A 1,153,433-nucleotide genomic window follows, 5' to 3' on the forward strand; every position below is an offset into this window, starting at 1 on the left:
TCTAAGATTGCCACATTTCCTAAATGGTAGCATTTTTTATAAGGCTAATGTATTTTATGAAAAAGGCGGATTTTTTTAATTACATGTTTAAAAGCAAGTAATATTTAATTTCCCAGAAAGGAGAAATGTGGGCTTTCAGCTGTAGGAAACAAATTGGTCGATGTAATCAGGTTGGAATGAGTCTGATTTGGGCTGGAGATGGTAAGAAGATAATACCAACTAAATAAACAAACCATGAAAACAGGGACTCAGTCTAGAATACTAAAGAGGGAAAACTAATTAGTTCCCTCTTACAGAATTGCTGATTGCTTTGTGAGTGGCAGTAGTAGAAGGAATTGAGAAAAAAGTTGGTTTAAGAAATATTCTGAAGGCAGAATGGGCTTAAATTGGATAAATTAGCGGACCTGAGTAAGAGAGGAGGTTGGCTGGAAGTGGCTGGAAGGAAATGGAAGAAAACTCAGGGACTGGCAGTGGTTGGCAGGTTTCTCAGGGCAGGAGAGACAAAAGAAATACATCTGGATAGTTGAGTTGAGGTCCAACAGAGAGACAAAATAGAAAAGTTCATTTTACACAGCAGGATTGTCCTGTGTGACGACAGATGAGCACAGAATGAGCATGTTCACAGTACTGTAAGTCATTGGAAGGACCACCTGTGTTCACATGAGCTGATATTGGCACTCAGGATGCTGAGAGGATAATATTACTCATGTGTTGGGGGAATTTAATGGGTAGAGAGGGCATAACATAAGAGTAAGGCAGGAGCCAAATGTTAAGTGATCTGATATAGAATACCACAGAATCTGGGCTTTCTCTGACAATGTGATATCATTAAGAGGATCTCTGATCTACAGTTTTGAAAGATCTCTTCTTACAGTGGACAATGCAGGGAAGTAGGAGACAGGCAGAATGGAGACACTCTATTTATCCCTGTGGTTCTCAAAATGTATTGTGTATAGGAATCAACTGAGGATCTTGTGAAAACACAGATTCTGATTCCGTGGGTCTGGGTGAAGCCTGAGTTTCTGCCCTTGTAACATTTCTAGGAGTCAGAAGAACTAGGCTGCTGGACCATGGGCAGCACTTTGAATAGCAAGGGCCAAAAGGCTATTTTGCTGGTCCTGGTAAAGTGATGAGGACCTGAACTATGGACCGTAGCTGTTGCTATACACATATTTAATGTCTTAATGACGTGATGTCCAGGCTGGTCAAATCCCTGATATACATAGCACATGACTTTAGATAATTAACTGTTATAACCACGTAAGAATGTTCACACAGGCCTGTGCCCTCTAGGTTTTCTCTTTTGTATGAATCAGGACACATTATATTCTATTGACATGCTTCTCTTTTTCATGGAAATGCCTGTTTCATGAAATTATATGTCCAACTGATTTTCTTTAACAGAAATATGAAAACAGATAAGAAAATTGTAATCATTTTTTTCCAGTACTCACAGGACTAAGTTTTTACTCCAACCTGGAGAGGTTGTGTAAATTTAACATGTTCCTTCCTAGCCAACCTTTAAACTCTCATGTAATAAGGCTTCTGTTTCCTCTCCTGTACAAACATATTAGAGAATTCATACATGTCAGTGAAAGGGATTTTCTTGTTTCCGTCTTCTTCCAGTGACATGTGCATATTGTTGAATTTGGTCACTGGTTTTAGGTTAAAGAGTGACTGACTATTCATTTCCTAAAAATAAGAACAAAAGAAAAAGAAAACCTCAGCAAAACTTTTATTTCTGTCAACTGAGTCAAGCCATTCCCTAATGTCACTCTTCCTTCATTATCTGACACAGATTTTATATGTGATTTGCAGTATAGAACTTTAAGTCATGAAATATTTTCTGACTCTCTTGTGTTTTTTATTCTTCATACCTCATATTTATTCTTTCTTATCTTCTTGACCCATTTCTAGCCTTACCTTGTACATACCCTCTAAGTTTCTCTTAAAAAATTAGATTCCTATCAAAAAAGAGGAAGAAAAGTATTGAAATATTTCTTTACAGATGAAAAAAAATTCATTAGATCTATTGTCAAAAATTGTGAAAGGTCATAGATTTTACTCTATTTGTAAGCTAACAAGTTCACATGGCAGTTTCAGCGTTCTGAAAAAAAGATAGAAGACTCTGGGTCTGAAACAAAGTGTATTTACTCATGGAGACAGCATGAGCTTCATATTTCTGTTGGTTTTCCTTGTTGTCTTCACCTGAGTTCCGCAGGGATGGAAGTAGAGACCACCAGATTCATGCTGTCTATGCAATGAGTTTACGTCTCATCTGAGAAACACTGAGTTTAGGGAATCTAAATCTTTTTTAATGGGTTTCACGCAAACCTGCCCAACATTTACCCTGGAGGGAGCCATGATCTTTATTATAATGGATAGTAAACAAATCTCCCTCTGCTTTGGAGGGAGACACTCTCTCTCTTCCTAGGCTGCTCACCACATAAACATTCTTGAAAAGACAGTCGAACAGAAAAACTGTCAGAGCCGCTGCTTGTAAGAGGTGTAGGAATGTGGAGTGACGCATCGAAAATTATCTCCCAACACTAATAAATTGATTCCTGTAATTTAAAATGCAATTTGTCAGTACCAACTTGACAAATATAAAAGTTTAATTCTTACTTCATTTTGAACAGCTGCCACAATAAAAAAATAATAATAATCATCATATTTCTCAAAGAAGGCAAAGAAAGAGTTTTGGAATTTAAAAATCATGAATTGAACTGTGGCTCAGCTACTCCTAGATGAATAACTTTGGAAATACTCATACACCTTACCTGTCTAAACCTCAGGTACCAGGAAACAGAGGCGGTTATAACAGCATTTCTTCAGTGTCAATCTCCCTGCACAATGTCTGGAATATTGATGGCAATCACAAAGTATGTTTGCCTCGCACGGCCTTCTTTACTGCCCTCCCACTAGGAGTTTACTCCTATAAATGAAAGCAAGCTAGCTTTCTCACTCAATTCTAAATATTCATGCAAAGAGTCACCTGTCTGCTATTTACTTTCAATTTATTTTCTGACTTATTAATCAAAGCAGGAAAATAAAATGAGATATAATCTGGACCAGTATGTTTAGAGACACATACAACAGACGTGCTAGACCCCAAACTTTATTGCAAAATACTTTTAAGAAAGCAACTGTTGTTGTGATGCAATTTGATGGATGTTATCTTTAGACGCCTCACACATCTGTTGGAAAAGAACACAAGTTGTAGAGTCATGCCCTCTATAAATAGAACTTTTGCTTAGTTTATAAACTAGTAAAGTTGTCAGACCTAGATGGTGTCAGTTTTCTGTATACAAAATGGGCTTTAAACTATGTATCTACTCTGTCGTAGGGATTAAATGAGATCACATGTGAAACACCTAACACACTGTACTGTAGGTGCACAAAAAAGTTGTTTCTGTCCTCAAAAATAACTTTGTTACCTCTTCTCTCTAATATTTATGTCACAAATTTTAACTAAATATTTGAGGACTTCCTGATCATGTGTGAGAAGTACCATGCTTGACCTTGCTCTTTTTTCCAGTTACTATCCTATTTCTTTTTCTAACTACACAAATTCTCAAATGAGTGACCAACATCCGTTGCTTTTTCATTACTTTGCTTAAGCATGAGCCCTCTACCCACCATAATCCTGAAATAAATCAATCTAAATCCAATGCCAAATTACCGGCCCTGGCCGTCACTCATCCTGGCCCTTTTTTTGGACACGTTTTAGGCCATCCTCTGTGGCAGACTACTTTCCAAAAATAGCCATAGTAATACTTCTAGTCTCCAAGCTCCTTGAGAACCTTCTCCGTACCTGTCAAGAGGTAGTCCATTCCCCCTCCCTTTGGGCAGGCCTATGACTATTCTGACCAATAGAATATAGCAGAAACCACACCATGTGACTTCCAAAGCTAGGTAATAAAATGAATGTAGTGTCTTCTTCGTGCTCTCTGTGGGCACACTTGCCCTTTGAGCCAATCCACCATGCTGTGAAGAGGCGAGGCCACAGGGCAAGGCTTTGTATGCTGCTGCCGACAACAAGCCCAGCTAAAGCCCCAGCTGACAGCCAGGTTCAGCTACTTGACATGATTGAATAGCCTTCAGGTGGTTCCTGCGTTTAGCTGTTGAGTCCCTCTAGGCTTTGCTTCATCCCAGTAGAGACCCCAAACATTGAAAAGGAGAGATATTTTATTCTCACTGTGCCTTTTCTGAATTTCTGACCCATGGATTCTATAAACTTCATAAATGTCTTGTATCATTAAGTTTTGGGGTACTTTGTTACTCAGACCTGGTAATTGGAACATACTTCTTACCGACCATTCCTTCTGGAAGTTGTTTCCTATTCAAATGCTGAAACACTTCAATCCTCCACACTTTCACCCTAATTCTTTCAGGATTCCAGTTGTTTTCTGCTCTGGTTCCTCTTCCTGCCTTGTATTGATCCCAGGATTTTCTCCCCAGATCTCTCCTTTGAGCCTTACACTATCCTGTAGAGCCCATGTTTCTTGTCTTTCACCTTCTGTCTCAGGATCACAACTCCCTAGAAGCAAGACTCTTAAGTCTCAAAGTTAAAGGAGAATCTTGCTTTCAGGATCCTGCAACCGCTTTCTGAAATTTGGGACATAGTCACTTCACTTGCTTCATGTGAGCCCTGGCCCTCAATCTCTCTCTAAATAATATGTTTCCCTGTTAAAATCCTAGCTTAGTGTTTATAATTCTGTGATAAAATGAATGGGCTCATGAGTTAGACTTTCTGGGTTTGACTCCCAAGTTTGCCATTACAAAGCTATTACAGCCGAGCCCCTTATGATTTTAATGTCCCCAGTATTTTTGGCAACTAGAATTAAATAATTTAATTCTTTGCGTTTATTAAATTTATTAGGGTGATATTGGTTAATAAAATTATGTAGGTTTCAAATGTACAATTCTATAATATATCATCTATATACTGCATTGTATGTTCACCACCCAGTCAAATCTCCTTCCATGACCAGATATTTGACTCCTTTTACGCTTTCCTACCTTTCCCCAACCCCCCTTTCCTTCTAGTCAGCCACCATGCTGTTGTCTGTGTCTATGAATTTTTAAATGTTTTTCTTATTCATTTATTGCTTTCAGTTTTATATTCCATATCTGAATGAAATCATATGGTTCTCAAATTTTTCTGTGTGACTTATTTTGCTTAGCATGATAATCTTAAGATCCATCATTATTTCAAATGGCAATATTTCATCTTTTCTTATGGCCAAGTAATATCCCATTGTGTATATATACTACATCATTATCCAACCATCTATCGAAGGACCCTTTGGTTGTTTCTATGTCTTGGACACCGTAAATAATGTTGCAATGAACATAGGGGTACATATATCTTTACAGATAAATGTTTTCATATTTTTGGGGAAAGATATCCAGAAGAGGGATTGCAGGGTTGTATGGTAATTCTATTCTCAATTTTTTGAGGAACCTCCAAACTGTTTTCCATAGGGACTGTACCAATTTACATTCTCACCAGCAGTGTATAAGTGTTCCACAGCCTCTCCAACATTTCTTATTATTTGTCATGTTGATAATAGCCATTCTGACTGGTATGAGGTGGTATCTTGTTGTGGTTTTCATTTGCTTTTCCCTAGTAGCTAGTGAAGTTAAGCATCTTTTCATATATCTGTTAGCTGTTTGTACGAAGTATGACAATTAAGTTCTTGAACTCATCCTAGAAAACGTGCTACATACCTCATTGCTGAACATCACTATGGTCACCTTTGAAGTGCTCCCCTTTGGAATCTATGCACCAACACCAGTGCCTAGTCCACTCTTCAAAGCAGTTTTGGAACTCTTTTTCTGGAATGGCCATGAGAGCTGTCATTGTATTACCCTTGATGTCCTGAATGTCTTCAAAATATCTTCCTTTCAATATTACCTTTATCTTTTGGTAAAGAAATAAATCATTGGGGGCCAGATCAGGTGAGTAGGGAGGGTGTTCCAGTGCAGTTATTTGTTTACTGGCTAAAAACTCCCTCACAGATAGTGCCATGTGAGCTGGTGTCCTGTTGTGATGCAAGAGCTTCTTCAGGACCATTTTTGCATATATCTTTCTCATTGCAAGATTTTCAGTTAAGATTTTCCTGTTTCTATGTTAATGTTAACTTGGTCTGCTGTGCTTCTGACAGTCAGCCGACAATTTGATGCACAATTCAATGGATTTTTGCAATGTTTTGTCAGTTCTGCTCGTTACTGGCCGCACTGACCTCTCTTCATCACTGACATGTCCTCTCCCCTCAGAAAAAATGGTTAATCCATATGTACACAGCCATTTTCTTCATGGCATTATCCTCACAAACTTGGACTAACATGTCCCCAATTTCACTTTCATTCTTGCCAAGTTTAGCAAGAAATGTAATGTTTGTTCATTGCTCTAATTCAAGCTCAGACATTCTCGTGATAGCACACAAAAACAAACAACAATAATGAGCACCACTCAGCAAGACGCTGCCACACATTGACATGAGCACAGCTGTGAGACACTGATATACCAAGGTTATGAAATCTTATCGAGCTGTTCATACGGTGCTGCCAATGTAAGTGCATGGTGGCAAGTTCTCAAACTTGATTGTCAGACCTCATGTGTCTTATTGGGAGAACTGCCTGTTCAGTTCCTCTATCCATTTTCTAATTGGCTTGTTCATTTTTTGTTGTTGAGTTGTATGAGTTCTGTATATATTTTGAATATAATCCTCTTATTGGAGGTGTTGTTTGCAAATATCTTCTCTTATTTGGTTGGTTGCCTATTTGTTTTATTGATGGTTTCTTTTTCTGTACAGAATGTTTTTCGTTTGATATAGTCCCATTAATTTATTTTTGCTTTTACTTCCATTGCCTTTGAAGTCAAATTCATAAAATCCTTTCTAAGACCAAGGCCCATAAGTTTAGTGCCTGTGATTTCTTCTACGCAATTTATTGTTTCAGGTCTTATATTTAGTTCTTTGATCCATTTTGAGTTAATTTTGGTGTATGGTGACAGATAGCAGTCTAGTTTCATTCTTCTGCACTTGGCTTTCCAGTTTTCCCAGCACCATTTATTGAAGAGGCTTTCTGTTCTCCATTGTATGCTTTTGGCTCCTTTGTCAAACATTATCTGCCCATATACATGCGGGTTTATTCCTGGGCTCTCAATTCTACTCTAATGGTATGTGTGTCTGTTTCTCTTCCAATACCATACTGTTTTGATTACTGTTGCTTTCGAGCATAAATTGAAGTCAGGGTGTGTGAGACCTCTGACCTCGTTCTTTTTTTTCTCAAGATCGCTTTGGCCATTCAGTCTTTTGGGATTCCATACAATCTGATGATTTTTTGTTTTATTTCTTGAGAAAATGTCATTAGGATTTTGATGGAGATTGCATTAAATCTGTATATAGCTTTGAGCAATATGGTCATTTTTAACTATGTTCAGTCTTCCAGTACATTAACACATCCCATCTTTCCATCTTCTTCAATTTATTTTGATAATATCTTAAAGTTTTCAGTATATAGGTTCTTTACATCCTTTGTTAAGTTTATTTCTAGGTATTTTATTCTTTTTGTTGCAATTGCAAAATGGATCTTTTTTTTTTCATTTCTTTTTCTGAAATTTCATGGTTAGTATATAGGAAGGCAATGGATTTTTATAAATTGATTTTGTATTCTGAAAATTTACTGTATTTGTTTATTGTTCGTAATAGTTTTTTTGTTTGTTTGTTTTGTTTTTTTGTAGAGTGTTTAGGGTTTTCTATATAAAGAATCATGTCATCTGCAACAAGTGACAATTTGACTTCATTTCCAATTTGGATGCCATTTATTTTTTTCTTTTGCCCGATTGCTCTGGCTAGGACTTCCAATACTATGTTGAATGGGGAATATCAGCACCTCCAATACTAGCAATGGTGAATAAAAATGGCGTTTCTTAGAGGAAAAAACCCATTATGTATGATATTAGCTGAGGTTTCTTCATATGGACTTTATTATGTTCAAGTACCTTCCTTCTATATCCATTTTATTAAATATTTTAATCATAAATAGATGTTATTTTTATCAAATGTCTATATATATATATATGATATGATTTTTCTCCTTATTTTGTTTATGTCATGTATCACATTGATCAATCAATGTGAATTATTGTTCTGAACTTTTTTTATTCATTTCTGTCTTATATAAAATTAGCCAGGCTTTCCTACTTCCTAGTATGGCAATCTACCTATCTCACTCTTACTATCAAGGCTATCTATAAATTAAACTTAATTAACTTATCTGACCTCCTTTTTCTCTAATACATAAAATATATTTTCCCAAATAGTCTTCTAAATGTACCATAACACAAAATTACTAATTTAAACATGTGCCTTGGTACATTGTAGTTCATTATATTTTCTTCTGACATACATGACCCATTTTCAACTTTGACTTTTCAAACTGAATTGATGTAACATATTATTAAGTGCTGTTCAATATTATGTAATATTGAAGAGGAATATACGTATAAGGATTTGGAAGAAACTGACCAAATGATTATCATTCTTAGTTTTTAAGTTTTGGTAATATGAAAAGCTTAGATATTTAGAATAGCACTCCTTCCACTCCAGGTTCCAAATAATATGGAACTTATTAATAATCTTAGACAAAATTAGATAATTTACTTATTTCCTTGTATAGGTATGTTGTGTAAAGGTACATTGTTTTGCTACTTTATGTGAATAAGGGCATCGACACAAATAGATATGACCAGGCCACGTAATCACAGAATCATTAAAAAATTTCATAGGTGGCATGATCTTAATTTCTGGCCAGGTTTTACCTAAAACAGTATATTAATACAATGATTTACAATTATTGTAGTCATATTTTCTTAACTCTGTTAAGAAACTTATTATCATAACTCTGTTATGATAACTTATTCCAATATTTCATAAGTTTCAAACAAGTTTCCTTTTTAACATCCAGTTTAGAGCTCAAGTTATGAACAAATGATGCTGAATTTATTAATGTCTCTTTGAATTTTCTATGCATCTTGAAACATTATAAATTCTGTATCATGAGTTATATATGGTCTTCTTCGTTTTGATATTATAATCAAAGGCAGTAATCAAAGAAGACCATCACCCAAGTCAACTTTAATTTTGTCTGAGAATGGAGAAAATCAATTTAAAAATTAATTTTCTAAGTAAATCAGTGAATCATAAAAAGATTTTTAAAGGGATGTTGGAAAGAGAAAAATCTGTCATGGAAGGTATCATTTTGAGTTGTCAAAAAGGAGAAAAGAAATAACAACTGTGCAGGGAGATAGCTTAAAAAGACATTCTTTTTCAAGAAAAACTTTCCTTCCTATAAATATGGTATACTTTATTAATAATTAAGACTCTGTGACCAAATATGTTGATAAATTTCAGGTAAACCTTCCCCGGGGAGCTGGACAAGGGACAGGTGACTAATTATTTTTAAAAGCTGTGACTGATGCATTCCTCAAGCCACTGTTATTTGCATCTGGAATGTCTCTAATTTGAAAATTATTAAAAAGATAAATTGGGAAGACTGCTGGGGTACCTACTTTCAAGTTGTAGAAATAACATCTGATTCTCACCCTCATCATGTATAATATTTAATATCAACCATTATACCTATTAACTGAAAGAAAAAATCAACTATATTTGCTCCAAAAATATAATGTATTTATGATGAACAAAATGCAATTTGTTACAGGTAAAACTGTCTCGTCCCACTTTTCTTATGATTAACATTAACAATGAAAAAAAGACACCAAATGTTTGGATTCTAGTAGGTAGTTGAAAAGCATGAATTCAGTGTGGCATATACCTGAAGCACTGTTTAATGGGATGAAGAATGGCCAACAGGCTAAATCTAAAGACAGATGATAAATAGAAGCGTGTTCAGCCAGGAGGCTTCCCTGCTTGGTGCCATAGGCATAAGTACTGGTTGCATTTAATTTCCATTGTTATTAATAATATGGAACAGAGATAAACAATAGACAAATTAAATGAGCAGGCAATTGAAGAATGGAAAGAGTTGCTTGCCAATGCAATATAATCATGGAGCCTAAAGCAACTTGGAAATCCATAATGCGCTCGGGAGATGACAAAGACTGCTTAAACCAGAAAATACCCAAATGCACATACAAACAAATAAGATACTTAAATTTAGAAAAATGAAGGAAAAAAAATCATCACGTTAATGTAATTAAGACTTTAGTGGCCCAGAGTAAATCATGTATGTGTTTTTACATGCTCTAGCAGGGAAGGATCTCTTAATATAATATTTACTACTCCTTTGTTGTATGTCATCTAATTGTCATATCACATTATGATGTTTATTAGAAATGTTTACTTAAATGGAAATATATAGATTGTTAATGTACATTCTTCTGGAAATATGATATAAACTAAAATGAAAAAGACAGTGACTTAGCAAGAATTCAGCGTCTTTATGACCTTTTCTCTGGACCCTACCAAGTATAGAAATTGTCACCAGTAGTATTGTGCCTCTTGTGGACATGAGGGACAAGTAAAATGCCTACTGAATTATGCTACGCGTGCTCTTGTTCTATAGAGTGTCACTTTCATTTAGTTCTGTATTCTTGACTAAATAAATTGAGATTTATTGTGTAGGTATCTGTACTCACTTGCCATAAATTCAAAACCTTATAATGCTGCAGACTCATTTCAGAATTGCCTTCTATATGATTCTAACTTTCAATTCTTTGCTCTATATGACAATTTTCATGATTTCACAAATTGTGAATAGTAAACGAAAAAATAGAAAAATAAGTTGGGACTCTGTGAGCACAAAAAAAGATTCTTCAAAATAGTGATCGGCCCTCACCACAGTACACATTATGGCTGATTGCTCGCTCTTTCTCGCTCAGTGAGAAGAAGGAGCTGAGCTGGGACTAAAGCTACCAATCAACATAAGAGAGACAATTTATTGACTCCAGCTGTAAGAGACTTCAAAAATGTATGTAATAAATAACAAAATACTAAAAAAAAAAAAATCAAGGGGCTGTGGAGTTGGTCATAGATCCACCAAACTGTGTGGGCTCAGGCTATCATAATCAAGTTAAAACATTTTTAGAACAGACACAGCCAAGTATCGAATCATAGGCTCTCAGAATGGGAAGTGAGATAAGTTCATCTATATTAACACTCTAAATAGATGCATAAATTCCAAGTAAGTGATCATGTAGCCTCTTATTGCACACTTCCAGAGATGGGGAATTCACTGTCTCACCAGGCAGTTCATTACATTTCAGGACAACTTTAATTATCTAAAAGTCCTTTCTGCTATTAAGCCCAAATCCAGCTCCCAATAATTTCCATTTATAAATCTTAGTTCTTCTTTCTGTGGTTACAAAAAGAAAGAAGCCCAACAATTCCTTCTAGCACATTTCAATAAATATTTGCAGAGATGTCAATGTAAGTGTTTGCCAAAGGCTAAGTATCCTTTTTTTTTTCTTCGTTGTTGTTCTTCATCTTTTCTCTTGATATGCTGTCAATTGAAGACTCACCACTTTCCAGGTCTCTTTCTTTCTTTCCATCTCCGATTTATCTTGGCCATTGTAAAGAGTTTTATCCAGTATCTAATGTGCCACTCCTCTAAATATTGATACAATTAGCATGAGGCAGAGTGATATAATCACCACCTGCTACTGAACACAGTATTTATTCCACTGCCAAAGACAACAGTAGAGGTTTCCAGCTTTCTAGGACCTCTACTGATTCATGATATATGCTTAGTTGATTATTGTCTCCCTATATGAGATAATTTCTGATCCCCTCTTCTCTCAAATTCCTCATTGAGAGATCATGGGTGCCTCAACAATCTTTGAGCAGAAATGTAATTTACGAGGTCAGACAATTAAGTTCACGAACTCATCCTAGAAAAAGTGCTACATACCTCATTGCTGAATATAACTACAGTCACCTTTGAAGTACTCCCCCTTGGGAAGCTATCATGATGACACCAACGCCTAGTCCACCCTTCAAAGGAATTTTGGAAATCTTTTTCTGGAATGGCCATCAGAGCTGAAGTTGTATTAGCCTTGATGTCCTAAATGTCATCAAAATGTCTTCTTTTCAATTAGGTAAAGAAAGAAGTCATTTAGGGCCAGATCAGGGGAGTAGGGAGGGTGTTCCAGTACAATTATTGGTTTGCTGGCTAAAAACTCCCTCACAGACAGTGCTGTGTAAGCTGGAGCATTGTCCTGATGCAAGAGCCATGAATTGTTGGCAAAAAGTTCAGGACATTTAACTTTTTCATGCAGCCTGTTCAGCACTTCCAAATAGTAAACTCGGTTAACTGTTTGTCCAGTTGGTACAAATTCATAATGAACAATCCCTCTGATATCAGTAAAGGTTAGCAACATTGTTTTGACTCTTGATTTGGACTGACAGAACTTTTTTGGTTGTGGAAAATTGGCTGACTTCCATTATGCACTTTGATGCTTCATTTCGGGGTCGTATTGGTACACCCATGTTTCATCACCAGTGATAGCAAGGCTCAAAATATCGTCTTGCCTCTCCAAAAGGTCTTGGCAAACTTCGACTCTCCTTTGCTTTTCTTCATCAGTGAGCAACTTCAGGATCATTTTTGCACACATCTTTCTCATGCCAAAATTTTCAGTTAAGATTTTCCTAACTGTTTCTCTATCGATGTTTACTTGGTGTGTTATGCTTCTCACAGTCAGCTGACGATTTTGACAAACAATTTGACAAATTTTTGCAATGTTTTCACCAATTCTGCTTGCTACTGGCCACCCTGCCCTCTCTTCATCAGTGACACATTCTCTTCCCTCAGAAAAACATTTAATCCATTTGTACACTGCCATTTTATTCATGGCATTAGCCTCAGAAACTTGAACTAACATGTCCCTTATTTCGCTTCCAATCTTGCCAAGTTTAACAAGAAATTTAACGTTTGTTTGTTGCTTTAATTCAAGCTCAGACATTCTCGTGACAGCACACAAAAATATGCAACAACAATAATGAAGGCCACTCAGCAAGACACCAACACACGTCGACACAAACAGTTGTGAGACAGTGATATGCCAATGTTATGAAACCTTCCCGAGCTGTTTGTGGCAGGGCTGCTAATGTAAGGGCATGGTGGCAAGTTAGCAAACTTAATTGTCATACCTCGTATCACCCTACAGTTCCTTGCTGGAGGTCATACAGTGATTTAAAATATAATGCGTGAAGGCATAAATTCTTATTATTAGACTATTGGCAATTGCATGAAGAATCTAATAAAGTGTAATTTTGTACAGAGAAGAGAAGGGGGCTAGGAGAATATACATATGTAAAAAAAACAAACAATAAAAAAATCAAAATATCAAACTGCTAACTAACATGCTTTTCCTAAAATGTACAATAATGAGGTAGAAATGTCATCTTTGAAGACTAATTGACCTGGCCATGAATCCATGCTCTTCCACCTATTTGCTATCTGAACTTAAAACAATTAAAAATGTATGCAATATTTAAATGTTTTGCTTTATAAAATTGAAATAATTCTAACATTTACTTCAAAGTTTTAAAATGAGAATAAAATAAAATAATATACTAAATTGGTTTGCATAACTTATGACTATGGAGCTCTACACTTATGTATAGTAACTTCTGCCTCCTTAATAACTAAGATATTACTCATGAACGTTTTAAAATCTACAGATAACTCTTTAGTAATTCTCATTCCTCTTAATTCAAACCCTGGCCTAGGAGGAAATGGATTATTATCTGGAAGAAAATGAAAATAGTTTTGCCTACTAGCATCCCCTCTAGCTCACTGCCATTGTGTCTTGATCCCTTCCGAGTAATTTCTCAAATCTCTTTTCTCTGTGAGAGCTGCATGACCAGAAAGTGTAGGAAAAAATGAAAGAAGGCAGATAATGCTAAGGTGAAGGTATGGGTCACTGATTACCCAGAGAAAGTCAGCTCCGGAAGAATGCTTGTTCATACCTGAGAAGTGGGAGAGCTACAGAGCAAGTTATATGGATGGTATAAAGGAAATGGAACCATTTAATTCTCTTTAGGAAGTCAACCAAAAACACCTGGAATATTGTTCTACTAGTGTGGAACTAGATTCATACTTAATTGGCATGAAAGTGGCATTTCAAGCCAACAAAAAAGAGCTGATCCAAGTGGAAAGAAAGAGTCCTTTTTAAGAAATATTAAAAAATAAAAATTACCAGGAAAAAATAATAAAAGGGCACAAGAGGCATGGCAGGATATCGGCCAGATTAAGGCAACCAGCCAAGAGCCATGGGGTCCTGGAATGAGCCAGGAAGCAGAAGGTAATATGAGATGAAGGATTCAGAGCAGGGATGCTAGGCTTGCATTGCCAATGGATGATAGACTCTTGGTATGAAAAGTTAATGTGGGGACAGAGCCAGGAGTGCAGTTTCTAAGCTCTCGGCCTCATGTGGAAAGGTGCTGGCTCCGGTAGTAAATGGCCATCAACTGTGATTGGATGGCCATCAGCCGTGGCTAGTTGGCCATCAGCTGTAACCAGTGAGCCATTGGGCACTAATATAACTGCTGTGGCTATACTAGCAGGAAAATGGGGGCTAGCAAGAAGATGGTGGCTGAGCTAGCAAGAGCGGATTGCAGCTAGCAAGTGAGGTTGGCTGGCAGAGAAAAGTGGACAGCAGGTCACAGGTCGTGTGAACCCAGCCTCCAGTGAGACTATAGAGGTATGACTCCTCTACCTATGGCTCCGTGGGTGTTCCTTTTTGGCCTCACCATGTCCTGGTTCTTATGTGGGGAGCGGGAGCTGAGATCCCGCAGGCTGCCCCGCATGACAAATGGCGCAGCGAGCAGGGTCTCCCGCATGACAGTGACATTCTCCAAGGGTCCAGAAAGACAGAGAGAAAACAAATGTTCTTTTAAATCTACCCCATGTCGGCCATGACCAAAGCAATGTGTTAGTTCAATCTCTTATAGTCTTTCATTAAAACACTTTTTTCCTGACCTAGAAATACTGGGGATGTAATAACATGTGTGGCTGGGCTAATGCCACCACCGTAATTGTCACAGGCGTGTTAACCATAAATAATGAAGTTGTTAGTAAGATCTGAGCCCATAAAACAGAAGGGTAGTGATTAGTAAATCAGTGCCTGAAGCAGCCACAACTGTGTGTGGTCTTTTGTTTGTTTTGTTTTAATTCTCACTATGGATAACATTGATCCTTGTTTAGTTGGTTTGCTATAGAGAAACACAGTTTGGGTTCTACATTTCATTGTTGGATTTTTTTTCCTACAAATAGAGATGATTATTGTATTCTTGGCTGCTTGATTTTGGTTCACGTAGCCCCAAATGAAGTAGGTAAGAAAATATCCACTTTGTGAATGAGAAGAATTTAAAAAATATACTCATTTGTTAAAGGGCAAATGAAATCCGTTACCTTAATAGTCATTGGAATAAATCAGATTCAGTTTTTATGGACTCTCTTCGCTCTAAACAATGTATAATTTCAGTTAGTTCTTAAAAGGCTCTCTGAAAAAAGGTCAGCTATGAGTTATGAATCTTTCATTGAGAGCCTTTATTTCAGATATGTAGCACCGCACAAAACGAGTGAGTTCATCGTGTTCATGTACACACCCAACACACACACCCAAACACATACACACTGTGTAGCAGAGTAGAACAAGATCATGCATGCTGCAGGATCAATGAAACCAAGATTCAGTACAAAGCCCTTGAACTTCCTAGCTGTGTGAACTTGGGTGATGCACTTAGTCTCTAAATCCCAGTTTCCTTGCTGGCAAAACTTGTAAATATTTATTGTACCAGTTTGAATAATGCTGGCAGCTTGTCTAGAAATTAGATGTGTTTATTGTATACTGGCTAATATTAACGTCACCCATAAATTTATATCATATAATGGCCAATATTATCATCCTATGTATAAATAATTTAGTCTAATGTCCCATACATAGATACTACTTAACAAATAGTGCCTCGTATTATAGTTATTATGGTTTTATCTGTGTAGTACGTATAGACCATCAGGTAGAATACTGTGGGGACAGAGCCAGGAGGGCAGTTTCCAGGCTTTCGCCCTCACGTGGAAAGGTGCTCACTCAGGTAGTAAATGGCCATCAACTGTGATTGGATGGCCATCAGCTGTGGCTAGTTGGCCGTCAGCTATAACCAGTGAGCCATTGGCCACTAATATAACTGCCGTGGCTACGCTAGCAGAAAATGGGGGCTGGCAAGAAGATGGTGGCTGGCAAGCAAAGATTGCAGTTAGCAAGGCGGATTGCAGCTAGCAAGTGAGGTTGGTTGGCAGAGAGAAGTGGATGGCAGGTTGCAGATCATGTGGCTCCTGCTTCCTGTGTCTCCAACCCAGCCACCAACGAGACTATAGTGGTATGACTCCCCTACCTATGGCTCCATGGGTGTTCCTTTTTGGCCTCATCATATCATGCGTTCTTATGTGGGGAGCGGGACCAGAGACCCCACATGACAAATACCATATATATAACTGACATGGAATAAATGATAGCTGCAAAGTGTGATATGGATAAACTAAAGACTATTCTTACACAAATAGAGTAGGTGAGTCGTATCTAGGTCAGGACCACATGCATAGGAAGTTCTTGATAAATGGTACTGATAACAGGGGTGAATTATATTACTTGTAAAGTTCCTAGTCCAAAGCTAAAACCACAATAGATGCTTTATAAATGATAGCTATTATGTTCTCCCTAACCAGTACCACATCTAATAACTTTACCCATTGCCTCAATTGATCTCCATATCAATACTGAATATTTATACTTCTTAAGTGGATTAACTTTAGGAGGCCAGCTTTCATTTCAATAAGCCCTTGGTATTTTTCTTTGTTTTCTTTTTTCAAAGTGTTTAGGCCCTTATTGATACAGGGTTTATCTAAAACAAACATGAGTCTGTACAAAGGAAAGAGTCAAGTGAAGGAAAGAGACGTCTGGTGTCAGAATCACAGTAAGTATAGGCAGATTAGATGTTTTCTGCAAATGCTACCCTGCTGACATGGAAACTCCATACATCATTCTGACAGTGCATGGCATTTTGGAGCTAACAATCACTAAACAAGCTCACTGCAAAATGCAGACTGCAGGAAATAAATGTGAAGGGGATATTTCTGCCAACAAATTTCCCCCTCTGTGTACAACTGCAAGAACTAGGACCACAACCCCTTCAATCTAAAAAGGTGAATCAATACCTGTTTTCTTCTATGCAGTTGATTGTTTCAGGTCTTATGTTTAGGTCTTTGATCCATTTTGAGTTAATTTTGGTACATCGAGACAGACAGCAGTCCAGTTCATTCTTTTGCATGCAGCTTTCCAGTTCTCCCAGCACCATTTATTGAAGAGGCTTTCTTTTCTCCATTGTATGTTTTTAGCTCCTTTGTTGAAAATTATCTATCCATATTTATTTCTAGGTTTTCAATTTCTATTCTATTGGTCTGTGTGTCTGTTTTTCTGCCAATTGCAAGCTGTTTTGAGAGTGTCCTTTGATAGATGATTGGTTAAAGAAGATGTGGTATATATACGCAATGGAATGCTACTCTACCATAAGAGAAAATGAAATAGGACCATTTGTGACAACATGGATGGATCTTGAGATTATTATGCTAAGCGAAATAAGTCAGCCAGAAAAAGTCGAGACCCATATGACTTCACTGATATGTGGAATATAAAACTGAAAGCAACAAAAGAACAAGACAAACAAATGAAAAAAACAAAAACTCATAGACACAGACAATAGTTCAGTGGTTACCAGAGGGTAAGGGGGAGGGGGAATAGTAGAAGAGGGTAAAGGGGGGTCAAATATATGGTGATGGAAGGAGAACTGACTCTGGGTGGCGAACACACAATGTGATATATAGATGATATATTACAGAGTTGTACACTTGAAACCTATGTAATTTACTAAGCACTGCCCCCCCCAATAAATTTTAATGAAAAAAAAATTCTACAAAAATAAATTTAAAAAATAAAAAGGTGGATTGGTATTAGCCAGCTTTCGCTATCATGCTTCTGAGAAAAATGATTGAAATATTACAATAGAAAAGAAAGCAAGCTAGTTTAAAAGTGTTTCATTGTTATTTTGTTTTTGTAACTGGTCATTGCTTATGTCGACCAAAGCTTGGAATTAAGTTGAGATTCTGAAAGTTGAACAAATTAACTCAAGATTCACTCTGAAAATGCACATATACACTCCAAACAGAAGAACAAATAGAAAATGTCATGTACTGTTTGACACAAGCTTAAGAATAAATCAGATACTATGTACCATAGATTTAGAAGTCTTTAAGCTGTGTGCCTATTAGAAATCAAGCATAAGGTCTCAAAAAATATATATAGTACTTCTACCTTTCTCTTCTTAGTATTTTTGTTGATTTAAGCTTATCAGCTCTACACACGTGAGCAGTAATATGCTTGATGTTTGAAGATAGACTATTGAAAAGAATGTGAACCATGATTATAATTAAGCAGACAAAGTCATGGTACTTGTGCTGAAATTTCAGAGACATTGGCTCTCAATTTTTTTTGCCATTGCTTAGATGAAGTCTGAGATTCTGTTCTTAAAGAGCAACTACAAATTCCAGTCCTCTTGGGGAATGAGCACAATGACTTAAGTTTATTCAATACAAGTGACTATTAACCAACTTTCCTGAAAATGACTTCAGGTCAAAGAAAAAGAAGAGAGAATAGATGATAAAAGATAAAGAAATAATTCCATTGAGAGACTCAAAGTGACTATGAAGATTAAAGAAAAACTTCACTATTGTTTAGCAGCAAGAAATGTTCCCTAACTAAATGTTGAGCTAACATATGTGTGCAAAAAGACTAAGAAATGGAGGCATTGCTATTGTAAATTTGTGGGTGAAGAACTTTATCTGGCTTATTAGCAAAAAAAAGAAAAACAAACAACAACAACCCAGGATGATTTGAATGTATTAAAACGATGAATGGTGGCACTCAAAAAGAGCTCATACTTTGCCCATAGGACCTTGAATTCTAAGAGGCAAAGTCAGACTCAGAAGATGAAAAACATAGTCATTACAGAAGTGTTCGTTACATTAAAAGTTTCTGTTTTACTTCTATGCTTAGTTTTCTCTGATAGTGCTGCTTTGGCCTCAGAGCATGGGATGTATGTCTCAATAGCAAAACCATGGTAGAGGAAAAGGCAAAACAAACAAACAAACAGCTAATTCAGGAACTATGCTAGGTTATAGAGACTAAAGTCGCCAAGGCAAAGCTTATTTCCATCCTAACCCTGGAAAGCCACATCTGAAAAACACTTTGGAATTTACTCTAGATATATATGAGGCTCTTGAAATTGTCCAATCATAGGGGAACACAACAATTATTTTTTAAGATAAATTAAGTAGGAAATTCCTAAACCTGCTCAAAGGAATAGCCTGAAGCCCAAGTCCTCACTAGAATTTTGGTTGTTAAATGAATTCTAAGTTCTTTGTACCTGTCAATGGTCTCTAGACATCCTTTGGCAGAGCATACTCTTAACTCACTCAGTAAGGAATTTTACAGAGATATAAAAGAGGGCTGACAATCAATATTAAGTAAGTCCCTAAGATTCAACGAAGCTGAGTATGATTAAAGATGTATTTGGTACCTGTATCACGGGACCATTTTGACAAGGGTTGTATCTTGGTCCATCTGCTTGGATGCAGCTGACTTCTGCAGGCAAGGAGTAATTGACCAAGTCTTGTAAAGCACAGTTATGGCTGTTGAATTGTGTTCATTTTTGTGGTATCTGAGGTATGGTACTCAGGCACTGAGCATTGTCCTTCTGGCAGTCCTACACCCAAAGGGGGAGAATTTCTCACCCAAATCTAAATGTCAAAGCTTTGAATAAGAAGACAATTTGATGCTAGGCCATCACCTGATTGCTGTGTATAAAAAAAAAAAAAAAAAAAAAAAAACACAATTAAATTACTCCTAATTTGTGTGGCCCTTATGAGATCTTCTGGAGCCAATTATATCTCTTCACATCACTTAGTCATTTTGAGAAAAATTATCCTTTCTTCTGACTTCTAGACCAACACCTTTTCATAATGCCTCATCTTCTTAGACACTGGATCCCAAACTGCACAGTGTTGAAAGCATGATTTGCACTCTAGATTCAGCATGTTGAACATCGCTCCACTTGCTTCTCTCTTTCCCTGAATTTTTCTTTTCCATTACTTTTTATCCTTCCAGCTTCTTTTAATTCAACCAATTCTATTACACCGCACACATATGCCTTTTCATAAATTGTATATGTTGGGGCTTTAGCTTTCAGGGTTGTGTACAGAAAACAAGAAATCAGGGACTTTTTTATAGACCAGGAGACATTTGAAAATTCTAATTTCAATAGGTATTCATGAAACTCAGGCAATCTCACATGGCAAATAAGTGGCTAATGATGCTCATAAAATTTACAATGGAAATCTGGACTCCAGAAAAACTGAAAACCTAAAAACCTTTAGGCTTTTTGACTTTGTTCTTCCTTAATATTTCTAAAATATTTCTTCAACTCAAAGTTCACACATATAAGTCTAAAACGATCATAAACAAAATCTCACTAAATTCTTACTGACAGTGTTATGAAACTCCTTTTGGCAAAGGTATTACTGATGACTACTTGATTTCAGATACCTTCTTATATCTTTATGCCAGGTGGTACTGAGGCTTACTTACTTTACACCAATAGTATGCCTACTTAATATTACTACCTATTTCTAGGGAATTAGAAATGAATAAGAAACATTCTTTGCCTTCAAGAAATTTGTAATCGACCCTGGTACAAACAGGTTAAGATAAAGAAGATATTAAATGAGTCCATTTAAAAAACAAAAAAAGTTTCTTGAAACAGGGGAGGGCATGTTCCCATTTCTCTTGGGTATATGCCTCTGAGTGGAATCGATGAGTTACATGGTAACTACATTATTTAACCTTTTGAAGAACTGCCATTTCCCAAAGTGACTGTAACGTTTCCACGTACATTCCCGAGAGTGATGCATAAGGGTACCAATCCTTCACATATCCTTCAACACTTGTTATTATTTGTGTTCTCGACTACAACCATATTAGTAAATATGAAGTGGTATCTCACAGTTTTGATTTGCATTTTCCCCCATCTGCCTCCCCCACCCTCACCCTGCTCCCATTCAAGTCTTTGTTTCTCAGTCTAGTTGTGTAGGACACAGCTCCCTGGCCCATGCTGGTATCAGGAGCATTGCGCTCTACCTGGCTGAGCCAGTTGGTCACCAGCCACCGGCCGGCCGCACATGGCCACTCATGGCAGCCTACAGCAGCCCAGCTCCAGCTCCAGGTCAAGCCCTTATTTACAATCTAGCTGTAGAGGGTGTAGCCCACTGGCCCATTTGGGAATCAAACCGGTGACCTCGGTGTTAGGAGCACAGCACTCCAACCACCTGAGCCTCCCAGCTGCCCTGCATTTTTTTAATGTTTAATGATGTTGAGTATCTTTTTATGTTCTTATTGGCCATTTTTATATCTCCTTTGCAATAATATCTACTCAAATCCTTTGCACATTTTAATGCGTTCTTTATATTTTTATTTTTACATTAAAGAGTTCTTTGTATATTTTAATTTTTGTTCCTTATCACATATATGATTTTCAAATATTTTCTCCTTTTCTGACAGTTGCCTTTTCACTTTTGTGATGATATCATTTGCAAAACAAAAGTTTAATTTTGAAGTAATCCAAGTTATCTTTTTGTTGTTGTTGCTTGTGCTTTTGGTGTCATATCTAGGAAATCATTACACAATCCAAGATCATGACTATTCGCTCACTTGTTATTTTCAAAGAGTTGTGCAGTTTTAGCACTTACATTTAGATCTATAATTCAATTTAATTAATTTTTGTATGAGATGCGAGGTTGGTATCCAACTTTCTTCTTTAGTATGGAAATATCCAATTAAAACTGGAATAATTTGTTCAAGAGACTATTTTTCCCCATTTATTTTCTTGGCAGGCTTGTTGAAAGTCAATTGACTATATAGGGAAGGATTTATTTTTGAATTTAAATAATATTTCATTGAAACATATTATATTCTTATTCCAGTACTAATTATTTTGATTACTGCAGCTGTACATGTTTTCAAATAAAAAAGAGTGGGGAGTAACTGCTAATAGGTACAAAGGTTTATTTCGAGTGTGATAAAAATGTTCCTGAATGATATAGCAGTGATGAGAGCACAAACTTGTAAATCATTGAATTCTACACTTTAAATGCATGGATTTTTGTGGTGTGTAAATTAAAAAAAAAAAATGTTTAAAAAGTCAGAAAACACTTCCTAGAGAAGCTGGGATCTGACATAGTTTTGATAGAAGAATTTGGCAGATGGAGAAGAAAATGAGGTTCCAGACAGAGGACCTCAGTGTGAAGATGCAGAGTGATATGAGACCACATCAAGTGTTAAGAAAACTCTAAAACAGTTTTATACTGTTTAAGTGTAAGGTAAAATAAAATATTATGGGTGATGGTGTTGAAGCAGAAAACAGTCTGTTGAGAATCTCATTTTATGCAACAGAAAAGAGTCAGATTTTATTTGGTTGACTAATGAAAACATTTTGACCACGTACCAACTATATATATGGCTGGTAATTATAAAATATATACATATTCTACTGAATTACTAGTTTAGTGGCATATGTATACTTTTACAATATTTTTAAATTATTTAAAAATTGTAAAATATTAGCAAAAATACAAAATATTAAACAGAAAATCTAAACATAAATGGGAGTTCTAATATTTGTTTCTCTAATCCCATGCAATAAAGTCTACTCCTTGGGTATAACCAAATAAATATAAAATATTTGTTGTAAACAAAAGAATGAACAAACAAACAAAAAGTCTATTTTCAATTAATCTGCAACATTAAACCTGGAAAATATTTCAACTCCAAAAGGAATACATTGTTAATGATTGAGTTTAGTCAGCCTGATATGGTAACAGAGAAAGCTTTGAAGTTCTGAGACCTGTCTGGTACACTTAAAATAATAGTGATTTGATAGTTACACATTTCTTGATCTTAATCTACATGTCTTAATTCTGCTATTATTTTAGTCTTCTTCCTTTTTCAAAATAAGATTCAAGCTATGGGAAACAGAACAACAAGGCATGGGAAATGATCCAAATTATATACTATGCTGGCTCCTTTTCTGGCTTCAACAGAAAATGATTAGTATCAACACATTACATGAAATTTGTTCTTAAGATTATATTGTATAACAAATAATAATATAAAGATCGGTTTTTCCTTGATTGTTTAAAGAAAGGACAGAACACTAAAGGACTGGAAGATGATTTTCTCTAGTCTTCTTTTTCTTTTACCCTTCTTGTGTGGGAAACAAAAAGCCTCATATTTTATAAACTTGTATCTAAAGTCCTCTCATTATTTTATTTTATCATACTTTCAAGGTGTATTACAGCAGAGGGAAATAATTTACAACTTTTATTTTATAAATGAAGACTTTAAAGGATTCATGAAAAAGATGGCAGAATAAGTAAATACTATACCTGCTGTCTCCCCTGACCACATTGAAATTACAACTTGAGCATCGGAAGGGAAACATCAGAGATGAAGGTCCCCACTGAAGGTGGGGTCCCACTGAGGGGTCCCAACCCCACAGTGGTATCCTAAGCCCAGGGGTTCAGTACCAGGATGAGTAATCCCCACAACATCTGGCTGTGAAAATGAAGGAGGATTCTACCCTTCTCGTTAGATGGAAGGCAGCTGGAGACCCAGATGTCCTCTTAAAGGGTCCATGCACAGAGTCACTCACTCCCAAGAACTCACCCTGGGCTCCGGAGAAGGAATGGTAACTCAAGAGGCAACAGAGACATACAAGGAAAGACTGAGTTGTGTGGCTGCAGGGCAAGGGTTACAGGGACACCAGCCATTATTCCTATGTGGAGCATGACTCATGTGTAACTCACAGGCGGGTACCATCTGTGTTTTGAATCCTTCCACATACAGACAAATCTAAGACCCCGTGGCATGGTGAACTCAGCACTGCCTCTCCCTGGTGACTACCGGGACCCTGCCATACCTATCTTGCATGGCATCGCCAGGGGCACTTTGAGTGCCTTGGCAGCCATCCCCAGTGCACACACTGAAAGAGTCTTTTCAGCAGCAGAAGGCCCATGGTGACTTGTGGGGACACCTAGGACATTTTCAGAGACAGGCAATAAGACCCGGCTTGTGCTTTAACCTTTCTTGGACAGCTCTCAGAGATCGGCAGGCTGAAGTGAGTAGCAGCTGGCCTCAGTGTTCTCTGGGCATTTTGTGGAGTGGCCCAAGGCTCAGCACAGACCCCCAAACTGAATCTGCATTAACCTTGTAGACACTACCCATGCCACCCCAGTGATTCCCTGGGACCCCAACCTGCCCAACTAACATGGTAACAGTGGAGGTACTGTCAGCACTGGGACAACCAGCCTGGCCCCATGCACCTAAAAACAAACAACCCAATTAAAAATTGGCAGAGGACCAGAATAGACATTTCTCCAAAGAGAACATACAATGAAAGAGGAGACATTACAACTGATACCCAGATATAGAAAACATCATAAAAGATTACTATAAATCATAATATACCAACAAATTGAAAAACCTAAAATAAATGGATAAATTCCTAAAAGCACGTAGATTGCCAATGCTGAATCAGGAAGAGCATAAAATCTGAACAGACTAATAATAATGGGTAAAGCATTTGAATTAGTAGTCAAAAATTTTCCAATAAAGAAAAGACTGGGACCTGGTAGTTTTACTGGTAAATCCTACCAAACATTTAAATAAGAATTAATACCAATCCTTCTCACATTCTTCAAAAAAATTCAAGGGACAAAACACTTCCAAACTCATTTTATGAGACCCACATTACCTGAAAAGCAAAACCAGGCAAAAACATTACAAAAAAGAAGAAAATTACAGGCCAATATCTCTGATGGATATAGATGCAAATATCTTCAACAAAATACTAGAAAACTGTATCTACCAGCACATTAAAAGGATCATACACCATGATCTAGTTGGATTTATCCCTGGGATGCAAAGATAGTTCAGTAAACATTAATAAATATTAAATACCACATTAACAGATGAAAGATAAAAATCATACGATCATCTCAATAGGTGCAGAATAAGCAGTTGAAAAATATTCAATATACTTTCATGATTAAAAACTGTCAACACATTAGCAATGTAAGGAATGTACCTCAAAATAATTTAGCCACATATGCCAAGCGCACTTCTAATTCCATACTTACTGATGAAAAGCGGAACTTTTATTCTAAGATGGGGAGCAAGACAAACATGCCCACTTTTGCCACTTCTATTCAACACAGTACTAGAATTCCTAGCTCAAGCAATTAGGGAAGACAAAGAAATAAAAGGTGTCCAAATTAGAAAAGAACAAGTAAAATTGTCTGTTTACTCATGACATAATATTATGTATGGAAAACCTATAAGATCTAACAAATTCCATAAAGTTTCAGGATAGAAAATTAAGAGACAAAAAATCTGTTGCATTTTTATACACTAACAATAAACTATTATAAAGATAAATTAAGAAACCAACCTCTCTTATACTGGCATCCAAGAAAATTAAATACTAAGCAATAAATTCAACAAAGGGGATGAAAGACCTTTACACTGAAAATCATAAGACATTGATGAAAGAAATTGAAGAAGACACAAATAAATAGAAGGACATCCCATTTTCATCAGTTGGAAGAATTAATATTGTTAAAAATTTCATACTACTTAAAGCAATCTATAGATTCAATGCAATCCTTATCAAAATTCCATTGGCATTTTTTTTTTACAAAAACAGACAACACTATAAAAATATATGGAACCATAAGGCACTAACTAGCCAAAACAATCCTGAGAAAAACAAAGCTGAAATCATCACCTCTTCTTATTTCAACTATATTATAAATCTATAGTAATCACAACAATATGGCATATGCTAAAACAAGACAGATAGATCAATGTAACAGAATAGAGATCCCATATATAAACCCATATATGTACAGTCAACTAATCTTTCACAAGAGCACCAAGAACATGCAATGGAGAAAAGATATACTCTTCAAGAAATGATGCTGAGAAAAATGGATATACAAGTGCAAAAGACTAAAACTGCATCTTTATCTTACACTACTTACATAAATTAACTCAAAATAGATCAAAGACTTAAATGTAAAGCTGAAACCATAAAACTCCTGGAAGCAAACATAGGAAAAAAGCTCTTTGACATTGATTTTGGCTTTTTTTTTTTTTTTTTTTTTTTTTGAATATGACACCAAAAGCACAAGCAACAAAACCAAAAATCAACAAGTGGGCCTAGATCAAACTAAAAAGCTTCTAACAGCAAAGAAAACAATCAATAAAATAAAAATTCAATCTTAGGAATGGGAGAAAAATTACAAATCATATACCTGATAAGGGGTTGCTATCAAAAAATGTATAAGAGACTTATACAACTCAATAGCGGAAAAAAAAATTTAAAACATCCAAAAGTCCTGAATTGACATTTTTCCAAAGAAGACATACAAATTCCCAACATGTACATTAGAAGGTGCTCAACATTGCTAATTATCAGGGAAATACAAATCAAAACCACAATTAGATATAACCTTACACCTGTTAGAAAGGCCATTATTACAAAGACATGAGATAAGTGCTGGTGAGGAGATAACAAGTGCTGGTGAAGATGTGGAGAAAAGGGAATGTTTGTGCACTGTAGGTGGGAGTGTAAATTGGTATAGATACTATGGAAAACAGTATGGAGTTTCCTCCAAAAATTACAAAAACAAACAAACAAAAAAAAACAATAGAACTCCATATGATCCAGCAATACTATTGCTAGGTTTATATCCAAAGAAAATAAAATATGTGAAATATATATGAATATTTTTCCAACAGGAGAAAGAAGAAAATCTTGTCATTTGCAACAACATGGAAGAAACTAGAGGACATAATGCTAAGTGAAATTAGGTAGTCAGAAAAAAATAAATATTGTATGATCTCACTTATACATAGAATCTTAAAAAAAAATGAAGAAGAACTCATAGAAACAAAAATATAAAATTGCATTTACCTAGGATTGGAAGATGGGGGAGATGGAGTGATTCTGGATAAAGTTTACAAGTCTTCAGTTAGGAGATGAATAAAACTTGGAGATCTAATATACAGCCTAGTGAGTATAGTTAGTCATGTTGTGTTGTATACTTGAAAGTTGTTAAGAGAGTAGACAATAAATCATAGAGAGAGAGAGAGAGAGAGAGAGAGAGAGAGAGAGAGAGAGAGAGAGAGAGAGAGAGAGCAGAGAGAGAAGGAAAAAAAAAAAACTATGTGAGGTGTTGGATCCTAATTATAGCAATCATTTTACAAAGTATACATGAGTCAAATCATCACATTGCATGCTTTATATAAATAGAATTTTAATCAATTTTACCTCAACAAAGCTGAAATATATTTTTTCTTTTTTTATTAGTTTCAGGTGCACAAGACAAAGTAATACTTAGACGTTTATCATTTATATCCCTCACACGGTGTCAACCCCCTCCCCCCATCCACTATCCCTCTGACATGGCACAGAGCCATTACATTTCCACTGTCTCTATTCCTAATGCTGTATTCTGCTTCTTGTAAGTATATACATATATATATAAAATTATAGTTGACATTCATTATTGTTCAGCTTCAGCTTCAGGTGTACAGTGCAGTGATCAGGCATCTACATCATTCCTGAGGTGGTCTCCCAAATGAGACAAGTGTCCATCGGATACCCTACAAATATATTTTAAATAAATTAATACAAATAGATATATGACATGAGCAAGACAGACCAAATCCTTGACTTCACTTGTGTAACTTATATTCTTGGAGGATGGATAATAAACAAATAAAATCAGAAATATGTAATATAATCTTGAGTGAAAAGAAGTATTATGCGAGAAGATAAAACAGGGACATAAAGCAGAAGCTGACTGGGAGATGAGGCACTACAGTATGTAAAGTGGTCAATATAGACTCTGACTGAGGAGACATTTATGCAGAAATTTGAATAAAAGTGAAGAGAGCCTTGCCTCGGTGGTGTTCTAGTAGAGGCAGTAGTAAGTGCAGAGGTCCTAGAATCTGAAGAAGCAATTCACCTCTCATGTTAGAGAAAGAGCAAGAAAGTGGGTACAGCTGGGTTGGAACAGGCAGTGAGAAGGGAAGGCACAGGTCTGTACAATGTGGGGTTTTGAAGGTCAAGGTGAGGACTGAAGCTTCAATTTAATGTGTGGGGTAAAGCACTGGAAGGTGGTGAATTCTGGAGGGATACAATAATATTTCAGATTGAATAATATAATAGTTCAGGAGTAGAAACAAGGAGAGCCATTGGGAGGCTCTCTTGCAAAGAGCCAATGCTGCTGACGGGAGGACAGCGGTGGACTGGGGAGTAGCAGTCACATGTTCAATGATCTGATCAGATCAGATCTGTCGATTAGCTCAATTTGTGATGTGAAAGATGTGTAACCAAAAAGAGCTCATTCTTACTGTACTTTTTCTGTTTGTTTGTTTCACTGACCAACTGGGTAAATGGCATACCTAATAAATGATCTGGAGAAAACAGGGGAAGGAGTAGATTTGGGGGTTTAGTGAGTGAAGAATTCTATTTGCGTCCTGGAAAGTTTGAGTTGTCTCAGTCATAAGTAAGGATGTAGACTAGGCAAAGGAATACACCATTATTTCATTGATTCCAGTATTCATTTTTCTTTTACATTTTCACATCTTTCTAAAATAGAAATTCCCCAGACAACTGATGTTCTCGTCAATCACTGGTAGTCAGGTGGTAGTCGTGATGTAGTTGTCATTGACTAACATTGGGCAGACTTAGTCACAGCTGTTCATATTGTTATGACTTCAATTATGTGCTATGCAATGTTAGTCCTTTGCTATATAAATGTCTTTCTCGTTGTTACCAGAAATATTTGAACCTTTGCAGCATGTAAATAGCATTTTAAGCCATAGAACTGGATGAGATGTCCCATGGCATCAATATAGATAGGATACAATAAGTCTAAACCTTAGCCTTCTGGCATGACATCATTTAGTAGTCATAAAGGCACAGTGAACTCAGCAAAGGAAACCAAAGAACAGTCATCAATTAGGTAGAAAAAAATTGAAGAAACTGGTAACTTAGAAGCCAGAGAAAGTGTTTACAGAAGGATGGAATCATCAAGGGCGTAAAATGTTGCTGAAAGCTCAAAGAAGATAAAAACTGGGGACTGACCAGTGAACTTGACACAATGTAAGCCATAGTGACATTGACAAGAGCAGGAATAGTGCAGGGGAGAGGCAGAGACAAAAGACTAACTGGAGTGTCTTACAGAAAATAAGAGATGAGGAAGTGGAGTCACAGAGATAACCTCTTTGAGAAGTTTTTCAATAAGGGTGATAAAAACAAACAAACAAACAAAAAACAGATAAGGGGTGTGTCAAGAGAGATATTTTCTTTTAAGATGGAAGATCTTATGTCCTGTTTATGAGCTAATTAGACTGTCCTAAAGAAAAGAGAAAAACAATATATGAAAAAGGGGATAATTATGGGAATAAATTTGTTAAGTAGATAAAACTAAGACAGGATGAGTTTTGGCCTAGGAAGTTTAGCCGTAAAAAGCAGCAGGGACAATGCTGCTTTTGCTGCATCTAAGAACCTTCTTCACATTGAACAGAGGGGAGTTCATCCACCTGTGCTGAGGGTAGGCATAATAATCTAAATGGCAGTGACTTGGACTAAACATTAAAGTACTCCAGGCTTCCACCTCGCTCCTCTGTCAAATTTGTGCTACACCACATACCTTTATACAAGCTCATGATACTAGAGAGACTCAAAGAAAGTGAGATGCCAGGGAGGTTTGAACTGTTCAAAAGAGACTACAAACACAAGGGGCTATGGTAGCTTTCCATCAGTCTGAGAGCAGTATTTTCTCATCCTTGTGCCAATGTGTCTCTATACACCGCCCCCACCGGCACCCTGATTTATTTTATTGGCAATAGTACCAAGCCGTTTTGGAGGAGAAACCATGTGCCTCACTGCACATGGCTTGCTGCATGCCAATGGCTCCTGTATCACGTTTCAGAACACATTTGGTGCCCTGGATCTCCTGCTGTGACTTTCTTCAGGTTGCAGTGGCGTTCTGAGCATCACCGGACACCCAGGGAAGCCACCAACTGTTGTGCTCTGGAGGAATCCATATAGACCTGAGATTCCAGAGGAGATGTCAATATCATATGTCTGCAGAAAATTAGAAGATTTGAAAAAAAGTGTTATTGTGGTTTGCTAAACCAAGGATCTGGGATTTCCTTTGTTTCCTTAGTAACTTCAGATATGTGCTCTTCGTGTGTTTCTGTTGATTGCTAGCCACTCACTCCTGTAGATACCGATGACATGTCTACGTTCATGCATGTCCTCAGACTTGAGGGGCTCATGACCTAGTGACAGCATGATTGCACAAACAGCTGATTTTGTCAGGAGAGCTAAATGAGAAGAAAGGCTAAATTTCAGAGTTCCACTGTGGAATGAGCAAACAATTAACTCTACATCAAGCAAGTATCCAGGGACCCCGATTCTATATTTGGTTTTGAAGGATATGGAGGTTGGGTCATTTCAAAAATTCCAGAAAAAGAGAAAAGACATTCTGAAAACTCAGAGTTACAAGATGGCAACAATTTGGATAATTATAAACTTTTAAATTGATCACTCTTCTGAAGATGAATTAGATCATAAAGTACTCAATTTTAATTTTTCTGTCATCTAAGCCAAAATCATCAATACGAAATGTGTATGAGGTATAGTCAACACGAAGATACATTTCCTGATCCCCATTCACGGAAGCACTTACTGCCAGCAGCAGAGGTGGCATTAGCAGAGAGCATCCAGTTCTCGGCCATCCTAGAGTGTGCTTCAGCGGCAGAGAAGAGCCTCACCTGAGGATATGTGCTTTCCCTGCGGTAGTTTACATGTGGTAACTGAGCAAGGTGAGACTGTCAAGTCCCAGCCCTTTCACACAACGTGAGACAACTCCATCAGCCAATGTTAATGCCAGAGCTTCCCACTCACTTAGCTAAGAATGTGTGGGTCTCCATTACAATTTGACGTTTTATTTCACAGGTGTCGATCCCTATGAACACCTTACCCTTCAGACTCTGTGTTAAAGTATGTTTCTGGAAAGCTCAAATTGTAGCAGGGAGGGTGGGTTTTAGCTAAATGGTGCCCTGTAGGGAAACATCTGTTGCTATGTGCTGTTACTTTTATTTTCTTTTTTCATTTAATTTCCCTTAGTGAATAAAAACTCCTCTTACAATAATTTAAACTGTCTTTAACAACATTTTTCTATGGGTATGTCAGGTGGTTTTCTATGTGAAAGGCAGCAGAGATAAGGGCATTGAAGCGCTGGGACAGGAGTGAGAGATTGTTTGAGGGACAGGAAGCTGTGAAACAATGGAAGCCCAAAAGAAATTACAAGATCAGGAATCTGGCCTCTCCCTGGGTGGGGCAAGAGCAAGGGGTCTGAGTGGGGGAAATCAGATGGAAAAACAATATGCTGCCTTCTGGGGTGAGAAAGGGGCTCATCCTATAATGCCATGAGGCAGTACCTTGCAATAGTAAGAACTCAATAAGTGGTGGCTGTTTATTGTGGTTTTCTATTGTTTTCAATATGGTTGTTATCAGAAATAGAAAACAGCAGGAAGGATGAAGACAAGCTACACCTGCTCTGTAACTTTGCCTAGGGCCAGCCTTCCTGCTCATTCAAAAAGAAGAGGATATTTCTTAGAATCAGTACTTAAAAATAAATGGATAGATTACCTATAATTGTCAGCAAATTCTTTACACAAATGCAAAAATAGGTAAATAAAAAGAAATTAGGAATGATAATAAAAATCGATATGGTGAACATTCAAGAATAAGTGATTATTCATTATTTTAATTGCAGATCAGAATTAATTTAGGCCACTGCAGAGGAGGCACGTGAAGAAAAGGAGGGGTGTGAATATAAAAATGATTTCAAAGGCATCAAAAAAAATTGAGATCAAAGGCGGGTGAAAATCTTAAATTTGAAATAAATACTCAAAGGATAAAAAGCCATGAAAATTTCTCACCTGTATAGATAGCTAGGTCTCTTAAGAAGAGTGTGTTTATAACAATATAGGCTAATAACTGTTCTCTTAAGAGACATTAACCAGGCTTTTTTTCTGTTGAATAATTTTCTGTGTGTTGTCAGGTAAGTAGCCTCCAGCATATATTTCTTCTAAGCCTAAATTCATAATGAGTGTAACTGGGAGTTTCTGGGACTCCATTTAGTCTAATTGCTTCATTTGAAAACTGATGATAAAAGTGATACAGAATCCAAGGAAATAAAGTGGTTTATGTCAGGTAACAGAGATAGCAAAAACAGAATAAGAACTTGGGTCTTGAATCCCAGGCCGGGACACTATAATATCCTAAGATGAAAAGTATCATTTGATTGCAGCTAAGAAGTACTTACATTTCTTTATCAGAAATAACATAATTCACTGTCCCAAATATTGGTATAAATTAAGGGTGTTATAAACGGGGGGTGGGGGGTGAGGAAAACAAATGTGTAGCTGTGTTCTGTGAAGTAAATACTCATAAATGAGTTCATCATGAACAATTTTAAGCTACCAAAACGACATCACCAGACACTGAGTTAAGAAGAGAGGTGCATAATCATCTATAGACAAAATCATCCAGACTATTCACTGGTCAGTGGCAGACACCTCCGCCCCTCTTGCCTTCACAGATTCCTTGCATGCTTCAAGAAAGCATGTCTCATAGGCTACATGTATGGTTAACTCGAGAAGAAACTAAGATTACCTACTGCAAAGAATCTGTACACATGTTCCTGCATTGTGACCTACTTGCGCAAGGTCCTTGGGGAACAGGTGGGAAGGACAAAATTGTTCCACATCTTCAAGAATTACGATGCAAGGTAATGTGTTACAGAGTCATGCCTCAATCGGTACTTTAGAATATTGGACCTGTGAAAGTTGTATCATTTAATATCTTTAGTTAATGGCAACTTTTATCACATATAAAACATTGCTGTTTTTCCCCCTTAACAGAGAACCAGAAGTCTGTGTGCAAAGCATACTGGCAAGATTAGAGAATTCTATCTCCTGACTTCGAACAGCCAAATCCACTCTTCTCTACGGACGTAAATAGTTTTTATTTCCAGGAGTAATGTTAAATTCCTATGAAAGCATTTATATCTCCCAGGAATCAGAGGTTCTAAAACTTTTTCACTATGGAAAAATATTAATACAAACTGTGCTGCAGATCCAAAGCTCATGCTTCTGTCTTCAACATCTTCTTAGCATATTTCCCCAAAAATAAGACCGGCTCTTATATTAATTTTTGCTCCAAAAGACACATTAGGGCTTATTTTCAGGGGATGTCTTATTTATTTTTTTCATGTACAACAATCTACATTTATTCATGTACAACAATATACATTTATTCATTTATTCATGTACAAAACTCTACATTTATTCAAATACAGTCATGTCATCTTCTTCTGGAACATTGTCATAACTCTCCAAACCCCGAATTCTGGCTTGAATTTCTTGCAACTCCATTCCCTGTAGAACCATTGGCTCTAATCTCTCATGTCCAGCAATAGAGCTCTCCTTAAATGAGCACTTCTAGTCCACGTAGCCTTCTCGTAGTGCTTTGGCAACACAGCTGTCAGTGATTTTATCCCATGAATTCTTCACCCAAGTCACGACCTCTTGCAGGCTAGGCTTCACAAAGTTTCCACACTGATTTCTCTCCATTCTATTTTCAATGTAGTCTTGATTTCCATGCAGAAACGGTCCTTGAATGGTTTGTTTATTGCAATATCAAGAGTCTGGAGATAGGCAGTGTCACGCGGGGTGTCACGCAGGGTCTCTGCTCCTGCTCCCCACACAAGAACACAGGATATGGTGAGGCCAAAAAGGAACACCCACGGAGCCATAGGTCAGGGAGTCACACCACCATAGTCTCACTGGCGGCTGGATTCATACGACGCGTGTCCTGCTGTCTGCTTTTCTGCCAACCGACCGACTCTCCTTGACTCCCTCTCAACTCCCCAGCTCAACCGTGGCAGTTATATTAGTGGCTACACAAGGGTTACAATTGACGGCCAACTAGCCATAGCTGACGCCTATCTACTACCCGAGCCAGCACCTTTCCACGTGAGGCCAAGAGCCTGGAAACTGCTTTCTGGGGCTCTGTCCCCACACTCCACCCCTCCAGGGTCTCGCCTCACAATCTACACAACAAGCGTCTTCCGCGAGGGTCCCTGTGTGAGGATCCTGGAAGTGAATGCGGTATCCTGGACACAGTCAGGGCTTTCAGGGCACTGCCACTCTCTCTGGGCACAGACTTCCTGGGCTCAGCAGGGTTCTCACGGTAACACCAGTCTTTCTGGGCACAGCCAGACTTCCTGGACTTCTTAGGGTACCACCAGTCTCCTCCTGCCCTCCTGGCAGGCAGTATTGTCGCACTGTAACCACGCACCGGGGCTGTGGCAACACTTGAGGAGGGTGGTGAGCATGCCCGCTTGTCACCGCTTTCACCACCCGGATCTGGAGACGGAACTCTCCTACCAATGTCTGTAATCTGAGGCCATGTAGCACGTCCACCCCTAGAATATACTCCGGAACAGGGGAGACGTAAACCTTGTAGGTACGCGGGGGAAGCTTTCCTACACCCAGTGGTAAGGAAACGGCTTTCACAGTCACAGTCTTTCGCCTGTAGCCATCAATGCAGATTGCTGGTCCAGGGAACAGTTCTGGGTTCCCATAAACAAGACTGCAGTCTGTGCCAGTGTCAACTAGGGCCAAAACCCTCTGCACATTAGAAGGGGACCAATGTATGGACAGTTCCACGTGGGGCCTCCAGTCCCTGCTGTCCACTCTGACCGGGTACCCTGGCCCCACCCCTAATCAAGCTGAAAGGAGTCGACCTCAAGCGTCTGCATGGAGTCCTTGGAGGGACACAGGTCGCGCTTTCCCAGACTTCTCCTTTAGGCTTCGTCGGAATTGCTGTTCCAGACGCAACTGTTTCCAAAGTTCCAGCAGGAGTGCATTGGGTTGTCGGTCTATCTTCTCCTGATCGACCCCTGCTGCCACGAGGTCGCGCCACATCTGTGGGCGAGTTACTCTCTGAGGCCCGCGACCTCGCACCTTTACTTTTGATTTGGGCTTCCAGGTCTCAACTGTGCAGACCTCCTGTCTTAACTTCCTTCACCTCCGGCTTTCAACATCCCCTAGGGTGGCCATGGCAGTTGTAACTTCATGGATCCGTCGACCCACATAGGGTGTAAGAATGGCAACCAAGGATCCAAAAGCACTTGCAGGTGCAGTATGGAAAACCAGATCTCTCATGCTGGCTGCAAAAAGCTCGTCATCTGGCCCCTGCATAGTAGGGTTGAAAATAGTGTGTCTCATACCCATTTCATGGATGATTTGCGTAAGTTCCGTATATGACTGCCATTGACTCACAGTGTCTGGCAGCTCGCCAGCCTGTCCCCATACTGTGCATACCGCAGCGGTGAGCCACTGCATTAGAGAATGGTTGCCCTGATCGTGGGCCAACCTATGGCAGTTCTGTAACCCTTGTCACAGGGACGGATGCACTGTCACGAAGGCTAGCTTTTCCATCTCGCCTGGGGAGCAGAGAATGTTGTCTGCTCCCTCATCCCATAAATGTAATAGCCAAGCCGAGACTGGCTCTCCAGGGCTTTGTCAGTACCGCCTCCCCAGCTCCTGCAACTCAGTGGGAGTGTAAGGGGTGCAGGTTGTGAACTCAGTCACAGCTGGGTTGCCGGCAGCAACGCCCCCGGGGCCCAAAGGTTGCTCACATTTTACCCTTTGCTTCAAGATTGGCCAGGCTTGGGGGTTGGGAGCTACATTGTCTCCACGGGCTTCCTCCGCCTCTGCCTCAGAGTCTCCACTCTGGGGCCCCGCTTCCAACAAGCGGACCCGAGCTTCCAGCGCTTCCAACCGGGACACCTGGTCCGGCAGCTGGGCCATTTCATTAAGCGCATTTTCCGTGTTGAGACTCAAGGTCGTGAGGAACATCCAGCCCACGCAGCCGGCTGTAGCCTTCTCCTCCTCCGGCAACCGCTCAGCCAGAGCCTGCAGGCCCCTCTCCACGCTGGCCGGAGAGCCATCCACGTCCTCCCACCCCTCCTTGGGGGTCCAACTCCTGAGAACAGTGGCCACTGGACACTATACACTGTGTGGGGGCCACTCGTCCTCCTGCCCAGAGTCAGACTCCATTCCTACCTGGTCGGAATCTTGCTCACCATGCCAGGTGTCTGAGTGGGTGGTGGCCTTGGTGTATGATACCCACAATCCTTGGAGCCTACAGCAGAAGCAGATCAACAAAAGGAGACAACGCCTTCCATGGCCAAGAGGGAGGCGTGCCATCTGGAGGCTTGAGTCACCCAGGCAGACCGTGCCTCCCGCTCTAGGTGTTGCTCCTCGCGGGCCTCCCGAAGCTGACCTTTTGTACACATAAACTGCTCCACCATCCTTGGGTGAGTTTCAGCCGGCACCATACCCTGCTCGCTGCGCCATTTGTCACGCAGGGTATCATGCGGGGTCTCAGCTCCCGCTCCCCGCACAAGAACGCAGGATATGGGGAGGCCAAAAAGGAACACCTGTGGATCCATAGGTAGGGGAGTCATACCACTATAGTCTCACTGGAGGCTGGATTCACACAACATGCAACCTGCTGTCCGCTTTTCTGCCAACAGACCGACTCTCCTTGACTCCCTCTCAACTCCCCAGCACAGCCGCAGCAGTTATCTTAGTGGCCAATGGCTCCAGGGTTACAGCTGATGGCCGACTAGCCACAGCTGACAGCCATCTACTACCTGAGCCAGCACCTTTCCACGTGAGGCCAAGAGCCTGGAAACTGCTCTCTGGGGCTCTGATTCCAAAGGCAGTCATTACTGCAGGAATCATTATTTGATCTAGTCTCTCTGCAAGGAAGTTCTTCATGTCTTTAGTGTAGTGAGGGCTGGCTGTATCCCAAACTAGCAGACCGCTTTGGCCACCTCGCAAAAGAAATGGCAGCATTAAATCAACCCAGTTCCTGAGAACTGCTTGTGTGCACCAGGCTTTTTTGGTTTCAAGAACATAAATGCCTGAAACACCTTCAACCTTATTTTTCTTGCCCTTAGTGATGATTAGAGGTGGGGCTTTCATTCCATCCAGATGAATTGCCAAAATACACGTAGCACGTGCACTTTTGTAACCAGTGGAGGGAATGTAGATTGACGAGGCAACCCTCTGATCAACTGTCACTTGATTTCCTTGGTCCATATATACTGCACTTTCATCCACAGCAATCATGTTGGAGAGTTGGTATTTAGAAAAGTCAATGCCATCATCAAAGAACATGAATGCAAGTGCACGTTTAATAGCTTCAGTATCTTCCAGCTTGAACAGTGTTGTAGATCTTAGAGACAGTTCATATCGCTGAAGGAAGCCATCCAGCCAGTGTTGTGATGCTTTGAATTCTTCTGGGGATATTTCTGACTGTGGTGCCATTGCAAGGGCAAATGCTTGACTATCAGCCCTGTGCACACCAAAGCCTTAGCTCTCCTGTCAGCAATCTATTCACAGATGATGTCTTCCAGCTCAGGAAATAATGGTTGCCCACCTGATCCACACTTGTGCTTCTTAGCATTTCCCTCATCCACCTGTTGACTGAGATTATTGTACTCTGCTTGTCATTTTCAGACCATTCGGAGATACAACTTCTCTTTGCAGAAAGCCGTAAGATTCTTGCCCCAGGAGTTCTTCATGATTCCTTTTTTGTACTTGATGGAAAGCTCTTTCTTTTTGCACTCATCTTATCTGGGGGTCAAGATATTATTCCCTTTAAATCTACCGTTAAATCAAGTGTTTATTGAAGTCTGATGAGACAAGAGTGGCAACAAAAATGATGACAGTTAAGAATGATGGTCCAACACAAAAGCGATGAAAAACTGCAGGCACCAAAATTCAGAAAACATTCCTTTATTTCACACAAGTGCATTAAGTACGTCTGTTATAACACATGATATATTGAATTATGAAGATTCATATTAGACACAACCACATCTGTTCATTATTAAGTGCTCACGTTATTCCTGCCTTGTGTCTGTAGTCTGAGTGCTCATTCGACAGTAAGTCTCAAGTTCATCTGTTTACATAGACATTTACCTCTTGTTCAAAGGTGCCCGCTTGGGTATTTACAAATACTTAATTATGATTTATATTATCAATTATTTTAAGTATTAGTGTCAATAGTATTATTTATTTATATTTAATGATATATTAATATTATTATTTTATAATTCAATATGTCCACTGTATGTTGCAATGGACGTACTAAATGCGTCTGGCTGACGATATTAACTGGGGCTTATTTTTGGGATAGGGCTTATATTACGAGCATCCTGAAAAATCATGCTAGGGCTTATTTTCGGGTAGGTCTTATCTTCAGGGAAATACAGTATTGACTTCTATTCTCAGTGTGGCCTTCCTTCCTTCATTCTTTATTCCTTGATTCACTCCAAAAATGTGTATTGTATAGTAACAGGACCTCAAAACTAGCACTTAGTGCTCATAGTCTAAAATGGAAGGCAGAGAAGTCAAAACAATAACAACAGCAACAACACAAATAATATTAATGTAGAATAAGAAGCATAACAATGAATGTAAGCACCCATGGGAGGCATGAAGGAAGTAATCTAATCATTGTGGTAGGCAATTAAAGTTTCACATAGGTTTGGATCTTATAGGATGATTAGGAATTTGCTAATGGGCTAGAGACAGTGATCCAGGAAGAAGTAACAACATATATACATAATCAGATTTTTTTTATTAGTTTCAGTTGTACAAAACAATGTAATAGTTAGACATTTCACCCCTCACAAAATGATAACCCCACTCTCCCAATATATTGCCTCTCTGACATCGTATATATCTATACAATTCCATTGCCTCTATTCCCTATGCTGTACTCCATATTCCGTGACTATATATATATATATATATATATATATATGTATATATATTAAATTATAGTTAACATACAATATTATTCAGCTTCAGCTTCAGGTGTACAGTGCAGTGGTCAAGCATCTAAACCATCCATGAAGTGGTCTCCCTAATAAGACGTGTCCATCTGACACCCTACAAAATCTTCACAGCATTATTGATTATATTCCCAAACTGTCTTTCATATCCAGTGGCAATATTGTACTGTGTTTCCCTGAAAATAAGACCTAGCCGGACAATCATCTAATGCATATTTTGGAGCAAAAATAAATATAAGACCCGGTCTTATTTTACTATAATATAAGACCAGGTCTTATATACTATAATATAATATAAGACCGGGTCTTATATTAATTTTTGTTCCAAAAGATGCATTAGAGCTGATTGTCTAGCTAGGTCTTATTTTCAGGGAAACATGGTGTTGCAGAAAACGGCAAGGACCGAGAAACTCAAACGGCACACAGAGATCAGGGAGAACGCAGCTTTACTTTGCCGGTGGGCTCAGTGGGATCCTTCCCAAAGACTGAGCACTCGCCGGGGTCGGGCGTTTGGTTATATAGCGTCGGGCTTCCGGGTTTGAGAGGGTTCTCGCCATTGCTATTGTGGCACTAGGGGGTTGGTTAAAGCCAGTAGGGGTGACGGGAGAGTTTCTAAGGGCTGTGATCGCCGGAGACTGCTCTAACACGCTGGGAAAGTTCCTAGCGGCTGTGATTGCCGGAGACTGCTCTAACATGATATCGCTGGAGACTGCTCTAACAATGGTAGCTACCAATTTATGCTGTCGAATCCCTTCCCCTTCTCCCTTCTCCCTTCTAGCAACCATCAGTTTTTCCTGTGTATCTCTGAGACTATTTCTGATTACTTTGCTCATTTATTCAGTTCTTTAGATTCCACATATAAGTGAGATCATCTGGTATTTGTCTTTCTCCAACTAACTTGGAGACAACCAAAATCCCCATCAGTAGATGACTGGTTTAAGAAATTGTCGTGCATTTGTACAATGGAGTATTACTCAGCTATAAAGAAGAAAGAAATCTTACCATTTTCAACAATATGAATGGACCTAACCAAGTTTTTTTTAAAGATTTAACCAGTGGGCATACCAGCTCCTATCTATACTTCCATTGTACCTTTCTTCTCCAAATCCAGGCTGCTAAGTTCAAGGAATATCATCACTGATGGATCAGGGAACAGAGACCTCTAACATTTGGCTCTGACATTTAAAAAAAGCAAAACTAAAGGTCTAAGACATGGAAGATTTTGAAACAGAAATACATCTAGATGTAATGTTCACATCCCAGAACATATAAAATTGTTAGGCCAGAGGATGGAAGGGAGAGTTAAAGAGAAGGTAAAACAGAAGTTAAAAATAAATGGTGGGATTTCTGAAAAAGGGTCCTGCACCTGCCCTCTCCTTCTCCTTAGTGAATATTCTGAGGAAGAAGAATATCATTAGAACCCTTAGTTAGGTTTACAGATCTGAGACCAGTGGTCACTTGTACCCTGCTTTGGCCTATAGCCCAGAGAGGCATCATCCCTTTGGGGGCTTATCTCTCTACTGTGGGTCAGAAGCAAAAGAATCAAGATATCTGCTGGGGAAGAAATGAAATAAGTAGTAGCTCGATGTCTCCTATTGTCCCACAGAAAGATGAGGAAGTGTCCGATTTCTCTGAGTCCCCAAGAAGGCATAGTAGTTAATTGGAGGAGAATGTTGAACACGGCCATGACAGCATCATAACATGGGGATGCTGGAGGGATGAAGAGAGTGGACAGTGTAGCCTCAGAAGTCAGGATGGGGAGATGGCCACCCCTGAGGACACTGAACAACCTCAGAGTATTCTACCAGAAGTCCATGGACCAAGCCTTTTCCTCACTTTTCCTACCCACCTACAAAGAAAGTCCCCTGAGAGTTAAAGTAATCCTAGAGTTAAAGAAAGCGTTATCGGCATTCGAGTTCTTGGGTTCCCTAAGATAGAAATTGAGAGGTAACCCCAGAAAAAATTCCAGACAAAGTTTATTAAGCTTCTGCTGGAGCACAAGGGAGGCAGCACAGAGAAAAGGGAAGTCCTGCAAACTGACTCAGGGTCTGGCTCTGCTTAGCTGCTTTTATAAGCTAGGGACAAAGGGCTTGCTTGAAAAGGTGAGCTTTATGAAAGCGGCGGGCTTTTTGAAAATGACTGGCTTCCTTTACTACTACGTTGCCTGGTAACTATATTCACACCTGTGCTGTGGGGGCAAGATGGTGGACTGCTGATTATCGCCACCCCAGGAAGGTAGTAGAGAAGTCAAACCTTGATCAACTCTGCATGCGGAACAGTGGTTTTGACATCTGCAAGGAAGTAGGTGGTTGGAAGGGAGATAATAGCTAGCTACTTCTGCGCCTTTGTGTAGGGAGTGATGGGTGCTGGCGTTCTTGTAGTCAGCTTATATGGCGTTCCTCCTGTCCATCCAGCATTCCTTTGGCCCTGCGCCCAAGTGCCTAGGCTGTCTCAAAAAAAAAGAAAAGAAATCAGCATCCTGAATAAATTGTTTAAGCAAAATCGACTGAGAAACTTGGAAGTGACTGAGTTTACCAGAACTGGCTAGATTAAAATTTTCTGCTCTCTAATAGAATAAAATAGATTTAGATGAAAATTTAGTTCAAATATAGAAAAACAAAATTACTCGTGTGTTTGTGTGTGTATGTGTGTGTGTGTGTCTGCATGTATATATGTGTGAAGAAGTTAGGCATAGATAGAGAAAAATTATGCCAATATTAAAGATGTTGAAAATTCATCAGGAGGTCGCCTTCAGGCAGGACAGTATGAAGAACGCTGGTGATTTGCTCTCCAGTGAAACTGGTGAACATTATTCAAAAACAAAAACAACAAACAAACAAAACCTTAAAGGCTCTAGAAATCATCTGAAAAAACAGCAAATGAAGAAACTTTTTTTCAGGAAAGTCTATGAAAATATGTTAAGAAAGGCAAGAGGACGTGATATTTGAACCAAGACTGCTCCTTCCCTCCACACTCACATGAAGCTCAGGGAGACAGACTCCCTTCCAGATTGCTGCAGCCAAGAACAAAGGGCTCCCTCTCTCTCCACCCAGGATCCAGTTGGAAGGCTTTCTGCCTGGGAAGAACAGCACTTCGGTGTTTCTTATTCTATTGCCAGCTAACTGTTGGTAAGGCTATGTCCTGGGTGAGTGTAATTAAAAAGTGAGCATTTCCCTGTTTTGTTCATCCCACACTGATGAAACAGAAGCTCTACCTTGGACAAGACATGCTGAGAATACTGAGTCCCTGATAGCCCTTCCTTCAGCTCCTGAGGTAGTGGTTATGATGTAGGTGATGTTGGATCTGCCAGCAGTTTCTGAGTGTGCGCCGGGATCATGTCTCGTGAAGCCGAAGAATGGAAACACAGACCAGGGAGAGGCAAAAAGTTTTAAAAGAGGATAGTTTATTAGAGGCAGGAGAAGAGGTTGCAGCTCCCGAACGGGAGGGGGTCCCGAATGGGGGGTGCCCCATGACTGAGGCAAAAGTTCTTACTTTTATACCTTCTCTTGCCTGCTTGGGGAACGGGAGCTGTTTGAAGAAGGGAACTACTTGAAGAAGGGAACTGGCGCCTTCTAATGAAATTCGTCTACCAGGTTTGTTCCGCTTGCCCATCCTAAAGGAATTAGCAAAGTAACCCACTCCTATCTATCAGATCTGCTCTATTTCTCAGGCCAAAATGAATTTTATGATTAACCTCAAGGTCTTGTTACATTATGTCCTGGAGCGAAGGAGTGATTTCAAAACCTGAATTTTTAGGATATGACTGTCTTTGTTTATTCCACCAGGGACCTCCCTTGTCTACCTATGGACATGCTAACTCTCCTTATATCAGTTACATGTCAAGAGATTCAAGCCTGCTGTCTTTCCCTCCACTGAGCACTCAGTTCCTAGAGCAGGTGTGGCATTCAAAGAGAAGATTTCTATTTGCCCCACCCCCAGCTCTAGAGCACTGACTCACAGATTTTGCCTTGGGGCTATAAGAAGTCCCTAAGTCAGATAGCTCCTGATGTCTTCTCAAAGGAACTTCTTCATTAACAATAGAGTGTGGAGAAGTTTAAAACCTAAGGCCACTCTCAAGACAGAGGAGGTTGTGGTGAAAGCAATTAGGAAGGCATTTGTGAATCTTACACAGTTAGATTGTACGCTAGCTAGTTTGCAGAAGAGAACCAGAAAATAAGAGAATTTGAAGAAGCCATCCCGCAATTAGAATAAATATCAAATACTAATCTCAGGAATCATTATGTTCATGAAGCCATAATTTGATTGGATTAGTTCATAGAGGAACTTCTTTCCCAGGATCTTGTTGAAAACAGTAGAGTGACTGCTGGTCATTAGTGGAGTATAACAATTGGGTATGGTCAGGAAAAAGGTAGAAGAGAGTCTTACCTGCAGTACTGTCTTCCCAGTAACCAGGAGCACTCCAAAAGATGTGTCTCCCAGAGGAGCACAGTTAGAGGTTTAGCATTGTTTATGGGGGTGGATGGGTGATTACTAAAGTAATCCAGCCAGTCACTAAAAAAATAAACCTGCAGGTAACAATAACACACCTTAGAGGGGGCAGGGACCAGTGTCCAGAGTTGTTAGGATAAATTATCTAAAATATCCAGTTTCCATTAAAAAATTATGAGACATGCAAAGAAAGAGGATAGCATAACCCATGCATTGGGGAAAAAAAGCAGGTGACAGATGGCTTGTGAGAGCAACCAGATATTAAATTTAACAACAACAACAAAAAATCAATGTAGTCATAATAAATATGTTTACAGCAGTGAAAGAAATAAAGGAAAGTAAAGGAAAATATCACATCAAATAGAGGCTGTGAATAAAGAAAAGATTAATATCTAAAAAAGAACCAAGTAAAAATTCTGCAGTTATTTCACTATAAAGACACTGTAAATGTATATTTTCTCATTTCTCTTTTAGATTGATTTAATATCAATTTTATAAAATAATATATATGTGTTTTATTGATGGGATTGTAACATTTAGAAAAGTAATATATTTGCCAAAAATAGCACAGAGCAAGTGGGTAAAAGCAAAGCTGTAATGTGCTAAGTAAATGATGCTAAAGTAGTAATTATAAGAATTTATTGTTGGGTTCATAGCATTAATGGATATAATGTATGTAAAAGTAATGCCACAAAAAAAGGTGAAAAAAAGGAAAGAGACCTATTAAGGAACAATGTTTCTATATGTTACTGGAATCAGGTTAGTATAAATTTGAAGCTGATTCTGGTAAGTTAAGATGTATACAGTAAACCCTACAGCAACACTAAAAATTCTCAAAATTATAGTAAAACAATTATTAATAAAATTAAAATGCTACAATAGAATATGTTCACTTAATGCAGAGGAGGAAGAAAAAACACATGTGAGACATACAGAGAACAAAAATTTAAATGGCACAAATAAATTCAACTACATCAATAATAACAGTAAAGGTGACAGGACGCAGCAATCTAATTAAAAGACAGAGATTGTCAGACTGGGTAAAAATCTCAATTCAACTATATGTTGTATAAAGGAGACACACTTTAGATTCAAAGACAAATAGATTGAAAATAAAAGAATGGAAAAACCACCATACGAGGAACAACAACAGAAAAGCTGGAGTGTCTACACTGATACAAGACACAATAGAGTTTAAAACAAGAAATAGAGTTTAAAAATGGAATTTAAAATCGACTTTAAAACACTTTTAAAACATTATAAAGATGGACCCGTTATAATAATAAAAAGATCAATCCATTAGGAAGGTATAATAGTTCTATCCATGTATGTACCTAGAACAGAGCACCAAAATACACAAAGTAAAACTAACATAAATGAAGGCAGAAATAGACGATTCAACAATAATAATTGGGTTGTTTCATACCTCACTTCAATATTGGATAGAACAACTAGACAGAAGATCAACAAGAGAAGACTTGAGGAAGACTACAAATCATGTTTCCTAATGAACATCTATAGAACATTCCACCCAACAAAAACAGAAAATACATACTTGCGCAGATGAAACATTCTCAAGGATAAATCATGCCCTAAGTCATAAACCAAACATCTGTAAATCTGAAAAGTGTAGAAATCATATAAAGTATATTCTTTAACCACAGTGAAATAAATTAGAAAATTCATCTTCTCACTATCATGAGAGAAAAGAGAATTGGAGGGAATATTTTAAGGAGTTATCTCTTCTCCCATAATTAGGAAGCTAAAGCAGAATGGATTAGATAATCAGTAGGAAGACCAATTAGATGACTTTGGCAATAATCTTAGGCAAAGGGTTCTGGACCAAAGCAATGGAGGTGGGAATTCAAAAGACACTCATAAGAGATACGTCTATCATACCACCTGTGTCTTGAGACTGTACTTTGAACCACAGAAAATTTCTCAGCCAATTCCACTTGAAATGTGATCCTTATAAATCATATGCAATACTTGATAGTCAATTTATTTTTGAATGGATATAGCACTATTAACAAGAGTTTTCTGCCTCTGTGAAGAACGACCTCACCAAATTAGAAGAAAGCTGCTACCAACAAAAATTGCACAGTGAATGTAATTAGCAATAATAGCCATGACAAAGTTGATCAGAACAAGTGCCATAAACAAATAAATCAGAGTGAGGAGGAAGCTTACAATATCAGTAATGTTGGGAAACATGAGGGCCTACTGGGTCTTCAGTAATAATGTGTGAGAAAATATAGAGTTCTTTGGAATGAGAGAGGTATCAGGAAAAAAGAGTCTGCATTTAGCAATGAAATTTGTGCACCCAAGTTTGTTCCTGTGAATTGAGGCACAGGATACAAATTACTTAAATGAAGTGATTTTCACTGTGTTCTTTTTTTTTTAAATTTATTTTTAATTTATTGGGGTGACAATTGTTAGTAAAATTACATAGATTTCAGGTGTACAATTCTGTATCACATCATTCATAAATCACACTGTGTGTTCACCACCCAGAGTCAGCTCCCCTTCCATCACCATACATTTGATCCCTCTCACCCTCATCCCCCACCCCCCAACCCCTTTACCTTCTGGTAACCACCAAATTACGTTACCCAGATTAATTTTCAAGCCCGTGGCCATCCTATGGTCACCGATTGCCCTCCAATCCCCTCACCCTCCCCCCCATCCCCCACCCCTCCCGCCCATCTAGCAACCCTCAGTTTTTCCTCATTGTCTCCCAAACTGTTTCTGATTAGTTCATTCACTTATTCTTTTCTTTAGAATCCGCAAATAAGTGAGATCATATGGTACTTATCTTTCTCTGTCTGACTTATTTCACTTAACATAATGTTCTCTAGGTCCACTGTGTTCTTTATTGGTTTAAAGCAGGAGATACCAAACCCTATGTGACTGTACATGGAACTCAAGGATAAGAATAGCATTAGGTGAAAGGTGACACTATAGCCCATAGGTGAACTCACCTGTATGTACCTAAAAGGGGGGGATAGGATTTGTCATTGCACATAACTCTAAAGGGGTTTCCCAAGGGCAGATGCAGAAAAATGGAGAGTCATGGTGAGTGAAAGAGAACAACATAAAAGGATTACATTAAGGAAGGATCAAGAAAAGTTGCCATTGAGTGACCTCATGAGTTATGGGAGATTAACATCTGAGTATCTTGCAGAGCACATTCCCTGTTGGATGGGTCAGAATTTCTGAGGAAGGACAGAATTAAATTCTTGTGTCAGCCAGTCATCAAAAGGACATAAGAAGGTATTTGAGCAGACAATAGATTCTGCTATACTACGTTGCATGAAATTAAGACTCATCTTAGGAAAAATCTTCATTCATAGCATAGTAAAGGGAATAAATAAAATAGTAATTAAACTTGCATCTCTAGAAATGTGACAAATACCCATATTAACTGAGACATTGCTCAAACGTGCCTAAAGAGGTGATAATTGTAGCATAGTTAATAAAATCAGTTTTTAGTGGCAAAATGTGGAGAAACATAAAATTTAAAAAGAAAAATTCATGAGGGGATCATAAACCCAGACTGTTAAACAGTCTCCATACTCCACCTCCCATTTCCTTTTTCCTACGACTTTGCTTTTATATCCACACAACCCAGAACTGCCTAGAATTTTCACTCCTTGAGAAATCTTTTCATGATTCCTATCCCTAAAATGTGCCCATATCCACCTCTGAATTGTCTGTTTTAAACTTTTTACAGCAGAGAGGGCTCCATCGGTAGTGTTTTACATAGAACCAGCTCTCTTTTCCGCTTATCTCTTGCTAGGGTGTTAAATCTGTGATTGTAATGACTAAAAACCTTTGGCTTCTTCTTAGATCTTACAGGGTAAATGTACATAGAAAGTGCTTCATAAATGAACAGAAAAGAACTAAATCCAGCCCCCAAAACTAGTCTTTCTCCTCCAGTGACTGCAAGTTGTTGGTTTTTAAGGCTGCTGCAGAGCTGGGGAAAGGGAAGAAGAGTTCGGCAAGTGAACAGACACAAATTGTTCTGTCCTTATCGGGGTTCAACAGTTTTTCTTCAATAAACACTCCTCGTAATGTTGCAAGATTTTTATTAACTTCCAGAGGTCTGAATAGCTTGGTTTTTGTTGTTTTTTTATGGAGGAGGTCTTCATTTCCTTTTATGGAATAAATATTTGTGTCCCCCAAAACCTCATGTTGAATCTTTACCCCTTCATGTGATGGTATTTGGCGGTGAGGCTTTTGAAAAGTCAGTAGGTCATAAGAATGAAGCCCTCGTGGGATTTCTGTCTCTCTTAGTCATGTGACGAGACAGTGAGGAGATGGCCATTGGTTAGCTGGGAAGAGGGACCTCACTGGGAACCAAATGAAGTGGGATGTTGTGCCTGGACTTCCAGCCTCCAGAACTGTGACAAATGAATTTCTGTTGTTTAAGCCAGCCAGTTTGTGGTGTTTTGTTATGGCTGCTGACTAAGACGCTTCTACCCCCCCATTCCAGATTTTATATGCAACATTTTATTTGATCTTTATCTTCTACTCATGTAGGATTTATATAATGACCCTTACACTTGATTTTGTAAGTAGAAGTAAAGAGAAGAAAAAGGAAGAGGTGGAAGAGGAAGAAGTGAAGAAGAAGAAAAGAAGGTGAGTAAAAGAGAAGAGAGGAGAAAAGAAGAACAATCAACTGATGGTTAGAGTCTAAAATCAAACATATAGTAAAGGATGGCGAATGGTCACATGCAGACTTGCATCCTCTATCTTACACAACTCTTTCAGTATATCCAAAAAGGAAAAATGCAATTACAAAATTTGGATTTAAAATTGGAACAATTTAGTTGGAAAGAGTTAGAGAATAGAAATAATTGTCAGCTCCCTATGATGATTAAAATGTGACTTGGCCCAAACACACAGAATCTGGTAAAATGACAAGAAAAGTGAATAGATCTTAGAATTATGAATATCTCTTTGGGTCCAGATGATTCCTCAATGGAGCATGGTGACAAAGTCACACTTGCTATGGCATGTGCCACAACCTCATAAACACTGGTGGTGTTTGAGAAGTGTCATAATCTCCTCCTCTTCTCCTGGGTACATGTGAAATAGAAGATCACCATGGTAATGTTTTGTTTTTCCTTATGGATACATTCCTGATTTGGGGAAAGACCTGTGTTCACACAGAGTAATTCCTTCCCCACAAGTTTTTTCCTAAATTGCTAGAGAGAAACTTTCTTTAGTGATGAGAAGGATCTGAGATATTAAGTGATTCCTACAAGGACCATATATCTCAGTATTCATAAAGCCATAGTTAGGACCCAGGTCTCCAATTCACAAGGTTAATACGCTTCATATTATCCTATACTCTCAAGAAACACCTGGCTACCATTAGGTCCGCAGTTAATCACAAATTTCCAGATGATCCAATTTCCAGATGATCTAGCATATCCAAAAGGTTTTCAGAGAACCATTAATGAGATGGGCATCTAGGATTAATTCTGATATAAAGCAATGATGTTTTAGTTGTCTGCCGGATTTCCACCCTAAGATTGAGGGTACCTTTATAAGGTAACTCTTAAACTGTTTATGAACAAATTCAAAAAAATTAAAATATTTCTGAGAAGGTATGACGGGAGGCCACAGTTTCTTGTGAAATTTACTTGGCCTACTCCCCAATACATATTGTTATTAAGCTTCTAAGAAAATTGAGTTACAATAAAGTGATAATTTTGTTAAACAGGGATCATTGTAGTCTATTTAGTTTTCCTGCAAGAAAGAAAACCAACATTTAAGAGTCTCAGGCCTTTGAATTCTAATCTGGAAAATCACAATGAAGTGACAGTCCCAGTTCTCTGAGGACAAATATTCTGAGTAACCTGAGACTCAACAATTGGAAGCCTTTTCATCATCAAGAAAGAGGTTTAGAAACAAAACTGAGAATAGTCTTTCTTTATACAATCATGGTGCATATTAACCTGAAATAGTAATGTATGGATATGGTTATAATTTTTTTTCTCCAGTTGTTTTATCTTTAATTTGATAAGGTACTCTGCTAGGAGTAGGGACACAAAAGTAAATTATATATATTTCCTGCCCACAGAGAACATATAGATTCATTTTTCTACAGGATTCCTTTTCCTATGTCACTCCATGCTAAGCAGCAATTAATATTCCCCATTGTCTGTTATGCGCAAGTTCCTGAGTCTGGTCTGGAGAATGGAACAATGTTGGTTTGAAGGCCAACATTTCATAAGCCATTTGCTCAGTACCTGTTATATATCAAGCGCTCAAACAAGTTGATAGTTCATTTATTTGTTCATTTTCATGTATTATATTTTGGAATCACTGAATAAACTCTTACAAGTAGCAGCAAAGAGCAGTATAGAAGGAAAAGGCATGAACTTGGGGATCAGATAGTTGTGGGTTTAAATCCTGTCTCTACTGCTAAATATGCTTATTTCTGTGATCTGAGAATACCCCTAAAACTTTCTAAGCCTGTTTCCTTAATTGTAAGAAGATTGAGAAGATTGTATCAGATAATATATTCAAAACCTGTAACATTTCTTGGATATGAAAAGCTTTAAAAAAAAGATTAGTATTTCTCTTAGTTATTATTGAATCCTTGAATGGTTATAAAACTGAGGCTCGGAGACATTCAGCAATTTGTCAGTAGTTACGTAGCTAATAATAAGAGGAGGAATGCATTAAAAGCCACATGGTTCAGTTCCAAAGTCCTGCTTTTCCCAAGGAACCATGTTGGGTCTTTAAAGCACCTGATATTATAAGACTGTTCAAACTATAGTAATTACTGTATTATAATAACTTTTGTACCTGTGTGTCCTCTAGCTAGACTTAATTCCCACAGGGAAGGATCGAGATACTCTTGTTCATATCTCCATTGCTGGACAGGATTGTTAATAGTTGTTGATTGAATAAATGGTATTTCTTCTGCAAAAGAAAACTGAATGAAAATATAATTGAAGAAATGATTAATAAATTCTATGTTATAAACTTCCCCACCTTCCTGTTAATTTCTTCCTTATAGATAAAAAATATCCTGTATGTGGCTGTATCCACGTTTTATCTGAACATGTACCTGCAGCAAGTTATTTAACCTCTCTCTATTTCACTTTTCTCATTTTTGTATCAGACACAGTGATTTCTGATAGACATATGAAGGCATTTAGCACAATGTCTTGCACAGATTTTCTATTAACATCCTCCTCATCCATTTTCCTAAAATTCCAATAGCATCTACTTACTAAACCAGAGCTTATAATTGATAGATAGCCTTTAAATCATTTTATTTTCTCAGATCCCTTTTTATCAGAGTTTTATAGCATCTATTTAAAAATAGAGAGCTAGGCTAGATATTGTATTTTTTATGTAGGTGTTTTGTTATTAACCAGAGACACCGTCAAAGTATCTGTTACATTCTTTATCACAACATCCTCCAAACAAATGCAAGATTTTATGTTCTTGCATTTGTTGAGGCTGCCTACAGCACGGTGTGGCGAACGATTCTGAAGCCACATCTGGACTCTTGGAAAGGGTGTCATGGCTGGTTACTGAGGACTGTTGTGGCAGGAGGAAGAAGGAATAGTGACATACATGTTGTAGCTGTTTATCCCTGGACATTATGATTCATCACAAAGTCATGAAAGCAGAGAACAAAGACTTGCTATTAAAGCTGATGTTTGACGCCTTCAGACACGCCCCCTTCTCTTCCCATAAGGTGGCAGCCACTGAGGCAGAGCTCAGCAGGCCCACACCCAGCATAGCCAGAAAGCTTCAGCATCTAAAGTACCCATTCTTACTTCCTGCTATCTGCTTTATAGGCAGGTGTTAAAATTTTTTTTAACCTATTCTCTAAATTATTTTATCTGATAATTTGATTTTGAGTTTGTCATCTTGGTCTGAACCCACTCTGATGAACCTCATGTCAGCAGTCCAGGAGGGCATCTCTTCAGCTTATTCCTGAATGAAGTACATAAGCAGTCAGAATACAGCAACAATAACAACAATAAAGGAAAAGAAAACTATTATTTACAGGTGCTTTTTTAATATTGTGCATTAGCTACATGCATATATATATATATATATAAATTTCTCCTGCGAATATCTGATTGTCCTATTGAAATAAAAATCCCTTTACATTTGAGACTTAACAATTATAAAGAGAAAGTTTATAGCATGTAATGAACACATGGATTGTGAAATGTCTTAGGATTGAGTTCCTTAAACATAGAGCTTAAGACAAAGGTTTCAATGTAGATAGTTTATTTGAAAATGTGATCACAGGTAGTAAGTATGGGGGCGGTGGGATAAACAGGCGGCAGGAAAAAAAGAACAAAAATGCCTTAGTGAGCTGTCCATCACCAGAGTCCTTTCTAATGAGGGTATGAATGCTTCCTAGAATTTGCTTCTTTAGAGAAAAGGGGAGAAGTGTTTATCCATTGATTTCCCCAGTTGGTCCAGGTGACAATATAAGTGTTAACTTCGATTTACTGCTGGATTACCCGTAATGAGTGGCGTGCAGACTCCTGTGGCCATGGCATGCTACGGAGTCAGAGACACTCCAGATGAGAAATGAGAAGTCTGTGGAACAAGGCCCAAGGCAAAGCATTAACAAATTGCGTCTGTGTTAATTAATTAACACCTGCGCAGAGGTAGTCATGGCAGTAGTGGTTGGAATAAGAGCCTTAGAAGATAGGAAACAGTCCCCAAGAGGAGCAAGACTGTTTGATCTTATGGCTCAGACCCACTTTTGCCCCTTATTTAGTCCACTCTGTCACAGGGTCTCTTTCAAGTTGGTGACCAAGTACAATCCCTGCAAAGATGTAGTACACAGTGTTAACGGAGCTTTTCCGCTGCAGCTGGACCTGAGGCAATAATCTATTCTATCATCTTTCTCTTCTACCCCAAATTCTAGAGTCTTTTCACTTCAGTTAGATTAGTTTGCTTGCCTGGTGGTATGGCCCAGACTTTTATCCCCAAGTATTTTGTGTTCTTCCCACAGGAGCACTTATATTTTGTGGGCATTTGGTGATTGTGACACCATGGACCTGAGCACAGGTAGTTTGGACCCACATACTGAGCAGCAGAAGGCAATGGTAAACCACTGCTGCATTTTCTTTTTTTATTCATATATATTATATTTAACCTGGAAACCCTATGATGAGACAGTCCAAAATGAAATATGACATTGTTCTGAAAGATGAGATTCCCAGGTTGGGAAGTATTCAAATAGTTGCTGGGGAAGAGCAGAGAATGTAGGACTAGCATTGTTGCTAATGGTACAACAACGAGAACAAAGCTCAGAGGACGTGTAGCAGCTGATGTGCACAAAGGTGAAAGGAAAGTACGATGCTGCACAACACGTACAATCGAAACATGGAACATAACAGACATAAACCAAGGAAAACTGGAAATTGTAAAGCAAGGAGGCATCTTTAAACCTTGCAGTGTTTGGTGTTATTGAACTACTGTGGACTGCAATGGGACATTTCCAGTCAGGCTACTACAAAAAGTACAATTCTGGAAATGACAATCTCTGAAAAGAAAGCGAGTGGACTTAATACTGAGGCAGGACGTGGCACAGGGAGTTAGGGGCTACATTACAAGGTCTGACCAAGTAGTATCAATCAGACTTCTAGGATAACCTACATACATAACCATCATTCAAGTCTATGTTTCAACTATAGAGGCTGAACAAGATGAAATTGAAAGCTTTTCTGCAAGTATCCAAGAAGAAATTGATCATACACCAAAACAAGACAAGCTGATAATTATGTGACTAGAACATAAAACTAGGAAATAAATCAGAATCATGTCATCAGAAACTGTGGACTAGTAGTTAGTGTGGGGACAGAGCCAGGAGTGCAGTTTCCAGGCTCTCAGCCTCACGCGGAAAGGTGCTGGTTCAGGTAGTAAATGGCCATCAACCGTGATTGGATGGCCATCAGCTGTGGCTAGTTGGCCGTCAGCTGTAACCAGTGAGCCATTGGGCACTAATATAACTGTCATGGCTGCGCTAGCAGGAAAATAGGGGCTAGCAAGAAAATGGTGACTGAGCTAGCAAGAGGGGATTGCAGTTAGCAAGTGAGGTTGGTTGGCAGAGAGAAGTAGACTGCAGGTGGTGGATAGTGTAACTCCTGTTTCCTATGTCTTCAACCCAGCCGCCAGTGAGACTACAGTGGTGTGACTCCCCTATCTATGGCTCCGTGGGTGTTCCTTTTTGTCCTCACGATGTCCTGCGTTCATATGTGGGGAGTGGGACCAGAGACCCCGCATGCCACCCTGCATGACAGTCAGAAATAAAGCAAGATATCAGCATGTAGATTTCGGGCTATCAGCACGAAGCCCACAACTTGTCCATCACAAACACGTGCTTCGAAAAATCAAAGAGATGACCATACACATTGACTTCATCAGCTGGCTAACATAGAAATAAAATAGAATACGTAATTGGAATCAGGGGATGGGGAAGCTGCATTCCCTCCAGCCAAACAAGACCAGAAGTAGATTGTGGTGCTGACCATGAACTGTTAATATCAAACATTAGAGTAGAGCTGAAGAAGAGCACCCAAATATAATGTAAATAGCATTCCTGATGGATTTAAAGCCCACATAAAACGAAAAATGGATTTGCACTGTTAAACTTAATTGACTGAGAACCAGAAGAACTGTGGGCTGAATCGAGAAATATTATTAGGGAATAATGTGAAAAGACAATGCCAGAAGTAAAAAGGGAAAGCAAAATCAAGATGGGTGACACAAGAAACACTAAAAAAATGATTAAAAACAGGTGATAGGCAAAAGTAAAAGGTGACTAAAACTGTGTTAGAGTCCTAGAAACAGTCTTTCAGACACTATCATGTAGAAATAAAGAGAATTATTACAATACTCAATGTAAGGAGATAGAAGAGAACAACAACAACAACAAAACAAAACCCAAGAGCTCACTTACCAGAAGATTCAAGGAATAAAAGGGAAATTGAAACCTAGAATAGGAATGCTGAATGGCCAACAAAGAAGCACTTTACCTGATCAGGCAAAAACAAAGGGAAGGGGGAAACAGTATACTGAAAATTACAGAAGAGACAAAAGGATGACATCTTTGAAGAAGACTCCTATGAGGAAGAACCTGTAATTCTAGAAAGTGAAGTGAAAGATGCCCCCAAAATATTAGGAAGAAATAAATCACTGGGGTAGATGGGATACTGATAGAATTATGAGCGTATTTCCAGTCACAGAGACTGACTCTGTCAAAAGCCTAACAAGAATATATCAACAAATATGAAAAACAAAACGATGGCTCACAGATTGGAAATATTCAAGACACATCCCGATTTTCAAGTATAGAGATGTCAAGGAGTACAGTCACTATATGAGCATTGCTCTAAATTCCGATGCAAATGAAGTAATGCTCAAGATGACGCAATAAAGTCTCCTACCTTATACGGAGCAGAAACGTTGATTTGATGTTCAAGTGGGATTCAGAAAAAGAAGGGGCACTCAAGATCTAATTGAAAACTATTGATTGATACAGGAATGCTCCAAAATATTTCAGAAGAAGATAAGTCTGCTTCAGACTACATACAGTAAAATCTTTAACTGCATCAATCATGAAAAGCTATGGGTTGTTCTGAAAGAACCTGGTGTGCTTAAGTACACCAGTATGGAACCTGTACTGTTGATAGAAAGCCACTACCAAAATAGAGAGACAAAAGGTTCCCTATAGACAAAGATGTCAGACAAGGGCACATGTTATCTTCCTGTTTGTTCATCTGTGTGCAGAATATATCATATGCAAAACTTGGCTAGACTCAGAGGAAGGAGGAGTGAAAATTGGTGGAAGAAATATCAAAAATTAAAATACGTAGGTGACACCCCCTTATCGGAAGAAAATGACTTGAAATAACTTCTTTGTCTTTTTTTTTCTAAGGAGGGCGCAGCTCACAGTGGTCCCTGCAGGGATCGAATCGGCAAACTTGGTATTATCAGCACCATGCTCTAACCAGCCACCCCTTGAAACAACTTCTGATGAAAGTGGAAGAAAGTGCCAATGCAGGATTGCATTTGAACACCAAAGAAGACAAAAATTATGACTACAAAAGAAATGCACAACTTTAACATACACAGTGAAGATACTGAAATTATTAAAAATTTTATTTACATTCATTGAGTCATCAATTTAAATGGAAACTGCAGCCAAGAAATCAAGAAAAGACCAGGATTCAGAAAGGCAACAGTGAAAGAATTAGGAAAGATCACCAAGAGCAAAGCTGTGTCATTAGAAACCAAGGCTAAAATCATTCACACTGTCATATTCCCAGTTACTCTGTACAGAGGTGAAAGTTGGACAACGAAAAAGGCTGTTAGGAAAAAAAAATTCATTTGATATATGGTGTTGGAAAATAATTCTACAGATACTGTAGATGGCCGTAAAAAAGAACAAGGGTGTCCCAAAGCAAATGAAGCCTGAAATTTCACATCGCTGGAGGCAAAAAATGACCAAACTGAAGCGGTCCTATTTTGGGCACATTATGAGAAGGCAAGTTTCTTTGGAAAAGACAATAATGTTGGGGAAAATTAAACGCAGCAGGAAAAAAGAAATACCAAATATGAGATGGATTGACTCCATTAAAGAAGCCTTTGGCACGAGTCTGTATAATCTGAGCAGCGCTGCTGAGGATAGGACATTTAGGTCATCACTCCATAGGGTAGCCAGGAGTTAGAGTTGACCCAGTGACACATAATCTTGTGGTCTTCATCCTCTGGTGCCCTGCCTCACTGCCCACATCCTGAAACAGCAACTGCACAGTGGTAACGAGGAGCAATTACCCTTAAGAGTCAGGTAACCTCTCCTTTACCTCCTGATCCACTCCCACAATGAGCCCAAAGTTACCACATGATAATTGTACCTCAAGTTCTGTGAAATGATTTATCTCTGTCCCGATTATTAGTATTTTCCTACTTCTGCCACAGAAGTAAGACTCTACCACAGCACAGACTAAGCTTGTGGGAGAATAGGAGGAAAGTTTCACAAGCACATCAGTGTGAGTGATGGTGAGAAGGGCATCTTACTTCCATCTGCTGCTTCACAGATTCTACAGTCTAGCTTTTTGGGATATAACAAGGATACCTAAACCTAGTATATGAGGTGTGACAATTAAGTTCACGAACTTTGTTGCAACAATGTTGCTAACCTTTTTGGATATCAGAGGGATTATTCAAATTTGTACAAACCGGACAAACAGTTAACCAAGTTTACTATTTGGAAGTGCTGAAAAGGCTGCATGAAAAAGTTAGATGACCTGAACTTTTCACCAACAATCCGTGGCTCTTGTGTCACGACAATGCGCCAGCTCACACAGCAGTCTCTGAGGGAATTTTTATCCAGTACACAAATAACTATTGGTACACCCTCCCTGCTCACCTGATCTGGCCCCAAATGACTTCTTTCTTTACCTGAAAATAAAGGAAATATTGAAAGGAAGACATTTTGATGACATTCAGGACATCAAGGGTAATACGATGACAGCTCTGATGGCCATTCCAGAAAAAGAATTCCAAAATTGCTTTGAAGGGTGGACTAGGCACTGGCATCAGTGCATAGCTTCCCAATGGGAGTACTTTGAAGGTGACTGTAGTGGTATTCAGCAATGAGGTATGTAGCACATTTTCTAGGGTGAATTTGTGAACTTAATTGTCCAACCTCATAGAGTCTCCTTAGTTCTGAGTGATACTCAAACCTGCTAGACTTCCAAGTGATTAGATAAGCAAGTTAGAGCATTATTACCAAGTACATTGTACGCTGACTGCAAAATTCAACAAGGCCCACCAACTACTGCTTGTATCTTGATGATAGCAATTCTGAGGAACAATGACTTGTCTTTTATCTTAGACACAATGTTCCAGCATGCCTTAAACCACTGAATTCCAAAACATTCATTCATATGTTGGACCTCCCAATCCTTGATGAGTTTATCTACTTCATTTTGGCACATTAGTGTCTTACTAAGGTATTTACTTGCTACCCTACTCATCAGATTCAATTAGCATGACATCATCAGAATAGTGAATTAGCAAGATGTTCTAGAGGTTGTCAATATGTTCAAAGTCCCCTAGGTTTATATTGTGAAAGAGAGTAGAGTTAATCATGTCCAGGGGCAATTAAAATAGATGCCCTGCCCACATAAATTAAACCTTCTTTTGTCAATTTCATTTCTTTTTCAAAAATAAACTTTTAGTTTTGTTGATCTTTTCTATTGTTTTTCTAGTCTCTATTTCATTTATCTTCACTCTAATCTTTGTTATCTCCTTCCTTCTATTCATTTTGTACTTCATTTGTTCTTTTTGTAGTTTCATGAGATATAAAGTTATGTTATTTATTTGATATTTATTTTAATGTAGACATTTATCATTATAAATTTCTCTCAGCACTGTTTTTACTGTATTCCATATGTTTTTGGTATGTTTGCTTCTATTTTCAATTGTTTGAAGATATTTTTTATTTCTCTTGTGCTTTAATATTTGGCCCACAGATTATTCCAGGTTATGTTGCTTAATTTCCACATATTTGTGAAATTTCCAGTTTTCTTCTTATTACTGATTTCTAGTGTTATACCATTGTGGTCAGAAAACATACTTACTATAATTTTAATCTTTTTAAATTTTCTGGGACTGTTCTGTGAACTAACATATGATTTAGGAAATGTTTCATGTGCACCTGAGAAGAATATGTATTCTACTGCTATTGGATAGAGTGTTCTGTATGTGCCTGCTAGGTACATTGATTTTAAAGTATAGTCCAAGTCTAGCATAGCCTTATTGACTTTCTGCCTGAAGGATTTCTGTCTGAATGTCTATCCATTATTAAAAGTGGGGTATTGAAGTCTCCGACTATTGCTGTATTGTTGTTTATTACTCCCGCCAGATCTGGTAGTATTTGCTTAACCAAGAAAAAAGAGGACTCAAATAGATAAAATTATAAGTGAAAGAAGAGATATTAAAACTGATACCACACAAATACAAAGGATCATAAGCGACTACTATGAACCATTACACACCAATAAATTTAACAACCTAAAAAAATTGTTAAAATTCTAGAAACCTACTGAGTCTGAATCATGAAGAAATAGAAATCCAAACAAACCAATAACAAGTAAGAAGATTGAATCAGTAATCAAAAACCTCCCGATGAAGAAAAGCTTAGAACTAAATGGCTTACAGGTGAATTCTACAAACATTTTAAAAATGAACTTTCAAAAATGTGAAGACAGAACACTCTCTAACTCATTTTATGAGGTCAGCATTATGCTGATTCCAAAGCCAGATGAGAATACAACAACAACAACAACAACAACAACAAACACCTTATGGGCCAATTTCCCTGCTAAACATAGATGCAAAAATCTTCAACAAAATACTACCAAACAGAATTGAACAGCATTTTAAAAGAATCATAACGCCATGATGAAGTGGAATTTATTCCTGAAATGCAAGGATGGTCCATCATATGCAAATCAATAAATGTAGTACACCACATTAATAGAATGAAAACAGAATCATATAATCATCTCACTAGATGCAGAAAAAACATTTTAAAAAATCCAACATTCTTTCATAATAATAGTGCCCAGTAAATCGGGTATGGAAGAACATACCTCAGTGTAAAAAGGCCATATATGGCAAACTCATTGCAAACATCAGACTGAAGAATGAAAGTTTGAAACTTTTTCCTCTACATCAGGAACAAGATAAGCATGTTCAATCTCACAACTCCTATTCAATATAGTACTGGAATTCCTACCTAGAGTAATTAGGCAAGAAAGTAAATAAATAAGCATACAAATTAAACAGGAAGAAGTAAAATCATCTGTTTATTGATGGCATAACCTTGTATATCAACAATCCTACAGACTCCTCCCCAAGCTCATTGGAGCTGCTAAAGAAATTCCATAAAGTTTCAGGATACAAAATAATTTACAACAATTAGTAGCATTTCTATACAATGATAAACTATCTGAAAAAGCAATAAAGAAAACAATCATATTTGTAAAGTTATCAAAACATAAAATACTTAAAAATAAATTTAACCATGGAAGTGAAAAATTTATACACTGAGAGCAATAAGATATTGATGAAAGAAATTTAAGAAGACAGAAAGAAGTTATATTCTTTGTTTATGGATCAGAAGAGTTAATATTATTAAAATGTCAATGATATCCAAAGTTATCTGTAGATTCAGTGCAATCCCTATCAAAATTCTAATGGTATTAATTGCAAAAATAGAAAAAACAATAAGAAGATTCATAAGGGACCACAAAAGACCCTGAATAGCCCCTATCTTACACCACTCACAAAAATTAACTTGAAATGTATTAAGGACTTAAACATGTGACCTGCAGCCATAAAAATCCTAGAAAAAAGTGGATAAAATGCTCCTTGACGTTTATCCTGCTAATATCTTTTTGGATATGAAACTAATAGCACTGGTAGTAAAGGGAAAAGTCAACATGTGAAACTATATCAAACTAAAAAGCTTCTGCACAGAAGAAACAATCAACAAAATGAAAAAAGAGAAAAGAAACAACCTATGGAATGGTAAAAAGATAATATTTGCAAACCATATATTTGATGATGGGTTGATATAAGAAACTCGTGCAACTCAATAGCAACTTAAAATTTAAAAATGGGCAGAAGAGCTAAATAGACATTTTCCAAGGAAGACATACAAATGTCCAACAATTATAATAAAAATTTGCTCAATATCACTAATCATTATGTAAATGTAAACGAAAACCACAATGTGCTATCACTGCATGCTGTTAAAAAAGTTATCATCTAAAAGACAAGAGATAGCAAACACTGGTGAAAATGTAGAGAAAAGGAAACCCTGGTTCACTGTTTGTGGAAATAAAAATTAGTCCAGCCACTATGGGCAACAGTATGGGGATTCATCAAAAAATGAAAAATAGCCCTACCTTATGATCCAGCAGTCCCACACATATATGAGCATGCGTATCAAATCATCACATTGCATACATTGAACTTACACAATGTTTTATGTCAGTTATATTTCAATAAACCTGGGTGGTGGCTTCTTTTGTTCATTTTTCGTGATGTGTTCTGAGAAGAGTCTGTTCACTAGATTAATAGCCATATACTAAGTGCCAAAGCCTGCATTAATCTGTTCCAGCAGAAATTTCATTGTATGTGTAGCTGCAATCGTGGCTATCATTTGGATAAGTTTACAGTAGACGACTGTCGTTTTCCAAGAGTGGTCTTTGTTTGTGGGGACCATACAAACTAATTGAATGTGATTATATTGGGCAGCCCCACTGCAGCGTCCCTGAAAGCTTTCCATTTTTAATGGTGGCTTTAATCTCTGCAATTACTGCAGAATGTATTATGGCTTCTGATTTCCTACCATTGCCTAGGGTGGAGGGTGTCACAAAGGGCCATTTCAGAGGCTTCACTTAGGCCTTACTATCATTTTGGTTCTTATTCCATAAATCATGGACCAAAACGAGGTCCTGCCAGCTTCTAAATATATTATCCCAATTACACACTTGGAGACCAGGAAAATGATAACAGGGAAGGTCTGCAGAAAGATTGAACCAATTGAGAGGTGACTTGGCCTAGAACTCCTTTTATAAGTGGCCTCCACGGGGCTCTTACTAGCTGGTAGATTCTGATGGAGGTTGGGCTTCTGTGGCATCAGTGATATGTCAGAACTCACAGTCAACAGTTCTTGAAAAGGTTGGGTATTCTTTTTTCTCCAGTACAAATTTAGTCCAATATATTACTACAGGTATCTTTTAGGAAAGATCTGGGTAATAATTAACATAAATACCTGTGGTAGCATTGCAAAGGTCTTCTTTCTGGTTTCCCCATCAATGGACGAGTCCTGGGCCTGTGAACTGTCTCATATTGTGGGCCGCAGTTTTCCACACAAGGATGTCATTTGCCTTCTTGTCAGCAATTTTCTTTCACTCTCTTTCAATAGGGCATATTAACTTGCTTCATTGAATGTCATGAACTATTAGCCATCACCATAGATTCTAGGGAATAAGACATTCTCATTGTCACGAGCCTTCCTGTACATTTTGGTGACTGCATCTTGTCTCTGACAGTTAAATATGATCATCTTGCTTATGCCATTCCAGAATACCCTTGTAGAAACCATCTGCTCTATACTTGCATTGTTTATAGAAATCCCAGGTCCATGGTGGCATTTCTAGCTATCTGATACAGCCTACAGAAGAAAGACTGTTAAAATACTCAGTATCCCTCTCCAGTACAAACGTTCTTATCTTAGTTAAAGGAGTACCTACCCTATTGGCCTACCCAGAACACAGTCAAATGATGATTTTTACATAATAAATTCATTCTCACTTCCCTAAAACTTTTGCCCCTTATCTCAATACGCTGGCATTGTAATCCTGCCTTCTCTGTGGCATTTACAGTTAGCCATCATTATGTCAGAGCTTTAAGGAGCCATACCTACAGCATATTGAGCTTAATTTGAGCTGACCTTGCCAAGTTGCTAAACCGTGGACATAGGTCGCTACTCCCATGTCAACACATTCTTGCCTATCAAAATTTATAGTTCAATTCCTCACCCTACCTCCACCACTTCAATGTCCATTTCCACTCATCTTTCCCTAATTCCTGCTGGTGTCTTACTATGTAGGTGCTATTTTTTTTCTTTCCTGTTTGGAGTTATTTCCTTCTGGGTGCTAGACTGTATGTCCTTATTTGCACTATGGGGAGACCTGACCCTGCTAACCAGCCTGGAGTTGGTAAAAAGTCGTAGAGGTGGACCTATAGAGGGACAACATCATCTTGCGAGACACTTACTTCAGGTGAAGTCCTTAAAGACCTCACTGAGAAGATAACTTGAAGTAATACAGGAAAAAAGGCAACTAAACAAGCCATAATGGAATCTGGAGTCAGAGTGACCCAGGCAGGGTCAACATGAAGAGCAAAACATCAGAACTAAGGTGTAGCCAACAGATCTGCCTGGGAGTGTGGAAGCTGAGCGATGTGTAATGAACAATCTCTGAGAAAGAGAATAGTAGGAAGTGAGATCAGAGAACTCACTAATCCTCACAAGCACTTTATGAGACATGATATATCATTTTCTTCAACTTATAGCTTAAGGAAATGCATAGACAGTTTAATTACTTTGCCTAGGGGACTCTTTTAAAGATAGTATTCAAATCACAGAAGGGTATTTATAAAATATGTCCTTAACAACTATGTTGTAGTAGTGAGTGATGAAACAGCATAGCAGCCCAGTTCTGAATAAGCCATGGGTTTGCAGACCCTGAGAAGCAAGATTCATTTGAAGTAAACCCCAAGAAGGAATTTATCTGCTGAGATGAACTCCCCATGGTTAACTGAGGGCCCAAATTTTACAAATAATAAATGCCTAGCAGCCATTTGCTGAGAAGGGCTCCTCACATACTCTGTACACCCGGAAGCACTGCAGACTGAACCCTTGGCTTCCTGCACTATGTCCTGATTGCTTACGCTATCTGAGTCAAAAACTGGAGGGAAGCCCTGTTTTCACCTTTCTGCCAGCAGACTGATACCTGCCCCATCCCATAGAACTGTGCAACTTGTATACTTCATTTACATAAAACAGACCGAATTGGGAATATGGACAGGAAGTTTCACTATAAAAGACCGCCTCCCCTTTGTCTCAATGGTACACAAGTTAGGTTGCTACCTGAATTTGTGTCTCCCAGGTTGCAATTTCTTTTGCTCAAATCAATGCTTTATATTCCTTATTACAGTCTAAAATTAATTTTGGTTTACAGGTCTGACACTCTTTATATGCCACCTCTCATGCTCTCCACCCCTCTTTCCTAGGGATCCCCGTCCATGCTATTTTTTAAATTTTTTTTAAAGTTTTAGTAAATCATCCATCATCCTATTTTAAATCGCACCTCCTCCATCCCTCCCTGTTCCTTCCTCTAATGTGTTACTCTCCATAGCATTTATGTTATAATATTATGCCATAAAATGCACTCTTTTTTTTTTTTTTTTTTTTTTTTTTTTTTTTGCTGCACTCCATCACACCCCCGTGAGAACTTGAGCTGTATGAGAGCATCATGTTTAGTATTCCGCTATACCCTAAGGCTGAGAAGAGTGTCTGGTACAGAACATGTTGTAAATATTTATTTAATAAGTTGATGAATAATGTCTAAAATCCACTGAAAGCAGTATCTGACATGTACTAAGAGCTAAAAAAAAATAGTAACTATTGTTACTATTACTTGCTAGTGGCCTTATTTAATCACTTAATCTGTCTAATTGTCTACTTTGACATTTGCAAAATAAAACAATTATCTGACCCATATGATTGTTGCAAGGAGTATATGAGATAATATGGGAGGTGATAAAATACAGCACCCTACTCATAGTAGAAAATCAATAAATAGTAGCTTTCATCTTTTTTATTATTACTTTGTCAATCTGAGTTTACTTAAATTGAGAGTCTTGCTTCATTTAATGTAATTGTGGCTGTGTGAATTCAGATTTTTTTTCCTTTCAGCATTTCCCTCCTCCATTTATTATTCACTGCTCACTAAATGTAACCACCATGGATTAGCCTGAAGGTCCTGTTTACAAATGCACCACATGAAAACCAAACACATTTTTTCACACATACACACAACTGTTTCAGCACAAATAAAGATTATTTAGAAATGTATGAAGAGGCCCAAGATCCTTAAAGAAAGTGAATTATCCTGGAAAAACACTCAAGTCAACTACCCTCGTGGCTAAGGAATGAGTAAAACCACTGCTCCTGTTGGCTATGGGGCACCCACTTGGTCTTACTGTCAATCTTATGGGCAGGTCAAAGAGCTGACTCATTAGCACGTCGCTTCCATTGGCCATATCACATTTAAGTGAAAAAGTACTTGATTAGATTTCTTTAACAACAACAACAACAACAACAACAAAAAGTTTTCCAAGCAATAGTTATAGTTAAGAGTTTTGTTTCTTTAATTATTGAAAATAGAAATTTCTGGAATCATTCCAGTTGGTGTTCAAAATAAAGCACAACCTCAATGTCAGTCAACGCTAATTAAATTCTGTCTCAGCCACGTACTGAATGACGCTATGTAACTGAATTCCACCGAGCTTCAGCCTCAGTTTTGTCATTGTAAAACAAATGCTACTACTTCACAAGGTCGTTATGAAAATAAAATTAAAGAAAGATAACCAATGTAGAGACTATGGCCCACACTAGTAATTCAAGAAATATAATAAATATAATAATGGCCTAGCATTTGTTTTTTTGGTTTTTTTATTTGTTTGTTCTGTTTTGTTGTTTTAAATTATCCAGTGCCTGTGATACATAGTCACTGCTTGAGTTCTTTGTAATATTAACTTATTTAACTGCCACAATCCTTTCAAGTAAGTACTATTATTATCTTCATTTTACTGCTATTGCCTGCACAGAGAAATGACCGACCAGTCATTGGCCAGGCCCTGTTCTCAGCACTGACCTTCCATCATTCAATCCTCATTGCACACTATGTGGGAGTTACATTATGGGTAGTATTTCACAGAGGAGGAGATGACATTCATTCAGAGAAGCCAGGTAACAAGCATGCAGCCCTGCAGTTCACAATAGCGAAACAGTCTGAGTCTTAACTGCTATGTATTGCTGCCCTGTTTGATCAGTGAGCCTAAATAATTAAAGGAAGCAAAAGAAAATGATTCATTCTTGGAAATCACTTTCTGATGAAACACTATTGTTTTTAAGCATAATGCAGTTTACTGAGTCCCGGGATCATTTGCAACACTGCTGAGGACTGCAAATGAGACTGAACCTTCAGCCTCCTCATTTCTAGTGGGGCAGTCCATCTCACACACACCACTGTTCTCAGCCTATGCTGAGAAGAGAAGCCAGTACCTGTTTGCAAAGCAGAGGTAAATAGGGAGCGAAATGGTTTTCTACATCTCAACTGCGATATTTATTCATGTGAAAAACAAAAATCTCACTGCATTAAAGTAATTTGATTTAGAAATATTTTTCCTTGAAAAGGTTATAAATAGTCCCCTGCCCCCAATATCCTATGTAATGAAGGTAGAAGGAGTAATATTTTCAATTAAATATTTAAAAACATCTCACCCATAAATTATTTTGCCAAAATTTCAGCAATAAATCCATAGACACTAACGTATGTATTGAGAACCAAGTGTTTGTTTGCGGTGAAAGAGGAACAAAGAAAGCATATAAACATCATTTTAAGCTCCCTGTGAGACAATCTCTGAGGATAGGTGTTCTTTACCAATCTATGTTGGCTGAAGTATCGGTAAAGGTATTTTATCAGGTATTTTTATTATATTTTTCCATTTAACTCAAGTATGGGCTTAATGTCCCTACACCCTTGTACAACACCCTGTCATTAAATCTTACAACATTGTTTCAATTATCTGTTTATTTAATTGTCTTCTCCACCAGAATGTGAGCACCTTGAGGCCAGAAGCTCTGAATTAGTTATCTTTGTGTCCTCAAAGTCTTGCCTAGAGCCTGAGAATGAAGTAAGGGGGAGCCCACATTTAATAAGTCACCACCATAGAGAATTCACTGTGCAGGGACCATGAGACAGAAGGTACTGTGAATGAGAATGAGGAGGAGACATAAAAATAACTCTCTGCATGTGCTCTGCATACGAGAAACTCGTAGTCTATTTCAGTGTTTCTCAACTATGCTTACACCTTGTTTTCCAAACAAGATTTTGAGAAACTTGATTTCCACAGTTTGTATTATGAAAACAACACATACTTATTTTCTAACTATAAAGTCATTGCGAAATATTGAATATGCTATTTGACACTATCTCATTGCCATATCACCATGGACTGCTGATCTCCTTTGGGAAGAGGTGTTTTATACCCACTGGTTGAGAAAAACTGGTATAAGGTCAGTAAAATCATACATTCTTCTAAACATCTATGCCTAGTTGTATTAAACCACTATTAAAAGAATGGATTACTCGTTTTGCATTGTCTAGTGTATACTGTGTATGCATATATATGTTTTAGAGATCCAGGTGATAGTCGTGTTTGAAGCTAGCATCTTATGTGTACTATTGTCACCGGTTAAATTCAACGTTTAGTCATCCAAGTATGCAATTTCGTGCTATTGCGGAGGCTGGGACAAAGCTGTAAAGTCTTGTCTTTCTCTTTGCAGCTGTGATCTTTGGCTTTTTAAGGGGGTAACTACATTTGAAAGGAAGAATACAGAGGAGGTCATCTGTAGTACCCATTTCTTTGCTTCCACTGTTACTGCATTGCCTATCAAGAATCTGAGACAATGTCACTGCCTATAGCTTTGTTCTAGCTTCAGTTTGCTTTTAAAGAATAACAAGACAAGTAGACCACTTTCCAGTCTCGTGTCTTATTTGTACCATTTTCCCCCTTAGATCTTTCTAAGGATCGCTCCTCTCTCTCAAATATTACCCTTAGTCTCACTTGGAAGTCTATTTTCCCTCTGGTCTTTGAAAGACTTATTTATTTATGATCATTAAAACAAACAAACAAACAAACAAGGTGGAGCCTTTTCTAAGGTAGAGCTAATTTATTCATGTTTTCCAACTACAAAATCTTCCCATCTGTTGGTTGATTCACAGTAATAACAGCTTTCACTGTCTTGCTGGTTATGCCAGGCATGCAATTTCAGTAGAAGTTGTGGAATTTGGAAATTACCCCTGGAATAGCTGGGAAACTAAATGAACTATTTCAGGAACTGTAGTATCTTCTGGCATGTGCATTTATTCATGCTGCACTCATTGCCTGGGCACATGTGCCAGACACTGAACTGAGCTCTGTGGGTGAGGAAGCAAAGGCCATGGTTGGGCTCTGTCTTCCAGAAATTAGAGCCAATTGAAGAGACTTGTGCACAGATTGCTGCAGTGACACTTATTGTAAGTGACTGATTCAGAGTGCAAACAATAAATTCTGTTGTGGTTGAGAAAAGAGAAAGATTAATAAAGTGTGAATTGAAACAAAATATGTATCACCTGCAGCCTCAATGACCAGAACTTAATAAGTCTTTATGAATTGGTCACCAATAAACTGGTTTCAAACTCTCCCTATTTGTCCCCATAGTACATACTCCAACATTGATTGCTCGTGGGGTGGGAGATCCCTTTCTTTTCTTGGAATGTATCTGGGGAACCTCACCTTTAATCTATGTTTTTATCCTTTTACCATGTCCTCACATTAAAAAGTCACTTTATAAAGCACTAACAAAATCTAAAGTAAATCAATGTGTCTGCCCTGAGGCCCGAGGATTGGCCTGTGATTACCAGACACGGACGGATTTCTAGTCCCAGAAGTTTTTAAGGATTCCCCCCACCTCAGTGTAGGATAGGCTCTATATTTGATGCTCTGTACACATTCCCCATAGAAACAACATATAAATCAGAGTTAGTTCTTAGAACAGGCTAAAAAAACTCATGTAGAAACTCGTACAGTATTAGAAGCATAGAGTCACTCTATTTAAAAAGCAAAGTTCACTACAACGCACTGTGTCCCAGTGGAAATGCAGATGAAGCTCTGATTGGAAATACCAGAAAGTTTGCTATGGGATTCATAGGAAAAGATATAATGAAAATCAAGAATAGGGGCGGCTAGATAGCTCAGGTGGTTAGAGTGTGGTGTGCTTAACAAGGTTTGCAGTTCAATCCCCACATGGGCCGTTGTGAGCTGCGCCCTCCACAACTAGATTGAAATAACTACTTGACTTGGAGCTGATGGGTCCTGGAAAAACACACTTAAATAAATAAATTAAGAAGTTAAAAAGAAACATAAAATGTATCATGTTTCTGCTTCTAAAAGGAAGGGGAAATTTCCCCCCTTCATTTAAAAAAAAAAAAATCAAGAATAGCCATGATTGTCCAATAATGCATCTTCTCTTCCTTCTCACCATTTTCAGGGTCAATTTTTTGTCTTGGAAGTTTTTGGTCATTTATATATTTACCTCTCAAAGTGCTGTGGATGGACCTATTGCTTTATCCTTTCAATCTGATTTGTATGTTTTTTAAACTCTGGAATCTTATAGTCTCACAGTTTCTCTCCTACCCTCTTAAAAGTAGCCCAGTTAAAAAAAATTACAAGGCTAGAGAAAAATGTGAAATAGACAAGGGTAACGATAGCTATCTCTGACATTCCCTATTCCCTTTTCTTTACTCCTGACTATAAGTCTTTGGTGAATGTTGGCTCTTGTTGATATTTGTATCACCATGGTTTCCCAAGGGACTTATCAGAAAGGAGGTGCTAGGTGCAATCCCTAGAACATGGTAGGTGGTACCCTATAAATATTTTTTTAAATTAATAGTTTACTGAAACTAAAAAAAAAAGAAAAGAAAAAGAAAAAAAGAAAAAAACTTGTCAACTCTTGTAATGATCATACACTTTAGTTTTGTATTGCTAACTTCCTTTTTATTCTTGACGTAGATAATTATTATAATATTGGAAAAATTTGCCTTTATAATGGGCATAGAACAGATCATGTTAAATACACAATGAACTGAATTCACAGAAATAGAACTCCTTTCTCCCATTTCTTGGTTCGATTGATGGAGCACCTAGAAGCCATGCTTGTTCAACATGATTCCGACCATACCAGTAGTTGATTGGTCAATGGGTGAGCCATGTGATTGAGTCTCGGCTAATCAGATGGCAAGGAGGCATGGTCTAGGAACCTTCATCTTTACCTTTTGTTCAGAAAACAGAAATATGATGACCTACCATCACTGAACTTCCATGTTCCAGGCCTGCCATCTTTTTCTTGATCCTAATTTTTACCTCCTGGGAAGAGACTTTTTGGCTCTCCTGGATGACTGAGCCAATCACTCTCATAATTAGAATTTCTTCAAGTTTATAACAGAACATCTTGAAAAAAGTAGAATTTTTAAAAGAGAAAAAACATCAGAGTTTTCTATCCCTTAATGTTAACCATTGATATTAATCATTCATTTCTCACTCATTGTGGTGGAATTAAATAAGTATATATTGAAAAGTACATTGTGAGGTGCACCATTGAAATGTTCATCACCATGATAATCGTCAGTGGCCTCTTGACCTTACCTGTATCTCACCTGATACATTCATAGCCTGTATCTAAAGGCAGAGCTACATCTGAACACAAGGAAGGACTCCTAATTGCTGTCTGCAGTGCAATCCCCGATCCAAATATGACCATCTGCAGATCATTCCCACCTGTTTGATACATAAGCCCTTTGAGCCAATATAACCTCAAGAGAATTCCTTATTGACTTCCATATGAATTGCATCTTTTTGATGTTATGATTGTCACTACCAGTTGCTAACCCCCAAAACAAAGAGTCATCCCTGTCTCAAACAACAAATCTCATTGATTTTCCTAATAGTTGTTGCCTTTGTCTCCTTGTTACCACCACTGTTAATATCTTATCCCAGGCTCTTAGTCTGTGGGGCAAACCCTTTACTTTATTTCTCCAATTCCTTTTTGAGTCATCTTACACATTCTCTGGCTCCTCAGACCAATTTTTTTTCAATGAAGTTTAAATTTTATTTCAACTCACAGAGTTCTTTATAATCTAGCACTATATGCTATCAGCAGAAACATCTCCTCTACCTTCACCCCCAAATACCTTCTGTGTCCATGAAACCCTGTACTCCAGTCCCCAGTCTTGCTCATTGTTTTACAAGTCAGGGGTAGAGCCAGGACACAAACCCAGTCTGAGGACTCCAGGATTCCTCATCACTTCCTTCACTTGCTTGTAAATGGTTGGGGATTATGTTGTTGCAGTTGTCTCCGCCCCCAACAACTGTGCTCCATGGCATTCTTTTTGCCTCTCTTCTGTGCCCCACACCTCTTACTCTCAGGTGGTGTCTGGGAGTGTCTACCCTAAGTGATTCCCTGAGGATATGTACATTCTATCTCGGTCACTGAAATGGAAATTGCTACTCGCCACCATTAACCCCAGGTCACCTTCTGATGAGAGTACTTGTCATTACAATCACCTTAACATTATTTAAAACCAGTTAGGCCACCACATTATTTAAAAGAGTAAAATTCATGCTATAGCTAAAATAAACATTTAAAAAAGTCAATTATCTTCATGAGTTGCAAATGGGGGTAAACAGTGTTTGAAAGGACTTGCTGTGGATGATGGAAACGGGACAAGTACTACTTTACTCATGCACCAGAGAGAGTGACTGTGTCTGAATATCTGGAGCAGAACAAACAGCTGTCCCACCAGGTACTGACTAAATTCTCAGTGAAAGGGTATGGGGGAGAGTGGGGTAGTATATTGGGAAATTGAACACAACATTCAAATCTGTATCATGGGAGGAAAAGAAACTATTTGTGGGAGAAAAGATAAGTAGTAGAATGAATGATGTAGATATGATCAATATGGGGGTGCACATAACTCCTGTTCATTCACCATTCAATAGCTATGGGGGTGCACATAACACCTGTTTCATTCACCATTCAATAGCTATGGGGGTGCACATAACACCTGTTTCATTCACCATTCAATAGCTATGGGTGTTTCTGCTATGTGATTTCAAAATCAAAAGGAGACTCAAGTCATCTTAGCTTCACTTCTATTGTACTGAGTCCCTGTCTCATATTTTTTATTTTTTATTTTAGTTTTTCTTAAGGATAGTCTTAAGAAGTTTATTAGTAAAGGGCGATGCACTCCAAGATGTGGAGCGGATCAATCTCAAGAAGGAGAAAGGCCTCTCTTAACATTGTATGAAGGCTTTTATTGCTTTTTTTTTTCTTAATTAGTTTATTGGGGTGACGATTGTTAGTAAAAGTACATAGGTTCAGGTACATGGGTACAATTCTGTAATACATCATCTATATATCACATTGTGTGTTTACCACCCAGAGTCAGTTCTCCTTCCATCACCATATGTTTGATCCCCTTCTGTCTCAGATTTTATCCCACTTCTGTTTAAACACATCTAAGCACAGTAACTCCAGTCCTGTAATTTTTAAAGAGAACTGTTAGTTTGGTTGTTTTATCCTCCTTATTCTAAATCAAAATTTTCCTACAGATATTACCTACCAACTGACAAGCTTTGTTTTCTACTTTTTGGGAAAAACATGGAGAAAAAGCTAGAAATTAAAAGAAAGAATGTGTGCACTCTTCTATATGTAACTCTTAAAATGTAAAATTTAAAGGTGACCATGTTCCTCAAAGAGGGGTATGTTTGCCTACACCAGCGCACATCCGGTTATGGCATAGGGTACACAACGCCATGGGATAGAGATGAGCAATGTTCCTAGAGTAGTACTTTCATTTGAATAAAACATTGGGTGAAGACTCCTTGAATTTTGAATTCTAAAAAGCTTGTGCTACGCAGGCACCACCTAATGTAGAATTTCCACACTGGCCGTTCTCATGGATTTGTGAAGGCTGAGAGAGGAGAAAAATTGTCTGTGTGATAAATGATCGAAAAATCTGATCTAGGGTCTTTTCTGTTGTCATTATTTTCCTTAAGGTAAGCAATCTATTTTTATTAAAAAATCAATATATCATTAAATAAAATGAAATATTTCACACATATTTATACTAGAATAAAAATCTTAATATAGTATTTCAAGTGTTTTTCAAACAGTTTTAGGTTTTATCCTGAGACCTCTTGAGTAATGAATGTATAGAAAAGCTGGAGAAACATGGAAATGGACCATCCCTGGGTCCCCAAGCTCAGTGTAACTCTCCAAAGCCAAGTCTTCTATAATAAAATTCACTTGTTTTTATTATAAAAAATACATTTTACTCGCTTGCAATTTAGAAAATGCAGCAAACCAAATCAGAGTTAAGATCATATTGCAAATAAAATTTGACGCCCTATATTTTCTATTTACCAGTATTTTATGAGCATTTTCACGTGTATCTAAAAAGTCTTACTAAACAGTCTCAATAATGGCTGTATATTATTCTGTTACTTGTTTACACTATAATTTATTTAATCATTCCTTTAATGTTGAGAATTTAAATTTTCAAAGCATTCTCTGTTTTAAACAATTATTGAATTACCATTTTTAATAAAGGTTTATTATTTTGTATGTCTAGGATAGATTTCTAGGACAAAAAATGAAAACAAAAAAAGACAGAAAGAAATAAGCACCATTCTTCCTTGTTAAAGGTAAATAAATTGTTTTCATGGTTTTCCTTTGCTACAAATGGGTATTCCTATGTAAATAAGACTTGTAGGTCAGCCAGGTTAATTAGGGGTTAATATTAGCCCCCACGAAGGCTAATATTCAGATAACTGTTTAGTATCATGATGGCTGGAAGAGCAGCTTTTGTCATAAGTGAGGGCTGTCTTCTGGAGAAATCTGTGCCCTCTAAGCTTGGTTGTTGTCAGTTCTGAAGACCAGAATAACTCTCAGGTTCGAGAATTCATTAGGACTCAGAGAGGTCACTGACAGCTGTCATACACACAGTTATAGTTTAGTACAGTGAAAAGATCAAAATATAAATCAGCCAAAGGAAGAGACAAAGGGGTGGAATCTGAGTTAAGAACTTTGACTCTGATTCATGGAAATGACTCAGCATTAATTCTGTTACAAGAAGACTGGTTTGCATAGGCTCAAAGTAATCAGAATATGCTGTCTTCAACTTAAAAGACCTCCCAGAGACAGAAGAAAGTGTCTGAGAAGAAAACCATTTCAGGAAAAGGAGATAGATGCAGTACTAGGGATACTCAGGGGAAGTCACGGGCACGGATGGGCGTGGGGGGCACCAGTCAGAGCAGGAGGGGACTGCAAGGTTCTGAGTAAGAGGTGGACAGTCATAAAGCGTTAGTCAGTGTTAGAGAAGCAAAGGTTGAAACAACAAAAATTCTGAAAAAGCACATTTCATGCCCACCCCCCCATACACAGCACAAGCAAAATAATGTATGTTAAAAATAATCACAGGTAACAATTGATGACATTTACTGCACATATAATCATGTGTTGGGTTCTGTCATAAGCTTATTGTATTGTAAGTGCTTCTCAGATGAACGGTCACAAAAAACAATTTATTTTTTCTCATTTTTAATTGATCTCAATTGGATAATGATCATAGTTGGCATGACTAATGCAAACTCATGGCAAATGCCACTCAGCACAAAAGTTTGACAACATCCACAGCAGACTCTACCCTATTCAACAGGACTGATCACATCAACGTAGATGTAATGACAATACAAAATTACTATAACGTGTTTAAATGCTTCCTTTTAACTTCTGTACCTTTTCTGGACCAGTAACTAAGTACTCCTCAAAGACCCTTCATGGACGTGTGTCACAGGACACAGGCTCCAAAGAGTGTAGCACTAGTGCGGTGCTCTGTGGTCACCATTTTGAAATTCTTGACAACCGTTGAACAGGGGGCCTCTCATTTTCATACTGCACTGGGCGCTGCCCCACAGGCTGAGCAGCACTGTACTGAAGCATTGAATTGTCACCCTCTGGGAGGTAGGTCCTATCCTTTTCTCCATTTTCAGAAGAGAAACGTGAGGCTCGAGGTGGCTTAGGGGACAGATATTTCTGAAGCCAGGCAGACTGCCTCTAGAGCCCAGACTCAACCACAGAAAAAGTAAGGGAAATTTGGGGAAATTATTAAATAACCGGTTGAGTCCAAAACAATGGAGGAAAAAAAAATCCTTTAAGAAAGGAATTTGCCATTCCCAACCCGAAGGAATAGCCTTGCTGGTATCAGACGCGGCAGTGTTGGCACTGGGGCTGCAATATTCTATAGTGTGGTAAAGATGGCAAGCAAGGACACTGGACTGGCCTTTGTTGTTTTTCAAGTCCTCGCAGCTGACTTTCTGTCTATGTGGAACGCGCTCCTGCTGGAGAGCTGAGTGCTCCAGAAGCTCTTCTTTCAGCCTCCCTTACATCAGAGCATGGCCTGGTGACTGAGAGTCTGTGAGGCAGCTGCACATGTCACCGCATCAGACCAGGATCTGGTGTCTCACAAGAGCAGCTACAGTAGCGGATTCTCTGGTGGCTGAGGAGGGTCTCAGCCACCAGGGCCAGGAGCAGAGGTTGGGCCCAGGCCCGGGGCAGAAGTCTTGTCAGTGACTTCGGTGGTATGAATTCAGTGATGAAGGCAGCCGTGTCCCTCACCCACAGTGCCTGGATGTGGGTGTTTGTCCCGCTTGTAGCCTCTCTTGGCTCCTGCCCCTTTTCCAGACAGGTTTCCACCCCGCACTATTCTGTTACTACCTGACTTCTGTTCAGTAATTTCCACTTTTGCTCATAACAACACTAATCTGTGTCTGTGTCTTGCTAATAGGAGCCCTGTCTGAGACAAAGACTGAATGCAAAGATGACATAAATCTTGATATTTCAAAGCAAATGACAGTCCCAGAAGAGTGAGGTACTCTGGGTTATACAGGAACAAAAAGAAAAGTTCCAGATATACCATAAAATGATGGAAGTAGAATGAGGTTAATTATTCTTTTTAAAATTAAATATTAATAATCAAGATTAATAACAATCTTCCACTTATGGAATGCATTTCCTATTTAAGAAGCTCTAAGACCTTATTTGAATTTATAAGCCTTGATAATATAGAGAACATAAAATCATTAATTAAAACATGAAATTTATGAAACATATACATCTTTAAGCAGCAAGACAAAAAGATTCACAGAAGCCTAATTAGCATCCATCATTAGCAGAGTTTCAGAGAAGCACTATTCATTGGGTCTGTCAGTTCTCTCCACTGATGTCTTTGTGGGGTCCTTTGCCTCTTTGTCCCAGGTCCGCAGGAGCTGCTTTTCCTCCTCTGACAGTTTTTCTTAGCCTAATGTGACCCCTGCAAGCTATAGACTCAATCTTCAGTCGTAGAAGGTGTAGAGCTGAGGGAGGGAGTACATCTCTGTTCTATAATGATGGCCCACAAATCCCAAGGTAAGGAAGCTCAAATAAGGGAAAACCCACAGGAACTGCGCATGCTGTCACACGTGTGCTTTTCCTGGGCAGGATAGGGAGCAGCCAGTTAGTGTGCCAAACCCTGGAACAGTGTGGTCATGTTAGCACACATGGCTACTTGCACAGGATCCCCTGGTCACTTGTCCTTTACCCAGAAGTAAACACAAATAGAACAATAGCTGCCACCTATTCAGTGCCTATTAAATGGACACAGTATTGCACATGTATCCATAACCTCCACAATCCAGCACTTTTAGATGTTACCGTAGTATCGTGTTAGTCAGGGTGGGAAAGGAAAGAATGGCTCGGTATGTGTGAAACCAAGAAGAGCTTTATGACAGGTGGTGTGCAGGTGGTGTGGACCAGGCTAAGGTAGCCTGTGAGAGAGGGTGAAGCTTCACCAGTCCTGAGGACGAGCTTCAGTGAGAAACCCTTACCACTGGCATAAAAGGAAACATGAGAGAGAAACAGTGTTTCTGGAATCTAGCAAGGGCTTAGGAGTGCCTCCCCAGTAGGAGCTAAGGCCACAGAGAAATGCAGTCACTGCCAAGACACCACAGGAAGGTGGGAGGGTACAGAAGACAATGCGTCCCTCTGCCCTGAACCACCCCATGTGGACTCCCAGGACAGGTATTCCAGTCTCCGCCTTCCGGAACCCAGAATGGGGCAGAGAAGATGTGAACATGGGAGCGGGGTGGGGAAGCAAATACGAGGTCAGACGATGAAGTTCACGCACTCATCCTAGAAAAAGTGCTGCATACCTCATTGCTGAATATCACTACGGTCACTAAGCTATGAATATTGTCCGACCTTGCAGAACAACTGTCACAGCACTCCTTTCCTATGTGAGAAAGCTGACGCTTGTACAGCTCTCTGGTAGCAGAGCTGGGACTTGAACTGAAGTAATGGATTTCCTCTCGTTGCCCACGGGGCCTCTGCCTTGCTCCCCCAGGGCTGCTCAGGTATTCTTACCTAAACATTCTTACAGCCAGGCCACTGAATATAAACTTACCGTGGGCATGGAGCCTTAGTCATAAACAACCTACTCCAAATGTGAAATATGTTTGAAGTCTCATATTTTATCTTAAATTTTAATGGAATTTTGTGTGTGTATTTGTGTTGGAGAAGATATAAGTACACATGTGTGAGTTTATTTTCAATAAAAGTAACGGTGTTCATTTCTCCTGAAACTTTGCGTATGTGAAGGCAAGCTCTGATTGCTGTTGCTTTGCACCTCTCAGAGCACAAGGAAACGAGTTCCAGGAGAAGTTGTCCCAGGTGTAGGAAGCATGGTGGCCCCTCCTGCAGCAAACAGGCCTGGGAAGGATCAAAGGGACAGTTACAGAGCTCCTGCATTAAAGTGCCACTCTTCCCCCAGGTGCGAATCCCCAGTGTTCATTCAGGAATGATTACTCTTTAAAAAATATTTACATACTAAGGTCTGACAACTAAGTTTGCAAACTTGTTGCAATGATGTTGCTAACCTTTTTTGATATCAGAGAGATTATTCATTATGAATTTGTATCAACTGGACAAACAGTTAACCAGGTTTACTATTTGGAAGTGCTGAGAAAGCTGCATGAAAAAGTTAGATGACCTGAACTTTGCACCAACAATTCATGACTCTTGCATCACAATAAGGCATCAGCTCACATGACACTGTCTGTGAGGGAGTTTTTAGCCAGTAAACAAATAAGTGTATTGGAACACCCTTCCTACTCACCTGATCTGGCCCCCAATGACTTCTTTCTTTACCCAAAGAGAAAGGAAATATTGAAAGGAAGACATTTGGATGACATTCAGGACAACAAGGATAATACGATGACAGCTCTGATGGTCATTCCAGGAAGAGTTCCAAAATTGCTTTGAAGGGTGGACTAGATGCTGGCATCGGTGCATAGCTTCCCAAGGGGAGGACTTCGACGGTGACCGTAGTGATATTCAGCAATGAGGTATGTAGCACTTTTTCTGGGATGAGTTCATGAACTTAACTGTCAGAACTTGTACTTGGTAGCCTGGTTTAACAGCAAGTTAAGAAGCAGCAAATGTGGCACGAGAGGCGGGAGCGGGGGAGAAAGGCAGAAGCAGCCACTGTGACAAAGGTGAGCGATGACACAGAGTTAGGTGGCCTCAGCAACTGAGGTGAGGGCTGTGGGGATAAGTCCCGTCTGAGGTCCAGGACTGAGGGTTTGTACGTGCCTCTGTTCCAGTCCCATGGGAGGCAGTGTCTCAGAGCAGCAGGCAAGCAGGGCAGAGCTCTGTGTCTGGAGTGTGCCAGGTGGGTAGCATCTCAGAAATGCAAATCATGCACTCCCCCATTCACTACCATCTATTAGGAGTCTGTTATGCATTTGCATTTTAATAGGCATTTTACATGCTTTCTCCTTTAGTCTTCATTGACAATGCTTTAAAAAAATCCTCATTGTATAGATGAGCAATAAAGCTCAAAGTGATAAAGAAGTAACTCAGTCAAGGTCAAGCAGTTTAAATTTGGAGGACTCTGGTTCCCAAACCCACCCACGCTAACTTACGCGAGCGCTGCTCTCCCTGGACTTAGTTTTTAGCCCCAAAGATGTGACCATGGTGGAGAAGGACCATGGGGCCTAGAGTTGGTGTCAGAAGGTTGTGTTGGCCTGGGGCTTGAACCTCAGTGTTAACAGGAAAACCGTGAGTGAGAATGGCTGTTACCTGACCCTGTGGTATTTCCACATGACGTGTCCCACTGTTACCAAACAAGGGTTCTCTACCCGATGCACATAGGAGCAGGACACTGGCTTTTGAGAGAAGAAAGGAGTTTTATTTGTGAGTTGACTGGCAAGGAGACAGGAGGCAAAGCTAAGAAGTGTGTCTCCAGACCCAGGATTCAGGCGACATTTTAAGGGGGAACAATTAAGACTTCACAAGTGTTACTTCTAAGTGGTGTTTCACATGTTGCTCGTAAGTGATGTATCCAAGGTTTAAAAGCTGGTTCCGGGTCTTGTTAAAAACAAGACAGGACCAGGCTCTGCGGTTATAATACTTGTCATTATGGTCAGGGCTCTAATCCTTCAAACCTGGGCGGGTGCCCAGTCGTCACCACAGGTGTGCCAAACGATCTTTGCAAGTTACTTAACTTTTCTGATCTTCTGTTTTCCCATCTGTAAAAAGGAATTAACAGTTTTCTACCTCATGGAATGATTGTGAGAATTCAGTGAAATTAGGCATGAAAAGCATTTTGTACAACACCTGGAACCGGGTTGTTCCAGGAAAAGCCTTGTAGCATATGTACACTTGTTAACTTGCCATCGTGACGTACTGTTTGTCATCTATGTCTGTATAATTAGAAGAGTTGATAGGAGAAGCAAAGAAAAAGTTCCAATTTGGAAGGGAACAGGTATTCCCAAGATAGAGTACATAAGGGTGCTTCCTGGGGGAAAGGGTATGTGGTCAGACTCCTTGGTTTGGGGCAAGAAAGCAGGAAAGCAGTCTAGCCGAATGCCAGCAGGAGCTGTGTGGGGCCCTGTGGTTCTCAGGGTCTCAGTAGTGGCTACATACTGAGACACCTACGAATATTAGCACGCCTGGGCCCCAGCCCGAGATTCTGGTATAATCAGTCTGTGTACAGTCAGGAGTTGCTCAGATTGCCTGATGATGATTCTACTGTCGGGTTAGGTGTCATATTACCATGACTTTCTCCTTCTCAGCCATCCAGCCTCTGTTCTGAAATCCACTGAAAATGCCCTGTTTTCTCCCAGTCTTGCACTCCCACTCACATTTTCCAGCGTTTCCACAATATCAGAACTCTCATCCTCTTCCCTCTTGTCATCCTTTTTAGTCTGTAACAGAATGTGACTGTCTCAGCTCAGACATGCATGTAGGTAACAGTTACCTTAACTCTTTCTATCCTCTGTGAACTGCAAAGTAATCATCACCCTGTGCCCTGCCCAGGCCTGGCCTGTTTCTTAATGAAGACTGTGAGTTCCCAGCAGCAGAAATGGAGTCCTCATCATCTTTGCAGTCCCAACCATGAACTAAGGCAGTGGGAACAGTCTGAAGGCAGGTGTGAACCGAAAATGTTTTAGAAAGTAAAATAGGGAAATATTTAATGGATTGATTGCGTACACTATTAAGCCATTATTAGACCAGAAGCAGAAACCTTCTCTTAAAAGCCATCTTGTCTTGATCCTGTCTTGCTTTATCTCCTAGGGGCCTGTGATCAGCGGGCCTGGGCAGGCCTGGGCAGTCCAGATGGTGACCTGGGGCTGGTGTGTGGAGCTGGAGGGCTTGGTCATGCCCTGAAACCCTTTGTCAATGAAAACCCTCTGAAGAATTAAAGGAGAAACAGCCTCGTTTACCCCCTCCTATAAAACTCCATACCCCTCTCTGCTCAGAAGAGGTTATGATCTTTTCCCTTTGCTCTAGCCTGACCTCCCGCAGCTCAAACACGCCAAATAAATTCAATCTTCATCCCCTGCGACTATTTCCTCTGGCCATGTCTAACATACACAAAATACCAAAAAGTATGAAATTTTTCATGACCAAAGGTGATGAGCATATGCCTTGAACGGTTATTTGTGACTCCCTTCCCCACCCATGCCATCTTGGCTGGATTAAGACTTGCCTGCAGAACCTATTCTTCAGTACAAACCAGCTGAGATACTAACTTTACTCTGTTGGATCCATATATTGCTCCAGACCCTAGCAGGCCAAATATTAAGGTAAGAGTGAATTTTCCTTCAAGAAGAACAGTATTTCTATATTGAGTGCTCAGTAAATATGTCACTATCCCTGAAAAACCCTAGTCCCCTGAGTGGCTGGCTGGTGGTGCATTTCTAATATTATTGTATAAGTCAGATATTATATGCATAACTTTCTAAACAGGGAAAGCATGTTAAAATAGAAACAGTCACCTGCAACACCATCAGCTCAACTCCCCCTTAGGATCCAATCAGCTTTTTCATACCTGAAAAAGAATGACTTCCCCAGGGGTAAGTGTTAACTAAAATACATTGGGTTCTGAGGTTTGAACATCAGCACATATCCTTTAGCCATCACTTTCCCATAAAGGCACGAAGACTCGATTAAGGGACAAGAAAGGAACCAATCATTTCCTCAGAATTAGAGGACATCCTCCGTGCTTTCTGTTAAATGTCATTTCCCAGGCCTTATGCTTTACCAGGGAGCAGGGCCTCAGATTGTTTTATATTTACCTCCCTTGTTGTCATCAATTGCACTGACTTGGCTGGAAGAGTAGCAGAAAAAGTGGTCATTTTCCCATAACAAACACACAGCCACTATAAGCCATCCAAATGCAAAGAGAGTTTTTGACTTTATGGGAAATAAAGTCAACTTAATATCGACCAAAATGCCTTGCTCTTTGACTCTAGCCCTTTTGTTTATTTTTTCTCCCCTTTGGAACATTCTGCAAGTCATTGGGGCAGTATATTCCCTATGCAATTTCATGAGTTTTACTTAGAACCTATGCTATGAAAGACCACTTGTATAATTTGAAAACAAAGCCAAATTGTGGTGTGGATTATATAGATCTCCAGGGAGAGAGGGCCTGACCGGGTCTGGAGCTTGCAGGACTGACCTTTGCCCAGCAGACAGTAGGCACCCACCCTCCTGGAATGATGCCACATGGAATTTGTGGCCTTCTACTGGTCCAGGGAATGCGCCTCCCTCTGGTCTAAGCAACAACACTTCTCATCAGTGACAAATGGACAGGAGAGGAACTATCTCCACACTCCAGGAACATATCCTCTGTAACTTGAACATGCAGCTCATTCCTGCAGCAGGGCCTCAGGGCTTGCTCTTCCTCTACCGGGAGTACTGTTCTCTGGATCTTATGTGAGGTGTGATTAAAAAAAAAAAAAAAAAATACGGTGAATGTTGCTCCCAGTGCCTTCCAACTGAAAGGCTGGGATGTTCAATACGGGAAGCAGTGCATTGAACCTTAGTAACAGTGTGTGACAAGTTTCAACTCGTTCAGTTCAGTCAGTTGGGTGTCAGCTACAGTGGAGAGAAGGTGTGTTTTAAAGTGTGCTGTAAATCATCCTCCATCGTGACAACACCCCTTGTTACACATCACTTCTGGTATACGGCAATTTCTGTCAAATAAAAACATTGCATTGTGTCCTCATGCACTTTGTTCAGTGGATCTGGCACCGTGAAACTTCTGCCTCTTTCTCAAAGTCAAAATGAATATGAAAGGTAAACGTTTTGAATTGATTCAGGACATTGAGACAGCCACGACAGCACAACTAAAAACACTCACGAAAGAGGACTTCCAGAACTGCTTCGACAAGAACGATGGTATAAGTTTGTTCAAAGCAAATGGGAGTATTTTGAGGGGGATTAATGGCAATGTATCTTTTACTATAATAAATTTTTAAAACTTTAAACATTAACCGTACTTTGTGATCATACCTCATATGTCTACTTTTTTCTAGTACACTGCTTTCCTTTTATTTTATTTCAAATTTTTTTATTGAATTTGTTAATTAGTATTGGCTAAGATTGGTCAATGTGTTTGTCCTAATTTCAATCAGTATCACTATATGTCAGCCGAAAGAAGAATTTTTTTTTTCCCATCCCTTCAGCCCCCCTCCCCTTTGTCAACCATCAACTTGTTCTCTGTATATACGGGTCTTTTTTTGTTTTGTTTTGTTTTGTTTATTTTTTATTTTTTAATACTTTTTTTAGATTCCGCATATAAGTGAAATCACATTATTTGTCTTTCTTTGACATATCTCACTTAGCATAATACCTCCTGGTCTATCCATGTCATTGCAAATGGCAAGATTTCACTATTTTTTATTGCAGAATCATATTGTATTAAGTGTGGGTGTGTATATATGTATATACATACCAGGGGTCCCAAAAAAATGTATACAAGTGGACACTTTGGTCGATGTTGCTCAAGCAGCAGTTTGCCATAATCAGAAGTGTTTGGACACCTATGGTAACCACTTTGAGCAACTCTTATAACTGCAGGAGTCAAAGATGACTTGTATTCATCTTTTTTTATTGGTATATATTGAGTATTACAATTTTAATACAATTTCTTTTCTTAAAATGTGTATACATTTTTTTGGCACTCTCTGCATATATGTACATATATATATATATATGTGTGTGTGTGTGTGAGGTCTGACAATTAAGTTCACGAACTCATCCTAGGAAAAGCGTTACATACCTCATTGCTTAATATCACTACAGTCACCTTCAAAGTACTCCCCTTGGGAAGCTATGCACAGATGCCAGCACCTACTGTATTCTTCAAAGCAATTTTAGGACTCTTTTCCTGGAATGGGCATCAGAGCTCTCGTCATATTAACCTTGATGCCCTGAATGTCATCCAAATGTCTTCATTTCAATTTTTCCTTTATCTTCAGGTAAAGAAAGAAGTAATCAGGGGCCAGATCAGGTGAGTATGGAGGGTGTTCCAATATAGTTATTTGTTTACTGGCTAAAAACTCCCTCACAGACAGTGCCACGTGAATTGCTGGTGAAAAGCTCAAGTCATTTTCATCTAACTTTTTCACGCAGCCTTTTCAGCACTTCCAAATAGTAAACTTGGTTAACTGTTTGTCCAGTTGGTAGAAATCCATAATGCATAATCCCTCTGATATCAAAAGAGGTTAGCAACATTGTTGCAACAAGTTCACGAACTTAATTGTCAGGCCTTGCATATCGTCTTCTTTGTTTATTCTTCTATTGATGGACGCTTAGGTTGCTTCCCTATCTTGACTATTATAAATATTGCTGCAATAAACATAGGTGTGCTTATATCTTTTCAAATTAGTGTTTTTGGTTTCCTTTGGATAAATACCCAGCAGTGGAATTACTGGTTTGTATGGCAGTTCTAGTTTAATTTTTGAGACATCTCCCTACTGTTTTCCATAGTGGTTGAAGTAATTTACAATCCCCTCAACAGATTATAAGGGTTGCTTTTCCTCCACATCCTCACCAACACTTACTGTTTGTTGATTTTTTGATGATAGCCATTCTGACAAGTGTGAAGTAGTGATATCTCATTGTGATTTTAATTTTAATTTCCCTGATGATTAGTGACATTGAGCATCTTTTCATATGTCTATTGGCCATCTGTATGTCCTCTGTGGAGACATGAGAAACATCTATTCAGGTTCTCTGCCTGTTTTTAATGGGATTTTGTTTGTTTCTTTGTTTTTGGTGTTAAGTTGTATGGGTGTCTCATATAGGAGGTCAGACAATTAAGTTCCTGAACATGTTGCAATGATGTTTCTAACCTTTTTTTATATCAGAGGGATTATTCATTATGAATTTGTACCAACTGGACAAACAGTTAACCAAGTTAACTATTTGGAAGTGCTGAAAAAACTGCGTGAAAAAATTAGACCATCTGAACTTTTCGCCAGCAATCCATGGCTCACGACAACGCATCAACTCACATGGCACTGTCTGTGAGAGAGTCTTTAGCCAGTAAACAAATAACTGCATTGGAACACGCTCCCTACTCACCGGATCTGGTCCCCAATGACTTCTTCCTTTACCTGAAGATAAAGGAAATATTGAAAGGAAGACATTTTGATGATATTCAGGACATCAAGGATAATATGATGACAGATCTGATGACCATTACAGAAAAAGAGTTCCAAAATTGCTTTGAAGGGTGGACTAGGTGCTGGTGTCAGTGCATAGCTTCCCAAGGGGAGTATTTCAAAGGTTACCGTAGTGATATTCAGCAATGAGGTATGTAGCACTTTTTCTAGGATGAGTTTGCAAACTTAATTGTCAGACCTTGTATTTTGGATACTAATCCTTTACTGAATATATTGTTTGCAAATATTTTTTTTCCTATTCAGTAGGTTGTCTTTTTATCTTTTGATGGCTTCCTTCACTGTGCAAAAACGTTTTAGTTTGATGTAGTCTCATTTTCTTCTTTTTGATTTTGTTGCCCTTGCCTGAGGAGATAGATATATCAAAAGTATTGCTAAGAGCGATGTCAAACAGTTTACTGCCTATGTTTCCTTCTAGGAGATTTACCGGTTTCAGATTTTACATTTAAGTCTTTTATTCTTTTTGAATTTATTCTTATATATGGTGTAGAAAGTTGTCCAATTTCATTTTTTTGAATGTATCTGTTCAGTTTTTCCAATACCATTTACTGAAGAGACTGTCTCTACCCCATCATATCCTTTTCACTTTTATCATAGATTAATTGACCGTATAAGAGTGGGCTTATTTCTAGGCTCTCTATTTTATTCCATTGATCTACATATCTGTTTTTATGCCAATACCATATTGTTTTGATTATTGTAGCTTTGTAGTATATTTTGATATTAGGAAGTGTGATAACTCCCACTTTGATCTTTCTCAAGATTTCTTTGGCTTTTCAGTGTCTTTTGTGGTTGCATATAAATTTTAGGATTGATTTTTCTAGTTCTGAGAAAAATGCCATTAGTATTTTAATAGGGATTGCATTAAATCTGTATATTGCTTGAGGTAGTAAGAATGTTTTAACGATATTAATTTCTCCAATCCATGAGCATGGCATATCTTCTCAGTTATTTATATCTTCTTCAATTTCTTTCCTGTGTCATATAGTTTTTGGAGTACAGGTGCTTTACTTCTTTGGTTGCATTTATTCCTAGGTATTTTATGCTCTTTGATGCAGTTGTCAATAGGATTATTTTTCTTAATTTCTCCTTCTGATCATTCATTATTGGCGTATAGAAACACAACAGATTTCTGTATATTTATTCTGTATCCGGCAACTTTACTGAATTCGTGTATTAGTTCTAATAGTTTTTTGGTGGAGTTTAAGGTTTTCTTCATACAGTATTATGTCATCTGCAAATACTGAGAGTTTTACTTCTTCCTTTCCTATTTAAATGTTTTGTTTTGTTTTGTTTTAATTTCTTTTTTATGTCTGATTGCTGTGGCTAGGACTTCCAGTCCTATGTTGATTAGAAGTGGTGATAGTGAGTGTCCATGTTTTACATCCGATCTTAGAGTAAAAACTTTCACCTTTCACCATTGAGTGTGATGTTAGTTGTAGGTTTGTCATATAAAGCCTTTGAATGTTTGGTAGAATTCACCTGTGAAGCTGTCTGTGGTGTTCTCCCAGGTAGGCCAAAGAACCGGAATAGAGCTCCCACCTGCCCCCTCAAAGTTGCAGGGAACATTAACAGTGGTGCTGCCCATTTCCTCTGGCAACTCCCAGAGTGCTCCCATGGTTTCCCAGCCTTCTCTATTTAGTTTCTTTCTTTTGTTTTCTTAAAAATTTGCTCTTTCAGCCCTCAGTTGTCTCACAGGAGTTACACCTCTTTATTTACAAGTATATTTGAGTTTGCTCATGGGAGTTCAGTGTCCTCCTATGCGACCATCATCTTGGACCTCCCTGGACCTACTTTTAAATTCCTTCTCTTCAATTCTATGTAAATTATACACTCGAAGCCCCATTATTTTCTAATATACACCCTGAACTTATATTCTACATAACATGCAGCACTACACATTTATCTTTCATTACCTGTAAATTTTCTTGTTTATTACCAGTCACTCCCCACTCAAGTGTCAGTTCAGTGAAATCAGGGACTTGGGTTTGTTCCCAGCTTTATCTCAAGCACCCAGAACAGTGACTGACAGAGAATAAACATCTTTTAGACTGAACCAGAGTAGGAACATGTGAAAAATGTAAATGGTGTGGTTAGACCGGAGCCAGAAAACCTCAGTTCGAATCTAGGCTCAAAGTCAAGTGGTTTGATCTTGAGTAAAATATTTAAATTCTCTGGACTGCAGTACTTCCACCTGGGAAAAGAACACTTACCTTGTGAGGTGGGGGGAGGTTGGTGGTAGAGCCCCGGGGTGGGAACAGTCACAAAAACAATGTTTGTAACTGTTCTCTTCTGGTCTCTGCTAATCTGCAGGCTTGTAGATTTGGGTTGCATTCAGAAGATGCATTATCACAAAGCCAGATGCTGCCTTTGTTGCGGCAAATTAGGTGAGAATATATATGAAATGATTCTAACAGAGTGACTGATGAGCGAGCAGTGATGAATATTACTTTGTTTACTCTATAAGGCACTATATAAAATGTATTATTTCCCTAACTTTCTCTAGATAATACAGACACCAGCCAATAACTAAGTGACAGCTGCTCTTTTTATACTTGTGGAAATGAGGTGAAGGGTGGGGGTGGGGTACAGGTAAAAGAGACAGAGACTAAACCTTATGTTGTAAAAGCAGGAGGAAGTCAGTGGGCCAGGGAGAGAAGCTGTAAGGATGTGATGTATCTGTGTAGTCACTATGACCAGAAGTGACCTCAAGAGTTCATCCAGACCAAGCTCTATAAAGACATCATTGTGAACCAAAGGTAAATAGAATCTGCCGTCAGGGAACTACATCTGAATCCTGGATGTGTTATTTATTGTCCTGTTTGCTATGGATGAAATAATCAACTTACAAGAATCTGCTTTATCATCTTCAAATTGTTGATAAAAACATATAACCTAAGGATCTAATGTGAAAATCAAATGAAATAGTTTGGGTAAAAATGTCTAGCACAAGTCACTCAAACAAACAAACAAACAAACAAACAAACAAAAAACAAAACAAAAAACCCATAAAACAAAACAAAACAAAAAAACCAGACAACAACAACAACAGAAAAAACATCTTCAATACCAGGTAGCTTTTACTATTCCTCAGTGAATACTGTAGTTTTCATGATTTATTGTGTTCTATTGCAGTATGTGTTACAAGTAAAGCAGCTGAAGTCAAGATGTTAATTGATTTACTCCAAGACACTGGTCCAGCGGAAAAGGAACTGAAATCATTTCCTGTGCTGTTTATGCAGTGGTGCCTTTGGTGCCCCACAGAGCAATGATTTGAGGTTATTCAATGATTTGATCAAGTTCCTGGTGTTTGGTGACCTCCAGGGTCTTCTTTTCTTGTTTGTCAATCAGCAAGTCAATGAGGGTTTAATAAGATCTCAGGGTTTGATAAGATACTGAGACTTTGAAAAGGCAAATGGCTTAATTGGGTGTGTATAAAAGATCACTGTTACAAACGAACATTTAATCATCAAATTGTGACCCAAATACCAGGACAGGTTAAGGGTGCAGGTATCAGACTGAGGAATGAGCTCAAAAAGGATATTTGGTTCTGCTTAGATTTTCTTACACTTGTCTGTCTGATACTTTAAAATTGAGTAGATGGGGAAATAGTAGAGGATACGTACAAAAATGGCTGGAGGCCACCTACAATGGGATATACCATCACGCTTGTGACAGTAAGAATTCCTTGTCTAAACACTGAGGATAGAAGTTTACCCCCTGCCCTCTACTGTCAGAACAGTCTGTGAATAGAGGCACATCCAAATGAAAGATGTTAAATATTCAAAGAAAAAGACAATGAGGTGGCGAGTGTTTCTACACAATACACCACCATCAACTAACTTCTGTTTTGTCAGAGAAAAGTATGTGTATATACAGAGGGTGCAAAAAAAAATGTATACACATTTTAAGAACAGAAAATCTGTATGTATTAAAATTTCGCTGATGGTAACCACTTTGAGCACCTCTTGTAATTGCAGAAGTCAAATGTGACTTGTGTTCATCTTTTGTTATCGGTATATATTGAGTATTACAATTTTAAAACAGTTTTCCTTTTTTAAAATGTGTATACATTTTTTTGGTTCTCTCTCTCTCTCTCTCTCTCTCTCTCTCTCTCTCTCTCTGAAATATATATATATATATGTCATCCCAGTTTCATGGAATCAGATGGTGAACTGACCATAGAAGAGTTAATCAGACTATACTTCAAGGAATCTGGAATTTGGACAGTGAAATCTCTCTCTCTCTCTCTCTCTCTCTCTCTCTCTATATATATATATATATATATATATATATATATATATATATATATATATATATACACCACCTGATGGAAATATATATACCATCTGATTCCGTGAAACTGTGACGATGGGTCGTGCACTTGCCTGTAGGTAGACTGTATCCCTGTGATTATGTGAGCAAGAAGATACTAATTTGCATGCCGGCCCTAGGCAAAACTGGCAATGTTTATTCTTGTATCTCAAGAGAAAGAAATAAACTAGCAGTCATAAGCAACTTAGAATTTACAATACATTCTTTTAGAGAAGACAACACTGAATTATTGAGCCTCACCATCTCTTGGATGGGAGTTCTTAGAAAATTATTTCCTTCTCTATGGTATAATTCCGTATTTAATAAGCCCCAGCGTAGGAGACAAAGACCTTTTTCAATCGAAAGATCTATTGACACACTACTAATATATTAATAAGCTGATATGTAAGTCCCGTGTTCTCCGGGTACTCATAATGACCAGTTTCCAGACTAGCAAGCACAAGGGCAAAAATGTAAATTGTGGAGAATTTAACAAGGTCATAGCTTCTGTCATGGCAAAGATATTGGCTTTCTAAATGGAGTAAACACTTGCTAAAATATTATTAGTTTAACTCCTTCAGCAAATTTTTCATGTCCCCTGACAATGCATCCACATGCAATTGCGAAGGCCTGAAAATTTTAGCATAATATTTCTCAAACTTGCCTGCACATTGAAACCACCTGGGAAAATTTTAAAATATTAACCCCTGGATTTCATCCTTAGAGATTCTGATGTAATTTCTGGGCACTGGGAATTTTAAAAGCTCCAGTGTGTGGGGCAGGCTGAATAAAAGGACAGCAGAAAATGGCTGTGACTTTAGAATTTTGATGAAGGACCAGAAGTAGGTCCTTCATCTGCCCATGCAGAAATATTACTTAATTAAAATATAGGTTCCTGCAAATGAATGTCTCAATTAGAGACTGCTCATCTTTCAGTCAAGTTTGTTGTCATCATTGTATATAGCCTGTCTTGAAATCCGGTACTGGGTCCATGTATATTCTAGAACTTCGTCCTCTTCACTGTATGGTAGTCTCTCATACTGTGAATATTTTTTTCGTATGTACATAGAGTGAGGCTGACAGAAAGAATCTAAACTGGTACAAGGAGATGCACATGCATGATTGATATGAAAGGAGTTTCATATCTACAAGAAAGAAGAAGAGAGCAAATAAGTACCTCATTTCACCCAAAAGCTGAGCTAAGCTGCAGCTGACAGGCTGAGCATAGACTGGCTTTGTTCAGATCCAGTCTTGTCAACAGAGACAGCTGAAATTGACAGTAATGGCAGCATTTGTGGTCTCCTCTGGGTTTCTGGGTTTCTGCAGGCCATGTAAAGCTTGCCTTAGGTAATGCACAAAAAGTAAGATTCACCCCATTCTCCAGGGCTCACTTACATGCTATATTCATTGCTCGTGGATCACCCCTTAAAACAATAAGGTACAGTTTTTCATAGACCAACTACTAAAAAGAAATGAAGCCTTTTGTCTCCCGCCTAAGCTAAATGTACACAGGCAGTCAGAGTGTTCTGTGGGGAAGGTAGGCATATAGATAATACTGAATAGTGAATTCTCAAAGCACATTACTCAGGATCTGTCTCCGCAGAATGCCAGCTTTTTGTTAAATCAGGTCTGGGTAGAACTGGCATTTCTAAAGATTTCTGTAGAATAAAATGAATATTTCTTGAGATAAAGAATGGAAAACAAAAGCACTGCAATTCCCTTTCCACTGCAGACCCTTAAGTCTTTACACCGATTTTTCGTTACCCAATTTAACTATTCTTTCCACAGGGAGCCTGAGAACTGTAATAGCCCTTCTCTTTCAGAATGGTTAAAAGCTACTGTTTCTTGAAATCATGAAAGAAAATGTATTGTTTTCCTCTGATTGAAGACCTCACTCCATATCTTTGAATGTCTGAAGTGACTGGCTGAACATATTTGTCTCTGGGGCTTGGAAGGAGAAGAAATGAATCTGGGAGGGATGGCATGTGTCATTTGTTTCACATGAAGCACATATTTGGGGGAGGGAGGAGAGAAGAAAGAAGAAGAGAAAGAGGGAGAAAGTGAAGGGACGTAGGAAGGGAGGAAAGCTAGCAAAGAGCTTGAGCAGTCTGATACTATAAATGGGAAATTCAAGTTCAAACCTAGTCAGACATTAAGGCCATCAGCACTGGGTGAGTGACTGCAGGGACAACCGTCTTTCCCACCCTAGAGTCCTCCAGGCACTTCATCTTCAGGTAGAAGGTGATTCTCAAGCATGATTCATCTTAGAACAAAGAACTGGAAGTAAGTGAGGAACCCTCTCTTGAGCGGGGAATGAGGAGGGAGGCTGCTATGTGCACCTCCTAACAGAAAGTTCACAACAGCCTGTACCTGATAAAATAGGGAACATGAAACTCCAAAGGGAAAAGTCAGTGCACTGATTGACACATTCTCCCTTCTTCTTTCCCTGCCTTTACCAGTTTTTACTGGATAGATAACCTAACTTCTTCTAGTTGGTCAAAATGTAAACCTAACCCAAGTTGGAATACAATATATGATTTATATACTAATAATGTATAATATTCCCAAAGGTATTGAGGAATTTGAAATCACTTACAAAAATCCATGGAAGGATCACATATTTGAAAATAAAACCATGGAACACTTTTAAGAGAGAAAAAGAAATTTCCATAAATTTTAATATATGCATATCATGTTTATATTTATATTTATGCATATCATTTATATATTTATAATATATGTTTACCATGTTGCACATGTATAAATGATGGCATGCATATATGATTAAAATATATACATAGAGTTTCAATCGCAATATATGAAAGAAGATGAAAGTTTACTCTAAGATGCTATTTTATCAAAAGATAAAAAGTAAAGTCAGGAAACCTAACTTATTAGAAACAAGAGATATTATTTGGGAGGCTAAATGCCTTAGCTGAGTTAGTGACCAGTATCACATGCTTCTATTTCATTATAAAAAAAATTAAAACTGTGATCAGATAATTAACTCTAAGGGGATTTAAGAGAGAAAAAAAGTAGAAATACTTTTAGCTCCTAAGAGAAACCATATATCTATAAATGGGTACATGGGAAATGTATATTTTCCTTGAAACACATCTGTTTATGCAAAGAAAATTGCTAGCACACTTATATTTCCATAAATGAAATGTCAACTGCAATATTTTACACTTAGGGTGACACAAAAGAGCTATCTAAAATTACTCCATGAATGGGGGATAAATTACTAGTTTTTTTAGGCTTATTTCTCCCTGATTCCAGAGCAATTATAAGTCTGATTCAGTGAGATTACAATAGACAGAGGCAGAGCTGAAATATAGACACTTAAACACTATATTCCATTAAAATCTCGGCATCATAATGAAGAATCTGATTCTGCCACCCAACATTCCTCTACTCATTGATTGTCATTATCCAGCCCTTCTTCCTGTGAGAATGGCTCTCTCTCTTCTCTCTCTCCCTCTCTCCCCCTCTCTCTCCCCGTCTACACACAAACACACACACACACACACACACACACACACACACACTCAGTGATACAACCCCACTTATATGAAGCAGTAATTCTACTCTGTTTCAGCTCAATAAGCCAACCTTGAAGCTTGTTCCTCTTTCATTCCAGAAGAACTAAAGGAAAGCCTTTACATACTGCTTCGAAATGGTTGTTGAGCCCCATTTAATCATTTAATACATTAGACTTCAATCATATAAGAATTTGGAGACTAATGTTCTTTACTTAGAATTGTAGGTTAAACTTCATGTGATATATAACTTCAAACAGGAGTGTCACTGACAGAGCTGCAGCCTAAAGGGTGGGGCTGCAGGGATGTGTGGTGATAACTCACAAGAACGAGGGAATGCTGTGGTCTCCATCTATCTTACGGAAATTCATTTTCTGAGTTAACCTGAGTAGGAAGTGCTTGCACATGGAAGAATGTAAAAGTCTCCTCTTTTGCTACAATCAGCCAGAAAAGACATCACGCAAAAGAAATGCTTACATTAGGCTAAACCAAAGTTACAGGGAATCTTATTGGCAGAAATAACTTCCATTAGAAATTCACCCACACAAAAAGAATAATCAACCAATCATAACAAGAGACAATACAAAAGAGTAAACATATATATACATATATATATATAGCCAACTATTGTGAAACTAAACTGAAGCAAAAAAAATCTGAAAAAAAGTCTTAAAAAAGACCAGAACCCAGAATGTTTAAGTGGGCTACTTGCTCTTATGTTTATTAGGAAGTATACACTAAAGTTTTATGTATCAGAACTGTCTCTTGTAGTTTATTGATAGTAACTGTGCATAATATCTACTAAAATGTGAGTGCAGACTCTCCCAATAAAACTATGGTTGCTATCTTTTTAAGGTACTGAGTTTTCTGGTATCGTTAGAAATGGGTGCTTGGGCTTCATGGGTCACCTCTTAATGTCAGAGTAAATGTTCTGCTCCCCGGAGTGGATAAGTCATCAGTCTTGTTACACAATTCTGCTTTAGCAAGTTGAATTACCATCACTGTATGTGAAATGTTTCCATACCTCTCATAGTGGATTTTCTAATCCTTAAGTTACATCTCTTTTTTTTTTTAATTTCAGACACAACTAACTCTTAATTGTTTAATGTCCATAGACCAAGACAGATAATTGACCAAAGTGTTCTAGAAGTGTAGTGATGGATTTGTATTCACTTCTCACTTAGTGATCTTGGAAAAGTTCTTTAACCTGTAAGCCTCCATTTCTCTACACATGAACAAGTATTATTACAGACCTTGTGGAGTTGCTAGAAAGATTAAACAAATTTTGTCACTTACCTCACTTTTTTTTTTGTTACTATTTTTTTTTTTGTTACTATTTTTTTTTGTTACTATTTTTGTCTTGTTACTATTTTCGAATCACAGTATATTGGAAACAGAAAAGAAGCACTAATGCTAAAAAATGCTAAAAAGGCCTTTGTCTTGAGTTTGAAGTTTGTCTTCTATTTCTGATCTTGTACCTCTTACCTGTCATCTAGGAATCTGATTTACCGTAGAGTAAGATTTACCTTTTGGTTTTGTTTTTCCTCCAAGGATGCTATTGAAAGTATAGCTACTGCATGCGTAGCACTCTTGTAACATCTCAGCTGGGCCGTCTTCATCAGACTCACCTCTTCTACTGGCCAATGTGGGACTTGCTATTGACATTTATTCTGTTTATATCCAAACTATGCAAACTTACTGATTGGTTTAAAAAATTATAAATGGCAGATATGACTTTGAAAACAAACATAAAAAGAGGAAGTAGAAATAAAACAGAATATTTCCAAAACTGACTTTTGTTTTTTTTTACTTAAAAAAATGGATAACTGTAACTGAGTTATAACTGAGCTTAGGGTAAAAACACAAACAGAACAGAAAAAGTTGCAAGGAAATGAGAAAGATTATTGTTAGAAATCTGAGTGTATATTAGTTTTTTTAAAATATACTACGCAGCCAATAAGAATTTCCAAGATGACTAGGCATAAGTAGGTGTCCATCAGCCAAAAAAAAAAAGCCATTAAAGATTTTGCAATGGATATTCTCTGTAACATGTATGTTAATGGTGAGACAGAAAAAAAAAAAGAAGAAGAAAAAGAAAAAGGAAAAAACCTCATTGACAGGTGAGCACATATTATTCAGAAGTCTCTCACATGGGATTCAAGGCTGCCCAATCTTTTATTTGCATCCCACACCAACTGCACGTTGAAGTCTGGTAGTCCTGATGTTCACTTGAGGTGACTGGGTGTTCTGATACACTGTGGATGCTGCTCTAGCTCAGAATGGTGTCCCATGAGGATACGGGCTTTAGCAGTCAGGGGATGGGCTTGTAACATCATCTTTGGGCAAGAGGCGTATACTGTATGAAGAGGAGGTTGGAACTGAGGACTCTAGAACAGATGCCTTTTTTTGCTGCAAGAGGGACTAAAAACTCCTCATCCAAAGACCCGAGGAAAAGGTCAGGTAAAAATTAACACTTTTTGTGAGATAATGAGAGCCACATTCTTCAGAGAAAGAATTTACTTCTATATGCCATATACTGAATATGAATCTCCAAAGTGAGAATGTAACACAAAAACTGGTCTGTGAGCAATGCATCTAGCCCACTAAACACATCTTCATAAATCAAGAATGAGGTAATATTTCAGAAAAAGTAATCTTCAAGTTTATTGGACCCATAAAGAAAACTTGCAAACCACACAGGTTATGAGGGAAAAACAAACAAAAGCATCAGAAAGATTACTAGTCCCAAGAGCCTGAGATAATAAGACAATTTGAGAGACATTATAAATAAGTTTAAAATTATTTAGGGGATAAAAATAGAAATAGAAATCAAAATTTACAAAAGATAGCATAAAAATAAAATAAGACAGCTTTCAAAATGTACTAACCAGAACTTCAATTAAAATCTTAATAGGTAAGTTTAGATTAGACACAGCTGAACTGAGTATAGACGAGAGAACTCTGTGATATGTAGTACTGAAAGATGGAAATGAGAACTGTAAATAGATAAATGAGCAGTAAGGAAATAGCATAATGAAATAATAATATCCATCAAATACCCAAAAGGAGATATAGAAGTGAACTGAGAGAATGAAGAAAGTGAAAGAATGCAAACTAACGAGATAATAATGGCTGAAAATTCTCCACGTTCAGTGAAAGATGTGGATCCCTGGACTGTGAAAGCATGCCATGTCCTGAGCAAGATAAACACAATTAAATCCATACTCAGAAATTCTTAGGGAAATAATAGAACACCAACTATTGGGGATAAGAGTAAAAAATGGAATAACATTATTCTCACTGTGCTGATGGAAAAATAACTGTCAACCTAGAATTCTCTGCACAGCAAACTGTCAGTCAACAGAGAGGATAAATTCAAGGTATTTTAAGTTAAAAGAAATTTATAGTTCACAGATTTTTACAAAAACAAGTTCAGGAAAAAGGGATATTGCAACAAGGAGAAGGGAATACAAGATGCAATCGTGAGCACATAAATATATAAACATAGATGAAAAACTAATAAGGCATCTACTGAAAACCAAAATAAAAAATAATGACAAACTTTGGATTTTAAAACAAACCAGAACTAAAATTCTAGAACACAGTAAACAAATAAAACATTATATGTTTCCTCTATTGTTGGTAAGGAGGGTGGTGGTATTAACTCTAAACTTTTGTGGGTGCATGTTATATTTGAAGGGAAACCATAAAAATAATGCAAATAAAAGAAAGGATTCTAAGCGAAGGGAAAGAAGTAAAAACAAAGGGGAAAAAGACTGGATATGTTTTATGGAAAAAAATATTAAAAAAATAAAGTAACAGAATAATAAAAGTAAAACAAAACGATATGAGGAAGAGTACAACTTATTAGTATTTACAGTAAATATAAATAGATTATATTTGCCTTTTAAATGACAAAATTCATAATCTGATTAAAACATACTATTTTCTTTAATTTAGCTTTAGTTTATTTGTTAATTGTCTGTTACATAAACATCTAAAACATAATCCACGAAGTTAAATGGATTTAATGCTCACCATCACTCCCTTTATTATAACTTCTATGTTATAACCATGTCCTACAGTGTGAAGTCCTCATTTTGATGCTTTTATGGTCTCTTTGTGATCTGTGCTTTATCATGAAGTGTTCATAGATGTGGTATTATTTTATTTTCAGTTGACATTTTTTAAATAACTGAAAATTCACACACAGTTGTAAGAAATAATCCAGAGAAATCTCATGTATCTCTTACACAGCTTACCCCGATATAGTAACATCAAAGCTATAATGCAATATCATACCTGGGGCACTGACAATGATATCACTGTACATGAATCCAACAGCACAAGGATCCCTCCTGTTGCACTTTCAAAGCTACATCATCTCCCTCTCATCTTCACCCCTTCCCTGACCATCCACAACTACTGCTTTGTTCTCCATTTCTACAGGTCTGTTATTTAAAGAACACCGTCTAAATGAAGTCATATAAGATGGAAGTTTTGGGGATTGTCTGTTTTCACTCAGCATTATTCTCTGGAGATTCACCCAAGTTAGTACTTTTATCAGTAATTCATTCCTTTTTTTTTTTTTTTTCTTCTGAGTAGTATTTCCCCCTATGGTGGTACCAGAATACGTTTAACAGTTCACTCACTGAAGGACATCTGGATTTTTCCAGTTTGGGAACATTAAAAGTAAAGCTACTATAAACATTTGTGGACAGGTTTTTGTGTGAACATAAATCTATTTCTCTGGGATTGAAGCCCAGGAATGCAATCACTGGATCATATGGTAGCTGCGTTGTTTTTGTTGTTGTCCTTGGTTTGTTTGTATTTGTTTTTGGGGGCGAGAGTTTGTTTAGTTTGACTTCCATAGTAGCTGGGATATATCTTCACATACGCACCAAAATGTGAGAGAGATCCAGTTTCTCATTATACTGGACAGACAACATTATTGTCTTTTATTTATGTATTTATTTATTTATACAAACTTACCAGGATACTAATTGTGAAAATATTTTTAATGAGACAAGCTACAGGCCAGATCTTTGGACAAAGACAGCGTTCTTAGTCTTAATTTAAATTGTATAACTAGCTAACCAATCCTCTAACAACTTAGAGAGTTGCTATGGGGAGTGATTTTTTTTCCTTTTTTCTTTTTTATCCAGAGATGGTTTGGGGATGCCCCATCCTGTTATTTCCAATAAATACCATGTTTCCTTGAAAATATGACCTAGCCAGACAATCAACTCCAATGTGTCTTTTGGAGAAAAATTAATATAAGACCCAGTATTATATTATATATTATTATTATATTATATTATATTATATTATATTATATTATATTATATTATATTATATTATATTATATTATATGACCCGGTCTTACATTATAGTAAAATAAGACGGGGTCTTATATTAATTTTTGCTCCAAAAGATGCATTAGAGCTAATTGTCCAGCTAGGTCTTATTTTCAGGGAAACAGTATTTCTGATATTTTTCGTGTTTCTCAAATATCTCTGAGCCATATGTTTTACTTTATTGTTTAGTTGTTTTTGTCTTTTGACCCTCTTCACCCATTTCTGCCATCACCACCACTTCCCACTCTGGTAACCCCCAATCTGTTTTCTGTATCTATGAGCTTGTTGAATTTGTTGTTGATTAGATTTTACACGTAAGAAAGACCATATAATATGTGCATAATGCCCTCAAATTCCATCCATATTGCCACAAATGGCAAGATTTTATTCTTTCATTCTTGCACCATACACAAAAATTAACTCAAAATTGGTTAAAGATTTGAATGTAAGACCTGAAACCTTTTATAAAACTCCTAGAAGAAAACATAAGTGGTAAGTATTTTGTCATTGGTCTTGGCAATTATTATTATCATTATTTTTAAATCTGACACCAAAAATTAAAGCAACAAAAGCAAAAATAAACAAATGAGATTACATCAAACTAAAAGACTGTGCACAACAAAATAAAAAGTCAGCCTATTAAATGTAAGAAAATATTTGTAAACCATTTACCTGGCAAGGGGATAATACACAGAATAAGCAAAGAACTCCTACAACTCAATAGTAAAACAAACCATCTGATTTAAACATGGGCAGATGTTCTGAACAGACGTTTTTCCAAAGAAGACATACAGATTGTCCACCAGATACATGAAAAGATGTTCAATACCATTAATTTTCAGGGAAATGCAAATCAAAACCATAAGGAGATATCACTTCATACTTGTTAGAATGGCTATTATTAAACAGAAAGAAACGAGAAGTGTTGGTAGGGATGTGGAGAAAAGTGAAGCCTGAATATTGTAGGTGGGAATGTAAATTGATGCAGTCACTATCAAAAACAGTATGAAGGTTCCTCCAAAAATTAAAAATAAAATTACCATATTATTCGGCAATTTCACTTCTGAATATTTATCTGAAGTAAACAGAAACACTGACTGAGAAAGATATGTGCACCCTCATGTTCATTGAAACACTACTTACACTAGTCAAGATATGGAAACAACCTAAGTGTCCATCAATAGATTAATGGATAAATAAATTGTGATATATATGTATATTATACATATATAGAGAGATATATATGAATATTATTCAGCCTATTTTTTATTACAGCCATTATTTTGGTAGGTGTGCAATGATAGTTCATTGTTGTAATTTGCATTTTCTCAGCGTTAATAATGTACAACATCTTACCATGTGTTTTTTTGACACTTTTACATCTTCCAAGTCTCTTGCCCATTTTCTAATTGGATTGTTAGTTGACTCCTGAGTTTTAAAAATTCTTCATATATTTTAGACTCTAGTTCTTTGTGAGATATGTGGTTTCAAATATTTTTTTCCCATTCAGAAGCATATTTTTGTTCCATTAACAGGATGTTGTATAGAGCAAACTCTCTTAATTTAATTTTTAGTCTTGATTACTATAGCTATATAAGTCCTGAGACCAGTTAGACCGTTTTCTCCCACTTTATGTTTTTCCCCAAAATTGTTTTAGCTATTCTAGTTCCTTTGTCTTTGAATATACACTTTAGAGTAATCGTATTTATATCTACAAAAAGATCTTTTTAGGCTTTTGATAGGACTTGTGTTAAAACTATATATTAATTGGGGGAGAATTAACATCTTCATTATGATGTCTTCCAATCCACAGACATGATGTTTTTTCATTAATTTAGATCATCTTTAATATATTTCAAGTGAGTAGTTTGCAGCATATAGTCCTGGGCACCTTTTGTAAGATTTACACCTAACTATTTCTTTTTTGAATAATTGTAAATGGTATTGTATTTTTAATTTCAGCATCCATGTGTTCAATGCTAGCATATAGAAATGCTATGTTGAACTTGTATTCTGCAATCTTACTGAATGTACCTATTAGTTTTAGAAAGTTTTTGTAGGTTTTTTGAGATTCTCTCCACACACAATTATGTCAACAGCAAATAGAGACATTTTATTTCTTTTTTTCATGCATATGCCTTTTCTTTCCTTTTTCTTTTCCTTTTTCTTTTCCTTTTCTTTTCTCTTCTCTTCTTTTCTTTCTTATTGTGTTGTCTACAACTACAAGTTTTTCTACAACTTTCTGAGTAAAAGCAGTAAGAGGAAACATTCCTACATTTTCCCCACTCTTAAGGAGAAAACATTCAATATCTTTACTTATTATCTGTCTGTTGAGATTTTCTAATTCATTTGAGTCAGTTTAGGGAATTTCATGTTTCAAGAATTTTTTCCTGTAGCCTAGGTTATCTAATTTGTTGGTGTACAATTGTTTGTAATATTCTTTTTAACGTTTTTTTTTTTTTTTTTTATGAGGTAGAAATGTCCCACTTTTATTTCTGATTTCAATTACTTGTGTCTTCTCTCGTCTTTGTAAGTGTAGCTAAAGGTTTGTCAATTTTGTTGACCTTTTCAAAGAACTAACTTTTAGTTTCATTTATTGTATTGTTTTTCTATTTTATCTATGCTCTAATCTTCATTATTTCCTTCTTTCCCCTACGCTGGGCTTAGTTTGCTTTACATTTTCTAGTTTCTTTATGTGTAAAGTTAGGTTATTAGTTTGAGACCTTTCTTTTTAATATAATCATTCCTTCATTGTATCTCATAAATTTTTGAATATTGTAGTTTTGTTTTCATTAATCTTTAAGTATATTTAATTTCCATGGTGATTTCCTCTTTGAACATTGGTTGTTTAAGAATGTTTGGTTTAATATCACATATCTGGATTTTCCAATTTTTCTTATTTTTTTGATTTCTAGCTTCATTCCATTGTGGCTGGAAAAGATACTTTGACTAATTTCAATATTAAAAACTGAGTGAAAGTGGAATCACTGTAGAAACTCAATAGAGCGGGTGTTGCAGTTCAAGTTCAAAGGCCATCTGCTTATAGAATCCCTTCTTGCTTGGGGGAGGTTAGGCCAGTCTTTGTTCTATTGTGGCCTTCAACTAATGGCATGAGGTCCACCTGTCTGCCAATTTTAAATGTGAATGCCATCTACAAAACACCCTCAAAGAAACATCAAGAATAATGTTTAACCAAACATTTGAGCAATGTAGCCCAGCCAAGGTAACCCATAAAATTAGAAATATAGTGATTAGTGATTAAAAGCTCAGGCCTTACACTCATGTAGACCAAGATTCAACTTACTTCACTAAAACTCACTTTCTTCTACTCTCTTCTCTTTCTTCTTTTCCTCCTCCTCCTCCTCTTCCTCCTCCTCTTCCTCCTGCTCTTCCTCCTCCTCCTCCTTATTATTATTATTATCATTATTGTTATATTCTTATTCTCTTATTCTGTTTTCTTCGTGTCCTTGTCTTGAGGATGATGGCATTATTACACATTTCTACGGAGAGTGAGCTTTTTATGAGATAGTGTAGAGAATGAGTTGATAATGCATGTAAAGCCAGGCTGACTGTCTGGCTCACAGTAAGGTCCTTAAATTGTGCTGTATCACTTTTGTTATTATGATAGTCCTTATTTAAATAGTAATTCGCCTGATTAACACTTACTGTCCATTTTATCTAAAATAGCACTCCCCATTGCTCATTGACCCCTTTCCTGCCTTACTTGTGTCCTCCCAGTACTCTGGGAGGGCAGGGATCCTTTCATTTTGTTCATCACTGTATTCCTGCAAAGTCCCCGGTAGATGAATGTAACTGAAAAAGAAAAAGTGAGTAAGTGGATCATTAACATCATAGAAAACAGACACTCCAACCACTTTTACTCCTTATCTTCATGTCTGACTATCTTTCAAAAGGGTTTAAGGTATTTTTCAAGACTAAACAAAAAATAAGCCACTATTAAAAATAAGAAGCAGAATAATAGGAAAAAAGAAAAAAAATGGACTTTTGTCAAAATAGAAAAATTTACCCATTAATTAGATCAATAAGGAAATGAATGAATAAGTCACAGTCAGAATATATTTAAAGAAAAAGAAAAAAAAGAAAGGAAAATCTATGTTTAGCACAGGACTGATATTCACGATTTATTTTAAAAACTCCTGCATTTTAATAATGTAAATATAGCCAATTTAATAAGAAATGAGCAAATTATTGTAACAGATATCTCACAAAAGAAGATACTAACATGGTCAATAAACACATAAATCTTCTAAAAAAACTATCAAACAACAGTGAAAAACTGTAAAAAGTACTGTGAGATACAACCATCCCCACTAGGATGACCAAAATGTAAGACTGATACCAACAAATATCAACAGGTATATGTAATATGTAGTAAATCTGTTCAAGTTGTTGATATGAATGTAAAATGATATTAAACACACAACTCCCCAGCAATTCCAAAACTATGTACTTATCCAAGAGAAATGAAAATATATATCTACAAAATTGCTTAAACAATATATTTATAAAATTTTATGTGTGATAGCCAACATATGTAAACAGTCTAGTATCAGGAACAGATATGGAAACAGCCTGGTATATAGAAATAGATAAATAAACTGTGGTATATTCAGACAACAAATATTATTCAGCAACAAAAGGAAAGAACTATGCACAACATAGGTATATCTCAAAAATATTGTGCTAAATAAAAAATCCTTACACAAAAATTCCATGCTGTATGATTGCATTTAAATGAATTACTAAAATATACACAGTTATCTATGGTTGACAAAAAAAGAAAGAAAAAAAAATCAGAGTTTTGATTGTTTGTCATGGTGGTGGTTAAAAATGACAGGATGAGATCATAAAAAAATGTTCTGAGGTGGTGGTAAAAATTTGGTTTTACAGTGTACACATTTGTCAAAACTTAGCAAAATAAAATAAAATAAAATAAAATAAAATAAAATAAAATAAAATAAAATAAAATAATAAAATAAAATATATGTAGCTCATCATTTGTAAATATTACCAGGGAGAACACTATTAAGACAACTGAACTCTAGTCAATGATATATATGGTAGAGTATTTACTATGTATATTTATTTAACTTCGTTTGAACTACATAAAAAATGATGGGTTAATAGGTACAAACAAAACTAGATAGAAAGATAGACTTGTAATTAAACAAACATAGTAAAAAGTTAATGGTAGTATATAGAGGGCCTTCACTGTAGAATTCATTCAATGTTGCTCTATATTTGAAAAATTTCACAATAATATTTTGTAAAAATAAAATAAAATGAGAATAAACAATAGACAAATCAAACATATTACAGATTTTCAGGCACCTAAGCGGTGTTTGTTACTTAATTGCACTTCCAAGCTTTGAACTTTCAAGAAGCAAAGACAAAAGGACAGGTGGGCAGGATTAGAGTCCTCACAGCCCGCATTCAATGGCTCCTCAATCATGCCACCACCTGAGCATGATCCTACATAGCCTGACTTTGCTCTCAAAATATCTCTGTAGCGCAGAGACAATCTGACCAAAAAACAGGCACATTATCTTCCCCTTGTGTTTGAGAGACACAAAGAAATATGTTTTCCGAGAAAGTTCCATTTAAATCTTAAACATGTGAGCCTCATTCCCAGACCACGGAGCACATGCTGGTGACCTCCAAGGAACCTGCTCACTTCCTGCGTTGTGAACTTGTGCAGCAACGATACACTTCCTGTTGTTAGATCAATACCTTGAACTCCATACCTGGAGTTTTAGTGTTTTATTACTACCAAGGGTTTCCAAGCATGCTGTTTCACTAAGGTTGTTAGTTCAAACACTATTGTTCTGAAGAAGGCTTGGAAAGAAAAATACAACTATAAAGCTCCTGAAATCTATGTAATTTTAATAACAATTGTCACCCCAATAAATTTAAATTAAAAAAAAAAAATAATGCCCGTGATGTAAATATTGCAAAGTAGAGAGAAAGGATACATGTTCTAAGTCTCATTATAGGCAATTTTTCCCATTAAAACCTACCACATTTTGCAAAACAGATCTAGATATTCCAGGTCTAAGTAACATTCGACTTAACATTTTTTTTTTTTGCATTATAATATTTATCACACTATATTATAACCATTTGTGTAGAGAACATCCTACTAGACTCTGAACCTTTTAAGGCAAGGCCAATGAATATTTTGTCTCGATATTGTTGGTTAATTTGGTTGTGTTTAAAGTTTGATTCTGTGTATTATCTGATGCCACAGCTTAAGATGGTATATCACTTAGGAAATTTTTAAGTGCAAATAAAGAAGAAACAACAGCTCAAGTTGACTTAAGCAAATAGATTCATATAGTAAAAAGTCCAGTGATAAGACTGGCTTTAAAGGTACATATTCTGAGACTAATGTAAATCTGTTTCCTCCTCATCTCTCGGCTTTCCTCTATCCTGCTCTTCTCCACATTTTTGTCTTTGTCTTTGTCAACCCTCCCTGAGAACCCAGGGTGGCTGCCGGCAGCCCTCAGGGAACATCCTTCCAATGGAGGAACAGCAAGAATCCTTTTCTCTATATCCACAGGCACAGTTCTGAGAGTTACACTGGTTATTATAACTTGGATGTTTCCCCTTCCTGTGTGCCAAAGTTTTGTTTCACATAAGCTATCAATTTCTATTTAATACACAATGAATAAATTCAAAATTTATAAAGAATCATGAAGAATCTACAAAGTTTTATTTGAATGACATGTATAGTGACTTTTTCCCCCTCAAGCATTCTTTATATAAAATACTAGACAAATTTTTTCATTAATTTTTCTCCAGTTTTGCTTTCAGCCAGATGATATATTAGATAGAAAATCACTGTTTTAAATGTTTTTCTCCATGTTGCCATAAAAATTTAAAAACTGTTCCTGTTGCTAAAGCCATTTATTTTTTACACCTTTATTGATTACCTGAGTCTCACCTCGTCATCTTTCAAGAGCCAGCTCTAAACACTTTCTAACTACCCCAGATACAAAGATCATGCTTTCCATCTCTAAACTGAGATGATATTTAGGGTCCTCACCAGCCATTGTGTACCATACATTATGCACATGCTGGCAGTGAATGTGGTCCTTCGTTTAGTACAGTACTAAACGCATTTCGTATAAATTTATTTAGTGGCGACATCTCTCACCCTCAATTTTTCTTAGCTGAAAAATGAGTAGAAAATGCACACGTCATAAATCTAACCAGAAATAAAGAAATCTCATAAGCAGTGTGTTCAGAACTGGTGTGGTCTAGCATACAGTAAACATTCCAGAAGTTGTAGCTGCAATTGTCATTATTTAATTATTATCATTTGTTATTTTAAAGCATATTTATTTACACATCAGAAAATTCTAAACTTTTAGAGGACTGAAAATCTATCCCAAAGTGTATATGTATGTTTTCCAGTCTTAGGATCTATGTCAATCTCTTGAAGATCAAAAACATTCCATCAGTTAAAAACAAACAAACAAACAAACAAACACTCAACCAATTTTGATATGATGTCCCCAGTTGCTATTATGTGCTATGGCAGATTTATGCAGTGGAAACTATCCAAGCATAAGATACTATATGCTGGTAGAGATGAATCTTTTTAGTAAAATGTTTATCACTTTTGATGGATTTCTTGTGTTTTATGAAATTGTTTTGTCCCCCATACATTTGTCAAGTGCCCTTGTCTGTGGATGTGCATACAGAGTAGCAGTCTGTTTAACATCGTAATGTTTCTTTTTTCTTTTTTATCCTATTAAGATAAAACTCTGGCAGTAAAATGTTTTAGCATGGGGAAAAAATGATTTGCTCGAATAAGGGATTATTTTAAGGTGGGCAGTTTCTCTTTTTGAGAACATTTTTAGAAAAGGATTTTCAACAAAATTATTTACCTTCATTGTATATATATCTGGTAGATCTTCTGAGTTGATTTTTAAAGTATTTTCAAAATAAGTAACTTAAGCAGAAATGTGGTTTGTTTTGACATGTGATGATGATTTGCTATTGTAGTGGTTTTACAGAATATTTATAAATTCTTTGACACCTTTGCCATCAAAAGACAGAGTCTACCTTTCCTCTGCATGAATCTGGATGGGCCTTTAAGACTGCCTCAAGGTGTAGAAAGTGGCAAAAATGGCATGGCCTGACTTCCGCAGCTAGTTTAAAGAGGGACGTGCAGCTTATGCTAGTTTCTCTTGACAGACTCATTCCAGGAGTCTTCAGCCAACAGGTAAGCTGCCCCCACTACTTGGAGACTGCCATATGGCTAGACAAAGTGAGGAGAACTCATAGAGAGAGAGGTGCCCAGCGTACCCCAGTTCTTCCAGCCTATAGCTGTTTGAGTCTCCTCAGCCCAGGAGCCAGGCATGCAAGAGAACGAGCCTCCAAGATGACCCCAGCCTGAGCCGTCATCTGACTGCAATGACAGGAGAAATCTCAACAACTGCTTAGCTGAGCCCTGACAACCCCTAAACTGGTGGGCAAAATATATTATTGCTAATGTTTTAGGCTACTGTTTTGGAGTGGATTGTTATGCAGTAATAGATAATGAAATAATTATACGCCCTTCAGAAAAAAAGAATGTTTTTCACAGTTAACCTAAGATTATAATCCCACAGTATTTAGACTAACCAAAATTGCTATGATATATATATATATATATATATATATATATATATATATTTTTTTTTTTTTTTGCTCCCTCCTCCCCCTTCCTAACCCCCTAAGCCTGCCTCTGCCCCACCTCACTACCCTCCCCCATCTCCACCCTCCCCCGCCACTCCCCCACCGCAGTTTTTTAAGCCACTTTTTCAGCCTAGTTGTAGGGCGCAGCTCTCTGGCCCATGTGCTCCACGCAGCTGAGGCAGTTGGTTGCTGGTCATTGGTCAGCTGCTCACAGCAGCCCACCGCAGCAGGCAGCAGCCTACAGCACACAGCAGCTCACACTGACCTCAGGCTGCTCACAGCAGCCCAGCTCCAGGGAGAGCCGTTGTTCACAGTCTTACCTGTAGAGGGTGCAACTCACTGGCCCATGTGGGAATGGAAGCGGTGCTCCAACGGCCTGAGCCACCGGGCCTTCTGATATGATGTTTTTTGCATCTAAATAGGTAGTTTTTGTTTGCTATGGAAGCAATTGATTAGGCAGGGAAAACTATCTCTCAGTTGTTCTGCGTATAAAATAACAAGTGGTATACGTGACTAAGTCTTTTTCCCCTAATTTTTGATAGTATGTTTCACACTGGATGAATATAATACATATGTAAAGTATTTCTAAGGTCTTACGTACTTACTAATTTACTTATGTATTATTAACATTGCATATCGGCTGTATCCCCTGTCCCCACAAGGTATCAGTTCTAGAGGAGCAGGCATCTTCCTGTACTTTGTTCACTGAGATATTCCAGGAGGTGAAAACAGTGATGGGCGCATGGCAAATGCTCAACACTTTAATTAACTTTACTAGTATTTAGAAACAAACGAAGTAAAATACTGAGATTTCATTTCACACACACATTAAGTCACAGGTATTTAAGAGACCATAAATACTAAGAGCTGACAATAATGGAGAGAAGCAGGCATTCTTGTGCTTTAAAGATGTGAGAATAGATTGGTTTTGGAGATTTCCATCATTAGATGAATAAATAAGTTGTAGCATATACAATAGAAAGTTCTATATAATAGCTTTCGTGAATAAATCTGATCTAAATGGATAAAACCTGGAAAATGAATGGTGAGTGGAAATAAACAAATAGAAGGATATGAGAATTATGATACCATTTATTTTAATTTAAAACTTTTATAAATTAAAAAAAGAAATTTAAGGATGTATATAAATACTATGCATTTATCTAACATATATATATATGTGTAAATTAATTGTTCATACAGATGATATATTTTGATGGCCACACACATAGAGTAAATGTAGAGAATATCATTCAGAAGAGTATGTATCGACTTCAGAATACTGGTTACCTTTACCAATGGATGGGCAGGAATGGGAATGAGAAGAAAAATGGTCTTCAGTGGTATGTTATATTTTATATCCTCAATAATAAAATTATTCAATATTAATAATAATTGAAATATCTGAAACCAAAATGGCAGTGTTACCATTTGTAACCATAGTTGGTTGGTGCACGGGGATTTGTTATTTTTTTCTGTACTTTTATTTGTATTTGACATATTTCCCAAAAAAGTATGTAATTATGTAGTCTCAGGATATATTTAAAACATTTAACAGAGAAAGGAGAAGTCATATAAGTGTCAGTAGAGACGTACTTTTTAAGTCTAGTGGAGCTCACATAAGGGACTGAATAATACTGGAGCAGTGAGTGGCAAGAAAAGATTCATGAAGAAGATAAAACTACCTCTAATCTTTCATGCCTTGTAAGGATTCATGGGCGTTGCACATTGGACACAGAATTCCAGTTAGGAGAAAGTGTATGACCAATGGTATGGAGACATGTGGGGATCTGCTGTGGAAATGCCATAGCTGTAACAAACTGCTGGTGGAGAGGACAGTGGAAGAGGAGCAAGGCTGGTTCTCGAAGAAGACAGAGGGCAGGATGCCATCCTGAGCGCCTCTGCTGTAGACATCTCTTGTCCAGACGCTCAGTCAAGGACAACACTATACTTTCCCCCAGTCGCGAAATTCGCTTGTTTTGTACCCGAAGCAAGTGATTTTTTTATCTATCACCTCCTTTATTATACTAAATTATTTTCAGTATTTATACTCAGTAAAATTATCAATGACAATAATATCAATAAGGAAAGAAATATGGAAAGTAAGAATGTTCTTTTAATAAACTTTGCCTATATAATCATGCCAATAAGAAATAAAAAATAAATAAAAAGTAAAATAAAGCAAACATTACAGTACAAAAAGGCAAGCTAATTACAGGGATACATTTCTATTTTATAGATATAATTCATACACAAATAACACAATGTATCAATTAAATTTTCTATATGTGAAACAAAAATACCTCATAGTTCCTACTTTTTGATAGACATGTTAATTAATTTGATTGTGACAATCGTTTCACAATGTATATGTAAAATCATTACACTGTACACCGTGAATATATATAGTTTATTCATCAGTTATATCTCAACAAAGCTGGAAAAGGTTTAATCAAATAAAAATTCCAGTTGGTCCTGAAGTAACTGAAGTTGTATTTCTTCATGTTTTTATCACTATGTGGTCATTATTCTCTTCCCACAGGAATCTGTGTGCACAGGTTGTTGGACACACAGCAGCAGAAGCAAGCTTCAACAACTCCAACCCATTACTGACTCTCTCTTCAAATGAACCTGTTTAATGCGCCAGCAACGTATTTCAGTCTCTTGCTTCTGCATTTTCCCAGTGAAGTTGGAAACATCACCCTGTGAGTGCATCAATGGTGGGGTATTTTACCCCCTCACTGTAAGCAGCCAGCTAGCCAGCAGCAGCAGCGGCCGCTGCTTGGAAAGGAGAGGAGTTTTAGGTTTACATCTAGTGTTTTGATTACTTACTGATTCTGAACATTTTAAACTACCGAAATGAGACTCTCTGTGGGATCTAAAGTAACTCTAGAATCCAATTATCTAAGACTGCCAGAAAATCAGAGACATTTCACATCAGGAGAAAATGGCTGTTCTTTCCTTCTATAAATTAGTGGTTGGATTTATCCCACCTGAACCCGTATAGAACAGTCATGAAATAGTTGGTAGAAGTTTGACTTGATTACTAGATAACTGTATTATTCTGCTAGGGCTACCATAAAAAAATACCAAAGATTGGTGACTTAAACAATAGACATGTAGTTTCTCACAGTTCTGGAGGCTGGAAGTCCAAGGTCAAGAGGCAGTTCAGGGTTGGTGTCTGTTGAGATCGCTCTTCCTGGTTGAGAGACGGCCTCTTCTCCTCCCTGAGTTCTCACATCATCACTTCTGTGTGCTCACACATAAAACGGGACAGAAAGAGTTCCTTGGTATTTCTTCCTTTTCTTATAAGGACACCAGTTTTGGTCTTATTAGATTAGGGACCGCCTTTTTGACCTCATTTAACCTGCTTTACCTCTCTGAAGGCTGTATCTGCAAATACAGTCACTTTGAGGATAGGGCTTCAGCATACGGGCGTAGGGTGTGGGGTATACAATTCAGTCCATAAAATAATCCTGGTAGAGAAAAGACTCACTGGAAAGGATTCTTGAATGCTGAATTTATTTTAATAGTATGTGACAGAAGAGTATCAGCGGATAAGATGGGATAGAGTGTGGTTCACAGTTATTGGGAGGACAGGGCAGTGAAACAGGACCAGGAAGGGAAGGGAAGTGTTTAGTCTACTGTCCCCACAGTCCTGCTGTTTTCTGTCTAATCCTTCTGGGGACAAGCATTTCCTTATACCTGAATCACAAATGTATGTTTAAGCAAATCAAGTTTAAGCAGAGCAGTCTGTCTGAAAGCATGTTTTACTCATGAGTTTTTTCCTCAAAACTATATTACAATGTGAATTTGAGCAAAACTGTTACATTTGCTCACACTTGTAATGTAGATTTGCTCAAACTCATACTGGTAGTGTAGTTGATTTTGATTAAGAATATAGAAAATAAAGGGAAATAAAAATACACGCTACTATAATAAAGGACACGTGAAGACAATAGATGAGAACTCTTAGAAAACAAAATTACGATCGTAGAAATTCAAAGCTTAAGAACTGAGTTGATAACATTAAGGAAAATGCTCAGAAAGAAGAATAAAATGGTGAAGAGATACACAAAAGAAAAGAAGGAAAGAAAAAGGGGAGACAGAATAAGACCCAGATACCCCAAATCATTTTGTTCCACAAAGAGAAATGATAAAGGAAGAGTTTATTGAAGAATGCTTGAGCTTCTCAAATTACAGCCCAAAGTGGCTTGCTGTGAGCAGAGCACAATTAATGGAAAAGCACTCACACCAAGTGATATTATGATGGACTTTCAGAGCAACGACAAAGTGAAAGTCTTGAATTGTCTTACAAAGTGTAAATAAGCAGTCATCCTATAATCAATGAGGAACTGCTATGGGATAAGACTTCTTAGTCCCTGTTTCAGAAGCTAAACTTGCAGTGGGGCAATGCCTTCAAAATTCTAAGGGAAAATCTATTCAATCTACACATTCTGTAACTCACCTAGCTAGTAATCACGTATGAGAAAAAAATAATCTAGGACTTTCCAAATAAGTAAGGTTTAAACTATTTAATGTTCTCTAATGTTTTTGTCAGGATGCACTCTCAAAAATGAAGGATAGAACCAAGGAGGAGGAACTCTTGGTGTCCAGGAAAAGGGAATACAATACAATATAAAGCATAATGCATTTCCTAGAGGAAGAAAGAAAACCCAGGAGAATAGCTTAGTGGAAGACCTGGAGAGCAAAAGTGCTGACTAGAGCAGGCAGATCAAAGGCTTCAGGAGGGAAGGGTGAAACGAAAGCGCATACCTGATATGTTTTAGCATATTGAAAAGAGAAACAGGATCAAATATATGGTGATGGAAGGAGAATAGACTCCGGGTGGTGAACACACAATGTGAGATATAGATGATGTAATACAGAATTGTACACCTGAAATCTATGTAACTTCACTAACCATTGTCACCCTAATAAATTTAATTTTAAAAAAAGAAAGAAATAAAAGAGTCTCACAGTTCAGTTTAATGATAAACTTGTGAAAGGCATTTAGGCAATCAAAAAAGTGAAAACAGGGAAATAAAGATTAACAACAGAATAAATGAATTCTTGTACACTAATTAGCTTAGGTTGTCTAACATTTACATATCATGATGATATAAACAACAATTGATATAACCAACAATTGTTCATTAATTCTTCTGGGTAGATGGTAAAGCGTGTATAAGAAAGCTTAATCCTTGTTTTCTGCAGTAAGAAAACCATAGTCATATTTAAAATTAAAAAGTCAAAAGTTAGCTTTTTAAAAAATAGGTTATTTAGAAAAATAGACAATTATCCCAGAAGGAACAACTGAAATAGATTAAAGTCACTTCTGTGGGGATTTAAAATCAGGAGAGGGTGTAGGTGGGGGAGATAATGGTTATTTTATTTTATGACTTAGCAAACAATTGTGTTTTTAAACTAAGTGCAGGTTTCAAGTCGTTTAAGTAATTTAAAAAGCCAATCATTTAATTAAAAGTTATCTGTAGATATCTACTATAACCTAGGAATTGAAGCTGGCAAATGGAAGATATGGGAAATACTAGAGAAATTTCAATATATATTCTGCACAGGACCTGAGATTGAGAGCCAAAGTCTTGTGAATAAAAAACTTATAGATGTATAATGAAATGATCAGTTTTCTGAAATAATAGGTAGCCAAAGAAGTCCACCCCTTGTGGGCTTACATAGTCCTGGGAATCTTCACAGAGGAGGTAAGGCTTCAAAAGACCTTATACGCAACTAGATGATGTGAACTGAAATATGTCAGCATTTACTGAACCTTGTATCAGATGTTTGTGAGTTTTTCTATTCAGTCTTCATCTAATTTTTTATTTAACTCCATGTAGTAGGCATTATTGATGAAACGCCTGAGAATCTAGACAAGTTGAGTGTCTTCCCCGAACCCACATACATTTTAAGTAACAAGTTGGGTGTGAGAGAGCAAGTTGCATGATCGTTCTCAGTTTTCTTATCTGAAAAATAAATACATTAGGCTGAGTGAAATCCAAGATTGCTTCTGCGACCTATCATTGGGTCCTATAATCACCAAATTGTGATTTTCCTTGGGCCTTTGTTGGGGATGGAGTGAGAGGAGCAGCATGCACCCAGCATATTTATGTCTTGTTTTCACAAGTTGAATAATAGTACCCCTTTCCATCAAGATTAAGAAAAAAGGAGAAAAAAAACCGAGGATGGTGATTAGGCGCTTAATGTCCAAAAATTCCGTGATGCACTAGCTAGTTTGCTATTGTGACCATAAGTTTTCTCCATCTTGGTTAAAATGTGGCTCTTGCTTAGCTTCTAGGTCAGTGACTTCTAGGTTTGGAAAGCAGCCCAGTTTAGAGGTCCAAATACCGTTAAGTTGCATTCTAATTGAGTCGGATTTTTTGCAGGATGCTTGACCCAGAGCAAAGCGTTTAATGTCGTCCTGAATCACCAGCATCATGTGTATGTACTCATATACTGGGGCACATGAGTCTGCATGTGTTCACCCAGTACTGATAGCTACATCAGCTGTCCCCAGGCCTCTGTCCATGGTTTCTCACTGCATACATGTTCTCCGAGCTGCTGCATAGACATAGAACACAGTGGTTGAAATCATGGGGTTTGGATTCAAGACCCGTCCTTGAGGTCTTGCTGTAAGACCTGGGCGCTTAAACTCTCTAAGACTCTGCTTCCTCAATCGAATAAAGCAGGAAAGAAAGACAAATAATAATAATAGCACCTATTCCACAGAGCTGTTGTATTAAAGGAGGTCATAAGCATACAGCTTTTAACACAATACCTAACATTTTAAGATTTCAACAAATGTCAGATTTTGTTTTTTATTTGGCTTGGTTTTAGTTATTTTAACTTTTTCAGGGGACTTAATGCGTGTTTCCATCCTAACCTCATCAACTCACTGGTTATTTTAGGCCCCTCTCGGGTGTGCTAACTTCAGAATAAATCACTAAATATTAACCAACCATTTTGTACAACATCCCAAGCTCACATCTTGATTTGGTCCTTTTTTCTCTTAGGACACTCCTTTGAGACGGCACAAGGAGGTGAATATAATGGTAGTGATTATGCTGAAGGACAAGGCATTTGGGATCAAATCACCCCGTATCCAGTTTCTCCCTTTCCAACATTGACTAGAAGAACAGTAATTGGAGCAGTTATGCTATCTTCTGGAGGCTGAATTTTCTCATCAGCAAATGGGGAATGCCAGGGCTGACTTTGTAGAGATACTATGAGAATTAGAAATGATGCATAATGTGCAGTGCAGGGAACACAAGTTCAGTAGAAGTAGTCTTCCCTGTAAGGGCCGCTAGCTAGAAGAAAATATTAACTCACCATTATATTCATATCTGAATTTGATCATGGTAGATGCTAATTTTTCTTTTTATGGGGAGGTGTTACCCTGTGATTGCAACCACAGAACCAGCTCAAAATGATTCAATCCTGTTTAAGGAGATACTGAGTTGCTTTTCATCGACAGCATACCGAAACCACAAGTGATGCAGCTGAAGCATGCACAGAGAAGGAAACTTTGATCTCCAGCTGCACCTGGAACAAAAATCTCTCTCCCCACCCCCAGTGGAACCAAAGGACAGGGACAGAACTGGAACTTGAACACCAGAACTCTTTCTGAAGCCAAGATCCGTTAACCAGGAAGATCCTATGTTGAACCCCTTACCACACATGGATGAGCTCCAAGATTCTCCAATTAAAACTTGCCAGCTAACACTTCTGCATACCTGTTCCCTTTATACACTTAAAAACTCGCTCCAAACCCTGAATCAGAGAGTTCAGGCTTTTGAACATAGCCGTTCTCCTGGATGGCACCATTCATAATAAAATAGCCCACCTTTCTCCACTGCAATTCTCGGTGTTAAGTGTTTGGCTCTGCTAATGTCAGGTAGATGGACTCTTTCTGTTCTGTAACATGATTCTCCCTCAAATCTTCTGAAAATATTTCTGAACTCTCAAAGGAGTTTTATTTTTCTCACAATATAATCATAAAAGCATCAATTTAGTGGAAAGGACACATCTTGTCTATTCCATTCATTTTCAGGGGAAGAAACTGAATCCCAGAATGGCAGAACACTGGCCTAGACCCACATAGGTCATTTGGAGAGTTCCGCCCAGTCAGAGGGCTTTCACATTAATGGAGCAGTGTTCATTGTGTGTTTTCCACTGAGGTTCACTGTCATATTCTGCTTTCTGAAATTTCTCCAGCATTTGAGATTATTGAAATGTGTAAAGTAAACACGGACAATTAAATCACAACACTGTCATCCTTTCCTCTTGCTTCACTTTCTCCAACCTTAACACAGCATCTGTGCTGTCTGATCTGTGCAGAAATTCATCCTAATCTCTACAGTTACTATCTCTAACCTGTTTAAAACCAAGCTTCAGGGAGAGTGATCGTATCTGGTAGCTTGTTTGAGTTTCCTCAGAGCTATTTAGAAAGTGCTCCTTAAAACAAACAGTCTAGCTCTCATCAAGTTGACACTTTCACATTCAAATTTCTGAAACTGGTAAACATCCCTACATTTACTCACCCATTCGAAATTTTCATCTCAGTAATACTAATTCTCCTAATATCTCCTTTTGGGCTGACTTTGCTGGTCTATATCTCCTCAGCCTCCTCTTTTTTTCTCACCCCCAGAGGAAGGTTCCCAGGGAATAAGGGAATTTTAGGTATTTCAATGGATTCAGTGAGGAAATTCTTCATGATAAAGGGATATGAAGACAAGCTAAGTTAATTAGGTGTCTGTAGAATACATTTGTGAGGATGGAAAGAGACAAAAAATCAAGACAAGGGAGGCAATGTAATTCCATGGCTCATACAGATATTTGGTAACTAAGACCATTCCTTGACTCAAGATGTGACAAAGAAGACAGACAAAGCTTGAAGAAAGCTAGTGATGTTCCTGAGCCTTGTGTTCTCTTCCATTTGTCACTGCTATATTTCCCTGCTCACTCCTTCAGACTCATCTGGGTTCAAATTCTTGATCAAGTCTATGGTACAATTTCAATGTTTTATTTTTCCCCCCTTTCTTTTCTGTTCTATTTATTTATTTATTTATTTATTTATTTATTTATTTATGTATGTATGTATGTATTTATTTGCCTATGCTATTTTTTTTCCCCAAAGAAGTAACAAATTGTGTCGCCCTCACTCTCATTCTCCATTAATAATTATTATGTTCTTAGGCTTGGCTCAGACTAATGGTGAAAAATCTATATGGACAACGCAGGGTCCTCTTTGCTGAGACCTTTGTTAGTGTCATCAAGCTTGAGAGCTGTAAAGGCTCTGAGATACCTCTGGATCAGCTGTCTCATTTTACATTAGAGAAAGCTGCATTGCTGAGAGTTGAAGTGTCTTGTCCAAGGTAAAAATATTTTCTCAGGAATATATCTGAGGCTAGGATCCAACCAGGTTTTTGATTCCTGGGTTAGTACCTTGTTCACTTCCAAGTAGAAGTTAATTAATGGGGTTTGTGAGAAAATGTTCCATGCTCAAAAACATTGCTGCGTGTGAGATAAACACAGTGCATTGTGTTTCTTTATTGCAAAACTTCTTACAATTTATTCACATATATTGGAGAAGATACTTTACTCCTCAAATACTGTTTACTCGTGTATTTCTTTTCATGCTTACAGTATTTTAATTTTCCATGGAGCATATTGCACAGCTATTGGAACTCTTTTGTAGACCACAATGTTTAAATGGTGCTGCATTGACTATCCATGACCTTAACTCAGCCTGATTGTAACACCCTCAATCGCAGGACAAGCTTCAGTCATCCAGAATCTCTGAGACCATTAAAGACTTGGCATGCAGTGGGCATGAGTTTTGAATATTATTGCTTTTTTCTATCATAATAAAAATGATGCCAGTGAGCAGTTAGCCCGATAACTGAAGCTAAATGGGAATCAGTGTTTCTGTAATAGCTACCGTGTTACTATTGGGATGTATTTTAATAAATTGGCTGGAAGTCTTATATCTCTATCAGTTGGAAATAATCTACTGAAACTTTTTAAACACTTTCCTTAACATGAGGTTAATAGTTACAGGGCATTTATGAAACTTAATACAAGAAAATTCAAAAAAGTTTGATGGCAAGAAACTAAGACTAATAGCTAAGTTTTCTGAGATACACAAATTATTAACTTTTCTCCAAGGTTTTCAGGGAGTTATGCTCTACTTCATTTTTGTCTTCATCAAATCACAAATATTTTGTGAGTTATTTTTTTCAAATACTTCATATTATCTTCTGAACACTCATCACAGTCTTTTCTTTCCCCATTTATCACTAAAGTTATCATGGTATTTTAGTTTAATATTTAACCATTGATCCATTCAACCAGCAAGGCCCCGAAGCCTCCTGTGTTTTCAGGAGTGAATAACTGAGAGTGCTAATGCTTGGCTGCTGCCATCCAGAAGCACAGAGATGAACAGGCAGGCATGCAAACAGAAAATTTGCAAGTAAAGTCCTAATAACAGACGCATACATATGTTGCAAGAGGAGAAAATCGGAGGGTCAGATGTCTATGGCATATATGAATAATACACAATGGAGAAAGAGTCTTTCATTTTAACCTTTATTTTTATTAAAAAATAAAAGTGTTGTGGTGTTCTTTGACCTTAGTTTATTTTCCCCTGTACAAATCCTTTCCCTTTCTGAATATGCGTGTTTGATATATTTCCTTGTGTTCATCAAATATTGTCATTTTTGTTTTCAATAGTATAGTTTGGCCAGTGTAAAATATCATCTTGAAATATATTTATTTCTCTTATATTCATAGTTCTGCTAGTACGGTTATCTATATAGTTGATAAGCATATTATCAATTTTTTAAGAGTAGTTACAAGTTGTAAAATAAAACATATTCTAGGACTAATTATAGTTAAATGATATTCATGGCCCTAGTTGAGACTGAGTTATAAATAATCACTCCTAAAGTCAGTTATTTTTGTACTACAATATTATACTCAATTTTGCACTGTCATCTTTTATTGAGAAGAATGCATTTTGAGATAGAATTTATCAAACCCATCTTAAAACTAGATGGCTGTTAGAAATCAGATGGCCATTAATGTTTCCATCTGGTTTCTATATTCTTGTACCTTTTTTTGTTTGAAATAAATTAAATTAGTCTAGGAAGATCTGTTCTTTTAGAATCTTGGGTTCTAATACCCTGACATCTAATGTTATTTTAGGTTACCCCTGATGGGTTATTTAATGGCTTTCTAGGATCTTCTTTTTTTTTTTTTTTTTTTTGCCTGATGGGCCTATAAATATTCAGAATGTTGCCTTTCCCCTCTTATGGACAGGTACCTAGAGTCAATGCCAGGAATCATGGCCAAGCCCATTGAAAGCCTAAAGGGCAGGGCGGTCCATTCTTCTTATTTAAATATGACACTGCTACTGGTTCTTTATCTTTCAACATTTGGATTTGACCTTGCAACACACTGACAGTTATTCAACTCAAAAATTTATATCAAGCTTTGTTGAAAATGAGAAGTGAAGAAGTCACACATAGCCTCAGAGTATTTATGGTTTTCTATTAAGAGCTCTTCTTTTTTAGAAGAGCACAGAACTTTTTGAGCAATTGTCATGTAAATTTTCATCTTTTTTTCTTTCTTCTTTCCTTTGCTTATCATTGTCTTGCTTGCTGTTGTCTTCCATAATTTGATATTTAAATAGTCCTTCTTTTTGCTTGACGCATAGCTACTTATTTGTATTGTCTCTCACAACACCAAAATGGACATCTGGATTACAGATTTTGAATCACCCTCCCTGCAATGCCATTCTAAACTGGACATCATTTCAGGAGCTTTGGACAAGTTCATCAGCTTGAGTGTTCCATCCACCCAAATCCCTGTGAGTCCTCACTAAGGGCTTAGGGATCGATATCTTACTATATACCGATTACCCATGCACGGCACACAGGTTTGGGAGCTTAGAATTTTCTTACTGATCTTCACATACATTAATATCATCCATTCTGAGAAACAAAACTCCCTCCATAATAATGTTTATTTTTCTTTAAAATGCCTCAACCTAATTAATTTGACCTGACAATTAAATGTATAATATAGTCATATCCTGTGGCTTCTGCAAAAGTTTCTAACTTCCTTTGGGTCTCCCAAACCAAACAAGCTAGATTACAACAAAAAAGAGACTTTCTCACACTTATATATGCTCCACGGATAACAAGTATTTTCATATTCACAGCCTCTTCTGCTTTTTATTTCCATGGCAACACTTTGAGGTGAGCAGGACATTGAGGTTTTATAGCTCGTTCCTGTCAAGCTGCAGCCCAAGCAGTCCCTGTGCTTCACATCTTTTTCTATCAAGTAACTTAAGTACGATCTCAATCTCTTTTTTAATTTCACAGCTCTCAGATAGCACTCAGCATTGCCAATCTTGTTCCCTACATTTGTCTGCACATCTTAATGGTACTGTTTTCCAGGAAAGACAGAGCATATGTTTGATAACTCCACTTTTACACTGAGAAAGGCTAGACTTCAAATTCAGTGAATGTCTAATTAAGGGGTTAGCAACCATGGTCTGTGAATCAAATCTGGTCAACTGCCAGGTTTTGTACAGCCTGCCAGTTTAGCACGATGTTTTACGTATGGTTAAATGGTTAGAAAAAATTCAAAAGAAGAATAATACTTTGTGATATGTGAAAGTTACATGAAATTTAAATTTGAGTTTCCATACGTGCTCACTTGCTTACGTCATGCCCATGGCTGTTTTCATACTATAACAGCAGAGTTGAAAAGTTGCAACAGAAACTAGCCCTTAAAGCCTAAACTATGTACTATCTGGCCCTGCTGTAACTGATGCATATTTTCTCCCTCTCCAGACTCATGGAAGGAATAACAAATATTTGTGTTGCTCTGTATAGCTTTCAGTCTTTCATATTTCTTATTTTATTAAGTACTCATAACAACTCTGTAAATATTTTAAAACTCAGGTAACAAATGAGACATCCAAAGTTCAAAATAGTGATTCGACTCTTCCTGGTGTACCCAGAAAGGAGAGGGTTAGGATGTAATAGAAATCTCCTGACATCAAATCCCATGTAATGCTTGCTTGGACATGATGTAACTTGCACATAATTCCATTTCACTTGTTATATGTTCCCTATTTGTCATCTTTGCTTTCCTCATCTCAATGCAGGAACTTTGATGTAAAAGGTCATTGTCACATCTTTGCTGTGCTGCCTGTCATTTTTAATAACAACTTTCTAATCTTATCTAAGCTATATTGAGCTATGTACGATTTCCTGAGTTGGCACACTCGTTCTTGTCTCTGTGCCTTCTTTTAAATCGTGTTTCCTTACTCTTAGATGTCATTTTTAACCTAGCATCTAATCATCCTCTAGACCTTTGAGACACAACTAAAACAATACCTGCTTTATTCCAGTGCCTGCGCTTTGCTTGCGTGTGCTAATTAGCGCTTGGTTCCATTTTCTATAATACCTGCCACATAGGCTTGTCGTTTACCTGCTGGCCTCCCCAGCTAGACTGCAGGCCCTTTGCCAGCTGCTGTCATGTCTTATTATGTGATCATTCCCATCACCTCACTCAAAATCCCCACCAAAAGAACTGACCAATGTTTGTTGAATGAATGAATGAATGAATGAATGACTCAGACAGAAACTTAATAGTTACTTTCAGGTAATATACAATAGAGGTGGTATCATATACTACAATATAATGTACTGTAATATTATCTTATAAATCCTAACGGATGACAAATTAACAAGATGTTTTTTCATATAGAATAAAATGCTGAAGAAACTATATACAAATACACATTCAGTTGATCCCTGTCTATTCGATTTATGGCAGTTTGATTTATAAGTTTGCCTGTCTTTTAAAATTTAGATAGTGGAGGCATAAATGGGAAGTTTAGCACCTAGCACACAGCAGGCTCTCAATTAATGTTATATCACCAAGTTTCACTAATAAGCTTACCAGTTCCTTCATAGAAACCCAGAGAGAAGATCCACAGGAACTGAAGTACGCCACCACCGGAGGGCACCTCCATTATTCCAAGATGGAGCCATGGTGTGAAAGAGCTGTACCAGCTTATGGAAAGGGAGCACTTGACTTTTACTTGGTTATATGAATGACCAAAATATTTCCTATCAGCCCCAGCATTAAGTGAACATTGAATAGTGGCCCTCCCTTGTAGAAGAGACTCTGCCTCTTTAGACATCCCCCGAGAAAACAGCAGCTATACTCCCCACTGACAAGGATTCGCCGTGAGAGTAGGGACATCACAGAGGGTTTCCTGTAGACACAAAGTGATTCCTATACTCCCAGGTCACACTATTGGTATCTCAGTTTCAATGTTGTTTCAACATAACTTTTTATAGCTTGAGGAAACCTCATTTTGGTATTCATGGCCTTTAACAGCTCCTTTTAGCACCTCTTTACCTTTTTAGAAGGAGGTTTTCTTCTAGTTTCACTGAGTAGTAGAAATCAGGAACAGCACAGTTACACTGTGGCCAAAATACATTATTTCAATTAGCTCTAGAAGCAGCTGGGAATAGCTAGGTGTGGTTTAAGGCCAAAACAGGTTAAATGTTTACTCCTCCCCTAACTAGCTATATGATTCTGGGAAGTATGTGTTAAGAGCATTATTTTTTTCAGATGAGAAAGTGAGTCATAGATAGGGTGAGAGCCTTGCCCAAAAATACATGGATAGCAGAGTGGACATTAGGTATAAGTGTATGTGACAACAAAGACTATGCAGTTCCTTTAGCAAATTTTCTCTTGCTAGATGTCTCTATCTGCAGAATGCATAAGACAACACCTCTCTGGTAGTTTTATTGTGACTATAAGTGGTAACATGCATAACATACTCGACATGCAATAGGTCTACAACAATTGGTAATCATTTATTATTACATTATTATCGCAGGAGAATATTTGACACATGCTGATTCTCTTCATAAAGCCAGTGTCTCTTAAGTGAGAGCTTCCCACACAGTGAAGGGCCCTGGGAGACAAGGACAAGTTGTCACACCCTCCAAACCCAAGTGTCAGAGAAGTGACAGCTGTTACACCTGCCCTTTCAAGGAGCATCCTCTTGGGCTGTCGGTTGATAGCATTTCTCCTCCAGTCAGAAAGATAAGCTCTAAAACAGGCTTCGATTCTCTAAGGTCCATTTGAACAGTTGGAGCTCCTCAGCGGATGCAGCTGTACTGGATTTGCCTTTTCGACTAGTCAGCGCTGTCATTAGCGCTCATGTTTCTTCCCCAAGGATGGATTTCACATTCCAGACTCGGCTTTCAGCCATCCGGGTGTATTGGTGTCAGGACTGTGTTCAGCCCCAGCTCGTGTGCATTCAAAGTGATTTTCAGCCTAATTTAGGTGTGCAGACGCTGTGAGGTCATTTGCCTGATCAATTTAGGCCCTTAGAAAGTTGTTCTTCTTGAACTATTAAACATAACATCAATTCATATACAGTTTTAAAATTATACTGTTAAAAATATCATGATTTCCTCCAGATTTTCTTTGTCTTTTTGGACTAAGAGCTATCATTTTCTCCTCTTTTATTTCATAGGCTTAAACCAAATACAGATATGAAATGGCAGATAAAGTTAACATAGCCCTTCACTAACTTCTGGTTTTATTTTCTGATTATATTTGTTACTGGAACGTAGCTCATGAAAACAAGGGTAGGAAAACTAATATTCGTTTAGTACATGAGTATTTTTTAAAAAATGAGTTTATTGGGGTGACAATTGTTGGTAAAGTTACATAGATTTCAGGTGTACAATTCTGTATCACATCATCTATAAATCCCATTGTGTGTTCACCACCCAGAGTCAGTTCTCCTTCCATCACCATTTATTTGATCCCTTTACCCTCATCTCCCACCCGTCACCCCCCTTACCCTCTGGTAACCACTAAATTATTGTCTGTGTCTAAGTTTTTGTTTCTCTATTTGTTTGTCTTGTTTCTTTGTTGCTTTCAGTTTTATATGCCAAATATCAGTGAAATCATATGGTTCTGGACTTTTTCTGTCCGACTTGTTTCACTTAGCATAATAATCTCAAGATCAATCCATGTTGTCGCAAATGGCATCATTTCATCTTTTCTTATGGCAAAATAGTATTCCATTGTGCATATTTTCTTTATTTAATCCAACACTTTGGTTCTTTCCATGTCTTGGGCTCCAATGTTCATTTCAGTTTTATTTACATGAGTATTTTTTTTTCAATCGAATGAGGGAAGAGGCACTGAAGCTGAGCGGAGAAGGAACTTACTTATTTATTGTCCCTCAGCTACTAATTAGAAGAATTGGACTTTGAAGAACTTGACTGTGTGGTCAAAAGCCTCTGAGGTCAGTTTCTCTGCTATCCCAAACTATTGCAAAAGTGTCCTTCAAGGTAATTGATTTGTGTCATTATTTAGAATCATGTGTTTTTTTGTGGGGTCGGGGGTAGGCTGGGGAGAGCATCTCAAAAGCTCATTTATGACAGAGCCAGAACTGGACAATCCACTTACAGACAACTCCTGAGCCACTCTGCCAAACACAGTGTGCCTGCCTTCTCTATGCCTCACTTTGTTCATTGTGTGATATGTGGCATTGGCTTTCTGTACATTAGTAAACGGTAAGGAAACACGACAGGCAGCATTTATGGAGAGCTCCACTGTCCACGTAGCCAGCTGAGTGTTTTGCACGTATTATTCCACTTAGTACTCAGGATCTCTGAAGCTTTTTACTGTTGTTTTTATTTTCCAGTTTGCATTTGCAAAAGCTAAGAATGAAGGTGGTTAATTTCAAGTCACAAAACTGGAGAATGAGATTTTTATGGGATTTGGACCCTGGTTTGCCTGGCTGCAATGCCCATGTGTCTCCACCATATATTATTGCTTTGAGCCTTACTCCATGCTGTCCAATAGCTTCTCTATCCTTTCAGTTGACTACAAATGATATTTCCGTTTCACTACTTCATTGAGAGCTCTAAAAAGCGTCATTCGTGCCTGAATCTTGCTAAAGCCGATGACGTTTATCTATTCTCAATTGACTTAGTTTCTCAGTAGCATTTAAGGACTGCCCACTTCCTCCTAATCAAGTATTTTATTTCCTGGCGTCCAACTTACCCAGTTTTCCTCCTTCTTTGATGTCTGGCTCCTCTCCTTTAACAGACCACTATTCTAGGCTCTACTTTCTAGTTACAGTCACACTCTTAGACGATTGCAACCAGTCTCTCTCTCTCTCTCTCTCTCTCTCTCTCTCTTTCTCTCTCTCTCTCTCTCTCTCTCTCACACACACACACACACACACACACACGTGTTTACCCATGCAGACATGTATATATACATGTACGTACTCGTATACATGTCCATCTATCTCCCAAGTGTCGCTCCAAAACTGACCGTGTCCCTGAACTACAGCCATACATCCAAACACCTGCATCACATCTATCCTTGCTGCCTAGTTGGAATCTCAAACTTAACAAAATCCTACATTGAACTCATTATCCACCCTTCCCATTTCAGAGGCACCATTCCTCAAAACAAAACTCTTTGTTCCCGTTCATTCATTTGCTTAAGCCAACAAATTATAATCTTTCTCGATCCTTTTCTACCCTTCACACTTTCCTTCCCATCCATGAGCAAGCCCTCTCAGTTCAGTCTGGACCCAGCTGCTTTTACAATTTCTGCTACAACAGCCCTCATCACCTCCCCCCAGGATTCTGAAATGGGTCCTAATTATTCTCTCCTCTTTCCCTCTTGTTATCCTATGGTCCATTTTCCGTTCAGCACTTAGATGATTTTTAAAAGGTAAAACCAATAATGTCACTTTTCTGTTTAAAACCTGTGTCAGTTTTTAATTTATGTAATCTGACCCCATACATAGAAGTCTTAATCACACCATAACAAGTGAGTTCTGTTTCATGACAAGGCATGTTTAGCATCTCAAACACATAGAGTCCAGTTGGGGAGAGTCTCCAGACTCTCTGTGAGAAGAAGAGGAAGAGGAATGTAAGGTGAGACAAGAATTGTGGCTGCTGTGAGTGAGCATGGCTGAGGGTGTAGAAGAGCTTCTGCATTACATGTGGGCAGCTGACACCGGATGGCTCCAGAGCCCTGAATATATAACTTTTGATCAAGTCAATGAGTTGTTCTTTTCCACATTGAGCCAGGCATGCAGGCTAGTATAATTTGGCTGAGCAATGAGAGAGCTCGTGACAGCACTTATAGGCCTGCTGAAATCAATAAACACAGAGTGGAGCTCCATGTCTCCCGAGCAACCCCACAGGCCATATTGTCTGGGATTGAATGGTCTAAGGAAGAAGAATGGGAGCTCAGGGAGTAATTGTTTGACTCTTCATTAACCCAAGAAGACACAGCAAGACACATTTTTCTTCCACACAAAATCATACAAAATTTTCTCTTTATTAAATATACATTATTTACAGTTTAAATCTTTCTTCTGTACAACAGTAACCATAGAAAACAAAGAAATCTAAGGCTAACTTTTATTTTTCCCCATACGTGTATTAAGACATGTTACATGGACTACAAAACTGACGGAACGAGGCAACATCACTTGGGATTCTGTTTTGGGAACAAAAATAAGAAGGTCAAAAGGAAAAGCTAGACTCTAGCAGATCTACAAAGAGAGGTGACCTGATTTGTGCTTTTGCCATAGTAAAGTGTTTGACATATATATATTTGGGGGAAAGTTTATTTTGCATTGTTAACATTTATTGTTTAATTGTTAAAAATAATCTCCCTATTCTTTCTCATTCCTCAAAAAGAAGAATCACTAGGTGCCAGAGTGAAACAGATTTACCATCTGAAATGGACACTGAAATACTCTATCATAGGGATCAGCAAACTACAGCCTATGGATCAAATCTGACTTGTTGCCTGTTTTTTTAAATAAATAAAGCTTAATGAAACAATAGCCATGCTTATTTGTCTACATACAGCCTCCCTGCTACAACAGCAAAGGTGAGTAGTTGCAACAGAGACTGTCTATTCCACAAAGTCTAAAATATTGACTTTCTGGCCTTCTACAGAAAAAAAGAAAAATTGCTGACTCCTTGCTTGTCATATCATGGAGGCAGAATTTTGGTTCCCCTTCAGCCGGCACTCCTATTCCCAATGACAACTGTGCACCTTTTGCCTCTTCTAGCTGACGGAGGGCAAGGACAGCCTAAGACACCACAGGATATCCAGAGGCTGTTCCCCTACCAGATTCAGGGGAAAGTTATTGGTGTTGGACCTCACTAAATACGAACTCCTCCTTACAATATATCTACGCTGTTTGAAACAAGGTTTATTTTTTGTATGTGAGTATTTAAGGCAGGATAACATTCCACAGCTTGACATTGCCACTCAAAAAGAAGAGAACATCTTAAGATTTCCTGTGAAGCCTTTAGGATGGCGTTTACCATAATGGGGAAGTATGACTAGGCAGGTGCCCATTAATATCATCCCTTGAAGTTTCACTGAAACTTTCTACTTATGGGCCTTCCAAAGAGTCTACAGTGTGATACGATGCTCCAGTTGCATACACAGTACATTTTACATGTCCTCTGAGGCTACTTTGGCATCCGAGGCATGGAGGAACATGATGCTAACAATAAAAAGGAGGACGAGATTTAATCACTAAAGCAATTAGCTTCACCTTTGCTCAAGGCCTAGGACTACTCTCCTATTTTTTTTCCTACTATTTTGCAAAAGTTTCCCTGCATTACCAGAGATGACTGAGGAAAACAGCATTCCCAGATAGTGTTAGTCAGTGATTCCCTGGAAGTAGTCACTTTCAGGGGTGGAGAGTATCATACCTTTTTTTGCCATTATAACATGCCTATGAATGGCAGGACCAATGAAGGGAAAGACAGACCACAAGAGTGACTCAGGACCTCAGGGCTTCCACCCATGGGGTTTCCAGTTCAGGATAGTGGCCATAGGGAGATTTCTGACCGTTTCTTTTCCTTAAAGTTGCATCTGGGTGCTCAAGCTGGGCAGGCTAGATCATTGTAGTGATAGTTCTAAAGCATCCTGGGAAAATCCCAATGAAATAAAAATCTTGGAAATAAAAAAGATGTGGTCGGAGGACCACAAAAAAAGAAGAGGCTGGGAAAGGTCAAGAATATCATGCAAAGGGAAGTAAAGGATTCTTCATGCAAAGCCCATGATGTTGCCTCTTTCCTTAATGTATGAGATGATGATCCAAACACAGTAAAGAGACTCCTGAATTAAGAGCCAGGAGAGTGGGAAGAGCTTCTGCCACTGATCCGTGATGGAATCAGTGACACTCCTCACCTACGACAGCTACCAAATTTTGTCACACGTTCCCTCTTCCTCCTCAATATGTTCCCCGCAGGTGTGGTTGAAACCAAAAACAACTTTTGCCTTAATCCTTGCTCATGTCTGCTCAGCCACTTTGTAGACTATAAACACTATAAAAGACAAACAACTAGCTTACAAAGTACAATATTTCACTAAAAAAATGTGCTTTTCTGTTCTTTCTCAGAGTACCTTAGTGCAAAATAAGAGAAAAATCACTTAACGATAGCAAAAGAGTTAAATATCAAAACCTTATATGAAGGTTTCAAATAACTGTCAACTCAAAAGGAAATGTGTCTCTCCCTACCAAGCACATATGTATGTAGAATGTCCTGAAAAAAGCTTAAATAATAGCCCTATTTTTACAAAGCATTTTTACATGTGTGCATTTGCGCTCTTTTTCCTTTTAGGAGGTTCAACTACTTGGGATTTGTGAAAGCAGTGATGAAAAATAGGGACAAACTCTGCAAACTATATGGCTTAATAAGTGCGTGGGTGAGGGATGTGAAGAGAGGTTAAGAAAGACCCAAGAACAGTGTATGGAGGTAATTCAATTACACTTTGTGTCTTTTTGGGAAAACCTTTCCAAACTGCATGAGAGACATGAAATAGTACTCAGTTATTCTCAAAATATTCTGAAAGTTTTGATTTTTCCTGCACCTTCTTCCACTAACCACTTTTGCATCTGTAGGACTAAGAAACCTCTTTATTTATTTGGTCTACTTGTGACCTGTAGGACAAATGAAGACTGAGTGTGTCCAAGCCTGCAGGTTAAGGGGAAATGAGTAAGTAGCAAAGATAAATGCTGTCTCAGATTTCCCTTTACGGGCTGGTGTTGCAAGGTGGTTTTGTTGGATTGTAGCTGTGGGTGAATTCAAAGGAAGCCAGGGCATTGGTGGATAAGTGTCAAGGCTTTTTATAAGAAACAATTCAATGGCCTGATTCTTATCTCCATGAACATCTTGGAGAAGAGTCTACTTGTAGCCTTTCATTCTAACTGAATGAGCTTTCTGCAGAGAAGAGACATGTGTGACCCTCAGGATCGATGAAAATCACTCAGGTCCAGAGGTGAGAACTTACTTAGATGTACAACAACATTTAGTCAGTTATTTACTCAAAGATATGCTTCATGTAGTTCTCAGAGATTTTCCTAAGTAGAGTGAAATGGTTCATCAAAAGGAGGGCTTTAGGAGGAGCTGGAGTACAACAAAAATCCCTTAAGAATAGCTGGACGAGCAGTGGCAGGTAATAGGTCAAACTACATGTCAAAAAAGAACTGGGAAAAGAGGCAGAGGGAAGCAGAAGTGGAGATGTGTTTCCTACAGCAAAGAATGTCCCTAAGTTTTCACTAAGGTCTGATTGATGGAAGGGAGAGCTTTCAGAATCCCCCAACCAGAAGTGAAACAAGAATAGTGAGAAGTGAGCCTCACAAATGAACTTTAGACATGGGGACATTTATTTTTGCTGTCACTAAAGATTCAATCCATCTCCCACTGCAGGACACATATCTGTATCAATACATATTTGCTTTGAGGAGGAGGGACAAAGCAGTTTTCTGAAGGTGAAAATAATAAACAAGAAAAAATTATAAATATTTTCCAGAAATGTATCTGTTTCTTGAAGTCTCTCACAAGGACTTTATAAAAGTAATTGTGCAGGACCTTTGCTTTTCATTCTATAGCACTATATGCATACTCCTATTACACCAGTATATGCCTACTACAATCAAACATGCTAGACTTGGAGCTCCCCAAGGGCAAGGACAAGGTGTAATTTATATCTGTACACCCAATGTCTAGCACAGCCCCTTGGGGTACTGGGCATTCCATAAATACTTCACGAGTGAATAAAGAAAGAAGAGAACAATCTATTTCTCCTGTTCTGGTCCTGCCCCTATTACCTTGGGGTGGGCATGAGTCTGAAAAAAAGTGGAAGTCAGGTTAGTACCATCTATATTATTACTAAAGAGAATAAAACCTGTTTTAAAAAGTCAGCCCCAGGATCCTTAAGATAAATCTCATATGCAGTAGAGAGTGAATAGAAGAGGCTTAGCTATTCATAAAAATATATCTAGAGAAGTGACAAATCTCTAATTCTCCCGATGGATTCTCATAGAAACCAAGGCAATCTAAACTATCCACACGATGAATGATGCAGTGGCTGTTAAATATATCTTACAGTAAGCAGATATACCATTGCTTGCACAAATAGATTTATTTTGGTGGAAGGATATCAATGAAACAGCCCCTTTAGGATGTGAAACTGCACAGATATTTTTGGTTTTACTGTAAAGTGACCACATTCCATTAAATCTTTGTATAAATTGTAGTTACCAAAGGCTGAGGGTTAAAGTGGGAGATTATGGTAGTCTAGTTGGCCAGAGCATGCGTTCAGAAAACCTGATACCTGAAGCTGGAAAAGGTAGTTAAGGAGGGATTGGAAGGCTTTCAAAGACTGCTTGTTTTAAATTATAATTGTTCAAGAATTGAAACACATGCAATTAAAAAACTGGACAAAAATGCATGGATGATGGTATCACTAAGGAAAAGACAGGCAGAGCTGGCACTTATTTCTAAGCGAATATTGTGTTTTCTTTGGAGGGAGCAGCTCACTTGCTTTCATATACCTCTAGTGAAAGTTAGAGTGTTTGGTGAGTTTATGAAATAATCCAATGCTGTAAAAAACAATTCTGATGCAGCCCTGAGACTCTCTCATAAGAGTGACACGCAGATTGCACTGCGCTGGCATTCGTGTGTACGTACGTCTATGATACGTACCGTGTCTGTGTACATAGTCTACATATACAGGGAGGTGTGCTGGCAGGTTCTCTAGTAAAGATGTGGTGGGGATAGAGCTTCACAAGTTTTTCTCCCTACAGAACTACCTGTGAGCATATGTAAGTAGATAAGAAAAGCAAATACTCGAAGTTGGCCTTTCTAGCCCTCCATTTCTTTTATCAACACTACATCGGCATCCTTGCCTTCCAGACACTTAAACAATGAGAAGTGCCATCTTTATTACTCACAACTTCCTTTTCCTTTCCATTTCATTATTGGAGATGCTTCAAGTTACACCCACTACACGTCATGGGGATGTTATCTCAGGGGACAAAGGACGATGTAGCCAAGCAAATGGCTGATTTATATAGCTTTTTTTTTTTTAAATAAAAATCGAAAATTCAAAAGTGATAACTGGACATAGGGGAGGGCATGGCTGGAAAACCAGTATTTAAAGATCTTTCCTCTTCTTACTAGACCATCCAGCTTATTAAAGCTGGAAGAAAAAAAATGTTGCCTTTGTCAGAATCATTTTAAAACAAATTTACTAGCAAAATGGAAATGATGGAATGATTGATTATGTAAGCATTCAGAGAAAATTTTAAGGAGCAGATGTGTAATTAGAACAACATCTTAAAGTTGAGAAATATGATAACCAATTAAATCCTTACACCACGTGCTCTGAAAGAAGAGTCTGAAATGGATCTGAAATGGGTGAAGCTAGTGTGATCCTCCACAGGCAGGATTGTGTCAAATACTCAGAGGCAACACGCTAACGACAAGATAGAATGCCAAGTGTGGAGGCTGGCCAACAGCAATGGGGTAACTGTTTTCCAAATCAAGTATGTCTTGTAAAAAATATTGGCAAATACTTTCCACATCTGTGGATCATTATGTTGGCATTCCCGGCGTCCTGGACCACTTAAATTGTTCCCCCCTTATATTTTTCTCCAGGACGGTCCAGAGGCAAAGAGTGAGGCATATTGCTTTAGCAAAATCATCAGGATTCTTACCACCATCTTGTGGATGAGCTCAAGATGCCTTTTCGAAGGAGTGATTGTGTTTCTTCGATACTTTGTTATCAAAATGGGCCAAGACCAGAAAATTCGTCACCACCTCGTAGGGCAGTTTATACCTCCAACGTGTGTGTGTCTTTATATACATAGGATGGAGCAGATTTGAAAATGTGATGTGCTATAGAACCTAGGGGCTCCTCTGTTGAGCAGGGAAGGTTCCCTGGAGCTAACCATAATGCCTCGTATGTCAGTGCATCCTGAGCCTCTTAGAAAACGGCTTGACAGACAGAGGTGGATCCTTATGTTTGTTCTAAAACGTAAAACCTGCATTCGTTTTCATCACCAGATCTTTAGCGAGTACATTTAAGAGAAAAATTCTGTGTGGTATTTCTCTTCTTTCATGCAGATTCTTTCTTCCTTTCTTTCTTTCTTTCTTTCTTTCTTTCTTTCTTTCTTTCTTTCTTTCTTTCTTTCTTTCTTTCTTTCTCTCTCTCTCTCTCTCTCTCTCTCTCTCTCTCTCTCTCTCTCTCTCTCTCTCTTCCTTTCTTCTGAGTTAAGATGGCTTAAACTCTTTCATGGAACTAGGTACTATTTTAGACTTTTATTTGCGAAATATATATATATATATATATATATATATATATATATATATATATATATATATATTTATACCTCAGTGTAATAATCCCAGGAATAAGCTAGTTAACATTTCTTACAAAATTGGAAGAGGGATTTTTGCAGTTATAGAATATCTACTTCCTAGCAGCACTCTTTTTACCCCCTAGTTTTAAGCTACTATTTTCCATGCTTGTCCTAGGTTTATGCTAGACTCAGCAGGGGTGTCCAAACTGCGGCCCATGATCCATTGTTAATTGGCCCGCAGCAAATCCCAAAAATATATTTAGTTTACTTAAATAAACCAGGTGAGGCAATACGTACTTCACCTCGAGTGAGGGGCCCGGCTGTGTGTGTATTTTACCGCATATGGCCCTTGGTGAAAACCGTTGAAAAAAGTTTGGACACCCCTGTGCTAGAGTGTGCTGTTCTAAAGTGTAAGACCCAGGAGAGAGTGGTAAGAAAGGAGCAAAGTAATAGCTCACTACTATCAGGAATCTTATACTGGAAAATACTCAGGGGATGAGTCAGAGTGAAAAAGGGTTATGAGTTAGGGCAATGGGCTTCCTACGGTAAGGAAAATAAACGCCAAACAAACCTCTTTTGTTCCTTTTAAAATGCCACTGAAGGAAACCAGGCCTCTAGCATCTTCTTTCTCTACCCTGAGTGCCCTGGTAGGAATGGACTTGAGATGGGGGAGGACGTCCAAGACGACTGTCCTGTGCTTGAATCACAGAGCTCAGGTTCAAAGTAAGCCTGCAAAGCCGAATGACTGCAGGACTGAGGAGTGCATCTTAGAAACCAGAAATGCAGAACTGAATACGCACACGTGTCTCTTCCTTGTCTGGATTGGTCAAGTCGGTCTACTGAGTGATCACTGTCACCACGATAGGTTTGTCAAAGACGAAGACAGTGGCCATAGCTGTCTGGTCTTCGGGGCTGGGTCAAGGGGATACACGCTGTGGCAGAGGCAGGTATGTTCCAAAAATAAATGGCAAACCAATAAGAGAAAGAGAATGACCAGAATTAAGAGATAGGAGAAAGAGGAGAAGGAGAAAAATTTTAACAACTCAACAAAAGAGTATTAGGTGACCCTGCAGTTTTTCAGATGAAATATTCCCGCTTACACTCGCTTACTGTGTTTTGCAAGTCAATGTCATTTCTAAAGGAACTGTCCAAGTTTTCCGGGTATTCTTTCTCCTTTATCTGGTTAGTGCGATGGGACTGCTTATGCTGGTAAAGGAAGCGGGTCATGATGCCGATGATGGAGAAGATGATGAATATCACAACGGCGATTACTCCTGTTGAGAAAGGGGCAAATGAGAGAAAGACATTACCGCCGATCGTCCACTCCAGGGAGACGAGTCTGTCTAGACAAGACAGCCACTTAGGGGAAAAAACAAAACAGAACAGAACAAAACAAGCAACACACTCTGCCACGTTTCCCAGAAATAAAGACCAGCTTAAAGGCCTTCTATCTTCAATTACGAAAAACCTTTTCCAGATTAGCTAGGGAGAGAGCTAGTTCAAACCTGAGGTTTTATTTAATCGACTAAGAATGCCATCAAATAAATATCGAATCAGACTAGCAGAGTAGTTCTTATTAAACTTCTTCAATACCTGTTTTAAAGAATGTGTCAGAATCATTTGTAATTAGCACACTTCTTTGTCACTTTGCAAATAAGTATTTTAGAGCTACTTTAGCATCCTAGAAAACAATTTTAAATATTTCACATCCCAATAATGCTCTTTTGATGTAGATGTGTTTATGGTATCCGTTTGTTTGCTAACATGTTTTATCAATAACAGAATGCTTACCAAACCTTTAGGGCATCCCCACACTGCTCTGCACTCTGCTCGACACAGGCTGCCTCGGAGATGATGTGTCTGTGTCCTCTGGAAACTCAAAGCCAACTGAAATGCAAGCTTCTGCCAATAGTGTCAGACTCCCCAATTGGATTGTGTGTGATTTTACTGGACCTGCTTGGCAAGCTGCCCTTGCTGACCCAAAGGTCTTGTCCCTAACTTTGCCAGGAAGACTCTTGGGATGTGTAGAGCAAAGTCAGCAGAGGGATGTTGAAAATGTGGATACTGCCAGTTTTTAAAAGGGAGGATGCATGAATGTAGGTTTCTCAACATTCAACTATTTGAAAAGTATTTATGATACTCAAAGATAAATTTATTCTTAATAAAGTTTACATTCTGCTGATTTTTAAAAATCTAAGTAGATTGGGTATTGCGAAGAAAAATATTTACAAAGTTAATTTTGAGTGCCCTGCATTACATGAACATTAGAGAATTAAATATAGTGAATGCATATCTTAAACCAATTTGTGTAAGAGCTGAGGCCATGATTAAGAAAGATTGCTTACCTTTAAAAATTGTCCTAAAGTATTATGTGGTCTTTCCCCAACTATTTTAGAACAACACAGAATAAAAACACCGAAGTTAACAAATCTATAACTAAAGTGGGTGGTGGTGAGTGACTGCCAGGAATGGGCTGCAGCTTTAAGAGATGAAATACAAAACTGTTTCTACTCCTTCAGGACACGGAGTATTCAGTTGAAGGCTGTCATTTCTAAATGCTGCAAACTTACAATAAATTTTCCCCTGGGTTTAGGATGATTTTCCTGCTCTGAAAGATACTCACAGACACATGTACACAGGTGGTAAAAAGTCAGCAGTCATAAGTATGTTCTCCACTTATCAAATGAGAAATTAATTATAGGAACAGAAACAGGCATCAAATCCTTTCCTATATTTCTTGATACCAAACAAAATTCAAGTTAGACTCTTTCCCTGAAGCAGAAATTCAGGTCAGCCATTTTAAGAACTACCTTAAGAAATGGTCGGGTTTTCCTTCTTTACAATCTCATTGCGACAGAGCACGTCTGTACTCCACAACCGTTTGTATTTCCCCCCTCAAAACACCACTCACTGGTTCTATCGTCTATTTACCTGGCCTGCCCCCCACCAGGTCATGAGTTCTTTGAGACCACTGCCCACGTCTTTCATCCTCAGTATATTTCTATACTGAGCACAGGCCCTGACCCAAACCTGGAGAATCACTCAATAGAAGTTAAATGAATGGATACTGCTGACTTTTAAAAGGAGAGCTCCATCTGGTGTGGACCAGTTCATCTAACTGCCAGAGGGCAGGGATGGGGGCTGTGGTTCTCACAGAACCAGGGCTGTGGTTCTCAGATGGAGATGGATTTAGTCTCTCATAGGCATCTGACACAAAATAAGGTTGGGAGGCATTCTGTGTTGCAAGGACCAGATGGAAAAACCAAGGCTACTGGAGGCTGCAGCCAAGCTGATGCAGAATGAAAAGGGGTCAGGCCGACGGGTAGTTAGGAAATGGAAAAACAAGGGAGGCAGGAGGGAGAGCTGAGCTCACAGCAGAGTGGATGAGATCTGCATCTGTAACCATATGTGCTGTTGGATTTGAAAGCACAGTCTGTGGGCTCCCCCTGCTCATTAGATCCAACCCAAAATACTCAGTGGAGAAAACCCGAAAGGACTGCAGCCTCACCCATCTGTCTGCCCCAGTGTGGCTCCTTCCCCATATGTAGTGTTATTGGCTTGCTTTGCTTGTGTGGTAGGAAAACTGACAACTGGATGAGATGAACACGGTGCATCCTGCCTGTCTCTAAGTAAATTATCCAGCTGTTGATTCAGGATTCAGCTGCCTGAGGGATCGGGGTGGGATGTGTCCATGGAGCTGCTGGTGCCGGAGGAGAGGGTGCTTCAGATCACACAGCATACATAACTATTCATGAAAAGGCTCACAGTCTTGTAGGTAAGTAGGGTTCTGGGTGCTGGATGGCCATAATTAATGGAATAGTCACATAAATTTCTCCAAAGTACAGAACGTATGTCTTTTCTGCTTTCATCGACAAAGAATGATTTACCTCCAATGATGGCTGAGTCACTTCGGACGGCATTGGTGAGTGGCTCCCGTTCATCTCTCTTCCCAAAGGGATCTGAAAGGAGTTAAAGGCATGTGACTGTCTCTTCTCTCAAAGTCCTGGAAGGAAGTCTACAGTATGGAGTTGAGATGACACACCTGAGGATTAGACCAGGTGCTCTCTGATGGTTATGCGCTGGGACATGCGAAGGAACCCAAAGTAACGTACATAAAAAAACATTTGATGTACACTACTTGTGCCCCACAATTCCACAACCTGTTAGCGTCTATGTAAGTTGTGAGGTAAGGGGTTGAAACAGATGATGGTGGTACCCTGGCATGTCTGCTTTGGCCTACAGCCTACCTCTCAGTCTACCCTAAAGTCCCTCTCTGCTTTCCTAGACAGATCCTATGCACAGCAGTGGTTTCTTACCTCAAGCACACATACCCCTCTGCTTCTGCTGCAAGAGGATTCGAGTCCATTAACAAAGAAGGACAAAAGTGCTGGAAAATTAACACCCCCAAGAAGCCCTCACTAAGGAGAGAAAGCTTTTACTATATGTACATTATCATACATGGTATGAGGAAAAGAACACCAAGCTTAAAGACACATAGATATGGGTTTGAGTCATTACTCTGCCACTTGGTCTAGTGACAGTGAGCTAGATACATTTTTAAATCATCTGTTAATGTATTAATAGGCAGTAACGACACCTTTACATATTCATATAGTGCACATAAATTTTCCAGGACCTGTGGCACTTATTATTTCTGTTGTATAATTTAATCCTCAGGAAATGAATACAACATATTATTTTTCCTATTTCACAGACAAGGACATTAGATTGAAGCCATTAAATAACTTTTTCAAAGTTCTACAGTTCATTCACGACAGATTCAGAGTTCAAATCAAGTCTAGCCCACTGTCACGTTGAGATTCTTTGCATTATACCTCATTGCTACAGGAAAACACCAAGGTCAGAGATGAGCCGGCAGCAGCAAAAACCAATCCTCTTTCTTTGCTCAGAATTAATAACTTATTTGGCAATTGATTACCACAGCTATTTAAAACAAATCCCAGGAACACTTTAAGACACAGAATGATGGTGAGGAAGAAAAGATATAAAAGACATTTTAGGGAGTGCTATAGCAGAAGAGATATGGATGATAGTGCTGTGAGACTTTCCTACTATCAAGAAAGGTGGATTTTATTTTACTTTATTATTTGTAAAATCATATTACATTTATTGGGGTGACATTGATTTATAAAAGTATATCAGCTGGTTTTTAATCATATGACTTATAGTAGGTGAACAACCAGCCTGCCTCTCTGAGACCTGAACTCTTCAATCCTCAGAGAACTGGTCATTTAAACAGTAGTGACATAAATACTTACATAGTAACATATGCAAATACGCATTTAGTTCTAACTGTTCATCGTATTAAAAGTAGGATTATATGCTAAGCAAAATAAGTCAGACAGAAAAAGCAGAGAACCATATGATTTAACTGATATGTGGTATATAAACCAAAACAACAAAAGAACAAGACAAACAAATGAGAAACAAAAACTCATAGACACAGACAATAGTTTAGTGGTTACCAGAGGGTAAGGGGTGTGGGGGGTGGAAGATGAGGGTAAGGGGGATCAAATATATGGTGATGGAAGGAGAACTGACTCTGGATGGTGAACACACAATGGGATTTATAGATGATGTAATACAGAATTGCACACCTGAATCTGTGTAATTTTACTAACAATTGTCACCCCAATAAATAAATAAATAAATAAATAAATAAATAAATAAATAAATAAATAAATAAAATACAGGGGGAAAAAATTAGGATTATAGTAAATATATATGAAAATCACCCATGAGAAGCCAGTCATAATTCTTAACCACCTGTATTCATACAAAGTAAGGAACGGAATAATATTAGCCTTTAACCAGGAAGCTTCTTGAAGACACCAAAAGTAGCACTACTGAGGCGCGTTCCATTGGGTGTTCTGTGGGTACCTGATGAAGAATGCACCGTAGTCACTGCATTCATATCTGAATCCGTCAGAGAGCTGCAGCTGGATTCTGTCAAGGTCCCGCGGACAGTCACAGGTGCGACGGTGACATGGCGCAGAGCTGCCTTCAGGGGTGCGATATGGTTGTACTGGACTGAAGACAGGCAACCGACAAAACCCAGGGTGTTCGCTTTAGCAACTTCAGAGTCCAATCCAAGATTCTCTGCAACATGAAAGGCAGGTTTTTTTTTCAAGCTATGCTCCATATCCTCTTTAAATAATGTCTACAATTACAGAAATTACCTTATCCTTTGAATAAGGGAAATCATCCCAATCATTCTTCATCTCCTCTTTCCACACTCTCCCCCAATTGCAAGTATGAGCATATCAACTACGTATCGTAAAAAACTGTTAGGGCCATCTCTGCTTTCAGATAATGTTTCAAACTTCTAAATTTTCATTCATGTATTTTATGAACTGTAACAAAGACTTAATAAATCTATTCTACACCCCATGCTTTATAGAATTTATATCATTATTTCCATCACCATTTATCAATGAATGCTGGTGATTAGTTCAAACATATTACAATACTCATTACAACATTTAATTCAAAAATATAGAGGGAGAAAAATGAAAAGAGGCAGACAGAAATTAGAAGTCAAAGTGGTCCTCCCAGAAGTTTATATCATGTTCAGTATATTAAACTGAACGGTCTATATAGATTGACCATCTATTCAAGATTTTCAACTGTTTGGTTCTGTCCATGGTATTCACTGGTGAACACAGATTTTCTATGACAGCATTCAACCCCCCAAAGTGTCTTTGAGCCTTTGTGAAAAAAAAAGGCGATCATTTACAATTCAAAGCAAGACCAAATGTCTCATTTTCTTCAAGATTTGTAGTAAGATTACTCAGTAGCCCATTTCTTTCTTTTAACAAGGATCATTTGAACAAATTGCTATCATGCAGTTACATAAACTGTAATACAGAATGAGGCTTTTTTTTCTTAAGGTGTAATAGTTTCAACATAGCTAGATGGTTCAAATAACCATTTTATTATGACAATCTGTTTATTTTCTGGAAGAGGGCAGGGACTTTCCTCTCTACCAGTGTAGGTTATAATTTATATTAATTTATAAATGAACATAAATTAAGAGTGCCTCCATGGATCTCCAAGCAAGGGTTTTTGTTGACAGTATTTTGAAGAGAAGCAATAAGAATATGGAAGAAAATGAAAAATTAACATCCCTGAATAATGCCTTTTGTAGTTTTGCCCTCATTGTAGTCTCCCCTTTCACCAGCCATGTAAACCTCACTAATATGTCATTTCTTTCTTCTTACAGGAAAAGGGAAAAAACCACATGCACTAATTTTACCTAGCCATTGTAACAAATTACCAGAAACAAATTCAACAACACAAATTTATAGTCTTACAGTTATGTAGAAGCCTTGACATGGGTCTCACTGGACTAAAATCAGGGTGCTAGCAAGACTGTATTTCTTCTAGAAGTTCTAGGGCAGAATCTATTTCTTTGTCTTTTCTAGCTCCTAAAAGCCATTCATGTTCTTTGACTTACAGTTACCTTCCTCTGTCTCCAGAATCAGCAATGTTGCATTTTTTGTTCCTTTTTCCCATAGTCACATCTTCTTCAAATGCAAAAGAACACTGGGGTAGGGGAGGAAACTGCTGTCTTCCAAATATCCCCATGAATATCCTACAGTGGTGGTGCATATTTGCTACTTACTCATGGAAGAATCACATATGTTTATTTCTTATTATGAGCTTAAAAAGACTTCGTCTTTTAAGAGATTTCTCAAACAGTGTTAAGCAAGCCTTTCAGAACAAAAAGCTTTAAGACTGGGTGCTATTTGCTGAGTGGCACCAGAAATCTATGTAACCAGCTGTAATTAAGAATGCACATTAGCTACTGATTGAGACTTATCAACAGGTAGAGTTACAGATCAGAAATACTTAGAGGAAAAGGCAGAAGAGAAGGGAAGTATAAACTAGCATGACATTTTTGGATTGTAGGATTTTGAAGCACTGGAAAGTGACATGACATTGTAGCTACGCCTTCAGGGTCTGAGTCAAAAGTGCCAGATCTCATTCTTACAACCCAGTGAGAAAGAAGCCCATAGGGTTGCCAAGGTCTTTGGAGGTCATGACTAAAGTGACTGACACGAATACATGCTTGAGGTACAAGAATAGGCAGGTAGATAAATGGGGGAGGGGTGCCAGAAGTTGACATTCTCTCCCTAAAGAAAGAAAGTGTTTTGAATAAAGTCTTATCTCTAAGAACACGTATTTCTTCTAGTTGTATAATAAGGATGAAAATCTTGTGATGTTTCTGAAGAGAAATGAAGAGAACATGAATTCCTGATAGGAGAAAATACTCTTAGTATGAGTCCTGATATAATGATTTCTCAGATTCTTACATAGATAGATAGACAACAAACATATATATATATATATATATATATATATATATATATATATATACACATATATATATATATGATGGCTCTAACTCATTTTTGTTTCTTATAATCTTCTTAACTAACAAGATGTGGTAGGAAGTACTTGTTTGCTAAAAATTTAAAAGCTGTGGACACTCAATATTCACCATCTATTGAATACCTACTACATAACTGCAATAATTTTTCAAACTATTATTTCTTTTCTTCTCAAAAGTGCTTCCATTTATTTTCTATTATCATCCAAAATTTACAGATGGGGAAACTGACACACAGAAATGTTAAAAAGATGTACCGAAAATCATTTGGCAAAGTTGAGATTTAAACCAAAATCTTTATGACTTGAAATGCCCAACTCTTTGTCTAATATATGCTGCTTCTCTGCCCCGCCCCTCCCCCCCAAAAAAAAAACTCTCAAAAATATCCTAGGTAGAGTAAGATATTTTTGCATAAATTAGCTAAGAAATAAATAGCAAGAAATAAGGAAAGCATAGTAATTTTAGAATGCTTCTCAAAATCCAGTAAACTCTGTATTACTTTAAAGACATAATATATTCCTTAATTAATTATATTCAGTTTTTAGGTTACACTTGCATAAAATTCATAAGGAAGTAGGAGAGGGACTATTGTATGTACTGAGCTAATGAGTGAATGTGGAAGACAAACTTGACAATCAATGTGGCCACTCAGAAGTAGTAGAATGAGAATGCACACAAGGAACTGCCACTGAAAATGCCACTATTCTGTTTCTCACTCTTACCAAGACTTTCTGCTTATTCATACAAGTCCCAACCAACCAATGCAGGAGAATTACAAGGGTTCTCCTCATAATATAAAACACCACTTTGAAAAACCACAGATATCTTATGAAAAAAACCTAGAGAACTTCTTATTTGAAATTGATGTAATTTCTCCCTTTCAACACACTTTAAAAATCACAGACGTATAGTTTCAAATTCTCATTAAAGTCTATTGCTTGCCATTGAATACTGATGTACAAGCAGTATGGTGTGCTGAAAAAACATATGTTGGAAACTAGGTAGACCTGAGTTGAAGATGGCATATGACTTGGCATATGACTTGTATTTTCTTCTTTCTTTCTTTCTTTTTTTTTTTTTAAAGATTTTATTGGGAAAGGGGAACAGGACTTTATTGGGGAACAGTGTGTACTTCCAGGACTTTTTTCCAAGTCAAGTTGTTGTCCTTTCAATGTTAGTTGTGGAGGGCGCAGCTCAGCTCCAGGTCCAGTTGCTGTTTTCTAGTTGCAGGGGGCACAGCCCACCATCCCTTGCGGGTGTCGAAACCTGCAACGTTGTGGTTGAGAGCCCGTGATCCAACCAACTGAGCCACCTGGGAGCTCAGCGGCAGCTCAGCTCAAGGTGCCGTGTTCAATCTTAGTTGCAGGGGGCGCTGTCCACCATCCCTTGTGGGACTCGAGGAATTGAACCTGCAACCTTGTGGTTAAGAGCCCACTGGTCCATGTGGGAATCGAACCGGCAGCCTTTGGAATTAGGAGCATGGAGCTCTAACTGCCTGAACCACCGGGCCAGCCCCGTATTTTCTTAATCCTGAGATTCAGTTTTGTCCACTGTAAAACAGTGATAAATAGTACCAACCATATGAATTGTGGTGGAAATTAATATAATAACACAAGTAATAATATAAGTATGATTCTTAGCTCAGCACCCATAAATGTGTGTATTATTATTATTATTACTCTTCCTATTACTCATTCAAGGAGTTCCAAACTCCTTTACCTAGACTTAATGGCCCTCAGTATGCCCATTTTACCATATTGCATTTATATGGCAGAACTAAGATGTAAATGCTGATGTGTTTGCTGTGAAGTCTTTCCTCTAAATTTCCACTTGATACTGACTCACAGCTGAATAAAAGTAGTACTAAAACTTTGAATGACTCAATTGGTTATAATAGACCAACTTTTTCAAGCATTTTAAAACTTGAATTTCTACATTAATTTGCAAATGCTCATTTCTTCAAAGCAAAGGTATGCCCCTCTATTAAACCAAGTGGATTCTGCAATGCCACAGAAAGTAGAACAGAACCAATTTTAGCTCCAGAATGTGTAACAGTTCCCATGCCCACAATTGTTTGACACTAGAGAGTTATAGAGCTGATCCAGGCAGTTGTTTTTTTTCCTGGATATTAAAACACAAGAAGAAGAAATCAGAAATTTGCTAAAAACAGACATTGCTCTAGGATGTATATGACATTTCTAAGTGTCAAAAACCATTTATGACATTTGAATCCTGAAGTGTCAAGATACAAGCCATGCATACCCATACAACCTGGGCTTTAAGAGTGAAATGTCGTACCAGCATAAAATATAAATAAAGGAAACTGATGTTGATGAAAGGTGTGAGGAGTACACAAGTAAAGAATGTTTCCCTCCAAAGCCCATTGTGGCTTCCAGGCAAGAGAGAGGCAGTTTGAAGATTTAACTACCGGCAGTATGCAGTCCAAGAACCAAGTCCCTCAGATAAACCTTTAACCTTGAACGGGTAATGTCAACTCTATTAAAAACAAACAAACAAACAAACAAACAAACACACACACACAAAAACTTGGCATTTACTTAATGCCTTTATGCTTTTCATGGTATGCTCATTTGCACGATCTATGTAAATAGCCATCCTTGTGAAATGAGAGAGGGTGAGAAATTGTGTCCAGTTACCAGTTAGGAAAACCAGGACATAATGTCAAGTACTTGTCTAAAGCAAGTTGACCAGTTCATGGCCAAACCAGGACTGGAAACTAGGTCCCTTGGATCCTATCCTCCTTTTTTCTTTCCCCCTGCTATGCCATGCTTAACACCTTTCTGTAGTGTTGATTTTTGATAGGTTGCAAAGAAACCTCACCTCCATCGCAGGACTTATAAGCCATTTGCTGTCTGACTCCCACCCACCCATGCAGCCCCATCTGTGCTCCCACAACCTGAACTGCTCGCTCTGCCCAAATAGGCCTACGCTGTTCTTTCTGCCTCGAAGGCCTTCCTGTCCCTTAACAACCTGGGTAACATCTGCTCCCTCTCTGCACTACTTACATCTGTTTATTGGCTATCTATGCCTGACATGCTCTATGTGAGCCAGTGGACTTACAATCGCTATAACTTTACTAACCATCATCACCCCAATAAACTTTAGTAAGGGAGTAGACATTTCCCTTACTAAAGGATTAATTTAACAGACCAGCAATGATTTCAGGCAATAAGTGCTATGATGGGGGAGATTATTATGGTTATGGGAGAATAGAAGAGACCCTTGATACAGTCTAGGAAAGTGGTAATCAAATTGGGTATGCAAAAATTTCCCAGGGAAACGTAGGAAAATGAATGTATATTTCTGGGTCTCTATTCATCCAGTGTGGAGGTACCCAAGAATTTGCAGTTTTAAAGCACATTCTTAGTCAATTATGATGTGGATGGCTCATGAGCCACACTTTGAGAAACACTGGTGTAGGAAAGATAGCTTGTAATAAATTTATTTAAACAGATGCTTAAATGACGAACAGACAATAATCCTGCACAAGAGGGTAGAGTGTCCCAGACACAAAGCAAATCCTGTACAAGGCCAAGAGTGAGAAAGTCCATCACATTTCAAACACTGAAAAATCGGGTTAACTCTGCCTTAAAATAAGGCGAAAGTCATGTTGGAATGATGGGGCCGGATGCAGCTGAGGATGGACTTCCCCACAGAGGCCCGAGCTGCTTTGCTCCCTCACTTCTATTGTTCTTCTTTTGTATTCGTATGATGCTTACAAGTCTGTCCCCCCACTAGACTGGAAGTTTCTTGCTTTCAGGAAACCTGTCCTTTTCAAATTTCCAACCCCATGAACTAGGAATACAGTGCCCGACACACAGAATAAGTGTTTAGTAAATAAGAAAACGAATTAATGAATGAAAAAAAATAATGTTTTTTAATATCATTGGTAATGCAGGCTAGTCAGGAGTATTTAGACATATCTCAACCTTCTTCACTCTGGCCATTGATATATAAGCATTAGTTTCTTTGCTTTTATATTCACACTCAGTACATGTATGTGGCACTCTCTTTGATGAGGCAGGACACATCCTGATGAGAACACCATTAATAGTTTTACAGCTCTGCCAAGAGTACTCTGGAATATTTCTCTTCATTCTTTTCAGCATTCTGTTACTCAAAGCTAAGTGAACTGTTTATATGGAATCTGAGTGACCACGTAAGTTTGGTTACTACACGTCACAGCATCTATTTTATTAGTAATGACCCCACAGGCTTTAAGAGTCAGAGCCATCACACTGCCAAGAAGGCAGCCCGTGAATGTTGCACGACAGGCTCCTTGCCCTGGAGTCTCAGGCTGAAAGTTCCTTCCTCCTTTATACCTGACTCAGGAACACGTCCTCCTCCCCTCATCCTAGTTCTCTAGCATGGAAACCAGTTGATTTTCTTTCTAAATTTCCTAAATTTTGTAAGTGTGTGTGTGTGTGTGTGTGTGTGTGTGTGTAGGTGACTGGTTCACATTTTATGTACCACTTCAGACCATCAGTTTTATGATGAAAGTGTGACTATTTGCTTACCCACTTACTGCCTATTTCCTTAGTGTAGCATCTTGGACATAGAAGTTGCTAACTATTTTTGGATGCCTGAATGAGTCTGCATTGCCCAGGGTCTGGCACATAGTAGGTCCTCCAAGACTCTTCTTTAAGTAAAACTGTATACATACAGATAGGTAGATTGATAGACAATAGATAGTTATAATGATAAAATACAAGAAGACTAAAAAATGAACAAGTTGAAATAAGTCAGACAGAAAAAGTCGAAAACCATATGATTTCATGGATATGTGGGATATAAAACTGAAAGCAATAAAGGAACAAGACAAACAAATGAAGAAAAAAAAACTCATCGATACAGACAATAGTTTAGTGGTTACCAGAGCTTGATAAGGGGAGAAGGGGATAGTAGAAAAGGGTAAACAGGATCAAATATATGGTGATGGAAGGAGAACTGACTCTGGGTGGTGAACACACAATGTGGTATATAGATGATGTATTACAGAATTGTACACTTGACATCTATGTAACTTTATTAACATCATCACTCCAATAAACTTTAATTTAAAAAATGTCAATTGAGTAAACAAAAGTTCTACCAATTGAGAATTCCGCATTTCAATTGAATTCACTGGCTGAACTACATTCTTCATTTTTTAATTGGGTTAGTTACATGCATTATATGAAGGTATCTCTATGGATATAGGACAGCAACACTTATTCAACAAAACCCTAGCAATATTTTCACATTTAAAAATTCTAGATATCATATCCCCAATGTCAATTCTGCTTATTTTTCACAGCAAAATCACTTTTCTGACTTTACGACTCGGATTTGCAAATTGATGCAATCCTTTGGAATTAAAAAATAATAATAATTCCTTTTAAGATGCTGATTATTTATTTGATGTGGGGTTAGAACCAGACAACTCGCATGTATTGATTTATATCTTTTTTTTTTTTTAATCTGTTCAAGGAAAGGAGCAGAAGTTGGGTCCTGCATGTCCCAACAGGGAATCTTTTAACAGAGTCCAAAAATAACCTGTAGAAATATATTCTACTCTGGTATGCAATTGCTAGCTGTAGATTTAAAAGCACCAAGAAGAGCAAAAGCCATACTGAGCACCTTAAGTGATTTGATGTCATTTCCCTTTTTGTTTACAGAGATAGGCATAATATAAATTTTGTTAGGAGGCTTTCTAGTGCAGGTAAGAGAAAATCCAACTGCAGAGATTTAAATGATACAGGGATGAATTATCTCAAATAACAAGGTACTCAGAGGCAAGGAGAGCTCTGGCATGGAGTTTCAGGGCTCTTCCTCTGCACTGTCTTATCTTCAGTCTGGAGTAAGGTGGTTGTGTAGTTCTAGGCATCACATCCAGATGAAACAATGTTCAGGAAAAAGGGGAAAAAAAAAAAAGGCTTCCTCATTCTATGATTCTTTTTAAGAAAGAAAAAAAGAAAAATCCTTCCTCAGAATCACATACATGCAGTGACCTTTCAGGCTTCCTCTAATTGGCCAGGTCATGTCACATATTTATGCCTGCTCCCTTCATTGGCCGTGGAAATGGACCATGGTCATTTACTGAGACCAGCAATTCTCAAGACCTATTTTTGGTCTCAGAACTTATTTCCAATTTTAAAAATCCTGAAGAGATTTTTGGATATCAATACCTGCTTTTATAATTGTCAATACTCACTGTATTAAAAATTAAAACTGAGAAAAATTTAAAAGAACCCACAGAACATGTTCTATTAACTGTCCAAGTGGTGATATCATCACACATCATGTAGCCTCTGAAAAACTCCATTCTACATGTGTAAGAGAAAAACAATGACAAAAATAATTAATGTCTATGAAAAAATAAAGACAATTTTGACTTTGTGGTTTCTCAAAATGGGTTCCAGGACCAAAGTGACCCCTGGACCACACTGAGTACCACTGGTTCAGATGAATTAGAAGGGATACTCAAGGACTGGAAACGGAGAAAACCCTTCCAGAGCACTTGACTTCATGGAGGAGCATGAATGCTTGAATAAAATCAGAATTCTGTTAGAAAGAAAGACGTCAAAACGGGTGTTGGGTAGGCAGCCAGCACTGTCAGGTACATACACGCCAATCTCCGGAAGCCAAATAAGCTATGCGTGTCAAAAATAACTGCTGTTTAATGAGTGTGTATATGGGGAAGAGGGATACACACACATTCAGTTTTAAAGGCAATTATTTCAATGAGTCGTATACCTCTATAACAATCCGTATCTCTAGAGTGAATTACCTAACTTTGGCTGCTCTAAATAAGAGAAAGACACAGAGCTATTCTTTAGGGATTGAATGGATACCAGGTATGGGTAAAACTGTCCCGATGGTGATAATTATATCTAGTGCTGCTTTGTTTGTGCGTGTGTTTTGTTTTGGGGTGTGTGTGTGTGTGTGTGTGTGTGTACGCACGCGCACCTGTTATCTTCTATTCTGGTGCTTATCTGTATTGCCTGTCTCATGATGCTGTCAATATCATGCGGCACTCAGGAGGACTTTTGGAGTATTCTCCGTAATGACACTAGGATGTACTAAGTACTGAACATCTTTCAGATTAAGCTGTAAGGCACCATGCTGACAAATAGCACACATTAGCTTTAAGGCTTAGAAAAGATGGAGGAGTTTGGCATTATACCCACTCTGCAGATGAAGAAAACAAATTCACAGGGATTCAAAATCTATAGCTAGAATTTCTAGCTCTTCATTACAATTTTCTTCTTATGTATGCTATCCCTTTGAATCCACAGACCGGAGCTTAATGACCAAGTCTCCAGCACAGCTGCTTTGGCTTTATAAAATGACTCATCTTATAATTTTAGACAAACAGTCTACTAGTACAATATAAGTAAGTTGGGGTATGGTGGGGCTACAGGAAACCTCTTTAAGAAGGAGCATTCTCAAGTCTCCTGGGATGAGGCCTGGGTTTGGAGCACGTTATGTACAGAAACCAGGGAAGGCCTGAACTCTGTCCTAGTAGCCTCATGTCTAGGAGTGACTGGGTCAGAACAGCCCTAGGACATGGCATTTCCTGGGAAACTAACACCATTTGGGCTGCTCCTGGGCCTGGGGGATGGAGGGAGGATGTTTTTGTCTTTGTGTGTCTGGATTATCATCCAATATGTGATTGGTGATTTTTATATTAAATGAAAGGTACTCATCAAAGTAACCTTTTTAACAGGGTGACCATAAAGAAGACACTTCATCTCTCTAAGCTTCACATTCCTTACAGGTAAAATTGAGCTGATCATAGTCTACACCTTGAGGTTTCATTTTCAAGAAACCTGGTGTAGCAGAGAATAACGCCCTCTCCCAAAGACGTCCATGCCTGATCCCTAGAGCCTGTGACTATGTCACTTTGTATGGCAAAAGGGACTTTTCTCCTTTGATTAAGTAAGGGTCTGGAGATGCAAGCATTATCCTGGGTTATGCAGGTAAACTCAATGTCACCACGAGGGTCCATATGAGGGGGTCAAGAAGGTCAAAGACAAAAGTAGGAGATGCGATGACAGAAGCAAGAGGTTCCAGCAATTTGAGGAAAGCACTACAAGTCACAGAACGCAGCCAGAAAAGGAAAGAAAACAGATTTCTCTGCGGAAGCCTCCAGAAGGAACACAGCTCTGCTGATGCCTTGATTTTAGCCTCAGGAGGCTCACTTAAGACCTCTAACTTCCAGTACTGGAAGATACATTTATGTTGTGTTAGGCCACCGAGTCTGTGGTAGTTGGTTACAGCAGCAATAGGGAACAATACACATAGGCACACTCTGTGTCAATGCTAAAGCCGTTCTACGTTTCTGCATTTAAAATATATCCTGATACTAATATTCTACTGGCTATAAGACAATGATAATTTTTTGTTTAAATATCTATTCAATAAAGTTGGCAGTTGCAAACGACTGTTTTTTTTTTTTTTTTTTTGGGTCCAATATGTATGAATTTCAGTTACCACAGTTGAAATAACACCAGTACCCCAGCAACATGGTTCAAGTTTCAGTGACCATGGTATTGGTGCAATTATGTAAAGTAAAAACTCTGCTTCTGGCTCTTCAGCCCACAAATTAATATGTAAATAACAGACGTGCATAATAATTAGTGACCAATGCCATCATTTCTTTTGAAGTCTGGGTGATCAGTCACTGTGCTACCGTTTATTCAGTTCATACACAGCCAGAAAAGAATATAGTTGAGTGGCTTCTTTGACTTTCAGTAATGAACCCATGTGACATTTTACAAAAACAGATAACCTAAACAGGGAATTGGTCAGCAAAGATAAAACTGCAGCAAAGAAACAGAAAGTGATAATACTGAAAGTGAAATTCAATTGTAAATAGATTTACAGAATTAAGAGCTGACCACGGGTATGTTGACAGTGATGCTGTTTAAGAGACTCTCCATCTGCGGCCACAGGAAATTAGTGAACATGATGTGAATCAATATAAAAAAACATTCACATTAAAGCAACTCTCCAAGACATTTCACGACATTGAAAACACAAAGGATAAAATATCACAGGCTTCCCCAATCTTAGAAAGGAGTATGACAGTTCCCCAAGGCCCAGAAAAGATGTTCCCTCTGTATTTCATCATGCAACTAGAAGAAAGTAAGCATGTTAAAATTACTCTTGATATATATATTTTTTTACAGATGAAGCATTCTAATTCTCAATGTTTTCAATATGATTAAATACTATTTTTATTATTTTTTTAGTTCCCTAAGAGAGTTTTTCATGCTTACACACACACACACACACACACACACACACACACACACATAATAATAAAGGTCAAGAACTACATATAGTTTTTTCTGATAATTATGAAGATCTATTTTCCCACTTTCATCTTGTTTGTTCACCTTGACTGTTCTGCAGTGCTATGCAAGCAAGGATTGTGTGCAATACCCATCATAAAAGGAGCGTTTCATATGTGCCAAAGGATACCCTCAGTGCCTTGTGACTGTGCATCTCCTGTGTTATTATGCACATTTTAAAGGCAGGGAAATGAAGACAAGGGAGGTTAAAAATATGCCCAAAGTAACAATCGGTGGGTGATAGAGCTGGGATTTGAACCAGCGTGTGTAAGCTCAGCCCCAGATGCTGTGTTTCCCCGAAAATAAGACCTAGCCAGACCATCAGCTCTAATGCGTCTTTTGGAGCAAAAATTAATATAAGACCCGGTATTATTTTAATATAAGACCCGGTCTTATATAATATAAGACCGCATCTTATATTAATTTTTGCTCCAAAAGACGCATTAGAGCTGATGGTCTGGCTAGGTCTTATTTTCGGGGAAACACGGTGACAGAACACTACCCTGCCTTCCTCTTGGAATCACTGACACTCCTAGGATATCAATTATGTACCGGCTTTGTGCTGCTCAAGTTAAATGGGCAGTCGGGTTGTGCTGATCTCATCACAACTTTACAAAATAGGAAGTACGTCAATCGCCACACCTCACATGAAAGAAATTGAGGTTTGGAAATGAAGGTGAACTTGTGCAGGGTCTCACAGTAAATGATGGGGACTGACTTCAGATAGAGTCCAGGTGTGGCAACCGTAGTGATCCAATATATTTTGTTGAATGAATGTGTTCAGTGATTGGACCACTAACTTCTACTCTACCAGCACATGTTCTTTCCCAGCACTTGATAAATACTTTCCCACATCTTCAGCAAAGTCTACTCATCTCAGAGGGCCAAACTCTCTCCCTTCCTCATGAAAGGAGATGATAACTGATTGGCAACTGAATGAGGTAATAATGTTTGAGGATGGCTTACTGTGTTCTTCTTCAGGATAACATATTTAGATTGCAAAATGGATCTGCAATGACTTCAGGAAAAACAAAAAGTTTCTGGGATTTCATTACAAGAGGTATTTTGGAGCCAGTATGTTTTACGGTCTGCTTCAAATCACACCACAAATTTAATTCAGTAACTACTAATTCGGGGTGAACTGTGCACAAAGTATTGGTAAGGTTGTCTGCATAAAGGCTGAGTCCATTTAGCTTTCAGAACCGGCGCACCACACTTACAGTGCAGGGCCCACCAGCTGGGGAACGGCCCCAGCCCAGACCCCAGCTCCGGCAGGCAGCCTCCCAACCATGGCAGTTTCAAGAGTATCCCTTCCGCTGCAGCCTACAGAACTCCTTTTGTTTAGACTTAACCTTAAGCTTCCTTGTTTTATCTCTTGAACTGGTTTCTTTGGTACACAACAAGGTGGCTTCCAGCATAACAGAAGTCACACTGGTTTCAATGACCCGATATGAGCACACGTACTCATCCACCTACTCCTCGGTAGGACAGGGACTCCCCAGCCCTCAGTCATCAGTTCTCCATCATTTGTATCATTGTTCTTCCATCGGAGCTTTGGAATTTGGATGAAACAGTCGTATTTCCTTCTTTCTTTCTCCATCTGATTCAGAGTATAAAACCACCAATTATCTCTGTTAGCTGTAATTTACATTCAATTACATGTATAAGAAAAAAGAAATAACAGTAGCTCAAAAAAAGTAAGTTATTTGATTCCCAGTTAATGAGAAGTCTGATGATAACCAGTCTAGGGTTGGTGTCTTGGCTCCAGATATCATCAAGGACCCAGAATTGTTTTCAAGATTTGTACTTTGCTCTCAACCTTTGTCTGCTTCCTCATAAGACGACTTTAGGAGCTCCAGCTACCACTCCCATGCCCCAGCCAGAAGAAAGTAGGGAGGGCGAAGGGCAGAAACGTGCATACTTGCTATGTCAGGCCTTTGGAAATCCCTAGTGACTTGTTTTTGGAGTCCATTGTCCAGAGCAATGTCTTAATACTACGACCATCCTTAACTCAAGAAGAAGGTTGAGAACATACTGTTTTTAACTGGTAACATTGCTCCCTGAAAACAAAACCAAAAACCAAAAACACCACTGTGTTCACTTAAGCAGAGGAGAATGAATATGGAATACTAGGGAAGCTGTTAACAGTCTCTGGTTTAAATCCCTTCTGACAAACACACATTTTTCTTTGTATTTTCCTTCAATTAAACCATTAGGCTATTTCCGCTCTAGATACAGGTTTCAAGATCAATGAGTCAGACTCCTTGGTTTCAACATTCAACTCTTCCACTTATTAACATTGTAACCTTAGGGTACTTACATTCTATCTCTTGGACTGTTGCCTCATCTATACTAGTTCTGACAAGTTCACAAACTCATCCTAGAAAAAGTGCTACATACCTCATTGCTGAATATCACTACAGTCACCTTCAAAGTACTCCCCTTGGGAAGCTATGCACTGATGCCAGTGCCTAGTCCAGGCTTCAAAGCAATTTTGCAACTCTTTTTCTGGAATGGCCATCAGAACTGTCGCCATATTACCCTTGACGTCCTGAATGTCATCAAAATGTCTTCCTTTCACTATGTCCTTTATCTTCTTGTAAAGAAAGAAGTCATTGGGGACCAGATCAGGTGAGTAGGGAGCGTGTTCCAATGCAGTTATTTGTTTACTGGCTAAAAACTCCCTCACAGACAGTGCCCTGTGAGCTGGTGCACTGTCATGATGCAAGAGTCATGAATTGTTGGCGAAAAGTTCAGGTCGTCTAACTTATTCACACAGCCTTTAGAGCACTTCCAAATAGTAAACTTGGTTAACTGTTTGTTCAGTTGGTACAAATTCATAATGAATAGAATCTGATATCTGAATAGAATCTCTGATAATGATATAGAATCTCTGATATCAAAAAATGTTAGCAACATCATTGCAACAAGTTCGCGACCTTAATTGTCAGACCTTTGTTTCAGGGGAATGATGTGGTGCCTGCTTGTGGTAGGTTCGAGGTCAGAGGTATTTGACGCTCCTTCCATGAGAGACAGGGCCTATTTCCCCTCCCGCTGAATATGAGTCGGCTTATGACTGCTTTCATCAAGGGGACACATTGTAAATGGCCTTCTGCCAGTTCCAGAACTAGCCACCAAGAGTGTGGGCACCTTCTGCCTTGGGACTTGGAGCCCCAAGCTACCATGTAAGAAGCCCTGTCCTGATAGAGAGATCATATGGAGAGACCTTGAGACTAAACAGAGAAAGAGAGGGGCCACGCTGAGCTAAGCCTTGCAGATATCCCTGCCAAGGCACTACACATGTGAGTCAATCTGTATTAGATTCCTCCGTACTGGCCCAGCGATCAGCCAGATATCACCAGGCGCCTCGAGTCAATTCTACATGGAGCTGAAGAACCAACTGGGCAACGTCTGCCCAAATTTTTCATCAACAATTTGTGTGATGTTTTAAAATAGATGGTGGGTTAAACTACTACTAAGTTATGGGATACTTTGACACACAGCAATAGATACTTAAGATTCTAACTCATGTTTGTTGTAAGGATTAAATGTAATAATGAAAGTAAGAGTCTTAACTTATGGCCTGGCACATGGTATCTACTCAATGATATTTGGCTTATATATTATCTTTCAAGAGAATATGTACTATCCCATCCACCTGCCTGTGGGAGGAGATTTCCCCATTTAGTTCAGGTCTCTAACGTGCACTTACCACCCCAGAACTAAGTCTCCAATTAGAAGGTAAGCTAATCTTTTACTTTGATTCAGCCATTTTACTTCTCTTTCACTCTTCGTATAATAATTTCATGTCTCTCTAAGATTTCAAGCTCTGTCAAATGGGGTTTATGCTTTATATGCCTTTTATTAAAGGCTATAACACATAGTAAAATGAATGTGATCTCTGGAGTCAGACCAATCTAGCTTTGTATACCAGGCCAGCCAATCGATGAAAGAATGGGTGAATGCATACAGTAACTCAAATTATCATCCACCGAGGGTTGTTCCCAGCACATATTAAAGCCCTGACACTTCTGGCTTGCCATGTAGACAGGCAAAGCCAACTTCAGTGGCCAGAGAAAGCATACTCAGCACCATGATTTCAGGTGCTGTAAGTTGTAAATGAGCTGGTACCAGAGTGGCAAAGGAAAGAGAACAGGATGGAGTACCAATAACATCTGCTAGAGTAATCTTGGGTAAGTTACTGAAACTTAATTTCCCACCTCACACATTTGGATAAAAATATCTTCTCCAATAAGTGATCGTGTTGAGCTCTAGGTGTATTATTTCTAACACTCGCCAGTCCTCCCCTTGTGGTATCACTGGTACCATAGAATAAACCTGGGCACATGGCTGGGTTCAGTAGCTGACAGTTTTAATAGAAAGACTGAAGCTATCTTTCTATTAAAAATAACAATGACTCTCTTTAAATGATTTATTTCCATCATCCTGGAAATAGCAGAGATAACAATGGAGGTAACACTTTCTTAGTTTAAATCACTCAAATACTTTAATAAAATCAAAAAGAATATACTGAGCAAGAGGAAAAACCTTATGTGATAGAATGATGATAGAAAAGCACTTGCTGCCATCTTTATCCTAGCAATTATTGGCATTGGCAGTGCCAGAGAAGAGGCATATTTGAATTTTCTTTTAATCAATAAATGCCAGGTATATCATATAGGCACACTTGAGTATATGACTAGAACGTACTGCACACCATGATCAAAAATATAATACCACACCTTAGAAAAGAGGCCTCTAGGTAAAGAAGTCAAAACATTGGTATATTTAAGAATTCTATTTTCTTCCTGTTTAAAACCACCCAGGGCTTTCCATCATCTTACGGATAAAAGAAAACACACATGATCCTGACTTTTCAGCACCTGGACCTGCCTGTTTTTTTTCTATTCTACCTCTATTGCCTGAGTTCCTGGCTTCACAGAATTAAGTCTTTAGTCTTTAGAAGGGGACACCCCCCACAGAGAGTAAAGATATTATAAAACAGAGAGATGTAGGAGGCCAAGTTTTCTTTCCAGCCTGAATCTCACAGGAATTCTTTCTACCATTTCCATTTTCAGATGTCTTTTCTGTAACACTGTGCCTCCATGGAGCTTCTAAATGTTAGTCAGTGACTGTGGGCTAAGCAGTGTGTGTGTAAATACCTAACACACACACACACACACACACACACACACACACACACACACACACACTAGTATTTAGGTATCAAAACAATCCTGATAAGTAGTAATAGCTATTCCTGTTTATAGATAAGAAAATTGAGGCCCAGAAAAAAATGAGGAACTCAGGTCTCTGCCAAACAGTGATTGAGCGGAGCTTAGGCTCAGGCCCCCAGATGCCAGAACTCATGTTCTTAGCCTCTACACCCTGGACAAAGTTCAGTGCTGTCAGCCACTCAGAGGAGGCCTAGCTGATTATTAATAAATAAGCAGCTCTTTCCCAATTGAGAAGTATACATTTGGTGACAATATTTGGGGAGTGAGACTGCTAACTAAGATATGAAAGCAAGTTAAACCCTTCCCTCACTGTCTACAGAAGTCCCAGATAGAAAGAGTTCTCACATTGTTACGACCAATATTTATCCATGAGCTGAAAGATAATATTTATCCATGAGGTGAAGATATTTATCCATGAGCTGAAAGACAACAGCTGAAAATCTGAATTCAATGGTTTTCAACATTACTGACATGGTGAAATGCAAATTACAATTGCTCATAACTTAGATGTGACTGGTAGATTTCTAGAGATTCCAGGAGCAGACCCCCAAAAAGATGTGTATTTCATATCTCTCTATACATGAGGGAGACAATTTTTCTGATTGACATTTAGATGACTAGGGCCAGTTTTGGATACATTCAGAACAATGTTTGACCAAAGGTCTGGGCACTCTGTGCACCAGTCAAGGTGATACACATAATGAACCATCACACCCACTCCATACATAGGTCAACACATCTTCAAGCCTCCCTTGATTGAAATTTTCTTTCCCCAACCTCGCAAAAGAAAATCACTCTTATTAAAGCTTACCAAAGCTTCACAATGAGTCAATTACAAGGATACCAGATGAATGTAAGCGGCACATAAGAAAGCTTTTTGCCACAGAAAACGATAATGCCATGATCCTCTGACAGGGTCAGACGGGGATGAGTCCTGAGCAAGCTTCAGACACAGGCTTCACCACAGAGCAGAGTTGACTGAGATGCCCTGTTTGGACATCCTGAATCTTATTCATGAACTCACATCTTTAGATATCTTTCTTCTTCTCCTCTTTAAAACCCGTGGCATGGCCAACACCTTGAGTCCAAATTTTCTTCAGTCTCACCTACAATGAAACTAAAAGCTTTGTGTAATTTTTCCCTAAAGTACAATGAATTAGGATTTTTATCCAAGTGGCTTTAGGATTTTCAAAGTGATTACATTTCAGAACCCAAGCTACAGTGGAAGTTGGTGGCGTGTGACACCAAATCCCATATTCTTTCTACTATATCAAAAAAAGAAAAAAGATGAAGAATAGCCAGAATGGCCACATGCTGCCCAGTGAGTAAGGAGGGAGAGCTTGCAAATTCATAGGCTAAAAATGTAAGTGTGGGGACAGAGCCAGGAGTGCAGTTTCCAGGCTCTCACTTTCACATGGAAAGGTGCTCACTGGGGTAGTAAATGGCCATCAACTGTGCTTGGATGGTCATCAGCTGTGGCTAGTTGGCCATCAGCTCTAACCAGTGAGCCATTGGCCAATAATATAACTGCTGTGGCTACACTAGCAGCAAATAGGGGCTAGCAAGAAGATGGTGGCTGGCAAGTGCGGATTGCAGTTAGCAAAGGGTTGGTTGGTTGGTTAGTGGGCAAAGAAACGGTTGGCGGGTTGCAGATCGTCTGGCTCCTGCTTCCAGTGTCTCCAACCCAACCACCAGCGAGACTATAGTGGTATGACTCCCCTATGTATGGCTCCGTGTTCCTTTTTGGCCTCACTATGTTCTGCCTTCTTATGTGGGGAACGGGACCAGAGACCCCACATGATATCCTGCATGACAGTAAAATATCAGAAAATATCCAAATTTCAGCTTACATATAATTTTCAAATACATATCAATATTTTAACCCATGATATCACAAAGCTCAGGGTTATTTTTTTTTTTTTCAGATATTGAAAAGTATTTTTACTTACAGCCCAGAATTCATTAATTTGGGTCAGTAAAACTGGCTTTCAGTTTCTCTTGTTTTGTTTTGTAAATAGTATTAAAAATGGCTTTGGGATCTGCTTTGGAATCAGGATTTTCAAAGTCAAAGTTTATAAAATTTTCATATCACAAAATTATATGTTGTTCTACATTAGAGCACTCTTCAAAGATTCTGTGGCAGACCATGACATTTCAAAGACGATGAGTTTGCAGTGATTCTAAGCAGCTGCTCAGTCATGTAGCTCCTATGAACACAGATACTCCAGTCCTCCGATCCTACCACTTGTTCCTAGTCTGGCTGTTACCAAATCTCCTTGAATCACACATTACAGAGAACCCTTGGAATGTACCCAGTGATTGTTCTTATCCTAATTATTTGATATTTGAGGCTTAGGAGGGTAAAGAGTGGCAGCATGTTTGCCTGTTTAGGATGCACACAAGGAGGGTCTTCACAATATTGAATGCCAATTATAATTTTAAAAAGTATATAGTCACGGGATATGGAATCACAGCATAGGGAATACAGTTGATCGTACTGTAATAGCTATGTACATTGTCAGATGGGTAGTAGACATGTTGGGACTATCACTTTGTTAAGGGTGTAAATGTCTAATCACTATGTTGTTTTGCACACCTGAAACTAATAACAAAAGAACATAAACACACTCAGGAGTGCTCTCGAAAGACCTCTTTGTATGATGGAGTGGGCAGTGTATGGAACACAGGTGACAATGCAGCATTCCCTGAATGGCCCCACGGCGCTAAGCCTTGGTTGTGATGGCTTTCCAAAGGCAGCAGTTTCCCTCCTAGATATATAACAAAGAGAATTGAAAAGAGGTATTCAAACGAGGACATGTACATGCATGGTCACAGCAGGACTATTCACAATAGCCGAAAGGTGGAAACAGCCCAGATGACATCCATGTTGCTGAGCATCAAAAGTGATGTTAAGTGAAAAATACCAGACACACAAGGTCCCACATTATAGTCTTCCATTTATATGAAAACTCGTGAATAGGTAAATCGATAGAAACAGAAAACAGCTTGGTGGTTGCCAAGAGCAAGGGGGAATAAGGGTGACTGCTTTGGGTACAGAGTAATATTTGGAACTAGATAGGAGTAACGTTTGCACAATACTGTGAATGTACTAAGTATCACTGAAGTACTCACATTAAATTTTACATTTTAATGTGAGTACTTCAGTGATTATTACTGAATGTGAAATTAATTTTACATTATGTGAATTTTACTTCAATAAAAAAATTAAAATAAAGAGGAGACTGTATAATGGTCCATTGCTGTGTCAACTTGGCTAAGCTACCCTCCCTTGTTATTCAAACAATAGTCCAGGTGTTGCTGTGAAGGTGTTTTGTAGATAATGACTAAAATCCATATTCAGTTGACTGATTATCTTAGATAATCCATGTGGGTCTGATTTAATCAGCTGCAAGGATTTAACAGCGGAGTGGCTCTTCAGGTTTCTCTGAAGAAATTGCACCTATGGACCCCACATGCCTGACAGTTCCAGCCTGCCCTTCCTCATGGCTGTCCCCAGCCTTTCAGACATCACACACAGCCTCATAATCAGGAAACTGAGAGTTCCAGCCTGTACTTCCTCACGGCTGCCCCATGGATATCAGACGTCATACCCAGCCTCCATTATCACGTAAACCAATTCTTTGCAATAAATGCCATCTGTTATCTCTTACTGGTTGAACCCTGACTGCCTAAGTGGCTTCTACATTTGAAAGGTTTGGCATCCAAAACTGTTTTGATCTTTCTCAGCCAATTCTGCACCAATCCCCTCACAAAGATAGAAATCCTAGAGAAAAAGAAAATATTTCCAGTCCTGCACTTTGGAACTTCAATTACACCTAGTTTTTGAAGAAATTGACAAATAGGTATGACGATACTGTGAGATTCTGACAGGTTGGTGAGAAGAGCGGCCCACTGGTGAGCTAAAGATGTTCACTGAGGGAGAAAAAAAAAGGAAGGAAAAGGCTGTTTCCCCAGCAGATAAGGAAACCCGCCAGCTCTCTTTCCCAATATGACTTTTGGAAGTTCCCCAAAGAGGAGATTGGAAAACACTTTCCTAGGAAATATGCCCGTTCCAAGGAGAACGTCCTAAAGATACAGTGGGAGTTTCTCTAATTAAGGCCTAGCCATATCCTTCAGTGTAGCTCCCTATCAATGCTTTCTAGCCACTGTCTGTATATATGAGGAAGCCCAGAATCATCAGAAGTCTAAGGAAATCCTCTAATGGGAATGAGGGAGATCAAATGACAAAACAGAGAAAAGGCAACTTGCAGAAAGCAACTATGTAGACATACGCAAAACCCAGGGACATGCATGTTCAGACCATTGATGTCCTCAGAGTGATAAGAAAAGGTAATTCAACCTTGAAACCTCACATTAACCGCAAGGAGCTAAGCTGGCTCCCGTGTATAAAAATACCCATTGATATCTCAAAAGAATCAGTGTACCAACACACATAGCCGAGTCCCTGGCTCCCACAACATGGTGAGGTAAACTCTACAGGTCCCAAGTTAATGTGAGCAATTGCTGGTATGGAAGACGCACATGAGATTTCCTGTTCAGAGAACCAGAAGAGCTACTGCAACATGCATCTGACACCTATGTACTTTCATGGTGCCTCTTTAATGAAAAGACACCTGTCATGCAGGGTGGCAGGCAGGGTCTCAGCTCCCACTCCCCACATAAGGATGCAGGATATGGTGAGGCCAAAAAGGAACACCAACGGAGCGATAGATAGGGGAGTCATACCATTATATTCTCACGGGCTTCCAGGTCTCGACTGTTCGGACCTCCTGTCTTAACTTCCTTTGCCTCCAGCTTTCAACATCCCCTAGGGCGGCCATGGCAATGGTAACTTCATGTATCTGCCACCCCACATAGGGCGTAAGAATGGCAACCAAGGATCCAAAAGCACTTGCATGTGCAGTATCCAAAACCAGATCTCTCATGCTGGCTGTAAAAAGCTCGTCATCCGGCCCCCGCATATTAGGGTGGAAAATAGCATTTCTCATACCCATTTCCCGGATGATTTGAGTAAGTTCCATATATGATTGCCATTGACTCACAGCGTCTGGCAGCTCGCCAGCCTGTCCCCATACTGTGCGTACCGCAGCAGTGAGCCATTCCATTAGAGTGTGGTTGCCTGGTCTTGGGCCAACCTCTGGTAGTTCTGTAACATTTGTCACAGGGATGGATACACTGTCACAAAGGCTAGCTTTTCCTCTCAGCTGGGGAGCAGTGAATGTTGTCTGCTCCCTCATCCCATAAATGTAATAGCCAAGCCGAGACTGGCTCTCCAGGGCGCTGTCGTTACCACCTCCCCAGCTCCTGCAACTCAGTGGGAGTGTAAGGGGTGTAGGTTGTGAACTCAGTCACAGCTGGGTTGCTGGCAGCAACGCCCCCGGGGGCCCAAAGGTTGCTCACATTTTACCCTTTGCTTCAAGATTGGCCGGGCTTGGGGGTTGGGAGCTACATTGTCTCCACTCGCTTCCTCTGTCTCTGCCTCAGAGTCTCCACTGTGGGGCTCCTCTTCTAACAGGTGGACCCGAGCTTCCAGCACCTCCAAGCAGGACACCTGGTCCAGCACCTGGGCTATTTCATGAAGCGCATTTTCCGTGTTACGACTCAAAGCTGTGAGGAACATCCAGCCCACGCGGTCAGCAGTAGCCTTTGCCTCCTCCGGCAATTGCTCCGCCAGAGCCTGCAGGGCCCTCTCCACGCTGGCCGGAGAGCCGTCCATGTCCTCCCACCCCTCCTTGGGGGTCCAACTCCTGATTACAGTGGCCACCGGACACCACACACTGTGTGGGGGCCACCCGTCCTCCTGCCCAGAGTTCCCTACCACACCTCTGCTCAGCACAGCTTGAAATTGTGTTTTCATAAACAAGGACCTGGAACCACCACTCAGGACCAGAATCCTGCTTATAAATGGCTTTACTTTTGACATCTCCTTTGTTTTCCCTTTCCATGAGTTAGAGATCAATTGTTCTGTAATCACCGCTTATGTGCAATTTTATGTCCCCACCCAGTTCACTGGGGTTTTAGGGCAGAAACAACATCATACCCTTCTCCAGTAGTCTCAGGACATCTAGCTGCTGTGGTCTGCAATCCAACAGGGGCTTAGTAAGTGTTATTTGGTAGGCTGATTGGTTCACTCTCTTTCCCCAGCCTCACCTGGGTCCATCTATAGCACTTGCTGGCATGAAAATAGCTGGGTTCAGCTGTGACTGTGAAAAGTGTGAGGTCCAATTGCTCATATGACATTCAACCCCTGAGTCAAGTTCCACTAACCTATTCCAAACCCCTAAACTAAGTGTGGCTTAGAGTGACCGACTGCCCAGTATTGCCCAGCACTGTTTCAGTTTTAGCACTGATAATCCCACATCCCTGGAAATCTCTATTTTTGGTAGACCAAAATGGTTGTTCACCCCAGTATGGATTATAAAATGAGGAATATGAACACAGACACTTTCCTCCTGAATTGAAAACAGTCACTCTATGTGTAATACACTCATCAAAACAACTGCATTGTAAATATACATGGAGAATAGACAGAGCATGAAGGCTTGTGCATCCAGACGGGGTGATGGGAACGTGGATAACAAGAGGTTCCTGCCTTCAAAGATCCCTGTCTTCCCCAGGGAAACAACTATGTACACAGATAAGAAATACAAGTCAGGGAACTTTCAGCGTGGGTGGGAGAGATACGCCTCTTGAAACGGTTGACTAATGAGGGAATCGCCACTGCGAGGGTTCTGAACTGGAGTGTCACAACATGTCCTGTGACATGGTCTGTGGCTCTCCTACTTGTCCTGGATGATAGGGATTGCACAATTCCAGATGCAGCTCAGCAGCCCTGGAGTGTGACTTAAAGGAGGTGTGTACCAGCTCTATAATGCATTGTACAGTGGCATGCAATCTCGTAAACATGGGTTCAGGCCTGACCATAATTGGTGGATTTCCTTTGGTAACGAGTGCCCAAAGCTAAAACTCTTCTGTTCTTGTGTGCCTCTCCTTTCTAGTCCGCCTTATACTGCTATCCACCTATCCAGTGATTTACGCAAACCTTCCAATTCCTATTGCATAACCTTCCCCAGCATCTCTTTCCCTGTTCATTGGTTATGCCCCAGTCCAGACTCTTGTCCTTTCCTACTGGAAGGATAGATGTTACCATAACCTCCACACCAGTCTCTTTCCCCATCTGATCTGTTACTCACAAAAGGGATAACAGCAGCTCTGATCACAAGAGTCCCCATCAATGGCTTCTCCCATCTTCATAATGACAGCTGGACTCCTTTGCCGAGCACTAGTGGCCCTCCGTAATATGCTACCAGCTGAGATTTTCTTAGTCCTCTCTGTGTCTCTGCATGAACGAGAGGTGCATCTGCAGATGGACTATTGCTTGTTCACAGCACCCTCTGTGCCTTCATATCGTCATATTTGGTTCACGCCATTCCTCCTTCCCAGATGTGCTCCATCTATTGAGCACAAATCTGTGTATCAAGATTAGAGTCAGAGGTGTCTCCTCTCTGACACATTCTGTATCATCTCAGCTGAAATGGTCCCTCCCTCTTATGCATCCTAAGCAAACTCGATTGTGTAATACATTGAAATTATTCATATTATAGTTATTTCATATCTTATCTCCATAGATATATGTTTCATCACTTTGGGAATAAGAATTCCTAGGCTATATATACCTCTTTAAAATTTTTCTCAGTGTCACTTAATATCTTGCCTTGTACATAATAGGTACTCAAAAGACATACATTGAATGAATTATCCATGAATAATGCTAGGGAAGAGTATTCCTAATTCAAAACATTTATATAATCTTAATCTTTTAAGAGAGATGTGGTCTATGCATAGCTTATATGCTATAGAAGAATTTTGTAAAATGTGAGGAAATAAATGGAAAAGACAAAGCATATATTCAAGGTTTTGAGCAGATTAGAATAGGCAGCAATTCATTTTAGGGGACAATCTCAAACTAGAATTGTTCTCGGGAGAATGATTTACTTATTTATCCTTCCCACTGGAAAGCAAGCAATGTGACTTTTTATCAAGCAAAAGAACATTAGTGTATTGGCTACGGGTGTCGAGTACTGACACTGCTCACTGGTAATAATTCTGTGCAAGTGAAATGGAAAATCCAGGGATTCAGATCAAATCTCTCCTAGAAGTGGATGTCCCATAGTCACCCCCAAGTGGAAATGAGCTTCATGCTGTTTTAACCTGGTTTAATACTCAATTTATTATCATTAATGACATCCTTCGAAAATAAAATCCCAGTAGACTAAACAAGTAGTGGCCACTTGACCCTCTCTGTGCCTTAATTTCCTCTCCGTTTCCGTGGGAAAGCAGTGAGAATTCCAATCTGGGCTGGTCCCACTTGTTCATTTCAGCTTCTGCTCAGTGAGATGCTTCCACACCCCCCAAGCTTAGGAGAGGTAACTAAAAGCCTGCTGCAGAGTTCATTACTGTTAGCTTGGATCCTCTTCACTTCAGCACCTTGTCAACACTGATGTTTATAACCCTGACCCAGATCCCCCAGGCAAAGGGTAAACAAATCAATAGCAGTGCCATTAGCAAGGAAAAGGGGCATCAGCCAAAGAAAAATCATAGGCACGATGGCTGTATGATCTTATTAACAATAGCTTCTGTTTTCAAATATTACTATGTGCCACACATTATCTCTTTATCTTCATAATCAATAAAGCAAGTATTACTGCTCCTACTTTACAGATGAGGAAACCGGGGCTCAGAGAGGTGAACTTCATAGTGACATAGCTAATAAGTGACCATTATAGGATTTGAGCTCTGAACTGTCTGATTCCAAACCCATTTTTCACTTTACTGCCAGACACCATTGTGAAAAAAGAAACACAGCTTATAGGAGACACTCATCCAAGATCTAGCCATATCTAACTGTATGACATTAAGCCCACTACAGAAACATAGAACACTTTATATGTACCTGCCAATATGGCAGGTAGCAAGGAGATAAAACCATAAGTAGGACACAGGTCCTGTCTTTGGAACCCCATGAATACCTCACGCTGAGAATGGGAGAGGTATGGAGGTGGTGGTTCACATCTTTAAAAATCAGACTACGTCTCATGCTTTAAGCTTAGTTGATTCACCAAGTATCACATTGATACAATCTGTCAATCAGAGGCAGCTCATTCCTGAGAATATACATTTAAATAATGTCAGGTAGGTTTGTACAGATTTACCTCTTTTAAGGTGATTTCATCAGAAACTAAGAATTGACCACATCCTTACCTTCACTATTTATCAAGCAACAACTGGAGTCAAAGCTACATAAGACCTTGTCTGTTCATCCCCCATGCACAGCAGAAAGAAAGAGAGAAACGAACGTTTTGTTGTGCAAGGAGTGGGCAACTGCAGTCTCTCTACCTTGCAATCCCCTCTCTCACATCTGAAAGGCAGTCAAAAGTCATTCTCCAACAAAAGAAGCTGGTTTGGGTGGGTGGTTCCTTATTTTATTATTATTACTACTATTGCAAACATTTATAGGGCATTTACTATATATCAGGCTGTGGATACAAAGGGGTCACATACTAAACCTGTCAAGCTCAGGGGAGGTCTTCATGGCAGGTCCTACAAACTCAGAGACCAAAATTAACCACATAGGATGGTCTGAACAGAAAAATTCCTAATTAAAAACAGGTCATGGCCAGTAGTCACATCCTTGGCCTGTAGCTTCCTTGACAAAGGTCAGTCTTTACCTTAAGTGAGCCTGCCTATTGTCCTTTTGCATCTAAGATAACATACTCTTGGAAAGAGTCAGTGTCTGACTCTAAACAGCAAATGTACCCCTTGCTAGTTTTGTGACATTACACAAGTCACTTAACCTACGTGACTCACTTTCCTCATCTATAAAACAGAAATAATAATAGTACTTAACCATTTTCGGTTGTTGTGAGAAAAAATGAGTTAACATAACTTAGAACTAGCACAACGCAGCATATTATTAAATAATACTACTACTAATAAGTACCACTTATTGTTATACTATTAATATTAATATGCTATAAATACTATGCTTCATTAATATTATTATTTGAGTAGTGAGGAAAACCTGGTATTTAGCATAGCCTAAAAGAGATAGTCTAAAACCTTAACAAACTTTAATGCTCCTCACCTCACCCTGATAATTTTCATTTGAAAGAAGTAAATTTTAAATTAAGCAGGATCTTTAGAACAGGGACAGTTTTCGTGTTCATTTATTTGTTTGTTTTTGGTATTTATGTGGCCTCACATACTGCATGGTCCACAATAATGCTCAGTAACTTTTGTGTGATGAGAACTAATATGAACTTTTTATCAATGACTGTAGTGTCATGGCTTCCACAGACCACACAAAACCTCCTTAGCTAACAGCCAGGCAAAGATACTGTATAAAGCCAGGCACTTCCTTGGGAGGCCATCCCTCCTTGAAATGGATTAGTAGGGCACCTCACAGCTGAGGAAAATCTGTACTTGGAAACAACATATCATTGCTACCTCGCTTCATTCATTTATTACCCACTGGCCTGAGCAGAGCAGGAAAGTGATTGTATTGAATGAGTGTGTTTCAGGAGCATGCAGTTTAAATGGTGCTTTTGCTTTACAAAAACACACTTGACTTTCACAGAGGAGCACTAAGCAAGGAGTACGTCTGGACTCTGATCATGAAGGGATTCATTTAAAGCGCAAAACAAAATTGCATTTTAAATCAGAAAATTTAACACATCTCTGTTCCATGAGATGAAACTAAACCATCTGTGGAATTTCTCCACGGGGAGAAATGCAGTTTATTATTTTTAAAAGAAACAGTAACGGATCCCACGTAACCCAGTTGCAATTCAAAGTTGCTTATCTTCAAAGTAGAAAGCGCGAGATGCGTACATTTAGAAAGTCGGGATGATTACTAAAACTGGCATTTCAGGATGCGTTAAGCACATCGTTCATTTCACAAGTAGGTCAGATTGGACTAATGCAAACGAAATATTTTATTACTCAGAGAAACAGTTTCATTAAGAAACTTCTGGACACAATAGGAGAAAATTGCACACATTGTTAAGATTTGAGTCAGGAAGGGGCTGTGGTTTGGAAATATTTTTATTTACTAAAGAACTGAAAATGACCATAAACAAGGTGAAACATTAAGAAACCTATGCACTCAAAATGAAATAATTCTTCAGAGCAGTCTCTTGGGAAGCTATAAACACGCTCGAAAGAAGATAACACGCATTTCTTAAAAGAGCATCTTTCAACTATTATCTTTCCAGTTGCAGCACACTTGGACTGTTGATGTACGCAAACACAATGCAGTCCCAGAATTATGCACAATTCCTAGCCCACCCCTGTTGCTGCATCCTCTTCTCTCCTGCTTAAAAGAGATAGCAGACTGCAAGGAAGAAAAAGCAGTATTATTACTGGATTATCGTTAATGCTCCTCTTCGCAGTCTATCTCACTCTCTGGTGAGAATATCTCGACTTCCTCCTGAAAATAACACTTTCCTGTTCTCAAAACACATGTAGCTAATATAGAGCTGACACTTTCAACCCTCCAGACCCACAGCTGGTGGCATAATCCAGTCATTGCCATTGAGCATATTCCACTCTCGTGGACATTGTCATCGTCTGGGATTATCACTTGACACACAAGGGTCCTTTGAGACTCAATCCAGTACTTTTCTAGACATTTTAGAGATGAGAGGCTTTCTTTCCAACAGAGTTGCTGAAATGGAAGCATTTAAGCACGGAGTTGTTGATACCACCTTGCTATCATTGAAATGCTGCCTGAGAATGAATTCCTACCCAGAGGTAAGAAAAGTCAAAAGTGAACGGAGAAACACACAGACTCTCAAAGACTGAGACACAGTCATATCTGAGTTTCTGAACCCAGCTGTGCCTGAAGCAAAACCTACGCTTTGAAACTTCCATTTTCACAAACTATTATATTTTCTATTGTTGCTGGTTAAGCTGGGATGAGCTTGATACACCCTTGAAATAGCCCTAATTGAGAGTGACTCACTCTCAAGTCTTCAAGGTTTCCCAGGTTCAGAACTGACATTTTGGAGCATATCTGAGTGCCTCTTTAAAAGTCACCTTCCAGTTACCGTTCTGTTCCCACAACCTTTAAAAATAAAAAAAAATGGATTAAGCTAATATTTATTGAGTGTATGCTAAATACCAAATTATTTGCATATAGCGTCTTGTGGAATCCTTATACAGATCTATGAATTAACTGAACTGTTATCTTCCTGATTTTACTGACAGGTACTACCGATCCATTAGAAGACTTCACCATGGCCACACAACAGTAACAACAGGAGAGAGAGCAAACATGAGTCAGTTTGTCTAAAAAGCTGTGCAGGATTCCCTCTATATAATTTTACTTCCCAGTTTGATATCAACTGCATCACATTTGAATTATAAGAAGGGCCAACTGTGTATAAAAAAAGAGTAACAGTCTTCCAAAATGAGTACTTTGAAGTACCTACCTTTCATTTACATGCATAAATTCTGTGGTGCTTTCCAAAAATGGCAGCCATAACTCATTTTCTATAAGATGCTTGGGAAATGATTTCACATGAAAGCAATCAAGGTATTCATCCACTAATGCCCTGATGCTACAGAAGACAAAGTAGGCTTCAAGTTCAACAGTGAGGGATTTGGGAGAATTAAAGGTCCCTGTTCTACAGAAGCAATCAGCACTCACTTCATTTTAACAGTCCAAGAGAAAGTGCTCACAGCTAGCCCTGCAAGTTCCAGATTAGCTCAGTTGTATGCAGGCTGTGAAGGAATTCTTCCAATTTCTATGTGGCTTCTTAGGGCCAAGTGAACTTTGAAGCTACATGAGCAAACAGCCATCAGAGCAAAATAATAAAGTCTCTGCCAGGTGTGAGCTTTGGCCTATCAAACTGGCAGGTATGCAGGAATTAATAAACACTGGCTGCATAAAAAAATAATTCTATATGCATTCCCTGCGTGCAAATCTCATTTAAATATCTACTCAGAATCTGGTAACTAAAGTTTAAAAGCTGTATTACAATTCCTTTCCACCTAGCCTTTAACATGCTTCCATATTTTAAAAAGTAAGTATTTCATAAATTTGCAGCACAGTAATACGTCTCCTCTCAGGAAGGCATAATAGTAATAATAATAATAATAATAATAATAATAGGATAATAATTTCCTTAATTCTTAATTGCACCAAGAAATTGTTTGCTTGATTTTTATCTTATAATCAAATTTAATGATATATTCTGGCACAATAAGTTAGGGTAAACCAGGACCAGAAAAAAATAAAACAAAAACAAAAAAGGTACAGTTTTTTTTTAGAAGTTTCAAGCTTAAGCTTTTTAAATATTTAAATCTATCGGAATGTATATCATCCAAATTAGACAGAGACAGAAACAGAGATAAGTCAGTCATACTCTTTCAAAGTAAGAAATGCACTTCCATATTTTCTAAAGAATCAAATAATTTTCCAGAAACAGGTAGTCTTGTCCAAATAGGTGACTTCTTTAAATATCTACTCTCTCTCTTTTTTCTTTTTAATGTTAATTTCTCTTAAACCCATTGATGCAATAGACCAGACCAAGGCATCGTCCTTAAAAGTCAAAGAATGTCAGTAAACAAAGGAATAAACCTAGCAGCATCTCAGGATTTACCATAGCTGAACACCCACAATGCAATTTTAATGTCAATGATTATGTCAGCTATTTTAATGGACTCATCTCTACATCGTAGGAATCCTCAGGCAAGATGTTTATTCACCATGATATGTATGTAACACATACTGTGTTTCCCCAAAAATAAGACCTAACTGGAAAATAAGCCCTAGCATGACTTTTCAGGATGACATCCCCTGAACATAAGCCCTAATGTGTCTTTTGGAGCAAAAATTAATATAAGATGCAGTCTTATTTTTGGGGAAGCATGGTACCACGTAGTACCAATATCCTCTAAAATGGTTGATTGGCCCTTCCTTTCACAGAAAGAATAAAATTAACTAACCTGCTCTTGCTTTACAGTAGAATGTTATTTGTGGTACTAAAGAAAACTGGGACAATAGTTTGTTCATAATTGTTTGCCCTTGGTATTATTAGAAAAAGTGCTTGCAAATCCGTGCTTTAGAATGAAATTGTCCAACAGAGTGGTAGCCTTTTCTAAAATGGTGGAATGGGACTGTATATGTTATCGAGACCATTTCATCCACTTCTGCACCATTTCATGTATCTGTCATTCCTAGCCATATTCTTTCTGATGCATGAGGCTTACTTCCAAAGCGTCCCCAGGGTTAGTATTTCTCCATAACAATGAAGCTGGTGTTCATATCACCTTCCTTCACCTTCAGCTAGAGAATTTTTGTAGACCAGAAGTGCTGAAATTAATTGTGGGTCTACACCCTCCTATCCATTTAACAGCAGTTGGATAAGAAGAAAGGCCAGCAAGCAGGAGTCTCCTACCCTCAGAAAAACGAAGACATTTTATTGGGTACTCTTCCTCAACCTTAACCAGTTCTTCCTGTCTTCCTCACAATGAATCCAAAACAAAACGACAAGGTACCTATCAATAATTTAGTACCTTGCTCTACAGTTTCATCCTTTCCATCTTGTATGTTATAGGTTTAATTCAAAAGACAGAAAGGCCACAGAAATGCCATACACGGTGTCAAGATTAATGGAGGAAAAGTTTTTAAACAAGAGGATGATTCTAGAGCTTCCATTACACAAAGCAAGTGCTACGAGAAAAGCCTGGGTATTGCGGTCATATAGTCCTAATTATCTTTCCTCCCAGGATTCTTCTGATTTGGTTGAAATGAGGATTAAATAACTCAAGGTATACTGCTTACAAATCAGTGGACAGAAAATAGACTATGATAGACTATATACCCTAAAAAGTAATTCTATTTCATTAAAACCAACAAACATATTTTAATGTCTTGCTAAGATTCAGGAAACAAAGAGGAATCCTATGTTTGGGGCAAATTTTTGGGAGAGAGAGGATAAAACCAAGGCAGTGAGTCATATATCAACATTGAAGATTTATCAAAGGAAAATATCTGAACCATCTTGAAGCAGAATAGAAGTCCAAGCTTGGAACCCTTACCAGGTACCTTTACCAGGTAAAGATGTTGAACCTGAGACTTCAACATTAAGTTTCAGTGAAAAGTGAACTAAAACTATAACAACAAAAACAAAGACACCTAATAGCAAAGGAATAACATAAAACCTGTTTACCTCTGATGTGGTTCTGAATTGAAAAAAAAAAAAAGTAACAAAAATAATAACAAAAATATTAATAATAACAACATTTCTGCCAAGACTTCAACCAGAGACTTGGTCTCACAAAAGCCTAGAGTTCAAGTTTATTCTCAGTGTCTGTTCAGAAAAAATCTGAAGTGAGAAATTGAAATAAGCCTAATTTGGTAGTACCCCCTGGCATCTGGCAGAAGTAAAGACAAATCTTGCCTGGAAGACAACGTCCCAATTTCTGATCATTACAGTTCCTCAGATTAATTTCAATCAAATATGAGTGCAAGCGCGCGCGCGCACACACACACACACACACACACATAGCATAAGAGAACAAGCTACCATAATAAAGAATTAGAAAACAGAAAATAACAGATTTAGACACCTACAGACTTGTGATATTGGGATTATCAGAGATAAAATACTCAATAATTATTAATGAAATACTTAAAAATATAAAATGACAGAAACAACAATAAAAAAGTGGGAACAACAGATTATCTTAACAAGCATGCTTGAAAATATTTTAGAAATAAGAAAAAAACGTAATCAATGAAAAGTGACTCATTGAATGGATTTAGTTAGGCATGGATGGATTGTTAGGCATGGATGAAGAATTAGTAAATTTAAATATAAAACTCAATAAATTGACCAGAATGTAAGATAGACAAGAGTAAAACGTATCATAAAACTATGGTAAGAGACATGAGGATAAAGTTAGAAAGTCTAAGATTTATCTAGTACAGGTCTAAAGTAATTGAACAGAGAGAATAAGAAAAATCATTATTTGATATGCTGAGGATTTGTGAGAACTGAGGAATAGACAGATATAAAAATGCATATGGACTGGATACATAGAGGAACTAGCACATAATACAGGAAACGTAAAAATATCAGATCAGATACTTAAAAAGAAATCTGCAAGTGGTCACACAGTGATACAAATGCAAAACACCAAATTAGAAAAGATGACTTTAAAAGTAGCTTGTGGGTGGGGATGGTCAGCACCATGTCCAAAGGCAGGACAGACAGCCAGCCAGCAATTCAACAGCCACAGCAGAAGAAAGGAGACAAGAGAACAGCGCTGTGCTGGGGAGGGTTCAGAGCTGGCTCTCCGCTCCGGTGGCGGGGATGGCTGCCTTGTAGCGTTTCTGACCAATTTGAAGTAAACACTCCTAGAATGGCTGTTTTCACACTACCATGGTGACATCACTGAATGCAGAATTGGGCAGAGATCTGTGTAATAGGTTCTTATGAGCCAGAATGAGCTCACTCCACGCACCTGAATAATTCTTTCAAGATCTGAGCGGAAATATCCTTCAATATTGAATCACATGTCTGGCAAAATTATCTTCCAAGAATAAAGGTGAAATAAAGAACTTTCTCAGACAGAGGGCACCTGACCAAGGAGAGATTCAAAAGAATTTACTACACAAAGAAGGACATTAAACCTGGTAAGTAGAAAGTTCTGAAATATAGGAAGGAATGAGGTATAATTAAAATAGTGACTGCACTGGTAAATCAAAAATAGTAGTGTCTACATAAAATGCTTGTTATTAGTAGAAGGAGGTAATAGAATAAGAAATAAAATTCAATCTAGAAGTTGGTCACTTGATTGGCCATTTTGGAAACTAAAATGGACATTTTTAGATCCTGACTGCAGCAAGGTTTCTGGATGCACATTATGTTCCGGAGTATCTAATTTATATAGAGTATCTAATTTATAAATCGGGAAGGCTGTAGTGACACCAGAGTTATTGTCCTGCCTTTTCAGTTGTTTCTACTCACCAGCAAAGTCAAGGTAACTTGAAGTGTCCACTGCCACCACTTTTCAGAAACCTTCTTCACCTCTTGAGAACTGACATGCAGTACTGGGTCACAGTGGCCTCTGGACTCCAGCCTAGCGTCAGTGACATCCTCATAGGTGATAGCTCCCCAATAATTGGTTCAAAACTGCTTGGGGAGTCATTCTGAAGGACTAACGAGTATCTACACTGTAAATGCTGTCACAATTTTGTAAGCGACTGATTTCCTGTGTTAAATCCATCCCTGTTTAAAATGCCTCCAGCTATTGTTTTCTGTATGGTACTGTGATTGAGAAAGTAAGAAAGAACAAGATAGAATCACAAGAAGAGTTGAACAAACAGAAAATAAGGAGGCAGAAACAAATCTCATCTTATAAATAACCCAAAAATATAAAGGGGGTTACTTTTGCCAGTTTATAAAACAGAAATGGCCAGATAGGGTATCACAAAATTCAGCTGTATGATTTCCATAAGATTATCTATGAGACTTAAAGAAAAATAAATACCAGAACATATATAAAAAAAGATAGGCTGGGTAAATACCAACTAAAGTAGAACTGAATTGCTATATTAATAACAGATAAAATAGATAAAGCACAAAGATAAATTAAAGTTAAAGAAATCATATATATATATATATATATACACATATGTGTGTGTATATATATATGTGTGTGTATATATATATAATATATATATGTATATATATATTATATATATATATTCAGTTCATTGAGAAAGTTTCAATCTTCCCTGCACCTAATAAATAACCTTCATCATATAGAAAATGAAAATTGACAGAACTTCCAATAGAAAAAAAGAAAATCCATTATTATAGTAGGCAATTTCAATTTTCTTTCATTTGTTGATGAATTAGTAAAGAGATTAAGGATTTGAGCAAGCCAATAATTGGGTTTTCAAATCCTTAATGTCTTTAGGTAAAAATTAAGTAAATTTAAGTAAAAAATTAAGTGAACCTTTCAAATTACTTAATTAATTAGCAATTGAGTAAAAAATGGACTTCATTTCTTTGTTAATGTTTCTTATTCCAGAGTCTTCTGTGATATAGCTGGAAATGCCAATTCTCTGCCACTTACATCTTAGCTTCTCCTGTACCAGAAATCTGGGTGCTAGATTTTGGATATTATGGGAGCAAGAAACTCCAGCTCTGAATCTCGAAATGACCTGATGAAAATCACTTATGTATTCTTTTATTTTAACAAAGCCCTCTGGACTAGAATACAAACCTGTCACTTTGCCCAAGGTGAGTGACCGTACAACCCTGAACTCCACTTCTGGGGAGAAGTTATAACTGAGTCGGAGTTGCTGATCCATCTGCAAGAAAACCGAAAACAAAGGTGCATGAGCTAAATCTGTACATAAAGGACATAAAACACTCCTGTCCGGTAATCGCTTGGAAACACACAGAGCAGATCCCTCTCTGGGGCTTTCTCTCTGGAGAGATGAGAGGTGGCTCGCTAATTCTCCCACAATGCACATCAAATACCCCTTTCTTTCCTCTTGGCTTTCATACAAGTTTTCTCCCTGGGAAATTCTGTATGGCTTTTGACAGGTATTTATCTACCCACTGCGATTTTATCACTGAATTCTTTGCTGCATACAAGCAAACAAATAAAGAATTCTTAGGAACATACTGGTAGGATTAACATTAAATGGAGAGCAGGCACTCATTCCCAACTTCTTCCCCCCTCCCATTTTGTCCTTACAGCCATCACTGTCCCAGTTGCTCCATTAATTTTGACCTTGTTTCATTCACTTGAGGACACTGAAGGCTTTTCCCGGCAAATATTTCAGTCTGACGAAAGTTTGACCCTGGGGAGGAAAGGCTAGCTGAACAGTTGCCACTGCCTTGAACCGGGTCTCACAGGGAAAGCAAAAGCCACCACTGGGATTCTTCAGGAACTAATTGCTAGAATCAGCCTTTAGGGAACACTCCTTGTCTCTGTCCCTGCCGATTCCAGTTCCATCTCTTTGTTATCCCCCTCCTCTTTCCAAGGTAGTTTTCCTCATCCATCCCAATTTTTTCAGCCTGGTCAAAACCTACCAGTTTCTTCCAGACTCTACTCCGAAAATTCAAATGGTGTTATCGTCGGACAGAATCTGCATAATATTAAAGTGCTCTTGTAAGAAGAGGCTAAGTCCTCTTTAGATGCTTGCCAGTTCCAGGCTTCCCTGGAGGGGCAGCTGATTGGGACCAATACACAGTTCCCTGCACCCATTTCTCCTGCAGTGATTTCTGCTGTGAGAGAAATCACTGTCTGTGCTTTGTGGCGTGTGATTATATGCTTTATTACTTTTCCATTTATGAAATTAGACTGTAATAATATTTGTTAGTTACTGAACACTTGTTTTGTGAGACACCATACTAAAGCACCTTTCAAAATGTATTCTTCCCAAGAACACTGAAATAAGCATTATTATCCCTGTATTACAGACTGGGGAACTCATATCATACAGAGATCAACAACTTTGCCAAGGCCACACCGTGTCACAATGCTGTGTCCCATTGTCATGTTGCCCACTCACCATGCAATATGGTCTTTGCTTTACTATCTGTACCTCTCTAGATAGCTGAGCAACTTTTAGACAAGCACTGTGTTTTATTTCTGAATTTCTACAAAAGTAATTCAACAAATGTTTGAATATCAAATGGTGTCTGTGTGACAGACACCATTCTAAGTGCTCCCAGACTCCACCCCCTCCAGGAAGCTTTCCTTGATAACATGCTTAGATTAATTGATCCTCTTCTCTTCTCTCATGATGCTTTTTTCTACTCTAATCTTACATTTAAAATGCTGTGTCATAATGATTCACTATTTCACTCTCTCTCTCTCCCCACAAAACTATTGGCTCTTTTAGAATATGGACATCTTATCAATGTGTTTTCGATAGAGCCTACTAAGGAAACTGCTAAAATAACTCCTGGCACAGGTTTGCTGACGTATTAAACATCCTGTATAGATTCTCTTTCTTCTTTTCTTAATATTTGTATTAAAAATATAGCTAACATACAAATTATATTAGCTTCAGAGGTACACCATAGTTATTCAACATTTATATACCTAAAGAAGTGATCACCATGATAAGTCCAGCAACCATCTGACACTGTACCATGTTATCACAATATTATTGACTATATATCCCATGCTGTACTTTACATCTCCATGACTTGCAAGTGGAATTTTGAATCTCTAATTCTCCTTCCCTTTCCCCCCTTTCAAAATTTTTTTTCAATCACATTCAATATTTTATATCAATTTCAGTTGAATAACATAGTGGTTAGACATTTATGTAATTAAAGAAATGATCCCTCTGACTAATCTAACACCTACCTAGGATATACATAATTATTACCGTATTATTGACTATATCTGTTATGCTTTACATCCCCATGATAATTTTGTAACTACCTATTTGTACTTCTTAATGCTTTCACCTTTTTCACCCTGCCCCCAAACCCTTTCCCATCTATCACCCCAACAAATTGAGTACCATCTGACACCATACATAGTTATTACAGGATTATTGACTATATTCCATATGTTATACCCTACATCCTCATGACTACTTTGTAATGACCAATTTGTACTTCTTAATCACTTTCAATTTTTCACCCTTTCCCAACACCTCCTCCCATCTGGCGACCATCAAAATGTTCTCTGTATCTATGAATTTGTTTATGTTTGATTATTTTGTTCTTTAGATTCCACATATAAGTGAAATCACATTGCGTCTGTCTGACATACTCCATTCAGCATAATACCCTTCAGTCTATCCATGCTGCCACAGATGACAAGAACATATTCCCTTTTCTGGCCAAGCAATATTCCATTGTATATATCTACCACCCCCTATTTATCCATTCACCCATAAACGGACATCCAGGCTGCCTCCACATCTTTGCCATTGTAAACAATGCTGCAATGAACATGTGGATACAAACATCCTCTCAAAGTAATGTTTTGGGTTTCTTTGGCTAAATAACCAGAAGTCAGATTACTGGGTCCTTATTTGTCTCTTAAAATATAACTTTCGTTTTAAAGTTTATTTTATCTGGTGTAAGTATTGCTATTCCAGCTTTTTTGTTTGTTTCCATTTTCATGAATTATCTTTTTTCACCCCTTTACTTTTAGTCTGTTTGTGTCTTTTGATCTGAAGTGAGTCTCTTGTAGGCAGCTTATGTAAGGGTCTTGCTTTCTTATCCATTCAGCCACCGTGTTTCTTTTGTTTGGAGCACTTAATACATTTACATTGGGTTAAACAAATCCAAAGGATTTGTTGATAGATACAACTTATGGCGATTTAAGTATTTATATTTTTTATTTTTTCATCTTAAAGAACCCCCACTAACATTCCCTGTAATACTGATTTGGTGGTGATGAACTCCTTTAGCTTTCTTTTGTCTGGGAAGCTCTTTATCTGTCCTTCAATTGTAAGTGCTAGCCTTTTTGGATACAGTAATCTTGGTTATAGATCCTGCCTGCCTATCACATTGAATATTTTGTGTCAATCCCTTCTGGCCTGCAAAGTTTCTGTTGAGAAATCACCTGACAATCTTATGGGAGCTCCCTCATAAGTAAGTAGTTGCCTTTCTTTTATTGCTTTTAAGATTCTCTCTTTGTCTTTGGCCTTTTCTATTTTAATTATAGTGTGTTTTATTGTGGGCCTGTTTGGGTTTATCTTATTTGAGACTCTCAGACTTTCCTGGACTTGTATGTATGTCTATTTCCTTTTCCAGATTAATGAAGTTTTCAGTCATTATTTCTTCAAATAGGTTCTCAATCCCTTGCTTTCTCTCTTCTCCTTCTGGTATCCATATGATGCAAATGTTATTAAGTATGGTATTGTCCCAGAGGCCTCCTAAACTATCCTTAGATTCTGGTTTGGTGTCAGTGCTGAGCCTGGCGCTACTCAGCAAAAGATTCAGAGGACCCCAAAGCCAGCCTCCATCCACCCAGCACCCATGGACCCCCGAAAGTTGTCCAAGAAAATGTGCAATGTGGGTGAGACTGGATGCTCATTGATAAATTGCCTGTAGCATTGGATGAGTTGTGTAGGGCAGAGTCCCAAGGAGTCACCATAGTGGAGTGAGCAGAACTCACCAGGGAATGCAGATTCAGATTTGGCCATGGGTGGGGGGAGGGCTCAACAAAGGAAAGATGGTACCTGCTTGCTGGCTACATGAGAGGAGAACCCCACACCAAGAAAATGGCTACTGTCTCTCCAGTCCTTGCCATGAAGCCACACATCTCACTCTCTCCCCATATGCCTGTGACATGCCCCCTCAAGTCACTGTACCTCCACAGGAGCCCAGAGTGATTACCTGAAAGTCTGTGCATGGGTCCTTTAAGAAGACATATGGGTTTTTCACAGCCTTAAGTTCTACCCTGACACTTGGGATCCCCACTGTTTTTCACAGCCAGATGTTGTGGGAGCTTCTCTTTCCTGCCAAAGTACTCTAGGCTGGGGAGCTTGGTGTGGGGCTGGGGTCCTTTGTTCCTCCTGGTGGACCCTCCATGGCTGAAATATGCCGCTTATCCTCAACCACTGCATGGGTATCTGTTTTGCGTCTCTGACTCTCATCAGTCTTGATGCAATTTCTTTTTTATACCCTTAGTTATGAAACTTCTGTTCAGATGGTTCTCCAGGTTGATTGTTCTATAATGTAGTTGTAATATTAATGTGTTCACAGCAGGAGGCAAGCACAGCATTTATCTACTCTGCCAACTTGCTGATTCCCTTTCTATCTTGTGGGCTGTGAAGACAGAGTATGTCCTACTATCAGGATGCCCTTGGCTGCCCTAGAGGCCCCTGTACCTTTAAGTACTACATAAGTTTGTTGGTCTCTATGGTCCCCATCCCTAGTCTGTTTCATGCTCATGAATTCAGATTGCCCTAAAAGAGTTGTATTCCCATGCTACTTCAGAGCCCTCACCTACTTCTCCTAGTCTCTGGAAATTCCTTTCCCAGCAGGGGGCAAAGAGGCCTCCCCAATACTTTGTTGTCCAGGTTAGAGAGGAGACTAAAGTGAGCAGAAATTTCCTGCTGAGTAGAGAACAATAGAAGAATTCTTAGAACTGAAAGTTGAGCTGAGATTCCCCTGGCTTCTGCCCTTACCTCCTCCCCAGGCTCCATATGGTCAGCTTCCTGCATAAATGATTCCCTGAACAGTGACAGGGCCATGCTCAAATGCCATAGAGGAAGAGCTAATTGTTCAAGTACATGACTCATTCCAGTCCTACTGTTCTGCTTTGTGGGAATTCACCTGCTCTTTATCACTTTAAACAGATGACTAATGCAGGAGAGAAAGAAGTAAATGGCACTTAATTAAAGGGTTTTTTTTTTTTTTTTTTTTTTTAGAAAAATGAGTATTGGTAGAGATTTGGAGAGGAAGGCAGGATGATTCAAAGGAGACTTCAGCCTATTGGTGGACTGTGGATATTTGGGGGATGGGCTCCAGCCCTGACTTGGAGTGAGGGCACCTGAGCACTAGTACTGCTTCCAGGGCAGAGTTACCAACTTGAAAAAACTTAGCAAATGCATAGAACAAAAGCAAAAACAGGGGTGTGTGTGTGTGTACCACAAATATTCACTCTTAGAACTTCCACATGTATGATATGGACTAGGCCATCACTGAACTATTCAGTGGGAAGCGCATTATTTTGTTATACTTCCTTATGTTTACTTTATGGGTTAGTATTGTTTTTATTTTTAATTATTAATACAATCGGTGAGGTTGTAAGGGGTGAAACACGATAATCTTTTAGCCCTTTTGGATGGTAAAATTTGTAATCTGGCCCAGAAGCTTGGCTGATCTCAGAATCTTAGATACCCAGTGGTCTTGTCAGGATATTAAATGAGATGTAAAATGGAGGAAAATGGAAGAAACCTTTTCTTCAGTAAGTCCTAGATGCCAGGCTTCATGCTTGGTACTTTAGCTATGTTATCTTAAATGATTTTTTTAAACTTCTAAAACATTTTTAAAAAATATTTTTATTTTTTCAACTACAGATGATATTCAATATTATTTTATATTAGTTTCAGCTGCACAGCATAGTGGTTAGACATTTAGATAATTTACCAAGTGATTCCCCCAAAAAGTAGTACCCACTGGGCACCATATATAGTTATTACAATATTATTGACTGTATTATCTGTTCTGTACTTTACATCCCTGTGATTATTTTGTAACTACCAATTTGTACTTCTTAATCCCTTCCCCTTTTTTACCCCATCCCCCAACCCCTCTTCCGTCTAGTGACCATCAGTTTCTTCTCTGTATATATGAGTCTGTTTCTGTTTTGTTTGTTTATTTTGTTACATATAACTGAGATCACGTGGTATTTATGATCTTTACAAGAACTAAGCTTTGGTCCTTTTTTTTTCAATAGATAAATATACTGAAGCTCAGAAAGGTAAATAACTGGTCCAAGATCACACAGCATATGAGATGGAGCATGGACACCCACCCAGGTTTATCTCACTCTGGAGATGCCTCTCTTGACCTCTGGATCCTCATCTTTCAAAGGAAGTAATTAACTACTTGGTTTCAAAAATGCTTGGCACCTCATTCTTTAGAGTATGTTATTGTGCTGGCATTTTGCAAACTGGCTTAATCTGTTTAATGTCATGATACATTTAAAATAGGGGCATTGAAGTTCACCTTCACCACCAGAGCATTTTGTTGGGGCGCCTGTGCCTTAAAAAATCCAAGCCCCATTAAAATTCTCAAATCATCACCTGGAGTTCTTGTTCCTGTCTGCCTCCAACATCAACTTCGTATCATCAGAGAGAAAAGAGGAGGAGGAGGAACAGCAGCTCTAGGCCTGGTAGTCTGGAAGAATCTGTTACAAGGTGCTAGGTACTTTTGGCTGCCTGAATAAAGTGATAATATCCTACCCTCTCTAACAGGTTCTCAGTACTGCTTGAGACCCTACTCCACAGGGCTTGGGGACATGACTGGACATGTAGGAGTGGAGTACCCTGCTGTTTTCTGTTTTTACTGAACAATTTGTTCTAAGTGAGGAGGAAAGAGAATAGATCTAGATAGGGACGGGGTAGGGGATGGTGTCAGGGAGGCAAGTATGTTATTATTGGGTCAATAAACTGATTTAAAGTTAAAAAAACCAAAAATGTCTCAGCTTCCAGTTTTTTCTGCTCTCTTCAGTGCTTTGGAAATATTATATTCTTATCCAGTATATATTAGGTTGGTGCAGAAGTAATTGTAGTTTTTGCAATTATTTTTAATCTTTTAAACCGCAATTACTTTTGCACCAACCTAATACTTATCATGGCCTATTAATCGACTGGTGGAAATCCTTTAGAAGGAGAAGAAAAGGAAATATCTGTTTTCATTCTCTCAGTGACCTGTTTTGTTTGTTTGTTTGTTTTTTGTTTGTTTTCCCTTTCATTTGTGGAAAAGAAGACAGGCAATATAAAGGAGAAAAAGAAGTCTGATGTATGATATGTACAAACGCCCACCAGAATTCATCCCAGGTGTTCCATCAAGACTTCTGTCCAAACACATTCAAACAAGAACTCATGATTTCCATCCTTTACCTTTTCTCATCTGGCCTCAACCAAATTTGCTCCTAAGACATTTCCCTCTTATATCAAGAGTAAAGACTAGAGGTGAGAACATTAAATTGTTATCACTCAGGGATAATTTTTACAACATATTTGACAATTATTCCTGAACTTCCACCCAGTCAAGAAAATCAACAGTGAATCTATACTTCTCCCGCAGCCTATATCCAAAGGGTCAGTCAATGACCCTTCATGGACTCTGGAAATAAAAGGAGGCCAGAGTGGTGAATGGGGAGTTGCAGAGGGAATAGTGATCGATGAGATCAGAGAAGTAACAGTGGGAAGGTAGCAGGCGTGCTGGGTCACAGAAATCCTCTTAAGCTACTGCGAGGTCTTTGGCTTTGGACAGAAGTGTACCATAATCTGACTAATCTTTTAACAGAATCATTCTGGCTGCTATGTTGAGAATAGGCTACAGAAAAACAAAAAGAGAAACAGGGGTCCTTCAATTAAGAGGTAACTATAACCTGTAATAACCAAGGAAAGGGTGAAGGTGGCTTGGGGCCAGGTAGAAAGGTCTTGATCAACAGGATGTTGAATGTGAGAAAAAGAGGTATCTGAAATGAAACCACAATTTTAACATTGAGCAATGGCAAGAATGGAGTGTCATTAACTCAGATATGGCAGGTTATGGAGGATGGGGGTGTTTGGTGGAAGATTCTCGGCAACTCAGTTTAAACGTGTTACATTCAAGATTTCTAATAGACATCCACATAGATATGCCAAGTAGGCAGTTGGGTATATAGGTCTGGAATTCAGGGAAAAGATTGGTCTTAGAGATACATTTGAGATTAATTAAGCCGCATATACATGGCATATAAAGAGGTGAGACTGAATGACAGAATTAATGCAGATAAAAAAAGAGAAGGAAAACGATGATGGAGTCCTGGAAGGTTCCAATGGTTAGAGTTTGGAAGGTAAAGAGGGGGATGAACAAAAGAAGTTAGTGATGTAGGGGAACAACAGATGAAAGCAGTGTTCTGCAAGCCAAATAAAAATATGTACCAAGAACAGAGAGCAATGGCTGTGTCAAATGCCAATGAGAAGACAAATAAATAAAAGATAATTGGATTTTGCAAGATAAAGCCATTGGTGTCCTGAGAAATGCTGGGAGTGCCAAAAACATGTATACACATGACTTGTATCCATCTTTTGTTATCGGCATATTTTGAATATTACAATTTTAATAGTTTTTTCGTTTCTTAAAATGCGTATACATTTTTTTGGTACCCTCTGTATTATTTGGCTGTAGCACGGGGGAAAATCATTGTTGTGGGTTTAAGGAAAAGGAAGAAAAAATTTAGAGACCAACTATATAAAAAATATCTCCAAGGATCTTGTCAGCAAACTGAAAGAGAAAATGTGGCAGTAGATGAGTGAGGTCAGAGGATAAGAGAGAGGTTTTCTTCCCTGGCCCAAGGAAAGTTTTTTAGCTGTGTTTTTTGTTTGTTTGTTTTGTTTTGTTTTGTTTTTCCACGTAATATTTGCATGTTTCATGCTTTGGGAAACCACTCAATAGAAGTGGAAGAAATGTTGAAAACAGAGAAGAGGGGTAAGTTGGAGTAATGTTTTTGAGTAGGGTATGGGATCTGGCCCACAAGTGGTGGGTCAGGCCTTATCTTGAGCTTTTAACTGTTCATATTCAGCAACAAGGACAGAAAAAGTAGAGGGACACAGGTACAGGTAGTGGGGTAATTGTGCTGGTGAGAGTATGCTGTTGTAAATGCTACATTTTTTTACAAGAAAACAAAATAATCTGCTGAGAGTGAAGATGTGTTTGAGATTGTTGTTGGTATACAGAGAAAGGAGGAGGTTTAAAATCAACACCTAGGCTATCAAGACAGTAGATGGAGTAAAAAAAACAAAAAATAAGGGATGACTGCTGGGCTCAGATTAGATTTAAGGGCTCACTTCAGGTCATGCTTCTAAAGCAGGTGATGTGGCCCCTGCCAATTCTCTATTGTCATCTATCATTGCCTGCTGCCTGCTCTTTATATGAAGACCACTAGAAGGTCAAGGGGTGCCTGCCACATGTTATGCTCCTCCAGACAGCTTTGCCAATGATCACATGGACCTTTTGCCTGAGCACTTTCTCTTCTCCACCTAATTAACTCCTACTCACCTACAAGACTCAGTGTAGTCCTAGCTTTGCCAAGGAATTGTGTACTGATGTCCAGATAAGATCAGTGCCTTCCTCCATGCTCCCATTTTACCTGGGCATACTTCTGTCCTAACCTTTGCCAGTCCCTTGTGATTTCTTCTTTACCCAAATGTCATCCTCATTATACCACACTTCAGGGGTTATCAAACTTAAGGGAGGATCAGAATCACCTGCTGCCTCCCTTGCAAAGAAGTTTCTGACTAAGTAGATCTGATGTGGGGCTCAAGAATTAACATTTCTAGAAAGGTCTAGAAATGATGCTGATGCTGGTGGAAAGGGAGGACCACATTTTGAGAACTACCTTTCTAGCTCTTCGAAGCTTGGGGCCAAGTGTGGTTCATATCTATTCCCAGAACTTGGCTCCTCCCTTGGCTTGGGGTAGAAGTGCAGAAAAGTGTTATTGAGCATCCAAGGCACATTTGGATGAATGAGAAGAAGGAAAGTAAGGTACCTGAATGGTCAGCTCTCTTCCCTCTCGATTAATCTTCAAGTGGTGCATCCTCCTGTTGGCAAAGTTCTCTACCTCAATGGTGAATACATGGGTTTCTTCCTTGCTCACCTGATAGTGAACTTGTAAGCTTCCTTGAAAAACAAATATTAGATATTAGAATTTAAAAAGGGTTCATACAATGCAAAAATATGATCACACTGTATATTAATTTATCGTTGCTGTTTAATTAAATTGAAATTTTAAATGAAATGGATCCATGTTTCAGTTCTTTCATCATTCAAATTTTGAAAAGATGCTATTACTATATAGCATTTGGTTCCATATAGAAAATCCTGACTAAAGCTGCAAAATTAAAGTGTATGTCTGTGGTGGGAAGGAGGTGTTATCAGAAACCAAAATGCCAGTTTGGAAAATAAAACGACCACAAGTCTGTATTGTAATTGAATTGTGAATACTTTAACAGGAAAAAGTATTTTTCCACTTTCTCTTCAATTCCTACCATTTCCTATAACTCCCTTTCTTTCTAATTGCCTTCAGAATTTCAGAACGTATACTGTGAAATAAGATTACAAAATAACCTAAGGTAGAATAGGAGAAAATAGTTTGGGGCTATGAGGGCATTACCTAACAATCAGCCAAGACGGGAACCTCCCTATGGCCAATCCTGGTTTTCATGGTCCATTCTCTCTTTTTGATTCTGATCATCACAGATTTGCACACATTAATATGTTTTGTCATTTTATCACTTAAATAATAATAGCTTCCTAGCAGTAGCATATTTGGTACTGATCAGAGTTGAGCAGGGGTGGTGGTGTAGATGAACAGACGTTGGACACAGGGATCCCTGCTGCCTATGCTACAGAAAGACCTATCTTATGCATTAGTGGCTGTTGGGCAGCATGTTCCTCCAGGTTTCTTCTAATTCTAAGAATCTGGGTGTTTTGCATATTTAATTCAATCAAACAAACTAAATTAACATGTGACAATTATGTATCAGACATGGTGATAAGTACCACATTCCTTGAGGTAATATGGAGTCTTTTACAATCCTACTGTTTGGATCACTCATACACATATCTATATTCTGGATGAATTCATCCATTTTAGAATTCACTTCCATTTCATACATCTTTATTAACACCTGCCTCACAACCATCCATTTTATATGTCAATAATCTCAACGTGGACCCTGTTAAAGAATTCTGAATGTTTCTTGACATCCCAGTTTTATGTATTTATTTGCCTCAACCAAGCAAATAAATACGCAAAAACAGATATTAACAGACATAAAGGGGATGATTGATATCCCCTTCACAATAATAGTAGGGAATTTTAATACCCCACTCATATCAATGAATAAATCACCCAGACAGAAAATCAACAAGGAAATAGTGGCCTTATGCAACACATTAGATCAGATATACTTAACTGATATTTACAGAACAGTACATCCCACATCAACAGAATACATATTATTTTCAAGTGCATATGCAACATTTTCCAGAATAGACACATGTTAGGCCCGAAGAAAAGTCTCCATCATCTTAAGAAGATTGAAATCATATCAAGCATCTTTTCTAATTTCAATGATATGCAACTAGAAATCAATTACAAGAAGAAAACTGGAAAAAATACAAACACATGGAGGCCAAAAAACATGCTGCTAAATAATCAATAGGTTAATAAAGAAATCAAGGAGGAAATAACATATATGTATGTTATTATATATATGTTATATATATGTTATTTATATATATATCCATATCCATATATATATATATATATATATATATATATATATATATATTATATATATATATATAATCTTGAGACAAATGAACATGGGTACACAATGATCCAAAAAAATCTTTGGGACACATGAAAAGCAGTTGAAAGAGGGAAATTCATAGTGATACAGGCCTACAACAAGTAACAAGAAAAATTTCAAATAAACAACTTAAACTTACAACTAAAGAAACAAGAAAATAAAGAAAAATCAAAGACCGAACTAAGTAGAAGGAAGGAAATAATAAAAATCAGAACAAAAATAAAAAAAATAGAGTCTATAAAAATGACAACTGACACCAGAGAAATACAAAAGATTATCAGGAAATACTATTAACAACTACATGCTTACAAATTGGACAACCTGGAATAAACGGATAAATTCCTAGAAACATAACATCTTCCAAGGCTGAATCAGGAAGGAACAGAAAATTTGAACAGATCAATAACAACTAATGAAATCAAAGCAGTAATCAAAAAACTCCCAAAAACAAAAGTCCTGGACCAGATGGCTTCACAGGTGAGCTGTGACAAACATTCAAAGAATTAATACTGATCCTTCTCAAACTTTTCCAAATAGTTGAAGAGGATGGAGGCTCCCAAATTCATTTTACGAGGCCAGCCTTACCCCAGTACCAAAACCAAAGACACTACAAAAACAAAACGAAGAAAGAAAGAAAAAAGAAAAGAAAAAAAATTGTAGATCAATATCCCTGATGAACAGAGATGCAGAAATCCTCAACAAAATATTAGCAAACCAAATTCACAATGTTCAAGTACATTTCCTCTATTCCCACTTTGCTGAGAGTTTTTATCATAAATGGATGCTGGATTTTATCAAAGGCTTTTTCTGCATCTATTGTTATGTTTATATTCTTCATTCTGTTTATCATTATGACATTAATTGATTTCCAGACATTGAATCAACCCTGCATCCCAGGAATAAATCCCACTTGATCATGGTGCATGATCTTTTTAAAGTATTGCTGAATTCAATTTGCTAATATTTTGTTGAGGATATCTGCATCTATGTTCATCAAGAATACTGGACTATAATTTTTATTTTTTGTAACATCTGTGTCTAGTTTTGGAATCAGGGTAATGGTGGCCTCATAAAAAGAGCTTGGGGGCCTTCATTCTTCTTCAATTCTTGGAACAGTTTGAGAAGGATAGGTATTAATGCTTTGAATGTTTGCCAAATATCACCTGTGAAGCCATCTGATCCAGGACTTTTCTTTTTGGAAGATTTTTGATTACTGATTTGATTGCATTAGTAGTCATTGATCTGTTCAGATTTTCTGTTTCTTCAGGATTCAGGCTTGGAAGATTGTATGTTTCTAGAAATTTATCCATCTCTGTCCAATTTGTTGGCATATAATTGTTCATAATATTTCTTGATAATTATTTGTATTTCTGTGGTGTCAATTGTCCCTTCTCTTTTATTTTTAATTTTGCTTATTTAGTCCATTCTCTTTTTTTCTTAATGAGTCTGGCTAAAGAATTATCAATTTTGTTTTTACAAAGAGCAAACTCTTTGAAAAAGATCTTTTTTCATTGATCTTTTGTATTGTTTTGGAGACTATTTTACTTACTTTTGCTCTGATCTTTTTTTATTTCTTTCCTACTCACTTTGGGCATTGGTTGCAGCTTTTTTTCTCTAGTTACTTTAAGTGTAAAGTTAAATTATTTATCTGATATTTTTCTTGTTTCTTTAGGTAGGCCTACATTGTTATGAAATTCCCTTTTAGCACTGCTTTCACTGTATCCCCTATATTTTGGGTCATTAATCTTTCATTTTCATTTGTCTCCAGATATCTTTTGATTTCTACCTTGATTTCATTGTTGACCCAGTCATTGTTTAGTAGCCTGTTACTTAGCCTCCCAGTATTTGTATGTTTTTCGGGGTTTTTGCTGTTGCTTTAATTGATTTCTAGTTTTATACCATTGTGATTGGAATAAAACAAACAAACAAACAAACAAAAAACACTTGATATGATTTCAATCTGCTCATATTTATTGAGACTTGTTTTGTAGCTTAACATGTAATGTATCTTGGAAAATGTTCCATAAGCACTTCAAAATAATGTATCATCTGCTGCTTTGGGGTGAAATGTTCTAAAAATGTCAATTAAATGCATCTGGTTTAATATGTCATTTAAGGCCACTTTTTCCTTGTAGATTTTCTGTTTGGTGTCAATGGGGTGCTAACGTCCCCTACTCTGACTGTATCACTGTCAAGCTCTCCCTTTATGTCGGTCAATATTTGCTTTATGTATTTCGGTGTTCCTATGTTGGTTGCAAAAAGTTTAAAAGGGTAATGTCCCCTTGTTGGATAGATCCCTTTATAATTTTGTAATGTCCTTCTTTGTCTCTTATTATAGCTTTTGTTTTAAAGTCTATTTTGTCTGATATAAGTATTGCTACCCAGATCTGTTTTCATTTTCATTTGCATAAAATACCTTTTTCTGTCCCTTTCAATCTGTGTGTCTTTTAATCTAAGGTGGGTCTCTTGTAGACAACATATGTATGGGTCTTTCTTTTTTAAATCTATATAGCCACCCTATATTTTTTTATTGGATCAAGTAATCCATTTACATTTAAAGTAATTGTTGATAGGTATATAATTATTGCCATGTTATTATTCGTATTTTTTATCTTTTCCTTTTTTTCCTTCTTAAGGAAGTCCCTTTAACATTTCTCATAATACTGGTTTGGTGGTGATGCACTCCTTTAGCTTCTTCTTGTCTGGGGAGCTCTTTATCTGTCCTTCAATTCTAAATGATAGCTTTGCTAGGTAGAATAATCTTTGTTTTATTAATCTTGCTTTCCATCACTTTGAATCTTTTATGTCACTCCCTTCTGACCTAAAAGATTTCTGTTGAAACATCAGATAACAGTATTATGGGAACTCCCTTGTAAGTAACTAGTTGTCTTTCTCTTGCTGCTTTTAAGAGTCACTCTTTGTCTTTAACCTTTGTCATTTTAATTATAATGTGTCTTGTTGTGTGCCTCTTTGGGCTCATCTTGTTTAGGACTCTCAGCCCTTCCTGTACTTGAATGTCTATTTCCTTCACAGATTAGGGAGGTTTTCAGTCATTATTTCTTCAGGTAGGTTCTCAATCTGTTGCTGTCTTTCTCCTCCTTCTGGTATCCATATGATGCAAATGTTGTTATGCTTAATGTTGCACCAGAGGTCTCTTAAACTATCCTCACTTTTTTTTTTTCCTTTTTGTTGTTCTGATTGGGTGTTTCTGTTATCATTCTTCCAAATCACTGATTTGATCCTTTGCTTCATCTAGTCTGCTGGTGATTCCTTCTACTGTATTCATTTCAGTCATTCTTCACTTTTGACTCATCTTTTTTATGGTTTCTCTTTCCTCTTTTATGCTTACTATCTCTTGTTGACGTTATCACTATGTTCCCTGAGAATCTTTCTAATCTGTGTTTTGAACTCTGTATTTGTTAAGTTGCTTATTTTCATTTCACTTAGTCCTTTTCTGGAATTTTCTCCTCTTGTCTCAGTTGAAGCATGTTTCTTTCTTTTCTCATTTTGGCAGCCTCTCTGTGTTGCTCTATGTGTTAGGTATATCTGCTATGTCTCCCAGTCTTGGCTGGGTGTCCTTAAGTGGTAGGTGCCCTTTGAAAACCAGTGGTAAAATCTACCTGATCACCTGTGATGCGTGCTCCAGGAGTGTCCCTTGTGTGGGTCGTGTATGCCCTTCTGTTGTAGTTGTGTGTTGATTGCTGTTGGCATTTCAGTGAGTGGGATTGACCCTCAGGCTGACTGGCCGTGAGGGTTGGCCACATCCATAGCATATGAGCTGAGGTGAGGGGTTTGACACCATGGAGTGAGACTCACCTCTTTGGGATCTGATGAGTGCTGAGAACACCCTTTGTGTGCCCCTTGTGGGGTTAATTGGGTTGTGCTCTGTTGTGGTATGAAGTCAGCCTCTGTGTGTATTGATTCTGGGGCCACTTAGGACTAGTTCCCATGCAGGCAAAAGTCAGCTGCTGTTGGTGACAGGGCCAGGGCTACGTGGTATGTGCCACAGAGTGATCATTAGTTGTTTGCTGCCTTTGCTGGACCTGAAGTTTGTAGGAGAGGCCATTGTGTGAAACAAAGCTGGCTGCCACCAGTAGCAGGCCTGGGGCATCTTAGAAAAGGCCCAAGCCCAAGGCACCCTGAGGCCTTCCACTGCCTGGCAGCTGCCCATAATGATCAGCTGCTGAAAGCCCTGTGCGATATACAAGTTAGGTAGAGTGGGGTTCCAGGGAGTCTTCAGGCTAGGGCAAGCTGATTTGACGAGGCCAATGCACATTTACATTTGGCCATGTGGGCAGGGCTCAACACAGGAAAGATGGTGCCTTCCCACAGCCTGCACTGAAGGAGGGATCAACACAATGACAATGGCAGCTGTTCTTCTAGCCCTTATCCTGAAGCCACACAACTCAGTCTCTTCCTGTATGTCTCTGGCACCTCCTGAGTCTACATCCTTCCACCAGAGCCCAGGATGAGTGCCTAGAAGTGAGTGAGTCTAGGTGCAGACGCTGTAAGAGGACAGCTGGGTTTCCAGCAGCCTCCCATCTCACCCTGATGGATGAAATGCCCACTGATTTTCACAGCCACATGTTGTGGGGATCCTCTTCCTGGCATTGGTACTCCAGGCTGAGGAATGTAGAGCTGGGGCCACTTACTCCTCAGGGGGAACTTCTGCAGCTGAGCTATCCCTCCCAATTATCAACATGTACATGTGGGTGTGGGACCACCCCATTTTGTGTCTCTGCCCCTTGTAGTCTTCACATGGCTACTTCTTTATATCCTTAGTTATAGGATGTCTGTTCAGTTAGTGTTCAAATTGTTCTTCAGGTTTAATTTCTAATTTAGTTGTAATTTTAATGTGGTCACGAGAGGAGACAAGCAGAATGTTTAGCTACTTGCCATTCTTCATGGACTCAATACTTTTAATAAATATCATTGTTATGGCTATAAGTGTTAGCATTGCTATTGCTATAATCAGTATTATTAAAATATCATTGTTTGACCATGTTGTTCTAAATATTATCTTAAATGATTTTCTCATATTTCATCTTTAGACCCCAGATAATATGATATGAACATTATTATTTTATGCTAATTTTATTTTTTTCTTTATTTAAAGAATTTACAAAAAAACTATATATCACATTGTGTGTTCACCACCCAGAGTCAGTTCTCCTTCCATTGTTGGGACGGTTTTTCCTGCAGGCACGACTAAGAGCTCCATCCCCCCCTTAATGGAGCTGTCTCCCTCCACCCCCTTATCGGAGCTGTCTTCTTCCATCCCCTTATCAGAGATGTCTCTGGCGGGTACTATGGTTAGAGGCCTCCCCGTCAAAACAATGTTGAATAATCACAGCTGCTAGGGACGGACCTCCCTGGCCAGATTTAACCAATCCCTAGCGTCACAATAGCAATAGCATGATCTCCCCAAAACCCAGAGGCCTAACCCTATAAAACAAAGCATTAGACCCCGGGAAGTGCTCAGTTCTTTGGGAACAATCCCACTGAGCCCGCCGGCATAATAAAGCTGTGTTCTCCCTGATCTCTGCGTGCCGCTTGAGTCCCTCGGTCCTTGTCATTCTTCCACAACACCATCACCATATATTTGATCCCATTTACCCTCATCTACCACTCCCCTCCCCTCTTGCCCTCTGGTAATCACTAAACTATTGTCTGTGTCTGAGTTTTTATTATTTTTTTGTTTGTCTTATTCCTTTGTTGCTTTCAGTTTTATATCCCACATATCAGTGAAGTCATGATTTTCGATTTTTTCTGTCTGACTTATTTTGCTTAGCGTAATAATCTCAAAATCCATCCATGTTGTCACAAATGGCATTAGTTCATCTTTTCTTATGGCTGAGTAGTATTCCACTGTGTATATACACCAAACCTTCTTCATCCAATTATCTATTGAAGGACACTATGGTTGTTTCCATGTCTAGGCCACCATAAATAAAGCTGCAATGAACATTGGTGTAAATATATCTTTATGGATAAATGTTTTCAGGTTTTTGGGGTATACACCCAGGAGAGGGATTGCTGGGTCATATGGTAATTCTATTCTTAGTTTTTGAGGAAGCCTTCACTTTGCCTTCCCACCAACAGTGTATGAGGGTTCCTTTTTCTCCACAGCCTCTCCAACACTTGTTATTATTAGTCTTGTTGATGATAACCATTCTAACTTGTATGAGGTGATATCTCATTGCGGTTTTTATTTGCATTTCTCTGACGATTAGTGATGTTGAGCATCTTTTCATATGTCTGTTGGCCATCTGTATGTCCTCTGGAGAAATGTCTATTCAGGTCCTTTGCTCATTTTTTATTTTTACTTTTTTATTTTTTGTAGTTGAGTTGTATGAGTTCATTATATATTTTGGATCTTAGCCCTTTATCAGAGGTATTGTTTACAAAAATCTTCTCCCACTCAGTTGGTTGCCTCTTTATGTTGTCTATGGTTTCTTTTGCTGTGTAGAAGCTTTTTAGTTTGATATAGTCCCATTAATTTATTTTAGCTTTTACTTCCCTTATTTTTGAGGTCAAATTCATAAAATCCTCTTGAACCCAAGGTCCACAATTAGTATCTATGTTTTCTTCTCTGCAGTTTATTGGTTCAGATCCTATGTTTAGGTCTTTGATTCATGTTCAGTTAATTTTGCTATCTGTCACCATGTAAACTGCACTGCTAATTTTATATATAGAGAAAATTTAGGTTGTCTAACCTGGTTGAACATTTAAATATCAATCATTTTATAGACAGCTTCTAATTTAACTGTGATCTACATTTCCTTGAAGGGCAGCAGTTGTGCTTTGCATCTCTTCCTCAGCACCCACTGTACAAGAATAAACACTTAATAAAATCCCTTTACATAAAGGCGTGCACATAGTGTTAATTCCACTTAGAGTTCACAGAGAAAATACTAGAAAACCACTTTGCGGACATTCTTAAGCCAAACTCAGCTATCTAGACCTTATCCTCAAATCATTGCATGAACATTTGAATGCTAAATTTAATGAGATGTCTCCAAATTAAAAAAAAAAAAAAAAAAAAAAAAAAAGAAACCTCGTATTTATAAGCTTCTTGAAAAAGAGATAGTTATACATAAAAGAATTGCAAACTCCATGGAAGATAAAATCAATTTTTATGGTAAAGTTAAACATTAATGTTGTTCTCCCTTTTTTCTATCTTCGGCAAGGTGAGGGCAGATTAGAACCAAAAAGAATCAGCTATCCTAAAGAAAACATTCTCAGCTGCTTGAGAATTTCTCATGAGTCAGTAGCTGCAATGTGCTGAGCATTCCCAGATTCACTCAGCTATGATGCTTTTCTAGGGCTCGATTCATTTCTTATTCAAAAATAACCTTGAAAACTCTCAGAGGAAGTAATAAACAGGTACCAAATCCTCCATCCTGGTTGATGATGGGTTCTGGTTTACTTCACTCAGCCCTATTCTAAGCACCTTAATAAGCAAAGATTATCTTCTATTTCAGTGCTTCTGTTTACGTTTGCAGAAAATATTCCACAACCTGTCTTACCTTTAACTCAAAAGTCATTTGCATAGAAAAAAGAGTCCATTATTGGCAATAAATGAAGACCAACTGCCCCTTTTCCATGGCATTTGGTCCAGACCCATGTTTCTTTATTGCCTATGCCATGGAAAGACTGTTTTCCACAAAAGAGAAATACATTAAATTACAGAACTAGGAGTATCTTTGATTTTATTTTTCAGTTGCTATGTGTGAATGAAACCAATTAGATTCCTCTGGTTCAGGCTCGTCCTCTGAATTTAGTCATTACAGTATGTGTAAAAGGCACAGTCCACAAAACTCCATGGGAGGGACTGGTTGACGCTTTATGTGCATAGAGACTTCACTGAGATTCTAAAGATCTGCTTTTTTGTCTTCTGAGACCCAATTAGAGTACACTTACATTTAAAAACTCTCTCCTCTTATTTGTTTATGATTTATGGGGTTTGAAGGCAATAGTCATTAGGACTCAAGATAGTAATTAGTCTTTAAAATACTCAGGATGAGGCAGCTTTGTAAATTTTATGTTCTCTTTTTACTATCCAATTACTTTTAAATGTAAATGTTTTTGATCATGGCACTTAAAATGTTGAAATATTTGGAAATAATGGTAGTTGCATGTATGTAAGTGAAAATTTTCAAAAAAAAATTGATAAGCACAGGTATTAACCATATAAAATAATGCAAATATCGGGTTGTGGTTTGTTACTTTGTTGGCTAAAATGCCACTCTGAAGGTCCTAATAAGGAGAGTTTGCACATATCCTTACGTCTCCCATGGAGCGCATTGCAGAAGTCATCCAGAGCAGGCCTTCTCTCTATCAACATGCAGCAAAAGAAGGTCCACACCCATGATGTGCCAGGAAGAGTGTGTGAACACTGGCTTAAAAAAGAAAGATATAGCCTTCCTTTCAAGACACCCACAGCCTAGTGAGAGACCCAGGACAATAAGACCATTACAATATAGTGCAGAGAAATGCTGGAAAATATATGCATAGGAAAGAATACTGGAGGATCAGGGAAAGCTTGCTAGGGTGATAAATCCTGAATTAGAGTCCTGAAGGACACATGAGTGTTAGCCACATGGACAAGAAGAGGGCTTTACTACAGGAAATAGTGTGTCAAAGGCAAGGAAAGATAAAAGAGGATTAAGTGCATGTCTGTGGTGGGTAAAAGGTAGGCATGCATGTGGAAAAGAAGTAGAAGGTAATACTTAGTGAAAATTTGGGGATGTGAACAAGAATCCCTACTTAAGGAAGCCATTACATCTATTGAGTCATGATTTTTTCAACTCACTATTTTACTTTTTCTAAATGCTATTTATAAAGATAATTTCAAAAGACCCACCACTCTGGATGACAGCTACGATACATGTTCTATTCCAGGGAGTGAGGTGGGTGGTTATTTGACTCTCTGCACAAATACATCCACATAACAAGGAACTGAGTTGCCATACTGAGTGTAATAACCAGCTCTGAAAGTTATGCTCAGTCTTTAATGTTGTGTGTACTACCTCACAGAAATGGTGAAAACGCAATGTTCCAAAAATATTCCAAAAACAAGTAAGGTGAACGTAGAATGATGATTAAAAAAAAAAAAAAAAAAAAAAAAAAAAAAAAAAAAATTTAAACATGTGAAAGGTAGAGCTTGGTCAGAACTATACCCAAAAACCTCACCCTTGGTGTTTTCCTAATGTCTGTCAGTCCCATGCAGCCAGCTGACTGCAGAGATAGCAAAGCAGTTAGTGCTGGCTTCAGATACTTCCGTAAAGGAAAATATAAGTGATGGTCAATTATAGATGATCTCCTAAGCCATTTTTTAAAATCACTACCAAATAGTGTAACTAGTTCATGAATAACTAGAGGCACTTTTCACAATGCAAAGTCATCAAGACACAACTATAGGATCCTGTGTAATGGTACAGAGACAATCAGATGGTGATCTTTCCTGGGGGCAGGGGTTCCTCCAAGTTCAGCGGATCAAATCCCACTTGTTCAGAAGTGAGGGCCTTGTCCAGGATGTTGTCCCTTCTGTATCCTTTATTCTTTCTTACTCCAACATTGGCCTTGGAAAGGGAAATGTTGATTTGAAGAGAGTGGAAATAAGGTTTACCAAATGAATGCTTACTCTGTGCTAAGCCTTGTACAAGCTCTTATGCATTTAGGTATGACATTGTACTTGATGAGAGAACAGTGTGGCATTTGGGGATGTCCTAGCCTGCAGGCTCACAGAGTCTGTTTCTGACTATTCTCCATTACCCCACCAAGATTCTTATCCCTGTCCCTAAGAGGCACCAGACAACTTCCCTGGGTCAGAAGCAATGACATGACAACCACTTGCAATAGTTATTATTTTCTGTTACAGATGAGAAATAAATGAAGCTCAGGGAATTTAAAATCTACCTAAAGTGGTAACTTGAGGTTCTGAACCCCAGGACAATACTACTCCCTCTAAACGACAGCATGAATTTGGAGTAGATAAGAAGCTGGGGGAAGGGTCTTCGTCTACTGATCTGAGACAGAACAGAGAGAAGAAACTACAGTAACAGCCTCGAATATGAACTATTTTTATCACTAATTTTTCCTTCCTGAACATGGGCTACATTAGAATTTAAATAATAATAAAGAACAATACCCCCACCACCACCATAGCACACTAATACACACACTCTCTGTCATGCAGGGACTCTGGTCCCGCCCCCCACACAAGAATGCAGGATATGGCGAGGCCAAAAAGGAACACCAACGGAGCCGTGGATAGGGGATTCATACCACTATATTCTCTCTCCAGCTGGGTTGGAGATATAGGAAGCAGGCTCCACATGATGTGCAATCCGCCATCTGCTTCTCCGCCAAACAACCAATCCCTCTTGCTAGCTACAATCCGCTTGCTAACTGCACTTGCTAGCCACAATCCACTGTCAGCTTCTCTGCCAACCAACCAACCCCCTAGCGTATCCAGGACAGTTATATTAGTGGCTAACGGCTAACCAGTAACAGCTGATGGCCACCCAGCCACAGCAGATGGCCATCTGATTACAGCTGATGGCCATCTAATAACCGAGACAGCACCTTTCCACGTGAGGCCAAGAGTCTGGAAACTACTCTCTGGGACTCTGTCCCCACACTCTCTTACTCATTCACTTGCACACCTACACACTTACGCACGCAGCATGTCCTTGCCTAACTATTTGGATTAACCTCTCAAAAAAGATTTAAACGTTGCATATTCAGTGAAGAACAATGACAAGGAACAAGAAACCTTGTTCTCTACTGGGCTGGTGAATACCATGTAGCGTGCCTATGGCAGGAAGGGGAACAAGAGCAAACAATACTGGTCCTTAGCGGGGGGAAACAGAGGACATGTAATTAATCCTCCATGTTTTTATAAATGAGAAAAAGCTGGTTTCAGAAACTATGAGTGATACAATGAACATGAGGTGTTATATGATGAGGTCATCTATTAGTCAGTCAGCAAATGCTTATGGAGCACCTACTGTGCACCTTTCTTTTGCTGGGCATTGGGACTACACAGCCAAGTCTTCTGCTCTCATGGAACTCCCACCTCCCAGTGAGGACAGAAAGTAAACTCACATCTACAAACAAAACAAATTTTGTGACCTGGAGGAAATGTCTCAGGCTCTATGGGAGCGTATAACAGGTAGAAAGGAGGCCAGCATGTTCAAGAGATCCCCCCAATATTCTCCAATGCCTGAGGCAGTGCATGACCTCCCAGTGACCATCTTTTCTCTAACGTCTTCTCTGGCATCAACAACAACTTTCTTTCCTTCATGCCTGTGACAGTGGGATTTGAATGTGAAGGACACTCCTTACCTGTCAACATAATACAGTCTAATGCCTTTCCTATATTCTCTAGTCTTCTCTCAGCCTGTCTATTAGCCATATCTCCACAAATCCCCTCTTAGTGTTCTATACTGCAGCCGAAAGAGGTTCGTGTTCTTGCAAGCTTTATTATTTTTACTTCCACTCTTCCTTGCATAAGGTAAGTCCTGCCTAAATACATGCCAGATGAATGAGAAAAGCACTTCCCAAAAACCTGTGCATAGAAAGAAAACTAATGATACTTTTTCACTATGTCAAATTTATTTTCACTTACAGAAAAGATACATATAAAAAGACAAGTATGTTTTTCTTGAAATAAAAATAAAGTAATTGTTTTTGAGTTTCCCCAACATTTTGCAAAGATCTTCAGAGCTCCCCAACCAGCCCTCTGACAATAACTGACAATGCCTTCTAGGTCAGAGGAAAGGGGTTAAAGTGGGAAACTGACAAGAAGTTCAGTTTCCCATGTAAACCTGGGCTAGGTCGTTTGCTACAGGTCTTCGTGCTCTGTCCTACTGAATTTGGGTTTATACTACAGAGGTTGAGGAGTCAAGGAAGTTCTAATGGAGAGAATATTGTAAGACATATTCTAGAAAAATCACTGAGGAAGACCGTAGGCCTCAGTGAAGGGAATGTCTTAGGATGGTGAGGATGAGAGTTGGGCAAACCATCTAAAGGCCCATGGGCCCAGTGAAGGCGAGCCCGGATAACAGAAGAGAATAGCTCATCTGAAAGGAAAACAGACACGAGGTCAGCAGACTTGGTGGTAGGTTGGGTACATTAAGGCAAAGGCAAGAACCCTGACCCGAGGATCCCAGGACTGAGGTGATCCGAGACCTGTTGACTCTCTAACCCCTTTCCTAACACTCACCCCCACATTCTGTGGCCAACTAGACTGTCTTTCCGTTCCTCCACACACCGTCCTTTCTCCTAAGAGAGCTTCTGCACACACGCCATCTGCTCTGGAATCAACCCACCCAACCAGCCAGCCCTGCCCACGCTTTATATTTCAGCACAAAGATCTCACCCTCAGGGAAGTCTCTTTGTGCCCTCTCCCCCCAGTTTTGATATGAGCTCTCCTAGTACCCTGTATTTTCCCATATGAAACTTTTCAGTTTGTAATTACATATCTCTTAGCATGATTATTTTATTAATATGTGGCTCTCCTAATGGAATGTAAGGTCCAGGAGGACAGAAATCCTGTCTGTTTCATTCATCTCTGTATCTTCAGTACTTATCAAAGGCATCTGGCATTCAGTAGTTAATAAATAATCATCTAATGAATGAATGAATGAATGAATGAATGAATGAATGAATGAAAGTATTAGTTAAGCTTTAAATAAGACAGGAAATATAGGGGAAAAAAAGACACGTTTTAAAATGGGACAAAAATAGGTTTTAACTACTAAACTACTACGTGGTATATTAAATTTATAATACCAATATAAAGGTAAACATGGCAAATAACTGCAAGCAATGTGGGGACTGGAGTTTTGGAGAAAAGTGGAGGCTGGAAGTACAGATCTAAGAGCCACTGACAAGGAGATTATGTAGACCACAAGGCCAGTAGATTTAGAGTCAGCCATGGGTAATAAGACATTGCTTTATAGTAAGTTAGTAATGTTAGTATAGTAAGTAGGTGAGTTCTCAGCTTCCCAGCTCAAAGACTGGCTATCATATATGGGAATAAAAATCCTGTTCTTTCATAGGATGCTCCGTACCACTTCCACTGATAGCTGCATTGTAGAACTCCATGACCTGGTGTTGACTGTATGCCTACAGGCAGGGCAGAATAGTAGTTACAATTAGCCAGTCTGCCTAGGTCAGAGCCCAGCTCTTCTACGTTACCAGGGAGACCCAGGTAAATGGACTCCATTTCCTCACTTCCTGTGTATGCAGAATGGGTAGAATCATAGCATGGACTTCATGAAATTGTGAGGATTAAAGCAATATTAAATGCTTTATGAGTATCCGACACATAACATTCTAAATGTGAACTAATATCATGATTATTATTTGATTTTTATTTACTTCCTTTAAAGCTTCATTTGGAGGAATTCCATACAAAATGAGGAATTCCATACAAAGAATGCATTGTCATGATCATCATCATCATCTTCATCACTATGTCCTGGGCTTGATCCTCCGTGTCATCATTTCTAATTGTTAAAATGATTCTGAAAAGCGCTCTATTAATGCAGCACCGTATTTAAGAGCTCAATTTCCACAACAGAGAATTGGAAGGCAGCAAGTGTGCTGTTGAACATGGAAAGAGCTGTCTAGAGAGTTGGTCTCCCTGCCAATTGATATCAATTGAATATGTACAATTTGCTAGGTATGCAGAAGCCTGCAAGAATTTTGGAAGACCTAATACTCATCTAAAGTTCAAATTTCTGCCTAGTGAAAGGAAAATTTTGGAACTGATGATTTCTTGGGAAAAGCAGGTTTACATAGAAAGTAACCAGTGGTCGTTATTTATGTACTGTTTTGTAAACAAAACTGTCACTGATATATCACATTTGCTAGATATGAATTAAATTGCAGTTGAATTCTGTGCTAAACCAAAAAATGTCCCAAATAATTATTCCCGTTTTCTCTGGGTGAGAGGCTAAAAACAGAGCAAGCTGTAAAACAAAAAAAGTCAGTCCTGTTTGCATACATTTCATCTAGATAACTCCCTTCAATAGGAAAAGAAATGAGTTAGTTTAGCCAAACACAAGATTTAGTTGCTAAGGTGCTTCAAAGCCAATAATTAACTCAGGATTGTAAAATTGGAAGTCATGCTTTGTTCACTCCCTCTCCCTTCATTTTTATTATTGATTAATGAAAATTTATGGTGGTCCAAAGTTAGTATAAAGCCATGGCTTTCCTCCTAATAGCCATTTAATGTCTCTAGCTGGTTTCTAAAACCCAGTTACAAAGTCATTCCCTCACATATTCAGGTCCCAGTGTGGAAAATCAGCCCTATTGATAGTTCACAATTCTTTCTTATACGACTAGAGGTGCTTATGTCTGTCCTTGGGTTGTGACGGCTTCAGTTCTATAGAATGCTGAGAAAAAAAAAAAAATCTTAAATCCTTAGAGATCGGTGTCTTAGAAATCAAAGGCATTATTTATTGTTTTCAATTCATATTTGCCAAGTGCTTTGAGCTCCCTGAGGAAAGCTGGAATACAAACACTAGGTACATGTGTAATTAATAACTCTTCAGTAGGGATTATGGCCTCTCTGAATAAGAGTGTATTTATACATTGACACTCAGGAAAGACAGTTCAACAATTTCAAAACAACCCAAGGCATATTGTGCCTGGATGTAGGGAGAATTCATTTGCAGAATGCTCAAGAACCTGAATGGAAGCTATCACAGACACAACACATTTCAGTCAGCTCTCATCCCAGGAGACCACAGCTTAGGTTCCAATGGTACGTGACTCCACTAGCCTTACTTGAGGACTGGCAGGAAGGAGCAGTGATAGTCATTAAGACCAAATGTGCCAAGAATCTTCTCCTGAAGAATCATAAATCAAAACAGAAAACCAATCACCATTCCCGAGTCATCCCTCTATATAGTCCACAAAATAAACATATGGTTTGGATCTCAACGTATGGATGCAATGGAAACCCACAAGGGGGTGAGCAGTCTGTGGCAGAAACCATTTCATTTTAGAAGCCACTTTTAATTTTAGATGATATTATAATTAAATATCTACCCTAACAGAACTTCTGACTAATACTAATGATACACAACTGTATTTGTGTGGAGCTCTGCACTTTAAAAAGCACTTTACTAACCATCCATTGACTCCAGGATCTTGCACGCAAGTTCTGAGGTGAATAACTCTTTACATCTGTTTCTAGCTCCCCCATTTTTTTAAAATAGCAATCTCTTGGGAAATTCTATATTCCCCCCAATATCTCTTTGTTCTACTTTCTACCCTCCCTGTCTTTAAATCTTTCTCTGGTTCACCAGAGAATAAAATTGAAGTTTCTTACCTTGAGCTAGAGACCTCAGTTCCGACTCTCCTTTTTCTCTCTTTGATATGCTCTCAGTAGAGGTCACAGGCAGGGATAAGCTGTCACTCTTCTAACTGGGGGAGTGGAAGGGGCCATATGCATGTGTGCCATTAGCTTCCTCCTCATGATGAGAGTATGTGTGATCTGGGGCAATAGATGCAGCTGCTCGATCATCCAGAATACAGAGTTAAGCAGCCATTTTTTATTGTGTGAATGGTAAAAGTCACCTAACCTCTCTGTTCCATAGAGAAAAATAAGAATATTAATGTAGACTTCAAAGATATTGCATTAGATTAAAAAAAATAAAAATAAAAAAGTGTGTTTCAGTCTTGCATAGCACATAACAAACATTCAACAAATACTAAACGCCCAGAATCAGATACCTTAGTACCATGCCTGGGTCCGGGTATGCTAAATGCCATGAAAGGGTTTGGTTTTATGACTCAGACCTCATTAGTATCAGGCTACACCTTTTGAAGTGAATCTGAACATGGCCACCAAGGAGGATGCTCACCCCCAGGCAAGCCCCTGTGCCTTCTAGGAGCATGGCCAGAGGTGCCACATGGGACCTTCGGCTAAGGCCCTGGCACCTTGGTGATGTATAGCTAAGACCTTAAAAATGTGCATTAGTGTGGATGTAGCAATTCCACATCTAGGAATTCCCCAGGGAAATCATTAAGGCCCTGAAGATACAGTAGTAAGTAATGCATCATAACATTAAAAAAAAAAAAAAAAAAAAAAACAGGAAAACATTAAAAATCAACCAATATCCCAAAAATAGGGGAAATGTAGGCAAAGCATATCATCTAATACAATTTATCGGCTATAGTGTAACAATATGGGAATATTCCACAACAAAATATTAATTGAAAATAAATCTAAAACAGTAGGCTTACTCTGATTCAATTCGTGTTCAAATAGTAATAAGTCAGTAGGTAAAAGTCACCGTTAATTATGCTCTCTGTGCTAGGCTTTCTCTTGTGTTAAGTGCTTTCCCTATGCTATTTTCTTTAATCTTCCCAGTAAACCTTCAGACTGGGTACTAGTTTGAGTCACTTTAAAGATGTCTTGAAAGCAAGTACTGTAAACAAAAGCAGGTGTTGAGGGGGCACCTGCTGGACATGTCAGCGGCACCTTCCATGCCACCTCACAGTTGAATCCATGGGTACAGTTTTGCCCAGAGCTTCCTGAACATGGCGTAAGGACGTCCGCTGGCCTGTTACCTACAGATGGCACTGAGTCCAATCCCTGTTTCCAATGCCATTCAACAAGCACTATTGTCTTACAGCTTGCAGAGGCCTTTTGCTCAACACCTCCACGTTATAGCCTGGCTATTTAAACTTGAACTACCTCTCTCTGTGTGAAACAGCTGGCGAGGAAGCCTGCACCTTAATTAGCGGTTTCTCCCTGGGGATGTGTGCTCAGTAAACTCACTCTTCAGAGAAAAGTCCAGCTGGTGAAATGAAGTCAACTATCTACAATTTTGCTTTTAAGAGAAACATCATTTGTAAATGTGTGTGGGGGGGGGGCTGTTTTGCATAAAAATACTCGCCTTTAAACTATAGACTGAAAACCACTCAAAGCGAAAGTCTGGGCCATAATGCTGAAGACCATACATTTTAGAGCTGAATACAGTAAGTCCTCTCCTTGTGACTTCGATAGGTTCTGCAACTTCAAGCAAAACAACATATGACTTAAAGTGGAACCCCCTTTTACCCTAGGCTAATTGATATAAACAAGAATTATGTTTCTGTCTCATCTCATCAATGTTATAAGGAAACATTATTTGAGGACCTTCTATCTGCAGTGCAAATCTTGGATCTGCCATTTTATCAGCAATGCATTTAAACCCGCTCTGCTTCAGTTTCATGATCTATGCTCTGAGATGATACACATAGTATCTACTGTGAAGAAGTGCACCCTGTACAATGCCTGGTATGTAGTGAGTGTTGCCTAAGTTTGTTCCCTTTCAGTCTTCTCTTGTCTCTTGGGTTGTGTACAAGGCATATAGTGGGACTTTGGTTAAACAAATACTTATATAATATTTATAGAGAAGCCATTTCTCAGACAAATCAACTATGCAAACACAGCTGAGAAATGACTGAGAGAAGAAGAGATCTTGCATTTTTTGAAAACCTACTATGTGGCAGGTATGGTTTTAGGTATTCTACATATTCTTTTTTCATAACACAATTTTTAAAAAATGAAAAGTAGACATCATTATCAAACTTTATGCCACGGAAACGGTCTCTGAGAGATTTAGTAGCTCTTGTAAGGTCATGCTTACAACAACACACTCACACATGTGGTGGCGTCAGCACTCCACATGTGATTTGTCAGCCTATAGCATTCCACCTGTCACCAGTCTGTCCTCCGAGCCTGTGGCCCACTGTTAGTGCAGCTCTGAGGAAGAGCAGCTTGGAGCTGACTTGGAGATGGTTTTCATCCAACTTTACACTCACTCCTGACACACAGGGATACCCACATCGGAGACAACTGCAGACAGCAATTTAAAGGGCTCCTTGTACACTAAGACCCTTGATCTGAGACAGCTGGACAGCAAGGGAGGCAGGAGAAAAACTGGAGAATACAGACAAGAGAACACAGCTGCCTTAAGGACATTATATGCTATTTAGCATACAATAAACATTGGTGTTCATTATCCCAACACAGACCTACTTACAAAAGGATACAACACACTTAGTTGATAATTAAAATAAAGAAGCAAAATGTATTACACAAAGTAAATCATGAAATAGTGGTGTCTTGTTTCAAAATCAAATAAGGATGTACATAGGTTTAGGGTCACCCTGACTTTGTCCCTTTGTCCTCAGATACTGCTTTTCCTGTGAGAGGCCCAGGGTCCCGGATTGAGTGCTGCTATCCAGGTGGCTTTAGTCTCTTCCAGTAACATCATGGGAGAAGAAGGTCTTGATTACAGTAGGTTATCCTGAGGGGCAACGGGTCAGGTCTAAAAGTCCTCAATACCTTCACATCATACTATCTGAAGAGCTGCTTCAGTGCTCTGCCTTGGCAGATCAGAGATGACCATTCCAGGGATGTCAGCCACCCCAGGCCTGCCTGGACACTGTGGGGACTGAGGTGACCTGGTGATGAAAACACCTGTGACCCACCAGCAGCACACGGTGTGCCATGGGACATGGTAGGGAAGCTTGCCCAGCCGTGCCAAAGTTTCCTGATGATAAGAATCCCTTTGGGTACTCATTCATTAACAATCAACATTCCTGGGGTCTTATCACAAACCCACTTAGTCTTCAGGAAGAGCCCTGGGAAGGAATATGAGTGAATCCTATAGCAGGGAAGTTTTGGAAATACTGTCTAGTTAAGGCAATTCCTCAAACTGGAGCCTATGTCAGAATCACCAGCAGGCTTGTTAAAGCACAGCCTACTGGGCCCCACGCCAAAGTTTCCAATTCAGGAGGTCTGGGTGTAGAAGGGCATCAGATTTGCATTTCTAACAAATGCCCAAGTGATGCTCATACTGCCGGTCCAGAGAACACACAGGGAGAACCTCTTGGTTAACATAACGTACTTGGTCAGGGAGCAAAACAGCGGAAGGGAGAACAGGGAAGCCTGGGCTGGGATCCAGAATAAAGCAATCAAGGTATGGGGAGGGGCTGGAAATTTGGGCCTGGATGCCCCACTCACCATTTAGGCTCCACACCTTCTTTCTTTTTCTTTTTTGGTTCATTTATTATTATTATTATTATTATTATTATTATTAGGTTGGTACAAAAGTAATTGCAGTTTTTGCAATTATTTTTTAACCTTTCAAATGGCAATTACTTTTGCACCAACCTAATAGTTTCCAGTATACAAAACAACATAATAATTGGACATTTACACCCCTCACAAAGTGATCACCCCGACAAGTCTACTACCCATTGACACTGTACATAGTTATCACAATAATATTGACTATATTCCCTATGTTGTACTTTACATCTCACAACTATATGAGGTGTGATCAAAACATATGGTAAATGTTTAAATAAGAAAACAATAATTATGGTGAAAGACACATTGCCCCCTCAAAATATTCCCCTCTCTTTGACCACACTTATCCCATCATTCTTGCCACTTTCTGAAGCAGTTCTGGAAGTCCTCTTTTGTGAGTGTCTTTAGTTGTGCTGTTGTGGCTGCCTCAATGTCCTGAATCGATTCAAAACATTTACCTTTCATGGTCGTTTTTTACTTTGGGGAAGAGCCAGAAGTCACATGGTGCCAGATCCGGTGAATAAGGTGGATGAGGACACACTGTAATGTTTTTATTTGACAGAAATTGCTGTACCAGAAGCGATGTGTGACATGGAGACTTTCCATTGTGATCACAAAATACGGTGAATGTTGCTACTGAGTGCCATCCAACAGAAAGGCAGGGATCTTCAATACAGAAAGTGGCATGTCAAACCTTAGTAACAATGTGTGACAATTTTCAACTTGTTCAGTGCAGTCAGTCAGGTGTGAGGCACAGTTGAGAAGGTGTGTTTTAAAGTGTGCCGTAAATCATCCTTCATCATGACAATGCTCTGTGTCACACATCGCTTCTTGTAGATGGCAATTTCTGTCAAATAAAACCATTATGGTGTGTCCTCATCCAGCTTATTCACCAGATCTGGCACCATGCGACTTCTGGCTCTTCCCCAAAGTCAAAATGATTCAAGACGTGGAGGCAGCCATGATATCTCCCGAAAGAGGACTAAAGAACTGCTTCAGAAAGTGGCAAGAATGATGGGATAACTGTGTTGGAAGTGAGGGGGAGTATTTTAAGGGGGATTAATGGCAATGTGTCCTTTATTGTAATCAATTTTTAATTTAAATATTCACTGTATTATTTCATCACACCTCATATACTATGTGTGTATGTGTGTGTGTGTGTGTATTTTTAAAGTTATAGTTGACATTCAATATTAATTTATATTAGTTTCAGGTGTACAGTGCAGTGGTAAGGCATTTATATAATTTATGAAGTGATCCCCGTGATAAGTCTAGTTCCCAACTGACACCATACATAGTTTTTATAACATTATTTATTGTATTCTCCTTACTGTATTGCACATCCTTGTGACTATTTTGTGACTACTGTGTTTCCCCGAAAATAAGACCCAGCCAGACCATCAGCTCTAATGCTTTTTTTGGAGCAAAATTAATATAAGACCCAGTCTTATTTTACTATAATGTAAAACCAGGTCTAATATAATATAATATAATATAATACCGGGTCTTATATTAATTTTTGCTCCAAAAGATGCATTGAGCTGACTGTCCAGCTAGGTCTTATTTTCGGGGAAACAGGATACCAGTTTGTACTCCCTAGTCCCTTCACCTTTGCCACCTACTCCCCCAATCCCCCTCTCACCTGGCAACCATCAGTTTCTTTTCTGCATCTATGCGTCTGTTTCTGTTTGGTTTGTTCATTTATTCTGTTCTTTAGATTCCACATATAAGTGAAATCATATGGTTTTTGTCTTTCTCACTCAGTCTGACTTATTTCACTTAGTGTGATAACCTGTAGGTCCATGCATATTGTTATAAATGGTAAGATTTAATTATTTTTTATGGCAGAGTAATACTCCATTGTATAAATTTACCACGATTTCTTTACCTAATAGTCTACTGATGGACATTTTGGTTGTTTTCATACCTTGGCTATTGTGAATAGTGCTGCATTAAACATAAAGGTGCATGTATTTTTTTTTTTTTTTCAAATTACTAGTTTGGATTTCTTTGGATAAATATCCAAGAGTGGAATTGCTGGGTCATAAGGTATTCTATTTTCAATTTTTTGAGGAACCTCCATACTGTTTTCCATAGTGCCTGTACCAATTTGCAATCCCACCAACAGAACACAAGGGTTTCCTTTTCTCCACATCCTCGTCAACACTTGTTGTTTGCTGATTTATTGATAATAGCCATTCTAACAAAAATAATGTGGTATCTCATTGTAGTTTTGAAAATTTCTTATAATACTGGCTTGGTGGTAATAAAATCCTTTAGATTTTTCTTATCTGGGAAGCTCTTTATCTTTCCTTCCATTGAAAATGATAGCCTTGGGCTGGCCCAGTGGCTCAGGTGGTTGGAGCTCCATGCTCCTAATGCCAAAGTCTGTAGGTTCGATTCCCACATTGGCCAGTGGGCTTTCAACCACAAGGCTGCCAGTTCGACTCCCACCAAGGGATGGTGGGCTGTGCCACCTGCAACTAACAATGGCAACTGGACCTGGAGCTGTGCTGCGTCTTCTACAACTACGATTGAAAGGACAACAACTTGACTTGGAAAAAATCCTGGAAGTACACATGTTCCCCAATAAAGTCCTGTTCCCCTTCCACAATTAAAAAAAAAAAAGAAAATGACAGCCTTGATGGGTAGAGTTGTTTTAGTTGTAGGCCCTTATTTTTCTTTACTTTGAATATTTCCTGGCACTCCCTTCTGGTCTGCAAAGTTTCTGTTGAGAAATTAACTGACAGTCTTATGGGGGCTTTCTTGTAAGGAACTAGTTGTCTTTCTATTGTTGCTTTTAGGATTCTCTCTTTGTCTTTAACCTTATGATGTGTTTTGATGTGGGCCTATTTGGGATCACCTTGTTTGGGACTCTCAGGACTTCTTGGACTGGTATGTTTATTTCCTTCATCAGGTTATAGATGTTTTCAGTCATTATTTCTTCAAATACTTTCTTGATCCCTGCTCCCTCTCTTCTTCTGGTACTCCTATGATACGAACATTGTTACACTTGATGTTGTCCCACAGGTCCCTTAAACTATCTTCATTTTCTTTTTTAAATTATTATTCTTTTTGTTGCTTCAATTGGGTGTTTTCTGCTACCTTGTCTTCTAAAGCACTGATTTGATCCTCTGCTTCATCTAATCTGATGTAGTTTCCTTGCAGTATAGTCTTCATTTCAGTTAGTATATTCTTTATTTCTGACTGCTTCTTTTTGTGATATCTAGGTCCTCCTTTATGCTGACTAGCTCTTTGTTGAAATTCTCACCAAGTTCCTTAAGTATTTTTATAACCAGTATTTTAATCTCTGTCTCTGGTAGATTGATGGCCTCCATTTCATTTAGTTCTATTTTTGGTGGTTTCTTCTGTTCTTTTATTTGGGGCATGCAGTTCTTTTTTCTCCTTGTTTTTTTATTTGTTTGTTTCCTCATTCTGGCTGCCTTTATGTATTTGTTTCTATGTATTAAGTAGAGCTCCTGTGTCTCTCAATCTTTGCTGGGTGGCCTTATTTAATATGTGTCCTGTGTGATCTAATGGCTCAGTCTCCCTGATCTCCTGTGCGTGTGTTCCAGGAGTGTCCCTTGAGTGTGTTGTGTGAGTTCTCATATTGTAGCTGAGCCTTGATTATTTTTGGCATGTCAATGGGTGGGATTGACTCTCAAGCTGACTGACTATAAGGATTGTCTATGGCCACAGTTTATGAGCTGCTATGTAGGGACTAAACCCCCAGAGGGGGATTTGCCCTTGCAAGCTTTTGTGCCTGTTGAAACCACCCTTAGGGTATGCTGCTTGTGGGACTAATTGGGTAGTGCTTTTGTTTGGTCTCAAGTGGGTCTTTGGGTGTGTTGTTTCTGGTGCCTCTTGGGAGGGACTCCAATGCAGGCCAATTTCAGCCTTGCCTGGGACTGGCCTATGGTTACCCGGTAGGAGCTACAAAGATATATGTGGGTTGGCTGTTGCCTGTGTTGGATGTGGTGGCATGTGGATTTAGCCTCACTAGGAACCGAGGCCACCTGCTACCAGTATGTGGCCTGGGGCAACATAATAAACGACCCAGGGACGTCTAGGCCTATTGCTACCTACCAGCTGTCTATAAGGTTCAGCTGTTGAAAGAGCCTCCTAGTTGCACCGGCCAGGCTGGTTGACCCGGTGTGGAGAGTGCCTTTGGAGATGTAGCATTTGCTTGGTGGGCACAAGCCCAGGGAGTCACGAGCTGTGGTCTGTGATTTTAATGCAAAGGTTAATGCAAAGGTTTGCATTAAGAGGTTAATGCAAAATAAGTTTTGCCTCAGTGCCTGGCCTGTGACCAGTTCACAAAATGCCCTGAGAACACCATGGCCAGCCACTGCTTGCCTTAGGCCCACAGGTCCTCAGGAGCTGCCCAAGGGAGGCTGTGGCACAGCTTGTGGTTAATGGCCCACCACCAAAATTTCCCTGGCCACTATGAGCCATCCGCTGCTGTAAAAGACTTCTGCAGCTTATGAGGGACAGCTGGCCTCTTAGTAGCTGCGAATGCCCCTGGCAATGTAGAACTAGATTTGTAGGGTGAGGGCCCAGGGCATCACCAAGGTGGTGCACACACATGGATTTATTCAGAGTAATGTGGGCTCGGATTTGGCCTTTTGGGGGAGGGTTCAACATAGAAAACATGACACCTCCTGTAGGCTACACATGAGGCAGGCTCCACACAGGGACAATGGCCAGTCCCTCCAAGCCTCAGACAACTCAGTCTTTCCCCGAATGTCTGTGGTGCCTCTCAAGTTGCCACCCCTCCCCCAGAAAACAGGTGAGTGTTTGCAAGTGAGTGAATCTGTGTAGGAGCCCTTTAAGAGGGTGTCTGGGTTTCCAGCTACCTTCCATCTCACTGGAACGGGTAGAGTCTCTGCTGATTTTCACTGGCAGATGTTATGTGAACTCCTCTTCCCGGCACAGGACCCCTGTGCTGGGGTGTCTGGTGTGGGGTTGGGACCCTTCCCTCTTCTTGGGGGACCTCTACCACCGAGGTGTCCCTCCTGCTCTTCAGCCACTCTCTGTGGGTTTGGGGTCAGCCCATTTTACATCTCTGCCCTATCTACCAGTCTCAATGCGGTTTCTTCTTTATATCCTTAGTTGTAGGGATTCTGTTCAGCTAGTCATCAAATGATTCTTGAGGTTGATTGTTCTGTAATTTATTTGTAATTTTGGTGTGATCCTCGGATGCAGTAGGCATCTTAGACTCCCCCAAAACCCTGCTCTCTTTAACACCTACAGTACACATCTCTTGGTTTCCTGAGGATCCCGCTCCCACTTCTAAGCCTACTTTATCAACTAATGTGAACACCCATGGGGTGCAAACTCACACTGATAAAAGGCCATGTAACTAATGTAAGAGATTTAGCTTCACTAGTAACTCAGAAAATAAAATTAAACAAGATTGAATGCTTCAGAAATGTTTTAAACAGGGTGGGGATATGGTCATAAAGTTTCTTCAAATAAGGTACCTCTTTTTAGTTTTTAAAATTTAACATAGCCATAAATCTCTGGTAAGTTTTCAAAATGTAATGATTCAGACTTTTTTTTGAAAAACACCATTGAAAAAAAAAGTTAGTTAAATTAATATAATATGCAAGTACTTCGGTTATATAAAAATTGCAAAGCATACTAAAACACAAGAATACCAATATAGAGATTTAAATCCCTAAATTCATTCTCTTTTATTAAATAAACCAATGTGATAGAAAGACTCCTGAGCCTTCTTAGTTTTCTATAGTTAAAGACACATTTGAAGTTCTAATAAAAGCTATGTGTCCTGACCACAGAATTATCCCTCACACCGTACACATTGGTCTAATTCCAGATGTCCCTGGAGGTGCTGGAGGGGCCATCATGATGGCCTCATTACAAGAAGGCCTACTGCAGATACGTCAGCAGGTTTTCTGAAGAAAGCAGGAATCTTTTCTTCCTCCCAGATTCCAGAAGAAAAGATGACTGATCAGTGGACACCTCTAGGCCCTAAATTATACCTCCCAAGTGTTTCCATCTCAAAAGCTGTTCTTCTTGGGAAGGGGTTTGTATTAGAGCAAAAAAGACCCTCTATGATACATTTATTTCTCCCCATGAAGGTTCTGTTTCCAGCCTTGTAATGGCCTTACTATCTCTGCTCTGCTCACACAGCAAGGGGCTGCTCTACAATCAATATCAAATATCTGTAGTGGATTCTCATAGCTTTGCCCTATTAACTGTAAGGGCTCTTCCTGAGGGGGAGTAGGCTTAACTGGGATTTTAGATCAACAATTATATGAAATCATTCCCAATGCTGACACACCTCTCTCTGGATACAAACACACAAACAAGTATATTTGTTGCAAGAAAAACTAAAACAAAAACGATAGTAAATAGCTCATATTGTAGGCAACTAAATTAGTTTTCCAATTATTTTAAAGATATAAATGTGTTCTCCTGACTATGATTAAGGAGAAGAGATCATATATACCCTATGCTCTGTGTAGGATAAAATAGATGATAGGTAGACCTTAGTAGAACATGGTATTTTTACAAGAACTCTAAATATACACTGCTTAAATAATTATTATCTTCATTTGTCCAATAATTTTCAACTTCTGCCATTGTCTTCTTTACTGGCCATTCTCCCATTTTTACAATGGTTAAGATTATATGAGTAGCTGTAATATTTGCCAAATTAGAAGTTTATTGTTTTCAAGAAAAAAAAGGGGGGGGTTGGGGAAAAACAACATTAATTTAAATAATTCTTGTGTCATCTGTCAGATCCAGGAACACAAGAACTATTGGAAATTGGATAAATTAATAAAGAAAGTATAAGATCTTTTGCTTGCATGATAGTTCCTTGGGCTGGCAATTAATTCAGGGATTAGGACCAGTACACCCATAAATGAGCCTATGTGCTCTTTACCCTTCCGTCCATGGCAGGCACCACTAATCAGTCATGTCCTCCTTTGAACCAGGGCCAAGTAGCTTCCCAACTGTTCCCAGAGCAGCAATTACTAACCAGTGGGCGTTGCCATGAGAGTTTCCATCTCTGGACAAGATTGTATTTTAAATAATTGAAATGACACAGGTTTTCTCTTGCCATCATTCACCAGGTGCCAATACTGAGTAATGTCTCTCCTTACTGTTTTGCCTTGGGCACCCTGCAGAAGGAGCTGGTAACTAATAACACCCCCTCACTGAACACAATGGATAAACCATTCCAGCAAACTGTGTCATCACAGCTTTTTGTTTATTCCTTCAGTCAAACAGCCAACACCTGCCAGCCAAGCATACTGCTTCCTGTTTGGGAATGCAGCAGGGGAATGAGCAGCAAACTGTTTCTGGTATTTGAGCAAGAAAATTGAAAATAACACGCAAAGATGCAAAAAAGGAATGACGACTCCCAGATGGTTCCAGGAAAGGGCATCACCCCTTGTCTAACAGAACATCAGAGCTGCTGCTCACGGCCAGCCCCATGGTGCAGTCGGAAACCACACCAGTAATTATAACGACAGCAGCTCCTCACCATGTTACTGATACATACTTTGTGGTAGACACTCTGCCAGGCACTTCACATACTGTACTTATTATCACTGTTGGTTCTGTCAGTAGTTATTACAAATGGAGAACTTATGGTTCAGACAAGTGCCAGGACTTATCCAAGATCACCCAGCTTGTAAACGTCAGAGCTGGAGTTTATCCCTAAGTCTGCCTGTTTCTATTATCTATGCCACACTTTAGTCTGATGGGGGCACCAAAGAACAATGTGAGCAGGGACACATGTTTTCCTTCTTGAGGTTGGAGAATTTCACTGATTTGCATGCAAAAAGTTGCATGGCTAGTTTGCAGTAAAGTCAGAGTTTAACCCCAGATGCTTGTAGTAACCTTATTCTGTTTAACTGTTTCTGCATTGAATCTGTAGGGCATGGGGTACTGTGGTGAGAGTCTTTGCTAAGGTAGAATGTGTGAAGGGGGTGAGGGGAGTTTCAGGGACAGGGGCTGCTGGCAGCATATGATAATGGGTCAGTTTTAGAAGGTGAGCCCGGCATTCAACACAGCAGCTCCGAAATATATCAGGATTGCCCTCTAAAGATCAATATGGCAACGAGCACCTGATCTGCTGTCTCAGGTCGCTTTCCCAGAATCATTCCCCATACCCGTGCTTGTCAGCTGCAGCCAAAGTGACCATGTAAAAAGTGTGCCAGAAACAGTGCCAAATGACACCAGTTATGAGGGTGAAATTATACTTAGAACTCCCTTTTACTGCTTGAAGTTTCCCTGCATGAGTGATAAATTATCGGTTGCACTAATCGTAGCATTTATGACAAAATATGGAATTTCCTTGTTTTGCGTTATTTTTACTTTGTAAGACCATGAGCTCCTTGAGAACAAGCAGAGTGCTCTATGCACGTCTCTATCCCCACATTTCTGCACGATGCTGGGCACACATCCATGCAGTCGGGACTCAGTAACTATCAAAGTATCGTCCTGAAGTTTTCAACTAAGATGCATCTACCTCAATTTATGCCAGATTTAGTGTTTTGGTTTAAAATTTTTCTCAGTAGGCAAAACATGCCTAGTCTAACAAAATATCCCACAAAAGTTTTCCATATAAGCTAAGCCTTTTAGCAAGTGCTCTAGAAGTGAATAAGCATAACATCTGCATTTGCTGTATAAATATCACAGATTTGGACTGAAATGACTCAGCGTGCCTAGAAATCATTTGAGATGTTGATCTGTTTCTCTGATTTCATTGTCTGCAGCCTTGGTTTTCGTTTTCTTTTCTTTTTCTTGTATTTTAAAAAAAATACTAAACTTCTGGACACAGACACACTTTTTCAAAAACGGCTATAATACACTCCGTTGGAAAGGGCCTGCTAATTGCATAATGTTTTGCCATGAAAAATGCATCCAAAGACATTCATGCTGGTTCTTTAGATGATTTACGTTCCATAAATACACAATGGTATGACTATAATTATTTGTTTAATCGATTCCTTAAAATTGTCTATAATGCTGGTCTCAAAGGATGAGAAAAAGTTAAATAGGATAATGTTGTAATGAAGGAAACAAAGGCTTTTAATTGGAAAAAGTACAAATCAGGAGAATCCGAGGCCCAGAACACCCCTATCTAAACCATCCCCACCAACCCAGCAGAGAAGAAGGTTAGGAAACTGGAACTGAGCTAAGGTTCTGAACCCAGATGAGGCAGCAAGATGGGAAGTGATGAACCTGAGGCTGCAGAGTACAGAACCAAGGGTCATCTCGGGGGAAAATCATAATGGCAAGTCAAGCAGATAGTGTACAAATCACACAGCTGTGTTGCTGTAAGGCTTCAAGGTGGTATGCAATTGCATGACCAGGCTAAAATCCAGCGACAGGAAGGCCTGACACGTAAGGCAGAGTTTATATGGGCAAAGCAAATTATGGGAACCAGGAAAATAATTTCCAGTCAAGGACACTTGGTAAGTGAGCAGCCGTAAGGGGTGAGATAGTATTGACAGGAAGTCCGGGAACAGGTATCATGGTGGCTTGGATGTCCACCTGCTTTGCTTTTTTCTCCCTATCTCTGCTTCTCAGTTGCTTATTTTTTTTCTTTTTCTTTCCTTTTTTTTTTTTTTTTTTTTTTTTTTTTTACAGCGTTGCTATTCTAGCTTTCTTTTACTTCTGTTCTCATTTCTTTCTTTTAATTCTGTATTTTCTAATCAGGTTCTCAAATTTAGCCCTGAAGGTCGAGGAATAACTTATTCAAACAAATCTCTGTTCAGCAGGTCCACTGGCCAACTCTTACTGTAAGGATAATTTTAATTCTACACGGGGGTGAATGCTGATTTCATGGAGGGTCTCCACTAACAGCATCACCGATTGTCTACTGATTTTTTAAAAATAAAATTATGATGAAACACTGGTGTGATTGGTGATTAAAAGTTCTTAACAGGTCATGGAGTTTAACAGACCCATATTGACATTTGATTCGTTAGAAACAAATGTACCAGTAGGAAACAGGAACCCTGGTGGTGATGCTGGGGATCTAACATGACTAATGTAAAAGCGAAACTTAACTTTGGGTTATTCATTCAACTAATAATTTAGTGAATGATTACAATGTGTTGAGCTCCATTCTAGCTCCTGGAGATACAAAATACAAAGTGTGTGCCACCCAGAGCTTATATTCTAATTTTGCTGGCAGGCAACAAATAAGTAAATGTAGAACATAGTGCCAGGTGATAAGCTGATGAAGAAACATCAAGCAGAGTAGAAGGCAGAGAGAGAAGTGTAGGACCCGACTCAGAGATGTAGTGATCTCTATAAACCCCACTCCGTGGGGACCTCATACTATAGTCAGTGCTCAGGAGAGGAGTCTCAGATAGGGGCCTAAATGACACTGAGCCATGTGGCATCTGTTGAAAGAGGGCTGCCGGCAGATAGAAACTTAGTACAAAGCCCAAGGCATCAGCCTGCTGGCACATTATAGGAATGGCAAGGAGATGGGTGAGCCAGGCCCAGGAGAGGAGGTGGGAAAGGTTGAGGATGACAACAGGGGCCAGGAAGAAACCTGGATTTCCTTCTGAGTGACAAGAAAAATCATCACACAGTTTTATACTGAGGAGAGATGTAAGGGTCCCCATGCTGTGAAGGGACACCTGTGGATGCTTTGCAGAGAGAGGCTGGCTACAGGGCAAGGGCACAGAGAGGGAGACCTATCAGGTGGTCACAGCTGCTGAGTGAGCGCGCTGAGCCTGGAGCAATGCAGGCGGTCAGCAGTGCTTGGATGCAAATGTTCTTCTGAAGTTTTAGGTGCGAGGATTAGAAGAGGATTTTTAAATTGAAGATTTATTTCATGAGTTCACTTCCAATTTTACTTTAGGCAAGCATCACTAGGAGCCACTTACCTAATAGTTCCAGAGGTCACAATAAATCAGTGGGTTTGGAGAAGGAATCTGAGACACCAATGAGGCTATAACACATTAAGTGTCCTGCCTTGTTTGAAAATCCAGACCCTATAGTGACGGGGTCTTGGAATAGACATTAGTTAGCTGATACACATCCATCGTCTCAACTTCTTTGTTACATTTCCCAATGTAGAGACTCATATCTTTGCTGGTTATGCAGCCTAGTGCTTAACCATTCCTTGCAGTGACACACCAAGTTAGGAGCAGGGATGGAGTTGCAAAGTGGGCAAGAGTTAGATCAGTGGCATCACTTAGAGTGGCAGGTGCGTGGTGATAACAAAAGAAGACCAATTTGTTTTTCCACTTTGATTATCACTTTAAATTCTCCACAATGCACCTCCTTTTTGCCTGCCCCCAGATCAGACCCCTCCCATTGCTTGCCCCCACCCTTGCTATGCCACTTGTGCTGGGTCTGAAGAAATTGTCAAATCAATGGGTCATAGACATTTTCTGAAGTGGAAGAGACTTTAAGAAAACATACATTCGTTGAGATTAATTTGATTTCCCAAGGCCAGTCCTTTGTGAGTGGAAACACGTGTTGACTGCACAGTGTTCTCCTTCAGTAAGAATGGCGTTGAAGATGTTATGAATTCTGGGCACTTTACAGTCATCCAATAAGCGTTACAGCCCCCTTACTATTTCATACGACTCTATATTGTGTTGACCATCATCAAGGTCAACCTCAAGCTAAGGATTAGAAAACGAGGGCCCACAGAAATTATGTGACTAGTCCAAGGTTACCAGGGATTTTTCTTTAGTTTCGTTTTAATTTTTATTGAAGTGTAATGTATGATCACACTTATGTTTAGAAAAGTGCACATGTTGCAAGCATGATGCCGCCCACATTTTCATAGACGGAATGCATGTAGCCCCGGAGACAACATTCCAGTACCCCTGGGCCCCCTCTCATCCTCTTATTGTCACTTGCAGATATAAGTCATTATCATTACAACAGAGGCACTTATGATATCTAGCAGCATAAATTAAGTTCGCATGTTTTTGAAATTTATAACAAATTAGAATTATAGAGAATATACATTTTTATATCTGGTTTCTTTCAACATTAAGTTTGTGAGATATATCAATTTTGTTTTATGCTTATATAAATCATCCATTCTTATTGCTTTGAGTGAATATAAAAGTATCACATTTTTAATGACCAAGAAACCCTGGAAATGTGGTAGGAAGACTCTAAGGTGAGTCCTGGGTTCACACCCTATATATAAACCTGAACTTTGTATGTAGGTGAGACCTGTGGCTTGCTTCTAACAAACAGAATCGAGCAGTGATAATGGGATGGACTTGTGATTACATTTCAAGATTAATCTATTTATATAGATGCCGGTGCCCCCTTGCTGGCTTGAGCTGTGAGGGCCCCTGGAGAGTACCATGTGGCCGGGAACTATGGGCCACCTTTAGGAGCTTAGAGCAAGTTGTGGTCAACAGCCAGCAAGAAACCAGGACCTCAACTCTAAAACCCCAAGGAATTGACTTTTGCTAACAACCCAAGGAAGCTTAGCCACAGATTGTTCCCTAGTGGAAACTCTGATGAGACCACGGCCCACCTGACACCTGACTGCAGTCCATGATACCCTGAGCAGAAGACCAGATAAACTGTCCTTGGACCTGATGCAACAGACCTGTGAGATGAGAAATGTGGGCTCTTTCAAGCCAATGAGTTTGTGTAAAGGTGCTACTCAGCAGTGGGAAACTAATTCACAAACGCAGCTCTCTGGCTTTCTCCACAGTGATTGTTATTCCTTTTTGTTGCTAAAGGTAAAACAAATCCCTATGAACATCTCATCAATCTTTCTGTGTAATCCATTTTCAGCAGGTACCAACTTGGCACATGTAAATCATGTAGTATACTCATCCTGGTTTAATAATTTTAAATTTATAGTGGTCCTGTAGCTTAAAAAGTCACTCATTAATTGGACAGACACAAATGAAGAGACAAGTAGAAGAAGCTAAGATTGGACATCTCAGGGCAATTTCCTGGGAAGAATAATCTTAGAGGAGGAAACGAAAAAAAGGAAAGCAAACTGGGGTTGTATATTTTCATGATGCTATTTTCAGCATGTATTTCCCAGAGATGCATCTTAAGCACTTTGGAGCTGTGCCAACCAGGGTGCAATGTAGATATAAGTCAATATCATTACAACAGAGGCACTTAGCAGGAAGACATGACTGATGCCATACACCTGCTTACAGGAGAAGAAAGCCCGCTCTCCAGCTCTGGGGAAATACTTTTCCGATCGCCCATTTCTATTCCTTTTCACTTTATCCTTGATTTATTGCCTTTGCCTAGCTTCCGCATGACAAAGTCTTCAGCTTTCAGCACAAAGTGATATTCCAGACGCCACTAAATATGTTTGTAAGACAAGGGCAGCCAACAAAATTAAACTGCCGGCACAAAGACCGGCTGTTATTTAAAGCTGGAGAGAGATTACAAGGGATTATTACTTTATCAAAAAATATTTCAGCTCCGAAACTGGTGCTTATTTCTCCAGGACTTTTGGCTGTGTACTAATTTATCTCCCACCTTGCATGGATTTAGTCTTTCATTGCCATTTTATTGAAAAGTCTGACAAATGTCAGTGGCCTAAGTTACAGGACACCTACGCTTACTCAGTTATTGCTACAGAAAGCTTGAAATCAGGACCTTCAAAGGAGATTTATGTGTGCTGTTTCTTTGATTTTTATTGTTGTGCTTTCATTTGAAACATCAGGCATTTCATCTTTAATCTCGTTTATCTTTTTGAAGATCCTACCTAAGGATGGCAACACAAACAACTAAAACCCAGCAGTATTTCCATTATGGAGCTGATGACTTGGTCACATTTTTTTCCTCTGTCTTTTTTGAAAGCAATATTTTATCTGATTTAAATTGCATCTCTTTTAAGGTATTTTTCCTCAGAGTCTTAACATACTTTGAGAGGAAATATACCTATCAATATTAGAAATGAGAGGATAAGAATAATCCATTTTTAGTGAATAGATTATTCCTAATGGAAAATCTTAAAGTTTTCCTCTCATTTTAGCTTCATGCTTTTAAGGAAACTTGCTATTCAATTTAATTTATTCTCTTTGATTCTTAGCTGTGCCTTAGTGCACCATAAAGATATGACAGTGAACTTTAAAGATGAATCCTATGAATATGCTTTTTAAAAGGCTCTTTTGCTTGAAAAAAAAAGTGCCCAGTTGTCATTAAATGTTGTCTAAAGGGCAACGTATTTATCGTGAGTAGATGCTGGGCCCCTGAATGGTGCTGGACAAGTGCTGGTTCCTTTAATCAGTGTTATAGTGGTGGATCAAACAAGTTAACAGAGACTGCGACTATTTCTATCATAGGCCGTTGCAGAAGCCATAGGAAGGACTTAACACCGTCTTTGGGGGGCAACCAGGAATGCTTCCCAGAAGTGACACTGAACTTAGACTGGAAAAAACAAGAGTTTTCCAGCAAAGAAGGACAGAAGGTGGGGAAGGAAAGAGCATTTCAAGCAAAGGTAACAAAATGTGCAATTACCCAGAGGCGAAATCAGACATGATGTGTCAGTGAGCTGAGCATAATTCAATATGGGAAGAGGGTACAGTGGGGTTTGAAAATGATTAGAATTGAAGTTTCATAGGAAAGCAAAACCTAAGATTGAGGTGAGTTTGGAAATTAGCCCAAGGGCAATGGAGAACTATTGGAAAATGAGTGACATGAATATATTTGAATTTTAAAAAATCAACCTGGTCGGAAGAGAGAATTAAAAAGGTACAGGTCATACGTTTGGAGCAGTATTTGGGCACCATTGCAATAACTTGATTCAGAATGAAGATAACTACAGTAGGAACATTAAAAAAAAACACAAAGAAACAAAAAAAAAAACAACCAAAAACTGGACAAATATCAAAAAGACTGAGGAAGTAAATACAATGTAACACAAAAACATTGAATAAAACTTCGTGATTGAGGGATTCTGGAGGGGTGAGAAAGAGAAAGATGTGGGTGAGGCATGTGTTTGTCTTGGGCATTTGAGTGAATGAGGAGCATTTATCTGAGAAAGGGAAAACTCAGGCAAGAGAAGAACTAGCAGTATATGTGTGTATGTGCGTGTGTGCGTCTGTGTGCATGTGTGTGTGTGCGTGAGTGCATTTGTTTTGGGAGGTGGGGTTAAGCGTAGGGTCAATTTACGACACACCGAGTCTGAAGGGTCTGTGGGACCACAGAGTGAAGTTGGCCGTCAATGCTTTCACAGACACAAAGATCTACATAATCACAAATTTAAGTCATGGGAATGGATGATACCTCTCGGTGAGGGTGTATCTTTCTTTCAAAAAAGCCTGAACTACCACAATAAAACCAACGTTTGAAAGGCAGCCAACATTTAAAGGGCCTCTGTATGGAGGAGGTATGGATACATGCAGAGGCTGAGAAGTAGTCATGCTCTATCTAGCAAGCTCATGGAGTATAAGGCCTGCAATACATCTGGCAGTGAGGCAGTAGTCTTGACATGGGCTCTTTAAATGGGAAGAGGAATCATTTGTTATGTTGAATGTTTCCAATGAAATTATTTTATTCATTTCTTCTTTCATTCATTCCTGGAAGGATTGAATTCACTAACTGAAAACAGGAAACGAGGGGGAGTGCAACTGTGCAGATAATCATGAAATGTGCTTCCAGCCAATATCCTTTACATATTTACATGTACTTATTGGTAGGGCCCAGGACTACTTTTCTATGAACCAAACTGTATAACTCTTTCTTGACATTCAAACAATGGATTTATTTTATGCATTTAAATACTATTTATGAAAATAATGCATTTTACAAGCCAAATAGTATACAAAGATTTAACATGAAGAAGCAACCCCTGTTCCACATCTTCCTACTCCCAGGCCCTTCTCCTCACATGCAATTCCTTTTAGTTCTGTTATTTTTTTGTCATTTTCCTTCAACATCGCTTTATTAAATATATTGCTATTTTTTTTTTTTTTGATTTATCAATGTTGCGTACTATATTTTGCCTTCCCATCATTAGATGAGGAATTACCTTTCTTGGACCCAGTTACGTATGAGCCCATCCTTCCAGGTCCACAATACAGGTATGCCACAGGATGGTTTACAAAGTCAACACCGTGTTTCTGGTGCAAAAATCACCACCTGCTGGTATCTATGACTTGCATATGTCCTTTAAGAGCCTCCTCAAAAAGCCCTTTGTCATATGCCTCATTCTAGATCAGGTTTTCTCGATCTCCCAGCTATTGACATTCTGGACCAGATAATTCTGTGTGTGTGTGTGTGTGTGTGTGTTTGGGGATGGCTGTCCTGGGTCTTTAAGAAGTTTAGCAGTATCCCTAGCTTCTATTAGCCTACGTATCAGTATCACTTTTCATCTTGATAACTAAAAGTATCCTCAGATCTTACCGAATGTCCCCTGGGGGACAAAACCGTGCCCCGTTAAGAACCACTGGCTTATACTGGCAGCTCACTAGGACTCCTGCAAGGCAGTTATCCTGAAATCATCTCGCCTGTTCTGCGGTTGGTGACCTGTTTCCTGGAGCCCATACCTTTCTTTTTATACCCTTCTTTGCCTAAGTCCGTTGTGGTGGGCAGCCTCTAAGAGGCCCCCCGTGACCCCCACTTCCTAGTATTCACACCTTTCTATAACCTCCCCCCACGTCACATCATACCAGGTGTCACTGCTGAGTGTATGTTCTAAAAGATTTCAATTCTGTCTTACGTAATATGTTCTTTCCGTCTATCTCTCTGTCTCTCTCTGTCTCTCTCTGTCTCTGTCTCTCTCCGTCTCTCTCTCTCTCTCTCTCTCTCTCTCTCTCTCTCTCTCTCTCCCCTTCTTTCCTTGTCTCTCCCCTCCTTCACCAGTTTCTCTGAGGAAGGCCAACTGACATGTTGTCTGTTCAGCCCTCTGACAAGTCAAAGAACAAATAACTGAAAGCTCCAGTCAACAGCTATGGGATGCAGCTTGGAAGCGGACCGCCCAGTCCCTTCAGATCACTGCGGCCCAGCCAGGAGCGTGACCTCACGAGACACCATGAGCCAGAAGCATCCAGCTAAACCAGTCGCATATTCCTGACCTCTCGTAGAACTGTGTAAGGTGGTGAGTGTTTGCTGTTTCAAGATGCTACGTTTTGGATAATATTTTTACTCAGCATTAGATAACTAGTATGTCTATCAAGTAGCATCTTAGTAAAGGTGTTTCGGAAGTCTTAGCAATGACATGAGGTACCTCTGCCGGTTTATGTATAAAATGGTCTTTCTTCCTCCATCACACATGATGATAACTGGACTAAGCACAGCATTCTAGTTTGTGCAACTTTCCCCCTAAGAATTGTAAAGATGGCCTTCCATTGGCTTCACACTGCCAGTGTTTCTGTGACATTCCCTGCTCGTCTCAGTCCTGGTCCTATCTTTATTTAGCACAGTTAGCTTTGCCTGTGCCTTGGTCTGTGCCTTCTTCTGTCCTCTCTGTTGGGGAAGGAAGCACACTTTTATATCGGATTTATTTTATGCTATGAAGTATTTTATATTGTATCTTTGCTAATGGCCTCTTCCCATCGAGTCTTCCTTTCTGTAAATCTTATTAGATACTGAACACCATGTTTTGATCCTCTGATTTTGTATTCTATCCTCATTGTACCCTTTTTTTTTTTTTGAATTTTTGTTCAACTTTTACGGAGAATTCTCAAATTTTATCTTCTACTTCTTCTAGATTTTTAATAATTTCCTTTACTGCATTTCCAACAGTTCTTTCTTGTTTGCCAGTTTTATTTTAAAGTACCATGTTTATGTTTCATGGAATTATATATTCTTTCACCTCTCTGAAGATACGTTTTTAATGTTTCTTTGCCTCCTGCATTATCCCTGTTTTCTCCAATTATCTTTGTTTGTTTATCACTTTAGTCTTTATCTTTCATTTTGGAGGTGTTATAGAAATGTCCGATGGCTCTAGTTATCTGTGTCTGAGACATCACACATTGGATTAAGGAGTCCATGTACAGGGGCTGAGTTTGTCAACAGGTGGGATTCACTGTCAGGTGACATATGGGTAAACTACTCTTTTCAATGGGCCATCTCTGAAATTCTAGCTATCACACATAGTTTTCATGGGACTGTTCAGTTCTATGGAAAAGCTATCTCATCTACTGCATGGAAAGAAAAGGCTAACTGTAAGAGCTCTTGGAAGAAGGAAAAAAATAAGGCCAAGGGCCCCATAGCCCTGTGTACAGATGCCACTTTATGTTTGTCTAATGCCCCATATCTCAACCATTCCCTCAGCTTTGAAAACTCTGGTCCAATTTCTATGTGTGACAGAGTATGTCTCCGGACTTCTGGGATGGATGTGGAAAGGAGGCACTTACTTATCTTCCTGGACAGGGAAAAGTGTGCCTAGAACTGCACCCTGTAAAACTTTCCCCCTGACTCCTGCCTCGTCCCAGCCGCTGTGGTGTACAGAACATGCAGGGCTGAGTCTCCCCCAAGATGTGCCCCCCTCCACATGCCTTCACAGAGACTTGAGCTGAGCCAGCCTTCTTCCTCCGTCTGTTGTCTGATTTCCAAAATGTGTTGGTATTGCTCACCCATCCTAAGCTCCGCTGTCTTTTGTTTTCTATTTTGACTTCCTACCTTTTTAAATACATTTGAGTTTCTTTATGCCATTGTGGAGGAGTTTAAGAAGGAAGGGTCAGTAAGTGTGTGCATTCATTTCTCATGTGTAAATCGCAGGCATATAGAGCATGTGATTTTTCTGAAAAAAATCTGCCTAGTCTTATTAATAATATTAAAACCAATTATTGCAAGTAAGTAGCACGCCCCCATTTCACTTCAAAATATCAATTGACAGTGACCATCATATTTAGCTGGCCAGTCTCAGAGCTGGGGTTTCTAGCTATACCCTGCCACTTGCATCACAGAAATGGGCATCAATAAGACAGTAATTATTTTTTCACTTGATAGTCCTGTGTGCTTCTGTGTGCACCAAAGTACAATTTACCAAATATAAGGAGATGTCTGGCACCCTCTTTTATTGGCTGCCTAAGTTTCCTCATCTGTAAAATGGGGGAATGTTGTAGTAAGTACATAGCCAGCCCTAAGTGAGAACGAAATGAATGAATATATACAAAGTAGCAAAACTGCACCTTGGCACACATTAGACACTCTATAACTATCAGCTTCTATTGACTGTTTTCTAGCTGGGAGGCCAAGGAAGGTCTCCTGTGGGTGGGTGCTAGGAATTGGGAAGTTTGAAAACTACCCTATATCTCCACGACAGCTTTAGGAGAGGGAGGGATTCCATGTCCACAGGCCTCATTTCTAAACACTGAAAGGTCAAGGTACTTATTAAAGTGGAAACACATCCTCTATGACTTTGAATTAAGAGAAATCATGATAATTCAAGGCCCACTTTCTGCACAAAAGGTAATTAACTACAAAGAGAACTGGATAAGCCCTGAGCTTGGACTTTCTGCTGAATTCGTTTCACATCTCAAGATGTCAGTGTTACAGGTCAAGTGGTCTAAGAAGAATAAAAATATGTCTTTTCTCTGAGAAAAGCTTTTTTCACACAGACTTTAACTACTTTCTTAATCCTTAAGCCTCTAATTAGAGTTCTAGTCCAAAAGCTAAACATTCAGTCCCTGGCTTAAAAAAAAAAAAAAGAATGTGGCTCGGTAGCCAGCAAGCTCTTTGGTCTGTTTTGTAATAACCAGTCTTTGTGTTTTCTCATCTTTTATCTGAGTTCCTTTAAATCCTTTACAAACCAAATATCGTTAATCCCCAGTGACTCTGCTGTGAGACCCTTGACCACTGCAATTATCCCAAATTTACAGATAAAGAAACCAAGACACCTAGTGCATGCCTTTTCTCTTTTTACAGTGAAGCATTAGAATAGATAATAATTCTCATGATTCTCACTGTACAGTTGTAAGTAAGCAGTCCTGTTGAAAAAACGAACAGTTGCTCAATTCTTGGAAAATTGCTGAAGAGTTGTTTAAACTGGGAAAGTATAAAGTGAGAAGACCCCGAAGGCCCTCAGAAAATAAAATCAAACAACGCAGGCTCCACAGAGCCCAGCTGCCCAAACAACCTGCCTCACGTGTATATTATAGATGACAGAATGGAATCTCAGGAAGGACAGTATTAGGAGCATTAATGCTCCATTAATATAATTTATATGCCTGCCCATCTGCACCAGGAAGCCTTTAGTGACGCACTGAGAGAAGCTGCCCTCTATTCCAACATGGCCCCGCTGTAATCTGAGAACGCCTTCTCCTGAACTCTGTGGGGCATTCTCACACTTAATAGACATATACATTCTTCACCTATTAGATTCAAAATACATAACTGCATCCAAGAACACCAAGGCCAACTACACGCTAGGTACTCAGCTAGATTCTGACATTACAAAGGTGAATTACACATGGAATCCAAGCCCATGAATCTCCCTGAATCCTAGTACACCACATACCACTTTCCTTTTTCTATTGTGAGCACATAAGACAGCATATAGCACATGGTAGGTGTTGTTACAGACTATGAATTTGTGTCCCCTTGAAATTCATATGACGAAGCTTAACACCTAGTATGACTGTATTCGGATGTAGGTCCTCTAAAGAAGTAATTACGGTTAAATGAGGTTATAAGGGTAGAGCTCTGATACAATATGGTAAGTGTCTTTTCAGAAGAGCCACCAGAGAGTATGGTCGGTTTCTGGCTCTCTCTCTCTCTCTCTCTCTCTCTCTCTCTCTCTCTCTCCATACACGTACTGAGGAATGGCCATGTAAGCATACAGAGAGAAAGCAGCCACCTGCAATCCAAGGAAAGAGCTCTCACAAGACACCCACCCTGCTGGTTCATTGATCTCAGACTTGCAGTCTCCAAAACTGTGAGAAGATATGTTCTGTGGATTAAGACGCCAGTGTGTGGTATTTGGATATGACGATCCTAGCAGATGCACATAGTACGTATTAATAGATGTGTGTAACTTTAATTGCTATTTTGCTGTTCTTTTAGCCTTATTTCCATACTAGTATTTAATTGCTGCTCTTCACCCAGGCTCTTCCAGCACTGACTCAGGAGCTATCATTGCCCCTGTTTTGGTTGCCTTGATGCTGCATATACTGCTCAGCCAGTTGCACAGTCAGGGAGGTAGGGTTGAGGTGGGGGGTTCCCAAGTGTGTGACTATGTCTCCCAAGCTGTATCTTGTTGGATCTGGTCTTGCAGTGAGCAAAGGTCTTCATTAGTTCTGCACATATACCCTGGTCTTCAGTTTTATTTTTTTAAATGTATATACAGAGGGTGCCAAAAAAATGTATACACCTTTTAAGAAAGAAAAACATTATTAAAATTGTAATACTCAAAATATACTGTTAACAAAAGATGAATACAAGTCACCTTTGACTTCTGCAATTACAAGAGGTGCTCAAAGTGGTTACCATCAGCGTCCAGACACTTCTGATTATGGCGAACTACTGCTTGAGTGACGTTGACCAAAGAGTCCACTCGTATACAGTTTTTTGGCACCCCCGGTATTTCTCTCCATCTCTCTTTCTTGCAGACACATCAGACAGGTTCCCCAAAGTTCTGTTATTTGTTTGGGAAAGCCGTTATTAGGGTTTTCGTCTTCATGCTTTTATATCAAAAGCTGCTGCCTGTGCCTAGTGACAGCAGCTACTGTGCAGGGTGGGCACCCTGTGCTTGAGATTTCTACTTCCTCAGGGTAATGTTTCACCTATTAGTGCTCTGTTTCTAGATAATGGGCAATTTTCATGTCCTCGTTGTATTAAAATTTAATCCCAATTATCCTGAATCCCGGCCTTCACAAACACGCTCTGATAACACAGGCATGCATTTTCTCTTTTTGCAATTCAGGTCCATCTGAGAATGGACCCACTAACAGGACCTAGTATCTCCATAGTATTATTATTAATTATTCTCAATAAGAAAAGACAATGTGCTTTGTACTTTACAGTCTATAAAGCACATCTACTTCCATTGCCTCAGTTGATCTTTGTCTTAGCTTGATTGAGCTGCTATAACAAAATACTATAGATTGGGTGGCCCAAATATCAGAAAATTATTTTCTCACAATTCTGGCGGCCAGCAAGTTCAAGGCACCAGCCAATTCAGTCTCTGGGGAGGATTCCCCTCCTGGCTTGCAAGTGGGTACCCTCTCATTGTGTCCTCATATGGCAGGGAGAGAGAGAGAGAGAGAGAGAGAGAGAGAGAGAGAGAGAGAGAGAGAGAGAGAGAGAGAGAGAGAGAGAGACTCTGTTGTCTTCTCCTATAAGGACATTAACCCTGTCAGAATAGGGCTCTTCTCTTATGACCTCAGTTAACTTTAATTGTCCTCTTACTCTAAATACAGCCACAGGAGGAGTCAGGGCTTCAACATATGGATTTGGGAGGGAGCACCATTCAGTCTATAGCCATCTTCAAGGACCTTTGAACACATAAAAACTCCACTACAACAAGGAGAAGAGAAGCAAGAAAAATTACCCAGGTGCAGTTTCATTCCTCGTGCCCCTACTTCTCCACTCCGGCCCACGCTTTGGCACAGTGGGCTAACTGTACGATACTGGAGATGCCATTTATCCCTGCCCATGTCATGTCCTTCCTCTAGGAAGGAGAAGTGAGGACACTTGTTTGCTCTCTCAAAATGTGTCATAACCACATTACTGTGAAATGGAGAATGGACCTGACAGTAGGACCTTGTATCTCCCGGCAAAAAAAGATTGTCAGGAAGCCCAGAATTGTAGGAAATAAATCAACTTAAACAGAGTGTGGGAGCTATCAGAAGAGTTTGGAGAATTTTAACTTCAAAAGCAGTGAAGTGTTGCTCGACACAAGCCAAGAGACTGAAGTGGTCAGAGTAAGGCCAAGGAAACAAGCCAGCCGAGGCACGCTTTTTCCAGGCTGTTTATCAGGATTCCTGCTGCTCTGGGGAAGTGAAGCATACGCCCATATGTTGGTGTCAGAGAGGGGCTGGCAGGAGGCAGCATTAAATTCTGAAGGCCTTCCCTGAGAAAGTAGCCATGGCAGGGAGTGTCCTAAGGGTCAGCTCAGCCCTGGCCAGCAGCTGTTGAGGTTTGTTGAAGATGCCCCTTCTCTGGATTCCTTTTTATCTTGTCTCCCTGCAGTCAGTCTGTTGGAAATGTAAAGTATCTGGGTTCATTATTATTCCCTCTAAGGTGTGTGCAATCACAAATGCAGTCAGTACATCTTATGAATATATATGTTAAAAAAAAGATTGATAAAAAGGAAATGCTGAAGCAAAGTCAGAGGAACCATTTGGTGCTGCAGGGCAGGTGGGCAGCCATCATGGGGAAGGAGACCAGCAGCCCTGTTTAGATTTAGATTTTGTACTCAAATGATCTCACCACAGATTGATGGCCTTAGGAATAGCACATATTCTATATTTGATTTTTTTTTAAATTTCTACCATCAAGGAGCCAAGAAGGACAGGTGATGAAAAAATAGCACAAGGAATTGATTGGAGAAATATATATATATACATATACACATATACATGTGTGTATGTGTGTGCAATGGAAATAAAATATAAAATAGGGAACAAAGAAACATCTTATTTAATTTCAAAAAATGTTGTATGCTTAGAGAACGCTTACTTATCTTCCATGGCCAACACAAGGGTCCCTATCTCTATAAAGCCTTTTCTGACCCTCCCTCTTAGAAAGAATCAGTCACTCTTTCCTTCCTTGTCTTATTCTAACAGACTATCCTAGCATCTACATCATATTGCCATCCTTAATATATGTTATGTCTTCATCCCCAGGATGGATCCTTAAAGTCAGGACAGGATCCTATCTTTCTCAGTCTCTCTGGTTCAGGAAAGAGTGCCTGCCATAGGGCAGACATTCTTCGAGTATTTGTGAAGCATAAAGCTTGAAGGAGAGCTCCATGTTACCATGGAGAAGGCAGAGCCATCACTCAATAAAATGCTGTGAATGTTAAGTGTATCTTCAGAACACTCGCGTCTCCTTCTGGAGACCCCTTTCCTCCTTCAAATACCCCATCTCCTACAAATGCCACGTCTCTGAGAAGTTACCTATGGCCCAAAGCCCCAGGCCATGGAGCCACAATTACCTTTCCTAAGGACACCCTGACCCAGAAATGCCTCCTCTTCTGCCTCTATTCTTCCTTCCCAGGAATTAAAAACCTTTTCTTCCTTTAGGAAGAAGAAGCTGTTTTCCTTTGAAAAGAGAGAAGCAGTTTAACCTGAATAAGTCTCTATTTGGAGAAATTTCAAGAAACATGATAAAGGGCAAGGAACAATTCCAAAGCTGCCAAATCCAACCCCTGCCAGAAAGAGACTGGCAAGCATGACTTTGAATCACATTGCTCTTCTTTTCTCTGGCCTGGACACTCTTATTAAATACATTTGCAAGCCAGGAATTTCATGCAGTATTTACACAGTTCATATAACTGTCTTGCCCTCTGACTTTTTAATCCAGAGTGCTGCAACCGGAAAGGTTTTGTATGACATGGCTGTGGGCATTTTCTTCCTCCGGAAGAGAACAAAAGGAACTCCTTTTAAGAGTGACCCTCTCATCATAATTTCTACCAGATTCCCAAAGGTATCTTAAATCAAAGAAAGGGTAGAAACCTGTACTAACAGAAGACTCTTAACTCCATCTCAGAGAAATATGAATCAATCTAATATAATACCTTGCAGAGTAAGGCTTTTCCCAGTTAACCTTTTACCCTCTTTGTTCTCCTAATCTCTTTCTCTCTTTCTTTCTCTCTCTCTCTCTCTCTCTCTCTCTCTCTCTCCCTTCCTTCCCTCCCTCCCTCCCTCCCTCCCTCCCTCCCTCCTTCCTTCCTTCCTTCCTTCCTTCCTTCCTTTCTTTCTTTTGTCTGTAAATATTCTTAACTTCCATTAGTATTTTCAGAGGTATATTTTTCATCAAAGTGTATCCAAGTCACATTTAAAATATTCCTCCCTCTTAATAATACAGTGTCACCAATATTATTCACTGGCAATTATGTCAGTGGCCAGATACTATTCATATACTGGGAACAGGCTGTAAGGATACCAGTTCTTAATTCCTCATAGAAGCATTTCAAAATCTGCAAATGAAACCCTAGCAGGAAGAAATAAATAATAAATATAAGACTACACAGGAAAGGAATAAAGAATCACAAAATCTAAGACTTGGAAAGGCACTCAGAGGTTATTTTTGTGTGTCATCCCCTGCTGGAATTCTTATTATTAGGCTTTTCACAGTAAATTGTCATTTAGTTATTATTTTATAACCTCCAATGACAAGAAATTCACTCCCACTCAAGTATTTTACTCTACTATTATAATACCTGAATTCCAAGGAGATTTATCCTTAAAGTTAGGCCAAATCTAACTTCTGCTTAGATTGCTTAAGAAAACTGGGCAACTTGACTTCCTTATGTAGGTAGCTAAGACTGTCTTTCAGAAAGTTTGAAGCAGTTTTGGAGTCTCTTTTCCTTCATCATGTTTATACAGAACCCTATCCTGCTTATCTTTGTTGGTCTCCATAGCCCCTGATACTATGCAGTGGGGTTAGTAAGGACCCAGAAATTCAAAGAATAAATGAATGAGCACATATTTTAGTCGTGCCTCTGTAGTAAAGAGAGACGGCAGGAAATGCCGTCAATCCTAAATCACTGAGTATTTACCACTGCCTACTGCAGTAAGAGTTCCCTAGAGAAATGATGGGGGAGCAGGGAATGGAAAGTCGGGGGGTTGATTCCCTGAAGGTAAATGAGGAGAGGAGTTCTCTATATTACTAACCATGGCTTGGACATGCACTTCCCTTGAGTTAGAATGAGTTGAAAGGCCTGTACTTTTACACAGGCCCCGAGATCTAAGTTGAAAACAAAAACAAACAAACAAACAAACAAACAAAGGGCACCAGTATCTCCTTGCAAATACCTTTGAGGTCAAGTACAACTTTGAATGAAGTGAGGCATTAGAGCAGGGATGTCCAAACTGCGGCCCACGGGACAACTGCGGCCCGCAATCCATTGTTAATTGGCCCGCAGCAAATCCCAAAAATAGATTTAGTTTACTTAAATAAACCAGGTGAGGCAATACGTACTTCACCTCGAGTGAGTGGCCCGGCTGTGTGTGTATTTTACCGCATATGGCCCTTGGTGAAAACCGTTGAAAAAAGTTTGGACACCCTGTATTAGAGTATACAAAAATGGGATAAGGCAGAATTCAAACATTCCTTCCAATTAAATAAATTCAAGTTATTTAAAACATGATGTTTGAAATATAAATAACACTCTTAGTTTAGCTCTTGTGGTTAAGAATACAGGATACTCGTATGCTACCAGACGCAGGAGAGAGGATTTAATCTCAGCTCTTCTTACTCTCTGTGAGATCTTCATCAAGATATTTAACATCTATATGTCTTAGTTCCTACAAATTGGGTATATTGGGTATATTATTACCACCAATCACACAGGATTGTTGTGAGGATTAAGTACTGTGTGCATTAATTAGAAGAGTGTCCAGCACAGAGTAATATATATATAATATATTTTCTAGTATATATGTAGTCTGATATAGTGATTCCTGTGATGCATTGTCTATATCCATAAGCACAAACTGACAAACACAAATGTGCCTGCAGGACCATCTCCAAAAGATGCTTTAGGGAAAATCTGGCTTCTACTCCCACCTGTGTCATGAATTAGCTGCTGGCCTTCATTAATCAGTTAATCCCGGCCGCCGTGTCCTCAGCAAGCCTCATCAACCTCACAGACACATTACGGGCGCAAAGTTTAAGAACTGGTATGTTGATATAATGGTTGTAATCATGCAAAGTTCTGCTGGTAAATAAGAGGTCTGATAACCCGTAACGTTTCCTTTCTCTCTTGTAGGCTCTTCAAGACCAAATAGTCTTAGCATGACCAGTTATCATACCGTGTTTCCCCGAAAATAAGACCTAGCCGGACAATCAGTTCTAATGTGTCTTTTGGTGCAAAAATTAATATAAGACCGGATCTTATTTTACTATAATACAAGACCTGGTCTTGATTAGAATAGAATAGAATAGAATAGAATAGAACATATCATAAGATAACATAACATAACGCTATATAATGTCATATAATATATATCATAACATATCATAACATTATAATATAATATAAATATAATATAATATAATAATATAATACCATGTCTTACATTAATTTTTGCTCCAAAAGACGCACTAGAGCTGACTGTCTGGCGAGGTGTTATTTTCGGGGAAACACGTAGTAGTCTCTCTCTCTCTCTGTCTGTCTTTTTTTTTTCCTTCCAACTTGTTGTTCTTTGAATGAATGCGTCCTGTAGCTTCTAGTTGGATATTATTATGATTGTACTTCAGCCCTGATTCAACTCACTGGCCCACCAGTTTTGATCCTTCCTTTCGGCCCACACATCATTCTTTATTTTCAGTGTTGTAAATAGTTAAAGCTATACGAAGCAGAAAAGAATAAACCCACAGACTCGTAGAATAAGCGACATCGCGAGAGCCTCTGTCTAAGCCTGCAGAGGGCACAGTGCGTGCTCCCTGTCTCAGGCCTCCTTGCTTCCATGCCTGTGGTGATGGTTCTAAAGCCCAGACTCATCCCATTATAGCAGCAAATGACACGAAGAGGAAAGAGTACATTCTTGAGTGCAGGGATGTGTGCTTTGAGACCAGACCAGGGGCTTCCACATCTTTGCCCTGTTCGTCTATTCTATTGTAATTGTTTCATCCCTTAGGATGTTGATTTCACACAGTCTGTGGCCATAACTATATCAATCGTCTTCATTATTGCAGGGTAGAATGAAGTAGCGAGGGAAGAAAACCTGACTTTTCCCAACAGCTGTCAAAACTGGTGCCCTTCAGCATTACTCACATATAGTGACTTCTAGCCTCTTTAGCCCTCCAATCTGTGCATAGTTCATTTTGTCCACATTCTTTTCAAAGTCTGATTCTCAGCACTGAGACCCATATTCCCCAAGGTTATGACTCACGTATACTACTTCTCTCCAAGACCTAGGCAATCACCTCTGTTAATACAGCCGGCATTTATGCTAGTTGTTTTAACAGCCCTCAGTAACGGAGACTGCAGTAAATATGACAGGATATATGTGACGAGTGTCCTTCTGAAATTCAGATATGCTTACGATCTTCTCCTTTACACTTAATGGATTCCAGCACAGAATAAATACTAAAGAATTACGGCTGCACTGTTGAGGCAAATTAAAGTCAATGCATTTGAGACTTCAGCAATGAATTGACACTGGCCTGGAATACCAATAGCAACTCATAAAGGTAAAGTTTAATCAAGGGTTTGGCTGGAGGTCTGGAAATAAGCTGTCCAGGTGGAACCAAACGTAGTTGAAATTGTGCAGAGTTCTGGATATCAGGCCCTGTCCCTCTGGCCCAGTGAGATACCCTCTAGGCCTTCATGCCATCATTACTCACCATTCTTGCAGAGCAGGACAGCCAGGAAATCCTGAGAGGAAGAATTGATATAGAGCAAGAGGCTGGGTGTCTGGGCGGTCACAAAACTAAATGCAATGTTTTCTTTAGATGGAGCCGACTCCGCGTAGATTGCTGAGGATGAAAGGCTTATATTCTTGGTAACTGGGTAGGGTTCTTGAAACATGTAAGTAACTGAGGTGTCAGCCTCAAAAACAGCAGAAACCTCTGCAAAATATAAGAGGGGAAGGCACACGTGAACATATTTAATTGACTATTCAGGATACAATAATAGCTTGTTTATTGTTTCCTATGCATCAAGCACTGTGTGAAGGTTTGGGCATTAATTATATAACATGCTTCCCACAATAATTTTGAAGTGATAGGTGTCATTCTCATTTACAAATGAGAAACATGAGGCGTGCAGAGGTTAAGAACCTCAAACAAGTTTGCATAGCTAGAAGAGAGCTAGGATTTGCACTGTGAAATTTAGGTCCAGTTTAACACGTATTTGCAGAATAACATATATTTGCAAATAACATATATTTGCAGAATCATGTGTCAGGCTCATTTTTCTAGAAGCAAAGGTAAAATGTCCCTGCCTCCAGCACAGTATAGAGAAATTTCACTGGGACCATCTTACTTTCAAAACTGAAATACTAACAGCTTTGGTGTATGTTTTCTTCGTGTATCAGGAAGATTTTAAATGGACTCCAAATTACTGACAGTAGGATATTGGAAGAGGCAGCAGGAATTCTCTGTGGTGTTGGGTGAAGTGTGGGGATCCATGAAACCATAAAAAAGGCATAAATATCCAATTTGCAGACCCAACATTCCAGATGTCTCGGAATTGGTATCCAATCCCCAAATTCCCAAATCGAGCAGACTTGGGTAAAGAGACCTTTCTATGGGAACCAATTCCTACCGCACAACACATTGGTTAGAGTTCTGCCACCACCAATAAGGAAAGGAGGCATCTACAAAGTGCTGACATTCAATTAGCAGGCACATGAAAATCCCCCAATCCTTTCTGTATAATGTCCTTCCTCCAACTGTTACCTTAATAGAATTAGCACAGGATTTGGCTTCAGTACTGGAGCTGAAACCCCACTGGATTTCATACTAGCTGTGTGGTCCCAGGCGAGTTAGTGAACTTTGTGAAGTCTGTTTTCTCATTTGGGGTTGGGAAGCATAAAACCTACCTCAACAGTATTTCTGCGTGGATAAATGAGATGATGTGTGTATGTATAGCACTTAAAAGTAAGCCACCACAGTTTGAACTCATAGACAATCATATCAGAAGATAATTTAACCTGAACCCATCCCGATTTTCTTCACTAAACAAAAATCTATTTATTGACTGCACATCCATCCAAATGCTGAAATATCCTCTTCTTTTAATCAAGGTTACTCTTAAGTTCACTTTCAATTTGATCTCTATTCAATATCAGTGTATGGAGTAATGGTTCCTTTTTAGAACACAGCTTAGATCTGGTAGCAAAACTCTGTCATAAAAATAGCACAGTAAACACGATCCTATATCAGCACAATTAATTTATCTTTCTTCCAAATGATATATGGAATGTTCCTAATTCCCTATGGAATGCTCTGATTGAATTGGTGGCACCTAGAACATAATTAAACCTGGCTTTTGCTTTCTAATTCTATTGCAAATTCGTTCTACTCTTGTGAAAATTCTATAACAGTGCCAAAAAATTAAAATTGCATATTTATGCATATTGGAAATACCAGTTCACTTTTACTAAAGTTTCAAATTAAGAGTTTTGCATTTATCATGCAGGTCATAACATTAATACTCCTGAATTTAAAGCTGTGAAGCAGAGATTTGTGACAGTGAGGATTCAGGTTAATCATCAGCTTGATTCAAGGACTTTCCTTAGTAAACTTCCTTGGGGACATTCAGCCTGCATTTTGAGCTACTATCGCCTAGTTAACACAAAAATGATTTTTATTTGATGTTTGTGTGTGCGTTCAACATGTAAATATAATTCAGAGCATTCTGTTAGGTAGCATATTAAATATGGATATAACTATGACATTTTTTTCCTTTATATTTAACACAGGAAATTAAAATGGAAAGTATTTCTTAACTAGAAATATCCTACCAAATCTCTCTCCTCCCTTTTTCCCTATCCCCAGTATTTTTAGTGTTTATATATTGTCAATTTCAACATAAAGGACACTCAGCAAAACATCTGAATTCTACTATTTTTCAGTTTCTTGTATTTTATAATCTAAGGCTTTAAGCTCTCTGGTCATATTTAAGTTCTCTGATTGATTTGTCTGAACATCCAAAATCACTGGGATAAATAGAAGAAGAATCTTAACTTGAAGGTGTTTATCAATGACCATAAGCTACTCCAGGACCACAATGCCAATATTAGTGATACCTCTTGAATACCTACCTGATGGAAGGAACTGTACTGATTATATTCTGAGAAGACAGGAAACACATTAAGAAAAATAAATAACACCAATGGAAGTTAGCCTAGGGTGTGATGTGTGAGTGACAGGAAAAATGATTCCCAGAGTTGGATGTCTCCATGGGCCAGAGTAGGCTGGGAAGAAAGAGGAGCTCAACACTGACTAGGCCTTAAAATGTGGAATGAACTAAGAGAAATAGCTCGGAGACAGGGTGGCGCTGGAGAGGGTGCGTCTCTGAGCCAGTCTGATTGACCTGGATGCTGGAACCTGGCTGTGCCCTTCTCTAGTTCTCTCATAGGAACCCACTCAATCTCACGTTACTGAAACATAAATGTGGATAAATTCAGTGTTATCGTGGGTAGATGAATTGGAAGAAATGATATGAAATTATGGCACATAGTAGAAACTCAATAAATGATAGCCTTGTCTTAATAATGCTAATAGAATTGAATTTAGAATTAACATAAACATGAAGACCAGCCCTGGGTATGGAGTAGGCTAGTGGTTATCTAGAAATCAGTCCAGCTGTAACTAATTTAGAAAAACATCAAACAGATTAAAAATAAACAAAACAATTGGCATAATATTAATTTTTTCTTATGATAATGGTCCTGTGGATATGTATTTTTATGAGTCCTTATCTTTTAATTGTACATATTGCAATATTTATAAAGTGATACAATATCTGAAATTTTATTCAAAATAATAAAAGAAGAGAAGCAATGTGAACATATCGGTTAAATAAAAATGGTCATGAGTTGATAGTTGTTGAAGCTAGAGAATGCGTTCATGGGGGTTCTGAAACTCTTCTCTCTACTGTATAACTTAATTTTTTTCTGTAATAAACAGTAAAATAATGATATAACTTGTCAGGAAGGTAAATATTAGAGAATTTTTTCAACATGTTTTTGGCAATTAGTAAAGTGTATCTAAATATACATACTTTTTTTTCACTGAAATTCCATTAAGGAAATAATTGATTAATGTGTCTATCATTGCATTATCTATGCGTAAAAAATTGGGATGATCTAAAATTCCAAAATAATAATAACAGCAATCATTTAATGAGACTTTATACATCAGGCATTACCCCAAGTGCTTTGTGAAGTGATCATTGAATGCTCACCACAACCCATTGTGAGCAATTGTTGAATTTTCCACACTTTTCACATTTATAGATGAGAAACCCAGGAATCATGAGGTTGAATTACATAACCAGTTTCAGGCAGTAGATTGTGGATGAGCCGAATTCTGAACATAAGCTGGCTGGTGCCAGAGTCCCAATGTTGCTAAACTATAATGCTCTGGGGATAGAACGGCTTAAATAAACAGAGGCAATTCCACCAGATGGAATATATTGCAATCGTTAATACTAACAAATTGTATAAGAATGTCTATTAAATGAAATAAATAAAATCCAGGATCTAAAATGTAATAGACAGATATCTCGACTATGTTAAATGCAAAAAAAAAAGCAAGAAGGAAAACAGATTTTCTTTTTAATGGCTGACTTTGAGTACCTTGTGGTTTTATTTTTCTAGACTTCCAAGTGGATTCCCAATTAAAATTCCAAATATGTTATATAATGTTTTTAATTTGAAAATAAGTTAAATGACAATACCGTGACAGTCATACCCAGATTGCTAAAGTAGTGGTGGGGGTGGATACTGGCTAAAGACAAGCATACATCAACAAATGGTGTTGGAACAACTGAATCATATATGAAACAATGAAGGTAGACCCCTTCCTCACACCATGTACAAAAATCAATTCAAAATGGATCCAAGACTAAATGTAAATGTCAAAAATATAAAGCACTTAAGGAATCATAGCTATAAATCTTCATGGCCTTAGATTAAACAACAGTTTTATTATTTATGACTCCCAGAGCACAAGAAACAAAATAAAAATAAAAAATAAATAAATTAGACTTCATCAAAATTAAAAACTGTTGTTCTTCAAAAGATACTATCAAGAAAGCGAGAAATGGAGAAAATATTTACAAATCATATATGTAATATGATAATTATATTCAGATTATATAAAGATTTCCTACAACTACACAATAAAAAGAATAAAACAATAAAAAATGGGCAAACATTTGAATAAATATTTCACCAAAGAAGATGTACACATGGTAGATAAGTACATAAAAATATATTCAATATTGTTAGTCATGAGGGCAATGCAAGTCAAAACCACAATGAAATAGTATTTCACACATTCATAATATAACGTTTATACTTAAAAAGACAGACAATAACAAGTGTTGGTGAGTATGTGGAAAAGTTGCAATTTTCATGTATTGCTGATGAAAGTGTAAAACAGAGCAGCTACTTTGAAAAACAGTTTGGCAGCCCCTCAAATTATTAAACATATAGTTATTATATGACCCAGCAGTACCACCTCTAGGTATATGCACAAGGGAATAGCAAACATAGGTCCATACAAAAACATGTAAACAGCCCAAACCATCAACTGATATGTGGTTTAAACAAAGAAAATGTAGTACATCCGCACAGTGGAATACACTTTTGGAAATAAAAGGGAATAAAGTACTGAAAAATTCTATAATATAGATGAACCTTGAAAACATGCTAAGTCAAAGAAACCAGGCACAAAAAGGCCACATATTCTATAATATTATTGATATGAAATACCTAGATTAGGCAAATCCATAGTGACAGAAAATAAATTAGTGTTTTCCAGGAACTGGGGTGGGAGCGTGGTGAATGGGGAATTGTTGCTAATGGGTATAGATTTCTTTTGTGGATGATGAAAATATTCTGAAATTAGATAGTGGTGATGGTTATGCAACTTTTTGACTATGCTAAAAACCCATTTCAAAAATTGAATATCATGGTATGTAAATTGCATCTCAGTTAAAAAAAAAACACAACAACATACACACACAAAACAACAACAACAAAAAGAACATATTTTAATCCTGTTACTACTTTCCTATATAGAATAAAATTAGGGTTATAAAGGGGAAAACGGAACCAAAACTATGTTGGATGGACCTCCAGCCTGACATTAACTAGCAAATCACTAAACCTCTCTGACCTTCAGTATTGTCATATGTTAATGTTAAAGCAGATATTACCATCCTCCCCTTCTAGGTTGGGGATAAGCAATGTGGCAGTCAATAGTTACAAGCTAATTTTATGATTATTATTGTTTTGTACCGTAATCAGAAACAGAAAGTGGGTCAAAGAACCATGGTTCTAGCCCAGGCACAGCTAATGGATAAATGTCCTTAATTCAACTCCAGATATTATCCAGTGTTTGCACACACTAAAATATACATGTCGTAGTAAGTTAGCATAGAAGACTGCCCCAATAGAGAGCAACCCTGTTCATGGCCATGTTGTAGCGAATGGCTCCATTTCAGTTCCAAGCCACGTTTCCCAGAGGCAATTGGCATGGCTAATAGAATTGGTAAAAAGGTTCTTCTTACAAACTTTGGAACTGTTGAATATAAAGAGAGTCATTTCCTTAGATTTATGAAATAGGAGGGAAAGTTTGGAAACAGTAAAATATGAAATAAGCTGAAAAAGCTAAGCACATATTTGTCTATTTTGCTTATAGATCAAAATAAAAAGTGGGGAGAGAGCACAAAGGACATTTCAACAAATTCAGTCAAAAGATACAGTGGCATGGACCAAAGATAATTCATAGTAGCTGTTTCAGAGAAAGGAGCCAATGAAAAATTAGGCTAAATTCAGACAACTATGATCTATGAGATGTTTGAACACTATCTCTGGATAAAGGTAGAAAGGTCAACCATTCTTTTTTCTTTCTACGAAAGTCTTGGTTATATAGATCTTATAAGATAATACTAGTATACTTTAGTGCTTGGGCCTGGTGGCATTTATTCTGTATTTGCTTCTTTTAGCATGTGGGACCAAGCTAAGGGTGGCATTCAAACTTTTCAGGGAAGTTGTTCAGAGACCTCCCCAGTGGGAAAACCCAGTCGCACTTTGCTTGTCTCAGCTCACATGTAGAGCCTACCAGGACCGGCCCTGCTTTATTCCAAGCTCCCATGCAGGGCCCAACACTCTGTGGGCCCTAAAATTTATACCATTAATTTTTCTCCCAAGGAGCTTTCCAGCAATGGCAAGCAAGTAATTCACACTGAGAAGGCCAGTGCAAATGGATGAAGAGCTTGACCAGCCATAACAAGCAAGTAATTCATACTAACTGGGGAGGAGGCCAGTGGGGGTGGATGAAGAACTTAAATTATAGATCCCTCGAAGCGAAGCCGAGTGCTGAGTGCTTCTTTCCCTATTGTTTTACAGTTCCAACAGGAAGCGGGACTGAATACATAAAGCCTTGTTTTCAGAGAGGTGCTTGGGAAATGTATCTCAATGAATTGACAAGAACTTTTATAACTGTTTGTACATAGATGGTGTTTCAAATGGTGATTAAAACACTTTAATAGTTTAAATGCTGCTCTTGAAATATTGTTTATTTATTCAACATTTTTTATTAGTAAAATAAACTTAAAAATTCTGCAAAGTCTGACAGTAGACCAAATCTTTTGTTCCACTATTTAAAAATACCAAGTATTTATACTGAAAGAAAATGAGCTTTTATAGTTTTCAGAGTTATCTTGAATATTTCTAGATAACTTACACCATGACCATCGTTCCTTGTCCAAAGTTTACACGCATCATGGTTAGCTTCTGTCAATGCAATGGTCTCGTGAGGTTTGGAGAGGGTGTGGAAAGGCACCCGGGTAGTGTTCTATTCTCAGCGCCCTGATGAACTAAATGTGAATTTGGGGGCTGGGCTTAAGCCCCAGACCCCAATCAAGTCACCTGCAGAATAGGGATATTTTCCTAGATACGTGGTACTGACTTTGCTAACTTATCTATACTCTTTCTATTGTAAAAACGATTTCGGATGGCTTAAGGGTCTGTAAGGATCCTCCAGGACTAGAGTCTCTGATTTGTTGATTACACCTATGGACTGAGGAATTAGGACTGGAAAGGTCAGTGCACCCTGCAAGATCCTGCTGATAGAACAGAAATAAGTCCACCTCTCTGAGTGCTTAGCTGGTTCTCGGCCATGGAGAGTCTGTGGTCCTGTTACTATCCATTCAGCAGAATTGCACTGCCAGCATCCACAGACAGTGATAGTGAGCATCTGTAATTGTGTTGAGGAGATATGCAGTCTCGGAATATAGAGAAACTGAGGCAGAATGATGGTCATCTGAGGACTCTCTAAGGTCGTGGGATTCTATGACCTGGCCATAGTCTGTATTCACTACAACGCAGCACATGGAAAGATGAAAATGCTTATTGTACCTTTTTTGCAGAATGGCCCTTCATATGGAGAACTGGTGCAATCGCATAAGTATCCGCTGCGCTTCTCCACACACTTGCCCCCATTGTGGCAGATGCTGCCATAACTGCTGCAATGGCCTGGGCATCCTGGTCGGACTCCAGACGTGACCTTTGCCCTCTCCTCCAGGTCCAGTTTCTGCCCATTCAAGTGTAAGGAACGGATGCAGCCCAGGAAGCCTTTCTGTTTTGATGATGTTCCCCCTAAGTAATGAAACACAAAAGGAAAAATAGATATGTAGATCCATAGGGTTCAAGTTTTTTAAGTTTAATATCAGCATTGGTAAGTTAAGTATTGCTCTGTCGTCATGCTGTGGTGGACTGTTCAATCGAAGTTTCCAGTGAGAATTAGGAATTTAAAGAGACTGGGAGAAATGCATGACTTTTTAGGCTGGGAAAAATACCTCCCCGCAATCAAAAACAATTTTTTTAAAGATCATAGTTTATGTGGATTCCTGTACTTTACATATTTAAAAAAAGAAACTTTAAGATAGGAACTTGTCATATCCCTTGCAAATGAAATAAAACGTGCTTTTAGTCCACAGCAGACATTTATCTGAAGTATCACGTGCAGAGTGGGATTATAACCTCTGGCAATGTTAAAAGCTGTTAGACTCATCGTGTTAGAAAACTGTGAGGAGCTTTGTAATGTTTGTGTGTAGCATAGTGCAATGGCCAGTGCAGAAAGGCAGGGTGCTTGAGGAGCAGGCAGACATGGCACCAAACTCCACCGTACTGGCCGAGTAGCCAGACTGACCACTGACTCACCCAAAACTCAGCTGCTTGATCTGTAAAATAAATCTATTTGATGTGCTCACTGTAAGGTTTAGTTAAGATCTAGGAATACAGGACGTCCTCAATCACTGCTCTCTTGAACCCTCACAGTGGTTTTGCTTTTTGTTTTGTTTTTTCTCCTCATAGAATTCTGTTTATTTGATCATTTTAATACAGGAAACGCTGGACCAATCAACAGGAAGACACATCTTACACAGATGCCTGTGTTCACCATATGGACGAGAGGGTCTCCGCGGTGGTGGGCATGCATGTGTTTCCTTTTGAAATGGCAGACTGAGTGCATAAGAGCCAGAAGACAACCAGGCTCGGAAAGGTCGCAGGCCACGAGGGAACCACGCTTCAGAGGCAATCGAGGCATTAAATACAGAACCTACACATGACATTTCACTTTACCATATGCATCATTTATTTATTAAAAGAAAGGAGACCACAGTATATATACGAGCGGCTTTAGTCAGAAAAAATGAATGAGCTAGGTGGTGCCTAGCACAGGGAGGGCTTGCCATCTGCTCTCCCTCTGTTCTTGTTCCCACCTTAGCTAGAACTGGTACGTTGTACACACACACACACACAATACAGAGGTTGTCAAAAAATGTATATACATTTTAAGAAAGGAAAAAACTATATTAATTGCAATACTCAGTATATATACCAATAACAAAAGATGAAAACAAGTCACGTTTGACTCTTGCAATTACAAGCGTTGCTCAAAGTGGTTACCATCAGCGTCCAGACATTTCTGATTACGGTGAACTACTTCTTGAGCATAGATAACATCTCTGAAACTGTGTATACATTTTTTTGGCACTCCGGTGAGTGTGTGTGTGGGTATCCTGATTGATCCTAGATTACTCCCAGATTATTATTTGGAAGACAAATTTCTTCTTCTGGGATGCAGGAAAAAATTTCAATCCAACTTTCTGCTGAGGATACATCTGGAAGGCTTCAGAAAGATCCACGATGGTCCTTACAGAGTATTCAAGAATTGAGTAAATTTAAAGCGACAGAGTATTTTATTATTGTTGGATATTCAGGATTATACTAGCCTAAACTTCTAATAGCAGAAAAAATATATATTGAGAGACAACAAGCCAAGAAATTAAGCTAAAGCCCATCAGCAGATATTTATTTTGTGTTGGGAATTCTGGGAGGTTCCAGAGAAGGCACATGCCCACCCTTGAAGAATCCTAGTTCTACTTCAAATCAGTGCTTTGGGCTCAAGTCCATGTATGTGGATAATGGGGAAGAGGGGAAGGTGTATTGGGAAACAACACGGGCAGGACTGGCTTGTCATTTATTTTATGTATTTTTATGCCAACTCTCCTGAGCCTCATTCATTTCTAGCCCTTCATGTTGCAACTTTAGTTGCATGTTGCAAGATTTAGTAAATCTTGGTCTAGCAAATGCCTAGATGTAATATATTCCCACCAAGGTGGATACAGATGTGAATTCCAATTGTCCTATCTCAAACTGGGAATATAGATGTTAAACAAGAAAAAGCTATAAGGTCAAGAAATGAATATGTGACTGAAATAATTTCTGGCATCATTCATCCTGGCCGGGTGGACAAGAAAATAATGGCAATGGGTATAGTGGGAATCTAGGGTGGGAAGAGGGAGCATTCTCCCTCCCCTGAAGCACACCAGGATATCAGACCCATAAATATATGTATGACAGTCACCATTTGCATCTAAACACACAATGTTCCAAAAGAACTAATCCAGGCTTTTATTCTAAAGTAATGATGAAACTCCATCATATCTTCAGTTCTAGTAATTGATACCCAGACCGGCCAAGAGGTCAAACCCAAACTGCATTCTGCTGTCTGTCTCAATTTCAGTGGGTAAATCTCCTTGAACCACAAGCTAAATCAATTATAAATATAAGCAGATCATAGAGGAAGTTTCACTATTTCTTTCCTAGAGATTGTGTAGAATAAAGAGGGGACGATATATGTAGTAAAATGTTTTGTTCTATTTTTTTCCCCTTATTTTGCAGTCACTTCCTGTGGTGGATTTGAATAACACTTATATATCTTTTTAGTGTCATTTTCCTTTCTTCTAGCAGAAAACATAGAGGATCGATTGCACGTTTTCTTGCATGTGACTTAGCCAAGTTCATAAATGGAGAAGGTGGCTGGGGTGGTTTCTGTGACAGAAATACCCTCCTTGAGGTTAGAGACCTAGGGAGTATGGTGAGAATGACCCAAAAAAAGAGGTTCATTTCAATCCCAGAAGCTGACAAAACACAGTGACACAATGAACTATGAACTAAATGGCAAATGAACTAAATTGCAGTCTTTACCTGACTGCTTTTTATTCTTTACAGGGGAGAAAAAACTGGAGGTTAGGCTCTTTTTTTCTTTATGGAGAAGTAGTATGTGGACTAAGTATAGACTCATTTTAAAAAGATGTGCTCCACCCACATAATGACATCCAGTAGGTTGTAGCACTCTCCATTTTCTGACAGTGTGACCTACTCTGTGTACAGTGACATTGGAGTGTGAATCTCTGTGAAACATAAATAGTGTACAGAAGAGCACCACAATCTCTCCTCTTCCTTCTCACCCATAACGTTTCTCTTCCAACTCAGCCCTGTGGATCTGCTCTCACAGGTAGCTGTGGATCCATCTGCTTCTTTGCATCTCCAGAGCCATGGTCTTAGCACAGTCTCCCTCACCACATTTGAATCCCTACAATAGCCTTCTCATTGATTGCCTTATTCTCAGCCCTGATTCGGTCCATCCAGTCACCACTTTGCAATCAGAGAGCTCAACCACATGTAAAAATTGGATTCTGCCAGTCCTGTTTGCTACTTTTCAGAGAGTAGTCGTTGTCCTGAGAATAAGCTCAAATTCTTAGCACAGCTTATATACCATGCAAGTCCTGGCCTCCAGTTATCTCTCCCTCTTCCTGCTCTGACTTCGGGCACGAGGCATTCTGAACTGCTAATGGCTCCCCAACACCCCAGGGTCTGCCTCGATTGTGAGCCTCTCGGTGTGCTTTGTGTTTATGTGGTGTGGTATCTTCCTCACACACTCGGCTGCTCACCCTCCTCCATCCCTTCTGTCACAAACATACACACATGCACTCCCTACATACATTCCCTATACATTCCCATGTACATACATTCCCTAGTCACATATTTCCTGCCCACCCAGTATTTATTTTAACTAACTGCCAATATTTTTAAAACAAAAACTATTTTAAAAGTTCTAGTAAGTCTTCCACTGAAGAATCAGAAGTTCTGTTCACGACGAACCCGATTTCCTGCTTGACAAAGCCCAGTTGCACTGGGCTCAGCCCCTCTAAAACAGGACACTCATGCTGTACTTGGCCACATTGCCCACCGGGACCACGTCATTCATTCATATTGCCCTCCTGGCACTTGCAGGTATTTGATTTTTCAATTGCTCTAATATACTTTTCTCTTTACTTGTCTGCATCTTGTCTAGCATTTATGTAAGGTTGAAAGAACATCAACAAAAATCAATTGTAGACTTATCCTTAAGGCAGATGAAAGTTATTTAATTGAAGCTCATACTTAATCTGCAAGCTGTTTGAGAATCAGAACAATGCCTCTAAGAAAAAAAAAAAAACAAACACCAAACATACTTGTTATATGCTAGAAACTTTATAATTACTGAATACTCAATGGGATAAAAAGGTATTCTTTATATTATTCACATTACATAGTTGAGAAAACTTAGTATCAGAGGCATTGTTTTGACCGAGTCAAGAATCAAATAGATTTTATATGGCAGAGGCAGGAGTCAGACTGGGCCCTCTTAGCCTTCTAGCCTCTTCACAGCCCTTAAATCCTAAAATGAACTATTTGATTAGACAATTTTGGTCAGTAAGAAAACTAAGCAATTCTTCTTTCTTCCCCTGGTCTCTTACATGGTTTCTGCTACCAAGTAACATATACATATGCATTTTATCCTCTTGGCTGCCATATCACTTTTCTTGACAATTTACACTGTTGGTAAGCTGGGCTCGCTGGAAGCAATTTTGTATGAAACTGTTCGGTTGTTCCTGGGTACGGAGCATGTTCATTGTGATGATGCTTCCTTGCACTGAGTATGAATCAGCTCTTAAAAACGGGATATCATCACTCACAGGCTGTCTTAGAAAACCTCCGTGTGTCACCTGAACAAATGTTCATTGTTTCCCGAGAAACATCTCAATTCTTTGTATCCTCCGTGAGCGCAAGTGCAAGAGCCTCTATTTCTCTTGTGTGCCCTCACCACGTTTGACATGATTCACCTGAAAATGGGAATAATAATTCCCTACCAGGGTGAAAGCAGGAGCAGCATTTTTGGGGAGCTCTGAAACTTTGATTTATCAAGTCAGTGTAGTATTTTCCCCCAAGGAGTTATAAATTGGGATTAACTTCAGTTTATTTTGACACAGATAAAGAAGCTAAGCCAAAGGAAAAAAAAAAAAAATCCATGAAAGACCAAAAAAGTAAAATGGATGTAAAGCCACACAAAAATGAGACTCATGGACCAACACTTTACAAAATGTCCACGGTATAACGGAACACATCTGGAAAGATGCAATGTCAGATTTGGGGAGAATGGGACATTTTCCTTGCTCTCACAAACATGTGGGCAGGAGGACAAAGATGCTATCATCCCTAATATGTATGTGTAGACAGCAGATCCTCAAGTTGTAAAGAGTCAGTTACTAGACTCTTCACTTTCATTCTGCAGACAAAGACAATGAGCATCCTTAGGCTAACTGTGTTTCTGCCAAGGCCCATGGCCTGCTGGCCGCTGGCCTGGAATTCTTACCCAGAACTCATTTCATTGTCAGCCATGGGTGCTAGTTCTTGGACTTCTCTTGCCTTATCCTCTTAGTAGGGAACACAAAGCAGAGGAACGATACCACCAAGAGTGTCAAAGATGGGACAATGACAAGCTTGTAGCATAGATTTCAGAAGCTACATGTTATGAAGTTTCTCCTAGTCCTTCAAAGAAATGTGATCAGTGAAATGGCATGGTTGCAAACGTAATTATCATGGTGATAAAAGCCTGAAGTTAAAAAAAAAAAAGAAAAAAAATGTTTCTGGGAATCCAGAATGCATTGACTCATGTGTCAGGACTTGAACGTGTCACATTCAGATAGCAGGGGCAGTGCTAAGAGGTACACCCTATTCTGTAAAATTAAACCAATTTCTGGTACTCAGGAAGCACTCATGAGCACAGCAGCAATGCCCCTAAACAATGCTGAACAATGCTGTTTTGATTGCAAGGTAGTTCAGTGGCTAAAAGTATCCAGACAGACACATCCAAATTAATATTTACGTACTGCCACATTCAATTCATCCCAGTAAAGAAGTACATATCAATTATATCTTTTTCTGTGTAGCAAATAAAAATATCCATTTTCTCTAAATTTTTGAATGATGGGGAATGCAATCCTTCAGTTTGGCTGCTATAGCTAAGTAAAGGGTTTTTATTGTTTTGTTTTTTGTTCTTTTGTTTTTTGTGGTTTTTTTTTTTTTAACCACTGAATTATAGAAATGGAAATATTGCAACTTCAGCTTTTTCAGTCACCTGATATTTCTAAACAAGTGTATCACTGAACACTAAGCAAAAAAATTCAAACCAATAGACTAAAGTGACCTTTAACAGCATTTTTTCTTCTTCAAGTACATTAAGACAAATTCGATAAAGCAGAGTAACATCTAAGATGGAATTTATTGGAGAGAAACATAACAGAAGCAGGTGCTCTAGCCACAGCTGACCTTGGCTCCACCTTCAGCAAGATATCTCCTCCAGACCCATCCACATGCTCTCACAACCCATTGCCTTTGTGAGCAATTTAATGGAAACATCTGCAGATAAAAACCTGCCATGAAACACAACTGCCTCTTTTTCCCTGTTGACTTGCAGAAAGTTTATCACATATTCAGGACATATGATAATTTCATAGCTACATGAAATTTGCATGAAAGGATCAAAAAATTATTCCATCTTTATATACACATTTCAGCCTGAAAGATTCGTAAATACTGCCTGAAGATAAATTAAACTTTGGCATGAATATAATTTATGAAAATTGCAAACTACTTGAATCGATTCCACCAAAAAAACCCACAAACATTAAATTTTGATGACTAGCAAACTTCTTCAGAGAAATAAAATGTGATGTTTAAGTAGAATTAAAACAGCAATATAAATTTTAAAAAATATTTTAATAGTAAATCATATCACTTATGTAGGTTATTAATCAAGTAAATGCCTTATAATCATAAAAATGTTTTAATCACTTATACCTTCGTTTCTGCCAGATATGAAAAACATGACAGATGAAGAAAGAAATATAACCGCCATTAGAGGAGAGCATATGACATATTCTATTACTTTTTTTCTTTTAGTTCATGTGCTTTTAGTAACTACTTTCCTCAAAGTTAAAAATTTTACAAACTCAAATGTAAAGGAAGCAAGTAAGAAACACCCACTGATTGCTGATGGCATTCTCTTTCTAACAGTCAAGCTATGTTGTGTGAGAGTTGGTTAAATAAAAAAATAAGGAAAGAAAATTAAATCTGTGTTGCTGGCAACTTTTGGAATTTATTTATATCACTGTTCTAAGCATCTCAACTTCAAGTTTTATGTAAGAGCATCTTCTTGGTTGTGATAATATTACAATAGCACTAATATTTACAGTACTGTTTGGTACTTGAAAGCTTTACAAGCCCTGCTCATCATATTTTCAAAAAATCCTTTCTAAATTATAAAGCTGACCTTTCCTACCTGGACTAATGTGGCTAAGTTCTATTCCGTGCCCCATCTCTCTCTTTCTCAATCTCTCTCTCTCTCTCTCTCTCTCTCTCTCTCTCTCTCTCTCTCTCTCTCTCTCTCTCACACACACACACACACACACACACACAGAGACTGTGAGCTCTTTAAAAGTAGTGTCACTATACAACTCATTTTTCAATCCCCACCATTCAACAAGGTGCCTGCTTGTTTTAGGTGCTAGTGACTATGGAATGAATGAATGAATGAATGAATGAATGAATGAATGAATGAATGACTCAGTGAATCCTGTGTGAGACTTTCCAGTCCCCATGAGCAGCAGTGGCAGCCAGTTCAGATGAATAACTTGTCTGAAGTCTGATTCTGAGTCTTAGAAAGGGAATAAGCACTGGAGGGACATCTGCTTGGGGTCCAGGACTGTTTTTTGGGTGCAAGTGTAAGGCAGCCAGCCAGGTGACATGATTTCAGGGTGTATCAAAGAAGCCCTAGTGTAAAAATCAATAGTTCCTTTCCCCATTGTATTACTTATGACTGAAATCCCTTTTAAATTCTACAGCATATTTCATTACACTATTATAATTTTCAGGAGTTAGGTATCAGCAAAAAGGGGCGAGTGTGACCCACTGACTTAGAGCCAGCACCACAAAGCTGCAATGAGCTGATCCATTCTCTTTTCTAACAGCATATTTTGATTATAAGGATGAAAAATATAGGGGCCCTGGATATCTGAAGGTCATATGTATAAGGAGAAAAGATACAGAAAAGGTCTGCGACCACCTCAAAATTTGCTAAGGGGAGGCATAATCTTTTATTGCTGTGGTTAATGAAGCTAAAAAGAAAGAATGTGTAAAACTAAACTGATAATTCTAAGAGCTTTATGACATATTTTAATAATTTTCCTTGGGCCTTGTCACACAGTGGTCTTGTAGGGTTTTTATTATGAAGGGTGCCTGAAGATGTCCCGTACCTACAAACAACTGGCTGTTCAGCTGCAATCTGAAATGGCCGTCCTCCGAAGTCTCCCTGCTCATCCTCGGGAGGTTGTCTACCTGGAGCGAGGTCACCTTGAGGTTCCTCTCTGCTCGCACGTAATGCCATTGGTTGTCATTCAAAAGGGAAGGAGACTGGACCACGAGCTCTATGGGGCCATTCCCAACATCCATGGCAAAAGTGATCTCGGAAGGAGCTGAAACCACAAAAGGGAAACAGATAGAAAGATGAAGGGAGCTGTCAGTGCATTCAGGGCACAAACAAATTGTGAATGAATGCTATAAATGATCATAAATCAAAAGCTAGGTAGGAAGGTCTTCAGTGGAAATCCCTGCAGTATTAAAACTACCATTAATAGTACTAACCACCAAATGTTAAGCCTCAAGATTTTATATTGGCCCAGTTGGTGAGAAGTCACGACATGGGATAGGGACCTCGGACACCAATCCCAATATGATACACATGCATCCATGCCAAGTTTCTGGGTTTTGTGGGTCTATACTGGCTTCAACTTTGTCCTCCTAGCTATCTGTAGATACTGGGTTAGCTGGGCAGATTCGCTCCTGCAGGGCAAAGATCCACGACCTGGAAAATCCAGTGCTCTTCTCCATGTTATCTCATTAATACAGGTGACATAAGCATTCACATTAAGACTTAGGGAAAAAAAAAAAAAAAGGAGGCTCAGAAAGTTTGTGTCATGTCCAAGGAAACATAGCTGCAAGTGGTGGTGCCTGGGATCAAAAGCACGCGTTCCCCTCCCCACTCAGCTCCTCCTACGACTCTGCCCTTCTATATCAATATGCATATAAAACAAGCCAGGGGCAGCTAGTCGGGCGTAGTAATACCCATGATGATATGGCGGTGATGATAGTGGTGCTGATGATGGCAGGTGTGGCAGTGGTGGTACAGCCAGTAAGTTAGATAGTAGATAGATAGATAGACAGACAGACCAAGTACCAGCAGCATTGAAAAGACAATGAACTCTGCCAGGCACTGACAATCGATTCTCTCATTTCAGTCCTCAAAACAACCCTGTGAGGAAGGCAGCATTTTTGTTTCCAGTTTATGGATGAGAAAACCAAAAGTTCATAGAAGTAAATCTATTTTTTCAAAGATTTCCAGATAGTAGAGTCTGACTCCAAAAATAGAATTATTTACCATTTTTTTCTGTTAAGTATATGTTCTTATATTTTCCATTATTACATACATTTTTGTGAAGTCTGAAGGAAGTGGAGAGGTAAGCTATACATTGAGGAAGAGGAGAAGATAGCCCCCTTTCAGTAACTGGAACCTTTGTATGCCAGACCTCCACTTCGTTCTCAACACCTTGCGATGCCCCTCTCCTTTATCCTCAAAACAGGACATGGGTTTTATTTGACAAAGTCGTCAACTACCAGATCTGAATTATCAAAAGTCAAACACCACTGAGGACCACTCCCTCCTCAGCCTCTAAACCCTGACCGAAAGCCAGTCTTGTTATAAGAAGCCCCCAATATGCAGGATTTCAAATAACTGAGAGCTTGAATTATCTTGCATTTGGGTCAGTGTGAATCTTGACCTAAAGGAAAAGCAATAAGGGAGAGGCCTTGGAAAGGGGATATAGAGCCACTGTGTTCTAAGGCACATTTTCTATCTTGTTGCGTCTCAGTTTTCTCATTTGTAAAATGGGAATAAAATCAGTAGCTAATTGTCAGGTTGTTTATAAATTAATTCTGGTGGAAATTATATTTTCATCAAATGTAATACCACGTGCATTTAAAACATTTTTGTACAGCCCAAAACACAAAATATAATAACAGAGAGTACACATTGGGTATAGACATATAATTAACACTAAATCAGCACTCATTACCTTGTGATGACATTTGCTGCTGCTTTAATGAATCAATAGGCCTTGAGGCCTGATTTTTATTAAATGTACATTAAGGTTATTATATTTATATTATAAAATGGTTGGCACTCAACTCCACGTTTTCAGACCTGAGCCAAGTTCGGTAGGAGGGATCTTATTTCACACAAAAGGCACAGGGTTTCCTCCCATTAACAGTCTAAATTGTTGGCGTTAAATGAGTTAAAACTACCAATTAAAGAGATCTGTTTCCTTGCATGTATTGTGCTGTCATTGCTAAAGAAACACTTAGTTGCTTGGAGATTTGGAGGGAAAGCGTACAAACACTGCAGCCACATATCTCCTCTAGCCGGTGCTTTTGTCTCTTTCTCTGGATCTCTTAAATTTCCAACTTTCTGGTGGTAACACATTACTTATCCTTTCAAGGGTATATGATGTAGTCACATGATTATCATAATATGGTCAATTGTCTTAATCAAACTATAGGGAACATCTATTTAGACAAAGATAAATGAGACACCTGGTGACAAACAGGAGTTTTTATGGCAAAGGGTATAACAAGGACAGGACGGTGGGAACAGGCCACACTGTAGGTAAGAAATAAGGGGGTACCCTGAGTGCAGAGAATTGATAAACAAGCAGAAGCAGCTAAAAGTAAATCTATTTTTCCTTATTGCCATGCGCCTTTAATTCTAAGTGTCAGTGATAAAACAGACCTCCACCAAAAACATAATCTTTTGTTAGTCTGAGTTCTAACAAATGCTGATGTTAGTATTAATTTTTAATAATGCACATGTAAGCTTCAAATAGCACTTTTTATTTCTTAACACTTAGTAAATATTATATTCAAGAGGTAAGTTAACACAGAGAACACCAGATAAATTGTTGGCTGCTGAACATACAGACTCAAATATATGTGTTTTCTTTAAAGAGTAAGAGCTCAAGTTCTGACTTTTCATTTTTATAATTACTGTGCTATCATTGTATAACTCAAATCTATTGAAACACATGAGTATATAGTACCACAGGTTTGTGGACACAAATTACATCCAAAGACAGCTTAAGTGTTTCAAAATCCTCAGGAACCCTGTTAGTTTCTACCAAACAGAACAGAAATCTATGCTGAATTTTCTGGTAAAAATATTTTAGTGGATTATTTATGATTGCAGAGGTATTTTGAAAGTTGTTAGAAGTGATTCTGAAAAATAAACATGGAAAATATTACAATTTCTGGAATTTATTGTAAAATGGAATTTTTATGAATCTGTACCCAACTTATCCTTATGTTTAAAACCTTTCCTAAAATTTATATAGCTATTGCTTAATGTGAAAAAATAAAATAAAATTTATAAAAAGAATCCTTTGATCAATATGAGAGAAGATTGATGGGTAAATTTGATTACAATCTTTTAAACATAGACATGCCAAGAAAATCAATTTTGATGAAGTCATTCACAAATTTGTAGAGGTAAAGTCTAAGGAACAGAAATTTTAATGTTATTACTGTTAATGGAACAAACGAACATAGGTATTTTTTTCCCTTTTTATAAAAATCAAATTAATGCAATAAAAAATATCTATTTTATTTTCCTTTTTGTACTGGATTATTTTTTATTGGCATGATTACATATACAAGTTCAATAATAGAACATTTCCCCATCTGTATTTCTATCAGTTTTTCATTTAACTTTGTGATGATTACTGAATATAACCTGTATATATAGGAGACGGGATGTTAAAAAGTGACCCGCGTCCTGGCATTAAATGCACTAGATACACCAAAGTTCATGGTGAAGTGATAGAGAAATGATGGGAATTCTGACTGAGTAGTCATACACTCCTAGTGATGAGCAATAAGTGAGGACATTACTTTCAGAGCAAAAGTACAACAAAAAAGTGGACCCCAAATCTGAATATAATGCACAAGAATAACACTTTCAGCTTCTCACGGAAGTTGTAATGAACAAGTTCTATGATGTAGAAACTTAAAGTCACAGGTAGGAAACACACATGGATCAGATAAAGGGCATAGCCACCGGTATCCACGGACATTTGGGGAATGTTCTATTTTGAAGAGAGAATGACTGATTAAATACCGATAGGTAATAATGAAACATTAGAAGGTACTAGAAATTGGCATTGCTAATTTATAGATGCCCAGTGAGGTTGATTTAGTAATACAAATATGAACTTGTTGGTGGCAAAGATAAGACTAAAGTTTCTTCTGTTGACCAACTACATTAAATTCATAAATGAGGGAACTTACAGCTTATTTCAAGTCGGATGAAGTCTGTAATGCCAAGGTTTTCTAGGAAAACTCCAGATAAAGCCGTGGTTTTAAAAAAGAAGGAAATATCTGCGCTGAATTCCGCATGGAAGGTAGGAAAGTGGAGGTAAGAAGCTTCTGTATAAAATGAGACTGCATTCCAGAAGTGTCCTGCAAATGAGAAAATCCTTAAGCATGGCTCATTGTTTTGGAATGGGGTATAGGAAAGCTGGGCATGTGGATAATTTTTCAAGACTGGGGAAAACTGCGTGGAAAAGGGATAAGGGAATAAAAACATCTTGGGCTTATGTAACACAGAGAGAAAGCTTATTTCCATTAGTACTCACGGTCACCATAGCAACGCAATGGACCAATTCTCCAAGCAGCTTCTGAGTTTGATCTGTTGGTATCAGTGATAACTATCTGGGTGACAGGCAAGTGGTCTTTGAAGGAGAGAAAGCCAGTATCATTTGTCCTGCAAAACATAGATTACAGAAAAAGAGGAGAAAATGTGGATAAACTAGGGACTCTTTAGCAAGACTCCTCTTTTCAAAAGTGATTTGGGTGGTTCCAGCAGGGTGGGGGCAGGGAGGGGGATAACAGGGCGTTTCACCTCATACGTGTGTGTGAAAGACTGGAATGGCAATTATAAAATCCATGGCCGGCTTCCAAAAACAAGGAGATTTTACAACTTCCCTAAGTCCTTCCAGAAACAGTTTGTAGAGTTTGCTGCTACTTGTTCTGGCTAAGAGCACACACCTGCCCAGTGCAGTGTGATGTAACATTAAACATCGCCTCTCTTGCCATACAGAGATCAGCTACCTCAGAAACTAACCTGAAATAGGCATAAATTCCATGTGAAATCACTCCGAGGATTTGTTTTAGCCACCGGCCAAAGTATTTAATCAGCTTGGGATGATTCTTATCAACTTTTAACTCTAGGTAAAAGCAAATCTTTACAGTTACTGGTTTGTTGCTTTTCATTTTGGTCTGTTTTAAAGATCTTGGTAGTCAAGAACTCTAGCTTTGTCTTTGCTAATTATGCAAATAGGAAACTGACTGGTCACACTTTCACAACAAATTTAAAAAGGAATAGAGTTAAGCTATTGATTTTTCTCTCTTTTTAAGTTGTGATTTTGAACTCATAGTAAGAACATACCATTAAACTGAGAGTAAAAATAGATGTGGGTAAGAAACTGGCATTACATTAATAAACATTTTGAGGCAGCAATATATTAAAGGATATTTTTCCCACACAACACCCCTCTACAGTGGGTGTCAGTATTCTCATTTACAAATGAGGGAACTGAGGCTCAGAGATATTAGGTAATTGCCTAAGGGCCACCGGCAGAAGGGGCAGGGGAGTAGTCACACATTTGGTACCTAGCCCATGTGTAAAGTTAACAAGGATGTCATAAACACATGTTAATCTGAGCTGAACTGAATCAGATGAGACAGTCCAAGGACGAACACAAATCATGTGGACTCACCCCCCTCGAGCCCCCCGCCTGCCCCATCAGCCTCAGTGAAGCACAGGGTGGGTCATCTTGCCTGTATTTGGGAACTGGGAGACAGAGCATCATGCTCCCATATTCAGGCAAAGTATATGATGCAGCAATTTGCTAATAAGAACACAAAGTAGCCGAGTAACAATGGTTCTCTCTTTGTATCCACAAAGAAGTCAACAAAACACTCAAAAATGCTCAGAATCAACATTATATTTCATTATCATTTACATATCACTTACGACTCTGAGTTTAGAGACAAGAAAAATAATATTCCAAAGTATTAATTTGGGAAGCTTAGCAAAGACCAAATAGTGGGATAAAGTGCTTTGGAAGCAGATTTGTCCTGGAATCTCAGGTCCCCAGCGCCTGGCTGTGTTAGTTTAGGCAAATCACTTTACTTCTGAGACTCCCCAGTGTCCTCAGTTTTAAAATGGAGATAATGAATATATCACAGAGTTGCAGAGAGGATTAAATGAGATTACAGTCACTTAGCATGGTGTCTGATCTATGGTAAATGCTGAAAACTGGTAGCAGTAACACTCATTTTAGTTCTCATCTGGACTAAGACTTTTGTTTCTATTTGAAAGCACGTCTCTGAATGTTACACAGACACAATCAATGTTAAGTCTTCACATTCCAATATCTATTCAGGAAGAGATTTCAAACCAAATTCCAAGTAGTGAAAGGAACAGACCAACTCACATCTGCTCCTGAGGTAACTGTATTTCTATAGGATTCATTTCTCTCCATTTTCATTTTCAAGGTGAAATGGGAAATTCTGAAGTCTGCCCATCAATGCTAACTACTGCCTCCCTTACCCACTGTGTCATCTTGCCTACAACAATGTTCTGTCCTTGTGTCAAAGTGTTGGAATATTTAAACAGCACTCTAACAATAAAAATCTTTTCCAGGTAAAGGGAAAACAAAAATCCTTCACATTTAGTTTGATGTTGCAATTCACATTACCAAAAATACTTTTTATCTAAAAACTAAAAAAGTAAATTAATGAATAAAACCGCTCTCCAAAGTTGTTTAATGGGATAAACAGATACAAAACTCAAGTGCCTACAGGGACGAGGAAAGGAATAAAAATGAGTGAAGCCAGCTTTGTGTTAGATGATAAATGGAACCTGACACACAGCTTCACTCTCAGGGGGAGGGAGAGGAGGGAGAGGAGGGAAAGGAGGGAGAGGAGGGAAAGGAGAGAGGAGAGAGGAGAGAGGAGAGAGAGAGACTGGTAGGAAGTAGGTGTTCTATTTAAAGGAAAGACCATATTCATTAATGACACGTAATTATGCTATTTATGAGTATAAGGTAGCCTAGCCTTCAGTATTAATGTAAAACTTCTTCATTTTTAAATCTTGACAATGGATTTTTTTTTTTTTTTAAGTGTATGGTGGGAACGAACCAACATTGTCCTGGCCAATAAAATGCAGAAGAGAAATGTTTTTCGCTTACAGGCAACCTGGGCATCAAGGAGACCTTGCACATGTATTCATGCTTTTAGGGTCACTGTCATGCTCGGTCTCAGCTCCCGCTCCCCTCACCAGAACGCAGGATATGGCAAGGCCAAAAAGGAGCCATAGATAGGAGAGGCATACCACTATATTCTGGATGGCGTCTGGCTGAGACACAAAAGCCAGCATTCGCCAGTACCCCAATGAGGGGCCTTCCTGCACCCCCATCTTGCTGGCAGCTGGGCGGGACATAGGAAGTAGGATCAACACGATCCGCAATCCATAATCCTCTTGCCAACCGCACTTCCTAGCTGCAATCCACTGTCCCCTTCTCTTCCAACCAACCAACCAACACCCTAGCATAGCCACGGTAGTTATATTAGTGGCTAATATAATCAGTAACAGCTGGTGGCCACCCAGCCACAGTGGATGACCATCTGATTACAGCTGATGGCCATCTAATAACCAAGCCAGCACCTTTCCCTGTGAGGCCGAGAGCCTGGAAACTATTCTCTGGGACTCTGTCCCCACAATCACATTGAGAATAAGATTGGATTTAATTCAATTTGTGAGTGATACGTATGATTGAAACCTTTCAAAGCATTAATTGGTAGAATATTTCGGGGGTGGGTGGTGGTGGTAGATTTTGGCCATAAGAAAATGATACCAATTATGGTGGTTCCTGTTGAGAGGCCAGGAGTCCACAGTTGTAGATCTGACTTTTTACACTTAACTTTTCTTTTTGTTTGTACTCACCTTCGCAAGGGCGAATGCTTTAAGATTTTGTCTTCCTTTGGAATATATGAGAATCTACATTAGGGTAGAGTACTTATGTACTTTTTAAGTACAGAAGTGATTATGTTATCATTTGAATCAGACCGGCCTTCGTTGAATAAATGTGCCTAAACAGACTCATCGTATGATGTCAGTGAGGTTGTCATGCAGGGAGTCATGCAGTGTCTCAGCTCCTGCTCCCCACATAAGAATGCAGGACATGGTGAGGCCAAAAAGGAACACCCATGGTGCCATAGATAAGGGAGTCATATCACTGTATGGGTATGGGTCGCTGGCGGCTGGGTTGGAGACACAGGAAGCAGGAGCCACACTATCCGCAACCTGCTGTCCATTTGTCTCTGCCAACCAACCAACCTCACTTGCTAGCTGCAATCCGCCGTGCTAATTGGAATACGCTCTTGCTAGCTCAGCCACCATCTTCTTGCTAGCTCCCATTTTTCTGCTAGCGTAGTTACAGCAGTTATATTCGTGGCCAATGGCTCACTGGTTACAGCTGATGGCCAACTAGCCACAGCTGATGGGCATCTAATCACAGTTGATGGCCATTTACTACCTGAGCCAGCACCTTTCCACGTGAGGCTGAGAGCCTGGAAACTGCACTCCTGGCTCTGTCCCCACAGAGGTCACTTTGGGCCTCAGTTTCCTTCTCTCTTATAATACTAATTTGATATTGTTGTACAAATCAAAAGACAATATATATAAATAGTTAACACACTGACTGTTACATCTTAGGGACTCAATAAATTGTTGTTGAAATTCCCAGGAAAATTGGAAATTAAAATACAAAGTACAAAGAATTTTTAAAAGGAAAATAAGAAAGGGATCCCCTGTTGATGAATGATGAATGGCAGACCAGCCAGAGATTCCAGCATATGGAGGTTCCAAGGACACAAGGAATAGACATGCGGTCCTCCAGGTACACATACGACCTACCTAATAAAAAAAGTGTGCATTAAGAAAAAGACTTGAGAAAAATATTCTCAAGAGCAAAAGTATGGCACAGAGTTACTCAATGTGGTCTCCTCTGGGTTTATTATCTGAATCTTGGGATTTTACCAAATTCAGGATTACAGAACACAACAGGGACCTCTGATTTCTTTAGTGTATTATTAAAGTGTGGTGGAAAGTCACATGCTCCCATTTGCTTTCATCAGTCAATTTTAGTTAACTGATGCTCTGTAAGCTTCTTTTAGAAGAATTATCTGGGTGACTGAGCCTATAAAGGGAGTTCCTTTTTCTTCTTTTATTTTTTATGTCCTTCTCTTTTTTCAGTTACTCAAAAGTAAGAAGTTAAATATGCATAAGGTAGGAAAACCTAAGAATTATGCAAAGAACCCCAGAATTTCAGCTCTCTTCGCAGACCTTGTGGGGATCTCAGTGGATTAGCCTCAAGACACTCTGTCCACCCTTCCCTTGGGTGGATGACATCATGCCTTCCATTTCCCATAGCTGCAAAGGGGACTGGCCAGTCAGATGCCCAGAAGCAGCTCTGCAAGTCTTAAGTACTGTGTTGATGCTTGCCAATAATTCTATCCTCACTTTGGTTAAGGCAATGATTTTCTTTTTGTCTTCCTTCTGGGGATATCCAGAGAAAAAAAGACATGGGGATTAGATGACAAGAAGCTCAAAATGAGCTAAGGTGTCATTGGTTGCCCAAAAAAGCAAATGCAAGCATTGACTATAGTCATATACACAAGTCCACACCTGGAGGTAGTATCTATTCAGCCCTGCCCCACACTGACCACACCATAGCTGGAGTCTTGTTTTCAGTGCCTAGCAAAACAAGACAAGTTTGGCATGAATTTGAAAATTCCAGAGACTATATTTCTTCTATAAACATTCTAGAAACTTGAGACCATAGAGCTCATCTCACGTACATGTGAGAATATAAAATTAAGTCTTATTAGATGAATACAGCCAAAGTTTACACAATTTTACTTTATTGTTAAGAAATTAAAATGGCCCTCAGATGTTATGGGTATACAATTGATTAAAAAAAGCACTACCACTGATGTAGATTTTGGAGGCATCATTTGATTACTGTGTTCTGGATATGAACAAAAGAAGCATCAGCAGTGCCATGAAAGTTCTTCACAGAACTCTCCACATCCTTCCTTCTATCTCATCTTGCTGCTCTCCCTTATCCTCCTCCAAGTACCACAACCAGCCTTTCTCCCTTTGCTCCATGGAAACTTCTCTCACTGAACTGCTAATTTGCATGGACTATGTCAGACCCTAACTTACCTTCTTTCCTTTCACACACACACACACACACACACACACACACACACACCCTTTTCTTGTAGAATAATTTATATATATATATATATATATATATATATATATATATATATATATATATATATAGTCATCCCAATGCCGACTAAGCTCTCCTTTCTATGTTAACATTAGTCATCTCTAACGAATGTGCCCAAACTGCCTCCACTTGTCACTTTCTCCAGGAAATGGCAGTCCTATTGCCTGTGTTACTCAATTATGTGAATGACCTGGCTGTGTGCCCCTACTTGCTCAGTCTGGACCCATACAGACCTTCATCTCTCATTTTTCTGCACATCCTCCTCATTCTTGGTCAACAACTTCCACCCATCGCACTTTCTGTCTCTCCGTTCAGCTGCCCTATCTTCCTCCTCCTGGTCTGGATTTTATTTGGAGGTCTCACTCTGCCTGGGGCTTTGCTCTTGTGACCTAACCCAGCTCCCTGCTGCTAATCTCTCTGCTTGCTTCATTTCTTATTCTTCTCCACACTACCCACAGACACATACTTATAAATGTGAACCAGGATACATGCATGATTACTTAAACCCTTTAAAGGGGTTTCTATTTCTTACAAGTACAATGCAAATTCCAAAATACTTAACATAACAAATAGTGTGAATGACCCGCAACCGACTGCCTCACCTGGGAGGACTGTAAGGCTCAAAACACCAGCATGGACCAGGGAGCTGTGTCATACACAAGTAGGCTGAGAAACAACGGCTTGAATCGGAGTGGGGGGGGGGGAGGTGGAAGAAAGGGGGAAAATAGTGTGAACAATAAAATGCTATTTATAATCTCAATGGCTGTGGGGACAGAGCCAGGAGTGCAGTTTCCAGGCTCTCGGCCTCACATGGAAAGGTGCTGGCTCAGGTAGTAAATGGCCATCAACTGTGATTGGATGGCCATCAGCTGTGGCTAGTTGGCCGTCAGCTGTAGCCGGTTAGCCAATTGGCCACTGATATAACTGCCGCGGCTGCACTGGTTGGTGAGTCGAGGGGAGTCGGTCGGTTGGCAGGCAGAAAAGTGGACAGCAGGTCGCACGTCGTGTGAATCCAGCCTCCAGTGAGACCATAGTGGTATGAGTCCCCTACCTATGGCTCCGTGGGGGTTCCTTTTTGGCCTAGCCATGTCCTGCATTCTTATGGGGGGAGTGGGAGCTGAGACCCCACTGGCCGCCCCGTATGACAATGGCCTTTTACAGAGAGGAGTTCATTCTGAAGACCAGGATCCGTAAGCTCGAGGCATTGCTTGAGTTGGGGCCTCTCTTTCTGAAACCTACTGGTGGCTCTGGGGTTCGTCTGACAACCTCAGGTCACTGAAGCTTATCTCATCTAATTCTCAGAACAACCCTGTGATGCTGTTATAAGCATTCCCTGCCTTGTATAGGAGAGGAATCTAGGGCTCGGAAGGGATGGCTAAATTTCTCAGGGTGCATCATTTGCACGTGGAGAGCCCAGGAGTCGAAGGGCAGAGCCTTCACTGAAACCAGCACACTCCTGTCCTGCAGGCCAGGTCTCACTCCCACAGAGAGCAGCTCTCTGGTGAGTGTGAGTGGAAGCTGTCGTTTCCCACATTTAGTCTGCATCTTCTTAGGGCAGTCCTGGGGTGACAGCACAAGCCCTGAGTCCTTGAACTGTCCTCCTGAGTCTCAGACGGACTGTCCCCACTCTGTTCACACAGGTTTTCTCCACACAAGATACAATTCAATTGATTAGGTTTCAGTTTACTAATTTGCAATCATTTTCCAGGCCTATGTTCCCTGAGATTCCACAGGGTCACCTTGACAGGGGTTCTGGGAGTCCACAAACTCTTTGGTTACACATTTACACACAATCTTATTTCTATTGTGGGCAGACCCATCCATTAAGTGAACTTTCAGAGGGCAGCCATGTTTGGGGGAGGGGCCTTCAGTGTTCTGTTTTCATTTCTCCTAGAGTTTGATGGCTGAATGATACCTTTGATTGTTGTGGTATGCTATTTAATTCTTTATGCTATTGCATATATTTATACTTTTCTTAGAAATTAGTTTAATTTTTTAATAAATAAATGTTGCCTCATAGTGTAAGACACTATAAAATAGAAAGAATAATAAAAATGATGCCTAGCACATTTTTGAGAACGAAATATATGGTACATCTGTTAGATGTACAAATTATTGCTAACTCAGCCTGTTCTCCCCAGATATGTATGTGTGTGTGTGTGTGTGTGTGTGTGTGTGTATATACATATATATTTATTTTTTAATAAAACGGGAACCTGAATCTCAGGGAGGCTAAGTGATTTAGGCTCTATTGTTGATAAGTGACAAATCCAGGATTTGATCATCCCATTACATAATAAAATATTACTTAGAGATCAATTACATCATACATCTAGACAATGAGGGTGCTGCCGGCCAAAGTAGTTACAATTGTGTGTGTTCTGTGTGTATTACACGTATTAGCTCATAATGTTTTCACTAAAACCCTATATGGTATATGGCGTATTTGCAAAGGAAGTAGAACTATTTCTCTCCCTCCTCCTCCTCCTCCTGCTTTTCTCCCTCCTCTTCCTTCTTCTTAATGATAAAGACTCTATGCTTTGAAAAAAATGCAGAGACAATGGGATTTATTTGCAATTTGCTGAGAGTGTTCCACGGACTTTGGAAGCAGTGCCAGGCATGGTAGAAATGACAAACTCAGAGAGACAACATGAGGAAGAACACAGTATCACCGGGGTTCCATCAGAGCTCTCGACACCTGGCTAAGGGTTCCAGCAAGTTCTGAGCAAAAAGAGGTTGTCACTAATGTCTCCCTGTGTAGCCTTGTTTTGACTCTAGTGAGTTCTGCATACCCCTGGGGTGCGGGTCTCTCCTCAGGGTCTGGACCATTTCCCCCCTGAGTCAGGGCCACCAGTTCTGAACTGACTCCCCTGTGGTCTGTACATAGTCCTAAGGCCCTTCAGCAATTGGGCCACGTCTATCAAAATAGAAAAGTGGGTTATTTAACAACTCTAAGCTAGGAATCTATGCAATAGAAAGAATAATTTTGAAAGTGGAAAAAAGTGTAAATCAAGATTCAAAAGTATTCATTGCAGCATTTTTTTCTAATGCTGGAAAATCACTTACACGTAAAAGGTTTATCATAAAGGAGTGGCAAAATGTGTAACGATAAAACTATACTATGGGGTGTACTTTAGCCATGACAGTGGGCAAGGGGCACTGATTTTCATGCTTATTTAATGATGCCAAGTAAAAGCTCCTCAAGACATATTTTATGTGGAAAAAGCAAGTTGCAGAATAATGTGATTAATACAATCTCATATTTAGTAAAGAAAAAACAAACTTACATGTTAATAAATATGGTATATGTGTAGGAAGATATTTATATGTAGAAGTACCCTACATGCCCAACTATTATTTCTAGGTGTTGGATTTTACATATGGGGCAGAAGTGAGATGATTCCAAGTGGTGGTAAAGGAAGAGCTTCTACTTTTTAAATTAAATAATCTGAAATATTTAAATTTTTGCAATGATGATGTATCTATTTTTTTAAATAAAAACTCCTAAAATTAAGAAAGAAAAAAAAAAAAAAAAACGGAAAACACTTCCCTTATGCATTATTAAATACAGACACCTAAATTGGGTGGATCAAAACTGACAATTGTAAGCGAACTTATAGAGTAGTTTGCTATTGTTAGATAAGTAATGCTACATCCTTAGCATTAAGTAGGGAAATTAAAATAGAAGCCAGAATCTTATTGCACATTTAAGTTGAATTATAATATTTTGGTATATGATAATAGTCCAAATCAAATTGTTGTAAAAATATACTATAAAAATGCAAATTCTCAGTCTTGATACTGACTTTGATTTCTATCTGTACTCACAACTTTGCAATTACCTAAGTAACACGACTCCACAGATAATTTAGAAATAGTATATTTGTACAGCTTGACAGATTACATTTTTAATTGTTTCCACTAAGAATAAAAAAGGAGTATTTTATAGCTATGTATTTTGTTTTGTTTTTTGTAGAACCAACAGGTCTTAAATTGTTTATATAATATTAGTTATTTTCCCAATAGATGAGAGGATGGTGGTATCATTAAATGAAAACAAACAAACAAAAAAACAAATAAACTTCTTAATGCTACCCCTGGCAAAATATAAACTATTTTATTCCATCTAGAATTCTATAAGATAATGATGTGATATGTTGGTTTTTGTATTATCAACTTCTGGTTATAAGTTCTTTTTCTATATTTTTGCATTGTTTCTTCTTGAGTGTGCGATGCCTCCTATGTCTCCAAACAGACACACTACAAACATTCTGTCTGAAAACAAAAAACAATCTGAAATCCAGTCTTGGGATCATTAGTGTAAACATGCCAGTATCAAGTTGCTCCGGTATATATACTTTAAGTGAAAATTTAATGACTAAAACAGCTGATTGTAACTACCAAGTGGAGGGAGAGCACATTTGGCCAGAAGAGAGGCTGGGGAGAAGGGAAATAACTCTACTGATTATTATTTTTTCATTAATTCACTCAACAGTTAATGCATGTAGGACATACCATGTGCCAAGCATACTTCTCTCCAACATGAGGTAATGGCTTCATTACATTGCTAGGTGCATGTGAAATTTCAGGGACCGAGTGAGTAAAACCCCATATGAAATTCATAATTTCTGCCTGCTTGGGGCAAAGTCACTTCTAAAACTCAGTAACTAGTGGACTAGTTCATAAACAGATTTAAAAATAACAAAATTCAACAAGCAGAAATTGTATTATATTTTTTTTTGATGAGCTAAAGCCTTAGTGTGTACTGAGGTGATCCCTTTCTCTCTCTCAAGAGTCAGAATCCTCTTGGTAATATCTCGGATATTACCAAGTATGAAGAACCCTCACTGAACCACGCCTGGCAATGTCAGGGGTGGAGGTCTTGAGGAAATCAAAGAAGGTCTGAGAGATCAATGAACAGCCTCTATGAGGAAACAGCCAAGCCCGAAACCCCTTGTATGTATCCAGCATCCTCCTCCTAAATGCAATTGTCTCATTCATTCTCATGGGAAAGAAATGAAGGGCTTTTGTGGAGATTAAGGTCCTACGACGGGATTAGACACCAATAACAAAAGTGGAAAAAAAATGTATAGAAAGATAACTTTTGGAGCAGAGTGATCACTTCTAACTACACTTTGATAACCAGGAGAAAACAAATCTATAGCAAAATGTTTAAACGTATCAGAATTTAAACCTTACATCACTTTCATTCTCTATTTTGTGCCACATCTCTTTATACAAGTGTGTAGGAAGAGCAAAGAACTGAATTACTAAAAATCAAATAAATATGTCTGCATTTTCTTATAAATACAAGAGCGCTTTACTTTAGTACCACCTGGATGTTTGAATGAGAAAACCGCCATTTGGCCCACGTGCCATCATCAAGAGGCACATTTTGGACCACCTACCTGCCTCCTCCAACTTGCCACCCAAACCACCCTTTGTATCCCTGTACAACCATGGTTTGTAATCATACGCTATCATTTTTTTTTATATCCATCTACAATCATTCCTTGTACCTCTATTAGTATCCCTCCATAGGGATGATGGTTTTTCCACTTTCCACACAACCCAATACTTTCCTGTACTAGCATCTCCATGCTGAATCTATCACTGGTTTTCTTTCCTCCTTTCAACAGTCCATCAGTCCAAAGTAGTTAGATAAGAAAATACCTGATAAGGAGGATTTCAATAGGTTGAATCACTAAGTTGAAGAGAGAAGTTCCTTTGCAAACAATCATTGACTATGAAACTGTTATTCATGACAAGTTTTCTCATTTCTTCTTTTTTCCTCCCTGCTTGATTCTTTGGCTGGGGTATAAACCCCTAGAAAAGTGACTCCATAGTACACCTGATTTAGATGTCTACTGGGGCTTCCCTTAACTCTAGGAAGGGACTGTGCTTTTGGTTTTCATTAAGTGACTTCTTTTTTCCTCCCTCCAACCATATCCATTTTATGAGCTGCCTCAGTTTAACCCATACTCAGAACACTCCTTTTCCTCCTTTATTTAGGTCTCATTGAAATATATGAGCACACATTATTCAGTGATGGAGGTTTACTAAAGTTTTATCAATTACCAGAGGCTTAGAAGGTAGATGACACTGAACAGCCTGACATTGCAAAAAGAAAGACACACACTGCTGTGATGTGACTTGAGAGGCCCAGGGAGAGGTCTCACTGGCTGCCATGAGTCAAAATCCCAACGTAGCAGCTTCTTTGGTGTAGTCAGCAAGAGCAAACTTGGATTCAGCTGGAACCCAACTCTGCCCTTTTAGTCATGTGACCTTAACCATTTATCAGCTCAGAGCCTCAGTTTCCTTTTCTGGGGAAAGGAGATTATGAACCAACCTCAAGGGTTGTTGGGGTGATTATATGAGATAGATTAAAAAATAAGAAAACTTCAGTGTATGATAGATTAACATTTTTAAGTGACATTATCTAGGAATTGTAATATATTAAACTGCTATCTACTAGATGGTATAGCAGCCCAAATCAGTTTTCAGATTCACTTTACCAAGAGCAGAGACTTAAGGAAACTTTACAAGGGAAAAATATCTGAGATTTCTTAGGAGCAACAGTGATACTTAAAGGGGCATGATTGTCTGAAACAAAAATCTGAAATATGTGGAAAGCCAGATTGATCACGTTAACAAAGAATGAGGCTGAAAAATGTTAAGTAACATGATTAACTACTTCACAATTTTGTTATTTTTTTTCTTTTGGTACTTTTTCTTGTGCAGTAAATAATAGATTTGAATCAATAAAAATGAGTGCATTTCCACTAGGCTCTGCTGTGTTTTATATCTGAAAGTATAGTCTATTTCTGCAATCCTTTTTACAAAGCTTTCTCATTGTTCTTTTACATACAAGGAGCTTTATGATCTGGATTTGACTTCCTTCCCTGCCTTCATCTCTTATAAATTCTTCACATGAAAACTGTGCAACAGCCATACCTACATACTTGTGTTTGGGTAAATTTTGGGTGATTTTGATATTATTTCACATTTCCCTGTCTGAGCACACAGAGGTTTCACCTACCTGTACTAAACTAACCTTAGGTGACTTCTGATTCTTCGAAATCTACCCCTTTCCTTGAAATCTAACTAATCTAAGCCCATATGCTCTCTAACTCTGGGACTATCTACGTTTATCTTTATTACAAAATTCATCTCACTGGTCCATGTATTGCTAACTAACTAGCTTTTTTCTTTTTTACTGTGCTGCATATCCCTCAAGGTCAGGGACTATAACGCTCTTGACTTTCTCCGCACAGTGGATTGACTACCTGTCTGGTGCACAGTAGGCACTTGGTAAACATGTGAAAATGTCAGATGGAGTAGTGCATACAGTTAGTACATACAGTTGCTTCTATAACAAATTATTTTCCAGAATCATTCACGACAGACTATGACTTGTCCTAAGACAATGAGTGAAACCCAAAAGAGTTAATTCAGAATCTCAGCCTCTGCTCCCTCATGACAGTGACAGAATGGACGTCCCCATCTCAGCTGATTTTTGCCCCGAGATACCTAACATGTTCCTCTGGTATGCCCCTGCATGGAGTAGGCATCTTTACGAAGGGAAGGTCAAATCATTTCTCTTGATCTTTGGGAGGTTCATTGTTGAACAAAACCTATATCTAAAATTGAATGCTAATGCCCTAATAGAGGTCACTTGCCACCGAAAGTGGCAGGTGATGGGGCTTCCCCCTGGCTCTAAAGGAAACAGGAAGGGTTATGAAATATGCAATAACTCTGCTGATAGACATATTGATGGCCCCAGAGTTTAAGGAAAAGATGTTTTGAAGAGTTCTTCTAAGTATAGCCTAGATGATGAAGTTAAGTCAACATATGAGGGGTTCAAAGTTCAGTGAACTAGTGAGCAAGTCAAAGGAGGAAGAAGCTGCAATCCGAAGAGAAGCGATGATCAATGGAAAGTGCTGTTTAAAAGAGTGTGGAGGTAACTCAACATGATAGTCTCATCTTCTCCTTCTAAGTGATGTGATGCCATTCTCCACCACTGCCTCTCAGGGTTCAGCAAATTAAACTCAGCCCTGGTCAGTTGTTCCCTAGGAAGGAAAGGCATGAAGGCAGTATGGAAAGGGCTGTATATGAAAGGGCTACACCATAGGGAATGAGACAGTAAGCAAAGATCAAAATTCACCCCAAAATAAAAAGAGTGAGAGTTGAAGGTAATTAGGAAAACACTTCATCTTCCCAATAACTTTTTATATTCTACTTCCAATAACAACTTCAGTGATTATACACAATGAAATGAAGATGTTTCCATTCAAGTCTGTGCATCTGTAAATTTCTAATATCTTGTATAATGAATGAAATTTAAACAATTTAAGAAAAGAGTAAATTTAAGCTTCTGGTTGCAGAGAATTTTGAACATGTTTTCCTGGCAATACAACTGTGTAACCCTTCAACATATAGCTCTCAACTTTATAGATGCCATTTTTTGATCACTTCTTCTCCTCAAAGATCTTCTAAATGCATCTATTCATCTAACTACCACTGAATTTCTACTGTACAGGAGTAGGTCTTGAGGGACATAATGTTAAAAGAGACATAGTCTCCATTAGGAACATTGGATTTGCAGGCATCCATAATACTATGATGGAAGTCACTGCAGGGTAAAGGGGGGAAGGCAAAAAACGGGGACTCCATCCTACCTTCAGTCAACTTCATCTGAATTAACATATGTGAATATTTCTAGGTTAGGAAAAGGTACCCAAGTAACTTGCCTTGGGGTCCAAGCAGCCCTACAGCATTCTGAAAGAGTGGTCCATCTAGTAAAACCTGATGGAAACAAAGATTTGGTCCTTTCCTCACAAAAATGAGGTTTTAACTCAACCTTAAATTTTATTTGAAACAGTTCCTCCTGTTTAAAAGTGAAAGAAAAGTACTGAAAATACATTTTAACTGGGTTGAAAGCGGCTTGACATAGAAATTCCTAATTATATGGAGCAGCATTTGATGAAGCAAGCAAAATTACAAAGCCAAAACTAAAGGATGCGTTAAATTCAGTCAAAACAAAAGTGGGTTGGAAATGATGTGTGCATTATTTTTTGTAATCAATACAGTGAAAAACAAGCCGTTCACCTGGGGAACAAAGGAAAAGTAGATGTTACAGACATGGGGGAAGAAACTAAACTGTATCTGATAGGTCATTTGGTGTGGGAGCGTGAGAGACTCTGGCCTCAGCTATACCCGTGTTCAAATTCTAGATCTGTCCAATCGATGTGTGTGACCTTGGGAAATTTATTTAACTTCTTTCCAATCCACATTCCTCAACCTTAAGACGAAAAACTGAGAAAATTATAAGGAATTATTAGGTTGTTATTGGATCAAATAGATGCTCGTTAAATATAAATTCCCTTTGCTATATTTTTATTGGCGGTAATGAGGTAGGCTGGTGATTGAAACATCAGCGGGAATGCAAGGATGAAGAAATAGTCTGTATAAATTACACATCCCTGTCTCCAACATTCTCTCCTAACACCTGTACTCCGTGCATTAGAGAAACACTGACTAAATCACAAAGCTAAATACTACATATCATTTCTTTGTTTAAAATAGCTGATTCAGAATATAAGGAGGCAATGATGGGACAAAGTGCTTTATGTTACAAACCTCAGTAAAAGCGATAAAAGTACTAGCACTGGAAATTTTCAGTTAAAAACTATCACATTCCTTAAGGAGCCCAAGTTCATACTGAATGTCTCATCCATGTTCTTTTCTCTTAGGAGAAATGTTATGTGTCTTATTAACATGCTTCCTCCCCAACGGCAGGAATCATGATTCCAATTACCATTCATCCTTGTCAGCGTCACAGTTGCAAAAGTGTCGAATATCCAGGCAAATCTCATCCAGGCCACATTCGCATTGCTGAACTCCAGGAGGAGCACCTCCCCAGTAAGGGTGCCTCTCCTTGGACCGCCCAATCCACCAGGTAAATGGGACTCCATCTAGAAAACAAGGGATTTCACAGGTCAGAGTGGAGCAAGCCTGGAATAGCACAGCAGGTAGCACAGAAACTAAAATAAAAATGTCTTGAAGAATACACATCTATCCTTCCTCTCTGCTATTCTTCCTTCCTCTCTCTCTCTCTCTCTCTCTCTCTCTCTCTCTCTCTCTCTCTCTCTCTCTTCTTCCCTCCCTCCTTTTCTCCCTTCCTCCCTCTCTTTTTTTATTTCTTTCTCTGTGTTTTTCTCTATATATCTATATATCTATACATGTTTATATATACATACATATACATAGGGTGCCAAAAAAATGTATACACATTTTAAGAATGGAAAAAAAACTGCATTAAAATTATGCTGATGGTAACCACTTTGAGCACCTCTTGTAATTGCAGAAGTCAAACATGACTTGTGTTCATCTTTTGTTATTGGTATATATCGAGTATTACATTTTAATACAGTTTTTTTTTTCCCTTTCTTAAAGCGTGTATACATTTTTTGGCACCCTCTGCATATTTATAGATATCTATGCCTATATACATATGCACATATAACCAACACATTCATGGAAAGTATTCACTAGTAGGATATTGATTAATCACAATGTTCAGAGACAGAGTTACAAACTTAAATGCTTACCAAATCAGACAAGTATCACAACTGAGTAAAGTGGGCCAGATTTCAGAGCAAAACATTTAATATATAGACACAAAAATTATTTTTTTTGAAAATACCAAAGGGAAAATAATCCTTCTGAACACCGTATTTAACACATATAAGGCTGGTCTGTAACCTCCAATTTCTGGTTTGCAAACTGATTTTGAGTCTTGGCTTTGTCAATTTCTTTCCATGAAAAATTTAGTAAAATCCGTTGGAGATTTTTGTTTTTTTTATGACTGGAAATACTTCAGTAGATTAAAATTATTATCCATAAGATGATAATGTATCCAAAACCACAGGTGTGGGCAAGGTGGAGACGCTTAATACATCGTTAAGCTGAATGGGGTTAGGTCTAGGTTCCCTTTGGAAATTGCTGTTTTGTTTCTGTTGAGTATACGCGTATAACAGCCACTTAATATATATTTTGAAAATGAAAGAAATATTTATTAGGGAGCATTTTTCAAAATTTGCCATTTTAAAGTAGAATAATAATACAATACAATAATAATATTGTCTGAGAATGCTACTATGGTGAAATTTTGCCTAGTCAGGATTTGATTTTTATATAGCTCCTGATTTACAAACATATAATTTACAAATTATGCATCTGTACAAATAGCAACAACTTTCCCTGAATTTCTTTCACTGCTAATGTCCCATGAAAGTCACTGAGACATGAAAGAAGAGAAATGCCAATGTGGATTTTCCAAGAATATGTAGGTCATGAGAAAAAGATGGTGAAGGTGCTATGAAAACCACAAGTATCTTAGGGGTGGTTACCAGGGCCAGACAGCCTGAAGGACTAGACTCATGCAAAACTGTTACTCTTCATTCTGCCTAAAATGTTATTCAAGCCCATTTGTTATCTTTTAAAGCTAGAATTCCAGTTAGAGATGTCTGTTAGTCAGTGTCTTTTTAAAGAAAGAACTATTATAAATGGTGAATCAGTTTCCCTAGTTTCAAACAACTATAAATCATTGAGCACTATTTCATATGAATTGCTTGCTTTCTAAATCAGGGGTGTCAAAACTGCAGCCCGCGGGCCAACTGCTGTCTGCAATCCATTGTTAATTGGCCCGCAGCGAATTCCAAAAATACGTTTAGTTTACTTAAATAAACCAGGTGAGGCAATACGTACTTCACCTCGAGTGAGTGGCCCGGCTGTTTATGTATTTTACCACATATGGCCCTTGATAAAAAAACGTTGAAAAAGTTTGGACACCCCTATTCTAAATCCTAACTCACATAAGCTGCACCCAAGTGGCCTAGAGAGAAGGTGGGTTTATTCAGAGCATAAAGCTCTTTCAGGACTGGGGTAAGCTTAGGTGGATCTACTCAGTGTGTGAGTCCAAACCATTGCGTGCTTGAATATGTTTGCCCATGTTGGCTTTGGCTCCAAAAAATGAGAAAGTATCTCTCCACCTTTCCCTTCTTCTAGTGCTGCCCAGATCTCTCCCCCATAATCTAGAATCCATATCAAATAGTAAAGTTCAATGTTACCATGGACTATTTTTGTATATGGGCTAAACCCGGGTTGTAATCATATTAACAATATCATTATTAATGGTATGAGTTCTGGAAAACCACTTTGTGCAGAGCGCTGGTACATGTACCACCTTCTAGTAGTTTCACTAATTCTTATTTGGTGTCTGAAGCCCCTTAAGGTCCCATCAGCAGCCAAAAGCTTTGTATTGTTTTGAATTCATCCGTGTCTTATACCTCGGAAGCTTGCGGCCCCCTTCTCATGTCTGGCGATACGATACAGTCTGCAAATTGTTGTAACCGACTGACTGTTAATGGGCAAGGAGAAAGGAAGGGGGGGAAGAAAACTCACACACACACACACACACACACACACACACGCGTCTGAAAGCAGAGGTTGGCTGCTAAATTTTCCTCTCAGGTGTCCTGTCTTTGTATTTCATTCTCTGTGGAGTACTAGATGGAGCACGACACATGTGGAAACTGAGGATTAAAGGTGGGACATATTGGCCTTAATTCATGACTCTACAGATGTAGGTAGGGAGAGAATCTATACCCTAGCTGTGAATTTGGTCCATTGGAGAAATTGAATTTATTTTCTCCTGATAGAAAGTTCTTTCAAAAGTGAGAGAACAAAGCATCATATATATTATTTTTATATATATATATATACACATATATATATATATGTAATACTACATGTGATACATATATCCTATATATTATACTATATATATTACATATATAGTATAATATATAATGCATATTATAACATATTATATGTATATTATAATATGTAATTGATCTTCAGTATCATATCTACATATATGTAATTTTATATACATATTACATATATTCATCCAGCGAATATTACTGAAGATCTATAGTACTCCCATAACTATTCTAGACACCTGGGCTAATTCACTTAAACACCAAAACAAATAAACAAGCAAGTTAAACATGCCCTCAAATATGTACAATGTAACTATGGGGAGTAGACAATAAAAATAAATAATTTCAGTATTTAGAAAAGCATAGGGCTATAGAAACAATACTTTAGGCCATGTAAGGGTAAGTTGTGTTGTGAAGAAGGGCGTGCTACAATTTTAGGGTGGTCAGGGTGGAACTTCATAAAAAAGATAAATTCTGATCAATACTTAAAGGCAGGGAGGAATTTGCGTGGAGAAGAGCATACCGTCAATGTAAAGGCCTGGAGTAAATCAAGGCATTTCCTGATTTCTATCACCAGTTTTTGTTTTGTTTTGTTTTGTTTTGTTTTTTAAATTAAATGTATATGAGTGATGTTGATTAGTAACATATATAATTTTCAGGTGTACAAGCTTATAATTTGACATCTGTACACTCTGTTGCATGCTCCCAACCCAAAGTCTAGTTTCCTCCGTTACCATGTATTTGACCTTTATCCCCTTCAACCGTCCCCCACCCTCAATCCCCTCTGGTAACCACCATTCAGTTGTCTCTCAGTATGAGTATTTTTGTTAGTTTGTTTGTTACTTTTGTTTTCTATTCCACATATGAGTGAAATCATATTTTTTTGTCCTTTTTTATCTGACTTATTTCACTCTGCATAATATACTCAAGATCCATCCATATTGTTACAAATGGCAATATTTTATTTTTCTTATGGATGAGGAGTATTCCATCGTGTATATATACCACATCTTCTTTATCCAATCATCCATCACTGGAAACTTAGGTTGTTTCCTAATACATGTTTTCATATTTTTTGAGTAAATACACAGAAGAGGAATTGCTGAATGATATCATAGTTCCATTCACATTTTTCTGAGAAACCTCCCCGCAATTTCCCATAGTGTTTGCCTAACTTACATCTCCACCAACAGTGTATGAGGATTCTCTTTCTCTTACATCCTCTCTAACACTTCTTATTTCTTGTCTTTTTGATAATAGCCATTCCAACGTGTGTGAAGTGGTATCTCATTGTACTTTGGTTTGCATTTCCCTAAAAAATAGTGATGTTGAACATCATTTCATATGTCTGTTGGCTATCTGTATGTTTCCATGGAAGAGTGTCTGTCTATTCAGGTCCTCTGCCCAGTTTCTTTTAATCAAATTGTTTTCTTTGTTGTTGAGTTGTGTGAACTCTTTATATATTTTGTATATTCTCCCCTAATTGGAGGTACCATTTGCAAATATCTTCTCCCATTTGGTTGGTTGCCTTTATTTCTGTTTGTTTGTTTTTGATGGTTTCTTTTGCTGTGCAGAAGCAGTTTAAATTGATTTAGTCTTATCTATTTATTTTTGCTTTTACTTCCCTTTGTCTTTGGGTCAAATTCACAAAAAGTCCTAAGTCAAAGTTCAATTTTAGTGCCTGTTTTCTTGTATGTATTTTATTGTTTTAGGTCATATGTTCAAGTCTCTATTCCATTTTGAATTAATTTCTGTGTACTAAAGGTAGTCGTCTAGTTTCATACTTTTGCATGTGTCTGTCCAATTTTCCCAACACCATTTATTGACGAGACTTTCCTTTCTCTATTGTATATTCATGGCTCTTTTATCAAAAATTAGTTGTCCATATATGTGTGAGTTTATTGCTGGGTTCTCTATTCCATTGGTTACTGTGTCTGTTTTTCTACCAATACCATGCTGTTTTGATTACTGCAGCTTTGTAGTATAGCTTGAAGTCAGGGAATATGATACCTCTGGCTTTGTTCTTTCTTTCTCAGGATTGCTTTGGCTATTCAGCATTTTTTATGGTTCCATACAAACCTGAGGATATTTTGTTGTATTTCTGTGAAAAATGACATCAGGATTTTGATAGGGATTGTATCAAATCTATAGATTGCTTTAAGTAATATGGGCATTTTAACGACGTTAATTTTTCCAACCCATGTGTACAGAATATATTTCCATTTGTGTGTCTCTTTCAATTCCTTTCAACAATGTCTTGTAGTTTTTCATGTACAGGTCCTTCACCTCCTTTGTTAAGTTTATTCCTTGGTATTTTATTCATTTTTTTGTGATTGTAAATGGGATTGTTTTCTTGATCTCTCTTTCTGATAGTCCATTGTTAGTACACAGACATGCAATAGATTTTGTAAATTACTTTTATGTCCTGTAACTTAAGTGTATTTTTAAATTATTTCTAACCGTTGTTTTTTTGGTATTGTTTTATTTTTTATTTTGGGGGGAGTCTTTCAGATTTTCTATATATAAAATCATGTCATCTGCAAACAGTGACAGTTTTAGCTCTTCCTTCCCAATGTGGGTTCCATTTATTTCTTTTTCTTGCATAATTGCTCTGACCAGGATTCCAGTACTGTGTTAAATAACAGAAGCAAGAGTGGCCATCCTTGTTTTGTTCCTGATCTTAAGCTTTCTTTTTTTTGCCATTGAGTATGATGTTAGCTAAGGGTGTTTTATATATGGCCTTAACTAGATTGAGTTACTTTTCTTCTATGCCCATTTTAGTGAGTGTTTTTTTTTTTTTTTTATCATAAAGGGATGTGGAATATTGTCAAATGCCTTTTCTGTATCTATTGCGATGATCATATGGTTTCTATTTTATTTTGTTAACGTGTTTTCTAGCATTTATTTTCAGATGTTGAACCTCCTTGCATTCCTTGCATCCCTCTTGATCATGATGTACGAATTCGAACAATTAAGTTTATGAATTTTCCACCGTGCGCTTATGTGGTGGAAAGTTCACAAACCTAATTTCACTGACCGGCATATTATCCTTTTAATGTGCGGTTCTATTAGATTTAACAGTGTTTTGTTTTGGATTTTTGCATCTGTGTTCATCAAAGATATTGGCCTGCAATTTTCTTTCTTTTCTTCTTCTTCTTCTTCTTTTTTTTTTTTTTTTTTTTTTTTTTTTTTTTGTGATGTCCTTTCCTGTTTTTGGTATCAGGGTAATGTTGGCCTCATAAAATGAGTTAGGAAGTGTTCCCTCTTCTTTAATATTCTGGAAAAGTTTGAGAAGGAATGGTATTAAATCTTTGAATATTTAGTAGAATTCAACAGTGAATAAATCTAATCCCAGATGTTTCCTTTTTGGGAGGTTTCTTTCTTTCTTTCTTTTTTAAAATTTATTGGGGTGACAATTGTTAGTAAAATTACATAGATTTCAGGTGTACAATTCTGTATTACATCATCTATAAATCCCATTGTGTGTTCACCACCCGGAGTCAGTTCTCCTTCCATCACCATATATTTGATCCCCCTTACCCTCATCTCCCACCTCCCACCCCCCTTACCCTCTGGTAACCACTAAACTATGAGAAACAAGAACTCATAGACACAGACAATAGTTTAGTGGGAGGTTTCTAATTACTGTTTCAATTTCCTTGATAGCGATGAGTCTATTTCAGTTTTCTAAACCTGTATGACTCATTGTAGGAAGGTTCTATGCTTCTAAGAATGTGTCTATTTCTACTAGCTTGTACAATTTTGTGGCATATAACATTTCAGATTATTCTTGTACAATCCTTTGTATTTTTGTGTTACCTGTTGTAACTTCTCTTTCATTTCTGATCTTATTTGATTATTTTCTTTTTACCTAAGTATGTCTAGCTAGAGGTTTGTCAATTTTATTTATGGTTTTCAAAAAAACAGACATTCATTCCATTAACTTTTTCTACTTTCTTTTTTTTTTCTGTATTTCATTTATTTCTGCTCTGATTTTTATTATTCCCTTCCTTCTACTGACTTTGGGTTTTGTCTGTTCTTATTTTTCTATTTCTTTATGGTGTAATGTTATATTTGCCACTTTCTCCCTTTCAGTCTGTTAGTAATTGCTTTACATAATTTGGTGCTCTCAAGTTGGGTGCATATACACTGATAAGTTTTACATATTCTTCATGAATTACCCCCTTAATCATTCTAAAATGTCCATCTTTGCTCTTGTTACCTTTAAAAAAAAAATCTTGAAATCTAATTTGTCTAAGTACAGCTATAGCTGCTTTTCTCTGGCTGCCATTGCTTGTAGTATAATCTTCCACTCCTTTACTGAGGGCCTGCGTTTGTCTCTGGGGCTGAGATGAGTCTTTTGAAGGAAACATATTGTTGGATCTTGTTTTTCAATCCATCCTGCTACACTGTGCCTTTTTATTGGTAAGTTCAATCCATTTGCATTTAGGGTGATTACTGATATATGAGGACTTAATACTGCCATTTTATCTTATGTTTTCCGGTTTCTCTGTATCTCCATTGTTTCTTGCTCCTTGTGCTTCTGTTTGATGGTTTCCTATGATTTTTTTTTTCTCTAATTGCTCTTTTATATGTTTGGTGTCTCAGCTCTGGATTTTGTTTTGTGGTTACCATTAAGTTTGTATAAAATGTCTCATATATACAATGATCTTTTTTCTGAGTACAACTTATCTTCATTCACCCATATACATTCAGTCCTTTTCTTCTTCCCTTTTATGTTGTTATTGTCACAAATTATCCCTTTTTGTGTTTTGCGTTCATTACCACATTGCAGTAGTTATACTTATTTTTTAATGCTTGTATTCCCTTTAAACTTTATGGTACCATTGTTTAACATCCTATTCTGAAGTAGAGTGGCACCATCCTGTTTTTGTCTATCATCTTATGCAAAGATGTATATAGTTTTGTCCTTTTGTTTCCCGTAAAAGAGCTCTTTCAACATTTCTTGTAATGCAGGATTGTGGTGGTAAATCCTCTCTGCTTTTGTTAGAAAAAACCTCAATTTCTCCTTTATATCTAAAGTATAACTTTGCTAGATATATTAATCTTGACTGGCCATTTCTGTCTTTCAATATTTTGAATACTTCCTTTCACTCTCTCCTGGCTTGGGAGGTTCTTATTGAAAAATCTGATGTTAATCTAATGGTACATCTTTGTGGGTTATTCCCTCCCTACTCCCTAACCCCCGGCGGACTTGATAATTCTTTCTCTGTCATTAACCTTTGATGATTTTAATATAATGTATTTTGGAGAAGGTCTTTTTGGTTTGAGAGAGTTAAGTGTTCTATTGGATTCTTGTATTGGAATGTCTAACTCCTTCCATACATTTTAGAAGTTCTCATCAATTATTTCTATGAGTAGACTCTCTGTCCCATGCTCCCTTTCATCTTCTGGTATACCCATTACCTAATGGAGTCAGTTTATTCTTGTGTTTGCTTTACCTGAACCACTGGCACCTCCAGAATCTTGGTGGGGAGGTGTTGCTTAAGTTTTGGAAAATGCCACATATTTCCCAGGGTGGTGGTCATCCCCTTTGTACCCGGTTTGTCCTAGTCTCGATGGCGGATGATGGGGGTCTGGATCTGTGAGCTCCAGGTGTTGCCTGCTTGTTACCAATGGCTACCAGCCACTGTGCTAACCAAGGCATATCAGCTGCCTCAACCAAGTCCAACCTCTACCAGGTTCCACTGCAATGGGGTGAGCACAGGAGGTAGAATCATAATTTTGCAGCTGTGCCTGTTTGTCAATAATGGCCATTGCAAGCCCGTAGCTTTGCATTCCTGCCAGCAATGGCTACTGCAAGTAGCCTTGACTCTCTGCCAGCAATGCATACCTCAAATGACCTTGTCACTCTACCAGCAATAGACACCACAAGCTGCTTTGCCTCTTCGCCAGCAACGGAAGTCACTAGCGGCTTTCCTTCTCTGCAAGCAATTGCTACCATGAGTCTGCCACATCTCCACCCCTGCCACAGGGATTTGATGCAAGGGGAGTTGAATTTTCAGACAGGAATGTTGATTCTGCCCTTCTTACTCTCCAGGCCATAGTGTGAGAGCTGCAACCAGACTCCTCCACTACTACTATATCAGCTGGGCCTGTGGCATGCTCTGAATTGTACAGGCAGCCACCATCTCTGCCCCTCTCCTTGTTCTACCTTCCCTGCTCATTCCTATGCTCCCACCTGTCTCAGATGTGTTTGTGTGATGAGAAGAGTATTCTTTGTTGAATTACAGTTGTCCAATTTTTTGTGAGTTTAAGAGGGGATACAAAGAGGTCTTCTACTCTGCCATAATGCTGACATCACCCTATCCCCAAGTTTTTAAACAGCAATTTTCAAAATTTTGAAGAAGCTCTAATAGGAAGTTTTAACAGAAAAAAAAAAATAAAAGGTAGTAAAAACTGGCAAAATAGAACTTATATTAGTCAGATTTTTTGTTGCAAACTAAGAATTCACTCTGACAATTTCCAGGTAAAGGTATTTGTTAGAAGGATACCAGGCTGCACAGAACTATGGCCGTGGAAGGCATGAGCTTTAGGTTAATGCGGCAACCATGTTGCCAAACTAGCCTGATGAGGGAACCCCGCCTAGTTTGCTGCACCAGATCCATCAAACATCAGGAGACCTACTCAGCTGAAGCAGAAATGCTGCTGGCACCACAGCCTCTTCTCTATGAGGATCTCAGGCCAGCAAGCCCTGTCACCCTGCAGAGAGATGTTTCTGTGGTGCCTGCAAGAGCGGAGCAGAATTTCCCCGGAGAGCCTGCTGCCCAGTGCTCACCTCCCTTTCAGAGCCTTAGATGAGTGGTCTGATTGGTGAAGCATAAATAACATCCTGCATCTCCACCGGAGGGATCCTGGGGGATTAAATTCTGACTTCACTGCAGAGGCAGGACTCACAACGCGTATTTTCACTAACACACAAAGGCTACTCAAAAGCAGTTGAGCAGACATGGATAAGATACATGTCTGTCATGGAGCTAAACAGGCATTTAGGATCACTTAATGGATCGGTCCTTTAAACTTCTGAAATCTCAATTTCTTGCATAAAATTGGGTTATTAATCCACATATCTACATCATGAGAAGTTTCTAATTAACAGAGGAGTCTGAGATGTGCGTTTGTGTTAGGCCTGGGGGACACAATATTTTTGGGTTGACAGGCAGGTGACCTCACACAGAGCAGAATGGGGAAGAGTAGTTGCACCCCGCAACTGCCTACACCGTGGGTTGATCCACAGTGAAAGAAACCTCCGCACACTGTTTGTGCTTCTGGGGCCTAAGGCTCTAGGGTTTCAGAAGCCAGCCTCTTGGAAAGGAAGCAGTGTTTTCATACACAGTACCAGCAGCTACATACATCACAAGAACTTCCGTAAAAGCGAGCAGGAGAAGAATGTGGGAGGAGTGTGTCCCCCTAGAGGACCGCACTAGGAACTCTGCAGCAGACCTTGAGGCCTCAGAGGCACTGAGGTCTTCCGTACGCAGGATATAGAAAATACCACTGAAGAACTGCTTTAATTTGTATTATTTCTATGCATTTGGAATTATTATTGTCCTGTGACCTCAAGGCATATACAATCAAGGTTTGGGGAAATTCAGGTTACATATACATTTAGAAATAAATAAACAAAAAGTCTTCCTAAGAAAGTATGTGGCTCAGAGTGAATGACTTCAGCATATGGCAATAAATGGCAGCAGGAGGTGATCATTTGCTCTTTGTTAATGCACATAGAATATCACCAGACAAAGGTCAATCATATTTATCACGAGGTTTACAAAAATGACAGTAGGAAACATTACTGAGCATGTGCAGGTTGCAGGCAGTATTCTAGCGTGCTCTGCATACATTAACCCATTTCATAATCACAATTATCCTGTTACGTAGGTACTATCATCCTTCACTTTCAAGATAGAGAAGGAGGCACAGAAGGATTAAATAACTGCGTTGAAGCTGGACTCCCGAAAGTTCAGAGTCAGAATATGAATCCAGAAATTCTTGCCCAAGAGTCTCTGGGCTGAACTCTTATGTTATGCCACTGTGGTGTGATATGTGGGAATATAATTCATGATTGACAAACTTAAGGCCTTTCAGAAAAATATGTATGGGTGGAGTTAAGTGATAAGAAATAACTGAAAAATCGCAAGTAATGGATAATTTTTTATATTCGCTAAAATAAAGACAACACAATAAATAAAAATATCTAAATTTTTAAGATTTATACACAATAATAATGCCACAATAATAATAATTTGATGTTAGCATTTCTTGCTAGGGCCTTTTCAGATTTCCCCACCCAGGTTTCAAGGAGATAACCATGAGTGTGTTTGATTTTGTTGTAAATAACACGCAAACTGAGATGTACTGAGAAGTCCTATAGCTGGACTTCCTTTTAAATGTGCAGTGCCTTTCTGAGTTTTTACTCACAGATTTTTATGCCTGTTTACTAGGACCTCATTGTTACCCGAGTTTTAAAATGGTTAAAGTATTTGACAAACGAATTAAGACAGAAACTTATGCAGGACCATCATTTACACTACTTGGCATAGCACCCTATACAGGGTACTGTGTAGCCTGAGGTCTGTCCATAATAACTCCTTACCAGGGTACTTCCCTCAGGTCATTTCAGCACAGCCAGGCCCTTTCCTTCTTAATCAGAGCAGGGCTGAAGTCAAAGGCTAGCACTCTTTCTCCAGTGCTGGGCTCCAATGCAGAAATTTCTGGGTGCACTTTACCCCCTATTTAGGTTGCCAGCTCATAAGTTCCTATTATTCTAATTATTCTCTAGGTGATAATGCAAAACAAACTTGGGAAAGAATTCAAGATAGCTTTCCCAAGAATCAAAGATAGCTGAAAACAAACTCTGCATATTGTAGACTTATAAAGGGAATTTGAGTTTGGGAAGGAAGTGTGTGTGTGTTTGTGTGTGTGTGTGTGTGTGTGTGAGAGAGAGAGAGAGAGAGAGAGAGAGAGAGAGAGAGAGAGAAGAGAGAGAGAGAGAGAGAAGGAGGAGGAGGAGGAGGAGGAGGAGGAGGAGGAGGAGGAGGAGGAAGGAGGAGGAGGAGGAGGAGAAGGAGGAGCAATACCCTCATCCTGACTTTTGACCTCAGAAATCCGAGCTCATATTAACTCCTCTGTGAACAGTTTCAGAAAAGTATTATATCTGAATTTTAAAACATCACAAAAGTCAAATCTAGGAATTTTGCTAATGAGCGCATCTAAGCACACCCTCCTGACTCTGAGGTTCCCTCCAGTGACACATTTATATGGTACCCACAGCTCAAGGAGAGAAAAAATCACAATAAGTTTTATCGAACACCTAGGCATCAACCCAACCTGTCAATACTTGATTCAAGTTATAATTTTCCTAATATAAGAAATTCAGGAGAAAACATGAAGGCGTTCAGCTGCACAATTTCATGACTTAATGACTATGAGATGTTGAACAGAATTCAACTTCGAGATCCTTCTTTAATCTTGCAACATTTAAATTAAAGTGTGGATAACCTGGGAAGCAGTAACTTCCCAGTGGATTAAATGTTCATTGGGGACAACAGTCTCCCAGTGAAACGATAGCTACAGCCAAGAGAATTTGCCCTGTTCCCACTGCGGCAAATAGCCCAAGCATGATTCCAAACAAAACAAGAACGGTGCTGCAAAGTTCTGTAAATTTGTAGGCATGTTTCTACTTTGTGGAGCACACGTTGTCACCGATTGTCTCTATTTTATTTCTAAAGTTTAGAAATAGTGTGCTCATAGCCTTAGTTCTGGTAAACTCAATATGCCCACAAGAAGAGTTTGGGTTCTCTTGTTTCTTTTATGACTTCAAAAATGTCTCTGGTGATCGGTAAATACATGCTATAGTGGATCAATGGAAATAGCAAACATCCCTGCCCCATTAATATTAGACATAGTCTCACTATTTGCTTTGCTACTTGGGATGTAGACAGAAATGGTGATATGTCAGTTCAGGGTCTAGACCTTACGAGGCACGCATGTTTCCATTTGACCCTGGGGAATTTCCCTGACACCACCATGAGAACATGTCCCAGTCACAGCCCACTCCAGCGTGGGCCTCAGAATGTGGCACCTGAAGCACACCTTCCCACCTGATGCACAAACATGTGAGTACAAGCACTGAATGTTGTATGCCACTGAGCTTTTGCAACTGGCTCTAGAGCTTTATTGTGACGACAGCAACTGATAAAATACAAATTAGACATCAACCACATAAAAATTCTGTAGGGATTATAAGGAAGTAAGTAGAATGATCGATGATGGCCCTGCTTTCAAGGTATCTACAATCTGGTTGTAAACATAAATAAAGAGACATATAGGTGGATGAGGGAAATAAAGAGAAACAAATTCTGTTTGGACCTGACTAATTATCTATCTGCTGGCCCACAAGTGGAAGCAGTTATAGCAGGCACTTTAGCATTTGCTTAGGAAGTCACTCCTAGAACCGTGCTCCAGTTTTTCCCCCACAAACTCCTTACTTGAAGCCAATCTGAGTTCACTCGCAGCCTGTTCCAACTCAGTTCTAGTTACTGACAGTGTAACCCTCACTCTCATACTTATCCATGTCATGCACGGTGATTGCATCTTCCTGCAACTGAGAGCAGTTCTCACTAGTGGTGATACTGCCGGCTCGTCTATACTACGCTCATTGCTTCCCACCCATGTATTTAGTTAGAGATTCTGCAAAGAACTTTTGAGAATCAATTCCCATGGCTGATTACTTGACTGTCAACTGTCACAACTGCCATCCATAGGGTGACACAAGTTTTATATAAATATAAATGATACCTACATAAATGATTTATAAGACAATGTAATTAAATATAACAATATAGATTATTTTATATGCAGATATATGTATATATGCTGTGTGAAGGTCATGGTGTGATATCCCAGTAACATAAATTTTAATAGACCTTTACTGCCCCAGAGGAGCTTATAACATTTAGGGGAAGAAGTACGTGTACAGAGCTAAGAGAAATGCAAGTCAGGATGAGATTAGGGGCAAAAGAGGGCAGTTAATAAAACCCTAGGGAAGTCCACAATCAGATCCAATGAATTATGTCCACGAGTCCTGAGAAAGATTTCAGGGAATGGCGACATTTGATTGGAAGCTTGGTTTGAGGAGAATTTCAGCCATGGTGCCACAAGGAAGAGTTGTGTAGGCAAGATCCATAGAGGAAAAGGAATCTGATTTTTACTACAACGTGGTTAGGAAAAAACTGTTTGAAATAATGAAATTTCTGCACATCCTAAAAACGTCCCATTTCATTGATTACAGTTAAGCATTGTGGGCTTAAAAATAAGAGCAGAGAAACACAGCACAATGTTGTAAGGCCAAATAATTACAGATGTCCGCACCAAAATATCTCATTGTATGATCAACATACAAACTATCAATAATTACAGGTGAGTGCACCAAAGTGTCTCAATTGTAGGATCAAAATACAAACCAGCACAACACTTGTTTCTAACAACTAAAGAAAGTATTTTATATACTCTTTCTTTCTAAATAGAATACAATTGCTGAGAAAATGTTTGGTCAGAAAGAAAACCAACCCCATCCATATGAGAAAATAATGGTAGACGTGCATCAAAAGTAATCGTGGTCTTATTGCTTGCTGGTCAGAATCATTAAATCAGAACATATGTCTAATAGTGTGATTAAGAGCTAGTCAGTGATATTAGGAATTAACATTTTTATAATGTTTTTTAATGTTCTCTTCTCCCTGCCTCTTTAATGGAAGTCAGCCCAAAAAAGGGGGAGGGCAGGAAAGATTAATGATACCACCTCTCAAAACAAATGATAAAAGTCACTTTGCTGGGGTCATTTCAAGCTGGACTAGACAAACCTCTCTAGAATGTACCATAAGGATATTCCATGGTGAGACAAAGAGGTAGACAAAACGGTTAACTTAAATGATGCTATTCGCATTGTTTATGTTTTTCTGGGAGGATATAATAATACTTTGCATTTTGATAATATAGTTTATCCGAAGAGCCGCGATGAAGAATCCTAGCAAGGTTAAAAGACTTGTTCAAAGGGTAACTGAGGGCAAACCCAGGCTCAAGGATTTGGGTTGATTAAGTCCCAGCCCTGCATAGATTGTATACTGAGCACTCACCTTCACAAAGAGTCACAGACCTTTATTTTTTATTTATTTATTTTTTTTACTTTGTAATATGCTAAAAACATATGGAAATAATGTGAGCCTTGCAGGTGAAAATAACCAGTTAGAGAAAATGATCAGCTATTATAGGTTGGTGCAAATGTAATTAAGGTTTAAAAGGTTAAAAACAATTGCAAAAACCTCAATTACTTTTGCACCAACATAATATAAGTTTGTGGAAACTGATAATGATAAATGAACACTGGCATGTTCATTTATGGAATAAGATCTTTAGTTTACCACACAATTTCTCTGATGTGACACACTTGAGAGCAGTAGTTTCCAGATTTGGGGCAATAAGAATGGAGGGGGATTCCCTTATCCATACCAAATTGTAATGTGAGGAGAAGGAAATCTTCACTGTGTTATGCCACAGAGACTTGGGATGGGCATAACTATTACCAATGCATAGCTTATCATATACTGATTAATATAGTAAACAGAAATAATAAGAAACAGATTTAGAAAAGTAAAATACCTAATGTCTACACATAGGCTGAGAAATAGAGAATTGCAGTGAATCAGGGTACTAAAGCTAATGTGTCTATACTAGAAATCCTAATGTAAAAAAAAAAAAAAAGTCCAGCATTTATTGAGCATCTAAAACATTCCAGGCAGTTTCATGCACTTTTTATAGCCTAGTTTATTCAATCTCTAGTTTATTCAATATAGCCTAGTTTATTCAATAACACTAAGAAAAATACTTGTATGCCATTTACAGATGAGGAAACAAAGTCATTGGATAGAGGTTAAATTACTTGCCAAAAGTAACTCAGCTACTAACTGACAGAACCAGCCAAAGCTGTGGTGATCTCTTGTAGGTGATTACAACGGATTCAAAGGTAAAATCGTTGCCTCCAACTGTTATTCCATCCCCCAAGTTATCTTTTCCATTTTTTTAATTTTTATTGGGGAATATTGGGGAACAGTGTGTTTCTCCAGGGCCCATCAGCTCCAAGTCGTTGTCCTTCAATCTAGTTGTGGAGGGCGCAGCTCAGCTCCAAGTTAGGTTGCTGTTTTCAATCTTTAGTTGCAGGGGGCGCAGCCTACCATCCCATGTGGGAATTGAACCAACTGAGCCATCCAGCTTCCCCAAAAGTTATTCTTATGGCAGCCAGAGGGAGGCTTTTAAAGTCTATACCAGAAGATTTATCTCTCTGACTAAAATCCTCCATTACAATAGTGAAATCCAAACTCCTCACTATGGCCCCGAAGACCCTACCAGTCTGGCGCCTGCGGACTTCACAGCCTGATTTCTTTCTATGCTCCAGGCCATTCCTGCTGCACTGAGCTTACCATGGGCCCTTGCACAGGCTCTTTGATGTGTGCTGTTCTCTGCTCAAATCCATTCTTTCATGGATTTTTTTAGTGGCTAATTGTTTGTATTATTGGATCCTGAAATTAAATCTCACCTCTCCCTTGTTGACCATATTTAAAGTACTCCAAAATCACTCCATTATTTTCGTAGCAGTACTATTACCTGAAACTATTCTTTTTGATTTGTTATGTTTTTCTTTGTTTGTGTAACATGTCCCTGATATGTTACCCGTCATTAGAATTAGAGCAAGGGCTTGGAAGTCTTGTTCATGACTATGTAACCAGTATGTAGAATGTGCCTGGTTTATGCTAGGGACTCAATCCACATTTGTTGAATAAACAAATGACTAAATGCAAGAAAAAGAAATATCAACACAGAAGGAGTCCCCACAGAAGACATTTAAAAAACAACTCCATGCAGGAACAAATGTGAATACAATGCTTTAATCACTATATAGGTATATTCATCTTTGGCATTTTATTAAAGATAGTGTCATAATTAAATAAATTAAGTATTTTTGTCATTTTAGTGATAGGCCCAGAGAAGGACACCCACCAAGTATTTGAATAGGTGCATACTATAAATGTGGCAGAGAAATCACCATACAGAAAGGTGTTCATTTGTTTATTTAACAAAACAACATAAAATATCTACAATGGACAAGACACATGTCTGGTTAGAGATAAAAAGTACAGAATAGGTATGAGGCCTGACATCGGGACCTTCACAGTGTAGCAGGTGAGGGGGAAAAAAAGGTTATACATGAGCTTTAATAAAAAGTTAGAATGAAGTAAATTTGAATTAGAATTTTAAGCAACATCTGGAAATTAAAGAGTTAAAAATGGCTAATGTTTAGTGAAGACTATAGTTCTAGGGGAAAACTCTACAGTCATTCTTATTTTGAATACAGCTGCCATTTCTGTTGCCCAAACAGCAAAAATAAAATTGGATTTCTACACTATTAGCATTCACACATTTAATTATCTCATTCAACCCTCCCGACAAATATGTGAATATTCTCTTCTCATTTTATAAATAAATGGAAGCTAATGAAGGATTAGTAAATTTCCCAAGATCATATAGCTAAGAAGACTTGAACTTAGACCTTATGGCTCCAAACCCCAATAATAATTTTACTATGTATATAAAACCTAGCCCTCTGATACATAACAATAAAAGGTCTTAGGTCTTCACCGCAATCAGTCTTGAGTCAAAATTATGAGTATACATCAAATAATTATTTTATTGGTAAACCACTGGACTCTATTGGGTATGCATTTCCAACTCTTTTTGGGATATTCCAAACTCTATTGTCTGCCCAACTATATTCTTCTATCTATTGATTTATCTATCAATCAATCAAAGAAAAATATCTGCAAAAGTAAATGTTCTAAAAATTATCATTGTTTTTAAAAAGGACAATTTGCCTGAAATTCTATAACTTTGCTCAACATTGACAGAAGGGAGTGACAGGTTCAATGTATAACCAGGATCAATTGAAATTTCTCTCTAGAAACCTTAGATCAGTGTTTCTCAAAGTGTAGTTTTGTATGACTTTAATCAGAATGACCTTGTGTGCTCATAATACAGGTTCAGAGTCTTCCAGACACTCAGGGAATGGAGCCCAAGATTTCCATTTCTATTATACTCAATAAATGATGCTCAAATTTTACATACTAAAATTTAAGAATCACTGGTTACATGGTTTGAACCTTATCCAAAATGTTCAAATATCACCTTGTTTTATTTTTGAAGAACTCTTATATAATGACACTATAGACTGCTAAGTACTAATGAGATACTTAGTTTTAGTTTTCATTCCATTATCAAAACACATGCATTAGGTTATATTAGTTCCAGCTAAAGAAAGACATAATGATAGGAGAAGATGAATAAAATACACAGTGAAAATTAAGTTTAACTTGTAACCAGGGGAAAAATAACTGAAATACATATTAATTAATTCCTTCCCTTCTGACTTGGTCTAATATAAACCCAATTAGTGTGCACTTGATGCTGCTACTATTCTCATGAATTCCCTAGAAGTTTCCCCAGAAGAGTAGCTCCCATAGTTATCCATCCTTGTCTAGCCCCCACCCCCATTCCACTTCAGTTCATTTTCTTTAGCAAACTCTGTTCAATATTTTGAAAAGATTAGGGATGTCCAGTTCAAGTACTCTGAATTTTCATCCTCTAACAGAAACAAACAAAACAGTTGCCACTTCCAACTTCCTGGGGCAAATGGCTCTCCTGTGCTCACTCTTCATAGTCTTGATAGGAAGATGTTGAAGTTGCTCTTCTATCAGTTTTATTTCTCCATCTGTCTACTCATTTGTCCATCCACAGAGCTATTCACTTAGTCGTTTCTACCAGTATTCCTCCCACCTGCAACCCGTCTGTGGGCACAGCCCTTGGTGATAGGGAATACTTTCTTTGTCCTTCTCTGGAATATTTCATGTATTACTTATATGAGAATGCCTAAAACGTCGTGGTTCCCCAGCCTTGCATTCTTTCCTGAGTTGCTTGGTGGACGTGACTGTCCCATCAGTATTTTCCAATACTTCCTCACAAAGTATGAAGAATATTTATTACTTATTATTCTATACATTTTTGTAACGTTTTTGTACACACACACACACACACACACACACACACACACACACACTCCATGCCTTTTCTTTCTCGAGTGCTCTTTTTAATTTCTTCTTATTCTGGTTCTCCCTTCATTATTTTCTTTTATTTTTATTCGCTCTCGCTCTCGCTCTCAATGCCCCTCTTTTCTTTCCTCTCTCCCTTCCTGTATCCCTGAGTCCTTCCTTCCTCTCCCTCACGTCCCACTTTCCCTTGCCGAGATTGTTTTTACCTCTCTCTTATTCCTTTTTCTCTTCTCCATGACTTTTTTGATACATCTCCAACAGTAATTTTACAAAATCATAGATACAAGGAGAATTGATCACAATTCTGTCTACATATTCCATCACTGATGGTTAATAGGCTTTACCTAATTATGGTTTAAAAAAAAAGAAAAAATCTAAAAGAAAAGGAAAGAAAAAAAGAGTTAGTAGTAAACCTTTATGTAAATACCTGCATGAATTAGGATTCCTTGAAATTTATAACAGGTGAGCAAATTCACGAAAGAGAGTATGAAAGAGACAAAGTGAGTTTGCTTTCCATAGTGCTAATAAACAAATAAAATTCAGCTGTTCATTTATTTCTGTACTTGACACATAACTCAGGGTTGTAAGTCTAATATTTATTAGAGGTCTAAACAAGGCATAGAGAGAAAAGTGATGGAGCCCACAGATTACACCCATAGGAAGTGTTGAAAACAGTGCAAGGCAGCCACCTAAGAAGAATAAGCATGTGCAGCTCTTCTAATGAATAAAATATGAAGAACTTTGCAATTACACAGATAAGAGAAAAGTGGCCAGAGGATCCTCAGCATTATGATAGTAATAAGCACAAGATTTCATACCTGCATCTCCTATTTCACATCCCCAAATCTGAATAACATTTACTAACCACTCTCTGTTTTTATGGTTATTGCAGGATACATCACAAAAATAATAAATAAATAAATAAATAAGTAAGTAAATAAATCAAAGAAGGCTATGAATTTCCTGCCTTCAAGGATTTTGCTGCTCCATGATAGCCCACAAAGGTCATTTAATTATTTTGAAAGATATTCTACAATCAGAAAATACACAAAGTGGTTTCTGAGCAGGAATGTGCCATTTAAAGAGCAATATATATATAATATATATAATATTACCAGTTGAGAAAACTGATTAACTATGTGTGTCAATACAAAGTATTTTTTTTTAAGTGAAAACATTGGCTAGTCTTTATTCAAGATTCACACTGTACTAGTTTCTAAGTGTCCACATTATATACCAGGTGTAGAGCAAGAAATAAAGTTACAAGAAGTTGGCAGTGATCTACTTGAGGGCAGGGATAATTAGTAATCATCATATACCTGCTATATATTAGACACACAATTATTCCTCAAATAACAACTGAATAAATAAATATATGTATTTGTGGATGTATATGTCTGTATATACACAGATGTTTCGACAGATATTAGACTCAGCAATTCTTTAAATAATAATTGAATAATTTAATATGTGTCTATAGATATATGTCTGTACATGCACACAATGTTTAGTGCATAACATAAAACACTATCCTATTTAAAAGGTATAGCAGTGCAAACATTCTACATGATAATTCCAATACAATTTCCCAAAAGATGAATTATTTTACCTAAGATTTCAGACAACCTTATTATCAAGAAATTTATAGCTGGATTGCTCACATTCAGGTATATATTTTATCAGATAATAAGATTCAGGGCTTCATTTTCCAAGAAGTTATTTTGTTGCTATCATGAGGGAAAGCTAAATGATTGGAACATAAACATAATACTGCATCTAGCACTCAGCTCCAATGCTGGCAAACCTATTCGTTGCCTCCCATCAGGATTCAGCATTAACCGAGGCCCCTGCTAGTATCACAGTCAATAAGAACAAGTCAATTAAGGGGTCTTTCAGATGACAGAAAAAACTAATGCATTGTTGGCTGCTCTTAGAAGACCAGAATCAAATTAAAGAAATGAGCACATTGCCAAAGGGGGGGTGGGGAAACCTCTGGGAGTTAACAGGTGTGTAGAATGGTGCAATTCAAGCACGATCTAAAATCTAAGACTCTTTATGGTTATATGGAAAATAGCTCAAAATAGAGGGTATTATTGTATCCTGTTTCTGATTATTTTGGAATTGTGAGTAACGACTATCATATTTCATCAAATATTAGTTGTCATAGACAGTAACTTGTGTCATTATTTTATGCACAGCTAGCAAAGAAAAACTACTACTGGTGCAACTAAAATCCATTATTGATTGTAAGCTTCCTTCCAATTTCACAAATATCAAGAATGTAAAAACAAAGTGGATTTCAATTACATTTTCATATGTAGTCGAGCTTTCCATGACGCATTCCATCTTCAATTCATTCTGTTTTTTTCATGTAGTCAGGAAAATTGCTTAGTATTTGTTTTTGATTGCTGTACATGTAAAAAGGATAAAGAATAAAGTCTACAACAAAAACAATAAGAGCAAATCCATCAAGATTCTAATAGGTTTCTTATGAACAATAAACACTTTAGCTTAAATTAGACATTTAATACAAGTATTTTATAAAAATATTTGAAGACTAGGGTTCTCAAATGAAAAATGGGTATACATGTGGCAATTTCAAAAAAGGGCCTCCAAATTCTTTAAGGACTTCCCTCCTTTAAATCTAGGTGGGTTTGAGACTGCTTTAACCAACAAAGCAGGATGGAAGTGACACTAGGTGACTTCACAGTCAAGATCCTATCAGGTCCTCCCTGTGGTAGTTCCTGGACTGTGATTTCATGAGAGGCCCTTGATGAATACATCTCGGGGTCCTGAAATGCTCTCCTCTTCTATACCAAAGAAGCGAGGAGGCCTATGCAGGAGCCTAAGAAGGCCTTTCTATTTGGGATTTGATGCAGGATAACAGAAAACAGCTTAGTTTACAAATTGAATTATAAATTATGATTTAATTTAGTTTAAACTTTGGACTTTAAAGAACTATTCAACTTTATTTTCGTGGATTTACAGATTATCCTCAGAAGATTCAAAGGACTTGATGATTCAAAAGGAATCATCTTAAAGGTTTTAATCCAATATTTCTATTCCTCAAATTTTGTTACAAATGTTACCTCTTCTATAAAGTTATTCTGATCAACTACCACTTATTTACAACATTTGTGAAAAAAAAAGACATATGTAATCAAATTCTGTACTCTAAGGACTTTTTAAATTCCTTGAGGGAAAAACAAACAAACAAACAAAAACAAAACAAAACAAAAAAACCCACTATTATTTGTATCAATTCATTTCTGTGATTTCAGCTGGCATTCAAACAAAACAAAACATGATCAATAAATTCATGATAAAGTATAGATTAAAATTGTCTTTGTAAGAACAAAAAGATTGTAGAAATAAATTATTTTTAATATATTTTGGAAATACAAGAGAAAAAATATGTCATCAGTTATATATTTCTTACAAAAAGAATGAATCTTACCATTTCTCAAGGGAGGTAAAATGGTTTTTGAACATTGAATTTAGAAAGTAAGTTTTCATATGAGAAACGTTATAGAAAGAAACAGAGGAATCTCCTGGAAAATAAACTCAATAGTATGCCCACCACAAAGGGAATATGTCGAATTTCACAAGGAAGAAATTCTTGGAGGACTTTATATGGAGGGATTTCATGGAGGTCCTTTGGAAAAAGCTAAGGGACTAATGTTGATGAGGTAATAAATGACAGTGAAGGATTAGCCTTCAAATTACTGGCTTGACTTATAGAGTGAAATTAAGGAAAAGACTGACAGCATGGCCTTCCCATGACCCTACTTCCCCTGTACTACTTTTGTGAGCTTATCTCTCGGTTATGTGCTTCATAGAAGACATTTTGAGAAAACCTCTCTGATAAGGGTCTGCAATATGATACTGCTTTGAATTAATTGGGTGCAAATGCTTCAGAGAACAAATGAGACAGTGAAGCCATCATTCATTATCCCATGAGTTCAAACTGGAGAAGGGAGAGCAAGATAAAGTTGTACTGGTCACCTATACCCCATGCTCTATATCCCTCCAACACATTACTGTCCAGGTGATTTGAATACAATAGAATCTCAGAAAATAGTGTTCACTGATTGAAGACATGTGTAATCTCTTTTTTCCTGTTATGGGCTGAATTGTGCCCCCACCCCCCAAATTCCTATGTCGAAGTGCTCAATCCAAGTTCCTCAGAATGTCTTCATATTTGAAGACAATGTCTTTAAGAAGGGGATTAAGTCAACATGGGGCTGTTAGGGTGTGGCCCTAGTCGATATGACTGGTATCCTTATAAGGTCTCTTCCTTTGAGGAGACACTGGCGATGCACGTGCACAGAGGAAATACCCTGCGAGGACATAGCAAGGCGGTGGCCATCTGCAAGTCAAGAGGAGAGGCCTCGGAAGGAAAACCCAGCCCTGCCACTACCTTCATCTTGGACATCTAGTCTTGAGAAATGTGAGAGAAAACAAATTATCTTTTTGAGTCACCCAATCTGTGGTATTTTGTTATAGCAACCCTAGCAAACTGAATCGGTACCATTTAGGATTTCCCCTAATTTTTGAGAGTTTTGTATTTTAAAATTCCAAACATATTGAATGAAAACTCTCCTGGCCCTTGATTATGAAAGGGGGGTGGCAGTACTCATGCAAGACAAACTTAGTTTGCCAGTTTGTTGTGCTTAGTCTTCTGTGATTTCGGTTTTTGTTTGGTTTGTCTGTCTGTTTCTACACTCTTCATTTGATCTTACGGATAAACAAAGTGGAAACCTGCATGGCAATTCTGAGGACAGAGATCTGCCTCCACCCAGTGTGAGAGGGAGTGGGGAGGGGCAGAAGTGAGTGGGACCCCTTATTCCTTATTTCTCCTTTCTGTTTAAGGGACACACTTATTTCTCCTATCTGTTTAACTGGATTTGCCATATTCATGTATCAGGAGTGACGTTTGTGTTAAGAAAAGATTGCAATGGAAGCAGACAAATGTTCCACAGAGTGTGGAACAATATTATTTGGGTTGGTAGTGAAAAAAAAAAACACCTTTTGCCATCTTAAATATATCAAAGAAGAATAAAAATGGGGATTCAGAAATTTTGTTGCCAATATGATCTGGTAAAATGTAAACTTATTATTAGCCTTCAAAAACTCAGTGCTCTATTTCCATAGCTAAAGGGATCTAGGCACAAAAATGATATACTTTGCCATTTTGGAAAGAGAAAAAAATACAACACATTACACGTATTTTGTTATAACAAAGTTACATAGTGCTGTAAGTTGCAAATTTCTAAAGCACATTTAAAATTAACATTTTATTTTCTAAATATTACTGTGTTTTGTATTTAAGGATCCCAGCAGACTTGTTCAAGGAAATGAAATCCTGGCTCTATCTTTTCTTTCTGTGTCCCATGATCTGTTCTCTACTAAAAATTGCTCTAAATGTATCAGAGTCACCTGAAAATTTAAAATAAACTTTACAAATTCATTTTCTGTGTCATTTAAACATTTGGGATTAAAAAAAATGTTTTCTATGAATACCATCAGCTGCTAAGTTATTTCTGGTTTCGTCAATTGTACGTGCTACACTCATCAGAGCAGAATGGGAATTGGGAGAAACCACCAGATGTGACTTCAGCTTCAACTGGGGAAATGGGAACATATGTTTCAGAAAATATTCAAAGGAGGAAACTGGTTTTTCAACAGCTTTAGTGACAATATTTAGCAGTTAAAATGCTTTGGATACACACTCTGAACACAACTAATCAATTAGTCAACACAAGACATCCAAGCAGCACAGAATCCCTCATCACAGATGAAGGAACAGGAGTCCTGTTTTGGTGACTAACCTCAAGATGTGTGGTCAACAGAGCCTGGACATCTTGAGATCACAGAGTGACATAGGAAACACTAGCTTCACAGATAATTTAAAATCATCTGAGCTAAGAGCCTCACTCCCATCTCAGCCCTACTGATTTGGCTACCCATAATTCCTAATTCATCCCTGAGAAAATCTCACGTGTTTCAGAGCTCACCCTTTCCTGCTTTCTCCATGACCCTCCCCAAAGAAATAATCTGTTCCAGGCAAAGAAAACTACAAAGTCCCCCACCAACATTCTGACCATTGGACCTTTGCTTCAAAGACACACCTCATTTTTTTCCCCCCATATGGAAATCTTAGCCATACACTCTCCTGAACTTTTGTAGAAATGTCAAATAAGACAATCTTTCCAGAGGACCACTGGTAGTATTTTTAAAGGTCTTACAAATCCACTTGTAAAGATCTTTACAAAAAAATCCTTGCTAATTCAGAGTAAAAAATAGATATAACCGAAGCTCCTTCAAGAGAAAAATGATTAAATAAATTGTCACAAAATCACATGAGGAACTATTATGCAGCAAAAAGTTTACCAAATTTCTATTGTGAGACTGCAATTTGCAAAGAAAATTAAATATCATTTTAAAATCCCTTTAAATAACCAGATATCAGCACAAATGATATTACCTCCATTTCTAGTACCATAAGTTCACAACTTGGTCAGCCACACTTTGTGTGAATGCTTTTTATTTCCTTGTAGATTATATGTACTCAGAGACAGGAACTTTGTTTCATTCGTCAGACATGTCTTTGTGTCAAGCACAGTATTCAGAACGTTTGTATTCCCTAAGGTGCATGCACATCACAGGAGACAATGAGGAATTAAACATTTTTAAAACTTGTATCACTTGCTTGTCATTGTAGGAGGTGATTTAGATGCGTTGGTCTATTTAATCCTTTTAATATTCTATAAAGGGAGTTTTAGTGTGCCTATTTTATAGCTGGAGAGGCTGAGACTCAGGGAGGTTAAACAATTTACCCAAGGTATAAGGAGAAGCATCTGAATTTAAAACGGGCCTTGTCAGCATCCACCTATGCTGTGATCCAGGACAGGGCTCTGTCGCCTTTTCTACCGAGAGACAGAAAAGTCACTGGCTTGACCTTCAATGAGTTCATGTAATTCCTTTAAGACACTAACCTCAAATCACTTCTTTGATGTTTCCAGGAACTAACAAACTTACATATTTGGTCCAAAAGAAACACGAGTAGAAAACCCATCACATCCAATCAGACTGTGTTCAGCACACATGGCCACCAACACTGTTTCGATGTCTGTAGCCTACTTACAGGCATTAGTGTTTGTTTGTTTGTGTTCCAATAAATGGACAGTTTGGCCTTTTTTTTTTTTATCCCCTTCCATAGCCTATACCCTGACCCATCATGATACTGTGGAAAAATACCACAAAAGAAAAACAGGAAAAACAAAGGTCAGGGAAATTCATTGACTGTAGCTTCCATGGAAAAATAAAGATTTTTATTGAAGTAATATTTACACTTTTTTTTCCTAGGTGGAAGGTAGGCTTATAAAGTGAAAGTAGAAAAAGTTATCTTCCCTATTACCAAACCCAGATATGGTAGCTTTGTTTGGCATAGAGGAGAAACTTAATGAATAATAATAACTTACCTTTGTATTCTTGTATTTTTCTAGTTTAAAGTTTTTATGTTCTTTTGGTCAGAATGAGGCAGGATTAGAAAATTGGGCATTTAGGTGAGATCAGTAAACCAGATTGATCTCACCTAAACAGATCTTTGCATCTGTTAATCTTATAACTCACTGGGTACAAGGTACAAAACAACTGGTGTAGAAAGACTGTAAATACACTATGTGATTAGGGTTGTCACATATATGTGGATAAATCTACATCCAAATTTTAATATTGTTTTCAAAAGTAGGCAATCAATTTGGAACTTTGGGCATCCCAAGCAACAGGGATATCGAAGTTTTTTCTGTGGAACAATCCACCCTTATTTACTCCTGTAAAACCTTGGATTAACATATTTTCATTTACACCCATCAATCAAACAAATATAAACTTGAAGAGTAACAAATCAATATCTGCTGAAGTTAAGAATAACCTATAAAAATCATATCATCATTTCCCCTTAAGTTTCACAGTTGATTAAACCACCATGGCTTCCATTGTTGACGTCAGATTTCCCACTATTCTGCATCTATGTATGAGCTGCCACCAAATCGTGCAGAGTGTGTCTTTCAATGACTTAAATTGCACATTCCAGGGCCTTACACCACATTGACTGAATCAGAACTTCTGGGGATAGGCCTACAAATCAGCATTTTAGCACGGTCCCCACATGGTTCTTCTGCACATCAGGGTTTGGAAGACACTCTGCCAAGTCAATGTTTGATTTCACCATTGTATGTGTTACCATCTATTTAAACCAATGTTCATTGAGGGCCTCTCGCAGGTGCTACTAGTCTGCACACTAACGTATAACATCCAACACTACCCAAGTAGCCTCTAAATGTTAAAATGATACACATTACACAGCTCCATTCCGAAAGAAAAACCTTTCATGGGGTAGAGTTGATGCCAATCGGGCAGCATGCATCCTCCGAGCTTCACTACGGCAAACGCAGCACTGACCCCTCCTCCCCTCCCTTCCCTTTGAATCACCATCTTTCAGCAGATCAAATTGGATTCTAACCATTTTAATTTTCCTCCCTACTCTGTAAATGGCATCATTTGCTATCATGGTTAAAGGAGATGTTGCTCCTGATTAAAATAATTATACAGCGGGAGCATGGCCAAATGAAAACAAAGTGTGGGGGATGATCATCTAGAGCAGGGGTGTCCAAACTGCAGCCCGCAATCCATTGTTAAGTGGCCCGCAGCAAATTCCAAAAATACATTTAGTTTACTTAAATAAACCAGGTGAGGCAATACGTACTTCACCTCGAGTGAGTGGCCCGGCTGTTTGTGTATTTTACCGCATATGGCCCGTGGTGAAAAACATAGAAAAAAGTTTGGACACCCCTGATCTAGAGATTTAGAGATTATTGAAGAGCATAAGCACCCAAGATATTTATGGCAGGGGGTGAATATGAGTAACAGGAAGAAATTAGGCAAAGGAACACTTACACTGGATACCACAGAAATTTTGCCAGACCAACCCTACTTTAGAGCAGGATAATTTCCCAAGAGATGAATATTTATCCACAGATTGTTGGAAACTGCAAAGAGACCAACAGCCTAATTTTATTTCCTCTCATCCTAACTAAGTATCATGCCAGAAAACAATCTATCAGCTAATCAATTTCTATTTACTCTTCATCTAGTAATTGCCTATTCTAAAAAAATAAAAAAAAAAGTGTATATATTTGTATTTTCTATTCACCTAGGCATTCCCGATATCTAGCATGAGTCTTTACACATAGCAGGTGTTTGATTACTTTAGAAGTATGGACAGAATATAGAGAAGTACAAGATTTTTCACTTTCTTAATCATATTCTTTTTGGTGGTGATCATGTGGGAGCCTTGGCAGGAATATGAGGGGAATTTAAACATAAAGAACTATCCATGGAGGGGGAAATCAATGGGAGAGTACGGGTGATGTTTCCATCAAACCTTAAATAGTTAAGAAATAAAAGAGGAGCAGAATCAAAGTACACCTACCGGCGCTTGAAACTGTAATTGCTTGCAAGACTTATGTAAACATACATTTCAGTAGGATTGGTTTTAGATGAGACATAAACTTGCATTTTTTATAAGTTCTGGTATATTTCATTGGGAGGTTATCTTGGGTAGACTTAAGCTTGTAAAATCTGTATTTTGAAAAGGTGACTCAGAAGTCATTTTATATGTCTACTTATTTTATTTATGGGTCCATCTTCCTCTATTAGACAAGGCAACAGAGACTGGTCGTTATTACCCTGTATCCATTCTTCCTCTTTCTATAGGTATGACATTTTTAGGGGTGAACAATCATACAGATAAAGATTGTATTTCCAATGCTTCTTTGCAGAAGGTAAAACAATGTGACTAAGTTCTGGTCAGTGGGATATAAGCAGAACTGATGTGTGCACTTTAAAGAAAGGGACCACCTCTTGCTTCTTCTGTACTGCAGTCTCTATGGGAACCTGGTGGTGAGGCATTCAGGATCATGCAGAGAAGTTCAGCTTCTTGGAGATTGACAGAGTAATGAAAAAGAAGCCCAAACTAAAATAACCTTAGAATCATTCTGTGAAAGACCTTAATGTATCCTGTGCTCAAGACATTGCTATTTTTACTATTTATTTCAGCAGTCAAATGAGTTTTCTAAGTTACAGGTTCTAAATGTCGTGAGAGACATGTCTAGTGTCACTCATTTGTGTATCCTCCATGGCTGGCCCAATGCCTGATATACAGTAAGTGCTTAAATTGTTGAAGCAGAGGGCTTGGTGCTCAGGTGAAGTACCCAATAGGTATAGCTGTCATGTGTATCTGACCAAATATTGAATATACTATGCATTTCTGGGACCAATAACAAGAACATTTTTTTACCTGTCATTTCAATTGCCTACTGTCTTGTTATCTTATTTCTAGTACTCTTACCTTTCTTTATGTCTTCTGTGAAATTATATTTTTAACTTTTCTTTATAATCAGTGAGCAAATTGTGCTGGAGTTATGCCTAAAGGATCAATGGAGTATTTTCTACAAATCAAGAACATGGTTTTACGAATCTTCACAGATCAGAGGTTTTTCCAGATTGCCCCTGGATTCTGGATTCTTAGTTATATTTAGGTAATTAAAATTTATGTATATATGGTTCTAGTAAAACATAATTGTATATTTAATGTATAGGTGGTCCCATATAAATACAACCATAACTTTAATTATTACACAATAACACAATATATAGCATAATGTATAATATATAATGTATACGTTATGCATTACGTTATTATATATCATACATACATTTCTTAAACTCATAAGCAATATTGTCTTTAGAATTTCCTAAATGGATAGCTATTCTGGACTCACTTTGCAGAAACAGGAGCTTTTTTTATAAATACCCAATAAAAGGGAATCCTGAATACTAACTTGAAAGTAGTATCTTCGTCTTTGAAATAACACCATGTCTGAAACTTGACCTCTCCACAGCTCATGACCATCAAACTGAAGCTGTAGTTTTCACTATAGCAGTCAGAGCTTCCGTTAGACTATATTTTCCCAAAGATTTCTGTTTTCCACTCCATCCAAATGTAGTCAACCCTTATTCTGTGTGGCCAGTTTGGCCCGGAATGAAGAAAAGAATCAGAGCAAATGTCCAGCACAGGGAGAAACACTTCACGTTTCCCTTGGGGACAGGAGCCAGAAGCAGAGGGGTCAATAACATAGACCTCTTGATTTGTGACACCCTCCGTTCCCAGCATTGGAGAACTGGGAGCTGGTCTAGGAAACGTGCCAACTACCCGTGCTTATGCATCAGATTTATGTTATTACAGGTTTCACTCTACTTAGATAGGAAATAGGATTGATTAAGTCCATAATGCATATTAAAATATTTAAGGTGTTTAACAAGGTTGGTAAATGAAGTTAAATTTTATTCAAAGTGTGATTTTATTCAAAGTGTGATTGTTAAAGTTTTTTTAGATTTATAAATGGAATCAGATCTCAACGCAAACTTGTAAGCATAAAATCCATTTTTAAAGTCTATGTAACAGTAATATATTGAACATCAATTGTTCAAACCATTAATACATTTGAATAGTTATTTTTAGGTATAAAATCAATGATCTAAAGTATCAAAAAGACATCACATCATCACCATCATTCATCAAAATCGCAGGTAACTGAGAGAAAATGAAAGGTGAACACCTGGCCACCCGCCTCCAATGGGGGAAGACCTCTACGAATCCATTGAGGAACTATCTCAGGCACAGAAAGGGGGTGGGTCAATGCACAAAGCTACTCACTTTCACCCACACATTTCCCCTCCCACCAGTGTTGGCCATACACATATAATTGGAGTAGCCCACTGTCTTCTCAGTGTAGTTCATGGATAAACGTTCTATGTTGTCAGTGATGAGCATGATCCCTTCAGTGTACTTGGACCCCAAATATCATGGAATTGGTATGTACTCCTTGCAAGAATCAAGGCTCAAGTATCTCCCAACACTTTCTGAAATATCCTTAGACAATGAAACACCTAAGCACTAAGGGCCATAATCGGAAAAACACTCAGTATGAAATCTTTGTGGGACATTTATTTAATGAGGATGAAGCAGCTGACAGTATCCAAAGGAAACATGGATCTTTCGAGGTGACAGTAGTTAAAAACTAGAGTTGAGTGGTTTATCAGCAGAGGGCTAAAATTACCCATGGAGAACAGGAGATATAAATGGTGATGTAAAGGGAGCTACGCTGATACATACCCTGACCTTCCACCCGGTATGACCTTTTTGACAGCTAACTCACAGGCATATTTCATCATGAAGCTTGACTTTTCCAATAAGCACAAGCCTTCCTTCATTCCCCAGATTGTTAGAGACCCCTCCTCTGGCTCCTGCACCACTCACATTCACGTTGCTGACAGAATGGATCACACCCAACTGTTACTACTTATTTGCTTATTTCTCTATCCTCCCTGAACAGAGTAACTCACACAGAACAACCACCTGTGCTTCTGGGTTTCTGTTTTGTTTTTCTTTTTAATTTCCATGTGTCAAGTGCCTAGCCCATGATGTGTGGTCAGTCGTGGGTCCTTGAATAAAATGGAGAATAAATCCATCTATTCCTTCTCCATTCCATAAACAGCCCTTACATTTCACCAATGTGTATAATAGGTCACCAAGGAAATTCACGTGGATTATTAGAGATTAGTGAAATTAAGTGATTGGAGTACTGTTTCTGAGCAAATCGTCCATTATAACAGTTCCTCTACTATATAAATACCTCTACTATATAAATACTCTACTATATAAATACTATATAAATACCTAGACCAGTGTAGCTGGTCTTATTCAAACATCTGCCTTGCCTCACTAATTTCTGAGCTCCCTGAGGAGCTCTGGACATTTGTTTAGGGAAAATGTATTAAGTGTGTTTACATCAAAATGCACTGTGGATATAGAGAGGAATAAGGCACTTACACTGCCTTATTCTGAAAAAACTTACACTGCCCTGGGAGAGAGGGACAACAGATAAGACAAATAAAATATGACATAATGCATGGAGTGTTATGTGAGATCAGGGAAGAACATCTAGAGGAGGTGACATATTAATTTTGAAAAGGAAGAGTCCAAGGATATTTCTGGCAGAGAGAGGAGGGGTGTAGAGAATGTATGCAAAGTCAAGGGGATGTGAGAAAACATGGTGTGAACTTGAAACTGTAATTAACTGGTCAACGTTAAAACACAGAGCAAAAGAGGGAAGTTTTTCTGAACTAAGGGGGAGAGATAGGGAATCAGGTAGTGATGGAAATAGTGAGGCACTGAAATATTTTTATACAGAGGGATAACATGACCAGATTTGTGTTTTAGTAAAGACATTCTAGTAACAATATGGAAGGTGGTTTGAGAGGAAGATGAAAAGAAGAATAAGATGGAACATAAGAAACATTATTAGAATGTCATTGAGGTAGAAATATAGCAAATACTCTTGGTAGCCAACCCAGCAACGCTTCTTCCCACAGACCCTTCTCTCATACTAACAAAACCTATTTGGTAGAATATAAGTGGATAAAGAGCTAAACTGGATCAGGCAGCTTGGGTATAAGTCCTGGTAGCTATGTAATCTTGCTCAAAACCCTTAAACTTTCTAAATTTTAGTTTTTACGTGTATAAAGTAGAGATAACACAATCTACCAAATATGCTTCCTGTGAGGATTAAATGAGGTCATACAGCAAATGCTGAGAATAGCATCTGGCACGCTCAAGCTGATCTATCATCATCATTATTATTGTTGTTGTTTGGGTCATGTATTTACTTTATGTGAGCCTAAAGGAGGTGGGTCCCAGAAGAAAAGTAAAGTGTAGCTGGTCTAAACTGATCAATATAAATCACTTTCTTTTTCAGTAATTGTTTTAGACAGAAACACATTGCACAATTCTGGCCAATAAGATATAAAAGGATATCAGGCCAGGAGCTTATAATGAGTCATGAGGAAGGTCTTCTGCTAATAGATGCCATTTTTGTTGTTGTTGTTGAGATGCTGGGACTTCTACCTACATCTGTGGATCATGAGGATGAGGCTTGAGCAAAATATCGAAAAATTCAAAAACTTATCTGTGAGGAGATACTGAATGAGACAATCCTAGAAACTGTCCAAATTTAGAACATTGTGTAAATGAGATAATGAATATCTTTATTGTAGAAACCATTTTGCACATGTGGCCACAAGCATCGTGACTGTTATAATTCATATAAAATAAGAGCCTGAACAAAATCAGATAGAGATAGGGGAATAGAGGTCGTTTGGGGAACATTATGGATATAGAATATACAGAGCCCAGGGACCATTTGAATGTTGAGAGCAAGGAGAGAGGGAGCAGTGTCTGTTGCTGCCAACTCTGATGATATGTATAGGATAAAGGAAAATTGCAGTGTGAGGGATGATAAGCTCAAAGGATTTGGGAAGGGAAGAAAGACGGATCCTCTGAGAGACTAATGTGCAGTGGCAGTAAAAAGAAAAGCAATAGAGAACATTTTCCAAGCAGTAGATAACACTTTCTTGGATTCCAAAAGAAAGATTATCAAAGAAATTAGAACAGACTCAGATGCCACAGAAAACTCCGGTTGAATAATGACTAAGAAATGTTTGCTTTATTTAATAATGAATTGGTCGCAAATTACTCTAAAAAGAATAATTTCAGAAACAGCTAAAAAGAGGAGCCATTCTGCTGTAGGATTAGGAGGAAGTTGGGGTCAAAAGTTTGAGGTTGGGAAATCTGATGGCAAAGGTTCAAAGAGAGATGGAATCAGATTCATCTTCATATCTTCAGCAGAATACTTGGTATATCATCTATACACAGTAGACATTTACTGGATGGATGGATAGATGGATGGACAAACAATGGATAGTAAGTCTTCTTGTTGAACTTAAAATACTTAAGCATTCTAAGCTAAAAGATCCAGATTTGTACAGGGCAAATACACTGTGTTTTCTATCACAGGTCATTTACAAAGACATGTAATAAACTAAAATTTCCCTACCAAAGCTTGTTCTATTTAACTTAAGAAAGAAGTTGCATGATGGAAGCTCCCTGAGCAGAGGTAGCTGGCGATTGTTGACCCATATAGTGTCTTTAACTTTTCACATTAACTTGTCAACATTTAAAAATCAAGAGATTGAATGTAAAATGTCTGGATTTCTGGGCCTACTTGAAAAGTCAGATCATCTGGCAGTGCTGGGCCCACATTCCCACAAACCAGTTTCTCAGTTAGCGACAGACTTGGGCTTCCAATTCGGGTCCCCATCATCTCCAGCACACCACGTCATCGTTAGGCGCTGAGATTCGGGTCCCCATCATCTCCAGCACACCACGTCATCGTTAGGCGCTGAGATTCGGGTCCCCATCATCTCTAGCACACCACGTCATCGTTAGGCGCTGAGATCCAGCATCAGCTACCATGCATGGGGTTAAAAAGGGACCTGAATCCACTTGTTTTCGTAAATGTATAGAATTACAATGAAAGCAACTATTTCTTTTGCATTTATCAAAATTGGGAAACTAAAGAAAACTAGGGTGGCTGTGTGGTTTAAGAAAAATAGAAAACAGCACATTCCTTTGTTAAGGAAAGTTATCTGAAACTTGGAAATAAGACAAAAGAATGACTGATATTCTTTCAAGGTCCTGTTGAAGCATTGTTTAACAGGCCCATCCGATACTTCCTTTAATTATCTAAAAGATTATTGAATTATCTATGACATTCATTAGTTCTTTAAGGGATTTATCTTTGTTTGACTTGCTCTTTACTATTGATTAGGACCACAATACATGTTAACGTCTAGCTGTTTGTCCAGTACAGATAAAAATTACTTCTAACTCCAAACGTCATGGTTTTGTTGTCCTAGAGGACATTAACTAGTTTCGTCTCTAACAAAGTAAACTTAGTTTAGCATGTTTTCCTGACTCACTGTAATCCTGCGTTCCTCAAGTGGTCTTTGAACTGGCTTTACAACCTGCTGTTTCCCTCATTAATGACTTGCATAAATTTTCAACATGCACTCATTTTATATTAGCATGCGAGTCATGTTTTTTATACATAAGCACTTTCTATTTTTATGATTGATTTCAGGTGTAAAAAACAACATAGTTATTAGACATTTATACCCCTCACAAAACAATAACCCAACATGTCTGCTAACTCTCTGACACCGTACATAGCTATTACAATACCACTCAATATGTTTTCTATACTATACTTTACACCCTGTGACTATATGTCTTTTAATTATAGTAGATATTCAATACTATTTTATATTAGTTTCAGGTGTACAGTGTAGTGGTTTGGCATTTATATGATTTATGAAGTGATCTCCCGATAAACCACCTGGCACCATACATAGGTTTTCCAATATTATTCACTATATTCCCATATTATAGATTATTGGATAAAGAAACTGTGGTACATATATAAAATGGAGTATTACGCAGCCATAAAAAAGAATGAAATCTTACCATTTGCAACAACGTGGATAGACCTAGAGGTTATTATGCTACATACAATATGTCAGACTGAGAAAGACAAATAACATATGATCTCACTTGTATTTGGAATCTAAAGAACAGAATAAATGAAAAAAAAAAAACCAGAAATAGACTCATAGATACATAGAACACACTGATAGTTACTAGATGGGAGGGGGTTAGGAGAGATGGGTGAGAAAGGTGAAGGGATTAGGAAGTACAAATTCATAGTTACAAAACAGTCATGGGGATGTGAAATGCAAGTCATGTTTTTAACTTTATGAAATTGTAATTTGACGTGTTTGAGAAAAACAGAACTTTTTCCAAATATTTATTATTTACATTAAATGGGTCTTTGTAGAAATAATGCTTTCATTTATGTTAGCCGGTTGGCCTTTGTAGACATTTAATTTTGTGATCTCTATTAAAATGAACACACACACAGGCGCACACACACGATGTCAGCAGAACTTCTTTAAGCTATTATCTCTATTTACATCTCAGTGTGAATGATTAAAATAGGGATTTCTTGCTACTGCTACCAAGGAAATTTGCTACTGCTTTTACCAAGGCCTGGGGCAAAAGAAATATCAAATAACAGTGATGCTGGATACTGCCACTCACAGCTGTGCACAGGAGAGACTGTGCTCTGCACTCCCCCGAGCTGAACACAGTGCATGGTGAGCAAGGTATCGTTACGATTTTAGTGTTCAGAGAAGGGTGCCACAAGGTGCGCTCTCTGCACAGGGTGCAGAACAGAAATAACCCGTGTCTGAAGCTTCTCTGTAGTCAGGTAAGACCATGTTAAAGAGAAACTGCATGTAAATTTATTGGGTGATATTGGTTAGTTAAAGTATACAGGTTTCAAGTGTACAATTCTATAATACATCCTCCGTATATTACATTGTGTGTTCACCACCCAAAGTCAGATCTCCTTCCATCACCATATATTTGACCTGCTTTACCTTCTTCTACCCTCTCCTTCCATCTTACCCTCTGGTAAACTGGTGTCTGTGTCTATGAGTTTCTGTTTGTTTGTCTTGTTCATTGTTGCTTTCAGTTTTATAGCCCACATATGAATGAAATCATGTGGTTCTTGATTTTTTTCCATCTGACTTATTTCCCATAGCATGATAATCTCAAGAGCCACCCGTGTTGTAACAAATGGCACTCTTTCATGCTTTCTCATGGCAGAGTAGTGTTCCATTGTGTATATATACCACATCTTCTTTATACAATCATCTATCGAAGAACATTTTGGTTGTGTCAACGTCTTGGCCACTGTGAATAAAGCTGCAATGAACATCGGATCACATATATCTTTACAGATAAATGTTTTTAGGTTTTTGGGGTAGATACCCAGAAGGATTGCTGGGTCATGGGGTAATTTCTATTCTTTCTTTTACAACTTAATTTTTAAAAAACCAGAAACAAAAAGGAAAGGTATACTTAATAGAAAGTGAGACAGAGAGGTGTTAAGAATCCTCCAGTGCTCTCATTTCTATTGCCTCCCCCATCTCTGGTTATGCTGGCAATTCCTGGCCATAGTTTACATGTGATTATCATGTTTGGGTCGTCAGTCTTTTAAATGGTTGAGAGAGAGCAATGATAGGGTAGATAAAGAAAGTTAGGAAATTTTTTCAAACTGTGTTTACATTTATGGCACCCTGGATTAATTTAGATAATGTTATTTTATATAGCTCAATAAATCAACGATTCTCTCTAGAGGTATTCTTATTGCCACTTGAGAAAAATGGGATTTCACCATATCAAAAATGAAACTTCATTTTAAATTCTGATGGGGATTTTTGGAGGGACCAAAGCCCTTTCCCTAACCTCTGCTCTCTTGTCCCATTGCCAGGTCACCTGTTGTCGTGACTACTGGGTAGACTTGCCCTGTCTCCTCAGTGTCAATGAAAAGTTGTACTTTTCTTCTTCCACCTCAGGATACTTTAAGGGACCCTAAAATCATAACAAATAAGCAATGGAATAACAAACAATGTTGGAAGAACATATATATATTATCAGGTTTTCATTACAAATGTTGGTTCTCCCAAATAAAATTACCATGAAATTAGTAATTAGCGTTGTGTTTTAGCTGTGGCTAAGAGGAACAAAAGAGTTAAAGCCACATAAAACTTTAAATTCAATTTTTCATTTTTAAATGATGGACATTGACCCTAAGTCATACAAAGTCAATTATCTCTAACGTTTGGAAAGGAGAGACTTACCAGTGATGAAATCTAAAGTGATGTGGAGCCATAACCTAGTATTAGAGCTGCCATTTCACAACTCTGGTTTCAAGTTCAAACCTACAAAGACTCGTTACTCTCTTTTTGGCCTTGGGCCTGTTATGCAGGTGGGAGGGACACACCTGAGCAAAAGGAGCTATTAGATGTCCCCTTCACCTGGGAAAACGTGGGGAAGCTTAGAGGGAAAGAGCCATAATAAAAGTCCACAGTATTCTCAAACTAAATGATATCTTGAAAAGTGACAGGGTGGCAAAGCATGTCAGACTTACAGAGCCAGTCTGTTTCTAGGCATTTGAACATCTTCAAGTTTTGCTCTGATTTTTACACCACTCATTTTATTATACAGGATAGCCTCTTCATTTTTAAAGAATCGTTATTCATTATCAAATTGTGTTACTCTCTTCTTATTAAAAATTATCCATAATGCCAACCCCCATTCATTCACCAAATATTTAGAGAATGCCTACTATGTGCCAGACACTGTTTTAAACACATGAAATTCATCACTACATTTAAATAGAACAAATATACCTTGGAATTTACAATCTGGAAAGGGGAGTTACACACACACACACACACACACACACTCACCACTCTATAAAATATGTGTGTGTGATGTATAACCATACATGTATATTACATAACACAACTACATAACACAATCAGGTGGAAAGTACTAAATAAAAAGCAAAAGTAGAAGACACTAAGGGAGATGGCTATGGGTAGAAGAAGAAGAAGCAGTGCAAAATAGGAGGATCTCAATGAGAATAGACATCCTAGAGAAAGTGGGTTTTAGTCAGTTCAGGCTACTATAACAAAAGCACTATAGCCTGGGTGGCTTAAACAACAAATGCAATTCTCAAAGTTCTGGAGGTTGGACTGACCAAGATCAAGGAGTCAGACATCTGGTATCTGGCTGTGTCATAACATGGCCAAGACAGAAGTCATTTCTCTCATGTCTCTTCCTATAAGGAAACTAATTCCATTCTAAGCAGTTACATGCAGAGACAAGATTTAAGGCAGTAGGGCCAGCTGGTAAAAAGATGTTAAGTTGAAAGCTGGAAGAATAACTTGCATGTCAGTTTAACTGGAGAGCAAGGCTGAGTAAGGAGAGGAGAGTAGGAGTTGGGATGTGGATGGGGCGGTCGGCAGCCAGATTATACAGGTATTTGCAGACCACTGCAAAGAACATTTTAATTGACATATAACTGTAAATGTTCTGGTACTTTTCCTCCCGACTTTTTGTCCGTTTATACTCAGACGAACATTTAAAATGGTTTGCTAAAACATTAAATATAGAAGAGGTATGCTGAACTATCAGTTAGTGACATTTGAAAATTATTTCTTCATGATATAAAAAACATTCTACATAAACATATTTAAGGACTGTATAATGTTCTATGTATCATTTCAATGAACAGGCTTAAGAAAACAGATACAACACCTGGCATATTTCTGAAATAAAGATATAATGAGTTTCGCACTTTATGTCCAAACACTCCTTTTTTATGTTTGTTTAGTGCTTTAAGAAAATCAGGAAAAAATAATTAAAAAGCTCTATTTGGCCATTAGTGATCTTTTCAATACTGATCTAGTTTCCCAGTGGAGAAGCCCCGCAGAGGGAATCCTGGTGGAATACTTTTACTTGAGCAAAGACTGAGCTGGATCTGGGGCCACGAGTTCTGTCCCTGTGAATCAAGTTCTCTCCAGTGCATTTTGGGTGAAAAGTGAAATCCTTCATGTTATCTGAACAAAGAATACAAAACTAAAGGAATTTAACAGGGGTAATCCTTGCTGTTCTAGTTTGTGTACCACACCAGAAAAAAAATAAAATAAAAACTTGATAGGCAACTCTATTCAAATGGCCATAGTCATCAAAATTCATGGAGATTTGCCTACAGGGACCCAACTGGTAACCAGACTTTCACAGCTGTGAATTAAACCTTAAAAACTCAACCGTAATCTGGAAAACATTCTTTAAACTTGATTTTGTCCTGTGAATAATAAGAGTGTGGCATTCACTGACTTGGCTAATTCCACTGAGAACTGATGTTCAATGTACATCCAGAAAATAGCAAAAACTGTTCCAAGAAAACTTGATTAAAAAAAAAAAAGAAAAGATAAAGGAAAGAAGAAAATAAGGAAGGATAGAAGTGAGGATGGAAGGAAAGTGTTATTTATATGGATGTTTGAGAGCAAGGAGGTTTAAAAGCTTGGTTTTACTTTTAAATAAAATGCAAAGATGTTTATTTTGACATAAGAACAGCTGGCACATTTAACATTATAATGTAAACATCTGTTCATGTTCATGTATCAAAATAAGCACATCAGATGTAATGTTCAAAAATTCAGATTGGGCTCAAAAACGTGCATTTGAGAGTCCCTGAAGTAAATGGAAAAATCATGAAAAGAGAATGGAACAAAGGGGAAGACAAATCCTTAAAGTGTGCCCTCAACCTCCTTTAATGCTGTACGCTATTGCTTTGTCAATTGTCTTAAATTCAGTTGCATCTTCCTAACAGCTGCTTTTACATAACGGGAAATTCTGTTTCAATTCTCTTTCACCAGTGCTGTGCGAAATTGATATAGGGCAGACGATGCTTGACATGCAATTCTCCAGCCCCTTCTGAAATTCTGCTGAACTTTCTCTTTAGTGAAAATAAAGCAGGTAAACTCAACGGCCATGGAATTGGCACTATTAAATTCAGGGACATAAAATAAGGCACTAGAGGAGATAACTTTCCACTCACAAGACCTTAAAAAATGTCTACATCCTTAAACTATTACCTTAGCTGTTGGAGTACACACAAAGTTGAGGGAGACATTAAAGGTCTTTGTTACCTGAGAAGTCCCTCATTATCAAAAGAGGAGGAATTGCTAATATGTCCACAGGACATCATCATTTTGAATTCCAAATTATTTCAAGAACATAATTGCTCATTCTAAATGTAATTCTTATAACAATTTATTGTACTCCTTAAAATCAGATCATCAACATAAATATCCTCATTTTGAGCAGAACAATTTGGTTTCCTTGTCACTGCTTTTCCCTTAGTCTTGCTTTGGTGGATGTTGTGAAAAAGACGTATTAAAGTTTAGGAAGGAAAATAAGAGTTGAAGCAGGAATGTACAGAAAGACTGAAGGAAAATTAAAACGACACCATTAGGTTATAGATATGTAATAAAGCAAAAAGAGCAAGGTTATAAGTATATGAGTGCTCAATATATGTAAAGAAAATTACATACATTTGAAAATTTTACAATAAAATGGAAAAATTAGGATCAAAATCTCCCCTTGAATTAATCATACAAGAACATGAATTGACATCACAGGGAATGGGGAAAAAAAACATTTTCAAATCATATATTTGACAAAAGTTTATATCATATATTTGACAACAGTTTCAAATCATATATTTGACAAAAGAATATAAAAAGAATTCTTACAACTCAATAAGACAAAGAAAAATAACACATTTAAAAAATGGCAAATCCTTTGCCATGAAAAATGCTCGATGATCTCAATGAGAACTTCAACAAAATGATAAGAAACATAAAAAAGGAGGTGGAAAACATAAAAACAAGGTCAGAAATGAAGAATACAATAACTGAAATAAAGAATACATTAGAGAATATCAACAGTAGATTAGAGGAAGCAGAGAATCAAATCAGTGGTTTGGAAGATCAGTAGCAAAAAACATTCCATCAGAACAGCAAAAGGGAAAAATAATAATAATAATAAAAAAGAGAATATTTTAAGGAGACTCTGGGACAACATTAAGCTTACCAACATTCATATCATAGGGGTACCAGAAGGAGACTAGACAGAGCAAGGAATTGAAAGCATATTTGAAGACATAATGACAGAAACCTTCCCTAACCTGGTAAAGGAATAGACATACAAACCGAGAAAGTGCACAGAATCCCAGAAAAAATGAACCCAAAGAGGCCCAATACCAAGACACATTATAATTAAAATGCCAAAAGTTAAAGACAAAGAAAGAATCTTAACAGCAGCAAGAGTAAAGCAGTCAGTTACTTAAAAGGGAGCTCCCATAAGACTCTCAGTTGATTTTTCAACAGAAACTTTGCAGGCCAGAAGGAATTGGCCTGAAATATTCAAAGTGATGAAAAACAAGGATCTGCAACCAAGATTACTCTACCCAGCAAGGCTATTATTTAAAATTGAAGGACAGATAAAGAGCTTCTTAGGTAAGGAAAAGGTAAACGATTTCATCACCCCAAACCATTATTACAGGGGATGTTATTGGGGCTTCTTTGAGAAGAAGGAAAAAAATGTTAAAAATATGAATAATAAAGTGAGAATAACTACATATCTATCAACAATTACTTTCAATGCAAATGAATTAAATACCCCAATCAAAAGACATAAGGGATGCAGAATGGATAAGAAAACAAAACCCTTACATATGCTGCCTACAGGAGACTCACTTCAGGTTGAAAGACACACACAGACTGAAAGTAAAGGGATAGAAAAAGTTATTTCATGAAAATGGAAGCAAAAACAAACAAATAAACAAACAAAAAGGAGTAACAATACTTATACCAGACAAAATATACTTTAAAACAAAGGCCATAGCAAGAGACAAAGAAGGACCCAGTAATCCCACTTCTGGGTATTTATCCAAAGAAACCCAAAACACTACTTCAAGGGGACATGTGCATCCATATGTTTATTTCAGCATTTTTTACAATAGTCAAAAAATGGAGACAACCTGGGTGTCCATCAATGGATGATTGGATAAAAAGCTGGTACATATATACATGGGATATTACTCAGCCAGCAAAAGGAATGAAATTTTACCATGTGCAACAACGTGGATGAACCTAGAGGATACTTTGCTGAGTGGAGTAAGTCAGACAGAGAAAGGCAAATGTCATATGATTTCATTTATATGTGGAATCTAGAGAACAGGATAAATTAACAAAAAATATATATATAAAAAAAACAAGCTTATCAATACAGAGAGCATTTTGATGGTTGCTGGATTGAGGGGTGGGGTTGGAAATATGGGTGAAGGGGGGAGAGGATTAAGAGTTACAGATTGGCTGTTACAAAATAGTCATGTGGTTGTAAAGTATAGCATGGGAATTACAGCCAGTAGTATTTTAATAACTATGCATGGTGTCAGATGGATACCACATTTATTGGGATGATCAGTTTGCATGCTATATAAATGTGTAATCACTGTGTTGTACGCATGAAACAATATAATATTGTATGGCAACTGTAATTGAAAAATTAAAAAAAATAATATGAAATAGCTGTATCAAGAGCCATTTTGTGGAACCAAATCTTAATCTGGAAATTAAAAGAAAAATGTACTTATAACTATGCACTGCGTGCAGGTGTGTGTGTGTGTGTGTGTGTGTGTGTGTGTGTGTGTGTAAAATGACGTGATGCTGTAGGAGATGCGAGTAGGTTGAGAATTAGAGAATTTCACTTACTCCTTGACTCTCTCATGCATGATTCTTCAAAAGTCAATTGTACTGAGCTCTAGTTGTCTTCATCAGTTCACTGATGTATGTATGAAGGGATATTTTAGGGAATTGTTAAATGAACTCAACTTCCTTGATCCCCTTCAGGAACATACCAGTCAAAAATTTAGACCAGGACAGAGTACCTCGAGAGAGATTAGGCAGAGCTGACTATAGTTACTGGGGAAGAATTAACTTTTTACTAGTCCTTTAAAGAGCATTTTTCACTGAGAGGCAGAAGGAAAAAAAAAAGATAAAATATTTAAATTTAAGATGAGATGGAAAGTTAAAGGAATTATTTCTCTAATATAGAAAAAATGTCAAGCCTTTTTATTTAATTTGAATTGAAATTCTATTATAAAAGTGCAAGAGGAAGGGGTGAGATCAGCGGTATCAATTCGTAATTTTCTGTTTCTTTGACTTATCTGCAAAGGAACACTTGTTTTTGGGCAAACACACAATAAAATTTTGAAAATCTTCTTCTTCAACCAGAATCTCAAACACAATTGCTACCAAATATACCAAGCTTTCCACTGATCACATCTCCTCACTCTGGACCATCTGAGCAGGCCCTATTGATACAAAGACATATACCATGCGAGGTGACTCTAAATCTTCAAGGTAAAAGAATGAAGGCTTTGGAGTTCCTCTCCAGGTTCCCATTCTGGCTCTACCTCTTAACAGGTAAGTGGTGTTGGGCGAATTACTTCACTTTACTTCAACCTCAGTTTCATAGTTTTAAAAGCTTTTACCTAGGAAATTTGTTTTAACAATTAAAAAAGCAAAACCTACATAAAGAACTTACCACAGTCATGAGCACCGTCCACTCCCTTGCAATGGTTTTCCCCACTACCCTCCAGACTCACCCAGAAAACAGGAGAGAGTGTGAAATACCATTCATTCTAGAGCCAGTCCTCCGATGGGAACATTAGCAGTAACAGTCTGTTGGGCCAGAGTCCCTCTGTCTGGGCCTGAGGAGGGTGTCTTGTTCCTAAACTCACCAGTTCCCTTTCAAGTAACATATTCTTTCTTTAGAGATGTACTTCATATCCTACTTGTTGTGGAAGATGTTTGGCCTCTTCTAGATGATTTGGAAACATCTGACAGTTTAGCTGCAGATCTAAAGTCTAACTCAAAATTGAGATTATATTTTCCTGTGCCCAAATTCTTCAGGTATACCCAGGGGTGTTCTGTTGTCAGCTTGTACTGGTGCAAGGGAGTGCATTGGTAAATACTCAGAAATTTTGTGAGCGGGTTGTTAAACATAATCATTGTTAACCATAAAAGTATATAAGCGTATAATTAATAAATATATTCAAAACAAAGGGAATACTCGTAATTATTTTTTCAATTATTTTACTGCATTTCCTCACTGTCTATGTTTTTCGGGTTATTTTTGTCTATTGTAACTGGAACTGGAACACCAGAGAACGCTGTGCTTCCGTGCATGTCTTCCAGCTCCACTTTCAGTGACGTCATGTTGATGGCATGAAATCAGCCATGGTGAGTGCATTCACATCACAGAAACTGACAAGCACCACAAATTGGGGCTTGGCTTATTGTTTCATTGGTTGTGTAGACTTCAGAAAGTATGAGAGAAAATACAATAATACAAATTAATCTTAAAAGTATATCATGCTGCATCCGTTACATTTAAATAACACAAAAGCATTGAGGAAATATTTTACTAGCATTTGAAAACTATTATGTGATTCACCAAAGAAGTCACTTACATCACTGATAAGCAAGTGAAGTATCAATCTGCCTTCCTTGTTTCCATTCATGATACTTATTAATATAAATGAAAATATCAATTGATATTCATGTTGGAGCTATACTCTTTCAACTGTAACCATAGATTGACTATGAATGCCAGAATTCGGCAAAAATTAACAAAGACGTTCTGTGAGAATCAGATGGCTAAATGAAATTTATAAGAGTAATAGATATTTTCACTATTATTTATAAATTGTGTGCCATTATATAAGTAAATTTATAATAAACATATAAACAAACACATGTACATGCTTTTTTGGGGAGAGTGTGTTGTTAAACATTGACCATGGACACCAAAATAGTGTGTGTTTATATTGTTTTCAGGCATTATAATGAATGATTCATGTCTTTTCATATTTATGGCCTTTACCAATGGTTCTGCCAGGCCAAACCACTATGAGATTATTCCAAACTATGTCCAAGTGCTTGGCATTTCACAAAACAAGTTGGTGTTTATTGTCTGACTATATGCAGGGGAGCATAGTGAGACCCCAGGAGTGCGCATTCTGGAGCCAGACTACTTGGGTGACAAGTCTCAGCCCTGCCACTCATATGCTAATGTCTGCCAACAAATTACTTACACACTTAATGACTCATCAATGAATAAAACAAAAACTACTGAAGCTTAAAAATAAAACTTTTTTTTTTTTTTTTAAATTACAATGCCAAGTCTAGTTATTTGCTAAGTCAAGGAATGCTCGTTTGTGAAGGAATTCACTGAGGAGGAGAAAGTCATGGTTCGTTTCAAGGCTAGAAAGAGGAGGCCATGGAGTTTTGCCAGTTCAGCAATGAAAACCAGCATTCAGACAGAATGGAAGGAGCCCAGAAGTCTGTACACAATTGGTTATGAAAAATCCCACTTGCTCATGGCCAGGCAAGCATCTTCAGCTAGGTCCAGTAATGATCATTCAAAGTTCATCAACTCAGCTGGTTAGAGTCAGTTGAGATGAAATACAACAGTTAAGTTTCTTGGTTTTGTTTTCTTGCGTTTGTTTTGTTTTGTTTGCCATATAACATCATTTAAAATCAGATATCAGACTCAAATGTTTTAAAATAACTAGAAGGGAAAAATGGTCTCATTCTATTGAAAACAGATTGGCTTAAGCCAGTGATGTGACAGTAGCACCATGATTCAGCTCACTGTGGCACATTTATGTCACAGACATAGACTCCATAGAATATCAGAAATAAAGTAACTAATGTCTGTCAAGTGCTTAGAATTAGGCACATGGTCAACACTTGATGGATGTCAGTTGTTTACATTCTTATTTCAGAAAATTCTGAATAAAATCTAGTCTGGCCCTATATCCCAGTAGATCTGACAGTGAACACTTCTGATTTCTCATATTAAAGAGGATTCTAATACTTATAATATTCATCTTTGTCATTTCAGAGCTTGGCACAATGTCTTGGACACAAGACGTTCTCAACAAATGATTAACATTGTGAAACTGTTTTGGGGAAGCAGCGATATTCCTGGGACTCTCTTTTCTTTCTTTTTTTCTTTCTTTCCTTCCTTCCTTCTTTCCTTCCTTCCTCCCTCCCTTCCTCCCTTCCTTCCTTCCTCCCTTCCTCCCTTCCTTTATTTTTGAACATTAAATAAGAGCATTGCTGAGAATAGTAAAATAGATATTTTCATTATAGAAAGAACAAAAATGCATTAATTATGTGCCAACTATATTTCTATTTCTGTCCCTAGTTTATAGCAAAGTAATGTACGGAAAGGTTAAAGTTTGTTGTCCAGGTACAAACAGCAAGTAAATGGTGAAACCAGGATTTAATCCTGTAATTATGGAACTCCCAAACTCATGTTCTTGCCACTATAACCTGCTGCCTTCTGTCCATTCTATAGAATTTGCGTGTGAAGAATTTCAGAATTCTGAGAAAAGATTTACGTGCCACAGAAAAAAATTCTCTATCTCATTTCCAAAGAACAGATGGATGTCCCTTTTGGGGAATCGCCAAGAAAGGCTGAAAGCAAGTAAAAGCAGCTAAACTGAGAAGAGAGCTATTCATCAGCGGGGCATTCCTCGGAGACCCTCAGAGCTCATCCCTCAGCCTCTGAACAGTTCATTCTTGGATTCCATTAGGGAATGTCAGAAGGTACTACCTTAAGCAACTTTAATCCCATTACCTGCACATAATTGGGAATGTTTTTTACTTAATTTCTCATACTCTGTGCTAATATTACGTTTTCCAATGTTAGTAAGAAAGGGGAAAATAAAAAGATCTGGAACAAAAAAAAAAAAGGTATTGATTTTTTTTTTGTACCAACACTTGTACATCAAGGCCTTACTTCTAACTCGTATCACCACTGACATCGTTCTTTAGCTTTTACCCCTTCAGGGATCAGCTGATATTCTACTACCTTCATTTCCATGATCTTTAACTGCCTTGTAAACTATGCCAGACGCAGAGCCTTAGAAGAGAATTCCCTCCAGCCCCAGTCAAGCCTTCGGAAGATGCAGCCCCTGCCGACATTTAACTGCCACCTCACGAGAGACCCAGGCCAGAGCCACTCCCCTATGAGGCTCCTGACTCCTAACCCTCAGAAACTGAGTTATCTAATAGCTATTTGTTGTTTTAAGCTACTAAAAAAATAAATATTAAAAAATAAACAAAAGAATGATCCCACATTTTCCTATAAAGTCTACTATATAGTTCAGACTTTGAAAGCTATGGGGACTTGGTCACAACAACTCACTCTGCCCTGGTCTTGAAAAAGTAGTGATAGTCAATATATAAACCCGTAAGTGTGTCTGTGTTCCAGTACACTTCATTTACAAAGTATGTGCGACCCTTTGCTGAAAATGACAATTTACAATGTCTCACACTTTTCAGGGCTGTTCTTCTCTATGTGTAACATTGGCAATGACCACCTTAATCAGGCAGCTTGCTTGGGCTGGGACTTGCCAGAAAGCTTCACTCAGACATCTGGCACCGCCACCGGGCTGGTTGGAACAGCTGGGGACTTTCTGTTCCTTTCTTCCTTCATGTCGTCTCCTACCATTCAACAGTCCAGCTCACACACTTTACATGAAAATTAGGTAGATTCCCAAGAGCACAGAAGTAAAAGCTGCTAGCACACCTCATGCCCACACAGAACTGGCACCGAGTTACGTGGTCAAAGCACGTTATAGAGACAGGCAGCGTGGAAGTATGGGGAAGGGGTGGAGGAACAGCTTGCACATACAGTAGTGGAAGGAGTTGGCCGTGGCCACCTTTACAAACAAACTACAAAGCACATGTACCGCTAAATATATCCTCAGATAATGGTGTGTGCAGAGGTACCAGGTCCCTGAAGTTCACGGCGTAACTGAGGAAAAGTGGACTACTGACTCTATGGAAAGAATAATTCATCCCTTAAGCATTGATTACATTTTCAGTAAGTGCCAGTCGCTGTGCTTGAATGCCGGGATACAAATACAGACACATCTCTCTCTGTGAGTTCACAGGACATGAGAAAGAAGGGCCTGAAAAAAAAATAATTTCAGCAGCACAATACATTCTAATCCAGAAAGGGGAATAATCAAAGAACCATGGGAGCACACTGAGGAGTATTCTGCCAGGAGATGTTAAAGAAGGCTTTGAAGAAGAGATAATATCAAAATAAAACTTTAATGAAGAAGGAGGGGTTGACATGATGGACAGGATGTAGGGGTATTCTAGACAGAGGAGTCAATGGACAAGGATGGCAGAGCTGGGCTGCTCAGGGGAACAATAGATTGAGTGTTAGGAAAGGGGCTACAGAGTCCAGCTGGGGACAGTCATGGAGGCATTGAGTAACATACAAAGGTGACCTGTATTCACACTGTAGGCAAAAGAGATCTGACACAGGGTTTCAGAATGGTAAGCGTTTTAGACCACAGTATAAAATAGAAACTGGTGAAACAAGAAACGAGAGATAGGGATATCTGTTAAAAGGCTATTATGTATTGCAGGCAAGAATTGATGACAACTTGAGAAAAAAAGCATTTTGACATTTTTTGTTTGTTCACTCGTGTTACTCAGTAAGAAGGGAAACGGCTTCAGGAGACTTTGGCTTACAGGAAGAAAAATGCATGAGGAAGAGAGTGTAAAGAAACAACAAATACAAAGCCTGTTTTCTTGTATAAGATCATTTGAATAAAGCTTCATTTTGAAAGAATCCAAAGAACTAACTTGACTTTCAGTAATTAAATCATTTTATCTTCAGTAATAAGCCTTGTACTGACACTTAATACATTCTTAACAGATATAGGCTGTGTTTTGTGGTTTTTTTTTTTAACTCCAAGCAACAATTCACATTAGAGCTACATATAAGGTTTTTAAACATGTTTTGAAAGCATCTCTTGTTTCTTCTCAAGTTATATAAGTAATGCATATCCACTCGTTATAGGAAATGCTTCCAATGAATGAAGATGAGAAGCAGAGACAAAGAGGAAGTGTGAGAAGGGAAAGCCGAACATCCCATTAGCCTCTCTTACTTTTTCCTCCTTCACTCCCCCCAGGTGTGAAGATTCATTGTTCTACAATGAGCACAGGTAGGCAAAATGAAAGAGAAAACAGAAATAATATCACTTCTTATACAAGTCTTTAGTTTAGTGTTCAGAGCAAACCCAGTTGAACTAAGGACAAAAACACCACAGAGATTGTACATTGAAATGCCTCTTTGACCTATACTCTAGAGGTATTGGCTACCTCTGCTCCCACTGCCCTCCCTGGAGTCATACCCACACATGCACACACACAGAACACAGACACACATGTATATACACATATACGCATGCGTGCACATACATGTACATGCAATGCTGTTTCCTATTGCGGAGCCTTTGCTGACAGCCCAGCTTACTCCCGAGCCAGGTGCGGCATCTGTGCGCATCTCAGCTTGACTAATTCCCACTGGTACTTCAAGATTTGCTTAGAGCTAATCTCTTTCCAGAATCCACTCCCAGGGCCCGATCACTCCCAAGCACGATTATTTTGTTTAAAATGATTCCTTTAATGATTTTTCTCCTCCATTAGACTGTGAGCTCCTAGCAGCACTGCTCTTGCCTTACTCACCACTAGGTCCCCAGGAGTTACTGTACAGACGTGCAGAGAGTAAACGCTTGATAAATGGTTACTGAGCTGGGTGCAGTGGGATGCAAAGAGGAACTAGTGGTGGAACTAAGAACAACAATACCCTCGTTCTCAGGAACAGGACGGTGGTAAAGGTTGATGTGTTCATTTAGGAAGATCAATCTAATGAGTAATTCCTTCTATCCCAAGTATGAACATTATTCACGTATAATTTTCTGCCTGCTATTATTAAAATACATTACTACTGAATTCATGTTTTCCCCACCTTTTATTTTTAACATGTTTTCCAGCTAACTTTTACCTGTGAATTATTCATAATACATTTTCAACGAATGTAAGATAATTGACCTTGTCTGTATGAGACACCAATCATCTCACCCTGTAAAAATTAAATCTCAGATGTGGGCCATTATTTAAAGGTAACGACTTTCCATCAGTTTGGCAATACATTATTGCTTAACAAGTCCATCTGATTCTGTATTTCACACCTTTGTTTTTCATTTCCCCTCAAGATACAACACTTGCTAGCTAACTGCATGTCCCGAAATGAACTCAGCGCCTTTCCAATCACACCAGGCAACCTTCTTCCCCACTGAATTAATATCATTACCATTTACCTCTTTCAGGAAGCCTAGTTTCTACACGCTATGCTAGAATTCCAGATCATTCTGGCTGCCTAACTTCCCTGAACGCTCCTTTTTCTTAGACTCATCAAAGCCACTGATTTTTCTTCCTGAAATTTGCCTCATACTGTGTCTCATCTCCTGACAGCGCCTGAGGTCAGGTCTCAATAGCTCTGACTTAAACTGCAGATGAACCCAGGTTCCTACTCTGCTCCCCTCTTCAGCCTCTCCTCTCAATCCCATCAGGCTCAGAATTCTAAAACACAAATCAAAACCATGCCAAATGACTGCTTAAACCATTCCAGAATCCCCCTCCACAATGCCCTCACTATTCTGCTTCATTAAACATAAGTCAATAAATAAATTGCTAATTCCAAAATATCATTGCCAAAAGCCTTTTTCATGATTGCATTTCAACAAAACAAAGACCAATTAGAGAATTGTTATTTTTGGCAACCAACACAGAGTTTAGTTATAGTATGGGATTTGGGATAGACATTGATAGATCTCAGCAGTGCGTAACTCATAAATAATGATGTTTTTTTTTCCCAATACACACCAGAAAAAACTAAGGTCTAGAGAGCATGCGCCTGGGAATCTGGCATGCTTGCAAGAATACAGTAATTTCATATATTTGGCCCCATTACTTCAGAATTAGTGCTAGTGAAATGTACTTGAACAAATTGCTCAATTTTTGAATAAAAATTTTGATAAGTAAATGTCTAATTCAACATAAGCAAACAGGGAAAAATTAACTTACTAAGGAGACACAGCATTTCCTAACATTTTAATACCCTAATTGTATATACATGGTTACTAGTAATTACAAATGATTCTCTGTATTCATTAGGAGTAGATTTGCAGAAGACAATATATGCTCTAAAAGAAAATAGCTATTTCCATGACAGAGTATTTTAACTCAGTTGGATCTCCCTGTCTGCTACTTACCAGTTTCTCTATAGTTGCCATGCACAGGAAGTACCATTCTTGGTAGATGAGAAATTGCTTCCTGTGATTACCAACCACCTTTCACATCAATATTCTCTAAGCACTTGAGAGAGGAACTTAAGAAAAATGTACTTCTGGTTGAAAAGGAAACCCATGAACCATAATGAAACTTCCAAGTAGTGCTATATATATATATATATATATATATATATATATATATATATATATCCAGAGAGGGGCATTTTTAATATACATTTAAATGGTACTGAAGAAGGTTAAACACAGACATCTAGGTAAATTGAATGATCATTGAAAGAAGAGCTGTTCTCAGGAACTGTACTGGTATTCTCATCAGTCAGGGTCCTTCTTACAATGCTGGAGTTGGGCTCTTCGCACAGAAGCACTGGGGTGGGGCATGGTTAATAAGCACTCCAGTATTATGTACCACGATTTGAGATAAAATAATCTAAAGTCTTTTTTTGGTAACTATGACTTGTCTCCCCTCCCACCTCAGCCCCAGTCATCCAACTAGTCACATAGCAAACCTAGAAGGAACACAGCCCCCAAGTCAGCTAATTCCTGTCCTATCAACTCAGCTACTAGATGGCAAGTCAGGGATTATGTTACTTACCACTAATTTATCCACTTCCAAAACTGTAGCACTATACTGTCCAATATAGTAGCTATATGTGGTTATTTATTTAAGTTTAAATTTAAATGAATTAAAATTAAATACAATTAAAACTGCAATTCCTAATTCACAATCCCTACATTCCCTGTGCTCTACAGTCGTATGTGGTGAGTGCCCACCATATTGGATGGTGTGGCTATAGAATATGTCCACCATTGCAGTAAGTTCTATTGGCCAGTACTAATTGAGAGAATGTATTTAGAATCTTAAATAATTCACTAAATAATTAATAATAAATCTATAAATATCCAATTAGTTCTCATCAAACTTTATCTCTCTCACTCTCTGTCTTTCACTCCCCTCCCCCCTACCCCGCCTCATATACTCCCAGGTCCTCTCCCTCTGTAGCTGGGCCATCTTTGGAGAATATGTAATACATCCACTAAATCACAGTCCTCCACCAAACGTTCTACCACTTCAGTTCACAGTTCTATAAATTTCCATAGACTACTGCTTTGCTTTGAGCCTGCCAGTGTTGCCATCAGTGTCAAGTTGTCCTTCGAATCTTTCTTGAGTTCACACTTCCTTCTCCACCCCACTCCACCAATATATATGTTAAGTTTTCTTAATCAAAGGGACTGGGTTCCATTTATCTAGTACCTGTGTACCTCTTCCAGACCGTCAGCACTTAGCTGGGTGTTGTGCACCAATTAAGCCATTCATAAATAAAATATTGAATTAAATCTATCCTCTGCCACCACCCATCCCAGACACCATTGACTCTATTCAGAAGCCGGAGCGTTTCTATCCATTTCTATGCAGGGCTATGTAACAATAAACTTTGGAGTTAGATGGACCAACGTTTAAATCCCAGATCCAATATCTCATGACATCATATCGCTTCAAAAACTGTAAAGTCTTTATAATGTAATTGTGGAGATGTCTTAAATCAATGAAAAGTTAATTATAGAGTTAGAAGTAAAAAACAGTACAGGGCAACAAAAGCAAAAATGAGAATTCCTAGAGGAATTATAACGTGAGGCTTCGGGGCCTTACGTTGCGTACCAGCTGAGCATTTGCACTTATGTGCCATTCCCTCTTTCCCACAGGAACACTCAGTAACACGCGCGCGCACACACACACACACACACACACACACACACACACACACACTTAGTTCAGATGCTGAATATCTCTAGACTCTTGAAAGGCATTAACCATATCAACAAACTTGCCAATGAAGACAGCCTAGACAATAAATGGCACTTATTTTCAAAAACCTCAGTTGTAAGCAGTGCAATTTGCTCTACTGAAAATCCGGATTTTAATGATTCAGGATTGAGCACCATAAAACTGCTTTTGTAGGCAGTAAAAATATTTTCACTACCGCAAGTCATCACAAACGCCAAATGTAACTATTTTTCTTTCAATGCAGACATGCTAGGATACTCAGACTCATAACCTACAAGGAAAAAATTTTATCAGTTGCCTTAGCCTTTGACACAAATATTTCTATAGGTGATTGAGATGATTTATTTGGGTACTAAGAAATAAAGTGTAAGCAGAAATGAGCCATTCTACAGTATTTACTCTGCACAGCCTCCAAATTGTGAAGAAGATGAGATCTGAGACAGGAAAATGGAATTAATGTGTCTTCTTTAATTTATATGAGAGGCAAAAGGGAAATGAACCCCTTGAACTTTGGCAGTTGGAATTAAAAGAAGCATCCGAGGGGATTTTTATCCAGGTGCACCTCAGCTCTAAAGTAATTTACATTTTGAAGATCAAGAAGCTTTATTAACCAATTTTGAAGATTGTGTACCTCAGAGGTTGGCTAGAAAAGTACTCAAATAGAGTTGTAATCCCTGTGGCAGGATATGAAGGGTGGCAGTGGCAATAAGAGCAAAAAAAAGGGACTTGGCATTGGTTGAGTCCTACTATTTACAAATGTAGTAAAGTCTGGAGATTAACAGTCGAGATTGATCAGGACTTTGGGACCAGACAGCGTCGATCTGGGGTAAACCTCTGCCCCTTACTTGCTAAGTGACCTCAGACAAGTTGTTTGACCTCTCAAACCTGTTTCTGCAAATGTATGATGTACATAATAACAGTTTCCACGTTACAGTATTGTTGTGAGCATTAAACGACATAATGTGTGTAAACCTCTTAACATACTGCCTGGCACATACTAAGGGTTCGATAAGTGTCATCTATGACTGTTATTGGCATAAATGTTTTCATTTAATCACTACAGCTAAAACCATCCCACAAGGTGATATTATCCTCACTTTACATCTAATGAGGTTAGCCTCAAAGAAGAAGCAGAAAAACCAACCCAAGGTCACACAGCAATCAGTCTATTTGCAAAACCCATGCTTTTAGCCAGTATGGTCAATAGGCTGTGGGGGTAGAAATGCAGTAATTTCCAGTGTACATAAGAGAGTTAGCTCTCCAAGTGGAAAACAATGGCCTTATCCAGGCCCTGGTAGAGAGTAAGAGGTATCACAATTCTAATGCTGCAAGTATTCAATAGATACTTTTTTGAACAAATGAGCAAATGGTTAGTAGAAATAGGCTCTGGCTGTTCTGCTGCAATATAATGATTTTTGTACACACTTAGTATTTAAATTCCTAGCTCTAGTCTGAAAGCCCCAGTTTCCTCCAGTGAGTGTGTGTTGAGACACTGAGCGGCCACAGGTTAACAGCAGTCTGCGGGCTTCCTTTGAGTGGCCACAACTCCCCACCACGGACAGACAGTTCCTGTCATTTCAGGGAGCTTCTGTTTACACATTTAGCCTTTGCTTCCTTTCCCCAACCCGGACTCTGAACTATGACAGTGGGTCTAATGGGCTGTTACACTTGGCTAATTTACTGATTAATTTTTCAAATAGTCTGTCTCAGGGAAGATAAACTTTATCCTTTGGAAACATGACATTCTTCAATACAGTCTGGCTAGGAGGATCCCCAGGCCTTGTGCAGAGAAAGAATGGATTGTCCAAGGTGGCATATCACAACTTAATACCTCCTCAGTGGCATCGTGTAAATAAAATGATTACTCACTCAAAAGAGTAAGGTTATCAGTCAGTCAATACATGTTAGGTGCCTACCATTTTGGAGGATTGACTAGAGGACTTTTTTTTTTCTCTTTTCTATCATGGAAATGGTAGAAAAACAAATATAGTACATGCAACACCTACTGTGTCCAGAATTTATTGGGAGGCAGAATTTAACATGAGCAAAGCCACAAATATTCCCTTATTTCTAGAGATTAATGAAAAAGTAAATATCAATGACTTCATAGACTTCCTTGTTTAAAGGGCCCACGATGGACTAACCAAGAGGTCCAAAGTGCTACTTACATCATGTTTGGAAAAGGGTGGGGGCACACTGCTCCTCCAACAGCTTATATTCATAACTCAGCCACACTCTGTTTAAACACCTAGATTATTGCTCTCAGTTTTGGAAAATAGTTGATTTTACCTCAATAAAGTGTTCTCAAGTTAAAGCAAACACCCCAAACATACACACATGCCACTACAACCATGACCAGCAACTGCAACAGGAAAAACCTATAAAATCATTTTAAATAAAGGAGAAATTGATGATAATCACTGTAGTTGTTTGACTGTAAGCAAATATTTACAGAGTGATTGAAACAATTTGTTTTGTTAAGTACTTGCATGGCTTGTATTCTATTTTTGCATCTTTAATTAGCCAACATCCTTTTCTGCAGAAAGTAACAAGGTGTAATTCATTCCAAACCCAGCCTACACTCTGCCAAATTCAAAGTGATAAAATCAGCATCTCTTCTGAAATGGCAGAGGACCTTAGTGAATCACTTTCTGTCTAAAACAGTGATACAGGTAAATCAACCAAAATCAACCATTTCAGAAGGCTGTTAATTGACTTAAACCACAGAATCAACTGAAAATGGCCTATCCAAGTAAACAACTGAAGCTTAGGAAGAAGGCTGTTCCCATTTTCTTTCCCTCCGCAGCTCAGAGGTCACCTGTCCAAGAGCTTATGATCTTGCAGACAATGGGGAGGTCTGGACCTCCATTGAAATCACCATCATCAGAGCACAGTCAGTATCTTGTTCAAACTGGCACATCCCTGGGAAGTCTTTGTTTTATAGTGTGGTGACTATTTAATTGAACTCAAAGCTCAGCGTGGGGTAGGGGATGGATTGGCTCCAGAACATTACCAAAACAATAGTAGAGTGCTGGCAACACCTCAGGAGCTTAAGGTTGAGATTTCAGCTGGAACAAGAGCTTAGGTGGGATGTAATAGGAAATCTTGGAGAATTAGAAGACTAAGGACTTGAAATAGCTCCTACAAGTTCCTGGTGACTTCAAAGGCTGCTCTCATGGGCAAGAATTTGCATGTCCCAGAGAAGACCTAGAAAGGAGACGCACCTGGCTTTCGGCTGACTTTGAGGCCCTGCCCAAGCAGGAAGTGATGGCCAAGGCTGTGGTGAAAGATGCCTGAAGTTCAAAGGTGTGAGTTTTCACAGAGGGACTTGTCCAGGAGTGGTATGTAGGCGAGATATTTCAGGAAATCTTCTGATTAATGATTGGCTGACAACTAAATTATACTGACCCACGTGTGTCCCCTAGGAAATCAGGTTTAAAAATAAAAGCAAGAACTAAAACAAAACAAAACAACCAACAGAAAATGCCCCTAAGGGGACAGAGTTTTGACTTAGGAGAAATGAGGCCATTGGCCTAGAGAAGCCCTACCAAAGGAGGTACTCTAGGACCTGTGTCAGATGACAGGAAAGGGGAGGGTCAGTCACTGGAAAACGCTTACGGGAGCCCAATATATGGCTGGGAAAGCAAGTCATTCTTGGCTGTCTTAGACATGGTACCTTTGCAGCTGACTCAGACCAATAAAGGAAAGGTGAAAACACAGTGTTACAAGGAATGATCACAGACAATGATGTGAATGTTTCTGTAGAGAAAAGTACAGGATGCTACAGAAGCTGAGGGAGGAAACACCTAACCTAATCTGAGGAGTCCAAAAACACCGCACACAGGATATAACATCTAAGCTGAATCTTGAAGGATCAAGAAGAGTAGGTTGAACCTCCCACAAATGAGAAATTTGACAAAGAAACTTGAGGGAATCTGCCCTGAATGATACATTTTTTTTCTGGATGCCCATTTGAGGATAAAACTTCCACTACTATAAATACAGAAAAACAGAAACTAGTGTGTCTGTAAAGTACAGAGAGAATGGAGAGAGGGAGAGCCGGCTGCAGCGCTGGATTGACACTGAACCACCTGAGAATGTGAACAACGATGCACCCATAGGGATTAGCAAAGAAATGCATTTTGATTTGAACTCAAGAGAAACAATAAAAGAAATGGGATCATTCCCAGAAACCTGGGGTTTAGGCTCAGCTATGTCACTTATCTTGATTAATGATTGGAAGACAGTCCCTCAGCTTCAATTCCCTCACCTGTAAAACGGAGATTACAAACTACTTGCCCTCTCCCTCTCATGCAGCTGCTATGAGCATCATCAAGGGTGACTGTTTTGTAAAGCTTGAAGTGCTTTAGGTTCAAAAAGGATGAGGTGAGAAGTGTGGTGGTGATTATTTTCAACGGGAATAGAAAACTGAGGTGGCACAGCAAGCTCTTCTTGTTAGGAGAGCACTCTAAGACTCATGGGTCTTAAAGATTGCTTTTCTCAGTGTGTGTACGTGCAGGTAGTGCCACTTCTTAGGTCACTTCAGTTCCTTGAGGAGATCTGTCACTTCCCAGGTTTATTTATCTTGCTCACCACAGAGGTGCCTTCCAAACCAGAAGTTGCTGCATCCTGCTGTGCCCTGCCAGTGCCTGCCTGTCATGGGTGGCTTTGCCTCTGACCATTTGTCCTTCAATTAAGGAGGATGTGAGCGTTGCAGACAATTCTCCCTTCTTGACTTTTCTGCCTAAAGTGGGTTTGTAGCAGAAATTATAACGTGCCATTCTTACTTGTAGCAGAGATTTGTGAACATGCCCTGCCTGTCGTATGTTTGAAATTCTGACATGAACACTATAAGCTCACTTTATTTCATACACAGTAACTGAATGCCTCCCGTCTACTAAGCACTGTGCTACACCATGGGAATGCAAAGACAATCAGATGTTGTTCCTGTCATTGAGGGAACTCATTTTCTGGTGAAGAAACAAAGAAGGTAGGCAGAGCTGGAGTAAAGATAAGTGAGCATGGAAGGAGCCCAGAGAAGCCAAGCATCCAGTCTGACAGCAGGCACAGGAGGAGGCCGTGACGAGGTCAGATGCATTCCTTTCCTAGCCTCTCCTTTGCATAGCACAGGTTTCATTCTGCTATAATTTTTACTTTTGTACCCTCACATTGGGAGTCCTTGTTGGGCCAGGCGGCTCCCATCATAGCAGATGACATTTAACAAGGCTGAGTATCAGATCTCACACCAGGCCCCAAACCCCTCTGTGGAGTAGCACTTCCGCCATGGTGAAGTAAGTGCCTCTGAAAGTCTGCTCATCTGTACGAGCAATGGGAACATTGCCAAATACATTTTTTGTTAAAGAACTCTAGGAATTAAACAAAGGCTTGCAACAACCTGAGAAACATTTAAGAAAAAAAAAAAAAAAAACAGCTGAATCTCAGCAAAATGCAAGCTTTATGGTGTTCTGTTTGCCCTATTCCCATCTTCTCTCCTGCACTATGACAGCTTTGAAAATGACCAGCTTCACAACTAGAGTGGCCTAAAAGGATGTAGAATTTGAGGGTGTAGAATAAATTTGGTACACTCCCGAAAGCCCCACCCCAGAGAACTGTCACTGTTTGATCTGCCTGAAAGCTCACGGAACAGCCCTATTCTCAGGGCCTGTCTCTGTAGGTTCTGACTCTATGCTCACTCTGTGTGAACAGCCCTGTGCTCAGGGTATCCATTAAAAGCAATCAGTGGCAAGTATTTCATATTTCAGCTGCCGAAACAGAGATGCCTGATGGGACTAACACGAGGCTGAATAAAAATGTAAAAGAAAACAGTGAACTAATGAGATGTCATCCATGGGGGCTTTGAAAAGCTCAGGCATATTTCTAGGAATCTAGCATATCACATGTGCAGGCTTTTGCACCTGCTCTGAGAAGACATAACAAAGTCCTAATTTCTCTCATCTGGCTGACTTGATGGATTTGCATAAGCAAGATATGAAAATGAAGGCGGAGTTGTAAACGGCCTACATTGAAGTAATGCTCCCACACACTCGCAAAGCTCCTCGGAAAAGCCCGGAAGACTCATTAGTTTGGGGCATTGGAGGAAAGCTGTTCAATCGTTAGCCATAAACAATGTTAGCTGAACAGAAACTTCAGTGGCATCACAGAAAGAGTAAAAGGAGTACAGACTTTTCAGAATTCCTCCAGGAAAGTCACTAACCAAACATCAGCAGTGACAACAACATGAACAAAACCTGGGGAGGGAGGAATCTAAATTTCAAACTTCCTGCATTATATTACCTAAAATGCCCAATATTTAAGAAAAATCACAATATATAAACAGAAAATTATGGTCCACAAACAGAAAAAAAAAAAAAAGAAAAGCAGTCAATAAAAACTGTTTCCAAGGAAACCTAAATGTTGGACTTATTAGACAAAGACTTTAATTCAACTTTTACAAATATGTTCAAAGAAATAAAGAAATCCATTATGACCAGATGAAAGAAGAGAGTCTTAATTTGGTTTATTGATGGTTTGTCTTGGTATGAGGGTGCAAGTCAAAATCAGTAACAACTGCAATATATTACAATAACTGTTAGCCTTGAAAAATGGTGACAAGGTGAAATCTTTCCAATGGTCATAATTTCAGAATGTGAAAAAAAGAAAAGAAAGAAAGAAAAAAAGAAAGAAATTCAAGAAAAAAAGAAAGAACTAAAGCAAAGTATAACAACAATATATCAATAAAGCAATAAACATAAAACTATAATGATGAGCTTATAATATATGAAGATTTAAATTGTATTGCAATGACAATACAAAGGAGGAGAGAATAAAGCTATGTTGTAGCAAAGTTTTATATACTATGGAAATTAAGTTAGCATTAGTCCAAACTAGAATGTTTTAAATTAAGATGCTAATTGTAAGTCCTCTGAATAACCAGTAAGAAAATAACTCAATGAAGTAACAGAAACTTCACAGGAATCTTAAAAGATACACGAGAAAATGCATATTAAAAAAAAAAAAAAGACAGGAATTAGATGTTAGGGAAAATATCATAAGACACATAGAAACAACTACAAAAATGGTAGCTGTGTATCTTATCATAGCAGTAATTAAATTAAATATAAATAGATTAAATACCCCAATTAAAAGGCAGACATAGATACAAAAAAAGGAGAGTAGAGATAAAAGCATATGATTCAAATATATGCTGGCTATGAAACACACATGATATATTCAAAGACAGAAATACGTTGAAAATAAATAGATGGGAAAGAGAAAACTTAACAATAGTCGTTGGAGAATTCACTATCCCAGTGTTAATAATGAATATAACTGGGTAGAAAATCAACAAGAAATCAGAAGAGTTAAATAACACTACATGTCAATTAAACTTAACAGACATCAGTTGAGCAATCCAAACAACAATGGCTGAATACATAATCTCCTCACGTACACAGGGAATGTTCCCCAGGATATATCATAAGCTATGAAAGGAGCAAGACTCCATAAATTTACATTATTGGTATCATACAAGGTGTGCCATCCGAATCTTTTTAAATTAAATTTTAATTTTTAAAATTTAAATGTAAAAATTAGCAGTAAATCCGGGGAACTTCATAAATAAGTGGAAATTAAGCAAAACATCCCTAAATAAACAATGAGTAAAAAATAAATCACAAGAGAAATAAAAACTTTGAGACAAATGAAAACAAAAGAAAAACAGCCAAAAGAAAGGGGGGCGGGTAACATGTTATGCCGTCAAAACAAGCTGAGAGGCAAATCTATAGCTATAGATGCTTATATTAAAAAAAAAATGAACAACCTTACCTTCCACCTTAAGATACTAACAAAAGAATAAACTAAACCAAAATCTAGTAGAAAGAAAAAACTAATAAAGATTACAATATGAATATGTGAAAAAGATAATAGCAAAATAGTAGAGAAAAATCAATGAAAGCAAAAGATTCTTTGAAAATGTTAACAAATTTGACAAAACTTTAGTTATACAGAGCACAAAAGATAAAGAAAAGTCTAAAATTACTACAATTAGAAATGTAAGAAGGTATATCACTACTGATCTTATGGAAATATATAGAATAATAATGGAATACGATGAAAAAAATACAGAGAAACAGATTAGATAGCCTTGATGAGATACAAATAAAAATCTAGAAACAAGCTGAAATTTACTCAAGAAGAAATATAAAATATTTGAATAGACTTATAATAAGTAGAGATTGAATTACTAATACAAAACATTCCCCACCCGCCACTCCGCACCCTGAGACACACACACACACACACACACACACACACACACACACACACACACATATAGGTCTGGATGGCTTTACTGATGAGTTCTATCAAATGTTTAAAGAAGAATTCATGTCAATCCTTCCCAAACTTTTCCAAAAAATAGAAGAGGGAACACTTCACAGCTCATTGTATGAGGCAACTCTTACCCTAATACTGAAACCAAACGAATGAAATATATAGACCAATGTCACTATTGAATATTGATGCAAAAATACTCAACAAAATACTAGCAAACTGAATTCAACAACATGTAAAAAGGATTATACAACATGACAAACTGATTCATAAACATGGAGTTTTCATACAAGCCAGTTATTACACTGTCAGATATGCAAATACGTAGGTAATGATATGAAAATCAATGTTATATGCAATATGAATAAAATAAAGAACAAAAATGATATTGATCATCTCAATAAAATCAGAAAAACTCTTTCCGAAACTCAACATTCTTTCATGATTAAAAACAAAACAAAAACCACGTTAGAATTAGAAGAAAATATTCTGAACCTGATAAAGGATACCTATGAAACACATACAGCTAACATTATAGACGATGGAGAAAGACTGACTGAACATTTTCCTCCTAAAATCAGGAAAAAATAAAAAATGTCCATTCTTGCTACTTCTAGTCAGCATTGTATTGGAGGTTCCAGCCAGGGCAATTAAGCAGAGATTAAAATAAATAAATAAATAAAAGTTATATAAACAGGATAGGAAGAAGTAAAACTCTCACTGTAGATGACATAATCTTTTGTATAGAAAATCCTAAGGAATCCAATACAAAATTATAGAATTAATAAATGATTTCAAGAATGTGTCAGGATACAAGATTTAATAATATTTTATATACTATCAATGAACAGTCTAAAAATAAAATTAGGAAAAATATGTAGTAAAAATCAATATATAGATACATACATAAAAACATAAAATAAGTAAACATTTATAATAACATCAAAAAAGAAGAAAATGCCTAGGAAAAAGTGTAATAAAGTAATTACAAGATTTGTGCACTAGATAACATCATGGAAATAAATTAAAGAAGATCTAAATAAATGGATAGACATGCCATGTTTATGCATCAGAAGACTTAACTTCATTAAGATTGCAATACTCTCCAACTGATCTATACATCAACAATGCTTAATCGTGGTTTTTTCTTTGCAGAAATTGACATGTCATATCAATTCTAAACTTCACATGAAAATGCAAGGGACACGGAATAGCCACAAAATTTTTGAAAATAATTTTAAAAGTTATAGGACTCATAATTCTCAATTCACAACCTAACACAGCACTACAGTAATGGGGATAGCGTGGTAGTGGAATAAGGACAGACAAATAGATCAATGGAATATAACAGTGAGAATCCAGAAACAAACCCTCATATTTACGATCAAATACTTTTTGGCAAAAATGCTGAGACCATTTAATGGTAAAGCTTAGTCTTCTATACAAATGGTGCTGGGTCAATTGTATATTACAAGCAAAACAATGAAGATGTACCTCTACCTCACACCACAAGCAAAAATTAACACAAAATTAATCTATATATAAATTTAAGAGATACAACTGTAAAAATTGTAGAAGAAAACATAGGAATAAATCTCTGCATACTTGGGGGAGGTAATGATTTCCTACATATGACATTAAAACACAAGTGACAGAAGAAAAAAATAAATAAATTGAACTTTATCAAAATTTTAGAAATTGAGCGTCAAAGGATACCATCAAGAAGTGAAAAGACATACCACAGAATGGGATAAAATATTTTCAAATTATATATCTGATAAGAGAGTATTGCCCAGAATATATAAATTAAAAATAAAAGGACAAATAATAGAATTTAAAGAGGGGTATACAATTTTGAATTGACATTTCTCTACAGAAGATATAAAAGTTTTCTATAAGCACATGAAAAAGTAGTCTACAACATTTGTGATGAGGAAAATAAGAATCAAAGTCAAAATGAGATATCCCTTCACACACACTCAGATGGCTGAAATAAGAAAGACAGACAGTAACAATTATTGAGAAGGATGTATTATAATTGAAACCCTCATACACTGGCAAAGAGAACATAAAATAATGCAGCCAATTTGGAAATGGTTTGGCAGTTCCTCAAAATGCTAAACATGGAGTTTTCATACGACCCAGTTATTCCACTCTCAGATATGCAAATACGTCAGAAATAGGAAAACCGATTTCCACACAAAAATTGTATATTAAGGTTTATAGCCGCATTATTCACAATAGCCAAAAATGTAGAAACAATGCAAAATGCCCATAAAGTGATGAAGGGATAAACAAAATGTGGTGTATTCATATACTGGAATTTTGACAATAGCACAGCTTATATACTGATACATGCTACATGGATGGATTTTAAAAACATTATGCGAAGTAAACACATGCAGTTACAAAAGACCACATATTGCATGATTACATTTATGTGAAATGTCTACGATAGGAAGTCACATAAATATAGAATTAGATGAATCTTTGCCTGGGGTTGGGTCATTGAGGGAGAGGGGGTAGGTTGGGAGCCAGAAAGCAAAATGATGGCACATCTGCAGGGGATATTAAAAATGGGTGATGTTAAAAATGTTCTAAAATTAGACTGTGGTGACATTTGCTACTCCGTGAATGAACCCCAAAACATTTGCAGCATGTTAAATATATTCTAATAAAGCTATAAAAAAAATCAGCATCTCATCATTGTGAAAATATTTTAGGACTTTAAAATAAGAATAAAAAAAACTAAGTTGAAATCTCCACTTTTCCCTTTATAGCTGCATGATTACAGTGATTCCTCATTCTCTCTGTGCCCCAGGTGCTTCTCTATAAAATTAGAAAAATAGCACACGTAATAATTAAATTATCTAATGCACAAAGTAGCCTGGTTTCTTTGTATGAACTGGTATCCAATAACTGGATGCTGCTTTCATTATCCTGGAAGATACTTTGTTTTATATACAATGAGGCCCCCAAGAGCAAAGCCTATTGGAAATATTACCTATATGCTAGTAGTACTTGCGGCCTTAAAGAAACATAAGTAGCTCAAATATTTAGGAAATCAGGCTGAGAGGCAGAAAAAAAAGGTAACTGATATCTTTGACTTTGTGTATGACATTGCATAACTACTATCCTATCAGGAAGTGTGGATTCTTAGTTCAGTTTTGTTCATTTTAATCATCACCTGTACGGTCCTCACTACTGCAATCACTAAATTGAATCCATTAAGAAAGCACATTCTGAGCACATGTTAATGTTTTTAATATGATGCCATGCTTTAGGATTAAGTACTCCAACCCTTCAACTAACAACATGATTATTATTACTAATAAGCTCAATACTCCTTAAATTAGCTACCATTTAAAGTCATCCATGCCTGGCTTATTAGCAAATGAAATTAGCACACATTTCACTTTGTGAGTGGCCTCTCAGGAATGATTTTCTTTAATCCTCATAATAATCTAATTTTACAGATGAGGAAACTGTGGTTCAGAAGGCCATGACATTGATATAAGGTCACACGCTCAGCTTAGAAGCAAAATCGATACAATGCTGCTTCTTATGTTTATGCTTTTTTTGAGACAAAAATTGGGTTACACTGCCTAATAAACGTATTTTTAAATGAAAGTTTTCCCGGAAAATCCCAGATGTGTGCTTCTATAGCTATACTTAGCTTAGCACCCTGAAGAGGTAAAACCTTTCTAAATATTGCTTGATAGTGATTATCATGTTGATCATTTCAGCAGTGATAAAGTCGCAGGTGAGCCTGCTTATTTACAGGAACAATCAGGCTCCTGGCAGCAGGTGTACTGAGCACCTCTTCTGCAGCAGGCGCTGCTCCAGGCATGGGGAGCATGAGGGCACATTAACAGCCAGCAGCCGTGCCTTACCTAGCTTAAGGGTGAAAACATGCATATAAATTATATCACATGAAAGTCAGTACTGAAGAAAAGGGGATTAGGAAGGGCTGGGGCCAGAAAGCGTTGCAATTTTCAAGGTGGTGAACAGTGAGGTCCTTGCTAAGACAATTATACTCAGGAAAAGTTTTCAAAGACGTAAAAGAACAAGATATGTGATTAATTGGAAACGAGATTTGCAGGCAAGTGCACAGCAAGTGCAAAAGCTCTAAGGTGGACTTTAGATGTGATGCCAAAAGTGCAAACAGCAAAGGAAACATAAATAAATCAGACTTTATTAAAAAATGTTGCATCAACACACACTATCAAGAAGGTGAAAAGACAACCTAGAGAACTGGAGAAAAGATTTGCAATTATGTATCTGATAAGAATCTAGTATCCAATAACCCAACAACAGAAAGAGAAACAACACAATTAAAAAATGGACAAAGGACTTGAATAAATATTTCTCCAAAGGAGAAATGCAATGAATAAGCACATGAAACAATGCTTGACATCATTAATTATTGAAGAACTGAAAATCAAAACCATAATGAGACATCACTTAACATCTGCTAGAATGGGTATTATCGAAAAAAGGGAAAATGGCAAGTGTTGGGGACGATGCAAGAGATCAAGTGGCCCAGAATATGGAAGGCCTGTGAAGTCACTGGTCTTGCTTTAAGTGAGATGGGGAGACATTGGATCATTGTGGTCAGGAAGAAACACACTGGCTTCCGTGTAGAGAAACAACTAAAGAGTGTGATGGGAAGAAGCAAGAAAATCCATTCAGGTGGATGGTTGTGGTAATCCAAATAAAGGTGCTGCATCTTGGGCCTGGAGAGTGAGTGACCCAAATGGTGGTAAGGGTGATTAATTTATGCATATATTTTGATTGTAGCCAGCAGGATTAAGAATATTATGAGAGGGGCGGCTGGTTAGCCCAGTTGGTTGGAATGCGGTGCTCTTAACAACAAGGTTGCCGGTTCCATCCCCACGTGGGCCACTGTGAGTTGTGCCCTCCATAACTAGACTGAAACAACTACTTGACTTAGAACTGATGAGTTCTGGAAAAACACACATAGGTAAATAAAAATGAAAAGAAAAATAAAAGAATGTTATGAGAAATCATGGGGAAAAGAAGAATTAAAGATAACCCCAAAGCTTTCTTGGTCTGAACATGTCACAGAATGAGTTGCCACCTACAAATTTGGGAAAAAATGCTGGAGGAGCAGATATGGAGAAAAAGATCAGAAAATTATTTGGGGGGTATTGTAAGACCAGTAGGCAGGTGGGGCTGTGACCCTTACGTTCAGAAGAGGAATCTTGGCTGAAGATCTAAATTGGGAGTCTCCTGCAGGTGACGGAATTGTAACCCCAAAGGAGAATGCATAGATGAAGAGGACAGTCAGGGACGGGGCCCCAGGCTGACGTCTAATGTCAGGTGTGAGTAGAAAAGAAAGAAACAAGAAGATAGTGAAAGCAGTCAGGTAGAGGGGCATCAACTGGAGAGCCGTGTGTCTTAAAAGTCAAGCAAAAAATACATTTCCAAGAGGAGGAAGTGATTATCTGTGCCAAGTGCTGCTAAATCAAGAGATCGTCTCCCAGGATTGCCATGGGATTTGGCAACCGTGGGGATATTGGTGATTTTCCCAAGAGAAGTTCTGGAGAAACTGTGCATTCAAACTAACTATTTAGCATCTTCTAAATGCAGACACTGAGCATATAAAAATGAACACTGTTTTCATACCAGCTCTAGCCATGTAACTATTTATAACAAATGTGGATACTGAATACAGAAAATATGTATTCTAGAATAGAAATTCTAGACTAGAAAGAGCAGACACAAAGTCAGCCCAGTGAATCTGAGTGGGCCTCACAGGGGAGGCAGACCTGGGAAAGAAAGAAAGAAGAGTTACTAGCAGCATTGCGTGAGGAAGGCACATCTGGAAGTGGGACGAGGTGTAAGACATGGAGATGTGACAGAGACTATGTATCTGGTGAAGAAATGCGTCCTCACGCTCCCTAACCTTCTGTCTTAGCAGACCTATCTGAATATGTTACCATTTCTTCCTGCACGATTATTCACTTCATATCTTTGTTAAAAATGTAATTGACCTTAAATTTTCTAACTTTTCATTTACACTACTGTCTTAATAACAAGAGATCTGAAATCATGCAGTTGATATGCTAATTGTACACATTTTTATAACATAGGTAAAATAAAAATACAAATAATGATTTTTCAAGTCCATTTGTATATCACATAAAACCCTCTTGTGTTTCATAGATTGGGAATCCCTGAGCTCAAACATACAGTATCAGAAAGGACCAGTGAAGGGAAATAACATAACAACAAATATTTAAATAATGACACATTATTTAATAAATAACATATAAGAATAATAACTAAGGAATAATAAATATTGCAATAAGGGCAATAAGAGACCCAAGGAAGGAAGATAATGTGGAGCCTGTCAAATCTTGATATAGCAGTTTTGAGGATCTCACTCCACATCATCCGGTTTCCTGGTCAATGTCTGTCAAGTGATAATTCAACATATACATATGCTCAATTTGCTCTTTCCCTCCCACCCCGTGCCTCTGGAACACGTTATGCTAAACAATTGCTCCTAAACTTCTCTGTTAGTTGCTAAAGATCTCTGAGACTCTTGCCACTCCTTGTGGGAGCTCCTGAATAAAAGTCCCACGGGACATCCACAACCCAGTGCCCCTTGTAGGCTTGTTTATTAGGGAAGCTCCCGATGCAGGGTTTTCTGGATAAACATTTGAGTAAAGCATACTTTCACCGATGGGTTGGAGGCCCTAACGGTCTTGTATAAACTGAAGCAGGGCAAGAAACACAGATTCAGGCAGTGTTCCAAGGCCAGGTAATGCCATGGTACATCACAATTAGTCACTTACTTCTAACCTTTATAAAATTCTCTCTCTATTGTAATGACCTTTCAATTTCAGGATGAGTGAAAAGTTCACATTTTATCCTTTGATGACTGAGTTCCATCATATCGGTCTGCAGCAGACAGCTTTCCTGACAACTCCCCATCCTTTGGGCCTCTTATCCCATGGATGTGCTTTGATCAGAAAAGCAAACCTGTCTCAAGAATGCTGCCCTTATCAGTGGGGAATGAGAAAGAGACAAGCAGGAACAATTATCACCTTTTCTCTTCCATCAACACAGGTGCCATTCCTACCATTAGAATTTCATTTAGTGGTGCAGGGAGAAAAAATTGGAAGGAGATAATAGACATGGAAATAGCTACGGCTTAAAAAATGCAGCCATGGGGAGTGCTTTCCATGCACTATTAATGTTAATGTAGTAGAATTGCTTCATCCTCTTAATTAGACTCATAATTCTTAACCTTTAGGTAAACTGTGTATTCAGGCATGATGGAGGATGAGAAATGAAATTACCATTGCCCTGAGGCAGGAGAGAACGCATCCACCAAAGACCCAGGGGCACTGATGAATAACTGGAGGAGTTGGCACACTTACCTTGACGAAATAGCACCACCGAGCCAGTGTGGGGGGGCAGGCTCACATATATGAACACAGTGCAGCTCAGTGACAAAGGTACCCTCAAAGTTCAACTGTGACGTGCATGGAATCACAAAACACCAGACACCTTAGTTATCCTGTCAAGGACATAGAATTGTGTGACACCCAGAACACAGATGTGTAGGTTAAAGAAACCTCTAAGCCAGCACAGGGCCTGCATCCTTCAGTACTTCATTTAGCAAGGAGCTAGAATTACTTTTCTGCTGTGATTCAATCAGCACTATAATGTTCTTAGCAGACCCTACTGAGGTGCATTCAAATTGCCTGCAGCATGACCTGCCTCGGGCCATCATTTCTTCTAGTTCCCTTCATTCATTTACTGGTTAATCTTCTCCAGCTGCCAGGATGTTTACCTCCCTTCGTATTATCAAAGGGTTTCTACTAATTCTAACTTTCCAGTCATTTTAGTGTTTCCCACATCTTTCCAAACAGCACCTCTAGCTGCCATAAAATATATATATTTTTAACATCCAGAGTAGTCATCTCCCTTTATTTCTTTGTTGTCATTCATACGTTATTACCTGAAGACCTTTGAAAGTCTTAAAAGATCCAAACAACAGCCCCCATTCACATACATTAAATATGGAGCAGCAGAAGAAACCACTGTGGGAAAGTAACCCAAGCTACTGGAGTGCACTCAGAGCAAGATGGGCCTGTGGCGTGCTCTCTGCCTTGGGGCACTGCAATGTGGCGCACCAGCCTTCCCTGGCCAAGACTGACCAGCACCATCTGCTTTGCCAAATCTCCAGCTTCCAGACTGAGCAGGCCAGCATTCAGAGCTTGAGAAAAAATATGTCAGCAGTGCATTGTGGTGTACTGTTTTATACACATACACAAACGCACACACACACACATACAGGCAACATTTCAGAGGCAACGGATTGATAAAACATTTCAGAGACAACAGACTGATTAAATGGGATGTTCGTTTGAATCGAAAAACATACAATGGTTTTTAGCTACACACCAACACATGCATATAGAGAGTTTTATCCACACGTATGTTACGGGTTTGTGACTAATTATAAAGTTAACTTGGAAAACTTGCTTTATTTTCCAAGAAAACAATAATAAAATAATCCTTTCCAAATATTCTCTCTCTAGTTTATGTTGACAATAGCATGAACTAACACTGAAACTATAATAGTAACTAAATAATAAAGCTAATTTTAATATCAATCAAATATTTGACTTTTACTAAAACTAAAATTCTGGCTATATCTACTCATACTTACATGAGGATCTATATATAGACTTATAGGTTTAAACATAGCTCGTAGTATTTTAGAGGTCTGGCATATTTTTATTTGGTGTGCCCTGCCATTAATAAAAAAAGACACACCTTATTGTAGATAAGAAGGAAAAAGCAATATTACAAGCATGTCTTTTTATTTTGATTCTTATTTGGGTATGCCTTTTTTGCTGTTTTCCTCCCCCCATCCCCCTCACTGTGTGATGAGCATTGTGGCTGTGTACCAGTTATTCACTTCTTCACCTTTCAGGCATATGGTAGGGAGACACTTCCTGGTTCCCTTAGGGTTGTAGGTATTTGAGAGGTAGCAGAATATGCCACCCCAAATGGGCCAATTGGCATAAGGATTATTTTGAGCTGAAGGCAATTGAGAAGAAGCAAAGACAAGGAAGGCTCCTTGCCATCCCCCGAGTTTTCTAAAAGCAGGACATACATTTTCAAAGGTGTCCCTCCTCTCTCTAGCAAGAAGGATACAACTGAATCTCCCAGAGACAACTTTAGAACCTATCTAGCCTGGAGATGGCACCAGAGGAATCTGTATCTCCACACTTGGAAGCCTAAAACTATTTTACTTTGTCCTATCGTTTCTCCACAGACATAATGTACTTTGCTAAATATGCTAGATAAGCTGGAGTTCTAAGCCACCTCTTTGAGTTCCCCAGTTTTCCCTGGGTATCTCCCATGTGTACACGAAGTATACATGCTAATAAACTTCAGTCCATTTTTCTCCTGTTAATCTGTCTTGTATTCCAGGGGTCTCAACCAAGAACTTAGAAGTTTAGAGAGAACATTATGGTCCCTCCCCTATATATTTTACTCTGGGCCATGAGTTCTAAGCATAATGGCATTTGTCACTCCCAGACTGTAGCAGTTCTAGGCACTCAAGGCCCCCCTTTTCCTTTTCCAAGGTGACACACTTGAGAGAAGAGGTACCCTATCACTTTGGGTACTAGAGGGAGTAGACATAGAGCGGAGCCCCCAGCCAACCCATAATGAATATCTGCCCTACTTGAAAAATGAAGACTTGTTGTTTTAAGCCTTTAAGATATTCTGGTTTCATCCTGTTGTTGTCATTATAGCATACTTCAGCCTACAATGTCTCATATAGAAATGCTAAGTATTGTTCTTCAAAGTGCTTTTTTGGACATACTTTCACATGAATTTTACATACAAGAAAGATTTTTTGAGGACCTACTTTGTACCAGGTGCCAAGCAAGGATTTATGTATTCAGAATAAATAAGACTGGCTGTTGTTGAAGAATTCACAGAGTTGGATGAGTCTCACTTGGAAAAGGAATTTTCATTTCAGTTTTACCACTGAGAAAATGCATGTCCTCTGTGCCTCTTAGCTGCCCACAAATTATCACCCCAGGGCTCCCATTGCCACCACGTACCCATCGCAGTTTAAGAAGCTCATCGCGGCGTGGCACTGCTTGGAATAGTTGTGCCCATTATAATGAATCCTTGTTTTTCAACATCATAATTTGAGGCCCTTGAGATCACACAGGGTTATTTGTCTAAAATCATGTCTCCACGTTATGAATCTGTCTACTTCACTCAGGATACACAATGAGAGGATGTACAGGATCCTAACTCAGAGATAAGTCCCCAAGATGCTGTTTTTCTTTTTCTTTTTCCTTCCTTCCTTCCTTCCTTCCTTCCTTCCTTCCTTCCTTCCTTCCTTCCTTCCTTCCTTCCTTCCTTCCTTCTTTTTTTACATCCTTCCTCCCTCCCTCTCCTCCTCCCTCCCTCCTTCCTTCCCTCCCTCCCTCCCTCCCTTCCTCCCTTCTTTCCTCTCTCTTAATCCTCCCAAGGTGGGTTCAGCAACTACTCCAGTATCCTGACATGTTATCCTTTCTAAACTCAATCAAAAAATTCTGCTGAATATATAGATGAATTGTTAGAGTGTCAGCAACTTCATTTCTGATTTTCTCCTTATCTGACTTCCTTTCCCTGTCAGTGATGTGTTTCTAGAGAGAATTAGTTTTCTATTCTTGGGGACATCTTATGAAATCACAGCCAGATTGATATTGGAGTGACTTATGACTGTATTTATATAATAGTGGTTTACTAGGCAATATCCAGTCTCAGTTTGATTCAGTCCAAGGAAATGTTGTGTATAACTGGTGTCTGGGTAGCTGGTAACAAGGCAGACTTAAGCAAAGATTGTTTTTGCTTCTCCATGAAACAGGATTTAATTGTAACAGGTTTTCCTAGATTCCAGTGTGTTTCTCCAGATGTGGATAGGGTCAGTGGTTCTTATTGTACTTAACCTCTTTCAGCCTCAGTTTGCTTATTAGTATTAACCTTACCTCAGGAGAGTGTAAGGATTAAATGAGGTGGTTTTACAATTCATCTGTACTAGAAATTGAAAACACTGATTAAAAGACTAGCACATTGCAAGTACTAGATTCAAAAGCTAGGCTCAAAGTTAATATCTTTCATTTTCCTTCTCCCCTTATTTTAATTAACCCCTAGGTAGAGGTAAGTAGTAATCTCAAAAGAAAAACGAAAAAAATACATAAAATGCATCTATATACAATTTCTGTGTGTGTATATATATATATATATATATATACACACACATATATACATACATATATGTGTATATGAATATATGAATGTGTATATATATATATTATATGCAACTATGTATAAGCCAAACTTTGTTATACATTTGTACATACATATGACATTGTAACCAGCCACATGTGTCACGTATAAATATGCTCTTTTCAGTGAACACATCTCTCTTTATTTGGCAGAACCATCACACAGAATGAGGCTGCTTTTTCCCTCATTCTCTCTACATCTGTCTTCCATTTTTAAGAGCATAGGCTTTGTAGTCAGATCTACTGTGACTCAGATCATTCCTATAAGACCTAGGGTAAGCTACTTTACTTCTAAGTCCCCATTTCCTCATTTATGTATCTGGAATAATATCTTATTCATTAACTGAGGTAAGAATATAAAATTGGATGTATGTGTTTCTTTTTGTATTTATAATGTAGCCATTAGAAAAATTTAAATTGCTCACGTAAATTACACTATATTTCCATTGGACAGTATTTTTTTTAGACTGTACTTTGTTCAATAAAAGTAAGTTTTCCTTGTCGGAGAAGTTTACACCTCACTAACATGTAAGTAGTGTCTCTAATTCTGCCACGGGCATAGCCTCCATAAAGGGTAGGAGCCACCTATGGCCAGCCCTATTTACATATGCATTGTAATCCCTGAAACAGCCTGCATGTTTGGTTAAAATTTTGCACATGAGAAAACATGACTCAGAGTCTGAAGTCGTATGACCTGACAATGGCTACTCAACAAATAAGTGCCAGAGGAGGGGATTCAGTTATTTTCAAGCTTCAGCAGCTAAAATGTTTCTACTGTGACACACAGATTACGGTTTAACAATGTCTGCAAGAGCTAGCATGCTGCTTGGTATTTCTCATTGGACCCCTCACCCCCCTCCCACACACACACACACACACACACACACACACACACACACACACACACACAGGAAAGCACTGAGGAATAAAAACACCATACTTCATTCTCTTGTGCCTCTGAGCAAAAGTGAGAGAAAAGTGAAAATTGTGTTTACAAAGGTACCTCTATAATTTCCAAAGAATTTCGGTAAATTGCGAAGTTCAATTACAAATTTCTTAAATTATAAAGTGCAAATTTCTGTCTTGTATTCCAGGGGTCTCAACCAAGAACTCAGAAGCATTTCTGTCCTTGCAATGATGTTCATATGATTGTTATTTTTGTCATCCTCAGAGATGGGGAAACTGACGCTTAGAGATGTCGAATACTTTATCTAGGATCAGATGGCTAATACATAACAGACCAAGTGTGTGAACCGAGGCAGGTGATACCATGGTCTGGCCTCTGTACTAGCATCGGCTGCCTCCCCGTGGCCTGGTTATAGAAGACTCAGAAACCCAGCTGGGACAGAAACCTAGCATCAACCCTGACTCCTGATAACAAGCTATGAGGTGCTGTTATAGCACAAAATCTGTGGAAACTGATTGGCCTCATCTGTGCAGATTGTATAATTGTATTTCCACATCGACCACTGAATATGTTTATAAAGTAAATACTGTAATGGATGCATAAAAACTCTAAGGTAAGAAGTTGTTACTCTTACGATTCTTAGCTTGTTATGACCTCGGGGAAGTTTCATACCTTTACTGTGCAAACAGTATTACGACATAAAAAGTATATTCTGAGAAGATCAGGTGTATAAATGTGTCAAAAATATCACCTACTATGTAAATAAATTATCATATGTCATGGCCTTAAGTGTGTCAAAAAAGCCATTATTTAACAACCCTTCCAGGTTTTTTGTTTTTTTTTTCCTGTGACAAGAAAGAAAGTAATAAACTGTGACATGTATTTTATATCATTTTGTGTTGGTTAGTAGATAGTCATGAAGTGTGAGGGAAGAAAGTATATGAGGTGAATGTTTAATAAATAAAATAATCAAACAATATGGTGAATGCTTAAATAAATAAAGTAATTATTACAGTAAAAGACACATTGCCATTAATCCTCCTCAAAATATTCCCCCTAACTTTGAACATCATTCTTGCCACTTTCTGAAGCTGTTCTGGAAGTCCTCTTTTGTGAGTGTCGTTAGTTGTGCTGTCATGGCTGCCTCAATGTCCTGAATCATTTTGACTTTGGGGAAGAGCCAGAAGTCACATGGTGCCACAGCTGGTGAGTAAGGTGGATGAAGACACACTGTAATGTTTTTATTTGACGGAAATTGCCATTTACCAGAAGCAATGTGTGACACAGAGCATTGTCATGATGGAGGATGATTTAAGGCACACTTTAAAAACACACCTTCTCTCAACTGTGACTCACACCTGGCTGACTGTGCTGAACAAGTTGAGACTTGTCACACACTGTTACTAAGGTTTGGCATGCTGCGTCCCATATTGAATATCCCTGCCTTTCTGTTGGATGGCACTCGGCAGCAGCATTCACCATATTTGTTGATCACAACGGAAAGGTTTTGTGTCACACATCGCTTCTGGTATGGGAATTTCTGTCAAATAAAAACAGTACAGTAAGTCCTCACCACCGTATTCACTGTGTCTGGTACTGTGCAACTTCTGGCTCTTCCGCGAAGTCAAAATGACCCTGAAAAGTAAATGTTTTGAATCGATTAAGAACATCAAGGCAACCATGACAGCACAACTAAAGATACTCAAAAAAGAGGACTTCCCGAACTGCTTCAGAAAGTGGCAAGAACAATGGGGTAAGTGTGTTGGAAATGAGGGGTGTATTTTGATGAGGATTAATGGCAATGTACTTTTCACTATGATCATATTTTGTTTTTAATGTAAATATTCACCATATGTTTTGATCATACCTTGTATTTGGAGAACATCAACAATAACCCACTGGGAATACAGATGAGAAATTTGAGGCCCATAAAATGTATGTAACTTGCTGAGGGTCACAGAGAGTCAATGGTGGATGTCGCAGGAGTGGGACGGTGGCGTCCACGCCAAGTGCAGACCCTCCCACTATGTGAAGCTGCTTTCTGCCAAAAGTCTGTGCAGCAGGATTAGCCCAACACACGTGGTATATCATGGGTCCTCTGACATATGGATATAAGGGATACTTATTAATTGAGGAAGAATCTTCTATTCATTCAACAACTACATATTAATACTTGCTAGGTGCCAGGTACTATTCTCCGCATTCTAGGGATAAAGTGGTGAATAAGACAAAGAAGTTCCCTCTTTCATGGAGCTCACATTCTACTGGCAGAGGTAGGCAGTCAACAAACAAACAATGGGAAGAAAATATCAGGTAGTAATAACCTCAAGGCAGAATATTAAAATGGGATGCAGTGCAAAGAGTGATGGAATAGATACTTGAGTTGTATGTAGAATTTCAGTTGAGAGCTAAGCCCGGGAAGAGGAATGAAGTTTTTGAGTAGAGAGAACAGCTAGTGCCACAGCACTAAGAGGCAGGGGAGCAAGCTTGGCGAAGAACAGAATAAAGGGAAATAGGGCCAAATTTATTGGGCAGGTGGGAGAAAAGGAGCTGGGGCGGGGCCTCAGCCTGCAGAGCTCTATAGACCACAGTAGGGCATCTGGGTTCTATTTCAAGGATAACGGGGAGGGTTTGTAACCAGGTTACATAACCTCGTTTTGGAAAGATCGTCACTTTGGTTGGTGTGTGAGATATGAACAATAGGGAGGTGGGGAAAGGATGGAATAGAGAGGAAGCAGGGACCTGATATAGTTGTCCCCCTTGGAAGTGATGGGTTTGAATTCAGGTAGTAGCAGTGGAATTGGAGAGAAAAGGCTGGAGTCACAGTCAGCTGTAACTTACGAGTTTTGGCGTTCGTTTTTGTAGTGAATGGGGAACTGAGATGGCGAGGAAGGAATGAGTCCTAGGTTTTTGCCTTAAGAAACTAGATAGATGATGGTACCAGTTATTGCAATGAGAATGCTAGATGAATGGATTAGAGGTGAGCAGGGGACATGGGTGGAACTCGAACACTCTCAGCAGCACTATTAGGTAGGTAAACACCACGTTTACAAATAAATGAATTGCAGCTTAGAAAGTAAGCATGCCCACAGGCCAACAAGAGGCAAATCCCAGAATTGAACTCCTTCACCAGATAAATCATGTGATTCTGAGACCATATCTTGGTAGCAAGGAAAGGTAATATTCCCCTTGTTCTTTGGAAAATGTGCTAAAATACTGGCTAAAATAACAGCTGTATCTCGAATGTCTATTATATACAAGACACAGCATCTATCTGATATAATTTTATAGCTAAGGAAACTGAGGCTCAGAGGCCCATGTAACTCGTCCAGGATTTCACAGCTAATAAACAGAAACAGTGAAATTTAAGACCAGGTTTTATGATTCCAGACTTCACTCCATTATCACAATGCTGCCACTGTACTATAATTTAACTTTAGAAAATATGATTCTTCTTATATGCACATTTGAGAGAAAGTAAGTGAACACGGTCTTTCATAAAGTGGTAAGAAAATTAAATTAAATAATATATACATATATATATATATACACGTATATACATATATATATATATATACGTGTATATATATACGTATATATATAATACAGGATCCAGATGTTGATTCTTGGGCAATCCACATTGATTATAAAAGTAACTAATGGTCTGAACAGCAATTCATTTTCAGCCAGGTACACAACATGCCATGAATTTTGTGGGATGGTTTTTATTTTCCTCAGATACACACCCACATCTACAGCTCCACAGCTCCATTAAGGTGTGCGTCTTCTTTATAAAATCCACCACCTCTAATTTGCACTTTATGTGAAACGCCCAGAGTGAGTTCTGAGGGCATTCGTAAAGGTGGCTTCACACACAGTAAAATGCACTGACTTGATTCACGTGATGGTTTCTTTACAGTTTTTAAGCCCTTTGGTAAACTCTCGTAAACACATTTTAGACATATGACTTTAAGGATGACAGAAGTCCCTAAGAGGGAAAAATGACGGGTCAGACACATGAATTAGATGTGCTAATCAGTGGTAGGCCGGCCATCGAGTGAAAGAGCCTCCATGAGTTGGAGAGACCTGGGCTTGACTCCTGACATTGCCTTGAATTTGTTTCGTTCCCTTTGGCTAGTTGAATATTCATGCAAAATTTGTAAGAGGAGGTAGTTTTAAAACATGTTTGTACATTTACCTCTTTAAAAGATGGAATTGGGTTTCCCTCCCTTTTAATGTGGACCAACCTGAGTGACTGTCTTCTAATAACTAGAATGCAGTAAAAGTAACAGGGCATGATGTCCAACGCTAGGTAATAAAATGCAATATAGCTTCTACCTGGCTCTCTGTCTCTTAGGACTTTGTCCATGAAAGCCAGCATTGTGTTATGAGAAAGTGAAGCAGCTACATGGAATGAATACATGTCCCATGGAGGTCCCAGCCACATGCCCAACTGAGGACCCCAGCCCAGACCCAGCACCCACTGAGTCAGTGAGCCTTCAGATGGCCCAGACCCAACCCCAGCCGCAGCCCCGGGGAATGTGGAGCAGAGCAGAGATGCACAGGTCCTGTTGGAGCCTGCCAAGCTGCTGCTTCCTGGGCAAAATGAATATTGCCACTGTTCTAAACCACTAAGTTTTGTGGCAGTCTGTTACGTAACAGTTGATGACCAGAACAGAAGATGAACTTTTGCCTTGGCTGCCTGGAGCCTCCTTTTATTATTTTCCTTCTCTGTGAGAACTTCCTTCTTTTTCTGTGTGTTATTTTGGAATGCAGATAGAGGTTAAAATCAGGGAGACATTTGTTTGAAAGCACTGTCTAGCCCTTGGTAGCTATCAGAGCCTCCCGCTCCATGGATAAAATGAGAATGGTAACACAAACTTCTAGGACCATTGAGAGGGTTCAATGGCACATGTCTGAAAGGCCTGGCAGAGGGAAGGAACTCAGTGGCTGAGAGACAATGTCATTAGCAGCAGTGGTGACATCAAAACGTATGCATGGTAGGAACCATGAGTTTCTTTCTAATCTCTTAATGTACATAAAGTAAAAATGCCAATTTATTAAAGAAGTTTAAAATACTGCCCTGGTATTGTGTTTTCCACATGTCATAACAGAGTTTTGTCTTTGATTAAGCTGCTTCTGTGACAAATTTTTTTTTTCAGTAGTATGGTAACGACGTGGTGAACTGAAAGGACAATGGACTCTGGGATCAGTTCTATCCTTATATTCTGTGTGTGTATAGGAAGGATGGAAAGAGGGAGTTTAGACAGGAAGAAGGGAGGGAAAGTGGGAAGAAGCGGGAAGGAGGAAGGGAGGGAGCAAGGAGGGATGGATAAAATAAATACAGGTATATGAGGGGGATGAGCTGTGGGGAACAAGGGTTTCAGGTCTCTGCCAGAGACCTCTAAGATCTGAATGTGTGGTGGGGGTAGGCCAGCAAAGTGATCTCAACTAGGTTCATTAGGACAGCAAGGATGAAAGCAGTGCCGGGAAGCAGAAGGGACCCAAGGTGGACTCGGCCTTCTGCTGACAGCACTGAGCTAGACTGTGGGGATCCGAGATGTATGAGACGTGGTTTCCTCTCTCAGGGAGCTCTTCGCTCTTTCTTGTTCACAGGAATAGGCAGTGACCTAAAACGTCTATGTGCTTAGCAAATTATGGCCACCTGGTAATGGCCTGTAAATGAACAGACATTACCTTTGGATTTGAAATGGGAAGAGAAAGAGCAGTGCCTTACTTAACTGCTCCTGTGAACTCCCTGAACACTTGTAATAAAATTCATAGTCTTAGGCTTTGTATGATTTCGTCTCTGCACACACCCAACCTCCTTTTCCTATCATGCTTGCTCCCTCCTCGCCCTCCACTAGCCACACTGGCCTCCTTGCTGTTGCCCAGCCTGGAATCCTCCGGCCCAGATTTCACAGGCCCCACACCCTCCCTTCCCCCAGGACTCTGGTGGCAGCGGCATGCCCTCTACTAGCTAAGGGGGTCTTTTCTATCACCTTACCTATCTTGTAAAATCGAACTCTACACCATGGTCACTCTTAGGCACCTTATTTTTCTTGACTTTTCTGCTTCACACTTTCCATGAACGGTTTCCGTGTGTGTACATGTATGTGTGTGCCTGCATGTGTGTATATGCATATGTGTGTGCATGTGTGTATGCACATGTGTATGCATGTGCATGTGTGTGTATGTGTGTGTGCATACATGTGTGTTTATTTTATTTATGTCATCCCTACTATAATGCTGTGGCAGGAATTCTGTTTTTTCAGTGTTTCACTCCCTTTGGCCAAAAAAGTATGTGGTACATAATGAATACTCAATAAATAATTATTGTGTGAAGAAAATGTAACAAGAAAATGTTAACTGATTTTGTTTGGTACAAATATTGGGGACAAAGAATTTTAAGTTTAGTAATCCCAGAGAACCTTGAAGTGTTATTTCTTTTCTATCAGTCATTTGACTTTTCATTAGTTTTGTGCACATCAAAAGTTGAATATCACAAATAGACATGAGGTTTATACACACAAGTACTTTAATAGATGTATTTGGAAATGCAGAGTATATGATGAGTACATATACCAATATATACCAATACATAATATGTCTTATATACCATATGCTCTATGGTATATAAATAGTGTGTATGTATACTCATACATACTATAGTGTATATTTATAGGGAGAGAGTCTAAACTACATGCCACATATTCATATACTTAGCCAGTTAAATAATATGCCCACTAAACTGTCATCAGTTAAGGGAAAAGAGGAAAATTGAGATTTTTAGAATACTTTAAAAGAAATACGATGTTATTACTTTTAATATCACTAGGTAACACAATTGACTGGAGGTGGAAACCACTCATGTGCCTGCGTGGAGAAATGAATGGGACTGACGTTGGCCTATTCCTGGTAGGGAATGGGGGCCTTGAAGTGTTAGCTCTCCTGAGGAAGGTCAACATTCCTCATGGCAAACTCATTTGCATGGCTGATTTGCTTGGCAAATGTTTTCTGTTCAGAACCAAAGCAAATTCCAGCCAGGGTCTCCAACAGCTATTAGGTTTCAAAGTCAGGGAGTCTGAATGGCCAGTGATTGCCTGTGTACCGGTATTGACTTCTTACCTCTGCCGTCGGGAGTTCACAGCTATGGGGGACGATGGTCACAGTCAGACTGTCACTGCACAGAGTGGCGAATGCAAAAAGGTGCCTCCACCTGATACTTACGCCCTACGAGTAAACACCAAGGAGGGGCTCCGGGTGCCATGGAGCAAAACTGGGGTAGGCAGAGCTTCAGTGCTTACTGCCAGCAGGGACTTGGGCTCTGGGCTCCCTCAGGGAATCGGCTTCCCATCCCTTTTCAAACTTGTCTTCCTTCCATGGCAGTAGTGGGCTATAGAGCAAACTGGCCATGTGATTAAACATCTTCCAGACTATGGCCTGAGTATTTCTTCTACTGTCTTCTGTGGTAGTGTTTCCTCAGCTGGGTTCTGTGTTACTGCATAGCCTCATAACCTGTTACCTTCAGGAAACCCACCTCAGGCAAAACTCCTGTGGAGGTGTTGACAGTGAGGAAAGGCCTGGGCTCAACAGGAACAACCGCTGTCCTTGAGGACAAGTGGGCCCCTGTTGGTGACAGGGTGCCTCTGAGCCTGGTGGGCTGCTAACCACTGTCACGCAAGGTGCTCTGAAGCACAGGGACAGAGACTCAGCATAAAGCTCGGGGTAGGAAGCAGCCAGAATCGTGAGTACAACTACAAAGTGCATGGGGACGACGAAGACACCTTTCAAAGGGACTCCAATGGCTTGGGATTCTGGCCCTTCTGAGAATGTCTAGTATAAACCTTCCGTTAAAGAGACAGATACCACATCCCACTGGCTGTCACTTACCAGCAGGTCGGGGAAGACTATCAGGGGAAACTGTCACAAAATGACAATGTCACGGTTCAATCACTAACTGACTGAAAAAGATACAGTGGCAGCAAGACCTGACCTTATCCTGCCTGTCTCCCGTCTCTGTCTCCCTGTGCTGCTGCTAGATGAGTGGCACCAAAGTCAGAGCCGAGAACAGACAAAATGAGTCTCTGGGGACGCAGTTATAGGGACACACAGGGCCACCATGTGAAGGGGGCATGGACCATGGAAGACGCTGCATCTAAGCGGGCGCACTGAACGTTCTGTGAAGGAATTTGCCCAGTTCAAGCCACCTGGCAAACCATGGCCTACACAGAGGTGGCTCTGGCTGTTTGTTTATCTCTTCATCTACATTTTCTTACAAAATAAGGACAATCACATAAAGTCATGTTTTCCCTGACTAGTCCATTTCCTTTCAACTTTTGACTCTAGGTGTATCAGAAACAGCATCTTGCTTTGATTTCAGGAGAAGCTGGGTTCAAAACCAGGTCTTCCCCTCCCCAGTTGTGTGTCCTTAGGCAAGCATCCTATGCTCTCTGAGGTCCTGTTTCCAGAAATGCCAGATGGAGATAATAACCCTTACTGTGCAGAACTACTGTGTGGATTAGAGGTAATGCTTGCACGGCAGCCCACACATATCTTCAAGTAGGATAAATACTGAGTCATTGGTGGCTATTTGTAGTGCAATTTACTTTTCTTTCATCTTGCCTTCTTTTATTTCTTCCCTCCATTACCTATCATGTATACTATGGGGGAGCATCTATAATAAGAAGACATCCTCCACATTCTCTTCTAATTGATTTGATTCCACTGTAGCCACAATTTATAATATTTTATAGCTTCTACTAACCCTGGTACCCAATAGTATCTGCCTCCAGTAAGCTTTGGGAATCGGCCTGCACATTTTTTTAATTGACAAAAAATATTTTTAATTTTCTTTGAGCCCCCTCTGCATTTATCAGATTGCCAACGTTGAAATAAGATGATAACACCTACTGCTGGAAAATGACACTCAATCCTACAGTGTTGTTGGGAGTATAATTGGTAAAACCAGGATACATTGTAGAAATCAATATGGCAAAACCTTAAAAATATGCACACTCTTTGCCCTGGCAATAGCACCCCAAGGAATTTACCCTAAGAATGTAATCAGTTTTGTTCACAAAAATCTACGGGCAAAAATGTTCTTGTAGCATTTGTAATAGTGAAAAACATGAGGATAATCTAAATGTCCAAAACAGGAGATTTGCTAATTTTGTGTATCCATTGTGATATAGCCATGTCATGGAAGGCTCTGTTGTTATTGAACATTTGGCATAAAGTCATATTTATTGATAAGGGAAGATACTTGTACATCGGACATGTCACGAACACATGGAGTAAAACAATATTACAGGGGGCTGCTTCAGCAGATAAGGGAGACACGGGCTCAGCTCTTCCAGGTCGGCGGGTACAGAAGTAGAAGATGGTCTCTGTCACTACCCGACTCCCCTTCTCTGCCTGGCCTTCCCTGTTGATAAGGGGTGGGTTTAATAATCAGGGAGATTAGGAAAACGTTCCTGCAGGTGTGTGCCTGCTGTGAACGGAATGTGTGTGTCCCTCCGCAATGCACCCTAACCCTCAGTGTGATGCTTTAGGAGGTGGAGTCTTCAGGAGGTAATTAGGTCGTGAGGGGGGAGCCCTCATGAATAGATCAGTGAATGTTTTCTCACTCTCTTTCCACAATGTGAGGAGATGAAGAAAAGTGAGCTGTGTGTGATCTGGAAGAGGTCCCTGACCAGGGGTCAGCCATACTGGCTCCCTAATCATGGAACACTCCTGACCTGTGAGAAATAAATTTCAGGTTTTTATGAGCCAGGCAGTCTGTGTTATTTTGTTTCAGGAGCCCCAGCTAAGTCAGTGCCCTGGGCACTGGCTCTGGGTGCGCATTATCTCCACCCCACGTCCATGAAATGAGCACACCTGAGTTGTGGTCCAGGTGCTCTGTCTCTGCACTAATAGGTGTGAGGCTGGGGCCATGTCTCTATGGGGCTGTGTGTCTGCAGCTCCACCTCATGCATGCAGGGCCACAACCACTGCAGGTGGAGGCTGAGAGGCACGGGGTCTTCTTGGTGACCGGTGCACACTGCGTTTTCCAGTCCCATTCACCAGGTGAAAACCAACAACTGTATGTACATACCCACTGTCCTTCATCTATCTCATGTGATTCATTGGAAACAAGTCTTAAGACCCTCAAACCTCAATATACATATACTATGTTCTCACTGTGTTTTTCTGAGAAAAATTCTGGAAGGATACACAGCTGGATGCAATATTCGTCTTCTCTGGGTGGCCAGATGATCTGCATGCATGAGTTATAATTATTATATATAGTTTCTGTTTACACTGTTTACATAGAAATAATGTGTTCCTTGAGCTTTTTTCCCATGAAAGCACAAGTTTTGGACCTTCCCTGCTGGGATGGAAGCTATGAGCAAGGAAAGAAAGACTGAACTAGTGTTTGTTGGACACCTACTCTGTACCAGGCATGGAACATGGAGCACAGACGGCATTTTTCATTCAGTCCTCTTATTATTAGTTCAAGATGTTCCTGTAAATTTTTCAGGTGGTGAAATTGGGGAAATTTATCAACCTATACAAAGTCACCTAACTAGTAAGAGGCATAGAGAGTTAAGACCGTAAGGTCTTACACTCAATATTACCTGATTCCAAATCTATGACCCTCCCACTCAAACATCCTTACAAAATTAAATACAATCATGTTAGAAAACAAACAAACAAACAAAAACACATACAAAGGCAATGGTGTAGCCAAACTGACAACACAGCACACATATACCAAATGAAGTCCCATAGTCAGAATGATCATATACCATTTTCCCTAAATCCCACCAAACCCAAACCTTAGAAAACTAAAAACAACACAGTGAAAAGAGGGTAAGTCGGTTTTTTAGATAAGCCTTCTGCAAATAGTGCTAAGAGTGACATGTGCAGGCTTGACAGCCAAGAGAGAAAGAAAATGAATAAATATAAACAGAATCTCCCAAGGCAGCACCACATGAGGATGCTGGGTAAAGAGGCACCAAACCTCAGATCTAATCAGCCCCGTGAGCAGGGCTGGATCCAAGGGGAGTACAGTAATTGATTTTCACAATGATGATCCTGAGTCATCAAGAAAAGGTTACATTTTATGTTCAGAATTATCTGTTTAAGAAGGCAAGGAAGCGTGTAATCCATTTGAGAGAGATTCTCATTTAAAATAGTTAAAAATTCTTTCAAAAGATTTTTGGTGCTTAAAGGGATAAGCAACAGTTATCTGGAAAATTTACTTATGTGGAACAAGGTCTTCCCTAAAAATCCTAGATTAGTGAGGCGGTGTGTTATATTTAGTGAGACATCTATCCCTTCTCCTTTTTTGACATTTCGTTGTCTAGTTTTCTCAAGTCATTCATAATCCCTAACTTCCAAGGACTGGATTGTAAGTTTCTTGAAGCAAAAGATTCTGTGACCCTTTCTTGGCCCTCCCATATCCCTGTAGTGCACAGCTTTTTTTTGGCCATGAAAAAATGATGAACTAATAATCACAAAAACTGACTGACTCCCAGGGCACGTATAAATTTTGACAAGTCCCACTTGACATTTTGCAAAATCCCTTTGCAGTTTTGGTAAGCAATCCTAGGTTTTTTTGTTGTTGTTTGTTTTGTTTTGGTTTGGTTTGGTTTTGCAAACATGTTAATAACTATATCAAACATTCACTTTAAAAAATAACCATAGGAAAAGATTAAAAAATAGGTTTAACCTATTTTTTTTTTCTAAAAGCAAACTTTATTTAAAAAAATAATTTCCCATTGAGACCTCCACTTTTCAGGTAACTAGTACTGTAGACACACAGCTGTCTCCCGGTCTGCCCTGTAGGCTTCATTGCCTAATGCCACCCCCTGTGCATTTTGTGCCCCAGACATGATTCATTGCTCTTTGGTGAATGTGCAAAGATCCTTGGGCTTTCTCATATGCTATTCCCTATGCCAGAAATGTCTCACCTCCACATTTGTTATGTCTAGCTCAAATGTTCTCTTTGAGTGCCATTGCTCTTAAGGAACCTTTTAATCTCACAACTGTTGCAGGATGGTGCTGTCATCACTTCCTTTTTAAAGATGAGAAGAATTTAAGAGGCTATGCACTCCCACTAGGTCATACCCTGGGTATCAGCGCCACGACTAGCTCATCACTAGTCCTCCTGGCAGTGTTTCTCTTCATTGCGCAGTGAACAACTATAGCTGCAGTGTCCTTGTGGGCACACACCCATCTCTTTAATATTCCAGGTTGTGGGACCCATGTGTCACCCTGTGGTTGCCCTTTGTGGCCCAGGCAGAATAGGAGCAAGGGTGAGCCTTACCAGGTGTGTTGAGCAGGCGGGACCTCCTGCAGTGGTAGGCCACTTCCTGCTCACAGTGCTCAGAGTTGTCAATCACTGCCTCCAGCTGCTCCAAGCTGCCCCCATAGTCCAAGGCCATGGAGTAGGGCTTCTCGGGGCTAGCACCCCTCACACGGGTCAGTTCTGTGTTGTTGTGCTGCACTGAAGTCCAGATCTTGTCCTCTGCCCAGAAAACACAACCCAAAGAAGGACAAGTCAGAAGGAAGGTCAAAAAAGAATCATGCTCAATAAAGCTGAAAAGTAAAGAGAGAATTGTGCAAGCAGTGCTACGAGTGGCGCAACATGTGATAATCAATCACCATCTGAGTACTCTACTCATGCAAAAAATTTGACCAGAGAATTTTTGTTCCTCATAGAGCTCCACCCAGAGTTAGTATGAAGGTTAATAATCTTAAGAGCTAAATTTGTAGAGCCCTTACTCCACAGCTTTTATGCTAATAATTTAATGCCTGTTAACACATTAAAATCAATATTACCTAAATCGAAAGACAGCTAATGCTGCTGTGACAGAAACAAGGGAAATGTGAGTGAGGAGACTTAGGCAGCTGACCCCGGATTACACAGGTAGTGACTAAGCAAGAACTGGCACCCAGGATGTCCATCCTCCGAAGCTGTGTTTCTAGCTATTAACACAACCTCCTTCACAAGAGAAACACTAGCATCGATGATGCTCTCAGAGAACCATAATTTTCATGTGCAAATTAAGACATACACAAAGAAAGTATCCATAAAATACACACACATCATTCACAAGGATGGGATTGGGCGCTTTCTACTGTACTGCAAAGCATTTCATTGCACTTTTTTAAATTATGTATTCTCCATGTCAACTCTAGTTGCCAAAAATACTTGTGGAGGCTTACAGTAAAAGAACACAGAGACGAAGGCCTTTAAATCAGGGATGGAGAACATATTTTGCCTACCACAGGTAAGAATGGAAGGCAAGGAGAGAGAAGAGGAATTTGAGTTTTAGAGACTGAGAGATCTATATCTGAAACCTATTTCTGCCAACAACAAGCTTGGACAAGTCACTTCACTTTTCTGGAGCTCAGTTTTATCATCAGTAAAAAAAAAAAAAAAAAAAAAAAAGACAGCTAATACTGTGGCCAGGCTGTTAACGTAGAATAACAACCAAAAATATGAAGTTGCAAGATTCTCTCTGGGAAGCATCAGACATTCTGTAATAATAACCTAGGATAAAACATTTACTGCAATTGGACAGAGGATTTAATTCTGAACATGCTCACAAATAAAGTCAAGAGGAAGTAGGAAGTCATAAAGAGATTTGTCATCTGCGATTCTTTACCACATACTGACATTATTACTCTCCCTAGAGTCTCAGGACTGCAAAAGAACCCACCATAGACATCATGTGGTCTCTTCCTGCCTCACTTCTCAGCCTTATAAATGAGGAAACCGGGGTCTAGGAAGTAAAGAAATGGAGCATCTACTAGACAAAAATGATGAGCACACACACTAGAACTAGTCACCATTATTAATTGGTACTACTACGAAGCAGGACCATGCTTGTTGGTATGATTTAGCTGAAAAAGAACTGGCAATCATATGATTTGGGGAAAGTAACTTCATTGCCTTGCACTTCAGTGTCAAGATAGTAGAAGGAAGAAAAAGAGAAAGAGAGTTTGGTTTCAATTATCTCTAAAGTATGTGCCAACTCTAAAAAAGGACACATTTCTGGCAGCATAAAATTAAACTGTTCTCAAACATTATGATTCATTTTAAGACTGTTTCCTAAAACCAGCCACTAATAGCCCACATGTCTTCAATGTTTAACTGAGGCAGCGTTACATTTTCTGTAAATTCTAAAAAAACAAATCAAAATGAAGGTTATTGGATTTTGACTCTGAAAGTAAAATAGGACATGATTCATATTAGTAAAAATAATAATGTTACACAAATAATTAACCCCCGAACTCCAAAAATGTTTGTGTTAATATAGACCAAAATCACCAAAAAAAGCAATTACTCAATAATGCAATGTTATAGGAGATCCAAAATGGTGGAGTAGATAAACACCATTCCGTGAACACATTAAAATTACAACTAAATTATAGAATGATCAACCTGAAGAATCATCTGAACTCTAGTCAAACAGAAGTACTGTAACTAAGGATATAAAGAAGAAGCCATATAGAGACTAGTAGGAGGGGCAGAGATGCCAAACGGGCCCCAACCTGCATGTGCAGTTGAGAATCAGGAAGGATATCTTGCCTGCGCAGCTTCCCCAGAGGAGCAAGGCACACAGCCAAAACCAATTTTCCCAGCCCGGAGAACTGATGCTAGGAAGAGGAGCTCCCACAAAATGTCTGTGAAAAACACTCAGAATTCCAACCATCTTGGTGGGGCAGAAGTCTGTAGGTACCAAGGTGTTCTCTTAAATGGCCCAAGGACAGACTCTCTCACTCGCAGGCACTCACCTTGGGCTCTAGCAGAGGGACAGTAACTCAGGAGGTGTCAAAGACATATGGGAAGTAGACAGAGATATCTGAGTTTGTATGGAGGGCTGGAGCATAGTTGCCATTTTCACTGTGTGGTGTCCTTCTCCCATGCAGCTGGCAGGCAGGCACCATCTTTCCTGTGTTGTGACCACCTCCACAGGCCAAATCTGAATCTGATTGGCCCAGTGAGCTTGGTTGCTCCACCCTGCTGCCTCACTGAGACCCCACCTCATCCAACTGGCATACTACACAAGGCAATCACATGTGTCTGAACCTTACGGGAGCTGGCTGCTGGTAGTAGAAGTCGGGGTGTCCGGGCTTTTTTCAGAGCTACCCCAGATCCAGTACTGGTGGCAGTCATTCTTGGTTCACAGAATGGCCTTTCCCACGTATCTCAAGGGTTAGTACAGGCAGCAAACAACTACAAATTGCTTTGTAACTCCTACCAGGTACTCCCCTGTGGGACACAGGCAGTAGCTAACTAGGACCTGCACCGGAGCCCCTTGCAAGAGACCCCAGAACCAATATACTTGGAGGTTGGCTTCAGACCACATCAGAACACTGCCCAACTAGCCCCACAAGTGGCACACCCAAAGGGTGGTCTCAACAGGCACCAGAGCCGGCTGGGTTGAATCCCACTCAGTGGGGTAAGTCCCACACACAGCAGCCTGTAAGCTGTGGACATGGCTAAATGCCACAACCAATCAACCGGAAGGTCAATCCCACCCACTAACATAACAATAACAATTAAAGCTCAATTATAACATGAGGACACACATAACCCATTCATGGGATACACCTGGAGGTCCCAGCACAGGTGACCCGGGAAACTGTGCCTCTGGGCCCCACAAGGCACCTACTATATAAGACCACTTGGCCAAGACTGGGAGACATAGCAACCCTACCTAATACATAGGAACAAACACAGATAGGCAGCCAAACCAAGGAAAAAAAGAAATACATCCCAAATGAAAGAACAGGAGAAAACTACAGAAAAAAACCTAAAAAAATTAAAAAAATAAATAAAATGAAGGCAAGTAACCTACCAGAGACAGAGTTGAAAACAATGGTTATAAGGATGCTCAAGGAGTTTAATGAGAACTTCAACAAAGAGATATCAAACATAGAAAAAGACATAGAAACCATAAAGAAGAACCAGTCAGAGTGAAGAATACAATAATGGAAATGAAGAATGCACTAGAAGGAAATCACCAGCAGACTAGATGCAGCAGAGACTCAAATCAGCAATTTGGAAGACAAGGTAGCATAATAAACCCGATCAGAAAAGCAAAAGAAAAAGGAATCCCCAAAAAATGAAGATAGTTTAAGAGACAACATCTGGCACAACATCAAGCATAACAACATTCAGATATAGCGGTACCAGAAGGAGAAGTGACAAAGCAAGGATTGAGAACCTATTTGAAGAAATAATGACTAAGAACTTCCCTAACCTGGCCAAGGAACTAAACATACAATTTTAGAAAGCACAGAGTCCCAAACAAGATGAACCCAAAAAGGCTGACATCAAGACACATTATAATTAGAATGGCAAAGTTTAAAGACAAAGAGAGAATCCTAAAAGAAGTAAGGGAAAGGCAACTAGTACTTAAATAAGGGAGTTCCCATGAGATTGTCAACTGATTTCTCAACAGCAACTATACAGGCCAAAAGGGATTAGCACATAATATTCAACGTGATGAAAAGTAGGGAACTACAACCAATATTACTCTACCCAGCAAAGCTATCATTTAGAATCGAAGGACAGATAAAGAACTTACCAGACAAGAAAAAGCTAAAGGATTCCACTACCAAACCAGTATTACAAAAAATGTTAGAGGGACTTCTTTAAGATAGAGGAAAAAATCAAAATTATGAATAATAAAATGCAAAAGCTATATATCTACCAACAATTACTTTCAATGTAAACGGATTAAATTTCCCATTCAAATGACATAGGAAGACTGAATGGATAAGAAAACAAAACCCTTACAAATGCTGCTTACAAGAGACTCACTTCAGGTTGAAAGATACACACAGGCAGGAAGTAAAGGGATGGAAAAAGATATTTCATGAAAATGCAAATGAAAAAAATAAAACAAAAAAAGCTGGGGTAGCAATACTTACATTTGACACCATCAACTTTAAAACAAAGTCTATAACAAGAGACAAAAGAGGGACCCACTAATCCCACTGCAAGGTATTTATTTGATGAAACCGAAATGCTACTTCAGGGGGACCTGTGCATCCATATGATCATTGCAGCATTGTTTACAATGGCCAAGATGTGGAGGCAGCTTGGTGTCTGTCCATGGAAGAATGGATAAAGAGGAGGTGGTACATATATACAACGGAATATTGCTTGGCCATAGATGGAATGGGTTCCTTCCATCAGTGGTGGCATGGATGGACCTGGAAGGTATTGTGCTGAGTGGAGTATGTCAGACAGAGAAAGACAAATGCAAAGTGATTTCACTTATATGTGGAATCTAAAGAATAACATAAACAAACAAACTCACAGATACAGAGAACATATTGATTGTTGCCAGATGGGAGGGGGTTGGGAGTGAGTGAAAAAGGGGAAGGGCTTAAGAAGTACAAATTGGTTGTTACAAAGTCGTCATGGGGATGTAGGGTGTAGCATAAGGAATATAGTCAATTACATTGTAATAACTATGCATGGTGTCATATTGGCATAGCTTTGTTGGTGTAATAGATGAGAAGGAGTTGGGGGAGGGTGAAAAAGGCGAAGGCATTAAGAAGTATAAACTGGTAGTTACAAAATAGTCATGGGGAAGTTAAATAAAGCATAAGAAATATAGTCAATGATATGGTAATAACAATGTATAGTGCCAGGTGGGTACTAGACTAGTCAGGGGGATCATCTCTTAAATTATACAAATGTCTAACCACTACGCTTTCTTATCTGAAATTAATATAAAATAACATTGAATGTCAACTGTAACTGAAAAATTATAAAGGGGGAGGAAAATGAAGGGGAATAAGAAGTCCTAATTTCCAGGTAAAAATCAAATAAGTCATGGGAAGTAATATACAGCATAGGGAATACTCAAAATATTGTGATAATGTGGTACTGTGTCAGATGGTTGCTGGACTTATCATGGTCTATAAATGTTGAATAACTATTTTGTATACCTGAAACTAATATAATATTGTATGTTAGCTATATTTTAATAAAAAATTCTTTTAAAAATAATTCAATGTTGTAGAGAGAGGAATAAAGATGGAGAGGTTTGAATGTCCATGGTGCTTAGATGCAGGAAAGGAAGACCCAGTCTAACAACAAATGCTATGTTACTGCCTCATACTAATACATTTTACATGCCTTATCTCTAGTACTCATAACAGTCCCCACAGCAGACACATATATATCTCCATCTTTCTATCTATGTCTACAGGTATAGAGATAAAGATATATAGATATATGAAGGCTCAAGGAGAGAACATAAACTTGTCCTTAATCTCAGTATGTCCAATCTGTCTGATTTCAAAAGCAGTCCACATAACATCACTCAATCATATGAATTTGGATTTCCCTCTCAATATACACAGTTTCCTCTTCATATATCCATTCTGCCAATTGTTCATAGATCCCTGAATTGATTTGCTAATTCATTTACTCATTGACTCATTTTGCCAAAATCATGTTTTATCTTTGGCAAGGTGGAAAGAAAGCTGTATCAGAAAGATAATCTTTATCTTAAAGCCACCAATATTACCAACCTGCCTCTGGAAATTGAGGGAGAATGCAAGTTTTAATAATTCAACTATTGGCACTCTCTGGTAGATGCAATATACAGAAGATGCAAAGGAACAATTAAGAGCTCCAAAGTGCTTCCACAGTTCACTGCAAGCAAATATGAATGACGGGAGGTAAGATGTTCACACAAAATCCAGAGTCTCTTTTATGGCTTTCCTTTAAAGATTCCCTTTGTCCTCCGATTATTGTCTTTTTTTTCTCCTAGGAGATAGCAGAATAAAGATTGAAAGCAAGGGGGTAAATGGGTATTAGTTTTCCTCACTTTCTATTTTTCCCCTCAGCTTCATTAGCAGAAGTGCAGACAAAGCCTGATCCGTGAAGACATATGAAAGGCCAGGCCTCAGTGCCACTCATGCAAGCTGGCTGTGATGGCAGATGTTCCTGACGTCTGGGCTAAGATGTGGATGGATGGCTTTAGCTAGTGAAGGTCTGTGTGAAATTTAGCTCTGAAGGATTTTAAAACACGTAAGATTTATTCTGAACAGTCTTACATGGATGCAAGAGATTCATTCATGAAGCCTCACATACTTTTACTAAAATTGGAGCCATGAAGCTAAACGTTAAAGATAGTCTATTTAATCAATGGGTGGGTGGAGATGGCTGGACACAGCCTGGGCTCTGGAGCAGGAGATCTGGATGTGTGTGCCAGCTGGCTACTTACTGGCTAAGCAACCTTGGTCAAACTATTACTTCTAGTTTCCTCATCAGTAACATTTGAAAAGCAGCAAAGACGCCAATGATATAAGGTAGTGGTAACGATGTAGTGAAGGCATTTGTGTGAAGCAGTCCATTATTAACAAAATTACTAAGCATCCCACATAAATCTTTGTCACTTATTGTATAAAGGAATGTATCTTCTCTGTCACAAGGATCTCACAGCTATCAGACACTACTATTACTAACAACAACATCCTGGAGAAGGAGAACCCGTGAATTGCCTTCGGTGGTTCCCAGAATAGTTTGTCCTAACAGGGTTCTTTCCCAGATCATAAAGTAAGACCACGAGCCACCTAAAGGAGAGATGAACTGAGACTGGCCTTCCCTCCAAAGATCCATGAGAAAAATATGGCCATTCCAAGAGGCCCAGAACAGGAATTGCTTTCTTCCTGAAGTTCTGTGAACTTGAACTCCCACACAAGAAAACCTACAGAGGTCATCAATATAACTCAAGAAAGTCCAGTTTCATGCAGGGTACATGGATAACTCATCTAAATTTTGTGATGGGCGAAGCATCATAAAACCCTGCAGGCTCCAAACAACCATCCTCTGCTGGCCTGTCTCCAGCACCAGACCCTCTACCCCTGGATGTACATTCTCGTCTCTGTAGATGCACCCAGAGCTGCAAGGTGCCATGAGACAGCCTGGATTTAGAAACCAGCCCATCCAGTTAGAACCTGTGTTCTGCTGCATGTTAGCAGTGAGACTTTGGGCAAGTTACAGAACATCGCTAGCGATTCCTCACTGAAAAATGGGGATTTTAATATCACTTTTGTTCCATCCATGATAACATTATGATGGTTCAGTATTATGTCTTACATGGACATATGATAGGATGTCTGGCATGCAAAAACAATTTAGACACTAGAAGGTTTTCTTTATAACATTAGAATGAGGACCTCAGTTTCATTCCTCAGAGAGGTGGGGTGGGGAGCTCATCTGGCAAATGGGGTTAAGAAGCAGGAAAGAAAGCAGTTCCTCATACCATAACTGCTGCTGTATGTAATAGGTTATTATCATCGTGTTCAGTTATCTTTTCACTCTGAGATAGCCTCATGTCTCTCATTTATTTGTGTCCCTTACATTTCCTGAAATTTCTTCAGCAGAATGTATTATTTAATTATCATGGACCCAGAGACCCGAGAAAACATTGACACTGTCCATTTGCTCCCCAGTTCATTCTCTAGTGCTCCTTCTACGGTACAACATTAGCACTCAATCCCACGACGAGAAACAGCCCCAGCTCTCGGATGTGCTCAAGAGAACACAGGTATTGAGTCAACCAAGAAAAAGTTTCTGCTGAAGAGAAAAAATGCATTTTGCAATTTTTGAACTGGCAGGAATCTATTCAATTTATTAAGCATCTCAGTTAGTCTAAAGTAACAGTTATTATATACTTAAAATATTTGCTTTTTCTGCAAAATATGATTTGCAAGTATTTTCTCCCATTTCATAGGTTGCCTTTTCATTTTGTTGATGGTTTCTTTGCTGGGCAGAAGTTTTTAGTTTGATGTAGTTCCACATGTTAATTTTTGCTTTTGTAGCTTGTGTTTTTGGTGGTCTATCTAAAAAAATATCACACCAAGACTGATGTCAAGGAGATTCTTCCCAATGTTTTCTTCCAGGTATTATGGTACCTGGTCTGATATTCAGGTCTTTAACTCATTTTGAGTTAATTTTTGTAAGTTGTGTAAGAGAGGGTCTCATTTCACTTTTTCTGCAAGTAGTTATCCATTTCCCAACACTATTTATTGAATAAAAACTATTTTTTCCCATAAGAAATGGTCATTGGTCCGTTGTCAAATATGAGTTGAATGTAATGCAAAGGTTTATTTCCCGGCTTCCTGTTCTGTTCCATTGGTCTCTGTGTCTATTTCATGCCAGTGCCATACTCTTTTAATTACTATAGCTTTGGGAAAATGGAAAGATGTTGTTTAAGGTGACAAACTTGTAACTAGTAGATAAATACATTCTGCAGACCTCATGCACAGCTTAGAGTTTATAGTCAACAATATCTTATTATAAACTTCAAAGTTACTAGGAGACTAGATCTTACTTGTTCTCACCACACACACACACACACACACACACACACACACACACTAATTATGTGATGTGACAGAGGTGTCAGCTAACATTACTGCAGTAATCATATTACGATATATAAATGTATAAAGTAACATGTTTTTACACCTTAACTTGTACAATGTTAATTATATCTCAATAAATTTTTTAATAAAAATAAAATATTTGGTTTTTGAAAGCAGCATTTATCCCACTGCACTGGCCTGAGTGTGAATGATCTCATGACCGTGAGTCACATCAGCTCTCATGCCACTTTTCACATAAGGGACTTACAGACCACAGACTAGCAAATAGCATGTGTGACAAAGTTCCAAAGCATCATTTCAAGGATATAACAATACGAGGTTGGACAATTAAGTTCGCGAACTTGTTGCAACAACGTTGCTAACCTGTTTTGATATCAGAAGGATTATTCCTTATGAATTTGTACCAACTGGCAAACAGTTAACCAAGTTTACTATTTGGAAGTGCTGAAAAGGCTGCATGAAAAAGTTAGACGACCTGAACTTTTCACCAACAATTCATGGCTCTTGCATCACGACAATGCACCAGCTCACACGGCACTGTCTGTGAGGGAGTTTTTAGCCAGTGAACAAATAACTGTGTTGGAACACCCTCCCTACTCACCTGATCTGACCCCCAATGACTTCTTTCTTTACCCGAAGACAGAGGAAATTTCGAAAGGAAGACATTTTGATGACATTCAGGACATCAAGGGTAATACGATGACAGCTCTGATGGCCATGTCAGAAAGAGTTCCAAAATTGCTTTGAAGGGTGGACTAGGCGCTGGTGTCGGTGAATAGCTTCCCAAGGGGAGTACTTTGAAGGTGACTGTAGTGACATTCAGCAATGAGGTATGGAGCACTTTTTCTAGGATGAGTTCGTGAACTGAATTGTCAGACCTCATACATTGTTCTGTAGATTAAGTGAAGCATTTCCCACATTGCATTGTGAATTTAGCTTTCAAGTCTATCCCCATAAAGCTATTAGGTCTCCCAGTATGTGGAATGGATCATTCGTTCTTGTGTTCACACGTGCTGTGCTAGCGACTAGAGTGCATACACAGGACAATAATGCACTGTCTAGCTCCTCCAAAAACTTACCATCAATTCTGGGAAAAAGTTGTGTACACAAGAATGACAAATATCTCAAGCTGTTATAAGTACTCTTGATATTATGAGTAAGTGGGGCTGCCAGAAATCTGCTGGGGGTACCACTGGGGTGGGGATAAGGTGTTACAGAAGCCTGTCCAGTGGATAATGTGCACTGACTTCCTTGAATGGACAGGTCACATTCTCAGTCTTCATTCTCAGAACAACAGAGCCTAGGATAGCACTGAGCACCTTGTAGGACTTCAGGAAACCTTTGTCAAGTGACAAGTTTAGTCAATCACCATCATTTGTATTCTGCCAGGTTCATTGTTCCTGCATTTCAAAAGTAGCTGTTCTATGTATGTGTTATGTAACGGTCCAAATTTAAAAGAAGTTTCAAGTTATAAAATCAAAACATGTATACATTCAACAACAACAACATCAACAAGAAAAAGACAATGTGCAACGTGCCAGCAGAGTAGTCATGGCGAAATATTCTGGAACATTCTATATCACCATTCCTGTTGTGAAATCATTATACGTCATTACCCAGAAAGCCCTCTATGATCCTTCATCCTGGGTTTCTAGGTGACCTGCCTGATTCCTCTTGCTCTCATTTAAGAAGCTGTAAAGTATTTACATACAGAGCCACAGTTTAATTTTTTTCATACTTTTCTCTCATTTTATTTGATTGCTGTTATTATTGTGATAATTAATAACAATAACAATTACAGATGCTGCAAGCTGTCCCATCTGTTACCATGGAGATCACTATTCAGGAAAAAAAGAACAAAGAAAAGTGAAAAAGGAAAGAGAAGCAAAAAATAACTCTTATTATTAAGACCTCATTCTACACACATATTTGTCTCTTTTGCAGAGCCAGGAAAAAAAAAAAAACAAACAAACCTGCAAGTTTTCTATCACAATGCTTGGAAGAAGTCTACAGATTATCAATACCCAGCTTAATTGAACTTAAATCACTGTGGGGAGCTGCTTATAGTCCTTTGAAAAATGTGCCAATTCACTTATACTCCTACTGTAAGAAAGCAAGTCTATATTAGGGTCCCTGGGGTCACCTCTGCTACAGTTATCTATGTTGACAAGTGAATTTCTATGCCGAGGGTAAAGACAGCTTAAATAATCCTCAAAGCACTGTCTCTACCACTCATTTACCATTACACATGTACAGCCTACTGACATCTCTTGTCGTTTTGCATTGATAGCTGTTTAATTTTTCATATGTTTCTATCTCATCTCCCCATTTAACTCACGAGCAATGACTGCTGAATAAATGCAGGCTTGGAAAGGGCTTCTGTGGGTACCAGATGCAAGTGCGATGGAGGAAAGCAAGAGCTTCACTGGGCCTGGCTACCAAAACCAGCTTTTTACTGACCAGATTCCTGAATGCGGCAATGACACAGAACCTCCCCCAGCCTCAGTCTCCTCATCTGTAAACTGGATGGAATCCATGTTCAGCCGTGTTGTGAGAAATTAATAAAACGCACAGGGTTGAGTGGAACATCGTGCCGGGCTCAAGGTAGCCACTAGAAATCAAAGTTGAACTACTACAAGCCGTCTGAGGAACTGATTCAGACAGGATCAGAAGGGACCACCTCGTTATTAGAAACAGTTATGGGAATATGTGCTGAGGAATCCAAGCCACCTTCCTCTCAACATCTAAAGGGAAGGGAGACAGTCGGTATGAAACGATTTTCAGCTCCTTTCAAAGCATCAGAATTCCCGCCAGAGCTGTGTCGCCTCCCATGTGCCTATGGGAGAATCCATCCATGCCTTCCTAAGACCCCTGCAGACTCCTCCGTGTTCTGTTTCCGGGCTTTCTGCCATGTGGGGCAGACGGCATTACCTGCTGAGGCTCTCGGTGGGCTGTCTGCACTGCACGTTAGCTGGAGCGCAGACGCTGCAGAGCGGGGCCAGGAGGCAGCCGCAGCCTGAGCGCTCTCCCCCTGTCTGCGTGGGCCACATTTCACAACCTCAGACAACACTGGACTGTGATTTATTCCCCCACCTCTCCGGAGCCTTTATTTTTTATCTACCTTTTTTTGGTGGGGGGGTGGTGGTGGTAGTGGTGGTACTTTTCTCTTCCCTTGCATTAAAATATTGTAGGTGCCATGATCAAAGAGGCCCTGGGAAATCTTTTCTATCATGTTGGAGGGGTGTGATTTTGAACAGACTCCATGTGTACTGTATCATACTTATTTGTTGTTCAAGGGAATATTTAAGGAAATTGTATTAAATGCCTAGTGTGTGGAGAGTATTGTTAGGGACTGAGAAGGTGGTAGGATGAGGGTACAAAGCTTTGTAACCCTCTGAAACCCGAGCTCAAGCCACTCCCAGCTGGTTCTGGGAAAGAAGGGCCTGTCAACTGAAGCCTGGCAGCACCTGGATAGGAGAGGACGACGGGGACAGCTCAGTGTCCTGCTTTCTGGGCAGCAAAGATGACAAAGGGGCTCCACTTCAAAATCACCTGACGGGAAGAGGGCTGTGAGGCTGGCGGACAGGGCTTTGGGGCTGTTACCAGATCGATTAGGTCTGTAGGAGCAGCTTTGTGGCAGACGCTACTTTGGTGCTTCTGAGAAAGCAGCTATGCACCCACACAGACAAAAATTCAGTCCCTGCATCTGCCACGTATTAGCCTTCAATGTCTCTAAACCTATGTTTTCTCAACATACAAATGCGAAAGGATCCTTACCTCACACTTCATCATGTGGATTAAATGAGATCATCTCTAAGAAGATATCATCCAGTACCTGGGCCCACAGCTTCACCATAAAGAGTAGTTCTCATCCCTTTGTTTGGAAGAGATTGAACTCAGAGGCATTCAGTGACCCAAAGGCTTGCCTTAGTCCTACGAAGGGGTAGCCAAAGCTACATTCAACCCTCTTATCGGGTTGCAAAAAGAGACAAGCCTTCTGAAAATGAAAGAATGTCCACTTCCTCTGCTTTCATGGATCTTATACTCTGGTTCTGGAGGTGATTAGGAAACAGAAACTCAAAGAGGAGAATGCAATTATCCATATTTCTTTCAGCTGAAATCTCTGTTCTGAAGCTCATCAAAATAGAAGTGATACTGCCAGAGTGCCAGTGTTATCTCCGAAGGGAACTCTTTTCTAACTCCATTTTGTGCTTGTCTCACTCAGCCCTGTTTATAACAACCTGTTTACTAAACTGTGAGTTCCACAAGGGAAAAGACTGTCTTATAAATCTTGCTCACATAACACGTGGTCCTTAGTAGGCATTCACTTACCACTAATATTCAACAGACCTCCAGGATTTTTACTGACTGTGACAGCTCCTAAAATCATTAGGAAAGTGATACATGATGGGAAAATATGTTTATATATGTATTTGAAGTTCTGCTGTGCAGCCAAGGATATCTATTGTAAGTAGCAGATAGTGAAATTTGTGTATATATATATATATATATATATCCATTAATATGTGTCTGAATGAATAAAGCATGGTTAATTGACAGTAAAATACCATGCAGTCATAATAAAGACCACATAAGTTCTCTCTACGCTGATATACAATTGATTTCCAGGATACATTATAAAGTGACAAACTCAAGGCATTAGGGTGCATTTTGTGCAAGATTAAATGAGAAATGGAATACATTGAGGAGGAACAATAAACTAACACAAATTGTTATCTAGAGGAAATGGATAAGAACAGAGTAAAGGCAATATGACTGAGAGCCAGACATCTCTGGTCTATATATTTATCTATGTATGTATGTATAGCTAGAAATAGAGATAGAGAGATATCATGCTATGTTTTACATAGTCAAAACATAAAATTCAATGAAAGATGAAAAGAGACAAACCTAAAATTGAATATTAAACAAAAAATGCTAACTATATTAAATAGATAAAATAACCACACATAATAAAATATTAATTCAAGCAATTTTTAATATAGTATTCTGTCTAGCTATACACAGCTGGCAGGATACATTTTAAGAACAAAAATTAAAATTCAAGGAAATCTTACACTGTACTTAGTTATGGTAGTGATGGTACTTATGTGATTTTGAAATTATTTTTTGTGTGCTGCCAAGTAGAACAAATGAGTAAATAATTTGGTATTGTTGGGACAAGTTCTCACTGTGAGAGAAGAGAGATATAAATATATGTAAGACAGAACTGTGAAGAAAAGTCTAGTGGTGCTGTATTTGCAATAGAGATAAACATATGACCTCCTAATGGAAACACACACACATTTTATATCTGTGTCCACTGAAAGGGCCTAGAAGCAATAAGCCAACCTAACATCTAGATCCTAATTTCCAAATACCATTTGCTATAAAAAAGAACTAGGCTTCTTTGGGGAAATAGCCGAGTCTGGGTCTAGCCAGGGAAAGTTCAAGTTAATGTCTTGTGCTAGAAAGCAGGAAGTACTCCAAGATTAATGGAGGCAGGTAAGAAAAAACATAGGAGCGGAATTAAAGGGACCCTGACTAGCTATATTGGGGACAATTTTACCATCAAAAAATATAATGATAATAGCAACAATATTTTTAAATGGAATAATTTACATGTCTATAGTTACACAGAAAGAGGTAGAGGACGGACAGAAATTAAAAAAAAAAAGATCTCTTGTAGAGAAGAATGCAGAATGACAGCTATAAATGTAGAAGGAATTATAGAATTAGAATAAAAACACTTGACGAACTCCGGTGTAATAACTTGCGTGGATCAGGATCATTATGGATTGGGAAGAAATGTTGGGAAATAGAATATTCACATGATATCTGCACATCACAGTGCAGATAACTTACTGATTATAATCACATTCACAATGCAGAGATCTGACAGACCTGCTTCAGCCAAAGGATGCAGCTGAGCATCCCAGACATGGCACACACTGAGATCATGTCCCTCCTGAGGGGATGTACCGAGAAGGACAGACATCACCCACGAGCTTGTCTTGCCAAAGTATTCTAACGATGAAAAATAATCAGGAAAATCAACGTAACTTTTAGGGACATTTTAGTTAAGAGTTGGCTTTTATTATTCTTCAAAAAAAAAAATTAATGTTATACAAATAAAATAATGTTGGTTAGGGGAAACGGCCTTCTAGTTAAAAAAGACTAAATGGACATGACAATCGAATCCAATATGTGGACACTGTTTTCAATCCTGAATACAAATATAAAAACGGACACTACCATAAAAGATACTGTAGGAACAAGATGGACTACATATTGGATAATAGTAATTGAATCAATGTTATACTTTCCTTATGTATGGTTTTAGTATTATGATTATATAGGATAATATCTTTGTTCTAAGAGCTACAGCTGAAGACGTTAGGTTTAAATGCTCAGTATGTCTGTAATTTACTTTCAAATCGTTCAGAAAAAACAAAGCATCTTATGAAGAGGAAGGGGAGCATAGAGGAGAGAGAGAGAGAGAGAGAGAGAGAGAGAGAGAGAGAGAGAGAGAGAGAGAGAGAGAGAGAGAGATTGAGAGAGAGAGAGAGAGAGAGAGAGAGAGAGAGAGAGAGAGAGATATGAGGGTAGCAGAAAGTGCAAATGTTGCAAACTGTTATACTTGGATAATTTAGGTGAAATGTGTCTAGATGCTTAGTTTAGTATTCTTTCATCTTTCTGTAGTTTTGGACACTTCCAAAATAAAAACTTTGGTGAAAACAAGATATTTCTTTGCACAGTACTTCCATATAGTAAGTACTCAAAATTATTCTGCTATGCTCCAACCAATTCATGTGCATGTGCTCTTATACCAACATGTGCGTGCACACACACACACACACACACACACACACACCACACAGACACATAGCTAAAGACTAATTTGCCAATTAATTACTAAATAGCAAAAATTATTATCAAATTCAACCATTCACACCATGGTAGCACATGCATTTTCAAGTGTAAGTATTTATTAATAATGTTGAATTAATTTTCATGAATGCTTTCAGTGTATCAGGTATTGTGCACTGATAAAAGTTATCAGTTATTATTTTCATGACTGCATCCCCATAACCCAGAGTCCAGGTTTCTGGGGATAGAGTAATGAATATAATAAATAATAACTACCCTATATTGGGTATATAAAGCCAGACATTTTTTGTTATGGGTTACATCCATTATCTCATATATATCTCACCATAACTTTAAAAGTAAGTTTTATTATAAATTACAGAACAGGAAACTGAGGAATAGGGAAGCCAAGCAACTCACCTAATTCGTATGACTTAACAAAACTAAAAAATACCAGCACTGGGATTCAAATCAAGGCCAATATCTTAGAGACTGTGCTGGATTTATTAGATGTTGGTTGATTAAGTGAGCTTAAGAGGGAGCCATAAAAAAATGTATATATATATGGGACAGGAAAAGAGCTTCATAGGAGAGAAGAATGAGAACTTGTCTAAAGAAGGAGGTGAGGGAATGATATTCCAGAAAAGCAAAACCGAATTTAAGGCATGGGGGAGTACAGAATACTCAGACCTTGCACTGAAAACTCTATGTGGAAACTGTCTAACCAGCCAACGTCTATTATCAGCTTTTATTTACAAATAGATATGAATATAGCAGATTCCAATGCTTGGGGACTGAGAACGCAAGGCTGACCAGTGCTCTTGTGACGGGGAGTCCACGTGAGGGCAAGTGTGAAAGGAAAAAGCTCCCAGATGACTGGCTTTCCGCTTTCCCTATTCCATGAACATGGAATCATAAACTGCTTGCACATCGTGGTGTCTTTATTATTTGGGCATCTAGAAGGACTTTGATTCATCATTTCTCCCTGAAATCCTGGACTAGGGCAGAAGTAGGAGCAATAGCAAGCAAGCTTACTGGCAACACATCTGACTCCGCTTGTTATTTCACTCTTTTGAACAAGAAAATTTACAGCCAAACGATTAGCGCAGCATCCGATGCACAGGCGAGCCAGGAGGAACGGCCCTTGGTCACCTGCTCCCTGCATCTCCATGCCGGACCCTGCTGAGCTCAACACAATTGGTTTTATCTCTTCTCCTCTCTGCCTAGCCATGGATGTCTTTCGATCAAGATCAACCCAAGCCCATGTCTTTCATGAAACCTTTGGTGATCACTCCTGTTTCTGAATTCCTTCAGCCTCTAGACCCCCTATAATGGTGGTGAATGATGGCTTCAATTTTAGAAGAACTTAGAAAATTCCAGATGTTGTACTGAGTCTGTTAGGTGCATCACTTATTTCATTTTATTTCATCGACACATTGACCCATTGAGGTAAGAGTAACTGGTCATTCCTATTATACAGATGAGGAAATTGAGTTTCATAGAAGTTAACTTGCCTGGGATTTCATGGCTGTCCAGTATCTACAGGATAACTGCATGAATTAAATAGAATGGCCTAAATGAAGTGCTTTAAGACTGGAAATTAAATATGAGGTCCTCGGACATCAAGGTCAGTGGTTTACGTAGCGTGTTCAGCATTGAGCACAAGGCAGCCTCAATAAACACTGGTTGATTGGACGGTGTGTGGGTCCCCATGGCCCAAAAGTAGGGCTCACCATGTATGTGCAATAATTATGTGCTGTGAGAGTTCATCAGGAAGGCGTCAGGATAAGCCCTGGTGTCCGGATCATAAGACCAGCCCGTCTTTTAGTCACTGACCAGGTCTCTCTTGGGTTGGGAGAAGAAATGACTAAGGAAAGGGACTTAAGTGATAAGCACTGTGCTAATCAACTTACGTGGGTCTTTTCCGAAGCCCAATGTCTTCAGGTGATTGTGAAATTTGTTATTTCTGATCACGGTCTTCAACCTACTGAATAAACGTTGGCTGGGGATAGCCTATAAAATGGCATTTTAAATATTCATCCCAGGTCATTCTTGGAGAAATAACATTTAAGAAACCTTCACTTTTTATAATCTCTCATCTGATATTCAAAAAACTTGCAACGTGGGTATGATTATCCCCATTTTACAGATAAGGAAAGTGGTGATCACAAGATAAAGGAGGTATAATGGAGACCTCATTCCTTCAGGGTCACGCCCTTGAAAGACTTTCTGTGGTGGTACTGAATGATGGATGAGGGAGCACAGGCCAAAGGAAGGGGTCTTTCTTTGCTCCGAAGCCTCTTTGTCTCCAGGCCTAGGAACCCAGGGATGGGAATCACAGATCTAGTTCCACTCTCTGGCCAACACATGTCAACTTGTGTCATCTTGGATAATGATTCAGCCTCTTAAGATTTCAGTGCCCTCATCTTCAAATGGAAAGAATGATTGCTGGGAAACTGAATATCATGAGAGCAAAATGGCTAGTATGGCATCTCATTCTAGTAGATGCTCAATTAAATATCAACTATTTCTACTACAAAATCCAGCTCAGAGGGCAGCTCTTCAGGGACAGGTTCTCTAACAACTGTACCCAGGCTCCTTGCATCCCTTGATTCAACCACTGCCTCCTTTGTACTATTTCTGTACTTGCTTCTATTTTGTTTTCAACACCACGTGTGAAATATCTGTTTACAACATCTGTCTCCCTCTCTAAAACTGTGAGTTCCTTGAGGAAAAGGACATACATTCATTTTGTAACCTTGGCTCCTATCCCAGTCGTACTCAAAAGTTTATTTGAATGACTTAATTTCTGAATGATCAACTGAATAACTGAGTGACTGACTGACTTAATGAATTAATAATGTATAAGTAACTGAACACATAAAATAAATATGTAAGTAAATAAACAGAAGATTAATAAAGGGATTAAAGAAATTAGGGAGTGGGTTAATAGGGGAGATGAAAGAATGATAAGCAAATAAATGAATGAGCCTTTCTTCTCATCCATGCATTTGGAGTCACTGGCCACGCCAAAGGGATGTGTGAGAAGCAGTTTCTCTAAGTGCCTGTTAAAATTTCCTGGCAATCCAAAGGTAACAATGCTTTAATTTCAGGGTAATACTATATCTTTATGACTTAATAGTTTTTTGTAATGGTCCAATTTAGCAGGAGATATTATGCCGCCTGCTAGCCCAGAGAGACCACTTTAAAGCTCAGGACTTTCACACAAGCAAATCCCAGCTTTGTCTTAGAGATCAGTTTTCTGGAATCCCTACGTAGTCAACACATCTTGGCTGACAGCATAAGGAATTAAACAGGGAGACAGACACTTAAAAAAGGCTTCCTTTCTCTAAACCATTAAGTTATCATTCTTCTTCATCTTAAATAGTCCTCTGGACATCACTTCATTCTCAGAAAGCAATCATCCCTCTGAAATACAAGTGTTATTCCAATTGAGTAAATTGTCAGTCAGTCACAGCATATGTGTCATCCATACATGAGTCCTAAACAGGAAATGACTCTTGTATTACCAGGGACACAGCCTTCGGGCTTCTCCCTGACCAAGTAAGCCTGTCGCCCATTATGACAGTGGATGTGTTTCCGAGGGAGGGAGGGAGGAAAGGAGAAAAGGAGAAAGACCTACATTTTCTTCCCCACCTGCTTTGTGTCAGTCACTCTCCAGCATTATTTAAATGTTAACTCATGTAATGGACTACATACCAAGCCTAAAGCTGTTACCATCACTCTCCATTTATAGAGTCAGAAACTGAGATACAAAGATCAACGGCTTTCTTGTGATACCACAGACAATAACTATAATAGATACTAACTATAATAATTTGGAGGTTGTAGTAAGTACAGGTTTTGTTCTAAGACTTTTAAGTAATGCGTAGGAGCTCATATACCCTCACCACCATGCCCTTTAACAATTACAATCCATGAATAAGGAGCTTGAGATTTCCACAGGTAGAAGGAGAGAGGGGTGGCGAGGCAAGATAACTGTGTTTTTAAAGGAGACTTTTGGCTGTTGCATGAATTATTCATCAGGGAGGGGAAGGGTGAAAACTTGGGTGTCTCCTTGGGTGTCTACCGCAAGGACAGAAGATGTAGACTCTGTGGATTTGGGGGACAGTATCTTAATCATCTCTGTATCTTCAGTGCTTCCTCAGCGTCTGGCCTAGTAGACAACCAATGCATCTCGATTCACAGTAATAGAGGAGTTTGCCTCCCGTGTCTTAAGACCCTTTGATAAGAAGCACCACACACCAGGTGAAGAAAAAGCATTAGAACTGAGGGCTAAAACGGGATCCTGTTTCTATAACTTACTAGCCTCCTCAACACACTCGTAAAATAAAAATTATTTCAGCTGCTTCACAGTTATGCATCTTGAACTAGCCCAGTTCCCAGCAGATAGTTAGCTCAACTGTATGCACTCTGTGACAACTTTCCAGCAGCAGTACTTCGGCAATGGTGGCTATCCAACATATGGTAAAACACAAACTTGCGAACTTGAGCCCAGCTTGTTCTTGTGGAAGGCTTTGTCAGGGCAATGAAATTTAGTACTTCATTTTTGGTGTGTGTGTGTGTGTGTGTGTGTGTGTGGTGTGTGTGCATTGGAAGTGGAGTGTTCACAGCAGAAATCAGCAGGGAGAAGCCAATAGAAGGTACAAGGACAGAGCTTTATTACAGATGCATGCGACACCAACAACTGAGTTATACTTCTCTTAGGGGTAAAATATAGCTGCCCATAATTAACAACACACTAAGAAGCTCAGCGAGAACTCCATGTGCCATAAGTTGTCCCCGCTCTGTGTAATGGCTAACTCTCACTCTGTAAACCGTAAACTCACTGACAGTGTTCCAACTTCGGGAAGGAAGGCCGACAACTCTTCGACCTACCTGAATGGACTTTTTTCTTTCCTTCGGTCAATAGTGTGGATGATAATGTATTAACTGAAATCACACTGCACAATTATGTGCAGGCAGGTTAGAGAGACTTCAGTTGTGGCTTCTCTACCTGCTCCCTTCTGTATTCTTTGATGAGTTTTAATGAAAACAGGGTGAGTTGCCAAAGGAGAGACACAGAGCACCACAATAGCGAGAGTGATAAGACATGGAGACTAGTGAGGTGGTTTGCACACAGATTAGGAGCTGTGTGAGGATGGAAAACAAGTTTTCCTGTAGAGATTTGACTAAACATTCCTTGCGAACTCCTAGCAATGTCTGATGGCTTCTGTAGAGGTTTAGACACCTGACATTGGCATTGTATCCATCAGTAAATAAATGTGTTTTTGTTAGTGGTTCTAGACAATTTTGCATATCGGTATGCATTTGTCCTCTACAGAGGAAAGACAATGTGTGGCTGGGAAATATCTGTTAACATGTTGACAAGGTATCTTATTAACATTCAAAATGGTAAAATGTAAACTGAGTAAAATAAGTTTAAATGTCAAGTTCTAAGGAAAAGCTTGTCAGGCTGCCTCATCCTTCTAATCCTGCTCTATTGATACTGGAAACTCCCCCTCATAAGTGCTCCCATCAGACTCCTAGAGCCTCAGAAATCTCATGGCACCCGCAGGAGTAAAGACTTTATTGCTAATGAGAGAAGATGGCTATCTTCTAAAGCTAGGGTGACTATTTAGATGTCTTCTATACTAGGACAGCAGTGCCAGTAAAAGAGGGTACATTTAATCATCACACCCTGATATCCAGTTACCCTATTTCATGACCATTTACTTTTTGGGTCTAAGGATTTTGCATATTTTTTCTAACCCTCCCATTAGTCTTGAAAGGTAGCCATTTTAATCATCTCCATTTTACTGGAAAACCTAGTAAAGGAAATCTCTACAGCAAATTTCTTTTTCCATTCTCATCCAGCTCCTAACCTATGTGCAAACCTCATAAGTCTCCATATCTTATCACTCTCACTATTATGATTCTGTCTCACTCTTTTGGCAGCTTGCTCTGGTTTTCTTCAAACTCATCAAAGAAAACCAAGATCCAGAAATGCTAAACAACTTGTCCAAGGTCACACAGCTAGAATGTGCCAGCACTGATATTTGAACGCCAACATGACTACAAAATATGTGCCACTCCCACTAGTCATTTCTATGTTTGATGAAAAGAAGGGCTTAGGGGAAGGGTGGATAGCAACAGAAGGTCTTGGAAGCAATGAAGAGAAATTGGACACTTTTACTCTTGGATTTGCAGAAGAGGCTGCAAAGGATAAAAGTTACTCAAGCACACTTAAGATTAGACATTGAAACAGCATCCACCATTCCAAACTATTAGTTTAATGGGACAGGACCTTAATCTGAGATAAATTATGGGAACAGGGAAGAATAAAAGGATACAGGTAGAAATTAATCTTTCACTTGGCTGTGACTTCTCAGAGTTCTGTTTACACTGGACTCATGACAGTATGTGCAAACTACATCTAGCGATTCCTCATACACTGTCCCTCATTTTCCATCAAGAAGCTCACAGCCCCATGAGGACACAGGTAAACATTGGTCGTTGTAATACAGTGCTATCAGCGCCATGGTGGAAGTCTATATAAAATGAGAGGTGAGCAAAGAGCAGGAGACATGCAGACTGCAGGTACCTAACCTTGTTAGGTAGGGTTGTACAGAGAAACGGAGACAACAGGATGCAAATATGCATACAAATCTGTCATACGTATTCAGGGTTATTGAACAGGCTGGAGACCGAGAACATAGTTGCACTTCGAATCTGAAGGGCATCTGCTGGCAGAATTTCTTCTTGCCTGGGAAAGGTCAGTCTTTGTTCTCTTAAGGCCTCGAACTAACTGGATGAGGCTCACCCACATTTTGGAGGGTAATCCGCTTTATTCAAAGTCCACTGATATACATCTCAATTTCATCTTTAAAACACCCTCACAGAAACATTAATGATAATGTTTGACCAAATATCTGGGCACTGTGGCTCAGCCAAGCTGGAACATAAAATTAATCATTGTCCCAAGGAAGGCAGGGCACCACTGAGGCGTCCCACCCCCTGACCCCAGGTCTTCACTGACTTCACCTATGACTTGCTGTGCCCAGCTCTTCCTTCACTCTTATCTTTTCCTGTACATCGGTCCCAGTGTCCAGAACCCCTGACTTCCTGAGAGCTTCTAACCCATCCTGCAAACCCACCTTATATGCATTTTCATCCAGCAGCACAATTCTGAGTTCTCACTGGGTTCCTTGTGGTCTTAAACACATCTTTTCCTACTTACTCAAGTAATGGTCATAGCCAAAAATAATCACCGATGTCACATCATTGGCAGAAAGTGTCCACATCCAGACCAGGAGATTTTTTACCACCAGGTAGTGGCATGGGACCCAGATGTCCCTTTTAACAAAACATTACATCTTAATATGTCACAATTTCTCTTAGTTGTCTATTATCCTTCAGTTATTCATCATTGAGTGACCTCAAAGCCCTCAACCTTTAGAGTCAGTCACTGTCCAAGTCAGTATGTGTTTCTTGCATTCATCCTCATCTCACTCTCGTTTAACCTGAAAAGGGAGGTCCACTCTTCTTCAGGTTGGAGACTATTGAATAAGTCCATGCTTCATGTATTTGCAAGGTTTGGGATTTGGCCTCCCACCATCCTTGTCTCTTGGTGAATTCTAATCATTTCCCCAGACTTCTTTGGATGGTTCTTTAAACAGACTAACATGGGTATTTTCTACTTGCCTCACCAGGTACCCTTTCTATCGCTCTGCAGCCTTCTCTGGGCCCAGGAAGACTGACTGAAAGCATTCCATCCGTAAGTGCTGTTGCCTTCCGAGCTCTAGCTGTGTCTGCTCAATGGAGACACAAAGACACTGGAAGGAGCTGGGTGACTGAGGTGATTCTCCAAGCTCCTTGCTGATTGTCCCCACATAGGAGGGCACAGCTCCACACGCTACCATCCTTCCTACTCTGGCAACAATCTCTCCTGTCACTTCTCTGAGTCTCATGTGGCGACCCCTCTTACTAGCTCTGTAGTACGATCTTCTTCCCATCATCTCCTTCTGCATGCTCACGCCATTGTCAACAGTCCCTGAATTGAAAAAGCCGTCTGACAAAGTCACTGTCCTCGAGAGAGAGGTCAGTGCTAAAGGCCATGTATGATGTGAGGAATGCGTCCTGATGCTGGGACTCAGAAAGCTCCCCCCCTCTCAACCAGGAACAGGAAGTACTCTGCAGGCTCAGGAATTCCTTCTTTTCCCTGGAATTGAGACAGCAGATTTCCTTACTGGGAAACTGTAATTCAGACTGTGGACCTTCAACAGTTTCTACTTGCCCTTGCTCAGGTCTATTGGATCCTTTTCTTTTCTATTCATTCAGTGTCATGAGTTTTTCAGTTTTCTAAACTAGTGACACAACTTGGAGACTTTGGTGGCCCCACATACGTGCAGATTCAAGGGACCTAGAACTTTGTTCCTGATATTTATTTGCTCTTTCTGGAAAGGTCTCCCTGTGCCTCTTCTTTGGGCAGCTCCACTTTTCATCCAGGTCTTAGAGACACCACCTGCCCGCCCCATGGCCCTTCCACGCCACAAGAGGCTGAATTAGGCTCCACTCACAGGCTCCCAAGACTATCATTGGCTCCCTGTCATTGTCCGCATTGTGTAATCGTTGCTGTGATTTCTCCATGATTGGCCTGTGACGGAGACTGGAATGATACTAGTATAGGTCGAATTGTCCCCCGCCCCAAAAAGATATGTAAAGCCCTCACCCTCAGTACCTGTGAAGGTGACCTTAATTGAAAATAGGCTCTTTACAAATATCATCAAATAAAGATGAGGTCATATTCTATTAAGGTGGGCCCTGACGCAGCATGGCCAGTATTCTTTTATTAATTAATTAATTAATTAATTAACTAATTTAAATTGAGTGGGGTGACAATTGTTAGTAAAATTACATAGATTTCAGGTGTACAATTCTGTATCACATCATCTATAAATCCCATTGTGTGTTCACCACCCGGAGTCATTTCTCCTTCCATCACCATATATTTGATCCCCTTTACCCTCATCTCCCACTCCCCACCCCCCTGACCCTCTGGTAACCACTAAACTATTGTCTGTGTCTATGAGTTCAGTATTCTTATAAGAAGAGAACAGACACACAGTCACATGAGAGGAGATGGACACGTGACAACGTCACCTGGAAACAGGGTGTCAGCCTCTTAGGAGTAGAGACTGAAGAGCTGCTACAAGGCTAGAATTGCACAAGGTTTAGGCAAAACACCAGACACTAGGAAGAGGCAAGGAAGGATTCTCCCCTACAGGATTTCAGAGGGAATCCAGCCCTGACGGCACCTTGATTTTGGATTTCTAGTCTCCAGAGTTGTGGGACAGTGTACTTCTGTTTTCTCGTTTGTTTGTTTTTAAGCCACTCAGTTGGTGGAATTTTATTATAGAGACCTGGAAAAACTAATGCAGACTCAATTTTATATCCTTAGCAGTTCGCACGGTACCTGCAATGTGTACATGTACATTGAGCTGACATGAATTGTACATCACTTAGATGTTAAAAGGAGACCAGATGGTATCCCTGCAGAAACTTATTCTTCAGCTTCCTTATCCATAAGTTCAGTCAATCCTCCATCCAAACACTGGGCCTTCCCTTTCTCCCACTCACTAGTCCCAGGTAAGTGACTTAGAACCCAGGCCTAGGTGTGGCATACTCTCAACACTCGTACAGGCCTAGATTCAGTCCACTTTATAAAGAAGTCTATCAGCCTCTTAGGTCACTCCCCCAAAACTAGCCACTTTCCCCATGCACAGATCACGCTGCCTTACACCAAAGGGGACAGCTGCTACTTGAGCTTTAAGGGATCTCATCACCCAGAGACCACCCAGTGGTAGGTAAGACTCACAGACTCATCTCTAGGAGGATTTCAGGGCCACCACACCTACAGGAATGGGGAACTAATGCCCCGCGTCCCCGGCCCCAGGGGACGCTGTAAATAGAGATGCTGTTGGGATTCAAATGTACCGTTTTCCACACAAAAACTGTCCTGCTTCACCCTCAGGCGATCTATTGGCAAGTACCTGTAGACTTCCTAGGAGAAACTTCCCTTTTTTGGTTGAAGCTCACTTATCTCTCAGGGAATCTAAATGAGGGTGGCCTGGAGATCACCTGGCCCCAGGTCCTGATTTTAGGGACCTGCCACTAAGGGCACCAGTGCCTAGACACAGTCCAGGTCCCAGCCTTCTAGGGCTGCTTCCATTCTGTTATCACCTCAGTAATGCTTCTGAGAAGGGCAGAGAACAGCAACTCTTGTTTTTCACAAACAGACTGACACACAGACCAAGTCTTGGCATTTTCCTCCCCCACCTCCAGTGCTGTTCACTCTGTCCATTCCCTGTCTTCCTTCTCCCTCCCTCTCTTCCCTGAACCACTTTGATCACACTTTTGCTAGTGTCATAAATCACTTATATTTACAAACACTTAGCATTTACAATGAATATGGATCCATTGTAATACAAATAGAAAAATAAGGATTTGGTTATCAGTATATTTATGTACTAAAAATATTTGTCAGTTAAATATGAGAATTATATAATTCAGCCAACACAGAGGTTTGTTTTAGAAAACAGCAAAACCAAAAACCTATATATTTTGCAGACCAGAAAAACATATTTAAAAGAAATGTCCAATCATGCATAACGACGCCTATGGACTCCCAGACACAACTTAGAGGTCCTGCTTCCTTCAGGATCACATCAGCAAAACAGCTTCATTTAAATACAAGGAAACAGTCATCTTTAGCCATTTCTGGACAAAATGCCAACATAATCCCTGAGAGAAATCTTTCCAAAGACAAGCAGAGATTCTATGTAAATGAGACCTATGAATCAATCATACCCGCTGTGTCATTTTACTTCGATTATTCTGGAGAGATTAAAAATTTAAGCTATATTTAATGTACATATTTAATTTCAAAATACACATTAATAATATAAGGACAAGGCCATTAAATTCAAAATTTTAAAATATATTTAAAAACATAAACATTCATAGAAAAAAGTCACATGGGAATTCTAACAAAATAACAATGGTAATATCTGCGTTGTGGTTTATAGGTGACTAATATTTTCTTCATACTTTTCTTGTTTCCTTCAATTTGTCTATAATTATATTGATTTCTTTTTAAAACAAACAGAAGCACTGTTTAAAGCAAAACATAAGCAATCCGAAGCATCCAGTTAACATTTAATGATATAGATTATCACCATATCCGAATGTTTTCTTTACTTCCCGAATCCTGACTATTAGTTCCAGTATTTATCACCTTGAGCGAGTCAGGGAATTCTCACACTCTCTTTCCTTCTATGTAAGATAGAGATAAAAATATTACCTTATGTCTGCTGTGAGGATCAAACAAATGATATCAGGTGCCAAAGTTGGTAAGCACTGAGTGACCACACCTGACCACTCAGGAGCAGGCACTTCTCCTTCTCCTGATTCTGCAGCTAAGTCACTTCCTTGTTTTTTGGTCAAATGTGCACCAGGGACAATTTGCATCAGACTCACTTGGAGAGCTCAGTAAAAGTGCATTTACTGAATGAGAATTTCTGGGGCTGGGAAGTTTGTATGTTCAGCAAGAATCCTCAGGGATCTCTACGTTAATTACATTTTGAAATAACCTGGATCCATCGAGAACCCTAGTACTTGACCAGGTTTTTGAACACTGCCGGTTACTACAACCATGAAAAGAAAACAGCGACCCAATTTCTGATGACGGTAGAGGGCTGCTGAGAAGCAGCCAGCATATATGTACGTTAGGAGATGAAGCATTATGGAAGTGCAATAAAATGGTGTTCAATTCCATGTAACTAGCATTTTCTGCAGGAAAAAAAAACAGCGTGGCCCTTTGTACTCAGATGGACCAATTGCCGAGTGTCCTTAATCACCATGTTTGCAAACGTTTGCTTGCATTTCTACCTGTGATAGTGCATGTTGTTTTCCCCAATTTTTCAGCCTCAGAAATGACAGTGACTCTGTCTTATTTCTCTGCATATCCTCAGTGCCCAGGACAGTACTGGCTACAGAAAGAGCTTCATAAAGGTGGCTGCTTGCTGCAGAAAAGCCTAGGACTGGAGGACTCAATGAGCAATAACTGTCCCCCACTTTTATTCTTCATTACATGATTCTGATGGCCTTTCGAAAAGGTAGCGCTTGAATCAAAACCTGTGCATGCGCCAATTAATGCCACTCACAATGGAGAAAGCACTACATTGATGTACTTTTAGATAACTATTACGTTGCATTTTGGTTTTGTGGAATTATTTTTCAAAACACATTGGTGATCCTCTGCTTGTTTTCTGAACTCATGTAATAATGGACTCTCACTGGGTCCTCTGTGCTTTGAAAGAAGTAGCTTTCAAAAGAAGTAGTAGTTATATGAGATCGCCAGGGAAAACAGAAAGAGCTCACTTGTTTTTGTTGGGTGTCTAATGGAAAACGAGTCTGCTTAGTTGCTTCCAATACACATGACTGTGACTATTCTCACACCTCAAGAGGTAGCAGCTACTCTTCCCATTTCACGGGTGAACAGCTGAAGCTGGGAGAGAGTGTGGATCCAGGCAGTCCTCAGGGCCAGGAGTGAATCAAGCTTTCCTGCCTCCTGAGTCAACGTTTCCTATTGGTTTGAGTTTTGTTTTGTGTTGGTTGATTTTCCTTGCTTTCTATTTTTGAGTTTAAGAGAAAAGATATCCTTGACAAGATCTACAGAAAATACTTGATAATTAATTTCTTGTTTGGTAGAAGTTTTAACAAGTTTCTTCTCTCACGGAATAACCGAGCTGCTCATTCTATTATTTCCTTAAACACCACTTCGCGCCCCAGACGCTGGTCTTTGAAATTTCTGTTTGCATGAGCATCCCGTTCCTGTGGGTTTCCCTTCTCTGTACACCACCACAGAACTAGGGTGAGCATGAGCGGGAATACTGCACCCTCACCTGTGACATTGCAGTATACTCGGAGAGGTCCCAGCGGCCCGCTGCCATCAGGGTCGATGAAGAAGAAACCAGCCGTGTTTCCTTGGTGCCTGTACACCTCGCAGGATCTCTCATAGAGGGCTGAGAAGACACAAAGGCAGCAGGGAGGAAACTTTGTATGGCTCTTCACGTTCCCTGGATGGATCAGTGACTCCTACTTATACTGGTGGTCAATGTTGACTTCCTTCCCTTCTCCTATAACCTCGACTTTCCCCCCACGTCTTAACAAATAAGCGTCCCAGGGTTTGATGAAGTCACATCCTCCACTCATCCTAAGAGTCATTCTTGTAACCAGCTCAGAGGTCACCTCCTCTGAAAGGCCCCCCCTTACCTCGGATGAGGCCCTTCTCAATGCTGAGGTATATGTCCCCCCTGGATGTCCATGTGGTGTATCAAGCTAGGATCGTCCTACACTGCCCTGCCCGCCGCCTCCCCCAGTGGTTACAGAGTCTGTAAGCGTGGTGGCCATGTGTTGTTTGATGCTCTGTTCCAGCCTGCAGAGTGCCACATTCACATCAAGAGTCTGACTAGTGGCTGGAAACCTGAATGAACATACACAGTCATGACTTTGTATTAATAAAGTAAAATGGCACTCTCATACTGTTCTTTGCCCAGGGCCCTGCACAGTCACTCATATACCGGAGGTGCTCAATCCACTTGACTCTATTTTGACCTAACAGGCACTTACTGAGCTCCTAATATATGTTAACAGTACGGCTGCCACCAGGCGACAGAACAGGAATGAGGCAATCCGTCTGTGCCTTAGGAAGCTCACAGCCTGGCTGCAGCCACAGGGGTTGTTATGTGCTCGGAGAGAGGCAGGTACAGGGGCCCTGAGATAGGCACTGTGACCAATCTGCAGGTAGGAGAAATTTATAAGTCTCATTACACCAACATGAATGAGTCAGGGGGTTTAAAGGAGGCACCTGCGGTCTCATGTATGAATGGTGCTTGATGCTTTAGACAAAACAGTATAACCCAGAGCAGCAAGTACACATTAGTTGTGTCTCCTTCCTAGTCTTAAAACACTGAAACATTTCAGTGGCTCCCACTAGCATTAAGGACAGAGCACCAACATGTCCCTTCACCAACATGTCCCGGTGACGAGTGCCCCATCCCCGGAAAATGAAGCTGCAGTTTGTCATGATCCAGGGTGAAGAGTGCCCCAAATAATTCATTACTAGTACAGTTCTAAAGCTTGAGGGGTTTTGAGTTTTTATAAATTAGAGTGAAGTCAAGGTTATCTCTGTACTCACGTATTCTCTCTTGCAGCCATCCACGCTTTGTGAAGTAGGAGGTGAATGGGAGGGTCACAGTTGCATCCTACATACTGAGCACTACATATAGCGCATTCCTCTTTGCCCGTGTGTCACACATATGAATGCCAGCTTTTACGTGTGGTGCCTCCCCCAAGCCACTCCCTCTCTCACAAGATAACAACCCTGTGAAAGGAGCTGCTGCTGTTCCACCCAGATCACATTTAGGGGATTACACTGTGGGTTAAGAACCTGAGCCCTGGAGTCAAGCTGGATGGTTTTGTATCACACTACCACTTACTATGTTTGGGAGCTCAGATATGCTAATTCACCTGTGGTAGGCAACCGCTAAGATAACTCATCCTATCCTCACCTCTTGGTATTCATACCTTGCTCATGAATTAATACCCTCTCTTTGAGCGTGGCTTGGCCTCATAGACATGCTTCTAAGGGAATATGACAAAAGTGATAGATGTAATGTTCAAGACAAGAGTATAAAGAGACAGTGGCTTTCATTTTGGGTGCTCCTGGATCTCTCACTCTCAGAGAAGCCACTGTATTTCCTGAAGCAGCCCTGAGAATAGGCCCACACAAGTGAACTTGGAAGCTTAGGAGAAAAGCCATGGAGTGGGCTCTGAAGCAGATCTCCGCAGTTCAATCCTTAAATGGTTGCACCCGTCTGACATCTTAACAGCAGCCCCAGGAAAGACCCAGACAGAACCACCCAGCTAAGTTGCTCAAGGGCGCAGAGAAACTATGAGGTGACAATGTCTATTGTTCCAGATGTTACATTTTTCTATAATTCATTATGCAGCAAAGGAGAGCTAATAAATTTTCAATGTATTAATTCTCATGTGGACACGGGAATAAAAAAGCCTACCTCATACAATTGTAGTAAGGATTCAAAGAGACAATCCACATACAGCACTTAGCATAGTGCTTGGCACATAGGAATTACTTGATAAATATGATCTATTATTATTATTATTCTGTTCGTGCCACGTTGCCTCTACTTTTTTTGTCAATTTTGTATTTACTTGACTTTTTTTCCATTTACACAATGAATCACAAATCTTGTTATGAAAAACTAATAGACCCTAAGTCCCTTCTGTGAAGAGATGATAGCTTTTAATTCTTAGTTCATTTGGATTATTTCCAGTTCGGGGCTATTTCAGTTGTAGCATTTTTAAATTACCTAGAGTATTTGCTTTTCTCTCTGAATATATTTTTTTTTTGTAATAACATGCAATTCTTGATTATTGGTGCAATATGTCTCTAATATCTCTGAGAATACTAATTATAACAGTTTGTTTTACATTTTCTTCTTTCTGCACATACTGTTTCTTCGTGTGTGTGTGTGTGTGTGTGTGTGTGTGTTGTGTGTGTGTTTAGTTGGTGTATTTGTTTTGTGTTTTGTTTTGGTCTCTTTCATGTTCGACTCTTTTCTATAATGTCAGGTAATCTTTTGTACTCATCTCATATTTAACAGCATTTGTTAAAATACTGATCACTCTAAGCAAATGTCTGTGGTTTGTCCTCCAAGGTCGTTACTGTAGGGTTATCTGGCTTAGGAAATCCTCATGTCAGTGACTTCAGGTGTTTTCTCTTGGTCTTTATAGATTATAATTTAGAGGGATGTTTTCCATGTGATGTGGAAGGTGGAAGTGACAAAGACACACACTCATTTCACACTTGTGCAGTCAGAGCAGGACATGGGGTGCTGTTGTAGATTACCTGTGTTGTCACTTATCTTTTGACTTAAGTTATTAATGTGGGACAACCAAGCCAAGTCAATGCCTACGTTCGATGGGCCATCCCTTCCTTTAGCGACCCTAAGTCCTAGTCTAGGGCATGTTTAGACCTCTTATGATCACCCCACTACTAAAGTTGAAGGTTTGGCCGTGCTTAGGAGTCAAGGTGTTTCTCTGATCAGACGCTGACTGCGACATTTAAAAAATTATATCTTTGACTACTTTTTATGCGAAGCTTTACAGGGAAGTAAAGGTAAATATATGTGTTCCATCCACCAACTCTTCCAAGAAGTACAAACACGTTCCTTGTTTACTGAGCTGCCCTTTCTATACTGCTTATCTACCACACCGCATAACAAGTGCCGTATGAACAATTACGAGCTACTAATTCTTCAGTAACTCTCAGGCTCTCATACAACTAAACAAAAAAGACATCGTTCTAGACCTCTGGTAATTCAGGGTCTTAAACTTATCAAAATTAATCCCAATACCTATACAAGAAAAATGTAAAAGACCAATTCCTATGAAAGAAAAAGTATTTAAAGAGCTCCCCTAGAACAAGACAGCAGGATCAGATGGTTTCTTAAGAAAATCTTTTAAAAGGCAGATAATTATACTGCTACTTATGCTCCTCCAAAGTAGAGCAAAAGAAATCTTCCAAATTTGTTATATGAAGTAGATAGAAAGGTGATCCCTAAACATAACAAAGATCATACCAAAAAAAGAAAACTACAGACTCACATATGAATATCAATAAAACAATTGCAGAAAATAGCAAATAGAACCCAGTAGCCTATTTTAAAAGGACTTAATGGCCAAGTGGGGGCTTAATCCAAAAATGCAAGAGAGGTTCAATATTAGAAAAAAAAAAAAAAAAAAAAAAATATATATATATATATATATATATATATGCCAAAGAGAAAAAAAAAGATCATCTCCACTAATTTAAAAAGACATATGTCTCATAGAAGTTCTAAATTACCATTGGAGGCCACTATAAGAGACCCAACACATTTGCTGCTGGGAAGAAGATGGAAGCATGAATGAAAAACAAAGAAGCTCTATCATTAGCAAGACATGTGTTCATTAAAAACAGCAACTAGTGAATGCCAGTGCTAATTCTGAAGGTCTAACATCGTGAGTCCACACAAAGATCATACTCATTAATGAAAAGGACACCGATGGACATAGTAGGACTCATTTGAATAAATGTTTACATTAATATGTGCAGAAGTATAATGAGGCTGGACAGAGCAGTTGGATCAGTGTTTTCATATTTAAGGAAAAGAGTCTGAATCTGGTCCTGGCAGCTAATTTATTACATCAGGCACAATGTAAAATGTCCTTGTGAAGCCCATTCTCATTGTAGATAATGATAGTGTTCAGACAACAAAATACTTTTATTTAGACCTCACCCTTTCAAGTACCAAAGTCAGAGCTACAGTTTTTCTTCCCCTTCATTTATATTCCTATTATAGAACTAGAGCAATAGAAATGAAACTTACAAACAATTACACGTTTTCAAGGCTTTAAAATTGTTTCAGTGCTATTTCCCTCCTTGTTCTCTATGGCCCCAGGACTCTAATATTTACCACATGATTGCATATTTAGTTGTATATCTACATACATAGCCTACAGACATAAATAAAATCAAATTAATCCTATTAAATAAATGCCTATGAAGCATTTTGCATTTAACAGCTATTTATTTAATTAAGTTTATCAAACCCCTTGTGCAGTAGTTTTGTGGGACTTTGCCTTGGCCTGGTTTCAGTGAAGAAAAGATAAAAAAAATAATATATTAAAACTGATGGGATTTCTGAAATTAATTCAAAAAATGTGTCAGGGGATTAAATTAGAAAATAGATCTTTTGATGTCCCAGTTTGCACATAGTTGGTACAGGCTGAAAATAGACAGATTCTGTAACATTTTCATTACTTAAAAGGAGGTTAGTGGAGATTGAAATAGATTAGTGGTTGCTAGAGGTTAGGGATGGGAAATGACAGAAGGTGGGTATGGCTATAAAGGGAGAGCATGTTGGGTTCTTGAGATGAAATATTCTGCATTTTGATTACATAAATCTATATGTGATAAAATTGCACAGAAGCCTCCTTCTCTCTCTCTCTCACACACAGACACACACACACACACACACACACACACACACACACACACACACACACACATAGTACATGTCAAAATGCAGCAATCTGGGTAAGCTCTGTACATTTTACCAATGTCATTTTCCTTGTTTTAAGTATGTACCACAGTTATACAAGATGTTACCTTTGTGGAAAACTGTGTAAACGGTACATAGGACCCCCTGGTATATTTCGTTTTGCAATTCACACTGAATTATTTCAAAATGAAAAGCTTTATATCAAGAAGGATATGACCCAACAATTCCACTCCTAAATATCAACTTTATAGAAATGAAAACATGTCCACATAAAAATCTGCACACGAATGTTCATAGGAGCATTAATCAAAATAGCCCCAAAATGGAAACAACTCAAATGGCCACCAACTGATTAGTAGGTAAACAAATGGGGGTGGTATATCTATACGGTGGACTTTTATTAGGTGATGGAAGAAATGAAGCATTGATGTGTGCTACAACACGGATGAATCTTGAACCCTGGAATCATTATATTAGGTGAAAGAAGCCAGTCACAAAAGATCACATATTGTATGATTCTATTTATGTGAAATGCCCAAATAAGGCAAATCTGTGCAGACAGAAAGTGTAGCAGTGGTTGCCAGGCGCTGGGGGTAAGGGTTAGGGATGAGCATCAGAAATTGGCTGTTACTACTAATGTATGCCGAGTTTCTTTTTGGGGTGTTGAAATTAAGTAGTGAGGATGATTGTACAACCTTGTGAATATACTAAAAAACACTGACCTATACACTTTAAATAGGGACAATTTATGATGTAAAATATATATTTCAATAAACCTGAAAAAGTTGAGGGACAGGGTGTTGGGTTACTGGATACGTCCCCAAAAGTGTGTTAGTCTCCTCCAGGACACCGTGCCTGGGAGCCCTGATGTTTGTTCCATTGGATGCAGTGTCCAAATAAGAGCGGCACACCAGCCAGATGAGTTCTGGTGAGTTCTAGGGGCAAACAATATGCCTGCATCCAGCTTCACCTCCATCTCAAAGTGCAGCTATATTTCCTTTTCTCCTTAGAAACCACAACACTTTGTGTGACATAAGGACAATGAAGCTGCAATTGCTAAATACAAGTTGAGAATCTTGTGTCTAACAGGCCTATTATATATACACTGTCATCCTTACCCTCTGTGATCCAGTAAATTAATCTATAAAATGCACAGTGATTATCCTTAGTAATGCGTTGTATTTAAAAGAGAAATATGTAAATGTGATTTATATGAAACTTCCTTGTAATCCACATGGGAATTAAGTCCAGCTCATAGTGTGAATGGGGACAAAGCATCGGGAATCTCAAGGCAGGTACTGGCATGACCCTCAGAGGGCACACATGGCTTCTAAAGCAGTGTTTCCCAAGTAGTGATTCTCCAAGTGTGGTCCTCAAACCAGCAGCAACTACTGTCACCCTGAGCTTCCTACAGATATAAATTCATGGACTCCATTCTGAATCAGAGTCTCTGGGCACAGGGTTGTGGTAACTGGCTTTTAACAAATCCCCAGATGATTCTTTTGCAAGTTAAAATTTAAGAAGCCTTGTTCTAAAAATCTTTGAAAGCCACACTTATTAAATAGTAACACATCTTTATGATTTTATTTTAGTAATTCTGTCCCACTTGCTGAAAACTCAAGTTTCTAATAAGTATCGATACAGTCAAAATACTAATTTCAACTTTTGCCCAGAATGCTAAGCCTCTGTATGTTTTTCTCTCCCATTTTGTTTTGCCTCATACTATTGTTTTTATTGGGAGGAGTGATGTTTATCATGTATCTGTATAAATCAAGAATGATTACTAACTCACTAATTAGAGGACCCTACTGTTGGTTAAGAATGTCATCATTTATCATTTGATGTTGTTCAAGCTGATAGCTCTGAATCCAACAACCCCTGATCACTTACAAAGTTTTTGGTAAATTGCTTAATCTCTTGAGTTTTATTTTCCTTGAACTTTTTTTTTTTTTTTAATGAGAATGAGATGAGGTAAAGTATCAAAATTGACTGTAATAGTGTTTCGCCAACATTAGGCATTCGGTAAGTGAGAGCTATCAAATTGTTTTCATTTATAAATACAATAAAACAATTCAAACAAAAAAAGAATGGGGTTCACGTGCATGGCCCTGCAGTGAACTTATCAAATAAGTACCATATCCCTGCCATGTGTTAGGTATAGAGTTAAGAGCTGGGGAATACATAGATGAGTAAGATATTGTCCCTGCTCTCAAGTGTTAAGTTAGGTAAGGGAGTAGATTAAGTTATAGTCTTCATTTATGTCATGACTTTTTGGAATTGGATCTTAAATATTTGTATTTTCAGGGACTAGCCTGGTTCGCAGTAGGTGTTCAAAAAATGACGTGTTGGTGAATTTGAAGAGGCTAGGAGAGCCCCCTGAGGGAACCTGTGAGGGCCACACATGTGTTTAGCAGGTGTGCCTTTCTGAGAGACCTCTCTGGAAGCTGGACCAGAACTAGATAGATAGAGGGCAGAAGACAAGTGAGGAGACTGCTGCAGTCATCCCTGAGGAAGAATGAAGACAAAAGCAAGGCAGAGGCCGTCGTAGGTCTCTTTAGAAAGAGGCGTAAGCATGGCACAGGTGTGTGCATGTCTGGATCTGAAGATGGCCATTCTATAGCTTGTCTGGGACTCCATATGTCTGGGCATCTTACATGGAAAGGATTAATTAGACATCAATTAAAGAGAAACAAGAAGAATATTCTTTTCTTCTGGAGGACAAAAACGTTTACCAGTTGATTTAATACAAGCCTTTAGTGTATCTATCATTGTAATCCAAATTCCATTTCAAATTGCACAAAGATTCAGTATAAGAGCAGGCTACCACACAAGAGGGAAACCTAGCAATGTGGGGGAGAAATGTAACCAGCACACGGACATGGTCTTACTCAGAGAACTTGGGTTTGGTATTAAAATTGCCATCTGGTGAGTATGGCCTCCAAGTGAGCATCTCCAAACTCTTTACTTCAACTGTGGACTAGAACAAGACGCCCTGGTACATCCTGTGCCCCACGCCTTGATTCCAGCACTTTCCCTAATCTGCCTACTCCTAGCTGTGTTCATCCTTTGGGAAGTCTTTTCATATCATGCTTGAAACAGTTCCCTGCTTGTTTCATAGGAGTCAGCCTTGACTTCAAAACAATATGGTCATTTCTTTGAGTGTAGAGATCATGGGGTACAGTGAAAAAGAGAGAAGTTTTTCACCCAAGGAGTTTTGTATTAAAATGCTAGCTTTGCTGCTTACGAGGTTTACAAACTTAGCCTCAATACTGCTCTAAGGTTCTGTTTTCTTAAACATAAGAAGGTACTAATAGAACTTCCGAAGGTTTGTAATGAATTTCCAAGCAATCACTTTGGCTCCGCAATTACTATACTGATAACTATATAATAATAGTGATTTTTTAGGGATATTAAGAAGCAACAACAATTTCTGTTCTCCAACAGAATAATTGAAGAGATGGACATGCCACCATTTATAACGTAATATGGCATGATGAGAAAATGTACAAAGCCTAGTTTATATTTGACAAAAGAATAGCCTGGCTCACAACCGCGTTTCCCTGAAAATAAGACCTAGCCGGACAATCAGCTCTAATGCATTGTTTGGAGCAAAGGTTAATATAAGACCTGGTATATTATATGATATTATATGATATTATATAATATTATATGATATTATATTATATTATATACCAGGTCATATAGTAAAATAAGACCCGGTCTTATATTAATTTTGGCTCCAAAAGACACATTAGAGCTGATTGTCCGGCTAGGTCTCATTTTCAGGGAAACACAGTAAAGACATTAGATCGATGGCACTGAAACGACCTGGAAAGAAGAGTAGAAGTGTCCTGGGCTGACAAGCAATCCTACACCCTTCCCAGTAGAGGCGACAGCACATTTTAAGAGTCAGGGGTAGGACAGCATGGCATGTGTGGGCTACTAAGGGTAGTTTCATGTTGCTCCAGATGAAATGAGGGAGGGACATGTGCCTCACTTCCACATGACACTTAAAGGTTTTCTGTGAGTGATCCTCACACCCTTTCCCCTCTACCAGGAAAAAGAGGTTCCCAAGGTCCTAGAAAGAGGTGGAAGTATAAGCTAGAAGCAGACCAAGTCTCCATGTGACTGCAAAGATAGGCCACATGACAGTGTGATATGAGCCCAAAAGAAACTTCCATTTTGCTAAGACACTGAGATTAGCCTACCTCTTTCCCTCGCTCCTTAAACGGTAGCTCCGCTACTCGGAGATTTCTGAGTGTCAAGCTTGATAACAAGCACTCCTCTTTATGGATAATGCCAGTGAGTTCTCACAATGTGAGAGCTTTGCCTAAAGCCACCACAGCTGATAAGGGGGGATCTGGGCATCTGACATTGGTTCCCTGCTCTAAACTCCTTGCTCTCTCCTCTAAATGCTGAAAACAAACAAAAACTCATAAAATAGTTATATTGTGGTCATACGTTTCTAAAACTGGTCTCAAGTAGACAGAGTAATAAGGCAATCCTAGTGAAAGTACCTTGAAGGCATCCTTGAAAATAATTACACAATGTTTATCTCTCTATATTTTACCATCATTGTTAACAAGTCCAGGATCCTCTGCAGAGGCCACAATGGTAAAATAAATTAATATTTTGCATTTGCAAACCATAAAGAATGTATCTTCCAGTATGAATTGGTGAATGCCTATTTTTTAAGCTGTGAAAAGGACACTTTACGGTAAACAATATGTATCTTTTAGTGTGTGCAGAGCCCATAATATTTGACACAAAAGGATTAACCAAAATGCCCCAAGCTACTCTTACAGAGAGGATATTTAATTTTGTTACCCAGGACAACTCATGTTGGTGCAGATTACACTCAAAATGTTGTAGTTTTTCCTACCAGATGATGCTTACAAATTTTTCTCATCGTCCCTGGGTTCAGAGAATACGAATTGCCATGAAACAACATGGCCACCAAAGAGGAATCCTAGACACCAATCTCTGGGCTAGAGATGAATTTATTGTAAAGCAAAGGAAACTGCAGCTTCAGGACCCCCTAACAAAGCTCTAAAGTGGTTGTGTCATTTTGTAGACGTGTGTGTCAGCCAGGGTTCAGTCAGAGGAGCTGACCATGGGGAGATAGATATACATGGATCTTTAGGCTGATCTGTTACAGGGAACTGTGGGAGCTGGTGGGGCAGTCTCAGTAAGGTGGGTGTTTTTTCATTTGATAATGGAGCTTGCAGTGCACAGTCCAGAAGGAAAGATGGATGTGAGGTGTGGGAGTAAGAACAAGGAAGGACACATACATCTGTGTCGAGCCCAGGAGGATGGACCGAAATCTGTGACATTTCCTGTTGTCTGTCCACTGCCCATGCCAGCATGGTGAGACACGAAACCTGCCTCAGCGAGCTACAGCATGGCTGCTGCTTCCCTTCCACCTTTCCGACCTCTTACCCGTGTCTTACCATTGTGGTTTTCCCTAAAGAGAAATCCATAGGAAGGAACATTCTGAGGAAAACAGTTCAGCAAAACCACACTGACACATTATAAAGCTACAAATTCTGTAAATGTAAGATACAAAAAAAAAGATATAAAATATGTAACTGCCAGATGGGTACTGGACTTATCAGGGGGATCACTTCATAAATTGTGTGTATGCCTGACCACTGCGCTACACACCTAAAGCTGAAATAGAATAATATTGAATGTCAACTATAACTAAATATATATATGTATACTTATACATACACGGGATACAAAGTGCAGCACAGGGAATAGAGTCAATGGTGTTGTGATAGCTCTGTAGGGTACCGGACGGGTAGTAGACTTCACGGGGTGGTTATCACTTTGTGAGGGGTGTAAATGCCCCTCACTCTGCTGTTTTGTAAACCTGAAACTAATATAAAAAATTAAATTTAAAAAATAAATAAATAAATCTCAAATACACACACACACACACACACACACACACACACACACACACACACACGAGGTCTGACAATTAAGTTCGTGAACTTGTTGCACCGATGTTGCTAACCTTTTTTGATATCAGAGGGATTATTCATTATGAATTTCTACTAACTAGACAAACACTTAATCAAGTTTACTATTTGTAAGTGCTGATGTATGAAAAAGTTAAACGACCTGAACTTTCTGCCAACAATTCACGGCTCTTGCATCATGACAATGCACCAGCTCACATGGCACTGTCTGTGAGGGAGTTTTTAGCCGGTAAGGAAATAGCTGTATTGGAATACCCTCCCTACTCACCTGATCTAGCCCCCAGTGACTTCTTTATTTACCCAAAGATAAAGTAAATATTCAAAGTAAATATTCAAAGGAAGACATTTTGATGACATTCAGGACATCAAGCGTGATCTGATGGCCATTCTAGAAAAAGAGTTACAAAATTGCTTTAAAGGGTGGACTAGATGCAGGCATTGGTGCATAGCTTCCCAAGGGGAGTCCTTTGAAGGTGATCAGAGTGTTATCCATAAATGAGGTATGTAGCCCTTTTTCTAGGATGAGTTTGCAGACTTAATTGTCAGACCTTGTGTGTATGTGAGTATGTGAGTGTGAGTGTGTGTGTTTGTGTGTGTGTGTGTGTGTGTGTGTGTATCTGCAACTGGCTAATACTGCTGTCTCTTTTTCCTGCCCTTCTCATTGCCACACTTCTCATGCCAGGTAACACTGGAGAAGCCACAGACACTATAGTGATTCAGTTAATTAGGAAGTGTGCTGTGGACGCATATTCAGTTTAGACTGTGTGGTGGAGGCATGACCACATGGCTTGCGGCCACTCCCATGCATTGCTATTACTAGTCATTATGACGGTAGAATACCCCTGCTGCAGCCTATGCACTGTCACACAGCATCGTAACTGAACGGTGCGGGGCCAGAGGTCATCTCTCCCTAGACTGTGGACCGCAGCATCCAGCACCAGAAGTGTACATGGCATGGAGACAAGCCATGTCTGATGTGTACACAGCCCAAAGCTAGCGAATTCTTCTAAGTCTTACATGGACTTTATGAACTAGACAGGAATTTTCACAATTCTAACATTCATAAAAGTTTATACTGCACATGGGGGTATTATTCAATGTGTATAGAGTTTCAATTTAACACAATGAAAAAGTTCTGGAGGTGAATGGTAGTGATGGTAGCATATTATGAATGCATTTAAAAGCACGGAACTGTACACTTAAAAATGGCTAAGATGGTAATTAAATTATGCATATTTTACCATACTAAACTACCAGGGAGAAAACACAAAACAAGTTTGAATGTTTGTGAATAAACATGTGAAGATGTTTCTAAAATGTACCTGAAAATAGGTACAATTAGTACTAGGGATACCTAAAAAAAGGTTAGTATTTAACATCCAATATATTAAGTTTTGCTTATTAGGTAACCAGATAAGAAAATGGGACATGCATTTCAATTTTTTATATTCAACCGTCATGTTGTTTTCCTTTAAAGTAAATAAGCAATGAATATTTTGAAAGTTTATATTGCATTACCAATAACAAAATGTGAACCTGAAAAATAATGTTTTCTAAATGATCGATGTAATTTAAAAATATATATTAATATATATTGATCAACCGTACTAGATGGAAAACTGCATTATCATTTTATTCTCCGGAAAAAAAATATAAAAAATATCATATCACGAAGCAAACGAAGAGAAAGTAGACAAAAGATAGGAAATAAAAGTACAATAAAATTGTGTCAGAAAGTTAATAAAAGTATTATTCTTATTAATTTAGAAATGTCTGTGATACTTGTCACTTTCAAAATGCAAGGTGTAGTGATTTATTTTCTCATTCTAGAAATCATTTAGAAAAAAGTCTTAAATGGGATCCCCAGAATTCCATAAGCCCCAGGCCCTTTGAAACTGCGATCCGCCCCAGCTCAGAGCACGCAGCCTGACCACACACAGCGGTCGCAGGCTATTTCCCAGGTCATCAGGAAAGATGGCCACCTGTCTCTTGCAGAGATGTGTCTGAGCCCTTCTCTCAAGTAAGCAGGAGCCCTGGACTCTTGACTTAGGCTTTGTTTGATGTCCATGGGTCTTCAGACTGCTCTTGACTTCACTTTAAGCAGAGCGATGTGTGCAGCAGTGTCTCTGACCATTGATTACTGGAGCTAGCCAGAGGGAAAAGCTACCAGTTACTGTTGCTCTCCAGTTCCCTCCTCTGTAAAATATACTAATAATACTGACCTCATGGACTTGTTTTGAAGACTAAATGGGATATTAGAAAAGTCCATGTAAACTGTCTGATGCATCATAGGTCCCTGATAAATGTTAACTTTCTCTAGAGGAGAGAAAAAACAAGAGGAAGAAAACAGAAAATGATATGAACAGCAGCTAAAAAGTGAAATATTGGAAATACCCTGGGAGAATTCTTCAAGATTCCCAAACACAGTCCGCGCTGGTTTTCAGAGGGAGGTGTGAACTTTACTGGAGAGGGAGACTAGTCATTCAAGGCAGTGAATAGTGAGCATAAAAACCATGGCCACCAATCAGTCAAGCTAATACGAGTATATAGCCGTGATGCATAAAGAACCTTGTCTGAGCACCTGCATAAACCCAAGTGAGATCTCTGTAGAAAGGTTTCTAGAGAAAGAAGATGCCATCCCTGGTCAGACAGTGAGGGACAGACAGGGTACAGGGCAGAGGGATAGCCTTGGGACCACACAGAAGAAATACCCAGGAGAAATATTCACTTTGTTGGTTAAATGGTACACACAGCTTCCCCGCAATGGGTCCTGGAGCCTCGTCTCATTAGTCAGTGAACCTACATTCATCTTTTAGAAATAAGAATATTGCACTGAATTTAATTCCCATTCCAGACTGGACTGAGTCTTCACTTATCCTTTTGTCCTGGTCAGACATCTTGAGTTAAAGCCCCTGAGGGAAGCTGTTATAAATGGATGGCTTGACTGGGGGACTCTGCGTGCCCCTTAGAGTCAAATGCTGGTGCCCAGAGTGGGCAAAGCCAGGCATAGCAATCGCCCCTGCTAGAGTCTTGTCCTGCTGAGGCTGCTCCCGGCTGGCATGTGTTACCTGTACCCTAACCATATGCCTGCAAACCGACAGACACAAGACAGCCACCGAGGACTTCTGACCACAGAAAGGAAGCTCATTCTGGATGACTTGTAACTCCTTGACATTGAAAACCTCACCAGACAGATGTACATAGGAACTTCCATTTATAGTCTTCCCAGATCTCTCATCTCAATCTCTCACATCTCAATCTCTCAAGATTCATTTAAGGCAGATTTACAGCAGAAAGAGATTTCACCATCTGTCTTAATAAGCAATTTAAAAACCTACTCTAACACCCTGCCTCACTGTCTGTGAAAAAGCCCCAGTTTAGGAATGCGCCTCTCTTGGACTCAAAAGTCAGTTCCCTGTAGGACTATTTATACTGTGACACGGCTGTCCCCTTTGCGGAAGATGGCGTCTGCCACAATGGAGGTTCCGTTCACTTGCAGGAGGCCCATTATGTCTGTACGTAACAGAATCTGCCTCTCCCAGCTGGCTAGGACCTCCACAGGCGGTACCTCACATTTCTTCCCATTAAGCTTGCATTCCAGGCATCTGTTTGTGTCCCTGTTCCTGCTAGTCCATGGGTTGGAGAGAGGATCATTACCTGTGAGCTTTCCCTTTTTGTTCAGTTTCAGATTCCTGAAAACTTAAATCCGAAGTTACCCAATTTTTGAACAAACTCTCAAACACTTTTTTTTAATTTAGTGCTGCCTGAACTTTGTCTAAACTTTACCAATACTTCACAAATCCTTAATGAGATCGTTTTATGTTGTCATGCGAGGAGTTTGAAAATGAAAGAGCTTTGATTTCTTAGAGGAATCACAAAGGGGAGTCTGTATACTCACTTTTATTTTTAATTTCTAATTAGAGGATTGGACTCTTTTTTAAAGCAGGATGAGTGAGGAGACCAGAGAAGACCATCACAGCGACAATATTTCAACCTTCGCTTTTTTCCCTCTTTCTCTTTATCCCGACCTTAACATGATTTTAACTTATAATTAAGATACTTGAAATGATCTCTACTAATAGAGAAGTAAAAAGATCCATGTTGTTCAGAGGAGAATTTTGAAGAATTAAAACATGTAAAAGAAGATATTCTTGCTCTAAATGATTAGTGACTTTCAGCCTGATTGCCCACTACCTCCCTATAAAATCCATCCAGTCAACTTGACCTCCTTATTGGGCCCCAAGGCAGCCATCTGTGCCCTGCCCCCTTCATCTCTGCCAACATTCCTTGATCCTCTAGAGAGAGCCTTTGAGGAGCCAGACATTCCTTCTGCCATCAATAATTCCTGTTCACCATATCCTGCCCACTTGTGCAAACACCGACGTCCTGTGGGGACTGGCTCCTCCTCTCTCTTACAGAAAGTTGCCCATCCTTAGCGTATTCATATTGTTCTGAAATTTAGAATCTTATCTATTCCCCTTATTTAACAAAGTGCTGCCTTGTAAATCACAACATATGTGTAGTTTTTTTGTCCTCCTAACTTCTTAATGGATATATATCTACTCCTGGTCAGACATCTTGAGTTAAAGCCCTTGATGGGAGATTGTTATAAGTATATATTTACACAGTTATATAATTATATAGTTATATATGTATATATAATTATTGCATATATAATATATATGTGTGTGTGTGTATATGTACATATATCTATATAAAGAAATATGGGAATAGATGTAGATATACAGATGTAGATATAAATATATCAATGCATATCTAGATTATATCCTTCCCAGTATCATGAACAGATGTAACTACATATTAAGCATATTGAGGAGGAGGACCAAACATTCACTGAGCTCTCCTATCATTTGCTAAACACCACCAGGCTTTTGAAGAATGCTATTTCTATTTTCTCAAGAAATAATTATCAAGCTGGCAAACATCCCAACTTTTGACAACTCTCTTTGTTACCAAGTATGTGGGGAAACTGGCACTTTCCTGCATTTCTAGTAGAAGTGAACATTGGCTCAATGCCTGTGGAAGACAGTTTGGCAATATGTAATAAAATCATATATATTCTTTGATTTAGAAATCCTTCTTCTTGAACTATAACCTACAGATATATTTGCAAGGGTGAGAAATGGCATATATTCAAGTTCACTGTGGGTTTTATTGGTATCATATTAGAAAAATATCCAAAAAAGTCTATCAATTTGCTTTATAAAATAAATTATGGTACAACTCTAAAACTGAATTCCAGGTGAATTTAATAAGAATGAAAAAACTCTTTATGAAAAAAGCAAAGTGTAAAACAGTGTATATAATATGTATTTGTATTTTTTTGTATTCCTATAAGGAAACTCAGGTACGAAATATAAGGTACCTATGACAGTCCGGGGCAGGTCTAGGCAGATGGAAGATAAGAATGAAAATTAGGGTTTTTTTTCTATATATCTTTTTATAAAGATCGATTTGTGATCCCTGTGAATATCTCACCTATTTGAAATTTAAGTTACAACACTGAAGAATGGTTTGTATATATTTAAAAATATGTATATATTCTTAAATCTGTGAAAGTACTTCCAGTTCAGACAAGATGGTTTAGACTCATTTCTCCCTGATCTTCCTTGCTAATTACAACGATCACCCAGGAACACAATGCAAAAGTAACCAAGGAGAACTCTGAAATGTGGAAAAAAAGAAGGTGACATGGTTGGGACCTCAGGACGGAAAAGAAAACACAACATCAGCGCTTCTCCACCCCTGTGCTGGCCCAAAAAGGTGACCCAAATCTAGTGCTCTCTGCCTCTGAACCCTAGTGTAGCAAGAGAAGGCAGCCCAACTTGGATCATTCAACCCCCACCTCCACCCCACTAAATCAAGAGGGACTGCCTCTAACCACACCAGGTGAAGCAGATTAGACCAGTAAGCGGAATTCATCAGGAACCCCACTATCCGTAAGTGCCTAGGAGAAGGGACCTCCTACACCACTGAGGCTGACTCGCCTCTCCCAGCAAGAGACACCGGGGATGCCTACAGGACAGATCCTGCCACAGAAACCAGCCCTGGCACAGGAAGCCCGAGAATCAGTCACTCCATGCAGAAACAGAAACTGCAGTACATCCCCCGGAGTACTACTGTGCGAAGAGGAAGGCAACAGCCTCGATGAATCTTCAGGGAATTATGCTGAGTGGAAAAAGTGATTTCACACAAACATCCCTTCCCTTCTCACAGGTCCTCACATGCCACTGGCCTTTTAGAATCTTATCCTTCAATGAAAATTTATCAATGAAGTATTTATCAATGCCTGTCTTAAAGTAGGCCTTTTTTAATTCTTGCTTTGGATTCACGTTTTTCAATGTAAAGGAATCATAAGGAAGTCAGTCTATCACCTAAGAGTAAGAAGAAAATTCCTGAGTCATACCAAGACTGTATCCAAAAGTAAGAGAAATTTATCTTCATTAAGTAAAATTCAAAGCAAGGGTAGGAGATCAATATAGAGTCGTGTTTGATTGCGTAAAATATCACGTGTTTAGCATGTTAGTCACACTCGGGCCCATAGGGGTACCACTGTGCTATATAATAAGGTATGCATAAACCTAAATTATATCAGGCATGTGCAGGGCAGTGGTACCATGTCAAGCAGACCTAGGACATGCTACATAGAAGTATAACTCAGTACGGTTGAAGGAGTGGAGTATAGACGCCAAGTTGACAAATGGACAGACGGTAATGGTCAGTTTTATATCAACTGGACTCAACTATCATCTCTAATAATTCAGTCAAACACTAATCTCGGTGCTGGTATGAAGGTATTGTGTAGATGTGCTTAAAGTTCATAATCAGTTGACTTTAAGTCACAGATTATCCTGAAATATTCGGGTGGGCCTGCTTCACTTGGTTGAAAGGCCTTAAGAGCACAGCTGAGGTTTGTGCAGAAGGAATTGCACTTTTGGGTTGCATCTTCGGCTCATGCCTCTGGCTTCCAGGCTGCCCTTCTTTGTTGCCTGCCTTCTGGACCTCAGACTTGCCTAGCCAGCTCCCACAGTTGTATAAGTCGGTTTCTTACAATAAATCTCTGAATACTTATATCCCTTCCAGATCCTGTTTCTCTGCTTGAATCCTACCTGACTCACACCAATTTTTCATCATTCCTCTCCATCAATAAGCACTCCATCTATCCAAGTCAGTGTCCTTACATAATCCAACTCCAGCCAAATTAGTGTCACCCTGGATTCTTGACCCTGCCCCCCGCCACAGACACACACTTTCTCTGGCTGTGTAGATCACACAGCTGTACTAGGTTCAGCTCAAGTACAGAATTACTGAGTCTTCTCTCCTTTCATGTCTTATCTCATCCTCCATGCATGGGGCCTACATTTTGACCTATACCTATCTTAAATTTATTCTTTGACTATGTACAATCTTGTGTTATTTTCTGAGTATATAACATAGGTTCCCCCCTTCCATTCTTGTTAATTTTAAATTCCTTCAGAATGAGAATCAGATCTTCAGTTGCTCAGGTATCACCCAGTGGTCACTGCTGGACCCAGAGTAGGTACCTATTTACATATGCCTGAATATAAACGTATGTTTTGTGGAAGAGTGATCTGAAAGGAGAACAGATTCATGAGAATTGGTGCTAAATGAAAATAAACATCTCCATTAAATCCTAACATAACAGCAGCCCAAATATAGTGTGTAATCATCTATGTTCACTGATTAGGGGATCTATCGTAATTATTGTAATATGCTGATAAGTATACCACATATTAGTTAAAATAAGTAAAAGAGTTTCTCACCCTGATTATTATCACCTAATTCTGATCCAATGATTTCAAGAATTATGGAGCTTACCAACATCACACTTCATTCCTGAGGTGTGACAGTGGTGGGAGAAAATGATGGTAAGTCCTGTTCTTTGGGGGACTCCTCAAAACTCTGCAAAGATGGCCTAAATGGGAGGTCCCCATAGTAGGCTCACTGAAGACACAACAAAGACTGACCAGAGAAAGTCAGCTTCTAAGAGAAACCAACCTTCTAGCCACCAGAGAAGCACAATAATAGCAGGAGTTATTGATCGGGATGTTTCTACCTCATCGACTTGAGGAAGGATGGAAATAACGAATAAGTTGCCTTCCAAACATAGAAATCAGAATTTGTTACTCATCTAGATGTTTACGTATAGAAGAGAAGAAAAGGTGAAAGTGCAGAGGGTTGGTGAACTAAATCAAGGGCCTCCTACATATAAGCACTACACTTGATGGTCTAAGTATGAGTTCTTACACAATCATGAAAAAATCCGGGGTGGTGAACACAATGTGATGTATAGATGATGCATTACAGAATTGTACACGTGAAATCTCTGTAAGTTTACTAACAATTGTCACCCCAATAAACTTTAATTAAGAAAAAAAAAGAAATCCTGATACAGATTTTGTTATTCCTATATTTAGAGATGCAAAACCCAAGGTACAAAGAAAGTGAGTAATTTTTCCCGGGTTACTCAATTAGTAATTTCTAGAGCCTGGTCTTGAACCCAAGGGAGGCTAGTTTTCAAAAACAATTCTCTTTTCTTATTTCGTCTCCATTAAAAAAAAAAAAAAAAAAAAAAAAAAAAAAAAAGACAAAATTTAAAATATATATGTATTTTCTGCTTCTTTTGATAACCTCCTAGTGATGTCATTGGACCAAAGACTCTGCTAGGTAGACGCTAGAGAGCATAGGCCTTTACTCAGAAGGCCTGTGAGCTCCAGGCACCCCCAGTCTGCAAGTTACACTGGTCAGCCCACTGAATGCCCGTTTAGTCCACATGCAGCAGTGCAATCAAGTGTTAGCAGACATGTTCGCTACTTCCTCCTCCAGCTGTCACATCAGTGGGATCAGGGAGACAGGAGCAAGGGGGTGACTGCCAAAGTCTTCATCATCACATTCGCTGCCAGCGGGAAATCCGTGCTGCCAAAAACTGACTTTGACAATGTCTCGTTGACAGACTAATAAACTCAGTTACATGTTCTGCTGTGACGATGGGCAGCTTTATCTCCTTTTTATGTTTCCTACATACATTATTTACACAAAAGTCCTATTTAGGCTAGTGCCTTAAAATCATGCGCTATGACTCTGCCAACTGAAAGATGATTTACCAGCCAGTTTGGGAGTCATAGGGGCCTGGACGTTGGGTCTTTAAGGAGTGTGCTTTGAATTCAAAGCAGGGGCCTCCGTTCTTTCATCAAATTAAAACCAGGCCGAAGAGGAAGCTAACAGATACCGTGGGGCATCATATGATATGTTGTCTTTGACCTCCTCTCAATGGAGAAAACACACAAATACACCTCAAGGATGTGCCCACAAGTTCACAATGGGAGCCCCAATCTTTCACCACTCATTTTGCATGTGTAGTATTCCCAACGTGGCACTTGCGACGGGGTTAAGTATGCAGGAAAAGCCAAAGTGCCTGACTTCAAGGAGCTCAAACTAATACCAGAGAAAAACCAAACGATCGATTATTGCAACCGCTTGTCCATATGAAAGCGATGTTCGAGTGTTGAGGTAGAATTCAGAATTATCTGGAAAACAAGTCAGAAAGAACATTCAGGGGCAGAAGAATGGAGCAATAAAAAGAATTTCATGTGCTTAAGGAATGAAAAGTTGCTCAGAGCTACTCTAACATGGGTACATATGGGGCCACGACTGAAAGCTGTGTGGTTTAGGAGGCCTCCAAATAATGAAGAACCACTCTTACTGAGTGAGAACCAGGAGCTATATAATGCTATGGAGCCATTGAAGGATTTGGAGCTGAGCAGGAATATATTCAAGAGTTGCTTTTAGAATAAAAAGTAACAAAAACTAAAATTAAAAGTTGCACTGGAATCTCACTAACGACAATTAGAACGTGATATAGCTGAAGACACTGTTGTAGGAGACTCACACGGACAAAGTCAGAGACAAGGAGAATATCTGGGTTTCAGTCTTATGAGGTCTTCTACCAGAACGTTCTTGGGTTCGCCGTTCTAAACTATTCTGAACCTGTGGTCCTTCCTCTGAATACATGCCTTCTCCTTCACCAAGGTTGCAGTGAGAATAAAGTGTTGTAAATACATAAGGAGAAGGAATCTATAAGGAAAGGTTAGATTGTACTTGTCAAAGAGATTTCACGCCCATTGATTCATGAATTTATCCCAGTAGCAATAAGGGACAGATTCTATTATTTTATCTGGGTGTATGACACAAGTGAGTCTCAAATTGGTGAAATAACTTGCCATAGGTCACAGTGTTATTGTGTCATAGAATTTTAATGGGTGAAGAAATATTTTCTGAATTTTATTTCTCACTCCCACAGTCAAAATATTTTTGCAAGCTTCAAACTGAGCATACTGAGAATCCCTTCCTTACATGAAAATTTAGTGTCTCACTCTATTATTTAAAATAAAATTTGTAAGTCACACGGTCTCTCTCTTTCTGTTATTACTTTTTACTCTTATTATTCCTTGAGTTGATCCATTCCAAATGTAAACCACAGTGCTTCTACTTAACAAATGTTTCAAGGGCAAGATGAAAGAGCTTTAAGCATTTGTGACCCTTACAAAACACCTATTATGTTTTCATTTGTTTTACCTCTAAAAGTTTTTTGAGGTAATAATGAGAAGGAACACTCAGTGTTTTCTAAACCTTAGATAAGAGAAAGGCTATATGATAGATGCAAATATTATTCTGAGCTAGAACATTAGAAAATGGCTCAGATGAGAAAGAAGAAGTGTACAGAGTGATTACAGCACACCCAAGTGAAGCAACATACTCATTCTGATTCATACTGCTGGAGCATATCAAAATAATTTTTCTATGGGACCATGCATAATCTATGTACAACCCATATTATCTCATGAGGAATATGAGTTACAAGAAGCACGTGACTTGCTGAAGGTCACTGTAGCAGAGATAGATCTGACTCAGGCCTCCTGAGCCCAGCTTGCTCTTCTTTCAGTGACATTGTGCCTCTCAGTCCTTCCACTTATGGCAACACCTACGCCAGCACCTAATATCTATTTTATAATCTGTGTGTCAAAAGTGTTCCTGGAGCCATATGTTTTGGTAGCATAGGAAGATAAATTATTAAATGTCTCTTGCATGAAAAAATATTCCTAAACTTTCACAAACATAATTTAAAATATATAATAGATACCACTTAACATGGAAATGTCAAATCCCAAATATTATGCCAAATGTTTTCCATTGCTTTCCTCTAGTCTACACAATAACTGCTTCCATGAGTTGTTATTTTAGAGATCAAGCAACCAAGGCTGAAAAAAGTAATTTGTCCAAGACCAGAAAGCTATAAATATAACTTAAATCTGTCTGGATCCAAAGCTGAGGCACAGATGGAGGATGTGCCTTCAAATATTGAGTTTAATATGTATGTATCTGATCCAGATTATTTCTAACTCATGGGACATACCTGAGCTTTGTATTTCTATAGTAATTAGTCTTATGCTGATTGAAAGTAGAAATAAATACTCATTGTTTCTGCTCAGTGTTCAAAGTAAATATCAATGACTCTCCAAAGAAAGGCAATATTAACAATTAAATCATCCCCAGTTAATTATCTTCTCTCATATTTCAGGATCTTTTGTTGCTTCTAAAGGCTTGGAACAAAGCCAAAACTTGTGATTACATTTCTCGCACTTTGTCAATCCAATGAAAGTATTTGAAGTTAACTTTAGAACAGCCCCAATTAATGAAGGGGTGGGGAGATATATAGAGAGAGATGGAGAGAAAGAGGAATGAAAGAAGAAATAAAACAAATTAACATGTAGGAAATGAGTGTGGGAAACTCTTAAATCATTAAAATGTGCTCAACAGGAAGAAAATCAATCCGAGGTGAATGTATACCCTTTATTCCTCCCCTGCTCTGATAAGATGTTTTTGTGCCAGTTTTGTTTTTAAATCCTGCCATGTTCCATAAAATATTTAAGATTATTCTGTCTTCCACTTAGTGATGTGTAATGTGAAGCAGCAGTACTTTCAAGCCATGTAGAACTGAGTTCAAATCCCACTTCCACCAGCTCTGTGGCCCTAAGCATTTTGGTCATGATAGGATGTTTACATTCATTGATCTTCTGCTACATGTCAGTAGATGTCAGCTATACAGAGAGGAATACACCAAACATTTGCAGTTTGGGAAGGAAAACAAGAACAAAACATTCCCCTATAATATGGTGCGAAAAGTTCAGTGTGTGTGGATACTGAAGGAGTGAGGAAAAATATCTGGGTAGACTTTTTGCAGGAGTTGACAGAGGTGACTAGGCAAAGAGAATGATAAGAATCGTTTCTAGTCAAGAGATTTGCATGCGTTAAAACTCAGACGGTTGAAGAATTGCCATAGTCAAATAAGGTTGGAGTTAAGAATGTGAGGGGGCCTCAGAAAGTGAGATGATACATGTAAACCACCAAGTACAATGTATGACCTATAAAAGGAGCTTACCAAATGCCCATTCTCCTCTTCTTAGGCAAGTGCTTTGAGTGAAACCCAAACATTCTCCATTCTCATTTTTATTTCAAGTCCTTTCTTTGATTCTCACTCACCCTTGAAAAACACTTTCCTAAGACTTCTCTGCCAACTCAAGTCTGGCCCTGATCAGACCCGATCAATCCTTGAAGCACTGGTTCACATTCAGTTCAGCCTGCTCTGATCCCTCCCTCCACAGAAGAGCACCCACCCGCAGTCAATCTGATTCATGTAATCACACACTGCCTTGTATTACTTGGTTGTTAACGGATGTTGGTCTTTTCTCCTGAAGGAGAGTCATGTCAATGGAAGTTAATGGTTGTGAATCACTTCATCTTAACAGCTACAATGATCATCAGTTAACAAATCTTCTTGGAACACAAATGCTAATACATTCCAATACTGCCACAGTCGTAGGTCACCTGCAGAAAAACGGTGTTGTTTTTTTTTTGTTTTTTTTCCCTAATGGTTTTTCTCCAGTTTCTTTTTTAAACACCTGCCCAGTCATTCAACAATTACCAACCATATTGTTGAAGAAGTAATCTTCATATAACACTTGGGGATACCATGTTTCCCCGAAAATAAGGCCAAGCTGGACAATCAGCTCTAATACATCTTTTGGAGCAAAAATTAATATAAGACTTGATATCATATGATATGATATGATATGATGATATGATATGATATGACATGACATGACATGACATTATATTATATTATATTATATACGACCCCATCTTATAGTAAAATAAGACTGGGTCTTGTATTAATTTTTGCTCCAAAAGACGCATTAGAGCTAATGGTACTGCTAGGTGTTATTTTGGGGGAAACACGGTATTACTTGGACATTCCTGTTTATAATCTATTTCGGAACACCCCTCCTTCTTCCTTTTAGGTTACCACATTTTTTAGTTCTTGTTTTTACCCCTCACCATTCCTTCATCGTTGTCTCTCTTCTTGGATCCTTTAAAATGTGACATTGCAGGTTCCAACCTTGGCCTACCACACCCTATTGACTTCATCTACTCAAACGGCTTCAGCAACCAGACATCCAATGATTCTGATTTTCCCCGGACTTCAGTCTGAGCCTTTCCAGCTACTTCTGCACAGTGGACATCTCTCCATGTAAACATCATGTCCCAAACTGAACTGATTACAGCATCTCCAGTGTCTCCTGCTCTGCCTACACATCCTCTGTTCAAATAGTGTCTAAAATGAAACAGGGTCTTTGCATTTGACAGTCACCAAACTGAATACATTACAGGGATTCCTTTATTTAATTTTCATGATATTTCTGCTAGGCAGATGTTATTATTAGCTCCATGTCATCATGTGGAAAGTGAAGCACGTAGAGCCCACAAAATTTGCCCTGGATTTTATGTCCTGTAAGTTGTAGGCATGGATTTGATACTAGACTATCAGGCCCAGACACACCTGAGAACGTAGTCACCGCATCCTTCACTCAGGAAGTCTTCCAAGCCGAAAAGCTAACAGCCATTCTTCTCTCTGCTATATTTGATTTGTCTTCAATTCTGTTTTATCCAATTTTAGATACAGCTTTTCAAGCCATGTGCCTTCTTTCTAGCTTACACTGACTCACATTATTTGTTGCCCACACAATTGCAAATAGCACCCACTATTTCTCCCTGGCACCCACACCTTCCAACTTCAGTCCACGCCCCACAATACCATCACAGCTGTATTTCTACAAAGAAATGAACCAGGAAGGAAGCAAACAACAAAATAAATATTAACAAGTAATGCCCAGCTTTAAAATGAAACCAAAATTGTGGATGCTTCTAGAGAAGCAAGCTCCTTCTCCATTTACCACCCATCTTCTGCTCTGGCTGTGCTTCCTGCCTCTCTACCTCCCTCCTTTTCATCATAGAGTCAAGCTATGCTTGACATCTTATAGTCCTCTCTTTGTTGCAAGACCCTTCCTGTCCCTCTGCTTTTGTACATGCTGCTCTCTCTTCCTTCTCCTTGCTCTTGTTTTGTCTCATTCTTCAAGTCTCTGCTCAAAGGTCAATTATTCCAAAAACTTTGTCACCTTCCCCAGCAAGTGACAGTGCCCTTGCCCCAGCAACCTGAAATAACTGTGTGCATATATTCATTCATCTATGTTTGTGCATTACAAACAGCACATATCTACTATGTGTCAGGCATCAAACAAGGGTCTGGAGACACAGAGAAGATTCAGACACCATCCTGTCCTTATGGAGTCCCCATCTAATGCCCAACTGAATTCTCTTATTTCTGCTTAATTATCTGTCTCACCAATTACATGATATGCCCTTTGTGTCACCAATTCCATGGAAACAGGTAGTACAAATATAAATAAAACAGAGTTCCTTCCCTAAAGGAGTTTATAGTCTCAGTAGGGAGTTAACATGAATAAAAATAATGATGACACAAAAGACTGTGGTTAGTGTCATAAAATGAAGCAGCGTACGGATTCAATGATTCATTACTGGCTTTTTTATTCTTCTTAAGGTGTCTACTTGCAGCTGGAAATATCTGCTGATGACATTCAGAGTTAAGCATGAAGATACATTTTATTTGGCTCCTAATAGGAACCCACAGGATAATTTAGAATATGAGTTGACCTGAGCTAAGAGATATGAGTGATGCTTTTAAATAAACCCTCTTATTACCCAAATCCCCTACCATCTCCAACCATAAAATGTCATGCAGTTAGCGGACCATTTACCTACTGTTAAAATAGCAGTGTTATACCTCCGTGATGACTACTGTAGGGTCTGATACCCAGACAACTTGATATGCTTCCAATCAATACCTGGCTATTGACTGCCCAGTGGGAGGAGCACTATATCAGGCTTGTGAGAGAGAGAGAGCTGACATCCTCTTGCAAGCTGATAAGTGAGCTAAAAGGCATTATTAGGATGTCAGAGAGTTCTACACTGAAAGGGATTAGCAAAGGCTGAAAAATGGTGAAGAGACCCTGAAAAGGGCACATGTGAAAGTCATCAGGCATAGATATTGAGAAGATCAAGCAAGTCCCACTCCAAAACAGACAGAGAGGTAACAAATAAGTAGTTGTATCACTTATTGACTCCACTCAACATGAGAGTAATCATCACAATGCATAGTTACTGACACCAGATGTGCTTTCAAAAGGTACTTGTGGAGTGATGAAATGAGATTCTGGGGAGACAATCTTATCCCTATTCTACAAGTCATCTAAAAACAAAACAAAACTTCTGCTTTATCTGTAACTGTCCACGACAGTCAATAATAATTTCAACTTCAATATGCAAATGCTTTAGTAACAATACATGCCAAACATTTTTATAAATTACAGCAAACAGTTCTGTCAGAGAAGTGAAACAAGATGTCAGACAGTAGTGATCAGAGCTTAAACTGTAGCATGGCTTTAGGAAAACAAGTTGACGATATGAATCAAGATCCATAAAACTATTCATCAGCTTTGACTCAATAATGCCATTTCTAAAGCTAGTTCAAGAAAACAATAGAATATGTGGGGTTAAAGAAATAGGCACAAAGATGCTCACCGGAACATTGTTTATAATAACATATATTTGGAAAAATACAGGATCCCTCTCCTCTAGAAAGGAAAATATTGAAGTTGTTAAATAAAAACAAAAGTGTCATTAAATAGACTATTTATGATGTACTTATTAAAGTGGTATTTATAGATATTGACAGAGCATGTGAAAGGCTTTGGTCACAATGAGAAGCGAACTCAGATTTCCCCATAGGAAAAGTGAATCATAGAAATCCCATTTGGGATTCAGGAATGAACAAATGAAGCTATTCATTTTTCCTTTCTTGAGCCAGGCAAACATCTGCATTGTTCCAAAACATAGCGTATACCAAGGGTGTCGAAAAATGTGTATACATTTTAAGAAAGGAAAGAAACTATTAAAATTGTAATACTCAATATATACCGATAACAAAAGATGAATACAAGTCATGTGTATACATTTATTTGGCACCCCCAGTATATTCCTTCCATCAGGTCTTGGCTCTTTCCAGTCTCTCTGTTTTCAGTAGGCTCCCTATTCTTTATATCGATTCAAATTTTAGCTGTTTTTTCAAGTTCCAACTCATCCTAGTTACTTCTATGGTAATTTTATGATTATTCTAGAACACAAAAACTTTCTCAGCTCTCAGTGTTTTAGAATGCTATTTTCAATTATGGTATCACAATACCATAGCGTGTCTCAAGCAATATGAAAAATGTCATGAATGCTCCATCACTAAGTTCATGTACAGAGATTTGCAAATGCCTCACTTGATTGAAAAAGGAAATAAGATATAAAGCCTAAGCATCTGACGTCTGTAGCCAGATGCACTCCATTCAAGTCCCAGTTCTACCATTTACTTGCTAAGTGACGTTGAGGAAGTGATGTATCCTTTCTGGACCTCAACGTGCTCATCTGTAAAATGGAGACGATAATAATACCCATCTTAGCTTATCATTATGTTGTATACTGATCTTCTTTAAGACCCCATAATCAAAACTTCTTTTTAATCTCAATTTGGATTCCTAATAAGGTAGACATGATATACCATGACCAAGATATACCTTGAGTACTTAGAAGTTTGACTTTAAATATACAACTTCTAAACTTGTACGCTGTATAAAATCAATAACCATGGTAACTGTCTCTGGTGATCTGAAGGCCCTGAACATTGTGTGGGTTGCCAGGGCTTGATATGAACTGCAAACAAGGATTTACCTTCAGTTACTGTTCTGGAGAACAGGATAAAACTTAGAAGGGAAAATTCCTAACCAAAACAAGTGACAGACATGATATGATGGCAGATGTGGGATAAGTGATGGTCTCATATTTTCTCCTCATGTGGTGAAGCCACCACAGATTGGATAGGACTTGCCCACATACTCATCACTTCCTTCATAAAGAAGTGGTCTTGGACAAGGTTCATGTCAAGAGTAACCTAATTTGCATACCCAAGTTCTTTCTGTGTCAACAGATAAGAAGGAAAGAAAATTCAAGTGGAATGATGATATATCTACTTTTGACAGCAACCTGCTATGTCTAAAGACTCAGAATTCCCATTTTGTCATTTTTCCTCAGAGAGTGCACCTACCCTTCCCTCAACTAGAACTCTCTCTTATTCACAAAAGCTGGACAGAAAGAAGTTAATTCTATCTGTTCTAAATCAGCTCTATTGGTTCATATTTACTAGAAAGAACCAATAATGTATAAGCAAAGCTAACCCTGAAGAGCTTCAAAGGGCAAAAGACTCAGAGAACACTCAAGAAATTATTACTTTTAAAAACATCTGAAGACCTTGCGTTTACTGTTCTGATTGTGATTGCTTCGAGAAAATATGCCTCAACACACCCAAAACATTGCCATTTCCAAAAGTGTAGAATCTTGAACTTGCTTGTTTTGTTTTGGTTGAGGGTACCCTGTGTGTCACCTTCTTCATTTTGGTAGCTAGCTCTCAGATCTGATGCCCCGTGTGTAAGACACATGCTTTTTGAAGACATGAAGCACAGCTTGATCCGTTCAGTTTACAAAGAGACTGAAAGCAATGGTCCTTACACACCGGGGGGAGGGTAGTTAAAAGAAGGACAAATTCTTAAACTGCACAGTCTCCAAGGTATGCTTGTCAAACCTCAGAGTCACACAAGTGCCTCTGCTTTGTCCTGGCTGGGTCTCCAGAAGGGAACAAGGGGTTTATCATTGTTGCAGCCCACAGTGTAACCGCTCAGCAATTTCACAGAAAGCAGAACGGGAAGGTGATAAAACCAAAAAATAAAATAAGAGAATGATAGTTTTTCTTTTTCAATTACACTTGACATTCAATGTTATTTTATATTAGTTTCAGGTGTACAGTATAGTGGTTAGACATTTATATAATTTACGAGGTATTCCTCCCAATAAGTCTAGCACCCTCATAGCACCACACATACAGAGGGTGCCACAAAAATGTATACATATTTTAAGATAGGAAAACTGTATTAAAATTGCAATACTTAATATATACCAATAACAAACAATGGACACAAGTTACATTTGACTTCTGCAATTACAAGAGGTGCTCAAAGGGGTTACCATCAGTGTCCAGACACTTCTGATTATGGCAAACTATTGCTTGAGCAACGTTGACCAAAGTATCCATTTGTACACATTTTTTGGCACCCCCCAGGAGTTATTACTGTATTATTGACTATATTCCCTATGAACTTTATATCCTCATGACTATTTTGTAACTACCAATTTGTATTTCCTATTCCCTTCATTCAGTCCAATACCACTCCCAGATGGCAACCATCACTTTGTTCTCTATCTATGAGTCTATTTCTGTTTTGTTTGTTTGTTATGTTTTTCTTTAAATTCCACATATAAGTGAGATCATATGGTATTTGTCTTTCTCTATCTGACTTACTTCACTTAGTATGAGACCTTTTAGGTCCATCCATTTTCAATTTACTAAACTTTCTATGTAGTTATGTATGATCTGCTGTGAAACCCCAAAATAAATACTTAATTTCAATTATTAAAAAAATAGTATTTGTATTAGTTTCAGGAATACACAGCAATGTAATAGTTAGACATTTAAACCCCTCATAAAGTGATAACCCACTCCCCCCAAGCTACTACTCCTCTGACATCTTAGATAGCTGTTACAATACCATCAACTATCTTCCCTATGCTGTACTCCATATCCTATGATGACGTATATATTTAGTTATAGTCAACATTCAATATTATTCTACTTCAGCCCTTCAGATGTATGGTGCATTGGTCAGACATCGACACTGTCTATGGCGTGCTCCCCCTGATAAGTCCAGTGCCCATCTGGCACCTTACATGATCTTTACAACATTGTTGATTGTATTCCCCATACTGTTTTAAATATCAATTTATATTTCTTAATGCTTTCACCTTTTTGACCCTGACCCCAACCCCATTCCCATCTATCACCCTGATAGACCTAGTACCTATCTGGCATCATATCTAGTTATTACAATATTGTTGACTATATTCCTTATGCTATAACCTACATCCCCATGACTACTGTATAACAACTAATTTGTTATTCTTAACCCCTTCCCTTTCACCCATCCTTAAACCCCCTCCCATCTTAAAGAAGTCCCTCTAACAGTCCTTGTAATACTGGTTTGGTGGTAATGAACTCCTTCAGCTTTTCCTTGTCTGGGAAGCTCCTTATCTGTCCTTCAATTCTAAATGACAATCTTGCTTGGTTGTATGTCATTGCTTTTCATCACTTGAATATTTCCTGCCACTCCCTTCTTGCCTGCAAAGTTTCTGTGAGAAATCAGCTGACAATCTTATGGGGGCTCCCTTGTAGGTAACTAAGTGCTTTTCTCTTGATGCTTTTAAGATTCTGTCTTTGTATTTAACCTTTGGCATTTTAATTATAATGTGTCTTGGTGTTGGCCTCTTTAGATGTATCTTATTTGGGACACTCTGTGCTTCCTGGGCTTGTATGTCCATTTCCTTCACCAGGTTAGGGAAGTTTTCTATCATTATTTCTTCAAATAGGTTTTCAATTCCTTACTCTTTCTCTTCTCCTTCTGGTACACCTATAATGTGAATGTCAGTACGCTTGATATTGTCTCAGAGGCCCCTTAAACTCTCCTCGATTTTTTGGATTCTTTGTTTCTTTTAGCTGTTCTGGTTGGGTGTTTTTTGCTGCCTTATCTTCTACATCGCTGGTTGGATCCTCTGCTTCATCTAATCTATTGATAATTCCCTATATTTTTCATTTCCATTATTGCATCCTTTATTTCTGACTGGTTCTTTTTAATGTTTCCATCTCCATTTTTATGAGATCATTGAACATTCTTATAACCAGTGTTGGAACTCTGTGTCTGATATATTGCTTATCTCCATTCATTTGAGACATTTTTCTTTGTCTTCCCATTTTGGCTGCCTCCCTGTGTTTGTTTCTATACTAGGTAGGCCTGCTATGTCTTCCGGTCTTAGTGGAGTGGCCTTATGTAGGTGTGTTGTGGGGTTCAGTGGCCCAGTCTTTCTGGTTACCCGAACCATGCTCTCCAGGTGTGTCCCTTGTGTGGGTTGTGTGTGCCCTCCTCTTTTAGTTGAGCCTTGGTTGTTGCACATCAATGTGAGGGACTGACCCTTGGGCTCACTGGTTGTGAGGACTGGCCTTGACTACAGCGGAAGAGTTGTTGTGCAGGGGCTGATTCTATGGAGCAGGATCTGCCTCAGCAGGACTCTGGTGCTCGCTCAATCTACCCTTAGGGTGTGGTGTACTTGGAGGCGGCTGGGTGATGCTCCAGCTCATGTTGAAGCTGGCCACTGGGGGCACCAGACCCAGGACCACCATGGAGGGGATGCACTGTAGATCTGCTTTAGCCATAGCCCATCTCCCACCCGGGGCTACCTAGTGGGAGCCAGAAAGAAATCCGCAGATATCTGTTGTCTGTGCTGTGCTTGGAAGAGCCTTGAGAGGCTAAGCTGCGAACCAAGGCCGGCTGCCACTAGTGCCTGCTAGGGCTGCTCAGCCAGAGGCACAGAACATGCTCAAGACAGATGCTGTTTGTCTGGGTTCCACGAACCTTTGAGAGACCCTAGGAAAGTGCAGCTTGAGCCAAGGTAAGTAGGCTACATGAAAAATCCACTGAAAGCAACCTGGGTGTGCACAAAAGTTGGGTGGGGCCAGGTCTCCACCAGGGTGGAGTTGGGTTCCCACCAGGATGGGGGAACAAACAGCAGAGACTCAGAAATGGCAGCTACCTGTGTTCGCACACTGGGAAGGGGGAGGGAACAAGAAAGAAACAATGGCCTCTGCCAGCAACCCATGCAGGAGAAAGTCATCTCTCCAGTCTCCATCCCAAGTCAGACAACTCAATTCCCCCCCATATGCACCTGCCGCCTATCCAGCTGTTTCCTTAGTGCTGGAGCTCAGAGTGGTTCCATTGGTGGGTAAGACTGAGCACAGTCCCTTTAATAGGAGTGTTTGTGAATGCAGGCACACTGTCTCATTAGTCACAATCTCCACTGTTTTTCACAATCAAAAATTATGCGGACTTCTCTTCCCCGCACTGGAAACCTGGGCTGGGGCAGGGCTGGTATCTCTCTCTCCTTTAGGGGATGGGGGGACACCCACAGCGGAAATAACCATCACAATCTTTAATGGTCGGTCACACGTGGGTTTGGGAACAGCCCGTTCTGTGTTTCTGACCTTCCTACCAGTCTGGAGGTGGCTTCTTCTGCAAGTCCTTCATTGAAAGGCTTCAGTTCAGCTTGATTTTAGGTGATTCTCAATAATAGTTGTTTCGTAGATTAGTTGTAATTTTGCATTTATCTACTGCACCTTCTTGGTTTTCTCAAGAATCGTATTTTTAAGGCTTGGTATGTAGAGTTTTCATCTCATCAACTTTGACAGTGTTCCTTTAAAAATCAGCATGTTACTTCCATCAATTTTACTTTTTCAAAGCTGAAAATCTTTTATTTTTAGCTTGATGAATGCCAAAAATTAAAGTAACAGAGTGTTCATAAGGATGAGCTCTTCAAAATATTGCTAAATTACTTTAGGAGAAAAGTGAATAGAATAAGTTGTAAAGTCATAGAAATGATGGCATGTGATTTGGCTAAAAATTAGGTAGCTTTGACTTAAATCTTCCTCAGGGTTCTCTTATCTCACTGTTGAATTGTAGGCCATTCTTGTTTCCTCTGAGCTTCTTCCAAAGGCATTAACATTACAATCTGGATCATCCTATAAATGTCCTATATGATTTTTGTACAAGTATATGTTATTCTTGGCTATTTATGGGTAATATTTCTTGAACAAGACTCAACATTTATGGATTTGTGTTATTGGAAAACTTTCATAAAAACATGTAATTTTACCATGAAATGAGCCCAGAAAATTTCATTAGTTTTCCTTCATTGGATCTGTGAAGCAATGGAGCTCTGGAGTAATGAAATTATGTTCATGTTCAAGTACAAGAGCCAGGTAAAATTTAAACCCAGTCTCTCTCAGTCCAGTGTTATATCCACTGTTCCAAGTTTGTAATAAAACATTTTAAATAAGATATTTTATTATACAGCCAGTCAGTGTTTTCTGTTTCCCTGGGCAACTTACAACAAAATCAACATCATCACATGGTGGCCATTGGGATATTTCTTCTCCAATGTGAGTGGACTTCCTTATGGGCATCCTTGGTGAATATACATTCCAAGGAATAGAAGAGGCCACGGGATGACTGACAGGTCTTCAGGGATGCGCTGACATTGCTCATCCTATATCAGAGTCTGATTCCAGCCAAACTGGAATCTACTATTTCCTTTTTGCATCCCAGGGTGCCATCCCGTCAATAGCAGAAACTCAAGAAAAACTGGTGATATCTGCCTCTGAGGGATTCTCACCTTGGTCCTCAGTACTGCTCCAGCCTTGGTATGGTTCTTACATCTTTCTAGAAGGTCCTTCTTCCATTCTTCTATCTTTTACATCAATTACAAATTTCACATTTTCCCTGAAATATCCTACAGCTGATGCCTACACCTTCAGATTATGTCTTTCTCAATTGCACTTATACATAGTTTGGCATACAATTCTCTAAATGACAAACCTTCTCTATGGTGCCATGTGTTTTTGTTTGCTGGCTTTAACATGACTATAAAACTAGAAATCAGGGCTCATGTTATTCATTTATTCTTTACTCTTCACCCCTTATTCTTTGTGTGTTCCAGCTGTGTGACTCTCTGCTTCCTCTCATATAGTTCTCGCTGTCAGCACTCTCCAGCCACATGAAACTACTTGCAAATTCAGTGTTCTTTTTTTCCCTTTTCTCCCTATCATACTCCTACTGCAAGATCAGCTCAAGCCTTCTATTTGAAGCTTCCCAAACTGACATGTGGTCATCGGTACTTGTCACCAATATATTGGTTCTGCTGTCTCAGACCCCGTGAGAAGATGACACTTTCTCCCCTGTTGAATTAGGCATGCCTATGTGACTTTATTTGGCCAATGGGATGCAAGTGGAGTAACATTTGCCACTTCCAAGTAGAAGCCTCTAAAAAGTAACACATACTTCCCTGTGCGTCCTCCTCCCTGCCATGGCAACCTTCCAGATGACAGAGCCTCCGTCAGCATCCCAGAATGAGGACAGTGTGGAAGAGGGACCCCTGCCAGTTTGTGATGGGCATACAACATAGGTGTATAGACCCACTTGTGACTTAGGCCACTGAGATGTTAAGTTGTTTATCATAGCAGTGTGACTAACCCATCAAGATGGCACAGTTGATTTAAAAACTCCTCTGTGCATCTGTAGGACCTTGTCTTGTCTCTACCTCAACATATCCCGTTTCTTGTTGTCTTCCTGGTAGACTATAAACTCCGTGAGAATATGGCTTATATCCATGCATCGCCCACCCCCACTACAGTGTTTGGCATATAGTATGATCTCAAGAAATACATGTTGCATGAATGACTAAAAAGTGCCTGCCCCATGCTGACTACATCCCGAAGGTAACACTGGTATTCCAGGGTTTTTGCCCATTCCAACATGGGTAAACCACGAATCTACTCACAGTGATGGCAGGTGGTGCCAGTGTAACCTGTGTAACTGCAGTTGCAATAGAAGGTAGTCCACGACTGGGAGCAACTTCCTCCATGTTCACAGTAGTTTGGCAAACACCTAATGGGAGATAAAGCAAAACAACCAAAATAAACCAAATCAGTAGAAATAAAAGGACAAAGATGTCTTATGTCCATCTGTGTGAATTGATAGTGGAAATTGCTCTGCTATACTCCTCTACCTCAGACAGAACTTGTTTTACCACAAGGAGTGGGTCCATCCAGCACTCCTGGGCAATGAAATGCTCAGAGCTGATTTAGGAATTAAGTTAAGCATTTCAACATTGGGGCAAAATCTCATTGACTTCAAGTTAATATGAAGTGGTCAGAATCTGTAAGGCTTTTTCATTTTCCATAGGAAAAAAATGTACAAAGATTGCAATTTTACATTTTGGAAAGGATTTGCATTTTCAAAGGAAAGGCGAAAGGTGCAGATAATTGAGGTCGCTGTCCTCATGCTTCTTTTTTGGGAGATGGCCAGGAATCTGTTTTAAACTTCTATTTTTAAAAGGCTACATGAAATTTGAAAAGATGGTAACTCTTCATTTAAATGCAAAATAATTCTATCATTTTTAAAAGTGCCAAAGCCACCCTTAAAATAAGGCCTTTACTACTTATACTAAAAACAGTATAACTGTTCTGAAAAATATTTTCATCACACACGTTAAAAACTCTTTGAAATATTCCTATAGTTTGATCCAGCAGTCACACTTAGGTGGCTCTCTTAAAGGTATATTTAAAATATGGAAAGTATACAAGCTATTTATCATTATTCTTAGTGATGTCATAATGAATCAAGATTAGTGTCCCAGGTTGCACATTTCTTAGGAAAGTTGTAGTACATAAAATTAATGTGGTATCATGAAGCTACTATATATAATATTAGTAAATAGGATGATAATGAACTGGGATTGGATTAAGTGGAAATTCAAGATGTAAAGAATGACTACCACAACATAAAACTAACACTTTCTGTTGCAAAAATAATAGGAAGAAAAAAAAGGGAGTGTCCCTTAGTCTAATGAGAGTGAAGTCATGTTCATTTTTACTGGATAGAGATCATGAACTTTAGGGCCATGTCCACCTGAGTTCAAATCCCAGCTCAACCATTTTCTACATGGTGCTTTGGGTAATTATCTTCACCCCTTACATGCACGATTTAAAATCTTGACACTGCAGGCCTTGTTGCTACTAAGAGAGAAGCTGACAGGTGCTCAATATTTGTAATGAATACAATTAAGAGTAAAGGCAATGACAAATACGGAAATTCTTGAAAACAATATTTACATGAATTTCAAAGAGGAAAGTGTCTAAGCACTGAAGTCACAGAAGAGGGATAATGCAATGAAAGCCCTCATCCTGGAGCTGCTGAGAATGTGAGGCAGGCAGAAATAAGACAATTTACCTTAAATGTCCCCTATAGGTAGGAAACCCTCCAGCAATGATTGTTTCAAAGCCCAGAAACTAATATTGCTGCATAAGTTCAGACATAATATTAGAAATTTTCTGCCCAGCACAGCAAACATTCAATGTGCTGACTGGGCTTTTGTTTGGGAAGAACTTATTGGTAACTCCTTGGTCTCCAGCTATAGCTTAAAACACAGGGAAAACAGTAGGACTCAGTAATTTTGCTATAGATCGTGTCCACAAAAACCAACCAATAAATAAACAAAAAAGCGGTCCCCTCCCTACACCAGATCCTACCCTTCCTTTTTACTCCCAGCGACTCATGTTGGTGGAACGAAAAAGAAACAGGCTTGTCACTCAATGAACCACAGTTCCTGCCCCCCTCTAATCTTGAGGCATCATTGTCCTCAAAACCCAAGTAAGGACCTCTGCCTCCGGGTGTATCCAGGAGGAGAGACTTCCAGCTAGCCTGTGACTGCTTACCGGCCTCACACCTTTTTTTTTCTTTTGCAGCTGACATCTCCCTGCCTCTGAACATTGCTTCCCTTGCAGTTTACTTTTCTCCATATTTCCCCTCTGAAAGTAAGTTCTTACATGACCTCTCTATACCCTGTCCCATCCCACCTTACGTCTCTCCCCTAACCCAACCCTAAACGTACCCCCTGCCACACACACACACACACACACACACACACTCCATGATTGGCAAATATTGCTCCTCTCTTTCCCCTCAAAGAAAGGTTAATTGCTTTAAAGAAGGAAAGCTGAGCAAAACCAGGTCAGTAGGTACTTATCCTACAGTTCCTTTGGTTTTGGCAACAAGAAAATTCAGATCAGCCTATTTTAGGTGGCTGGAGCTATAAAATAGAAAATGCAGAAGTTCAAAGTGGCAGTATTTTCAGCCACGAGAAGAAAACTTGTCTGCAGTGAGAGAGAGAGAGAGAGAGAGAGAGAGAGAGAGAGAGAGAGAGAGAGAGAGAGAGAGCAAATAATGCTGAGATGCAGCGTGGAGCAGAGAAGAGAGATGGAGAGGGTCCTGACAATATTTGTGTGGTTGGTCCTTGTTGTTCCCAAGACTTGGTTGCACCCGTGAAATTCCTGCGGGCTGGCTGTTCTAATCTATATTAGATTCTGGGAGATACTTCAAGATCTTTCCAGGAGAACCCTCATTGTATTTAGGCTCACTTGAGTTAGAATTCTGCTATTTTCAACTAACAGAATTTTGATATTTTGTAAATCAACATTCTATAAATGCAAAAAGAAATACAAACACATTTTCCTTAGAATCTATACATTAAAATATTTTAAAACTCATGATTTCCAAATTCAGTTGGGCAGGTAGGGGGAGGGATCTTGAGGAAATGCAATAACTATCTGGTCACTTTGAACACATATTTAATAAGCCTCACACGGACTTTTGTATTGCAATGTTAATAAACTTCATTTCCCAGTGAAAATGTAGGCTACAAATTCATTTGTTTATGGCCACTCAAAAAAACCAATGATGTATTCTGGTAGGGAAAATTAATACTTGGGTAAGGGAAAATCTAATATTCCTAGAATGAGAATAAAATGAATGACTACTTATGCGGCTGCCTTAGAGCTTGTTTCATTTTGGTTCAACACACACTGTGATTAGAAAACCTCATCTGTAAAGTAGACACTCAAAGTAAAAGATGCATAACCCCAATTTGCTTATTTTAAAAGGGCAGGTTTATGAGTATAATTTCCATATTCTTTAAGCAGTTCATTTTCACTGGTGTTTTGTTTCTTTTTGTCTCTATTTGGCATAAACTGAGCACTTAAGACATGAACCCAGAAAGCGGAGTGTAGAGCTACCGAATTGAAAGGTGAGCATTACATGTGAGGACAGTCACAATCTTAGGTGCAGGGAGCTTAATTCAAATTGCTAGGAAACGATCACTCTGAGCACCTATCTTCTAAATCCTAAAGATAGTTCATATCTAACCGGATGTGAATGGATGCACCATATTTTGGTGTGCAGTGCTTAACAAAGAAAGCTTTCAATTATGAACACAACTATATTCTTCACATTCCCCAGGAGCACAAACAACCTAGTAAGGTATGTGTGTCCGGGGAGACTTAGCGGGCTGGACAGACACTTTGGAAGCTGTGCACCTCTTTGTCAAAGCAGAATGTGCATGGTCTGAAGGGACATGAGGTGAAGTAAAATGAAGACAGTGAGTAAACGAAGACATGAAAGAAGAAAAGACAGAGAAAAATTAGGACTGCCAGGAAAAAAAAAAAAGCAATCTAATAGGGACAAAAGTTATACACACATTTGATGTAAGAATTTATGATTTCTCCCCAAATCAAAATTCTTCCGAAAGACAAGGACTGTTGCTAATTGGAGCTGTGGACAATCCAGGTAAGATACGAAGTGGGAGGAACAGTCCTCCACTAATGGTCCCTGGACCTCATCAGTGCTCACGGTCCAGCCTGCAGAGATATGTGGTTCTGGATTCACGCTTGTGTTCTGTGGTGTGCTGGGTTATTCACAAGGAGATAGGAAGGAACACACTGTTTCTCTTCATAGGATGATGCACAGCAGAGGAGACAGCAAAGAATCTGCTTCAAAGAAGGACGATGATTGTGCAAGATGTTGGGAGACAGCCATTCAGAAGACTAAAGGCAGAACTTTCTAAGAATTCACACCAGAGTCCAGTTTCAAGCAGCCTGGCAATCAGTGTCTCTCCACTGACATTAGGAAGAACAGAAAGACTCTTGCAGTTGCCCTCGAGCAAGAGTCAGTGTGGCAACTTCCCTAAGTTAGCTTTGACTGAGGCCAAGCACAAGTTTACAGCTGGAGTGGGTAAGGCCGGGGAAAAGCACCAGGAAAGCACTGGGATACGAGAGACTTAGGGGAAATGCAGCCTGTCAGTTTGTTTATAATTTTAAAAGTTTCATAGAAGAACTATGAATTTTTGGCTTTTGTTTAACAAAAATCTGATTACTGAGCAATAGTCATAGCAAATCTCATGACTTTATATGCCAAGTTTATATTTTAAATTCCGTCTTCTCACCTGAATTTCAGACTCACAAATCCAGCTGCTTGCTTCACAACTCCACTTGGGTGTCTAACTGATATTTCAAACTTTGCAGGTCCAAACCTGATTTCTCTGACCTCCTACTTCGCCCTCCCACCTTCTCTACCGTATCCTTAATTATCAGATGATAGCAACTCTATTCTTACCGCTGTCTAGACCCCAAACCGTGAAGGCCCTTCCCGCCCCTCACAGTCTACTCATGAGGTAAGAGCACATCCCTCTGTCCCTGCCTTCAGAATCTTGTTTGTTCACGGAGTACCAATGTGCTAACAGCTAGGCACTCAGTAAACGGTTGTTGAATGAGTGAATGAATGAATATTTCTGGGGTGCAGCAGCCAGCTGAAGCTGCCCTCTTTCAGCTAAGCCTGTTCAGTTAACTACAGTCTATCTGGCTTCACTCATTCACTATTACCGGCCAGTCATTGAGCATCAGATTAAGGGCTGAGTGGGAAGACCAAAGAGCTTCATTTGGTTATTTTTTAATTGGTGAAGAAACAGTGAGACAATTAAAAAGAGCCCTCTGTGTAGCCATAGGGAAGGGGCAATTTGGAGAGGGGAGAGGAACCCAGGTGAGGAGGTGAAGTAAAATGAAGACAGTGAATAAGATCCTTTCGAGCGTCTTTAAGGATGCAAGTGTTAGGTTGGTTCAAAAGGTTTTGCGGTTTTTCCAATTAGTTTTAATGTGTTAAACCGCAATTACTTTTGCACCAATGTAATAAACGATGCAATGCCTTTTGAGATTGGTGGTGGCTGTCAAGGCTCTGTTGGGCAGCTTTTTCTCCTAAGTACGTACAGAGATAATTGTCTCCAAATTGGTCAGAGAAGAAGGATTTTGAATGACGCAACTTAGAGCTCCTTTGGAGAAATATCTTGCATCCCTGATAAGTCTGTATACAATTTTTGAAAGATTTTAATGAGATAAAGTATCTGTGTGGGAAATTCAAATTACCAATCTAGGTCACACCGATTCTTGTTATCTCTAATGCATATTCAGATCCATGATGACCTTTCACCAGGCTTGTGGATGTCCTAAAGATATTTAACTAAATATTCTTTTTGTGGCTAGTTTCTAATAAAATGTCGTTACCAGGAGGCAATCTAGGTCTGGCTATCTTGAAGGCGTTCCCCTTGCCAACAAGCTTGAAATGAATCGTTGACATATGCTCACATTCGCACCTGAGATGTTACTTTAAAGGTATTCTTTTCCTTATGTTACAGATCTGGAATGTGAGACGAGGGTAAGGTGACAGAGCCCGCAATGTGAGCCGTGCTACCTGTCACTGAAGGCTGTGTTCTCAAGCCTTGTGCAGCCTTCCTTGTGGAGCGTCACTTCTACAAAGAATGGGAGGGGGGAGGGCTTCACATTGCTGCCCACTGATTCCAGAAATTTCTTAGAAAACTTGGAGCTGTCAGTTCAGAGTTCTTAAAGATATGTTTGGTTGGAAAAGAGGTCTTAACGACAATGACAAATGGGTTAATTTGGAATAAATAAACCCACAACGGAAAGTAATGTATATATTTATTACATAAGTAACATAATAGTATATAATTCATTCTATAATTCTCTCAGTGATGAATGATGGGGAAAGGAAGTTTTGATTCTATTTTCAATCTCTTCATTACAAATTTCTGAAATCCTTAAAATAAGCAACTAAAAAGATAGCCCCTGTCCCTATTCTGCTTGTTTTTATTTTACTTTTTCAGATGACAGAGCATTTTTCTGCATTTTCTAAGCCTTAGTTAATGTCATTGCTTCTAGACCCTTCCTGGTTTTCGTAGAAAGGCTATCTAAGTTATTATTGCAAGGCAGACAAAGTCATTTAACCTATCCCAAGATTGATGGAATCTTATTTAAAATAAGCTTATGAATTGTATAACCCTACAAATGTGAAAAAAGCAGAGGCCCATCAAGGTCTATCAATCAAAAGGGAAAATGCCTTCAGGATCCATCTTTGGTCTTTGAATGCATGGATGTCATAGAGCCCCTGGCTGATACATCAGGGCCAGGGTGCACGAGCATCACTAACAAGGACCACACCTCTCTGTCTTCATCACTGAGCATAGTAAGTGTCTTCCTTAGGCATGACATTCTTAATCCAAGAAATTTCTAAATTCAGTGTCAAAAGTTTAAGATAATCAAACTCTTAATATTAATATATTTGGGTGAAGAATAGTATTCTATTGTGTATATATATACCACATCTTCTTTATCCAATCATCTGTTAAAGGACACTTTGGTTGTTTCCATGTCTTGGCCACTGTAAAAAAAGCTGCAATGAACGTCGGAGCACATGTATCTTTATGGATAAATGCTTTCAGGTTTTTTGGGTAGATGCCCAAAAGAGGGATTGGACAAAGAAGGTGTGGCATATATACACAATGGAATACTATTCTACCATAAGAAAAGATGAAACTGTGCCATTTGCGACAACACGGATGGATCTTGAAATTATAATGCTAAGTGAAATAAGTCAGACAGAAAAAGTCAAGAGCCATATGATTCACTGATATGTGAGATATAAAACTGAAAACAACAAAGGGAACAAGACAAAGAAATAAAAAAACAAAAACTCATAGACACAGACAATAGTTTAGTGGTTACCGTAGGGTAAGGAGGGGGGCTGGGGGTAGATGAGTGTAAAAGGGGTCAAATATATGGTGATGGAAGGAGAACTGACTCTGAACAGTGAACACACAATGTGATATATAGATGATATATTACACAATTGTACACCTCAAATGAAACCTATGTAACTTTATTAACCATCGTCACCTAATAAACTTTAAAAAATATATATATATGTACATATATACATATATATACATATATATATATATATATATATATATATATATATATATATATATAGGGTAATTTGGGTGAAGAAGAAATATGGTACTGACAGGAAAAAACTGTCCCAAAGCTGATCTCAACCACAAACATCTGTATGATATAATTTGTACCTTTCTGGGAAGAAATCAGCATTCTTAACTTTGGGGGAAAAATGCTTAAGGATCTTTATAATGGATTTTAATAAAATTAAGACCAATGTCAGTTGATTCTTAACCTTCAGAGGAACTTTACTTAGGACATTAAACAGTCTTGCATTAAGTTAAGGAGTCTAATAATCATTAATTGATTTTGTTTAATTTATTCAGTCTAACAAGGAAATCTATTTCTTCTTACTCAGCAATAAAGAAGAATAAAATATTGCCATTTGTGACAACATGGATGGACCTAGAGGGTATTGTGCTAAATTAAATAAGTCAGGCAAAGACAAATACTGTATGATTTCACTTATATGTGCAATTTGAAACAAACAAACAAAATAGAAACAGAAACAGACTCATTGATACAGAGAACCAACTGATGGTTGCCAGGAGGGAGGTGGGTTGGGGAGATGGCTGAAAAAGATAAAGAGGAAAGAGAGGTACAAACTTCCAGTTATAAAATAAATAAGTCATAGGGATGTAATATACAGCACACAGAATATAGTCAATAATATCATAATACCTTTATACAGTGACAGATGGTTACTATACTTATTGTGGTGATTACATCATAAGGTATAGGAATATTGAATCATTATGTTGTATATCTGAAACTGACATAATATTGTATGTCAACTATACTTAAAAACAAAAAACAAAAAAGGCACTTGCCAAGAATGGATCTTTGAATTGGCCTAAGATAGGTCTTCCTCCTTGTAGCAAGATTATAATAAAATTTTGGGAAAAAAATATATATTTCAATAGTGCTTTGGTATTTGTAATTTTTATGGAGATTTGGTCTATTTGAGTATGAGCCTTCTGAATTCCAATTTTAAAAGTGTAAAATAACTGATTTATACCTTAAAAATCTTCCATAGCATACTGTCTAAGATAAATTCAGTTCTCCAAAGTTAAGTGTTCATTTTCTGAGTGGTTAAATTTTATAAACATTTGTGACAACTGTTTTTAATGCAGTAAATTGAACTCTTTGGAAAGTAAAACATTTTTAAAAATGTTTTCTAAAGATTTCTTCGTGTTTTACACATTGCTGTTAATGCTACATGTGAGGGCCCTGCCGTTGACGTAGTCGTGTTTCCAAAACTTAAATTATCTACCTGCTTTGACCTAGAAATTCTACTTCTTGGAGTAATGACCTGGAAATACTTTCTTATATATAAAAACAAATATAAAATTTCTATCATTATTAACAGTTTAAAAAAAATGGAAACGTTATCCACCATTTTGGGTATAGTTAATAAATGATGGTACATTCACACTCTAGAATGCTACGAGGCAAAGAAAATAAAGGTGTGCATCAGGATGTAAGGATATTGGAAAGTTCTCCATGTATAATATACTATTAAGGCCAAGAGCACAATGCAGAGTAAAATGTGCCGTTTCGCTGTTATTGTCCCTGTTGTTATGTAGAGAGAATAAGGTTTGGGAGGAAATAGACCAAATTGGTAATCTGTTAATAGTGGTTAACTATGGAAATAAAAGTAGCATCTCACTCTTTACATATTCTTGAGCTGGTCTTGATTTTTACAATGAAACTGGAAGGAAATTTGTCCCTGAGTTTAATTCATATTTTATTTTGCTGTTAAACGCCAACAAAGAGAAACTCAGTCCACTTAGGAAATGGTCTCTAAGAGACAGTCATGCCGTCCAAAGACACATTCTCAGCCCTGGAATGAGACCAGCTGGACTAGAGAAGTGGTCCAGAAGAATGGGGTCTGTCTGATGCATCAAGATACTGAGGCTCAGTCAGTTCCTAGTCCCCAGCTAGAGCAGAGCAGTCGTCCGGCCCAGGTCTGACTGACCACCCTCTACCTCCCTCATTAAACTCTGCAATAAAACTCAGTGTGGTGCACCTCTGCTCTTGGAACTAAGCCCGTCGGGTAATACATTCCTAACGATCACCATTTATTACGGCCCCCAGCAATCCGTGAAAAAGTTTAAAGTCACTTGTAAAAAATAAAAGAAAATGTCTTTTTTCTAAGGAACAAAAACACAAAGGTTAACTGTATGTGCCTGCGTGTCTATGTTTCTATTACAATTATTTAGATGTATGCACTATTTAGACACATGTACACGCCCCCAAAAATCACAACTTGAATGCATCTAGAGGAAGTCATTTGTTAAGCTAAATCAGCCTCATATAAACATCTACAGAAACATTTTTCCTCACTATTAAATTGCCCTCTTCTCCATTTCCCATAACAGATTGAAATGAATAGGACATCTAATGATAGGCCTTTGAAATTCCCAAATGTTCAGATAAACGGTTATCTATGAATGAGTCTGAATGTATTTATGTTCCAAATTTCAATTATACTTCCCCTATTAAAATTACTTCCTTTGCTAAGAATCTTCATCCCTTCTTTATACAGTGGAAGGTTAGTTTCAATTCCTACATGCTTTCCTCTGAGACAAAAGAACAAAATATTTTAACAGTCCTCAAAACGCAAGCTGACTCACGTAAGCCTTTTAATGAAGCTCATACATTAAAAATCAGCTAGGTCATGTCCTTTGTCTGTTTGCTTTAATTACCAGCCTACTGCATTGATCTTGTTTTGGCCAGATAGCTTTACTGAGAGCTTTTGGAACCTGTTTCTATGCCTCTCCATTCTAACAATTATTATAATCTCATTTCACCCCCACAGTTGGATTTTCATTATAATTGAAGTTTGTTGTATTTATAGCAGATGCAGACACTAAGGAATTAAGTGAATAAAAAGAAAAGTGTTAAAAGTCAGTTCCTAAATTTCCCAGGGTCTAGTTCACAGCAGGGAGTCCATTGTCTATGGTTGCTGAGAAAGTCCCCAGATAACAGACAAAGCAGTGATGGTCAAATACATTTGCAGTGCACCTCAGTGATTCCACTAAGATTATTGGGGTTCCAGACAGAGCCAGCACCCACAGTGTACACCCCTCCCTGCCCTAGCTGTGGTGGCCAATGAACAGGAAAATGGAAAGGTGCTCTCTCCTCTCTTTTGCAAATCTCAAGTTCATGACCAAGAGATGCTCCGAGCTCTTCAAAGGCCATTTCTTCAAAGCAGAGACTTTTCCAAATCAAGAAGAATTTCTCAGTGTTATGTTATTTATTCCAATACTGTTACTATGAGAAGCAACCTGAGGTCATGAATCTAATAGCAAATCACTGCTGCCTAGTTGCTTAAAAATCAAAGCTATGTACCACCTTTTCCCAAATAATATGCTTTTTAAAAATTCAGAAGAGGGGAGACTAAGTAAGATAGAATCACGTTTCTTTGATCAATCCATTTGCCTCAGTGGCCTAGAAGAACTTCCTGGGAACACGTACGTATCCCACGGATTTTTCGGGAGGGAAATCAGGTCTGGGTTTTGTACTTCGTATCAGTTAGGTAAAAGGTGTTATGTGCCTTGCAATAGAATGGTTGTGTTCAGCATTACACAGCTGGTGTCTTAATTGTTATGCTGAGGCTAATTAGGAAATGCAGACCATGCAGCACTCCAGATTATCAGAATGGTCTTATTCATAAATTATAGGATACCATTCAGATCCCATTATCAATGAAAACGTCTGTATTGTCTGGTTTAGTTCTTCTCAAATAGTGGCTGATATGTAGACTCTGATGGGGTAGGTCTGGGATGGAGCTTGAGCATCTGGGTGCCACTGGGGCTGTTGCTCACTGCAGTGAACTTCGTGCAGAGATGGTTCAGGGGCTGCAGAGTGCGGGATGGTTCAGGGGCTGCAGAGTGCGGGATGGTTTCGGGGGCTGCAGAGTGCGAGATGGTTCAGGGGCTGCAGAGTGCGGGATGGTTCAGGAGCTGCAGAGTGCGGGATGGTTTCGGGGGCTGCAGAGTGCGAGATGGTTCAGGGGCTGCAGAGTGCGGGATGGTTCGGGGTCTGCAGAGTGCGGGATGGTTCGGGGGGCTGCAGAGTGTGGGCATTTATTCCCTTTTCTTTTCTCTCTTTCTTTTTCTCTCTTCTTTTCTTCTTTCCTTCTTTCTTTCTTTCCTTTCTTTCTTTCTTTCTTTCTTTCTTTCTTCTTTCTTTCTTTCTTTCTTTCTTTCTTTCTTCTTTCTTTCTTTCTTTCTTCTTTCTTTCTTTCTTTCTTTCTTTTCTTTCTTCTTTCTTCTTTCTTCTTTCTTTCTTCTTTCTTTCTTTCGGTGTCTTTTTGCAAATGTTTCTAGTTGTTTTTTTACATTTTAAATTAAAATGTTACAGTTCTGCAGTGTGTTATACACCAGATTTTCACAATAGCAATATGCTAGTTTTGTGCTCCAGGTTGACCCTGGAGACGTTGATGTTAAATCTTTCCCTGCCTTCCCTGCCTGTTCATGGGAATAAGAATGCACTGGTGTTATGGATGTGGACGGATGTCACACTGCATCAGCCAAGTGTCATCAGGTCTCCTTAGGCCCCTGCAGGCAGAGCAGCAGAGGGGAGGACACTGCTACACTTGAACCAGCTTAAATCCACTTAAACCCAGCCAATCCCAGGAACATCTGTTCGCCATATGCTCTTCCTACTGCACAGTAACAACACAAAAACAGGTGAATGGGTGAACATGATGTCAAAATAATATGGTGTTACTGAAGATGATCACTGACTATGCATTTATCTAGCTTTCTTATTTATAAGGAATACACACAATTCTCAAAGTTGAAGTTAAAAAAAAAAGTACACCTACTTTTTAATGCGATTGGATAAATCTTACCAAAAATGTCTGCTATTGAAAGACAAAGTATTCAGAACTTACTAGTTGACAGCTACTTATCTGTGTGAATCAGGGTTTTCTAAATATTTAACAACCCAAAAGAATAGCCACATAAAATTGATGCTGAGGCTAAAGTACAACAGCAATCTGTGACCCCCGGGTCAATGCACTTCATCACCAAGTATAGAAATATTTCATTTGATTTTCACATATTGCTTTTATCTATTATGGATAGTCCTACAATTTTATTTGGCAGAATAAACACATTTCACTGCAAAAAAGAAAATCATATAATACAAGCCAAGAAGTATATAAGGTATGATTGGGTTCATCAATCTGTCTCCAGGTTTTATTATCCAGGTTCCACCCAGGTTTTATTTTCCAATGGAGATTAGCACTGTCTAGTCTGCCCCGGCTGCTGTACTCACTGCCATGGCTTCTAGAACTCACACAGTGTGAACAGACATGACACCAGCAGGGTCTGGATTCCCCAGGATGCCAGTCCATTTGGGAATATTGGTAAGGTTCTTTTATTTTCATATTAAATGTCATTCAATAAAATTGAACTTGAGTTGGTGTTTGAGAACCTGATAATCAGGGATTGCACCTGATGGTCTCGTTTCTGAGCACAGAGACTGCCATGGAGTGAAGGCTGGTCTGGTACTGTCCCCTTTTGTCCCAGTTGTGGAATAGTGTGGGCTCCTTCACAGAGGTGACAGGGTGCAAATAACCCAGTCTTCAGATTAGAGAGACCCAATGTCAAATCCCAGTTTTGTCTCTTTCTACTTTACATGACATTTGAAATTAATCACACCTTTCCAAGCTTTAAATTTCTGTTTAGTAAAATCAAGAGAACCTCCTAATTATTTTAGGAATCAAATAAGGTCTTGTAGAATGTGAATGACTTGCAATTTTATTATTATTTTCGTCTGTTCTCACAGGTGGTTTGTGACGCAGACACAGACTGTTTCTTTTCTTTTTTGTAACAGATAGGTTTTTCCCATTTCATGGAGAAGAGATTTGGCCTGCAATTTCTAAGCTCAGTTTGCTACTCAGCCTATATATGCAGATCTGGCATTTCCATTCTCTGTTGCTAACCTCAGGAGCTGCTAAGAAAGATCATACTTTGTTTTTTTATCATTTAAGTCCCATCAGTGCCCTGTCCACTTGAGCAGCACACCTGGCTTCCTGGAGGGAACTGAGCTCTGCTACTCTTCATCTGGGGCATGCGTGAGAGGTGAGGCGACAGAGACCTGAAGCACACTCAGAGGCCGTGCACTGCCTGGTGCCGAAATCACTGATGGCCAAGCCCGTTGTTAGTAATTCCAACTTCAGGCAGTCAGCAGCTTGATTGGCCCTGACTACATCTATTCCCGGAATAGGCTCTGAATCCAATTTGAGCTAAAATGCTATGACCTTTTGTCATGTGGGGTATCATGCAGGGTCTCAGCTCCCACTCCCCACATAAGAACGCAGGATATGGTGAGGCCAAAAAGGCACACCCACGGAGCCATGGATAGGGGAGTCATACCACTATATTCTCGCTGGTGGCTGGGTTGGAGACACAGGGAGCAAATATCTGGCATACCCCAACAAGCGGTCTTCCTATACATCCGTCTCGCTGGTGGCCGGGCGAGACACTCACAGGGAGCAGGATCCACATGATCTGCAATCCGCCATCTAATTTTCTGCCTGCCAACCAACCAACCAACCAACGCAGCCATGGCAGTTATATTAGTGGTTAATTGGCTAACTGGTTACAGCCAATGGCAAACCAGCCACAGCCGATGGCCATCTACTACCCAAGCCAACACCCCTCCACATGAGGCCAAGAGCCCGGAAACTGCTCTCTGGGACTCGGTCCCCACACCTATGCACACAGACTTCATGGAGAACACACACAATAAAGAATCTACTAAATCCTTTCTTACATAACTATATTATCTTTCAACTTGTTTAGACTTTTCATTATTATAGACTTTTCATTATTATGATATATATTATGATATACATATATATGAGAACTTTAGTTGGAAATGTTCACAATGTAAGCCATCTTAGTCAGGAGGAGACATAAGCTCACAGAATGCAAGTAAGAGCTAACAACGCTCAACAGCAGGGGCGCCGGATGCACCTGGGCCAGGGACAAAGCTGAGCCTGGGTACTGTTGGGCACTGGCCTTTGCTCTCTCTGTGGGTTGACTTCACTCGCTCTGCCTGTGCCCCATCTTCCTCCCTATGGCAAGGAATGTGGCTACCAATTGCTAAGTCCTGCAACCTCAGGCTTCCTCTATTAGAAAAGAAGCTTCCTCTCCAATCTCAAGTTTGGACTTCCCAGAACAGGCGAGTTTGGCCGTGGCTCTATAGATCAGTCCACCCCGGCCACAGTCCGGGAGTCACATAAGAATGCAAACGTCCCACAGAAACGTGAGGTGGGAAGCGGAGGAGGAAATGACAGATCTAGAGATCCCGGACGGATAAAACTATAGATGCCTTCTAACCGACTTTCCATGGTCCCCACTGTAACACACTAATCTGCACATTTCTTGGACTCATTGTCCTTCACCTTGGTATACAAACCTCCTTGTAAGTTCAGGGTCAGCTTACGTTATATCTCAGAAATGAATATTTGTTGCAAGCCTACACTAGCCTGTCTCTTCTCAAAATTAATAATCCATACCACAAAGTTCAATCTTTGTTCATCAGTTGCATTTTTATTCAGTTGAAACTGAATGGCACGTTGACATCAGTTCTTAAAGGACTGAGGATACCTCTCATTTAAAATTTTCCCTGTATGGCTAAGAAAAAAGTTGCCACTCATCTTGCTTTCATTTCTTCCTATTTCTGTGGCAGATACCACTAGTCATTCACTGCAGAAACTACCTGGGAATGCCTGAGAACATTGTCTGAAGCCAGCCTATTTGTCATCTCTAGGGATTTATAAAACAAATCATACATTGTGCTCCCTTTTTCTTCCTGAATTTCCCCCAAATTAGTTATATATGTGAAATGATGCTAACCTCTCTACCATCTATTAAATGCTGCACTTAACATGCTAGACTTCATGCTAGGCCAATCACAATAATTATTTCAGCTAATCACTAAGTAAAACAACTCTGTGAGACAGCATCACTATCTCTAGGGAAGTTAGAATCCCAAATTAAGCAGTTTATTTAAGATCACAGAAGTGTAAAAGGCAGCTGTAATTCCAGGTGTGTATAAATCAAAAGCAGAAATCCTAGGCATTAGCATTATAAGGAAAAAAAGGAGACAGAGAGAGAGAGAGAGAGAGAGAGAGAGAGAGAGAGAGAGAGAGAGAGAGAGAAGAATTACCTCACTGGAAATATTTATTTTGTTGAGAAAAGGGGAAAGGGAAAGCTAAGGACCCTCCAGTTCTCTTCCATACTAGCTTTTGTCTATACTACTGACCACCTCCTGGAGTTCACTCCGATTTCTTATACTCCAGGGCAGCTTTTCCAAAACTGTGTTATGTGGATGAGTAGTCTGTGGAAAGAAAAGTTTCACAATCAAATATATTTGTGAAATTGTGAACTTCAAATTAATTCCCCTCTTGCACAGTTTATAAGGGCATAGGCACACATGCATGGCCATGTGCATTCACACACACACACACACACACACATTGAAAAATCCTACAGTAAAGAAACCCATTTAATGTTGCTTTCTCCAGCACTCCTAAAATTTATTTGAACAAAGAAATCATTTTCCACAGAATACCATTAACATTAGGCAGAACTCGGAGTCTAGCCTCCCACTGTGTAGAGAACATTTGGATGAGGCTGTATTATGATGAGCTCAATAAGGAAGTTTCTTTGTTTAATCTGCTGACACAATATTTCTGCAAGACTGATCCACAGACATCCTGGCTGTTTGATAAAATGAAGATTTCAAGTCTTCATCTCAATGGACTTAATCAGAATCTCTGGGTTTGTAAGGTCCAGAAATTGGCATTTTAAAAGAGCTTTCCAAGTGATTTTTATGCATTCTAAAATTGGAAACTACTATCCAATAGGATTCAGGATCAAATCTTAAGATTACTTTTAACCCACCGATAGCATTGAAAATTGTGCTAAGTTAACATCTGCAGTCTGGTGTGTGCCATCATTTGAGGCCATTGTGACTTTACAAAGACTCTGGTGAAGTCAACTAGCTGCTCCCCAGACCCTTGGGTGTTCTTTAGCTTGGAAACCATTCCATTCAAGGGTTGGGCTCTCAAATTGGCAAACATGGAAACCCAATTTTGACAGGTTCTCAAGACTATTAGTCACTCAGAGTGTGACTCATGCAGGAAAAACTCACAAGAGTCTGGTGTGTACTAGAATTCCAATTCATAAATTTACATTGAAAGCCATGATTTACAAAGGGCCCAATATTTCCCCCAGATTGACAAACATATTTTCTTCATCAGGTAAGCTTCATAGGGTTGCAAAATATTAGAAGGCTTCAGTTAAACTTGAAATAAGAAAAGGATAGTTCTGAAATTTCTAGATTCAATGCCACTACTTTCTGAGAAACTGACTGCTCCAACCCATACGAGTGAGTGAACTCACACAGATTTTGCTTGTCCAACAGGGTACTCTCTCACTCTGAGTTCTTTGAATTTGGGCAGGCAGTTTTTAGAGATCTATCAATAACTCTAGCATGTAATATGATATTTGGGATTTAAAAAAATGAAGATCATCTTCGTTTTAAAACTTTACCCACCAACGTGTAATTGATGGTCTATAATTAGATTATAAGTACATACTTGTTCAAAATATGTCCTTATTTAGAAGAAGGTAAATTAGAACTGGCTAATAGATAGAACAAAAGAATGCTTGGAAGTGATAAGGTTATCTTTCCAAGTGATACACAGTTTCTGACATTTTGAACTAAATCCAGGTGTGTACAAATCAAAAGCAGAAATCCAGGCATTTGAATCATAAGGAAAACAAAAGACGCACACAAATTACCTTCATGGGAAATGTTTGTTTTGTTGAGAAAAGGGGACAGGGAAGGCTAAGGACCCTCTCGTTCCCTTCTACGCTATTATAGCTTTGGAATCCACTTTGACAGTTAAACCACTTGTCTGCCAGGACCTTGAGAAATTAAGGCAGCGATAAGCTCTTCTCTTCTGATGTGAATGTCTTTGGGGAAGAAGAACTATGAAAGGTAGAGACCAGGCTCATCCAGAGCCCGGGCTGCTGGGGGTGGCATTACATCCACTCACCAGACCTTAATTTTGAGGCCCAAACCTAATTTTCAGAACTACCCCAGATGCAACTCCAGGTTGCTGAACTAGGACGAAAATATCAGCTCCATGAGGACTGGCTCATGTACTTTCCAGTACTGCATTATCTCATATGATCATCACATATGGCTCCTGATCTAAAGCTAAATTTATGAAAATAAAATCAAAATAAAGTGAAAATTTCACTTTCTCAGTCATGCATAATATTCACATTTCATGTTCTCAGGCGCTGCTAGTGGCTAGGTGCTGGACAGCAGAACAGAGGTCATTTCCATCAGTGCACAATGTTCTGTTGCACAGTGTTGGTCTCATCTATTTAGTATTTGGTTCACTGAAGCAAACATTTATATTACAATCCCATAGGCTTCATCCATTCCCACTGAGGAATATTCGAAGCCACAGTGGTCCTCCACTCTGACATCAGGAAACCAGGAAAGCCAGCTGTGCATTCAATGCCATTGCCATCTCTTCCCACTTGACGTTGTACTGGAGAAATGGGCTTCGTTTTCAACATGTCTGAGGTTAAGGAGGTCTTAATTTAGTTTTTCAGCTACAATTAACATTGGCTATTTGATTTTCATTATTTAAGATGAATTTTCTTACCAATCTACTTTTATTTGACACAATCTTCCTTTAGAAATGTCAGCATTAATCCAGGCATAGTCCAGCCTAGCATAGATTCTGTGTGTATCTTCAAGATGATCCATTAAGATCTAGCAGATGTTGAGTTTAGCTTTCAAAGAAGAACATTATTTCTTTTATTTCCAAGTTGTGTGGGGGCCCATTAACTTTTCATGAAAACACTTCCTAACTATATAGTTTTGAAAAACTCATTTAACACCCACAAACCACAGTTCCCTTATTTGTAAAATGGGAATAGTTTGTCTTAAACATTTTAGTATAGCCCTTCATAGATTTGAATTAGAGGAAAACCCCAGCATGGCCCCTGATTTGTCGCTGAATTTTACCTAATGTAGGTGTCTCTTGTTAGGGTGTAGCACAGAAACAATAAGGCAAAACATCATGTAAAAGAGGGGGAAAAATGCATTTCTGTATACTTTTTTTTTTTTTTTTTTTTTGTACAAAGAGGCTTTAGATGGTGTTTGGGAAAAATTGAAGGAAGCTCTCTGTCTCAGAAGACACTAGAGAATGTGACATAGCCAAATGAATAATACCAGTGTTGTTTAAGTCTCTGCCAGGCACTTTTGAAAAAGAAAGAAAGAAAATATAAGGACAGTGACAGTGAGGATCGTATATAATTCCAATGCCGCTCTCTGGGCTCATGGGAAACCTTTATTCTTCTTCAATAACTTCACTTTCAGATAAATAGCTGACAGGGTTACAGACACACCGGCACCCTTCAGCAGTATTTTGTCGTTGTTGTTCCACTCCTAATAGGTAAACAATGACAACTTCACAAGCTTCCCCAACTTAACCTCTAGGAGCTGCTTGAGCTCCCTGAATCCTAGGGTGCACACCCCCGATCCTGTTACCAGGAGACTGGGGACATCCTTGGCAATCACCAAAGACATCCCGTATGCCTCTCTAGAGCTTCTCTTTATTCAGGCTCGCCTTCTCTTGCAGAGCTACCTCATTTCCCCTTAAAGCACAAGAGTATAATAAGAATAATGCGTTCGCATGCTTCCTCCCACTGCAATATTTATAGACCACATGGCTCAAATACATTGCTATGGTTTGCTTGTCTAATTTTATGATGGCGTTTCTAAACAAAAACACTCGCTCACTAGTGCTTACAGAAGGAGCACTTAACACCATGCGGATGATGACAGGTGGCACCAGATGCTTTTATTAGGTGCGCTTGCTATTCAAATAGAGAGCTACTTGGTGTGAAACACACTGGGAAGTTTTCAAGATGAGAAAGAGGTGAAGGGCTTCAATTCCCAAATCTTGGACAGCAATCAACAGAGTTTGGAGTGTGAAAAGATATTAAATATTGAGGGTGACAAAAAAAAGTACACACATTTTAAGAAAGGAAAAAATGTATTAAAATTGTAATACTCAATATATACCAATAACAAAAGATGAATACAACTCACGTTTGACTTCTGCAATTACAAGAGGTGCTCAAAGTGGTTCCTATCAGTGTAATTTTAATAGTTTTTCTTTTCTTTCTTAATATGTGCATGCATTTTTTTTGGCACCCTGTGTATTATCAAATTCATTCCTTATCTCGTGGCAGTACTGTATCCAACTCCAAAAGGTATGCTGAGTTTCATAAGTCTTACATGCAGTTCATCCCCAGCTACTAAGAGCAAATGCTGTTAAGGTTCAAATTATTCAACAAATAATTGCAAAGCCCGTGCTCTCAAATGAATGCATTAGTAGGCATCAAGAACTTTCTCTGGGAGGTGAAATATAGATACTATACAGACAACATCATGATTGGGAGAAAAATGAAACAGAGAAGGAAAGTGCCAGAGATATTCAAATAAGGAAAGAAAATTGTGAATATCAGGAGCAGTCAGGGGAGTTCACAAAGTAGGTAGGATTTGAACTAGACTTTGAAAGATGGGCAGAATTCAGGCAAAAGAGAACTATGAAGAGAATTACAGACAGTGAAACAGTGGCAAGTGCCTGAGGGCTGGATTGATACTGGCTGCTGTGAGGCAGGCTGTGGTCCACTTTGGGGCTAATTCTCCCACTCCTATTCCCATGTCTGTTGCCTGCCAAAGGCAGCTCAGTTGTAGCTTCATGCTTCCTCAATGCCATGAGCTGCTTTGTGTACACCATCTGGTTTCTTGTTTGGCTCACTTGCTCTTGAGCTTCTTAAAAGCAGAGAATATATATAGACGAGGTGTGATCAAACAATATTGTGAATGTTTAAATTAAAAAAAAAAATTACAGTAAAAGACACATTGCCATTAATCTCCCTCAAAATACTCCCCTTTGCTTCTGACACACTTAGCCTATCATTCTTGCCACCTTCGGAAGCAGTTCTGGAAGTCCTCTTTTGTGAGGGTCTTTAGTTGCGCTGTCATGGCTGCCTCAATGTCTTGCGTCATTTTAACTTTAGGGAAGAGCCAGAAGTCGCACGGTGCCAGATCCAGTGAATAGGGTGGATGAGGACACACCATAATGTTTTTATTTGACAGAAATTGCCATATACCAGAAATGATGTGTGATATGGAGCGTAGTTACGATGGAGGATGATTTGCGGCACACTTTAAAACACCCCTTACCTCAACCGTAGCTCACACCCGACTGACTGCATTGGACAAGTTGGAAGTTGTAACACATTGTTATTAAGGTTTGACTCGCCGCTTCCCATATTGATACCTGCCTTTCTGTTGGATGGCACTCGGCAGCAGCATTCACCCATATTTTGTGATAACAAGGAAAGGCTCCCTGTCACACATCACTTCGGGTACAGCAATTTCTGTCAAATAAAAACATTGTGTATACTCATCCACCTTATTCACCGGATCTGGCACCTTGCAACTTTTGGCTCTTCCCCAAAGTCAAAATGAACATGAAAGGTAAACGTTTTGAACCTATTCAGGACATGAAGGCAGCCATGACAGCGCAACTAAAGACACTCATGAAAGAGGACTTACAGAACTGCTTCAGAAAATGGCAAGAATGATGGGATGAGTGTATTCGAAAAGAAGGGGAGCATTTTGAGGGGGATTAATGGCAATGGGTCTTTTACTGTAATAAATTCTTTTTTATTTAAACATTCACTATATTGTTTGATCACACTATATATATATATATATATATTCTCGGAGGCTCAGCAAATGCATATATACAGAATAAATTAATATAGTTGCATATACAGGTGGATAATAAAGGTGGATATAAAGGAAGAGGCCAGGTCACAGGAGACCTCAAAAGGCAAGCTGGAGGATTTGAATCCTTGCATTTCATGCCTCAGGCTACATCATGTGCTGGAGGACATTTGAAATGCATGTACAAAATCTGAATTTCACCATAAATGGAGCTGTGATAAAATATATATTTTAGGAGGTGGGGAAGAGGTATGAGGCAAATTGTCACTAAGAGAACAGTTCTCAGCTATTTTATTTCCCTATGTAGAACGTGGTTTTACATTTAGGATAATTCTATCAAGAAAAGTTGTGTTATGAATTCACTATGTTGTGGAGATTTAAATGGTTGCAAATGGAAATTTTAATGCAATCCGGAGCTCATCCTTGGGGCTTCTCTGTAGGTCCCTGTAGGACGATGCAAAATTTGGATTCAAAGAAAATCCATCATGGAATCCTAGGCTTTTAGAGCTGTGAGGGTGTGCCCTGCTCTTTCTCAAGGCTTGGCTTTCCTGTAGTTCTCAGATATCTTGGATGTTGAAGAATTATTTCATATCACTGGAAACAATAGTAATTTGTATCACACTCTCTTTACTATTTGCCCAAGTCCCTGCCAACCACATTTTATCATTTTCCCCATGTGTGGGTCTTCTCACATAAACTTCAGGGTAGCAGCTGCTTAACATGAGTAAGTATAGTAATTGGAATGACCTTTAAAATGCATCTTCCTCCTGTCACTTGCAGTTTCTCAGAATTTGCCAAGCTGCCAGCTGAAATACCATTCCCACCTTTACACTGGTGTTTATTTTGGGTGGGTAGAGTTTTCCTTCGCTAAGTGTATTTGTAGCCTATATCCTGCTGGGAATGCATTACTAGAAGCAAACTCTTTAGCCATGGAAGCCTGGGGTGTGGGTGGGGAAAAGCTCAGGAAGGGGATGTTCAGACATCCCCTTGGCAGACAGAAGGATTCCCAGCACACCTGTGCTTTAGGAAAAAGTAGGGAATTTGTCTTTAGCTAAAACCTCAGTTAGAAAGCCTCTTCCTGCTAAAGAAAGCAGAATTGTGTGTTCTCCCCCCCCCCCCAATAACCCCCACAGCAGATAGTGATTTCAGCAGAGGAAATCACTGCTGGAAGTTGAGATTGTAATCAGCAGCCAGAGGTTTGTAGGAGGCAGTGGAAAGTGCAAGCCTCTGAGAAATTCACCTGTCAGCTTTGGCAGTGACCTGGGAAGTTACCTTTGCAGAGAAGGAGGCCACATCTCCCTTTCCTGGCTCACTGCCCCCAACCCCTATTAAACCAGCCTCCCTCTCTCCTTGTACTCTGTTTGTTTGTTTCATGCCAGCATTTGGGAACTTATATGTTTATTTCCATCATTATTTGGTCAAAATCTGTGTCTCTCCATGGATCCTTTGGAATTCAGAGATAGTCTGCTGTGTTCAGCACTCAGCCGCTACCCAGTACTCGACACAGCAGAGATGTTCCAAATACAATACACAGATGAATGAATGAATGGCCCATAATAAGGGGAAAAAAAAACAAATATGTCCTGGATCCAAGAACTGGAGAAAGACCAGAGCGGGGAAGAAACCAGTGACTCTCCCTCTTGCTCATTCGAAATGTGCCAGCACACAGTAGGCCCTTTAAAAAGAGCTGTTGAGTGAGTGGTTGGGTCACAGGAAGATTAGCAGCGCATGGGGCTGTCTCTCAGAAAGAGGAACGGAAGTGTATCCGGGCTCACCAGGGAATGTCAGATCACGTGTGCTGTGTATCTATACACCTGTGTACACACACACATATGCTAACACTGACACGTTTAATTTTCATTTCAGCGTGTGAGCTTCTATAATTCTCAACAAAAGTCTTTGCTTTAATCTATAAACCTCGAGTTTTTTAAGAACCACATCTGGGATTATTTTCATATCTACAGCAGGGATAGCCTCCTACCTAATTATGACGGTGACGATCAGGTTTTTCAGCATGGGTAAAAGCAAGGTGATGAAAACACTGCTCACGATAAAGCTAGTGGTGTCCTGGATGCACTGGGTGCCACAAGAGCTGGGAGACTGTGAGCAGGAATGTGAAGTTGTCTCGCACGGCCGTGGGCTCCCAGTCTCTCTGTGTCCCTCTGCCCTCTCCAGGCCTTGAGACCGCCACTGCTCGGTTTCAGGAGAGAAGAGGCCTGCAGCTGGCCAGGAAATCATGTCAAAGAGCTCTTTGTAAGATGAAGTTACACCTAAAGGGAAGATTTCAAATCTGTACCTTGAACCAAGGGAAAACATTGATCACTTGTCCAAAAAATGAAATAGGTTATGAATGGATAGGTAAATTACTCAGTAAAGCGTCATCTTTTCTTCTGCCTGTGTCTGGCCTGCTGGGATACATGGAGCCCTATCCGTTTCTGTCCCTCTTGCTTTGAACTTCCCAGACTTTCATCTCCCTGCTCTCGGTCAATCCTTGCCACAGCTCCAAGAGAAGGCAGTGATAGTAGAGCCCTGCTCTTGATTCACAAATACCCTCGGTGAGGAAATGTGTACATCATCCCCGTTTGACAGCTGAGGGAGCTGAGATAGGAAGAGGTTAAGTGACCAGTTGTGTCTGGAGTTGCACTAAAATGTAAACAGCTGGGGCTTCACCACCTCAAATTCCTGAGTTTGATTCTGTTTTGAGGTAAATTATTAAACTTCTGTCAGAGTCAGTTTCCTCATCTGACAGTCAGGGAGGCTAATAGTCCCTATGGGTTTTGCGAGCTGAAGGGAATGGCACATGATGCTGCTGACTATGCACGCGATACAAGGAGCAGTTGGGTCTACCTAAGCTTTCAGAAGTCCATTCTGCTGTGTTCATAGCACAGTTGTTTACAGCAACACCCAGGAGGCCAGATTTCAGTTCTACGAACTTCCTATGAGATAATTTAATTCAAGGTAAATATAGCACAGAGCTAATTTTAAACTTAGGTTTGTCGGCAGAAACAAGTGAGGGCATTTTATTACAGGTCAGTCCTACTTTTTCCCGAACTCAAAACATATCAAGCTCTTTTTTCTCTCCCAGCTGTGTGTATTAAATGATGCTGACCAATGGGCCACCGATGAATTCTTTTCGACTAGAGAAAAACAGTGTTAAAAGGCCACAGGTGCTTTTCCTCAGCAGCCCAATCAGTGCACATCAATGCAGATGAGGAAAAAACGAATGTGACATTGGCTGTGTAGAAGGGAAGACATTCTGGAGTATGCGAGAAACAGAAGGAAGGCCCTATTGGGGTGTGGGATGAAGACTAAATTGAGATATTGATCGTGTGAAGGGAATAAAAAGGGAGAGCCTGTGTCTTCTGATTATTAATTTATCAAAATTTTCTACATAGTTAAATATAAGTACTGGCTCAGAAAAGTAACTTGAGAATCTAAAATACCATTCTCTTCATGTTTTGATCAAGATCAAAAGTTTGCCTTAGCTTCTATGTCATCTAAAACACCCGAAATTCATAGCTAGTATTTCTCAGGAGAGATGATCCAAGTAATACTGATTTGATGTACGTTTCCTCACTGCTCTCTGAACATGCACATCTCACCTCATCCTCATAACCATAGCTCTTAGAAAGAATCCCTCAGCTTGGGAAGTGCTCGTGATAATTCATGCAGTTCATTGTTTGGCTCTGTTTTCAGCGTCGATATTTCAGATTACCAGTTATCAGGGAAGAGTCTCACTGCCTCTGACTGGACAGAATGAAGTGCCACCCTTGGCTTTGTCGGGGCTCTGTGTTTGCCATGAATTGGGGGTACCTTGGTGCTCTTCTTTATGCCCAGGAAGAGAGGTACCATTTCATAGATATAACAATCGACTTTTCTTGTTAAAACACATGATGAGAGAGATGAGGTTGGTTACAGAACACAGATGCACTTGTTCAAGGGCACCTACTCAGATCAAATCCAGGTTCCAACTTCCTAAAAAGCCCCTTTTCCCTACTGACATTTGAAGAGAGACGAGATAGGTGGTGAGGAGTAGCCCTCATTTAAGGAGCAGGCAAATAAATCAGTACATTTTCTGGGCAGTTAGAGGTGGAAGGGCCTTGCAAAACTCAGCTCCGAATCACCTCCTCAGGACAGCCCTTCCAAGTTAGTTCTGAGGTTCCTCTCTTCCCTAATTAGGCCAAAGAAATAGATAAGGGTGATCTCTTGGTGGGTGGAGCCTGTGGCTCTCTGTGAGTCTCTCTCAGTGGGCTTGTCCCATGGTTGTTGACAGTGAGCTGCATGGATGATAACCCCTCTGGCATCTGTGGTGGTCTATAAACTGTGGCCAATATCCCTTCTCCTCCTGTGTTAATACAACCGGTTTTGTGATTTCATCGCAAGATGAAAACACATCATTTTCTGCTTTGCAATCCTGCCGAACCATGTAGGATGCCTCTTAACTGCAAAGTTAGAAGCAGTACAGTGCAAAGACAGTCATGACATCTTCAACCAGACTGTGGTCTGTAGCCAGGCTTGGCTATGGACTCAATGTGTGACCTTGGATGGGTTACTTAGTACCACTGTACCTTAATCATTTCATTCTGTAAAATGGAGTTAGTAACATTACCTACATTACAGGATTGTTGTAAGGATATATTATATATATACACATACGCACTTATAAGATACCCTGGCACACAGTAAGCATTTTTTAAAGAGTAACTATTAATATGGCCTGTTCCTCAGATTTTAAAGTGCTGTGTGCTGCCAAGTTCCCCACGGTCTGGGCTTTAAGTTCTCTTTTAGCCGCTGCTGTCAGCAGAGTCTTTCCCATTGAGGCACACAGATACCCAGCACGCCACCTTGCTAAGTCCCAGCCTGATGCTCTCTAACTGGCCTGGAATACCCCAGCATGACCTCCTTAAAGCCAGCTCAGTCCTCCAGTTCCTGTCACATTCTTACTTTCTCAGTGACACTCCCTTGACCTGTCCCGGCTCCCCAAGGCAATAGGCCACCCACATTTATATGGGTAGAGGAATCAGCCAATTCTTGATTTGAATCTTGATACCCCCCTAAACACACACACACACACACACACACACAAAACAAAACAAAACATAACGCTGCCAGGTAACCTCAGGAGCTCACTGAACTTCCATGAGCACCCCTGGTCTTATTTGTAAACTGGCAACAATGAGGCAACTCGAGGGCTCCCACATTTGAGCATGCATCAGGATCACCTGGAGACTTGCTCAGACTCACATGACTCCCCTTCCCCAAGGTTCTGGTCCAGCAAGTAAGGGCTGGGGCCTGAGAGTATGCATTTCTAACAAGTTGCCAGGTAATGCTGGTGCTGCTGGTCTGAGAGCCAAGCTTTAGAACACTTTTGTGGGTCTCGCAGAACTATGGATAGAAGTAAATGAAAGAATATTTAGAGAATGTTTGTTCAGTAACTGTTATATAAAGTATAGCCCTTCCTTTTCCTCCATGAAGTAGACTAAAAATAATAAATAAAAACAGCTGAAGCGTTCTTGTTTGGATTCGGGCCCCACCCCCGTAAGTTAAGAGACAATACCATATTGTCACATTTCTCATTTTAGAGTTAGAAGCTCAGATTGTGTGGGCATTGCCCTTACAATAACTTTTCTGGCACCCAGTGGAAAGGTTTTCCATTTTAGAGAAGAACTAAAACATACGTATTATCCTACAATGTAATCTGTTGATATAACATACTGTTTTTAACAAACTCCCACACACGGGGTGAGTTTTTAGCATGAGTCTGTTTACGGGAAGTCACCCAACATAATGCTTCCCCACTCTCCGTATTTACAATACTCCAAACCCTGAACCAAGAAGATAAGAATCTTGACCAGAGAGTACAGCCGATGCCTTTCTTAAAAGAGAGAAAGGCAAGTGGTTATGGAGTGAGAAGTGTATTTCATAACTTAGTTGGCTGCAAGAAATTTAAAGCAGTGCTTCACATGGGATTCACTCATGAGAAAAAACTGTTTAATTGTCGAGAGGATTAGAGCAAAAAGGTCTCCACGGGACGCAATAATAGCAAAGACCACGGGGGCAAATCCCCTGCATCAGGACCTGGCTTTACCACACTGTGCAACTTCCATTTCCTTCTATGCAAAAGCAGCGCTGCATGATCTCTGAGGACCTCCCCCAGTGCCCCCACTCTATCAGGAAGAGACCCAGGAAATGAGACAGGTGACCATAGAAACCCTTTGCTGGCAACAGAAAACCAGATGAAATCAGTCTCTATCAATCTTTACGAAGGTGTGTAGCAATGTTTTTTGGTGGGTAGAGTCACTGGCATTACAATGGCACCCCCGACCCTCCCCCACACAGGGTGTGAGGCTTGCTGGAAGGAAAGATCAATGATCCAGCTGTGCCTTTCAGTGGTGCCACCAAGTCCACTGTCCTGAAAATAACAAAAAGACAAGTCATGTTTGTTGGCACCTGCAGATAGTCTAAGACCATACTCCCTTCCAACCAAAATATCCCTTCACTCAGGCACATCTGAGGGTCTTTGTTTATGTATATTCACAAAAGTTTTGTGGGGTTTTTTTGTTTGTTTGTTTGTTTTTATTGTTGTTGTTATAGTGGGAAGCAGGGGAGAAGCTGAGGGACGAAGACCGAGGATGTCTGGAGGGAGATGGAATTCAGTTGGCCCCACAGTGTCCTTCGGACTAAATTAAACACCCCTTTGGAGAGGGGCACTGAGCCAGAGCTGGTGGAACTTCTCAGGGACCAGTGGGTCCCTGATCAGGGGGACAGCTGCTTGGGGGTCCAGCTGGAGAAGAAACCATCCCTCTCCCCACTCCTCACCCCTTTTGTATAGAAACTACGCAATCCCAAGGACTCCAGGGTTAGAAGCTGTAGGGCAGTGGTTCTCCAAATCGGGTTCCAAGACCATCCCAGAAGCACCCTATATTTGGTAGAAACACCAAATTTCTGGTCCACTACTATAATATCAGAAACTCCGGGGTACTACCTGGCAATCTGGGTTTTAACAAGCACCCCGAATGACTCTCATGCAGACATGCTGGAACTGACCTGCGTGATTTAAGAAGCCATTCACTCCCAGGGTCGTGCAAATTCAGGGTCTGCACATGCATGAATCTACAAATAAGGACCGCCTTGAATTTTGTGTCGTAGGCACAGCACATGCTTTTGTCACCCTATCCAGGCCCTGAGAGCAATGCTTTAGGAGAATCCAATAACCACAGCTTTGAATCCAAATGGATGGGCCTTTCCCTAATGGGTGGTGGGTGACTGGTCACTCAGAGGGGCAGCTCCTATGAACAAGCGAGAAACAAAGCCCAAGGGAGCCACAGGGCAGACTGATTAGAGAGTGTGTGAGGTACATCTGTGGGGAACCATCCCAGAAACTACTGGGGATTACGCGGCCGTCGTAGGGGTGGGAGGAGCTTCAGAGGGAGACCTGGGCTTCTCCTCTCCCCATGGAAACTAAGAGTTAGCAACTTTTGGCTACAGGAATAAGCATGGCAAGATTTACTGAGTATCTCCTATGTACTAGACATGCACCTGAGCCCCTCATGTCTCACATTGTCTCATCGATTGCTAAGTGCAAGGGTCGGTTTTATGATCCTGGTTTTGCAGAAGAGAAAACACAGACAGAAGGGTTAAATAATATGTGGTATATCTCAAGCGGATGAGCAGTGGCCTGAAAATTCGACATGCTTTACCACTTCTCACATGTATGGCCACTTGCACTGGGATTACTGAATTTCCATGGGTGTGACTTCCACTCCCCCATCTTAGACAACTGACTCCTCAGCACCCCTGCTTGCTCCTCATCTTGGATACTGTCTCTTATTCAAAATCTTAGACGACATTTTGCAATTTGTTTCTTCTGCCCTGCACTTTGAACCCTGGAGGACTGGACATGACACCTGGAATTGACTTGTTGGATCCTTTGAGAAAAGTCGTAGCGAGAAGTACTCTTGACCTGGGCCGCCGGGACTGTGCCACCCTTACTTCATTCAGAACCTGCCTGACATTGCACATCACTTTGAATGCCCCCTTTTTAAATGGAATCTCATTTGAGTCACCTAAGGTTTACAAATAATTTAATACAGTGCATGCCCATAAAAACTGTTCTGTGGTTGGGCAGCAAATGGGCTTACACAATTCGAGCCACAGACACACAATGACTGAAATGCCTTTGGGATAGATAGTACATTGGTCACCTCTGGACTGCACCTTTAATCCTACAACCATGGAAGAGTTGACATGCAGCTCCAGGTCTTCGTTTACCCTATTTCAAAACTAAACTGGGAATACTGATGCCCTGTACTCCCAGGGCTTATGCAGCCCCCACCACGTCGTATCCTACTCCGGTCTTTACCTAAGTCTGCCCCACTCATTCAGCCACTGCCCAACAATGAGTCTGAATAACTGAGGGTATGATACAGTTGTTCAAGGCACGAAGCATTTACTGAGGGTGACTTGGCTCTGTGATAGTTTAGACTATCATGCCTTGCCTACCACAAGTCCAGGGGATTGCAAGAGATAAGTGTAGCTCCTGGAGAACAGGGCTTTGGGGTGTGGAGGACATGATATTGGAAAGCCAGCCCGCAGAGTAGGGAGAGTAGCTACACATTGTTTTCTAGAGGTTTAGAAAGACTATTGAAAGACCATGGGGTCTGTTGGGAGTTCTCCATTCTAGCCCTAAGTGAGATTCCTACAAGGTATTCTACCCTCTTCTCCAACCTCTCCTTGGAGTGTCAGGCACTGGGCACCTCTATAGATGGAGCTTCCTAAAGCCAGCACTGTCCCTGCAGCCACAGCCGTGGGCCGGGACAGTTACACCAAGTCCTTTCTTTCTTGTGGCCAGAAGATTTGGAATTTGCCAATCATTGAGAAGCAAGTTGTTAGTTGAGGTTCCTACGTCCCTGGGAAGGGACCCTCCCAGCTTTGACTCAAAGCCTTGTACCAAGGAGAGTTTGGGAACTTGCACGGGCTGAGCAGCAGACCCAGACACTGTCTCAAAGCGAACATCCTTAAAGGATTCCACTGGAGAAAGCGCTTAAAATTTCAAAAAACGTGTGACTTTTCTGTGAATGTGACCTTGGTTTTTCCATACTGGTTTTCCCTCAGTAACTAGCACCAAGAGCGTTTTAGTGTGTAAGATGGCCAGCATGGAAGGGAAGCTGGGAGGACTAGATCCCTTTCACAGACAAGTCGGATTACTCTGAGGGCGGAAAGGCAGGGGTGGGGCAGGGCAGCCACTGTGAGGCCCGAAAGAAGGCTTGGGTGCCACAGCCTCTGAGGAAGGGGCAGAGAGGTGAGTGGCCTGAGAGAGAAGAGACGCAGGCCAGATCAGATGCTGCCCTCCCTGGACTTTCCAGACAGAAGCACAGGTAAGAAAAACCAGTCAGACTCTTCTGCACCCCTACCTCTCCCACCACCCCCACCGCGACCCTCAAGGGCAAGTTCCTGAAGGCAAAGACTTTGCCCTTGCCCCCCTTAAATCAGGTTTTCATCAACACAGGAAAAATGAAACACAAAACTCAGAAACCACTTGCTTTTCTAATCTCTACCCCTCTCCAACAAATGTTAAATGTAAGTTCAAGAAATAATTAATTAAGCAAAGCCTTTTATCACAGTTTTCCCTTCTGTGAGAGACCCTGTCTGCTAAATCAAGAGAAACACACCATTTACCACAAAACTAAGCACAATCCCTTATTCTTACATAGTTAACCAAAACCCGATTATATGTAATACAATTATACAGACTACAATTACACAAAAGTAATGATGCAGTGTAGATGGCAATGACTTTTGTGTAATCAAAAACAAGAGCATCCCTGATTAGACATGAAGGCATTGATCAGTGTTCCCTCTATTGATCTACACTGTGCAGAGCCTGGGCTGGCTGACACTTCCCACCATCATTCACAGGCCTCCAGGGGCGGCAACCCCTCGGGGCAGCATCTTTTATTCTCAGGTCTCTAAAGTAGCACATTATAACGAAGCACACGTGTTATTACCCACGTGTCCAGCTTTTCAAATAGAGAAAAACAAAAGATAAAGTAGAAGAGCCAGAAGTCAGTGTGATTTGTTGACTATCACGTGTGCAGTGGTATTATCAGAGGAGCGTGCTCATAAAGCTCTAATTTCACCACTCGTCCCAAGCCTTAGAGGAGACTCGGCTGTGTGCAGCTGATTTCTGCGTCACTCCGGAGAGGGACCCGCTGCGTCTCACTGCTCCCCTGCACTCAGGTAGTCACCTCCAGCTCTGGGGGGGTTCCCTCTCGATCCATCTTTCTCACTATTTCCCGAGTACCCTTCTTACTACTAGGCAGATCTGAGCACCTTCCTTTCTGACTCTCACCTAGAGCAGAAAGACAAACTCCACAGGAACACACCATTCCTCTGATGAAGTTTGGTCCACATCTCTAACCACATTCACGTCACATGCTCCACCTGACTGACCTGCTATCCCCACTGCACAGTCTTTTATCACATCTAAGACACCATTCATTAGAATACATACCACTATTTTAAATGCCACTGAGATAAATAAATGTTGGCAATTAAACTACTACCATCAACTGTAAAATGTGTCCAAATATTACAGATTTCAAAATGAAAAGCAGGTGTCTTGAAGTGATGAAGTGCTTGCAAGCATGATGCCTCCTGCTTCTATGCCATTTCACTTGCAGCATCCAGCCAGCTCATCCCACACGCACACGTTTACCCCTCAGCAGGGTCTCTCCCGTCCTGTAAGCTGCAGCACAGCACCCCTCCCGGAAAACCTCCTGGATGTCCCTCTCCCTCGGCCAGACTGCCATATGTCCTGCCAATAAGGGTGCACATCTTGGTCACGTATTGCACTTTATCGTAATGGCTAATTTTTTTCCTGATGAAAATTGAGTAAAGACCCTGTTTAACCAACACATAGGCTAGTACTTAACACATATTATTCACCCACTTAATAAATGATATTTTAACAGGGGGAGGGGCGTAGAACCGGAGAAATGAAGGGGGAAATCCCTAGAGGAGAAACATGATAAACCTTGCTAAAAAATTGCAATCAAGCCTCTTTAATGTTCTCCAGTGTGTTTTTGAATCTAGAAACTTCCGATATAAGAGGAGCCAGATCCCAGGAGACGCAAAGAGAGACACTGAGCTTGTGATAGATTTGTGAGTTGCAGAAAGTACTCGTTCTTGGTCCAGGGTCTGGTTTCTTCTGGGCCAAAGAAGCAATTGGTCAGGGGCAGTGACAGCAAAGGCCAGTCACCCCGGGAGTCTCTGTGTGTGGGTGGGAATTGCTCCACCCTCTGCTACACGCTTCCAGCAGGCCTGATGCTCACGTTTTGTGCCTGAGGGGACACACACTGCAGTCAAGAATAAAATGGTTTAGGAGAAAAGTCATTCCTTCCTCCTTTATGCTTTACTGTTAACTTCAAAGTCATCAAATGGTGTTTATGCACCAAATTTTAATCCTTTCACAAATTTATAGTTTGATTTAATTTGCATATCCCATTTACTGCAAGTCAACATGAAGAGAGACTCAACTAATTTAAACCATTTTTCTCTGGGTCTGAAATCCTTTCAGAAATATTTTCCATTAGGCAACTCAATTATATCTAATGTGACTAATGTCAGTGGATTTGAATTTTGCTTAAAGAAACTCATATTTAGAACAGTGAGAATAGGAAGGGGATGTGGAACAGAGGAGAAGAGACAATAATTACCTGTCTTTGATGCTACACAGATCAATGTGTAAATCACTAAAATTCCCCAGGGAACCTTGCTGAACTGAAATGAGGTCCTTGGGCTGGTTATCAATAAAGATGAGCCTCATGCAGCCTTGGAAAGCCTTAATGGGATTTAAGCATTGGGAAGCGGTGAGATTGTCAGGGCACCCTGTGAGACAGAGAAAAAAATGAAGAAGAATCCTGAAATGATCAGTCATTGCTTTGGCGACCTATCAATGGAAGACCTTGAGGTCTAATTATTGTGGTGCTTTTTCATTCATAGCAGTGCACACATCTTTTGTAGTAAATCCTAGCATTTTCAGAGAGGGGGCAAAATTGGTACAAAAGAAGGCATACTCAATCACTGTAGAGAACAAAAACAAATATATTAAAAGGAATACCGGTGCAATAACATGTATCTCATTCTTACTTCATTTTTCCTCTTGGTAAGCTATGTGCCATTCTTCTGCATGGTATACCTCACTCATCCTAAAGTGGCAACATGTTCTAACTACTTGGGAAGGTCGGTTCTGTCTTAAGACACACTTTTAAATGCACAATTCAATTTTGAATTACACGTTCACAGGAAATTATGCTTTGGGTTAGGATGACAGCAGAGTAATTACTTGTGGCTAATTGTTAGCATTAACAGGCTTAGTTCTTGACAAAGGTACACGTAGGAATGAAACTGGAATTTTGATGTGATGTGCAAACCAAATCCATATGCTAAAGGAACTATGGGTTTAACTGCACTTAGTTAAAGGGTTGTAAGAGCACATGTGAAAGGGTAACACTATACCTTTTTAAAGGGTGTTCTTTTAAAAAAATGCATCGTATATATTTAGCATAGCTTGAAACTAGGGCATATCTATTATACTTCTCATGAAGACAGATAGAGAGCAATGTAGGTGTGTGAGTGCTGGAGTTCTTTATAAACTCCATCCCAATTGTTTTAATAGGTTCAGACCATATGGGAATGTAAGCTTGAAAACACAGCAATAACCCATAAATAATTGGGAATTATTTCAGCCATCTCTAATAGACAGTCACTGCTGGGCTGACGCCCGGCAACTGGTTAACAGCTCTCAGGCACACACACTATAAAATGAAGAGAAATGTTACGACTTCTAATTGAAGCTATAGAGAGAATTTATGTAAGTTGACTATTATTACTCAAACTCATTTTTCACCTTCCTTAAGTTTACAGTCTACGTGTAGGGCACTTGTTTAAACACTGCTCACATCACAGATAAATCTCCACCTTCTGAGACCATTGCCATTAAGACCCCCCTCTGAGAACTCTTCTTCACCTGGCGGAGGGGGGCCGTTTTCACTTTGAGGCATTCAGGTGCTTACATATCCTCATTATTCTGCATTATTTTTCACACAAATAAATACAAAGTTGTTCTTCCCTCTCGTTGGAAACATATGATCCAAAATTACACAGTGTGTGAAGTGTATCTTTGGGGCCCCAAGACCCTCCTTCTACAGCCTTTGTGCTTCATTAGTTGGTGTCCCTTTGTTGTCACTAGTGGGTTGTAGAGAACACAGATCTCAGGCAAATCCCCATTCTACGACTCACACAAATTATTTCATGTCAGCAAACACCAGTCTTCTTTTCTGTGAACTGGGGCTACTATTATCTACCTCACATAGTTACTGCATGAATTAAATGAGGCAAGACACATAAAACATTTACAGAAAATGAAAGTGTTTCCATCTTAAAAGCATTTGTCATCCATGCACACACGGGGAATATTGGGAAGGAGGGACAGAGGCCCTTCCTGAGGCTCTACCATCAAACCACACATATACTGCTCCACACTGCTGCCTTCTCAGGACACCCGCAGATGTAGACTTCATCTGTGCAAAGTCCCTTTTGTATTTCAAAGCTTACCCACATGTCACAGGTCTGAGAGAAGCGATTGGTAAATTCTATTATGGAGACTGCACTCTATGATTTTACCCAAAACTTCTCTTCAATTTCTTCATGGAAAAATAATGGGCAACTGTAGACCAAGTCCAGTCCACACACACACGCACAAAGGTTGAAGCCACTTTGTCCATTCCCTGCCGGGTAGGAAATTCTGTGCTTACATGTTAATGTTGATCTCACTGAACTCTCCCAGTAATTCTGCTTTGCTTCTCCCTGGCCTAGATACAGAAGTTCAGGGGCTATAAGTGTCTTTCTTGCTCAAGGTCAGATGGCTATTGAGATTAATGAATATTTAGACTAATTACTCTTTAGAGATTGTTTCTAAAATTGTTTCTAAACAACTGACTAAGAATTGGATATTAATATTTTAATAAAAGAAAAACATTGAAAAAAAACTAAATAAAAAATATATGCATCTACAAAATGCAGTGGATGCCTAATCACATATTTTTTTATCTTTACCAGTTTGCCCTGTGTTTTTATCTTAGGAAAGGTTCCCAGGTTCCACCCAGCCCTGGAGAGGGCAGATCTGTACTGGCTGCCCCGGTGGAGCTACAAGTTCATGGGCCTTCTATGTCTTCCCCATTTTTAGCTGCCGCTCGTGGGCATGGCCTCCCAGGATGTGGGGAAGGAAAGGACAGGGCATTGAGACACCAAAGCGGCACAGGAATGGCCCGGATGGCTGAGCGAGCTGGCTGTTCCTTCCCACCCGGATATTTCCTCTTTCAGGCACTGCTGACTATGGGTACTTTCTCCAAGTTTTCGGCTGAGTTTCCCCTTTCGAATGTGATCACAGAGCTGTGCATGGCTATAAAAATCTCCTTTAGACTTGTTATGTAACTTTAGCTCTTATAGCTAAAGTTCTTTTTTTTCTTCAGCACTGACCTAGATAATTTATATCTGCACAGCTGTGAGAGAGTTTGCTTCTCATTATTTTGGGCGTGTGTGTGTGTGTGTGTGTGTGTGTGTGTGTGTGTGTATTGGAAGAATGGTCTAATTGACTAAGAAACAATCATCGGAATGAAATAATTGTTGACTGTAGTCTCTCTCGCACCTTTACTTTCCACCTCCAAAGCTGGGAACTTACCTCCAAAGTAGTAGCTATTTCCAGAATAAATCTGTATCGGGATAGTGTCCTGAGCGGGGGATGCTGCATCGTTATCCAGGGTGAGAGTGATGCGGTTTCTGCGGGCATTGATGCTGACTGAATGCCACAGGCCGTCATTCAAGTCGCTGCCTGGAAAAGCAACAGGAAGGGCAGACAAGGGGTGACTGATTTGGGGAGGTGTGGGGAAAGTGGGGTCCATTTTCCTGGTCTCCTCTGGTCCCTATGCATTCTCAGAGTGGTCCCCACTCATCACTCTGCTTAAACCAACCCCCTAGCTGCTTCCCAAGAGTCCCTTTTCTTTTTTTACCACTTCATTCTATGCTTTTTTTAAAGTGGCAGAACAACTTCAGATGTTTGGTTTAAAAACAAAAGGGCAAAAACACATATTGGTATGTATGCTACAACCAAAGGTAGGTAACACATTAATTGACCTCCTGCGATATAAATTCAGAGTAAAAGGCTGAAAAGGACACCCTCAGAATGTTCCTGGTGGTTGTATCTCTGGGTGGTGAGATTACAGGCAATTTTAGTTTTCTCATTTTTTTTCCTACTAATAGTTTCTATTTCTATTTTAGTAAAAATAAACTATTTGTAAAGGTAAAAGTAAAAGAGGGAATCTAGAGCCCAATGACATGCCAGGCAGAGGCGGTCTCCTGTTGGAGAGAGATAACAGACTGGTTCCATTCCAACCTTTCCCTTGACTCTTTATGTGACACTGGCTTGTGACCTGCCTTCACTGAGCTCTGGTTTTATCATCTATAATATCATAATTTCTACTCTGCACCATTGTTCAGGGGATCAGTTCAGATCAGGCAGTAAAGTCCCTGCCTTTGGGGGCATAGTGGGTGTCTATTAAAAGTTAATTCTTCCCTCCTTCTTTTGCCCCGGATGTCTTTGGTGTACAATACCCTGCTGGCCTACCTTATGAGGAAACTATACTGGGAATTAGTCATGAGGATATAAACAACTTCCTCCAAAAGTATGTCATCTGTGAAGGCTCTGTTGGTGCAAAGTTCTTGCTGAAGGAAACAGTCCAGTCACAAAGATTTGTGTGTGACAAGAGCAGAAAACCACACATTTCTGTGCTCAGACATGTATTCTACTCTGCTATGTATTGAGTTGTCTTCCTTCTCATTGCCTCAGTTTCCTCCCCTACAAAATGGGGACAATAATTATACTTGCAGGCTATTGTGAGAATTATACCAGTTAACACTGCAGTGTGTGGAGTGGTTCATGCCTCATCATAAGTAAACAATGTTTGCTAAAACAGATGGACAGAACAGCAACTACAAGACAATCCCTGCCCTGGGGAGTTTGAGCATTAATATCACAGGTCTCGACCCTCGGGTAGGCCATAGTTAAGTGGAAGAGCCACATGCAAAGTGGATTAAAATCCTGTCCTTTGAGTATTTCTGGCTAGCGGTATAGACAGTGAAGCAGGTAAATACCATTTGCAATTCTGGGGGAAACAGTAAATGTGGAAGCGAGAAGCAAGAAGGCCTAATTAACTCCATATAAGGATCCCAAAAAGGCTTCATGGAAGAGGTGGTGACAGTTTAGGAAAGTTTTGCAAACTGAGCAAGAATTCGCTGCTCCTAGAGCCAGAGTTCTAGGAGACAGAGAGCCTATACAATAAAGCAAAGGTCTGGGGTGAGAAGCAGGAAAGAACAATAGGAAGGTGGGTGGGAAGAGGAGCCACTCAACCAGGGGCCTCAGATGCCCAGGCTAAGGAAGGGTTTTCAACTGTGTCCTCTGACTCGTGACTCTGGAGGACACTTGACCCAATTCTATCAGAGATTCTGAGGCTGGGGCCCCAGGGGTTTGCATTTTCAGAAGGCCCCTGGGTGACTCTAATGTGCAGCCAACAAGGGCAATCACTGCTTTGAAACATGGGGCTTCTATGAGGGGTCTGAGCATGGGAATGGCCCGGTGAGGGCTGCACATTCAACGACTCTGGCAGCAGAGGCAGGCAATGGGAGCTGGGAGGAGACAGGCTGGAAGCAGAATCGGGGGGCTTGTTGCTTGCACAACCCCCGGAGACAGAATGATGAGGGTCTCAGCCAAAGTAACAACAGGGAAAATGAACAGTAAGGGTGGGTTAAGAGCTACTTCTGGAGGTCAAAGAGATCAGACTTGGTAGAGCTTCCTGGCACAGTCCCTGAGAACCCAGCTGGGAAGACTGCATTCAGAATCAGCGCAGCGGTCTGCCTGGCTCCTGAGAAAAGCTACTGAAGCACATGTGCCCGAGGATGGCTAGAGGTGCTGCCCAGGGAGAGCTCAATACCAGCTGCAGCCCAGCTGCAGGGCACTGGGCAGCCTTGGCCCATCTGCTCAGAACAGCCCAGATGGAAGGGCCCCTCCTGCATTTGCAGCCAGCTCCCTTGCAGTCAGTCTTCCCTTCAGCCCTGAACATCTGTTTGGGGTGGAGGGGAACCCAGAGGCTGCTCGGCCTGGCTGCCTACCTTCTCCCTACGGCTAGGGTTGGGGTCTTAACCACAGGGATTCTACTAATGAGGTAGAGGCTCTGTCAAGTGTCTCCTGGTGACGCACATTTCACTTCTGTCAGGGGCAGCTGGAGGACAAAGCAGGCTGCAAGTCCTCACTTCTTTTACTTTCATTTGCACAGTATTGCTAAATACATCTGCATAACATAGGAGACTACATTTGCAGACAGACTATAGACTGGACTGGGAGTCAGTGAAGAGTTCCGTGTATAGGGTGTAAATAGCCCCTAAGGGCCCACACCCTGCCAGGCACCAGCTACAGTAGAGAAGGAAGTGCACACAGAGGCCACAGGGCATGTCCTGTCTAATCAGAGATATGCACATGACCTAGTCATCTGACAGATGGAAATGGCCTGAGAAGATTTCTTCTCAAGGTGAGTTGGCAGGGCCAGATCATTAGCTTGTCTTCTGATTCTGGGCTCTTCCCTTTCCCACATCACTGTCCATGTTTCTGTCTTTAAAGTCACTTAATGCGGGTTTGCTTCGTTGTGTGTTTTTTCATTTTCTTTTTCTTTGTGATCTGCTTTTCCATTTGATTTGATCTCTTTTCTCTGTGTCTGCATTGTCCCTGGTCCCTGCAGGGGGAGCCTGTGTGAAGTCTTAGCTTACTTTAGATGAAAATTATTAGAAGAGTAGTTCTTGATGCTGACCACACAAAGGGGTCACCTGGGGAGCTTTTGAAAGGGCAGGTCCTGGGCCCCACACCAGGCTAATTAAGGTAGACTGCTGGGGTGGCCCCAGGCCTTGGAAGTTACAAAGATCCCCAGAGATTCAATTGTGCAGCCTGAGTTGAGAACTACTCCATTAAGGTTTCAGAAGAGTTAGAGAAAGAAGCTGGGAAAATCAAGACTACCTTAGAAGAGCTGACCTGGGAATAGATTCCAAAGCAAGCCAAGTGGCATATTTCCTCTGAAAACCTGCTTTCTACCCCAAACTCCTGCACTACATTCTTTTAATCCACCCAAAATAACAGGTCTAGAGGTTCTTAAAGGTTTAGTTTTGAATAGCACTCTTTTGAAGATACAAGTTTAAGTGTTATTAATTACTCACAAATTAGAGAAAATCAATCTATCGGGGTGCTTTCCTCCCAAAACTTCCGTGAGATAAACAGCTCTGAAAAAATAAGTTTCCAGTGGGAAGAACAGGAAAGCAATACGTAGGGACAGAGCCAGGAGTGCAGTTTCCAGGCCCTTGCCCTCATGTGGAAAGGTAGTAAATGGCCATCAACTGTGATTGGATGGCCATCAGCTGTGGCTAGTTGGCCGTCAGCTGTAACCAGTGAGCCATTGGCCACTAATATAACTGCCATGGATACTCTAGCAGCAAATGGAGGCTAGCAAGAAGATGGTGGCTGGCAAGAGCTGATTGCAGCTAGTACGGCTGGTTGCAGCTAGCAGGTGAGGTTGGTTGGCAGAGAGAAGTGGATGACAGGTTGCGGATAGTGTGGCTCCTACTTCCTGTGTCTCCAACCCAGCCGCCAGCGAGAGTACAGTGGTATGACTCCCTTATCTATGGCTCCGTGGGTGTTCCTTTTTGGCCTCACCATGTCCTGCGTTCTTATGTGGGGAGACCCCATATGACACTCTGAATGACACAATACCTGTGAGGCCAGGTACACCTTGATAGGTCAAAGCCTTCACGGGGGCAGCGGTGGCGGGGAGAGAGTAGAACAGGGTATTTGGGGCCACTTTGTGGCGCTAAGCACTTATACGATTATTTTGGAGCTGAGGATTGAAGGTGAGATTTGGGTCCTGAAGGGACTGTTGGATGATAACAAACATAAAACTTCTGAACTTTAAAGTGATGTCAAATAATATTTGCCATCTCCCAGACTGGGAAAGTATAAAAACCAATTATATTCAATATTACTGGACATACAGGGAAGCAGGCAATTGTATAAGTTGCTGGTGGTAGCATAAGTTTGTATATTCTTTCTGGAAGGCAATATACCAATAAGTGTCAAAGACCATAAAAATGTCGTACCTCATTTGTCATGAATTTTATTCTGAAGAATTACTCCTAAAATAGTAACAGAGCTATGGCCAAGATTTATGGTGAAGGGAGTTCATGGCATCATTATTTATAATAGCAAAATTTCACAACTACCAATATTTCCAATAATAATATGTTAGCTAAATCAAATATGGTGTATTTAATAGTATGGTGTGGGGACAGGGCCCCAGAGAGCAGTTTCCAGGCTCTCGGGCTCACATGGAAAGGTGCTGGCTTGGGTAGCAGTTGGCCATCAGCTGTGACTAGTTGGCCATCGGCTGTTACTGGTTAGCCATTAGCCACTGATATAACTGCCACGGCTAAGCTAGCAAAGTAGTGTAGTGGCATGGTGGTGTGGCGTCCTGGTGTGGCGTCCTGGCATGGCATGGTGTGGTGGAGTGTGGATTGCGGATTGCAGAAAGGCAGACTGCAATTAGCAAGTGAGGTTGGTTGGCAGAAAAGCGGCCGGCAGGTTGCAGATCGTGTGGCTCCTGTTTCCTGTGTCTCCAACCCAGCTGCCAGCAAGACTATAGTGGTGTGACTCCCCTACCTATGGCTCCGTGGGTGTTCCTTTTTGGCTTCACCATGTCCTGCGTTCTTATGTGGGGAGCGGGACTAGAGAACCCGCGTGACACCCCACATGACATATGGAACATAACGTAGTCATTAAAAATCATAATGTACAAAAATGCTACTGATATCCTGATAGGTGGAAAATATCTAGGTAATTAGTATATGTAGTATGGTTCCCATTTTGTTAAAAATTACCCCAAAGAGAAAATACTGGAATGACATTGAATGATAGAATCACAGATTATTTTTTTTTTCTTATACAGAGTGTTGGGATTTTCAAAGTTTCTAAAAAGAAAATGTACAACTTTCATAATTGTTTTTTTTTTTTTAAACTAACAAATTGTTTAAGCTGAGATAAGAATAGGAAACGCTTTCATTCTTTTCTACTTCTTGCTCTCATTGCTTAAAGCAGCAGCTCCCAGGTCCCAGAATTTATCCTAAGGCATTCACGTAAAAGGCCCCTTATAGACAGGGTTAAATAGGCTGCTCTATGCTTGCTCAGGAAACAAATGCAGACTTTTAAAAATCGACAGTTTTCATCACTGCAACTGAACTTGAAAATGACCTTTGAAACACAGCCCAATTGTAAAAATAGCTAATGATACACGCTACCAGTTTGAATATCTACAATGTGCCAGGCACTTTAAATATATAGTTCCTAATTCTCACAATAGTACTGAAGGCCAACTTGTATTGTCCTCATATCATAAAAGGTAAAACAGAAAGTCAGAAAAGCTGCCCAGGGTCATATGGCTACTCTGAGGCAGAGCCAGAATTCACAGGGAGGTGTCAGGCACCGTGACTGAGCATCTTCTCAACACACTTCCAAAGCCAGCCCAGCTGGTTCTGGGAATCACTTGATATGCAATTACCTCTGCAGAGTTCTATTTTCTGCCCTTGGATTCCCTAGCTTTAATTAATTAATTAATTAATTAATTAATTAATTAATTAATTAATTAAGTTATTTATTTATGGGACAGTTTTATTGAGACAAAATTCACATACCGTACAATCCACTATTTTAATGATTTTTAGTATACTCACAAAAGTAGGCAACCACCACTACAATGAATTTTAAAACATTACCCCCCAAAGAAATGCTATCACATACAGCTGTTATCCTCCCACCTTCAGCCCTAGCCAACCACTAATCTACTTTTTGTCTCCATGGATTTGCCTATTCTGGACATTTCATGTAATTGAAATCATACAGTATGTTCCCTTTTGTGACTGGCTTCCTTTGTTTAACATAATGTTTTCAGGGTTCATCTACATTGTGGCTTATATCAGCATATGTTTATGGCTGAATGATATTCCATTGTATGGATAGACCACATTAGTTTATCCATTCATGAGTTACTGGACATTTGAGTTTTTTCCTCTTTGGAGTTATTATGAACAATGGTGCTCTAAACATTTCTGTACACATTTCCACATGGACCTAGGTTTTCAGGTCTCTTAGGTGTGTACCTAGTCAAACGGGAACTCCATTAACCTTCTGAGGAAAGGCCAGAGGGGTTCCAAAGTGGCTGCACCAGTTTCCATTCTCACAAGGAAACTTCCTTTTGATAACACTGAGTTCAAACTTTGGTCCTGTCCTTTTGCCTACCCTCTAGATTATCCGAAGAATTGAAGTACGATTCAACCTGTGTTTCTCAGAATGTCTACTTGGATCCGATGCTGGAATCCTAGCTGAATGTTACTAATTTGATTTTATTTTTCTAGATAAATAATATTATTGAGCAGTTGTCATTTTTATACGTTTTTGTAACGAGACTGTCACAACAACATACAGTTCATATTTGATGAAACTGAGACTCAGAGTATATGAGACTCAGTAATATTCTGAAGCCCTAAACTTTCTTAAAACAGTAAGGTTTTCCCTTAAAGCAGAGTTTCTCAACACTGGCACTGAATGTTTTGGACAAGATAATTCTTTGTTAGTGATAGGGTGTTCTGCAGTGCAGTTCTTGGGCAGAATGTTTAGTAGCATCTTTGGCTCACTAGATGCTAATAACAGGTTCCCATCCCCAGCAACAAAAATGTCACCAGTCATTACCAAATGTCCCGAGTGGGAAGTGGGGTGGGACAATGGGAGGTTGGAGTGGGTAGGAATGGAAAATTTCCCTTGGTTGAGAACCACTGAGTTAAGGGAATAAATTGAACACTGCAGAGATTTGCCCGCTCCCCTTCTCTTTCATCCTCAGTCAAATTCCTAACGCATCTTCGCATTTCAATCTCCCTCTTATTTCCATGTCTCTCTTTATGGTTTGAAGACAGAAACTTTGGAACCAAGTGGCTGTCCCAGGACCTCTAAGTGTCTGTCGTTACACCACACATGGATGTACAAAGCTCTAGCCCAGGCCAGAGCACAGTCCCTGAAAACTTCACTTCCAACCCTGGAAATCACTTGAAACAAATTCCCTTGACGTCTTTATTCACCCTATACCTCTTGCTCAAGACCCTGCCACTTATAATTTTTAGCAATTTAGACACATTTCTTAACCTCTCTATACCTGCTTCCTCACCTGTAAAATAGAGAAAGAATTGCCTGGCTTGATTTGGAAGTTTCAAGGCTTTATCTCCCCGGGAAAACCCAATTCAGCTGTTTTTCCATATCCCGCTATACCTACCTTTACTTTATACTGCAAAGGTAGTTTCAATTTTTGAGAGAACAGAGTGGGGATACATAAATAATTGAATAAGCCAGTCTTAAAAGGTCAATCATGTCCTAAAAGAGCAGATCACAATTGTTGGTACCATTACACTATAATTCAGATCTTGAGTTCTGTTTTTCTTGTATACCATTTGTCCATCAATTATCAAATTCTATTAACCGTTCCCCACATACATTACATTGAATTCACACATTTCTTACATTCCCTCTCCAACATTTATTCTATCCCTTATCATGGCAGCTGGGAATTTTTGTGATGGCCTCCCTCTTTTCCCTGCCTCTGACCGCTTTCTGATGCAGGACACCTTGTTAGATGGAACTACCTGAAGAGTTAAGTTATAGTGAACCTCAGCAAATATCTCTCCGGTGAGTCACAGAGCCCTGAGAATGGGACTCATACTGCTTATCTTTACAGTCTGTGCCTTCTGTAATCAAGTCTCCACCTGTACTCCCAATCTCATTTCCCAATATTCCTACACAAATTCCTACTCCAGTGAGGCTAATGTATTCATTGTTCTCCAAGGGAATGTACTAAACTAATTGCCACTTCCACGCCCAGCCTCTCTGCACCTTATGTTATCTTCCCAGTTCTCCCACTGTCCAACTTCCTCTCCAATGCCCAGGTTTGGTCCTAGTGCTTTGTCTCCAAAACTATAGGGACAGGAAGCAGATTTTTTTTTTTTTTATTTTTTTGCTTTCTAACATTGTCATCTAGCACAGTAAAGGGCATATAAAAAGTGCTAAATGGTTGAATGGATAAGTTAATAAACCAGGAAATGAATGAAGCAGACTTTCCTTGACAAGACCAGCATATAGTGATTCCTCCTTCAAAATTCTTATAACATCTGCTGTTTGAACTATTCATTTAGTTCATATTATTTACTGCCTTGAACTATTAATTACCAATTCATCTGTGTAAGTCTTATCTCCCTAACGAAATTAGAAGTTCCTGGGGGTTGGAGTCTGAGTCATGCTTTGGTGTCCCACACTCAGCGTCAACAGGGCACATTCTGCCCTCTCCAAATGCTCACTGATTGACTGAGCATCAGACCAGCTGAATTCCACTGCCAACTGTCAACAAGAGAGCCCTCTGTGGAGCATGGACCATAAATCACAGGTAATCCTTTCCTAGTTGTTAAAGCGGGGCTCACATGTTAAGGTAACCTGGATCCTCAAAACCCGTAATCAGCATGGGAGAGGAAAACAGGAGGGTTTGCCATTTGCTAGAGTCAGACAGGAAGTGAGACATGTTTGTGGTGATGATGGAGGTGTTGTTTCCCTAGCATAGACTTGAACGTTCAACTCAAACATCCACATGATAAAAATGCAGCTCCACTCCAGAGGTAGACACTTCTCTATCTCCTTCATGATACAGCTCAAACTCAGGGTCCCTGACAAAAATGATGTGGGATCTTTGGTCCATCCTCCTTTCCATCTGTGACCCAGGCATCTTGAGCTCCTGTGAGTCTGATACTTTGAGATCTCCTCTTATTTCTCTCCCCTAATTGGAGCATCCTTTCTGTTCTTCCTCGCTTGGCCAAATTCTACTCATTCTTAAAAACAAAGCTGAGTTGTTCCTGCCCCTAGGAAGCCTGCCCTTTCTCACACATCCTGGTGCCTCTCCTCTAAGCTACCCGGTATCCTGAGCATGTGTCCTATTACATTATAAAAGTCCCAATACCACCACTCCCAGTAGTGCCTGTGAGTTCCCAGAGGGCAGTGCCTCCATCCTCAGATCTGAGTATAGAACCAGCCCAGACTAGACACTTCAACAGCCTCCTGAATTAAACGGAAACAAAGTGAATTATATGAGAGAATCATTAAAGTACAAAATATGAAAGAGCAAAGGAAGTGATAGCAGATTTAAATACTAGATTATTCTAATGTAATCACAAAAATCTAGCTTCCTCCATTCTTCTTTTAAGTGTGTGGTGAAGAAGAAAGTGTAAGTTAAGAAATAAAGTGCTTCCTTTATTATTACTCAGACCTGAAAATGCTAAAGGTGCCCAAGAGGTAACTACTTTGGTAAACATCCCCAATCTTTGCTCGATATCTTGAAGCTCAGGTGATTGCATTTCTCAGTTTCCCATAAAATGGAATGCCTCATTATATTTCTGTCTTCTGAAACTCGAAATCTGTGCTCATCTAGACGGCTTGTTGTGACAATCTTGGTTTCATGGCTATCTAGTTTTTCTTCCCTTGCTAATAGGATTTTCTCATCAACATTATCTTAGCTAAAGCACAGAGACATTGATGACAACTTAATTGAAGCAGAGGATGAAGTTCACAAAGTTATCATGTTTATTTGATGTGCAGATGGTGACTAGATACAAATGGCATATCTGAAAAAGGGCAATATTTGGGGAGCAGCTCTGTTAATTGCAGGGCTGTAGCCTAAAACCATCTGGCCACAAGTATTAATCAGAGTGAGCACTTCTATCTTTCACAAAGCAGCTCTCCCAGACATCCCCCCACCCCACCTTTGGGAGCTCCACTGGCCTTTATCTAATTAGTACTTCCCCTGAATACAGCTCTTTCCTGGGTTTAACACATTCTACAGCATATAATTATTGTAACATGAATGTTTGTTAAAAATCACTATTAATTTGTTTTTACGTTTCAAATGATATCTTTTAGAAATGTTTTGGAGGCCAATTCTATGAGTTAATTCATTCAGACAGTTGCTCAAGCATGAGACATGTTATTGAAGACCTGCTATAAGCAACGTGCTGCACTAGACCTTGGCAAGACAGACAGTGTTCTTGTTCCCATGGATCTGTGCATTCTAGTGGTGAAAGGAGCACGAAACAGGCAATTAAACAGACACATGATTAATATACAGGGTTATGGGCTGAATTGGGTCCCACCCCAGTTCATATGCTGAAGTCCTAACCCCCAGTACTTGATGATGTGTCTGTGTTTGGAGATAGGATATTTAAAGACATAATTAAGGTAAAATGAGGGCATGTGACTGGGCTCATATCAGATATGACTGGTGTCCTTATAAAGGTCACAGAGGGAACACCATGTGAAGACAAGGAGAAGACAGCCATCTCTAAACCAGCTGAGAGACCCTCAGAAGAAATCAACACTCCTGACACCTTGATCCTGAACTCCTAGCCTCAAAAACTGTAGGAAAATAAATTTCTAAGTCACCTAATCTGTAGTATTTTGTTACGGCAGTCTTAACAAATTAATATATACATATAAACACATACTTAGGGCACTGCTACAAAGGAAAAGAAAAAACTAGAAGACTGGATAACAGGGCATCTGACCTGCTGTGGGAAGGTTTCTTGAGAAAATAACAATTGAGATAAGTTCTAAAAGACAAGTGGGATGGTGTTGACCATAGCTCTGGGATTATATTTATTATAAACACGATGTTAAATAAACATCAAATAAATATCATTTATGGCTGCTGATCAAGGTTATGCTGCTAGAATTTCATCACATCTTCAGCCAGAGAAAACAGGTTAATCACAGCAGTGTATTAAGCATAGAAAATTAACGACTGATTAGAATAGATTGCTTAATTGGTATTTTCGGAATGCCTTCTCTCTAATTCTTACTATTCAAGGAACTATAGAAATACTGAGAAATTAGAATGTGGTTGAGGAAATAAAATGAACGTTATTGCTTGTACCTCCAAATTAAATGGCAAGACCTGAGATGGCCTCCTCATACGCCATTTGCCTCAACTGAAAACTTCCAAAGCATCTGGTTGATTTCTGGATCTTTGCTGACTGTTTCCTTTTGCCCAAGAATTCTGTTCTGTGCTTGGTGATTGGCTTTCACTTTCGTATATTCCTTAGCAGTGCCCAGCTGCCAGATAAGAAGTCTGGGAACTTCCTCCCCTGTCTTTAGGTTTCCATTCAGTAGTGCTGAGACTCATTCCTTAATCTTGACATTTTTACTCTGGGATTGGTGCCTCCAGTGATAGCAAAGCATTTATACTGTGAAGCTGGAAAGCTCCGAATAGAATATTCTCTAATGAAAAACCAAAAGGGGTTTGTTTCTCTGCCATTTGTTCTTACTGTGTTTGTTCTGCTTCCTGCAGCGACATAAACACATAAAAACCCTCATCTGTGAGAAAGCTTATCCCACATGCAAAGACCCTTATCATGTTTCTGTCTTGTTTTCTCTCCACACGAAATAGCTCCAGTACCTACAAATTCCTCTATTTAGTTTGAATGCCTTACTATTCTAATAACCCTATTACTAACACACACACACACACACACACACACACACACACACACACACACAGTATTCTAGTGTTATTCAAAGAAGGTTACCAAAGCAATAATATAATAATAATAATGATAGATTTGAATCTTTGGCATCAAACTCTATATGGGTCTCTGAGCGTTATATACATGACCTCTCTGGGACATCCAAGCATCTCATTCACAAAATTCATTTATAAAAGAGGCCAAGTCCACATTTCTTACTCCATAAAATGCACCACAATTTTGGGAATTGAGAAACATAACCTCTGGCAGGGGGCCGGGCCCTGAATACACCTAGTCAAGGCCATTTACCCCATTTTCAAAACAAGACTCTTGATAATTTCTCATAAGGGTCAGGGCTGACTTACTGTTTTCTTTCCAGAACTCAAATAAAGTTCTAGAAGGGACTTGAGCAATTCTATACCAACTCTCTCCTTTTGCAGTGGAGGACAATGCGGTCTAGCGGAACAAAGCTTACCCACATTCGACATCTATGCAGAGCACAGTTAGGTTGCAGCCCTAAACTCTGAAGCCCGAGTTCAAGCTCTTGGCCCAGATTCGCTTTCCAGCGGATAGCTGATATTTAAAGAAGGGCTACAATAGATAAAGCCGACTTCAAACTCTAATGACGGAAGCCCCCAGACCCCTTTCATCCTATTTTCATTCATTCCCCAGCATTCTGCCATCACAAAAAATAACATTGAAATGTCAGCTCACTTTCAAAATAACTACAGTGGTACCAGCTTTTTCTTTAGATTACACAAAATTTAAAACATTCTGCCCTGATTCCCCAAAGAAGCAAACCAGGTGGTCGCCTTTACTTTTGTACAGTTTCCTCTTTTCTTAGGAATTCAAGTTGGTTTGAACAATACCAGTCTTTATTCTAAGCATCTTTTTAAGAGTCTTTAAAACAGCAACCATTTCCTTCATTAAAAAAATAGAACATGGTCTCTACTGTTCAATGAACAGGAGTGGTCCCCGTGTCACCTGGTACCTCAGAAGAGGAGGAGTGTTAAAGAATTGAGATTTGAAATGCATGAAATAGGAAAACCAGGTATTTGTTCATTCAATGAAGATTTGCCAAAGTGGCTGTTCTGATTCCTGAAAGGGGAAATGGCAAAGCTCTCCATGTAGCAGGACACTTCGATGGTATTCTCGCTGCTCCTGTGCCGCCCCCAGATTTCCATGTGGGGTTGGGGCACAGGGCCGACTAAAATGGGAACAGCTGTGCAATATGGAACAAAGTGTTCGGAAGCAGACAGACTCTTACTAGCACCTCACATCACTTAGTACCCCAGAGCTTAGATGCTAATCTTACTAAGTAATAGGTACTGAGCATTTTAAAAGGTCTGAAAAAAGAATGTCACGTATACTGAATGAATATTGGTGTGTGTGTGCATGAGTGTGTGTTGATACATAGATATGTATGATTTACTTTGTAATATTACTCAGACAACCTTAGATAAAGAAAATCTACAGACTTGTAAAGTAGATCACAATTCTGTAAAGACAATGGATTCACTATCTTGTGCCAATTCTACTTAAGAATCTGTCAGTAATAGGACCACCAAGTAAAATGTTTTGGGAAAACACAACTTTGATCCTAAATAGCCTATTTTCCTTAATAGCCTATTGTACATTTGTCTGTAGATCTTTCTTCTAAAGCAGAATTTCTTTACATTTGCATTATTTAAACAACTGACAATATAAAAACATGAACATCGTTGGCGGCAAGATACAGCGTAAACACCATGAACTTGAAAATCCAAAGGAAAGGCCTGAGGTTGAACACTCTCCTGGTCATTGTAATTTAATTTCTGATTCTTAGTTTCCTCCTATGCATGTTGGCAAAACAATAACCACTTCCTAAGTTTTATGAGTTTTGTTTGTTTATTTTGTTTTGTTTTTCCTGCAGTATTACGTGATGGATCCTAGCTCAATGTCTGACCCCCAAGAGATCCACGACATTGTTGATTCCACTCTTATATCACTTCCAGTGAAATAGTGTCCTTGACTTTTCCTCATATCCATATGTACAACGCTTTCAAGAAAAAACGTATGGCAAAAATAGAAAATAAAGAAAAATAAAAGAGACGGATTATACTGTTGTCCTTCATTTTCTGGACACTTCATCCCCTACAACAAGTAAAATCAGATACCTTCTAATTTGAGGATGCATTAAATTTGCACTTCTCTCTCTGGTCTCCAATGCAAAATACCAAAATAACGCCCCCCCCCCAACCCCACCCTGCCCTCAAGCTATGACACCTTAGGAAGCTCTGGGAACAGGAGTGAATGAGCCTGGCATTGGTGCCCTGGCTTTCTAGGGGTTACCTTATTTTTTCTGACCTAGGATGTTAGAAACACCCGAACTAGTGTGAAATAAATCTTGAAATATTTGGATTCCCTGTTCAATTAATGATATGGGGTGCCATTTTCTGTTTTCCATGATGTCCCCTGCGTCAAGGTTTGCTCCATTGACCTTCAAAACTTATTGGGACAACGGTTATTATTTTCTAGTTTCTTCTATGGGAATTGTTTTCATCTCTTATATAGCCAATGTGATCGCTAGCGATTGGGAAACAAGTTTACTCATTAATGTAAGGGAAAGGCAGGCTGTTTTCGTTTGTTTGCTTTTCTGTCTTTTTCCCCCAGGTAGAAAAATGCCAGCAGATACAAAGCCTTGATCCATTTTGAAGAAAAATGAAAGAAGTTCAATTTTTTTTTTCTTTTTCCAAAACTGAAGAAAGAATCAAGCAAGAGACTTCTGAGACAGATTTCAGGAACTCAGTCAGCACATATTAAAAATCTCCTTTTCCTTGTTTTTTTTTTGTTGTTGTTGTTAGTGTTGTTTGTTTGTTTGTTTGTTTGTTTTGTGTGTGATTTTTTTTTTTTTTTTTTTTGAGAGCCAGGCCTGAAATAACTGATGATTTTTTTTCTCTTTCCGTAGCCGAGTGGCTTTTATCAGCCACTCTCTCGCTCATAAACAGGCTTTAATGGGCTGACGTGTGCTAATAATCAAGGCAGTACAGTACCCAGATGCTTTAGAGCAAAGTTGGCCAGGGTTTGCACTGTACTAAAGCTGTGTTTTTGACCTGAGTCTTACAAGTCTCTGTATTCAAACATCTCGCCAATTATATGGAACAAGCCCAATGCCGGCTTATGTTTTTCTTCTTCAAATAAGGCGGATTGAGGTTTAACTTTTATAACTCTGCTCGTGAAAAATATTATGTTTCTAAGTTATTAACTCACCTCCATTAAAAGTAATCTTATAAATATTATAAAAGTCCTGTGACTGCACGAATTCACTCAGCTGTAATGACTCTATGGAGTGAGACCTTTTCTAGCTATAGGTCTTGAGTCAGAACAGAAGGGAAAACATGTTAAAAAGGTTTTCAATACTGTGTTAAGGATTTTAGATATACTAGCTCATTTAATCGCCACTAGAGTCTTGTGATGTAAGAATTTCCTTTTTTACCTCATGCTATAGGTAGATTCTAAGAGGGTCCCCGATGAGTGATGGTTTCTAATATCATATTCTTCTATAATTCCCTTGGCTTAATTTTCTTGTTTCTAATGAACACAACATGGCAAAGACTGGCTTTTGTCTTGGGGCCTTGTGAATCAGTCATGCTGGGGTTAGAGCGCTGGCATTTCATGAGGCAGCCTTCTGGGGAGGCCACAGGGATAGCTTGGAAGCGGATCTTCTCAGTCCTCCAACAGCCCCATGAGTGAGACTAGAAGGAGATCTACCCCACTTGAACACTGAGATGACTGCATCCAACCAGAGTTACCCAGCCAACGTGGGCCTGGATTCCTGACTCTTAGAAATGGAGACATAATAAATGTTTGCAACCACTACATTTTGGTATAATTTGTAACATAGCTATAGATAACTAATGTAGTTTCTCTTACATATGAGACAAAGTTAAGAAGTTATCCAGGGCCACAGAGTCATAAGAAGAGGTAAATTTTGAACCTGTCTGTCTGACTCCCATACCTAAGCCCTCTGCTATTCCCAACGGTTCAATGGGCCTTTTTGTTCACTTATTGGTTTTGGGGGCTTTCCAATAATCTGACCTGATCTTGACGATTAAGTCATGTCCTTTACTGTTAAACTTAATTTTCTCTAATTTATTTCAACAACAAAACTCACAGTCCAGTGGGGGATGAAAGACAGGTAAATTAATCTAAAATGTAATGTACTGTAATCCAGAATGGCTACTGGCCCAGGGTATACGGAGGAAGGGGATTTGATTCACATTGTACAATCAGAGAGGCTGACGAGAGGATTTGTGGACCCAGCAGCGTGCTGCAGCCCTACTGCCTGGCGTGTGGTCTGACTTCATTAAGTACTTGTCAACTAAGTCAACACACTGCTTCTGAAAGACAGAAGACATTAATAAGACAACAGATGGAGGAGGGAGAAAGCTCCACTCTTCCATGGTGAAGAAACAGTGGAACCAGAGTCTCTACAACATGATTCGTTCATTGATCTGTTTCATGCTGCTATACTCGTACATTAGAATCTATACAATATTGCTATAAAAGTAAGTGCTTTCCAAACTTCAGCTATTTGGGGACAAGTTTTAAAAGTTTTGCCATACCCAGATGCTATGTGTATTAGTACTTTCTTAATATTTCATATATATATATATATATATATATATATATATATATATATATATATATATATATATATATTTTCAAAACTCCTTCATTTTTTCTATAGAATTTGGTGGCTGTAGAAAGTCAGATGGTAGTGGGGTATGCAGGGAAGCTTTAGATGAAGGCAGACCAATTCAGGATGAAATTGTAGTTCCATCACTTACTACCGTGTGGTTATGGAAGCGATCTAAGCACGATGACTCTTCATTTCCTTGTCTATAAAGTGGAAAATGCTCACCTTGAATGAGCATGGTGAGCATTCCATACAGCACGTGCCGTGTCTGTAGAGACTTAGCAAAGTACTCGCAATTGGTCTACATTATGCTCGATAATATCCGATAGGAATTCTTATTCTCACTTCGCAGATGAGACTGCTGAGGAACAAGGCAGTCATGGGACTTGTCGAAGTTCACATAGCTAAAACGCTTGCCTCTTCAGACTGAGAGGAAATTTATGAATACTGGGTCATCTCTCATCCCTGGGAGCTGGGTTCTGTACGTTTTGGTCTGAATCACAAACACTCATTGACTTGAATGAACTAGAAACCGACCTAGAGGTGGTGAGGAGACCGTACCTGTGAGGATTTCAGCTGCCCGTTCTGTCATTTTCTGAATCAGGAGTCTCAGGGTCCCGCCTTCCAGGCTCAGCAGCAGGGTCCCCGAGCCCTCAGACAGCTCTGTGGACAGAAGCAGACCATCCTTGTTCCATGTTCGAAACTGGAAACCCACTGAGAGCCCATCAATTTTGGGAGTGCCGGGCAGCAGCAAATAACTGCTGCTGGAGTTGATAAATGTGATGGGAACAATTTGTGGTTCGGAGCAGGAAAAAGTGACATTGCCCTGGAAAACAATAAAAATCAAACATATAAAAGCCATTTTTTATTCTGCAATCTGACAGCTGATATAAACAACCACCTGAAGTTGACCTTAATTTCAGGATCATTCCACATTCAGCTACAAGATGTTAAAGGGAAAAATGTGTCAGCTTTGTTCAGATACACCAACAAAAACAGTGTTTTCCACCCCTGTGCTAAGGATCTGCAAACAGGGCTGGGTGGGGAGATGGAGGATGGAAAGCATCAACATCTTTTAGGAACCAGATATAAAAATAATTACATTCATTCATTGAATACATATGTATTGCAAGTCAACTACGTGCCAAACACTAGGATAATACATGGAAAGAAACTTAGTTATAATGTGCAATGTGCTAAAAGAGAGCTAGACCCCACGGGAGTGTTAGAAGAAACAACCACATAAGCAAAGGTTTCACGAGAGGGGTGATGCTTTCCTTGAAGAACGTGGGGAAGGAAAGGAATGAGTGTGTCCAGCTGGGCTTTTTGGCAAAAGGCACGCTGTGTGTTTTCTGAACATTAAGTGGGGCAGGGAGGGCCAGGGACCGAGAGGCAGAGTTTAAAGGCCCTTTTTTTATGCTTGCTAAAGTTATCATTCAAACTTAGAAGCAATAAAGTAGCAGATTTTTAATTCATTCAGAGTGTTTTCAGTAACACAGGGAGTGGAGGGGGAATGAAGGACTACAGGTAGGAAATATTAAGTGTGCATAGACTAGAGCCGGAAAGAAGAGGAAGAGAACTATTCTTTGCATAAGGGAGTGAAAACTGGTCCCGGATGATGAGAGGAAGTTCGGATAGCAGGAAGATATAGGAAAATACAGAACTATGTATATGTGCCCAAATGAGCCAGGCCCTGGAGTCATTTACAGAAGATGACTGAAGAGAGAGAGAGTCTAGGGTGCCTTATAAATTGTGAAGAGCTGTTATTTGAGGAAAGTCATTTGGAATCTTTATCTCAAATCCCATAGAGGACCACATGCTGTTTTCCATCCCAATCATTCATCAATTTCAGATTCCAAACTAATCTCTACAACAATGCAGTTAAGTGTAACACAGGATTCTCACCTAAATAGTCACAGACACAGCCAGTTCCATGTGAATCATTCCTTCCAAGGCCACTCAATCCATAACCAGCACCACTTATGCAAAAAAGACAGGGATTTCCAACGGTGGACCATCCTGGCTTGCCTGGCTGCTGAATTAAACTTTCCACAAAGGTGGCCAGCTAGATACCTAGTAGAGCTCCAAATCCTAGAGCAGGTTAATTGTTCAGCTTCAAACACCTCACAGTCTGGAAAACCCTCCCTACGTCCCAACCACATTCGTTTATGATCAGCTCGCATCTCGGAAAACAAGCAGCCCTCTCCAAACAAACTTCTACCAATAGTGTATTTTTAATGATTAACTCATCGAGTGCGCTGCTATGAGCATATTCTTGCATTAATCATTTGTGCTAGTTGCTTAGATGTGTTTTTCTCTTTAGGCTACATCCCCAGAAGGTAATTAATGTGTCAAAGGGTAAAGCTCCTGCTATCCATCAAAACATTGCCCACAGTTTATACGGCCCCACTGTGCCTGGCAGGAGGCTAAGCACTGACATACATATCTCATGTATTCAGCACAATAACACTGCATCCATTTAAAGAATATACAAACCAGGCTTAGAGAAGGTACGCAATTTAACAAAAACCCTATACCTCCTTCTCAGTGACAATGGGAGACAAACCTGCATTTATGTGACTTGGAGCCACCACCTCTTATATCATCGTCCTCTATACTGGGTACCACCAATTTAAAAGAAAAAATAATCTACCAGCTTGCTCATGATGTCTCATTGTTGTTTCAATTTGCTTCTTTCTGTTTTAAAATTATTTCTCGTGGATTTCCATTCAAGAATGAAAATATCCCCACTCATGGCAGATTAATTGAGGCAGGGCTGTCTGCTGGAAGAACGGAAATCACAAACACTCCTACAGCAAAGTTGGGAGATAGCAAACACTTGTCTTCCTCTTTTCTATCCCTGAGGTCAGCATCACATCCTCTGGTAACAAATTTGCCAGATCAAGACTGTACTCCAAGTTTGAGGCTTTCCAGAAGGCGACATGGTCGGGAAGCAGTAGCGGAGGCTGGAGGTAGAAGTGGAGGCCATTGTAAAAATGGTCCTTTTCCTCTATGGGGGCCGGGGAAACTTTTGCTTTACCCCTTTAATTCTCCTGGCTGGGCGAACAAGTCAAATGACATACAGCAGATTCATAGGAGAAAATCAACATTTTAATACATGTGTATGGGGCATTCACACAAGCAGGAAAATCCCCAAAACAGTGAGGCAAAATGAAGTATACATGACATTTTGGACAAAGGAGAAAAGCGTGACCGGTTCCGGGACTTTCAAAGGGAAATAGGCAATTCACAGGGAGCTGAAAAAAGTGGCAAACAAATTCTTAGGAAACTCAGATGCAATGGCACAGAGGGAAATGTAGTGAACAGACTTTTCATGGCCCCATCCTTAATTCATATGTGCTAAAGTCAATATGTGAAGGTGATTATGATAAAATTCCTTTCCTGAAGCAGGTTTTTCTATCTGAATCCCTTTAAGAAGGAAGGGAGAGATAAAAAGCAAGCAAACAAACAAAAACCTCTTCCTGAGTTTGTTGGAAATATTCTACATCCCAGGGCGGCACATTCCCTGGAGACTCATTCCCAACCCCCACACCCTCTTAAATGAAAATCCAATGTTTACCCCAACCCTAATCATTTTCTGAGTGCTCTCCAGATTGACAGCCATAGAGGGTGGGCCTCAGGATAGTTGGGGTCCAGGGGAACTGAGATGCTCCCCTTATTTAATCATTTCACTCACATCTGACAAGAGGTATGGGACCTCCCTTTCTCAGACTCACCCCATTCCACTGAATGTCTAATGGCCCGAAGATACTTGTGAAACACACAAGGGAACTCAAAATCCTTTGAGGGATACTCTGAGACATTCAGTGTCCCTGGCGAGATTCTAGTGGCAAAAACTCCAAATAGATGCCTCCAAATAGATTCTCACGGGTTAAAGTGATCTATGTGTGGTGGTCAACACTTTGCTCAACAGGGAGCAGGAAAACTTGGAAGTGCACTGAAGTCTGTATTGGGTATGCACTCTGTCTTTAGGTAGTTTCTCTGGTCCTCTGTAGGCCACACCCCTCCATGCCGTTTGCCACATTCCCTCCGCACTGTGCCCTGTCGTCCCCACTCCCAGGCCTGAACAGTCCAAAACTCAGTTTTCTAGAGCACACCCCTACTATGTCCTCCAAAGATGAGACCAAGGGAACATAGGAAAGGAGAGATGGGAATGGAAGGGAAATACCTTCTGTACCAAATTGGACCAACTCTTCTGGGAATATGAGTGATTACAGCTCAGCCCCATCAGGCAGCCACCGGGCTGACACTTCTGCTCACACTCCCTCTCGGCTGTGCTTGGTGCCCGCAGAAAAGCCTCAGTGTTGAGCAGTATCAACTCCTAGCCCATCCACCAAAGGAGACACAAAGAAGATAAAATAGCGAACTGAAAAAGTGCTACTTTTGAAATCAACAGGAACTATTCTTTTTCAATAATGCCATTGGTAACTTCAGAGTCCCTCTTAAGACAGTGTGTGAGGGGTGAGGGAGTCCCCACCAATGACTTGGAAACACAACACAAGAAGACAATTGACTTTAGAATAGTGTCAAAACAGAGACTGGAAAAAGTCGACAGTATGTATTCTACACTGCACACCTCTTTAATCTTAAATTCAACTTTTATCGCTCCCAAGATGGGAACTCCATTTCTCAAATTCTCTCCATTCTACTGTACACTTATAAGGCGTTTCAACATTCATTTAAGATTTCTCAAGCATTGTAAAACAATGTGCTAAGCACGAGTTTATAAGTTATACACATAAATGTGGTCCTCATCTTTCGCACTTTACAGTCATCAAATGTACATCTTGACCATAATTGGTACAAAGTGTGTTATGACACGGGGTGTGCTGTGGTCCAATATCCAGAGTACATCAACCAGCCCTGGCCATATAGATGAGAATAAAAGGAGGTCAGTAGCATAGCCACAGGCCCCTTCTCCCTGTATCTTACAAGTCCCTGTAGGGTCTTTCACTGTCCAAAAAGGAGATCACTCTACATTGAAGGTGATAAATCCTTGATGTCTGATATGCTCCTCTGACAATACCACCATGTCCAGGATGGATGGTGACCCTCACTGTCTGAGGGTGCCAGTCAAAACTTTAGTGAGGCCTCTCCAAGGCAGTGACTGCCACACATCGCTGGTATTTCTAAGGGGGTCCTCCCCTTGTCCTTAACATGGCATTTCTTACTGCCTTATGCTTTTATGCACAAACATCCCCACCTCCTCTAAAAGGTGAGGGACCCAGAAGTGCTGGCTCTAAGACAGAGGTGGCTTTTTTGGAGGTACCCTAAATAGTACCCATTTTCCTTTTGTGGGATCTGCCATGGCCTTTTCTTTGTAACCCTCAAAACACAGAAGTTCCCCTCCCAACTTTCTCAGATGAAAGAATTTGATTTCTACGGATTAAGCACAGAACTTTGAGACCCTAATATATGTTCATAGATCATCTTAGAGCTACTGCCCATATCAATGTAAAAATACTTTGTCTTGTACCATAGACAAGAGCTGAAGTGGTGCCCTATCCAATCCATGAATTTTGATGGCTTCCTAAAGACAGCCAGGTCCTTGAAACACCAGAACCAAGTTTGTGTCAGTGGAGGAAGCAAATTCTATTCATTGATTCATCTCAAGGAGGTCCTCTCTTCAGACAGAGGACAGATAGAACCTGCTATTTCAACAATTGCTATGACGAAGCAGGACATGAGGTTATACACAAAAGAAGCCTATCCCAATCTGGGGGTTACAGAAGGCTTCTTTAAGGAGGTGACAGAAGAGCAGGATTGAGGTTTTACAGAAGAGCAGCATTAGCTAACTGGAGCTTGAAGAGAAGTGTTATCTGGGCAGAGACAGAAAGAATGGCTAAGGCCTGAAGCAGGAAGGTGTGGGGCATATTTAAGTATCTGGCAGAAGGTGAGCTGACCGCAGTCCAAAAGCCAGCATAACAGCAGGCAAGACGAAGTGCCAAGGGCAGAAAGGGATGCAATCATGTAATCTTTTATACCATGTTGAGGTACCAGAACTTTTTTCTATGGAAAAAGGGAATTGAAAGGAGTGAAGAGGGAATTGATGTAGAGCCTAGGACAGACAGCCCTACTGTACTCAGAGGCATCCCTTGGTGGAGAGTAGAGAGTGTACTGTGTACAAAAAGCATGTCCAAGGGCTGGCTTCAAGCAGCTATTGCAGTCACATAGGCAAGAGCAGTTACGAGCTTGCTCTGTCTAGAATGGCGAAGGGGGCTGGGGAGAAAAGTAAACAGAGATTGTGCATGTGAAATTGACAGAAAGTGCTGCAGGGCAAAGGGGAGGGCAGATCAGGCACGGATCCCGCTCTCCCCTGCTTTCACAGGCACTTTGGTTAGGAAAGGGCAGAGATAGCCCTTTCTCCTCATTAAGTGTCACCTACCTTGGCTGGTGTCCACCCCCACTAGAGTGTGCAGACTCACTGACAGCAGACAGAAAGCCTAAAGCTCATTCATCCCATCAATTGTAGAGTTACTATGGTAACCTGTCCCTTAAACACACTTCCTGCATTCCTCCCTCCAGTAGGGGTGCCCTCTTCAGTCCTCTGCACCCGCCTCGTAATTCCTTCCTCCAAGGCAGAATGACGCTTCCTTCTGGCCCATGTCTGAGGCCTTTCCAGACCTCATCCATCCCCAAGGTGGCTGTCTTTTCCACTGGCTTTCATAGTTTGTGTTGCTATACCATTTATCCATTTATCATATTTTTTGTACTGCCTTGCAATAATTATCTGCTCTTTAATGCTTATATAGTTATTCCATAATAATACATTTATAATTGGGTATAGAGCATCTTGCTTTGAATTCTGAGAAGAAAGTGAAATTGTTCAATTTAGGCAGAACTGGATTCTTATGACAAATATTTCCTAGGAAAACCACATTCTTTCTGATACTTATTTTTTGCTGCTATAGTTGGGAGAACAATGCTAGAAGGTTGATTCGAGATCAAATGAGAACACATACTTGATCTCTTATTTTTCTGTTTTCCCAGGTCTGCCACTTTTTTTTTTTTTTTTTTGGTTGACCTGAGATGAGTGACTTCTAGAGACTAAGTTTCCTTTTCTGTAGCCCATGGCTGTTGAACAGATGGCTCTGAGGTTCCCAGCAGTTCCCTCATTCTTTGAATATTTGATCCTGAACACTCACATTCTTATGATCTATCTTTCCTTTGGAGGGTGGATAGGCATCATCTGAATCATTTTTATTGTTGGCACGAGAACTGTAACCAAGTATTTACATTTTAAAAGACCTTTCTTTATAATATTTCAGGACATTAGGAAAGGAACGGAGGACTTTCCTCTTCCAATTTCTTTCTAACTACAGGGAACAAGAGCAAGAATTTCCATGGACAATGCTATTAAAAAAAATAGTATAAAAGCAGAAGATGATACTGTTTTGTATTTTTTTCCCGTTCGTAAAAACATGTTTTACAGGGTACAACAACCACTCCACTGTTTATTTTTCATCCTGTCCCTTCTTTAGAAAAAGAATCCCAAAATGCTTTACAAAGAGAATGCAAGGTTAATGCTAAACAGTACCAGGAATTACAGTGGTTAAAACTTTCTTGGAGACAACAATATGAGAGAAATTATATGTACATCACTTAACTGGGTGCTGATCCATGGGCTGTGTGACGAAAATCAGAAGGAAACAATGAGAACGCAGCTTCTGAGTGCACTTTTCCTTCTAAGCACATTCAGGATAGTCTGCCACCAAATCTAATGTTTGTCAAATGCTGACTGAAATCCAATAAAGCCCATCCAAGAGCTTTCCTCCACGATGAAAGGGCTCGGCTCATCAAAAAGAATTTCTTACAGTAAGAGCATAATCACCATTGTTTCCTGATGACTGATGGGCAAGGAACATCTAACAGAGAAAACTGGGTATCATTTAAGTCTTTGCCACGTGACCGCAAAGTGAATCAGATAAATTGCCAGAAACAGCGATTATCTGTGGCACAGAGGGACCGACTTCAGAAGATGCCGTGCTGCTTACAAACACAATGGAGGAAACACCTTCATGGTCGAAAGGTGAGTGCATGATGAATGGAACAGACGGGAATGTATTAAACTGTGAAATAATGATCTCCATGTTTATCATACATCCCTAAACATGAAAACCATCATCACTTGTTTGTTGGCCATTGGATATTTTAGCCAGGCCTCAGATAACACGGGGAAAAATGCCCTAGTTGACTAGACTAGAACAATGAACCAGCAGAAGTGAGAAGAAAGACATCCACAAATATCTCAATTTATGTTTTATGTTTGAACACAATCCTTTGCTTATTTCAGTTGAGGTCATGGATATACACGACAAACTTTATACCTTAGCTATAAAACCTAACTGTGCCTAAATTTGTCACTTAGGTGTTGCCTTTGACTTATCTGTCTGTTAGGGATCCACCCTCTTTCAAGATTTCTACTTATTTTCTCATCTTGTGTTGGCTACACAGACCACAGGTTCTGGCTAAAGGGCCCTTCACTGATGAATTGTGCATAGGTATTTCTCATTTGAGGGCATTTTCCTCCAGTCAAACTTTGGGCAGTGTTGATAGCCACCATCTTTTTCTTGGTTTGGTGAGTACATTCTTTTGGACTCATTTCACTACTCAAAGACTCCTATTACTGCCTGTGATAGTAATAAAGCTATTTAGCTATTTTGTGGAAGGCACCAGAAAATTACACTCTGCTCTGCTTTAAATGATAATCTGAAAATAAAGAAACTCTAGCTAAAAGGCATGAGAGGAGAATGCAAGGTCAATGGTCCCAAGGATGTGCAGTGGAACTGACATGGTTGAAATGCCGCAGCTCCAGACAGGGTCAGACAGGGGACTGGCTCCCCAGGGGCCACACTGGTACTAGGACTGCCCCAGGCCTCAGGCCTCTGACAGCCTCAGCCTCACCATAGCCACATGTGTAGTTTACTGCACCGGCCCCTGCACACCCACCAGACCAGAGGCAGGTACCCCACACCCAGCAATTCCTCAGTCTGAGACCAACGCCTGGTTGAACCTCTGACGTGGGGGTAGGAGGCAGTGGGGATTGGCAACAGTTGGAAGGGTATCGGGACCAAAAATCCATGTGATAGATCTGGAACCTGGAAACTGGGCATCCAAGGGTCTCACTCCCTGGTGGTGGGGGGGGGGAGAAAACAAAAAGTTGGGGGCATTCAAAGAGTGAACCACCATGTTGAAAAATGACTTGAGGTCACACGATGTCTAACAATTAGGTTAACAATTCATCCTAGAAAATATGCTACATACCTCATTGCTGAATAACACTAAGGTCACCTTCGAAGTACTCCCCTCGGGAAGCTTTGCACTGACACCAGCACCTAGTCCACCCTTCAAAGCAATTTTGGAACTCTTTTTCTGGAATGGCCATCAGAGCTATCGTTGTATTACCCTTGATGTCCTGAATGTCATCAAAATGTCTTCCTTTCAATATTCCCTTTATCTTTGGATAAAGAAAGAAGTCATTGGGGGCCAGACCAGGTGAGTAGAGAGGGTGTTTCAATATAGTTATTTGTTTACTGTCTAAAAATTCCCTCACAGACAGTGCTGTGTGAGTTGGTGCATTGTCCTGATGCAAGAGCCCTGAATTGTTGGCGAAAAGTTCAGGTCGTTTTTCTAACTTTTTCACGTAGCCTTTTTAGCATTTACAAATAGTAAACTTGGTTAACTGTTTGTCCAGTTTTACAAATTCACAATGAATAGTCCCTCTGATATCAAAAAACTTTAGCAACATTGTTGTAACAATGTAAAATTCAATTGTCAGAACTTGTAGATAGTTAGGAAAGAATGAAGAAATATAATGAAGTCACTATAGTCAACATGTTAAACTACTAAAATCAAATAGATTGAGGCATGGAGAGACAATTCAATTCTTTTAACAAATCTGGAAACTTAAATTTTTGATCTTCCCAGTCCTGCTTCAATGCCTGTATAGGTATACATCAAACCTCCACATAACCCCATGATTACCTCCTGAAGGACTAACGAAAGAACGTTTACATATCCAGTCCACCTGACAGCCATTCCCCAGACCACAGGTCATCGAGAAGATCACCGTCTTGGACCAATCCTATAGCTAAGAATACAGGACTGATTCTTCCCAAGAATGTATTTTTTTTACGATGAGAACCCTCAGCGTTTCTGTCTTCTTTGGAACACTCTGAGTCTTGCCTAGGTGTGTTTCCAGTTTGCAAACCCTAAGACCCTTGAATCCATCTTTATCATTTATTTCTAGCAAAGCCTCCAGACACTTTTTGAGATTGTTCAACACTAAGGATGGGTTGGGAATAGACCTTGACCAAAGGCAGGATTACTTTGAATCCCGTCTGGGCACCTAGCCAGCAGCTGGAGCAAGGACTGTAGGTGGGTGAGGGAGGTGGAGGATGGACAGCCAGCCTACCCTCCCCCGGAACTCCGAGAATGCTATAAGCCAAGTCCCTGGGCATCCCTTCCTTGGGTCCTGAGTGGAGATGGTAAGTCAGGCATTGCATAGCAGAAAACCACATTTTAAGACCTCAAAGGAATACAGCAGACCCAGCTTGAAGTTCCGCTTGCCTCCACTGGTTTTAGAATTTTCTAAATGTGACATTTCCAAGGGTTATATCACTGTGATGAGCTGTTATTTACAAAGCATTTCCATTGTGGGTGTTTGTTTTGTTTTTAATCATCATCCAGACATCACAACACCCTAGTGAGTGAAAAATAAAGCTAGCAGTGCAAAGCTGAGTTTCAATCATGAGGCACCACACAAAGTCAATCGAGCATTATAAGCTGGGGGGAAATGATCTAGATTCAATCTAATTTGTAGGGAAAGATTTCAAAGCCAGTTCTTAATTTTCCAAATGAGTACAACCATTTCTAATTTGATTTGTCTGAAAACTACCAGGTCTGACGGGCGTGCTGTCAGTAAATGGAGGGGAAAGCCTGCCCTGTGAGCAAAAGCTATCTTCCCTATTTGCAGACTCCGGGAGAGAAGGGGACCGAATTAAAGGTTTTGTTTGTTTGTCTTATGTTTGGGGGAAGATAGGCACCTTCAACCTTGTATTTATTTATTCAAAAGATAGTTATTAAGCAGTTCATATGTGCCAGGCTTGGTCCTTGTGGCAAGTGCACAGCCCAGGAGACAGTCAGGCTGAACCCTTGCCAACGTGGAGCTTGCATCTCTGGGGATGAGGGCCACGGGCCATGGCATCACAACAGGGATTGAGTGCCATGGAAGAGACGTCTGTGATGCTGAGACAGCATGTAACAGGGGTTGGTGAAGTGTTTTCTGATTTGAGTTTGGGAGGATAAATGGGAAAAAGTGGGGCTGGGAGCAGGACTGGGATGGAGGGTGAGAAAACAGGATGCATTTTTGAAACTTAAGGTAGACTAGATGCTTGGCATTCATCTATACAGGCAACATTTTATTTCTGCTAAAGAAGACCTCAAAGATTGATATCATGATCCTTGGGATTTCCTTTGAGGGACACCCAGGAGAGAAGCATCTTTAAGTGGGAAGGAATGCCAAAGAGCAGGGGCACTGTGGCCCTGTCCCCTGGCCTCCAAAGAGCTGCCTGCCTACAGGAACCAGTGAACAGAGACCCACTGAGAACCACATACTGCTCTTGGCCTCAGAAACTCCTTCCAGACTCAGCCTCTCCCTAGCCTATCTCCCAGGTTCCACCCCTTGGCTGTGAGTTCAGTTTTGGCTTCCTGTCTGTGTGTGCCTCTGTTTCTGACTGTATTTTATGCTTATTTCCTGTACGTCAAAGATAAACACTCTGCTCTGAGTTTTGGCTTTGCAAGAGCAGTTCCTTTCACCTGGAAGCAAAATACAAACGAGGACCTTGGGAGTTGGGATGTGAAAGGGAATGAAAAATAGACCCATGATTAAATGGATAACCTCTTATTTTTCAGGTACAGGATAAAGCTATAACTCTATTCTGAACACTATTTAATTTCTGTACCAAATATGTGCAAAGCTATTTGGAAATATAAATCGGGAAGCATAAACATATTAATAATACTTTTTGGCACTTTACTTTCACTTCTTGAAATCTATTTTAAGGAAATAATCTGAAATTAGACTAAGATTTATACAATTGGTACTATTATTTATAACAATACAAACCTGAGTCTAAAATTAAAGGAATAATTATGGTATATCTATATGACACATTACTTTGCTGCCACTAATAGCAATGTTTATGGTAAACATAAAATATGTTTATAATGTAATACCAAATGAAGTAAACAGAATACAAAATTACACATATGAATCAGACAAAATAAACCTCTATAAGTAGGGAGGTATAGAACAGAGACTAATTTGCTAAATATTGGCTCTCTCTGGGTAGTAGAATTATGTTGCTTTTATTTACATAATTATTTTTTTCTCTATTTCCAATTTATTTAAAATGAAGGAGGATAACTTTTATAATAGTAGTTTCAGTGAAATAGTTTTCCAAGCATTTTGTTTGAAAGCTTTCCTGACAACAAATTCAGAATTAGTAATTGCTATCAAGGACATCATTGTGGATTATTGAGAGGAAGAAATAATAGCACTTAATTCAGGTAGAGATAGAAACTACTGGATGTGAAACCCAATGATTAGTACTGTATTTTGCCATGTATAATGCATACCCACATTTTTGGCCCAAACTTTCAGGGCCAAAAAAAGAAAAAAATCTTTCATTTTAATTTTTTTAATTCAAATTTTTATCTATTTACATTTAGGTACTTGTTTTTTTATTATAAAGGAATTTTAGCATTTGTTTTTTAACCTATTATGGTACTATAAATTTTACATAACAAATAATTACAAAACACAAGAATAGATACAAGATACAAGAAATTTTATGTACCGGTAACAAATTTACCATATTTACACATCTCATTCCAGAAGGCCAAGAACTCTTTGTTGTTGCAAGTTCGTCCTAAATTCAACAAAACCAATGATCATACTCCAGGGTATTATTTTGCATACAAATGTTGTTATTAATTTCTACAGTTACATTTTAACTCATAAATATAAATAAACGAATTAACAATGTTTATATAGATACGGAATTAGTACCACCCATATATAATGTGCATCCTTACTTTCCCTCACAAATTTGGGCCAAAAACATGTGCATTATACACAGCAATATACGGTATTTTTCAAATGGTTTCCACTTCTGAGTAATTTCGGAATTGCTTGTCCCCTCTACTGCAATCTTTAGTCATGTGTCCATTCCACTCAATGCAAAGGTGACACATCATTAGAGCAGTAAGGCCAAAGTAAGGTGGGCATGCATGGACGTTCATTTACTTTTTCCTTTGCAGTCAACTTTCTTCTCCAAACTACTTTGCTTGTCCCACACGCAAAGCAACTGTCCACTTTACACACATGCATATCGTGCTTTTTCAGACAAATTTACTTTGGTGAGGAACAATTCTTTTTAGGCATGAAAACAATGTGGGGTGGGCTTGTTGGTTCTTCAGTAGAGACTGGAAAAGTAGCAAATGTGTGTGAAGGGCAAGTCACACCAACTGGCCTGGAAAATTAAGCAAATTTATAGCTCTATAATAAGTATGTTATAAATGTCACAATCTCAATTTCATCAATAATGATTTATGAAAATAGGAAGAAACATATCTAATCATGATTCCTGCTGTTATCTCTAAATAAACATTAAAACGTTTTCCTAATTAAAATAATTTTTAAAAATAGAGGATGCAACTGGAACACGTACACTTGGGGTGATAATCTAGATCAACACTGTGTAATGTAAATATAATGTAAGCCACACATGTAATTTAAATTTTTCTGGCAGCCACATGAAAACATTATGAAGATAGATGTTAACTACACTTATTATGATCATTTCACTGTGCATACAAATGTTGAATCATGATGTTGTATACCTGAAACTAACAAAATGGTATATGTCAATTACATCTCAATTTTTTTTTAAGTAAAATGAAAGATATTAACTTAATTTTAGTTTGAATATGTGTTTTTAACTCAATACATACAAATATTATTTAAACATGTAACCAAATTAAAATTATTGATCTATATGTGTGTGTGTGTCTATATATGTGTGTGTGTGTCTATATATGTGTGTGTGTGTGTGTGTATGTATATATATATATTTTTTAACCTTAACAACACGTCAATTTGATCTAGCCACACTTCAAATACTCAATAGCCAAATATAGATAGTGGCCACCATATCAAAGGGCACAAATCTAGAGCATTGCTAGTAGAATTGGGCTTTCCTACTTTGACATTGAAATAGAAATTCGATTACTTCTTACATTAGAACTGTACTGACATTTATATTCAAAGAGATTTGGCACCTATTGAAAATCAAATCCCCTTGCCTCTCTTGGTAGAGGATTTCCAATTTATTTGAGGTAACAATAAGCTCAACTGGGTGACCACATGTCCCCACTTCCCCTATAGATATGTGAGGGGTACTCTTTTGGCTTCCCTTTTTCCTCTCTTCTGTAGCTCTGCATGTAGATATGACACCTAAAGTTCCACAAGCTGGTGGCACCCTCAGGGTGGCAGAAACAGAATAAGAGTGGTCAAGTAGAACGATTGAAAAATCAGGGTCCCTAACAACCTCATGGGTCTGCCAATCCCTAGGTTTTTGTTTTATTTGGAGAAGCGGTGGGTAATAGTGAAGGGGACCAAATGAATAGGTCATAAGCTTCACTGAGAAAACATATGTTCCTAAAAATGATGAAATATATTTGCCAGTTTAAGACCCTATGTTTCTATAAGTTATGAAAAATATTCATATATTTGCCAATCTAAAGAAAGTTAATTCCTTACTTTTTAGTTTTCACTAAAATGTAAAGTTTCTAAGGGTTAAGAATTCTAATTAATATGAAAGGAAATTAATATGATTTTGGTAAAAGAAGGTATAAGGTATGGAAATGCACTTCTGAAGGAATTAAAAGGAGAGTTATAGAAAGTTTATGAAATGGAACCTTGAAAAAGTAAATTGCTCAAGTGTGATCAAGCTAAATAAGATAGGAATAAATCTAATTAAGTGAATTTAAATATCAAAAATAAGGTGATGCAAAATTAGTTTGGTTCTCTCTGTTAAAAGGACAAAGTTTCCCTGTACTGATTGGTCTGCACTTAATAAGATTATATAAAGTTTTTTTTTTGCCTAGAAAGCAAAGATTCTGTGGTTTATCAAAATAATTTTCTGTGCTTTATGTTGTCTTAATCAGGTCCTTGATTATTTAGGAAAATGGAATCTTCTCTACAGTCACAAGTACAGTTCTGCTAACAATTATGTAACTTGCATTATTTGTCTTTGAATTTATTTTATCACTTTAGTTAAATGGATAATTAATGTTTCAAAGTGATCTATGATCTTTTTAGTCAAATGTCCAAAATTTTTGATATGTTTGACAAACTTCTCAAAATTCAAATTTTTAAATAGAGTATTTTCTTGACCATGAATACCTCACAAGATTTGTTCTCTCTTCTTATACAAGAGATATATTAAACTAATTAGACTTATTTGCTAAATTAAATTGCTTGGGAAGCACTGTAAAATAAAATGATAAAAACTTCTAGGGTATATTTTATAGGTAAACACTACTAATATGTGTCGCAAAATTATATGAAATTTGTAAAATTCTGATATGTTCTGATATAATATTTTCTATTGCAATTCTAGTTATCTTACAATTTTGTGTATTAAAGAGAAAAGCACATTTATTTGTCAACTGCATTGTAATCAGATCTTTAACCATACCATTTTAAGTTTGTATCATTTATAGACAGTTCTTATTTAGCTCTGGTGCTTTTGTAAACATGTATCATCTTTAGACAGCTCCATTGACAGACTCTGACTTATTCCAAATACCGGTTTCTGATAAATTTTCAGATCATACCTTTAAACTGGATGAAGATTTGCAAAACTTTAAGGAAAAACTGGATTTATAAAACTGCTAACAAAAGATGAAGATAAAAATTACATGAGACTGAATGAACCAATGAGGATGATTCTCATTTTTATGACTTTTTGTTTAATATATTGCTGATTATTTTTTTAATCTTTCATTTTCCAGACATAAGAAAATTTGTTTCTCTTAAACTACATGAGACTTAGAGTAATCTGGTAAATTATACTTTTATAAGCAGAACTGAAACATTTATGTTTTTCTCCCTACTTGATCCTTCCATGATTTATAAACTCAGTGAGTATTATTTTCTTGGCAATCTGGTCATTTGAATAAATTCAGTAAGAATCTATTCTCTTTGTAATGGGCACAACTGGAAAATGGTTATGTTAACAAGGCTTTGACAGGAATTTCATGTTTGAGAGAGCCATCCATAGGCTCAGATATGATCAGATAGTCTGAAGGAACTAGAATGACTTAAGAAAGCTAATAAAAGCCTTGGAAAAACAGCCTGGTACCTTGCATAACTACAATGTTCTCAGCAGTCTTCCCAGGTGAGTAAAGAAAGTCACTTTCTGACAGGTACAGGAACTTCAGGATATTTTAGGGAACAAATCTAAATGTACTGCAGGCAAAGTCTGAGGGCAAGTATTTGGCTTGGCCTCTTAGCCTCAAGAGGCTATTTAAGAACAGAATAAATTAACAAACAAAACAGAAACAGACTCCTAAATACAGAGAACAAACTGATGGTTGCCAGAGGGGAGGGAGGTTGGGAACCTGGGTGGAAAGGGTGAAGAGATTAAGAAGTACAAACTGGTAGTTACAAAATAGTCACTGAGATGTAAAGTACAGCATAGAGAATATGGTCAATAATATTGCAACAACTATGTAGAGTGCCAGGCGGGTACTAGACTAGTCAGGGGGGTCACTCCATAAATTATATAAATGTCTAACCACTATGCTGTACACCTGAAACTAATATAAAATAATATTGAATGTCAACTGTAACTGAAAAAAAAAACAAGAAAGAATTTTCAAAAAGCATGAAAACTAATAAAAATAATAATTAAAAAGAGGCTATTTAAAATTCAATCTGGAGACTCCTTATGAAAAATTCTAGCAAAGCAGATTTAAAAGAGCCTACATGATCAATTGTTATTCTTGTATTTATGCAAATGAACAGGAGAAGTTTATTGGAAACTACACTTACTTGCAAATAAATTAGCTTAATTTGGCTATTTGTAGTTTAAAAATGAGGGTGATTTTAGGGAGAATAATTGTGTTTCAGTATAAACTATAACATACATTTATGGAAATTAAATTCTAGTCCTACTAATTTCTTTAAGGTGTTTGTTACTTAACTGTAAACTGGACTGCATCCTGAATTCTAGCTTTCTCAAATTTTGGTTGCACGTTTCTGAACCAACATTTTCAATTTTCTACAATCCTACTGAGATAGAAAAACCATAGGCAGTCAGGGACATGGCCACAGTGGAGGGGATTAAGGCCAAGACCATAATCAAAGCCAAAGAAAATAACTTGAAAATAGCTAACAAACAAATTCAAACTGCGGAGCCCACCAGAATTACCAGCCCAGGTACAGGGGGCCAATCAGCTCCTAACAAACACATTCAAACTGCAGAGCCCGCCAAAATTAACTGCCCACGTACAAGAGGCCGATCAGCTCTGAGCCAGAGACATTAATAGTTCCCAGCGTAGCACAGCGTGGGGGGCATTTCACTTTGGAATCCCCCCTCTCTTTGGAGAGCTGTCTCTTGCGCTTTACAATAAAACTGTACTGCTTAAACCTTGCCTCTCCGGTCTGCGTTCCCATTCTTCAGTGACTGCCAGATCACGATCCCTGGAACACACCAGGACCCTGTATCATTTGGGGGCTCGCCAGGCATATAAGGAGAGGTAAGCACGCTTCACGCTTCTGCTACCGCTTGCCTCGCTTCAGGCTTCCATTTTAAGACTCTCTCAAACAACAACAACAACAATAACAACAAAAGAACAAAACGAAACAAAACAAAACAAAACAAAAAATTGGGGCCTCCGTTAGCCATTTAAAAGCCACTAGTGTGGCTGCCCACCTACAAGACTCGGAGGACAGGTCTTCCAGGACCAGAGGCGGCTGATCCCCAGATCTGCATTGAGAATGTTGGCTGCCCACCGCCCGGCTTCTTTCCCCAAAAAGGGAGACATCCTCGGTGCACTAGCAGCAGGTAGACCCCGGATGACAATTGCGGGACCCTGTCCATGGTGATACTACGGTGGGTCCCAAGGTCCCGTGCTAGTCCAACAGCCCCAAGTGGGTGTCTTGGACCAACCCTTCCTCCACTGTCACTCTTTCCAGCTTTTCCTACCCTTAACACCTGTGAGACGTTTGATCCAGGGTCTTTCCCATTTGACCTCCTCACCCACAGGACACCTGCTCCCCTGCAACACCTAAGGTAAGAAAATGGGCCTTTGTTTTTACCACACCTCCTTAGTCACCACAGATCTCCTCTTTTAAGGCACCTAGCAGAATTCCTCATCGACCCCATTGGGATCTCCTCGTGGCTCTCAGATGCCAATGGTGCTGTCCTGAGGTCCCCATCCAACACCTCTGTTGTTTCTGTCCCTTGAACTACTCCTGCCGTTTTACTAACTCTTGCCTAGCAGCCCGTGTACATCTGGGTCTCCATCCTTGGGGACCCGAATATCTCGCCGCTTTTCTCTAACACCTCTGTTTTTGCACGGTCATCAAAGCCACACCCCACATTCCCGATTACCTGTATCTTAAGGAATCCTCCTCCTTTGAGGCCTTTGGGGTTTTTGCAATGTTTTCCTTCACCCCTATCAGACTGGTACTCCTTAGAATCCCTATCCCTCAGGCAGGTTCCCTCCCTCCAGGTCTGGGCCATTTATACCCTCCTCTCCATTCTCCTCAAACGGAGTCGCTTCTCCAGAGCCCGTGGCATCAATTTCCGGGATGCCCAGAGTAGGGCCCTGCATCCCTCCAGTCTAAAATGGCCCATTATCGGCCACACACTATACAGGAGATAGGCAGGCATTCACTCAGGTTTGGGCCAGGCAGCCCAGGTCAGGATGACCAATCCTCGCCATGGTGACCCCGACAGTCTAACTCCTGGCCATGCCGTGTGTTAGACCCAAAGGACTAGAGGAGGCCCTATGCAGAGTACTGGGAGGAAAGAGTGATAAAGGGACGCCTTTCCTCTTCTTCCTCCCTTTCAGAATGGGCAGTCAGCCTTCAGCCACCTATACCCCCTTGAAATGCATCCTGAAGCACGGGGGAAAATGTGACCCCCAGACCCTGAAGAATTGGTGCGTAATATTCTTCTGCTCTGAAGCGTGGCCCCAATACAACTTAGAAGATGGGGAAACCTGGCCTCCTGAGGGAAGTATCACCTACAATACTATTATGCAATTAGACATGTTCTGCAGGCGGGAAGGCAAATGGTCAGAAATTCCATATGTTCAGGCCTTTATGGCCCTCTACCAGGACCCCTCTTTGTGCCATGGGAACAAAGAAATCAATACCAACAAAGATCAAAAACAAAGCCCAGATCATTGACCTTCTAGATGACCCCTTACTTAAGCCTCCCCCTGCTCCTGGAAGGCAACAGGCTCCCTCAGCCTCCCACGGAGAATTACTCCCTCCACCATCTCTACTCCTCCAGCTACTGCCCCCTCTATGGGCCCTGAGATTATCCTTAGCCCTCCTTACACCTGGAGTGGGAGGCTTTATTTTATAATCTCTCCCTCCACTTCCACTCTCAGGGAAGTGCCTGGAGCAGAGGGTACAGTGAGGGTTCAAGTCCCCTTCTCAATAACAAATATCCAGCAATATAAAGGAAAACTAGGAAAATATTCTGAGAACCCTGACAGATTTGCAGATGGGTTTCAAACTTTAACTTTGGCCTTTGACCTCTCATGGAGGGACGTTCAATTTGTTTTGGCCACCTGTTGTACTGCTATTGAAAGGGACCACATCTTAGAAGCAGCCTGCCGAGAGGCAGATGAAACATTTGCCAGAATCCCACAAGGCAATGCCCTTTTGCTGATCCTAACTGGTATTTTAACATTGCAGAAGGGATGGCCAGATGTGCCAGGTTTCTAGAAGCCATCATTGGGGGCATAAAAAAGGGAACTAAATTAATAGTTTAGAGAAAAGGGGACTCCACCCATCTCTTAATCCACTTATAACCAGGAATGCCTGAGGCTGAGGTAATTGAAAGCAAACAAAAGAGACACTTTTAAAACCAAGCAGCTAATTCCCAAGCCAGACCTCATACCCCTTGTTCCAGCCTCTTTGCAATTGTAGGGGTAATTATAAAATCTCAGGACCTCTCTGCAATTGTTAATAATTCTGTATATATATATATATATATATATATATATATATATATATATATACACACATATATATATATATATATATGATCTCTAATATCTGTGTTTGTCTGTATTTTATATATAATAGTGTTTTTGCCTCTGAATGGTATTACCTGACTGTATTTAATAGGCTTAAAGAAAATATTAAGTACTTATATAAATTTAAATAATAAAAATTAATTCAAGTACTTTTCAGGATCACGTGATCTAAGAAAATATTTGATAATAAAGCTGGTTTAATTTTCAGTTAAATACATATGTATTTTAATGTTATTAACATTAAATATGGTATAGTTTGTTTTACCTGGGTTTATAAAAATAAATGTATGTTTTCTTTGTCACAAAATTAGTCAAGAAAATGGCTTGGATAATAATTGCCTTCAGAGTTAAGAGCTAATAAAATGTTATATGACGTGAATGCTTAGACGAGGTTTCTCAGCATCTGTTGGTAACTTAAGATTTCAGTTTTACTAAGATATTTCAAAATAATAAATACTACAATGTTAATTATTAGGTTGGTCTGAGTTCATCTCTTTCTGGCTCCTTGTCACAGGAAAGCTAAAAGATTTTATTACAAATCCTATACTTCTAAAGGTTGCAAAATGTATTGTGGATCTGCTAATGGAAATATTGGTTGCTTGCTTTTAGTTGTCAGTAGACATTAAAGTTCTGAAGGTTATGAATTCTAATTAATATGAAAGGAAATGATGTATGTTTTCAAGGAAGGTATAAGGTATGGAAATACATTTTTGGAGGTACTGAAAGAAAGTAGTTTGTCCTAAAGATGGTTATTTCTGAATGAATGAGAAGAGACAAACTAGGAGGGAATAGAAAAGTTGTAGAAGGTTTGTGAAGGAAACTCTTGAGAGCATTTTACATATGGTTAAGCAGAATGTGATTAATTAAGTAAATTGAAATCTCAAATGTAAGCTGGTACAAAATTCAAATTAAGTTTTCCCTCTACTAAGACAAAGTTTGTTAGACTATTAGTCTGCTACTGATATTATGGAAAAGTTTTCTGCCTGAAAAGCAAAGATTATATGTGTCATCAAAATAATTTCTATGTTTTATATTGTCTCAATCAGGTCGGTTACTCAAAAAAATTAAATGCAAAAATTAAGTTTTGCTAATAGTTAAGCAAACTTCTACATTGTAGAACTGCTAGAGCACATGTGCCTTCCTCGGTATCAGTTATAGGCTAATATAAGGAAGCTTAGCCTGATGTTTTCCCCTAACTGGCAGGAAATTCTAATGGTTCTGGCCCACTGTTACATCCCTAATAACGAGGTTCAGATCCTAGAGAAGGCCAGGGGATTTGTTTAAATGTCTTTAACAAACAAGACAGGAAAACAAGAAATAAAGGAATAGTGAGACTGGAGGGTAAGACCAAAGATAGGCCAGACTTTTGGCACAGTTATAGACAACCCAGAGCTGAAGTCACCTCAAGGCACCCCAAAAGCCCCAGAAGAGGAAACACCAGATAGAGAAGACTGCATTGGATGGGGAAGCCCAGAGAACTGGAATAAGGAGTGTCCTGATCCTCCAAAGCAGCCATAATCCCTGTGCAAACTAAAGGGCACTGGAGGAGAGTTTGCCCCCTCTTCTGAAGGGAGCAGGGACCAACTCCTTCCCCACAAATAGCTGCAATCACTGGTGGGCCTAAAGTTCCCAGTGGCTCCCAAGCTATTCTCATCACAGGGGTAAAACTACGGGTGACCCTGACATGGCCGGTAAGCCTGTTAATTTATAAAAGTCATTTATTCTGTCTCAACTGCTCAGTCTGGACCTTTTGTCCTCTGAAAAGTGCTCCATTGTAAACATAAAGACAGCCCCCAGATTTGGGCTTATTTTACTCAGCCTGTTCCTTACCATTGGTCTATACCTTAGAACAAATGTAAAACAAACAAAAATCAAACTTAGAAAAGACTCTGGAAAAGTTTTATCAAAAGACCTCGAAGCCCTGGCTCTAACTGCTGCCCATTGCTTTAGATTCTAACCTCAGTTCTGTTATCTCCTATGTTGTTAGCTTGGGAAAGGTTCAGCAGTCACTTAAATATAGGGGACCAAATATTAGAAGCCTAAAGGAAAAGGTCTCTAACAGACCAGTTAGCTCCTATATGGAAGGAACAACCTTTTGCAATTTTCCCGAGCACCCCAACGGTTGCTGGGCTTCAGAGTCAGTCACTGGGTACACTTCCTTCGAATTAAACTTATTTCATTTACGTCTCCACAGGACTCCCCCAGAAGGAAGACTGTCACTCCTGTTCCTGTGAGCCAACTGAAGACCTTAAGTTCTGCTTCAAACAGAACTGCTGGAGCCTCTCATTATTGCTTTATATTTTTCCTCTGTGGGACCAGGTCTTATCTATGCCTTCCAGCTAATTGGCTACTTGGCTCCAAAGATCAAAATAGCCCCCAATAATCAATCCCTAACTATTCCTTTAGGACATATGTAAGAACCAAAAGGGTTATACAATTCATTCCCCTTTTTATAGGCCTTATTATCATCGAGGGAGTAGGCACGGGAGTATTTGTACTATCCACCTCTCTTGCCTATCATCAAAGCCTATCTAAGGATCTTTCTGATAGCATAGATGATATATCTGGAGTATCATCACCTTACAAAGTTAGTTAGATTCCTTGGCAGGAGTAGTCCTTCAAAACTGCAGAGGACTAGACCTCCTAACCACTGTAAAAGAGGGGCTATGCTTATTTGTACAAGAAGATTGGCAACTGGACTTCACCCACATGCCCCAAGCCAGAGGATACAAATATCTCCTAGTCTGGGTAGACACATTCACACATTGGGTTGAGGTCTTTCCCTATAGGACTGAGAAAGCTATAGAAGTAGTTAAAGCTCTAATCACAGAGATCATACCTAGGTTTGGTCTCCCCAGGTCCCTCCAAAGTGATAATGGGCCCTTTTTCAAAGCCACAGTCACTGAAAGAGTCTCTAAAGCCTTAGGAACAGATTACTACCTCCACTGTGCTTGGCAGCCCCAATCCTTTGGCAAGGTAGAAAAGACCAAAGACATTATCGAAAGCTATCCCAAGAGACCGTCTAAGGCTGGACCACTTTATTCCCGAGAGCCCCCCTTCGCAATTGAAACACGCCCAACAAAGGGGGCCTAAGCCCTTTTGAAATACTATATGGTAGGCCTTTCCTAACAAATGACCAACTGGTAGACCGTGAAACTATAGAATTAACCCAACATGTTTCTTCCCTAGCCCAATTCCAACAGTCTATCCAACAATATCAGGATCACAACTCAGGGAAGAAAGCATCCCTTTATTCTCTCCAGGGGATGAAGTTCTTATTAAAACTGTTCCTTCTCTATCTCCTAGTCTAGATTCGGTCTGGAAAGGTAATACTCTCCACTTCCACTGCAATTAAAGTACCAGAATTCGACTCCTGGATTCACCACTCTTAAATCAAGCCTTGGAAATCCACAGATCAGAGCCCTGAATACTCTAGCCACCCCCATGGAGACCTAAAACTGATCCTACGTCGCTCAGATAAGTGTCCAGATGGTAGGACTTAACCTCAAGAAGATGATAATCGGAGGTTACATTCTTTTAATACTGGCCTTCCTCCTTTTCCTAGCTGTCCCCTTCTTCTGTGTGGCCCTAGACCCGACTTCCCTTCACTGCCACAATCTTTCCTGTGTGGGCTTAAGCATGGGACTAATCTGCTTAAGCTTGGGACTGATCCTACTCGTCCTAGGAAACCTCCCTGACATCTAATATGACCATAACACTCGTCTCTCTTGCTCTCCTTATAACCGCAACCCACAGCCACCAGGCAGAGGGAATCCTAGAATGGGTCCAGCAAACGCAACCACCTTTACCCTAACTGACTGCTGCATCTGTAGGAAGGAATCTGTGGGGACCATCATCCCTGTCCCTACTCTCACCTGGCTACAGGCTAATTACACAGTTACTCCCTCAATCTCTTACACTAGCACCGTCCCCAACAAGGCCATTAAAGGACTGTTCCTGACCGCCTAGAGGGAAGACATAGAGAGTGAAAAACAACAGACTCCTTGGTCCAATGAAACCCAGACTCTCGCCTAGCTGATAGACTGAGCCTGAAGACCTCTGCCACTTTCCCACTTTGCTTTGAAAATGCCACCCAAGCTGTATGCCTGGAATTATTCCTGGGGCAACTTCCCCCCTCCCAGTGTAAGTTAGCATGTACGGTCATCGCAGGCTCTGGAGAAGAACATTGGAATTCCTCAGGATGCAGCACCCTGCAGGCATATAAAAATCCCACTAAATATCACATGTTCCTTAGAACACCCTACTCCCCTCCAAGGAGAGCGTCCTTTTCCACTACCTCAAACCAATCCTGTTCAGCAGGATGGTCCCATATAGTCTGCAATATCTCTCAGCTCAATCTAGCCTTGGGACTGCTCCTCTCAATGTACCAGTTCTCCCTAAAGACCTACTCTTCCAGTGCTGGAGCCGCTACTATCTCCAACAGACTCCACTCAAGTCTGACTTTACCCTGGCAAAGACTAGGCAGAATACCCTCGGGTACTACCAGACCCAGACCCTCTACTCCTATGGGTTTAATCTTAATCTAATCCTGAAGAGGGTCTCTTTTTCTTCTGTGGTACTAAGGCCTATATCACCCTACCCCCTGATTGGACAGGCCTCTGTAGCCTTGCTTGCATAGCTCCCATTGCAGACTATGCTTCCGTCACCAGCTATATGCAGCATGTTTTAAAACAATTGTTCCCCAGGGTACGAAAGGCTGCAGTAGCACCGGTTCTAATCCCGCTCCTAACTGGAATCTTTGGAGCACCTGGTATAGCCTTAAGGGGAACTTCCATTCATCTCTCTGTCCAACTAGAAAAGCCCTTAAAACAAACCAGCACCGGAATACAAACGCTTACCCAACAAGTAGGCTCACTAGCAGGGGTGGCTCTTCAGCACAGACAGACCCTAGATTTGTTAACCTCCTTTGTGGGAGCGACCTGTGTCTATCTTAAAGAGGAATGCTGTTTTTACATAAATCATACTGGGTCCATAGTTATCCATCTAGACACTGTCCATGAGCTAATAACTTCCATCGAAGGTCTCTCAGACTGGTGGGCGTCCCTTAGTGCCCAGTTCCAACAACGGCTGTGGTCCCTCCTTGCCCCTTTACTAATCCTCCTCTTTCTACTCTCATTCTGGCCCTGCATCCTCAACCTAGTCTCTTGGTTTATCTCTTCTTGCCTAGAAGCCATAAGACAACTAATTGTACTCAACATGGAGCTGCATATGGACCTACAAGACCTACACATCTACTATGGTCAGTCGGCGAGAGGGCAGTCTAACAGCCCGTAGTAGATGTGTAGGTCTTCCTCAGCAGGAAGCACAGAGCAGTCTTTGTCCCTTTCCCTAACGGCAGTTAGGGTTACGTCATCAGAGGGGGGATTGAGATAGAAAAACCATAGGCAGTCAGGGACATGACCGTGGTGGAGGGGATTAAGGCCAAGACCATAACCAAAGCCAAAGAAAATAACTTGAAAATAGCTAACAAACAAATTCAAACTGTGGAGCCCACCAGAATTACCAGCCCAGGTACAGGGGGCCAATCAGCTCCTAACAAACACATTCAAACTGCAGAGCCCGCCAAAATTAACTGCCCGGGTACAAGAGGCCGATCAGCTCTGACCCAGAGACATTAATAGTTCCCAGCGTAGCACAGCGTGGGGGGCATTCCACTTTGGAATCCCCCCTCTCTTCAGAGAGCTTTTCTCTTGCGCTTTACAATACAACTGTACTGCTTAAACCTTGCCTCTCCGGTCTGCGTTCTCATTCTTCGGTGGGAGATCATGATCCCAGGAACACACCAGGACCCTATATCACTGTGACTTGGAATCACTGAGAACTAAAACTGCCATTTTTCCTAAAGTCCTGCAAACTACAGCTAGATGACTTGATAGAAATATCAGAAAAATGATGACAATAGCTCACGTTTAGACAATATTCGCGTTTTTTGCAATATGAAAGAAAAAATGTTTGCCTAAACACTCAATGACATCACCAGGGACATTCTAAATAAAAACCAAGAAAATCTATCACATTTTCACTACTTGGCCTCATTCCATCAAAAGAAACTTTCAACCTGACATCTAGAAATCTCCACTGTCAGCTATCCAGGCTCAAAAACTGGATTGTAATTTGCTCTAAGCATTCACCTTTGTTTTTTTTTTTAATCGTTTCCATAGAAATGCTTCTTATTAAACAGCTGCGTGCTAACTTACACAATATAGGCTTAATTGAGGAGCCTGTTTGCACCACCCCCTTCTGAAATGAGACCAGTGTTTTCACTGAACAGACCTATTCTCAGGAGTAAGTGATTGGGTCAATGAAATTTGGAGCAATCGACCACCTTAGCTTCTGGATTGTAAACTTCTTATTCAAAGTTTCAGTGGCAAGACTGGGGGAGCAGGTTTGCCACCCCAAAATATGTCTTTTGGGATATTGATTTTAAGCTGGTTATTAAGACTCAAAAGACTCAGAAAGAATATTTGATCCTCCCCCCTCACCTGCCTGAAGGAATTCAGATAGATAGAAAAATCTGCCTAAAAGGAAGAGAATTTTAACATGTGCACCTTATCACATATAGATTAAGTGTGGCAGACCTGGAGAAATCTAACAGAGCCTGTTCATCGGACTCCCCTCTGTGCCCCATTGTTTCTGGGCGGCCCTGCAATAATTTGTTAACCACATGTTTGCTCTTTCTCATCTCCCTGGAGATTGCCTCTTTCCCTTTGAAATCCCAGAGCCCTGCCCCCTCTCCTTTGTCCAGAATGACTTCTAAGCCTCAACTGCCCATTGTGTTCTGGGGTCTCCTATTCTATGGCGCCTCTGCATGGACACCCATAATGAATTCGGGACATTTTCTCCTGTTAACCTGGCTCGTGTTAATTAACACTTTGATCTTGGACTTCTAGCCTCCAGAACTGTGAGAAAATAATTCTCTGTTGTTTCAGCCACGGCCCCCAGGTTGTGGTATTTTGTTGTGGCAGTCCTTGGAAGCTAACATAGTGATAGAGGGACTTGAAACGATTCTGCTTAAAGAAATCTTTGAGTTGAAAGGTATTTTAGACAGTATCTAGAGAGCATTTCTTAATCACAGATGGCACCAGAAAGTATCAGTTAATTGCAAAGTTGTTATAAGTTATTACCCCATCCAAAAAAAAAAAATGTAGAAAGGTTGAAAGAAAATTATTTTTGCACCTCCACTGTAGATAGCTGATACAAACGCTTTATGTGTAAGTGGTCTCCAGATAATAAAACCTTAAGTGACTGTTATTGCCGGAATTCTATTTCCCCAGGATTTATAAGTTGAAGCACCAACCCTCTCGTATCTAAGAATGGGACTGTATTTAGGTGATTAAGGTAAAACGAGGCCATTAGGGTGGGTCCTAAACCAATTTGACCAGTGTCCAGACAAGAACAGGCCATCTGGACACATAGGAACACATCAACTATATGTACACATAAAGGAAAGATCATCTGAGGATACAGCCAGAAGGTGGGCATCTGCCAGCCAAAAAGAGGCCTCCAGAGAAACCAAACCTGCCAACACTTTGATCTTGGACTTCTAACCTGCAGAACTGTGAGAAAATAATTCTCTGTTGTTTAAGCCAAGTCCCCCACAAGGCTGTGATATTTTGTTGTGGCAGTCCTTGAAAACGAACACAGTGATAGATAGACTTTAAATAATTCTTCTTAAAGAAATCTTTGAGTTTAAAGGTGTTTTAGACACATCTAAAGAGTGTTTCTCAATTACCGATGGCACCAGAAAGAGTAATTGTGAAGTTTACCCCATGACCTAGTGACCCAATTGGATGGAGAAGCCCATCTCCTGACCACAAAATGCTCTTTCTCATTAGACCATTTTTTGCTGAATCAGGGGAGAAGAAATCATTAGTAGAGAGAGCCATCCCAAGGGTTGTCTTCTAATTATCTATCTCCAGTCCACTAAGAGTCAGATGGTGTTAAGGATCCATTAATTAGATGTGCGATCACTGGTACAGAGAAGATAGGTCTCCCCCCAGAAGATGTAAAATAGGGAGACGTTCTTCCTCACTGCTATTCAGACCCTACATATTCATCTTGGTTGAATCATCACAGCAGAAGCTTAAACAAATATTTATTAAGCACTTACTATCTTTAGTGCACTCACTTCCTGCCTAGGAATTCAAATGACTGCTTTCTCTCTTAAAAAAAATTCATTCACTTACTCAACACTTCTTGATCACCATTTTCATAATGTAACTTTATTTTAGTTAAATTTTAGAAACCCAGTGATTAGAGCAGGATACAAAATGTGAATAGAGAACAGCATAGTAGTTATCATGGATTTGGCATCAGAAAGACCAGGCACAGAGAATAGGTTCTGTCATTTGCTAGTTATGCATCTTGGGCAAGTTACCGTAACACTTACTTATTTTTGCAATTGCAAAGTAAAACCACAAATCGTTATCCACTCCATAGGGTTATGTCAATGATTTAAAATTGATAAATGTGAAAACCAGTTGACAGAGTATCTGGCACACACTAAATGCTTAATAAATTATTATTTTCATTACAGAGTACGTGGATAAGACAAAAAGAAATTGCATGAAGAATATTCCTTTGAAAACAAGATGAGAAAATACACATTTTTATAGTATGGTGGTTGCCTTTGTTGAGAGTGCAGGTTTTTATATTTTTCTTTCTACCTTTCTGTGTTTTCCAAATTTCCTATAATCCATAAACAGTAGTTTTTAAATGAAAATGGGAATTAAGTATTATTTTCAAGATACGTATTGGTTCATACATTGGTTAGGCGGGTATGCTGGTGAGACAACTGGGATTCCTGTGCTTTCCTAGGGCAGTGTCAGCCCTAATCGCCTCACAACTCATAAAACACGTGAACCAGTGCTTCCTAGAGAGGGTGTGAGGGTTGCAGGGATATCTGGGTTACAAGCCACTGAGATTTGATACCCACACCATAGATTCCCAAAGCCTGGTTAGAAACACTTAATTTTATGGGTAAAAACACGAAGAAAAGATGCTTAGACTGTCTTGTTGGGTTTTGGTAGTCATCCCACTCAATGAAAAGTCCGATACATTCACATGCTATCTGGTTTACTGGAAGCCTGTGAAATGGGATTTTGCCGTTTCTCCAGTACGGAGTATTGCATTTGTCCATGCACATGGAATGAAGAACATGCCCCAGAGACTGCCTAGAAAACCAAGGGCATCTTCTGGAGCTGCCTGAGCTTCCATTCACCGTGGGAAACTGACAGTTAATGTTCCATCCACCAGGTCTGACACTCTGCTGTGGTTCTTGCAGTGTTCCTCACATACTGTGCTTTCACCATGTGGCGGATATAAATGAAGTGGTGGCAGGCTTTCGGGCGCCGTCACACCCAAATCTGTTCAGACCTAAGAGTTCTACCAGACGCTTCAAATGTGGACTAAATGTGTCCATTTAAACTTGTTCTGATCTCAGAGTTACTTTCCCAGATTCAATCTTTTAATTTTCACTGTAAAATTATTTTTTTAAGAAAAAAGTTCATTTAGCTTGGATTGTACTGATGCACGGAGGACAAATATAACAAATATAATGCCCTTCAAGGGGCTTACTTCCTTGGTTGAAGCAGCAAGGCAAATTATGGACCTTCTTACGGCATCAGGGAGGGAACTGAAGTGATAACCGGTCGCTGTGGGGGAGAATGAGTCACCCTGAGGGAGGACAGAAATGGAGTGATGAGCTGAACTAAGATATTAAAGAGAATGTAGAAAGGAATGGCAGGAAAATAAAACAATTTCAAAGGAGGTGAGTAAGCTGCATGAGAAAACCTTTCGGTGAAATTTGAGAAGTTTTGTGAGAATTGATAGTTAAGTTTGTGAGCTTGTTGCAACGATGTTGCTAACCTTTTTTTTTTATATCAGAGGGATTATTCATTATGAATTTGTACCAACTGGACTGTTAACCAACTTTACTATTTGGAAGTGCTGAAAAGGCTGCGTGAAAAAATTAGACGACCTGACCTTTTTGCCAACAATTCATGGCTCTGGCATCAAGACAATGCACCAGCTCACACAGCACTGTCTGTGAGGGAGTTTTTAGCCAGGAAACAAATAATTATATTGGAACATCCTCCCTACTCACCTGATCTGGCCCCCAATGACTTCTTTCTTTACTTGAAGGTAAAGGAAATATTGAAAGGAAAACATTTTGATGACATTCAGGACATCAAGGGTAATATGACGCCAGCTCTGATGGCCATTCCAGAAAAAGAGTTCCAAAATGGCTTTGAAGGGTGGACTAGGCACTGACGTCAGTGCATAGCTTCCCAAGGGGAGTACTTTGAAGGTGACCATAGTGATATTCAGCAATGAGGTATGGAGCACTTTTTATAAGATGCATTTGTGAACTTAATTGTCTTAACCTCATATGTGTATTTGTCACAATTTATGTTGAGCGGTAAATTATTTGGATTCATCCAATACAAGTCTACATATAGAGTCTAATGCTTTTGAGTTTGAGGAATTCTTTCTAATGTAATAAATTACATGGACCCATAAAAGAGAGTGGTTATAGTGTCACTATTTTTTATAAGCAAATAAGTAAGGACAAAGTAAAATAATGACTATGTTCCTACTCACAAAAGCCCTGACTTATATTTGAGATTTTGTATTTCATACATTTGTGAGACAGGCTATTATTGTCTAAGGCTGTGCCTGGGCTACGTTGAGTCATGAATATGCATGAGCCTCCCTTCGTCTTCCCAACCCCTTCTTGAAGATGTGCAGGGCCTCTAATTTTTAACCTAGATTTTAAAAGGAAAAAATGAGATTAGTGCCAGTCATCCATTTCTGGGACTCTGCTCCAAAGCTACCCTTCTTTGCCCTGCTGTTGATACTGGAGTTGGACCCTGTAAACATTTTTCTTTTGTCAGCTAGCCAAATGTTACATTCTGACAGTAGAGGGCAGATATTTAACACTATGAATGACACAGGAAAGTGTCAAAAAAGGCTTGCAAAGAAGTAGACTGGACTAAAACATATTGTTTCCCAGATGTACTTATGTCTCCACATTGAGTTTTTGCATAGACCATCCGCTGGCTTGGACTGTCTTCCTATCACTTATGAATAATCTAAGAGTGTCTTTCTTCAATGCTCATATCAACTTCCCACACTTTCATGAAATCTTTCTGGATTGCCAGCCCTGTGAGTTCTTCTCCTTGACTCTTGACTATCTTTGAAACTTGCCAAGAGTGAGCAGTGACTGGCTTGTGGCAGTTGGAAACACTGTTAGCCTTACAGGCTAGAGGGCAGGGGGTGTAGTGAGAGCAAGAAAACATGAAGGTGGAACACAGAATAGAAAACCAGGGTCATTGAAAGTGATCAAGGTGGTAAAAGAAACAAAAAGTGAAGGTCAGACCATGAAGGCTAGTGAGATGAGAAGAGGTGTGGCCATCAAAATTGTGCCAGGAGACAAGAAAACACATGTGAAGAGGTAGCCAGGGTAAGAGCATCAGCTTTGAATTCTGATCTCTGAAATGGTGACTCAATGTCCAGTGTGGGGATGAGGGGGCATAGAGAGTATTAAAGTTTCCCACCCATTAGAGGCAAGGATCATTAGTTATGAACACAGCAGATACTCAATAACTGTATTTTGATGATGATGACAAAAGACGATAACGACGACGATGATGATGATGATGATGATGATGAATGGAGTGCTGAGTTGCACCATGTTGTGCACGTGTGAGGTTAACGGCAAGGAAAGCATAATGAAGCTGAGTGTCTGAGAGGGGTTCTGAGGGTGGGTGGGGTCTGAAATGCATACATTCGACAGGGCCAGGAGACGCAGCGTGCTGGACACCACTACTCTTCCAAAACCATGGTGGCCTCCATAGCACCTTCTATCCAGCCTGGACCTGGCCCATCACTCTTCTTAGCACTGTGATCCAGGAAAGCCCAGACAACCTACTGGAGTTGGTACAGTCAGGGTGGTAACCCCCAGAAGATCACATTAGTACACTCTAACTGTGGTTCCAGTTTTATAATTTTGAAATTTCCCAACTGTTTGCTACATAGCCAGTGTCTCAAAGCCCTACATAGTTCCCCGAAACCTAGGTTTACCTGCCTGACTTCTAGTTACCATGGAGTGTCCCTACAAGGCAGCAACTGAAGATTCCGTGGCTGGCATAGGTTGGGGGCTCCAGGACCCTGCTCTGCCTCTGAGAATCAGTTAAATACTTTGAGTATCACTCTGGTTCAGGGTGTTAACCCTACTTGTGAGTTTGAAGAAGGGGCTGGGTCAGGAAAGAGGTGAAGAAGAAAGGCAGCTTAGCTGGTATGGAAGAAGCACAGAATGAAAAGGCTTAGAGGAGGACTAGGCATGTAGAGAATTCCAGGAAGAGTGAATAACCTATGTGTGGCTAGAAAAGAAGCACTAGTGAGAAACTGTGGGACATAAACTTCTATATATTGAAGAGCTGATCATGAAGGATCCAAAACCTAAGCACAAAAATTTCCATTCACCTGGTAGGAATACAAGAGCCACTGGTCACAGTGATTCTCTGAGGTGGCACTTAATGCCCATGCGGGACTCCCATCCATCTCCTTAAACCCGGAAGGAGACGCTTGGCAGCCGGATGCCAGAGACATGACACACTGAGAGCCACGATCTCCTGCCAAGCTCACAGCCATCTAGGTATAAGGGATTAGAATCTTCCCAGACACTCCACCCTCTGCTGCCACCTTTCTTTCTCTTGCCAAAGGCAAGGATTCTGCTCCAAAGCTCTTACATTGCAAGAGACACCCAAGAAGGCTTATTTGTCAATTAGCAAACCAGGTAGGGGTCCATTCCTGAAACACCTCATTGGTCTTCAATTCCCAAGAAAGGGGTGCTGTTCAGAAATCTGCCCAGCCTTGCTTTGTTTTTTCTTCACTTTGACCTGAAAGTCATTCAGGGCCATAGAAAAAATAGATATATAATAAAAATGAGTAAGAGCTGACGGTGTAGTGCTTTCCAGAAGAGAAGGAAGGCTGTGAATGACAGCCGTTGACTATATCGTTGACTTTCCCTAATCCTGACCATAAAGTATCTTTTAGTATCAAGTGTGGATAATAACGTCTGCCTCTGCCTGCCTCACAGATGTTTCAGGGACAGAAGAACTAATAGAAACGCAGGTCCATCTGTCATCCCTCCATTCACTGCCCTCTGGCATTAGCATCGTGATTTGTGGCATTGTCTATAAGACAGCTCTCTGAAACAAGACGTCTTGAAATTAACGCATTAGCGTTGCTGTAATTATTCGGGGAGGGAGAACATAAAACGAACATCTTCGGCTCATTAGCTGGAAGTTTTGCATAGAAGAAACTGAGTTGATTTCAACTTTCATTTAGCACCACTCTTGTAAAAAACATTTGAATATTTAAATGGCTGGAAAGCATGAGGTGAAACTGGCAGGACAGTCATGTTCCTCTGTACACTGTGGGCGGGTATGAAAATTGGTACAGACTTTAAACAATATGGATTGAGTTAAAAAACCATATTTGCATTATATTTGTAATCTCCCTATTTTTGGCAGTATAAATTCAAGCAACTTATATTTCAACATGGTAGAATCTTAAACTATGGTAAATCTTAAACTTTAAATAAAATGTATTTAATGTTTAAATGATGTTTGGATGCTTATAAATAAAGATATTAAATAATTTTAATGACAAATTTAACACAGAAAATGTTTTAAGAAAAATATTAACCATATAAGCAAGATATAAAGTTATCAATAAAATATGCTATATAAAATATAGCTTTAAAACGTGAAAATAAAGTACACAAAGTTGAGAACAGCATTTTCCTTTCTGGCAGGTTGGGTGTTCTATTCTGTATATTCCAAAAGTGTATCAGGGATATATGGCAATATATATTTTTAATATTCTAAAGAAGTTTTCTTTAATAACCTGAAGTAATGATTTAATCAGATGAGCTAATGAAACTGGTCACGTTGAAAAAGGAAGTCATAACACTGGTATAAGGTAGAATAATTTTCAGAGAGGATGACCATTCCATTGTTATTTTTTTTAAATTTTAAGTCACATTTTAGTCATATGACCTTGAAACTAATTTCAATTTTCCCAAAGAAAGAAAGGAGGCAACTGCTCTGGAAGCTAATAATTTGAAAATAATTGTGTCAGGGTATGAGCAGCATACAACAGAGAAGCAGGTGATGTGAATGTCAGACTGGTCAAATGACAGTAGAAGACAGCAGGAGTGTTCAGAGAGAAGACATGATATGCTAGTTGCTTTTTCAAATGACTTCTTGCATCAGGGGAAAGTATAATTTATCACAGAGCATACTCACAGAGATGAAACAGGATGTCAGGGAAAAGCTAAAGAGATTATAGGCTTCACTAGACACTGGGGAGTTTTCTCTGAGCAATTTTCATGAGCTTCTGGGTCACAGGAAGGTAAGACAAAGGTTTCTGGGCTAGCAGTGTGTGTGTGTGTGTGTGTGTGTGTGTGTGTGTGTGTGTGTGTGTGTGTGTGTGACTATGTGAATGTGTGTGCAATCTCATCTGCAGACTTATCTCCAAGTGTAATGTTCCTGACTTCAAAGCTGCAAGAAATAAACAACCAGGCTCCAATGAATGTAAGCAGAGATGCAGACGAAAGACAATAAATTTCACAAACCCCTATTGTTACTTAGCATTCCTGTTACACCCACGTCCACTGGGGAATATCTTTTCTAAATGCTTTATTTTAAAGGAATCCATCATTTAACAAAATAGGGACTAGAACTGGTCATTGAATTCCCTCAAATGAATGAGGTGGATAAGTTTGTAATATATTAATATTTACCAAAACCCACTTCATGATTTATAAAGTTTGGAAATAAACTAATCTTCAGATCCAGGAAGAAGACCATGAGCTATCTCAAAACTACTTTTATTATTTGTTGGCATCATAGAATGCAAACACTGTACGTGACGCATTAATTTATCTCCCTGTGATGACAAATAAATATTGGTTTACATGCCAACTTCATTGGAATGGATGGATAGAAATTTTACTTAATTATAGCTTCAGTTTACTGAGTACTTACTGTGGACCTTGCATAGTGCAGCATACATATTTGATTTTCACAATAACACTTTGAGGTTGGTACTATAATTGTCCCCATTTCATATATTTAATGTGATTTAATATCATTTAAATATTTCATTTCACAGTAACACTTTGAAGTAGGTATTAAAATTGTCCCATTTTACATATGAAGGTACTGAGGTTTGGAAACTTGCCTAAGGCCTCACAGCTGAATGAGTGTGGATAGGGGACTAGAAAACTAAGCAGTCTATTCACCATTATGCTACTTCCGGTGCTGCCAGGAACACTGGGTTGAGAAGTCTGTGAAGCTTCCCTCTGGACGAGTGGAAACACATTTTACAATTGTTTAGCAATTTCAGCTGTGAGGGTGGGGATATCATTACAGATGCTTAGTATTGTCCATTGCCAATCCAATTTTTTTATTTTAATTAGTTATAGACAAAGGCACAGAAGTGAACTGACATGATCAATTAGTTCCAAAGCCAATTCTGTAACCATATTCTTTATATTGACCATTTTCTTTTTTCTCCCCTTCTATTGAAAAAGTAAATTAACATGAGCATTTCTACTACCGTGTTTCCCCAAAAATAAGACCGGGTCTTATATTAATTTTTGCTTTAAAATACGCATTAGGGCTTATGTTCAGGTGATGTCATACTGAAAAAATCATGTTAGGACTTATTTTCCGGTTAGGTCTTAGTTTTGGGGAAACACAGTATGTCTCTTTTTTGAATTAAAAAAAATCATTTTAAGTTTTGCAATGAAATAAGTGGGTGAGACTCCAGACAACTCCCAGAAAACTTTATCACTCTCCTTGCCTCTGGGAGAAGTGATAGCACACTCAGAAAAGAGGACTCAAAGAAAACATCATGTCTTACGTAGTGGAAGGTATGAAATGAATCATTTCCAGGAATCTAGCAGGGCACTATATTTCTTATATTATTTACACAATAATCAACATTACAGGTACGGTGTACACACTTCAATGGGTCATTCACTTTCTGAGTGTTTATTATATGGCAGTGTATTAGCATAGGATGAAAAATTTGAGGGAGAATAGTGAGGTACTTTTATGTCTATTTTAAGCTGTTCGTTTTACTGCATTTAGGGATGTGGAGGATCATCTTGTAGTCAAATCAATCTATAAAGACTAAATCAAATTATCGCCATGGAACAGCTGTTAAATCTCCAGGGAGTGGGCAGGTTCCACAAGAAGGAAATAACAAATTACAATGGGGGATGCTTCCTGAATGCAGCCTGATGGAGAGGTATGTGCTGGAGGAAGTCACAGCTGGTGCTTGCTTGAGCCCCGAATCATACTCTGTAATTTAAGGACATTACCTACCATACACTCGCTTCCTGATTTGTTGATTCCTTGAGTCTCCTCCTAAACTCTGAAATCCCCAAGACTCAACAACTGTGAGAGAGTCTGTGCAAGCTGGAAAAGGACCAAAGCATCATCCCCTTCAAAAGTCCTCACTTAGCACAGCAGTGACTTGGTGGCTTGGAGCAAAGCTGATTTTCTAGCTGATACTGTTTCGTTTGGGAAACCTGACTAGGGGAATAAAGACTTTGTACTTGTAATTAAGAGTGCAAAGCATTTCTTCCCACATGGAATTCTAAAGAAAAAACAAAACAAACAAAAAAACTAGGTATACGTGTGTGTGCGTGTGTGCAGTGATATGAATTTGCACGTCAGCAAGATGATAAAAGCAATTTGGAAAACAAATAAAGTTCACCCTATTTTAAATTATGAAGATTAAAACTAAAGGTTGTCTACCTACAAAGTAAAACAGTTTTCTTGAGATTTTTTTCCAAGTACATTAGTGCTAAATGTATTCTCTCTCTGAGCTTCATATTAAGGATACCACCAATTACGACTCTGAAGAATAAATAGGCTAGCAAAGTCTTCAGATACATGGTAAGTGCCATGGTGGTTTAAAATCAACAAAACGTTTACTAATATTTTAGTTAATTATTCTCTCAGAAAAGGGGATGATAAAAGCTGTCAATATTCAGAAATTTATGTTTTTCCTCTTTGTTCTCCCTTCTCCTTTCTTTTCTGTGTCCTCGGTTCCTTATGTAATATATCTCAACATTAAAGATATTTTCTAACACATAATATGTTTGGGGATTTCCTTTATGAGTGTTGCCATAGGGATCTTAGTTATTTATACCTAAGGCTCAGGCTCTCATACCTTCAAGCCCCAGTTTATGAACAACGGACACGAGCAATGTTTACTGAGCTCCTTGCTCTGCCGTCTCGTAGCGCAGTGGCAGGTAATTCTGCCCTGCCATTCAGGTATGTTGATGGTCATAACATGAATCTAAGCTAAACTCTTAGTACTGTGTGATCCCACGGTGTCAGCAGATTAAACTCATTGGAACTGGTATATTATGAAATATTTCCTGGGAATAATATTGGGGAATGAATGGGCACGAGTACCTTACCAGGCTGAAGTCTCCTGACCTAGACTCAAGAAAAATGTCATTAGGAAGCAAGTGCTTAGTTTAATTAGGAGATAGACAACTTAAGCCCAGGTGGTTGGGAGAACGGTCATGAATGAGCCAAGGAATGGGTAAGCAATGTCTCTAGATCTCCTAGAACCGGAGTCAGAGTCAGGTGTTAACTACCTCTTAGCACCACAGTACTCTTCAGAACTAAAGGAGTCAGACATTTGGCACACAACTTTTAAAATGTTGACAAACTTTAACCCATGGTTGTTTTCCCTCAAGTAGGCCTGCCTAACACCTTGGAATCCAATGGCCACTTAAAAAAAAAGGGGGTTAACATTTGGAACCCCAAAATATAAATACCCATTATAGCTGATACTTTTCAAAGGAAACAAATACCAAGGTCATTTAAATTCCATAGTTTGTCCAGATATTCCAATAACTACATTGCAAAGAGAATCAACTTTTGTCTGTCAATGGTAGGGTGGGCCATTCTTGTCATGGATTTTAAAAGACATCAGTTTCAGGGACATCTGCTTCTGGGGAGGTGATGCAGTGTGATTCTCCTTATTTTACCACTAAGCACAATTAAAAAACCCTGGATATTATATTAAACAAACCTAAGAAAATTCTGAATGGTTGAGAGAAGAGAGTCGGCATGTATAAGGATCTTGAGACTCAAGGAACAACAGTGGTGAGTTCCCTAGAGTTTCCTTTTGCCTTATATATCCTAGACTTGTTGCTGAAGGAGCCAGCAGCTCAGACAGAGCAACTGTTGCAGACAAAAAAGAAATTCACTATTATTATTGATTCGTGCTCTCTCTAACTAGAGGACCAGGAAGGGGGCAGCACAGTAAGTCAGAACACCTCTAGACAATAACTGCTCTATGCCAGCCAAGCACCACAGAAAAAACTATAGCCCCACTACTATCCTGCTATGCTGGAACAAGTTACTTAGAGACCCCTGTAAGGGTGGTGTCAGGAAAGACTAAGTAAGGCTCCTGGACTTGAACCCTTGTTAGATATACCAAGCCTCTCCCTGTAGTATCAATGGAGACCACGTGTCTAGTGGAACCTGGATTTCTACTCCCACTCAACAGTAATGAGGAAGCCCAACCACTCTCTGCAAGGATGGTGTCAGAGATGGCTTAATGGAAAGTCAGGACTTTTACTACTGCCCAGTGATAATGAAGGCGTGTGCACGCACACACTAACACACAGACACACACACACACACACACACACACACACACACAGAAAACACACACTATGATGTCACTGTAGGTCACATGGGCAGCAGTGATGAGGCTTTCCTACCCATCCCAGACAGGGAGGAATCATGGAAGGATGCGGAGCTGGAGCTTTCATCTGTCTACACTGAATAGTAGCAAGGAGCTCCCTACCCTTGGGTGTCAATGGAGGCTGAGTGAGAAATCTGGATTCTACCCCTCACCTAGCAGTATTTAGGTAAAATGCCCTTTCCCCCTACTTGAACAGACAGATAAAAGACAGATAAAAGAAGAGGACAGATAAAACAGAAGATTTAAATAAGATTCATCATAACATAATACATAAAATGTCCAGATTACAAGCAAAATTTTTCTTGTTATACTGAGAAACAGGAAGATATTAAAGTGAATGAAAAGTGTTGTCATCTCAGTGTTGAGATGACACAGATGTTAGAATTCTCTTTAAGTAGCCATTATAACAAATATTTTTAAGTTGTATTATAACAAAAATCCTTCAAGGAGTAATTATACACTTAAGAAAAGAAAATAGAAAGTCTCAGTAAAAAATAAAAATGTCTAAGCAAGGAAATGAAACATGTAAAGAAGAACCATATTAGAATTTTGGAACTGAAAAACACAACATCAGATAATAATAATAATAATAATAATAATAATAATAATAATAATGACTGGATACAATAACAGAATGAAAAGAACAAGAAAAATAATAAAGTTGAAGCTCTAGCAATAGAAATTACCCAATCTAAAAAACAGACAAATAGACCAAGGCAGGAGAGTGGATCAGAAACCTGTGGGAGTATAATAAAGTATCTAACATTCATATCTATGGCATTCAGAAAGATAGAAAGACAGAAGGCTAAAAAATATATATATTGAAATACATAGCAGAATACTTCCCAGGTTTGGTGAAAGATAGAAGCCCACAGGTTCAAGAAAGTGAGTGAAACTCAAACAGACTAAACCCAGAGAAATCCATACCACGACACATCAGAGTCAAACTCCTAAACACTAAAGACAAGACATTAAAAGCACTAAGAGAGAAATAACATTCTATCTATATGGGGAAATTTTTTGAATAACAATGGATTTTTCATCAGAAACTATTGAGGCCAGAAGGAAGTGGCCCATTATTTTTCAAGTGCTGAAAGAAAACAACAGTCAACCCAGAACCTTACGTCCAGGGAACATATATTTCAAGAATAGAAGAGATATCAAGACATTATAAGATGAAGGAAAAATAAGAGCATTTGTCACCAGCACACACACTCTGAAAGAATGGCTAAAGGACATTCTTTAAACAGAAAGAAAATTATAAAAGAAGGTACCTAAGAAGGAAGAAAGGAAGAACAACAATAAGCAAAAAAATAAGTGAATACAACACAGTTCCCTTTTTCTCTTGTATTTTCTGAATTATGTTTGACAGTTGCAAAAAAATAACACTGATATAATTATAAATATATAGAGAATAAATAATAATTAAGATAATTATATAATTAACAGGGAAAGGTAAAGGAACATAAAAGGAGGGAAGATTCCTACAATTCACTAAAATTGGTGAAATATCACTAAACTGTCACAAGTTATGTATATATAACATAATAAAGAAAACACTAACAAAAGCTATACACAGAGTTTCATTCAAGCACTAGATATATCAACGTAGAATTACGAAAATCATTCAAGAAATACAGAAATGTGGAGAAAAAAAGAAATAAAAACAGAATAAACAGGAAAAAAGTATACATTTGAGCTCTAACAGATCAATAACTAAATTTAAATGTAAATGGTAAATACACCAATTAAAAGAAAGAGATTGACAGAGTGAATTTTAAAAATGACTGTACTATTTATTGTCTACAAGAAACTCACTTCAAGTATATTAATATAGGGATATTAAACATGAGAGAATGGAAAAAAGATATGCAAGCATTAATTGAAAGAAAGAAGGAATGTTTATCTCAATATCAGGTATAGTTGAATTTAGAGGAAAGAAAGTTATCATAGACAGAGAAGAACATTATATATTGATAAAAATGGCTAATGCACGAGGAAGACGTAACAATCTTCACTGTGTAAATACCAAACAACAAACCTCTAAAATACATTAAGCGAAAACTGATAGAACTGGATGGATAAACAGGCAAATCCACAATTATAGTTGGAAATATCAACTCCCATTATTGAGCATCAGTCGTGCACAGGACATTCTGCTAGGTATTGCGAATGCACTCATGAAAAATTAAAAGACAGCCCTGGCCCTCATGAAACGCATGGTCTATTGGGGAAGACAAATAGTAGTAATTAATTAAAAAATATTTAACTTGCCAACATGATAAGTGCTGCACAGGGAATCTCAAAAACACCAAAAGTTAAACCTCTCATTCAAATTGCCCTATTTTAAATAACAGCAATAAGATGACAAATACATAATTCCCAAACTATAGAATTCAATAGAATCTGAGGTTCTATTGTTTCATTTCTCAGAGGTAATAAAGAGAGGCACGTTATCACACTGCAGACTGCAAACCTTACCCACAGCTGCCACACAACTCAGCCAGAATCTCATGGGATTCCCTAGGTACCTCTAATGCATTTGTTTCTCCCAATAACGCAATCATGCTAACCCAGTCAGTCCCTGCATTTCCTCTCCCTCTCCAATTTTGCCTGGGAGGCGGATGGGACCTCCAAAAGAGCACTATAAACACACTATGAAGAGGTACCAAGGCTGGGAAGGGTAAAGTAAGACTTACCCCAAATGGTTAGAAACTGTCAAGCTGAAGAAGATGTTGACTTACCACGGTGTAAATCTGATGTTTTCGTCTTTTAGCCAGGTCAATTATGTTTATTCCATTGTAGTAAAGATTTTCCATACATCCATGGAAATTTTTCTTTAAAAACGTCCCAGGTTTGCCTGGTACTGGAATTCCTCCAAAACTAAGCTTTATGAGGAGGGGAAAACAAAAAAACAAACAAACAAACAAAAAAAAAAACTTAGTTATAAGCTCTGAAGAAATAGGAACGGAAAGTAAGCAAGTGCATTTCAGTAGATTCAATTGTACGAGTATGCATGAGCCAAGTGGTTCAAATAATTATAGATGCCACTTGATTACACATTTAAAAGGATACTGATTAGCTCACATAAAAATAACTATAATTGATTGCTTTTTAAGAGTTTACAACACTTTTCACTTCCTTTCTGAACCTTTTTAATACTAAATAAAACAGTAGTTTAGAGAAGGAGGAGGGAAAATAAAATAAACAGATTTATATTTATCTCTGATGCAAACCTCTGAGAGAATATGGCCAAACTAAAGCCAAGGGACCAAGAAAATATGCCTCTATTCAGCTATAGTGAGACCTAGAGCATCATACCCAAAAAGCCTATGTGCACGGTCATTCCCAAATTATTTGCTATAAAAATGAAAAATAGAAAACAATTCAAATAGTTCATACAGTGTTTTAAAGGAAATAATCAAGAAGTAATATGATAGAATCTTAGTTGTCAATAGTGGTATTAAACATTAGTGATAATGGGAGATAAGAGTAATGTTTATTGAAAAATACAAGTTAATATTTGGGTGTAAAGTATGATGTCAGCAGTAAGAAATTGTGCTTACAACGTGACTAGAGGAAATACACTGAAATTGTAAATGGTGGTTGTCTCTAGAAAGGTTATGGGATACTAGTTTTCTTTTCCACTTTCCTTTCCAGTGAAAATTACTACAAATTAGTTTTATAATGAAAATATTATTTAAAAACAAACCAGATCTCTTATGAATATTCTTCCTAGTATAGAGGAAGCAAGTTAGTTTCTATAATTATGTTTCTCTGAACACCATTTGATGAGTAACCGAGTTTTTCTTCACTGCTTTGAAATGACGCCTTCAGCATGTACTTAAACTATAATGGAAGAGCGGGTGTGTTTCAGGAGGATTTGTTCTCCCTATCAGGATGTCCTCTACTTTGATGAGTAGCTAACTGATATAAGTCTACTGCTATATGTCTAGTTTTTTTTTCTTGTAAGTTCCACACTAATTTAAAAAAAAATGTTTCTGAATACACAGTAACATATAATAACGATTATTATTCCTGCTGCCCACTTTTACTTACTATTGCTTTACTCTGTCAAAATAATTATTTGATATGTTGCCCATTGTATTTCGAAGTTTCATTTCAGAATAATTTTATTTAAAATAGCTGTTGAAATTTTGATTGATAATTTATTATTTCCATTAACACATTTACTTGAAGAAAAAATAGATTTTTTGAACTATTTCATCTTCCTATACAACAGCCCAGTGTCTTTTTCCATTTTCCAAATATTTTTGGTAAGGCCATTTACCTAAGGTTAACATTTTTCTTTCCCTACTTCACATATTCATCATTAAATTAATTCTTGTGAATTTCATACTTTAAAAATTTACACTGTAAATTAATTATTTTAATCAAATAAACATTTTAACATATGACTTAACTACTCATCCTGTTATTTTCTTAATCCAGACATTTATATATTAAATAATATACTTATTATCTAATTTCATTAGGGGAAATATTCAAACATCATCATATGATGGTAAAATATTCTTTTCTATACTCAATTTTTATATACATTTTATCATTTCATTGACCTGGTCAAAACTTCCTAAAGTCTAGCCAAAACTTTTTAAGCAATATTAAATAATAATCATGGGATATAACTTAAAAAACAGACAATACTTTTAATATAGTTCCCGAGAACATATAATACTGATTCTGACACCACAGCTCATTAAAGAAGTATCCTTCTACTGCTATTTTACATACAATTCACTTATTTGCTTATTTATTTATTTATTTGTTTGTTTGTTTGAAATGAGAAATAAATGCTCAGTTTATCAATTGGCTTCTCAAAACTCCACGTGAAAGAATACAGGGCATTTTATGTTTAAACTACTGATGGGTTGAATTATACTAATAAATCATAAATTAATAGATTATCTTTAATTGAATCATACTTTATTCCATTTACCTTAAAATATATGTGCTTATAGTTTAAAACATAGTTTTCTTCTTTTATTCAAGTATTTATATAAAGTCTAGATTTGTCTCTGAGAAAAACTAAGTGTTTTGTCTTTGTCTCTATTTAAGAATAGCTCATATATCTTGGGAAATACTCTGCAAAAAACATCAATGAATCTATTACTTCACAAATATTTTGCGAATTATTTCTTTTATAACTTGCAAGATCTTCCCTGTTGATTTGTTGCAGCATTCAAATATGTTCAATTTGAGTCATTTGCATTAAAAAAAGATTAATTTCTGTCTTGTAAATTGTGTAAATGAAATGTGTAATGTAAAAATATTATTATCTATTTGTTACTTTTACTTATTATTTGTTGGAAGATTATGTTTTTTTTAGAGCAGTTTTAGGTTCATAGCAAAATTGAGAGGAAGGTACAGAGGGGTCCTTTATCCCCTCTGCCCTCACACATGCACAGCCCCCCTCATTGTTGCTATCCCTCACTGGAGTGGTACCTTTGTTAAAATTGGTGAACCTATCTTGACACATCATAATTACCCAAAGTCCATAGTTTACCTTATAGTTCACTCTTGGTGCTGTACACTCCATTGAGCAAATGTATAAGGCTATGTATCCACCATTACTGTATCATATAGAGTATTTTCATTGCTCTAAAAATCCTCTGTGCTCTAGCTATTCATCCTTCCTGGCTGACCTCTATCCCTGGCAACTACTGATCTTTTTATTGTCTCCATAGTTTTGCCTTTTCCAGAATCTCATATAGTTGTAATCATACAATACGTCGCCTTTTTGTATTAGATTCTTCCACTTAATAATGTGGATTTAACTTTTTTATGCCTTGTCTTTTCATGGCTGGATAGCTCATTTCCTTTTAGTGCTGAATAATATTCTATTGTCTGGATGGACCACAGTTTATTTATTCATTCACCTACTAAAGGACATCTTCCTTGCTTCCAAGTTTTGGCAGCTATCAATAAGCTGCTATAAACATGTGTGCATATTTTTGTTCTTGTTCATTTTTATAATTTTAAATATATAATACAAATGTATTCTTTTCATTTTCATGTCTGTCAGCTTCCTCAATTTGTAAAAATGTTTTCAACACTCCACTTCTCTCAGGTGTAATTTAGAAAGACGTTTGTCACAGGGCAATATTTTTGAAAGAGGGAAAGGGAAGAAACACTTTCTTTTCAACAGCAAAAAAAGTGTTTGAAGGACTTGGGGTGGAGAGATTTTTTTAAAGAAGTCAAACAGTATGGAGGATACTGAATATCACAAAATTACAATTTCTCATCACATTGAGAACAAAAACTCTTTCTAGTCTGAATAGTGGATGTTTAGAGAAATTTGGTGGAGACAAGGGTAGAGTTAGCAGTGTGGACCCGCTCTTTGGTTCTCTCTGGGAGATTGAAACCCTATTAAGATTTGGGTGGATGTGGGTAGAGGTCACAGAGATTTTGGAAAACATGGTTATTTCTCCTCCGATTTTCATAGGCATGATGGCTGCAAGCGTATTAGAGATGCTTGAAGTTCATCCTGGCCCCAGAGCAAAACTTTGCTGGAAGGAAGACAGATTAGCAGTGGCTAAAGGAAGTGGCAACATACAATGTATGAAAATTGCTTCAGAATGACCTGGTCACTCTAGCATAGTGGACAGTAGGCTGCTGAGGACCCCATCCCTATCCCCCACAGACCGATGAGAGCAGGGTAGGGGAATATAGGTGAACCAAGGCTACCAGTAAATGTGTAAAGAGCTGGTAGCTGGATTGAAGGTCTGAGAAAGTCGAAGTCACTAGACCTTGCAGCCATGAGGCTATGGCAGGTACTATGGACGGCAGCTGCAGAATTCCCATGTGCAGCTTCCCTTACACAAAACAATACCCAACCCACACAGCCAGGGACCTAACCAGGAAAAAGAAAATTAGATGGGGAAAGAGGAAACCTCAATATAGCACACATTTACTCGGTAGCACACTGTTTTAAATAGGTATTAACTGGGTATCATTCATCATCAAGATTATATTCTTCTGCCACCAGGGGAAGTGAGGGCTGATGAGCATATCAAACTCAGTTGGAGAAAAGGAATATTGCATTTCTGCACATTTGAGTGTGAGCACAGATTTTCAACCTGCTTTATATTTTTTAAAGTTTTAAAGTAGTTGAGAATTTGAAATTATGATTATATTACTGAATTACAGATTCAGTTCACTATCAAATAAGTCAGAATGGAACATTTTGCTCCATATTGACAAGAGAAATATTCTGAGATGTCCTAAATTAAATTACAGCGGGCTGTCGACTGGGAGAGAGAGCTATAGGCAGAAACGAACAAAAGACACCTCACATTCTGGAATGTATGTTGAGACTTTGAATCAACTTCCAGGAAGCTATGTCAGCTGTTAGCTAGAAGGAACAGCCACCCTCAGATACCACCCATCTTGCTTACTCATGAACGTTGTGGACCATTGCCCACAACCAATCCAAAAGCAGTAAACACTTTTTCCTTATGGACTGTGCACATACATTTGTGAGTTATGCCAGCACCCATCTTTTACTTTTTTACAGTGAAATGTCAAAAGCAGCATCTCAGGAGCTGTTCTGGGTGTATTCAAACACAGATCGGACTGGCACCTTCTGTGGGACTTGGAGCAAAATACCTCACTCGTTATGATTCATTTTCCTCATATGTAAAATGTACATAAATAACTTAGCTTGACTGAGCTAATATGAGAATTAAAGAGCTCCTAAACCTGAAGCATTTATTTACTTTTATTATTTATTGATATTTTCTGAGAGAACAAAGGTAGCTCTTTCTACTGCATGAGGAAGATGGATGACTTCACAGCTCCCAGACACCTCATCAGCCATGCTTCACCTCCGAGGTCACTTTTGCTATCAGGCTAGCTGGGGCTTATGGGCCTCTCCTTCTGGCTCTTCTGTGGTGGCCAGGGATCATTACTGTCTGAATGATGGGTTGCTCAGGGGATGTCTATGGGGGGTCATCTTGCCGTGCATTCTCCAGCTCTCACAGGAGTCTGTCAGGTGCTTTTCTAAGACAACATACTCCAGGACATCCTTGGGCATGTCTTCCTGTCCATACATTAATCTGCCAAACTGGTCACAGATGGCCAAAGTCTGCCGGGTATATGTATGATGGTGACCTGGCCACATATGTTGCTCTGGTTCAGCACTGGAGAGCGAACCCGGACCACTTGGGGTGGCTCTAAAGATTCTACAAAGCTCCAGCAGTCTTATATTTGATGTCCCAGACCAAGTCTGGAAAACGGTTTTCAGTTGCCAAAGTATGAAGTCAGTCATGGTCTGAGTTGATTAGACAAAGGTGAGCTTCAATGAAGATATCCTTAGCTTTTTCAGGGAAGTCCCTTATTTTAAAATTAGCATCGTATTGTCTTATCTTCCATGTTGACAATTGTAATACCACATTTTTCTTCCATCGCTCAGTTTTCTGTGCCAGTCCTTCCTTTGAAAGAGATGGCACCCGAGCATCCCCCTCTGGAGGAACACAAGCATCAGAGATACCAGCTGTACAGGTCAGATGTACAGGACGTTCCAACCATTCTGGAGGAATGACCAGTCCTGCTTTCCAGGTGTACTCTATAAACTCCTCTTCTGGTTTGCATTTGGGTTCATAAGTAGGTGGTATGAAACGTTTTTACACTGAAACTACAGCCATGGACTGAATCACCAGGACTGGCTGCTGAGACCACCATCCTAAAGCTCTGTCTCAGCAAAACAACCCCGCGGCATCCTAAACCTGCAGCATTTAGACTGGATCCTGCCGAGTGTCTGCTTTGGTACGATTGTTCTTATTGGCAGCAACTTCACAGTTCAGAGGTTCTTCCAAAAGGGTATTGCTATTATTTCCAATAACATCTGAATAAAAACTATATGGATAGTAACTTTCCTAATATTTTACAGGCTGAAGGTTGCAATGTTTCATATCGATATTTTATATAAATAGCAATTAAACTGTGATTTTTTTTTTCAAATTAATGAACAAACTTTTCCCCAAAATCCTCTATAACTGTCCTGGTTTTCAGAAAGCTGGAACTAAATATGTTGTGTGCTTCTTTAAAAAGGCCCATTGGTCATTTCTAGTTTCATATTTATGTTGAAAGAGAAAGAAAAAGATATTGAGAGAGGCCTTGCTATAATTTTATGATCACTGTATATTTCCAATGTTGTTTTTTCATTTTGTTTTGTTTTTTTTTTTTCAAATTTAGGAAAGCTAGCAATTATACAGTTGAATATAAAATTTTGTATTACTTGTTCTTCAAGGAGGAAGATTATCTTCTCAGGTTTATGTCCTTCTGCATTCCTCTTATTCAGTCATCATTTGAAAAAGTGTTGTTTTTGTTTGTTTGTTTGATTTCCTAAATTTCTATCTTAAAATTATGGGAGCTCTTTTCATTTACTGTAATTGCTGTGCTGTATAAACTGCTATTTTTATTGCCTCACATATCACTATTGTGTTTATAACTGCCCATGTATTTCCTTTATACTTTAATGAATGTCCTTGAATCAGTCTTTGTTATGAAGCCAGACCTGACTATGTTCTACATTCTATGAACCTCTTTATTCCTTAAATTGTCTGTCTAGGATTAGGCTGCTGGTGATGACTTTTGCCTTTCTATTCAGTCTCCGGCACATTTAATCATGGGGCAGATAGTAATGATATTTAGTACAAGAGGTGTATTTCAAACATAATAGATCCAACAAATATTTGGTGCATTGAATCAAAACAGAACACTAGCAATTTTATTCTAAAACTGATTTTGCTTTATTGTCCTTTTTTTTGTCAATTCAGTTGCTTTCTTTTCTTACTTGTCTTGTTTATTTGCTGTTGGGAAATTGCATGATGCCTTTCACTCAACTTAGTGGTCATAAAAGTGCAGGCGTTATGTTGTCAAGTTTCACTCGGTCTCGGTGTGTCCGGCAGCATAGTCCATCGGGTAACCTGATGGGTGTGATAGTATCACAGGTGGTCTCCAAGTGGATGAAAGCCAGGAGAAATTTTGCTTTGATGTTAAATGTATGAGGTCACAGAAACTGCCACTCTCTCTTCTTTCATCTCATTCTTCTTTTCTCTGGCATTTGCTTGTCTCTTTTTCAATCTTTGATGTTACTTCATGGCAATGAGCTCATTCCTCCTTATCTGGCCCCGTTTAAATTTGGGACTCTTCCTGCTCTGGATTCCTTTCTCTGTCTGACTAACATCTCTGAGACTTCTGAAGTTTCTCATTTGTCAATATGTCTCACGTCTGCTCTGATAGTCCACTTTGTAATAGAACGTATATGTGAAAAGGATCTAAATGACTGTCTTCTTGAAACTTTTAAAACTTGCACTGGTTTGGTGTTTATTGAGCCAGATGGAGAGGTAGTTCATGGCCCTTCTGGAGGAATGCTGTCAAAGGTTGATGAATTTGTGCCATTTCAAATGAGACCAGAAATCCCAATTTTCTTGTCAAATCTCTTGATTTTTAAATATTAGCATGAATTAAAATGATTTTTAAAAAACACAAAAAACAAAACCTTGATCTCACAACCCTTCTCATTGATACCAAGTGCCTTATGAACGAACACCCATGTTTCCTACCTCATGTCCCAGGACCATCCAAGGAAGCACTGATCACAACAGCCCTCCTGTTGATATCAGGCACCTCTGTGGCACCCATTCTTCCTGCCTGATCCGCAGGTCCACATCCACCCCTCTGCTCTGGCACTGGCTTCAGACCAAAGCACAACTGTTGCCCCTTATACTTCAGTTGGACTTGGCCTCAGCACTCTCTCACACAAGGTTTTATTTTAGCAATAACTAGTGACATATATTGTGACATATATTGTGACATAAATAGTGACATATATTGATTAGTTTTATACACTGGACATTCTGCTTAGACCTTATTTTTTTTCTAACTTTTGGATATTATTATTTACTCTACTTTAACGGTGAAACAAACCAAAAATGTTGGCATACACAGGTTTGGCAGCTTGACTAAAGCCATACAGCCAAGAGGTGGACTTGCTGGAACTCCAAGCCCTTCAGTCTAGAGCGCCATAGCTTACCCACTGCACACACTGCCTGGCTTCCAGCTGCTTCTATTTCTGGTTTATAGAATAACCCTCTCAGTGAATCAGGCCCCAGGCTAAGGTGAACTATGTGTCCCAGTTTGCCTGAAACTTTCCCATTTTTAAAACTAAAAGTCCCTTATCACCATTTGGTGAGTTTTCTGCAGTCCCCCAGCGGGGAAGAAAAGGAGAGATGATACACAATTATCGCAGCAGAAACCATTCATATTTTCTCAACAGCATAAGTCAGCTCCTCCTTTTTTCTCTGCCACAGCAACTGCATGTTCTCAAGTTACCAGCAGGTTTTGCACCAGGGGCTGTATCTAGGCCACCTTTTTTATTATTGTTATTGATGTTCCTGGCCCAGATCTGGTCAATTGCTAGCCTCTGGTTTCTATCTCTAAATGGGCATCTTTTTACAGACTCACAGAAATCAGATGTAGACACAGCCTAATTGGTTCAACATGTACCCATTATATATATTTGTATATATATATATATATATATATACACATATTTGTCTGAATAAATTTATGATAGTTTTACTGTACGTTATTTACATAATGGGTTAAATCATATATGTTTCAATATTCAAGCAAGAAGCTCATTGGAAATCCTAATTTCAGTATCCCCCATACACCCAGGTAAGATGGGCTCCTTCCAAAGACTGATACCCTAAAGGGCCCCATTCTGGCCCTCCTCCAGGCACATCTTGCCTCATTAGTGGGGCTGTATTTGCAAGCCAAGGGTAAGAACTGTAGGGAGCTGGCAGCACCTTTCTAAACCATGATCTTCCTGCACAACACCCTAGAGCTTCCTCCGAAAACAGCTCAGAAACTCCTTTAAGGTCCTGAACTGTTCTGGTCCCTGTGTGTCCTCCCGAGGGTAGACCTTGTGCCCATAGGGCTGAGGAATGACCAGAGGACAGCTATTTCCAGTGTGGACAGGGCTTGGACACATGGGATATGCTTGTCAAGGTCCATTTGTCAAAGTAGGAGAAAAGAGCATATTTTATTCTACAGTTTGTTAGCGTGTTTTTAACACTTCAAATATTTAGACTTATGGTATGTGGGACTCCATTTGCACTCTTGCCTTAGGCCCTACACATATTCCAGTGGAGCCTGGCTAACTTTGTAATATTTTACTGATGGTCACAATAATTTAGCCCAAATTAAGCCAGCTTCAAAGTGTCTTATTAGAGAGTTAAAACCTACTACTCCCCCTAATAGCTAAAATAAAACAAAAAATTTTATACAGTTTTTAGTTCATGCTCATTAAAATAATGACTTTCTGTGTATAATATTGGTAATAAAATATTCCCTCGTCATGTTCCACACACTTAGTTTACTCTCAATATACATGTAAGAGACGTGTTTATATTACATTTCACTGTTACAAAACTTGGGCAAACATAAACGTAGCAAGTCCACAATCACACCTTATATTTAAAACTGGTAACAAAAATGGCCCCAAATAATTTGGTATCAAATCTTGTATTCAGGCAGCTTATATCTTATATCTTGTGGGATTATATCTTGAGGGATTAACCTTCCTTCAGAGAGATGCCTGGTTACCAGAAGGATCTCAAGTAGAATGGCTACAGGGACCTGGGCTCAAATCCTGTTTTTCTTGTTCTAGCTATTGTGGAAAACGGATGGGGACTGCTCAGTCTCTCTTGTCTTACTTTTCTGTATGTGCTATAGGACATAAAAATCTCCCTCACAATGTTCATTAAGGTATTAAACAAAAGTACAAAATACCACTCAAAATAAAACCTTTTTTCTTCCATTTTTGCCTCCTTATTTTCATTTTGAATCTACTCATTTTTCTTTTTCTTATTTTACTTTCTTCCATTTCTTTCCTTCCATGTAGGCATTCTACTTTAGCCTTGCAACTGAGTTTACAAAGGAAAAAAGGATCAATCATAATTATACTACCACCCGCTCTGGAAAGCACTCTCCTTAGTGATCTGTAGTTATTTCGATCACCAGATAAATAGCCATATGACGCCTGGCCAGGCCTTTCATCATGTCTAAGATCTAAGAGAAATGTTCATTAGACAATGGCACCTAAAGTTAGGGTGGCAGCAAGGTGTGGCTTCTGAGCACAGGGGACCTATTAGGAATTTCTACTGGGAAGAAAAGTAGGCATGAATTGTTATCTTTTATAATTCACAAAAAGAAACTTCCTTCATTTACTTAACAAATATTTAATGAGTATGTTTTATGTATTAGATATAATCCTATAGAAATTAATTAAAATAAAAAAGAAAACATCTAGCCCTATGATGAGCTTAAATTCTATGGTTAGGGTGAAGATGATGAAAGAGTTGATTAATAGTAAATTTAATAACACTATAAAGTGATAGTGTTTTTGGAAAAGACTAAGAATAAAAATAAATCAGGATGTAATTTTAGAAGCAAATATAAGAAATATCTTTTAAGTTATGTATTCTATTGCCTCAGTTTCTTCTTAAAATACTTTTTTGCATGTTATGCAAATTTCGAAACTTTTAAAAACAGTATAGCAAAAAGTAAGGTTTCCATCTTCCTTGATGCTACTCTCATCACTTGCCTTATCCATCTCTTTAGCATTTTTCCAAAGATTTTTATATGTCTCTATGCTTTTAAGTCTATAGATTCTTTTCTATTTTTTAAACTCAGGTAGTGTTTATATGCAATGCACATGGATTTTTAGTTTCATTTAACAATTTATATTGGAGATGGTTCACATCAGAATACATAGAGCTGCCTCATTCTTTTAAATGGGTGCATAATACTTCTGTACGGGATTCTCAAGCATGCACACAGAATAAGGTGAACCCAAGGCCAAGGCCTGCTTGACGGGCTAGTAAAAGTAAAGGAGCCACTTTTAGATTCACATGGTTTATGAATCATACAGACAGCAAAGGGAGGAGTGGCCGAGTTCTGCAGCTGCACTTGGTGCCTGCCTCAAAATGAAAATACTGAAAATAACAAAAATGAGAACACCGAAAGAAAATAGGTCAGATGACCACGGCACTAGCTGTGGGAGGCCCTGTTGCTGGATGGAGATCTAATTCCAGACAGGTAAGCAATTCTATGTGGTGCAGCTCCATTCTCTGAGCGCAGAGTGGAAAACCTCATCAGAACCTAGGAGGTGATGAGAAACTGCACTGTAACAACCTCACATGGGCAGGATGCGCGTGGGAGATGGACTCGGTGCCACTCCTTTTAGACCACCACTCACTTGTGTTTCAGGAGAATCACAGGTGCCCTGCCAAGAGCTGGGTCACATGTCGTGGGTGACTTACCATGTTTCCCTGAAAATAAGACTGGATTTTATATTAATTTTTGCTCCAAAAGACACATTAGGGCTTATGTTCAGGGGATGTCATCCTGAAAAAGTCATGCTAGGGCTTATTTTCCGGTTAGGTCTTATTTTCGGGGAAACACAGTACATGGATAGTGTGAGGTCACCAGGCACCCTGGCAGAATTGTTTCACTGTGAACTAAGATAATTTTTAATCAACCCCCTTTTGGTGAACTTTTGGGAAATTTCCAATTTTCCATCATTCCTAAAATATTGCCAATTGCACATATTTGTGTATAATTATAGGATAAATTGCTAGAAACAGAGTCGTTGGGTCAAAGAGCATGTGTTTCCAACTTTAAATGATGTTGCCCTTTCTATAATATTGTATTAATTACAGTACCGCAAACAATGTATGAAATACTTTGTTTTCTTCATGCGCATGCCAACATTATACAGTTTTTGGTCTTTGCAATATAAGTTAAAAATATCATTCTACCATGAATTTACATTTCTTTTCTTGAGTGAGGTTGAGCATCTTTTCATATACTTGGGAGCAATTTGTACTTTTTAATATATTTATGTTATTTACTTATTTTTCCATTGGATTACCTTTAAAAATAATGTGTAGGAGGTTTTTATTTATTAACATTTAAAGTATGTTTTCGAGTTATTTGGGGGAGTGATGTCATTACATATGCATTTTTGTGGAAGTTCATGAGGATATATATATATATATATATATATATATATATATATATATATATAGACATACACACACACACACATATATATAAATTATATTTCCAGGTTTTTAAATTTTATGTTATATTTAGAAGGACTTTCCTCAATATTCAATTGTAAAAACACTATCTCACATTTTCTTCAAAACTTTGATAAAAAATTTTTGAAGAAAATATATATATATATATATATATATATATATATATATGGATAATATACGGTTTGATTTAATCTAGTTTGTTTTTTTTACTAAGAAGTCTTATTAAATATGTATTTGTTATTTTGTAAAATGACTTTCAGTATTTATAACATGATGGATGTCATGTGAATCATATATTGTGAAAATATGTTTTCAATAGTTTTGGTGCTTCTAACACAGATATGCTAAAGAGGATCACTAAGTGCTCTTGGTAAGAAAAAAACATCTTGGATTACAAGGATCTCAGATAAATGGGATCTCTAAGATCTTAAAAATCTCTTCGAAAGCCCTTCTGCTCTGGGCCGGAAATGGAGGGAATTGCTATAGTCTTTCTCACAGCATTTAGAGAAAGTCATATGGACTTAATGATGTGAGCTGGGATGACATTCCAATGAAAAGCAAAGACGTATATTCTTTCTGTTTTTATTTTTTGACAAAATATTCTATGAGCCCGTGTCTGTTTTCAACTTCTAAGAGGGAGGAGAAGCAGACAACTGCATATACCCTAATGTGTAGACGGCCTCATAGAAAGTCATATGCCACTTAGTTGATATCCTTAAGGTACTCTATGATGGAGGGATAAAAACCACCATATTTTCTTACCAAATATTATCATAGCATGTGAAATTTCAAAAGAAACATTGATTTCTATAATTAGCCTTGATGCAGAATTTGATAAGGTGCAGCTCTAGAACAGCAGTATATGTTTTGACAATGAGTCATTGGAACCCAGAACCTGAATTCAGTCATCCTTCTAGCTGGTGGTGTCCAGGGCTCATATGTGCACATATGGTGACATGGCAGAAATCAACTCAATAATGTGGATTCTGATTAATGAACCATATTTTTATAAAATTAACCATATATTTAGATATGTGACATAACTCTATTGCTTCCATTAAAGGTGCTAATATTGCTTCTGAGTCACGAAAGTTTAGAGTCTTCATTTCCAGATTTATACAACTAGCTAGTTGTAAAATGATTACAACACAAGACTCCTGTCCCCAGTGCTCTTCTTCTCCAAGCTTAATTTTCAAAGGCTGGAGAACTCCAGTTGTTCTGGGGACTTCTGTGACATGTCTCTTGCATTCCAGTAAAGCAAACATCTAATGTCACTGTTACAGTCAATCTGTCTTCTTTTATTAACGTTGGAGGAAGCTGGCTGCACACTCTGGAAGGGGCTTGAATTCTGTGAAGCAGAGGTTGCTTCATGGGAACATCTCAAGGTTTGTTTCTTCCCTAGGAAATACTTTTTATGAGGTACCAAGAAATTCGGACATTTCCTGAAAAAAATCTGTTCCAACTTCATAGATTGAATGACTTCATTGGATTTCTGTCCCAAAATACTGATATTCACTTTAATGGTATGCAGCTGTGATTCCATAAAGATTCCCTACACAGGAGACCACAGGCAGGTGGACGTAAGCTTCACAATTAAAGTTAGATCAGGCAATGACCATGTTTCCCCCAAAATAAGACCTCATCTTATTTTCATCAGCTCCAATGCACCTTTTGGAGCAAAAATTAATATAAGACCCGGTCTTATTTTAATATAATATAAGATCTAATCTAATATAATCTAATCTAACATAACATAATATAATATAATGTAACATAATACCAGGTCTTATTTTACTATAAGACCGGGTCTTATATAACATAATGCAAGACCGGGTTTTCCATTAATTTTTGCTCCAAAAGGTGCATTAGAGTTGATGAAAATAAGATGAGGTCTTATTTTTGGGGAAACATGGTAGTTGCCTGATCTAACAATAATTTTTAAGCTTATGTCCAGATAGGTCTTATTTTCAGGGAAACACGATAGGTGAAATTTAGAACCATCTCTTATGCCATTAGAGGTAAGGTATTTGGGGAAATACTGAGACATAAAATGATTTTATGTTTTTCATTGTCCTCAAGTTCATAAAAAAGTGTCTCTTTGCTTTAAGACAATCCCAACATTGTGTGTATTTTTTTGTTTTTTCAATCATTTACAAAAAGTTGACGAATGAGAACAATTGACAGTGTTATCGGCAACTCTAAAAAAATCTCCAGTGTATCCTGCATTCTGAGTCAGAGTGACAAATTCTCTTTCAAAGTTAATGAATGGCATATCTTATCAACGGTATTCTAAACTAGTGTGAGGATCAAAAGAGAAAATATTTCTTATACTCATGATAGTGACTGAATAAAAAATGTCAGATCTTAAGTTTTCAATTATTCATCTCCACCTCCCTCTTCTATTCTGTATCCCACAAGTAATTGAAATTGTCTCCTAACAGGATTTCAACCATCTGTCCAGTAACCCCCTCCTTCCACCTACCCATAAGTCTAAACTACAGAGTAACTTCTTCAGAAGAACTGCTCTAAAATGGTGGTTCTCAAATGTTAGGGTACAACAGACTCACCTGGAGGATTTTTAAAAACAGGTTCTTGAGCCCCTGTCCCAGAATTTCTGAATCAGTAGGTTTGGGTGGGACCCGAGTATTTCCATTTTTAACAAATTTCCATAGGATACTAATTGGGATGGCTGATGAAACATACATTCAGAATTACTAGTGTAAAACTCATCATGTCACCACCCTGCAAAAAAAATCCTATTGTGGCTCCTCATCCCCCATAGTCTAAGTTGCTTAATATGATCCCCATGGCCTATCATCACCTGGGTCTTCCCTCATTCTTATGTTTTATCTCATTATCCCCTGCCTCAAGTGCTGTATTGATAAAGGCTTAAAAGTTGGCTATTCACGGTACCCCCCAACACACAGACATGTACGTGTGTGTATACATGTGCATCTGTACAAACATCAGATTATTTTACTGACATAAACAATGTGCAAATACAATTCAAAAATAATAACATACAATAATATTTATTGCAAATTCCATATAACCAATTGATTGTTATAGAATGCTTTTGTTGATTTTTCACTGAACTCTTTTGTCTGGAATCATATACAGTCTCTGTCCCATATTCTTTTTTATATTTCTTAATTTCTTTAATAACTCTTTATGAATGTACACATTTTTCTTAACATACAGGCTGGAGGAAAACAGGCTTGAAGCCAGACTTGGCCTACAATCTGTAGTTTGCCCATCACGGATCTACTCAATCAACAAAACAATAAATCAAACTCTGACTTATATTTGACAATATTCATGGTGTAAATATTCCCACCCTGGTAGATATCAAGCTATAAAAGGAATGTTATTGAATATGGAATCGGGAAGAGGTGCACTCTAACAGCTCACTAGGATGCATTTCCACCACACAGGTGTAACAGAAGTAAAACAAAAAACAAAAAAAAACCTTGAGTACCTATAGGTAGATGCAGAGTGATAGAGAGAGATGGATAGCTAGACAGATAAAATAAAATAATTAAGAATCAATGAACTTATTACTTTTTATAATACTTTATTGAATTTTAAGTTTATGTAACCTAATTTTTAATAATAGGTGTATTTACTAGCCAGCTTACAAAATTCCTGCAAGTCCTCTATTTGGCCCTCATGAGTTGGTGCCAACTGGCCCCAACACACCTCTGCTCACCTATTGTCTTAAACCCCATAAATACTGGGCTGTGACATTCACGCCCTGTGTTTGCACATTGTGCTCTCTGGCTGGCCTACCTTTCTGACCTTCCTCATCAGGCTAACCTTACTCTTCCTTGGAGACTTAGCAGTGTCTCCTGCTAGAAGCGTCTTCTACCGCCATCTTTGTAAGTTGAGCCAAGTGCTGTCTCCTCAGTATTTCCACAGTGTCCAGTGCTGCTCTCCATTGTAGCTTTCACCTCCTTGTCCAGCACAAGTTACTTCAGGCCGGACTCTGCCTACTAGATTTTAAGCTTCTCCAACTCAGGAACTCTGCCTGTGAGCTCTATTTTTATTGCCTAGATCAGAGCCTGGTATACAGTAATGTACAGTTTGATAGCATCGATGAATGTCACTGTGCCTCTTCTCTAAGAAACTAAGAAAGCAACAACTGTCCATGTGTGTTAGTATCAAAATTTGCTTAGGAACGAAGGTTCAAGTCAAATGCCTACAGTGCAGATTTTGGATTCCTTTGGATTTTATTTATAATTCCTTTTTTATTGAGGCACGACTATCATTGACATGTGATACTATCTTAGTATAATTCCTATATCTTCCATTATCCCAGCTAGTTTAATTTTTGAAAAAAGAATGACTGAACCAAGAGACTAAACAGTGATATAGGGTGTTACAAACAGAAAAATAAATAAATAAGAAAATACAAAGCAGACTTGCTGATTTAAAAAATGTGCAAAATTAGCTGATGTCTTGTGGGTTACCATCATTATTGCCCAGGCATTTTCCCCACACTCACTGCTCAGTTTCCTTCCACAGACTCCTCAACGATAGGCGGCCTGTCTTCCATGGAGGGGAAGATAAGCCCAGGGTAAGATTTCTCAGGGCTCCACAGCTTCTTTCTATTTCTCTTCTGTTTACTGGTTTCATACTGATCCTGAGCAAGGGTCTTGGGGATCCATGCAAAGTGTCAACTCACCTCATAGTCTATGTCTAAGGCATCCGCCTCGCCCTTGGTCCGGAAGTGCTGTGTGGACTTGTCCACCGTGAAGTTCACCTGCTTGCCGACCCGTTCAATGAGGACCGAGTGCCAGAGCTGGTCATCCAGGAGGCTGCCCAGGGTGGCCGAGGGTGGGCTGCTGCTCAGCCGAGGCTTGCTGTCATCTGTAAAGGGGAGAGGAAGGTGAGAGGACACCGGTGCCTCACGGCAGCCTTGGACACTAGAATGTTCTGCAAGAAGCCAGCTCTCTCTACCCTAAAGATAAAGGTGACTCTATCTCTACAGGTCGAGAACTCCGCTGGGCTTGTGAAGAAATTACAAGCTTTGCCCACAAATTCCAGGACCAAATTCTGGGTCAGTTGATAGGCACAACCCCTCCTAAACATGAAATGACATGTTTTCAGGATGTGAACAATTAAATAATAAAAGGAACTCTATCCTAATGGCTGCATGCATAATATTGAAAATGGAGGTTATCACATTTAAAGTAATACATAGTCTCTGTGTTTGAATTGCTCTTGAATGGAGAAAGCGGATTTAGAGTAGCGCTTTGGAGGACAGTAAAATGACTAAGTAAAAGGAAGGCAGTGTGCACAGTGAGTTGGTAAGTCTGCAGGCAGAGCCAAAGGAGGGGAAACAATCATGTTAGCTGTCATTTTCAAGTGCCTACTATCTGCAGAGCAGGAATTTTATAACCTCCATTTTTAATCCTCTAAGGTAAAATTATTACCTGCATTTCACAAATAAGGAAACAGGCTCAGCGAGGTTAAGCATGCAGGCCTCAGATATGCAGCCAGGGTTCCAATCCAGGTCTACTTGACCCTGTTCAGTCTGACACTGATGTGGGTCATACGTATTGATTCAGCCTAAACTGAGCTTGGAAAACACCCATTGGGAGGATGTGACAGACTTAGGTGGAAAGGCTTCCTGGCTCCCCCTGCTCTCTGTCCCTCCTTCACTTTTAGGGAAGTTCCTGACTATACCCTATTGTCAAAAATATTACAGATTTTTTTTATTTGCAGAATGGCTCAGACATAGCAAAATGAATGTTAAATACTACTAATTATTATTTACAGGTAAAGTTTCATTTTTTAAAAAAATATTGTATGCATCCATTCCCCTTAGTGACTGAAAGCTAAATGTCTTGTTCCTCTGTCTTCAGATGTGTTTTACTAGAACAGCTATAACAGCTATAATGTCACAGTGTGACATTAAGGGGGCAGGAAGTGCCACTTTCCTGCAGGCTGCTCACTCCACCCTCATTATGTCTTTAAGTCACCACTTCCTGTAGGGTAAAACATCAAACTTATTGTAACTGAAAAATGAGAGCCAGTGAATTCATAGCTAACTTCATTTCACTGATTTGTTCATTGTTTATTTCCCCACAACTTTTGAGTTCTCATAATTTGTCAAATTATGTTAATCCCTTCCTTTTTCCCTTCTTTCCTCCCTTCCTTCCTTCCTTCCTCCCTTCCTTCTTTCCTTCCGCCCTCCCTCCCTTCCTTCCTCCCTTCCTTCCTTCCTTCCTCCCTTCCTTCCTTCCTCCCTCCCTCTCTTCCTTCCTCCCTTCCTTCCTCCCTCCCTCTCTCCTTTCCTTCCTTCCTTCCTTCCACAAAGAGATAGAAATATACTTGTGCTGCTCACAGTGACAGGTGACATACAAAGGAGATAAAGGAGACAGTTAAAAGGCACACTGCCCTCTGTGAAGGTCTAATGTTAAGACTGTCAATCAGTAAATCCATAAAAAGTACGAGCATGCTTGTGGTATGCAGCTATTACTTCAGGTAGCCAAGGAAATGCAGGGTAGGGAGCTATGAAGTACTCCTTATGGAGCAGTGATGGGCCCAAGATTTGTGAGGCCAAAATGAGGAACATGGTTACACGGTCAGGAGAAGTACATGCCAAGGCATGGAGGGATAGTTCAGGAACATGGCAGAGGGATTCCACATGCCCAATGCCATGACAACACAGGTCTTGTTTATATCATGCAGGACTAGTGCCCTAGTGTGTGGGAAGTTATAGCTTGTACTGTACCTTTAAGGAATGGGAACCACTGGTGAATTACTAAATCAGAGATTACTGACTCTGATTAACATTTAAGAAAGATTATTTTGGCTGCTATATGAGAATTTGATTAGAAGGCAAGTCTGGCAGTAAGATTGGCAGTGATCTAGACAGGAAAAGAGGCTTAAGTAAAGAGAGAACAGGAAGAATGGATTTCATAGGGGTAATAAGGTGTCAACATGTGGTGGCCTTGCATGTCACTTGTGTATTTCAGGTGAAAGTAATAAAGGAAAGACTCACCTAAGGCTGAGTTCTAGGATTTTTGAACAGGTAGGTGAAATGTACCAGTCTCTCTCTCCAATCCCTCGCTCTCGCCAGTCCCTCTCTCTCTGTCTGTCTGTCTCTCTCTGTCTCTCTCTGTCTCTCTCTCTCTCCACACACACACACACACACACACACACACACACACACACACACACACACTCACACACACACACACCTTTTATTTATAAAATAAAATTTGTCTAAGAGTTAATGGCTGGTTAAGAGTAACACAGAACACATGATCATTTTCATAGACAAAGAAAAAACTATTGCACAAACATTAAATATTGATTCCTGATAAAAACTCTCAGTAAACAAAAAATAGAAAAATTTTTGAACCTGATAAAGATCATCTGTAGAAACCTATAGCAAGTCAAGAATATCTGCTATTATCATTTGTTTTCAACCTGCACTGCAGGTTCTAGCCAGTACAATCAGGCAAAAAAGAAGTACGATGCATGCAGATTGGAAAAGAAGTAAAACTGTAGCAAATCTTATGAAAGCTACCAAAAAAAAAAAAAAGCTGGATTTAAAAAGTAGCGATGTAGTAGGGGAAAGGTGTATAGAGAGGCTAGAAGAAGAGGAATGTTCTTCATACTGATCGGTGTGATGGTTTCATAAGTAGGTACATATGTCAACACATAACTGTATAACTTAAATGTCTTCACCTTATTGATGTCCACTCATTAAAAAAGCATCCAAAACCTATTCAACACATATAAGGGAAAATTAAGGAGAAAAAACCCAAATGAGTGGTTGAAGGAAACGTAGTGTACCTTATCTAAACTGCTGGTTCTAGGTAATAAGTCAAATAAAATTAATATTAAGGTTTCACTTTGAATTTGATGTGCACCTCACTTTTTTTTTCTTAAAAGGGGAAAAGACATTTAACAATGATTTCTTAATAATAAATGTATCTTTAAATCAACTTCAAGCAGTAAACTTCCAACGTGGCAGCTGCCACCATACTCTCCTTTCGTTCACTGCCAATACCATCTCCACCATCTTAATGGATCAGAACATCTGAGCAGTCGGATGCTTAACCCATCCTTACTCTCATCAAGCTTTAAAGTCAGCCTTCCTCTCCCATGACCTAACCTTGGCTCACAAACTTTGCTACTATCATTTCATCCAATAATTTCACTCATGAGTTTAAGACTTCAGAGGAATAAAAGTATACATCTTCTTAAGTAAAATGCAGCTATTTCTCTTTTACTGCATTTAGTGAAACCCTAAAACTCAGTTAACACAATTACATTTTCATGTAAAATACTTCATGAAATATTCATAAATACTAAAAGCAATTTGTTAACATTTCCTTAAAAGTGAATTAATATTGCTCATTGTTTATTGTTCATTTACTTAGTTCTTTTTTATTGCCCAAAGAAATACAAAATGAAATCCACCCAAATTTTGAAAATATATATGTCAATAAATATTGAGGAATGTAAAAAGGGTTCATAACTTCTTACCTAGCAATTTACTTTATGAAAATCTATCCTAAGAAAACAAACTGAAATACAGTAGAATACTTTTTAATGTCTAATAATTTAAAAATTGGAGAAAACATTCAATCATTTGGAAAGAGATTTAAAAAAAAAAACGTATAAACTTAGAATCACCAGATGGCACACTATGTAGGCAACTTAATCTACATAATATTTAAAAAATATTTATGTTATTTCAAAAGTATACTCAGTAGTCGCTGCCATTTTTGATAAACCAAAAAGTACCATTGAATAAACAGGACATTCCATAATTTACACTGTATTAATTTAAAATATAAAGCAAAATAGAAAAATATAAATGTAGATTAAATCACAACTATGGAAAAGAAATAGATAAGCATATAAAGCTTAAGAGACATTAATTAAAATATCAAGTTTTGATTTTTATTTTTTCTGCATTACAGAGTGAGCATAAATATTTTTGATAATGAGAAAAATAGATAAACTTTAAAAATACATTATGTTGAATAGCCGATTCATTGAAAACTATACAAGTGATGTGCAAATTATTGGATATGTCCTTCATTAGAAGTTATAATAGATTTAATAAACAAAAAATGGCAGACATGAATGAATTTCACTCACTCCTTCATTAATCATACTGTGCTAATACTTGGGAATCTTGTATTAAAACAAATTGAGTGAAAGTTAGTTTGTGTAAATAACTGGAGAAATAGGATTTCTGCTATTCGTCAAGTAGGATGTTTCAAATTGTATCTATACTTGGTGATACCAGGAAGAAGGAAGGATGTTAATAAAAGGAAACATCACATCTTACCTAGAAATTTAATTATTAGAGATTAGAGAAAAACTTAATTTTCAAAAGATTATAAAACTTTACGGCTCTGGTCAAGATGGCAGAGTAGGTAAACACTGTACTTACCTTCTCTCATGACTGCATCAAAATTACAACTAAACTATAGAATAACCATCATTGTGGATTGTATAAAGTCTTATAGAACTAAAGCCCTACAACTACGGACATACAGAAGAAGCCACCTGGAGACTGGTAGGAAGGGCAGAGTTGTAGAATGGGCAGGTCCCACACCCATGTGTAACCATTAAAAATCAGGAGAGATATCTAGGCTGTGGGGGGTACCTCTCAAAGGAGCAAGGGGTCCCAGCACCACACCAGGTTCTTCAGCCCAGGGTTCCAGTGCCGGGGAGAGAAGTCCCCATAATTTCTGGTTGTGAAAACCATTGGAGATTGTGGCTGAGTAAGATGGAGGGCAGCCAGAGTTCCAGGCACTCCTCTGAAAGGGATGGCACAAGGACACTGATGGAATCCCTGGCTCTGAGTTCTAGTACTGAAGTAGCAGCTGGAGAGGCAACAGGAACAAACATCATGGAGGAACTGAGTTACCTAGCTTCAGGATGGGGGCTGCAGAGGCAGCTTTCTCCTGGATGGAGGAGATGGCAGAAGCCATTGTTTCTTTGTTGAGCCTGCCTTCTTCCCAGAATGCAGATGGAGGCACCTGCCATTTATGAGTCTCCATCAAGTTGGCTAATTCTGTTCATTCACCTGGCCCTGGTGATTCTGAGATCCTGACCCACCCAACCTTTGGGCACAACCAAGCCACTTCCAATGGCTTTTTTTGTACAAACCATGTGCCTTAGATCATGTTGCAGACTTTCCTTCATCTCTCAAACATTCCCAGAACCCAGAAAAGCCACATGTGGCTTGAGCATATCCTGTACCTCTGGCTGAGCAACCCTAAGCCCAGCACTAGTGGCAGTCAGCTTTGGTTTGCAGCTTGGCCACTCAAGGCACATCAAGCACAGCACTGGTGACAATATCTGTGGATTGCTTTGTGGCTCCTGCTGGGTGGCCTTGGGTGGAGCATGGGCTGTGGTTGAACTTGTCCTTCAGCACATCTCCTCTCACATGGTCCTGGGGCTGGAATGCCCAGTATCCAGCTTCAAAATGAGTTAGAACACCAACCAGTCTCCGCCAAGGATAACACACACAAAGGGTAGATTGGGCAGGCCCTAGAGTTTTGCTGAGACAGATCCTGCTCTGTAGGGTCATTCCCTGTACCACAGCTCCTCCACTGTAGTCATGGCCAGTCCTCACAACAAATGAGCTTGAGGGTGAATCCCTCCCATTGACGTGCAAACAGCAGCCAAAGCTCAATTACCAAGGTTTCATACACACTTGGAGTATGAAGCTCAGGTGAGCAGGAAGACTGTGCCACTGAGCCCCACAGCACATCTAGTACATAAGTCCACCTTACTAAGACCAGGAGGCAGAGCAGCCCTACCTAATACAGAGAAAAAACACAGGGAGGCAGCCAGAATAAAGGGACATAAAGAAATATGTCCCACATGAAAGAATGAAGAACTGAAAAATAGAGACAAGCCGATCTACCAGATGCAGAATTTCAAACACTGGTTGTAACAATGTTCAATGATCTCAGGGAGAACTTCGACATAGAGATAGGAAACATAAAAATGGAGATACAAAACACAAACAATAGAACCAGCCAAAAATAAAGAATACAATAACAGAAATAAAGAATACATTACAGGGAATCAACAGTAGATTAGATGAAGCAGATTATCAAATCAGCACTTTAGAATATAAGGTAGCAGAAAACACCTAATCAGAACAGCAAAAAGAAAAAAAAAAAAGACTCCCCAAAATGAGGAGAGTTTAAGGGGCCTCTGTGACAACATCAAGTGTACCAACATTCACATTATGGGGGTATCAGAAGGACAAGAGAGAGAGCAAGGAATTGAAAACCTATCTGAAGAAATAATGATGGATAACTTCACGAACCTGGTGAAGGAAATAAATATATTAGCCCAGTAAGCGCTAAGAGTCTCAAACAAGATCAACCCAAAGAGGCCAACACCAACACACATCACAATTAAAATGCCAAAGGGTAAAAACAAAGAGAGCATCTTAAAAGCAGCAAGACGAAAGCAGTTAGTTATCTACAAGGGAGCTCCCATAAGTCCGTCACCTAATTTCTCAACAGAAATTTTGCAGACCAGAAGAGATTGGCATGAAATATTCAAAGTGATCACAGAGGTTCTACAACCAAGATCACTCTGCCCAGCAAATCTATCATTTAGAATTGAAGGACAGGTAAAGAGCTTCCCAACCAAAAAAGAGCAAAAGGAGTTCATCACCACCAAACCAGTATTGCAAAGAATCTTAGAGGGACTTCTTTAATACAGAAAAAAATAAAAAGATCAAAATTATGAATAATAAAATTGCAATAGCTATATTTTTCCAAACAATTACTTTCAATGTAAATGGATTAAATGCTCCAATCCAAAGATGGGGTGTTCAATGGATAAGAAAACAAGATGCTTACATATGCTGCCTACAAGAGACAGACGGAAAGCATAGTGATGGAAAAAGATATCTCATAAAAATGGGGGAAAAAACAAACACAAAAAACAAAATGCTGGGGTAGCAATACTTATACCAGACAAAATGACTTTAAAATAAAGACTATAACAATAGACAAAAAAGGACCTAGTCATCCCACTTATGGGTATTTACTTGAAGAAACCCAAAACACAACTTTGAGGGGATGTGCTCGTTTATACATTCATTACAGCACTGTTACTATAGCCAAGATATGAAGTCAACCTGGGTGTCTCTGAATGGATGAATGGATAATGAAGAGGTGGTACATGTATACCATGGAATATTACTCAGCTATAAAAAAGAATGAAATCTTGCCACCTGCAACAACATGGATAGACTTTGAGGACATTGTGTTGAATGTAATAAGTCAGACAGCAAAAGATAAACATCATATGATCTCACTTATATGTGGAATCTAAAGAACAAAATAAACAAACAATACAGAAAAATACTCATAGGTTCAGAGAACATTGATCATTGCCAGATGGGAGGAGAGTTAGAGGTGGGTGAAAAGGTGAGGGGATTAAGATGTACAAATTGGCAGTTACAAAAATAGTCATGGGGATGTAAACTAAAGCACAGGGAATATAATCAATACTATGGTAATAACTACATATAGTGCCAGGTGAGTACTGGGCTAGTCAGGGGGATAACTTCATAAATTATATAAATGTCTATACCTGAAATTGTTGTAAAATAATATGGAATGTCAACTGTAATTGAAAAATTTAAAAACGGTAGGGAAAGATAAAGAGGAATGAGAGGTTCAAATCTCCAGATATAAAACAAATAAGTGGGGATGCAATACACAGCATAGAGAACCCAGTCAATAATATTGTGATACTGTGGTACAGTGTCAGATGGTTGCTGGACTTATCATAGTGATCACTTCTTTAGGTATACAAATGTCAAATAACTAAGGTGTAGACCTGAAACTAATATACTATTGCATGTTATCTATGTTTTAATAAAGAATCTCAAAAAAACTTTTTATTCTGGAATATAGATGCAAGTTTTAGCTCAGTGACAATTGAAGCTCAGCTACGAGCTTTAACTAGTTTTCAGTTGACTAAGGCAAGATAAAAATTCTCATGGCAGTTGTGGAGGACAAAGACAATAACAATATGTAGAAGCAATATTTTAAGCCAAAAATATATTAGGGAAAAATGTTATTTATAATTAAAATAAACTGGTTCCCATGTGGTTTGAAATATCGCTAAAATCAAACAATGTAAATACTACTCAAAACCCTAAAGCATATAACAATTTGCATAGGAAGCTTGAAATATTTCTAAAACGTTTCTAACTTAATCTTTTCATCTCCCATCCCCAACATACTGTGGATAAACATGTCAATTTCTTCTCTCTCAGAACTAACATTTTCTGCCTAAGGGTGTGCATTTCAGTGTTTTCGTTCGAGTCTTCTCTGATTGAATCTTCTGGCTTGGTCTTATCTTTGTTCAAACATGAACGCCACTTTAACTTTCACAGTCTGTGAGTTTAAGATAACCTGAGCTAAATGAAATTGAAACTCTCTTGTTTAAGATTGTATTTCTGGAAAAAAAAAAATCACTCTTAGAAAGGCTTGATTCACTGTTAAAATAACTGACCAATCATGCAGATATTCGCAATGCCTGCCTCTCTTGCATCTTCAGAACTGACCTTCCCATATTTATTTTTTCAGATTACCAATATTGGTATTCACTTGTATTTACTAAGCTTCTCACATGAGGTAAACACTTTACATGTGTTGTTTCGATTATTCCTGAACACAACTTTGCAAAGAGCTCTTTCTCAAAGAATTCACATGACTTACCCAAGGGCACAGAGAGTTAGGGTTACAACTCAGCTCCATGTGACTCCAAAGTTAATATTCTCACCAGTACTCTTGTCCCTTGGCCACTCGTAAGCCAATAACTGAGAAACAAGACCACACCTACTGGAAAAAAATGATGCTCCTATTCACCCTCACTTCTTATGTTCTGACCATCTGCATCCCATCACACACACACATAAGATATGCAGCTTAGTAACAACAAAGGGTCTCAGAAAATAATGTAATGGGTCAGAAAGGAGAGAGTTGTGGAAAAGAAAAATGGGGCAACAGTAAGGGCCAAGGACATGATACCATGTTTCCCTGAAAATAAGACCTAGCCATACAATCGTCTCTAATGTGTCTTTTGGAGCAAAGATTAATATAAGACCCAGTATTATATCATATCATATCATATTAAGACCCAGTCTTATCGTGTATAAGACATGGTATTATATTAATTTTTGCTTCAAAAGATGCATTAGAGCTGATTGTCCAGCTGGGTCATATTTTCGGAAAAAGATGGTATAATTTAAAAAGGTAATGTCACCTCCGTAAGCTATTCAGTATCACAAAATCCCTCGTTTGGTAATATGGAGATCTAAAAATATTCCCCTAAGTAATTAAGTGAGACCTTCTGAAGAAAGTGAAAAACCAATAGAAAGCCATGTGATTCTAGTGGGCTTGACTCTCAAACCAGAGCAAATCCTTATGTATCACTAAAGCAGTGAAATACATATGTTCAGTCGTTCGGAAATTTCTAAATTTTATTCAATAAAAGCACTCTCCAGATTTAGGTGTTGCTTCTCAAGTCTGGCCCCTAATTTGTATTCATCTTCTGTTACTTTGTTATCTTAGAAAACGTGATCTAAATACATTTATGTTACATGGTTTTGGTGATACATAATTATATGTTTTAATTCATATTACAAGGTTATAAAGTAAATAAAAATAATTATTTTATCAGGCTGGGAGCCACTTGAAAATAGGGACTGCTAAACCCACTTTTAACCCCCAGTGCCTAGCTCAGTGCCTGAGTTAATGTATTTATTCAAGGGATTCCTATTACATGAATAAGAATCACGTAATATTCTTACATGAACCTTCTCCCAATCACACTTTGTCTGAAATGCCAATCTTCTTCTACTTTTCATAATAAAATCTCCAGATCATTCAAGGTTAATTCATAAAGCTTCTCTGGACTCCTCTCTCCCATCTTGATCTCTCTATTCTTATAATTTAACACATGCACATGGACTTCCTAATATTTAATATGCAATTGTTTCATGAAGGTTTATAACATTTTATCAACGTCAGGACATAGGGGTAGGACTAAAGAGGGTTCTAATCCTAGGTCTACAGTTATGCAAATATATGACCTTGGGAACTGAGTGGGCATCACTGTCCATCAGTTTCTTCATCTGTAAAATGGGTTGGAGATAATTTTTGGAAATGCCATGTGACTTAAATAAAATATGTATTTAAATGTATAGTACAGTGTTCAAGTGCAGGCTCTCAAAAAAACAACTTTTTAAAATTTTTTCATAATAATAACTACAAGTTCAGAAACATGATAAACCTTCTATAAATATCCATGGGTTGGCTTATTAAAATGCTTGAATTTCAAAAGAGTTAAAGTAACTGCACATTTGACTCTTTGGAGATTGTGCAGAACTTTCATCTATATCTCAAGACATCTCAATGAGTTGATTATATAATCCAGACCTTTTGCCTATGGACCCTACGCTTGGCCCCCATGGAAACAGCACTGCAAGTTTATGCCATTCCAGGACTCTCACTTTGCTACAATTGTACTTACTGCAGATTGCAGAGCACCTCAGTTCAAAGCCACTGAACTCTTGTAAGGATAAGTGACCTGCATGTACTATCAATGTCTTGTTTAGCTCTTATTACAGTTCCCCAGTCACATAATATCTCTGCTCTTTGATTCTCCCACCTTCATGCAAGGTTTGTGCTGTTGAAATTCCACAGAAAGCAAACTGCCATAGGTGATTTGAATGATATGTGAAAAGTGTGAAGTGGGATCTCTATCATGTGCTTATGGATTGAGAGAAGAAATCTCTTTATTACTAGTTACAGAAAAATAATTTTCCTACTCTAAAAAAGTAATCTAAAGGGAACCACCTAGTTCAATTCACCATGGAACTGGCCTGTCCAAGTCAGCCATGGTGGGGTAACAAGGTAGTGTGAATCAGACAGTCAGCAAAGAAAGAGAATCACTTGAAAAGAACCACAGCCTTGATGACTTCAAGGACCATCTTCAGTAGCTAGCCATGTTACTGAATCCCTCCACTCTGACCCAATTTCTGAATTGTAAAATTGGAGGTTGGATAAGGAACACACACTGGGGAAGTGTCAGTAAAGAAACTCTACTGGACTGTCCATGTGAGCTGGGAAGGGAAAAACATCCTTCTTCATTGGTCCAGCACCATTCTTTAGCCCATTAACTTAGATTCTTCTTTCTTCCTTCCTTCCTTTTCTCTCCCTCCATCTTCCTTCTTCCCTCCCTCCTTCTCTCTCTGTCTCTTTTTATCCCTTTTTTGATTAATTTTTCTAGAAAAAAAAAAACAAACAAACAAGATCATGTATGTTATGAATTCTCTCCAGTTTGCAGTCTGTGTGGCAACATGGAAAGAACACAAATGTTACATAATAAGTAAATGTTTCATATAAATAACTAATAAACACACTTGAAATATACTCAAATTTTAATAGGACCGATGACTGGGTTATAGGATTTTTGGTGATTTTTTTTTCTAGTCCTTCTTCATAATTGTTTTTGGTTTTTTCCTCCAGTTTTCTAAAACTGACATGTATTTTACAATATGAAAATAATAGTAAAAATGGGTTAGATGTAACTAGATTTTAATAGTGGCTACACTAATAGCTGGCTGTGCAAATTAAACAAGTGAATTTTCCTCTTTGAGCCTAATATTTCACATTACAGTTTTTCATTATGGGCAAGTCAAAGAGACTGTCCCTTAAGTTAATACTTCCAAAGATCCACTGGCTAAAATTGAGGCATGAAGAGCTGAAATACTAACATATGACGGTGTCTCTCTAGAGAAACAGCATGGACATCTGTGCTACTTAACAGTTATCCTAGATGTACAGGAAACACTCAACCATGGTCAACTGATGGAAATGGGGGAAGTCCATCAGCAGATGAAAAGATGAAGAAATTCCCAAACTATGAAGAAGGCAGACAGCACATATTCTTACTACTGAATCATTCATTAAATGAGGTTTTACTTTGTCAGCACCACGGTTAGAAATACAGTGTGGATGAAACCTGGAGGGAAAAAAAAAAAAGACTTCCTTTGAGTTCCATGTATCACCACAAGGATCACGCCTTATTTCCTTCCAGGAAGGCTGGAATAGCACCGGGTATGGGACATTCAGATATTTCAGACTCACTCAGAATAAGTGAGTAATGTTAAGATCTTCTGTTTTTGATACCCCCCACATTCACTTACTGATATAAATGATTCATTTATAATACTTTTGGGTTTTATGTCCATGTGCCGCAGCATAGTTATTATTAGCCCAGATTAGAAACAAGTAAACAAAGACTTGTAGATTACAGAACTTTCTCCGTAATACATAGCTGGCACATGTCTGCAACCACGATGAGACCTGTTACAGGATCTCATCGTGGCTGCAGACATGTGCTAGCTATGGACCTGTTCCTTTCCATCAGGCTCTATGATGAAGCTGGTTACAGCATTGGGTTATGCATACTGGAGCAGAACTTTAGAGGAGGAATGGCATATATGAACTGGGAATCTAAATGACAGTAACTGGCAGATCCAACACTACCAGTAGAAGACACCTGCTATACTAATGGCAACTAATAGTAACTTCACCCACAACCCGCAATACTCCCTGAGTCATGTGTAATTTGGGAGTGAGGGGGGATACTCTCCAGTCACCCACATACCTCCTCTGAAAAGTAAAGGCCAGTTAAAAAACCAAAGCATTTCTGCTGAATATAGGTATGGTCACCCTTCAGATAATTCATTGACAAATTGCTTCTTTAAGTATGCTAATACAACCAATTAGGTTACTAGCAAATCTTCTTACTGCTCTCTTCTGGGTGAGACTCTGCTCCTAAAGATGCCTTTGGTGGATATTTAATCTAATGCATTAGGTATCAATTTTATGAGTTAAATTTGGGATTCCAGAGGTTCTCCCTGCTACCTCTGCCAATATTTGCCATGGAGGCTAAGAAGATGCTCAGAAATACCTCAGAATAAGGACCTACATTGGTAGGCTTTTGGGGTGAGTCTGAACTAATCTTCATTCTTATGTCTCTCCTGCTAATTGCTAAATATATATTTAGCTGATTTTTTCCAGTCTTTCATGTAATTTGAATTTACATACTAAGGTCTTCTATGGCTTCCTTTCTTTACTATCTGATAGTAAATACTTCATGATAATTCTCTTTTACATGTATAACATCCAGCCCCTTCCTTAATACTAATAAATATCAAATGAAAGGCAGGGAGTCATTTTCATACAAAAATGGTCACTTCCTTTCCCAGGCTTGACTCTTTTTCTGGTTTCTTTTTTGGTTTGCCTCTGCATCATTTGGAACTCTGCCCTTGCCTTCTGCCAGTGGCTCTCCCTTTTTTCCAAAGGAAGCTGAGCCTCTCTCTCTCTTTCTTTGGATAAGAAGTTGAGTACAGTGACATGCAGACCTGCCTGCGGTGAGGTATGCCATGATGGATGCCAACCCACAGGGAAAGACCCGGGTCCTAAATGTGCAGAAGACAGGAGGGCATTCTGTGCTAAATTAGCTGGCATTGGGCAAACGTAGGGGTCTACCTAGCCCGGCCAGAACACCTAAAGAAAGCCGTAGTTGTCTTAGGAAGACATGGGAATGCCCAGAAACTTAGATTTTCCCCATATACATATGATGCCTTCTCCCCCTGCAAGCAAACAAACAAACAAAAACACTAAGGAAATTAAAGTGCTTCTTTTCCATTTTTTTCTTTTGCAACTTAGCTTTCATAAATGTACCAAAAGAACAGATTGTGAATATGCCTCATTATAATATATGTGCAAAATCACTTTCAAGTTTGTTACTAAAAGACATAGATAAATAGGTAAATTGATAGATGCTAAATAAACGAAAAAACAAACAACTCCCCCTCCTGCAATTTACTTGTATCTTTCCCTACCTACCAATAAAATCTCGTTTTAAAGAATGTTATCTATGGCTTAACCATTTCAAAATACGGTATTTTCCTTCTTGAACCTGGATAAGAGAAATACGTCATTTGGATTGTGCTCCAGGGACTTCCACCTGATACACTAGGAGGATAAGGATCTGGGACCCACTACAAAAAGGAGTTCCCAATCGCCCAAGCTGAGCAGGGTCAAAGCACGACCTTACCCAAGTTAAGGTGCAGGGCAAGCCTCCCCTTCTGGAGCTCCAGGGTGATGTGGTCTCCACGTTGACCTTCTCCATGGAACAGAACTCCATCTCCTTGGATGCTTTTGAACTTCAGAGAGATCACATCTTTGAGAGTGCTCATTAGCTTCTGATTGAACCTGTACAGAAGGGAGCTTCGGCCATCAAAGTCGGCAACATCTGATTCTGGGCACAAGAAGAGGGGGGAGAAAAATCAGTGCATATCCTCATAATGGCTAGTCCTGCTTTCCAGCTCAGTTGTTGCCCCGTTCTTAGGAATGTTTTTGACATCCGGAAGGACCTGTTTCAAGGGAAATTATATAGACTACACCCATCCAAAGTAGACTCAGGGGAATAACGCGTGTATAAGCAACCCTCACACACCGAGGTAAAGTTATCTGATCATCAGCCTGGAAGTAAAGCTTCTCATTAGTGGCATGTCAGTTTTTCCCTGAGGGGACAGGATGAGAACACCACAAGTACCTATGTCAGGCTCCATTCTGTCAGATGCCAAGTTGTAATAATATCACATGATTTGTCTTCCTTATTATTTTACTAGATAGTTGGATCTGCTTGATCCTGTCACTGCAGGCTCAAGGTTAGAGATGAAAAAACAGTCTATTACTCTAACTCTGGCTGAATAGTACTATCTTCAGGGAAACCTATGTTGAGAAGGATTCTGATATTTTCTCTGGGTTCAGTGGGGAAAAAATGCAGGAAGGAAGACTTGCTGTTTGAACAGAGAAGGCAAATATATTTCATCCTTGCCATCCCTTCCTCTATTTTGTGCTGGTGAAAGTTATTATTTTAGTCTTTATATACAAAAATGTTTCTTTATTATTGTGAAAGCAAAAAGAAAATGTAAAGTCATCATGATGACTTATGTAGTAAAGGTGCATACACATGTCTAAAAAGTGTATGCCAAATAGTTAATAAAGAATTTTTTACCTCACCAAAAATATTTATACAGATGGCAAATAAGCACATTAAAGATGTTGCACATCCCATGTCATCAGGGAAATGAAAATTAAAACAACAATGAGATACCACTGCATACCTGTTAGAAGGACCTAAATCTGAAACACTGACACCACCAAATGTTGTTGAGAATGTGGAGCCACAGGAACTCTCATTCATTGCTGGTGGAAGCACAAAATGATACAGCCACTTTGAAAGACAGTTTGACAGTTTCTAAAAAAGATAATCATACTTTTACCATACAATCCACCAATCACACTCTTTGGCATTTACCCAAAGGGTTTTAAAAGTTATGTCCACTCAACAACCTGCACACCAATGTTTAAAGCAGCTTGATTCATAACTGCCAAAATTTGGAAGCAACCAAGAGAAACATAAATGCATATGACTAAGCGAAAGAAGCCAACGTGAAAAGGCGACATGTTATATGATTCCAGATATATGACATTCTGGAAAAGATGAAACTATGGAGACAGTAAAAGGATCTGTGGTTGCCATTGGTTGAAGGAGAGATGAGTAGGCAGAGCACAGAGGATTTTTAGGACAGTGAAAATATCTTGCTTGAGGCTATAATGATGGATACACGTTACTGCATTTGTCCAAACCCATAGAATGTACAACACCAAGAGTGAGAGGTAATGTAAAAACAACAGACATTGAAAGATTATGACGTATCAATGTAGGTTCATCAATTGTCATAAATGGACCTTTCTGGTTGGGGATGCTGATAATAGGTGAGGTTATGTATGTCTGGGGCCAGGGGTATTAGACAAATCTCTGTAAATTTTGATGTGAATCTAAAACTGCTTTTAAAGAATTAAGTCTTTAGAATAAGTTAGTAGGGACTCTCTTTGGGAGGTATTATTGTAAGTTATTTTCAGTTAATATTTTTTAATTCTAAAAACTTCACAGTGAGCTTTTATCACTTTATAATAGAAAAATAAGGCTATTGAATTATAACTGGAAAATGATTAATTATATACCATCTTATGTGGGTGGGATAATGGGGAATGGGTGTGTGGAAGCAGTGGGCTTCATCTTATTTGAGATCAAGCACTCAGAAAAACTCAATTTTTCATTATTCACCAAGCAATTAAAGTTCTCAGTTTGAGCATACACAAAGATACATGAAGATTTTGTTGACCAAGGATTTAGAAATATCCTTTGAAAAACTGAAATGCTGGTATAAAAATAAAAATGAAACCACACTTTTACTGTAATTAGATTTAAAATACAATTTCCAAATGTATTACTATAAAGTAGTTCTAACCAAAAGTTTGCTAATGACTGCCTAGATGTTGAACAGAAATAGTCCAGCGATAGAGATTTTTACAAACCCTCACCACTCAGCCTCTTCCCACTTCACCCTGTCAGTGCCCTACATCTGTCCCCTGCACCTAATTCTACTCAAACCAGATGGAGGCCATGGGCGGAAAGCCCATCAATCATGGAACAATGAGGATCATTACAGAAATAAGAGCATGGTTTTTAAACTACAGTAGCCGTAGCGTGTTAGCTGGGTCACCTTGGGCAACTTTACCTCTCTAAGTCTTGATTTTAGGAAATGGGTAATTCATATCCTTCAGAGAAGACTGCTGTGAAAATTAAATGTACTAATACATATAAAGTGATAATACATACAAATTGATGCCATTGTGTCTGGCACATTATTTGTGTTAAATCAATAACAGTAGGAGTATTAGTAGTGATTGGGATAACTAGACCTTGAGTTCCTATCCCATCCATTCTATCAGCGGACAGTCCACCATCTCATCCACAATGATACTATTTCTCATTTTGATTCAATGGTTTACTGCGCAAGGGATGCTTAGTTGGACCCAAGTTTCCCATTCCACCACATTTCAGCTTCTCAAACTCTAGCTGAATTCTTCACGTGTGCGTGGTGTGTACATTGTATATTCACACTCTCTTCTGATTGTTCCCCGTCTTCTCCTGCACCAGACTCTGGGTCAGGAATGGGGTCCTTAGGAGCTGTAGTGCAGAGTGAGTGGACATGACATATGCAATTTGTGTACAGTGATGCTAAAATAGCATGCTACGAGTTAAAATAGAGAGGAACACTCAGTGCTGTGGGAACACAAATTTCAAACACTGCCTATGGGAGTGGGACAAATACTTCCAAAAATAAACATGGGATTTGTTACTGCTTACAAGACACACCTTATGCCACGTGTCGCAGCCTTAGAGGCCCAGATTCTTTTGTTCTCCACTCCAATGCACTCTGTCCCCTCTCTCCCAATTCATCACAGCTTTGATGATCTACTTCCATTCCATCAAATGTCTAGCTAATTTAGTGATTTAACTGATGATACAAGTTTTGATGACATAGGTTATCTCGAAGAAAACACATCTCTATGTTGCTATGAGATCTTAAGGAAACTTAGCCAATCGACAGAAAAGGAACAAAAGAAAATACTATTGACCTGTGTTTCAATTTTGGTTTTGCTTCCTACTGACAGGTGAACCTGAGGCAACTTTTTTGACTTCTCGGAGCTTCAGTGTTCCTATCTGTACAATAAGGCTAAGAGAAACGTACCCTAAAAAGTCATTGTGAAAATTACATAAACTTATGTCTGGAATTAAACAGTCACTCAACATTTTATTCCCTCATTCCATCATTAATCTGAAAGAATTATTGCAGTGGTAAAGATTTGAAGCATGGTATAAAGACAACATGAAGAACATGGTAGGAAGAAATTCTATTTAAGTTAGGGGTTTCGGATCCTTCACATCACAGTGAGCAGGCCTGCATTCAAGCCCGCATCGCCTTCCATATTCTTAAAATAACCCGATAATCACCCTCAACTTTTGTCACCTCTCTCTGACCCATTTTCATAAAACATAAGAAACAGCATTAATCGCCTTTACTGAAGCCCTTCAGTAAACTCCCTTTGCACTAAACTTAAATTCCGTCTCCAAAACCCATCATGATGTGGCTCTGTTCCCCTGTCCTACCTCATCCGCGACGTCTCTCCCCAACCCTGACTCCACTGGAAGCTGTACTTTCACTGTGTGTGTGTGTTGTGGGCATATGCATGTGTGGGGAGGGGGTTAGGACAATGTCTACAGAGTGCACACCCTGAGCCCTGAAATGCTCTAAAGATGTTTTTGTGCATGAATTTATTTAATCTGTGCAAGCACACTTTATTTCTATTTTACAATGAGTGAACAATGGTAGTAAAGGTGAAGAAGTACACAGTGAACCAGTGGTAGAGCTCGGAATCCAGCCTTCCCCACCAGGCATGCCCCTGCTCTGAGTGTGCTGAGTGCTCTCCAAGGGCTGCCCCTTGCTCTTCCATGCTCTGCTCTCAGTCCTTCCCCAAACACGTTCCTCCCGTGACTTAGTCTCCCTCTAAGTGTCACAGTACTCTCTTCACAATTTACCTCCCAACTGCAATTGCATATGTGGCTGTTTCTTGACTTGTTTACAGTCCAGCTCTCCGCACAACAGTGCATGCCACCAGGGCAAAGGCCAGATGTGTATTCACTGCCTCACTAAGTCAGAGCCAGCATCGAGCCCGTAGTGCTGGGCTGCCAGAAACACCTGCCAATGCCCAAGTGTGGTGCTGCTGATTGTGTCCTGACTTCCCGATGCACCGCCTGCCCCACTCTGTAAGAGATGGGCTGCCATTTACACTAAGACGATTCATTTTCTTGGAGGCACACGCCTAGCCACTGGGAGGGAATGCCTGCATTACCCACGCATGCTCACTAGTGTAGAGGTCACAGGCCCCTTAGGAGAGCAGAGTATGCCTGGCAGAGAGTGGAAACTGTCCTTCTAACACCATCCACAGCTAATAAGAGAAATATTGCCACTCTAAGAGAACTCAGGCAAACACCCTGGACCCCTGAAATATTAATTAAGTCACATAAAAAATGTGTCAGCTGTTTCACAAATGGAAAAACAGAGGGGATTGAAAAAAGTTTTTAAGAAGGATTACAGTTTTCCCCAGCTGAATTCTTAATATTTCCCCAGGCACTGGAGCAATGTGAAGTATTCAGCATTCCCAATTCACTTGGATAAAATAGATGTAAAATGATAACAACAAAGGCCCATATTTTTTTTACAGTGTTGCTGTTAAGGAAGGAAAAAAAAAACACTCTATTATATGTTGGGTTTCCACATTAGATATTATTGCAAAGACTTTGTTGTGATCCTTTCGTTTGGTACTTAATTTGGAGCTTAGGGTTTGGTTATGGACACCAACATCTCCATTCATGTTTTACAAACATCTTGAAGTAAGATTCTCTTTAACAATACAAAAAAAAAAAAAAGGAGGAAAAACAAAGAGTCTTTTCTGGAAGGTGCATGTAGAGTGCAGATAGGCTCCTATTGGCAGATGGGGAACTGTGTGATCATCTCAGAATATAGTTTTAAGGACACCAAGAAAACTGAATATATCTTCTATTATTCTCTTTCATAGCCTCTCTAAGCCACTCATAAAGATTTCTTAGTCTGAATTGAATAACCCATTTTCTAGAAGAAAAAGGAACTAATTAGCACATTTGCTTAATTTAATATTCTTAACAGCCTTGCAAAGTCCATATTTTTCTCTATTTATAAAATGGGGGAGGCCAAACACAGAAAGAGTATGTACCTGCTCAAAGGCATATACACAGAAATGAGTTGTTTGACACCAAAGATATGCATGTTCCCTCATAAAAAAGTGTGTGTGTGGGGACAAATGGTGGCATTTACATATATAGTAAGACTGTCCCTAACTTCACACACGTCATATATTAGGCATGAACTGGGAGGGGGGTGTATATGTGTGAGTAGGTGCATAAGAAAGGAGACACCAATTTAAAAGGAAGATAATGTTGAACAGGAAGTTTTCTTTCCTTAAAAGTTGATGTGAACTTCCCTGTGGTTCCTGCTGTCCTGTACTTTCTTTTTCACAGACCAAGTTCACTCAGAAAAGTGTCTCCTTCTGGTAGGGCCATGAAAACCACCCAAATACCTGAGCAGATATTGGTAGGTAGATATTCAATGCCCTCCCCACACTCATTACTATCTCCACTAAGCTTGAACCCCCTCCTGGTAGATTTTTGTGACCTCACTTCATTCAGACATGTATGCACTTGAACCTTTATTGAGACCCTTCAACACAGCAGAGCCAAGGTCAGTACAGGTCGACGGTGATAAACTTGGCAAAGCTCCCTACTCTGAAGGGCTAAGCTGAAGAGAGCACCACAGGATCACATATTGGTGGGAAGGAGGTGAGCACTCTGTGCCCGGGGAGACGGCAGGAGGAGTGCTTAACTCTCTCCAGGGTAGAGCCGGAATTCAGGAGGGTGTCCTAGAGGAGATTATCCTTCTCCTATGTCCTGTGAATGTGTGGAAGCTAGGCAGGTGAGGTGTGGGAAAAGGGCGTCGCCAGCAGAAGGAAGGAGCCACCGACTCAAGACACGGATGAGAGAGCATAGGGTCAGATGTCAATCCATAAGGATTCAGGCTTGCTAGAGCTGTGGCTCTGCAAGTGTGCTCTCTGCACCAGCAGACTTGGTGTTTCCAGGGAGCCTTTTAGAAGTACAGGCTTTTGGTCCTTACTGTAGACCTGCGGAATCAGAAACTCTGGGCTTGGGACCTGCCACCTGTAACACTGATGTTCACTGAGATTTGGGAAGCTCTGCTAACGCACAGGATGCCAGGGCAGGGGGAGTAAAGGTGTCGAGGGCAGAGTGAGGGGCTTTATGATGGACAGTCCTTTAAAAGTAAAATAATGCAGATTTCAATGGAGAAATAATTGTCAAAATATTTGAAGTAGGGCAAGTACATGGTCAGGTTTGGTTTTTAGAAAGAGATCTCCGATTTTTACAAAGTTCATTTGTGTTACATAGTTGTTTGGTCAGCCCACATTCCAACCCTGGCTACCCATTCTACCCCTTCTCACTGGGGTTACCCAGTTTTATTTTCTCTTAAAAAGGTAGCGAAGCCCCAGTATGACCCTTTTGGAGTTTTGTGACATTTTTCCTTTTCCTGACATCAATATATTGTGATTGCTCATCGGAGCTTCTTAACTCATCAAGAAAGCCAACCAGGACACAGCCATTAGGAATTTACTTCCTGGAGTGGGCAATTCCTCCCTCCTTCTCAAAATTTATTTTTAGGATCTCATTATTTTAAACTCAATTCAATTCAATGTGTGGTTTGTTCAGATAGTCATGCATTGGCAGATTTTTCTAGAACATGAAAGATAGGCCAGCTGTGGACCCAAGGAGTTTTCTGGATAAGGGAAGTTCCTACATCTCAGCTCAGAAACCTCTCCTTTTAGCCAGAATGCATCCAACACGCACTACCCTCTGTCCCAGCAGTAGTTAGAAATGTCCGTGCTGGCCTACTTCGCACTGGGCCCATAATTGCTGACCTAGCTGTCATAGCTTGTTTTCTGAGGAAAACAGAATTCTGGAGGCATATTCTGCCACGTTTGATGGATGTTGGTAGCTTGTCAACAAACCAGCTGAAAAAGGTCTCCACTGAATAAAAGATTCCTCAAGTGAGCTGAGAAGAGTCCTTGTGTGGGCCGGTGACACAGAGTTTGCATTCTCACAGGCTGGAGAGACAAAGCGCAAAGTTGACAGGAGAAACTATTGATTCACACTGAGACAACCAGTGTATCCTACACTGAGTCCCACTCAGACTCTTCGGCTGTTCAGAGTAAACATGATTCTCAGTAGAATTACAGTTTGACACCATCCCATACTACACTGTATCAAAAAAGATGATTATTCAGACCACACACTTGCACTGAATATTCAAGGTCTTAGGCTAACAATACACAAACCACAAAGGTTTCCACACTCAGCTCAAATTTCACAGACCCTCCACCAATTCTGTGACTTTTCCAGGCCTTATTAGAAGCTCATGATAACCTTAGATGAACTAGGCAAACAATGTAAGTTTCCAAAGCTAACTGTGACAATTCCTAAAAATAGTTTATCTTGTTGAATTTGTGACATTTCTGGGTATGACAGCAAGTGATAAAACAGGATAGGTGTCAAGCAGACAACGTAGAAAAACAGTCCAAGTCCAAAAAAATCAAAACTCTGAATTCCAATTTTAACTTCAGCAGATAGTCACTTTAGCTCTCACAGTGAAACTTGCCTGCTTATTATAATGCTTAGGTTTTGGGGATATCTTAGACTTGTCGACATCTCTGAGCACATTGAAAATTTGTAGTTCAACTGGACTGCTCATTAACTACAAAGATTATGCTAAAATAAGCTACTCATTTTAAGGAACTTCCATAGTAGCAGAAATTATTTCACTTGTATTTTCTTAAGTTCATTGACAAATATTGGGCATATTCTGTATTCTTCAGTCACTGTGCTGAGCTGTGAGATGCAAAGATGATTGAGACATGAGTCATTCCACTCAAGAACTCGGATGCAATAACATTAACATGGTAGATTATTCACTTTAGTAGAGTAGGATTCGACAAAGGAAAGCATAATTATAGTCCCTGCAATTTATTACCAAAATAGGGACTTGTGAGACCGACCAGAGGAGTTCTAGATGACCAAACTGGGACAACAGCACGGGTTAGGACTGCACCAGGCAAGCAAGATGTACGGTCACTCTGAGAGAAAGGTGCAGAGTAGGCAGGAAGTGAAACATGGCCACTCACCATTACTAAGGAGCAGATAGGGTAACAGAAGTTTGTTCAGAAGGTGGTGTTTCATGACTCTATTCAGGAGCTCACAGAAAGGATGGGCAAGGCAGAGGCTGACAGTGAGCGCCCCACCCTTGTGGTAAACATAGCATAACACAGTTATGAACTGCTTCCTGCTCAAACGGCTGTCGGCCACGACACACAAGTGCCCCCGGAACAGTGTTTGCACAGTGAGAGGCATATACGTAGCAGTGTCAAAACGAGGGGAATGATTTGCTGTTTTCCTCCCGAAAACTGGTTACTATTTTTTCTGAAAAAAAGATTTACCATGGTTTTGTGTTTGGGGGAAATTGAAAATTCTTTGTTAAAGATTCTACCTGGGCACAAACTACAGAACTTATTGCTGGAGGCCAGTGGGGAAATAACAGTAAATCACTCCAGTGATCATTTCAACAGGGAGTAAATGTAAAACAAAATGTAAGGCCTTGACATTGTGTGGAAACCCACTGCTGCATAAAGTAGTTAATCTGACTATTAGGTTATTATTTTTAAGGTTTCCTTTAAAATCACCACCATTAGCATATGGGTCCTGGGAATCAGAGCCATATAGTCGGTCAAAATCACACACATTAATCCATCGGGAAGAATAGTTCTGGATTTTCCCCTCCTCTCCTGCTAGCCTTACATAAGACTTGGTGTTCTCAACCTCTACTATAAGAATGTATCTATCTGCTTTTTGCAGCTGCTAACAATTTTTGAGTTCCTACAGTGCAAGGATCGTTTTATTGATTTCTATCTCTCCAAAGCCTAGCAGAAAGGGGCTACTGAGGAGTGTTGTTTGTCTATTGAAGGACTTTTCAGCTCCTCAATCTTTCAGAAAAGTTGACCTAAAATAGGACATCAAGCATTTTTTTTAATTTAATTTGAATCTTTTCTGCACATACATATGTATGTTCACAGAAGATAATTTTTAGATATTCCTATATGAACTAAAAAAAAGAAGAGTAGACAGATTCCATTATTTCATTAACTCAATTTAAAAACATTTCTAGACCTCAATTTCCTCATTAACACAATTAAGGAATTGCAACAAATGATCTTGGTGGTTTTTTCGGCTACAAAATGCTATTAGAAGAACCACCTGAAAACCAGCTGAACAGAAGCCCTATATTTAAGGATATAAAGAAGCCACATTGAGAATGATAGGAGGGACAGAGACAAGGAATGAGCAGACTCCACTCCCATATGTGGTAGTTAAGAAAAAGAGGGACATCTTGGCAGCAGTTTCCCCACCTGAAGAGTGAGCGGTCACAGCCCCAGGGATCCAGTCCTGGAGGGATCTCCAGCCCAGGGCTCCAGTGCTGGGAAGAAAAGTTCCTAAAACTTCTGGCTATGAAATCCAGCAGGGATTGAGGCTGAGTGAGATGGAGGGCTACAGGGTCCCAGGTGTTCCTCTTAAAAGGCCTGTGTATGGATCTACTTGCTGACAGACTCACTCGTTCTGATTCCAGCACTGCGGCAATAGCACAAAAGACACCAGGGACATACAGAGAGAAACTGAATTATCTGGCTTCAGGGCAAGGGATGGAGGGGCAGCTCTCTCCAGAACTAAAAGTGCTGACAGGTGCCATTTTTCCTTTGTTGAGCCCTCTTCCCACCTAGCCTGCAGACACAGGCAGCCTCCAGGTCTGAGTCTCCATCAGGCTGGCTAACACCATTCACCTTACCCAGGTGGTTCCATGAGACCCCGCTCCATGCAACTTGTTGGCCCACCCAAGCTCCTTCCAGTGTCTTTTCCAAACACACAGCCTATCTTGGCTCATGCTGAAGACTTGTCTAAAATCTCTCAAAAGTTCCCAAACTACAAACAAGCAGTGTCTGGCTTCAGTGTGCCCTGCACCTCTCTCTAAGTTGCCCCAACCCCACATTAGTGGCAGCCAGCCTCATTTTGCAGCTTAGCGTCTCCCAGGCTCCTCCAAGTCCAGCACAACTGACCCCATCTGCAGATCACTTTGTAGCTCATATCAGGTGTCCATGGGTCAGGCATCATCTGACCTTGGCCTGCACCAGAGCCCCTCCCTAAAGGCCAAAGAATCAACACACCTGGTGTCCAGCTTTGGACCATACCAGAGCACCACCCAACTACCTCTACAAATGACACACCCAGATGGCAGACTGGGCAGGAATCAGAACCCTGATAAAGTGAATCCTGGTCCCTGGGGTTAGTCCCTGCCCAACAGCTCCTCCACTGTAGCAACAGCCAGTCCTCACAACGAATAAGCCTGAGGATCAATATTGCCCATTGATGTGCCAATAGCAATCAAAGTCAGTACAATAGGAGGGTACATATAACTCACACAATGGACGCACTAGGAATACCCAGCTCAGGTGGCCAGGGAAAGTGTGTCAATGAGCCCACAAGACCCCTACTAAATAAGGTCACTCTACCAAGACCTCAAGATGAAGCAGGTGTGCCTAATAAATATAAACAAACATAGAGAATCAGCCAAAATGAGGAAACAAAGAAACATGTCCTAAATGAAAGATCAGAACAAAGCACCAGGAAAAGAAATAAACAAAATGGAGACAAGCAATCTACTCGATGCAGTGTTCAAAACACTGTCTATGAGGATGCTCAATGAACTTAGGGGAAAAGTAGATGAACTCAATGAGAACTTTAACAAAGAGATAGGAAACATAAAAATGCACATAGAAAACATACAAATGACATGAAAAACCAGTCAGAAATGGAGAGTATAATAACTGAAATAAAGTATGCATCAGAGGAAATCAAAATAAACTGGATGAACCAGAGGACTGAATCAGCAATTTGGAAGACAAGGTAGCAGAAAACACCCAGTCATAACACCAAAAAGAAAAAAAAATAATTTTATAAAATGAGGGTAGCTTAAAGGGCCTCTGAGACAACATCAAGCATAACAACATTTGCATCATAGAAGTACCAGAAGGAGAAGAGAGAGCATGGGACTGAAAACATATTTGAAGAAATAATGATAGAAAAGTTAGCAAACCTAGTGAAGGAAATAAACATACAAGTCCAGAAAATGCAGAGAGTCCCCAACAAGATGAATCCAAAAAGGCCCACACCAAGACACCTCATAATTAAAATTCCAAAGGTTAAAGACAAAGAGAGAATCATAAAAACAGAAAGAGAAAAGCAGTTAGCTATCTATAAGGGAGCTCCCATAAGACTGTCAGCTGATTTCTCGATAGGATTTTTCAGGTCAGAAGAGATTAGCATGAAATATTCAAAGTGATAAAAAGTAGGGACCTACAATCAAGATAACTCTACCCAGCAAAAGTATCATTTAGAATTGAAGGACAGATAAAGAGTTTCCCAGATAAGAAAAACCTAAAGGAATTCATCAACACCAAACCAATATTATAAGAAATGTTAAAGGGACTTCTTTAAGAAGAGGAACAAGGAGAAAAAAAAGACCAAAAATATGAATAATAAAATGGCAATAACTACCTACCTCAGGAATATCTCTGAATTTTTTATAATAAAGCTGAGATTGATTAAGAGTTAAACCAAAGAAGGCAAAAGGAGGGGCGATATTGTAGTTAGAGGGATTGGCATATACAAGGCCAGGAGAGAGGAAAAAGCATGACATGATAGAGGACAGAAAGGAAGGCCAGTAGGGCTCAATCTCAGACAGGGAGGGGACATTGCTAGATGCCAAGGCCAGTGAAGTAGGCAGAGACCAGATCTTATAGGGCCTGTTCTTTTAACACAAGACTTTGGTTTTGTTCATAACTTCAAAAGCCATTGAAAAGTTTTCAGCAGAATGTGTCTCAAGTCTTTATTTAATGATGATCCTCTGACTGTAGCAGAAATGATGGACTAAAAGAAAAGAGTGAAAGTGGGCTGTTGAGTTAAAAATTCAAGTGATAGAAGATGTAACTGAACTAGGCTGGTGAATGTGAATATGAAAATAAATAGACGTATATTTTTGTAATGATTTTTGAAAGTAATACCGATAGTACTTGCTAATGGATTTGCTGTGGGAAGTAAGGGAGACAAAATAAATTCAAGAAAGATTCTCACACCTGGTTTGGGCAACTGGTAGTATTAGATTGGTCTTTGCAATTATTTTTAACCTTTAAACTACAATTACTTTTGCACCAACCTAATATCTATTGAGATAAGGAAGACCACAGGAAGAACATACTCATTGTGGTTGGAGGGCACAAATGGATTAAGTGTTCCCTTAGGGATGTGTTAAATTGGAGCCAATTATGACATAGCCAAATTGTGATATCAATGAGAGAAATAAATATATATTTTTAGAATTCAGAAGAAATATTTGCCTCAGGATACAAATTACTTTACTAATCTAAAAGTTACTTCACCTTTATAAATTTCAGTTTCCTTTTTTACAGTACATAAGAATAGTAATTACTATCTTAAAAGATTGTAATGAGTTTTGGAGAGTGTATTACACCATATTGTGCATACTAAATGACAGTGGGAGAAAGGGATGATGATGATGGTGGTGGCATTTCATATGACAATCACTAATTCAATGATGGAAAAGATGCCACCAATAGGAAACATACTAGTTCCAAGAAAAGAATTGCCATTAATCACAACTCAGAATGATTCATCTCCTTTCCTTATCTGTTTTTCATTTGTATATCTACAAAAGATTAATTATTTTATACAATGCTATATTGACATCTGTAAGTATGCATCTTTATATCACCAACTCAGTGATGTAGCAGGACCCATATCCTTTATTTACTTGGTTCACCAGCATACAGTCTTTGGCCAAAAACTGATCAATTGATCAGTCTTTATAACCTAGGGAGGGAGGGATATTTATTGCAATATTGGTAAGGAATCACTAGGCAAGTCTGAAAACCATCTGTTAGGCAGGTCATCAGGAGAGGCAGGCTAAAAACTATTGGGTAGAAATGGCAGTTGCAGTGACAGGTGGGATTTCTTCTTCCTGAGGGGAACCTCAGTTCTGATCTGAAAACCCTTCCACTGACTAAGTCTGCCTCACCCACGTTATGGAGCATGATCTCCTGTATTTAAGGCCAATTGACTGTAGACCTTAATTGCACCACAGTAACACCTAGATTATTGTTTGGTTGAGTACCTGGGGACTATAGCTTAGCCAAGTTGACACATTAAACTGACCACCACATGTCTAAATGCCAATGAAATCAGTTGCAGTGTGAAGGGAGGTGAGCAGATTTCTCAATCTAGTAACTAAAGACAAGTTTTGGAAAGAAGTTATTCCTTGAAGAGGAGGGAAGAGGAGAAGGAGAGGGAGCTGCTAACTAGGGCCACAGGGCTTTTGTTGCTTTTGCTTTGTTTGACAGATTATATAGCATAATTCTATGCTTACAAAAATAAAAAGAATAACCCAGTAACAAAGGGACTATGATGATGTTGAAGGGGAGTTTTAGATCTAGAGGATATGCTAAGGTGTTGGCTTTAGATAGATAGTGCAAGACTGTTTTTTTTTTTTTTTTTTTGGTCCAAAGGCAAAAAAAAACACCACAACACAGGACTAGTGATCAAAGATTATAGAGGGTCAGTTTGAGGATCATCACAGAGAAGGACATTCTGTGTCTCAGAGCTCCCAAACGTGGTTAACTTCCCATCACTAGGACTATTTACATGAAGGTAATTTACCCTCTTAGAGGGTGCACTTATTAGATGTGAGCCCTACCTGGTAAGGAGTCTATGTAGGACTGAACTATCTCAAAGTCAGAAGCTCTTAGTACAAGAATTACGCTTTAGCAGATCCTTGAACCTCCTCATATTGTAGAAAAGTTTGCAAGTCACTGTGGGCACATTTATTAAGAGAGGGTCCCTTGATGCCATCAGATTCTCACAGGGATCCATCATCAGAAAAAGTTAAGCATGTCTATCTAAGGTCTCACACAACCCTACAGTCTGTTATTTAACTTGATGCTACGAATCTTCCCAGCACAAGCACAATGGCATGAAAAACAAGGACAACAGACTGGACTGAGAGAAAATGAAAATATGAGGACATGTTAAAGAATAACGGAATTATTACAACAAAATAGATGGCTGAAGTAATAATATAAATAATGTATTTTTTTTAATTTCAGCATGAAAGTCCATGCTTCACTTAAAAATTAACCTCACAGTAGTGACAACTGACATCAAGAGATGAGATAACACCTCTTGGCTATTGTAAAGAATGCTGCAATGGCTGTTATGGAAGGCAGTGCGGAGGTTCCTGAAAAAATTAAAAATAGAATTACCATATGACCCAGCAATCCCTCTTCTGGGTATCTACCCAAAAAATCTGAAAACATTTATACATAAAGACACGTGTGCTCCAATGTTCATTGTAGCTTTGTCTACGGTGGCCAAGACATGGAAACAACCAAACTGTCCTTCGATAGATGAATGGATAAAGAAGTTGTGGTATATATACACAATGAAATATTATTCGGCGGTAAGAAAAGATGATATAGGAACATTTGTGACAACATGGATGGATCTTGAGAGTATAATGCTAAGCGAAATAAGTCAGACAGAAAAAGCAAAGAACCATATGATTTCACTGATATGTGGTATATAAACAAAAACAACAAAAGAACAAGACAAACAAATGAGAAACAAGAACTCATAGACACAGAAAATAGTTTAGTGGTTATCAGAAGATAAGGGGGTTGGGGGGATGGGAGATGAGGGTAAGGGGGATCAAATATATGGTGATGGAAGGAGAACTGACTCTGGGTGGTGAACACACAATGGGATTTATAGATGATGTAATACAGAATTGTACACCTGAAATCTATGTAATTTTACTAACAATTGTCACCCCAATAAATTAAAAAAAAATGCTGCAATGAACATGGGGTTGCATATATCTTTTTGAATTAGTGTTCCAATTTTCTTCAAATAAATACCAAAAGTGGAATTGCTGAGTCATATGGTATATCTATTTTTAGTTTTTGGCAGAACCTCCACACAGTTTTCCATAGTGGCTGCACCAATTTGCAATCCCACTAATAGTGCACAAGGGTTCCCTTTTGTTCACATCCTGGTCAACACAAGTAATTTGTTGACTTTTTGATAAAAGCCATTCTGACTTGCGTGAGGTGGTATCTCATTGGGGTTTGATTTTCATTTCCCTGATAATTAGTGATGGTGAGTATCTTTTCATGTGCCTCTTGCTCATCTGTATATCTTCTTCAGAGAAATGTATTTTAATGTACTTGGACCATTTTTTGATCAGAATGTTTATTTACTTACTTATTGTTATTGAGTTGTATGAGCTCCCTATAGATATTGGATATCAAATCCTTATCTGGTATATAATGCATTCTTCCATTCAGTAGGCTGTCTGTTTTGTTGATGGTTTTGCTCACTTTACAGAAGCTTTTTAGATTGATGAAGTCTCAGTTGCTTATTTTTGCTCTTGTTTCCCTTGCTTGAGGGGACATATCCAAAAATATATTACTCAGATTGAAATCAAATAGTTTACTACCTATGTGCTCTTCTAAGAGTTTTATGGTTTCGGGCCTTAAATTTACAATGGAATATTATGCAGCAATTAAAATCAATGATATATTGCCATTCATGACAACATGGATTGACCTAGAGGGTAATACGCTAAGTGAAATAAGTCAGACAGAGAAAGACAAATATCATATGGTTTCAATTATTTGTGGAATCTAAAAAACAAAACAAAACAAGGGAACAAATAAAACAAAATCACACTCGTAGAAACAGAGACCAAAGGGATGCTTACTAGAGGGGAGGGGGTGGGAACAGATGAAAAGTTGATGAGGCATATGGTCAATAATATTATGATTCGATTACACGGTGACAGATGATTACTAGAATTAGTGGGTGATCACATTTTAAGATATAAAAAAATGCCGAATAACTCTATTATACATCTGAAACTAATATAACTAATATTAGTTACAATAAATACAATAAATACAATAAACTAATATTGTATACTGATGATAATTAAATTTTAAAAATAATTAATTTTAAAAAGACAGAAGAGGTAACAAGAGAATTGGGATGCCCCAGAGGGTATGAAGCATACACCCTTGCAGATGTTATGTGCTTTGTGATGGAAGTGCTAGAGTAGAAGGCAGTCTCTCCTTGGCCTAATGGTTTGTTGGTGCATCCGTTCTAAAACAAATCTTTTTGGAAGGTCTTGTGCAAGACAAAGACCGTCATTTCACAAGTAAATCACTTCTGTGTAGGGCTTCACTCTTAATAAATACTCTGTGTTCATATCTTCCCTGAGCTTGTGAATATTCAGTTTTCTAGGTTCCTATCCCCATAAATCATAACCCAGTATGTATAAGATAAGGCTAGGGAAATGCATTTTTAAAAAGCAATCCAGCAACCAACAGTTTTTTGTTTGTTTGTTTGTTTTTCTATATCTCTGAGTCTTTTTCTGTTTTGTTTGCTCATTTATTCTGTTATTTAGATTCCACATATAAGGGAGATCATATTGGTATTTGTCTTTCTCCATCTGACTTATTTCTCTTAGCATAATATTCTCAAGGCCCATCCATGTTGTTGCAAATGGTAAGATTTCATTCTTTTTTATAGCCAAGTAATACTCCATTGTATAAATGTACCACAGTTTCTTTATCCAATCGTCTATCGACGGGCATTAGTGGACACAATATAGTCATGGGGATATGAAATACAGAATGGGGAATGTAGTCAACAATGTTGTAAAGATTAGGTAGGGTGCCAGATGGGCACTGGACTTATCATGAGAGCACGTCATAGACAGTGTAGATGCCTGACCAATGCACTATACACCTGAAGCTGATGTAGTATAATACTGTATGTCAACGGAAAGTAAATATGTGTATATATAGTCACAGGAGGTGGAGTGTAGCATAAGGAAGATAGTCGATGTTATTGTAACAGTTGTATAAGATGTCAGAGGGGTAGTAGCTTGGGGGGTGGGTTATTACTTTGTGAGGGGTGTAAATGTCTAACTATTATGTTGCTTTGTATACCTGAAACTAATTTTAATAAAAGCATTCTAGATGATTCTGATGCAGGCACTTAGTTGATCGTACCATGGAAAACAGTATAAGCATGGAACCCTTTAGGTACTCCTAATAACCAAAACTAGGAATCTACTGAACCAATTTACATAATATTAATGTGATAGTGATCAAACGTGATTATTCATTAGAGTTCGTAGCATATAAGCAGGAGATGTCACTAGTAAGTCAGAAAAACAATTTCTTATTATGCAATTTTAGATTTAAATCCAACCTGCAGGGGACAATTATAGGGATGGAAGCCTTTCTTATATAATTTCAACCTTATTCTAGAGCAATTACCAGTTCTACTCATGTTTACAACCTTCCTTACATGTAAGATGGGCTCTACCTTTAAATTCAGTACAAAAAACTCACACAGGAAAGAATGAATTGCATAATTCCAGGAAACAAGCATTCCATGGGTTACCAGGGGTAGAAATGTTCCTTCTCCTCCTCTTGGAGAAAAATGAACAGGAGGAACTTTTTCCCCCTCACAGCTCTGAGGAAGGGGATAACTTCGTAACATACACCGCCCTTCTGGGAAAGAACTGCGCTTAAATTATTCTTTTACTGCAAGTACGAATGGCAGCTCAAACTTCAAGAGCTCTTAATTTTGATCTTTTTTTGGTTGTCATTATTACCTGACACTTCCACGCTCCTTCATGCCTAAGTAGAAGAGTTTTGTTTTTGTTTTTGTTTTCTCTCTTCTCTGAGTTAAATTTTACATTTTCAAATGTTCATAGGTTATTCAAGTCCAGAAATAACTTTAAAACAATTGAGATTGCTATTCTCAATGTACAGAAACTGGTACTATGTGGACAGTCCCCTCACAAGCACACTTGTATTCATGGTCCATGTGGGTACTTACTATAGGAGCATCCATAGACCTCAACTCTCATGCCAATCTTTCCACTTGGATTCCATTCCAGGGGCACAAAGCGAACAAATCGTGCTCTCACTGAGTGCAGTAACTTGTGGTGCATCACGCTGTCAGCATTCATGTTTCCTGCAAAGGTCTGCAGAGAGAAGAGGAGGCCCAGTGAGGTCTGTGACACCTGGCATTTCGTTCACATACCAGAGCTCAAAGAACATAGTGGAAATCCACAGATGTTATTCCACCAAATCTTTCAGAGAAAATCCTCAATTTCTCAGATATTTCAAATGAAATCTGACTCAGGTGGAAATTCTTCATTATATGCTTTTTTTTCTCCTCAGAAACACTGCACATTATTCTTTAAAAATCCCCCAGTTTTATCAATAAGTCAATCCTAGCAAGTCATAAGACTTGACACCTAAAAGTTTTACAAAGTAAATAGCACAATGAAGTTTTGATATTCCTAATGTTCACAATTATTGTGGTATGAGAGAGAACCAAAAATCTCCTCTTAGAAGAAAAGGCTTCTTTTGAAGTAATTGTTAGTGTTAATTGGGGTCAGTCACTATGCTAAGCACTTTCCATTATTACAATTTTACAGATTAAAAACAAAATGAAGTAAAACAAAACAAAACAAAAAAAGTGAAGGTGAGATAGAAAAAGTGGAGAGGATAAAAAGTCTTCAAATTATCCAGTTGGTTAATAATTGATCTAAGATTCCGTTCAGGGTTGTCCTATTCCAAAGCCTACGGTTTTTCTACAGTCCCACATTCTTCAACTATTCCCTTGTTAATCCTTACAAGAGGTGTAATTGGAGGCTCTGGTTTTTATGTAATTCATTTTCACATTTCCTTCTGAAGTTTAAGAAAAGAAACACATAGCATGGGAGCTATTGAGTACACTAAAATTATGCCTCTTAGCCTTCATTTGGATGATTTCTGGAGTAGAAATTTTTCTACAGATGGAATACAAAGTCTCATACCTATTTTTTCCCCATTAGAGTAAAATATACATAACACAAATTTATCATTTTAACCATTTTAAATGTATAGTTCAGTGACATTAAGAACATTCACATTGTTATTCAACCATCAATCACAACTCTTCATCCACAGAACTTTTTCATCATCCCAATTATATCTGATCTTTAAGACTGGATGTCAGCTAGCACACTGATTCTCTTGTTTCATTATGAGTTATCATCGGCCTTCTTTTCTGACTCAAGTATTCATAGATAAACCCTGCTTGCTAATTAATGTCCTTCAAAGCCAACCAATAAGATCCATTGATTTCTCAAATGGCCAAAGTGAATGCCATGCAAAGGATTTATCTATTTAATGATATCCATTTTCAAAGATCCAAACCTTAACCTTGGTGTATCCTTAAAATACTCATGAATTTAGGGTGCCTTGAACAATATGACATTTCTGCTGCACATAAAAATGCATTGGCTAATAACTCTGACATTAAACAATTGATATAATCACTTTTATATATCTCAAAATGGCTTATGAAGAACTCACTGCCTCTTTTGCAGCTGTACCTGCAGCAAAACCCATGTGTAAGAGGATGACTTGGTGGAGAGAAAATTCCTCAAGATTCATTTCCCACATTTCAGTCCACGCGTTTCTCAAAGCTTTGGCCATTTTCTCTTCATCCAAACAAGAATATCTTTATTTGGCAGGCTTATTCTTCATATGTCCTGCTGCCAACTTTAGCAACTGGCACAGGTATAAAATTTCCTCAATCCTTTACTCACTTAAGAAGGCCTCTTCCCTGCGGAGTTTAGTTCTTTTTAAAATTCATCTGTGCCCATACTATTTTGCTATATGAGTTTGTTGGAGTTGCAGGGGGTAAATGGTTCTGTGGTTTTGCATTGTTTGGATGGAGTGATGGCATTTTATGTTTTTCTATAATCTAACTGGGGGTCCTCCCATTCCTCTGGATTCCCTTTAACCATGTGTGCTACAGCTCACCTCCCAGCATATAGTCTCTGGGTCTGCAGCATCTTTTAATCTAACTGAACTTTCGATGGTACCTTCCTCACACTGAGGGTGATGGAGTGTCCTCTCCTGCATTCTATGTGATTTTAAGATATATTCTTAAACAGATCTTGGTTGTCTAATTCCAGATAAAAGTCTTATTTTGTTAACTTGGACTCCTTTATAGGATCCCTTAACTCAAGTACTCTGTGCCCTGATGAGGGGATCCTGCATTCCCATCAAAAGGAGGCGGCCTCTTGGCATCATTACGTACCACTGGACAAGCAACTTAATCCTCTGAATCTCACTGTCTTGCAGTCTTATGATCACAAAGTCTCACAGTCCCAAAGTTCTACTATCCCAGAGTCTTATCATTTGCAGTTTCATAGTTTCATAGTCTCATGTCCAAGCAGACCCAAGACCTCACAGTTCTGAGAACTCAAAGTATACAATGTATGGTTCCACCCATCCCATCCCCACCCCTGGAGCTACCATGTTTCCCCAAAAATAAGACCTAGCCAGACAATCAGCTCTAATGCGTCTTTTGGAGCAAAAATTAATATAAGATTCGGTCTTATTTTACTTATAGTATTTTTATACTATAGTATTAAAATAAAATAAAATAATATAATATAATATAATACCTGGTCTTATATTAATTTTTGCTCCAAATGACACATTAGAGCTGATTGTGCGGCTAGGTCTTATTTTTCAGGAAACACGGTAGCAGCCTAAAATCAACTCAGAAACATTTAAAGGTAGAGCCAGATTGAGTCTAAAGGAAGCTGAAACCAAACTCTCACCAAATTCTTCTTCTGACAAGATCAAAGACAATCCCCACTTAGCAATGAGGAAGTTGTAGGGTAAGATGAAAAGCAAGAAAGATCTCCTGACTCTCTTGGTGCCTGAATTCCAAGGCCCTGTGGGATGTGTTAAAGCTACCATCTCCCCAAAGCCAGCTCAATGGCTAAAGATAATTTAACAACAATAAGAATGACTCAGCTGTCATTCTCATTGAATGACAACAACAATGGACGCCAACAAATGTTAAAAGTAGAAAACTGTCAATCTAGTATTCCAAATCCAGCAAAAATAGCTTTTAAATCTAAAGTAAAAATAAACACAGCTTCATATAAATAAAATCTGAGATAATGTATTACCTACAGACCCCCACTGCTAAGGATTGTTAAATAAGTTCTACATTCTGAAGAAATTGATGTCAAAGATAGAACTTTCAGTGTACAGGAAGGAATGAAAAGCACTAAAAATGGTAAATATAATGATTATTTTCTTTCTTTCCTTAAACATTTAAAAAGTCAATACACAGTTTAAAGAAAAAAAATTGTGATCTTGATAACATATGTAGAAGTAAACATATGTCAATAAAACCACAAAGGATGAATTATAGGACAAATAGAATATATTACTGAAAAGCCCTAACTTTATATCTAAAAGGATATAATGTCAATTTGAGGTAAACTACAATCATTTAAGGATACATAAAAATCAAACGAAGAGGTATAGCCACAAAGGCAATAAAAAAGAAAGATGGAATACTGAAAAATAGCAAGAAAAAAGAAAAACAGCTATGGTTTAATACAAAATAAGGCGTGAAATGGGGGAAAAAGGAAATAAAAACAACAGAGGAGAAAAATAAAAATAAGTTTCACAATAGTAGACTTAAATTTACCCAATTGATGTTTACATTAAAAGAAAATTGAGTAAAACTTCACTTACATGGTACAAATTTTTAGGCTACATTAAAATATATATATATATGTGTGTGTGTGTGTGTGTGTGTGTGTGTGTGTGTGTGTGTATACACACAGATACACACACACACACACACACACACATATATGTATGTGAGTCCCATCTATATACTTTTTATGTGATACTCTTTTTAAATAATAAAGACATTAACAGGTTGAAAGTAAAAGGATGGCAAAAGATTACAAGCAAATAGTAGGCATAATAAACCTGTTCCTCTGTTAATGGCAAAGTAGGCTATATTATAAGATCCAAGAAACTTTCCAAAATTATAAAGGGTCAATTTATCATGAAAACATAAAAAACCTAAATGTGTACGGAACTACATTAGAGATTCAAAATATAAGAAGCAAAACATGACAAAAACAAAAAGGGAAGAAAATCCTCAATTTTAGTTGATTTTTAACATCTGTCAGTAATTAAGTGTGAAAAATCAGCAAGGATATAGAAGATTCAAACAACACTATAGTGAAATTAGCCTAATGAATGTTTACACAATACATCACTGACCAACTGCAGATTTTCCATTGTTTTCAAGTATACATGGAACATTCACTGAGAAACAATATCCTACATGATAAAATAAGTCTCAATGAAACCATACAGTTTGTTTCCTAACTGCAAATAAATTAAGTTAGGAATTAATAATAAATTATTTCGAAAACCCTCAAATGTTTGGAAGTTTACCAATACATTTCTAAATAAACCATGGGCCAAAGAAGAAATTATAATGGAAATTAAAATACATATGTATCTTGAATTAAATGGTGATAAAAACACTGTATCAAAATGTGTGAAACACAGCCAAAGCAGCCCTTAGAAAAAAGCGCATTGACCTGAGTAGTTACAAAATTAAAAATCTAAGCTTCCACCTCAAGAAGATAAAAACAGTCAAAACTGAACTCAGAATATTAGTAAATTGGAACAGTATTCAACAAAAAAAAAATAACAAACCACTGATATCTGCAACAAAACATTATGTTGAATAAAAGAAGGCAGCCATGATGAGTCCACATTGTGATTCCGTGCGTGTATCTAGAAGAGGAAGAACTGAGCTCTGATGACGTAAATCAGATCAGTAACTTTCTAGATGTTGGGGACAGAAAATGACTGCAGAGAATGTTCATCACTTTATTTGAGCATAATATCCTGTGAGACAGGAAATCTGTAGTATCTTTATTTTAGAGATGAAAAAACTTAGCTTTAGAGTTAAAATTGGGCCATAAGTAATAAATCAAAAAATTATCAAACTGGAACTGATTATAGAGATTCTGATTAAAGTCCAGTGACCCTTCTATTTCACTCCCATTATCAGACCCATATGCCAGGTTTCCCAAACCGACCAAATAAATTGCTGAGGCACAACGATAGCTACCATTCACACCAGACACTTACCAGACCCTGTGCATGTTTGAGTTCACTCCATTCATTATCAGCAAGGTTTTCGCCAGCTTCCTCACTAAAGGAAGCACCCCCACCCACACCCACACCCCCACACACAGGAGATCTTATTGTAAAGATGTTGCTAACCTTTTTTGATATCAGAGGGATTATTCATTATGAATTCCTACCAACTGGGCAAACAGTTAACCAAGTTTACTGTTTAAAAGTGCTGAAAAGGCTGCGAGAAAAAGTTAGACGAAAAACGACCTGAATTTTTCGCCACAAAGTCATAGCTCTTGGATAATTACAGTGCACCAGCTCACAGGGCACTGTCTGTGAGGGAGTTTTTAGGCAGTAAACAATTAACTGCATTGGAACACCCTCCCTACTCACGTGATCTGGCCCCCAAGGACTTCTTTCTTTGCCCGAAGATAAAGGGAATATTGAAAGGAAGACATTTTGATGACATTCAGGACATCAAGGGTAATACGATGACAGTTCTGATGGCCATTCCAGAAAAAGAGTCCAAAATTGCTTTGAAGGGTGGACTAGACGCTGGCATGGGTGCATAGCTTCCCAAGGGGAGTACTTCGAAAGTAACGGTCGTGATATGCAGCAATGAGGTATGTAGCACTTTTTCTAGGATGAGTTTGCAAACTTAATTGTCAGACCTTGTACAGTGAACATTTCTGAATTTGCAATGCATTTTACAATTGTGCAGCCAGTTAATACAATGTTCCCCACCTCACCAGAAAACCCTAGGAATTAGAGAGTTTACTTCTGGATGATGTTATATACACCACTTTTCAGAAGATTTTTGTGTTTATTTTTCCCTCACCCCACCTCAAGCAGTGTTATATTGAATTTGTGCAGAGGTCTTGTACTGTTGTCATGAGATAAATGTTATTATTATTATTTTAAAATGTCATGCATATGGTTCTTGACAAAGCTGTTCATTCATTTTGTCCCTATGCAGGAACACAGTTCAGAACTTAGTCTTTCTTTCCACATTTCTTCCCCTATAATTAAAGAAACTTGAGGATAGGAGCAGTTAAGTTCTTCTGTATTTATGAAAGTGAGGGGCGCATGGGAGGAGCCCCCAGGGGAGCTTCTTCATACTGAGCATGTGGGAGGATGGCCAGCAAATGAAAAATGGGCACCAGACTCAGCTCTCAGCTCCTTCCTCCTGGACAGACACTTGTTCCTTGGCATTAAGCAACATGGGGGTTTATGAATGGAAGAACCTGTGATCATAATGAAGTTGCTGATACTTTTCTCCTGCTTTATTAAGTAGCTAATGGAGACGGCAGGCACTGAGTGGCTAAGACAGCATCATCGCTGGCATCATCCGTGGAGAGCAGCAGGGTCTGGGTCAGCACCACCAGAGCCACGCAATGGATATGCCACATGGACTCAACCACACTTGACTTTGACTGGCAGTGAGATCACAAGCATCCAAGTGCCACACGGAAGGCATTATTAATGTGTCTAACTGCAGTCGGGGCCCAAAACAATAGGTGCAGCAACCAAATTTCATCTCAGGAACCTTAACAGGGAATATTCCAAATTCTCAGGGAGACTTCTATTTCAAGTCAGGTGCTCTGCCAACCACACCCCATTGCCCAAGGGGCCACTGTAAGAGCAGCAGCAGGGGGGGTGGGGGATGAGCACTGCTGCCAGTCCTAACCACCTGCTGGTGTGCTGTCATCCCCAGAGAAGCACTTGGACTGCAATTCCCTGGAGGATACAGATTGTATCCTATTACAAACTGGACTGTCCCACCCAGTGCATGGAACACAGCATATCGATCTTAAAGGTATGCTTACGTGGCATTCAGCAACACAAACCAAATCTGTGCAATTATTTGAAAATCAGTGAATTACAAACAGCATCTAAATGTTGCTAAGACTGTTACTCTCAAGTTGCTGAATAAGTGAGTGAGTGAATGAGTGAACAAAAATAACTTGGTGTCTCGGTTTCTTTCATCGGGAAAATGGTGAAAGTAAACTCTTAAAACAATAATGTTTGTAAATCTTATATTAAATATTGTATGCAAATGATACTGCACATAGTAGATTCTCAGCAATACAGGCAATACTGAGAGAGCGAGAGCGAGAGCGAGAGCGAGAGCGAGAGCGAGAGCGAGAGCGAGAGCGAGAGCGAGAGCGAGAGAGAGAGAGAGACCAATAGTTATTTTTTGTATAACAATATCTTTGTGGGAGAGAATATTCTGCAGGAGTAACCTGTTAATACCCTCAAGACCCATGCGAGGTATTTGTCAATCGTACTTAAACTTTCTGAAAGACATTCGAAGGGCTTACCCCATAACAATAACAACAAAAAGAGTGTGAACTCAAGCTAAGGAAGGACCAGCAGCCCATAGCTAATTACCAATACATTTTTTTTCTTATTTAATAAGATATTTTTAGTAAGGCAAAGGGTAATGAACATGCAAACCATGGAGTTAAAAGCTAAAGTTTATGAATCCACTCAATGTTTGTTCCAAACTGTCGTTCAGAGGGTACATGCCAAAATGGATTTCAGGCAGGCACTTGTCAAAAAGAAAATGGGAGAGGTAGGTGGTAGGCACTGGCCACTGTTGCTGGCTGACAGAACATTTACAATGATAGATTTTCTGAATTAAACTATTGAATACTGTTTATTTTTCTACTCAAACTTTTTTGTAGTACACTGCCTATTATATCTTTATAAGTGCATATGTGATACACATCTCTACATGTAATTTTATAAGAGCAGTTACTTAATTAGATTAGAAGACCACTCAGAACTTGATTGCTGTGTAAGAATGAGCCCGCCTCTCTATTTGTTCCTAAGAGTTGGCGAAGAGGATAACCGACCCATGGCACTCCCCGCCCTGCCTCCTTTGCCTGCTGTGAGCTCCAGAGTAGAGGCAAACTCACGGAGCCAAGGCAACAGTAGAGAAAAACTGTCATTCCTCCTTAATTCTGACCACGAGTTGAGTGGGGAACTCAGATGCAATCGTGCTGGGCACCTGCATTCATGTCCTGTTTCCTTCTCTTAGGAGCTGTGTGCTCTTACCCTTCGTAGGTCGTGGAACGGTCACCGCAGACATACTCCTTTAGCTCCCTCTGTCTCTGGCAGTGGAAATGACCTCCAGTAGATCTGAGTGCTTCCTAATTCCCATCCCAGACCTGACACAACCTTTATCACACATGTCCCTTTTGGGAGCAGTCAGTGCCCAAGTTGTCATTTTGATCCTAGTCTCCCTGTCGGGACCTTCCTTAGCTGTCAGTCATCTCCTGAAAGGTGGCTGGTTCGGAAAATGGAATTGTAAGCGACATCCTAATATTGGCCACTTTATGACTAATGTACCCATATTAAAGTTATTTACAATGCAAATCTTATCAGATAAACTCTTCACACACACTAACTGAAACCTCACCCTAACACATCACATGCATTGCTGCTTGTTCCCAGTGAAGGAATGCAGTAAGACTGGCCAGAGGAAGTTTCTGAGTAGCCTATGAAAGACTTCACACGGTGCCCTCAATTACATGCCTCCCCGACTGGAGGCTCCCGCGATGTCAGTGCGCAGCACTTGGCCTCAGACAGCAAAAGCTGGCTTCTCATAGGAGCAGCACCCCATGGCCACGGGGCATCCCGACCTCTACACCCAGTTCCCTCATCAAAAGGGATTAATTCTCACTTCCGCATCGCTTTCCTAGTTAGAAGAACCAGAGTATTTCTCCATACACTCTGCATTCAAACTGTTCCATCAATAATTCAAGCATAAACAAAATAAATAAATGTCAAGAGTCATAAACACCAAGGAAGGGCATTGGCAAAACTATTTTAAAGTAGAAATTGAAGGACTCTCAAATCACCATTTGTCTCTTCCCATTTAAAGCTTTACAACAAAGCAGCATTGATTTAAAGGAAGTTTCCGAATTAAGTTCCTCAAAACTCTTCCTAGAACAACAGAAACCTTATATATACAATTAGGCTGTCAGCTTCCCTGTGACAATTATAGTGTCTGGGTCACTTTTTACTAGAAAATGAAATATGATAAACTAATAATGTGGAAATCACATATATATATATACACAAACACACACACACACACACACACACACACACACACACACACACATATATACACATACATATATATGAACCTGGAGCTAAACAGAAATGTGTTTTTTTGTTCAGTGGCTTGGATGATTCAGAGCACTAATTATTCATGAAGACACTATGCATGTAAAGATACATATTTGTTTAAAAATGAGTCCATGCATGTGACAACAAAATCCTTCATTGCAATTGCTGTGTTTGTTCAAAGGCTCTGATTTTTGTGTGACTTCTGTGATAAGGGGTAATAAAGCAACTGTTGACAACAGTGTCACATATTTATGTTTCTATTTCTGTGCTAAGAGCTATAACACCAATACATATGGCAGCTCGACCATATGGCACACAACTGGGAAAAAAATGAAATACACACTGAGCAAAATCAGACATTTCACACTTCACTAAAGCAAAACAGAAACGATACATCCTCTCTTCTTCAATTTCTGAAAAGAGAAGTAGAAAGATTTCTGAATTTCCTTGTCAATGAAATGGGAACTAAGAAAGGGATGTGACAGGAGAGCCTGGCCTTCTGTTACAGGACCTAGAGTTAAGGAGAGACATTGCAACAAGGGGATGGGCCCAGAACCAAGAAGAGGCTAACCAGTGTGTGTGTGGGTAAAGCCATGGGGCAAAGGAGAAACAGTGAAGACCAGGTTGGAAGGACCGCAGAGATACACAGCCCGTTTCCGTGCACCGCGATGGCTTTAGCCGGGGATCTTGCCAACTCCGTTTCCCTCCCCAGCACAACCAACCCGCCCCTCTGGCTTTATTTTCCTTTCTAAACTCCTCTCACTTTGCTGCTTCTCTTTCTCCATGGCACTGGAAGCTCCATGAGAAGAGGCTCTCCTAGAATGACAGGTGAGGGGGCAGATGCCGCATAAATATTTGTCAAATGAACGAAGGAATGAACCCAGATTTGTGTTCATTATAGAATCCTATTATTTCTTCATGGAGCACCGTAATTGTGCTCCATAGAAATGTGAACATCAAAATGGTAATGAGAGAGCTTGATGCTCACAGCTTTTGGTGGACAAACTAAAGGTAAGCATTTTAAGACATTGTCTCGACGAAATGTCATTAGTTGAAAGGGGAATTGAAATCATACGACATATTGGAGTGTCTTCAACTACCACAGCTGACTTTAATGTTCTTAATTCCCAGACTAGAGCACTTCAGAGAGACAAATCATGAGTAAAGCTTCAATGTATATAGTTAGGAAACCTTGTGCTCTCCAGCCTATCAGAAACTGTCAGCGGAAGAAATATCAGAAGGAGTTGGCGGGCAGCATGGGCGGCCACTGTTTCTTCCCTGGTGGCAATCTGTGCCCACAAGGGTCCAGTGCTTGACCTCACAAGCTACTGCAGACTATGAGTTCGTTTAATTGAGCAGAGAACAAGCTAAGCCTGGTACTAGACCTATGAGGGTCAAATGATAACTGAAAGGATCTAGGATGCTCTTACCACCCCCGTCCCCACCAGAGCTTTTCCAGCTCATTTCCAAAATCAATATCTATATCACCACATAAGCCTCAGTTCACCTATTATGTACATAGGTGATTTTCTCCTGAAATAATTTAACTTCCCTGAGGGGTACCTTTGAGGAGATAGCAGTTTCTCACTGGAGATATAGGTAGGAACACGAAACCAGACATCATGGGTCTGTTTTTGTTTTTTTTTGTTTCCATTTTCCTGAGATTTGGATCTCAAACTAGCACTCGGCAGAGAAGATGTAAGCTCAGTGTCAGCCTTTGGCAAAACTATATAATAAGACCATTTTATCATGATTTTCTTCTCTTCTTCCTCACCCCTTTGTTACATTTCTGCTTTTGTCTGACTTTCAACGTTTTTCTTTTAAATTGTTAGTAGCTCAAGCAATGACTCTTCTTAGGGAAAAATCAGCATTTAAAATTTTTATAAAGGACACTTGAAGCACAAAGTAACAAAAAGGCAGGAAGGAAGGAGGGAAGGAGGGAGGGAAGAAAGGAAAGAAGGAAGGAAGGAAGGAAGGAAGGAAGGAAGGAAGGAAGGAAGGAAGGAAGGAAGGAAAAAAGGCTCTAACATGCTAAAATAATTAATTTCTGATGGTAGTTTGGCTAATAAACCAAGACAAAATACATGGATGTTTGCTGCAAGCTCTGAGGTCTGGCTCCGGGTAAATAAAAACCTAAGTAAATGTCTGGGGCATGATTCGCCTCCCTCGTCCCTATCACCACCTTCACCTCTTCCCTGCATTACTGTAATAGCCTCATAATCTTTCTCCCTCCAGTGTTATTCCCATCTAATCCATCTGACGTGAGAGCTCATCGCCTTTAAGACCAAGGCCAAATTTCTTAGTATGCCCTATAAATCTCTCTGTTTTCCAAACCATCTCCTGCTTCTTCTCTCCTCACCATGTACTCCTTCTGCCATGTCAAAATGCTCAAAGTTCCCTCCACCGCACCAGCAAATGCCTCCTGTAAGCATCTTCTTCACAGAGCTCTTTGCAAACGCTCTGTTTAAGCTAGGACACCATCCTCCTGTATCCTACTGTCTCTTCTGTCACAGCAACACATCAGGGAAAAGGCTGGAATCCATGTGCTTATGATGGTCTCTTTCTCTAGACAGCATTCACCTTGCGGACTTCTGCCCTGATTCATTGTGAGTCTCTAGCACCTGGCACCGGCTGTAGCACATGGAAGGTGGCAAATACATGACATCTCCATTATTCCTTCTACGCATTATCCCTGATCCCCCTTGAGAAAGGACGCCGTGTGTGTGAAGTTGTTGGGCTTTGGAGGGAGGTACCCTTGAAAATCACCTCATTATTTTATGCATAGTCAAAGGCCATTCACACCATCTTTTAGAATCTTGGTTTCTTTATCTATTAAATTGAGATAATAATACACAGGAAAGAAATTTTATACTAAAGCTTCTTTTATCCCTGCCCCAAATCCCCTAGAACTATACACTGACCAGCCCTTCTTCAAAAGTTTGCAACAGTGGCTTCCACGGCTGAAATGAATCATCCTTCCAGCTGCTCCCGCGCGTAGAAACCAGGGAGGGCACATGCTCTGTATTGAATGTGGAGGATTAAAGCTGGGTAACTGTGTTTTGTACCTCACTGTGCGGAAGAACATTCAGGCCGTGTTATACTTGGCTTCATTCCCAGATTGAAATAGTGATCTCCAGACGACCCAGCTTGATGATGCCACACTTGGTCTGATGTCATCGGTGACAGTGCTCGGACCTAGTGGCCCGCACTGGCATCCTGAGTTTCTGGGCTTCACATTCAAGGCCCTCCACTGGCCCCGTTCTGTTCCACATGTCTCACTTCTCACAATGCCTGCACGCACAGCAAACTCCAAAACCTGGGCTATTCACTGTCACTGGTCACAGCCATCACGTGCACTCTTGTTTCGGGATCTTCGTGCTGTGACTTTGCAGAAGTTGGGAGGATGGACTCGAAGTTCAAACCCTTGCTCTGCCACTTACTGGATGTGAGAACTTGGGCAAGTACTTACTTCTTCTGTTCTAATATTTGCCGAACTTAAAATGTGAGTAAGAGTATATTCCTCAAGGGATTGCAGAGAGTAGTGTGTGTGTATGAGTGTGGGGGGAGCTGCGTGTGCGTGTGTGTGTGCGTGTGTGTGTAATGGCTCACACTGTATGCCGGGATAATTCAAAGCAATATATGCATTCACATACATTGCCTGGCTATTACTTAGACTAATTCTGGCAAGAATAGGAAGTTCTAGAATAATGAATGACCTTTATGAGTGCTAACATGACCTCCACAATTGTTAGTTCCGCATGTTTAGTTGAATCATAATTATTGTTCAAATTCATGTCAAATGGAGATTCCTTTATTAAGCAAATTCTAATTCTATAGGCTAAAGAGGGAGAGGGACTACCATTTATTGAATGTAAATTATAGTCCAAGCACATGTTCGCACATCAGTCCTTGTCACATCTTATACTGTTTCTAAACATCTTGGAAATGAGGAAACTGAGACTTAGCAGTCCAGTAAGCTCCCCACAGTGGTGCAGGGATCTGAGCACAGGTCTTTGCATCTGTTCAGACCTCCACTGTCTGCTCAGAACTCTTGCCTCTCAGGAGACATAATCTCCCTGTTCTCTGAACTGCAATTGTACATTATTTCTGACTCTACTGTGGCACTTAATACTTCTCAACTTGTATTTTAGTGATGTGTGTACATACCCAATCTTCATTATGAAAGAATAAACTTTTCAGAGCAGGAATAAACTCACAAACACGGTAACTTCCATACTTGTCTAGCATCCATGATGTATTAAAAAAGTGCTTAAAACTTGACCTCATGCAGCCCACACCCAGTGCTCACTCTTTCCATCTGTGTTCATTCATTTGTTTTATCAATGGGCATGTTTGCTTCCTCTCTAAGATTCTACATCTATTAAATAAATTTAATGTTTGGACAGTTCTTTCACAGTATTTATCCTGGGGTAAGCTATGAAGTACTTTAATAAGTATTCTGCTGAATTTAAAAAAAAAAAAAAAGAACAAGTAAGTAAAGGACACAAGTCCTTGACACTTTCATGGAAAACAGACTGAATTTGAACTTGACAAAATTCCTGCGGAAGGTAGAATGCATGAGTCTTGGAGGAGGCAGTACAATCCAAAGGAAGGGTGGCATTCAGCGAAATGAACTGTGATTTTGTCTCCATCATGTTGGGACCTGGGTGAGCGACCTTCCCTGTCTGTGCCCTGTTTCCTTCTCTGTGAAACGGATTTCTCAGAGGACGGTTACGAGGATGGAAGGCGATGGTGTGTGTAAACACTTAGGGAGCCCCGCATGCAGCAAATGTCATCGCATGGTCACTGTTCCTTTTCTCCTTCTCACTGTTAACATGTCACTTGTCAGGATAGGGTCGGGATGGGCTCCAGTTATCCATGGGAGCCTAAGTCACTATCTGCCAGGGATTGTCCGTGTGGTACTGGTCCAGGTATGCATCCGTTCTGTCTCCCCTATTCCCAGGCTCTTTATTGTCTTTTTATTAATTTTTAGAGAAAGCACATGACTGCAACAATTAAGTGTTAAAAATGTACAAAACATGACTGACATCTCACAGAGTGTTCTCTAATTTAATTTGAACATTTTAAACCTTGGTGGCTAGAAGCCAGGACAATCTGCTAGGTAAAAGTTGACAGCATTTTTTCATTCACATACATAGAGAAACTGCATATTTGTTTCATGGAAAATAAAACACAGTCCTTCAAGGGGCCTCTTGGTCTTGCCCAGGCAAAGCCTGGACCCTGTTCTGGTGAGGCGAAACCTGACACAATGGCTCGTGTGGCTGCTGGGCATACTGACTGGGTCCAGGGCAAGCCTGAGCCTGTGGTGAGGAAAAGTGCATCCTGTCCCCCTTCACCAGACCCCAAGGGAAGTCTGTCCCCATGGTTTTGCAATGCAGGAGGTCTGGTGCAAGGTGCCCTGTAGGAGCAGTTATGGGGGTGTCTGAAACAGAGCGATGTGCTGGGTGAGGGAGAGAGATGCCCAACAGGGTATCTGCGGAGAGGTTCTGAACTACACACGGGTCTAGGGTCTTTAATATGTTAGCAGTTTGAAGCTTTTTCATGTGGTAATTTGCTTTTATTTTTTGGTATTATTTTACTTACGTTCCCAAACTTCTTATCTTCAAACCCTACAATGAAGTTTTGCCTCGCCTGTAGAGAATTACTAGAGGGAACTGTGCCTTTACCTACGGAACCTGGAGAAATAGATCCTGACACAATGTTAAGGCCATGTGTCCTGGCTGAGATGAGGAACGTGCAAGCATCCCTTAGTGTCTCAGAAATACTTAGAGGCCAGAGTAGACATGGAAAATGAAGGTGTGGCTAATGCTTTTTGGTAGTTAAAGGAAGTGTGACATCTGAAGACCAGAGAGCTCAGTCTTCACACCTTACACCACACTATGCGACAGTAAATAGGCATAGATTCAAACCTAATGAAATCTATACTCACTTAACTAGTGTCTCCCATTCCTATTAATTGATTAGTAGAAAAAATCAATTAATAGGATTGATTAGTAGAAAAAAATTAACAAGAATAAAATAAGCTAATATTTGGAAATTGGTTACAAAGCAAACTAAAAAGTCAAACAACTTTTAGGAGTCTCCTGGGGTCATTCCAGACTGGTTGCAATAGTCTGCACATGCCTGAATATATTTAAGGAAGAGTTCTAAAAACTGTTAAACCAAAAGTTTTTCCTCATAATTTGTCAGTTAACCTGAAACTCTATTGCCAAAACAAGCTGACTAAAGCATGTTTTTTCCTTCCTCCCTCCCTCCCTCTCTCCCATGCTCCTTTTTTGAGAGGCACAGAACAACAAAATAGAAATCAAAAGTCAGAGTTATTCAAATATTATATTTAGAAAACAAATCTGAAAAATGTATTCAGTGCAGGAGCTAGGAATTCTGAGAGAGATAGTAGGAATGGATGAACGAATTTTAATATGGCTTTACTTCTATGATATAATCTCAGTCTTAATTTCCAATATGGCTGTCAAAATTAATTAGAGCTCTGTCTCCATTTAAAACCATTTTAGATTTGTGAACTTACTTACTGAGCCATTTAGAGACTTCATTTAATTAACCCATTCTTAGAGATTTATAAAGATAACTGGTTTAAAGGATTAGCAGCATCCTCTTAACTTTTCCTTTTCAAGGCAATCAAAGCTATTTCTTCCCATCATCATGGGTAATTGTCGAAGAATATATCTGTTTTTATCCTGTTTAGATTATTTGACCTTTTCCTTTTCAGCTTTTATAGTTCTTCATTCCTGCCAACATTTCTTCACAATAAGCAATATTGGTGTATAGTAAAAGCTAATTGGCCCTTTAAAGTTTCCCCTGATAAATATCTTTATGCTTCAATTTAAATTTCCTGGGCTCGAAGCAGAGAGGAGAGAGGTCATTTTGCTCTGCCTCCTCCGTCCAGATTCACGTCCCTTCCCACCATTCTCATGGGAAGCAGTGTTTCATTACTTGTTCCGTGCCTTTTTCACCTGTCATTCCTGTTGCCTCGTCTCACCTGCCCGTTTTTTGGTGAGAAGAGAATGTGCTCTGGATTTACAAGACTGCCACCCGTCCTGTTGGGATTTTCCACAAAAAAGCTAAAACAAAAGACTCAAGAGATTATGGGGAAAAGCCCTGAGGTGGGTTACCAAATAACCATGTGCTCTGTGCAAGTGGCGATTTACTGAGGGCGGTGAGTGAAGGAGGCTGCTTTCCTGTTGTTCTTGCCTGAGTTACACCAGGTGCACAGTGATGTGAACGGCTCAGTAAATTGAACTCAACAAGGTAACTTCCATCCATTTCAATGATCAAATTGTTTTTTCTTTCAGTTTGCGTTTTCTATTCTCGCTAATATATTTCACATGTTAATAGCTTAAATTTTTAAATAGCTGAAGTATCTAACATATCTTATTCCTTACACATTCTTCTTAACAAATATTTTGCATCTATTATGTAACAGTTTTTTTTCACACTCTGGAAATTTGTTATTTTAGTTAATTCCCTACAGTCTCTGTGAGATAGATTTTTAAATATCCACCAAACAGATAGAGACATGGACCCACAGAATTCAAATAACTTGGCCAAGGCACACCTCTGATAATTTGCAGAATCAGGATTTAAACCCATGCTGGTTTGGCTTCAAAACGTAACTTTGCTCCTGGAGCACACAGAATCCTATGAGAAGCCAGTTCTCTGAACTGGTGTCCAGTGCGGATGCTAATTAGTGCCCACGCAGAAACAGCTGTACCGGATTGTCCCCGGTCGCCGCTATCACATACACGGAGGGTGCATGCTTTTCTGATCTTATACAAAAGTATCGGTGAGCTGCATTTGGGTCACCCCATTTATGCATCTCATGTAAAACTACTATTTAATATATTGTCCATGAAAATACTCAATGTCTTTATGTATGGTTTTGATCAAATAATTCCTTTTTGAGTTGAATCATAGGGAAAGTAATTCATGTACTACAAAGCTGTGAATGCGCATTTCTATCAGTTTAGGTGGAGTATGCAACCCAACATGTTGCCATTTTTGTTTTAGCTGCTAGAAAAACAGGTCTTTCCCAGGCATCTTAGTTTACTCAGTTAGGTGCCTCTAGTTAGTTGTATTCTGCTTTTGCCTCCTTCAGGATGTTCACTCTGGTTAATTTGTCTTCCACGGTCTTTCTTCTCCTAAGCTGATCGGGGCCAACAGGAGTAGCCCAGAAAGTGGTGCAGGGACCAGTGTGCTACACTGGCCTTTCGGTAAAGAGTCCAATGCTGGAGGTAAACCTTTCTGCGCTGTGTGAATAGATGGAACCAAATTTTGGAAGTCAGCAGTCTCTCATCGAGGCTAACTACCACGCTGTTAGATAGGGAGGTAAGAGGTGAGCAGAAGATGCAGATGAGAAGCTAAACCTCCAAAAACAGAAATAATAATAAACAAAAAAGGGAAGGCAAACGAGGATCTAGGAGTTCACTTCATCAGTAGGGTATTTTTCCGGAGCCAAGGGGAAGAACTAGCCTATGGTTTGACAACAAAGAGACTGAACCGGGGAAGAACTAGCCTATGGTTTGACAACAAAGAGACTGAACCAACTTCACCTCCATTTTTCTATGTTTACTCATGTTTTTGGGGCACTTATACCACTGTTTTGTTTTTTTTTTTGTTTTTGTTTTTGTTTTTTCTGGAAGAGACACTGGGGCTGATCTTTACATCTGTAACTAACGTTTTTGTTATTGTTGCGGTGTAGATTCTTCATTTTAAACAAAGTTATGCTGATACTTCCTTGCATCTGTTTGGATCTCTATTCTCTGTGAAAGTCAAGAATTCCTTGTTTCATGTCCCAATGCAACTGCTCCCAGAATCTCCATTATGTGGATAATTCATTTGTTATATATGTGCTTTTTTCCTGTCAAAAACAAACGAGTCCTGGTGTGATAACCATAGAGGCAAAAACATATTTTAGAGGGCAAGCGACATAACCTATGGGCTAATGAACCATACCAGGGAATATGTGAAAAGTACCAAATGATTTAAAAAGACATGAAGTTGTTACGTTCTTACTATGATTAAACAGCCACCATTTAAAAAGAAAAAGAAAAAAGAAAAGAACTTGGATAATTTTATTTTTGGAATGGGATTTGAAAAGGAGAACAGTGAATTATATTACTATTTCTAGCAGACAGTCTTTTCTCTCAAATTGTAGTGACATATTTTTTCTTTTTTTAAGCAAAGCATTTTATTAGATTTTCAAATTTCCTGTTTGTACTTCTTATCTATACCGAAACATTACAGCACAGGAAAGTTTTTGTTTTTGTTTTGGTTTTCCCTTTTCTTTTTCCAACTGGGTTTTCTTTCACTCGCCCATATTGAGTTTAGTTTTACTGAATCAAGGTTTTTGGAAAAAAGAGGTATTCTGGGAGAAACAGGGGGCTCCATTAATCTCCCAGAGCCCATGGACAACATTCAGCTGTTTTGGCTCATGAATGAATGAACTCTGTGTCCTTCTACGTGTCTGGCACTCTGTGAGGCACTGGGGAGAGTGGTGAGAACGAAAACGAGACCTATGATGGGAGCTTGAAGTCAGGCCTGGGATAGACCTTAATCTAATACTCACACAAATGCATGGTGATGAAGGAGAAGGAATGACAGCATAAATATGCTCTAGGAGCACATAGTGCTGACATCTGGCCTAGAAGGAAGGCTCAGAAAATGCTTTCCCAAGGAATTAATGAATGAGCTGAGACTGGCTCTTTAGGCTTTGCCAACCATGGGAAGGACAAAATCCACAGAGTGTGATGGGCTGCATTCAGAGGTCTCTGCAGAGCCACACACTTGCTAAGCTGCAGTGGTCCCAGCACTGCTCTGCACTGCTCCCGGGTTTCTGGTTGCTGCTGCAATGTGTGCGTCCCCTGTGGAGTAGGATGCCTCCTATAACAGCTGCCCTCCCAGCCCCCAAGCCTCCCGGCCACAGCCCCCCAGCTCCTTGGCTCAAGCCCAACCCATTTATCTCTTACTCCTGCCCAAGAGACATGGTTTCTTGGTATGCGGTGTGTCCTCACAAATGCTTATCTGAAAATGCTAGGAGGAACTGACATATGGAGAGACCTAACTGATCAATGACTGATGAAGTTGAAGGATAAATGTTCACCGCTTACCCCTTGCACACACTGCTAGGACGTGCAGTTAAGGCTACCATGAAGATTTGAGCTCTGGCAGCTTGGAATCACCATCTGTGATAATGGCATTCCCTCTTTCCCCTCCAACCTCCCCTTTTCCTCACTCTCACTTCCCTGGAATTGCTTTTCTCACAATAATGTTGGTCTCAGGTTTTGTTTTCCAGGAAACACTGGCTAAGATAAGATGGCTATGGAAAGAACTCAAAATTAGCCTCCATTCTACTTGTTTTGAACTCAAGAGTACAAACTCAAAGATTAAAAAACTAAAGTCTCTTCCTTAGAAATAGTGAATTCCAAGAAAATGAGCAGTGAGACATAGTAGCCCAAACAGCGAAAGTCTGGCTGTGCTGTCACCAGTGGAGTGACGATATTTCAGCTGGGCTGTCCCTATCAGGCCACATCTAGAGTAGGGAGAGGGGAAGCTGGTGCATATTTGGGGAGCATGTACTGAGCATGATCAGAAGAGGGTACAAGACGGGCAAGGCATCTGGAAACGAGCACAGGAGGAAGAGGGAAGCCCCTGAGACATGTCGCACTGAGGTGAATACACAGAGCATGGGGGGGGGCATAGTGAAAGGGAGGTTAAAATTACCATTGGATGATTATTGAAGAAAGATGCGATTTATTTCTATGCTTCTAAACTACAGAAGTAGAACAAATCGGAAAACGTTATTAGGAGTTATGCTGTTCAAGAATGGAAGAGACTGCCTGCTGAGGGAGCAAGTCAGCATCCCTGCAAGTCGTCAAGCCTCTGCAGGAGTGTGACCAAAGAGGGACTACCTACAGAGAGTGAGAACTGGGGTGGATGATTGCCAGGGTCCCTTGAAATAGTGAAGAGTCCGATTCTGAGTTTCAGTTAAGGCGAGCACCTCATTTAGAGGGAACCTGTGTTGCAAAGTTCTTACAGTCATGGTTTTCCACTCCTCACAGGCCAATGACCTTCACATGGTGAAAAGAAATTTAAACAACCAGTGTTCTTCTGCCTCGGGTGATGCTGAGCAGCTCTCAGACAAATGCAGGCATTTGGTTTCTGTGAGAGAGAAAGATGGAGCAACTCCATCCATCACTGCCACAGGAAATGCAACTCAGTGCCCAAGGTCAACTGATTACATCTCCCAGTGCATTCACCCAAGGCAGTTCATTCATTCATTCATTCATTCACTGAACAAATATGGATACTGTCTACATGCTGGGCACTATGGAGCTACAAGGTGAAGGATGTACTCTGTCAGAATCCACAGTCAAAAGGAAAGAAATGGGAAAGAAAGAACACATTGCTACTGAGCATGATAAAGAAGGAAGCGGAAATCAGGAAGGGTACTGGACCCCCATCCCCACTAGAATGCTTCAGGACATTTCTCACTTCTCTGTAAAGGGACACTTTTCTTTTGTTTAATGTAACACTTAAGATGTTCAGACAGGCCTGGAATTGTATCTCAATTCTGCCACGTACTTGCTACTTAAACATCTGTAAAAGCACATTCATTTATATCCAAAATATTTTTGAGTGCCTATTCATTCATGTGGCAAGCATTGTGCAAGACATTGAAAACAGAGTTATGGAAAGGAAGGAGGGAAGAAAGGAAAGAAGGGAGGAAGGAAGGGAAGGAGGAAGTGGGAGGAGGGGGAGGGAGGGAGGGAGGGAGGGAGGGAGGGAGGGAGGGAGGGAGGGCGAGAGAGAGAAAGAGAGACAATGGAATGGAAAGGAAAGGAAGAAAAGAAAGAGGAAGAAGCAGACTCTGTCTCCTCAGAAGGTATAGTCTTATCCTTATGGGAGAAGTGGTCGTTCATCGTACGTTAATTTACTTCAGTACTTGGGTAGCACAAGTGTGAGAAGTGAGAGTAACGGGGGGCTGAGCTTGGCCGTGGGAGCCAGGGAAGACCACCAATGCGTCTCTCAGGATCGATACAGGTGTAAAGGGAAATGAAGCGTGTGAAGTGCTCAGCAGGGTGGCTGGCACAGTAGGTGATGGGGACACGTTCACTACATGATGCTGATAATGCTTATTCCTCTCCCATTAATGCCTCTGTGCTGGAAACACACACACACCAATAGTGCTTCTCCATGCACAGATCTTTCTTTCCTGATTTTCAAGCTGGACTCTCCTAATACGTGTACAAAACTAATTTGTATCTTCAATTCATATAAAAATGAAATGAATTTTATATCAAAATATGAGGTATGGTAGGGCACCTCCTGTTCAACGGCTGGGGGGCACCTGCCCTTGGACAGTGACCTGAAGTCATTGCTAAGTACCAGCTGCTCTTGTGGAAGAAAACACTCAAGTTAGTGAGTCACGTGTCCCATAACCGAGTCCACATCTGTCACCTCTTAGATTCTTCAACCTGGCTGCAGTCTCACTTATGAGGAGTGGAGCCACAGTGGGAAAGGCAGGTAAAGTGGGGTGAACAGAGAAGCGTGACTGGGGACTCCTTTAGTCCCAAGGACATACCTGCTCCTTCTTCCTTGGAGGTTATAAGACTGAGGAAATTCACTAGCAGAGAACGAAACAAATCCACAGTTTCTTTAACATGTCTACTTAATCGGAGAAAGAATGCAGGTTTTGAATTAAGATAAACTTGGATTGAAATTTACTTACCTTTTCTACGTCTCAGTTAACTCATCTTTAACATGAAGATAATGTATTTTCCCATATGAGGATCAAAATGCAACATATATAAAGGACCTTACACATAATACTTACTCATAAATGTCTTCTTCCTTCCTTAGAGACCAAAATTTACCTCCTTTCTTTATTCCACACGGGACATTAAAACAAACCAATCCAAAATTACTTCTAAATTCCCACAACATTATATATATATTTTAAAACTCAGCATTTTACTTATGTTAAAACTCAGCACTTCATCTCTCTTTTCTTTCTTATGTTAAACAATGTGACCATGTGAAATCTGTAAAGCTGAGAACATCCATTATTTTCCAGGACACTCAGAATATTTATAAAAATCTACCCTATGTGATGTTACAAAAGATACCTCAGTAAATTTCAAAGAATTGACCACATACAGACATATGTTCTCTGACTACAAAGAAATACAATTAAAATCCATAATAAAAAGTAAATTTTGTAAGTTATATATCTGGAAAATTAATAATCTAACTAGCACTAGTGATGAATCATGAATTAAAGGGGCAATAATAAGATAAATTGTAATAATACGTTTAGAGCTGAATGACAAGTGAAAGACTCCACATCAAAGATAGAACATTATCTAGAGGGAAATTTGTAGCGTGGACACATTGATTAAAAAATGGGAAAGCATGAGGGTAACTGAGTTAAGTCAAATCTAAGAATTCAGTTTTTACAATGTGATATTGGTCTACAGGACGTTATTATTATCAGCGAGGAGAGAAAAGCATATTTATGTGAAATAATTAGCCAGTGATAAAATACATGTTGACGAGAACTCATGAGTTACAATGAATTAAGTCCAGTCATGCTGGGGAATGTGCTTCTGAAGTTCTTTGCATAAATAGTCTTGACCCTTCTAATAGCCCTGAAATTTTTCACAACTAAGAAAATGGTGGCTCAGAGATTTTAAATAACAGCTAACCAATGTGGGGCTGACTTGAAGCTGGGCTTTGTTCTGTGGCGTGTTCTTTACATTCTACCATAACCGCATCGCCTCCTACTGGACGGCAGTTGTAAGTGCGTGAGGCTGTCAATATAAGTAGTCAGTCAAGGCTGTGGGGATGAGGGCGGTTTCATGGTGTGAAGTTGCAATGGGCCTCCAAAGGCTGCATGAAGCTGGAGAGTTAGGAAGAAGGACATTAAAAGCAAATGACAGAGCAGTGCATGGAAACTTTAAGACCTCAGTTTCCCTGTTCACAAGTCTATACTAACGTTTGCTTCAGAATGGTGATGGGGCCGTAAATCAGGTACTACGATTGCAGCGGCAGGCTCCAGGGAAGGCTGGAGCTGTACGAACCTAGATCTGCTATTGCAATTCCAGAGATCATGTTGGCCAAAGACTTGAAACTCCTTGAAGGAAAGGGGACATGGAAATACGCAGGGCCATCATGATCCTTGGCACAGCGATGGGATGCCTGGAACTTATTCAGAAGTAGTGCTGCATGTGCAGAAGGGATCCACGAATGAGTTTGCAGCTGTTCTGCAAGAGTATATTTGAAAACTTGGTGTTTCAAAATACATACCTGATCTTACTTCCAGAAAATGCTAGAACCTGAGGAATGTTAAGAACAATTTGAAAAGAGGAAACAATGACAGTCTTTTTTTGTGTTACACATCTTGTTTTGCTTTAAAAGAAAATTTCCAAATTTCAGATAAAACAATTAAACCAGAAGGAATCCTTAGAATCAATCGATCAAGAACTAAATAGTTTGACCTAGGATTTGTGGGTAAAAATAATGATAGCAAAGTATTTTAAGTACTTAGTTTTTTGTTGTTTTTTTACAGTTTGTAATGAACGCCCTTTCATATATATATATATATATACACACACACACACACACGTATATATGTATATATATAATATATATTTGTATTATATATATATACTCACATATATGTATGTGTATATATATATATATATATATATATATATATATATATATATATTCTCCAAATCATCTCTCTTCTGATAGGTGTCATCATCCTCATTTTACAGCTTAAACTGTACATGAATGTGCCTGATTATCTCATGGCTCTTCTGCAAAGATCCTCAGTAGTTATTATTTTAATTGTACTGATGAGGAAACTAGGTTAAAGGATTCAAGCAAATTTTCTAAGCTCATGAAGATAGGGAGGGGAATAAGCTGAGACTGCAATCAATCGTGCAGATTTCTAAAACCAACCTCCTATGCCTCCCTAGGTGAATTCACTCTTTTACTCTCCAAGATGATTGCATGCAGTCTTGTCTGTTCGTTCCAATCTCCAACATTCCCTCCTCACTCCAACACTTAGCTGATAATGCTTGCATATTTTTAGAACACAACATAAACAGACCAGAACCAGCTCCTCTACCCGTCCCCAAAGCCACTAACTACCCTGTCTTAATCCACACTCACACGCTACCTTCCCTCTAGTTCAGGAGCCAAACCAACCTTAGTATGTAAGGCCAATCTAAGGACTTTTATGGCTTATCTCAATCCTCCTACCTACTCTTCCTTCTGCAATTACTACTTTTATCATCTATTTTCTCTTACTATTGGATCATTTACTGGGCATGCAAATATGCCTTAATAATCCTCATTTACTAACAAATGACAAACAAAAAGCAATCAAACAAGAAAACTGCCCTAGGTCCCACTTCCCGAGCTGTCACCTCTCTGTCTGTTCCCCTGCTGCACTTCAGTGCTCCCCTGATACCACATCCTCCTCATTTTCCATCTCTTTCACCATTTCTCTTCTCAGTTTGCTCCCTGGTTCTGCCATTCCTGTTTCTAATTGTTGGAAGCCTCAGGGTTCTTTCATCCTGGGTTCCATTCTCTTTATCACCCAGAGGAAGATCTTTTCTGAGATGATCTCACTCAAACCCAGGGGTGCAACTACCATTGGTAGGCTCCACGATGCCCACATCTGTGTGTCTACCCCACTAGCTAATTGACTTGCAGGTTTTGTGCCCCCTCCCCTGGGCTCTCTCGTAGGTGACTCAAATTTTATAGGGCTGAAACAAACCCTCCATCCCTACCCACCTCCCTGACAAATCATCACTGGCTCAACACTTGCACATTTCAAAAATGGCACCACCATAAGGAAGATCCCCCAAGATGCTAATCTGGGGGGTCATCCTATTCCCATCTGTCCCTCATGCACGAAAGATAGTCCATCAGCCTTTCCCATTGGCTGCAGCCAAATGCAATCACTATTACATTCTTGTGCAACCATAGCATTGCTTTCTTGAGCTATAGCAATGACTTCCTAACTGGCTTCGCGATCCCTTCCACTCTTGTGCTGCCTGACACCTATTTCCTCAAAGTCTTAATTTAACACCTAAAACAAGCCACACTACTCCTTCATGTAAAACATCGTGTTGTTAGCTTGTTCCAATTTGAACGAAAACTGCAAACACTTTACCAGGTTCCACAAGCGCCCACATGTTATATGTCTGACTCCCTCTCCACCACTGTCTCTGCCATGTGTACTTCTCCCCAGCCGGCGAGCCACACCAGACTTTTATGTATCTCCAAAGACACCCACCCAGCTCCCAGGTCAGTGTCTCCCTACTTCAAGTTCCTACTGGGTAGAACTCAGTCTGCACTTCCAGGAGACCTACCCACCCCCCATGACTGCCTGCTTTAAATAGTTAAGTATCAGCTCAAGTGTCACTTTTTCAGAGATGACAGCCCTCCCTACCCCAGGGAAATATCCTCCCTCTATTTTCCAAGTCATTTTCTATCCCATTGATCAGTGTTTCACTTTTATCATCTGATACATACAATTAATTATCTAAAATCATGTATTTATCTTTGGTGTACTGGTTTTCTTTTCCCTTTCCAGTGGAATATGAGTTCTGTGAAGTCACTGACTCTGCTCTGATCGCTGCAGTACCCCCAGCGTCTACGTCAGGCCTTGCACTTAAGTGGATTCCCAAAGAACTTGGGTGTTACTGACTGCAGAGCAGCTTAAAACTGCTTCAAAGGAGACAAAAAAGATTTATTACATACAGTCTTTATTGAAAATTTGGAAAGAGATGATATAAATCGATGGAAAGGAAAAGAATGATCTGTAAAAAAGTGCTAAGTGTTAAAACACATGATACGTATGGCAAGTCGTGGAAGGAATATGCCTGTTTTGTGGAGATGGAGATGGACAGAAGCCTAGGGTCCTGTGATTTCAGAGAATTGCAGCAAGTGTCTGTCTACTTCTCTACCACAGTGTGGAGATATTCTACTCCTCAGTATTCCCAAGGGCAAATTCAATGCAAATCGGTCAGTATTGTGAAAAAGTGTGAGCACTGTAGAAGAGAAACGTGGCTTAGAACTTCAGCTCAGCCATGTACGAGCTCTGCAATTTTCCTTGTTTTTTGGATACTCAGTTTTCTCATCTTACAATACTGTTTTTACGATTAAATGAGATGGTGTACAAAATGCACTTCTTGCCACATGTTTAGTATCAATAAACTACAGCTACTAATATCTAGAATAATATCTTTAAGTATTAAAAATTCATTCAAAACCTGTGTTACTCCCAATAATAAATCAACAAATAGAATAAGTTAATCAACAAATGAATTATGTTCAGAATGACAGAAAATCAATTCGAAGAAAAACCAGTAAAACAAACACAAGGCAGGTATGTTACCTTAGGTGCTAATTCCAATTCTGAGTTCAGCACAGTCTTAAATTTCCACAGCAAGATGTCAGAAACAATGTGTTTAAACTATAGCACTCTGAAAATTAGGTGGTCCTGAGTGTCTCTATGCTAATCCATAGGATACTCCATGTTTCTGCCCAACAATCGATCTATTTTCAAAATCCACTCCATTCAGAAAGCTACAATTCCCACGTGCAGGCGCGTGTCCCAGCACTGGCAGGACACTGCCGTCAGTGTAGGGTTCCCCAGGAAGTCAGTAGGGGCAGCGACCGGACCTGCCGGACCTCACAAAGACAGCAACAAATTAGTAGTAGCTATTTTTCATAGGGCATTGCACAAAGTATGTCTCCTACGCCAGATAATTAATGTGCAATGTCAGCCTGTTGCCTGGCACCCTGAGATGGAACATTGTTTCCCTCTATCAAGATGTAATAGAGACTCACAATATCTACAAAATAATAACTGAGGTCAACAATACTTCAGCACAAAACAATATCCAACAAGAGACGTGCAAATGCATACACCTTAAGAGGTCCACTCCTAGGAAGTTAACCTGTGGCTATTGTCACACAAGGACGCGAAGACAAATTCACCACGGCTCTGTGTGCCTATTTTAAAACATGAAAACCTAACTGACAACAACCTGATTGTCCAAAATCAAGAAAATAGTGGTGTCATGCAGGATCTCAGGTCCTGCTCCCCACATAAGAACACAGGATATGGTGAGGCCAAAAAAGGAGCACCCATGGCGCCATGGATAGGAGGTTCATACCACTAGATTCTCGCTGGTGGCTGGGTTGGAGACACAAGAAGCAGCATCCACACAATCCACAATCTGCCATCCGATTCTCTGCCAACCAACCCCCCTTGCTAGCTGTAATGCTAGTTTGCTAGCATAGCCATGGCGTTATATTAGTGACTAATGGCTAACCGGTTACAGCTAGCTGATGACCATCCAATCACAGTTGATGGCCATTTACTACCCAAGCCAGCACCTTTCCATGTGAGGCCGAGAGCCTGGAAACTGCTCTCTGGGACTCTGTCCCCACACTCCTCCCCTAAATGGTCTCGCCTCACAATCTATGCCACAAGCATCTTCTGCAAAGGGACCTGTGTCAGGAACCTGGAGGTAGATGCAATATACTGGGCACAGTCAGGGTTCTCAGGGTACCACCAGTTTTTCTTGGCACAGCCAGGTTTCAGGGTACAGCCAGGGTTTCCAGGGTACCACCAGTCTTTCTGGGCACAGCCAGACTTCCTGGGAACAGCCAAGGTTTCTCAGAGTACCGTGCTGGTCTCAATAGTGGCTCACAGCCAAGGTACTTACATACTTTCAACAGCGGCTGGTCAAGACACAGGAATCAAACATCTGCTTGCACCCCAACAAGGGGTCTTTCTGTGCTACAGTCTTGCTGGGGGCCTGGCGAGACACAGGAAGCAAACATCCACCTGCACTCCAACAAGGGTCTTCCTGTACCAGTCTTGCTGACGGCGGGGTGAGACACAAGAAGGAAACATCCATTCCACTATGTGGTGGTACATTCCCAAGCAAACAGTAGAGCGGTCCATCAAATCAGAGATGGAATCCAATTCCCCAAAGTCCACAGTCATTCACCAGGGCTATGCATTGGCCTCACAGTGTGTGCCCTCTATGCAGGGTGAGGGCTCCAAGTCCTCCCCAACCTGGGGGTGGGGGAAGACCTTGACCTCCACCCGCATCCTCCACTGAGGACTCAACAAGCATTTCCTCCAAGTTATGGCCCAACGTGGTGAAGACCTCCTCTAACTGGCGGTCCCGAGCTTCCAGCGCCTCGCATTGGGGCTGCTGGTCCGGCACCTGGGCTATTTCATTAAGCGCATCTTCCATGTTATGATGCAACGCAATGAGAAACATCCAGTCCACACGGCCGGCTGTATCCTTCGCCTCCTCAGGCAATCGCTCAGCTAGAACCTGCAGGGCCCTCTCCACGCAGGCCACAGAGCCATCAACGTCCTCCCACCCCTCCTCGTGGGTCTAACTTCTGAGAACAGTGGCTACCGGCTACCACACACTGTGTGGGGGCCACCTGTCCTCCTGCCCAGAGTCAGACACCATTCCTACCTGGCTGGAATCCTGCTCGCTGTGCCAGGTGTCCAATTGGGTGGAGGCCTCAGTGGAAGACGTCTGCAGCTCTCAGAGCCTACAGCAGTGGCAGACTACCAAAAGGAAGGCGACACCTTCTATGGCCAAGAGGGTGGTGTGTCATCCGGAGGCTCAAGTCTCCCAGGCAGACCGCACCTCCGGTTCCCAGCACTGCTCCTCACTGGTCTTCTGAAGCTGAGCTTTCATATGTAAAAACTGCTCCATTACCCCTTTGGGGATTCTGGCTGGTGCTGTACCCTGCTCGCTGCACCATGTGTCATGCAGGGTTTCAGGTCCCGCTCCCCACACCAGAATGTAGGATATGGTGAAGCCAAAAAGGAACACCAATGGATCAATGGATGGGGGTTCATACCACTATATTCTCGCTAGCGGCTGGGTTGAAGTTACAGTAAGCAGGATCCACACAATCTGCAATCCGCCATCCGCCATCCACTTCTCTGCCAACCAACCAACCCCACTTGCTTGCTTCAATGCTAGCTTGCTAGCTTAGCCACGGCAGTTATATTAATGGCTAATGGCTAACTGGTTACAACTGATGGCCATCTACTTACCTGAGCCAGCACCGTTCCGTGTGAGGTCGAGAGCCTGGAAACTGCTCTCTGGGACTCTGTCCCCACAAGTGGTAAGACCGTATAATAGAATATTAAGCAGCTTTTGAAAAAAATCAGGCAAATATACATTGATGACAGGAAAGTTTTTTAGAATATGTATCCTTTTACATTTATACATATATATATGTTATATATATATTGTGGGGACAGAGCCCCAAAAAGCAGTTTCCAGGCTCTTGGCCTCACATAGAAAGGTGCTGGCTCAGGTAGTAAATGGCCATCGACTGTGATCAAATGGCCAGCAGCTGTGGCTAGTTGGCCGTCAGCTGTTACCAGTGAGCCATTAGCCATGAATATAACTGCCGTGGCGAGGCTAGCAGAAAATGGGGGCTAGCAAGAAGATGGTGGCTGAGTCTGCAAGAGGCGCAGTGAGGGTTGAGAATTGTGTTGCTCCTGGTTCCTGTGTCTCCAACCCAGCCGCCAGTGAGAGTATAGTGGTGTGACTTCCCTACCTACGGCTCCGTGGGTGTTCCTTTTTGGCTTCACCATATCCTGTGTTCTTATGTGGGGAGCGGGACCAGAGACCCTGCCTGACACCCTGCATGACACATGGCAAAATGGGCAGGATCCCCTGCACGACACATGGCGCAGCGAGCAGGGTCCCCTGCACGACACATGGCGCAGCGAGCAGGGTACGGTGTCGGCCAAAGCCCTCCGAAGGGCAGTGGAGCAGTTTGTGCCTATGAACACTCAGTTGCAGGAAGACCAGGAGGAGCAGCTGCCTGAGAGCTGGATCCCCGTGGAGGGGTGGGAAGACGTGGACGGTTCCCCAACCAGCAGAGGCTGGAGAAAGCGAAGGTCCTTGCTGCCCTGTGAGCTGGGAAGTGCTTGCTGAGGCAGCCCGGATGAAGGACTTGTAGTCCCAGGAGGAATGGCTTGCTGAGTCCTCCGTGGGAGCTGAGGGTGAGGTCAAGGTCATCCCTCACCCCCCGGACAGCCCTGGCAAATGACTATGGACTATGGGGAATTGCCTTCCATCCCTAATTTAATGGACCACTTGACTGTTTGGGAACATACCACCATGTAGTGGAACTGGCAGATGTTTGCTTTTGTGTCTTGACCGGCCGCCATCGAGAATATGTAAGCACCTTGACTGTGAGCCGCTGTTGTTCCAGCACGGTACCCTGAGAGGCCCAGAGAGAGTGGCAGTGCCCTGAGAGCCCTGGCTGTGCCCAGGAAGTCTGGCTGTGTCCAGAAAGAGTGGCAGTGCCCTGAGAGCCCTGGCTGTGTCCAGGAAGTCTGGCTGTGTCCAGAGAGAGTGGCAGTGCCCTGAGAGGCCCTCGTGTGCCCGGGGAGACTAGTGGTACCCTAAGAAGCCCAGGAAGTCTGGCTGTGCCCAGAAGTACTGGTGGTGCCCTGAGAAACCCTGGCTGTATCCGGGAAGACTAGTGGTACCCTAAGAAGTCCAGGAAGTCTGGCTGTGCCCAGAAGTACTGGTGGTGCCCTGAGAAACCCTGGCTGTGCCCGGGGAGACTAGTGGTACCCTAAGAAGTCCAGGAAGTCTGGCTGTGCCCAGAAGTACTGGTGGTGCCCTGAGAAACCCTGGCTGTGAGAGCTTGGCTGTGTCCAGGAAATAGCATTCACCTCCAGGCTCCTCGCACAGGGCCCCTCGCGGAAGATGCTTGTCGCGTAGATTGTGAGGCGAGACCCTGTAGGGGTGGAGTGTGGGGACAGAGCCCCAAAAAGCAGTTTCCAGGCTCTTGGCCTCACATAGAAAGGTGCTGGCTCAGGTAGTAAATGGCCATCGACTGTGATCAAATGGCCAGCAGCTGTGGCTAGTTGGCCGTCAGCTGTTACCAGTGAGCCATTAGCCATGAATATAACTGCCGTGGCGAGGCTAGCAGAAAATGGGGGCTAGCAAGAAGATGGTGGCTGAGTCTGCAAGAGGCGCAGTGAGGGTTGAGAATTGTGTTGCTCCTGGTTCCTGTGTCTCCAACCCAGCCGCCAGTGAGAGTATAGTGGTGTGACTTCCCTACCTACGGCTCCGTGGGTGTTCCTTTTTGGCCTCACCATATCCTGTGTTCTTATGTGGGGAGCGGGACCAGAGACCCTGCCTGACACCCTGCATGACACATGGCAAAATGGGCAGGATCCCCTGCACGACACATGGCGCAGCGAGCAGGGTCCCCTGCACGACATATATATATATATATATATATATATATATATATATATATATATATATATATATATATATACAATTTTGTTTGTATATTTAGAGAAATGGCTAAAAAAACACATGCAAAAACATTAGAAATAGCCACCTTATTATACATTATATGTAATATAATGTTACACACAATTATATGATATATCTGTAATTATGTAAATATATGTAGATGGTTTATGTCATAGACTGAGTTTGATACAGGAGAGCCCCTCACTATAAAAATCTGAAGCCCCCTCACTATACAAATTGTAATTCTCCTTTTCCCTAGTTTCTTAGCTCCCTAGCCCCTGGTCTTAATCACTTTTCAAATCAGTTTCTGAATCCTAACCCAAAGATTGCTCCTAGCCTAACTCACAGAATGTCTCTCTCACCCCTGCTTAATCACTACTTCAAAGCCTGTGACTTCAGCTTGTGAGCTGTAATCGTTGGAGCCCAACACTCCCCCAGGCCGTTCTAGACCTAACCCCGGGGTGAAATAAGATAAATGGACTTTGAGTCCTGTTCCTCAAGCCAGCTAGTTAATTTATTAACTAACATCTGTCTTTCCGTATCTAGGGGCCGTAGGGATATAAATTATGTCCCAGAGAGGCTTCCAGTGCACCCTGACCAAGACAGATATGAGACCCCCTCTTTTTTATTTACAATCAGATAGGGGTGACAGTTCCATGAATTGCCAATACATAGAGGCAGCTCTATGTCCCTGTTCAGCTTGAAGCAAATAACAGAAGAGACCCCCATCCCTTAATTCCCCACAAAGATGGGGGAGCACATCTCTCAAGGAAAATAAGGCAGGCTATTAGAGACAGGCATTGGGTCTCTGCATTTCTGCATGTCCAACACAATGTATGGGGAGCACCACCTGGAAACCTCTCAAATTCTTCCCTTATCTGCCCTCACCACTAACCAAGGTGAGGACCTAACTAGATTAAACTAGTCGCTCATACCTGTGCAGTAGTGGCTACAATGACCTCCATCTCACCCTAGCCTCATTATATACCATCTTTATGATGTCATACATATGCCCAGTAGTTCATTAATATCATTATAACAGACCAAATTCTGGGAAGGAATGTGAGCAGTCTAAGAAGATGAGGTAATAGCCTGTGGGGACAGAGCCCCAGAGAGCAGTTTCCAGGCTCTCAACCTCACATGAAAGGTGCTGGCTTGGGTAGTAAATGGCCATCAACTGTGATTGGATGGCCATCAGCTGTGGCTAGTTGGCCGTCAGCTGTAACCAGTGAGCCATTGGCCACTAACACAACTGCCATGGCTACGCTAGCAGAAAATGTGGGCTAGCAAGAACATGATTGGCTGAAATAGCAAGAGCGGATTGCAGCCAGCAAGGGAGGTTGGTTGGCAGAGAGAAGTGGATGGCAGGTTGCAGATGGTGTGGCTCCTGCTTCCTGTGTCTCCAGCCCAGCCGCCAGCGAGAGTATAGTGGTCTGACTCCCCTATCTATGGCTCTGTGGGTGTTCCTTTCTGGCCTCACCATGTCCTGCATTCTTAAGTGGGGAGCAGGAGCTGAGACCCCACCGGAAGATACCCCGCATGACATAGTCCCTTGTCAACCACAGTTGTCAATCAGTTGGGCACATGCCCAGAGAGGAACTGTCCATCCTGGAGAAAAAAAGATAAAACCCCCAGGCTCCCACGAGCCTCCGCCTTTGAGCCGCAGCCGCTTTAGCTGCTTCTTTTGCTCAGGCCAGCTCCTAACCTTTTGGAGTGTACTTTCACTTCGAATAATGGCCCTCGTGCCACTTTTCTTTGTGCCCAAGCCCACTTCTAACTCTTTGGAGTGTACTTTCTCTTCTAATAAACGTCTCTTTCACCACTTTACCTCTGTGTCTCGTTCAATAATTTACTTGAGATGCCAAGAATCTGGACATCGTGCTGAGGAGGGCCCACTTCTGGCAACATAGCAGCTAGGATTTCCAGTTTTCCTCCAGGAGGCCTGGGTTCAACCCCCAGTGTGGGAACTTAGCCCGGATTCTGCCAGGTTCAACCCCCGCTGTGAGAGCCAAGCAGGAGTGGCTAAGATTCCCAGTTTTCCTCCCTGAGGCCCAGGTTCAACCCCTAGTGTGGGAACCTCACCCAGACTCCACCAGGTTCAATCCCCAGTGTAGGAATTAAGCCCGGACACTGCAGGGTTCTACCCCCTGGTGTGGGAACAAAGCCCAGACACCATGCGGAGAAGGGAGTCCCCCCTCCTGTAACAAGTTCAGCCTTTCTGAGTTTTTTTATTATCCTCATAAATTCCTTGATTCAATGGATTAAAATTTTTTTGAAGGATATACATATCCATACAACTTCGTCCTCTCAGACCATCTAATAAAGATTTTGAGTAAGCATCGGTCCCCATTTACAAAATCCTGTGAGCATGTGGTATGTAATGGTGGCCAAATGGGTACAAAACAGCTCGGAATTCTACAGCTGTCCCAGGAATTGGCATTGCCTCCTAGAATTGCTTGTGTCACAGAGCGTGGATCTGAAACCTCGCTATTGACTCAGCCAAGAACCCCACTTGAATCAAGATGGTACTTATGATTTGTACATAGCGTGAATATGGTAGTTTTCCTCTCAACGTCACTCACATATTTCACTCAGAAGCTCCCGAAATTTTTTTTTAAGTTTATAATTTGTAGGTACTACATTCTTCGGCAACCACAAAATTTTCCAAAGTCAATTTCCTTTTTTTTCCACTGTGAATTACATTACTATTCATAAGATGCATTATCCCCAAATATTTTTGAAAATATGATTGGTGTCTCCTAATATGATGTTTCTCTACAATTCTTTAGTTTCTACACCTAACCTCATTCCCCTTCTCAAATATCAATGACCCTTGCATTAACCCTTAAATACATGGGAAGAGACAGACCCTTTCTGAGAATAAGTCCTTCTACTCTAGCAAAAAACTGTTTATAGTGGGGAGAATGAGTTCATAATGTAAATAACCATCTCCTTAGTTACCTGGTTGGTGAGCTGTAGTTTTACCTGCCACGTTATCATTGGAAGCTGGTGATGACTGCCTCTGAGGCTGCTTTAAGGCTATTAGCAGAGATTTTCCCCAGCTTCTTTCTCCCCAGGGACTTTTATATTAATCTCTCACATGTCTTACTTTAATGCTATAAAATCTTTGATTCAAGTACAAGACACAGGCTCACATCCCTAAAACCTCAGGAGAAACCTGTTTACAGGTATCGATATTTCCATTTAAATGCAGGAAATGAGTTAAAAAAAATAAATCACCTGTGCTTTCCCGGGCACGTCTCTAGGGGCTTGGAGCCTGATTCATTGAAGAAGTCTAATTCTAATTTCTCATAACTTTCTTTAGCTTAAAAGAAAAAAAGTTTGGGCCATCTGGACCCTCTGTGGATGCTCACACCAAGGTAAACATCTTCTTAAAAACGAGAGAAAGTGGATATTAATATGGAATGGCATGCTAATTTATGCAACTGCAAATCGCACCCACCAAATGCCAAATTTATAACATTGTTTGCACATTCAATTCTCTCTCTCTCCGTGTCTCTCTCTCTCTCTCTCTCTCTCTCTCTCTCTCTCTCTCTCTCTCTCTCTCTTGCATAATGTCACACCATCCTGGCATTTTAGTTTAGAGAGACTCTTGGGGATCATGAAAACCTTTTATACTCGCACAGAGAATCATGGCCAGTCAGCTCCAAAGGGATCACCCTTCTCCTTGAACACCTCCATTTACCTGGGACACAGTGTCTCATAAATAACCATTGCAAGGGTTTTTCTTATACTGAACCAGCATTTACTTCCAAGCACGTGTATTATTGCCCCTACTTCTGCCTTTGGGAATAATATTAAAAACGAAAAATATTTCTCACTATAAATTTTCAATCAAAGAGTGCAATTTTGTTAAGTGAACAGCAACTGTCATTCACTCATCCTAGTTCATCTGAACTCATGACAGGCACCATGTTTCTGTTGCCATATTGGTATAGGTGGCTATTTTGGAACTTAGTATTTTCCCCTTACTCCTCTTAAAATATTTTTTTTTCAACCCAATTATTTCACTTACTTTTGGGACCCAGATTTTACTGCCAACTATGTTCTTCCTCCTTTCCAGTTTCATATCTTATGAAAAATTTACAAGCTTGATACTCATTCCAGCCTGATTACAAAACACAGCAGCAGACCAAGGTTTGGAATGACCTTGTGATTCCTTCTTGAGGACACTTTTTAGGATGATGCTCTTATCAAAGCATTTTGAGTATTTTGTGGTCAACAGTTTTTTAATTTATCAGTATTACTATTGAATATATTTTTTTCATTTTATCTATGTGAATGTTAACCTGGATTGATCTCTTCTTTTTATAAACTTTTTATTTTGAAATAATTTTAGATTTAAAAATTTGTTACACAAAAATTGCAAAAATAACTCAGAAGTTACCTGTATACTACCCAGAGTCCCCTAATGTGAACAACTTGCACAATCATAGCACAGTTACCAAAACCAGGAAGTTATGTTGGGATAATCCTATTACCTCTCCTACAGTCTATTCACATTGTACCAATTCCCCCACTACTGTCCCGTTTCTGTTCCAGGATCCAATCCAGGACCCCGCATGGCATTGAAGTTCCATGTCTCTTTAGTCTCTTCTAATCTGTGACAGTCACTCAGTGTTTTCTTGTGTTTCATTACCCTCGAATTTACAGAGTAGCTATAGACCAGTTATGTTGTAGAATTCCCCTCAATTTGGTCCTGACGGATTTTTTTTTTTTTTTTTTTTTTTTTAGTGATAGTATTGACGTTGTGCATTTGGGGCTGAAATGCCCCAGAAGTGACCTTGTGTCTGTCCTTGCCATCATATGGAGGGGTGGTGATATTGATATGCTTTCTTACTGGTGATGTTAATCTGGATCATTCAGGCGTGGTGGAGTCTGTGTCCCTGTTTATTATAAATTCACTACTATATCTTCTCTTTGTAATTAATAAATATCTTTGGAGAGATATTTTGACACTGCAGATATCTTGTCACTTGTTAAACTTTAACCCACTGATTTTAGCATCCATGGGTGATTCTTGTCTGTCTATTACTATGACACTCTCACGGTGAGATTCTATTTTGCTTATGATTCTACTTTTATTATAATTGTCTTTAAGGAAGAGCTGCCCCCTTCTGTCACTTTTTATTCATGTATTAAATTATTTGTTTATATCAGAATGATAATTTAATCTATGGGTTATTATCTGATATGGCCATGATCTACTTTGTTTTTCAAATTGTTCCAGCTTGGAGAGCTGTTTTAGGTGGAGTCCTATGTCTCTATAACATGCTCCCATCATTCTTTCAATCCTTCCTGACTTTTTTTTGGCATCAGAGGATACTCCCCAAGCCTATTTTGTAATCTTCCTGACCCAGCTCTGGCATTATTCAGTTTTCCAAGAATCCTTGGCCCTGTTTATTGGAGAATGGTGTGTAGAAACCAAGATTTTGCAACTAAGTGTGTTCATTCCCACTGGAGTAGGTCTGACTTCTTCTTGATGACCTCCTGCCAGCTTGTAGTGATCACCATCACACCTGCTGAGCACTCGCACATCACTTATTAACTAAGTCATTCAATAATTTTGCCTAGGAAAAGTATTTCATTCACTAGTGCATGTTTTATTGATTCTCTCATAACTTTTCTGGAAATGAGGACTATTTGTGACCATTCCCAGCACTTCAGAACATCTGCTCGTCATGATTCCTGAAAGGAACAGTATTGACTTCTTCTGTAAGTGCACTTAGCACTCAGACATGTAACAAATCTGGAGAACAGGACCCAGGAGACATGAACTCATTTAGAGCAACCAGAATCTCTTTTATGGTCTCTTCACTAGTTGGAGTTCATTTCCCTACTGACCATGTTGGTTCAATTCCTTCCAATCTGAAGGAATTGGAAGGAATTATATTTGATAAAAACCACACAACTTTTACTTTCTATCTGGTTGTTATCAGAACATATTCTTCTTCATTAGATAACATTATTTCCCCAAATGTAGTTATGTGTTAATATAGCTAATTTTAATTTTATTTTATATTTAAAGTTTAATAATTTATCTTTTCTTAAAAACAATACCAAGTTCCTGTTATATAAAGTCTATTTAGAATAAAAAATCCCATAATGTCACAGCGGAGATATGTATTGTACCCACCATGCACATATACACACATATTTACAAATACACACAAAAGTGAGATTATACTACACATATATTACTATATACGGCTACTTTTATCTAACATATCATGAGAGTAATTTCACATGCAAAATTATTCATAATTATAATTTTAGTAATAGAATATTTGATACTTTTATGTGTTCATTAGAATTAATTTAATTAAATCTCTATTACTAGGTCTTACATTTCTTTCAATATTATACCATTATAAGTAATACTGTAATAAACATCTTTGTACATAAACATTTGTCCACATTTATAATTACCCATTTAATAGAGATCCTTGGAAGAAAAATTACATTTTTCCTAATATAACTGAAAATGTATTTAATAAAATCAGAAGATTTTCTTTGAACATTTTTTAAAGACTAATTATTTTTTTAAAGAATAATTTAATCATTCTTGACTTTAGGCTTCTTGGTAGTGATTTTTATAATCACATACCATGCTTTTGCATTTATCCTTAATGACATAATTTACATAATTTGTGGAAATTCTGCTAAAATCTGAATTTATCAGTGAACTCCTCATGTCACCATTTCAAATATTTTAGTTCTTCTTTCTCAATGTATTTGTCATGGTCATTGCTATTCTTTTTAACACAATTTCCTGTTGGACTGTCTCCCAACTTTCTGGACATATTCCTTTCATAATCCCCCTTCGGGGAATCACGATTATGTTCACCATGGAATGAGTGTGCTAGTCTCCATTGTATGGATGAGAGCCAATGTTTCATGAGTCTTCTCCCGTTTCTGATTTATAAATCAAATCCCTGTGTGGATAAGAAATAATAATTCTGTTTATCCTTTCTTAACGCTTTCCGAGAGTTAAGGTTGCCTGTGAGGCAAATCAAAACTCTATCAAATGTCCCTCTCTAGGCTGAGACTCCAGGCTAATATCAAGAACTGGGATGCTCCTCCAACATGGTGTGATCTTTAATCTGTGACTGTACCATTATCTACTTTTAGACTGCCACAGCCTTGTCCTTCATTTGAGTGGTAGTACATCCCCTCAAGTATAATTTCTGTTGCCTTTGTCTTTTGTATGTTTGCAAAATTCCTCAAATGTGCTCAATCCACAGGTTTAAGGAATTCTAAACAGTAGCATGTTTTCTTCAAATGAACATTTGATTCTAGTTATCTTTTTTTAAACAAACTCTAATTAGTTTGGACATAGTTATTCTTCCGTTGTGTGTTAATTAGTGTCAAATGATTAATTATTTGTGACAACACAATTTTATCTGCAATAACACAAACTTTGAGTCAAATTGGTTTAAATAAATGATAACTGAATATCCCATACAGCAGCAAGTCCAGAAATAGGAAAAGCACAGGACTGACTAATTGAGAACTTCTATTATATCATCAGGAACAACTGCCCTTGCTAATGTCCATAGATCCAGCTTCATCTTCAGATTGATTTACTTCACTGTCAGAAGTTACCAGGCAGCTTGTGTCCTACGTCCCTTAAGTAGGAAAAGCATGTACCCTTCCAACAATAAAATACAAATCCTCCTTTGCAGTCTAATTTGAAAACTGAAGAGGCACGGCCCTCCTGAGTGCAGCCGTCTCTGTACTTTGTGATCCATCCCTGAGATTAGGCCTGCTGTGCACACAGCCTATCTATTCCTTCATTACCCACAAGTTGAATATTTATATGCAGCCAGTTAAGATAAACTATATTATTCCCTACATAATTCCATATCTTCCTCCACATTTGCTGTTACTCAGCTTTATTTTTTCCGAATTACTGGAATATTTCTCAAAGGGTATTTGAGTTCCATAAGTCTCACAAATATATGACATCCATGTATTATATCTATCATAAAGCACATTGCTAAATTCTATGAGAAGACTTGCAATTAAAAATAAAGGTCCCTGGGCCGGCCCAGTGGCTCAGGCTGTTGGAGCTCAGTGGCCTAACTCCGAAGGCTGCTGGTTCGATTCCCAAATGGGCCAGTGGGCTCTCAACCACAAGGTTGCCAGTTCAACTCCTTGAGTCCCTTAAGGGATGGTGGGCTCTGCCCCTGCAACTAGCAACGGGACCTGGAGCTGAGCTGTGCCCTCCACAACTAAGATTGAAAGGACAACTTGACTTGGAAAAAAGTCCTGGAAGTACACACTGTTCCCCAATAAAGTCCTGTCCCCCTTCCCCAAACAAACAAACAAACAAACAAATAAATAAAATAAAGGTCCCTTTTGACATATTTAAACCCTGAATTTCTCAAATTTACTGCATCATAGAACTTCCATGTTGCATATCAGTTCTTTGATCGTATGCTAATAATGTTTCCAAACAGGACACTTTGGGAAAAGCTTCTCTATTGTATGCAAAACTTATGTTAATTAGACATTCCATATTTTGGTAGATTGAGACACTTCTTATAAAATTTTAGATGATATTCTTCCCATACAGTGTGAGGGATACCCAATCCCCAGCCAAGGGCCCGTGATAGGGGCATCTAAACCATGACTTGAAAAATCAAATCATGATGTCAAATATCAACTCCATAATCAGCAGTTTGTATTCCATACTCAACTTTATCTCCCTAATTTTCTCTCCCTTGATTAGGAGTGGGAAGTAGCAAATGAAAAATCTCTCAAATCTCTAAGAGCTCGATCTTCTTTCAAAAACGTCAAGATCTCAAGAGTTGCTGCCCCGGTTTCTTCTGTCAGTTCTTTTCGTCCTCCCTATGATCTGAGAAGAGACTGGCAGTCCTGACTGCCCGTTTGAGAAGCCCTAGTAGCAAGCTTCCAGTGGACAGGACCTGGACTATCTGAGGTACATGAGTACCTCATTCTCAGGGAATCACACAACCCACCACGATTCAATTATTTTCCTTTCAGCCATTACAACCTTTTCTCTTGTTAATGCTACTTTGTCCTAATTTTCCACAGAGCTCGGAATCTCTGCAGAGTCTAGATTTGGCCTCTGTAGAAGCTTGCCATTCACATACACAGCTTCTGTTTTGAAGTTTCCTTTCCTTTGTGGAGTTGGTGTATTTTCCCACTTGATAATTGTTTGAATCCATTTGTTCCTCAATTATGTATATATATATATATTTTTTTTTTTTTTCCGTTAGGGTATTTCTTTTAGTCTTTCTAGGATTAGTAAGTACTCATTATATATGGACTTGCTTCAATTATAATGAGTACTGATTATTTAAAAATCTTCCAGGGTAACTGCATTGTCTTTTTTTTTTTTTTTTTTCCCTAACATTCTCTCAGGGTAGGTATTGTTATGGCCACTTTGTATTAAAGAAAACTGAAACTGAACTAAGCCACGCCCACAACCACACAGAGGGTAACTAGTGAAACTGAATCCAGAAGGCTCTGATTTTGATTTTGGTGCTCTTTCTACTCAGCCAGAGGGAACTGCCTTTTTTTTCTTTTTTTCTTTATGTGCAGGTTGTATAATCACTATAGGTGTAATTAGGACCTCCTTACATTTGTCCACGGAGATTGTTAAAACATATATGTGATATATGCATACATAACATTTGTTGAACTCTTTCTGTGTGCCAAAAAGCTTCAGAAAGGTCTTTAAATGCTTTATTAGAATGCTTTATGGGGTGAAAATGAGTCATTGTCCATTTATGATATCATCTGATGTTTATAAATCAGAATTTGACAAGTTATAAAATTGAAGCAAAAAAAAAAAAAAAAAAAAACTCAACAAATAAATAAATAAAGATTTTTAACCTGCCTCCAATTTGGAATTACCTGGTGCACTTTTAAAAATATTGATGTTTATGTTCCTCTTTTATAGGTTCTGTTTTAATTGGTCTGAGATGAGCCCCCTGACGTGTTACATTTTTAGACTCTCCCCAGTTACAACCAATCTGTAGTTAAGAATTAAGAACGATGAGACGAAATGATTCAATGAAAATTACATGATCGACAGTTTGAAATTAGATTTAGTCTCCTGATTTCTACCTGTTACCTTTCTTTTATTCTTAGTGGTCTCCAAGATTCTTTTCTATGCAAATGTAGAGTCTTTTAAAGACACTGAGATTGTGAGTCTCTGACTCTCCTGAAACAAGTGGAAGGTGGATAGAGCTCTCTTACTCTCTTTGCCCAAGAACCACCTTCTCTTGCCACATTCAGTACTCTGGGAAAGTCTTCAATCCTGATCCAGCCACAAGGGTTATCCAAGCAGGCACCTCCAAGTTTTCACAACCTCTTTTTCTTCTTCTTTTCCCTTTTCTACTTAGATCAACTTTTCTTCAAACTACCAGTTGTCAAGCTATTCAAACATTTTTATTTGTTTTAAATAGACACTAATTTTACAGGACTGAAAATTGAATAGGTGTTCAGTAAAGATTTTCCTCCCCCAAACCTTCTGGCTTGTCTGCCCAGAACTGACCATGTCCCGCTTCTATATTTTTCCAGAGATACCCTATGCCTGTCTTTCTCCATTTTATACAAATAATAGTGCACCATATTCTCTGTGTTACATCTTGCTTTTTTCACTGAATAATATATTTTGGATATCTTTCCATATTAGTATATAAAGTGCTTCCTCGTTCTTTTTTATGTCATTGCGTATTTAATTATATCTCACTCTTCTGATGGGCATTTGGGTTGGTTCCAATCTTTTTTTTTTTTTTTATTACTACAGACAAGGTTCTAAACTAATTTATTCCATTAGTTTGCTCACATTAAGTATATTTCTAAGATAAATTTCTAGAAATGAAATTGCTGAGTCAGAGTATGCACATTTGTTAACTTGGGTCGATATTGCCAAATTGATTTCTTTAGCGGGTACACCAGTTTTCACTCTGACCTGCATATCTGAGAATGTAGCTGTCCTCATAAACTCATGAACACAGTATGCTAGAAACATTTTGATCTATATGTCAATTAAACCCGTGAAAATGGCTTCCCAGCATAGTTTTATTTTGCATATTTCTTACTATGATCAAGTTTTAGAAGCTAATTTTTAAAGCTACACTTTTGTGTATTTCTTTTATAGTAATTCTCTGCATTACTCAGATTTGCTATTTATTATTGCCATTGTTTGTCTCAATATAAACTTAAAAGGGTAAAACATGGGTTACCCAGGGAATCTAGTCAGTATTTACATTTTTATGTGAAAGAAGTCAACTATCGCTCCATATAGCAGAATTATAAACCACACTGGAAAGCGTTCAGTGTGGAGCACGTACCCCCACTGTGCATAACCCAGGCCTGTGCTGCATAGTGGGTGGGAGGAAACCATGGGCTCAGATTGTCAGTGCTGCAAGGCCAGTGCCTTCCGGAACCCTCTGCTTGTCCCCTTCCCAGAATTGATTCCTTTCACTAAGTAATTGCTCTTTAAATGAAGGTCATTAAAAAGCCATAATAAAAGAGTTAGCATTTTAGAAGGTTTTGTGAATTTTATAATTTTCCATCACATCAGGGAGCCAAATCCTTTCGGTGGTTCCAACAGAGTACAGCTAAAACACAAGGCCCTCAGAAATCAATTGTGTGTGCCAACACACAGCTTTCAGATGAGAAACAGAGGCCAGAGGTGTGAGCAGTGTGTGTAGGATCGCTCTGCAGGTGGCCGGCTAGAATCAGAAACCAGGCCTCTGGTCTTCACCGTAAAGGTTTCTCCTTGTTCCCCTCTATTTTCAGCAGCTTCAAATTCACAATTCTCTGTTTCTGAAGCAAAAGTCTCAAACTTAAACTAATAGTTATCCTGAACGGTCATTCTGAACTTCCAATTACTGTTTCCCTTCCTCTGACTTGGCATCAGGTGTGTATCTGAACATCACATTGACTTCATTACAATCTATACCTGGGATAGGGCCCAGGCTGCAGGGCCCAGGCCTCCCTCAGAACTGAGGCTCTTATGGGCTCCACTGATGGGGACACTGGCCCCTGACAGCCCGAGAACCTACTTGCCCAAGATTCTGCCTTCCCCATTACATGTAACCTAAGGCTGGTCCATGTGTGAAGGAGTTTGGAATAAGACTTAGCTCCTCTTCTCAATTTGGACAGCTTTGATGGGCTCTCCCAGCTCCAGAGTTTCCCTAGAGACTGGCTGAGGTTTGATTATGATTGCCTCGCAGCCCCAGTGTCTCCCCCTACCTAGCCCTGCCACCTTCTCTTCCCTTCAGCTATTACTGACTAGGAGAGCACCTCCCAGTTATCCCCTTACCTGCTAATCTCTGTCCCACAGTCTGTTTCCCAGGCAACATGACCACCACCCAGTACACCTGTCTAACTTGGAGCACTAGTACCTGTGCTTATACTTGTTGATGAGATTAATTGGCCCATTCATCATCGATTATTTATCAAGAAACTATCATGTGCCATGTACTCACTAGATGCTAAGAGTAAAGGGATTAATAAAAGCCAAAGTAGCAAGTAAAATATGCCCATGCTTCAGGAATGGATATGTTTTGTCTGCAAAGAGGAAACTTAATGAGTACACGGTCTCTGCCTTTTAATGCGTCACTGGGCTTTGTTTCCTACAATCCCAGACAATCCTTTCTGTGCTTGTTCTCTATTGTGTATATGTACCAGGTATAGCAATTTTTATACTGCACATTACCCCAGTTCCTCTGTCAGCATTTTGATAGCTTCAGAATTAATCATAGTGAGAATGAAATAAATACCAGAGTCATTCCATTCCCTTATTATTGATACAATGAGAGATGCATGCGGCATATTGGTGATGCAGGAGACATCTCGAGAATACAGTGTATGCTTTTTATTCTAGAGATCTCACCAGAAATCTTCCGTTCTCTGCAGGCAGACAGGTTTCAAATCATATTTTATGTTATTCTGGCTGCTGTGCTATTGGCCTCCCCTTGGTCATGGTGGGAGCTAGTAAATTGTTTAAAGTTTCAGCTCAAGTTTGCCACTGACTATAACTAAGAATTAAAAGAATGTGAACTTTGGAGGCAGATTGATGAAGGATCAAATCGTGGCTCGGCCACTGACTAGCTGTGTGACCTGAGACTAATTCTCTAGACCTCTCTGAGCCTTAGTTTCTGCATTTAGAAAATGCGGCAATGTTATCCACCTCACAAAGTTTATAAAGACAGAGGATTAGAGAGTGCCCTGGGGTGCCCAGAAAATGAATGGCTTTAAGTCAATCATCCCAACTAAAATACTTTATCAATAACAATAAATGCATTCTCCTCTAGACTTGTAATTGGAATATGTCCTTGTTGTCCTAGAAGAAGAAATGGCTGGTAAATATACAGCTGTGGCCTGTCTTTAGAATACACCTCCAGTGGTAGGACTTGACAAAGCTCAAACTATTGCTTCTCTTTAGAGAAAGTTCCTCTGGAACCAGGGCTTTAGCCCAGGGTCAGTTTCCTTCTCCCAAGGACACAGACTCTGGTATAAAGGAAACTCATTTGCATTACTTTCCCCCTGGATGGACTGACAGTGCTGGCCTTGGAATTTCAATGTAGACTAAAATTGAGTATGATTGCTTTTGTTATAGTTTTAGATGTTAAAAGAAATAACTGTTTAAGGAGCAGGAGGAGAAGGAAGAGAAGGACTCAATTAACCTATAAAAGCCTCACAGCCATTTGGTGAAAAGGTTCCTTATCAATCTCATGTTATGGATGAATAAAAGGAGCCTCATAAAAAACAGAAAGGACTCTTCCAAGGGAACTATTCTGAGAAGTAATAAAGTTGGAGCACAGATTCAGGTCTTACGACTTAAAGCCTAGCCTTCTTTCTGCTTCCCTTCAGTGTTACTATTGAAAGGGACCATTCAGGGTCATCCATTCCAGTGCTTCCAACACTGCGTCCTCCGCAGCACCAACATTCTGTGAGATATTTGGAAAATAAACTTTGCTAAATTACTTTCCTTACCATGGCAATCATATATACTCCTAAACCTTAACATATTCATGAACTGTGCATTTCTGACAACTGGAAAAGTAGGTAAAGATTCCCAAAGTATTAGGTTGGTGCAGAAGTAATTGTGGTTTGAAAGGTTAAAAATAAATGCAAAAACCACAATTACTTTTGCACCAACCTAATAGTTTCCCCATAGACTCCCCATTAACAAACTTCCTTTTTCATGGAAAATCTATCAGGATTTCTAATTTTTTAAAAAACAATCCATTCAAGAACTGCTAATTAGAGTGATATCAACTTTGTGGCTGTGATTAATTCCTCTCTCTCCTAGAATTTCAGCTTGGTTCACCAAACATTTATTGTGAGGCTAGCATGTGCCAAGCGTCATGTAAGAAGCAAGGAGGGTAATGAGAAATAACTAAAGAAGCCAACTGCTTTGTCTCACAACTCTTACTATTAAAGTTTTACTGGATTATCTTCAATCAATTTCCCTTCTCTTTTCATGTATTTTCTTTCTTTCCTTCCTTCCTTCCTTCCCTCCTTCCCTCCTTCCTCGTTCCTCTTTCTTTCTTTCTTTCTTTCTTTCTTTCTTTCTTTTTCTTTCTTTCTTTCTTTCTTCCTTCCTTCCTTCCTTCCTTCCTTCCTTCCTTCCTTCCTTCCTTCCTTCCTTCCTTCCTTTCTTCTTTCTTTCTTTCTTTCTTGTATTCTACCAAGTACAGTCACGGTCTGAATCCAGAGGATGGTAAAGGACTCTAACTCTGGAAATTAATCACCATTATGGTCTATCTTTCCTCCTTTAGAAATAATGAATCACTAAGTGTATTCTTTTATCCATTGGCTTATTCATTGACTATTCTATGAGTACCTACTCTGTGCTAGATATTTCTCAAGGCATTTGGAGTATCAATGTACAAATTGGAAAAAAGATTTATGCCCTCATGGAGCCTATATCCTACCAGGAGGATAGACAGAAATATAATAAGTAAATTATATCACATAATAGAAATTTTGGGTCCTTCAGACAACAGAAAAAGTGAGCTGGGTGAAGAAATCTAAAGTGCAGAGGTGAAAGTGGTGGGGACAGTTTCAGCATTAAAGAGGTTCATCAAAAAATATTAATTGAAACAGTGATATCTGAGCAAAGAGTTAAAGGAATAGAGAGTGAACCTCATAGTTATCACAAGAGAGATCAGGAAACAGAAAACAGCTAGAGCAAAGGCCTTGGTGTGTTCAAGCAAGAGCAAGGCAACCAGTGCAGCTGGGGGAGTAAAAGAACATTAAGAGATCAACCGAGGGCAGACAGGTGGCTCAGTTGGTCAGAGCGCAAGCTCTGGGTAACAGGGCTGCTGGTTCGATTCCCACATGGGCCAGCGAGCTACGCCCTCTGCAACAAGAATGAAGTCAATGAGCTGCCGCTCAGCTCCGGGGTGGCAGATGGCTCAGTTGGTTGGCGTGTAGGCTCTCAAACACAAGATTGACGGTTCGACTCCCACAAGGGATTGTGGACTGTGCCCCCTGCAACTAGCAATGGCAACTGGACCTGAAGCTGAGCTGCGCCCTCCACAATTAAGATTGAAAGGACAACAACTTGACTTGGAAAAAGTCCTGGAAGTACACACTGTTCCCCAATAAAGTCCTGTTCCCGTCCCCAATTAGAGAGAGAGAGACAGAGACAGAGAGAGACAGAGAGAGATCAGAGGCCCAAGAAGTAATGTGTATTATGTATCATCTTGTAGGCCACTCTAAGGACTTATCTTCCCTGAGTTCCATTGGGAGCCACTACCTGGGATTGCATAGAGGAGAGACAGAATCCAATTTAAAAGGATGTCTCTGCCTTCTATGTGGAGAATAGATTCCAGGGAGACAAAGGATAGAAGTAGGAACATTTTTAGGGATAGTGTGACAGCAACCTGGAGCAGGGGGTAGTGGTGAGGTGGTGAAAAGTAGTGGGACTTCGTATATATTTTTGAAGGTAGAGTCGGTGGATTGTCATGAGGTATGCGATAAAGAAACATTGACTGGATACATCTAAGGTTTGGAGCTATTGGAAGAATTGACTTGTCATCTACTAAGATGTCAAAGGCTGTTGGTTGGGCAAGTTTGGGGGGGAAGTCATTTTATTTTGGGCACATTGAGTTGGTGCCAGGCAGCTGTTGAGAAATCAAGTGGATCTATGGGTCTAAAGTTCAGGAAGGGAGTCTATTTGGAGCTGTACAATTGGGAACGTGAGAATAGATGAGATAAAGTCAGAGAAAAGAGAATCATTCTATAAAGAAATCTGATAAAGCTCCACCACTTATATAAGAGGAAAATCCAAAGTTGTCCAGGGATCCATGGAAAAAAGAAGTGATCAAATGGGATTTGAAGTGGAATAATTTGTACATGTCCTGATTAATAGCCAGCCATAGGGTCATTATGATGAGATATTACAAACAATCATAGTGCCTTCACAACACTTACCAAAACTGTAATGTGTAAAACTTATTCTTTTATTACTTGTTTATTATCTGTCTTCTCCTTCATAAGATAAGCCACATTTTTTTAATACGGAGTTCCTAGAAGAAACTTATTGACACACAATAGGTATGGTCACAAAACTTTATTGGAGAATGACTGAACATGTACAGAAAAATCAAATGTAGTCAATTGCTTATTGACAGTGTGGTATGTGCTCACTTGACATAAAATCCATTGCTAAGCAGTGGGGTATAGACTGAGTTAAGGCAACTGGACTAAGGAGGTACAAAATGCATTCTCAATAAGGTCAAATCTAAACCTGGACCTGGAAGGCTGAAAACTATTAAAATTGACAACAAGATGAAGGCAGAGTTATGCAGCCAGAGTGCTATCATGTTTGTTCCCTTAAGTCCAGTGTGCAGCACTTTCCTTTTTCTAAATCACACGCCATCATCCATAGTAGAGAAGCTAAAAGATATGTCCAAAGTTACTGAGGTAGACCATAGTTAAAGAACAAGAATGGCAGCCTAGGTTTTGGAAGGGTAGTTAGTGATATGAAAACAAGCCAAACTGTCAAATGTATAAAACACTAAAAAGTGAGATAAGATTCTGAAAACCAACAGTATTTAGTAGACACACCATATAATTGCTCTCAGCAGTGCTTCATTTGTTTCTTGTTAATACGATTTAAGGTTGGGATTCTATGGATCAACATCTCTCAAAACATATTTCTAAAGAGAAATGCTAAATTCATTAAGTGTGTACACATCTTAATGGAAGCAAGACATTATCTTTAATTTTTATGTCTTCTAAAGAATTTATTATTTTATTATATTTTTATAATTGGTTTATTAAAGATATCAAAATATGAGACAATTTTGGCTCTTATTTGATCATGTTTATTCATACTATCAAGGCTTAGTGAGAGGAAATTTTGTTTATATTTTATTTACAAGCATTATTGATCACTGGCTCTTAATACACACAGAATTGTAAAAGTGATGAGGGAAAGCTAGCCACTTCTAGTTCATTTGCAAATGTGTTATTCCGGTATTACCCCTGTCCTTGTTGACATTGAATATACCAAATGCTAACAAAAACTCACAGTCACTCTTTCCAACCATAGAAATATACTCCTTCCCCTTCAGCATCCATGACTTTTTAATCACATCAGTAAATGCAAATTAGAAACATCTAACTTTCACTTTATGTTTAGATTTCTTAACTTAAAAAAATAAAAATGGAGGGCTGGCCCGGTGGCTCAGGCAGTTAGAGCTCCATGCTCCTAGGCTGCCGGTTCAATTCCCACATGGGCCAGTGGGCTCTCAACCACAAGGTTGCCAGTTCGATTTCTCGAGTCCCACAAGAGATAGTGGGGAGCGCCCCCTGCAACTAAGATTGAACACGGCACCTTGAGCTGAGCTGCCGCTGAGCTCCCAGATGGCTCAGTTGGTTGGAGCGTGGGCTCTCAACCACAAGGTTGCCAGTTCGATTCTTCGAGTCCCACAAGGGATGGTGGGCTGCGCCCCCTGCAACTAGCAATGGCAACTGGACCAGGAGCTGAGCTGCTCCCTTCACAACTAAGACTGAAAGGACAACAACTTGAAGCTGAAAGGCACCCTCCACAACTAAGACTGAAAGGACAACAACTTGACTTGGGAAAAAAAAAAAAAAAGTCCTGGAAGTATACACCGTTCCCCAATAAAGTCCTGTTCCCCTTCCCCAATAAAATCTTTAAAAAATAAATACATACATACAGACATACATACATACATACATAAAAATGGACCCTGAGTATAAAACCCACAAATGTATGTAGGTATTGGGCTTCCATGATATTGAGCTCACTCCTGAAAGTGGAAACAGAGTATGTCACATCCCAACAGGGTGATCGAGACAACCTCTGGGGTGACCTGTGAAATGGACTACAGGGAAGTCACTCAACTTCCCAAGGTTTTCTATGATGGCTCCTGCAGCACAAAGGGCTCCTGTGGAAAAGTGGGTTCAGTGAGATGGATATAGTGCCCGCTGCAAGGCTGCTTGCTGTCACATGGATCAGCTCTGCTTCCTTCCATCAACACATCCCCACAAACACCAACTGGACACTGGTAAAGGGTAAGCATGGGAGAAGAGGGCCTGAGAGTTTGCAGATATATCTTAACATATTTTTTTATAAAATTAAAATGAGGTCTTCACCTAGGGCATATATTATACCTATTTCGAAAAAGAAATACGACAAATGAGAATAGTAGATTTTAAAAATTCACCTGTTTGGCCCATTTTTCAGAGAAAAAAATTTGTAAAGACTTTGGAGCATTTATCCTCTAATCCTTTTTGTACACACATATTTAAATATCTATTTTTCATTTTTAAAAGTAACATTTACTTCTTATAGAAAACATAAATTATATGAAAAAGTAAAACAGTAATGAGAAAAAAGGTTATAGATATGGAGTGTAGAGAATATGAACCTAATTTAAGGAGAAGTGTCCCAAAAGAAGAAAGAACTCATGCATGAGAAAAGAGTTATCCCTGAGACACAATGGAAGTGCGCCTTCCGAGACTGATGATTGGGCTTATTGTGGTTATCAAAATGGAGGACTACAGGGAGGTCCAAACTGACAGGGTCGTAAGACCCTAAACTCCCCTCATCCCATGGACACACCAAATCTACACCTAAATATACAGAAATTCCTCCTGAAGAATGGAGGGCTGATTGAGCAGCTCCTGCACAACAAATGACAGAAGGACCACATAGAAACTGGTAGGAGAGAGGGAGACATGGGAAGGAGGGGACCCCACACCCAACACAGCAACATGTAGTGGGGATGGATAGCACTGAAGGGCCCACACACAGACTTGCCAGGCCTGGAGCACAGTGGGGGGGGGGAGGGGGAACTGGTTTAAAGAGCACCAAGACTTGCCACACCTGGAGCACCACTAGGAAAAAAAAATACATTTACTATTTCAAGTGAGCAAGGAACTGCTGGAACTCCTTCTGGGGTAAGAGGCATCAGAAAGCGACATTTTGTTGTGTTTTCTCTCCACCTTGATTGTGCAGGTGGGTGCATGGTCTGAGTCCTCTACCAGCCTGCCAAGGCTGTCCCAGTGTGCCTGGCACCTATACCAGCTCCAGCCAAACCAGGAAGATGGCCCCAGCACAGTGTGTCCATCACATCCCCTGACTCATGCCCACCCCAGACCTAGCTCCAGCTGGCCCTCCAAGGCAATCCTGGGACTGCCCCTGGCCCATGCCCACTCTGGCTCCAGCAGAATGGAGGCTGTGGCAAGGCATTCTCTGAAACCTCCCCTTCCAATGGCCTGCTGCAGCTGCAGCTGGCCTGTCAAGGCAGGATGAAGTACGCAGTCTACACAGGAGACAGTCCTACACATGGCCACAACTTCAAGACCAGGAGAAGCAGCTGTTTCGCCAAATTCATAGAAACAAAAACACAGTCAAATGAAATGAAGAGATATTGAAATATGTTTTAACTAAACAAACCAAAAAAAGGCTAGACCCCAGAAAAGCTCCATCGCTCCCCCTCCCTCTAAATGGAGATAAATAATTAACCTCATAAAGACTTTAAAGTAATGGTCATAAAGATGCTCACCAGACTCAGGAGAAGAATGGAAGAATACAGTGATAACTTCAACAAAAAGTTAGAAAATGTAAGAAAGAACCAATCAGAACTGAAGAATACAATAACTGAACTTTTTAAAAAAAATGCACTAAAGGGAATCAATAGCAGATTAGATGATATAGAAAAGATCAGCAATCTTGGAGATAAAAGAGTGGAAAGAACCTAGTCAGAACAGCAAAAAGAAAAAAAAAAATTGTAAAAAATGTGGATAGTCCAGGGTACCACTAGGACAAAATCAAGTGCTCTAATATTCGCATTATAGAGGGACCCAGAAGAAAGAGAGAGAAACAGTGTAGAAAATTTACTTGAAGAAATAATGACTAAAAATTTCCCTGAACTGAGGAAAAAAAACAGACATTTAGGTCCAGGAAGCACAAAGTCCCACACAAAATGATATCAAAGGATCCAAACCGAACCATATTATCATTAAAATGGCAAAAATTAAAGACTGAGAGAGAATCTTAAACAGAGAAAAAGAAAAATAACTAGTTACACACAAGGCAACCCTCACACAAATAAAACCTGATTTTTCAACAGAAACTTTGTAGGCCAAAAGGGGCAATATATATTTTAAATACTGAGATGAAGGAACTTACAACTAAGAATAGTCTACTTGGCAAGGTTTTCATTCAGAGTAGAAAGAGATATTAAGAGTTCCCCATCTACATCTTTTCATTGGAATATTTAATCCATTTACAATGAAAGTAATTGTTGATAAATATATAGCTATTGCGATTTTATTATTCATAATTTTGACTTTTTTTTCCCATCTTAAAGAAGTCCCTCTAACATTCCTTGTAATATTGGTTTGGTGGTGAATAATTCCTTTAGTTTTTTCTTGTCTGGGAAGCTCTTTGTTCTTCAATTTTAGATGACAGCCTTGTTGGATAGAGTATCCTTGGTTGTAGATCCTTGCTTTTCATCACATTAATTATTTTGTGCCAATCCCTTCTGGCCTGCAAAGTTGCTGTTGAGAAATCAGCTGACACTCTTATGGAGGCTCCCTTATAAGATACTAGTTTCATTTCTCTTGCTACTTTTAGGATTGATTCTCTCTGTCTTTAACCTGTGTCATTTTAATTATAATGTGTCTTGCTGTGGGCCTGTTTGGGTTCATCTAGTTTGGGACTCTGTGCACTAATAATGGAATATTGCTCAGCTATGGAAGGGAATGTTTCTTTCCATCTGTGGCAGCATGAATGGATCTCGAGAATATTGGGCTGAGTTGAGTGCCAGACAGATGCAATGTGATTTTGCTTATACGTAGAATCTAAAGAATAAAATAAACAAAGAAAACAGAAACAAACAAACAAAAAAAAAGAGTTTCTCAGACAAGCAAAATTAAAGGAGTTCATCACCACTCAAATGATTGTACAAGAAATGTTATAAGGTCTTCTTTAAGTGGAAAATAAAAGGCCATAACTAGAAATAAGACACATAAAAGAAAAACCTCACTGGTAAAGACAAATACACAGTAAAGGCAATGAATCAGCAACTGTGAAAGCCACTATAACAGTTGAAAGACAGACGTAGTAAATCAACTATAACTACAATAAGTAGTTAAGTTTAATATCAAACAAAAAGATGTAAAATGTGACATAAAAAATGTGAAACAAAGGAGTAAAAATGCAATGCTTTAGAATGTATTCAAACTGAAGGAAATATATATATATATTTCTGTTTATATATAGATATGTAGATGTAGATATATTAATATAGATAGATAGATATAGACATATAGATATGTGTGAACATTATGGTAACCACACACCAAAGAAACCTACAATAAAAACACAAAAAGTAAAAAGAAAGCAACCCAAGATTGCACCAAAAAAGGCCATCAAACCACAAGGGAAGAGATTAAGACAAGAAAAAACAAAAGACAAGAACTACAAAAACAACCATAAAAACAACGAACAAAATGGCAATAAGTACAAACTTATCAATAATAATTTTAAATGTAAATGAACTAAATGCCCCAATTAAGAAAACATCGGGTGACTGAACGGATAAAAAACAAAACAAAACAAAACAGAACAAAAAAAGAAGACCCATCTACACACTGCCTACAGGAGATTCACTTCAGATATAAAGACACACAAAGACTAAAAGTTAAAAGATGGGAAAAATTATTCCATAAAAATGGTAATGCAAAGAAAGGAGGAGAACAATCCTCATATCAGACAAAATAGACTTTAAAATAAAGACTGAGAAAAGACAAAGAAGAATATTACATAATAATAAATGGGTTAATCTAAGAAGAGGATATGACATTTGTAAATATTTATGTACACAAAATAGGAGCTAGTAAATATATAAAGCAAATATTAACAGACATTAAAAGGAGAAACTGACAGCACACAAAAATAGTAAAGGAGTTTAATAACCCATTTACATAAATAAATGTATCATAAAGACAGAAAATCAATAAGAAAGCATTGGGCTTAAACAACACATTAGGCCAGTTAGCCTTAATAAATATATATAGAACACTCCATCCTAAAACTGCAGAATACACATTCGTTTCAAGTACACATGGTATATTCTCCAGGACAAATAATATATTAGGCAAAAAACAAACAAGCATGTAAAAACAAAACAAAACAAAAACACAGAACAAAACAAACAAAAACAATAAATTCAAGAAGATTGAAATAATATTAAGCATCTTTTCTAACCACACAGTGGAAAATGGAACTCAACTGCAAGAAGAATACTGGAAAAAACACAAATTCTGGAGACTAAACAACATGCTACAAAATAACTAATGTGTCAATGGAGAAATCACAGAATAACTTGAAACAAATAAAAATGGAAACACAACTTGCCAAAAATGGAAAAACAACTTGCCAAAATGGGATGCAATAAAAAGCAGTTCAAAGATAGAATTTCTTAGCGATACAGACCTACTTCACTAACCAATAAAAATCACAAATAAACAGTTTATTTTGACACCTAAAGAAACTAGTAAAAGACAAGCAAACAAAGCCAAAAGTTGTACAAGAAAGGAAATAATAAAGCTCAGAGAAGTATTAATTGATATAGACTAAAAATAATGACAGATCAATAAAATTGTAAGCTGTTTTTTGAAAAGATAAATAAAATTGAAAGATAACTTTTCAATGAAAATATTTTTTCAATGAAAAAATAAACAAAATTAATAAACCTTTAGCCAGACTTATCAAGAAAAAAAGAGACAGCCTAAATAATGAAATTTGAAATAAAAAAGATGTTACAACTGATACCATAGAAACACAAAGGATCATATGAGATACTACAAACAATTATATGCCAACAAATTGGAAAACCTAGACCTGGATAAATCCCTAGAAATATATAACCTTACAAGACAGAATCATGAAGTAATAGAAAATCTAAATAGACCAATTACAAGTAATGAAATTGAATCAGTAATTATAAACTACCAAAAAACAAAACTCCAGGATCAGACAGCTTCACAGGTGAATTCTACCAAATAGTTAAGGAAGAGCTAATACCCATTCTTCTCAAATGTTTCCAAAAAACTGAAGAAGGAAATGAGCTTCCAAACTCATTTTACAAAGTCAGAATTACCCTGATGTCAAAATTGTACAAACACCACAAAAAAGAAAATTACACGCCATATGCCTGATAAACATAAAGGCAAAAATTTTCAATAAAATATTAGCAAAACAAATTCAGCAATACATTAAAAGGAGCACACATATGATCAAGCACCATTACTTTTAGGGATACAATGATGTTTCAACATTCACAAATCAATGTAATAAATTATATTAACAAACAAAAGTAAAAACCATATAATTATATCAATAGATGCAGAAAAGCATTTGAAAAAATTTGACATCCATTTTTGATGAAAACTCAAAATGCGGATAGATGGAAGATACATAATAAAGGATATATATAACAAACCCACAGCTAACATCATACACAACTGTGAAGAGCTGAAAGCTTTTTCTTTAAGATCAGAAACAAGACAAGGACATCCACTTTCACCACTTTTATCCAACATTGTACTGGAAGTCCTAGCTACAGAATTAGGCAAGAAAAATAAATACAAACCATTCAAACTGGAAAGGAAGATGTGAAACTATCACTATTTGCAGATGATATGATACAAATATAAATAGAAAACCCTAAAGTTTACAAACACACACACACACACACACACACACACAAATCTACAACTAATAAATGAATTCATTAAAGTTGTAGCATACAAAAATAGTATAAAGAAATTGGTGGCATTTCTATACATTGATAATAAGCTTTCAGAAAGAGAAACTAAGAAGACTATCCCAATTTCAATTGCAACAAAAACAATGAAATATTAGAAATAAATTTAACCGAGGTGAAAGGACTACACTCTGAAAACTGGAAGATGTCGATGAAAGAAACTAAGACAACAAAAATAAATGAAAAATATAATGTGCTCATGAATTGGAAGCATTAATGTTATTAATATGTCCATTCTACCTAAAGTGGTATACAGATTTAATGCAATGCCTGTCAAAACACTGATGGTATTTTTCAAAGAATTCAAACAAAGTATCCTAAAATCTGTATAGAACAAAAAGACTGAATAACCAAAGCAATCTTGAGAAAGAACAAAACTGTAGGCATTGCACTCCTTGGTTACAAACTATATTACAAAGCTACAATATGGCACAAAAACAGACACAAATCAATGAAATAGACTAGAGAGCCCCAAAATATACATATGGTCAATGAATCTACAAAAAAAAAAAAAAGGCTAGAATATTACAATGGAGAAAAGACAGTCCCTTCAATAGTGTTGGGAAAACCTGGAGAGCTACATGCAAAAAAAGATCAAACTGAACCACCTACTTACACCATGTCCAAATAAATAAATAAATAAATAAATAAATAAATAAATAAAGACTTGAATGTAAGACCTGAAACCCTAAAATTCCTAGAAGAAAACATAGTCAGTAAGCTCTTTGACATCAATCTTGGCAATACTTTTTTAGACCAGTCTCCTCAGTCAACAGCAACAAAAACAAAAATAAACAACTAAGATTACTTTTGCAGAGCAAAGAAAACCATTAACAAAATAAAATGGAAACCTAAGGAATGGGAGAAGATATTTGCAAATGATACTTTCAATAAGGTGTTAATAGCCAAAATTCTTCAAGAACTTATACAACTTACTATCAAAAAACAAACAAAAAATCCAACTAAAACATGGGCAGAGGAGTTGAATAGGTACTTTATAAAGAAGACATACAAATGGTCACCAGGCACATGAAAGGAAGCTAAACATCACCAATAACCAAGGATATGCAAATCAAAGCAACAATGAGATATCACCTCATACCTGTCCTAATGGTTATCATAAAAAAATAAATAAATAAAAAATAAAAAACATAGCAAGTGTTGGTGAGGATGTGGAGAAAAGGGAACCCTTATACACTCTTGGTGGGAATATAAACTGATGCAGCCAGTAAGGAAAATAGTATGGAAGATCCTCAAAAAATTAAAAATAGAACTACGACACAATCTAGCAATTCTATTTCTGAGTACGGATCTGAAGAAAATGAAAACAGTAATTTGAAAAGATGTACGCACTCTGTTTATTTCAGAACTATTTACAGTAGCCAAGATATAGAAATAATCTAGATGTTCATTGATAGCTGAATGGATAAAAATGTGGTCTCTCTCTCTCTCTCTCTCTCTCTCTCTCTCTCTCTAAACACACATATATATGTTTTATTTAAACATTTATTGTATTTTTATCATATATATGATACACATATGATAAAAAACCAGTAAATGTTTAAATAAAAAAAATCACAGTGATAGATACATTGCCACTAATCCCCCTCAAAATACCCCCTCTTGCTTCGAACACACTTATCCCACCATTCTTGCCACTTTCTGAAACAGTTCTGGAAGTCCTCTTTTGTGAGTATCTTTAGTTGCACTGTCGTGGCTGCTTTAATGTCCTGAATCATTTTGACTTTGGGGAAGAGCCAGAAATCACTTGGTGCTAGATCCGGTGAATAAGGTGGATGAAGACACACCAAAATTGCCATACCGGAAGCAATGTGTGACATGCACCAAGCCTCTCCGTTGTGATCAAAGTCTAACGTGAATGCTGCTGCCAAGTGCCATCCAGTGGAAAGGCAGCGATCTTCAATACGGGAAGCAGAGCGTGGAACCTTAATAACAGTGTGTGACAAGTTTCAACTCCTTCAGTGCAGTCAGTTGGGTGTGAACTATGGTTGAGAGGGGTGTTTTCAAATGTGCCTTAAATCATCCTCCATCATGAGAACACTCTGTGTCACACATCACTAGGGGGTAGACCTAATGTGTAATTATGATACATGAAATAAGTCAGATAGAGAAAGACAAAAACTGTATGACTTTTCTAATGTGTAAAATCTAAAAACAAAACAAAACAAATGACTAAACAAAACAAAACAGAAACAAACTGATGGTTACAAACTGATAGGTAAAGGGAATTAAAAGGTACTAACTTTCAGTTGTGAAATAAGTCATGGGATGTAATGCACAGCAGAGGGAATACAGTCAACAACATTATAATAAGGTTGTATGGTTACAGGTAATTACTAGATTTAATGTGGTAATCATTTTAATATATGAGTGTGTGTGTGTGTGTGTGTGCACACACAAACAGGGTGCCAAAAAAATGTATACACATTTTAAGAAAGGAAAAAAAACTGTATTAAAATTGTAATACTCAATATATACTAATAACAAAAAATGAATACAAGCCATATGTACACACATTTTTGGCACCCTTGGTATATATAATGTACCCTTGAAACTAATAGGATATTGTATGACAATTATACTCCAATTAAAAAGAAAAGGGGACTTCATGCAAAATTAATGACAAAAACTTTACATAAGGAAAAATCTGGTCAGATTTTTCAAAATGGAAGGGAAAAATATCTAGTCAGAAATAAAAACTCGATTATCTATCGAGAACCAAAAACAATTTAATTTCCTATCCCTGTATCAAATAATACTGAGAATAAACAAAAATGACTCATTCTTTGCCCTGGGAAATACTGTTTCCTGAGATAAAACTATGAACCAACTAAAGTACGTAGCTAACTGATCAAAACTAACAGCATACTAATTAAGACTCACTTTAGAGTTCTTGATTCCCGGTCCCCACAAATCTGAAGATGTTGGGTAGTAACTGCCTAGTTCCAACCAATTCCCCATCTTGTAATATAAGCCTTAAAAATAATAAATCCCACATCCTTGACCTAGATATATCCTCCTCTGCCTTTCATCTTCTGACAAACCACTCAGACTCTGACAAAGTGAGACTCTCCTTAGAACAGAAGGTCTCACATTTATTTCATCTCTCACCTCAGTGTCGCTTCATCTTCCGTATATACTTATGTTCTTGCTTCATCGTGGCTATGTCTTCTTGATTTTTTTTGAGTTCCTCTGAATAATTCTTGTTCAAGTAGTAAGTGATTTCCACCTGCCTGATAGGTTGTACATTGTCATTTGTACTTCTTAAACAAACTTCCAGTCTACAACAGAGTTTTATCTAATGGATTTCTCTTTAACTGAAATGTGATCCACCTGTGTCCTTATTACCTACGGCTGTGATACACTGAGACGAGATGAAGCGCAAGAAAAACTGCAAACCCCCAAACGCCCGGCTATGAGTATTCTCGTCCCCAACCCTATTTTGACTTTCACAGACTATCACTCCTTGATATTAGTTTCCATCTCTGAATGTTTGCTCTTTTTCTAAGCTTGCGCAGCTATCACTGCTGTTCTGCACTATTTTTGGAATAGGAAAATTTCATGAAAGTATTTGAGGCACCGTGTTAGGAAGGCACAGGGGGATGGTGGTCCATGTCTGGCCTAACTTAGCACGCCTGCATAAGGCAGCTGCTTAGGCTTCTATTTGAAACGCACTTTGCATCTGCAACTTAGAACATGCTTCTTTTCGGCTGACAGGTGGCAGTTCTGCACGCAGGTTCCGTGATTACACTTCACAATCCATCTCCACTAGATACTAATCTGCTAAAATAGCCCAGATTCAGAGCCTTAGTTTAATGTTGCACTGTCTTCTTATGGTGCTATGTTGGACTTCATTTTTTCCCCCTCTCTGTTGTTCTTTTTGTGAGAAGGAGGGAAAGACCATGACTGATCTTAAATTTAGATCTTAAATTCTCAGATCTAAAGCGCTGAGAGTGAGGCACAGCACCACAAAACAAACTTGTACTGATTCATGGTAGTCTTACCTTATATCGAAAATGTGCTGCCTCTGTCTGCTAACTATCACAATTTTTGTAGCACTTTGCGAGATGTCAGCTAGCTCTCTCCTTCCCAGAGAGACATAATTCAGTGTGGTCTGACCCCAGCTCCAACTAATTTCTCCCTCATGGTATTATCTTTGTTTAAGTTACATGCCTGCACATCCTGCTTCCGTGCGGTTCCTCCTGGGTCCAGGCCTGAAGTCAGGCCACTTTATTGGTTCTTCCCTCCTATTATAAGTACAACAAAACAAAACACCTGTACCCAAGTATTTTATGAGTTTAATAACTTTACCAAAGATGTGTGGAATTGGAAAGTGGGAACATTCGTGGATTTCCAGCTTTTAGTTTTACTCCTTGCTCTAACTGTGAAACTATAACTCTGAAAGAACACTAAATTATGGTTTTCTCCTCTCATAAGCAGAGGAATTTTACTTATATTCATGCCCTGGAGCATTAACTTCCATCCAGAAATGTGCTTATCAAATCACAGTTTTTACTACAGATGTTAAAAAAATAAAGTAAAACTTCCCCTACACCTCTATATTTACAGCACCTTTGGGCTGATATCCTTGCTTTCCAAAGCAGTTGCAGAAGCTCAGAGAAATCAAGCGACTTCCCTAACTTACTGAAAAGACTGATGTTCTGACCAGTGGAGGGAGGCATACAGCATTTCTGTGTTTCTAAGAGCCTGGAAGCACAGGGAGCTCCATCCCTCACCTTCTGTGTGTACCCTTAGTAATCTGCTTCACCAAGGTGAGGCTCGGTTCCTCATTTGTGAAATGGATATAATATTCACGTAGAGGTTAGTCTTGTGATTGACAACCCCCTATGAGTAGGGAGGTGCTGGACACATAATAAACACTGAATATTAATTTTTTTCTTCCTTAATATTTCCTCAACATGGTGACCAGTATACAACTTCATGTGTCAGGAGAAAATGAATCCTCATAACCATATTAGATTTGGTGAAATGAGGGAAGACCATTGGAGCAGAAACTTTTCTGGCGTGGATCTCTTATTTGTATCTCAAAAGGGAAAAGTGCACTGGCATATCCAGGGAGTTTCTTTAGTGATAGCTTCCCCCGTTACTAGAGCACAATTACTGCGTACTCTGTGAATCTTTCTGTTGCTCCGATTAACTCAGTGTCCTCTCTCTGTGTTTTGAGAAACACAGCTCTAACATTGCAGTTACCATGTTAAATTGCTTTTCCTGATTACTCCTCCATGTAAATATCAGCTCTTAGAGCCCTGTGTGTACTATTTTCACTTCAGTAACATAATGATATAAATTAAATTATAAGTAATATAATAGGCATTTCATGAATGAATGTCTGTCAATCTCCTTTAATCTCAAAGTAAAATATTCTCTGGCACCACCAGTTGTTACACAGATTGCCCCAGATCCTTTAACTATACCCACCCAGATTGTTCCGTAGATGTAGGGAAACACTTCTGTCTTACTTTCCATGACTACTCTTCTACACCTCTTCTTATTCACTCTGCCTCCTCAAGCTCTTCATTCTCTAATCTCCTTCCAATCTCCAACCCTCCACATGTACTTCTTGCTTCGAAAAGCCATTCAGCTGAGCTTCTTCAATATGCCGACTTGAACTGACTCTTTGCACCTTCCATTGGCTCTCCCTGTCATGGCCAACGATATATAGCCACAGAGTGGAAAGAGCTGACCCATTACTTATCCTATGTCTTAACTTTAACCCTGGCACTGGGGTGAAAGAAAGGTTTCCATGAAAGGGATCACACCTGAAACCAGGACATTTTCAGAGATCTGCAAAGTGTTGTGGAAAGAATATATGAAAAAAAAAAAAAGAAAGAAAGAAAATCCATGGTTTCAGGAAGCATCTTTTCTATAACATTTCTGCAAATACTTCCCCTGTCTCTCAAAAGGAATGCATTTCTTGGTTTGATGTTTTAAACTTGCTCTCTTCTCTAGAGAAATGTATCTATCAAAGACACTATCTGTCGTGTACAGATAAGGTGATGTCTGGGGACGGTAGAGAAGAGTGTAAGCCAAAGGAAAGTCTTTGGAAATATGGAAAGTTTAAAGGGAAACATTTCTAATGATGTTCAGGGCAGTAGCCTCTTTGGGGAGACACACAAAAGCCGGGCTTGTCTGTATTTTTAAAATATCAGGTAAGGTATTGAAAGAGAAGGCCTTGAAAGAGAGGACCATAAGGTAACCATTCCTAGCTACTCTCTTAAGATGCAGAGAGACTTCGTTATGTGCTTTTGGAGACCCAGGAGTTTTATCCTTAATTATCTGTATCTGTATAGGAATATATAGAATCTTACACATAATATCCACTAAAGTTATATTCATTTGGTTCAGAAACTGTAGGTAAATTTAACTAGCAAAAGTAATTCATACCTTCTTATTCTTTCTTTTAAAAAGTTACTAAAGTCATATCTCCTCACAATGTCTGGCTATTAAACTTATTATTATTATTATTATTATTATTATTATTATTATTATTTAGATTTGTAAAAAAGGTTGATAGCTTTCTGTAAATTTATTGAAGAAATATTAAAAAAGTACCATTTTATGAGTGTGGAGGTGTAAGAATTAAATAAAGAAAAGAAGTATAAAAAAGGCACAAAACATTTTTATTCCAAAAAATTATTCTATCTATATTTACATACCTGCTTAAATGCATCAGAAAATATAATGGCTATTTTAGCATTCAAAGTATTCATAGTTGGAGGGGGATTAAATTTTCCTGATAGTGTTAAACTTCCTTAACAGGATTTATAACTCTTTTTTCTTTCCAAGAAATTCATTTCAGAATTTAGATCTCATTCATTTGATACTATCAAAAGTAGCATATGTTCATCCTTTCAAAGTGGATTTAAGTTTAGAAATAGCCAGAAGTCATTTCAAAAATCAAGTCTGGGGAATAAGTGAGTGATCAAGCTGGCTATACTGAATTGGGTTCACAGTGATGAAAGGAGACTGAATTAACTCTATGGTTTGCATTAGAGATATTAAAACCATTCCAAAATAAAAATATCCCACAGTGTTTCAATGAATGGTACCATCATTGAAATAACTGTAATTTGCCATTAGGACATGTTGAAGGAAATGGTACATAATTAGAAGTACAATTTCTAATATGTTAAAAATAATCAGTCTTCTCATAGGTGTAACAAAGGATTCATATAAAGGGCTCAACCAATTTAAGAGAAAGCACTAACAATATAATAGATGTGTAGAGGACATGAAAAACAATTCACAATGGAACCAAATCAAATGGCGCACACAAATGGAAAAATATGTAGTTCAATGTAATATTTTAAGCTAGAAATGAAATCAAACTGACAATTCTATAGAATCTCTACTTAACAAATTGTCAAATACATAACAAAATACAAAGATAATACCAAAAGCTGCCAAGATAAAAAAAAAAAAAATAAAAACATACAATTCTGGGAGGAGCATAGATTGAAACAATTACTGAAAATAAACTTTAATTTTGTATATGTATTTACTATTAAAAAGAAGCAACAGACCCAAAATTGAATCACTTGGGCTAAGTCTACAAAACCAAAGAAAAAATTAATACCTGACCTAGTCACAGTTCTAACCCCCCTGAGGAATATAGCCTTAACTGCTTAGCTTAGCCTGGAATTATCCTGGTGAATCCTGGTCAGCACCGATGAGGTCATCTGCCACACAGGCTTTTCATTCACCAAAAGAAGATAAGGTAATCCTGCTAATAGACCCTTTTGTCCCCCAACAAAATAGTAGCAAATAGAAAGAAAAATACATTAAATTATTCTACACTACAATCGAGTAGAATTTATACCAGGGACAAAAGTATGGTTCATTATCAGCAAAACAATGAATATGATATATCATATCAACAAAAGCAAGAATAAAAATCACATGGTCATCTCAATAGATGCAGAAAAAGCATTTGACAAAATGCAAAATCCATATATGAAATATTTTTCGACAAAGTTGGTGTAGAAGGAACTTACCTCTAGAAGATAATGGCCATATATGACAAGCCTACAGCTAACATCATTTGCAATGGTGAAAAGCTGAAAACTTTTATTCTAAGATTATAAACAAGACAAGGATGCCCACTGACACTATTACTCAAGAGAATATCAGAAGTCGTAACCACAGCAATCAGAAAAGAAAAATTAATAAAATCCATCTAATTTGGAGATGAAAAAGTAAAGCTGTTACTATTTGCTCATGACATGATATTAAGTATAGAATACCCTAAAGAATCCACCAAAACTTTAATAGAATTAATAAACAAATTTTATAAAGTAGCAAGATACAAAATTTATATATAGAAATCTGTCACATTGCTATAAATTAATAACAAATAATCAGAAGGAGAAATTAAGAAAAAATCCCATTTACAATCCTATCATAAAGAATAAAATACCTAGGAATAAATTTAACCTAGGAGGTCAAAGATCTGCAGTCTGAAAACTATATGACATTGAAGACAGAAACTGAAGATAACATAAATAAATGGGAGAGAATACCATACTCATGTATTAGAAGGATTAGTATCATTAAAATGTCCACACTACCCAAAGCAGTCTACAGATTCAATGCAATTCCCATCAAAATACTAATGGGGTCCTTTCCATAACTATAATAAACAATCCTAAAATTCATACAAAATCACACACACACACACAAACCTACAAATAGTCAAAGCAATCTTGAGGAAGATGAACAAAGTTGGAAGTATTACTCTCCCTGATTTCAAACTATACTATAAAGCCATAACAATTAAAACAGTGTAGTACTGGAACAAAAACAGATACGTCAATCAATAGCAGAGAATAGATAGCCCAGAAACAAACCCTCTCAGGGGTCCGCCTGGTGGCTCAGGCGGTTGGAGCTCTGTGCTCCTAAGGTGAAAGGCTGCCAGTTTGATTCCCACATGGGCCAGTGGGCTCTCAACCACAAGGTTGCCAGTTCAATTCCTCAACTCCCACAAAGGATGGTGGGCTCCGCCCCCTGCAACTAAGATTGAACATGGCACCTTGAGCTGAGCCGCCGCTGAGCTCCCGGATGGCTCAGTTGGTTGGAGTCCATCCTCTCAACCACAAGGTTGCCAGTTGACTCCAACAAGGGATGGTGGGCACGCCCCCTGCAACTACCTAACAATGGCAACTGGACCTGGAGCTCAGCTGCACCCTCCACAACTACGACTGAAAGGACAACTTGACTTGGAAAAAGTCCTGCAAGTACACACTGTTCCCCAATAAAGTCCTGTTCCCCTTCCCCAATAAAATCTTAAAAATAAATAAATAAATAAATAAATAAGCCCTCTATTATGGTTAAATAATCTACGACAAAAGAAGCAAGAATATAAAACAGAGAAACGACAGTTTCCTTAACAAGTGATGTTGGCAAAACTAGACCAATACACGCACACACAAAAAAAACAAAAAAAACTATACCACCCTCTTACACCAAATACAAAAATAAACTGAAAATGGATTAAAGACTTAAATGTAAGCTCTGAGACCATAAAATTCCTAGAAGAACACATAGGTAGTAAATTATTTGACACCAGTCTGAGTAATATCTTTTTAGATATGCCTCCTCCAGCAAGGGAAACAAAAGCAAAAGTAAATAAATGGGACTTCACAAACTAAAAAGATTCTGCACAGCCAAAGAAACCATCACCAAAGCAAAAAGATAGCTTATTGGGTGGGAAAAGATATAACTGATAAGAGGTTGATATCCATAATATATAATGAACTCACATAATTCAGTAATAAAAATTAAACAGTCTCATCAAATAATGGGCAAACGACATAAAAATACACACAAGTGGCTAAACAGACATATGAAAAGATGCTCATGATCACTAATCATCAGGGAAATGCAAATCAAAACCATGATGAGATACCACCTCACACCAGTCAGAATGGCTATTACCAAAAAGTCAACAAATAACCAGTGTTGACGTGGGTGTGGAGAGAAGAGAACCTTCATTCATTGTTGGTGGGGCTTCAAATTTATGCAGCTACTATGGAAAACCATCGGAGATTACTCAAAAAACTAAAATTAGAACCACCATACAACCCAGCAATTCAACTCCCAGGTATTTATCCAAAGAAAATGAAATCACTAATTCAAAAAGACATATGCACCCCTATGTTCATTGCAGCATTATTTACAGTAGCCAAGATATACAGAAGCAACCTAGGTGTCTATTCATACATGAATGGATAAAGATGTAAAGATAGATCGATCGATCGATCGATCGATAGATAGATAGATAGATAGATAGATAGATAGATAGATAGATAGATATAGATGTATAGATTTGGTGGAATACTAGTCAGCAATAAAAAAAATAATAAAATCCTCCATTTACAACAACTTGGATGGACTGAGAGGGTATTATGCTAAGGGAAAGTCAGACAAAGATAAATACTATATGATTTCACTTATACATGGAATTTTTAAAAAATCAAAATAAAAAAATGAACAAATTGAAACAAAATGACTCATAGAAAGAAAGAACATACTAATGGTTGCCAGAGAAGGGTGTTGGAGGGACAGGTGAAAAGGTGAAGGGGAATATAGTCAATAATAGTGTGATAACTTTGCATGGTGACAAATGTTTACTAGACTTAGTGCAGTGATCACATCGTAAGATATATAAACATTGAACCATTATTTTGTACACCTGAAACCAATACAATATTGTATGACAATTATACTTTAATAACAAATAAAATAAAGGGAGTGATTAAAAAGTAGGGCACTCTAATTACCCTCCTGAAGTGTGAAGAGAGAGAAAGCAGTAACTTAGGGAAGAAACGGGGAGATTTTGGACAATGCTGTGGAACAAGACCAAGAATTGAATGAGCTCATGGAATCTTGAATAAGAGGCAAGATATCGTAACTAGTATCTATGATGGGAGAAAAATGAGCTCCTAGCTCACAGCCTCACTGGAAGAGGGGGGATAAAAACGTAACAATGGGTATAGAAGAACAATAAAAATCAGCAGTTTAGAAACTATCATTTCCCCTGCAGAATTTCTACTCTAGAAAGATAAATTCCTAGACCTCACTTATCTTGCAAATTATGTAAGAAAAATGAGAGCAATATGTGTCCTTCAAAATATAACATATATATCGCAGGACCTGAATTTAAGCATGACTGAAAAAAATGTCACTGTTCTCCCTATAAATCTGATTGTCATTTAATTTTAAATCTTCCTTTCCATAAAGTCTTTCAGTTTGAGCATAAACATAGGCTCTGCTCTAAGGTTTTTTTTTACTTATTTATTTAAACATGGAATGTTCATTTAATTCTCACAACAGTCTTATGTGACAGGTGTTTTAATAATGTTCATTTTATGGTTGAGGAAAGTGAGGCAGAGAAAACTGAAGTAACATGCGCTAGGTCACACAGCTAATAAGAAATTTCAGAGCAGCCATTTCCAACCAAGGCATGTGCCTCCAGAGCCTGTGTTGCCAACTGCTTTAGTAAGTTCCTGTCAAATATAGTATCATTCTTACTGACAGACTCTTCTCTTCTGTCAAGCAAAAGCTTAATACTCATTGTTGGGGCCACACATGAAAAAACTTACGACTTCAGGAGTTTCTGCCCATGACTGTCACATGTGTACACACGTGTGTGCACGTGCACACACGCACACGCACACACACACACATACACGCACACCACTATTTCCCAGTGGGGCTTTAAAAATCATGCTGAAAACTTCATAATGACAGCATACCTTCAAGAAGGAAGTGTATTTTATGCAGACCATGCACACCGCTTCTCAGGAATTGTAAGCCCCATGAACAGGCTCCCTGGGGATGAGTTCTTCATGACGAGCCCTTCTGCAAAGAAACTACATGCTTGCCTCCCATCCTGCATGGAAACTTATCTTCTCTTGGCCCTCATGCATGACTGCACTCCACTCTGGTACATTCTGCAAACATTTAATCATTTATTTTTATTACTTATTTGTTATTTGTATAAACCACCCTTGTATTCATGTTTTTATTGTTGTAACCAGCGTGGCTATACTTAAATCTTAAGCCTCTGGCTGGTGTGGCTCATGCTCCATCTCCTGTACAAAGCCCCCGGTACAAAGCCACTTTAGAGGGTGTTAGAGGACCAGCCAAGGCTGATCACCCTCCCCACTCAGATTTATAGTGACATTTTTTTTTCTGTGTATCTAAGTAAATTAGAGGTAAGGCAGCCAGATTTTCAGTTACCCTTATTTTCAACATGTAAATCCTTCTTCTTGTCCTTATTCCCAATATGTGAATAGTTAGAATATAAAATATTCAAGTGGGAAGGAAGTGTGGAAATGGCCACGTCTCACTTTCTAATCTTAAAGAAATGGAGACCCAGGCAGGAGAAGTGACTTGATCAATGCTTTTAATTATGTAATGAGTGCCAGATGTGGGGGTCACAAAAGTTCTTGACTCCAAGACAAATACTTTCTAACCAGCTGCACTATAGGCCACAAAAATTAATAAACAAATACATACATACATACATGCATGCATACATAAAATCCTCACTTACGGCATGAAGACACACCATTGATGACAGAAAGCTTTTAAAGGTTTCCATCGTGTGATTGTAAATTATCTTTTCACTTCCATAGTCGTCAGCATGATATTAGTTCAGTTTCTCACCATGTATTCCTGGAAACCCTGTGACTGGATAAGTGGCTCTCTTCCTATTTTCATACATTTTCCTACTTAGAGCTGGAATAAAACAATATTTCATAATCCGTGTGCTTACGTCATTCCCACTTAAGGGATTTCGATAAGATCTCCAGTTGCCTTCAAAGTCATAGGACTACCTGGAGGTCAATGGGCACTGATTTTACAAACTGGTTTCTTTCCATTGTGAGCAACTAATTTCCCCTTTGTCCCCCTTGAGGTCTCCTGAAGGAAGCCCTGTTTCCTGGCTCCTCTGTCTGCTCAGTTATCCTACTTGCAGGCTCTCTCTTCCATCACACACAACACATCGTTTTAAGGTTGTTCATTTACAGAAGTGTCTAATCGTTGGACCTCAAACTCCTTAAACAAAGGAACTTATTCACTCCCGAACCCCAGTGGTTAGTACATATATAAACTGGCTCACCACATTTTACACACCCCCAAACTTCAGGGAACCAAGAAACTGTTACACCATGAGCACTTCAGGAATTCTTTCTGGGGACTGCCTTCCATTTGACACAGATCTGCCCACTCTCTTTTGCTGTCTTGGTCCCAGTCCCATTTTCTCTTTGTTTTCACTCTCCCATAGACCCATGTGGACCTAGAAATTTAATCTATAGGGGCCTATGGGCCTAGAAATTTAATTACCAGGCCTCAGTCTCCCATAACCAATGCCTGTCCAGCCTCACATCCACTCTGGCACTGGGAACCCCCATGTGTCAGAGCCACGGCTCCCAGCCTGCTGAGGGAGTTGGTTAGCTCAGTTCTTCCGTGTAGAATGGAATCCCTGCCAGAATATACATACCCAGAATGCATGAGCTTGTTATTGATCAAGTGCTTCCCTAGAGACTAAGGTCTCCATGGAATGCGGTCACATCCGATTTGTTCACCCTTTATCCTCATTGTCCCTCATAGTGCTTGACACATATTAGATGATCAATTTTAAAAAAGACAAACAGGTTAATGAGTGTCAATAAATGTATTTATTTCTGGTTCTCTCTTTTTTTTTTTTTTTCAAATTCTATCTACTTTTCCCAAATTGGACTTGCAGGTTCTAACACAAATACCTTCTCCTGCTTATCCATTGAGCTCTATAACCTACTTCAAATCTCTCTTGCTTGTTCTTATCTCTCTTTCACATACATATGGGCACACATATGCATCTAGCCACACACACACACACACACACACACACACACACGTGCGTGAGCCATAGTTTTTCTCTTTATTTTGACTTTCAGTCTGATTAACTGAAGTGAACGCCAAATGGATGAGTGTACGGTGAGGTAGTGCTTCCTGCCTAAGCCATCATCACTGTCTTGACACAGATTGCCCCCCAGGATGCAGGGCTGGCAGGCCTTTGCTTGTGATCGCAGGGTGCTATAGACATTGTATTACATCCACACACAGATAATGCTCCAGTGTCCACCCCCTGGACCCCAGGGTCTAGTCCCACAGGTACCATCTCTTCCTGAAGATGGAACCCCTGCCTCTGGCTCCTTTGCTACTCCTGATCCCTCAGACAGCTTAGCTGATGCAGGAATGACTTGCTGCTGAATGGTAAACCTCCTAAGACACTTAGGATTCTCACACTTTTAACAAGACCTTATTCACATGTGTTTATAAGGTTAGGTACTGAACTGAGTCTATGGAATTCTGTTTGAGGACTTTTCTAAAGCCTTAGGATCAAGCCAGGTAGCTAGAGGTCCTAAGCATTACAGACCTGGGACTTCTGTTTTGTAAAGTCTGTACTTCCACAAGAACTTCAGTGCCCAGAACAAGTGCTTCCCCTGGGGAGGTGTCTATGACCCAGCTGGGCAAATATGGTAACTCTCTCCTCTGGTCCTTGTTATTAAATTCTATAATAACACAAACACATAAGATTGTTTAGTTATAAAATCATGATCTCCAGTGCAGACGAAGCATAGTCTCATCCATCTTCATACTGATATATTGTAGTACCTACGCAGTGCTAGTCACATATGAAATACTTAGTTTATGTGTATTGAAAGAGTAATTTTGAGTGCCTGGAATTTTCGAGAAGCAGTACAAGGATGCAAGTGGACTACACTTTTACCCGGAGGAAGTGGAGCTTTTATCATCTGAGCACCTGCTCCACGGACATGTATTACATGGAAAATCCCAACTGTACAGGCAGGTCATTACAAAGCAGCTAATAAAATGCCGTTATCTATCAGTCAATGGTTCAACTCTACCAGCTAACCATTTTACACACATACTTATTTTCCTGGTTGATTTAATTGTGATTATGACTAACTTTGTCTTCAAATAAAGTTAAATGTAGGCTGTCAAAACAAAATTTGCCCTTTGATCCCTTTACATTTCCTGTCTGTCTTGCCTGGTATTTGGCTGGAAGGAAATTTCTTAGGTTAACGTGAGCAACTACAGATGGTAAGCTCTCAAGTTATACCAGGCTATACTAGCTATTGAAATTACTTGCCTGACTTCTGACAGAGCCAGAGATGAAGACAATAACTAATGTATATAATAGGGACCTGGCCCTGAGCTTGTTATCTACTAAATAACATTTATTTATTTATTGTCATTACAGATTTATTTTGAAAAACGAATAGAAAAAGTTTATAAAAGTAATATAAGAATTTTCCATTTAAATTTATTCCTTCAGATTCACAAAGTTCTAATATAATCTGCCCTAACTTCCCATTTTCTTTATATTTTAAAAGATCCAGAATATGGCAATACTCATACTAAAAGCTGGGACTGAGAATTACCCCGATACCAGAATCTGAGAGGCATTTCTACTAACTTCCAATCAAATTTGCTTGAAAAAATGCAATTTCCAGACCACCATTGCCAGATGTCTATTAAAAATTGTTTTTCAAATTTCCTTTAATGAACACATATATTCCTTTATAATGGAAAAATATTTTTCAAAAAAATTCAAAGCAGAATTCACATTTTCCCTTTTGTTAGAAGATACAAGCACAAGGTAAAAACATTCTAATTTCTTCCTTTATTTTTGGCCCCAATACTGAATTCCCCTGTATCCCCCTCACTGCATTGTAAACCTATCCTCTCCAGCCCGTCCTCTGCGGAGCTGTACTGAAGTAGCTGCCTTAAAGACTGCAGGAGAGCTCCAGAATGACGGCTCATCTGGGCCCCAAAATATAACAACTGCATTTTCTCTCACACAGCATTCCATTTCCCCTTACACTAAAACCAGCAGCCATTCATTTCACAATTGATCTCGTTTCCCAGTGAGGCACATTCCTAAAAGCTGAGAATACTTAATGTGGCATCAGAAATGCTTAGTCCACCAGGTCTCAGATTCTCTGTTTGGAGGGCACACGTGTGGACACACACACACACACACACACACACACACACACACAACGGGAGAAACACTCAAAAACAATTCAATCGTAAATATAGTCTTTTTTCCTCTAAATGATGCTAAACAAAATATCCAAACCCTTATGTATTTGTCTGAGGCAGTGAAGGGGCGGAAGCCTTATGGCCCAGAACACGGTCCTACTGCCTGTGCGGGGAGGTGACGGTGCCTGCACTGAAGTGTCCAAGGCAGCTGCTCCAGAGATGAAAGGTGGGCAGTGGAGTGGCGATTCGGGCCCCATCAGCATCTGATTTCATGCTATTCCAGTTAGATACTCCATTAAATCAGTTCTTTAGCATCACTTCTAGTCATGCAAATTATGGTGACAATGGGACAGCTCTTTAGAGCTATTAGATTGGAAAAACACAGAGCTTTGGCAACTAACGCCAATGGGTATGCAGCAGGAGGGAGGGTGGGTCCCTCCAGCATTGCTGCGTTGCTGGAGAAAATGTGTATTGTTTTAGTCTTTTAGCAAACTAATCTATCAACATCCATTTCCATTACACATACACATATTCAACAGTGTAGAAAGCTCACTCCAGGGAGAATAGATCGTAGACATAAAAGCAGCAGCATGTATGGATCTAACTGCACAGGGGCGTATGGCAGTAGTGTATGTTTGAACCCAAATAGGAAAAGAGTGAATGCCTGCAGGCCCATGATGGCTAAAACACCGTACACATCTGCGCCTTGGAAGGTGTGTGGACGTTACAAAATAGCAAGTCAGTACCTTATCTACTACGTGCAGGAAGCAGAGAAGGGGATTAATAAGACAAGGAATAACTAAATATCATATATGTGCCTTTTAATATGTGGTTATAAATTAGGCAATTATAAAAGGCTATCAGACCCCTAGCGCTGGCTATCTAGAATGGCTGTTTTCACTTACGTGCAATCTCCTCCACCTCCCTCCCTAGGGGACATTTGATAATATCGGGGGACAATTTTGGTTGTTAAAGCTTGGGGGCAGGGAGGTGCTACCAGCGTCTAGTGGGTAATGTCCAGGGATGCTGATAAACATCTGACAATGCCCAAGCTAGCCCTCCACAACAAGGCATGATCTGGCTCTAAAAGTCAATAATGCCAAAGGTCAGAAACACTAATCTAGAGAAGACAGATGGAAGGGGTGAGGGATATACGGGAGGTAGGTGAGTAGAAAAAAAAAGGAAAGGAAGAAAAAAGGAAACAAACAAACAAACAAACAAACAACAACAACAACAACAAAATATATATATATTTTTTTTAAAGGAACCTATGCCAACACATAAGTGAAAGCACACAGAAACAAACACACACAAAAAAAACACAACATTACCAACATGAAGACAAGAGCCAGATGTGTGCAACTCTAAACTTGAGAAATCTGAGATCACACACCTGCCTTGAACTGTCCCATTTTAGAGTTTACCTTTCCACTTGACAAAAAAAAGAGTCTTTAATATATTTTACAGGGTACCCTATGAGACCTCTTCATTATCGTGATATCATGTTGAAAATCAGTTGCTTGAACACATTTTTGCCATTTACATATGAGAGTCCTGAAACTCTCAAGAGCAAAGCATTGACACCAACTTTGGCCTTTGGTACTAATGAGCATGTTAATTCATAAGAAAAACCATTCATAAAAATTAAGGAATAGAATTACCGCGCAGGAAAACATTAATAGGTGCCACTCACGCAACAAGTATTGGCTGACCATTAACTGTGTCGGGAGTGTGCCACATGCCAAGGACAAGAACGAAAAGTTGAAGGGGGCATCATCTCCACTCTCAAAACCCAGGTCATACAAAATCCAGGGATGGAGACAGACGTGGTCAGAAACAGCCCAAAAGCTGTCTGGGCGGTTCAGTTGTGAGTGGGTCAGGTCTGCCCGTTTAGAGAAGAAGGTGTAAGAAAGATTCACGGGGATTGGACTTGAGTCTTGCTGGACAGCTGGGCCAAGTGGATTCTGCAATTAGAGTAGTGACAACGGGTTTGAGAGAAATGAAGTGAGACATGTTTAAGCGAGAGAAATAACAAGCTGATTGGAAATGGGGAGTGAAGGACATGCGTAGGTTTCTGGCTTAGGGAACAGACGGTCGTGTGGCCATCTATTAACATTGGAATAACCTGAAATACTACAAAAATATTCTGGACCTGGATTTTATAAACATCCTTTTTCTGTTTTCAGACATGATCTGAATCACGAAAGCAAAACTGTAAGTGCTGTTTTCCAAACTCTGCCCTTGGTTTATTAATAGCTACAACAATTAAAATGAATAGAATTTTAGACATTCTTTAAAACTGATGAAGCCTGATGGTGGAACATAAGTAATATAATTATCTCATTATTTCTTGATCACAAGTCTGCGTGCTGTACCTGAACTTGAGACAGATGCATCCATACTTTGAGGAATTACTGATTATGGAAGTCATGTTTTTAGCACAGGGCTCTATACAAATGGGTGGTGCAAATATACATTCTGTTTGAACTGAAGGCATATTTTAATAGTGATTTCTAGCTCAACATTACTTAAGGATTAGATATTAACTTTAACATAAACATATCAGCTTTTCTTTATAGCAAGGAGGTCTTTATGATTTGGCCCCTGCCTGCTTCTCCCTGTCCCCTCAGCCCTGTCAGCAGCCCCACCCTGCAGCTCTGTGGTCCAACAACACTGAACAGGATGGCTGTATCTGCTGCTCCCGCCTACTGCCCATCCTTTCCTCTGCTGCCCTCTCTCCAGAGGAGCCTGGGCTCTTCTTCCTCGTCTCGCCACAATGCCGTGTCTTCTGGGAAGCACTTAGGACATTTTTATTTTCATTTCACCTATGAAGCCTTGCACACATTACACTCTAGAACCTACCACATATATTGCAATTAAATAAAATGTGTGAGTGCTGTCTGCGCTTATCTGTCCCTATCATACTGCCAGTTGCACATCTCTAGCACAGGCTCTGGTACATCATAGATAGCACACACGTGTGCATGCACATACACTCACACCATATATATATATATATATATATATATATATATATATGAATTTGAATGTGTGTGTGTTTATTTTAAATCAGTGATTTCAATAATCAATCATTTTAATTGACCAGTGTTTGTGCTCTCTTAGATGTGAATAAGTGTCTGATTACTCTTAAGATGAGTGAATACGTGCAGAAATTATGGAAGCAAAATTTCAAAAAAAAGTTTATCTTTCTGCTCTAAATATTAATTGTTGAGATTTGTTTAATATGGTTTTGATGATCTAAAAATCCTCTTAAAAAGACAATGGAGATCGCTATGTGAACTGTGAGGTTAGAGAGAGGAGCCCGTCTGGACAAAGTATAAACAATGGTTAGCAGAGGCTAAAAGCTGGGCTCCTAAGACACCCAGCCTGAATTTAGTCTTACCTTCTCCGTTAAGAGATGTGTGATGTGAGGAAGTTTGGTTAACCTTTGTAAGGTTTAGCTTTTCATGTGTAAAATGGAGTAAGTACAGCACAGTCTACAGTTATGATTTCCAAAAAGGTTTGAAAAATTATTATTAGTAGTATCATTACCACCATTGTTAGTATTAAAATGATTAACTCATTTGGCTGCAAAATCTGACCTGAACTTACTTAACCTGAAGGTAAAGTCTACTCCATAATGATGTGAGGTCTTAATGGAAGCCATTTAAGGTGAATAGTCATATAAAACTGAGGACCTATAGCTACCTCATAAGTGTTTTGTGACCACGAAAGTGAAGTATGTAATATAGACCCTAACACAGAGTAGACACCCTAAGTGTTAGCTATTATCAGTAAGCTCTGTCATAGACAGGAGAATACTACCTCACGTATTCTATCATACATCCACTGCACACTTTACTGTGAACATTTTCACAATTCTGTAACTTATGTATTGTACAGATATTTATCATCAATTTGCTAATGTGATAAGTGACATATAAAAGAGCTGGGCAACTTTCACATGAAGAAAAATTAGGTGATTTCACTTGAAATCACATTCAGGTCCTCACCACAGCCCAGTTCTCTTTTGCAGCACCCAGTAGGTGACTAAGCTTGTTCCGGAATGTTTGTGCTAAAGGCATGTTGAAGATCACATCTTCCATCACCCAGCTCCCACCAGCCTAACTCGTTATGATAATAAAACAAAATAGGAGTTGAGGGTTGGTGGGGAAGGGTGGCAAGTGGTGAGATTCAGCTAGGGGTCTGTTTCCACATCTCTGGTTCTCTTAGTCTGCCTTCCTCTATCTGGCCCTGCCTTAGGCTGGTATTGGAGCTCAGGAAGTTGCCCCAGACCTCACATTAGCAGGTAGCAAGTGGTCCATTTTTTCAGTTTGTGTTTTATTTTTTATTTTTCTCAAGAACGAGAAACCTTCTTTCTCAAAAGCTCCCAGCAGCATTCTTCTCATGCTCTTTGTGTGTTTGACCCACAAGGGGATGTACACCTCGATTCCTAAAGTAGTAACCTCTGACATGAGGTGTTGTCTTTTTCTTGAATCATTCAGGCCCCTAGCTTGGACAGAGGGGTTTCCATTTGTATACTTAGCCGAAAATCACCGGGGGGATAAGAGCAGCATCTAAAGAGCCACCTGACAGGCCTGCTGTAGAAGGGACAACCACCAGAGTAAGAAATGGGACAAGAGCAACAATTTTCAATGTTTTTAAAGCAGTGTAAAACTTTATACATACACAAAAGACAAAATAAATAAATCATCTTGTGAAACAACACTATTTATAAAACAGGGAAGTGGAGCGATGCTGGCAATGGGGCTGGAAGCCCTGCTGCCCAGTGCAACCCCTAGGCATCTTTTCCTGACCCTTGAGATGTGAAAACCACAGGGCAGACAGTCCCAGAGCTCATTTTCAATCTCAAAATTACATAATACCCATAATCAAGTTTTTCTCTAACCAGAGGAAGGCTAGCATAAGCAAAGCAGAACCCAAAACCAACCAATCAAACACAAAGGCTTATTTGCCTGCTGTATGCATTACACATGTAATTTACAAATATGTGCATATACTATATACACATTCCGATACATTCCCCTTTACTTTGTCTTATTTGCAAAGTTAAAATTGTCACATGAAAAACCATGTTTTTATATATATTTTGATAATTTTGTGGATTTTTTTTCATGATATAAAGGAAGTTATCTTAAACACATTCTTTAAAAAAACAGGATATGCACAAGTGCATGGATGGATGGATGGGTGGTTGGATAAACACATATGTAGATGGTCTTTAAAACAGTGAAATAATGGTGTGACGATGAAACAGTTTTATTCTCTTCTTTACATATTGTATTTACAAAAGGAACATGTATTACTCTTATAAACGGAAAAGCAAACCCATGAATATTGTTAATTTAAAAAATCAAATGGGAATCTTAAGCTCAGACTGAGAGAAGCTAGAAGTGATCAAGTGGAGGCCCCAAAGTACATTATCCACACGAAAATAATTCAGTCAGTTGGAGCCTCAGTGTGTTCCCTTAGCTAAAATCATGAATCAACTCTGTGTCGCACCTGCTCCCAAAGACAAAATATGGGTCTCTTAGGTCCCACTATGGAGATTCAAACAAGTCACTACAAATCAAGGAGAAATGGCTTTTCTTATGGGCTTTGGCAGGGCCCTTTCTAATTTGAGCTATGTTTCCTTTACCCCTGAAGACTGGAAAACTACAGGTTGTGAAACACGAAAATCAGTAATAGAATGCAGACAGAAATTCCCCACTTAAGTAATTCAGATGAAGTAGCAGGAGATTGCATGCTGCCCGCTCCAGCCTTGCACATCTGAAAGCTTGAGAAAACAAACCATCATTATCATATTATTTTTTTGTGTATCTAGTACTTGGAAAATATATAGCATCTTGGCTCTTCCTACAAATTACCCATCCATAGGATTTCTGAAAAGTCCATTTGGGCCACAAATCAAAGGCTACTCTGAAGGACAAAGAATATAATATAGTGTATTTTTGGTTATTAAGCAAAGCAGTTGAAGTCTGTGATTTAGATCTATCACTGAAGGTGATAACATGAAGGAAATCACTAAGTTCATCTGCAAGTAACAATCTTGGTGTCTCAGGCAAGCCATTAACAATTGAATGGAGAACAGGAATGATCTGGATTTAAGATTTCTGGTATCTTCTCGTCTCACCCCAAACCACCACCACCTGCTCGCCCTGCCTGCCCCATAGCTTTGCTGGACTCCAAATTATTCTCGAGGGGCAAATTATTCACATGGACATGAATGGGAAGATACAGAAAATATAATAAATGCAAATGCTTGACAATTTCTGGGGGTTGAGTGGGTGTGAGAACAGAGCCAGAATTTTATTTTACTTTTTTTGCATTTGTAGTCATGAGACCAAAGAAGTATACTAAGATAGAGAAAGAGGCTTAGAGAGCAGAAGCTAAATTTGGGAATTCTAGGCAATTTTATGAACAGAAATAGAGCCCTTGAAGCTTGATTTTTTGTGGGCTGCTGCTCACATCTTTCTTGCATGGGTTTCTGGCCTGATGTACCAGCCCAGTGTCAGGGCTGGGGGTTGACTATGTCTAATGAATTCCAGTGATATTAAAATTAGGGACTATATCTTGAACAAGTTCCTATCATGGTCAGGGAGAATCTAGAACTTTTACCTCTTATGTTACAAATATATTTAATGATCTGGTTCCTAAAAGTAACTTAAAAGAATATTTTCAATGCTCTCTGACTTGTGATTAATCATATAATAATTGGGAGTAATTATTTCATAGGCTATTTTCGGTGTGAGTTGAATGTGTAAGCCTGAGTGACTCTTAAATGGCACTGGGTTATTTGAGAAATGATAAGGAATGTTCTACAAATGGATACACTGTAATTTCCAGCCCGGAGCCCTGAGTCCTAGTCATTCAATAGTCATCTGATGAAAGGGCTCATCACTAGCAATCATAATACTAAATTCTTGCTCAATTGAAAACCCCACTGTTGCCCCAGTCCCACACATTTCCAACCCAATTCTAATTTCAAGCACTATACTTTTTTGTTAAAATATACTTCATAGCTTCAAGGACTATGCTCTTCAGCAAGATATATAAGGTCTTCTACAAACCATTCCCTTTTTCAAAGGCTGGCTTTATGATTTACTGAGTCACAATTTCCAACCCAGCTTCTAGACACTCCGAGTTGTCTGCAGGTGGTTTGTTGCCTTCCCTGCACCAGGTTGTACCTTGTCTTCCGTTTCCTCTCCCTATTCCTTCCTAAAATTTCAAGAATCCATGGAATCTTCATTTACAGCCATAAGTGAGGAGCCTTCCTTTGTACCTTACAGTACTATATGTTTCTATGATCACATCAGGAATATTCTATCGCCCCATAATTTTGTGTCTGTTAATCCCTAGTATAGAGTGCAACATATAGTAGTAATAGGTTATTAACACTGTTTAATTGAACGAATACAATGTGACCATCAGGCAACTTGTACAAATGGTTGACTGTGGAAACGTTAGAAAATTGGAGAACATGAGAATTGTGGTTGTTGACTTCTATCCCCCCAAAATTCATATGTTGGCACCTTTACTCCCTAGGTGTCTCTAATTAGAGACAGGGCTTTTAGGAGGTAATTGAGATTAAAGGAGGTCATAAGGGTGGGGTCTGCACCTGACAGGATTGATGGCCTTATAAAAGAGGAAGAGAGAGCGATCTCATTTTCTCCCTCCACTCACAGGCACAGAAGACAGGCCATGTGATCACATGTGGGATCAAGACTGCAGCTGTCTGCAAGCCGAGAAGCCGGCCCTTAACAGGAACTGAACAGTGGGCCCCTAGAGCAGGGACTTCCGGCCTCCAGAACTTGGAGTTAAATGTCTGTTGTTTAAGCCACCCAATCTGTGGCATTTTGTTACAGCAGGATCAGCTGATTAATACAGGTAGCAGAGAAAAATGATAGTTTGTTAGATGTAGTAAGAGAAAAAAAAAGAAAAGAAGCTCATCTGAAGCTCTAAAGAGAAGTAAAATAACAAGGCTTGACATTCACAAACAGCATCAGAATAAAGGAATCCAATGGCTGCTGAATGCCTTTCTAAGTACTATGGATATATACTGAGTTTTATTTAAACACACTGGCTCATTTAATCTGAAAATGTAAAAAGTGGTGAAGACACTGACGTGGAGGTAGGTTTGTCCTCAGAGTACTTACGCACCTGCATATTGGCGTGGGGCGAGTACACACCGGGTTCAAACCTACGCCTCTCTCAGTCAGCCGTGCTCCTGCCAACCTCAAGTTCCCGCTGCGAATCTGGCTAACGATTTGAAACTTTGCTCCGTATCCATAACTTTAAATATAGCTCTTTTTATGACATTTGACACTGTCCTTGAAATCACTGCCTATTTTTCTTAATGAAAGTTTTCATAAATCACACGAGGCCTTTGACAACCCTCTAATAGAAACGTTGTTTGAAAAGATCTAAAAATAAAAAAAAGTTAAAAAAAAAAAAAGGCTTTTTGAAAGAGACATTAGGGAAATTGATGAGGCCTGTTTTCTTTTCTCACTATCTCCAAGGGCTCATTAGGGAGATGTTAGGGACAGCAAAAGGGGCAGAGGAGGAAGGAAGGGAATTAAACTACAATGGGAAGTTATGATTCTAACCGATCTTGACTTTTCCTTATGAAGAAACGTGAAGAAAAATGTGATTATTAATAGAAGAGAAAGAATTTTCCAACCCACTAAATAGGACATTCCACACATTTGCATGTTTTCTTTCTCACTTGGCACCTTCTTCCTCCCTTCTTCCCTACCCAACAAAAGAAACAGACACAATCACAAGTGCATACACCACACACACACACACACACACACACACACACACACACACACACACACTGACCCCTTCAGCTGGAATCTAACTCGGAAATCTCAATACATAAGCCTGCATTAATATCAATACAGTCCAGGGAACCACCTTGACCAGGTTATTCAGAGTGATGGTGTGAACAGAAATCTACAGTTTCGACAAGCACTTCAGAGGATTCTTCTGTATAAACTAATGTTTGAGATTTACTCATCTATCTGCACTTATGAAAGATAAAAGATTCCAATCCCTTGCAGGTGAAAATTGCCTAGAACAGGCAGACTGTGTAGGCTCCCACCTTTCCCTTGTAATATAAAAACACAGATAACTCCCGTAGAACACGGCACTTATACAACACGGTTTGAGAATTAGAGAAATCCCCGAACCACATGGAACATAACAAAAGTTTAGTAGTGATGATGAAGAAAACATTATTTAATACGTATTAATATGTTATATTTTTGGTGAAAATTGCTTTAATAAAAATATTTCTCTTAATTATAAAAATATAATAGTATGTGTTTTTTTTTCAATTTTTGGAACCTAAACCCCTTTTTTCTACTAGTTTTTTGTATCGCATAACATGGATTCACATAACACGGCATTTCTTAGAAACCTAACAACCGTGTTATACGGGGATCGCCTGCATGTGCTAGTGATTATCCCGAGAGATATTTCCAGCACCTACTATTTGAAAGACCCTGTTCCAGGTACTTGGGATACATCTGCCTTGTGGAGCCAGCATTCTATTGATTCTGTACATCTCTCAACTGTCTTGGTGGGAAGCTGGTTGGCAGGGAGCAGGGGCCATGGGATACAGCCTCAGTGGACACCAGATGCAGAGTAGCTGAAGCCCAGAGGAGGCATAGCTCTGGGTAAAGGTGCCAGACTGTTACCATCTTGAAGCTCGGGGGAGCCCTGGCTCTGCCACGGACTGGCTGGGAGCCCTGCCAGTCACTTAACCTCACTGCCTCTTGTGTTCCATCTGCATCTATCAAGTTGGAAAAATATCCATGTTCCCTACTCTGAACACTGTTGGTAAAGCTCACATATGGAAATAGAGGTGAGGGTTTTTTTTTTTTGTTTTTTTTTTTTTAAGTAGATTGACAAAGGTTCCCTAGCATCATAAAGTGTCTCAGTCCTCCTATTACTTACCATTACTTACCTCCTATTACCATTTTTTCCTCCTGATATTACTAGATTCCCTTCACTGAATATTTGTAGTAGATGTTGGGCTCAATAAGGCAATCCTCTCATTTAATCTGTACAACCATTCTTTACAGGTTTTATCACTATTTCACTTCATAAATATGGAGCCCAACTCTAAGACTTGAAGGAACGGGCCCAAGTGCATGGTTCCTGTGAACTTGAAGCCAGTTTGTTCATGTCCACAAACTATGCTCTTTCCCCATTTCACAGTATCTGTTTTCAGATTCTGTAAGTCTACATTCTATAAATCATTTATCAGTATCATATGTAGGAAGTTTGCCAATTCAGTGCTTTTATATTTACATATTAATTCATTTTTAATTCAAAACAGTAAAACAGCTTATACTTCATTTAGAAGATAAATCTGTAGGTCAAGAGGCAGATCTTCTCCCCCTGATTCAGCTTAACTTCTTTTATGAATCAAACAAACTGATCCTGTTCTTTTCCTTGGCTAACCTTTTAAGCCTGTTTAAATAGTTTCTGGCTTAAATCTCCTACGCATTTATTTTCCACGAATCTGGTTTGAGCCTTCTTGTAATTCAAGTTGTTACATAAAATAGTCAATAAAATTCTTAGCATACCGGGTTTGATTTTAGTTTAACAACACTGGGATTGGCTACCTGTGCCAAAGAAAAAGGAAACTTAATAAATTCAGTTCACCAGCTAAGCAGGTGGCGAAGAATGATATTAGAAACTGGGGCAGAGAACCGGAGAAAGGGTGGGGGAGCAGTCAGAACTGTGGGAAGAGGCTAAGGCGGGCACTCAGGTTTGCGAGTTCCCAACTAATATTCATCCGTATGTAAGAAAACATGACTTTCTTTTCTTAAAAAAAAAAAAAAGAAATATATATATTGGCAATGAGGGAGAGTTTTCATGTAGGGAAAAGCCATATATGTAGTCCCAACATGTCTCCCTTCAAATTCACCTCACTTGTGGAGAGAGCTTGCTAACCACTTATGTCCCATTAGCATTATGGCCCAATGTAGAATCTGGAATCTCTCCCCAGACCATGAAGCACAGGGTACTTGAGATGAAAACTTTCAGAGCAATGTTTATCTAACTGTAATGGGCTGACAAATCACCTGGTAGCCTTGTTGTATATTGTAGTTTCTGATTCAGTTGACCTGGGAAGGAGTTTGATATTCTACATTTCTAACCAGCTTCTAACAAGGTTTTAGAGAAGACTCTGCTGGAGCTATGGAGGATCATGGGAAAATAAAGCAATACATGTCAAGAAACCATGGGATCTGGTTGCTGAAGCATCTTTTGTTTCTGCAGGAGTGTCTCTCCTTCTTTGCTCAAGACCTAGGAAATAGAGCAAACATTGTACTTTAAAAGACATCTAATAAACATATATATTTTTTTGGTCATTTCAGCCCAAGAAAGCAAGTCCCTGAACTCCTACCTTCTGAGTCCCTAATTTCTGGTACATGGAGTTATTTTTTACAGAATGATCCCAAAGGTCCATGACTACTCTTTCCAGCATAACCAGAATACCCCATAGTATATTCAGAACATAACCAGTGGAAAATGGCTGTGGTTAAATCTTAAAGTGCCTGAGTCTACAAATTCCAGATCCGAGATAAAGCTACGGTGCCAAAATCAAAGGTGGAATCAATGCCCAACAAGATACATTTTAGATGTAATAAATGTGGGTGATTCCATGAGCAATTTCTTCATTCCTGCCTCTGTTGGAGGAAAAGACAGACTATGATGAGAAACCAAGTTATCAAAAACAGGAGATCAGAGTAAGCGGGTGCCTCCTGGGAGAAGTGTAGCAGACAGTGTCCTGCTTCTGGTGCTGACACTTCAGCGCTCTCCTAGACAGCCTGTAGCATGTCCACTGTCTGCCACTGGGTCTGTGTGGAGCAGATGCCGCTTTCACTCCTTCTCTTTCAGGAATGCTTGGGTAGCTAGATCTGGCCAGCCAACTTAGGTCATATTTCTGGAGATAGCCATTAATTCTCTCACCAGGATGGGACCATACGGAGTTCAGCTTTGGACTTCAGTAAAACTACTGGGAGAAAGAAGATGACTTTCTAGTGCATCTGACACACTGTTAGGCTGCAGTCCTGGGACTGCTTGTGGCTAGTTTGCCTCCATGTAGAAAGTTCTTAGCAGTGAACCAGAAGCAGGAACTAGAGAAAGTAAGAGTGAAGGGGTGGGAGAGATGGGGAGTGACTGGCATGGGAGAGAGAGAGAGACCAAGCCCCCAGGACATATTTTGATTTTTGTCTTCAGGAATGCCTAAAGTATCAGCAGACAAACCAATCATGTTTCTTCTTCTATTAAGCCAATTGAGTTGAGATTCTTTTCAAATGCAATCTCATGAACTGTGACTGATAAAAGGCATTCAGGAGACAGAGATAAATACAAGAAAGAGCAGGGGCTAAAAAGGAGTGGAAAATGAGTTTGAGTAGGAAAAAGGAGGCCTGATTAAAGCAAGACTGGGGAACCTCAGCCATGACAAGTACAGGAAATTAATACGGTGAGCAATAGAGGGCAGAGATAAGAACATGACAGCCTTTCTTTTTAATACCCTAAAGATAATATAACTTGGTAGTGTTTGGTAGTTTTATCTCCAATTTTCCTAAAACCCAACTAACAACAAAAATAGTCTCTGATGGGTATATCAGAGACTCCTGGCATGTTTTCATTCTTCCTTCAGTTCTATGCATCTACAGCATTACGTTTCTGCACAAGGACCTGGTTCAGTGCCTTTCCAGTATAACTCTTGCTGTCCTGCCTACTGCTGTGACAGCCAAACTTCACTTGCCTTCCTCTCCCAGTGCTCCCCGATCCCCAGATTCTCACAAGGGTCAGTGCACAATAAAGGGAGGTTGAATGAGTGAATGAATGACTGAGTTTATCTTTAAAGAAACATCTGGAACCCATGAATACTTTGGGAAATACAGAAAGCAAATTAAGAAGTCTCTGACGGTCTTATATAGAGGCAGGGACTATCAAAGATGTTACTGTCTGTTCTTGACTGATAATAGTTTCTTCCCTAATTTTCTCATAACTGCTTTTGCCTCCCTCCAACTTATTCTCCACATGTATCTGGAATGTTATTTTTAACTGGGGGATCCAGTCATACCACTCCCCACGTCAGATCCTTTGACAGCTGTCCACTTCTCTCAGAACTCTAAGTGATCGACTACTCATCAGTGCCATTGGGAGCCTGAAGGACCTGGTCCCTTCCTGCCTGGCTCCTCTAACTCCTGTGTTTCAATGAGGTCCCTTTGGCTTGGGGCTTCACATAGTCTGTTCCCTCTCTCAGTCGACCCTTCTACTTTTCTCCCCCTGGTTACTTCTTCCTATGTCAGATTTTGGCTTAATGTCACTACTTCAGAGAAGCCTTTCTTGTTCCTTTAGCTCAGATCAAATGTTCCAGTTATGGATTCTCATGGTACAAAGTATTTCCTGTTATGATAGAAATTAAAATTACTTGTGTCTCTAATTATTTGCTTAATTATTTCTTTAATTATCCCTGTTGCTAAACATACAATTTATAAAAACTAGGCCTTTGGTTGTCTTATTCACCATTTATTTCCAGCACTTAGCATAGTTCCTGACATACACAGAACTGGTGATGATGATGGTGGTGAAGTGACGACAATGATACAGAGAGGTGAGTTAGGTCATTCCTCACTGTGTCAAAACCATGGAGCCCAAAAAGGATGCCCCTGCAACCGTTTTCAATTCTTTCACATACACCGTGTATTTAGTACATGGAGAGCTGAAAACTACAATCTACTTGAATGTGTTAACGTTTTATAGAAACAGGTAGAAATAGTATTTTTAGCAGTCATTTGTTTCTAATTAAATGCCTGTCTCGATTGTTGTTACTACATCAACAGCTGCTTTTAGCCTCAGAGAAAGGGTCAGACGTCCCTATGACAGTGTCACCATAAACAGCTGCTTCATCGGTCTGCTGTAAACATCTGCACACAAGTTTGCAAGGTGGAACCATCTCGTTTTTTAAAAAAATCACCATTTAGAAAATGTGCGTCGTGATTGAATACATGGATTTACATGTATAGTTTTCACACCTCCTGGCTCTGAGTCCAAACACGTGCTCCCCTGTTTGAGTGGATTCTGGGCAGTGATGGCAGCTTTCTGCCGCCCTCTTCCCCACATGCTGGTAAATGACACGGTAGCCCTTAAACAAAATGACAAAATAGACCTCCCAAATGTTCAATGAGAGGGAGAGAGGATTTTTCTACAGCACAAGGGAAGCTGGGAGAAAATAATTCATGGTGAACTTCAGTCAAATACAAGACGACACATTCCCTGAGGAATAAAGAGGAGACAGGCGGATGTCTGTACATTTACATAGTCGAAGATCAGATGCATGTCGTCAGAATGCAAAACAGTAACGAGCCACAAAGGATTCAACTATCGGGAAGAAGCTCTGAGCACTGAGGCCATGGTCCAGTCCAGAAGTCAGGAGACAAGGCACATTTCACAAAAGGAAAAAGTGTATGTATATATAATGAGTGAACTACTTCTTTGCTTACTCCGGCATAGAACTGCTTTGGTGGAGGAGGAGCGCCAACTGGACAGATAGAGAAAAGCGACACTTAAATGCAAATCAGAGTGAAGGCCTACAGAAACTGTCCTTTTACTATATAAATATATAGTATATATTACTATATATTATACTATATTATACTATATATTTTACTATATATATTCCTTAATATCAAATAGTTTTCTTCAGTGAAGTTTTCCCTTAAGAAGTCAACTCTGGTGAGGATCTCCGACAAAGAATCTGGAGCAGAATGCTTAAGGTAAAGCCATAGATCCGTCCGCAGAGAGATCGAGAAAAAACGGCAAAAACAAGGAGCCAGACGATCCTCATAGGGCTGACAACACACCCAGAGCCAACACAGGACAGAGACGGAGTCCACATACTAGAACCTCCCACGAATGAGCCTTTCAGGGAACCCAAGTGAACAGGATATGAGTAGGTGACATGCGTTCTTTAAATGAGTAGTGTGTGGTAAGTGTCAAGCACAATTACAGGTAGGAAGCCAAGCCGAGCAGTATAATCTAATAAGACAATGTGTGCAATAAGCGAAAATTGTTTTTCACAATAATATGAACTTTAACTATAGTAGGAGACCCAGTAACACTGCACTACCGTCATTCCTTCATTAATGATTTCCCTTCACATGCGCAGGGGCGTGGGGGAAGGCAAGAAGCAAACGTGATGGTAAAGGCAAAAGGAATAGTGCAATGTTAGTTCACAAATTGCAAAAGGTATGATAGTTTAAGAGAGTGATCAATACTGCACTTTGTTTAGCAAGTACAGCCGTCCAGTTTTTGGAGATTACATTCTGCCTCTGCAAAGAAGATAAAGATTCAAAGACTACCAATTGCAAGTGTTACATAGTATATCATCAACGCAAAGGTTAGTAGTTGTAGCAATTACAGACCAAGTCCTTATAAAGCAAGCAATACGTTCTAACATAATTGCTAAATCACAAGTGGGAGAGGAAACAAGTGAGTCCTTAGACAGTGTAACTACTTCAGGGGAGCTCATTTTGTTTAAAAAAGATGTAACTATTTTTTCTTTTCCTTTTTTTGTTTGTTTGTTTCCTTTTCACTTTTATACTGTGTACAAAGCTGTGTGAAGGTACATTTGTGTTCAAAGCAGAAATACAGTCTGGATAGAATGCCTGGGTTCTATGGTTCCTGTAATCCCATCTGATGGATAGGTACATCTCCCCCCAGTTTTTCAAGGTTAAACTTGCAGGAGCGCAAGCCCTTTGGCCCTCTGATTACCTTTGCAGAGGCAGCTGGGGAACCTGAGTCCTGATAAGCTGTTGTCACCCTCAGGTCAGAAGTGTTTCTAAGTCCATGCAGCTGGCAGTGCATTGGAGGAAGATGAGGAATGGATCCTGGCAGTAGTCAGCTTAAATCTTCTGTCCTTGGAATAAACTCTAAAGCCCTTGGTGCAGCCTACCAGACCTTTCAGTTCAGCTGTCTGCCAGTTTCCCTCCCCACTGCTGCCTCCTCTGCACCCAGCGTGCAGTGCTGCCAACCTTTCATCATAAATACCAAGGATCTATGCTCCTCCTCCCTCCTTCCTGCTCCGCTCTCTGCTCTGACCAGACCACTCTCCTCTTCTGTCTTCACATGGCTCATTTCTGCCCATCGCTAACACATCAGCATAAATGCCCCTTGCTACAGGAGGTCCCCACTAGCTCACATACTAAGTGAGGGGCCTCTGCTATAAGTGCCCTTAGCACTTGTCCTAGCTTATTCAAATTGGTTGCCTTTCTAGCGATTACCTGCCTTCAGGAGTGGAGGAGTGTTTGGGCCCCACATACTGTTTGGTATAGAAGCACAGATTTCTGTGTGCACTTAAGATAGGAGGAAACACTACAAAATCTAGTGCAGTCAGAGACAGCTAGATACCCACATTACTTGTTTTTCTCATCCACTAAGCTGAATGAGTCATGGCTTTCCTGCCTGTAACTTCTAAGAGAAAGTTGAAATTAATGTGAAAGCATGACTTTGAAAGCACTGCAATAGTGTGGCACAAATCCTAGGTGTGCCCCACGAAATTTCCTGGCCATCCTCGACTTTAGATTGGGATCACACCACAAGTTTCCGGGGATAGACCGAAGCGGAAGTGGGGTGTATCAGTTATGGAGCAGGGTGGAGGTACTCATTCCAGGTGGCAAGGCTGTACAGGGAAGGAGGCCTGCCCCCCACACACCCAATTATAGTGTGAGAAGCAAACTGTTGTGTTTTGCATCAAGATTTCAGAAGTTTGCCTTTTGTGAGCAGTTGGTAGGAATTCCTCAGAGCATGTAGAAATTGATACCTTGAAGTGAAGAACTTCTGCAAAGAGAAACAAATAAGGAAACAAGAAAGAAGAATAAATAAATAATTGTATGTTGGTGGCCAGGCTTAATGGTTCTTTGATGGGTAGTACAGAGGCTGATATTGGAAGCAGGAAAGGTGGAGATCTATGTTTGGCAGTGGGGAACATTTAGTGAAATCATTAATTTGGAGGGCAGAACATATGCAGAGTGGATTTATGGCTTCAGGGAAGAGGCTGGAAATCACAGTATGAGGACTGTGTATTGGATGTGTTTGTCAAGGTTTAGAAGAAAGACACAAGCTCAGGAAAGCATCTGCCAGTTTACATGTAGAAATAAAAGGATGTGAGAAATTACAAAAAGGTGAGGTTTTCTTGATTGGAAAAAACTGAATGCTTCTAGATACACATAGGAAATGATGGTTTTCTTTACAAATCCTTTAAGCAACAAAGGTCCAGGAAGACTTCCGAGTTAGATAAAGCAACTCAAGGCAAATGTCAAACTAAGGATGTACCATTTTCATGTGATTTCCAGATAGGCATTTGCCATTGAGCTAAGGGAGAAAGACTTGGAGAACAGGGCTACTGAGACAGAAATAAACAATTCAGAAAGAACTTTGGGTGTGGCTACTGACACACAGAACTAAGCGGAAGCCTATTGATTGGAAGTCTTCTAATTTTTGAGGCAGATATAAATAAATATAAATATATCAAGAATTTGGTGGGGGAAAAAACGTAGTATTTGACCCTTAAAATATTCCTTGTGGCCACAACTGTCTGTGAACAAGCAGTGAGATGAGCCACCAAAATGGGCACATTCCTTGATGCTCATTTTTGTTGATGCCAGAGAAGATCATAAGAAAGAAGAACCTCCTAGAGAGGAGTGTAAGATCCCAGATGGTGATTGAAAAGGCTGCCCAGGGAGGAAAAAACCTCCATCAGTCAGGGTAGGAGGATGTTGCAACATTTGCTGAAAGGGATTGCAGAATAAGCCAGTGACTGCTATGTCATATTTGTCATTTTCCCCAGTCTTCCGCTATCCAAAAGGCAGTGTGCACTGCTACTATTTTGTTCCTGCTCCACCTTTGCACATTGGATTATATGTGTGTGTATATATATAACGTGTATGTCGGGGGGATCATGATGAAGAAAGGAGATAATACTAGGTTTGGTTTGTTTCTTAAATTCAAGATGTTTGTACCAAGAGGAGCTACGTCTAAGCTTTATGGAAACCCCACCAGACACCTGGTCAAGGAAGCAGACACAGGGACTGGATGGACTTTGGAATGTCTTCCCTCAGGAGCGGGATGAGAAGTCCAGATTGTGGGGAGACTGGAGAAGGCAGGAATGTACCTGTATGTGAGGGTGGCTAGGTGATGGAGGGCAGGTGGTGACAGGGTTCATCACACATCCCATCCCTTCCACTTTAGCCATGAAACCAGATCTGCCCAGTGGACTGTTAGGACCTGCATTCTGTGCTGTTTCCGGACAATTAAGACCCAGTGTGCATGCACCCTCTGTTTCTCTGCCGTTGCAGCTTTGCAAGGTGCTTGTTCTAAACGGCAGAAAAGGTGTGGTGGATGGCTACCCAATCACTTCGGAGGGTCCTGAAAAATAAATCTTTGTGGCATTAAGCCGCTAAGATCTCCAGGGTGTTTTTCTGTTGTGGGCAGCTAGCATTAATTACTTTGACAAATTGCATTAAAAAATGTGCACTAGCATTATAATCAAGTGAATAGCAGCCTCTGTGATATGAACAAAAGTATATAAAATGCATGTAGAACAAAGACAGAAAGAGAATAGACCAAAATATTAATAGAAGGGGAAGGTGTAATGTAACTGTATATAATTGCTTTTTAAGACTTTCTGTTTTGAACGTATGAACATAATACACTACTTAGGAGACGATTATCCACAATTTTTAGTTACTTTTTAATCACCTACAGTATTCCTTTAATTGATTCGTTCTTGCAATTTCCTCAAAAAAGATGATTACTTCCTTGCAAGAGGCCGAGGCAAAATCAAAGTCAAAATGGTAGTAACCAATAACATAGGACAATCAGAAGGAAAACCACCTCGTTTCTAAAATAAGGTACTTGAAGAAAAGTTATCAGAAAGACTCCATTACACAATCCAACTTGCACAGCTGGAGCAGAGCCTCATACGGTAGACCTGTGTTCACTTGTCTACACTGAGCCATCGTGCAGTGTAGGCAACTCACCCACCTCTGCCGAGCATGAGCCCCAGAGCTTGAAACTGGAGAAAGAATAGCATTCTTCTTGATAAAAACCAACCTGGGATGATCTATATAGTCACTCAAAGGAATAAAAAAAGGAGATTTGAGAATCATGTTCAAGCTCTATACTCTAGTTTTATCTAAAGTTATATGTTCAAATATAACTGAGGAATGCATTATTCTGAGACACATACATGTAGCATGTATTCCCTTCCATATTAGAGTAACAGCATGAGAAAACTTTATTTTTTATTACAGGCAAAGCAATAGGTTTTTAAGAACACATTGTTTCACTCTAAAAATTTCCAGTACCTGTCCATAGCACTCAGCATAAAATCCAAACACTTCACCAAGATCTCTAAGATCTACAGGCATCTTATCCTCTATCTCTATATCCTCTTCTTGTACCCCTCTTATCATTATTTTGCCCTGGAACTTCATTGGCTTTATTCCAGTTCTTCAAACAATATTGCACACCTGATCCTGCCCCAGGGGCACTTGCCATTTTGTCATTCCTGCTGCTGGACTGGTTTTCCTCTTGTACTAAAGACGGCTAAACCCTTTTTAGCATTATGCTATAGTCCACGTACCATGTTCTCACTGAGGCCTTCCTGATCTCTTAACCCACAATAGATCCACATCTAGCTCCAGCATAAGCATTCTTTAAAATTCTATCCTGTTTTCATAACACTTGTTATTATTTTAAATTTCATATTATTGTAGTTGTTTATTGCCATTGTGCTTATCTGTTTCTGGGGATTAGCATTGTGTCTAGAACACAGAAAACAGGTATCAATAAATGTATCTTGAAGAAATACACTAGGTGGAATAGTAGCACGAGGAGCAGTCCCAGCTACTAAGGTTGAATTAATACAATGAGAACAGCCATAACAAGAAAAAGAAGACTTGTCCCAGTTCAATCCTGGATACTATTTTCCTGCCCCACCCCATCTTCTCTTCCAGCCCAAAGCGTGTTTCAACTTCACGATCATCTCTGTCCCTTAAATACACCATGCTTTTCCTAACCCGAGGACTCTGCTTATGTTTCTCCTCTATATTTGCCCCCCTCTCTTCTCTGCAGTCAAACTACTAGCCTTTCAGACCCAGTTCCTCTGTTATGTTTCTTATGAAATCTGCCCTACACTTTTTCCATCACTAACCCCACATTTCAGGAGAAGGTGAGGCTGCTCGCTGTGCTCATGGCCCTCAGGGCTCTGCTGTAACAATGGCAAGTGTCTGTGGTAATTACCTCTGTTGTTCCCATTTCAACCACACCAGAAGAATCCCTAAAGGACAGAGTCTGTGTCTTCTTTACCTTCAGATCTAGAGCATTATGCATAATGCCCAAAACATGGCAAGTGCCCAACAATGCCCTCAGATTTCAAAAATACAGTCGAACAGAGATACCACATTTTGCCATGTATAATGCATTCCAATGTATAAGGCGCACCCACATTTTTGGCCCAAACTTTCAGTGAAAAACTCTTTCATTGTAATTTTTTAATTCAAACTTTCATTTGTTTACATTTAGGTACTTGCTTTTGTATTGTAAATATAAAAAAAAAAACTGTACTTATGCTATTTGCAAGAGCATTTATTTTTTAATATACTATGGGTGCAAGAAATTTTATGTAACAAATAATTACAAAACACAAGAACAGATGTAAGGTACAAGAAATTTTATGTACTGGTAAAAAGTTTACAATATTTACATATCATAGAAGGCCAAGAACTCTTCATTGTAACTTCATCATAAGTTCAACAGAACCGATTATTATATTCCTGGGTATTATTTTGCAAATGGATATCGTTATTGATTTCTAGAGTTAAACTTTTAACTCATAATCATAAATAAAATAATTTAAAACATTTATATAGCTATGGAATTAGTACTACCCATGTATAATTTGCATCCTTATTTTACCCTCACAAATTTGGGCAAAAAAGTGCACATTATTCATGGCAAAATACGGTATCTGGTCAAGATGTCATAGTAGGTAAATGCTGTGCTCACCTCCTCTCATGACCACACCAAAATCATAACCGAACTACAAAACAACTATGACTAAGAATTACCTAAAATCTTGCTAAACTGAAGCCCTACAATTAAGGACATGCAGAAGAAGCCACCTTGAGACTGGTAGGAGGAACAGAGACACGGAACAGGCTGGTCCCACACCCACGTGTGACCATTAAAAATTGTGAGAAATATCTCAGCTGCAGAAGTTGCCTTGGAGGAACATGGGGTTCCAGCCTCTCCCCAGCCCAGGGCTCCCATTCCAGGGAAAGAGGTCCCCATAACTTCTGGTTGTGAAAACCATTGGAGATTGTGGCTGAGTGAGACAGAGGGCAGATGGAGTCCCAGGTGCTCCTCTTAAAGGGACGGTGCACGGACTTACCAACCTACAGAATCGTTGGCTCTGAGCTGCAGTGCTGGGGCAGCTGCTGAGGAGGCAACAGGGACATATGATGAAGCACTGAATTGCCTGGCTTCAGGACGGGGGCTGCAGGGGAAGCTTTCTCCTGGACAGAGGAGCTGGCAGAGGCCATTGTTTCTTTATTGAGCCCTCCCCCTTCCTAGTGAGCAGACATAGGCAGTCGCCATATCTGAGTCTGTATAACTATGCCACTCATTCACCACGCCCTGGTGACTCAAGACCCCAATCCTTACAACATCTGGGCACACCCAAGTGATTTCCAATGGCTTTATCATACAAACCGCCTGCCTAGGCTCATGCTGCAGACTTTCCTAGGGTCTCTCAAAGATTTGCAGAACCCAGACAAGCAGCACCTGGCTTGAGCATGTTCTGGACCTGGCTGAGCAGCCCTAAGCCTGGCCCTACCAGCAGCCAGCCTTCATTTGAGAATTGGCCTCTCAAGAGACTTCCAAGCATGGCATGGGCGGTGGCCATCTGTGGATTTCTTTGTGGCTCCTGCTGGGTGGCCCCAGGTTGGGCACTGGCTGCGGCTGAACTTGACCTGCAGGAGATCCACTCCCAAGTGATCCTGGGGCTGGCACCCCCAGTGGCCACCTTTGAAATGAGCTAGAGCATCACCCAGCCACCTCCAAGGAAGACACCCCCAAGGGGCAGATTGGGCAAACACCAGAGCACTGCTGAGGCAGGTTCTGCTTTGTAGGGTCAGCCCCTGAACAATTTCTCCACTGTAGTCACAGCCAGTCCTCATAAATGATCCCATGGGAGAATCATTTCCATTGATGGGCAAATAGCATCCAAGGCACAACTACAAGTGGAGACCCACACAAGGGACACACCTGGAATGTGTGGCTTAAGGGACCAGGAAGACTGTGCTACTGAACTCCACAGCACACCTACGACATAAGGCTACTGGAAGACACAGAAGCCATGCCTAATACATAAAAGCAAACACAAGGAGGCAGACAAAATGGGGAGACAAAGAACATGTCCCAAATAAAAGAACAAAACAAAGCTCCAGCAAAGAACTAAACAAAATGGAGACAAGTAATCTGCCAGATACAAAACACTGGTTATAAGGATGCTCAGTGATCTCAGGGAGAAATTCAACAAAGAGATAGGAGACGTAAAAAACGGAGACAGAAAACAAAAAAGAACCAGTGAGAAACAAAAAATACAATAATAGATATGAAGACTACATTACAGAGAATAAACAGTAGATTAGATGAGAAGATAAGGTAGCAGAAAATACCCAAGTAGAACAGCAAGAAGAAAAAAGAATCCAAAAGACTGAGAAAAGCTTAAAGGGCCTCAGAGACAAGCTCAAGTATACAAATATTTGCACCATAGGGGTACCGGAAGGAGAAAAGAGAGAGAAAGGAATTGAAAACCTATTTGAAGAAATAATGATGGAAAACTTACCTAATCTAGAGAAGGAAATAGATATACAAGCCCAGGAAGCACAGAGAGTTCCAAATAAGATGAACCCAAAGAGGCCCACACCAAGACACATCATAATTAAAATGCCAAAAATTAAAGACAAAGAGAGAATCTTAAAAGCAGCAAGAAAAAAGCAGTTAGTTACCTACAAGGGAGCTCCCATAAGACTGTCTGCTGATTTCTCAACAGAAACTTTGCAGGCCATAAGGCCCTGGCACAAAATATTCAACATGATGAAAAGCGGACCTATAACCAAGATTACTCTACCCAGCAAAACTAATGTTTAGAATCAAAGGACAGATAAAGAGCTTCTCAGACAAGAAAAAGCTAAAGGAGTTCATCACCAGCAAATTATTATTACAAGAAATGTTAGAGGGCTTTCTTTAAGATAAAAAATATAATAATAATAAATAAATAAATAATATATGAATAATAAAATGGCAATAACTACATATCTATCAACAATTACTTTCAATGTAAAGGGATTAAATGCTCCAATGAAAAGATAGGGAGCTGAATGGATAAAAAAAGTAAGACCCTTACATATACTGCTTACAAGAGACTCAAATTAGATCAAAAGACACAAACAGATTGAAAGTACAGGGACAGAAAATGATATTTCATGAAAATGGAAACAAACAAACAAAGCTGGGGTAGCAATAATTATCATGGTGATCATTTCTTTAACATAGGGAATACAATCAATAATCTGGTAATAACTGTATAGTGCCACGTGGGTACTGTTGAATAACTATGATGTACACCTGAAAATAATACATCATATGTTAGCTATATTTTAATTAAAAAATTAAAAAATAAAGAATTCAGGACTAAGTACTCTCAAGAATGCATTTTTTTAGTATTAGATGTCTTAACTTTCTTTCTTTGGAATACTTTTGGATTTTTGCCTAGACTTTTCTCCAGTTTGCAAACTCTAAAACCCCTGAATAAATCTTTATCCTTAAACACACACACACACACACACACACGGTGCCAAAAAATGTATACACATTTTAAGAAATGAAAAAACTATTAAAATTGTAATACTCAGTATATACCAATAACAAAAGACGAATACAAGTCACATTTGACTTCTGCAATTACAAGAAGTGCTCAAAGTGGTTACCATCAGTGTCTAGACACTCCTGATTACAGCGAACTACTGCTTGAGCAACATTGATGAAAATGTCCACTTGTATACATTTTTCTGGCACCCCCAGTATATATGATCAAAAATGTAATTATTTAATAGTAATTTTCACAACTACCATTCACATTATTTGCTTAACATTATCTTTTTACAAAGTGCTATCTATATTCTTTTAGTTATTTAAAACATACTGGAAATAATTTATTTTCTTTAAATTAAGCATTGAATTTTTACTACTATTATTTCCTGATATTCAGAGAACACATAAAATCATTCAAAGAACCTTGATGCAATTTAAATTTAAAAATGCTCCTATTATAAGACTCACAAATTCCACTACTTTGAATCTATCCTAACAAAATGATCAGAATTGCAGATGGAGAGATACCCATTTAATATGTGCAATAATGAGCACAGTAGGGGAAAAGCAACATACAAAATGCTGTATAACAAGGGAAGAGTTAAATATCTTATTATACATTACAAGAGAGATTATTTTATGCCATGAGGACAATTTCAGATTATTTTTTAAATATTCTTATTTAATATTTATTAAGTATATTATTTAATACATATTATTTATGCAAAATAAATTAAAATATGTATTCACTAAATGACAAATAGTGTATAATAATATATAATATAGTATATAAAGTGTAATAATATATAATATAGTATATAAAGTGTACTTTATATACTATATTATATATTATTATACACTATATAGTATATAGTATATAAAGTACAATATATAAATATATAATAATGATCTTTTTAAAACTAAGAAAAGCAATTTTTGCTGAAACAATTATTTATAAATATAAATATAACAATCGTACAATCAATTTAAATAATTTGTTAAAATCTTGATATGGATGATTTGAGTATTAAAAGTAAAGCAAGCAAAATAATTCTTGCCACTTATTAATATACTTTAGTCAGTGCTTTAGTCCAATCTGCTTATAACATCTCATTATTACTTTTTTCTTAAAAATTCATTTGGTCAATATGGTCACACTATATTATTTTTTAAATAAAATTGCTTACCTTTTTTCTTAAAAATTCATTTGGTCAATACGGTCACACTATATTATTTTTTTAATAAAATTGCTTACCGTTTTGCTCATCATTATACTTTTGATGTTGAAAAATTATTGACATATCAAACTGACTCTTCAATAGAACATACTATTTATCATTGCAAAAATTGGCTTTAAATACTGAGGTTTCTGGTACATTCAGAGCAAACTGGCTAAATGAAGGATACTCTCAATCCTAATTTCTTTGGTATAGAAATGTTCACATATTTCAGCACAAATATTTTATATATGTTATGTTTTGCCTTCTTTCACAATCTTTCCCTAATACATATTTTTACAAAACAAAACTTGTTAAATAAATGGCTTCTCTGATGCTTTTGTATGTTTTATCAGATTTAGATTTATGTGAAATCATAGGCTTTCTCAGTTTTATTTCCAATTTCCTTCTGATACAGAATATGAATTTACCTAATTAGAAATAGGAGTTCCATCAAAAAATTCTTCCCAGATGTCAAGATACTCCAACATGCAATTATAGATTTTTAAAATTAAATTTTGTAGACATTTGAATGTTCATCATTTAATTTTATTCCATTCCTCTCTTGCTTTTGTAGGAATAATTCTCAATATATTTCTGTTTGCAAGTTTTGTTTTCAATAATGGTAATTTTCAAAAAGTCACAAAAGTCAAGGATTTGGGCTATTTGTTGAATACATTGAAACAAATTATTTTTTGAAGAGTTTTCTTTTTGAAGATACTGGGAAATGTTCCCATTTAATATTAAATGGACATTTAAAAAGATAAAACTAAATAAAACTTATATAAAAATTATGTAAAATACACCCTTTTCACTAGTTCTAAGCTGTATATGCCCGAAATTATGGTGTATATCCTCATAATGGCTCATGGTTGGCCATCAAGAAACTGTGCTGGCCACGTGAAAATTGTGTGGGGTTGGGCAGAGATCTAAGGCACAACTTTGTCACTTATCTGAGCTCTGTGCATTGTTGGTATTACAAGTGTTGAGTGTAATTGCTACTTAAAATTGTGTTACAGTATTATATTATGATTCAGTACTGAATATACATTGTTTATCTGGAAGAGCAACAGTACAGATGGCATGGTATTGGATACCTAGACAAGGATGAGTCAAAGGTGTTTCAGGACACAGAGACTCTGAATGGGGAAGTTTTAGGAGCATCTTAACCATTTTATTTATCATCTATTTTTTAATGTATGCGTAAGAATAATACTATTATTAAACCTCTGCTTATATAATTTAAGAGGGCCATTTCAAAACATACAAAATAAAAGTTATAACTGATAAGAAAGCATTGTGCAACATTTATTAGGTAGCAGTTTTTTTTTTTTTTCTTTCTTCCTTAGGAAATAATGGTCGGTTTTACAATCACTGCTATTTCAGATCAAATCCTAGATGTATACACATGAAAAAAAGACCAGAAGAATTATTTTAAAATGTTAGTAGTGACTATCACCTCTGGAGTTACAAATAATTAGATATTTTTTTATCTTATATCTTTTGTTTTTAAATAAAAATATATGTGCATAATTACTTCATAATGAAAATACTAACCAAAATGTGCAGTATTTGTAATAGCAAAATTAAGTACTTCCATTGTTACTGAATGATAAAGGTATCACAAAACTTATATAAATATGTATGACTACATCTATGAAAATGTTTACAGAACTAATAAAAATGAAAAAGAAATACACCAAAATGTTAGCAATAGCTTAAAATGATAATAAATAGCAGTGATAGAATTGTGGATCCCAGCTCCATTTTCTCGTTGCCAATTTTTCAACGTTGAATATATGCATACATACACACATATGTGAATGTAATTATTATCATATCAATAAAAAATAACAAACATAAACCTAATAACAAAACATAAAAACAAAAACCAGTAACAAAATATAAATTGGCAAAAAATAACAAAACATAAACCAACATTCAAAACAATTTGTATCTATATATTTAGATAGTTGCATCTATCATCCATTAAGAACCCACTCTGTGACTGTCACTGTGCCAAGATCTCTACAAAGATTTTTAAATTTCTTATCCAAAACAACTCTGAGATATGTATATAATGATCCCTATTTAAAAGTAGGGAACTGAGGCTTTTTGAGGTCCAGGGGTTGCCTGTGGTGAATAAAAATTAGAGCCAGAATGTGGGTCCACTCTGTGACTTAGCTAACCTTGCTGTTCGAGACTATGCAATACTCACAGATTCCGCTTGCACCACCACAATCAATGGTGATCACAAAATTTCTGTTGAATGAATTGCAGATGTGATAGTTCCCATTTTACACAATGAAAAGCAGGGATAGAGGTAGACCAAGTGACCTACCGAAGATGACATAGGTATTTGGTGAGAACACTAGAATTAGAAACTGCCTAAACAAAGGGATATTTGTCAATAATGGAAATTGAACTGAAGGTCCCAAATCTTGTTTCAAATTGGCCTGGGGTCTGCCTGGCAGTTGAAAATCACTTCTCTAAAATTTATGTTGCATCACTGGGTCCAATTTTAAAGATCCATGTACAGAGTAGGTACGGACAATGGAGACAATGGATCTTTTATAACAGCCTTGCGTTCAAGATGTGGACTGAAATGATTTCTCTTTCTTTCAGCAGGTGAAGATGAAAAATAAGTGTAGTGATAACTTTTATAGTGATTTCCAAATTCAACCCACTGGGGGAAACACATTAAATACCGTGTTTCCCCAAAAATAAGACCAAGCTGGACCATCAGCTCTAATGTGTCTTTTGGAGCAAAAATTAATATAAGATCCGGTATTATATTATATTATACTATATTATATTACATTATATTATACCCAGTCTTATATTATAGTAAATTAAGACCGAATCTTATATTAATTTTTGCTCCAAAAGACGCATTAGAGCTGACGGTCCAGCGAGATCTTATTTTGGGGGAAACATGCTAGCTCAATGCTAGTTGCATATGGCATTCTATTAGCCACTGAATTGTAGCAAGTGCTACCAAAGTGGAAAGAAAGCACATTGGTAATGTATTACAGAATTATACGCCTGAAATCTATGTAACTTTCCTAACAATTGTCACCGCAATCAACAGTAATTTTAGAAAAAAATAATAAAAAAAGAAAGCACATTGGGTTTGACCTGAGTAGTTTATTTACTCAGACTTGGGATGGTGGTACACACCAGTGACTCACCAGTGTGATATTCTACTCACGGCTATCTCAAGACACAGCTGAGGTAAGCATGATTCATACCATTTGAAATTAATCTCCCATGATTTATAGGTGCTCTCCCAAAAGCCCATTATACATTTTAAAATATAAATGTGAAAAGTAACATATATTCCTTGTATCAATTTAGAACAATAAATATAAATTAGAAAATGAAGAAGCACTCATGATCCTACAACCAGAATATGTTTTATATATAATATGTAATCTTTACATAGAATTATAGAGCACATAATTTACATATATACCTTAGTAAAGTTTCCCAAGACACCACTGGATAAAAGGCTGTCCCATGCATCTTAACTGTCAGTTATACTGAGTGTAATATCAGCCTAGACCACAGGGGGCAGTATTGCAGCATGTAAAGAGCAATGTAGAGTGAGCATGTCTGGTTCAAAATCGAGATCCAATTTCTCATTAGCTCTTCAATCTCTCTGATCCTTAGTTTCTGTATGTCTGAAATGGTGGTGATATACCCACTCCACAGTACATTACTAAGTTTAAAGGAAAGAACATACATCGAGTGCCTGCTCCACTTGGTCCACTATCTGGCTACACAGTAAACATTCCTAAACGGTAATTGCTTAATAAATACATAAATACATAAATAAATAAATAGCATATATTTAATTCCTTTTATTTTATTTTTAAACCAAAGCAATTTTCTTATGCTTCAAGTGTTAGACATTTATTGTAATATCATGAGGAGTGATGAGAAGTTTGTATACACACGCTCATACTTTTTTATACTCTTTAAGCATATTCCTTTAAATGGCCATACATTTGAAGCATGTGAAACCAATTTCATACCTATTATCATTTACTCTTAAAACAGGTGAGAACTTGCCATACATTCTTTCCTCTAGTTTGTTGTTAGCATAGTCTAATCACCAACATCGTTAAAAACAATATTTATTAAAGCAATCCAGGGAACATTAACTCTGGATCCCTGGCAAAAACTTGAAACTGTCCATAATTAGTGAAGTGGTCTTCAGAAGATGCCAAAGGAAAAAAAAAAAAGCTTTATACCAGGAATCTTTGAAGACAGAAACAGCACAATACAAATGTTAATTCTGAGTGTTGTTTTGGTATGACTACAATGTCCTTGGACTACCAGCCACAAAATCACCCTGATCATATACTTCAGGCTCAATAAATTATTACTGGTAACTAATTATTATTATTTATTGTAATCAGGAAACTGAATTGTAAATCTTATATCTGTAGTTAGATAGAAGAGCCCAAAAAGCCATCTCTGTTTAACCTCTCACCTAGTGCAAAATTCTCTCCTACTGAATCTATAGCTAATATTCATTCCTTCATTCATCCAAGAAATATTGGTTTGGTGCCTCCTATTTCTGAGGTCCTGCACCTGGTTTTGATGACCTACTACCAAGCTCGATGAAAACTTCTATGGCATAAAGCTTATATCCCATGTAGGGAAGAAGGGCAGGATGTGTAAAGGTATAAATAAACAATTAAAGAGAGAGATAAAATGCCAATCAGGAAATAAGGCAGGAGGAGGGGCTGGAGAATCATTTTGTAGAGGGAGATTTGGGGGCATATTTTAGTTAAAGTAGCAGGGATCCATGAGTTCTATTGTTTACCATCACCTGAAGAATCTTGAAAAATGCTAACTCAAAAGAAAAGTTTTTATCAGAATTTGGAGGTCTTCCATTAAAACAAGAAAAAACACTCCCTAGGGACAGCAAACAAACATTCAATAAAAAAAGGAAAATATATTCCATTTGTAAGAAGGATAAAATCTCTATGTGGGCAGGCCTTATGTCTGACTGGTTTAATGTCCAGGGCTGAAGACAGTTCCCATTATATAGAGTTGTTGCTAAAACTTTGTCAACTACTTGACTGCTTTGGTTTAGAGTGAGTGTATCACTGATCAACTGAACATTGAAAGCTAATGGGGAATACCTCCAAAAACGTCATGCTTCTGGTACTTAATGCTTTTAGCAATTTGGCTTTAATACTTAATTATACAGCCTTTAAACCTCATTGGAATCATGATTTTTCCTGTATTTTAGTATTTGAATCATACATTTCAAAAATTCATATTTCTCAACACTAAATAAAAATAGCTGTAGCTTCCTCTTGAATTTTTGCCAAAAAAAAAAAAAAAAAAACATCTGTATCCAAATTTGTATTTCCTTCTCTATGGATAGAAAGCCAACCCCACCAGTCAGATGCATGGAATGAAACCTAAAAAAGCTGAATGAAGAACTTCCTAGGCTCCAAGCCAAGAAGTATCTCCTTATAAACTGATGACAAATCAAAAGAGTCTGTGATGGATATATAGGCAGAACAAGGGCTCCTATTATGGTGGGAAAGCCTGTGGATACACTTGCTGCTCATTGTGGATGAGTTAAATACTCCCAAGAGTATGTAGCTGATCAGGCTTTTTCGTTTGTTTTTAATATAGGGTCATTCGGATTCATTCTTGTTTAATGACACAGTGAGTCAGTGACAGTCATCATCATTACAAATTAAGGGAGCAATACAGAGAATCAAGAAGTGATAGGGCTTAGAAGGATGTGTTTTTAAGTTTCCAACCCTAAAAGGCTGCAGATCACTTACCATCCCTAATTTATGCTCTTTAGCATGTAGCATATAGCCAAAGTTCTAGTATTCCAAGTTGCTTGCAGGCTGCATGCTGTCAGATTAAAGCCACGAGCCCAGTTTCTCATCTATAAAATGGGGATAATGAGACTACACATATATACCTCAGAGAATGCTGTGAAAAGTCTAATGTGTTTAGCACATTGCCCTGAACATGTAAGCGCCAGTAATAGCTAATATTGTTGAATGTTTATTTCCTGTCAAGATGATGCTATTGACCTCTTTGTGAGTAGGAATCAGACACTGGCTGCTTTTCTGGTATTTTGCCATGATGGAGGAAGCAGCCATCCCTCTGGGCCAATCACACACCTGTGTGATGGCTAGTCTGGAGAGTGGCTAGGGCAGGAGAACAGCTAACTGAGGCCGTGGGCATTATGCTCAGGCAATGCATTTGTGACCTGGACTTCTTTACATATCACCCTCTCTATTCCACTCAACTAACAGGGAGTTTTAGTTAAAACCTGAGCTTTTACTTCACGTGACGTACTGAGCCTGCTGACAGAGAGCATCTGAGAACAGTGCAAACCCCCTACTGGAGAGTTTCTCCCAGGAGGAAAGCAAGCTGGAGGAGAGGAGACTTGGTCTGCTGGGACTAGAAACATCAGACTTTCAGGGGCCTGGCGAGCAGCATGTTGGTCTGTGGACCAGCAGCACTGGTGTCGGTGGGGGCGCTTTGGAAATGTAGAAACTCAGGCCCAGACCCAGTGCTCCAGAATCACGGTCTTCCTTAACAAATCCCCAGGGGACTCATGTACACACTGAATTTGGGGGCACAGCTCTGGATAGTGTTTCTATCTTTGCCGCACATTTGAATCACCAGGAAACATTTTAATATTCTAGATGTCCAGACCCAGTCCAGACCAATTAAGGCAGAATAATTGTAAGTGGGACCTAGACATCTGTAATTTTTGCAGCTCCCCAGTAATTTTCAGGTTCCCAGAATCTGAGACCCACGGCACCAAAATGTAACTGTGAGGAATGTATGCCTGCTTTCATGGCTGAGTGTGTGCTGAGCAGAAGAAGCGGGTCGTCCCGGAAAAAGGCATGAGTCTTTGGAGAATGAGAGAGACACAGTACCACCAGAGGAGTGGTGTTTGTGAGCGGGAGCCAGGACACTCGAGGTGAATCCCAGAACCACCAATTAGTAGCTGGATGGTCTTGAGGAAGCTACTGAAATTCTCTGGCTCTGGTTTTCTCATGGGTAAGATGAGGGTACCTAGTTTGGAGTGTTGTGCTCACAATAGACAGCAATGCTTTTAAAGCATCTGCCACATGGTGGGAACTCAATAAATAAAAGGTATTGACTGAATAAATATATTATGAATAACAATCATGAAAATGTATCCAAATGACCAAACTCCCTACATTTAATGACATTCAGGGAAAAGTGTGAACCTTTCAGTTTTGTTGTTTGTTTGTTTGTTTTTAAAGATTTTTATTAAAAATATAGCCAACATACAATATTACATTAGTTTCAGAGGTATACCATAGTTGTTCAATATTTATAGACCTATAGGAGTGATCACTATGATAAGTCCAGCAACCACCTGACACCATACCACGCTGTCACAATATTATTGACCATATGCCCTATGCTGTACATTACATCCCCATGACTTGTTTGTTTTATACCTGGAAATTTGAACCTCTTATTCCCCTTCATCTTTTCTCCCCCTTTTAAATTTGTTTTTATTAGTTTCAGGTGCACAAAACAATGTAATACTTAGACGTTTATCATTTATATCCCTCACACAGTGACAACCCCCCTCCCCCATCCACTACCCCTCTGACATCGCACAGAGCCATTACATTTCCACTGTCTCTATTCCTAATGCTGTACTCCGCTTCTTGTAACTATATACATTATATATATATATATATATATATATATATATATATATATATATATATATATGCTTGTAGTTGACATTCATTATTGTTCAGCTTCAGCTTCAGGTGTACAGTGCAGTGATCAGGCATCTACATCATCCCTGAGGTGGTCTCCCTAATGGGACAAGTGTCCATTGGATGGACACCTTACAAAATTTTTACAACATGATTGATTCCCCAAATTGACTTTCGTATCCTCGTGGCAATCTTGTGGTTACTGACTGTTTTCTAATCCCCTCACCTTCCCCCTTACCCCCAACCCCCCACCCATCTAGCAACCCTCAGTTTTTCCTCTATGTTTCTGATACTGTTTCTGATTAGTTCATTCAGTTATTCTTTTCTTTAGATTCCACATATAAGTGACATGATATAGTATTTGTCTTCCTCTGTCTGACTTATTTCACTTAACATAGTGTTCTCTAGGCACATCCATGTTGTTCCAAATGGTAAGATTTCTTTCTTCTTTATGGCTGCGTAATACTCCATTGTATAAATGTACCACAGTTTCTTAATCCAGTCATCTACCGATGGGCATTTCGGTTGTTTCTATGTCTTGGCTATTGTGCATAGTGCTGCAATAAACATAGGGGTGCATAAATTCTTTTGACTTAGAGTTTTGGATTTCTCCGGACAGATCCCTAGGAGTGGAATTGCTGGATCATAAGGTAGTTCCATTTTCAGATTTTTGAGATACCTCCATACTGTTTTCCATAGTGGCTGCACGAATCTGCAATCCCACCAACAGTGCACAAGTGTTCCTGTTTCTCCACATCCTCGCCAGCACTTGTTGTTTGTGATTTGTTGATGATAGCCATTTTTGACGGGGGTAAGGTGGTACCTCATTGTGGTTTTTATTTGCATTTCTCTAATGGTTAGTGAGGTTGAGCATTTCTTCATATGTCTGTTTGCCATCTGTATGTCCTTTTTAGAAAAATGTCTCTTCATATCCTCTGCCCATTTTTTAATTGTGTTGTTTGTTTTTCTTGGAGTTGAGTTGAGTGAGTTTTTTATAAATTTGGGATATTAACCCCTTATCAGATATATCATTGGCAAATATCTTTTCCCATTCAGTAAGATCCCTTTTTGTTTTATTGAAGGTTTCCTTTGCTGTGAAAAAACTTTTTAGTTTGATGTAATCCCATGTTTATTTTTTCTCTTGCTTCACTTGCCTGAGGAGATATATCAGTAAAAATCTTACTCCGGGTAATGTCTGTAAAGTTTGTTCCTATATTTTCTTCTAGGAATTTTATGGTTTCAGACCTCACATTTAAGTCTTTAAGCCATTTTGAATTTATTTTTGTATATGGCGTAAGGAGGTAGTCCAGCTTCATTTTTTTGCATGTGTCTGTCCAGGTTTCCCAGCACCATTTATTGAATAGACTGTCTTTACCCCACCGTAAATTCCTGCTTCCATTGTCGTAGATTAAATGACCATATAGGCATGGATTTATTTCTGGGCTATCTATTCTCTTCCATTGATCTATGTGTCTGTTTTTGTCAGTACCATGCTGTTTTGATTACTGTAGCCTTGTAGTATAATGTGATGTCAGGTATCGTTATACCTCCCACTTTGTTCTTATTTCTCAAGATTGCCAAGGCTATACGGGGTCTTTTATAGTTTCATATAACTTTTAGGATTATATGTTCAATTTCTGTGAAAAATGTCCTTGGTAGTTTGATAGGAATTGTGTTGAATATGTATATTGCCTTAGGCAGTATGGACATTTTAACTATATTAATTCTTCCTATCCATGAACATGATATGTGTTTCCATCTATTTATATCTTCTTTAATTTCTCTCTTCAGTGTCTTATAATTTTCTGAGTACAGATCTTTTACTTCTTTAAAAGATCTTTAAAAGTTAAATTTAATCAGCTTAACAATACAATGGAATTTATAGATGATGTGATACAGAGTTGTACACCTGAAATCTATGTAATTTTACTAACAATTGTCACCCCAATAAATTAAAGAAAAAGAAAAAAAAGTTAAACTTATTCCCAGGTATTTTATAGTCTTTGAAGCAATTGTAAATGGAATTGTTTTCTTAATTTCTCCTGATATTTTATTATTGGTATATACAAATGCAACTGATTTCTGAATATTAATTTTGTATCCTGCTACTTTATTAAATTCATTTATCAGCTCTAATAGTTTCTTGGTGGAATTTGTAGGGTTCTCTATATATAGTATCATGTCATCCACAGATAATGACAATTTACTTTCTCCTTACCGATTTGGATGCCTTTTTTTTCTTTTTCTTGTCTGATTGCTATGGCTAGAACTTCCAGAACTATGTTGAATAGAAGTGGAGAAAGTGGGAAAACTTGACTTGTTCCTGATCTTAAAGGGAATGGCTTTAGCTTTTCCCCATTGAGTATGATGTTAGCTGTGTGTTTATCATTTATGGCTTTTATTATGTCGAGATAAGAAAGTGAAAACACTTCCTTAAAGGTTTTTATCACAAATGGCTGCTGGATTTTGTCAAATGCTTTTTTTGCATCTATTGATATGATCATGTGATTTTTATTTTTCATTTTGTTAATGTGGTGTATCACATTAATTGATTTACGGATGTTGAACCACCCTTGCATATCAGGGATGAATCCCACTTGATCATGGTGTATGATCTTTTTAATGTATTGCTGAATTCTGTTCGCTAATATTTGTTGAGGATTTTTGCATCTATGTTCATTAGAGTTATCAGCCTGTAGTTTTCTTTTTTTGTGGTGTTTTTGTCTGATTTTGGGATCAGGGTGCTAGTGGCTTCGTAAAAAGTGTTTGGGAGCCTTCCCTCCTTCTGGATTTTTTGGAAGAGCTTGAGGAGAATAGGTGATAATTCTTTTTTGAATGTTTTGCAAAATTCACCTGTAAAGCCATCTGGTCCAGGGCTTTTGCTTGTTGGGAGATTGTTGATTACTGATTCAATTTTCCCGGTGGTAATCAGTCTATTCAGGTTTTCCGTTTCTTCTTGAGTTAGCCTTGGAAGGTTGTATGATTCTAGAAAATTGTCCATTTCTTCCAGATGTTCAAATTTGTTGGCATATAGTTACTCCTGGCTTTTGTGGTCTCTGTTCCATCCTGGGATCCCCTGCATCTCTGCAACCATGGATGCGGGCCGCGTCTCCACTCTGCTCCCTTCCTTCTTCCACTGCTCACCTGGTTTGCCCACCTTCAAGTAATCCTCCCACTAGTCTCTTAGCTGTTCTGTGTGATAAGCAGAGAGTCCTTTGATGGGTTATAGATGTTCAGTTTGTGGTAAGCTCCAGAGGAGAACTCAAGAAGTCTGCCTCGCTGTCGCCATTCCTATGATGTCCTCTGTCTAACCTTTTGAACATTTCAGTTTTAACCAGTGACATTCCATGTATGAGTGTGTGGAAGGAAACAAAGTCCCAATCTGTGGCTGAGATAAAAGTTGGCCAGCAGTTTTAAATGACTCTATAAAATCTAGTCTCCTACTGTTGAATGTCTAGATTACCGGCTGTATAATTCATTTCACTTAACATAACCATAAGAAGAGAGATTATCCCATGCCCTAGATATCTCTAGGCATTCCAACAGAGAGGAAAACTGACTGACAAAGAATCAGAGTCCATGAAACTAATTATCCAGGGGACTCGTGAAACTGTACTGACTCCAGTAGTACAGAAGAATAAAGAGACTGCCACCTGTGATCTCACAAACTAAAACTAGTGATCATTCCCGGAGTAGCAGAAAACACACCCACACCATGGAATGTATGTCCACACTTCAACCCCTAACCTGTTGTAAAAGAGCAAAGTGCTCTAAAATGTTGTGCTGTGCCTCTAATTTCTTGAGAATATGGGACAGTTGGGAACATCTAGGGGGTAGGGCTAAGTGAGTAAGCTAACCGCAGTGCTTGCTCTCAAGATGTTTGGAGTCTAACAGAGAAACCAGGTAAGTCAAAGCTGACTAGTATTTAAAATATTTACTATGTCTTTGCCCACCAGGGTTCTGGCGTCAGACTGTGGGAACCAGTTTCAAGATGGGTCACGGAGGCCCCCGCTATACCTTTCAGATGCTACATCAGGCACGACTGTATCCCTGGGGAGTATGTCGGATGGCCACACAGTTACGGGGGCTATTTGACAGCTTGGGCAGTTTACTAAATAGCGAGGAATTATGTTGATATTTCCACTGGTTCAGCCATGCTGGTGCATCCTTGACTTGAATAGAAGTCCAGTACAGATACTGGGCTGACTTGTATGTAATGGAAAGGCCCTCCTCCATTCTCAGTGGACTAGGCAAGGCTTCCTAGCTAAAATTAATATAGCCAAGACAGAGTGGGTATCCTGTTGTTTCCTGAATTTATTTCACTTAGCAGGCTGAAAAAGTTACATCTGATATGCTTGACTGAAGCCTGCTGGACTGCGGGCTTACAAGAGGCCACAACTCACAGGGCCCACACCTGGGCTTCAAAGGAACAGCGGCCAGGATACTGCCAGCACTGGCCCTCACCTGGGCACCCCAGAACGTCCCAGGGGCCTCTGCTCCGGAGACGGTGAATCTTCCAACCTCTTTTACTTAACCTCCTGACAGCATCACACTCCCCACTCCATCGAGGTAAATTCAAGGCATACCTCCACATAATAGAAAGTCCTGGCCACCTGTCAGAAGTATTCAGGGAAAACGCTTTCCAGCAAAAGCCAGAACAAGCAAGCAGGCGTCAGCCGAAGCCTGCCTCCAACCGGCGCCATCCCAGGACTTGGCTGTAGATGGCTTCTTCAGGCCATTGCTCCTGCCTGGGCCAAGCCAGTCCTGAGGACAGTCAGGGCTCTGGGACCATTGTCAGAACATTTTCATGGTGAACAGAGAACAGGTGAGCAGGAAGGAGCTCTGGACATCTCCTCAGGGGGCCTTGGTTTGAGCCCATCTCTGCAAGCATCTGCCTGGGAGAGTTATTTACTAACCTCTAAGCTTCTGTTGATTCATCTGTGAAAACAATAATGGTAACGTGGTATTGTCTATATTAGTAGAAACTGTATTGACCCTAGGGAATCACTTTTAGGTCTGAATCTCTGGCCCTCCATTTATTACCTATATTTCTTTAGGGAACTTGTCCTCTCAGAGCCTCTGCTTTCTCACCTGTGAAACTAGAAAACATTATTTTTGCAAGGATTTAAAGCTTCATCAACATTCATGTGTGCTAATCATGGGGTAGGCATCTTGGTATGCCCCCAAGGACTCCTGCCAATGCAAAACACAAAACACAACCACAACCACCACAACAAAATTTTGCTTGTTGTGAAAGCACTTACAATCTGGAAGGAGACATATTTTAACCATATACAGGAAAGATAGAAAATTTCAACTGTGATAAATTGAAGCGTGGTGTTATCTGCTGGAGAGATCTGAACCTGTCAGGGAAGGCTGGCTGTGATGCTGTCTTGCACGCATGCCGTGTACCATCTATCACAGACAATTCCAATGGTGAACGAAGGAGAATCACTCCAGGTTACTATATCACATTTATTTCATGGCCATCACCTACTGAGCGCCTGACTCTTAATACCCATCCCTTCTAAAGCTACTATTATTCCCCTTTTAGAAGTACATTTACCAAGGTTCCTCGTACTTAATCATGAGACTCAAATAATTCATCTAGTTTACTGCAAAACTAGGACTCAAACCCAAGTGTTTCTGATGTCAAAAGCCTTTCATTTTTCCACCAATAATATGTTTGCCCTTACTGAGTACTGATTAGAATCTCTACTTACGTGATTCATTTATGCTTTAAATCATTTCTGTCTTGAAAACCTGAAAACCACCCTGCCTTGAATCTTTGCATCTCAAACCTGGAGAACTGCCTATTCATTCTCCAAAAGAGGAAAGGATCAGGACAGAGTTTTTGAATGAGATGGAAGGTGTGACCAGCCTGCAGGCACTCTCCTTCTGGACTCCTGGGAAGAATTACACTCTGGCCTGAGGGAGGTGCTTGAGTGAGTTACTGCAGGAGCCCAGGGAAGTAGAGTTGTAAAAGATGCTTTTTACTTTCTTGCTTAAAATGTCCCATCTGGCTTCCGTACTTGGTCAGCAACAACCCTGTAGCGGGTTTGTGAAACCACCACTGAAGAAAGAAAGCAAAAGCTCATTTTTCTCAATCTTATCTAATTGGTCCCAGGAGAATCTGCATTTGCCAAGTTTCCTCATTTAGCTGGCTTTTCCTTGGGGTTGACCTTCAGGGTGACAGTAGCATTATAGAGATGGTAATCTTTGAAATGCCTTGATATGTAAATAACAAAACAGAACAATGTTGAGAAGAAATCATTCACTTCCTATGGTAAAGTGTTTTCATCAGTCTGTGTTTTCTACTTTGGCAGTGCTCAATAAGATATTTAACAAAACAGCAAGTATAAGTACCCTTTTTGCAAAATCTATGGGTGTCATCACTTACTCCAGGGATGGGGTTTGGGAAATAAATGAGCATTGAATTACTTTCAATTCACTTAGAGTTAAAAGAGCATGTTTCTTTCCATAGATGCTTTCCTTTTAATCTTCCAACAAGTCTTGTGTAACTGGGAGAAGAGGTCTGGGAGAAGCACCTGGCCTTTTCCTTCTTTCACTTTTTTATCTGTTCTTCAAGAATTTTCTCTCTTTGCCTGATTTGAAGGTTCTTTGAAGATCCATATTATGCTGCTTTATAGCCCCATAATCTTTTTCACATTGTTGGAGCATTACAGGTGCTCAATAAATAAGTTTTTAGTGATTAATTAAATATATTTTATTTCTATCGTTAGAAGCAAATTGCTAGTTTAAAAGTTGATTTCAGCATGTCTTTGCTCTAGAGTATTGGAGAAGAAAGAGGGCTTGCTCTTCTGTTTAAGAAAACAGCCCACTGAATATCTTGGCAATGGGACGGTCTGCACAAAGGTATTTAAATGGCAGAGTACAATAGTAACAGGAGAAGGAAGGACACTTCCTTTTTCAGGTTGAAGTGGTGGTTCTGATGTGGAAGGATTTTTTTGGTTTGTTGTTCTTAGAATTGTTGAATGACTGTAGGTAAAATCAAAATCTATTTTTGTTTTTCTGGGACCTGAGGCTATGTAAAAAGATGGGATAAGAGAAGAGAGTTGATTTGAAGATGTGATATTTGCAGAGAGTGGGCGTTTATGAAGGAAGAAGACAGTTAGATCTCTAGAGCTGGAGAACAGCTGACAACTATACAGGGGTGACACTCAATTTTCAATGTTTTGTTTTCTCCTTTTGAAGCTATGATCAGGCTTCCCTGTCACTAAAGTCTGAGTAAAAGTCCACTCTATACAATAAGCGGCCTTGCTCAGGTGTTGTCACATGGACCTTACAGCATGCAATGATCACGAGAGGGTGGTTGGGGATTTGAAAAGATTTGAAAAGTGGGACTTGAAAGTTGTTTAAAAAGTAAGTTTTAAATATTTTGATCACAAAAAAGAAATGGGGTAATTATGTGACATGATTGAAGTGCTAGCAGCAAAAGCTATGGTGGTAATTATTTTGCAATATACATAAGTGTAGCAATTCAGTACATTGAACACCTTAAACTTGCATGGTGTTACATGTGAATAAATAAAACTGGAAACAAAAGAGGCTTTAAAACAAGAGTGGGAGCTTAAGGAAAATAATCAGGTCTTGAAAACCTCACAGTAGGAATTCTCTGATATAGGTGGGAAATACTAAATTTTCTACAAGCAAATAGATGTTTAAGCTATGCAAGTATTAAGTGAAGGATAATGCTGGAAGGATGAAAGTCATTGGCCAAAAGTTAAATACACATTATTATTTGGTTACAAATTATATATATATGTTGGGAAGGGTGGAGGTAAGGAGTTGGAGTGCAGATGGTAGGAGAGAATGATAGAATGAGCCTCTGAATCTAACAGATCCCGTCAGAGAGAGGAGTCAGACACACACTCAGTGAGTTTAGTGGTGTGACTCCCACCATCCCTGGGTCCCAGTCCTTATCCCTGCTATATCCACATCCAGGCAAAAACAGGTTCTGTGTAATTTGTGAGTGGAACTATTTTAATACAGTGAGTCCATATACATCATCCCCAAGTTCAGTTCCAGTGTGGCTACCATTGGGTCCCATAGGCTTCTCACTCCTATTGTTAGATTCTCAGTGTCCTCAATAAGAAAATGGAAATAAATATTCTCACCCAAAGGGCTGTTGCTGAGGGCTAGAGGGTAGTCGAGGACCCTCGGCACAGGAATGTAGTATATAGTCAATAAATGTTAGCCATCATTACTTTCACTATACAACCTACACTGCAGAGAACATTCTAGAGGATGACTCTGGTTTCCATAGGTGTTGGAGCTCAATTTCATATGCAAAAATGGCACTACCTTGTCAAATCACGTGATCTGAGGTTTCTTAACCTACCACACACTACACAGGATGAGAAATGATGACGTGATCACCAACTTTAGACACCACATTTCCTATGATTCTAATTAGGATGAATGCATAATTTATCCTCCAAACTAGAACACGTGAAGATGAAAAATGTCACTATAAATAATTATGCTCAGACTATAGATATAAACCAGGATTGTCTGGGCAACACTCGCATATCGTCAGCCTAGGCTGAGCTCTGTCTGGGCTTTGGGGCAGCAAACAATGGAGCTTTTTAAAAGTTTCCTTTTTAGTTCTACAGAGAGAATGATGCCAAACTAATAGATGCCAAAGTAAATAGAAAGAAACCTTACACATATCATGACCAGAGGCATACAGAAGACCCATGGTAAATTATGGTAGAAGCATATTTAAGGAGGTATATGCTTCCTCACACAGAACTTAGGGCATAGTTGTAGGGGATAAGTGGGGAAGGAATAAAAGGATTGAAGGAATGAGGGAAGAAAGATTTATTCAAAGCATTGTTAAAATCAAGGGATCAAAACCAACTCAATTCAATATGAGTACATATTGCTAATGTAATTTGAGCTATTTGTCAAAGGTCACCGTTGTTTTGTCAGAAATCACATTTTGGAATGACATGACTGAATCTCATGAAACCATTCTTCATCATCTTAAACTTTTGATCTCTCAGGAAAGGTATTGTATCATCTGCTTGAGGCCTGTTTGTTAAAAAATGTCTTCTAATTTGCAGAAAATGTTAAAGTCACTGCCGCCTAGGGCTTTGTTTTGATTGTAGACAGATAAGTGAACCCATGATTGGCCATGTGGGGTATTAAGATGTGGTTATTTCCATATAAAGTTGACTATAATGAATAATTAAGCAAAGGTAAATGATTTCTAAAGTTTGTTTGGATTATTTTTCTGTAGGAGTAAATGTCTTACTTTTTTATTTTATTTCTTTTCAGTATTTTTTCTTGTACCCATAATTTGTGATTCCTTTGGTAGAAATTAATTAAATGTGTAGAATCTGCATATAGCTTATTATAATCTTGTTATTTTTCAGTGTCTCTCCTTGAATATAGCATTAGGTCCACTTGGCCCGATGATCTTGTGTATTTTGAGCAAGTCTGATGATCTTATTACCCCATCTATCTTAAGGGGTCACTTGGCAGAAGGTAACATGGTCAGGTATAGGTTGACCAGTGCCTGAGGCTGGCCCTTCTGTATGTCAACAGGCTGATGAGTGCAAATGCGTGGTCCCTGATCTCAGGCAAACCTGGATTCAAATCCTACTCTTACTTGGATTACCTAAGCAGTTATTTGATGTTTGCTCTACTAGCCCAGAATTCCTTGCCGTGGGATTTCTGATTGCAAAAGACAAATAAATAATCTCTCTCTCTCTCTCCACACATCTCTCCACCTCCTAATTAAAACTGTCCCTGCTAGCAGATAAACCTATCCCTAACTGATATACTAAGGTAATTGTTGATAATTCTACCACTAATAATAACAATGAAAAAAACGATGATTGGCTCAATATTTATTTTAATGTAACACAGCAGTATATAATAAAACTTTTGGAGCTGAAAGTTAATGAGGATTGGTTTTAACCAATCACTTATATGAAAATATATTGAGGTTTCCTGGAGACAGAAAAAAGGATATAGACTATTTAGGTTTGTGCATAGCTCCTGTGCATTGTATTCATTTTGAAAACATGGCAAATGCAAGGCCAGTTCCTGTAGTTTATAGCACTTCTATGGTTTCTCTTCTTTAGCTGCAGATTGCTCACGACAAATGTGATCGATAAAACTTCCTTGCCCAAAGCCAAAGAGGGCCGGGTTTTCAAACCTTCATCTAACGAGATGAGGCCAGGAAAATGTGCTGAGGCCAGGCTTGTCTTGCACGGCCATGTGTATTGTTGATGATTTATAGAAAAACAAGCCCCAGGTCAACATACACACTCCTGACTAGCAGGCGTCCCTTTTCCTGATATGGTTAAAAGCAGTCTGTTCTTGCTTGTGACTCAGAAAGCAATACTTGTTCTTTACATGTGGCCGCAGGAGGGGAATAATTTGTGATAGAATTTCAAGGCTGGAGGGGTGTTTCCAGGTCACTGTGTTCACCTTTCCCATCTTATGCTGGCTCCATCACCTAGACGGGGTGGTCAGCTGGCTGATGCTTCCTGAGCACCCCTTTCTTTGTGGCTTCTTGTTCTTGTCATGGGAGACACAGGTCATCACTTCCCAATCCTGCCAAAACAGCCTTCAGACTGGGCATCTGTACTATTTTTCTCCCTTTCCATCTGACTTATTTTGAATGTGCTTATTGTCCTCGTCCTTTCTCCCTGGGGCACATTCGTCTGTGTTATTCTTTAAATCTGTAACATCTAAACAAAATCCCAAAATAAGATTTTTCCTGACCAACCCAGAGAAGAAAAGTACTAAAGCCCTTCTACTCGATGAACTGGGGGGAAAGAGTTTGTCACATGTTTACTAATATCAACTTTGGGCTTTGTTAAAATCATGAAGTTAGCCCAATGGGAAAGTAGTTTTCAGGAAGACTAAATCTGGAATGTTGGAAGTTTGCCCTCAAATGTCTTCTCCTTGGTTTGGGCCCAGCATATGAATATGTATAGATTTTGATGGATCCATACTTTGACATTTACTAGGGAAATATAGATATAATGTAAATAAATTTAGGGGCATGTTTTCATAAATGACAACTGAGAGAGAGACTGACTCATGTTTTTCTCGATTAAGTTTTTAACTGGATCAGTCAAGCCTTCCTTTAAGTTAAAATCAGAGATAAAGGCTTGCCCGCTAAGGTCCTTTGTTTTATATTCATTTCATACCCGAAGCTTGCCTAACTTGCCTTAAGGCATGTTCTATTAGTTTTCCTTCCTTTTAATGTCCTAGGCCCCTGTACTTGTTAACTTCAGAACTGCATTCTATCACACAAGCTCAATCTAAATTTACCGGGAAACTTTTGTTTAAGATGTTCTCTATACCTTTGGCTTTTGTGATTCTTAAAATACTTCCCAGGAGTGAAGAATGTTTCAGTGTGAAGTTTGCTGAATAAGTGCGCTAGGTTTATTTCTGAGAAACCTCGTAGCACTTGAAATTAAGGAATTCAAAAAAGAAATCCTTCCCACTGGCAGACACTGGGCAGTTTCACTGGTAGCAAAGCTTGCCAAGGCAACTAGGAGTCACATGAGGATTCCAGTGAGGAGCAAGCCTGGCACGAGGTACAAAGCTGTAGTTCCCAGGGAACCACTGGGAAAGGCATCTAATGACAGTCAGGTGAATCAGGGTGTGGAGGTCTGAAACCCAGAGAACAAGCATATTAGCACTGATGGGCAAGACTAAAGAGTAGTCCCATGCGTCAAGCAAGTTGCCTGAGGCCATGTTAGAAAAATCGTGGTAAAGTGGTGCTTCTCTCAGAAAGTAAAGGAACAGTGGGTCAAGAATCTAGGCAGTCACAGGAGGAGTGATTATTGATTACAGAGTGACTGGGGATTTGCATAAAACAATGGGGTAGAAATTGAAATCGACAAAAATAGGCAGTACAAAGCCAGGAAATGGTGGAGCCATGAGGATGGTGAGGCTGGATCTGGGCCAATGCTGGAGATCCTGATACGCCATATTTGAAAGTGGGAGCTCAGGTCAAAAGGTGAGGATGTGGGATCTAGGGTTCATATGCAGATATGTCACTTTGACTGATTGGACCAAGCATGTAAGATAATGGTAGTACAATGCATATTCTGACAATAATATTTAAAACTTGGTATTAGAGAAAAAATATGTAAGGGAGGATTTTTTTTTTCCTTCCACTTTGGTCCTTTCCAAGCTTACAAAAGCATCACCAAATTAAAGTGTAATAAAAAAATTAGATGCTCTATGCAGAATGTGTTAAAAGAGGAGAGATGACTAGACAGGTAGCCCAGTGTACTGAAAGTATCTGCCTGGCTGCTACATACTACGTGGCTAATGAGCAACAGACATCACTAGTCTAAATTAAGTCTAAATTAAGATACGCTTCTTGGGATATGGCACAAAACCAGTTTAATTTTTTTTTTTTTACATGTGAATATCAAAATTTCCCAAGACCATCAGTTAAAGAGACTGTCTTTCCATATATTCTTCGCAAACTCGTTGAAGATCAGTTGACTCTATATACATGGGTTTCTTTCTGGGTTCTCTATTCTGTTCCATCTGTCATGATGTCTTTTTTTATGCTATTACTACACTATTTTGATGACTAAAATTTTATCATTTTTGACAACATGGATGAACCTGGAGGACATTATGCTAAGTGAAATAATCCAGACACAGAACTACAAATACTACATAATACTACTTATATGAGGCATCTAAAATAGTATAACTTATTGAAACAGAGAGAAAAATGGTGGTTGCCAGACAAAATTGCAGCTATGCCACATGAATAAGTCCTAGAGATCTACTCTACAGCACAGTGCCTTTAGTTAATAATGATGTATTGTATACTTAAAATATGTTAAGAGATCTTATACTAAGTGTTCTTATCCCCCAAAATAATAATAAAGAAAGAAAGCTGGAGAAAACTTTTGGTGATGATGGATATGTTTATAGCATAGATTGTGGTGATGGATTTACAAATGTATACTTATTTCCAAACTCATCAAGTTGTATATATTAAATATGTACAACTGTTTGCATGTCAATTATACCTCAAAAAAGTCGTTCAAAATGTGCTCTTTTAAAAACAATACAAAAAAGTAAAAATAATTGATTAATAATTTTACATTATTACATATTGAAATAATATTTGGGGCATATTGGGTTAAGTAAGATATATTATTAAAACGTCAACTGTTTCTTTTGCTTTTTTAATGAGACTGCCAGGAAATGTGAAACTATGTATGTAGCTTGTATTCTATTTCTTTTGGGCAGTGCTGTCCTGTACCCTCTAGCATCACGTGGTCTGTGTACCTATAGCAGCTCTTCTGCCATGGATACTTGAACAAGTCACTTATACTTCATAAGCTTCAGTGTCCACATCCAAAACATTGGTATAAATAATGTCTGTTTCAGATTTAATGTGAATAAGTAAATTACAGAGGGTACAGGTTTTTATTATGAAAGAGGTTTTACCAGTGACACGCCACTTGTCTCTCTGTGGTGTTCTTTGTCAAGAGCATAGCACCAAGCTGTGTCATGGGAAGGTGAGCCCAGACAGCCTGGCAGACAGGAGTTAAGGGGCCACTGCTTTTGCTCCTTTCCAGGGTGGGTAGGTAAATGTGGCATCCAACACCAGAAATGTGGGTGTCTTGGTCAGCAGTTTGAATGGTCAGGGCTAAAAAAAGCTCTTTAAGTCTCAGGCTCGGCCACTGACAGATTAAATGAGGAAAAATGTGCATTCAATATGGGAAAATCTGGAATTCTATCTTTCTCTTCAAGTTCTCAGGGTATCTTGCTCATCTATTGTTCCTTATTAGGACACAAAACTCTGATAACTGTTTTAAATTTAGGTCATGTATGTATTATCACTCACTACATATTGCTATCTCACCTACTATAATCTTCTGAACGCCAAATAATCCTGGAAGGTAGGTAAGTCTGGTAGCATTCTAATGTTAGAGATGAGGTGTAGAGAATAGGAAATCACTGCCATAGAACATGTAACATGTGAGAGGAATTATACGTGGTATGTTCTTACTAGGTATGTCATATTTAACACTCGTACCACTTAGCTAAAAATTTAAATGACTTTCTTAAGGTCATAGTGTTAAATGTATCAGAAGTAAGGTTATCACCACTCTTTCTATGTTTTAGCATGTCCTTTGGAGAACATGTTCAAGAACAGAGATTCATGAGGAAATGACCTACAGGGTAATACATTTGTTCATCCCATGCTTATAAGTAGTCATTAGTAGATTCGTACGTTGAATTATTCACATCTCCAAACAAAATCTAAGAATCTTTGCTGTCATGTTTCACATTTGTTTTTATAAAAATAATAGTAATAAAATAATAGTACATGGGTATGATATATTGAACACTTACTTTATGACTTGCATTTTCCATACACTATGCCATTTAATCATTCCAACAGTATTATAAGGTACTATTATCTAATTTTACAGATGAGGAAATAGGCTCAGAGAACTTATTCAATTTAATCATCAACACATAGCTAATAAATGTGTTGGAACTTGGCAAGGAACTTATATTAAAATTTATTTAATTTACCTACTACTTCTTTCTCTGCTGTGCAATGATAAAACTAGAGTTATTTATTTTACTCTAAAATTGCATGATTTCGCTCTTTTTCTTTTAGTCCTCCCATGAAGTGGTAAGGGGCAAAGCAGATGGTTCTGGAAAGTTTTCAGGCTTCAGATTATCTTTCTGTAAGCACATCTGTATAAAAATATCTGGTGTATATTCCTATTAAAGACCATTTTAATCCATTTTCACAACATATTTAAAAGTAAAGTTTATTGCTAGAGAAAGTTTCTACTTCATAAGCCAAAGCAATCCATCTTATCTAAACTAAAAATAATAAATGAAAACTGAAAGTCCCGATCAGGGATTGAGAAAACTGAAAATATCTTAGAAATAAATTCCCTTTCTGCTTAATGTTTGATGGTAGCTATCGACAGCAAAGTCTAAAATGTGGAGTTTATGTCACAGGCATACACAATTAAAGCCTAAACACAAAACTAAGACAAATTTCTCAACCAGAAAACTATTATTTTGAAAATACATAAAGTCAATTTGCAAAGTAGGAGAAAACCAAAGTTGTATCTTTTTGAAGCAAAACTTTCAGATGAAAACTGAAAACTTACAGATTCAGAGACCTTTATCAGGTTTCTCGGACTCTCCATCTCCTTGTCTTCCCAGAAGCCCTGCAGGCCTACAGCTAAGTGATGCATTTTTCCAATCCCACCTGCATCATGTGCCATCTTTGCCCCAAGGCCTCCTCTTACTCTTGCCATTTACCCCACACCATCCCCAGACCTTTTGGACCGCAGAGCTGGTCTCAGCTGTCTCGAGGCCTGAACATGCCCTTCCACAATGTCAGCCACCCTGCTGTTTGTCCCACACATTCTAATTATGCTTCCTAATTACATCTCTCTATTCCCCTCCTGCAGAAGCTATACTCTTCCCTCTTTAATTTTAAATTTGGTGCTCCTTCAAAGTATATACATATAAAACCTACATCCTCCATTATTTTTTTCTAATTTTTCAACCCAATTTTATTTTTCTCTTTCCTAGGTTCTTATGGCAGTGATTCCCAACTTTTTCATACAATAACACTCAATGACTATATTTGTATAGTGCAGTGGGAGGTTGCTAGGTCACCAAGACAAGGGTTTTACCCAAGCCCCGCAGGGCAGGTCCAAACATCAAGAAAATCAACAGATGTATGCAAAAATAACCCACTCCTCATGAGTACCCAGCAATTAGAAAGCTCTGTTTCACGGGAGTGATGACCATAATAACTATGGAACCAAAAACTCGGGGTAAACAGGGGTCTGACAGTTAAGTTCACAAATGACGTTGCTAACCTGTTTTGATATCAGAGGGATTATTCATTATGAATTTGAACCAACTGTACACACAGTTAACCAAGTTCACTATTTGGAAGTGCTGAAAAGGCTGTGTGAAAAAGTTAGACGACCTGAACTTTTCGCCAACAATTCATGGCTCTTGCATCACAACAATGCACCAGCTCACAGGGCACAGTCTGTGAGGGGGTTTTTAGCCAGTAAACAAGTAACTGTATTGGAACACCCTCCCTACTCACCTGATCTGGCCCCCAATGACTTCTTTCTTTGCTCAAAGATAAAGGAAATATTGAAAGGAAGATATTTTGATGACAGTCAGGACACCAAGGGTAATATGACAACAGGTCTGATGGCCATTCCAGAAAAACCGTTCCAAAATTGCTTTGAAGGGTGGACTAGGCACTGGCATCAGTGCATAGCTTACCAAGAGGAGTACTTTGAAGATGACTGTAAAGATATTCAGCAGTGAGGTATGGAGCACTTTTTCTAGGATGAGTTTGCAAACTTAATTCTCTGACCTCATATAGTGTGATAAGCATACCTGTTTTAATTGTGGGAGAATTGTGGTAGAAGATAAGAAGTTCTAATATTTTGATTTAGTCATTTTGATGTGAACATTTAAATATCTTTTAGGGTGTGAATATTTGACACAGTTTTCTTGATAGGAAATTTTGAAGTGGAGCTATTCTGACTTGGTCTGAAAAGACACAAAGTCATTTTACAAATTTAAAATTTACAAACTTAAAAATTACCAAGTCACACACTCACTAGGTATTCTCATTCCACTCCTTGAAAACTTACAGCACCTGTATATTCTGCTTGTTGTGCAGACATGACCCTGGACTGTCTCTGAGAATATGTGGAGTAAGACTGGAGTATCCTACACCGTCACCTTTGCCTGCCATTCCCTTACCTAGGAGCTTTACCTTCATCGTTTCAACCTGACCACAATCTTCCAAAAGAGGGGTGTGCCTATCACCTGGCCGTGATATAGTATCATCGTGATGCTCCCTTACTGAGCGATCTAATATCTGATTTGTTAAAAATTATTGGAGACTCTTCTTTATACTTGTAAGCGTTTGAATGTAAGGACTGTTGTGCTTCCTCTACTCTAGCACTGCTTTGTCCTCATTAATACCTGCAGACAAGATTTGAAAAGTAGGCTATCTATCTGTCCACACAATGCCTTTGCTTTTCCAATCCACTCAGGTTTTTGCCCTATTTTCTTTCGATCTAATTAGATGTTTTGCCTTATTTTAATAGTAGAAACCTTACGAGATATATATATATATATATATAATATATATGTATATATTATATATATATAATATGTATACATATATATAAACACACATATATACATATAAGTATATATGTATATATACACACATATATGTATATATACACACGCACATACCCTGGAGTGTAATCTCCAGGGTATGCTGTAGAATATAGAATAAGGTTGTTACTTGAATGCATGGATATCCTACATAAATTTACCAACTGTGCAACCGCCTTATCTTTTTATATTTGGAGCTCCCTTTTGTTCAGCTTGCATTTGCTTTAGGTGTCTGTCTGCGGAGGCCTTCATCTCATTACTTTCCGTGTTCAGACTACGGGCCTGTGCTTACCATGGCCTCTCTTTCCCAGCTATAACAGACACACAGTTCCTATGGCTCACTGGAAACCCAGCAATGGAATCTGCAGACCCCCAAATATCTTATCAGAGGCAATACCCACAGATAAGGGGTCCTGGAGTGCTCCTGAAGCCCTACTCAAAAACACCCAAAGAAATACACTGAGCTCAGTGTCACAGAGACGCTGGTTTGTCTCCTGTAGCCCCTTCTCAAAGGCATACAGGGACCCGTGGGTTCTGCAGTGAGGATGACTCTTGCCATCTTTTATTTTGTTCTTGTGAAAAGGATTCCTGAAATAGTAATATAGCCTGGTTCACTTTTTTTTTCTTTTTTTTTAATTTAAAACACTAAGAAGTCACCAAGGTAGAATGGATAAAATACCGGCTATTAGTCACATGATCTCAGTTTGAATCCCTTCATTTCAATCACTGTGCGCAGGTTGTAGCACCTCCCTTTGACTAGAGAGGGAGGGGGCCCTGCTCATCCCTCTTTTTCTTGAGTTTCTCCCTGTAGAGGAGGCCTCTGTGGAGCCTGGCAGGTGATGAGCTCACTTGGAGCCTAGGCTCTCCCCTGCCATCCCCATGTAGACCATGATTCATTCTTTCAAGTATCCATCCAGACCTCAGAATTCCATGACCAAATGGCCCGAAGCCCACCTCCTGGGCCTGTGCAGGTCTCTTTCAGGTTCATCCACTTCAGGGAAGATGGGCCAGACCACACAACCAGTGTGGGCAATCTCGAGAGCAAAGCATGACCAAGGGTCAGCTGATGGGCTGAGTTTAGGTATGTGAGCCTCTCTCCTCAGGATGTGACAGGTGGACACAGGGATTGGAAGGGAAGAGCCTGGTGTGTATTACACATTCTGATTTGAACCTAGACTTCCACATTATTATGAAAGTATATTTGTTAATAAAAGAGAGCCCAAATTTACTTAACAGTTGGTGTGATTTACAGCTTTTATATATGTAAGCATATGGTGCAATATGGTGCCAATTTATAATTTCTCCCCAAACCCCACTATTGCTAGGGAGAGTACTGCCTCATGTATGACTTGGAATAAATTTATTAATCTCTGTTAACCACAATTCTTTCACTTATAAAATTGGACAATGATACCTCTTTTGCGTGAAGTTAATTTTATACTATTTGAAACAACATAGAACATTACTAATTAGTCAGTACATAAAATTTATTAATCTTCTACCTCAGACTGATACTCAGAGGGAAAAAAAGCTAAACAAAAACTTCAATACTTGGGTGTTAATATTAAATTATAACCATTACAAATTTCCTGTTACTCTTTTTTATAAGGTAATCCTCTTTCTTGACTGTTTCAAAGGAAAAAGAATACTTGTAGTCACAGAGCACTGGCTTATTCCTGTATTTACCAACACCTATTTCTCTAAAGACAGAGAACTCACCCAGGGTGAGAACACTGAGGTGGGGTGGGCCCCAAGTTTACTCAAAACAGACAAGCCAATCTCCTTTTTAATGAGATTCCGTTGTATGACATCATCTCATTGAAGAACTGAGCTTGATCTTGACACAACCAGAAGCTTTCTCACTCATACTACATGTCCCCTTCCATCCTATTCCAGAATCTTCCTCAGCAAGACCTCACATGAATTGCCAGTTAGAAGCTGCATACTGTAAAGTGAGGGAAACTAAGTTGCATTATGTTTCCCTTTGTTCCTTGGTTTTCTACTTTTTCTTCTTAAAAATAGTTTTCTAATCAAGAACATTTCCCAAAAATTATCCCAAGCTGTGAACATAATATTATATATAGACCATTTTATGTTATTCAAAGCCACATATTAGAAATATATATTATATATATATACACATATATATACAAAACATATATATATATATATATATATATATATATATATATATATATGAATGAATGTATATATTTCTCCCTAGACTGGGAATATAAGCAATGCAAGTCATTCTCTTGGAAAATCACATATATTTTATTTATTTTTGTATCAAAATGTTCTCTCCTAATTTAATACAAATTGATAAATGAATACAGAAACAGGCACTGAAGCCCTAAAGACTAATATATTTAGTCTTCTTGATGTGCCATATGCGTATTTACACTTCACAATTAAATGACGTACAGGGAGTTGTGCAATATTCCAAAGAAATCTTGACAGTTTTATTAATTCTGCCAACAGCTCATGAGGTTGTGGTTCACAGGGGAACAGTTACTGGATTTCTTGCCTATAAGAAGAGTTACATTTGGAATGGAAATTAATCGCCATGACCCCAAAGGTGAGGATTTGAATTTTTACTTCAAATGTTCACACTACATAAACTCAGCAGCAATTTCTTTCCAAATATTCTTCTATGCACTACCCACTTGTTTAGAACTTGATTTTCACATCTTGTTAGAAAACATCCTCTTAAATTTTCAAATACGCTTTTTGCCAAGGCAGTTGGACATCTGGCAGATATCACTCTTCCCCCTGCAGTTTATATACTCTGTGCAGGAGCAGGCACTGTTTAAAAATTATGAACCTTAAAGTAGAGTTTCACCATAAAAAACTGGAGAGATAGATAAGATAATGCCTGCTTCCTAATGATAATGAGGACAGTAAATAATTGTAAAGCCTTTGCAGCATGTTAATAAAATATCTCTCACCTATCTTCATCATATCACATAATAAATCCATATTATGCTTAAGCCAGCAAAAAGCGTATGTAATTTCTATTCTACGGGGGTGTCTTTTTGGAAAGGCAAACAAGATGCTGTCTGTTTATCATTCCCGGGTTAGCACACAAAAGACAAAGTGTCGCTTGTCAGGTAAATCCTAATTGGCTGACAGAAGTGAGTTTTATGGCTTCACTTCATCGGCACATGAAGACCCAAGCATTAATACGCAGGGAAGTAAAACATGATATAAAGTTCATAGTGCAGGTGTTAAAGAAAGAACAACAACACATCAGTCAAGTGTGATCATCCCAAAACCTGTCAAGAGGAACTTTCAGCAGAAATACACCTCCTGCATGGAAGGCTGAGCGGCTCGCGCTAACCAAGTCCTAAACAAGACACACATCAGAAAATATTTTGACAAATGCACTGAAGAAAATGAGATTTTTATGCATCAGAGACCTATTCATAAATCATTCTGAGGGCTGCCCAACTTTTTTTGGAAAGTGAAATTTAACTCTGTCCCAAAACCAAATAGAGCCGAGTCAGTTTACCAAGTCTGTAAATAAATTGATATTATATCTACATTGTCAAGTGGTTGATTTCATCCAGTTTAATAACATGTTGACTCTTTTTTTTTTTTTTTTTAATGGTCATTTCTAGTCTTGTAGACAGGAAAATCCTACCTGATTAGCAGGCATGGTGATGCCGGGCTATCATAGGATAAGATACCTCAAACTTTCATTCAATTCTATAGATAAAAGTGCTATCAATCGCCATTGGTTGAACCCCTACCACATACAAGGCTCAGGAGATAGGACTTAATAAGCCCATCGATCTTATGGGGTCAGTAACTTTATTTCGTTTCTTGTTATAGATGAATAAACTAAGATTTGGAGAGATTAAGTAATTTGTTCAAAGTCATACCACTGAGAAGGGTGAGAGTCCGACTAGGGGACCCTGGAGCCTAACGGACAATGCAGTGGGAGCAGACAGTTGTCAACATGTGGCACATTTGAGACTTTTGTGATTTGTCTTCTTGTGGCTGTGGGATCATCTGCTTGGATGTTTGACTTTGCACTGACCCAAATCCTGACTGACTGACTGTTATTTTCAGGCTGCAAATGGAAACGTGAAGGCCCATTAATTTTCTGTAGTCCAGCCAGAGCTGCTGGAGTAGAAGACAGGTCCCAGGCTCCCAGACCAGCCCTCTGTCACCTAGATAAGCCAGACTGTACACATGCAGTGCATCAGTTCCAATTTCATGTCAGGATCCTTTACCCGTGAATTAGTTTCATTTGTTGCACCTAAAAACCTTGCCAGAAGGCCTTCTCTCTTTCCTAACTTGCTATAATCTCTCTCAGGCATGTGGCCTTCAGTTCCCTCATTCTTTCATCTCTGAATGCTTCCAGAAAGCACAGGCACAAAACCTTCTTTCTAGGTAGAATTTATTGGGTTTTAAGAACATCTAGAAGGAAGGGTAGTGATTGATTAGAACAGAAGTAACGGGTGTTAAAGTGGCAGTTTGCACCTCATGAATATGAGGGGGGATGATGACCCCGACATTGTAGACAGTGAGCCATTATTGGCATGACGGAGTGCACAGAGGTGTTCCGCCTTCCATTTGGGCCTTATTGGATACAGAAAGTGAAAGTGACGCTAAGGGACAAGGCAAATAAGCATTGATGAGCATCACCGGAATGGTACCATTCTCACTTAAGGGATTCCAGATGGCAAAGCATGTACAGTGGGGGCTTTATTCATGGCTCTTTCTGTGCCAAGGTGGGGGCAGGATGGCTGGGCAATTCCACAACTGTGGGAAAGGCTGCAAGTGTTTATCAAGGTCCTTGTCTGACAACTTACATTCTCCACACAATGAATTTACATATTACAACCTAAGCACCTTGAGCAAGAAGGCACCCTGGATCTTCTAGTTATAGCACCTCTGGGTGAGAAGCACGATGCTGGGGTCCCTTCTGAGGTCGCCATTACTGACCCTCCCTGTGCCCCTCACCACAAAATCAACTCTCATGAAAAGAAACTGTTGTCTCCCCAAATATCCAGACATATAGATTCAAACACTCAGGCACACTTACCTACACACACACACACACACACACACACAATGGTATTATAGAGAAATTTTGGTGAAGAATGAAAATCAAATAACAAGACTATCTAGGGTAGCCTTTGGCTCACTAATTGTCTGATCTGTCTGTGGTCTTTGAATAAGTTCATAAACCACCAGACAGTTGGAGGGGATCATTCAGAACCCCACCTTGGACCACACCTGGTTTCACTCCACTCTATCTTCCATGAGTGTGAGCTCTCCATTTGAGGATCTAAATTCAGTGTTGTTCCAGGCCTTTTGTCCTTGGTGTTGAATCTGCAGCTCTCAGACAACTGATTCTGGAGTTCCTTCCAGGAACGTTCACAGGCTAGGCCCTCTGGCTCTCCCCATTCACAGTGCATCAGTGGTTCTAATTTGGGTGTTTGGAATCTAATCCTGATATTGATCACTGGCCACCGTGATTGGTGTGTGTGTGTGTGTGTGTGTGTGTGTGTGTATGTGTGTGCTGATTCACGTGTGTAGATTTGGGCATTACTTAGTTTACTCAAAGACTCAACCAGAAGATTATTTCTGTGCTGTTTTATAGGAAGAGTCCAAGAAATAGATTCAAATATTTTCATTAATCAACTCAGAAGTCTCTTATCAGTGCCCATGGTTTGAGTATCCAGATAGTTCCCCAGGGTAGGCTGGTTTCCACTAATCTGACATCTAGAGATTGTAAACACCTTCTTCTTCCACATGGCAAAATGGGTTAACATAAAGCAAAGACGGTTAATGATATCAACCATCTGTTGATAACCTACTATGCTACAGACACCTGTATTCATTACCTCTACACCCCCAAAAATCGAATATGGGAGACGATGTTATTCACAGTCCATAGAAAAGGAAAGTGGGTAGGAAAGAAGTGCAATGATTGGTCTCAGGGCACAAGAAAGTTGTGATGGTGGGGCTGAGATTCAAAGGCAGGCTTTGTGGATGCGTACCCCACCCTCTTCCGGGCCTCCCTACGTCTCCTTCAGTGGGACTTTGGGAAGGTTCTATACACAAAAGAGTGTCCGGTGATAACAATGAGCCTCAAAATCATGTATGATGTTTGAAAAATTGATCAGGATCAACAAGACAGGTTGGCCATAAAGCCAATTACATTTTTGGCAGGAGGTAGGAGAGGGAATGGTCCCTGGATTTTACCACAGGGACTCGAGCAGGTGAATGAGATAAATACACACAGTTAATGTTCTGTGTATTTTAAAACAAGGGCTTCTATCCAAGTGGAATTTCCTAAAGGAGGGTGTTTTTTTCACATGGCCTAGTTCTGTCTAGTTGCCCCTCCATCTGCTGTCCCTCCCTGCGGGATGGCACTCTAGGACATTCACTGATGGATAAAGCCTCCCGGGTGTTGCTGCTTCCCAGAAGGCTGTTGGGTAAATCCCATGCTATCCTCCATCGAAAACTCCTGGTCTCTTTCACTGACCTGTGAAGTGCCCTGATGGTTTCATAGAAGTAAAAGGGGATCAGCAAATAAATTGCTAGTATTTCTATCTTTTTTTTTTAATTTTCAGAATGATGTTTGTATTTCATATGTAATAGCAATGTTAGCAAAAACGATACTTGCTATAGAGCACCTACAATGTATTCAATCTAATTTGTTGTATTAGCCTTACACTGGATTTATTTTTTGTACCATTATTTCATCTTGTCCATGATTCCCTCATTGATTTATTTCATAATTTCCTATTATATAACAGTTCACAAACCATGTTACTCCTGCTCAGAATGGGTGAATTGTAAATAACAAATAAGTAGCTATAATAATCACAATGAAACTGAGAGTTGTGCTTGTCCAATCTTCCCATGTGTCCCTGACTCTTTCAGATAGAAAATCCTGCTTGGATAGAAAATGCACCCTTCTAACTCTATATCTGGAGCATTTTTTTCTCTTATCCAAGAATATGAAGCCTGGTACCTGAAGAGTCTCTGCTTTTGACAGCCAAGAGGAAGGAAATGTCACCACAGAAATAGCATCTTGCCTGCAGCTCCCAAGTATAGAGTGGCCTGGTTACAAGGCAAACACTGCGGCAGGCAGCAGGCAGGTGGGACATCTCCTGGGGAGGAGTGCTCCCCCTGCCCCAGATCTGTGGGAGACATCAGGAAAGGGCAGGATTCTTCAGTAAATATAGTAATTTGTCAAAATTATTTAAGGTGTGAACACCATACTCCATATATGTCTGTGTGTGTGTGTGTGTGTGTGTGTGTGTGTGTGTTATGGATTATATTTACCTGGAATCACATCTGCAGGCAAGGGATCCTATGAGTTTTACATTGTGTGGTGTTTTAATTTATTTAAATTAAATTTCTAGCTCTTTCTCTATTCATGAATAGAGAAAGAGCTGGAAACATTTCCTTTCAAATTCTAAGAATTTACTGTCTCATCAAAGTGTTTTGTATTACGGAAAAAAATTAAGCTCTGCAGGTTGATAGTATTACTGGTTATTGATATATACATTGAAAATTATTCCACATCGTTTAATGTCACCTGCTCACTGATGAATATTTGCATTATTATGAGGACATATGTGTGTCTTAGAAGGCAAGTGCCATAAAATTCTCTTTGTCACAATGTTATTTTTGTCTAGTGGAGTCCCTTTAAATGGAACACTGTGAAAGCACAGTCACAACCTCATATTTTCCTGAATTGCTTCCTGTAGCACAGCACACAGCCGGCCCCAATTTAAACTTGTAGCATTGTTTCACATTCTTCAAATAACGAAGGGTAAGAGAAGGTGCTGTAGATCTGAGGCATCTAATGGGACACTATAATGTCATCTTGCATTTGCCCAGCCCTTTTGCGCAAACGCCACCTTGTAACCCATCTGCACAACATATTCACAATCCTCAAATTAAGGTATAATGACCCGTCTTTCCTCAGCAGTGTCATTAATTCAACAATTACTGTTTTGAAATGCCTGTCATATCATCTTTGGTCATTTACAAAGAGCATATTCTAGAAGCATCACTATGTGGCTAATACTTGAAAATTGTTTGCTGGGAACAAATTAATGAGGCATTGGATCCTTTTCTGTCCTCTGACAACTCTGTTTGCCTTCTCCAAGGTAGCTCATTCATCGGCCACACCCCAGATCTGCAGGAACCCAGCAGAGTCATTGCATGATTTGCAGTGCTATGGATATTCTCCTCAGGCCAGAGCATTTGCACAGGTCACTTTTTGGCTTGGGGGCTAAGGTTTCACTGTTCCTATAAATATGTGTGCTGTATGAGGACAGCTTTAATGAGCTATGGGCAAAAGATAATCCCTAGCAAAGGCATCAATTGCATGGCTTTCAAGTGAAATGGATAATGATGAAAAAGTAATTCTAGAGAACACTTCAGTTTCCTCACTATAGAACAAGGCAGCCAGAGCAAATAGTCAACCTATCACTATTGGACATTACTTTGTGCAAGGCAGAGTAGACAGATGGAGATGGAAATCATACTGCACTTTGCCTTCCAAAATCACCCTGTTCAGTTAACTGGAGCAACATTTGGAAGGGTTATAACAAAACATAGAGAAAAATTGCTACAAGTCCTAAGAGATGGCCCCACAGAGTGGGAAGGGAGTGCAGATGTGCCCGAGATCACTTCTACCTCAGTGACTGAGTCAGGAGAAGTGATACTGTGAGCCTCAGATCAAATTCAAACTGAATCTAAAAGATGAAAGAGAATTTACAGAAGTGGAGATGTATGTGTCGAGGAGACATGGGGGGATTTACGGAGAATTCTAGGTGTTACCATGTTAAAGGCTCAAAGATGGAAAAGCATTAAAATGTGCAGAAAGTTTTGGCTGTATAGAACCAGTGGTAGTCCTGTGCTAGGTGCTGTGGAGTAATCCAAAAGGTTGTTATATAAGAGCTGCTATTCAAAGTATCCACCTTTTAAGAGAGGAACTCAGAGTTACATGTGTGTTTTCATAGCAGATTCCACAAAGTCATAAATGAAGTGTCAGAGTTTCCTAGGGCTACCATACAAATTACCATAAACCAAGTGGCTTAAAACAAAACCAAAAGTTATTATCTATAATTCTAGAGTTCAGAAGTCCAAAATTGAAGTGTCAGCAGGGTTACACTCTCTCTAAACCTCTAGAGAAGATTCCTTCCTTGCCTCTGCCCTGGCAATCCTTGGTATTCCTTGGCTTGTAGCAAGTCACTCTGGTCCCTGCATGCATCTTTATATGACCTTCCCTGTGTTTCTTGGTGTCTTCTCCTCTTTTTATGAGGACACCAGTCATTGGATTTAGAGTCCTCCCTAATTCCAAGATGATCTCACCTTAAGATCTTTAACTACTTACTTTCACAAGACCCTCTTTCCAAAAAAAGGTGATATCCCAAGTTTTTAGGTAGACATGAATTGGGGTGGGCAACAGTATTCAACCTACTACAACAAGTCTATTTGTTCACCAGTTAAAAAGTGACCAAAATAATATGGTTTAATCTTATAGCTTCTACATATACTTCCATTTAATAGAAAAGTGACTTGATTCCTCTGAAGCTTTAAAGCCAAGAATGTTCTTCTCTTATTTGCTGATCTACATTCGATGTTACATCTCTCCCCCCAAAAAACTGTTTTTTTTTCTGTAATAAAAATTAATTAAGGCAGGTGAGCCCCCTTCTAGATTATCTTCATGCTCCTCTTACAGGAATTTCTTAGAAACAGTGTTTCCCATATTTGCTGTATTATTTCTCACTCTGATGCCATAGATTCCTAAAGATCTCGAAATTGTAAAACCACTGGAAGTTTACAACCAAAGTTTTATCCATTGATAGCTCTTTCATCATGCTTAAACTTTAAACTCTTTAAAATATTTCTGGTTATCTCCTAAATTAACATTAGGTCAAGAATAATCCAACATCAATTAATATCACTATCCATCCTCCAGTCACACACACCACATTTCCTCAGTCTTCTCTTCTTCTGAGTTAATTATAATTTGCTTACTCTGAATTAATGGGCCCTAGAAGTAAATTGACCATATCATTTATCATCCAAGACATTTTTGAGAATGAAAAGTGGCTCAATTAAAAATTACACTGGAAAAACAGGTGTAAACTAGAAATTTACCTGCATAAACCCAGAAGATGCAACAGCCAATATACCTGTCCAGGCTTATCTTCTATGTTCCCAATACAAGTCCTCTGTCTCAAATAAACAGATGACACTTTGGTTATTCTCTGGGCAGGTAAAAGATATCATATGTATTTTTCTCCAAAACTTACTTGTGTGACTTGTCAAAATACATGCTCAGCTAATATTTGTTGAAAATGATATAGAATTGACTGATTCACAGCCAACACTTACTGAATAGCTACGATGTGCCCGTACATTTGAATAAGACACATCCTTAGAGGTCCAGAGGGTGCGAGTGACCCTGACAAAGCACACATTAGTCAGAGGCAGTCAAGGTGAGAAACAGATTCTTTAATTCCAAGGTGTGTTCATTCTCCTTGTTCTCTCTTCAAAGGTTCTTTATGTCTCACCAGATAAGGGTGATTCTGAATTCAGTGTCTTAAACATCTTCCAGATCTTTCCTGAGCCCTTATTCCTGTTCCCGTTCTAGTTACAGAAGCTGTTACTCCCTTGATGTCCGCATGGCTCCTTTTTTTTAGGTTTTGTTTCCACAACTTTGTCCAAAGCCAAGTGCTGCTTGAGACTTTAGTATCACCATGTTTGCTCACACGGAAATCTTTACTAGACAATAACTTTATTTAGTGTAAGGAGGTTAAGGAATCTATGTCAGTAGTAAAACAAATTGCACAAGTTTGTGCTTCTGGAAATCAGTCAAAAGTCAGTATTTTGACTGACTGATTTTGACCGGCTAGCCAGCCCATTCTGAAATAAGGAAACAATGGTCTGCTGTGACCTAGCACTGTGAGAACAGTTGCTGATAAGTGAGTCCTGAGATTTCGGACGTCCAGCAAGATGGCTGAAAGAAAAATCTATCTTCAACCAAGTCTTCAGCTTTTATTTTAAGCAAAGCTCAGATGACTTTCCTGGGAACTGATTTAAAAGATTGTCAATGGCTAAAAATCTGCTGAGCGTTAAATTCTTGGCCATCCCTGTAGTTTACCTTGCTTCCTGACCCACTTGTTTTCTGTCATGTAACTTAGTAACCCACGTCTACCCACAAGAGTGGCAGATGCGTCATCCATCTCGGGAGTGACTTAAGCAGCATCACCCAACAGCAGAAACACTCACCTGCGCAGAAGCCACCACGCCCCGCTCCCTCTTACCAGCAGGCACCCAGCATGCTAAAAAGCTACTGGCCCAGAAAATAGACATGGGAGCATGAGCAGGGCAATTTTGATGGTGCTTATCATCTTACATTTCAGGGGGAAAAGCTGACTTTTGGGATTCTTACAAAGTCTTGGTCAACATTCAATTTTGCTTCAAACAAGAATTCAAAGATTTGACGACTCATTTCACAACTTCTAATATGTCAGGGACATTGGGGTGGGGGTCTGCACAGACTGATACCTCCATGAATCCTTGCACCACTCTGACTTATGTTTTATAAACTTTTACAAACATGACCTTTAAGGCCCAGAGACAGAAAATGCTGCTCAGGGTGACATCATTAGTAAGTAGCAGAGATTCAAACAGATTTTCCCAAATCCAAAATCCATGCTCCAAATCCATTCATAAAGGGGAGTTTATTAAGTACTGTTCAATTAAAAGACACTCAAATGAAATAATATAATCCTGATCCAGTTTGAACCAAAACTCCTCCTTCCCCACCATCTTCTTATCTAAATCCATGGACTCCAGTACCCAGTTACTGACAGCAGTGTATCCAGTGAGGATAAGGAACGGTAGTTCTTACTAGAAACAATTCAGAGTCCAGTTGCGTTATTCGTATGCAGTCTGCAAGAACTTTGACAGAGGTGCCCAATTATTTGCAAAATACATTAATTTATTTTCTTTGGCTTACTTTTCTTGTTTATGCAAGGAAATCACACAAGTCATTGAACAACAGAGCCTCACACTCTAAAGTATTCTTAACAAGTCCCTTCACCAGGGGTCATCCTGATTATAGAAAGCAAAGAATGATGATTGTCTCAAAGAATTGTGATTGCTGCTTTTTAAAGTAAGACAGCTGGCACATCTGCATTATCAAGCAGGGGATGCTTTTGTTGACTACAAATGAGTCCTGTGTCATGGGAAGGACAGGCTTTGGGTTCAGATGGCGTCCTTCCAAACCTCAGCCCTGCTACTTACATGGAGCTGTGTTCACAAGTAACTCCATGAGCCCTGTTGTCTTGTTTTAGTTTTTCAATTGGTATCTATTTTTATTTATTAATTTTTTTAATTTAAATTTATTAGGGTGAAAATGGTTAGTAAAATTACATAGGTTTCAGGTGTACAATTCTGTATTACATCATCTATATATCACACTGTGTGTTCACCACCCAGAGTCAGTTCTCCTTCCATCACCATATATTTGACCCCTCACCCTCATCTACCACCTCCCTCCCCCCTTACCCTCTGGTAATCACTGAACTATTGTCTGTGTTTATGAGTTTTTAAGGGGGGGATAATCACTCCTTTGTAGAGTTAATATAAGCAGTCAGCACAAATGTGGCTCATGGTGACTCAACATATGTTGCAAGTACCATTGTTGCTAATGTGCTCCAAAGGTGCATTCAGGCATACACACAAAAAATCTACAATCTCATCAAATAGTGCCCCTCATTTAAAGGTAACATCTATTACAAAAGGCTAGAGTCTATCTCGGTCATTATATTATTAAAGTATTGTGCTGTCTCTCCTTGTTCTCTGCTCTTTAATGACTTTGGCAATTAATAACACAACCCTACAATAACTTAGCCTGATTTATATATTAATATTGTTATGATGTTTAATTCCAATAAAAGATTTCATTACAAAATAAATGGAGCAAAATTGTTTCTAAATCCTCTAATAACTATCAGAAAGGTAAAACATTTGAAAGATCAGAGTATATAATTTAGGGGAAGTGAAGATGAAATGTGCTAAGATTTAAGATATATGTATATATAAGAGGGTGCCAAAAAAAGTGTATACAAGTTGACACTTTGGTCAACATTGCTCAAGCAGTAGTTTGCCATAATCTGAAGTGTCTGGACGCTGATGGTAACCGCTTTGAGCACCTCTTATAATTGCAGAAGTCAAACGTGACTTGTATTCATCTTTTGTTATCAGTATACATTGAGCATTACAATTTTAATAGCTTTTTCTTCTCTTAAAATGTGTATACATTTTTTGGTATCCTCTGTATATACACCAAATATTTATCTAAAATTAAAGACATATATATATGTGTATATATATATATATATATATATATACACACACATATATACACACACACATATATATACACATATATACATATATATAAATCTATAAATCTATATTCATATAATTTAAATCTATGAATATATATGTACATGTATCTTTAATGCCAATATGTATGCATATGTGTGCACAAATATATATAAATGAAATTTATCAACTCTAGCTTAAATAATAGGGTCACATTCTAAAAAGAGAGCTTTCATTCACATCTCTCCATTTAAATAAGGTCATCTGTAAGGTTTCAAGTTCCCAGATAAAAAATTTAGAAAGTATTATTATCTTGCTAACTTAAATACTTCAAAAAGTTTTTGCAAATGTGCAATTATTTTTAAAACCTCTCTGCAATGTTATAGGAAGAAAGATTTTGCATGTTCTTTCTTTCTTTTCTTTTAATTAAAGTTTATTGGGGTGACAATTGTTAGTAAAGTTACATAGATTTCAGGTATAAAATTCTGTATAACATCATCTATAAATCACATTGTGTGTTCACCACCCAGAATCAGTTCTCCTTCCATCACCATATATTTGATCCCCTTTACCCTCATCTACCACCTCCCACCCACCTTACCCTCTGGTGATTTTGCATTTTCTTACATAAAAATTTGGCTTTCCATTACACAAAATTGACAAAGCTATTTATTACATTGCCACTTAATTGTTTCAGAAATTACTAATTATGTGACAAATCTATGTCAAAAAAAGCCTGACACATAATGTGGAATGAGGGGAAAATGTACAGAGGAATTATTAGCAATAGGTTAGAATTGCCACCAAAAAAGGAGAAATAGGACTCAAGGGTGTCCTGAGCAGCTGCCTGTCCCAGAGATGTCTCAGAGAGGAGATCTTGAGCCCAGCTGGGCAGGGTGGTTGGTCATCACCCATGAACCACCTGAAGTGCATTTGCATATGCACATATACCAGCAATGACAGGTAAGGTATTTCTGTATATAAGTGGCATAGCAGCATCTAGCTTCGTGGAATGGGGACTGAGTGTTTGGCCTCCAAGTAGATCATGGTGAGCAAATACAGGATCTTCCCTCAAATTATGTATTTATTGCAGTAGCTTGGTGTATGGCGTGGTACTACCTCTATACACACACATACCTTCTTAGATTCTCACCTACTTACAGCACTCACATAAACACAATGTCTGACACACAACACAACACTTCACAGAAATAGCACCACGTGGGAAAACTGGGAGCGGGAGGCCCAGGCATAGAAACATAAGGCAGAGGAGGTCCACTCCGTCACATAAATGTCGCTGTGTATCATGGGCATCTCCACCTTCACGGCCCCTGCTTTCTCTCACCTACACTCAGCTTCCTTCGTATTCATAGAAGTTACCACACGCAGGCAGCTGAACCATTCAGAACATAGCAATAACCTGTTCATGCTTATCTGCTTGCTTCTTATCAGTTTCTCCTACTTTGTTTCACAGTCCATTAATGGACTCTGGCCCTCAATTATTGCAGTGTCTCACAAATGCGTACAGGTAGGACAAAACTGTGGATAAACATTGCAAGATCAAAATAGCTACTATGAAAAATATATACAGCGCTTACTTTAGTGACAAGTCAGAAACCTCATGCTCTCACCTATATGCCCATCTGTGCATAGCATTTCCTTGTGTACTTTTTCCTGTATTTATCTTACTTCTGATTAGGGACTTCTAAATTCTACTCTTGAAGTCTTCTTAATTTATTGCATGCAGAATATACCTAACAGATGCTTAATATACTAAATTATAATCAGATAAGACAGGATGTTGGGAGTCTATGATTTTCTGGTAGAGATTTCTTTTTTTACAAATACATCTCCCTTCCCATACAGCAAAGTACCAATGACATTCATGTCAAAATAATTCCAGCCAAATGTTTATGACTCCCTTGTTCTACTTTTAACATTTCAAAACAAACAAACAAACAAACAAACAAACACAATTCCCTTGTCTACAGACTTGTAAATTAATTTCCAAATAATTCATAGGTCAGGAAGTTGGACAATTCTTTCCAATCCTAGAGCCTAGATAAATTTGGTGAAATCATTCAGCTCTTTTTCTGGTTCAGAAAGCAGCCACAAGGGCAGCGCTGCCATTTGGTTACAGGCGGAGAGAAGGACGCCATCCCACGTGTACATCTGCAATTGGTCAGAGACTTGAAACACAAGAGCAACTCTTGCCCACACCTTTATTTTATTGTGTTTTCTCTTTACCCACCTGGAATTCATGCTTAATAGGAATAGAAATGTGTGGTTACCACATTATGTTTTTCCCGTTATTATCAACTGCTATCATTGTAACAATAAACTTAATGAAGCCTGAGTTCCTTTAGACTTAAAAACAAAAAACAAAAACAAAAAAAAAAAAACACTTGAGAGACTCTTCTCCTCCTTGAAGTCCCTGCCAGGCCTGTAATCTTTCCATCTGGCTAGAGCCAAGAGGACACCAGGGCTTCAGACTCTGGCCTAGAATCCTTTTTTTTAGCTGTCAGAAATGCCCCCAGGCTCTTCTTCTAGCTCTTCTGTCAGCTACCTGGCCTCTCAGCTAATTGCCTTTAATAAGCCCACATGGGTAAGTAGATTTGCCTGTAACCACAGGGAGATCTTACCTTCTCTGCTGAGCATTTAGTTTATTTAAAAAAAAAAGAAGAAAAAAAAAGCTGAGTTATTAAGTTTCCTTTCCATTTTGTATACCAAGTTCAAAAGAAATAGCACTAAGAGCTAGTGTCCTCTGGGTGTCGTCACCAGGTACATATCACATGCACCTACCTTTAATAGCGATAGTAATTATATCACTTACTTAGTCAGCGCTGTGTAAAGCTTACACGCATTAACCCATTGGTAGTTGACACAGTGGTTCTCCAAGTGAGGCCCCCATCAAGCAGCACCAGCACTTCCTGGGATTGTATTATAAATGCCAGTTCTCAGCCCTCCCCCAGATCTACTGGATCAGAAGCTCTGCAGGGAACACCTAGCAATGTGTGTCTCAAGGAGCCCCGTGGGATGCTGGATGCACACCCATGTTTGAGAACTTCTCCTTTACAGATCACATGAGGTAAGTACACTCGTTAGACCCACTTTACAAAGGAGGGAACTGAGCTTTCTAAGGTTTTGTCAGTTATCAAAGTCACAGAATCTCTAGCTATCAGACAACAAAATCTGAGATAATCTATGTAAAAAAAAATATGTGTATATATATATATATATATGTGTGTGTATAAAATATGTGTCTCTCTATATATAGAGAGACACATATTTTTTTATATGGTAGCTAAAGACTAAGTGAATAAAGGGTAGTTAATAAGATTTCTTCCTTCTAGCCATTATACCTAGCTAACATAATTCAATCCATTTACATTAAAAAAAATCTAATGCTTCGCTATATGTTAAAGTCAAGCTATTAACTCCAATTTCTTCTAATCTAAGGTAGGTATCTCTAAAACCTAACTGGTTTATATATATTAGAAATAAAATTATAAGTCAAGTTTCCTGTGAACCACTCAGTACCTTTACAATAAGATTAATATAACAACAGTGGATTTGAAAGAATTAATTTTAAGCAGATCATATTCCTTACTTTGATATCAGCTGTTGGATCCTATCCCATTACAAACATTACCAGATTGTAGAAGGCTGCAAACATCTGCTCTCCCCTACAAAATGTCCATATGAATATGAATCCTAAAGACTACATGATGACTCCCTGTCCATGTGATGCATTTAAATGACACACGTGTCAATGTGTGAAAGTATTTACTCCTTAAAGAGGCTAGACCCCACACTGGGAAGTTCTCTGAAACATCTCAGCCTATTGTAGCACTGAGAAAGGAAAACAGATGGCCATCAGTAACGAACTTTCAGGAGTTAAGTGTGGAGCCAGAGGGCTGAAGGGAAGCTTGCTAATTCTGGGGTAAAGACCAGCTGTGGTTTTCACAATGTTGATTGGCCCGTTGTGCCTTCTCTCTTTTTCTGTAAAGCCTCATCCAGCAGTAAGGGACTCTAAGGTCAGTAAGTGCTTAGAACAGAACCACAGACATAATTCAAGGGCAATGTTAAGTTTTGAGGGCCTCTGTTTATCCGTCCTGAGCTGGATCCACAGTGAAGGGTTTTTCTCTGTATATTTCCCGTGTAACCCTCAGGTCAGTCCATATACAAGGATTCTGAGAAGGGAAGTATGGAGGAATGAATGCAAAGGCCTAGAAAGTTCTAGATATATGCCTGCAGGGGTGGGGAGAATGATCACTACGATGGGGTTAAGTGACATTTTCGGTGCCACATAAGCAACCAATCGTGTCATTGGACCCTGACCTTAATCAAAAGCCTCTACCTTTTCCATCATGCCTCATTTCTGTTGGTTTGGTGCAGGTTGATCACTCATTTTTGTCTTGGTGGTCTCCATTAAATCCAAGGCAAGATTCTGAACATGCCAAGTTCTTAATTGAGTTCTAATAATGACCAACTATGAAAAGAATATCTGCATTAAAAGCTTCTATTTATATGAATGTGAAAGAGAACAAAGGAGAAAACAATCAACAAAATCTTGAAAACTATTTTGATAGCATTTTCTTATAAGTAATCTTTGCTATTTAACACGAAAGCATCAAAACAACTGTGACCAACACATAATGACTACCCTGCTTCGGACTGTAGCTAAAGAAGATATGGGTGTAGTAGTAGTCTACAGTCCATAGTCAGCCTCACTCTCCAGGGTTATCTTGTATAACTGACTAGGAAACTTTATATCTAAATTGATTAATTCTGTGTATCTCAGACACATCTGATATATCTTCCTTTAAGACTATGCTTATAGCATTTCTCCTTCTGTGAACACTCCCACTCCTACATTTGCTGAGTTTTCACTAGGCATACAAAACTTTGTAGTTGTAGGGAAGGCAAAGTAACTTAAATATGGTGACTGTCCTTTTGACTCATGTAAGTCCTTCCTACTCATATATACTGCTGAATACACCTTCTCAACAGCTGCACGAGTTTAAACTGCCATCAATGTAACTCATGCACAAGCGGTGTGTTGCAGTGTCATTTTTTTCTCTCATTAATGGTTCCACACATTCACAGGAGGGATTAACCATATCTTACACCCCTTTGTGTGCCCAACACCTAGCACAGTGTTTGGCATATAATTAGAGTTCAAAACATATATGTTGATGGTAATCAATTATTTTCTAAAATTGGTAGGCTAAAAATACTATATCAAATAATGGTTCAATACTCAGGATGTTCTAGGCCAAATTGGTGGAATAAAAGTGTACAAATCATGACGATCAGAGCATCTCCCAGAGAATCTGGATATCATTCAAGGATGAAATCAGGGAACTCATGACCCAAATGTATAATCCATTGTTTCAATTGACCTCAGCCTGAAAAAATAAGCCCTTCATATTAAAACAGACTACAGAAAGCTAAAGGAAACCATAGACCATTATATCGTACAAGCCAAAGGATTCTACAATAAAGGACTAGATAGCCGAGGCACTGAGGAAGTAGAAACATATTTTCTTTAAGAGAAAACTATAAACTAAATATTAATAAATATAAAATAAATTAATAAGTACATTATATTCAGAGGGAAGTGATAGGCTAGTGAAGATGCTTGAACCAGCCATGTGAAGATGGCTGAGTATATGAACATACTGGACACAGTGAGCAGCCTTACTGGAAGTATGGAATTGTGTCAGTGAAGAAAAGGAATCAAAGCATCTCATTGTTAAAAGATCTGAAAGACCATTCTGCAGAAGAGGAGGAGGACATTTTTATGTCCATGTTGCAGGAACGAACACCTGGGGTTAAAGGTGTAAACACTGGAGGGAGAAAGATTTTGGCTCTATGTGTATCAGTCTGTCCCAACTCCAGCCCTGATGATCTGTTGTACAGAATCATGAAAAGAAGATTTCACCCCAAAAGCTGTTTCTAACCTTTTCCTGAACCAATAATGAGCACACCAGTAACTTCAGAGTTACCGGCAGGAAATGTCTGAAACTAGCTGACAAGTATATAGTGTGTTAGGGATACATTCTGGGCATCTCCATGTCCACTAAGTTTTCCCATGAGTTTCACCATGCTGGTTTAGCCCAGATGGAACTTGAATTTCCCCTTTGGTTTAACTTAGCTAGTTACTTCCCTGCTGTATGAGAATGTACTCGGCATCCCAAACCCAGATTGTACCAGCCCTTTGTCTGAAAATACCGGGTCTTAACCCTCATGCTATTGCCCACTGGCTAAGGTGTTATTTAGTGATTTAGGTGCTTAGGCTCTATGGACCCACAGAGCTTGGTTTATATCTTGGCCCATCACATTACTGTTTGTGTGATATGGGCCAGGTTCCTTGGCCTTTCTAAGCCTCAATTTCTTCTTCCATAAAACAGAAATGAATCACTAGGATTATTTAGAAGATATTAAATAATACCTTTGGTAATCTTAGTAGAGTGCCTACTCATATTGAGTGCCAGATAAAGAGTAGCTGACCCATTGAATTGGGCATCCTGGGATATAGACACCAGAGGCATCAACTGGATTCTCTATAACACTTTGGATACTATATTCTAAACTGCTCTCATTTCATTGATAGGTGTCAGCCTTGCAAAATTCCTTGCTTTTGTCATGGTCTCAACTGTTTATTTTTTTCCTCCACAGTGGTCCATATCTCTGTGGCCCTTGCATCCCTCATGAGTGAGCATGCCTATGCTATGGCATCAGGAAGGATTAGAACGGGACCACGTGTAATATATGACCAGCATCAAACCGAGGCTGATTGTGAATGCCTAATTACATGAAAACTTGGAAGAAGCAAGGGAGCATGTAGGTAAAGCAGACTACTAGTTCTTCACGGCCAATATTGAGGAATTCACTAAGAGCAAATACTTGTCTAAAACTTGTACTTGACAGGGGCGCCTTAGAGTACATTTGTAAAAGGCAAGTAAAGCAAGTTATCCTACAAAGATGGATATGGCTTTATCACTGATAATATGAGAATTGAACGTAGAAAAAACAATGCAAATTATTAGGAGATAGAGAAATTGAACAATTCAGGATTCTTATAGATGGCTTCTAGTTCTTATTTTCTGTTATCTCTATAAATAAAATGCAGAAGGAAGATTACAAAAATTATCAAAGTTTTTAGGTGATATTAAAGTCTCCAAGTAAGAAACACTTGAAGTTAGATAACAAAAACAGTTTATTTGAATACTTTCATATATGTGTAAAAGTAGTCATTGGATATTTTTATCCAATATGCTCAACAAAGTTGTGAAAACTAAAACTGATTGAGAATGGGGATCTGTAGTTGACACATGAAATGACTCTGGGGTCTTAGGGAAGACTGCTCTTCGGTTTCTGCACACTGACTTTCTTGTGGTGAAGTTCTCGGATGCACGAGGTGTGATCAAACAATATAGTGAATGTTTAAATTAAAATGTATATATATATTACAGTGAAAGACACATTGCCATTAACCCCCCTAAAAATACTCCCCCTCACTTCCAACACACTTATCCCATCATTCTTGCCACTTTCTGAAGCAGTTCTGGAAGTCCTCTTCTGTGTGTCTTTAGTTGCGCTGTCATGCCTGCCTCCGTGTCCTGAATGATTTGGACTTTGGGGAAGAGCCAGAGTTGCACGGTGCCAGATCCGGTGAATAAAGTGGGTGAGGATATACCATAATGTTTTTATTGGACAGAAATCGCTGTACACCAGAAATGATGTGTGACATGGAGCATTGTCATGATGGAGGATGATTTTTAGCATACTTTAAAACACACCTTCTCTCAACCATAGCTGACACCTAACTGACTGCACCAAACAAGTTGAAACTTACTGTTACTAATGTTCGAAGTGCCACTTCCTGTATTGAAGATCCCTGCTTTTCCATTGGATGGCACTCGGCAGCAGCAGTCACTGTATTTTGTAATCACAACAGAAAGGCTCCATGTCACTTATCACTTCTGGTAAGGCAATTTCTGTCAAAAAAACATTGCGGTGTGTCCTTATGTAACTTATTCACTAGATCTGTCACTGTGCAACTTTTGGCTCTTCCCCAAAATCCAAATGACCATGAAAGGTAAATGTTTTGAATTGAGTCAGGACATCAAAGCAGCCACAACAGCACAACTAAAGACACTCATGAAACAGGACTTCCAGAATTACTTCAGAAAGTGGCAAGAATGATGGGATAATTGTGTTGAAAGTGAGGGGGAGTATTTTGAGGGTGATTAATGGCAATGTGTCCTTTATTGTAATAATACTTTTTTTTTATTTAAACATTCACCATATTGTTTGATCACACCTGATATGAGTGAGTAAAAGAATTATAATGCATATCATCCTACACATCAAAGAAACATGGCAAAGGGTGGTGGAATTAGAGGGCTATGACATTGGAAATTACCTCTGGGATGAATGAATTATACTTTAACATCTACTAGTAGAGCCTATCTCGTAGGTTGAAAATCCTTATAGTTAAAACCTTATTAAATTCCTGTGAGTTCATTGACTGGGAACATCACCTTAATATTTTGTTGTAGCCAAAATGGATGTGAAACTTGCCATCAGGGAGGATATTAGAAACAAAACAGATAATATTTTTGAATCCTTATAAAAGGCTTTTCTGTCCATACCTGATATAGTTGGCATAGTTGATTTTCCCAGAGAGATATGTGGAGAGAGCTCAAGAGAAATACAACTGAAATTGTCAATAAAACTTAATAATTGATTGAAAAGATAGGGATACTTTAATCTGATATGGAAGAGGATAGGATCCTGAGTGACTTGTACAAGACCATGAATAATGTGGAAAAGGTGATTTTACAAAAGGACCCCATATATTAAACCACAAGAACAAGCAGCTGTCTTTGAAAATTCAGAGTGATAAATATCAGGAATTAAGGAAAAGTGCCAATGCACAGAGGGGATGCATTTTGAGAACACTTATAATTTGTATATAGGAAACAGATGGATTCATGAATGGTTTGAACACTCACACAAGGAAGGTACTCAGGACTAAAAAGAAAATTCATGGATATAATAGGATTAGTATGTGTCTCCCCTAGCATATATTTCAGAAAGCCAGAGGACCGTGGTCTGGGCAGATTTAGTTAGATAATTAGTGGTTTCCTTGTTCCAAATAAATTCATCCACTCTACAAAACACTGGCTAACTTTGCTGCCCAGAGTTAGAATCGTAATAATTATATTGCCTACAAATTAATGGAAGAGACTTTGGATCTGCTGAGATTTTAAATGTGTTGTGAAGTTGGTCACTGAGACACCTTCACGCCTGAGTATTTAGCACAGGAAGGGCTGGGGCTTGTTCAGAAATCATGTCGCATCGCTAAGCGGCTGCTCGGTGGCCTCTCTCATGAACACTCCATTTAGTGCCAGATCAGAAATGCCACAAATTGAATTTTTAGGGCACAGATATTGGCTAGTGTACATTGGACAGGTATATGTTCAGGATTCTCGTTCCAAAGTGAACTTTGTAAAACAAAAGATATCTCCTGAGTACTGGGAAACTGATACTCCAGCCACGGAGTGTGCCGTAGTGGTATTGTTTGGTAAGTCAATTAAAAAAGCATTACAAACTCCATATCATCTAAAATCTGAGGACCTTCAGAAGGCCATGTGAAAGGGGCAGACAAGAGCTTCTCTGCTTCTTTGATTCAACATCTTTAACAAGTCAATACTGAATACTGAGGTTTTCAGGTATTGACTTTTCCTGAAATGGTAAACAGAACAACTTAGAGTTTTATAAAAAAATCTTGTTTTACTATGGTTCTCATCTTGTTTATAAGGTTTACCTTCTAATTTTATTTTATTTTATTTTTCTAATTTTAAATTTACAATAAAAAGCAAACAAGAAAAACTCTCAAGGAAATGTATTTATCCAACGGCAATCTGATAGAAACACCAATAGATACTAGCCACAATTCAGATTTTGCATGTGCCTGATGTGTGTTTGGTGAAATAGCCTGCGTCTCGACAGGTGTTCCTGATGCCTAGACAGTTTCAGAGAGTCTGAGCACTGTTTATAACATAGAGGAATGCATTTACATGTTATTGCTGCTTTTTCACTTTTATATTTTAGCAAAATGTCAATTAAACAATAGGGTGTAATATTATTCTTACAGAGTGCTTGTTCTGACGAAGTTTACATTTCAGATGATTTTTACAAAAGTAAGTCAATTTTATAAAAAATTTAAAAAAGTGAAGGGTAGTGAAAGAGAAATAGAAAATACAGTTTTACAATCAAGTATATTTAGGACTAAATTCTTGTTTTGTGTCCTGGCATAAACAGTTTCTAGTTATATGACTTTGGGTGGGTTTCTGTGGGGGGTGGCCAAGCCTATTGTTCAGGGAGATGTTACATAATATATAATCTCGAGATATATATACAGAGGGTGCCAAAATATGTATGTACATTTTAAGAGAGGAAAATGTACTAAAATTGTAATAATATATACATATAACAAAAGGTGACTACAAGTCATGTGTTTACATTTTTTTGGCACCCTCTGTACATGTTTGCTTACAAATGTGATATGTAACTGGTGCTCAGTAGCTGCTAGTTTCCTACTGATATAAGTGGGTGTACATTTTCCTGAATTTGAGCCTTGTTACTAGCATGACTTATCATGGTGTCCGTGCCCAGTGTCGCTGTATTTTACTCTTTGAGCTGGAAGTTGTGATGATCACTCCACAATCTCCTCCTCCCAGTGTTCACACCTGACAGGCTGGTCCCGAAGCTACTGCCTCTCCTAAGCGCTCTGCAGGCATGGTCTCTGGGGAAGCCATAGCTGGACTTAGCACCGGTTCCCTGCTTTTTCTCCTGTGCCTGCCTCCCCAGAGGGGATCTTTCGCCTCCCCAGGAAGGTGAAGGCTGTTCTGAGGGTGAGATAATGGATGAGGATAGTATTCTCCCCTCCAGCTGTGGGAGCCCTAGTCATTCTGCAGTTCTTTAGATAGCCATCTAAAAATGAATTCCTGCTAGCTGTCCAGCAACACTAGGCATGGAGGCTGCTAGAACCACTGAGACAGGCCTCTGCCTCTAAGGAGTTTGGAGTTACTTGGAAACGCAGACAAACCAACAGGGGCAAACAGGTGAAATTGGCTGTATGCCAACAGTTCACAAGCCCAGAGGAAGTGTCAGTCCTTGAACCAAATCCTGATTCAGGGGACAGGCAGAAAGCAGGTCATTCAGTTCTACAGAAAATGAAACTCAGGGTTTTAAAAAACTTTAGACAGAATAACTCAAAAATGCAATTCAATCTGTAAAACAACCAGTTCTGATTGAAAACACAAAAGAAAATAAATAATTTCATATTTATCTGCCTCTCTAAAGTCAACATAAATCCTTAAAATTGTTCCTCAAATTGGAAGGTGTGCTTAATTCTTATTTCAAACTAATACAAAGAAAGAACCTGTAAAAATGTATGGGAGCTTCAAAATTGAGAAAAAAAAATAGAATAGTTCCCAAAAGTCTATTTTTAAAGATGAAAAAAATTCATGTTCTTTATGCATATTACCACCTAATATTTCTAGTGACCCAGAATAAAGATGATAATATTCTCAAGTTCAACCTGCCATAACTAAATTTAATCCTCAATTTACCATTACTCTCGATTAGAAAGAGTGATGGTGGGCAATCAGAAATAACAATAAGTATAAAATAGATTTCCCTCCCCATGAATTGGGGTCAACACAGAACAATGCATGTACAAAACAACAGCAACTTGAAATCATAGTTGGCATTGATTTAAGGAAATAGGGAGGTTATGAAAAGTAACGATTATGCTATGAGTTGCCAAATCTTCACATTTTATATATATTTAGAAAAAAACAATAACAAAAAAACATGTTTGGTGATGTTTTTTCCTAAACTAAAAGCAACATAAACTCACAAAGTATTTTGTTCTGTGCATGAGGTCTGTCTGAAGCCTCCTCCGGGTCCCCTTGCTCTACCTCCACCTCCCTTTCGTCACCTTGGTTGGGGACAACCTGTCATTGACATTACAAGGCCAAGAGTTTGGGCCTGGGGTAGGGAAGGAAATGTTCTTTTTTTAAATTTGGAGCAAACTATTCTTTACTTCCAAGCTGAAGATTGTTTATAATAACAAGAAAATTGTAGATTTTGTATTTGCTTTATATTTTTAACGCTTTCAGTTTCTTTCCAATCTTGGATAAAAGCTGTTGCACCCAGTGGCTTTAAAATCAGCCCCGATTGCAGGTCTCCATGCCACAATTCCCAAATGGGGCATCTTAGGTCAAGTTACATAACTGAGCAAACTGGGTCATTACAAGGTATGTAAAGTGCCTGGCACATAATAATCAAATAAGTACATAAATCGGTACTCAGTAAATCAATACATTCCCATTAACAATTACACTTTCATGGTGTGTACCTGTTTTTATAGAGGAATTGAGACTCAGTCAGTGAACTACCCAAGTTACCAGAAAAGGAGGAAAACATTTAACTTTTTGCAACAGACATCCTAATTTCCCTAGAAACTGGAGCCGTGCTGGAGAGAGGACTTATATATGGCCTAATTATGTCTGAATGAGCTCTCAACGGCTATTAAGCTACCAACAATCTGGGTACAGGAAAATGACAGAAAAGTACACCAGTCACCATTAGCACATCTCAGTTTTAGTCATCGGAAGAGAAAAGATGTCCTACCCAGATGCTGTCTTCTTGCTGATACTGTTTCCAGTTGTGCCCTGTGTCACTGAACATCAGGCTGTAACTTGTCACCCAGTCAGAGCTTCCATATCTTCCCTGCGTGGCCACTGCCGTAATCTCCACTCTGTGTCCCAGGTCCATCTGGAGCCACTGTTGAGCGTTGGAATCTGATGGGGACCAACCTCCAGCTCCTGAAAGAGGAACAGACAGACAGCGTGGTGGTAACATCTCACACAGCCACAGCTTTCCACTCTTAAAGAGAAATGAGACAGTGTTCAACTTAGATGTCTTTACCCCAAATATACCCTGCCACTGCTGGTACTTTCTTGACCAATTGTCCTGCTCCCCTTCCACCTAATCTGCTTTCATGGTTTAAGATTCATCTCAAATGCTGTTTCCTCTATGATTCTTCTGCTCGTTGCTCAGTCTTTACAGTTTCCATCTTCTGGGTTCCTAGTGGAATTTGTTTCTTTTTTTTTTTTTTTTTTGCTTTTTTTAAAAATGTTTTTACAATCTTAACCTTTAATATGCCTTACTTATATCCTTTGCCTCATAAGTATCTCCTTCATTCCTTCTTTTCCTTTTTCTGTCATCCCTCTTCTCTTTCTCTTTTCTTTGCTTCTTATCTCTCTCCAAATACATGCTATAAACCTGCCACAGACCAATATTCTGCTGCGGGTACAAAGATGACAGATCACTGACAATGCTCCTTCATTCAGCAGATGTTTACTAAGTTCCAGGAGCATGCTGGGTGCTAAAGAAAGACAGACAGGCAAACAAAAATGCGCAATGTGAAGTGACAGGAAGCCTTACAAGATGTAAATGCAAAGTGCAATGGGAGCACAGAGGACAGAATGCCTCCGTAGGTGACCAGAAAGACCTAAATACAGTGACAGTGGAGCTGAAACCTGAAACAAGTATGGCCATTTCCTACGCAAACAAGATTGGATAAAGAGAAATTTGGAGAGATCAACCAGGGTCAAGAGAACAGCATATATACGCAATAGCTCAGAGAGACATGACAGAGCGCCACATTCCTGGATCTCCATGTCATTCAGTATATTTGACACACAGAAATGTTCTAACATGTAACAAAAAAGCCTTTGGGTCCCAGAATTTCCTGATTTGACAAACTGGAACTTTGCAGAAGATCAATATTAGCTCTCATTTATTTGGAATATTTTTTGTTTTCATTTCACGTAGGAATGAATGATACTCATTTTTACTGACCTAAGAGTTCACAAAAGTTCTGAACCCTGAGTTGGAGCTACGACAGAATGTCCCATGTCATGGGTGTGGATGAGACAAAAGCAACCCCTTGGAACACATTGCTCAGAGCATTGAATCAGGGAGTCAACTCAATTTTTATTTAGATGGGCTCATGAACACATTCCATTTTATTTCAACCTATGTCAGTGAAAGTAATTTTAGTGATGCTCTTTATTGGATAAAGGATGTATAAATAGCAGTTTGACAGCTGGAGTATAATACAGGACTTATGACTTTTTGTGAGACATCACTATTTTAGAAATTAAATCTTCAAATTTACACTATTTCTTTTTTACCCCCAACAATCGACAGCTGGGCTTCCTAGTCGTGCTTTAGAGTTTTCCTTCATTTATTCTAATTATTCTTATCATATGCACATATGATAAGAATTTATGTTGAGGATAGATAAAGGAAAACAGAATAAGGGATTCACCCCACCACCTTGAAAGAATAAAATCAAACTCAAATAAAAAAAAGGTTTCTTCAAATTTGTCAAAAGAAAATCGCATCTTCATTTTGCCCACAGTAAAAACCTTAGCTTATCAATCCCCCTAACACTAAAGGGGATTGTTGCTTTTAGCATTCATTAACACATCAAGAATTTTCCAACCCCAGGAGGTTCTGCATAAGCTCTTAAATGGAGGGACACAGTCTGGGTGATAACTGCCAATGACTCTTTTCCTGCTGTTGAAGATGCTCCCTGCATCACAGCTAATAGACCAGACACCCAGGGTTGCCATGGTTGCTATGGCAAACATTTTGTTCCTTCTCCTGAACAATAAATGTGTTTTCACAAATGATGACAGCAGCCAGAAGATACTATCTGCAGTTGCTCTAAAGACACACCATGCCCATGCTAGCTTCCTGTGTCAGAATTATTCTCTAAATTGGGGGTGTAACTTGCACACTGATACCTGTGTTTGGCAGTTTAAAGGTGTTAACTAAAGTGGTGCCGACTGTAATGGTGGCTGTGGTATCAATGATTATTAATTGCAATTCTCATGAATCCTGCAGTTTAAATTTAAAGAAATTTAATGGAAATTTAAAGAACAATTTTAATTTCAAAGAAAAAATAACTTCACCTTAGATTTTGATAGCATCTAGAATGTTCCAGTAGTTTTCAAACATGGGATACTGAATGATTTAGAGGCTATATCCTGTTTACTGCTAGCACACCCCAAGCCTTACACTCTATATACTGTATTATTGGACTTTTTGGGGAAAGAGGAAAAGAGGAGATGCTGAACTGAAAACCAAGAGACCTGGTTACAGACCCAGCTCTGCTCCTGGGGTTAGATGAGATGACAGATTCTCAAATGTGCTCAACCATCAGAAACAGCCTGAGAGCTTGTGAAGACCACTTTCCTTGACCCGATCCTTGATAACTTACTCAGGGGCCTACCTTGGAATCTGTGTTTTTAGAACGGTGCTCATGACACGTGGAGTGCTTTGGGAAATACCAGGTGACATAACTTCTGAAATTTCAGTTCTAATATTTTACTGTTAAGAGTTGCATGACTTACCTTTAACTGTCCCACTTAATTAAATCCAACATGCTATTTTTGATTAGTAAAAGCAAATATATGAACAATACGAAATGGCTTCTGGATCTAAAGATGGGCACTCCTTTACTTTGATCCCTAAACCCCCAAACCCAATGCAGATGGATACTTTAAGTCAGAATTACAAGTGCCAAGGAAATCTGAAAATCTGTGAGTTCAGAACTATGCATTTCTCCTCTTGCTTGGACGTTTCTTTTCAGTCCCAGCTAGCCCTTGGTTCCTCTCGTCACCCGCATTCCACAAGCCCTCGGAGTGTTCATCCATACACACCGTTAGCTAACAGCCCTGGCTCGGTGCTAGCACTGCCCTACGCAACTGGACAACATCAACGCATTCATCATCACAGCAGCTCTGCGTGATAGGTATTATTATCCCTGTCTCACAGGTGGGGAAACAGAGGGCAGAACTACTGGGCAGCTTTTCTAAGATCACACAACGAGTAAGTGGCAGAGCAGAAGCTTCAAACACAGAAAACCAGGACCCTAGAGCCCAGGCTTCACCATTCATCGCACAGCCTCTCAACAGCAGAGCACACGCTCCTCCTAGTCCTCCTTCCTCTTAGCAGTCCTCACCAGAAACAATTCACACTGCACATTCTTTTCAGTATCTCACTTGATTCTCACAGCCATCAGCAATAGTATTTTTAATTTCCATTTACTAGAGAATCCAGCCACCTCAAAGGGCCAACTAGTTTATCCAGGTTATATGGTGAGAGACTGCTCTCCAGCCCAGTTCTCCTGATTTCTCATCCTTGACTGAGGTTTTATCAGGAAGCAATGTCTTAAACAAGCAGGAAATGTCTCTTATGGAGAACTCTAAGAAAGATTTCAAGTAAGACCAGAGACCCAGGTCTCCTGAAGCCCAGTTCCCTTCTCAGCCTTCTACATCGCGATGTTTATCCCCAAATTCACATGCTAGGGAAGGCTCTACACATGAAACAAAATAATTGGTCAAGAATGTAGACATTCCTTTTTTGGACTTATTTCCATTTCTAACTCAGAAAGGGAAATGAGGGCTGATTGATGTCACACACTAGAAATGGGTGCAAAACACTATATGCAGGTCTTTGCTAAGTGATGTTTTACAACTATCAGTCAAAAAAAAAAAAGAGTCCATTTAGTACAAGACCAACAGGAGCTAAAATATTCACACATAACATTTTCATACCAATCTGTTGGAAGCACACAGCCTGGCCATTTTTAAAAACTTTAAAATGAACCCTATAGGGAACAGTTTTCTTAAGTATGTGCCTCCCCCAGATTCACACAAGGCCCTAAAAGCTACAAGCGCACTCTCACAAGTGACTAGGAGGTTAGGTTGAGTTACAAGCTGCATCTTAATTATTAAACAGTTGGTGCCTCTGGAAGCAAAGGTTTGAGATTTTTCAGGGACAAACTACCTAGTGACGTTAATGAGTAAAGCAGAGGCTCGCCATAAATATTTAAAATTATACAGTATGGGTAAGAGTTATAATAACATTCACAAGCCTGCTCCTAGGGCTTGGGATGGCGTCTTGCTCCTCTATTCAGAGCATTGTTAGCATGCATTTGTGGCCTGTCAGAACTTCTGAGGCTGGGAAATTGTTGGCTGGTACATGGCCTCATCCTTTTGCTACTGGGCAGATATGGTCAGACCTGAGCATTTCAGGCTGCTCCTGGCAAGGGCTTCTACACGTCTATCTGCACATTTATTTAGGGACTAAGGAACCTCCTGGGTGAAAGGAAACTGGGAACTTGTCCAAACACACTATAAGTTTGAAAGAAGGTAAAAACCTCTGGGGGAGTGGCACTACTTGAAGCCAGTTTGCAGGAAAGAACAAAGGATCTTATAAGAGGAAATTCATGTAAGGGAGGGAAAGTTTTGAATCTGAATCAAACCCAGTTATCACAATTGAGGCTGACTCAAGAGCAAAGTCTAGGGGTGTAGCTGGCCCTCGGTGTGTGATTTAGAAGTCAATTTTGAGACATGAATTTGAGTGTAAGTAGTTCACTTGGGAATTGACACTAGGAAGTTGGGTGAAGAAAATGGAGATGAGACAGGGAAGAAAGGAGACCCAATTTGTTGTTCATCAGTTAGCCAGCCATTGGTAAGGGTGAGCTGAATCCCACCAGTGTATACGCCTTAGGGTTCTATCACCAGAGTGGGAGGAAACTAGGGTTTTTATACACGAACTCTGTCATGTACTGGCTGAAGGCTGCTGGAGGGCAGGGCAGTATTACAGCACAGAGCAGAGAAGGGAAGGTTTAGCTGTTGAGGGTGGAAGCAGTTCTGTTGGAGACATCCTCAGGGCTCCACTCAGATACATTTATCTCCCAGCAGTGGGCGGTGGCTTGCTCCTGTGTGGGGTCTTGTTCCCATGCAGCCAGCTGTTGGACAGCATCTTTCCTGTGTTGAACCCTCCCCAAGGCCCAGGGCCAAATATGAATCTGAATTGGTCTGATGAATTCCTCCGGGACCCCACCCCACTCAGCTCCCTCAACCCTGGAGGTATTTACTCCCAAGCAGACAGCCCTACCCGTATTATACACTTTTTTGGAAAACTGACCCCAGCTGGGTGGCAATTGGCCTTGATGTGCTCTGACACTTTTGCTAAGTAGCTCCAGACTCACCACTGGCACCAAACCAGAGTCTACACTAACCTGGTGCCCACAACTCTGCCTACTCTAGTGACTCCCTGAGAACCTATCTCACCCAACTCACATACTGCACAAAGCTTTATCAGTAGCCAAACTTTAAGGGAGCTAGAAGGTGGCAGCAGTCCTCAGGGTGTCCTGGCTTTTTGCAGAGCAACACCAGTCCTGGGATTGTGGGCAGCCATCCTCAGGTCACAATGTGGCCTCTCCCATGTTCCTTCAGGTTTAAAACAGGCAGCAAACAACTATAGATAGCTTTATAGTTCCTACCAGGTACTCCCAAGCCAGTCACATGTGGTGGGTGCCCTGGGCCTGCACCAGAGTCCCTCCCAAGAAGCCCCAAAACCAACACGTTTGGAGATTGGCTTCACACCACAGCAGAGCAGTGTCCAAGTAGCCCCGCAAGCGATACACACAAAAGGTGGTCTCAACAGGAATCAGAGCATATTGTGGTAAATCCTGTTCCATGTCATGTGGTAAGCTCACCCACAAAGCAGTTCATAAGCTTTAGATGTGGCCAAGCCCTGCAGTCAATCAACCTGTGGGTCAATCCCACCCACTGATGTGCCAATAGCAATCAAGGCTCAATTATAACAGGAGGTCACACACAACCCACACAAGGGACACTCCTGGAGCTCTTGGCGTAGGTGACCAGGGAGACTGTGATACTGGGCCCCACAGGGCATCTACTATATTCGGCCACCCAGCCAAGACTGGGAGATAGAGCAGATCTATCTAATACCTAGAAACAAAGACAGAGAAGCAGCAAAAAAGAGAAAACAAAGAAATAAATCCCAAATGAAAGAACGTGAGAAAACTCCAAAAAAGAACTAAACAAAATGGAGGCAAGCAACCTATCAGAGACAGAGTTCAAAACAATGGTTATAAGGATGCCCAAGGAACTTAGTGAGAACTTCAACAAACAGATGTAAAGCATAGAAAAAGATATAGAAAGTATAAAGAAGAACCAGTCAGAAGTGAACAATATAACTGAAACTAAGACTGCACTAGAAGAAATCACCAGCAGACTAGATGAAGCAGAGGATTGAATTAGTGATTTGGAAAACAAAGTAGCAGAAAACACCCAAGCCGAAGAGCAAAAAGAAGAAAGAAACCAAAAAAAAATGAAGATAGTTTAAGAGACTTCTGAGACAATATGAAACATCATAGATGTGCCATAAGGAGAAGAGACAAAGCCAGACATTGAGAACCTATTTGAAGAAATAATGACTGAAAACTTTCCTAACCTGGTGAATGAAATAGATATTCAAGACCAGGATGCACAGTGAGTCCCAAACAAGATGAACCCAAAGAGACCCACATCAAGGTACATCATAATTAAAATGCAAAGTTTAAAGACAAAGAGAGAATCATAAAAGTAGCAAGAGAAAGGCAACTAGTAACTTACAAGGGAGCTCCCATAAGATTATCAGCTTATATCTCAACAGAAACTTTGCAGGCCAGAAGGGAGTGACACAAAATATTCAACGTGATGAAAAACAAGGACCTGATTGAACTGGATATTTTTGTGGAAGAGATTCATTAGAAACAAGTCCTTAGCAGAATAAATGATAAGGATTCTTTTTATAAAGTCTGTTTTTTTTTTTTTTATCAGACATGTATATTAATTACATGTATATTAGAAAAATAAATTCCAGATATAAGGAACTGACTGTGTAGAGTGTAAGTAAGATAAGTATCATTTCAGACACTCAAACGGAGCCCCAGGGAAAGAACCACCATAGGATAAGGAGCAGTCAGGCTGGATTCCTAGAGAAAGGTGAACTGTTTCCTGGTTCCTTGGAGACGGTTATGTTATCATTTTCACTATATGGTGGATACAATAATCCTTAGCTCACCTTTACAATGACATTTTTACAATGTCTGAAATGAAAATAATTTTCTAGAGGAGTGAATAGATAGAGTAAATCCTCCTTGACTACTACAGGTTAGACAAAGCAAGAGGATTCAACATTCAACCTGCTTTTCAAATACAACTTACTTCCTGCCAGTGTGACACTACTACAAATGCAGGAGTAAACTGCCAATCATTAGATAAATGTATGTCATTAATTATCCTGCAATTAATTCCATTACTATATTTTCAGGTCACAATGATTTAAGTTAAATGCTCTGAACTGATGAATTGAAGAACATTTTGTCTTTGTAAAATATTAGTGACATCAGATGGTGATTCATTGAAGAAGCATTTTTAAGAGTGCCACTTAGGGGGAAAAAAAAGAAAAAAAAATCACAGCTTGGCCTTTCAAAGGAATTGACCAGCTATTAAGAGAAAAAGTAAAGGGTGAATTACGTAGCCTTATTTCACTTTCATTGTCAAATGTTGATGTTTAGAACCTTTGAAGCATTAAATTATCAGACAGCAAAAGTATTCATATGATTCTCCCCCTTCTTCCCTTAACATCATTTTTCTTTGCAATTATCTTGGCTGAATAGAAAGGGTCATCACATTGGACTTGTCGACATTTGAGACAAAGTCCCAAAGCTCCTGTTAGATAGCAGATTTCTGTTCTGTATCTGTCTCATGTATATTTCTCAATGACCCATAGCTGTCGTAGTAAGAGAAGAGGCCTAGGGCATTGTTTAAATATCTAAGTCAGTAATGGTTTTTGCACAGGCATATTGGGCTACAGTATGATTTTAAGGGTATTGAGGAGTCGTAGGGGTCCTTATCTCTCTTTCTCCCCTGATGCCTGAGAAATCCAGTCTTTGTGGTTAAAATGCGAACAATCCCAGTAGAAATGTTAATATTACCTGAAAGGGATAACTATTACACCAACAATAGTCAGAGTAAGATCTCAAATCAATGTGAATAGAGATATTTGTTCATATGGAGTAGACAGAATTAGATGCCAATCCAAGTCCTACCAATAATTGTCAGTGTATCCTTAGGTCAGTGACTTGACCTCTCTGAGTCTATTTCCTCAGCTTTAAAAAAGTGAATAATACCAACTATCTTAGAGTACTGACATGATGAAAAGAAAATAGAGCTTAAGTTTCTAGTTTTTATAATAGTATGGTTTATTATTCACACTAACTTAGCCAACTTTGATTTCCTTCTGTAAACAACAATAAATATGGAGCCACTTTAAAACAGTGCCAGAGCTGCCATCCCAAAGGAACTGCCTTGAACATCTTATGCCTCAAACGTTTGGAATGTTCAAACAAGGCAAAATAACCTTTGGACTGCATGTAAAGCAACCTTGTGTCCCAAAGAACTGTTTTCAAAGACAACAAGAAACAGATATGACTACCAGCCTGATGGCTACTAGACAAAAAATTAAAAACATTGCTTAGAATTAACATCACTATGTTATGTTACCTTCACCAATAGAAATGCCTTCCTTCTGTTAATGTAATTGTTTCCCTTCCCTTTCTCATAAATATCCCTTGCCTTTGTCTCCTAATCAGAACACTATTTGAGTTTCTGCCTGAGTCAGTACACTCAAACAGCTATTCTTTGATCTCAAATAAATGCTTGTTGCTTCTCACTTTGAAAGGACTTCTACTTTCGTTAACACTTCCATTCTCCTCTACCCCTGAGATCCAAAGTAAAAAGACATGTGGGTAAGAATTGAAGCAGCAGAAGATTCAGGGATGCTCTAGAATAGTGCATCTCAAATTTGAATTTGCAAATGTGATAGTTGTTAAAGCACAGGTTCTGATCCATAAATTTTTGGGCCAAGGCTAAAATTCTGCATATCTAACATGCTCCCAGGTGATGCCTGGGATGTCTTCACTCAAGGTCTATATTTTGAGTAGTAAGGGAGAGTATGTATAAGGTAATAAAGAAAGGCACAGGACCTGATAACTGCCATGACTTGGGCAGCTGGGATACGACAAAAGAAAGGAAATGGGCTGAAAAGAAAGAAAGCCCTTGAAGGGGAGAGGAGAGAATCCAGTGACAGATTTCTGTACGTTTCATTGTCTTTTTAAACAGACTAGATTATAGCCATATCACATCTGGCTCAGTCAATCAGATGGGAGACTTGCACTATCTTTCGCCAGCAGGCATTGTAGTGCTGCCTATGAAACTGGATCCCAGGGATTGTCACCTAGCGATCTGGAACGAGTCTCTAGAAGGTTGATATTATGCTACTTGTGAGAACCCTGATTCCTGCACTGTTCCCAATTTACATCTCCTCACAGAGGGACCAATGATGCTAACCTGAAAACCAACTTCTGAAGACCTTCACAAGTCCTTAGCTTTTTGCAACCAGTGCTGCCCAAGGGAGAAAAAAGGTGTATATGAGTTCTGCGCCAAAGGCAAGCCAAGTTTTAAGCCTCTTCATTAGTCCATGAGCCAACGAAGCCGAAAATGCCTTGACATAAAAAATCAAATTCTCCATGGCAACCAAATTGTCATGCTAGAAACACGCAATCTCAATTTACACAGGCAGGCATCTCAAAAATATATTGAGTGAGGAAAAAGGATTAACATTTCAAGGAACAAAAGGTAAACATAATTGTTTGCAAAACTATATTGGAGGGGAGGATGGGAAAGAGAAGTACAAACCTCTCCTCTCATGGGGCCAACGATGACTGTTTCTATTTGCCTTTTAATCATACAAAGTAACTTAAAACCTTCCCCTCACTTTCAGGCAGGTCTAACCCACAGCTTAGTGGCTTTCTACTCTGCCACCAGCTCCTGCACTTCCTGCTGACAATAAGTGCTTCTCGTAGCCCAGCTGACTTGAATGCCCAGATCAAAAGCTTTCTTGCCACAAAACAAATCATATTTGACAAAGTCAGATCCCTTCTAAGCCACAATTATATAGATGGACTTGGCAACCTAAGTGAATGGTGATCTGACCCCCAGTTTAATGCATTCTGTAGGTTTTTTTGTTTTTGTTTTTGTTTTTCCCAAAGTACTTAGTTCTCTTCTTTGCTTTTTCATTTCTCTGTGTGTGGATGAGATGGGGGCTGAGGGGCATTGGAAGGGAGAATAAAAAATGCAGTTGGCAAATCTGTTCCACATAAGAGACAGTTGTGTGAAGACTATGCTGTAAGTGGGCTTTCACCATCGAACCCCGTCGTCTTATGGTACATGGCCCAAAATCACCTGAGCTCAGAGGCTGTTTCCAAGGGTGCATTTTGTCTCAGAAATATGAGTTTGTCACTGACAGAGCTCATTATACTTGCTTTAGTCAGACTCGGAGACTGATCACCAGCACATCTTTCCGATAGTCTTTTCAATTTTCGAATTGATGCCTGCTTCTGACATGACATACTTACCAGCTGTGTGTACTTTCTTCCTGGGAATAGATCAGAGAGGTGTACACCTGAACTCGAGCACACACTGGAGGTAAGGTGGACCTTAATCCCCATGTTCAATGTATGCCCAAGGTCTACTGGCATCCCTTGCTGTCTGAAAGTTCACGTTACACCACTTTGCTTTTATGTAAGACCTACGTTAGTACCTGTTTGAGCTAATGGAAAAGAATCTGAAGATGATTTTTGCTTTCAAGTTAATGGTAATTGCTTTATACCATTTGGGCTTATGAAAGGATTCATAGGACCACTCTACTTTCGGATAGCAGGGGAAAGCATCTATGATTCTCAGGGGATTCGGCAATTTTAAATGGTGCCAGAGGACTTTCAGGGAAGTTCATCTTTGTGAAATACTTCACCAGTGATGAACTGCCAGGATGCCCTTGAACACACCCATTTCCATCAAGAGGACTTTGTTTTATGGAAGTCAAGAGTTTTACAATTTGAATTTCATCTTGGGTGGAACACCAGGAAGTTCCTTAATAAGTTTGTAGAAGGCTGAAAGGCAGAAAGTACAAAAAATTCATAAAATACTGTAATAAGGGAGTGAACAAATGAATGAATGGAGTATGTTAAGATAAAATGACCCCAAATTTGGAAATGAAAAGAGACTACAGTGTGTCCTTTCAATGGCATCCTGCAGCAATTTTTAACAAGTTCACTCAATGATTATTTAAGTTTCTAAGGACAATGGATCTGTCATTTGGCTATGTTACTCAATGGTTGATTGTATCTTAGATATTGTGATGTTACATGTTAACTTATAAATTTGCAACAGAGAAGACATAACCCCCAGATTTTATTACCTTGCGAGACATTAACTTATTTTGTATTTACCTAGAATTATTATTCTAATATTCACTATTTTCCTCTCTGTGTGGTGCCATTTTTTTACCTATGACACAGAGATGAGAATGGTACCTGCACGAAAGGTAGTTGTGAATAGCTGACGTACATTAAGGGCTTAGAACACTGCGGACTAATCATAAGTGCTGAGTATTGCCTACAACTGGTCATTGATGCCAATGCAATGCCAAAAGGAATATCCAACTTGGGTGTGGTAAAGAAGGAAACTCCATTCAGTGCAAACAGCTCAATTGTGATACAGCAGTCTCGCAGAACAGCACAGTTGTGAGACAGCTCAATAACATCACAACTCAATTATAATACAGCATGGCTGTGGAACAGCATGGGGGGCCCTCGGGTAAAGTGGCTCTAGAGTGAAGCCCATCTCCAGCTAGACAGCTCTGCTCCACTCCAGTCCATACCAGCGAGATGTCTTCAGTGTTCCAGCTCCAGCCTGGAAAACATAGTCTTCAGTGCAAAGGAAAGTGCACACCTTGAGCCAGTTGGGAGCTGACTTATATAGAGAGAAGTCCCGCCCCTGATCCTGGATTGGTTCACTCATATGCAGATGAGGACTCAAAATCTTCACAGTCTGATTGGTCCAAAAAGCACTGCCCTAATTGGTGAGAATGGGACTCCTCTGACTGGTCAGTGAAGATGTTTATGGGGATATAGCTGTGCAGCTCCAAATGAATAGGGAAAGTTTCCATTCTATTGGTTGAAATATGATTATAGGAACTCCTTTATAAGTGTTATATCAGACAGCAGACACGTGCAAGCAGGCAGTTCAGTGCAGATGACAGGCAGTTTAGTGCAGGCTTCTCCTTGAAGCACGGTTTGTATGCGAGGTTCCTGTTTGGCAATGACTGTTAGGCTCTGTTTGTAAATTTGAACCCAGTTACACACCAGAAGCCTTTCTTCGTAGGTATCTTCTTTTTCAGAGTCAACAGTGTATTAGTGTTCTGATGTTTAGCTGTGTGCTGGTAGGCATAAGCTGAGAACGGGAGAAATATAAACTGCTAGGCACACAATCCCACCATTCAGGGAGTAGCCAAACCTGATAATGACAGTACAGAGTAGTATATATTTAGCCTCTGGCTGTGAACTTGCCGTTTGAAACACTATATGGAGAATTCAAATCAAAACCAAGATGTTCTTTGAAATCTCCTTGTACACCTGAGAGTATCCTAGGTTTCAAACCATGTGGAATACTTTGCTTTTTAAGGTATATTTGATGTCTTTCCTGTTTGAAAATAAAAAGGAAGTTTTAAAGGAAGACATGCAGAAAAAAAGTGTTCATTAGATATGACTATAATTACTTTTAAGCTGTTTCAGTGGAAAGGACGTAAGTCTGTTTTTAGAAGGAGAAAAACGAATCATTACTTTATACTAATATTTTCAATATAAATAAAAAAATAGTTTTATCCTTAACTTTGTAAATTTTGTATTTAGGAAAACACATATGACAAATCTGTTCTTAATAACATTTACATACTAACTTATTTTATTATAATATATACTATATAAATTATTATATATTCTATATTTTACGTGTGTATATGTACATGTGTAGATTTTATGCATCCATGTATACATATATCTGTATTTTTATGTGTGCATATATGCTATTGCATATAGACGTATATGTGCAGAGGGTGCAAACTCACTGTTGAGTAACGTTGACCATCTCTTAAAACCTGTATACATATTTTTGGCACCCCCAGTATATCCAACCCTGTATATATCTATCCCTCTCTACATATAACTCTGACTCTGTATATATCCAAACAAATGTATACAGAGGGTGACAAGAAAATGTATACACATTCTAGGAAAGAAAAAAAACTATATTATAATTGTAATACTCAATATATACCGATAACAAAAGATGAATACACATTATGTATATATGTTTTTTGGCACCCCCCAGTATATTTGACTTTCTCTATATATCCTACTATATGTTTATATACATAGACATGCACATCACTTATATGTTATATATATTAAATGAAATAATATCAATATTATTACTAACTACCAAGTTTTCTACTAATTATTTGTATGGTAATTTGAATTATACCTGTAAACACTTTATGAATAGGCTGTGTGTTTATTTTTACCAACTATGTGCTAGGGTTTTAGCACAGTGCCTGTCACATAATAAGTGCTCAATAAGTATTAATAGGAGAATTTGTTATTATGACTCATTCAATCTAGTAGTTTGCAACTCTTCTTGCATTTTAGAATCATCTGCAAAGCTTGTACTTATTTACTTTATCAATATTTCTGCTTGGGTTGCATTCCAGACAATGAATTAAGAATAGCTGGGAAAGGGGTCAGGCCCCGCTATTTGCAAAGCTCTCCAAGTGCTTAGATGAGAGCCAGTCATCTGATTCCTTCTTGAGTCTGTTTCACTCCTGCTGAGGGCCGGGGCTGGGCCCAGTGACTGGAGGGGAGTCTCTCAGCCCTTGGAGCTGTACTAGAGGATGAGTTGTAGGCCAATGCATTACAACTCTGTGACTGTGTCTGCTGTATGGCCTTCCTGATTTAGACTCTAGTTGGGAGAAGAATGAGAGGTCAACCTTCCCTCTGCATATGCTCATGCTGGCCTTGGGCACAGACACCCAAATCCCCCTGTAAGCAAAACAATTACAACAAACGGCAGCAGAGACATCTGTGCCCTGTCAATATCTGTCCATTATGGGAGGAGCTGGCCTGGGGACAGACTCACAGCTTCCCCAGAAACTGCTAAGGAGCTACAAGGCAGTACCAACTTTCTGACACTGCACAGTTGGGTGGGATGAGACAGAAGGTGGGTCTGGATGTTCTATTGGAGACCATATCAACATCAGCCAACGCATGTTTTCTCTGAAAGAACAAGTGAACTTCCTGCTCCAGAGTAATTCTCTGCTCTGCAGTGAGAACAGTCCTTTCAACACGCAAGTCTGGTCTCTGTCTGTACATAATGCTGCAAGGCAGGCACTATTGGTCCACTTTACAGACAATGAACTGAGGCTATGAGCAGGTCAGTGGTGTGCAGACACTCACAGAGCTTGTAATAAAGGCCATAGCCACCATTTTAACTCTGGCTGATTCCCAATCTTTATTTTTTCCCTAAAATCTGTGTTAGGGAATCAATTTACTAATGTGGTTATAAGGGAAAATATTTTGATTGAGATGACTCAGATTTAAGTCCAAGCATTTTCCTTTTTTAACTCTGATTTTGGGCCAGGTATGAAACTCCTCTGAGCCTCAGAAACCCTACTTGAAGGTAAAAGGTAATACTGCTTACCTTATTGTATATTTGTGAAGCATAACTACATTAACACAGGTAAAATGCTTTATACAAGTTTTGGCACAGAGTATCCAGCAAAGGGCAATGTTAGCACAGAATTGTTATTACTATTGTCCTGCTGGGTCTTTGGTTAGCCATTCTTTTCCCTTCAAAATAATATTCTTAACAAAGCCATTGAACTAGCTAACTTTTAAATTATACATCCCAATATAATAGAAAAACTATGAAACATGACATGAAAGAAACAACAAATATAAAAACAAAAATTGCTAATCAATTTCATGATTAATGGAGATTCAAAATTATAAATTAAAATATTAACAAATTAAATTATTCTGAGCTTTACAAAAACAATACCAATAACGCAACAACCAATTAGAATTTATTCCAGAATGCAAAGATAGTTCAACATTGGAAAACTCACTATTATTGGCCTCATATACCAGTGGGAAAATATAGCTAAGAGTAATTACTACGGACTCTAACATATTAGTGTACCAATTGAAATTATTTTTCTCAACTTGATAAAGAGTTTATAACATTCATGAGATATACAAATATATAAATATCAGATATTTAAATAGTCCTTAAAAATTAAAAAAAATCAAATACACATACAGACACACACACACACACACACACACACAAGTGTAAAAGCTAATATCCAAATCTGATTTAAAATATATCTATTTAGATATCCAACATCATATTTGTTACAGGCATTTCCCATAAGAGTTTAGTTAGGGAGTGTCTGCTCTTATTTCTATCACACAATGTAAAGACACAAACCCAACCTTTAACCATGGGTATATTTAGCTGGTAGGATGGCACTTTATTTGTATGTTCTTACTTTCACTTAATAGTATTTTACATTTTTTAAAATTAGCAACATTTATTTTATTATAAAACTTAAAGTTATCAAAAAAAAATCTTGGTAGATTTCACTCATACTTCTAAACATGCTATAATAATATATTTTGATAGCTATTTATGTTACATAGATGAAACATTTTTTAAAAAAGCAAATTTTAAAAATTATTTTCTCTCAAGTCTTTCATGATAATCAAGGAGGAATAATATTGGTTGGGGGAAAAGAATCAGCATAATTTGAATATCCATTTTGTGCTGGGAAACAAAGTATCTCCCTATTGTATCCCCTTCTTCCCATCCTTCTTCTAAACACTGCTCCTGGTCATGATTCCAGTGTGTGAGATGCACTCTCTTCCATTTGCCCACTGTGTGCTTATTCAGCACTTTGCTTTGGAGATTTAGTCACCCTACTCACCTACTCTTCGGTTGAGTTGAGCTGGGCTGTGAGTACCAGTGAGATCTGAGGAACTGGAAAAAGCCATTGGAGAGAGCAGGGACGCTAATGGGTCATCACAGTTGTCTGAAACAATAGAAGAGAAAGAGAACAAATTCTATTAGTGAAAAATAGTCCATAAAGAAAGGAATCATGGCATGAAGCACCATCGTTTATTAACTACCTGCTCTGACCAAGGCCAGCACTCCTTGTTTCCATGGGCTATTTCATCTACTCCTCACAAGAACCCTGGAAAACAGGTGTGAGTTTCCTTCACAGTTAGAGAAACTGAAGTTCAGAGATGTTAAGTTCATTTTGTCCAAGGTGACAACACTATAAAATAACTTGCCCGGAATTCTCCAGAACTGTCTAATTCAATAGCCCAACTACCAGCTCATTTCTTGAATCAACCCCTCGAGCAAAGCCTGAAGCTATAGCAATTGAACTTACTTTATAAGAAGGAAGACTATTAAAGTGGGGGCATTGTTTAACTGCTATCCATATTCAGCCCCTAAGGACTCTTGTAACACTTGTATCTAGAGGGATGGAATAATTTAGTCTATCTCACTCCCAGATGTGTGAAAGTCTTTTGAAAATGAGTTTCTAATTGTAATAATTCATTTCTATTCCACAAAGTAATAGAGGTAGCCCTGATCTTGTTCAACCTTGAGTCTCTTATTCACTTCAATAGCTACCCTTCCAGGCTTCCCTAAATGTAGTAACTATGTTTTCTAAGCAGTCTTTGATGCTGCCCAAAGGTGAAACAGGGTGGGGCCTGGGGCAGAGATGTGGTCTTAACCACATAGATCTGTTCTCCCCAATTTACACTGATGTCAGACCATCCAATCTCATGTAGAGGCTGATTGCTCTTCACACAGCATATTGGTCATCTGAAAGGTGTTTTTTTGTTGTTGTTTGTTCATTTGTTTTGTATTTCATTTATTTGTTTGCACCTTGCAATAGGGGGCATGCTCTTTGTGAGAATTTAGGAAATATTCTGGTACATAATAGGCTTTCCATAAAGTCGTATTGAAAGAATGAGATGGGGAGGGAGGGAGGGAGGGAAGGAAGGAGGGAGGGAACGAAGGAAGGAAGGAAGGGGCTCACATAAGAGTACAAAAAACTCCCATTTTTTCCATTTTGTTTACAGTTGATCTTGTAGAACATTGCAAATAACTTCATGAAATCTAGACATACTTCGGTTAAAACAAAACTGAAATGTGTTATTCAGGTTGAAGGTAAACTTGATGGTATTAAAGGCTCTTAGACAGCGTTGATTTGACATTGTTTTTCAAGAAAATGTACATTGGATTGTGAGGCTGCTTGTTCATCCAGCAAATTCTTGGGGAATCCAGTATTTCATCTAATCACTGGGAAATTAATGAGAAACATAAGGAATAAATTTTTGTTTGTCAAATGTGTTAAAAAAAACAACTGGCAAAGCATATTTTGAGTTTTTCTGCAACACAAATGTTTGAAAAATATTTTGAGGCATTTGACAAACACAAAACAGCCAGATATCCTCACCGAAGAGGAATAATATAAAAATCGCTACAAAGGCACCTCAGCAGATATGGTCATTCTGTGAATAGAAACAGTGTTTTCACTTTTCTCTTGGTATAAAATGTAGGTAGGAGAAGGCGCATATATACCTCCAACACACTTGTTTGATAACATAAATTTATTACACTGTTTATATATTGGGAAACAATTGGAACACAATGCAAATCTTCATTTGCTTATACCAGTTTCATTATCAGGAAACATCAGGTGGACACAAAAAATTGAAACAAATTAAACTGAACCCCACAGGAGTATCCCATACACATGTGTGCACGAGCATGTGCACACACACACACACACACACACACACACACACACATCAAACACCACATAATACCTTAGTTCAAAGCTACCTGATGAGCCCCATCTATCCACATCTGTAGTTACAATTATCCTCCAATTTCAAATAACACTGTTTCCAGCACTTCCCAATAACTCACAACGCTTATGACACCCACTTCCACAACCAAACTGAAGATCTTTTGAAGGTACAATGCCATATTTATTATAGTATTGAAACAGAGCCAGGTTGGGACCCCCTTAATAGAGGCCTTGCAATGTCCCTGGCCTCACCTAGCCTTGAACTATAGCTAAACAATAGATCAACCCCTGCGGCTTGAGTTCAGAAAGTCCCTTCTCACCCATTTCCCTATTTTAGAAAATTACCCTGAAACTTACGATTAATACCCTTCGGCTTATTGATCACAATCTCTTTGGTCTAGCATTCTTTCCAGGTTACTTCCATCATTGTTCCTGGGTTGCTAACTCCACCAGAATCACATGGCCAGAGGGAAGGCTCCATGCAGACCCCTAGAACCATCACGTAGCCTCTGGAGGAATGCCCAGATTTTCCCTTAAAAACCCCAAGCTGGTCTGAGAATGTCAAGGCAGTTTTTGAGGTGTTAATCCACTGTCCTCTCAGACCACTGGTGCTCTGATAATAAACGCTTATTCTATGGCCCAACTCCTGTGTTGGTCTATTGGTTGAGCGGCGCAGGCAGCATGAGCCCCTGACTCGGTTGCCCTCTGTACGGTATGTATGTATGTCTTAAGCATATAACATGTATCAAACTGTGCTAACATTTTTATTCGGTTCTTATGGTTTTTTTATGTGTCACTGGTGACATTTTTTAGCACTATGCCCCTTACCCTATTTTCCCCTAAACAGAAATTGGAGTTGCCTAGTCATTTAAATTTAATTCAATCCAATACTTATTTGTAAGAGCCTACTTTTAGCTTGGGTAAGAATTGGGGATAGCTTTGAATAAAATTAAGTGTCATAACTCAAGGAGTTCAGAGACCATTGAAAAGTATAAAGATGTAAACAAATCAACTGATGGGAAAGTTTAGGAGCGTTTCAACAAGGTCACATCCAAGCCAGTGAAATGGGTACCTAAGTGTCCAGACCTGCAGGCAAGTGATGTGCCCTCTGCAGGTCTCTCACGCACAAGGCACTGCCTCAGGGAGAAGTAAGCTTCCACAGCTCGCTGGCCTCCAACACCAGTTGCCACCGTCCTTACTGCCCATTTCCTCTTCTGAAATGAGCTCTCCTGTATCTAAGTTTGTGGGATCAATGTTTCCACTTTGGAAATCAGTAATTCCATTTAAACAATCTATGCTAATGAAAGGATCCACAAGAGGTTCTCCAGGACTCCTTTCTGCATGTATGTTGTAATAGTGGCTGTTAGAGACCTCGTCGGAAATTTTGTTCTCCTATTCCTTAAAGTGATAAGAGTGGGAAAATTTCAAATCAGAAAGAGAGAAAGACCTCCCCATTCACAGCAAATATGTAGGTCCCTCAGTCATCTCCATGTCACATGAACAAACCTGACAGTGTCACTTAAACTGAGAATAGACCTGTCCTCTAATCAAATTACCTCTAGTCATTGGGAATTAATAAAGTGTTTATATAACCAAACTAAATCCAAGTGTGCTTTATTTTTAGACATCTGTCCTATTTTTAAAGAAGAGGAGATATGACCTAGTAGCATAAATCAGAACAATAGTTTTCTTGTTTTTGTTTTTGTTTTTTTTTTAATTTTAATGATTTCGGACAGCCTGGGATAGTGGAAAATATCAAAAGGACCAGAGCTAGGAGATTCCCATTCTAGACTGGTTTCTTCTCTAGTCTAGGTAACTCCAGGTAATGCATTCAAATGTGATAAGCTTTATCTCCATTGTCGTCTCAGAGAGAGTTATCTCTGCCATGTGCAGCCATGGTCTCATTTGAAAGATAGATTGAGAATAAATGGGAAAAGTCCCCCTATAAGGGATAAAGCACAGAATGAGAACAGGAAGTAGTGCATGAATATCTGTTATATCTGATGCAATCAAAAGGAACCATTTCAACAATTTTATTTCTGGGATCGTGTTTCTACATATGTCACAAAACCTGCCCAAGAATTGGTGTCACCAATAGTTCTTTGGCACTAAAGGTATGCAATCAACCAGATGAGAAGGAGAAAGTGAAGTGGAGGAGAAACAAAGGAGTGAAGACATCCACACAGGGAGTGAGCATAGGATTGCCCAGGGCAGTCCTCCCCTTATGTGGACTGGCAGTCTGGTGGAGCCTGGGCCAACATTACACCAAACACATGGCTGGGAAGGAAAGAAAAAAGCACCATCTGTTCCACCTGCCAGCTTTAAATAATCAATTCCGTGTTGTTAAATATCAGCTCCACTCATATCTCAGCCTTCTGACAGTATGTCTGCACAATGCTAAATTCATCAGTCAGTTCCTCCAAAAGTGTGTGTGAATGTGTATCTGTATTTATATGAGGGAAGAGGAAAGGGTGAAAAAATTGGGGTAGGGAGAGAGATGTTTGAAGTTTAGGAAAAAAATACTGCAGGACTAAAGTCAGACTTCTAATAGGACATATAATCTGAGACATATCATGATTTTCCCAAGGATCACTTCTCCAGAAATGAACCACACTTCACAAATGCATAATGTTTGGCATAGTAGAATATTTTCAAAATATGCTCTGAAAAAGCCCATTTATGGGTCTTTCCTCTGAAAGATTTCTTGTAAAAAAAATTAAAAGGCTATTTTAAAAATGCTAACTCTATTCACATGTGATTTATTATTCTCCATTTTTTTCTTGAACAAATAATTTTATTGCCATCTTTACTGTTTTCCTTTATAAATAAAGGACACTTCTTGCCTCACTCCACCCCCAGTGGATAAAAGCCAGGCCCATGGGTGGGAAAGCACTTCAGCTCTTCCATTCAGTAGTTGTTGAACAAGCCCAGTCCTACGTGGAAATGACTCAGTCTTACGTCCACAGACTAAGACGATATCAGGAGATGGTCACTAGATTTAGTATGGTGATCACATTGTAAAGTATACAAATGTTAAAGTACTGTGTTGTACACCTGAAACTACTATAATATTGTATGCCAGCTGTACACTAATACATAATTAATACTTTTACACATACCAGAAGGAAACTCTAAAACTATGGAATTCAAGCCCTTCACTTCACAAATAAGAGTCTCAGGGTTTAGGCACATAGCAAGACTGCCCAGCATTATTCAGTTGATCAATGGACTAGTCTGGACCAAAATTCGGGTTTCCTCACTCCCTGGTGGTGGCCACTAGGTCACCTGTGCACAAGGCTGGTACTATTCATTATATTGCTCTTCACAACATTTGTTTTAATGGTTTGACTATTTTTTTCCTCGCAAAAAGAAGGATACAGTTTTATTTTGTGGATAAAAGGAAAACATTGAAGAAAAATAGTCTGTAACTTTAAAATAATTTTAATTTCTTCTCTATTTTTCTTGCCTTCCTATCTCTTCTTTCAACTCTCTCTTACTCATCAATACAAACAAACAACAAACAATAATGGAGAAAAAAAGGTAAGAAGAGAAAAGGAAAAAAAAAATGAACCTCATTGTTTCCTTATTAATATTGGCATGGATATTCAAGGCAGGCATGTTATTTGATATTTTCAATCTGAAGAAGTGGGGATAATCTGTTCTATAATATATACATATAGTTAAATACTAACAGTCTTCTTTCACATTAATTAAAGGTAAAGACACAAAACAGAATTCTAAGTAAATATGATCTTTACACAGAATCTTAGAAATTATCATTGACTCTAAGATGATCATACATTAAGTAACATTATTTTGTTGCCAACATATATTTTTATTCATTATTAAAATACCAGTAGAGTTACATATAGTACCGAAGTTTAGTTATAAACTTTAGTATAGTTATAGTCCTTAAATTGCAAGCATCATCTTGATTACCACAGTAAATTGTCTGTATATGGGGATTTGGAACTTAAAAGACTCACTTGTATTTATAGATGAGATAAAATTCCTCTTAGGATCGCAGGCTTAATGGCCTACTTTTTAAAAAAGACATAAAGCATGCATTTTGTGGAGTGCCTACAATGGTGCTTAGAAGTGACAATTCATGCTTTCAGCTTCATTTATTTTTTCCCTTGTTACTTATAATTTCACTTAGCAAATAACAAAAATAAATAGTCTAATATGACTCTTGCCTCTGATCCTGTCCCCGTTTTTCACCATGAAATCCTAAAAGGTAAATGACATCCTAATGAGCAGACCAAGAAATATAGCTCTCTAAATGAGTCATGAAAAGAAGGTTAAACCTTCTCTATCCTGACATCATCCTCAATTGAATGCAGTACTAGCTTTTGATCACGTGCTTGTACTCTTGACTGTGGGAAGATGGAATTAAAGTCAAAGATTTAGATCCTTAGCTCATGTAGCCAAGCGTATATTTTGGGTTGAAGTTAATCCATATTTTTTAAAAAGCACCTTACGTTTATGAACAATTACACACAAAACAAACAAACAAACAAAAAACAACAACCCTGTGGCTTGGGGTCAAGGAGTCATGGCTCTCTCTGCTTTCACTGTGAATATTCTTTCATTTTACTTTTCTGAATTTCAGATTCCTCAGCGGTAAATGGTACGGGTTATTGTTCATTTACTCAACCAACACATTTTAAGAGCACATTCTAAGTGTCAGGGCTTCTGTCAGCCTTTAAAAATAGTGAAAGCAATTGTGGGTCATTCCTCACACCTGGTGGAGAGGAACACACCACCCCTCAGTGAATGGGAATGGACAGATGGGGGCGCCGTCCAAGAAGCTGGGCTCCTCCTGCCTAGAGATTAACAAGAGGGCTCTGGGATTCTTTCCAGGCCTTTTAAACAATCCTATTTAAGATTTTAGGAAAGATTTGATGCGGAGGTACTGACCTTCACTTATAAGTGGCTCGCTAGGACTACATCATAATTGAACTGGATAAGCAAGGTAACAAGGCAGCCCAAACCGGATGTGCAAAAGAACAGGCAGTGTGGGTCAGCTCCCCCTGCAGGTCGTCAGCAGGCACTGCAGCTCCGCGAGGGGAGGGAGACCATCATCTGGAGAGTATGGAGGGGGAAACTTCAGGTTTCTTTGTCCATTCATCTCTAGTCAATGTCTAAACTAGGCTTTGAATCAAGGTCGCTGTGACTCTTGGTACATCACCTGTCTGAAAATCTGCTTCCAGAACCTAAAATGATGACAGGAATGCATCATACGGGTAGATAGGCAAGGGACATTCTCCATTTGACTATCTTTGTGAGTTTAGTTCTTTCTTTCTTGGATTTTCAAGAACATCCCACAATTAGCTCAAACTCAATGGTCCCAAAATATGCTTCCCTAAATTGCCTTTCTTTCACATTACTCCTGTTTTTCCCCATACTGCCACTGGTGATTTTTTTCCCCTTATTCTCAGGTTGGAAATACCACATTTACAATTAACGGTTTTATCTTTTCTTTTCTGTCCTTAAATCTAATTTATTAATGTTTCTGAAGCTTCTGATGTGAGTCATACAATGTACTAATCATGAGGGGAATACAAAGTATCGTGGATTTCTTTTTCTTTTTTTAATCACTGTAGTTACGAATATCTGAGAGTACATATACGTTCAATAAATCTTTGTTTTGAGCGAAAGGGTGAAAGATCCTATTGTTTTGTTCTTGTTTAGAAAAACCACTCAGATTTACACTCACTTTTTTTTTCTCTCCCTTGCCCACTACTTGATCTTAATTCAGGCTTTTCAAATATCACATTACGATTTGTCAACAGTCTCTTCAGTCTCTTCAGTCAGGTCCAACCACTGGGCTCTACTCTCATTAAACCATCCTTTCTAAAACACTGACTTCAATATATTTCTTTCACGCTTACTAGGGATGCCAGCCTTAAGTTTGGCTTTCAGAGGTGGCAGCATGAAAATAAAAGAACAAAGAAGTGCTTTGCTATCTTATGAAGTCTGACAACTAAATTCGCGAACTTGTTGCAACAATGTTGCTAAACTTTTTTGATATTAGAGGGATTATTCATTATGAATCTGTACGAACTGGACAAACAGTTATCCAAGTTTACTATTTGGAAGTGCTGAAAAGGCTGTGTGAAAAATTTAGACGACCTGAACTTTTGGCAAACAATTCATGGCTCTTGTATCACGACAATGCACCAGCTCACACGGCACTGTCTGTGAGGGAGTCTTAAGTCAGTAAATGAATAACTGTATTGCAACATCCTCCCTACTCACCTGATCTGGCCCCCAATGAGTTCTTTCTTTGCCAAAAGATAAAGGAAATATTGAAAGAAAGACATTTTGATGACATTCAGGACATCAAGGGGAATACGACAACAGCTCTGATGACCATTCCAGGAAAACAGTTCCAAAATTGCTTTGAAGGGTGGACTAGGCACTGGTTTCGGTACACAACTTCCCAAGGGGAGTACTTGGAAGGTGACTATAGGATATTCAGCAATGAGATATATAGCATTTTTTCTAGGATGAGTTCGCGAACTTATTTGTCCGACCTTGTATAACAGGTCCAAGCTGAGCATAAGGCCTGTGTCATTGATCAGTAAGAGGCTGTCAGAGTCAGAAAGTCAGGTCCAACAAGCAGAGGTCAGAAGTAAGGGGCCTGTTGTCGGGGTCAGCTTCAATCAGAGGCCTCGCATCATAGCCCTCGATGGCATCAATCTGACAGTGTCTAGATCAAATACGTACAAGCTATTAAACCTTTAAGATTATGAATGGTCCCTCATAGCTTAACAGGATTAGCTAGAAGACATAAAATCTTTCATGGTGGAAAAGGTAAAATTCATAGATGAAAAGAATTAGAAATTTCTGTAACATGAGAAGCTGTGAGTGGTGGCCAGGTTACTTTGTTGGGTTTTAAAAGAGATTCCTAAGAAAAAAATCAAGTCTTTGAAAAATTAAAATTTTGCCTATTTAAAAATTTTTCCTACATTTAATATTGCTTCTACACACCTCTGTGTACCTCTTTCCATCCCCATCTATCAACATCATTACAAAGTATGGTGCCAAATCAGTTTCAGAATTTACTGGGTTTTTATGCAAAGCTAAATAGATGCAAGAATGGGATGTACTGAGTGTTAAAATTTGGAAAATGGGAACCGTAAGATAAAATGTTTTAAAAAAACTAAAAGTAGAGATGATGTCACTTTAAAAAGTGCATTGTTTAAGTGATTATGAATGACATATTAAAATGAAGGAAAGGAGACAAATGAATAATTGTAAAGATAGTACTTCTGTCAATTTAGTGCTCATCAGAGTTGATCATTTATTTTCCAGAGCTGTGTTTTTGTCAGTATATACAGGAGGTGCTGAAAAAATGTATACACATGACTCATATACATCTTTTGTTATTAGCATATATTGAGTACTACAATTATAGTACAGTGTTTTCCTTTCTTAAAATGCGTATACATTTTTTGGCACCCTGTGTGTGTACACACACACACACACACACACACACACACACACACACACAAAGGAGTTAAACTTCCAATAGCTAATCATGATCCTGCATTGAGTTGTTCTATTTACACCAACAATACTGGTTACTCAAAAACCATGATCTTAAAGTGTAGCTCAGTCAATCCATACACATTCATAAAATCCTCTTCATCTTTAATGGATCTAGGCAAAGAGTTCCTAAAGGAAACACTAAAATCTCTGTGTGTCATCAATCTGCTCATTGGAATTTAGGATAAATGCTTTATTTAAAAAGAGGCTGTGAGTTGAGGACTGACCAGCTGGCTAATAGCACAACCCGATGAGGTTAATGCCAACCATTTGTGAGTGGTTGGGATAAACATGTACTGATGATTTGAACAAATACTGACCTTTATTGTTTTTTGTAGATGAATAAATAATGCCAACCCACAGACAGAAGCAGTTCTCCTTCAATATTCGTGTGTGTGTGTGTGTGTGTGTGTGTGTGTCTGGACAAGTCAGACTGTAGTATATCTGGAAAGAGCCCAGACATTGGGTTGTAGCCCAGTGTGAATTCAGATCTTAACTCTGCAGCTTACTAATTATATGTCCTTTGGAAGTTATTTAATCTAAGTCTTCTGTATGTATAATGAGGATAATAACTATTTGTAGGCTTGTTGTGAGAATAAAATGAGACACTTCATTTAAAATATTTAATCAAGTGATTAGCACATAACTGGATACAGGTTAATTTCTTTCATTTTTCTATCATTCTTTCTTCCTTAGATTCAAACTCATCATCTCCAGTTATAGCCGTTGCCATTGAAAAATGACATTTCTTGTATCCTATGCTGTGTCTTTTACATTTTGCCCATCCAGATGGTTTTAGCTCTGTTTCTTTATCAACTTTTCAGGGTTCATAGGATAATTCTGGGCCAAAACCTATTCTGTTTATGCATTACTTAAGCTACAAGACCAAACATAGTATACTTTCTAAGTTTTACCACATTTTTTCTTGTATGCAATAAACAGTTCCTAAGTACAATGATCCAGGCATCCTGCTATCTGGTCCACAGACTGGTGAGTCTCAAGGGGAATAGCAAACACAGCGTTAATATAATGTTTCAAGGGCTGAGACTGTAGAAAATGTTTGGATTTCTTTCTCGTCCTTATATTTGATTTATTAAAGAAATTATGACATATTAACATAGGACGTGCAATGTTTGTGTTACTAGATTATAAGCTTAAAAAGTTGAGAAACTATTTTAGGAGAGAGAGTCACACCAATTTGTATTTTAGACAGTATGCTCTGATTTCAGTGTGGAGAAGGAAGCATGCATGTGCATGCGTAAATGTCTGGGGTAAGGATGGGGATAGAGTGGTAAAAGTTGGTGTCAGCAAGATCTAATCAAAGGCTTTAGAAAGAGTAAAGAAGAAATAATAAAGGCCTGAACTAAAACAATGGCAACTGGAATGGAGAGAAGGTAAAATTTATATTTATTAGAATTATCTGCCTGGTGAATTGAAAGGGTGGTAACAATGGAGGATAACTTCAAGATTTCTGGTTTTAATGTCTCTATTTTGTTATCCTAGAGTCCTGGGAAACGTACAAGTCATTTTCTAAAATTGACGAATTTAAATCAAGCAAAACAGAGATGATGAATGGTCCCATATGAAAATTATTTCTAAATTATAGTTACTGTTCCTCATCGTTTTTTTAGGTAAATATAATGAGTAGTGTCATGAGAGTAAAATCTATACATGTCAACATATCAGATGGCAAGTCATAAGATGTTACAAAGTGATACATTCTTAATTACCCAAGGACAGGTGAGCAACTAATACTATATCCAGGAAAAATGAAACATCACATGGACCTGAGGTAGGTAGCTTCCCCGGCCTTCAGAATAAAAGTCTAGTTTCTTGCTTCTATATATTCTTTCATGATGAGACTTTTGTTTTTTTTTTACCTTCTGACACTCCTATTTCTCCATCTGTGCCCCAACTTGCCAATTTATTGGCAGGCTTCAGGACATGCTGTGTCTCCCTTTCTGTGCCCATCCATGTCTGACTCCATCATGAATGCCCCCCACCTAACATTCCCCTTGCCCACTCATCCACTCCTACTCACTGCACAGGATGCACGCTTCGAGAAGCATACCTCACCTCCAGGCAGTGAGGACCACTTACTCCTATGTCTTATACTCCATTCCACTAGAAGGACCCACCCCCACAATGGCTTTTGTTTTGATGGCGTTGTTGCACATCAGACCTCAAGCTCTTTGACAGCGGGGACCCCAGGGTACTTCCTGTCTTCACTGTCTGATCACAGATCAGTTGCCCAATAATTATCCAAGTAGGACACTTTAGAAAAATGGAGGACAGTCAAATTGGGATTAAAAATCTGGGTAGGAACTGGGCACCTTTCTAAAATGGGACATGTCTGGGCAGTACTAAAGAGACTAGTGTGCCCAAGTCACAGAGGGGAATGAAATCAAGACTGTGAGCACTTGAAGCGAATTTTATACATATGTGATTTCCAAATGCCTTCTTCATTGATCTTTAGAAAAAGCATCTCAGACAGATAGGGCAGCCATGATGGTGACCACATTCTGAGAGGATGAGGAACATAATTAACAGTGTTACACAAGTATGGCCTGGAGTGGCAAAGACATCTGCTCTCAAAGTGCTTGTTGTTGTACTACTTGTCATAGACTCAAACACCCCCTCACTCTACAGGTAAGGAAACCAAGGCTCTGAGGGTGTCAAGGATAAACCTGGAAATACGAGGTGTGATCAGAAGATACAGTGAATGTTCGTGTTTTTACTTCATCCTCCATAATGACAATGTTCCCTGTCACACATTGCTTCTAGTATGGCAATTTTTGTGAAATAAAAACATTACGGTGTGTCCTCATCCACCTTATTCACTGGATCTGGCACCGTGCAACTTCTGACCCTTCCCTGAAGTCAGAATGACCATGAAAGGTAAACGTTTTGAACTGAGTCAGGGCATGGCATTAGGATAATGAGGCAGCCATGACAGTGTAACTAAAGACACTGACAAAAGAGAACGTCCAGAACTGCTAGAGAAAGTGGTAAGAACAATGGGATAAATGTGTTGGAAGTGAGGGGGTGTATTTTGAGGGAGATTAATGACAATGTGTCTTTTACTGTAATATATATATGTATACACACACACACACACACACATATATACTTTTTTATTTTAAACATTCACTGTATATTTTGATCACACCTCCTCTATCTACACAGGGCAGCCTGACTGGGTAGGACCAATGAGCATGTGAAAGTGTGAGGTGAAGTGAAAAGGTCACAGCTGTGGGCACCATCACTCTACTTATATATTGAGTTGACCTATTGACTCACTTGGCAAATTTAGGCATACTCATTCCCTTCTCTGTGGTGCAGTTTCTCTCCCTGGAATGTGAAGACAATGATGCCTGTTCTCTACAGGGGACTGTGACAAATGAGGATTATTTTGAACCACCAACAGAGAGAATAGTGTTTGGCACATAGAAAGCACTCAATTAATGGTAACTACAACATTATAATTATAATTACCCAATAGTTCTCTGTAAGGATTTTTGAGTAAGGAAATGATGCTTAGAGAGTTCATAAATTTGAATCCTAAAATCGTGAAGGAAAATGCTTTCAGCTCCCTTAATTATTAATAATCAGCCCCCATAATTTTTCACTAGGCCTGTCTGGGTCTGGCTTTCTGTGTTTTGGGATGGGAACTAGGCAGGGGTGGCTAATAAACTGGCATGGGTGATCCCCACTAAGTAGCTGGTTCCCTTTAACTGATGATAGATGGCTCTGCCTTATGTATTTATTCTCTTCTAAAAAAGACATTTCTCACTGAAAGCAAGGGTACCAGCCAGAGTTCAGGGCCAAATCCCAAATCTGACCCTTTTGTTTTGGCATTCCTTTGTACGCCATTATTCATACAAAATTTACCCAATGAAAGGCACAAGAAAGAAGACCTTAGCTTACTACATTCAGATAAATATTAATTATTCTGATAATCCTCAGAGTATCAGATTTCAATTGTGAAAATGTTATGTTTTATTTAACTCAATAAAAATGCTGAATATAAATTACTGGATCCAACTGTGGGGTGGCATTTGTTAAAACTCTGTACTCTAGACAATGTTTGCTCATCAGAAGACAGAGGAAGGGCTAGGTTTCAACAGACAACCCATTCCACCAATTTTTTGTATGGTTCAGAGAGCTTCCCCATCTGACATCGAATACAATCCTGTGAGACTCTATGAAATGACCTAGCAAGCACTCAAATATAATGATTTTTTGAGACATTTCAGGCTTCTAGATAATGATTTTTTTGGGGACAGGCTAAAAATAAAAGCTTGTTATAGGCAAAATGCTTCAGCATGTTCTACTTTCCCTTGTAAAATGCTCTTCTCGCTCATCCTGCATTACAATTGTGATTCTTAAGCAAACCTTGGCTATAGCTATGAAGACATAAAATGCTATAAATGTTATATGGACATGTCCAGGTATTTGGTGCCATAATTTAAAAGCATCAATAAAGTCGAAGTTGTATTCGGAGTGTGCAAATCTGTCATGGTCAGATGAGTTTAATTTCCATTTTCCCCATACCCAACCCTTCAAATTATGCATGAACAGATTAAACATAGCAGGGAAATACATTGTATTGTATTCACTAAATAGCTCCCATTTTGGAGGAAATCTTTAGCAATCAAATAACATGAGGAAAGTACACACACTGGAAAGTAATTATTACCCCAGGAAAATTTCATTTCATTGCTGAAGACAGAAAGTGGTATACTTCAAAACTGTGAGCAAAGATTAATGGAGATGAAGGGAGTGGTGAAGAGCACGTGAACCAAGACATTTAAATTTAATGTAATTGCAAAACACGAGAAGTCATCATTTCGTCTCAATAACCGCAAACTGAAATGCATTCATTACAGTTTCTTCTCCCCCCTGCCCCAACATTGTAGTTTGCAAGTTGAATGGGCCTGACAAAGAGTCGGTTTGATAGTTAAGGGTTATTTTCCTGAACAAGGTTAAGTTTAGCTTTGATGACAGCACAGCTTGGAAATCTCCTGAGAAGCATTTCCTCCAGGCAAGAAGGCAGAGGATTTTCACTTTCTCTGTCAGCTTTAGCTCTATCTCAAGTGGTTATGAGTCAAGACTTGGAAGAGAAAAGACAGAATGAAGAAACTAAAATCTTTAATGCATAGCATGAGTTTGAGAACTACAGACAGAATTTTTCAAGTGCATTTTGATGAACTAGGTCACAGAGTCTAGTTCTTTACAGTCAATATAATATGGTAGGAAGGCATTCCTTTGTGTACTAGGAACATGGGAATGTATGCTATTGGATACTAAATATTGCATTTGCCACAGAGAGTTGGACTGAATCTATATGAATACTGATAAGTTGAAAATTTGTAGTTATTCACTCATGTTTCATATATATTGATGTTTGGACAGGGTGGTATTTTTTTCCCCTGCTGTGTGTGTGCCTTCAAAAGAGATGGACCTGATGGAATTTCCATTTTGGTTATCTCCCTGTAATACTGCACCCCATTCCAGCAACTTTGTGTCTTCTGTTGACTATGGTTGTCCAGGTACCTGCCTTTGATTTCCCAGGGTATTCTCTGGAACAGTGCTTCTCAACCCTATGGAGAGTATGAATTACAAGGGCATCTTAAAAATGCAGAATCCGATAAAATGCAGAATCTGATTCAAGACCAAGCTTCCAAATCTCCAGTGCTAGTGGTCCTTGGGACACACCTGGATCAGCAAAGCCTTACAGCACCAGTGGCCTTTCTCTTATAGCTTTCACTCAATTTACTGTTTTATGTAACTGTCCCCACTGGCCGAACTCAGACCTCTGGAATTTTAAGTCACCCTTGTGGTAGCACACAGTTGGAGCTTGACAAAGCTGTCCCAGTCCCATGGAAAGAAGAGGGGGTGGATGAGGAGAAGGGGAGATTTTCAGCACGGGCATTATATGGACAAAGTTTCCCTCCTTAACACAAAGCACATTGCAATGTAGGCCATACATATTCTGTTCCAGTTGTTGTAACTTCTGTCATTACAACAGCACACACTTTTTATTGAATTTAGACAAATGGTCACTGTGACAGGTGATTTACATAAATTAACTCATTGAATCCTCCTAATACTAATTATGAGTTAGGCATTATTGTTCTGGTTATATAAGGAAACAGATTCAGAACACTGAAGTAATTTGTCCCAGGTCATAGAGCTGGAACTGGCACTAGATCTGCCCAATACATGTTAGCATTAACCATCCTGCAGCACTGACTCAGGAAAATTCAATCCATTTTATTAATTTGCTCTCAACCTCTTGACCAATCTTGGTGTCTTAGAAATTTTAGGAAAAAAATACATGTGATTTCTACATACACTCTGCCAACCACTATCACAATATGTATCAGGGCATATCCAAGCCTTAAACTAGCAAAGAAGGGCTAAAGATCCACCATTAAAATTCCAAAGGGAGACTTCATCCAAGTCCCTTCCAGAGATTTTCTTACCTAGAATTTAGAATTCTCCTGAATGCACACATGACCATATCTCCAGGGTCTACAGGGCCCACACAACACACACAGGAGGTCAAAGGAGGATGATCTCAGGCTTCGGTCCACATTACTGACTCTGCTTCTGGGGCTGCAGCTTATTGGTTCCACTTCCCTGAAATGTGGGATTTTTGTCTCCTGCAAAACTGGAGCTGTAAGTCCCCCTTGCCTCACTGAACTTTCTGACCGACACGGGTGTACTTTGACTTGAAGGGTCTTCCTAAACAGCGGGGCTGTGGACCCTGGGATTCTAACTAAAATGCTGATGTGCGAACTCTGCTCCTACTGCTGGCCCTTCTTTCCTCCTCTCACATCCGGCCTTCACGTGAGCAGCTGGTTCTCACTCACAAACCCACACCATAGTTTTTATTCCTTACCTTTACACTACTGAACAGATACCAACATGAAATCAGCATTTAATAATCCTGAAAAGGCCTTCCTCTGAAAGCTCTCAGAATGGCCACAGAATCACTTTCAGGGGGCTGTGGTGATTCATTTTCAGCGTAGCCCTAATGGCAATTTTGAATGAAACAGTCCTATTGAGAGTAGGGAACTGGGAGAAATCTCAGTACAGAACCACCAGGACCACAACTAAAGGATAGAATGCATTCTTCTACCTTGATTTTAGTAATTGTTTTAAGTAACTATATTAATATTTTTCATGCATATAATTATACACACATTTGAATTAGGATCAGACTTCTTGTCATTGCAACACATATCTGTAAAACATGGTTCAAGTACCTTCATTTCATAAATGGATCACATCTCAATTCTGCGAACAGTTTGGAGGGCAAAGGCAAAGAAAAAGCAAAACAGTATTAATGATGAGGCCAATGGACAGAGTCTATAATTCTTTGCCAATGCCAATACCTAAGAGGAAAAAAATACTGTGAAATATGGAATGAGTTTTGAGAGATTGCTTCTGTACTCCTATAGCGTAGTTACTGGGAACAAATACAATTATGCAAAAATCTTAATTTCCTTGATCAATTCCTAATATTGCTTTCTCTTCTGCAACCTTTCCTGAGCACTCCGGTTGCACTCCTGATCCCTGCTTTGGGTGGCTCCTGTCACTTACACAGAACAAGTATTGTCTGTCTCTCCAATTAGACTGTAAGTCTCAAGAGAAGCTTTTTCCATTCTCCTGGGCTCCAGAATGCTGAGCCCCACTGGGAGACTGGTATAGCATGAAAGGAGTCAGGTTTCAGATTTATGCCCTTGAATAATCCACTTAACCTCTCTGAACTTCATTTTCTTTTATATAAAATGAGACAATTATACTTTTTAAATATGACTGATTTGAGGAAAATTAAATGTGGTAACATGTAAAGGACTTAGCTTACTGTAAGCAAGCAGTAACTGATCATTCTGTTAAAAAAAAAAAATCAGTGATGGACAAATATGTCCTGATTAGCTGATTCAGTAATATAATTCCCATCATTATTATAAATTGTTACCCTTGAATCTTGTTTACATCTTTCTTAGCTAGATTTATAAGCAGTGCACATTATTAAGAGAGAGCTTTGCCAGGTTCTTCCTGAGGATTTTCATCTGTCTCTCCAATTTTTTAATCTTTAATGACAATTATACCAATGCCAGACACTGTTTTGCACTCTGATGTGTCATAGAAGGAAGAGATATGAGTTTTCTCCCCAAGCTGCCAACTCAGGGAAGGTGTATGCTTAGTCTCTCTCCTCAATAACTAATGAAACAGATCCAATATGGTCCCCTCTGGTAGTGGGATGGGCTGAAAAACGCTTCAAGAAATATGTGGAGCTACAGTATTTATTAAAAGAGGAGAAAACTTAACAACTGACCAAGCAAAATCATTTCACATAAAATTGGGCAAATATCATTGTACTTTTATCAAAATTTGACCTTCCTCCTTTGTTTTATTTTCTTTAATTCTCATAAACTTAAGAGAAAGCTATTTCTCAATTTGCCTAGAATTGCAAATAACAATAAACAATTTTACTTTCAAAAGCTGGCTTTTAAAGGAAGATAAAAAGTAGTGATACAAACAACTTTTTAACTTATTTTGAAATGATTGCTATGGAAAAGAACCAATCATTTGGATATGTAAGTGAGTCTATATTTAACTAAATTTTCTGCTAATCATCCCTCTACTGCCAATCTCTCATCAGTCTCCATCTCTATAACCCACCCCATGATCCAAAGGAGAGGAAGAAAGGAAGAAAGAATATGGCAAAAAGAAGGAAGAAAGCAAGGAAGGAAGGAAGGAAGGAAGGAAGGAAAAAAGGAAGGAAGGAAGAAAAGAAGGAAAGGAGAGCTTTGTTTTAGTTTCTGATCTTGTGACTATTCTACAGTTTAGTTATTTACTTTCCTATTGAATTTAGGTTGTTTTATTTCTTTACTATTACAAACTATATTTTAACAAACACCCCCATACATGTGTGTTTACAGAAATAAGGTTTCCAGCTTATACTATAGGTGTATTTTCACTTTAACAAAAATTGTCATACTATTCTTTAAAGTGATTGTATCAATTTATACATCACCAACAACATACCTTTAATTTTTTCCACATATTTCTCAATATTTAATATTATAAATATTTCATTTTTGCCAATATATCAGGTAAAAAACGTTTCCCAGATTATTGGGTTATGGAGTATATTTTTAATATTCTATTCGTCAAATTATTTCTTAAACAAATTACAGAAAATTCAGATTATCAAGGAAATCATGGATTAATTACTTCACATAAATATTAAGAATTTCTTTTCATTAAAAAATACATTTTTTCTCCTTTTCTTTTTTTTTTAATTTATTGGGGTGACAATTGTTAGTGAAATTACATAGATTTCAGGTGTGCAATTCTGTATTACATCATCTATACATCCCATACTGTGTTCACCACCCAGAGTCATTTCTCCTTCCATCACCATATATTGGATCCCCCTTACCCTCATCTTTCACCCTCTTCCCCCCTTACCCTCTGGTAACCACTAAACAGTTGTCTGTGTCTATGAGTTTTTGTTTCTCATTTGTTTGTCTTGTTCTTTGGTTGTTTTTGGTTTCTATACCATACATCAGTGAAATCATATGCTTCTCTGCTTTTTCTGTTGACTTATTTCGCTTAGCATCATACTCTCAAGATCCATCCATCTTGTCACAAATGTTCCTATATCATCTTTTCTTACCGCCGAATAGTATTCCATTGTGTATATATACCACAACTTCTTTATCCATTCATCTATCGAAGGGCATTTTGGTTGTTTCCATGTCTTGGCCACCATAAACAAAGCTGCAATAAACATTGGAGCACACGTATCTTTATGTATAAATGTTTTCAGATTTTTTGGGTAGATACCCAGGAGAGGGATTGCTGGATCATCTGGTAATTCTATTTGTAATTTTTTGAGGAACCTCCACACTGCCTTCCATAACGGCTGCACCAGTCTGCATTCCCACCAACAGTGTATGAGGGTTCCTTTTTCTCCACAACCTCTCCAACACTTGTTACTATTTGTTTTGTTGATGATAGCCATTCTGACTGGGATGAGGTGATATCTCATTGTGGTTTTTATTTGCATTTCTCTGATGATTAGTGATGTTGAGCATTTTTTCATATGTCTATTTGCCATTTCTATGTACTCTTTGGAGAAATGTCTCTTCAGGTCGTCTGCCATTTTTTCAATTGGATTGTTTGTTTTTTTGTTCTTGAGTTTCATGAGTTCCTTGTATATTTTGGATTTTAGCCCCTTGTCAGAGGCACTGTTTGCAAAAATCTCCCATTCAATTGGTTGCCTCTTTATTTTGTCAATGGTTTCTTCTGCTGTGTAGAAACTTTTAATTTTGATATAGTCCCATTCGTTTATTTTAGCTTTTACTTCCATTGCCTTTGGAGTCAAATTCATAAAATGCTCTGTGAACCCAAGGTCCATAAGTTTAGTACCTATGTTTTCTTCTATGCAGTTTATTGTGTCAGGTTTTATGCTTAAATCTTTGATCCATTTTGAATTAATTTTGGTACATCGTGACAGATAGCAGTCCAGTTTCATTCTTTTGAATGTGGCTATCTAATTCTGCCAGAACCATTTATGAAGAGGCTGTCTTTCCTCCATTGTATCTTTTTAGCTTCTTTGTCAAAAATTATCTGTCCATATTTATGTGGTTTTATTTCTGGGTTCTCAATTCTATTCCATTGGTCTATGTGTCTGTTTTTCTGCCAATACCATGCTGTTTTGATTATTGTAGCCCTGTAGTACAAGCTAAAGTCAGGGAGTGTGATACCTCCAGTATTGTTCTTTTTTCTTAAGATTGCTTTGGCTATTCGGGGTCTTTTGCGATTCCAAACAAATCTGATGATTTTTTGTTCTATTTCTTTAAAAAATGCCATTGGGATTTTGATGGGGATTGCATTAAATCTGTATATTGCTTTAGGTAATATGGCCATTTTAAGTATGTTGATTTTTTCAATCCATGAGCACGGAATGTCTTTCCATTTCTTTGGGACTTCTTCAATTTCTTTCAAAATGTCTTACAATTTTCAGTATACAGGTCCTTCACATCCTTGGTTAACTCTATTCCTAGGTATTTTATTCTTTTTGCTGAAACTGCAAAAGGAATTGTTTTCGTATTTCTTTTTCTGAGATTTCATTGTTAGTACATAGGAATGCAATGGACTTTTGTACCTTGATTTTGTAGCCAGCAACTTTACTGTATTTGTTGATTGTTTCTAATAGCTTTATGGTGGAGTCTTTAGGGTTTTCTATATATAGCATCATGTCATCTGCAAAGAGTGATAATTTAACTTCTTCATTCCCAATTTGGATGTCTTTTATTTCTTTCTCTTGCCTGATTGCTCTGGCAAGGACTTCCAACACTATGTTGAAAAGCAGAAGTGATAGGGGCAGCCCTGTCGTGTTCCTGAACGTAGAGCAAAGGGCCTCAGTTTTTCACCATTAATTATGAGATTAGCTGAGGGCTTGTCATATATGGCCTTTATTATGTTAAGGTATTTTCCTCATATACCTATTTTATTAAGTGTTTTAATCATAAATGGATGTTGTATTCTGTCAAATGCTTTTTCTGCTTCAATTGATATAATCATATGATTTTTGTCCTTTATTTTGTTTATGTGATGTATCACATTGATGGATTTGAGGATGTTGAACCATCCTTGTGCCCTGGGGATGAACCCCACTTGGTCGTGATGAATAATCTTTTTAAAGCATTGTTGTACTCGATTTACTAGAATTTTGTTTAGGATTTTTGCATCTGTATTCATCAGAGATATTGGTCTGTAGTTTTCTTTTTTTGTGTTGTCCTTACCAGGTTTTGGTATCAGGGTAATGTTGGCCTCATAAAATGAGTTAGGGAATACTGTCTCTTCTTCAATTTTTTGGAAGAATTTGATCAGGATTGGTATTAGATCCTCTTAGAAGGTTTGTTTGGTAGAATTCACTAGTGAAGCCATCTGGTCTCGGACTTTTGCTTTTGGGAAGGTTTTGGATGACTGATTCAATTTCGTTACTGGTGATCAATCTGTTTAGATTTTCCAGTTCTTCAAGGTTCAGCCTTGGAAGGCTATATGTTTCTAAGAACTTGTCCTTTTCTTCTAGGTTATTGAATTTGGTGGCATATAGTCCTTCATAGTATTCTTGGATGATCCTTTGTATTTATGCGGTGTCCCTGATAACTTCCCCTTTTGCATTTCTGATTTTGTTAATTGGCGTCTTCTCTCTTTTTATCTTAGAGAGTCTAGCCAAGGATTTGTCAATTTTGTTAATCTTTTCAAAGAACCAGCTCTTTGTCACATTAATTTTTTTCTATTGTCTTTTTGTTCTCTATCTCGTTTAGTTCTGCTCTGATTTTTGTTATTTTCTTTCTTCTGCTGACCTTGGGTTTCACTTCTTCTTCTTTTTCAGTTCTTTAAGATGTAACATGAGGTTATTTATTTGGGATTTTTCTTGTTCCTTGAGATAGGCCTGTAATGATATAAATTTCCCTCTTAAAACTGTTTTCACTGCATCCCCAAAGTTTTGGTAGAATGTATTTTCATTGTCATTTGTTTCTATGTATCTTTTGATCTCTCCTCTAATTTCTTCTTTGACCCAGTCGTTTTTTAAAAGTATGTTGATTAATCTCCATGTATTTGTGTTTTTTCCTGCTTTCTTTTTGCAGTTAATATCCAATTTCAAAGCCTTGTGATCAGAGAGTATGCTTGGTATGATTTCAATCTTCTTAAATTTGCTGAGGCTGATTTTATGTCCCAATATATGGTCTATCCTTGAGAATGTTCCATGTACTCTGGAAAAGAATGTATAGTCTGATATTTTAGGATGAAGTGCTCTATATATGTCAATTATGTCCATTTCTTCTAATGTGTCATTTAGGGCTGCTATTTTGTTACTTATTTTCTGTTTAGACGATCTATCCATAGCTGGCAATGATGTATTTAAGTCCCCAAGTATAATTGTGTTTAGGTCAGTTTCTCCCTTTAGTTCTGTTAGTAGTTGCTTGGTATATTTCAGTGCTCCCTGATTGGGGGCATAAATATTGATGACTATTATGTCTTCTTCTTGTATAGTCCCCTTTACCATTATGAAATGTCCATCTTTGTCTCTTGTTATCTTTTTCAGCCTGAAGTCTGTTTCATCTGATATCATTATGGCTACATCTGATTTTCTCTGGGTACCATTTGCTTGTAGTGTCAATCTCCACCCTTTCACATTGAGTCTATGCTTGTCCTTGTAGCTGAGATGTGTCTCTTGGAGACAGCATATGGTTGGGTTTAGTTTTTTGATCCAATCTGCTACTCTGTGCCTTTTTATTGGTGAGTTCAGTCCATTTACATTTAAGGTGATTATTGATACGTGAGGATTTCCTGTCATTCTATCTTTAGTTTTCTGGTAAGGCAGTGTCTCCATTGTTTCTTTGCCTTTTTGTTGTTGTCTATTATTTCTGTGTGGTGGTATTCTATGATGTTTCCCTCTGTTTCTTCTTTTATTACAGTATATATTTCAGTTCTGGATTTTTTTTTTTTTTGAGTGGTTACCGTTAAGTTTATGTAAAAGAAAGTTTGATATTTAAAGTATTCCATTTTCTTCAGCACGCTTACTTTCTCCATTCCCATATTCCAGTTCAGGCCTTTACTCTCCCCCTTTTTATGTTTTGGTTGCCACAAATTGTCCCTGTTGATGGTTGTCGAATAACATCCTTTAGTATTTCTTGTAGTTCAGGTCATATGTTAGAAAATTCCCTCAGCTTCTGTATGTCTGGAAAGGTCTTTATTCCTCCTTCATATCTAAAGGATATCTTTGCTGGATATATTATTCTTGGCTCATAATTTCTCTCTTTCAATAGTTTGAATATTTGGTTCCACTACTTCCTGGCTTGTAGAGTTTCTGCTGAAAAATCTGATGATAATCTAATGGGCTTTCCTTTATAGATTACCATATTCTTTTCCCTGGCTGCCTTGAGGATTCTTTCTTTGTCATTGATTTTAGACAGCTTCAATACAATGTGACTTGGAGAAGGCACAAGTTCTGTGCACAAGTTTGCGAAGTTCTCATCGACAATTTGTTTGAATATATTATCTGTTCCCTTCTCTATTTCTTCTCCTTCTGTTATGCCCATTATTCTCATATTGGTCTTTTTGATGGAGTCAGAAAGTTCTTGCAGAGTTCTTTCATTTCTTTTAAGTTTCAAGTCTCTTTCTTCTTCCATCTGTAATTTCCAGGTTTCTATCTTCGATGTCACTGATTCTTTCCTCCATCTTGTCAACTCTACTACCTAAGCTGGTTATTTCATTCTTAGTTTCTTCCATTGAGTTCTTAATCTCCAGAAATTCTATTTGATTCTATTTTAAAATTTCTATCTCTTTCGTAAAATGCTCATGTTGTTCTTTGATTGTGTTTCTGAGTTCATCAAACTGCCTTTCTGTGTTTTCTTGCATCTTGTTGAGTTTTTTTAGAATTGCAATCTTGAATTCTCTGTCATTTAAGTCACATATTTCCATATATTTAAATTCCTTTTCTGGAGACTTTTCACTTTCTTTCTGAGCTGCCTTGTTGCCTTGGTTATTCATGTCAATTAATGATTTATTATTTCTCTTCCTAGACATCTACATGAGTGGCTTCTGCAACAGGTTGATAGGAAGAGGTGTTTCTTTTGTTTTCCAGTTCTTGTTGGTAGAATGTTTTATTTTCTCTCTGACTGTCGCCTTTTTTTCTCTCTCACATGGTAGTGCTATGTTTTCTCTGCACTATTCCAACTTCTCACACAATGGGGTAATTCCCTGGGAGACGGGCTTCTCCTCTGTTAATAGTTTGCCTGTGTCACAGGGTGTAGTGTCCGTGTGGGTATGCGGAGAGCTTTTTAAGTTCCAAAGCTCTTCCTGCACCAGATTCAGAGCCTGTATGTTTCAGCAGTTCTGTTTACTCCTGCAAGGATCCACCTAGATAGGTGGGGCCAGGAGCGGGGTGAGTTGTGAGAGGTGGTCCAGAGCAATGGCTGTGACCACCACCACAGCCAGTCCTGCCTGCATAGCTCCACCCCCACTGTTGGAACCAGCTGGCAAAGAATCTGTGTCTGCAGTCCACAGTTCTCAGAACAGCAAATACTCAGCTCCTCCGATCTGACAGTGCCACTGCCCCGCCTCCAGCACCGGGCAGGTGAGGACAGGCGAGCTCTGGGAGGGTAGGGAGGGGGCGGCCAGTCTCAGCGCCCAAGGCTTCTGTTCTCCGCTTGGCAGTGAGGGCCCAAACCACCACCTTCAGCCCTCCTCCCGCAGTACCCCCTCCAAGGTCTCCGCTGTGAGCACTAAGCCCTGCCGCACTCCATGCTGCCCCCTCAGCCCCATGGGCCACAAGCAGAGCCCCAGTAGCCCAAGCACCGCCCTCTCCCGCAGCCACGACAGCTCCGGGGTGCAGTGAACTCAGAGCACCGAGCCAAGTCCATGTGCCAAGCCAGCGCGGCTCTGCCTCCGCACCTCTCCCCTCGCTCACCGCACCCCCGCCCATGCGACTGCCTGTCCGCTGTGCAGGGAGTCCCCTGTGGAGCCACTGTTGCTCGACTAGTTGTAAATTCCAGGGGAGCCCCACAGAGGCCCACCTCACGCCGCCATTTTGATGACATCTAAAAAATACATTTAAAATGCATAAAAATTGGAAGATAATTTTGGCAAGCATGTAAGTGACAAAATATTAGAACTCAGAGTACATGAATAATTTTTACATATAAAATTTTAAAAAGCAGATGACACAACAGAAAAACTATACAAAATATCTGAAGAGCAATTTGAAAAAAAGAATGAAATTCAAGATAGAACAATCAACCTGGAGAATCATCTGAAGTCTAGCTGAACAGAAGTTTTATAACTAAGGATATAAAGAAGAAACCATATCAGGACTGGTAGGAGAGGTAGAGACTTGAAAGAGTAAGGCCCCAAATCTCCATATGGCAGTTGAGAATTGGGAGGAACATCTTGACCGTGGAGATCACCTAAGAGGAGAGAGGAACCCCAGCCCCACACCAGACTACCCAGCCCAGGGGTCCTATAACTGGGAAGAAAATCCTCCACAACACCTGGCTGTGAAAATCAGTGGGGATTCTGACCACTTGGGAAAGAAGGCTGCAGGAAACCCAGACATCTTGTGCACAGGGCCTGTGCAAAGACTCACTCACCAGCATTCACTCTGAGTTCCAGCAGAGGGACGGTGACTTCAGGGGTGTCGGAGTTATACGGGAGAGACTAACTTGTGTGGCTTCAAGGCAAGAACTGGAGGGATAGTTGCCATTTTCCCTATGTGGGGTCCTTCTCCTGTATGGCCAGCAGGCAGGTGCCATCTTTTTGGTGTTGAGCCCTCCACCACATGGCCAAATATGAATCTGAATTGGTCTAGTGAGTTCCACCCCCTCCAACATGGTGACTCCCTGGGATTCTGCTCCACTAAACTCACTCAATTTCAGAGGCATTTTCTTGGGAAGCAGCCAGCCTTGCCCATGTTGCACTCTTTCTTGGACAGTTTTTGGGAGTCCATGAGAACCAGCTGGGCAGTGGCTGGCCTCAGTGTGCTCTGAGACTTTTGCTGAGTAGCTCCACTCTTAGCACTGGCACCAAACCATTATCTACATTAACCTGTGAACATTGGTCCGACCCTGGTGACTCCCTGAGACTCCACCTCACTTAGCTTGTGTACCACAGGAGGCTTTATAAGTGGATAAACCTTAAGGGAGCTGGCAGGTGGCAACAAGCCTCAGGATTCCTGGCTTTTTGCAGAACAACCCAAAGTCTGATACAGGTAGCAGCTGACCTTGATTCACAGCTTGGCTTCTCCCATGCACCTCCAGGTTTACCACAGGCAGCAACCAACCATGGATTGCTTTGTGCCTCCTACCAAGTAGTCTCCGACTGGTCATAGCCAGTAGCTGAACTGGGATTGCACAAAAGTCTCTCCCAAGAGGCTCTAGAACCAACATGTTTGAAGGTTAGCTTCAGACCACAGTAGAGCATCATCCAATTAGTCCCACAAGCGGCACATACAAAGGGCAGTCTCAAGGCAGCAGAGACTGCTGGAGTAAATCTCACTCACTGGGGTAAACCCCAGACACAGCAGCCCATAAGCTGTGGAGGTGGCCAAACACCACAGCCACCAAGCCTGAGACTCAATTCTACTCACTGAAGTACCAATAGCAATCAAGGTTCAACTATAATAGGAGGTCACACACAATACAAATAAGGGATACTCCTGAAGCACCTGGCACAGGTGACCAGGCAGACTATAACACTGGGCTCCACAGGACACCTACTACATAAGGCCAGCCAGCCAAGACTAGGGGATGTAGCATATCTACCTAATATATAGAAACAAACATAGAAAGTCATCCAAAATGAGGAGACAAATCAATATATCCCAAATGAAAGAACAGGAGAAAACTCAAAAACAAAACAAAACAAAAAAATAAACAAAATGGAGGCAAACAACATACCAGATACGGAGTTCAAAATAATGGTTATGAGGATGCTCAAGGAACTTAGTGAGAACTTCAACAAAGAGATAGCAAGCATAAAACATGACACAAAAACCATAAAATAGAAGGAGTCAGAAGTGAAGTATACAATAACTGAAATTAAGGACACACTAGAAGGAATCACCAGCAGACTAGAGGAAGCAGAGGGTCATATCAGCATTTGGAAGACGAGGTAGCAGAAAACACCCAATTAAAACAAAAAGAGAAAAAACAATTTTTAAAAATGAGGATAGTTTAAGAGACTTCTGGGACAATATCAAGCATAACAACATTTGCATCATAGAGATACCAGAAGTAGAAGAGAGAAAACAAGGGATTGAAAACTCGTTTGGAGAAATAATAACTGAAAACTTTCCTAACCTGTCAAAGGATATAGACACACAAGTCCAGGAAGCACAGAGAGTGCCAAACAGGATGAACCCAAACAGGCCTACACCAAGACACATTATAATTAGAATGACAAAGGTTAAAGACAAAGAGAGAATTCTAAAAGCAGCAAGAGAAAGGCAACTAGTTACTTACATGAGAGTTCCCATAAAATTGTCAGCTGATTGCTCAACAGAAATTTTGCAACCAGAAGGGATTGGCACCTAATATTCAGTGATGAAAAGCAAGGACTTATAACCAAGCCTACCCTACCCAGTAAGGCTGTCATTTAGAATCGAAGGACAGATAAAGAGCTTCCCATACAAGAAAACAACTGAAGGATTTCATCACCACCAAACCAGTGTTACAAGGAATGTTAGAGGGATTTCTTTAAGACGAAAACAAAAACAAAAAGATTAAAAATATGAATAATAAAATGGCAATGACTACATATCTATCAACAATTGCTTTCAATGTAAATGGGTTAAATGTTCCAATAAAAAGACATAGGAGGGCTGAATGGATAAGAAAACAAAACCCTTACATGTGCTGTCTACAAGAGACTCACTTCAGATATAAAAATACTCAGAGACTAAATAAAAGTAAAGAGATGGAAAAAGATATTTCATGAAAATGGAAACAAACAAACAAAAAGCTGGGGAAGCAATACTTACACCAGACAAAATAGACTTGAAAACAAAGGATATATCAAGAGACAAAGGATCCAGTAATCCCACTTCTGGGTATTTATATGAAGAAACCCAAAACCCTACTTCAAGGGGATGTGTGCATCCATATGTTCATTGCACCATTGTTTACAATGGCCAAGTCGCGGAGGCGGCCTGGGTATCTGTTGATGGAAGAATGGATATTGAGTAGGTGGTACATATGTACGACGGAATATTGCTAGGCCATGGAAAGGAATGGGTTCTTGCCCTCTGAGGTGGTATGGATGAAACTGGAGGGTATTGTGCTGAGTGGAATATGTCAGACAGAGAATGGCAGATGCAATGTGATTTTGCTTCTATGTAGAATTTACAGAACAAAATAAACAAACAAAACAGAAACAAATTCATAGATACAGAGAAAATTTTGATGGTTGCCAGATGGGAGGGGGTTGGAGGGGTGAGTGAAAAGGGGGAAGGGATTAAGAAGTACAAATTCATAGCTACAAAACAGTCATGGGAATGTAAGGTCAAGCATAGAGAACATAATAGTCAATGATATGGTAATAACTATGTATAGTGCCAGGTGGATACTAGACTAGTCAGGGGGATCACTTCTTAAATTATATCAATGTATAACCATTAAGCTGTAGACCTGAAATTAATATAAAATCATATTGTATGTAATTGAAAAATTCCAAAAGGTGAAAAAAAGGTGAAGGGGAGTAAGAAGTCCAACTCTCCAGGTATAAAACAAGTAAGTCATGGGGATGTAACATACAGCATGGGGAATATGGTCAATAATATTGTGATAGTGTGGCATGACGTTACATGGTTGCTGGGCTTATCATAGTGATCACTTCTTTAGGTATATAAATACTGAACAACTACGGTGTACATCTGAAACTAATATAATGTGTGTTAGCTATATTTTAATAAAAGTCTTTTTAAAAATAGAAACTCAAATGGCTCATAAATTTAACAAAATTACTCATTAATATGTAGAAATATTAAAATTAAAATGGAAATGAAATACCATTTCACACCCTCTATTTTGAGATAAAACAAATTTTCTAACCATAAGAAGTGTTGAGAAGAAATAGCCACTGGGACATCTGCAAATTGCTTGTGAATTATAAATTGGTACAAACATTTTGGACAATTTGATGTGATTAATGATATGCACATTGTATTACCACAAAATACCATTTCAGAGTGCATACTCTAAACAAATGTTTTCCCACGTGCACTAGGATATGTGTACAATTAATTACGACGGCAGAGCAGAAAACTGAAAGCGACACAAATATTAACTCACAGTGGAATGAACAAATAGGCTGTTGTATATTGTGACAAAGGGAAATCATTCAGCACTCAAAATAAACTAAAACTACATGCAAAAGCATTGATGAAACTCAAGAAATAATATAGTGTGAACAAGTCAAGTCCTAGAAAAAGATACAGCAAATTAATCTACTTATATTTAGTTTAAAAACCACATAAGACTAAATACAGAACTGTAGGTGATAAAACCTTCCTAAAGGAATCAAGGGAACAATAAACACAAAATTCGTCAGAATATGAGATATGGGCAAAGGTAGAGGAAAGAGAATAAGATTGGAGAGGCCCTCAGGCAGATTCTCACTTGACGACAATATTTACCCTGAATTGAGGTGGAGGGCTAGCAGATAAGCATTCATTGTTATCACTCACGCCTCACCTAGTTTATAAATAGCGTTTATATACTCTCAATAAAATATAATTTTAGAAGTACGAAGTACGTATTAATGTGAGAAATGAAAGTATATAAATTATTTGGAACTGGTTTAGGAACATGAGAAGCTGCAAAAATGCCATTTATCCAGACGATGTATCCTTTCACCTCGAGGCTTTTCGGAAGGTGTGTGCATGCTACTTGTGTCACTGCCAGACGATGCTGGGAAAGGGGCAGGGGCCGAAACTTTAAGAAAAGGCAACCCTGTCCCCAAGTCTTGGGACCTGGGAAGGCTAAAGCCGGTGACAGAGTTTGTAGATTGTTACAGGATTTTTGAGATGGAGGCATTAAGCATGACCCTGTGTGAACTTTGCCCACCATGGTGTGTTTTCATTGCCTTTTTTCTAATTTCCTAACTACTTACTTTATTAACATTACTTTTTATTTTAATTAATTTCTACAAAAATGTTTTGTGAGTATTGTATAGTGGGAATAGGGTTGTTTTCTGGATGCTTTGGGGTCCAAGGTAATACAGTGGTAGTTCTATAAAATACGCTATACTTTCCAAGCCACAGGCATCTCTCTGTCAGCGAGTATGGGTTAATGGGTATATCACCTTTGCAGGCAAATATGCAGAACAATAGAAATGAAGAACTGCTACACATACAAACTATTAACGACTCTTCTATAGTAAGAGTACTACATTTACCCGTTCTACTTTTAAAATTAATCTCCTCCCCCTCAAGACAATCTTTCAAGGTATCTTTATCATAATATGAGGAAACTGAGGCTGCGAAAGTTTAAGTAACTTAGTTATGAAGTGAGAGACCCAAGATATGTATCCGAAACTGAATCTCATCCCTTGCTTTTAACAAGTATAGCTTGCATATCCCTTACAATATCCCACCTACGGACGAGATTTTCTCATAAGACAGAGCTCCATTTCTTCTCTATCAGAGGTAATATCTTGAACAATGTAAGCCATGTTACTTCACAATTGTCTTCTCCCTTTGGGCATTTTTCAAATCATTATTTCCTGATCAAGAAAAAAAAAATGCTGCTATTTTTATCTAGTGCCATTTATTTGTCAGAAGAAGGGCACTGAAAATGACCTCACACAAACTCCCTTGATTTCCTGCCACAATCAGGTGCTTCATCAAACCAGAGACCCACATTTCATGTTAACTCACAGTGGGTATCTTGCGCGGTACATCAGTTCTTAAAAGTCGTGAGCAGGTTGAAGTAACTTATTCAAAACCATAGTGTGTGCCCTCGTTTAGAAAAATGAAATTGGACCTATGTATAGAATCTTGAGCGCATGATATTCCTTATTTCTAGGTTCATTTCATCCCCCCCATTTGTTTCTCCATTCCCCACAACAATCATTCACAAGTGATTAATATGTATATGTTGTTAAATATAGTCTTGCTAGATGATTATTTTTACTATGTGCATATTTAAATTTTTTTGTAAATGGAACTACGTTATATAGAACGGTGTAAACTACAGCCCAGGCCAAACCAGCCCAATGCTTCTTTTTATAAATGACGTTTTATTGGGTCACAGCCACAATCTTTCATTTGGGTCATGTCTCTGGGGCCCCTTCATGCTACAGTGGTAATGTCGAGCTGGGGCAAGAAAGACCCTCTGGCTCATAAAGCCAGCTGAGCACACTTCCTGTCAGGCCCTTCACAGAACAGGTTTGTCGGCCCCTGCCCTACGATGCTCAGTGACCATGTTTCACCCACCCACGCTCACATGAGGGGTGCCACGCCTCCCACACTCTCCCTAACACCTTGCACTAAAAGGACCATTTTGAGGAGCATCCCTGCAGGGACTTGTGAGAGAATCCCTGTAGGACACGTACTCAGGACAGGAGGGGAGGACCACAGTGGAGTGATGGCCCGTGTCAGCAGCTCTGCCACATGGCCACACCAGCCCACAGTGCCACAGCCACCACCCACCCCAACCCTGGGTCTGCTCAGCTGGGTGCTGCTCGTCAGAGTGCTAGATAAGTGACATCTCATTTATTATATTTGCATTATTGGTTTTTAAAAATATTGAGCTTCTCTTCAGATGCTTTTTCTGCTTTTTGAGTTTTTTGTTCTGAAAGTGGCTATGATCCATATTTGACCTATTTCTATTGGAGTGGTTGTCCTTTTAGTAATCATCTTTGGTGTGCAAGATCCCTTAGATATTGTAACAACAATCTCTGACTGAACTGGGATACTTCAAATAACTTCTGCTATCCTGTCATCTATCTATTAGTTTTCCCCACCATGTCCAATATTAAAAAGAAATCCTATTTGGAGGAATAAGGCTGAATTAATGGAGCTATCATTATTTTTGTAATACTATTATATTATGTTATATATAATCATATATAATTGCATTGTATTTTATATTGTGCGTGTTATATAATATATGTTATATTTATATATTATTTTACCATTATATTGTTATAAAGTTATAACTAAATTATCCTAAGTACATTTTTTCATATGTGTTTATTTTCAAGTAATATGGTTTTTCAGTGGTTTAATAATTGGATATAAACTACTTTCATATATGAAATGATTTTCCAGCTTTTTCTAAAGGAAGCATACAGAGGGCCAGTGGATGCATCCTTTTCAAAGGACTGTGTGTTCTAAACTAGAGAAACCAGACGTGGCACACCAGCGTTTGAGGGGCCTGGTGTAAATCTGTAATAGGTGCAGCCTGGGTTTCATTAACATCTCTGAGAGCTGGTTGCTGCGGCCTGTGCACCTCCAGAGCTGGCGATGTGAAGACCAAGCCAATGTCCCAAGTGTTGGCAAAGCTCAGTAGTCCACAAGAGGACAAAAATGGGGAGAGGGGCGGGAGGCGATTTGAAAGGAAGAGATGTTGCAACAGCTGTGTCGAGGAAGTCACAGAGGGAGTGGACTTGCCTGGAGGCCTGGGGTGAGTGAGAGGTGGGGCCCTGCACCTGAACAGGCCCAGGTGATAGCGAGAGGGATGAGGGACTGAGGTTGATTGGGGCCACTTTGACCTGGAACTGCGGGACGGCATTGAGGCCACCTCCGCACGGTCCTCCTGGGCCTCGCTGCTGTCCATCGCTGGTCTACTCAGGGCTGAGCTGTGGCTGCCCGTCTTGCCCCTCCCCTCTTCATCTCCTCCATCCTTACCCTCCCCTTCTTCCCCAACGGACATATCAAACATCCCCTGAAGAGTCAACCCCCAGGTCTAAAATTCAGAAGATTTAAAAGGGATTGGTTTAAGAACAAGGGTTTCAAATTTCATGAATGAGCTGTGAACTAGGAAAAAGAAATGTTAGTTTAAAAAGTGGATCCCCACATATCCAGTGAAGTACTGTTTTCTAAGTGAAAGTTTAGTACTTTGATGTCTTTCCAAATCTTAACAAAGTGTTTGCTTTTCAAAACTAAATTTGCCAAACTAGAGCTTCAGAGACATTTCTTTTCCCAGACCAAAAAAAAAAAAAAAAAAAAGCCATTCACTGTAATCCTGAAAATAGCCTGTTATTGTGACTTTTCCTTCATTCAAAGCTGTGTGCTGGAACTCATGGAGGGATCCGGACTTGCCTGCAGGCCTGGGGCGAATGAGAGGGTGTGCGTGGTGCCTCAGAAAGAGACAAAGATCCCTGCCCTGAAAAATCCGAACTCCAGAGGTGACAGACAATACACAGTGGGCACAGTACATAAGTAAACCATGTGTTGTGGGTTGACGTGTCCCCCACCCAACAAAAAGATCCGCTGAAATCCTCACCCCGGTACCTGTGCATGTGGACTCACTTGGAAACAGGGTCTTTGCAGATTTGATTTAATTAGGTTAAGATGAGGTCAATAGAGAAAACCGGATTTAACCCAATATGACTGGTGTCCTTATCAACAGAGGGAAATTTGGATATACTGACCCACATACACATAAAAAATGCCATGTGATGACGCAGAGACAAAGACACAGACACAAGACTGCCACGTGAAGACCAGGGCAGAGACTGAGCTATGCTCGCACAAGCCAAGGAAGGCCTGGGCTGCCAGAGCCAGGCAGAGAGGAGGAAGATCGTCCCCTAGAGATCCCAGAGGAAGCATGGCCCTGCTGACATCTGGGTGTCAAACGTTTAACCTCTAGAACTGTGAGACAATCGATTGCTGTTGTTTTAAGCCACCCATTTTGTGGTGATTTGTTATGGCAGCCTTGGGGAACTAATGTACCATGCATGCTTAAAAAAGATAAATACTACAAAGGAAATAAAAAAATAGAGCAAGACAAGGAGGGGAAGAGGTGCTAGAGGAAGCAAGAGATGAAGTGTAATATTAAATGAGGTGGCCAGGGTAGGGTAGGACGCCTTGTGACCATAACATCTGCCAAGAGTAGAGGACCAGAGAGTATCTCGGGGTTGGATACACAGGCACAGGGAGTGGTGGACAAAAGGCCATCAACTTGGAACTAATGGGACTAACCCAGAGGGAGGAAGAAGGGAATGGAATATGTCTATGGGGCACGGGCCAGATCCTGAGGGCCTGTTGTCCACCGTAGGGGCCTGGGTTTTTATGCTGAGTAAGATGGGTGATGGTGAGTGAAGGTTTTGAGGAGTGACATAATCTATTTTATATTTAACGCAGTTGCACAAGTGCCTTATTGGACACAGGCTATCAGGGGCAAGTGTGGCGGCTAGGGCACCATATAAGGAACTATGGCACTAACCTGGACGAGGCATGATGACGGCTTGAACCTGAGTGGCAACCAAGGAGCTGATGAGAAGAGGAAGCATTCTAGGAGCATTTTGAAGGTAGAGTCAATGTGATTTCCAAACAGACTGTGTGTGGCTTACAGGAGACAGAATAGACCGGGAATAAGGGGTAAGGGGGCGGGGGTGAGGGGTGAGGGGGCAGGGGTAAGGCTTTCGGTTCAACAACTGGAAGAATGGAGTTGCCACAACTGAGATGATGCAGAAGCTTACAGGTAAGGAGTGGTGTGGAGTTCGGTTTTGAAGTGTTAGACATCTGAAGCCTCTACTGGATATTAATATCAGTCTGGGTGCCTGCAGGAAGCAGATGGCAGTATGAAACAGTCGGAGGAGAATATAAAAAAGGGAGTATCCTCGCAGTGTGAGGAGGGTAAAGGGACACCCATACAGGATGGTGGTGACCCCTGGGCCAGCCACAGTGGGCAGAGGTCAGCTGGGACGGTATGCAGGAGCAGGCAAGCAGCTAGGGCTGTAGAGGGTGGCTGGAGGTGGAGGAGAAGGCAGGAGGAAAAGCCACCTTGAAGGTCAAGCTTCCAACTGTAGGAGCAGGGGCAGGACATGCATGTGGAGCAAACATTCTGACCCCACTCTCCCCAGTCCTGCCCCCTGTCCTTGTATCTCCTCCTCATGCCTCCCATGGACAGAACCCAAAAGGACACAGAGAGGTATCAACTGTTGAAGTCTAGGCCGCTACGGTCAGGGCAGGGGAAGTGGGGAAAGTGGACCAGCAGGGCCAACAGCAAACATCCACTCAACACTCATCTGTTATTCATGGCAATGAACAAAGATGCAGGTTCTGCCTCACAGGTCACCCGGCCAAACTCAGGAAGGTCCAAAACTGAAGCTACTCAAAGACCGCAGATCTTTAAAGCATCCAAAGAAAGGAGGTTTTGTGATCTGCGTATGTGACAAATCAGCAGTTGTTTCTTTGTGTCTTTTCACGTAATCCACACTAAAATTCATCAATGACTCCTCATAGCTTAAAAAATAAAGTTCAAATATTTAGCATATTAATGATGGCCCTGCTACCTCCTGGGCCTGATCTTTCCGTTTGCTCCCTATTTTTTCACCAGTCACATCATACTTTCAATCATCTGAAGAGGACAGTTCTTTCATACCACGCTGGCCTGGAATGCTGTATGATCTTCCTGAGAATCCCGGCCTGACTATCTCCTCAATATCCCAACTAAGTAATGTTTTCTCAGAGTTTCTTGTTATGATCGTTATCCCAAGGAGAGTAGGCAAAAGCAAGGAGGTGTCACGAGGGCAAGTAACCTGGAGACCAGTGGAGCAGGAGGAATCTGCCAAAAACAATGCTCTGTGAGCCGGGGGCTTCTTTTCCCCTCTTGCCCCATCTACACTCCCTCCAGAAAAGGTTCCAATGTTCCATGGCAGTCCAGTCTGTATAGGTGTTCTTTCTGTGTGATTCTTTAATATCCGTGGGTGGCCTGTATCACCTAACCTATTGCACTGTCATATTTGGAAATTTCTTTGTCTGTCACTTTGTTTTGACTGTTAACGAATGAGAGCAGCACCCACATCTTCATCTTGTTCTCAAGCAGATATTTATGTGTCGTGATCATCTGATGCCTCTTTGTTGAATGACTGTATGAATGTTGAATCTGCACCCTTTGGCTTTGCATCGTTGAATGACTGTATGAATGTTGAATCTGCACCCTTTGGCTTTGCATCAAGTTTACTTTTTTAGTTCCCTTCAAAGAACATAATTCTATTATCTTGTATATTCTATCGCTTGGAGAACCAAAAGACAATTTCAACCTTATCCCTTCAGGTAATGTAATCTAAGTTACCTTCAAATAATATTTCTTCAATTATCAAGACATCCAAGGAAACTATTCAATGCTGGCAAAAGTTTTTTTCTTTTTCTTTTGTTTTTCTATTCCTCATATAAATATGAAAGTTTGACTACAGTTGGGAGATTTCACTGTCTGAAAATAAAATGTCAGATTTCTTCTTCTGTTACTTTTAAAATAGTTAATTTCAACTGTAATTACTTCAGAGTTACTTTTGTTCCAATATAGTAAAGCAAAAGAGATACATATGTTCATAACTAAATAATAAAGTCTTACGTTTAACAACAATGGTTCAAATGTGGGACGCGATTGGGATAATTTTGTTTATGGAGACTTAAAATTATTCTTTGTGAACATTCAGATGTTAGAGGTTTAAGAACTAGAACAAGTTCTGTGTTTAGTTTTGATTCCATAAATATATATTGATTTAAGAGTAAACATGGTCTTATATTGTGCATCTGGATACATCAAAACATTTTATTCTGACTAAAAGATATGAACGAATGCTATTGATTTATAAGTCTTAATTGATACTATTTTCTTTGTTTATTTTGCTTCAGGAAAAATATCAGCTATGCTAATTATAAGATGAAATAACAGGAAAAAATATAGATTTTTTTTTCTTTCATAAGTCTGGTTGATCCCCTTTATATCAGCCATACAATTTATGTTCTTTACTACTTTTAGCTTGAAAAAGTAATGTTGGGAAAACAGCTACTTTTCAGAGCAGTAGTTGATATTATTAATAAAAATACTGCCTCAAATTATGCGGATTTAAATAAGTCCAGAAAGTCTAGTTTCTCAATAATGGCTAAACTTTAAATTCTAATAATATCAAGGTACTTCATACCAAAGGGAGAGCATCTGTTCTTCAAGTGGAATACAATTATCATTAATATTAATAATTACACTTGCCCATTACTAACTGTTAAGCCAGATTTACCCCAAGGCATCTATTTCAGTAACCATCAAAATTTGCAAAAAAATATGGCTTTAATAAAGATACACTGATACAATTTTCTTTTGGAGAAGTCCACCTCTTTTTTAAAAAAGGGGGAATACAGAATAAGCTATTAGTGATGTATTTGAAAAAAAAAAAAAATTAAAGACCTGAGTTTTTTATTCCTTGCTTTCTTATAGCAAACATCATGGTGTTGGCCACATTATCCTGATTTTTACTATATTTCTGGCAGTGAAACAAAAGATTTGGGCTATAAATCTGTAGTCTTTTGTTTTAAAATTGGAAAAGAGACTAAACCTAAAAGGTTAATTTAGTGTGAGCTCAGTGATCCCAAACCAAAGAATAATCCCGAACGAGTTGGATTTACTGGCCTTTGTAAGGCTGTAAATCGTGGTGGAGTAGACTAAAGCCAAGATCCCGTGTTTCTGACTTGGGCTGCGATGATGGGAGTGGAGGTGGGTAACAGAAGGCGGAGGATCTTGGTTTGGGGTTGCTGATACGAGATGTAAATATTTCACTCAAGCTTAATATATTAGTTGATGCTAATATCACGGTTCTGTGATTGATCATGAATTAGAAGCTATTTTAAAATTTCAATGGCTGGAAGCATTTTTAGGAAAGTTTTTTGGCAAAACAAACAAAAAAGTTTCTTAAATGAAAGAAGCATATATGGGAACGTGGCAGTTCAAAAGCCCAGAGGATTGAGTACATTGTGGAATGGACAGCAAAGGCAGTTCATACAATCCCCGTCTTCTGAGGTCTTCCCCACATACTCAAGAAAGCGTGCATGTCTGTATACACAGACCTGTATATAAAACCAGGTCTGTGTTGGCCTGAGGAAAGGAGCTCAATGCAGTGGTCACTCAGAGGTTTTTTTAGGCCTTTATCAGAAAACCCAGATGCATTTTGATATTTGCTCTTGAACACACTATTTCTTCAAAGACACAAACAAAAATAAAATACAATCTGCAAAAAGTAGAAGTATGTATTTAACCTTTTGAGTTCCAATAAAATGTCACAGAAAGTCAAGCTTGTATTATTATCATTCAATAACTGACAAGCCATCTACCTTTGCAGGATGGAAAATAAACCCATGGAGTGGTACCTTCCCAGGACATGAGAAGAGTCGAAAAATTGATGCCAAGGGAAATAACACATAATCAATAATTTCTATAAATGAGGAAAGCTAGAGAAAATATTTAGAATAAAGTATTCACAGACATGGAGTTTATACTATATGTAAATTATACATATAATTTATATAGGTATGTAATACTTATATATAATGTTATTACCAACTGTACATTAAATATCATATGAAATTATTAATGGAATGTTCATGTGTTACTACTCCCTTATTCCTGTTTTAATGGGGAAGAGGCAGCTTCAGAGAAGTAGATATTGTGTCAAGAATTTCCATTTACATGTCTCTTTTCTAAAAGTACAGCTTTTTTTTTTTGATTGAGCTTTTTTTCTCTTGCTACATACATTTTTTTAAATTTAAGTATAGTTGGAATACTATATTATATCAGTTATGTTAGTTTCAGGTGTACAATATAGTATTTCAGCACTTTTACCTGACAATGTGATCACCCCACTAACTCTAGTAATGACCTGTTGCCATGCAAACTGAGCACAATATCATTGATTATGTCCCCATCACCTTTTCTCACCTTCCATTCCCATCCCCTCTGGTAACCATCCCTTCAGTCTGTTTCTGTGAGCTTGGTTTTGTTTTGCTTGTTCATTTGTGGGTTGTTTTTGTTTTTGTTTTTAGATTCCACACATAAGTGAACCCAAATGGTATTTGTCTTTCTTTCTTTGATTTATTTCACTTAACATAATACCCTCTAGGTCCATCCATGCTACATACATTTTGATTAATTGATATACTAGGAAACAGTTATTTGCAAGGCTGGGATATTTATGATTTTAAGATTAGGGTACTTGATCTAATAAGTGCCCCACGTTGCCAGTGCCGTGAAATCTGTCAGCTGAGTCTTCAGCTCACACAAGGGGAAAGTGCATCGTTTGAAACTACACTCATTCCCTCCTCCCTAATAGAGCTTTTCTTGTTGGTTACCACCCACCATTGTGTTTAACTCATAAAAGAGTTGCTGTAAGACTATGTCTCCAACTACCCTTGAATTTGCTCATAAAGATCATTGCCATCAATTGGGAGCTTAATCGTGACTCATATCATATCCCTATTCAGACCACCAAAGCGATACATTCTTTAAATAACATACACATTATGGAACAAAGAGAGAGAAAGCTCACCCTTATGCGTACCTTTAGAAGAGTGGTTTAGCAAAACGTATGAAAGTTGTTATTTTAATTCAAGCAGGGAGGTTTTGTGCCTTCTATCCTCTTTGGAGTGGGGCCTCAATTCTAAGGCCCCACAAATCGTCAGACAAATTGGTATCTTTTCTAACTTTTCAGATGCAAAAAAACTCAGTGAGGTTAAAAGACGGCCAAAGCCTACACTGGAGGTACATGGAAACCCAGGTATGGAGGGATGCCTGTCCCGCTCTGTAGCACTAGGTTCCACAGGCATGTGCTAAGGGCAGCTCAATCTTCTCTACTTTCATCCTTTATGTCTCTTGGATGAGCTCATTATCAGTTCTATATTTAGAATAGCAACCCTGTGACCCTAAATGGTGGTTTGGAATTTATTAGCAATCTCATGATAAATGTCCTGCCAATTCTTAGGATGCGGAACTGTCCAGTCTATTAAATACAAGCAAAACAAAACACGACAAAACAAAAATAGTCTCCTTAAATAAATGGGATTTTTTTCTCCTTGCTTCATCTGAGCTCATTATGTTGAGAAGAGCATGTGGAAGTATAGAGATGGCCCTGGGCTCTCCCAATGATGAGTCACATTCATGCTCTTTCACGTGTATTATCTCCTATAAATCCTCAATACCTTTCAAGGTGAATATGAAAACCACACTACTGGAGCTGACGTGGGTGAGGGTCAGGGTAGTTTGGTGATCTGTACAGGGTCCACGGACTAGGACATTGCAGAGCAGATGTGTGCGGACCCCTCCTGGCTGCAAGGCCTCCACTCTTTCTCACAGGGTCAGCAATGACTCTTGGAGTCACTGAATAACCAGGACTCGGAGATGGCTTTATGAGTGTGTTCAACAATATGAAATACTCAGACTGTTACGTGTTTTACTAATTTATTTTGCGTATTTATCTCCACTAGGGTATAAGTTCCACAAGGTCAGATAATTCTGTGTTGTTTATTGCTGTTATCTCCACACCAAAAAGAGTACCTGACACAGGGGCTCAACAAATATTTTTGAAGGAACAACAGGAACTAAAATTTAAAATGACAATCCCAAATTAGTAAGAGGATGCACATTATTAGAATATGCCTTTCATAAATATTTTGCTTAATTTCAGTTTGACTGACTGATGGAAGGAAATATCAAAGAACTCACGAAAGACTTAATCTTCGAAATACCAAAATCCCATTATGCATGGTCTTGGGTTCATTCATCTAGGCCAGATTTGAGACATCCAGATGTGAAATCCCTTAGGTCATTAGGTCATGATTAATTACATTCTTCATGACAGCTGAATGTCCAAAGCATGGTAGGTACAACTCTCATTCTGGCTAGTGTTGAAACAATATTCTTTCTCCTCTCCTCTCTCTCTCTCTCTCTCTCTCTCTCTCTCTCTCTCTCTCTCTCTCTCTCTCTCATTGTAAGTGGCAGGTAGAGTAAATTGTGGGCAATGAAAATTTTGTGGGAAATGAGGGGTTTCAACTGGGAATTAAAGAACAAAAAGTAGTTTAATAGGGGAGCTAAAGTCTTTCTATACATGCAGATTTCCTTATTTGTCAATGTGGGTTAATAATAACTGACTGTGAAACCATTGGGTGTAGATGTGAGATAATAGAATGAGAGGAATCTGAAAAGTTCCAAGCATAATATAAACACCAACATGGTGCATGTTTGTGAAGGTCCCCCTGAGACCAAAATAAATACACTGGGTGATTGTATCCCTTGGTTTTATGACCGCAGCATCTGTGTTGAGCCAGTCTTCAGCACAGACATTCTGCACGCTGCCCTCTCCGCAGTTGAAATATGTAGACCCTGGTCAGTAAAATCAGCTATTCATTCCAAAATATCCACTGACTTCTGAATAAGATCCTAAGGCTAAAGACAGCCTTTCTCCTCAAGCTGTGCTCTGACTCTCTGCAACCGGAACAGGGTGGTCCGCATTCTGAAATCTAGCACAGTGCGACCCCCTGCCATTGTGGCTCAAAGGCTGAATCTAGATTTTAATCACTTATCTCCCAAATTGACCTTTCTGCCTTGTCTTTTCATCACTGATTCACTCTCTATGCTGACACCAGAGTAAGGTTGTCAGACTCAACACATAAAAACACAGGGTACTCAGTTAAAGTTGAATTTTAGGTCAACAATGAATAACTTTTGTTATTGTATGACCCACACAAGTTGGAATGTGCATATACTAAAAAAAAAAAAAAAAAATTATCTGAAATTAACTGTATTTTATCTGGCAACTCTAGACCAGAGTGCTCTTCAAAGGGCTAATCTGATCACACTGCTCCTCTGTTTAACTCCACCCCCAATGCGAGAAAAAGGGCACAGATTTTTCTTTTCAAAGTAGTTCTTGCACCTACAAAGGGTGCCAAAAATGTATACATATTTTAAGAAAGGAAAAAAACTGTATTAAAATTTTAATACTCAATATATACTGAGAACAAAAGATGAATACAAGTCACCTTTGACTTCTGCAATTATAAGAGGTGCTCAAAGTGGTTACCATCAGCGTCCAGACACTTCTGATTATGGCAAACTACTGCTTGGGCAATGTTGACCGAAGTGTACACTTGTATACATTTTTTTGCACCCCCAGTGTTTCTTTCCAGCTTTATCTCCTTCTCTTCTCACAAATATGCAAATCTAATGTTCCTATAATCCAGCCAATATATTTCACTTCCAGACGTGTCTCTGTCATTCTTGTCTCTTTGTCTATGCACATGCAGCTCTCTCTACCTCAAATGCTTCCAAAACCTCCTCCCCGCTTCCCTACCAGCATTTCCAGATCCTTTAGCAATTGTATAAGTTCCGGAATCCTCCAAATTCCCCAATCTGAGTGGTTTTCCCTTCTTCTCTTTGTTAGAAAACTCTGGGTATCTATCTATCTTAGACCTAACAATATAATCTGTATAATTATCTGCCTCCCCACTTTGATAGTGAACATTTGAGGAGCAGATGTTGTCTTTCATCTCTTTCTAGATTATCTCTTTCCACAAAGTTCCTTGTACATTACACAAAAAAATGGGCTTTAAATGAATGTATGAATAAATTAAGTCAACTTCATTATAACTTTCAATAAAAAAAAACGTTACAAAGGGACCACATGCAGGTTGCAATGAAATACATTAACTGTGTTTTCTACATTTGCCAAGTGAAAAGAGATTGACTATGATTTACTATTTGATTAGATTGATTAATTCAATAGATGATAGTTTCTGAAAGGAAGCTATTCAACCCAGTGGAGCACGGTGACATAAATTCAATATCAATTGATTCCACTGGATTACAACACATTGAATGTACATTTCATTTTCAACTTTTCATAAAGACTTGAATGTATTTCAAAGGAAAATAGATATTTTTACTATTAATTGAAAATAGTTAAGAAAGAAAACATTTTAAGGTTTCCAAGGTTACCATAAAATAATTAGCAGAGGATGTATCTTTTAGGAGCTGACATTATAAAGTGGATCAGAGAAGTAGAATTTTAGAGCAACCTCTCACTTATAGACGTATTTTATTCATTCATAAAAATGTTCACGTATTCTTTCATTAATGGATGTTTATTAAATGCCAATCACTATGTCCAGTGGTAAAAATACAGAAACAAAAGGCCATAGAGAAGAAAAATCTCGTCATACTGATGTATCAGATGGACTTTATGGTAGAAGTGACGTCTAAGCCACACATTAAAGGACTCATCAAATCACAAAATGAATAAGCGAAACATGGAAGATCTTCCAGATTAAGAGGTTTATTTGTTACTTTTTTGCCACTTATGAGGATGAATAACAAGAATGGAATAACATCCAATATACAGAAGTTTCATATAAAGGATGGCAAAAATTAAGCATCAAAGATTTGGAAGTGTAAAAGTGAACTAACTTGCCTGGTATGTGGCAAAGCTGAAGAAAGCTTCTGAGTGAAAGCAGAGAAGACATCACAGCTAGTGCTGCTTTATTGGTATTAAACACATAGGTAGAAAATAAGTGGAGAGAAAATGTAACACCTTAAAAACAAAAAACTTACTTCAAGGCAAGACCGGAAAAGTAATGCTACATGGAAGATGCTGGTACTCGCGAAAACATTAGGAAATTTTGGTGGACACACTTTTAAGTAAGTGACAAATATGTAAGTAAACACACATGGTTATGGAACAGGAGTGATGAGACTAAAGGATTAATTCCCGGGATTGCAAGTGATGAAATACGTGCCAGAACTTTGTTGTGCTAAGGTCAATGTTTTTTAATTAATTGATACAAGCTTTAAGTTTTCTAGAGGTCATAGAAGCAGAGACCCACAGATTCTGCAGCCAAAGAAATCTGGGGTCATATTTGAGTTTTCTTAGTGCTGTTTGAGCTTCAGTAAGTTACCTCGCTTTTGTGAGTCTCACTTTCTTCATCTGTAAAACTGGTAATCAATCCCTTTTACAAATATTTTGAGAATTAAATGAGATACAAAAAGAGGTATAGGACCTGAACAGACATTTCTCCAAAGAGGGCATACAGATGACCAACAGACATATAAAAAAAATGCTCAGCATCACTGATCTTCAGAGAAACTCAAATTAAAATCACAATGAGTTATCACCTTACACCTGTCGGGATGGCTATCATCAATAAATCAACAAACAAAAGTGTTGGTGAGGATGTGGAGAAAAAGGAACCCTTGTGCACTGTTGGAGGGAGTGTAAACTGGTGCAGGCACTATGGAAAACACTATGGAATTTCCTCAAAAAATTAAAATTAGAACTACCTTATGACCCAGCAATTCCACTTCTGAGTATTTATCCAAAGAAATCCAAAACACTAATTCGTATGATATATGCACCCCTGTGTTCATTGCAGCATTATTTATAATAGTCAACATATGGAAGCATCCTAAGTTTCTACCAGTAGTCCAATGCATGAAGAAAATGTACCACATATATACAATGGAATGTCACTCATCCATAAAAAGAATGAAATCTTATCATTTGCAACAATATGGATGGACCTAGAAGATATTATGCTAAGTGAAATAAGTCAGACAGAAAATGACAAAGACCCTATGATTTCACTTATACATGTAACCTAAAAAACAAATAAACAAACAAAACAAATGGAAAGTCATAGATACAGAGAACAAATTGATGGTTGCCAGATGAGAGGGGAGTTAGGGGAACAGGTGAAAAAAGGGAAGGGATTAAGAGATACAAATTGGCAGTTACACAATAGTCATGGAGATGTATGTAAAGTACAGCATATGGAATATAGTCAATAATATTGTCATAACTAAGTATGGTGCCAGGTGGGTACTAGACTTACAGGGTGATCACTTTGTAAGGCATATAAATGTCAATCACTATGTTGTATATCTGAAACTAATGTCAACTGTAATTGAACAATCATTTAAAAAATTTAAAAGAATTAAATGAGATACTCTTTATAATTTCACCTATCATTTCCTTTAACGAGGAATACATAACTGTGGTTAGGATAATTGCCTTTCTATACTTCCTTTGAAGAGAACATGGGGATGATTTTTGGTACAGATAAATAATACCCTTATAAATAAATACTATGTTGGGAGAGAAGGAACAAACACATATCTATTTTTCTATAACAATGGAAGAATTAGATTAATGCAATGACTAAAAGTACGCTGCCAAGTCTGATACTTTTGTGAAGGAATCGTACTTAGAAAGGCTTAAAGTTGTATCTACTTTCGCTAAATTATAGATCATTAAATCTATATGAGTCAAGTCAATACTGCACTTAGCTTTTTGAATGACTTTCTTTTTAACACATTTTATAATCATGACATACCCTTGTGTTCCATAGCCAACTTTGAATCTCAAAATTAGGAATAGCTATTAATGACAATTAAATCAAGACTTAAAGGGTAGAAGAGAGAATCCCTCTGTTTATTAAGTATAAGTCTACCACTATGAACTGATGCTACCAGTTGACACATAATTAGTTCACACATTGCCAATATTATTATCACCATTGTATAAATAATCCCATTTATGAATACACAGAATTTTCTATTTTTTAGAGTGCATTCATAATCTTATTTGATCCTCACCACAAACTTGTGATACAGGCCAGAGGTGTACGACCTTCACTGCTAGATTAGGAGGGAATAGTAGGAAGTGACATGCTCCAGCAGACCAAGACAGTGAGATCAGAGACAGGCCTGCAACTAAGTAAGGCTCCTCCTACTTTCACTAGGATGCTTTTCATTATTCACTGAACTCCTTTCTTTACCTGACCCGTTTGCTGGATAAAAGAGCTGCATTGCTTCTAGAATGAAAATATATTGGGAGATAAGTATCAGCTAGGTGGAAACAAAGAAGAAAAACAATGAAGAAAAAAGGAAACCTGGATATTGTCCGACAGCTAGCGCATATTTCTAGAATATCTTAATGATACTTAATATACTAAACGGAATCCTTTATTGCCAAAGCTTATTTATGTATAAGGAAAGGAATTCCTATATAATTTTGACTCAAACAAAAAATCAGTCTTAGGAACACAGAAATTCTTATACATTTGACCTTTACTCATTCTGTGATTATTCATTGAACTCCCAAAGCAAGGTACTGTACTAATTGCTATGGCTATTCCAAGAAACATCAAGGATTTTAAAAAGAAAGAGTATTACATATAAAATGTAATATACGCATGAAATTAATATTTAAATAAAATTACACTTTAAAAGAAGGTCTGTTTTTGTTTTTCCATGAATGTGCCAATCTAAATAAATAGGTCTTGCTTGATGAAAGTGACTGGCTTCTCTCAACTCCCCTGCACTCTCTTACAAAGGAGACTCCTTAGTGCTCTTGGGGGTCTCTGCCCCATCTCCACATGAACGCTGCTGGCTTTTACCAGGCTCCATACATCTGAAGGTAGAGGGAAGCACAGAAAGGTAGCTGAGGGGGCCATTCTCAGAGAATAATGGGAGGAAATGACCTGCAGAGAGGGTGTTTCCTATTACTCACATATGGTAGCAGAGTTTGAATTAGCAGAGAGATGATTTTCATTACCTGAAATCCCGAGATGAAGAAATGGAGACACTTTCTAACTACAAGTTTTTATGTAACATAGTACGGAAGTTTTATGTAACATATGTAACATATAACAAGAAAAAAAAATCCTGGGATGTTCTAAATTAAATTACAGTAGGCTGGAGAGTGAGAGACAGAGCAACTAGCTTATTCATAGCTGGAGGCCAGCGGACAAACACTGCTCACATTACTCAATGTATGTTGGGGCTTCAAATCAACACCCAGCCATTTAGTCACCTCTGTATATGCACAAACTTTCAGTACTGACGCCTGTAACCAATCCAAAGTAGTCAATATTTCTTCCTTACAGACTGTGCTCCTTTCATAGAACTGCCTCCTTCTTCATGTGTAACCAATGTCTTTCAGAACAACTTACATATTTCTTCCCCAAAACATAGTGTATAAAAGTGCTCCTGGTTTTTTGTTTGTTTCTGTTTTTTAGAAAAACGTTTGGTCATGAATGGTTTTTTGTTTAACAAGTATTGTGATTCCTAAATGATTTTTATCGATTTTTGAAATTAGTTTTAATGATTGATAAAAAAAAACTCATTTTGAACATATAGCAAATTTTAATCTTATCTAAGTATTTCTAAACCTTCCATTTTCTTTTCTTTTTTAGCACTCAATTTTATTTTACATTAATTTCAGGTCTGCAGCATAGTGGTTAGACATTTATATAATTTATGTCCAATTTTATTTTCAATTTGTATAGATTTAGGCTTTGGATTTCTGCCGACCAGAGGATTGCAGGGCTGTAATCTGGGATTTATTACTGAACATTTATCTTTTCTTCATCTTTCACTAGCATTGAGGGTCACATTGCAAATAAGGAACACCTCATATTTATTTTCTAATTGTATTGAATACTTGGTAAAAGAAAACAGGGTCTAAAATATATGTAAAATATTAATTTTGATATCACCAATAATGATGAAAAGAAAGAAGAGAGATTAAGTGACGGCACAAAATATCTATTTCAAATTTTGATTGAGCTCTTCCAGAAAACAAGCAGCAAATACTCTCTGGGGAATCATATCTGATGTTGCCCTAAAATTTTGCTTCCTTACCATTTACAGGAAATTGATTTTCTGTGATGGAAATCATCTCAGTTCTGCAGGGTTTGAGAACTCCTGTCAAAGACCATTGTGCATTTTCATGCATTGTTTTTAAACTACCAGAATACTGTTTCGTGAAATTTACTGTTGGGTAAGAGACCAGAAGCCAAACCTATTTGTCTATATTTACAATCTTAATGTTTCTCAAATCATGTTTTTCATCCCTTTCATTTACTGCAGAATCATCCAAATTACATTGGTAGAGGAAAAAAAAAAGCAGCAGAGGTTTATTTTTCTGAAACGCCCTCCCTGGTTTGATGAAATAAATGTGCATTCTGAAACAGCCTTGTCTGCGGGGAGTGGAAATGAGCAGAGGAACAGCAGTATCAAGCACAGGCCTGGGGCCAAATATTGAAATCTAAAAGTCAAACCTATCAGGAACGCATCGAAGTCCTAGTAACTCTGCTAAAACTATGGGTTTGGATTTTAACAGTTGGAAATTGGAAATGCATTTGTCTTTGGGTAAATTGGACTACAACTCCCCGTGGCACCCCATGTGACTTGCAGAATGACGTTGCATATAATTAAAGGAAGCATCTTCAGCTTGAACATTGATCAATCCTGGTTTGTAGAATGCAGCATCTGACGATAATGTGACCACTCTAGGTATCACTTTAATGTCATTGTTTGTGATTTAAAAAAAAAAAAAAAATATGAATAAAAACGTGCACACATTCCCCTAAGAAAAATTGATCTTCTGATGTATGCGGTACCAATATCTGATAAAAGTTACAGACTGAGCATACAATTTTGTATGATGACATGATTACTAGACTTATCATAGTGATCACTTCTTTAGGTATATAAATTTCGAATCATTATGTTATACCCTGAAACTAATATAATATTGTATGTCTGTGCAAGGCCAGAGGCAGGCATGGGGTGAGAGGATTGGGGTGGGTGGGTGGATGAGGGACTAATTTTGACACAGTATTTCTTTAAAGAGCTCTGAAATTCAGAAATCTTTTTCATACATATTTTCTTCTTATTCAAACTACTGCCTCTGGCATCTACTTATAAGCTATATCAATCCTGTGATAATGAGCAAACTACCAAAAATCTTTTAAAAAAATAAAAATGTGGGAACTTTAACAGTGTGCCTTAGTCTCAGGAGTTAAAACACACACACACACACACACACGCACGCCCGCACGCGCGCGCGCACAAATGACTATCACCACCCCCACTATCATAACAACAAAAATATTTCAAATCTAAGAGGAAGAATTAATACTACCCCTGAGGGACTAAGATTAAAGTGGACTTGATCATCTTAGTAAAACACAAGGTGAATAGTCATATACAAGGGCATGCTAAAACCGTAACATAAGATGATAGAATAACTATAGGATATCTCAGTATGTGGGAAATGCCAATCGATACCCAGTTTTTTTGTCAGATTAGTCAGACTGTAATTAGAGGGCTTGTCCAGTTTGTGGTCTCAGAAATTGCATGATAATATCAAGAATATGGATTAAGGTCTAGCGGAAAGCAACACTCATATTTTAAGGATAAAGAAAAATTAGATACAAAGAAATAATAGTTGATTTTATAGCCAAGGAAATACCTGGGTTGCGTGAAAGTGTTAATTTGTATACATATAATGCATTCAATTAGAAGAAAAAGAGTATTTAAGAAAGTGTAGTTTGTTGCTCAGTATACTCAATAACCCAGGAGTGACAGGAATGGATGCTGAAGGAGAGGAATGAAAAGGAAAACGTAAGTCACTACAAAAAAACTGATGTAAAACGTAATATGGATTTTAATCCAATCATCGGAGAGGCACGCAGTACTCATCCCAACTCTCTCCTTGCTGTGAGGTGCTAAGGGAAGTGTGCGTTTGTGTGTGTGTGTGTGTGTGTGTGTGTGTGTGTGTGCAGCTGCATGCACACAAAAGTAATGTGGATTACATACGAGTATCTCCCGCTTGCCAGGCAGTGTTTATATACTCATGTACCGTGTTTCTCCAAAAATAAGCTCTAGCCGGACCATCAGCTCTAATGCGTATTTTGGAGCAAAAATAAATATAAGACCTGGTCGTATATTATGTGAGATAAGATCCAGTCTTATATGGTATTAAAATAAGACCGGGTCTTACATTAATTTTTACTCCAAAATATGCATTAGAGCTGATCGTCCAGCTAGGTCTTATTTTTGGGGAAACACGGTATCTATTTCTCTCAAACACCAAAATAAATATAGGTTTTGCCACTCTTTTACATAAGAGGAAAATTAGACATAGAAAAGAAAGAAATAACATGGGTGGATGCACACTTTTCAGGTGGAAGAGGCAGGTTTGTGTCCAGAACGGTCCGGCTTCAGAGCCTCTATTTTCTCATCTCACCCTCTCTGATAGACAACTCAGCAGTCCTTCTAGAAGAAAACAGATTGCCCAATGTGGAAACATGCCTGGTTTAGCAGCCATAAAACCCCCTCAGAAGAAGGCATTTTCAGAAGTCTGAGCTTTCTACTTTGAGTTATTTCATCATTAAGCTCAATAAGTGGTGTTTCCTTTCCCTTAATTCAGCCAAACAAATTAATTCATGTCTCCTAATAACGAGGTGTGAAACAAGCGTATTGTCTCTCATTCAATGATCTCAATGATCGTTGCTGTGTTTCAGGAAATTGAAGCCTAGAGGAGAATATGCTGGCAGGTGCAGTCATTCTTTTAAGCCAGGGTTGTGGGGACACTGAGAGATTAGAAAAGAGGAGAGAGATTCTGGGAATGAAGCAGGAAGGACATAGCAAACTAGCTTATGGGCACAGTATTTTTAGCCTCAATGACGGTCCACTAGTGCATGAGTTTTCGTTATTAACTAAAAATATTTCCAAATCACAAACTTGCAGTTATTAAATAAATAAGTTACAGGGATGCATGTATAGCACAGGGAATATACTCAATGATACCATAATAATTTTGTACGGTGACATGATTACTAGACTTATCATGGTGATCACTTCTTTAGGTATATAAATTTTGAATCACTATGTTATAGCCTGAAATTAATATAATATTGTATATAAACTATACTTTAATAAAAAATAAATAAAAAACCTTTTAAAATCATGTTTTTGAGGATAATTTAATGACACAAAGATGATCACAATTTAAGGTAAAATATAAAAAAATCAGAATACTAAATTTTAATATGTAAGCATCTATGCACACACAATATACATATGTGTATATTTAGTTCCCATTTACCCATTTGTGTGACACGTATACGTATACACATCTCTATGCTAACAATTAGAGTGTGTCTGTATTTATATATATATATATATATATATATATATATATATATATATATATAGAGAGAGAGAGAGAGAGAGAGAGAGAGAGAGACATTTAAAACAGCAAAATAAAAGGCCATATGAAAATGTTAAAAAAATTAGTATTACATATCAACTCAATTACAGATGTTTCATATTTCTACTTTTTTTGTAATTTATAACCTTTTATACTCAGAAAAATATATAAACAGTTTAGTAGTTATTTAACAATGACTTTTCCCAAACTAATAATAATAATAAATGTGTATCTTAATGTTCATACATTTCCCACTACTCTGAAGAATTCCTACCATTATTCACTGCTGTTTTGAGAGGGAAGATGTAACTTTGTTTTTAATATAAGCACTTGGGATATGGGAACTTTGAAAACTTAAAAAAAAATAAACTATTAGGTTGGTGCAAAAGTAATTGTGGTTTAAAAGGTTAAAAATTGCAAAACCCACAATTACTTTTGCACCAACCTATTATATTTACCAAATCCTGATAGGAAAAAGTAAATACAGCTGTTAACCATAATTACTCAGTCATTAAACATGTTAGCGTCATTCATGGTGGATGCTGTGGCCAGGCTTTGAGCACATGATACTGTTAGCATAGCTCTGGGCTGGTGAGTTGGTCCATATAGACTATGGCTGATGAAGTGGAGGCGTCACTGTGTTGCTCTTTACTGGTAGAGAACATGAATCGCAACAAAGTTTGGCGGACAGAAAGCCTTTCTGGACCGGTTTCCTCAGAAAGCCCGATGTTAGCATTTACCACATATACCAGAAAAGCTTGACTTTACTGAATGCCCAGTAAGGTGAGGACACCTTGTCTTTCACTCTAGTACATGGGCCTCGAGTCTAGGGAACAGGAAATTCCCAACTCCAGAAATAGGAGAAGGTCATGAGTCTGAGATAAATGCAGAAGCCACATGTGTGCCCGGGCCTCCAAGGACACCTTGAGCCAGCACAATAATCCTAAGATCTTTGGGAGCCCTGCTTAAGGACAAATGCCTGTCTCATCATTCTTGCCTTCCAATGATTCTAGGTGTGCAGCTAGGAGCTGTCCTCACAAGTCTTTCACTAGTTTCATTTCTGGAGAAAGAAAGCTCGAATTAGCCTTGTGCTGAACGTTTGTGGTGATCGTGTTATGTTACTCTCCCAATAATCAAAAACTATGCAAGGACATTTTGCAGTTGGCATATTGGAGTACCACTATCTGTGTGTTCAATAAATTAGAGAAATTAAACTTCAGCTCCTTTATCTGACCTTGCTCAAAGAGGTAGCTTCAGGCCAGTGGGCAAAAGAAGAGAGCATTTGTGGAGGGCAGAGGAGCCAACAAATAGGACATCTGAAATTACTCGGTGGAAGCTAACATTTTATATCCCTGCTGTAACTCTATCCTGTTCTGAAAAGCAATAACCTTCTTTCTATCTGAGTGACAGCCATATGAGGTTGTTACTATAGTCCTCAGCAACTTAGAAATGGAAAAAAATCAACCCACATGGTGGGGTGGAGGAGATGGAAAAGGAAGTAGGGGCTTCTCAAATGGCTAATGGATCAGAACATGGCCACAAGAGCCTGCTGCGTTTCTTATTTAAGAGCGATGAGACTAACGCTCAGTGAAGTCAAGGTAACTGACTCAAGGTCATTCAATCGGAAGGGGCAAGCCATGGAGTGTGTACGCTTTTCCACTGTCGGTCTCTATGCTTTTCCCTGATGATCTGTCTCAGTGGGCACTTCCTGCCCTTTATCCTGCCCCTGCAGTCTTCTTACCAATCATGTGTATACTTGAACCCATAGATACCCTTGGCCAAGTGGTGGGAGAGGCTGACAAAACTCACCCTGGCCCAAGAGAGCCACCCTGATTGTGACTGTGCTGTGTCTTTACTATACTCTCCCCCAGCAGCATGCTGAGATACCTGTAGATGCCCCCTGAAAAGCCTCCATATTTTACCCACAGGATGGCATCCAGAAGTTGCCGCACCACTGTCCTCTTTTCATAGAGTGGCAGAGGACACTGCTGTGTGATTTAGTGTCCCAGGGCACCATTCATTTGAAAAGCGTCTGCACACAATGCTAATATTGGCAAGATTTCTGAAAAGCTAACTCAGGTACTAAATCATGCCAAATGAACAAGTCAAATCCACACTGGGCTCCCAAGGTAACTCTTGGAAAGAAAAGTAAAGGTTATGTCAGCGACTGAAACAGAAGTCAACCCAATGCCCTTTCAGGGGGAAAAAAAAATTAAGACATATAAAGCCTTAAAGTGGATTTATTCATGACAGCCTCCATATGCTACCTGCCTCTCTTTATCCTCTCCGTTCTTGTCCTCAGACGCTGTGTCACCCTTCAGCTTCCTACCCTCCTTTGCTACCCTGCTTTGTCCTGTCTCTTCTCCCTCCAGCATGGGAATGTAGTACTGGTTCCCTTAAAGCGTCATTGATGTCAGTGTGGCCCTGGCTATAGATAAACTCTACACGGATGTTGTTCCCAACCAGGTTTCTGTCCACTACCTTTCCCCATATGAAGAAAAGAGCCCGTCAGACCTATGTCATGTGGCAAGTGATGGACCTCAGCCCACGTCCCCTGACACCTGGAAACAGGCTGCTGCTCTACCTCATGTTAGCTGCAGAGTTACACGGAGCCTGATGAGTAAGGGCTCTAAATGCACTGTCATTTTGTTCTGCACCTTAACAAAATAACAACAGGAATTAATAATTGAGTATTATAGCGAAATTGTTGGAGCATTGTAATTCTAACAGGCCAGCGTTCTTAGATCTTGGAAACAGTATTCCTGGAAGCACACCATTGCATTACCAGTTACTAGTTTTCTAAAAATAAATTACTGTGTTTTGTCCAACATTCCTTGAAAGGTCACAACACATGTCAATACTTTGGAATTTCTATTCATAATGCAAGGATCTTTCCAGACACTTTGCTCATGTGGAAGTTTTCTTTCAAAAAGAGGTCTTTCTCTATTGTGTTTTTCCATCATCCTCACAATTAATTCCCCCTTGTGGCTGAACTGAATTCTTCCTCTCTCATATGTCCACGTGTGAGCAGGCAGCTGCTCGGGGCATCACCATGGCATTCTCTCCACCTTCCCTTTACCAGTCCAAAGCTCAGCAGAACATAACACCAGCCACCGCAGCTAGTACCAGAAGGAAGAACAGCTCTTGGTTCCCACTCAGTTCTCCATACACTGCCCTGTCGTCGTGCATGCAGAACAAGGGGGCTCCGAAAGCCACAATCAACAGTGTATGCCCTCGGGGAGGTTTATACTCTGGTGGGCAAGAAGAGAGGAATGTCAATCAAAGAGCAGAGAGAACCAGGAAGAAACAAGTGAAAGATGCAGTACCTAGCACAGAAAAAGTGGGTGTTATGACTGGGAGAGGAGGAGGTCTCCTTCGATCCCATCTGAGGAGTGTGGTGGCTGTTAGGTGTACATTTGGGTGCTGGGGAAGGTCCGATGGGGTGATTCTTTTAAGTTTGCATCAACTTCAAAGCAGTGGACAGTTTGTACCCCCAAACTCACAGTCTTTATTAATAGACAGATGCTCACCTTGGTTTTGGTGAGAAAGAAGCATCCGTACATACCAATGATAACAACCATGCTATTTTTATTTATTTTACTCCATCTTTGTTACACAGAGATTTGAGGCCTCTACTGATCTATGTTAATGTTCCCACAATACAGACGATGCTAAACAGTTCCAGTTGCTTCTTACTTTCTAGCTCTTCTCTGTATTCAAGTCCAGCCTAATCGCCCACATGACATTCTTGCAGAGATTTGAAAGAATCAAGAGACCCTTTGCTAACTTCCCCTTTCCTTCCAGCCACATCTGGACAGATTTGTTCCAAGTTCTCTCTCAACACTTATGTGAAAGGTGAATAGGAAAAAAACTTTCTGCCAAATAAACTGAGCCATTTAGACACAGGAAGAATAGGCCTATGTGTGTCACAACAGCCAGCAAACATACAGAATGTGCACTAACAAAATCCTGAAAGTCGGGGCTATGTTTCAGCCACTTAGAGCTTTCCCTTCTGCTCTCCAAGACCCCAAGGCCTGTGCACACATTTCCCTTCTGACAAAAACTTGGAAAAAATGATCAGAGATTCTCATCTATACTCTACCGTGACCTGTACACACAGAGCCCCTGCTTTTTGTTCCCTGATGTGATTAATAATTCATAGTGAGAAAACTTCAGAGAGAGATGAAGAAAATCAATGATCATGCGTTAACTCATAAAGAGATATGGTTCATATGGTAGGACCTTGTTTGATCTTCAGGATAGCTTTATGAGGTTCGTACATTTCTGCCTCTTTCACAGCAAGTGACAGAGCAGCCCAGGTCATATACCCAGAAAAGGCTGAGGAGAATGAGAATGTTTCTAATTTCCTCCTCCTTCCTGGATCTCTTTCCTCTCATCGTCCTGGCATTTGACATTTCTTCCCTTCTCCCTTGTTCCCTCTCTCTCATCCTTTTGGCCATTCACATGCTGTGACCTCCTGCTTTGGCTTTGCACCAATAGGGATCTTCCTTTCCATTCTTCAACAAATCTCAGGGGTAAACTATTAGCACACAGAAGGCAAAGGTACTTCTTGTGTCTATGACATTTTCGGACTCTGGAAGTCACACTAGGCTGGACCACCTGCACTACAGAGTAATCCTGACCCTGCGTGGAAGCACCATGGCTTTCCTTGAGATTTCGGACTAGAGAGGATCTCTGTACGTTGCCTAACAGGAGATGGAAAGAGATAATCTGTTCTCCCACGCCCTGCCATTGTTTTCAGAATCTTCAAGAGACTACGTGGTAATGAAATCAGTTTGTCCACATAAAACCTGCTACCTTGTGTTTACTGTTTCCTGTTTCTCTGTTTTTGTTTTGTCCTGGAATTTGCACTCATGTACAGTGTTGAGAAAAGAGAGAACCTCTTTAAAAATGGTTTTGTTTCTAAATTGCTAACTCCAAGTGACGAGGAGTGTTGAGATTGCCTAGTAAGCGTGAGGTCTGGAGTGTAACAGAAACTTTTTCAGTCTCTGGTGATTTTAACTCTGTCATCACATAAGGAAATATATTAAAAAGGGACCACTCCTCTAACTTGTTTTTTGAAAGAGCAGAAGCAACATATAAAAAAAAATTATGTGTGGTTTCTACAAACTGTACAACTTCACTTCAAAGTGCAATTTTGGGTGGGAGGAGATACTAAGAGGGTATTCCTGAGTATGGAATAGAAATATTTTATTTTGGGGATGTCATCAAAATGGCGGCATGAGGTGAACCTCTGTAAATCTCCCCAGGAATTTACAACAAATGGAACAATTATAACTCCACAAAGGACTCCCTGCACAGCAGACAGGCAAGATGAAGAGGCCCACTACAGAATTCACCTAAAGGTGGGCAAATCGCAGGAGGGAGGGGGAAGGAAGGAAGAAGTGCGGAGACGGAGCCGCTAGGGCGCAGGACACAGACCTAACTCAGTGCTCCGAGCTCGCTGCATCCCGGAACTACCACAGCTGCGGGAGAAGGAAGAACTCGAACTGCTAGGGCTCCGCTTATGGCCCACAGGGCTGAGGGGACAGCATATAACACGGCTGAACCCAACGCTCAGGGCAGAGACCTCGGAGAAAAGACTGAGGGAAGAAGGCTGAAAACAGTGGTTTAAGCCCTCACTACCAAGCAGAGAACGGAAACCTTAGGCACTGAGACTAGCTGCCCCCTCCTTACCCTCCCAGAGCTCGCCCGGCACCCACCTGCCCGGTACTAGAAGAGGAACAGTAGCAGTGTCAGATCAAAAGAACAGAATATTTGCTGTAATGAGAACTGTGGACCGCAGACACAGATTCGCAGCCCAACTGATTCCGGCAAAGGGGAGAGAGCTGTGGAAGCAGGACCGGCTGTGGTGGTGGTCGCCGACATTGCTCTGGGCCACCTCTCACAACTCACCCCGCCCCTGGCCCCACCTATCTGGGCGGATCCCTGCAGGAGTAAAAAAAACTGCTGAAATATACGGGCTCTGCATCTGGTGCAGGAAGAGCTTTGGAACTTTAAAAGCTAGCGCATACTCACACGTAAACTGTGCCCTGGGACCTAGGTGAACTGTTAAAAGAAGAGAAGCCCATCTCCCAGGGAATCCACCCATTGTGTGAGAAGCTGGAATAGTGCAAAGACAACATAACATTACCATGTAGGAGAGAAAAAAAAAGCTGCAGTTGGAGAGAAAATAGAACATTCTACCAACAAGTAATGGAAAACAAAAGAAAGACCTCTTCCTATCAACCTGTTGCAGAAGCCACTCATGTAGATGTCTAGGAAGAGAAATAATAAATCAGTAATTGCCATGAATAACCAAGGCAACAAGGCAGCTCAGAAAAAAAAATGAAAAGTCTCCAGAAAAGGAACTTAAAGATATGGAAATATGTGACTTAAATGACAGAGAATTCAAGATTGCAGTTCTGAAAAAACGCAACAAGACACAAGAAAACACAGAAAGGCAGTTTAATGAACTCAGAAACACAATCAAAGAACAACATGAGCATTTTACGAAAGAGATTGAAATTTTAGAAAAGAACAAAATAGAATTCCTGGAGATTAAGAACTCAATAGAAGAAATTAAGAATGAAATAGCCAGCTTAGGTAGTAGAGTGGACCAGATGGAGGAAAGAATCAGTGACATCAAAGATAGAAACCTTGAAATTACACAGATGGAAGAAGAAAGAGACTTGAGACTTAAAAGAAATGAAAGAACTCTACAAGACCTTTCTGACTCCATCAGAAAGAGCAATGTAAGAATAATGGGCATACCAGAAGGAGAAGAAAGAAAGAAGGGAACAGAGAATATTCAAACAATTTGTCAATGAGAACTTCCCAAACTTGTGGACAGAACTGGATCCTCGAATCCAAGGAGCAAATAGAACACCTAATTACCTCAATCCCAAAGGCCTTCTCCAAGGCATATTGTATCGAAGCTGTCTAAAATCAATGACAAAGAAAGAATCCTCAAAAAAGCCAGGAAAAAGAAGATGGTAACCTACAAAGGAAACCCCATTAGATTATCATCAGATTTTTCAGCAGAAACTCTACAGGCCAGGAGGGAGTGGAACCAAATATTCAAACTATTAAAAGAGAGAAATTATGAGCCAAGTATAATAGACCCAGCAAAGATATCCTTTAGATATGAAGGAGGAATAAAGACCTTTTCAGACATACAGAAGCTGAGGGAATTTTCTAATATATGACCAGAACTACAAGAAATGCTAAAGGATGGTGTTCGACAACCATCAACAGGGACAATTTGTGGCAACCAAAACATAAAAAGGGGGAGAGTAAAGGCCTGAACTGGAATATGGGAATGGAGAAAGTAAACGTGCTGAAGAAAATGGAATACTCTAAATATCAAACTTTCTTTTATGTAAACTGAATGGCAACCACTCAAAAGAAATCCAGAATTGAAATATATACTGTAATAAAATAAGAAACAGAGGAAACATCATAGAATACCACCACACAGATATAATAGACAACAACAAAAAGGCAAAGAAACCATGGAGACACAACCTTATCAGAAAACTAAAGATAGAATGCGAGGAAATCCTCACATATCAATAATCACCCTAAATGTAAGTGGACTGAACTCACCAATAAAAAGGCACAGAGTAGCAGATTGGACCAAAAAGCTAAACCCAACCATATGCTGTCTAAAAGAGACATATCTCAGCTACAAGGACAAGCATAGACTCAAAGTGAAAGGGTGGAAATTGACACTCCAAGCAAATGGTATGCAGAGAAAATCAGGTGTAGCCATACTGATATCAGATGAAACAGACTTCAGTGTGAAAAAGGTAACAAGAGACAAAGATGGACATTTCATAATGGTAAAGGGGACCATACAACAAGAAGAAATAACAGTCATCAATATTTATGCCCCCAATAAGGGAGAACCAAAATATATCAAGCAACTACTAACAGAACTAAAGGGAGAAATTGACCAAAACACAATTATACTAGGGGACTTAAACACATCATTGACAGCTATGGATAGATCGTCCAAACAGAAAATAAATAACGAAATAGCAGCCCTATATGACACATCAGATGAAATGGACATAATTGACATATATAGAGCATTTCATCCTAAAATATCAGACAATATATTTTTTTCTAGTGTACATGGAACATTCTCAAGGATAGATCATATATTGGGACATAAAATCAGCCTCGGCAAATTTAAGAAGATTGAAATCATACCAAGCATATCCTCTGATCACAAGGCTTTGAAATTGGATATCAACTGTAAAAAGAAAACAGGAAAAAACACACACACACGGAGGTTAAACAACATACCTTTAAAGAACGACTGGGTCAAAGAAGAAATTAGAGGAGAGATCAAAAGATACATAGAAACAAATGACAATGAAAATACATCCTACCAAAATTTTGGGGATGCAGCGAAAACAGTTTTAAGAGGGAAATTTATATCATTGCAGGCCTATCTCAAGAAACAAGAAAAATCTCAAATAAATAACATCACGTTATACCTTAAAGAACTATAAAAAGAAGAACAAATGAAACCCAAGGTCCACAGAAGAAAGGAAATAACAAAAATCAGAGCAGAACTAAACGAGATAGAGAACAAAAAGACAATAGAAAAACTTAATGTGACAAAGAGCTGGTTCTTTGAAAATATTAACAAAATTGACAAACCCTTGGCTAGACTCACTAAGATAAAAAGAGAGAAGACGCTAATTAACAAAATCAGAAATGAAAACAGGGAAGTTATCACGGACACCACAGAAATACAAAGGATCATCCAAGAATACTATGAAGGACTATATGCCACCAAATTCAATAACCTAGAAGAAATGGACAAGTTCTTAGAAACATATAGCCTTCCTAGGCTGAACCATGAAGAACTGGAAAATCTAAACAGACCAATCACCAGTAACGAAATTGAATCAGTCATCCAAAACCTTCCCAAAAGCAAAAGTCTGGGACCAGATGGCTTCACTAGTGAACTCTACCAAACCTTCAAATAGGATCTGATACCAATCCTGCTCAAACTCTTCCAAAAAATTGAAGAAGAGACAGTACTCCCTAACTCATTTTATGAGGCCAACATTACCCTGATACCAAAACCTGGTAAGGACAACACAAAAAAAGAAAACTGCAGACCAATATCTCTGATGAATGCAGATGCAAAAATCCTAAACAAAATTCTAGCAAATCGAATACAGCAATGTTTTAAAAAGATTATTCATCACGACCAAGTGGGGTTCATTCCCAGGGCACAAGGATGGTTCAACATCCGCAAATCCATCAATGTGATACATCACATACACAAAATAAAGGACAAAAATCATATGATTATATCAATTGAAGCAGAAAAAGCATTTGACAAGATACAACATCCATTTATGAGTAAAACACTTAATAAAATTGGTATAGAAGGAAAATACCTGAACATAATAAAGGCCATATATGACAAGCCCTCAGCTAATCTCATAATTAATGGTGAAAAACTGAAGCCCTTTGCTCTACGTTCAGGAACAGGACAGGGCTGTCCCCTATCACCTCTGCATTTCAACATAATGTTGGAAGTCCTTGCCAGAGCAATCAGGCAAGAGAAAGAAATAAAAGACATCCAAATTGGGAATGAAGAAGTAACATTGTCACTCTTTGCAGATGACATGATGCTGTATATAGAAAACCCTAAAGACTTGACCAAAAAGCTATTAGAAACAATCAACGAATACAGTAAAGTTGCCGGCTACAAAATCAAGGTACAAAAGTCCATTGCATTTCTATATACTAATGATGAAATCTCAGAAAAAGAAATACAAAAAACAGTTCCGTTTGCAATTGCAGCAAAAAGAATGAAATACCTAGTAATACACTTAACCAAGGATGTGAAAGACCTATATGCTGAAAACTAGAAGACATTTTTAAAAGAAATTGAAGAAAACAGAAAGAAATGGAAAGACATTCCGTGCTCATGGATTGGAAGAATCAACATGGTTAAAATGGCCATATTACCCATAGCAATATACAGTTTTAATGCAATCCCCATCAAAATCCCAATGGCATTGTTTAAAGAAATAGAACAAAAAATCATCAGATTTGTTTGGAATCGCAAAAGACCCCGAATAGCTAAAGCAATCTTAAGAAAAAAGAACAATGCTGGAGGTATCACACTCCCTGACTTTAGCTTGTACTACAGGGCTACAATAATCAAAACAGCATGGTATTGGTAGAAAAACAGACACATAGACCAATGGAATAGAATTGAGAACACAGAAATGAAACCACATAAATATGGACAGATAATTTTTGACAAAGAAGGAAGAAACATACAATGGAGAAAAGACAGCCTCTTCAATAAATGGTGCTGGCAGAATTGGATAGCCACGTGCAAAAGAATGAAACTGGACTGCTATCTGTCACCATGTACCAAAATTAATTCAAAATGGATCAAAGACTTAAGCATAAGACCTGACACAATAAACTGCATAGAAGAAAACATAGGTACTAACCTTATGGACCTTGGGTTCAAAGAGCACTTTATGAATTTGACTCCAAAGGCAAGGGAAGTAAAAGCTAAAATAAATGAATGGGACTATATCAAACTTAAAAGCTTCTGCACAGCAAAAGAAACCATCGACACAATAAAGAGGCACCCAACTGAAAGGGGGAAGATTTTTGCAAACAGTGCTCCCGATAAAGGACTAATATCCAAAGTATACAAGGAACTCATGCAACTCAACAACAAAAAGCAAACAACCCAATTGAAAAATAGTCAGACAACCTGAAGAGACATTTCTCCAAAGAGGACATACAAATGGCAAATAGACATATGAAAAAATGCTCAACGTCACTATTTAGCAGAGAAATGCAAATATAAACCACAATGAGATATCACCTCACCCCAGTCAGAATGGCTATCATCAACAAGACAAATAGTAACAAGTGTTGGAGAGGCTGTGGAGAAAAAGGAACCCTCATACACTGTTGGTGGGAATGCAGACTGGTGCAGCCGTTATGGAAGGCAGTGTGGAGATTCCTCAAAAAATTACAAATAGAATTACCAGATGACCCAGCAATCCCTCTTCTGGGTATCTACCCAAAAAATCTGAAAACATTTGTACATAAAGACACGTGTGCTCCAATGTTCATTGCAGCTTTGTTTACGGTGGCCAAGACATGGAAACAATCAAAATGTCCTTCGATAGATCAATGGATAAAGAAGTTGTGGTATATATACACCATGGAATACTATTCGGTGGTAAGAAAAGATGAAATCGGACCATTTGTGACAACATGGATGGATCTTGAGAGTATAATGCTAAGCGAAGTGAGTCAGACAGAAAAAGCAGAGAACCATATGATTTCACTGATATGTGGTATATAAACCAAAAACAACAAAAGAACAAGACAAACAAATGAGAAACAAAACCTCATAGACAAGACAGACAATAGTTTAGTGGTTACCAGAGGGTACGGGGGGTGGTGGGTGGGAGATGAGGGCAAAGGGGATCAAATATATGGTGATGGAAGGAGAACTGACTCTGGGTGGTGAACACACAATGGGATTTATAGATGATGTAATACAGAATTGTACACCTGATATCTATGTAATTTTACTAACAATTGTCACCCCAATAAACTTAAAAAAAAGAAATATTTTATTTTGAAAGAGAAAGAGATATCAGGAATAGCTTACAAAATAAAATGTGTTGAGTTGGAAATTTTAGGAGACATAGTGGGAGAAAAATATACTATAAAAAGGAGAAGAGAGAGGAGTATTTATCTTCATAAATGTAAGATGCAAGTTGAGTAAAAAAGCCCATTTACATCCTGCCCCATGGAGCAGAGAGGCCTTAGATAGAACTGAACTTTCCAGGGATGTGGCCCTGCTTCCTCGGTTATAGACTGCCCCACATGCCATGACATTCTAATGAGAAAAGCAAATTAAAGAATAGGGGAGGCTTGAGAGAAAATTGAGGAAGTTTTGTCAAAGGACAAAGGGAATCAGCAAAGTCACTTGCTTCGGGACTCCTTGGGTTCTATAGACCCCTCATCTCTCCCAGTGACGCAGTCTTGGTCGATGTAAGTTTCTATTTGTAAATCCCAGTTGTCCTATTTCTTCCTTCTATTGGCCAAGACTGCATGGAAAGGAGCTTCAGGCATTGGAAAGTGTAATGTTCTTTCTTTTGGTGGCTTCTGTTAATCAGCTTGGGTTACTGGCACAATAGCAGAGATGCCACACTGTTCAGAATAAGTCAAAGTGGAAGTCAATAGGAGGTCAGTCAGGTAAAAGAGTAAACTACCAATAACTAGCTAAATTAATACTTAGTTAACTACCAGATAGAGCTTGAGTGCTAATTGGTTTTTGTTGATCTGCTTTTTCAAGACCTGATCAAGTGTGGAGGGCAATAATGTCCACTTCCTCAACCTTGGGTTTCCTGTACTGAAACCCCAGGATAATTAAGTACAAGTATCTAACCTGTACATTATTAAATGTGATTTAGGTTCCTAGTGGCTCTAATGAGAACTGCATATAATTATTTTTATACAATTTCCTACATGATATTTTAATCAGGATTACGGCACATCAGTTTTAAAGAAAATGAGTCTGTGTAATTCAGTCTATGTCCTGTTTATAGACTCCCGAATGTGAAGCCAGAGCAGCTAGTGATGATCGAGCAAAGCAGGCAGATTGCAGCCCACACAATGGGCTATTCGGAGATTTTATTTGGATTGTTAGCATTCATGTTTCAACCAGAAAAAATGAATTCCATGGTCTGGATATCTGGAGAGTCTCCATGTCTAGAGTATATTCCTCCTTGGAGTAAATCAAGATTTCACACTTACAAATGTTTGTGTGCCCACTAGGTAGCACGGGGGAGCGAATGGTCTGGGTATAAGAGCAACAGGAGGGGAAGGAGTTGTTTCTACACAAAGGGCACATGTCTCGTGGAGTCAGCTGTTATACTGTTCCATATAATTGTTGTAAAATATTCATATATTTACAAAGAAAAGTTAATAATCTGAGACTTTTAATGTAAAAGATTCCTGGTCGTAAATAGGAAATAAATAAATTTATTTATTTATTTATTTATTTATACATGGACCACCCATGAAGTGCCCACCGGCCTTCAGTTTGGGATGTCTTATCCTAACTGTATATATTTCCAGGGTAGATATCATATATGTCTGTTTTTTTAATCTTTTTGTATGTTATTCTGTGTCTGATGTTCTGAAATACAATGGTCCCTTGAACGTGTGGAATGAATTAATGAATGATACCAGCAGGTGTAATGGTAATGAGAGGGAAAGGGACTTGTCCAAGGGCAGGCAGCTAGTGACAGGGGCAAGTAAACATCATTACAGATTCCTTTAGCGATGCAAAAGCAGAGAAAGAGGATCGCAGACATTCTTTAGGCTGCGCATATAAAGCTATTCATAAACTAGATCTTTAATGTGAACATTTGTTTCAGCCATGCAGCAGGGAGGTGAAAGGAAGGTGCTGAAGATGATAATTATTACATCACCTCACATTGTCTAACATGGACTATAGACCAGATATTCTGGTAAAAACTACTGATGTATTTTCTTATTCAGTATTCACAAACATTCCAGTCTTTTCCATTTTACAGAAGGGGAAACTGTGGCAAAGATTCAAAATCATGCAGCTACTGAGTTGCACTCTATCTTAGCTGCTTCCACCCATGGTATTAATTCTCCAAACAACCATGTGAGATGGATATTATTTTACACATTTTGCAGAAGAGGGGAAGGATCTTAGAGAGTCCACCTACTCTACAAAATCATACACTGAGTCTTGTTAAACTGAGATTCAAACGCTGGTCTTCTGATTCAAAATGACATGTCTTTTACATTAATCACAATAGTCGCTCTGCTGGACACTGTTTATATTGCCTCATGATGGCTCATAAAACCCCTGCAGGGTAGGAAACAGTATCGACACTTCACAGCTGAGTTCAAGCTCATCCACTTCAGTTAGCCTAAGCACAGATCACAGTCTGAGGTTCAAGCCCGATTCTGTCTGTCTGACTGCAGTCTTGTGTTCTATCTGCTCCACAGGGTACGTTGGGAACTCAACCTCTACCCCTTCTCCCTGCAGGAGCTTGCTACGCCCCTTCTACCCCCCACCAAGTAGCTTAGGACAAAAACTGCAGTCTCTGTTTTCCCACTAAGGTCTCCCTTCCACAGTGTTGCGTTGGTGAGTTTAAAAATATTTAAACTGCATCATTTAAAGCCCTGCTCAAAAGCCTCCAAGAGCTTCTCATCACACTTGGAATAAAATCCAAATCCCTTCATGGATTTGTATGACCCTATGTTATCTCTCCTTGCCCAACCCTCTTTTCCCTCCTTACCTGTCACTTCTGCCCTTCCAACTACCTTGGCCTTCTTAGGGTTCTTCCAGAAAAAAAAAAGGTGTTTTTTGGTCTCATGGATTGCCCCAAGAAATTTCTTCTTCAAACACGCATCCTTACTTTATTTATGTATCTGTTCAAGTATTACTTCCTCAAAGAGACATTATTAATAAAACATTATATCAAATAGTGTCTCTGCACTAACTGGGGTTTATTTCTCTTCTTATTCCTTAGAGCTACCTGAAATCACACCAGTGTCTCTGTGAGAGCATACATCCCTCCCTGGAATGTACGCTCCATGAGGGCGGAGCTATTGCCACACTCCTAAGCCCTTAGAATGTTTCTGAATCAGTCTGAACCGAGCACATCTCTTTGCAGGAAAGGCTGAAAGACTTCGAGGATGCAGGTACATTCTCTAACATTTGGCACCAATTTTACTATTTTCATAGCCAAACAGAAAGAGAACAGTCACATTTTGAATTCCACTGAAAACAAATACTACAGGTAAATACATATGTAAGAAAAGGAATGTTTGGTTAGGTTCCAGCTAAGTGAGTGACGTGAAGACAGAGTGATAAACCTTGGAACAGAGGAGGGAAAAATGACTAAGCTGTGAATATTGTTAGGAGACATTTTAATTCTTTAAAAAATGCAAGCAGAGACAATAACTTGAAGTTAAAAGAAGGAGGGAATTTGTTCTACAAGGAAGAAGAGCAATTTTTTTTCCCCCTCCTTTCCTTAAGTTGGAAAAAACAGATGAAAGACTGAAAGGAGATATAAAGGTGAGAAGGAGGAGAGACTGGTAGTCTTGCAGGCTGTCACAGGAGGAAGTAACTTTTCTGTAGTGCAGATGTAAGCAAGGAAACCACTTTCAAAATGGGAGCTTCAAGCAAAGTCAATGTTGTTTCTATTGACCTTAAGGCAGGAAGGTAAATACAGTTTGTTTAATTTCCCATAGAAGAATGGTCCCTGGCAGCCAGCGTTTCTGTCCTGAAGTGTCTTCCTGAGGATCAGATTCAGAACCCCGTGCCTGACTTAAGGCGTGCTAACCCCTTCTTGACATTTGCAGTAAGTGAAAGCTTTCTTTGGGCAGATAAGACAGTTTCCTTCTGAGCGTTTCCTCTGAGGATAACTTGATATAAACAAAGTAACTATTTCCACAGCCATGTTTCCCAGGTCTGGAGACAGCATTTCACTGTCCTCCCTGCAACCTGTAGCGAGTGAGTGTGGTATGGTCAAAATAGCAAACGTGGGGACAGGGTATGTTAGCTCTGCCATCAGTTTCTCTTGCTCCCATTTCTAAGCTTCAGTTTCCCCATGTGTGAAATGAGTGGGACTAAAGAAGCTGTATGGTCTGCTACCAGATTTAAAATTTCATAATTGTAAATTTATAATAGTCATAGGAGTAATTGAAGAAATTGCCAGTTACATAATGTTTTGGAGGTATACCATTGCAACTCGAGCTCCCCACTTTTTATTTCAATCTTGAAATACAACATTTACTTTAGAGAAACTTTGGTGTCAAAGTGCTATATTTGGGATTTCTACCTGGTTAGTGATATTTAGGTAGGTAAGGAGATGCAGAGAGGAGCAGAAGCCATGGTGGCAGGCATAGGAAGCATGTTCTGAAATCTATTCTATGATATATTTGTTGTTATTATGATTATTAGAGTTAGTAATTCATATGGTTATACAGTAACTAAATAATTCCTTAGTTTCCAAAATGGAAACAATTAGTGTTTTACTCTTTTCTAAATTTTTTTATGAAATCCTGGCTTAAACATTGTCTTACCCTTATTTCTATTTCTACTTTTACTACTTTATTTCAAACTATAGATAAGAACAGGGTAGTAATAAAGATAGGGAACATGTTTCTTCAATTTTAATAACAGTGACAGCATTCCCAAATCAATGATGAGGATTTTATCTGCCTAGTGCGGACAACTCCTGTAAAATTATCTAGTGTTCAAACCAGTTCCATTGGGTCGTGTGGGTATAAAGCCCAGCCCTGCAACGTCCAGCTGGGCAGCATCTGGTGGGTCCCTTCACCTCCCTGTGCCTTGGTTTACTGTCTCTAAAATGCAGATGATAAGCAGACCTACCTCAAAATTTGATTACAAAGATTCAGTGAAGTAATGCCAACAAAGTACTGAGTACAATGCCTGGCACATATTGAATATGAAATATGGGCTAACTAATCTTAATGTGGGTTTAAGCATTTTTTGTTGTTGTTCAAAAATAATTCCTTTAAAAAGAGAGGGATAAAGAGCAGCTAAAATTTTATCTACAGAAAGTGTCTTCTTAGTGACATTTACATGTCCCAACTTCGACTACCCATGTAAATGTATCTTCGCTTCATTCAATAATTATAATAAAAATATCCAACATTTATTGAGCACTTAATTAGGCACCAGGTTCAGTATCATGAACTTGAAGTGCACCATGTTATTTAATCTTTACCTTGTGGGAGTTTTACAGAGTGGAAATTGTGCAGAGAAAGGAATAAATAACTTGCCCAAGTCTTTTGAGATCAACGGCCTGGGAACCCAGCCTGAGTCCCCAGAGGCAAGCTTCAGGGCCACAGTGTCCACATATGACATGTGGGAGAATGGGCTCCCTTTTTTGTTTTAGCATTTCCCCTGTTTACTTTGTTTCCTAATTCTTGAAATCTTAAGACATAATTAAGTATATGTTTCAAATAACTTCTCACCATGAGACAATTTCTAATCACCTGTTGAATCCATAGATAAATATTTCCGAAATTTAATTATCAGTATCTGTTTATTTTTAAAATTGTAATTATCCATATATATATGGATATATATATTTATATGGGTGGTCATAGGCCATTACATTTTGAGGTCTCTTGGCCTAGCAGTTACCATTTGTTTTTGTCTGCGTTTACAAGGAGCACATCGTTCAACATTTTTTTTTCTTTAAAGTATAGAAATCTCTTTAAAGTAAAGGAGTCCCAACTAAAATGAACATATAATAATGCCAGTGTATTGACACTCACATACTTAACACCTGCTTTAAATTTATTGCTATACTCTTGTCAATAAATCATTAAATGAAAGCTGCGTGCTGGCTAAGTGCAACCGGTATCCCGGAGGGGCTTTCCTGTGGTTCCTTTTAGCGTCTATGTTTGCATGGTCCACGCAAGGCAGTCTACCCCTATGCTAAATACTAGAATTTAGAGATGATTTTCTCCGAATCCCAGCCCCATCATCACCCAGAAGTTCTCCCCTCCCCAGCATAGTGGATATGAGTTTGAAGTCATGCAGACTGAGTTTTAATCTCAGCTCGATGCATTTACTAGCTGAGCAGACTTAGTAAACACAGTTTCACCTCTCTGACCTATGTGTAAAATGTGAATTACAGTATCTACTTTGCAGACTTGCTAAGGTAATTAGAAATAAATTGGTCTACTAGGCACTCAGGTCAAAAAGTCATTACCCTCTCACCTTTGCACCAAGAAACACAGTCAACTTTTAGCCTCTTTTGTGGTCTAAACATACTTTTCTCATTGGCATTTCCTCTGATCCTGCTATACTGTTTGTCATCGTATATGTATATTTTCCTATTGCATTGTATATGTTATTGCAAATGATCCCCAATGCCTTTGAGAATTCGGTAAGGTATAGTATAAACATACAATACAAGCAAACACATAAAATTAAATAAATATAAGCCTATAGCTCTTTGCTCACCAATTCCCAAAGACTTCTATTCTCCAGTTATAAAATCTGTCAACAATAATTTACAAATCCCAAGGGACCAACAAAGTGAGAAACGTGAAATTTAACACATGGCCTGCCTGTACAGAAGCAGTGCTAATTTCAGTCGTTTACGTCAATAGCTTACCATTTACACCTAATTACCATGCTTCGAAATTGAATTATGTATGTCATTAGGTGTGTGTCAAATTAACTCTGTTGTAAGTTTTATTTGATTATGCCACTATTCTCTACACCTACATGCTCAGTGTTGATCGTTTGTTGCTTATGTCCCATGGTCAATTGCTCTCAACCTAGCAACAGCAACAACAACATAAGTCAAAGATAGTAAATACTGGGGAGGAGAGGACTAAAAGATGTGGCATCTGCCGTTGAAAAGTTTATTGTTGGGGGATAAGAGGGACTCAAACTGTTAATTTGGTGACCCTAATACTGACCCGTTCCTTCCCATTTTAGCTTTGAGGGTTTTCATTCCCATGGTGGGAATAGCAGTCTTTTTCTCCATTAGCTTAGGAGAGTCTAACCTGGTAAAAAGAGTATGGCTTTGGGAATCAGTAGATGTGGATTTAAAGCTCTGCCATTTACTTGGTGTGCGACCTTAAGACAATTTTTTAATTGCTCATAATCTCAGCTTTCTCAAATAGGAATACTGATGTCTACTTCATAGGCTATGTGTAAGAGTACACAACATCTGTGAAGAAAAGGAATACCGCACAGTGTTTGGGGGGCTCTGCATCAGCAATAGTCTCTCACCCTCCTCTTTCTAACGTATCCAACCCTCAACATAAGTATCCTCATAAACCGCTGTTATTCTTAGGTTTTCCCCAGAATCCTCAATATCTTCATGTAGGCAGATATGCTGCTTGATAGTGAGCTTAGATGGGTTTGTTTTAAAAGAAGACCATAACCTTCTTATCCTACAAGCTTAATTTTGGTCTATGCCTTTGTAGTGTCACCCTAGACTCACACAATGTCATATATTTGCCGTAGAAGAAATCTTGAATGTCACCTTGCCCACTGCTTTCATTTTCCAGATGAGGAAAACCAGGTCCCTGGGAGATGAAATGACTTCACCATGGTCTCACAGTTGGCTAGTGACAAAACTGGGAAAAAGTGTTCACACTGATCTGTATACTAATTAAGTACAGGGCTTGCCAAACTATGACCCACAGGCCAAATCTGGCCTGCCACATATTTTTTGTACATAGAATTTTATTGGAACACAGTGACAGTCTCATCATTTACATGTTGTCTGTGGCTGCTTTCCCACTCCAACAGCAGAGTTGACTAGTCATGACAGAGACCATATGGCCTGCAACACTTAAATATTTACTATCTGGCCCTCTAGAAAAAGTATGCAGATCCCTGATCCCTGATTTAGAAGAGCAGTTACAAAATTCCAACTCATTAAATGAGTTATGACCCAAATCTTTTTTATATTTTTTTCATCTGAGTAAAAAAAACAACTGACCAACACCATTTGACGTTTTTACCCTGAAGTAAGATTGATATCCCAAGACTCACCCATTGTCACAAATCCAACTCAACATTAAAGGCAATTGTTCCTGTTAGGGGACATGGCTGTACAGAGCACGTGCTGAAACCCATGAAGGTAAGTGGCTCTGAAGGTCACTTCACATTAACTTCCTCCCCCAGGTTTGCAGTGACTACTGAGGAATGCTAATTTAAGGAGACCTGTTGGGCGCCGAGCTGTGCGGTTCCTGTGAGCATTGAAAGCAGCTCACTGTTTCATTCACCAGCATATGAGCAGCTACTGGCCACAAGCAGCACATACCCAATTCGCCTGCTCTACACCCACAAGGGGTGAGTTCAACAGAAACACCAAACGCCCACCCAGGTGGGATGCCAGGTAAGATGGATTACACGCGGCTCTCCAGTGGTTAAGAAACCAGCAGCCTGTATCTGAAACAGGCACATAACTATGAAGTAAGCCAGAACGAAGTGAAATGGCCTTTTGTAGCACAAAAACATAGCTGTCACAAATGGATTGACATTTTTAACATGTTTGGCATAAATATGTAAATACTAGGCATTATCCATTATCTCAAGTCCTTTATCACTCCATGGCACACACAAAAAACGCTCGAAATATGGTGCTTTGGATTGTCAGTAAGAAGGCAAATTGACTGGTTTAAACCAACAGGGAAGTTCACCATTTTATATCACAAGACAAGGGGCTCAGGACTGTTTAATTCGGTGGCCCAGTGATGTTATCAAGAACTACGTTCTTTCTGCATTTTCCTCTGCCTATATTCAACATGTCATTTTTATTTTCAAAGTTGCCAAAACTAACATCGTTTTGACAATATTTAATGAAAGAAAATGAGTTGTTTCTTTCCAAGAATCTTATTTTTGGACAAAGAAATCCTTAATTTTGCTAAAATTGTGTCACGTACCCCACGAGAGAGAGTTCCTGGTGGAAGTATCAGGCCTCCGTGATCATCTTAGACTCTCAGGCCAAGGGTTAGGGGGAGGTCGCTCTCCCCTCAGCACACAGCTGGGTGGAAAATGGCGAATACTTAATAAAACTGGGGTTCAGGCCAGAAGGAAGAATGGACAAAAGGAAGTTTTGGATCGGTTACTAACAGCACCTCCTATAAGTCCCATTTAGCAAATAAACAGTGACGATCAGAGAAGTTACGTACTTACTCCAAATCATGAAACTGCTATTTTGTATCTTTTGGTATTTATCCTCTTCTTTCTTCTGAAAGGAATTGTAATAGATTAGAATTTTATCTGCAGTATAACAAGCAATAAGGGGAGTAGGGAAACTTTAGCAAAGGGACCATAAAGATAGAATCACTGGGGAAGAAAAACAGGGTAGGAAAACCAGGAAACAGAAGAGTGAGAATTGCTTCTTGCTTTCCTGACTTGGAAGCCTAACACAGCTGCCTTTCTACATACCATGTTTCCCCCAAAATAAGACCAAGCTGGACCATCAGCTCTAATCCATTATTTGGAGCAAAAATTAATATAAGACCCGGTCTTTATTACATATGATATGATATATGATATGACATGACATGATATGATATATTAGACCCAGTATTATATTATATTATATTATATTATATTATATTATATTATATTATATTATATTATATTATATTATATTACATTATATTATATTATATTAAAATAAGACTGGGTCTTACATTAATTTTTGCTCCAAAAGATGCATTAGAGCTGATGGTCCAGCTGGGTCTTATTTTCGGGGAAACATAGTAGCAGTAAAGCAGCTGAACCCCGATCGCACAGGGACAAGTGTTAATGACTTTTTTAATGCAGTACTTCATTCATTCACAAATATTTATTGAATAAAATCTAAGGATGAGACACTAGGAAGTTAAGACCCAGGCTCTGCTCTTAGGAAGAGGGCAGCTGTGAGGGAGGTAACACACACCCAGACTCCCAGTGCAGCTTATTAAGTGCAGCTTACTGAGGACCTTCAATGACTCGCTCCAATGCCCCATCCACTGTTACACTGAAAAAACCTGAGCCCCAGTGGTTATTGGAACAAATGGGAAACAGGTAGGGACGGATCCTTAAATACGAGCTAACTCTTTCTCACGCGTGCACCGTGCCAGGCCCTGCCCCATGGCTTCGTGTGCCTGTCAGATCCTCCAGTCCTCACAATAACCCAGAAGCTAGGTGTTCTTACCCCAGTTTACAGGAGGTGCAGAGACAACAAGGCACTTCCCTGGATCATACTGCTGGGTGTGTGACGGAGCGAGGGTTTGACCCAGACGTTCTATCTCCTACCTCTTAGCAATTAAGCAGAATGCTCACATCGCTGGGTCTTCACGCTGGCCTGGGCACAGACATTAGTTCAGGTCATTCCCACAGCTGTTGTTGGCCTGTGGTTGGACATGAACCTGATGGTGACCATTTGCCTTCATTTCACATGTGCGTGAACTGAGGTTGGGAAGCAAGGCTCACTCTCAAAGGTCGTTGTAATGGCCACTGGTGGACCGGGATCCCAGTGCCAGCTCTGATTCAGTCTGTCCTCCTTTCCTCAAGCCGTCTCACTGCCCCTCCTCCTGCCCTGCCCTGCCCTAGGCCTTGCCAGAATACCAAGCAATCTCCTTATGGGTTTTTCGGACTTGACCATGAGAATCATAAAGTCCTAATCTTATTTTCAGATCAATATTCCTGCCTGCAACCACCTGCGGATTCTATTTGTCTGAGTTTTCTGAGATCGCATTACACCACCTGATGCAAATCTGCCTTCTCCCTAGCACCTCTTTTAGAATTACTTTACAAAGCCAGCTGGAGTCCTGCTTTGTGTATGGGTGGGGGCAGCCAAACCTGCTCAGGGCCTCCAGAGTAGCACAGGTTCGTTCCATTGCACTTGTCCAGGGCAGGCCCAGCTGCTCTCCCTCCAAATGTGCAGCAGCCTTAGTCACTGAGCTAAGAATGGCTTTACCTGGAGTACCACAAGCGTTTAATTCCTTTCTCTCCAGGGTGCATTTATTGTACCCATTGTGTTTTGTTTCGGAGTTCATGAATGCTGGGGCTGACTATTTGTTAAAAGGACAGGTGACAAACCTCAGTGTAAACCTTTCCGCTGCCCCTCCACGTTATGCATGTTAACAATATGTTGCCCTGAAAAGCAATGCAAGGACTGAGGTGTTCAAACAAATTAGCCAAGAGAGAAAAATAAACATATTAGGAAAGGCAAAGTCTGGGAGATGGGAAAGAGAGAAAATACGATTTTTTCCTAATGAGCAAAATAAGTGGATATATGTTAAGTGGGCCATCACTAATAACATTTGAGACACACACACACACACACACACACACACACACACACACACACACTTCATTTATCACTTTTTATTTCCATGTGCAGACATAGACCAGGGGTTCAGTTGAGAATTCTACAGGATAAAAGTGCTACTGGCAAATTCAAATATCGTTAGAGGAGGTTGCACAGCAGCTGGTGTAAAAGCTAAGAGTGTTTAAAGTGTAAAAACTAAGGTCAGGCTGGGGCATTATCACTGCTTTTCAATATCTAAAGGGCAGTCATGTAGAAAATGGCACAGACTCATTTTGCATTTTTACAAAGTGCAGAGCTAGGAAGACTGATGGAAGGTACAGAAGCAAGTTTGGGCTCAATGTAAGGGCGAAAAAAAAAATAAAAAGGAACAATTAGTGTTGTCAAGAAAGGAAATGGTTTGTTTCTGAGAATAGCAAAGTCCCTCTCCATCCATGAAGTGTTTCTAAAAGAGGCTTGTATGGCCATCTGTCAAAGACTTGTAGAAAGAATTCACACATTAGTTGAACAAGAGCCGTGGTTCTCCATCCTGGCTATTAAACATTCTGATACTCGGGCCCCACCACAGAGACTCTGACTTAACTGGCCCACAGTGGAGCCTACACATCAGGATATTTAAAAGCTCTCCCTACCCCCGCCATCTGATTCTAATGTGCAACCAAATAGAGAAGCACAGGACTAGAAGATGCATTCTCTCTATCAGCCATTCATTTGACTGATATTGATGGAACAAATATCGGAGCCCTGATACTCTGCTCCAGATGCCAGTGATACCAGCCCACATCCCCTCATCCCTACCGCTTCAACCTCCCAGACTTCTCACTGAAGCACCTGTTGGTCTTTACCTGAAGACTGTCTATTCCCATGGGAGGCCTCTTTGCCCATCACATGGCAGGACAGAAGTGCCAGAGAATGAGTGCTTTTTGGAAGGATCCTTCAACCCAAGACTGATGGGAACTCACCCCACAGAGGTATATCTCTGAACTGTGTGTTCTACATGGACCCTCAGAGGTTTTCCAGTGGAATTAAGCTCTGATTCCACCTCCCTTCCCCTCCACTGCTGATAACACCCACTCTGCGATGCCCTCTTTCTCTTCCCTGTCTCACTTTCTGGCTCCCTACTGCTGTTTTATCTATCTCCCAAACAAACTCCATGTAGTTGAATACTTGTCTCAGGGTCTGCCCTGGGGAATCCAATCTAAGCAGATAGAGAATAACTAGGCACATCCAGGCTTGGGGGAGCCAACTCTTTAACAAGGAAAGCCAACAAGTAAGCAAAATTTGTAAGTGAGAGGGATTATATCCCAAATATTCTGAAGAGATGGAATGTCAGGAAGTTAGGTATCTGCCCATTGCTCTCAGTTCTCTTGCAGTCAAATCAGCCTCTGAATCCAGCACAGTTTGATGCCAGGAGTTAAACTCTAAACCATCATTCTCTGTCCCCTTTAAATTATAGAGACGAATGGGTTAAATATTCAGTAAGCAGCATTTATTGTACATGGCCACCCTACATTTTATCTCTACATTTTTTTCTAGTTTTCTATTTTTTGATCAGTGTCATTATCCTTTCTCCTTTCTTCAGAAAATCAATGGGTAATATGAATTATTTAAATTATGTCACTATGTTATGAAGGGTTAAGTTTTTATAAACCTACTATCAGTAATCCTGATATCTACTTCCAGCTTTAGCCTAAGGGTATTTTAGGTTGGCTAATCCCTCCTGGAATATTCTAAGAAAAACTCAACCCAGGGATGGTCTAGATGACCTTGATTCCAGGATGCTGTATGGAACCTCACCAACTGTTTCCATAGCAACCAAAATTGATGAATGAGGATGATTTTCATTTGTCTCTGGGTTACAACTTTCTTTTAGTAGGAAATTAGAGGGGAAATATGATTACCAAGCAGAGGGGTATATCTTATAATGGGATAAGATGACCAGCTGTTTTCGTCTAACCTAAATGTACATTATGGCTTGGCTATCCTCTCCATGGCCCCTCAGATCTGCCGTGTTCCTCTCCAGCGCCCTGGCTGGTTTGTGATGTCGCCTTGCTTAGAATGTCCTCCATTTCCCTCCCCACCTGTCTGGATTCTCTCCAGCTACTAGCCCCTCATCCGTTGCTTTCTTGCCACAAAACCTTCTCCAATGCTCATTAATTGATCTCAAATCAGAATGATATATCAACTCTAATTTCATACAGTGTATATAATGATTATTATTGTGTAAGTGGAATGGTTAATAACAAGGGCATTGGCAAGAGGCAGAGCTGTGATTCCAGCTTCTCTACATGTTAACTCTGAGGCCTTGGCTTTTGCTTCACCTTCCAGAGTCTCTGTTTCCTCATCTGCAAAATCTGGATAACAGTAAAGCGTACCATGTAAATCTGTGAAAGGGATTCGAAGGGATAATAGATATAATGTACTTAGCACAGTGCCTAGCATGTAGTATGCACTGAGTAAATAGTAACTAAGTCATTACCACTTTTATTGTTGTGTCACTTCATGGGGGGACACTCACATTAAGAGCATGGACGGGACCGTCAGACCAGGCTTGTTTTACAGCCCCCCTGGATGTGCCTTAGGTAGATAAGCTAGAGCACATGCAGAAGTCACCTTGTTCTCTCTCGCTCTGCTTCCTTCTCTACAAAGTACATTTGCCACCATCTACTCCACATAGTTTCAGTCAAGTTTAACTTAATGAGTCACCACATAGAAAGCACTTGTCGTTGTGCTTTTAGTGGCTGCCCAATAAATGCATTTCCCTTGTCCCATGTATCGTCTCACCACCGTTTAAGAAGTTTTAATTTCCTTAATAGCAGTAAGGGTCTGGTGCTCACCAGATAATTAATGCATTGCTATATGACTGATGACACACGTACACGTCGTCCAAACACATGCAGTGTAAGTCCAGGCGAAACTAACAGCAGTTGTTATTGATTTCTGAGTCTGAGGTGTTTGCACACCTAGACAGAAGTAAAAATAGAAATTATTTAAGATGAGGAGACGGTACATCATTATCACATGAGGCAACTCCATAGAGCTAGGTCCTGTGTTAGCTCTCAGATACAGCAGTCTTAAAATTTACATTTATTTTTAAAAAATGGATTCATCTTGGCAATCCACTTAGGGCCTAAGGCCAATGATTTAAGATATTTAATTGAAATTCATATGGCAACGGAGGAAAATTTTTGAAGTATCAAAGCACAGACTTAATTAGTAGCCCATTAGGTGGTCCGATTAAGGAAGAATAAGTTAGTACCACAATGTCTAAAATCACACAACGAGTCAGTGACAGAGCTGATTTTTCAGCCTGGTTCAGCACACTTCCAAGGCCTCCTGGCAAGAGCAGTAGCACTGATCAGTCCTGCAAGAATGCTCAGGAGGATGGTCAGAGAAGGGACGGTCGCCATGGTGAGACAGGACAGCAAGCTGTGCCTGGGGACACAGGAGGGTGAATGGGTTTCTGTCGCTCCTGTTTAGAAAGCTGCCATACCTTGGCTTTGCTTTCAGGTTACAGCCTAACTTTCTGACACCAGCCACAGGCTTCCCATTGTGAGCTCCCGACCAACCCACCGCACGTCATGGACTGCTTCCCCGTCCTCAATGCCCCGTTCCCCGGGTTCCTTTCAAGGCAGGCTCTCTCTTCCACGGGGCCTTGACATGCGCTCTCCTTACTTCCTGAAAGCTGCCTTTCTCTGCCTCCCTCAGGGGTCTTGGACAGCACATCCTATGCCACGTTTGTCCTCTACATAGAAACCTCTGTGTGCTGCCCCCACATGGGTTTCTCCAGCACAGAACTCAGTAGGTGTTAAATTGCATTTTTTAAAATGCCTGAATAAACTTTGGTATGTCGAAAAAAAAAAAAAAAAGGACAAGAGAGCTCTCCAGAAGTAACAACTACCCAATATCCATTATACAATATCTATAGATTATGTGCTCCCAATTTCCATAGCCTATTTATAAATTACTAGCAGGGACCTTGACTTGTAACTATAACCTCCATCGGCTAGGTAGGTAAATAAGTGCATAAAGTTAATTAACAAAGCCGAGATGCTCGTATCTCAGGCATGCTCAGATCTATGTGTCACTGCATTTCCTGTCTCCCTTGCCTAACACTCTCAGTTAAATATAGTAGATGCCAACGATGTAAATGTTTTGACACAATGACAAATACATACTTTCTAGATTTATTCTTTTTTTTTTATCAGAAATAAATCTTACAGGCCTTTGTAGAAGAAAATAGATATTCCGACTAGGAGTTAAGTCCTTTATTTTCCATGTTTTAAAAAGCAGAACAGAATTAAGGACTTTGTTCCCCACTCCGCATTTCCCAAGACTTTTTGGAGTAATAGAGATTATCGCGAAAGGTGGAAACTTAGATTTTGAACTGCCCAGACAGAGGTTTCAGAATAGCAGCAGCACCTGCCCAAAAGTCACAAGTCAGGGCCCTCTCATCTCTGGCAAGGCTGGTCTGCGAGGGTCAGGAAGTTGCCCCTGCACTGCTCACAGATGCCAGTGGGATTGTTTTGGCAGCAACAAAAGACGCACAGGTGGCCTGGCCAGATGCGAGTTGTCCAGTGTTGTTGCTCCGTAAAAGCTCTTGAAATTTTATTTTTTCAGTCAGGGCCATAGGAGGGGAGGAAGTGCTGGCAGCCAGGATAGCATTAATATTTCTCTCTCAGATCCGTACTGCTCATTCCATGTCTGCTATCGGAACGGATGCTGGCCCTTAAAAGGGGCTTAGGGTTTTTGGTTTCATTGTTTGTTGTTTCTTCCTTCTGTTAGAAGAAAATTTCTTAGCTAAGGAGAGGTAATACAGAAAATCATGCTATTTGCCCTGGTTGCACATCTTAAAGAGATTTCTGAATCCAGATAACACAACTGTAAAGCCAGCCAGTTTGTGATATTAACCTCTCTTTTCACTGCCATTGATCTTTTTCTAAGCTAATTTCCTTTGTGATGACACTACCTTGGATCACATGGTAGCAAACTCCTATTTCCTCGCCTTCCTATGCCGAATTCTTTTTGGTAATGACAAGCATAAAGATTTAATATCTGAATAAGGCACATTCTCTCCTTACTCATTTATCAAAATTAAATGTTTGCTATAATAATGTAATGACTAGAAGAAGAACAGTGAGAGTGGAGTGGGAGATATGAGCAGACGGAAGGGGGTTTGGATGGTCTGATTGGAAATAAAGAATATAATGGAACATTCACAGCCTTGAAGGCTTCCAGGGAAACATGTAATATATGTGACTAACCTGGGATACAAAAATTAAAAGGGCGTATTTGCCCTCAATTGTATAGTAATTCAATAAGTTCAAGAAAAACTGTTGATAATATTAATGTATTCCACATATATGTGTATGCATTATAGGTATGTATGTGTGTGTGTGTGTGTGTGTGTGTGTGTGTGTATATACTACTTTTTCATTTTATTTTATTTTATTTTATTGGGGAATATTGGGGAACAGTGTGTTTCTCTGGGGTTCATCAGCTCCAAGTCTTTGTCCTTCAATCTAGTTGTGGAGGGTGCAGCCCACCTCCAAGTCCAGTTGCCATTTTCAATCTTAGTTGCAGGGGACACAGCCCACCATCCCATGTGGGAATTGAACCCACAACCTTGTTGTTGAGAGCTTGTGCTTTAACCAACTGAGCCATTCGGCTGCCCCTATATAACTGTGCCCTTTTATAGGCACAGTTTAAGGACCTGAGGATATAGTGGGGAACAAAATTCCCTGCCTCATGGTGATCGCGAATTTCCATGGTAAAATATTTTAGAATTAGCTTTAGAGGTATATAAACCAAAACTAGTGAGAACATTCAAAGTCATGCAATGTCCTGGAAATTTTGGAAAGTAGATTTCCTGGTGTGACTTAGTAAAAAATAAATAATATAACAAAGTAGCTTGTAACCTTTGAGAACATGAGACAGCTAACCTGGGAGACCTCAGGGTGGGCAGAAGTGCATGTAGCCACACCTCTTCCTTTATTCAAACATCCCTTCAGTTCCTTTTTGTCAAGTTGGCTCACAGGTACCAACCAGCATCATGTTCACAAATGCAAACAGCTGGTTTTACTCAGCACTCTCGGCATTCCTGTGTCAGTAACTCCATTGGGAAGTGCATTTACAGCTTTACGGATTCGTGTTTTCTTAGAAGCTGCTCCAAAGCTCTTTGCAGAGCAGGAATTCCCTCTGGTGCAAAAAGCCTGGGTGACAGGAAGCTCACCAGCACAGGCAGTAAGGGGCTCCCTCCATCTGTGAACATCTGAACTTGTACATGCTCCCCCCAGGGTTGCAGCGTTGTCAGAAAGGCATCTGGAGCAAAATGGGTACACTCAGTGTCACAACATAGGAAGGCTTGTTTCAGATTACAGAAAGTTACTGAAACTCGGGATATTACAGTTTTACAACCCCTTATCTCCATTTCTGAAATCCAGAAAGATCTGATTAAACAAGTGTTTCCCATAAATCACTTGGTGAAGAAACCTAACCTGAACTAATGTGAGCTAACATACTCTTTATTTGTTACACTTCGTGGGAATATCCGTATGTTTCCCTGCAGAAATATAAATGTGTCTAATTAACAGCACTTGAGGTAGTGCACTAACACCCTACTGGGGTGTTCGTTAATATACACATTGAATTACTTCTCCAAATGTTCAAAAATTCTGTAAACAAACCTGGCCCCAAGGTTTCAAATAAGGCATTCTGTTTCGGACAACGCTCTCTTCCCTCATGACTTTGGTAAGACATGTTACCGTCTTGACGACGAGCCCTACTCTTATCAACTTATTTAAAATTTCAACTCTCCTTCCTCTTCCAGACTCTGGATCTCATACAAAGGTTTTTTCTCTTTCTTATATCACCTTGTCATTATTTATAGTGGCACTTGACACAGTGGAAGCATTATAAAGTGTTTGCTAAATATGGCAATGTTAGGTCATTTCTTTGCTATGCTCATTGTTTATTGTCTGTCCCGTGCACACACCCAGCTCCCCATCCCCTAAATACGAGCTTCACAAGGGCAGGGACTGGGTATTCCAGTCCCTAGGAAAGAGTGGCCATAAGAAAAGCTCAATGAATCACAATGAATGAATTAAACATTAATTTAGTTTACTTGTTTTTATAAAAATAACTTAAAATGCTTTGTCTTGAATAAGGGTGCTTTAAAATTTAACAACTAAAACAATGAAAAAAAATAAAAATCCTAAGTCTGTGATACAAGATATCTACTAACAATTTGACATATCATTTTATTCTTATATATTCTTGATTTACTTAAGGTTAAGTCACAAGTATAACTTGTGAAATATTCTTTGTAAGTATGACTTTTAAGAGCTTCATAAGATTCCAGCATATGAATATGACAAAAATTATTTAAGTATTAATCCCTAATGTTAAAGTTCATTGTCAAATATTTGTTTTCATAATTCTGAGATGAACACTAAATTCTGAGAATATTTATCTGTTTTCTACTTAATAAATTTCTAAGTAATTTCTTAGTAAACTCCTAGGTGAAAAGGGAGGGTGTTAAGATCCTTAGCATTGAGGAAAATCAAATCTGACTTGAAAATATTCTAATATTCTTGTCTCCTGCCTCTTTTAGGGAACATCAGGAGAAGAGGGTCCTGTGTGTGTGCGTGTTGGAATACAGCTTAGCAGTATGAGTGATTTTGGCACATTAGGCATAGAGGCATTTAGCAACTAGGATCCAAACTTAAGTGGCAGCTTCCAGTGAAAAGTGCACCTGTCCAGGTTGTCAAGAGAGTTGGCACCAGCTTCCTGGCTTCAAATATGTGTGCCCCAATTTCCCTTTCTCTTTGTCCATGGGTATGGTGACCTCTGCCCTAACTGCTTTAAATGGGCAGTTCAGAAGGTAAAACAAAATATTGCTCACAAAGGTCCTTTTAAAATAAAAATTGTGATACAACTGCAAGGTATTATTAATTCAACACACCAGCAATAAAAGTATTTGTCAGCTGCGTACTATTTACAGCCACTATCAATATGCATCAAATTTCAATTCTTCCCAATGAAATTCAAAGCTCAAAACCCCATTAAATATACTTTGAAATATCAAATGCTCCCTATAATTAATAACAATGACTGGGCACAGAATTCTCAAAGATAGACTTATCTCTATTCAGCAATAGCACATAATATAGAGAAACCAAAGGAAGTAGGCAATTATAGACCAGAGTCCCCTTTGCTACTCTCTGAAGAACAATGAACATGAGTAAACTGAAGCCTTTCTCATGTGACAAATATACTATCTCCGAGTGTTAACACTTAGGTATCATCGTTCCTCCTCTGTGCGGGCGAAGGGTAGTTGGCTGTGCCAAGGGAGGCAATGTCACTGTGCAAACCACCCAACTGCTTTTTCAGAGGCTGAACCTACTTTAGGCAGGTTTCTTTAACTTGTTATGTTTAGTATCTTTCAAATAGGAATAATCATTTGTTCAAAGGCAGGAAGGTGATCAGATGGCATTGTGAGGCTTTTTACAGCTCTTGGAAGAGTGTGTGTGTGTGTGTGTGTGTGTGTGTGTGATGAAAGAGATGGGGGACAGAGGGAGGGACTGAGAAACAGGAGCGGAAGCAGCTGAAGAGGCTCAATTCATGTGATCCTCATATGCCATGTTAAATAGATTAGGTAGAAAGTAATAGAACCACTTATTCTCCAGCAATAATCAAATTAAATCATTTTTTTTCAACCTTAGGGAATAATACTTCAATTTGGTTTGAGAGCAGACCACAGCTTCCCCTCTAGCTCCAGATGCTCCAAGAATGCCAGAACAGGTGAAGCCTCACTGTGTAGCATTTGAAGGATAAAATAGTGCATCTTAGAGAAACCCTTAAGTAAAAAAACAAAAGTTCAAGGTCTTCATGAAAAGACATGCATACTTATCCATAAAAGTCACAGTCTCATCATACTCATATTGATGAATTAGGTTTCAGACCAATACTTCTTTCAATACTACTCCTTTAAAAATGTAAGATCCTTGATCCAAGAGAGCGGAGTAGATAAACATGGTGCCTACGAACTTCCATGAACACATTAAAATTCCAACTAAATTACAGAACAATCAAATTGGAGAACCACCTGAAGTCTAGCCAAACAGAAGTACTATAACAGAAAATATATGAGTAAAGAAGCAGCCACTGCGAGTATGGTAGGAGGGGAAGAGACACAAAATGGGCACCAAACTTCCCTGCGGTGGTTGAGAATCAGGAAGGATTTCTCTCGGCTATGGGATTTCCCTCTGCAGCGAGGTACTCCAGGCCCCCACACCAGGCTCCCGAGCCCAGAGTACAAGTTCTGGGAAGAGGAGCCCCACATCTGGGTGTGAAAAACAGCAGAGATTCCAACTGTTCAGGTGGGATGAAAGGCTGCGGGAAACCCAGACGTTCTCTTAAATGGCGCACACACAGACTCACTCACTTGCAGACACTCACCTTGGGCTCTGGCGAAGAGACAGTGACTCAGGGGGCCTCAGAAACATCTGAGGGTAGACCAAGGTGTAAGGCTTTCAGGGTGGAGGACTGGAGGACAGTCGGCATTCTCCCAGTGATGGGTCCTTCTTCCAAGTAACCAGCAAGCAGGCTCCATCTTGCCTGTGTTGAGCCCACCCTTACAGGCCATATCTGAATCTTATTTGCCTGGTGAGCTCCACTGCTCCACCCTGCTGACTTAGCTGGGACCCTGTCCAACCCAATTCTAGTACAGCTGGAGGCACTTTCTCATGAACAGCCAGTCTCCTGCATTGCACTCTTTCATGGAAAACTATCAGAGTCCATAGGCCCCAGTGGGCAGTGACTGACCTCCATGTGCTCTGAGACTTTTACTGAGTCACTCCAGGCTCAGCACTGGCAACAAAAAAGAATCTACATTAACCTGGTGAGCACAAATGTTCCCACTCTGGTGATTCCCTGAAACCCTGCCTCGCCCAACTTGCAGACCGCATGAGGCTTTATCTGCAGCTGAACCTTACGGGAGGTGGTAGGTGGCAGCAGGCCTCTGGGTGTCCTGGTTTTTTGCAGTTACCTTAGGCCTGGTACTTGTGGCTGCCGACTTCAGTTCACAGCGAAGCCTCTCCCACATTCCTCCAGATTTAGTGCAGGCAGCGAACAACCACGGATCACTTTATAGCTCCTACCAGGTAGTCCCCAGAGGGTAACAGGCAGTAGGTGACCTTAGCCAGCCCCAGAGCCCCTCCCAAGAGGCCCAGAACCAACATACTTAGAAGTTGGTTACAAACCATAGCAGAGCACCATCCAATTAGCCCCACAAGTGACACACACAAAGGATGGTCTCAATAGGCACCAGCTTTTTTTTTTTTTTTCTGGGGTGAATCTCATTCTGTGTGGTAAGTCCCCTGCACAGCAGCCTGTAAACAGTGGATGTGGCCAAACCCCACAGCCAGTGAGCTTGAGGGTAAATCCCACCCACTGATGTGCCAATAGCAATCAAGGCTCAACTACAGCAGGAGGACACACAAAACCAACATGAGAGACACTCCAGGAGCACCCAATTCAGGTGACCAGGGAAATTGAGCCACTGAGCCCCACAGGACACTACATAAGGCCAGCTGGCAAAGACTGGGAAACATAGCAGATATATCTAATACACAGAAACAAACACAAACAGGCAGCCAAAATGAAGAAACAAAGAAATGCATCCCAAAGGAAAGAACAGAAGAAAAATTCAGAAAAAGAACTAAACCAAAAAAAAAAAAAAAAAAAAAAAAAGAACTAAACAAAACGGAGGCAAGCAACCTTTCAAAGATAGAGTTCAAAACAATGGTTATAAGGATGCTCAAGGAACTTAGAGAAAACTTCAACAAACAGATAGACAGCATAGAAAAGGACGTAGAAACCATAAAGAAGAACCAGTTCAGAAGTGAACAATATAATAACTGAAATGAAGAATGTACTAGAAAGAATTAATGGCAGATTACATAAAGCAGAGGACTGAATCAACAATTTGGAAGACAGGGTAGCAGAAAACACCCAATCGAAACAGCAAAAGAAAAATGAATTCAAAAAAATGAGGAGAGTTTAAAAGACCTCTGGGACAACAACAAATGTAAAAATATTTGCATCATAGAGTTACCAGAAGGAGAAGAGAGAAAGCAAGAGATTGAGAACCTACTTGAAGTAATAATGACTGAAAACTTTCCTAATCTGGTGAAGAAAATAGACATATGAGTACTGGAAGCACAGAGTGTCCCAAACAAGATGAACCCAAACAGGCCCACACCAAGACACCGCATAATTAAAAATGGCAAAGTTAAAGACAAAGAGAGAATCCTAAAAGTAGCAAGAGAAAGGCAACTGGTAACTTATAAGGGAGCTCCCATAAGACTACCAGGTGATTTCTCAACAAAAGTTTTGCAGGCCAGAAGGGATTGGCACAAAATATTCAAGTGATGAGAAGCAAGGATCTACAATCAAGACTACCCTACCAAGCAAGGCCATCATTTAAAATTGTACACCTGAAACCTATGTAACTTTACTAACAATTGTCACCCCAATAAACTTTAATTAAGAAAAAGAAAGAAAGAAATGTAAAGAGGGAAAAAAAATTGAAGGACAGATGAAGAGCTTCTCAGACAACAAAAAGCTAACGGAGTTCATCACTATCAAACCGGTATTAAAAGGAATGTTAGAGGGTCTTCTTTGAGATGGGAAGAAATATAAAAAATTTGAATATTAAAATGCCAATAACTACATATCTATCAACAATTACTTTCAATGTAAATGGAGTAAATGCTCCAATCAAAAACATAGGATGGCTGAATGGATAAGAAAACAAAACCCTTACATATGCTGCCTACAAAAGACTTCAAATTGAAAGTCACACAAAACCGAAATAAATGGATGGTAAAGTTATTTCATGAAAATGGAAACAAACAAACAAACAAAAAAGCTTAGGTAGCAACACTTATGACAGACAAAATAGACCTTAAAACAAAGTGTATAACAAGAGACAAAGAAGGACCCACTAATCCCATTTCTGGATATTTATCAGAAGAAACCCAAACGCTATTTCGAGGGCACATGTTCATCCATCTGTTCATTGCAGCATTATTTACAATGGCCAAGATGTGGAGGCAGCCTGGGTGTCTGTCGATAGAAAAATGGATAATGAGTCAGTGGTACATATATACAACGGAATATTGCTCGGCCAGGGAAGGGAATGGGTACTTGCCATGTGCAGCGGCATAGATGTATTTGGAGGGTATTGTGCTGAGTGGAGTGTGTCAGACAGAGAAAGACAGATGCAATGTGTGCTATCGCTTCTGTGTGGAATCTACAGAACCCAATAAACAAACAAACCAAACAGAAACAAACTCATAGATACAGAGAACATTTTGAAGGTTGCCAGGTGGGAGGGGGGTTGAAAGGGTAGGTGAAAAAGGGGAAGAGACTTAAGAAGTATAAACTGGTTGTTACACAGTAGTCATGGGGATGTAGGTTATAACATAAGGAATATAGTCAATAATATTGGTTTAAGATGGGTACTAGATTTGTTGGGTGATAGGTGGGAAGGTGTTGGGGTGCAGGGTGAAAAAGGTGAAGGGATTAAGAAATATAAATTGGTAGTTATGGGGATGTAAAGAAAAGTATACAAATTTAAATTATACAAATTTCACACCACTATGCTAGACACCTGAAATTAATATAAAATAATGCTGAATGTCAAAAAAAAAAAAAATGTACCGTAAGATCCTCTAGGACAGGGATGTTGAGTTATTTTATGTTTCCTGAATAAAACAAGGTATTGATAGTTGTTCCATATGGAATCACAACATGTTTTCAAGAATCAGTAGACCTTGGCATATATTCGCTCCTCTCTTGTTTGTTGTTGTTCTGTAGGAGCGGATATGTGGCAGAGGCAAAGGAAAGAGGAGCTCAGAGACATTTAGTCTCTAGTTAGTATCTGGGTTGCATCCAACTGATCAGAGACACATGTGAGCTACTGACATAAAGAGGGAGGGGGGCTTGGGACTCAACCAACTTTTCACCTTCAGCTTCCCCATCTCCAATGGATAATCTCGAATGTTCCTCTTTGGTTTAATATTTTTCAGTTCTTTTTCATTAAGGAAATCTTTGCTGACTGCATGAAATCCAGTAAAATTTAATTGCCCTTAAATATGGATCAAATAGGGTAGAGAAGGCAGTGTCAGGTCACCCCCTTGGCTTACCTTCTGACTTATTACCCGGTACCCAGTACCTTTTTCCACACGCTGTTTATTTCAGAAAGCAAGCAAACAAACAACAACAACAACAACAAAACAATGCTAGTCCAGGCTCAGAACCCTTTGGTAACCATGATCCTGTCATTTGTTTTACACAGAATGGTCACTGACTTCTCTATATGTTCAAGTCTTGCCATCATCTTTTCAATGGCAAGTACAAATTCACGACGATCTCTACACTTCTGACATTGTTTCTGTACCTAGCAACTGGATTTATAGACACATATGTCATACTTTACTTATTAGAATGTAAGCTCCTTAACCTTCAGACTGGTCTTAATCCCATCCTTTAATTATCTCAAAGCATTCAAAAGAGCAATGTCTTGTGTATGTTGACTGCATGAGTATTGACGAACAGAAAATTTCTCTAGACTTGGACTTTATTCATGTAATTTTGTTCTAAGCTATTAAATCTCCATAATTAGTGAACAGTATCAGAGTTTATGTTAGATTACCATTCAAAGTAAAAAAAAAAAAATCATTGAGGTTTTCTCCTTATGAAACTCTGTGTGGAACCAGCTGAAATTGAGCCCTTTTTTCCTTTTCTATCCTTTTTTATTTATATGCAAATAAAATCTGGTTAAAGTTAATAGGGAGAGCAAACTTGAAAAAAAAAAAAGATATCATAAAGTGTAATATGCAGCTTTATTTATTCATGTATTTATTCATTCATTGATACATTCAAAAAAAGTGATGGAACATCAATGCTGAGTCAGAGCCTGTTCTAAGTGGTGAGATGTGGAGCTGGAAGGGGTTTCTAGCTCTTGAAGAATTTGTGGCCTGGCAAAGAATATGAAAATGTGCACAGAGCACAACACAGTACGAGTCATGATAAAGGGTGACTTGAGAGACAGGATAACCCGGGGAGGGATATCATATCCAGCCTACAGAGGGGGTCACCCCTCTTAGCGAATGTTATGCCTAATTCCCTTAGGAAGTTGGAACAGGATATCCCAAGAGGACAAAACTGCATATGTAATGGCAAAGGAGCATAAGCATGTCCAAAGAAGAGCATGTTCTTTACAATGACCAGAGCTTTACTGAAGAAGGGGCACTTCCTGGAGAATGTGACAATTAATCTAAGCAAAGTGTATGGAAGAGGTTCAAATGCTCCTAGCCAGCCTGTCTCAGTGTAAACTTGACTGTGTGTGTGTGTGCGTGTGTGTGTGTGTGTGTGTGTGTGTGTGTGTGTGTTTCCATCTCTCCCTCTCTGTCTCTCACGGTAATCCTATGGTTAACACTGTTGTCTCACGTTTTCCCCCTATTGTTAGTTCCTATTCCCATTCTTGTCACCTTATGGCTACAGCCAAGGGAAAGCTCAAAATGTGAAGGTTTGGGGCCATTTTTCAGGCTCCTCTGATTCTGCTACAGCTCTGGGGCTATGTAGGATGGAATAGCCATGACCCCTCTCCTTACGGGCCTCAGATGATTACAACACAAAACTATACCATTAGAAAAACGTGAAACGCTAATTGAAAATCTGGCATTACAGTTTTTAAGTATAAAGACCACATGCCCTAGATTATCTGGATGACACAATTTCAACATTCCTCATCTAATGGGAGACAGTTCACACAGATTTAGTGTTTATTGTTGCCCCAAAAGTACATGATGCAGAAGTTCAGATAATTCCGTGATGAATAAAGATCAAGCCCATCAATAAGGCCATTATTCATGAAGGAGGTGATGCTTGCTCCAGCTTTCAAGGATGAAATAGGAATAAACGAGGTTTACGTGACACAGAGCGGAATGAATCACAAGACACAGCAAGAGTTATGATGTGTGTAAACACTCGACAAATACAACAAAATAAAAAAGCAAATAAACAAAACCTAGGTCTCCACGGCTAATTTTTGGTGGAGAGAAAGATGGTGACATGGAGGTGGATGTGGATAGAGGTGTAGATCCATCTGTAAATGTTGGAGTATAGTAGGTATTGAGAAAGGAATAGGAGTGGAAATAGCTAGATGATGAGACACACTTCAAGTCTCCACAAGGGAAAGTAGTATTTGCAGTTTCAGAGGGAAACAGACACTCCCTTGATAAATGTAAGTTCTTTTTATGACCATATGAGTTGTCCATTTATTTTTTTCTTATGTCTCTTCAAGCCCACCCTTACTCATCCAGTGCAGACATGCACAGTAGAAATACAGAGGAAATGAGGCACTCAAGCTTACATCCTCCTGGTGTAGGTGGGAGGCCCCAAAAGGTCTAAGGAGCCCAGGGTCCTCCCCTTCCCTGCGGAGAGCCTTAGTGAGAAGCTGAGGTGTCAGCTGCCAAAGCTCAAGGTGCTTTCTGGATACACACCCGGCTCTCAAGTGGAACTGGCTGGGGAAACTCCTTGCACTCCAGCAGATAGGAATTCTCAGAAAAGGTGCAATTATCAGGCTTTGTAAGATGTAAAATACTTGGCCATTCATGAACTTATGCAGAGAATAATTGTATAACTTTTGAGTTTTTTAGGCTCCCTTACTTCTTGTCCCTGTTGCCTCACTGCTTCTTAGGGAGAGAAATGGGGATTAATATGGAGCTTTGCTGCTCATATCAGCATGCCCTGTATCTTTCAATTAATTCTCCCAACAATCTCTTTAGCAGCTATTTGTATTTCAACTATACAAATGAGGAAACTGAAATGCTGGCATAAAATCTCCAGTCACGCAACCAGGAAGAAGCACAATCACAATTTGAAGCCTAGCTTATCTGATTGTAAGCTCAGTGATCTTCCACAGTGTAACATTTCTTCTGGGAGGATGAAGTTTGGGATGGGGTCAGATCAGGAGGAGTGCTGGAGAACAGTGGCTGCTAAGACTCAGAAAGAGTGCTGATGGATACAGGTATACCCAAAAAGCTCGGTGGGAGAGATCATGAGGAGTACTGTATTACTACTGTATCTTTTATTTCAATTATTCACATGATTTTGGGGCCCCAGGACCATGAACAATTGAGGTTTATTATGTAGTGTGTTCTATTGACTAGAAGTAGACAATATGGATTTTACGAGATAGAAATAGCTTTGGGCCAGAACTCTTGCTGGGGGTATTTTATTAATAGCAAGCTTTCTGCAGAAGAGACTACCATATAAATAAACCCAGTGTAATGTTGTTCCCAAACTAGCTTTTATTATTAGACCCCATAGTTTCTGTTTAACACCCAAGTTCATTAATTTTTTTCCATGGGCTAATTAGTCTGGGGATTATTTCTGATTGTCTCTTTCCCTGCACCCTCCCCCGCACTCCGCTTTTAATGGAGACAGACACATTGTCCTTGCAGAGATTTTCCTTTACTTCGGAAAGAAAATGAGGATGAGATTAAGTAGCTATGGCTCCATGGAATGAACCCCATAAAACTCACTGATTCACAGAGGTGAGACTTTTACAACACCTCAACACTGGTCTTAACAAATGAGTGATACCAGAATTAGGCTCCTCATGTATTTGAAAATATGTTTGGTTGACACATACAAAGAACTAGCACATTACACTGGTAATGTTGCAGGAAAGAACAGCAATTAAGGAAAAAAGAGGCAGCTGCTTTAGCCACTTGAACTCCCATCAGAGCACAGCTGTTTGATAGCAGCGATAGACATTCTGACTTTAACAGAAGCAATAGGATTTACTTACTTGTTTGTTTCTCTATCTATTTATCTACTCATTACTGTTTGCCATCTCTTGTGCTGGGGTATAGATGCACAGACATGACCCAGATGTTGTTCTGGCTCGCAAGGATCCCACAGTCATCTGGGTGGGAACAACTCTGTGGGTGAAAGAAAGCACCAGCCCTGCTTCACTGACAGTCAGTGCTGGTATGGGGGGGACACACAGACAGCAGTGCTTGATCAAAGCATATTGGCAAAGGCTTCACAAGAGAGGAGACATTTGAGCTGAATCTTCTAATCCTCCAGCAAGATAAGCAGAACATTTCCTGTAGGGGGAACAGCACCACCCCTCGACCCCCATCTGTGCAACTGCATCCTCATAAGAATGCAAGGAGAGAGGATCTTCCTAGGAGAACCTCTTTCAGGCTGTACAGGCTGTACAGAGCTCAGATTGCTGGGACAGCTAGTACCTCGCACTGCAGAAACTATTGATGTAAGGAGTTCTCAGGAAGGCATAGAGACTCTTCTAGGCATTTTTAGGACAATAGGGCTTGGAAGGGAGAGGGACACTTATTTGAAGCAGAGGCAGCTATACAGGAAATGGTGAAACCCTGGGTGGAGTTTTACTTTGTTATTGGAATGAGTTAGAAAATTTAGCCGGTCTGCATCTTATCAACCTTTTCTGAAAAATGGGAATTATGATATCTGATTTATCCTCTTTGCAGGGTATTTGATCAAATATATAAAATGCTTTGTAAACCAGACAGACTTCTACAATGGAAGAATTGCACTATTATTGTTATTATTATTATTGCTGTCATTGATAGTGTGATTAAGGAATTAAAGAGAGAAATACGAGTAGAGATGCCTGAGAAAAGTACAACAGACAGAGGTGCCAGATGTGGGTGGTTCAGTGAGCTGTAGAAGGAAATGTATTTATACAGTTGAAAAGATAAATGAATACTTACTATTAAATGGTATTAAATGGTATTTAACGTGTCAAAGGCTCTGCCATGCATTATTTCAACAACCTCAGGAAGTTGATAGGACAAAAATTATATCTCTATTTTATAGGTGAGAAACTTAGATAATTGTTAACTGAGTGTCCAACACATAGTGAATTCTCATTAGATATCAGTTATTGGTACTATTGTTATATTAGTATATCACTATTTTATCACAATGATTTAATGTTCATAGAGCTTGACTATTTGCATAGACCCAGGAACCATAATAATTAACCAAATTGCTGATCTATAAAATCAGGTTAATAAGATTGATTCCATTTACCTCACACAATTGTTTTAATGGTAATGTCAGATGACCCATTTGGAAATATGTTATGTAATTTGACCAGACAAAAGCAAGTCACAGTAAGACCATATTTCATAGGGAATATTTGCTTAACTGTGCAAGAAAAATGTAACTCTAAGAGTTGAGCATAGTTCACCCCACTGTAATGTCTAACTGCAAAAATATAAGCCATAAACCGTCCACCTCATGAAGCCAACAGAAGGCTGTGCTGAGAACGACCAATCCCATTCACTGTAGTGAGCCCTGCCTGCAGTGTCATGGGTTCTCAGAGTCAGCAGTTGGGAAGGAGAGGCGATGTTCTGCTCAGATTGTCAGTCTTCTGCACTAAGGAACAAGATAAAGACCACGTCTGACCAAGGGCTCACCTGAAGTTCAGTCTGTGGCCTCTTTCAAGTTAGAATGCCTTCCACTTCAGGTCCTGATTGTTGATCACTGATAATCCTTGGCTGACCCTGGGAAGGGCTGCTGCCGCTCTGTGTCTTTCTAACTTCACCTTCCTAGTGTTGTGTTCTCTGAGACCTCAGTTCTGTGGCAGCATCTCCTCTGGATATAACCATAGGAGAGGTCTCAATGCCCCTTTTGTGTGCAGACATCTTTCCTGCTCAGATACAATCTGAAGATGGGCTTCTTTTAAACACAATGGCTCTGCCTGGGCAGCACATTCAAATGTTCTCTTTTTCTTTGCCAAGGAAGAACAGGGCATCCCTTTTCTCTCAATAGAATGTGAACACATTCAATAGACTAAGTAGATATTTATTAATATACTTTAGCCCATGCTGCTTTCATAGTCTTACCTGGAGAGGACGAGGTCCTTAGTTTGCATCCATCCTTTGTGCACAATCACGGCGTGCTTACGAATGATGTGCAGGCCAAGACTGAAAGCTAAAGGAAATCTTGACCTTGTCCTCACCGGTTGAAGAAGGAGGATTCATAAGGGAAGGAGAGTATGTATTTCTTTCTAAAACTTGTATGTTGGAAAGAAAAAGGAATGCTTGTAACTGTGGGACTTTTTTTTTTCCTTATAAGTCTTTCACTTAGCTTCTGCAAAGAAACTGTCCTCTTTCCTCAATTGGGAAAATAAAATCAATGTCTTGCAGCCCCACTACCGTAACACATTTGGATTGAATCTGCATGGAGCCACCAACGCGAAATGAATCCCAAGACCACTTCCTAATCTCTCACCCCCCAGTCACTTACCCATCAGGAAATCACTGGAATTGCTGAAGCAATGACACACAATTCAATTCCTGAGTACAGGGTCAGGCGAATCTGAAATTGAAGCCCAGCTCTGCAGTTACCAGCTTGATCAACTCATTTAACCCTTCTTCACCCTCACTTCCTCCTCTGCCAGTGGAGTGAGTAGTACGCATAGCACAGGGTGGTTAAGAGAACTTAATTTCCTGGCTGGGAAGTCCTTCATGACATTCCTACATATGATGAACAATAAAGAACCTCTCCTACAGAATGTGATCTTAATGAAGTTGCAGTATTAAATGTATCATCACAGTATGGCTGAATTAAAGAAAAAAAATCTGCTATATGAACTCAATATACAGATCAGAAAAGCGGGGCCCTATCCACTTGAAATAACATATTTACGATTACACAGCTATTCCATCAGGGTTAGGACTATAACCCAAGCCAACTAATGTTCCTAGGCCAATGCTCCTTCCGCAAAAACACAGCCACGCATATTAACGGAAAACAGGTTCACTGTTGTACCCTACTTTATAGAACTTTTTAAAAGAAATCAAAGTTCAAAAGAAGCTGCTACTACTAATGTTTATGGAAATATTCTTTGAATTGTTATTCTTCTAAGGATTGCTACCATTATAACAAAATCATCTTTTTTCTTTTTCATTTACAAAAAGGAGGAAACTATCCAAATAGGGCTGATTGATGCATATTCTGTATTCTTTCAGTGTTTGAATGTCTACTCTGACCATCCCATAGCACTAAAGGGAAACTAAAAATTTAGCTACTAGGCACTAAAGGAGGAGAGTCTCTATGTTGAGGTAAGAAACAAAGTTGGCAAAATAAAGCATATATTCAAAGTATGTAAAAACCAAATAATACCAAAAAAAGTGAAAAGATTCAATGTCAAAAAGATTCTGGGGCTCCCAGTTAGTGTTGGAGGAGCCTAGAGGATGCATGTGGAGGTGACCAGTTGTCCTGTCTGGCCCAGAAGGGTCTCAGTTTATGTATCTTTTTCAGGCACAAAAATTAATTATGTCCCTTTCAGTCTCAAATGTTATATGGTCACTCCATGGATAGTGCATGGACATTTCATGAGAAAGATTTAATTTGGATGAAAGGGCAGGGTGCAGGGGGAAGCAGTTGAGTACAAGAGAGAACAGCAGTACTGTGGGAGTTGAGGCTAAGAGTCGGGTGTGTCCAAAGTATTGACAATGCAGTTTCAAGCTGGGGAATGACCCTGGCTGCCAAAGGACGGAACAGTCTGTCCTTCTTGTTTCCTCTCCTGTTCATTCATTTCAGAGTTAGCACTTTAAAGCCACCCAAATTCAACACTGAAAACAAAGGTAATTTCCTAGATATTAAGAGGAAATAAAAGATGATCAGATGCGGACCCTGAAATATATTTGATATTTGTAATTTTAGTAGCAAATCCTTGTCACAGAAAAGAGAAACCAGAAAAATGTTTCCAAAGTCTAATTACAACAGTGGATTATACCCTTGAATTTGGCAAGTTGACAATCTGTACGGAATGAAGATGAGATTCCAGGCTGGGATTTAATGCCACAAGACCGTCCTCTACCTCTGTGCATGTAATTTACTGTAATTTTGCAGTACTCTCAGGATTAGGGACAGTATCAGTTTATTCATTTGCAACAGTGACAGAAAACCTATTACAATGTAAGACAGGTCAGCTGGGGGGCATCCTTCCCTCCATGATCAGATAGGAAAATAACAAACCCAGATAAAGAGATTTTAAAGCAATCATTCTGGAGCTTCGATTAAGGCTTCCTTATCCTATTTAATATGATTTTCAGGCCTTTCATATTAAACCACAATTTTATTATGCTCAATCTAATGCCTTGTACTGGAGTAGGATGTGCCTATTATGTTTGCCAAAATTTGCACAATACACAATATTTAAGACCATCTATAAACAGAGAATAAGCAAACACACGCATGAATACAATTTTGGAAAGGTTGTAAAGTCCTACTCTCACCCTTCCCTTCCCTTCCCTTTGCCTTTTTGTAGATATCTTAAAATGACCTCCATTTAATTTTCTTAAAAACTGTCAAAGTGAGCATGTTAGAGAAGGGGGTAAGGATACGTGGAGCTGAGGAGTCATGTGTTTGTGGCCACACAGTTCTCTGACCTGCCACTGGGACAAAAGACCCGCTGGACCCCAAAGCCCAGGGGTTCTCTTCACTCTTCATTAGCTTCAGAAATTCAGCCTTTCAAAGGACTTAACTCATGATGTGACCACCTCTGGAGAAGAATTTTACTTTCGTCTGGTCCTTAATGTGAGAGAATTTTTCTCGTAGCCTTTCTTCTCATCCAACTTAAGGTTTTAATATACGTGAAGTTCAGAGCACGGGGGTGGGACACATCAGAGGAAGTGAAATCAGCCTCCTAGAAGGGACACTGACACTGGCATCAGGAACCCCTCCATTGACAGCATGGTCTGCCCTTGTTAGCTGGGATGTGAAGGGGAAGATTCTTTTTGTTTGTTTGTTTGTTTTATTCACATCTCTGTGTTTCACTTTCTCACCTGTAAAATGGGACTGACAAAGTTAGTAATCCATGGGTGAACTTGGCCTAAAATAGGCATTCCGTAAATTAGAGATCGTTACTTCTGTCTCTTCCCTTTACCTACCTCACCACATACTTTAGCTTCTAGAAGCTGTAAAGTTCTGAATTTGCTAATTCCAAAATTGAAGGAAAGACTACAGAGAAAGGGAGAATGTGAAATGAAGGACCAATTGCTCTCTTGGGCCTGGCTTTATTTGAGAGTGCCTGCTAAGTTTGCAGAAACCATGGAGATGAACACTTTATACTTGGTCTAACAAATAGAAACAATTTTACCAGAGTCATTCAGTATGCAAACACTTTTTAAAAATAAGCAAGAGTTGTTACGACTTTAAATATATCTGTGCTTGACAGCCTGCCTAATGTTTCACGATTTAATTAGTAGTATCATTTCCTTGGACTTAAGGTTATCAATCACGTTACAGTTATTTCATTTCCGGCTGTCTAAATATAGCTGGGTAGAGATCTGGCATTTTTCCCTTTGCAGGATGAGTGAGACTTTTCAAGGAGAAAATGGCAGTGGGAAGAAATGAGACCACTGTATATAACGAGCCACGAATCATGCCCATCAAATAATTTCAACTTTAACGAATCCACAGCTATTTAGCATCTCTCCTCTTCCCACCAAGTATCCGCTGACATGGAATCTTCAGTAGGAAGTTCACAAAAGAGCTGAGGATGAAAAATGAACAAACAAAAGCCAATTAATCTAATTAATGGTGGTAATAGTACCACGCATCTGCCTCATACCGTTCACAGCAGGCACTTCTGCAAAAGTGATTTTATTTAACCTCATTTCATTAGTGTGAAGTGCTAAACTGTTTGGTTCACACTATGAAACTCAGCTGATGTTCCGGTGAGGGAAAGGTCAATAGGGGTCACAGTGGTTGGAGAGCTTCAGGTCAGGATGCGTGGCTGTGAAAGTTGAGTGCACTGGATAATTCAGGGTGGGCTGGAGGACAGGGGCACTGTGTCCCTTCGCTCATTTCCTATGGTGCATCTCAAAACTCAAAATAATTCAAAATTGTCCCAAATGTAGGCTCTTTTAAAGCCTAATTCAGCACTTGACCAAAAAGGCATATGCTTTTTAGTTTTGCATCTCTCCTCAATGACGATAAAAGTCCTGGCAGCCAGACATAAGCAGTGATTGTGTCGACTGTGCAGGCTTCAATGAAACCAAAAACAGAGAAAGGAGAAAGGCTCTGAAATATTTCAGAGATGAAAATAAGTATGGAAAGCAGGCAAGGGAAGTGTAAAAACATGTGCTAGAAGACCAGCTGGGGAGGAAGCGTTGTGGTTTTTCATCCATGATTTGTATTGATGAGTCAGACGTGCTTTCAACGGTCAGTCTGTGCCTTATGCAGACTGAGTAAAGACAATCACAGGAGACATGTGAATGGTTTTAACTCAAGCAAAGACCATTAACGTGTGTCCATGATTCTGTGTGTGTGTTTGTGTGTGTGTGTGTGTGTGTGTGTGTGTGTGTGTGTGTGGCTAAATACCAAAAGCTTCCATCATTTCAAGATAAAGAAGTGCTGCTAATCAGGAGAAGTAGCCAATGACAAGAACATGTTAGATGGGCTAACTCATTACGGCACTGATTAACTCTCATGCCTTTCTAACTCTGAATCCCACCCTCTTGTGCCACACCAAGGACACCGTGAGTAGATTTAGCACATAGACCTCCCACATGCGTCTGTCTTAAAAAGAAGAGCCTCTCTGCAAACAAGATTGGAGTGTGAGTGACTGCATGCCCAAACTTCTTTGAGGTCATATAACCAGGTAACAAGCACATTTGTCGCCATGCAGTTGGTGTCTTCTTTCATGCCAAACATGTAATCTGACTCTTCCGAACACACAATGCTATTTTGCTTTCATTAATGTAATTTCTCCCAAGGGCACTGCAGTGGTTGACACTTGCCAGGAAGTACCAGGCCTCTATTTACATTCCAGGCTCTGCCCCTGACATTTAGCTATTGGTCTAGGACAAACTGAGCAACTCCTCTACACCTTAGTTTCCTCACCTGTGAAAAAATTCTGGTTAGATCACTCAATTCCTAAACTACATTAAACTCTATTTTCCCCTCAGACTAACCTCTTTTCTCTAAGTCTATTCATGTTCTATGATCTTGTAAGATACAGCTTATGTATCACGTCTTTCAAAGATACTTGTGCAGACCTAGCTTCTTTCCTTTCCCTCACCGTGACTTCTTTCTGCTCTGAGGATGCCAAACCAGTTTTCTCTAGTTTACTTCTGCTCCTTTCCACTTGATGGTGTTTTTGTTTGTTTGTTTGTTTGTTGTTTTCTGTTTCTTCCTCAAATGTTCTTTCTCCCTCATTGCCTCTCTTCTGTGTCGTTCTGTTTAGGTCTGGGATGTGATGAGAAGTCTGAGTGATCAGCACCTACTCTGTGCTCAAGTACACAACACTCCATCACCATTATCATTAGACGTCACTTCTTGCCTTCTACCATAGCTGCTGTGTCTGTCACTTTCATCAGTTTCTGACATGCAGGAGGCTTGTGCTCTATCCCCAGAGTCGTGGTTCCCAAACCTGGCCACATAGTAGAAGGATCTGGAGAGCACCTCAACATCTCAACACCCAGGTCACTCCACATAACAATTAAATCAGAAACCGAGCAGAAGAGAACTGTGCTCACTATTTTTCTTCACACCCAAGGAAAAGTAGCAGGTCATCTGCTCCTGCTGTGGGAAGTGAGGTAGTAGGACTCACACCCTTGCAGGTGGTGCCTCTTATTGCACATTTTCTAATTTGAACACCTGCTTCCCACTCCATCCCTGTACTAAATGCAGACAGAGGACCAACCACCTGAGCTAAGATTTGATCTGGACTTCCCTTCAGAAGTCACTGTTGCCACATTTTTCTTCTTGTTAGTTCTTTCTTTACACCTAAAAAATAAAACAAATAAACACAAAAAAACTGGCCCTCTAAATCATTTAATGTTTTTTTTTTTCTTTATGGTTTTGGGTTTGTATTAACTCAAGGCCAATAAAGAGAGAAAGAAATTAGGCCAAGCATGTGCTTTACAAACTAGCACATTTACATTTTGGTCTCTTCAGACTTTTTTCCAGAAGGTAATAATTCTTGGTTGTACAGATAAGGAAGCTGAGTTTTTGAGAAGCTAAGTAAAATATCCAAGGTGAGGAAGTTAGTACATAACAGCAGGGTCATGTTAAGCCCAGGCCTGTCCACCTTCAGAGTCCTTTGTCTTTTCCTATCTTAAGGACTGCCAGTGACTCTGCTAGTACCCAACTCTACTTTGTTTTCTAGCTCTTGGTTAGAATATCAATAATCATTACGCCAAAGATCTTTACTCCCAACCCTCTGGCTTTAAGTCTCAGATTCCTAAGTGTGCTGATTTCTGAAAATTATATAACTCTGAATGGGTCCATGATATAAAAGACTGGTCTATGTTCATGGATCTAGTAAAATCCAAAACACATTATTAGCAAACTAAGTTACATGGGAATGCCAGTTGCGTGATGATTCACTGCGTTGTACATCTATGATCATTGCATTTTCCTTGTATTCATCACGCTTCACCAAAACATTAAAATATATTAAAAAGTGAATCTAATAAAATATAAAACAATTATATGTTAATAAACTGAATCTAGCAATATACAAAAAGATATATAGGATCCTTGATTTTTACATATCATGACATCATAATACCATGATAATTATATGCTATTATTATAATAAGTTGCTATTCCATTATATAAATATATATTTTTCATGAAAAATTTGTGTTTATTTTAAAATGAAAGGTGGTTTAACATTTGAAAATCAGCATTATTAATTCTATTAATAAAATGAAAATAATATTGTCTTAAATGAAATAAAAGCATTTGACAATTACAAAAAACACACATAAAGAGAATACTGCATATATTAAAGAAAATTATTCAATAAAAGGAATCTACAAACATATCTATTCATCATATTCATTGATGAAAATTTGAAAGATATTATTTTGAGATCAGGAATGAACAAGGATGTCTATTATCCTCACTTCTACTTAACATTGTACTGAAGGACCTACCCAGTGTAATAAGGCAAAAGAATGATTTAAACATTAGGATCAGAAAGGAAAACATAACTGTCATTAATCATGAATGAGATAATTATATACATAGAAACTATGAAAGAATCATATATAAATTATTAAAAATAATGAGATTAGCAAGGCTGATGGCTTCAAGGTCAACGTCCTGACTTAAATTCACTTCTGTATACTAGCGAGAAACAGTTACAAGATTACATTTGAAACTGAGATACAATTCATCACAGCTTCAACAATATGATACCTAAGAATAAACCTAACAAAAGATGTCCAGTCTTCTCCGCAGAAAACTTTAAAATATTATTGAGAAAAATATACAATAAGAAACAAATGCAGAGAGAGAGAGAGAGAGAGAGAGAGAGAGAGAGAGAGAGAGAGAGAAACCAGGTTCATTGACTCATGACTTAAGGTTGTAAAGACATCAGTTATTTCCAAACTGATCTATTGATTCCATGCAATCCTGATCAATATCCTGTTTTGTTTTGAAACTGACAAGCTGATTCTAAAATGCATGTGGAAATTTAAAACAAAAGACAAGAAAAGATAATGGCGTTATTGAACAAGATGAGAGGACTTGTTCTCTTATCTGTCAGGAATTACTATAACTACAATAATTAGGGCCATGTGATATTGGCTCAAGGTTAGACAAACAGACCAATGGAAAATGATAGGAAACCTAGAAATATATATATATATATATATATATATATATATATATATATATATATATATATATATATGAATGCAGTGAGATCCTGATGACGTTTTCAATAGTGTTGGGGCAATTGGAGAAAATAAAATATGACCTTACTCCACACCATCCACAGAAATAAATTCCAAAAGGATTATACATATAAATGTGAAAGGTGAAACAATAATGCTTCTAGATGATAGAATATCTTATTATTTCTTAAACAAGATACAGATGCTATGAAGATAAACATTGCTCCATTTGATCATTTAAATTAAGGACTTCTGTTTGAACTTAATTAAGAGAGTGAACAACCAATAGGATGAGAGGAGGTTTGCAACACATCATAAACCAAGGGCTCCAATCCAGAATATAAAAAGAACTCTAACAAATAAAATATTATACAATCTAGTAGAAAAGTGGACAAAATATTTGAAACAACCTAATATTTCATTCTCCAGCATGGAGGCACCAAGTACTCATTCTACTTAAATACATGCATTAAATAAAGGTTATTTTTAACCTTTTTATTTTGAGTGAGAAATATAATGCATGTACAGAAAATGCATAAAAACTTTAAAACTCCAAGATTTCTCACACATTAAAATTCTTTGTATGTATGTAATAATTTATACTTTTATTGTTGATACTCATTTAGAACATTTCTGGTGATTAGGTACAGTGAATAATGCTGCTCTGGTCATTCTTGTATATGACGCTTGGTATAAATTGTGTGTGCGTTTCTCGGGGGTATACTCATACATCCAGAAGTGGAAGTGCTGAGTCACAGGATATGGGGATGTACATCTTAAAATTTAGTAGATAGTAGCAAACTGGTTCCCAAAGTGTCTGCTTGTATTTACCTTCCCATCACCAGTATCCAGCTCCTTGCTAACAGTCGATATTATTGGTCCTCATATTTTCAGTTTTTTCATTTAACCATTCTGTCAGTTGTGTATGGAATCTGACTGTTGTGTAGTTTGTATTTCCCAAATTACTAATAGAAATTAATAACTATAGTTACAAATAATAACTTGAGATACTCTCAGAGGAACATAATATTGAGCAAGAAAATCCAAACAAAAGGTAATAATTCTAATTATAGAGTTAAAAATATATGGTGGTTAGGGATGCTTGTGACAGAAGTAAACGATTTTTTAAAAAAGCATAGAAATGCTTACTGCAACTGTGTGACAGGTGGTTATCTTTTGGGGGAATCGAGAAGGTGGTTTTGGGGGCCCAGTCACAGGCTTCTGGGTGCAGGCAATGTTTTCTTCTCCTCTTTCTCTTTCTTTTTTCTTTCTTTCTTTCTTTCTTTCTTTCTTTCTTTCTTTCTTTCTTTCTTTCTTTCTTTCTTTCTTCTTTCTTTCTTTCTTTCTTTCTTTCTTTCTCTCTCTCTCTCTCTCTCTCTCTCTCTCTCTCTCTCTCTTTCTTTCTTTCCTCTCTCTCTCTCTCCCTATCTCTATCTCTCTCTCCTTCTTTCCTTCCTTCCTTCCTTCCTTCCTTCCTTCCTTCCTTTCCTTCCTTCCTTTTCTTTCTTTCTTCCTTTCTCTCTTTCTCTCTTTCTTTGTTGTTGTTTGTTTACATGAATGAAGCCCACACAGGTAATCCCTTTGTAATATATCATTATAAGTAAAGCATTTTTCTTTGATAAATTCATCTTTAGAAGTCCAAATTTAATCAAAAATTAAAAAGGGAAAAAAATGCCTCAACAAATGAGCTCAGCTGATGCACAGAAAGAGGACAGTGTCTAACTTTGCTGGGTAAATCGGAAGGTAAGCTGGACGATAGCAGTTGAGTGTCCTTCTCTCTAAGGTGGCTGTGACAAGCTGGCTCAGCTGACATGAGTCCTTTGAACAAAGCAGGTGGTCAGACACCTCTTAGATAAAATTTGAGGCTTCTGGTCAGAGGAAGAATAATGTTTGATATCTGAGACAGAGTGCTGGGTCCAAGCTAAACATCTATGTCCAAATAGAGAGACAACTCAGGGAAAACCCAAGGCAGATATTAGGAGTTAGAGTGGGAAATCAATGTCTTTGAGGACTAGAAAAAATAATATGAAGGAACAACAAACCAAAGTGGGTAGCCTGGAAGGTAACCCTTGTGGATATTAAAGAAGCCAGCAAGAGACTGGATTGGTGTGTTTCTTTAGCTTAATAATGGGGCAAGCCAGGGTAACATACAAAACCCTGAATGGAAGAGAAATATTCTCTGTTAGCCTCCAAGAAATTAAAATTTTCCTTAGGAAGCCACATTAAATACCATTATTATTTTCAGAGCATAACAAGATCCAGCAAACTCTCGTGGCTGGGACTGTGACATCCACTGTGGGATAAACCCCTCCAGGTGATGTTGCCTGTCAAGGATGCCCTGGGGACAGCACAGAGATGGGAAGGACCTGGCCACACCATAGCAGTGGGAGCACTGAACCATGGAGTGATGAAAACCCTAAACAGATACCATCTAGTGACTCAGGGCTTTGGGTTTCGAGAAACTGTGAAGTGAGTAATGAAAACTGTTCTTTGGAAGGGAGACCCACTCTATGATTAATGTGGAGAAGGGCTGGAAAGAAGACAACATGGTTTTATAGAAATCGTATGACACCACAATGTATCATCTGTCCAGGGCCTCGAGTGTGGAGTGCTCAGCGTCTCACATTGTGGCAACCCTTCTGGTTTTCCTTCAGTCATCCTGTAGTTCCTTCATGAGGCTGCTTGCAGTTATACATGTCACTCAGAGCCTCAGGTGAAGGTACCATGGTTTGACTTTCCAGGAGATATCAGTAATCTCACGTTCCATGAGTTGTCAAGCGTACAGTATAACAGACTCTTATTTATCAGTGTATAGGCGACACCGGCTCATTGACAATGCTGAGTTCAGTCACTACCGGCTGAAACTGTATGAAATAGCCAACCCCCACATCAACCCGAAAAAGAAACTTCAGTTTACCTGTAATTATAGTTACTGCATATGATTTCACTCTAAGATATGGAGCTACACGTTAGCCTGTTTTGTAATGGGCTTCCGGCAGTCTCAGAAATCCACATGCCTCCCAAACTCTGTTTTGTGTTCTTCCATTGCTCTCTGCGGCCTTTCCCAAATAAGTGTGTATGGACTTTGCCAAATTTCATTTCATTTTTTGACTGTCTGCCAGCCCGATAATAGCAGGCATCTGATCAAGGGTTTAGTTAAGTGCTTCATCCAGCAGTATTTATGCCACATAAATTATTCATACAGCACCACCCTGGACAAATCGCACTTTGATTATACAGTCATTTTTCAGTCCATTCATTTACCAGACAGAGATCACGGGAGATCAGAGGAGCCACACTTGTGAATGGATAATGAACTTGGGCTCTTTACGTGCTGTGTCCTCAGCTCCCCTTTCTGGTAGTGAACTATCAAGAGTCTTTGTAAAGATCAAATAAGGTAATAGATGGGAAAGTTTGTTTGAATGTTAAATATACTGAATAAATAGAAACAGTTGTCTTTGGGAGGTACACTCTTAAAGTAGAATGCTTTGGGGGTCACACAGATGTGCCTTTGAAAGCCAACAAGTTGCGTGGCCCTGGGGAACAACCCAAGCTATCTGAGACTCAGCTCCTTTGTCTGTAAAATGAAGATACCAAAAGTCATTATCCCTCAGGATGGGTGACAGAAGAAATGAAACCTCATAGGTAAAACGCTAGCACTGCCTCATCTAGCCAGTTTTCAATAAACAGTCTTCAATTTCCCTAAGGTTCTTTGATGGCATTTGGCAGCATCATTGTTATCTTGATTGTCATTTGTTTGTTTTTCTTTAATGTGCGTCTATGCTTGCCTGCCAATTTCATTCTGAGTTCTTGAAAGACAACTAAGTTCCTGATTGTCCTAAGCTCCTCCCCTCCCAGGGCCAAACAGTGCCAAATCTAGGCATGGGAATTTATCCACAGTAAGAGTCCAGAGACAGTTCCAACAGTGGACTCTCTTTACAATTGTGCCTTGTCTTTGCAAATACTCCCTCACTCCTAAACAGGAAGCCCTGTGATTAGTGCAGAGGAGGCAGTCTGTGCATATGCACATGCATAGAAGAGTTCATGGGAAGATGGCACAGACAAGAATACAAGATAGACAATTAAGCTCACGAACTCACCCTAGAAAGAGTGCTACATACCTCATCGCTGAATATCACTCTGGTCATCTTTGAGGTACTCCCTTTGGGAAGCTATACACTGATGCTAGCTCCTAGTCCACCCTTCAAAGCAATTTTAGAACTCTTTTTCTGGAATGGCCATCAGAGCGCTCATCGTATTACCCTTGGTGTCCTGAATGTCATCAAAATGTCTTCCTTTCAATATTTCCTTTATCTTTGGGTAAAGAAAGAAGTCATTGGAGGCCAGATCAGGAGAGTAGGGAGGGTGTTCCAATACAGTTATTTGTTGACTGGCTAAAAACTCCCTCACAGACAGTGTCCTGTGAGCTGGTGCATTGTCATGATGCAAGAGCCATGAATTGTTGGTGAAAAGTTCAGGTCATTTTCATCTAACTTTTTCACACAGCCTTTTCAGCACTTTCCAATAAATAGTAAACTTGGTTAACTGTTTGTCCAGTTGGTATAAATTCATAATGAATAATCCTTCTGATATCAAAAAAGGTTAACAACATTGTTGCAACAAGTTCCCAAACATAAATGTCAGGCCTGGTATAGATGCTTCCACTGAGCTGAGGGCAAAACAATTAAAACCTGGAGAGGAATTTTCTAAATGAGTGGGTCCTACCCAAAGCAAGTGAACAACAGGAGAGTTCATTCCTGTGCCCTCCACGTGTTCAGTTTACAGAGTATAACCTGCAATAATACTCTGAGCACTTATTATAATTTCAGGCAATTATACACCACGGTTTACAGCCATTAGTAAGGTTGTTTGTCTTGTACCTAAATTACTCGCAGGGCTGACAACATGATTTCAGGAACCCAGTGAAAAATCAAATCTTGGTCCCTTTAAAACAACAACAACAACAGAAAAAAGGAAAAAAAAAACAGAAAAAAGTATCATTAAAAGTGCTAAAAGTCATATACCTATCTTTTCCTTTCTTCTTGGTGTCTGTGACCTGCTGTGGTGTTTTATATTTAATGTCACACGCTGTCAGGCAAGGGGATTCTTGCCGAGTGAGTTCTGACTCTCACAGGTGCCCACGGGCTCCCTGTGACGCTACAAGAGGGCCTAGTGGCTCACCAGCTGTCGGTTCCCCCTCTTGCCAGAGACCTGAAGAGGCACGAGGCCCAGACCTCAGAGGGAAAGACAGTCTCCTCTTCCCGTGGGCCTGCACCTCAACACACGGAGGTTCGGAGATTCGGTGACCCCACAGGATTGCAACTCTGTTGCAGGACACGTGTGGTAGCTGCAGTGGGAGAGGGCAAGAGGCTTGCCTCCAGAGGCACCTGCCTAACGTGCCCTGGAGCAGGGACAGCTCTGTCATGCCTGCCTCTTGAGGCCATGCAGTGTGTTTATCCCCAACTTTCCCCACGTGCGTGTCCAGGTCCTTGCTCTGAGTGGAGGGTCGCTGTCCTTGGGCCAGAAGGGGAGTCTGGGGCATGAGTCAGTGGGGAAGCTGGCAGCCCAAAATCCACGTGTGAGTCGAGGCCCTTACGTGCTTCTTTGTCCCACCAAGCATCACTTACAAAGCACAAAGTCAAAGATTAAACGAAAAATCTCAAGGGTGCCCAAATAGGGACGCTTCTGATCATGGGACCCCGTGCGAGTGCACTGGTTGCATACTCATGCTGACCCTGATTACCTCATCTTGCTGTGTTTTCTGGTCTCTCCTTGCTTGCTGCCAGGATGTAAGCTACTACATAACAGTTCTCTACAACATTCTGATTATGTGCTTTTAACGTCATGGTGGCCTGATAATAATCCGGTTTGCTAGAATTGTGACTGTAAAGAGGAGGCAGGCTTAAGGAAGGAGAAACTAAGGAAATCTGTAAGGACTATGCATAAGCTTTGAAACCTCAACTTGGAATATACATTTTCTAATTACTTTTTGGTTTCTGAAATGTATTAAGGAAATTGCTATTATATCTGCACTGAGAAGGTGGTCCTTCACTGCAGTGTTTCCACAAACTGGTGGGTGCCTACAAGCATGTGGCAAACAAACTGTTTTTCAAATCATCTAAAGAATTAATTTGGGGAATTATTTATTTTGAACATATTAAAAATAATCCATACACTTCTAATGTGCATATGACAGAGTAAATTGGGCATTTTCACCTCTGAGAAATGACACAAAAGCATAAGGAGAAACAGTGTCAGAAATAGAAAACTATTTTACATACTAACAACACAGTGATCAGTATATAGGAGAAAGGTTGGGAGGGCAAAGGGATTAGAAGATGGAAGGAAGTCATCTTCTGAGCTTCTCTTCTTTCACAGATAGTTGTTATACTCTAATATTTAAAATAATAGAGGAATATTATGCTTAATGTTACTAAGGTAAACAGGACATAATACAAGAGGTGAGGTCATAATACACTGAGAACAGGTGATGACAGGTAAGTGCAAGTTAGAGGAAAGATTAATGTCATTATTGGTCACCAGAGGTCATAACCAGAAGTCTTTCTTTAATGAAAGAGAGAAGTAAGGATATGATATAAAGTTATAGCTCTAAAGCTAACCACTAGAATGAAAATATTAGCCTTCCAAATATTCAAAGTAAATACCCCCTTCAACACACACACACACACACACACACACACACACACACACACACACACACAGATATGCATCACTAAAACAAAGCCAAAAGAATATAGACTACTTAGAGAAATATGTTTTATAAAAGCACAAAGCATAACTTATAAAATATAACAGAAAATGTTTGAAGAACTAAGAAAAGACATTTCCACCATGGAAGAAAATCTATATAGCTAAACTCAACTATTAAAAGAAAGAAAACATTCCGAGATTGGAGGAAGCAAACCCCATCGCCATATTGTATATGAGAGATATGCCTATAACAAATAATTCAGAGAGTTGGAAATGGATCATGACCGAAAGTCAGTTGGATTGTACTGAGTCAAATTTGTTAAGCAAGAAACATGTTTTCCCAATTTTTCTTTTTCATACGGCCCTGAGTGACAAAAGGGTCACAAGAGTCAGAGTTGGGAGGTGGACTGGACTCTTCTGGAATGTCTTCCTGGTCAGATATACAGACAGACTGGTGCTGTGGATTCCAGCTCTTCCCACTGTCCTCCGCTCCAGGTCCAGCTCTTCTTCCTCACCCCTGGCCCTGTTAACCCTCAGTGGTCCCAAAACCACCACCAGAGGCTGGCACAGAAACACTCACTACACTGGGTACCTGCTTCCATGCCCCATAAGCTCCCATTTCACAGTCCCTCTTAAGGAATTAAATGTGCTGGCTTCTCTGAGGTGTCTGACAGTTCCCACTGTGCAGTGCACTGGTGTTTCAGGAGGGCTGATTAGTGGGGACACCCTCTGATGTGACACCCCACTCCCAGTCTAGATCCTCATTTCCCCAGCTCCTCCCACATGGCTGTAGGCCTAATTCCTATAACAGTAAGATGTATAAAGAAAAAAAGGAGGTATGGAAAAATACAAATACATTAATAGTAGATTATAATTCTCCTCTTTCATTCCATGAAAGACCAAGTAGACCAAAAATAAAAAAAGTACGTAGTTAACTTACCTAATGTAATTTTAAATGTAGGTGTAATGGATCTATTTTAATAGTAAATGGATCTCTGTGGCCTGATAACTGTGAGCAAATATTTTTCAGATGATCCAAAGAATAATCTAAATAAACGACAACAAGGAAAGTATGAAAATGTTCTCAAACCTAGGAATAATGGAGAGAATATTATCTGATACAATGAGGCAAAACTAGAATCAATATAAAAGCCAGAAAATCAATTGACTCTACCACTTGGAAATTAAATAACAGCAACATGTTAAAAAACTCCAGGGTTAAAGAATAAATGATAAATGTTAAAAAATACAAAATATCTAGAAAATGACAATGATGAACACAAAATATGTTAAAATTTAAAGGATCCAGATAAAGCAAAGCTGATAGAATATGCTAATTAGACAAAAATACCATTTTTCATTAATTTGAATAAATTAGCAAGATTAATAAAACAATTTTCATGAGAGTGTTTGGAAAAGCCACTCTTAATTACCGAAAGGAGGGTATATGGTCCAAATTCTCTAACGGACAATTTGGCACTCTCTGTAAAAATAACAAGTGTTCAGCAATCGTAGTTCTAGAAATTTCCTACACACCCACTCAAACCATGTGCAAACTGTCCAGTGTACAAAATTATTTACTGCAACATTGTTTTTAATGGCAGTGATTAGCTACAATCTAAATGTGCATTAGTGGAAATGGGTTAAAGAAATTATGACACACCTACACAAAGTAATATTGTGCATCTTAAAAAAGAATTAAGAAAGTTCTTAATATGTTGATCTGCAAGAGTCGTGGAGACGTGTTAAGTGAAAAAAGCTAGATGCAAAACAGTTCGTTTGTTTGCCAATATGTGTGTATTAAAAAGGGAAGAAACATCTATACATGCTTATATACCTATAGAATATCTGAGCATACTAGATACATAGACTAAAAATTGGTTGCTGCCAGGGGAGGCACCTGGTTTTATAGGGGGCAGGTATGTCCGGAGACTTTTATCTGCATATCGTTATGTACATTTCTGTGTACAATGTGATTGTATTAATTTTTCAAAAATAAATAAAACTAAGGACAACAGCAACCCTACTCCCGATAAAACAAAGCTATTAATATGATAAGCAGCTATGCTTTTTTTGAATGAGAAAGTAATGAACTATAATTAATATCAGGGGAATTTGTGTATCAATTCTAAAGCCTCTCTTTTTTATACCAACTGTCAGAGCCCACTCACGGGAGTGCATTCTGCCTATGTTGGGGGTGGGGTGGGAGGATAGAAGAAAAACAAAAGCACAGGAGACTGCTGCACATTGCCATAGATATGATTGTATACATACAACAAGATTTTTTGATATATATATATATATATATATATATATATATATATATAGTATTTTCCTAAAGCTAATAAGCCACTATTAATTTTGTACAATACACATGTACAAATGCATACGCAATATTCTTACATCACACCAGTTGCTCTTGTATACAGACATGATGTTGACACTGCATCGCTGTCCAAGTCCTATGTGTCTCCTGTGGTACTCAGCACAGACCCTGTGCAGCCTGGCGACCTCTGCATCTACAGCCAGCATCGACCACAATGCATACAGGTCCCCAATTACACAGAAATACCTACTGATCTGAAAACATATGGTGCTCTCTTGAACATACTACTTTCTCATTCTATTGGTATAGTCTCACATTGACTCTGACCTTGAGTGTTTCTGCCTATTGATAGCCCTCCAAACACAAGCCTGCCCAGATTTCTACATCTGATAACTCTCCTACTCCCTGAAAACTCCTATTACTCTCACCTCAGGGCACTTTTCACATATTGTCTTATTTATATGCAAACCTCATTTCTCCTTCAAGTTTATAAATCTCTTCAAGTGGAGGAGGAAAATTCATTAATGTTTTTCAAGGCAATTAATGGGTTTTCCTGTACAAAGTAGAGTTTTTCCTCTCAGGTCTTTTAGTTATTTTTTTAAACTACTTTACTGAGGTATAATTTATATACAAAGTTCTTTATATACAAAGTTCTTTATATACAAAGTTCTATATATACAAAAACTATATATATTTAACGTGTGCAATTTGATGAGTTTGAATCTATGCAATTTAATAAATTTCATGAGAGAATAAAAGAGCAAATGAGTATATGTATGTCTTCCTCTTCCTCTAAGGTTGATGATGATGATAATTTACACTCACTCTTTTTTTAAACAAATGAAATACATCTATCTATATGTATTTATATGCATGTATGTATTTTTTTAACTTGAAAAATACAGGCATTCACAAGTGCTTTCACAACTGCTATTTGCAGCTGTAAAAAAAAATGAAAACAAGACTTTGCCATTGTCTCTTCACAAGTTGTGTGAACTTCAGACAATCATATTTTTTTTTAAATCGAGTTGGGCATTAATTTACAAATGTGTGCCAGGCACTGAGCTGGACACTGGGGTTACTAAAACAAAAAGTAAAGACTTATTCCTGTGGGGAAGGAGCTGCAAGTCCATGGGGCGAGACCAGACAAATAATACACCATAACAACTGAGTGTAAGCAATGCTGCTGTGGGAGCGATTGAATACAGTGTAGAACCACCTCCTGTTCTCCTATGAGATTCATTAGCAAGAAAATCAAGGTAATACTTTTGCTCACGCCCTTTCCCCAAGTGTAGCTGGCTCTTCTGCTAATGAAAAATAATGGTGTATGTGATTCTCAGAAATGTCATTTATGAAAGTTACTAGGACAACTGAGATAATTCAGAGGAATTGTTTGGGGTGAAAAGTGACAAATTTTATTTGAGTATGTTCAATTTGGGAGCTTTGAGATTACTCAGATGGAAATCCCACGGGGCATGGCTGAAGGAGGACCACAGCATCCACGTGGACATGGACTTGAAGCAATGACTATGTATGAGTTTCCCATAACCATTACATGGAATGCCAAGAAATAAGGCCCAGGCGCAAATGCCTGAATACATCAAAACCTTTTAAGCCAAAAAGACTTAACTTAAAATTATGGCGAGTAGGAAGTAAACAAAAAGAGTAACATAATATGTCATGGAAGCCCAATGGGATATTAAGTACTATTAATAAATATTAATTCTCATTCATATAGTAACTATTAGGTTTTGTGCCTTAAAATATAACTTTTCTTCCCCCATTTTTAAAGAGTTAGAAAAGTATCAGTTGATAAGGTTAGATAATTTATCTTAATGGTTAATATTAGTGTCAATCTATCTCACTGTAAAGTATTAAAAGGCCTCAGAAAATCAAGTACAATCAGGACTGAAAAATGCCCATTGAATTTGACAATGTGGTGGTCATTAGCTAACCTGGCCAAACAAAAGAAACCAAAACAAATAAAGAAACAAAGTACTTTCAATAAAATGGGAGTGACTGAGTCAGAATGGTTAAGCCACACATCTGAAAAAGGCAGAGCATGCAGTTCTACCCCCAACTGAGAAAAAGCTACCAATCTGTTCATCACATCTATGTCTGAAATGGACAAGTGTTCCCTTGTTGTGGGGTAAATGGAAATTCACATAAGAGAGTCAAAAATCCTCTCAGTGACACATACTGACATTTATGAATAAATTATATTGGGCCAGTAATTTGTTTCAAAATAAGGTAGAAGATGGAATGTTATTGAGGTACATGAAACATGAGTTGATAATTGATGAAGCTGAGTGACAAATACATGGGGTTCATTATATTTTTACTTTTCTTTAGGAAAAAAAAAAGGAATATAGATTGTAAATGTTGACCACCTGGTCAAGAAGTTTGGTGATGTAGGAAAGTTGAGAAATAAGGTAGTTAGTAGTTAGAGGAGGATAAGATATTTTTATATGTATTGTTATGATTAACTATATTTTTCTTCATTTTTACTGAGATATAATTGACATGCAGCACTGTATGAATTTACAGTGTGCAGCATGACTCGATATACATATATTGCAAGTTGATTACCATATTAAATTATGCTAAGTAAAATAAGTCAGACAGAAAAAGACAAATATTATGTGATCTCACTTATATGGAGAATCTAAAAAAAACTCATTTATTAAGTATGTTTTAATAATATTATATATAATAGTTAAATTATATATGATCTATTATGTTTATATTATGTACAAGTTGGCAGACACATGGACATTTTGTATACGTAGGGAAGTAAAAGCCAAAAATAATCAGAGCTAATATTTATTGTGTACTTTGAATGTACTAGGCACTGTCTTAAGCGCTTTACCTGATTTAGCTCATTTATCATTACAACAGCCTTGTGAAGTAGGTAATAATTTTAATCCAAATTGTAGATAATTAGTGGGAAGCTTAGATAAGTTAAGTAATTTTCCCAGGCTAGATTTCCCCAAGGCAATGCAGGCAGTTTCCAGAGCACAGAGGGAGAGATCAGCCTTTATAGGAAGACTCCTTTCTTAGAACTGGAGAGAGGGGCTTGGTTCCCACTAAATTAATGTAATACGTGCAGAGAGAAAGGCAGACAGAATGGTTAGCTTTCCCACTGCTTTCATATCCACTTCTGTGGCTTCTGTTGGTGTCATCATTTCTCCATAGCAGAAGATTAACTGAACCCCAAAGAGACTGAGTGACTTGCCTGAGGGGAGGTCACAAAGCCAATAAATGGGCAGAGTTGACAGGAAGATCCTTGATCACATAACTTCTTGCTCTGTGCTCCTTTCATGTGCAAAATCAGCCCGAGTCCAGGATATAATTGCCCCCAGATGATTTAAATTGTTTTCTTATTATTCAGCAATTTCCTCTGGTAGTTTCTTCATGTTTCATGGCGTTTACTTTTTTTGTTTGTTTTTTTCTTTTTGAAAAGTGGCCCGAGACACTTGGATTAGTTTCTGTGCCTGTGAAATTGCTTTTAATATTTGCGCAAGAGAACGCAAAGGTCACATAAAAAAAACAAAAAAACACAATGTATTTTTCTCCCTTGAGATTTAATTCTGGTTTAAATGGTGGTGGGGAGAACCTGGAAGCCTCAGTGTCCAGGAGCTCAGTTTATGGGGAAATCATGGCTGTCTTTAACATCTGTTGTGGGTCCTAGAAGATTCAGAAGCAAGCATTTCGGCAGTAGCCCAACAGTGATACGCTGTCCGGGACCCCATCAACTTGTGAGAGAGACAGACGTAAGGAAGCTGTGGTTCCTTTGAGACAGAACCATTAATCCACTTTAAAAAGACTATACATAAAATCATTAGAGCCACGTCTAGCATGTACTAGTAAGTAGTCAACAAATGCAATTGCTGTTAATGTCTTAAACAGTGTGGATCCTTCCCCACCACCCCACCTTAGGATCTGTGCTTCCAAGGTCATTTCCACTGTTCTTCAGGTAAAGCACAGGGAAAACTATGATGAAAGACGAGATCATCAAGGTGGTGTGTGGCTAGTGCCACTGACACAGCCAGACAGGCTCTGACATGGAGCCAGCATGTCTTTAAAGGGGGCTTGATTAAAACGTGAGGGTGGGAGAATACAAAAGGAGACTGATTTTTAGTCTGTGTTTACTTAAACTGTATACTGTTTTACTTCATGTGTTTGTTAATATAATGGCAGTGATGGAGAACTGAAGAAGACACCTCTCTTGGTCATCAAAGGATGTAAAAGTTGAGAGGAGAGGATGGTGGAAAGCAAAGGTATCATGGTGGAGATAGAACTCAGGTAAGGCACCATGACAGAATTTTAAAAAGTGGACTTTAGAATCAGAATATCTGTGTTAAAATACCAACAGGAACCTTTGTTGGTTTTCCTGAGGAAGTCACCTAACCTCTACTTGTCTCATCTGAAAAATAAGAATGCTTAATATGTTTTTCTCATACAGATATTGGGAGAATTTGATGTCTACATGCTCTGTGTGCTCTAAAAAGAAAACCCAAATTTAAGTTACTATTAGGAATGGGTCATATTTGGAAGGCAGAGAAGTGTAACAACAGTCCAGTCAGAGAAATAATGTAGAAAAATGAAAAGATTTGACTTATTCGGGGCACACAGAGAAAACAATTTGCCAGACTGGTGAATACAGTTCACTAAATAGTTCATTGGAATGAATAGAACATGCTTCATATCCTTGAAGAGTATACAGGCCAATCAGGGAGAGAGACATGTGAGGGCTTTGTAAGAGCATTTGCCGGGGAGTCTGAGAGAAATATGCTTAGAAATGGATGTCCAGAACCCCAAAGGAAAGGATAATAACTTGCAAGCAATGTGATTCATTAAATCAGCAAGGAGCCACTGGAATTTTCTACATGAGAGTTTATGAAAACAAACTCAATATTCTCATGGGTGAATCTTGTGCCAAGGGATTTCCTTGTAAATTCTTTAGCAGGGTCTCATATGGTCCACGTGGATGTGTTTTGATGGGTAATATATAATGGGACAAAATTAAGGCTGATTGATTAGGTTATTCATCTAAATACAAATAGAAACCAAAGATAATTAGTGAAAGTTGAGTTACTAAAAGGACACTGGGTTTGTTTGGGAGTTACATAAGGGAATAGAGCAAGTGAAGTACAAATAGTTCAAGCATGAGTATGTTAAAGAAAATAGGAAAATATCTTTATGAACATTTGAGAGTAGGACAGGGAGGATGCTCAAGGCAGCACTATGAAAAATCCTAAAAGTAGGGTATAAGAGCAGTTTGGAGACAGGTGGATTTAGCTATGAAAGTCTGTTCTGATATCTGCTCACTATGCATCCTTGGGCAGTTACTGTTTTCTTATCTAAGTCTCAATTTCTTCATCTGGAGAATAGAGCTGATGGTGTTTATCTCATAAGGTTGTTTTAAAGTTTTAAAAAAGACTGTAAAGTATTAACCATAATGACTGTCGCGTCATTGTGTATTCAATAATTGTTGACTGACAAAAATTAAAAATAAATAATGGAAGAAAAAAACTGAGTAGAAACATGGAAAAAAAAATGACAAGTTAAAAGAACTAATCCCAGAAATATTTATTCTTTATTCCATAAAAAAGTCATTTCTGACTTTTTTATGCTTTCTATCTCTATTTCTGTTTCCTATCTCTTTGTTGAAGTTCTCCACAAGATCACTGAGCATCCTCATAATCAGTGTTTTGAACGCTGTGTCTGGTAAATTGCTTATCTCCATTTTGTTTAGTTCTTTCCTGGAGCTCTGTTCTGTTCTTTTATTTGGGACATGTTTCTTCATCTCCCTATTTTGGCTGTCTCCTTGTGTTCGTTTCTATGTATTAAGTAGAGCTGTCATGTCTCCCAGTCTTAGTAGAGTGGCCTTATGTAATAGGTGTCTTGTGGGGCCCAGTACACATTCTCCCTGGTCACCTGAGTCAGATGCTGCAGATGTGTCCCTTGTGTGGGTTGTGTGTGCCCTCCTGTTGTAGCTGAGACTTAGTTGCTGTTGGCACATCAATGGGAAGGGATTGACTCTTGGGCTAATTGGTTGTGAGGACTGACCCTGACTATAGTGCAGAAGTTGTTGTGGAGGAGCTGACCCTACACAAGAGGATTTACTTAAGCAGGGCTCTGGTGCCTGCCCAGTCTGCCCTTTGGTTGTATTTTCCACAGGGGCAACTGGTTGATGTTCCAGGTCAGTCCAAAGCTGGCCACAGGTCATGCTATCCTCATGGATTTTTGGGAGAAGCCCCACCACAGGCCATTTCAAATGAAGATGTGTCCTGCACAAGGTCACCTGGCATGAACCAGAAAGAGCAATCCACAGATGGCTGTAACCAGTGCTGGCCTCAAAAGGACAAACCATGAACCAAGGCTGGCTGCTGCTAATGCCAGGCTTGGGGCTGGTCAGCAAGAGGTTCAGGGCATGCTAAGGCCAGATGCTGCTTGTCTGGGATTTGTGAACCTTTGAGAGATTTTGGGAAAGTTTACAGTATGAGCCAAGACAGGCCTTTTGCATGGAAATGCTACTGGAAGCAGTTTGGGTTGGCCCATAAATTGGGTGAGGCAGGCTCTCAAGGAATCACAAGGATGGGGTGAACAGTGTTAGCCATGTTGATAGAGACTCATATGGTAGCCACCTGTGTCTGCATTCTGAGTGGGGGGAGGGCTTAACAAAGGAACTGTGGATTCTGCCAGTACTTCTGTGTGGGAGAATGCTGTTCCTCCAGCCCTCACCATGAGCCAGATTATTCAGTATCTCCCCCTATGTCCCTGGCACCCTTCGAACTCTGGCCCCAGTGCTGGAGTTCAGAGAGAGTGAGTCCATCAGCAAGTAAGTTTGTGCGTGGTCCCTTCAAGAGGAATGTCTGGGACTCCAGCCACCCTCTGTTTCATTCAGCCCCAATCTCCACTTGTTTTCACAACCAGAAGTTATTGGGACTTCTATTTCTGGCATTAGAACCCTGAGCCTGGCGTGGCGGGGACCCCTCGCTCCTCCAGGGGGACCTCCATAGCCAAGATATCCCTCCTGACTTTTAACTGCCACACCTGGGTGTGGGGCCAGCCTGTTCTGTGTCTCTGCCCCACTGACCAGTCTCCAGGTGGCTCCTTCTGTGTGTTCTTAGTTGTAGGACTTCTGTTCAGCTAGTCTTCAGGCGATTCTCTATGATGACTGTTCTGTAGTTTTATTGCAATTTTGATGTGGCCATGAGAGGAGACAAGCATAAATGGCATTTACCTACTCTGCCCTCTTGATCACAAATATTCAGTGCAGCATTTTAAAGGTAGGATTCTATAGGAAGAGAAGGGCAGTATCCACATTGCGGCTTTCCATGGATTAATTTACCCTGTTCCATAGTCTCACACTTATCCCTCATGAGGCCACCATCTTATTGGTAGGTAATGCCAGTCCTGAGGGAGTCACCACCAGGTCTTGTGTCCATATTTCACCCCCAAATGGCCCCTACCTGTGCACCTCCTGTATTCCAGGCACTCTGCACACCTGGAGCCATGTAATCTTCAGGGCCCCCATTGGTTCCTACAGTACCTTTGACAATTAAGGGAAAATGCATCCCTGCTCAACATACTGTGCCTCCATATATTGGAAATGCTTTTAATATACTGATTTAAAAATAAACCTAAAGCATTGGGGTCATCTGCATGAATTGTTGCAATAAATGTACAAATCTATCAAGTGTCCAATGTGGGCAGTGTCCCCTCAGCTGAGGTATCATTGCACAGTTCTCAACCGACAACAACATATCAATAGCCCTGGAATATATTATGATTCCTATTTTCAGGTGACGGAAGTAGGGCTCGCCTAGATGCATAGAATTTCCCCAATCATATTACTTTGGAAAATGACAGAATAGACATTAAACTAATGTAGGTCTGACTCCGAAGTTCCTGTTCTTTCTATTGTCTGAAATGCTGATTACCCAAAGTGTTAGCTCCTTCTGCTCCTCTCTGCAAAGAAGAAGTAATTTGAGTTTTCACATTTAGATTATTTCCTCTAATAACTCTGCAACCTTTTCTGATTCATTGTACTAAAGCACTTTCAATTCATTAGGCATTCCTTCTCTTTAGTCTGTATTCCAAACCTCATTATTCAACATTTATCTACACCAAACTGTATGTGCCATCCATTAGTTCTCTATTAGCCTGAGGTGCCCAAACGAGCAAATTTCTCCTCCATATGAATGCATGGCACCTCATTATTTGTTGTTCCCATAATTTAGTACCATCTACAAATTTTCAAGCTTGATTTCGAACACCGAGGCTGTGGTATCAGTACTACAAATCATTCAAGATAATGCTGACTTGAAATAAGCATCTTTATTTTCACCTCATCAAGCTAACATGCAAAGACATTATTACTGTACTCCGTAGCCCATGAGCTATTTTTCCTATCTTGTACCAGAGTATGGAGTTTAAAGAGAGTGTGAAAACATGAAGTTCAAGCTAGAGATTTGCAAGATGAAATATCAACTGTGAATGTGTTGTGTTTTACCTTTACAATGTGAAATCTTCTTTAAATTTTAATATGGCTATGGGTGCACATTCCTCCTAAAAGAAAAAGATCCCATCATCTCCTGTATTAACTTGAAACACCTAGTGTCTAATCATTCATAGTCAGGCATTTACAGAGAAGCAGCCAATATTCATCTGATGCCAAATTAGTACTGAGTTGCTGATTCTTAAATAATCACCACTCCTTCAAAATGCAAGTCAAAAACCTACAGTGAGGTATCATAATTGGTACCATTTTGAATATTGATGACAAGCTGGCTTCATCTAGAGGTTTCAAAGATATCTACTATTCCTTACCACCAGTGGTCGGGTAGCTACTTTTATTTCCCATTTCACAGATAAGAATATGAAGGATGAGAAAGGCCAAGGTGCTTGCCAAAAACACACAATAGGAATATACCAGAACAAGATTCCAGCGCAAGCTTGCCTAGTTCCATAGGCCATTGTCTATGGAACTACAAACAAAAATATTCAGCCTCTTATGTGATGATCATTATGAAATCAAAACCACGAACAAAATGAGAAAGACCTTGTAAAATCCAGCCATTGCTTAAGATGGATTTGTGCTGTTCTGAAAACCTTTTTCCTAATCCTATTCCCACTTGCTGACAAAGATTATGTTGGCCAGAGACAATGCCTTTTAGTGTAAATAAAGTTATCTTCAAGTGTCCCTGGATTATCATGAAAGGCTGTTGGAAGACAGGTGTGTAGTGGGAACAGAGGAATACTAACTACCCAAAGAAATGAGGGTGGGCTGTTGAAATGGCAAGTGAAAGTCAAATCCCCATTATTTCACTACTTTGATAGGATGGGTAACTAAATGTACAGGATTGACAATACTTCAGTGGATAGTATGCTCTGCGATTAGAAGTGGAACAACAGCTGTTATCTTGTTTGCTGCATTATTACCAGCACCCCCACTGTGCTCAGCAAATACCCCTTGAAGGACACACTGCACCCTATCAGCATCCCCAACCTATTTACACAGTGTCACTTGAGTATAGCTCTTGGAGAAACCTGCAAGATAACTGGATGGAGGAAACAAAATCAGGACAGTGGTTCCGAGAGGGAGCATATGGAGTAAAAACGCGGGCCCTGGAAAATGAGGACATAGAGGGCCGACAGGCTCTAAATGGCTAGTGTCAAGATTTAGGACAGGAGCAGCAAAAGGCCCTACGTGCAGCTTGCGTGAGAAAACAGAACAAAAAAGGAACAGATAAATTAATCTTCCCCCAGGCCAGGGCAGAGGAGGAAACTGTGTGTATGGCAGGGTGGAGACCTGCCATAGACACTCCCTGTTGTATATCTGGGGCCAGTCAACTGAAATACTGGCCATCATATCATCACCCAGCAAAATGATGAACCACCAACCAGATGTAAGTAAAAACTTCAGTACATTTTGCCTTGCAACTTTTGGAAACCCTCAGCCACATCGGGAAGGGAAGATGTTAGAGCAGAGTGGACAAGAAGTCCAGTAGCTTTGTGTACGTATTGTGTGCAGAGTCTCTGGTAATTTTAATGGAAAGAGTGAGTGGTGGCGATGCCCCTGCCATTCACTGAAAGAGTTGTTTTGGCATGGGAGACCTTTGCTTGGCCCATCTTTTACTATCGTTATTCCTCTATTTTGAAGCTGGTTTGGCCAGGTCTGGCTTGTAAAGCCTTCAGACCAGACAGGGAGTAGGACAGGCATGTGCCAGAGGGGTAGGCACATGCTCTTGCAGCTGCTGCCAGCAGTCCCAGATCCTTCTTCATTATCTCAAACCTAAGAGCCACAGTGAGACCAGACGTCAGAGGGCTGGGAGTCCCCTTCCCACAGTTGTCAGACCTAGATGTTAGGCCTGACACTGATGACTGGTAAGAGCAGAGAAAAATCATACTTCTTAAAATGCTGGTCAATGTGTGAGACTCTCCATGCCCAAATCCTGGAGACAAAAGAACTGGGCTTCCCCAGAATCAGAGCTATTCTTGCCATCACATGCAGCTTTGTGTGCAGCCTGGGTCACTTTGTCATGCAGTGCACTTCATGCCTAGCTCCTGGGAAATGTTTCTCAGGGTTCAAAACTAGCACAATGTGTGTTGCAATGAACTACTGAATATTTTTAGTCTTTTTGATACTGGCTTTTGTGAGTAACTATGGATTTATCTCTCCACTGAGCACTTGGAAGTCAAAGGCAAAATTTACTACCTACTGCTAATGTTTTTCTTGGCCTTTGTATTTCCTTATTTTGTGCATTATTTGTTTAGTTATTGTGGGTTATTTGTACTTTTGTGCACGACCTCAAACACTGTGGATTTAGGCAATGCATAAGTGTATAAAGAAGTGAGTGAGGACAGCAGGCACAGAGAGGGAAAAATAAGATCTGGTGCCCCATTTTCCATGGCCCTTCAAATGGCCCTACTTGGATTTTAAATAGGTAAATAAGTAAATAAGCACAACTGGTGAGTGTTAAAGATACTGAACGATGATGAAGAGGGAAATATAAAGAAACCTGAGGTCTCTGGCTAGGTGACACCTGAGGTCTTGGCTAGGTGAAACCTGAGGTCTTGGCTAGGTCAAGTGTCTTCCTCCAGACGTGTGGGATCCCAACACAAACACACATCAGCGCTCTCACGTCATACACACTGTTCCACTCCTTTGTGCTTTCCTGTCCCTTAGGAAGGCACTGCCATTCATCCAAGGATATGAACTCAGTTGTTGGGAGCTTGTTATAGGCCAGGTGTTTTAGATATTTTATTCCGTTTAATTTCCTTAGGAACCCTGTGGAATGGGTCTTCTATTCCCTATTTAATAATGAAGACTGGGGGAAAAAAAACAAAAAGGTTGAATTTCAGAGTGGTAAAATAACATTTCCGAATGAGGAACTCCTATGTGGTGAGGTCAGAGCTGCAGGCTTCTTCTCCCCCACGTTGCTTCCCGTACTCTAACAATCACGCAGGTTTGCACTGTGCATGTCATTCCTCTCCTCCCCTCATATTCAGTCCATCCCCCACATCCCAGGGGCAGGTCCTGTTGGCATCAATGCCGCTTTTCTCACTGCCTTTATCTTATCTAAACCTGGGCCTGGGAAAACCTCTGAGCCCCCGGTTGTTCTCCCTTACCAAAACTATGCCTTTGTTCTGAGCTGTTCTGCTCTAATTGCAAGGTTCATCTCTGGATCATCCTGCCATTATACTACTCCTCTGTTCAATAGTCTCTGATATTCTTTTAATTCTTCTCCCATCAAGTGCAACTTACTCTTCTCTATTCATTACTTCACCTACCATGTGAGGCCTCAGTCATTTCCCAGGCGTGTCCCTATCCTGATCGGGCTGGTCTGCTCATCTGTTTGGGGGGTCTCTGGTTGCCGCCATTCGTATGTCTTCTCTCCTGCATGCATCCAAATGCCAAACCCTATATATCTTTTGTCTCCACACTTCCTCCACGTACACTTCTCCTTCCCTCTCATCCCATCTTTCTCTTCCTACTTCCTAAAACACATATTATTTATTAAACTCTAGCTGGTTATTCACCTCAACAGGCTTGACGTATTTTACACCACACAAATTTTGTTGTAAACTTCATTTGATTCTCAGCTCTTTCAGTTAATGTGCAGCATTAAGCAAGTCATTCAGTCTCTCAAAGCCTCACATTTCTCATACATAGAAAAAAGAGAGACATATATTTTGAAAGGTTTTTCTGAGGGATAACATATGAAAGTGTTTATATAGTGGTTAATACATACTTGGCAATTAATACATAGTTTCCTCTTTTCTTTTTTAAGCTATTACTGTGTTTATATAATACACTGGACCAGTACTCCATTTCCATAGTCTTCTATAGTTTTCTCATTTCTTCTATGAAAAACATGTATTTCAACAACAATATAAACAGCATAAAAGATAGGACCATGCCTTATGTTTCTTCTTTTGTTACATTAGCCTTTAGGATTCTATTGAACATACAGGAACTAATCAATAAATAGCTGATATTGATTAGTTACAGTCTCATAGATAATAGGAGAAATTGATGACTTTACCTTCAACCCCAGCTAATGTAATCAATATAAGTCCCATGAGAAAGTTTACCCTCAGGCCATTCTTTGCAAGCTCTCTTACTCAGTATTTTTATTGGAGGAAAATGAATAGTCTCATCAAAAGTATATAGTTCTTTTATTTTCCCCAAGAAAGTTAAATAAAAATTAGAGCATGATGGGATTGATAATTTGTGTAATTTTGCAATCATCCCCAGTTCAATAATAAATTGATTACTTCATTACCACTTTATTGTAGCAGAAGAGGCAGCATGCAGCAAGGAGATCTGGACTAGGAAACATACAGAGGGTGCCAAAAAATGTATACGCATTTTAAGAAAGGAAAACTGTACTAAAATTGTAATACTCAATATATACCGATAACAAAAGATGATAACACGTTTTGACTTCTGCAATTACAAGAGGTGCTCAAAGGGGTTACTATCAGCATCCAGATACTTCTGATTATGGTGAACTACTGCTTGAGCGACATTGACAAAAATGTCCACTTGTATACAGTTTTTTTGCACCCCTGGTATTTTGAATTCAAACATTTACACTTTGGGGTAAATCAAATAACCTTGTAGGTTTCTTTATAATCAAATTCTATAATTTTGTAAAGAATCCCTCCTGTAACTGACTTGACCTAGTTCATGTAACACTTGAGAATGATTTTTGTTAAACTGCTTTGCAAAGCTTTGCTACTTTGGAAATACTAGAGAGACTTGAAGGAGGGCACAAGTATAATGGTAAAGCATAGGCTGGTAAGTTAACTGCATGAAGAACCAAAATTCCACCTATTTCATCTTCCATCTGTGTCATCTAGGACAAGCTTCTTAAGCTTTCTGAAACCTAAATACTTCATGTGTAAAATCGGAAAAACACTAGGAAGGTAGGGAAAAGATGATTGAGATAATGCAATTCAAATGATGGCACACAGTAATCCAAAAAAATATTTGCTTTCTCCTCTTATACTTAAAAAAAAGACTGGGGATCTCAACTTCTGAGAAGAGAGCAGAGACAGACTTTTTCCTATTCAATCCAGTAAGTACAACGGAAAATTACAGGCATTGTAATTTTAAAAAACATAAGAAGACTGAAAGTTGGAGAGAAAAAGCAGGCCAGCTTGGAACCTTGGAAGCTGAGGAATGTCACAATGTTGAGTGTCCTCAGTTTTCTTTTTGTCTCATATCTCAAACATGGGCCTGAAGAAGCTGGCAACCTGGAAACACCAATGAGGGTAAACTAAATAATGTCCTGACAGAAGCCTGTTTTCTCTAAGCAAAGGAACAGGAAAATAACAACCTGTCAAGTCAGAAAACTTTTAGCCAATAACTGTTTTGCTCCAGACAAACACCACAAGAAAATATTGTGACTCTATTTCTACCTGTGCAAAGGCTGAGCGGGGAAACTACACTTCCACCCTCATGAGGCCATAATGAGACACTGAGGGGTTTCAAACAAGGCCAAGCAGGATGCCAGGGCATTCACACCATTGGCAGTAATGAGACCCCACCCACAGTTTTGGTAGAGACCACATGGGCATCCAGAATTCTTACCCCTTTGCAGCAGTGATGAAGAGCCCACAAGTATGGTGCCAATAGAAACTAATTAGGGAATCTCGATTTCTACATCACTTTGCACTTATGGGGTGGTGCTCCTCCCTTTGACTGCCAGAACAGAGTCCAAAGAGAGCCAGTGAAAACAAAGGTTTAATTAATATCCAGATTCTCCTAACATATTATGAAAATACCCAAATTTGAATTGGAAATCAGTCATCATACCAACAACTAAGAAGTTCTTAAACTAAACAAACAGATAAAACAATCAATAGTTGCCATCACAAAGATGAGCTATATTAAAATTATCTGACAAAGATTTAAATGATTGAAAAGCACTGGTAATAAAAATGACTTAATGATCAATTATGAACACACTTAAAACAAATGAAATATTAGAAGCCTCAGCAAAACAGGAGTATCATCAAATAAATAGAAGACATAAAAACAAATGAAAATATTTAAACTGAAAAATACAATAACTGAAATAAAAATCTCAGTGGATAGGCTCAATAGTAAAAAGGAAAAGACAGGAAAGAATCAGAAAATTGGAAGACAGAACAGTAAAAATTACCCAATCTAAAAAACAGAAAATGAACTGAAAAAAGAACTGATCAGAGCTTTATTGACTTGGTCTATAAAAAGATAACATTTAATATGTGTGTCATCAGAGTCCCAGAATAAGAGGAGAAAGTGGGTGGAACTGAAAAAGAAGTAAAAGAAATAATGAATAAAAAATTCCCAAATTTAAAAAGAGACATAAATCTACAGATTGAGAAAGCTGAGTACACCCAGTTAGGATAAAACCAAAGACATCCATACTGAGACATATCATAATTAAACTTCTGAACACTAAAGACAGAAAAATTCTTGAAAGCAGCCAGGCAAAAATGGCACCTTGCCAATCCAGGAAAAAGCAATTTGAGTGACAGTGGTTTTCTCTTCAAAAACCATGGAGGCCAGAAAATAAGTGGTATATATTTTTCACATGCTTAAGAAAAGAACTGTCAACAACAATCTTTTACCCAGCAAAAATATCCTTCAAGAATGAGGAAGAAATAGAGAATGAAGAGGAAGTAAAGAATAAAGGAAGACTAAGAAAATTTGCTATCAGCAGACCTATCCTAAAAGAATGACTAGACTATGTATCTAAACAGAAAGAAAATGATCAAAGAAGGAACCTTGCAACATTAGGAAAGAGAAAAGAACACAGTAAGCAAACATATGGGTTGATTAAATTAGCTTTTCTTCTCATCTTGAGTTTCCTAAATTATGTTTGACAGTTGAAACAAAAAGCATACCACTGTGTAATGTGGTTCTGAATGTATGCTAAGGAAATATTTAAAACAATTATATTATAAATGAGGGAGGGTAAAGGAATTTAAAAGGAATTAAGCTTTTTATACTTCACTTAAACTTGTAAAATGACACCACCAGTAGACTCTGATAAATAACTTATATATAATGTAATACCTAGAGCAATCACTAATAAAACTATATGAAGAAATGCACTCAAAAGCACTACAGATAAATCAAAATGGGATTCTAAAAAAAAGTTTAAGTAGTCCTCAGGAAGACAAAAAAAAAAGAAAACAGAGAAGTGAAAAACAGAGACAATACACACAGAACAAAATATTAAATGTTAAGCCCTAATGCATCAATATTTAAATCAAATATAAAGGGTATAAACACACCAGTTAAAAAAAAAACACAAAAAAAAGATTAGCAGGGTAGATTATAAACCAAAGCAAAATTTATGCTGCTTACAAAAATCTTACCACAACTATAACAGTATAGCCAGGTTGAAAGTAAGATGAGATAAAAAGATATATCATGAAAATTAACCAAAGGAAAATGGGAGTGACTATATTAATATCAGATAAACTACACTTCAGAACAAAGAAAATCACACTAGAAAGTATACTATATAATGATAAAAGGTTTTATACACCAGGAAGAATAGTATCATAAATGAGTATGTACCAAACAAAAGAAATACAAAATATGTAAAGCAAAAACTATTAGAACTGAAAGGAAAAGTAGACAAATCCATAATTATAGTTGGGGACTTTAACACCATTCCTTAAATAATTGGTAAAACAAGAATATCATATCAACATGGTTATAGAAGAACTAAGCAACACCTTCAACCAACAATAGCCAAATATATATTATTTTAAAGTTCCACCAATAAAGTTCCACCATATGCTGAGCCATAAAAAAGACCTCACCAAATTTTTTAAAAAATGAAATCAAATAGTATGTGTTCTCTGATCACAATGGAATAAAACTAACTGCCAATAACAGAGAGACACAGGAAAATCTTCAAACACACTGCAAATTAAACAACACACTTCTAAATAATCCATTGAGTCAAAGAGGAAGTTTTCAAGACAATCAAAAATACATTGAATTGAATGAAAGTGGAAATACAACATATTTGTGGCATATGGCTAAAGTAGTGAGTGGTAAGAGGGAAAGTTACAAGACTAACTGCATGCATTAGAAAAGAGTTACATCAATAATATAAGCTCCAACCTCAAGAATTTAGAAAAAGAAGAGCAAAGAGAGCAGAAGAAGAAAAATAAAACAATAAAGAGCATGAATCAATGAAATTGGAAAAAAAGAGAAAATCAATCAAGCAAAGAGCTGTTTCTTTGAAACGATCAATAAAACTGACAAAACTCAAGCATAACTGACAAAAGAAAGAGAAGAACCAATATCAGGAATGAAACATGGGCTATCTTTACAGACATCATAAACATAATAATGGAATTTAAAAAGAAAACCCAATTTCATAAATTTGAAATGTTTATGAAATGGTCAATTTCTTAAAAAAATAAATAATAAATAATAAATCACAACTCAACAAATACGAAATGCATAATTTGGACAGTCCTATAAACTACTAAGGAGTTTGACGTCATAATTTTTCAAACTCCCCCAAAGAAGAAATCTACAAACCCAGGTAGTTTCACTGGGGAGTTCTACCAAAGAATCAGCGTCAATTCTAAACAACCTCTTCTGGAAAGTACAGGGGAGGCAAATTACCTCAATTTACATGAATTATATGTATGTTTGTATGTGTGTGTGTGTGTGTGTATAGCAAGTATGACTTCTGCAATTACAAGAGGTGCTCAAAGTGGTTACCATCAGTATCCAGACTCTTCTGATTATAGCGAACTACTACTTGAGCATAGATAACATCTTTTAAAATGTGTATATATTTTTTTGGCACCCCCGGTATACAAAACTTTCAAAACTCAACAGTAAGTAAACAATCCAATTACAGTTGGGCAAAAGATATAAATAAAGAGAAATTTCACTAAACAAGTTATTCATATGGCAAATAAGCACATGAAAGATGTTCAATACCATAAGACAGTAGGGAAATGAAGATTTAATCAATGAGATATCACTATGACACTATCAGAATATCTAAAATTAAAGAATAGTGACAATACCAAATGCTGCCAAGGATGAGGAGGAACTGGATCATTCATACATTGCTGGCAGGAATGTAAAATGGTATAGTCTTCTGGAATACAAGTTGGCAGGATTTTGAAAAAGTTAACATGTCACTTTCATGTGGCCCAGCAATTGCTGTTCTGGGAATTTATCTCAGAGCAAAGAAAAATTATGTTGACACAAATACATGAACATCAATTTCATGTCATCTTTATTTGTAATAGCCAAAAACTGAAATTAACATAATTCTCATTTGACAGGTGAATGGTTCAGTAAACTGTGGTACATCCATGTAATGGAAGACTGCTCGGAAATAAAAAGAAAAAAATTCTTGATACATACGGCAACCTGGATGAATCTCCAGAGAATTATGCTAAGTGATAAAAGCCAATCCCAAAATATTGCATACGGTATGATTCCATTTATATAACATTATTGATATCACAAAAATCGTAGACATGGAGAACATTTTAACAGTTGCCAGAAGTTAAGGAGGGATTGCAGTTGGGAGGGAACTGACTACCAAAGGGCAATAGGGGTGATCTTTTGGTGATAGAAAATGTCTGTATTTTGATGTATTCATATCATTGTCCTGGTTGTGATGTTGTACTATTGTTTTGCAAGATGTTGCCATTGGAGGAACCTGGTAAAAATTATATAGGATCTCCCTGTATTATTTCTTGCAATTGCATGTGAATTTATAATTATCTCAAAATAAATACTTTAATTAAAGTGGGGGATGGGTGGGACACTTGGGAAATCCAAAATGTCAGGTGGGACATATCCTCCTTGGGGAAAACTGCATTTGCTATTTCACCCAATGTCCTCATATAAAGTCAAACTCTCACTATCCAATCCCCTGATCAAAGAAACAAAAATAATTTTAACGCACCCTAAGAATTCCCCATTCTACAGTTGATTCATTTATACTTTCCAAAAGAAAGGCTCTTCTGTTTGTGGCTCAGGAAAGGAAGCTATAGTGGAATGCTTCCATTTTCTGGAGACAGGTCATAAATTATCACCTCAGAGAAACTTCCACATTTGAAAAGCTACTTTGACAAACCTGAGAGCATCTAAAAGAAGGTTGCCAGGATGGAGAGCAGTCAGGAAATAATTTCACCTGAGGGGTAGTTAAGGAAGTTATAAAAATTTAGCCTGGGGAAGGGAAATGTTAGCAGGAACATGTATTTGAAGGGCTGTTAGGTGAGACAAATGGGATCTTAGTTCCTCTTACTCATAAGGAGTGTTTTCTAAAAGGTGGATCATATAGAGGATTTTACACAGTGTTAAGAAAAACTGATGGTTGCTAGATGGGAGTCGGGTGCGGATGGGGAAAAAGGTAAAGGGATTAGAAAACACAAAGTAGTAGTCACAATATAGTCAATATAGGGGATGTGAAATACAGAATGGGGAATATTATCAATGATGTAAAGATCATCTAGGGTACCAGATGGGCACTGGACTTATCAGGGGGCTCACTTCATAGACTGTGTAGATGTGTGACCACTGAACTATACACCTGAAGCTGAGGGAATATAGTCAATGGCATTGTAACAACTATATATGACGTCAGAGGGTTAATGGATTGGGAGAAGGGTTATCACTTTGTGAGGGGTGTAAATGTCTAACTATTATATTGCTTGGTACACCTGAAACTAAAATAAATGAATAAATAAAATTTAAAAATCAGGAAAAAATAAATAATATGTTTCATGTTGTTATTTTCTCATTGAAAGGTATATTAGAAAAAAACAAAATTAGTACATTTAGTAAAACCAAAAATTCACTTATAATAGCATACACACAATCTCTGTTTAAAAAATACCTAATTCTTAGAAGACAGTTTTAAAAAGAAAACTATAAATCAATAAGAGTATAGGTGGCTCATGACTCTGATAATTTTGAAGGTTATTTATGAATGAAGCTGTAGATTTTCACTAGAGACAAATGCCTGTTTAACTAGAAGTCCTCAGTCAGAGCTAACAAAAGGCATCAAAGATGCTGGAAAAAGTGTTCTTATCACAGCTGACATTCTGAAAAAAGTGATCTCTTAGATCCTTCCTGACATTCTCAAATCTTTGGGTCCATGATTTTCTGAAGTTAGCTTGGAGGAGTGGTGGAAATCAACTTATTGTATAATGGTTGCAGATTTACAAAAAATAATTACAATAGCATGATTTCAAACCAAGAAAGAGCAATCAGCAAATTCTTGATCAGGTATTCTCAAAATGGGTTATCTTTGGATCCACTCTTACTTTCCAGAAATACTTTTTACAAAATGGCTTTTGGGCATTCTCAGTGTTTCTCAGATAATTGGTCCAATGCAACTGGAAAACTATGTTCAACATTTTTCAAGATTAGTTTGATGTGCACTATATTCAGAAATTTCTAGGTAGAAAAACAGAACATACTCACATTCAGTGTTTTAAGGTCAGGAAACTCAGTTACAGTGTTTTTCTGAACTAGAAAGTGTGATAATTCTGTTTTAGTTCATGGTATTTTGAGTCATTTCTTTAGACTGCAAGACTGTTTATGGCACAGACCATAATATACAGATCATTTATCTTCCAGAATACTGGACAAAATGCATATTTTTGAATGGAATGTAGCTTATTAATATAAAATGTTTATAGTAATTAACCTAAGGAATTCATGATTTAAATTAATAAATATTGTGTATATAGAACAACAGTATTTGGTAGTGAAGAGCAGTGGGAAAGAATATAATGAAAATTGCAGAAATTTTAATTTTAATTCAATCCCATTAATACGTCTTTCCAACACTTGAAAATGTTGGTGATTTTCATCCCCTTTGTTCCATATCGAACATAGAATACACATAAACTTTACACTTCATGGATCGGTTATACATTTGCAATAGTAATAAGTTAACATTTACTGAGTAATCTTAATGTGCCAGATATTGTTCACAACATTCTATATGTAGTCATCCATTTATACTTCTCTGCAGCCCTTGAGGTCAGTAATATTTACTGATAGGACAGCCAAAGCATATGTGGTAGAGCTGAGATTTGGCCCCAAGTGTTTTCAACATGATTGAGCACCTGCAGGTAAGTGACTTTCAAAGTTTCTTATCCAGAAGTAGTCATGTGAAACAAGCTCTTTATAGATAGCAACATGCGCGCGCGCACACGCGCGTGCACACACACGTGCACACACACACACACACACACATGCGTGCGTAATGGGAACAGTTTTTAAAATGATAGGAGCCACGTACCTTTGATATTTTTCTCACCACTTTATTTTTAAAATTCTAGTCAAGACCCACTAAACTGATTTCACAACCCACCGATATATTTCAATCCACTGTTAGAAATAAAATATACAAGTACAGTATCTTTGCAAAGTGGGAAAATAAAGATTGCAAAAGCGGAAAAAAAAAAAAAAAAAAGATGCAGCCTCTAAGTCAAAGTACTGCTGTTACAGGAGATTTAGAGTTTGGTGCGTGGTGCACAGGCCAGCAGGGCATGCCTCAGCAACCACAGACAGCAGAGTGCCCGCTGCTTCCATACAAGCCAAACGGCTTGTTCATTTTGCAGGTTGTGTGGTGTGACGGGTAGAACACGTGTGTTGGAAGCCAGAAACCAGAGTTTGAAGCCTGGATCTGCCAATACGACCCAAGTGTTCTCGGGCAGTAATAAGAATCTTCCAGAGATCAAATGTTTTTGTCTATTGTACTAGAAAAATATAGCAAAGATTATTGCTGCTGAAAAATCACATACTTTTGTTCTATTTATGATTTCACCCACAATTGCAGTGGACAGTTTTGTCTTTATCTAAGCTCAGATTCACACTGATGGAGTCCCATTTCTAGGTCCAAACCCTGTGTCTTTTCCAGAGCTTTTGGGATCTCCTTGATCCAAAAACACATGTTCAGAGGAATTAATGCCCAAGAAGCATCTCCAACCAGTGAGTAAATCCTCAACCTCTTCTCCTTGGAGCAGTTTGGAAACTGTTCTCTTCCCTTCTGGGAGAGCCTACAGAGTTAAGTCCCCGGTGCCTGCAGAAGCTACCAGACTGTTGCCCCTCACAGTGACATTCCCTCTTTCTCTGTATCACTCTCCCACTCCTTACTTATACTTTCTAGGATCACCTCACAAAGAACCTACCCAATTCCTTATCTCAGTCTCTGACATCAGAGAAACACAAATTACAAGAAACAAAAGTGATTTAATGGTGGTTCTGAGGATTAAGTAGCAGAAGTAGATTCTCTCTTTAGAGGAATGCCTGGTACATAAGAGATGATCAAAAATGATAAATCATTCCCAGTTGAAGATTCGATCACAGTATTAAAACAGTCCCTTGGAGGATAAAAACCAATGTGTTTGGGCCAAAAATTAATTTGAAATTTAGGACTAACATCATAGAGCTAATAAGCAGGAAGATAGAAATTCGAACCTAGGCCACACCATAGATATCTGAAACTTAGCATGTTTTTATAGAATTTAACCCAGAATTTTCTCTAGAAGTTTATCTAAAAGGCATAATTAAGGATGTGTACAAATGACATTGTCATGCCTATAGACAATAAACCATTACAAACACATAAAAAAATACATTTACAGATGTAGAAAGATGTTCATAACATATTGAATAAAAACAATAGGCCGCATTTCAGTATGTACACCATGATTCTGTTTGTAAACATGTTGTCTACAGGAATAAATGTACATATAATTACAAGAAACTAAAATTCAATGGCTATATGCTACGATTGGAAGAGTAGTTGCCCTTTAAAAGGTAGAAGTCTAGGTTTCATTTGGCATTTTCTTTACGGTCCCTCTATCTTTGATAATATTCTATTATTGACATCAACATACATTGCTGGAGTTAACTCAACAAACAACACATTTGACTCTGTCACCCTTGTTCTTTCAAACTCAGCAAATGAAATCTTGACGAACGTTTTGTGAAGAACTGGAGAACCATGTGCAAATGCCCTCACTGTGTGCTGTGGTGCTTACCGCCTGAAGGAATAGCTCCCCGTTTGAATCCTTTTACAGCACTGTCAATCTCGAGTCCCCAAAGTTAATTCATATCAGGTGGTATTACAAGCCGGAGAGAATTTGGCCTGACGCTACCTACTTTCTCTAAAGCTGATACTGGTGACTTGAATCTCATTTATCCATCTGTGTAACCAGAGAGAAAGGATGAAGAAGACCAGTTTAAACCCAAAGCGCCATGACACTGAGCGAACACCAAACACATATGTAAAGCTCAAAGACTAAGGAGAAGGACTGCAAGGTCCGACTCTGGATGAAGTGCCGGGTTCCTGTAGTGACTATTTGTAGGGACCGGAGCCTGTCAACATATCCTTGCCTCTGTGCTTCGTTCATCAGACATTGTTATGGTGCCACAGGTGCACAGGGAATTCTCCAGCAAGATCTTCTTATGATTTATAACAATACAAACGTCAGGAAACTGGAGCAGCACTGTGAATTTGGGAGATGGTTAGGAGGACAGTCTAACCTCTTCCCAAGCAAAGTTTACAATTCTGATTGCAGTTCTCTGATGACACCTCTCACACTGACGGGAATATATTGAGACTCATTTGGGAGCATGCTACCCAAGATGCAGTTAATAAAGTGGTCTGTGGCCTTGCTCACAATAATGATTGGGTCATAGACATCAGGGGGTACTACAAAAGACTTCTACATTAATAAATAAATGAGTGAAAAAAATCTTTGCATATAATTATCCATGTCAATGTGCCCCACTCTTCAAAGTGTGAATAATAAGGCTTGACTTTGGACTGACCCCTGTATGTGCCAGCCATTTTTGACACTATAATGAGAATGTGAGTTTTTCTTTATTTTGTAGACGACATCGCTGACGTTCTGTAATGTTCAGCCTTTCCCTGAGCTACAGAGATGGCAGATGATGGAGCTAGCTTCCACAGGCAAATCTATGGGTTTCATACGTAGGACTGTTTCTTTTATAGTATTATGCTGGCTACCACACTAGCACTGACTTTCTGTGACAATCAATAATTTATTTCTAAACAGTAATCTTTTTAAATTTGTTATTACTTCTGGAAAATCATAATGAAAGCAGAGAAGACAGTGGTCAAACTGGCATTATGAAAGGAGGAAAGGCTTGCTATCTCGACAGAGGGGATCGCCTCATTCCTTTCAGTCTTCTCAACAATTTTGAACTATCTTGATACCTTCCAGCCCCAAATATTCAGGCTTTCAAGTATTTCATCTCTTGCTAGAGAATGAGGGTTGCTGTATTTTCCTAAAATGCAAAATGCAAAGTAACTACCTGGGAAGAAAGACAGTTGCATATAGTCCTCTTCTGCTAGCAGAAATGAATGAGAAAAAAACTTCAAATGCACAAAGAAGGTGCTTGTGGAAAAAAACAAGGGCAGAAGGGGCATTGAGAGAGGGTCCAATATACCCCATTAAAGGAGGAAAATAAAGGGCTAGCTTGAAATTCTCAACCAAGTAGACATAATCAGGGGATTGAGGATACAAGAAAAAGCATCAAATGTGAACGTTTTCACACATGCTCTCTAGTTTCTCCAAAGTCTTCCTCTTAGTCTCAAGAAAATTGAGGAGCTGGAGGCTGTGCTCTTAACAGAGGATAGGGTCCTTTCTGGACCAGAGATGCTGCAGTATGGACTATCCTCCCTAAGAAGTAGAGCTGACCGAAATCAGCAACCAGAGTTTATCTGATTGTTAAGAGGGCTGTGGGTATAAGATTCAGGATGAGTTCAAAGAATATGAAGGTTAAACTCTGGTATCTGGAATGAAGCTGCCTGAGTTTTAATTCTGCATTCACCAACTAATACCTTGGGTAAATCATGTAATCTCATTTAGTCTCAATTGTATCTTTCATAAAATGGACAAAATAATAGTCCCTACTTTAGAATACAGGCAGTTTTTTTCACTTTTCACATTTCTGATATGCACACATGCTACTTACCGCAGCTTAGATAAGTAACAAAGTTCTCCAACATCATGGTTCAAATTTTAGTTGCTATGGTTGTCATGCAGAGCGGCCTGCGGGGTCTCTGTTCCCGCTCCCCACATAAGAACGCAGGACATGGTGAGGCCAAAAAGGAACACCCTCGGAGCCATAGGTAGGGGAGTCATACTAGTATATTCTCGCTGGCGGCACTATACTCTCCCTGGAGGCTGGATCCACACTGTCCGCAACCCGCCATCCTAACTGCAATCCGCGCTTGCCAGCTCAGCCACCATCTTCTTGCCAGCCCCCATTTTCTGCTAGCATAGCCCCAGCAGTTATATTAGTGGCCAATGGCTCACTGGTTATAGCTGACGGCCAACTAGCCACAGCTGATGGCCATCCAATCACAGTTGATGGCCATTTACTACCTGAGCCACCACCTTTCTATGTGAGGCCAAGAGCCTGGAAACTGCTTTTTGGGGCTCTTTCCCCACAATGGTGCACTAACTATGAGTAATTGCACAAAGCACAAACTTGGCTGCGAGCTTTTCAGTAACAAGGAATCACATATGTAACAGATGAGCTTCATAGTCAATGCCGATCTCCCGAAGTCCGTTGGTGATCGGTCACTTGTGATTGGTGATCGGACCAATTGTGTTACTCAATTCATGCACATACAACAAAGTGTGTAGTGGGGTTGCTCCGACTGATACAAATGTGGCCTTTTACAAAAGTGGGTAATTGAAAGAGGGAACTGGGCAACGAAGATGAAATTGCAGTGACAATGTGAAGTGTTAACCCTGAAAATGAAATTTAAATTGAATGCAGATGGAGTTACAGAACACACAGCTGACCTTGGGAATGTTGCCAGTGCTGCCTTTCAAGAGACTAGATATAAACAGAGGGACGTAGTAAAGGCAAACTTATCAACATAAACGAGAAAATGGATTGTGACCAATAAGGTGAAGATGTCCCAGAGGTAGTGACAATGACAAAAAATCTCCACATTTGGGGGACCCTCAGAGAAACTTCATGACATTGAAACTGCAAAAGATAAAATGTGAGAACCTGAGCTAAACTGAGAAAGGAGTATCATCATTCACCAAGTCTTAGAAAACCTGATTGACTGCTTCGTGATGTAAGCCAGACAATGAGAAGGCAAGCAATGCTCAAACTATTCTTGGTAAGTTTTCTGCAAAGAAATAAAACTCTTTAGTTCTTGGTGTTTCTAATATTTCAAAGTTAAAGTGTACTAAATAAATATTAGTTTTACTATTTTTTCATATCCCTATACATTTAAAACCAACCATAAGGAGGTTTGTAATGTTTGAAAGTAATTTTTTTTTTAAAGTCACGGAACAATTGTACTTTTCCCTATTGATTATTAAGTCTGCTCTGCAGTTTCAGATAGCCGAGACAAAGGGAGAGAACTGCCTGCATCGCTGGGAAGATTAAACGACATAAACTATGTAACCATGGGCTAGCACAATGCTTTGCTGATAGTAAATGAGAATTAAGAATAAAAAGAGTAATACTAAAATAACAGTAATACTGAAAATTGCACAAATAATAATGATGACAATAAATTATTATTATTGATAGATTTGATGCCAACGTAATTGTTGGAGACACAAGACAAAAGATAATGGGACTTATAGATCCTGCTTTACCCATTTTCCCCACTCTTCATTCTCTACTCAGCATATCAATCATTGGCTGATAAACCCTGTTTTAAAACCTCGGGGATCTCAGGCTGACAAAAAAGGGGACACAAGGACAGACCTGGAAGATGCTCTGCAGGCCATCCTGTGTGTCTACACTGTTCTCTCTGTGCAGCAGACCTCTCCTCAACCTTCTTCTTGTTCTCACCGAATTCTTTTTGTCTTGTTTTTCATTTCTCTCACTTTTTCCACTTCTCCAACACAGGACTGTTTTCTATGTCTAGGCTATACCCACCACGTTTATTTATAAATAAAAGTAAACGTAAGGTTTTTGTTTCAAATAATGATATTGAACAATATTGAGTTGTTGAGGCTTTTAAGTCAATCCAATTATAGGAAAATAATAACCCTCATTTCAACAAACACCGAATCTTTTCAAGAAAAGGGTTTTGAACAACAGTATCTAACCCTCCTACACACTCTTCTCACCCTTAATAAATTTTTCTAAAAATAACACAATCTGTGATTAAAAGCTGTAGCTGAATTTATGACCGATTAGTTATGAGTCAAAAAACAGCCTCCTCCGCAAAGTAAAAAAGCTATCTACATCTTCATTTCTGGAGTTTATAAATTTATTTTATATAGCCAAAAAAGAAGGGTCTTTGCAGATTAAGTTAATGATATTGGGAGGGAGAGATTATTCCAGATTATCTGGATGGGATCTAAACACAACCACATTTATCCTTATAAGAGGAGGCAAAGGGAGATGTTTCACAGAAGAGGAAGACGCAGTGTGACGTGGAGGCAGAGACTAATGGGATGTGGCCACAGGCGAGGAAGGATGGCAGCCATCTGGAGCTAAAGAGGCCAGGAACACCTTCCCCTTGGTCCTCCGGCCAGAGTTTGCCCTCCAGACGCCACATTTTGGGCCCAGTTATAATTATTTCAGACTTCTGGACCCTAAAACTGTGAGAAAATACATTTCCGTTGTTTTAAGAAATCAAGTTTGTAGTAATTTGTAGCAGCAGCCATAGAAAACGAATATATTATCTTCCTAGATTTTGCACATTATCCCAAGTATCTTTTTTGTTTACAGGGTTAATTCAAATCTACAAACACTTATACCGAATAGCTACCAAGTACAAGGCATCTGGAACACAGATTTGAGTAAGACGAGGCTCTTGTTTTATTGATGCTTGTGGTCTAAACACACGGGTGAACAGACAGTTACAACACAGTGTAATCATTCAAATTCTGGAACTTGGTTACAAACAATAGCATATTTGCATAGAGGAGGACTATTTGGCCGTTTAAAATGAGGTTGTAAACAAATGCACTGACATAGAAATGTGTTCACATATATTGATATGTTAAAAAGACAGTACCGCTATACACTTTTGAGAGTGCGTAAAAAAGGTTCAGGAAGCATATGTTCCAAGGCATGTGTCACACTTTCCCATAGCTAGTGGGTTCATAGTGTTTATTTACATTTTCTTTCTTTTTATTCTGTGTTCTCCAATGTCCTGATGTTTAATAGTGAGGAAACAATAAAAGTAGTTTGTATTCAAAATTATCTGGATTCAGAGTCAGTTAGAAGCAATGTTGGGATAAAAAAGTGACACTGAGGAGGGATCTAAGAACACTGACCGGGTGACTTGCCTCTTCATCAAAGCTTCAAAGCACATTAATAAAATTATACTGTCCCCTAATGACAGGGGACTTGGCCACCTAGGAGAGTATTTGCCATATTTATTCAATGCTCAGATGCCATAGATCATGAATTTAAGAACAGTTTTCAGAGAGAAAAAAGACTCATGGCTAGATTAATTATGCATATCCTAATCTCAAAATATTACAATGAAATAGTCTATCTTAGATTTCAGATAATGTAATTATTTTGAAAAAGTAACCTGGGCTATGCTCTGCTCAAGGCTAAAGTGAAATCATTTGGAATAAACAGAATCATTTAGAGGTTTAATGTGAGTGGCTGTTGTCCGTCACCGTCTTCAAAGTAAGGAAAGAAAAGAAATGCTGTGTCTCTCATGCTGCACCCCCTTCCAACCATCCCCCACCCCGAAGCCCCACCCTCACTGCCCCTTCCCTCCTCCTCACCTTCCCCACTTCTGCTTCACAGATGCTGTCACAACAATATGCATGGTCTCTAAGTGGAGAGTTTAGAATCTCAGCACTGAGGCCGCTACAGGGAGACACTCCTCTGACTCCCAATGGATGCTTTGATATTCTACCTCGAGAGCATAGCCACTTACTGTTAATAGCTTCAGAAAGTATTTCTCAATTTGAAACCAAAATCAGACTGTGAACACATCGTCCTTTTTTAGCTTTATAAAGCAGAAGGACTTTAAGCTGATAAACCTCCAGATGGAGACTAACATTAGTATCAATACTGTGAACTAAATTGGATTTTTTACTTTTGATTATGAATCTTCTAGTTTGTGGATTATAGCTCAACCGTGTTAAACTGAGAACACCAACCATGAGAGGAAGTGTCTATTGCTCAGTACTGGAATTCCTGTTTCTGTCGGTTGCTACAACCATGCTCCCCACGTTCTAAATCTGGATGCTTTGGGTTATTATAATGGCAAACTTCATCTTCCCAGGCATTATAGTTGCTGTTATGCATAGAGAGGCTGCATTTATGTGATTCTTTAAAACAATTAATGTCAGTTCCACTTTCAAGATGTGGAAACAGACACTCAGGAGATTTAGACACTAGGCCAAAGTAAGGGAGATTGAACCCTGCCCAGCTGGTTTCTGATCCCAACTTTTTGTGACGCACTGATGTCTATACTGACACTCTGGCTCACCTGTGGCTGTGGACAGATCTGGTCTTTGTACCCACATAATTAGGTTGAATAGTCACTTCTGCTGCATGGAGGGACCAGGCTGTACAAATTGGAGTGGAATTCACCACAAGGAATGGCTCTGAGTTAGGGACCTCTCCAGTGTTTTATGTGAGCATTCTTTTGAATGCTGGTCATTTGTTCAATCTTAGGACAAAGCACTGAGTAATTAATTGATATTGTTTTGCTGGAATTCTAATGACTTTTACTTATCATCTGTGTCTGTGCCATAACCTGGCTGTTGTGTTAAGTATTGTCTTCCTGATTATCCATGACCTCATATGATCCACCGCCTCAATAAGTATGGAGTACACACTCTAGGTGAGCACTAGGGATTAATACAGTGAACAAGACAGACTAAAACCTGCAAGGAATGAACAAACAACTATTCTAGAATGAGAAAAAGTAAGTAAAGAAGGATTATTGGAGTGTCTAGCAGAAAGAAGCAATCTAAACTAGGGTCAGAAGAGAACATTCACAAGAAGTGACATTATACTCAAAACCAGAAGGGTGACAGAAGTCAGACTGCCATGAGTGACTAGCACTCCCACCGACGTGAAAAGCATGCACACGGGTCAAATGGCGCACAAATACATGCATGCCTTCGAAGGATTTTAAGGACACTCAGAAAGGCTGAGGCCAAGGCTGGTCACCGGAGGGTGGAGGAACAGTAAATACTGATGTGGGATAGGTAGACAGAAATCCAATTATTGACATCTTTATAAGCAATTTTAAGGAGTTTTGACATTACCAAAAAACAATGAGCTACCACTGGAATTTTTTTTTTTTTTAAAGACATGAAGTAAACTCAGACTGGCATGGTAGAGAATAAAAAAGGAGTGAAAAGTGCACGGATGCAGAAGACCAGTGAGAAGCCTGCAGTAGAGATCCTGGTATACAAAGATGGCGGCTTGGACTGGGTTGATGTCATCAGAAATGGAACAAAGCATGTAGGACATCTGAATTTCATAGGATTGACAAGATTTGTGATTCACTTCCTTTACATAATGCTCTCCCTGCATTTTTCTATCATATCCATCAGATATTTTTATTTACTGAGCACACTCTGTTGGCATTCACAGGCTCTTGTCCTTGAGGAACTTGCCATCTTGTTGAAAGACTAGAGTCACACATCTATTGAATAATTTTACAGTGATGTCAGACAGAAGATAGTCAAGGCTGACAAAAAAAAAAAAAAAAAAAAAAAAAAAGCCAGAGAAATGAGAATAATGGTTTCTCAAATTCTTAATGGCTCTGTGAGAAACAGACCTGATTCTTGCCATGACAGAAAACGAGGTCTGACAATTAGGTTCGTGAACTCATCCTAGAAAAAGCGCTACATACCTCATTGCTGAATGTCATTACGGTCACCTTCGAAGTACTCCCCTTGGGAAGCTATGCACCGATGCCAGCGCCTAGTCCACCCTTCAGAGCAATGTTGGAACTCTTTTTCTGGAATGGCCATCAGAGCTGTTGTCTTATTACCCTTGATGTTCTGAATGTCATCAAAATGTCTTTCTTTCAATATTTCCTTTATCTTCTGGTAAAGAAAGAAGTCATTGGGGGCCAGATCAGGTGAGCAGGGAGGATGTTCCAATACAGTTATTTGTTTATTGGCTACAAATTTCCTCACAGACAGTGCTGTGTGAGCTGGTGAATTGTCGTGATGTAAGTGCCACAAATTGTTGGCAAAAAGTTCAGGTCGTCTAATTTTTTCATGCAGCCTTTTCAGCACTTCCAAATAGTAAACTTGGTTAACTGTTTATCCAGTTGGTACAAATTCATAATGAATAATCCCTCTGATAGCAAAAAAAGTTTGGCAACATCATTCCAACAAGTTCGCGAACTTAATTGTCAGACCTTGTAGACAGGAATTAGATTTCCTGAGTGCCTAACATGTGCCAGGTATCACAACAGCACTCGGGCTATTTTTACTTCAACCACAACTGCCCTACAAAGTTACTATCATCACCTCCGTTTTCTAGAAGGAAACCCTAAGGGTCAGGACTGATCCTCTGTGCACGTACAGAGCTAACTGCTGACAGAGTTAGGACCCAACCTTGCTAGTCTGACTTAAAAGACTCTGCCCTTTCCAGCGTAGCACATGACTTCCCTTTGGGGAGGTAAAACAAAAGTAAAATTTTCTGAGGAAATTCGTACTATGAGAGGCTTTTTGGTTATTTTACTATTTGCTCACAGTTATGTGATGCATATATATCATTTCAATAAATGGGGAATCCATTTTATAGTTAAAGCTTTAGAATATAAACAAGCAAATCTAATGAGTCCATTAGATTTTGAAAATTTTAATAACACTGCTAAGGGGAACTTTAGTGCTTAAGGTAAGAGTAAAGAATAAATATAATAAATAAAAAATGCTCTAGTGTTATTGAAAGTACATTTCATTTCTATTACTTATAAACAAGGAACAATAAATACATTAGTAGCTAAAATTTCAATAACATTTTTGGCAACAGTATTGTTGACAATAATTTTATTTCTATAAGAAAAAAATAATAAAAACTGCAAGATAAGAAATAATTCCATCATTAGAGTAGGTGGGACAATAATTTACCTTACAAAATACCAGGAGGACAGGTACAAGGCCAATTAAATATTCCTGACAGATTGGATCAGCAGGAAGCAGCTGGCAATAGCACTTACTTAGATGTATCAGGACTGGACAGGAGGATGAAAACCTTCCATACAAGGTTACTACTTGAATTTCGGAAAGTCATTAACAGACAAAATTTAACCCATAAGAATGGTAGGAAGCAGCCAGCAGACACAGGGATTTAAAAAGAAATAATACTTCAATTAACAAAGAATTTTTTATAATAGCATCTAATAACTCCATGAATCATATTTAAGTACTAGGACGTTTCTACATTGGAGAGGAAGACCGACAAATAAACTATTGAAGACAGTAAGCTAGGTACAATACCTTTGACTTTGAGATAGGACCGGGAGGAATGGGATATTGACCTACTGATGCTCTGGGATTTATGGAAGCATGGAAGATAGACATGTTTCCGATTATATGACTGGTAAATTAAGAGCCACTGGGAAGCCCTACTAAGGGAAAGATGATTGATGTGAGTTAGTCTTAGAGCGATAAGAAAGTGTAGTTGGTGAGCCAGCAGTGGGAGGACTTGGACCTTAGGCAAAGACACGGTAGCATGAAGTCTATGTGGCAAACATGTAAGTCATATGGCAGGATGCTTGAGGGGAGATTAGAAAGGTGGTCAGAGCTAGATTATGCAAAGGCTTACTGAACATGCTACGAAATTAAGTCTTTATTCTGGAGTTAGATGTTCCCAAATTTCAGTGTGCAGAAGTATCACCCAGCTAGGAGATTCTGATTCAAGGCGCCTAAGTTAAAGTCTAGGAATCAGCATGTTAAACAGTCTGTCCAGGCTATTTTACTACTGGTGCTTCTGGGATTTCCCGTACTTCTAGCTAAGGTCACAATCCTACAAGATACTGTTGTGCAGGAACTGCTGAAATATTTTAACTGGGAGAGTTGCCCATGTATGTCCATTTATACATTGGCTTGGAAGCTCAAAAAATAGAGGTACATTGACTCCTCCATGGCTTATTGCCATCATCCAGATAAGAAGTGATGCTGCATGAATTGAGGCTGCACTTATTAATTCATTAGATGTAGGGGACAAGAAAGAGGAAAGAATCGAAGAGGACTCCTAAATACTGGGGCTGCTGTGCAGTGAGAGCATGTGTGGGCTTGATCGGGGAAAGAGATGAGCTCAGAATGGGTTTCTTCGGCCTTTGCTCCTTTCAGATCGTAATATCAATTCATTTAACTGGAAGAGCTCCTGGAAGAGTTCAGGAAATCAGTATTGGACATGGGGATTTAATCATTATCAAGCTATTAGTGTTAGCTAAGTCATAGTCTGGTTGAGTAAAAAACACAAAAGAGCAAAGGAAGCAAAGCCAACATAGAATTTTGGAGAATATAGCATTTGATAAAAGATAGAAATTTGTTGAGAGAAAGAGAGAGAGAAAGAGAGAGAGAGAACCAGAAACAGGCAGGAGGAAAACAAGGAGAGAAGTCTCACTGAAGACAAAAGTAAAGTGAATTCTGAGAGTCCTGCCTATAGTGTGAAAGTACTGTTGGGATGTCAGATTCATAAAGATTCAGTGTGCCCAATGTCCTCTACCTACCACTTGATGTGTGTTATCATTTTGCATTCTCATCCTGACTACATGGCAGGGAAGTTACTGTAATTTTACAGAAAGAGCTGCTGAGACACAAAAGAGATTTGTTAATTGCCTAAGTTTACACGGGTAGTGATTGGAGAAGCTCAATTTCAGCCCCACTTCTGCCCAGCCTGGAAGCCCGTGCCCCTTCCGGGAAGCCTGTGTCCCTTCCTCTATCACATGCTGCCTTCCTAGAAACTTGAGTGAAAGGGAACTCGTATCCAGTAGTGCAGGGGTAAATAACAGGTGATAGATTAGAGTCACTGCACGTCAACGATTCTTTCTAAAACTTTGTCTCTGAAAACAAGGAAAAGTAACATCAGATGAAGTGTGAAACTGAGAAAGAAAAAAAAAAAAGCATGTTTCAATTTAAAGGGGAGTCAGCAGAGAGGGAGAAGATGAAGACACAGGAGAAACAGGCTTAGGGTGTTATTTTTACAGTCACAGGGAAAACCGAATTCATAGGCATGGCAATGGACATGGGAACGGCAAAGGAAAATGAATCAAGTATAGAAATAAGCATGTTGTACGATGGCGAAGGGAAGAATTCAGGCATGTCTTACCAGATAGATGGCTTCTATTTTTCTAGTTTCTTGATGACTCAGGAGATAGTAGCTGAAAACAATGGGGTCTGGTTGTTAAAAAATAAATAAATAAATAAAAAATAGGGGCTTAAATGAAATGAAAATGGGAATAACCCCTTAGAGGACATGGACTGGTGGGTGACCAAGGCCATTTAGAAACATGGCCAGTCAGTGTAAGTGGGGACCAGGGGCATGGGATGCTCTCCATTTGGATTGTCAGATAACTCTCAGAAACTTATGGGAAAAGCTGACGTCCACTTTAGACAACTTCTGTGTCCCACCAGGATGGTCACACACCACTGGTTAGGACTAGCTGCATTAGAACATTAGAATTGGGACAATTCCTGAACGATGTGAGGATTGAGGTGAACTGTGAAAGTTGAACATAATGTGGACTGCTGGAGCAGAGGGAGAAAGACCATTCCAAGAGGAATGAGCAACCAGAAACATAGAAAAGCATTATCTGAAGGCTGTAAATTAACATGGAAGTAAGTGTTGAAGGAGATGAAGAGGAGGAGAGGGATATTATTGAGGCATGTTATAAAGTGGAGTTAGATGAGTATCAGTCTCTGGAAAGTTCTCATCCTTTGTGAAGGGTTTTCAAGGCAGAAAACCACCATTGGCTTCACTAATCTTCCTATTTTAGACTTACAGATGCTCACCTTCAGCGATCTCATGATGTCAGGAGAAGGGGAACAATATTTGATTGGCTAAGTCTCTGTGTTAGAAGGAGACTTTACATACACTACGTCTAATCATCACGTGGGTAGAGCTCATGCCCATTTTGGCCAAGGTGCTTCATGCAGGTGGGAAGCACAGGGTTCCAAGTTCACTCTCCCAACTATTTGATTCCAGTCCATAAATTCTTGTAGGTATATAATTAGTGGGAATGTGTCAACATACACTTTCTAATGAGAGCCCTTCTGTGTACAACAAGAGCTCTTCTCTTTGTCCTGATGGCAGGAATGATTTTTTGGACATCAAGGGATAAGTTCTGGGGCTGTTGCAAGGAGAAACATAGAAAACTCAAGCATTTTTCAGCAAGGGCCGAGGAAGGCAGGCAGTTTTACTAAGGAACAAAACGAAAGAGCTTGAACGCTGTGTGTCATGTATTTGCCACACCCCAGGGAGCTATAGGAAGAGGAGCTACCAAAGAGCCGGCAGCCATATTCGGCTACAGTGAATGTGGGATTTAAGCAACAATAATCCCCAAGGAACTTCAATTCCCCTCCGTCCTCATGCTTTCTGACCCCTTCTTTTTCCAAGTCTTGTCTCCAGCAATCTTAAGCCGGGCTAGCGGAGGTGGGTAATGGCATTGAAAGTTTCTCTAAGTGGGAAGGTCATGTTGCCCTTACTCCCTTTCAAGCATGACCTAGATTCACCTTTGTCGGGGGCGGGAGGACAGGGTCCTGGAAGCCCAAGAACCCTACTGCATTAGTTATAATATACTCTTTAATATTTTTAACATTACTTAATATTTTTCCTCATCCCATTTCTAGGAAAACCAAAAGCATTTTCCCACTGCCCAAATGCCCTGATGTATAGCTCAAAAAGAAAACCAACCCAAACATCTGGACAAAAAGCCAAGAGCACATATTTTTTCAGGAGCTAGCAAAGGGCATGAGTCTATTCTTAAGCTCAATGGAGCGTTTCTTTGGCCCTCTGCTTTGCTGCTTCGGTGGTCTCTAGGCTAGTTGAAGTATCTAGAGACTGTGTAATCTATACTGGTCTCTAATGCCAGTATGAAGTTATTCCTCATCCAGTAAACGATTTTGACATCTCTCCTTGCCTCCATGTTGTTTGATCCTAGCTCTTTATTATGGGTTCCACGGTTTGGAAAAACTCACATTTTCCAACATCTTCATGACAAAGGAAAGGCTAAGAAACAACTCCTTAGATCAGATGTTTGTTATAATTTCTAAGGAAGATTTTAGGATGAGTCAAGACATGCTGTGATGGGCCTTCAGTTTATTCCCCGCAAAATTTATTTCCTGGTAATGCTACATTAGGATGTGAGAAATTACATAGCAGAGTAACATAAGCAATCTTTAAAATAGAATAAAAATGGCTTCCTCAAAATCATAATAGCCACCATTTATTGTGCCTGATCTGTACCAGGTGTTCATGTAAATCATGCCACTTAACCCTTAAATTAACGCTATAGCATAGGTTATTACAATGCTTTTTCAGTTGAGGAAATAGAGACTCAGAAAGTTTAATAGCTTGTTGAGCATGAGACTCAGAAAGTTTAATAGCTTGTAAGTAGCAAGGCCAAAATTTCAATCAAAACCTGATGCTCTGTCCATTATTCTAGACCAGGCCTCCCGTGTCTTATGCTCTTTGCTACCGCGAAGTAGAGGCTTTGTCCTGACAGTTGATGGTGATCAATTGATTGGTCTTCAAAAGTATGCACAAGCATTTAGTTTATATAAAAGGAGAAGCAGGGCCAAGAGAGAGGAGGACTGCGTACAGAGATTGCCTGGATCACGCACTTCTTGTTTGACAGATGGCTGGATCCGGTGGTCTCTGGTTCTGCTTTGTCTCGGCCAAATTTGTACAGTGAATTTTGTTTTTTGACTTATCAGTATGAAGGTCTACTCTTGCGTGTGTCTCAACACAACCATGACAGCTACCTCAATTATGGCCCGTTCTCAAACATTTATTGGGCATTTGCTGATGAATAAGAAATGAGGACAAACAGATGGTTCAGAATAATGTGGTTGGTTCAGTCAAGGTATGCAGAGAAAAGTACAGGCACACCGCACAGAGACATTTAGCGCAGACTGGGGTGGTGGGGAGAGAGTCAGGGACACTTTCTAGAGGTCATCTGAAGTCATTCTTGAAGGATAACTAGAAGTCCACCAGGAAAGGAAGGGTTGATGCTGGGCTAAGCAGAGGAAAATGCATGAACAAAAGAAGGCACCAAAAAAATGAAAAAGTGAGGCATGAGCAGAGAACTGCCAAGAGTTCAGAACAATTAGAACATTAAATGCAAGGTTAATTGCAGAGCTTGGAAGGAGAGCTGAGTTCTGAGTGGTCAGCAAGAACCAGGACAATAAGGGTCTTAGAACTGCATGAAGGGAAGTGACATAGACAGTCATGCAGTTAACATAGATCATTAAAGTGTAAGATGCAGTGAAAGAGGTAGAAAATGTAAGCTCGTGCCATAAGCCAATGTCCTACATACTCTCAAGAAAGCACAAGGATTAGTAATAATGACTGAATGGAAACTGGAATGGAAACTATGTAACACAAAGTTCTACACTGCACAATGCATGCATTCATTTTCACTTCCTCTCTGTTCTGAATAGTGGGACCATCAGCTGAGAGGGAAAAGAGGACTCTCCAAGCTGCCTGATACTTTCATCTCTTGTGGTGTGCCTGCTTAACTCTCCTCTGAGGATTCCCCTGCTGTAGCATGACTTCCTGGAGTCCAGTTTTACTTATCACTTGCAAATGAAGGCTGATCTTTCTGTACATACTGACACAAAGTAAAAGCTTCAAACAGATTAACTCAGTCATTTCTACTCTTAATCAGACTAAGTTTAAGGGCCATACCATCATCTTAGTTTGCTACGCAAAGTGTGATCTGCAGACCGCACTGTAGACCAGATCAGGCCTGGGATCCTCTGTCACCAGTCCAGGATAAGGCAGGTACCGGGCTTCAGAGGGCATCCTGACAAACCTAACGCAATCTGGCTGCATACTTTATGTGGAATACACTAGTAAAATTTTGGCTTCTATTTTCTATATTTTTGTTACGTCTTCATTCCACTTTTCTAGTAGTTCATTTTGTTGTGCTTTACAAAAGTGTTAGTCTGTCATGGTTGGGGCCAACGAGAGAAGAGTAGGAGGGACTGGTTCTTCTTCACAAATAGTTTGAGAAACCTTCTTCTACCTTGTGTGGCAAAAGAATGCCATAAAAAAATAAAAGAAAGCAAAACACCCTTAGCATTTCTGAGTAATGACTACGTGCCAGACAGGTAAATTAGATGCCTCACTTGACCTTTACGAAAGCTCTGTGACATGGACATTATTATAGCCACTTTGCAAATGAAAAACCAGAGCTGGGAGCATTTGTTTAAATTATGTGGGTTGGGATTCAACCTCAAATCTATGTAATACCTAAATCAATATTCTTTTTAATACCCCTGCTCCCCTGTTACAAAGCATATAATTTATTGCTCAAATTAGGCTTAGCTTCTTCACGAGATGGAAGTTCATTAAGATTGGGGTCCATATCATAAACCATTTTAACTTGCTATAATCCACAGCACAACACTAGAGGCAACATTGTTTTTCAATATATTCTGGATAATCGGTACCACCCCTAAGTTACCCTTGCTAGTAACACTCTGCCAGAGGTAAGAGGTAGTACCAAGCCCTCAGGATGACCAAGTGAAGGCCCTCTCATATGCTGGCCAGGGCTTCTCCTAGCGAGGGTCTTCGCATCCAATCTCCATCCAGAAACAATTAAACTTCAGACACCTCTATGTGTCCAATGGGACATTTTGTGTTTATTGATGAGAACAGTGTTTGTCTATGTTTTCATAAGAGACAAGAGGTGGAAAAAAAACTAGGTTTTTGTCATTGTTAAGGCCTCAAATTATTGTAGATGTACACAGAGGATGGGATTTCATCACCAGGAAACACATCGTCACTTGTCATTGTGTCTATTCCTATGCCACCTCAGCTGTCTGTAATGTTAGAGCCACTGAACAATTGTGCATACTTCTCTTTTAGGTGTGAACCACAGACATTTAACATGCTACAGTCCGGGGGAACTTTCCACCCGATTAAGAGTCAGCCCTGTTGATGTTCTCCCGGTACCTATTTCATTCAGAAATAACGCACTTTGAAGAAAGCTTGTGTTTCTGAGCTGGTTTCCACTATAAATTTTATTTTAGTGCCCTGAGCAGAGTATGCCAAGTGTAATCAAAGCTGCAGTTTGTGAGACTGATATTTCAGAGAAATTGAAATTCAGTCGGAAGTATTCTTCATCAAAGCACAGAGCTATGCCTTGAAATCTGAGCAGAACCAGGGCCTTAATGCTGCTCAGCCTCTCGCCAGGGTGTCACAGGCCCTGCGTCAGGCAAAAGAGCAGCTCACACACGTGGGAACAGGTGGAAGGAAACCAGATGTCAGGACAGTCCCAGAAAATCCAGAAGCATAGTGACTTACTGTTGTGACCTCAACCCACCTTCCTTTCTAAGGTCTTGCCTACAAAGTCTAGTTATTTCTTTATTAACAAGCACAGTTGTATTAAGAATACCTATCAAAGCAGGGTAATGTAGCATGGTGGTAAGCCCACAGACTCTCAGCCAGGAATACCTACCACTGAGTCGGGTGGGGGGCACTAAATTAGGTTAAAATGGGAAAGGTAGCTCCTTGAACCTCTCCTTAATCATAAGGGGTTAGTATTATTATCATCATCTTACAGATGAGGAAACTGAGGCTCAGGGACGTCCCAGCCTAGTGAGTTTAACAGAGCCTTTATTGAAACTCAGATTAAACTCATCTCTAAGCTGGTATTTTTTTATTATTATTATTATTATTATTATTATTATTATTATTATTATTATTATTTCTTCCTCTAACAGGAAGTAAAGCAGGACTAACAATATTATTCTGGTTTGAAAAACACAGGTCTGTACATTGAAATGTGAAAGTTATACACCAAACTTTTGACTGTTCAGGTTGGAAGTAAACACCAGAGTCACTCCTTGGGAGAACGTTAGCTCTAAGACCTACACAGGAACTACCACCACCTCTGCATGTTTCTTGAGATGCACACAAAGCACGTTATCTGAGTAAGGAGCCTAGAGTTTATACCTTTAATAGCTGCGTCTTCAACTAGACTTGAATGTACCAGGCACCTGGGAGAAAACTAGAGAGCAGTGAGGCAGAGGGCAAAGCCATGAGGCATGGAAGGCTCCAGAGTAACAGGCTTACTAAAGTCCAGTTGAGCTTCACCATTTCTGCTTGATAGGGTTCAGGCACCAGAGTTAGGACCAATATCCTTTCTGACTGAATGTCAACATAATGATACGCAAGATACAGATCATATGAAGAGATGTTTCATGGGAACAGTCATACGCAGTCAGATAGACCTAGGTCAAGGCCAAGCCTTTTATGAACCACTGACAAACCTTGGGTTTCTTCACCTGACCTAGTTGCATTTTCTCCTTTGTCACATGAGGATTATAATGTCAACCTTACATGAAGAGCGAGGGCCCTACAGCCAGACTACCTGGGCTGACATTTCCACTCAAGTGACTTGACACTTGTATGACTCTGTTTTCTTATCTGTAAACTAGGGTTCGACATAAAATAACCATGCAGTGTTACTATGAAGATTAAATATGCTAATACATAAAAATAGTAGAATTGTTTCTGGTCTTGTAATAAGTGTCTCATAAATGTGAAGCCTTCCTCATCATGTTTCTTGTTTTTATTACTACTGTCACATAGTAAGCATTCAATTCCTAGGTCATGGCTGCTACTAAGGAAGAATGATTCGAACAAGCTGCCCTTTCACGTTCAGTTTTAGGGATTTTTGAATTTCAGTATAAAAGGATCCTCTCACATCGGAGGTTTTAAAGGCCATCCCAGTATTAACCTAATAAGAAATGTGTGCCCACCGCGAGATCTTGCTCTCCAGCCCAGCGTCACCCTGATTCCCTGGCTGCCTCTGCAGAAGGCTCAGGATTACTCAGGGGATGCCAAGGCAGTGTAGTGGAGCCTTTGCCTCTTGGGGAATGTTTTTTCACCTCTCTCTAGAAAGTGTCCTTAGCATTAACATCCTAATTGTGTGCTTTTCTTGAATGAAATACACCTGACCCTGTAACTTGACTTAGTAGAAGCATGATCAGTTCATTTATGTGGGTACCTAATATTTGAAGGAAAAAATGGACACCTCAGCCATCTTCTGATGCAATAACAATGATTAAAATTCAGGGGTTTCTCAGTGGGGGGCAGGAGGATATTTAGAGATTTGCAAATTCTAGACATTAAGCTGTTCTTGTCTGTCTTTTTCTCCTTTGTGAAGGGATGGCAGGGGTGGCTTTGCAAAGGATAAAAGGACAGGTTATGAATTTTTTTTTTTTTGAATCTCTAGTCTTTGTAATGTTCATCCATATTAATTCCAGCTTGTTTGTGATGGAATATTTGGCCACTGGCAAAATTGTGCATTCTTCAGTTTCTCTTTCCTGTCCTTGTCTTTCATATTCTACACAAATTTTCCCCTTTGAGGGGCTCTTCTCACACCCCTCACTCCCCTGAGCTCACACCCATCCTGTGGGGAGCTGGGAGAGAACTTGCTGCTCGGGCACACTTAGGCAGAAATCACTGTCAGGGCATTTAGAGTAAGACTGTTCCCTCCCTTCCCTGAGGACACGCGGGGTAATGAGGCTCTCAGTGTCTCTCGCTTCATTTTTTCTGGGTCATGGACATGTTTTAGAAATCAGGTGAACTATCAGACCTCGATCCAAGAAAACGGCACAGATGCACATATATGCACCATGACTTGTACACAGAACCAGGAGAGTCACAACACTTCCTAAACACAAAATGAAAATCCTTAAGAGTCCTAAGGCAGAGTCCATGTGTGACTGAAAAGGCTGGGGTAGGTGGGGGTGGGGAATAGGCTTTCTGTCAATATCACTGCATTCCACTTTCTTTCCCAACACATAAAGCCAGGAGTGGAGATGTGTGTAAAAATTGGTATTAGAATAAAAGTATAGTGAGTATTAATATTAATATTATCATTGCCTACATAGTGCCTTTTTTATCAGAGGGCGCTGAGAGTAAGACACACACACAACTATAACCCTCTGTATTATTATAAGGGTGACAATTATCTTCTACTTTGAGATTTAAACCTCTAGTGTAATTTGATTTAGCAGTGCCATTTAGCTTGGGACCTTTTGAAAGGTGTTTTTGTTTTTTTGTTTTTGTTTTTTTTTTTTTTGCTTTGCCTCCCTCCCCTCCTGCCAAACCTTAATGACCCTGTTTATTATGCATACCAGTTTCAATGGTTCTGTTTACTCTAGACCATATACAAACCAGGCTCAGTGACCCTGGTTCCACAAGGAAACCTCTAGGACACTGACTTGAAAGTTTTTACATCTGCAGAAGATCCACTCCTATCCCTGAAACACACCAGTCTCTGGGAAGTGCCTTTTCAATGACTCAGTTTACTCCAGGTATTGCCTGACCAACTTCTCATTTCCTTTGTTCTGTCTCTCCTTACTGCCTGTAAAACCTTTGGGCCATGCTGGGGGCGGGGCAGGGGTGGCGTGGTGGATGGTCTTTGGACAGGACTTTACCATCTTGGCCTTCTGAATAAGCATGCTTTTCTTGCCAGCAACCGTGTCTCTTGAGTTTTGGCTTTCCTGGGTGCGAGAAGCCAGACCTTTAGCAAGGTAACATTATGACACAATCTAGTAACTCTGTCTTTAAAAGGGGGTGGGATGGAGAAAGACATTTTCAATTGGAGGCCAAGCTGAAAAACTTTATGTGGGCCCTCAGAGACTGATTCAGTGATACTCTTTGCAAAGGTTTTCCTGAGAAGTCTCTAAGTCAGAGAAGAGTGAACCCATTAACCCTGAATTTCTGGGTACGCATTTAGAAGACAGAGACATGTTTGAAACCTTTGAAAATTCCATGAGATTGTTTTTTCCAGGAGATTTTATATTCTACTCCAGAACATATCTATGGTTTCTAGAAAAATAATAGAAAGATCAATGAAACTTAGAGCTGGTTCCTTGAAAGGATAAATAAAATTAACAAACCTCTAGTAAGACTCATCAAGAAAATAAGAGTCCAAATAAAAAAAAAATCAGAAATTAAAGAGGAGTGATTATAACCAACACCACAGAAATACAAAAAAAAATCATTAAAGAATATTATGAACAATTATATGCCAACAAACTGGGCCACGATAGAAGAAATGGATAAATTTCTAGAAATACACAGCATTCCAAGACTAAACCAGGAAGAAACTGAGAAACCAAACAGACCGATTACTGGCAATGAAATTGAAGCAGTAACCAAAAAATTCCCCACAACCAAAAGTCCTCAACCACATGGCTTCACAGGTAAACTCTACCAAACATTTAAAGAATTAATACCTACACTTCTCAAACTATTCCAAAAAATTCAAGAGGAAGGAACACTTCCAAATTCATTCTATGATGCCAGAATTATCTTGACACCAAAACCAGACAAAGAGGATGAGAGCGAGGGAGGGGAAGAGAGAGGGGAGAGAAAAGAGAGGAGAGAATGAGAGAGAGAGAGAGAGAGAGAGAGAGAGAGAGAAAATTACAGGTCAGTATCCTTGATGAACATAGATGCAAAAATTCTCAACAAAATATTAGCAAACTGAATTCAACAGCACATTAAAAAGATCAGACACCATGATCAAGTGGGATTTATATCAGGGATGCAACAGTGGTTCAACATCCACAAAACATTACTGTGATTCATCACATCAACAAAACCAAGGATAGAAATCATGATCATCTCTATAGAAACAGAAAAATAATTTGACAAAGCTCAACATCCATTTATGATAAAAACTCTCCACAAAGTGAGTCTAGAAGGAAAATACCTTAACATAATAAAGGCCTTATATGACAAGCCCACAGCTAAGATCACACTCAGTGATGGAAAGGTAAAAGCTTCCTCTAAGAACAGGAACACGAAAAGGGTGCCCACTCTCACCACTAGTTTTCAATATAGTATTGGAAGTCCTAGCCACAGCAAACAGATAAAAAGAAGAAATAACAGTTATCCAAATTGCAAAGAAAGAGGTAAAACTCTATATGCAGGTGACCTGATACTATATTTAGAAACCCCTAAAGAATCCATCAAAATACATACAATAAATGAATTCAGTAAAGTAGCAGGATACAAAATAAACAGATATCGATTATGTGTTTTCTTTAGTATTAAAGTAATGTGCATTTCTTAACCTTTGAATGATATTGGTGCTTGAGAAAGATGGGCTTTCCTTATTTGTGTGTGTGTGTGTGTGTGTGTGTGTGTGTGTGTGTGTGTTTCCTCATTATCATTGCTTCCTTCTGTGGTGGGGATGATGTTATAGCTACAACTGAGAAGCCTGGGATCAGAAATGAGGTTACCCTGAATGATGTGTGTCCTCAATATGCTGAGATCATCTCACAGAATCTATTATCATGACCACTGCGGAGACAGAAGCAGCCATAGCGTTTTTTGAAAAATGTAAGCAAGAGTAAAAGCACAGAGGGATACTACTTACTAGGGACCAACATACACCATCATCTCCATAAGGCGGAACCTCAGGCTTGTGGGACTCTGTCTTTCACTATGAAAGTAGCCATGGTTTACATTGGGAAGTTGAATGTCTGTCTTCACCAAAAGCTAAAATCAGTTCCTAGTTTGGAACTGGTACTCAAAAAATATTTGTGAAATGAATGTGATTTCCTCCAATCAACCAAAATGAGATATAGAAAAACTTTTAGGACCTCAGCTCCTCATCAGGCTGTAATCCCCTCCTCAGTGGAAATAACATAATGCTTCAGAATCCGAGACCAAGGTTGGATCTCAGGTCAACCATGTAAAACTGCGGAATAGTTGTATGGATTTGGGCCAATTACTTAGCCTCTCTAACCCCAAGTTTCTAAGAAATATTAACCGCCTACTGTTGTGGGGCAGATTAATGGTAATGCAGGTTGATGATAAGGTCTGGCACACAGTAGGCAGTCAATAATGGTGGCTACTATTACTATAAACAGAGATTACATAAGATGTGTTTCCTCACATTGCATTGTAATCGGACAAATTTGGAATAAAAAAAATGGAAACCAATAAAAGGTAATATATAATTAAGAGCTTAAAGATGCAATATGTTGTATAGGTTTTAAGGGTTTACAGGATAGCAAAGTTAATTAAGACTGGAGAAGAAAGGACCAGAACCTGACCATGGAGAAGATCTGTGAAGGCAGAGGTTAGGATGAGAGTTTACAGTTCCCTCAGCATAGGAGAAACCACCAAGATAACATTTTGCAAGCTATATTTGAGGAAAGTGAGGAGAACCATTTATATCAGCTGAGGGCTAATTAAGTGAAGACATGAGTGGGAGAAAGGAGAGACAACAGTGGCCTGGAGATAATACAGATCTTGGTGTTTTCTAGCTTGACTCATTTTAGACTTGAGGCTTTATGTTGTTGTAAAACCTTCCTGAATCTCCTCAGTAACCCAGGTTTTCTTATGTCCATCATACTGTGGCCCCCACAGTTAGCAAGACCAAATCCAAAGAAAGGACTGTGTTCTCTTGTGGACACCATTGACAAAGGAGACAATGTACAAAATAAGGGAATCTTATGGTGGTAAGTCCAAAGAAGAGGAGCCATGTTGTAGGAAAAACAAAGGAAAATAAGAGATCATAAGACCAAGAGAAATGGGGTTGCTATCCTTAGGTATCTGCAAAACAAATCATGATGAAGAAGGAGGACCCTTGGTTTGGGATGTTCGGAGAGTAAAGCTCAAGTTTTGGTGCTACCTGGAGATAGATCAAGGCACAACGGAAGGAAGGATGCCCTGGTAATTACACGTTTTGTGGAAGAACCTGACCTGTCCTGTGGAGTCATTTTTCTGCACTTATAAGAAATAGGATGGAGAAGCTGCCTGTCTGGAGTGCTTTTAGGGAAAGTGGAGATCTACTTAGGTTATGCAGGTTATGGATGGACCACAGTAACTCCAAAGGTCTCCATTTTCCAACTCTTCAGCCTCTGACTTTTATAACCTGCCTTTTGCGAAAAGCAGAAATCCAGTAGAGGCCAAGGCCAACCATCCCATTTCCATTGAAAAGACAAATCAAAGACTGTAGATCTGCTTTTAATTGATTTTAAAAATTGAAGATTGGATTAGAGCAGATAAGCAATCAAAGCTGGCTTCCTTATCTAACTGATCTTGGAGCTGCTAAATAAGGTAGAAAATGTCATTTGAATAGATTGATTTATGGACTTTCCTGAGCAGTGTCCTGATGTCACCTCAGAAGCACTTGCATAGGCCACTTTTGCAACTTTAGTTTCATCCCAGAACTTCCCAAATATATATGAGTGCTAAAGAGGACCTATAAAAAAACAAACAAAAAAACAAATAATTTGAAAATGCTTTACTATTAAACAGACTTTAGCTATTGCATGGCATTCTGCCAAAGGTGGCCTGACGAGGTGATTTTCAAGACGAGATTGAAAGTTGAACCATAAAGTAACTAGAAAAACTGAAAAATGAAATTTACCTTTACAGTTCTCAGTCTGGGTATGTCCCCTTCCTCCCTCTTCACATTGTGCCCACATCTTCCCTGTCATCCCTTGTTTCTGAAAGTCCATGAGGACAGTACAGCCAGGCCATTACTGCTCCAAATAATATAATTAAAATAAATATTAACACTAAAAATATATTAATATATATTTCTCCAAAGACACTCCTTATCTCATCTGTTATTCACAATATTAGATAGTCAGTGCAGATATCATCTCCCTTATTTGAGAAAAATGTACGATGATGAGCACAAAGTCACACAGCAAGAAGTGGCCAAATCAGAACCAGGATTTATTTTTTCTTCTATAGGAATCTCTGTACAGGACTAGATGTTAGAAGTAAGGCATTTTTGTTTGGTTTTGTTTTGTTGTGTGTTGTTTTTCAATTAACACATGATGGTCCATGAGTGACTAACAGACCTAAACAGTTTCACAAACTTCGGCCATGTTGACATTTCGGGCTGGATAATCACCAGTGTGCCGTGCATTCCTGTGCGTTGTCGGATGCCTACTACCATCCCTGGCCTCCACCCACTAGCTGCCAGCAGCAAGCTCCCAGTTGTGACAACGGAAAATGTTTCCAGATGTTGCCAAATGTGCCCTGGGGCAACATTGCTTCCAGTTGAGAACTACTGATTGAATACTATCAGGTTTAATGTATTTATGATAGAAACGCAAACTAATTGTCAGGGAGCACATATGTGTGCTGTACACAGGCATGTATGTGCGTGTACATGTAAATGATAGACAAAGAAACCTCCCAGTGTCTTTGGCTTCTTCTAGGAGTCAGACCTTCCTAGCACATGCACACACACACACACAAAAGGAATAAAGAAGCAGAGGTGCTATCTTGGCTTTAATTCCTCATCTGGGATGAGAATTAGATGGTGTGTAACATGAGACTTCTATTGGTCAAGTGAGGCATTTTTATTTCAAAATGACATCATTTACCCAATGAAGTAACAAAACAGTTAGCTATAGGAACCCAATAAGTCAAACTGAATTTTCCAACAGAAATTTATATTTATGCAGAAAACACAGAGATCTTTACCTCAAACAATGTATCGACAAGGGTGTGAACATCAATAGAGTTATACATTCTTCCCTTGAATTGATTTTGTTTCACTTGCTCAGATGTTTCTTGGATTAACTTTACTAATGAATTTTCAGAGTTGTCTATTCCCTTGACTACTAAGCCACAGTCTGTGCTTAATTATGATATTCTTTTGTAAGCTGAGGTCTTTTTTCAGACCATTAATGGCTAGAAGAGATTTGCTGATTTGATAACTACACTAATCAATCTTGTTTACAAAGGACAAAAAAAAGAATGCAATATGTGTGACTCTTTATACAGAAAATCACATATACACTCCAGGCTTACGTAACAGCACACAGCACCTGTCACAATTATACTTTTATTGAAATGTCTTGTTGGTTCTTTTAGAACTAGAATATTACTTAGTGAGTGTATATATATATGTATATATATATATATATATATATATATATATATATATATATCATATCTGTTACATACACACACACACGCACACACACACACACACACACATGTATATACTGAGGGTACCAAAAACATGTATACACATTTTAAGTGATGTTATCTATACCCAAGCAGTAGTAGTTCACCATAACCAGAAGTGTCTGGACGCTGATGGTAACCACTTTGAGCACCTCTTGTAATTGCAGAAGCCAAACGTGACTTGTATTCATCTTTGGTTATCAGTATGTATTGAGTATTACAATTTTAATAGGTTTTTCCCTTCTTAAAATGTGTATACATTTTTTGGCACCCTCTGTGTGCATGTGTGTATATATATACATGAGTACTCATAATTATATATGTATATATCACAGGTGCCAAAAAATGTATACACATGTCTTGTATTCATCCTTTGTTATCAGTATATTTTGAGTATTATAATTTTAATATAGTTTTTTCCTTTCTTAAAATGTGTATACATTTTTAGGCACCCTCTGCATGTGGATATATACACATATAAATATACAAAATTATACACATATATACACAAAATTATATATACAGCTATTCAGTACTCAAATTGATAAAACAGTGATGACAAGAACATGAAATCTTTCTATTTGTAGACTCAAAATTTTAGAAAGAATTTCAACCTGGTTTGATACATTAAAACATGCCTAAACATGTGGTACTGACTTTTGTTAATAAAGTGAACACCATTACAAATTCTCACACACACACACTCACACACACACACACACACACACACACACACCCCTCCAAAACATGAGACATGACGAGGTTATTTCAAAACAACAAATCAATACCTCCAAACCTAAGGAAGCACTTTGTAATTTTGTGTCCCTTCCTGCATTCGTCTTTAATTAGATCATTGTGGAAGGAGCTTTGTGTTTCTCAGGGAACAGTATCTTGGCCTAAATAAATTCCAAAGCCAAGGTGTTCATTAATTTCATGTACACTTATTATCCATATGCTCAAGTTTCATTATCTCCTGATTATGTTACTGAAATATCAAGCTGAATATACCTGAAGTTTTGCATTCTGTCCATTAGATAAAAGAACCACAGGAAAAAACTATTTAAAAAAATAACCACAGTGCATTAGAACAAAAAGCCTCCTTACTGAGCAGCCACAGTGAAACATGTCTGCACACCTCCTGATACTATTTATCCATCTTTTTGGCAAAACAAATTCAATTTCAGAAAATAAATAAATATCAGTTTTCATCCAAATGCGCGTCCCAGTTCATTATCTAGAGAGGTAAATATTCACAAAGGTGACACCGAAGTCAATATTGACCTTGAGGAATAATACATTTTGACATTTACCAAAATCAGTAGTTTACGTAGAGTGTGCACACATGTAAAATTCTACCTGGTATGTGGACCATGAAACAAAACTAATAATAATGTATATGTGTATATATATATATGTGTGTGTGTGTCAAATGATTTATTACACTCATTCTATTAAGAATGCAGAGTAAGACCATTTAGAATTCCCTTGGGGACTTATTTTTATATGTGAAATGCTATGTAGATCTAAATGCAATGTGATTTTCTAATGGATGGTACTCCAAGCCAACATTCAAGCATACGGTTAAAATTAAGAGTCCAATCCCAATCAGAAACCAAGATTGAATACAGACACACACCAATTTTGTTTCATTTGTAACCTTTCATCACTTCTAGTCACATTAATATTAGGGAGCTCTGAGAGGGTCTTACTGACGGAGGCCAAGTTCATTTCTCACAAAAGTTAGGAGACAGAGGCATGTGTTTACTGAGCGAGCATCAACCGGTGTGCCGGCATTCAGGGCTTTGCCCCACACTGCCCCTAATCCAGGCTTGCTGTCTGTGCTTGGTTTAACTTAATGTCTATGCTTTAATTCAATTTGCCAAGTGATTATTTTGCCATTCACTGTATGGCTAACATGAAATCCCTTCTTTTGAGGAGGTTCCAAGGAGATATCTGGGATGGGGGTGGATAATTTGAGGGCCTTCACAAGATGCCTTTTCTTTAAAATAAGTAGAGCTATTGATTATTAAGTAAGGAGATCAAAACGAGGAGACATTTCTTTGACAAGCTACTGCCTTTCCAAATCAGTAAATGCCAAGAAGATTCTCTTGCCCGGAGACTTATATAAAATAGCAACAAGAAAAAACAGAATCCCAAAGGGATAAAAATAGGCACCTGGGCAGAGGCAGTATTTAAAGGGTTAATGACATCAGCAGGTGATTGGCTGATTCAAACAGAGGCAGCTGGCTGGCACCCAGGGGGCCTTACTGATGCCCAGCAGCCCTGGTTGCCATTAAGGGTACCATCCTGCCTTCCTCAAAACCTCCATAAGCCTAATCACTTTTGCGTAAAATTATATACTTAGAGATCCCTGCAGTTAGGGTAAGGCTGCCGTCTTCACAGGGTCCTTCCATGAAGAATCAGACAGAAGAGTAGATCGCGTGATGGGATTCTGCACCTCGTCTCCACATTTTCCCCAAAGCAGCAATCTGTGCAACTCATTTTTCATACTGAAATTCTATGCAAGATTTAATTTTGGAAACCAAAAAGTTCTGCTCTTAAAATAAGTTGAAATATTCAGGCCTTATGCCTTGAAACACTAATTCTTTTTGACAGCTAGAACACAGCATTTATTAATTGCCTCCGTGTGAAATACTTCAGGATGCTCTATGTCCTTTCCTGATAGCAGCCGTTGGTAGAGGAAGAGAAGTAAGACTGGAAGGGTTCTGGGCATCCAACAAATGACTTAGTCTCTCTAATACTAAGTCAAGAAAAAGGCTGAAAAGGAGGGCAGAGAGAGATGCACAGACAGACCTCACAACAAAACCAAGAAATCGCCCAGTCTGAAGGGGCAAATGCAGGGGAGCAGAGAAGAAAGCAGAGAATTCCCTGGCGTGACTGTCCACACAGCGTGCCTGTGATGAAAGTTCACACATGGGCTGACTGCCTCTACCAGGCAGACGCTTTGAGGCCAGCAGGGTAGGTGCCCACGATTGCACCTAGCATGTGTGAAGAATAACAGTATAGGGTATGCACTTGTTAAACCCAATCCCTTCTCTGTTTCCACTGGGTAAAAGGAAATTGTGGGATGGATGTGGGATGCACTCTGCAGCTTGAAGACGGAGAACAGACCTCAATGCCATTCAGTCCTTGCCTTCCTCGAACATGTGCTCTACATACCACAAATAGGGTTTTTCTTAATAGCACCAAATAAAAAACAAAAACAAAACAAAAACCACAGAACATCTATCTCACAAATTCTAGGATGGGTGAAGTATGATATAGTGATGAAAATGCTGGATTAGTGAGGAAGATCTATAGAGAGCATAAAACAGGAACAGAGTCCACTGATCACAGAATCCACGAGGCTATTAGTGACTGATATGCATAGAGCCCGACCACTGAGAGCTGATGGCACAAGTTTTAATGACTAATACAATCAACTTTTACAAATGGTTAGAACTACAGAAGCTGTTCTCCACAGGGACTTCCAGATATGGGTGAAGAACTGCCTGCAAGGTTAGATTAAGGTGACCTTGCACACTGTTGGTGAATCTCTAGGTTTAGCCTGATAAGGTTTTTTCTCCATGGATCAGGGAGAGAGACTGGCTCTGAAAAATTGAACATTTCCTCGGGTTTAAGAATAGCTCAGCCTTGGTTTTGGGTTCAGGGAAACTGCGGGGAGAGTGAAAAAAAAGTAGGGATTCTGGAGTCAGGCAAATATAGATGATAAGCCCATCGTGACCATCTCCTAGCTACTTGATCTTGGGGAAACTACCTAACCATCTAAGCCAGCACATGCTCACTCTAGAATATTTTAAATATTAAATCCCCTGAGTTCTCATGTACTTTTTTTTCTTTATTCTTTTTTTTTTTTTCTGGTGATGAGCACGTCAATGGAAAAGTTTGAAAAGCATTAGCTTCTACCAAAAAAAAAAAAAAAAGCATAAAAAATAAATCATGTAGTATGCGTAAATCTTAACTGAAGCCAGCAGAGTGAGGGAAGAACAACTTTTCCTGGGACTATGGTGAGGAAGAAAATGAGACCTCATCAGGTCCCACCCCTGCAGGAGGTGTAGGGTTGGAAAACCAGTCAAGGAACTGGCACATTACTTAACTTTATCTCTGATCTCCAATGTTCCAACATTCCAATCTGCTGCTTTCGTTTCTTTTGATTGTGTCAAAAGGTTCCTGATTGTTGTACAATGAAAGGCATTAATCTCTCTTTTAATATCCTGGTGAGCTCAGCCTGTTTCCAATCGGAAGGAATCTGCCCTCGTTGACCCCAATCCTGTCACCTGGCAGAGCTCATTCCCTCAGAGGTAAATTTCCTGGCTGTGGCAGCACACTGCCTGGCCTGGTGACTGCAGTGGGTGACACACAGACTGGAGGGAATCTGAGCTGACTTCTTCCCGCCCCTCCAAAAATCTCCATTTCTGTTCACTATAGGCTGTGGGTTTCCTTTCCTTCTGGGAATTGATAAGATCTTCTCACATCCCATTAATGATTAATCATAATCTGCAGCTCACACAACAGTCAGTTGACAGGAAATGGAGCCACTGGTGGTTCCAACAGGAGAGGAGAGACAGGGAAGTTGTTCCTTCATTTAGGAATCCTTGAAGGCATAAATAGGGCAAAAGAGCCACAAAGCCTGTGCCCCTGGGTATATGTGGCCCTCTGCCATGGGTCACGTGAATCAACTTTGCTCATCAATTTTTAATTGGAGATGGTGGTGAAATATTTTTATTGTAACATAAACATGAATATAGTATGCAGGAAAATTCAAATTTGCCTGAATGTTTAAAATATAAAGTTCAAGAAATTACATGCTTCAGAGGCACTTGAAGCTGAGCTCTTGGAATTCCCGTGGTTCTCATGCACTCTTTTTTTCCGGTGAAGTCTGGAAAGCAAGAGCTTCAGCCACCAAACATAAAAACAAGTCATTTAGTAAATGTTAATTGAAAGAGGCAGAATGAAGGAAGGGAGATGGAAAGAAAGACAGAGATGGAGAAGATGAAAGGAGTAGAATGCTGGGGAAGGGAGGGAGGAGGAAAGAGGAAAGGAAAGGAGGGAGCATCAGAAGGAAGGCGCACTGGAACAAAGGAGAAGAAATGCTGAAGATGAGGAAGCAGAGAGTAAGGATTTAGGGAAAGGAAAGAGTACTTTAAATGTAGAATAAAATGTAGGGGCCACAGTGCGTGGCTTAGTTTGAAGGGACATTACTGTCTTTTGTCACTTCTGGAGCTAGGGGGCCAGCAATCCTAATCTGTCTCCTCATCAACTGCGTTTCAGTCAACAAAAGGCTTTTGTGAAGGTACAGGGAAGTGCACTGTGCACAGTATGCATTTCACAAATACTTTTTGAATGAATGCATGAGGCAGGTGAAAGTGGAATAAGCTTTTATAATTCCTCAGTCATTGTACTAGCACCTGATTTTTCACTAACATTAACAAGAAAAAAGGGGGTAGGGAGATGGTACATGAGGGTAAAGGGGATCAAATATATGGTGATGGAAGGAGAACTGACTCTGGGTGGTGAACACACAATGGGATTTATAGATGATGTAATACAGAATTGTACCTGCACATTTAGGTAACTTTACTAAATGTTGTTACCCCAATAAATTTTATTTTAAAAAAAGCAGATAGCTAAAACATCAACAAGACAAGAAAAAAGAATACTTCTACTATTCGTTCACACAAACCTGGCTTCAGTAGTACTCACAGAGGAAATACAGATCTCTCAGCTTTCCAATTTTACCTCCATCTGCCTATGTCTCCTACCAATGGAGGGCTTTAGGGTACTGAAAACACTCCACACATGCTCCTGTCCAGGGTCACTGATTCTATCAAGGTCTGTTCAAGGATACCTCCCCCCAGAATGCTGACGTCTTCTACACAGTCCTGCTCAGTTTTCTGGAGGGGATGTGCTTCTTACGTGTCTAGATGAATCTCTGTTCTCCCCTTTCTTATGAGGGTCCCCTTATGAATTTTGTCAGCAAGCGGGTCCACTGGCAACTGCCCAGAAGCAGTGCTCATACTATTATGACAGAACCCAGGATTCAACTAAAAAAATCCCGATGGTCACGTTTCTCAACAAGGTGGGGACCAATTCTGCCCATAATCTTTTTGATGTAGGAGTTAACATGAGAACAATTTCTATTTTCTATTTGTCTTGGCAATCACTCAGCTCTCTGATTACCCCGCTGAAGGGAGAGTAGGTCCTTCTATCTTTGCTGGAGAAAGGAAATGTAGTTGTCTCTGCCCTAATTAGTATGGTAACTGATTTTGAGAGAGTCCATGTTGAGGTTCACCAGTAATTGTAATAGCAGGTATGCATGATTGTTGAATGCCCACATCATGGGTATTTGATAGTGACTCATATCATACCTGCACTGACTCTACAAGATCCATGTTAGTGTGCACAGGAACTATCCTTCCAGTAGGAATGAAAGCAACCCAGAACTGTGTGATGCACGTGCTTTTCTACACCCTTTACTGCTGCGCTGTTGCCCACCTACCTCGCTTTCAGCCTTGCAATAAGGAGGGTAAGCACAGGCAAAGCAGGAGAATCCTGAGCCCTTCTCCAACTCAGAGTATTTTCTTTCCCTGCCCCAGTTACCCAGTACTCTGAATTCTCTAAACTTTTCTGCAAAAAGTCTGTTTCTCTCAATCAACTGTAGTTCAGTACAGATTTAGATTCCTCTATTTTCTCTCCCAGTGGGGCTCTGTGTTTTAGGGCTTATTTCTATAAATTGAATGACTTTTTCCCACATTTCCAGTTTCAGGGGACTGATGGAGTTAACAGAAGAGTTGTTTGGGGACAAATGGGTGTTATAATCAAGAGGCCTTTCCCCAGTGCCCAGGGGCTGGCAGACCCCTGTCAGGCCTGCCCTCAGAGTAGGCCTAGCAGGGAGCTTTCATGTTTGGTTTTTGTGCCCCCACGGAGTTTACAAGGCAGCACTGGATCCAACAGACTTTTTTCTCCCTTCCCCTTACATCTTATCACAATCATGAGCTCAGGGAACAGCCAATGGTAACACCCAAATTACATGTCCTCCTGAGAGAAGGAGTAGGAAAGAGAGGAAGGGAAAGTAAGAGGGAGGGGGCAGGGATGAGGGAGGGAGAGAACTGAGCACATATATTCAGCTAACAGTGGTCCAGGCTAACACCTACAAGCATCTGTCGGTGAGGCAAATTTCTTTAGATTGCTATTTGCCTTGGACTGTCTTCGGAGGGATATTTCTGCTTCCAAAGGTGGGTAGTTAAAAATAATACACATCATGAGTGATGTTTTGGCATTTCTCTTCACTTTTTTTTCTATCTTCAACATTACTGTTGTCATGCTTTAAAACTCAATCAATTCAGCTGATCCAGTGAGCAGATGGCATTAATCAACCCCCAAGAATATGCACAAAAGCAATTAGAAATGTAGAGACATGGAATTTATGTCAGCAAATCAAATGCCAATGATGGCAAATCAATGGGGCACACCCAGTTCCCCTTGTCTCTGTTCCCACTGAGCAAACACGGACAGTAGTAATGATCCCCGGTTCACTCCCTGCCAGAGGGAGAATGAGAACAGGGAGGTGGAGGTTTAATTACACGTCCTTTAATGACTAGTTCTCACTCTGCTGACAAAAACCAGCATAATTTACAGACTAGAAGATGCATCAGGATGATGGATACAGACAGCATATGCTACATGGTGTCATGCAAATATGAAATATACTGCATTGAGAATATGGTCATTTGGTATTCCCAGAGAAGAACTTCATTTCAGAGAATAGAGCACCTTTTCTAGCATCTATAGCTCTCATTTGTCAAAAACAATGGAAGCAGCTGTAGAATACATTTTAACCACAAATCTGTGCCTTCTGTGAGTTTACTAGCTCATATATGTCTATGTTTTGAATTAACTTGGCCATTATTTTCTTTCTGAATCTCTGCAACCTTTGGAGATTATGAAACTTCCTTCTTTGGGCCCTTATTAATGATCATCTGAGTTACTGTAATAATCTCTTATCTGGTTTTCTTACTACTAGTCTTGGCTCATTCTAGTTTATTCTTCACACAGACGTTTTTTTAAATGCCCGTTCTTCAGCTCCCAATTCCAATCCAACCACCTGAACTGCTCTTTCACTTAATAGCCCCACATGCTAACTTAGCATCTCCCAAACAATAATAAGGAACACTAGTTAGTTTAAAAATTAAACACAAAACAAATAAATTTTAAAATATTATGTATATCTAATTACATGTACAACATCCTTCCATGACTCGTTGCTTTGACAGTAAAAATAAAAGACCCCATGCTTACCCATTTCTCCAGTTTCTTCTTCTATTCCTATGCCTTTGAGCCACTCCTATTGGTAGTCACTACAAGACACCTTACTCTCATACCTTCACACAGAAAACCTATACTAATCTCCTTGTATTTCTCCCTGCCAGTGAAGTCTGAGTTTGTCTTGGCTTACTTTTCATTTCCCTCTGAGAGCCTGCCTGGATGTCCCAGCCACCTTACATTACACGTTGCGCTTATCTTTGTCATAGCATTTATCACTTTGACATGATTAAAATTTCATTTTTCTGGCTGCCCACGTTCAAAGGTCCTTGAGGTCACAGACTATATCTTCTTATTCATTTTTATTTCTCCAGAATATAAATATATATATATATATATATATATATATATATATATATATATATGTGTATATATATATATATATATATATGAGTTTTAGAAAGATAACCTTTAGTTGGGACTCATGCCTTCAATAAGGTTTTCAAATGCGTAACACACACAAACCATTAACACTTAAATCTTCTCCCAACCGCGCAGCTTTAAAAGATGACATTGGAGACTCAGAATAATGCTGTCAGAGAAATGTTACAGGTTTGCAATAAAATAAGATCTTTCCACTGATTTACTACTGAAACCCCATTAAACAGAACCCAATTTTTTCCTTTTTATATCGAACCCTGGGCTATGAATAAGTTTTAAAGCAATATATTTGTAAATTTTCAGACTATATAGGAAACACTCATTAAAATCGCAAAAGCAAGCAACTTAGCTAAAACTTTGTATTGAGAGCAGAAGGATGAAGAGGTCTTCTCAGCGAGACACCAATGGCCATTTGACACACAGGTAGGATCATGTCAGCCGTGAGCTCATGGACATGTGTAGGTGTTATGAGTGCAGAGGCCCACTGTTCAGCTCCCAATTCCAGTCCAACCACCTGAACTGCTCTTTCACTTAGCCCCACAGGCAACCTTAGCATCTCCCCAAAAATAATAAGTAACACTTGTTAGTTTAAAAAGTAAACACAAAACATACATTTTAAAAGATTCGAGCAATAAAACCATAGAAGGATTTTAATTTAGAAAAAAAAATGTTTACTTGGAGACCGTTCATTTATTATCTCATCCATTCATTTGTCCAGTGTTTCAGTCATTGAATATAGACAGTCAAATAAAATATGATAATCATGGAAGATGCCATTTAATTGGGGAGACAAGGATCATAAGAAGTGTTTTTGAAATACAGTAGTAATATGTAAGGATACTTGACCCAACCTGGGGAAAGTGCGTTTGTGTGTGCGTGTGTGCGTGTGTGTGTGTGTGTGTGTATGTGTGTAGAGTTGGAAGAAAGTGAAGGAAGATAAAAAATGGGAACGGGTATTCTAGACCAGGCAGACAATATATGCAAATAAATGATGCAAGGAGATGTGAGACAACCTGGTTTGTTCGTGGAGTATGAAGATGCTCCCAAACATTAGAAATTGGAGGATATGGGAGGAGTGGTCAACATGAAACAGGGTATTAGGCAGAGCCAGATGGGGACAAGCCCTGTGTTGGGAAAAGGAGCACACGCCTGCTTTTCAATTAATATGTTTAGTCTGACATTTATGAACTTACAAGACATGATACTAATGGAGGTACCTTTCACGGTACTGTTATGTGCTTGTGTGAGTGCAATCACACATCTGCATCAGGGTTATAATCTTTCCCTATCAAGTTTTTATGGAAACTTGTAAAAGAAAAACAAAGCATCTGGAGCACATCTAGACACGAAGCCTCTTATCTTTGACCACTGTGATGTTTGGCATCTTGCACCCGATTTAGATTTCGAATGTTTAGTGTTTTGTAAGGTTCAACTTGGGAGTTGGCCCTGGTGGAACCTGCGACTTCCATGTCCTTTGCCAAGGATGGAGACCAAGCACTGAGATCCCAAGGCAGCTTGCCACAGATGCTCACACAGACCCCAACTAAGTGCATGGGAATTCAGATCTTGCAAAGAGTATGCTTTTTGGAGATTGATCCAGATCCCGATCCTGATTTTTTTTTTATTGTTTAGCTTTATGATCCTGGGAAAATCATTAACTTTATTCGTCTGTAAAGAGGACTTAATAAAGTCTACCTTGTTGTGTTGCCTGGTCAAATTATGTGGACACAGCAGGAATGAAAACCCTATTAAGTTGTTATTCGAAGTATAATTGTTTAATAACTTTGAGTACAATCACCCCAGAAGTATGTAAATGGAATGACCAGCAGGCAACATCGGCAGTTAAAGACAATACATTCGGACTAGATAGGACCTTAATAAGCATTTGATCCAACTCCTTCCTTTCATACACCCAGAACATTAGGACAAGTCAATAATAACCTTTTCACGGACACCAGACAGACAGTGTCAGAGTTTTGATGAATGAAGACATCTCCCCTTATGAATTAAAAATGCCACTATTGGCTCCGAAACGAGTACACTGAGGCATCAAAATAAAGCCCTACTGAGTGAATGACTATTGGATTCTGGACTTTCAGGTAACTAGCCCCTCTCACCTTCCTGTATGACAAAGATGATTAGCTTGCATATAAAAACAATATTTCAGCTGACATAAGTTAAAGGGCTTTGGATCACCAACTAAACGTTTTAGGAACATTTCAAACTATATCACATACTTGGGAAGAGGAGCAGAGGAAAAAGAAAACTTGCAACTTAGAGGACAGTCATTCATTAGATTGAGAATAAGGATGGGCGGGGCGGGGAGTCAGCTTATTCTTTCTGAAACAAATTTTTCCATAATTCTGTACCCTTGTGTGGAAATTTTTAGTCTAGTTTTTCATTTGTACCTTCCAGTTGTGGAAATAGAAATCTGGTTTTGCGATGAGGTCTATGTGAAGAGAAAGGGAAGAGAGCTCATATGGACCATCAAAAATAAGCTCAAACATGGGAAAATCTTTAGGTCTCTTCCAAACGAGTATCATATACCTCCTTCACTTCTGCTGATTGCAAATGCCACAAAAAGTATACCACAAACACTTTCCAGCTGAAAGAAATCAGGCTGATCATTGCTTGTTTATAATATTACCTATTGATTGGGCTTGTGCATAAGCTTCAGATAACTCAAGCTATAGTGCATCTCTTTATTTGAAGATCTCTATAAATATGATTGGCATCCTCTTATATTTTAGATGAAGTTCTGCCTATGATGAAAGGGCTAAAATAAATAGTTTTTGATTTATCTCTCAAGGCTATTATCTTTGTGAACCTAATATGTAGCAGCAAACAGGTAAGATGCTTGGAGATCATTAAAAGTGACTTATTGGTCAAAATTAAGGCTCTTTATACTCACCTAACATCTGATTAGTGTTAAAAATGAAGTGAATCGTGACCCTAGAAGTGTCCCATGCATCCTTCTTATCTTCTGAACACAAGGACTCCCATTATAACTCTCTTTCAATATACCTAATGTTTGAAGAAACTCCTCAGTAAAATATTAAGCAGCTGTTCTGTTTAGGAATAGGTACGTATCCTAGATGCTGTCTTTTACCTAAGCATGTGAGCACAAGCAGTTTGTATAACCCGATGGGTATTTGACATCTTAGCTGTGGCATAACTAGGGCTAGAACTCTGTAACATTTCATACCCCTGGCTTCACTTTCACTAACTATCAACTCAGATCGTTTATTCCTGTGTCAAAGGAGTTGGATATTATATGTAAAAGCATTTTTCATTTAACATTGGCCCATCATATCTACATTTGAAATTCCCTCAGGGTAAATCCGAAGATATGTTGTAGCTATTTAATATCCTGAAAATCTGGAATGGGGGAATTTTCAGGGTTTTTATTACTCGTAGGTAATTATGTTCTCTGCACAGTTTCATAATATCTATACCGTAGTGGTCTTCTAACCTTACTTTATTTTAATTTTGTCTAATTAGAAATATATCAAATCTATAATTGGCTAAGCATTCATTTTTCCCCTGCAGATAAATGCTCAAGTTTTGGTCAGATTATGAGAAAATTAAACACACACACACACACACACACACACACACCCTACACACAATAGCAACAGTAAATTATTATTAGAAAAATGAAAACAAAAGTTGTTTTTACTGGAACAAAGTTCACAGATACTATGGAGCATCTTGGATAACTAATGCATTTTCAAGACTACTGTCACAATGACAAAATGTTACTTCAAAATATAGAATGAATAAACTTGAGAAAACAACTTCTCCAAATACCTTATAAACATGTACAATTTGACTATTCTTCAACATATGCATATAAATGTAAATGGGCTGTAGGTAGATCTTAAATAAAAGCCCTGTATTTAATGGATGAAGTGTGTGGACAATAGAGGTCTGGAAGAATTGTGGAATGTTCTTTTTCTTTCCTTAGAGGTTCTGCATCACAGGTTTTGAAGACTACAAAGATGTACTGAGTTCAGAAGTAATTTCCTGCTGCTATTCTATTTTTCATTGAATTAATACATTTGCTCAGAATAATAACAACATTTGTCATTATTTTTTAAGAACATTGACCCAAAAAAATTTAGCAAGCAGGGTGCATTCAGTTGAAATGTTGATTGGAAATAGGGAAATTAAACTGTCAGTGATGAAATATTAAAGCCCATTATCACAAAGCTTCATTTTAAATTTCGGAATTAGTTTTATTGCTGCATCAGTAATGATAAGCATGAGTCTTAAATCCATGCCATGTAGGTTTTATAAGCATTATTATAACACAACCATAATTCAATTAATTTACAGAAAATGCCATTCTACAATTTACATTTCTCTTTGCTCTTAAGAAAATGTACTGCATAAGGAAGCCCCAACCAAATTCCTATAGAGCAGGCTCTATCTATTTCACCTTTATTCCTCACTCCACCTTTTTGTATCTTCAAAATGTTCACTATTCTCAGATAGGTAAATGTGCCAAAGGAAAAGGGTGATTTCACTGCCACACCTTTGCACACTGGGACAATACTGACCTCTAGTGTTCTAGGAGGTAGAAAGACTAGTTCAGCACCATGCCTTACTTCCTCTTACTATACCATTTAGATGTTTTTCTAAAGCACCATGGGAACAATTTCACTTAAAAGAAAAAGGAGGAAAAGAAAAATCAGATTCTACCCTGTCCCTACCTGTCCTCGGAAATAATTTCTGAACGAAGGCCCTTAGGATCCTCCCTTTTAGAGAGGCTGACCTCTTCAGCACTCCTTTAGAAACACAAAGTTTAATAAAACCTTTAGAAGGCATTACCACTAACTATAGATTCTGGATCTCTAAAACTTCCAATCACAGCTAGAAACACTGCTTTGCTTTGGACTATTTTCAGTAAATAACATTTATCCAATTCCCTTCCCTTGAGGTATAACTCTGGGTTGGAGATCTTCCTCAAGGCCCTCTTGGAGGGTGGGTAGTGAATGAGAGGGACTGATAGTAATGAGTACTCTTACTACCTTTCTCTAACAGTGATGGTTCAGATGACAAAAAAATAGTATTAGCATGTTCCAATAGGGTGAAACATTTCTGAGGTTCCAGCGCGGTTAGCAGAAAGGGGTGCAAGCCCAGAAACTCAAGAAACCCTGATAAACCATCTTTGGAAAACACAGATGGCTTAATTGCATTCTTTCTCATTTAGGAGTTTCCAGAGCTGGAAAACTTCCCTTACTCTGCCTAGGGAGGCAGCTGAGCAATTGAGCTTAAACCTCTGATGGTTCTAGAGATTTATTCAAGTTTGACCAACTGAGTTCTTTAAATACACAGTGCAGGTGTTGGATCCCCAGGTGTCCACCCTCCCTATCCATTAAATTAAATGCTCTGCACTTGCAGACGTTGGTGCTTCGACAACTGTGTACACTTAGTTAATACTCCTTAGATGTTCTTTGGCACAAAGATTTTGGGGATAGTGTGTGTCAAAGCTCTTCCTCCTGTAACAGGCACATCCATTGATCTTACGGTTTGAATACGTTGGGCCATGACTCTTAGGCCAAAACTCCCAATCCTGCTAAACCAATGACCATTGGTTGCAAGATACCCCAAACGGAGCCTTCTCCCTAGTGAGAGTCATGTATTGAAGGCACTAGGCATGGTGCAAACCCAAGGCAGCCGCATTCAGAGATGAGCTGCGGTCACCCAGTGCGTTGGCTGGGAGAATCTCAGTCCCTGGAAGCTCAGCCCCAGGCGGCATTTACAATCTGAACCAGGGGCCTTCTCGGGAAATGCCCTGGCTGAGATCACACTGGCACGGCACAAGGGACTAAGGGGAGGCTAAGGGAAAAGACCCCTCCCTTTTCCCCTGAACTTTGCGAATGGGGAGAGGGCAGAAAATCCAGCGGGGATGGATCATCCGAGCTCTGCTAACTTTTGGGATGGTTAGAGTGATGGAACGACACCAATCAGCATTTTTGAAACCTTTTCCTCTGCTCAGAGCAGGCACAATTGAACACGCTTGGACAGTTAGGTATCTTCCCCAACGCTAGCATTTCCCACCTCACCTACCCACCCTCAGTTCCTGGTACTCACAATTTGTCGCTGTTAATCCTAAATGCCACAAGCCGGAGAACAGCAAAGTGAAAACGCTGATCAGCAGTGGTACAGAATCCATTTCCCCCGAGTAAGCGGTCTCTCCCAATCGAATCCCAAATTCGCAGGCGCCCGCCGCGGCTTCTTCTCTCTCTCTCGCCCTCTCTGTCTCTCTTCTGCACCGCTAACCCCTTCCCACCCACCCCCTTGGAGAGGCACTCGCGGCTTCACTCCATCCCGTGCCCAGATGCACTACCGAACCCGTAGCGGGTCTTCTCCGGAACTGAGGCTGGAACTACAGTCCCCACGACCGCCGCTTGCTGTGCTCGCCTGCCTCGCCCGCCTCGCCCTCCTCGCCCGCCTCTTTCTCCTCTCCCCCCTCCTTAAAGATGCAAATCCAAACCCGACTGCAACCACAGGCGCCCACTCGATGGATGCTGGAGCTGGAATCCACACCCGCTCGGCGCGCAGCTCCTTATACGCGCGCCGGCTGCGCGGCGCCGCCCCCGACCCGGCCCGCCCTGCGCTCCCCTATCGGAGCGGCCGCGGCCGGTCTGCGCCCAGCGCCGCGCGGCTCCTCTCCCGCCGCCTGGCGCTGCGGTGCGCTTCAGCTACCGGGGAGGGGAAGGAGGGAAGGGAAACGGGATCTGTCTGTCTTGCTCCCCTCCCCCAATTTGGGGGATGAGTAAAGGTACTGAAATTTAAGCAAGGGTTTTGAAGAACGCTGCTGAAAGGATTCTAAAATGAGTTGGAAGACAAAACGCATTCGCAAGAAGTAATATCCCGTGCAAAGCTTCGCAAAGAGCCAAGGAGATGCATTTTTCTTTTTTTGAGGGAAGGCTTTACTAATGTGATTTTATTTCCCAGTGCTCCCCCCCCCACCCCCGGTATGGAAGGCTGATGGGTAGTGAACATACTGGGATTTCTGATTTAGCGGTTTTATATTGTGTCTGCTCCCCTGCTTCTGACCCGGTACTCTGTCCCCCTCGCCCATCCATTCAGAGAAGAGCAAGTCCACTCTCCTCCTTGCTAAAGGCACATATTTTGGGTAGGTACAGACTGCAAGCTGCGCGGTGCTTTAGGTTCTGGAGCTCAAGTGGTTCCCGGGCGCCGGACAGACAGGGAGGGACAGATTGGGAGTGGTAAAGACGTGAGACAGGGTGGGGGTTCCTAGTTGGCTTGTGAGATTCATTCTATATCTGAGGGCCCAGCTGGAGGGCTTGAAGTTAAAAGGGAGGAAAAGAGTAGTTTTGGGTTCTTCCTAGAGGGTCCCTAGATGTTCTGTCTTCTGCTTCCAAGTTCCATCTGGTGACTCTCCCGCTTTACCATAAATCAACTTATTTTTGTCTTTATTGGAAGCTGTCAGAAAGCTGTCAGATGTTAACATAATGAGGGCCACAATGATTTCTCCTGTGTGAAGCTTACAATCAAGTTGGGATGAAATCACTTCAGAGGAAGTGGGTGTCTCCCTCCCCCACCCCCCAGTAGCAAATAGGCAGGCTTATTTTACAAGGTACATTCCTGACAACCCTTGGTCTTCAGAGTTTCACAGCTACAGCAGCTTAAGCTGGGTTTCAAGCAGCTTCTGCATGAAGGTGAACCTGAGGTGAACCTGTTTTGGGTGAGAGCTGAACTTGCATCATTGGAACACTAAAAGATAGCAGGATAACAACTGGATTAGTGACATCATCAGTTTATTAGAGAAAAGAATTCCGAGGGTCCTCTCACTTGTTAAGTAAAGGCCCTCTTGTGTCTAAGCTGCTAACTGAAAATAATTGTTCTTGTTACTAGATTCTTGAGCAAAAGAAGACTTCTCCAGCACAGGCTTTAGTTGTGAGAGAAAGGCCATTACAGGGGATGGTGAATCACAAGATATCAAAGTTGAAGTGATCCAAGAAGCTGTCCTGTTGGTAGGAGCCTGAGTGAGGAGAGGCCTGGGATTCAAAGTCCAGCTGCTTGGGCTTCCTTCTGCTGAGGGCCCCAAGGGCCCTAACCTTGGCCTTTGAGGACCCCAGGTTTAAAAATACCTATGTGGCTAGTTTAATCACACTAGAGAGACTAGAAAACAATATGAACCATCATCCAGCTTTATATGTTCATTAACACTTAAAAAGAAATAAAATATTGCAAATATAATTTAAGTCCCTTTTGTATTCTTTTTTTCTCAGTTTAAGAACAGTATTTATGAATTCCCTTTTGCATTCTTGCCTGATCCCCCACCATACCTAGAACACCTATTTTTCATTCCTATGCATCATGTTTTTATACTTTTACCACACATATTTACATTCTTAAACAATATATAGTATTGATCTGATTGTCTTTAACCACTGTATAAATGACATCATACTGTTTCATTTTGTATCTTGCAATTTGCTCAACATTATATTTTTGGAATTTATGCATTTGGATATATGTAGTCCAAATTCTTTCATTTTAACTGCTGTATTATATTTTCATTGTATGGATACACTACAATTTATCATTAATTCTTTTGTTTATTCACCTACAGATTATTTCCATTTTTTTTTTCTCAAGATAAACTATATAATCTTGTACCTATCTCTTAGGTTTTCTCAAGTAGGTACTTGGGAGTAAAATTTTTTTGATCATAGAAAACGCTTATCTTTAGCGTTAGTAGGTATTGCTAGTTTCTCTACAAAATGGTGTTAGCAATTCATACCCCCTTTTGCCCATAGTCCTGTGTAAGATTTCCCCTAGCTCTGCACCCTCACCAACTCTTTAAGACCTCTCTGATTACAAATGGCAAAATTATACCCAGAGAACACAGGGATTAGTCACTGAGGTTAATGTTCAACTATATCATCCCACTTTCTACACATCTCAAAAAAATGTTTAGTTAAATAAACTGTTTCAAAAATTATGGAAGATGGCTTCATTTTCTGACAGAATGACTTAAAATGAATCCATGTCAGTAAAATGTGATTGGAGTGTATATTAAAAGGTAACTATGGAAATTTGTTCCATGAAGCCCCCAAACTGTACGTGATCTTCAAGTTATTAGTAAATACTGGAACTCTGCATTTATAGATGTCCATATGCAGATTTAATGTCTAGTATATAAATTGCACCTAATTTAAACTCCTATTTACAGCTGAAGCTTTTTTCGCTCTCTCTCTCAAACACACCTGTTCTCTGAGCAACTTTGAGCCTTAAACAGCAGACATTTGTCTAAGATTTGTTACCGTTTCAGTAAGAATACTGCAGCTCTGAACATGGCAAGCGGCAAACAGCTGTTCCTCTTACACAGTAGAGTAAAAATTTCATCTTTTGGGGGCATTTTGCCAGCAAATTTTTATTAACTGTAGAATATTAATACTATTAAATCTGTTTTCAGCCAGATTGATATTTACCTATTGAATTCTTTTGTAAGCCTTTAAGTGTGTTAAATACTCATTTTTTAACAGTGGAATAGAAGCTGAATAATTTCCCTTCCCTTTCTTACCCCATGTTCTTTGATATAGAAGAAAAACCCATACATGCAGACTACCTTGTTTTGAAGAGGGTAAAAAATCCTGCATAGATAAAGCGCATTGATGTCTAATAGGGAATGGCGAATTCTCAAGTCCCTGTTGTTTTCCCTTGAGTACTCCCACGTGTTTCCCCTTAAAAGACTAGAGTAAAAGAATCATTCATCAACTGCAATGTTAGCCATCAAATAGTCAACAAGTGGTTTGCCTCATTGATTTTGTAATTCTCCTGTGAGGCACAGAGAAGTTAAGTTTGGTCATCTCCATTTTATAGATGGGGTCCTGAAAGGAGACAAATTGACATGTTAAATATCATGCAGAATTAGTGGCCTCAATCCATACTGCACTTGAAAATGGAAACCTCCTATTCTATTCCCTTTATGTTTCGAAAGCTAATAGGTGAGAATCACTATGACATATGAGTACCTGGTATGTATGGAAGAAGGGTCTGCATTGTCTACAGTACGCCGCTCTGTTTTGAGTATTAGTACTTTTGGATTTTTTTCAACTTCACATATTATAATTTGTCGTAAAGACTGTAAGATGACATCAGTTGTCTCGTATCTTCAAAATAGTTTTTAAAAATATCGATGTAGCAAGAAAGTTAATTTAATTATTTTTTCATTTATTCTTTCCTTTTCTAATGTTTAATGTTATTCTTGTTTTGTTCCATTTTCCTTCTTTACAGCATGTGGCCCATAATATGCAACACCTATTGGTGTGAGAAATGGAGGGAAAATCTGTTTTCATGGAGCTAAAAATGATTTAGGAAAATATAATGTAAACACATAAAAAGTTAAGATACCAAGCTGGCATGTGATTAAGTGCCACATGGCTCAGATCATAAGTGCTCTAGGAGTTTGTAAGTTGATAAAGATTGCTTCCTCTGGGAAGGAGAACTTGCAGTTGGCTTAATGAAGTGGTTCTTCATCTCTTTGGGGGTAAAGGGATTTGAATCCCCCTGGACCATAAAGCCTACTATTCAGTTCAGGCTAAGTCAGGTGTATTTGCCTTAACTGTAAAGTCAAATGTAAGGGTAATGAAGGCAGAAGTCTACTGGTATAAAAGAGTGGACTTTTCCATTAAGGCAAATGGGCTTTAGCCAAATGTTGAGAAAAACTCACTTGAGCTTCTTCCCTCTATTTCTGTCTTCTAGTCTACCTCAGACTAAATGTTGTCACCACAATGCTCGTCCTTGACATCAAAAGTAGTGGTCTGCTGTCATCCATCTCCTGAAAATAGAACCCTCTAGATACCTTTACCTGGAATGCCTGTTACCTGAGCTGGTAACATGTCATGCTCTTTACACATAGTACTCTTTTTCCTTCCATGGACTTCTTCCCACGTGGCTAATTTACACTCACTATTCAAGTCCATCTTTCTCTTGAGGTCTTTATTGATTACTGTGTGATATTCCTGTTCACATATGTTCCTGATTCTGAGTGGTTTCTCAGTTAGGATTCAACTTGGAGTCTTTAGCACACATAGTAGGGTCTCAAGAAATGCTTGATGAATGAATAACATTCGATGTAAAAAGGTCTTGTCAACTTTTCTAGAGGTTACATCCACCCCACCTCACCTCACCCCCATCCACGCATTCTACCAGATTCGGGGACTCCTTTGAGGACGTTGTCTTTATTTATGTACCTTGGAAATCAGGATGTCAATTTTATGGATAATCAGTGGGAATGCAGTTTAGAATAACATCTTAATTGTTCATTCTCCCAGCCATATAGTTTTCAAATACTTGGATTTATTTTGGGGAGGATTTCACCTTCTAAAGTGTACATAGTTAGATTTGTACAAACCCAGCCATGCCATATTTAGAAACATGTGAAGAAAAAAAAAAAGGATCTCTCTTCCCCACTTATTTCTGGCTCTCTCTGGAGGAAGTTCTGCCTACAATCACCAAGAAATTATCATGAATTGTGATAATTTTTGGCATAGGTATTTTTGCATAGTGAGTAGAATAACACATGTAAAAATATTTTTGTTATACAGACACAAGTTATAAACATTATATCCTAGCTCAAAGAAGACAATTTATTCCATCCCTAACCACTGGATTTCTCATGCATTCCATTTGCCCATTTATCCCTAGAATAAAAATACATGTGGAGACCTAAAAACATTACCCATTTTATGGAAATATGCATAACTCATTACTCAAAAGCCTCACAATCAATCAATCAACCAACACTAATTTATTGAGCAACACTTATGTGCCTAGACTTGTATCATTTATTTTTGGTTACAAAGGTGCCATAGATGAGATGACCTGTCCTGTCTTCACAATTCTTACATGCCCTACAATTTCTAAGTGGGATGATAACATATACAAACATAAGTGATACATTCTTACAGGCGACAGACAACCAAATGCTGATTTTCAAGTCCATTAAAGTAGCAAGCATTACTGATTCCTTGATCAACAGCCATTTGTAACTTTTTCCTTGATTGCAAAACAAGCTGGTAAAATAATCATGATTTGACTTAGCCTACCAGAGCAATCACTTTCCTCTTGGAGAGTGATTATCTGGTACTTTCTATATGGCCCAGTTCTAACCAACAAGGGGAAAGAGAAAATTGTTTTTTCCTCTGGCAAAAGAGAAAAGAATGTGAATAAAAGTCCTATTGTCTCTGCAGTATTCCCCCCAATGTGGACAATATCAAATGAGTGCATGAGGTTTGTTTCTACATTAGCCAATGTGGGAACATGAGGAGTCAGCCAGCACAATGACATGGCACAAAGCAAAGATACATCTTGTAGGTCTTAATTTGCAACAGGTATTTCTGCTTTGGAACAATGAGTCTGTATCGTTTAAGCCACTGCTGGTTAAGTTCTCTAGAGGAAAATAGAACAATGCTTATTAAATATCAACCTGCAATAGGAATTTTCATTTTGTTTTCTCTTGTAGAATTCATGGTACAATTCTGACAGATATATTATTAGCTGAATTGGGCAGATAAGGATACTGAGATTCATGAAATTTAAGTAATATTGTCCACAGCACAAGCTGTTAAGTAGAAGTTCAAAGGTTCTGACTACAGAATCTTGGTTGATCATACTATTGCTTAATGCCACAAATGTTCAGAAATGAAATATATCTATTAAATATTGTGTGTGTGTGTGTGTGTGTGTGTGTGTGTGTGTGTGTGTGCATTTAACATGTCCCCTGAAGGTCAAATATTTTTTGACAACAATTTGATTTCTAATTAAAAAAAAAAATCTCTTTAGGGCTGCTTATGCCATGTTTCTGTCTCTCAGGGAATAGCTGGGTCTAAAGTCAAACTGCTATTAATCACCAAGATTGTTAAAGAAAATTAATGAAGAGCAGCAGGAACCTGTTCTGTTCCATGTGCACTCCTAGTATTTATGCAAGTCAGGCTCACGTCTGAACATAAGAGCTGTAATAACCACTGGGATGAAATTTTTTTTCAATTTTTTTTACATTTTCTAAGGCTTTATTTTATTATGTAAACTAATTTCTAGTATGTATGTCCTTTAATCCTTTTTGCATTTTTAAAATTTTATTAAATTTATTGGGGTGGCATTTGTTAATAAAATTACATAGGTTTCAAGTGTACAATTCTGCAATACCACCCAAAGTCAAATCTCCTTCCATCACCATGTATTTGACCACCTTTACCCGTTTCTACTTGTCCCACTTTTCCCTCTATGTCTGTGAGTTTTTGCTTGTTTGTCTTGTTCATTTGTTGCTTTCAGTTCTATACCCCACATATAAGTGAAATCATATGGTTCTCAGCTTTTTCTGTCTAACTTATTTCACTTAGCGTGATAATCTCAAGATCCATCAATATTGTCGCAAATGGCAGTATTTCTTCTTTTCTTATGGCCAAGTAATATTCCATTGTATATATATACCACATCTTCTTTATCCAATCATCTATCTATGGACATTTCAGTTGTTTCCATGTTTCTGTCACTGTGAATAATGCTACAATGAACATAGGGGTACATATATCTTTACAGATAAATGTTTTCAGATTTTTGGGGTAGATACCCAGAAGAGGGATTGCTGGATCATAAGGTAGTTCTATCCTTAATTTTTTGAGGAACCTCCGTACTGTTTTCCATAGTGGCTGTAACAATCTACATTCCCACCAACCGTGTATGAAGGTTCCTTTTTCTCCACAGCCTCTCTGACACTTCTAATTACTTGTTTTGTTGATAATAGCCATTCTAACAGGTGTAAAGTGGTATCTCATTGTAGTTTTGATTTGCATTTCCCTAATAGCTAGTGATGTTGAGCATTTTTTCATTTATCTGTTGGCCGTTTGTATGTCTTCTTGGGAGACGTATCTGTTCAAGTCTTCTGCCCAGTTTTTAATTGGATTGTTTGTTCTTTGTTGTTGAGCTGTACAAGTTCTTTCTGTATTTTGGATATTAATACCTTATCAAAGGTATTTGCAGATATCTTCTCCCATTTGGTTGATTGCCTCTTTGTTTTTCTGCAAAAGAAACCACCAAAAATCAAAGAGACCTTTTTACATTTAAATCAGCTTAGAAAACACAGTGAAAAACATCTATAATTTGTTTTTTATTAACATTTCCAAAATGGTGGAATGAATGTTCATCTAGAGTCAGCATGGGCTGTGTTGACTAGTGGGAAAAAAGAAGATTTGAGGCAGCAGTGTGGGAAAGTTTATTGGTTGCTGAATTATTCTTCGTTTGGGGTCAGGTCTGGAGAGAGGATGTAAGAGGAGGTAATGAAACAGAAAAATAAATCTGTTGACTTATTTTAAAATTTTCCTCACAGCTCTGATATTATGTCTATTAAAACATCATGCAAGACCAAGAATAATAAAAGTGCATAATCCAACATATTGAATAAAACCCATCACCTTCATTATTCTCACTTTTATTAAAAATAAATACACCACCTATGTATTTCAATGGAAAACTTAGAGTTTTTTAATCACTTGAATTTGTACAATTTAGAAAAAAATATTTTCAGGGTTTTATATGTACATATATATAGTGATTTGTATATAATTTGACTATATCCCTTTTCTTTATACCCCCACTTTATTTTTATTTTCTTTGTATGTCACTTGAATCACTATTTGCTAAGTGCATTTCCTGTACTAGCCATGTTTGAGGCACTGCAAATCTTAGCTTAATTAGTCATAATCTGTGCTTTGGAGCAGATTGTGACCTACTACTGAAGACAAAATGACTTCAAATTGCTGGGAAACTGGCTACATAATAAATACACTTTTTCCTTTTTTTAACATGAAAAAAACTCTATTTTAAATAATATATAAATAAAAAAATGTTCCATTTAAAATTGCTAACGTAGGGAAGTTTGTAATAAGAGTTATTATTATGTGAATTAATTTAAATGGAATGTATCTTGATTCAAGTCACATGAGATTTCTCTACTTAAGAATCTACCAATGTACAATGAGATGCTAGGGGTACGTAGACAGGACCTGCTCTGAAGCTTTACACATTTTAAGAAAGATGATTGGTATACAAGAAATAAAAAGTGACATAGACAGTTGTTGGCAAACCTTAACCTATAGGTCCAGTCTGGCCTGCTGCTTGTTTTGCACAGTGTCTTGGTATAGAATTAACCCCTGGTCATTTGCAGAATGTGAAAGAATTTACCAGACTCTACAAGAGTATCCAAAGAAAAGATTTATTCAAAGTTAAAAATGAGAGAGAGAGTTCTTTTGTTTGGAACTGGCGGAAGTTTTGCCAGGGCAGTCTGAGACGGAGAGCTGCGGAGACAGAGGGGTAAGAGAGAGACGCTGACAGAAGTTTTCCAGGGCAGTCTGATGGAGACAGCTGTGGAGACAGAGGGGTAAGGGAAATACTGGCAAATGGAGTTGTGCCAGGGCAGAGTCCGATGGGGGACAGCTGCACCGATGAGAAGGCGTGCTGGGGTCTTGTATTTTTCCATGCAGGATGGAAGGTGCTTGTCAGCTTGCTGGGGGGCTGCAGGTACAATTCTCTTCTTCTGGGTCCTGTACTCTACCGACCTATGATGGGTCTTTGTTAGGTTGCAGGGGGATGCTGCTGCAATTGGGAACTGTTCTGTCCCCACCTATGATGGACGTATGGTGCTTGTCAGCCTGCAGGTGCTGTGCTAGCCAGGGGATTCAGAGCCAAGAGGTTAATGTCTAAGCTCATTCCTCTTAGCCCACAAGCTTGCTCCTGTTAACTCATTGCCTGTCCCATCCTGCCAGCTCACAAACCTGCTCCCATTAACTCTTTATTTGTTTCGTCGCACAGCACATAAGCCATGAATGTTTTTTCACTTTTTAAAAAATATTGAATAGAATCAATCAAAGACTAATATTTCGTGACACAATGTAAATGACATGAAATTCAAATGTCAGTGTTTGTAAATCCATTTTTTTGCTTTTTTTAAATAATAGCCATGCTAATTTGTTTGCTGTTTTCTATGGCTGCCTTTGCATTAGAATTGAGGACATGAGACATTTCCACAGAAACTATATGACTGCAAAGCCTAAATTATTTACTAGATGATTCTTCACTGACTTCGGATAACAATCTAAGTGCAACACTAGAAAAGAATACAAGGTACAGAAATACTATACAATAGAGGACACAATATGGTTCATTCTTCCATTCCGAATGGTTTTTATCAAGAGCCTTTGATGTACCAGAGACCATGGGATAAATTGATTAACAAAATCATCTCTCAAGCTTTGGAAAATATAGACTGGATATGTAGACTTGTGATGTTAACGAAAGTATTAAAGCCATTTCTGCGGAATGAGTTGAGTTTGGATCTTCAAGTTACTACCCCTGTCACTTTCACTACAAGTGTAAAATATCACTGAATTGTTCTCATTCCTCCAGTCTTTGGAAATTATTGAACAATTTCCATTACCTTCCAATAAACTCCGGTTTTGAAGTATTAACTCCATGCTTTCATCCATGCTTACATTTTAGAATTTATTGTGGTATACTTTCAAACTTATAGAAAAACTGTTAAGATGGTATAAAAAACTCATATGCATTTTACTTCCAGCATTTTAAAAATAATTACAAATTTTTTACTTAATAACTCCGCCCCCATCTTTCTATGGCCATAACCTACTACAATCCTTCTAGTTCTCTGATTCACCCAACACCTGTATCAACATAACAAAAGGTCTAGAAAGTTGGCGAGCAGAGAAGGAGAACAACAGTGAAAGTTCACGAATGCTCATGATTTAATTTAATTTTGTCCCTGTCTGACAACTAATTACGACTGTATTGCATACTAGGGAGAACAACTCCAAGGCACAGGGAATTCACACCTGAAAGAGGATTTGAACTTATATTGAGGCCAGAAAGGGTTCCTAGGAAAGTAAATTATGTGGTGAGAAAAGAGAGATGGGAAGAGGTTGGTATGTTTAGGAAACTTGATGAGAGGGAGCAGGATAGCCAGAAGGAAGACAACTGGAATTACTGGTAACCTCCAAATGGAAAGGTAATTCAGCCGAGCATCAGAATACACAAAATGTGTTAAAGGTGTGATAATGATTGTAGGAGAAAGCAAGAGGTGTTGTATGGGTTTTTTATTATTTTTAAGGAGGGAGTGACTAGTGGTTCCATATTCGATAGTACTTTTGTTCCAAATGTCAGTCAGGTCATTTCTCATAGATGCATTAGTACTTACAGTGAGATAGTGTGTGACTCCTCCATTCAACATATGTTTTCATTTTAGGTATCTCCAACACCTTGCTCAAAGCAAAAACAACTTATGGATTTGATATTTGGTGGTCAGAGTATTTGGCATATATCAAGCTTTTGTTAGGTGTATGATACAGAGGGCAAATTATGTAAATTACTTTTATCTGTATAAAAGGGGATGACACCAAATAAGAAGGTTGCTGTGAAAATCAGAGGTGAAGTAAAAGAAATGCAGTGCTTGATGCTTGAAGCACTCATTAAATGGTTATTGTTATGCATAATTTGGTGTCATTAAATATAACACATTAACTTCCCGCAAGTCCTGGTTGGACCATTAAATGCCTCTCACATAACAACATTTCATAGATGCAGTGAGTTTAAAGTTGTCTTTATCAAAGATAATCATATCCCATTGGGAACACAAGACGTTTAGAATATGTCCAATGCAATTTTTTTAAGTGTTTGACATTTGTTTGGCAATTTTTTTCTGGTGGACAATGACTTATTTTCTGAAGAATTACTAGCAAGTTTCAGAATCTAAATGTCGACACCTCACCCTCAAAGAGAAGTTGTTTTCAACACAGCCAAAAGAAATAGGCATAATAAAACCTGTCTTAAAAATGTATGATGGGCCCAGCGTGTTTCCGCTCATATGATTTCACTGATATGTGGTATATAAACCAAAAACAACAAAAGCACAAGACAAACAAATGAGAAACAAGAACTCATAGACACAGACAATAGTTTAGTGGTTACCAGAGGGTAAGAGGGGAGGGGAGTGGTAGATGAGGGTAAGGGGGATCAAATATATGGTGATGGAAGGAGAACTGACTCTGGGTGGTGAACACACAATGGGATTTATAGATGATGTGATACAGAATTGTACACCTGAAATCTTTGTCACTTTACTAACAATTGTCACCCCAATAAATTAAAAAAAAAATGTATGATGGGAAAAAGACAGATGAAAAGCAATTTATTTAAAGAGGACTTTAGAGTAAAGGCAAAACTTTGTAGCTCATTGATTTTTGTCAGAATGAGTAGAGATTGAGGAAGATCAGATTTGTAAATGATGAAATTCAAAAGTTAGATGTGAAGTTTACTAAATACTTCTCAAGGAAATCCCATCGCTCAGAATTTACCAACTCTATCTCTACCTCCCCATGCACAGCTTGCTTTCTTTGGTATGATGTTATTTTTTTGGTTTAGTAAAGGGTCATCCAACATGTATAACTCCAGGAAATATTTGCCCATAGCACTACTGAGAATGGAGAAACTTCAGATTTTTTTTTTTTTTTTTTTTTTTTACAAAAGCCCTTGATATATTTCTGACATTCTATATAAAACGGCATTTTCATTTTTTTTCTTATTTGTCAGAAAACCTGATTAATGGATTTCAAAATCCAGATCTTGGTTTTCTAGCAATTTTTCATTGGAAGGAAATGAGAACTAGATTCACCACGAGTCAATGAATTACCAGTGTGCAATTTTACATTTACAGGATTGGATGGAATTCAATTAGATTGTGGGGGAAAGGGTGTGTATGAATAAAGTATGTATCCAATTTAATCTTGATCAGGCTTTTCTTATGGGGGATTTAATTATTTCAGCTCACCATTTTTGAACTATTTGCATAACTCCATAATGACATTTGTTTTGCTATCAAACAGAAAATAAAACAAGCTTGGACCAAACATGTTTAGAGGAAAACGGGAAGATGATCACATCACTTAGTAATGTGTTATAATTGAGAAGAAAATTAAAGACTTTGGTAACTTTGGTTTAATTCACAAAAGATTACATTTCACTATTTGGACTGATTTAGCTACTATTATCAAGACTTGCAATCAAGGCATGCAATTACTTTTTTTTTTCTCCCTAAACGGGTTCATTCTGCATAGCAGTAGATTGTGGGGACATTGATAAGAGCATTACACATATTTTCTTTTGGGGTAATTTCCATAGACATGTTTGATGCGCTTGGTATATCATCAGAACCCTAGGGACTCTATTACGAATGTAGTTCTAAACCTTTTGCTATAGGATTTAGTCTGTGGATTGGAGGAGTCAAACAAGTTGGAGTTTACATTCAACAAACATTATGAACACCTACCAGATGCCAAGTCTCATAATAGTTGCACTAGTTATCTTCTCATGATGAATAAGGCATGTTCCCTGTCCTTAAAATATGTCCACATGTGGATGGTAAGGCAGACACCCAAGCCGCTAAATAAATACTAAATGATAAATGCACGAAGGGAAACTAGAGCAGAAATAAATGGACTCTGCAGGACTCAGCAGGACTAAGATCTTTTGAATCCAGAGCTGACAAGTAAAAGTTCATCTGTTAGGGAAGTAAAGGAGGGAATTCCAGGGGAAGGCAAAGGCCCCAAATTATGAGTCTGTATACCATATACTGAGGAAAATTTGAACCTTCCCAGTGGCCTAGAATGAATGTTGTGAGCCTGAGACGCGCGCACGCACACACACACACACACACACACACACACACACACAATGAAAGAAAGAAATAGTAAATGTATCAATATGCTCTGTATTTTACTTTAGTCAGAAAGGAGATTTGAGTGCAGAAGGCAAAATGCTAATCTGACGTAAGGTCATTTGCATGTTTAGGCTTAGAAAAAGACTATAGATATTGTTATTATGGTGTAGGAATATAAGATATCACAATGTTTTTAAATGTATTCAACTTTATTGTATTTCCTTGCGTTAAGAATACGCAACATGAGACCTACTGTTTTGAGAAACTTGTAGGTGTACCGCACCATAGTGTTAACAGCAGCACAGTGTTGCACAGAAGGTAAGTCTCTGAAACTTACCTTGCGTAACTGACACTTAATGCGCATTGATTAGCAACTCCCCGTTTCTCCCCCTCCCAGCCCCCGGTAACCACCATTGCATCGTCTGATTCAATGAGCTTTACTATTCCAGACACCTCGTAGAAGTGGAATGACGCCATATTTGGCTTTCTGTGACTTACTTATTTTACTTAGCAGAACGTCTTCAAAGTTCATCCATATCACATATTACAAATTTCCCTTTTTTCAAGGCTAAATAATATTCCATTGTATGCATGTATCTCATTGTCTTTGCCCACTTATCTTTTGACGGACATTTAGGTTATTTCCATGTCTTGACTATTGTGAATAGTGCCACGATGAACATGGGACTGCTAATACTGCTTCATAATTCTGATTTCTATTCTTTTAGATAAATAGCCAGAAGTTTGATTGCTTTTATAGATCATAAGGTAGTTCTATTCTTACTTTTTTGAGAAATCTCTATATTGGTTTTCAAAGAGGCTGTGCCATCTTACATTTTCACTAACAATGTAAATGTTTCCAATTCCTTTATATCCTCACCGACACTTACGTCTTTTGGGTTTGTTTTATAATAGTCAGGCACCCTAACAAATATGAGGTGATATCATTGTGGGTTTGATTTGAATTTCCCTGATGAATAGTGACATTGAACATGTTTTTACATACCTGATGACCATTCATTTGTCTTCTTTGAACAAATGTCTATTCACATCGTTAGTCCATTTTTAAAAATTGGATTATAGGATTTTTTTTTCACTATTGAGTTATAGAAGTTCCTTAGGTATTTTGGAAATTAACCCCTTATCATATATATATATATATATATATATATATATATATATACACACACACACACACATATATGTATATATATATATACACACACATATGTAAATATACATATATATGTATGTATATATGTATATGTATATGATATATATTATATATATGATATATATACCATATTTATCTACAAATGTATATATATATATATATTTACAGATATTTTCTTCCATTCTATAGGTATCTTTTTAACTCTAGATTATTTCCTTTGCTATGCAGAGCTTTTCAATTTGATTAAGCCCCACTTGTTTGTTTTTACTTTTCTTGGCTGTGCTTTTTCTTGTCACATCCATGAAATTATTTACAAGGCCAAAGTTATGAAGCTATTCCCCTATGTTTTCTTCCAGGAGTTTTACAGTTTGTTTGGTTTTCTTCTTGGAGTCTAATATTTAAGTCTTTAATTTACTTTGAGTTGATTTTTGTGTATAGTGTGAAATAAGGGTCCAATATAATTCTTTTGCATGTGGATATCCAGTTTTCTAATCATTTGTTGAAGAGACCATCTTTTCCTCATTGTGTACCCTTGTAGAAGATTAGTTGACCATACATACATGGATTTATTTTTGGACTCTCAATTCTGTTCCATTATTCTGTATGTATACCATTATACCAGGATCATATTGTCTTAATTACTATAGTTTTGTAACATATTTAGAAATCAAGAAGTGTGATGCTTTCAGTTTTGTTATTTGTCAAGTTGATTTGTCCAGTCATGGTCCTATGTATTCCATATGAATTTTAGAATTGTAGAAGAAAGGAAATAATAAAAATTAGAGCAGAAATTTAAAAGAAAAGAAAAGAAAAGAAAAAAATCCATAAAACTAAGAGATGGTTTTTGGAAAAGATAAATAAACTTAACTAAACTTTTGCTAGGCTAAAAAAAATAAGTGAAGACTCAAATAAATACAATGAGAAATAAAAGAGGAGACATTAATCTGATGCTACAAAGATAATAAAGATCACAAGAGACTGTTATGAACAATTATATATCAACAAACTAGGTAACCTAAAATAAATTGATAAATTCCAAGAAACACACAAGCTAATGAGATTAAATCATAAAGCAACAGAAAGCTTAAACAAACCTATAACTAGTAAGGAGATTGATTCAGTAATGAAAAACCTCTGCATAAGGAAAAGCTCATGACTAGATAGCTTCATTGGTGAATTCTACCAAACATTTAAAGAAGAATTATGACCAATTCTTCCAGAAACTTGAAGAAGACTGAATATGAATACTTCCAAATTCATTTTATGAGGCCTGTGTTACCCTGATACTAAAGCCAAAGAAAGATATTACAAGAAAACTATAGGCCAATATCCTTAATGAATATAGGTGAAAAAAAATTCTCAACAAAACACTAGCAAACTGAATTTAACAGAACATTAAAAGGATCACACACCATGACAAAATAGGATTTATTCCTGCAATGCAAAGATGGTTTAACATACAAAAATGAATTTGTATGATACAGCAAATTAACAGAATAAAAGATACGATTTATGTAATCATCTAAATATGTGCAGAGAAATCATTTGACAAAATTCAACATCCTTCCATGGTAAAACACTCAAGAAAAAGGGAATTGAAGGAATTATCTCAACATAATAAAGGCCATATATGAAAGTCCACAGCTAACATCTGAGAGGGAGCAGAGTTTGCACCTCAGAATATGCTTTTTTTCCGTCTATGATTATTTTAAGCTGGTTATTTCTAAGAAACAAAAGACTCAGGAAAAACCTTTGACCTTCCCCCCAACTGCCGAAAAGAATTTAGATGAAGGACTGGCTCCAGGAAGGGAGTTCTCATCATGATAAGTGTAGTTTCATATGAACTAGGTGTGATAGACAAGGAGGAACTTAGTGATGCCCATTTGATCAAAGTCTTCTCTGTGTCCCAAAGTTAAAGTTTGCCCAGAAAACATTTGTTTACCAAACATCTGCTTTTCTATCTCTATGTGAATTGTATTCCTCTCCTTTGAAGTTCTAAACCACGAATCCTCACCCCCTTTCTCCTTAACTCAAAATGGAATATCAGCCTTAACCGCCCAGTTTGTCTTCAGGACCCACAGAAACTCTGGTATATACATATGTAATTAAAATTGGTCATTTTCCCCTGTTAATCAACTCATATCAATTTAATTCTTAGGTCATCCAGAAGAACTAAGAGGGAAGGAGGGGAAATTTCCCTGTCCTCCACACATCATACTCAGCATTGAAAAACTAAAAGCTTTTTCTCCAAGATCTGGGACAAGGACGCACACTCTAGCCACTTCTGTTTAATATAGTACTAGAAGTCCTAGCCAGAGTAGTTAGGCAAGAACAACAAATAAGAGGCTTTGGAATAAAAAAGGAAATAGTAGCATTGTTCCTCTTTGCAGATAACATGGTCTTATAAAAAAAAAAAAAAAAAAAACCTAAAGATCACACACACACACACACACACACACACCTATTAGAACTAATAAATTCAGTAATGTTTCAGAACACAAAAATCAAAATACAGAAATCAGTTGCCTTTCTATACACTAACAATTAATTATCTGAAAGGAGAATTAAGAAAACAACCCCCTTATGATAGCACCAAAAAAGAATAAAATACTTAGGAATAAACTTAACTAAAGTAGATGAAATATTTACTGAAATCAATAAAACATTTATTAAAAAATTAAAGAAAACAAACGTAACAAATCTTGTTTTTATGGGTTGGAGACTTAACATTGTTAAAATGTCCATTCTAACAAAGTGATCTAGAGATTTAATGCAATCTCTATCAAAATTCCAGTGGCATTTTTACAGAAATAGCACAACAATTTTAAAATGCCTTAACTTTTAATTATTTGCAATCACTTGCACGTATCATATATGCTGAGGAATCCTGATGTCCTATTTCCCCCAAACCATATCGCTGCACAGAAGTTTGTGTTCCACTAGTACATGTTTCAGTTGGCTTTCCTTATTATTCCACAAAGCTCACAACTTTAAAAATCTATTATAAAATGGATTAGGCATGGTCCACAACTTTAAACATCTTTGTAAGAATCAATGGAAATAACACTGTACGCTGGGAAAGGAATTATGATATACGCATCAATAATTGCCAAAATGCTCATCCTTTGTTAACCTGAGATGTCACTGTTGTGGAGTGAACAAAGATAAATTTTTGTAAATATAGAACTTATCATAAGGAAGGTTTCCTAAGTATAGAAGCCTAAAAATGCACAAGGACATTCATTCTTTTTAAGAGTAAAAATTTCTAAGTAGTCTGCCTATTCAATATGATAGGTTGACAATTAAATTTTGTATACGTATATATCGAATACAATGAAAATCTTAACCATTATAAATCATAACTATGAAGAAAATGTAGACCTGAAAATTGGATGACATACCAAGGGAAATTAGCATACAATGTGGATTCAAAATTTAATAAGAATACATATATTCTGAATATATATACAAATAATATAATGGAATAAGCAAACATTTAAACTAATATACTAGAATGAAGAGATTTTGGGATTTTCCTCTTAGAAAATTGTCTTTAGTGTTGTCATATCCATTAATGATCTAAAAAGATAATTTCAAAATGAAGAAATGGACATCACAGGAAATAAAACCACTGATGATGACTAAACTAATTTAAATGTTAGCATTCTAATTATTACTGGTCAATAATATAAAATCAATCTACTAATTAGATAACCTCTTGTGAGAAGTGAAAGGTAGATGTGAGATTTCATTGCATGTTTCAAATATGGACATGCAAGGAGGACAGAATATGAGATAGGAAAACTGAGAAAACCAATGTAATTGGCTTTGTGTGTCTGCTAGGCACACACATGGTCTGTGCTATATTTCCTCCACATAAACGCTAGGTTCACTAATGGTGATGAATATAAATCACTTTACTGGGTGATCATGAATCTATCACATGTTCCTTCCTCAGTTTCCTCCTGTAAAATGAAGAAATTAGCTCAATAATTTAAAGGTCTATCTCAGTTCTTAGCAGTATTTTATATCAATATGGCTCTAGACATATTTCAAAGGATTTAGTGGGACCCATCATAACAGAGGTGTCTTGCGGGTTATCATGCGGGGTCTCTGGTCCCGCTCCCCACATAAGAAGCAGGACATGATGAGGTCAAAAAGGAACACCCACGGAGCCATAGATAGGGGAGTCATACCGCTGTAATCTCGCTGGTGGCTGGGTTGGAGACACAGGAAGCAGGAGCCACACTATCTGCAGCCTGCTGTCCACTTCTCTGCAATCTGCAACCCACACTCCGCCGTGCTAACAGCAGTCTGCGCTTATTAGCCCAGCCACCATCTTCTTGCTAGCCCCCATTTCCTGCTAGCGCAGCCACGGCAGTTATATTAGTGGCCAATGGCTCACTGGTTACAGCTGACGGCCAACTAGCCACAGCTGATGGTCATTTGATCACAGTCTATGGCCATTTACTACCTGAGCCAGCACCTTTCCATGTGAGGCTGAGAGCCTGGAAACTGCACTCCTGGCTCTGTCCTCACAAGAGGTGTTTAACAGAAAAAAAAAGAAAGTAGCTAAATGGAAGCCATGGGCCTGTCCTACTACTGTAAGAGGTTGTGAATCTATCTGGTTATTCAGAAAAAGCCAGATGGGAAAGAGAGAGAAGGGCCAGCCTGAGTGTCGCAGTATATAACCTATAATCTTAGCTCTTCCACTGAGTAACCTGAGGCAATTTATTTGATTGTCGTTGGCCTCAGATGTTGTGCCTTTAAAAGAGTCTAGTAATATCTTCTCCACCTTTTGTTGCAAGGCTTCCTGAATGAAATATTGTACTTGCAAGCACTTTCAAAAATACCAGCAGTTAATGAAGTGCTAAATACACAACAGATGCTTAATATTAACTAGTTATCAAAGAGAGACCTTATTTGCTCTAATCAATCCCAGCATTTGCTAGAATGAGATGACTACCAGGCATTTGTTGTTGAAACACTAACATCATATAATCATTTTGGAAAACAATCTCACAAGGTATATGTGGAGGCTTGAAAACATCACTAAACTTTGACCCAGCAATCCCAATTTTGAGGATCAATTCTAAGGAAATAACCCTAGAAAGCTATCCACGGCATAGTTGCATTTACCCACCTCCCCAAATTTAAAAGGTACATGAATGCTTACCCATAGCAGATTGCTTAACTAAATTAAGGTGTGATGAAGTAGAATATGATAGTGAATAATAATGTTTTCTAAAATATTAGAAATGCCTCTTTGTATTGCTCAGGAAAAAAATCAAGATGCATCATATGAACAGCTTTGTAAAATATATAAACATAAAACCTGAAAGTATTTGTCTTTCGGTGATGGGATTTTTCTAGTTTATTGAATTTTCACATTATTTATAATTATATATTATTTTATAATGAAAATATTTTAAACAAATCTGAAATCATTAGTTGCAAAATCTGATTGTCATTAGTTGCAAAAAAAACACAAAAAACGGCTGAATTACTGAATCCTGTGGTTACTGAGAAAATCGTAACTCATTATTTTCATGTTCCATTTATGTACGTTGCATGGGCCTACTATGTTTAATGCACTGTGAACAGATTTTTTAAAATTTTTATTTTGGTCTATGTCTTTTTAAGAAAAATAGCCATGAAAGATTAATAATCAGAAAACAAGATGGGGTACATTAAGATTTAAGACATACAATGTCAGTTTTAAGCAGTGTTTTTCTGGAAATGTGAAAGAACTGGAAAAGAGAGAGTGTGAATTGAATATTCCAAACAATGGTGCTGCCTGTTAAAAAAAATAAAATAAAATAACCTGAAAGTATCACAGTATGAAATAAGAAATGAGAAAAGGAGTGAGACAAAATTGCTGCACACACACACACGCACACACACACAAAAAAAAAAACAAAAAAAAAAAACAAGTGCTAATTCTATCTGTTCCTTTAATTAAGTCTTTTGATAATGTGGTCACAAGGTTGTAGTTTGAGATGTGGTGTCCTTGTCATTTTTGCACTTGAAGGAGGTTTTCCTCATTTCACCTGCATTTACCCTTGCCAGATTTTATAAAGGAGAAAGTGTGTGTGTGTGTGGGGGGGGGGCGGGCGGGGAACTAGCAAAAAAAAAAAAGTCTACAATTGACATTCTAAATATATCTAGAAGATGTGTTAAATTGCAGTGACTTCCTAAGGACACCAAGGTGCCTGGGACTCAGACATTTTAATTCAGACAAACCTTATCTGAAATGTGCAAAATCTGAACCATTCACAGGACTCAAGCTGGTTTAATTGCTTAGCGGTTACAGATTGCATCCATCATTTTAACTCCTTCATCCGTAAGAATGGGAGGGAATGAAATGTAGTGGTTTGGAATCAAGGCAGTCCATATCCAAAAGGCTAGCTCTGCCAGTTAATACTATCGAACTTGGAAAAGTTGCTTCACCTCCCTATGCCTGAGACACTTATGAGTGAATGGGGTGATTATTTACTACATTGCTGTAAGGATTACATGAGATAACACATGAAACCATGTCTGGCACAGAATGGGTTCTCAGTACATAAATGCTTCTCTAGTTATATATGAAGATATTAAAATACAATAACAAATGGGACCAGAATTGTGCTTTCATGAAATTAATCTGGTCGTAAAATGGGAGCTGCATTACAAAATGAGAGATGTCTTGCTGGGAGAGAAGTTAGGAGGTGTTTTTAATAATCCATATATGAGCTAATATATACCAGAGGGGAACTAATATTTACAGAGTGCATTTGGGAAGGCATTACAAAAAATACAGAAGAGCAGTGTGAACTGGTCAGGTGTCAAACAGAAATAAATAAGAACAGAGTGATTCCAGAGACTCAGCCTAACAATATTGGAGGAGCAGATAACTTCCAGATCCTAAAGTGTACGAAATAAAATGGAGGGATCTTTCAGAGACAGAGATTAATTCACACCCAGCTTCTTGACAAATATCAGATAGGTATGGTTATTCACACCTTGAGAAGTTTTGTTAAAACTTCTCAAGTGAAGAAGATTCTGCAGGTCCAGAAGGTTCAGTATATGTCCCATAGTAAAATCTTTTCATTGAATTAACTGACACAGGCCAGGGTTACTAAAGCTATAGAGTTTCAATACACTATCTTGAATTTCAAGATAACCCCTTCAAATGGAAAGGAGGATTGAAGACAAGAAAGCAAATATAGGTATTGGCTTTAAACAAACTGATGTTAAATAAACAAGAAACTTACTAATTTTTTTTTTTTTTTTTTTAGAGAATTGTATCACTAAGAAACTGGAAGCTTGAGCTAAATTACAAACTTTTTGAACTCAAAACAACTTTAAGACCTTTCAACTTTCTCCAGGAGCTCTATAGCTCCCAAGAAAGAGCAGATTGTCAATACTAATTTTAGAAATATCCAAGAAGAATAATGGGAAAGCGAGAACACTTCAGAGGGTAGAACCAACGGCCTTCAGTTTTTGGAAACAGAACCAGGTTTAGCCAAAAAGTGTTCACTGGCCCAGAGCAAGAGGCTCGGAGAATATTCATCAATGGAGTTCAGGTTTCTATGGATCCATGCCATCTGACTACTTCTTTCTTTCCCTTTCTAAATGGGATAAGGATATTGATTGTGGTTAGTTTGTTTCTAGTCTATATTATCCGTTGAGCATGGGTGGTATAGATGATTTTTCCTTTTGGTTCATAGACTTCAAGTCTAAGACATGTTATATTTGGAACCATTTAAAAACCAAAACAAAACAAACAGAAATTATACAGCCTCACTCTGAGATCCCAGACTTTAAATGTCCTGGATGCATGAGACTTTGGGTTGTTTGACTTGTTGAAGAGTAGAGTGTGTTATATGTCTGAAAAAAAGAGAGTGAAGAAATGTTCAATAACCAGAATAGTGGATTACGGCAAGGACAGTGGTATCTCCCAGAATTCCATGTGTTACCCCACATTTCCCAGTTCTCCTATAGTTAGGTAGGGCCAAGTGACTTCTAACCACTAGAACTGTGGGAGGAAATACAGCTTTCCATTGTGGGCCGAGGTACACAAAAGCTGACATACAATTTTTCAGCTTTCTCTCTCTCCGGGGTTGTAGGTTTAGATGTTTAGGGGATAGTGGATCATTCATAAGTCTGGAAATATTTTCCCCCTTAAAACCTAAAATAAACATATAACAAAAAAATAAACGTTTGGGATTATTTTTGTAGCATAGTTTATCCTGATTATACCTTTTACTGAGTTTTGCAATCCAGAATTTCTTCTACCTCTCCTTTCTCTCACACATCCCATAAATTCTAATCTCTGCATGCATATTTCTAGAAATTATTCACCTCTTCTTATATACACCATAATATTTTACAAGTTCTGCTTAAGTAACCTGCTAAATACAATCATTTGCATCTCCTTGTCCCTTCACCACACACTTCTCTATATTGCAGCCAGAGTGATCTCTTAAAAATAATTCTGATCTTAGAGTAATGATTTTAATTACTCTAGCAAAATCATTTCAATGAGCTTCCATTGCTGTCATGAAAATTCAAATCTTTAATATTGCCTCCCGGTCCATAAACGAGCTGGCCGTGCTTCTCCATTATACTTTTGCTCCGTGTTCAATTCTGTTTATGCATCATGCTTTTGCTTGTTATGTCCTCCTTCGTATGGCATTCTTACATATTCGTCTCTTCTGATTAGAATGCCATTTCTCCTTATTTTAATCTTTCTAACTGAAATCTATATTTTATCTGTGCAATTATTATATATCCTTTCACAAACTCTTTAACTATATTAGACCACCTCTACTTTTCTTTCGTGGTATTATCATACTTGTCATTATTTGGCCGTTTGTATTTAAAAAAATAAAATTATGTATTTTCTCTTTTGAATATAAGGGCCATGTGAGTGAAAACTCAGTGTTTATTTTTCATCAATCTGTCTTCCAACCCTAGAATGGCATTTGCTACAATCTTGGTTCTCAATAGTTATTGACTTGTCAAGGGACACACTGTTTCACTCAAATTAAAATCATCAGAGAATAAACTAAAGTGGACACATGGAGAACAAAAGTCACAATTGTACCTTCAATGAATATGTTCGTTCATCCTTTTCATTAGTGGAACCTGTGGTGGACAAGGAGACAGTGTTTTATTGCTCTTTTCCTAGGGCTTCTCCTCTCACCTTGCAGGGGGCTGGTGAAGGAAGATCAGGAAGGGTCCTGCCAGTCTGGAAAGAGGCTGAAAAGAGGAGGAAGGTTGGAGCAGGTGGCTTGGGACAAGACTTCCAGGTCTCATTCTCAAGGGTGAAAAGCATCCCTGAGACTTCCTTTATTATTCAGCATGTTGTTAGGAACTTGGTCATGATTTGGACCAAACTGATAGATTTAAGAATTAAGAGCTAGGATTTGCAGAGGTTGTTCTCAGTTAACAATCCCTCTGGGTAAAAAGGCTATTGGGTAACAATAATAACACTTATCACTAACACTATCACAACAATAACATAAACTTATTGCATAATAACTAGATGCTAGTGAATTATTTTAAGCTTCTTGTATGCATGACCTCATTTGTTCTTCACTGAAATTCTACTGAGTAATATTTTAATACTCATTTTATAAATGAGGAATCTAAGGCATAGGGAATTAATTCACTTACCCAGGGACACAGATGGTGGGGACTCCATCCCAGTCCAAGAAGTCTATGTGTAGAACCCATGCACTGAGCCATCGTGCATTTTTCATAGAACCAAAATCTGTGTTTGGCCTTACTATTCAGGGTTTATGTGAACTTAGTAATATGAATACTAGTGAAAATATTTTCCTTTAAATTTTGTCTCTTCCAGTAGCTTTATGCTCCAATTGTTGTTTAATCTGCACATAGGAAAATCTTTAGGCATTTGGTTTTAATGTTGCAAACAGTATTTAGAAAATCAAGTGTGTCCATTCAGCTTTAAAGAAAAAAAAGTCCACTAAATTATTTGCAAATGTAGTAATGTGTGGTTGTGACATAATCATAATTCCTCTCTAATCTTTCAAAGATGCACATATTTCATAGGGTTATAATTTATTCTTATATTTGCATTGGGGAAAATAAGGGTTCATTGTTAGTAAGAGCTGGGGTTCAGGGATGCTCGTAATGGGGGAACAATAATCATTTGGTTGGTAACATCAGAAAAGGCTAAGTGGAGTTTTGATTAAATTTTCAAAATTCCTTTTCATGTAGATGAAGCAGAGATTTTTAGCCTAGTAGGTAAATCTTCTATACACATCAAAGCATTAAAAAATAAAGCCCCATTACTGCACTTCTACCATGAGGAGGTGGTGATTTAGTGTGTCAGAAGCAACCCACTGACCTCACATATTTCCACACTAAGACTGTGCATGTTATTGAAAATTCCAACAGAGAATCATTCTTTTAAATTTAGGTGATACCCCTAGTTAAAATGTAAATACTCTGCCTGAGGAAATACAGTTATGCCCAAACTAGTTATTAACATATTAATATTAATTGGTTCTCAGGTACTGTCTAGCCAGATAGAGTTGAGCATAGTTGTGTGGGGGACAGAAAAGGAGAGCTGGATGGGAGAATGGGGTACTAAGTGCTCTAGGCAGACCTGACGGGAAGTCTACATGAGGCAGAGACCAGCACTGGGCCAAAAATTCCTGGAGAAAGGAGGAGAACAACAGAGAGCAAAGACACCTAAAACGGAGTTTGGGCAAGGTACAAAATATGCTTGTTTGGCTTTTGAATTTTTCTAGGGGTGACTATGGGTAGGCATTCTGACATTGATGTTAGCACCTTCAAAAAAGTTTTGAAAAAATCCTCAATCCTTGATTTTGCTTCTCTCTGTAACCCAAATGTAATGATGCCTTAGAATCACATCAAGTACAGACAAGATGTTAGAACTGGGCGAGGCCACAGAGCCCACTTACCCAGAGAACCTGATCTTGTCTGGCCATGAACAACACCTGAGGTGACCTCCTCTCTGAAGATTCAGATTTAGTCCATCTGAGTTGGGTCCTGGACATTGTGTATTTTTGACAAGTGTCTCACATGATTCTCATAATTAGGAGAGTTTGCACATAATTAGGAGAGTTTGCACAGTGTAATGTGGGGACTCTGGTCCCGCTCCCCACACAAGAATGCAGGACATGGTGAGGCCAAAAAGCAACACCCACGGAGCCATGGATAGGGGAGTCATACCACTATATTCTCCCTGGCGACTGGGTTGGAGACACAGGAAGCCGGAGCCACACAATCTGCAATGTGCCGTCCACTTTTCTGCCAACCAACCAACCAACCAACCTGCCAAGGCAGCCCCGGCAGTTATATTAGTGGCTAATGGCTAACTTGTAACAGCTGATGGCCAACTAGTCACAGCTGATGGCCATCTACTACCCGAGCCAGCACCTTTCCATGTGAGGCCAAGAGCTGGAAACTGCTCTCTGGGACTCTGTCCCCACACCCAGTCATTTAACAGATCAGAAAACAGAGCCATGGAAAATTGAAGGGACTTGCACAAATAACCTAGTGATGAGAGTCTTGCTTAGTTAAAAATCTAAACATCTCAATACAAAATGCTCTGTTATATTCACTACACTAAGCTCTCCCCACTGTCCTTTGATTTATCTAGTTATAAAACTGGTTTGATGCTGTTTTCTCTCTTTCTTTCTCTGTAATTTCTAATCTATGCTACAATCCCCAGATTAATCAGAAGAGAAGAGTGGGGAGTAAAGATTGCTCTGGTGTTAACCTTTTAATTAAATCAATTGCCTGTGCTTTTATTAAAGGGAATGTTTATATGGAAAATAGAAGAGAACTACTGTGGGGACAGAGTCCCAGAGAGCGGTTTCCAGCTCTCGGCCTCACATGGAAAGGTGCTGGCTTGGGTAGTAGATGGCCATCAGCTGTGACTAGTTGGCCATCAGCTGTTACCAGTTAGCCATTAGCCATTAATATAAGTGCCGTGGCTATGGCAGCAGGTTGGTTGGTTGGCAGAAAAGTGGACAGCACATTGCGGATCGTGTGGCTCCTGCTTCCTGTGTCTCCAACCCAGTCGCCAGGGAGAAAATAGTGGTATGACTCCCCTACCTATGGTTCCATTGTTGTTCCTTTTTGGCCTCACCATATCCTGTGTTCTTGTGCAGGGAGCAGGACCAGAGTACCCGCATGACAACTAGGATGACATATTAAATGCCCTGATTCATGAGGGATAGGAAGACAGGAAGAACCAAGAGACCAGAATTCTTCCATTTGGACGGAGGAATCACCCAGCAGTTAGAACTCCGTTGGGTCCTGTCATTGTTAGGAACAAAAGTTCAAGTCCATAGGTGCCTCTGCAGTAGATCTGCTCAGCTGAGGACGGAGGAGACCATCCCCAGTCCAATTAGCAGGTTGGAGCAGGCCCAGGAAAGCAGGCTGCCTTGTTATTAATGGCAAATGAACCGTAGATGATGCTGTCAGATAACCTCTATCCATCTGGGCCAGGCTCTCCACTCCACATCCTCTTTATGGTGTTGTTTTTGGAATTATGCTCGAGCTGGATCTGATGTCTGCTTCCCTGTGTTTAGAAATGGCTGGGAGCCAAAGTGCTTTTTATTGAGAACTAATTTTGGGTGAGGCAAGATGATGTGGTCAGCTCCTGGAGCTAGAGCAGAGGAAAATGTCTAGAGAATCTATTTTTCGCCATCATGGTGCCTAAATTGGCTGTTCAGAGAGGGGCTGCTCAGAGGGGTCAATAAGTCGATCCCTAATGTAGCACACCTGCAACCAAGTCTGTGCTGGCTGATATGCACCTTCTCATAGGAAGGGCGTGTTCTCACACCACACAGCAACTTCCTGTCTATGGAAGGTAGATGGTGCAGTAGGAGACAATGAACAGCTTTCGGGTTGAACAATTTTGGGTTTGAATACTATATCAACCCTTTTTAGATACATGATTTATTACATAAACTACCTGAGCTTTAGTGTTCTCACCTATCAATTGAAGATAATATTTTCTTCATTTTTCAAAACAGGAATCAATTTAAATTCCTGTCATTGTGGGAACAGAGCCAGGAGTGCAGTTTCCATGCTCTTAGCCTCACATGGAAAGGTGCTGGCTCGGGTAGTAAATGGCCATCAACTCTGATCAGATGGCCGTCAGCTGTAACCAGTGAGCCATTGGCCACTAATATAACTGCTGTGGCTATGCTAGTAGTAGATGGGGGCTAGCAAGAAGATGGTGGCTGAGCTAGCAAGCGCGGATTGCAGTTAGCACAGCAGATTGCACTTAGCAGGGCGGATTGCAACTAGCAAGTGGGGTTGGTTGGTTGGCAGAGAAGTGGACCACAGGTTGCAGATCGTGTGGATCCTGTTTCCTGTGTCTCCAACCCAGCCACCAGTGAGAATATAGTGGTATGACTCCCCTATCTATGGCTCCATTGGTGTCCCTTTTTTGCCGCATCATATCCTGCATCCTTATGTGGGGAACAGGAGCTGAGACCCCGCATAACACCCTGCATGACAAATGGCGCAGCGAGCAGGGTACGGTGCCAGCCAAAGCTCTCTGAAGGGCGGTGGAACAGTTTGTACGTATAAACACTGAGTCTCAGGAAGACCAGGAGGAGCAGCTGCTGGAGAGCTGGACCCTGTGGGGGGTGGGCAGATGTGGACGGTTCTCCAACCAGCATAGGCTGGAGAAAGCAAAGGTTGTTGAGTCCATTGGGGCTGGGAAGTGTTTGCTGAGGCAGCCCAGATGCGGGACTTATAGTCCCAGGAGGAAACGCTTGCTGAGTCCTCTGTGGGAGATGCAGGTGAGGTCAAGGTCATCCTTCACACCCAGGTTGGGGAGGACTTGGATCCCTCACCCTGCGGAGAGGGCACACATTGTGGGGCTGGTACACAGCCCTGGTGAATGACTGTGGACTATGGGGAATTGGCTCCATCCCTAATTTGATGGACAGCTTGACTGTTTGCTTAGGGAACATACCACCATGTAGTGGAACTGGCAGATGTTTGCTTCCTGTGTCTCGTCTGGCTGCCGGCGAGGCTATTGCAGGAAGACCCCTTGTTGGGGTGTAGGCGGATATTTGCTTTTGTGTCTCGACCGGCCGCCATCGAGAATATGTAAGCACCTTGGCTGTGAGCCATTATTGTTCCAGAAAGACTGGTGGTGCCCTGAGGACCCTGGCTGTGTCCAGGAAGTCTGACTGTGCCTAGAAAGATTGGCTGTGCCCAGAAAGACTGGCTTATCCTGAGAAATCCCGGTTGTGCCCAGGAAGTCTGGCTGTGCCCAGAGAGAGTGGCAGTGCCCTGAGAGGCCCTGGCTGTGCCTGGGGAGGCTGGTGGTACCCTAAGAAGCCCAGGAAGTCTGGCTGTGCCCAGAAGGACTGGTGGTGCACTGAGAAACCCTGGCTGTGCCCAGAGAACCTGGCTGTGTCCAGGATATTGCATTCACCTCCAGGCTTCTCACACAGGGCCCATCGCGGAAGACGCTTGTCACATAGATTGTGAGGTGAGACCCTGTAGGGGTGGAGTGTGGGGACAGAGCCAGGAGTACAGTTTCCAGGCTCTCGGCCTCATGTGGAAAGGTGCTGGCTCAGGTAGTAAATGTCCATCAACTGTGATCGGATGGCCATCAGCTGTAACCAATGAGCTATTGGCCACTAATATAACTGCCGTGGCTACGCTAACAGTAGATGGGGGCTAGCAAGAAGATGGTGGCTGAGGTAGCAAGCACAGATTGCAGTTAGCAAGGCGGATTGCAGCTAGCAAGTGGGGTTGGTTGGTTGGCAGAGAAACGGACTGCAGGTTGCAGATCGTGTGGCTCCTGCTTCCTGTGTCTCCACCCCAGCCGCCAGTGAGACTATGGTGGTATGACTCCCCTATCTATGGCTCTATTGGTGGTCCATGGCTCTATTGGTGGTCCTTTTTGGCCTCACCATGTCCTGCATTGTTATGTGGGGAGCGGGACGGGAGACCTTGCATAACACCCTGCATGACAGTCATTGTCTAGCAGGTGTAATTGTTAGCTTGTCTGGTCCTTGAGAACATGCTACTGTCCGCAAGATCCTTCTTTATTCATCGCTACAACCTCAGGACTCACCCGAAGAAATGGTACAGAAAGGAAATTTAGTATGCTATATGCCTGAGTGTATGGATGAATTAAGAATTAAAAATGAAACTCAAAATGCCATTTAAAATTAAAATGGATAATTACAAATTCCTAGCAACCACTTGCTAGTGACCTATTTTCACCCTCTTCACATAGCCTTCTTTACATCATCCCACTCGGATTACCTTGTCCTCAAAATTTTGTGAGCTGTTAATATCTCTCACATTTATTCTACTTTGAGAGTATTTTTTAATTTACATTTTATTTATAGATCTTGAGCACTACCTATATGCCAAATCCTCTATGATTTGCTAAGAAAAACTTCAGGTGAATAAAACACAACTATGGTCTCAAAATCGAAGAGTCTACACAGACTTACACTAAAATAACTAATAATTTAGGTATATTTTCTTGGTTTTGATAGAAGAAGGCACAGAATACTAGGGAAGCACTAGAAGAGAAACCTGGTAGCCCAGCTCGGTGGACTCAGCATGGTTTCTAAAGATGAATCCAATACTGTCACTATACCCTACATACAGGATTTTTAAATACATTTCTATGTGAACGTGACTGTGTGTGTGTGCGTGTGTGTGTGAGTGTGTGTATGTGTACATTATGTGTTGGAGTTTGGGAGATAGATTTATTTAACATATTTATGAACTCAGTATGTTTTGGGTGCAAAAGAGTTTATCTAGCTCCAGTTGATTTCCTCAGCTGTTTTATTTGTCTATTTTTAAGGTATTCTTTTTTTTTTTTTTTTTAAGGATGGAGCAGCTCACAGTGGCCCATATGGGAATCGAACTGGCAACCTTTGTGTTATCAGCACCACACTCTAACCAACTGAACTAACCAGCCACTCCAAGGTATTATTTTTAAATTCATCAGAAGATTGACTCAGAAGCTTGAAAGTTAGTAAATTCTAAAAATATATTTTTCCAATAGCAATGATCACCAAATCCTATAAAATTTAAGAAACATGTTTTGCTAGTGGACTATTGATTTAATTAAGTTATATTAATATGACTGATGATGGAAAAGAATTTGTCTGCATTACTGCATTACTGGCTATCTTCCTAGAATGGTGATTGTAGCAGACAGCTCTGAGGAGGTGAATACCCACCTCAACGGGCTAAATAGATGTTATGCCTAGAGCTGCCTTTTTTAATTGTGTTGTGGAAACAGGGGCAGCTTGGCAGACATATTATTAGACTTTACTGCCTCCCCATCATGCCTGTCTACTAATTGCACATAGTGCAGGTCTAAAATAATTTTTGATTGACTTGTATTTGATTTTGAGGTGGAACAGGATATTATGAGCTCTGAGCTCCAGCTCAGGCCAAACCAAGCTCCATCAGCAGATTTCTTAATAAACAAGCAAGGCTGCAGGATCTCTATGCTTCAGCCTGACATCTGTCAGTTGTAATTCAACCTCTGAGACATTTTCTTCCTGCAGTTGATGTCAGAGTCTCTGGAATGTAGCCTCCATTTTTTGGACAATAGCTGTGTCCCTGTGCTGAGGTTGCACATACTGTTTAAGCTCATTCAGAGCTTAAATCAGGTGAGATCAGAAGGTATTGTAGAAAAACATACCGTGTTTACCCCCAAATAAGACCTAACCGGAAAATAAGCCCTAGCATGATTTTTCAGGATGGCATCCCCTGAACATAAGCCCTAATGAATCTTTTGGAGCAAAACTTATTATAAAGCCCAGTCTTATTTTTGGGGAAACACAGTAGTATAGATTTTAACCACTAACCCCCTCTCTGTAATGATACACATGACACAAAAAGCAGCTCTGAAGACACTCAATAAGTATAAAATAGACAAAATTTTCTGTGCATATATTTAGGCAGGCATTTTAGTTGGCAAACTAAATGGTTCCCAAAATCCAAATAATAAGAAAATGTTCTTGGTTATTTACCCCACAACACAGTGATCACCCCAAACCACTTACTTTCTCTAAAATCCACTCACAATCCTGTTTACTTGGGAAATTGGGAGAAATCTTCTCAACACTTCTCATGTAGGAATGACATGTGAAAAGTTACGGTGGTCAAATGCATGAAGCATCCACAGGGAACAGATGTTGGTGTCTATTGTTGGCAAGGAGTTAGACAAAGTATTAGATTGCTAACACATCATGTACATCCTTGAGCACAGGGCAAATGGATTTATGTTGTAGCATTTGTTGAGTCCCTACTGTGACTGTGACATCGTGTAAACCATGTGACCTGCATGAATCACACTCCTAAGAACCCCTACAAGATACATATTGGTCACTACTTTTTTCTGTTATGGAAGATGAAACTCAAAGAGGAGAACAACTTTCCTTCAGTCACGGAGTTGAGAAATGAAAGAAGTTGGGTTTGAATTCAGATTTAACTGAACTAATGTCTGTATTTCCATGAAATAATCCAATTTAGGTCTTTGAAGCAGAAGGAAAAGCTGCGATATTAGGAATATTTGTTTTTCCTACTTTCCTGCTTTGTCTGTCTCTTCGCATGCTGTTGTCTCCAAGATATTTGAGTCCCTCTTCTCCAAGTTATTTTTGCTCCCATCCCTTCAGCTGGCAGTCACTGTCAAAAAGCACATTTGGCAATATCTAATATTGTCTTGAGAAGCCCCTCATCCCAAAGAAGTTAGAATTTTAATGGGTTATGCCAACATGCCCTAAACCTATATTTAAAAAAATAGGTTTCAATTATATTATCAATAAATATGATAAAGTTTATTATGATAAAGGAGTAAGATAGAGTTTCAGATATGGGCAAGGCAGAAGTATTTCTCCTCAGTGATTTGAACTAAAATTGCATCCAGGCAGATACTTTTTAGTGACTGGTCCTGATTAAGGCCTATGAAAAGAGACTCATATCCATCTGTTCTACAACTGGCAATTAACACATGCCTACACCAGGAATGAGCATGACACAGAAGATATAGAGAAGGAAAGTCTAGTTTGTTACTCCAGGAGCCCACCATTCAATGGGAGACACTGCCAAGCAAACAGGCAATCAGAGCATGGGGCGATGAGTCCAGTGAGAACATATGAGGGTGTGCAGCCATCCAGGGAGACCTCTAGACCAGACTGTAGACCAGCGACTGCTTTCTGCTTCCTCACAAAATGCAAGGTTGGAGCTAAATAGAAAAGTTTATAGGAAACATCCATGTAACAGTAAGGGATTTAAGGAGGAAAATATATTATTTTAACTCTGGGGTGACCTGTCAGTCTACCAAGGTACCCGAATGCTTAAATTGAGTAAGATCATTCTTTTGATACTGGTTTTAGTACTGTCAATTTATTGTGGACAGTTCTGTAATCTTTAAGTGATGACTGTCAAGGTAAATCTTTCCAGGACTCCAAAGAGCTTTTATGTCCAGCATGGTCACCTCTATTCACAGGTGGTTAGTAAGCATTTAAAATGTGGCCTGTGAAACTAAATTATTAATTGAAATGTCCTGTAAGTGTAATACATATATTCAATTTTGAAAACTTAGTCTTAAAGAGAAAAAGTAAAAAGCTCATTAAATTTTTTGGTTTATAGCTATATTGGGTTAAATAAAATATGACATTAAAAAAATGGAAAGGTCATCCCATGAAGTAGAAACAGCACATGCCAAGGAAAGGGAGCATGAGAGGTCATGGCACATACAGATATTGTTTTAGTCAGCCACAGCTGCTATAACAACATACCATATTCTGGGTGGTTTAAAAAAATAGAAATTTATTTCTGACAGTTCTGGAAATTGGGAAGTCCAAGATCAAGGTGCTGGCTGATTCAGTTCCTGGTGAAGACTCTCTTCCTGGTTTGCAGATGGATGCTTGGCTGAATCCTCACACAGAGGAGAGTGGAAAGAGAGGAAGCGAGCTTTCTTGTGCATCTCTTCTGATAAGGTCACTAATCCCATCACGAGGATTCCATTCTTATGATTTAATCACCAGAGTTCCCATTTCCAAATACCATTACATTAGGAATTAGGCTTCAACACATGAATTTGGGGGAACACAAGCATTCTGCCAATGGCAGGTAATTATGTACCATATAGTATGGGTATGAGAAAATGACCAAAAATGCGGATGAAAACATAGAAAGGCCCAGGTCAAAGTGGTCCTGTTTGTATCTGTTCAAGAAAATTGACATATGTAGACCCTGAAGGATATGAAACAGGTTTTGAAAAAAAAATCAACAGGCAACATTTCCATCTAAAGCCATTAGAACATCAGGTTTCAGTGATGGTGACACACTGGGTAGTATTTGAAGTGTCTCTGAGAACACCTGACACATTGCAACTGCTAGGCAACTCATTGCTAACTGAATATAGATAGTTTTTCTCCAAAGTAAAGCTAATGCTGCACAGTTTCACCGTCCTCCTACAGTAGATCTACTCACTGACAGAAAACACAACCAGGAGCGAAGGTTACTTATTGATCAGAGATGCTTTTAAAATATGGACTTGTGATTGCTTTGCAGTGAGAGAGAATGTCCACCAGGTGGCAAGCAGCAGTGAATCCTTGTCTACCTGGGCTCACTCCCGGTTTGCTCCATGGCTGCTTCAGTGAAAAAGGCCTCGGGGACGCAGGACTTCTTATCTAGGGATTATTATGTTGGCATTTGACAGTTGACTAATTTTACCTCAGAAGAGCATGCTTGAAGGGGAGGAAAACAGGAGACCTTTATTTTTGCAAGTATAAAGGAGGCAGCTTTACTTAAAGCTGATTTTCAATTCAGATTTGAAAAGGCAAATTTGAAAAGAATGCTTTAGCACATGGTAAAGGAAACGGAAGTTTTCAGTGAGAGCCAGAACAATCATTTCAACAAACCCAGAACAATAATTTCGACAAGACAACATTTATGATCCACAGCCTTCGAGTCTAAACCGCTTCTTACCTCCTCAAAGTTTCCTAAAGGAAAAAATAAAATAAATTAAAGGTACCCTGAAATAGTCAACTCCACAAGGAGCGTGCAGTTGACTTAAAACAAAAAGATGTGGGTGCAGCCCTGCATACGCTTGGAACTGGCCATGTGATTTGGGTCAAGACTTTTACCCTCACTGAGCTTCAGATTTCTCAGCTGTCAAGTGTGGATGTGGGATAACCACTAACATCAATAATTCTCATTTTATGGTCACTAATTAGGAGCTGTGTTCTGTGTTAAATGACTCGTGACAACATCTCACTTACTTTTCACAACCCTATAGGCAGGCAATCATTTAATCCCTGTACTGGCTATGAGGGAGCAGGCACAGGAAGTCACAGGACAGCACACCCATGTCCAGGGTGTGCGCTGGAGGCTGGCTTTGAACCCAGGTGTGGCCCACTCCAAGTCTGTGTTTCCATCCACCACACAGAATGCATTTACGGATAATCTCTGAACATCATTTTCTGCAAGAACGATGATAGAGAATTTGAAAGAGTTTGGGGAAAGGGGTAGAATAGCAGTTTTGTGTAATAAATTGAGATAAAACTGGAAAGAAATTGATTGTTTTAAATAATTGTATGTTTCCTATTGATACTGCAACAAATTACCACAGTAGCTTACGACAACACAAATATTTTATAGTTCTGATATTCAGAAGTCTAAAATGGGTCTCACGAGGCTAAAATTAAGGTGTCAGCAGGATTGTGTTCCTTCTGGAGGGTCCAGGGGAAATTCCATTCCCTTGCTTTTCCCAGCTTCTGGAGGCAACCTGCATTCCTTTGCTCTGACCTCTTCCTTTATCATCAGAGTCAGCAGCATGGCATCTTCGAAATTCATTCTGACTCCTACTCTGACTCCAGGGCTCCCTCTGTCACTTATAGGAAAGGACCCTTGTCATTATATTGGGCACAAATAGGTAATTCATGACAATTGCAAGTCTTAACATAACTACATCTGCAAAGATCCTTTTGCCATGTAAATTAACATATTAATAGGTGCTGGAGATTAGCATGTGGACATATGGAACAGGCCATTATTCAGTTTCCCATAACAGCTAACATGGATTGAGTTCTTACCATGTTTCTGGCGTTGTTCTAAGCACTTTACATAGATTTCTACAGCTCACCTACTACCATGAGCCCCCTTTTTAAAATGAAGAATCTGAGACTCAGGCATTTTATATGCAGGATCATAAGTTAGTAAGTAGGATAGGCTGTTTTCTCCAGAATCTTCGTTCTTATTGTTTTATACATACAGAATGTCTTTGCAGTGGAAATTATGGTGATTTCACGAGTGTATTCAATTTATGATTAGCATTATCATTTTCAATTTACATTAGGCCTTCAGGCCCTCTTATTACTAGCTAAAGCTGCATTATGGCCCTGGGAGAAACATCATTGGGCAATCCCCACTAGGTTGATGTCTTTATACTGTGCTCTAAACAGCCTCAAAATTCTATTCAAGATTATATGGCTATTAGCTAAAAATGAATTTGTTGATAATGGATATATTTATGTCTCTTTATATATAATAAACTAGTTTTATGTTTTTAACCTTTTGTTACAAAATTTTAAATGTATATACGACAAAATTGATTCTTTTTTTCTGTTGTTGTACAGTTCTATGAGTTTTACCATACATATTGACTAATGTTACCACTACTTCAAAAGGGGCAAAGAACAGTTCCATCTTCCCAAAAAACTTTCTCACACTGCTCTTTATACTCACATGCTCTCACAATTGTTTCTTTTTGATTAATGGATTGTTCAGAAGTGTGTTATTTCATTTCCAAATATTTGTACATTTTCCACACTTTGTTGTTATTAACTTCTACCTTAATTTTATTAGAATCAGATAACACACTTGAAATATGATTCTAAGTCTTTTAAATTTATTAAGGATGGTTTTATAACACAAGCTATGATTGATCTTTGTGAAGGTTCCATGTACACTTGAAAATAGTTTGAATTATGGCAATGTTATACAGAGTGTTCTATGAATGTCAGTTGGATTCCATTTGGTTGATAGTGTTTTCCAGCCCTTATATATCCTTCTGATATTTTATCTACTTGTTCTATCTATTAATAAGAGAAAAATAGTGCTGTCTCCAACTATACTTGTAGATTTATCCATTTACCCTTTTAATTTTATTAGTCTTTGTTCATGTATTTTGAGGTTCTATTATTCTTTGTCTAGCCATTTAGGGTTGGTATCTCCTCTTGGTGAACTGACACTTTTGTATTATGTAATATTCCCGGTAATTTTCCTTGCTCTGAAGCATACTTTATTAAACACCAATGTAGCCACTCTATGTCAAGATCTGTGAGACTCTGAGATTGTATTCTATTTGTAAGCCTACTACAGATCCATGGATTTTGACAGAGGACACAAAAATCTTGGGTCAGAAACAAAGGACAATTTATATCTTACAGCAGTAGAACTATCCAGAATATTAGCTATTTTGCATCAGGTTACCAAGCCCCATTTTCACAGGGAAGAATGAAGGGGGTGAGGGGATTCATGCATAGGCAGTAAATCGTGTTATAGGCAAGGAAATCTGGGTTTAGGGCACCCACATATTTTTAAATTGGCTATAATACACCTGTCATTTAGTGCAGAGTAAGATAGATATTGTGTCTATCTTTCAAGATCACTCACTACAGAAAAAAATCCTGAAAAGATAGGTTGGAACAAAGGTCAGTCAGGGCCTAGCTTGTAAGAGGTGCAGAAATATAAGATACCCTGGGAAATGTCTCCCACCACTTTCATTTTCTACTAATTAGTGTTTGCATGATTCTCCATCCTTTCACTTTAATTATTATTTTTATAGTAAATTTCTTAGTATATAGTTTTATCTTTTTTAAAATTCATTTTGACATTTTATTTGGTGCTTATTTTGTTTACATTTAATACAATAGTTAATATATTTAAATTCCGTATGTAATGCTACTGTTTTTTTTTCTGTATTTCCTCTGTTTTTGTTCCTCTGACTTCCATTTATGCTTATTTTGTATTATTTTCGTATTATTTAGCACTCCTTTCTAGTCTGACTATTACGCTTTTGACTATTTGTGTGACTTTTAGCGGTTGCTTTTGCAATTACTTAATGAATACTTAATGTTTCACTATCTACTTAAAAATAGTATTGTATCACTTTAAGTGAAATGTGGAAACCTTACCATCACAGATATTTTGTACCCTTCTCTCTTTATGTTGTCATTTGTATTATGTTTACCTATATTAAAAACTTCAGCAGGCAATGTTAGAATTTTGCTTTCAACTGCCAGATATATTTTAAAGTACTTAAGAGAACTCTAGTCTATTTATATGTAACCAATTATGTACCATTTTTGTTGTTCTTTCATTCTGGAAGTTTCAAGTTCCATCTGGTATAATGTCCCTTCTATCTGAATAACTTCCTTTAGCATTTCTTTTACAGCTGCTGACAAATTCTATCCATTTTCCTTCATCTATGAATTTCTTTATTATACCTTTATTCTTTAAGGATACTTTTGATGGATATAGATTCTGAGATTCACAATGTTTTACTTTCATCACTTTAAAAAGGCTTTTACTGTTTACTGCCTTCCTTGGCTTGTATGTTTGTTTGTTTGTTTTGAGAAATTCACTATCATTTGAATTATCATTCTGCTATATGTAAGTTTTTTTCTTTAATTGTTTTCAATATATTTTTAATTTTTCTCTTTCTTAAATTTTCAGCTGTTTTATTATGATATATCTGAACATGGGTATTTTAAAATTTATCCTGTTTGGGTTCATTGCAACTTTGTTTCTTTTAATTTATATATTTTGCCAACTTTTTTCAGCCATTATTCCTTTTGTTTTCCCCTGTGCCATGTTGTATCCCTTTCTTCTGGCACTCTGAAAACATGAGTTTTAGGTTTTTGGTTTTTATCTCACATGTCCCTGAGGCTCTGTTAATTTATTTTTTCTTCATTCCTTGTTGGTTTTTTTTTCCCTTTGTTTTCCAATTAGATCATTTCTATTGATGCATCTTCAATTTATTTTTATTAAAGTTTATTGGGGTGACAATTGTTAGTAAAGTTACATAGATTTCAGGTTTACAATTCTGTTATACATTACATCTCACATGGTGTGTTCACCACCCAGAGTTAGTTCTCTTTCCATCACCATACATTTGATCCCCTTTGCCCTCATCTATTACCCCCCACCCCCTTACCCTCTGGTAACCATTAAACTATTGTCTGTGTCTATGAGCTTTTGTTTCTTCATTTATTTGTCTTGTTCCTTTGTTGTTTTCAGTTTTATATACCACATATCAGTGAAATCATTTGGTTCTCTACTTTTTCTGTCTGACCTATTCTGTTTAGCGTTATAATCTCAAGATCCATCTATGTTGTCGCAAATGGTACTATTTCATCTTTTCTTACCGCGGAATAGTATTCCATTGTGTATATATACCACAACTTCTTTATCCATTCATCTATTGAAGGACACTTTAGTTGTTTCCATGCCTTGGACACCGTAAATAAAGTGCAGTGAACATCGGAGCACATCATCTTTACGGATAAATGTTTTCAGATTTTTTGAGTAGATACCCACAAGAAGAATTGCTAGGTCATATGGTAATTCTATTCTTAATTTTTTGAGGAACCTCCATGCTGCCTTTCATAGCAGCTGCATTCCCACCAACAGTATATGAGGTTTCTTTTTTCTCCACACCCTCTTCGATGCATCTTCAAATTTATTAACTCTTTTCTTTGTAATCTCCATCTGTTATTTAGCCCATCCAGTAATTTTTTGAAAAATGTTATTATGTTTTCATTTGTAAATTTTCTATTTTGTACATTTTTTGTGTTTTTGTTTTTGTTTTGTTTTGTTTAATAGACTTTATTCCTTTAGTTTAACAATCTTTACACTTAAAATAAATGGTTTAAGATTTTTGAGTGGAAAGAAATTTAGGTCTCAAGAGGTTTTATGAGTCTGCTACATGTTTTCTGGAAATCATTTAACTGAACCTTTTAAGACCCCTGAAAAAAATAGAAAATTTGGTTCAAGGAAACCAGAAATTATATTTTGGAATCAAAGTCAGCAAACTCAGAACTGTAAATTTGGGCAATTCCTCTTTGTTCTTTTTATATTTTCTAAGGTTTTTATGAGGACTTCTATCTTTTGATTTGTTTCAGAAGTATTTCACCTTACTTCTTGAATCATGTTAATAATAGCTACTTTAAAATCTTTACTGGGTAATTCCAACATGTCTATCATCTCACAGTTAACATCAGTTAATATGTTTTCCCCTTGCAAGATGTCAAGATTTCCTGCTCCTGCATATTTATGCATTTTGGATATTATGTTACGAGCCTCAGAGTCCTATTGAAAATGTTGGTCTTTATGTTTCAGCAGACAATTTGACCAAGTTATGTTCAGGAGCCGAGTTTCTACATATGTACCTGATGGCTGTAGTTCTAACATCAAGCCAGTTTTCAAAAACTTTGCAGTTTAATTTAAATCTTCTCCATGTTCTCCACTCAGTGGCCTAATATCTGAGTGGTGGTCAGTGCTTTCGTTCAGTTCTTAAAATATTTGGCAGGCTGTGTAGATTGATGTGTACATAGAGAAAAATACACCAGTGGGGCTTCCCCACACTTTTAGACCAGAGATGATCCTCCCTTGGAATTTTAGATGTCTTTCCAGTTGCTGCTACTTCTGCGCCTCTGTGAGTTTGCTGAGGGCCAGGTGAGGGGAGAACAACAACAACAAAGAATCTGTGCCCTTTATCCTATTATATCTGCCCCACACATGTTCCCTTTCCCACTACTTGTACCAGAAACAGAGAGATTCTTTTTAAGTTGTTTCTATCCACATTTGGTGCATATGCCTAACTATTATGCTGTCATTGGATCAGGTCTAAGAAAATAACAAAATTAAAAAAAAGGGGGGAGGAACTTACTTTAAGTTCAGATTTAGCAGAAATAGCTCATTTTATTCTGCAATCCTTGTGCTATCATCTGCTTTTACCTCAGCATCTGGGTGCATTCTGTCCAGGTTTCTAGTTGTACCCAGCAGAAGACACAGTGGCATCTCACTTAGTCTTTACCACAGCTGAAACCTCTTCATTCACTATTAACTATTCTTAAATCATAATTGAAATGAGCTTCAATATAGCTTAAAATCCCTGCACAGAAACAACAGAAACATTCATGCTCTTATATCCACTCCTTTGGTTTTGTTTTTTTCCTCTGCTAGTTATGACTTTTCAAGATAATCAAAATGAGAAATCAAAACTTTGTCTGAAAATTTGGGCAAGGCTTGCCATTTCTGTAGTTCAAAAATAAAGATCTAGAACAGCAGTATCCAACTAACTCAGAGTATTAACATTCTCTCACAACTGTCAAACCCACTGAAGACATAATTTTTCCATTAAGCTACAGGGGGCAGCAAGAAATAGCAAAAGACCACTGGGCTTGCAGAAAAGAAGGGATCATTTTTTTTTTAATTTTTTTTTTAAATAAAATGCAAAGGCTTAAGTAAGTTATTTAACTTATGTGGGCCTCCATAATTGAATCTGTAAAATAGGCTGTAAGAAAATTCCACCTCTATTTGCCCTTGATTAACTGAGACAAAACAAATGGAAGTGTCCAGTAGGAAAATGGCAAATTAATGAAATATGCTACAGAATACATATTTTCTAGACATACACCACATTGAGCACATAATACTAGAAAATTAAATATGAAATAATAAAAATGTACTTTATATAAGTTTATAACTAGTTATAGCTATCTTGAGAGATTGTAAAAACTAGAAATCACATATCTACATGTTGAAAAATCATGAAAATAGTTGTTCTTAATATACATAAAACCTGACTATATTTTAAATATAGTTCTTAGTTTTTTACCATGTTACCCCAATCAATCAACTCATTCTGAAATAGGTAGTATTATTTTTCGCACCTGACAGATGGCAGAACAAATTCGTTTAACTAGAGAGTGGCAGGGCTGAAATTCTAACCAAGCAGTTCCGGTCTAGATCCCATTCTGTTTACCACCATGCTATGCCACCTACCTCAATAAATTGTAGCTTGCGGTTTATTATTAATATTACTATTATTATTATTATTGTTATTATATTTTTGTTATCATATTATTCCTGTTACTTCCAACCAACATCTTCCTTTGGAATAATAGCATTCACTCGTCCATTTTCTTTATAGCCCAGCCTGAGCAGCTGAATCACTCATTATGGGACTCGTCTCTTTCTTACTCTTCTTCAGCTGCCAATTATCCGTATATAAAAACAGCACTCTTCCACCTTTTAGAGAATCTGTAAGGACAAGGGAGATGGCAGAAATCAGATCTTTGAAGGGTACACATATTTTTATTTTTATAAAGTGTAGCTGATAACACATGTTCTGGGGAATCCCATGCTAAAAACAAATCATCCAATGACAACGTATTTATGAAGCCAATGTGCTTTTGGAAGGCAGATGAAGCTATAATTGATAATGTCATATAACTTCAGGTAAGGAATAAAACAGTTCACCAAAGATACGCAAAAGTATTTACAGCAGCACTAATAATAGAAAAAAAAAACCCTTAACTATCGGTTAACAGGAAACTGGATTAATATATTTTATATTCATGGAGCAACCTATTACAATGTAAATAAATGAACTACAATCCCACTTGACAACACATGAATTTCATGAAAATAATGTTGCATAAAAAGGTGTACCATCTGATTTTATTTTTTGAAGTTTAAAAGCAGCCAATCTCTATGGTTTTAGAAGACTGGAGAGAGTGGTTATTACTTAGGAGGGAACAGTCACCAGGAGGTAGGACGAGAGGACTTCTGATGTACTCTTGATGTTCTTGATTTGGGTGCTGATTACAGGAGAGTGAGCATTTTCTGTCAAAATGCTGACATATGTCCTCCTGTCCCTCAGAGTATAACCAAATTCCTTGAGATGACTTCTAAAGTTCTGCAATATCTGGTGTACCACAATATCTCTGAATTCTTCTGCTGTCACTGTCCCTCTGTGGGGGCTGGGGTGCGTGGAAATTCCTTCATTACAGCACTCTCTCCTCTTTTGGAGGCCGGGGTGGGTGGGGATAGGGCGTGTTCGTGACTGGTTGCCTGTGTGGTGTCCATGAGCAGAGTTGAGGCTGTGTTGCACTTGGCCTTGGCCCCTCGCCCAGCAGACACCCTAAATACAGGCCTGTTTGAGTGACTGGTTTGTCTTTCAATTGCATTTTTATCTGCTTAGTTGGCGAGTAGAAAAGGGCTGTTCCCCCCATCCTGGGCCTCACTTCTGAGGTTATGGGTGGGGCTGTGCCTTGCCCACTTGCAGGGTCCAGGGCCACAGGGGCGGCCACCCTTCGGGTCTCCACAGAGCTGGCAGCCTGAGCACCGTCTCCACCGTCCCTGCGCGTCCATCAAGCGCTGTCCCCCACTCTTGCCTGTCTGAGCGCCTCGGTGGGTTGGCAGTTGCCTGGTGTTGGACGGGAGGCCAGTTCTCACTGCCATCTGCCTCCCCACTGGCTTCCCTCCGGGCTGAAGGGCCCAACCCAGCCCAGCTTCAGGTCCAAAGAGGGTGGCGTTCAGAACGCAGGTCACTTATTCAGACAAGAAAGCAAGTGTCAGCCCTAAAGCAGCATGATGTTGGAATGATCTAGAAAGCTTTGGATTATTTGAAGTAAATTCTTAATGTTTCATATTGTTAATATCCTGAAAATTTGTTAAACGTTGTTGAAAGCCTTATTACTGTTTTCAGATCCTTTCAATAAACAGACTTGTTATTAAAATATATATATATATATATATATATATATATATATTTATATATGTAAATAAATATACATATATTTATTTATAAATAATAAAAAATAAATATAAATAAATAAATCCTGTGTATACGTTTTAGAGATTATATTTTCTCTATTTACAATTATACTTTGTTACAAAGACTACAAGTCAGGAACAGCCAAATGGAAGAGATGCATAGGGCAAGATTTGAGGTGGGGGGCTCAGACCTTCCATGCCCTCTCCAGCATATACCCTCCAAGCATATTAATGTATTCACCACCTGAGCCACACTCACCTCCCTGTTGGTCCTCTGGCGGGTGGGCCAAGCTTGCTAATGCATCAGTATCCTTCTTCCTAGAATGTTCTTCCTCCAGTATTCATAAAACTAGTTCCTTCTCACCATTCACATCATTGCTCAACCATTACCATCTTAAAAACACTTTCCCTGACCAGCCCATATAAGTTTGCGGGCTGCCCCAGTCTTTAAAAACCTATATTCTTCTGATAGTTTTGCTATTTCTCTCCTTAGCAGTTTTGTCTTCTAATATGCTATATCATTTACTGATTTACTGTCTTTATTACCTCTCTTTCAGTCAGCCACTGTCCCCTTCTCCTCTAAAAGATGATCTTTGGAGAAAAGTTTGCTAAAGTGAGAATAAGCCATCCCAGAAATTAGAAAAAATTGACCAAATGATATGGTTTTCTACAACTAAGAAAAAGTTATAGAAGAATTGCAACGTGTTTTGAGAAGATTGGATTTGAGCCAAATATAACACAATCTAAAGTTCTTAAACAACTTCTCACCTGAATATTTATTAAAGTTTTAAGAGCTTTTAAAAGTCCCTTAAAAAAACAACTTTTAAATCAAATTAGTACAGCCATCTATGAAAGAAGATGACTTTAATGACTGAGCTGTTTGAAATGTAAATGCAAAGAGGAGAGAAGAAGAGAGAGGCAGACAAAGACAACAACAGAGAAGACAGAAGAGAGAATGTGTGGAAAGATTATAAAAGCATAGTGTGAATCAAGAAGGTAAGATGATCGCAATCTATTTACCAAACCTTTCAATATTGTTTTCCCACAACTCAACCTACACATTGTCCCATTTGAGTCGTGCAGGTTCAGTAAGTAATCCCAATAAAGGGAAGCTGCCTGACAATGCAGTAGAGGTGTCACAGATGACAAATATGCATCTTTTCAAAATAGGTTTGGAAACATGTTTTATATGACCCAGTTTTGTTAAATAAAACACAAGTGTGTAGATATAGAACACAAACACTATACCCTGAAATATCTATTATATATGGTATATGCTTTCTCTATTAATGTAAGACTTTACTGTTTCATATCAACATTTTCAAATTCTTCTGTAAGAACAATGTTTACTCATACATTAAGAAAATAGAATATCTTAAAATAAGTCATAGTGTAAAAGAAGCTGAGTTAAATTAGAGGCCAATACTCTCCTCCTTACTGGCTCCAAAGAAAACCCGGAGATATGTATGGAGCTCATCACCCCACACCCTTGAGTCTTTGTTTCAGGTACAGGCTCTCACTTTGATGCCGCTCATCTTAGTGATTTAAACCAATCTTATTGTAACCGTAATGCTTATCTATGTAGAACACTGAATATATTTAAGGTTATGCCAGCAAATAGAGAAGGAACAGAAATAAAGATATTTTAATCAAAGAAGAAAATGAGAAAGGAGTCTTGTCATAAATAAATAAATAGCTAGCTAGGTCAGAATTCCCTTGTTTCTCTGGGACCAAAATCCATTGGTAGATTTTTTTTATTTTTTTTAATTTTTTTTTTTTTTTAGGGAGACATGTAGTATAGAACAAATAAGTTATTGGTAATAACTGGAAGTACCTAATAATGTCTTGGTCTACCTCCAAACACAAAGCACTTCTTGCCCCTAGATCTTCAGGCTGAGAAAAGGTGGCCACGGTCAAATACTGTAGAGATGATCACTGCTGCCCCCACAGGGAGATTATTCAAGCCTTCCTACTGTCTTTGCCCATTCTGAAAAGTGAGGATTTGAGAAAGAAAGTTAGATGCTCCGGTCTAAAATATCCCTTTCCGTTCTTTGTATGAGCTTGAGAAAAGGCGTGCTCACATATAATTCTATTTAAAAAAAGCATTTTACTATATTATGATGATGTTATATATTGTTAATTTATAGTATGTATTATATATGTATGAGCACAGATATGTAAACAGATGTACTCAGCGTTCACAGGGGCAGAATGAATAAAAAGCTTCAAACTTTGATGTTCAAATAAAACAAAAACTCCCCCAAATTTGAATATTTACGGGAATCTGTGTGTTTTATAATGAGGAGAAAGTGGCGGTTAACACATTCTTTGCCAATCCCTCTAACATTAAAAGAACTTTTTGTCTGTGCTATTGCCTTTCTGCTCCGTCCTTCCCCTCCTCCCTTCCTTCCCTCCTTCCTCCTCTGACTACAAAATATGCTCCTTGAAGCCCCATGCTACTGCAAACTACATATTATTTTCAAGAATACAAACAGCCAAATATAAACTTTGCTCAAGTTGGCCACAAGGACGGAAGGTAGACGTGAGTAAAAAGAAGTTAAAGTGGATATATATCCCAATTTCCCTGCTCCTAAAAAGACAAAGATTTTCAGGTTGCTTTCCTTTCTCACTATGTTTCATTGTAAATTATGTCATTAAGAAACACTCAGCACCGGAGTATCTGGAGCACCTACCGGGCACCCATCCTCTCAGGCCAGTGAGTGTGAGCCCCATCTCTTTTCAAAGCATGTGATTCAAGTTGTAATTGTAAGGTTTTCATTTTTAAAAATGTATTTTTATATTGTCTTGTGATGTAGTTAGTAAATGGTAAATGGAGTTTGGGACAGACACTGAAGTTCGAAATTTATGTCTGTCCTCTCACAGCCACCCTGCCAACAGCTTCACGGTCCAAGTCCCAGAGCACGCAGATATAAACGGGGGCAAGTAGTCACAACTTGAGACTAAATCCTATAAGGTGTGGAAAGGGACTAGCAAGAATAGTACCAGGAAATAGTTAAGTGCACTATGAATACTAGGGAGTTATTATTAAGAAGTAACATAATTGGAGTCTCATTTATACAAAGATACTCTATCTTAAGGCTTATTTTAGCTAATAAACTATGAACAAGGAAAATACATAGAGGTAAAAATTCCATGTGTATGACTAAAATATTCACCAATCATCGGCATATTAATAGAGAATGCTTAAGTTGGCACTTTTATTTTCAACAGGGTTTCATTGCCATTAGCATTTCATGAGAACATAAAAATGCATAAACACAGTGTGTCTCTCCCAAACCCTGAAAACCCTATTTTGGTGTGTGACAGATCTCTACTACAATCAGGCCCACAGGGCAAATAAATGTAAATATGGCATAACAACATCATGAATTTCAATTCATTTTTAAGACAGACGTCATTCTGGGTGACCTAATGCTTTGAGATCTAAATAAAATCAGGTCGACCCATTCCAAGCCGGCAGAAGTCTAAATTCTTCTCCAGAATTTTTAGAATTCCAGTTAGCATCATGTTATGGCCTCCTGGGCCGCAAGCCTACTTCCTCCCTAGTTAAATAGCTTCATGTCTCGTTCCCTCATGTGTACTGTTTCTTTCCCGCACCACCTCACTCCAGCAGGCAACTGCCACTTTCCATATTTCCTAAAAGATAAAACAAAAGGAATCCTCAGTATAGCACACGTGTGTGTAGCAGACTGCATTGGCACTGAGGTGGGATGGAGTGAAGGATGCAGCAGAGGTCACATCACAGATGCACAAAACCCTACAATCTGAAGGGGAAACATCCTCTGGTTTTAAACGTCCTTTCGCCACAGCCTTCCACTTGACCTTTTCCTGGCTGCTTCGCCCTGTGGAGAGTCCCAGATTTACATTCCCATCTTTCTCACCACTGCACATGCTTCTTCCTCAGCTTTCCCCCTCTGGCCTTTTTCCCTCCCTCACTGAGCACAAACCAAGTTTGCCAACGATGTGAGCAGACCTCTTGAGCATTTCCTATTCTCACCTGCTTCCTGCCACCATTCACACCTGCAGTCTCCTCCCTTCCTCCCAAACAGCTTATCAAGGTATTTTTCCAAACTAACCTATTTCCTTTTCTAAGATAAATTGTATTTCCTACAGGTAAGAAAACTTTTCAAAATTCCCTCTCCACATATTTATATTTTTCTGTCTTTGGCAGAACCAAGGGTCACTAGCTTCCATAATTATTAATTGATTAAAATATTAACAAGAATAAAGAAGCAGCAGCAAACCTGGCTTTAGTGACATTGCAGAACTGCAGCTGTTTTACCTCTTATCAATATTAGTTGAAGAATTCATGTGCTCATTTGTGTTTATTAAATACCTTATATGCAAAGCACTATACTGAGCTTAGAAAGACAAAACAGACAAGTTCCCTGTCCTCACAGAGCTTTCATTCCAGCGGGAAATTGGGGTCATCAGAATTATTAGGGTAATTAGAGTAAGAGAGGAGCAAAAATTAGTTCCACATTAAAATATACTTGAAGGACTTAATCTAGGAAGAGAGAGTCTCTGTCACTGAACACAGGACATTGAATCTGAGAACTCACAGATGAGCAAGCAAGGTGGGTGAATTCACAGTATTAGGCAGGTCGTGGAACAAGGAGTTTTCTAAGCAGGGAAAGATTCATGTGCAAAGATTCATAGTGATGATAAAGTCCCTAACTGATATCAAACCACACAAGTATAACTAGAAGCAATTAGAAAAAACTAAAGAGAAAAAAAATATGGCTCGAAAAAGAAAGCAAGGCGAGAGAGAGAAAGAGAGAGATAGAACTTGAAGCTCCTGTACACCAAACTACTTGTAGTTTTCTGAGTACCCATTCACATTTTTCACATGTCTAAACATGCTGTTTTTTCTGATCAAAACTGTCTTCCTTGGGTGGCCGGATGGCTCAGTTGGTTACAGTGCGAGCTCTGAACAACAGGGTTGCCGGTTCGATTCCCAAATGGACCAGTGAGCTGCAACCTCCACAACTGGATTGGGGACAACAAGCTTCCACTGAGCTGCTGGAGGGGTGGCCAGATGACTCAGTTGATTGGAGTGCTTTTAACAACAAGCTTTTAACAACAAGTTTGCTGGTTCAATTCCCACATGGGATGGTGAGCTGCGTCCCCTGCAACTGGAGTCTGAAAAACACAACTGGACTTGGAACTGAGCTGTGCCCTCCACAACTAGATTGAAGGACAATGACTTGGAGCTGTTGGGCCCTGGAGAAACACACTGTTCCCCAATATTCCCCAATTAAAATAAAAACAAAACAAAACAACACACACAAATAAAGCACAAAAAACAAAAAATTGTCATTTTTGTCATGCCACATCTGATTAATTTATATTCTTCCCTCAAGACTCTGCTTTGGACCCTTTCTTCTAGAAGTCTTCACCTGGACTGGGTTCAGAGCCCCTTCACACATGGACCTGGCTTGTTCACCTTTGTATCTCCTTCACTCAGCTGAATGCCTGATTCACTGCTTTCACTGTCTGTGTGCAGAAAATGCAATCAACTTGTCTTAAGATAGAATGATCATGGTAGTAATGCTGGAGGTATTCAAAAATTAGTTAGACCATTGTTATAAGTTTATTGCCAGCCCAAGATGAAATAAATAGACACAGTAGGAAAAATGTTTGGAAATTTTTATAGAACTCAAAATGAATGCATCATCCAGGTTGTTATACATTTTACAAACATATCAATACATAATAATTAAAAATATTAAGCAGTGGGGGTCATTTACCACATAAAATTTGATAGTTGGTTTGGGATTATGTGGTAGAACAAATTTAAACATCGTCTGAGGAGTCATATGAGATGATCTGTCCAGTCTCTCTTATTTTAAAGAGAAAAATGAGAAATACAAAAGTCTATTTTTAGTGTTTGAAATATTATAAAATATAGGTTTTTTTCATGTTCTCTCACCTATCCTATCTGTTACTCTATTCTTGCCAAATGATACTCATGCTGCCTAGAGTCCACTATACAAGGGAGACCATCCCAATTCAGGGTCAACAATATCTCACCCAGGAGAGGATGCCACAACAGGTGGCCCTTCGTACTTCAGTGATGAGGAAGTGAGAGACATCTGAGTAAAGCAGGAGTCCTCGGTATTTATCTACACAAGTGACTGCTTCCTCTGTCAGTGTGGGAACCAAGATGCAGCTCTTAGTTGAGAAGGATGGACAAAACACAGGAGCTATTTCAATTCACTGTTTTCCTCCTAACCACTTTGTCACTGTTCTACCACTGCCTTACTTTTTTACTAATGTTGAATTTGTGTTATGTATTTCCCTGTTGGCTTTTGGATATTTGGGATAAAGTATGTTTATATTTTGGAGGCTGTGGGGTAATTCCATGTTCATGTTTGTGTGGATGGATGTGTGTACTTCATGCAAGATTGGTGCAGTCCTAAAGGAGAGAAAAAAAAAATCTATGCTATGTACTTATTATGGCATTAAACTTGCTGCATTAAGTACACCATATAGTTCTTCTCTCTTTTTATTAAAATTCTCCTAGGCCTAATGAGCTACAATAAAGGATCATTGTTCTAATGACAGTGTTGAATTGTATAAAAATGCTTTAAAACAGCAGTTGTAGAAAACATCTTCAAAGTTAACTGCCTAACCGAGTCTGCATTCCCAATTCAAGGAGAATCAAGCCATCCTCACAGGAGGGCAAGAGCAGTTCTGGGTCCAAGGGAGAAGCTCTTTCTTTATTTCTCTGTGAACTGCTTCCACTGAAAGCTCCTGCAGACTCATGAATGTGTTGTTTTCCCCTGAAAAAGACACAAACTTTTCCTGTTTTTATAGTGCCTGTATAGGCTTTCAATTATGCAAGCAGGTTGAAATTTTGTCTGCAACACTGAGGCACTCTTGGAATTTGATTAATTATTATAACCTCTCTAAGCCAGTGTTTCCCAACTGTAGGTCACAACCTGTTAAGGGTTATAAAATCAGCTCAATATTTACAACAACATATGTAACAGAATAGAATATATCAGAGTCTGACATATATTTAAAGAATTAAACTTTTGTGTTATTTCTATACAGTATTATACTTCATTTTTGTTTCTGAGTTTCTCATTTTTTTTTGAAACAGTGTCTTAAGCCTTAGTTGCATTATCTCCAATCACCATTTAACTATTTAAAATCTATATAAAATCCAAGGTGACTATATCTTCTTCTCTGTTCTAGGCTAGGAGCTAATTCCCTTCCTAAGTATTTGGCTCTTTGTTTAGGAAAACAATGTAAAAAAATGTGTAGAAATGGAAGATGAAGATTCATTAACATACAGTTGAGGTGGAGGCACTGAAACTCAGGTGAAGCTCAGTTTTGCCACTTCAGAAACAGGGTGTGAGTTGGGACAGAGGTAGGTTGAAGACTGGGAGGAGAGAGAGAGAGAAGGAGCCCAATGACATGATGAAAATCAGGACTTTGCATGCAGAAGGACTAGCAAGAAATTCTCAACAGTAAGAATGGCCAAAGGATTTTCAACAACACTGATGTGTACAATTTAGTTCTAGGTTTTTTGTTGTGTTTTGTTTTGTTTTATTATTTATTTTGTCAAAGGAGCTCTCTTCACAGTGCCAGAAGCAAAAATAAAAACAAAACAAAACAAAAAACAATGAAAAAAACAACAGTTTTCTGATGTGCCATAATGTATGAACTCTGTTTTTTTTTGTTTTTTTTTCTACCATGCTTTCAGTAGAATATAATATTCAGTAGAATATTTCAGTAGAATATAAGACACTTCTGAGGATTATGTAGTTTTAAGGTGTGATAATTACATTCGTGAACTCATCCTAGAAAAATTGCTACATACCTCATTGCTGAATATCACTGTGATAACCTTTGAAGTACTCCCCTTGAGAAGCTATGCACTGATGCCAGCACCTAGTCCACCCTTCAAAGCAATTTTGGAACTCTTTTTTCAGGAATGGCCATCAGAGCTGTTGTCATATTACCCTTGATGTCCTGAATGTCATCAAAATGTCTCCCTTTCAATATTTCCTATATCTTCAGGTAAAGAAAGAAGTCATTGGGGGCCAGATCAGGTGAGTAGGGAGGGTGTTCCAATACAGTTATTTGTGGTTAAAAACTCCCTCACGGACAGTGCAGTGTGAACTGGTGCATTATCGTGATGCAAGAGCCATGAATTCTTGGCAAAAACTTCAGGTCATCTAATTTCTTCACTCAGCCTTTTCAGCACTTCCAAATAGTAATAGTAAACATGGTTAACTGTTTATCCAGTTGGTATAAATTCATAATGAATAATCCCTCTGATATCAAAAAAGTTTAGCAACATCGTTTTGACTCTTGATTTGGATTGAGGGAACTTTTTCGGTCATGGAGAATTGGCTGACTTTCATAGTGCACTTTCACGTTTTGTTTCAGGGTCGTATTGATACACTCATGCTTCATCACCAGTGATAACAAAGCCCAAGACATCATCTTGCCTCTCCAAAAGGTCTCGGCAAAACTTTTTGCTTTTGTTTATTGGTGAACTCCTTTGGGACTATTTTTGCACACACCTTTCTCATGCCAAGATTTTCAGTTAAGATTTTCCTAACCGTTTTTCTATCGATGTTTACTTGGTCTCCTATGCTTCTCACAGTCAGCCGATGATTTTGACGCACAATTCGATGAATTTTTGCAATGTTTTCGTCAGTTCTACTTGTTACTGGCTGCGCTGACTTCTCTTTATCAGTGATGCATTCTCTCCCCTCAGAAAAATGTTTAATCCATTTGTACATTGCTGTTTTCTTCATGGCATTATCCCTATAAACTTGGACTAACATGTCCCTGATTTCACTTCCACTCTTGCCAAGTTTAACAAGAAATTTAATGTTTGTTCATAGCTCTAATTTAGGCTTAGATATTTTCACGATAGCACACAAAAACACTCAGCAACAATAATGAACGCCACTCAGCACGACATCACCACACGGCTACAGGAACACAGCTGTGAGACACTGATATACCAAGGTTATGAAACCTCACAGAGCTGTTTGTACAGTGCTGTCAATGTTACTGCACAGTGGCAAGTTTGTGAACGTAATTGTCAGACCTCATATACTACAAATTATATTGCTGTAAAATCCATACATTAAAACCTAACCCTCTGTGTGACTGCATCGGGAGATAGGACCTTTAAGGAGGTAAGCAAAGTTAAATGAGGTAATTTGGACCCTCTTTCTTCTTTTCTTGATGATTCTGGAGAAGGTTTGATGCCTATTATTTGTTTATTTATTTATTTATTTTTGTCATATCGAAGAACCAGCTTTTGACTTTATTGATCTTTGCTATGTTTTTCTTTTTAGTCTCTATTTCTTTTATTTCCACGTCTATTTTTATCATTCCCTTTCTTCTTACTCACTTTGGGCATAGAAAGTATAAAGTTAGATTTTCAGTTGATATTTTTCTTGTTTTGTGAGGTAGGCCTAAATGTCTATATAATTCCCTTTTAGAGCAGCTTTGATGTGTCCATGTATTTCCTTTTCATTTGTATCAAAGTATATTTTGATTTATTTCTTGATCTCATTGTTAACTTATTCATTGTTTGGTAGCATGTTAGTTAGCCTCCATAAAATGTGTGTGTTTTTCAATTTTTCTTACGGTAATTAATTTCTAATTTTATAACTTTGTAATTTGAGAAGATCTTTGATGTAATTTAAATATTCTTAAATTTATTGTGACATTTTTTGTGGCCTAAAATGTGGTCTATTCTGAAAAATATTTCATATGCATTTGAAAACAATGTATATTTGCTGTTTTTAGGTAAAATTATCTATATACAGATGGTGTCAAAAATATATACAAGGCCGGCCCGGTGGCTCAGGCGGTTAGAGCTCCATGCTCCTAACTCCGAAGACTGCCGGTTGGATTCCCACATGGGCCAGTAGGCTCTCAACCACAAGGTTGCCAGTTCAATTCCTCGAGTCCCGCGAGGGATGGTGGGCTCCGCCCCCTGCAACTAAGATTGAACATGGCACCTTGAGCTGAGCTGCCTCTCGGATGGCTCAGTTGGTTGGAGCACGGGCTCTCAACTACAAGGTTGCCAGTTCGATTCCTCGACTCCCTCAAGGGATGGTGGGCTCCGCCCCCTGCAACTAAGATTGAACACGGCACCTTGAGCTGAGCTGCCGCTGAGCTCCCGGATGGCTCAGTTGGTTGGAGTGCATCCTCTCAACCACAAGGTTGCTGGTTCAACTCCCACAAGGGATGGTGGGCTGTGCCCCCTGCAGCTAGTAACAGCAACTGGACCTGGAGCTGAGCTGCGCCCGACACAACTAAGACTGAAAGGACAACAACTTGACTTGGAAAACAGGCCTGGAAGTACACACTGTTCCCCAATAAAGTCCTGTTCCCCTTCCCCAATAAAATCTTAAAATAAAAAAAAAAAAAAAAAAAAATATATATATATATATATATATATATATATATATATATATACAAATTTTAAGAGAGGAAAAACGTTATTAATTGTAATACTCAATATATACTGATAACAAAAGATGAGTACAAGTCACGTTTGACTTCTGCAATTATAAGAGGTACTCAAAGTGGTTACCATCAGCGTCCAGACTCTTCTGATTACAGCGAATTACTGCTTGAGGATAGATAACATCTCTTAAAATGTGTATACATTTTTTTGGCACCCCTGGTGTATGAATTAAATCCATCTAGTCTAATGTGTCATTTAAGACCATTGTTTCCTTGTGAATTTTCTATTTGGATGACCTATCCATTAATGTCAATGGGGTGTTAAAGTCCCCTATTATGACTTTATTACTGTCAATCTCTCCCATTATGTCTGTCAATACTTGCTTTAGATAGTTAGATGCTTCTACTTTGGGTGCATAGATATTTATGAAAGTTTAACCCTCTTGTTTGATTGATTCCTTCATCATTATGAAATGCTTTCCTTTGTCTTTTGTTATAACCCTTGTTTTAAAGTCTGTTTCATTTGACATAAATGTTACCCCAGTGTTTTTTTGTGTGTGTTTTTTTTAATTTCCATTTGCGTGAAATACATCTTTCCATCCATTTACTTCCAGTCTATGTATGTGTTTTAATCTGAAGCAGGTCTCTTGTTGGCAGCATACGTACAGGACTTATTTCTTTATCCATTCAGCCACCTTATAGCTTTTCATTGGGGCATTTAGTCTATTTACATTTAAAGTAATTATCGATAAGTATGTAGTTATTGCCATTCTATTAATTGTTTTCTGATTGTTTTTATAGTTCTTCTCTGGTCCTTTTTTATTCTTTTGCTCTCTTCTCTTTTATATTGATGACTTTCTATAGTGTCGTATTTGGATTTGTTTCCCTTTTTTTCTTATACATCTTTTGTATGTATCTTTTAGTTTGATGTTACTATGTGCTTCATATATAGCAAGCTATTTTAAGTTTATGGTTCCTTAAGTTAAAACACATTCTAAAATCCCTACAGTTTTTACTCACCACTGCCACATTTATGTTTTTGTCATTTTTTACTTCTTTTATGTGTGTGTGTGTTTGCATCTATCCCTTAATTTATTGTAGTAATTACACATGATCTTCCTACTTTTGCCTTTTAATCTTTGTGCTAGCTTCATAGTTGGTTGATCCACTGCTTTACTATAAATTTAGCTTTGTCAGAGAGAATATTTTTTCTTTCCTATATGTTATTCATATTTTTCATCTTTTTTTTTTTCCCTACTTAAAGAAATCCCTTTCACATATGTGGTAATACTGGTTTAATGGTGATGAACTCCTTTAGTTTTTTCTTGTCTTGGAAACTTTTTATATCTCCTCCAATTCTAAATGATAGCCTTGCTGGATAGCATGGTCTTATTTGCAGATCTTCGCTTTTCATCATTTTGAATATGTCATCCCACTTCCTTCTGGCCTGCAAAGTTTCTGTTGAAAAATCAGCTGACATGATATGTAACTAACTGCCTTTCTCTTGCTACCAGTAAGATTCTCTCATTGTTTTTAGTCTTTGGCATTTTAATTATGATTTGTCTTGGTGTGGGCCTCTTTGGGTTCATCTTGTTTGGGATTCTCTGCACCTCCTTGAGTTATCTGTTTATTTCATACATGTTAGGGAAGCTTTCAGTCATTAATTCTTCAAGTAGATATTCCATCCTTTGCTCTCTCTCTTCTCCTTCTGGTACCCCTATGAGTGAATGCTGATATGCTTGATGTTGTCCCAGAGGTCCTGTAAACTAGCTTCATTTTTTTTTTTTAATTCTTTTATTTTTCTTTTTGCTGTTCTGATTGGCTGATTATTACTACCACTACCTTGTCTTTCAGATTGCTGATTTGATCTTCTGCTTCATCAAATCTGCTGTTGATTCCTTCCAATATATTCTTTATTTCTGACTTTTTTCTCTTTAATGTTTCTTATCTCTTTGTTGCAGTTCTGAGATCATCTATTTTTACCCTGAGATCACTGAGCATATCTACAACTGGTGTTTTGAACTTTGTATCGGGTAGATTGCTTGTCTCCATTTTGTTTAGTTCTTTTTCTGGAGTTTTATCGTGTTCTTTTATTTGGAACATGTTTCTTTGTCTCTTCATTTTGGCTGACTCCCTGTCTTTGTCTATGTATTAGGTAGATCTGCTACATATCTCAGCATTGGTAGACTGGCCTTACGTACTAGTTGTCCTATGAGGCCCAATGGTGTAGTTTCCTTATTCACCTGAGCCAGATGTCTTGTCCCCTGGAAGTCTCTAGTGTGGGTTGTATTTGCATTCCTGTTGTAGTTGAGCCTTGATTATTGTTGGCACACCAGTGGGTGGTATTGCCCCTCATGCTGACTGGCTATGAATGCTGGCTATGACTATAGCCTGCAAGCTGTTGTGCAGGAAATGACCTCACAAAGTGGGAGTTGCTTTAGAGGGGGACTGATGTCTGCCAAATCCGCTCTTCAGGTATGTCATTTTTGGAGCTTCTTGGGCTCTGTTCTGGTGTCATCTAAAGCTGGCCACTGGGTGTTGGTTCTGGAGGCTCTTTTGAGGGTCTCCATTACTAACTATGATCTACCACTTGTGCCCAGCTTGGCGCTGCCTGGTGAGAGATACAAAGTATTATGTGGTTGGTTGCCACTTGACTGGGCTTGGAGATGCTTGGGAGAGGCTATTGTATGAAGCAAGGCAGGCTCCAGTAATACTGGGCTTGGAACCCTTTGCTGGGCACCGTGATGTGTGTTGGTGTCTGCACCTCTTGTGCTGGGTTGTGGCTGCTTAGTTGGAGCTTCATTCCAGGCCAACACTGGCTAGAGCTTATGCCATGCTTGGGGCCACCTGATTGGTGTTACAGTGTAAGTTGTGACTGGTCACCATTTGTGCCAGGCTTGGGGTCACTTACAAAAGTTACATGGCATGACAAGACCAGCTGCTGCTTGTTTGCAGTTTGTATAGTTTTGAGAGATTTTAGGGAAGTTTGCAATGTAAGCCGAGGCAAGCCACTTGTGTAAAAATGCTGCTGGAAGTGGCTTGGTGCAGGCACATGAGTTGGGTGGCACAGTGTCTCAGGGAACCATCAGGCATCCCCATTAAGGGAGAGCTCAGATTTTGTGCTTGCCTACACCTGCCACCTTGTTTGGGGGAAGTTCAACAAATGAGTAATGCTGTCTGCCAGCACTTTTGTCCCTAGAGAGAGCAGTCCCAACCTTTGTCCCTCCAGCCCTCACCCTGAAGTCAGTCAGTTTAGTTCCTCCCCATCTGTTCCTGGCTCTTTTCAAGTTATCACTCCCATACTGGAGCCCAGAGCAAATGAATCTGTCAGTGAACATGTCTCTGCCCAACCTCTCAAGAGAAACACCTGGGACTCTAGCAACCTTTCCTCTCACTTGGATGCAATCCCCACTGGGTTTCGTAGCCAAATGTTATGGGGACAGCTCTTCCCTACACTGGTGCTCCAGGCTGAGGAGCCAGGTGTGGGGCTGGGACCCCTCATTCCTCAGGAGGTGCCTCTAAAGCTGACATATTCTTCTTATTCTTAATCACCACACTGTGTGTGGTACCTGCCCATTCTTCCTCTCCACTCCTTTCACCAGTCTCCTCATGGCTTTTACTTCATATCCTTAGTTATAGAACTTTTGTTCAGTTAGTCTTCAGGTGGTTCCCAATGATGGTTGTTCAATAATTTAGTTGTAATTTTGACGTGGTTGTGGGAGAAGGCTAGCACAGTGTTTACCTACTCTGACATCTCGACCGGAAGTCAACAGAATCAATTTATAATGCTCCTTAGTAGGATGTACCTACCAAGTCAAAGACTAATTAAACAATATCAGAGTTTGATGTTAGAGTTATTCCACTTTATACTGTTGGCATTTGACCTGTTGCGTGTCCAAATTTGCATTTTTTTAAAAGACGTCCTGCACCAGTACTTTATCACATAGTCCTCAGAGTAACTAACACAGACTGATCCTCAATGATGTTTCATTTTTTAAGAAAGAAGAGAGAGAGAGAGAGAGAGAGAGAGAGAGAAAGAGAGGAAGAGTGGAAGAGAGGAAGAGAGGAAGAGAGGAAGAAAGGAAGAAAGGAAGAAAGGAAGAAAGGAAGAAAGAAATATGGTTGACTGACTGAAAGTTTTAGTTTTTTTCTATAGGTTATCATAATATGCACGTTGCTTTTCAATGGGTTTGTGTGTGTAATACATGTGACTGCATGTATGTTTTGTATGTGTGTTTATTGGATGCATAGTTTTGAAATCAGTAGGGTTCTTTACCACTATTCTAATTATTCTTATTCCAGAGACATTGTTAATTTGTATTTGCCACTGTCTTGAAGTAGAGCATGTCCATGTGAATTGATTTGGCCAGTGAAATGTGAGCTGACAAAATATTTTTTACTTTTGGCGGCATTAAAATATTTATCACATACTCTTCTCATTTTCATGGCAACCAATTCAAGATGTTGTTGGAGGCCTTGAATGAGGCAATTGTGGAGCAGACACACTATGTGCCATGAAATAGACATGAATGAGTGGGAGATAGTATTGTTTAACTTTAATCCACTGAAGTTTGGAGACTAATTGCTATTGAAAGATAACATTTTCTATCCTGATTGACACAGATGGCAAGGTGGGTAAGAGGATACACTCTAAAGGCTGACTGACTGAGTTATAATTGTGACTCTACCACAAAGATATTGGACAAGTTTCCAAAGTGTAATATTGGACAAGTTTCTTAACCTATATGCACTAATACTTTCTTATCTGAATTGAATTTTAGTAACCATTGAATTTTAATTTGATCATCCAACTTAGCTTCTGTCCCCAAAGAAAATGACCCAGTAGTCAACATGGGGCCTTTGTTGGAATCTTCATCATTGAGAACTGTTAGATAAATGTCTAACGTTGACAAGTCTACCTCAAGGTTGAGTTTGTTTTCTAGGACTTGATTTCTTTCAAGTGGGTTCCTTCACTTGACTCCACGTCTTTCGTCCTGGGGACTTACGAGCTCTTTGGAAGGCTTCCTTTTCATATACTGACAATCTGACTGCTAAGCAGATTGTAAATCCAGATTAATTGACATGTTCTTTTACTAAATTGCACAGTTTTTTGACTTGAAATATAAAAATTCAATGAATAGTTTGGATTCTTACTTAGTTCTTTTTATCTTCTCTCACCTCTTTCACCACAGACCCTCTCTTTTCCTCAATGACTTAATCTAGACCTTTGTTTTCAGCTGTTACTGACCCTCTAAATGAAACAAAGCAAAAAAAAGAGAAAAAAAAAGAAAAAAATAGTAGTCATATCATATTGACCACAGCTACCTACGAATGGCAGTGTATCATTAGTAATAATGCATTTTCACTAAAATTTCAGCACTTAAGGTATTTTTACTCTGAATGGAGTTCACAAATGTTTACATTTATCACTCATTGATGTATGCGCATGAGACTTTTGTGTGTATGTGTGAATAAATGTTCTCCAAATTGAATTATCTTGGTTGCTATGAGTCATATAGGAAGGCATGAAAAACATCTGCCCTTCTGCAAGGGCTATGCAAAATTAATTCAATGGAATGAGCTGAAAAATGGAAACTAAAAGGGCTGGGTTCTAGACTCCATGTTGTCATTTCTGTGTGCCATGCACAAAAAACATGTCTGTTTTTTGCTACCTCAACAGTAAAATGACAGCCTAATGTGCATGCACATTGTGAAATGGATATTTGAAAAAATATTGTGTCCTTAAAACAAAAAGTCTAAACTATGTCTCAGTTAACATAAGGGTGCATATATCTTTTCAAATTAGAATTTTGGATTTCTTCAAATAAATACCCAGAAGTGGAATTGCATGTCATAAGGTAGTTCTATTTCTAATTTTTTGAGGAACCTCCAAACTGTTTCCATAGTGGCTGTACCGTTTTGCAATCCCACCAGAAGTGCACGAACCTTTCCTTTTCTCCACATCCTCATCAATACTTGTTTGTTGATTTACTGATGACAGCCATCCTGACAGGTGTGAGGTGGTATCTCATTGTGGTTTTGATTTGCATTTCCCTGATAATCAGTGATGCTGAGCATCTCTTCATATGTCTATTGGCCATCTATCTGTATGTCCTCTTTGGAGAAATGTCTATTCAGGTCTTCTCCCCATTTTCTAATTGGGTTGTTTGTGTTTTTTTGGTGTTGAGTTTTATGGATTCTTTATAAATTTTGGATATTAACCTCTTATCAGATGTACAATTGATGGATATCTTCTCCCATTTAGTAGGATGTCTTTTTGTTTCGTTGATGGTTTCCTTTGCTGTGCAAAAACTTTTTAGTTTGATGTAGTCCCATTTGGTTACTTTTTCATTTGTTTCCCTTGCCTGAAGAAACAGATCAGAAAAAATATCACCAAGAGAGAGCAACGTCAGAGAGTTTACTGCCTATATTTTCTTCTAAGAGTTTTATGGTTTTGGATCTTACATTTAAGTCTTTAGTCCATTTTGAGTTTATTCTTGTATATGGTGTATGAAAATGGTCTAGTTTCAGTTTTTTGCATGTATCTGTCCCATTTTTCCAACATCATTTATTGAATAGACTATCATTACTCCACTGTATGTTTTTTGCCTCCTTTGTCATATATTCAAAAGACACACAGGTGTCAGTGACAAATTTTTTTTGATGCAATTGTAAATAGTATTGTTTTCTTAATTTCTCTGACAGCTCATTATTGTTGTAAAAAATCCAATTGATTTCTGAATATTAATTTAGTATCCTGCTACTTATTGAATTTATTTATCAGTTCTAATAGTTTTTTTGGTGAGCAACCCAAATGTCTATCAATAGACAATTGGATAAAAAAGTGAGGTACATGTATACAATGAATGATTACCGGACCATAAAAAAAATAAAATCTTGTCATTTGTGACAACATGGATGGATCAAGAGGGTATTATGCTAAGTGAAATAAGTCTGACTGAAAAATACCATATAATCTCACTTATATGTGTAATCTAAAGAACAAAATAAATGAGCAAAACAGAAACAGAATCATAGATACAGAGAATAAACTGATGGTTGCCAGAGGAGTGGGGGGTTGGGGAACTGGTTGAAAATGGTGAAAGGATTAAGAAATACACATTAGTAGTTACAAAACAGTCACAGGAATGTAAAGTACAGCATAGAGAATATAGTCAATAATGTTGCAACAACTACGTATAGTGTTAGGTGGGTACTAGACTAATTGGAGGATCACTGCATAAATTATATGAATCTGAAACCACTATGCTGTACACCTGAAAAGCTAATATAAAATAATATTGAATGTGAACTCTAACTGAAAAATATAAATAATTATATATATATGATTATATAAATCATAATCTGTCATATATAATATATGCATTAAAAGATGCAAAAGTTGCTTTAAAGTTTATGGTCCGGCTACGCCTTATTTTTGGGGAAACATGATAGCTACATAAATCATGATAATAATTATAATGACTGCTACTTATTGGTACAGTCCTATGAATCATGCACTGAGTTAAATGCTTTAATTTCACTATTTTAATCTCCTGTGAATCCTACAAATTTAAAGTTATGTACTATCTACAATTTAATCTGAGAAAACTGGACTTCAGAGAGGTACCAATGGTCCCTCTTCATTCATAGAAAGTTTCAGAGCCAGAATTGGACCTCAGGTTTGTCTACTTATAAAGTCAGCATTCTTAACCCCTATGCTCTGTTGTCTCCCACTCAGTTTGCAGTTCCTACAAACTGTATTTATAAAGTATTTGCAAAAGTCTTGGGAAATTATGTGGAAAATAAAGAAAAAAAAATATATATATATCATATGTCATCAGGGAAATGCAAATTAAGACAACAATGAAATACCACTATACTGCTATTAGAATGGTCGAATTCCTGAACACTGACAACAAGTACTGGCAAGCATGTGGAGCAAAACAGACTCTCATTTGTTGCTGGTAAGAATGTGAAATGGTACAGCCACTTTGGAAAATAGTTTTGTGGTGTCTTACAAAACAAACCATACTCTTAGCATGCACTCTAGCAATCACACTCTTTGGTATTTACCCAACAGAGTACAAAACTTATGTAAGGTTAGAGTGCAAATGGAGTGTAAAACTAACATAAAACTTATGTTAAGGGTAATTAGGGTAATTTTAATCACCCTTCCTATGTTAGAGATGAAAAAATATACTGAGGACATTTGAATTCACAGTCACAAGTAACATTTGGAATTTCAGAGTTGACTCAATCACTTTATCAATTTCTCATTTACACTAAATTTATTTATTGGAAAACAAAGCAACCCATGTCCCAGTTCACCCCACAGGCTATATCCTTATTTTGGACATATTTGAGACAAAAAGACACGTCCTTTAATTACAAAAACAATTTTAGTTTAAAAAAAAAGTCAGCTTTTTTAATTCATGGTGGATTTCTTTTCAGAATGCCAATAGTTTTGCAATCCAAGACTCCATGATAGTAAAGAATTTAATATTCAGAATTAACACACAGTAAAATGCCTCATACATGTATCCCTGCAGTTGCAGATAAGTCCAGTGTTTCAGAGACAGTAAACAGAGTGAACAGTGTAGCCTGCGGATTTTCTGTAGTTACACCCCGGGTACCACAGTCAGGTTTACTGATGTCATGAAGCAGCTATGATGTGATGCTTGAGCATCCTTTCGACTTCCCCAAACAACTCTCCTACTCTTTCTGTCAAAGATTCAATACTATTTGTTCATCACACATTCACCAAAAGTCTGCTGTGAGCCAGCAATTCTCCTAAGCACCGCAGAGGCAATCATGAAGGCCGAGTGCCCCTCTTTTGAGCCTGTTAGCGCTCCTGCAGACTGCTCTGTATCTCAGAGATTGGTTACAGCATCTCAGAGTACATTTTATGCACCAATTAGGTTCCTAGAATGGAGCCACTGACTAAATATTACTGAATTGGAGGGAAATTGAAGCCTGGAGCAAAGCAGTGGATGTCTTATAAGTCAAAGTTAATGAAAATACCTGGCATAGTGGAGACACAAATAGGAACCAGAAGCAAAGTGGACAGTTTGTTTATCTAACTCTGAGGGAGGAGTAAGACTTAACTCACATAATCTCAAAATGTGGCAGTCTATCACAACTTGGCAGGGAGGTAACTACAGAAAAAGGCAGAATAAAAGGAAAAGGTGATGGACAGCAGCCAGCATGCCCTCTGGCAGTTCATAGAGTCTTCTGCTCAGACATCTGCAATGCGCTTCTGGTCCTGCAGATATCTGAAGCCCACATAAGTGGACCAGGGGTCCCTTATTTTCACAAAGCAAAGCCCAAGAAGACCACTCTATCATCTGTTTTAAGTGCCATGGGCTAAAACTCAGGTTTTCCTGTCCCCAACCTCTGCCCTTATCAATCACCAAGATCAAATACCCCTTATGTGGATCAAAATGACACCTCCGAGATACCCTCAATCCTCTCCCCCTTTGATTCTTCTGAACTGCAAGTCATTCAAATTCAGACTATACTAACCCCATAAGCTAACAGAATGTGCAATGATTTAAGAAAACTTCATTTGCTTATGCTTTGCCTAGATTCACATCACAGCTAATTTTTAACAGCTTTATCAAGATGTAATTCACATGCTGTATAATTCACCCATTGAAAGTATACAGTTCGATGGTTTTTTAGTATATTCACAGAGAAGTTTAACTATCATCATAGTCGATTTTCAAACTTTTTCATCATCTCAAAAAGAAATCCCATACACTTTAGCTATCACCTCCTTTACCTCACCCCATCCTAACACTAAATAATCACTAATGTACTTCCTTTATCTATAGATTTGCCTATTCTGGACATTTCACACAAATGGAGTCATGTATTATGTGGTCTTTTTGACTGATTTCTTTCACTTAGCATAATGTTTTCAAGGTTCATTAACGTGTAGCATGCATTAGTACTTCATTCTTTTTTATGAACAAATAATATTCCTTCATGTGACTATACCACTTTTTTTTTTAATCCATTAGCTAACTATTCTAAATCACATTTAGCCGACATTTGGGTTGGTTCTGACTTTTGGATATTATTCATAATGCTGCTATAATCACTTGTGTAAAAGTTTTCTTGTAGACATATTTCATTCCTTTTAGGAACAGAATGCTCAAGGAGTGAAATTGTTGGGTCATGTGGTTAACTCTGTTTTATTAGTTGAGAACTGCCAACTACTTGCAAAAGTGGCTGCATCATTTTACATTCCCACCAAAAGTGAGGGAGGGTTTTGGTTTCTCCACATCCTCATCAACACTTGTTATTATCTGATTTTTTGATTCTCCTCATCCCAGTGAGTGTGATGTAGTATTTTATTGTGGTTTTGATTTGGACTTCCCCAACAATTAGTAATTTCAAACGTCTTTTCATGTGCTTCCTGGCCATTTGTGTATCTTCTTTGGAGGAATATCTATTTAGATCTTTTGCATATATATTTTTTAATTGGATTGTCTTTTTATTGTAGAGTTGTAGGAGTCCTTTACATATAATAGATACAAGTTCTTATTAGATATAGGATTTGTAAATATTTTTTTTCCATTCTGTGGATTGTTTTTTCACTTTCTTGACAGTGTCCTTTGAAACACAAAAGCTTTAATTTCAATGAAGTTCTATTTATTTATTTTTTCCTTTTGTTGCTCCTGTTTTTGCAGTTGTTTCTAAGAACCCATTGCCCAACTCAAGGTCATGATGATTTACCTCTGTGATTTCTGTTAAGACTTTTCTAATTTAGCTGTTACATTTTTGCCTTTGATCCACTTGAGTTATTTTCTCATGTGGTGTGAAGTAATGGTCCAACTGAATTATTTTATGTATGGCTATCCGGTTGTCTCAATACCATATTGTTGTAATAACTATTCTTTTCCCATTGAAAGGTCTTGGAACTCTTGTCAAATTAGATTGACCATAGACGCAGTGATTATAATTGGGTTCTCAATTCTATTCCATTTTTCTATATGTCTATTCTAATGCTAGTATCATACTTTCTTGATTATTGTGGTGTAATAAATTTAAAAATGGGAAGTGTGAGTTACCCAAATTTGTGTTTTTTTTTTCTTTCTCAGTATTGTTTTGGCTTCTAGGTCCCTTTCAATTCTATATGAATTTTACACCAGTTAGTCAATTCCTACAAAGAGGGCAGTTGGGAAATATTACCATTTTAATAGTGTTAAGACTTCTGATCCATAAACATAGAATTTTTTTTTCCATTTTTTCAGTTATTTAAAAATTATTTGCAGGGGCCGGCCCGGGCCTCAGGTGGTTGGAGCTCCATACTCCTAATGCCGCAGGCTGCTGGTTAGATTCCCACATGGGCCAGTATGCTCTCAACCACTAGATTGCTGGTTCGACTCCTCGACTCCCGCAAAGGATGGTGGGTTGCGCTCCCTGCAACTAACAATGGCAACTGGACCTAGAGCTGCTGAGCTGCGCCCTCCACAACTAAGATTGAAAGGACAAAAACTTGACTTGGAAAAAATTCTGGAAGTACACACTGTTCCCTAATAAAGTCTTATTCCACTTCCCCAATAAAATCTTAAAAAAAAAAAAATTTAAACAAAGTTTTATACTTTTCAAAGTATAAGTTTTGCACTTTTTTTGGTAAAATTTATTCTTAATTATTTTATTATCTTTAATAGTATTGTAAATAAAACATTTTCTAAATTACTTTCAGAATGTTCATTGCAGGCTTATACAACTATAATTGGTATTTGTATATTGATCCATCTCCTGCAACCTTACTGAACTCGTCTATTAGTTCTCAGAGTGTTTTAGTGAATGCCTTAGGATATTCTGCATATAAGATTCTATCATCTGCAAATAGAGATAGTTTTAATTCTTTTCCAATTTAGATGTCTCTTAGTCCTTTTTATTTCTTAATTTTGTTGGCTAAAACCTCCAGTAGAGTGATAAATAGAAATGGTGAAAGCAGAACATCCTTGTTTTATTTCTAAACTTATGGGAAAAACCAGTCTTTCATCGTTAAGTACCATTTTTCACTGTTTTTTTCTTTCCCCTCCCCCAACATTTTCTTCGTAAGGTTAAGTAGTTTCCTTCTTCCAGTTTTTGAGAGTTTTTTGTTTGTTTGTTTGTTTTGTTTTGTTTGTTTGTTTTATAAAAAGGTATTGGATTTTGTCAAGTGGCTTTTCTGAATCTATTGAAATGATCATGTGGACTTTTTTTGTATCCTTTTTATATGGTATATAATATTAATTGATTTTTAGGTGTTAAAGCAATTTGCTTTCCTACTTAGTCATGGTGGATAATTCTTTTTTAAATGCTACTAGTGTTGGTTTGCTAATATTTTGTTCAGAATTTTGCATTCAAATTCATAAACAGTAGTGGTCTGTTGATTTCTTTTCTTGTGATTTATTTATCTGTTTTTTATGTCAAGCTAACACTAGCCTAATAGAATGATGAAAACTGTCTGCTCCTCCCCTATATTTTTGAAAAGATTATTAGGAATTGGTATTGATTCTTCTTTACATATTTGAAATAATTCAACAGTGAAGTTATTTGGGCAGGTTTCATGGGGGTAGGGGGTAGTTTTTATTACTAATCAATCACTTTTTAAATAATTTATTCAGATTGTCTAATTCTTCTTAATTCAGTTTCTGTAGTTTATGTATTCCTAGGAATTTGCCCATTGACTTTAAATTATCTGAATTATAGGCATACAATTGTACAGAGTATTCCTTTACAGTATTTTCTTTTTTTTTTTTATCTCTGTAAGATCATTAGTAATGATCCAATTCTCATTTTTCATTCTAGTTACTTGAGTTGACTCTATTTTTTTCTAGGTAAATATAGCTAAAGGTTTGTCAATTTTGTTGATTTTTTCAAAGAACTAGTTTTGTTTAATTTTTTTAATTCTCTATTTCATTATCCTTTGCTCTAATTTTTTTATTATTTCTCCTTCTCCTTGTTTTAGTTTTAACTTGCTCCTCTGTTTTTCCAGTGTGTTAAGTAGAATGTTAGGTTATTAATTTGAAATCTTTCTTCATTTTACCATATTACTTACAGCTATAAAATTCTCTCTAAGTACTGATTTAGCTATGTCTCATAAGTGTCAGTAGGTTGTATCTTTATTTTCATTCATCTCAGATTATTATTTCTTTTTTCATTTCTTCTTTGAACCATTGGTTATTTAGGATTGTGGGTTTTCTGTTGTTGTTTTGTTTGTTCTTTTCATATACTTGTGAGCTTTCTAAATTTCCCTTTGTTTTCTTGGTTCAGATACCACAGACTCTTACTGTTCTTACTGAATTTTAGAAGATTTGTTTGAATAGATACATTCTTCATTTGCTGTATCCATTGGACCATATCTAGAAACAAATGGTGGCTATTGTTTATGATTTCCTGCAGTTTCCATAGAGAGCAGTTCACTGAAGCTCCTCATGTTGTCATTCTGAGACTGCATTGCTACAGTTTTTTTTGTGTGTGTGACAAATTGTAGTCTTGGATATGTAATTAAGTTCAATGGGCAATTCTTAGATGCATAGAAGTGTAGATATCAAGAAGAGCATTGAGATATTTGAGCCCAAATGCCTACTTTTTGAGAGGAGGAATTTGAGGCCAGGGAGCAGTGTATAACTTCTCCATAGACACAGAACTTGTTTGCAGCCAACTCAGGCCTGGAACTCTTGTCTCTAGAATCTACTCTGGATCTCTGTCCATTAATCAGTGTTTTCAAGTGAGAATCTGATGGCCAAATCTGGCCACACCCATTTGCTCACTTATTATATGTGCTTCTTTCATGTGATAACAACAGAATCGAGGCTTTGTTATCGTGATTTTATGGTCCAAGAGGCTAAAAATATTTACTATCTGGCTCTTTACAGAAACGGTTTACCTAGCTCTGCATTAAACCAATCCCCAAATCTCATTTTTGTGGGTCTGTTTCCTGGGATTACTCCTATTACCAATTTCCCTATCAAGCAGGGTATAGGTGGGAGACAGAAACATTATTAGATATTTTAGCAGATAAATAAATTATCATAACAAATTAGTAACAAGTAGAAAGAATTAAAATATCTGATGAAAACACTAAACTTTCAATGAGGTAGTTGCCACTTTTAAGGCTGGATAACCAAAGTGGGATGAAGATGGGGTTATTTAAATGTAGAAGCCCATAGTTCAGCGTGCAATGGGTTAGGTTAGGCTGGCATCTGAAGGTTTGCCTTGGACTGGGACCTCTGTGGAAGGGGGATCTTTGAGGGCATATGACACTAGTCCTGCAAATATTAGAAATACTGAAAATTAAATTAAATTATGGTTCCTGATGTAAACTACAGCCACCAAAGTGAAGAGGCAAGGCTAATGTGATCCTCACAGGAACAGAGAGTGGACGGAAAGATTGAGTCCCTTCTCCCCACTCCAGCCTGGCTGGCTCCTCTGTATTCCCTATTGGCAGAGCCAAATGGAACAGCTGGCAAAATGGAAATGTGGTTTTTAGGCTCAGATCCAGCATTGCACAGCCGAGTATAAAAATGCAGGTTTGAAGCTGACAGACAAGAGCTTAACAATTGGCACGACACTTTTTTTATTGAATAGAGACAAGGGTAAGCTTGAGGAGAGGTGCTGATGATAGAAAAAGGAGCAGCTTGAAGGAAAGCATAATCTGTGCAAAAGTGCTGCAATGAACAGGAAACATATATTTCCACAATCATAAAAAAAGCACAGAACAAAACAAACAAACAAACATTAAACTCATATGGAATGAAAAGTAAGCATTGGGAAAATGCTTATAACAGTAACTCCTGCCCACATTTACAGATGTTACTGTAATTCCCACAATTACTCTTGCAGCAACTCGTATCTTCTGAATCCTAATCTATTGTTCCAGTATTCATGGACTCAATAATCATGTTTTCAAAGCAAATGAGTATCCCCATCCCACTACCGTTTTGTGTTCCTGTCAGAACAACCCATAGGTTTTCTGTATGGCCCAGCCCCTGCAACAGGAAACAATTAATAATAATAAAATGACAGCATGACAACAATAATATTGATATTCACTCATCCTGTTGCAAGGAATCCTTGAATGATGGTAATTTTGACAGCTAAGGGAAAAGCAAAGAAGCATTGTTTGATTATTTGTCTTTCTAGAGAGATTCCTAAATGAGATTATTGACTTGATTGTTAAATGTTTATTAAAGAGACCGACCGGTTCCCTCAGTCCAGTCAAAGTATCCTGCTACTCTGCTTTTAGTATCAAATAGAAAAGAGAGGAATCATAACTCTCTGGCGCATAAGTGAATATGCCCCTGGTTGAAGAATGTTATACGGATGATGTAAAGTGTGTCCCACAGTTACTGAGAGGTTCATTTGAAAATGGAGATGCATGCCCATCATGAAAAGTTAAGTTTGCTGTTCACAGGTTGAGTGTGGGACCCTCTGGGGTACTTGGTTTCAGAGTGTTGAGTCATCATGTGTGTCCGCTCTTGCCTGTTTCTGAGGACTTCTGGGAATATTGGCAACTCACTTCTGGACAGCTTAACTTGAACAAACCTTTCATTAAGAGAGACTAACATCTAACAAGTGTCCAGGCAGTCATGTGATAGGGAACTCAAATTATTTGAGGCCAATGATTGTCCTATTTTTATAGTCAGCATATATCCACGGCTAAAGAAGAAAGACTTTAGTTGTGGGAAGAAGCACCAGTCCTTTAAGAAAACACTATCAACAACATAATCTGTGGCAGAAGTACCTACCCGGTGCCCACAACCTTTCTGTGACCCAGCTAATTCCAGACAAGTACATAGGCTCAATAAAATGCATGAACACATCCCTGATACAAATTTTCTTACATGACATGAAAAGGCTTGTTCATTCATTCAAAAGATCTATCTATCTATCTATCTATCTATCTATCTATCTATCTATCTATCTATCTATCAGATGGTTCCCAAACACGTGCTAAACTCTATTCTAGTCATTACCGATACAGCATAAACGTGCTTACTATATTCTTCTTCTCAGGGAGCTTCATTCAAATGAAGCATTGACTGAAGAGGAATTGTCTTGGAACCACCTGCTTCTAGTCCTGTTTATTCCAGCCAAGAAGGCGGACACTGCAGGAAATAGTAAGGATGTTGTTACCCTATAGTGGGGAAGTACTGCACTGCTGCCCTAATGATGTCATGGCAAAGGAAAGGTGTGCTTCAGGTGACCAGGGCGTCCAAGAGCAGCATGTTAGCTCCTCTGGCAGAGACTCTTCTGGGTAACATATAGCCAGTCTCCCAGGAGTGTCATATACATATTTTAAATAAGGAATCTACTCACAATTATGGAGGCTGGCTGGTGAGTTCCAGTGTTGGTGAGCGAGCTGGAGGCCAGGAGAGCTGACAGTGTAGTTCCACTCTGAAGGCACAGGCTGACCAGACCCAGAAACAGCCCATATTTCAGTTTGAGTCCAAGGGCAGGGAAAAAAGAGATGTACCATTTCAAAGGCAGGCAGCAAGAATTCTCTCTCACTCATGAGAAAGTCAAACTTTTTCTTCTATTCAGGCTTTCAACTGATTGGATGTGGACCAGCCACATTAGGGAGGGAAATCTGCTTTACCCGTCTATGGATTTAAATGTTAATCTCATTTAGAAACACCCTTACATTCAAAATAATGTTTGACCAAATATCTGGGCACACCATAGTCCAGTCAAGTTAATGTATGAAATTAACCACCACAATTACTTAGATCTTACTCATCTCTATATTTAAAAACTAATACATTCACATGACTCAATAGATTCTCATTAGATACCTATTAAAAGCTCAGTTGAATGAAATTCATTAATTGCTGCCTGTCACTACCTTAGAGTGCCTGTAACTTCAAAATAACTGCAACACTTTGGGCTTCAGTTATTTTCTTTATATAATGAGGGATAATAATGATTCACATTATTTTTTACAATTAAATTCTTTATTTTGAGATAATTATACATTAGTATACAGTTATAATAAATAATACAGGAAATAATGTCTTTGTAAGGGGATGAACTATGTTCCCCTATATTCATATGTTTAAGTCCTAAAACTCAGTACCTCAAAATGTGTCTGTATTTGGAGATAGGACATTTAATTGGTAATTAACATAAAATAAGGTAATTGCAGTTGACCCAAAATCCAATCTGACTGGCATCTTTGTAAGAAAAGGCCATTGGGACACAGACTCAGAGGAAAGACCATGTGAAGACATAGGGGAAGGTGGCCATCTGCAAACCAAGGAGAGAGGCCTCAGGTGAAACCAAACTTGCCGACACCTTGATCTTGGACTTTGAGCCTTCAAATCTGTGAGGAAATAAATTTCTGTTGTTTAAGCCATCCAATCAATGATGTTTTGTTATGGCAGCTCTAGCAAACTAATACATCCACTTTCCTCCTTTGACAACATCTTACAAAACTATAGTAAGATATCACAACTGGGATATTGACATTGATACAGCCAAGATAGAACAGATCCATCACCAGAAGGATTTTTCCTATTGCTTTTTTAGCACTACATTCATTTTTCCCCTACTTCCCTCCTCTGATCTCTGAATGCTAACAACTACTATGAAATGTTCATTTTTGTTATTTTGTCATTTCAAGAATGTCATAAAAATGAATCATACAGTATGTAACCTTTTGAGATTAATAGTTTTTCACTCAGAAAAATCATATGGAAATTCATCCACGTAGTTGGGTGTATCAATAGTTTATTACTGAGTATGGTTGAATCACAGGATATTTAAATAATCACTCATTAAATAATATCTGTATTATTTCCAATTTTTGGAAATTATGAGTAAATCTGCCATGCATAATTGTGTACAGGTTTTTATGGGACACAAGTTTTCATTTCTTGGGGATAAAGAGTCAAGTGTGCAATTGTTTGGTCAGATGATAGTTACATGTTTAAGTTTTATAAGAAACTATTAAACTGTTTACCACCAACAATGTATGAATGATCAGTTTTATTGTATCCTCACCAACATTTGGTATTGTCTCTATTATTTTTAATTTCAGCTATTATGAGTGGGTACTGAAATTCACTATGATTTTAATTTACATTTTTCTGATTAGTAGTGATGAATATTTTTCATGCGCTCATTTTATTTTTGTGTATCTTCTTTGGTGAAATATGTAGTCATGCCATTTGCCCATTTTCTGATTGGATTGTTTGTTTCCACATTGTTGAGTTTTGAAAATTCTTTATATATTTTGAACACAGATCCTTTGTCAGATTTGTGATTTGCAAATATTTTATCGTACTCTGTAGATTTTTCCCCGCTTTCAACAGGGTCTTTCACAGAGCAAGTGTATTTAATTTGGATCAAGTAAAATTGATCAATATTTACCTTTATGGATCATGTTTTTCATGTCAAGTTTCAGAAGTCTTTGCCTCGACCTTGGATCCTAAGGTACTTTTCTAGGTTTTCTAAGAGTTTCATCATTTTGTGTTTTACATGTAAAATTTGGGATCCATTTTGAATTTATTTTTGAGGTTTGGATCGAGTTTCCTTTGTAAATTCTGCTTATGGAGATCTAACTGCTCCAACACTGCTTGTTGAAAAGGCTCCCTCCAGTAAATTGCTTCTGCTTTTTGACAAAAAAATCATTTGAGCATATCTGTGTGGGCCTATTTCTGGGCTATCTATTTTTGGAGTAGTTATGTTTCATTTCATTGATCTATGTGTCTATTGTTCCTCCATCATCACACTGCCTTGATTACTACAGATATTTATCACACCTGAATATTGGGTAAAGTGATCCTTGTCACTTTATTCTTCTCTGTTAAGTTTGTTTTAGTTATTTTAGTTTGTTTGTTTTTCCATGTAAAGTTTATTATGAGCTTATCTATGCAAAAGAGCTTGCTGGAATTTTAACAATTACATTAAATCCAATGATCAGTTTGGGGAGAATTGACAGAATCATTGAATCTTGGACATTTATTTCGGTTTACTTTGTTCTTTTTTCATAAGCACTTTGTAATTTGTAGCATTCATGTCTTATACATATTTTGTTATGTTTATACCTAAGTATTTAATTTTGGTTTCCACATGTTTATATTATAATATAAAAATGTGAGTGATTTTTTTGTGTGTTGGGCCAAAGATTTGTTGTTATTGCTGTTAGTTTCTTTGGAATTTTTAATAGAAAATTATACCATCAGCAGATAGTGACATTTTTATTTATTTCCAATGTCTCCCTTCCTTCCTTCTTTCTTTCCAGCCTCTCTTCCTTCCTGCCTTGTCTCATTGCAGTGGCTAGAAATTGTTGAATAAGGCTGTGACGAGTGCCTTGTTCCCAATCTTAGAGCAAAAGCACTCAGTCTTGATTATTTAGTGTAATGTTAGCTGTAGGGGATTTTTGTAGATGCTCTTTATCAAGTTGAAGAAGTTCCCCTCTATGCCTAATTGGTAAGAGTATTCACAGTAATGAGTTTTAGATTTTGTAAAATACCTCTTCTGCTTCAGTTGATATCATGTATGGTTTCTTTTCTTTAGTTCATTCATATGGTGAATTACATTGATTGTAATTTGAATGTTAAACCACCTTAGCATACTAGAGTAGATCCTGCTTGGTAATGGCATGTGATTCTTTTTAGACATTGCTGGATTGGATTTACTACATTTTGTTGAGAATTTCTGCATCGAAATTCATGACAGATATTATTTGTAGGGTTTTTATTTTGTTTTGTTTTTTTTGTTTGTTGGTTGGTTTTTATTTTGTTTTGTTTCATACCATCTTAGACTGGTATCAAAATAATACTGGCCTCATAAATGACTTGGGAGGCATTTCCTTCTCTTCTGTTTTCTGGAAAACATTGTGTAAATCTTTTTACAGATTTGGGTAGTAAGTCTTCTTTGAATGTTTGGTAAAATTCTCTAGGAAAATAATCTGAGAACAAACATGTATTTTTCAGGAATTTTAAATTACAAAACAATTTCTTACAGGTATAATGGACTATTCTGGGTGTCTATTGCATTTCTGTTGTTTGAAGTTTTTGAAGAATTGGTTCATTTATTCTAAGTTGTTAAATTTACCAGCATAAAGTTGTTCATCATATTCTACTATCATTTTAATAGCTGCAGGATCTTTAGTAATATCACTGATTTCATTTCTGGTATTGATGATTTGTGCTTTCTTTATTTTCTGTCAGTTTTTCTAAAATTTTAACAATTTTCATAATTCTTAATTTTGAAGAACTGGTATTTTGTTATGCAGGGTCAAACACTTAAGTTCGTGAACTCATTCTAGAAAAAATACTACATACCTCATTGCTGAATATCACTATGTGTAACCTTCGAAGTATTCCCTTTGGGAAGCTATGCACTCATGCCAGCACCTAGTCCACCCTTCAAGGCAATTTTGGAACTCTTTTTCTGGAATGGCCATCAGAGCTGTCATCATATTATCCTTGATGTCCTGAATGTCATCAAAATGTCTCCCTTTCAATATTTCCTTTATCTTTGGGTAAAGAAAAAGTCACTGGTGGCCAGACCAGGTGATTGGGGAAGGTGTTCCAATACAGTTATTTGTTTACTGGCTAAAAACTGCCTCACAGACAGTGCCGTGTGAGCTGGTGGATGTTCGTGATGCAACAACCATGAATTGTTGGTGAAAAATTCAGGTTGTCTACATTTTTCACACAGCCTTTTCAGTACTTCCAAATAGTAAACTTGGTTAACTGTTTGTCCAGTTGGTACAAATTCATAATGAATAATCCCTCTGATATCAAAAATGTTAGTAACATCATTGCAACAAGTTTGCACACTTAATTGTCAGACCTCATATGTGGTGTGATGGTGAATATTTAAATAAAGTAAAAATGTATTACAGTAAAACACACATTGCCATTAATTCCCCTCAAAGCACTCCCCCTCTCTTGGAACACACTTATCCAATCATTTGTACCACTTTCTGAGGCAGTTCTGGAAGTTCTCTTTCATGAGTGTCTTTAGTTGTGCTGTCATGGCTGCCACGATGTCCTGAATCATTTTGACTTTGGGGAAGAGCCAGAAGTCTCACGGTGCCAGATACAGTGAATGAGGTGGATGACGACACAACATGATGTTTTTATATGACAGAAATTGCCATACCAGAAGCAATGTGTGACATCTAGCATTGTCATGATGGAGGATAATTTATGGCACATTTTAAAACACAACTTTTCTCAACTGTAGCTCACACCTGACTGACTGCACTGAACAAGTTGAAACTTGTCACACACTGTTACTAAGGTTCGATGAACCACTTCCTGTATTGAAGATCCCTGCCTTTCTGTTAGAAGGCTCTCAGCAGCAGCATTTACCATATATTTTTGTATCACACAGCCTAAAGACACTCACGAAAGAGGATTTCCAGAACTGCTTCAGAAAGTGGCAAGAATGATGCGATAAGTTTGTTCGAAGCGAAGGGTACAATTTTGAAGGGGATTACTGGCAATGTGTCTGTTACTGTAATATTATTTTTAAACATCCACTATATTGTTTGACCATACCTACTAATTTCTGTATCAATATTTAGTCATATTTTTAATTCGTAATTCTTACGAGTTATCATGAATTCTGATTGAAGTTCATCAGCATCACAAAATCATCATCCACCTTTTACAAATACACTCCATTAATGTAAACACATATGTTGAAATATGGATAGTAAAATTATTTTGTAAGTTCATTTTTTAAAAAATTAATATTTATTGGGGTGACAATGGTTAGTAAAGATACATAGGCTTCAAGAGTACAATTCTGTAATACATCATCTATGTATCATATTGTGTGTTCACCACCCAGAGTCAGTTCTCCTTCCATCACCACATATTTGACTCTGTTTATTCTCACCCACCACTCCCTACCCCCTTACCCTCTGGTAACCACAAAACTATTGTCCGTGTCTATGAGTTTCTGTTTCTTTATTTGGTTGTCTTGTTCCTTTGTTGCTTTCAGTTTTATATCTCACATATCAGTGAAATCATATAGTTCTTGACATTTTCTGTCTGACTTATTTCACTTAGCATAATGATCTCAAGATCCATCCATGTTGTCGCTAATGACACTATTTCATCTTTTCTTATGGTAGAACGGTATTCCACTGTGTATATATACCACAACTTCTTTATCCATTCACCTATCGAAGGACACGTTCATTGTTTCTATGTCCTGGTCACCGTAAATAAAGCTGCAATGAAGATTTGATCACATATATCTTTATGGAAAAATGTTTTCAGATTTTTTGTGTAGATACCTAGGAGAGGGATTGCTGGGTTACATGGTAATTCTCTTTTTAATTTTTTGAAGAACCTCTATACTGCCTTCCATAGCAGCTGTACCAATCTGCATTCCCATCAACAGTGTATGATGGTTCCTTTTTCTCCACAGACTCTCCAACATGTGTTATTATTTGTCTTATTGATGATATCTATTCTAGATGGTGTGAGATGATACCTCATTGTGATTTTTATTTGTATTTATCTGATGATTAGTGATGTTGAACATCTTTTCACATATTTGGCCATTTGAATGTCCTTTTTGGAGAAATGTCTATTCAGGTCTTCTGCCTATTTTTTTAATTGGATTGTTTGTAAGTCCATTTGATAAATGTCAATGTGTTGCTTTGTTGTTGTTTTTTTTTTCCCTACAGTAGAAATTTTATTTTTCGCTGGCTAATCTGACTTTTTATAAATTTACTCTTAATAGCAGATTGAGAAACCTTCAAGCAATCTCAAAGAATCATTAAATTTTACTTCTTTTTCTTTTTCTTTTTTTTTTTAAGAAAGGACCATGTCCACATGCTGATGGATAAATTGGGTTTTCTTTTTTACTTTTTTTTTTTTTTTTTACTTTATGTCAAGTAATTTTTTATTTTGAAACAATTTTAAACTTACATAAAAATGACAAGAAAAGTACCAAAAATTTCTTTATGCCTTTCACACAGATTTAGCAATTGTTGACATTTTGCTCCATTTGATTTATTGTTCTTTCTTTCTGAATTATTACAGAGCAAGATACAATCATTGGAAATCTTTTTCATTAAATACTTCAGTGTAATTGCACAAATTATCACAAAACAATACATTTAATATTGATATGATACAACTGTCTAAAGTACAGATTTTATTCAAGTTTTGCTAATTGTCTCAATAATGTCCTTTACAGCAATTTATATTTCTCCTCCAGGATCCCCAATCTAGGATCATTCTTCACATTTAGATTTGGCATCTTTTTTATTGATATATAGTTCACAAACCATAACATGCACTCTTTCAAAGTATATGATTTTCACAATGTTTAGGTTTTTAGTATATTCACAAGGTTGTGTAACCATCACCACTGCCTAATGCTTAGAATGTTTTCATCACCCCAAAAGAGAAACCCCTAATTCACTAGCAAATATTCCTCATTCTTCCCTCTCCCAGCCCTGGCAACCCCTGGTCAGTTTTCAGTCTCCTAGATCTGCCTATTCTGGACAATTTATATAAATGAAATTATTCCATGTGTGGCCTTTTGAGTGGTATCTCATTGTGGTTTTGATTAGTATTTACCTAATAATTTGTGATGGGCATATTTGCATGTATCTGTTGGCCATTTGTATATCTTCTTTGGGGAAATGTCTATTCAGGTCCTTTCCCTATTTTTTTTAAATTGGGTCATTTTTCTCTTTGTTGTTGAGTTGTAAGAGTTCTTAATATATTCTGGATTCTACACTCTTATCAGACACATGAATTGCAAATATTTTTACCTTTTCTATGGGTTGATTTTTTCATTTTGTAGATATGTACAAAAGTTTAATGCACAAAAGTTTTTAATATTGATGAATTCTAATTTATTTATTTTTTCTTTATATGCTTTGGCTTTAAGACTCATATCTAAAAAACAGTTACCTACTTCAAGGTCACAAATATTTACACATATGTTTTATTCTAAAAGTTTTATAGTTTTAGCTCTTATAGGTTTTTGATACTTTTGGAGTTAATTTTTTTATCATGTGAAGTAAGAATCTAACTTCATTCTTTTGCATGAGGATACCAGTTGTCTCAGCATAATTTGTTGAAAAAATTATTCTTTCTCCTATTGAATGTCTTGACACACTTGTACAAATTGGTAGTTACAAAATAGTCATGGGGATGTAAAGTATAGTACAGGGAATATAGTCAATAATATTGTAATAACTATGTATATAGTGCCAGTAGGTACTAGACTTATTGGGGGATCACTTAATAAATTATATAAATGTCTATCATTATGCTGTATACCTGAAACTAATATAAATTAATATTGAATGTCAATTATAATTTAAAAATACAAAAATCAGTGTCCCACAAATATATATCATTATATCTGAACACTTATTTTTATTCTATTAATCTATCAGTCTATTCTGATTCCAATAGCACACAGAATTGATTTTTGTAGCTTTGTGGTAAGTATTTAATCTCCTAACTTTTTTTTTTTTGTTTTTTATCATTATTTTGGCTATTCTGATTTCCTTGTATTTCCATACAAAATTAGGAGCACCTAATCAATTTCTTTAAAAATTTCAGCTGGTTTTAATAGAAATTGAGCTGTATCTGTAGACCATCTTGTATAAGATTGCCATTTTATCATTATTAAGTCTTCCAATTCACGAATATGATATGTATTTCCATTTATTCAGTACTTCTTTCATTTTTCAGTGATGTCTTATAGTTTTTGTTTAACAAGTCTTGTATTTCTTTTAAGCTTATATCTGTTTGATTTATTCTTTTTGCTGTGATTGTAAATAGAAGTATTTTTAAAACTTCGTTTCCAATTGTTCATCACTAGTGTATAGAATTACACTTGACTTTTGTATATTTATCTTATATCCTGAAACTTCACTGAATTTATTAGCTCTAAATTTTCTCATAGATGTCTAAGTACTTCTGAGGATTTTTTTGTACCGAAGATCATGTTATACGAAATTAGAGATGGTTCTATTTATTCCTTTGCAATTTCAATGTCTTTTTTTGTTGTTGATGCATGATTGACATGGTTAGGACCTTCAGTAAATATTAATAGAAGTTGTGAGACTGGCCATCCTAGCATTACTTTTTACTTTAGGGTGGAAATTTTTCAGTCTTTCACTATTGAGTATGATGTTAGCTGTGGGTTTTAGCATGTGGTCTATCACCCTGTATTGATTTAATTACATTTGTCCTCTAATCTATTAATAATATGTATTACATTAATAGATGCCCTTTTAAAAAATGCATTGTATACTTGGGATAAACCCTATTTTGTCATAGATTTTTTTTTCTAAATATACTATTGTGTTTGATTTACCATATTTTATTTAATGTATAGGTAAAATATAATGAAATGAATAAGAGCACAGATATTTTTGACTAGACTCTTGGTTCTAGTAGTTGGGGCCATGAACAAAACTATTTAAGCTCCTTGTGACTCAGGTTTTTCATCTATAAAATGTAAAATGATGACATCAAATTCATAGTGGGTTTTTAAGGAATAAATTAATTAATATAGATAAAATGCTGTGTGTTTGCTTTTATTATAGTTCATTATTATTGACACATTTTTCCAGAAAGAGAGTTGATATAAACTTTATATATTTTATCTCTTTTTCATTCTGTTTGGTTTCAACCTTATTTTATTTTTATAAAAAATATTATCTATTCCTTTTTACTTATTAAATAATTATCCCTACTTTGTTTCTCTAAAAGTACTTGTATAATGTAGGAATTGTTAACATCCATGGGGGTTTATGCATATTCATTTATAAAATATTTTTTACTTAAATAACATATTTTTCCTTTTTTTATTAGTTTCAGGTGTACAAAGCAATGTAATAGTTAGACACTTAAACCCTTTATAAAACAATAACACCCCCCATCTTATATAGCTGTTACAATACCATTGACTATCTTCCACTATCATGTTGTACTCCACATCCTGTGACTATATGCACCTATATATTTAGTTATAGTTAACATTCAATATTCTACTTCAGCTCTTCAGGTGTGTAGCACATTGGTCTGGCATCTACACAGTCTATGACATGATCCCTGTGATAAGTCCAGTGCCCATCTGGGAACTTAAATGATCTTTACAACATTGTTGATTATATATCCCGTACAGTACTAACTATGAATTTGCATTTCTTAATGCCTTCACCTTTTTCACCCTGACCCCAACCCCATTCCCAATTGTCACCCTGTACAGGTAGATCTAGTACCTATCTGGCACCACACCTAGTTATTACAATATTATTGAGTGTATTCCTTATGCTATACCCTGCATCCCCGTGACTACTGTATAACAACCAATTTGTACTTCTTAATCCCTTCCCCTTTCACCCATCCTTAACCCCCTTCCCACCTTAAAGAGGTCCCTTCAAGATTTCTGGTAATACTGGTTTGGTGGTGATGAACTCCTTCAGCTTTTTCTTGTCTGGGAAGCTCCTTATCTGTACTTCAATTCTAATTGACAGACTTGCTGTATAGAGCAATTTTGTTTGTTATTGCTTTTCATCACTTGGAATATTTCCTGCCATTCCCTTCTTGACTGCAAAGTTTCTGTTGAGAAATCAGCTGACAGTTGTACGGGGGCTCCCTTGAAGGTGATTAACTGTTTTTCTCTTGCTGCTTTTAAGATTCTCTTCTTGTATTTAACCTTTGGAATTTTAATTATGATGTGTCTCCATGTTGGCTTCTTTGTGCTCCTCTTGTTTGGGACTCTGTGTGCTTCCTGGGCTTGAATGTCTGTTTCCTTCACCAGCCTAGGGAAGTTTTCTGTCATTATTTCTTCAAATAAGTTTTCAATTCCTTGCTCTCTCTCTTTTCCTTCTGGTACCCCTATTGGTATGCTTGATATTGTTCTGGAGGCCCCTTAAATTCTCCTCAATATTTTGGATTCTCTTTTCTTTTTGCTGTTCTGGTTGGGTGTCTTTGTAGTTTTGTTCAATCTGTTTCAGCTAGCCAACTAAAAGTAACTCTATGATTATTTCTGCCTATGCAAATCCTACTTATTCTTCAAAATGCTGCTGTGTTTCCCCGAAAATCAGACCTAGCTAGACCATCAGCTGTAATGAGTCTTTTGGAGCAAATATTAATATAAGATCTGGTATGGTATTATATTATATTATATTATATTATATTATATTATATTATATTATATTATATTATATTATATTATAGATCCAGTCTTATAGTAAAATAAGACCGGGTTTTATGTTATTTTTTGCTCCAAAAGATGCATTAGAACTGATTGTCCAGCTAGGTCTTATTTTTGGGGAAACACGGTATTACTCTTTCTTCATCTTTCATAAAGCCTTCATAAAAAAATCACCTAAAGGGAGCTTTTTCTCTTTGAATATCTTAAGTACAATATTGCTTTACTAATTTTCTAATTAATCTTTTACTACCCTGGCATTCATTCTAGAGGTATTAAATCAGGATTGCATATACTCTACTGTGTTTGGGGAACTGTTCAAAGCTGTTCAGCCAAGGGGATGAGTGGGGGCTGACATCCTTCACATGCTGGCTACCCAAGCTCTGTGCCCTGGTATAAAGCTGCATCTACCGAGAGGAGATGACTTAAAAAACAAACAAAAATGTTTGCATTCATAGAGGAAGTCATGTTGCAATTATAGTCTGCCCAGAGGGTTGACCCTTTTGTATTTCACACAATGCTCTGATAAATGAATAATTTTATAGTTCCTCATAATTAACATTTTAAAGGGGTTAATCTGTTTTCTCAAATTAGGATATGAATTATGTCCTGTAGTTTTTTTGTATATATCCGCTCACCTAGCACAATGACACATGAATGTTTTATGAACAAATACACACCATTTAGAAATATCTTACCAGGAAATAAAATCTCTGGGTATCCTTCAGACAGATTCCTACACCTCAATCAAATTGTAGCTGCAGAGGCTTTGCCATCTAGTCTTCCAAACACCAGTGAGCAGATGAGAAGAGTTTGAAAGATAGAAGAGAGATTGCATTAGTAATCACCATAATCTTTACGCATACTCAGACCTAATATCTCCTATGTTCCTTTTTTAGTTAAAACTAAGCATTGTCTACGAATAATAACAACAATAAATAATATTTCAAGGCTATTTTACAGGTTCCATGTACATTATCACCAGATAATCACCATTTTTTTTTCCCATTTCTGTTTTGATGCCTAGGTTGGAATAGTACCTGGAATAGTAGTCATCCAGTAAGTATTTCTTAATTGGATAAAGTGAATTTAATATACAAGTCAGACATCATTGACTTTTCCATACGGATGAGTATCCTCATATGGGAGCAGTGAAGATCAGAGCCACAAGGCCAACAGGTGGAACATTCTTCTCACTATAGCTTCCCGGCTGAAACAGCGAGTGGGGAAAACACGTTTTCTACTGAGCATACGTAATAAAGAGTGTACTAAGCTTAAGTGAAAGTCACTTAAGCATATCCTCAAGTACAGATGATGGTACATCAAACAATTTATTTTCCTACAAATGAGAAACATTCTGCTGGTAGATGTGACGCTGTCTGTGTTTATTTGAGCAACAGACATAAATTAATATTCTTGGAGTTAGGGTGACCAAGCCAATGACATGATACGCTGAATAATCACAATGACTGAAAATAGGCGTTTTCTTTGATCAGTGTTATTTGAAATAGCCATTTTGAAATTATTTTTCCTAGTGTGTTAATTGTGCAGACAAATCTGCACAAAGCTACCACATATGTTGATGACGGTTGTTAGAGAACAGACAGAGGTGTGATACAGGATTATGCTCCCCATTCCAACTGTGACCAAGACAACGTGTGCAGCACCTCAGGGATATCACACCGGTTTATTCAACACATCAGCACCAAAAAGGTGTCTCTGCCTCTAAGCAGCACAGAGTGACGCCTTGCCACTCTATGGGACTGGTAACCACGACGTTTTCACTTTCAGCATTAGCATCTACGAAACTCTGAACTAACAACCCATTTCTAAGACTGTGCAAGTCCTTGCTGGTGGAATGTGCTCACTTTACCGCAATTTTATCTTAATAGTTTATCTTGATTTTTCTTTGATTTTTAAAATGTATTTTATCTGAATAATCCACATTTGGGGTAAGTTGCCTAAAAGTCTTTGGAAGTAACTGTGGTATATATGTAGATAATGAATTTTCTAGTATAAGCTATAAGGCTAAAAGTGGAACCGGAAACATGTTAGAATCCACTTTATAGAGAAAGAACCTGAGGTCCTGAGGTATAAAGTGACTTGTCCAAAGAAAAAAATCAGGACTTTAAAGTCAGAGCTGCATGATTTTTCACATTCAATTCATTTTTTCTCTTCTCACATGGACATATGTTTATGTACACATCAACTCGGCAAAGCCTCCATTCCCTCTTCATTGCTTTCTACTCTTTCTTTAGCTGTGCCCTTCTCTCCTTCTGTCAGAGGGAAATGGCTCCTTTGGTGTTGTTTGACATTCCTATTCATTTGAATATACAGAAGGGTAAGACCCATATAATAACACTTAGGATCTGACCTTGCTGTTTTATTTGCAAAAGGAGCTGCAAAGCTAAAGAAGACAGTTGCCATAGCTTGGACTCTGCCCCTAAATACCTAGTGTGTTCCCAGTTAGAAAACAAGCCAACTTATTTTTTAACTCAATTTTTCTTTTCTCAAAATTTAAACTGGGAATGTTAAAACATGACAAATATTCTTTCATTTGAAACTCTTTCTTAAGACCTCTTATTGATACAAATGCTTGGGGCAGAGTTTACATAATGGGAAATATTTTTTCATAATACCAAGTTAAAGTTCCCTAGTTTTGACCAATGTGGAAAAAATTTACATCTGCATCAGGACTACGTCAGAAATTGTGCCAGAGAAGATCTGAAGTTAATGAAGACATGCCCAGGTACCGCAAAGCTGAATCTGCCTGTAGAAGAACATTTTCTGGCATCATCCCTAAGTCCTAATTTCAGAGTGACCTTGAGTTGCACTTCCCAAAGTAGTGTGTTAAAAGGATACAATATCAAGGTTTCTTGATAGATACACAAAGAAAAATATATTATTTCCATGCATGAATAAGTTTGTTTCTTTAACTGTTAAAGTTATATGGCTCATTTTTATTACAGGTTTCTCAGAAATTTAACATGTTAATAAACACCATCAGTCTCAAAGACGAGAATGTGGTAGTCATTCTTTCTTTAGCATCTATAGCCAAAGGTGAAACTTCCTGGAAATTGTGCCCTATGAATCGTAGACTGTGAAATATTAAGACACCACAGATTAGATACACCACTTCAATCATATTCTAAAGGATACTAATATAAACACGTACATGGTCTTAAGTGCTTATTTAGGTCTCTAAGCGTGTGAAGTCATGCTGCTTGACTTGCTCCACTATTTAGTAGCTACAAATGGTGACAAATAATTTAACCTTTCTGTTTCTTGTTTTCATCATATGTAATGATAATGAAGGAATCCATACAATGGGCTTGTTACAAAGACAATCTGCAATGATAAATGTATTTGAAATTCATAGCTGCACGCTTTTTTACCTTCCAATTTATTTTTCCTCTTCTCAAATGGACATATGTCTACTGAAACTTCCACATTCACTTGGCACAGGCCCTTCCCTCTTTACCACTTTTCACGATCTCTTCAGCTGTTCCTTTCTCCTTTTTTATTAGCACAATTGGCTCGACTTGACGTGTTTTGATGTTTCCTATCTTTTAGGATACATAGAAGAACCTGGAAAAATTTAGCAAATGTTAGTTAATGCACATATGATTTCTTTTTCACATATGTATAAAATATGTATAATTCTCTCTATATAAATATGCACTTATGTTATGTACATATATAATACATAAATACTTCTACAATAATATTTAAAAGAGTTCATTTGAAATCATTATATTTAAAAATGTGTCCAAATTGTTAGCTTATATTTTCATTGTTGTAACAAATATACATCAAATATCTTGTATCTTGAGTTCTGTAAAATCCCTCTACCATGCCCCTGAGGCTGAGAGGTCCTACAAAAGTTGGAGAAGTCTTTGCAGCCAATGTCTTTGTATATTTAACCTCCTAAATCTGAGCAGATGTCTCCTTAGATTAGCATTTGTTATCATCAATCAAGTCCCGGTTTTGTGCACATTTCTTTACACCTGCAATTTCCAATCCTTGTATTAGTCATATGAGGTCGATAATTTTACTTTCAGATAAGGAAACTGAGGATCGAGGATGTTCCATAGCTAGTAGCATATGGAACTTGGGTAGTAAACCAGGACTTATGATACTAATATTACAGTCCACCTCTCTGAGCTCTGAAATCAGGACCAGCCATTGTCTCTCACATGGAGAGGCTGGGTGGCAAGGCAACTGAGAAAGAGCCAATCAAATTAAAGGCAACAAAACACCAGAAATTTATCCTGATGAATCCAAGCAGTTCGTGTTGACTTGTATATTTGATGTTGTGAAGTTTGGGAAAACTTACTAAGGATAATTTTCCTATTTTTCTATTTTTATACTCATTCAACTTTTGAAAAAAGTCTAAGGTCTTCCCATAAATCAACTGTGTGTCTTGGTTTGACCATCTGAGGCATAGTCACTTGGTTACATTACTTGTTATGTAAGTGAGGTTGTGTAGACATACGTACACATAGCACATTTTCTTAGAAGGGAATAAAGTACTTCATACTTTACCCTATTAATTTCCTTAGTACTCTTAGAATTTATAAAGGAGTATCTGGTCATACATATAAACGAGGCACATTGGTTTCAATAAGAATGATATTAGTAAAAGGTTTAATTTGTCAAGTTGGCAAGGACATTTTTTCATTCATGATACTGAATCTAAACCTCGGGACTTCTTCAGTGGTCACAAATCACTAAACGGGTTTTAATAAATAAGGTATGGACATGGGAGGGACTATCATGTTTTCAGACTTTGTGTTATTTAGTCATTCATTTTATAACATTTATCAAACACTTAATATGGGCAAACATTGTTTTAAGTGCTGCAAAAAGCAGGCAAAAATCCTTGAATCTATGAAGTGTACATTCAGTTGGGGAGAAGATAATATATTAGTAAATTACACACACACATACACACACACACACACACACACACACCACATAAACCACACCCCTTTCTGTGCGAAGGTGATAAATACTATGGAGAAAATGAAAGCAGGGAAGAAAGAGGGGATATATATCTCAACGAGGGGGTGGTACAATTTTAAATAGCTTGGCAAGGAAAAGCCATTGTGAGATGTTTGCTTTTATTTTCCTTTTCTTTCTTTTGTTTTTTGTTGCTGTTCTTTTCCATTTGTTTCTTTGTTTTTAAGATTTGAAAGCAACAAAAGAGTGATGTATGTTGGTATTAGAGAGGAACGCAAAGGTGGAAATGTGAGTGGTGTATGAGAGGTGAAACAAAAAACAAGAAGTGCAAAGGTGGAAATGTGCATGGTGTATGAGAGGAACAGCAAGGAGATCAGTGGAGTGGAATGAATAGGTAGAGAGGAGATCAGGAATAAATGAGATCAGATTGTTAATAGAAGGCTAGCTCTTGTGGGCCTTGGAGGCTGTTGTAGAGAGTTTGCGTTTGGCTTAGAGATCATAAGCTAGACGTCTTTGAGAAGAATAATGTGAGACAACTTTTATTTAAAAAAGATCATGCTATACTTTTCTTTTAATTAGAATGTAAGTAATTGTGAAAGACTGAAACACCGATCTTATAATAACAAAAAGATACCCAATCAGAAAACAGAAAACACAAAGAAGATAAATGAGCTAAATTCCTGAAATAACTGGGCTGTTCCTAGGAATATAGACACTCACAGATGGTTTTATCACTGAGTCCAAAGTTAAAGGAAGCAATCATAAAATAGATATGGAAGAAAGAGCCTAACTTCAAATCAAACTTAATGATCATATGAAGAAGATTGGTATGAGGAATGAGAGTTTCTAGGCAGCCACATCACAGGGTGAGTGCACAACCACCAGCATTTTCTTGTTCATGGACAACACAGCAAAGACTCAGGGGTAAGCAAATAAAAAATGGGTAGCTATCCTCCCCAAGTATCCAGACTGTCACTTAGTGCAAGACAGCAAGTTGATGAAGGATTTTAAAATAATTGTGATACATCTATCAAAGAACCAAGTGGAAAAGGAAGGGAATGTATATGATTAGATGAAGAATTCCAGCAGCACAAGAGAAACTACAAAAACGGAAGCAATGGAAAATCTAAAATTAAAAAAAAAAATCAGAAATGAAGAAATTTGAAAAACTTCATAGTAGACTGGATACAGGAAAGGTAAAAAAAAAAGGGTTAGAGAACTGACATATAAAGATAAAGACAAAAATCATTTACAAATAAACTATGAGACTGTAGGAGAATAGTAAATGGCCTAATACACATGAAACTGGAATCCTAGTAGATGGCAGAGAGATACGGATATAATGCTTTTTTTTTTTTTTCTTTTAATGATGAAGGAAATCAGCCCACAGATCCAAGAAGCACAACAAACTCCAAACAAGATAAATGCAGTTAAAGCTATACTCAGGCACATCACAGAAGAATTTTTAAAAATCTAAGATTAAAAAGAAAATCTAAAAAAATATGCAAGGGTTTGGACACATTACATTCAAGAGAACAAAAATACAGATGTCTGACTTCTAATCAGTAACAGTGTAAGACAAAAGGCAGTGGAATGGAATTTTTACTTAAAGATAGAAATAGTCATGTTAGTATTTTATAGCCAATGAACATCTTTCAAAAATTAAGGTGATATAAAGGCATTTTTTGAAAGACAAAAGCCAAGAAAACTAATTTTCAGGCTAAAAATGAAAAATCATATGATTATATCACTTAATGCAGAAAAAAGCATTTGATAGCATTCAAAATCTGTTTAATGAAATACTCTACAAAATAGGAATAGAGAAAGATTACTTCCATTTCGTGAAGAGTACTAAAATTCTAAAAATAGCATTGGCAAAAGACTGAATGTATCCCCTCTAAGACATGAGACAAGGCAAGGATGTTTGCCTCATTACTCTCATTTAACATAGTACTGAAATTTCTAGTTACTGCATTGAGGTAAATGATAAATAAAAACATATACAGATTAGAAAGGAAGAGGGAAGACTATTTCTATTTACAGATGACATGGATGAGTACACAGAAAATTCAAAAGAATCTATAAAACAACACAAAACAAAAAAATCCTAGAATCCTAAGGTCTTTACTTTTGTACCCTTGATAACTTTGCTTAAGCAATTTGCCCCAGGTTGCTCCCCAACCCCATCCAACTCCAGCCACAGTTCCTACTCATTGTTTGCTATCTAAAGACAAGTTCAACTTAACTTTCCATTAAAGTCATCTTCCCTTAATTACTAACAAATTTCACTACATTGTTTCCTCTGTGAAATTTAGTACCTATCATCTCCAATTTATATAGCACCTCTAGAACTGCCCTAGGAATCTCATCACACTCTTTGATTTTGTTTTTTAAGCTAGAGTGTATCTTCTTAGAGAAGGAAAATGTATTTTCTATTTCTTCTGTTCCTTTGTATTCATCCTAGTTCCTAGTATTTTATCTAATAGAAAATCAATTCTATGGTTATTTCACTCACAACCTAGATCATACTTGACTCTGTGGTGGAATTTTGGTAGAATATAAAATCCAAGCCTTGAGTCTAATTAAATGGTTTCCCTACTTGGAGAATTTATCTTACCAGAAATCATTGCACACTATACTTCTTCAGCTTATACCCAGTACATTACTCACTTATATTTAAATGACACTTGTAACAGTTATTTATAATCTGTTATATATTTATATATTTATATGTATATATGTATACATACTTATGTATATATTATTTATATGTATATAAATATGTATATTTATATGTGTATATATACTTATACACATATAAATATATATTATACAGTATAATATATAATATACAATATATTATATGTATATTGTATATAATATACAATATATATTTATATACAATATATTTATATATTTGTATATTTATATTTATATGTATATATTCATAAAATGAAAAATCACACACATACATACACCATATTTTGCCATGTGAAATGCACACATTTTTCTCCAAATTTGTGAGGGAAAAATAAGGGTGTGCATTATACATGGTGACACTAATTCCATAGCTATATAAATGTTTTTAATTATTTTATTTATGCTTATGAGTTAAAAGTGTAAGTCTAGAAATCAGTAATGACATCCGTATGCAAAATACATATACAATAATAGGTTTTGTTGAGCTTACGATGAACTTACAACAACGAAGTGTTCTTGGCCTTCTATAATGTGTAAATATCGTAAATTTGTTACCGGTACATAAAATTTTTTGTACCCTGTATCTGTTTTTGTGTTTTGTAATTATTTGTTGCACAAAATTTCTCATATTATAATATATTAAAAAATAAATGCTAAAATTCCTTTGTAATATAAAAAAAGCACCCAAATGTAAACACATAAAAATTTGAATTAAAAAATTAAAACAAAGTTTTTTTCCCTGAAAATTTGGGCCCAAAACGTGGGTGCACATTATACATGGTAAAATATGGTACACACACACACACACACACACACACACACATACACACACACACACACATTTCTTCCTAGTGCCTAGCTACATACCTGTGATTGAGCTGAAATAACTAGTGGCTGTTTGAGCCCTTTGCTCTATTAATATAATGGTGTGGAATTATTTTAGGGAGAGAATATCTGAATGAATGTTTTTATTGTTTATTGGTAAGCTTTTGTTATTGTTGATAGACAAGGGAAACAAAAGAAGAGCTCGTCAGGTCTACATATTAATTAAGAGGAATTTATGATTTATATATTTGCCTTCTAAAGTGGTAAATGAGAATCTAAACAATGAAATGTACAGAGTACTTTAAGAAAAAGACAGCAAGATCCGTAAAAGAAAAACTTCGTAAAATAAACCTAAATTTAAAAAAAGAAAAGAAAAAGCTTTTGCTCTGTAAAAGATCCTACTGAATAGACAAAGGCAGGCTTATAGACTAGTAGAAAATATTTGCCAACCACATATTTAGCAAAAGGTATTTCCTGGAATTTATAAACTATAGACACTCAACAGTTAAAAGAAAGAAAGAGAGAGAGAAAAAAGAACGAGAAAAAGAAAAGGGAAAAAAAGTACAAACAATCCAATCAGGAAATGAGCAAAATATGTGAACAGATAATTCATTGAAGAGGATATACAACTGGTAAATAAATACCTGAAAAGATGTTCAACATTGTTGGCCATTAAGAAAATGCAAATTCAAATTGCAATGCACTATCGTTACACATCAATCGAAATGGCTTTAAAAAATAATGGTAACACTACATGTTGGTGCAAATGAGGGGAAACTAGCTCATACATTGCTTTGATGCACCAAAATAAATTCTAAGTAGATCAAACATTTGCATGAAAAACATAATATATCTTGTATACAGTTATTAGAAGAAAGATTCTAACTATTTTGTTCCCTTGAAATCAGGAAGCAAGAGAAGAAACCAAAGATGTATAAAGAATGAACTATCAGACTTGACTATATTGAAATAAGATGAGAGACAAAAGGATTATCATTGTTCTGCAAAAGACCTCCCAAAATTTTGAATAGACAAGGCAAGCAATCCAGGTGGAAAAATAGGCATATTATATGAATAAGAAAATAGCCAATAAACATATAAAAATATCATTTACTTCACTAGAAGTTTTGGAAATAAATTAAAAGGATCAGACATCATTATTTGTTCTTCAGCTATTTTGCATTGTGTTTTGTGGATTTTGATTTTGGTACATGGAAAGCCTTCAGGCATCTGCTTAGTTTATTGGTTCATGTGAAAAATGGAAGTGTGAGAGGGTTAGTGTCCATGTAGTGGATCATTGAGCAAGGGCAATAGCAACTGGTAAATAAATAAACCTCTTTTTCTGTTCACTGGGTAGAAAATTCTCATTTTGTACAGATACCTTCTATACGGTCCCTTCTATCCAGCCATAGTTGCAGTCAACTGATGGTCATTGGCACCAATTCAACACCAACAGGAATCCCCAATTTGGGAGGTGGTGAAGAAGAAAACTTGATTCAGTGCAAACAGCTCGATTGGTATACAGCACAGCTGTGGAACCGCAGCACTGAGACTGGGCCATAGGGCAAGGCCACTCCCTGGAGAGACAGCTCTTCTCCACTTGGTTCTGCTCTGTTCTGCCCTTCCAGTCCACCCCACTGCCTTGCCTGGCTTTGCTCCAGGGCTACATTTTTGTTGTGTCAGCTCTAGCCGGGGACATGCAGTCTTCAGTCTTTGATGCAAAGGGAAAATTGCACTCTGTGAGCCAGAGGGGAGCTGAATCATATGGAGAAAATTCACATCCCTGGGTCCTGATCAGTCCATCTTCATGCAAATGAGGACTCCAAATCCTGAAATGTGATTGGTTCATAAAGCACCACCCTGATTGATCAGTATGGAGCTACTCTGATTGGTTGGTGAAGACACTAATGGAGACATAGGTGCACAGCTCCAGTTGGATGGGGAAAGTCTCAGTCCTATTCATTGAAAAATGATTCCAGGAAGTTCTTTATAAGGGTTGGCTCCTTTATAAGGGTCTGTTCAGACAGCAGGAACACAGTGCAGGCAGGCAGTTCAGTGCAGGCTTCTCCCTGAAGTAGGACTTGTGTGAGAAGCCCCTGTTTAGCAATGGTTACTAAGCTCTGTTTATAAATTTGAGCCCAGTAGGTCACCAGGAGCCCTTCTCAATGGGTACGTTCATTCTTGGGGTCAACATTGCTCCAGTGGTAATCAGCTGGATAATGTATCCTTAGATAAACTTCCTGCATATAAGCCTCCTTCTCAGTCTGCTTTTTCAGGGAACTTAGAAAGAACATCTGTCTGTATTACAAAGGTGTTTAATGAGCTATAAAATCTATATATCTTCATTCAATGTGTAATGTTTATTGAATGCCCATAATAAGTACAGAATTATACTAGGCATGGATCTAGTAATGAACAAAACTAAAATAACAACAATGCAACTTTCCTCTCAAAGAGTTTATAGTCTAGTGGAGAATGTGCACATTTAACAAAGACTCACACAAAGCAAATTAGTTAGGTGCTAAGAAATTATAAGGGGTTATAGAGTGGTAAAATGAGAATAACAGATCTAGTCCTAGAGATGAGGAAAGCTACCTTTGAGGAAGTGGTAATTGACAGACACCTGAAGAAGAGTAGGCAATGAGTATTGGGTTACGGGAAGAAAGGGCATTCCAGAGAGAACAAAAGGTGGGAAGATATGAGTGCTGAAGGGTTCATGATACACTATGAAGAACATACAGAAAACAAAACAAAGTATCTGGAGCAAGGTATCACCAGGGATCTTTGTGCAATATGAGACACAGGAGATGAATAGACATATTGCCAGGCAATCATTGTAGGCCATGCTAATAACTATTTTTGTTATTTGTTTATCTTAAGAGCCATGAATTTTAACAAAGAATTGACATTTCGAAATTCTGTTTTCAAAAGACCACTCTGACTCCTACAGCTGGTACTCACTGAGAGTTTACCCTGTGGCAGGTATTGTTCTGAGCGCTATGTGCATATTGCACATTGGATGCTCATCAACAGCTTTATAAAGTCTGTATCGTCATCCCCACTGTAAGGGTGAGGAGACCTTGTCCAGTGCACACTGTGAATATGTGTCAGAGCAGACCCCAGCCGTCTGACTTCAGCACTCACACTGTAAGCCCCAAGCTCCACTTCCCCCAGTGTAAGAAAGGGGAGCACGTGGCAGAGTATATGTGGTGTCCAGTTAGAGCCCATTTCAGCCATCCAGGGGAGGGGAAATGCAAGCTTGGTCTACATGGCCAAGGTGAGATGAACAGAAACAGATTGACGGATTACGGTTCTCAACTGAGAGCAATTTTGCTCTATACTTCCACCCCAGAACATTTGGCAATGCATAGAGTAAGAGTAATTTTTTTTTTTTTTTTTTGAGAGGGGCATCAGACTTGGGGAGAGAACTAGTGAGGCCAGGGATGCTGACTGCATAGGACAGCCCCCACTCTCCAGCAAAGATTTCTTTAGCCAAAAGTGTTAATGGAGATAAGGTTGAAAAATCCTGGAGCAGAGAAATATTTTAGAAGGAAAATATAAAAAACTTATGGTGAATGGGTATGTGGGTTGAGAGAGTAGGAGGTGTCAGGGATATTGTAGAACTGAAAAGGCCTTGGCAATACAGAGAAAAGTACTAACTTTAGGGGATAAACTGTCAGATTAGTCATCAAAATAGAGTTAGCATATAGTAATTAGGTTTTAGTTAATTCTGGAGCAGAAAGGAGAATTTTACACTACAGATGTATATTGTGAGTCATTTGGGTATAGATGATTTTGAAATCATGAGCACACATATTATCTCCTAGGATTAGAACATAGAGTAAAAGAAAATAATGCTTTTGAACTGAACCTTAAAGGGGTCCAACATTTAATGAACTTTTATCAAAGCAAAAAAGAAGAGAAAGAGAGCAAGAGATTGACAGAGAGAGGAAGAGAGAGATCAGAAATGTAGGAATAAAAACAAAACAAAAAAATGTGGTGTTCAAGAAGCCAAGGGAGGACAAATTAAAAAATGATAGAGTAGTGCTGAGAAGTTAAGAAAGTAAAAAATGAAGGGAAAAAAAAGTTTGTTTCAGGGACATGGAGATCCTTGGGTCCTAAGCAAAAGCTAATATGATGAGAAATTTTTGAATTATAACAGGGTTAGGCACACGCGCACGCGCGCACACACACACACACACACGACACTATTCCAAAAATAATTTTACTAAGTACATTACTAAGTACGTAGTTTACCACGTCCTGGACTCTATACATGCAAAGTGATGAGTGTGCATCTTAAATCCACAAGGCATGTGTTTTTATCCTCATTCACAAGGCTGAAATGAAGGCTCAGGAATGTAAAGTGATTTGACCGAGGCCACAGAAAAAGGCTTATTTTGGAACCTGGTGTCTAACTCAAGACGTATAGGCCCCAATGCTCACATTCTTTCTCTTACTCAGCACAATAAGGAAAAGCTCAAAATTCAATGGCATCTTCTTCTGTTGACTTTAATCTTATTTGGAAAATTTGGATTCATCTCACTCAGAAAATTGTTTTCAGATGTTTTCTCTCTTTTTGTAAGCAAGATTGACCACGGGGCTATTAATCATTGCTGCAACAGATAAAGCTGACTTGAGAAAACCAATCTCCATTATTCATTTGGAACCACACTGTGGGCTGAGATACTGCATCTCTGAAGGAAACAGATGGTCCATGTTCCTGGTTAAATTGCTTCACCAAGGCATTCCTATCTGCAGTTCATAAGTTCTGAATCCATTCCTATTAAATGTTATACTCACAAGATCATACAGAACTGACCGTTAATTACTTTGCAATGGGAAATATAGTATATTTGTAAATGATATTAGAAAAGAACACACTAAGCTTAGTATAGATACATACTACCATTAAATATGCTATATTCTGATGTCAGATCTAACAATTAGAAAAAGCTAACTAAATGAATGAAATTTGTTCTGTAATTCCTCCACTTCCCTGTCTTTATCCAACTGGCCGACTCTGATCCAAGTTCCACTCTTTAGTTAGAAAGACTTTCCTAATATGCACATCAGAGTCCTCTGCTGTCCTGTTTAAAATATTTGACTTCCTGTCACCTACAGGGCAAGCCACTTGAACTCTCTCTATTTCAAGATTACAAAAGTAAGAAAATGGCTGAATTGGGTGTAAATGCCAAGCAATGAGACTCCTATTTTAGCTTTCAACCAGTAAGTTGTAATGATTTTCTTAAAAAGGGGGGTTGGAAAACTACAACCAAATGCAGCCTGGTACTTGTTTCTGTATGACCTGTAAGCTAACAAAAGTTTTTACATTTTTAATAACTGAAAAAAGTCAAAAGAAAAATAGAATTTCATAACACATAAAAATTACACATAACACATGAAATTCAAATGTCAACGTCCATGAAAAAAGTTTTATTGGAACACAGCTTCATCGTGTGTTTATGTATTGCCTACGGCTACTTGCATGGGGTAGCAGAGTGGGTAGCCACCAAAGGAATTGCTTGGCCCACAAAACCTAAAATATTTACAACCTGGCTCTTTATGGGAAAAAAATATGCCAAAACCTAAATTAAAGATGTTTATTAGGAAAGAGGAAATCATGAAGCTAGAGAATTATGCATACTCAAGTTATAACAGGTCAAATTGATTCAATAAGAAATTTGGACTTATAATAAATCTGATCTCTACACATTAAAATATATTCTTTAAAAGTTTTGCCTCTTGTCATTTGAATTGTACAAAATATATGCATAGATGTATGTCATAATGTTGTATATTACAGTTAAGCATGTATAAAATATGTATGTAACATCACTTGGATGCATTTTGCTGTTCTTTTATCTTTGGCCTTCAAAGCGCTATTCTTTCTTCCTGAAAACTTCTCTTTTAGTATCTCATTAACACTGAGTCTTTTTTCAAAATTCATTTTAGTCATCAGCCCCTCTAGGAAGGTGTTCTTGACCTCCTGTTTCCCTGCTGTCAGGCATCCCTTTCTGTGTTCTTATAGCTTATGCTTCTCTGTATGATGGACATTTTCAAATCATTTTGTCATGATTGATTTTTGTAACTGAGCTCTTGAAAGCCTGAGATTCTTTCTTATTTATCCTCTTAGCCCTTGTACCTCAGAAAATGTTCAACATATGGTAGCTACTTACTAATAAAAGTTTATGAATTAAGACTCAAGAAATGCCACATACACTGTTGACCCAGTTGGATCCTGATTTAACTCAGAGGTAAAGATTGGGATCCTTGTTTGATAAAAGCCTGGAGATGTTAGAAAGTCTTAATGACCTGATTGAATCTTCAGAAAAACTAGGAGTGTATTGGGAGACTTACAGAGATGATCTTCATAAGTGACCTGAGCCTTGTGTAAATTAAATTAACTGTACACATGATGGAGAAAATGTTAATCACAGCGAATGTCTTCTGTTCATCCACTCGTCTATCTTGTGACTAGAGAGATTGAAAAATACACAGTCACCAAAATCTAACTACATGGGGTGGGGAGATAAATGCTAAGAAGACTGGGATATCATGGGCACCTCATATGTATGTGGCAAATAGATGTTTTTGCATGAACAGACTAGCAAATCATTAATGAGACCTATGATAGAGGTGTTATGCAGAGTCTCAGGGGATTTCAGGCTGAGTTAGGGCATCTTCATGAAACTCTATGTAGTTTTGTTATTCTAAATACAAAATATAATAATGATTATCATTAGTTACATTTTCTGACTGCTTCCTTGTAGCCAGGTACTATTCCAAATGCTTTACATGCATTTCTCTAATTTATTGCAAAATCCTATTGGGGCAGGTACATCTACCATACCCTACTGCAAAGGCTTTTTTCATAATTCATGGCACATGTGCTACCTTTTGTCTATGTGTCTTTTTGGCTTCTTTTTCCAACACCAAGTGCTTACTCCCTTTGCACATCCTGAGAGAGACCTTTTGGTTCATTTAAACATGATCCCATAGGCCTACCTCTGTTGGGCCAAGCTCTTCCTGTAGGGCCTTTTCATAAGTTCCTGCACATCCTGAAGATGAGCTAGAGAGGTCCCTGTGGAAGACATCGGTGAGCATGTTCTTTCATTTACACATTTGTTTACTCATTTACAGTATAGTTAACCCCTCTGTACCAGGCAGTGGTAATTCAGAAATAAATAAAAATATGGTTAACCCCTCTGTACCAGGCAGTGGTAATTCAGAAATAAAAATATGGTCCCTGACATCTATGATCACCTATGCTTATGAACAGTGCAATGATAAGTGCTCTCATAGAAGCATCATAAATCATGGATCACGGGTCACAGGAGAAACTGTGTCTAGGCCATTCCCAAGCAGGCAGAAGCAACAGAATCCAAGTGAGAAGCTGCAGAGGAAATGAAGTGTACTGGGAAGAGTGTTCTGAACTGAGAGAACAACACAAGCAGAAGCACAGAGGCATGGACCAGCACATCAATTTTAGAAAGTGCTGGTTGTCTATCAGCCATGGAGTAGAGAAAAGAGGGCAGTGAGGAGGAGAAAGAGGTGAGTGGGAGTGGTCACAGATGGGGCTGGGCCCATAGAGAGACCTGGGTGTCACAGCAAGGAAGCTAATAAGCCAAGTGAAGGTGTAGGATGGGGTGAGCAAAGCAGGAAGGTCAGAGATCAAGGTGCTTGCTATGTGGAAGACAAGCATCTTCCATCACTTTGTATTTTGCTGCCCTACTAAACAGTCAGGGCTATGTTACCCACAGAAGTAAGAATTTTATCCGACAGGATAGGTAGTAAACTACCACGACCAAAGGGACAATGAGATTGTTGAAATGGAATTCAAAAGATGAGTCATTATTGTGGAATGTGGTAAACAGTTTAATTAAAAGAATATATTGTTTCATGATAAGTTCTCTTTTTAATCATGTGTGTGGGGGGAACGGTGGGTGTGTGTGTGTGTGTTTGTAAACTTGCTACCAGTTTTGTACAGTTTTATGTTTTTTTCTTCTTCGTATTTGGCATAACATTATAAATTGAGGAGATATTTCAAATTGTGGGAGGAAGATTAGGAGACTCGTGACAAAAGGAAAAATGAAAAAGTACTTTATCTTATAAGCATGTGTTTTCAAATGCTGAATTGTTAAGAAAGAGAATAACACGTTTTGGTTAATCTAGGCAAAATGCTCTCTTTGTCACAAATATGCTATAATTTTTAAATGAAAAAGAACATTTTTATGAATGAATGAATGCATCTTTAAGATATATACTTCTACATTTATTTTTTGTGGAGTGCCCTGTAAGCACCAACCTCACTTTGTTGGAAAATTAATTAAAGTGGAGAGTTATTTAAGAGGACACTTTTTACTATGTCATTTAATGTTTATAACAAACTTCTAAGTGAGATCTTACACTTATTTCATATATAGAATTACGGAAGGAGGCTCAGTGAGTTAATTATCCTGCCCAACGTTAAATGATTATCTAGCCAGGGTTGTTCCTGTTCTACCAACATGAAGAAGAATTGGTTCTATGCAGACACATCCTGCTTTTCACAGTCATAGCTTGAATGCAAATACCATAACATGAGAGCTTTTTGAGACAGAGAAAAGATTCTATTTAATGCTAGAAATAAGTCTTCAGCTCTCAGAGGGTGCTGACATATGTGTAAAAGAGCATCACCTGCTCCCTGGGCGTGAATTAGCAGCAGCAGCTTCCCTATGTAAGAATTATATGGAATCGAGACCTGTTTAAGAGTTATAAACCTGGACACTATTCTAAGGTGCATCTCAGTGATTTTTTTCAAAGTTCCAAATCCATTCAATCATATTATCTGAAAGCCAGGGAACACCTCGGAGGTCTTCCATTTCTAATCCCATCATTTTATCTGCTGATGAACCCAAGGACCAGCGAAAAGAAGGAATTATATGGAATGGTTGATGCTAGTCTATTTGGTCAAAATATGTACTGAAAATTTGCTAAGTCTTTTGTGAATAGCATTTATGATAGCACAACACGTCAAGATTGATATGAACATCTTTATAAAAGATATAAGGACCCTGAGTCTAATAGACTTGGGTGACTTCCACAGGGTTACACATCTAGTGCAGCGAGAAGACTAGCATTTCAGTTGTTTGGTTCTTATTTCTGCATCACTTCAATGCTCATTCTGCCTCTCATGTTGTTACTCATTCATCGGAACAGAACAGGGACTAGACATGCAGTGCCATGTCTGGTAGGAAAGGGCTTTGTCTCCCATGTCAGCTGCCATGCAACCATCCCACCCACGTGAGACTACCCCAGAATGGGGCAGGAGAGACGAGCAGGGGCAGAGGAAAAAGGACATAAATAATAATTCCAGTTTATTGTTGTTACGATTTCTTTCTTTTTGGAGTCTCTAGCAAATTTCGTGTCTGGTGAAACGGCCCATGCCCTAAGCGCACAGTGCCTCACTGCTTACCAATCTGAAGTTCTGTACTCAGCTTCACTAGTGTTTCACTGTGACCTCCACCAAACCACCAAGCCTTTCTTTATCTGAGTTTCTCCATCCATAATGACATTGTAAATAATACATGCCCACTAGCTACTTCAAAGGGGTCACAAAGGCATTGATAATGTAATTACTTCTAAAGTGCTTTGAAATCCTCCAGTGAAATATGATATTAAAAATATCACTGTACTCAAATTTTTCCCTGACAGGCAGACTTAAATGAGAAAGCTTGCTCTCTGAGTAGAAAATATGTCTGTTGGGGTATGTAACTTACCTTGAGAAAAATGCCTTTCATACAGGGGTCTCAAAACCTCATTAGTTTTGTTTAAGGTGCTGAAACTGCGGTTGGTAGACCATGGGGGAGAGGCCTCAGTAGGCGGTGGTCTTTTCTCTACACTTCTACTAAAAAGAAAAGAGGGAATGGAATTATAGGAGCCCCTAAACTAGAGTCTCCAGATGAAATACAGGGCAAACAGCTACATTTGAATTCCGGGTAAAGAAAACTAATATAAGTACACACCAATTATTTCATGGAGCATGTTTTGAAATTCACACTTAATTCCATGCTTCTTTTTATTTGCTATACCTGGCCACCCTCCCTCAATTCCTACTTATTTAATTAACATGATTATTTGTCAGTCTGAATTGGTGTAAACCTTTTGTGGAATGATGGCTAGATAGGCAGTTTCACTGGTTTCAAATAATAAAAAAAATTAACAAATTAAATCACCAACTTGTGATTCCTGAAAGGCAAATACTAGGTTTGATTGTTCTTTATACTGCCTGGATTCTACATGGATCTTTTTGTAACATTGTAAGCACTAGATAAAACGTTTGTTGAATAAATGAATGAATAAATAGCAAAGTGAATGAACAGCTTGAATTAAACTGAAGGAATTTAAGACACTTTGGGAATTTATTTTGTGTTATAATCAGTTACCATAGTAATTCTATATAGCAGGTTCTTCTAATATGACTAAATTAGTATATTAACTTTCTTTCTTTAGAAGCTTTTATTAAATTCAACAAATGTTTATTTAAAGCTTTTTTTTTCTGTGCAAAGTGTTTATCTTGGTGCTGGACTGTACTATTTACTACATATCAAGTTATTTGTTATTAGTTCTGGAGCAAATTCTTCCCTCTTCAATTATAGAAATAATCACATTATCATAGCTGCTTACTTGTAATCCACTGCAGAGTGAGGATATCCTAAACAAAAGCAGGAGTGGTGAGAATGGAAAAGTGAAAAGATTTTGAAATACATTTTCTTCTATGTTTATTGAGATAAAACTGACAAAAAATAATGGTATTTACTATGTAAAATATGCTGATTTGATATAGGTTTGTATTGTGAATTCATTACACAGTCAAGCTAATTAACATATCTACCACTTCACCTAGCTATCATTTTTTGTTTGTAGTGAAAAACATTTAAGATACACTCTTTCAGCAAATTTTGAGTATACACTATAGTATTATTAAACTATAGTCGTTATGCTGTACATTAAATGTCCAGAATTTATTCGCTCTGCATAACTGAAACTTTGCATCTTTAATCAACATCTCCCATTTCTCCCACCCACATCCCCTGGCAATAGCCATTCTACTCTCTTCTTTTATGAGATTGAGTTTTTTAGATACTACACATGAGTGAGACCATGAAGGTTTAAAAAGTGTGTTGTTCTGTGCATAGCTGATTTTACTTAGCATAGTATCCTCAATGTTATCACATTGTTGCTAATGTGATAGACACTTAGGTTGATTTGATGTCTTCGATATTGTGAATAATGCTGCAATGATCATGAAGGTACAGGTATCTTTTCAAGATACTAATTCATTTCCTTTGAATAAATATCCATAAGTGGAATTGCTGAACATGGTAGTTCTAAGTTTTTGAAGAACCTCCATTTTGGTTTCCATAATGGCTGTACCAATTGACATTCCCACCAACATTGGTCAAGGGTTCCCTTTTCTCCATATCATCGCCAATACTTACCTTTATCTTTTCTTTCTTTCTTTCTTTTTTTTTTTTAATTTATTGGGGTGACATTTGTTAGTAAAATTACATAGATTTCAGGTGTACAATTCTGTATTACATCGTCTTTAAATCCCATTCTGTGTTCACCATTCAGAGTCAGTTCTCCTTCCATCACCATATATTTGATCCCCCTTTACCCTCATCTCCCACCCCCCACCCCCCTTGCCCTCTGGTAACCACTAAACTATTGTCTGTGTCTATGACTTTTTGTTTCTCATTTGTTAGTCTTATTCTTTTGTTGTTTTTGGTTTATATACCACATATCAGTGAAATCATATGGTTCTCTGCTTTTTCTGACTTATTTCGCTTAGCATTGTACTCTCAAGATCCATCCATGTTGTCACAAATGTTCCTATATCATCTTTTCTTGCCGCAGAATAGTATTCCATTGAGTATATATACCACAATTTCTGTATCCATTCATCTATGGAAGGACATTTTGGTTGTTTCCATGTCTTGGCCACAGTAAACAAAGCTGCAATAAACATTGGAGTGCACGTGTCTTTATGTATAAATATTTTCAGATTTTTTTTGTAGATACCCAGGAGAGGGATTGCTGGGTCATATGGTAATTCTATTCGTACTTTTTTGAGGAATCTCCACACTGCCTTCCATAGCAGTTGCACCAGTCTGCATTTCCACCAACAGTGTATGAGGGTTCCTTTTTCTTCACAGCCTCTCCAACACTTGTTACTATTTGTCTTGTTGATGATAGCCATTCTAACTGGAGTGAGGTGATATCTCATTGTGGTTTTTATTTGCGTTTCTCTGATGATTAGTGATGTTGAGAATTTTTTCATATGTCTATTTGCCATTTGTATGTACTCTTTGGAGAAATGTCTCTTCAGGTCCTCTCCCTATTTTTCAATTGGGTTGTTTGTTTTTTTTGTTGTTGAGTTTCATGAGTTCCTTGTATATTTTGGATATTAGCCCCTTACCGGAGGCACTGTTTGCAAAAATCTTCTCCCATTCAGTTGGTTGCCTCTTTATTGTGTCGATGGTTTCTTTTGCTGTGCAGAAGCTTTTAAGTTTGATATAGTCCCATTCATTTATTTTAGCTTTTACTTCCCTTGCCTTTGGAGTCAAATTCATAACATGCTCTGTGAACCCAAGGTCCATAAGTTTAGTACCTACGTTTTCTTCTATGCAGTTTATTGTGTCAGGTATTAGCTTAAATCTTTGATCCATTTTGAATTAATTTTGGTACATCGTGACAGATAGCAATCCAGTTTCATTCTTTTGCACGTGGCTATCCAATTCTGCCAGCACCATTTATGAAGAGGCTGTCTTTCCTCCATTGTATGTTTTTAGATTCTTTGTCAAAAATTATCTGTCCATATTTATGTGGTTTTATTACTGCGTTCTCAATTCTATTCCATTGGTCGATGTGTCTGTTTTCCTGTCAATATCATGCTGTTTTGATTATTGTAGCCCTGTAGTACAAGCTAAAGTCAGGGAGTGTGATATCTCCAATTTTGTCCTTTTTTCTTAAGATTGCTTTGGCTATTCGGGGTCTTTTGTGGTTCCAAACAAATCTGATGACTTTTCGTTCTATTTCTTTGAAAAATGCCATTGGGATTTTGATAGGGATTGCATTAAATATGTATATTGCTTTGGGTAATATGCCCATTTTAACTATGTTGATTCTTCCAATCCATGAGCATGGAATGTCTTTCCACTTCTTTGTGTCTTCTTCAATTTCTTTCAAAAATGTCTTATAGTTTTCAGCATATAGGTCCTTCACATCCTTGGTTAAGTTTATTCCTAGGTATTTTATTCTTTTTGCTGCATCTGCAAAGGAATTGTTTTTTGTATTTCTTTTTCTGAGATTTCATTGTTAGTATATAGGAATGCAATGGACTTTTGTATGTTGATTTTGTAGCCAGCAACTTTACTGTATTCGTTGATTGTTTCTGATAGCTTTTTGGTGGAGTCTTTAGGGTTTTCTATATATAGCATCATGTCATCTGCAAAGAGTGATAATTTAACTTCTTCATTCCCAATTTGGATGGCCTTTATTTCTTTCTCTTGCCTGATTGCTCTGGCAACGACTTCCAACACTATGTTGAAAAGCAGAGGTGATAGGGGACAGCTCTGTCCTGTTCCTGAACATAGAGCAAAGGGCTTCAGTTTTTCACCATTAATTATGAGATTAGCTGAGGGCTTGTCATATATGGCCTTTATTATGTTAAGGTATTTTCCTTCTGTACCTATTTTATTAAGTGTTTTAATCATAAATGGATGTTGTATCTTGTCAAATGCTTTTTCTGCATCAATTGATATAATCATAAGATTTTTGTCCTTTATTTTGTTTATGTGATGTATCACATTGATTGATTTGCGGATGTTGAACCATCCTTCTGCCCCGGGGATGAACCCCACTTGGTCGTGATGAATAATCTTTTTAATGCATTGTTGTATTCGATTTGCTAGAATTTTGTTTAGGATTTTTGCATCTGTATTCATCAGAGATATTGATCTGTAGTTTTCTTTTTTTGTGTTGTCCTTACCAAGTTTTGGTATCAGGGTAATGTTGGCCTCATAAAATGAGTTCGGGATTACTGTCTCTTCTTCAATTTTTTGGAAGAGTTTGAGCAGGATTGGGATTAGATCCTCTTAGAAGGTTTGGTAGAATTCACTAGTGAAGCCATCTGGTCCCGGACTTTTGCTTTTGGGAAGGTTTTGGATGACTGATTCAATTCCGTTACTGGTGATTGGTCTGTTTAGATTTTCCAGTTCTTCATGCTTCAGCCTTGGAAGGCTATATGTTTCTAAGAACTTGTCCATTTCTTCTAGGTAATTGAATTTGGTGACATATAGTCCTTCATAGTATTCTTGGATGATCCTTTGTATTTATGTGGTGTCCCTGATAACTTCCCCTTTTTCATTTCTGATTTTGTTAATTAGTGTCTTCTCTCTTTTTATCTTAGTGAGTCTAGCCAAGGGTTTGTCAATTTTGTTAATCTTTTCAAAGAACCAGCTCTTTGTCACATTAATTTTTTCTATTGTCTTTTTGTCCTCTATCTCATTTAGTTCTGCTCTGATTTTTGTTATTTCCTTTTTCTGCTAACCTTGGGTTTCACTTGTTCTTCTTTTTCTAGTTCTTTAAGGTGTAACATGAGGATATTTTTTGGGATTTTTCTTGTTTTTTGAGATAGGCCTGTAACGATATAAACTTCCCTCTTAAAACTGCTTTCGCTGCATCCCAAAAATTTTGGTATTTTCATTGTCATTTGTTTCTATGTATCTTTTGATCTCTCTTCTAATTTCTTCTTTGACCCAGTTGTTCTTTAAAAGTATGTTGTTTAATCTCCATGTATTTGTGTTTTTCCCTGCTTTCTTTTTGCATTTGATATCCAATTTCAAAGCCTTGTGATCAGAGAATATACTTGGTATGCTTTCAATCTTCTTAAATTTGCTGAGGCTGATTTTATGTCCCAATATATGATCTATCCTTGAGAATGTTCCATGTACACTAGAAAAGAATGTATAGTCTGATGTGTTAGGATGAAGTACTCTATATATGTCAATTATGTTCATTTCATCTAACGTGTCATTTAGGGCTGCTATATCGTTATTTATTTTCTGTTTGGATGATCTATCCATAGCTGTCAATGATGTATTTAAGTCCCATAGTATAATTGTGTTTAGGTCAGTTTCTCCCTTTAGTTCTGTTAGTAGTTGCTTGGTATATTTCGGTGCTCCCTGATCGAGGGCATAAATATTGATGACTGTTATGTTTTTTTTGTTGTATAGTCCCCTTTACCATTATGAAATGTCCATCTTTGTCTCTCGTTATCTTTTTCACCCTGAAATCTGTTTCATCTGATATCATTATGGCTACAACTGATTTTCTCTGGGTACCATTTGCTTGGAGTGTCCATTTCCACCCTTTCACTTTGAGTCTATGCTTGTCCTTGTAGCTGAGATGTGTCTCTTGGAGACAGCATATGGTTGGGTTTAGTTTTTTGATCCTATCTGCTACTCTGTGCTTTTTTATTGCTGAGTTCAGTCCATTTACATTTAGGGTGATTATTGATATGTGAGGATTTCCTGTCATTCTATCTTTAGATTTCTGGTAAGGCTGTGTCTCCATTGTTTCTTTGCCTTTTTGTTTTTCTCCATTATTTCTGTGTGGTGGTATTGTATGATGTTTCCCTCTGTTTCATCTTTTATTACAGTATATATTTCAGTTCTGGATTTTTCTTGAGTGGTTACCCTTAAGTTTTTGTAAAAGAAAGTTTGATATTTAGAGTATTCCATTTTCTTCAGCACGCTTACTTTCTCCATTCCCATATTCCAGTTCAGGCCTTTACTCTCCCCCTTTTTATGTTTTGGTTTCCACAAATTGTCCCTGTTGATGGTGGTCAAATAGCCTCCTTTAGTATTTCTTGTAGTTCATGTCATGTATTAAAAAATTCTCTCAGCTTCTGTATGTCTGGAAAGGTCTTTATTCCTCCTTCATATCTAAAGGATATCTTTGCTGGATATATTATTCTTGGCTCATAATTTCTCTCTTTCAATAGTTTGAATATTTGCTTCTACACCCTCCTGGCTTGTAGAGTTTCTGCTGAAAAATCTGATGATAATCTAATGGGCTTTCCTTGTAGGTTACCGTCTTATTTTCCCTGGTTGCCTTGAGGATTCTTTCTTTGGCGTTGATTTTAGGCAGCTTCAATACAAGGTGCCTTGGAGAAGGCCTGTTGGGATTGAGGTACTTAAGTGTTCTATTTGCTTCTTGGATTCAAGGATCCAATTCTGTCCACAAGTTTGGGAAGTTTTCATCGACAATTTGTTTGAATATATGCTCTGTTCCCTTCTCTCTTTCTTCTCCTTCTGGTATGCCCATTATTCTTATATTGCTCTTTCTGATGGAGTCAGAAAGTTCTTGTAGAGTTCTTTCATTTCTTTTAAGTCTCAAGTCTCTTTCTTCTTCCGTCTGTGTAATTTTCAGGTTTCTATCTTCGATGTCACTGATTCTTTCCTCCATCTGGTGAACTGTACTACCTAAGCTGGTTATTTCATTCTTGATTTCTTCTGTTGAGTCTTAATCTCCAGAAATTCTATTTGGTTCTTTTTTTAAAATTTCAATCTCTTTCGTAAATGCTCATATTGTTCTTTGATTGTGTTTCTGAGTTCATTAAACTGCCTTTCTGTGTTTTCTTGCATCTCGTTGAGTTTTTTCAGAACTGCAATCTTGAATTCTCTGTCATTTAAGTCACATATTTCCATATCTTTAAGTTCCTTTTCTGGAGACTTTTCACTTTCTTTCTGAGCTGTCTTATTGCCTTGGTTATTCATGGCAATTTCTGATTTATTATTTCTCTTCCTAGACATCTACAGGAGTGGCTTCTGCCACAGGTTGATAGGAAGAGGTCTTTCTTTTGTTTTCCAGTACTTGTTGGTAGAATGTTTTATTTTCTCTCCGACTGCAGCCTTTTTTTTCTCTCTCACACGGTAGTGCTGTTTTCTCTGCACTATTCCAGCTTCTCACACAATGGGGGGATTCCCTGGGAGACATGCTTCTCCTCTGGTAATAGTTCGCCTGGGTCACAGGGTGCAGTGTCCGTGTGGGTATGCAGAGAGCTTTTGAAGTTCCAAAGCTCTTCCTGCACCAGATTCAGAGCCCGTATATTTCAGCAGTTCTGCTTACTCCTGCAGGGATCCGCCCTGATAGGTGGGGCCAGGGGCGGGGTGAGTAGTGAGAGGTGGCCCAGACCATTGGCGGTGACCACCACCACAGCTGGTCCTGCTTCCACAGCTCCCTGCCCTCTGCCGGAACTAGTTGGGCTGCGAATCTGTGTCTGCGGTCCATAGTTCTCAGAACAGCAAATATTCTGTTCTTTTGATCTGACACTGCTACTCTTCCGCTTCTAGCACCGGGCAGGTGGGGGCGGGGTGAGCTCTGGGAGGGTAAGGAAGGGGGCGGCCAGTCTCAGTGCCTAAAGCTTCTGTTCTCTGCTCGGCAGTGAGTGCTTAAACCACCGTTTTCAGCCTTCTTCCCTCAGTCTTTGCTCCGAAGTCTCTGCCGTGAGTGCTGGGCTCAGCCATGTTATATGCTGCCCCCTCGGCCCTGTGGGCCATAAGCGGAGCCCTAGCAACGCGAGTTCTTCCCTGTCCCGCAGCTGCGGTAGCTCCGGGATGCAGCGAGCTCGGAGCACTGAGCCAGGGCTGCGTCCTGCGCCCGCGCGCTCCGTCTCCGTGTGAGCGGGATTCTCCCACCTATAGGTAAATTCAGTAGTGAGCCTCTTCATCTTGCCTGTCTGCTGTGCAGGAGTCCTTTGTTGAGTTATTGTTGTTCGATTAGTTGTAAATTCCAAAGGAGCTTTACAGAGGCTCATCTCACGCCGCCATTTTGATGACACCTCACCTTTATGTTTTCAATAATAGCCAATATAGCAGGTACAGGGTGATATCTTATTATGGTTTCGATTTCCATTTTTATGACAATTAGTGAAGAGAGGATTTTTTTCTTATATCTGTTGGCCATTTATATGTCTTCTTTTGACAAATTCCTATTCAGGTCCTTTGCCCATTTTTAAATTGGATTATTTGTTTTATCGTTATTGAATAGTATGTGTTCCTTACATATTTTGGATATTAACCTCTTATCAGATTTGTGGTTTGCAAGTATTTTCTCCCAATTCATAGGTTGTCTGTTTATACTCTGTTTATTGTCTTGCTGTGCAGAAGTTTTTTAGCTTACTGAAATCCCATTTGTCTGTTTTTGCTTTTGTTGTCTGTGCTTTTGGGGTCATATACATAAAATCATTGTCCAGACTAATGTCAAGAAGCTTTTCCCCTATGTTTCCTTCTAATGGTTCTACAGTTTCAGGTCTTACATTTATGTCTTTAATTTATTTTGAGTTGATTTTTGTACACGGTATGAAATAAGGGTCCAATTCTATTCTTCTGCAGATAGATATTCAGTTTTCCCAACACCATTTTTAGAAGAGACTGTCTTTCCCTATTGTGTCCTTGGCATATTTTGTAGATCAATTGACTGTAAATGTGTGCATTTATTCCTGGGCTCTCTATTCTGTCCTATTGGTCTCTATATCTTTTTTTTTTTTTTATGTCAATACCATGCTGTTTTGATTACTATAGTTTTCTGGTATATTTTGAAATCAGGTACCATGATGCCTCCAGCTTTGTTTATTTTCCTCAAGATTGCTTTGGCCAGGGTCTTTTATGGTTCCATATGAATTTTAGGACTTATTTTTATTTTCTATTTATGTGAAAAATACTGTTGGAAATTTGATAGGTATCACCATAAATCTATAGATTGCTTGGGTAATATGAATGTTTTAACAGTATTAATTCTTTCGAGTCATGGACATGGAATGTCTTTCCATTTATTTGTCTCTTCTTCAATTTATTTCATTAATGTGTTATAGTTTTCAACATGCAGATTTTTCATCTCCTTGGCTAAGTTTATTCCCACATATTTTATTGTTTTTGATGCTATTGTAAATGGGATTATTTTCTAAATTTACTTTTAGGATACTTTGTTGTTACTATGTAGAAATGCAATTGATTTTTTCATGTTGGTTTTGTGTCCTGCAACTCTACTGACATTGTTTATTAGTAGTAGTGGTTTTTTGGTGGAATCTTTTAGGATTTTCAATGTACAAGATTATGTTATGTACAAATAGGGACAATTTCACTTCCTCATTTCCAATCTGTATGCTATTTATTTATTTATTTATTTATTTATTTATTTATTTATCTTGCCTAATTGCTCTGGTAGGACGTTCAGTATTATGTTAAATAGAAGTGGTGAGAGTGAGCATCCTTGTCTTGATCTAGACCTTCACCATTGAGTACTATATTAGCTGTGAGCTTGTCCTATGTGGTCTGCATTATGTTAAGGTGCATTACTTCTATAATTAATTGGTTGAGAGGTGTTGTTGGGTTTTTTTTAATATAATAAAAGAGTGTTGGATTTTGTTAAATATTTTTCCTGCATCTATCGAAATAATCATGTGATTTATATCCTTCATTCTGTTAATGTAGTGTATTATATTTATTGATTTGTTTGTGTTGAAACATCTTTACATCCCAGGAACAAATTCCACTTGACCACAATGTATAATCCCTTTAATATGTTAAAATTAGTTTTCTAGTATTTTTTGAGGATTTTTGTATCTCTATTCATCAGGGATTTTGATATGTAGTTTTTTTCTTATTGTGTCCTTGTCTGGTTTTGTTATGTGGTCAATTCTGGTCTCATAAAATATGTTTGGGAGTATATCCTGATCTTCATTTCATAAATAATTTGAGAAGGATTGGTGTAAATTCTTTTTTAAATGCTTAGCATACTTCACCAGTGAATTTATCTGGTCTTAGACTTCTGTTTTTTGAGAGGTTTTTGATTACAGATTCAATTTCCTTACTAGGAATTGGCCTATTCAGATTTTTCTGTTTCTTTCTGATTTAGTCTTGGTAAGTTGTATGTTTCTAGGAATTTATCCTTGTCTTTTAGATATTCCAATTTGTTGACATATAATTATTCATAGTAGCTTCTTATCATCCTTTGTACTTCTGTGGTACCAGTTGTAATATCTCTTCTTTTACTTACAAATTTATTTGAGTATTCTCTCTTTTTTTCTTAGTTTAGCTAAGTGTTTGTCAACTTAATTTATCTATTCAAAAAATAGGAAAACTCACAAATGTGTGGAAGTTAAATAACAGTTTTTGAAATTGGAAAACTATTTAGAAGTCAAGTTATAAATAAATGTATTTCAGTGAAGAAAGAAATCAAGAGATAATAAAACCTCCACTGAGATATTAGAAACTTGGGTCTGAGGTCAGATAACCTGGGTTAAAATTTTTACCCCTTTCAAGCTCTGTATCTTGAGAAGTTTACTTAACCTCTCAAATCAGTTTCTTTATATAGTAGGAATAACAATAGCACCTACCACATGAGGTCAGTGGGAGTATTGCACAAGATAATGCAAATGAAGCACTTAACCTCTTCCTGGACAGAAGACACCCTTTGCTCTCCAGATAACTTTAGTTATCATTCGTTGTATAATTATTGAAGCCCTGGGGGGAAACTACCACATCTCTGATTACTTATGTACTTAAAATGAGTAATTTAAAAAATATATTTTCTATAAAAGAAGTGTAATTGTGTTTCAGAGTTACATTTATCATTCACATAAAAACTAACATAAAATTAATGTATTTCTCCAAACTTGATGCTATTTGTAGGCCACATTGTACTCTGTCTTTAGATTATTGTGATCTCATTATTCTTTTATGAAAGTTATTACAGTGGTAATGTTGGAGAAGCTCTAGGGTAAGAAATGAAAAGTAACTTGAGTAAGTATATATTAGTGTAGAGTAAGTACTCAATAAAAAATACCTATTATGTTCCAGGCTCTTTACATTATCATTTTAACCCCCTCAAGTAACAATTATTTTAAGGTTCAGTATTTCCAACGTACATATGACAAGAGAGGCTTCAAGGCAGGTCACTCTAGTTTATAAATGGGCCAGAGACCTACGCTTGCCTGATGCCAAATCCCTTGCACATCACCTCTCCACTGGAACAGTGTGGCCAGGGTCTGCACTGTCAGGGAAGTAGCACGATCTGAACATAGAAAAAGGGTTTCAAGGTGAAGCTCTAAACTTACTTTGCTCCATAATGAGTTTGGCCAATTAAACCTGGCCCTTTTCCAAAAATGAACCTCATTAACCACCAAAATACACTCATAAACTGAAAAATGATCATTACAGTCCTGGACAACAAGCAGATTACAAAAACGATAATGACCCTAGACGCCGAATTGTTTCTGAGCCTATCACACAGCTACTGTGGCAGCATCACCCCTGAGAGAACTGCAAGAGGTGTTCTTCCTCCCTCTGCAAGAAGGTGTTTCCTACTGGGCCTGGAAGTAACATCAGTGAGTCTCTGCCTGGTGATGGGGTTGATTTCAAGTTCTGTTAAATACATACAATAATAAGTGCACATTATCTTATTCAGAAGAAAATTTCATCACCATTAACTGTTTCACTAACAGTGAGTAAATTACCCTTTGACACATAGTTTGCAGTGATCAAGCAAGAAAAGATGCCACAGGAAAAGAAGACTGATCAGCTTCCAACTATTTCCCTAAGCCTCCTTACTTTTCTGTGCATTCCTCATTTTTCTTTTCTGCAGCTCTGAGTTTTAGACTGTCTTGCTCTCTGCACATTCCTCATTAGTTAAATGCTAATTACCCCATTTATGACATTACTCCCTCTGAGTTCAATTTCACCTGTAGTCTAGCGATTTAACTTGAGTGTGCATCTATGTCACCTGGAGCTTACCAAAGCAAAGATATCTCAGCCCCATTTGAGCTTCTGATTCTTGGAATCAGAATTTGCATTTGTAACAAGTTTGTAAGTGATGCTGCTGGTCCAGGGCACACTTTGAAAATCACCGCTCCGACCAGAGACACCCTGGCTCAAAAAAGGCTTTAGGCTTTTAGCTCGGTAGCCAGCGGATGGCTGTGGGTATCTAGTCTAATCTGTCGGCTCAATATGTAGTTATTTCTTATAGACAACCAATTCTAATTGAAACTGTTGTTAGAATCTAAAACTCTTCCACCTTCATCTTTTTTGACACCTTGCCTAACATATCACCTATTCATGGAGCACACAGACTTCGCCTGATTATGTATACAGCACTTGTCTTCTCCTTATATTTAGACCAGATATTTATAGTGCCTACCAGGAGACAGTGTGAAAAAAATCAGACAAGAGCAGGTACTGAAGTCGGACAGATCTGGTGTGAATATGAGCCCTGATGCTTATATTTCACATATTCCCTAATCTCATTGGGTTTGCTTCATTACCTTAAAAGTCAATCTAAACAATAATCAGCTTTCAGAGCTGTTGTGAAGCGTATGTAAATTAACACTGAGGTTTTCAAATTTAGGGGCACATGCAGAATCTCCTGAGAATTTGTTGAAACACAGATTCTCAGGCCCCGTTCCGAGGTTCTTATGCCAAGTACCCAGGTGATGCTGATATGGCCTGGCCATGGACCACATTTTGAGATCCACTGAACTGGTAAAAACAAAACCTTTAGAACCAGGGCGAGCTATCTGTAGTGAGTCAAAATGTGATTTCCCTCTCATCCTTTCTATTTTGATTGATTCTTATTATCTTCACTATTTGAATAGATCCATAGAAAAGTCCTTGTTGCAAGGTCTGATTTCTCTATCTTTGACATTTTCATTTACCAGTTCAAAAGTCCATTTTATTTTTATTCTTTACTTTCATGACCAATCTGGTTCTATCACAGTCTATTTCTTGGGTAACATAGCATCTTTATCTAGATTTCAGACTGTTAATATCCTTTCTGTTTCTTTACATTTTCAGCTACATATGATCTCTCTTCATAAACTTTCTCCCATAGTTAGTCACACACTTTGGTAGCAGTGGAGGTGTGACACTGGATTATTTTCTGCTCCCAATGAAGGCAGATTATCTGAACTGTCGCTGTTGGAGAGGCTTTGAATGCAGCATTCTGTTAAAACAAACAGACTGTCTCCATGCAGACAGCTGTGTCTGCCCCCAAACACTCAACTTGTGAAAAGCAACAGCAAAATAAAAGAGCATCAAATCTATTTGGAAATTTCTCCACTGGCAATAACCCTCTTGCTTCTTATTCTGGAAAGAAGCTTTTGAGACTCTCCTTTTCTTTTCATCTCTCTATGCCCACCTACCTTCCCCACACTCAGGCCTGTGTCCTCCCATACCCGTCCTCCATCCCACTGTGCCCAGCTGAACAGATGGAAAGGTGAACATCAGACTTCACTTTTAAGAGATAAAAGCCAGCACACTCCATTTATTATGCCTTGTTTCTGTACCACACATTTCATCTAAGGATCTCTAACCACTGCATAAATGCGTTACAAAACTTGCTATTGTTCTTAATTCCCCAAGGGGAAATTGAATGTCAGCCACTCTCTTTATGATATTGCCTTTCATCAACGCCAATGGATTGTACATTAATTTAAAGGGTTGATGTGTTTTCTGGAGCTGTTCCTGTTTCTCTAACATGCATTAATTGTTTAAAGGACATTGTGGGTAAAAATGAAGATGTACTTTTTGTGCAAGAGTTCTCTCTCAGAATGAACTTTGGGAAATTAGGACCTACTACGTATGACAAATGATGTATAACAGATAGAGTGATTACTTTAAAAATGTCAGTTGTAAAATAGCAGACCATAACAGAATTCACATTAGTGAGTCAGTAGCCTAAATACATTAAGAATCTGAAGCTAATCATAGAATTAAACAGAGAGCTTCACTTTGAATCTGCCCACCTTGCCCCACCCACCACACACACACAGGGGACATTTCAGAGAATAAGGAACGACTACAAAAATATCCTTATGCAGCGTTTCAAAGAGTTTTAGACATTTGATGTTGAAACTAAAATTTCTCCACCTTCTGAAGATTAATGAAATGCTACAGAATGAATCTAGAAGAAAGACCTAACCCCAGATGCCCCAAAAGCCTCATCAGTTCTCTTTATTGTTCAATATTTCTTCCTATTAATATTTTTCTTCTTTTGCATTAATATAAACTAAAGTCTCTAAAGCAGACTTTATTTTAAATGATTCTGTCTGTAATTAGAAGTTAATCAATCCACAGAATTTATTGTATGCATATTGAGAGGCAAAACACAATTCCTATAGTCAGAGACATGAGGTCTCATTTTTAGAAACAACTATCTATCATTGAAAATACACTGACATCTATTTGTATCTGCTTTAGGGCGTGACGGTGCATGTACTATTTTACTGGTAGTAAATAACAATGCTGTGTAACAAATATCAACAACTCAATCCCTCAGGTTGGGTTGGAAGCTTAGGAAAGATATGAGGTATGAGATATGAGGTATGATTAAACAACACAGTGAATGTTTAAATTATATATATATATGTATATATATAATATGTATATATATATATACAGTAAAAGACACATTACTATTAATCACTCTCAAAATACTCCCCTCACTTCAAACACACTCATCCCATCATCCTTGCCACTTTCTGAAGCAGTTCTGGAAGTCCTCTTTCATGAGTATCTTCAGTTGTGCTGTTGTGGCTGTCTCGACATCCTGAATTGATTCAAATGTCTACCTTTCATGGTCCTTTTGACTTTGGGGAAGAGCCAGAAGTCACACGGTGCCAGATCCAGTGAATAAGGTGGATGAGGACACACCATAATGTTTTTATTTGACAAAATTTACCAAAGTGATATGTGATATGGAGCATTGTCATGATGGAGGATGATTTATGGTACACTTTCAAACACACCTTCTCTCAGCCGAAGCTCACATTTGACTGATTGCACTGAACAAGCTGAAACTTGTCACACACTTTACTAAGGTTGACAAACTGCTTCCTGTATTAAAGATCCCTGCCTTTTCATTGGATGGCACTTGGCAGCGGCATTCACCATATTTTGTGATATGGAAAGGCTTCATATTACACATCACTTCTGGTATGGCAATTTCTTTCAAATAAAAACATTACAGTGAGTCCTCACCTACCTTATTCACTCGATCTGACACCGTGTGACTTCTGGCTCTTCTCAAAGTCAAAATTATTCAGAACATGGAGGCAGCCACGACAGCACAACCAAAGACACTCATGAAAGAGGACTTCCAGAACTGCTTCAGAAAGTGGCAATAATGATGGGATAAGTGTGTTGGAAGTGAGGGGGAGTCTTTTGAGGGGGTTAAATGGCAATGTGTCTTTTACTGTAACATACTCTCTTAATTTAAAACTTCACCATATTTTATGATCACACCTTGTATGTAACTCAACGGAGTTTATATCCTAGAGAGAGAATCAGGATTGGAATCCAATCTGGACCAAATAAAAAATTGTATTATCTATTCTTGGTAATTATTGGTTCTAACATAGATGATGAAACAGAAGTCATCACATTTAGCTGTCACCATTGTTGTTTCTGTACATACATTATGGTTTTATGTATGTAAATTATTTGAATTCAGCAATTTGACTTTGACATTGGTATTTGCTCAGCTTGCACTGTAACTGTTAATGACTTGGTAGCTTAAGAATATTTAACCATACTTGAAACAGTAATAACATGTTTAGATTAGATTTCAGCTACATTTAGCAATACTTGTAGTTTTCCACACCGAGGGGATGTCCTGGTTGTTCAGAAGTTCTGCTGGTGTTTCATGGGCAGAAACAAACATAATAGAACATAGGAAATTCCCCCCAAATGAATTATCTTGTCATTTTCAAATATCTTAATGGACATTAATTCAGCGGGAAAACCTTGTTCAAAATATTTGAGCTTGGAATCTAACTCCATTTTATATTATAAAAAATGTTGTATATTTTGCATAGTTTTAATATTACTGAGTTTTCTCAACTAACCTATAAGTTGAGGCAAGATTTTACTTTTTTTGTTAACACTGCCAAGAATTTTCATTCTTCAAAAAGTGCACCATGAACAATACTGTAATGTTTGAATTGCTAGTAGAATATACTTGTTTCATGCATCTTGTATAGCTGTTGCTTTCATTATGATTCTATGTACAGATGCAAGCGTTTATCTCTTCATGTCTTCTATAATAGCCCTTCCTAGTCATTTGCATATCAAAAAGCACATTATTTCATTGTAACTTACTTTCCCTTTGTTTCTTCTTTATATTGCCTTAGAGCAATATATATTTTTAAATGTTATGTTGGTAAGTTACATGATCTATAAATTCAATTTCAGAATAGTAAAGGGGCATTATGGAACATGGATTATAAAATAGTGCATTGGTCAATATCTGGTTGGAAGTCACTGCGCTATGCTCTCACTTGTCTCCATGAGTTCTTTGACATTTACCTTCTTGTTATTCTCCAAACTAAAATAAGTAGAGTGCAGAGTTTTACCTTCCCCTTGACTGGTGTACTCCTTATTTGCTTTGCTGTAAATGGAAAGTATATATTTGTACTATGTGTAAAGCTGTAATGCACATCATTCAGGTAAAATGTATCCAGACAGTTAAAATAAAACTATCTAGAATTGAAATACTTATTGATAAACCATGTTACACTTATTAATCTGACAAAGATAAAAAAGATAGGTAAAGCCCTGTGTTAGCAAGAATGGAGAATATAAAACCTTCTTTCAGTACTGCAGGGAGTATGAGCTGAGCAGCTGTCCTGGACAGGGACTGACTGGTGGTCACATTAAATATATGCATATGTTTTGACTTAGAAATTCTGTTCCTTGTTATGTATAGCAAATATATCCCCATATGTATACCTCAAAGAGATTCTCACACAGGTCCAGAAAGGAATATACACACAAATATTAATTGCTATATTATATACAGTGGCTGAGAACTGGAACATCCTGTGAGTCTAGCACAGGAGAGTGACACATAAACATTCAGAGTTTTATATAACAGTTGAAAGCATTCCATTAGGTATATATATAGATATGTGGATAAAGCTTACAATCTAAGCAATTAATAAAAAACATCTAAGGAAAATGCACTACATAAAAATATACTATATATATATATAAATTTTAAAATTATGATAACATAATATACATGTTGCAACAATGTATAAAAACAAAAATACATATTAAGCAAATTGAAAAGGTGACTTAGTGGCCAAGTGCAATGATAACATAGCATTGGACTAAAAGGTAATAAAGGATTAATTTTCAATTTCATCAGAGACTATGAAACCAAACGACCCAGCAATCCTTCTTCTGGTCATCTACCCCAAAAAGTCTGAAAACATTTATCTGTAAAGATATATGTACTCCGATGTTCATTGCAGCTTTATTCAAGTTGGCTAAGATATGGAAACAACCACAGTGTCCTTCAATAGATGATTGGATAAAGAAGATGTGGTACATATATAGAGTGGAATATTACTTGGCCGTAAGAAAAGATGAAATATTGCCATGTGTGAAAACATGGATGGATCTTGAGATTATCATGCTAAGCAAAATAAGTCAGACAGAAAAAGTCGAGAACCATATGATTTCACTCATATGTGGAATATAAAATGGAAAGCAACAAACCAACAAGACAAAAAAAAAAGCAAAAACACATAAACACAGCCAGTAGTTTAGTGATTACTAGAGGGTAAAGGGGGAGAGGGAGGTAAGAGAGGGCAAAGGTGGTCAAATATATGGTGACAGAAAGATATTTGACTTGGGATGGTGAACACACGATGTAATATATAGATGACATATTACAAAGTTGTACATTTGAAACGTATATAATTTTATTAATCAATGTAACCCCAATAAATTAAAATGAAATTGCAAAATTGTAAGTGTTTTGATTGTTTTTTCTTATAATTGCACAAAAACAAAACTAAAAAGCACCTTTTTTGTAAACTTTTGAAAGTCAGATTATTTTCCCATTGATTTAAAGGTAAATAAAGTAGGGTGTTCTAATGAATACACAGTTTTGCAAGAACTGCTTTCTTTAACATTCCTGTAAAACTTCCTTGCAGCTCTGGCCTTCACACAGACAAACCAACCTGCTTCCATCCCATTTTCACTCTATTCTCCATTACACAAGTTCAAGAGTCAATTTAACAATTTAGGAGCCCCCCAGGAGGCTGGGCAAAGGGAAGAGACTGCTCAGAACAAACCTGGATTCTCTCCAGTGGGCCAATGAGGAGAGAGCCAGTGGCGGCTCCCAACCAGCTCCTGCCAGCACTGCTTTGGTCAGGGCAATTCTGTGGACCCCCGTTGAGTCCTCCCACCGGGAATGGCATTCATTCACTTGCAGCAGTAATCTGAAGAGACAGGCCAAACCCAGAAAGATCTGGTTCTCAAAAGCAAGTTTTGAAAGAATGGTTTTTTGTGTTTTTTTTAAATACTGTTTTTTAAAAAACAATTCTAAAACAGTTATCGTTACAGACGCAATTATTTATAAAAATCAAGGGGATCATTCTGCCCTGGCTATTCTGAACCCTGTGGTAAATGCTACTGTATGGCAAATGTTTGCACCACAGCTTACCTTAGGTTCAGAAAATAACACCTAAGGACTATCCATTTTCCTTTGCTTCAACATTTTGAATGTGAGTTCAGTTTTCAGAGTGTGTGTCTTTAAAATGGAAGGGCCCTAAATATGGAGACAAACATTTCAGGCATAGGGAAGGAAAAGCCCCAATTATAAAAGACACCCTGGTATGTAGTTTAGACAGCAGAGTCAAGTAAATTTGGTTTACATAAGGACAGTTGTATCCAATCATTAGTTGCTCTGATGATGTCCATTTGTGAAATTGTAGAACTGAAAGCCATAATTGGAATGTGGGATCCCAAGCAGATGTTGACTGGAAGTGAGTCTATGCTGTACCATCTGTTTGCCTTTCTGGATGCCATCTCTCACTCTCTCTCATTCCTTCCATTGTACGTCAATGGAGCAGTTAGCATCAAGCATGACAACTTACACATGTCACTGGATATAGCTTATAAAATGTCGAAATACTGACATTTCCTGTGTATCCCATTCTGTAAGTGAAAGGGGCAATTTAATTTAACCACGTACTCTACCGAACCGAGCATAAACTTATACTGTGTATTTAATAAAAATTTGAAATGAAATCAAAACTAATAGACCACGAAGATTGTTTTCTGCTTTGTACTGTGTTCTACATTCAAGAAAATCCCCTACCTATTGCAGATTAAAAGAACATTGAAAGTACACACCTTCAGAAGAAACAAAGGAAAATATAATAAATACTTACAGGGTGTCTTAAGATATTCTTCCTAATAAATTTTCCTTATCATGTTCTGTAGTTCTTCACTTCCCTTTATGAAGCCTTCTGAGTCATCCTGGCTTAGGATGGATTTGCTGTGCAGGTTTCTCTCCTGAGCAGGCTGAGAACAGCAGGTGCTCACTAACATGAGTGACAGGCTTGCCGGAAAGCAGGATGTTCTCTGTGACGTGGCAGGAAGTTAGGATGAGATAAAGTCTGAGTTAAAATAATGAATGATTTAAACATGTGACCTTTACATAATAGGCAATGGAGAACCAGTCAAGTACATTTGATTTGGAAATTATATGGGGAACAATAATGAACAACAATGTTTGCATAACCATAATCTCACAGTGCTATGCACTATGAATCTCTGGGTCCAGGAATCAGGAAAACCTGAACTTAAAATCTAGCTTTCCAGTTACCAGCTGTGCAATATCTAAAAAAATTATACAAACCCTTTGAACCTCAATTTACTCATTTAAAATAGACATACTAACTTTTCAAATTTGTTATAAAGGATTTAAAATGCTAATGTATATAAATTATTTAACACATTGCCTCACACATGGGTATTTTTAAAAATATTAAGATATTACTGAATGAAAGTTTTTGTGTTCAAGGTGTAAGCTGGGTTAAAGTGAGGGAGAAATTGCAAGTATGGAGAAGATGATCCAACCCATGCTTTACTCTTTACTCAGATTATTTTAAGGCTTTGGACTTGAAATGGAGATTTGTGTAGTTGAATCCAATCCAGTATACATAACTTACTTGCTGAGATGAGCAAACCATATTGATGACTGTTTGATGTCATCAACAACTGTGCAGTCATATTCAATCAAAATGAGTGTGCTTTTGAGTGTTTGGGATTTCAATGACAGAATGTGAGATCATAGTTAGTTAGGATGTAACTGAGAATGTCGGCCAAATAAGCTGAAAGCAAATGTTCCTACCTAAGAAATAACAGCATGTGCCAATAACCATACATCTGTTAATGAAATCAGGATGCTAATAAAAAATGTTAAAATCTGTAAATATTTTGAATGTCAAATTATGCATCCCTTAAAGAGGCAAACTTTCAAAATGTAATTTTTCTGCAGTCTATTGCAGCGGTAATGGACATTTGTTAAGCCCTTATACATCCCAAATTCTGTGCATACTTCGTCCCATATCCTTGTAACCCTTCTGTGTGATAGTCACATTTCTATATTGCTAATAGGAAACTGTAACACAAAAGATGAATTTCTTGTCCAAGGTCATGAAGCCTTTAAGTGGTAGAAGTGGTATTTGTATCCAGTTCAGTTTCTTTCCTACCCAATGTCTATGTATTCTTCACCATGGTGCTATCATTTGCTGTCATTATTTTGGGGGCCCAAATCACTGAACACCATGATATATAACAAAATATTAAGCTGGAGTGTTACAGAAGAGATGCAAATTAAACAAGTACATTATTTTATGTCGCGTCCAGCGCAACACAGGCTATGGGGAGGTGAGAAGAGGCGGTTTTGGGTTAAGCTATAAGAAAGAAGCAGATACTCAATGCAGTTAAATCTCAGAGGGCCAAGGGTCTCGCAGCCTCGAAAGACTGGAGCCCTGAATCGGACGGACTGATGGTATTTATTGTTACACACAAGGAAGTTACATTGTTTAAGACACAGTCTGTGAAACTCAACCACTACGTCAGAAAATGACTTCAAACTGAAATTGTTTGTCCCAAAACAGCTGAAGCATATAGTCCCATGATGACTAAGGTGCCATATACACCTCCCTGGAGCGGGGAAGTCTCTCGTGGTGAAACAATTCCATGAGCTGGGAAGAAAGAGCTTGATCTTATCGTTCTAAAGACCTCTCTCACAATTAGGTGAGAGGGAGCAGCAAGAGTCCGCAGCAGCTTTTCTCAGGCATGGGGGAAGTGGAGGCAAGGCCCCTCCCCAGATGTTCCAAGGCAGCTCATCAGAGGTCTCAATGGGGTTCCGTCTGGCTTGAGGTTTTCTCCTCGTGGGGAATCTTACTCGGTCTTTGACTCAAACCCTTCTTTTGGAGACCATATAGAGAGACACAAAGTGTAACAAACTCAGTCCCAGAGAAGCACAGTCCCACAGACTCTTCTTTACTTAAGGAAAGGTGCAGGGGGACAAACGGCTAGGCTGTTGCGTGACCAAAATTTTACTACTTATTTTTAATAACATTACTTTCTATAACAGCATCATCTGGGAAACTTTTTGCTTCACCAATTCTGATTCTATCATTATAATTTCCTAGTAAATATAAACTTTCCGTCAACACTCAAGAATCCCTGAAACTACTATATACATGAAACCTAATGGAATGAAATATAAATTGTCTTTTTCTTTGATTATCTTGACATAGATCTACAAAGCTGGAAAAAATATTTAAAAATTATTGTACACACAACAACAACAAGAAAAATAGCAACCTAGTATTTAAAATTTCTGGGAAAAATACAATTGCTTTCTACTAATGTTTACATGTGGTAATTATATACATCTGTTTCATGTTCGCTGAAAGACTACAAGTAACAGTCTTGATCCTACTACCTCTAGCATGCACATATGGTGCAGCACACTAGTGACTGTCAAAAAGCAGCTACTCATAGGAAACAATGACATCCTGTGACACTTGCTCATGCTAGTAACCTTTGGAGACTCTCCCTACCCCACCTGACCCCCACACACAACTTGGACAGCTTTGGAGAGTCCACTGCTCTCACAATCTGTAATTTACAGTACCAGTCCTGAGCTCCCACCTAATCCTGTAAGTTTCATTGCCTACATAACGTGACAATTAGTTCACAAACTTGTAACAATGTTGCTAAGCTTTTTTGATATCAGAGGGGTTATTCCTTACGAATTTGTACCAACTGGAAAAACAGTTAACCAAGTTTACTATTTGGAAGTGCTGAAAAGACTGCATGAATAAGTTAGATGACCTGAACTTTTCACCAACAATTCATGACTCTTGCATCACGACAATGTACCAGCTCACATGGCACTGTCTGTGAGGGAGTTTTTAGCCAGTCAACAAATAACTGTATTGGAACACCCTCCCTACTCACCTGATCTGGCCCCTGATTACTTCTTTCTTTAGCCAAAGATAAAGGAAATATTGAAAGAATGACATTCAGGACATCAAGGGTAATACGACAATAGCTCTGATGGCCAGTCCAGAAAGAGTTCCAAAATTGCTTTAAAGGGTGGACTAGGCGCTGGTGTTTGTGCATAGCTTCCCAATGAGACTACATCGAAGGTGACCTTAGTGATATACAGCAACGAATTACGTAGAAATTTTTCTAGGATAAGTTCATGAACATAATTGTCCGACCTCGTATTTACCTCTCTACTTCAAGTTCACCTGATCAAAAGCTTACATCATCCTTCTTTCTTCTCTGCCAATGTGGGCCCATCTCCTGAATATCTGACTTATATCAGTGGCATCTCCATTTTGTTTTAAATAAATGAGTGGAAGTTTTTGTAGCTATGCACTCAAATAAATACCTTCTAAGTTTACCAACTCAATGCAGATTGGCACATCACAGCACTGGGGAGATGTAGTGGGTTTGACAGCTTTGCCTTTGACTGAAGGTCACCCTAGCTCCATATTGAGGATGATGGAGGAAAGATAAGGATTTGCTAAGAAAGAAAATTGGGTGCCAAATGGCAGGAATACAAAAGGCTTGTATTCTCTGTGTTTTCAAAATTTCAATAAATGTATTACTCTTTATGAAATTAAGATATTATAACTATAAGGTGAGTCCTGCTCCCTATTAATAACAACAACAAACTCAATGGTATAGAAAAGTTCAAATAAGGAAAATGTGGGAAAAATACCCTCATCATGTAGTATAAATCATACTAACATTCCAAAAATCTTTTTATAATTCTGTCCTGAAACATTTATGAGCATTAATAAATACTTTAATAAGTATTTAGAAATAATTTTATAAAACAGAAGAAAATTATATCTTAGTATAAATCATCACATTTATTTTAACTTGAAAATAACAAAAGGAAAACAAAGCTGAAATTTAAAAAAAGGAACAAGATATTTAATCAAGAAATAGTGATTTCTAAAATAGAAATAGTTATTTCCAATATAATGGTTTGTAAAATCATTAATATTTTACATTCACAATGATTTAATATTAAATATGTTTCAATTTTACATGTAGCAATTTTCTGCCTATTTCATAATTTGTAAAACTGTCATAAGTTGTCTCACCATTTCCATCCTCTGACTTCCATATTTTTTAGTTAAATATAATAAAAAAATAACTCTGTTAGAGCTCAGTACATTTGCATTCTTTTTAATAAGTATAATTACCAGATGATTTTAATCTTATTTCAGTATCTCAGAGGATTAAATATTCACTGCCAGTTTTTTTTTTGTTGTTGTTGTTTTGTTTTGTTTTTTTGCTATAGCTTTTTCATTCCTCAATCATTTATTTTGGTTTATGTTTTCTAGCTTAGATCATCACAATATAGCTATTATAAAAATGGGTCATATCTGGGGTAATATGATTTTGCATTATTGGGATTGTCCATAGGTTTTTATATTTAAAGGAAAACTTGGTTAAATATAAATTTCTGGCCCATTTAAAATTGCGTAGATACCTGGAAGCATGTCTTCAAATTTTCTATAGTTAAGATACCATTTTTACCACAGTCATTTATGGTGTTTGGGTTTTGTCAAAATTTTGTTTTAAAGAAAGTGGTATACATACAGCCTAAATTTTTAATTTCTTACACATTTTTAAATTTTTCTTTTTAAATTACAGTTTATTGGGGTGACAATTGTTAGTAAACTTACATAGCTTTTAAGTGTACAATTCTGTAATACATCATCTATATATATCATGGTGTAGTTCATATCCTTTATCAATCAATATAAGAGTGACTGAAAGTATTGTTTGTCCACAATTATTTTCTTACATTCCATGTCACTTCACTTGCTTGCTTTTGACAGACAACACTTGTGTTTCCCTTATAAGTGAATTGATTTTTATGACTGAACGATTTAAACATTTTTTTCATTATTCTAGAATTTCAACAGCTCATAAAAGTTGCCTGTACTTGCTGTGTCCACTTCTCTTCTTGTTCTTCTGTGACTGCTATACAATCTGGCATTGTTCACACCCTCCTCCCAAGGGAGAGCTCTGGTCTCTGTGGATTCCACACATTGTATCCAAGGGATAATTGTCAGTGCTCATTGTATTCGATGTGCTAGCAGCAAGGGATACAGTTGCTCACTTCTTTTTCCCATGTCCTTCATATCTATTATGAGTATTCTGTTTATTTCTATTATTATTTCTTTTTCTTCTGTCCTTTTACTTTAATCATTTCAAGCTTCTTTTCTACTTCAGCATTTCCATTTTTAGTACCTCCATTTCTTCCCTTACTGTTTTTAACTTTTATTCTTTTTATAATAATAATGTTTTGGTTTTTACTTGCTATCTCTCTAAGAAAAAGCAATTCTACTCCATTTTTATTAGTATGCAATTATTTAATGTCAAGCGATTGTTTACTCATTTCATGTTCCAAGATTTTCTCAAGCACATTCCCAAAAGGGTGGAAAAAGATATAGCAATCAATAATAACCCAGATAATATTACTGTAGCTATATTAACAATTCTAAGACAAAATATATATTTATATATGAATAGGGGTACTATATAAAAAATTAAACATATATATATATAGAGAGAGAATAACAGAGCATCAAAATATGCAAAGCAAAAAGTGACAGATTTGAAGTGGAAATTAACAAACCTACACAATATAAAACTGCCAGTAGTACTAATTTCTACATGAAAATAACATGGTAAGACTATAGAAGATATGAACAATCATATCATCAAGCTTAATATAAATATACATTCTTTTCAAGCACAAAAAAGGAACAATGATTATGTACTAGGTCATAAAAAAGATACATACACGCACAAAAAAGAATCAATATCATACAGATCTTGTTTTCTGAACACAATGAAAAAAATTAGAAACTAATAAATCCTCCAATATTTAGAAAGTTAAAAATACTTTAAAAACTTATAGAGAGGAGAGATGTCATCAAAATGGCAGCGTGAGGTGAGCCTCTGTAAAGCTCCCATGGAATTTACAACTAATCGAACAACAATAACAAGACAAAGGACTCCTGCACAGCAGACAGGCAAGACGAAGAGGCCCACTACTGAATGCACTGAAAGGTGGGCAAATCGTGGGAGCAGGGAGGAGGGAAGGGAGAAGCGCGGAGACGGAGCCGCGCGGGTGGGCGCAGGACGCAGACCTGGTTCAGTGCTCTGAGCTCCCTGCATCCCGGAGCTACCGCAGCCGCGGGAGACGGAAGAACTCTGACGGCTAGGGCTCCGCTTATGGCCCACAGGGCTGAGGGGGCAGCATATAACACAGCTGAACCCAACGCTCATGGCAGAGACCTCGGAGCAAGGACTGAGGGAAGAGGCTGAAAATGGTGGTTTAAGCCCTCACTGCCGAGCAGAGAACGGAAGCCTTAGGCACTGAGACTAGCCGCCCCCTCCCTACCCTCCCAGAGTTCGTCCAGCCACCACCTGCCCGGTGATAGAAGCGGAACAGTAGCAGTGTCAGATCAAAAGAACAGAATATTTGCAGTTCTGATAACTGTGGACCACAGACACAGATTCGCAGCCCAACTAGTTCTGGCAGAGGGCAGGGAGCAGTGGAAGCAGGACCGGCTGTGGTGGTGGTCGCAGCCATTGCTCTGGACCACCTCTCACAACCCACCCCACCCCTGGCCCCAACTGTCTGGGTGGATCCCTGCAGGAGTAAACAGAACTGCTGAAACACAGAGGCTCTGAATCTGGTGGAGGAAGAGATTTAGAACTTCAAAAGCTCTCCACATACCCACATGGACACTGCGCCCTGTGACCCAGGCAAACTGTTAACAGAGGAGAAGCCCGTCTCCCAGGGAATCCCCCCATTGTGTGAGAAGCTGGAATAGTGCAGAGAAAACATAGCACTACCGTGTGAGAGAGAAAAACAAGGCTGCAGAGGGAGAGAAAATAAAACATTCTACCAACAAGTACTGGAAAACAAAAGAAAGACCTCTTCCTATCAACCTGTTGCAGAAGCCATTCCTGTAGATGTCTAGGAAGAGAAATAATAAATCAGTAATTGCCATGAATAACCAAGACAATAAGACAGCTCAGAAAGAAAGTGAAAAGTCTCCAGAAAAGGAAATTAAAGATATGGAAATGTGTGACTTAAATGACAGAGAATTCAAGATTGCAGTTCTGAAAAAACTCAACGAGATGCAAGAAAACACAGAAAGGCAGTTTAATGAACTCAGAAACACAATCAAAGAACAACATGAGCATTTTACGACAGAGATTGAAATTTTAAAAAAAGAACCAAATAGAATTTCTGGAGATTAAGACTCAACAGAAGAAATCAAGAATGAAATAACCAGCTTAGGTAGTAGAGTTGACCAGATGGAGGAAAGAATCAGTGACATCGAAGATAGAAACCTGGAAATTATACAGACGGAAGAAGAAAGAGACTTGAGACTTAAAAGGAATGAAAGAACTCTACAAGAATTTTCTGACTCCATCAAAAAGAGCAATATAAGAATAATGGGCATACCAGAAGGAGAAGAAAGAGAGAAGGGAACAGAGCATATATTCAAACAAATTGTCGATGAAAATTCCCAAACTTGTGGACAGAACTGGATCCTTGAATCCAAGAAGCAAATAGAACACCTAAGTACCTCAATCCCAACAGGCCTTCTCCAAGGCACCTTGTATTGAAGCTATCTAAAATCAACGCCAAAGAACGAATCCTCAAGGCAGCCAGAGAAAAGAAGACGGTAACTTACAAAGGAAAGCCCATTAGATTATCATCAGATTTTTCAGCAGAAACTCTACAAGCCAGGAGGGTGTAGAAGCAAATATTCAAACTATTGAAAGAGAGAAATTATGAGCCAAGAATAATATATCCAGCAAAGATATTCTTTAGGTATGAAGGAGGAATAAAGACCTTTCCAGACATACGGAAGCTGAGGGAATTTTTTAATACATGACATGAACTACAAGAAATATTAAACGAGGCTATTTGACCACCATCAACAGGGACAATTTGTGGAAACCAAAACATAAAAAGGGGGAGAGTAAAGGCCTAAACTGGAATATGGGAATGGAGAAAGTAAGCATGCTGAAGAAAATGGAATACTCTAAATATCAAACTTTCTTTTACATAAACTTAAGGGTAACCACTCAAGGAAAATCCAGAACTGAAATATATACTGTAATAAAAGAAGAAACAGAGGGAAACATCATACAATACCACCACACAGAAATAGAAGAGAACAAAAAAAAAGGCAAAGAAACAATGGAGACACAGCCTTACCAGAAATCTAAAGATAGAATGACAGGAAATCCTCACATATCAATAATCACCCTAAATGTAAATGGACTGAAGTCACCAATAAAAAGGCACAGAGTAGCAGATAGGATCAAAAAACTAAACCCAACCATATGCTGTCTCCAAGAGACACATCTCAGCTACAAGGACAAGCATAGACTCAAAGTGAAAGGGTGGAAATGGACACTCCAAGCAAATGGTACCCAGAGAAAATCAGTTGTAACCATAATGATATCAGATGAAAGAGACTTCAGGGTGAAAAAGATAACGAGAGACAAAGATGGACATTTCATAATGGTAAAGGGGACTATACAACCAGAAAACATAACAGTCATCACTATTTATGCCCCCAATCAGGGAGCACCGAAATATACCAAGCAACTACTAACAGAACTAAAGGGAGAAATTGACCAAAACACAATTATACTATGGGACTTAAATACATCATTGACAACTATGGATAGATCATCCAAACAGAAAATAAATAATGAAATAGCAGCCCTAAATGACACGTTAGATGAAATGAACAAAATTGACATATATAGAGTACTTCATCCTAACACATCAGACTATACATTCTTTTCTAGTGTACATGGAACATTCTCAAGGATAGACCATATATTGGGACATAAAATCAGCCTCAGCAAATTTAAGAAGATTGAAATCATACCAAGCATATTCTCTGATCACAAGGCTTTGAAATTGGATATCAACTGCAAAAAGAAAGCAGGAAAAAACACAAATACATGGAGATTAATCAACATACTTTTAAAAAACGACTGGGTCAAAGAAGAAATTAGAGGAGAGATCAAAAGATACATAGAAACAAATGACAATGAAAATATCAAATTTTTTGGGATGCAGTGAAAGCAGTTTTAAGGGGGAAGTTTATATCGTTACAGGCCTATCTCAAGAAACAAGAAAAATCCCAAATAAATATCCTCATGTTACACCCTAAAGAACTAGAAAAAGAAGAACAAGTGAAACCCAAGGTCAGCAGAAGAAAGGAAATAACAAAAATCAGAGCAGAACTAAATGAGATAGAGGACAAAAAGACAATAGAAAAAATTAATGTGACAAAGAGCTGGTTCTTTGAAAAGATTAACAAAATTGACAAACCCTTGGCTAGACTCACTCAGATAAAAAGAGAGAAGACACTAATTAACAAAATCAGAAATGAAAAAGGGGAAGTTATCAGGGACACCACATAAATACAAAGGATCATCCAAGAATACTATGAAGGACGATATGTCACAAAATTCAATTACCTAGAAGAAATGGACAAGTTCTTAGAAACATATAGCCTTCCAAGGCTGAACCATGAAGAACTGGAAAATCTAAACAGACCAATCACCAGTAACGAAATTGAATCAGTCATCCAAAACCTTCCCAAAAGCAAAAGTCCGGGACCAGATGGCTTCACTAGTGAATTCTACCAAACCTTCTAAGAGGATCTAATACCAATCCTGCTCAAACTGTTCCAAAAAATTGAAGAAGAGACAGTACTCCCGAACTCATTTTATGAGGCCAACATTACCCTGATACCAAAACTTGGTAAGGACAACACAAAAAAAGAAAACTACAGATCAATATCTCTGATGAATACAGATGCAAAAAACCTAAACAAAATTCTAGCAAATCGAATACAACAATGCATTAAAAAGATTATTCATCACGACCAAGTGGGGTTCATCCCCGGGGCACAAGGATGGTTCAACATCTGCAAATCAATCAATGTGATACATCACATAAACAAAATAAATGACAAAAATCATATGACTATATCAATTGATGCAGAAAAGCATTTGACAAGATACAACATCCATTTATGATTAAAACACTTAATAAAATAGGTACAGAAGGAAAATACCTTAACATAATAAAGGCCATATATGACAAGCCCTCAGCTAATCTCATAATTAATGGTGAAACACTGAAGCCCTTTGCTCTATGTTCAGGAACACAGCAGGGCTGTCCCCTATCACCTCTGCTTTTCAACATAGTGTTGGAAGTCATTGCCAGAGCAATCAGGGAAGAGAAAGATATGAAGGCCATCCAAATTGCAATGAAGAAGTTAAATTATCACTCTTTGCAGATGACATGATGCTATATATAGAAAACCCTAAAGACTCCACCAAAAAGCTATCAGAAAGAATCAACGAATACAGTAAAGTTGCTGGCTACAAAGTCAACATACAAAAGTCCATTGTATTCCTATATACTAACAATGAAATTTCAGAAAAAGAAATACAAAAAACAATTCCTTTGCAAATGCAGCAAAAAGAATAAAATACCTAGGAATAAACTTAACCAAGGATGAGAAGGACCTATATGCTGAAAACTATAAGACATTTTTGAAAGAAATTGAAGAAGACACAAAGAAGTGGAAAGACATTCCATGCTCATGGATTGGAAGAATCACATAGTTAAAATGGCCATATTACCCAAAGCAATATACAGATTTAATGCAATCCCCATCAAAATCCCAATGGCATTTTTCAAAGAAATAGAACGAAAAGTCATCAGATTTGTTTGGAACCGCAAAAGACCCCGAATAGCCAAAGCAATCTTAAGAAAAAAGGACAAAATTGGAGATATCACACTCCTTGACTTTAGCTTGTACTACAGGGCTACAATAATCAAAACAGCATGGTATTGGCAGAAAAACAGACACATCGACCAATGGAATAGAATTGAGAACGCAGTAATAAAACCACATAAATATGGACAGATAATTTTTGACAAAGAATCTAAAAACATACGATGGAGGAAAGACAGCCTCTTCAATAAATGGTGCTGGCAGAATTGGATAGCCACGTGTAAAAGAATGAAACTGGACTGCTATCTCTCACCACGTACGAAAATTAATTCAAAATGGATCAAAACGTAAGCATAAGGCCTGAAACAATAAACTGCATAGAAGAAAACATAGGTACTAAACTTAAGGACCTTGGGTTCAAAGAGCATTTTATGAATTTGACTCCAAAGGCAAGGGAAGTAAAAGCTAAAATAAACGAATGGGACTATATGAAACTTAAAAGCTTCTGCACAGCAAAAGAAACCATCAACAAAATAAGGAGGCAACCAACTGGATGGGAGAAGACTTTTGCAAATAGTGCCTCTGATAAGGATCTAATATCCAAAATATACAAGGAACTCATGAAATTCAACAACGAAAAAACAAACAACCCAATTGAACAATGGGCAGAGGACCTGAAGAGACATTTCTCCAAAGAGGACATACAAAATGGCAAATAGATATATGAATAAATGCTCGACATCACTAATCATCAGAGAAACGTGAATAAAAACCAAAATGAGATATCACCTCACACCTGTCAGACGGGCTATCATCAACAATACAAATAGTAACAAGTGTTGGAGAGGCTGTGGAGAAAAAGGATCCCTCATACACTGTTGCTGGGAATGAAGACTGGTGCAGCTGTTATGGAAGGCAATGTGGAGGTTTCTCAAAAAATTACGAATAGAATTACAACATGACCCAGCAATCCCTCTCCTGGGTATCTACCCAAAAAATCTGAAAACATTGTTTTATAAAGACACTTGTGCTCCAATGTTCATTGCAGCTTTGTCTATGGTGGCCAAGACATGGAAACAACCAAAATGGCCTTCGATAGATGAATGGATAAAGAAGTTGTGGTATATATACACATTGGAATACTATTCGGCGATAAGAAAAGATGATATAGGAACATTTGGGACAACATGGATGGATCTTGAGAGTACAATGCTAAGCGAAATAAGTCAGACAGAAAAAGTAGAGAATCATACGATTTCACTGATATGTGGTATATAAACCAAAAACAACAAAAGAACAAGACAAACAAATGAGAAACAAAAACTCATAGACACAGACAATAGTTTAGTGGTTACCAGAGGGTAAGGGGGATCTAATATATGGTGATGGAAGGAGAACTGAATCTGGGTGGTGAATACACAATGGGATTTATAGATGATGTAATGCAGAATTGTACACCTGAAATCTATGTAATTTCTCTAGCAATTGTCACCCCAATAAATTAAAAAAAAAAAAATTGAGGAAAAAAGAATTGCAAAGAATAGTGTAATCCTGAAAAAAAAAACTTATAGAGAAAATAAGAGTTAATCTTTATTTTAATAATTACAATTAATGGTATGAATTTTCTTCAAAGAACTATTTTAGCTGTGTGTCATAAGCATTGTTTGTAGAGTGTGCCAACATATTGAGCTGTATGAATACTTTCTAAATGTTCATTAGGAGAACAAAAATGTGGTATTTTAGTTTTTCAATTCAATCAAGGTCTCTAATCTCATGGGAAAACAACACAAGCCCAGTGATTCTCAACCATTAGCATGCTTTGGTATCTATAAAAAGAGTCACAAAACACAGGTGGTTGGAAGTTCTGGTTAAGATGGGTAAATGCTGTGCTTGCTGCCTCCAGTGACTATGCTGATATGACAACTAATTATACAAAAATCAACCTGGTGAGCTATCTGAAGACTAGGTGAACATATCTCCTATAACTAAGCATATAAAGAAGAGGCCATATCTAGACTGGTAGAAGGGGTGGAGACAGGAAACAAGCTGGCCCCACACCGTAGTGTAGTGGTTAAGCATCAGAAGAGATATCTTGGTGGCAGAGGTCTCCCTCCTGAGGAATGATGGGTCCCAGCCCCACATCAGGCTCCCAAGCCCAGGGTTCCAGTGCAGGGAAGAGGAGTCACCACAAAATTTGGCTGTGAAAATCAGCAAGCATCCCTCCCATTCGGGTGAGACAGAAGGCTGCTGGAAACCCAGACATTGTCTTAAAGGGCCTGCAGATAGACTCACTCACTTGCAGGTACTCACCATGGGCTCTGGAGGAAAGACAGTGGCCTGAGAGGCACCAGAGGCACACAGAGAAAGATTGAGTTGTGTGGCCACAGGTCGAGGGCTAAAGGGACAGCTTCCATTTTCCCTGTGTAGAACCCTCTTAGCCTACAGGTGGGTACCATCTTTCCTGTGTTGAGCCCTTACCATACAGCCCAATCTGAAATTGCATTGGCCTGGTGAACTCAGTGTGCCTCACCCTAGTGACTCCCTTCCACCCTGCCTCACCCAACTCATGTAGCAACACTGGAGGCACCTTTGATGCCCAGGTTACCAGCCTCACTCCACACAACTCAGGAAGGTTTTTCAACAGTAAACAGCAGTAGTTGGGTTAGTCACCACAGGAAGAACTTTCAGTGGTAGGCAACCATCCCCAACAAGTGTTGAAATATTTCTTTGAAAACTCTTAGGTGTCATAACTCTTAGGGTATCTAAGGCAGGCAAAACCTGGCCACAGTGTGCTCTGAGACTTTTGAGAGGGGTCCCAGGCTAAGCCCTGGCACTGAACATGAGTCTGCATTAACCTGGTGAACATTAGCCCTACACGGGAGACTACCTGAGCCCATGCCTCACCCAACTCGTATACTAACCAAGACTCTTTCTGCAGGTGAAACTTATGGATAGCCAGCAGGTGGTGTCAGGCCTCACAGTACCCTGTGGCTTTTGCTGAGCTGCCCAAGAACAGGTACTAGTGGCAACTGGCCTCAGTTCTCAGTGTAGCCTCCCATGTGTCTCCAGACCCATCACAGGCAGTGACTAACCACAGATAATTTTGTAGCTCCTACAGGTAGCCCTGGGTCAGTCACTAGCGGCAGCTGAATTTGGTCTGCATGGGAACTCCTCACAAGAGGGCTCAGAAAAAATACACATTGAGGCCAACTTCAGACCACAACAGAGCACTACCCAATTAGACCCACAAGCAACACACCAAAGGGTGTTATCAATGCGCATATGAGCATGCTGGGGTGAATCATCCTCTGTGGGGTCAGCCCCTACATAACAGCCCCTATAGTGTTGGTGTGGCCAATCTTCACAGTCAGTCAGCCTGAGAATCAGTCCTACCCAATGATGTTCCAAAAGCAATCAAGACTCAACTACAACAGGAGAGTGTACAGAACCCACACAAGGGATATCCCCAGAGCACTTGCCTGATATGACCAAGGTGGCACTGGGCCCCATAAGATGACTGTTACATAAAGCCACTCTGCCAAGAATGGGAAACAGAGCCAATCTAAATAATACATGGAAACAAACACAGGTAGTCAGCCAGAATGATGAAACAAAGAAACATGTCCCAAATGAAAGAACAGGAGAAAACTTCAGAAAAAGAATTAAAAGAAATTGAGGCTAGTAAACTACCAGAGATAAAGTTGAAAACACTGGTCATAAGAATATTCAAAGAACTCAGTGAGAACTTCAATAAAGAGATAATAAGCATACAAATGGACATACCAATCATAAAAAAGAACCAATCAGAAATAAAGATGCAAGAACTGAAATAAAGAATACATTAAACAGAATCAACATTAGATTAAAAAAAAGCAGAGGATCAAATCAGTGATTTGGAAGAAAAGGTAGCAGAAAGCACCCAATTGGAATACCACTAAAAAAAAAAAAAAAAAGCAACAAATATTAAAAATGAGGATACTTTAAGGGAACTCTGAGACAACATCGAGCATAACAATATTCACATCGAAGGAGGAGAGATAGAGCAAGGGATCGAGAACCTATTTGAAGAAATAATGACTCAAAAATTCCCTAACCTGGTGAATAAAAAAGACATAAAAGTCCAGTAAGTGTAAAGAGTCCCAAAAAATTGAACCAAAAGAGGCCCACACCAAGACACATAATAATTAAAATGCCAAAGCTTATAGACAAAGGGAGTTTCATAAAAGCAGCAACAGAAAAACAGTTACGCACAAGGGGACTCCCATAAGCACATCAGCTGATTTCCTTAACAGAAACTTTGCAGACAAGTTGGGATTAGCTCGCAGTATTCAAAGTGATGGATCTACAAAAAGCAAGGATCTACAACCAAGACTACTCTACACAGCAAGGCTATCTTTTAAAATCGAAAGATAAAGACCTTCCAAGATAAGAAAAAGCTAAAGGAGTTATCACCACCAAGCCAGTATTACAAGAAATGTTAAAGAGATTTCTTTCAGATGATGAGGGGGAAAAAAGAATGTAAATACGAAAAATTAAATGGCAATAACTATGTATCACCAATAATCACTTTAAATGTAAATATATTAAATAGTCCAATCAAAAGATATAGGGTAGCTGAATTTATAAGAAAAGAAGACCCAAACATATGCTGTCTACAAGAGACCTACTTTAATCTGAAAAACAAACATATACTGAAAGTAAATGTATGGAAAAAGATATTTCATGTGAATGGAAACAAATAAAAAAAAGCTGGGTAGCAATACTTATATCAGACAAAGTAGACTTTAAAATGAAGACTATAATAAGAGACAAAGAAGCACATTACATAATGATAAAGACGTCAATCCAACAAGAAGACATAACTCTAGTAAACTCTATGTACCAAACATAGGAGCACTTAAATACATAAAGCAAATATTGACAGACATAAAGGGACAGAGTAACAGTAATACAATTGTAATAGGGAGCTTTAGCACCCCATTGACACCATGGACATACCTTGAAGTCAGAAAATATACAAGGAAACAGTGGACTTAAATGACACACTAGAACACATGGACTTAATTGATAATTTCAGAGCATTTCGCCCCAAAGCAGAATACACATTTGTTTCAAGTCACATGAAACATTTTCCAAGAAAAAACAAACAAAAAAAAAAACACAAAAAAAACGTATGTTAGACCACAAAACAAGTCTCAGTAAATTTAAGAAGATTGTAATGATATCAAAGTTCTTCTCTGACAACAGTGATATGAAACTAGAAATCAATTACAAGAAAAAATAAAAGTGAAAAACACACATACACATGGAAGCTAAGTAACATGCTACTAAATAATGAATAGGCCAACAATGAAATCAAGAAATAAATCAAAAGATACCTTGAGACAAATGAAAATAAATACAGAACCACCCAAAATCTATGGGATGAAGTGGAAGCAGTCCTAAGAGGGAAATTCCTACCAATATAGGCCTACCTCAAGAAATAAGAAAAATCTCAAATAAACAATCTAACCTTACACTTAAAGCAGCTAGAAAAAGAACCACAAACAATGCCCAAAGTGAGTACAAGGAAAGAAATAATGAAGATCAGAGTGAAAGTAAACAAAATAGAGGCTAAAAAATAAATACAAAGGTCAATGAAACAAAGAGATTTTTTTTGAAAAACATAAAAAAAAAAAAGATAAACAAACTTGAGAAACCTTTAACCAGACTCATCAAGAAAAACAGAGGACTCAAATAAATAAAATCAGAAATGAAATATAAGAAGTGACAATGGACACCAGAAAAATACAAATAATGTTTAAAAAATACAACGAGGAACTGTACACCAACAAATTGGTAAATGTGGTACAAATGGATAAATTCCTGGAAGCATACAATCTTCCAAGTCTGAATCAAGTAGAAACAGAAAATCTGAACTGACCAAATGCTTCCAAAGAAATTTAATCAGTAATCATAAAGCTCCCAGAAAACAAAAGTCCTGGACAAGCTGGCTTTACAGGTAAATTATACCAAATATTCAAAACAGAATTAATACCTATTCTCCTCAAACTATTCCAAAAAATTCCAAGAGAAGTCTCCCAAGCACATTTTACAAGGCCACCATTACCTTGATTCCAAAACCAGACAAAGATATTATAAAAAAATATTATACGCTGATATTTCTAATGAATATAGGTGCAAAAATCCTTAACAAAATATTAGAAACCGAATCCAGCAATATGTTAAAAAGATCATACAATATGATCAAGTGGGATTCATTTCTGGTATGCAAGTTTGGTCCAATATCCACAAATCAATTAACGTGATACACCACATAAAAAAATAAAAATAAAAATAATATGGTCATATCAATAGATGGCAGAAAAAGCAATTGACAAAATCCAGCATATATTTATGATAAAAAACTCTGATCATAATGGGAATAGAGGAAACATATCTGTCGGGAGCCATGATTTCTTATTATTTTGAAGCCTTGCAGACTGGCTCAGTTTTAGCTCCTAAGGCATTGTCTCTGCCTGCACCTGGAGGGTGCTTACAAGCTGCTGAGGAATGAGGTGGGAACGGCCAGTTTCCGGACACAGATCACTGATGATTATCAGGGTAATTGGTGGGCTTTGTCATGAGAAAATGACTTTGGGGAAGTTTCAGTGATTCTGTAGTTTATATGTAAAAGTTGAAAATTTTACTCTCAATGAGGTAATACACACTCGTGATTGTTAAGCTGCATGTACACAGATGTTATAAATTGGTAAAGGAGAGTAAACTCGGTGCTTCAGGATCACTGAAGACCGGCCGCATCATCATTTGTGTGAGTGTCTTTTTTCATTCCCACTCCCCCATTCAGGTACCGTTCGATTTGTGGCGGCTGGCACGCCACACATATCTCAACATATTAAAGGCCATATATGACAAACCCACAGCTAATATTATACTCAATGGAGAAAAGCTGAAAGCATTCTTGTAAGATTGGGAAAAAGACAAGGATGCCCTCTTTCACCACTTTTATTACATAGTACTGGAAGTCCTAGTCACAGCATCAGACAAGAAAAAGAAATAAAAGACATCCAAATGGGAAAGGTCATTATTTGCAGATGACGTGATTCTATATATAAAGAAACTCAAAGATTCCACCAAAAACTATTAGAACTGATAATTGAATTTAGTAAAGTAGCAGGACACAAAACTAATATTCAGAAATCAGTTGCATTTTTATACATTAATAACAAACTATTAGAAAGAGAAATTATGAAAATAATTCCATTTATAATGGTATCAAAAAATACCTAAGAAAAAATTTAACCAATTTGGTGAAAGACCTACCTGTACTCAAAAATTTAAAAGACATTGAAGAAAGAAATTGAGAAAGATACAAGTAAATGGAAACATTCACCATGCTCAAGGATAGGAAGAATTAACATTGTAGAAATGTCCATACTACACAGAGTTATCTATACATTCAATGCAATCCCTATCAAAATGCCAATGACATTTTTCACAGAACTAGAGCAAATAATTAAAATTTATATAGAATCATAAAAGACTCCAAATAGCCACAGAAATCTTGAGAAAGATGAACAAAATTGGAGATATCATGCTACCTAATATCAAACTATACTACAAGGCCATAGTAATACAAACATCGTGGTACAGGCATAAAAACAGACACATGGATTTAATTGAACAAAATAGCTCAGAAAAAACTCAAGCTTATATTGTTATTTAATCTGTGACATAGAAAGCAAGAATATACAATGGAGTAATAATGACAGTCTAACAAATGAATGGTGCTGGGAAAACTGGAGAGATACATGCAAAAAGAAAAGAAAAGAACGTGGACCACCTTCTTACACCATATACAAGAATAAACACAAAATGGATTAAAGACTTAAATATAAGATCCAAAACCATAAAATCCTAGAAGAAAACATAGTCAGTAATCTCTCTGACATTGATCTTAGTAATGTTTTTTCTGATATATCTCCCTGGGCAAGGGAAACAGTAGAAAAATAAACAAGTAGGAATACATCGAACTAAAATGTTTTTGCACAGCAAAGGTAACCACCAACAAAACGAAAAGAGGGCCTACTAAATGGGAGAAGATATTTACCAATGATACATCTGATAAGGGGTTAATATCCAAAATTTATAAAGAACTCATACAACTCAAACCAAAAAAATCAAACTACCAAATAAAAAAATGGGCAGAGGACCTGAGTAGACATTTCTCCAAAGAGGACATACAAAGGTCAATAGACACATGAAAAGATGCTCAATGTCACTAATCATCAAAGAAATGCAAATTAAAACCACAATATATCACCTCATACCTGTCAGAATGGCTACCATCAATAAATCAACAAACAAGTGTTGGCAAAGATGTAGAGAGAAAGGAACGCTTATAAACTATTGGTGGGATTGCAAATTGGAGTGGCTACTATGATAAGTATTTTGGAGGTTTCCCACAAAGTTGCAAATAGAACTATGTTATAACGCAGCAAATCCACTTCTGAGTAGTTATCCAAATATTTCCACAACAGTAATTCGAAAAGATATGTGCACCTCTATGTTTACTGCAACACTATTTACAATCGCCATGATATGGAACCAACTCAATTGCCCATCAATAGACAAGTGGATAAAGAAATCTTAGTACATATATATAATGGAACATTACTTGGCCATAAAAAAGAATAAAATCTTACCATTTGTGACAACATGGATGGACCTAGAGTGTGTTATAGTAAGTGAAATAAGTCAAACTGAAAAGACAAATACCATATGATTTCACTTATATGTGGAATTTGAAGAACAAAGTAAATGAACAAACAAAACAGAAAGAGACTCATAGATGTAGAAAACAAACCGATGGTTGTCAGAAGTGAGGGGGGTTGGAGGGCAGGGTGAAATGGTGAAGGGTTTAAGAAATACAAATTGGTAGTTACAAAATAGTCATGGGGATATAAAGTACAGCATTGGGAATATAATTAATAATATTGTAATAACTGTGGTGCCAGGTGGGTAGTAGACTAATTGAGGGGAGCATCTCATAAATTATATAAATGTGTCACCACTATGCTATACACCTGAAATTAATATGAAATGATAGTGAATGTTACTGTAATTAAAATATAAAAATTAAAAAATATAAAAATGCCTAATAAAAAATAAATTTGTGGTGAAGAGAGAGTTATATTTATTGATATTAAAAATACTTATACTATATTATCATAAGTTAACAATGAATCCCTTTATTCTGCAAGTATCCTGTTACATCCAAAAAACAAGAAGAGAATGGACAAAAAAGCAAGGAAGGAAAGAAGGAAGAAAGGAAAGAAAGAAAGAAAGAAAGAAAGAAAGAAAGAAAGAAAGAAAGAAAGAAAGAGAGAGAGAGAGAGAGAGAGAGACAGAGAGAGAGAGAGAGAGAAAGAAAGAAAGAAAGAAAGAAAGAAAGAAAGAAAGAAAGAAAGAAAGAAAGAAAGAAAGAAAGAAAGAAAGAAAGAAAGAAAGAAAGAAAGAAAGGAAGGAAGAGAAAGGGAGGAATGGAGGGAGGGAAGGAGCAATCCTGTGATTTTAACCAGTTGTCTTTGTCTCAAGAACATTTATTATCTCCCTGTGAAAAGAGAGACTAGTGATCCAAGCTAAACTCACTCTTCTGTTAATATTTTTTATGATTATGTTACATTTAATGACTTGTTAAATTAAGTTCATTGTTTATTAAATCAAAACAAAGAAACAGGTGGTTGGCTTGCACCCTAGAGTTTCTAATCCATCAGTTACCACATAGGGACCAAGAACTTGCATTTGCCACTATTCATAGGGAATGCTGATGTTGCCCATTTGGGAACCACACTTTTAGAAACCGCTGGAGTAGAATGGCTAATTAGAGGTGATAAATTGTAGGCAATAAATGCAAATTATTCTCTCCGAAAATGAAGGACATTTTGACTTATTAGGAGGCTCAAGAAGTGTCTTTTTTAAAGAAAAGATTCAGCAGATATCTAAGCTAAAAGAAAGAAGATGGTAGAAAGATGGGGTGTTCAAGGCAAAAGCAGGCAGTGATTCACTCAGCAAGGTCATGAGGAATCAGAACTATTTTTTGTTTGTTTGTGTGATTTTTAGTAATCCAATAAATATAATCGAGAACTTATTTTGTGCCTACTGCTGTGGGAAGCATAGGAATGACCAAAGGTAGCCATTTTCTTCAAAGGGATCAAAGTGAGTGGAGCTAGCAGCAGGAGTGTTGGTGGCAATTCCGGTCGGATTTGGGAAGGACAGATATCAACATGTGGTTCTTATTACACACGAGGGAGAATCCAAGTTGGCCTAGGGAACTCAATGAAGACTTCTCAGAAGAAATTCCATCTTTTAGTCTTTAAGTCTGATTTTAGGAATAAGATGGGCACTTCCTCTGAGACAGAGGGAATTGGCATTAAATTATAAATCCCTGGATTAATAACCACAGAGTAATAGCTTATTAAATTTAAATTGAAAATTGAAGGAAGCATAAGGGAAAAACAGAGGAAAAAAGATAAAAAAAGGATAGAAGGAAGGATAAAACGGATTATGGAAATCATTTTCCGTAGGGAGAAAATTTACATGTATAGAAACGCCTAGGTACTCTTAGATAAGCTCTAGTAAGTTGTCATCTGATAGAGTGAGAGGATCTGAGCATTGGCGATGGTGGACCACCTTTGCCAGAGGTTTGTTGAAAAGCCAACTGGCGATGAATAAAAGGGATGCTGATGCTAAGTGGGGCCCAGCTGTGGTCAGTGCAATTTTATGGTGTGACCTGTTGTGGATGACATTTTCAAGCATAACCCAATAGCCTGAGGTTCTTGGTGAACCTCTCATGGCAACCAACCTAGCCTAGGGGCTGCCAAATGAAAGCCTAATGATAGGGGATGCTTTTATGAAGTCAGTGAGCAGAGCAGTGTATATTGTTGCTCATTAAACTTCTGTATCTGAAATGGAACAACCCTCTAGTCTGCTGATAGACTTGGCAGCTCTGATTGCACTGGGAACTCGAGTGTCTATAATGATGTTTTGAAGCTAGAGGATTTTGACCACTGATGACAACATCTGGCGATGAAAATGGATGCTTTCTAAACTCTTAGAAATAAAGTACATACTGTTGCCATTTCTCCAAAGTAAATTCCCAACACCTCAGAAGAGGCAGAGCGTTTCCTGAATGGCAGGAACAGGTGATTGGCTGTAGATTTAATGGTGACCTTAATATAACTAAAGAAAGATTGTATTCAGTAGGGGCATGAAACACTAGGAACAAATGAAAAGACCAAGAGTAGCAGTGTGTCCGATACTGTGTAACAGCGATGCTAAATATGGCAGGTATGAGTATGCAAGTCAACCAATAGGTAGAAGTTCTCCAAGAGGTAGATATATTACCTGGCACAACATCTTGTATGAAAGTCTCATTATGGTTATCCATTCTTTTCTCTCTCAGGGGGTATAGCCACAGAGACAGAGTAATTTGGAAACATCATAGATATGCAATATAAATGTATGTTTCTTTTCCTTGTATTTCTTGCGAAGGTACACTAGGAATAGATTCAGAGCAGCAATCTTGTCCCTCTATCTGACATTCAAGGTTACCTAGCATCTCTTCTCTCCAGGATGACCTCACCAGCACCCAAAATTACAGAAAGGACACCCTCTCTTGACTGCATCTTTGCACTAACAGGTCAGCTTCACGTCCTCTATTAACAACACAGGCTGACTCATAAGCATCCTTCATTTCCCACAGTACAAAAACCTAGTTTCCTACTCTGCTAGCCACTTCACCTCCTTTCCCTTAAATTCCAGTAGGCTCTGTGATAGCCCAAAGAATTAGATCCTGATGTAGCTACAATGATATGGAGGCACAGCCACAACTCTTGTCCAACTCTAAGTCTGATCCTCTGTTAAATATCCAACACAAACATATACACTCATGCTTAAATTAGCAAGAGGATAACCGATTCAGCTGGTACCTTTTTTTTTTTAGCAAAGTGACAGAAACTTTGGGAAGATAGAGAATGACACTAGATAATAAGGGATAATAAAATTTGCAGAAATGTTTCTTTTCTGAGTACCAAAATTGAATTTTCTGTAGGAATTATGATGTGCGTGAGGACAGCTGCATTTTAAAAAGGGAAATATATATGCCGTACTAACACATTCATTTACAGGAAAACTAGTTACAACTTTATGTGTCACTCTCAGTTTAATTTCAACAACATCTATCCCAAAATAAAGCAAAACACTGTATGGATAATGACCAAGAAATTTAATATTATATGGGTGAATAATTTGGTTACTTAAGAAAAAACTCAGAAATGAACCAGATGTCCTACACTTGATTAGTGTGTCTGTCATAAGGATGCAGCATTAGTTTGACAACTATTGAAACTCATAGCTCATTATTTTTGTATGGCTTCTCTATTACCTATATTTAGAGTTTCAGTGCTCTGTTGGAATCACTAATTTTTGCTTCTTGCAGAAGTTTTTCTTGGTTAAAACCAGTAATGAGAAACCCAAATAAAATAGAATTGAGCAATTAAATAGGTCATTCTCAACCCAAATTCCTCTCCCTCCCTCCCTCCCTCCCTCCCTCTCTCTGTCTCTCTGTCTCTCTCTCTCTCTCTCTCTCTCTCTCTCCTTTTAAGATTACCTCAAATTTCATATCCTCTCTGATGACCTGAACTAAGAACAAAGACTTTTTTTAATAATAGAGTTCATTAATGCACTTCAGAATATTCTAGACAAGTAATTTCTGCTCCCTTCTCATGAAGTTCTTTAGTTCAATCATAATTGCCAGAAAGGTGTTCATTAAGATCCAGTATCCATTGACTCATCAAATGAATTCTGAGCCATTCACACCTTAACAAAAACTAATGTAATCAACTGTATTTCTTTATCACACCTTACTAAAGAAATGAACCTTTGAGACAGAGAAAAAGGAAAAGAGAATTTTTAAAAGACACATCAGTAAAAGAAGGAAAAATAATTTTTAAAAGACACATTAATAAAGATAAGATGTCTTAGTAGACCACCAATGCAGAAGGATTTAGGGAGCTGGGGGTAGCTAGACCCTCACCCCAACTGACCTGTGGATATAGCAACCAGAAAAAAAAAGAAAAGGAAATGTATCAGTGTCAAATCACATTTATTTTGCCAACCTAGCAGAGTTCTCTGCTGGCCACTTCGGTTGACACAGTAATACGTCCCGAAGAAAAGATAAAATGGGAGGTGCATGGAAAGATCTGTCTTATCCCCTGCTTTGGTGAAAGCAGAACATTTGCCAAAAATCTATTGGTTAAAAAAACAGTTCTTCATATGACTAGGTCACCATATAACCTCTATAGGAACACTGTATCTAGGACAGATTGGAGCAGTTTTCTCAAAGGCTACCATGGGAGATTAGCCAAAGGAACAGCAAGGAGCTCCTGGTTTGATTTCAGAACATGCATGTCTGATTGTCCGTGTATGTGTGTGTGTGTCTGAATGACTGTGTGCCCAGGACCCCTAGGGAGAAAGAGCAGGGGTTACAACATCCTGCTTTTATTCCTGACTCTTCATAACCTTCATCAACCCACTTTTGGTTTAGAGTCTAAAAGTTTAGAGCTCGTTATTCTGGATTCAGTTTGACATAACTTTTCCCCTAATAGATTGACAGGCATGGATCTTGGAGACATTTGATAGTTTAGGCAAATCAATATCAGCAAATTGGTCTTGGAGAAATTGATCTAGAGTCTTCTGGATCCCTATTGGTCCCTGTGGGGACAGAGCCAAGAGTGCAGTTTCCAGGCTCTCAGCCTCACGTGGAAAAGTGCTGGCTCCGGTAGTAAATGGCCATCAACTGTGATTGGATGGCCATCAGCCGTGGCTAGTTGGCCGTCAGCTGTAACCAGTGAGCCATTGGCCACTAATATAACTGCTGTGGCTATCCTAACAGAAAATGGAGGCTAGCAAGTAGATGGTGGCTGAGCTAGCAGTGGCGGAGTGTGGATTGCAGATTGATAGCAAGTGAGATTGTTTGGCAGAGACAGGTGGATGGCGGGTTGCGGATAGTGTGGCTCCTCCCTCCTGTGTCTCCAACCCAGCCGCCAGCGAGACTATAGTGGTATGACTCCCCCATCTATGGCTCCGTGGGTGTTCCTTTTTGGCCTCACTATGTCCTGCGTTCCTATGTGAGTGGGAGCTGAGACCCCACATGACATCCTGAATGACAGTCCCTTACTTGAAGTTCTGTCCCAGGCACAAGGCTGATTTGACTGCTGGATAGGGGTCCTTCAGGAAGTGGTAAATCAGACCCAGCGTCAGTTTATCCGGCCAGTCCATGTGGATCGTGCACTGATCATCATCTCTCAACTTAGAAAATGGAAGCCTGCTTGGCTTTTAAACATATGAACATTGACACATTTTTTCAGAATTATTTCCCTTACCAATTACCCTCACTAGGGGTCTCATTTCTCTAATACTAGGGAGTGGGGTAGGGAGGCTGGAGCCAAACTGCTCCCCCCAGTCCTCTTTGAGACCACCTCTCTGCTCCTATCTCCGCTTCTGAGTCTACTGATCACCCACCCACCTGCATCCACCTCTGGGTTTGCGCTTATTTTCCATAGGTAGACTTCTGAAAGTTGGTCCTAAGCTTTGACCCAGGCATCTTTTGATGCGAACTGCTCAACTCTTCTCATCTGCCATGTCTCAATATTGAGAGCAAAAGAAAGGGGGGAATGACTCTGGAGCACATGCCAACTGCCAGGCATTGACCTATGGTCTTCACATGCATTATTTAAATTAAGCCTTATCATAGCTTTAGTTACTAATTGTTTTAACCCCTACCTCCTTCCTCCATCGTTGTGAGTTGCTGATTGACGATCTGCTCCCCTGAATCTCCGGTGCTTACCAAAGTGGCTGGGACATGGTGGGAGCAGCGAGTATAGGCAGGGCGATAAGTTTGTAAAACTAATCATCTTGAGAATAAATACTTGAGAAACACCTGGGATTGTGAAGTGATATGGCAGTTGTATATATACTCAAGCATACTGAGGAAAATTATGGTCAGAGTTACCTGTAAATTAAGCTAAAACAATAATACTCAGTTTCACTACAGTGTTGGGTAAAAAGTGATTCCATGATACAATAAGACTAGTAACATTGGTTTAAACAAAATCAGACATATTCATTTGCTGCAGGAAGTCTCAGACCCTTTATTATGCTCAAGTTTATGGTATACGCAAAGAGAAAACATATTTCCTATCCTCTTGAGCTCAGGGCTTTATCAGGAACTAGTGTCTCTTAGAACACAAAATAGAAAAATCTACTTCAGTAAACAAATGAAGATCTAGCTCAGTGGAAACTATAATGTGCAGGGAAGCTTGATCAGTCTCTAGAAGAGGTTACAGGGACAAACTATCCTCATTTCCAATATTAGATTGAAATCAGTGAGCACAACAGAACAATTTTCATTAAACTCCTAACTTTATCAAAACGGTTTGGATTGTTTGCAGAGCTAAATCTACAGGCAGGATAGGTCTATGGTTTTCTAATTCAAACAATGAATGAACAAGGTGGGTGGTAGACAGGGAGTGATTAAAAAAGCAGTCTGAATAACAAAACTAAATCTAGTTCTTCCATTATTTAATTTTATTTGAGTAATAAAGAGTTTCTGTTTCATTACTGGGAATTACTTTTTGTTCCCAAAACTTAATTCTCATTTCTGATGTTTTTAAAAAGAAAATGTATTTTCTTTTTAAGTATATTTAAATATATTTCTTGGGTAGAAATTACTCAGAAGGTTTTTTGTTTGTTTTATTGTTTTGTTTTTAACTACTAATGTTACTGTCTTAAATACTGATTATTATACAATGATATCAAGAATAGATATCACTTGTGAGTTTAAGTGTTTTACACATCCAAAGAAAGAATATATTATATGGTAAGAAAATTACTTTTTCTCACCTGTATATAAGGGAGTGGTTTGAACACTTTCCATGTAATCCTCTTAACAAATTGATGATACATTAAGTTGGTGCAAAAGTAATTGCGGTTTTTGCAATTATTATTTTTTAACCTATTAAACTACAATTACTTTTACACCAACCTAATATTATCCATCCTTATTTGTAGAGGCATACTGACTTATCTACATTGACACAACTTTTTAGTGGTGAAATAAGGAGCTATGTACAGATGTGTTCTATAGACATCCATATTTAAATATTTGTAATAAAAATAAAATGGCTAGAACCATAGCAATAATGGAGCACATTATAGTAACTATGAAGAATGTATCTACTCCACTACCGTATGCCTTTTCAATGATCAACCAGCCAGACAGTTATGCTTTAGAATAGTGGTTCTGAAAGTTTAGTGTATATGAGAATCATCAAATGTCCTTGTTGAAAATTCAGGTTCTTAAGGCTGAAAATAAGAAATTTTCATTCTATAGATCTGGGGTATATTTTAATAATAACATCAGATGTTTCGGATCCCAGAGGTCACAAATAATTTCAGCGAAATGTGTAGACAGGCCACTGTGAGACTCATGTTTTACTTAATAATAAAACAATATCATAAAACTCTTCAAACATTAAATGAAATAGTGTGTGTGAAGTGCTGAACATAGTATGGTGAACTAGAGAGGCCATTACAAAACTTAATTCCTTTTCTGTTCAAGTATTTATTGCACTGGCTACAGAAGACAGACAAGTAGATACAAGTGGTATATAGACATAATATGCTTTTGCAGAACCTACAATTTTTGGGGGAAGCATGGGGTCTGAAGAAGGTCATGGCTGCTCCTGCCACTGTCCTCCACACACATTTTAGGCAACTACATTCTTCTAGGGGTTTCCTTTCTTTCACATTCTACATCTAACATACCTGTAATGTATCCACAGTCTGAACCCCTTGGTCCTTCCATTGCCCCCTCCCTGACCACAGCTACTTGTTCTTGCCCACATGCAATCTGTTTTCACAGGGCAGTTTGGAACTACCCGGTTAAAATATGCTAGCTGTCAGATCATGCCACCTCTCTGATCAGTTCCCTCCATTCTTCCCATGTCACTCAGAAATAAAGCCTAAGTCATCAGTTTCTTGAGTGGATGGCCCCACTTCCTCTCTGAATTCGTCTTCAGCTTTTCCTAGCTCCCTCTGCTCCAACCATGCCCTTTTCCTAGCTGTCCTTAGATTCGACCCACTAAGCTAAGAACACTGCCAGGCTTTTGCTCTGTTCTCTGATTGGAGTGCTCTGTGTCACAGACACAGGAATGGCTAACTCCTTCATACTCCTAAACGCCTGGATTACTGCCTCCTTTGGGCAAGTCACTCCCTGAGTACCTTATTTAAAATTGAAACTCCTCTTCCTCTTATCCTTTATCCCTTTTTCTGGCTTATTCCCTTCTCCAGTAATTATCATTTATAATTCATACTGTACAATTTACTTTTTTATTCGCTAATTGTTATTTTCTTCTCTCCTTCTCCCAAAAGAATATAAACAAACAAGAGTAGGGATCATTTGTCTATTTAATTCACTCACCTATCCCTAGCACATACAATAGAACCACACACACAGTTACCACACAATAAATATGTGAATGGATAAATGAATAAATACTGAATTATAATAAATAAAATAAATTACTTTTTAAAAGTATAGCATTTATTGGTGTCCAGTATATTCTAGATACTATACCCAACACTTTATATAAATTGTTTATTTTAATCATAACAGCAATCCTTTAAAGGTAAGCATTTACAAAATGAAAATCAGGATCAAAAATGTCAAAAATGTTAAGTATCTTTTGTTCATAGTAAGTAGTAAAGCAGGAAAATGTGACCCATATAGTTCCAATGCTTATGCTTGCTTTTCCGAAGTAAGTTCTCTCTAATATCCTTAAAAATATCCTACTCAGATAGTGTAGTCATGGATAAGCAAGATCTAAATCTTTTAGTTTGATAAATTTAATTGACTTTGAGAAAAGTTACATATTTGGGATAAAATGTCAGTGTCAAATTAAGTCATGTTTACAGATCTTATGTATTTTTAGATAATATTGCTAAAGAAATTTTATTAAATGTTAATAAATTTTGTACATTTCCACATCTTGTGTACTGTAAAACTCTATCATTAACAAAACTGCATCGCCATTTAGCATTAATTAGGGGTGTAAAGATACAATGTCATCTGAAGATTGTTATACAAACTTGCCTTTGCTTCACTTAGCAATAAATATGCTTGATTTACTGAAGTTAGAGTATTAATATGTATTTACTTAATATTTCTTAAAATATATCATCAAAGGCCAATAAGCTATGGCTTGTGAATCTCGTGTAGGTTTGACTTGCTTACCCATATAGCAATATTCCAATCTACCTGTCTTTAAACATACTAGGTTAATTCTCATAATATGTCTTTATAAAAGTTACCTCTCACTGAAGTCCCTACCTCCTTTCTTTATCTCCATCCAAAATTTAGGGTCTTCCAAGACACAGTTAACACATTCTTATTATTTACAAACTTTCTTTTTTTTTTTTTTTTTTTAATTAACACTGGTATCTTTCTCTTTATTTTTAGCTATATATAATGCTTTCCCCCTCAGTTTACCTTTTACTTACTTATTAAGTTGCTACTCTGTGTAAAGCTTAGAATTCTCTCAGATGCATGCATGGAGATGACATGATCCCCACTCATATGAAATTTTCAGCTATTTGACATGTACTTAATGCTTCACTGAAACATTGCTTGGGCATCTACAGCACTCTATAGCCTTATATTCAGAATGTAAAGACAAATGAAATATTATAGTTGACCTTCAAGAGTTCGCAGTCTAATGAGGGAGAAAGACACATAACCTATGATCACAGTATGATGTGTTTAGTACTATAAGTGACACAAATACAGAGTGATGTCAGAGCAAAGAGGAAGAACACATGACCCATTTGGGGAAGGTAAGGCCAAGAAACGAAAGTGAAGGTGGTACTGGAACTTCAAGGAATCATGACACTAAGTCCAATCAGGGCTGACCAGGGTGGGATGGTTCACTACCCGAGAGATAGGTTGGTTTTTGTTTGCTTCTCCAACCTTAAGAGATATTAAGCTCTCAATGTGATTTATCTCAAATTGTAGCATGATGTAAGACAATGGTATTATAAGACTCACATACTATTTTCTAAATGAATGTATTAACTGATTAATAAAAGCGCTAGTTAGGTAAGGGACAATTGTGTACCATGCAAGGCACTTGCCTTAGATCTTTTGAAGACATAATTAAAAAAACTAAAACTGTACTTCTGTCCCTATGTGGCCCCCCATAGGCAAAAATTGAAAAATATATTTTTTCTGTTCCTCTGTTGTGCCAATATATGTTATGGAAAGAATGACAAAAAAAGTAATGTCATATAGTATTTGCTGTCTAAGTTTCTGACTTTTTAAGAAACGCTTCCCACCTTGACTTAATGTTTTGCTTTCCCTATTTACTAACCTAATGGGTGAGCCGATTTCTTTGCAGTGATGTTTTCCTGTCACCATTGGGTTTTTAGCTAGTGTGGTCAATTGCAGCATAACCTTCTGAGGATACATGGGGACAAAGAAATGAATCTAATCCCCAACACATTTGGCAGCACAAAGCCTTAAAAAAGACTCCGAGGTGAGAACATGGCCCTCAAATACCTCACCGTTATGTTACAGTCCTTTCACTTCTCCTGTATGGCTTCAGTTCCTGATGCATGCTGTGCAGTCAGGATGCAGAAAGTCAGGTTCTGGCTGAGGAGCTAATTAGTTGTATATCACTTAATAACTTACTTGACCTCTTCAGGTCTCAGCAAATCCTTACTTATAATATGAAGAATGAGTGGCTGAGATTCTGATTATGACACTGTATGAAAATTTTACTGAAAGATATTTCTAGTCTCATTTTTTCGTGTTCTCAGCCTGTCTCCCTTACTTAGTTATTAGGTGTGGCAAGGATCTCAGGGCGAACAATGCTATTTAATTCTTGAAGGCTCTTAAATTTCTTGTCCTTTAGAAAGCCCATTGGGACTGTCTGTCTGATATAATTTCCCCCTTTGGTGTCTCCTCAAGGACCTTTTATGTATAGCTGTCTTGTATCCTAATCATGTGTCTCTGTTAGTACCCTCAACTCTATTGTAAATGACATAGCACTGGAAATCTGACTCTTCATCACATCCTGCATATGGAGTACTTAGTAGCTGCTCAGTAAATATTTCATAAATGAACAAATGAATATGTTGTTACTTGCACATTGAACATATATTACATGAAGAGTAAAGTCTCTCCATTATAAGAATAAATATTTTATTTATTTCCAGTTAGTTCCATTTTAAACTTAGTTATCCTAATATTATAGTATTGCTAATTTAGATAATTTTTTTAAATTACAGAATATACTTAACATGGCCCATTGGTCACTAATCAGTATAAATGTGTTTTTATTACCAAATTTCATATCAAAATGACACATTGAGCTGAGTTCTGTAGATAGATTTAAAAAATATGTGTTCTGCTTTCTATGTTTTTATTGTCATTGTGTGTTTGTTTTTCTGTTGTGCAGAAGACTTTATGGTTACTGAAGGAAAGCAGCAAACTCTCACTTTGCCCCTCTCCAGCCTGTAGTCTACCCAGAGAAGGGAGGTCTCCCTTTCCCTGCCACTCAGCTTCTACTGTTCCTGTAGACCTCGGCTCACGGCTCACATCCACAGGAAATCTTTCCTTGACCTGCCAAAGTAGGTCAGAAACTCGCATATATCTTATGACTCTTTTGTTTTAGCAATTTCCACAAATGTCAGTTTACATCTATTTGCCTGGTTATTTGATGTTTCTGTCTCCTCTACTGGTTTTTGAGTTCCTTGAGAGTCTGTCTATTCATTATATATTAAAAAAGAAAAAAAAAAAAAGCTAATATGTTAAGGTCCAGAAAGAAATCAAATACTGACAGTTCTTTATAAATTAAATAATGTAACCATAGACTAATTTAATTAATTTTCAGAAATATAGCTAAAAAGTCTACTTGAGCCAGTTGGCTTAACAGCACAATAAGAATCAAATATTTCCATTGACGTCTCATTGAATTATGGTGACTGTTAAAGTGTATTACTAGAAAATTGGAGGTATACGAAGTTAGACAATTATGTTCACGAACTTTCCACCGTGCGGTGGAAAGTTCTCAAACGTAACTGTTTGAACTTGTAGTAAGGACAACCACTCAGGGGATGAGTGCTATTGAAAATATAGTCTGTTATACTCACAGATCCCGAGAGAGTGATTCAATTTTATGCCATGGTGGTGTGGGGCAGGGAGCACATGGAGAATCACCAGGGCCAGTCATGAGGCGGGGAGGGGAAAGAACTGCAGGTGAGAGCCTTTGTGGTGGTTTCTCTGTTAAAGAGTAGAGAGGCTTGAGATTGGCTAGTCTGAGTAATTTGAACAGGCATGTGGGCATAGGGACTGTCCCAATTATCTGGTATTTGGCCCTGGGGAGATTAATCCAGGTGTATAGTGGCTAGATGGAGTTTGCAAGTCCAGTAAAGGAGGTGGTTGAGGGTGTGGACCCTGGCTTGATTGGAGAAGGAAGGGAGTGATAAGGGAGGCAGGAGGCCAAGGCCCGGTGATTCAGGCATATTACCAGGTTGTCCCAGAGTGGCCAGTGTGTCTGGTATATGTATGTAGGGGCAAATGTTATAGCATCAAGTTTATAGAAGCTAGAAACATGGTTAATATGCTGGTGTCCACTAGAAATGAAGTCAAGTTGGTGGAAGGACAACTGAGGCATAACACCCAGACTCTCCATCCACTGGAAGCTTCCATTTGCATTTGCACGATGGGCATGGAGAACACTTAAAACTTTTTACTTCATACTTCTAGTTTTTGATTCACAAAACTATATACTGTGCAAACAAGAAAGAAACAAAGTTGTATTTTTATTTCTTACCTTATTTAATTCTCACAACATTACTGTGACATATGAAATCAGTTTGGCAGATGAAGATAAGTTAAATAATTTACTCCAGATTCATATAGTAAGCAGCCAATAGAGCCTAGCTATGAAACCTGTTTTTCCATTGCATTCTACCTGCTGTATTTCTGCTGCTGCAGCCAAAAGGACAACATCTGCTCTCTTAGCATGCAGAACATTCTCTGTCTTCCATGAGTACTACTTTTAGATGCTATATTAAATGAAATTGAGGATTCCAAGGAGTTTAAAATACGAATCTCATTCATAAAGAATGTAGAGTCCATCTGGGGAACAGGGTATATATGTGACTTTTATTGCTAAATTATTTGTTTATTCACATATGGTAGAAGAGTGAAATAATATATCATTTTGAAATTAGTGCCTTGAGTTTTTCTTTCTTTTAGAAATATCACTAAAGGATGCTTGGGGGAGGAGGTGCTACTCTAGGCAACTGAATTATCTCCAATCTAGACAAAAAGCCTACAAAGATTAATAGATGAATAAATCACCTGCATTAGAAATGAAAAGAATGCAGGTTAAGAGAGAAGATTAGAACATGGAAGGGGAGAAAAGGATATGCAAGAATCTGCAGTTTGAATTTGGGAAATAAAAGTAAATCTTTAACTATAGAAATACCTAATATTGAATTTAAAGTTGTTTGAATGTCTGCAATATAATCTCTCCACATCCTCAGATTTTCAGTAGACTTTAATGGCAGACAAGAAAAAGAGCCTAAATGTGGGGCTGATCAGAAGGGGTCCATTGGGAATAAAACTTTGATCTGACACATAAGTTATGTGTCCTGCAGAAACAAGAACTCAGAACCAGGATGAGTGTGGAACCACAATATTGCAGGGAATATAGAAATGAAGATCATGTGCACAGGGGATGGAACAGGAGTGCAAGCAACGCATTGTGGACTAAAGCGACGGGCACACTGACATCACAGTTATCCTATCTCACTGTAACCTTGACAGTAGGTTCCGTAAATTCTATAATGGTAATGCTTATCAGATGAATTAAGTTCTTCAGTTGCCCCCTGCCCAAGGTTCTCCAAGATTTAAGCACTAGATGAAAGTGAATATTAATAGTGCAATATGCATTTCTACATCATCTCAGCAGCCTATCCTAAATCCAGAACTGGTCTATGAATATTTCTATCTTTCTTTACTAAAGCAAATATCAGGTGGGAGTGAAATCTTCACAGTTATTTCTACTCAAGTAGAGGTTGTGACCGAACAGGCTGTCTCTTCTTGAGAATAGGACAATGTCATAGTCATTGCTGAATCCTTACTGCCAAGCAGAATGGTGGGTGCCTGGCAGAAGAGTGAACACTGAATAGTGATTGAATTGAATTATGTTGGGGTTGGGTAAACATGACTAAGTGAACAAACTTACAACAGAATTATATCCCTTCTGAGTTAGCTAAGTATAAACACCCAAAATTTGATGTTCTTTTCTGGTACTTTTGTTCAAAGGACAATTTTGAAGCTTATTCAAAGTGTGGCCAGACTGTTTCTCAAAGTTGGTTGTTATTGTTGTTTTTCATTGAATTTATTTTTAAAAATATTACAGTTATTCCCAGGTATTATTTATCATGGTGCAATTTTAAAATGTTACAAGCTAGCCCTTAGTGTATGAAGGAAGCTGTCAATAATATGTGTACTATTCACTCCATCACATCCATCAATAGGTCATAGTATTAAAAACAAAAAGAGAAAGAGAAAGAAAATGAGAGACACATATGTGCTGCTATTTTCTCCAAGTTTGGAGTTTTCATCAGTGGAAAGGCCCAATCCAGGGGTATCTTTAACTGCTCAATAGGTATAAATTTTTTTAGCTGGCTATTATTTTATAATCTTCAGCCAGTTTGTTTGCTTAAAGAAAGCTGGCTGTTCCAGAGATAATTACCAGCCCAGGGTGGTCCTATGATTCTTTCTCAGTCACCATTTTTTTAAATTAGCTCATTTGCTTCCTAGATATTCTGCTTGTATTTCAGAATGGAATTAGTTTCAATTTTTATTTTAACAGTATTAATATTCTATAAATTGGGAAAATTTATAGAAATAGGCTATGGAACCTGAAAAATGAATATTGAAATTATTGAAACCTAAATCTATAATATGTAAAGAGGCAATTTACTTTAGTTTTGAGGTACGTGTCATGAAGGGTATGGACATTTCTGCTTTCACAGCCAATGAGCGCCACGTGTTAGCTGTGAAATCTGTGCATAGATTGATTCATTGTCTGAGTCTTGGTTTATCCATCAGAAAAGCAGGAGTCATCATTATTATAGAATAATAGGTTTCTAATACTCTACAAAGTATCAAGATGATGTGTGAAGCAGTAAGAGGATAATTAGTAGATAGTGACTATTATACTCATTAATTTCAAACATGGGTTGATTTTTAAGTACAAAATATTTTAACTAATCCAGGTCAAATGATTTGTCTTTTCTTCTATCTGCCCCATGTTTTGCGTATACAAGGTATTAAAAGAGTAGGAGGTTAGACTTTCAGAGCAAACTAATATTTATTAAGTACTACTTCATACAAACCTCTTATTTTAAATACATTATCATCATGTTTTTCAAAAGCTATTCAATATCAGATGTTCATCATTGTAATAAGATGTATATGTACATTATCTCATTGACTCCTTATGTAACTGTTTTTGTCTCTGTTTTGCATATAAGGAAACTAAAGCTATGCAGTTAAATTAGTAGAAAGTACATTTGAGATTTGCACTGATTCCTGTTCAAATTTGCCTGATTCCAAAATAAGTATGATTACTACAGGTAGAAATATACTGAGCACATTTATTTCTGTTGAACACCCTTCCAACTAATTTATGTGAATTAGTCACTGGCCCCTTGTAACAAATAATTAGATTTAATTACTATTTTTATGAGCCTAATTTGTACATGAAGAAAATAAGGTACCTACAAGGCAAGTAAATTTCTCAAGGTGACACAAGTAGAAATGTCAACTCAGGGAGTTAATCCCAAAATGTCTGACTCTAGAACTAATATTCAAGTCACACTGATTTCTAGGGGAAAGAGGCTGTCTTTACCACGTTACTTTGTGAACACTTTTCTGCCCCTAAATCCTCTAAATCTATGCCGCCTCCAATTCTAAACACTCTATGATTAGATTCCTGTAATTTTTCTCTTATTAAAATATTAATATTTTGAGAGCTATATATTTCTATGTAAGAACTATACTTTTATGACTCAGCAAATGAGATCTCAAGCATACAGGAAAGATGGCAGATGATTCTAGAAATCCTGTCCAAGAAGTGAGTGCAAAGTGAAGCAACGTCTAAGTCCCATACTACCTCTGATTTGCATCAGAATTTTGGCACATATAATGAGGGTAAGCGAGTACAGGAATACCTCATTTTATACTGTATATATATATACAAATTTATATATATATAAATTTAAGATGTGTGGCAACCCTGCCTCAAGCAAATTTATTAGCATCATATTCCATTTTTCCATTTTTCCATTTGCTTATTTAGTGTTTCTGTGTCACATTTTGATAATTCTCACAAAATTGCACTTGTTTTTATTATTACTATATTTCTTATGGCGTTCTGTGATCAGTGATCTTTGATGGTTCTTAACTGTTCTGGGGCACCACAAATGACACCTATATAAGATGTCGAACTTAATCTATAAATGCTGTGTGTGTTCTGACTGCTCCACAGTCTCTCTCCCTCTCCTTAGGACTGCCTATTCCTTGAAACACAACAGTATTTAAATTAGGTGAATTAATAACCCCACAATGGCCTCTAAGTTTCAAGTGAATGGAGGACTTGTGTGTCTCTCACTTTAAATCAAAATGCTAGAAATGATTAAGTTTAGTGAGGAAGGCATATCAGAAGCTGAAATAATCTGAAATCTAGGCCTCTTGTGCCAAATTTGTGCCAAATTGTGAATGAAAGGAAAAGTTCTTGAAGGAAATTAAAAGTGCTACTTCAGTGAACACACAAATGATCAGAAAGTGAAACAGCCTTATTGCTGATATGAAGAAAGTTTTAATGGTCTGGATAGAAGATCAAACCAGCAACAACATTCCCCCAGGACAAAGCCTAATCCAGAGCAAAACCCTAATTCTCTTTAGTTCTTGAAGGCTGAAAGAGATGAGAAAGCTGCAGAAGAAGTTTGAGGCTAACAGATGTCGGCTCATAAAGTTTAAGGAAAGAAGGCATCTCCGCAACATACAAGTAACGTAAGACAGCCTGTGCTGATGAAGAAGGGACAAGTTATCCAGAAGCCCATGCTAAAATAATTAAGGAAGGTAGCTACACTAAACAACAGATTTTCAATGTAGACAAAACAGCCTCCTATTGGAAGAAAATGCCATCTAGGGTTTTCGTAGCTGGAGAGAAGTCAATGCCTGGCTTCAAAGATTCCAAGGACAGGCTGACTCTCTTGTTAAGGATCAATGCCGTTGGTGACTTTAAATTGAAGCCAGTATTCACTTAACATTCAGGGCTCTTAAGAATTAATCTAAACCTACTCTTCCTGTGCTCTGTAAAGGAAACAACAAAGCCTGGATGATGGCACATCTGTTTACAAAGTGATTTACTGATATTTTAAGCCCAGTATTGAGACGTACTGCTTAGGAAAAGGTTCCTTTCAAACTATTACTGCTCGTTGACAATGCATCTGGTCACCCAAGAGTTCTGATGGATATGTACACTGAGATTAATGTTGTTTCATACCTATTATCACAGTATCCATTTTGCAGCCAATGTATCAGAGTAATGTTGACTTCTGAGTCTTATTACTTAAGAAATACATTTTGTAAGGCTAGAGTTGTTATTCCTCTGATGAATATAGGAAAAGTAAATTGGAAACTTTCTGGAAAGTATCCATCATTCTAGATGCCATTAAGCACATTCATGATTCATGAGAAGAGGTCAAAATTTCAACATTAACAGGCGTTTGGAAGAATTTGATTCCAACCCCCATTAATGACTTTGAGGGGTCCAAACACTTCAGTGAAGAAGGTAAATACAGATGTCGTGGACATAGTAAAGCAATTATAATTAGAAGTGGGGCCTGAAAATGAGTGGCAGGGTTTGAGAGGATTGACTCCAGTTTTAAAAGAATTTCTACAGTGGGTAAAATGCTCTCAACTGGCATCACATGCTACCGAGAAATCTTCTGTAAAAGGAAGAGTCAATAGATGCAGCCAATTTTGTTTTCTTATTTTAAGGAATTGCCACAGCCACCCCAATCTACAGTGACCACAGCCCTGCTCAGTCAGCAGCCATCAACACTAAGGCAAGACCCTCCACCAGGAAATAGATTACAACTTGCTGAAGACTCAGACGATAGTTAGCTTTTTTGTAGCAATAAAGTATTTTTAATAAATGTACACTGTTTTATTAGACATAATATTATTCCATATTTAATATACTATAGTACAGTGTAAACATAATTTTTATATTTACTCAGGAACCCCAAAACAATGTGTAGCTTGTTTTATTGTGATATTCACTTTATTGCAGTGGTCTGGATCCAAACTTGAAATATCTCTGAGGTCTGCCTGTACAGTGTTGAGGGAAGAAGGACTTTCTCTAAGAATCAGTTATGCAAAACACTCCAGAAAGATGCAGGTCTAATCAAGAAATGCATTTTATATTAACTCTGGTAGACAAGGTGGGGTGAAGAGAATTAGTGGACATACTGTTTCTCTAAAGGTTTTTTTCTAAAATAAAAATAAATAAGAGCAAGTTTCAGAAAGCTATTCATGTGCCTCTTGGTTATTACTTCAAAAAGCCATATTCAAAGATTTTATTTTATTTTTTTCCTGAAGCAGGCAGGAGGCAGGAATGCCAAGGTCCTTTTCACAATGTCCAAATCAGTTTATTTCAAGTGTCATTATAGCTAAGTATCAACTGTAGACAGAGTTCTATAATTTCCTGTATTAATAGACAAAGAAATAAACAAAGTATAAAATCTCTGCTTAAAGGATGGTAAACCCAAATGAATAATGGTGCAGCTCTGCTCATGACTGAATTTTACCCCTGTGAGCTTAATTTTACTGCTTTTACACAATGACCCTTTAAACTATAAACACTGAAAAAATTATGTCATATTACTAATCCCACAGAGCGGCCTGTGTGAGTCCAGAATGGAGCAAGGGAGAGCAGGGTTTTATTGAGCCTTCACATTAAAGGATTTCAGTATGATTTGGGGAATTGTCAGTTTAGAGCTTAGATCTTTTGCTGCTGAGAAGCAGGGTGAAATGTCAAAGAATTGATTGAATCAGGCATACGAAGCCAGAAAGTGATTATACAGGTGGAATTTATTATATCTAATCCAATACGTATTATCTGACCATCTAGCTAAAGACTGCTTGTTCTGCAGTGCATCACACAGAGAAAAGCAGGATTGGGCAATACAATGGGGCACCGTGGTGGAGCCCATTTTGGCTGGGAAACCTTGGCCGCAGCCTGGAGTGAGCTCCCTTCACTCCTCTGAAGGCATTGAGCATTGCGTGGACACGGTGTTTCTTCTACAACTAATCGTATACACATTTTTCACATGCCTTTTTATTCTCTGTCTCTTTTAAGTCTAGACTAGGAGTCTTAAATTTAAGACCTCTCAGTTACATATAATCCACTGACATTTTGTTTAGCTGACATATTGTTTGTTTGTTTCTATTTGAATTCTATTAGGTGAGGAGCTCATTCTTTATAACATTTTAGGAGTTCTCTATGTAATCTGAATATTTTTCCAATTGATACATGATTTTAAAATGCTTTTCTCAAATTCTGATAGTACCGTTTTAATCTGTTGATAGCGTCCTTTGATGTGGGAAAGTTTTAAATTTCGACTCAGTCCTATTTGCATATATTTTCTTTTGTTGTCTGTACTTATGCTGTCATAACCAAGAAATCATCAAATCCAATGTCATAATGCTTTCCCCTTATGTTTTATTCTAAGGGTTTTATGGTTTTAGCTCTTACATTTAGGTCTTTCATCCATTTGAGTTAATTTTTTTGTTGTAAGAGAAGGGCTCAATTTAATTCTTTTGCAAGTGGATAACCAGCTTTCCCAGTACAATTTATTTAAAACATATTGTTTCACCTTTGAATGGCCTTGCAACTCTTGATGAAAATCATTTGTCCATGAGTATGAGGCTTTATTTCTAGACTCTCTTGTCTATCCCATTGGGCTATGTCTTTTTTTATACCACCACCAACCACACTGTGTTGACTACCAGAGCTTTGTAATAAGTTTAAAAATCAGGAGGTGTGAGGCCTTCAACTTTGTTCTTTTTCAAGATTATTTTGGATATTCAGGCTTTCTTGAAACTCCATATCAATTTTAGGATGGATATTTCTACTTCATTAAAAAACATTATAATTTTGCTAGGTTTAGCCCTGAATCTGTAGATCATTTGGATATTATTGACCTTTTAACAGTATTAACTTTTCCAATCCATGGACACAGGATTTTTTTCCATTTATTTGTGTCATCTTTAAAATTTCTTTCAACAACATTTTGCATTTTTAGTGTACAAGCCTGCCTCCTTGGTTAAATTTACTGCTTAGAATTTTATCCTGCTGTGCTTTTATAAATGGACTTATTTTCTTAATTCATTTTTAGACTGTTCATTGTTAGTGTATAGAAAGGCAACTGAATTTGGTGTGCTGGTTTTGTATCCTGTAATTTTTCAGAACTTATTACTTCTAACGGTTGTGTTTGTGTGTGTAAAATACTTAGAATTTTCTACGTATGAGATAATGTAGTTTGCAGACAGAGATAATTTAAATTTTTCTCTCAAATTTGAATTTTTATTTCTTTATCTTGCCTAATTGATCTGGCCAGCCCTTCTAGTACTATGTTGAATACAACTAGGAAGCAGGTACCCTTGCCTTGTTCTTGATCATAGGGAACTCATCTTTCAATCCTAAATATAATGATGGCTGTGGAGGTTTTCAAAAATGTCCTTTATCATATTGAGAAACTTTCCTTTTATTCTTGGTGTGTTGAATATTTTTATTAGGAGAGGGTGTTAAATTTTGTCAAATGCTGTTAGGTCCAAACGGTTACAGTTTTGTTCAAGTCTTTTATATCCTTGATATTCTGTCTGGTTGGTCTGTGATTAATTAAAGTAGGGTATTAAAGTCCCTTCTAATATTGTAGAACTATCTATTTATCCCTTCAATTCTGTCCATGTTTATTTCATATATATTGGAACTCTAAAGTTTGGTAAATTAATGCTTATTTTAATTTTTATATCTTGCTGAACTGACACTTTTATCATTATGTAATGTTCTTCTTCGTCTCTCTTGCCACACTTTTTGACTTAAGACCTATTTTGTCTAACATTAGTATAGCCATCCCTGCTCTTCTTTGATTAATATTTGCATAAAATCTTTTTATTTTCACTTTTTTTCCATTTCAAGGTATGCATATACTTAGGTATAAAATGAATATCTTTCAGCTTATATTTGGATCCTGATTATTTGTATTTATATTCATTTTTCCAATTATGTGTTTTGATTGGAAATTTTAATCCATTTGTATTTAAAGTAATTACTGAGAGAGAAAGACTTACTTTAGCTTTTTCTTATTAGTCTGTGCATGTCTGGTAGCTTTTTGTCCTTCACTTTTTTTACTACTGTTTTCTTATTTGATTAAAAAATTTTGTAGTGACATTTTGATTCTCTTTTTGTTTTCTTTGCACATATTTTATAGATACAATTTTATCCTTAGCATAGAAATTTCATATAATATTCTAAAATTTTAAATCTGTATTTTAAATTGGTACCAATTTAACTTTATTTGCATATAAAAACTCTACTCACAGCTTAACCTTTTCCCAACTGTATATTATTGATATCACTAATTATATCTTATACATTGTGTACTTATTAACATATTTTAAATTTATTTTTATGTATTTCTCTTTAAAACTCTGTAGAAAATAAAACATGGAGTTACAAGTGAAAATTACAATTATACTGCTTTTTATATTTGTTTACATATGTACCTTTAATAGAGAAGTATATATTTGCATGCAACTTTGAGTAACAGTCTAGTGTCCCTTCATTTCAACTAGGCATTTCTAGTAGGACACATGTAGCAGTAACAAACACTCTAAACTTTTGTTTATTTTTGAATATCATAGTTTCTCATATTTGAAGAATAGTTTTGCAAGATACAGAATTCTTGATTTATACTTTTTTCCTTCTGTCTCTCCCTCTCTCTCTCTATACACACACATACACACACACACACACACACACACACACACACACACACACACGAAGTTTGACAATTATGTTCCAGAAATTACCACCATGCAGTTTTATTGGCAGCACCGTACAAACAGCTCCATAATGTTTCGTAACCTTGGTATATCAGTGTCTCACAGCTGTGTTCATGTCGACATCTGGCGGCATCTTGCTGAGTGGCGTTCATTATTGTTATTGTGTGTTTTTGTGTGCCATCATAAGAATTCTGAGCTTGAATTAGAGCAATAAACAAATACTAATTTTTTTGTTATACTTGGTAAGAGTGGAAGTGAAATCGGGGACATGTTAGTCCAAACTTATAAGGATAATGCCATGAAGAAAACGGCAGTGAAGAAAACAAATGAATTAAACATTTTTCTGAGGGGAGAGAATGTGTCTCTAATGAAGAGAGGTCAGGGGGGCCGATAATGAGCAGAACTGATGAAAACATTGCAAAAATTCATCAAATTGTGCATCAAAATTGTTAGCAGACTGTGAGAAGTATAGCAGACCAAATAAACATTAAAAGAGAAACAGTTAACGAAAATCTTGACTAGAATTCTTGGCATAAGAAAGGTGTGTGCAAAAATGGTCCTAAAGGAGATCACCGATGAACAAAAGCAAAGGAAAGTTGGAGTGTGCCAAGACTTTTTGGAGAGGCAAGATGATGTTTTGGGCCATGATATCACTGGTGATGAAACATGGATGTACCAATACAACCCTGAAACAAAGTGTCAAAATGCACAATGGAAGTCAGCCAATTCTCCAATGACCAAAAAAGTTCTGTCAGCCCAAATCAAGAGTCAAAACCATGTTGCTAACCATTTTTGACATCAGAGAGATTATTCATTATGACTTTGTACCAACTAGACAGTTAACCAAGTTTACTATTTGGAAGTGCTGAAAAGGCTGCATGATAAAGTTAGATGATCTAAACTTTTCACTAACAATTCATGGTTCTTGCATCAGGAAAATGAACCAGCTCACATGGCACTGACTGTGAGGGAATTTTTAGCCAGTAAACAAATAATTGTATTGGAACACCCTCCCTACTCACGTGATCTGGCCCCCAATGACTTCTTTCTTTACCCGAAGATGAAAGAAATATTGAAAGGAGGACATTTTGATGACGTTCAGGACATCAAGGGTAATATGATGACAGCTCTGATGGCCATTCCAGAAAAAGAGTTCCAAAATTGCTTTGAAGGGTGGACTAGGCACTGGCATTGGTGCATAGTTTCCCAAGGGGAGTACTTCGAAGGTGACCATAGTGATATTCAGCAATGAGGTATGCAGCCCTTTTTCTAGGATGAGTTCGTGAATTTCCTTGTCACACTTCGTGTGTGTGTGTTTGTGTGTGTGTGTGTGTGTGTGTGTGTGTGTGTGTGTATCATATATATGTGTATATACATATGGGTGTATATATATCATCCCACTGCCTTCTGGCCTCCAAGATTTCTGCTGACAAATTTACTGATGATCTTTTTAAAGATCCCTTTTTAAGTAACAAGTTACTATACTATTGATGCCTTCAAGATTCTCTGTTTGACTTTATCTTTCCAATTGTTTGATTTTACTATCTCTGTGTGGGTCTCTTTGGATTTACCCTACTGGAATTCATTGACCTTCTTGGATAGATTTATGTCTGCCCACAAATTTTGGATAATTTTAGACATCATTTCTTCAAATAATCTGTGCCACTTTCTTTCTGTTTTTTCCTTCTAGGACTCCCATAATGCATATATTAGTTGATTTATAGGGTCCCACAATCCTGTAGGCTCAAATTATTGTTCTTTATCTTTATTCTGTTCTTGGTTTTTTTTGTTTTTTGTTTTTTTGTTTTCAATTGTCCTCTCCTCAGGTTCACCGATTCTTTCTTCTGCCTATTTGAGTACTCTATCATACATTTTGCAATTCACTTGTATTTTTCAGCTCCCAAATTTCTGGTTGGCTTTTTTATTTATCTCTTTTTTTATATTCTCATTTTCTTTATATATGATTTTTATAATTTTCTTTAGTTTTTTTGTCCATACTTTTCTTTTTTTTTTATTAATTTATTTTTAATTTATTGGGGTGACAATTGTTAGTAAAATTACATAGATTTCAGGTGTGCAATTCTGTATCACATCATCCATAAATCACACTGTGTGTTCACCACCCAGAGTCAGCTCCCCTTCCATCACCATACATTTGATCCCCCTCACCCTCATCCCCCACCCCCCAACCCCCTTACGCTCTGGTAACCACCAAATTACGTTCCCCAGATTAATTTTCAAACCCCGTGGCCATCCTGTGGTCACCGACTGCCCTCCAATCCCCTCACCCTCCCCCCCACTCCCCACCCCTCCCGCCCATCTAGCAACCCTCAGTTTTTCCTCATTGTCTCCCAAACTGTTTCTGATTAGTTCATTCACTTATTCTTTTCTTTAGAATCCACAAATAAGTGAGATCATATGGTACTTATCTTTCTCTGTCTGACTTATTTCACTTAACATAATGTTCTCTAGATCCATCCATGTTGTTGCAAATGGTAAGATTTCTTTCTTCTTTATGGCTGCATAATACTCCATTGTATAAATGTACCACAGTTTCTTAATCCATACTTTTCTTTAGCTCTTTAAACATATTAAGACAGTAGTTTTATGTTCTTTTAATCTGATTTACATTTTTAGAGTTTATTTTATTTTTAAAAACATTTTAATACAAAAATAGCTAACATACTATATTATATTTGTTTTAGGTGTACACCATATTATTCAACATTTATATACCAAAACAAGTGATCACCATAAGTCCAGAAACCATCTAATACCATACCATTTTATCACGATATTGTTGACTATATTCCCTATGCTGTACATTACATCCCCATGAGTTATTTTTTTTATTCCTGGAAATTTGGACCTCTTATTCCCATTCACTTTAATTTTTTCCACTTTAAATTTTTTTCAATTACAGTTGACATTTTATATTATTTTATATAAATTTCAGGTGTACAGCATAGTGGTTAGACATTTGTTTGAGAAATGATTTCCCTGATTAGTCTAGTACTCACCTGGCAAAATACATAGTTCTTACCATATCATTGCCTATATTCCCAGTGCTTTACTTTACATCCCCATGACTACCTTTTTACTATCAGTTTGTACTTCTTAATCCCTTCACCTTTTTCACCCTGCTTCCAACACCTTCCCATCTATCATCCAAGAAATCTAGTACCTATCTGCAGCATAGGTAGGTACAACAATATTATTGACTATATTCCTTATGTTACATCCTACACCCCATGATTACTGTGTAACAGCCAATTTGTACTTCTTAATCCTTTCCCTTTTTTCACTCAACCCCCACTCCCCTCCCATCTGGCAACCATCAATATGTTCTCTGTATCTATGAATTTTTTCTGTTTCGTTTGTTCATTTGGTTCTTTAGATTCCACATATAAGTGAAATCACATTGCACCTATCTTTCTTTATCTGACATACTCCACTGAGCACAACACCATCCAAGGTACATCCTGCAGACGGCTAGAACCCATTCTATTCCCTGGCTGAGCAATATTTCATTATATACAGAGAGTGCCAAGAAAAGTATATACATTTTAAACAAGGAAAAATAAAACTGTACTAAAATTGTAGTACTCAATATATACCAATAACAAAAGATGAATACAAGTCACATTTGACTTCTTCAATTACAAGACGTACTCAAAGTGGATACCATCAGAGTAATTTTAATACAGTTTTTTCCTTTCTTAAAATGTGTATACATTTTTTGGCACCGTCTGTATATTTACCACCTCCTCTTTATCAATTCTTCCATCAACAGTCACCCAGGCTGCCTCCACATCTCCGCCACTGTAAACAATGCTGCAAAGAACATGTGGATGCACATGTCCTCTCAAAGGAGCTTTAGGATTTCTTCAGATAAATATTATGAAGTGGAATTACTGGGTTAGTCTTTGTCTCTTGTTATAGCCTTTGTTTTAAAGTCTATTTTGTCTGGTATAAATATTGCTACCCCAGAATTTTTGGTTTTGTTTTTCATTTCCATTTTCATGAAATATCTTTTTCCATCATCCCCTTACTTTCCTTCTGTGTGTGTCTTCCGATATGAAACACATCTCTTGTAGGCAGCATGTGTAAGAGTCTTGTTTCCTTATGCATTCAGTCCTCCTATGTCTTTTGAGTGAAGCATTTAATCCATTTACATTGAAAGTAATTGTTGATAGATATGTAGCTATTGCCATTTTATTATTCATAATTTTGATACTTTTTCTTTTTTTCATCTTAAAGTAGTCCTTCTAATATTCCTTGTAATACTTTTGGTGGTAATGAACTCTTTTAGCTTTTCCTTGTCTTGGAAGCGCATTATCACTCCTCCAATTTTAAGTGATAGTCTTGCTGGGTAGAGTAGTCTTGATTGTAGGTCTTTTCTTCATTTGACTATTTCATGCCTATCCTTTCTAGCCTGCAAATTTTCTGTTGAGAAATCAGCTGACAATTTTATGGGAGCTCCCTTGTAATAACTAGTTGCCTTTCTCTTGCTAGTTTTAAGATTTTCTTTTTGTGTTTAACCTGCAGCTTTTTAATTATGATGTGGGCTGTTTGGGTTCGTCTTGTTTGGGACTCTCTGTGTTTTCTCGACTTGTATTTCTATTTCCTTCACCAAGTTAAATAAAAATTCAGTTGTTATTTCGTTAAATGGGTTCTCAATTCTTTGTTCTCTGTCTGCCTTATGTTCCAATCATTGATTCAATCCTCTGCTTCATCTAGTCTGCTGGTGATTCCTTCTATTGCATTCTTCATTTCCATTATTGTATCCTTCACTTATGACTCATTCTTTTTTTATGGTTTCTATGTTTTTTGTTTGTTTGTTTTGTTGTTGTTTTTTATGCTTGCTATTTCTTTGTGATGTTTTCACTAAACACCTTGAGCATTCTTATAATCATTGTTTTGAACTCTGTGTATAGTTGCTTGTCTCCATTTCATTTTGTTGTTTTTCTGGAGTTTTTTCCTGTTCTTTCAATTGGGATGTATTTCTTGGTTTCCTCATTATGGCTGCCTTTCTGTGTTTGTTTCTATGTATTAGGTAGATCTGCTACATCTCCCAGTTTTGCCAGTTGGCCTTATGTAGTAGGTGTCTTGTGGTGCCCAGTGGGGCAGTCTTATTAATCATTTAACCTGAGTGCTCTAAGAGCATCCCTTGTGTGGGCTGTGGGTGCCCTCCTGTTGTAGTTGAGCCTTGTTTGCTGTTGGCATGTCAGGCTGACTGACTGTAAGGATTCATCATGCTTACAGTTGGATGGAGTTGGATTCACCACAGTAGGCTCTGGTGCCCACCAGGAGCACCCTTTGAGTATTCCAGTTGTGGGGCTAATCAGGTGGTGCTCTGGTGTGGTCTGAAGCTGGACTGCAGGTGTGTTGTTTTCGGTATCCATTGGGACGAGCTCCAATGCAGGCAAAGGTCACTGTCTGCCAGTGACCCAGGACTATGTGGTAGAAACTATGAAGTAATCAATGGTTGGTCACAGCCTGTGCTGGACCTGGAAGTTTGTAGGAGAGACCATGATATAAACCAAGCCAGGCTGCCATGAGTACCAGGTCTGGGGCAGCTCAACAAAATGCTTAGTCCACCCTGAAACCTGTTGCAACCTGACTGCTGCCCATAAGGCTCAGCTGCTGAAGGAGACTTGGACTGTATGCCGCCTGACAATTAAGTTCACAAACTTGATGCAACAATGTTGCTAACATTTTTTGATATCAGAGGGATTGTTCATTATGAATTTGTACTGACTGGACTAATAGTTAACCAAGTATAATATTTGGAAGTGCTGAAAGGGCTGCGTGAAAAAGTTAGATGACCTGAACTTTTCGGCAACAATTCACGGCTCTTGCATCACGACAATGCACCAGCTCACATGGCATTGTCTGTGAGGGAAGTTTTAGCCAGTCAACAAATAGCTGTATTGGAACACCATCCCTACTCACCTGATCTGGCTCCCAGTGACTTCTTTCTTTACCCAAAGATAAAGGAAATATTGAAAGGAAGACATTTTGATGACATTCAGGACATGAAGTGTAATACAACGAGAGCTCTGATGGTCATTTCAGAAAAAGAGTTCCAAAATTGCTTTGAAGGGTGGACTAGATGCTGGCATCAGTGCATAGTTTTCCAAGGGGAATACTTCTAAGATGACCATAGTGATATTCAGCAATGAGGTATTTAACACTTTTTCTAGGATGAGTTTGCAAAGTTAATTGTCTGACTTTGTATGCAAGTTGGGTGAGGAGGGGTCACTGGGGGTCACTGAGATGGGGTGAGTGATGCTCACCAGGTTATTGCAGATTTAGGTTTGGCACCAGTTGTCAACCTAGGGCCACTCAGCAAAAGCCTCAGAGCACACTGAGGCCAGTCACCATTTGCCTTGGGCCCTTGGACCCTGGAGCATTGTCTAAGAAAGACTTCAGCGCAGGCTGTGTCTGGCTACCTCCTGCAGAAGCTCCTCCAGTGGTGCACAAGTTGGGTGAGGCAGGGTCCCAGGGAATCACCAGGGTGGAGTGAGTGGATTTCATTATGCCAGTGCATATTCAGATTTGGCTATGTGGGGAAAGGCTCAATACAGGAATGATGGCAGCTCTCTGCCCAGTCTTTGCACTGTAGCCACACAAATTGGTCTCTCCCTGTATGTCTCTGGTGCCTCTCAAGCTGCCATCCTGCTAGTTGAACCCAGAGTGAAGGCCTTTGAGCTATGATCTGTTTGCAGGCCCTTGAAGAGGACATCTGGAATTCCAGAAGGCTTCCAACTCACCCAGATAAACAAAATCCTCACTGATTTTCACTGGTAGACATCCTGGGGCCTCCTCTTCCCAGGATCAGTGCTTCAGGCTGGGGACTACGATGTAGGGCTAGGCCCCTTCACTTCTCAGGGGGACCTCTGTAGCAGAAATACTCCTTTCAGTTCTCAACCACCACCCTGGGTATGGGGCCAGTTCCTTTCACTTCTTCACCACTCCTACCAGTCTCAATGTATCTTCTTCTTCACATTCTGATTTATAAAACTTTTGTTCAACCAGTGTTTAGATGGTTGTCCAGGTTGATTTTTCTATAATGTAGTTGTAATTTTAGTATTGTCATAGGAGGAAGCAAGCACAGTGTTTACCTACTCTGCCATCTTGACCTAACTTTTCTATTTTTTACCTCTTCATTAGAAATTTCATCTCTCCACTTCCATTAACCACATATTCTTGTTCTTGTCCATTTTTTCTATTATAACCACTAGCATATTAATCACAGTTATTTCAAATTCTGTTTGATAATTCAACATATGTGTCATGTTGTCATTCTGATCTTCCTTTTATTCTTTGTACTTCTTTTGTCTTTTAATATACCTTGTAATTTGTTTGTTTGTTGAAAGCCAGACATGTTTATATAATCTCTACTGAGGTAAACTGAGGCCTATGTGTGAGGATATATGCTAATCTGGGTAGAAATTTGTTAGTGTTTAATGTTTGCTATAGTTGTAGGTGCTAAAAGGCTTCAAATTTCTCTCAAGTACTTGAATTTTTCTTCCCCCTTTACTTGACTCTCCCTAAGAACTCTTTCTTAGAAATATTCTAAATTTTCTGAATTTTGCATATCTTTCTACTGTCATCCATTATTATTTTACTAGAGTTCTAATGGAATGGTTGTAAAGTTTGGTGGAGGATAAGAATTAAATTATAATTAACTTCCCAAGTTTTTCTCCAGTGTTAAAGTTTTTCTTCCCATGTCTTGTATCCCTTTATATGATTGTGTCATTCCCAATTTACTTTCTTAAATCTCTTACCTCCTGTTAATTATATCCTTCCCCATTAGAGGTAAAACAGGAAGACCAGAGAAAGCTGGAAGGGGATGATTGGCCTTTAGCCAAATAAGTTATGGTTCTGACAATATTTGTTTTTAATTGGAGATTATGTTTTTGCTATGTAGAAGGCTATGTGCATGTTTCCCAGTGATTATCCTCCCCGCCATTCCTTGTGGATGACATCTTCCTTAGATTTTCACTGTGAGAACTTGATGGGGTGTCTGAGGGTAAAGCACATGAAAGTTTGGGGAATTCCAGCTTCTAGGCATAGCTCAGTATCACACTAGTTTACACTCAGTTTCTAGCAATTTATCAAAATTACCATTGAAGTGTTTATGGCTCCTAATAAGCTTCTGTTCTAAGTAAGCAGCTCTTAGCTGTGACTCTCTGGACCTGAAATGTAATTTATAGTGTAAATTATAAATTTATAATATAGTGTAAATTATAGTGTTTTTGTGGGTCTAAAGAATGTTAGTGATTTTCCATTCATTAGCTTTTTTTTTTTTTTTGTAAGCATATGAGTAATGACAGGCCCTTTACTTGTGAGAGCTGACGCCTTCTGTTAGACTACAGTTCATGAGAACAAAAATGATGTATTTTAATTACTATTGCATTTCCAGGCCTAATGCCTGGCACTTAAAAGATGTTTAATAAGTATATTAAGAAATAATATAGGGGGAGGGGAGAGGGAGTTATTGTTTAATAGGTATAGAATTTCATTTTTACAAGATGCAAAGAGCTATCAGGACAATTGGTGATGGGCACAAAACCATGTGAATTTATTTAATACAACTGAACACTTAGAAATGGTTAAGATGGTAAAATTTATGTTATGTGCTTTTTACCACCATAACAAAGAAAACGATAAACATCTCCTCATCTTCCTTTCCATTTAATACAATCTTTTATAAAATGTGTATATTTACATATAGTTAATTATAAAAATGATACATAGTCATTGTAGAAAATTTAGAAAACACAAAGTTAATAAGTTTTAAAAAGTATGATGGACTTTCAAATCTATATTATTTTAAAGAGGTACAAAAATCAATCAATGAATTTTAAAATATTATAAAATTGATGGTAAAGCATGTATGAAAGATCATTTCCATATACTGTCATCAACACTGGGTATCAGTCTTTGAGAAAATGCCAATTTGATAAAGAGAAGAAGTCCATTGTTGTTGTAAATTGCATTTCTTTATTATTAGTAAGATTTTATGTTTTTGCACTTGATGGGCCTCTTCTATTGTGTGTTTTACACATCACACACCAATATATTTTACTCATTTTATTTCGGAATGTGTTTGTTACTGATTTGCAAAACTGTCCGATATTAACTTTGTCTAGTACATATTAGCAAACATTTTTCCTATTTCTCTTATTTTGTGTATAGTACATTTTGACATAAAACACCATTGTTTTGTGCAAAAAAAGAACAATAAAACTTATTCAAAATAGCAATAATGTATGGATATAGAATAAACAGAAATACCTAAACCTGTTTGATAATGTAAAATCCATTCATTTATCAACAGAAGAAATAGCCCAACTTCTAAAATCATCTGTTTTTGGGTAGGATAATAGACAATCACCCACAAAATATATTATTAAACACTATTATTTTTAAGCAAATGCAATACTGCTGTTCTACCAGAAATAATAGAAAGAGATACTTTTATTTCTTTGAAATTTAACTATTAAATTTCAATAGTTATGTGACCATCACAGCTCCCAGGGTTTGGGGGAACCTCAGTATAAGCAATGTACCATGCCAGGCCCCTGGACCTGGTGACATCCTTAAATTAGGAGATAGGTACGCATATTTGCTGAATGTTAAATGTAGGAGTGTGTATGCATCAGGACATACCATTAATCTCTTACCTCTGATAAATTATTTGTATACATTGTAAGTAGAACTCCTGTTTTAGATATCTACAAGCAAAATTGAATTAGGAACATCAACCCAAATATACTTTGGAATAATTTATATGAATAATTTGTGGCCTCTTCCTGCCACATCTCTGTACAGAGCAGGGTCACCAATAGCAGGGAATTTAGCTGTGTCTATTAAACAGCAAACAAAACAAAATTTCAGAATGCACATAGTGTTTTTTGTTTTGTTTTGTTTTGTTTAATTGCAGATGTTTTCTGTATATTACTACCCTCGTTCTATCGTGGTGGAACATTTTAGAGCAAGAAAGAGAAAGATAGAGCCAAGCTTTTCTCTTCCAGAAGGCTGGCATTAAGCTAAATTACTTGTATGTATCTGATTTAGGGCAAGTAAATAGTGAGTGAAATCCCTGTAGTACTGAGAATTAGCCTGGGATACCATAGATTTTTTTATGTTGATTTTTGATGTGGACGTTGGTTCCAGTCATGGCTGTATGTGATATCAGTCAGATTGCTTTTTTTCTCATTTTGAAAATGAGGTAAGTCTCATAAATGCTTTTAAATGAAAAGGCATATATATCATTCAACTACTCAGTAGAGTATTTGGTATGTAGGCACTCAGTGATTGATAGTTGATTAGTAATCCTATTCAAATGCAGGATGGGACTAAATCAAAGAAGGAAAAAAAAAAAAAAAACTGAAGAAAAGTTAAGAAGGGTCCAGGGCAAATACTTTTATGGAGATGTGTCCTTTTAACCTTTATTATTCTTCAATTATATTCCCTGTGGATTTCCAAGCAAGATTAACAGTGGGCATCAATTCCAAATTATTCAAACTGCTGTAGCCCTAGAAGGTTATGTTTCAATCAAATATACAATCTAAAGAACACATATTGAGATTTTTATTTCAGCAAATTATTTAATAAATACTTTTGTACAATGAGTATTTCTCCCGATTATTGCTAAGCTTCTCTGGATTGCTACCCAGCGGAGTTCTATAAAGAAATAGATGCACATACATGCAGACATGAACACATACATATGCAGACATGAACACAAATACATACATATTGGCCCAGAGTAATCAGATACTGAGAAATAATGGTTTTTACCTACTTCTTCAGAATATTTGAACTAATTTCTATCAAATGTATGTTTTCTATCACCAAGAATGCCCAATGATTCAAAAGAATGATTTTGGACAACTTATCTTGTATCTGACTAGGTGACTTTGTCTTAAAGGTGAAGAAAAGCATTATGAAAAGCTTGCTCACATCTTACAAATATCACATGAAAGAATGCCATGCATAGAGTCTCTAATCCTAGTTGTGTGCTGATGGTGCTGCTGGAATTACTATAAGTAGTTGCTATAAATTGGTATCTCCCCCACTTAGAAATCTTATGTACAGGGGGAAAATATCCTTTATGGATTTGGAACAGGTTTTTTTTTCTTTTTTTTTTTTCATAGTGGGCATACATTTGAGACTTCTAATTTTTTTTTAAGTTTCTTAGAGAAATACCTCCAAAATGTGGTAATTTTCAAAACAATTTCATAAAGCTAGTGCTAAAAGGGCAACATATTATTTCTGGTCAGTTACAGTAGAAGATCTCTGAACTGACTTCCACTTAATACGGCCCTGAATCAGTCTATACTCCATAAACCTTACACACTGATGTTAGTGGAATCCTGAATACTCCCTGCTAGTAAATTCTTGTCTAATAAGGCTGCCCCAATTTCCTCCTACAGGATATGCTTTCTTCTAAAATTTCTGTGATTTACATAATTTAAATTAATATAATATTACATGAACAAATTTCAAATGAGTGAAGTAAAACAGAGATCTTTTTTCCTTCTGCATTTCTCTCTGTCTCTCTTTCTTGTTTTTATTTTTATGTTACAAAAACTAAGTTGAATTATTTGTAAAGGCTTGATGACATTGATTGGGCACAAAATTGCTGTCTGTTTTCATTGCTTAGGTGAAACATATCTTAGTCTTACTCTTTTATGTTCTTCTTGGTAACTTGTTTTTTTTTTTTTTTTTTTTTTTATTCAGTGTGATAGGTCTTCAAAAAGAAAATCTGAGTGAGTTCATTACTACTACACCTAACCTATAGGAGTCTGTCAGCTTGAAACGAAAGGATGCAAGACAAGAGCTGAAACTCACATAAAGATATAGAGATCTACGGTAAAGGTGAATACATTGACAAATTAAAAAGTGAATATTATCATTTTATTTTGTAACTCCACTTTTTATTTATCATAAATTTTAAAATAAAAATATGTAAAATAATTATAAATCAATGCTATTGATTGTACAAAAATGAAATTTGTGACACCAATAACACAAAGAGGTAGGGGATATAGCTGAATAGGAATGTAATTTTTATATGCAATTGAAGTTAAATTGGCATCAATTCAAAATAAGTTATTATAACTTTAAAATGTTATATGTAATCCCCATAGTAGTCAGGAAAAAATAGCTATAGAATACCCACACAATAAAATAAGAATGGAATTAAAGTGTGTCGCTGGAAAACAAACAAACAAACAAACAAACAAACAAACAAACAAAAAGCACTAAACAAGAAAAAAGGCAGTAATGGAATTTGTGAAGAACAAAAACTATAAAATATGCATAAAACAATAAGCAAAATGACAAAAGTAATTTCTTCTGCATTAGTAATTGCTTGAAATGTGAATATATTCTTGCAATTAAAATATAAAGATTGGTAGAATAGACAAATATTTATAGCCTAACCATTTGCTGTCTTATTTAGATCTACATAGATGAAATATGCTAAAAGTGAAAGGACAGAAAAATATATTTCTGTCTTTGGTTTCTAAGCAGTAACCAAAATACAGCTGTAGTGGCTATCAGACAAATAGAGTTTACCTCAAATATTGTTTTAAAAGGGAAAAATATATTGATGAAAAGATAAAGTCACTAAGAAAATGTAACAATTATTAGTATTTATGCATTAGACATCAGAGTCCCCAAAACACATGAAGCAAACATTGACAGAATTGAAGGGAGAAATAGAGTTCCACGGTAAGTTAGAAACTTCAATACACTTCTTTCAATAATGGATAGAACATCTAGAGAGAAAATCAATAAGGAAATAAACTACTGAACACAACTATGAAAAAAGTAGACCTAGCAGACATATATAGAACACTCCATCAAACAAAATAATACACTATTTTTTTAAGTGCAGTGTGAACATTCTCCAGATAGACCATATGTTAGGCCACAAAACAAGTCCCTCAAATTTTAAAACACTGAAATCTTACCAGGTATCTTTAGTGAACATGAAATGGAGCTAAAATTCAATAACAGAAGGAAACTGAATAAGTCACAAATATGTGGGAATTGAATAACACACCTTAAAAACTTTTTGCTCAAAGAAATCACAAGGAAAATTATAATATACCTGGAGGCAAATTAAAGTGGAAACACAACATATCAAAATTTGATTTATAAAATGCAATGAGAGAAGTGACAAAAAGGAAATGTGTATCTGCAAATGCATACATTAAACCTAAATTTACAACTTAATGAACTAGTAAAAGAATAGCAAACTAAACCCAAAAATAGCACAAGAAAGGAAATAATAAAGCTAGAACATGGTAAATAATATAGAGATTAGAAAAACTGTAGCAAAAAATCAATTAAACCAAACTTCTTTCCCTTAAGAGATCAACAATATTAATATATAGATGATGTATCACAGAATTGTACACTTGAAACTTATGTAACTTCACTAACCATTGTCGCCCCAATAAACTTTAATTTAAAAAAAAACACAACTATTAGATTGGCTATGAACAAAGAAGACTCAAATTTTTTAAATCAGAAATTACTGAATCTAGAAATAAGGATCATTATAATATTATAAACAAATTTACCCTAAAAATTGAATAGCCAGATAAAATAAATAATTCTAAAAAAACACAATGTACCGAAACTAAACCATGAGTAAACAGGAAATCTTAAATGATCTATAACTTGTAAGAAAATTGAATCACTAATAATAATAATAATATTAATTATAATAATAAGCCTCTCCAAAAAAGAAAATAAAAGAAAGTCTTTAGATCAAATGACGTCACTGGTGAGTTTTAACAAACATTTAAAGAATTAACACCAACACTTCTCAAATTCTTCCACAATATTGGATGAAATGAACACTTTCTAATTCATTCTATGAGGACTGCATTACGTTGATTCCAAAGCTCGACAAAGACATTCCATTAAGACAAAAAGAAAACAAACCTACAGACCAATACCCTGAAGAATATTGATGTAAAATTCTAAATATAATGTTAGTATACCAAATTTAGATTCAACAGTGTCTTAAAGGATTATTATATACCATAACCATATTGTATTTATTCCTATAATGCAGGGATGGTTCAACATTAGAGAATCAATACATGTATTATTCTATATTAATGGAATAAAAAAATCCTTATAGCAAGAGGGAGGATCTCAATATTATACTTCCTGCTTACCCTCTCTATAGTTCACGGCGACCTCCACAGCTTGGCAATTCTCAACAAACTTATCAGGAGCTTATAAGAGATATCTACATAGGGAGGAATCTGCCACCTTTTCTGGAAAAAAAAAAATCATCCAGAAGAAAGAACACGTTATCTGGAAGTTGTGGCAATTGACAGCATCAGGTAGGGTAGGTAAGCTTACTTATGGTGTGCATGGAGCTTGTTTCTGTAGTATACAGGACACTAATTTAAGTCCTGAGGATGCCCTGTATGCTATTAGAACATGAGAATGTTACTATCTGTGCAAGTTAGACATGGAAACCCCGGCAGGCTCACTGTGTCAGGACTCAGTGAATTCTGACTGCAGGTAACTGGGATCAATCAACTAGGTGGAGGTTTAGGGATAGGATTCAAAGTTGGGGCAGGTTCTGAATGGAGTAGGGAAAGCATCATTACAAAGACAACTACGGAAAAAGACAACCCAGGACAAGGGTAATGCTTTGGAGTCCCTCATTTTCCAAGTATCCCTAGCATTACTTAAGAAAGGAATCCCAAGATCCATCCATGTTGTTGCAAGTGGCAGTATTTCGTCTTTTCTTATGACCGAATAGTATTCCATTGTGTATATGTACCACACCTTCTTCATCCAATCATCTATCAAAGGACACTTTGGTTGTTTCCATGTCTTGGCTACCATAAATAAAGCTGCAATGAACATTGGAGCACGTATATCTTTACTGATAAATGTTTTCAGATTTTTTGGGTAGAAACCCAGGAGAGGGATTGCTGGGTCATATGGATGGATGTTGAGACTATTATCCTAAGCGAAATGAGTCCGACAGAAAATGTCAAGAAGCATATGATTTCACTGATATGTGGGATATAAAATTGAAAACAACAAAGGAACTTGACAAACAAATAAAGAAACAAAAACTCACACACACAGACAATAATTTAGTGGTTACCAGAGGGTAAGGGGGCAGGGGAATAGTAGATGTGGGTAAATGGGTTCAAATATGTAGTGATGGAAGGAGAACTGACTCTGGGTGGTGAACACACAATGTGATATATTGATAATGTATTACAGAATTGTACACCTGAAGCCTATGTAACTTTACTAACCATTGTCACCCCAATAAACTTCAATTAAAAAAAAAAAGAAAGGAATCCAATGTTGCTCTCCATTATTCCTTTCCTTACCCTCATTTCTAAGGGGTTTATGAGTTCTATGATTAAATAAAGCTGATAGTTGACTTGAGATGAAAACCACATGAGATATATTTCCATGGGAAGAGGAATTATAGTTGTTTTTGTCTGTGGGAGAGTGTAAGGAAGATCTTGGGAACGGGAAACGAGGGAGCAGAGTAATTGATGCCTCCTACAGAAGCAAAGGATTCAAAAGTGCAAATAAAAGATGGGCTTTTGTATTAATCTATTCGTATGTGTTTTATATTTACCCAACAATAATTCTGGTTAATAAATCATAGGCTCTTTATATACTTGACCCATTGATATAGGCAATTTCCTTCTTAAATATTCATTGCAGTTTAGACTTCTCAATTATAATAGTTAATGCTTTGTTCCTCTGTATGTATGGTGTGCATGTGATCTGACTACCTTCATTTGTTATATTTATGTTTTATTTATAATTGGATATTTTTATTCTTCCTGTAGAATGCAAATGGTGTGCATGGAGCTCCCATGTTTCCCCGAAAATAAGTTCTAGCCGGACAATCAGCTCTAGAGCATCTTTTAGAGCAAAAGTTAATATAAGACCCAGTCTATATTATATTATATTATATTATATTATATTATATTATAGACCCGGTCATAAGACCAGGTCTTGTATCAATTTTTGCTCCAAAAGATGCATTAGTTCTGATCGTCCGGCTAGATCTTATTTTTGGGGAAACACAGTAGTGAACTCTCTCCATTGCAGATGCATCTTAACTCCTTTCCCTATAAATAAACAACATGGTGTTATTGACAACAGCATGCATTTGGCATTCCCTGTATAAATCGCGGCGTTCAGAAGATGTGCTATCTTGCAGTGGCTGATGGGGCGTAAGCCCGGCGTCACCATGCAACTAACTCCGAGGGAAGCCTGCTATGTCAAATGTCAGCATGCTTGTGAAAATGCCATAGCTGATCTTTTTAATAACAAGGGAAATTAGCCAGTGTGCACAGCAATGGAGGTTATACAGCTGTTTCTGATATTACATGGCTTTGAACAGTTATCTGTCATCTGACGCCTGGCTATGTACGTCTAGGAACCAGCAAAAGATCAACCAATTCAGTTTTACATATCTCGCTACTGGGTCTATGTTCATCTTATTTGCCACAAGAATATTTCTCTTTCCACTAGGCATAAAGTTAGCACAATTTATTGAGTTTCCACAGTATGCATAGACATTTGAAATGATATATGAGTATTAATCACAGCAGGCTTCTTTGAAGGAGGTACTGAATAAATTATTATTTAATTAAAGCTCAAATCAAGGCTGATAGTAAAATAAATGTCTAGCAGTTGGACAGTCCCTGCCAGAACCAATGGGAATATAATTGTATAAGGCCATGGGCAAATCATTTCACTGGATTATGGATGCCTCTAAAAGTGACTAGCCCCAACTAATAGCTATTGTAAATCAAGGGATGGTGATAGCTAATCAGATGGAGGCCTTCCCACAGCGGGGAGTTAAAATTTTGTGAAAACAATTCCCAACATTGGCCAAAATGAAGATAGATTGTCTTCTTTTAAAAGCATCATGAATGAACCCTTAAGCAATGTCACCTTGAGTTTCCTCATTGTGACCGTGAAGATACTGGCTTATGAAGGGATGCACAGTGAATTAATGATTCCACTGGGAAAGGGAAGTGAATTTGGATTCACATAAATATACAGAGGGTGCCAAAAAAATGTATACACATTTTAAGAAAGGAAAAGGATGAGGGTAAAGGGGATCAAATATATGGTGATGGAAGGAGAACTGACTCTGGGTGGTGAACACACAATGGGATTTATAGATGATGTAGTACAGAATTGTACACCTGAAATTTATATAATTTTACTAACAGTTGTCACCCCAATAATTTTTTTCAAAAAATGTAAAAAAAAAAAAAGGGAGAGCATTTTCTCAATCCCTTGAGACTTTGCTCCCAGCAACTGACATCAGTTTGGCTCGAGTAAACTGTTATAAGATCTCAAAAAAAAAATTTTTTTGGGAAAAAAAAAGAATACTACCTTGCCATTGGGGAGCAAATGTGAAAACAATTAAGAGGCTTAAAATAGAATGTTATAGTGCTAAGCAGAATAGGTCAGACAGAAAAAGCAAAGAACCATATGATTTCACTGATATGTGGTATATAAACCGAAAACAACAAAAGAACAAGACAAACAAATGAGAAACAAAAACTCATAGACACAGACAATAGTTTAGTGGTTACCAGAGGGTAAGAGGGGAGGGGAGTGGTAGATGAGGGTAAGGGGGATCAAATATATGGTGATGGAAGGAGAACTGACTCTGGGTGGTGAACACACAATGGGATTTATAGATGATGTGATACAGAATTGTACACCTGAAATCTATGTAACTTTACTAACAATTGTCACCCCAATAAACTTTAAGAAAAAAAAAAAGAAAGGGAAAAAAGTACTAAAATTGTAATATTCAATATATACCGATAGCAAAAGACAAATACAAGTCATGTGTGTACATTTTTTTGGTACGCCCAGTAGATTTGAATCCAGGCTTTGCTACTTAATTGCTGTGTGATCTTGGGTAAGTCACTTGAGTTTTCCATCTCTTGCTTTCCACATTTGTAAAGAACATATAATAACATATTTCAACACGAGTTTCTGAAATTGTAGATAGAATACGTAAAGAACTTATAATATGTTAGGCTCTAAATACATGACAGTGTTGACTACTACCAATCATGTACATGACATTTATATTTTAAAATGGTCAAAAATTGTTACAAAGTTCTATTATATTAAATAATACCCTAGGGTTTGGGGGCTTGTTAGGAACAGCATCTAGAGTTACTACTTTAACTAATGTGCTTTAATGAAACCCATATTGGCTTTTATGTTTTTCATTTTAGTTAAGACTCTATTTTTTAGAAAAGCTTTAAGTTCACAGCAAAATTGAGAGGAAGGTGCAGAGATTCCCCGTATTCCTGTGCCCCTGCGCAGGCATATTCTCCCGTTATCAACGTTCCCCACCAGAACGGTACATTTGTTACAATTGATGAACCTACATTAACACGTCATTATTACCCAACGTCCATCGCTTACATTAGAGTCACTCTTGGTGTTGTACATTCTATGGGTTTGGACAAATGTATGAGGACAGGTACCCATCATTATGGTATCATATAGAGCAGTTTCACTGTCCTAAAAATCCTCTGTGCACTGTCTGTTCATTCTTCCCTTCCCACCCACTCCAACCCCTGGCAGCTACTGATCTTTTAACAGTTTCCGTAGTTTTGCCTTTTCCAGAATGTCATATACTTGGAAGTATACAGTGTGTAGCATTTTTAGATTGTCTTCTTTTACTTAGCAATATGCATTCAAACTAAGTTGTTTTTATTGCTACCGGTATATGCACTTTATTCAAGATGTGTTAAAACAATTGAGTAAGTACCCTAAAACAGACAAAAATATAGTTTGATATCCAAATACAACCACTTTAACTTTATAATTATACATCATAATTATCTTCACACGTAATTATTATCAAATTGTTGTTAATTGCCACACTCACTTTAATCAACAGCTTAATTGTTCATTGAGTGTATATGCTGTAATATATTTTTATTGTTAAACATTCAGTTTATTTCTAATTTTGTACTCTTGCCAATAATATTGCCAATACTTGTGAGTATTTTAAGTATTTTCTCTGGATTCTTAAGCTTTTATTACTTAAACGCTAAATCCTAATAAAGTCAAGAACATACACGATATTTATCCTCCACCTGAGGAAGGACCTAGTAACCTAGGAGGGCGTATGCATGTTCCCAAATATGTGAAACTGTACAATTTTCTACAAGAATGAGAAAGTAAATAGGCCTCACTTTTTTGTGTACTTTAGGACACTGCAGTCTTAGTTTGGGGGCATTGTAGAAAGTAGGACAAGCATGGACTACCTTTAAATTGCACCAAAGATGTCCGAGGTTTGGCAGCCTGCCTGCTGTGACAGCTTTGTGATTATGCCCAGGATAATCATTCACTGAAAATACAATAAAAAGTATTTTCTAAAAATCACTCTCCACAAAGGTTAGTGAAGTTTGCCTGTGGTTTTTAATAAACCTCATTTTTAATTTACTTGGCCAATTTAAGATTAACAGTAACAATCAACCAAATAAGTAATATAGAAACTTATTTTTTCTTGAAGTCTTCAAAAATGACACCTTTCATAAACTGCTTTCTCCAGTCATCATTTCCTTCTACACTCTTCCCAATGTGATTGAGAATTAAGAGTTTTTCAAAAGATTAATTCTTTAGAATGCCTCTATTCGTGCAAGAAGCTTTCTTCCCATGTAGAAATGGTGCTCTCAGTCTCAGGGACAAGAGATTATTAGAATTAGGACATTTTGTACATTTTCTAAAATGTGAAAAGATTCTAAATTGATGTCTCCTTGTACAATTGTGTTTATAGTAATCAGGGTAAAATATGGAATCATTGAAATTTACCCCATTATGCCATGAAAAGCAACTACTGAAATTGCTTTTCCATCATTACTGTGTTCTATCAGGAAAAATAAATGTTTATTTCAAGATGAAATAATGTTTATTCAAAGAAGAATTTGTACAACCAAAGCAAACAAACCCTAGCACTTAGGGTAATCTAGAATTCATGCTGCAACAGTTTCAACATCTGAACCTGTTTTTTTTTTTTTTTTGGTACCAAGTTACTTTAAATAAGTTTGCAGCCCAAGGCAATGAATATATTATAGAATTGATCTTTTCAGAAATCATGATTAAAATGAGAAATATAGGAACACATGGAAAAATTAGAGTCTGGAAACAATAGAGTTCTAGACAAATTATTGATACTGATTTTATGCACATTAGTAAAGAAAGCTGTGTTCATTAAGGAAAATTATAGTGTTATTAAAATTTTCCTTTATGGTGAGATACTTTAATTTATGTTAGTGAGATTTTTGGAAAATTTTATCATATTTAATCAAAGTTGTTAATAACAAAACCTATCACTTCACAAATGACGCTTAGAAATAAGGTGAAGAAAAGTGGTGATAGTGACGGGTGGACATGTAATGTGTGTAGAAGGGCTCTTAGAACATGGCCTACTCTTTGACCTTGTCACTTTTATATTTAGCACCTTCATTAAGAAGCTAGAAGAATATACAGAAAGTCTGGGGGAAAAAGACAAACACAAGGGAAATGTTGTTTAAAAACTTATTAGAACAATCAAAATAAAGACTGAAAGTATATCATAAATTTTTGTAAGACTCATCAAAGTCATCCCAATGAATTATTTCAAAGTACAATGAAGTCCAATAGTAGGAAAGTAATTCTCTGTGTCTGTCTAAAACTTGGACTAGAAATAAACATACACAAATTTTTAAAAAATATATAAACCTGGTAAAGTTAGGGACCAGAGGCCTGAAAATTGTAATTTATTTACAGTAAGGAAACAAATGGGTATGAGATCTAATGAGAATGCTGGAAAGTTCAAACTGACCCAGAGGTGGGGATATCTTGGGTAGAAGTAGATGGCTCTCCTTTCTCTCATCTCTGCAGCAACAAAGAAAAACATGTGGAAACAGGTAGTCTTGCTCACTGTTGGGACCCGGGGAAGGGTGATATTCAGATGACACTGCCTTCAAGGAAGGACAGGACTGAATTTTCTTTCTATGAAAGCAGGAAGTAATTGAAAGGTATTCTATATTCATGATTTCTCAATAGTTTGGAATGGATAGAGAAGACGGAGCTATCAGGAGAATGTGCCACTTGGATCTAGTAAATGAGAGACAACAGGGAGTCGTGGACTGTGGAACCAAGAAGAAGATTGTCCCCCCAGTGGAAAGGTTCTGCCCTGGGGAGCAGGCCACAGCCCTTGGACCAGTGCCAGTCATACTTGAAGGGGATTGTATCTTGGAGACCCACGGAATGGATGGCTACACAGAGGTATCACTGTGACTCTTGATGGATGTCCTTGACCTTTATATGTCAGGAGACAGTGTCAGGAGACAGTATCAGGAAAGGGGCAAGAAAAATGTGTGTGAAATAATACAATCAAGCCAGGATCCCATCAGTCAGAGCAAGACTGGCCCTCTGTGGCATCTTTGGAGGCATGACAATGTTGAGACAGGTGTTAGATACAGATTCAAAAGGAGACATCTAAATGTAAATGTGAGATCTCAAAGATAATCACTCTTATTTTGTTTTAGGAACACACACACAATTTTAGTTATCTAATTTTAAAAGGATGAATAAACAGGAAGAAAAAATAATATTAAACTCACAGGAATTTTCTATTATGTCAAAAAACAAAATAAAACATAACACTGTTTTTTTTGTACATATTTGTCATCAGATCCACTGTGGGGAAGAGGAGTAAACTTTCAACACCATCTGCTGTTATCTTAGTCAATTAATGGAGCATGGATTCTATAACATGATAGATGGGCTAGGCTAACAGTGTGAGATGAAAAGTTAATTGAAAGGCAAGAAGAAATTTAAAAGAAAAAGCTAGATAATACAAATAATGGGTGCTATAAAATCAATATAGTTATAAACGATACACACTAAATATAAGGAAAAAGGATAATTCAAAAAGCAAATTAGTGACATAATGGACATTGCATGTGCATTTGTTTGCCCTACCAAAGGCACCCTTTAAATGTGGGGATATTTTAAAAATGAGAGGTAGGCAAAGCCCTGCTCTCCTTGAAGGAGTTGTTTGTATTTGCCCCCTTATCTCTCTGACACATAGCGAAGTTATGCGGCTGAAGGTTGGCCAAGTAAATAGCACAGATTAGGAATTTGCATGAAATACTGTTCCATAGAAAGTCAGGGAATTTTGGAGAGGTTTCTGATAGATCCAGCATTGAGGAGGGTGGCAGGGAGAATCCTGAAAAGCAGAGTCCTAGAGGACACTGCGGAGAGTCCAGGAGCATGGCAACAGTGACACAGGTGAGTGTCCCGCAGCAGTGGTGCCTGTGCAGTGTCTGAGGTGGACAGTTCCTGGTGACACTCTCGTCTGTGCCTTGCCACCATCTGTTCCTGTCAACTCTTTGAATATAGCGCTGCAGTTCATTTACTGCTTCGGGGAGAGATTTGTATATTTGAATTTGCTTTCTATAAATGCATTTTCTGCTGATTCTGAGAAAGTATAATTTTGTTGTCTAAAACCAAGAAATTTAACTGATTCATGTGATTTGGGGTATCAACTTTCTCAGAAAGCTATGGAAACATACAAAGACAAAATGATATTGGAAATAAAGGGGAGGAAATGAATATCAAATATTTCTAAAGAGGTAAGAAACCCCAAAATAGGAACAATAATCAATAAATACAATGTGACAAGGCTTTTCTAGACTAAAATGTAACATGCAAATTGTATATTGAAAAATGCACACAAGGTACCAAAAAAATTACTTAGAAAATGCCAATATTTAGAAAACATTTCCTAAAAGAATGGTTTATCCATGGATATGGTAGAAGTGACAGGAAACAAGTGTCTGAATATTCAAATGTGTTTGAAGGGCATCGAAGAGAACAGATTTCACCAGGTTTCTTAACCTCAGAGCTTCTCAGTGCCTTGACATGCTAGTTTTCATCATAGCTCTTCAGGAAGATTGATACAGTATGTTCCATTTACCAAATTACTTGACCATGAAACTCTTTTCAAATATATCTCTTGGGTATATTGTTTTACTGCACATGGCAGCAAATGTAACAAAAACAGACATATCCTGGTGAAAACCATGAACTTTAAGGTTAAGTAATGAATTCTTTAAGCATCAGGCAAAAAAAAAAAAAAAAAAAAAAAAGCAGCACAGCGATATTAGACTTCTCTAATGTATAATTTTTAGAAAAGCAATAATTTCATTTATAAATTTTGAGAGGAAAATAGGTCTCAAAAATGCTTTACCTAGCCAAGTTGTAAAGCCAAATGCTTTACCTAGCCAACTTTTTCATATGAAAAAGTTACATAAGGAGATTCTCAGATTTTAATGGTTTCTGATAATTTAACAGCCAACTACCATCCAATATTGTTTGCCTATCTGTAAAAGTTCTGTATAACCCATTCAGACAACCAAAGAGAGACTTCATGTGATTGAACCAAATCACAATACATCATAAGACTCAATATTTGCTATAGTGACAGGGAAATTAGGAACATTCTGGTACATCAAGAGAGGGAGCCATTGGCACTTCATGTATCATGTGAATTTAGAAAAACTGGATGACAGTATGCTCACGTGGTCACAGCTGAAGGACATGAATACAGTGAACATCATAAGAACATAAGACAATTAAGTTCACGAACTCATCCTAGAAATAGTGCTACATACCTCATTGCTGAATATCACTAAGATCTCCTTCCAAGTGCTCCCCTTGGAAAACTATGTACCCATGCCAGCACCTAGTCCACCCTTCAAAACAATTTTGGAAGTCTTTTTCTGGAATGGCCATCAGAGCCGTTGTCTTATTACCCTTGATGTCCTGAATGTCATCAAAATATCTTCCTTTCAATATTTCCTTTATCTTTGGGTAAAGAAAGAAGTCAATGGGGGCCAGATCAGGTGAGTAGAGGGGGTGTTACCATACAGTATTTGTTCACTGGCTAAGACCTCACTCACAGACAGTGCCGTGTGAGCTGGTGCATTGTCGTGATGCAAGAGGCATGGATTGTTGGCAAAAAGCTCAGGTCGTCTAACTTTTTCATGCAGCCTTTTCAGTACTTCCAAATAGTAAACTTGGTTAACTGTTTGTTCAGTGGGTATAAATTCATAATGAACAATCCCTCTGATATCAAAAAAGGTTAGCAACATCGTTGAAAACAAGTTTGCAAACTTAATAGTCGTATTTCTTATTCATAGTTAACGCCTGTGTATGATTTAATGATCCCTAGAAGACCTGGAAGAAACTGTGAAGATCTTTGCATCCAATAAGGGTTTGCCAATACCAAGCTTGCAAGTAACACTGTACCTGGGTGCTATGGAAAATACAACATAGGGTAAAGGCAATTCAGGTCAGTTCCCCTGAGACCTTTGTAATTTTGGAGGCATCAAAAGCTGCGTGTAATCATTGCAAATGTCTTTCTATCTTAATGACATTTTAACTATTTTAAATTTTATTTAAACACTTAGAGATCTTTCTAAGTTAATAAAATAATGAGCTTGCAAGTACTGAAGCACTGGTTTGTAAGCAGATGGTTCGAGCACAGCGCTGTGGGCAGTTCTCATTTCTAGTTAGTACTCATTTTTACAGTCTCCTGACCATATGCAGTGGTCTCCCCCAGCTCTCTGTTTTCATCTGTTTTTAACAAGATATGACAGTCATAACAGGCTTGTTTATTGAAATTGCTTCATTGGAGTCATGATTGGTTGTAACAAGGTTAGGAAGAATTTGGTGTTGTCAACCAGATTGGAAGTGAACGATATCCGGCTCTAGGTAACGTAAGTTATACCAACATAATTCTTTTTCTCCTCTCCATTTCAAATGCATTTAATTAGACGTTTTGACTGCTTTCCTTGCTCTGACTTGGATAATAACGTTATTGAATTCTTATAATTGTATAGTACAGAGATATAATCTTTTATCTCAAAACTCTTGGCACCAAAAATATTTCAGAACTCATATATATTTCTCTCTCTATATATATAGATATAGATATATATAGATATACGTATATATGTATAAATATATATATTTATATATATATAAATATATATATATATATAAATATATATATATATATATATGTATGCATATATATACATATGTGTGTGTGTTTTATTAGGTTGTTATAAAAGTAATTGCGCTTTAAAAGGTTAAAAATAATTACAAAAAATGCAATTACTTAAGCACCAACCTAATACAATAGTAATACAGTGTGTGTATAATATATTTTATAATATACCCACCTTGTATTAAAAATAAATATCTGAAATATAAATATTATGTAAATATTATAAAATGGGAAAACTTACGTTAATAAATACTTCATATCAGTTCCAGTCAATTTTTCCACAAATGAGTCCAAGTATGGTTAGCTTTTTCTGTTGAAAAAAAAAGAGAGATGGTTTTCTGAGCTTTTCAGATTTTACAATTTTGTATAAATGGATACAGGATACCTTTGGAAAACTCTTTCATATTCATGAGTGTACACATACACTTCATTTTTTGCAGCAGCTGTGTTACTAAGAGATGGTATGTATGTAAAAATGTATTCTTATATATTAAAATGTCAACTCTTTCTCCTCACTTGCAACAACCACCATCTACCAAGCACCAAGTTGTGAGAATTCTCTCTTTGAGGGCCATTTAAAACTTTTATCACTTTGCTGATAGACTGTCCTTCTAAAACACAAATCTATGTGGAATTACTCTGCTTAAAATATGTCCATGGCTCCCCCTAAATTCCAGTAGTGAGGCCCACACCTGACCCAGAACACAAGACCCTGTTGGCCCTCATCTTCATTTATGATCCTCTCATCACCCAACCCTGCTCCCTTCAGATTCCCCTTTCATGCCTTTCCACAACTTTGACGTTTTTCCTGGATTCCAGGGTATCACTTCTCCTTCCATCTATTCCTACATTTTGGTAAGTAAAAGATTTTTAGACCCATCTTTTCAATCTCATTTGCATGTCCCCTTCTGAGTTTTCTTTGGCTCTTGAAAATAGATTTATCAAAACACTCAGCTATAATTTTGTGTTTGCTCTTTCCATTGAGCTCCACTTTTATTCACAATAATATACATATATAGCTGATAAAGGTTACTATATGCCTGATACTATTCTATAAGCTTTTTTATTTAATCTATGAGATAAATTGTTATTATTGGCTTCCCAATCCATTGTGCAGGTGAGAAAACTTAGACTCAAGGAACAGTACCCATAATCATGTAGCAACCAACTAGTCAACACCAGATGTGAAATGAATCCATGTACTCAGTCTCTAAAGCCTGTGAGTTTTTCTACTATGCTATGCTTTTCCACAAATATTTGATTACTTGTTTAGTATTATCATCCAGAGTGTGTGGGAATTGGTTATAATAGAATCTGCCTTATTTATGTAATCCCTAGAAGGATATATATATATATATATATATATATATATATATATATATATATATATATATATATACACACACAAACACAAACACACACATAACCTCTTAAGAAGCTATAAAATGCCCCTTGTTCTAGAGTGATGTTATGGATTATTATAAAACTGTCATCAATGAGTCATATCTTGCTGAATTCACCCCTTGTGTAATCCCCTTCCACTTTGAATTTGGGCTGATTATGACTTTTTAGATGGTAGAATGTAACGATATCATTGTGAAAATTCCAAGCCTAGACCTTAAGCAGAGTTGCAACTTCTGTTTTTGAGTTTTTGCTGCTCTGAGGTTTCATTTAAAGGAGTCTCCTTGAGGATGAGAAGCCACATGGAGAAGAGGCCCTGGAGAGTAAAAGGTAACAAGAATAGAAAGAGAAACAGTCCGGTCATACGATGCCAGTCATCCCAGCTGAGATAGTAGATATAGAGTGACGCCATCTTGGATGCTCCAGTCAATCATTAGAAATACTTGAATGAGCCAAGTAGAGCAGAGATAAAAGACCTAGCTGAGCCTGACTGAATGGAAAATTGTGAAGAATAAATGATAGTTGTGGTTTTAAGCCACTGAGTTTTGACATGTTTGTTATACACTGTTACAATAGTTCGTGTGAGAAATTGGGTTACTACTACCTTAACACAAACCTAAAATGTGGCATTGGCTGGCTTTGGGACCAGGAGGTAGGTAAAGGCTGGAAGAGTGTCAAATAGTGGGAGAACAACTGGCAAACTTTCTTCTGTGATGGCTTGGAAGATTGAACATGCATTTAATGAATGTGTGAAACTTGCTAAAGAGATTTCCAGGCAGGCTACTGAAAGTGGCAGGTAGCTTTTTTGGGATTTCTACAAGGCATGTGTAGCATAAATGAACTTGTGAAGCAAATGTTTAATTTTAATGTTCAAGCAGAATATAGGAAAAAAAGAAGATGCAACATATGTTTGAATTGGAAATAAAGTTGTTTTTCATTTCCAGTTGGCCCAGAAGACATACCAAAGTAAAACTTAGTCCTGAGACCAAAAAACAAACAAACAAACAACAACAAAAAACCTCTTTGTTGAGACCTCTGAAAGATTAAAGAAATGCCTAGTAAAATTTTATAGCTAAAAAAGTAAATTAATTAATTAATTTTTAAAAGTTTTCATACTTCAAAATAGAGTTGTAATAGTGACAACAGTGTCAGTTTAGATGAAAAGAAACTGAGATACTTCAAAATTCAAAGAGGCCCTTTGCACCAAATGTATATTATTAGAAAGCAGGCTGAGACAAAAATACAGGAATAAATATAGGATATTTCTCATGTTAAAAAACAAAACTGTCAGAAAGTAGAGCCAAGATTCAAGTGGACAGAGCCAAGAACTATTTGGAAAAATACACTGGAAAAGCCCTCACAGAGAAGAGAATCGCAGGTCTTTATCAAGGACTGTGCACTGCTCCCACAGTGGGGGAAACGCACTGTGTACCTGGCTGAATTTCAGAATCGCTACAGTCCAGTGCTTACTATGTTCTAACAGTCTTCCGTTTTTGAATGTGAGTGTCTGATGATTATCCTGTCCCCGTCACATCACTGTGTACGCAGATGGGGCTGATGCAGACAACTTCTAGTTTGTAGATCTCTGGATCAAGAGGAGCTATACCCAAGAAGGCTCATCTGTGTATGAGCCAGATTCAGATCATGACATATTGGATTTTGAGCCTGAGGCCATAATTGGATGGAACTTTCGGGGTCCTGTGAGGAGGTGGGTGAATTTTTAATGAAGGAGTAATGTAAATAATTGTGATCAGAGAGAGCCTAAGGTAGATTGCAAAATATGGCCACAAGTTCTTCCCAATTAGGTATGCTTGGTCATTTAAGTGTTGCTTTGCCACTCCTCCATTCCAGAGGTGGAATCTGTTTTCCCATTCCTCAGATGTGGGTTGGCTTTGTGACTTACACTGATTGATAAATACAATTCAGCAAAAGTGATATTATACATACAATTACTGAGACTGGACCTTAAGTCACCTTGCATCTTCTGTTCTCAATTTCTTGGAATGCTGTCCTAAGGCCTCCATGAAGAGAAATTAATTTAGACTCTTGAGTAGGAGAGGCCACATGGAGGAGAAATCAAGCCTCCCTGCACAACAGCCAGCACCAACTTTTGGGTATAGAAGTTGGGTTGTCTTGCCAGACTGACCTTCCAGGAACTACATGAGTAAGCCACAAGAAACCTACAGAAGATCCATCCCACCAACTGACAGAATTATAAGAGTTTTGTTTTGTTGTGTTTTTTTAATTGGGGTAGGTATTATGCAATAGAGATTACTATCTGAAAAAGGTGGCATCATTCCTTATCTGAGAATCACTGAGGGTTACAAGAGATGTTGTTCAGAGAGAATGACAAGCATGTGAGCCAACTGTAGAGGTAGAAAAAAAAGCTGACAATGACTAAACTATACTCTAGCCATTTAATTTTGGTATCTGTATACAAGCAACATATATTGTACCTGTATTAATACTATTTCAAATTTACTTTAAGACTTAAATATGATCAATTTTGTCAAGTACTTGGCAAATGGGAACTCACCAAATTCAATGTCATTACCATATGTCCTACATTATTTCAGGACACAGCTGGTTCCTTTAGTTTTATATAAGATTTCACATATAAAATGTTGGTATCTGTAAATACCAAAATGTCAGAAAATTGCATATATGTGAGAAAACAAGACAGGTAACATTTAATGTCAGAAGTACTAGTTTTATTTTTCTGGTCACTCCTCAGGGATAAAACCAAAATATCAGTGACACTATCAAAGAACAGATATGAGATGATCCCCCAAGTAAAAGGACAGATGGGGCCTTTCAGAGATAGAAAATTCAATGTCACATAATAGAAAATACTAATATCAGTTGTTTAGAATGATATTGGGCACAAAGGATATCAGAAAGTTGACAATATCAGTTTAAGCAAGTGGATGGACATTAAAAATTTGTTTTGGTGCTGGCAATGGTTTCATTAAAAGGACACTATCACAGTTCCTGTTAAAAAGAAGCATTTTAGAAAACAATTGTAAATACATATTAAGACCTAAAAATTCAACCTTTATAAATCTGTTTTATATCATTTATATTTAGATGAGTTTTTTTTAAATTTTTGCTTTATTTGTTAATGTATCTGTCACAGTGTTAAGCATAATAGGAAAAAATCAGATCGAACCAATAGAAATCAAAAAGTAGTAGACTACTTCATACATGGTATACTAATATTAGTAAGAGCTATGCAAACATTGCAAGTTAGTCTCACAAGGATTTAATATTATCTCCTATTTTAAAAAAACTTTATTTTAGCATAAATTAAAATATGTTAAACTTGAACATAAAAAGTAACTATAAAGAAATGTGCCCCCCAAATTAACAGTGGATCCTTCTGAATTATAATTTTATTGAGGATTACACAAATTTGACAATTAATACACATCTCTTTATTAATCCTTCTTCATTAAATTAGCTAATTGAAAACAAGTAATTCCTTGTAATGGTGGAAATATAAAACTGACTTTAAAAATAACACGCCTTCAGGAATTTGAATACATGACCAAACAAACATAAGGAGGAATAGAACCAAAATTTCATTAGGAATACAATTCCTCTTATCAGGAGAAAGTATATTACGCAGGAAGTAAGTGTAATGATTTAAGAACAGTAACAAATCCCCCCAGTTTGGAAGTACAAGAATTGGAATCAAGGATAGTACATGGGGAAATCCATGGTCAATGGGGGAAACTTGTGTAAATCCAGAAAATAATTTAATGGGCACCACTTTCACAAATGTAGACTAAGAACAGAAAGATGACAAAATGTGAGTAACATATGCCATCCTCTAATCAGAAAGGCCAGAGAGTCTGATTTTCTCTTCCCTCAACTTCTCACCAACATGATTGGCCTACATCAAAGCAGGGAATCAATACTAATGGGATTCCAATACTCCTTACGTCAGCAAAGCCAACTAATAGTTAATTTAATATATATTGCAATAAAATTGACATAAATACAGACTTTTAAGGCTCAGATTCCTCTCAATTCCCAAACAAACTTATGAATATATGGATAACTTGAATTATAATAGAAAAGGTTGCTTCCACCAAAATTCCAATCTCTCAGTCCCATGCGTAGCATTTGCTGAGAAATGGCTGTCCATCCTGGAACTGTATTTTCCTGGACCCTTCCTATCTGACTGTTATCATGTGACTAGTTTTTGCAAGTGTGATGTGAACAGAAATGATGCTTTACTACCAGCTGTGCCAATTGCCTCTCAGTTATAAATTCATTCTGTTGCTTGCTTTGTCATAGAGCTGGATCCTGCAAATGTTACTCCTTGCCAGGAGCACAATCTCAAGACTTATAATAGAAAGTACAGGAGGAATACTTGAAGAGGGAAGGAATTTCTCTTCATGGTTCTAGAGTAATTCACAAGCGAGGCTGCTGCAGAGCACACTTTTTCTCCACTGAATGACCCCCTGCCATTCTAGGTTCCTGTAGGTCATAACTTTCTCTGAATTAAAAAAATGTATATTTAATGTTTTAAAGAATTGTTTTATTTTTCAATTACATTTGACATATATAGTATTATATTAGTTTCAGGTGTACCACATACTGCATACTGATTAGACATTTATATCACTTACAAAATGATCAATCTGATAAATCTAATCTTGACACCATACATAGTTATTACAATATCATTGATCACATTCCTTATGTTATACGGAATCCCATGACTATTTTGTAACTATAAATTTGTACTTCTTAATCGGTTCACCTTTTTCACTAACCCCAAACTCCCTCCCAGCTGACAACTATCAAAATGTAAGGGGGTTGGGGGGTGGGAGATGAGGGTAAGGGGGATCAAATATATGGTGATGGAAGGAGAACTGACTCTGGGTGGTGAACACACAATGTAATTTATAGATGATGTGATACAGAATTGCACACCTGAAATCTATGTAATTTTACTAACAATTGTCACCCCAATAAATTAAAAAAAAAATGTTGTCTGTATCTATGAGTTTATTTCTGTTTTTTTGTTTGTTTGTTTATTTTGTTCTTTAGATTCCACATATTAGTGAAATCGTATGGCAGTTGTCTTTCTCTGTCTGACTTACTACACTCAACACAATACCCTCTAGGTCCATCCATGTTGTTGGAAGTCCAAAATTTTATTCTTTTTTATGACTGAGTAATAGTTCATTGTACATATGTACCAACTCTTCTTTATCCATTCATCCACTGGTGGACACCCAGGCTGCCTCCATATCTTGGCTATTGTAAACAATACTGCAATGAATGTATGGGTGCCTATGTCCCTTTGAAGTAGTATTTTAAGTTCCTTCGGATAAATACCTAGAAGTGGGGTCCTTCTTTGTTTCCTGTTATAGACTTTGCTTTAAAGTCTATTTTGTCTGGTATAAGTATTGCTACGCCAGTTTTTTTTTTTTTTTTAATTTCCATTTCCATTAAATATCTTTTTCCATCCCTTTACATTCCTATGTATATCTTTCAATCTAAAGTGAGTTTCTTGTAGGCAGCATATATAAGGGTCTTGTTTTCTTATCCATTCAGCCACCCTATCTTTTGATTAGAGCATTTAATCCATTTACATTTAAAGTAGCTATTACCATTTTATAATCCATATTTTAATTTTCTAATTTTTTTGTATGATATATAGTTATTGCCATTTTATTATCCGTATTTTTATTTATTCTTATTTTTTTGTATTGCAGAAGTCCCTCTAACATTCCTTGTAATAATGGTTTGATGGTGATGAACTCCTTTAGCTTTTTCTTGACTCTGGAAAGAAAAACAGTGCTATCCAGGTTGAGGGAGACTCAGATATAGCAGCTGCCTATGTCTGCATGCCAGGAGGGGGTGCAGCTCAACAAAGAAACAACGACTTTTGCCAGCTCCTCCATCCAAAAGGAAGTTGCCCCTCCAGCCCTTGTCCTGAAGGCAAAAAATTCAGTTCCTCCCTGTATGTTCCTGGCACTTTTTGAGCTGTTGCCCCAGTGCTAGAGCTCAAAACAAGTGATTCCACCAGCAAGTACATCTGTACAGGAGCCATTTAAGAGAAACACCTGAGACTCCAGCTGCCCTCAGTCTCTGCAGGTTTTCTTTCTTTCTTTATTAATTTTTTTTTAAACTAAAATGCATTGGGGTGACAATGGTTAGTTAAATTACATAGGATAGGAAGGATGAAATAGTGCCATTTGTGACAACATAGATGGATCTTGAGATTATTATTCTAAGTGAAGTCAGTCAGACAGAAAAAATTGAGAAGGATATGACTTCACTGATATGTGGGATATAAAACTGAAAGTAACAAAGGAACAAGACAAACAAAGAAACAAAAACTCATAGACACAGACAATAGCTGGTTTTCACAGCTGGAAATCATGGGGACTTCTCTCCCCAGCGATGCAACACTGGGATGGGGCGCCTGCTTGGGGCTGGGACCATGTTGGACAGAGCCAGGAGCGCAGTTTCCAGGTTCTCGGCCTCACGTGGAAAGGTGCTGGCTCAGGTAGTAAATGGCCATCAGTTGTGATTGGATGGCCATCAGCTGTGGCTAGTTGGTCGTCATCTGTAACCAGTGAGCCATTGGTCACTAATATAACTGCTGTGGCTACGCTAGCAGGAAATGGGGGCTAGCAAGGAGATGGTGGCTGAGCTAGCAAGCGGCGGAGTGTGGATTGCAGATTGCAGAGAATAGGATTGCTAGCAAGTGAGATTGGCTGGCAGAGAGAAGTGGTTGTGGTTAGTGTGGCTCCTGTCTCCTGTGCCTCCAACCCAGCTGCCAGTGAGACTATAATGGTATGACTCCACCACCTATAGCTCTGTGGGTGTTCCTTTTTGGCCTCACCATGTCCTGCATTCTTATGTGGGGAGTGGGACCAGTGACCCCGCAGGCTGCCCCGCACGACAGACCACTTGTTCCTTTCAGGGAGACCTTTACATCTTAGATATCCCTCCCGATTTTTAATTGCCAACATGGGTGTGAGACCAGCCTATTTGTGTCTACACCACTCCTACCAGTCTCAAGTTGGCTTCTTTTGTATGTCCTTTAATCATAGGACTTCTGTACAGTTAGACTTCAGGAGATTCTCAATGATGGTTGTTCTGTAGTTTAACTGTAATTTTGATGTTCTTGTGACAGGAGACAAGCACAATGTTTACCTATTCTGCCATCTTAACCAGATATCTCTCTGGATTTTTGATACCACACACTTTCTCCAACATTTTTTGTTTAAGACTCTACCATTTATTAAGCTATTATTATGTGGCAGACATAGTGCTAAGAGTATTACCTGAATATATTGTCTCATTTTTTAATTAGTTCTAGGTGTAAAAAATAGCATAGTGATTTTGTAATTAGTATTATCACAAAGTCATAACCCTAATAAGTCTATTACCCATCTGATACTGTACATATTTAGTATATTATTGACTATATCCCCTATGTTGTACTTTATATCTCATGAATATTTTTTAATTATACTTGATATTCAGTATTATCTAATGGGTATATTAGTTTCAGGTGTACAGCATATTGGTTAGACATTTATATAATTTATGAAGTGATCCCTCCAAAAAGTCTAGTATCAATCTAACACTATACATAGTTTTTACAATATTATTGAATGTATTCCCCAGACAATATTTTTACATCCCTGTGACTATTTTGTAACTACAAATTCGTACTTCTTTATCCCTTCACCTTTCTCACCCAGCTCTCCAATTCCCCTCCTGTCTGACAACCATCAGTTTGTTCTCTGTATCCATGAGTCTTTTTCTGTTTTGTTTGTTCTTTGATTCCGCATATAACTGAGATCACATGACATTTGTCATTCTCAGTCTGACTTATTTCACTTATCATAATAACCTCCAGTTTCCTCCATGTTGTTGCAGATGCTAAGATTTCATTCTTTAGTATGGCAGAGTAGTATTCCATTGTATAAATGTACCATGATTTCTTTATCCAATCGTCGATTGATGGTCATTTCAGATGACTTCTGTATCTTGCCTATTGTAAATAGAACTGTAGTGAACATAGTGGTGCATGTATATATCTGTTCAAAGTAGTGTTTTGTATTTTCTTGGATAAATGTTCAAAAGTAGAATTGCTGGATCATTAGGTAGTTCTATTTTTAATTTTTTGAGGAACCTCTATACTATTTCAATAGTGGCTGCACCAATTTGTAATCCCACCAAGCGTGCATAAGGGTTCCCTTTTCTCCACATCCTCACCAACACTTGTTTATTGATTTCCTGTTGATGACCGTTCTGACAGGTTTAGGGTGTTGTTTTTTTGTTTTGTTTTGTTTTTGCATTTCTCTGATGACTAGTGAGGTTGAGCATTTTTTTCATGTGTCTATTAGCCAGCCATCTGTACATCTTCTTTGGAATAAAAATGTCTATTCAGAGCCTCTGCTGAATTGTTAATTGGATTTTTTTTTTATGTTGTATGAGTTTTTCATAAATATTTGGATAATGATCCCTTATCAGATGTTATCACTGGCAAATATCTTCTTCCATTCAGTAGGATGTCTTTTTTTTTTTCTTATGGTTTCCTTTGCTGTGCGAAACTTTTTAGTTTGATGTAGTACCATGTGTTTATTTTTTCTTTTCTTTCCCTTGCCTGAGAACATCAGTAAAAAAATGACTCAGGGTAATATCTGAGAGTTTACTGCCTGTTTTCTTCTAGAAATTTTATGGTTTTGGGTCTAATATTTAAGTGTTTAATCTATTTTGAGTTCATTCTATATATGATGTAAGAAGGTGGTCCAGTTTCATTTTTTTGCATGTATCTGTCCAGTTTTCCCAGCACCATTTATTAAGTGGACTGTCTTTACTCAATGTAAATTTTTGCTTCCATTGTCATAGATTAAATGACCATAGAGGTGTGGATTTATTTCTGGGCTCTCTATTCTGTTCCATTGATCTATCTGTCTTTTTTTTTTTTTTTTTTTTTTGCAAATACCACACTGTTTTGATTATTATGGCCTTGTAGTATAATTTGATGAAAGAAAGCATGATATCTCCAACTTTGTTCCTCTTTCTCAAGATTGCCATGTCTATACAGGGTCTTTTATGTTTCCATATGAGTTTTAGATTACTTGTTCTTGTTCTGTGACAAATGCCATTGGTATGTCGATAGGGATTGCATTGAATCTATAGATTGCCTTGAGTTATATGGACATTTTAAATATATTAAGTTTTCCTATCCATGAGAATGGTATGTGTTTCCTTTTATTTTTATTTTCTTTAATTTTTCTCTTCAATGTCTTATACTTTCCTGAGTACAGGTCTTTTACTTCCTTGGTTAAATTTAGTCCTACGTATTTTTTTTTTTTTTTTTGGATGCAATTGTAAATGGGATTGTTTTCTTAATTTCTCTTTCTGATAATTCATTATTGGTGTATAAAAATGCAACCAATTTCTGAATGTTAATTTTGTATCCTGTTACTTTACTAAATTCATTTATCAGTTATAATAGTTTTTTGGTGGAATTTTTGGTTTTCTTTAAATATAGTATCATGTCGACAAAAATAATGACAGTTTTACTTCTTCCTTTCTAATTTGGAAGACTTTTATTTCTTTTTTATTTTCTGATTGCAGTGGCAGGACTGCCAGTACTATGTTGAATAGAAGTGATGAAAATGCACATCCTTGTCTTGATGCTGATCTCAAGGAGAATGTTTTTAGATTTTCCTTTTCGGGTATGATGTTGGCTGTGAGTTTGTCATATATGGCCTTTATTATGTTGAGAAATGTTCCCTCTATTCCAACTTTGCTGACAGTTTTTATGATAAATGGATGCTGGATTTTGTCATTTGTTTTTTGCATTTATTGAGATGACTATATGATTTTTCTTTTTCATTTTGTTATCTGGTGTATCACATTAATTGATTTCCCAATACTGAACCAACCCTGCATACCAGGAAAAAAAAACCCTACTTGATCGTGGCGTATGTTTTTTTATATATTGCTGAACTCGCTTTGCTAACATTTTCTTGAGGATATCTGCATCTATATTTATCAGGGGTGTTGGCCTATAGTTTTCTTTATTTGTGATATCTTTCCTGGTTTTGGAATCAGGGTAATTGTCGCTTGGTAGAATGAAGCTGGGCGACTCCCCTCCTCTTATTTTTGGATTAGTTTGAGAAGAATAGCTGTTAATTTCTTTTGAATGCTTGGTAAATTCACCTTTGAAACTACCCAGAACTATTTTTTTTGGGGGGGAGATTGTTGATTACTGATTCGATTTCATTTGTTGTAATTGGTCAGTTCATATTTTCTGTTTCTTCTTGAATCAGCCTTGGAAGATTGTATGCATCTAGGAATTTATTCATTAAGTCCAAATTGTCCAATTTGTTGGTATATAATTGCTCATAGTATTTTCTTAAAAACTGTTGTATTTCTGTGGTGTCCACTGTCACTTTTTCTCTTTCATTTCTGATTTTATTTATTTGGGTCCTCTCTCTTTTTTTTCCTTGATGAGTCTGGTTAAATGTTTATCGATTTTGTTTAACTTTTAAAATAAGTATATCAGTTTCATTGATGTTTTGTATTGGTTTCTTTGTAGCCTTTATTTTGTTTATTTATACTCTGACATTTCTTTGTACTCACTTTGGGCTTTGTTTGGTGTTCTTTTCTCAGTTCCCTTATGCGTAAAGTTAAATTGTTTATTTGAGATTTTTTTTTTGTTGTTGTTTCTTGAGGTAGGCCTGCATTGCTATGAATTTCCCTATTAGGATTGCTTTTGCTATGTCTCACAGATTTGGGGTTGTTGTGTTTTCATTTTTGTTTGTCTCAAGATTTGTTTAAAAAAAATGTCTTTGTTAATCTCTCTGTGGACCCATTTATTGTTTAGTAGCATGTTACTTAGCCTCCATGTGTTTATGTATTTCTCGGATTTTTCTTTTTTTTGTAATTGATTTCTAGTTTCATACCATTATTGTCAGAGAAGATGCTTGATATAATTTCAGTCTTTTAAAATTTATTGAGACATGTTTTGTGGTCTAACCTGTGGTCTGTCTTGGAAAATATTCCATGTGCACTTGAAAATAATGTATATTCTGCTGCCTTGGGTTGAAATGCTCTAAAAATATTAATTAAATCTATCTGGTGTCTAGTGCGTCATTTAAGGTCACTGTTTCTTTGAGGATTTTCTGTGTGGAAGATCTGTCCTTTGGTGTCAATGGGGGTGTTAATGTCACCTACTATGCATGTGTTTCTGTCAATCTCTCCCTTTATGTTGGTCAATATTTGTTTCATATATTTCGGTGCTCTTATGTTGGGTGCATAGATATTTACTAGGGTTATGTGCTCTTGTTGAATTGATTCCTTTATTATTACATGATGTCCTTCTTTGTCTCTCAGTATAGTCTTCATTTTAAAGTCTATTTTGTCTGACACAAGAATTGCTACGCCTGCTCTTTTTTTTATTTCCATTTGCATAAAATATCTTTTTCCATCCCTTTACTGACAGTGTATGTTTGTCTTTTGATCTGAGGTGGTTCTCTTGTAGACACCATATTTATAGGTCTTGTCTCCTTATCCATTCAGCTACCCTATATCTTTTGATTAGGGCATTTAATCCATTTACATTTAAAGTGATTATTGGTAGGTATATAGTTATTTGCATTTTATTATTCATATTTTTGATCTTCATTTGTTTGTTTGTTTTTCCCCTTCTTCTTAAAGAAGTCATTTTAACATTTCTTGTAATACTGGTTTGGTGGTAATGCATTCCTTTGGCTTTTTCTTGTCTGGGAAGCTATTTATCTCCTTTATTTTAAATGATACCCTTGATGGGTACAGTAGTCATTGTAGGCCCCTGTTTTTAATCTCTTTTAATATTTTCTGCCACTTCTTTCTGGCCTGCAAAGTTTCTGTTGAGAAATCTTCTGATAGTCTAATGGGAGCTCACTTGTAAGTAACTAATTGTCTTTTTCTTGCTGCTTTTAGGATTCTCCCTTTCTTTTTAATCTTTTCCATTTTAATTTTAATGTTGCTTGGTGTGGGCCTGTTTGGGTTCTTGTTTGGGACTCTGTGCTCTTCCTGGGCTTGTATGTCTATTTCCTTCACCAGGTTAGGGAAGTCTTCTGTCATTATGTCTTCAAATAGGTTCTCCATCCCTTGCTCATTCTCTTCTGCTCTGGTACTCCTATAATGTGAATATTGTTATACTTGATGTTGTCCCAGAGGCCTCTTAAACTATATTCATTTTTTTGTTTTGTTTTGTTTTCCTTTTTGTTGTTCCTATAGGGTGTTTTATGCTACCTTGTCTTCTAAATCCATTATTTGATCCTCTACTTCATCTAGTCTGCTGGTGACTCTTTCTAGTGCATGCTTTGTTTTGTTGTTGTTGTTGTTCATGTTTTATTAAAGTTTATTGGAGTCACAATAGTTAGTAAAGTCACATGGGTTTCAGGTATATAATTCTGTAATATATCATTTATATATCACATGTGTGTTCACCATCCAGAGTCAATTCTCCTTCCATCACCATATATTTGATCCTGTTCTTCATTTAAATTATAGTGTTCTTTATTTCTGACTCATTCTTCTTTATGGTTTCTATGTCCTTCTTTATGTCTGCTATCTCTATATTGAAGCTCTCACTAGGTTCCTTCAGCCTTCTTATAACTAATGTTTTAAACTTTGCCTCTCATCTGTTGGTTGTCTCCATTTCATTTAGTTATTTTTCTGGAGTTTTAGCCTCCTCTTTTATTTGGAGCATGTTTCTTTGTTTCCTCATTTTTGCTGCCTCTCTGTATTTGCTTATATGTATTAGATAGACCTCCCATGTTACTCAGTATTTACTGGGTTGCCTTATATATTATGTGTATTCTGTGGTGTAGTGGAGCAGTCCCCCTGATTGCCTGTGTGTGTGTTCCAGTGATGTCTCTTGTAGGTGTTGTGTGTATTCTCCTGTTGTAGCTGAGCTTTGATTGTTTTGGTGTGTCCACTGGTAGTATTGACTCTCAGGCTGACTGGCTGTGAGGGTTGCTTCCATCCATAGCGTATGATCTACTGTGTGGGGGCTGACCCCTCAGAAAGGGATTTGCCCCAGTGGGCTCTGGTGCCTGTTGAGACCACTCTATGGGTATGCCACTTGTGTCGATAATTGGGTAGTGCCCTGGTATGGTCTGAGGCCAGCCTCTAGATGTATTGTTTCTGGCGCCGATTGGCAAAGGCTCCCATGCAGGCCATTTTCAACCTTGCCTGTGACCCGCTTGGGGATACCAGGTAGGAATTACAAAGCTCTCTACAGTTGGTTGCTGCCTGTGTTGGACTTGGAGGCATTTGTGGTTGCCCTCACTGTGAACTGAGGTTGGCTGTCACCAATATCAGGCTCAGGGCTGCTTAGCAAAAGGCCCAGGATTCCGTAGGCCTGTTGTCCACTGCAGGCTGCCTGTAAGGCTTATCCACCAAAATAACCTTTTAATATGTGCAGGCCAGTCTGTTTGAACTAGTGTTGACTGCTCCCAGTGATGCCACACAAGTTGGATGAGGGAAGGTCCCAGGGAGTCACAGGGTATGGCTTGTGGTTTTTACAGACTTAATACAGATTCAATTTTTGTGCCAGTGCTGAGCTTGTGGCCACCATGCAAAACTCCCAAAGAACACTGTGGCCAGCTGTCTCTCACCTCAGGACTGTAGAACCCCAAGAGCCACACAAGAAAGCCTGCAGTGCAAGCTGTAGCTGACCGTCTGCCACTGAGTTTCCCAGGCTGCCATAACCTGTCTGCTGCTGTAAACAGTTTCTGCATCTTGTGAGGCATGGCTAGCCACCCAAAAACTGAGAGTGCCTCAGGCAATGCCACACTAGCTGCATGAAGCGGGGTCCAAGGGAATCATCAAATTGGTGCACACACTGATTTTACCAGACAAATACTGTCTTATGTTTTGCCCGTTGGAGGAAGATTCAACACAGGAAAGATGGTGCCCTAGAGAGTGCAAGTGAGGTAGGCTCCACACTGGGATAATGGCAACTCTCCCTCTAACCCACACCCTGAAACCACACAACTCAGGTTTTCTCTATATGTCTCTGGAGCCTCTCAGGTTCCACTTCTCTCTGGAGCCCAGAGTGAGGGTTTGCAAGCAAGTGAGGCTGTGTATGGGCTTTCTAAGAGGACAGCTGGGTTTTTAGCCACTTTCCATTTCACAGGGATGGATAAACAGAATCCTTACTGGTTTTCACTGCCAGGTGTTACGGAGATTCCTCTTCCCAGCATAGGCCCTTTGACCTGGGGAGCCTGGTGTGGGGCTAGGACCCCTCACTCTTTGAGGGAACCTCCACTGTGTATGTGTCCCTCCTGGTGCTTACCCACTACCTGTGGGCTGGGGTTCAGCCCCTTTTGCATCTCCACCCCTCTTACCAGTCTCAATGTGGCCTCTTCTTTGTATCTTTATTATAGGGGTTCTGTACAGTTAGTCTTCAGATGAATCTCAAGGTTGATTGTTCTATAATTTAGTTGTATAATAATTTTAATGTGATCCTGGGAGGCAGCAGGCATAGCATTTGCCTATTTCACCATCCTGGGCTTTTCACATTTTTCCAGCTCTTGACCCAGGCAGTAACAGCAAAGCCAAGTGTGCTTGGTAATGGAAGCATGTCCTAAAGCCACTGCTTCTCATACCCACTCCTCAGGCAGGTAGAAAAGAATCATGAGTGTTAAAGTTAGAGGCCTATTATAACAAAGAGTCAAAATATTTGCCTACTGTACCTTGGATGGCAGACTAGACTAAGGGTGTCGCCTTCTCATTATGGCATTTTTCTTTTGGATGACTGTATGACAGCACCTATTAAGTTCATCAAGCCCCATAAGATGAGAAAACAAAAAAACGTCTGAGAATTCTGTTTAGGTCTAAGTGTTAATTTTTCATGTGGTTCCTGGGACAGTGAATGGATTGAATGCACTTAGATCAAAAGCCTGCATTGTTCCTAAGGGAAATCAATCACCAAAGAGAACATGAGCCTGGTGCAACGATCTTTTGATTGAATGGGAGCATTCTGCCATCTTTTAAGAATGTTTATTCCAAGTATACTTTCAGTAAGTGGGTCAATAATGATAAGAGGGATATGCAGACCTACTAAAAACATTCTCATTTGAATGTGGGTCAAAATTCCACCATAAGCCCCATTTTATTTTTTATTTTTTTATTTTTTTTTTAAATTAAATTTTATTGGGGTGACAATTGTTAGTAAAGTTACATAGATTTCAGGTGTACAATTCTGTATCACATCATCTATAAATCCCATTGTGTGTTCACCACCCAGAGTCAGTTCTCCTTCCATCACCATATATTGGATCCCCCTTACCCTCATCTCCCCCCACTCACCCCCCTTACCCTTTGGTAACCACTAAACTATTGTCTGTGTCTATGAGTTTTTGTTTCTCATTTGTTTCTCTTGTTCTTTTGTTGTTTTTGGTTTATATACCACATACCAGTGAAATCATATGGTTCTTTGCTTTTTCTGTCTGACTTATTTCGCTTAGCATTATAATCTCAAGATCCATCCATGTTGTCACAAATGCTCCTATTTCATCTTTTCTTACCACTGAATAGTATTCCATTGTGTATATATACCACAACTTCTTTATCCATTCATCTATCAAAGGACATTTTGGTTGTTTCCATGTCTTGGCCACTGTAAATAAAGCTGCAAGGAACATTGGAGCACACGTGTCTTTATGGATAAATGTTTTCAGATTGTTTGGGTAGATACCCAGGAGAGGGATTGCTGGGTCAGACAGTAACCCTATTAGTAATTTTTAAACAGTGAACCACAGTGGCCAGTCCTCCATACTCAGGGATTTGGGACACAGGACCAGTTTTCAGTAAGCCCTGAATCACCTGCATATTCCTTTTCTCTAAGGCACAGTCTCTCAAATATTTGGTCTCCAAGTCTGTTTATGAGGGTTTGGAAGATGATTGATGACAGAACTGTAGAGTGTTTCCTCAAGGGAAATCAGCCTCTCCTTTAACCAAGAGGCTGTGATCTGCAAACTGGCTTAGATTTGAGATGATGTGACTGTCCACTGTGGTGGCCAGTTCACTTTTCTGGCCAGCAGACAGGATTGTTTCCTGTTACAGAAGGAAATACCCATCTATTTCATTCCTAGGAATACTATCATCGATGAACTACTGATCAACACCCTGCAGTTCAAAACATTCTAATAATCATGTAGTCCCTGCTTACCACTGAGATAAATGCATCTGCCTCATACTTAATAATAAGCTCTCTCATTTGGACTTTGCTGTCCTGGCACTTGTCGTTCCTATGGTCGTCATGAAGTTTAGTGGTGGCCTCTGCCGCCCCCACCCTGGCCACCATGGTGTAGCACCGCGGACCTTTCTGAGCACTGTAGAGCTTTCCCAACACTAACGGACTTTCCTTACTGAAAGGAGTGGCCTCTGAGCTGTTCTGGGGTATGAGTTAGGGGAATGCGGATGATATTCCCTCTCCAGCATGTCTGTTAGATATCCATAAGCTGTTAGATATCTTCCTCTACATTTGCAAAGGAAGAGCTGACAAATTAACCTCATTAAATATCAGTGGTTTTTAAGCTCAAGGTCAATCAATGAACCGAATAAAAGGGAGGAGCCGTTTCCAACATCTCTAGTAAAGGCACCCATATTAAACAAAACAAAACAAAAACAAACAAACAAACAAAAACTGATCCAATGTTGTATTCTGTCGTGTCCTCCCTGGTCTAACATCCTTTGAATGAAAATACTCATATTTCTCAGATTTCTGGTTAATTAAATTAATAAAATCTTGCAATACTTTGGATATGTTAAGTTACTCCTTTCTGGATCAGACTTTATACTTGACCCCTGGAACATGCTAATATCTGACTGTAGGTGTGTATCCAATGGCAACAAAGGGTGGTTGTTGTGGGATCCTGAGGATAATTGATTTCCCTATCAATTATTATAACTAAGCTGCCCTGGATACATTTACTATAAAGTTTGAAAGAAAAGGGAAGCTAGTCTTCTCATATGTGGTAGGGAAAAGTGTTTCTACGTCCGATGGATGCTAAGAATGACTTGGAGTTCTAAGAGTCTTAGCTTTACCTCAGTCCAATCAGAAGTCTCTATTTCAATTTTCAGGAATACTTTAACTTTTACATGAAAGATTGGTGAGGCTGTGAAATCAGGTTATCATGTAATTATATAGCACACAATTAAATTTTGGTTTTGATTTTAAGAAATATTGTCTCTGTTGCAACAAGGAAAAAGAGAATATTCAATGTTTACTTAGAAAAACTCTGGTTCTCTGTGACTTGAATCAACAGTTTAATAATCAGACCTTGTAATTTTCTCTCTTTAGATGCTCCAGAATAATCCTAAAAGTCTTTTCCATATCACAGTCTTATAGTTATCACAGCTGCCATGAGTCCATAACAGACCCTTTGTCACCCAAGGCACTTTCTTTAATTGTATGTTATCACAATCAACCATGGGTGACATTTTGGTTAATTATGGTGTCATAACATTCCATAAATTAGGGAGAATTCTATTACCCATTGGCAAGAGACAATGCTGTGTCTAAACCCAAGGAAAAACCCAAATAATATCCCCAAACCCCATTTTACTGTTTGTACTTTCTAATACATTTTCTGGTACCACTGTATCAGCTAGGGTCCAGTCAAGAGGCAGAAATCACAAGATTTATTTTAATAGAGATAATGTAATATAAAGAATCACTAATCCGATATAAAGTTGTTAGATAACTAAAAATGCTAAACCAAGAGTAAGATTAAGGTATTTTAAGGTAGTCACTTCAAGAATCAGCTATTATCCTTAGGGCTAGAAGAACAAAGAAAAGAGATTGAAATTATTAAGTTTCAGCAGTTTCTATGAGAGGTTCCATAACTTTGAGACTGAGAAACTGCTGGGTCATCATCTGTGTCTCTGAGGGATGCTCAACCTAGCTAGTTCTCCAAGTGTTGGACAAAAACCAAACTGGACTCAGCTGCTATATAGGAAGAAACTACTGCAGCTGTGGTGAAGAACCATTACTGGGGTATACACAAGAAAGAGCACATCTCTGCTCTCTACTTCTGCCTAACAGCTTCCCTTTAGTGTCACTATTGGCAGTGACTAACAGGGAGTCAGCTTGCAAAGCTGAAATGTGGTTTGCATAGTGCCAGCATCAGTATTGCAAAGCAGAAGATGGAAAGGTGGGTTTGGAGCTGAGAAATTACATCATGACTCACACAAGGAGGGATCGGTATATCTCTAAGGAATGCATACTCCCCAGGGACCATCCACAGTGGCTAGAAGAGAGATAGAAAATCATTATCAAGAAGGCAAGTTCAAGGGCATTTAGAGAAGGCTGGATAAAGTAGTCATCCCCAGGGAGCAGAGCCAGCATCCCAACAAGGAACTCTCTGCATTGCCAGGGCAGGGGCTCTTCGTGATACCTGTTGGCAGGAGCTTATTTTCACTGTGGACACACAGCACTTAGGTTTCCTATTCTTCCCTTTTCTGAATGAGAATGTTTATTGCAGTTTTGCTGTCTTTTTCCTATATTATAGAGGGAATAAGGGGACTTGTCAAGACTACAAACTGCCACATCCAGAACTGAAGGAGAAGACCACATCACCCAGAGACCCTAAACTCTGAGCTAGCTTTTGTGACTAGATGGGACTCTGGCTTCTCTTTTTGGAGAGGGGTGAATATGTTCTATATGTGAAAAGGATGTTGACTGATAATTAGTGGTCAGAGGCTGAAATATGAATATGGCAGAGATGGTAGCTGTCTATCAACATATGTACTCTCCCTTCCATTTTATTCATATATAGAGGGAAACTTATAAAAAAAAAGCTGCCCAGACAGACACCACATTTAGCAGACTTCCTCTCCCACTCCTAAGCATGAACATGGGACTCATTTTGTCAATAAAATGATGACAAATGCAATGACTGTTATTCTGGGTCAGAGTATTTTAAATAGGGGACACATTTCGTCCATATCTTTTTTTTCTCCTCTGCTAACTGGATGAAAAAAAAAGGCAAAGCCCTAGCGGATAATATTGTTGCATGATGGAAGGGGCCTGGGTTCCTTAGTTGCCTGTGACTTGGAGCATCAACAGCGGGTTGTTATGTAAGCAAGAAACAAACTTCTGTCATGTTAAGCTCCTGACAGGTAGTTCTCTCCGTGTTCCAGCTGAGAGTGTTACCCTGTCTAATTTAGAAATCAATGGCACTTGCATTCTAACTTTATTCCTAAACAAATCATGAAACTGATGTAATGAGAAACAGCGGAGCCAAGAAGAATTGTTTCAGGGAAAAAGGAAGACTCTATTAGAAAGGATCCTACTCAGAAATGAACAAACAGTATAAACAAATAAACTATAGGACCTATATAACTCATTTTAAAAAAGGAAAGAAAAAAAGTAGTGTATTTTCAGAGAACATACGTAATCCGGACAATTGATCTCTAAGAAAGAACATAATTTTAAGCATTAACTATTTCACTCTCCAAAGGAAAATAATTAAGTGTTAACACTAAGAAACAATAGATAAAAGTTACAATGTTAAAAATGTAGACTGAAAATATATCTATATAAGCAAATAGAGGAATTCACAGAGACAGATAATATGATCACAGAATTTAATGCAACTTCAGGTCTAGTGAAGTGTCTCAAGCAAAACAGACACTAGCAGGTTAAATTTATATTTTTGAGTTTATCAGACAGAGAACATAAAAATGAAAAGGGCAATTTTCCACGATAAAATAAGACAAAAACATTTTTGTGCTAAGGAAAATTGTTGATAAATATTAATTCTACAAGATAAGGGGAAGGTAACAAGCATGAGGTTATAGTTTTCAATATTTATTTAATGTAAGTCTAATGAAAGAAAAACCTACAAACATCAAGGCTGGACTAAAGTAGCAAAGGAACAAAATAGGCTGTTTCAGACTTCTTTTAAATAACATCATATTCTTATTACAGAATAAAATAGAATAGAATATATAACTTTGAAAAAAATTATGTGTTGAACTGAGATTTCCACATCTAGTTAAAATGTTGCACATAAAATAATCCAAAGCAAAGAATTTCTCAGATATGAAAAAGATTCAATAGGTTTATTATCACTGATATTATATTGAGAGGGGAAAAAAAACAAACACTTCCAGCTTTGATTTAAAAAAAAAAAACCTATTAAGAGAAAAGTTAGGAATTTGCATGAGAAATAACTTACAGAGAACATTTTGTCCATTTAACAATTGAATCAAGTTTATGTAACTATGATATATTATAATACATAGCATAAATATTATAATTATGAAAATAACCATATGACATAAAAGAATTTAAAAATGATTGCTTTGGGGGAAAAATATCTCATGTGGTGCCCATAAAACCAGCAGGTGTGGGGGTGGACGAGGTGGAAGGAACTATAAATATATTAATTTCTTCATTTTCATGAGGGGGTGTAAACATTACTGTTCCACTTTTGAGACTGATAAATGTAGAAACAAATTAAAAACTTCTTCACCAAAAAAGCATATCTATTATACTTTTGATAAAAAATACTTTGGTTACATAGTTGGCCGACTTTGGAGAGATATTGAATTATTTTCTTTTAGAATTTAAGTTTGATAAATGGCATGATAAGAATATTTATTTATTTACTTATATGAGGTCAGTTGATTACAATAAAATGCACTATAGTTGAATTTTCCCCTTTCACAAATTTTTGTGGAACTCTCTTGAGTTTCTTTCTGTATCCTTGAACTATATTGCTGGAGCAAAGATGATATTGCTTGGCAAATATTACAGTTATACTTTTTTTATTGGTTCTTTAATTTCTTGACAAATCACATTAATTTTGCAAGTTTTTTAATTCTGAACTACAGGTCTCACTGAACTACAATCTCATGATATACATATGAGTATATACATATGACTGCAATGTCATAACTGGACAGATGTGAACAAAAGTTATGAACATTAAATACATGACTTGCCTACATCATTGAACTTGGCTCTTGGACTATTAAGCCAATTTAGCACACTCTATGATCACATACTTGGCATTTTGTCAAAGTCTCAGAAAGTGCTTCTGTTTTAAAATTTCAGTTTCGTTTCCTGGCTCTGATCAGCAATCATGCTCATCTTTCTCTATGCATGCCCCAACTACTGTCATTCTTTCTTGGTAACCTCTAGATTTTTTTTTTTAATTAGTTGGGCTTTGTGTGACTTTGTTGTCCTGGAAACTACACATCCATCAGTCTAGACTACAGCAACTTACTCAATGAAAACAAAGGAAAAAGATACAGAGACAGAGGAGGGAATGGAAGAAGAAATGGAAAGAAGGAGATGGGATTGAGGGGGGGAAAGAAGGAAGGAAGGAAGGAAGGAAGGAAGGAAGGAAGGAAGGAAGGAAGGAAGGAAGAAAGGAAATACGGGTTCTGGCAGAACTAAATTATAAAAATTGTATAGTATTTTAAATCTCAAATTTGTATGTCGTAATATAAGGAGAATATTATTATGTGGCCAAACATTTAAAATTATCAGATTGAAGATCAAATCTTGCCCATCAATAGCTTTTGTTAGATTTTAAAGTTTTTTTTTTTTTTCTTCATTCGGTATTTAGTGAGAAAAAAAAAAAACATAAAATATGGCCATCCTTAAAAATCTGGCTTTCTAATGATATATTTTATTTTTTTGTAATAACTTTTCAGTTGCTTTACTTGAACATTTCTAATATATTATCATGTTACAGGAAAACAATTAGAATGTTGTACCTCTTTTCCTATATGTAAACTTTCTTTTTTATTTTCTCATCTTATTACGTGTATGGAGATATTATGTTCTTATTTTGAATTGGTAAGGCTATTATATTTCACTGTCCATGTAATTATGTTGGTGTATTTTAGAGGGTGTTAAACTGATTAATTATTTTTATGAGTTTTCCTATATTTCAGAGATATGGATTTCTCAAAGTAATCTGATTTGGATTTACATATTCTGATATTCCATGTAAATGGATTTATATAGAATATGTAATCTTTTGTATATGATTTATTTTAATTAGCATGTTTTCAAGGTTAATCCATTTTGTGGCATGTATTTTTACTTTATCATTTTTTATGAATGAATAGTATTTTATTGTATGGCTGCACTACATTTAGTTTATCCAATTATAAAATTTTTGGACAGACATTTGGATTTTTTCCACCTTTTGGCTGTGGTTTTGAATAGAATTTACCTAATGATATTGAGCATTTTTTTCTTTTTTATGTGCTTATGTACCATTTGGAGAAATATCTAATTAGATCCCTTGTCCAAGTCTTAATAGGGTTGTTTGTGTTTTGGGTGATGAGTTATAAGTATTCTTTACATATTATAAATATTGGATCCCTGATATGTGATGTGCAAATATTATCTCCCATTTTGTTGGTTGCCTTTTTATTTTTATGATAATGTCTTTTGATGCACGGGTTGTTTTATTTTTTTAAAGTTTAATTTATCTTCTGTTTTCTTTTGTTGCTTGTGCTTCAAGTATTAAATTTAATAATCCATTGCAAAATCCAATGACTTACCATATGTTTTCTTCCTGGCTTTGTAGTTTTAGCCCTTATGTTCAGACCATTGGTACATTTTTAGTTAATTGTTTTGTACAGTGTAAAGTAATGGTCCAACATTTTTTTTTTTCATGAGGATCATTCAGTTGTCTTAGCACCATTCCTCAAAAAGACTATTTATTTATTCATCATTGGATAATCTAGGCACACTTGTTGAAAATCAGTTGACCATAGGTATATGGGCTTATTTATAGACAGTTAATTTTATTCCACATATATATGGATATATATCCTTAGGCCAGTAACACTCTGTTTTGATTACCATTGCTTTCTAATAAGTTTTGAAATTGGGAAGTGTGAGTCCTCCAAATCTGCTTTTCTTTTTGAATATCTTTTTGAATATTTGGTGTCTCTAACAATTTTATATGAATTTTAGGAAGAGTTTGTCCATTTCTACAAAAAAGGGCTTGTTAAATCTGTAGATCAATTTGGGTAACATTGCCATCATAACAATATTTATTGTCTTCCAATCCATGATTATAAAACATCTTTATATTTATTTAGGTCATCTTTAATTTACTTCAACAATCTTTGAACATATTCAGTGTACAAGTCTTTCACATTTTTGGTTAAATTAATTCCTAATTATTTTATCTCTGGATGTTATTGTAAATGATGCTGTTTCCTTAATTTTCTTTTATGATTGTTTATTGCTATTGTATAGATATACAAATGAGTTTTTATAGTGATTTTATATCTTGCATCTTTGTTAGAATCATTTATTATCTCTGAAATATTTTTGTGTGTATTCATTACAATTTTCTCTGTATAAGACTATGTCATTTGCAGTTAGGGTTAGTTTATTTCATCCTTTCCCAATTGCATGACTTCTACCACCTAATTAATTGTCTTGGCTAGAACTTTGAATAAAATGCTGAAATGGTGAGAGCAGATGCCCTTGTCTTTTCCTAATCTTAAAGATAGAGCTTTCATTCTAACATTAAGTAAGATGTTAGCTGTGGGTTGTTACTGAGGAAGTTTCCTATTCTTAGTTTATTCAGAGGTTTTATCATAGAAAAACATTATTGAATTTTATGAAATGTTTTTTTTTTTTTTTTATTACTTGAGATCAACCTGTGGTCCCCTCACCTTTATTCTATTACTGTGGTGCATTACATTGATTGACTTTCCTATGTTAAACCTTGTGTTCCTGGGATGACTCTGATTTGGTTTTGAGATATCATTTTTTTAATAGGTTCTGGATTTGGTTTGCTAGTACTTTGATGTGGATGTCTATATATATATATATATATATATATATATATATATATATATATATATATATATATATATATATATATTCACAAGGAATATTGGTCTATAGTTTTCTTGTGATGGATTCTTTAATATCAGTGCAATAGTGGCATCAGAGAATACATATATAATAAATTGTTTCACCTTTTATTTGTGGAACATCCTGCCAGTATTTATGTTAATTATTGTTTAAAAGTTTGATAAACTTTTCCAGTGGAATAATTTGGTTCTGGGCTTTTATTTGTCAGAAGTTTTTTTTTGTTTGTTTGTTTGTTTTGTTTAATCTCTTTTACTCTGTATAGATTTGTGAAAGTTTTCTATTTTTTCCTGAGTCAGTTTTTGTAATTTATGAGTTTCTAGGAATTTTTTCATCTCATCTAGGTTATCCAATTTGTTGGCATACAAAGTATTCTTTTACAATACCCTTTACTTTTATGCAGTTGATTGTTATTTCCCTACTTTAATCCTTGATTTTAGTTATTTAAGTCTTTTATTTTTTTCAATGTCAATCTAGCCAAAGACTTGTTAATTTTGTTAATCTTAAAAAAAAAAAAAAAAAAAAAAAACACGACTATTGGTTTTACTGATTTTTCCACTATTTTCTTTTCTCTGTCGTCTTTATGTCTGCTCTAATGTCTTATTTTCTTCTCCGGTTAGCTTTTGATTTAGTTTATTTTTTTCTAGATTTTTGATATAAAGTTGTGTTGAAGATTTGAGATCTTTATTATTTTTATTATAAGCATTTATAGCTATGAATTTCCCTCTTAGCATTGCCTATGCTACAGCCCACAAGTTTTATTATGTAGTGTTTTAATATTTATTAGTCTCAAGGTATCTTCTAATTTTCCATGTGATTTCTTCTTTAACCCATTTGTTTAAAAATATTTAATTTTCACATATTTTTGAAGTTTTCAGTATTTCGGCTGCTATTGATTTCTAGTTTCATTTCATTGTGATTAGTAAACATAATTAATATTGTTTCAATCTCTATATATTTATTGAGGCTTGTTTTGTGGTCTAATATATATATGGTCTCTCCTGGAGAACGTTTCATGTGCACTTCAGAAGCATGTGATTTCTACTGTTGCCTGTTGAAGTGTTCTGTAGCTATCTACTAGTCCAATTGGTTTATAGTGTTGTTCATGTCTTCTTTTTCTTGTTTACTTTTTGGCTATCCATTTTTATTCTATCCATTATTTAAAGTGAGTAACAAAGTCTCTAACTATTTTTATTGAATTGTTTCTTTCTTCAGATATTGCTATTTGAATTTTATCTTAGTTTTTAGCTTTCAAAATTTGCTGTAATGCATTTGTAAAATGCATTTTTGTGTATATCTTTTTAAGTTTATCTTACATGGGATTCACTGAGTTTCTTGAATGTGTAGATTTATGTTTTTCATCAAATTTGATAAGTTTTATGTTATTATTTCTTCAATTTTTTTTTTTGCCTTTTTATTTCTTCTAGAATTCTCATTTATGTGTAGGTTGTTATGCTTGATGATATTGTATAGGTCCTTTGGGCTTTATTATGTCTTCATTTTCTTCTTCTTCTTCCTAAATGATCTGTTTTCAAATTCACTGATTTTATTTTCTTCTGCCTACTTGAATCTGCTGTTGAACCACCCTAATATTTTTTTCTTTTAATTTTCATTATTATTTTTTTCAACTGCAGACTTTCTATTTGGTTTCATTTTATAATTTATATATTTTTTGTTTGTTTGTTTGTTTGTTTCTTTTTCTCTATTTGGTGAGACACCATTCTCATGGTTTAGCTTTTTGTACTTGATATTTCTTTGGCTCTTTGAGTATATTTAAAATAGCGAAAGTCTGTCTAGTAAGACTAATAATGTCAGGGTTCCTTATGGCAGAGATTTTATTTTAATTTTTCCATTTCCTGGGCCCTACTTATTTGATTCTTTGCATATCTACCAATAGTCTGCTGAAAACTTATATTAATATTAAAATATGACAATTCTGGAATAAGATTCTCATACCTCTTCAGGGTTTATTGTTGTTCCTTGTTATAATTTATTTAGTGACTTTTGTAAACTAATTCAGTAAAATTTGTACCCTTTATCATGTGTGACCAATATGGTCTCTGTTACATTTTTTAAGTGCTGAACTAGGAAAATTGACAGAGATTTCCTTAATGGCTTGAACCACCCCACCCTCCCAAAATAATAATCTTCCAGTCTTTGCAGTTTGGTTCTGTGTGTGTTTGGGCACAATTGCAAACCTCAGGGAAACACTTTGCAATTTTGTCTGAGCTTTCACATTCTGCCTGTGCAGAGCCTGTAGGTCAATCAGAGATAAGGAGCTAGGATGTTTCAGGTATTTTTTGTTTATACACCCAGCCCTAGGCATGTACATGTCTTTCTAGATTGCCACAAATATGGGTAAGCTTTTCAAAGCCCTTAGGGCTCAAATTACTTTATTACCCAGATTTTCTTTCCAACATTCAGTTTGTTTATTGTTTTTTCCCAACTGTTATCTTCTACCCATTCAGCAGCAGCTGAAATATTTACTTTTAAATGCTTCTGACAGAAACATCACAGGTAGCTGCCTCATCTTGGGGTGAGTTCTGAGTCAGGCCAAAAAGAGTTAAGATCCTTGATTGAGTCCATCACCTAGCCACCAAAGATGTTAAAACAAAGAACTATATATATGTATTTTTAAATAAAGTTCATTTTTTCCCTCCATCCTCAAAATTCTATACTGAGAACAGAGCAGCTGTTATCTCCTGGTCACTGCCAAAATGGGTAGACAACCATGTGACAAGGGTAAATTAAGATCTCTTATCAAGTTTCAGTTTTTGATTTCTTAACTAAACATTTGACTGGTTGTTAAAAACTGTTTCTTAGTTTCCAATGTTCTGGTTAAGTTGATTCTAATAACTTTTGCCAGTTTATTTACTGTCCCTGTGGTAGGAAAGCCTTTTGAGTTCCCACTCCACCATTTTGCTGATGCCACTTAATTTTTGTTTTTAGGTCAACAAAACATTATAAAAATTGGTTCAATATCAAGTATTTTGGTCATTGTATAAATACAAAAATATTTTTAAATGACACATATATTCAGTGCAATTTGCTACCATATTAGAAAAAAAGAGAAACATAGTATGATGATATAAAAAACAGCTGTGGCAAAATTCAACACCTATTCATTGTGAAGTTTTGTGTTTTTTCTGTAATTGAAAAGAAAAATCCTTCTGTAAACACACACACACACACACACACACACACACACACACACCTACAGCTACAATTATATAAGTGGAACATTAAATGATTTATCTTTGATATCAGTAACCTGCACACCCTGTCATCAGCACTCCTGTTCAATAGTTTTTGATCAGCACAATTGGGCAAGGATAAAAGAATCAAATGTATAACTATTACAAATAAAAGAAGTAAAATTAACATTTATTCTGAGACTATTTTATTGTGTATTTAGAAAATCCAAAGATTTTAGAGATTAAGTATAAAACACTGATGAGAGATTCACAGGTTTGCTAGATAAAATGTTGGTATAGAAACTCCGTTTATTTCTATATGTAAAAATTTAGGAAATAAAAATTTTAACACAAAATGCCATCTAACTAGCATCTAAAACATTAAGTATCTAGATTCAATCAAATATCAGATATGTGATACAATGCCTTGTATTGAAAATTATAAAACTAATTAAAATAAAATCAGATAAAACTATCGAGACATGATAGATTATTAAAAATATAGTAAGAGATTTGTAAATTCATAGATTACAGGTTCAAAGTTTTGTGTTAGGTCTCCCCAAATTGACTTATAAGATGAATGTATGTCTAATAACTTGACAGGTCAGAATTATATCAAAGTGTAAAAAGACATAAAAAGAAACACACTTGAAGAAGTAGAACAAATGAGATAGTTGCTTGGCTAAATTGCTAGAATTGTTTTAAAACTGCAATATTTAAATTGATTTGTCACTGATGAAACAGCAAAAAAAAAAAAAAAAAGCCTATATGAAGCCGCACATTTAATGAGTCCTTTTTTAATGATGCTGTGGATGTGGCACTTCAGGTCTATAAGGAAAGATTAGAATATTTTCCATAAATATTGCCGAAGCATTTGGATATCCACATAAAAATCAAATTAGATCATATTTCATAACAATACACAAAACTCAAGTCCAAGTAAGTGAAAGAGCTACTTCAAAAGTAAACTTATAAAGTTATAAAGCTTTGAGAAGAGACCATAGGAGAATATTTTTATCACTGTCACATAGATAAGGATTTCTTTAAAAAGAATAATAAGTAATAAGCAAACAGAAATTATTATAAATTTGACCATATCAAAACTAAAAAATGTAATATTTGTCAAAAGACATTTTTATCAGAGTGAAAAGACAAGTCAATGCCAATTGACATATTTATATATCATATATTATACATCATACATTATATGTTGTATATTTATTATACATTTTATATTAATTTATATATATATATGTGTATATATATATATATATATATATATATATATATATATATATATATATAAAGAGAGAGAGAGAGAGACACTAAAATCCAAAACATAAAGAACACAAAGAAATCAGTAAGAATAAGACAAATGTTTTAATAGAAAAATTGTGAAAAGGATTTGTACAACATTCAAAAATAGGAAATTAAAATGTCTAATGAACATATAAAAAAGGAGTGCAACCTCATTAGTAAATGGGAAAATATGGAGAAGGGAAAATGCTTAGATTTTTAGGAAACTAAATTATATTTTAGAGATTCTCTTAAGAATCAGCTTATGAATATTAGGCACAAAAGTAAGTATTTCTTAGATTGAGAAAAAGAAACAACAAATTACATACTTTAAAAAGTTGATAAAAGACATAAATTATCTCAAATTCAGAAAATACAGCATATATTTACATATTAAATAACTGTCTGTCTCAAAATTGTATTCTATTTTCCTATACTTTTGGCTATGTGCTCTTTGATGGCCTTTTCATGGTGACACTAATTTTGAAGTATTTTCTATATATTATCAAGATAATTCAAAATTTTTAATTAATTTTGATATGTTGGAAAAGTTTATTTTAGCTTCATAAATGTTATATGAGTAGATAGGTCATATGTAAAACTTTAGGAATGCGTCTAAATTGAGAAAACTCTGTCAAGTTTCTTTCATACATTAGCTGTAAGATTTAAGGGCATTTTAAATGCACTTTTTGAATAAATAATATACATTCCACACCAGTTTTTCATTGATGCATTTGTGGTACAATGCTATGAAATCTTTGCTAATGTCAGTAGTCCATGTAAAAATATCAGCATATTTACTTTTTGTAATGTTTTGCACAATTCATTAACTTTTATTGATTGCATAATCAAATAACCCAAGGACCTATTTATTACTACTTTCAGTTACTGAAATCTACTTATAAATTAAATTGACGATTGCTTCAAATTATTTTGCTAATCAGTGTTAATCAGCACTTTTGTTAAGATAATGAAAATAAGTTGTGTTACAATATGCTTTTAAATAAGAAAATAATATATACTTATTTAATCACCCATTTTCACTTAATTGGTATTTAACCTTCTATTATTGCTATTTTTAATATCCAATTAACATTTTTATATAAAATTTTTCTTACTAAATTATTAAGTACCTGTAACGTTTAGTGTTAGCTGATTAGTACATATTTACACCTTGGTAAAACCTTTCACCCAACACCTTCATGATGTGCTATGGATTGATTCATTAGAATATTCCTGGGAATCATTCCTACACCTACGTGTTTGGCAGTCAAACAATCCATACGTGGCAGTGACTGACTGCCATTAATGTAAAGCAGTTATCATTGAGCGCAGAAACTCAAACTTCATTAGTTTCAAGGTATATATGCCCCAGGGGAAGCAAAGTAAAATGATAATGAGATACACCAGGTTTTCAAAAATTAAATTTTTATTGCCAGAAAAATTTTCATACACTGTTGGTGAGAGTGCATAACATTTTTAGGAAGCAGAATTCCATTACTAAGTGATTTTGAAGATAAGTATCTTATGACTCAGCTATTCCAAATTTTCAGTAGGTTATCAAAATAACTATGCCTATGAGCACCCAAATACTAATATAAGAATGTTTTTGGAAAAATTGATTGTAAAAGTCAACATTGAAAGTATTATCTATTATCTGTCAAATGTTTATCTAGATTGAACAAATTAATTGTGGAATATTACAGGGAGGGAAATTAATGAGTTAAAACTATTCACAACAGGATGGATGCATTCACAGATTAAAATTGAGCAAAAGAAACAAGTTGAAATCTCATATATACATTATTATCCCATTCATAAAAATGTCAAAAATAAACTAAATTAGCCTATGTTGTTTAGGGAGATATTTACAAACATAAATGTTATAAAGCAAACAAATAATTTAATAACACTACGTTTCAGGACTATGATTTCTTCAGGTGGTGGGAAGAAGTGGTATATGATTAGATAAAGGCATGGGAAGCCTATAGCGTTCTGGCAATATCTATTCAGGTCCTTTGCCCATTTTTTAAAATTGGATTATTTATATTTTTGCTATTGAGTTCCATATATATAAATTTATTTTATAGTTTATATATATAAATTCCTAAAAGTGTTATGCATTCTCACCAGCAGTGTATGAGAATTTTTCTAGCAATAAAAAATTAATTTTTGAAACCCTGGTGTATCTCATTATAGACATATATATAAATTTATATATATCAATTGTTATTAAATTTTGGGTGACATTGGTTGGTAAAATTATACAGGTTTGAAGTGTACAGTGCTATAATACGTCATCTATATATTACACTGTGTGCTGACCACCCAAAGTCAATTCTGCTTCCATCACCATATATTTGACTCCTTTTACCGTCTTCCACCACTCTTCTCCAACTTACCCTCTGATAACCACTGAAATGTTGTGTCTTTGAGTTTTTATTTGTCTTGTTCACTTGTTGCTTTCACTTTTATAGCCCACATTTGAATAAACTCATATGGTTCTCAACGTTTTGGGTCTGATTTATTTTGCTTACCATAATGTCATGGTCCATCCAAGTTGTCACAAATGGCAGTGTCTCATCTTTTCTTATGGCCAAGTAATATTTCATCCTATATATGTACCACATCTTCTTTATCCAATCATCTGTTGAAGGACATATTTGTTGTGTTCATGTCTTTGCCACTGTGAGTAATGCTGTAATGAATATAGGGGTATATATATCTTTATGGATAAATATTTTCAATTTTCTGGGTAGATACCCAGAAGGGTGATTCCTAGGTCATGTGGTAATTCTATTCTTAATTTTTTGAGGAACCTCCATAATGGCTGTACCAATTTAAATTCCCACCAGCAGTGTGTAAGTGTTCTCTCTTCTCCACAGCCTCTCCAACACTTGTTATTACTTGTCTTGTTAATAGCCATTCTAAAATGTGTGAGTTGGCATTCCATTGTGGTTTTTATTTGCATTCCCCCAACAGCTAGTGAAGTTGAGCATTATATCATATACAAGTTCTGGCAATTAAGTTTGTGAACTTGTTACAGCGATGTTGTTAAACTTTTTTCATATAAGAGGAATTATTCACTATGAATTTGCACCCACTGGACAAGCAGTTAACCAAGTTTACTATTCTGAAGTGCTGAAAAGGCTGTGTGTAAAAGTTAGATGACCTGAACTTTTCACCAACAATTTGTGACACTTGCATCATGACAATTCATCGGCTCACATGTCGCAGTCTGTGAGGGAGTTTTTAGCCAGTTAACAAATAACTGTATTGGAATACCCTCCCTACTCACCTGATCTGGCCCCCAGTGACTTATTTCTTTACTCAAAGATAAAGGATATATTGAAAGGGAGACTTTTTGGTGACATTCAGGACATCAAGGGTAATACAACAGGTCTGATGGTCATTCCAGAAAAAGTTTCAAAATTGCTTTGAAGGGTGGACCAGGCACTGGCGTCAGTGCATAGTTTCCCAAGGGGAGTACTTCGAAGATTACCTTAGTGATATTCAGCAGTGAGGTATGTAGCACTTTTTCTAGTCAGTTCACCAACTTAATTACTAGACCACATATGTTTTGGCCCTTTGCATATCTTTTTGAGAGAAGTATCTGTTCAGATCCTCCATCCACTTTGTAATTGAATTTGTTGTTGTTACTGTTGTTGCTAGGTTGTATAAGTTCTTTATATATTTTGGATGTTAGCCCCACATCAAAGGTGTTGTTTGCAAATAGCTTCTCTCATTTGTTTGTTGTCACTTTCTTTTGTTGATGATTTCGTTGTTTTGCAGAAGATTTTTAGTTCGATATAGTCCCATTCATTTATTGTTGCTTTTACTTCCCTTGTCTTTGAAGTCAAATTTGTAAAACATTCTCTAAACCCAAGGTTCATAAGTTTAGTGTCTATGTTTTCTTCTATGCAATTTATTGTTTCAGGTCTTATATTTAGTTTTTTGATCCATTTTGAATTAATTTTAGCATATGGTGACAGATAACAGTCTAGTTTCATTTTTTGCACTTGGCTTTTCAAATTTCACAGCACCATTTATTAAAACTTTTTTTTTTCTCCATTGTATGTTTTTGGTTCCTTTGTAAAAACTTATCTGCCCATATATATGTGGATTTATTTCTGGGTTCTCGATTCTCTTTCATTGGTGTCTGTGTCTGTTTTTCTGACAATACCATGCTGTTTTGATTACTGTCACTTTGTAGCATAATTTGAAGTCAGGGAGTGTGGTATCTCTGGCCTTGTTCTTTTTTTCTCAGGATTGCTTTGGCTATTCAGGATTTTTTGTGATTCCATACTAGTGTGATAATTTCTTGTTCTATTTCTTTAAAAAATGCCATTGGGTTATGCATTAAATCTGTATATTTCTTTGGGTAATATGGCCATTTTAACTATATTCATTTCTGCAGTTCATGAACACAGAATATCTTTCCATTTTTTTGTGTCTTCTTCAATTTCTTTTAATAATGTCTTGTAGTTTTCAGTGTATAAGTCCTTTGTATCCTGTGTTAAGTTTATTCCTAGGTATTTTATTCTTTCAGTTGTAATTGCTAAAGTAATTGTTTGTTTTGTTTTTGTTTCTCTTTTTAAATTTCCTTTTCTAAAATTTCATTATTAATGTATAAGATGCAATGGATTTTTGTACATTGGTTTTATGTCCTGCAACTTTACTGTATTTGTTTATTATTTCTAATAGCTTTTTTGGTGGAGTCTTTAGTGTTTTCTATATAAAGAATCATGTCATCTGCAAAAAGTGACAATTTGATTCCTTCATTCTCAATTTGGATGCCTTCTATTTCTTTCTCTTCCCTGATTGCTCTGGCTAGAACTTCCAATATTATGTTAAACAACAGTGGTGACAGGGGGCATCCATGACTGTTTTCTGATCATAAAAGAAAAGCTTTCAGTCTTCCCCCATTATGTATGATATTAGCTGAGGGCTTGTCATATATGGCATTTATTATACAGAGGGTGCCAAAAAAACTACACACGTTTTAAGAGATGTATACATTTTTTGGCACCCCCAGTATTTTCGTTCTATACACATTTATTAAGCATTTTAATTATAAATGGATGTCTTGTTGAATGCTTTTTCTGCATCTGTTGGTATGATCACATAATTTTATCCTCTATTTTCTTTATGTAGTGTATCACAATCATCGATTTGCATATGTTGAACCATCTTTGTACCCCTGTAATAAACTTCAGTCAATCTTTTTAATGTGTTGTTGCATTCAATGTGCTAGCATTTTGTTGAGGATTTCTGCATCTGTATTTATCAGAGACATTTGTCTGTAGTTTTCTTTTTTTGTGTTAACTCTTACCAGGTGTTGGTATCAGGGTAATGTTGCATCATATAATGAGTTAGGAAGTATCATCTCTTTTTCAATTTTTGAAAGACTTTAAGAAGGACAGGTATTACATCATTGTTGAATGTTTGATAAAATTCACTAGTGAAGCAAGCCATCTAGTCCTGTACTTTTGATTTTAGGGAGGTTTTGGAAATTTTAGTTTATCTATTTAGATTTTTCCAGTTTTTCATGATTCAGTCTAAGAAGGAAGGTTATATATTTCTAAAACTTGTCCATTTCTTCTAGGTTATTGAATTTGGTGGGATTTGGTTTTTCATAGTATTCTTGTATGATCCTTTATATTTCTTAGGTATCCATTGCAATTTCTCATTTTTCATTTCAAATTTGTTTATTTTTTTCTCTTCTCTTTTTTTCTTAGTGAGTCTAACCAGGGTTTGTCAATTTTGTTAACTTTTCAAAGAACCAGCTCTTTGTTGCATTATTTTTTCTATTATCTTTTTGTTCTTCATTTCATTTAATTCTGCTCTAATTTGTATTATTTCTTTCCTTCTGCTGAATTTGGACTTCATTTGTTCTTTTTCTAGTTGTTTAAGATGTAATGTTAGGTTGTTTAGTTGGGATTTTTCATGTTTCTTCAGATAGGCATGTAATCATATAAATTTTCCTCTTATTACCGCTTTTGCAGCATCCCAATAATTTTGATATGTTGGATTTGCATTCTCATTTGTTTCTCTTTATTTTTTGATCTGTCCTTTTATGTCTTCTTTGACCCAGTCATTCTTTAGTAGCATGTTGTTTCATCTCCACATATTAGTGGTTTTCCTGCTTTCTTTTTGCAGTTGATCTCTAAATTTCAAAGTATTGTGGTCAAAGGATATGCATGGTATGATTTCAATTTTCTTAAATTTGTTGAGGCTAGTTTTGTTTTCCAACATATGGTCTATTTTTGAGAATGTTCCAGGTGCACTAGAGGAGAATGTATAACCTGCTATTCTGGTATGACAGGATCTGTAAATGCTGATTATATCTATTTGATCTAATGTGTCATTTAAGGCTGATATTTCCTTGTATGATTTTTGCTTGTATGACCTATCCATAGCTGTCAGTGGGGTATTAGGTCCCCTACTATAATTGTGTTTTTGTCAATTTTCCCCTTTAGTTCTGTTAGTAGTTGCTGTATATTTTTAGATGCTTTCTGATTGGGGACATCTATATTGATAAGTGCTATGTCTTCTTTATGCATTGTCCTCTTTATCATTATGAAATGTCTATTTTTGTCTCTTGTTACTTCTTTTATCTTAAAGTTTATTTCATCAGATATAAGTATGATTACTCTAGATTTTCTTGGGATGCCATTTTCCACCCTTTCAGTTTGAGTCTACATTTGTGTTTGCAGCTGAGATGTGTCTCTTGAAGGCAACATATGGTTGTGTTTTGTTTTTTGATCCAATCTGCTACAATGTGGCTTTTTTTAGTAGTGATTTCAGACCCCTCATATTTAGGGTGGTTATTGATATATGAGCAATTTTATATTTTGTTTTCTGGTAGCTCAGTGTCTCCATTGTTTTCTTACCCTTGTTTTTCTGTCTATTATTTTCTTTTGGTGATATTCTATGATTTTATCCTGTTTCCTCTTTTTTATGTAGTGTGTGTCGGTTCTGAATTTTTGTGTGTGTGGTTATCATTAAATTTATGTAAAAGAAAGTTTCATATATCCAGTAGTCCTTTTTCTTTTGCATACATCTTATCTCAATTCCCCTTTGCAAATTCAGACCTTTACTCTTTACCCTTTTATGTTTTTGTTATCACAAATCTTCCATATTTGTGCTGTAAGTTCATTTATGAGTGGCAGTAGCAATTGTTTTCTTCTTCTCTTTTTCTTTTTTATGTTTTTACCTACTTTAACCTTTATGTTATATTTGTGTACAGTGCCTTATTCTAAATAGTGATTGAAATTCCCTGCTTCTCTTTTTCTGGTAATCATCTTATTTATAGTTTTGTATCCTTTTGTCTTTTTGTTTGAGGTTGAATAACCCCCTTCAGTATTTCCTGAATTGCAGGTGTTATGTTTGAAAATTCCCTCGGCTTCTGTATGTCTGGAAATGTCTTTATTATTCCTTCATATATAAAAGATAATTTTGCTAGACACAGTATTCTTGGCTGGTAATTTCTCTCTTTTAGTAGTTTGAATATTTGCTTCCACTGCCTCCTAGGTTTACTGTTTCTGCACAAAAATCTGATGATGTTCTAATGGACTTTCCTTTATAGGTTACCATCTTCCTTTCTCTGGCTGTCTTGAGAATTCTTTCTTTGCTATTTATTTTTGACTGTTTTAATATAATGTGCCTTGGAGAAAGCCTTTTAGGATTCAGATAATTAGATGTTATGTTTGCTTCTTGGATTTGAGAATCCAGTTCTTTCCATAGGTTTGGTAAGTTCTCATCAACTATTTATTTGTTTGAATAAGTTCTCTGTGCCCTTCTCCCTCTCTTCTTTTTCTCTTATACTCATTATTATATTGTTCTTTCTGAAGAAGTCACATAGTTAGTTCTTCTAGAGTTCTCTCATTTCTTTTAACTCTCAAATCTCTCTCTTTTTTCATTGGCATCATTTCCAGATTTCTATTTTTAATATCACTAATTCTTCCTCCATCTATTCAACTCTATTTCCTAAGCTTGCTATTTCCTTCTTCATCTCTTTTATTGAGTTATTCAGATTCAGATTTTCTATTTGGTTTTGTTTTAAAATTTTAGTCTCTTTGATAAAGTATTCATTTTGTTTGTTGGTTTTCATTAAATTGCCTATTTGAGTTTTCTTGCATCTTATTGAGTTTTTTCATAACTGCAATTTTGAATTCTGTCATTTAAGTGACATATGTCCATGTCTTTTAAGTTTATTTTCTGGAGATTTTTCATTTTCTTTCTGAGCTGCTTGTTACCTTGGTTGTTCATTAGACTTGATGGATTTTTTTTTTTCTCTCTGTCTAGGTATCTATGAGAGTTAATTCCACAGCAGGTTGGTAAGAAGAGCTCTCTTTTCTCTTTTCAAGTAGGTAGCACTGCATCGTTTTATTTTCTCTTGCCTTACTCTGGCTGGCTTTTCAGATCACTGCTTGTGGTGGGAGATCCGTACTATTCCCCTGGGGAGGTATGTGGGGGTCTCGTCTGTGGCCAGGTTACCTCAGTCTCAGGGCACCAGCACCATGGGATAGTGTTGTGGACAATGAGTTTCTAATCTCCTGAAATCCCAGTGCTGCTTCTGCAGCCAGATTCAGTGCTGAGCTGCCTGAGCCGTCCCGGTGCCTCACTGACATCAACCATGAAGTGTTGGGACAGGGCGGGCTTTGAGAAGCTGCTGGTGTGTTTGTGGCTTTGCTTTCCTCCCAGTAATGGAGACTGCCAGACCTCAGCTGTCTCACCTGTGTATCTGTGCCTTTGTCACTGGGATTAGCCACAATGTGCATATGCCACTCAGAACTGTCTCTCCAGTTCTCAGGGCTGTAGATATTCTGCTTTGTTACCCAACATTCACTGCTACAGTTTCTTCTGGGGCCCACTACTCATTCTGGGAGGGTGCTGGGAGGCAAGCTCTGGGAGGGTATGAGGAGGTGGCCAAGCTCCATGGCTTTGTTTTCTGTCTGGCAATGGTGGTTGCTAGAACACAGTTGTCACACTTCTGCATTTGATCTCTGCCTCAATCACTGAGTTCAGCCATGTTATATACAGATCACTCAGTCAGGATTGCTGGGGTCACAGAGAGTGCAGCTGCAGCCTGAATCCTCCACTCTTCCAAGACCCATGGTGAACTCTCAGTGGCATCCACAGCAGTAAGCTCCAGGCTACATCTGTAGTACCTGTCTGTGCTCATCTCCCTTGCTTCCTTCCTGTTCACCCCCATTCACTCACCTTCAGAAGTTTCGATGTGCAGATCTCTCAGATGTGTTTGTGTGTTGTGCATGGAATCCTTTGCTTAAATATAGCTGTTTAACTTGTTGTAACTTGAAGAGGAGAGATCAAGGGGTACCTCTCTCACCACCAAGCTTCTTAGCATTTTTGGGGGGCCGAGCATTATTACTCTATCTCCTTGTTTGTTAAATGTGTGTTCAGAGTTTCTATTTCTTTTTTCAATCTTGGTAGGTTGTATATTTGTGGGAAAGTACCCATATTTTTATGTTATCTAATTTCTTGGCATATAATTGTTTATAATAGTCTCTTATGATATTTTCTCTTTCTGTGTACCCATTGTAATGTCTTCTCTTTCATTTATGATTTTGTTTGAGTCATCGCCTTAATTATTTCCAGTTTAATCTAGCTAACAATTTGTCAATTTTGTATATCTTTTTAAAAAACCATAATCTTACATTAATCTTTTCTATTGTTTTCCTATTCTCTATTTCATTTATTTCTGCTCTAATCTTCATTTCCACTTGTCTATATGACTATTTCAATTTTTTTCCTTTCTCTTCAGTCCTCCAGCCCTTGCTTCCATTATTTTTATGCTAAGTCATTAACTTTGTTCCTTATTTTAATGATAAACAGAAGTTATTGGAAGATAGTTATGAGACTTCTCCCACTCATACAACCACTAACACATATATGGAACTTTAAAATATATCACCTCATTTTTATGGCTGAATCATCATTGCTGTTAATTAACAACTATTTAATATATTGCTTGGCAAATTAAACATACACTATTTAACATTTTTTTATTTTTTAATTACAGTTGACATACAGTATCTTAGTTTCAATTGTGTAACATAGTGATTAGATATTTATGTAATTTACAAAGTGATGACTCATAAATCTAGTACTCATCTGACACCATACATAATTACTACAATATTATTGATTATGTCTCTTATGCTATACTTTACATCCCTATGACTATTATGTAACTACCAATTTGTACTTCTTAATCTGTTGCCCTTGTTCACCCAGCCACCCAACCCTCCTCCCACTTACCATCAAACTGTTCTCTGTATCTATGTTTGTTTTTGTTTTGTTTGTTTATTTATTGTTTTTCACATTTCACATATAAGTGAAATTATATGGTGTTTGTCTTTCTCTAACTTACTTCACTTAGCATAATACCTTCTAGGCCCACCCATGTTTTTGCAGATGGCAAGATTTCATTCTATTTTATAGCTGAGTAATATCCAAGTGTGTGTGTGTGGTCACTTTTTCTTTATCCATTCATCTATTGATAAACACTTATGTTGCTTCCATATCTTGGCTATTATAAATAATGCTGCAATAAACACATGGATGTATATATTTTTTTTAATTAGATTTTTGGGTTCTTTCAGATAAATACCCAGAAGTATTTGTTTCAAGAATTATTGGTTTCTTCTTGTCTCTTTTTATAGCCTTTTTAAAAAAGTCTATTTTGTCTGGTATAAATATTGCTGCCCCAGCTTCTTTTGTTTGTTTCCATTTTCATTTTCCATCCCTTGACTTTCAGTCCATATGTATCTTTTGATCTGAAGTAAGTCTTTTGTAGGCAGTATATGTAAGTGTATTGTTTTCTTATCCATTCAGCCACCCTATCTTTTGATTGGAACATTTAATCTACTTACATTTAATTGTTGATAGATATGTAGTTATTGCCCTTTTATGATTCATACTCTTGATCTCCCCCCACCTCTTCCCTTCTTATTAAAGAAGTCCCTTTAACATTTCTTGTAACAATGGTTTTGTGGTGATGAACTACTATAGCTTTTTCTTGTCTGGGAAGCTCTTCATCTCTCCTATAAATTTAAATGATATCCTTGATGGGTAGAGTAGTCTTGATTGTAGGTTTTTGTTTTTATAATCAATTTGAATATTTTGTGCCATTCATTTCTAGCCAGCAAAGTTTCTGTTGTGAAATTATCTGACAATCTTATCGGAGTTCCCTTGTAGATAACTAACTGCTTTTCGCTTGATGCTTTTAAGATTCTTTCTTTGTCTTTAACCTTTATCATTTTAATTATGATGCCTCATGGCATAGGCTTCTTTGGATTCATCTTGTTTAGGACTCTGCTTCCTGAGCTGGTATGTCTGTTTCCTTTACCAGGTTAGGGAAGTTTTTTATCAATATTTCTTCACATAGGTTTTCAGTTCTTTGCTCTCTCTCTTCTCCTTCCAGTAACACTATGATGCAAATGTTGGTATGCTTGATGTTGTCCCAGAGGCTTCTTAAACTATCTTCATTAAATTTTTTTTCTTTTCCTTTTCGCTCTTCTGATTGGGTGTTTTCTGCTACCTTATCTTCTAAATTGCTAATTCGATCCTTTTCTTCATCTGATAATTGTTACTTTGTTTTTCTTTTTCTTTCTTTCTTTCTATTTTTTTTTTTTTTTTTTAGTTTCAGGTGTACAAAATAATGTAATAGTTAGACATTTATATCCCTCATAAAGTGAAAACCCCTGTCTCCCAACTTACTCCCCCTTTGACATCGTATATCGCTATTACAGTTCCACTGACTCTATTCCGTATGCTGTACTCCACATCCTGTGATTGTATATTGATTCCCTCTAACATATTCTTCATTTCAGTTATTGTACTCTTTATTTCTCATGGGTTCTTTTTATGTTTTCTATCTCTGTTTTTATGTTTCTTATCTCATCATTTGCATGCTTACAACCAGGGTTTTCAATTCTGCATCCGGTAGATTGCTTGTCTCCATTTTGTTTAATTCATTTTCTGGAGCTTTGGTCTGATCTTTCATTTGAGACATGCTCTTTGTCTCTTTATTTAGGCTGCCTTCTTGTGTTTTTTTGTATGTCTTAGGGAGAGCTGCTATGTCTCCCAATCTTGGTAGAGTGGCCTTTTGTACTAGGTTTTTCTGGAGGGTCCAGTGGCATAGTCCCGCTAGTCTCCTGAGTGGGGTGCTCAAGTTATGTGCCTTTTGTGGACTGTGTGCTCCCTCCTGTTGTAGTTGAGCCTTGAGTGCTGTTAGCACTTCAATTGGAGGGACTGACCCTCTGGCTGATTGGTTGCAAATACTGCCTGTGACTGTACTGGAGGAGCTGTTGTGTAAAGGTTGACCCTTTGGTCCAGGATTTGCTTTAGTGGGGCTCTGGTGCCTGCCTCATCTGCCTTATGGGTGTGTTGATGCAGAAGCAACCAGGTGGTACTCCAGCTCATTCAAAAGCTGGCCACTGGGTGTGCAAGCCCTGGAGCCTCCTGGGAGTGGCCCCAGTCCAAGCCAACTTCAGCTGCAGCATGTACCCTACCCAGGGGACACCTGGAATGAGCCATAGAGTATCCTCAGATGGTCACCCTTGTGCTGGGCTTTGAGGTGCCTGGGAAATGTTTAGTTGTGAACCAAGGATGGTTGCCTCTAGTGCCATGCTTGGAACTGTTTAGCAAGCAGTAGAGGGCATGCTTAGGCCAGATGTTGCTTGTTTGGAGTTTGTGAACATTTGAGAGGTTTTAGGAAAATCTGAAGCATGAGCTTCAGACAGGTCATTTGTATTGAAAAGCTACAAGAAGTGGCCTAGTTGAACCAACAGGTTGGATGGGGCAGGGTCTCAGGGAATCACTAGTGTGAAGTACACAGTGTCAGCTAGGTTGATGGGGACTTAAGTATGGCACCTGTAGGCTGGTGGGTGGGAGGGCGCTCAGCAAAGAAATAGTGGCTTCTGGCAGTACTTCTGTCTGGTAGAAATCTGCCTGTCTAGCTGTTGCACTGAAACCAGACTATTCAGCTCCTTCACATATTTCTCTGACACCTTTCAAGCTGTTGCCCCAGCACTGGAGCTCAGAGCAAGTGAGTCAGTAAGCAAGTCAATCTGTGTGCAGGCTCTTTAGGAAGAATGCTTGGGACCATAGTAACCAACTGTTTCACTTAACCACAATCTCTGCTGGTTTTCACAGCCAGAAGTTATGGGGACTTCTCTTCCCAGCACTGGAACTTTGGGCTGGGGAGCATGGTGTGGGGCTGGGATCCCTCACTCCTTGGGGGGGACCTCAGCAGTGGAAAAATCCTCCCCAATTTTTAACCACCACACATATGTAGTGGACCAGCCTGTTCCACTTCTCTGCCCCTCCTACCAATCTCAAGGTGGTTTCTTTTCTATATCCTTAGTTATAGGACTTATATTCAGCTAGAATTCAGGCAATTTTCAATGACGGTTGTTGTACATTTTAGTTGTAATTTTGATGTGGTCATGGGAGGGGGATATTACAGCATTTATGTATTCTGCCATCTTGACTGGAACCTGAACATTCATTTTTATGAATTATCGTTTTAAGCGTATTAATCATTTAAAAATTAGATTGTCTGTCTTTCATTTATATACAGACATCTTTATACATTCTGGATATGAATATTTTTTTTCAGTCTTTCTAGTGTTTCTGCACTATGAATCGGATTATACTATACATCGTCCTTGGATAAACAGAAGTTCTTAAATTAGATGTAAAAAATATATATGTGTCTTCTTCTATATGATTCATTCTCTTTGTATTCTGTTCGATATTTGTGTTTGTTTGTTGTTTTTTTTTTTGCCTTTTATATTTAGATGTACCATCCAACTCAAATTAATTTGGAGTAACAGATTGAGGTAGGGAGAAAGTTTCTTTTTTTTTTTCTTCTCATATTATATCCAGTGGTCCCAACATCATTTATTGAGACGTCTATCTTATTTTTAAAACTCTGAAAAGCTTCCTTTATTTTAATTTATTATATAGGCATAAATATGTTTCTAATCTCTTCATTCTCTTCCATTGGTCTAACTGCATAACTTACAACAATGCCATTCTGTCTTAATTACTATGGCTTTATTAGAAATCAGCATATTTGAGAAGACAAATACTTTCATCCAGATCTTACTGATGAATGTTTTGGCTATTGTTGTAACTTTGCATTTCCTTATTATACTGGATCCATACTCTGCCCTTATTCATGCATTCTCTATTTTGGTGGGCTGATTTCTATCAACCATATCAGAAACTTCTATGTCATCCAACTTCTAGTTAGGTTTAACTGCTTGAAGGTATGGCAGATTATAGTGCAGCTGGTGAGTGAAATTAGGTTCTTTATCTCCCTGGCTTTATAATTTCCAGGTTTTCGTGATTTGGCTGCATCACCCTGACTAGGGTCTCAGTTTCTAATGGGCAGCTCTCTCATATAATCACTTTCTTTGAGGTTGGCTCAGTATCAGTTTCCATTCTTTGACCTTCCAGGAAACTTCATTGGAGGTATAACAAAAACAACAAATAAAAGAGTCATGACCTCAGCCTTATATTTGGTAGTAAAATACTCAAGTTAATTCCCTTATCATCTGTCTTTTTCTTTATGATCCACACTGTTTTATTCTTGTTTAAGAAAGTTTTATTGCTTTGCCTTTTACATTTTGATCTACAAAACATGTCAAATTGATATAAGGAAATAGAGTAAGGAAAGGATCAAGTTTATTTCCAGATTATATATAATAGTCCTAATAACACTTGTAAAGTTTGTCCTTTTTTTGTGTGTTTGTGGTCCTCAATTGTACATTTGTCTTAAATTGTTTGCACATGCATGCGTTTATCCCCATAGGTGGAATAGAAAACCATAGAGGTGATTTGATTTATAAATAAGTTTCAGGAAATGCACAATATGAGGAAATATCTGTATGAGAACAATGGTAAAAAAGGCTGATCAAATTTGAAAATTATAAATATGGTTATAACTTACGTGTTTGGTATAAACTAATAAAAAATGAAGTGGATGTAGAAAAGATTGGGAGATATTTATTTATAGGTTCCTGATTAACTTATGTACTTCTTATTACAGAGAAAGATAATGTACTGTGTTTCTTTATTGACATGACAAATAAACAAAGATGTATGTATGTGAGAAAAAATATAGATAAAATTATCTTGTTTTCTTGACAAATTGTATAGGTCAGTCAATAATGGAAAATGTAAAAAGGTATTCAAACTTTGTCCTAAAGTTATTAAATTCTTAAAATTTATTCTATATTGAAAAATATGAAGTTTGTAAAAAAGAAATCAACATTTCAACCAGTTAGAATTAGTTCAAGGCAAAACAGCTTAGCAATGTAATCATCTGTCTACCATATATTTAAAATGTGGGAGACTGGCTGATTTGTTTCTGCAGTTATTTCAGAGATGTTAAGTATGATTTGAATGAATTCTCCCTCTGGGCTCCCTAACACATGATAAAACAGAGATACACTGACTACTATTAGAAAGTCAAAATCTATGAATAAGTTCAGAGTTACAAAAAAATAGTGGGCACCATGAACAATTTATTATTCAGTATGTTTTTGCTAGTGGCATATATACTTATTCCAAAAGATCTATGTTTTTCTAAACCAGGCACACATTTAATATCTAATACTTTAAGGCTCCCTTTACATAAGAAAATATTCTCAGCAGTTAACAAAGAATATACATTTTTGCAGAAAATATAAGAGAATAAAATGTTGAAAAGTAATACTTCCAAGGTCTGGAGGGAACCAGGAAACATCAGAGTGGAAACACTATGCCTTTTCTTTCCAAAAATATTTATTTATTTATTTATTTATTTATTTATTTATTTATTTATTTGGCAGCAACTCTTTAAAAAAGTATGCATTTATATAAAAGAGATTTATGAAGATCACTTTCCAGAATAAGAAGGATTTTTCTTTTGAGTGATCTTGTTTAGACCTTCCAAATTTTGTGCTATCAGTGAGATGGGGAAACAGGTGGGACAGATTAATAAATCTCCACTTGTTCTTTTAGTTGCTTCAATTTAACATCTGTTTTTTAAAATTTCCAATGCTTCTAATCCACAGTTTGCTTTTTCCTAGAAATATTAGAGTGATATTTTGAAAAGTGCATGAACTTTGAATAAGATGGGTATAGTTTTTACATATTGCAAATGACATTAGGCAAATCATATTTCTGAGTCCCAGTTTTCTCACGTGTAAATGGAGATGCTTGAGTTTATAATATTTTAATATTACATTTATTTTACATATCACATAATGTGAATACTTAAATATTATAAATGGGAATTATAAAACATAATTTATAATATTTTGTGAGGATTATGTGAAATGACATATACAAAAGTCCTGTCACATTACTTGTCCTTTTTTATTTCCTCTATCCTTTTTGTTTTTTGTTTCTCCTTCCCTCCAACAATGGTCAATTAAGTATGTCTAAAATACAGATAGGTATAAATTCAATGATTAAGCCATGTGGGAAAAAAGTAAAACATTCTGTATGTGTGTGAGTGTGTGTGTGTGTGTGTGTGTGTGTGTGTGTGTGTGTTTGTTCCTAAAGGGAAAGTAACGTTGTCTGCCATTTCATACATATTATCCAATATATTTGTTACAACCATCAGGATATTTTTATCATTATTTTATAGAGGAGGAAATGAAACTTTCAGTGTAACTGTTCTCTCATCTACAATAATAATCATTTTCCCAAGTGCTGTGTGAATGCCTGTGTGCCAGGCATTATAGATATGTTATAAAATGAACTCTTTTAATTTGTACAACAAACTTGCAAAGGTTCACTATTTTGCCAGATGAATTTTTTGAAAAGGAAAATCAAAATGAGTAAGCCTGATTCCCAAATCCATAATCTTCCTTTGTGCCATGGTTCTCCTGAACTGTGAAATGATGGGATTAAGTCAACTGCTCCCACCTAACTTCTCACCTCTGTTGCACCCCTATATGCATACATTAAGCAGTAGTTTTCGATGTGTGCTTTCTCTTTTCCTCTCTCTCTCTCTCTGCATGTGAATGTATACCTAAGAACACAAATACACACAAACACATAAGCTCACACACACACAGAATGTTTTACTCTATTCCCACAGTGCTTGATTATTGAATTTATACTTATCTCACACATAACCACGGCTTCTTTTTCTAATTTATGTAAAACAAATAAGCAAAACCAAACAATAATAGCAATAACAAATCCTGCAATCTTTTTTTATGTTTGAAAATATCAAAATGTGATACATAGATGATGTATTGCAGAATTATACTCCCGAAACCTATGTAACTTTACTAATTGTCACCCCCAACAAACTTTAATTTGAAAAAAGCAATCTGTTTCTTTACCTAGTAAAGTCTTATCATGCAAATAACAGAATTTATTCTCATAATAAACTTTATTCCAACAAATCACAATGCATAATACATAACTGTCACAGATCCTGCAGTTGGTCTTTTGTGGCCAAAAGTTTTGCTTCTGAATCAAGTGTACTTAATTTTCTTTGCTCTCTGCTTTACTTTCTATAGCCAAATAAAATTCAAGTGTATCTAATGTCTTCTGGTGGTCTCTGACACGTGAATTTTTATATTTTTTTATTTGTTTGAGACAGTATAATTGTCTATAAAATGAAATATTCAGCTAAATATGTTTCTTACCTTCATGTGTTTTGTTGTTGTTTTTATAAATTTTACTTTGCTAAATTCTGTAAAATAGTGTCTATGAAGAAATAACTTTAGTCATTTTTCCTTATCTACCTCCATTACTTTCCTTTGATGGAATAAATCAGTACTGAACAAAGTTCCTTAACCTCAAATCTGGGATATTGCTAGTTCCTGAGTATTATATGTTTTCATTCAATGTATGTAGATCTTACCAACTATTACATATATTTTATAAATAACAACTAGAGTGAGAATGTTTTCCCTAATGAATTCCAATCTAATATATTTTCATTAAGAAGGCAAAACACACTTTTTATTTTGTTTGGTATGATGTGCTTGTTTTCTATATAGAGGATCATAACTCTAATATATAATTGTGAAATCTAGTTTTGCAAACATCTATTTCTAAATTAATTATAGACTTTGTAACAGAGGTTTGTATTTTAGGATATGGAGATAGATGAAATAAACTCTAGCAATATCACTTAAATTTCCAAATCTGATAATTCTAGTTTTGTCATAAGTACTTGGGAGTCCAGATACAGATTTTTGTGAAATGAGTGTAAGCTTCAAATTCAGACAGAAATGGGTTTGGATCCCAATGCTGAGGCTTAAGGGACTCTTTAAAATTCACTAGGTTCCATAACCTATGAAACATCACTTTTGTTATTTGCAAATAGTGATAAAATACTTATTTAATAGTAAAAAAGAAGTACATGATCCATGGTTATGGGGAATATTATTGAATACATTTTTCAATTGCCAAGCCAGGGAAGCTAGGTTATGCTGCAAAACCCAACAACTATGAACTTAGTGTCTTGAAACAGCAAAGGGTTATTTCTTATTCATGTGTCATGTCCACTCAAAGTCAGTTGGTTGCTCTGCTCCATGTCATCTTCTATGGTAGCCTCTGTCTGGAACATTGCCAGTCTTCATGGTAAAAGGAAAAATAAATGATAATCACTGTCTAAAAACAGTTGAAAGGCTGTTGTTGCTCTGATCACATGACATAGACAAAGCTTTAAAAGAGTGAGGGAGTATAATCTCACTATGTGACTGGACAGGAGAATACTGGGACATTGGAAAACTAGTAAGTGTCCAACCTCCTTTTCTCCACCATTGCCTGAATAAGGATTTACAGTAAGATGGCCTCACAGTTACATAGGCTCAGACTACAATTATCAGGAAGCTGGACTAAAAACTCCTTCATTGACATGTATATCAGCAGTCACTCACCACTAGTTGTAGCCTACAATTTAACTGACTCAATTCATTTTAAAGAAGAGACATTTGTTTTTGTAATTCAATCTAATATGAAATTATAATACATACAAGAATTTACATGACCCTGATAATATACATTTTCTGCATATACATTGTTTCTTGATCATGAAAATTAAAAACTTTTGTGCTCCAAAGTACACCATAAGAAAGTAAAAAGCCAGTCCACAGATTGGGAGAAAATATTTGGAAATCAGTTATGTGATAAGGGACATGTAATTAGAATAAATAAAGAATACTTACAACTTAAAAATATGTAAACATATAACCTAATTTAAAAATGGGTAAAGGATTTCAATATATAAATGACTAATAAGTACATGAAATGATGTTCAATATCATCAGTTATTAAAGAACTGCAAGTTAAACCCACAGGGAGACATCACTTCACATCCAATAGAATAGCTATAAATTTAAACAAGTAAGGGAGGGCAGAAGAGGGTAAAAGGGGTCATATGTGTGGTGATGAAAGGATAACTGACTCTGGGAGGTGAACACACAATGCAATATATAGATTATGTGTTATAAAAATGTACACTTGAAACCTATATAATTTTACTAACCAATTTCACTCCAATAAATATAATAATAATAGTAATAATAAATTTTGGCAAGATGTGGAGAAATCACAATCCTTAGAATTTGCTGGTAGAGTAGGTTATGCTCAAGGTGGCATATTAGGTAAATGCTGTGCTTACCTTCTTTCATGACCATATCAAAATTACAACTAAATTACAGAACAATTATCATTGAGATTCACCTAAAAATCTTGCTGAACCAAAGCCCTACAATTAAGGACATGCAGAAAAAGCCACCTGGAGACTGATAGGAGGGGCAGAGACACAGAACAGGTTGGTCCTACACTTGCATGTGACCATTAAAAATTGGGAGGGATATCTCAGCTGTGGTATTTCCCCCCCACCCCCACATCCCCCAGAGGAGTGAGAGGTCCCAGCCCCACCCCAGCCCAGGATTCCAGTGCCAGGGAAAGAAGTCTCCATAATTTCTGGCTGTAAAAATCAGCAGAGATTGTGGCTGACTGAGACAGAGGGTGGCAGCACCCCTAGGCACTCCTCTTAAAGGGACTGCATGTGGACTTATCCACCAACAGAATAATTGGCTCTGAGCTCCAGTGCTGGGACAGGAGCTGGAGAGGTGACAGGGACATATGTTGGAGAACTAAGTTGTCTGGCTTCAGGATGTGGGTTGGAGGGGCAGTTTTCTCTTGGACAGAGGAGCTAGCAGCAGCCATTATTTCTATGTTGAGTCTTTCCCCTTCCCAGCATGCAAACTTAGGTGGCTGCCATATCTGAGTCTCCATCAAGCTGGCTAATCCTGTTTGTTTGCCACACCCCAGTGATTCAAGACCCTGCCCCGCCCAACTTTGGGTCACACTCAAGCTGATTCCAGTGGCTTTCTCATGCTAACTGCCTGCCTTGGTTCATGCTGCAGACTTTCCTAGGGTCTCTCAAAGGTTTGCAGAACCCAGACAAGCAGCATCTAGCTCCAGCATGTCCTGTACCTGTGGCTGAGCAGCCATAAGCCCAACACTAGCAGCAGCCAGTCTTGGTTCACAGCTTGGCCTCTCAAGGCACTTCCAAGCACAGCACAGGTGGCAGCCATCTGTGGATTTCTTGTGGCTCCTGCCAGGTGGCCCCAGGTGGGGCCTTGGCTGTGGCTGAACTTGATCTACAGTGGATACCCTCCAAGGTGGTCCTGGGGCTGGTGCCCCCAGGGGCCAGGTTTGAAATGAACTAGAGCATCACCCAATCACCTCCATTAATGACACAACCAAAGGGCAGAATGGGCAGGCACCAGAGCCCTGATGAGGCACATGATGGTCTGTAGGGTCAGCCTCTGAACCACAACTCCTCCACTGTAGTCATGGCCAGTCCTCACAACCAATGAGCCAAGGGTCAATCCATTTTATTGATGTGCAAATAGCAATCAAGGCTCAACTACAACAGGAGGGCATACACCACCCACACAAGGGATACAACTGGAGTACAGTGACAAGATGGAAGATGGTGCCACTGGGACCCACAGCACACCTACTAAATAAAGCCACTCTACTAAGACCTGAAGACATAGCAGTCCTACCCAGTACATAGAAACAAACACAGGGAGGCAGGCAAAATGGGGACACAAAGAAACATGTACTGAATAAAAGAACAGAATAAAGCTCCGTAAAAAGAACTAAACAAAATGGAGACCAGCAATCTATCAGATATAGAGTTCAAAACACTGATTATAAGGATGCTCAGTGATCTCAAGGAGAATTTCCACAAAGAAATAGGAAATAAAAATGGAGATAGAAAACATGAAAAAGAACCAGTCAGAAATAAAGAATACAATAACAGAAATGAAGAATATATTACATGGAATCAACAGTAGAATAGATGAAGCAGAGGATTGAACCAGCACTGTAGAAGACAGGGTACAGAAAACACCCAATCAGGACAGAAAGAATAAAAAAACGAATAAAGAATCAAAAAACGAATAAAGACCTTCTCAGATGAAAAAAAGCTAAAGGAGTTCATCACCATTAAACTAGTAGCATAAGGAATCTTAGAGGGACTCCTTTAAAGAAAAAAATAAAAATAAAAATAAAAAATATAAATAATAAAATGGCAATAACTACATACCTTTCAAATGTAAATGATCCAATCAAAAGATGGGGGGGTGAATGGATAAGAAAACAGGACCCCTACATACGCTGCCTACAAGAGATGTACTTCAGATGAAACAAACGAAAAATCTGACGTATCAATACTTACACCAGACAAAATAGACTAAAGCAAAGACTATAAAAAGAAACAAATAGGAACCTAGTAATCCCATTTCTAAAATACTGCTTCATGGGGACATGCTCATCCATATGTTCATTGCAGTCTTATTTGCATATGCCAAGATATGAAGGCAACCTGTGTGTCCCTGAATGGATGAATGGAATAAAGTAGATATATATGTAATGTAATATTTCCCAGCCATAAAATAGAAGGAAATCTTGCCATCTGTGACAACATGGATGGACTAGAGGGTACCGTGCTGAGTGTAATAAGGCAGACAGCAAAAGACAAGTGTCATATGATTTCACTTATAAGTGGAATTTAAATAACTAAATAAAACAGAGAAATATTAGTTGGTGGTTATATAAAATGGTATCATTGCAATGGTGCATTGGAAAACAGTTTGATATTTTCTTAAAATGCTAAACATGGAGTTAAAATAAGTCCAGCAAAACCACATCTAAGTGTCTAAACAAGAGAGTCAACACATGTTCACATAAAACACATGTGCATGCATGTTCATCGCAGCATTATTCACAATACCCAAAAAATGGAAACAACCCAGATGTCCATTAACTAATACAATGCAGTACATCTATAGTGGATGGAATATTATTAAGACATAAGCAACTGAAGTACTCATACATTCTACAACATGGATGAACTTCAAAAACATTATAAGTGAAAGAAGCTGGTCATATAAGACCACACATTGTATGATTGCACATCTGTGAAATGTTTAGAATAGACAAATGTATAGAGAAAGAAAGTAAATTAATTATTGCATTGGGGTGGGCTTTGGGAAGGGGAGAGTAACTGCAAATTGGCAAAATTTTGCTTTTTAGACTATTGAAAATGTTCTAAAATTAGACTTTAGTGATGGTGGCACAAGTCTGCAAATATGCTAAAATCAACTGTATATGTAAAGCAGGTAAATTGTATAGCATATGAATTATATCTTAATGAAGCTGTTATACCACAAAGGTTTTCTTATGGGTGCAACAAATCTTTTATAACATTTATTAACAAATCTATTCATTAAATATGTATCCTGTTGCATCTTCAATATTATTATTCAGACTTTCTTCATCTCAATTATTTGTGCATTTAAAAACTATAATTTAAAAGCCACACATGAAACAACTTCTATCTAAATTGGTTGACCCAAAATAATCTGAGAGGAAACAGTTTAAACGAAATCTGAGCTTAACCACAGAATATTATCAGATTCTTTTTTGAATGTTAACATATTACTATTGAATTAGATCACTCCTCATTTGCATGTTAATCAGAAATAATATAAAACTATGACTGGAAGCCCTTGAGGTATTCATAAATCTGTCTTCAATATTTATGGGCACCTGCTGTGAATTTCGGAATCCTAGAAGGAAGATAGAAGATAATTCCTCTTTAATCAGTCCACGATCTTTCAAAGCCTTTTTGCCATTATTTTGAGCCAGCTTCTTCGAAAGTATTATTTCTAGCTTGTCTTCAAGCATCAATGACCATATAAAATTCTCTTAAAACTAGTCACTACAACTTTTCAAAATGTGGAAACTGTAGTCCCTCCAAATGTGGCCATTTTGAATGTATAACAACTGCTTTGAGAGATATAAGTGAAAAAGTTACATTTGGAGTAATATAAAATAGCAGAAAAATATTGGCTGTGATGAAAACAATACTCTAAGTACTGTTTAGAGAAGACAATGTCATTCAGGTAATCTTTCTTTACAGATTTTTTCTTTTTTATTTCAAATTTTACAAAATAAATCAATTTTTAAAATTCATAGTACAGATGTTATTTACTCTGGGAAAGGGTACTAGAATATCAATTAAATTTGCATTGACCTACATCATCCAAACATAGATGATAACAATTTACTTGTATTTTAGTTTTAGTTTCAAAGTTATAGTGAATCTAACTTTTTGATATACTTTATATAGGTTTATAGATTCTTATAGCCACCCCCAAAATCAGGGACCGAAACATCTTCATCAGCCAAAATACTCCCTGAAAACTACTGATTTTTTTCCTATCACACTAGTATTGTCTTTTTGAGATTGTCACATAAAAGAAAACATACAGTATGTAAATTTTGCAACCTGACTTTTTTCACTCCACATAATGTCTTTGAAATTCAACTAAGTTGTAATAACAGTGGTTTGTTCTAGGTCTTTTCTTTGTAGTATTTCATTGTAGAGATGCACTATGGTTTACCTATTCAAGCATGAAAAGTCATTAAAGTTATGTCCAATTTAGGATAATTACAAATAGAGCTGGTACAAGCATTCATGTACAAGTTTTTATGTAAATATAACTGGCCATTTCTCTTGGGTAAATACCCAGCTGGGGGTTTGCTGGGTCATAAGGTAACTCTATATCAAATATTATGAGAAAATGCTGTTTTTTAGAGTGGCTGTAACATTTTCCTTTCTCACCTGTAATCTATAAGAGCTGCAATTAATTTTTATCTTCATTTCATCCATTACAGCATTTTGCACTATTAGTATTTTTTCTCTTCCTGCCCTTTCTTTTTCTTTTGCACAACTCTAATAGATTATATACATAAGCTAATTTCCATGCATTGAACTTGATATTAAGATGTGTGTTAACAGCTTTGCCATGAACCTGGCTCTCTTTCTGAGCCTCAGTTTCTATGTGTCAAATGGAAATTGAGATACATTTTCTAGTTCCCATATAGTAGTTTGTGGCATTGAAATAGAGAGATATAAAAGCTTTTGAAAAAGTATACATATGAAATATTCTTATTTTTATGGAAACCATTTTTACTGTAACTGTTGATTCTTATTCTAAGGTAGAAAGAATATCAGTGATTAACCTTTAAACATGTCTGATGAGGTTATGTGATCTGTGGAGATGGAGAGTGGGAGGTTTGACATAATTTATCATATTTTATCAGGTTTTTATTTAGTTCAGACTGAATAAACATTTTTAACATGTGCCAGCATCTAAACTGAAAGGTGTTAGATATAACTTTGATGGGTCTGCAAGTTTTAGGAATTTGAAATCAGAATAACAAATACATTTAAACAGTAAAGGAATATGTGAATAATTTCATCTTAAGAGATCAGAGTTATCTTATATTTGCATATCGCCAGTAGTGTTCCATTGGGTTTCAGGGGAAAATATGTACACACTTCCGTAAAACTTTGACTCCGCTTTTCTTTTTTCCTCACAGAAACTGCTAAGTGCAGGGCTGAGGAATTTTAACCTAAGAAACTCCTTATTTTATTTTATTTTGAGATGATGATGAACAGAAAAACGCAAGACTGCAACATCGCCACTTTGACCTGCAAAACAACTTCCAAATTGTAATAAAGTAAATAAGATAATTAAAAATAGCACACACTACAAATATGTATTTCAGGATCACATAGGAAAATAGATTCTAAATATATCATTTATTACATGATTACATTTGACTATATCTGCTAAATATTTTTAATCTGGCTGTGTAAATACTGTCTTTCCTTTACGTTTATGTAATTTTGTCATTTACAGAGAAAATACTGTTAAAAGAAATTTGTCGCTTTCCAAACTGGGTTATAAAATCTTCTACTTGGACACAACATTTTTATCCAACATGCCATTTAACTTGTTACATAATTTATTTTCATATTTTATCAGAAAGGACATACATCTGGTTGTGACAAGTTTAAACTTTGATCAAAATATTAGTTCAATTTTTCTTTATCTTATCCAGCTCACTGCCATTCCTATTTTTGCTTATGGCAAAAAAGCTTTGCTATTCAAAACCCATGAAATGAAGGCAGGAACATAGAACAGGACATTTTATAAAAATCTTTGATTATTGTAGTCACAGTTTATTCCCAATAATGTATGGGCAAACTTTCCATCTCAGATTGTGTATATAACATCTTCTATCAATCACCTATGCTGTTTTGAAAAAAAACAACAATCTGAATATTGAGTTAGAAGATGCGGTTTGAGGCCTTCGTCAATAATTTATTACCTGCATACCTTGATCAAATAGTCGAATTTTCCAATCTTAATCATAAAATAAGAATGATAACAAAAACATTAGTAGCATCTGTTCCACAGAACTATGGTTAAGATAAAAAGGGTATGATGTATATGAAAATGCATTGTAAAATGCAAAGTATTTCAAAATGTAGATTTAATTATTAGTATACCATTATTGAAAAAATCTGTCAGAAGCCTTATTTGCCTATCTGTTCACATCCACCTGAATGTCAATTAAAAATTAATATTCATAAAGCATATATTATTAGGTTGGTGCAAAAGTAATTGTGATATTTGCAATTATTTTTAACCTTTTAAACCGCAATAACTTTTGCACCAACCTAATAGATTTTTAATATGTTACAGTTCCTTCAACTGGTGATATAAGAACCCATTTTATTAAAGTTGTTTAAAATCTAGTTCTTGTGGGTTTGACGGTGGTGTTGGAATAGGGTAAGCTAGTGATGGAGAGAAAGACCTTGTAGACACATGAAATAAAAGTACGCATCACGAAATGTTTACGTGGTTAAGGTAATTACAAGAATAATACGTTGAGAACATGTATTTCTGATTAGGCACAGACTCAGTATCTTCTATCTCCTCTACTTTATCTACGTTGTTCCCCACTCCCCAAAACCCTTGGTATGTATTGGCAATAGGTCTAGTCAGCACTGACTTGGTAAAAGCATTCTGTTTCTTTTTTCCTCTCAAACCTGATTCAAGAAGATTTTGACGTTGTAAAGAATTTCAAATGATTTAGGGCCCACAAAATATCTTCTGTTTATCTAAATAGCAGTAGAAATTGACTATGAAAAGTTAATATATAATCATAACCATTATCTAAATGAATAAAATATTTGGGGCTGCTGCTTCAAAATCCACTAACTCATCAGGTCAGGATATCAGGCAGAAATCAAATCAGGAGGTCAGTATGCTTGGTAGCAAACCTTGCCTAGAACAGTCTTGCTGAGCAATCTGAGTTAGCCTGGGCAACAGCCTCTGCTGCTTGCAGGAAAGTAACCCACCCACCTATAATGAATGGAAAGGGAAAAACAATAAACGTGTAAATGCAATTCCACTCTACAAATACATTTACATACTTTTTCACTAGGAAAAAAAATGGAGGAAATAGGAACAGAAGTAAAAGCAAAGTTTCATATTCTCTACAATGAAAAAAGCAAACTTGAATATCTATGCATTATCATCTAAAAATGTTGCCTAAAATATAGACTTTCAGGATAACAAATTTTTGCTAAGTTATAATCAGAATCATTTGTTGCATACGAGTATCATAAATTTCACTCAAAACTACTTTCATTCATTATAGCATAAAATAATAACATAAAATATAATAAGAATGGCTAGTAGTTTTATCCTGTAAAATATATCCAAATTTGACAGAAAATCTTGAATATATAAAGTGGAAAACTCAATAAACAAAAGACTTATAAAATGGAAAATATACCTCCTTGACAAAGTTATGGAATATGTGGAGAATCACTGGCAATCAAAAAATAATAATTTTGAATGTTATTATCCGCCAGTCAAAACATATTTTTTAAATAATAGATTTAAAAATGGGTGCAGTAGGGGTGTGAAACAGCAGACTAGAAAACTCCAAGCACTTGTTCCCCCACAGAAACATCAAGGGAACAACCAGAAGCTACGTGAACCAACCTTGTTAGAGGTCTGGAAAATAATCAGAGGTTTACAGCATTCAAGAAAATGCCCAATTAAAAGAAAACAGTTTCCAAAACAGAAAGCTTTGTGGCATTTTACTCATCCCTTCCTGATGCAGTGACAATGTTCATCGTCAGTGGCAACTTCTGGCTCCAATCCCCACCAGCCCCCACTGAAGTAGAAGGAGCAGAACAGATCTTATTTGGAAATTATTGTGTAAGTCTGTCCTAACTAGACTGGGGAATACCTAAAGAACTAAGGCAAGCTGGCACATTCAGAAAGCAAAAAGGAAATGTGTCAAGCATTGCTTATAAAAATGATAAGGTGACTCCAAACACCAGGGAGAAGAGACTCGAGGTAAAGACACACAATAGGACATCTAAGGCTCTGAGGAGAAGCTGAAGTGAGACTCTGAGAAATTAGGATATTCAAAAGCAGTTGTGTATAGGGGAAATACAGAAAGACACAAGAAGGTCCAGGTACACACGCTCAGAAAAATACTGAGAAGGGATGATTCTTAGGCTCATATCAAGCCTCGCTAACAGGTGAAGGAGTGCCCCAACAAAAGCCAATCTGCAAAAATGGGAATGGCTGCTGTTCTCCTTTTTCCCTTTTAGGGTAGTTTTTGGCTTGTCTGTTTTGATGTATTAGGTTGGTGCAAAAGTAATTGTGGTTTTTGCAATTATTTTTAACCTTTTAAATCGTAATTACTCTTGCACCAACCTAATATTTTATCTCTTGGCACCAAATAAATTTCTGTCCATATATTAGCTGAACATAAGCTAAAGAAACAGAAACTTAGTAATCATACTTGATAAGTAAGTCTTAGGGAAAAAAAAACAAAACGTCTAAAAGCAAAATGACTATGGCAGCCTTCAATAATAAAAACAAAGAAAAAAAATCAAACACTGATGAAAGGGGGAAGTCTGATTTCCATAATTAGCATATTGTAACAGCCAGATGCCTAGTTTGCAACAAAATTTATAAGGCATACTGACAACAAGAAAACATGGATGACAAAAAGGAACAAAATAAGCTGACGGAAACCATCCCTGAAGAAGTCCAGACCTCTGACTTAATAGATAAAGATTTTTAATCATTGTCCTAAATGAAAGTAATATATGAACAAAGTGAGAATACAACAGATAGAAATTATTTTTTACAAAAGTGAAAGAAGTTTTGGAGCTGAAAAGTACAGTAACTGAAAGAAAATATTAACTAGAGGTTTAAACAGTAGGTTTAAAAAAGCAGAAAAAAGAATTAGAAAACTTGAAGATGAGAAAATCAGTATTAATGAGTCTGAGGAGCACTAAGATAAAACACTCAAAAAACATGAACCAATCCTACGTGATTTATAGGACACCATCAAACCAACTAGCTATGTACTTCAGGAGTCCCAGAAGGAAAAGAGAGAGGGTAAGGGGTAGAAAGTTGACTTGAAGAAAAAAATGCTGATAACTAATCAAATTTCAAGAAATACATAAATCCATATATCCAAGCTCAATGGACACCAAGTAAAATAAATTCAAAGAGATCCACATTAAAATCTATTATAATAAAACTACCAAAAGCCAAATTTAAAGAGAGAATCTCGAAAGCTTGTAAGGGAGCAGTGACTCATTCATAAAATGGATCATTAATAATATTAACAGTGCCAGAAGGTGGTGGGATTATATATTTAAAGTGCCGAAAGAAAAAAAAAAGTTCTGTGATAAAAGCAAATACAAGGGCTGATAGAAAGGTAAGTATTATTACAATTTTGGTTCTTCACTTTAAATTTTCTTTAGGATTTAGTAGTCAAATGCATAGAAATAATTATAAAGCTACGCTATTGTTCATAAACAGAAAATGTGTAACTTGTGAAATCAGTAACATAAATGGGGGCAGACCTTTATAGGAGTACATTTTTTGTTTGTTTTGCTTAGATTGAGGTAAAATTAATATCAGTTCAAATTAGGTTCTTATTACTTGTTAGATTTATGTAATTCCCGTTACTCATAAAATGTATCTGTAGAATATATAATACAGGAAATGAGAAGGAAAATAAAACATGTCACTAACAAAACAAAACTAAACACAAATGAAAGTAGTAATGGAGGAAATTAGAACAAAAAAACATAAAACTATACAACATACAGAAAACAAATAGCAATATGATAGAATTAAATTCTCTAATCGCAAAGGAGAAATTGGCAAAACAAATTTTTAAAAAAGCAATCTATCTATATGCTGCCTACAATTGACTCACTTTAGTTCTAAAGACAAAAATAGATTTAAAGTGAATGAATGAAAAAACGTTATTTCGTGCAGTGTCAAAGAAAGTACAGCTGTCTGTACTAATAGACAAAATAAGTTTTAAGTTAAAAACTATTAGGAGAGACAAGAAAGCACATAACGGATAAAAAAAGGTCAGTTAACCAAGAAGATATAACAGTTATAAAAACATATAAACACGTATCAGAGTCCCCCACAATATGAAGCAAATATTGCCAGATTTGAAGAAATAGATATTCCTGTAGTAAGAGTTGGAGTCTTTAATGCTCCTATTTCAATAATTGATAGGACATCTAAACCGAAGATCAATAAAGAAATAGAGAACTTAACATTATAATTGGATCATATATATGTATATGATGTATATATATCCCACAACATCTGACATTTTTCTCAAGTGCACACTGAACACTCTTCAACAAAACAAGTCTTAAGAAATGAATCTAAAAATAAATTACAGAATGAAAACTGAAAATACACATGTAGAAATTAGCATGCTCAAATAACCAATGAGTCAAAGAAGAAATCACAAGATAAATTAAAATATATCTTAGCTTTACTTGATTTATTTTCTATTGTGGTAACTCTTCCTCTTATGTAAATATTCTGTTTGATATATCTATAATCTTAGGTGCCTTGGAAACTTCTCTCACTGTTATTTTATTCTGCCCTGCCCCTACATTTCTTATCCACATGCTACTCAGTGAAGTGTTATCAGCATTGTCTTTCCTCTGCTCCATCTTTGTCCAACAATTAGCCACTGTTTTCAATCACGCCTGTTGACTGCCTTTGGAATAAATGATTAATCACAAACCAGTGATTGTAGACTGAATCTGGCTCATAGACATGTTTTATTCTGCTTGAGCGTTTTAGTCTGCAAAATAATTTTGCATTTGAATTCATTAGCAACCTAAAAATCAGGGAAATTCACATTAAATAAAGATTTTTCAACTTCTCTTGAAAATGAGAATGTTTGGCAACAGAGGATGCTTAACAGCAACAGTTGGCCAGAGCTGAGAGGAAATTGCACCTTTTACGTGGAGCACATACTCTCCAGCTCGACTGATTCCATCACATTTACCTTACTCAACCAATCTGATAAAATTTGCTGGGCTACCTGCCAGTCTGTGAGCACTTGAGTCTGATGCATCCCTTACTATCTGTCTCTGAAGGGTCTTGAAGGAAGAATTCCCACAATTACTGAACCACTGTTGGCATCACTAGAATATTCATGGTTTTTTCAAAAGGAAAGGCAGCAGCACTCATCTGAAGTTGCAAGTCCTGATACTTTAAAAAAAAAAAAAAACTCAAACATACACATGTATACACTAAAACAGTAACATTATTTTATATTCCGATATGTTTACTTTTATGGTCTTTATGCTATTGCACGTGTGAGATTATTGCATTTTTTCATGTTTTCTGAGAGTCACATGACATATGAACTGTGGTCTGTGATGATAAGCTATGTAATAAGTTCAAATAAGATGTATCATCTTTTTATTCATTTCTTTAATGTACTTATTGTCCTGGCTTTAGTAATTTCACCTCCTGTGCCTTTTGGGAAGAAAATCCCTTTGTTGTGCTGCTACTACAGTGCAGTTGGTAATGTCTCATGTCACAATTGTGTGGTCTCTGCTTTGTGCACCGAGAAGAAATCAGTGGGTCTGACCCTCTTGAAGTATTTGCCTAAAAACCATAATTTATATGGTATCAAGTTCCAATTCTCAGCTCGGCTTCAACTTGGAGTTTTGAGTTAGAGATAAAAATCAGATAGGATTGTTAGAATAAACATTTCTTTAAAGCATATTGTATTATGGCAGTTTCTCTGACACATTGCCTTCTCTGTACTCTGACTATTTTCTATTGTTTCTCTAGTCATTTTGATGTCTTTTCAGAGATGCCAAGTTGACGGCTCTTGAATATTCTTAATTGAAGATACCGTGTGTTATCTCTGGGCATTTTAAGAGGAAAAACAAAATGTTGCCAATACCCGTAGATGATGACAATAAGAATAAATACCATTAGATTGTTCAAGAAAAAATTAAATCAGCCCTGAAATGTTATTAAAATATATTATAATTGTGTACTGTACAATCTTTAGACTATAAATCATTTCCAATGCCTGAGACCAGCGAAACACTGAAAAGGATCCCAATCTAGATTTGAGACTGGTTGTTAAATGGGGTTATACGTTTCTGGTTAAATACAAATTATGTCTTTAAAATTTTATTTGTCTGATTTTCAGTTCTTTTTCTAGTGAGAATTTCATAAGTCTCTGCCTTCTAAGCTTGTGAGACATAAGGGCTATTTTATGTACAGGCTTCATTTTAATTTCTAAGAGCCTTCAACTCATTTTAACATCTGATGACTTGTCTTATTTCAACACTATTAGATTAGACTAGGTCTTTCCAAATCATGAAAAGAAATGAGGCTGCTAAGGTGTGTGTATATGTATGTGCTTATGCAAAATGAGCTCAGTAAAGCTTAAAACACATTACATGATGTATTAGACATCTATTGCTATGTAGTATATAATTGCCTTAAGTATAATGGTTTGAAACAACAGCATTTATTATTTCACAGTTGCTGTACATCAGAACCCAGGTGTGGTGGAGCTGTGCCCCTTTGCCTCAGGGTCTACCCCAGGCTATGATCCAGATGTCAGTAGGGACTATGTATGGTCTTATCTCAAGTTCAACTAGGAAAGGATCTGCTTCCAAGCTTACCCATGTGGTTGTGGGCAGGATGTACTTTCTTCTGTGCTGTTGGACTGAGGGCCTTATTTCTTCGGCCAGTGACCAAAGTTGCCCTCAGATCCCTGCCACATGGTCTTCTCTATATAGCTGTTGACTTCATTAGAGCTGCTCAGAGAGAGAGTAACAGACAAAGTTCACAGTTTTTTTATAAGCCACTCTTCAAAGTGGCATTCTATCACTTTTGTCTGGTTCTATTGGGTAGAAAAGAAGCAAGTCACGTGGTACAACCCACACTCAGGGTAGAGGTCACACAAGGGTGGGAAGACGAGGAGGCACGGATCATTAGGAGCCATGTCAGAAGCTGCCAACACTATATATACATATGTGTGTATATATATATGTGTATATGTATATATATATATATATATATATATATATATATATATATATATATTTCAAACACAGGAACTAGGAAATGCTCTAACCTTTGAAAATCTAATGATCTAAGAGATATTCATTTTTTATTACTTCATTGGAAAGCGTTTCTTGATAAGACTGCTGAGATATAGTGGGAACACGAAGATGAGTGAAACTCATGATTCTTACCTTCCAGAAATCCATGGCTTAGATGGGCAGAGATATAGCAATAGACCATTATAATTTCACAGCAAAAATCCTGGGACCAAAGCAGTCACCGAAAAGCAAAAGAAGACAGCATTCTGACTAACTTGGTGGTGAGCTGTTGGGGGCTATATAGACCAGGGAACACTTTAAAGAAGGGAAGGCATTGGCCTGGAGTCTTAAAGAAAGATAATTCATTTTCAGACTCTCTCTCTCTAATGGGCAAAGACATGGATGAAAACATCAAAGTGTATATACAGAAATCCAAGTTGAAAACAACTCCAAGCTTTATAGAGTTATGGGGAAATCAAATACACAGCAGGGTTGAAATATATGAGGGTCAGAGAATGGGCAGAATGTGTGTGTGTGTGTGTGTGTGTGTGTGTGTGTGTGTGTGTGTGTGTGTGTAGTGGAGGCAAGTAGTAGAGAGTGGCCAGTTTGCAATGCCATCTAGAGTCAGGATGATATCTTTTACACAATGGTGTGTCATGGAAGCAGTTTAACCACGATGAATACAAAGTCACTTCATCAGAATTGTATTTTGGCAAATCATTTATGTACAAAACCTTCAGAAATGCTGAAGTGTGCTACAGTCTATGACTATTTTATTTCCCCCCTCTTATTTTAAAATACCTCTCATAAACTTAAAAAAATCTAACCATCCCTTAACTCCATTTTCTTTTAATAAAATGTCTTATTCTTTGTGTGTACAGAATTGAGTTTGCCATCCGTGCCACAAGAAATGACCTAGAACTCTTTTCTTCTTTGAAGAGGAATACTTTAATGAAGATTGAAAAATGATGAATCAAAAAACCTGTTCTACTTCATACCCCTTTGTGACTTTCATCTTAGTTTCTTCATCTGCACAATGATGACAAGTAATATCCACCTTACAGTGTTATGAAATTAAATAAGATAAGTAATGCAAAATACCTATACCCATCTTTCAAGCCTGGCCAACAGTAGTGATCTTCCTTATTCATTTGTCAAGCTCTGTATCCCAGATGCTTCTCTGATTTCCCCATCCTACATATCCCACCTTTCCTTTCCACATATTCCAACTGTATCACAAATTTGGCTTTTATGTATATTTTCTTGAGTATTTGTTGAACCTTCCATTTGCATAGTTTTCAATTTCCTAAATAGCTTATTTTATTTGTATTCATAAAGCCCTGCTTGTTTTCTCCTTGAAAAGTCACTCATATCTGCCTTACATAGAATAGATTTGCTCTTTTTATTTCTCTACACAGATAAATGTATAAATAAGGAGATAAAAATAGATTAATGGATGGATTATAGGTAAATAATTACACATTTAGATAGGTAGATAGTTTATTCAAATTATTTATATAATGATTGCTTTGTGCAAAGCATTGTTAAACAATTAGCTAGTACATATAAATGCATCTATTAGTTTATTAACTGTCTTTCATTAACTGAGGGATTAGATAGATGTCAACTAACTCATCATATGGGATGATGGCAGCCAATGTTTAACACTATAATGTAATTTGCATTCCAACAATGGTACAATGCCTAAACTCAGTGAATGCATCCTGAGCATTAAGAGAGGTATTTTCTGTGTAATTTTCATAGTATTCCAAGGTCAGTATTATTTATCATCTTGTTCAGATTTGTGGAATCATGGATTAAAGAAAGAAAAGGTCAACTCGTCTCCCATGATTCAGTTCCTTTGTTCTCCCATCAGAATGATAAGGCCTAAGCCAGGTGAGTCTGATGGCAAAGGGGAAGCCCTTGTTTCTGCAGGGTTGGGCAGGACCAAGGAGGAACACCTTGGATGGAGGGCTCTGGGCTGTGGACAGTTTTTGTATTAATAACGTCTGTTCAAACCACAGGTGAGACAGTTTCCCATGTGCTCTGGGTCATGTGATCCAACTTAACATCCTGGACCTGGTATTGGAAGATAAAGAGTATACATTTGGTTCAGGTGACTCACATATACTATATTTTATTTACCTAATTCAGGATAATCATTAGTTATCATTAGAGAAAGGCACCGACACAGTTGAAGCAAGGCAAATGCTTCTGAGGAATAAATTAACATGTGGGCAATTAGAGTTGTGGAATACCAAACAGTTTAAATCTCAGATGATGGGAATTTCAGAAAATGACAGAAACACAAAGGGAAATTATTGGATAAGAGTCCTTGGCAAAGCCCTCCTGTCATAGCCCATGTTAATATTTGTTGAATTTATATACAAGCCAAGGCTAAGCCTAACCTCTGGATTTATTAGTATGCATATAATTAAGGTAATAAGGAGATGATGGTGGCGAGAAGGAGATGAAACAAACAAGCATACAAAACAAAATAAGTCATACAACCTCAAGGAATGTGGACTCAGAAAAAAACAACATTTAAATTCTAATTCCCTTGCTTTCTAGTTGTTTGACTTTGGGGTAATTTCCCCCAATTTGATAATGGTATTTGTCTCTTGGAAACGACTAGAATGATACTTCCTTTGCAGAGCTGTAAGTATTTCATGGCATGGGGTGTGGGAGATGCCTGCACAGAGTGGGGCACAGACAACATGTTCTAGTAAGGATTAGCCTCATTCCCTCCTCCCTGGACCCTCTGCCCATCACATGGGTGTCAGCTCCATGACCAACTTGACTTAGAACTTCTCACCTGACATAGAAGCTGGACCAACTCAGGGGTGTTAGGAGGAGAAGGCCTCATAAGTCATGTTTGGTGGTGATGGCACAATAAAACATGTGCCATCTCTGCTCAGATTTGGGCAGAGAAACTTGGCTTCCAAAGAACTGAAAATTTGAGTGCTACTGGTTCATTTGGTGGGGGGCAGGAATGAGGCTTTTTATGTTCATTTGTTAAAATGACTTTTTAATGATGGCTCAAACTGTTTTCACACCTTAGGTACACAGCAGAAATGGAAACATAAATAAATCACATTCTTGAGCTCTTGGCACAAAATCAGTGAAAGTACTAGAACTACTTCAAAAATGAGAAAAAATTATGTAAAATTTACATTTAAATATGCTCACTGATTTTTCATTTGCATACAATTAGTTAACTAAAGAACAAAGATTTCCAAAGGTCAGAAGACACCTTTTAACAAATGTAAAATTCCATTTTTCTAATAATTGCAATTAAACGAGTTCCCAAATTAGTTATTAATGTTAGATTGACTTAATGTATTCTAAACTGAGACTTGACATTTAAATTTTTGGAAGAGAAAAAAAATATTCCTCTCTGTGATTTTAAGGTGTTATATTGGAACATTTACTCATATGTTACAAATAAAAATTGCTTACATGATTTAGATATGGCTCAAATCTAGCTCTATTTCTACCACATTAAGGATATTCTAGCCTTGCCTGCCTCTGTGAACAGCTTAAATTCAAGTTTCACATTGCGTCTTGTCAGTAAATTCTATGTGCCTCAATTGTGTTACTTCGATTAGAGACTGATGACACCAACCACATCTTCTGTCTCCACTTTTTATTTTCAATAGTGCTTGACATTAACTCACAACTTTATTCTTACTATTTCTGTGCTTCTTAGATTTTAATTCAGTAATTTGTTATGATCATGATGGTATCCTTTGTGTGGTTTTGCTGGGATGACGCCAAGTCAGATAAACAATTCTTATGAAGAAACACCTGGGATTAAGATAATTTCTTCCCTTTTGTAGGAAATGAGGGATACTTTTACTTAATAAAATTAAAGCAACATCTATTGTCTTTTATAGGTATTTATAATTGCTATTTAGCAATGGGCAATGGAGGAGGAGAGGGAGTCAATTTAGAAAGTGATTTATCTCTTTAATCTTCTCTTTGTTCCCCTGTAAAATGGCAACATTCATGTCTACCTTAAAACATTTTGGTGAGTATTGATTAACATGTGGCTTTGAAAAGCCCAGTGCTTGAATGACAATAGACCGTTATGTATTT

At 38.4% G+C, this 1,153,433-nt stretch overlaps 1 protein-coding gene and 1 pseudogene across 4 annotated transcripts; both read right to left on the minus strand.

Annotated features, from left to right (window-relative positions):
• Nucleotides 1-131,307: 131,307 nt before the first annotated feature.
• CNTNAP5 (contactin associated protein family member 5) lies at nucleotides 131,308-900,325 on the minus strand. Of its 4 annotated transcripts, none has more exons than XM_033111359.1 (25): nucleotides 900,156-900,325; nucleotides 727,914-728,018; nucleotides 711,726-711,919; nucleotides 563,318-563,465; nucleotides 544,769-544,972; nucleotides 530,298-530,482; nucleotides 513,221-513,364; nucleotides 471,834-472,098; nucleotides 454,593-454,742; nucleotides 451,567-451,738; nucleotides 418,636-418,742; nucleotides 383,375-383,494; nucleotides 354,436-354,636; nucleotides 267,918-268,074; nucleotides 252,371-252,498; nucleotides 252,024-252,194; nucleotides 247,886-248,104; nucleotides 239,319-239,558; nucleotides 231,565-231,789; nucleotides 182,213-182,343; nucleotides 172,241-172,328; nucleotides 136,809-137,027; nucleotides 134,795-134,866; nucleotides 132,018-132,181; nucleotides 131,308-131,839 (listed from the first exon to the last, which is right to left on the minus strand). In XM_033111359.1, exons 1-25 carry the CDS (start codon nucleotides 900,235-900,237, stop codon nucleotides 131,825-131,827), a joined length of 3,906 nt encoding a protein of 1,301 aa, XP_032967250.1. In that variant the 5' UTR covers nucleotides 900,238-900,325; the 3' UTR covers nucleotides 131,308-131,824. The 4 variants fall into 4 exon arrangements, with proteins under 4 accessions (XP_032967250.1, XP_032967248.1, XP_032967251.1 ...); XM_033111357.1 differs by having other exon boundaries at nucleotides 132,008-132,181; XM_033111360.1 differs by lacking the exon at nucleotides 900,156-900,325 and adding an exon at nucleotides 820,816-820,845 and having other exon boundaries at nucleotides 132,008-132,181.
• On the minus strand, nucleotides 518,360-521,070 carry LOC117025919 (39S ribosomal protein L45, mitochondrial-like; annotated as a pseudogene).
• Nucleotides 900,326-1,153,433: the final 253,108 nt, after the last annotated feature.

This window comes from Rhinolophus ferrumequinum, chromosome 8, assembly GCF_004115265.2.
Source record: "Rhinolophus ferrumequinum isolate MPI-CBG mRhiFer1 chromosome 8, mRhiFer1_v1.p, whole genome shotgun sequence".
In the NCBI taxonomy this organism is placed as follows: domain Eukaryota; kingdom Metazoa; phylum Chordata; class Mammalia; order Chiroptera; family Rhinolophidae; genus Rhinolophus; species Rhinolophus ferrumequinum.

Coding starts and splice junctions, on each gene's coding strand:
- CNTNAP5 (XM_033111357.1), bottom strand. CDS start 900,237: ATGGATTCTGTACCACTGCTGATCAGCGTTTTCACTTTGCTGTTCTCC. Junction 711,920..727,913: donor TCAACTCAACCGAAGAGTAG/GTGAGTAGGGTG, acceptor TTCCTCTTTCAG/GAGCTGGAGGTTGGTCCCCA. Junction 239,559..247,885: donor GAACAGCCAGTTGTTTGTAG/GTACGGGACATC, acceptor TTCATTACTTAG/GGGGAACATCATCAAAACAG.